Source organism: Hippopotamus amphibius, chromosome 2 (assembly GCF_030028045.1).
Source record: "Hippopotamus amphibius kiboko isolate mHipAmp2 chromosome 2, mHipAmp2.hap2, whole genome shotgun sequence".
Lineage (NCBI taxonomy): Eukaryota > Metazoa > Chordata > Mammalia > Artiodactyla > Hippopotamidae > Hippopotamus > Hippopotamus amphibius.
The window spans coordinates 49,215,729-50,297,646 of NC_080187.1; the positions used below are offsets into that span (position 1 = coordinate 49,215,729).

The 1,081,918-nt window shown below is 38.5% G+C and overlaps 3 protein-coding genes, 2 non-coding genes and 1 pseudogene across 18 annotated transcripts; 4 read left to right on the forward strand and 2 right to left on the reverse strand.

The window, feature by feature from the left end:
- Window positions 1-3,112: 3,112 nt before the first annotated feature.
- LOC130846890 (U6 spliceosomal RNA) lies at window positions 3,113-3,219 on the reverse strand. Its single transcript, XR_009051685.1, has one exon. It is a non-coding gene; the product is annotated as a U6 spliceosomal RNA (small nuclear RNA).
- Window positions 3,220-81,990: 78,771 nt separating this feature from the next.
- TRPM3 (transient receptor potential cation channel subfamily M member 3) lies at window positions 81,991-909,808 on the forward strand. Of its 14 annotated transcripts, XM_057720886.1 has the most exons (28): window positions 387,550-387,726; window positions 640,066-640,145; window positions 641,471-641,675; window positions 656,918-657,131; window positions 660,103-660,227; window positions 673,724-673,895; window positions 690,425-690,499; window positions 712,225-712,399; window positions 733,064-733,187; window positions 784,766-784,838; window positions 812,192-812,292; window positions 813,684-813,818; window positions 819,565-819,615; window positions 826,827-826,862; window positions 827,017-827,157; window positions 828,304-828,333; window positions 829,125-829,414; window positions 830,036-830,264; window positions 832,452-832,619; window positions 838,029-838,169; window positions 844,833-844,961; window positions 849,760-850,011; window positions 855,609-855,783; window positions 892,565-892,715; window positions 892,836-893,035; window positions 894,984-895,116; window positions 907,749-908,032; window positions 909,692-909,808. In XM_057720886.1, the coding sequence occupies exons 1-28, from the start codon at window positions 387,550-387,552 to the stop codon at window positions 909,712-909,714; spliced, it is 4,089 nt and encodes a 1,362-aa protein (XP_057576869.1). In that variant the 3' UTR covers window positions 909,715-909,808. The 14 variants fall into 14 exon arrangements, with proteins under 14 accessions (XP_057576861.1, XP_057576863.1, XP_057576864.1 ...); XM_057720887.1 differs by lacking the exon at window positions 690,425-690,499; XM_057720873.1 differs by lacking the exon at window positions 909,692-909,808 and having other exon boundaries at window positions 907,749-909,406.
- LOC130847230 (small nucleolar RNA SNORA31) lies at window positions 272,003-272,132 on the forward strand. Its single transcript, XR_009052015.1, has one exon. It is a non-coding gene; the product is annotated as a small nucleolar RNA SNORA31 (small nucleolar RNA).
- On the forward strand, window positions 349,780-351,428 carry LOC130844757 (T-complex protein 1 subunit theta-like; annotated as a pseudogene).
- LOC130844758 (zinc finger protein OZF-like) lies at window positions 414,406-416,518 on the reverse strand. The gene has a single exon (XM_057720889.1). The coding sequence runs from the start codon at window positions 416,428-416,430 to the stop codon at window positions 415,552-415,554; it is 879 nt and encodes a 292-aa protein (XP_057576872.1). The 5' UTR covers window positions 416,431-416,518; the 3' UTR covers window positions 414,406-415,551.
- A 101,995-nt stretch (window positions 909,809-1,011,803) lies between the features above and the next one.
- KLF9 (KLF transcription factor 9) lies at window positions 1,011,804-1,036,210 on the forward strand. The gene is made up of 2 exons (XM_057722041.1): window positions 1,011,804-1,013,264; window positions 1,033,669-1,036,210. The coding sequence occupies exons 1-2, from the start codon at window positions 1,012,760-1,012,762 to the stop codon at window positions 1,033,896-1,033,898; spliced, it is 735 nt and encodes a 244-aa protein (XP_057578024.1). The 5' UTR covers window positions 1,011,804-1,012,759; the 3' UTR covers window positions 1,033,899-1,036,210.
- Window positions 1,036,211-1,081,918: the final 45,708 nt, after the last annotated feature.

Genomic DNA, 1,081,918 nt, shown 5'->3' on the forward strand with positions numbered 1-1,081,918 from the left:
TTTTCTCTCTCTGGACCCTCTCCTCTTTTTGTATGTGTTTCTATTTTATCCTTCTCTGTTTCTCTTTATAGTCTGATTTTCTCTGTTTGCAAATCACCATTCATATCTTTAGCATGGCCACTTCAGCCCTGACTTTACATATCTTACATATCCAACACTCAAATTTCAGAGAATGAGAATCTGATTGGCTAGGTTGGGTCCTGTTTCCACTCTGGTCCAACTAGCAGTGCTCAGAGACGCTTGCTACCTGTTCAGCAAGATGACTTGAGGGGAGGACATGTGCATTCTCTAACAATGAAGTGGGCAAAAGAGAGGAAATGATTGACTTGTATATGTATTAATCTGGACCAAGTTGGACACCATACATATGCTCTAGACCTAGTTTATACAGCATAGAGACTGAACTATCAAATTCCTTAGAGTCTTGTTCTCCACCTTTTCTCTGATGTCAGTGTTTTAGCTGTAGTTTTTAATGCTTGTAAAGCCCTCACTATGTAATTTCTTTTTTTCACTACGCAGAAGATATGTATGGCTAAGATATGTATGGCTCTTACACTATTTACACATTAGTGTAAGAGCATGTCATCTGGAGCCAGAGATCTTAGGAGAGAATTAGCTACTGTCTAGTTGAGTAACTTGAGCTATAATTTCCTTATCAATAAAATGGGGCTGATAATGCATGTCCCACTTATCTTACAGTTTTATAAAAGTTGAATGAGATATTGGGAGTAAAATTGATTATAAGCAGTTTCAAAGAAATCATAACTAGAGCTGTGGTTCTCACCCCCAATGTAGATATCCTGGAATCCTGTCATAATTTGTGAGGGGTAAATGATTTGTTGCCAGTAATTTATTATTAATCATAAAGATCCAATGATTATGCAGCCCTTTTAAAGTTTAAGAATATATTCAAAGTTATGTTTATAATGATGTCACTCTTATTCATTTATGTTTCAGCATTTTCCTTAGTGGGAAGAGAATAGGTGGAGTTGGGATAGCACAGTGAGAATTGCCTATAATTTTGAACTCACTTCCAGCAGTGTGTGACACATGTGTGCTTCATCTACCATATGTATCATGGCAGAATATGGTTGGGGGATTGGGAAGTCATTAGACTATAAGCTGTGTGAGGCAGGATCCGTGTTTTCTCATTTGCTATTTGTATGCCTTAGCAATAAGCACAGTTCTGCCACATAGGCTCTCAGTAAATATTGAAACAACCAGAAGCTGATATTCTAAGGGACTATAGGTAGTTTTTCTCATGCTGTAGGTACTAGAATTTCATTCTTGTACCAAGTGGGAAGGCATATATCTTCTCTTCTCCGTAGAAGAGAAAAATATGGTGTTCAGAGTATTTGTGGTTGATTTAAGATATTAGTCACAGTTGCTAAGTTGTTCCTTTGAGGTTCTAGAAGGAGTTGTGAACAGAGAGATATTTATTTTACTACAGAGCATCTAATTATGAGGCACTTCCTAATGTGTGCATCCTAAGCCATGAGGGATTTGTTGATGTATTACTGAAAATAATTGATTGAAATAATACAAAACCTTAGAATAGAACTGAGGAGCAGCACTTAGAATAGTTCTGAGGAACAGAAGTTTAAACGGGTACTCCCTTATTTTGAAGGAAAATAAAATTAAATAAAATCTTTATCCTGTGTGGGGGAGACTCTAGATAGGGAAGAAATTTGAATTTCTCTAAGAAAGAGTTATAGAAGATGCTGATAACCAGGAGACTGAGAAATGAGATAAAGGGCTGCAATTTACTACTTTGGTCTTTAAATATTATTTCACTTTTTAGAAAGTTGCTAACAAGTTGTAAAGTGATTTCCTATGGTGTTGGCTGAGTGGGTGTTGGGGAATAGAACAGTTGCTCCTTTGAGGGAGCTTGTTGGGTGTTTGCCTCCTGCAGTTAGATTTTTCTATTTAAGAGAGCCATCTGCTTCATTAAACTTTCCAAGATCAGGTACTATCTACGGGGAGTTCCACAATGTCTTAAAATTGAAAGCTGCAGCAAAGTTTTAAGTTGTTGCCAGAAAACCAGATGTTAACCAGATTGTCAAGTTCTTTTTTCTTTCCAGAACCAAAGGTTTCAAGTGAGGCTGAGTGAATGCAAATGTTGGACAATCCTTATGGTTAGAATTTGGAGCCAACATTGACTTTTTTTGGCCCCTGTTCATGAAGCCCCTCTAAACTCAGTCAAAGGGAACTCTGTTTATGGTTTTTAAAAAAAAGAGGGAGTGTGGAGGGAGAAAGTCTGGCCTTCCACATTCCCTAATGCACATTCCTTACTGAAAAATTACACATGCTAAATGCTGGGGAATTCAATAGATATTCCCAGTGCTGTTTCCTTAATCCAACATGCATTTCTTCACGTTTTGGATGGGATTTCATTTCTGATTATACCCTGCAGACTGCCTACTGATCTCAAAAATGTTGAGTGGAGAAAAAATATGCAATGGAAGCTGAAAATGAAAACTGCTCCTTTCACATTCTCCCAAAATTGATATTTGAATATCTGAATTATTTGGACTAGATCTCTTAGTAGAGATTTGCAGGCATGAAAATAGGTATATCATTTCTAGAAGCAAGTGCTGAGGGAGGCTGTGTGGTCAAATACTCTAGGGGTAGGAAGGCCTCCATTTATTTATGTTTTGGCAAGTGCTAATTTATTTCCTGGGATTAGGTCGATCAGAGGTTCTCCCTATACCAACCAAACAAGGCAACATTCATGTGTTTTTAAACTTTAAACTTTAAATCTCAGCTTATATTTTCTCCTCTAACCTCTTTTCAAATTAAACGAAATCAAAACACTAAGCAACTGAACAACAACAGCAAAACAAAACAAAACCAATCCTTCCTTTTCTCTAATTGTGGGTCTAATATTTAAAAAATGGAGAGAATATGTTTTAGGTGAATCCATTCTATCATTAACTATTATCCTCCCATTTTATGAGGCAAAAGCAAGAAAGAAAACCACAATTCTGTTAATTTATCTAGCATGGCTTTTTTTTTAAATTAAATTTATTTATTTATTTATTATTTTTTGGGGGTACACCAAGTTCAATCATCTGTTTTTATACACATATCCCCGTATTCCCTCTCTTCCTTGAAAAATATGGAACACGTCACGAATTTGCGTGTCATCCTTGTGCAGGGGCCATGCTAATCCTCTCTGTATTGTTCCAATTTTAGTATATGTGCTGCCGAAGCGAGCACTAGCATGGCTTTTAATTTCAATTTTTTTTTTACTGTTTAAATAGGTCTTTATTTTATTATTATTTTTATTGATGTATAGTTGCTGTACAATATTATTAAGTTACAGGGATAGAATATAGTGATTCACAGTTTTTAAAGATTATACTCCATTTATGGTTACTGTGAAATATTATCTATACTCCCCATGTTGTACAATATATCCTTATAACCTATTTTGTACCTAATAGTTTGTGCCTCTTAATCCCTACTCCTATATTGCCCCTCCTCTTTCCCCTCTCCCCACTGGTAACCACTAATTTGTTCTTCATATCTGTGTCTGCTTCTTTTTTGTTATATTCATTAGTTTGTTGCATTTTTTAGATTCTGCATATAAGTGACATCATATAGTATTTGTCTATCTCTGTCTGACTTACTTCACTTAGCATAATTTCTTCCAAGTCCGTCCGTGTTGCTGCAAATGGCAAAATTTCATTCTTTTTATTTATTTTAATTATTATTTATTTAACTGAAGTTGGTCATAATGTTTGAACTTAATATGAATCCATAGCTATTAATGCTTATAAAAATCTGCATTTTAACAGAATTAGGAGAATCGAAATAGATTGGATTCTTGGCATGCCAGATGTAAAGGTCTTCTGCAAATATACCTAAATGTTCTGATTCTGTTTTGACCCATAGATGGTTTCCATTGTCAACGCAAACAAGAAGACCTGATTTAACCTCTGTGGAAAGGGCATGGTTTTCTGTCATAATGTGCTCTAATATGATTAAAACGTCCTTTAGACATACATGCACTTATGCTTCTATTGTTCAAAGGTATTTCAATTAAATTGCTCCTTTTCTTCATTGGAGTCTGCAAATATTTGGATTCAAATAGTATTGTCATAGTTGGTTTCAAGAATAAAAGGAAAAGCTGGCTTAACACAGCCCATAAAATATGTAGGGTCAGGGATATTCCATTTCTCAGTGTCCTTCATTATTCACCTACATCACAGTCCTACCTCTGCTCAGCTTCCTTGAGGACCCTCAGGTAGAGTTGTATAAAACAAACTCTTCTGTTGCTAAGGAAGGAAAAGCCTACATTTCCCACAGTTTTACCTCTATAGATAGACTTTTTTTTTTTTTTTTCACAGAAAGAAGACTCTTAATTACCAATTTCAAAAGATGTTAACATCACCTCTCAACTCTGTAGGATTCTCCATTACTGTTTTTGTGATAATTTATGATATTTTACATCTTTCTATTTTTAGCAAATATTAGCCAATCAAATCAATGTAGGCTTCTGAAGCATTAGTTTGCAGCTGCAGGAGAAACATCCTGTCCCCTCTAATAACAATAGTTTAAGGTTGCTGGCATCTAATTTTTCACTTATAGCTGGCAAGCAGAAAGCTCGTCATCATGGCTGCACTGCTCTTTTTCCAACCGTATTTCCTTCTTTCCAAGTAACAATGTATTATCCTGTCACTCCCTAGAAACCCTTGGGTTTCTGCTACTCAAAGACAGAGCTGACAGCTTTCTTATCAAATGAGCCGTGGATTTTAAAACTGCCAATTCAATATGAATTAACATAAAGTTTCACTTAAAAAATGAGACTATCACTCCAAGAACATTTTTTAAACCAAATGCAGTCACATCTTAAAAAAAGAACATTAATCATCATAATCCCTTTTCAAGAATTCTCTTCACTCTTAGGATCTGCAAATAATATGCCCCAGATTTTCTTTACAAATCTGAGTAGTCTGCCTTTTAGTTTTACAAATATGAGCGACTTCTTGGCTATTTGCCTGGGTTCTGCAGCTTCTACACTACCAAACTGAGTTTGAATCAATTTTAGACCAATGCTGATATAAAAAGAGGAGAAAGCCGTGCAGAGATCTCAGCAATACAAACAATTAAATATAACCTTGGACCATTCTAAAGCTGGAACTTAATTGTGAGTTCCTTTTTGGCAGGGACCATACCTCTTTCTTTCTGTCTTCCCAATTCTACCTATCACAGAACTGAGTATGTAGTAGGTGCTCAGTAAATACTCTGAATAATTATGTCTCTTTTTTTCTCCAGTTCAAAAAGCACACTTATTAAACAACTTTAAGAAAATGTAGGAAGAAGAAAAAATTCACTCAAGGCCTCACAAGCCAAATTTCAGCACCACTGGGTTAGTAAATGCGAAGTTTGAAGTAAGGCCTGTATTGACTATGCTCGTGCCCAACTGTCAGGTCATTATCCCAGCCCACACTTTCTCATTCCCTGTAACCCCCAAAATAGTTCTTAAATACCCTTGCATATGACAGATGCCCATCTGCCACCATCACAGTTGGCTGAATGAGACATCACATTACTTCTAGTATGCCCCAGTTGTTGGGCTTAAGGGAATCCAGAAATTTGCATACAGAAAATGACATCAGAGCCCTTTAATCCATCCAGTCACTTAATTCACCAAATATGTGATCAGTGTTCACTATGAACTGGGTCACTCTGTTATATTCTAAGAAAACAATGGTGAACAAAATAGACCTATCTCTTTCATCCTAAAGCATAACATCTGGTGGGAGAGAAAGGAAATAAGTAAGCAATGAAGTGAGTAAACATAGAATTCTGAGAAAATCAGGAAGCCAAGAGCAATAGGAAAGTAGATCGGATAGGGCTGCTTTTTTAAAAAAAATTTTGAGTGTAATTGATTTACAATGTTGTGTTAGTTTCAGGTGTACAATAAAGTGATTCAGTTATACATATACATATATTCATTTTTTTTCAGATTCTTTTCTCATATAGGTTATCGCAGAGTATTGAGTAGAGTTCCCTGTGCTATGCAGTAGGTCCTTGTTGGTTATCTATCATATGTACAGTAGTGTGTGTACATTAATCCCAAGTTCCTGATTTATACCCTCCCCCCAACGTTTCCCCTTTGGTAACCATAAGTTTGTTTTCAATATCTGTAAGTCCATTTCTGTTTTGTAAATGAGTTCATTTGTGTCATTTTAAAAGTTAGATTCCACATGAGTGATATCATACGATATTTGTCTTTCTCTGTTTGATACTTCACTTTGTATGATAATCCTGAGATCCATCAATGTTTTTGCAAATGGCATTATTTTGTTCTTTTTTATGGCTCAGTAGTATTCCATTGTATATATGTACCACATCTTCTTTATTCATTTCTCTGTTGATGGACATTTAGGTTAGTTCCATGTCTTGGCTATTGTAAATAGTGCTGCAATGCAGATGGAGTTGCTTTTGATTTCTTATTTGGCTAAGCACTTTTTTCAATTGTATTTTTTGACTGTCAGCTCTACTATTCAATGGGCATACCAAGAAACCATACATGGTAACAAGGGCCGTTTGAGTCGAAGTACTTGCACTAGGAGGCCTGTATTCTGGTTAGTATATCAAGGTATGCAAATCAAAAAAGAAACAAACAGGACAAGCTGTATTAAGTTATTAGATTGCATGTAACAGGCAAGTCAAAAGAAGAATAGATGTGACACGATGCCTGTTGTGTTTTAGAGACAGTGAAGCAGATAAATATAGGGGAACTTAGTGCAGGCCCTGAGTGTACTCTGTACTTCTGGACAGTTAGTACTTTGGAGTGTTCTGGACCCTTTCCTCTCTTCACTGCTCCTTCACTATGTCACCCTCTAGTAACTTCCTCAAATATTATTCCAGGAGCAGATTGTTGATGGGGAGAAGATGATTGAAAAATACTGTATTGCTGAAAGGGAGGGTGGGAAGTTTGGGAATGATACTGCACTAATTGTCATTTTCTTTTCTTGCTAAGGTCACAGTTACTATATGTTGCACTACAGTTGCAAAGGCACTCACATTGATGAAAGCTAGAGACTGACCTCTCGCTCCTCTCTCTACCTCTTTGCATACCTCTTTGTTCTTTTTCGTTTGTTTGTTTTTTGGGTTTGTTTTTTTTTTATAATCTCTCTTATATGTGGATCTTTTTTTTTCTCTTCTAGGAGTTTTATTTTTTATTTTTTAAAGAACTTTTATTGAGATATAATTGATATACAATAAACTGCATATATCTAAAATGTACAATTTGATATTTTTTCTTATTAGTTATGTGTATATGGCAATTCCAATCTCCCAATTCATCTCACCCCAACCCCTCTTTGTTTTTTAATTTGAGTACTTTCTTCATGATCTTCTGTTTTTAACTTTTATTTTTCCATCTTTATTGGATGTAATTGACATATAACATTGTGTAAGCTTAAAGTTTACAAGGAGATGATTTGATATACATATATATTGTGAAAAAATACCACAGTAAGGTTAACACATCTGTCACATTATTACCATTTTATTTTACTTTTGGGGAGTGAGAGCATTTAAGATTTACTCTCAGCAACTTTAGAGTATGCATTACAGTGTTGTTAACTTAGTCACCATGTTGTTCATTAGATCCCCAGAATTTATTCATCTTATAATTGGAAGTTTGTACCCTCTGCTTACCTTACCAATTTCCCGCACTTCCCAGCTCCTGGTAACCGTCACAGTACTCTCTGTTCCTATGACTTCAGCTTTTTTGGATTCCACATACCAGTGAGATCATACAGTATTTGTCCTTTTCTGTCTGACTTATTTCATTTAGCCTAATACCCTCAAAGTACATCCATGTTGTATGTACTTATTTTCCCACCAACAATGCAGAAAGTTTCCCTTTTCTACACATCCTCACCAGCTCTTGTTATCTCTTGCCTTTTTGATAATAGGTATTCTGACAGGTGAGAAGTGATAGCTCATTGTGGTTTTGATTTGTATTTCCCTGGTGATTAGTGATGTTTAGAATCTTTTCACATTTTTATTACCTGTTGGCCATTTGTATATCTTCTTTGGAAAAAAGTTTATTCAGGTCCTTTGCCCAATTTAAAATCAGTTTATTGATTGATTGATTGATTGATTGATGCTATTGAGTTGTATGAGTTTCTTCCTTTTTTTCTTTTCCTTTTGCCTCCAGTTTCATTGAGATATAATTGGCGTACAGCACTGTATGTTTAAGGTGTTCAGCATAATGACTTGACTTACATATATTGTGAAATGATTACCATGATATTACATTAATATCCATCATCACATATAGATATTTAAAAAAGAAAAGAAAAAAAAGTTTTTTCCTTGTGACTAGACCTCTTTGGATTTACTCTTATAACAGCTTCCAAATATACCATAGGGCAGTGTTAACTATAGTCATCATGTTGTACATTACATCCCTAGTACTTACTTATCTTGTAACTGGAAGTTTGTATTTTTTGGCCACCTTCATCCAATCGTCCCACCCCCTTACCTCCTACTTTGGTAACCACAACTCTAACCTCTTTTACTATGAGGGGTTTGTTTGGTTGGTTGGTTGGTTTAGATTCTACATGTAAGTGAAATCATATAGTGTTTGTCTTCTTTGTCTGACTTATTGCACTTAGCATAATGCCTTCAAAGTCCATCCCTGTTGTCACAAATAACAGGATTTCCTTCTATTTTATAGCTGAATATTCCATTGTATATGTATGTATCACAACTTTTTTAATCCATTTATCCATTGGTGGACACTTAAGTTGTTTCCATGTTCTGGCTATTCTAAATAATTCTGCTTTGAACATGGAGGTGAAGGTATCTCTTTGACATAGACCACAGAAGTTGAATTGTTGGAGTGTTTGGTAGTTCTACTTTTATTTTTTGTTGAACCTTTATACTGTTTTCCATAGTGGCTGAACCAATTTACAATCCCACCAGCAGTACATAAAGGATCCTTTTAAAATAAGTTTCTTATGTATTTTGGATGTTAACCCATTATGAGATGTATGATTTGCAAATATTTTCTCCCATTCTGTAGGCTACCTCTTCATTTTGTTGAGCATTTCTTTTGCTGTGCAGTTTTTTAGTTTGATGTAGTCCCACTTGTTGATTTTTGTTTTTGTTGCTTATGCTTTTGGTGTTGTATCCAAAATATTATTTCTAAGACCAATATCAAGGAGCTTTTCCCATATGTTTTCTTCTAGGACATTTATGGTTTCTGGTCTTACATTTAAGTCAGTCTGTTTTGAGTTAACTCTTATGAGCGGTGTTAAATAGGGGTCCAGTTTCATTCTTTCACCTGCAAATATCCATATTTCCCAAAACCAATCCCAATTTCAACGTTAATTGAACATACTGTCTTTTCCCCATAGAGCATTATTGGATCCCTAGTCAAATATTAGTTGACTGTATATGGATGGGTTTATTTCTGGGCTCTTGATTCTGTTCTATTGATTTATATGTCTGTTTTTTATGACAGTATGATAATGTTTCGATTACTGTAGCTTTGTAGTTTAGCTTGAGGTCAGGAGGTGGAATGTCTCTAACTTTGTTCTTCTTTCTTAGGATTGCTTTGGCTAATTGAGAGCCTTTTGTGGTTCCATACAAATTTTAGGATTCTTATTTCTATTTCTGTGAAAAATGCTCTTAGAAATTTGATAGGGATTGCATTGAATTTAAAGACTGGCTTTGGATAATTTGGATATTTTAACATTATTAATTCTTTCAATCCATGAAGTTGAAATACCTTTCCATTTATTTATATCTTCTTCAATTTCTTTCATCAGTGTCATAGTTTTCACTATACAGATCTTTCACATCTTTGGTTAAATATATTCCTAAGTATTTTATTATTTTTGATGCTATTGTGAATAGGATTTTCTTTTTTTCTATTTCAGATAGTTTGTTGTTGTTTTATAAATATGCTACTGATTTTCATATGTTGATTTTGTATCCTGCAACCTTACAGAATTAATTGATTAATTCTAACAGTTTTTTGGTGGGGTCTTTAGGGTTTATGTATAAGATCATGTCATCTGCAAACAGAGACCATTTTAATTCTTTCTTTATGATTTGAATGCCTTTATTTTCTTTCCTTTCCTTTCCTTTATTTCCTTTTCCCGATTGCTCTAGTTAGGACTTCCTGTACTACTTTAGCATGGTGAAAGTGGCATTCTTGTCTTGTTCCTAATCTTATAGGAAAATTTTACAACCTTTCACCATTGAGTATGATGTTAGCTAGCTGTGGGCTTGTTGTATATGGTCTTTATTATGTTAAGGTATGTTCCTTCTATAACCAATTCGTTGAGACCTTTTATCATGAAAGGGTGTTAAATTCTGTCAAACACTCTTTCTGCTTCTGTTGAGATGATCATGTGATTATCTTTCATTTTGTTAATGTGATGTATCACATTTATTTATTTTTATTTCCTTACTTATTCATTTATTTTATTGAAATATAGTTAATGTACAATATTATATGTTACAGGTATACAATATAGTGATTTATAATTTTAAAGGTTATACTCCATTTATAGTTATTATAAAATATTGGCTATATTTCCTGTGCTGTACATTTTATTTTTGTTTATTTTTAAATTTTTATTTTATATTGGAGTATGGTTGATTAACAATGTTGTGTTTGTTTTAGGTGTACAGCAAAGTGATGCAGTTATATATATACATGTATCTATCCTTTTTCAAGTTCTTCTCCCATTTAGGTTATTACAGAATATTGAGCAGATTTCCCTGTATTATATAGTAGGTTCTTGTTGGTTACCTATTTTAAATATAGTAGTGTGTACATGTCAAGCCCAAACTCCCAATCTATCCCTCCTCCCCACCCTTTCCCCTGGTAACCATAAATTCATTCTCTAAGTCTGTGAGTCTGTTTCTGTTTTGTAAATAAGTTCATTTGTATAATTTTCTTAGATTCCACATATAAGCAATATCATATGATATTTGTCTTTCACTGATTTACTTCACTTAGTAAGTAAGGTCCATCCATGTTGCTGCGAATGGCATTATTTCATTCTTTTTATTGGCTGAGTAATATTCCATTGTATATATGTACCACGTTTTCTTTATTCATTCATCTGTTGATGGACTTTTAGGTTGCTTCCATGTCTTGTCTATTGTAAACAGTGCTGCAGTGAACACTGGGGTGCATGTATCCTTTAGAACCATGTTTTTCTCTGGATATATGCCCAGGAGTGGGATTGCTGCATCATATAGTCACTCTGTTTTTTGTTTCTTAAGGAGCCTCCATACTGTTCTCCATAGTGGCTGTACCAATTTACATTCCCACCAACAGTGTAGGAGGGTTCCCTTTTCTCCATACCCTCACCAGCATTTATTGTTTATTTTGTTGAGAAAATTTGCATCTCTGTTTATCAAGGATATTGGCTTGTTTTCTTGTACTGGCCTTATCTAGCTTTGGTATCAGAGTAATTCTGGCCTTATAAATGAGTTTGGGAATGTTCCCTTCTCTTCGGTTTTATGAAAGTGTTTGAGAAGGATTGGTGGTAAGTCTTCTTAAAATATTTAGTAGAATTCACCAGTGAAATCATATGGTTCTGGGCTTTTATTGTTGTTTGGAGTTTTTTGATACTGATTCAGTCTTCCTACTTGTTGTTGGTCTGTTCAGATTTTCTTTTTCTTCATGATTCAGTCTTGGTAGTTTGTAGGTTTCTAGGAAAGTATCCATTTCTTCTAGGTTGTCTAATTTGTTGGTGCAGAATTGTTCATAGTAGTCTCTTACAGTCATTTGTATCTGTGTGATATCAATTGTAGTGTCTCGTCTTTTTGGGCCCTCTCTCTTTTTTCCTTGATTAGTCTACCTAACATTTGTTAATTTTGTTTATCTTTTCAAAGAACCATTTTTTAAATTAATTTTTATTGGTGTATAGTTGCTTTACAATGTTATGTTAGTTTCTACTGTACAGCAAAGTGAATCAGCTATATTTATACGTAGATACCCTCTTTTTTAGATTTGCTTAAAATAGATAACTAATGAGAACCTACTGTATAGCTCAGGGAACTCTGCTCAGTGCTCTGTGGTGACCTAAATGGGAAAGAACCAATTTTTAATTTTGTTTATCTTTTCTATTTTTTTGTATTCCCTATCCCATTAATTTCTGCTCTAATCTTTATTTCCTTCTTTCTGCTAATGTGAGGCTTACTTTGTTCTTTTTTTTTATTTCCTTGAGGTATAATGTCAGCTTGTTTGAGATCTTTCTTTTTTCTTTATGTATGTGTTCATAGCTATAAGTTTTTGTCTTAGAACTGTTTTTGCTCTATCCCATAAGTTTTGGTATGCTGTGTTCCATTTTTGTTTGTCTTGCTGTCAAGATGTTTTAAATTTCCTTTTTGATTTCTTCTTTGATCATTGGTTGTTCAAGAATGTTGTTTAATTTTCATGTCTTTGTGTATTTTCCAGCTTTCTTTTTGTTATCGATTTTTAGTTTCCTACCATGTGGTCAAAACAGATACTTAATATAATTTTTTTCTCTTTGAATGTGTTGATACTTGTTTTATGGCCTAATGTATGATCTATCCTAGAAAATATTTCATGCATGCTTGAGAAGGATGTGTATTCTGCTGCTGTTGGATGTTCTTAGTATGTCTGTTAAGCCCATTTGGTATAGTGTTGTTCAGATCTGCTGTTCCCGCATTAATTCTATCTGGATGATCTGTCCATTGTTGAGAGTGGGGTATCAAAGTCTCCAATTATTATGGTATCGCTGTTTATTTCTCCTCTAAGTTGTTAGTATTTGCTTTATATATTTAGGTGATCTGATGTTGAGTGCATACATATTTACAATTACTATATCTTCTTGATGAATTGACCCTTTATCCTTATATTATGACTTTTTGTCTCTTGTGACCATTTTTAGCTTAAAATCTGTGTTTTTCTGATATAAACATGGCCACCCCTGCTGTCTTTTGGTTATTATTTGCTTGGAATATAATTTTCCATCACTTTGCTCTCAGCCTATGTGTGTCTTTAAAGCTGCAGTCTCTTGTAGGCAGCAAATCATTGGATCTTGTCTTTTAACTTTTAAATTTAAAAAATCTATTCAGCCATTTTGTGTCTTTTGATTAGAGGATTTAATTGATTTACATTTAAGATAATTATTAACAGGTAGGAACTTGCTATAGCCATTTTCATTGTTTTCTGATCCTTTGTTCCTTACTTCTTCTCTTGCTGTCTTCCTTAATGATTTGATAACTTTTGGGGTAGAATTCTTTGACTTTTTTTATCATAATCTTTCATGTATTTACTACAGATTTTTCCTTTGTGGTTATCATGAAGCTTACATAAAATATTTTATAATTATAACATGCTGTTTTAAGTTGATAACAACTTAACTTTGATAGCTTACAGAAACTGTATATTTTTCTTTTCTTCCTCCTCATATTTAATGTTTTGATGTTACAATATTTCTTTCATTTATATTGTGCATCCAATACATAATATCATTATAGTTGTTTTTAACATGTTTTTTAAGTTTTAAACTAGAACTGTAAGTGATTTATTTACCATCATTACAATATTAGAGAATGTGACTTTCACTATATATTTACCTTTACTGGTGAGTTTTATACATTCATGTGTTTTTACCATGTTAATTATAGTAAGTCCCCTACACACAAACAAGTTCTGTTCTGAGAGTGCATTCTTAAGTTCGATTTTTTCATTAAGTCCAACAAAATTAGCCTAGGTACCCAACGAACACAATCAGCTATATAGTACTGTACTGTAATAGGTTTATAATACTTTTCACACAAATAATACATAAAAAAACCAACAAACACAGAAAATAAACCTTTTTAATCTTATAGTATAGTACCTTGAAAAGTACAGTAATACGAGCTACATCACTGCTGCTTTTACACTTGCTTGGGCTTGAAATAAAGATACTGTACTACTGTACTCTATACTGTACTGTATAATAAAGTATACAAAAGCACAACCACTTGTAGAGGATGCACTCACGTGACAATGTATGCCAGACACGTGAACTAACTTCTGTGATTGAACATGCAAACGCACATTCGCATCTTTGAAAGTTTGCAACTTGAAAGGCTCATATGTAAGGGTCTTACTTATCATCTTTTCATTTCTGCTTGAAGATCTCCCTTTACCATTTCTTATAAGGCTGGTTTAAAGGTGATTTATTCCCTCAGTTTTTCTTTGTTTGAGAAAGTGTTTATTTCTCTTTCATACTTGAAGGACAGCTTTTCCGGGTGTAGTATAATCTGTTGAGTATTCTCGGTTTCCATTTTCAGACTTTGCAGTCTCACTTTATCAGGGAAAGACATTCATCAGTCAGCTGAGTTTGGTGTACTGGGTGGTCAGCTCATAGTGTTCATGGGCAGCAGGGCTTGCTATCAGGGTTTCTGGTTGGGAAAGGTCACTGCCCATGCTAGGAGGTCTGACTCTGCTCTATGGTTTGTTGGGCCTAATCGAGTAGATGCTGATGGGCTCCCTAGTTGAATGGGGCTGTTGCTGTGTTCTGTGGTCAGGTGGAGCCAATAGCTGGGGTCTGCAATCACTTCTGGTCAGTCAGGGTCACAGGCTGTGTTTCTTGGCAGAGTGGTGCCACTGGTTGGATTCTGCAGTTTGGCAGGGCTTCAATATGCTCCATAATCACTCCTGATCAACTGGGGCATCAGGCTGTGCTCCTCAAGTAGATGGTGCTGCTGGCTGAACTCCATGTTCAGGCAGGGTCACAGACCAAGCTTCTCAGTCAGACAGGCCTCAGGCTGTGCTCTGTGATCAGGCAGGGCCACAGGCTGTGCTCCGTTGTTGGAATTGGCTACTGGCTGGGCTCTTTGGTTGGGTAGGGCCTCCAACTGTAACCTCCAGTTAGGTGGAGCTGGAGACTGCTATGTGGTCATGCTGGGTCAGTGTCTGGTCTCCCTGGTTGAGTGAGACTTCAGGCTATGCTCTGCAATTGGGTGGGTTCACTGTCTGGCCACCCTGCCTGGGCAAAGCCATAGGCTGTATGCAGCATTCAGGCATGGCCATAGGCTGGGCTCTGCTGCTGGGTTGGATTTGTAGGCTGGGCTCCAAGGCTGCTCAGGCACTGTTCAGGCTTGCTGACTGTGTGCGACCAGAGGTTGCCCTCAACAGCTCGGCAGGGCTTCTGGCTGCTGGATGGCTCCATAGCTGGTTCAGCTCATTGGCTGGAGATCCAAGTCAGGCAGAACTGCCAACTGAGCTCCCTGGCCAGACGGGCCCACCAGCTCAACTCTGCAGATGGGCAGAGTAACTGGCTGGGAAATCTGCTTTGGCACTGCTGCAAGCAGGAAGGTTGTCCACCATAATCTGAACACTAGTTGCTGTAAGCTCTTGCCCCTTCTCTGTCTCTATCTGATCATCCGTGGTTGAGCTCCACAGATTCCCCTAGTGTTTCTAGTGAGGTGGGTCCTGAGTGGGCCTCCTGGGAAGCATCCCCCAATGTTGGGGAACCTGGTTGTCCACTTTGGGCTCTCTTTCCCTCCTAGAGAGACCTTAGGCCAGGGTTAAGGTGGAGCTTTCTTCGTATGGCACTATGCTAGCCTGGGGCAGAGGTGGTGCAAAGTATGCTTCTCTTACCTGTCTAATGCAGTCTTTCTTCATCTCTGTGGTCCAGGGGGCTTTTTCAGCCTCACCCTCGGGTTCTGGGATTTTCACTGAAGTCAGGAACAAACTGTGTTGCCATTTTGATGACATCACTCCTATTTTCATGATTTCCTGATTTCTGAAGTTTGTCTTTGGACTTTATCATGTGCACATAGGGAGAAATAGAGTTATGCTGTGCATTTAAAGGTAATTAGTATCTTTACATAATGTGTAAGAGGAAATTATTTACTCATGTTCTGTGAGCTTGAGAACATAATCTGAAAGGATCTGAAAGCAGAATAGCTTTACTTTCCTTAAATTGGGTGTGTGATAAAGGGCATTTCTAACAACAGGTAGCAATTTTCAAATGACTTGAATCAAAAATCATGGAGGCTGCTTGATCTGAATCTCAATGTGCCTACTTATTAACAATGGGACCATGGGCATGTTAAACCTCTCTGAACCTCAGTTTGCTCATCTGTAAAATGGGGGAAATTCCACAGTTTTATTAAGGACATTCAATGAAATACTCTATCTGGACATTTATGCCCAAAGCCTGGCATTTAACAGACATTCAATGAATGTAGCATTCTCATTCATTATGGATGATTGCAAGAACTTGTGCATTATTCAGTATCTGGAAGCTAAGAAGAATTTGAAAGTCTCACTTTCAAATACCATAATAGTTCTTAAAGAAAAAAAGATGTTATATAGGTCTTATAAATTAATAGCTTATACTTTTAAAGTATAAGCATTCAGATATGTAAATTGTACAGATCTGTGGAAATACAATAGTAAATTGTAATAGCAATAACCGTAAGAAAAACAAGAATAATGATAGTAGCTAAAGTGAACTGAAAGTTTATTTTGTGCACAGAGAACATGATCTTATTTAATATTTGCAAAACACTTGGGTGTTTATTATACCCTTTTTTTGGATGTGGAGTCATAGAGATTAAATTACTTGCTCAAGATCATGTAACTAGTAAGTAGAAGGTCCAGAGCTGGAAACTTTTCTGTCTTAATCCAAAGTCCAAAGTCTTCTATGAGCAGTACCACTTTTCTGCTTGGGCCAGTGGGCCCCTGCCCTGTATCCTACCCTTAAAAGGATCTCTTCTGACCCTCCTCTGGCTGTGTCCTTTCCTAAGAGGCAAGAGCCTGAGGAGCAAAGGGGACATGCTCACCCAGAGCCCGTGACCTCTTCTACACCACAGCCTGGGTGGAATTCTCTGCATTCAGAGTCCTCAGCCAGCTTTAAAGGCTTTAAAAATCATTTCTGTTTTCTTTTTTCAAGTGTCCACTCCTACCCTCTGCCCCAGAACCTGCCTTCTTTTAGTTACATGTTAACATGGAGAATGAGTTTTCTACTAGTATATATTTCCTTGGACTTGAATATCACTCATTTTCAGACAACCAAATAGAATTTCATTTTAATTAAAATTTTCAATACCAAGAGGAAAAATAATAAATAATAATCAAGCCTTGGCTCCTTAGGTTGATTTATTATTTTCCCTTGTGCTTAACTACAAAACCATTATTTGATCACCTATAAAATTATCTATCTTTGGACATTCCAAATACATATCTTATTGACAGTGAGTGAGTCAAAGTCATTGTCAATGTGTACATTATTTAAAGGAAAAAAATGTGATTTTCATGAAAGCAAGTATCTGTTTGTTGAAGGCAAGACTGCATTGCCTATTTTCCCATTTTGGCCTATAAAGGTGTTTACATATTGGCACTTGCTGTTAATTGACTCACAGACCCCACCTGCCTTACTACTTTAATCCATTGAAAAATATGGTAGCAATATTATTTCCAGGTTATAGAACTTCTATGATCTAGTTTACCAGTTGCTTTTAGAAGATGTTAGAAGATGTTCTTTTTGAGCTAAGTAGTGAATAGAGTATACTGAAGACCTGTAACAGAAACTCAGTATGCAAGTATTTTGCTAAAAAAACACAATCCAAAGAGAACAAAAACTAGAAAAAGATTATTTTTCATTTACATATGTTACTTTTAAATCTCTTAAGAAGGGCACACATTTGAATAGATGGCTGAACACTTGTAAAAACTCTGGGTATTTTTCATTTCAAAGAGAGATTTCAAATGCGTCTGATTCTTTATACCAAAATATACCAATACTGAATAATGAATGAAAGGGATTCGACTCTGGAGGCATTACTGCTGGTTTCTAATGAGTCCATAAGTCAGGGCAGATGACTTCTCTGCACTGGAGTTAGAGATGTTGTAAATGTTCCAGAGAATATGCCAAAATAGAGGGGTTTTTAACATCCCTGAATGTCTAAGTCAGTTTGTTTGGCTTCCTATAACAAGGATGATGATTAAGGACAGCAGAAAAAGACATTTTGTAAATATGAGGTATTTTTCATTTGTCGGTACTACTAGTCATGTGATTTTTCTGCCCCCAAGTATATTTTGTTCATTAATAAAAATTATATATTTATATAGCAATTTCTCTGTAATAGCCATGGTTAGAAAGTAAGATGCTCTGTCAATAAATATCTTGATTAGTGGAAGATATGTTATGTTTGGCCCTTCTTTGATGATTCAGAAGATAACTGAATATCTCATTGTACTTTGGAGCCATTACAATTATGGACAACATTTTTTATTAATATATTGGCTCATATATTTGTTTTCCAATAGCCATTTGTTGAATGTTTTCAATGTGTAAAGTACCATTATACATATTACTAGAAATGATGTTTAATAGTGTCATTTAATCAAATGAGGTAAAATTAATAATTTATTATACTTTGCATAAGCTTCTGCATTTCCCAGGTTATTCTGCTCCCATATCACAATGCACAATCCTGATGAAACTGAGGAATACATGAATTATTAACTGTCAGAAATCTGATAGAAGCCAAAGCATAAGTCGTGGTTCTTTTTTAAAAAAATCATAATGTTTTTTGTTTATTTTTTTGATGATAATGGCAAACCAAAACAAAGATAAGCAATGAGCCCTCTCTCCTAGAGAAATTTATTGCTGTCACATGAGAATTGGCATTTCCAATCTTGATGCCTTTATCTCTGATGGAAGGATGTGTTGATGCCCCTCCACTTAAATTGGGAAAGACCCCCTCACCCTGCCTATTTCTTTCCTTCCTCATTCATTTTTTTTTTAGCCCTTAATCTGTGAGTCAGAGACCTAGCAAGAAACATATGGAGTAACTGAAGGGCATTTAATAAAATGAAGAAGTGTGGCCAGGGCTTACAGAAACCCAAAAGTGTCTTTACCTTCCTTTGACTGAAGAAGCAATGGGAGGGAGCATTTACCTGTTACCCAAAGTTGCTGTATAGAGAGGGCCCTCTGGAGACCTCCTGGAGAGGGACACATCCAACCTGTGACAACTTGTCAGGAAGGGGCCCTGGGCAAGAAATTCCCTGGCCTCACTCCCTTCCTACTTTTTTCTGATAGTTCCATTTAGCCAAGTTCAACCAGTAGCCTGAGGCAAGGGAGCTTCCAAAGGCTTAGTTAGGGTAAGTAGATAAGTGTGGAGATTGGATCTGAGGACACAGATGAAAATATTTAGCATGTGCTGCATTGTATGTTATCAAGTCAGTATCCCCACCACTTTCTTCTAGATGCAAGGAACCACATTTCCCAGAATGCCCTTTGTCATAGGGTTCTTAGGGTCTGCCAATGAAAGCCAGTTGTGGGAGGTTCGAAGGAAGAGGAGGAGGAGAGACCATTCTTTTCCCAATGCAATGGTGGACAGATGTGTACCCAAACAAGCAGTTCCAAGCAGCTTCTAGGAAATTCCTTGAGAACCATCCATTTTATGGCAAAGGCTGAGATAGCTGGTGGGATCATTTCAGAAGTTTTGGAGATTCATAGCCACTTTCCAACAAAAGGGCCGTGGGTTGAGCTTATTGATGGGCATCTTTCCTACCCCTTTGTTCTCTCAACACTTCCAATGGCTATGTATGTCTTTGTTTCCAAAATTTGGAAAATGTGGAGTGGTTGAAGTCTTTCTGACTGACTTTTGATTGATACACAGAACAACTCCTGTTTGCTGAAGTGCTTGAAATGTTCATTTTATTTGGAGAGGGAATATTGGGATAAATGATCAGTTTGGCACTGATACCAGACCACAGCAGGGAGCCCTAAGGATGGTGAGACAACAGGAGGCTCCGGGAGTGTGTAAAGGTGAAGAAAGAGGAAGGAAAATGGAGTCATGCTGTGCTGCGGAGTTCCCTGGGGTAGCTATGAAGAAGAATTCCTTTGTAACCATGGAGTTGGGTGGCAATATAGGAATACCGAATAGGTATGGGCCAGATTTGATTTTGTCAACAATAGTCTGTTGTTTCAAGCATACTGTTATTATAATTATCAGGGCTATTAACCTCTTATGAAAGTGACATGTGCCTCTTTTGCACACAATTTAGCTCATGGAGATGCCATCTGTACAGCTTCAATCATAGCCTAAGCCAGTGGTTTTTTTTACTTCAGCTGCATGTTAGAATTACTTGGGAAGCTTTTGAGAAACATACCAATTCCCTGGAATCACCCCAAATCAATTAAATCAGAATCTCCAGGCATCAGTGATTTTCTTTCTTTTTTTTTTTGAAGCTGCATAAGTGATTATAATGGACAGCCACACTAAGAAGTGGTTCTAGAGCCTTGCTACTCAAACTCTGATCCCCTGATAGCAGCATGGGCACCCATCCATCTGTCCACCCACCCACCTTGATAGCAGTGTGGGTAGCCCCAACCCAGGTCTACTGAATCAGAACCTGCATTTTAAGAAGATACCCAAGTGACTTGTGTGCACTGTTAAAGACCAAGAAGCACTAGTTCTGGCCATTCTAAGTAGGCAAATTTTACCATTGTTCCATCATACTTTCCTATTAGCACTTGTGTTTTTTTAAAAGCTTTGTTAAGGTATAGTTGATGTACAGTAAGATTTACATGTATATAGTGTACACTTTGATGAACTTTGATATATATATATCACCATGGAACCATCAGCACAATCAAGACAATGAACCTATCCATCATCACCAAAAGTTTCCTTCTGCCCTTTTGTAATACCTTTTTCACACTCCTCCCCTTGGCCCTTCCCCCAGCCCTATCCCCATGCAACCATTAATCTGCTTTCTGTCACTATGATTAGTGCATTTTCTAGAGCTTTATGTACAAAATAATACATACTTTGTTGGTCTGATTTCTTTCACCTGTCATAATTATTTTGAGATTTATCTGTTTTGTTGAATGTCATTCTTTTTCATTGCTAAGCAGTATTCTATTGCATGGCGTAGTATAGTTTCTTTATTCATCTGTTGATGGGTACTTGGGTTGTTTCCAGTTTTCAGCTTTTACAAAGGAAGTTGCTATAAACTTTCATGTACAAATCTTTGTATTGATATATATTTTAATTTTTCTTGGATAAATACCTAAAAGTGGAATGATGAGGTTATATAGTAGATGTATGTTTAACTTTTCATAAAATATTTTTCATAACAATCCTCTGAGGTAGGTATTATTTATTGTTGATCTCATTTTGAAGTTGAAAAAAAGAGGCCCAGAGAGGTTAAGTGATTATACTGCCTATTGTGAGATATTTACCTATCTTTATAGTGAAAACTCAGTGATGACAACATTTTCACATGTTCTTGGATATTTAATTATAGCTGTTGTTACAGTTTGCGGACCACTGCTTTCATCTCAGCCAGATATGACTCAAACCCTTTGGTTCAGGGAGGGTCCTTACATATTCAGCAAATTCCTTTTCCCTCTGGCCATATGTTGTAAATCAACAGATGATTCTGGTTGAAGCCAAATCCCATCATGGCTGTTGGGAAGTCTACTGTTAGGCAAATTGCAATGCTTCATAGAAGATCTCTATATCGGTCATTGCTGTGTAATAAACCTGAATGCTGAAATCTAAAAGTTTTCATTAATTCTCACATGTCTGTGAGTTGGCTGGGAGTCATATGATCAAGGCTGAATTTGGCTGGGTAACTGTTTCAAGCTGTAGGTCTGATTGAGCTTGGCCTTTCACTGCGTGTTGGGCTCAGGTTAGCTGCATTTGTCTTCACTTGGAGGCCCAAATATTAGTCATTAGTGCAATTATTCTTCGTGAGGCCAACCTGTATGCTGAATTTTCTTAAGTCAAATTGCCAAGAAAGTGAGTAAAATTAATAGAGTGGGAGAATAGAAATTGCACAAGTAGGAGCGGAGAGGGACAGATCACAACTTTTTTTTTTTTTTACAAGTAGGATACCTTTAGCAGATGCGGCAGTTATTTCTCACCATCCAGTCTGTAAAGAGGCTGATGTGTTCACTGAAGGACTCTTGGATAAATTAAGGTCAAGTGAATTCCGTTTAGCACGTCAGATTTTACCCAGAATACTGCATTCCACTCTGCTGCTTGAGGAAAGCCAGAAAATGACCTTGATAACTTACAGAGGAGACTCATAAAGTGATAAACTCTAGTCTGCCATTTCACTTAAGGTCTGACTTTTAAGACTGATGAACTAGCAGTATGAATAAGTTTAGCATACTAGATTACAGTGAATTTTCTGGCGTAATGTGCAAGGCACAGATTCAGCTGGCTTTGAATGGGACCATCAAGTTGGTGATAATGAGTGCAAATGAATGAATGATTGGCAGATAACAGCATTAAATGATTTTAAAATAATAGCGTTCTTAGTCTGAGATATTTCCATTAGCTACAAATGCTCTGAATGTTATTAGGCTATGTTATTAGAATTCAGCCTTTGACTGAAATAACATTTCACCTTTTCCTCTTTAATGAGTGTTTGTGTCTCTATTTGGGAGCAAATAAACGTTTTCTCATTCATGTTACCTAAACACCAAATGAAATTGAAGACATAATTAATATAAATATTCAGTTCTTGGTAGGGTGGCCCAGTCTGTTAATTCTAATTTCAGAAATTCATTGTCCTTATAAAACAGGTGAGCAAACCCCACTTGGTTTGCAAATAATGGTACCAAACCATCACCACCACTGGAACTAATTTGATGTGGCATCATACAAATGAAACATGGGCATGGTTCCCCAGAGAGAAATGCTTTTGGAGATAGACAAAACATTGGCAGATGATCTATACCTGCCAGCAGTGGAAAGGGTTATACTCTGGCCTGGAACATTGAGATCTCTTGAATTTTTTGTAAATATACAGGTATTCTTTACTGACAGGTTACAAAATGAGTCATTTCAATTTTATAAGTTGGTGAAACATTCAACTAACCCTTGCATCCTTATTAATATCATAATGTAGTTGGGATATAGAATTTGTAGAAGCTGGAGTTTTAATTAAACTTATATTAAGGAATCCCATGATATTTGGTTGGTAAAGCAATGTAAGGCACAACCAACTCTCCAGATGCAAATTCATGTCCTTGATATTAACGTTGTTTTAACTTTTGTCAATGACATACTATGCATGCGGTGAAGAAAGATATTTTTCCCTCATATCATTGGTTCTCTATCTTGAATGATAGTAAGTATATTCAGGGCTGCTTACTAAAACTTTAGATCCCCAGGACCCACCTTAAAGTTTCCGATTCAGATCTTGAGTGAGACTGAAAATCAGCATTTAAAATAAATCCCACAGGGGATTCTTTTTAAGGTGGTCATGAGCTCACGCTTTGACATTGACATCATTGGATCTTTGTGATAAGGAGCAGAATTGTCTCACACGTCAATGGGACTAAATAGACTCTTGAGTTTCTTGCTGCTGAATTTAGTAGGTGAGAAAAAATCTTGAAAGCTGCCTTAGATCTCGTCTGGGAAGCCTGCCTGCAACTTAAAACCATTGCTATACTTACATGGAGGTGCAATCTAGATGGGGAAATTCGAGAGACAAAAACAAAGCCCCATATTAAAAATATCTCCTCAAGTAATATGTAGTTTAGATTTGAAATTCCACCATTACCAATTCATTCCTTTGTATTTAAAACTTTCAGCTCTGGTTGTATCCTAAAATATACTGGATGGTTCAATGTGAGTACATTCATCAGCTTCTTTGTAGCAGAAGAACCAGGATTAACTGAGAATCCTAAGATGCTAGAGGCAGGAATCACTTACAAAAGGAATGTAAGTGTGGAAAGGTAGCAGGAATGAAATATATCTATCTCATAATTTTACCTAGGGCTATTCTTGTCTACCACAATGGGGTGGAATGAGATGAAATTGTCTTTATTTTCTTTGTGAGGTGCCATGTGGATCTGCTTATTCGCATAAGACACATAATCTAGAAATGAGGGAAACCCTTTAGTGTTATGGATACTTTTGCTAAAATTCACACATGTATTGCTGATATGTTTAAAAGGGGTCAGAGGAGATCATAATTAACAACTGAAGCATGAAGAAGAGGGTGCAGGACTGCAGGTCACAGCAGATGCCAATGAGAACCTAGAATGCATTTTTTCCCCCTAGATGACCCTTAAATTATTTGTGAGTAGTAAGGCTTGATTCCACTGAGAGAAGTCACAGATCTGGAGTGGATTTTATCAAGAACATCAGGGAGGGGACATTGTTAGAGGGCCTCCTTGTCACTGGTCTCTACCTAATATGGCAAAAGTTTGTGTTAATGACTCCTAGCAGACCCAATGTCTAATAATCTGGTGAAACTTGGGCAAAATGGAAGTGTTATTCCATTTGAAAATGAAGTCATCCTGGCCTCTTTGTTTCGTAAATTACATCTCAAAAGCACAGTAAGGTGTAATTGTCATTGCACATGAAAATAAGCCAAATTTTCCCAAGATTAGTCTGAGGGAATGGTCTTAACTGTAAAAGGAAACTGTCCAATGAAGTGACTGGTCTTGAGAACACTGCAGTTACACATTAGAAAGGAAAATAACATTAAATTTTCATGGAGGGAAAATGGGAGGAATGCATTTTCTTTTTCTTTTTTTAATATACATCGGTGGTATATTTTTAGAAGCTGTTTTGAAAGTAGAAGATCTTTGTGCTTATACAAACATCTTCCAAAATTTTTGTAGTCTAAAGCCCAATTTTTCTTTATGAATTAAAAAATATATATCCTATTATTATTTGATCAATTCCATTCTTATTTAAATCTTCATAGATTTTTAAAATTCTAATATCAATAGGTAGTTTAGAACTTTGAATAACTATACTCATAGACAAAATGGTATAAGTAGAAGTTAGGTTCATAAGTCCCCTTATTGGACATGATGGAACCCACAATGTAGCCCAAACCAAATCAACCCTAATCAGCCTGCCACATGTCCTTGGATCTCTGTATTACCCAGAGCCCAGGACTCTCAATCCTAACTCCCCACAGGTTCCTTGGGCTGGAGGTTTATCACTCTGTGGCCTTCTAATCCTTACTGGAGTAGTGTTTCTGCAGAGAATGGTGCTGTAGCAGTGTGGGGCAAGCTTAGAGAAGGGAAAGAAGGACCAAAATCCCATTAACAGCAGATTCTGAGGTCAGAATGGGGAAGGGTTTTATTGTCATTGAAGTAGGATCATTGTGGGTAATTAATTGTGGGTAATTCATAAAGTCTTAATACTTTTAAGGTGGGGACTACCTGTCTTTAAGGTGGGGACTTCCTGTCTCTCATTTTTGAGCATTATCTTTGAGTGGGGAGAAAAATAGATTTGCACCTGGAGTCAACCAGCAAAGTTGGTTGTTGTTTTTTTTTTTTTTTTTTCTTGGTGGGTTTTTTTTTTGTATTTTCTTTTGGAGAAAAGAATTGGAATAAAGTGATGCAGAATATAATCTTTCCTTTAGAAGTTTGACTTACAGCCAGCAGCAAATGAATGTTATAGATAAAAGGAAGCACAATTAATAAACAAGGCAAGAAGTATATAATTACCTAGGAGATCACTCTCCTTCCAGGTCTACTTATATGGGTTCTCTTTTCTTAGAAATGCAGTGGATTAGATGAAGTACCAGCTGTAGGAATTGTGGAACACAAACATGAAATTGTGGATGTATAATTATGCCAGCCAAATAAAAAGTCTTTATCAAGTATACATTAATAACATTGAAGCTGTCCTTCTTGTAACATAAAAGACATAAAGTCTCAGTTTCTTGAAAAGACAGATCTATTCATGGAGAAAACCAGTAAATGAATACACAAAAGCTATAGAACGTTGGAGCTGGGAGGCTTCTTAAAGGTTATCTGTCCAACTGTTTCATGAAGATGTGGAAACATGCTCAGAAAAGTTAGTAAATTGCTCAAGCTTGCAGACCCAGAGGCAGGGCTGGGGGTGGATTAGAATCCAGGATTCCTAAATCCTATTCAAATCTTTTCCCCCTCCTTTCTCTATGTACTCTGACTTCAGAGCTGTGACTCTCAAACAGGGGCAGTGCTACTTCCCAGGGGTGCCTTTTGGCAATGTCTGGGGATGTTTTCAGTTGTCACACTGTGTGTGTGTGTGTGTGTGTGTGTGTGTGTGTGTGTGTATGTGTGTGTGTTGCTACTGGCATCTACTGGGTAGAAGCCAGGGATGCTGTTGAATATTGTACAATGCACAGGACAGTCCTTACAACAAAGAATAATCTAGCCCAAAATATCAATAGTGCTGAATTTGAGGAAAGCTGATATAATAACAAATCTTAGAGTATCCTGCATTAAGCAGAGTGTGAGAAAAACTGGATTTAAAAATAAACAGATGCTTTATAAAGGATTTACCAAAGGGTTTTATTAATTGATCATATATTCTAGTGTGGGGATCTTAAATAAGGTTTAATCAACAACAAAAGACATATGTCAAAGGGACATAAGTACTATAAAAAATCCTGACACTCTTACATGAACAAAACATGAACACAAGTGAGAAATAAGCATAGTAATACTGTTATTTCTATACATTCTGTAGGGTATAAAGCGATTTCACAGGGAATTCCTCACTAGTAGAGTCTTGTAACAACCAAGCCAAGGGGAAATGGGAAGCACTCCTATAAATATGAAAACTAAAGCTCAGAGAACTCAAAGATTCACTCCCATCATACGGCACTGGAGCTGGCACTGAAACCCAGGATTTCTGTCTCCAACAACAATGTTCTCCCTGCCTTTCTATGTTGTCTATATAATATACAGGTATTTATATGTATGTATTTTAAGAATTCATAGTCTAGAACATGTGAAAGTTCTTATGTCATATGTTTTGGAAGAATGTGCAGAGAAAATCAGTCTTACCCTGTTTTCCCTGGGAACCAGAAATTAAAATAGTAATAATATTTTATAGGAACTTCTCTGCCCGAAAGCAGATTAATTTAAAAGTTACAACTTGCCTAAAAGCCTCTCTTCTTAGGGTCATTAGGCCTGTGTTAATATTAGGTGGAGAAAGCCATGACCAAGATCCATGGAGGGGTCCAGATAAATGTCACAGCTGATGCTCTCAGCTAATTTCTAATGCACTTTTTACATGATTTTTTTTATTCACTGACTTCAACGGAGTTATGGGGATGGGGTAAAGGTGGCAGGACTTTATTATCTATTGAAGTCAAAAGGCCACCATATCATGAGTCTTAACTCTGCTACTTTGGAACAAAAATCTTTATTTTCAGTTTCTCTCTAAGTCTGGGTTTCTGTCTTTTTCTTGTCTGAAAGATTTTAAAAGGAACAGCAACTCCAAGAGGATATTCGGTAACGTGACATTTAATATTAATAAGGTATTTCTGGTGGGTTCTAGATTTTGCTGTATTGCTTTAAACTTGCAAGGAAATTGTGCCTCTGTTTCAAGGAATTGATCATTCAGAACCTGATAATTTTGAACCTTTTAATAAACATGTAAATACTGGTTTATACACCAAGAACAAAAATGAAATCAAAAGGTTTTTATGGGAATCTATTTTAATATTGTTTTATTTGGTTTTCTGTAGCCAGATTCTAAGTGTCTTTCCAGTAGGCTATTTCTGTTTGGCCTCCAAGGTAATAATAATTCATTCTCACACTTTTTCCCGCATCATTTTAGCCTTTTAATCACTCCCATGGCAGAATAAAGGCATTTTTATTCCCTGCCTTCACTTCCTCTCAACTCTGTTTCCATTTTCAACAACGAAGGTGAAGGGAGTTTCTTCTTTGAAGGTAACTTTCTCCTGAATGTTCTAGGGAAGAAGATATTCATTCGTACCTGACTAATCCTTGGCATCCCATGGCTCAGAAGCAGGAGTCAGGCTTGGTCTGGATTAGGTGTCATAGAATATTTTGAACTTTATACTTCACCTTATGCTTGTGTTTACTCTTAGGAAGGCTGCGCATGGAAAGGCACTACAGCAGAGGGGCTGGGGATTTAGGAGAGAGCGAGGGTTCTGGGCAGCATCCCTGGGAGTGCCGTAAGTAGGTATCGTGAAGCAGGAGAGGCTGTTAGAAATGCAAGAAAATGTTCAAACTATGTCAAGGTATTGTCCTGGGAGGCCTCTGCCCATAGCAAGAAATTCAGCTGCCAGTATTCCATGTATTCATCACTTCATTCACATATTCTTAATTCATTCATTTAGGCATTGGTTTAAATCAAAAGCTTATTATTGATTATGGATGATTCCCAGAACCACAGTCCCAGAAAGTTAGCTGCCCAGTGTTCTCAGGAAAGAGTCCTCTTGTACCTGAATGTGCCAATGACATGAATTCTTCAAGAGTAAAAGGGTGGGGCTATTTTGTTACTACTTGTAGCGCTTGTGAAAAGTACTTGAATTGGGACATCATAGGGCTGCCTGTTTGGGGAAGCATCCTCACACACACACACACACACACACACACTCCATAGAAACTAGTGGAAACATGATTTATTTGGAGAATATTGCTGTACAGAGACATACATATGTGTACATAGGAGTTATGACTGAACTACTGAGGCTGATTTTACAGTCAAGCATGAAACTTATTTTATCATTTTAGAGTTATGATATTGCACTGAAATATGCTGCAAAGGCAGGAAGGGTTAGAATCTAAGAGTAAACAAGTAGGAAAAAAGAGATCTGTCTGAAAATTCAAGGTGGATGAAATCAATGCATATTTGAGGACCAAGGGTAATATTTTATGGAATTAATATTTTTACAATTAATATTTTACAATAATTTTACAATTAATATTTTACAACTTTATTTTTACAAAAATTAATATTTTTACATATCCCCAAATGGTATATCGATAACATTGTTACTTCTGCATGTTATAGATAAAAGAAGAGAAATAGATATAAAGAAGTAAAAAGCCTGTGTCCATATTTTCCCAATCCTCTATCTTATTGAAGAAATAAAGTAAATATCAATCTTTTCTTCAGCAAGAATGATTTCTTCATCATAACATAAATAAAACAGATCAGAAAGAATTAATATCAGGGAGATGTAACTAAATAAATAAATGGAAAAGAACTTGATTTATTTTTGTGAGTTTTGTGGGCTGTGATATTAGATCTGGGCAGCTCAGTTTTGGACAGGTATCTGGTGCTGTGGTGTTTGTAGCTTCAGTTCCTTCCAGCAGAGCCATCTTTGTATTTATTAAGAACGTGGAATGCAGGGTGGGACAATAAAACTCCAAATTCATCACAGCAAGGCTCAACAGGGGAAAAATACATGTGTAAGAAGCATCAGGAGAAGTCCATTTAGCAACAGGAAGCTAATTGCTTCATTTTTATTCCACAGCAAAATCAAAACCAGGTGGCTGGCAGGCAGCCCACACGTGAAGATGTTTCTTAGAGATCCTCAGTCATTGGTCATGGATGTTGTCAGATGAAGTTGGAAGGCTGAAACAGCCATCTGGTGGCCGGTCATATTGTTGAACTCAATGATCTTGGCTCCATTATGGAGCTTTTTAGCTAGATCACCTCCTGGTGGTCTGTACATCCTTTATTAAGAATCAACAGAGCTGCTAACATTAGCCAGACAGATAAAGCCACACTTACCTAATTAACTCACATTAAGGTTGATTGATACTCCATTCTTTATAAAATTAGAACTCATTAAGCAGTGCTTCTTAAATTTAGGATGCATCAGGATCACCTGGAGGGTTTGTCAATACACAGAGTGCTGAGTCTCCTCCTCCCCAGAGTTTCTGATCTGGTAGGTGTGAAGTGGGCTCTGAGAACCTGCATTTCTAACAAGTTCCCCGGTGATGCTGTTGCTCTCATTCACCATCATCAAGGGAGCCATTTATTGTGTTAGGTATAAATAAAACAAGAAGTGAGTTACATTATAATGCGTTTTCTCCCTTCATTTGACACAAAATTCTTGAAATTTTATTTCTGACAAAGTTATAAGGCAGGGTTGCCTGTATTAACCTTTTCATAGAAGTTCCTCCTGATCATTGCTTTTAGGTGATACATCTGTCTCCGCCCTCTCACCCCGATAAGTGCAAATAAATAAATGTTCCTATTTAGAGTGACTCATTACTTGGTCAGAAAACAAATTCACATCCAGTGTGGGCTGACCTTACCTCCGATTTATTGAAAACAAACAAACAAAAACCAAAAGAACTCACCAAATCTATTGTGCTGTCACACTAACAAGCATTTAATAAAAAGTAAGGTTTCTTTTTCTTTGCTTCTCTTCCTGGAGAACTACATTGACCTATACCTGGTATTCTATGTAATGAACGTTCAGAGATTGCAATGATAGAAAAGTAGAGAGTAGTGGTAGGCTGCAGAGAGATGGAGAGGTTAAAAGAGGTACTTTACAATGTATCCAGAGATGAATAGTATCTATTTTTTTTTGGTTGAAAGTAATAAAGACAGGCTCTGAATATACAACTTTAATTGACTGAAATAGAAGTTGGTTAGGTGTATTAGAGGGAAGAAAACTTTTTTATGTATAAATCTTGAAAAGAAAAGACGTAATCAGCATAGGCAAAAAAGAGACATAATGGTTTAGAAGAGGAAGTGTTGTGTTTTCTTTTGTTTACATTTTTATTGAAGTATAATTGACATATAACATTGCCTTAGTTTCATGTGTACAACATGATTTGATATCTGTATACATTGTGAAATGATCACCACAGTAAGTCTAGCAGTCATCTATCATTATACAAAGTTACATTTTTTTTGTCTTGTGATGAGAACTTTTAAGATTTACTCTCTTAGAAACTTTCAAATATGCAATATAATCTTATTGATTATAGTCACCATGCTGTACATTACATCCCCACGGTGCGTTCACTTTATAACTGGAAGTTTGTACCTCTTGACCCTCTTCACCTATTTTGCTCACCTTCCCTACCCCTCTCCCCTCTGGCAACCACCAGTCTGTTCTTTATAACTATGAGTTTGGTTTGTTTTGTTTTTCAGATTTCACATGTAAGTGAAATCATACAGTATTTGTCTTTCACTGTCTGACATATTTCGCTTATCATAATGCCCTTGAGGTCCATCTGTGTTGTCACAAATGGCAAGATTTCCTTCTCTATAACTAATGTTCCATATATATATGTGTGTGTGTGTGTGTGTGTGTGTGTGTATGTATAGATATCTTTATATAGCTCTACCTCAACTTATGATGGGGTTACCTCTGATAAACCCATGGTAAGTTGAAAATGTTGTAAGTTGAAAATGCATTTGATACATCCAATCTACTGATCATCATAGCTTAGCTTAGCCTATCTTAAATGTGCTCAGAACACTTACATTAGCCTATAGTTGGGCAAAATCATCTAACACAAAGCCTGTTTTATAATAGTGTTGAATATCTCATGTAAATTATTTAATACTGCACTGAATGTGAAAAACAGAATGATTGTGTGAATTTGCAATGGTTGTAACTGTATCAGTTGTTTACCCTTGTGATTGCATGGCTAATTGGAAGCTGCAGCTTGCTTTCTCTGTCCAGCATCGTGAAAGAATATCATACCACATATTGCTAGCTTGGGAAAAGATAAAAATTCAAAATTCGACATATGGTTTTTACTGAATGCATATTGCTTTCACACCATCATAAAGATGAAAAATTGTAAGTTGAACCATTGTAAGTTGGGGGCCAGCTAGATATTTTGGATATTAGTCCCTTATCAGATACATGATTTGCAAATATTTTTTCCCATTGAGTAGGTTGCCTTTTCATTTTTTTGAAGATTTCATTTGCTATGCAGGAGCTTTTTAGTTTGATGTAGTTGCATTTATTTTTGCATTTGTTGCTTTTTCTTTTAGAGTCAGATTCAAAAAATCGTTGCCAAGTATGTCAATTGTATCTCAATAAAAGTTCTTAAAAGAAAAAAAAGAAGAAAAAAATCATTGCCAAGACCTATGTCAAGGAGTTTACTGCCTATGCTATCTTCTAGGAGTCTTATGGTTTCAAGCCTTACATACAAGTCTTTAATCCACTTTGTGTTAATTTTTGTGACTGGTGTAAGATAGTGGTTTCATTCTTCCCTGCATTTGGCTGTCCAGTTTTCCCAAAGCCATTTATTAAGGAGACTGTCCTTTTCCCATTATATTTTCTTGGCTCCTTTGTCATAACTTAGTCAACCACATATGCGTGGGTTTATTTATGAGCTCTGTATTCTGTTCCATTGATCTACATGTCTGTTTTTATATCAGTTCCATACTGTTTTAATTATAATAGCTTTGTAATATAGTTTGAAATCAGGACACATGATACCTCCAGCTTTGTTCTCCTTTCACAGGATTGCTTTGGCTATTCAGGGTCTTTGTGGTTCCATACAAATCTTGGGACTGTTTGTTCTATATCTTTGAAAAATGCACATGGAATTCTAATAGGGATTGTATTGAATCCATAGATTGCTTTGGGTAGTATGGACACTTTAGCAATATTAATTCTCCTAGTTCATGAACACAATATCTTTCCATTTATTTATATTATCTTCAGTTTCCTCCTTCATTTCTTATAGTTTTCAGAGTACGAAACTTTTGCCTCATTGATTAAATTTATTCCTAGGTATTTTGTTCTTTTTGATGCAATCGTAAATGGAATTAAAAAAAATTTCCTCTCAGGTAGTTTGCTATTAGTTGTATAGAAATGTGACAAGTTTTTGTGTATTGATTTTGTGTTGTGAAAATTTATGAAATTGTTTATTATTTCAAAAGTTTTGTGGTGGAGTCTTTTTAGTTTTCTGTATGTAAAATCATGTCATCTGAAAATAGTGATAGTTTTACTTCTTCCTTTCCAATTTAAAAGTGGGCATCCTTGTCTTGTTCTTGATCTTAGAAGAAAAGCTTTCAGCTTTTCATCATTGAGTATGATGTTAGCTGTGGCCTTGTCCTATAGGGCCTATATTGTGTTAAGGTATGTTCCTTCTATACCCACTTACTGAGAATTTTTATCATAAATGGTTGCTGAATTTTATTTTCTTTTCTTTTATTTATTTATTTATTATATTTTTTGGGGTACACCAAGTTCAATCATCTGTTTTTATACACATATCCCCGTATTCCCTCCCTCCCTTGACTACCCCCCCTCCCCGTCCCAGTCCTCTAAGGCATCATCCATCCTCAAGTTGAACTCCTTTTGTTATATAGCAACTTCCCACTGGCTATCTATTTTACAGTTGGTAGTATATATATGTCTATGCTACTCTCTCACTTCATCTCAGCTTCCCCTTCACCCCCCGCCCCTCCAAACCTCGAGTTCTCCAGTCCATTCTCTGCATCTGTGTCCTTGTTCTTGTCTTGTCACTGAGTTTATCAGTACCATTTTTAGATTCCTTATATATGAGTTAGCATACAATATTTGTCTTTCTCTTTCTGACTTACTTCACTCTGTATGACAGACTGTAGGTCTATCCACCTCATTACATATAGCTCTATCTCATTCCTTTTTATAGCTGAGTAATATTCCATTGTATATATATGCCACATCTTCTTTATCCATTCATTTGTTGATGGGCATTTAGGTTGCTTCTATTGAATTTTCTTAAGTACTTTTTCTCCCTCTATTGCGATGACCATATGATTTTATCCTTCATTTTGTTAATGTGATGTATCACATTAATTGATCTGCAGATGTTGAAATATCTTTACATCTCTGGAATAAATCCCACTCAATCATAGTGTATGATAAATCTTTTTAATGTATTGTTGAATTTGGTTTGCTAATTTTTTGTTACAGATTTTTGCAACTATGTTCATTTGGGATATTGTCCTGTAATTTCTTTTTTTGTGGTGTCCTTATCTGGGTTTGGAGTCAAGGTAATTTTGGAGAAGAAGTGTGTTTTTTACTTTGGTGATTTAGTGAAAATCTTGACAATGGCTACAACAATATCCTTTCTCTCTTCTATTTTCTTTTTTTCCTCTCTCTTTTCTCTTCTCTTTCCTTTCATTTTCTTCCTTTCCCTTCTTTTTTTTCTTTTCACAAATAAACGCTCATGCTTTTTTTGTCAATTGATTATTTATTTATTTATTTATTTATTCACTTATTTATTTTTGGCTGCGTTAGGCCTTTGGTTCTGCGTGTGAGCTTTTTCTAGTTGTGGCGAGTGGGGGCTACTCTTCATTGTGGTATGTGGGCTTGTGGGCCTCTCACTGCAGTGGCTTCTCTTGTTGTGGAGCATGGGCTGTAGGCATGTGGACATCATTAGTTGTGGCACGTGGGCTTCAGTAGTTGTGGCTCATGGGCTCTAGAGCACAGGCTCAGTAGTTGTGGCACATGGGCTTAGTTGCTCTGTGGCATGTGGGATCTTCTCAGATGAGGATTAGAACCCGTGTCCCCTGCATTGGCATGCAGATTCTTAACCACTGTGCCACCAGGGAGGTCCCTTCCCTTCCCTTCTGATCACTCACTAGATTTTTACTTGTCCCTAGTATGTGTAAACATAATGCAAGATTGTAGAGGAAGAGGTGATTCAAGAGGTGATTTTTGAGGACAGATTCTGTCCTCGAAAAAAGTACAGGTTGACAATTTCACCATGTTTAAATCTACTTGGGCTCATACTATAATAATTTCATGTCAGATCTTTAGTACATACTTTCATTATGATAAACTCCTTTGAAGAATGACGTGGTTGCCTCCCACTCTCCATTATGTTTTGCTTAACCTGGAAATTCCCTCATCTCATCCTGGGTGCCTCCCTAGCAGCCTCTGTCCTTTAATTTGCTGTTATATTTTGGTAGGTTTAAATACATGTAGCTTACATGGATAGGGCTGTGTTCAACACTCAGGGGAACTGGGCAGTCAAGATGAAGAATGTCTACCCTTCCAGCTGCTGAACTATAGCATGTACCCCAAAGACAGGCAGTATGCCAGAGGTCTGTTAATGCAGCAGTTACTACATTCATACAGCTATGGCTAATACTGTTATATTGGTTCATTCAGTGGTTTAATGTGTGGTAACTAAATTAAATGCTTTGTATTGTGGGCATGCTTGTTGATTATTTTGTTGATGTGGAAGTCCTGAAGAATGGAGCATGGTCATAGCTTGGGTGAGTCTGTCTTTGAGGCACTTTGAGACCTTGACAGCACTGATGGTGGAAGAGAGAAGGAACTGGTGAGTGAGTAGGACTGGGGGGCATGCCTTGGCTCCTGACTGTAGCATTGACCAACAGAGGGTAGCAGAAGTACTATATAGAGGGAAACATAACTTGTAGTTGTTACCAAAAAAAGTGACATCTGAGGTGTCAGGACCAACTTAAGCATCTACTGCATATGTGAGCTTTCTAAACACAAAATTCGATATTAATAACAATAATGCTCAAATTATAGGGTGGTTGTGATGTAAGTGAAAAGTGTAAAGTGTTTAGCACAATGCCCTCAATAAATATTAGCTTTAGTCATTATCTGTCTATCTATGCCCTCAAACACAAGCTACATGTAGGCTTCTTTCCAGATTTAAGTGCTCTAATCTTCTATGCAGATGTTCTCAAATTGTGTCCTCAGACCAAAATCATTGGCATCTTGCTCAAAATGCAACTCCTCAAGCTCTTCTCACACCCACTGAGTCAGAAATGCTGGGGGTGGGGCCCGGTAATCTGTGGTTTCACAAGCATTCCAGGTGATTCTGATGCACCCCCAAGTTTAGAACTACTGCTCTAGTCAGACATAATAGAGTCATTTTCAGCAAGGGATGATCAAAGCTGATGAGTGAAGCATGGTGGTTCCAGGGGATTGGCAAATACAGCAGAGGCTTCTAGCCATCAGCCAAAGGTAGGGGGTCTAACCTTCCAGGAAAGAAGGCTGGGACAAGAGATAGGCAGCATGGCAGGCTTGGCTCTATCCATCCTTTCCCTATTCCATCCATACCGACTGGCTTTGGAGACAAGGTTCTCATCCTTTGAGGGAATGGGAATGCTGATCATACCAGAATCCCATCATAAACTGGGGCAAAGTAAAAAGAGGGTAAGGGAAACTTGCGGTTCTGTGGACATGTAGGTAACCAGGGTTCACTTTCTGGAGGAGTAAAACTTATCTCTGATCAGATATGAATTAGGTTGGAACTAATGCTGAAGATAAAAAGTCTTTTTTTTTTTTGCGACCAGGGAGTAAAACTTTATTGCAATGAGTTAAAAGTTAGTGGAAGACAAACAAGTGAAGACAGTGTGTGATACATTTCTTGATAAATTGCACGATGAGGAAATTAGAGTGAAGATAAAAAGTCTTCACTCTTCCAGCTGAATAGAGCTTGGCAAGGTAGGGACTGAGATACTGGTTGAATTAACACAAGCTCTTTGGTAAAACATAAACAACTTTAGTTCAAAATACCTCTGATCCTCTACTCTGTACTTCTGTCCTCCTGACTGACATATTCGCAGGTATCTTGGAAAAAACTTTTTACTTTGTTTTAGCATTTTCTTTGGAGGGCTAGCAACAAGCTGTGACCATGCTATATGTGTCTGGTGTTGGCTGCATGAAGTCGCTGGGATTGCCCACTTAATTACAGACTGTCTGAATGCCCTGGGCTGGAAATTGAAAATGTGTGCTTGTGTGAGTGATCACCCTTGGCTGTAGGTGATGCTTTCCACAGTGCTCCTTGTAGCAGCCTCAGGGGAGGAAATCATAGAATGATATAATGGGAGGACCTCTGAGAAATCATTTGACCTTGCCTCCCATGGAGAGCCCAGGACGAAGAAAACAAGGAAAAGAAAAACAAAAAACAGAATGCTTATTCCCTTCCCTCTTGCTGACATGCTATATAACGCCCGTACTTTCTCCCCATGCTAGCAGAGGAAGTTAGGATCAGGGAGCCACTTGGGTTTTTTCCCTGCCATCCATCACTTGAGCTTTCACAGTGTGATACTCAACAGCTTGGAAATATTAGCACTAATATGTAAGATATGGATTGAAATTCAGCCTCACAATTATGATTAGAAATGAAATCAAGTCGAGCCGATGAGTGTCACATTGTTATTAAATAGAAATTAAAACCTAAAAATGTGAATGAGTTCAGTAAATATTTAAGGTCCCATTAGGGTGATTCTCAAATATCACATAGAAGCATCACCTGAAAGGCTTACGTAAAGTGTTTACAGGATCCAGCCCCAGAATTTCTAATTCATTGCATTAGGAATGAGGCCCAGAAATCTATGTTTTTAACAATGTCTTTAGGCAGTGCTATTGCTAATGCTCTACAAAGCATACACTGAGTAGCACTGTTTGGGGAAAAGGACAAATACTTTGTTGAGTAGTTACTATGTTCTGTCCCTAGACTATAAGCTTCCCACCAGCAGAAGCTCTTCATTTGCCACCGTATCATTCAGTCTTGTGGCTTTAAATACCATTTATATGCCCATAATTCTAAATCTGTATTTTCAGCCCAGACAACAGCTCTTAACTTCAGACTCATATACCCACTCAACACCTCCATACAGATGTCTAATAGACATCTCAAACTTAACATGTTGAAATTGAACTTTTAATCTTCCCCTAAACCTACTCTACTTTCAGTGTTCCCATCTCAACTAATGCTAAACACATCCTCCTAGACATTCAGATAAAAAAATAGTGGGTCATCTTTGAGTTCTTTCTTTCTCCCATATCCCTTATCCAATCTGTTAGAAGTGCTGTTACCTGTGTCTTTAAGCTATGCCCAGACTCTGGCCATTTTTACTCTTACCACCGTTATACTCTGTCTAAGCTCTCTTGAGTGACAGCCAGTTGTTTCATATCCATGCGTCCACTCCTGCCCCCTACAGTCTATTTTCAACATAGCAGCCAGAGGGATCCTGCCAAAATATAAATCAAGCCATGTAACCCTTTGGTTCAACACTTGCTATTTTGAGTAAAAGCCAAAGTTCTTACAATGGACTGCAAAACCCTGTAAGAGGTGGCTTCTCATTGCCTCTCTGGCCTCATGTCTTGTTTCTCTTCTCCTTGCTTTGCCACATCCACACAATCTCCTGGCTCTTCCTGCAATATGCTCATCATGCTTGCACATAGGCCTTTATATTGACTGTTCGTTCACTTTGCCTGGAACACCATTTCTCCGTGTATCCATAAAGCTCACTCTCTCACTCATCGTCTTCATGTCTTTGAGTCTTTGCTCAAATTTGTCTTTATTACCCTCTCAGTAAGGTCTACCTTGACCGCCCTATTTAGTGTTATAATGACTCCCATCCACCCCTAGCATATCTGATTCTCCTTCTCCCCTCCTCTGTGCTATTTTTCCTATGGCATTAATCACCATTTACCATACTATGGAATTTACTAATTTATTATGTTTATTGTCTTATCTCTGATTAGAATGTAAGCTTTACAAGTGTGGAGATCTTTGTCTCTTTTGTTCAGTGATGCCTCTCAAGCACCTACAGCAGTGCCTGACATGTGGTAGGTGCTTTATTAATATTTGTTGAACAAATTAATGATGCATAATAAATTCTTAATATTTATTAAGTGATAAAGCATTTAGAAATATTACTTCACTTAACTCATAGCAGTCCTTTAATACCCTTTTTACAAATGAGAAAACCAATGTTGACATATATTAAGTAACATGATCAAGATCAAATATCCAAATATGCCTGACTCTGAAATGCCTTCACTTTTTACTTTCCCACTACCTATACAGTGCCCCAGGCACTATACTAGCTATTTAGAGGATATGAATGAAAGAGGCAATGTTCCTTCTCTAGGGATCTCATTTGTTAGAGAAGACAGATGTACAGGAAAAAAAAACTATCCTACAGGGAACTTACAGTTTGTTACTATAGCACACATGCAGACAATTAACTACACTGCAAAGTAGAATGCGGCATATATTATCAAAAATGGACTAAGTGTCATAGGAGAGAGAGTTAGGAGTTAGTCTTGCATGGAGTGACAAGAGATTGAACTTGTAAGAGGAGGAAATAATAATCACTGAAAATGTGAATAGTCCTTGGTTAGCTGCTGAATGATGGATAGGATTTAACAGCTAGAGATGCTCAGGACTCGTATTTCAGCATGAGAAAAGGAGATACACAGAAAAGTGAAGGTTAGGTAGGGGAACATAGTATTTTCTAGAAACACAGTATATGAGGTGGCGTAAAGGCAATAGCCTAGGCAAATCTATTGGATCTTTCTTCTGAATCTACTAAAATGCTTTTGTTGATGGGAAAGCTGTACTCTGGGAGAGCTATTCTGGCAGGCATGTGTTCATTTTTGTAACATTATTTATTAAGTGCCTGCTATGTGTTTGATGAAGGGGTTAAAATGGAAAGAGAGATGGAAGATGCCTCTGCTCTTCAAAGCTTGTAACCTAGCAAAGATGGCAGCTAATTAAACAAGCAAATACAACTCAGTGAAATATGTGCAGTGGAAGAAAACATAGAACCCATGACAAGGGAGAATAACCTTATCTGAGGTCAGGGAAAATGTCAGAGACTTATTAGAGGACTTACATTTCAGCTGAGACTTGAGGGATGTGTAGGCGTTACCAGGGCAAATAGGAGGGCAAAGAGTGATGTAGGCAAGGGAATGACATGTACAGACAACCGGAAGTGACCAACACCATTCATTGAGCCTGCCAGGACCCAGAAACATTCAATATAGCTGGAGTATAGAATGAAAAAGGAGAGAGTGGACAGGAGTACTGTGGAGGAGTAGGCAGAAGCACATTATAGGCATGTTAAAACTTTTTAACTTTATCAAAAGGCAAAAGGAGTGTCATCACGGTTTTCAAGCAGAGAAATTATATGATCAGATTTTCATTTTAGAAACTTTAATCTTGTTTCAGTGAGCAGGATGGGTTGGAAGGGACTAAAAATGGAAGTAAGGAGGTCTATTCAGAAGCTGTGGTAATAATCCAGTCAGGGGGGATAGATTAAAGTAGATGGATGAGATTGTCAGAATTTGGGGATTGATAGGATATACGGGATGGAGAAAAGGGAGGGGTCAAAGATGACTTGCAAGTTTCTAAATTGTGCAAATGGGTCATGGTATAGTGAATTACTGAAATGTGACTGGATAGAAAGTATGCATGTGTGTGGGTGTATATATGTAGATGTAATCAGTTAAGGAGTTATTACAATAGACCAGATGAGAGACTAAACAATGGTAACTATAGAAGGAAATCAGGCAAATAATCTTTTACCAAATTTATAAATACGTAGAGGTTATTAGTAAGAATCCATGTAGACTTAGAAAGTGATGATGGCACAATTTTTATAATCCATTTGTTGTTTTCTATATCATTATTTGATAGCCTGTCTGAGTACTGAGTTGTTGAGTCAATGTCTCATTTATTTAGTCAGTACATACTTAGGGAGAGGATTTTAAACCATCTTATAAGATCAAAATTTATTATTAAAAACATTAAAAATGTCCATCATTATCGTTTTATCATTTCATATCTCTGATGTAAAGAATGAGTACACTCTGTAAACAAAGCACTAATTTATTAGCTTCAGTACAACAGGAGCAGCTCCCTAGACCAGATAATTCTTTTATAAGAAACAGTAATTTGGGAATTGTTCAATTGTATAGGCTTAAAAAGTAAATAGAGGCAAGGAAAAGCCACACATGGCTCATCTACATGAAGGATGGCTAGAAGATCAACTTAGCTTGATTGTTCAGGGAGTGATTTTCATCAAACACTTAGCTGAATTCACATATAATATTCATCCAAGTGGCTCATTGCATCTGCAGAAAAGCCTCATCTGGGCTTGCAAACATTCTAATTTTAAAATGGTAAACTTGGGCTTCCCTGGTGGCGCAGTGGTTAAGAATCCGCCTGCCAGTGCAGGGGACACGGGTTCGATCCCTGCTTCAGGAAGATCCCACATGCAGAGCAACTAAGCCTGTGCGCCACAACTATTGAGCCTGCGCTTTAGAGCCCGTGAGCCACAACTATTGAGCCCATGTGCTGCAACTACTGAAGCCCACATGCCTAGAGCCCGTGCTCCACAACAAGAGAAGCCATGGCAGTGAGGAGCCCGCACTCCACAACAAAGAGTAGCCCCCACTCACCGCAACTAAAGAGAGCCCGCGCACAGCAAATAAAGACCCAACATGGCCAATAAAATAAATTAAAAAAAAAAAAAGTACTGATACCTCTAAAAAAATAAAATAAAGTAAAAAATAAAGTGGTAAACTTAAACATTACTTTTGAAAGCACCAGTATAGAAAATGAGCCTTCAAAATATTCATTCAGAGCAGTTATCAGTAAGATGGCAACCCTCCCTGGGCTAAGAATGATGGATGGCCAGTGCTCAGAGGCTACCTCTGCACACTCTGATGGAGACTGGAATAGTAGGAAAAGATCCAGCTTATAGGAAAATTAGCTTTGTCAACCAAATGGACTTGGTAAGATTCTCCACTTTCTACCATTTTGAGTAAAATGATGGGCTGTGTAGTTCATATAATTCTCAGGAGTGTGGCCTACCTTTATGACATTCCTCCTTCTTTTCGGAAAGTATATAAAGAATTCCAGCCTTCCACCAGACACTGTGCTAGGTCCTGGGGATACAACATACAGGTTCTGGTTTCAGGAAGCTTATAGTCTGGCAGTGGGGACATTCTCTTCATGCCATTCCTAGTAATTAAGCAACTAGCATGTTGACCTGCTTATGGTAGGTATTAAGTAAATGAATAAATGAAATAATAAATAATTCCTAATTTATAATCCACACTGCCTGACTTGACTTCCCTAATTCCCTGTAGAGACCCCTGAACTTGAGTGGTTCATTTTTTCATGCAATAGCAGATATTTTGGGTAGGAAATTTTTTATCAATACTTACTGGAAAGCCTTTAAATTTGCCAAAATAGATTTTTCTCTATAACTATTGTTCTGTAATACTGAACTTCTAATACCAAAATTATTCCTTGCTAAAAAGTAGTAACACATTTCTGACCTAACAACCAAAAACTCAAAAATTGGATACACACAGCTGAATGTAAGACAGTTTCCTCACTTAGCCACACATGATGGAGGAGAAAGATCAGCAAGTATATGGTGACTTGAAGGGCTTTCAGTTTCTCTTTTCTTATAGTAGTTCTCTCCTCCACAACTGTGTCTTCTTTGAATCTCTAATGCTGTTCACTTTTCAAAATCAGTTCTCAGGAAAGCACCTATAACTTTGTAGAAGACAAAAATTATTCTCCCAGTGGCTCTTACATTTTAAAGCTTAAGTCTCACTGTGAAAAAAAAAGTGTGTAACCTGACAAAGGTATCATATATTTTAGGGTCCCAGTGGGGGGTCATGGGAGGAAGGCTAGGGGATCCTTCTCAGTATCCCTGTTATCAGACCACACAAGCACTGCCTTTGGTGTTCATAAGACTGGGTTGCTCTAAATAAATATTCATAATAAATTCATTTATTCATTCATTCCTTCAATAATTGAGTGGTTAATACGACATAAAGTTTTTGGTGCTTATGAGACAAGATGGAGTTGCGAAGTGACAGAAATTATGATTCAGAAGTAAAATGCATAGAGTAAGTAAAATGGAAGCAATGAAGTCAGTAGATGAGAGAGCTGAGTGGAATAGACTTAGGAAAACATAGACACTACCAAAGAGTGTAACTGGCCTCAGATGTCTCAAAAGGACTGAGATCAGGGCCACACTTGACCCATAAGCCTTTGGACAAGCATGTTGGAAAGTATTTTAAAATTTTAAATAGAATGGAAGTGAGAAATTAGGAATCAAGAAGATAAGTCCTATACTCTTTCCTTCTAGCTCATGGTGCCTTTATCCCTCATAATTCCAGCTCTGCTTCTTCCCTTGATGACATTTAAAACATTGGCTTATCTTCAAACTACTTAATCTCCATTTCCAGGGTACAAATTGCATGAGAATAAGATTGGCCCAGCTTGTCTGTGCACAGTGGACTTGCTGAATTTATGTCAGGGGCCTTTATCCTTGTCGAATTCATCATCCATCAATGGCTTCCCAAGGTTGGGGCCATAGGTAAGTAAGGCTGTGCCCTTTAGAAGGGATTTGGGACACTGTAGGCATGAAGGCTAAAAAAACTAGAGCAAAAATGAGTTATTAGAAATATAAAAAGTGCTGATAACTTCTTTGAGTATTTGCCATATGCTACATATTGCTTTATACACTTTAAGTTTAACTTGAATAACAATCCTTTCAGCAGATAGCATCATTATACTTACTTTTTATATGAGGAAACTGAGGTACTGAGATATTCAGTAAATTGTCGAAGTCGACTTATCAAGTGGCAGAGTTGAGCATTGAATTTGGGCAGCCTAGTTCCCAAACCTATGTACGTAACAATTACGTTCTACTGAGTAGTTTAAAATTCTACTTTCTCACTTACTGTTAGCTTTGTGCTTCTAGGCAAGTGATACAACTCCGTTAAACTCTAGTTTTTCCATCCATCCAATGAAGATAATACCTGCCCACATACCATATAAGATTGTTCTCAGGATTAAGTAAGAATGTATTTGAGAATTCTTTTTAAACTGTAGAGCAAGGTATTACAATTTAAAACAACATTATCAGTAGCAATTAGAATAATAAAAGTACAGAGAAGTTTTAGTTAACTTTCTGATAGCTCCTTAAAAAATTCGTATGTTCTTTGCCCTCAAGTTTCTATTATAAAATGGCTGTCATTATATTTTACACTTCAACATGACAGTCTTTTGGGGGATTTTTTATCTTGAGGCTGATCAGATTACTGCTGTGTCATCCAAGAAATGGTAATATTATGGGAAAAGGGCAAATGTCCTGGATCTACATCTATTTTTCTCTTTTTTCTCCTCCTACCCATGATTATTTGTGGGATAGATAAATTTGTAACATGCTTTAAAAGCTTCAGATGAAAGGTGTTATAGGCAATTTAAAATCAGTATGTTCTGTTACATTGTTTTTTTTTTTCTTGAGACTTTCAATGGCAAACTGCACAATAGAAAGTTCTTTTAACTTACTACTTATCTCTTTAGTTATATGTCTGTTTTATTTTAGCACACTCAGATTTGCATAGCATACATCTAAATAAATGCTATAAAAAAGAAATCATTAAAAATTTTGTTTCTTATCTATGAGCCTTTCTTTAACACAGTTCTGCAGATCAAGTAGGCACACCAGTGTATTTAAAAGGGAATAATTGGGAATTGAGGCAGTTTTTTGTCTTTGTGTTTTTCCCTTCCAGGTTCCTCTACTGCAGTAGAAAGCACTTTAAATGCCAAAATAGCATTAGCCCCAAGAACATGTTAGCTTGCTATGGGATACTTAGAGATCCATGGTAACAATTATTTGCAGAATTCACAGGATACACTTTTGGAATTAAAAGATGCTTATCTCGTTTTAGGAAAAATAACATGCATAGATGAAGGAGAATAGGAAACTAGACTATTGTTTCAAGAACAGACTTTATCCATAATTAATCTTTTCCTGTGGTTATATTTATGTTCTTTCACTTTCCCTTCTTATATTTCTCATCTTCTTTCACACTGAAAAAGAGTAAGCTTGTGCTTGCAGTCTGCTGGGGGATTGTATATCGTTATGAGGTTGGGAAGATATTACATTTCACCTCATAAAGTTGATTATGTCCTCAGAGTATGCATGAAAATGAAATTTCCCTTGTTTGCTCTTGGACTAAGGTTCTCAGGCAAACTACTTGTCTTCATTTTAACTAGGTCAATGGCCATATCCTCCTCCTGTCCTTAATAACATTCCTGTTATGTCTTTACCTCTAGGGCAACAACCTGTATTCCTAAACACAGAGATAAGAGTTGGGGTAGTCACCTGTAGACATGGCATACATGATCAAAAGTTTAGCTATTGTCCAGTGGCCCTGGCAGAGATTATATTATTAAAGGCATAGATGAAAGAGGTCCTTTGGAGTTTAGAAGATGTGAAGTGAATATTAGCATCAGTTTCTCATGGTCATAGAAGCAGTGAAAGCAATAAACTTTGTCAAAATCATTGCCAATTTTAGCTTTTATTTCACCTCTGATTAGGGTCCTAAAGTCCTTCTCCCACCTAGATATGAACTAATCCAGGTATAAATTACATTTTTATGAGATTGTATTTTAATTTCTAAATGTCAGGATTGAGGACTTGAAAGATATTTGTAGAACATTACATCCAAAAGCAACAGAATACACATTTTTCTTAAGTGTGAATGGAATATTTTCTAAGATAGATCATATGTGAGGCCACAAAACAAGTTTAAGTAAACTTAAGAGGATTTAAATCATATCATGCTTCTTTCTCAACCACAATGGTATGAAACAAGATATTAATCACATGAAATAACTGGAAAATTCACAAATACATGGAGATTAAACAACATGTTACTAAATAACCAATGGGTCAAAGAAGATATTAAAGGAGGAATAAAAAAATACCTTATGACAAATGAAAATAGAAATGAAACTTATCAAAATTTATGGAATGCAGTAAAAACAGTTCTAAGATGGAAGTTCACAGTGATAAACACCCAACTCAAGAAACAAGAAAATCCTCAAATAAACAATCTAACTTTACACCTCAAGGAACTAGAAAAAGAAGAACAAATGAAACCCAAGTTAGTAGAAGGAAAGAAGTAACAAAGATAAGAGCGGAAATAAATGAAATTGAGACTCAAAAGACTAGAAAAGATCAATAAAACCAAAAAAGAGCTGGTTCTTTGAAAAAATAAACAAAATCAACACATCTTTAGCTAAACTCATGAAGGAAAAAAGAGAGAGAACTCTAATAAAATCAGAAATGAAAGAGGAACTGTTACAACAGACATCAAAGAAATACAAAGGACCATAAAAGACAGCTATAAACAACTAAAAACTAACAAATTGGACAACCAAAAAAAAAATGGATAAGTTTTTAGAAACATACAACCTACCAAAACTGAGTCATGATGAAATAGAACATCTGAACAGACCAATTACTAGCAAGGAGATTGAATCAGTAACCAAAAACCTCTCAAAAAAATGAGAGATTAGAACTCTACCACTTCACTGGTAGATTCTACGAAACATTCAAAGAAGAATGAATACCAGTCTTTATCAAACTTTTTCAAAAAATAGAATAGGAGGGAACTCTTCCAAACTCATTTTATGAGGCCAGTATTACCCTGATACCAAAAAACAGAACAAAAATAAAAAACAAAGAAAATTACAGTCAATATCCCTGATGAGCAGAGATACAAAATTCTTAACAAAAAATATCAGCAATCCATTAAAAGAATCATACACCATGGTCAAACTGGATTTATTCCAGAGATGCAAGAATGGTTCAGCATCCACAAATCAGTCAATGTGATACACTACAGTAACAAAATGAAGGATAAAAATTATACCGTTATCTCAATAGATGCAGGAAATTTTTTTTGACAAGATTAGACACCCATTATGATAAAAACTCTCAATAAAATGGTTATAGGTGAATATATCTCAACATAATAAGGACCATATATGACAAGCCTGTAGGTAACATCATATTCAATTGTGAGAAGCTAAAAGCTTTTCTTCTAAGATCAGGAACAAGACAAGGATGCCTACTCTTGCCACTTTTATTCAACATAATATTGGAAGTCCTAGCTAGATCAGTTAGGCAATGTAAAGAAATAAAAGTCATCCAGATTGGAAAGGAAGAAGTAAAACTTTCACTATTTATGGATGACATGACACAAGATATAGAAAACCCTAAAGGCTCCATCAAAAAATTGTTAGAACTAATAAACAAATTCAGCAAAGTTGCAGAATACAAAATCAGTACACAAAAATTTGTTGCATTTATATATGCTAATAACCATCTGAGAAAAGAAATTAAGAAAGCAATCCCATTTACAATTGCGTTAGAAAGAATAAAATACCTAGGAATAAATTTAACCAAAGAGGTGAAAGAAATGTATAATGAAAAGTATAAGACGTTAATGAAAGAAGTTGAAGAAGACACAAATAAGTGAAAAGATATTCCATGCTCATGAATTGGAAGAATTAATATTGTTAAAATGTCCATACTAGGCAAAGAAATGTACAGATTCAATGAAATCCTTACCCAAATTCTAAGGACATTTTTCACAGAAATAGAACAAACAATTCTAACATTTGTATGGAATCATAAAGCCCTTGAATAGCCAAAAAAGTCTTGAGAAAGAAGAACAAACCTGGAGGCATCATGCACCCTGATTCCAAACTACATTACAAAACTATTGTAATTAAAACAGTATGGTATTGGCATAAAAACAGACACATAGATCAATGGAACAGAATAGAGCGTCCAGAAATAAGTCCACCCATATATGGTCAATTAATTTGCCACAAAGTAGCCAAAAATATACTATGAGGAAAAGATATTCTCTTCAGTAAATGGTGTTGGGAAAATTGGACAGCCATATGCAGAAGAATGAAACTGTACCACTGTGTTATACCATACATGAATATTAAATCAAAATGAATTAGAGACAGAACATAAGACCTGAAACCATAAAACTCCTAGAAGAAAACACAGGTGGTAAGCTCTTTGACATAGGTCTTGGTGATGATTTTTTGAATTTGATACCAAAAGCAAAGGCAACAAAAGGCAAAAATAAACAAGTGGGACTACATTAAACTAAAAACCTTTTGCACAGCAAAGGAAATCATCAGTGAAATGAAAATGCAACCTACTGAATGAACCTAGAAATGCAACCTAGAAAATATTTGCAAATCATATATCTGATAAGGGGCTAATATCCAAGATGCATAAAGAATTCATACAACTCAATACCAAAAACCAAACTATCTAATTTAAAAATGGGCAGAAGATCCTAGTAGACATTTTTCCAAAGAAGACATACATGTGGCCAACAGGTATATGAAAATATGCTTTACATCATTAGTCATCAGGGAAATGCAGATCAAAACCACAGTGAACTATCACATCACACCTGTTAGAGTAGCTATTTTCAAAAAGACTAGAAATAACAAGTGTTGACAAGGATGTAGAGAAAAGGAAGCCCCTGTGCACTGTTGGTGGGAATGTAAATTCATGCAGGCACTATGGAAAGCAGTATGGAGGTTCCTCAAAAAATTAAAAATAGAACTACCAAATGATCGAGCAATTCCAACCCTGGGTATTTATCCAAAGAAAACAAAAATATTAACTCAAAAAGATATCAGCACCTCCAGTGTTCATTGCAGCATTATTTACAATAGCCAACATATGGAAACAATGTAAGTGTCCATCAATGGATAAATGGATAAAGAAGATGTGACATGTGTATATAATGGAATATCATTCAGCCGTAAAAAAGAACTGTATAGCTATATCTTGCCATTTGTGAGAACATGAGTGGACCTTGAGGGCATTATGCTACATGAAACAAGTCAGACAGAGAAAGACAAATACTGTATGATCTCTCTTATATGTGAAATTTATATATTATATATTTAATATTATCTTATATATATATATTTTTTTTTTTCAAGCTTTGTAGATACAGAGAACAGATTGGTGGTTGCCAGAGTCAGGGGGTGGGAAGGTGGGATAAATGGGTATATTTGTTTTTTATTTTAAATAAATTTGAAAAAAAAATTTTTAAATGTAATCCTTACCTGTAACAATTCATGAATTTTAATTTCTACATGCCACAATCAAGGACTGAATTTTGAATGAGTTACAGTGTTTTGAGGCTATTTAGTGTGAACAAGTAATCTCCTCCACTGGCTAGAAAGAGCACCTAAAATTACACTCTCAGAAGAGATTCACTTAGGTGTTGCTTTATTTTCAGTCCTTGAGAGTTCCTTATTAAAATGAAGATTCCCAAAGTAGGGGACACCAGAGCCGTTATTTCATCCTTGACTAATAGGAGCTGAAACAGTAAGTTTATCCAGATAAAGAAAATTTTTACTCTATGAGTGGACAGCTAGCTGTATGCAAATCTCAAAGAGTAACAATGGGCTTCCATTTCTGGACCAAGATGGAGTAGATGTACTTTCCCTTATTCCTCCCACTAAGTACAGCTAAAAACCTTGGACCTTAAATATAAAACAAATGTAGACTCTGAAAGTGGAGTGAAGACAGGTTGGCTAGGTCCTGGAGACCTGAGGAACGACATGGCAACATGGGTTGTCTTTTTGCCTCATATATCTTGGACTCAGTGCTGGAGAAGCAGGTAACCTAGAAATATCACTGTGAGCAGACAAAAAAAAGCCCCAAGGAGAGCTTCCTATTTCTAACCAAAGGACCAGAAAAGGGGCAGCTTACTGAGACAGAAAACTTTTAGAAAGTGGCCACTCTACTTTATCCAATCACCATGGGAAAAACCATAATAATCCCACTTCCACTCTTGTCAGCAAATGTTCAGCAAAAGTTGAGCGGAGAGCCTAGACCTCCAACCTCATCCAGCTCTAATGAGGTTCCTCTCATCCCCTCCACCCATGAACGACTAATTAGGAGTCAAGACTTTCATCCCTATTTAGGGGAGACTGAATGGAGAATTTGAACTTTCACTCCCATTTGAAAATAGTGAGTTAGAGCCCCCTTTCCCCAACCTGTGTTGTGTTAGAGAAGGCTTGCTAAAACAGATTTACATAATGTACAGCTGATACAATATACAATCATACAATTGAAAATCATTATCATACCAAGAGAAAGAAAAATCACAATTTGAATGAGAAAAGGCAATCAACAGACAGAAACTTCAATATGACATATGTGTTGGAATTATCTGACAAGGCAGAGATTATAAAAATGCTTCAATGAGCAATTATGAACATTCTTGAAACAAGTGAGAAAATAAAAAGTCTCAGGAAAGAAATAGAAGATATAAATAGGAACCAATGGAAAGTTGAGAACTGAAAAAGACAATAACCAAAATAAAAAGCTTACTAGATGGGTTCAATGGCAGAATAGAGGGGATAGAAGAAATAATCACGAAACCTGAAAGTAGAAAAAAAAATTCCCCAGTTTGAACCACAGAGCCAACATAGACTGAAAAAAAAAAAAAAAAAACAAAAAAACCCCAAAACAAACAAAAAAACAGACCCTTGAGGACCCGTGGGACTAAAATAACTAAGCTAACATTCATGTCATCAGAGACCCAGAAGAGAGGGGAAGGAAGGTAGAGGTAAAAAAGTATTCAAATAAATAGTGGCAGAAAACATCCCAAATTTGGCAAAAGACATGTCTATAGAAAACATAGGCAGTAAGCTCTTTGACCATGCTTAGCAATATATATATATTTTTTGAATCTGTCTCCTGAGGGAAGGACAACAAAAGCAAAAATTTAAAAATGGGACTACATCAAACTAAAAAACTTTTGTATAGTGAACGAAACTGTCAATGAAACAAAAAGGCAACCTACTGAATGGAAGAAAATATTTGCAAATCATATGTTTGATAAGGGGTTAATGCCCCAAATATACAGAGAACTCACACAACTCAACATCTAAAAAAGCCAAACAACATGATTTAAAAATGGGCAGAGGACCTGAATATACATTTTCCCAACATGCACATGAAAAGATGCTCAACATCACTAATCATCAGGGAAATGCAGATCAAAACCACAATGAGATATAACCTCACAGCTGTTAAAATAGTATTATGAAAAATAAGAAATAACAAGTATTGACAAGGATGTGGAGGAAAGGGAACCCTTGTGCACTGTTGGTGGGAATATAAATTTATGTTGCCCCTATGGAGGCAGTATGGAGGTCCCTCAAAAAAACTAAAAATAGAACTACCATCTGACCCAGAAATTCTACTTCTGGATATTTATCCAAAGAAAACGAAAACATTAATCCAAAAAGCTATATGCAACTCCATGTTCATTCCAGCATTATTTATAGAAGCCAAGAGGTGGAAGCTTTACTCAGCTATGAAAAAGAATGAAATATTGCCGTTTGTGACAACATGGATGATCCTCAAGGGCATTATGCTAAGTGAAATAAGTCAGGCAAAGAGAAATACTGTACAATTTCACTTATATGTGGAATCTAAAAAACAAAACAAATGAGTAAGCATAACAAAACAGAAACAGACTTATAGATACAGAGAACAAACTGGTGGTTGTCAGAGGGAAGGGGGCTGGGGATGTAGGCAAAATAGGTGAAGAAGTTTAGGAGGTACAAACTCCTAGTTATAAAATAAATGTCGAGGATGTAATGTACAGCATAAAGAATATTGTCAATTATATTGTAATAACTTTGGTAGCAAATGGTAATGAGACTTATCATGATGATTACCTTGTAATGTATAAAAATATTGAATCACTATGTTAAACACCTGAAACTAATATAATATTGTAAGTCAATTATATGTCAATAAAAAAAAAGAGATCCTAATTGATAACCTAATCCTCCATGTTCAGACACTGGAACAGGAAAACTAAATTGAAAGTAAGAAAAAGGAAGAGAATAATAAAAATTACTTGGAAATATTAAGGAAATTAGTGAAATAGAGAGTAGAAAAATGGTAGACAGAAATCGATAGAACTAAAAGTTGATTCTTTGGAAATATCAACAAAATTATCAAGCTTTTCATTAGACAGACCAAGAAAAAGAAGGGATGACTCACATTGTTAAAATCAGGAATGAAATAAGGAACATTGTTGCAGAAATCAGTCCCTTGAGAAACCAAGCACCACACTCAGAGGGTTGGAGAACTCAGGTTTTTTAAGCCAGCGGCCCCAGACGAGCTAAGGCTCCAAAGTTCTGAGCCCCCAACTCAGGGTGAGCTTTACTTTTATAGCGCACATGTTTACAGAGCATGGAAGTTTCCAAACAGAAACTTACAAGAGCAGGTGCAGAACATTCCATTTTTTAGCAAAACATCTTAAAGTTACATTGGATTGTTAGGTCATCCTGTTTTTCTCCGTGCAGCCTGGGCACAGCAAGCATATTTCACAAAAGCAAAAGAAGCATGGACTTATTTTTAGCTGAGTGTAAGCTTCTAACTTTCCTCTTCAATCCCCCCTCTTGATGCCCCTTAAATCTTATAAGGCATCAACTTCTTGATCTTCTGAGCCCAGGGGATGATAACCTCTTAGGGCTAGGAGATGTGCGGTGGCCCTCCTATCCATGGTGGCCTCAACTAGGCTGGAAACTACTGTCATGAATAAGGGCAAGAGGCAAGATAAAAGGAGACCGGTCCCAAGGAGGAGTAGGACTATTCCCACAAGTATTTTGAATCCCCCTAGGTAAGAAAACCAACCCCCAAATAATTCTCCAGAATTCCATTATCTTTGGGTAGATTATAGCCAACATGGCCCCTTGTGTTTAGCCTATAGAAAACATCAAGGCCAGTGGTGCAACCAATCCTTACAAGGCAGGGTGTCATCGTAACCCTGACCTTCAGATGTCCCTCATCGAATTCCTCAAGCTTCCGCCGTGCATAGACCAGTCAGTCCTGGAGTGACTGGAGCAGGGCTGAAGATCTCAGATGGGACTCGGTTGTCTCCCTAGGAAGACCCGAAGCGGCTGGTTCAGATGAGCTTTGGCAGTCCAGGTCCCTCGCCCTTCTAGAGGTGCTGCTCTCTTCACCCAGGTGTGGTGGATCCACGGGGTGAATCCTGTAACTTTAACAGCAGTAGGGGTTGCCAGAACGACTGTATGAGGGCCAGTCCAAACTGGCTGAAGTGGTTCCTTCCTCCAATCTTTTACCCATACCTCATCTCCTGGCTGATAGGGATGAACCCAATTGCCCAAGGGAATGGGAGTCCTTTCTAAGGTTTCTCGAGTAATACGGCGGAAGACCTTTCCCAGGGCCTGGAGGTGTCAAGACATCTCCATGTCTACTAGTTGCTGGGGGTCTCCCTTGAGTTTCTCTATCACTGAAGGAGGTCTTCCGTATAAGATCTCAAAGGGAGAATAGCCTGAGGACCTCGTGGTGCATCGGGCTCGAAGTGAGGCTAGGGGTAGCATGTTGACCCAAGGTAATTGGGTCTCCTGACAGAGCTTAGCTAATGTAGTCTTGAGGGTGCGGTTCATACGCTCGACTTTCCCTGAGCTTTGTGGTCTGTAAGCGGTGTGGAACTTCCATTTGACTCCCAGTGTCTTGGACAAAATCTGAACTATCTCAGACACAAAGGCTGGCCCATTGTCAGACCCTATGGACAGAGGTAGCCCATATCTGGGGATTATGTCTCTTGGTAGGGCCTTGGCCACCTCTCGTGCCTGTTCAGTGTGCGTGGGGTAGGCCTCAGCCCATCCTGAGTAGGTGCAGACTATCACAAGCAAATACTTACAGCCTCGGTAAGGCTTAACTTCAGTAAAGTCCACTTCTAAATCTTCAAAGGGCAATATCCCAAAAGTCTGCACTCCTGGGCTGGGTCTTGGTCTTTGGCTGGCATTGTTTCATGCACAAGTCACGCACCTGGCACTGATCTGGGCACACAGGGTTGGGAGCTTAGGAACGAAATAGTAGCGGCTCAGTAGACTTTCTAGTGCAGTTTTCCCTAAGTGAGTTGTCTCATGGTATTGCTGTACCAGCTGGACTGCTGTAGCACTGGGGACAGAGAGTCTTTAGTCTGGAAGCTTCCACCAGCCCTCTTTTCCTTTAGTTCCTCCCTCACCTAAAGCCCATTCACCTTCTTCTTTGGTATACCTTGGGGACAGGGGCAATTCTGGTGCCAAGAGGACCTTAGAGATCAGCTCCGGGCCCAATGTGGGACTCGGTTGGGTCGCTGCCTCTTTGGCTGCCTGGTCAGCCAACCGATTTCCTTTGCTGACTGGATCAGTTCCTCTCTGGTGGCCTTTGCAATGGATGACTGCCACCTGGGAAGGCTTCCAAATTACCTCTAACAGCTGAAGGATTTCCTTTCTGTTTTTGATCCCTTTTCCCCTTGCTGTTAGTAGTCCCCTTTCTTTATAAATGGCTCCATGAACGTGCAAAGTAGCAAAGGCATACCTTGAGTCTGTGTAGATGTTGACTCGCTTCCCTTCGGCGTGCCTCAGCGCCTGGATGAGTGCCCACAGCTCAGCCCGTCGTGCCGACCACCCCTGTGGAAGGCCTCAGCCTTTATTATCTCATCTGTTGTTATTGAATAGTTTGCTTTGTGTTGTCCTTTCTGGACGAAATTGCTTCCGTCAGTGAACAGTTCCAGTTCTGGGTTCTGGAGGGGAGTGTCCGTCAGGTCTGGCCTGCTTGAGTAGATTTCATCCAGGACCTCTTCACAGTCGTGATTGGGCATTCCTGCCTCTGTAGGTAAGAAGGTGGCAGGATTCAGCATCCGCACAGTCTCAAGGCCGACCCATGGGTTTTCACAGAGCAGTCCTTGACAGTGAGTCATTCTGGTGCTGGTCAGCCATTTATGCCCCTGGCTGTTCAACAACGTGGTAACAGCATGGGGGACTTTTACATTTATATTCTGTCCCAGTGTAAGCGTGTCTGCTTCTCTGACCAGGACCACTGTAGCAGCTAATGCCCAGAGACATGGCGGCCATCCTGCGGCCACAGGATCCAGTCATTTGGACAGATATGCAACTGGGCGCTGCCATGGCCCAACTGTTTGTGTGAGGACCCCCAGTGCAGTATGATTTTTCTCATGCACGAAGAGGTTAAAGTCCCGTGTCACATCTGGCAGCCCTAATGCTGGAACACTGGTTAAGAGTCTCTTTACCTCCTCGAAGGCTTTTTCTTATTTAGGCCCCCACTCTAGGGGGTCCTTTCCAGACCCTGCGGTGGCCTCGTACAACAGCTTGGCAGTTTCAGAGAAACCCGGTATCCAGATCCGGCAAAATCTGGCAGCCCTGAGGAACTCACGGACCTCTTTCTTGGTGCTTGGCCAAGGTATTGAACAGATGGTTTGTTTCCTTTCATGTCCGAGCACCCAATGCCCTGTCGATATGACAAACCCAACGTACTTGACCTCCTGTCTGCAGCTCTGTGCTTTTTTCCATGACACCTTGTACCCCGTGGTGGAGAGTAGGGCCAATAGGGCTTTGGTGCCTTTCCAGCAGTCCTCTTGGGTGGGACTGGCTAGCATCAGGTCATCTACGTACCGGAGTAGGGTGCCATTCAAGGCTTCTCCGGGGAAGGCAGCAAGATCCGCAGCCAGTGCTTCCCCAAACCAGGTGGGCAAGTTTTTGAAGCCTTGTGGCAGTCTGGTCCAAGTCAGCTGTGTCTTTCCCCTGGTGTGTGGGTCTTTCCATTCAAAGGCAAACAAGGGCTGGCTGGCTGGTGATAGCCGGAGGCAAAAGAAGGCATCCTTGAGATCGAGGCAGGTGAACCAGCTCGCTTGGGTGGGTAAAAGGCTTAGGAGGGTGTAAGGGTTCGGGACCACTGGATGGATGGTGGTCACTGCATTGTTGACGGCATGGAAGTCCTGGACGGGGCGATAGTCGTTCCCTCCAGGCTTCTTGACTGGTAGGAGTGGAGTGTTCCAGGGACACTCGATCACAATTCTGGCATCATGCAGGCGTTGGATGTGGTCCTGAATTCCCAGACGTGCCTCTCGCGGTACTGGATATTGCCTCTGCCTGGCAGGAGTGGCCCCTGGCCTCAGGTCCACCACAATGGGTGCATGGGTTTTGGCCAAACCTGGGGGCCCCTTTTCTGCCCAGACAGCAGAAACTCTTCTAGCTGGCTAGTTGGATTCGTTTGTTCTCTTTCTGAAGAATAGAGACGCCATTCATCTTCCCTGGGCACGGTCACAGCCATTATCAGAGCTGGTTTGCTCCCCAGGGTGACTCTTGCGGGCTTCCCGGGGACAAAGGTGATCTGTGCCCCAAGCTTTGTCAGCAAGTCTCTGCCCAGCAAAGGAATGGGGCACTCTGGTAGGTACAGGAATCTGCGAGTCACTAGGTGGTCCCCTAGCTGACATGAGCGGTCCTTGCAGAACGAGCGGGCAGTCCTGTCCCCTGTGGCCCCAATGATAGTTTCTGTTCAACCTGTGGGGGGAGCCATAGATGTGGTTACCACAGAGTGTTCAGCTCCTGTATCCACCATAAAAGTTATTGATTGGCCCCCTACTTTCATTGCGATCATAGGCTCCCGGGGGCCCCGGATCAGGGAGCCTGGTCCTCCCTATCCTGATTCTACTCCACCCAGGCCGATAAGGTCTTGGGCAGCTGGCTCAGGCTGGTACCTTCCTCTGCTGGGTTGACTGAACTTTTTTGACCCTTCAGCTGTCCCTCTACTATGGGGACATTCATTCTTCCAGTGTCCGGTCTCTTTGCAATAGATGCACTGGTCGCGACGTAGTGGCAGTCTCCTCTTGGCTTTCTTTTCTGTGGGGTAAAGTCTGCTTTACTGGACCTGGGTTCCCCAGTGTGGCAGCCAGCAGGGACACCTTCTGCTTCATGCGCTTGTCAGCCACCTTTTGGGCTTCTTGGTTGCGGTTCACAAACACCTTGTTGTGACTTTCAGCAGCTGGGTGGCATTCATTCCAGCAAAGCCCTGAAGCCTCTGAAGCTTACGGTGGATGTCAGCATAAGACTGGGCCATGAACCCCGCATTGACCGTGCGTTGGTTTTCACGTGCTTCAGGGTCAAAAGGGGTATACACCCGGAACACCTCACACAGTCTCTCATAGAACTCCATGGGTGATTCATCTGGCTTTTGGTGCATTTCTGTTGTCTTGGACGTGTTGGTTGGTTTTCTGGTTCCTGCCCTCAGTCCTTGCAGCAGGGCTTGTCAGTATTTATCAAGAGAGTCTTTCCCGTTCGGGGTGTTGAAGTCCCAGTTGGGTCGATTGTCCGGTGCAGCCCCCAGGGCCCAGGCTGCAGGGTCTACTGTACCAGCTGGTGCCTGCTCTTGGAGCCATTTCCGTGCCTCTGACAGGATCTAGCAGTGTTCCTTGGTGTTGAAGAGAGTCAGGAGGAGATGGCAACAATTGTCCCAGGTAGGTTGATGGGTGTAAAAAATGGACTCAAGGAGGTCAATCATTGCTTGTGGCTTCTCTGAACAGGACAGGTTTTGCTGTTTCCAGTTGAGAAGGTTGGTGGTGCTGAAGGGCTGATAATAAAGGACTAGGTGTCCTGGCTGGACGGAGCCGTCCTCATTGACCTGGGGTGGGCCTTGGGCCTCTTGCAAGGGCATCAGCAGGGCTGCGGGTTTTTGAACTGGTTGGTTGGCTGAGCGAAGTCGCCGCAGGCTTGGAGGGCGCTCTGGATTTGGAGGCGGTGGAGACACAGATGGCAGAGGGCTGTCTGGTAAAAGGTGGGGAGGCTGAATGGGAACTGGCGGAGCAGCTGGCATATAGGGCAGAGGCACAGGGGGCTCTTCTTTGGGGTCTGCTTGGTGGATACCCTTTGCTGGCTTTTCTTTGCTTGTCCTCGGAGCCAGTTGGGCCACGAGGATCCTACACTGTCTCTGCCTATTTGCACAGAACTGAACCCAAGGAGGCAGCTGAACGGCAATTTGCAACCAGGAATCTATATATGGAAACTGGTCTGGGTGCTTGGGGGTCCCTGTCACCACTTGGTACATAGCTCTAACTGTAGGAAGGTTTAGGGTACCCTCCGCAGGCCATCCCACCCCGAAGGTGGGCCATTCTAACTCGCATAGGGTGCGGAGCTTTCCCGAGGTCATCTTAACCCCATAGTCTCTGGAAAAACCTTTCTTAAAGTTTTTCATCATACAATCCAAAGCAGTCAGCTTAGAGGAACTTTTTCCCATGTTGACAAGTGTACTCTACCTCTTTGACCAGGGAGGAGGTGGGGCGTGCATGGGGAGGGCCTTGTCGTAGGGCCTTATAACCCAGGTAGTGCTGATGTCGCTACTCCTGGAAAGCCCAGTATTCCCAGACAGCACGAGTACGGGCCTCCTTAAAGATGGCCCTGATCGTTAAATGTCTCAGGGAGACAGGGCTGAAAGGAGGTGGTCTCTTGTGATGGGGTTTGCAGGGGAATAACTTCAGGTGGGGCTCTGGAGGGGGTCTGGAGTGATTGACCCTCTTGTGGACTCTGAGCAGGCGGAGGGAGCGAGTATGTGTACTCTTCGCCTAAGTGAAGGGCCTGAAATCCTTGGGGAATCAGGGGATTATGAAGGAAAGGTGACAGAGGAAGGCAGCCTCATAATGAGAATCTGAAAGGATACAAGAACACGTCAGCGTGTGCCACTCTGCACGGACTGGTCCAGGGGGCCAAGCGGGAGGGAGGTACAGATCTGTCTGGCAAACGGGGAGAGTCTTTCGGGGAAAACCTAATTTCTCAATAATTTGGCTCAAAGAGTCAGGTGACGGAAGGGGAGAGTGAGCCATAAAATTTTAAGAAAATAATCTTGGCAGAGGGCCCTAGGGCAAAAGGATCATTTGGACAAACACAATTTTTAAATCAAATCAGTAATCAATTGTCTCCCTCCCTCTCTATCCCACCCTGTGTCAGTGTCACAAAAACAAACAAGGATGGGTGTCCACTCAGAAGAGGAGATCATTCAGGTGCCGGCCTGGCCACGTCCTTGTGGGGAAGTTAGGTGCCTCTTAACTTTGGCGGGCCAGTGCAAACTCCTGGCCTGGATCTGACTTGCAGGGAGGGACTGGGTCCCCCAGAGACAGACACCGCCTTGAGCCATACGTGGTCACCACGGAACTGCAGGTTAGGGCCCACTCGCACTCCATAGCCACAAAGGCCGTGGAGCCACACAATTGCCCTGGAACAAGGACGAACCAGGGTGCTCACTCACACACACATTCACACCAGAGTTCATCACAGTTTTTCCCCCCTCTGAGGAAGGTCCCTAACTGGTGGGTGCCTCCCCCCTCTGGGAAGGTCCCTAACTGGTGGTCTTCTTACTGAAGACGTAGGAGGTGATCAAGCTCCTCTTCCATCCAGAGATGGGACCTGACTGGGTTCAGTGCCCCAGGGCCTTACCTGATCCTGTGGCCGTTTCTGGTGAGTTGGTCCATCCCTCCAATGAGTCCAGCTGGGGCCCTGCTGTCCAGAGAGTCAGAGCACTGGTCCTAAAGAGAACCCGGAATACCGTCAGGTGGCACACCTCCTCGTTCGTCTCAGAGCTCCTTTGCTCCAACTTGGCTGAGCCACCGGTCCGGCGGCTCAAGGGGCTGGCGTGGTTGGAATCTCACTGGGGCCTCCAGTAGTGTTGCAGAAATCGGTCTGTTGAGAAACCAAGCACCACACTCGGAGGGTTGGAGAACTCAGGTTTATTAAGGTGGCAGCCCCAGATGAGCTAACGCTCCAAATTTCTTGGCCCCGAACACAGGGTGAGCTTTACTTTTATAATGCACATGTTTACAGAGCATGGAAGTTTCCAAACAGAAACTTACAGGAGCAGGTGCAGAATATTCCATTTTTTAGCAAAACATCTTAAAGTTACATTGGATTGTTAGGTCATCCTGTTTTTCTGTCTTTCTCGGTGCAGCAAGCATATTTCACAAAAGCAAAAGAAGCATGGAGTTATTTTTAGCTGAGTGTAAGTTTCTAACTTTCCTCTTCAACATCACTTCTGAGCTTATAGAAATAAAAAAGGATTTTAAGGGCGTACTATGAACAACTGTATGGCAACAAATTAGTTAACTTAGAAGAAATAATAAATTCCTAGAAAGACGAAAACTATGGAAACGAACTCAAAGGAAACAGAAAATCTGAATAGATATATAACAAGAGATTAAGTTAATGATTACAAAAAATCCCAGAAAGGAAAGCCCAAGCTCAGATGGCTTCATTGGTGAATTCTCCTATCCATTTATAGGAGAATTAATACTAGTTCTTTAGAAACCCTTCCAAAAAATAGAAGAGGGAAGAATATTTCCCAACTCGTTCTATAAGATAGAGACTACTCTGATACCAAAACTGATACAGATTATCATGAGAGCAGAGAACTACAGACCAATATCTTTTACGAATACAGATGCAAAAATCCTTGACAAAATAGTGAACTGAATCCATAAGTCATTTAAAAAGAAGGTTGTACACCATGTTTAAATGGGATTTGTCCCAGGAATGTGAGGTTAGTTTAGTACCTGAAAATCAACTAATGTAACACACCATATAAATAGAATAAAGTTTAAAAACCACATGATGATCTCAATAGTTGCAGAAAAAGCATTTGGCAAAATCTAGTACCCTTTTGTGATTAAAAAGTCTCAACAGACCAAGAATAGATGACAACTTCCTTAATATGATAAAGGGCATCTGCAAAAAACCCACAGCTAACATCATACTTAATGTTGAAAGACTGGATGCTTTTCCCTTAGTATCAGGAAAAAATAAAAGAATGTCCTCTCTTATCACTACTATTAAACATTGTACTGGTGGTTCTAACTAGGGCAGTTAGGCAAGAAAATGAAATAAAAATCATCCAGATTGGAAAGGAAGCAGAAAAACCATCTTTATTTGCAGATAACATAATCTTGTATACAGAAAATTCTAAGGAATCCGGTTAAGAATCTATTAAAACTGATAAACACATTCTGTAATGTTACAGGCTATAAGATCAATATATAAAAATCAATTGTATTTTTATACACTAGTAATGAACAATCAAAAAATGAAATTGTGAAAGCAATTCCATTTAAATAGCATCAAAAATAATAAAGTACTTAGGAATAAATTTAGTTGGGTACATAAAAAACTTGTACACTGAGAATTGCAAAACATTGTTGAAAGAAATTAAAGATCTAAAATAGAAAGAAATCTCACATTAATGGATCAATAGTCTTATTTGGGTATTTTTAGAGAGATATTCTCAAATTGGTCTACAGACTTGATGCAATCTCCATCAACATCCCAGTGGTCTTTTTTTTTTCCCCAGAAATGGAAAAGCTGACCTTAAAATTCATGTGGAATTGCAGGGGACCCTGAATAGCCAAAACAAACTTAAAAAAGAACAAAGTTGGAGGATTCACATTTCTCTCTTTGTAAAATCATTACAAAGTGACAGTAATTAAGACAGTTTGGTACTGCATGAGGATAGACAGAAAGAACAATGGAATAGAATTGAGAGTCCACAAGTAAACCCTTACGGCTTCAATCAACTGATTTTTCAAAACAGTTATAAAGAAAATTCAACATGAGAAAGAATCACCTTTTCAATAAATGGTGTTAGGACCACTGTATATCCATATGCAAAAAGATGAAGTTCAGACTCCTTTCTTACACCACATAAAAATTAACTCAAAATGTATCATCAAACTAAATGTGAGAACTATAAAACTCTTGGTTGAAACATAAGTGTAATCATCATGGCCTTCAATTACATAATGGTTTTTTAAGATGCTGCATCAAAGCACAAGCAAGCAAAGAAAAATAAATAGAACTTCATCATAATCAATTTTTTATGCTTCAAAGGGTACAACCTACAAAAACAATCCATACAATAGGAGAAAGTTCTTTCAAACCATATATCTGAATAGAGACCTTTATCTAAAACGCATGATTAACTCTTACAACTCAATTATAAAAGTATACAAGTCAATAATAAAGTATTAGAATAAACATTTCTTTAAAGAAGATATACAATAACCCGTATGTAAAAATTCTCAATATCATTAGTCATCAAGGAAATCTAATTCCAGATCACTATGAGATGCCACTTTGCACCCATCTGGATGGCTATGATAAAAAAAAAAAAGACAGATAATCAGTGTTGGCACAGATGTGGAGAAATTGGTATCTTCATATATTATTGGTGGGAATGTAAAATGGTACAGATGCTTTGAAAAACCATTTATCAGTTCCTCCAAATATTGGATGTAGAGTTACTAAATGACCCAGAAATTTCACTAGCTAAGGGAAATGGAAACATGCATTCATATAAAAACTTGTACACGTAGTCCTAGCAGCCTTACTCATACTAGCCCCAAAATGATAACAAACCAAATATCATTGTGCTAATGAATGGATAAATAATTTGTGGTATATCTATGCAATGAATATTGTTCGGCAATAAAAAGAAATGAAGTACTGGTATATGCTACAATAGGGGTGAACCTTGAAAGCATTATGCTAAGGGAAAGAAGCCAGGCACAAAAGACTGCATATTTTATGATTCTATTTATATGAAATGTCCAAAAAAGGCACATCTATAGAGACAGAAATTAGATTAATCATTACCTGGGCTGGGGATGTGGAAGCAGGATGGAAAGTGACTGCTAATAGGTCTGGGGCTCCTCTTTGAGGTTATGAAATTATTCTAAAGTCAGATTGTAGTGGAAGTTGCACAAGTCTGTGAAAACATTAAAAATCATTCATTTTACACTTTAAATGGGTGAATTTTATGGTTTGTGAATTATATCTCAATAAAGCTGTTAAAATAAAAAAGGAAGCTGAACAAACCTTTAACAGTATAAACCCAAAGAAATTAATGTCAAGGCACATCATAATTAACTTCAGAAAACTAAAGACAAAAAAAAAATAAAATAAAAATAAAAAACACCTTTGTTGTTTCACCTTTGAAACAACACCTTTGAAATGACAATGCAAATGGTATCAGATGGTCATCAGAAACCATGGAGGCCAGGAGTGGTGCAACATTTTCAAGTGCTGAAAGAAAAGGATTGTCAATCCTGAATTCTGTATCACACAAAAATTTCTGTCAGGAATGAAGACATTGTGAGATAAAGGAAAATGAAAAAAATTTTCACCAGCAGACCTATCCTAAGGGAAGATCTAAAAGAAGTTTTTGAAAGAGGAAGGGTATCTTGGAACATGAGGAAGGAAGAGCCATCATAGAAAGAGCCAAAAAGTGGGTAAATACAGTAGACTTTCCTTTTACTCTTGAGTTTTCCAAATTATGTGGGACGATCTCAGCAAAGAGTAAAATGTTGTCTGATGTGGATCACAATATGTGTAGAGGGAATATTGAAGACAATTGTATTATAAATGGAAGAGGAAAAGAGACTTAAGGAAGATGTTTTCACTCTGGTATTGTTGACACCAGTAGATTTTTTTGGTGCTGGAATAGTTCTGTGCCTTGATTCCCATGGTAGGTTCAGGAATTTACACATGTAGTCAAATGACATAGAATGATATACATTTCACCAATGTCAATTTCCTGACTTAGATACTGTGCTTTAGTTATGCAAGATGTAACCAGTGATGGAAGCTGGGAGGAGAGTACGTGGAAACACTCTGTAGTGTATTGGAAACTTCCTGTAAATCTACAAATATTTAGAAATAAAGTTGAAAAGTAATGATGACTCATAAACTAGAGAAACACCTATGGTGAAAGTGTGTGTGTGTGTATGTGTGTGTGTGTGCGCGCGTGCGCCTGTCTGTCTATCTGTATGAGACAGAGAGAGGTGAGAGAGAGAGTGTGTGTGTGAATGAGTGAGAGCGCTGTATTGAAAATAAAGATGCTGAATAGAAGATAGAAGGTGAGCAGATATAAAAGGTAAATGTCACTTATTCCTCAGCCAAGCTAATGATAGTCCTCGTATTTCCAATATAGTATATTATCTTTCCACAATTAATTTCTCTTATTTTTTTCAGTGTCTTCCAAGAATTCATACCTGCTAATTTCTGAAACCATCACTGTAATATGGAAAATAAAAACCATTACTTGGATTGTGTTCTGCTTCAGGAACTGTCCCTTCATCTACCCTTCCCCAAAGCCCGGATACATCCCCTGTTTTGTGACTTTGTTTCCCATGTGAGTGTATCTTTGATGTTTACTAGCATCCTTCATGATTTTTTTCAGTTAAAAGACAGACTTTAAAAACTAAACATGTATTTATTAAGTACAGCCTATGTGCAAAGTAGAGTAAACTTGAAGATTAGAGCATTAAATAATATATTTGAGAGAATAAAGGAATAAAAGATGTATCACGTTTTTAAACTTTATTTTTAGCAGTTTTAGACCATTACAAGAGATTAAACTAGAAATAATAAATACAATAACCTTAACAAGCAGAGAGGCTAATTATAGTTAAATCAGACAGAAGGTGGGATCTCTTGCTGACAAAAAGGAAAAATAAAACCAATGATTAAGATAGTGGGAAGAATTGAAATGAAAAATAAGTCCAGTCCCTCCCTCACAAAAAAACATACAAAGTTTAAGTTAATTATTACTCTCTTATATGAAGGCAGGATGTATGAGGAATATGATAACCTATTCATTTAATTATATTCAATAAATATCCACTTATTATAATGAATGACAAATGCTTCCTAGAATTCTGCACCTTTGAGCAAAGTGGAAGATTGATACCTCTGAGGGGGAGCAAGTAGGCGTGAAGATTAAAAAATAGTAAGTGTCATGGATTTGCATTGCATTACTTTTAATAAGTAGATAAAACTGGGATGGAGATGGGAATTGAACATCATAACCAAATTGACTGGTTTATCTATCAAGAACTCCATGAATATATACAAGAGATACCTAGTACATGTTCCCAAGCTCAAAAAGATGACTTAGGAAAGGAGTTCAAGTTTTTATGTTTCCATTGGTCAAGGGCAAGAGAAGAGTTAAGTTAGATCTTGGAACTTAACCTCGCCAGCAAAAAAGCAATATTTGTTGTACTACACCTTCATCTAGCAGGGTATAATGATCTGTTTCAGAATTATGAGGCACAGAAAAAAGTACAATTCAGGAGTCTGGCATTTGCTAGAGAAACAAGGAACTCGGGCCAATTATCCTGCACATTCTCCCTTTCCCTCTACTTTGATATCAGAATGCTGAAAAAAATCCAGCTAGAACAAATTTAAAACATGAAAAGAATTAGAAACGGATGCTATGTACCCCACCACACTGGCTTGTTTGTGGTGGAGGCAAGGAAATTGTGGGTTGAGGTATAATAAGAGCCCTCAGTTATTTTAAAAAATCATCATCAGTGGGTAGAGCTGCCACCTCCCCACCAACTGCTTCCATGACTCATGGCCCATTCCCCATCAGCCCTGGGGATCAGGGATGGGGGTGGCTGGGTGATAGACCTTATGCGGTATTCCGTTGTTAGTTGAAAAGTTTGGCTAGAAATCCAACTGGTGGGAAGTGTTTCCCGAAGCACTGAAATGCTTGACGATGTCATCCTGGATTAGGCCAAGACCAAACAGAGGATAAGGTAGTAGAACCTTATACAAAGAAACATATCATCATCATTATCATTCATAACCCCTAGCACCATCACCCCTGTTGTACTGGAGGTAAGTCAAGAACTGGGTGGCTATTCTCTTTTAAATAAATTGCCAGCATTTGCCTTAGAGCAGTTTAAATATGTATATTTATATCTGTTACTAATATTTGCCTCCCTACTCACACAGGGCTGTAGGGAGAATCTAAAATTGATTATGAAAGTAAAAAGGGAAACCATATACAAGTGCCGAACATTATTTTAAAATGTGTATTTGTCATATTTTCTCCAATTGGTTCTGAAGATAATTATCCCTATCAGTGATAATATTTTTGAATGCAATGAATAACTCAAATTTTGAGGTACAAAAAATTAGCTATTCCTTTTCCATTCTTTGCTTAACATAAAAATTATTTTTGTTAAAATAAAACTTAAGTGTAAGTAATATATATCGATGAATTAAGAATGGGGATTTAAAAGATAACTTTTAATAAGAAAATCCCCCTCCCCTCCCTTCTATTTTCAAAAGAAAAATAACAATCTCAGTATTTATTTTCAGGAGTAGCAGCATGCCTTACATATTGAATATGTTTAATAATTTTCTGTTTCTTGTTTTGAAGTTAGCATCAATAAGTTATTTTGCAGTTATTGAGGATATTTATATCAAAAGAATAAAACATTTTTTCACAAAATATAGGTTAAATTGTTTAGATATAGTTATAAGAATTTTAAAAAACTTTTTATTTTGAAATAGCTATAGATTCTCAAGAGGTTGCAAGGAAATGTGTAAGGAAGTCCCTTGTACTCTTTCCCCAGCTTTCTAATGTTAACACCTTGTATAACTATAGCACAATATCAAGACCAAGAAACTGACGTTGGTACAACCCACACAATTTCACTAGATATACGTGCACTCATGTATGTGTGTGCATGTATGTGTGTATGTTTATAGCTCTATGCAGGTGGATCACATGTGTAGCCTTGCAGAGCCATCACCACGCTCACAGTGGTCACTGTCACCACAAGACTGTTAGTGAAGATTTTACTCATAGATTGTATATGTTTGATGCTATACAGATACCTATAGGGAAATAAGTATATGATATAAACTGATATAAATGGTAGGAAACACCTTTTTTCCCCAGTTTCTCTCTTGAAAATTTCTATGTACTGAACTTTCACATTAAAATAATCCTAGAAAAAAATGTGTGCATATGTTTGTGTGTATAGCTATAGACACAGAGTAGCAGTCTGTATAACTGTATTGGCAAGTCATTGAGCAACAGCAGCAAAACTAATAAGAATAATAGCAGTAATACAGGAAATCTAATTTATAAAAAGACATAGATAGGATTATTTGTAGGGGGGAGGATCTTGACGTTTTGCCTGTTCCCTTCCCCGCCCCCCCCCCAGCTTCTTTTGCATTTACAAAGAATCTTGACATTAAAGGACTTTAGAGACTTTCAAATTGCTACTTCAGCAATACTCTTATATTATTCTCTTTTAGCAGTATCCCAAATCAATATTCATAATACCCCCAATATCTCAGACAATTTAGGGAAAGCTTTTTGGGGGCAACAGAATTTTTTTTTTCTTGCATGATACTAATTTATATTTCACTCTTGTCTCCTTTTTAAGGAGGAGCCTGACTTTTGATATTTCCTTGAAGGAATTTTGTAGGACCTAGAGCAGAAGCTACTTGAAGCCAAAGACTGTTTTCCTTTGTTGAAAGAGCCAAAGCTCATTGAAGAGAAGTTGCTCAGTGTCCCAAAGGGGGAGGGGAGTTGTGAATGCTTTGGAGGGCCCTAGGAGGCGAAGAAGAGAGAGTAGAGGGGACAGAAGTCAGGGGATGGGGTTCTGGAGCAATGGGGTCCTGAATATCTAATTGTGGCAGAGCCCCAGAGAGGTGGCAAGCTTACAAGGAGAGAGATCCATGAAGAAGTCAGGGAAACTAAGTCTAACGCCCAGGCCTCCAAGCCTTGGCAAAGAGCAGAGGCTTGTCAGGGAGGCGAAAACACAGAGAACTTCACGAGATATGATATCTCTTGGATTTTAGTGCAACCCAAGGAGATGAAGGCAGTCCTGATAGAATTTCCTGGTGGGATGGCTATTAATTAGAGAAGAGCAGAGAAAAATGCTCTTCCCTATACTTTTGAGTATATGGCTTGAGATTCACAAATGCCTTAGAGTTTCATTTATTCCCTCTTCATCCCTGTACTCGCTGCACCACCACCCCCAGCCCCCACTCAGGTTATGTAAGTCAGAAAGACTACACTGAGGGAACTAGCAATTGTTTAGAATCACCCCTTCTTTTGAGTGACTCAGTTTTTTGAAACTTTTTTTAATTTTTTTAATTTTTTTTATTTTTTTGGGGGTACACCAAGTTCAATCATCTGTTTTTATACACATATCCCCGTATTCCCTCCTTTCCTTGACTCCCCCACCTCGAGTCCCCCCCACCCTCCCCGCCCCAGTCCTCTAAGGCATCTTCCATCCTCAAGTTGGACTCCCTTTGTTATACAACAACTTCCCACTATCTGTTTTACAGTTGGTAGTATATATATGTCTGTGCTACTCTCTCGCTTCGTCTCAGCTTCCCCTTCACCCCCTGCCCCCTCCCAAAGCTCGAATTCTCCAGTCCATTCTCTGTATCTGCGTTGAGTGACTCAGTTTTTATGGCTGGGTCAATTTGTCCTTCAAACTTTTGCTTTAGAACGAGACTTCTGAATTCTCAAAAGTCTCTGGACAAATAAAACTTGTTGGAATTCTACCAAAGTAAGGCTCAGGTTCGGCTGAAATTCTAGCTTCATAGTAAAACAATTCTTAGATCTTTCTAATGATGGGTCATCTTGGTCCCACTAGGAGAGTTTCTACTAAATATTGTTTCCAAGTGGGGTTAATATTGCAGTAGCTGATTGGAATATACTGATGACCAAAAAAGAGAAGGTCCTTCCTCTCACAGAGGTCAGAATCTGGGATTCCTTAGCCATCTGCTACTTATTTCTTAATCTCCATGATGTAAATTCCTAAGTATACTTCCTAAATACCACTTTAAACAGTAAGAAGTAGGTAATCATTAAATAGAAAGGAAATGTGGGATGATGGCTTAAAGTAAGGTGTCTGGAATCAGACTGCTTGGGGTTTGAATTCCAGCTCTGTCATTTATTTGATGTGTGACCAAAGGCAAGTTAGTTACTTGACCTCTCAGGCTTAAGGAGCTAATAGAGGTAACATTTGGAACAGTGTCTGACACATAATAACTGCTGTTGTAATTAACTTTATTTAATATTATTTATACATTACAGTCATTAAAGGGTTGAGAGTAGTTCCTGATCTGTAGTAAACCCCAAATAAATATTAGTTATTATTTGTTACATATTTCACTGAGAGAAGGATATCCTTGGCTAGAAGTATGTTTAAAAACATAATTTTCGCTTGGACAAGGTTAGCTTTATTGGAGAAGGTCTCAGAATTGTTATTGTTTTATATTGTCCTTTGGTTTACATGAAGCTTCTCTTGTGTTCAGTGTAGCATAAACCCATCCTTTGCAGGCTAAGTTACTAAGGTGAAATGGCTAAACAAAATAAGCTCAGTTTAGGAATGCCTACTGAACAAAATAAGTGCCTTGGAATACTAAAATCTGACAGAATTTTGCATAAAATTTAGCAAAGATAACCTTTCCCAAACAGTGAGGTTTAGTATGGAAAATAAAAAGTGGGTGAAATTGATAACCATAGGAGCTATGTGCAGTTGTATTTTAATGTTATCAATGTGATTCCATCCCATTTTCCTCTTCCCTGAAGCAGGAAACTGCAGGTCCTAATGGGTAGAACTTGGGTCATTCCAGTGTGGAATTAAGCACCCAGTTTTCTATCTTCACATATGTATTTCAAAGCACCCCTCAGGGACAGCATGTTTTGACCTGCAAGCCAGAGAAAGAAAGAGCCTGAGAAAGGTGACAAAGGGAGTGATTTTACCAGATCACTTGAAGTTTCATAATGCACAAAGTTGCAGTAGCTCTCTTGGGCATAAGTCATTTTCTGTTAACATTTTATACCCCTCAGAGTTAAACAGATAAGAATTTAAAGTCTCTCTTCTAATAGAACCTCAAAATATATTTTAACTCCTATCTAAATCTATGAAATTAAACTTTAAATGTTACTGGTTTTCTCCCTTGCAACACTATTGAAAATTTGTGACAAATATTATAATGATTTTCTTTTGTATTTTAAATTTTATATTTATGCTATAGCTCTTTGATGTTTTGGATTTCTGTGGTTACTTTTTTAAGAAGGTAGTTACCTTTTCATTTACTACTGATGGTATGTGTGTATGTTTGGAGTAGCCCTAACCTGTATTATTTCATTTACTTTATTCTTGTAGCTACAGTGTTGTAATATGACCAGCGTCATTGCAAAACCCCTTTATAAATGCAGGGTGCAGAGAACGGTGTGGTGACTATCAAGTTATTGTGATTTCTATTGTATTGAGACTTATTAACTTAGAAAAAGAGGCTTTAGATCATATGTATTCCAGTTCTATGATTTTTTTCAGGTCACAAATAAAAAGGAAATATATTTCTTGCCAAAATAAAGGAAATCTTTTTAAAGGGAAAAGAGTTCATTTATGGAAAAGAGAGTAATGTCAATGATGTAAATGAGTCAGTTTAAAACTGTGAAAATAGTACACCTATGATAAGTAATTAATATAAACTTTAGGTATCATTTAGCCACTTTTTACATGCTAGGCAGGGTACTCTGTGCTTTGTAATTACTACAACATTCCTGCTGGATAGATGTTATACCTGTATTATACCATACTCTGCTCCAAGGACATGGTGGGTCAAATAATGAAGATATTTGCTCCAAATTGCACAAGTAAAGGCTGGAGTATGAATTCAGATCTGTCTGACCACCAAATCTTGCTCTTTAGACTTAATACTTTTTTTTTCCCATAAAGCATTTCCTTTTCTTTTCAAAGACAAGACTGTTATAAAGGTCAAAGTCTTCTTGGCCTCTCTTGAGTCCAAGATTTAGCTACAAGTAAAAGCATGTTCTTCTTGAAAAAAGAATATGGTAGTCACGGGAAAGACCACCTAGGAAACTTTTGTAATTTATGAAAGGTAAGCTTATAAAGGAAAACTCCACCAACTGCAGTGCCAGATTACTTAGTGCTGTTCTTATGGTGGGAGTTTTCCTCAGAAACTATCTACATTTAAGGGATGATTATAAGTAAACAATTGTCAAAAGGGATTGCTATAGTCTTTTTTTTTTTTTTTTTTTTACACATATACTAACTATCCTCTATTATCTTTAGTAGCTAGGAGAAAAAGCTTTATAATTCCAGGCATTTTGTTTAGGAGAGAAGAGGTAATGAGTACCATATGGCATGTCTGCTCTGAGAAAAAGTGATACATTATTTTATCATCCAGAGAACAGCATTGAGTATAAGACCAGGATTTATGTCATGGGACCATGGAGCCAGGAATACTCAGGGAAGAGTTTGTCAACCTCCTCTAATCTGTCAGCATCTGTAACCCTCAAGTTACCACCTTCCCCAAAGACAGGGCAAATTCTAGAGCATCCCCAAGTGTGAGAGTCCAGACAGCAAGGGAAATCAGAACTTAAAGGTCTCATGACTTCTCAGGCAGATTCAGAGGAGGTGATGGATCTATTCTGGTAAAACCCTAGAATATACCTGAAAAGTCAGAGATTCCTGGGGCTTCTTTGGCTCTGGTTTCCCCATGGGTTGTTTTAATCTGGTTTTAGATCTCATTGTTGGTATTGAAACATTATAAGCCTTTAAGAGAGGAGAGGTGGGTTGAAAGTGGGTGGGGTGTGGTGTCTGAGACACCACTCTTAATCGAAATTTTGAATGGTAAGTATCATGCATTGCCCATTTTGGGGGCTGGAACACACACACACACACACACACACACACACACACACACACACACACACACACACACGCACCCCTTGCCATATAATCCTGACAGTAAAGAATCTTTCCTCTGTTGACATCTCACTGTTCCTGTTTTTAGAGCTGTATGTAAAGATTCAGCTGTAAACACCTATAGCCAGGAGACATCCTAGGATAAAGGGAATTAAATACATCTAGGAAAAAATAAGGGAAATAGTGAAGGAAATAATAGGCTTTTCAAAAAGAGGTTTTATAATTTTTTTTTAAAGAAAGCCAAAGACGCTAGTTTTGGGGGCTATTTACAAATGTTACAAATGTAAGAGGAAATCCCTCTGACACAAAATCACAGGTGTAATAAACTAAAATATAAAGGAATGGACTAGGTGGCTTAGATACTTTTCTTTTTCTCTCCAAGGTAATAAACATTGTGCCTGAGTTATATGCTCATTAAGTTACTGAAAAATGCACTGCCACAGTTAAAGTCCTTTGTAAACAGCAAAAGTCTCAATAGTGCTTCTACACTTAGAAATAATCATTTAGTCTGTCAAATTAATAAGAAATTGATGGAGGGCAGATGCTACTGAGGAAGAATAAGTAAATATTTGATAGCTAGTTTGAAAAATAGAATTAACACCATGTATCTATATTTTTAAAAATATTTGTTTGTTTTGGCTGCACCAGGTCTTAGTTGCAGCATGCAGATCCAGTTCCCTAACCAGGGATCAGACCCAGGCCTCCTGCATTGGGAATGTGGAGTTCTAGCCACTGGACCACCAGGGAAGTCCCTGTCTATATCTTTAAAAAGATAAGCAGAAGCATAAAATATGGGTCCAGAATATTTTGAATTTTGAGTTATTTCATTCTAAAAATGGGTGAGTGAGTCCAGTGATGTTATAAATGACAAGGAAGAATGAGAACAGGAGCCCAAAGTAAGAGTCAGATTCTGTAACTCTTTCTTACATAGAACCTTCACTGAATCAATCATTTGGATGCCTAATTAAATGAATTCAGGCCATTTATGAATCCTGCTGACATTTAGGGAGAATTTGGAATGCTCTAAGGTTAAACCTCAAACCTAGGTCCTTGTGCATTGAATGAAAAAGAATAATAAATAGAACAGAGTTTCTCATGGTTTCAGAGGATACTGATACGGAGATAACGACTTCTTAGGAAATGAAGAAGGATGCGATACGTATTATTGCTTCGCTTGCCTTAATGTAAAAAGAAGTCCTCAGCTTTCATGGGCCTCATTATAATTTCTGTCGCAGAAACACCTGTAGATGTTTGTGGTGAGAATCTTTTAGGTCGGCCAAGCTGGAAGAATTCCACATAGCTAGCTAGTATAAGAATGAACTCCTAGGGGCCAAAGACCGTAACCTTTCTTGAATTACATTGCGCAAAGCCAGGAGTCACCTCACAGGATGTAGGCAAATTCCTTCTTCGTCATTCTCTAGAAATGATTCAGTCTTGAATCCTCTCTCAAGTACATCACTTAAAGCAGTTTCTTTCATATGGGGTGATAGACCTCCTTAAATTGTGTGCAAATGTCTAGGAGTGTGTACCGCCATGCTTCTCTTCAGGGAAGAGGACCTATAGCTTGCCAAAGGTTTCTGAATTATTAACTCACACCCCCCACTCCCCAACCACCACTATGCTTAAAAACTCTACTTGGATGACTTTTTTTTTTGGTGTTTTTTGAAGTCTGTTACAGTTACTAAGATGGTATGTTATGGTCTTGTTTAACTCTAGAGCAGTGTTGTCCAGTAAGGTAACGGCTAGCTGTATGTGGCTATTGAGCACTTGAAATATGGCTAATCTAAATTGAGTTATTATGCTATAAATGTAAAATACACACTGGATTTCAAAGCCTTAATACAAGAAAATGTAAAATATCTCATTAATTTTTATATTGATTACATGTTATGATGACAAAATTTGGGGTATATTGGGTTGAATAACATATATTATTAAAATGAATTTCATCTGTGAGTACTAGAAAATTTAATATTACATGTGAGATTTGAATTAGATTTCTAATAGTTCTGGCCTAGAATGTACAGCTGTACTTATGACCGAGATACAGAAAAAATAAATAATTTTCCAGTTACTACTAGAAAGCATCTACCCCTACAGAGTAGGGAAGGGAATTAGGAATGTGAGCAAAATGCTTAACTCATATTATTTCAATGGATTCTCACAACTCCCCTGTGAGAGAAATAATATTGGCTGAGAGAATCTCCAAGAAAACAGAGAACCTCATAACCATTCCCCCTGACTTTAATTCCTGAACCAACTATGACAATCCATTATTTTAATAGCAACAGTTATGCCTTTAAAAGTTAAACTAATTTAGTGGTATTGTGGTTAAAATGGTTGAATGCACTAAAATAAAGCGTAATGGCTGTGTCCTTAGACTCCAGAATTAGACACGTCACAATTGTAATCGGAACACCACCAGTTACCACCTGTGTGTCCTGGGAAAGTTGCTGAGGCTCTCCAAAGTGCAGTTTCTTACTATTTAATACAGATGAGAGGATGAGCTGAGGTAAGTGTGGGCTCAGCTGTGCTTTGTACCGTGCCTGGTTACATAGGAAATACTCCATAAATATTAGTTGTTTATTATTGTTATTGGTGCTATTGCTGTGAAGAGGTCAGGCTAACTGGAGGTTAATCTCAATGCTGCCACTTAAAAATTGAATAATTTGGGCCATGTTAAGATTGTCCTGTGTAAGTCTCTTGTTTTTCTCATTTGCAAAATGAAAATAATATTTCCTGCTTCCTAGGGTTACTGAGAAGATTAGTGATCTCCTTCAAGACACTTAGCACAATGCTTGGCACAGAGGAAACAGTCCCTATCAGGCTGTTCTAATTATTTCCTCCCTCCGTCTGCTTTCCTACCTAGTGACATAGTGGTAAAGTGCATGGGCTCTGGGACCAGACTGCCTGGGTTCAAGTCTAGGATCTGCCACTCTCTAGTTCCATAACCTTAAGCAAGTTATTTAGCCTCTTTTGCCTTAGTTTCCTCATCTATAAAATGGAGTTATTGTGAGAATTAAACAAATTAATCTGCAGAGAGAGATGAACCTGGCACATAGTAAGTGCTTAATAAATGTTAATCATGTTTATACCATTGTTATTAATTAATAGTTTCTCACATCCTATTTTTTTATACTTTCATTGTTTTTCTTTCTCTTTTGGATTCTTTTTTTTTTAAAGCTCTTTATTGGAATATAATTGCAATATTTTAAACATATTTGGACTTTCAGGGACACTCTTGAATACTATGTGAATAAATTGTTCACACTTGAAACTAAAATTACTGCCATGATCTTAATCAGTGTGTTTACTTTACCTCATAAAGTAATTGGGAAAGAATGTGGTCATGACAGATATATGGATTTTTCATATTACCCATTATCTTCAAGTTGTTTCATCTTAGGTATGATCAAGAAGTCGAGATTCTGAGAACATTTAAAAAAAATAACAGAAATTTTTACATCTGAAGCCCAGTTGGCCAAAACATATCACTGTTGCAAAGATGGCTAGAAACTTTCAACCAGCTTGCAAAGTTGTTCACATAGGTGAACGGTTTGCAGCATCCAACAAAATCTGTATCAGTGGGTGTGATGGAAGTAATGAATAGGAGCAATTCATGTGTTTGCCATGGCTCCACGTTAGGTCTCGTTGAAAAATACTGGTAGAAAGTAAGAAGTGAAGCTAACTAGCCAATCAACAAATACTGAGGCATCATGTTGTTAGGGATCTTAAAAATCACTTAAATGTTCCCCTTTAGGTAAAAGAAACATTTGTCAATAAAGCTTTATGGAAGAGTTTAGAGGACTATGACTTTCCCATTTGCATTCTTATTTTGGTTAAGTTTTATTTTAACCAGCTTGTCATTGCTTTACATCTTATTGTAGTTTCAACACTGATGAATTTTGTTTCCATGCCACAAAACTGGACATATAACTTTTTTCATTGTTGCAACATAGTTCATACCTTCCAGCCAATCAGACCAGCTTTCTTTTCAGCTAAATGATTGGCATAACTCTGCATAATTTGGTACATGTATTTCTTTTAACCCAATTTAATACAAACTGTCTTTTAATCTCAAGTGTTAAAGTAGGCATTAGAATTTGTACTGAACCTCTCAAGACCCCATTCACCAGGCAAAGATAATTCGCAATAGACTACATCGTGTTAATGACAATAGCTTGTCTCATTTTTAGCATCTCATTGGCTTTGTTTCTTTTGTGGAAGTCAAAGGAGAATTTGAAGCACTTGAAAATTTTAGTTAGTTCATTGAGCCTCTGCCTCCAGACTCTTCTCAAGGCCCAATAATGATTTTGCATGAGTTGGAGGAAATGAACTTTGAAATATATCAAAGATGAAAAGGTAACTAAGGGGCTATTTCTTGTTTAACTAATTGCTTTCACTTCATCACCTTTGTACTTTGGAGGGGAAAAATTCACAAATTTGTTCTGCTTTGAGTAGTGAAAAATGCTTAATAGGATTCTAATTAATATGCTCAGATTCAAAAATCACACTTAAATAATCCTTTTCCAGTGTGAACAGAAATTGTTACTTTAAGGAATATGGGAGTTTTGCATGTTACTTACATGCTCATTTTCACTCTGTTTTGTGTTGGAGCAGACAGCATTACTGTTTGTTCTTCTGCAACAAAGGACAAAATTGTACAAAATTACTTAAATGGACAGTTTAAAATTTTAGTTTTATAAAGCCATTTGATGCACTTATATTTAGGAAACTAAACGTGTATAAGTGCTGGACCTAACTGTTTAGGACACTACTGAATATCTTTCTTGACCTGTGTGGTGCTTTGAGAAATTCATACCTTTTTAAAAAATAAAAAGAAGAAAAAGTAAAGACTTCTCCTGGTGATTAGACCCTGTGTTTGTTTTGAAGATGACCTTTCATGTTTTCCTGCTCTTTATACTGGACAAACAGAAATAATTGGACTTTAGCAGAAATGATTGGCTTCTGCCTTCTGTTCTAGTGTTCTAACTTAGGAGCAGGAGGGAAATAATAGTTTCCCTTAGAAACCACCAGGTGCTACATTCTGTACCTCATCTTGCCACATCTATGTTGTGGATCCTTCTCTCCCAATCTCCTGCAGTTCTTGCTACACATCTAAAAAAAGCTTGACCTTAGAAAGGTGATAATAAGTGATAAATATAAGGGATTATTCATCAAAGAAGGAGTTGCATTTTTAAAAAAGCAAAAGAAGTGAAATTACAAAGGTTCAGGTATGATGTCAGAAAATCAGTTTGAGAAAACATGTATCCCTTCTAGGTGGGTAGCAACCAATTTCTTTGACTGTCAATAAGACCAGTTCCTCTGGAGATAGCTAAATCTTCTATCAGTTGAAAAGTCAGTTAAGCTTAAACAAATTATTTTAACTTAAAACACATTATTTTTATTTACTATTTTTGATATAAGGATAAAGTCTAGTAACTCAAAGCCTTCTTTGAGTATGTTACTAGTCATTGAACCTCTGATTTACCCATTTACATAAACCACATCCATCATGTAGGATCTCATTTCCAGTTTCATTTCTTTAAAATAGAGAGATCTTAATAACTATAGAGCAATCTGGTGGAAGCCTACTTTTGTATTTTTTCTACTTTATTATTCTTATTTTTATACTTGTCTTGTCTACACTACATTATTCTTGTTGCTTCATCCACAGTTTTGCATGTAACAGTGGTTCATTCTTTCTTGTTACTGTATACTGTTCCATAATTTATATATCCATATTTATGCTGTTGGGCATTTGTGTATTTTCTAGTTTGGGACTTTTACAAATAGTGTTGCTGTGAATATTTTTTTAAGAATTTTAGTGATCGTATGCATACATTTCTGTTGGGTATATACCCTGGAGAATTGCAGGGTCATACTATGTATATCATCAGCTTTAGAAGACAGTGCAAAATAGTTTTCCAAAATGGTTGTACCAGTATGAACTGGTACATGAACCAGCAGTGTGAGAGTTCCAGTTGCTCCACATCCTTGGCAATACTTGGTATTTTTTGTCTGCTTAAATTTTCTATCTACAGAATTTTAGCCATTCTGATGGGAATGTTATGTTAATATTTTAAAATTTTAGACATTATTTTATAATAGGTAAGAATTTAGTTCACTTGCACTTCCCTTTCTTCCTTTTTCCATTCTCTCTCTCCTTTCCCCCAATTTTAATGGTTAAATTATTTTCAGTTCTTTAATTTATTTTTATAAATCTTATGCTACTTACTTTAATCATGATCTCTTAATTTTGAAACAAAATTTTAGAAAACTGTGTAGATTTAGAAAGAGGCAAAATTGTTTATGTACCTATAAATTTATGCAAATACATCAATGAAAAATAGTTTATACTAAAAATTCCTACAAACCATAATGTGTTTAAAGAGTAGAAATTCTGAGCAATTGGAGGAATGTGTTCTATATTAAGGGAATGGTCTGCAGAAGAATTAAAAATAGGAAGGAAGGAAGGGAGAGGGGGAAAGTGGGACAGAGAGAGAGGAGAAAGAAGAAAGGAAGGAAGGGAGGGAAGGAGGAAGGAAAGAAAGAAAGGAAGGAAGAAGAAAAAAGGAAAGAAACAGTGCAGATACTCAGCTAGGTTCTCTGACCTGTGGTGATTCCTGCAGGGAGGACTTGATGGGATGTGTACCAGCTATGTCAGCAGGTATTTCAGCAAAGATATGATATTGTTTTCAGGAGAGGATCCCCAGAAAATTTCATCTACATAGATGGTAAACTTATATAACCAGGATAACCCTACTGCTCTTTTTCTTTTTCTTTATTAATAGCTGTGGGCTTTGGGAGATTTTTTTTCTCGAGTTACAGGAATAATTGTGTCACATCTCACATTTATTTGGCTTGTGTGACAATCAACACTCATATCTACTAAAGGGAATCTTATCGTAACTAAACACATTCTATCTCCTGCTTCATGGGTATTGACCGATGCTACTTTGCTGCGAGTCTAGTCATAGCAATTAAGCTTTTAGTGAATTCACAAGGCAGTTGGCCCCAAATTCGTTTCACACTCACCATTTTCAAATTTCTTAGTATGCTAAAGTGCCAGTTCTGACTTTGTGCCTCCATCTTTGTGAAGACATGACAAAAGGAACCAGACATTGTTCAGCTTAAGAGAAGGTAAATGTTAGGGAGCTTTTAAAGGCCAGCTTCAAGGACCTGGTGGTTGTCATGAGGAAGAGAGCATATGTTAAATTAGGGTGACTCTAGAATTGAAATAAGGGTAGAAGGCATGGGTTTGAGCTTAGTTTATAAGGATGGGCTTCCTAATGCTTAAAATTATTTAGTAAGGAAATGTCCTGCTTATGAGAAAGGAGATATCTAATGCTGCAGACTGAATGTTTAGACAGAGGGTGAATGATAGCTTGCTGGGATAGCTAAGGTCAGACCTTGAAGTGTCTATCTCATTCTGAGCCTCTATAATTCAATAGGATGTATTATACTGAATCTGAGATACCATCTATTATAAAAAGCATGCTGATATCAGAGAGGTTAAAATATAAAAAATTGAGGGTGTTAAATTTGATGAAATATGGTTCATATTCTCTTATTTTGTGAGGAGAGTTTGTGGATCAAACATGGCTTTATAGTTTTCATCACTTTCTCTATGTTTACTCTCCCCTTTCACACTTTCGTTTGATCTAGTTAGGCCCAGGGCATGCCTGTGGGCTTACACATACTAGAAATAATGAAAGGAAAAAAATATTTGCTGTTAACTCTCCTGCAATACAGTACATGGCCATGTGACCCAGAGCAAACGGGATTTGGAGAGAGTTTCTTCTGATTATAGACTCATAATAGACTCAACAGGCTGGTTAGGAGAGTTCATAGAGTACCTAGGGCTAACAGAGGGCTGTTGGCATCTGCTATTTTCTTGAAAAAAATTTTTTTGAATCCTACTTGAAGTTCACTTTCCAGAACATTTCACAATATTATATTTTGATTGATTCATACATAAAATTTGTTTTTATTTTATATAGAAAATCTATTATTTAACAATATAAGTAATTTTGCCTTAATCTTGTTCCATTAATAGTCACATTCTTTTTTTTTTTTTTTTTTTTTTAGAGAGAGAAATTGACCCCTGACATTGGGACCAGGATTAATTTTATTTATTTATTTATTTATTGGCTGCGTTGGGTCTTCATTGCTGCGCTTGGGCTTTCTCTAGTTGTGGCGAGCGGGGACTGCTCTTACTTGTGGTGTGTGTGCTTCTCATTGCGGTGGCATCTCTTGTTGTGGAGCACAGGCTCTAGGCATGTGGGCTTCAGTAGTTGTGGCACGTGGGCTCTAGAATGCAGGCTCAGTAGTTGTGGCACACAGGCTTAGTTGCTCTGCGGCATGTGGGATCTTCCCAGACCAGAGCTCAAACTCATGTTCCTTGCATTGGCAGGTGGATTCTTAACCACTGCACCACCAGGGAAGTCCCACTAGTCACATTCTTTAATGCCTAGAAACAGTGAGGTTTATGTCATATTTCCCATTTGCCTTTTTAATGTATTAACATCCACCTTTGTAATTGCAGTGACTCTTCCAGAAAAGTTAAGGTGCTCTGGAAATGGCTTCTAACCTTGATCCCAGAATTTCAATGTCGGTGATTTTACACACAATCTTAGCTTTGATGCCGCTATTTTCTGCTAACTTTGTGAGAAATATGATAGACATTTAACCTAGTTTTCCAGTTCCTGGCTAGTAGGGAATTTGAAAAAGACAAATGAACCTTAGAAGAGGAAAGGGTAAATTTTCTGCTTGCCTATAATCATGTCTAAATTAGCCTCTTGTACAGTTCCCAGACATTTTTGGTCCTTGTCAAGTGCAAAAAAGAAATGCAGAGATGGTCTTCAAACAAGACTTTAAAAACATTTCTCTAAGATAAGGGCAATTGAAAGTTCATTTTTAGACCAAGCAGCTAAAAAAAAAAAAGACATATGCAATCACAACTCATCATTAAATTTTTCTAAGTGTGTCTAAAAAGCTCATCAGTTGCTCTGAGTTGCTCATGGATGTGCTGGTACCATCATTCATGACAGATACCATTGATTGACAGCAGGGTTATTTTCCCCTTAATAGGAAGATGCAGGTGAGCCAGGGATTTGCGGCTTTGTGAGGTGAGCATTCTTGGATTATGTGCCTTGATATATCTGTGAAGGCCCCTTGTAGCTCCTTTTCAGGGATGTTATCATTACACCTAAAGAATGAACTTTCAAGTCATCCAGGTTGGCACACAGGCTTTTCATCTTCTGGGGAGTTCTCACCTATATTTCCCTTCGTTGACAACTAAAGGAAAAAGTAAATATTTACTTTATCATAATTTGCTGGCTTTTATTCTACTCCCTAATTGGTATTTAGCTCTCATACCTGTCTGATTTGCAAACTGTGCATAATCATTTTGATTTGTTTTTGTCAGGGGGAGGAATCTGGGCTGAATTATTATATTTCCATGAAATGTCACTAATAATTTCAAATCCATGAACCTAGATAGGAAGTGTGAAAATGGTGAATGGAGCCTGTGGTTTTCTCATTAAATAGCATTGTGTGTTGCAAACATTGTTTAGAGTCTCATTTTGTTTAATATGGGTGTGTGATTTCTGGACACAGAGGGTTATTTAAAAGGTTAGGAAGTATGCTCTGTGAGTCCCTTTGCTTAAAATGACAAGATTAATATTAATGTAGCACTACATACAGGTGCACAGCTGTGGGATTTTAGGGCTCTGTATTCCATTCCTGTGAACTAGCCAGTTCCAAAACCTCTGCTTAATCAGACTGACCACTGACAAATCAAATTATGGTTTTCATAACTGGCACCACAACACCAATTTTCCCACAGCATTTCTCCCTCTCTCTCCTTCTCTCTTATTCCCTTTTCACCTTTTCCTCCTGGGAGGACCTGGAATTATTTAAATAGGAGGGAGAATGCTCGATTTCAGAAATGAAAACACATCTGCTGCCATTGCAGCAGTTAAGCAACCAGACAGCCCTTTTCAACTTGGAGCGAGTTTAGGTCTCCTTCCCTTTGATAATGAGTAAGGTCATTTTTTCAGCTTTTGTAAATTTATGATGCCCCAATGGCCTTCTCTTATCTGCTCAAGGACATTTCTGAATACGAGGACAGCTTGGTCTGGTAAAGTAACGGACACAAAACTGATGAGAGACTGCCGACTTTCCTTCTAATGAGCACAAGGCAGATAGTGAACGGAGGCTGAGGTGGAGGTGTCAAAGCACATACAACAAACAGGAGCTCACATATCATCCTCACTGCTTAACGGCTGTACCACCTTTGCCCCAGGAGTGAAAGGATAAACTGAATACCCATTCCTACCTCGGAGAGAAAAGTGAGTTGATTTAAGAAGTATCAACCCTCTTTCCCTTCCAAGGATCCTCCTCTGCTCTCTCCCTATAGTGCAGGTCCTTGAAGGCCCTGAATTGCGGTTAGAACAGCCAGAATCACCCAGGGAGATTTTCACTATCCTGATTCCCAGGCCACAGCCAGGCCAATTAAATTAGACTTTGAGAAATATCAGCATTAGAAACATTTTTTTCTTAGGTAACTTCTATGTGCAGCCAAGTTTGAGAACAAGTGGGTTAGTCTGACCAAGCATGAGAAGGAATTAGCGTGGCGTCTGATAAGGAGGTGAAGCTCTACTTTCCCCAAGGATACTTGGGAGACAGTTGTTGCTGCAAAGAGGAGAAAGGGAAGAAAGAGAAAAGGAAGGAGGACAAAGTTGTACGCTTCCAGTCTTTCTCCAAGCCAGCCGGAGTCTCCACCCACCCGGCGTGGGTAACCCAGGCTTGCACCTGCAGCTCGGGGTGGGGTGAGGTTGATCTCCAGGCCTGGGGGACTGGGCGGGGTAGGGGGACTGGAGGTAGCTGCCCAGCGGCGCATCGGTAGCCCCAGGCGTGTGCGGTGCACCCTCCCCTCCCCACAGGGAAGGGGGTGGCTGCGGGTGGAAAGCAGTTTGGGGGCGCAAAAGGAAGCTGTCGGGCGCAGGTGGCGCTCGCAGCCCCAGCCCACAGTTTGGCCAATCGCGGGCGCAAGCGCAGCCTGGTGGCAGCGGCGGCGGTAACGGGACGCGGGGCTGTGGCAGGAGCCGGCGGAGGCAAAGGCGGCGCCAACAGTGAGCTACGCGCAGACGGCAGTGAGACCCGGCGGCGAGAGGAGCGGGCGAGAACGCCCGGCGCCGGGGTGTTGCCCGGCCGAGCCAGGCGAACTTAGCATGGGGAAGAAGTGGAGAGATGCGGGCGAAATGGAGCGGGGCTGCTCGGAGCGCGAGGGCAGCGCGGAGAGCCGCAGGCGCAGCCGGAGCGCCAGCCGGGGCAGGTTTGCCGAGTCGTGGAAAAGGTTAAGTTCCAAGCAGGGATCCACCAAGCGCTCGGGACTCCCGTCGCAGCAGACACCGGTGAGTGGCTGGGGTAGAGCCCCTGGTGGCTTCCCCGCCTTCACGGGGCTCGAGCCCTTTCCATGGTGCTGAACTTGCCTCCTTAGCAGCTCAAGCCAGGGAACTTGTGGAGCCGCTTCTAATCAAAGTGTTGGGGGCTGTGAGGAGGGGCAAAAAGGAACGACTTTCCTTTCCTCAGCTAGGGGGAGGTCTCCTGACGGCTCTGGTGTTTCTGCAAAATGGAAAACATGTTCGAGAGGCTTGGGCTCACTGTCAGACCAGTAGAGTTTTGCAATTAACAGAGCGTGGGAGATGTTGTTGAGTGTATTGTTGCGACTCGCGTAGGTCCCGAGGGTCTGCATGTGCAGCGTGTTCAAAGGTACTAGGCATCCTCTGAATGAGGGCGGAATAGGAAGGGCATGCCATATTTTTACTCTTAGCACTTGCTCTTTTCCATCCCACACTCCCACTATGTTAATAGATGCGTTTAATTGTTTGCAGAGTCATTTGCATGCAGAGAATAGCAAGAATATCCCAGGTGCTTATAATCCTGCTGTTAAAATATACAGCGTTCAGAAAACAGTTTTCCCATGTGTCAGCTCCTCTTCAATGTCTAATTAGTGCAATAAAAGCACTCAAGTGAAATTAATATAGGCATCGTATGTGTGTAGAGAACTACAGTTGACAAAAAACTTTAACTGCATTTGCATTTTTAGTATTTAAATAATATGTTTTCCTTCAGCCTAGAGGGAGAGAACTCTGTTCTAGAAGAGTACAGAGCCCTCCTGTTGCTCTTAGGGAAGAAGGGTACACCACTTTAACTTCCAGGACACCACTGAGAACATCAGTGTGTTTGCGTGCTTATGTTTTACATCCAGAGGAGCTGACAGCAGAGACTGTAGAGTGAAGAAAAACCGAATTTATTTTTTAAAAAGGAGTGGTACATAAGCATTGTGTAGCACGAATAATGTTACCCTCTTCTGTTTTTGAAGGGTCATCATTGCAGGACAAAAATTAATCCCTAAAAAGCAGAATGTCTAAAATATTACTTCAACAGAGTAAAATTTAAATGCACACAATTTTTGGTGTGTTTATTTTGTTTGCTTGTTCACAAAAACTACTAGCAGAAAATGTTATTAAATATTTGAAATACTTTAATATTTAGTGTGTATTTGAAATATTTGAAATATTTTAATATTTAGTATGTTTTATGGGTCAGTTTTTAATTTAAATATGGATATAGAACACTTAAAATGCAATTATTTTATGTCAGCAATTGAAATATTATTTTTCTAGAACTGTAGACTTGAAAATATTTTAAAAAGGAAAATATTCTGAAGATAGGTTTTTTTCCGGAAATACATTATGTAGAACATATAAAATTGATGACTTCTAGTTTCTATCAATTATGTGAACTAAGAATTAATTTTATCCTCTTTTTAACAGAAAGTCTAAATATCAATCTAAGTAACTTCTTGTGCTGCTTCTTTGATTCTGTTCAACAGGTGTGTGCAGAGTCTATATCAGGAACATACAAAATCTTCCTGAAACTGTAAGTTAGATTAAATAGCTTGCAGGTTTGTTAGTTAGAATAAAAATGTGAGAGAAAGAGGACATAATAGATACCATGACAACCAGAAGACATCTGGAAAAGTAACCATGTTCTCCTGTTTACTAAGGGTGATGATGGTGCTATATTTTTATGTAGAACATGTTAATTGAAACATTAGTAATTCAGTTAAAAACTAGTTATGGCAAAAGCCTGTGCTTATTCTCACATTGCCTGGCAAGTTTGATATTGATTTTGTCCTAAAAATCTAACAAGTGCTCCTAGCCATGATTTTAATTATCAGAATTTTTTGAACAAATGTAATGAGGTTTTGTAAATCTTGGAGCTGGGATGATGGTTTTCAACCAAGGTTTGATTCCATTAATTAATAACAAAGACTTTCTGCTTCATTTGTAAGTAACACATCCAACTTATTTATGCAAACAGGAGGGAAGCAATAATAATGTTTGCAACAGATACGCTTATAAAAGTTTTTAATCTTTAAGGTAAGATTTTTTCCTGCCTTTTAAGAGCTAGTGAGCTGGTGCTATTTTCAACTTTCACTGTATTTCATGTAAAAAAATAGCTTAAATTAAAGAGGTTAGGAAGAGATGGGAGCAGTTAATATGATTAATACTGCTTTTTATTTATTCTTGTGAATAAATAAGATATTCTGTGATGTGGTTTTGGGTCTTATTCATTTTGTGTTGTACTCAGAAATATTGTGGCATTCATCCTGATAAAAATCATAAAAGGATTTTACTGTTTCCTTTGAAGACAAAATAGATAAATGTTGAAAAAATTAGTTAATAATAAAACATGGAAGCTTTCTTATATCTATTTTCTTTCTTTTGAGAATGTAAAATGATTATATAGTTGTTTTATTAATGTGGCCTTTGTTACTCTCTTCTCTGCTTTAGAGTCTTGAAATCACTTCCAGTTAAAGTTACTCCCAGGGAATGATACAGCCTATGACTCTGTCCCCAGTGGGAATGATTGCATTATTTTTCATTTTCACTAAGAACAAAGCAGACATACATCATGGATAATGGGGGAGATTTTCTTTGGCAAGGAGAGGTCTGCCATATTCTTGGTTATCCAGAAGTACTCTTCTTTTGTGATCTGAGTCATGGTGATATTGTGTGTGAAGTATAGAGGAGGTGTGTTTGAATCAACCTTGGTAATTAGATTTCCTACCTACTTATCATTAAATGTGTTGGGGGTTTTCTTAGAAATATCTTAAAGGTCGGGCTGGTCCCATGATTTTAATGTCGCTGTTAGAAATCAAAAAGTCACATTTATGGCAATCCCTTTGGTGCTCAGAAAATGGTCTCCTGATAGTCTTTGAGGTGTATGGCAGCCCCACGTTAGGACAGTGTGTGCCATCCCTGTCTCAGCTCTCGGGGGTCTGCTTCTGTTCTACAGAGGTAGCACTATGCTGTGCAATACTGGAGGAACGGGCAGCTGTTCTGAGTCCTAACAGTGGCATTTACAGGACGTGTTTTCAGGTTCTGGGCCACAGCCCTAGGTGTGTCTGACAAATCAATCCTTGCTGACTTGAAAAGTTTTTTGTTTTTTTGTTTTTTTCATTTTTCTCATTCAAGAAACACTCTCTGCTCCCATTATATATGACTTCATGGTTGACAGTGCAAGGTTTAATCCAGTGATCTACAATACTCAAATTACATGCCAAATAATAAAATTCTGACTAGTGAAGTAGGATTTAGTCATATTCATTCCTTGGAATTTGTTCCTCTCTGAAAGTGCATCATATATTATATTTTAACTCTAAAAATCCTGGGGGTTTTTTTAGTAAATGTAAAGGAATTTTATATCAACTTTACAATTGAATTAATATGAAAGGTATATATTTGAATTTTGGATATGAAATTGTTTCTGGATATTAATGTTTTATATAATCTCTCTGTTGAATTGATTATTAAGCCTAAAAGTAATTTCAAACTTCTTTGCCTCCATTCTGTAAGATCTGGATTTCCTATTTCTCCTTGAAGTGTTGTTGTTATTCTTATTATTTGTTTTAATTCCATCCACAGAAATACACGGAATTCTGTTGAAAGCTGAGTCAGTAAGTGCTATCTGGTGTTACAAATATCAAATGTTCACCTGCGCATATAGTACTTTTAATTTTGAAAGCCTATTTCCTTCTGTAGTCCATTTTCACAACTATTTAAAGGCCTGTTTTCAAATAGATGCAGATTTTATTTAATCTTTGAGTAACCTCTGTGTAAAAGAAAAAGAAGAAGCAGTTCTGAGGGAGTCAAATGATGGAGTTGTAATTAGAGTTGTTTTTCAACCTTAGATGTCATGCTTTCTTCCGCTAATGCTATAATTGCCCTCATCAGCAGGTGCCCATCACAGAACATCACGCCTCGGGCAGACAAGAGGGCAGCTTAAGAGTGTATAGAAGCAGCAGTGAATCTATAGAAATAGCAGTCCTGCAAAATAGACAAGTCCAGTTTAGCTGGTGCCAAATTCAGTCTTCCCACAGCTGTTGGAGATACTGTGTGTGCAGGGGGGATTCCATGAACAAACCTGGTTCTGTTTCTGAGGCTGACTTGTCCCTTTTGGGGCAAGTGACTTGCAGTTGTTCCTGCCAAAGCTGGGTTCTTCAAGATCTTAAAATAAATGAGAGAAAGCTGAGTCAAAGGCAGGGCTAAAGTCAGAAAAACTCATTTCCCAACCAATTGCCCATTTGAGTCTTGTGTGGATGATGGATCCCATGGTGGCCGTGGTAGAAACGATAGCAGCTTGGTGAAAAGAATCGTTGTTTCCGTTTTCAGTGTCTAATATGCTATTGCAGTGTCATTAAACCCTTAATAGTTTGTTCTTGTTACACAAAGGGCTCTCTGGTGAAAGCAGAGCAAATCCCCTGCAGTGCTAGTCCATTACTGAATAAACCATTTCCTGACAGGTTGGTTTTTGTCTACTGCCTTTTACTCCTTGTTAAAAAAATAAAAAAAGGGACAATGTTGTATTACTTAGGAATATGACTGTATTTTCTTGTTATTGTGATTTTTTGATGGGAAAAAAGCCATTTTCTAATAATCATCTCTTTTGTTTAAGCATTTCTGAATTCTTTTTCTAGTAAGTAATGTAGCAACCAACAAGCTTTTTCTCATCAATCACAATGAATTAAAAATTTAATTTAATTTAGTTTCATCTTTAATTTGAGGGCCTTAGTATTAGGTGGCAACTGAGTAATTCAAATATTTTAAGTTTTGAGGAGGAAAAGTATCTTTGTATGGGGATGGATTTAAATGTGTTTTCAGTTATTCCCAAATATTCTACAACAGTTTCTTCTGCCATTATTTATTGAGATCTTGAAAAAGAATTGAATCATTAAAAATCATTTATAAATAGTAGCAAAAGATATTCATTTGTTCTGACCAGCTGTGCTGGTCTGTGCATTGGCTTTACTTTTTATTTCTTTCATTTACAAAGCCAAGGCGGGGTTGGGGTGGAGGTGGGGGTGGGAGCTGGTAGAACAAATATGAAAGGATTATAGGGTTTAAAGAAACTGTGACATTCACTGATTACTTAGGAAGTGAGGCACCTTGGTATGTACTGGACAACGTCCTCAATAGAACTAATGGTTTAACACAAGACAGAGATATGCAAGGCAACAAGACAGGGTTATAGGCAGTCTAGCTTTGTGGTCAGAATACAATGGAACAAAGATTAAAGTAGTCTGCCTCTTAATGGATGGTGATGAAAAATTTAGATAGGAAGCTTCCTAGATTTGGTGGCTGATTCTCAAATGATGAGGAAGAAAAGGAGTTGCTTGAATTTGGCAGTTTGGAGAGAGGGCAATAATTTCTTTCTCAGGTATTTTAACAGACTCATGAGGGTTGATGCCTGAATGCAGTCAATGGAAGCCATGGCAGATGAGACAGAGAAGTAATAGTGATGACAACAAGGCCGAACACGTAGGTAGTACTCAGTATGTACCAGGCACCCTTCTAAGCACGTCACGAAATTTATCATCTATTGCCTGACTTCAGCTAGCCTGTAAGCAAAGGTGGGGATCTTTCGTTCACTAAGTTATCCAGATGCCTTGAACAGTGCCTGGTGTATAGTAAACACTCAGATATTTGTACAATGAATAAATTGAGCAATTAATAATAAAATGGTACTTTTTAGTTAATGTTAGGTTGGCTTTAGGTTCCTAGCTATGAAGAAAAAGAGAAATATAGGCAATTTTTCTTTTTTTTTTTTTAAGATGGGAGAAATTTGAGCATTTTATTTGCTGGGTGAAGAACCTATTAGAGAAAGAGGGTTTTAGTAAATAGGAAGAGAGAATAGTGATGAAACTAGTTTATAGATTTGGAGGAGTTGGGATTTGTTTAACGGGAGGGTTGAAGATCTGTTTTCCCTCATTTTCAATCCTGGCTCTACCGTCTTTGTCTTAGGGACTTGCCTGGTGGAAATTGGACCCAATTGTTGATTCTTTTGCAGGTTTTACTTAGTATATGTTTAGTCTATAGTGTTAGTGAATAATTTAAAATTATTACATGCAATTATTACATGCAAATATATGTATTTTTGAGAAACTATTATTTGTTAATAATTCATAGATTGCTGAAATGTTACTTTGTATCTTTGATCTCCCTAAATACCTCAATACTTTGATCTCACTAAATACCTCAAGACATGTGGGAAATTCCTCATATCTCAATAAGGTGGAAATCACTACTTCAGTTTTCCCGAGGATAGTTATCTAAGTTGAGTTGACATGACTAGCTGCCAATCCCTGCATACGATGTCATAGGATTGTATATTTATTTAAAATGCCTCTGTAGAATACCAGAACTTCAACCACAAAATAGTCACACAAAATGGAACACATTCATAGTACTAATCAAGTAGGTTTTTTCCTCCACAAGCATTGATTTTTCTAGGACTTCCTTGGGAATGAACTTTATAATGGTGAGATTAGGAGGGACAACTCTTTTGGGTAAGTGTTCTCAACAGGCTCAATTTGAATGCAGTTCATCTCTACTTGGAAAGTTCTATAGACAATCCAAATTGATTTTGGAGAACAGTGTGGTAGCTTTGGAAATAAGCAGATCTAGACTGGAACCCTGGCCTCTGTCATTTTTCTCCCCAGTTCTAGCGGGAGGATTCCTTCTTCCTTTCCCACTGTTTAAGATTCACTTGTGTTCTTTTTTTTCTTTTTTAATAAAGAAAAAGTAATTATTGTATTTATTTTTATTTAAAATTTAAATTGTCCAAATATGCAAAAATAGAAAATACTATGAAAAGAACTCACACACTCATAATACACATTAAACCAAGGTTAACAATTTGCTGTATATTCTTTATATCTTTTTAAGGGTAAACTGTTACAGACACAGCTAAAATATCCCCCTACCATTCTCTTGATTCCTTTCCCAAAGGTAAGAATTATTCTGAACTTGAGGTTCATTCTTCTCATACAGGTTTATTTTAAAAAAAAAACTCTACTACATATTTATGTATTCATAACTATGTGTAAACAGTGTGGTTCTGTATGTTTAAAAATTTTTACATGAATATATAGTATATATTCTTTTGCAATTTGCTTTTTTTCACTCAACATTATATTTTTTGAGGTATATGAAGGAGTTAACAAATAGATGTTGCATATTCTTTCAGTATGTTGTACCACAGGTAATTTAGTCATTTCTCTACTGGCAAAATTTTAGTTTATTTACTTTTTTTTTCTTGGCTATTACAAACGATATTCAGTGAACATCTTTGTACCTGTCTCTTTGGTCCTTAACTTGCAAAAACAGAATATAAACTCAGGAACTGACCTTGCTCTTTGGAAGATATAAGGACCAGGGCTTCTTCCCTAGAATTGTTTTGTGCTAGAGGAAGGTCAGCTTTTCCAACTCCTAACCTCTGAATAGAGCAAAAATTTGCAAGGAGTTGAAGGGGAATGGTTCTGGCCTTCTTTAATATGTTGACATTCAGATCAGATAGACATGATTTCCAGTCTGACTCAGGTCATTAACTGGTTTTTCAGCTTTATCTTTCTATGTCTCAGTCCTTTATCATAAAATGAGGATGGGAACACCTGTCTCCAGGATGAATTGTGAATGTTAAGTGTATCAATGTGTGTAGCTAGTTCAGTGTCTGGCAAGAGCTACTTGTTAATTGGATGTTACCAAACTATTGGTATTAACCAGAGGTCTTACAACAAATATAAGAAGTTGCCTTTGTTTGCTGGGGAAGTATTTATAATCTTTAATTCTTTTGAGATTAAAATAGGTGGTTACAGCCAAGAGGTAATGTAAGGCTAGTGATCATTTGTATAGGGCTTCTGGTTTTGAAAATGCTTTGGAAAATAAAGTCAGCTTGTCTTCTTCAAGATGATTATTTTCCACAGTTGATTCTGGTACTTGAAATGTTCATTATTCTATGTTCTTACTGAAGGTAAATTTATTGACATTTTTAGGAATAAAGTGTGAAGTCTATACCATATTGAAATAAAGGATACTCTTTGCTTTTGAGATTTTTACTATTGGGTTCTTCATATTTTGAAATAAATTATGGTTATAAAATTGTTATCTTCATGAACCTCAAGATTTTTGGGAATGAATGCTTTTTAAAATACATTTGTTAAGGAAAATCCAAACATATACAACACTAGAGAGTATAGTGTAATAACCACATTTACCCATAATCCAGCTTCGACAATTATCAAATCATGACAAATTGTATTTTATTTGTAAAGCCCTATTTCCTATTTTTTCCCTCTTCACTAAATTATTTGCAAATTCCAGATATCATATTACTACTTCTAAAAAAATCTGAAAAATAAAGATCCCTTATTAAGACAAAACTGCAATACTATTATGAAGTTTAAACAAATTAATAATTTCCTAATACCCATGTTTATTAAGTTGGGATCACATTTCCTTAATGATCTCTTAATTCTGTTTTCTACCCACAGTTTGTGTGAATCAGAATACAGTTGTAAATAATACAATTTTTTTTTCAGTCTGTAAGTTTCCTGTCCAGATCTCTTTTTTTTCTGTTGAAAATTGTTTTCAAAGAAATTTATTTGTCCTGTAGAGTTTCCTACATTATATATTTTGTGGAATACATCCCAATGGTGTTATCTTACATGTTCCTCTGTCCATTAGATTTCCTATGAACTGGTAGTTTGATCAGGAGCCTTGATTGGTTTTGATTTTTTTGGTGAGGATACTTCATAGATATTCTGGTTACCTCTCATTTTAGATATTAGCTACCATTGATGATCATTGTCTAGAGTAGGTGTTGGCAGACATTTTATATAAAATCCAAATAGTAAATATTTTAGGTTTTGTGCACCTCTTGGTCTCTTACAGCTATTCAACTCTGCTGTTATAGCCCCAAAGCAGCCATAGACATTATGTAAATAAGTGGACATGGCTGTGATCCCATGCAAGTTTATAAATAAACACTGAAATTTGAATTTCGTATAATTTTTACATGTGAAATATTATTCTTCTTTTAATTTTTTTAACCATTTAAGAATGTAAAAATCATTCTTAGCTCACAGGCTAAGAAAAAACAGGCCACAGACTGGATCTGGCCCTTAGCTGGAGTTTGTTGATCCCTGACCAAGATCCATTGCTTTATTAGGGCATTGCAAAATGATGATATTATAATTCTATCTTTCATTTTTCATTTATTAGCTGGAATTTTATAAATAGGAACCACTACATCAACTGTTTGCTTACTCTGAATTATAATTCATACCATAAAGTAAAGATAAATGTTTGGGAGAGAGTTTTTAAAAAGCTGAACTAATCATAATAATAATAATAATAGGAACTGTGTGGTGGCATTGATCTGTTAGTTTACTGTCAGGCCTTAGATTTTAATTGGGTCACCATGTTCAGAAAATATTTGGCCCTTTATTATGGAGGCCAATTAAACTGTAATTAAGAAATGGAAAACGCAGAAACATATTGTCAAACTGTTTCCATATTAAAGCTTTTGCTCTCAGTATTTAAAAAAATCCTGAGTATTGCATTCGGTTTCTGTAGCTGCCATAAAAAATTACTACAAGCTTAGTGGTTTAAAGCAACATGAATTTATATTATCTTACAGTTCTGTAGTTCAAAAGTCTGATATGGGTTTCTCTAGACCAAAATCAAGTATTGACACATCTGTGTTCCCTTCTATAGTCTCAAGGGGAGACTCCATTTACTTGCCTTTTCCAGATTCTTGAAGATACCAACATTTGTTGGCTCCTGGCTCCTTTCTCTTTCATCAAAGGCAACAGAGTTGCCTCTCATTGACCCTTGCTTCTATTGTCACAATGCTATCTTTGAACCTCTCTTCTGCTTCCCTCTTCCATGTCCAAGGACCCTTATAATTACATTGGACCCACCTGGATAATCCAGAACAATCTCTTTAAGGTCCCAGAATTAGGAACCTTAATTCCCCTTTGCCATGTAAAGTAGCATATGTATTCACAGGTTCTGGAGATTACAATGTGGACCTCTTTTATAGGCCACTATTTTGCCTGTCACAGGCATTGAGGTATCATTGTTTGGTTTGTTAAATCTTTACTGGACAGTTGTTTTTCTTTTCCTTTTTTTAAATTTTATTGGATTATAGTTGCTTTATAATACTAGACAGTTTTGCAGGTGGTGGTGAAAGATCCTCTCTGAGGTACCTTTAAACCCATGGTAGATACTCATCTCCTCAGAATGAGGTTCAGCTGGCAAACAAAGGAACAGAATAGGTAAGAATTTACTGCGGTCTTTTTTTCCCCTATTTTCCCCTAGCTTTGTTGAGCTATAATTGACAAATATTATATATATTTAAAGTATATAAGATGATGTTTTGATATAGTGTACATTGTGAAACGATGACCACAATCAAGCTAGTTAACATATCCATCGCTTCACATCGTTACCTTTTTGTTTTTGTGGTGCGAACATTTAAGATCTACTTTCTTGGCAAATTTCAAGTATGTAATACAGTATTGTTAACTATAGCCGCCATGCTGCACATTAGATTTCCAGGGCTTATTGATCCAGCATAACTGAAACTTACACCCTTTTGTTCTCTGAATTCATAGTGAAAACAGTAGAAGTGAAAATTGCCTTTTCTACCAGTGGATATTCAGTAGATTTGGGAATATGAATGTTTTGTTTCGACATACATTTTAATGAGCACCCACTCTGTACAAGATAAATCCTCAAATGCTACAGGAGAAAGAAATGTGAAAAAGACTTCTGGAAGACTTACTTGTGATTGGTGGGAGGGATGAAACTATAATTTGACATATAGCATGATATATTTACTGTAACATATTAGGTATATAGTTAGCAATTATATATCAATTATATATAAATGATATGACTTATAAGTATATTAAAAATTGCCTTAATTATATTATTAGTCTGCTAAAAAGCTTGGTAAGACTGGTCAAATGAGTGAGAAAAGCAATTGATTGGACCTGTGGTGGAACTTTCAGTTTTTGATCCACAGACTTGAAGCGGTACAGGTAAAAGAATTTTTTGGGGTATCCTTAATTAATATTTTCTTTAAAAATTTTTATATAACTTTTAAAGGTTACTTTCTATTTATAGGTATTACAGAATATTGGCTGTGTTCCCCGTGTTGTACAATAAATCCTTGAGCCTGACTTACACCCAGTAGTTTGTGCCTCCCACTTCCCCACCCCCGTGCGGCCCACCCCCTGTCCACTTGTAACCACTAGTTTGTTCTCTAGATCTGTGAGTCTGCTTCTTTTATGTTGTATTCACTAGTTTGTTGTATTTTTTAGAGTCTGCATATAAGCAATATCATACAGTATTTGTCTTTCTGTCTGACATATCACTTAGCATAATACCCTCCAAGTCCATCCATGTTGCTGCAAATGGCAAACTTTTTTCTATGTAGATGTTTCAAAAAGCAATTTTTACTAGTTTGTAAATATTTTATTGATTTTATTCTTTTTAATGAATGAAAATAACCCTTAACTTGAAATTTTGAATTACAGCGACTTAAGTAAGGCTCTTAATGTTTTTTCCTGTTATTTGAGGACATCTGATTATTCATATAAATGCTTGTCTCCTTTACTCAGTAATCATTGTAACAATAGATAATTATTATAAATCACTGTTAATAGAAAAGAAAGAAGGATGAATAATTAGCAATAGATAGTCTTCAAAGTGCTAAGGTCAAATAGGATGAGAAACTGAGTCTCTCCTTTTAAAAATGTTCCTATTTCTTTTTTTTTATTGAAATATATTTGACTATAACCTTGTGTAAATTTACGGTATACAACATGTTAATTTGTTACATTTATATGTTATAATAAAAGGTAAAAGGACCAAGATGTAGACAAAAGATCTGGACCTTGACTCAAGATAAAGACATTTCCTTCTCTCATTCCTGACTAAGGGGTTTCCTGTGATTATAGCTATGTATTATTGTCTCTATTAATTATTACAACTTATACATGTGATTAGGTTTAAGGTAATACTGGTGAGTAAACTCCATTCATTTTATTCCATTTTTGTTGACTTCATAAAGTCTGTCATAAAATAAAACCTTCAGGAATTATTGAGGGGAAGTAGCAGAATTAGACCTGACAGACATTTGTCACCAACCCATTGCCCAGTGTGGGTGCCAATTTCAAAATAAGATCTATTTCCATTTGTTTGGACTTTATATCACAAAGTTGATCCCCCCCATGTAAAGACACATTTTTAACAAAAAGATAAAATTTTAAATTTCTTTCCTTTTTTCTGAGTTAGCAGCAGCCATTTTTGTGGGAAATATGGGTTTTTAAGTATTTAAAGGTATTAGACAGCCTAGCCCTAAATGCAATTAGTTTCCTTTAAAAGATAAACAATAATGATTCAGATTACTAAAGCCTGGGACAAAGTGGGTTACAGCTACAAAAAGAGTTCATTGTTTAAAAGGTGCATCAAGTTATTGGATGTAAATATAGAATGCAGTGGTAACAGTAACTAAAACAAGAGCTTAATTCATGTTATGAAGATCACATACTCCAGGTGAATAGACTTTGAAAAATGCATGCAGAAGGAACCAGTGATAAATAATGGCTAAGCCCTACTTTTGTCTCATTACCCATTAAGTACATTTAGTGGAGGGGAGGGAAAAACATATGTGACTATACTGTACCTTGTATAACTGGTGCCTTTGGGTCCACTGATGGAGACAGGCTACTAAGCTGGTATGATAACATCACAGTCCTGCAATGATCTGAGCAGTGAGATGATTCACAGGATATTGTATTACTGCATAGTTTGTGAATCACACGCATTGTAAAACCATTGGAAGGCTGGGCATTATTTCTTCTTCCTGGGGAAAATGTCTGACTGTCAGATATAACCTTAAATGTACCTAGAGTATAATTTAGTCCTTTGGTTTAGAATCTCCTTTAGGATGAGGATTGTATTTTATTTATCAGTGTAGCCCCACATTTTTCTCAGTGCCTGATATGCTGTGGAAACTCAGTATTTGTGTGTGGGGTAAATGAAAGAACATAGTGAAAATGCTCTAGGCTTAGGTATGTCATATCTTGGATAGAAAAAGTATGAAGAAAGGAAGGAAAATAAACATTATTTTGTTTTTTAATTTTTTTAATTTTTTATTTTTTTTTAAATCCCAATAGTCTCATTTATTTTTTAAATAAAACATTTTTATTCCCTTTTCCAAATTTAAATTGAAATAAGCATTCCAAAAATTATTTTTATTAACTGTATTTTGGTATGAAAATAATTCTATATTTGGAAAACTACCTTCAGGTGGCTATTATATTCCTCTATTTCAGATTGTATAATTTTATAAGGCGTAGTAATACTACTGACAGTTTTTTATCCCTGAGAATCCTAAATCTTTATTTAGAATAGGATTAAAATACTTTGTGCTGTATGTTCCTTGTGATGGTGTGAACTTTGAAAAAGCACACACATGCACACACACACAAACAAATAGGAATAAAAATTTAGTAATGCTAGTATTGTTGATGAAGTAGTAACCTTTAGGACTAAACTTGATTGTTCTTTCTATTAGATCAAAATTAACTTTTGTTCTTCCCTAATATTTCTTTTCTTTTTCTTTTTAAAGCTCTTTTTTGGAATATAATTGCTTTACACTCTTGTACCAGCTTTTGAGGTACACCAAAGTGAATCAGCTGTATTTATACATATATCCCCATATCCCCTCCCTCCCACAACTCCCTCCCACCCTCCCTGTCCTGGCCCTCTAAGGCATCACCCGTCATCAAGTTGATCTCCCTTTGTTATACAGCAACTTCCCACTAGCTATCTATTTTACAGTAGATGGTGTATGTATGTCTATGCTACTCTCTCACTTCGTCCCAGCTTTCCCTTCACCCCCCCACCACCCTGTGTCCTCCAGTACATTCTCTGCATCTGCATCCATATTCTTGCCCTATCACTGGGTTCATCAGTACCATTTTTTTTTTTAGATTCCGTATATATGAGTTAGCATACAGTATTTGTTTTTCACTTTCTGGCTTACTTCACTGTGTATGACAGACTCTAGGTCTATCCACCTCATTACATATAGCTCCATTTCATTCCTTTTCATGGCTGAGTAATATTCCATTGTATATATGTGCCACATCTTTATCCTTTCATCAGTTGATGGGCATTTAGGTTGCTTCCATGTCCTGGCTATTGTAAATAGTGCTGCAATGAATATTATGGTACATGTTTCTTTTTGGATTATGGTTTTCTCTGGGTATATGCCCAGCAGTGGGATTACTGGATCATATGGTAGTTCTATTTTTAGTTTTTTAAGGAACCTCCAAACTGTTTTCCATAGTGGCTGTACCAACTTACAGTCCCACCAACAGTGCAGGAAAGTTCCCCTTTCTCCACACCCTCTCCAGCATTTATTGTTTCTAGATTTTGTGATGATGGCCATTCTGATCAGTGTGAGGTGATACCTCATTGTGGCTTTGACTTGCATTTCTCTGATGATTAGTGATGTTGAGCATCTTTTCATGTGTTTATTGGCCATCTGTATGTCTTCTTTGGAGAAATGTCTATTTAGGTCTTCCACCCATTTGTGGATTGGGTTATTTGCTTTTTGGGTGTTAAGCTGCATGAGCTGCTTGTATATTTTGGAGAGTAATCCTTTGTCTGTTGCTTCGTTGGCAAGTATTTTCTCCCATTCTGAGGGTTGCCTTCTTGTCTTGTTTATGGTTTCTTTTGCTGTACAAAAGCTTTGAAGTTTCATTAGGTCCCATTTGTTTATTCTTGATTTTATTTCCATGATTCTAGGAGGTGGGTCCAAAAGGATCTTGCTTTGATGTATGTCATAGAGGGTTCTGCCTATGCTTTCCTCGAGGAGTTTTATAGTGTCTGGCCTTACATTTAGGTCTTTAATCCATTTGGAGTTTATTTTTGTGTTTGATGTTAGGGAGTGTTCTAATTTCATTCTTTTACATGTTGCTGTCCAATTTTCCCAGCACCACTTATTGAAGAGGCTGTCTTTTTTCCATTGTATATTCTTGCCTCCTTTGTCAAAGATAAGGTGCCCATATGTGTGTGGGTTTACCTCTGAGTTCTCTATTCTGTTCCTTTGATCTTCCTTTCTGTTTTTGTGCCAGTACCATACTGTCTTGATCACTGTGGCCTTGCAGTATAGTTTGAAGTCAGGAAGCCTAATTCCACCAACTCCATCTTTCCTTCTCAAGATTGCTTTGGCTATTTGGGGTCTTATGCGTTTCCATACAAATCATAAGATTTCTTGTTCTAGTTCTGTGAAAAATGCCACTGGTAATTTGATAGGGATTGCATTGAATCTGTAAATTGCTTTGGGTAGTATAGTCATTTTCACAATGTTGATTCTTCCAACCCAGGAACATGGTATGTCTCTCCATCTGTTTGTATCATCTTTGATTTCTTTCATCATATTTTGTTATTTTTAAATACCAGGGAGTTTCAGTGATCTCTTATGCAATCTTCTCCACATTATTCTGATGTAGTATTAATTTGGATGCCCAAAGCACAGATGAAGAAGCTGAATTTCAGAAAAGTCAAGTCAGTTCTACCCAGGGTAACTGGAAAATGGTAGAGATAGAATTCAAATGCAGCCATCCATTAATTTCTTTTTCCAATACTCTGCTGACTTGTGAGTTAGGGATACGATGATTTAAAAAGCATAAACAAAGTTTATGTGTGTCTCTTCCCTCACAAAGGTGATTTCTTCTTGGAGGTGGCTTAAAGGTCACTATGCGCAGTGAGACTAAGAGCAGTGCTGAGTAATGAAAGCAATTAAACTGTATTGTCAGCAGTCCTGTAAACAAGCTTAATCCCAGGAAAAACAAAAAAGTGGTAATTTGTTATTGCTGCTATTTCTCTTACTGTTGTTGGGTGAGATAGGGCAATATAGTATTTACATGATTGTGATACTTTATTTCCTTTATTTTAAAAAATATGTTGAGTCATTTACTTATTCTTTCAAATTTTAAATAAGCGCTGGTTATTCCATTTTGTGATGTCAATCAGAACAAGATTTAGAAAATGATAATTTCAAGTGAAACGTGAGTATAGAACCCTTGTTAAATAGGTTCTCTGTGTGTGTGTGCGCGTGCGTGTGTTAGAAAATTGTGATAAGTAAGAGATAAATAAGAACCTTTCCTGGGAGTGTAATTTGAGAAAGTAATTACCTTGGTTTGTCTTGAGGTCAGAATAGAGTCAGGCCAATATGCTGTATCTTTAATATCTTATATCAAATGGGAATTGGTGTCCATAATAATGACCCTGAGCTGAGGTGTTGTACTCAGACATAAGAGAAAAATGAATTTGTGTTCCGTGCTTCCTACTTACTAAGGCAAGAAGCTGCATTAAGATCTAGAAGAGAGATGTTCAGTAACAGTGGGTGAAAGAGAGTTGTTAATTAACTAGAAAAACACTTAATCAAAAGAACCCTTTTCACAAGCATTCTTATTTAATCTTACTCTGTGTGTGTGTAAAAAGTATATGCCTAATTTTCTCAACCAAGGATGTTTAAAATCTAGTTAGGATATGCTGACATTTGCTGTACATTTAAATAGTGACCATAAAATTGAAGAGTTTCCATTCATTCTTCTCAGGTCTCTGGGATACCGATTGTGGGGATGACGGTGGCGGTGGAGATATGAGAGGCAATGTGCCTACTCTCTCTACTTGTTGTCAGGAGGAAAGGGAGAAGATGAACATTTATTGTATGCTCAACACTTTGTTTGGCTTTTTTGTATTTATGAAGGTTTTATATTTTATACATGCTATCTCATTCAATCCGCACAACAACCTGATTAGGTAAGCATCCCTCCTGGAGCTTATATTCTAGTGAGGGCTGACAGAAGATACACAAACAAGCATGTAAATATGTAATAAAATGTCCAGTGATTATAAGTACTATGAGGAAAAATAAAACAAGGCCAGGAGGTAAACAATGAGTGGGGGTGCTCTTTTAGCTAGAGGGGAAGCCTTTCTGATTCGTGCTCTTAGGCAGATGTCAAGATGAAGTGAGTAAACAAGCCATGGAGATACCCTGGGGAAGAACTTTCCAGACAGAGAGAACAGCAAGTACAAGCGTCCTGAGGCAGAGGAATGCCTGATGTGTTAGACCAAAGATGCTGGAACAGAGTGAGCCAGGAGGAAAGGGGAAGGAGGTAAAGATTTGAACTCAGGTTTATCTGACTCCAAACCTACGTCCACAATGTTCCTCTCACCATGAATTGCGAAGATGTATAGCAACCAGAGAATGACACAGGAAATTGAAAACAATTTGAGACTTTAGTGTATAGACTGTAAGTATTGTAGGAGATCAAGAATAGGACAGCAAGATGTTTTGTTGGAGGCAGGGTGACATGGGCTTGGGCTCTAGGATACACATAAATGTGGGCTTGCAGATTCAAACTACAAAGAACAGATTGAAATGAAAAGAGCAGTGACATGAAAATGTTAGTAACAGTTACACATGTTGAACTTCATGTGCCAGAACTGTCCTGTAAGACTTACATGTGTTGAATCATTTGCTCCATATAACAACCCCATTGTACTCATTTAATGGAAGAGGAAACCGAGGCATGGGGATATAAAGCAACTTGCCCAATGCCATGGAGTTTAGGTTTGAAATCAGGATGCCTGGCTCTATATCCTGTACTCTTAAAGAATGGTGCAATTGAAAGAAAATGTGAAGCAATTTTAAAAATTCTTTTTTAAGTCTTCACCCATCGCTTTCCTTAAATATGGAACGAAGATTAACAGATGACCTATCAGAAACAAAGTTTTACTCTTATCCTTCTGAAGAATATAAAAGGGAGTTTGGGTGGAATGAGTTGGGGAGGATGGTGAAGATACACATTTAGTCAAAGTATTTTCTCATCTCAATTTTCTCTGGCTTTGGGCTAGGGTGAAAATGTGATTAACCAGTGAGGTACAGTACTGTGCACATAGTTGGTCTTCAATAAAGACCTCCTTAAATCTGCTTCAAAATATTCTGTATATTATTCTTTTTCTTTTTTAAAAAAATAATCTTGGGGCTTCCTAGGTGGCGCAGTGGTTAAGAATCTGCCTGCCAATGCAGAGGTCATGGGTTCTATCCCAGCTCCAGGAAGATCCCACATGCCGCGGAGCAACTAAGCCCGTGTGCCAAAAAAAAAAATAAATAAATAAAAAAAAAATAATCTTTATATTAAATGAAGTCAAGAAGCCAGTTATTGAACCCTGGGGCAATTTGATGATTATAATGTATTCAATATGTGCTAAAGGGTTAAAAGAAGCCATGAGCGAGTATAAATTTGTTTTCATTATTGCTTTTGATATCTTTTTGTGTCTATGTGTTTTTGTTTTTCACTGAGCAAGACTTTTAGGCTTGTTTCACTTGCAAATTGGCTGCTGAAACATGCCAGAAGCATCCGAACAAGTAGTTTTAGACTAAATTTGTCAATCTCTGTAAAGATACATCAGTGAGATTTAAAACAGACAAACAAACAATCTATCCAAGAATTCTGAAGGTGAATGAAATGAATGATGAAATAGTAAAACTATTCATTGAAATGTGTAACTGATTTTAAATAGCTACTTCATTGAAGAAGTGTTCCCAAATCTGCTGGCTCTTGGGATCACCTGGGAACTGTTTAAAACTACAGACTGCTAGACTGGCCACACCTTGACTGTGGACGTTCCATCTCCGTGACAAGGCTGGGAAAACTATAATTTGACAAGATCCTCATGTGATTTAGCTGATAACCCATATTTGGATACTACTATTTTTATAAGTTTTATATGTAACGGTGGGTCTCAATGTTAGCATATATCAGAATCACCTGGAGGGCTTGTTAAACCGCCCTCGGTGGGCTCTACCTTTCCTCGGGCCTTAACTTCCGGCATTTCTAAATAAATAGACCTGAGGCATGGTCTGAAGGTTTGCATTTTCAACAAGTTCCCACATGCAATGGCTGCCGCTGCTGCTGCTGCCCTGGGCGTTGCACTTTTGGAGCCATGACTTATAAGAACTTCAGAGTAGGATGTGGGTGACGGCAGGACAGGTAAGCAATATACCTTTCATTAATGATATCTGGAAGACTCCACGGTACAGGATAGAATCAGTGACCACTTAAAAACAAAAAAATTATAGTGAGTAAGGCATCATTGTTGCTCTAAGGTATATTCATCAATTCAGTTGTTTGTGGTTTTAGTAAGTTTGTGAAAAATGGCTTAACAAGGGCAATATAATTTATTAGCCAAAGACTTTGGGTTCTAGACTAGGAACTTCGAAAACAATCTCATTTCATGGAATTGGAAAAAGTGGATTGCGAAGCAAATCTTTTGTTCAAGGATGAGATCACATTTAACGACAGACGTAAAAAGGAGATTAGCAGGCGTTTTTCAAGACAGAGAAAACAAAATAGTGAATTACCTTTGGGGTTAGGTCTGGAAATTCTTTTTCTTAATGCTAGTAAATGTCTTACAACTGTGAATACTGTGGTAAATCATTCAGTGTATTTAGATCCTAAGTTCTTCCCAGTAAGAAAATGCCAAGCTAGTAGAAATAAATTTAGGAAGCTTTTCACAACAAAATCTGTGGTACAAGCAGGAGCAGCTGCATCATTTGTGGAGCCCAGTGCAAAATGAAAATGTGAGGCCCATATTCAGAAATTGCTAAGATTTCAAGACTGCAACAGGAAAGCATTAAACAAAGTGTGGGGCCCCCTGAGCCTAACCTGGTGTCATATCTGTGAAGCCAGCTCTGGGTATAGAGTCAAAAGGGCTTCAAAAGATTTGGAGTTAGAGCTGGATTTAAATTCTATCCCTGTCACTGTGTCATTATGAGTGATATACTTTTGCTCCTCAGTTTCTTGATATGTACAGTTTGCTGAATAATCCTTACTTTGAAAACTTATTGAGAAAAACAAGTTAGGTAATAGTGTGTTGCATAGGGCAGACAATTAAAAAAACATAAATAAAAAGGAGTTGGTAAGGCTGGAGAGATTATTGATCTCCCTAGTATGGGTGAGTCATTTCTCATATTCCTATAAAACTAATTCATTAAAGTTTTGTTGACTGCTTATAGAGTGCTAGGCTGTGTCCTAGGTGCTGGTGTTTGTGCAGGTCACAGTCTAGTGGGAGACGCAGCCAGTAAACAAGTAACTGAAAACATAATTGTGAAATGCAAAGTGCAATGGAAGAAAATAACTGGCACAAGAGGTATGGTCTTAGAGGGAAGCCAGGGAAAGCCTCTCTGAAGAGGTGACATTGAAATTGCTACAATCTACAGGTGAGGAAAATCTGGTTAGGGGAAGAGAATTCAACGTGGAGAGAGCAATACATGCAAAGCTTCTTAAGCAGGAAAGACTTTGATATGTTACAGGAACTAAAAGCGGACCAGTAAGCCTACTAGAGAATGAGGTAGAGTGGTAGGAGCTGAAATTGGAGAGGAACATAGGACCAGATACATAGCCTTTTGCGGGTTAGAGTAAGAAGTCTGGATTTTATTCTAAGTGTGATGGGAAACCACTGAAGACTTTTAAGCAGAGAAATGATGTGAGCTCTTGGATATTGCTAAAATATCTCCAGATGCTTTGCAGACAGTAATTGGAAGAGGGACAAAAGAGGAAGTGAGAGGCTATTGTGCAAAACTCAGTGAGAAATAATAATGGCCTGGACTGATTTGTGACAGTGGAGGTGGGAAGAAATTGACTTTCTAATGTATTTTGGTGGTAGGAGCATTGAATTTGCAATTGGGATGTGTGTGATTGTTAAGAGAGACAGATAAATCAAGGATGGATCTCAGGTTTCTGGCTTGGGCAACTGGGTGGATAGTAATATTCAGAAAAACCATGAAGACCTGGAGGAAAACATGCTTTGGAGGAGAATGAGAAGTTCAGTTTTGAAAACGTTGATTCTGAGGATAGTATTAAGTTGATTAGTTGAATATATGTGAGTGGAGTCCAGAGGAGAGGTTGGAGTTAGAGATAATCTGTTATCTGTTTATAGATGGTATCAGTATTAAAGCCCTGAGAATGAATGATGATTAGCATGACAGTACACAGATAAGGGAGTTCAGAAAAGACCCCCGTGGATCTATTTAGTAGAGGGACCATCCAAGGAAACAGAAAAACCAGAGATGTGTATAACCTCTTATGTCACAGAGGCCAAGAGAAGATCTTTCAGGATGGGAGAAGTGACCAAAGAGGGTTGAATGTTGCAGAGATTGGTCAAAATGAGGATACTAAAAAGCCCATTGTATTTGGCAATTTAGATTCTTATGAATTTTCCAAGAGCAGTTTTGTTACAGTAATGAGGACAGAAGCCAGATTGGAGTAGGCTGAGGAATGAGGTGTGAAGTAGTGGAGACAGGGTGTGTACTCAATATTTTGAGAAGTTTAAGGCACAAGGGAGAGGAGAAAAGGGGATGGGAATTTAAGAGGGCATGTGCAGTCAAGGTACTTTTTTTTTTTTTTTTTAAAAGATGAATAATACCAGGGCATGTCTGTGTGCTGACGGGAATGATACCACGTAGAGGGAAAGAATAATGATGGAGCAAAAAGGACGCTTGTTAAACACAAAGTCGTAGAGAAGGCTGAAGGGATCTATAAAATTATGCAAAAAAGCTGAGTGACTTGCTGAGAATAAGTGGCCAGAGGGGTAAAGCTAACGTTTGAACTATGTCCTGCCTTATGATATTGCTTATATCTGGATTATTTAACCTGTTTTGTATACTTATTTGTTTCTCTCCTTGGCTTGTCAGCTTCCAGAGGAAGAGAACATATCTAATTTACCTGACTCCTTGCATGGTATCTTGGCATAAGTGTCATCCAGATGAGTCTTCTAAAATGTTTTAGTGGGGGGAAAAAACGGAAATTTGAACCCAGGTATCTTAAGAATTTGTAGGTGGTTTGCTATACGACCCAAAATGATGGTTTCTGAACAGTATAGGAGAGCAAATGCAAATTGGACCTAGGGTTGCTGAACTGGAATAAAAAACAGTAAAGAAATAAGATTTCTTCACAGAAGACTAACTGTATTGAAATATCTATAATAAACCTTATGCTGTTGTAAAGTTGATGGTGGTCTATAAGGCATCCTTAAGGATAGAAATGATATGAGCTCTGGGTGGAAACCAAAAGGCAGACCCTGGAAAGCTGGAAAACTGTTGAGCTGTACTTACTCTCTCTGGGAGCACTCAAGGTTCAGAAGCTCAGCCAGCCTGACTTCATTCAGCCCATTCTGTCACCTTGCCCCAGACAAGGTAGAAACATTACTGGATTTGGAAGAAAGGCAGATGAAGGAAGTAGGTTAGCTACATGAAGCCTTGGTTGACATTTTAATAATTTTAGCCTCATCAAAAAAACATTGTTTCTCTGGGTTATGAAATTGGGGGTTGAGGCTAAGATTTAGGAAGAAATAAACTGTCAGACAGCAGAAAAATATTATTCAGTGGCTTAGGCAAAGCTGTTATCGCTCTATAATATTAACATCCTGAATTATCCTTTTAGATTTTTCAAATATATACTTCTTAAATTCCATAGCCAAAGATATTAAAAACAAAACATTAAAAGCAAAAACTTTTTTTCTTATTTCTAGAAGAACAGGATAATGTTTTCTATCCACAAAAGTTCAGTAATGAGCATAAAATATTGAGAGAACAAACTTAAACTACTTTCATGGTGCCAGGCTTTAGTTCTGGAAGACTGTTTTGTAGAGGATGGTGACGATAAAAAACTCCTAGAGAACAAAGAAATGGTTACTCAAAACTGCCAGGTTTATTTATTGCTTAGAGTGTTTGCTTCTCCTGTATTCTGGTCACGTTCCCAAATAGTCTTAAAAGGATGAATCTTGAAAACAGAATGGCAAATTTTGATTGGTTTTTAAAGGGTAGTTTGTAAAAAAAAAAAACAAAAAACAATAAAAACTCTTATTGAAAGATTTTTTTTTCTGGCCATCCTTACTGGATCTTGTCAGTTTATTTCATATAATGTTGTCAGTTTAAAGTTGTCTGTCAAAGAGTGAAAACCTGCTATGAACAGGAGAAGTAAATTTAATGCTAATGAAAACAACTTGCTCACAGCAGGGAATGGGGTTTTGCTCCAGGTTTTTTGCTTTGGTGAGCGAGTGATGAGAGACTGAAATGAAGGTGCTAGGAACTGAACGAAACTCTTAATCAGCTATATAGGGGATTGTCATAGAATATACTTGTTCAGTTTACTGGGATGGGAATTAGAGCAGTTTTTATTTTATAGATATTGTATCTTAATGTAGTAATGAACGTGGGGGGCGCTTCAAAGGTTACCCATATCACTGGGTGTGTGTGTTTTAGCCAAAGGTTTAAAATTATTCTTAAATCTCCACTGAACAAAAAGGTATGAGTTGCTATAATATGTAATTTGTTTCGAAGATACAGAGATACTGGAAAATATCAAATAACGTGTATATTTTATCAGCTGAATAATCTTCAAAAGTAACTGTTTCTAAGAAGCCAAGCATAGCAATATGACATGGGTTCCGCCAAATGTGTCTCATTTAGAGTCCCTTTTTAATTTCAGTGATCATGGAAATGTTTTTAGCTCACTTGAAGTCTTTGGAGATATGTTTCTAGAAAAATCTTCAAATTATGTTATCTAAAGTATAAGGTAACAGTGATTTTTCAGACTACTTGGTGAAATCCCAGGTTTTCATAAAATGTCTATTGGGATTCCTTGGGGCACTAGGTGTGTGGTCAAGTGGTCATAACTTTTGCCACTGGGTCCAGTAGTGAATGCATATTAAGGGGTCTCATAGGCAGAAGCCCAAGTCAAAAGGATAGAAAACCGTTGCCTTAAATAATACATACAGATGGCATTGCTTGCTGTGAGTGTCTATTTATAACTGCGTAGATAATCTGTCACATTTTCTTTCAACATCTAAGATATTATTCCTTTTTCCATATTTTCCTTTTATTATGATGTCAGAATGGTCGTAGTTCCTTCCTAAGTTAGTAGTCGTATCATCATACCTCTGTGATATTTGCTCCATTACTCCTTTCAGAGTCTGTGCTTGACATATTTGCTCTAAACATCATCCTGAAAGAAAAAGGGGTTTATATAAGACATCTTTTTTCAGTTAATTAGGTGGCTCTTTACAGGAGGAAGTGGGTAATAGAGCAAGTCCATGTAACATTCCTGTCCTCAGTTTTTCTTCAGTCACCCCTCTAATTCTCTCCTTTTCCAGTCCCCTACTTACCAGACTTCCCACCCATACCACCCACCTGGTGATGGCTCAGGTTCCTATAGATTGTCTCCTCGTTATGAAGAGTAATATAAGACCAAGGCGGTAGCTAATCTTTATGAAGATTTTAAATATGGAAACTGAAAATTATTATTTAAAATGACGTGTAGCAGAACATTTTATTTTTTTTAGTTTTTATTTTATATTAGAGTATAGTTGATTTACAATGGTGTGTTAGTTTCAGGTATATAACAAAAGCGATTCAATTATACATATACACATATCCATTCTTTTTCAGATTCTTTTCCCGTATAGGTTATTACAGAATACTGAGTAGAGTTCCCTGTGCTACACAGTAGGTCCTTGTTGGTTATCTACTTTTTTTTAAATTAATTTTTATTGGAGTATAATTGATTTACAATGTTGTGTTAGTTTCTACTGTACAGCAAAGTGAATCAGTTAAACATATATACACATATCCACTCTTTTTTAGATTCTATTCCCATAAAGGTCATTAGAGAGTATTAAGTAGAGCTCCCTGTGCTATACAATAAGTCCTTATTAGATATCTACTTTATATATAGTAGTATGTATATGTCAATACCAATCTCCCAATTTATCCCTCCCCACCCCCTTCCTCCTTGGTAACCATAAATGTGTTTTCTACATCTGTGACTGTTTTGTAAACAGGTTCATTTGTACCACCCTTTTAGATTCCATGTGTAATGATATCATATGACATTTGCCTTTCTCTGACTTACTTCACTTAGTAATCTCTAGGTCCATCCATGTTGCTGCAAATGGCATTATTTCATTCTTTTTATGGCTGAGTAATATTCCATTGTATATATGTACCACATCTTCTTTATCCATTCATCTGTCAATGGACATTTAGGTTGCTTCCATGTCCTGGCTATTGTAAATAGTGCTGCAGTGAACATTGGAGTGCATGTATCTTTCTGAATTATGGTTTTCTCTGGGTATATGACTGGGAGTGGGATTGCTGGATCATATGGTAGTTCTGTTTATAGTTTAAGGAACCTTCATACTGTTCTCCATAGTGGTTGTGCCAATTTACATTCCCACCAGCAGTGTAGAAGGGTTCCCTTTACTCCACACCCTCTCCGGCATTTATTGTTTGCAGACTTTTTGTTGTTGGTCATTCTGACTGGTGTGAGGTGGTACCTCATTGTAGTTTTGACTTGCATTTCTCTAATATTTAGTGATGTTGAGCATCTTTCCATGTAGCAGAACATTTTAAATGTAAGAGTGTATAACCAATTGGACTGTGATTGATTATTTTTTCTCAGTTTTTTTTTTTTTTTTTGCTGTGTGCAGGCTTTCTTTTTAGTTGCAGTGAGTGGGGGCTACTCTTCGTTGTGTTACGCGGGCTCCTCATTACTGTGGCTTCTCGTTGCGGAGCACGGGCTCTAGGTGCGTGGGCTTCAGTATTTGCAGCACATGGGCACAATAGTTGTGGCTCACAGGCTCCAAAGCGCAGGCTCAGTAGTTGTGGCACACGGGCTTAGTTGCTCCGCGGCATGTGGGATCTTCCTGGAGCAGGGATCGAACTCGTGTCCCCTGCATTGGCAGGAGGATTCTCAACCACTGCGCCACCTAGGAAGCCCTCAGTTTGGTTTTTTGGCCACGCCACGTGGCATGTGGGATCTTAGTTCCCCTGCCAAGGATTGAACCTATGCCCCCTGCATTGGAAGTGTGGCGTCTCAACCACTGAGAGCCAGGGAAGTCGCAGTGCTTGATTGTTGATAACAATTCATAATTTGGTTTTTAAAAATAGCTGTGTCGGATTTCATTGAGCTTTAATGTCCAATGAGTGTCAGAATTATACCTGAAATTTGTATCTGAACCAAGATAAGAGTGTTGTTATCATTACGCCAAGCTTCATTATGGAACAGAAATGAGTAGTTTGACATGTTATGGAAAGGAAATAAGCCAAGATGAGATGATTTATATCAACTTTTTCATATATATTTTACCACAATAAAAAAGTAAAAATACAACATAAAATTTACCATTTTATCATTTTTAGGTGTGCAGTTCAATGAAATTAACTACCTTCACATTGTTATATTAGAACTTTTAAGGAAACATGTTTTGTGACATATATTTCTGGTTATAAATTGTTATTGCAAATGTTTGGATCTCTTTTGCTATTACTTACCCAATTATGAGAATTAAGAGAATTCAAGATTTATGGCCAAAATAATTTAACTGACTTGATACCTGACTGACTTTTCAACATGCTCAGAAATAAATTATTCCTCAGGCAAAGAGAAGCCTACCAATATGCAAACAAACACCACTGGGATATATACTGGGCATTTCTCAATCTTAATACCTAAACAGTCATTGGATTTCTTGGTCCTTTGGGAGAAATTTTTTAATGCAAAGTCTTTTTAGAATACAAATATCCACACATTACCACTACTATAATTATTGTACTGCATTAAATCCTACCAATAAAGCCTTTTCTATTATGAGTTCTGTAAGTTATTTTGGAAGAAAAATTGCCCTAGGAAGTAGATGCTACCTTAAGATAAGCAAAACCCATAACCGGCTCTGACATTCTACATTTTATGATGGCTTTTCAGTTTTATTTGCCTCAGGTTTACATTCACTGCTATGTGTCTTCATATTTTCCCTTTAAGTTCATATAAGTGAAATGAAATGTTAACATTTGCTAGGTGCCTTATGGTTCTCAAAGCACTTATGCACATATGTTGTATTATTAGAGTGTTTTAGGAACCTTTTAGTTGGGGAGGAGGGGCTGTTGTCAGAGGGGTTCATAGATTGATATCTTTAACTTGCCTGAGGTCATTAGTGGAGATTGATTAGTTCCTGAATGCTTTGTCTTCCCTAATAACACACGACACAGGATTACTCTGTCCCCCTAGATATAGTCAGCCAGGGCTGTAGTGAGGGGCCCACCTATACCTGGTCATGGGGGCAGGTATGAGACCTAAAGCACCGGCGGTTAGAGGCTCCCCTTTTGGAGCATGACCAATGAGATTGCTGGAGGTTGAGGTTACCCCATCTAGCAGAGGCATGCCTTGATGTGACTGTAGCTGCTGAGAGCACTGCAGCACTTCCAGCTTCCTCAATCTGAAGTGGCCTCTCCTAGGTTCTGAAACCTCTTGGAGACTCTGGGAGTCCTTGATATGCTTTCAGTAAATTCCCTTTAGTTTGAGTTTGCTGGAATCTCTTTCTGTTGCTCACCGCCCCAAAACCAGCACAAGGTCATTCCCAGTGTTGATGTGGTAGAAATCAGTGCTTGGACCCAAATATTCCCTCATTATGTTTCATCAAAAACAATGGCTCATCCTTTTAGAAAAAGATTTCCAATTACTTTAATGTTTATCCCCATTCCTTGTCTCCTTTTCCACATGCTCTTCTCACCAGAGAAAAGTTTTTAGTCATTTTAGAAACTTATTTTTTTTCTTCAGGTCTTTTGCTGACAGGGACAGAGCATGATAAAGAGAAATGGTTCATTCAGTACAGGCAAATAATGTGTTTTGAAGAGAAAATAAAATAAATCTTACCTCAGAGTTGAGGTACATCAGTGGTTAGATGGAAATAGGTGTGAAATTGTTTGATGTTTGGCTTTCAATGTAATCATGTCTCCTATACTATAAAGTCATTTTCTTAGAGTACTTCTTTACATGTCTATGTGAGATAAAGAGCCCACCATGCTGTGTTCTTTAATATTCCTATTTTGTTGGCACTTTACTTTTATACCCTCTCAGATATGTTTCTAATACTTGTTTCCTGTAGATTCTTTATCCACTAACTTAGATTAGGACACTAATGTCATAGGATTATGAGATAATACTTCGGAATACCAAGTCATTTATTCAGTCACTATTGCGTGTCCATGGGGTGGGCATTGTGTTAGTGTGGGTAGATATCTTTCAATAAATGGTCTATCCTCTGCAAGATTTGAACAGGGACTTCACAAAGGAAGATATAGAAATGGCCAATAAGCACATGAAAAGATGCTCAGTATCACAAGTTCATCAGGAAAATATAAATTAAAACCACAATGAGATACAACTACACACCAAATGGAATGCCTAAAATTAAGATTGACAATACCCAGTGTTTGTAAGGGTGTAGGGCAAGTGAAACTCCCATGTTTGTTAGTGAGAACGTAAACAGGTACAACACTTCAGAACACAGTTTGACAGTTTCTCATAAAATGAAACAGACACTTACCATATATCCCTGTGGTCCCTACAAAAATATCACCACACAAAACTATCACTTGAATGTTCATAGCAGCTTTATTTGAGTCTCAAATTGGAAACACCCCAAATGTCCACTAGTAGGTCAATTAATAAACAAATTGTGGTATATCCATACAATAGAATACTCAGCAATAAAAAGGAATGAACTGGTATGTAAAATTGCATGGTTAAATCCTAAAAATATGTTGAGTGAAAGAAGGCAAAACCAGAAGAGTACATATCGTATGCTTTCACTTACATGAGATTCCAGAAAAAAATCTAATCTACAGCAGAGCAGTGATTGCTTAGGGCTGGGAGTGGGAGTTAAGCTATTAGGAAAGGAGCACAAGGAAGATTTTGGTGGTGATAGAAATGTTTTGTATCTCATGGTGGTAGTTTCACAGGTGTATAGTTTAAAAGTAACATGTACTTTTAAAATGAGTGCATTTTATTTTCTAATTTTCTAAAATGATTTTTCCATTTATTTATTTATTTGCTGCTTTGGGTCTTCGTTGCTGTGCAGGCTTTCTTTAGTTGCGGCAAGCGGCGGCTACTGTTAGTTGTGGTGCACAGGCTTCTCATTACCATGGCTTCCCTTGTTGCAGAGCATAGGCTCTAGGTGCGTGGGCTTAGTAGTTGCAGCACGTGGGCTTAATAGTTGTGGCTTGTGGGCTCTAGAGTGCAGGCTCAGTAGTTGTGGCACATAGGCTTAGTTGCTCCGTGGCATGTGGGGTCTTCCCCGACCAGGGATCGAACCCGTGTTCCCTGCATTGGCAGGTGGATTCTTAACCACTGTGCCACCAGGGAAGTCCCCAAATGAGTGCATTTTATTATATGTAAGTTATACCTCAATAACATTGGCAAAAACATAGGTGGATACTGTCTTTTTGTTTTATAAGCCAGTTTGAAATATGATTATAATTAAAATGGAAACATCACAAGGCACTTAATAGTTATATTTTTAAAAGTACAGTGCTTTTTGGAGAATTTTAAATAAAGATTTCTATCTATTTACAGTGATCTAGGATGGGGAAATTATTCAGAAACTAAATACATTTCCCACTATTAAATAATCTGTTATTATGGAGCAGGAGTTATACAAGTCTTAATATCTTTAAGTAGCTCGTGCTACTAGTTCGGGGGAAAATTTGAAAATAGCAACAGCAAAAATATTTACCCTACCTGGTAAGAAGCTGTCAACCAATCCAAACTGATCAAGTATAAAAATGATAATTTTAACATACTTAACTCAATATTTGATTATGTTCATAAAATCTGTAAGAAGAAACCACCTGTTAACTTCTCCCCTGCTTTCTTAAACACCTGCTCTAAGTTATACGTCGTGAAATCGTCTTCATGGGCTTGTATCTTTTAACAGGTGCCAAATAAATCTCAAACAATACTTTGATTCTGTAGGTAAAACGACTAGGTTCTTTCTATGTGAAATAAAAGCATATTAAAAACTCATTTATTGGCATGGTGATACTCAGCCTTTCTGTCAACTAATAGAAAGTAATACGTTACCAAAAAAAAATCATTGGGATATTATAACAGCATTATTAAAAAATGTTTTCCTGAGGCAGCAGGTAATAATAGAAATTCAATGTTCTACCGTCCGTTCTTTTAATGCAATTTCAGAGTAAGTTTTTGCGAAACAGTCTCCTCACAATTCCTTTAAATGTTTACTTTCCTAACACTATTTCATTTTTAGTGCTTATATTTTAAAAAAAATCCATTCACTGTTAATCTAGAGAGGCTGTTATAGATGAGAACCTCACAAGGAGTCTCTTGGATATCCATTTGGAGAGGCGGGGTATAGAAAACTCTCCCAGTGAGGCAGCAACAGAAAGTAGGTGAAGTATTTTGTAAGCTGGAGTCCACTTCCACATTAAGAGTTTAATGGCCATACATAGCAGTGGAGGTTTATAATTTAAGGCTGTTTGCATTTTTTAATCGTTCTGAAACTTGAGTGTTTACCTCCTTAAAAGCATATATTGGTAGCACCCTTAATGCTTCTATTTATACTTTAGGAAAAAGTTTTTCTTATTGGCTGTTTTTAACAGGTCTAGATAAGTAGAAAAAGATTTTTATATGTATTTGAAGAGTATGGATAATTATACCAAATTGAAACTTAATTATGACTGTATCAGTTTCTTGTGGCTAGTTTAACAATCACAAAGACAACAGAAATTTATTTTCTCATAGTTCTGGAGACCAGAAGTCTGAAATTAGTATCACTAGCTGAAATCAAGGTGTCAGCAGGGCCATGCTCCATGCAAAGTCTTTAGAGGAGCATCTGTTCCTTGTCTTTTCCAGGTTCTGGTCGCTATAGGCATTCCTTGGCTTGTGGCTACATGACTCCAATCCTTGCTTCCAAGGCTGTATTTTCTTCTCTTTTGTCTAGGTCAGATTTCCTTCTGCCTCTCTCTTATAAGGGTATTTGTGGCTTCATTCATAAGGCCCATTCAGATAATCCAGAATCATATCTGCAAAGACCCCTTTTTCAAATAAGGTAACATTTCCAGGTTCCAGAGATTAATTAGGACCTCATATCTTTGAATGCCATTATTCAGGCTACTGCAAAGACCTAAATAATGAAGCTTGCTATGCTAATTACATTGCTCTTTTTCCTGTCACTTCAAAGCACATATGGTCTTTCCTACACATTTTGTAGTTTAAATATATTACTTATTTACTCAAAAAGAGACTGAGTATTTCTGTTGTATAAGATCAACTCGATGATGGGTGATGCCTTAGAGGGCTGGGATGGGGAGGGTGGGGGGGAGTCGTGGGAGGGAGGGAATATGGGGATATGTGTATAAATGCAGCTGATTGACTTTGGTGTACCTCAAAAACTGGTACAAGAGTGTAAAGCAATTATATTCCAATAAAGAGCTTAAAAAAAAAAAAGACACTGTCTGTCGTCATTTACAATAATCAGAAGAATCTTGGTTTTTTCTCTGCCTTTTGAGTTAGTGTCCTGTCTCTGCATTACAATAGTAAAGATTTTGAGCACAAGACCTTTGTGATACTATGCCGTGTATTGTGAACCTGAGAATTTTACTGATAGTATTAATTTAAAATATTTAGTACTGCTGTTAACCAGTGTGTCCATTACATGCTAAATTTTTGATTCAGAAATGTGATTGCTGTATACCGACCATCTGACAGAGCAGGACTTTTAAAAGTATCTGTTCAAGATAATAATGGCATCTCAGTTTTTTAAAGCTAGTTCACCATATCCCACTTCTATTTTTTTAACTATGTGAAAGGAAGTAAAAAAAGGTAATCAATAAGCTGTTAAGGGAGTGGCAATATCAAGTCTGTTTCACAACATAAAATTATGACAGCCTATTATTGTTATGATGAAATGATTCTTGTAATAAGGCATTGATGTAGAAAAAAAATCTATCATATTAAAATTTCATTTCCATGGTTTCACTTAGATGCTGGCATCTGCCCTCAAATGGTATGATATTTTTTTCATTTTAACAGTATCTTTTAGCTTTGTAGGCCACAGAACGTGCTGCTTCTGTGTGAGAGGTTAGAGCTACCCTGTACATCATAAAGAATGGAGCTATGACAATTGCAATACAATAGGACAAATTAAATTTTATTTTTACACAGCACAACTAAAAGATTGTTTTTTCCTTAGCCTTATGAATATTACAAAGCAAAGGGCCATTGGGAAGCCATTTTTAGAATAGTGTCTGTCAATGAGGTGTGGTGAAGTACAGAAGAGTGAAAAGTGAGTAGACAGTATACAAGCCAGTGAGGAGTATGCACTATTCATTCATCCACTGAGCAAATAAAAAATAACTGTACAATGTTGAGAGGCTTGTTAAGGGTGTAGTTTGGGGGCCCTGCCTACATGCATACAAATCACATTGTGACTACTTACTAATTTTATGACCTTGAGAAAGTTATTTAATCTCAGATACCGAAGTCTATTTTCTTATCTATTAAAAAGAGATAATAGAAATTATCTGAATTTTAAAAGTTAGATGAACTATAAGAAGCACTTAGGACTGGCACATATTAAATGTTTAACAATACGAATTGATTTTCAGGGTCTGACCTAGATATAAAACCGTATAGGAGATAATAGCCAGTTTGATGAATTTAAGCCACCATCACCTTCATCCAAATTAAGAAGTAGGCCATATTCAATGCATATGACCAACAAAAGTTTTTCCTTCAGTGTGGGTCAGAGCTTCTTTGCAACTTCCAGACTGGCCCTCAAATTCACCATATCAGACCTAATCATTGCTCTAAACCTGTAGCCCTACAGTCTGAGTTCTGAAGCTCCAGACCACTTTGTTGTCTTTGAGTTTCAGTCCTTGATACCACAAGCAATACCATTATTTCCATTTTTAAAGAGGACTCAATACCTTGAAACAAAGTCCCCTAATCCAATGTAAACTGTTTGCTATGGTTCATATAGACAATGACACAATGACATGATTCTAACAAAGATGGCAGAACAAAACAAACCCATTTGGGTTGGGTTGATTTCAGGTCACTAAATATCCAGAGACGTTTCAGCTACATTTTCTCCATGGGCAGAATTTCCATTTTCTCTATGTAAAAACAAGACTCATTTTTGCTTACTGTGTATGTATATTTATGTGTGGTGTATGTGTTGTATTTTTCTCTTGGTAAATTGATATAAACTGTTTATTTAGGAAGGCAGTCTCTAGCTAAATGCTGATGTTGGGAATGTTTAAGTTAATTCTTAGGTGTTTTCTCCCCTTGGAGTTACCCCTTTCCAGTATACTCTAATGTCCTCTTATTCCTTGAGGAAAATTTTGGTCTACTTTTATTTACGCTTTTCTTCTCTGCAGACTATATCTCTATAGACAGAGGCCATATTTTGTACCTTCTTCCATGCTCTACATTAATCTCTAATTCAACAAATAATAAGCCCTGCCTGTATCCCAGGCATTGTCCTAGGTGCTAGGAATACTACAGGAAACAAAGGTTGGATCTTTTTTTATAAAGGGAGCTATTTACCAACTTCTTATTGTTTTAAAATAATAACACTGTATTCAGTGATGGAAGGCTTTATTTTTCTTGTTTTATTCTGTTACCTTTTGAGTATTAATGCACTTAGGTGTGAGGCAAAGAAGAATAGGTACATAGATGTTAGCCTTTGCCATCCTTTAAAATATATTTTCATCTTGAATATGTATTAGTTGTCATCTGCAAACTATTAATTACTGTTCTTTGAAGCATGTCTGGTACAGAGAATAAAGACAAAGTTGATACTTGTGCATAGCACTGTGAAAAAGGGAATCATCAGGAGGAGATGAAATTAATAAAATGACATTTTTGTTATAAAGCAATTATAATTAGATTTCAATATGTACAAAGCAAACAAAATTTTTCCAAGAGAACTCTCTGAACTTATGGTGGTTGGAGTGGTTTAAGTTTCCTTTTGTCCTCCTCATTTTCCTAAAAGAAAAGACACATATCTATTTGTATAACATCGACAAACAGGAAAAAAATCCATGTATGTGATTGAAGTTTCAGGATAAGATCTTGTTTACATGAAAAGAAAACCTACCAATTATCTATTACTATTGATATACCTCTGGGAATTGGGAGAATGTGGGCAGCTGGTTTGTGTGTCTACCTAATCTAAACCCAGTGTCTGATCATTTGTGCCCTTTCCTAAATTCCTAGAATTTAGCACAGGAGGAAAGATCCTATCTTTCTTCCTTTCTTCCTTTCTTCCTTTCTTCCTTTCTTCCTTTCTTCCTTTCTTCCTTTCTTCCTTTCTTCCTTTCTTCCTTTCTTCCTTTCTTCCTTTCTTCCTTTCTTCCTTTCTTCCTTTCTTCCTTTCTTCCTTTCTTCCTTTCTTCCTTCCTTCCATTAGCTGTGTTGGGTCTTTTTTGCTGTGCACGGGCTTTCTTTAGTTGCGATGAGTGGGGGCTGCTTTTCGTTGTGGTGCATGGGCTCCTCATTGCCGTGGCTTCTCTTGTTGCGGAACACGGGCTCTAGGCGCGTGGGCTTCCGTAGTTGCAGCACATGGGCTCAATAGTTGTGGCTTACGGGCTCTAAAGTGCAGGCTCAATAGTTGTGGCACATGGGCTTAGTTGCTCCGTGGCATGTGGGATCTTCCTGGAGCAGGGATCAAACCCGTGTCCCCTGCAGTGGCAGGCGGATTCTTAACCCCTGCGCCACCTAGGAAGCCCAGATCCTATTTCTTTTTGACTTTGTACATTCCACTGGGCACAGGACAGGGCCATACATATGGTAAGGAAGTGCTAAATTCTAATAGACTCAGAATGAAGTTGTTTTTATACCATGGTAGAATCTATGGAGACAGTAAGACAAGGAATAATTATCACTACATCTGCCAATCAACAAATATTTGCTAGTAGTTAGTATGAGATAAATATACAAAGTGTGGAGGATATGAAGTCAAATGAAAAGGGACCTCTGATTTAGAGGTACCCACAGTTTAGGTGTGACCCATGTATGTTAATTATAGTACAATATAGGAATACCAAAATATAGATGTATACAACGTACTGCAAGATCTGGAGGGGTCATGTACCAGTGCTGCTTGGATAAATTAGAGGGCCTTACAAAGCACAGCAGATATTTGGTTTAGGCCTAGAGAGATTTTCTAGGTGTCAAACAAGACAAGGGCAGATGAATCTGGTTTGCAGGAAAGTGGCAGAAATTGAGGCAGGGTAGTTAGATGGGGGCCAGGTAAGAATGCACCTTGGGATTGTTTGAGAAAGTTCAGACTTCATTCTCCATACAATGAGTAGCCATTGGAGGTTACAAGAAGACCAGTGGCATCATTTTAAGACCCCATCAGTTAGTTTTGAGAGTGGGCTGGAGGAGAGGAAGAGATTGACACAGTTAAAGCTGTCAGAAGGTGATAGCACCAGCCTAGTCAAGAGATGACAAGGATCTACCTGACATAAGGACAAGAAAGGGAGGAGAGAGTTAAGATTTCATAAGATAGATTTGAAAGAAATTGGTGAGTAATTGAATTGTAGGAAATGGAGTGATGAAAGGTGGGTAAGAGAAAGGCATCTGGAATAATTTCAAATTGAGAATATTCCCATGTTATGCTACGTTGTTCAAGTGGAAATGCATCTGATTAAGGTTGATATTAGCTAAATTTATTTCCTAATAAATCTGTGAATGCAAAAAATAATCATTGAGCACCTGTTTATTTCTTATGTGTTGGACACTCCTTTATCCTTAAAAATTTAGTGACAAAAACTAGCATTATTGAGCTACTACTTTGTGTTAGGCATGGTGCTGCACACTTAGGTGTTTTTTAAATCCTCTTTACAGTCATCCTGGGACGTGTGTATTATGGTCCTAATTTTATAGCTGAGGATGCTGAAGCTCCAAGTATCTAGTTTTCCGTGCGATTGAACTTACAAGAGGTTTACTGGTTGAACAAAATGCCAGAATTTCATATACCCTGCATTTTCAGGATTTTGAAAGGAGAAATATTCCTAATTGGTCATTAGGAAGCACAAACTTGTTGACATCCTCTGAATTCCTTTAAGTCTTATTCCTGTGAGTTCCTAATTCTCGTTAGGAGAGTGCACGTGTCCTTTATTCTATAGGAGTCTGTGGGGCTCTACTACAGGACTTCTTACCATAAGTCCTACCTCTTTGGAGGGCATATCCCAAAGCCTCTGTGGTGATAACTGCTTCGTACCTGTCTTACAAGTGATATAGAGCATAGGAGTTATACTACCTGGGTTCAGACCTCTCCTCTGTCATTCATTAGCTATGTAACCTCACATCCATTCTCTCTGCATCTGTTTACTCACTTATCAAATGACGGTTAGTTCTACTTCACAGGAGTGTTGTGAAACTTAAATGAGGTAATGAATGTGAAAGGGTTAGTAGAGTAGTACCTGGCAAAAAGCAAACGCTAAAAAATGGTAGTCATTATTAATACATCTTTTTCAACTACCCATGCATGAAGTGCTTTGTAACCTGGTCCATGGTTATCCCTCTAGCCACATTCCTCCCCACTCCCCAAGCACACTCTATGTTCTAGCTACTCTGAGCCACCGTTTCCTTTGAAACAACCAGTTTTTTGTCACTCTGCTATCTTTGTATGTGGTTCCCTACCAGGATAGCCAAATCCTATCTCCAAATCCTCCACTGCCTCTTTCTCTAGAACAGATTTGGCAAGCTTCTGTTTTTTTTTTTTTTTTCTGCAAAGGGCCGATTGGCCTATTTTAGGCTGTGGTATGTGGTATCCATAGCAATGACTTAATGCTGCCATTGTACCATGAAAGCAGCCATGACAGTAATCGAAGGAATAATTGAGGCTGAATTCCAATAAAGCTTTCTTACAAAAACAAATGAGCTGGTTTGCAGGCGTATTTTCACAACCCCCTTTCTAGAAAGATCTCTGGAAGCCCCCAGTCTGTGGTGGGTGCCCTTCTAGATGAGCCTTTACCCACTTATCTACCTGTAACCAAGTATTTTTTTACACTCAGGAAATAATTTGTCTCTGTCTCTCATAAGACTGAAAAATTTGAGAGCAGGGATTGCAACTTTTCTAACTTTTTATACCTTTCCAAGGGCAGAGAAGTCTTATTAATGTTTCTTGAGGAAATGGATGGATCTCATTAACAAGATGCTGTGCACTGACTTTGTGATTCAATTGCTCTTTACAAAATCTGGCCTAAACTGATAAGATTAGTGGAAGGTTCAAATTGAGGCCAAATCAGCATGGCTCATACTTGCAAAAGGCGTGGCCTTCCTGTCTCATAGATAACATGCAATTGATGCATATAGCACTCCTTTCTGTTTGCTTTAAAGTATTTTCCCTATAAAAGAGTACAACTTTCAGAGGCCTTTGAAGTAAGACAATTTAATATACACTGTTCTTTCATTTCTTAGAAATGCGATGATTCATTTAAGTGCAATTTTAAATTTAATGATGTGAGAAACAATTTGGAAAGGGAGTGTTGATTAATTATATGCTTTGGAAATACCTGTCCTATAGATTATTGAAGTAGATGGAAGAAATACTGTGGACCTTTGATACATCAGTACAAGCCCTTAGGGCATCTTCAACATAGCTGAGTAGGGAGGAGGTTGCAGATAGGGGTTACTGAAATTATCAAAGAAGAATTGATCTGGAGAAGATGGCAAACCAGATATCTTAAATTGGATCATTTTCTATCATCTCTTCTGCAATTTCAGGAGATTGTGTACACTTCTTATTGTTGACTAGTAAAGCAGCAAGGTTTTGTAGCATCATTTTGAATATTCACTGTCTTGACACATAAAAATGAATCCAATATCTAAAATAGCTTTTGATTTAAATTTATTTTGGCATATGTAAGCAGCAAAGTGCCAGGCTATGTAGACTTGCATGCTGATTCCAATTTGTGGTAAGCAATTGATGACAATTTGTTTGAGTGTTCATTTCTCCATTTCAACCTTGCTGGCTAAGAGGTGGCAGAAACAATTCTGGTATGTAGGCTGGCCATCACTTTACTACTTACACCTTGATCATGAATGGTGTGCCCTTTTAGAACTCTCTCCCCTAGTAACCCATGAGAGTGATCTGAGGGGATAATATTAGCTTGAAGTTTCAATTTTTGCCTCTTCCTAACAGCTATTCAGCTGGATAAATCATTTACTTGAAATAATTCAGTTATTCAGTTGTCTGTGGTCAGATTTGAGTCTAAGCTTTATTTTGACTGAGCCCAAGGAATCTTAGGCTGTGTCAGTCTTTTCAAAGACTGTTTTGAAATGGCAAACAGGGGCTTTGCCTTCCTCCTCATTATATGCTGTCATCACTCAAGTTCAGCTCTTCAGCCTTATAGCTCATTTCCCATTCTCTGATTACTCTCTAACCACCCTGTGTATTAATTCTGTTTTCAGGATATCATTATTTGTTCCAGAATATTCAGTGAATCCTTGCTATGTACATCATCAAGAGCAAACTCTTCAACTCTGCTTTTAAGACTTCTAACATCTAGCTGCATCCTGTCTGTCCAACCCTCAATTTTTTCTCTTTCACCTAATTTAAAACACTGTTTTTATATCTCAGCTATTGTGAATAATGCTGCAGGGAACACGGGAGTGCAGATATCTCTTGTAAAACTCATAGAAGTAGAGAGTAGAATGGTAGTTGCCAGGGCTGGTGGGGAAAAGAGAAATTAAGGTACCAAGTTGGACAAGAGGAATGAGTTCTGGAGATCTAGTGTACAGCATGGTGAAAATAGTTAACAACACTGTATTGTATACTTGAAATTTGCTTAGAGCATAGATCTTAAATTAAATCTTTTCAACACACACACATTCAACACACACACACACACACACACACAATTATAACTATGTAGAGGTAATAAGTTATTTAGCTTGACTGTAGTCTTTCCACAATGTATGTATAGATCAAAACATCAAGTTATATACCTTAAATACATACGATATTTATATGTAGAAGATATCTCAGTAAAGTTTTTAAAAAAAAAACCCACTATTCCCAACAGATGAATTTATTTACTGCCCCTCGGGCCTGCCAAAAACACGTCCCCCATCTGCTTGCCTTTTCTCTAATCGTCTGCTCATATGAATCCTGGGTGACCTCTGAACCCCTCCAGTTCCCTGCATCCTCTAACTGCCCCAGCCTAGCCTGCTGTGATCCTTTTCTCATCTTTATCCTACTTTCTATCCGTTTGTTTCAATTAAATGGAACTCTAAGGTCCTTGAAAGCAGAGGTTACTGGCTGTATCATCCAATCTTAATGAATATGTTTTCATTTTTAAAATGAAAATTAGAAACCCTTTCTTTATATTTTGTATAAAGTTTGTCTTTTTCCATGTCATTAAGACCTCTGGAAAATAAAGTATAGGAATAAAATTAACACCTCTTTTCTAATTATCTAAAGATAACATTGTTCTCATTTTAGATTTCCTTATAGTCTTTATTTGAATACATGTAATATATAACACAACTATAATCACTGTGACCATGTGAAATCTATAGTTTATCTAGTTATTTCCACTTAGATTCTAAGCTCCTTGAAGCAGGGAGTTTGTCTGTTTACTCTGTACTCCGCTCCCAGTGCTTTGAAAATCCTCAGCTGTATGCTGGGTATTGACAAGGACAATCCCTCTTGCTTGTTTCCACATTAAATAGTCTTCTAAGTTATGACAGTTAATGGCTTCATTATATTCCTTATTACAATAATACTATATTATCTTAACATCCCTTATTTTTTGTGCATTTAGGTTGTTGCCATATTTTCCCTTATAAAATTGCTGCTCTTGAACACATATTTGGGGTTTCTTAAAAGGTAAATATTATTATTTTAGAATTGAGGCAAAGCTTATGGCCAAAATTCTTCTATTTAAAGGCAAAGTATGGGTATTGTTAATGCCCTTGATAAATATTATCAGTTTTGATTATCTTTCTGTTTAATGAATAAAAGGAGAATTTTAAAGTCTGCATTTCTCTTATTTATGAAATTGAATAATTTCCTATTATTTATGGATTATGTAATTATCAATTGCCTGTTCATGCAATGTGGCCTTTCTTTTATGAGGATGTTTCCCATTTTTCTCACATTTGTATAGTGATTTACAGATTAAAAGTACAGATGGTCGCTGGCTTATGATGGTTTCACTTACAATTTTTTGACTTTATGGTAGTGAGAAAGCGATATGCATTCAGTAGAAACCATACTTCAGATTTTGAATTTTGATCTTTTTTTTAGGCTAGTAATCTGTGGTATGATGCAGCTCGCAGTTAGCCAATGCTGTCATACGGTCAACAACTAATATTTAGAACCATTCAGTTTTCACTTCCAGTATAGTATTTGCTAGATTACATTCGATATTCAACAGTTTATTATAAAATGAGTTTTGTGTTGGATGATTTTTGCCCAGCTGTAGCCTAATGTAAGTGTTCTGAGCACCTTTAAGGTAGGCAAGGCTAAGCGGTGATGTTCGGTAGGTAGGTTATTAAATGCATTTTTAAATTTATTTTCAGTTTGTGATGGGTTTATTAGGGTGTAACCCATCGTAAGTCAAAGATCTGTACACACAGCACCTTATTTACTCATTGTAACAACCTTCTTGGAGAAACAGGGCTGTGTGTGAGCATTATTTTATGTATGAAGAGAGACTCAAAAAGCTAGACTGCTTGCTCAGGGTAATGGGCTAACAGATGCAGCTGGAACCAGAACCTATCTTTTTACTGTTATCCTAGAGCTTTTCCCTCAACACTACTCTGGCCTAAAGAAAACCTTTTCAAAGGAGAGATCCTTGAACTTGTAAGATAAAGAAAAATTAATACTGTATGAGAGTATCAAGTATAATTAAATAGTTGTATCATGAAGCTTATCATGACCCAGAGCAGGGTTGATCAACTCGTTGGTCTTATGCCAGTGCCTGACACAGGTGGTGCACTTAATATGTGGTTGCTGAGTAAATAAATGGGCAGAATTTATTTTGGATAAACTGGATGAAGTGACTGGGAGGGTGCATGTTTTGATGGAAAAGCTAACCTATTTGGATGGGGGTTTGTCTTAGTAAAGAATCCATTCTATTTATCAGGCAATGTTCAGACCTACACTTGAAAGCAATTTTTGCCAATTTAAGGAATCTCTAATGTGAATTTGATGAGGTTTGATGGACTCAATATTCTGGAGTATATAATATAGATTCTCTGTCTTTCTCTTTCAGTCTTTTTCTTTATGATGTAAAAATGAGTTCTGAGTAAATGCATTGTAATATTAGACTCATGAGTTTAGGTCACTGCATTTCAAATTGCATAATCCTCATCCACAACTTCATTTCAGATGGCTCTGATTTAGAGGTGGGCAGAGGTTTAATGCCAGGGACTTAACTCTGTCATTCCTCTGCTTCTGAAAAAATGTATCAGAGAACTATGGGAGACAGAGGGGAAGCCCCAACTCTTCCTCTGTAAAGCTTGCATTTTTTAGGTTTAATCCAACAAACACTCATTGTGTTGTTGTATGTAATAATCAACAGACCTTAGGGTATCAAGAATCACAGTTATTAAGATATGATTCATAAGATTTCTTTTTTTTTAAGCTGTTTATTGGATTATAATTGCTTTACACTGTTGTGCCAGTTTCTGCTGTACAACAAAGTGAATCAGCTGTATTTATACATATATCCCTGTAGCCCTTCCCTCCTGAGCCTGCCTCCCACCCTCCCTATCCCACCCCTCTAAGTCATCACCAATCAGCAAGTTGATCTCCCTGTGTTATGCAGCAGCCTCTCACTAGCTATCTGTTTTACATTTGGTAGTGTATACATGTCAATGCTATTCTCTCACTTCGCCCCAACTTCTCCTTTGGCATCCGCCTCCTCCCATGTCTTCAAGTCCGCTTTCTACATCTACATCTTTATTCATAAGATTATTTGATTCAGAAAGACAGTATTGTTTAGAATAAAAAGGAGAAACAAAAATAGAAAAGTGGTTATACTTAAAGGTCTTAAAAAAAACAGATAGTAGAATAGTATTAGAAAATATATGCTTTACAAACAAAACGTATTATCCCTGGCCAGTACCCTCCAGGTAAAGAAATAATAGTAGCTTCAATAAATAGTAGCTTCAAAAACAGTCCTTCTCTAAATAGAGACACATTTCATTGTTGGAGGGGCATGGTTTTATCTCAGTTACCAACTGTGCTATTTTATTTAGAAACATCTTATTGTACTATATGAATGTTACTGAATTTTCTATATTGGAGACACATTTTCTGTTTTATTTGTGATATGAGACTATTTTTCCTGCCTAATAAACATAATTATATGTAAGTATAAACATTGGCAAAACAAAGCGTGTGTATGTTTTAATTCAACTGTATATGTTGTATTTTTTTTCTTACAGAAGGATTTTGTTCCAAAGATTGATTTTAATTTTCCTAGACATGTTTTTTAAAAACATCTTTCTTCTGAGCTTACACTCCTATGATTGGAATTTCCCAAGTGTAAGAGCATAATAGGATGAGTCACATATAAAACTGGCCCTCCGACTTTAAAATATTCTATCCCATAGCAACAAACCTATTGCTTTACATGAAAACTTAATCAAAGTTTCTGTAAATTATGATTGTTTTACAGCTGTTTAAGACCAAACTGTGTCACTCTTTGGACTCTGAAGTTGTTTGTTAAGTAAAACTGTGCTTTGATAACTATTACTGATATATAAACGTGTACATCATGAGTATCTTTTTAAAAAATAGTTATTACATTTATAAAGTTAAATACAGAAAAAGTATATCTGCTAAGTAATCTGTGGTAAATTCTAAATATCAGGAGCCAGAGCAGAAAACAATTTGCAAAGTTATTTCTGTTACCAGCTTGCTTGAATCCATTTTATGCCTCTAGGAGTTGTTTTCCATTGGTCATGGAATTAAGACCAAATTACCAAACTCTTCTTCAAAGTAATCCTCTTACTTTTATTAACTTTTCCTATTTTCACTTTTTTCCCATTTTAGCTTTTCTAGGTGGTTTTCCTGAACCTTTGCTTCACTTGGTGTTGTTTTGTTTTTTTGTTTTTTTTTGGTCCCCACTCTTACCCTTGTTCATTCTCCAAATTCATAGCCAGTGGAAATTGTTTCCCCTGCTTTCAGACTGTCAGCTTCTAAAAAATTTACATTATTTCTGTAACTCCATTTCTCCCACTAAATCTTCTTTACTGGTTAAAGAGGGGCATTACTTTTCCCTTCAGCTATGTCTTTTCCAAAGCATGCAGTTTCTTCTTTGTTCCCATCTTTTGCTTCAAGGCTCTCTCTTCTTGACCTGCTACTGAAAGACAAACTTTAGGTCAATTTTAATTGGTATGAAGCTTGCTCAGCACATGAACATACTAAGTTCTTTTGATCATAATGATAAAGAATGAACTAACCTAGAGTTTTAAGACCTTAGTCAAGATGTCTAATCCAAATGTTGAAGTAAGTTTTCATTAATTTGCTAGCAGCTAGAAAAATCAGAAAGGGAAGTAGTTAATGATGTTTAATCATCTACTTTGGTAACAATATTTTTTTTCAAAATTTTAAAAATATTTACTTATTTTGGGCTGTGTTGGGTCTTCATTGCTGTGCATGGGCTTTCTCTTGTTGTGCCGAGCAGGGGCTACTCTTTGTTGTGGCTCGCGGGCCCTAGAGCATAGGCTCAGTAGTTGTGGCGAATGGGCTTATTTGCTTCCATGGCATGTGGGATCTTCCTGGACCAGGATTCAACCCCGTGTCCCCTGCGTTGGCAGGCAGATTCTTAACCACTGCGCCACCAGGAAACTCCTTTGGTACCAATATTGTCTGAGCACAGTATTGCTGTTGTCAGTTACCCTAAGTTAAGGTTAACAATTCAGCTCAACATGTGCTTGTTTTTTTAAAAGTAACTCTCCCCAGAAAGACTGAAGGTTTTGCAATATCTGACCTATTCTGATTTGTCAACATAGTGCTTAGAATTTCCTAGATGATAGTACTTAGAATTTTCCTAGGTGACCACACACTCAGGACCCCACAGTTCTGTTGAAGAAGGCAAAGCGTTTATATATAAAATTGTTAGTCCTTATATTAAAAAAAAGTATCAAATTGAGTACAAGAGATGGAGATACAGAGAAGGGATGTGATGAAGTGTTTGGGGGAAGTTGCATAGGGAAGATGGATTTGGACTTGAGCCCCATAAGAGAATGAGAGTATGGGAAGAACATAGACAAAGGCTCAGTGTTTCTTGGGAGAAGTGCTATTGGCATTTTGGCAGTACGGCTCTTCATTATGAGGGACTGCTCTGGTCATTGCAGGATATTTAGCATCCCTGGTCCTTGGGTACTAAATGAAAGCAGTATCCCAGTTTACAGGGGTAATCAGAATACTCCACACAGGTCCAAAACACTTGTGTGGGTGCTGTGCTGCTGTTGGTTGGGAACCACTGTGGTGATTCCTCTTATGGATGGTCCTGATTTTGGCTTTCCTAGGCAGAGTTTATAATGCCAAGTAGCAAGAAGTAGAGGTTTTTTTATTCACACTGTAACATATTTTAGAAGATGTAGACTTGAGTGTTTTTAAAGGACAGGTTGGATTTTTCTCTTGAAGTTATTTCTAAGTGAGTTTTTCAGTCATCCAGAGAAAACTTTTGGAGGTTAGAGAAAATCATCTGTGAGATAAGTAGATCATATATAATTAAAAAGACTGGGTTGTGTGAGGATAACATAGACACCAACAAAATATAATTTTCTGAAATTGGTGAGTCTCCAGAAAAATTTGGGACTGGTCATTTTTGGCTGACTGATATGCAGGGAAGATACCTTCACATTTAATTCTGGAAGCCTGTACTCTTGATGTATCTTTATAAATTATGTATAAATATACAAATTAAATCTAAAAAGAATAAAACAATACATGCTTATTTAAGAAAATTTAGAGGACACCAAACGTTGTGGGGAAAAAATATCCTAAAAATTATAACCTGAGTGAGGGACGTTCTTTCAAAATATGTTTTCTATGGTTAATACATACAATGCATACAATGTAGTTTCTTGCTTTTTTCCACTTAAAGTTATGATAAAAGTATTTTACATATATATTGAATTGTTTATAAGCATATTTTTCATGTATCAATAATATTTAATATGAGTGTTTGAGTCAATTGTACTTTTTTTGATTATCGATTCTATGAAACCTCTCATGTTAAATGAATCCTGGCAAGTAGGTGTCATTGATTTTTTTTTTTTCTTTTAGCAATGGTTCTTAATTTCTTGCATCCTACATCTCTTTGAGGGCCTGAGGAAGTCAGTGGATCTCTCCTCAAAAAAAGGCATATGTGTATATACTCAGAAAATTTCTAGACCACCGGAAGACTATCTGTGAATCCTTTAAAGAAATATAGATCTTGGATTATGAACTTCTATTTTTCAGCATAAACTTTCTCTCAAATGCAGGAAATGTCAGGGGAAGAATGAATGGCACTGTTGAGATGTCTGTCACTTGGTGGTCTCAGTGGAACTTAATGACATGAGTGTGCTGTGTGGTGTGCTACTGCCAACTGTTCTGAACCCTGAGGCCATCTAGAGTTTGTTTGTTCCTGGCCATTGTACCAGAACCTGTTTGTTGATAGAACTGGCTGTGTAGTGTTGGAAGGGGTTTGAAGAGTCTCTAATTTATTAACTTGGGAAGAACCGAAGTCCATATTTTCAAAGAGTCGAGAGATAAGTCTTTTTCTCTGGGCACTGCTGATTTGCTGCAGAATTGGGAAGTATCCAGATTTTTGTTGGTGACTTCCCACCTTTCCATCAGGTGTTTTTTTCCCTTCTGTTTGATATTGCATCCTTAAGTTAAGCTCTACTGCAACTCTCCCCCACAAACACCCTTAAGTAGCACTTACCAGCATTTCCCTTTTCATTTCTTGCCCCATCACTATCTTATTTGTTTTATTCTTTCCGACCTAGGCCAAATTCTGGGACATGAGAATGAAAATGGATATTGTGTTAATACATGCAACATTTCACCCTATTCTATAGATACCTATTCAGTATCTATAGAAATACCCAGAAAGTGGTGTTCTCTTTCAAACTTAACTCTGTGCTTCCCCCGGCTGTTTTGTTGCCATGGAAACTTTAACAGATGTAAAAATCAATTCATTTATCTCACTCCCTTGGCTTGAATCAGTCTCTCCTTTTCTTACTGCTACGTTATTTCAATCCCCCCAGACTCAACTGCCCGGTCATCTTTGACATCTTTATCTCACTGGCTGTTTAGAACTATGATATCCTAATCTTCCTGGAAAACAAATCACTTCTTCCTTTTAGTTCTGACTACTACTGGCTTAATCCAGGCCAATAATTTATGTCGTAGATTGGTTTCCTTTCTATATTCTTTTTTTAATATAAATTTATTTATTTTATTTTTTGGCTGTGTTTGGTCTTCTTTGCTGTGCCTGGGCTTTCTCTAGTTTTGGTGAGCAGGGGCTACTCTTGGTCCTGGTGCTCAGGCTTTTCATTGCGGTGGCTTCTCTTCTAGAGCATGGGCTCTAGGTGCATGCAGGCTTCAGTAGTTGTGGCACATGGTCTCAGTAGTTGTGGCTCACAGGCTTAGTTACTCTGTGGCATGTGGGATCTTTCTGGACCAGGGCTTGAACCTGTGTCCCCTGCATTGGCAGGCAGATTCTTAACCACTGTGCCACCAGGGAAGCCCTCTATATTGTTCTATATTCCTACCAAATAATGTTCTAGAATATTACTTTGACCACATTACACATGTACTCCAAAACACTTAGTGGCTTTCCCATTTTCTAGAGGGTAAAGTGCTTTTGAGTGAATAATTATTCAGCTAACATCTCTTAAATGCCATACTCCATGCTGTATAGGGTACAAATGTGATTTAGATGTAGTCGCTCAAGAAATTGTTCGGTAGGACAAGCAAGATGTGCATCGTTAACTATAATGCTAGATAGAAGGTGCTCTAAATTTTGAGAGATGGAAAGTTAGAGTGAATTTGAGAGGACAGTGATGATGGTTCCCTTTGACTGAGAGAAGTAGGGAAGGCTTGTTTAAGCCAGAGCTGAAACAATGAATGGGATATAGTTGAGGGAGAGATGGGGTAACAGGCTTTGAAAACAGGGAGGATAATAAGAATTAAGACTAACAGCGAGGCAAGGCACATTCGGGGAAATTCAAGTTTAAACTTAGTTTTGCATTGAGGGCCTTCCAGACCTTGGCTCAACCTTCTTTCTGGACTTAACTCCTCCCATTTCCTTTTATGCACCCTTTGTTCTAACAGAATTGGCCTGTGCTTTCTTGTCTGCCAAATGCCCTGATTTCCCTTTCTTCATATCTTTGCCTTTGTTTCTGTTAGTAGGCTCTTTCCAATTTTCTGCATAACCAAAGTTCAGACTATCAGTTACAGGTCCTGATTCACTTCTCAAAGATATGTCTTGTTTAGCAGGTACAGTGTTTGTTTTTAAATTAAATTTGAGTGCCTGAATGTGGGGCACATATGCTCTCCTAATTTCTCTTGTCATGCTTTTTAAAATGACTTTTCTTTTTAGTTCCCACCCAGGCCCTTGTCAGCATTTGAGTTTGCAATCTCTATGAGCTTGTTCAAATCCTACTGAATTTTTCTTTAATGATTTTCCAAATCACTCTAGCCCATGGAAATGACTTCTATCTCTAAATTCTCTTACTTCTCTGAACTGACTGTTTTATCCCTTTCAGTTGGAAATTATGTGCTACTTTAAAATGTCCATGGCTTTAATGATTAAATTTACATAAATGTTTGACTATTAAACCCGGTGTCTTCAGCAAAGGGTGTGTAAGAACTAGAAATGTTTTACAAGTTCTTCATGCCACAAGAATGCCTTACATTTAGCATGAGTGCAACAAATATTAGGTTGAACAATAAGAAATTGTTTTTTGTGTTGGTCCACATGGTTAAGATTAGCAATTTCAAATAGTTCAACATAATAAAAATCAAATTTGATTTTTAAATTTGCAAGCTTATGAAACTTCCTAAAATTAATTTTTTGATTGTATGAGTAGAAGTTCATTTCTTTAGCATCCTTTGTGTGGGAAAATTCCAATAACATTTAATAAAGCTTGACCATTATATTCATGAATTAGAATTTTAAAAAGTCATTTTAATCTAACTGTATGAATAATAACCATTATTAACCTATACTTATAATAGGAAAAGTTTTAAGAAAAGATATTAGGAGAGTCACTTTATTTATATATATATATGTATAATTTTTCTCCAAGAACTAAAGAGAGGTAGATGTATTTGCTTTTGTATTATTGTAGAATCAGTTATCTGAACTTGATTTCTGGTTCTGAACAAGTCACTTCATCTTTTTAACCTCAGTTTTATATTGTATAAAATAGAAATAGTGGTCATAATACTCTTCTCATAGGTTTATTGGGATGATAAAATAAGATAATACACATTAAGAGGCCAAGGATGGTGCCTAGCATGTAATAGCTGCTCATGTTGGTTTCCTTCCTTTTGATCTCCAGGGATGATCTTAAGGAGAATATTGGTGACAAATGAGGGTAATTTGTAGTCATCAAGGCTATGGGGAATGTTTGCTTTTTTATTTGTTCATATGTTACTCATTTGGATCTGCCTAATAAACCTCTCTGGCCTTTTGTCCAACACCTTTTACCTCTTCATTTTGCTGCTGTTCCCTCTGTTCCACCCAACTCTAGGTTATCTTTTAATGTTGGCTTGAACTATAATCTTCCCCATACTCATGAGGACAGGTCTCCCAGACCCTGTGCTGCTTTTTCCCTTGTAGCACGTAACCACAATTGCAGTGAAAAGCAAACGTGTACGTCAGTGTTTATCATCTCCTCCTTCACCAGATTTAAATCTCCAATGTCATTTTAATTTGCCACCATCACTACAAGACCAAGCATGGTACCTGGTCCATAACAGGGTAGGGTTCAGTGAATGTTTGCAGAATCAATGACTGACTGACATCTAATTAGCGAATGTCTAGATCTAGAGTGGTGCATGTACAATTAGGATGGAGGAAGAGTCTGTTAGGTGCTCACCTCAAGGTAATTTGCCAGCTATAAACTTTGTCTAAAAGAGGACTAATGATTCTTATTTATGGAGCTGGTAGAAAGGAGAGTCCTATCTTTAGCAAAACCAATGATTAGGTTCTCCATTTAGAATGGTCAGAACTTAAAAGATATGCAAGTGACTGAAGCTGAAATCTGGACAACTCCTAGTAATATAAGTGCTTCTCAGATGACAGCAGCCAAGTTCAACTGTTGATTGAGATGAGGAAAGTTATTTAGTTGTTTGTTATGCACATAAACAGGGGAAACTTAATCTTGACATAGTACATTCATTTCTTTCTCCCTCTCCCCCTTATTGCCTTTCTTCCTTTAAATAAATGGGCTCCTAATAGTTATACCTCCTGTTCTCTTCTGTGTGCCAGTGAGATCTATTTATCTCATATGGAGAATGTAGATGAATGTATGTGTGTAGATATATATGTGTACATATATATGTGTGAATGTATGTATGTGTATATGTCTGTTTGTATATATGTATATATATGTGTGTGAATATTGTGTATCAATGCTGTCTTGTCGAAAGTATTAAGTTTTCTAGATGGGTTGTTTGAATTTTATATGGGGGTGAGATTATCTCTTATTTTTATCGTATAATATTTTGTTCTCCTTTCTTTTTCTTCCTTTCTTTTCTTTCCTTCCTTCCTTCCTTCCTTCCTTCCTTCCTTCCTTCCTTAAGAAGCTGTCGCTTTGCTATAGTTCTTACTGCAGGATCAGACTTTTCAAGCGGCCAGACCTATTCACATCAGTTCAAGTCCCCAGAATTCTCATTTTGATTTCTCTGAAAATCAGTAGACTCTGTTGATCCCTGGGCTGCGGACTGCAAATGTGCATTTCCTCAAACTGTTAAGAGTAATCTCGCCTGGGGCACTGAAGCCACATTAGGGAAATTGAAGACAAAAATTTTTTTGTTCTTGAGTTTTAAATGACTTTGCTCTGAAGCTAAAGTCTCCCTTGGCTGGTATATGTAGAGCTGTTACAGAATTTAGAGGCTAGTAAAATGTGCCTGTAGACCCTAATACACTGTGTCAACTATTCTCTAGGCTGAAATAGGTGGATTGGGCAGGAGCATGGATTAATTTCTGCTTCAGCGGCAAATGACTTACGTGTTCCTTAAGAGATTTTTCATATTGTCATTGGCTTTCCTACACACATCCCATATTATGAGGCCAAGATAATATAACAAGTGCCATGCATGTACTCTAAGACTTTATCTCAGAAATCTTATGGGGAGGGATTTGTGGCAAACTTTTCTTCTCACTTTTTCAATTTTTATTTTAAGTCTTTCTCATAGCACAAACTTAATTTGATTGTCTCTGACAGATGTAATTAAATGGCCAAATTTTATACTTTTCTTGAAAAAAAGATGATGCTTTGACTTTTTATTCTCTTAAATTTTGTGTACCTACGTATGTTTGTGTGAGAGCTTGTAAAAATGAAAAGTATGAAAAAACAAGCCTGAAGGCAAGGTTTTTCCCCTTCACATAGCTGGTGGGTCTTTTTCTTTTTTTTTTTTTTTTTTCGGTCTAGCTATGTAAGATGGGTGCTGCCAAAATCTTCCAGACAGTGACACAGAAATTTCTGACTAATGAGCCTTTGATTACTGTGGCTTCTTTGAAGGCAGGAAAAGAATCCTTCAACTTCTTAGAACTGAAGCTGTCCAAAGAGTATTATTTGGCAATGAAAAAGGTATTGGAGAATGTAGATTAATATATATGTATACAGGTATTCCATATATTTCCATATGTGGAAATATGTTCACAATGTATGACTGCATGGAAAAGCATTTTACAACATAATGTCTAAAGTATGATCTTATTTTTATCCATTGAGAGAAGAGTTAAATGTGCTTGTATGTGTGTGCCTGCATGTGCATGTCTTGCTGAATATGCATTTCAGTGCTAGTAGTGGTTATCTCTGGAGATGGTACTTTGGCTTTTAGAAAACTTTTATAGTAAAAGTAGCTACTGGTAGGTAGTCTTGACTACTATGTGTCAGGCATTGTTATGCCTTACCTAAATTATTTCACTTCTCATATTTTGTAATATACATATTAAGAAACAAGTAATATTTAATGAAAGCAATAAAAAATTAATTTTTCAAAAGAATGCTACCTTTTTCTTTTCCCTATTTTTCCAACTATAGTAAAAATGAATATAGCTCTCAAATATTTCACTTGGAAAGTTGTGGCATTAACATTACTTTTCATAAGATTCAAAGTCTTTCCTATTTCCTTGTAGTTTAAGAAACCTCTTCATGGACTCAATTTATGGATATAATATATCATGACAAGAGTGTAAATCAATTATATTTCAATAAAGAGCTTAAAAAATAAAATAAAATAAAATATACCATGGTTATTGGTAAAAATAAAGATGGTATTTGGGATCCTGTCATTTCTACTTATCTGTGGATCTGCCCACACTGGGTCTTTCCCTGAGAGAGAGCCCCCACAAATAATTTGTTGCTATCAAATTAAAGATTAGGTTCTAATATCTGGTCTTGTGTGACCATGAAGATTTAGAATTAAGAATTGTGTTTAGCATCATGTTTGGCAATTGGCAACTCTTTGGTCTACAATTCAGTGGTTCCTGAAGCTGTTTAGGAAGCTTCTTAACTGGGTTTAATCATGTGTTCAACCCAGATGATCTCAGCAACACCTTATTCTTTCAAGGCTATGTTCTTGAAGTGGCTGCTAGAATGGGAACAGTACGAATGTATATTCCAAGATAAGTGATGGGGCGAGGAGCCTCAGTTGCCAGAGTCCAGCTCATAGGCTAACCAGTAGTCGTGTCCTCTTGATGACCTCCTCCAACATGAGTCATCTTGATATGTAAGGTAACCTTTGATGAGTGTAGGAACTGTCAGTTGAGAAAATGCTCTCTCTGGGAAAAGCAGCATACAAGTACATTTTCCAATATTCTGATTGTTATTCAGCTGTGTGCTCTCAGTGCCACTGGAGAGGAAAGTGCTCTTAGTAGAAAAGTAAATGTTTGTACTTTGTGTATATGTCTGTCAGTCAAGCCACATGGTCAACTAAGAATCAAATTGAATTTATAGACTATTATCCTTTTTTTCAGAAATTCTGTAAGTTCCCAGGTTTTAAATATTGAAGTTATTCCTATAAATTCAGCCCTTATCCGTGGCTCAAGCTATAGGCCAAGTATATAATGAGTGATTTAGTATCACGGTGAACAATATTATATAGTATAATTTCTTAGGGATTACCATTACTAGCAACATGAAAATTGATAAAGGTTGGTTACATACACACACTCCCAATATCCAACTGGCTACCAGATATATCTGAACCTCGATAATGCACAGGTACTGTAAAGCCAATGATTCTCGTTAATTCTGCTACCCCTACCCCTCTGAATGTATGCTCTTCCTGTATTCTCTATTTTAGGTCATAGTCTACAATTCTTCTCCCTTACCCCCATCAACCAGAAATCTCAATCATTCTTAGTTCCGTTCTTTCCCATGTGACTTCCAATTGGTGGTGGTGGTCCAACCAACCACCATTTCTTACTGATTTATGTGCCTATATACTCTAACAATTACTTAAAAATAACAGATCTGTGAATGTTAGTGTAGTAACTAGTATATTTTTATTGTAGATAGGGCTAGTTGTTTAATTTGAGCATCATAGTTTGGTTGTAATGTGATTGGGAATGGCAGGGATTGTGGCAAACTGGATAGTAGCCACGCAGATGTGCAGACTCTGAGTTTTCAGATATTCCAGTATTTTAAGAGAAGCTGAAAATCTGAATCTTTGTGTCAACTCCTGATTTTTAAATGTAAGCCTTAGTTTAAATAATGAATATGCCAGGCCAGTTAATAAACTCTATAAATCCAGTTTACCCTCTGGGTTGCTACCTTTAGATCTGTGCATAGAGATCATGTTGGGTACTATGTTTCATATACATTCAAATTGTTTTTTTCCTAAATAGTTATTAAAGAAGTAACTTCTTTTTCAGAAAAAGTGATTTTTCTAAATTAATATTTTGAGAATACTGAAGAGATAAATGTGGAGATAATACTCTACCTCCTCATATTCTGGAACCATTCTCTGGGACTTCAAGAACAAACTTCCATAATCCAGATTTAGGGCTCTCCATGTGCTGCTCAAAGCTTTTATATTTTTTCTTTGTCTTTCCTTTTATCAAGGGAAGAGTTTAGTTTCACTCCCAAAGTGGAATGGAAGGTAACTGTGTCCCCATTCAGTTATCTTAGGAGATTCAAAATTTTATAATTTCTTGGTTACATTTTGCCAAAGGGGATAGACTTCAAAGTCTATTATGTTAACTTTTCCTCTCCATTATTTGAAAGATTTTTATTAACTGAAGTGTTAATGCCTTTTATGACTGTTGATTCTTCTTAAATGACATCATAAATAATCTTAAGAATTTTGAGAGCTCCCGAGTGGTTTTAAGGCTCACCTGGAATTATAGTAAAATGATTTCATCCTCATACTGTGTTCCCTGTACAGCATTTGATGATTGAAATTGTTACATTTGGGTACAAAATACCAAGAGGTTTTTTTGTTTGTTTTCTTTTTGTTTTTCTTTCTGGCATTGGCAGACTAAGACTGCTAAAGGCTAAGAAAATCAGAGCTGAAAATTCAGCGGTATCTACGGGAGCGTCAAGGAATAGAAAGGCTAGTGACTGGCAGTTTCCATGGCAACAACGGAATTTTCGGGCTAAAAGATGTGTAGGTTACACCATCAAATGTGCCAGAGATTGGTCTCCATGACAACAGCACTGTGAATGGGGAAATGTATGCTCATGAGATTTTGTTTTAAAAGCCTATTGGGTTATTTTAGAAGAAAATCTTTGGCAAATCAATATTTTTTTCTATGATTTCCCTAAAAAATACATAGTCAACATAAGGAATTCCATTTTTTCCCAATAATAGAGAAAGTAACATTCTTGAATATTTGTGTTACAGAAGGGGTTATTGACTTACAAATAACTCCTTTGGCAGCATGTCTGAAATAAAGAACCCAGAGAGTACAGATTTTTCAAATGTATTTACTTTTAAATTTCAACATTTATTTCAGGGAGCAGTGCCTCTAAATGTGAAAATAACTATAGAGTTACTTAAACTTATATTTCTAAACATAAAGCAACCACCAGAATGCATAATGTATTAAAGCTTTACTCCTGTTGTATCAAAAAGACAGGATTTATTACATAGAATAAAAGAATGCTCAAGACTAATTATTACTCAAGTTCTTCTCATGCTTCAATTTCTAACAGCTCTTGGCGAATTTTCCTTATTTCTGTGTTTTGAAATCTCTAATGTAAGCACTAGGGAAACGGACCGTGCTGTTCGTGTGTTGTGTGCATAATTAAGGACTCATATACAAAGTGTTAGTGAAGGATTGATTCAACCATAGAAATAAACACTGGCCTTATGCCTAAGGTTTAAAACACTTGGTGAGCACATTTTGTTTTCATTTCATGGGCAGATGCTCGTGTGATTATTTTTTGAGACCTGCTTGGTGAAATTGATTTGTTTGTATTAGTGAGGAAATGTAAAATTTACAAAACTGTAAACAGGGTTTAGGGAAAGCAAAAAAGGGATAGTATCCTCTGGGCTGGTACTAGCTGGAAGCAGTCAGGCTAAACGGGAAAAGAAGGAGGCAGTCCCAGAACCTGGAGAGAGGAGCTGTGTGGAGGGACACACAACTAACTTGGAGCAGCCTAACAGAGCAGAACCTGAGAGAGTACCTAACAGAGCAGGAGCTGAGAGAGTAAATACCCCGACCACTCTTCCCACCCTTCTCAGTCTCTCATTGGTGTTTCACATCGGCTGATCCCAACAGAAGTCAGAAGACAAAGAAGCAAATAGTCTCTGAAGGTCAATCACTAACTGCACAGAATAGGGAAAAGAAGGGTGGAAAACAAATCTGGAAGGGCAAACACAAGATATCCAGCAGGCCAGGCCTTGCTCTGGCCTTTAAAGAGTTAAAGATTTAATGGAGAAAGAAGAATCTATATTTGAGAGACGAAAGGACGTTAAAAGCCATGGGATGAACTGCAGAAACTGTGGCTTTATAGACATAAAATTTCTATAGCTCTTTTAAGGCATTTTTATTTAAGCTTTTCAAACAAGAGAAATCAGAATACCACTCATTTGAGTGTTCATCTGGTGCTTTTGCTGGGTCTACACAAGGCAAGCATTTTCTGTTAGTTCTCCTTCGTATGTTCTTATATGTGTGGATTTTTTTTTCTCTGACTATTTAAATTCGATTCTAAATACGATGGTACTTAGAGTAAAAAAACATGAATTCACATTTTGATCTTACCACTTTCTAGTAGCGTGGTTTAGATTTTTAAAATATTAGTGCCTCAGTTTCATTATCTGTAAAATGTGAACTTAGAACAAAATAATAAATGGAAAGGTTTTTCACATGCAGCTGCCACACAGTAAACCCTATAAATGAAGTGGATCCTGTCCTTTTATTTATCAGTTAAACACTCAGTTAGGTTTTTATGGAGGGTTAGAGAAGTAACTGTTTCAAAAGTTTAATTAACTAAAATTCTCATTGACTTTTCTAGTCCATGACTCATTTCTCCCGAGGTGAAACAAGTAGTTCCTTTCAAGGACTCAGTTGAATGACTGAATCCTTAGATTGGCCACGAATTACACATACTTAGCTTCTTGTCAACTTGTGCAAGGATTTTGCGTTCCAAGTCTACAGAAAGTATGAATTGGTTTCCCTGAATTCACAGACTAATGTGGCAACTGTATACATTTATGAACAGTAAGAAAGGTAGACATTTGTTCATGTTCAAACCTGTTAGTGCATGTGCCTAATGGCATGGAAACACAGGTCTGTCTAGACTTTAGACCACAGGACACCACCACTTCTAACACCAGAAAGACAGCAATTTATTGAGTGCTTACTCAATGTCAGATACTGCACTGAGTGCTTTACATACATGGTTTCACTTAACTTGAATAGGGCCCTGTAACTCCTAGGTCTTATGATCCTTGTTTTATGGATGAATACACTGAAGTTTTTAGAAATTACTTACACAAGGCCATATAGATAATAAATGACAGAAGTGGGATTCAAAATAAAGTCAGACACTAAAGCCATGTTCTTAACCAGAACCACAATTTCAAATATTTAATTGTGTTAAATGGCATGCATTTATTTATCCATTCCTTCATTCACTCAACCGTGGCATGTGTCACAGTATACTGTGACTGTTTATTTTCTCCTCTCTTCTGTGGATCTGTCAGCACTGTGAGGTCAGGTCTAAACAGAGGGGAGGTGCTCAAAAACTGTAGAATCACTCACCATTTACTGAACTCAGGCCCTTCTCTAGGTGTTGGGGACACAGGAAGGATGAGGAACCTAGAGAGAATTTTTAATAATCGCCCTGTCTGAGAACTAAAGCTATCCCAATAGTAGAGAAAACCATGTAACATAATGAATTGTGTGGCCTCTGAAATACATACCCACTTTCACATTTTAATTTGCTTGTTAGAGTGAATTTGTTTGTTTCTGTAAGCCTCAGTTTCCTTACCTGTAAGTTGTGGTTAATAGTGGCTACATCATTATGTTGTCATGAGCACTTGTATGCTGACAAATATTAAACATTCAATAATAATAAGAATACTTTAGTGCCATCTGTTTTTCAATTCAGCCACAAATATTTTTTCAGCTTTGAACTTGGCAGTTGCCTAGAGTCCCACTTAATCACAGAGTGCTAAATGACATGGGGCCTTACCTAGTCATTGAAATGGCCAGGTTCTGACTTGACCATCCTTAGGGAACTCTTATTTCCTCCTACTCTGTGATCTCCAGGGATGTACTCACCTGCTCACTTCTACCTCTGTGGTTTTGATAATGTTCATCCTATGTCTGGGATGATCATCTTCTCTGTTTCCCCATCTGACTATCACTAGCTCTTTGATTTAATTCCAACTTTCATTCTTCTAAAAAGTCTTCCCTAACCTCTAATGTTTATTGATGGCTGAGTGTTCTGGCCTCTGCCATATAATGCAACACTATTTTATGCTGTCTGAGATCATCTGGTATCATTCCATATGCATGAGGCTTAAAGGCAGTGATTATGTCTTATATTTCTTTAGTCGTAGTTGTTCCTTATTTTAACCTGGGGACTGACCTGACTAATTGCTTATCTAAACCTGCGTGTGTAATGTCTTTCCAGTGAATTACAAGATAGTTCCAGCTCTTCATTCTTCAATCTTCTTCTCCCTCGTACCTAAGGGCAAAATGCATAACTTCTTCCCTAGTAAGTTTTAAGCAGTTCTGAGTTGAGATGTTGAGTGCTTCAGAGTCTTCTTGGCCGAAGATCAGGGGAGTGCATTCTTCCTGTCAGGTCCTAAGTAAGTTTTATTTATGATGTAGTACGTGAAATATTTAGAAATCCAAGAATCAAAGCTCAGGAAGAATGGATTTTTTTTGTTTAGCAAAGTCACTTTTATTTTCTATGTAACATAATGTTAAATAACAACCAGATATTGGTCATACAGTTAAGTTCCCTACATATGAACGTTCAAGTTGCGAACTTTCAAAGATGAGAATGTGTGTTCACATGTCCAGTAATGTAAGTTAGTTCACGTGTCTGGCATTATCTGTAAAAGTTGGGTACCTAAGCTTTGTTGGACTTAAACAAATTGGACTTATGAACGCGTTCTCGGAATGGAACTCGTTTGTGTGTAGGGAACTTCGTGTATTTGTTTCTTTGCTGATGAAGGTTCTTTCCCTGGGAAGAATTGCCTTTCTTAGGAGGGGTGCTTTAGAGAGGTTGATCCATGGTTCAGCCCTGTGGACTGAAGTTGGTTTCTGCTTTTCCAGGGTCAAAATGACCTGCCTCCCTCCTTAGGCAATGAAATGATTGACAAAGATGAAATAAAGTTGGAACTTTTCCATCCTTAATTGTGGTACTGAGAGTTGAGATTCTTTGTCTTCTAGATGATAATATTACAAAACCACAAGCATGCATAATTTCTCATAACATAGGACTAGATTTAAAGTGTTTACATACCATTTCATGTGTTTGTTCTCTCTTCTGCCTTGTGTGTATTATCCTTTGGGATTGGAATGGCCAAGGACTTGCTGTGTCAAGCACAAAGAACATCAATGACATTTTTTTTTTAAATTTTTTAATTTTTTTTTGGGGGGGTACACCAGGTTCAATCATCTGTTTCCATACACACATCCCCGTACTCCCTCCCTTCCCCGACCCCCCCCTCGAGTCCCCCCCACCCTCCCTGCCCCAGTCCTCCAAGGCATCTTCCATCAATGACATTTTATAAGCCTATTTTTTCCTAGAGAGAAAAATTTCTGTAGGCAAATAACCAAGAAGACCACTGCATATTGGGGAAAAACTACAGTCCATTCTAATTTTGGAAGTGCTGGACACTAACATTTATTTTATTTTTAAATAGTTTATTATTGGCGTATAGTTGTTTTACAATTTTGTGTTAGAATCTACTGCATGGCAAAGTGACGTAGAGTTCCCTGTGTTATACAGCAGGTTCTCATTAGTTATCTATTTTATATATATTAGTGTATATATGTCAATCCCAATCTCCCAATTCATCTCATCTTCCCTTTCCCTGCTTGTTGTCCATATGTTTGTTCTCTGTGTCTGGGACACTAATATTTTAAATCAAGATTTGTATTTCTTGTATGTACACATATTAATAAATTGACTATTCTGAAGGATTGTGAAAGTAGTGGAAATTAATGCCTTGCTTTTACAAACCTGAGCAATCATTATCTTGTCCTAGAAAAATTGGTATTCAAAGTGTTGTTCCACATAATGCTCTTATTTTATATCTGCATGACATGCCTGAATAATGAAGATCCATTCTGTCATGTCATAAAGATATGATTAAGCATGTATATCGTTTGTATCTCTTATAAATATGCTGCTAGATATTTACATTTATCTAAAGTCAAAATATTATTTAAGTATTATACAATAAAGACACAGAAACATGGTCTTATTTCCATGTCCTTTAAGTCACCCCAAGTAGTTTTAAATTTCTGTGATGAAATACTGTACCTAAAGTGGAATTTAAAAAATAAGACAACACTTATTTTTGCTACTTAAAATGTATGCTCCTTTATTATTTATATCTTCACACTCATATCACATAACAATTCTAATTTTACTATTGCTTGACTTTTAAGAACAAAGATATATCTAAATTACACCACTGACTGTGTTTCAGCAATGGTTGTACATATTATACATTATTCAGTAATATCTAATACTATAATAACATATAAAGTAAAGATTGGACATGCTTAGGTCCTAGCAAAGGGAATTTTTTTAACTTAGGTGGTATTTGAAAACATTCACTCAAAAGGGTACTGTTAAGGTTATAGTCTAATAGTTTTGATACTTTGAATAGTGACAACATAGAAACATCCCCCAGAGATTCCAAAGGGCAGCAAGAGGAAGCATCTCAGCATGAAGATACAAGGGAGAACTAAGTTGGAGTCTTACATCCTCAGAACCTGGTACAGTATCTGTGACTTATTAGGTATTCAGTAAGGATTTGACTTAATGGCATTTCCATTTTGCCCAAATCAAGAAAATTACAGCAAAGGTTTTCAGTGCTTGGATAGCTCGAACTATAGCATTATTAAATAAGGAATATTATAGATGGTGCTGCTATAAGCATTTTTGCTAAATAGTTTTTTAAAGTAGTTGTAATAATTTACAAAGTCATTGCATCAGCAGAGTGCCTAAATTCTAATTGTTCCATTTTCTTGTCAACACTTGGTATTTTCAATTTTTTCCACTTTAGCCATTATAGTCTGTATGTAGTGGTATCGTATGTTTTAATTTGTATCACCCTGATGCTTAGTGAAACTGTAATAAGTCCTTTCTGAGATGTTAATTGACTATTTGCATAGTTTTGAAGTACCTGTTTCAAATCATTTGTTCATAATTCTATAGGTTTATCTTTTTATTTTTGCTTTGTTATTCATATACTCTAGATATGTCATTTAGACGTGTGGCAAATATGTTCTCCCACTCTGAAGCTTCCTCTTGTATTTTTTGAAGAGTGTAACTTGACAATCCAAATGTCCATTAATAATAGAATGGATAGATATATTGTGGTAACTTCATACAGTTGAATATTATATAGCAATGAAAAAAATCAGCTACAGCTACATGGACAACATAGATGTATCTCACAAACATAATGTTGAGTGAAGGAAGCTAGATACAAGATAGTATGTGAATGTTATATAAATGGTCTCATACAATGCAAACAGGCAAAAGTAATCAATGGGAGACTAGTAATGTCCTGTTTTTATATCTAGGTGCTGTTCACAAAATGTTGGTTATGTTGGTGTATTTACTTAGTAAAAACAAATCTTTATACATTAAAGATTTGTATACTTTTCTGTATATATGTATGCTTTTCTATATGTATGTCATACTTCAATAAAATCTTTACATAAAAAAGATATGGACTAATCTCACTTAGAGAAGCATAATGTATCAAAAATAGAAACTCTTTAATAGAAAATGAAATGTAATGGGCGTGGTAATTTACTATAGATCTACCTATGATGAGTTGGTTCTGGTCAGGGTCACATCAAAATTTTGGCTATTGAACACAAGTAATTTAATGGAGCCAATAATGATATTTCATATTAAGCTTATAGAGAAACACTGAGAGAAACTTGTATAGCAAATAGTAGGTACGTGATAATTGGTAGTTGCTATGCAATTTTTGTAGCCTTGTGAATTTTAAATCTCATTCTTTGAGAGAATTTTAATTGCAGTGATATAGATGAAGATTACATTTCATAAGTAGCATTGAAAATAGGAAAACCTTTCAAATTTAACTTAAGTATTGAGCAGAAATATAAATTTTTAATCCATGATTCACTGTGCCTTTGTGAATAGAAACACAGAATTTCAAAATTTTCAGTTTTCTTAGCATGTCATTAAATTAGAATAGCATTGAATGTAAATCATATTACCTACTTTTGATGACTAGAACCTGGATGTATGCATTTAATTTGGAGAAAAGGAGTTATGATCCTAGTGATCAGGATGATGATGATAAAATAGCAAGCAATTATTAAGCGCTTACTATGTAGCAGACACTATTTTACTAGTTTTATATTTCCCTATTTAATCCTAACAACTTAGATAAAATAGAACATTTATATTTCTTTCATATTGACAGGAAAAGAGAAAGGTTAAGACATCATTTAAAGCATACTACAAATATCGAACTTTTAGAAAATCACTTGAGTTATATAGCCATTTACTGATAATTATGGAACACAATGTAGATTTTAAACCTTACTCTATTAAGGAGTTTCATGTTAATCACTTGGAGAGGAAAATTGTTTTCTCAAAGTTACAAGAGTTGGCCTTAGCATTGTGTTTTATTTTGTCTGATCTCCCTTAATCCTAAATGAAAATGAGATATAAAAGTTTATTTTTTTTCCAGATTTCATTTAGGTTAATTCAGATTTTGGACTGTAACTCCCATCCCCTTACCACTCAGTGTTAGAAATAACTATCTATGAGTTTGGGGAAAGAAACTGTAGTCTTGTCAGGAAGTATCTAGTTACATAACTTTTTAAAGAAATGTTTTATTGCAGTATAATATACATGCACAAACAACACAAATTATAGGTGTAGAAACTGATTGAATATTCACAAAGAGACACATTTGTGAAACCATAATGCCAATCAAAAAATTGACTGTCAGCCGTGAGTCAGAAATCCCCCACTCACCTCCTCTTAGCCACTAACCCCCTAGATGTAGACTAGTATAGTCTCTGTCTTCTTCCTTTAGTTTCTCTAAGTTTTAATTTATTTTTTTAAGAAGTGTGTCCTTTTATTTATATTTTCAAGTGTATTGGCACAAAGATCATAATAACTTCTTATTTTTTAAGTGTATAGAATATATCCCTTTTAAAACTCCTGGTATTAGAATTAGTATTTTCCCTCTTTGTCTTTTGATCAACATTGCCAGGAATTTTATTAGACCTTTCAAAAAAACAAAGTTGTTAATTTCTCCTTTCATATGTTTATCTTTCATTTCATTCATCTGTGTTCTCTGCTTTCATTTTCATTATCTTTTTCCTTTCATCTTTTTAAAGGATTTAATTTGTATTTCTTTTTCTAAGTTCTTAAATAATATGGATAGTTTATTGATTTTTAGCTATATTTAGGCAATATATATGTTTAAGACTGTATCCCCAGTAAGCATGGTTTTTTCTATATGCTACATGTTTTGGTATATCCTGTTTTTATTATTCAGTTAACCAATTTTTAAATTTCCATTGTGATTTCTTTTTGATGTTTATTTTGAGGATTTTCTGCTTGTCATACATTTTATTTTCACTTAATATTTTATTCTGCAAAATTGAGTGGATTCAACAGAAGTCCATTATTACAAATTGTCTAGCTTGCTTGTTTTAGTATTTATCTAGTTGTTTTGTTATGGATCATATAGAAAATATTTGATTCTTTCCATGAACCAGAGACAAAGCATTTTGTTTATTGCCTAAACTTAGGTGTGAGAGAACGTTTCAGAACAGTAAATCACTAAAATCATTACATGCAGTTATATTAAAGCTAGAGATGATTATATAACAAAGGTATTATAAATAATACCACATATTAAGCATTACCTATTTTGATTTGTTTAGAACTTTAATACTAATAGGCATCCAATAATGGAAGGTTAGGCTCTTTTTAGCCTGACATTAAAAACGGTAGATATTTGGAATTCTGCTTAGGCTACTAATCAAATTTAATTTAAAGAGACCGGAAAGAAACTTTCTTTCAGTGCTATTACATTTAGAAAAAGCATAAATTAAAATTAATAAGTACTGTCTAAAATGCTATTTAAATTTTACTAATTAAGTGAAACTTTTGGCCTCAAAAGATAGTGTTGAATGTTAAATGCTTTAGGAGCAGTAATAACAGTAATTGGTGAGTCATGATCTTATATTTCTGCATATCAAAGGATAGTTTCACAATTTTCTATGAAGCAGTAGCATTTGGATAGTAAGAAAAATCTTAGAGTAAGGGTAATCCAAAATCTTGATTCAAAATCTAGTATCATATTATATATTTTGACATAAAATATGTTATATAATGCCTACAATGAAGAGTAACATCAGTGTTAGGAAGAAAAATCAGAGGATCCCTACACTAGGGTAAAATGATAAGACTTTAAAAACAGGTATATGGATATGCCTATAACAGCTGCATGTAGTACATTTTCCAATTCCTGTTGAGGAATTTGTAAATGTTCCCAAAGCTATACTCTAGGTATGTGAGATAATAAAGTATGCAGGATTTTTAAAAGTTGCTATTTGAGTAAAAGAAAATGCTTTTGTTTTTAAAAATGCGATGTTTATTTGTACTATATTACCAAACTGAACGTCTTTAGAATTTGACAATTATGCCTTTTTTTTCTCTTAGCTTGAAATTATTGCAACTTTTTGTTATAAATTGTTAGAGGAACTTATTGTTGTGTCTGTGTAGGCTCAGCAGGGGTTTTGAGGGGAGGAAGGAGGAAATTTCTGAAAAAAATTAGAGATTCTGTGAAAATAACAGAAGGCTTCAGTGAAATAAAATACTTTAGCTTGTACTTAGCATGTTTGAAAGTGGGTGATCTTATAACCTGGTTTAAGGTACACAGGGACACGTGTATATTTTGTGGCACCTCTTGCTATAAAGGCACATCATGTCTGCAATATGCAATGTAAATACTCATGCTTCCCATTGTAGTAAGTTACAGCAGTCTATGATTTGATTAATGCTGATAAGCAGGAAACTTCAGGACACACAGAAGAACTTAGGACAACTGAGAGTTGTAGGAATTCCTATGATTTGTGTCTCTAAACTTTATTGGGAAAAGTCATGGCAGGGATAATAAATTCATGTATTATTTATGAATTACCCTAGAGTGAATATGGGACTATAGCTATAGCATTTCTTTGCCTTCTTTCTTCTTTTTTCCTTTTTTTTTTTTTCAGACTCAACTTATGCACTTTCAGGGGCTCTGCATAGAGTAGATGCAAAGGACCTTCCCCTTAGGTATGCACATACACATTTTATTGCAGGTCTATTCATTTATTAATTTAATAAACACTTTCCAGAGCATGTCACTAGATATAGGCCTTCTGTTCTCCATTGGGCAAACAATTGAATAAGATAGATAGGGTCCTTGCTGTCAGGTTGGGGCACTGCTTTACTCCTTAGGTACCAAGAAAAAAAAAAGTCCAATGATGGAACTTTTTTCCTGTAGGCCTTGGGATAAGACTTTGGGATAAAAGTTCACATAGGAGTTCAGGCCTGGAGTTTGGCCAGCTGACAGAGGATAATCCTCAGTTTGTCAGTAAAAGTTTCAGAGTAGTAGTAGCTCTCCTGAGCGTTTAACTCTGCAGCCATCAAACAAGTAATCAGAAGGTCTAAATCAGCTTCTACAGATGTACTTACAATCAGAGGGAAAAGCGCTGTTGGGAGTCTTCATCACATTTTACCAAAGAAAATTATTTTAAGGTCACTTCGGCACATCTAAAATCTTGATCCTCTCTTTAATGGTTGCAGATCCATCCCTGGTTACTGATACTTCTTTAGTCAGTTAACGTAACACACACACACACACACACACACACACACACACACACACACACACACACACACACACACACACACACACACACACACACACACAGAGGGAGATACTATGACAGCAAGTTGAAAGACCAGGTGTTTAAGATATATGAAGTAGGAGAAACAAATCTATTAGAAGGTTGGCAAAAAAGCAACCTCAAACCATCCTTAGAGTAACTGAACATTTGCCCAAGACCTGGGCAGACACTAACTGCACATATTCCCCAAGAGAGGTGACAAATTCCCCGTGGGTATTCTTCCAGTGACTTAGCAACATGGAGAAATTGCTAATTCCTCATACCTATTCTCGTCCATTTACAGAGTATTTTTGCCTTTATCCTTTTATTTAATGGTTTTGGTGAGTTTATACCTTTACTACTTTTTTTTTTTTTTTTGGATTAGAAAACAGGCTGGGGGAGAGTAGTGAAACTGTAACTAGAGCTCAAGTCTTCTTTCTCCTCCAATTACTATTTTTCTGCTACATGAGTATCTCTGATCAAAACTTCACAAAATGTTATATTTATAAACTTTTACTTTATAAACCATGAAGAACTTGTTGAACTTAAGAAAATCTCCATTTCTCTCTCTACAAAATGGAGATGAAAATAAAATCTTCCTCATTGAGTTTCTCCTGAGGATGAATGGCCTTATCCCAAGCATCTGGAACAGAGGCAAACACCCCAGAGAGGTCAGCTGTAATTATGCAACACTTTCCAAAATGCTTTACCGTGCATGCTCTCTTTTCATTGTTCATATATATCCTTTTCAAATTTTGCTCTTAGCTTGGGATAAAGCATTGCTAATATCCCTAGATGTTTCAAACTGTTGTTTTAAGGAAGAAAATTTGATTCTGAGATTGCACTTAAATGTTTTTCTTACAATCACTTTGTTTATCATCTTGTTAGAACAAGACAGTTCTAAAAAAAATTCATAGGAAATCCCTTATTAATTCTATTCATCATATACAAGTTAATGCCCTCTGTCTGCCTGGCACTTTGAAAGTCAATTAAATAGGCTCATTTGCCTTATGAAGGTCTTTAACTTCTTTCAATTGGTAGAATTTCATCTATAAGAATTCTATTTGAATTTGTAATGACCTTTTAAATTTCTGAATGTGCAGATTCACCACTGCCAAATTATTTCTACTAGAGAGTAATCTGCATTGAAATAACTGAATTCATTTTTGATAGACCTCTCACATTTAAAAAATGCATGTTTTAAACATCCAAATAGAAACTCTTCTCATAACCCACTGCCCTATGGAATAAATTATTAGTAGGAGAATGCTTTCTTGGGGAGATAATATTTTAAGATAGCACCCGACCATATGCTCTTAAAATAGAAAGAGAAATACAGTGACGCCACAGGGTCAAGTCCTAAGCAAGTTGGTCACATCAGTAGGCTCAGGTGTGGATTCCGTATTTCCTTCTCTCTTCTCCACACCACCTCAGCCTCTCTTCATGCTTGTTCCATGAGACCCGAGGCTGTCTGCTGGGCTGCTGAACCTAACATGGCCCTTCCCTTCCTCAGCCAGTATGTGTGTCACAAGTCCCATCCACCTCTCTGCTCTTCTCCCTGGTACCAATCAGAAAGTGTTATTCCTTTAGGTTCTCTAACTCCATTTCTCCTATTTTCCAAAGAAGAGTAAGAGGATAAAGCTGTCCATGGTAAGGTGCTTGTGGGCACTTTTGTACAAGTAATAACACTTGTGTATTTTAATAACATGGGCCTTAATAGAAAAGAAATAAACTTACATTTTTGTTACGACACCTACTGTGTTTGAGTGCTTACTAGGTGCTAAGCATTGGCTGTACTAGTTCCTCTATTTGTAGCAATTTGTATAATGGTCAATCTTTGGAAAACTCTTAACAGCCTTCACCTCATTTTATTCATGTTTCAGCTCCAGTGTAACCTTCAAAAGACCTTTCAAAAGATCTTAGATAACATGACGCCCTTTATGCCCCTTTTCTATTTCATTATGTTTTGTATAATTTATCACACTGGTGTTTATATCCTGTCACATCAACCTACAATGGTAGTCCCATGAGGGCATGACCTTTGTTTTGTTTGCCACTGTTTCCCCCATGTTTAGAATAATAGGTATTACATGCGTATTTGTTGAATGAAGTTGAACACTATCCCCACTTCTAAGGTTGAAAAAACTGGGCTCAGAAAAATGAGCTCAAAGTCATGCACTTAGAAAGTGCATGGAAATGGGTGAAAATCTAAGCTTGTTTGGCTCCAAATGCTTCCTCTCATTTACATCATGGTACAACTTTTCCCATCCCCATATACCAAGGAGGGAGCCTAATTAAGTAAATGGCAGATGCCACGAGCTCTTCAAGAGACAGTTCTTTGTTAAGTCACACCCTTCAGAATCCCTAAAATCATAACGCTTAGGTTGCTGTCAATTCTACCTGTATAGCTAGCCAAGTTCATGTTCCTATTGGGGGAATTTTTAGACTCTAAAGTGATGTCTTGACTGAAATGAAGTGAAAAGTAACATTATAGGATAAGAGAAGTAATATGAAGCTCAATCCAGTATGTTGCCTGGACACTGAAAATAGTAAAAAAAAAAAAAAAAAAAAAATCTTATGGCCTCTACATGGGGTTTGGGGTTTGCCTAGTAGGAAAACGAAACTCAACAAAAACTGTGCTATCTGATTTAATATAAAAAAGCAATTCATTATAAACCAGTGGTGGGAAGTTTGTGGTAGACCCCATTTACTCATTTACTCCAGGGACCCAGGGTCATGGAATGGAGGGGGAAGAGGGGTCTTTGCTTGTTGTCTACAGTGACCTCAAGGAGAAATCAGCTCCTCTGTTCTTAAATCCCCTATCAGTTAGCTTATTTCCTTCTGTACCCTTTCTTTTTCTTTTCCTTTTCCTTTCTGACCTGGTGTCACTAACACCAAGTCTTTCTTTTTTTGTCTCGAGGTCTACATTGTTAAAATGAGCAGATTCTAGTGAGAAACAAGATTGTATCTTATTATTCTATTTCCTCTCTGAAAAATAGATTCTTTTCCCGCAGGCAAATGTTTATGAACATTCATGTGATTATTCAGTTAAAAAGAAGAGGAATGTATTCCTGTGTCTGAGTAAATCTTTAGTGATTCACGGTTCATGGTTTTCTTAATTGTAGAGTTCTCCGTCATCGCTTTCAGTGTCCTGGGCCAGTAACTGCAGTCATCCAGGATAAAAGACATTTTATTTAATGAGACATACTACTCCCAAGCTGTAGGTATAAATATTCTTTTATTGTCATATCCATGGGATCCTTACCACCTCCCCTCTCCTAGGATTTGTGAAGATTTTATAATCACTTCCTTGTCCCAATTTAGTTCTGAACCTCACATTAAACTCTCAGAGGATTTATAATCCTTTATAGTCATTTGGAATAACCCATTGCGTTCTATGATAAACAAATTAGCCAACCTTCTTCTAATGACTCTCCCTTTCTCACTGACACTGTGGAAGGCAGATGCGTTAAGGTAATCTGCCCACCACACACACGTTTTACCCTGACCAATTAGTGGCTGAAAACGTTCAGAAAAATATCCCATTTAATTAGGCAAAGATAAACAATGACTGCTTGTGTCTCATATCTTTGAGTGCTCAAGTTTCCTTAAGTGATTTAAGAATTAGTTTTCAATATTGTTTTTGGAATTGATATATCCTAATAGTGGTGAACAGAAATATTAAGGCTGCCCCAGGAATGGACAATGCTTTTTTTGTATATGGGGGCCCAGTACTTTATTTTTTGGGTCATATTCCATGTGCTCTGCTTTTTATCTTTTTTCTTTTTGTTTGCATAAAGATCTTATACTACTATGAGATAGCACTAAATATTTTTTCCAGTCCTATTATTTTTCCCTGTTGGCATTAACAAATAAACAGCTTTCAAAATTCAAATAAATTTCAATACCACAAATTTAGCATATTATTTCATCCATTTATTTCATAAATATTTTTGTACGTTTCTTATGTGCTAGACCTGGGCACACAGTGGGATGTAAGCCATGTTCAGGGTCTACTCTCACAGAACTTACAGACCAGTGGGATGCCAGCCTTCAGCAAGCACTTAATTCTAGCGTGATGTGTTCTGGTAGTGCATGGGAGCTATGGGAACATGTGTCAGGATTCTCCTCTTCAGGGATCAGGCAAGAATTCCCAGAGGAAATGCTATGTGAGCTGAGATGTGATGGGTGAGAATGAGTTAGCTTAGAAAAAGATTTTTACAAAAGTCCATTTTTACTTTTTATGCTTATGACCTCCTAGTTCTGACAAATGTATTTTATGGAGATGGCTAGGGCCAGAAGAGTTGTTTCAAACAAAAAGCAACTCAGAGTTGAAAAAACAAAACACTTAAACCACGTGGGGCAGTGTAGTGACATGAAAATGGAATGACATTAGAATGATGGGGGCTTGGGTTCAAATTGCACCTCTGCTGTTTATTAATTGCGTATCCCTGGACACATTATTTGACTATAACAACCCTCAGTTTTCTCCTCTCTGCCTAGGGTTTGTTTGGATGAAATAGTGAGATATAAAGTTATTAGCATATAGTGGTTCCTATCTAAATGGTATCATTTTTGTTACTGATTCAGGACTCAAAGCACTCTGTCACATTAAACATTTGCAAATAGGGTGAGAAAATTAGCCAACTGAAAGGCATTTGATTCAAGTGAGCATTTTTGCTCTCTTATTCATGACATGGCATGGGTACCTTTTTACACGATCAAATTACCTGAGCCAGGAAAAATGGTGATGAGCATTGAAATTTTCTTACAGTTAGGAATGAATCCAAATGAAGTTAGCTTTACAACCACAGTGAACTTTATATGTTGTTAATGGGCTTTAGAACCTCTGCCAGCATTTTGGAGTCTCCATTACTGTGTGGTTTTCTGGAGCACAGCTTTGGAGTTCTGTGTTTCATTCCTTTAATTTAAAAAGATGAACGTGATGGAATTAAGAGTATTTATTTAACAAGCTCTTAATCCAGGTTTTGTGGAGAGCATTTTCGTGGCACATCACATTTAAGCAGCATGTGTGGGCATCTGCATGGGAAGCAGTGACTGCAGCAGCTGGGGACCTAGATTTCAGAGTTACCCTGACTGTGTTCTAGTCCTGGCCCTGCTACATCTTAGCTCAGACAAGTTAATATCACCAATGCTCTCTTTCCCCATCTCTACAGTAATAATTAGTACAATAATAATAGCCATCTCACAGTGATTTCTGGGTCAATTAAGATAATGAATGTAAAGCACATACTACATGCTTGGCATAGAGCAAGGGCTCAATTAATGGTAGCTATAATCTCTCAATTTGGTTTGTAACATAAAAATAAAAAGCACAATTCCATGTCTGTTGGCAGGTGGACTACCTATATAACTAGTATAGATAGGACTTAAGATAAAAATAGTTATTCCATGATCATTCCAGGAAAGGATGTTACAATGGTGTTATTAACCTGGGAGTGATGGCAGGTATCCTCTTAGTTGGGCGTTTCCCTTAATATACTCTTAACTTTCCAATAGTAATTTAAGTTCTAGCAGAGCCCACATGCAGAAATTTTGCCATATGAAAATTTTATCAGAATGATCCCTAAGGACTAAGTAGTACAGGTAGTAAAATGAATAAAATTAACATTTCTGGTTTCACAATCATACTATTGGCAAGGCTTCTTGTTTTCAAAGTATTGCTCTGAAGATGCTTTTGCTTTTTTAGTTTGTTTTAAATGAAAGAATTGCTCTTTATGATCTTAAGCAATTCCAATGAGATGCCAGTGTGTTTTTCCCAAACCCATGCCTACTAAGCTTAATTCCTCAGATGGTTATTATTATTTTATCTTTATAAGTTCTGACCTACATTTTATGCAGTTGTTAACTAAAGCCATAATCTATGTTCCCAAGTCACTCAACTTTAATAGATACAGGTGCTGTTTAATTTGAAACTTTAGATCTAATTTATGTTAGAAGAAAATGTATTTAATTAAGTTATAAGTATTGTCATCCATTATGTTCAGGAGGTTTATCTGTAGTCATAGAGACAGGCAGTAATATTAAATAGGATCATTCTGGATGTTGGTAGTTTGAAACTTTGATTTCAACTCATATTTATAGAATGTGTGAGTACAGGGCTATGCTTGCTGAAATTTGCTTTAAGTAGATAAGAGTAACAGTTCTTCAGGGCAAGCCACAGGGGAAATAGTCAAGTTGACAGTTTTTCTTGGAACCAGTCACAGCTTCTTGTACTACAACTCTCCTTGCTGTTCTGAAGAAAGCCCTGAGGTGAGCACTTTTGACTTCCTACTCACTGGACCCTGTCCTTCCCAAGGTCAGTATCCTTTGTTCTGGGCTGACTGTTAATGGCTACGGGCACATCTCCTCCCAGGGGAATTGGGTTTGTAATTCTTTATTCCTGAACAAGGAAACCTTTAAGAAGCCTTCTCTGCAATGAAAGATGTTGATCTTGTGAACAGGCCTAGACAGGGGATGAAGGAACTCTGCCCGAAGTTCCTCCAGTTGCCCATATATATGTGTGTGGCCTTATGTGTGGGCATCATTCACGCAGTGAAGAGCTCTAGGGGAGTTCATCCAAGGCCCTATCCTAATTTGGCATTAAGTAAATTGCCTCCCAGCTGAACCTTGGATCCCTTTCCGGCAAAATGAAGAAGCTTCAACTTGAACATCCTGTGATTCTATAATCTCTTTCATCTCTTTTTGCACACTTGGTTCCATTGGACTTCAGGAAAAAAAATGGAAAGGTTTTGTTTTTCAAATATATTTGAAACTGATCAGGAAGAAAAGACTAGTCCTTCAACTCTGCAATAAATCCAGTTTAGTGTCTGCTTTTTGGTAGAAGTTGTAGTGTAGTGTAGACTTTGAAAAAATAGGAAGAATTTCATACAGAATAATTCATAGGCATTAGAGACAATGAAAGCCATTTTTACATACCAGGATTTCTCTCTTGCTGTGGCAGTGCCGCAGAAATACCATCAATAAATATGCAGTCTGGTCAAAAGCATGGGCTTGGATGCAAACACATACTCAAGAGAAAAGCTTGCCCTCTTTTCCAGCCAACTTGCCTTACTGGAGCCCCTGGTATGTAAAACTTTTATAGTTACCACTGTCCAATCAACAATTATGGTCAGCCACAAGAACTGGACATGAACCAATCCTGCTATAAGTATTTCCACCTCAGGGAGGTAGCATTTTTTTTTTTAAACTGGGGTATAGTTATTTTACAATGTTGTGTTAGTTTCTACTGTACAGCGAAGTGGAGTTGCCTGTGCTATACAGCAGGTTCCCATTAGTTATCTATTTTATACCTAAGAGTGTATATATGTCAATCCCAAACTCCTAATTCATCCCAGTCCCCCTTTCACCACTTGGTGGCCATATGTTTGTTCTCTACATCTGTGTCTCTATTTCTGCCTTGAAAACAGGTATATCTGTACCATTTTTCTAGATTCCACATATATGTATTAATACGTGATATTTGTTTTTCTCTTTCTGACTTACTTCACTCTGTATGACAGTCTCTAGGTCCATCCATGTCTCCACAAATGACCCAATTTCATTCTTCTTTGTGGCTGAGTAATATTCCATTTATATATGTACCACATCTACTTTATCCATTTGTCTGTAGATGGCCATTTGGGTTGATTCCATGACCTGGCTATTATAAATAGTGCTGCAATGAACACTGAGGTGCATGTGTCTTTTTGAATTATGATTTTCTCTGGGTATATGCCCAGCAGTGGGATTGCTGGGTCATATGGTAATTCTACTTTTAGTTTTTTTAGGAACCTCCATACTGTTCTCCATAGTAGCTGTATCAGTTTACATTCCCACCAATAGTGCAAGAGGGTTCCCTTTTCTCCACACTTCTCCAACATCTATTGTTTGTAGATTTTATGATGATGCCCATTCTAACTGTTGTTAGGTGATACCTCATTGTAGTTTTGATTTGCATTTCCCTAATAATTAGTGATGTTGAGCATCTTTTCATGTGCCTCTTGGCCATCTGTATGTCTTCTTTGGATAAATGTCTATTTAGGTCATCCACCAATTTTTTGATTGGGTTGTTTTTTTGTTTTTTGTTTTTCTTGATATAGAGCTGCGGGAGCCATTTGTGTATTTTGGAGATTAATCCTTTGTCCATTGATTCGTTTGCAAATATTTTGTCCCATTCTGAGGGATGTCTTTTCATCTTGTTTACGGTGTTCTTTGCTCTGCAAAAGATTTTATTTCATTAGGTCCCAATTCTTTATCTGTTTTTTATTTCCATTACTCTAGGAGGTGGGTCAAAAAAGATTTTGCTGTCACTTATGTCAAAGAGTGTTCTTCCTGTGCTTTCCTCTAAGAGTTTTATAGTGTCCAGCCTTACATTTAGGTCTTTAATCCATTTTGAGTTTATTTTTGTGTGTGGTATTAGGGAGTGTTCTAATTTCATTCTTTTACATGTAGCTGTCCAGTTTTCCCAGCACCATTTATTGAAGAGACTGTCTTTTCTTCGTTGTATATTCTTGCCTCCTTTGTCATAGGGAGGTAGCATTTTTGGATAAATTTTTATAGTCCCTTTTGCTTCCTCTGTCTCTATCTTGTCCTTTTCATTTTCCTGAAGATCTTTGAGAGTTAAATATATTATTCTATGATCTTTCAAAACATCATAGGGGTATTTAGTGTTCTCATATATTTATTAGGTTTTGGAAATGCAAGTCTCATTACAAAGTTACATGATAGTTAAGATTTATCAATGTCTAATTTAAAAAAATTATTATAAAAAATTTGTAATATACACAAAAGAAAATAATATAATTACCCCCCCCCCACACACACACATATCTATCCTCTAGCTTCCACAATTTTAAACATGTTGGCAGTTTGCTTTCTTCTTGACTGTTTTTCTGGAGCATTTTTCTACAAACTCTACTGTTACAGTTAAGTGTTATGATATAAAACAATGTTGTGCTGTGCTCTGGCTATTAAATCTTCTAAATTAGAAATTCTTCTAAATTAGAAAAACTCTGAATGTACAGAAAAGTGCAACTAGGCTGTCTTGTCTGATTCCAAAGAGATGATGTTATGATGATGCTATGCAGTCAGACAGTCTCTAAGAGTTGGTATATGAAACTTTCTTATTTGTGAATCATCTACTAGAATGCAAGCTTGTGAGAGCAGGTTTTTTTTTTTTTATAAAGTTCACTTAATATTTCGACTGTGGTTTTCAACATAGATTAGAATACCTTAGAAATTTAGAAATTGAATGAGTTTTTGTTCCCAGTTTATATCCAACTATAATACCTGATCCAACAACTTATGGTGAAATTCTAATTTATTTTAAAGCTAATCTCAGTGAAATTAAGATACCATTTTGATATTCATGACATTCTTATTCATTGTTTTAGTTCTCGTGATCTTTGTACCCAGAAATGTTAATAGCAAAACTGTGATGTTTATCATACCATTCTGTCAGTTCATTGATTACCAAAATGGTAGAAACTTGTGCAAGGTCGAATAACTGTATGTGGTTGAGGTAGAACTGGACTCCTGATCCCTGACTCTTTGGCCAGGACATTTACCGCTATCTCGTAGTGCTTTCTAAAATCCAATGGAAAATGGGAGGTTAAATAACAACCTTACTGTTACACAGCAGGAAAGTAAAGATTAGGACAAATATGATGATAAGAACAATACTGATGAAAATAACAACTGATAATTATTCTAGCTATGTGCCAGCTACTTTTCCACCAACATTGTTCATTCTTTCTCCTTTATTTAATAAATGTTTATTGAATTGCTACTAAGTACCAGGTACTGTTCTAGGTGCTGGAACGTAGCAATAAGTAAAGCCCCAAATCCCTGCTCTCATGCATCTTATCTTATAGTAGTATTCTGTATAGATCATTCTATTTGAATTTATATAGCAACTTTACAGATAGCTACTCTTATTTCCCCCATTTTATTTTTGGGGAAATTGAGTCACGGAGAGTTAAAGTATGTTAAACTCAAGGTCACTCAGGTAGGATGTGACACCCAGAATTTTGAACACAGATGGTTTGTTTTGAGAAACCATTATCATAAGCACCATGCTATATTGTCTCCATATTGAGCTCCAAAGCCTTTATGACCACTCTGCTATGCCACACCTCTAGTTCTGCATTTCTCACTGAAGTTCTTAGCTTTATGCTTAAAAGTAAAACATGGATGGCATATATTCCTATGATTCAACCTGTTTCCAGGGAACTTCTGTTGGAGGTGAGGGGACAGTTGTATCTTCATACTTGTTCAGTCGTTGGTATATTAGATAAGATCCTCAATTGTGATTGTGATTTTTCTGATGGTAACACAGAGTGCTGGCTTGTTTCAAAATGTGAGCAGTTTTTTTCCTTGGGATCAATCTTTGAGCTGCCTAGCTGAGATCCCTTAGGTCAGCCAATGTAAAATTGGATTTAGAGGGAAGGAAAATGAACTTTTAAAAATATCACTACCACATTTTAAGCACTTTCATTTCTAGAAGATAGCTTTCCTATGGGAGAAAAAAGTAGGAAATAGGAAAAAATTTAGCATATTTCTAGTACTGACTCATCAAGAATATATCACAATGCGAGAGATATAGTAACCAGCTACAGAAATGAATTAAAGCAGCCAGAAGTTGACAACATGGAAATTAAGAAGTTGCTTTTAACAGCAAATGCATTCTCTTACAGTGTTCCCTAGAAAATATGCCAATTGATGACATGTTTGAGATGTTTGAGTTTAAAAGGTAAAACAAAGGCATTCAGAATCTAAAGTTAGGTTTGTTTCCTTTTTAAAGGCTTCATACAGAGTAAGGGTAGTTTCCCTCCTTAGTATGAACTATTAAATATATGTGTTAAGGACATTGTTAAGTTGGGTCTCAAAGGCCCTAAATTGCAAAGGCTTCTATAGAAGAATCCATGTGTAGAAATAGACATGAAGAGTTCTGAAGTAGATTGAAGCCATGAAGACATTGAAAGCATTTTTGTTGTGACCGAAATCCAGGGTGGTCACTTAATTAAAAATTTTAACATCTTTCATAAGCCATCTTGACACTTCTTGCTTAGGAACCAAGAAATACTCTCTGTGTGCCCTTTCTATTAGCCTTAGTCCTGAAACTAATGAAATTTTCTTCTTAATGTGAAACTCCAGTATGGAAATATGCACCCAAAGAGAAAATTATTAAGAATGTACAGGTTAAAATTTTAAATATTGTCATGATAAGACCTATGGAAATTTTATCATAACATTTGTCTCTAGCAATTAAATTGACAAGTTAATGCAGTGGGTTTAAAATTACTTATATCTTTTGTGGCATATATATACAATGGAATATTACTCAGCTATAAAAAGGAATGAGATGGAGCTATATGTAATGAGATGGGTAGACCTAGAGTCTGTCATACAGAGTGAAGTAAGTCAGAAAGAGAAAGACAAATATTGTATGCTAACTCATATATACGGAATTTAAAAATGGTACTGATGAACTCAGTGACAAGACAAGAAGAAGGATGCAGAAGCAGAGAATGGACTGGAGAACTCGAGATTTGCGGGGGCGGGGGGTGAAGGGGAAGCTGAGATGAAGTGAGAGAGTAGCATAGACATATATATACTACCAACTGTAAAATAGCCAGCGGGAAGTTGCTGTATGACAAAGGAAGTTCAACTCAGGGATGGATGATGCCTTAGAGGACTGGAATGGGGAGGGTGGGGGGGGAGTCGAGGGAGGGAGGGAATATGGGGATATGTGTATAAATACAGATGATTGAACTTGGTGTACCTCAAAAATAAATAAATAAATAAAATGAAAATAAAGTATATTAGAAAAATAGCAACAAAAAAAGTTATTTATATCTTAGAATAATAGCATTTACTTAGGTGCATTTCAGAATTTTCTGTCAAGGTATCAGTGACTTCTTTTCAAGATTTCCTTCTTCATGGATGCAGCTATACGTAATCACAGATATAGCTCACAAAACAAGCATGTTTCCCCTTTTCCTTACTAACCATTTCTTGACTCGTCACCAAATAGATTGTTTACATTCTAACAGATTTATTGCTTCACATTCAAGCTCTAAGGCTCTTCTTTCTTCCACATATTGATTGCTGTCCCCTAATTCTCTCTCTTTAGGTAGAGTAGGATAATTGCTATAATTAATCCTCTCCTAACCCCAGTTCTTAACATTTAGATAAATGAGATCTAGCCTTGGTTTCAAGGCTCAATGAGGCACCATATCATCAAAAGGAATATGACTGAATTCTTAAACAAATGGTCAATAGAGTGATTTGAATTTATTTCGATGTATAAAAGTCATACATTACTTTTAGAAAAATTTAAAAGGCCTGAAGTATAACTGTTGCTGGCAAAAGTTTGGGAATTACAGGCTATGTCTGTTCATTGCTTTGGCAATAGCATCTATGTGTTACAAGCCCTGATAATTTCCAAACATACACAATTTCCATAAAATTTAACCTCTAAATATTCTTTTCTTTTACGCTCTTTATTGGAATATAATTGCTTTACACTCTTGTACCAGCTTTTGAGGTACATCAAAGTGAATCAGCTGTATTCATACATATATCCCCATATCCCCTCCCTCTTGCGACTCCCTTCCACTCTCCCTGTCCTGGCCCTCTAAGGCATTACCCATCATCAAGTTGATCTCCCTTTGTTATACAGCAACTTCCCACTAGCTATCTATTTTACAGTTGGTAGTGTATATATGTCTATGCTACTCTCTCACTTCGTCCCAGATTCCCCGTTGCCCCCCTGCTCCCCCAACCCCGTGTCCTCCGGTCCATTCTCTGCATCTGTGTCCTTATTATTGCCCTGTCACTGGGTTCATCAGTACCATTATTTTTTTCATAGATTCTGTATATGTGAGTTAGCATACAGTATTTGTTTTCTCTTTCTAGCTTACTTCACTCTGTATGACAGACTAGGTCTATCCACCTCATTACGTATAGCTCAATTTTGTTCCTTTTTATGGCTGAGTAATATTCCATTGTATATATATGCCACATCTTCTTTATCCATTCCTCTGTTGATGGGCATTTAGGTTGCTTCCATGTCCTGGCTATTGTAAATAGTGCTGCAATGAACATTATGGTACATGTTTCTTTCTGGATTTTGGTTTTCTCTGGGTATATGCCCAGTAGTGGGATTGCTTGGTCATATGGTAGTTCTATTTTTAGTTTTTTAAACTGTTTTCCATAGTGGCTGTACCAACTTACATTCCCACCAACAGTGCAGGAGAGTTCCCTTTCCTCCACACCCTCTCCAACATTTGTTGTTTATAGATTTTTTTGATGATGGCCATTCTGACTGGTGTGAGGTGATACTCATTGTGGTTTTGACTTGCATTTCTCTGATGATTAGTGATGTTGAGCATCTTTTCATGTGTTTATTGGCCATCTGTATGTCTTCTCTGGAGAAATGTCTATTTAGGTCTTCCGCCTATTTGTGGATTGGGTTATTTGCTTTTTTGGTATTAAGCTGCATGAGCTGCTTGTATATTTTGGAGAGTAATCCTTTGTCCGTTGCTTCGTTGGCAAGTATTTTCTCCCATTCTGAGGGTTGTCTTCTTGTCTTGTTTATGGTTTCTTTCACTGGGTAAAAGCTTTGAAGTTTCATTAGGTCCCATTTATTTATTCTTGATTTTATTTCCATGATTCTAGGAGGTGGGTCCAAAGGGATCTTGCTTTGATATATGTCATAGAGTGTTCTGCCTATGTTTTCCTCTAGGAGTTTTATAGTGTCTGGCCTTACATTTAGGTCTTTAATCCATTTGGAGTTTATTTTTGTGTATGGTGTTAGGAAGTAGTCTAATTTCATTCTTTTACATGTAGCTGTCCAGTTTTCCCAGCACCACTTATTAAAGAGGCTGTCTTTTTTCCTTTGTATATTCTTGCCTCCTTTGTTAAAGATAAGGTGCCCATATGTGTGTGGGTTTACCTCTGAGTTCTCTATTCTGTTCCACTGATCTTCCTTTCTGTTTTTGTGCCAGTACCATACTGTCTTGATCACCAAGGCCTTGTAGTATAGTTTGAAGTCAGGAAGCCTAATTCCACCAACTCCACCTTTCCTTCTTAAAATTGCTTTGGCTATTTGGGGTCTTTTGTGTTTCCATACAAATCATAAGATTTCTTGTTCTAGTTCTGTGAAAAATGCCACTGGTAATTTGATAGGGATTGCATTGAATCTGTAAATTGCTTTGGGTAGTATAGTCATTTTCACAATGTTGATTCTTCCAATCCAAGAACATGGTAGCTCTCTCCATCTGTTTGTATTGTCTTTGATTTCTTTTATCAGTATCTTATAGTTTTCTGCATACAGGTCTTTTGCCTCCTTAGGCAGGTTTATTCCTAGGTATTTTACTCTTTTTGTTGCAATGGTAAATGGGAGAGTTTCCTTAACTTTTCTTTCTGTTCTTTTGCTGTTAGTGTATAGGAATGCAAGAGATTTCTGTGTATTAATTTTATATCCTGCTACTTTACTAAATTAATCAATTAGTGCTAGCAGTTTTCTGGTAGAGTCTTTAGGGTTTTCTATGTATAATATCATGTCATCTGCAGAGTGACAGTTTTACTTCTTTTCCTATTTGCATTCCTTTTATTTCATTTTCTTCTCTGATTGCTGTGCCCAAAACTTCCAAAACTATGTTGAATAATAATGGTGAGAGTGGACACCCTTGTTTTCTTCCTGTTCTTAGAGGGAATTCTTTCAGTTTTTCACCATTTAGAATGACGGCTTTTGGTTTCTCATATATGGCTTTTATTATGTTGAGGTAATTTCCTTCTATGACCATTTTCTGGAGAGTTTTTATCGTAAATGGATGTTGAATTTTGTCAAAAGCTTTTTCTGCATCTATTGAGATGATCATATGGTTTTTATCCTTCAATTTGTTGGTATGATGTATCACATTCATTTGTGTATATTGAAGAATCCTTGCATCCCAGGGATAAAGCCCACTTGCTCATGGTGTATGATCTTTTTAATGTGCTGTTGGATTCTGTTAGTATTTTGTTGAGGATTTTCACGTCTATATTCATCAGTGATATTGGCCTACAATTTTCTTTTTTTGTGACATCTTTGCCTTGCTTTGGTATCAGGGTGATGGTGGCCTCGTAGAATGAGTGTGGGAGTGTTCCTCCTTCTGCTCTATTTTGGAAGAGTTTGAGAAGAATAGGTGTTAGCTCTTCTCTAAATGTTTGATAGAATTTGCCTGGGAATCCATCTGGCCCTGGGCTTTTGTTGGGAGATTTTTAATTAGTCTCAATTTCCGTACTTGTGATTGGTCTGTTCATAGTTTCTATTTCTTCCTTTTTCAGTCTTGGAAGATTGTATTTTTCTAAGAATTTGTGCGTTTCTTCCAGGTTATCCAATTTATTGGCATATAGTTGCTTGTAGTAGTCTCTCATGATCTTTTGTATTTCTGTGGTGTCAGTTGTTACTTCTCCTTTTTCATTTCTAATTCTGTCGATTTGCATCTTCTCCCTTTTTTTCCTCATGAGTCTGGCTAATGGTTTATCAATTTTTTTTTTATCTTCTCAAAGAACCAGCTTTTAGTTTCATTGACCTTTGCTGTTGTTTCCTTCCTTCCTTTTTCATTTATTTCTGACCTGATCTTTATGATTTCTTTCCTTCTGCTCACTTTGGGGTTTCTTTGTTCTTCTTTCTCTAATTGTTTTAGGTGTAAGGTTAGATTGTTTATTCGAGATTTTTCTTGTTTCTTGAGGTAGGACTGTATTGCTATAAACTTACCTCTTAGAATTGCTTTTGCTGTGTCCCATAGGTTTTGGGTTGTTGTGTTTTCATTGTCATTTGTTTCTAGATATTTTTTGATTTCCTCTTTGATTTCTTTAGTGATTTCTTGGTTGTTTAATAGCATATTGTTTAGCCTCCATGTGGTTGTATTTTTTGCAGTTTTCTTCCTGTGATTGATATGTAGTCTCATGGCATTGTGGTCTGAGAAGATGCTTGATATGATTTCAGTTTTCTTGAATTTACCGAAACTTGATTTGTGACCCAAGAGATGATCTATCCTGGAAAATGTTCCTTGTGCACTTGAGAAGAAAGTGTTTTCTGTCGTTTTTGGATGGAATGTCCTATAAATATCAATTAAGTCAAAATGGTCTAATGTGTCATTTAAAGCTTGTGTGTCCTTATTTATTTTCTGTTTGGATGATGTGTCCATTGATGTAAGTGGGGTGTTCAAGTCTCCTACTATTATTGTGTTACTGTTGATGTCCCCTTTTGTGGCTGTTAGCATTTGCCTTATGTATTGAGGTGCTCATATGTTGGGGGCATAGATATTTACCATTGTGATATGTTCTTCTTGGATGGATCCCTTGATCATTATGTAGTGTCCTTCCTTGTCTCTTGTAATAGTCTTTACTTTAAATTCTAATTTGTCTGATATGAGTATTGCTACTCCAGCTTTCTTTTGACTTCCTTTTGCATGGAATATCTTTTTCCATCCCTTTACTTGCAGTCTATATGTGTCTCTTGGTCTGAAGTGGGTTTCTTATAGGCAGCATATGGAAGGGTCTTGTTTTTGTATCCATTCAGCCAGTCTGTGTCTTTTGGTTGGAGCATTTAATCCATTTACATTTAAGGTGATAATTGACATGTGTGTTCCGATTACCATTTTCTTAATTGTTTTGTTTTTGTTTTTGTAGGTCTTTTCCTTCTCTTGTGTTTCCTACTTAGAAAAGTTCCTTTAGCACTTGTTGTAAGGCTGGTTTGGTGGTGCTGAATTCTCTTTTTTGTTTGTCTGGAAAGCTTTTGATTTCTCCCTCAAATCTGAATGAGATTCTTGCTAGGTAGAGTATTCTTGGCTGTAGGTTTTTCTCTTTCAGGATTTTCAATATATCCTGCCATTCCCTTCTGGCCTGCAGAGTTTCTGCAGAAAGCTCAGCTGCTATCCTTATGGGTTTTCCCTTATATGTTATTTGTTGCTTTTCTTTTGCTGCTGTTAATATTATTTCTTTGTGTTTAATTTTCATTTGTTTAATATGTGCCTTGGTGTATTTCTCCTTGGGTTTATTCTGCATGGGACTCTCTGTGCTTCTTGGACTTGATTAATTATTTCCTTTCCCATGTTGGGGAGGTTTTCCACTATAACCTCTTCAAATATTTTCTCAGACCCTTTCTTTTTTTCTTCTTCTTCTGGGACGCCTATGATTCGTATGTTGGTGCACTTAATGTTGTCACCAAGGTCTCTGAGACTGTCTTCCATTCTTTTTATTCTTTTTTCTCTTTCCTGCTCTGTGGCAGTTATTTCCCCATTCTACTTTCCAACTTATTCATTCTTCTGCCTCAGTTATTCTGCTGTTTATACTATCTAGAGTATTTTTAATTTTGATTATTTTGTTTTCCATTACTATTTGTTTGCTTTTTAGTTCTTCTGAGTCCTTATGAACTGTTTCTTGTATTTTCTGTATTTTTTATCGAGATTTTGTATCATCTTTACTATCATTACTCTGAATTCTTTTTCAGGCAGTTTTCCTATTTCCTCTTCATTTATTTGGTCTTGTGGGTTTTTTTCCTGCTCCTTTGCCTGCATGGTGTTTCTTTGTTTTCTCATTTTGTCTAATTTATAGGATTTGTTGTCTCCTTTCCCTATGCTGCCTAGTAGTAATTCCTCTTGTTTCTGCCCTCTGCCCCCTGTGGTGGGGTTTGTCCAGTGTCTTGATTAGGCTTCCTGGTGGGGGGGGGGGAGTCTGGTGTCTGCTTTCCGGTGTGTGGCTCTGTGTCTTTTCTCTCTGATGAGCAGGGCCTTGTCAGGTGGTATATTTTAGGGTATCTGTGAGGTTAATATGGCTTTAGGTAGTCTGTGTGCTGATGGGTGGGTTTGTGTTCCTGTCTTGTTTGTAGTTTGACATGAGGTGTCCAGCACTGGCAGTTGCAGACAGTCGGACGAAGCTGAGTCTTAGACTCTGATACAGGGCTCTGTGAGAGTTCTCTGCAGTTAATCTTACCTGTGTCTGAGTACTCCCCAGTAGTCTAGCATCCTGGATTCAGTGCTCCCTCCCTAGAGCCTCATACTTGACTTCTGATGGAGTAGTCCACACTTCAGAGGTTGCTTGTCCCAACAATAAATGGGTTTAAAGAAGACTGTCCAAGCTCCAGGCTAATGGCAGAGTGTTGAGTCAAACAAATACTAAGTCAAGGAAACACGTACATGTATAAGACACAGAAATACTGAATCAATAGAACATAAGGCACTAGAAAGACCTGACAGAAGAACCCCAGTATGCCATCAGACTGTCAAAGAGAAAACCAACAGAAATTCAAAACAAAACTAAACAAAACAAAAAGCACACACACACACAAACACAAATCCAGGGAGATTTTGAAAGCTAGGATCAAATATAATAAAGAGCAAGAGTACAATCAGACAGATTGAAGAGTCCTAAAACAAAATCAGACAGTTATAATCAGAACTAAGATAAAGACCAAACCTAATAATAAAAGCCAAAGCAGTGTGTCATCTGGAAAATAAAGCAAGGAAATAGAGCAGACCGATAATATTGCTCATAAGTATATTAAGATAAAAGAAACTAAAAGATAGAAGACAGGGCAACAGATGAGCGTAGTGTGACTGGAAATATGAAATGAAAAAGAAAAGAGAGAAAAGAATAGAAATGTATAAAAGATAGAGAAGGAAAGAGGGTAGAGGAGATAAAGTTAGCACTACAAAAAACTTAGAAATAGAAATATGTAAAAAGTCTAAAAATAATAATAGAAGAAAAAAATAGAATAAAAGAATAAAAAAATGTGTTATAATACATGTAGATCCCTTAGGACTAAGATCATAATTAATTAAAAAAAAAACCACACACACAAACACACATCCAGGGAAATTTTGAAAGCTAGGATAAAATATAATAAAGAGAGTACAATCAGACAGACTGAAGATTCCTAAAACAAAATCAGACAATTATAATCAGAACTAAGATAAAGACCAAACCTAATAATAAAAACCAAAGCAGTGTGTCATCTGGAGAATAAAGCAAGGAAACAGAGCCAAGCGATAATATTGGTTGTAAGTATATTAAGATAAAAGAAACTAAAAAAGGATAGAAGACAGGGCAAGAGATGAGTGTAGCGTGACTGGAAATATGAAAAGAAAAAGAAATAGAAATATGTAAAAGATAGAGATGAAAAGAAGGTAGGAGAGATACAGTCAGCACTATAAAAAACTTAGCTAGAAATAGAAATATATAAAAAGGCTAAAAATTAAAATAGAAGAAAAAATAGAATAAAAAATATGTTATAAAACGTAGATCCCTTAGGACTAAGATCATAATTAATTAATAAAAAAAAAAAAAGACTAGAACTGACCCCAGAATGGACTAGATCAATAGAATTAATAATAATATTTCTGTTTCCTTGAGGTTTCAGCTGTAAGTGTCCTTCTACCCACCTTGGGTTTTTTCTATTACTCTGCAACCAGCAGAGCTTTCTTTATTGTTTGTCTGTAAGCGCCAGTGTGTGGGGAGAGAGAGGGTACAATAGTTGCTCCTTCCCCTGGGAGTGAGTGAGCCGTGGCACCCTGCATGGATCACAGCGGCTTGGGCAGCTCAGGCCAAGAGAGCGACTACTACTGCGGCTCCTCCCCCTGCTACAACTCTGCCGGAGTGCCCTGCCTCAGTCACGGCAGCTCAGTTGGCCATGACAGTGCCTGTTGCAAAGGGACGCCAGTGGCTCAGGTATAAACACAATGTCTCCAGAGCTGGGCCACTCTGTGGACTTTTGGCTCTTGGTAGCAGGCACTTTAGGCCAGCCCTGCCCAGGAGCCTTTGTTATCTCTGAGCACATCAGCCAGGCCCACAGGGATCCTTCCTTTGTCCACTGCAGGCACTGAGAGAGAAGCTACACCCACGGCTCCTCCCCACTGCTTGTGAGTCAGCAGTATCAAGCCGCTGCCATGGCCACCCAGCTTTCCATGGTAGGCACTCTCCGCTGCAGATTTCTTCCCTCCTGTCCTCTCAGTCTGTCTCCCCACTGCCAACAATGTCTGTCACCCTGAACCAGTTCTCCAGTTCCCACATTCCAGCTCCCTGACCCCCTGTTCAGCTGTGAACCCATGTCTCAGTCCGGACACACTGAGCTGTGGTGCAGACCCTCCATGTGTTTCTCACTCTTTCCCTCTGCCACAGCTCAGCTGCTTCACCCTCTTTGAACAGTCCCAAATGCCTCCCTTCTGACCCAGGGAAATTCCCCATTGGAGAAGGGACATTTCCCTGTCAGATAAGGGACATTTCCCTGAATTTGGCAATCTCTCCTCTGTTTCAGATCCCCCTGCCCCAGGGTGTGGGACTCATCCCTTTCCTTCCTTCTCCTCTTTCTCCTTTTTTTTTTCTTTTCACCTCTGTCCTACCCAGTTATGTCGGGATCTTTGCAGTCCTTTTTAGTGTCCAAGATCGTTTGCTGGTGTTCAGGTGGTTCTCTGTGGGAATTATTGCATCTTTTGGTGTATTCCTGATGCATCTGTGGAGAGGGATGCATTCCACACCCTTCTACTTTGCCACCATCTTTCTTCTCCCTAAATATTCTTCTTAATAACTTGTACTTTATAGGTCTGTTTGAAGAAGTCTCCAAAGTCACAAATATATTTTACATTTTCTTCTAGTATTTTTTATGATTTTTTTTCCCCTTTCGCTTTTATATCTTTGGTCTATTTGGATTTAACTTTTGGATTTGTTATGTAGTATCAATCTAATTTTATGTTCTCCTATATATAGACCTACATACCCCAACACTGTTTACTCAATAGTTCATTCTTTCCAGATTGACACATTCGAAGTTCCCATGTAAATTCTTCTGTTTCTGCATTCTCTACTATATCTCCGTGTTCTATTTATCTGTTATCATTCCAGAACTGTGCTGCTGTAAATTTTGTAGATTTGCTATGTGACTTAACATATGATAGGGAAAGTCTTCTGTTTTTATTCTTCTTTGAAAAGCTGTTTTATCTCTGTATTAAAAACTTTGTTCTTCCATGAAAAAAAATTCTAGATCTGTCAGTTTTATTTCCTTCCCTTGTGATCAGATACTTGATACAATAGAGCTGTCACATCCGAGCTTTAAAACTTCTGCTAACTTCCCATTCACCTTGCTTTGTTTTCTGTTCTATTTGGTCTTCTGGCCACACCCTGTTTTTTATTTTCAATACCTTTATATTCAGGGTCTGAAGTTTGAAATATCTTGTGATTAGAGGGATTGTCAATAGATTGCAAAAACAATTAGGTTTATGGTCCATTTATTCTGAGGAGAACAGAAAGCTTCAGCAAATGGGTATGCTTGGAGCCCTTCATTTTGAAGTATATTCTAACCCACATTCTCTAGGGTAGACTCCTTTACTTGTTTCATTTTGGTTTTTTTTTTAATTAATTTTTATTGGAGTACAGTTGCTTTACAATGCTGTGTTAGTTTCTGCTGTACAATGAAGTGAATCAGCCGTATGTATACATATATCCCTCTCTCTTGGACCCCCCCCCCCCCCCGCATCCCACCCATCTAAGTTGTCACAGATCACCAAGCTAAGCTTCCTGTGCTTTATAGCAGGTTCCCATTAGCTATCTATTTTACACCTGGTAGTATATATATGTCAATCCTAACTCACCCACTCATCCCACCCTCCCCTTCCCCTGCTTTGTCCACATGCCCATTTCGGGTCACCACAGAGCATTGAGTAGAGTTTGCTGTGCTACATAGTAGGTTCTCATTAGTTATGTATTTTATACATAGTATCAATAGTGTATGTATGTCTACTTTAGTTGTTTTTCCAGTATTGGTGGTGGGTTGTGTTCTTCTAGCTGTGTATCTCACTTGGCCCTATCTGACAAATAACACACATTTTCTAAAAGATTGTTTTAGGCTTAAGCATCTGTGCTCTTGAAAGTGATGGAGAGTTAACAGATCCATGTGGGGATTGAGCCCGTAACCTTGGCCTCATTAAACCCTACCAATGAGTGAATTGTTTAGATAAAACCAAGAAAAAGAGAAAACAGCAACAACACTGTTGGGAATGATAATGTTTGATAACAAATTGAATGGATGTTCTGGTAATTACTGAACTTTCAGGGTACTTTGCCAAAAGTGAGATTTGAACCCAAAATTATCTAGTTTATTGAAGATAAGATGCCTGCTACCTTCTTGTCAGTAATTAGGTTCTGCTGGGGAAGTATTGTATTCTCTTAAAATGCAATAAATATTTTACCTCCACTGTATTCATTTGTTTCTGCACTTTTTCCTACTCCCTGAGGCCTTTGTTGCATTAAGATCTGGGACAGAAATGTAGAGTGAATAATCTAGCCCATTTTGATAAACTGAAATTTGTTTGCAACAGAGTATTATCTTTCAAATTGCTTTCCAAGTGCTTTTGGAATCACTTTCCTTCATCACAGATTCATGGGAAAAGCTTTAGAACTGAATAGCTATTTGACTCTGGATCTCTTTATAATGATTAAAAATATTTTTTTTCTTTCACAGATAGCATATCACTTGAGTATGAAGCAGTTAAGCCTGCTTTGAGCCTAGTCCCAGTGAACTGAGGGCATGATTTATATTTCAGAGAAGGTCAGTCAGTTTTGGTGTGTGACATTACAATACAGACAGTGTTCCCAGTTCCAACAAAACATCTGGCAAATGCATGCTGTTGTTAGAGACTAGATCAGAAAATGTTGATGGATGCAGACGCAAGCCAAAGTGAGGGCACAGTAGTGCTGTCTTTGTAAGTGATAGAGTTGTTATGAATTTCAGTACAGTAAAACATCTGCTTAGCTTTGTGTTTGGAACTCCTGAGCTTTGGTTTATTGTCAAGTTACACAACTCTCACTGTTTGAGCTAGTGGCACTTGAAGAATGCAAACATGCTTTTTAGGAAATACTACATTTTAGTTTGAAGATAAATGACGTGAAATTGTATCTTTATATGTACCATTTGCTTCCTTAGAAATAACAGACTACACAGAAAATATTGGTAATGCAGCAAGAAGTGAAGCTTGCGATGTTTGAAACTGAGTCAAAGAAATCAATTTTAACGAGTGTGTTCATTTAAAAAAAAAACAACCTCCCCCATAGCAAACCTAGCCTGTGGTAACACGAAGTGCAGTGGTTTGCTGGAAGGTGGACTCTCTGTTCACATACATTCTGTTGTCCCTTTTCACTATTTTGTTTTTCTTGGGTGCCATCAAGCCATCAACCACGTGGTTTGCCAAGAACTGCTCTGAAAGAATTTTCTTGTCCGCATTTGGTCTAATCATGTCGTGGTTTCTGCCCTTCCCCTAGCCTCTCACACAGAAAGAGTAAGAAAGATTAAGAAATAAATATGCATAATAAGTAAAATGGTGGAAGTCTCTGGGTTTTGTGCTACTATGTCAAAAAGTTACATTGTTCACAAATAACAATTGCTAGCATTGATGGAGAACCTACTGTATGCTGGACAGCCACTCAAGCAGCTCCCATTGATTATCTCATTTAATTCCCATGGCAACCTAATAAAATTGTTATCCCCATTCTATAGCTGTGAAAACCAAAGTCTAGCCAAGTGAAGTAACATGCCCATTAAAGTGGAAAGAAGCTGAGATTTGAATTCAAGTGCATCTTCCTAATCATTTCCCTATGCTACTATCCTATAGTATAGAGACATTAACCTCTGAATTTCCTGGGTCACAGACCTCCCATGAAAAGAGTTCAGTTAAAAGTACATGATCTTCTGGGCCACAGTCAGCATAGCTGTTTCCATTGGCCAAGTGGATAGTCACCTACTTGTCATGATTTCAAGTGTGGCAGAGAGACCCACCTGCTGGTTATTGCCTGAAATTTCACAATTAGGGATTTTCCCTGGGAATGAGAACACATTGATGCCCAGTGAGCTACTGACTGGCAGATTTTGTTTTTCCTGAAGTGTGCTTTTTCTAAGTGCCATGATCTAGATCATTTGGACTTTAATGTGTTAGTTCTGTATTAAAATCTTAATTTTTTTTCAGGGTATTCTCTCCTCTCAAAGGCTTATAATAGGTGTAGCCCCTAGGAAAACCAGGGTAGACTGCGTTACGTATGCTCTGGTAAAAATATCCTATTAGAGGTTTGTTTAGCTCATGTTATGTGTCCATGTCCATCGTAGGGTTTTAGGGCCCCATATATGAGGGAATGAGAGATTTTGGACTGTCTCACATCAGCAGTGAATTGCTGTTGCCTGCAAGTAATACATGTACTTCTCCTTATAGCTTATCAGAGAAAAATAGTCACATAACACCAAGTAGCCATAGAAGGGCTGTATTAGTTTCCTAGGGCTGCCATAAAAAATTACTACAAACTAGGTGGCTTAAAGAAATAGTAATTTACCATCTCACAGATCTGGGCTAGAAGTCTGAAATCCAGTGTTGGTAAGATTTGTTCCCTCTGAAGGTCTGAGTGAGAGTCTGCTCCATGCCTCTCTCCTAGCTTTTGGTGGTCACCAGCAACCTTCTTTGCTTGGAGAAACATCAATCTAATCTCTGCCTCTGGCTTCACATGGGATTCTTCCCTGTGTGGGTCCAGAATCTGTATCTAAAATTTCCCTTTTCTTATAAGAACACTAGTCGATAGATTAGTGCTCACCCTAATCAAGTATTACTTCTACGAAGATGCTTTTTCCAAATAGTCACACTTATTGGTACTAGGGATTGGGATTTGGACATATCTTTTGAGGGGATAAAGTCAACCCACAACAAGGGGCATGAAGTACAATTAGACCATGAAGTTGGAAAGGAAAAGACATGGGAATATATGACAAAGGGCACCAGTGATGACTACAACCCCCTTTGAAATTTGAAGGGGAGACACTTCTTTTCAGAATTTGCTAGGAGTTTAAGAAAGGTGAGCAGCTCAAAGAACTAAGACTTGACTATGGACATTAACCAAATAGCCTGACCCACTAAGAATATATGAGTAACAGAGGGATACTATTTGGGAAAGGAGCACAAAGGTATTATCAGTGGTTTGAGACTTCTGTATCTCTACCTGTCTCTTCCACCTCATGGAAGCAAGTGAATCAGGGCTTTTGTGAGCATGGGGGCAGAAATAAAAACCAAGTCTTTTACCTATCTGGAGCATTTTTGTGTAGGATATGTATATTCTCGTGGTGGTGATTATAACGGAAGATAACTTAGAAATAAGATACAACATTTTGGTGTCAGGGATGTCTCAAGGTTGAGGAATTTACTACAAAGAAAAGAATTTAATTTGCAAACGATGACTACAAATTGATGATAAATTCAGAATTAATTGAAAAGTTGACAAGCTGTATCTTTTAATGAATACTCAGGTATCTTTTAAAATAAAATTGCTTTGTGTTTAAATTCTGCAGTTTAAAAATAAATTATATTTGGATAAATAAGCTGTGGGAATTTCAGGGTAATAAATGTCTTTGAGGTTAGGAAGGAGACCCCATCAGAAACTTGTTTAAAGTATCCATGAGTCAGTTCCATGGGGCTTGGGTCATGAGTTTAAGTGTAAAGGATGGCACTGAATCTGTAAATAAAAGTGATAGCAACATCACAGGAACACTGTGTACATAACCAATGTGAGGGTAGTTGGGATGCAGGGAGTAGGCTTAGGATCTGCCAAGTGGCATAATACAGTCATTGAGAAGGAGGCATCTGAAAACAGCCTTACCCAGGGCCATCTCTTATTACAGGATGAGTCTTCCTAGACCCCTCTCTATGGTCTTCTGCAGCTTGATTGTGCATCTCCCAATTGCCTATCTCCTGCAGTTTTGGGGGGTAGAAATTGGTGGTGATGAGAACTTTCATGCATCACAATCTCAAATGTCAACAAAAAAATGACAAAGTATTTCAGAAGTAGAGGTGGGAAGTGTGTGGAACTAGCAGAAGGGCTATAGCTATGGCATATGGTGAGTGGCCTAGATCTTAAAGAAGTCAGCAGTTAATCAGATTGAGAGACCAGGAGATGAAGTGGAAAAACTGGGAGGCAGAAGAGCTGGGTTCTAGGCCAAGCTTTGTCATTAACCATTTATGGCTTAGGCAAATCACTCATCTTCTTTAAAATTGAAACAGGTGTTTCCTAAATTCCTTTCTAGCTGGAAAGTATTATGATGAAGGGCATTTGCATCTTTCTGTTCATCAATATACACGGTCAATGACTCATGGCAAAGAGGCAGTCCTCAGCATTGGGGAAGGTTTTCTTTCCTAAAACTGCCAAATACTTGTAAAGGAGGGGTATCTCAGGTTTGGTATCAGAACTGCATACAGCAAACATAGGAAAAAATAATATATTTTGAGTGTAATAATAAACACTTATTGACAGACACTGTTCTGTTTTCTTTGCAATTAATCTGCATACAGTCCTAGAAAAGGAAATGGAACTACAGAAGTTACTCAAAATCACACAGCTAGTGACAAGGTGGCCTGACTCCTGAGGCTTTGTTCCTTACTCCTTTATCATAATTCCTGCCATGGATAAATACATAGACGTTAGGTCAGGGGGGAAAAGCCAGGGTTTCATGATGGCCTTGGACTTCACTTAAGTATATGCATTCACTTATTTATTAAACATTTATTTACTGTGCACTTGCTGAGTGCCAGTCACTGTTCTAGACACTAAAGATATAATTGTCATCAAGAGGAGCCCAATTCCTGCCTTCACAGTGTTTTCAGTGTAGTAGAAGAACATAGAGAATAGACCACACTTACAGTATAGTGCGAGAAGTGCTGATATGGGACCAGATACAGTTAAGAACGTGTGTGTGTGTGTGTGTGTGTGTAGAGATGTCATCTGGAGGTAACATTCAAGTTGTACCTTGAAGAATGCACATCTGGTGAAGGGAGAAGGAAGTAGGTAAAGAAAAAAAGAGTGTTTGTAGCAGAGAGAACAAGTGAGAAGAATCTAGAGCTGGCCCTTAAACTTTGGAGCGGTGCTGATGTAGAAGCTGAAGTTTCACTTGAGATTCTGATTCAGTAGGTGTGGGCCTGGGCATTTATATTGTGAACAGAGTGGTCTGAATGTCTGGCTTGTTTGTGAACCCTGAGTTTTAGGTTGTTTTGACTCTAGGAGTCCCACATATTCTAAGGTCCTACCTGGAGTTTCTGAATCATTTTGGAAGATGGCAGGAAAAGAACGTGGTTGGATGTGAGAGATTATAACCTCCAAGGGAGCTTCCTTCTCTGGGTGTATTTGGGTGGTGTTTGAGACAGATAAAGGCTGGACCTTCTGAGGACAGTCTGGGAGTGGCTTGGACCAACCAGAGGGGCATAAGTTAGAGGAGATGCTGAAGTGACGTGATAGGACCTGTTTGCTTTTTGTTTGAAAAACTGTATTTGGGGAAGTAGTTCATTCTCAAAGACTTGTGGCAGAGTTACATCCCATGATGAGTAGTGTTCATCTAGGTGCCCTCTGTCACATGTGAGCCATGTGGCAAGTGTCTGTTAGTTTTGTGACAACATTTGTAGATATTTTGCATTAACATCATAGGCCAAATGCTATGATAGCTTATCCCATTCTTATCAATAAAAAACTCTAAAGAAATATAAGTAGGACCATCATTTTTGGCTATCTCAGTGACATCTTTATGCGTTCTTCCTAGGGAAAAGGTTCCTTATGTAATCTAGTGGAAAAAAATCTCTGAAGTTATATTCTATTTGAGTCACTTTCAGAGTATTCATGGGAGAAGCTCTTAAGTCAGTTATCTTTTAAAAATTTATCAGATTTTTTCCTTTCATATTATGGAACTTTTCTAACATATAAAAAGGTAGAAAGAACAATATAATGAACACCTATATGTATACTATTCATTTAAAAAATGTTCCCGATTTCACTTCCTTCTCCTTTTTTATCACCCACCCCCTCCCAAAATACTTTTATTGAACTTAGTGTTCCATTTCAATAATGTTTTAAAATGTCCAAATTACTACATATTTTAGAGTTATACCCTTACATAGTAAACGATAACATCTAGGGCACTTAAAAATATTTTCCTGTGTAAGTATATAACCCTAAAAATATATAGTAATTTGGATATTGTACATTTTTAAAATCATTGTTTCCTGTACATATCTTTCCACAACTTTTTTTTAAGGCAAACATTATACTTTGAAGATCTATCACTATTGATATATATCACTGCTTGATTCATTTTCATTGTTTTATAATATTTCACAGTCTAAAAAGACCATGATTTATTTATTCTCTTATTGAATAAGGAGATTTGATAGGCATTTAAATTGGAAACATGACTAATTATACCTATACTTTAAATTATTCAATCTTTGCCATTTATAGCTGCCTCCTTCCTCCATTTTTTCAATGATTATCTAAGGTATACAACCATTTTTCAGAAGGATTAAAGAAAAACAGATAGCATTGCAATAATTAAATTCGTGTGAATCCAATTAGAGCTTGAACAATGGGTGCCTAAGCTTTCAATTGGAACTGATGATGACTTTCTACATGGAGAGGAGCCATGAGCCATGATAAAGCTGAAGCTCCAGTCATATTCCATAACCTAATATTTTCTAGGTCCAGTGAATTTGTTAGAGACCAATAAATTGGTAGGTATCTGCAGGAAAATATTTTCATATCAGTGTCTTCAGGATAGCCCAGCAGGTTCACCTTTAAAAGAATTACTTATTGTAAGAAAAGGTCACCTAATCAGATCCTGTCACACTCTGGGCCTTTTTGGTCTTGAATTCTGAATTTTAAAAGGCCCCGGTTTTTAGTCATTCCTAACTCAGAAAGTTTTAGAAATATTTGTTTCATGAGCATGGAGATAGATATCAATATGGCCTAATCACCAGGGTGTATATGGAGCTATCATCTTCTCCCCAAAATAGCTTCCATATCAGTTATCACTGATGTTCCAAATGGTCTCACCAGAAGACACATCCTTTCTGCTGTATGACTAAAGACAGTGCTTGTTAAATTTGGGTGACATAAATGTTTGTTAAATTTGGGTGACAAATTTTGGCAAATGATTTGGAGGTTAAATGACAGAAGTGGTAATTTCATGCACTTGAAGGAGAAACCCAAGTCAATGAAATAAAATCAAACTGGAATGAATGGAAAAATTCAAAGAATCAATGAAAAAGCATTAGAGTGGGTCAAGAATATTTGGCAAACTTGTGTGTGAAAAACATCTAAGGATTTTACATTACAGTAATCTTATTGTGAGTCAACAGTTCAATTATCCTGTGAAACTAAAACCCAAACTGAAAGCTACATTAATAGAAGTATATAAGTCCACAATCAAGGGAGGTAATCAGCCTATTCTACTCAGAGACCAGTTATACAACATCTGGGGACTTGTTTGCAGTTCTAGAAACTGCATTTTTCATTGGCACGTTGATAGACTAGAAGTCTGGAAACTGACTAGAGCATTGAAAGGTTCGGAAATAGTGCTATTGAAGAAAAGTTTTTGTCAATATGTATCCTTTGGGATCTAGCTTCTTTCACTTCCACTTAAAATTCATTTGAGATTCATGTGTTACTCTGTGAATCAGTAGTTTGTTACTTTATATGCTGAGTAGTATACCGGTATGTGGATGTACCATAGTTTATCTGTTCACTGGCTGAAGGACATCTTTGTTTGCAATTTTTGATTTTGAAAAGAAAGCACCTATAAAAAAAATTCATGTACAGTATTTGTGTAACCATAAATTTGCATTTTTCTTGGGTAAAAACTTAAGGATATAATTGCTGCTTCGTATGGTAGGCCTCTACCTCTCTAAGAAACTGCCAAACTGTTTTCTAGTGTAGTCCTACCATTTTGCATTTCCACCATCAGAGTTCCAGTTGCTCTACATTCTTGTCAGCACTTCATTTGGTATTGTCAGTATACATATGTGTGTGTATATATGTGAGATTGTGTGTATGTGTGTGTCTGTATAACCATTGTAATGGAAATGTAGTGTCAGCTCTTTACCCATTCTTAAAATTGCTTTGTTTCTTATTATTGAATTTTGACAGTTCTTTATGTATTTTGGATATATGTTCTTTGTCAAAAATGTGATTTGTAAGTATTTTCTCCCAGACTGTGGGCAACCTTTTTCATTCTCTTAATATGGTGTTTTTTGCCATGTAAATCATCTTATTTGTGTATAGTAGTCAAGATTATCAATCTATAATTTTATTGAATATAGATTTTTGAGTTATAGTTTGAGAACTTTCCTTACACTTAGGTTACAGAAGAATTCACTCATTTTTCCCCTTCTAATATTGGCAGTTTTATTTTTAAAGTTTAGATCACTCATGTTTGGAATTTATTCTAGTATGTGGTATGAGGAATTGATTCAGTAGACCCAATGTTATCTTTTTCCAAATGGCTATACAGTAATGCCAGTACTATTTATTTGAGAATGTTTTGCCCCAGTGGTTTGAGATGCCATGTTTATAATATGCTAAATTTCTATTAGTTGTTAGGTCTATTTCAAGGCTCTCTGTTCTATTTTATTGATTTCTCTATTCATCCACCAATACACACACTGCTTTCATTTTGAAGGCTTTGTAGTATGCCTAAATATCAGGTATAGCTAGATTTTCCTCAGCTCTTTTTTTCCCCACTGTTTTCCCATTTTTATTGCGTATCTATTTTTTCCACTTAAACTGTAGTGTCAACTTGTCTAGCTCCAGGAAAAAAAGATTTTTATTGTGATCACATTGTTTATGAATTAACTTAGAGAAAACGTACATCCTAATGCTATTAAGACTTTAAAACCAATAAAAGGGATGTTTTCCATTTATAAAAGTCTCATTTTTATCTTTTATGGATGTTTTTATAATTTACTTCATAAAGGTTTTGGAGTTAACTGGCTAAGTTCATTTCCTTATTGTTGCTATTGTGAACTGTTTTCTCTTCCATTTTACCTTCTAAATTATTTGTTATATAAAGGGTATTGATTTTTGCCTGCTATTTTTATATCTGCTGCCTAGTCTAGGTAGTTTTAACATTGATCCTCTAGGTGTTTCTTGGTATAGTAGTATGTTACTTGCAAATAAATATAGTTTTATCTCTTCTCATGTCTAATTACATTGGTTAATACCTCCAGTACAGTGTTAAATAGTTTTGGAGACAGTGAGTATTAGAATCCTTGCTTTGTTCTTGATCTTAATAGGAATGTTTATGCTGTTTCCTCATCAGGTAAAATGCTGACTCCAAGACTGAGGTAGGGGTGTGTGTGAGTGTGTGTAAGAAAGTATCCATTCTTCACCAAGTGTTTTATTAGAAATAACTGTTGAATTTTGTCAAAGGCTTTTTGACTACCAATTAAATATTTTATTTCAGATACTGCTTTTTTTCAGTTCTAGGATTTCCATTGGTTTCTTTTATAATTTTCATATCTCTCCTGAAATCCCCATCTCTTTATTCATAAATTCATCTGTTCTTAGAGTTTAACATTGATCAAAGTTTCTTTCTTTGTTTTCTAATTCTTGTATATTAATTCCAAAGTCTGCCTTGTCAGTGGATCTGTTTATATTGACCTTTTTTTCTCTTGACCAGGAGTCGTATTTTTGTTTCTCTGATAATATACAGGTCATTACATATGACACACTGAGGAGATTTGGGTTCTGTCATTTCCCTCTGAGGAGTGTTGAGAGTTGTTCTTTCAAGCACTTACATTACCGGCAGATCCCCTTTATTTTCTGGAGGCTTGGTTTCAGGTTTTGTTGGCGTGGTCCTATATCAGTTTTTCTCTTAATCTAAGGAACATCTTAGTCATGGAATATGATTTTTATGCCTCAGATAAACTGAGATGGAATGCTTGAGGTGTTTACCAAGCCCCTATGATTTAGTGTAGTAGGCAGCTGCTGAAGTCTCTGCTCAGTTCTTTCGGCGTTCTCTGTTTTTCCCTTTGGGCTGTTTAGAGCCTTGCCTTTAATCATGTTCAGATAGAAGTCACCCAAACATCTTGAGAGAAAAATTTATGTGGATTTTGGGACTCCCTACATTTTAACTCCCTCTTCTCAGGGAGTTTCCTCCTTGATTTATAGTTTTTCTGGCAATCCCAAACTCGACGTTGGACTCCTCAGTTCATTAAGGTCACCATTTTCTACTTGACTTCTAGCCCTTGCTCTGGAAAGAATGGACTGTGCTTGCAGAGGAACAGCTGTATTCATGTGGATCTCATTCAATGTCATTTCTTTTTTCAAGGGATGAATTCTGTCCAGTTCCTATCTATTTTTCAGTCACTGTCCCATACTTCCAAACACACTAAAAATATTTTACTTAGAATTTTTTATTGTTATCAGCAGGATACAATATAGTCTGATACAATGACTCTGCCATTACTTGAATCCAGAAGTACAGAACTAAGACTAATCCCATGGAATTAACTCCACAGTGTATGCTTATTCCATTTTACCACACTTCCCTACCTACTGTGATTGGTAATTCCTAGGTGTGAGACATGAGTTTTATTATTTTCTGGTTATATTTCAAAGCTAGATTGCCGGAAGTAGCCTTCTTGGAGTTTGGCAATAAGCCAACAGTTTGGCTGTTTTTAATGAATTGATTGGTAGTTTGGAGGAGTAACTGCCTTGACTGTTTTCTCTGGTACTAATCAGTCTCACCGAACCCATGATAATTTGCCTGACTTTGGTAACCTTCTCTGCTGCTTTTATGTTGTTTATATGCGGAATCTGAAGTCAAAGAGTACCATATCTTGCCACTTCTAAAAGGGTTGAAGATATTTTGTACTGCAACCCCAAACTAGTTTCCGAATGTTAAATTTGATAGATTCTACTTGATAAGACCTTTCCCAGATGTTCCTCATGTTTATAAATTTAATTCGAAGATTTGGAAAGTGTATGGTATGTCTATAAGACATAAGAACACATTTTATTAATCCTAGGGCATACTACAGACTAACTTACGATTTCTTTCTCATTATTTCAAATGGAGAAGTGGTGAGTTTAATCTTGACAATTGTCTTCAGCATTGTTTCATATCAATACTGAGGAGATATTTTCATATGCAACTTCATCAAGTTATAAAGTGTTGGTATGAGTCATATAATGGGAAGATTATAAAGGTGTGTTCTATTTTAAGAGTACTCAGTATTTGAGAATTTAACTACTAGTTGTTAAGTTTAAGAATGGCTACTCATTTTATAAAGCATTATTTCCTTAATGTTGGTTTTGTATAAGTGGCCTTCTGATATAAATAAAATGTAACCTAAAAGAATTTGATTTGCCAAACTTCTACCCAGGGTTTTAGGGGAGGCTTTAGGTTTACTGTAGTCTGTGATGAGAACATATGCTAAATAGCAAATCTTGCCAAAAAGGAGGGCTAACTGCAAGTTCCCAGTGAGCCATGACTGTGACTCATTCCACAAGCTTACTAATATGCTTTCATGTCACTAAAATTGATTATAGTTGCTTTTATCCATGATTTTTTGTTACTCATAAATCCCTTCCTGATATCTCCTGGTTCATTTCATCCCATTATGGTATTTTAAATTTCGGTTGTGATTGCGTTTTGTAATGTAGAGTAAAATTCTGTCATATTATCATCAACAATTGATATTTTATTTGGTGATATTTTAAAGAGTTCAGTATTGGTATGTATGTATAGTATAAATTAATGAAAGGGTGAATAGTTGGAAAGAAAACGATGAATAGAAGAAAATGACATAGTAATTAGGGTGTTAGTTGGTGAGGGCTTGAACCCATCATCCTTGTAGAAGTATAAAGGAAGTAATATTTAAGATAATTAGATTAAAAAATAAAATAAAGAATATCTAATCAGACTTGGTAACTTGATGAAAATGGGTATGGTGGAGCAGTGCAATGGGGAGGCAATTTGAGGAGAAAAATGAGTGTTGAATAACAAATAGGATAGCTAAGAGAAAATACAATTTGAGATAAAGGATTGTAGTTTAAGGATCTGGCCAGGGATGAATTGCATATCTGGGATTCATTCTCAAAGAAGTGATAGATGAAATGCTGAAAGTGAGTAAAATGGGATTAGCCATCATCTGTATTAAAGCAGATGATGGATGTTATGGTAATTATGTGGCACAAATTTATAGAAATATTCTGTCTTAAAATATTTTAGTATGACTTCTATCCCTGAGTACATTTCTATATTAGAAATCGGCCTCTTTTTCCTAGCAGTTAGTAACTCACGTATATTAACCAGAGTATAGGTTTTTAAATTTAAAAAGGAAAAAATAATCCCTTGGGTTTACTTTGCTGCTGGCTTATTACCATTTGGTAGAAACATATGAGCCAAATGTTAAGTAGCTTTAATATTAGAGCTTTGATTGATTCAAAGCTGGTGAATTGCTCAGTTAGTTACGATTTTTTTTCTCCTAATTTTATTACTGATTGTCATACCTTCTTGCAACAGGAACTTCTTACCTTTTAATATATCATCTCTGTTATCATGTTATACTTCATAACTAGAAGAAGAAATAGTTTATTATTTTAGAGGACTTTGTCCTCATTCCACATGCTTATCAATGTGTGTTCACTTTCGGTCATCTCTGGCATTTCCCTTGTTAGTGTGTCAGAAACTGGAAGTTTGTAATCCCCTTTAGCCTTCAGATGTGGCTATGTACTTATCTATTAAATGAATTGGTTTTCAAGTTTAAAAAGTTAGATTTCACCCTCGTGAATCTGAATTTCCAGCTGCTTTGGAAAAATTGGAAAATCTGGTGACACTCTGCATTAGCTTTCTACTGCTTAGCATAGCAATGTTTGTTATGTCAGTTTCTGTGGGTCAGGAAGCCAGGTGCAGCCGGACTGCCCCTCAGGCTCAGGGCCTCCCAGGTGTGTACTGGGATAGCTGTCATTGTAAGAGTCTACTGGGAGAGGATCATCCAAGCTCACTGCCAAGGTGGTTGGAAGCATTCAGCTCCTCAGGATATGTAAGTTAAAGGCTTCCCGAGGTTCCTTTTCATGTGGGCCTCTCCATAGGGCAGCTTATCCCACTGCAGCTTGCCTTCATCAGAACGTAAATGAGAAGAGGCAGACTGAGAGTACTAGCAGGACCCAAGTCTCAGTCTTTTGTAACCTAATCTTGGAAATGCCATTCACACACTTCTGCTGTGTGGTTTTTTTTCTCCCCCCATTGGACACGTCACTAGGTCCAGCCCACGCTCAGAGGGAGGGCATCAGTCAAGGGAATGAATGCTGTCACAAGCCGTTTTAAAAGTCATCAGTTGCTCCCTATTCATGAGTTTTCACAGCACAGGCATGTGTTGGAGCTGAGTCATGAGCTGCTCCTTATGAGTGGGTCATGAACTCTCTGGTCCACAGCTGACCTCTTCCAGTCCCCTTAACCTGTTTATGTTCCCTGCTGGGATTCTACATGCAATTGAGTTAGTGACAGTGACATTAAACAGGAATCACAATCTTTTTTATAGAGATGTTTTTCCACAGTTCCAAATTCTTCCCTTCTCTGTTCTGTGGAGACAAAATAACCACGTAAAGTCAGAATAGTAGATTTGAAAAGGACCAGAGTTAATGTAGCCTAGTTGTTTAAAATATATCACTTAGGTTTTCAGAAGTTCTTTAGGTATTCTCCAAATTTTGATTCAAACTTTATTAATATAGATATTTCAATCACTTAAAAACTATTTAAGTAAACCTACTAGAGGTATTTAATAAAAGTTGTCACACTTAGAAACCAGCAAAGCTTTATTTGCACATACATTTTAAAGTATTCTAAATGTGTTATTAGAAGCTTGTGACACTGCATTGATTTTTTTTTTTTTAAAGTTCTGTAAAATTCTGCGTGAATGCTCAGTGGTATGAAGCATTTAGGTAGAATGGTATGAAGCAAGTTCTTCATGAAATTGTGCAACTAAAATGAAATATATGAATAAATTGATGAAGCTGATGTAACACTGTAACTTTTTTTAGTACCCTGATTTCACATTTTTGGGTTTACCAGACCAATCTATCAGTGTATTCTTATTGACTTTATATGTAAATTTTTAATAACACGAACTTATTTATGTTAATAAAATGCCACTTTAAGCTCAATTGCAGTACTGTATAAGAATTCACTTGAGCAAAGAGTTTCACTACTAAAAACATAAACAAATAACATTCAGAGCTACTGATCTGGAATAATTTTACTTTGGGTAAAAGAAACTTTAGCAAGAGATATTTCCAATAAAAGCTTTATTATTCCTAAGCAAAATCATAGAATAGCCATTTAGAATAAAAGCTTGCTTTTCTATGATAGTGACAAATAATATTTAAAATGCAAACTCTGAGGTGCAGCAAGTTTCTGAACTGTCTTTTTCAATCATCTAAAATTTAATGTACATAGTATAGTTTATACCTTGAAGAGATTATCTGTTACGCAGATGTATTATTATGTTACCTGACCACCACATTCAATTAACCAGACTTTGCTGTTCCCTGACCATACTATGTTGCAGAGTTTATTTTATAAACACTATGTCTACACAGTAACCTATGTAAATACTTATTTTATTTACCATGTTTATTTGTTACTATTTTTAGGATATCACTTTAATGATAAGAAATGTAAAAAGTATGCTTAGTACCTCCTGGGATTCCTCTTGTTAGGTGTTTTTTTTTTCCCCTCCAGGTAGAATTTAGTAGAGAATTATGGCAACAATATTCAGTAACAATGTTAGCAAATCAAATATTAATCATATTTATTAAAAGTCTACATTACTCAAGGATATTTATTACTTATGTGTCAAATATGTGGCTAATTTATCTGAACATAAATGAAAAGTTTATTGTGCTTTTAAACATAGATATTTTAAGAGTTCACAATATGACTTTTGTTTGATGAGTTTCTGTTGTATAGTAATTGTTTTTGTTTCAGTCAATTTACCACCCCAGTATGGCAATGGCTTTATTATATTATCTATAGATGTGTCATGTGGTTAAGGAACCTGATACCCAAAAGAATTTGCTTCATCCTGTCTTTCATGCTAACCCCCTCCCAACACTCATAAAAAGCCCCTCACCCCAAGGGGAGGCCATCACTAGAACTGGGGGTATTACTAGTCTCCTGATTGAAACTCTGAGTTCTATCTTAAATGGCAGATATTTAGTGACAGGCATTTATTTGTACATGGATTTGGGAATCCAACTGCCATTTATAGTCCTTTGCTACAGTAAAGTATATTCTAAATGCTAGCTTAGAGTTGAAATTTTAGAAGACCATCTATTAAAGTTGAAGACTTGCTGGTACTCTGGTGTTCAAATATGTGTGTGATCATCTTCTCAATCAATACTTCTAATACAGGTGGAATCCTATTCTCAGATTTCCCTTTTCCAATCTGAATAGAATATTTGTATAAGAAATGTTATAAATTCACCTGAAATTTATAAATCATCTGCTTCAGTCTTTCTCACTGTCATTTGACATCCTTAGATCTTATCCTGCTCCTGCTTTATACTCATATTCCAACCATCTCATTCAGGACAGACACTTAGGCCTCACATGCAATGTACTGCATCCCTCCAGGGGTGCCATTCACAAGGACTGTGACTTGAATGGTCCCCCCCATCCACCCCCAGCTGTATGCAGTGTTCAACCTGCACAGTGGCACAGTGGATCATCCTTTAGCCTGTTTGGATGGACAGTTGTTGGGGTGGTTTTCTTTCCTCTCACACTGCCCCTCTACATTCTTGTATCCCCTGTGAGCTTTAGCACATGCCTCAATGTTAGCTTTCAAGAATATCCATCACTTTTGTTCCTGCTTCTCTGAGATGGAGAAATCAGAAATGTATTCTGGGCTCATTCTATTATACCATATTGAGAATTTCCCAGTGTTACAAAAATATTGGCAATAATAAATTCTAAGATTTCAGGGATGTTGTGATCATTAGTAGTATAATACCTGGTAAGTGGCTGGCATTCAGTAAATAATGCTCATTATCCTTCTTTTAGTGCAACTAATTAGGACAAAATTTTGAATTTTGGCAATGCCATTTATATATGAATTAATACAATAACTATAAAAAACATTTTTCTTTCATTAAAGCAGGTCCCACATCCAACTAAAAACCTTTTGTTAGCCTAATTGAGTTACTGTGTCTTATTAAAAGTAAACTATGTAACATAAAAAAAATTCTGCAATTTAGTTTTTAAAAAATCCAGACTACAATTATTGCTCTGATTAGCCAACATTAGTGAGATGTTCCTGTGTGTGGCCTGACAAATGTGAGTTGCCTGTGTGAAGGATGCACTAGGACTGTGCATAAAGAGTATGTTTTTGGGTGCTGTGTTGGGAACTGTGTTACAGCAGCTACCAGGCTGTGATTTGTGGGGGGTTAGCTTTCTTCTATTGTCTTTCTAAATTTGGGTCTTTTTTTCTCACTATTTTTTTTCTGGTCTGCCAGCTGACATCCAAGAACTCCTTCAAATTAAAACTCAGAATATGATGCTTCCAAAAAGTTTTCTATATTTATACAAAGGTTTGAGAATACTTGTGTTTGAGTTCCTGGATACTCAGTACATAGCAGGTGCTCAAGAACGCTCCTTTAAAAACTTCAGTAATTACAAAACACATTTTTACCTTTTTATGTAGGGAGACAGTATCCTAAATTCTGGGGTCATGCATATATCTCTTTTCCTCATAATGCAGGAAGAGTATAGATGAAAATCACTCTAGTATTTGGAGATAAGTGGTTTGATGCAAGATATCTAAGCTGTGCATTGATTTCCTTTTATGGTTGCATATCATTTTGATTACCCAAGGCAATGGTTTTCAACCCCTCTTTAAGTTCCCCCCTTTTACCCAATTTCAATTTCATTCAGATCTGCAAGTTATAAAGCATATAAAGTAAAGCTTCTGGAGTTAAAGCTGCATCTTCTTGGCCATTTTGAGCCCTTTGCTGTATACGCAAGGCTCAGCTCAGCTATATGGCTTTGGGCTACTCCATACACAATTCTTCTTGACCAATTGAAATAGTGAAGAATCATCAGATAATTAAAACTTTTTTATTCTGTCTACTGTATGCTTTAAATCACATTAGATACTGTATAAAATACAGAAAATTATAAGACCTAGTCATGTCTCTCCAGATGCTGACTTAAGAGATGGAGATAAACACATATGAAATAAGGGTGAATAATCAAGGCAGTAAATCATTAAGAATAACTACATCACGGTTCTGCAAGTACTTGCTGTTGATACTCTTCATGGATGCTGCAAAGCCCCAGATAACAAATAGTGGGTAACTTTTATTCAGTAATGTCAGGCACTTTTCTTGCCTTATCCTGTTTCATCCTCGTAACAGCTCTGTTGTCACCCCTCTTTTACATATCAGGAAACTGAGGCTCAGAAAGCTTAAGTGCCTTGCCCATATGCACCAGAATTGAGTTTTAAAACCTGCTAAATTCATACTATTGATTGTTACACTTTGTTGGCATTCAGACTTGTCCATATGTGAGTATGAAAGGTCTTAGCCTCTGAGGCATGGCGATAGGGATGCATTTCTTAGCATGACAGCCTTCAAGGTAGCAGTTAAAATATAAATGAGACCTGTGCTAAAATGCAATAGGAGACCTTATACAAATCAACTGAATAATCTTTTGTATTTTTAAAGCAGCTTTATATACATTATCATAGATATGAATTTATCATGATAAACTAGTGTTATAACAGGTATTGCTATGCACATTGGAAAGATGAGGAAATATACCAAAAGACCTTAAATGACTTGTTCTAGGTTACAGGGATAACAATAGATCCAGGAATAGAAATCAGTATCTTGGACTCCTCTCCACCAAGGTTTTCTTCAGAATTGGGAGGCAGAGTAAGAAATAGATATTTTTTGTGGGCTGCCTGAATATTTTTATTAATAGCAATTTTCAATCTATAACAATGATTCATGCTTGTCAAAGAAGTACTGTATGGGAATTTAACATTAATTACTTGGGTATGGAGACTTGATTCATACCTATTTTTCATTTTTTTTAGTAATCTTTCAAATGCCCCTGGAATTAAACTTGAACCCCTTAATTATTTGATCATATTCTTCCCTAATAGCAATTGTGGAGAAATTCAAACCTGCTTGCATGAAACCTAATGGCAGTCACCCAGACAGTAGTAGTTACTGACAGTCTTTGGATTCTTGAGGTCAATAAGTTCTTGAGTATTAGTAGATTAGTTAAAAACATTTTCCCCCTTGGGTCAAAATTTTAGAGAAACCCCACCTCCGTCACATGTTGAGCTCTTGATCATTTGAAACCCTGTGGCCTGATAGGGGTGAGGCAAAGATCAGGATGAAATATGAGGTGTCCTAGTTAGACACCCCACTCACAAACCTAGGACAAGTTGGCTTCCAAGGAGGTAGCAAAGATGAAAGAGAAGCCAGAATATAAATAGGGGGTTGAGGACCCTTTTGCCTCTTCATTCTGGTCACGTAAGTAGTTTTATTCTCAGCAAAGCATCTTTTCCTAGGCTAATGCCATCTGTAGTCATTCCCACTCTTTTTGATATCCAGAGGCTCATCATCATCTCCCAAATGAATCCAGTTTAGCAGTGCTGTCGAGCAGCCAGCACGGCTTCAGACAGGAGGACTGCTCCTTGAAGGGCTGCATTCCTGTTGTGCTGCCTAATGTTAAATTCCACACGTAGCTGATACTCATGAACTGATTCCCCTTACATCCTTTTTGGAAGCAGGGACGAGATAATGATTAATACATTACAACATTTTTAAAACATTGATAGAACCTCTTAGGAAGATGCTAGTAGGTGCAGATGGTTTCCGAAGCAAAACTAACTCCTGATGGGAATTCAGAGGTTGTTGAAGAGATAAGAGTTGAGGGAACCTAGGAACAGTGTGTGTGTTCTTTAAGGTACACAGAATTAAAAACCAGGCTATATTATTTAAGCAGTTTGAAACACTGATTTATAGCTTTTGGTTTGAAAGCCAGTGGATGACTTGTTCTGCATTCTTCCATTTGGTTGTAGTATTAATATCATATTTCATATTTACCTGGTGAATTTTGTCTCAGAAGCTGTCAATGTGACTCATTGCAGATAAAAATCCTTACATAACCCTGGAAAGCCAATACCTCGCTGCTGGAGGTGACATTAGCTGGGGAGGTAGAGTGTGTGGTGTGGCTGATCGGTTAGCTTGTTCCAGCATGCTAGGTGCTTAGGCATTCCCAACTAACATTGGTTGGTTGTCAATTGCTCTGCACACTTACCTTTTTTCCAGTGCTCTTTTGACCCGTGTAACATTTAAACAAAATCCTAAGTTGGTATCAAGTCTTCAGCATCTCCTTAATAAAAGCTGACACATCCAGCCTCAGAACCACAAAAAAGCAGATGCTGTGGTCCAAGGAAGATGGAGTAGTAACATAACTACAAACAGCAGGTCCTAACAGCCAGTATAAGTGTAAAATCTTGGATCTGTAACTGAGGAGAGTTTTCCATAGGGGTAGATGCTCTGCCAATAGCATACACAATTAGTCTGGCCATGCAGCCTTATCTAGAGAAGCAGTTCTGATGTCATTATGCCAGGTGAATTCATCACCAGTGTGTTGTGCACCTGGAGTGAGAGAGTTGTGGGTAACTTGTTTTCCTACTGTGTGCTCTCAGGAGGACCAGGACTTGGGAGCCATACCAGGGACACTAACCCTGTTTCTTGTCTGCTGGGTCAGAGGAGGTCATGAGAGGGGACCCCCATCCATTACCAGGGTTCAGAGTTACTAAAGATTTTTAAGATATTTCTGAGCTTGGGAAATCTCTGTCTCTTTCTCCTGTTGAACTTCCCTGTCATAAAAGTGTGTTCTTAGGCTGCTTTGCCAGCCAATCAGGAACACACCATGGCAGCATCAACCATGGTAAAGACTGCATTAAAACAGCAATCATCTCCTTATTTGCTTTTGCTATAGCTCATGCTTGAGAAGTTTGAGTTGCACTTTACAGATTCTTGACTCATTCAAACAATACTTAATAGCACACTCATGCTGAACCAAGTAAGTTGTTGGGTGCTATGGATACAAAATGAGTGAAATACATAGTCCCAAGCTCATAGGCCACTAAAGAAATAACTGTAATGTAAAGAGTACCTGATAAGCATTACCAACGTGCTGGTCACCTGGGAAAGCTTTAGTTTCCTTATCTAAAGTGGAAACATTGTATAAAATGGTTTCTTGGTTCTTTTCCAGGTTTGATGTTCCATGATTTCTTCTGACTTATTATCAGTAAATGTCATTTTTAGGAATGCAGACTATTCTGTTTAATAGCCTCAATTTGTGGATTCAATTACTACATGTGCTTTTACCCACAGTTACCAAATACTTGAACAACAATATTATGGTAATAAAATACAATGACTATATTTTAAGACTTTAAAACCTGAGAAGTAAAGATATTTTCTGACATGGGCAAGTACTATTGAACTGGAGGAAATATGTAAGTCAGATACCATGCAATATTTATCTTATGACTGGAATCTGATCTTTAGGATGGACTTCTGCTATAGTAGAAATATCTTCTGAAATGATAGTCTTAGAAATTCTGCCCAAGCTGGCCACAAATGTGTAAAATCCCTAGGTGAATTCAGTTATAATTAGCAACTAAAAATAAAAGCAGAGTGAGAAAAATAAAGTCCCAAAGGAAAATCTTCAAATTACCATGTCCATTTAATAAAGTATGTGCCAGCACCTAGATCACTGTGTGTGTGTATGTGTGTGTGTGTGAGAGAGAGAATATGAGAATATAAGAATATGGTCGGCATCTTTGAGAACAAAGAAGGGAGAAGTTGCATCTTTGTTGACTTGGTTATTGCCATGATCTTTCTGCCTAAGCAATTCTTTCATTCATTAACAAACTTACTTACCTGTTTTGTGAAAATCAGTTCTTCAAAATGTGTCTTGTCCTCTCTCACATATGGGCAAAGATGTATTTGAAGTTATATGATAGTTTCTTCAATTCTTAGTTTTATAACTTAAAATTTCTGGGATTCTAGACTTGACATTTGCGCTATGAGCCTCAATTTCCTCACCTATGAAATGGGGGGACACTTTCCTCACAAGATTTTCATGAGGATTTGACAAGCATATATTTGGGGGAAAAGGTCACAGATATGCCAGTGGCCTTCAAAGATGACGTGATAATTAACATGTGCTTGGAGACATGTCAGCACCTTTTTTTTTTTTGCTTACCATATTGGCTCTGTCGCTGAAAAATTAATCAGTTCATCTAAGAAAGAAATAGAAAATTTATTTGAGCCAAATTGAGGATTGTAACCCAGGAACAGCCCCTCAGAAAGCTCCAAGAACTATTCTACCCATTAGAAGCCAAAGCACGGTTATATAAGTTTTTTGAGACAGGACTGTGTGTTAAATGAGGGATTATTGACCGTTTACACAATCCAGATCTTCAAGTACACAGTGGTGGGTTGTGTGACCGCTTACAAGATCAAGAAGTTATCTTCAAAGGAGTTGTCTTGTTGGTGCTAGGAGAATGTTGCTCTTTGTGGTCGAGCAGGTACTTCTGCCGATGGGGAGGTTTGGTGATGCATAATGCAGATGTGTGATGCACAGTGGAGGGGAGAGAGGAGGCCAAAGAGCAGAGAAAATTTTTTGTTTAAATTTTTCTTCTCTTGCCACTAAATATGAATTTTATTTCACAGCTCTAAAGGTAGAAATTGACTTCTGTTGATATTAGTCCTGTTTCACAGTAATGTGGAAGCCTGTTTTAAAATTTTGTGCTAGGGAAGGTATGATTTCTGGTTTGGGTTACAGAAAATATGGATGAGTTTAGATCACTTATTCAAGAGACTTCCAAGACCCTTTTCATTTACATATTTCCCCTAATTATTTCCCAATTATTATTTTCCTAATTATATATAAATTCTACTTATAAATAAAACAATAAATCTATATATATATATATATAGAGAGAAATTGAATAGAAAGTTATACCAGTGAGCACATTCTGACAATCTATTTAAGGTATCAAAGAAATAGATTCCATTAAGAATAGCAAATTCTCAATTTTGTGCATGACAGAGCAGTGGGAATAAAATCCAGAGCATGATAGTTCCAATTAGGTCTCTACCACTGTTTAGTCAAGGCAGTTTTGATTGTGACAGAGCCTACTCTAGCTAGCTTAAGCAAAGGCATTCATTGCCTCTAGTAGTCAATTTCATTGTCATCCAAGATCAGGAAGTAAAGTACAGCCAGACCTTGTGGGAATCATAACTGGAAAGCCAGGTACAAGATTCTTCTCTTTCTCTCTTCTAGGCTGCATGGTTCCTTTCATGTCATCTTCCCTCTGATCTTAGTGTGTCAACTTCATTTGATTTTCTTAACCAGTTTCTTTGGCTTGCTTGTATTGGATATGGCTTAGCAAAGTCATTTCTTGATCCCTCAGACTACAGTGTGGCCTTTCATCTCAGATGCCTATATTCAACTAACAACAGTCTTTTTGTATCTTGGTTTAAATTCTCAAGACAATCTCATGGGTTGTTTGAGGTCAAATATCTATGCCTGATGCACTTAGTAGTTTTGGTTGGGAAGGGTACAGACAACAAACCATATCTAATAGAACACTTACTAGTTTAATAAACTTGGATAAGATTCCGATAAATTTTGTCATCTGAAAAAATGAGGATAATGCTACTGCCTTCAAAGTATAATATGAGAATCAAAATCAAATATTGTTTGGTAAAGTGTAAAGAATTCTATCTATAGCAAAGAAATCTATCTAGGGGTTAATGGTTATTGGGTAAGCTGAAGTGTTTGGCAGCTACTATTCCTGAATCTATAGCTATTCCCCTTTACATCCACTCCAACTCATTTTAAGGACTTAAGTCCCAATCGTGCTATAAGACATGAAGGCTAATAAAATGGTATCTCTGAAGAATGAATAGAGACCACACTGTGTTTAAATTACTGGTGTGTGAAAATAGGACAAATTAGCTTGAACCACAGAGGAGAAAAAAATAACTGTGTTCCCAAATCTTGAAACATATTTAATATCCATCCAATCTTGACATTTAGAATGTATCACCTGTTTTATTATAAAAGGCAAAAAAAGACTTAGAAATATTGCAAAAAAGGTGAATGGAGTGGCTGATCTTTCTGTCAGCAAACACACGTTTTTAGATGAACTATTACCTTTAACTTGAACTAACCACTTCTTTTTATCAAGTCAATATACTTAATTTGTGGTTTGCCTTAAAAAAAATTTGGTTTTTTTTTGGGGGGGGGGGTTGTTTACTTTGGAAATGATGGAATCTGGGACGGATTGCTTAACTGTGCAACTCATCATTTAGAAAACATATCATGACTTAGAGATCATCCAAAAAATAAACAAAAAATAATTAACTGGTCGATATGGTGCTTTTATGTGGAAATCCTGGGCTAAATGTCTATCTAGTGTAGTTTATTCTTTAATGGTCTCTATTGACCTCATAAAATATAAATTGGAAAAAGCGAACTGCTTTTTTTATGCCTTGTTCCCAAAATGTTGTTCATGAGACAGGACTTGACATTTTCCTTGTAACCACCTCACTCACACAGAACATGCTGGCATAGTCTAACTCTGCTGTAACCTGAGGCAACATGACTGGCTGAGATGTCATTTCTAGGTAATATATCAGGTTGAATAGCTAGTTATATATGAAGATGTTTAATGAATTTACTGCAATCTTATAAGAAATATTTTGAATAACAATATTTCATCCCAACAACTATGACATCATCATCTGATTGTACAAATCATTTGAACGATTACTCCAGATGTGAAATACCTTTGCAAAATTCACAGACCAGCATTCATTTAACATACCAGTGGGGTCTCTCTTGCCCTCTAAGATGGCTTATGGCCAAATGAATGACAACTAATTTTAATAATCTAAAATACTTAGGGGGTAAAAACTACTAAACATTATGAATCTTAAACTAGATTAAATATATGGTATACCATTATTCCTCACCATCATAAAAAATTCAAGTTTTCTTTACAACCAAAAATTATTTGATGAAAGCTTTCATAAGTCAAAGCTCCTGCCCCAACCCTTAGGCTGCTTCATCTACAACTTCTTACTAAACATGTAGATTTCCTATTTCTGTTTATTCCCTGCAAAGCTTGTATAACAAACCTATTCATCTCTTTTCCCTCACCTCATTTTTTCCCCTGTCATGTCTTCTGGTTGCATGCTTTTAAACTTTTTCTTATATATTAGTTACATCTCCTCCATGAGATTATGAACACCTTGAGAGGAAGGATCATTTCTTACATCTCTGTACTAAAAAAGTTGCTCATCAAATTAATATGCATGTAATCAATAAATATTTTCTGAATAAGTAAGAACTTTTCTCTTTAGAGACATAAGGCCCAGCTCGGACCCCTCAACAGCGCATAGGCACTTTTAATCTCTCATGTCTAATATATTTACCAGGAAGTTCTTTTTACAGTAACTATTGACATTTAGTTGATAAAATATGTATGTAAAACAATTTATATCTTGTTAGCGAATGCATAAAAATTTTAACTGTTTATTTTTGTGTTCCTTGTGTCTTATGACATATTATAGGAATGGAGAGTCTCATGAATGCATCTTATGAGATAAAAGTGATATTATGCATATTCATAGTTTCATGTTACTGAATTTTCTATTTGTATGATTTTAACTAAGTAGTTTAAGCAAGGGAGAGATTATAATCTGCTTTAGAACAGTCAATTTGACAGAACTTGTAAAACACATCAGGGACGCAAAGGCTGGAAGTTAAGAGAACAGTTTCAAAGAACAATTTCAATAACCTAGGCAAGAGCTGGTGATGTCAGAGTCTCATCGACTGGCTTTGGGGGTGGAGAAAGATGGATAGATTCAAGGGATATTTAGTAGGTAGAATAAAAAATTTTGGTTGAATTTCAGATATTGGTGAGGGGCAAGAGGGGAAGGTTTGTGTTTTGAAAGATCCCACTTGCTGAATTGCAGAGACTAAGTAGAGGAGGCTGGAAGAAGTATGGGTTAACTTAGAGAGTTATCGCTGTCGTTCATGATGGCGATTTGGACTAGGACAGCAGCAGGGGGAATGGAGTTAAGTGGACTGATTTAAGAGAGGTACTGTGTTTAGAAAGTTAAAAACAAGAACTGATGATGGCTTAAATATAGGAGGGGGATAAGGAAGAGGGAAGTGTCAAGGATGGCCCTGATGTGTGGGTAGCTGGATGAATCATTCACTGAGATAGGGAATTGTGGAAGAGGATCTTGTTTGGGAGGAAGATCAAAAGTTTATTTTGGGGATGTTGATCTTGAGATGGCTTTGGAACATTCAAGAAGATTTTTCAAGTAGGTGAGTGAATATGTATGTCTAGAGCTATGAAGGGAGGTCTTGGCTGGAGATACACTATTGTGAGTCATGTATAGGTGGCAATTAAAGGCATGGGAGTGCATGAGATTGTCAGAGAAAAAAGAGGGGGTTGACAGTTGAGCTCAGAAAAAGTTCAGCTTTTATCCACTAGGTTGAAGAAGTTACACCTGGAAAGGAGACAGAGGAGAAATTGTCAGGGTTGGATTCTGCTGGGCTGGAGCAATGATAGAACAAGTGATAGTGTACAGGATATTAATGGAAGAGGATTTTCCCCTCTCTCACCTCTGTCCAACATTGATATTTTCTTTTTCTACACTATTTTCTACATTGTTGATCTGATTCATTTGTAGTGACTATTTTGATAAGCAGAGTATTCTGTTTTGTGAGCAACTGCTTAGTATTTAGACCGTAGAAAATATATTTGTTTTTCTTTTTAATTAACATTGCAAATATGTTCACAACACCAGAATGCAGGAAATATAATCCTAGAATTAACTTCACTCTATCCTGCTGCTCTTCATAATAGAACTTTCACACTTTAGGGAAGACAAATAGTCCTCTGGAATGATTATGGCCTGGAAGACAGCCCCACCCCCTGCCCACGCTTACTCAAATCCCTGTTCTTCTAGCTTTATCAGAAGTTATCTTTTAACTGTTTTTTTGCTGTATGTTCTAATTATAATAGCACAATTCTTAAAATAACAATTTTGACATAACAAAAATGTTTTCTCAAACTGGGATTTTGTAATTCCTCCTTTTCATGCATCACAGGAACCAGCAGTAATGGCACAGGGAGTGTATGTTTTTCCCTCTCCAAATTTCCTTCCCATTTCATGCAGTAATAACCGTTTGCCAAGGACCATTTGCTTGTTGGCGAAGTAATGGAATATCTGAGGCTGAGGTTAACATTTTTAATAGTAATATTACATTAATTTAATAATATTATCTTGCAAAGTGCATGTAGCATTTGGCCATGGGGAAAACCATGAATGCCAGCTCATTAATTTGTCCACTCAGGGTTCATTATATGAATAAAAAAATTGGGAATACTACTTAGAAATAAAAAGGAAAGAACTATTGATATAAGCAACAAAATAGATGAATCTCAAAATTATTGTGCTGAGTTAAAGAAGCCAGGCAAAAAAGAATACATGTTGTATGGTTTTATTTCTATAAGATTTTAGAAGATGCAAATGTATCTATAGTGACAGAACAGGTCAGTGGTTGCTGGGGGCTTGGGGCTGAGGGTAGAGAAGCCTGGGATGGATCATCAAGGGGCCAGAAGAAGCTTGAGGAGCTAATAGACATATTCATTATTTTGATTGTGATGGTTTCTAATGTCAAAACTAATCACATTGAATACATATTTAATGTTTATTACATTTCAGTAAGTTATTTAAAAACAAAAACGTGTGACTCAAGAAAAATCAAACCTGATGTCCCTTCAAACTCTCTATGTTCCTCTTATTTTACAGGTGAGGAGACTGAAAGCAAAGGACAGTATACCTTATGAAAGTTTCTCGGCCTAGCATTAGGGCTAGTTGGTTATGATTAGATTGCAATTTCTTAATAACTGCCCTTCGAACAGAGCATCTCCTCCTTCTTAGAACCTTATCTAGTAAGAGAAAGAGGCTCTGAAATACTAACATTCTTGATGGCTGAAGAAGAGCTGTGTATGTTGTGAACACAGTTATTAAAAAATCAAACACTTTACTTACCACTCAGATGTCCTTTAATTGTATGCAGTAAAACCTCATCATCAATGTAGAGTTGTGGAAGTTCCATCCAAATTTGTAATGAGTCAAAATTTTACATTTTTAAAGAAAAATGTCATTTTAGTTGTCAAAGATAGTGGTATATTAATGGAACATGCTTGTATTTGCAGTTAAGCCTCTATTATATGATGTCTCACATTTTAAAACCTCTGATTTTGACTACTTTTTAACCTGGAATTCAATGAAAATCAAATACATTTCTGAATTGTTACAAAGTCTGTATTAATAGATCTCTCTAACAAACTTTAATTTTTCCCAGTCTGTTTAAAATGTTGAAACCCAATATTCTGCTCGCAGTTTTTCTAGGATGTATTCAAAGGTGCATTTTTGTTTGTTTTATAGACGGGCCAAATTTTTTTAAAGCTCTTTATTGGAATTTAATTGCTTTACAGTGTTGTGCCAGTTTTTGCTGTACAAAGTGAATCAGCTGTATTTATATACATATATATACCCATATCCCCTCCCTCCCGCAACTCCTTCCTACCCTCCCTATCCTGGCCCTCTAAGTCATCACCCATCATCGAGTTGGTCTCCCTGTGTCATGCAGCAGCTTCCCACTAGCCATCTATTTTACATTTGGAAGTGTATATATGTCAATGTTACTCTCTCACTTCATCCTGCTTCCCCTTTGCCCCCTATCCTGTGTCCTCAAGTCTGTTCTCTACATCTGCATCTTTGTTCTTGCCTTGTCAGTGGGTTCATCAGTACCATTCTTTTAGATTCCATGTATGTGAGTTAGCATATAGTATTTGTTTTTCTCTTTCTGGCTTACTTCGCTATGTATGACAGACTCTAGGTCCATCATCCTCATTACAAATAACTCAATTTCATGCCTCTTTATGGCTGAGTAATATTCCATTGTATATATGTGCCACATCTTCTTTATCCATTCATCTGTTGATGGGCATTTAGGTTGCTTCCCTGTCCTGGGTATTGTAAATAGTGATGCAGTGAACATTGTGGTACATGTTTCTTTTTGAATTATGGTTTTCTCAGGGTGTATGCCCAGGAGTGGGATTGCTGGGTCATATGGTAGTTCCATTTTTAGCTTTTTAAGGAACCTCCAAATTGTTTTCCATAGTTCCTGTACCAATTTACATTCCCACTAACAGTGCAGGAAGGTTCCCTTTTATCCACACTCTCTCCAGCATTTATTGTGTCTAGATTTTTTGATGATGGCCATTCTGATCGGTGTGAGGTGATACCTTATTGTGGCTTTTACTTGCATTTCTCCGATGATTAGTGATGTTGAGCATCTTTTCATGCGTTTGTTAGCCATCTGCATGTCTTCTTTGGAGAAATGTCTATTGAGGTCTTCTGCCTATAGATGGGCCAAAATTTAATGAACACGATTAATGTTATTTTTGATAACTTTTGAGTACTTCCTTAAAAATAAAAAATAGTTCATTAGGTGAAAGCATGAGTGAGATTAGTGGCTCAAAAATGTAATTAGAATTAAAATGACAGGATTTTTTTTGTGATTGTATATTTTGAGTAATTTATTACCTTGACCCTGTAGAAAACACAAAAGTTGTTTATATTTATCAGTCATCATTTTTTACTTAACATGACATTATTATTGTTCTGGCCAAGATACTTGCCACTCCTTTTCCACTAGGAAGAGCTGATTAATCTTTCTTGTGCATTCATTTTTTGAGCCTTTAATCTCGGCATTCATGGGCATGCTGCAATACAGATGTAACATGACAGGACAGAATTACATCCTGGTTGTAAGAGTGCATCATTGACATTTTCTGGGGAAGACAGCAAAACAGTGACAGAAACCAAAAAGCACAGGGAATATGGCTTATGTATAGCTTCAAAGTCATCCATGCCCCCCAAAGGTGGCGATTCAATATGTGTAAATTATCTTAATAGAAAAAAATACTTTAGAAGTGATATTGTAGACTCATGAATGACATTACTCTTCTGAAAGGCAAAGTAGTCAGCTGGCCCACAAGATTTTTTTTCCTTTACAATGAGATTAATTCTTGCAGGTTGTATCAGTTTTCTTTTTAAAAAATTTTTATTTTATTTTGAACTGTAGTTGTTCTACAATGTTGTATTCATTTACAATGTTGTATTAGAATACAGCAAAGTGATTCAGTTATACATATACATCTGTCCTTTTTCAAATTCTTTTCCCATTTAGGTTATTACAGAATATTAAGCAGAGTTCCCTGTGCTATACAGTAGGTCCTTGTTGGTTAACTATTTTAAATATCATAGTATGTATACATTAATCCCAAACTCCCAATTTATCCCTCCCTTTGGTTACCATAAAGTTGTTTTTTATGTCTGAGTCTGTTTCTGTTTTGTAAAAAGTTCATTTTTATCATTTGTTTTTAGATTCCACAAATAAGTGATATCATATGGTATTTGTTTCTTTCTGACTTACTTCACTTAAGTATGATAATCTCTAGGTCCATCCATGTTACTGCAAATGACATTATTTCATTCTTTTTTGTAGCTGAGTAGTATTCCATTGTATATATGTACCACATCATCTTTATCCATTCATCTGTCAGTGGGCACTTAGGTTGCTTTCATGTCTTGGCTATTGTAAACAGTGCTGCAATGAACATTGGGGTGCATGCATCCTTTTGAACCATGGTTTTCTCTGGATATATGCCCAGGAGTGGGATTGCTGGGTCATATGGTAGCTCCTTTTAGTTTTTTGAGGAACCTCCATCCATAATGTTCTCCATAGTGGCTGTACCAATTTACTTTCCCACCAACAGTGTAGGAGGGTTCCCTTTTCTTCACACCGTCCCCAGCATTTATTGTTTGTAGACCTTTTGATGATGGCCATTCTGAATGGTGTGAGGTGATGTCTCATTGTAGTTTTGATTTGCATTTCTCTAATAATTAGCGGTGTAGAGCATCTTTTCATGTGCCTCTTGGCCATCTGTATGTCTTCTTTAGAGAAATGTCTGTTTAGATCTTCTGCCCATCTTTTGATTGCACTGTTTTTTAGATATTGAGCTGCATGAACTGTTTTTAAATTTTGGAGATTAATCCCTTGTCACCTTATTTGCAAATATTTTCTCCCATTCTGTGGGTTGTCTTTTCGTTTTGTTTATAGTTTCCTTTGCTATGCAAAAGCTTTTTTTTTTTAGTTTTAATTTAATTAATTTATTTTTGGCCGCATTGGGTCTTCATTGCTGCACAGGCTTTCTCTAGTTGTGGTGAGCGGGGGCTACTTTTCATTGCAGTGCGTGGGCTTCTCGTTGCAGTGGCTTCTCCTGTTGCAGAGCACAGGCTCTAGGCATGCAGGCTTCAGTAGTTGTGGCACATGGGCTCAGTAGTTGTGGCTCACAGGCCCTAGATCACAGGCTCAGTAGCTGTGGTGCACGGGCTTAGTTGCTCCGCCACATGTGGGATCTTCCCCAACCAGGTATCAAACCCGTGTCCCCTGCATTAGCAGGCAGATTCTTAACCATTGTACCAAGAGGGAAGACCCCGTGCAAAAGCTTTTGAGTTTATATCAGTTTTCTATTGCGCCATAACAAATTCCCACTACCTTAGGGGCTTAAAACAACAAAAACTTATTATCTTGGGGTTTTGTAGGTCGGAAGTCTGACACAGGACTTGCTGGACTAAAACCAAGGTGTTAGCAATGTTGTATTTCCTTCTGGAGGCTCTAGGGGAGAATCCATTTCCTTGCCCTTTCCAGCTTCTAGAGGGCTGTCCTGTATTCCTTGGCTCATGTCCTCCTCCCTCCATCTTCAAAAATAGTGAGGAATAATCTCTCTGTAACCTCTCTCTGACTCTTATCTCAGCCAGAAATGTTCTTTTAAGGAGTCATGTGATTAGGTTTGAGCCTACCTGCATAATTTAGGATAATCTTCCTTTCTCAAGGTCCTCAACTTTAATCACATCTGCAAAGTTGCCTTTGTAACTAAAAGTAGCATATGCACAGGTTTCAAGGATTAAGGCGTAGACATCTTTGGGAGGTCATTATTCTGCCTCCCATGCGGTGAAATTCTAGAACAGTTAGGGACTAAAACAAGGCAAGGAAAGATTGAATTACTGGATATGTTTCAGAGAGTGTCTTTTGGTGTGGTTTTCAACAGAAGAGTCAACAAATGAAAAAAATTACCAATGGAAAAAGAAGCAGGCATCAGGATAACACTTTTAGTTACCAGTTGCCACACTTTGCATGTAAAAAGCAATTCTCTTTCTTCAATCAATATTTAAATAAACTAATTACATGAATGGGCCTGTTCTGTCATTTGTTTTTCAATCTGGTAGCAGATGCAACTCCATCACTTAGGTACTTGAAGTTCTATAGCAAACATTTGAGAATGAGTTTACAATTATTAGGTCAAAAGAGAAACTAGATTAATATTGTTTTTAAATCTAGAGTTTCTTGCTTAGGCTGTATTAAGGATTCATAGGAGAATGACAATAACTAGAGACCACAAAAGTCTTCTCAGGAAGATGTTTTTTACTTAAATACATAAAACATGTGAACATCAACAGGAGTGCAAGATTAGTTCTAGCTTTTAAATTAGCAAAACAAAAAAATCCATTTTCACAAAACGTAGTTGATAAGGAAAGGCAGATTATACTTCAGAAATCTTTTAAAAACATGGGTGGATAATATCTTTTTTGTTTTAGTTAATTAAATACCTTTAATTCCTTACAGAATCCTTTTAAACTGTATTTTTCTTTTTAAAATTGATTTTAATAAATAAGCTGGGTAAAATTAATATTCAGTTGAATCTAATAGATAGCTGCAAATATAGCTGGATTTGATGATCTTAAAATTAATTGTGGTTTGAAATTTAGAGCTCAAGCTATAAAATCAGTGACAGGTGAGTAAAGCAGAGATCCAGACAGAGCGGGAAGATAATTTTGTGTGTCATGGGAAATTCCTCAGTTTCAAATATGTAGAAAGTTTAAAAAAAATCTCTCTGATCTTTGTAAGCAAAAAATGGTTTTACATATAACAAATAGCTGAACTGTGGAATAGAATTATTTGGTCTGCTCTTTAAAGTTAACTCTATGTGGTTATAAATTAACACCATTTTTACTTGTGTAATTCTCTTATTCTACCTCCTGGAGTAGGCTAGACAACCTAGAAAGAATCCAGACTTTGCTTGATTTCACTCCTCCTTGAGTCTTACAGGAAAAATGGGAAGGACTGAGTGACGTGGAAGTCATCTGGAGGCAGGGAAGGGAACTGATGCTTCTTAACACCAACTATGTACTAGGTACACCGCTTCATGCTTTATACGCGTTGCCACAACTTATTGAGTTATTACCCGAGAGAGAAATGAAATTTAGAGTGGCCGAGAATTTTGTCAAATACACCCTAGGCAGTACAGCCTGACTTGAACTCAAGTAGACTTGACTCCAAAGCTTTGTTCTTTTCATCATCTCCTTCCTTCCTTCCTGAACCTTGAGACCCATTTTTCTCCTTCTCTTTGTAACTGGAAGGCACTGTGTGCTGAAAAGAAAAGGCAGGTCCCTCAAAACCTGTGACGCTGATAGGTTTACAGGATTCCTCAAAGTATCCCAGGGCCCCCAAATCAGAAAAGCCTTCAAGTCAAGGAGCCATTCTTGTTATAGTTGCGTGATCCATCTACTCCTTTAACCTGAGGCCTCACTTCCAAGGAACAGATGGACTATGGAGTTGGCCATGCTCTCTGCATGGTGACGGGGCATGGTTATACTTCAGCTCAGATCTTCCTGTCTTACCAACTTGCATGAGATTTCTGAGAACTCCTGCTTCCCTGTCTGTTCCTCCCTTCCTTATACTCATCAGGGTTTAACAGGGTAGAATGTGGGGCCCAAATAATTTTTCCTTATTTTAAAAGAACTTCAATAATGTGGACTAAAGTTGAAATTAGAGAATAAAAGGAATGATCACACAGGCTACTGAAAGGGGAAAAAAGCCTCACGTATTCAGGAGTAAGGAAGGCAGAAATATGTGGAAAATATGTTTGATGAAAAGGATACAGAGCTATGTGATCCTTTTACGTGATAAAGAATAATGTAATTGTGTTCATGGTGTGTTTATCACACTTATCCTTTATCTTTAAGGCCAGTGCGGTATCATTTAGAAAAGCATCTATGGGGGTACTTAAAATATAGGCAGCCTTTACTGTGAAAGGTGTTGACTGCATCATAATGCCCAGCAACAGGAAAATGATTGTACCTCAGTGTGATGCCGTTAGTCTTCAACAGTGGTGTTTATAAAGAATTTATAGTGATGATTTAAAAAAACCTTTACAATAATATTTTTTAATAAATTTATTTATTTTATTGGCTGTGTTGTGTCTTTTTTGCTGTGCACAGGCTTTCTTTTTAGTTGCGATGTGTGGGCTAGTCTTCGTTGTGGTGTGTGGGCTCCTCATTGCCGTGGCTTCTCTTGTTGTGGAGCACGGGCTCTAGGCACGTGGGTTTCAGTAGCTGCAGCACATGGGCTCAATAGTTGTGGCTCATGGGCTCTAAAGTGCAGGCTCAATAGCTGTGGCGCATGGGGCTTAGTTGCTCCGCGGCACGTGGGAATCTTCCTGGAGCAGGGATCGAACCCGTGTCCCCTGCAGTGGCAGACGGATTCTCAACCACTGCACCACCTAGGAAGCCCCTATAATAACATTTTAAAAACAAGATGGAAAGTTGGGGATATGATATTTTCTTAATTATGAAATTGCATAAAATTCTAAATAAAACTGCTAAAATGTTAACAGTGTTTGCCTGGGGAATTCTGGTTTATTGACAATGTTTTTTTCTGCTTCATTATATTTTTTCCAGTACTTACAAGGAGAAAAACAAATACGGTTCCGTGATGAGAAAAAAAAAGCAGAAGATTTTATGAGTATTTTCAAGTGACCAGTGAGGAAGCAAAAGATCTTTCTGGCCAGATGAGACTTAATATTATTGCAGGTTAATTAATTCAGTGATCCTTCAGTTTAGATTAAAGCCAGTAGAAATCAGATAGTGACTGTCTACCTAAATATCATGTTATTTTAGCAACAGGAAAAACTAATAAGAAGAGTTATGCAACAATTTTTCAACTATAATGAATCAAGAAAAGTCATGTCAGGAGTCATATAGGGTGCATGTTTTAGACATTAAATTGTTATTTGTAGAAACAATTGTAAGCCAATTATATAATTTTGAAGTAAAATATGAATAGTATCTTAATGCATTTGCTATGTTCTACTTTTTGTAATTTCCTTTGATGTAAGATTAGCTCTGTCTAAAGAACCACACAGGTTATTTAGAAATTTGGAAACCAGCTATCGGGTATCAGTTCATCCTTTTTAAAACTATTAAAGTACTAGATTTGGGGATTAACATCAGTAAGTAATGAGTTAGATTATGTAAATTCATAAAAATATTACTTTAAAAATTCTTAGTGTTTTACCTCTTTTATATAGACTTTGTCAGAGATTTCCCATATTCCTTTATACCCCTTACCCCACATAGATGCAACATCCCTATCCCCACCATCATCATCCCACACCAGAATGGTACATGTGTTACAATTGATGAACCTACATTGACACACTATTATCACCCAGAGTCCCTAGTTTACATTAGGGTTCAGTCTGGGTGTTGTACATTCTATGAGTTTGGACAAATATATAATGATATGTATCTACCATTATCACATGCAGGGAAGAGTTTCACTGCCCTAAAAATCCTCTGTGCTCTGCCTTTTCATTGCTCCCTTTCTCTCACCCCTGGTAAACACTGATCTTTTTACTGTGTCCATAGCTTTGCCTTTAACTGAATGTTATATAATTGAAATCAAACAGCATGTAGTCTTTTTGCATTAGTTCTTCCACTTAGTACTGTGCACTTAAGTTTCCTCTATGTCTTTTCATGGTTTGAAAGCTTGTTGCTTTTTGGCGCTGAATAATATTCCATTGTCTGGATGGACCACTGTTTGTTGATTCACCTCCTGAAACTCATCTTGATTGCCTCTAAGTTTTAGCAATTTTAAAAAAAGCTGCTATATGGGACTTCCCTGGTGGTCCAGTGGTTAAGACTTTGTCTTTCAGTGCAAGGGGTGCAGCTTCATCCTTGGTCAGGGAGCTAAGATCCCACATACCTTGCAGCCAAAAAACAAAAACATAAAACAAAAACAATATTGTAACAAATTCAATAAAGACTTAAAAAAATAAAAATAAAAAGCTGCTATAAATGTGTGCAGGTTTTTGTGTAGATGTAAGTTTTCAACTCTTTTAGGTAAGTTCCATGGAGCATGATCACTGAATCATATGGTAAGGGCATATTTGATTTTATAAGAAACTGACAAACTGTCTTCCTAAGTGGCTGTATTATTTTGCATTTTCATCAACAGTGAATGAGAGTTCCTGTTGCTCCACATCCTTATCAGCATTTGGTGTTGTCCATGAATTGGATTTGGGCCATTCTTTTGGGTGTGCTTTAATTTGCAGTTCTTCATTGATGTATGATTTGGTACATCTTTTCAGAGGCCTTTTGTCACTGATATATCTTCTTTGAGGTGTCCAGATCTTTGGCCCATTTTTAATAGGATTTTTTTAAAATTAGTTTTTATTAGAGTATAGTGTCTTTAGAGTGTTGTGTTAGTTTCTACTGTACAGCAAAATGAATCAGCTATACATATACATATATCCCCTCTTTTGGATTTCCTTCCCATTTAGGTCACTGCAGAGAATTAACTTGAGTTCCCTGTGTTATACAGTATGCTCTCATTAGCTATCTATTTTATACATAGTATCAATAGTATATATATGTCAATCCCAATCTCCCAATTCCTCCCACACCTCCTTTTCCCCCTTGGTATCCATACATATATTCTCTATGTCTGTGTCTCTATTCCTGCTTTGCAAATAAGATTATCTATGCCATTTTTCTAGATTCCACATGTGTTAATATATGATATTTGTTTTTCTCTTTCTGACTTACTTCACTCTGTATGACAGTCTCTAGATCCATCCACATATCTACAAATGACCCAATTTTGTTCCTTTTTATGGCTGAGTAATATCCCATTGTATATATGTACCACATCTTCTGTATCCATTCCTCTGTTGATGAACATTTAGATTGCTTCCATGTCCTGGCTATTATAAATAGTGCTGCAGTGAACACTGGGGTGCATGTGTCTTTTTGAATTATGGTTTTCTCTGTGTATATGCCAAGTAGTGAGATTGCTGGGTCATATGGTAATTCTACTTTTACTTTCTTGAGGAGCCTCCATACTGTTTTCCATAGTGGCTGTATCAATTTACACTCCCACAAACAGTGCAGGAGAGTTCCCTTTTCTTCACACCCTCTCCAGCATTTATTGCTTGTAGATTTTTGTTGATGGTCATTCTGACTGGTGTGAGGTGATACCTCATTGTAGTTTTGATTTGCATTTCTCTAATGATTAGTGATGTTGAGCATCTTTTCATGTGTTTTTTGGCCACCTATATGTCTTCTTTGGAGAAATGTCTATTTAGGTCTTCCACCCATTTTTTGGATTAGGTGGTTTGTTTTTTTGATATTGAGCTGCATAAGCTGCTTACATATTTTGGAGATTAATCCTTTGTCCGTTGCTTCATTTGCCAATAGTTTCTCTGATTTTGAGGATTGTCTTTTCGTCCTGTTTATGGTTTTCTTTGCTGTGCAAAAGCTTTTAAGTTTCATTAGCTCTCATTTGTTTATTTTTGTTTAGGAGGTGGGTGAAAAAAGTTGTTGCTACGATTTATGTCAAAGAATGTTTTGCCTATATTTTCCTGTGAGTTTTATAGTGTCTGGCCTTACATTTAGGTCTTTAATCCATTTTGAGTTTATTTTTAAGTATGGTGTTAGAGAGTGTTCTAATTTCATTCTTTTACATGTAGCTATCCAGTTTTTCCAGCACTACTTATTGAAGGGGCTGTTTTTTCTCTGTTGTATATTTTTGCCTCCTTTGTCATACATTTGGTGACCATAGGTGTGTGGGTTTCTCTGGGCTTTCTATCCTGTTCCATTTATCTATGTTTCTGTTTTTATGCCAGTACCATATTGTCTTGATTCCTGTAGCTGTGAAGTATAGTCTGAAGTCAGGGAGCTTTATTCCTCCAGCTCTGTTTTTCTTTCTCAAGATGGCTTTGTCTATTCTGGGTCTTTTGTGTTTCCATACAAATTGTAAAATTTTTTGTTCTAGTTCTGTGAAAAATGCCATTGGTAATTTGATAGGAATTGCACTGAATCTGTAGATTGTTTTGTGTAGTATAGTCAATTTCACAATATTGATTCTTCCAATTCAAGAACATGGTAGCTCTCTCCATCTGTTTGTGTCATCTTTGATTTCTTTCATCAGTATCTTATAGTTTTATGCATACAGGCCTTTGCCTCCATAGGCAGATTTATTCCTAGGTATTTTATTCATTTTGTTGCAATGGTGAATGGGATTGTTTGCTTAATTCCTCTTTCTGATCTTTTGTTGTTAGTGTATAGGAATGCAAGAGACTTCTGTGTATTAATTTTGTATCCTGTGACTTTACTAAATTTATTGCTTAGCTCTAGTAGTTTTCTGGTGGCCTCTTTAGGATTTTCTATGTATAGTATCATGTCATCTGCAAACAGTGACAGTTTTACTTCTTTTCCAATTTGGATTCCTTTTATTTTTTTTCTCTGGATGCCATGGCTAGGACTTCCAAACCTATGTAGAATAATAGTGGTGAGAGTGAACATCCTTGTCTTCTTCCTAATCTTAGAGGAAATGCTTTCAGTTTTTCACCATTGAGAATAATGTTTGCTGTAGGTTTGTCATATATAGCCTTAATTATGTTGAGGTAGGTTCTCTCTATGCTCACTTTCTGGAGACTTTTTATCACAAATGGGTGTTGAATTTTACCAAAACATTTTTCTGCATCTATTGAGATGATTGTGTGGTTTTTATTCTTTAGTTTGTTAATGTGGTGTATCACATTGATTGCTTTGCATATATTGAAGAATCCTTGCATCCCTGGGATAAATCCCAATTGATCCTGGTGTGTGATCCTTTTAATATGTTGTTGGATTTGGTTTGCTAGTTTTTCAGGATTTTTGTGTCTGTGTTCATCAGTGATATTGGCTTGTAACTTTCTTTTTTTGTGATATCTTTGATATTGGTATCATGGTGATGATGGCCTCATAGAATGAGTTTAGGAGTATTCCTCCCTCTGCAATTTTTCAGAAGAGTTTGAGAAGGATAGGTGTTAGCTCTTCTCTAAATATTTGATAGAATTCACCTGTGAAGCCATCTGGTCATTTTGTTTGTTGGAAGATTTTTAATCAGTTTCAATTTCATTACTCATGATTGGTCTGTTCATATTTTCTGTTTCTTCCTGGTTCAGCCTTAGAAGGTTGTACTTTTCTAAGAATTTGTCCATTTATTCCAGGTTGTCTATTTTTTTGGCATAAAGTTGCCTGTAGTAGTCTCTTATGATTCTTTGTATTTCTGTGGTGTCAGTTGTAACTTCTTTTTCATTTCTAATTTTATTGAGTCCTCTCCCTTTTTTTCTTGATGAGTCTGGCTGAAGGTTTATCTATCTTATTTATCTTCTCAAAGAACCAGCTTTTAGCTTTATTGATCTTTGCTATTGTTTTCTTCATTTCTATTTCATTTATTTTTGCTCTGATCTTTATGATTTCCTTCCTTCTGCTAACTTTGGGCTTTGTTTTTCTTTCTCTAGTTGCTTTGGGTGTAAGGTTAGATTGTTTATTTGAGTATTTTTTTGTTTCTTGAGGTAGGATCATATTGCTATAAAAGTCCCTGTTAGAACTGCTTTGCTGCATCCCATAGGTTTTGGATCATAGTGTTTTTGTTGTCATTTGTTTCTAGGTATTTTTTGATTTCCTCTTTGATTTCTTCACTGATCTCTTGGTTATTTGGTAGTGTATTGTTTAGCCTCCATGTGTTTGTATTTTTTACATTTTTTCCTATAATTGATTTCTTTTTTTTAAAGCTTCCTCCCTTTTTAATTAATTAATCTATTTATTGTTATTTATTGGCTGTGTTGGGTCTTTGTTGCTGTGCACAACCTTTCTGTAGTTGCAGAGAGCAGGGGCTGCTCTTCATTGCAGTGCTCAGGCTTCCCATTGTGGAGCACAGGCTCCACATGCATGGGCTACAGCAGTTGCAGCACATGGGCTCAGCAGCTGTGGCTTGCAGGCTCCAGAGTGCAGGTTCAGTAGTTGTGGTGCACGGGCCCTGTTGCTTCATGGCATGTGGGATCTTCCTGGACCAGGGATTGAACCCGTGTCCCCTGCATTGGCAGGCAGACTCTTAACCACTGTGCTACCAGGGAAGCCCTCTTGTAACTGATTTTTAATCTCATAGCATTGTGGTCAGAAAAGATGCTTGATATGATTTCAATTTTCTTAAATTTACCAAGGCTTGATTTGTGACCCAAGATGTGATCTGTCCTGAAGAATGTTCTGTGAGCACTTAAGAAGAAAGCGTATTCTGCTGCTTTTGGGTGAAATGTTCTATAAATATCAGTTAAGTCTGTTTGGTCTATTGTGTCATTTAAAGCTTGTGTTACATTATTTATTTTCTGTCTGAATGATCTGTCCATTGGTGTAAGTGGGGTGTTAAAGTTCCCCACTATTATTGTGTTACTGTTGATTTCCCCTATTATGGCCATTAACATTTGCCTCATGTATTGAGATGCTCCTATGTTGGGTGTATAAGTATCTACAATTGTTATATATTCTTGTTGGATTGGTTCTTTTATCATTATGTAGTGTCCTTTCTTGCCTCTTGTAATAGTCTTTATTTTAAAGTCTGTCTTGTCTGATATGAGTATTGCTTCTCCAGATTTCTTGATTCCCATTTGCATGGAATACCTTTTTCCATCCCCTCACTTTCAGTCTGTATGTGTCCCTAGGTCTGAAGTGGGTCTCTTATAGACAGCATATATATGGGTCTTATTTTTGTATCCATTCAGCTAGTCTGTGTCTTTTGGTTAGAGCATTTAGTCCATTTACATTTAAGGTAATTATCAATATGTATGTTCCTTTATGATTTTCTTAATTGTTTTGGGTTTGTTCCTGTAGGTTTTTTTCTTCTCTTTTGTTTCCCACATAGAGAGGTTCCTTTAACATTTGTTGTAAAGCTGGTTTGGTGGTGCTGAATTCTCTTAGCTTTTGCTTGTCTGTAAAGCTTTTGATTTCTCTGTTGAATCTGGATGAGGTCCTTGCTGGGTAGAGTATTCTTGGTTGTAGATTTTTCCCTTTCATCACCTTAACTATGTCCTGCCCCTCCCTTCTGGCCTGAAGAGTTTTTGCTGAAAAATCACAGGAAAACCTTATGGTGATGCCCTTGTAGGTTATTTGGTGATTTTCTCTTGCTGCTTTTAATTTTTTTTCTTTGTATTTAATTTTTGTTAGTTTGATTAATATGTCTTGATGTATTTCTCCTTGGATTTATCCTGTATTGGACTCTCTGCGCTTCCTGGACTTAATTGACCATTTTCTTTCCCATGTTAGGGAAGTTTTTGACTATAATCACTTCAAGTATTTTCTCAGGCCTTTTCCCTTTCCCTTCTTCTGGGACCCCTATAATTCAAATGTTGGTGCATTTAATGTCCCAGAGGTCTCTGTCCTCATTTCTTTTCATTTTTTTTTTTCTGCTCGGAAGTCATTTTCACCATTCTGTCTTCCAGCTCACTTATCCATTCTTCTGCCTCAGTTATTCTGCTATTGATTCTGTCTAGTATATTTTTCATTTCAGTTATTGTGTTGTGCATCACTGATTCTTTGTTCTTTAGTTCCTCTAGGTCCTCGTTAAACATTTCTTGTATCTTCTCAATCTGTGCCTCCATTCTATTTCCTAGATCTTGGATCGTCTTTACTATCATTACTCTGACTTCTTTTTAAGGTAAGTTGCCTATTTCCTCTTCATTTATTTGGTCTTGTAGGATTTTACCTTGCTTCTTCGTCTGCAACATATTTTTCTGTCATCTCATTTTGTCTAACCTACTGTGTTTATGGTCTCCTTTCTGCAGGCTGCAGACTGGTAGTTCCTCTTGCTTCTGTTGTCTGCCCCTTGTTGAGTGATTTTGTTCCAGAGGCTTGTGTAGGCTTCCTATGGAGGAACTGCTTCCTTCCCTCTGGTGGATGGAGCCGAGTCTTTTCCCTCTGAAGGGCAGGGCCACATCAGGTCATGTGTTTTGGGGGTGTTTGTGAGCTTAGTATGACTTTAGGCAGCCTGTCTGCTGTTGGGTGGGGCTGTGTTCCTGCCCTGCTGGTTGTTTGGCATGAGATGTCCAGCAGTGGAGCCTGCAGGCAGTTGTGTGGGGCTGGGTCTTGGTGCTGATATGGATCCCTCCAGAAGCGTGCATGCTAGTTAATATTCCCTGAACCTGTGAATTCTCTGGCAGCATCTTGGACTTGGCAATCCCACCTGGAGGCCCAAGCCCAACCCCTAACCAGGGAACCAAGAGTCTGCAAGTGTGGCCAGAGAAAAGAGAAAGAAAAGAAAAAAAAAAAAAAAAAAAAAGAAAGCAAATAGACGAACAAAACCCAAGACAAGTAGCAAAAACAATGGCAAACAAACAGCAACAACACAACACACACACAGAAAAAAAAAAACAAATAAAAGATAAAAATAAGAAAGAACAAACAAAAAATGAGAATAGTCAATAAGAACTAAAGTAACAAAAACAAAATGAAAAAACAAAAACAGAAAGCAAACAAACAAAGTGAAGAAACATAAAATATACACATAAAAACAATCAAAAAATAAAGGGAAGAAAACAAGAAAAAACCACAAAACAAAAACATAAAGTAAAGATAGAAAAATAAAAACATATATATTAAAAATAGAAATGAAAGATAAAAAATAAAAGCAACAACACCAACAATGAACAAAATGAAACAAACGAAAAAAGTATAATAGTAATAAAAATATTTTCCCAGAGCTTCCTCTGTCAGTGTCCTTGCTCCCACAGTGAACCAGAGCCAATCCCCACCTCTCCAGGAGGCTTTCCAATACCTCTAGGTAGGTCTCTGTACCTGCTGTGGGCACTCTGGGGCCAGCTCAGACTCTAACCTGGCCCAACTCCTGTGTGTACTTATCCCCAAAGTCCACTGCTGCAATGTCTAGTGCGGTCCCAATTGTAAGAACACTTGTCTATTCAAGTATTCCACAGATGCAGGATTTACCAAGCTGATCTTGGGGATTTAATCCACAACTTGTGCAGCTGCATGGAAAGATTTCTGTGCCTCTTCCTTAGTCACACTGCCCCTGCAGCTCAGCTTTGGTTTTGACCCCACCTCTGCATGTGCACCGCCCTCAGGTGTCTGTTCTTTGCTCAAGTGAGAGGGAGTGAAAGCAGCAGTTGTTTGGGGCACACTTACTCACTCAGGCCAGGGAGGGGTATGGTGGCCACAATTGGGGTGTGTGTGAGTTGCCAGCAGCAGTGGGGACCAGCATGCAGTTGTAACAGACTGTGGCATGCTTTCTATGTGGGAATTTCTCCCAGTGCCCGTGGCAGCAGGATCTGGCATGTGGGGGGTGGTAGTGGCCCTGCTCCCAGCACACCTCTCAACAATGGCACCTCATTTTCTAGGCAGACCACGCTTCCTCTAGGGGCATTCCTGGCCGCCATCCCCTCACTCCCATCCCCTCTGCTGTATCTGTGCAGCCAACAGCGCTCCTCTCCCTGAACCTGTTCTCCCAACCCCATGCTTTAGCACTCAGCCCCTGCCAGCATTGGCAGATTCTCATCCCAGGCAGGGGTGCTCAGGGCTGATTCCCAAGGAGGCTTTGGGGTGGGAGGCCTTTTGAATTGGGTGCCCCCAGGAGTCCACGTGGGTGGAGGTGATCCAGGCCTGAGAAGTGGGCAAGCTGTTGTTTTCTTATTGTTGAGTTTTAAGAGATTTTGTGTATTTTGGATAATGATCTTTGATCAGATATGGCTTTTGCAAATATTTTCTCCCAGTTTGATGCTTGTCTTCTCATTCTTTCAGCATTGGCTTTCACATAACAGAAGGTTTTATGAAACCCAGCTTATTAATTATTTCTTTCATCGTTTGTGTCTTTGGTGTTGTTTCTAAAAGTTCATCACTGTACTCAAGGTCATTTAGATTTTCTTATTTTCTAGGCATTTAATGGTTTGCATCTTACATTTAGGTCTGTGATCCACGTTGAATTAATTTTTGTGTAAGGTTTAAGGTCTGTGTGTAGATACATTTTATTGCTTGTGGATGTCCAGTTGTTCTAGCACCATTTTCTGAAGAGACTGTCTTTTCTCCACTGTATTGCCTTTCCTCTTGTCAAAGACCAGTTAACTGTATTTATACAAATCTATTTCTGGGCTCTGTATTCTGTTCCATGGGTCAATTTGTCTGTTCTTTTACTAATAACACACTGTCTTGAAGAGATATTACTTTGAAAACTAATAGAAAGTAAAGTTTTTTTCTATTTGACTGTGATACATATTTTCTAAAAAATAATTGTTTTCATAGAATGTTTCTCTAATGTTGAAATTAGTTCTGATATCCTAGAGATGTGTTGAAGAGATAAACTTACAGAAAAATACACTTTCTTAGTGACAATTTAGTTTCTTTACATCTATTTGTATACAAGTTTTAAACTACTCATTTCTGCAAGAATGGACATGAAATAATTATCAGAATATTAGATTATATTTTCTTTTTTGTGTGTTTTCTTTAAAGTCACTCTCCAAAAAGTATGTAAGGAGAAAGAGATGAAGAAAGAAAAAGTATAATATTGTGGTTTCTGTTCACCACAATTCTAGAGTAATCTTTCTAATAATTTTTATTAGGAAGTTATAATGAATAAAACTCAACTGAGGAACAGATTGAAAAGTTAAATCAATATCAACTTAGAAACTTTTAATTATTTATTATAATCTCTTAAAACTTAAAAAAATTATCTCTATTATTTCATCTCTCATTTGACTGGCTCTGTGATAAATACATCAAGTGTTTTAGGTTTAGCCTTCCTTGGTGCCTACATTTTGGTAAAGAATGTTATTTAGGATATAGTCCCATGCTTAAAATCTCAGAGCATGTCTGTTCAGCTGGAGGTGATACAGCCTGAAAGATTGATTTGTGTTAGCCAAAGTCACAAGAGACTGATTTGTAAGTCTTAATGCCCACTCATTAATTTACAGTGGGAACGACATTTAGTACAATAACTGGATCAGTTAACTATACAAGACATTCCCTTTGGGAGAGTAGGTATACTCTGGTGGCAAAATTATAGATAGAAAACTTGCTTGGAGGCTATGACATTAGAGCAATGGGAATTAAATATTAACAGGTATTTCTTTCCAGCCAAGGGAGCCTGATAATTTGCCCTTTGCCCGCCTAGGGATTTTTCTATTATAATAACCAGATATGTTGCTCAGACCTCCCCTTAAATTTTTTTTAACAGACCACTCCTTTCTCTAGATTGTGTAAGGTTACTGAAACATACTGTCATGAAGTCATCCTTCACGTAATGTTGGTTTCCATTGCCAAGATTATAGTATTTTTCCCATTTGTTTCATTTTACTATAAATTAGTTCTGCTGACTCTTGGAGACAGATCTTCCTCCAAAAAATAAACTATCTGAAAATAATGATATAGGTTACAATGAATTCCAGCTATTGTATATTGGTTCTTACCTCCTTGAATTTCAGAGATTGCCACACTTTAATTGAGGATTCTATCCTATTCTTTTGGCTTGTTTTTTCTTTCGCTGTAGCATATTGAATGATAGGTTATACCTATGATCTGAATTTTAATTTTATATTTTGATGGCTACAAATATCAGTAGTACAGCATTGTTGCTAGCCAGCTTAATATATTTTACAGTCTTCCTTTTATGAAAGAAATTCTTTTTAAAGGTTTGTTCTTCATTATACAGTTCTTTCATAATTTGGTCTATGGGCTGAATGATAGAAATCCTTCATTCAATTTTAAATTCCATAAATCACCTTCAGAAAGTAAAAAACCATGCGGAGGGAATTCTTTTGCTGTGGTTTTTGTCATTTCTATGATATTTTCTTGATATTTTGATGAAAATTAATGTGTATTATGTCAGTATAAAGGTTGTAGGAAGAAAGTCATTCTAAGAAAATGGTAACAATGAATTAAATATTCAAGTTGTGTTTTCCCCGAAGTATTTATTAAATACAGTGTGTTTGTTATTCCTTTCTACGTTATTTCAGAATTACATCAGAGTTGTAAAATCAAGAAAATGATGAAAGATCCAGCATTGGAAAAATGTAATGGTGGTGGATCTAGCCAAGCATACTTTATTTTTGAGTGATATGTGTTTACAGTGATGGCTGGAATCCTTTGCTTATGTCTACTAAGTAATTAAAATGAATTTGTCTTTAACCATTTATACTGGGAAATGTCTATTTTGCATGCATTGAAAATGAAACTATTACACTGGTATCTTTCTGGAAAAATATGAGAAATGTTTATTATTACTTTGAGCCTATTTGTATTAAGACTGTACACGAAACAAATGGAAATTTTGCCATAAATGCAACACAAAAGTGGAATATTTATGAAACTTACCTCAAAAAGTCAAGCTGTCTGAAAAGTATAGTTGTAAGGAAATGCGCAATAGCCAAGAAAGTTTGTTGTGAGTGCTTTTGAAAAGGACTACATAATCTGAAGAAGCCATATTACTTAGTGTGCATTAAAAAATTAAAAGAGAGTTTCAGATATTTGTCACACTAAGTTCTGTTTCATAAGGTGGCTCCTATGATGCTTTGGAACATACAGCAGGACCTTCAAATATTGACCAGATAAAGGCAAAATCCTACTCAATGGAAAACTCTGATAGTTGAGTAAAGTGCCAGTCAGTCTTATGCTACAGTGTCCCTTGATGCTAGAACAATATAGTCTCTGGTAAAATTGAAAGAGAGATATTTAGGGAAGTATATAATTTAACACCAATACAAGATCTCAGTTCATTAGAATTGGCTTCATAATCTCATGTTCCTAAAAACTGGGAAAATCAGCCTTAGCCAGAAGCCTCTATTGGTCTGTATTTCTTTTCATTGAAAGCTTACCTTGATTTTCTGCGTCTTTGGTTTCATGGTCTGTCTTTGAGTTTCAATTACAGAGCACAGCAGTACTGTTTATGTCAAAGCCCCCCATTACTTTGTTTGCTGAAGTGTAAAATAATTTTCATTCTGAGCCAGAGCAAGTCCTACCTAATCTGCAACTGACCCCGGAAAAGAAAATGACTAGATTCTTTAATTTAAGGGTGTTAAATACTACCTTTAGAGGAGGCATTTTAATGAAATGATAACTGATCATTAAATAGTTATGGCAACTATACATTCTGCCTGAATTGCTAATAAGACCAGATAAATGTAGTAATCGCAAATTGATGTTTAAATTATATGTATAAACAACCTTATTAATATTCCCCTCAGTTCTCCTGGATTCATGCTGAGAAAATCTCAAATAATTCTCTATGCTCGAGTGGTGACAATGTGTAAAAACAAGTAATCTTTTTGGTTTTTTTCTGAGATAAATATTTCTCAGTTGTACTTTCATATAAATTATTTTTATTGATTTTTGGGGAGGCAGAGGTGTTAAAATATATTGAAGCTTACATAAACCTTAAGCATTTAATTGTTGAAAAATAAGAAAGTCTTCGGTAAAAAATATTTTCAAGGGTAAATCACATAAAGCATATAAAACTCTAACCCTAAAACATGGTAACTATTGCCACTTCTGGAAACATAAAAATTTAAAGTAGAAAAGTTAAGAGTAAACAGTATAGTAAAAGATAAGCCTACTCAAACAATTCAGATTTATCTTAGAGTTTATTCAATATTAATAAGTTCATTAATAGAAGAGACAAATATTGCAGACTAGCAGAAACCAAGAGGGTTATGTTAATAGGTAGGGAAAAGATATTTAATAAACATTAACACATTTTATAAGGCCACTCAAAATAGAAGGATATTTCCTTGATATAGTTAACATATATATTCCAAAGTAATATGTATTTCTGCCCAGCTAAAAACATTTGTTTACATAAAATGGAGAATATGTTTGTCATGATTATTTTAGCATAACATTATTTTTACTATTTTGGATGTTTTGACAAAAGCAATATAGTATAGACTCTAAAATATCAGTATTAGAATAACCAGGAAAATTCATTGTAATTAATTTAAAATAATTTTTAATAAAAGGCTCCAGTATAGTAGGTGAATACCAGATAAATAACAACAGAAATCTATTATTAGAAATATGCATTTAGAAATGACAATAAAAAAGAATTCATAATAGCAGCAGATACGTATGAAATATCTGAAAAATAATCTGCAAAAGGAATGTACATTTCTTATGAAATTTTACTGAGATATTGAACAGCAAATGTGAATACACAGACACACTTCTAGTAGGAAAACTAAAATTTATAAATATATGAGTGCATCCAAAATTAATCTTTAAAATGATACTTCCATTTAAGACATGAGTTCTTACAAAATAGGTAACTACTGGTTAAACTTAATTATAATACATATACACTCTCCCCATTAAAAAAGAGGGAGATATGGACTATATAAAAGTTTTAAATAAATGGTAGGCAGTTTAAGTGACAAATTTAGTTAGACGCACATTTTATACAACTTACTACAATAATTTCCAAAGAATTAAATTATGCTAAATACATAAGAAAAAATAATAAATTGAATATTTATTAGCTCTTAGTTGGAAATTTTAAAGTGCCAGAAGTTTAAAAGGAAAACTATCAACAAATTTAATAATTTTTTAAAAGGTAGGCACCCCACAGAACCAAAATAATTAGATAACTAAGTACAATACTTAGCACAGACATATATATACTACCAACTGTAAAATAGTCAGTGGGAAGTTGTTGTATAACAAAGGGAGTCCAACTTGAGGATGGAAGATGCCTTAGAGGACTGGGGCAGGGAGGGTGGGGGGGACTCGAGGGGGGGGCGTCAAGGAAGGGAGGGAATACGGGGATATGTGTATAAAAACAGATGATTGAACCTGGTGTACCCCCCCCCCAAAAAAAAAAAGAGCAAATAGAATTTTTCAAAAGACAATACAGTATATTTATATTATTAACATATAAATATATAATCTATTTACAAAATAAATGTATTATGTAAATATGTAATTTGGTAAGAAAAGTATTTGATCAAGTAGATGAAGGGCCAAGTCTAACATAAAAGAAGAGCTATATTGATAAATAAACATGAAAATAGAAAAAGATCAAAGCATTGTGATATTAGGAAAAAATTAAAAGAAAGGAAAAATAAATTTTAAAAAGAGAAAGAAGAAAATGGTTTCTCCTGATGAGGTTGCCATGAAACCACAGGTACTGCTCCAGCCAGTCCACATAAAACTAACTTCAAAAATTATCAATATTCACAGATGTGTTCATAGCCTTTGACCCAGTAATCCCACTCTGGCATTCCAGATTAATCTAAATGAAGATAAAGCTAAAATCATTAGGCTTAAAAATGCATGAAATATTTATTACAGCAGCATTTATTCTAGTAAAAATATTAGAAGCAAACCAGTGAACAATATATGATTTGTTAAATTATGTTTCATAGTAATGTCAAGGGAATCTTTTACAGATAGTAAAAATGATATAAAGAATATCAAAATATCCTTGAACAGATACTTGAAGTTTTTTTTAAACTATCTCTGTATTTGAAAAGAAATGTAGAGAAAACTTACAGATATTAGAATAATGCATATATATACAATATATATCCCTCTCTGTTTGCCAAATTGGATTTTTAATATAAAAAGAATAAGCGTAATATTAAATTGAGAGAAAAAGGAAAACTTTCCATATTACTATGTCTGTTTATTACTTATAAAAATATCAAACTAAGAAGAGAAAATGAAAGAAGGAAGAGTTCATAGGGATGTTCCGCATTCAATTCAGACAGGGTTTTCTCTGCCGTGCGGTGGTGCCAGTTACAAATGGAGGCCCTGGAGGCCATTAGAAGTCATGGCTGTGAGTCTAGTACGAACTTGTTAAAAAAAAAAAAAAAAAAGGAGAGATGGTCCAGTTATCCAGTTATATAACTGGAAAGTTAACAGATCTGCAGGGGTTTCCTGTTCAGTCTAGAATTTAGACTGGAGTAACCAAAATGTTTCTTCCACCTTCTAAAGTATAACCAACCAAATATGTTTATGGTAATAGTTAACAAGTAGCAAAGCTTGGCCCCTGTGCAGCTTTTCTTAAGAGACTATGCACTTAAAACAATTATGTATATGCATGACAATCAAATATCCTTTTTACAAATGGCAACCATCAAACCCTGCAAGAGGATCAAACTATCAACCTGAAATGCAGAATGAGAAAATTGACTGTACATGAGCCACTCTCTTCTTGCATGTTCTACTTACATTAGAGAAAATTGCAAAGAAACATTCTGATCAGGAATAAACCATGACTGCATAAAGAAGCCTCCAAAAGAAATAAGTAAATGCTGGTGATAAGATGATATAGCTGGTAAAACAGGCATCGTGACCTACAAGAAAAAGCAGGGCAATGCTAGCTCTTTAGAATTTCTAAACCCAGTTGGATAGCTCACATTCTACATCCTTCTCATGTATTCTGTAGAATGAGTCTCAACTCTGACTGCACATGAGCCTCACCTTAGAGTGCTTAAAAATTCCTGATGCCCAGGCCATGACACAGCAATTAAAATAGAAACTCTGGAGGTGGACCCAAGCATCACTATGTTTAAATGTCCTCAAAAGATACCAATATGCAGCCAAGGCTGAGAACTAGTGCCTTAATGCAATGTCAATGGTTTAAGACAGTTATTTCGTATAACAGGGGTTGCAAATAAAAATATCTATTTGGTCCTCACAGGTAGTGCAAATGAGTAAAGCTGACCAGGTTTTCTTTCATAATAGTGTCTTCAGTATTCTTTCAAAGCAAACACTTTACTTACATATTACATGTGTAGGAATGGTTTGTTCTTCTACCCTCCCTCCCAAGATATTTTCCTGTGTTTTTATTAAAATACATTTGGGCCTGTCTTTGGTTTGGGCCTATCTTTGGTTTGCCCAATTTTGATAGAGGCTTGGCACAAGAAATATTTCACTTTCTACTTTATTATATGAAAACCTAGCACTGGGGTGATAGTAAAAGACAATCAACATTTGGCAGCTGCTCTTCATCCTCGGCATCTGGTTACCATGTAGGAATGCAGATCCAATCATTGCCATACCTTTTGGATATTTTAGAAGACAGATTCAGATTTGCATGTGAAGTTGCTCAGTATTTAAATATTGGCAATTCAATTAAAAAAAAAAAAACAACCTCAAAATTGCAAGCCAAAGAACACATCTGTGGGTCTTTTCTGCTCACAGACCAAATCTGGCCCACAGGGTGGCAGTTCATATGTTTTGGTCTAAGGCAAATCTATCGAGGCCCCATAACCAGTTGATGTTATTGCATCATTTTAGAAAGAATCTGTTATTGGCTGTAAAATAAACACGGTATTTTTGTAACTGAATCCGGTATTTTTGAGATACCTAGTCTCAAAAATAAAGTCAAGGCACTAGAGTTAAGGCGCGTGGTCAGATTTAGACTATTGGCCAAAGAGATTTGATAATGAGTGACTCTATAGTAACTTATATCAACTCTTAACAGGGGCAGGGCATGTTCAATAGATTCTGGCAGGGCTTAGTTAGTAGGGAAGATGAGAACTATAGGAACAAGTGAACTAACATCAGTCAAGTCTGAGGCCATGGAACAGATCTTTGCACTGTTGACCCATGCTGTGGCTTGTTGATGTGGAAATCTTGTCTTCCTCTTGTTACCACCATGAGCTATACAGCCCACATAATCTGTCATATGGCCTTTTCACCAGGTTGGTTCTTGGAGAGAATATGGGGAGAAAAATATGTTCTCCTTTGGCTGATGAGACAAGATTAATGTTATATCTGGAGAGCAGTGGTTCTCAAACTTCAATGCACATCAGGATCATCTGGGATAGTTTGTTAAAACACAGATTGCTGATCCCACCCCCGGAACTTCTGATCAGTAGGTGTGGAATGAGACCTGAGAATTAGCATTTCTAACAAGTTCCCGGCTGATGTTGATTGCTGCTGATCTGGGAAGCACATTTTGGATCTTCAGGTCTAGGATCTTTAATTTTCATTTCCCACTAATCTATTTTTGTACCTTTGTCTCTGATAGTCAGAAATGATGATCCTTTGGTGTGTGTGTTAGAGTTCTCCTTTGAATAAAATAATATACAGATGTTGAATAAATATTAGAAGGTATTTCTTCAGAGGGCCAGCACTAATCTTTGGGCTCTGTTAATTGGCAATTGTAGGAGCCATTTGAGATCCTTTTCCTGTAAGTTTTCTGTAGCAATCGATGGAAGCTGTTTCTGCACTTCCACATTTCCTGGCAGGTTGGCAGGGATGGTGATGGGGGAACCCCAGAGCCCATACCTCACATAGTGCTAATAAGGGTTCTTGGATTGTCTGGTTGAAAGTGTGGTGTCTGTCTTTTCCTTGTCTTTGTGTATCTGATGTTATTTTCTAAGGCAGTTGAATCATGAGGCCCATCCTGGGAGCTGCTTATAATTCTTGTGATTATCATGTTAGTTACTGGAGCTGTCATTTGTCAGCCATGGACCTAGTAATTGAATTCTCTGGAGGTCAGAATTACTGAGAGACGGAAAGCATAAGTATATTCAGTTCAGCCAGATATTTTTTCTGTATTTTCAGGGATGGATACCATTTGGAATAAATGTTAAAAGAAACAGATCAGTGATTCTCAACCCTGGCTGAGACATTAAAAAATCGTAGGCAACTTTGAGGTGAGAGGCAGAATGCTTTCTCCCCAACCCCACCCCTCCAATAGCTAAATTTGATCCTCCAGGAGTGAAGCCTGGTATTGTTATATTTTAAAATCTTCCTGGATTACTGGTTCTTAAAGTTTGGCCTGTGTCAAAATCACCTGCAAAGCCCGTTGGAGATTGTTGCGTCCCACTGCTAGAATTTATGATTAAATCTGTGTTGGGGGCCTAAGAATTTACATTTCCAACAAGTTTCCAGGTGATGCTGATGCTACTGGTTTTGGAACCATGCTTTGAAGACCATTGCTTCTGATTATTTCACTGTCAACTCTCGATAGCATGGCTGCTCTGGGCAGAGATTGCCTTTTCTCTGAGCTCAGCTGTTAGCTACTGCATTAACCTCGGCTTCCCTAACAAGCTAAATAATAACCCTTAAATCCACTGTGAACCCTTTTTTACAGACCAAAGTATTTTGAGGAGTTGTGTTCTTAGTTACATTGGAGCCCATTAAATTATATGGCAATTTAATTTTGTATAAATAAAACTATATTTGTATCAAATTTGTCACTTCAGTCACTTCTAGCTGTATCAGTCAGCTTCAAAGAGCTCTATCTTTGCTGATATTTTTAACTATATTTTCCTGTAATTTTATTTACCAGACCCTTAAATTGGAGAAAAATAGCAACCACAGCATCAGCAGGCCTAAAATAAATTAGATCTATGTGGGCAGTTTTCTGCATTAAACTCCCCTGGTATGATAAATTCACTCATCATTTTATGAGGCTCACCATTCCTGGAAAGGTTATTTTTATCAAAAATATCTAAAGAGCATCTTCAAGTTCACTGAATCTTAGAAGTTTCCAAATCTTGGTTCTTGACCTTCTCATCCTGCAGAATTCTGAATGTATTTTAATCATAATTAAACCTTTTAAAACATATATGTACGTTGGCCTTCTCACTATACCAAATGTTTATGCTTCTCTTGCTAGTGTGATAAGAACAAGGTCTTCACAGACATATCTGTATTCATATTACTAGCTGAGTAGGTTTGGGCAAATTACTTGGTCACTCCCAGCCTTAGTTTTCTTATCTGTAAAATGGGAGGAATAATCCCTGTCTCACAAGAATATTATAAGATCAAATATAAGGAGAACCAAGTCCCCAGCATAGTGCCTGCTAAAAAGTACTCTCCAAGTGGGAGCTGTTTTTTGTGGTGTTGATGGTGTCTAAGAAGCTCTCGGAATCCTCTGTGTGGGGAGAGGATGCCATGATCAAAACTGGATATTCACCCAAGCCACAGGACCAAATCAAACAAATCATACTTAACTCCATTGTGTCTACACATGGATTCACCACATGTCTGCATTACTTTTGTACTTTATTCTGAAGTATTAAATATGCCTCAGTGGAGAACACTGCAGGCCAGATCCCTGCTCTAAAAAAAAAAAACTTGTGCAAATATGATTGTTGACCTAGTTTTTAGTACTATTTTTCATATTTACATGGTGGCATGATATGTCTATTAGGCACTATTTTTAATGTGGAGTCTTGGCAATAATTCATTTAGACTTAATTAAAAATGGAACTTGATTTAATTAAAGGATTACCTTCACAATAAAAGCTAGGTTGGATGTCTTTGAAGTCTGTAAATCTTCATTCTAATGATCATGTGGCTGACACCTTGTGGACTGTGCTTATTTACAGCTTAAACCAGTCCTTGCAATACAGACTTCTCATTTCCCTGAACAAAAAGGGTTTTGGAACTTTACCCTCCATTGAATGAGGTAGGTGTACCCAGCAGACTACTGCAGTTTTTCAAAGCTAGCACTAGCATGGAAGAAATAAAGTCCATGTGAAAAACACAACCAAAATCAAAACCACACCTGGAGAACTCTAATTATTCTTATCTTGGTATGTTAATTTAACAAGGTTACGCGATATAATTGTATAACTATATAATATCACTATGTAAATGTGTAGCATATATTAAGTACATTAAGCTCAATTTGTTGCATCAATTATGTGTGCAGTTTCTTCGAGTTAGGAATTTTCTATATTGGTTCCCAAAATGTATGTGTCTGAGTCTTCACAGGTGTGTTGATATATGTGTTTTTGTATAGGTCTGTGAGCATTTGTTTGGTTGTTTTTATAATGCACAAAAACAACCTTTGAATAATCATTGTAATATTATGACAGTAAAGCATAGTTTTGTTTTCCTTCAGTATTTCTGTTAAAAACCCATTTAAAATAACACAAAAATGATTATATTCTACTTTTTCTCTTGAAGTCTTGATAATAAAATTTCCCATCTCTTTTTATTTAAATAAGCTAAGCTAGGCTCTTAGATTTGATTTTGCCTAACTCTAGATCAGGGTTGAGCTTTCTGCTATAGAGTTGACCACTCCTCTCCTCTCTTCCTCAAGGAGCTCATCTCTTCTTGTACACTGCTGAGCTAAAAACTTAAAAATAGTAATATGCCAAAGAACACATGGGATTTTGACTCCTGGATCAGGACAGCCCCCACATCTTTTATCTGCGTCCACTTAAACTTCTTACCAACCCTCTGCTTCTTTAGAGATTCTTACTGAATGTTTCTGTTTCTCTATTCCACCAGTGTTCAAAAGCTAACAACTAGAAAAACACTGTCATCTTTTAGGATTTACACTGTGGGATGTAAATATACAGAAATTTGACTTTGTTTTCTGTAATTGAACTCAACTTGATCATGAGCTCCCATTTCTGCTGATGCTGGGGGAAAATAAACTTTTACGTTTTCAAAGTAATTTGTTTTCTTCCTTTATACAATTTTGTCTTTCTATAAGTCAGTGCGTCCAGGATTGTTTTCTACATCCCTTTTTTCTTTCCTTCTCTTGAGAAAGAGGGGAAAGCTTATCAAACCCTATAGTAGTGATATGGGATGGGTGGAGTGTTCTGCATGTCCTCAGTCTCCTTCTGGCCACGGTGGGTGAGGTAACCAGATTTATTCACCTCTGAGCAGTGTTCGGCACCACTGCTAGTGTCCCTGGAGTCTGTGATAGAATCAGGCCTCAAAGTTCAGCGACTCTGTAAGCATCTACTTTAACTTCACTGTGGCCACCAACTGTTTTCCTCTCAGAGCCCAGATATGAGCCAGGGCACAAGCCCCTCTACTCTGACTTCTCCTTTCTATCTGTAGTGTATACAGTTTCTTCTTGGACCCCCATCTTCACCCCAGCCAGGGTTTCTTAGGGACACAGGCAGTATCTTAATGCTAGAATTCTCATTTTACAGTCTCTTCATTCTGCAATACAGCTTGTAAAGGGTTTTCTAAAAAAACTTTTTTTTGTTTAAAAAAAGTTATTCTGTATTCTGTAGTTGATCTTATTTATCCCTGTGCCGAATCTTCTGACTTTGACTCATTGGTGCTCTGAATGCATCCTTGCAACAATGCCTGATTCTTACAAAATAAAAGCTTTTGCTCTCACAGGTGTCATCTTTAAAATGGACATTAAGAGCTTTTTTTGGAATTCAAAAATAGAGTATTATTTTCCTTGCTGGGTTCTGCCTTTCTCCTGAAACAATGGATACCTCAACTTCAAGGAGTGCAGACTAAGGGTTAGTAATAAATAAATGAAATTATATCAAATAACATTTCAGAATTACTTGATATTACTGCTTCAAATAAGCTCATATGCTGCAGATCTTGCATAATGGTTTTGTCCAGTATTGTTTCAAAGACTATGTTGGTGGGTTTTGGACTTTCATATCAATTAGATAGCCCTATTTACTCAAGTAGTCTGTTGGCTTTTCAATTTGATCATAAAATAGTATGTAATGAGGATGCATAAAATATTTACTAATATTTATTGGCAAATTTCTATGACCCCAGACATACTAAGGAGTATCTGCAATGACCTTTATTCTCACTGTGTGATTTAAATAACAGTTACATAGAAAGCAATTTAAAAACCTACTGTGTAGGAGTTGATTTGTGACACTAAATTGTACATATTTTTGTTTTATATAGACATTTGGCATTTGCTCTATTATTCCCAAAGCTACAGCAATTATCTCTAATGGTTCAGAGTAAAGAAGAGCATAAACACACAAGCTATCTCAGTAAGTTTCATTCAACGCAGAATTCATAGGGAGAATAACTGATCAGATTTTACAACTATTGAGAAGACCCCTTGAGGGCAAATGCATGTTTCCACAGAAACATAAAGGGAATTAATATTTATGAGGCATCTACTGTATGCCAGGTACTATACTAATAGATCATATGTATATGATGTTTTATTTAGTCTCTATTAGGTAAGTAGTTCTTATAGTAAAAGAAGCATTTTATAATGAAGCAACTGGCACGTGGCCAAGCTGGAATTAAAAACTAGGTTTCTCCCCTAAAACTCATTGCCAAACACCAAAATCAGCTTTTTATAATCTTTTTCTCCATTAGATAAGCAGTAGGTGACATTTGAATAAGGTGATGTTTTTTAAAGATAGTCATTCATAGAAAAAAATTAATCATATAATTATAAAATGACTAAGCACTTTTTTTAATTGAAGTGTAGTTGACTTACGATATTATCTTAGCTTCTGGTGTACAACATAATAATGCAATATTTTTATAGATTATACTCCATGTAAAATTATTATGACATTGGCTTTATTCCCTCTGCTCTATATTATATCCCTGTAACTCATCTATTTTGTGCCTAGTAGTTTGTACTTCTTAATCCCCCTTACCCATTTTACCCTCCCCCCACCCTTCTTCCCTCTGGCATTAACCATATATCTATATAATCTATATCTGTGAGTCTGTTTCTGTTTTGTTGTATTTGTTCATTTGTTTTATTCCTTAAATTCCACATATAGTGTTTGTCTTTCTCTTGCTTATTTCACTTAGCATAATACTTTCTAGGTCCACCCATGTTGTTGCAAATGTCAAAATTTTATTCTTTTTTTACGCCTGAGTAGTATTGCATTGTGTATATGTGTGTGTGTGTGTGTGTGTGTGTGTGTGTGTATATACACACCATATATTCTTTATCCACTCATCTGTTGTTGGATACTTTGCTTCCATATCTTGGCTTTTATAAATAATGCTGCTATGAACATTGGGGTGCATATATTTCTTTGATTTAGTGTTTTCTTTTTGTTTGGATAAATACACAGGAGTGGAATTGCTGGATCACGTTAGTTCTGTTTTTAATTTTCTGAAGAACTTCTATAATGTTTCCCACAGTGGCTACACCAATTTACATTCCCACCAACAGTGCATGAGGTTTCCCTTTTCTCCACACCCTCTCCAACACTTGTTATTTGTTGTCTTTTTTTATAATAGCCATTCTGACAGGTGTGAGATGATATCTCATTGGGGTTTTGATTTGTATTTCCTGATTATTAGTGATGTTGAGCTTCTTTTCATGTGCCCGTTGGCTATCTATATGTCTTCTTTGGAAAAATGCCTATTCAGGTCCTCTGACCTTTTTTTTTTTTTTTTTTAATTTATTTATTTACTTATTTTATTTTTTTTTAGGAACTTTTATTGAGATACAGTTAACAGACAATAAATAGCATATATTTAGAGTGTACAATTTGGTATCCCAATCTCCAAATTAATCCCCCCCAACCCTCCCCGCTTTCTCCACTTGGTGTCCATGTGTTTGTTCTCTACATCTGTGTCTCTATTTCTGCCTTGCATTTCCTCTTTCATAGTAGTTAGCATTTGCCTTGTGTAATGAGGTGCTCCTATATTGGGTGCATATATATCTATAATTATCTCTTCTTCTTGGATGGGTCCCTTCATCTTTATGTAATGTCCTTTCTTGTCTCTTGTAACATTTTTTATTTTAAAGTCTCTTTTATCTGATATGAGTATTGCTACTCCAGCTTTCTTTTGATTTCCATTTGCATGGAATACCTTTTTCCATCCCCTCACTTTCCATCTGTATGTGTCCCTAGGTCTGAAGTGGGTCTCTTGGAGACAGCATATATATGGGTCTTGTTCTTGTATCCATTCAGCCAGTCTGTGTCTTTTGGTTGGTGCATTTAGTCCACTTACATTCAAGGTAATTATCGATATGTATGTTCCTAGTACCATTTTCTTAATTGTTTTGTTTTTGTTTCTGTCGGTCCTTCTCTTCTGTTTCCTGCTTAGAGAAGTTCCTTTAGCATTTGTTGTAGGGCTGGTTTGGTGGTGCTGAATTCTCTTAGCTGTTGCTGGTGTGTAGAGCTTATGATTTCTCCATCGAATCTGCATGAGGTCCTTGCTGGGTAGAGTATTCTCAGTTGTAGATTTTTCCCTTTCATCACTTGAAATATATCATGCCACTCCCTTCTGGCTTGCAGAGTTTCTGCTGAGAAATCAGCTGTTACCCTTATGGGAGTTCCCTTGTATGTTATTTGTCGTTTTTCCTTTGTTGCTTTTAATAACTTTTTCTGTCTTTAATTTTTGTCAGTTTGACTACTATATGTCTTGGTGTGTTTCTCCTTGGGTTTATCCTGCCTGGGACTCTCTGCACTTCCTGCACTTGGGTAGCTATTTCCTTTCCCATATTAGGGAAGTTTTCAACTATAATCTCTTCCAATATTTTCTTGGGTCCTTTCTCTCTCTTGTCTCCTTCTGGGACCCCTATAATGCGAATGTTGGCATGTTTAACATTGTCCCAGAGGTTTCTTAGGCTGTCTTCTGTTCTTTTCATTCTTTTTTCTTTATTCTTTTCCACATCAGTGATTATTACCATTCTGTCTTCCAGGTCACTCATTCACCCTTCTGCTTCAGTTAATCTGCTATTGGTTCCTTCTAGTGTATTTTTCATTTCAGTTATTGTGTTGCATATCTCTGTATGTTTGTTCTTTAATTCTTCTAGGTCTTTGATAAACTTTTCGATCTTTGCATCTAGTCTTTTTTCAAAGTCCTGGATCATCTTCACCATCATTATTCTGAATTCTTTTTCTGTAAGGGTGCCTATCTCCTCTTCATTTAGTTGTTTTTCTGGGGCTTTATCCTGTCCCTTCATCTGGTACAAAGTCCTCTGTTTTTCATTTTATCCATCTTTCTGTGGCTGTGGTTTTCAGTTCCACAAGATGAAATACTGCTGATACTGCTTGATTCTGCTCTCTGCCCTCTTGTGGAGGAAGCTATCTAGGAGGCTCATGGGTGCTTCCTGGTGGATGGGACTGATGGTGGTTAGGGCTGTGTGGACAGAGCTCAGTAAGACTTTAATCCGATTTGGTGGGCAGAGCTCAGTAAAACTTTAATCTGCGTGTCTGCTAATGGGTGGGGCTGTGTTCACACCTTGTTGGTTGTTTAGCCTGAGGCTACTTAGCACTGGAGCTTACAGGCTCTTTGGTGGGGCTAATGGTGGACTCTGGGAGGGTTCATGCCAATAAGTACTTTCCAGAACCCCTGCTGCCAGTGCCCCTGTCTCCTCAGTGAGCCACAGCTGCCCCCCACCTCTGCAGGCAACCCTCCAATACCAGCAGGTAGGTCTGGTTCAGTCTCCTATGGGGTCACTGCTCCTTCCCCCTGGGTCCTGGTGAGCACACTGTTTTGTGTGCCTTCCACAAATGGAGTCTCTGTTTCCCCCAGTCCTGTGGGGGTCCTGCAATCAAATCCCACTGGCTTTCAAAGTCTGAGTCTCTGGGGATTCCTCCTCCCATTGCTGGACTCCCAGGTTGGGAAGCCTGATGTGGGGCTCAGAACCCTCACTTTAGTGGGTGGACTTGTGCAGTATAACTGTTCTCCAGCTTGTGAGTTACCCACCCAGCATTTATGGGATTTGAATTTAACGTGATTGCACCCCTCCTACCATCTCATTGAGGCTTCTCCTTTGTCCCTGGATGTGGGGTGTCTTCTTTGGTGAGTTCCAGTGTCTTTCTGTCAATGATTGTTCAGCATTTAGTTGTAATTCCGGTGCTCTTGCAAGAGGCAGTGAGCGCATGTCCTCCTACTCCGCCATCTTTACTCTGCCTTATTTTTAAGAATTATATCACCATTTTTAAATCAGATTGTTTGTTTCCTTTGATGTTGAGTTGTATGAGTTTTTAAATATATTTTAGATATTAAGCCTTTATCAGATGTATCATTTGCAAATATCTTCTGTTCAGTAGGCCTTTTTTGTTTTGCTGATGGTTTCTGTCGCTGTGCAAAAGCTTTTAAGTTTGATTAAGACCCTTTTGTTTACTTTTGCTTTTGTTTCCCTTGCCTGAGGAGACAGATCCAAAAAAATATTGCTAAGACCAATGTCAAAGAGTGCTGCCTGTGTTTTCTTCTAGGAGTTTAATGATTTCAGATCTTGCTCTTAGGTCTTTAATCCATTTGTTTCTTTTGGTATATGGTGTGAAAAAATGTTCTAATTTCATTCTTTACATATAGCTGCCCAGTTTTCCCAACACCAGTTATTAAAGAGATCACTTTCCCCCCTTGTATATCCTTATCTCCTTTGTCATCAATTGACCACATAAGTGTGGATTTATTTTTGGGCTCTCTATTTGGTCTCTGTGCTCTATGTGTCTGTCTTTGTGCCAGTACCATACTGTTCTGATTACTGTAGCTTTGTAGTGTGGTCTGAAGGCAGGGCAAATGGTATCTCCAGCTTTGTTCTTATTTCTCAAGATTGCTTTGGCTATTTGGGGTCTTTTATGGTTCCATAAAAATTTTAGGATTATTTGTTCCAGTTCCCTGAAAGATGTCATGGGTACTTTGATAGGGATTGCATTAAATTTGTGGATTGCTTTGGTACTATGGACAGTTTAGTAACAGTAATTTTTCCAACCCATGAACATGGGATATCATTCCATTTATTTGTATTATCTTCAGTTTCCTTCTTTAATCTCTTATTGTTTTCAGAGTACAGGTCTTTCACTCCTTGGTTAAAGTTATTCCTAGGTATTTTATTCTTTTCAATCTGATTGTTTTCTTGATTTCTCTCATAGTTCATTATTAGTGTATAAAATTACAACTGATTTCTGTATACTAATCTGGTATTGTGCAGCTTTACTACATTTATATATTAGTTCTAATAGTTCTCTGTAGAGTCTTTAGGATTTTCTATGTATAGTATCATGTCATCTGCAAATAGTGACAGTTTTATATTTTCCTTCCAATTTGGGTGTCTTTTCTTTTTCTTGTCTGATTGCTGGGGCTAGAATTTCCTATACTAAATTACATAGAAACAATGAGAGTGGGCATCCTTGTCTTGTTCCTGATCTTAGAGGAAAAGCTTTCAGCTTTTCACCATTAGTATGATGTTAGCTGTGGGGTTGCCATACATGGCCTTTATTAGGTTGAGGTATGTTCCCTTTATACCAACTTTGTTGAGAGTTTTAGTCAAATCTTTAAACATTGTTTTCACATAAAGTATAAACATTTACTCTAACTTTTATTGACTCAGTAAATGGCTTTGAAACTGGGTGTAAGTGATTTTGAGAACAATTGGACACAATAGTTTGGCACAAGTTCAGTGACTCTTGGGAGCTGGGAATAACAGTAATCAACAAAACATATAAAGCATTATTTCCCCTCCTGGGAATTATTTTAGAAATAGGAGGATTTCCCTTTTCATGGTTTGTCCTATCCATAAAGTGAAAAATTACTCATCATCACATGCAAGTCCCAAACATTACTTGGGTGCCTCTGGGCAAGGTACTGTACCACGTGCTCAGAAGACAAAGATGTGATCTCTTATGTGTAATCAGATGTTGACACTAAATTAAAAGTCTCTTGGCACATGTTACCCTGAGATAGTTCCCGGGGGCAGGTAGGTATACTGGGTTTTTTTGTTTGTTTATTTATTTTTTTTTAATTTTAAAATGTGTGTGTAGGAAGTGCCCTATATAAATTCATTTGATGGTAATGCAACGAAAGCATGGTAAAAAGGAGCCTCAGTATAGTAGCATGGATTTTAGCACATATTAGCTATTGAATATGTATTAATTACTTTAAACTGAATTTCAAGGTACTGCTTAGGGTTGATTGAGGGTCCAATCTGGTCCTGAGAACATAAGTCATTAGCTAGTGTCCTTCTAAGCTCTGAAATCCCATATATCTTTTGGGGACATCATTGGCTTTTTTCCTTTTTCATAAAGAAAAGATCTTTGAACTATATCATCTAAGAATTACAAAACTTGGAAAAAACTGTCAGGGTTTTTCTTACTAATGAAAAACCTTGAGTTTAGGATTCTAAATTGGGAAGTGTGAGAAAATTTCTGACTTAGAATTCTGTTTATATCAATATCATCTTTAAAAAAATATATTTTAAAAGGTCTTGCTATATTCATCATTCATACAGTCATTCTGACCTAACTGTACTGAGATGAAAGGGTTAAATACATAAATTGTGGTTAAGTGTGTATGTCCTAACACTTACACCTTCACTCTAGAATCCTTAGGAAGGAACTAAGATACCTCATATAAGTCAAGAAATGCATGTACTTTACAACTAAGTGGGAAAATAATCCAGTTAAATAATTTACTAGCTCATTAATAGGCCAGCATCTCAGTTCTGGGCTTCCATGATAGTACCATTAAAACCAGCCTGCAGCTTTATGCATTTTGAAAGTGTTTTGAACACCAGTGAGAATATATTTAAATTAAATTTTTATAAAGTTAATATTTAAGTTACTTTTCCTTTGGTTGCCTTATGATTAAAAATATTTCACCATTATAGAGTTCTTTTTATCTTTAAGAGCCATGAAATGAGGGGCAGTGCAAGTGATGTCCTGCTTCTTTATGGCTCCAAGCACTGGAAGAGATAATTTTCAATTAGAAATTCCACTTCCTCTTTACATATGGGAAATAACACATAGAGGCAGATGAGACATTTGCCCAGCTAATTTTATTAGACTTTCCTAGAAAGACCTTTACCACCAAATCTCTCCCATGTAAATATGCTCTTCTTGTGGATTTTTATCCTATTTTCCCTCTCTTTTACATTGCAGAATGATATATCTCTTTGAATTCAGATGATCTTTGCCCACTTACCTAGAGTTTGCTCCTTATAAGTTATATTTTTTCACAGTTTTTTTTCAGTTTTTATGTTTATAAATATGTACAAGACCATTTTAGGGAAAGGCATGCAGTTTTAGTCATAACTCCAACAACTTTCTAGATGGAAAAACTGAGAGGCACATTTTGCGCTAAAACTAATAGTTGAAAAATGATAAAGTTGGCAAATAGAAATCATTTCTCCATTACTATAGTCCTTCCTTCCTTTTTTGCTTGCTTTCTTCCTTTTTTTTCTCTTTTCTCTCCCTTATTCTTCCTACCTCATAATTCTTCTCTTTCCTTCCCATTTCCTGTCATCTTTTTATATCTATTTTACTTTTTCACTTTTAACACATTTATTTTGGTATAGTTTTAGATTTATAGATAAGTCATAAAAATAGCATAAAGAATTTCCACATACTATCCATCTAGCTTCCCCCAAAGTTAACATATTACGTAACAATGGTGTATTTATCAAAACTCTTACTTTCGTATTTTTCATGTACCCCAGCCCTCTACTGCAATACCTGTCAGGCACTACTATGTAACAAGGCTACCTTATATCAATGAAAATAATGCATGTTTCACAAGGATACAATGAAATAACCTAAGCCCACATCCTCTCCTTTTCCCTCTACCTCTTACCCTTATTTACACTCTGATAGTGTATTTTTATGTATGGTTTTTAAAAAATGTTCTTTAATATAATACGCTCATTAAAGAGGCTGTTTTAGACCTTTCCAGTGGTTTAATATCACCCAAAATTTGCTCCTGGAATACTGAAGCCATTTCTGAACTATTCCCTTTGTCTCCAGTTTGGCATCTCTACCCTTTCTCCAGCCAGCTGCCAGGGTGATCTTCTTAGAGGGTACATCAGAATCATGTCATGTCAGAATCATTCTCTTGCTTCACATCTTTCCATGGTCCCTCATTGACTAGAGCTGTGGCTTCCAAACTGTGTGCTAAGGCACCCTAGGCACAGCAGTTAACTCACCTCAGTACCATGGTATATTTTAAATATTTGGGGAAAGCAAAGCAATCCATCTATTGAACACCCTCTGTAACAGCTAGAAGTATTTCAGTTACAATAGATTGGCTCCATTCCTTTTGATGCTATCATATTTTGAAAAGCTGAGTTCAGTAGTTGCTGTGATGGAAAGCAACCATTGTGTAAAAAAAAAAAAAAACCAACAAAAAAACTGTGTAAAACAAAAGTGACAGTGTTCAATCTGATTCCAAAATCTGTGAAGATGTGCAGTGCCCAACTAAGAATATCCCATTGGTGACTAACTTGGCTACTTAAGGATGAAATAAAAATGTTAATTTTCTTTTAAATTTATATGTATTATTTTTTCAAATAGTTACTAAGGTTTTAGGACATAAATATTTATTGTTTTTTTAGATATAACTACTTAAAGAGAACTGTTATTTATGTCTTTTGGCTCAGAGTTTTGATGGAAAAAAATTACTGAGGTTAAGAGTTCTGCAAAACCAAGAAAGTTTTCAAATCTCTGGTCAAAACATAAAATTCAGACTCCATGGCGAGGTATGGCCGGCAAAGGCCTTCAAAATCTGTTTCGTGACCTTAAAATGAGGAAGTAGTACCATTCATGCTTACATTTCTAGGCTTCAATTTCCTTATCTATAAAGTTTGGATAATATTAGTACCTAGTGTATATTAAGAGAGTTGTTGAAATGAAATTAGCTTATACTGGCACTTAGCACATTGCCTGGCACATGGTAAGTATTCAGTGAAATTTTGGTAATTAAATTAAGCACAATGATGCTTGCTCTTAAAATTAACATCATCTCGGTCAAAACAGATACAGACTTAGAATCTGAGAGCCCTAATAGTCTTAAGAGTCGTAGCATTGGTTAACTTGCTTAAGGTGGTTCAGCTAGTTAGTGGCAATGTAGGAACTCAAGGTCAGACATCTTGGGTCTGTCTCATCAGCCTTCCCTCTACTCTGCAAGCAAAATCAGTGGGTTTCATCCTTCCGAAGGTGTGCATTAGGAAGTACTAGTCATGAGTAGAAATGAGTTTTCTAAATTCAAGGAGGACATTAAGAAATCAAATCCAGTAGTGTCTTTTTATTTTTTACTTTTCTTTGGACAAAGATTAATCTGATATCTGTGAAAATGGGAAGAATAAGATACTGAGTTGTTTGCCTTATCTATAAAAGTAGGACAGTGTGGGCTATAATTTGAATTCGTTCTTATTCCCATATTGCTTTTTTGATTCTGTGTCTTTTTTTTCCCTTAAAAGGGAGGGTTCTATAAAAATACTCAGATTTATTCTGCAGGTGAAAACACATTGCCTTAGTGACGCAAGTACCCTGAAGGAGGCCTCTTTTGAGCTACAGGGAAGTGTAGAGAGAGCCGTAGAGGTGACATTAGAAGGTCTTTCCTGTGTTGCTACATGCAGTTTGGTCTTGGTCCCTGGCCAGGCAGTGATACGGCATCTGTTTAGGCTATGAATTCCTAATTTTGAGAGAAACAGAACTAAAACAAAAAGGAGTAGAAGGTGGTCTCAGGGTTAATGAAGTATCATATTAAGCATCACTGCTGCTGAACAAACTTAAAACTGTGAACCCTGATTTCCTCATCTAGGTAAGAAAAAAAAATATCTCATCAAATTATTTCTAAAGTCTTTTCTTGTTCCATGGTAATTTGAAGGATCAGATTTACTGTCCACAGGACCATAAACGCATGTTCTGCCCCTGGGGCTTAGAAAGGTCGCTTAGCTCAGTGCATGAGTTTCCTGATCTGTTGGATTGACCCAGCTGGGTGTTTGGGTTATATTTCCTGATATCATGCAAAACAAAGAAGCAAAAAAACCAAACAAATCCTAAGGATTTCTAGATCAAATAAGCTTAGCATGTAATACATCCTATATTCCTCTTAGAGATTTATAATATACATTATTATATTAAAGACTCAAAATATCCTTCAGTAAAGATTGGTTTGTTTGACTGAGTTTCCTAAAAGAACTTTCTTTTTGGTGACACAGTTCGTTGACATACTGTGGACCAACCATTCTAGACTCGAGTATCCCTAAGTCCCAACCGCAAACGTTTCGATGTTACGTTTCCAAAAAATAATTTGAGACCAAATGAGTTGGTAGCCAGCTCTCTAAGTCTGCTGCGCTAGTCCTTTCACCTTTTATTATGTGAGGGTCAATTGCCTTCTGGGTGTGCTAAGTAAACCATGAAATTGTGCAGCCAAGTGGTCTAGAATAAAGATAATGGGACCAGACTGCTTGGATTCAAAATTCAAACCCTGCCTCTGCCACTTACTCTCCTTGAGAACTGGAACAAGTTAAGAAACTCAGTTCAGCTCAGGAGCAGGGCCTGGTACGTAATAAGTTTTCAACAAACGTTACTATTACTGTGATGCCGATGCTGATGGTTGCTAAAGGAAACTGCAGACTTCTCTCCTGGAGATATTGAGAAGGAATGGAAAGATTCTCATCTCAGGTTCATGCATTGTTAAATGTTTATTTCCTAAAACTGTCTCCTCTCCACAGTGCTTCCCATCCCAGTAAATGGCATTACCCTTCAGTCAGTAGTTCAGGCCCCAAACTTGAGGCCAATTAGTAAGTTCTTTATCCTCTACCTTCAAAATATCTTTCAAATTATGTCTCAAAACCCGTTCTTTTGAGATATTTGTTACTATCATAGCAGGGCAAGCCACTACCATCTCTTCCCTGGAATCCTGCAATAACCGTCTAATAGTTTGTGATCTCCCATAGTCCCTTTATCAGTAGCAACTGGAGTACACATTTAATACATACATCAAATAATTTGCCTAGGGCCCCATTGCACTAGAATAAAATCCAGACATCTAACCATGATCTTCAAAGTCCTTACCTGCCTCCCTAATCTCATCCCCTTTATTCACAGGGCTTTGGACATCCTAGCCAAACACAAAAAGTTTGTTCTTATCTTGGTCTTTTGTATTTGATGTTCTTTTTGCCTGCAATATTCCTTCCCCAGATTTTTGTAAGCCTGGTTCGTTCTCTCTATTCTGGTCTGAGTCCAATGTTACCTTCTCAGAAATACAATCCTCCATCGCCCTAGTAGCACCCAATACACTCTATCTGAATTTTTAAATGTATTTATGTGTTTATTTTTCCATACTTCAGCCAGAATTTAAAGCTGTATGGGGGGTAGAGATCATGCAAATCTTGTTCATGGGCATTTAGAATAACTTTTATTACTTCCATTTCAGTATATATTTAATGACTGAATGTAGTTTTGTTTGAGGATCTAATGGTACCCATCTCACAGGCTTGTTTTGAAGGTTAAAAGAGAAACTACACATTAAGCAGCTGAGTCCAGTATCTAGCAGATAGAAGCTGCTGAGTACTTGTCCTTAGTATGCCTTAGTATTTTTATGCCACTTCCACATTTTCCTGTTCTAATACCTCAAAGGTCCTGAGAAAGAGGCTCAAGAGACTCCCCACCGCTCAATATCTGGAAGGTGCAAAGAAGCAGAGTCAGGGCTGGAGCCTCGATCTTTGGGCCTTCCTTTGGTCCAGGATGTCTCTCACTATGTCACCCAACTGCTATGGTAAAATTTATTCAGCATTTAAGTTTTAAGAGACATTAGATGTATCTTCATACTCTGTACAAATGATTCTTTTTAAAGAAGGAGGAAACCACAACAGACTTGAACCCATGATGGAGTTAATTCATTTAAAATCTTTTAAGATATAGCTTATCTTCTGTATTTTTTTTTACCTCTTATAAGATTCAATATTTGGAATGAGTTCTCATTCTATAGTGTTATATTCAGTCTATTTTAAATCCCTAATATAATTAAAAATTTTTATTTCTAAGCTTTGAAAGTGTTGACCGTAATTATTTATCATTTTCCATATCTAATCCCTATTCTACCCTTCTGAGCTTCATGTTATTTGCACACTGAATTAACAAGATTTGTATTTAGGTACCTATGTTAAATTTTAGATATATGTACAAACATGTGTAACATGAGCATTTATATATATACATATGTGTGTATGTATATGTATAGTTTAAAAAATAATTTAATAAACATCTCTATTCAGCATCCAGGTTATAAAAATAAAACATGATCAGTACTGTTGACATTCCTTGTGTGCCCCCCTGTATTTACAGAACTGATAATCATTCCTTTGCTTTCCTTTCTATCCCTAAACAATATAGGTTTAATTCTGCCTATTTTTGTTCACTCCATACAAATGGAATCATACTGTATATATTGTTTGGTGACTTGCCTTTTCACTTTGTTATGTGTTTGAAATTCATCCGTGTTGATGAATACAGCTATGGTTCAGTCAGGCTCACTTTAGTACAGAATTCCATTGTATGAATAAATCACAGTTTATTTCTCCCTCATCTTGTTGATGGATATTTGAACTGTTTATAGTTATTTGCTATTATGAAGTGTGTTGCTGTGGACAATTTCTTATGCTTGTTAGTATACATGTGCAAGAGTTTTTCTAATGTTTATACCTAGAATTGAATTACTCTGTCATAGAATATTCTCATATTCAGTTCTCCTGTGTAATACTAACTTGCTTTCCAAAGTGATTATATCAAGTTACATTTCCCTTCAGTGGTACATGAAAATTTGCAGGGCTTTCTGTCTTTCTGGACATTGTCAGAAAGACTGTCAGGCTTTCAAGTTTTCCGTTTGGCAGGTGTGAAATGATATCTCCTTGAGACTTTAGTTTGCATTTCTTTGCTTACTAAGGAGACGGAGCATCTTTACATATATTTATTTGGCATTCGCATTTTCTCTTCTACAAAATGTTTATTCATGTTTTTTCTTTCTAGTGGGTTGTTTGTGTTTGTCTTATTGATTTACAAGAGTCCTTTTTTACATATTCTAGGTACTATTCTGTCTGTCATATGTACAAAAAACATCTCCCAGTATTTGGACTGTCATTTCATGATTCCTTTTGATAAACAGAAGTTTTACATTTTAATATAGTTGAATTTACCAGTATTTTCCTTTTCTAAAAATTGGCACCAAAAAAAAAAAAGGCACATAAAACATTCTCCATATTGATGTCCTACCTTTTTCAAAAACCCTTAATGTTTAACTCTTCACATTAAAGTCCTTGAATAGATTTTTGTACAGATTCCAAGGAAGGAATCTTGTGTTTTTATGTGAATTTGTAATTATTCCAGCATGATTTATTGAATAATATATCCATTCCCCACAGATGTGCATTACCACCTCTGTAGTATATCAAGTCTCCAGTTATGCATGAGTCTATTTCTGAGCTCTCACTCTCATTTTGTTGACCTATTTGTCTATCCCTGGGACAATACCATAGTTTTAAAATTGCTCTAGGTTTATAATGTCTTAATAACTTGTAAGGATAATTTTTTTATCATTTTCTTGACTCCTAAATGAAAATATTTAGAATCATTCTGTCAAGTCCTATAAAATGTCCCATTGAGATTTTTAATTAATTAATAAATTTTTTCTTTCTTTCCTTTTTTTTTTTTTTCTTTCTTTTGGCTGCCTTGAGTCTTTGTTGCTACACTAGAGCTTTCTCTAGTTGTGGTGAGCACTGCCTACTCTTCAGTGAGGTGCGCAAGCTTCTCAGTGTGGTGGCTTCTCTTGTTGTGGAGCACTGGCTCTAGGTGCGTGGGCTGTGGAGCACAGGCTCTAGGTGCATGGGCTTCAGTAGTTGCAGCACATGGGCTCAGTAGTTGCAGCATATGGGCTCAGTAGTTGCAGCACATGGCCTCAATAGTTGTGGCACTCGGGCCCTAGAATACAGGCTCAGTAGTTGTGCTTGGGCTTAGTTGCTCCAAGGCATGTGGGATCTTTCCGGCCCAGGGATCGAACCCTTATCTCCTGCATTGGCAGGCAGATTCTTAACCACTGTGCTACCAGGGAAGTCACCCCATTGGGATTTTTATTGAAATTGCATTGAAAGTTTAGATCAGTTTGGGGAAGGGGGTTGATATCTTTACAACGTTGGGTATTTCTATCCATGAAAATAGCATCTCTCTCCATTTATTTAGCTATCCTTTAGGATTTCTCAATAAAAGTTTGTACTTTGTACATAAAGAATTTGCACATCTTTATATTAAAATTATTCCTAGCTTCCTGATTTTTTGGATTTGTAAATGATGCATTTTCTTTTTTTTTTTTTAGTTGCAATTTTATTTTATTTATTTATTTATTTATTATTATTTTTTTGGGGGTACACCAAGTTCAATCATCTGTTTTTATACACATATCCCCGTATTCCCTCCCTTCCTTGACTCCCCCCGCCTTGATTCCCCCCCACCCTCCCCGCCCCAGTCCTCTAAGGCATCTTCCATCCTCGAGTTGGACTCCCTTTGTTATACAACAACCTCCCACTGACTATCTATTTTACAGTTGGTAGTATACATATGTCTGTGCTACTCTCTTGCTTCATCTCAGTTTCCCCTTCACCCCCCACCCCCTCCCATACCTCGAGTTCTCCAGTCCATTCTCTGTATCTGCGTCCTTGTTCTTGTCACTGAGTTCATCAGTACCATTTTTAGATTCCGTATATGTGAGTTAGCATACAATATTTGTCTTTCTCTTTCTGACTTACTTCACTCTGTATGACAGATTGTAGTTCTCTCCACCTCATTACATATAGCTCCATCTCATCCCTTTTTATAGCTGAGTAATATTCCATTGTGTATATATGCCACATCTTCTGTATCCATTCATTTGTTGATGGGCATTTAGGTTGCTTCCATGTCCTGGCTATTGTAAATAGTGCTGCAATAAACATTATGGTACAAGTTTCTTTTCGGATTATGGTTTTCTTTGGGTATATGCCCAGGAGTGGGATGACTAGATCATATGGGAGTTCTATTTGTAGTTTTTTAAGGAACCTCCAAATTGTTTTCCATAGTGGCTGTACCAACTTACAGTCCCACCAACAGTGCAGGAGAGTTCCCTTTTCTCCACACCCTCTCCAACATTTGTGGTTTCCAGATTTTGTGATGATGGCCATTCTGATCGGTGTGAGGTGATACCTCATTGTGGCTTTGACTTGCATTTCTCTGATGATGAGTGATGTTGAGCATCTTTTCATGTGTGTGTTGGCCATCTGTATGTCTTCTTTGGAGAAATGTCTATTTAGGTCTTCTGCCCATTTGTGGATTGGGTTATTTGCTTTTTTGGTATTCAGCTTCATGAGCTGCTTGTATATTTTGGAGGTTAATCCTTTGTCCGTTGTTTCATAGGCAATTATTTTTTCCCATTCGGAGGGTTGCCTTTTAGTCTTGTTTATGGTTTCTTTCACTGTGCAAAAGCTTTGACGTTTCATGAGGTCCTATTTGTTTATTCTTGATTTTATTTCCATGATTCTAGGAGGTGGGTCAAAAAGGATGTTGCTTTGATGGATGTCATAGAGTGTTCTGCCTATGTTTTCCTCGAGGAATTTTATAGTGTCTGGCCTTATATGTAGGTCTTTAATCCATTTGGAGTTTATTTTTGTGTATGGTGTTAGGAAGTGTTCTAATTTCATTCTTTTACATGTTGCTGTCCAATTTTCCCAGCACCGCTTATTGAAGAGGCTGTCTTTTTTCCATTGTATATTCGTGCCTCCTTTATCAAAGATAAGGTGCCCATATGTGTTTGGCCTTACTTCTGAGTTCTCTATTCTATTCCATTGATCGTCCTTTCTATTTTTGTGCCAGTACCATACTGTCTTGATCACTATGGCCTTGTAGTATAGTTTGAAGTCAGGGAGCCTGATTCCACCAACTCCATTTTTCCTTCTCAAGATTGCTTTGGCTATTCGGGGTCTTTTGCGTTTCCATACAAATCATAAGATTTCTTGTTCTAGTTCTGTGAAAAATGCCACTGGTAATTTGATCGGGATTGCATTGAATCTGTAAATTGCTTTGGGTAGTACAGTCATTTTCACGATGTTGATTCTTCCAATCCAGGAACATGGTATGTCCCTCCATCTGTTTGTGTCGTCTTTGATTTCTTTCAGCAATGTCTTAAAGTTTTCTGCATACAGGTCTTTTGCCTCCTTAGGCAGGTTTATTCCTAGGTATTTTATTCTTTTGGTTGCAATGGTGAATGGGAGAGTTTCCTTAATTTCTCTTTCTGCTCTTCCGTTGTTAGTGTATAGGAATGCAAGAGATTTCTGTGCATTAATTTTGTATCCTGCTACTTGACTAAACTCATCAATTAGTGCTAGCAGTTTTCTGGTAGAGTCTTTAGGGTTTTCTATATATAATATCATGTCATCTGCAAAGAGTGACAATTTTACTTCTTCTTTTCCAATTTGGATTCCTTTGATTTCTTTTTCTTCTCTGATTGCTGTGGCTAAAACTTCCAAAACTATGTTGAATAATAGTGGTGAGAGTGGACACCCTTGTCTTGTTCCTGTTCTTAGAGGGAATTCTTCCAGTTTTTCCCCATTGAGAACGATGTTGGCTTTTGGTTTTTCATATATGGCTTTGATTATGTTGAGGTAATTTCCTTCTATGCCCATTTTCTGGAGAGCTTTTATCATAAATGGATGTTGAACTTTGTCAAAAGCTTTTTCTGCATCTATTGAGATGATCATATGGTTTTTATCCTTCAAGTTGTTGATATGATGTATCACGTTGATTGATTTGCGTATATTGAAGAATCCTTGCATCCCAGGGGTAAACCCCACTTGATCATGGTGTGTGATTTTTTTTAATGTGCTGTTGGAGTCTGTTAGCTAGTATTTTGTTGAGGATTTTTGCATCTATATTCATCAGTGATATTGGTCTGTAGTTTTCTTTTTTTGTGACATCTTTGCCTGGTTTTGGTATCAGGGTGATGGTAGCTTCGTAGAATGAGTTTGGGAGTGCTCCGCCTTCTGCAATATTTTGGAAGAGTTTGAGAAGGATAGGTGTTAGCTCTTCTCGAAATGTTTAATAGAATTCGCCCGTGAACCCATCTGGTCCTGGGCTTTTGTGTGTTGGGAGATTTTTAATCACTGCCTCAATTTCCGTACTTGTGATTGGTCTGTTCATGGTTTCTATTTCTTCCTGGTTCAGTCTTGGAAGATTGTATTTTTCTAAGAATTTACCCATTTCTTCCAGGTTATCCAATGATGCATTTTCAAATTGTATTTTCTAATTTGTTCTATTAAAAAGCAATGTACTTTTATTAATTCCAATAATTAGGAAATGCTAGTTTTCTATACATACAATGATGTTATCCTGAAATAATAGAAGTTTTATTTCTTCATTTACAAACCACTTGTATGTTGTTTTTTTCTTGACTTATTCCACTTATTCAAAAATCAAAGGTAGTGTTGAGCAGAAGTGATAGTGGGCATTTTTTAATGTAAATTCAAAAGGAATGATTTTGATATTTCACCATTGAATAAGATGAATAAGATGTTTGCTCTAATTTTTTTGTAGACACCCTTTTCAAGATAAAAAAGTTCTTTGATTTCTAGTTTTAAAGAATTTATTATAAAGGGATGTTGTATTTTATAGAATGCTTTTACCAAATAAATCAAGATGAATATGTAGATTTTTCCCCTTTGAAGTGTTAATATGAAATACGTTTCTGATTTCTAATGTTCAACCAACTTTACATTCTTGAGATAAACACAATCTGGTTATAAAAATTTAGATTTTTTTGTGCATTGCTATGTTTGTCATACTATTTTAGTTCATACTTTTATTATTTATTTATCTATTGAAGTGTAGTTGATTTATAATGACTAAGGTTTGCAACAAAGTGATTCAATTATATGTATATATACATATATATGTATGCAATTATATATATGTATATATATATACGTGTATATATATTTTCTTTTCCATTGTAGGTTATTACAAGATATTGAATATAGTTCCCTGTGCTATACAGTAGGTCCTTATTTATCTATTTTATATAGTAGTGTGTATCTGTTAATCTCAGATTCCCAGTTTATCCCTCCCCCTCCTTTCCCCTTTGGTAATCTTGTTTGTTTTCTATGTCTGTGAGTCTGTTTCTGTGTTGTAAATAAATTCATTTTTTTAATGAATTTTTTTACTGACTTCACTTAGTATGATAATCTCTATAATACTTTTATTTTTATAATTAGCATTGGCCTAGTATTTTTCTTTCCTTCTGCTTGTCTGGTTTTTGTGTCAAAAATTACTCATAAAATTATTCGAAGATTATTTCTTTCCTTTCTGTTATCTAAGATTAATAAATATGAGATTATTGATTCCTTGGGGATTTGTAGGACTTGCTTTTAAAGTGCTCTGGGTATAATGTTTTCTTGAAAGAAGATTTTTTTATAGCTGTCTTTTTGTGTGTGTGTATGTGTGTTAGCATTCAAGTTTTCTCTCTTCTTGACTCAGGACACTAATAATTTGTACATTTCTAAGACTTTGTCCTTTCTACTTTGTTTTCATATTTAATTGTATTTTGTTGTTTGTAATGTCCTCTTTTAAATTGTTTTAGTCCTAAAATTGTTTATGTGTGCCTTTCTAAAAAATATCAGTCTTTTTCTGGAGAATATTTTTTTAGCCTTTAAAAACTAAAAGATTTTGACTTCTCTAATCCTTTCTATTGTATCTTTGTTTTCTATTTGCCATTCTTTATTTTCTATTTTTGCTTTTGTTTTTTTACTGCCAGCTTTAAAAAAAATTATTTCACTTTTTTTCACCTTCTTAAATTGATTCCTTAGCCTGTTTTAAACATGTATATGTGTACATATATGCCTTCTATACTTTTCCTTCTAAGTGTGCTTTATAAGTTTTGATACATTACATTTTTATCATCTTTGAGTTTTAAACATTTCTTGTTTATTTTCATTATGCTTTATTTTATACATGTGCTATTTAGAAGTGTGTTTCTTTAATTTGTGTTTTTCTTATCTTTCTCCTCCTTATTCTAACTGCTCTTCTTGTCTTCTACCTCTTTTTATCCCTTTTATTATTTGTTTCTACTTTGTTTATGTTAAGAGAGCATGATCTATATGACATTGATCCTCTGAAATATGGTGAGATTTCCTTTGTCCTACATTGTGATCAGTTTTCCTTAAATGCCCTATGTGAACTCAAGAATACACACTTTTCAATTAATGATTGTCCATCAGATCCAGATTCTAATAATTATGTTTTTCAATTCTTTTCCGTTTTCACCAATTTTGTTTATATTTCTTTATAGTATCAGTTACTAAGTGAAGCATATCAGAACTTCCCACTGTCATGGTATACTTGTTATTTTCTTGTATTTATATTTTTTTCTTTTATGTTTTTGAAGTTATTAGGGTCATAGGAATTTGGAATTGTTATATATTCTTGGTAAGTTAAACAACTTGTCTGTAGATAGTGACAAACTTTTACCTCTGCTAAGATTTTTACCTCAGTCTATTATGATTAGTAATAATATATTGCATTAGCTTGGTTCAAGTAGTATTTTACTAACATAACTTTTGCTGCCTTTTTTCTTTTAATTTTTTATGTCTTTGTATGTAGATTTTAGAATGATTTAGCTGGTATTTTCTTTCTGACTCGTATAATTCTCCTAGCTTTTAGCTATATCTTGATTCTTTTAACACCAGAAATGAGACTTTTTTTCCACCAGCTTAATTTATTTTTTAAAGGGATCTATATTTTGATTCTTCCTTTTTTTAAAGGTATGTACTATTATTATTATTATTTTATACAATGTCACACGTTTGCAAATTTCCTTTGTTCATCATTTCTTGAATCGTATATATTTCTTTTGAGATCATTTTCTTTTTTCTAACATATAAGCTTTAGAAGGGCCTTTAGCGAGAGTCTGTTGATTCTAAGCACTTTCTATTGATTGGTCTGTAAATCTTTGTTCTACCCTCATTACACTGGACATTCTTGGTTGACTTTTTCTCTCTTAGTATTTTGAAAGTATTATTCCAACTACTGGTTTCCACTATTGCATGTAAAAGTCACCATTCAGTATCGTTCTCTTTCATTTGTTGATTTTTATTTTAAATATATTTTCTTTGTGATATTCTGAAATTTCACTGATATATTTAAGTGTGGATCTCTCGTTGTTCATTCATGCGATATCTTGAACTTCTTAAATACATAAATCAGTGTCTTAGAAATACTAAGTCATTATCTCTTCAGATATTGCCTCTGTCCCATTTTGTCTTTCCTTTTTTGTGTGAACTTTGAATAGTCTGTGTTGCAGTTTCTTATTCAGTTCTCTAGCCTTTTAGCCTCTTTTATATTTTGCCCCTTGGTGCTACATTAGAGTAATTTCTTTAGATTTATCTTTTAGGTTCACAAATTTTTCTTTGGCTTTTCTCAAACTCCTGTTAAGCTCATTTATTAAGGTTCTGATTTCTGTTACTGGTTTTCTCTCTGGAAGTTTTATTGCTTTCTTTGGCAAAACTTTGTGGTTAATTTTTGAAGATTTCTTTTTCCTTTGATATACTCTCAGTATCATCTTCTATTTATTGCAGTGAAAGCATTTATAGATACCAAATACTTCTGGGTTTTACAGGACTGCTCCTGCAGTTTGTGTTTTCTGCTGACTCTAGTTTACTGCTGCCTTACATGTTTTCTTGTGAACTTCAGATCCTTGGAACTTCACCTGTGGAAATTCCTTCAGGCCTGGTTTTACAGTGTATTCCTCTGGAGAGGATTTGAGTTTGCTTTGTGTGTGGTGCTAGAAACACTACTCATCCATCCCTCTTTAAAGTAAATGTGTACATTAGGGATTCTTGAGCGAATCAGGTTGTACAATAGGACTTGGGATTGAAAAGTCTCAGGGAAAAGTTTTTCTCTCATCCCCACTTCTGTCAGGAGCATGAAGGCATGATGCCCACTGTCGCCCTCTGCAGGAGGTTTTATTTTTCTCTCAAACACTTGAGAGATTCCAGCTATGTGTACACTGGACTGTCTGACCACCCATCTACTTGGGCCTTTTTTCCCCCTATTTTCTGCTCATACAGTCTTCAAAAAACCAGGCTCTGGGGAACTATGGTTTGGCTGATGCTCCCAGAGTAAACACTGGCTTCAGTGCTATTTTACCTCTCTGGATTCATCCTTTCTTGTCATTTCTCTCCTCCAAGGAATTCGCTTCATTTCTCTACCAACTCAGCCCTGCATTGAAATTAATTTTTAAAAATCTATCATTTTTAGTTCTGTATTATAGAGATGTGTATGTGTGTGTTTAAAACTAGTCTGCCATACTGTCAAAAGCCAAGTGTGCATACTTTTCACTAGAGAACTTCTTTTTATATTCAGATGAGCCTTATTTTTATTGTCTGTGTTTGTGTCTCTCTGTGTATACATGTCTTTAACATATACAAATATATGTTAAACAATTTAAAGCTATGCATAAATAGTATCAGAAATTTTTATTTTGCTAGTAATCAAGCAATTTTAGCTCTACATATAGAAAATAGCATATACTATAGATGACATTGTAGATTTAGAAGTTGTTGCTGTGCTAACATGTCTTTTCCTATTCCCAAGGTATCTCTTTTTTGATGTCATAATTGACATAAAATTTCAGGGATTTAGAGTGAGGAACAATGGAGGGAAAACCCTTTACTTTCAGGAAATAGCAAATGTTATAAAATTTCCATCCATCCAGCAGAGGATAAGCCAATTTAGCAAATACTTAGGATTGGACTTGGTCACAGAAAATAGACAGTTACATAGGCCTTTTTTTTTTTTTTTTTTTTTTTTTTGGGCGCACGAGCTTAGTTGCTCCGCGGCATGTGGGATCTTCTTGGAGCAGAGATCAAACCCGTGTCCTCTGCACTGGCAGGCAGACTCTTAACCACTGCGCCACCTAGGAAGCCCTACATAGGCCTTTTATCTTCTAGGAAGTTTAAGTTCAGGGCCTTCGGTACCTGTCCTTGGCAGTACCTGTAAGTAAGCAAATTGGCAGAGGATTTCTCAGAAACATGACCTTGCCTGAAGAGCCGGTTTCTAGAGTTAAAATTCCAGTTCTTATTACATAGGTGACACTGCAAGCCTTTCTTAACCTCTCTAACCACCGTTTCCTCATTTATTAAATGAATTTAATGAAAATAATAAATGTGTCATATAGCTGCTATGAAAAATAAAATAGTTTATTCAGTTGGATATACAGTGTGTGACTAATGTGAAGTATTAATAGGCCAGTCTTATTTTTCTGAGTCAATGACAACATGTTCTATGATTCTGAAATTTTAGCCTTTTTATGCACTGAAATCCAGCAATTGAATTTTGAAGGCCCTCCTGCCTATCCCCCAAATTGAGAACCTACATTTGTCATGTTCCCACTTTTCTGAAGTTGCTCAGCATTCAGAAACATCTTGTCTGTTACCAAGAGCACATGTAGATTTTTGTACCCAGGTTAGTGCTTTTTCTATACCTCACATAAGGTGGCGTTTGTGTGCTAACCCTTTAGTGATTTCCAGTATGAAAGTCTGTTTGATATGCAGCCACAAAAGCATGTTGGTGTATAATCCAAGATTCCTGAGACTCAGGAAGGAAAGGCAAGTCATTGCCTCTTTCCTGGATGCCTGTAATTCTTCCTCTTGGCATTTGTGCAGTGCATCCAGGTATTGTTTTTCTTACACACTGTATTTCTCAAATTAGCAGTAAGTCTCCAGTGGGTGGGTATCCTGAAATGGTTTCTTATGTTAATTATTCAATATATATTATTAAGTTTTTGAGAATAATCGTATCCCTAATTCATTCATTCACTCATTTAACAAGTATTCATTAAGCACCTAAAAAGAAAAATCAAAATAAAACTTTTAGGCCTTAGGGTGTACATGTCAGTGAACAAGAGATACAAGGCCCTGTTCTCATGGAATTTACATCTGTTTAAGAGAGACTGGAAAAAAGTTAAAATGGATTATAAGTAGTGGTAAGTGCTATGCAGTCATAAGGGATGTGGGATGGGAAGGATCACTTTGGCTAAGGTGGAGGGAAGGCCTTGGTAAGAGGTGATATTTGAGCTTTGAATTAAACAATGAAGAGAAGCTAGAATCATGGAAATAAAATCAAGAATAAACAAATGGGACCTCATGAAACGTCAAAGCTTTTGCACAGTGAAAGAAACCATAAACAAGACTAAAAGGCGACCCTCCGAATGGGAAAAAATAATTGCCTATGAAACAACGGACAAAGGATTAACCTCCAAAATATACAAGCAGCTCATGAAGCTGAATACCAAAAAAGCAAATAACCCAATCCACAAATGGGCAGAAGACCTAAATAGACATTTCTCCAAAGAAGACATACAGATGGCCAACACACACATGAAAAGATGCTCAACATCACTCATCATCAGAGAAATGCAAGTCAAAGCCACAATGAGGTATCACCTCACACCGATCAGAATGGCCATCATCACAAAATCTGGAAACCACAAATGTTGGAGAGGGTGTGGAGAAAAGGGAACTCTCCTGCACTGTTGGTGGGACTGTAAGTTGGTACAGCCACTATGGAAAACAATTTGGAGGTTCCTTAAAAAACTACAAATAGAACTCCCATATGATCCAGTCATCCCACTCCTGGGCATATACCCAAAGAAAACCATAATCCCAAAAGAAACTTGTACCATAATGTTTATTGCAGCACTATTTACAATAGCCAGGACATGGAAGCAACCTAAATGCCCATCAACAAATGAATGGATACAGAAGATGTGGCATATATACACAATGGAATATTACTCAGCTATAAAAAGGGATGAGATGGAGCTATATGTAATGAGGTGGATAGAACTACAGTCTGTCATACAGAGTGAAGTAAGTCAGAAAGAGAAAGACAAATATTGTATGCTAACTCACATATACGGACTCTAAAAATGGTACTGATGAACTCAGTGACAAGAACAAGGACGCAGATACAGAGAATGGACTGGAGAACTTGAGGTATGGGAGGGGGTGGGGGGTGAAGGGGAAACTGAGACGAAGCGAGAGAGTAGCACAGACATATATATACTACCAACTGTAAAACAGTCAGTGGGAAGTTGTGGTATAACAAAGGGAGTCCAACTCGAGGATGGAAGATGCCTTAGAGGACGGGGGCGGGGAGGGTGGGGGGGACTCGGGGTGGGGAGTCAAGGAAGGGAGGGAATACGGGGATATGTGTATAAAAACAGATGATTGAACCTGGTGTACCCGCCAAAAAAATAATAAAAAAAATAAAAAAATAAAATCCTGAAAAAAAAAAAAAAGAGAAGCTAAGCATGTGAGGATATGAGGGAAGAACAATCCAGGCAGGGGAAAGAGATTGGCATTTTGAAAAATGGTAAGAAGGCCATTGTAGCTGGAACATAACAAGGCACATAGACTGGTACTAGATGAAATCTGAAAAGCTGACCGGGACTGGATCATTTAATGTGTGATTTTTACTAACAGTATTCCAGGTGCAATTGAATAGGATTTACCATATTGACTTCTTTTCCATTTTGTCTCTTCTCCCTGTAAACTTACTGCTCTTCCCTTTGCTTAAGCTATTGATGCCAGTGAATGGCTTTTTTCCTATCTCAGCCTCCCACGCTCATCATAAGTCCCTTTGGGCTCAAATGGTCCCAAAAGCTAGTTTGATTAGTAAGGGATTAAGGAATAAATGTATTAATGGTCTGGATTCTCTGGGAAGAGATTTTCCCTTGCTATGGAAGACAGATTCTGCAAAGTGAGCTTTGCACATGAAGGGCAGATCACAGCAAGATTCTGGCTTCTTGCAATAAACAGATTGCAAATCTGAATAAATTACATGTCCTCCCTTGGCTTAGCTTAATTTGAATTACTATTGTCTAATATGAGTTTCCTGAACTGTTAATCATGATTTATCAACAAATTGATTGTGAAGCTATAAAAGAACCATCCTTAATCTAATGACACAGCATTTCAGTGCTTACCACATCTTCCTACCCTAGGAGGAGCTTATGAAAGGGGATTCTTAGGATCTTAGGGGACAGTCTTAAACCTTCTCATAACCTTCGTCTAGATGTGGGGCCCTTGATCTTGTGGCTCATAGGTATCCAGAGTGTTGACATAGGGTCATTCTTTTCTGAAAGTCACATGGCTGTTTGCACTGGAAGAAATAAGTATTTGAAGGAAAGTTGCAAGCAAATATGAATAATTTTGTGCTGTGGCATTATACATTTTCTGCTTTTCTGAAAAGGATATGTTAACGGTTTTGAAATTATGGGGCATAATGTGTTAATTTGCACCTGCAGGGTGACTGTCAGAGGGAGTCTAGTTGGCATTGCTTCATGAGACTTGATTTTGAAATTTGGTACAAACCCCAACTGGGAAGTTAGGCTACAGGAAGCAGCAGGAGCAAGCTAGGTGTGCGTGGAAACTGGTGGTGTTGGCACTGGTTCTCAGCAGAGAAAGCCTTGTATGATGTCTGAGCACTTGAGAGGCTTGGACAAAACAGTGCTGGCATTATTTGATTTTGACTAAATAGCCCTGGGATGAAATGGCCTTTCATTCAACTTTGTTAAACTTGAGGGCGTGCTGGGCCTTGCTTCAGTCTGAGTCTGCCAACGACAGGGTTGGCAGCTGCGGAACAGAGCAAGACATTTCTGCCACATCAGTCTCTTGATGGCAGCAGTACCCAGTACAAGCTAATAGGCACCTTTTCAACTCAGAGTTAGACTGTTTGCTCAGTGTTTCCTTGCTTGTCTGGGTACACAAAAAAAGAAAAGACAGAGCCTCTCTTTGCTTAATGTAGCTGGGGCCCTCTAGTGGGGGATGGTAAGTATGCGGGTAATTTGAACTGCAAGTCTGGAAAAATAGGATTATTTCTAGCCCTCTCAGATAAATGATGCATACCCCGGCAGGACTGGGTTTACGTTTAGTGGGGCCTAAAGCTTATACAGTTTAGGGGCCCCTCTTAGAAAAAAAATGCAGATATCTTACGTTTTACAAAAACAGGCAAACATGTAAACACAACTAGGATTCCTCCCTTATCACCTAAACCTCATGAAATTCATGGTGGAGACATCCTCTAGATTTAATGGATTCTGTCTTTGCTGATTTTAAATAAAATAGAAATGATGGCGAATGTATATTTTTTAATGTTTGGCAATTACAGCTTTTTAGTCTATAAAACTTTGGACAAAATTATAATATACTTTTTAAGTGCAATACAAAATTCAGACTTAACTCATAATTCTTTCTTTCTTAGAATTAGTAAATCCAGACTTCATAGCATTCCTCAGAGTGACTATTCTTCTATTACCTAGCTGAGTTCAAAACTGTATGTACTAATATATAACACATTAGTCTTTAACCTATAAAATCTTACTTGAGTATGGTGAAGTACAAAGTTAGTAAAGGTCAGTTAATAACTCTGCCCTCATTAACCTGAGGAGAGTATTTTAGTGATCAGCATATTCAGCTTTGCTTGTCCATTGGTAACCCCAGAAATAGATGTCTCATCATCAGAAATGTTGGAAATTGCAAATTGGCTTGAAGATCTGCAAAGTGGGAGCCAGAAGCTGCCAAGTAATACATAATAAGATTGATTCAGTCTTAAAGTGCAAAAACATTAACGAAAGATACTTTCCACTCAAACTAGGGCATTAAAAAGTCCATTTTTTGAAACAAAATAAGTAATCAAGGTTTGACTGTTTCCTTGAATTAAATAAAGGGGGTGTAGATTTGTGGTTTTGTGCTCAATTACAAGCTCTTTCTTAAAAAGTAGAGTTCTAAGTAAAGTTACTAAGTCACAGAATTTTCTATACTAAAAAGCTCCTAGGTAAGATTTATAGATATCTAAGTTTTATTTTTCAAATAATTGAATTTGTGAATGGGTTTTAAACATGTAATGTGCTCCTTTATTGCCAGAAGTATGCAGTCTCACCACTCAAAAGGATCATAGGCTAATATAATAGTACAGAGTTTACTGGAATCAGATTCAGAGAGACGAGAGCCCCAAAACAACTTGTAAGGCCATCTCGTCCAGTCTCCTTTGCCATTAGACAGGCCAGGAGTTTTGTTCTCCATGTTTTCCTCACATATAACGATGGCTGATTTTAAAGAAAAACTTAAATTGAACTTCTCAGTCTTCATAAATATTGAGGCAAGCTACCTGAAGTATTAAAAACCCTGGACTTTTAACCTGAATCACTAGCTATTTTTATATAGAAATGTAAGTTGATTTTATTTTCGCAAAGATGATGTATTCCAATTTAAAATCTAAGGTAATAATAGCTAGACTTTTTGTTTGGTTTTATAATGTATCGGACACTGGTCCGCGCATTATTGTAGTGCTTGTGCTTCTCATGTATTATTTCCCTTTTATCCTTACAACAACCCACTGAGGCTGGTATACTACAGATGAGAAAACTAAGCGCCATAAAGGTTAAAGAAATTGCTCAGGGTCGTTTAGCTAGCAAGTGGCAGACCAGAGCTCATACCCAGGCGGTCTGGCTTTCTGATGTATTACCTCCCTATCAGAAGAAGTAGAAACATAATGTTATACACATGAAACTTAAATAATGTCATAAACCAGTAATACATAAGTAAAAATTAAATTTAATAAATTTAGCAGTAGATACAATTTCCAAAAAAGGAATTCTTGCTAAAAGTGGAGGGGTCAGAATGTGGAAGCTTAGAGAGCACCAGAGAAGAGTAAAGGTGGTCTGAAAGTGACACTACAAAAGGATGGTCAGTGGGGTTGGAGAGCCGCCTTCTGGCAGTGCCCCTGGTGGAGGGAACAGACTCATCAGTTGAGGGTAGCTGACAGTGCTGGTGGTTCAACACACCACGCACAGCCTCCTTGAATAAGAACATCTGAAATTAACCTAAAGGTGTCAGGTCACATCAGCCACATTGAGAGTCTGATGATACTCTAAAAGTAAGTAAATGAGTTACTTGGCAGGGGATGGAGTCAGGGGTGTTAATATCCCTTAGATAAGAACACTGATTTGGTTTTAACTTCTCCTGCTGGTGAGCCTCAGACAAGAAAGAGCAGGCTGCTACTTTTGATTTTGAATTCCTATACAGATGGTGCTAACAGATGTTTCCAAACAACAGACTTCTAAAAGTCACAACTCTACTTGAGGCTTCAAACACAAATACGCACAGACTTTGTAGTGCTTTGGCATACCTCTTGTTTTAAAAATAGTACCACTTTCTCAACCCCTTGGGGTGAGTGAAATTCTGTATAATAACCCTTTTCACAGTTTGATATATCTTATATAGTTGAGAATGTTCATGTACACTTAAATGTGGTTTTCTCCTGTCCTTTTAATGGCTTTAACAAGCTATAAACAATATGATGGCTCAGAGATCCAGCAAGTTCTAAAATAATATGAAAAGCACACTTCCCTAGCTTAGAAAAGTACAGTCAAAGAGATGTAGATAACAAAAGTGAAAATTAAAAAAGACTTTTCTTTAAACCCCCACCCACAAAATTCATGCAGTCATTAAATATTTGAGCGCATACTACATATCAGTTATCTATGTGGGGAGACAGCAATGGAGAAGTGCATTATTCTAGAAAATAAAATCGGTAAATAAAATGGATAGTATGCTAGATGGAGGTGAGTGTTTTGAAGATAAGGGGACCCAAGTTTGTTCCTGATCTATTAAGTGTCTCAGGGTGCTCTTGTGCTCTTTTTAAAAGGTCATTCAAGTTCTGTCCATGTCCCTGTTGAAGTTTGCCTCTCCTCCGTCCCTTGTATCCTAAGTTGCTACTGCCTTCTTGTCTTCTGCTATGTGTAGGTTTACCTGGCAAAGTTACAGCAGGCCAGGATATGTCTTTATCATATTGATACACCTCTCAGTTTCTCATTTGGGGTCCTGATTTTGTTTGTGGTGGTGCTTCTTCCTCCTGTGTATTCACTGATCATTTCAGCAGATCTATGTTGAGAGTGTATGTCAGGCACTGTGGCAGGTGCTGGGGGCACAGATGTAAGACATGCGTGGTCCTTGCCTGCATGGAGCTTATCGTCTAGATAGGGGAAAAAACCCCAACAACAAAATGTGTAAACACGCAAGTGAATCTGATAAGTGCTACGAAGGAAGCAAACAGACTTTTGAAGTAGAGAATAATAAGACATGGTGATCAGGGGACTCCTCCTAGAAAGTGCACCATTTAAGCTGAGAAGGAAAGGAATCGGCCTTTTAATTTAGGAGTTGGGGTATTTGTGTGAGGGGAGGGTGGAGCCTTGCATTTCAGGCCATGAGAACACTATGTATAAAGTCCCTTAGCCAAGGGGAATAAAATCAGGCACCTTCAAGGACCTACACAAAGGTTTCTGCAGGACTGATTTAGAATTGAAATACTAAGAGGCCTGAATCTGTCTCTTAAAGCAAACCTGATGGTAAAGGCGTATTTGACTCCATTATTTATTTTTGCCTACCCATCTCTTTCTCAAGAACTTGGGGATCATTCCCATCCATGCTGGGTGCTGGTGTATTTGACAAAGTATGAATCAGCATTGCTCCCGGAACCACCTATCCCTGTCTACCTTGAGTCCCACCAGCTAGACTCCTTTCTCAGAGATTGTTTTCTGAGCATCAAGGGGACCAATACTTCCAAATGTTCCCACCACTGTTCTTCCTCGGATGCCAGAGAGTCCCTGTCAGTCTCCTGTGTCATACCAGACCTCCTCAGAAGCTTGATACCCTTCTGAGACCCTAGTCACCAACACGCATGCTCGGTAAAAACATACAATTTTAATTTCTCTTAATTAGATAAAATAAGTTTTCCTTTTTAAGTGTGGATTTTGTTTCTCCTTTAAATAAACTGTATTTTTTGAAAATTCCAGATGGACAAATATTTAAGTACACCTTGTATTGCCTTGGTGAATCTCAGTAAGCCCACATACCTTTGAGCTCTGTTATGTAACTGTCCGTATTTGGTTTGTTTTCTTTCATAGTATATTTTTTACCCAGTGGGTAACACTCCAGCTGTTGATACTTTCACAGGAAGGGGTTGCCCTCCTCTGCCTGTGTGAACATTTTGGGCTTAGTAGATGTGCCAAAGGAAATATTTGCGGTAAAGGACAATCTGTTAAAGAAACTAAGTTACTTCCTTTCATTTCCACTATGGGGTGTTCAGCACTTTGGAGAAACTGGAAGAAAATAATGCACAGAAATGATCATTGGGTGTTTTTTTGTGCCTTAGCGGGATAAATTTAGTGAGAAGAGAACTCGAGAAAATAAATGTAATCTTTGCCAATCTGATGTCCAAAAAATAGCATCTTACTGTTTTAACTTGCATTCCTTTGATTACTGTTGAGATGAACTATCTCTGAATGTACTTGTGCATGCCTTCTTGTCTCTTAGCCAGTTTTCTTTTGAGGCTTGACTTTTCTTGTGGGTAAGATTTCTAAATATGTCACGTATGGATATGCTTGTATGTAGTCATCAACCCTCTTGTCATATATGTTTCCTGGTACTTACTTTTGGTTAGATCTGTCTATTTCTTTATATCAGGTTGAATCATATGCTTTTGCTGTTTCTGTGCTTCAGACATGGTTAAAAAATAATGTAGAAATTACAAATGGTTCAACCTAAATAGTTTATGCCTTTGATGTCAGACTTAGAGTTTGTACTCATCCCAGATTAGACTGTTTCATGTGTACTTTTTTTTCTCAAGCCTAATAACCTTCTATTTGTTCCTTTAAGAATTGTGTTTCTTTGAAAATAAGTACTTTATTATTCCTTAAAGCATTAAAAACACTCTCTTCTAACATGGTCTGGTTTTATCTGATTTGGTACCTTTTGCTTTTGTTCTGATTCTAATATGGTGCTGTTTATACCCTTCCTTAACTCCTTTCAGCTTCAGCTCAGGAACTATCCCCTCTGGGAAGCCTCCTCTGACCCCCTTAGCTCGGTTTGGTGCTAATGTTCTGGGCTTCGATGGGACTGTGTATGTCCTTCTCCCACGGAATTTACCACATTTCCTGGGATTGTTGATTTCTCCACCTCCAATCTGGGACCACATTTTGTTTACTTATAAGTCCTAGGATCTAAGATACTGGTTGCCTCATAATAAATTCCCAATTAATGTTTCTTTTACCTGAATTGAACTACTTGAGCAGGAATGTCCCACGGACCAAGGAACAGAGTAGTTATTTTTACAGTTTACGTGATACACATGCAAGTAGCCTTTTCAGCGCAGCACTGATAGACCTAATAGGAACATGAGAACAAAATGTGCTAAATTGCACGGTGATCCTGCACTCTTTCTAAATAGATCTCTGTTCATTTTCTTTCCTTCTAACTTATTTTCCTTTTTATATTTTCAAAATAACCTCCTCTGTTACATTTCTAGTCTCTGATCTTGTCTCTAAATTCTTTTCCTGAAACCCATCTGTGGAGTGCAGTGTTTTAAGTATTTCATGTGCGTGTGTATTACACCATGATGAAGTGTTTTCCTGTTTGAATATTTTACTCTTCATTTTACTTAAATATAGGCTAGATATTTGTTGAGAAAATGTAATCAGAAGAGTCATATCATTTCATTCAGGCTGGTCTGTAGGCATTTTCTGTTTGGGGAGATTCTCTGCATTTTACCTGATCGTAAACATATTGTAGGCCATTAACCTCATTGGTAGACTTTAGAATTTCCCACTTTGTACTATTCTTTGCTGTATACATCTTTCTTTTTCAAGTCTGTGTTAAAAAAATAAATCACCACATCCAGTCTTGCTGCTTTGATTTATCACACTAATTTTTCCATGACTTTCCACTCATAAATGTTGTCTTTTACATCACGTTTAAATAGTTCATCATAAACTCTTTTTAGAAAGCAAAAATAAATTTAAAAAGATTTTTATTGTGGAATAATGACTATACATGGAAGGGCACAGGAAAACATGAAGTTTAAATCAATATAGAAATGCACACCTGTATCTACTTCACTCAAAGCAAGAAATTTATTTACCATTTACATTTTACTCTCATCTTTTTTTCTGTCCAGGCCTTTGTGGGGAGGGTCATTATTCTAAATACTATGGTGTTAATTATTTCCTTACTTTTCTTAATAACTTTTAGAAAACAACCTTTCTAGGAATTCTGAAATATTATATTGTTTAGTTGCCTGGTTTTGTAATTTAGGTAATTACAATAAAATTATACTACATGAATTTTTAGGTGATTTGATTATATCATTCAACCTTATAATTTTGAAATTTATCTAAATGACGAATGCAACTTACATTCTTGCTTTTTCATGGTATTTCATAGTATGGATATATCACAGCTGTTTTTCTATTTTTCTTTTGAGGTACACATAGGGCTTTTCCAGTTTTATTGCTATCTCAAGCAGCGTAATTGTTAATATTCGTATATGTATTTCCTGGTGCACATGTGTGAGAATTTTTTCCAGGATAAATACCTAGTAATGAATTTTTCAAATCATAGGCTAGACAACAAGTTCAACTTTCCTACATGATTTTCCAAAGTAGTTTTACCCTTTTCATACCTAGTTTCAATGGATGAGAATCCTCTGCTATATATTCATGGCAAAACTTCGTATTATCCTAAATTTAAATTTTTGCCAACCTTGTGGGCATGAATTGTATCTCATTGTGATTTTAATTTATACTTCTTGGTTACTAAAAAGGCTAATATCTTTCAATATGCTTTGGGGTCATTTGTTTCTTCTATATTGGATTCATTTCATTCCTCTTTCCCATTTTTCAATACTGGTGTTTGACTTTGTGTTATTAAGTCATAGAGTGCTTTAGATATACTGCATAGTAACCCTTTGATGTGTTTTAAGTGTCTTATCTAAGTTTATAGCTTGTATTTTTATTTATTTACATTATTTTTATATATTTATATGTATTTTATATTAATTAAATTTTGTATTTCTTTTAAAAATATAATTGCATTTACCAAGTTTTCCCTTCATAATTTACCCATTCTGTGCCTTATTTAAGGGATAATTTTCTATCCCCCAAGGTAAAAAAAAATATAATCTTCCCTAAATTGCTTCTAAAATCTTGTCTTTTACATTTAAGTGCTTACTTAATTCATCAGGAATTGATTTACCTGTATGGTCTAGAAAGGGATTTTTTTCCTCCCACATATATGTAGTCAATTGTCCCAGTACAATTTATTGTTAAAAGTTCATTCTTTCTCCACTGATCTGCATTATAAACTCAGTCATATATTGTGACTGTGCAGTCATCGTTCTGTTTCCAGGCTCTCTATTTTGGTTGGTTGCTCTGTTGGTTAATCCCTGTCCCAACACTTGACTATCTTTATTAATATGGCTTTATAATAAAGTTTAGTATCTGGTAGTCAAGTTCCATGATATTATTCCTCTTCGTCATTAGTATACTGGCAATTATTAGAACCTTGAAATTCCTTATACATTTTAGAATTAGTTTTTCTAGTATCACATATAAAACCCTCAAACACACACAGAGTTGGCATTTTGATTGGAATTGAATTTATAGATCAATTTTTGATCAATAACATTTTTGCAATATTGAGTATTCCAGTCTATTAACGTAATATTTACACTTTTTAAATTATTCTTTTATGTCTTTCAATAAAATATTGTAATTTCACTATAGAGATTTTCAGTGTGATTTTCATGCTACTCTAAATGGTGTCTTTTTTTTCAAGTTTTCATTTTCTAAATTTTGTTGCCAGTGAATTGAAATTCAAATTATTTTGTGCACTGATTTTTTTTAATAAATTTATTTATTTTATTTATTTATTGGCTGTGTTGGGTCTTCGTTGCTGCACATGGGCTTTCTCTAGCTGCTGCGAGCGGGCGCTACTCTTCATTGTGGTGCCCAGGCTCCTCACTGTAGTGGCTTCTCTTGTTGTGGAGCACAGGCCCTAGGTGCATGGGGTTCAATAGTTGTGGCACATGGGCTCAGTAATTGTGGCTCACGGGCTGTAGAGCATAGGCTCAATAGTTGTGGCACACGGGCTTAGCTGCTCCGTGGCGTGTGGAATCTTCCCAGGGCAGGGCTCAAACCAGTGTCCCCTGCATTGGCAGGCGGGTTCTTTACCACTGTGCCATTTAGGAAGTCCTGTGCACTGATTTTTATATCCAGTAAGCTTGCTAATTGTGTTAAAAGTCAGTAATTTATTGTTTGATTCTTTTTTTATTATCTACAACCATTATCATATCGTGGTGAATAAAGATGATTTTGTTTTTTCTTTTCCAATTCTTATGCCTTTATTTTTTCCTTGCCTTACTCTATTGGCTGAGAACTTCAGAATAAGGGCAAATAGAAGGGGTGATAGCATGCATCTTTGCCTTTCTTTGCAAACTCAAAAGAGATACTTTCAATATTTCAACACGGAGAATTAGGTGGGCTCTCTCTGTCTTCACTAAATCTCAATATTGTATAAACCCCTAAGTGGAGATAAATCACTGGAGACAAAGGAGAGAATGCCAACTTAAATTTATGTTTCTGCCATAAAGCATACTAGGACCTTAAAGTAAAAATTAATTTCTATCAGAGAAAAATAAAATGATATTTCTTGTACACCTAAGTTTGTAGACTAAGGTACATTCCCACTACACAGTGAATAGATTCAAGAAAATGACACTTATTCCAGTGAGGAAAATATTGTGAGAGCATTTTCCAGCTCTCTCAGTGGACAATTTCTTAAGGAATTCTTTTGCAAAAATTCTCCCTATTAGAGAGCAACACAGCAGCTGACAGATTAACTAGTCGTTGCAGCATTTCCTGGAGGAAGGGAAGGTGGCAGGGTCCTTGTAGTGCCATTTAACTGTCCCAATAAGTATTTGAGGGACCTGGTGTGCTCTTTCACCAATACTTTACTAGGTAAGTGTAAGTGATGGAAAGAAAACAGGACAATTGTACTACACAGCTGTCTCGTTCTAAAAAAAAAAAAAAAGAAAAACAAAAATCAAAGCCTCTTAAGTCTCACTCAGTAAAACTACTCAGTTCCATCCCAAATAAAAACAGAATTCTTAGTGCTGGTCCTGACATAAAGAAGGCTTTCTGTGTAGTAGACATTCACCCTCCTGAAATCCACTTGGAGGCTTTAGAAGTCAAACCCCAGGCACAGTAAATCTAGGAGCACCTGTGGTTGACACACCCCTGTCTCAGTGAAAGTGCCCTCAGTCACAGGAGCAGCCTAGAGCTTGGGTGAATAATGGACAAGGGAGATAGTTTATTCACAGCTCCAGGGAAGGAGGGAATGAATGTTATACAGAAACCATTGGTAACAGATGAAGAAATATGTGGATCGTATCCATGGGCATATGTTATTCTTAAATCGTTGCTCAATATATCCTATATTGTCAGGAACTAGAGCTGAGACACACAGGGTAACTCAGGGAGGAGCATCTTGGGGAACATAACTGGGATGTTGGTTGGCCTAGAAAACATGTTTCATCATACCTAGTAGACGTGTCTCTTGGGCAGAGTAAGCTAGGCTTTGCTCCAGGCACAAACATGAAAAAGGTGCAGAAACTTGAAATGTTTTTTAGAGATTCATAATCTCCCCCAAGAGTTCCAAACCCACTATGGGCACAACATGCTTAATTGGCACTTTAGGGATTAAGTTAATAGTAAACATTGTAAAGTTCCCAAAATTACATAAAGTCTTCCTTTTGATATTGTAAACTTAATGTATAACTTTACTGACATCTTAATGACAACCCTAACAGGGAAAAATTCAGGGCATAGTGATACTTTATCAAGTTATCATTTATTGATATCAGCTTGGCTTGCCAATGCTATCTCCCCATTCCTGTGATAAGAGATGAAAGGAAATAGAAGACAGGAAAACAGGATTGGTGGTGAGAAAGATGGCACGGCCATCCTTCCTTTCTTCTAATAACATGTCCTTAGGTTTGTTGTCAATACCACAAAGCAGTGATTGTGGCTTTGCTCTAGTAACCACTGTTGAAGAACTGTATAGATGGAACTGAACATGTCTCTGATGGTGAAGGGAGACATAGAACAAGTTAGGTTTTGATTTTTTCTTTTAATTTCAGCATTCTGGTCATGCAAAATTACTGTTAGGGAATTAAACATGCTTCAATTTAATTTCTATCTTATAAATCTGTGCAAATTTTTTAGATCCTGGCTCTTTGCTTTACCAGAAACTTACATCTGAGCTTTCTCTACATAGAGCATAATTATAAATAAATAATATAACCCTGTAATAAATAGATGATCATATAAAATGATAAAATATATAATGTAAAATTTTATACATTTGTATGGTTCCTATTACAAATGGGCTAATTTCACAGCATTAGACTTGAGGAATAAACTGTATTCAGGCACGTGAGCTTGGTCTAGTGGATACAGATGCATTTAATCTTCTCATCAGAGATTATAAACTTCTGAGTCTGTTTCACCTTTGTACCTCCCAAGCTCCTTAAGTACTTATTGAATGAATAAATACACCAATGAATTAATAAGTTAATAAGTGAGCTAACATGTAATTATATAAATACGTAAATACTGGTATTTCTCTAGGAAAAGTGGTTAGTACATATTGACTTATTTGGGCTTTGTGCACTATATTGACAAATAGACTTTCATTATTTTATACCCCTTACATGAATGTGCAAGGTTTTGTATTTTTAATTTAAAAACTTTTGTTATCACCTTTTAGAAATGTCAGTTTCTTTCTGTGCCACTTCTACTTCCTTGATGTCTTCATCATTGAAAATTTAAAAAGAGAGGAAAAAAAAATCAAACACTTTTCTTCCATACTTTTCAGGCACTGTTTGAATAGGGTGCTCTCTCATTCAGTTTACTACCTGCGGGGTTCATTTGCCAAGATTCCTTTGAAGAACAATTCTTACCTTTCTAAGTTTTGAATTAGCTATTTCCTCTGTTACCCCAAATTATGTTTCAGATGATCCAGCTGGCAAACAAGGCTGTGATAAGTGGTACAGGTCTGCTCTTCATGAAATGAAGGATGAGAGCCACTAGTTTGACCCCCCAGGGATAGAGAGTGAATAGATCTTTATCCTTTCCTCCTCCCATCACACTCCTGTTCATCCCCTTCTCTTATGTCTTTTGATTGAAGGAGACAGCTTCTGTTACTGTTCATCAATTGGAAAAATGACTCCACTCCATGTGTTTGGGACTTTGTGTCTAGGGCTGCTGGGGACAATAGTGACACCTCCCATTGAGAGGTGTGTTTGCCAGTTTAATCATTTTCCAGCTCAAACCAGGCCCCTGGAGGAGCCCTTTGTGACTCTTTAATGCTTTGTGTTTTGTTTTTTTGCTTTTTTGTGTTTTGTTTCTGTTTTTTCCCCAACCAGACACTCTTCTTCTGCCGCATAAGTGGAACTTGTGTTCCTCACTTATCATGGTCTCTCAGAAGCCCACTCATCTCCTTTTTCCTTGTTGTAAGAATGATCTACATTTCCTGTACCCATGACCATGATAAGCTGGTGCTAAGTTGCATCCACAGTGGAGAAATCCAGAAAATATATTAATAAGTGAAAAGATATGAGACCCTTTCCAACTCTGATTCTCTGAATTCAGTAGTTAAGTTTTGGAACTAAAATAGGCTTAATAATTTTGAATATAGGAAAATTACTTGTCAATTTTGTTTTTAGGTAGGAAAAAGGGAGAAATACTCATTCTTTTTCATATCTGTCAACAGGGACTCATTTTATTACTAGTACTTACTGTAAATTATAAGGTTAATATGTTTATTCAAACCGCCAATAGCTCAACTCCCTACAAAATTTCTCTCTTAACTGCATGGAAAATACTCTCCACATCAAATTTAGGAGAACTATATTCTATTTCCTCTTAAAATTTTGATTAGAATTCTACACATTGGATGGTGTTTTTGTGGGTACATGAATACCATTATACTTCCCAATGCAGCATGATTGGAAAGTCACACACATAGGAATGCACTGCAAGTATGTAAGAGTGTGTGGGGGTATAATATTGCTTCATTTTTGAGAGCTCTGATTAAACAGACACCTTCTGCAGCTGTGACTTTGTACAGATTTGTACAGATGGCAGGACTTAAACCAGAGAGGCTGAAAGGGCTTTCTAAAATGAAGCCAAGAAACAGATCTAGTTTTCTCCACTGAAAGTTTTGGAGAAAAAAACACATGAAAATACGTGCTATTTGCATGTACATGCTTGCTGAATGTGTATAGATCTTGCACCCCTATTTTTGGTCATGGAATTGTATATACCACACCTGCTATATACTTGTGACGTCTTAAACCATATACTTATTATGTAGAACTTTTAAAAATGTTTGTTTTATTTAACAGAGAAAGTGGCTGAACATAGAGCAGTTTTCCCTGCGTTGGCTCTGTGAAGCTGCTTTGGACAACTTGGGTACAAATCTTTTTTTTTTTTTTATAAATTTCTTTTTCTTTCTTTTCTTTCTTTCCTTCTTTCTTTCTTTCTTTCTTTCTTTCTTTCTTTCTTTCTTTCTTTCTTTCTTTCTTTTCTTTCTTTCTTTCTTTCTCTCTTTCTCTCTCTCTCTCTCTCTCCTTCTTTCCTTCTTTCCTTCTTTCCTTCTTTCCTTCTTTCTTCCTTTCTTCCTTTCTTCCTTTCTTCCTTTCTTTTATTGGCTGTGTTGGGTCTTTTTTTTGCTGTGCACAGGCTTTCTTTAGTTGTGGTGAGTCGGGGCTACTCTTCATTGTGGTGTGTGGGTTCCTCATTGCCGTGGCTTCTCTTGTTGCAGAGCACGGGCTCTAGGCGCGTGGGCTTCAGTAGTTGCAGCACATCGGCTCAATAGTTGTGGTGCATGGGCTTAGTTGCTCTGCAGCATGTGGGATCTTCCTGGAGCAGGGATCGAACCCACTTCCCCTGCATTGGCAGGCAGATTCTTAACCACTGCACCATCTAGGAAGCCCAGGTGCAAATCTTTTAGATGGTCTAGAGACAACCAAAAGATTACCTCTATTACATTTGTTTAAATTGTTTTCCCCCTCATCATATTTTTCTTTTTCCTTTTTTTCCTGATGGTCATCTCTTCTACCTTTAGTCTGGTCCTCTAATATTTTCACCAATTGGTTCTTGCTTAAAAAAAAAAAAATCTTTTCTACATCATGTGCATTTCTACTAGATCTCCATATTCTCTACCCTAAAATCTTCCCTGAGTAGTGGCTATCATGCAAAACAAGACAGAGTGAGAAATTTTACCCTTTCTGCAGTTCAGAACATGTACTTTTGCCCGAGGTATAACTGAGCCCCTTGTTTCCTCTTCTTGGCTGGATTCAAATACTTCTCACTCTTGCATGGAATCTGAGCCCCCACACAGGCTGGGAGAAGGATTCAATTCACCAACCTCTTAGACGCCTTGGAGAAAAAAGTGAAATCAAATTTTCACAGAGTGGTAAGTTATTCTCTCCACAGGTATATATTGAGCACCTACTCTAGTTGACCCAATTCTGGGCATAAACATTGGTGAATCGGGCAAAGTTTCTGCCTTCAAAAAGCTTACATTTCAGTGGTGGGGAGACAAACACGAAACAAAATAAAAATGAATAAGAATAATCTATGGATAAATATGAGAAAGAAAATAAAATAGAATAATTTCATAAAATGTGACAGGGTCTTAAAATGTGTATAGTCTTGGATTATATGTCAGGGGAGACCTATATGAGAAGGCATAATAGTTATTATTGCTGTGTAACAAATTACCCCACACCTAACAGCTTAAAAACATTTATTGTATCACATGATTTTTGTTAGACAGGAATTGAGTGGTGACTAAAACGGGGAGTTCTGTCTCAGGGTCTCTTAGGAGATTGCAGCCATCTGAAAACTTGACTGGGGCTGGAGAATCTGCTTCCAAGATAACTCACTCCCACTACTGTTGGCAGGAGGCCTCAGTTCCTTCCCCATGGATCTTTCCATCAGAGTATATGAGTGTTCTTGTGACACGTTGACAGATTTTCCCCTAACAAATGATCCAAGAGGGCAAAGCAGAGCAGCAATATATTTCTTAGCCTTGAAAGTTGCATGATATCACTTTCTGTGCTGTTGGTCACACAGTTTAATGCTGATGCAAAGGTGGGAGGAGACTGCTACAAAGATGTGACTACCAGGAGGTGAGCATCATTTTGGGGGTAGGGGGACATTTTGGATGCTGGCTACCACAGGAAGGGATAGTTGAACTAAGGCCAGAATAATTAGAAAAAATCTGTTAGGTGAATACTCAGGGGGGAGCATCCTAGTTGGCAGGAACAGCAGTTCATATGACATGGAGGCAGGGAATACTTGGTATTTTCAAGGAATAGATACAGGCTGGATTGAGTAAGTGGGAATGCTGCATAGGATGAGTCCAAAGAGCAAAGGCCAGATTACATATGATCTTATAGGGGTTTGGAATATATTCTGAGTGTGGGGAGGAATTGTTGCAAGGTTTTAAGTAGAGGAGTAACAAGATCACATGAGTACGTGTTGAACAAAAGTACAGTTCTAAGAACTGAATTGGACCTGAGAAATTGTAATACTAAAGAGAATGAGTTCGACTAAGACTTTTAACTTTGATTCTCAGTGGTCATACTGTGCAAACACATCAAAAATGTGACATATAAATATTTATTCTACTCTGTTGAGTAATAGAGCAAAGTTGATCCAGGGATTTAAACGTAAAGTGTGAGCTTCTCTGAATTAACCCTAACCCCCTATTCTGTCATCAAAAAGAGGCTGCACTTTTGACCCTGACCATTTATAGTAACCAAAACCCACAGGGAATTTCAGGCAGGAATATACCCATTGAGGTATTTTGTAAATGTTTCAAAGGTCAGGTTGAATTCCTGCTCAAGCAGTTGGGTGTTCTCCTCTTTGTTTGCCAGATAGAATGTCATTCACTCTGATTTCTCCAGTTCTTTTTCATGCTGTTAAAAGGCAGGAAAATTTTCTAAAAATTTTTTAGAAAATTCACTTCAGACATAAAAGAATAGCTCTTTCTTCTCTTGGCACCATGTCCCACCCTCTCAGTTCACTGGCCAGTGATGTCTTGCCCTTTATTAGGTGGTTCTAACCTCCAGAGGCAATGCAGCCTTTTATTTTAAATGAGATTATTCTGCTCCATTGCTCTGTGCAGGTGCTGAGATTCTGGCCATGGTTCACTGACCTGGACGAGGGACGTATTCATTTTTTCTCTTAACTACCTGCCATTCCCCTCAAAACATTTCAAAGGTAATAGAGTGTGTTATATGCACATAAAAATGTTCATAGTCTCTGATCCTGATCATGTACACAGAATTAACCTTTGCTCCAGGTCTAATGGTTTGATGTGACATTCTTATCTCTTCACTGCTTACATTTCCTTCTTTTCACTTAAGAATAGGAGCATTTGACTTGATTTAAAGACTTGCATGTAATGTACCAGCTCATCAAATACAAATCTACTAAATTTTGTGTCTTTATTATGTAAATATTTCTAACAGTTGGAACCTACCTGCATTGCAGAACTGAAAACCTGTATCTTGGTTCACTCTCCACCTGTGCCCACACCCTGCACCCCATGCTGTGTATCTATATCATGCACTTGGCTGTCTTCACTCCTTGTTCATGTGGTTTGCTCTGCCTGAAATGTCCTCTAACCGTACTTCTTTCATGAATTTATATTTCTCTTTCAAAGTTCAATACAAATATCACTTCCCCTGAGAAGCCTTATCTGATCCCTATAAGCAGATCTATCTCCACTTCCCCCCATAAACCCATCCTAGGACATTCAGGCCTCTGAAAAGAGCCTTTAGTTCTAAGTACCATAATTGCTTAATGACATAATTCAGTTCATAGTCTTTGATGTATCACATGCTCATAAATATTTATCTTAACCAGTCAGCCCAAAACCATTTTAAGTAATCAGTGTAAAGTATTTCAGTGTTATCAAGCAAATATGCTTCTGTGCCTTTGTGCATCAGAATCTTGTAACAACTTCAAGAAAAGAACAACTTCAGGGTGACTGATCTGAAGGGATTTTAAATCCACTGAGATGGAAAGTAATTCCTGACTTTTCTTATACACCCTAGAAGCTTTGGTAGCAACAATCAGGAAGATCAGAGGTTCGTATTATTTGTGTGTTGATTTTTCTCATTATTTATCACCCACTGGGAACATTATCAAACTTGATACTCGCCAAGTTCATCATCTGTTGTGTCCATCTATTTAGATTATGTGGCAGTAAACAAATGCCAGCTCACATCTCTGAGCATTCTTAAAAAGTAAATATGATGAATAATCACACAGAAAGAGTGAGCCTTGGCATTTAAAGTGGGATATGGGCTGTGGTGAAGTCTGAGTAAAGGGACTCCCTGAGACTTTTGAATCTCTCTGTAGCCTGGGGGAGTGACAGGAAGGAGCTGCAGTGCAGAGTACTTAGGGAAATTATCTTCTGTTTACTTATCTGTGTATGTGTTTATTCATGAATGCAGCAGTCATCTACTGAGCTCTCCCTGTGGGCAGTCACTGTGCTGGGTACAGTGATGAATGAGACAGAAGCAGAGTGCCCTCATGTTGCTTCCAGTCCAGAAGGGAAGACAGACATGAATCATTTGTCTACTATCCTTTTGACAGATACTATAAAGTAATATTCTGGCGTGTTAGAGCATATAATAGTGGGTAGGGTGTTAACTTGTGGGAGCTCTTAGAAAGCTTTTCTAAGGAGGTGACAGTTAAGTTGAATTTTAAAGAATAAGGTCCTCAGGCAAAGAGAATGGGAGAAGGGGAGGAGAAGGACAGGTAGGCCAGGATGGGGAAGAGGAGAGAGGTCAAACTCCAGGTGGGGGGAACAGCTCCTCAGGCACTTTCCATGAATGAATTTGCCATAAAAGATGGACAAAGTTAGGTTTCTTGCTTTTTTTTTTTTTCAAAAGTTTGAGTTATGTGGAAATAAAATTAACTTCTAGCTTGACTTTTTTTTGGGGGGGGGGGGGAAGAAGGATATGATATTCAAAGGATTAAAATTTTGTTCATTAATAAAAACACAGAACACACTAAAACTATTTTTTTTTTAATGCTTCGGTGCTCATTCTGCCATTTGTGGAGAGAGTTAAGAAGGGAGAGAGAGAGATAAAAGGAAGGAGAGGATTCCTAGAAGGAATTACTGGAGGGACAAAGTCAGAGAAAGAGAAAATAGCACTATAAAATACAAATAGAGTGGTGCATTGTCTGTATCAGCTATTAAAAAATGATTTTGTCCTTTCTTGCTGGAACATCAAGGTTTAGAGCGCTATCTTTTTTCATTCCTTCATGATATAAAAATTATAAGGTTAGTCTGTGTTCACAGCCCTCCGCTTTATTTTGACCTCTTCAAATAAATTATTTTCCAGGTTTCAGTGCCCAGATCACACAATTTTGAGAGCAGCACAAAATGAAGTCAAGGGTCCAGATGGGCTTCACTAGTCCTGTCAGTGGAATACAAAGGGGTGAGCTAGAACATGAAAATAGCCAGGAAATAGCAAACATCTTAGGGTTCTGTGTTTGGCTACAGTGGAGTCCTTAGGTTTGAGCTGCCCGACAGGCCTCAAGCACTCATGGTGTTGGCACTGGTGTTAGACACCAGTTCCCTTTCTCTAGCCAGAGAGGGACAAGCACAGCAACTTGGTTGATACTCAGTGGTATCATAAGCTACTTATCTTCAAAGAGAAATCAGGGTGTGACATCAGTTGCTCATAACCATAACAGTTTTGAATTTTAATTGAGTGGGTCACTTGAATTTAGAAAATGGGAAAAAAAGAAGTGAGAGAGGAAGAGAAGAGTCACTAATTAGGTGAGGTGACAATGTAAGGGAAGAACTACAACAGTAAATAGACAATTAACCCAGCCAAATGTTGGACATTAGAAAGAGAAATGTGAATACACAAAAGATGTTGTTGTTTCTTTAATACCATGGGGATTTGTCCCTGATGCCTGAGCACTCGTAATAAACTTATGAATAGCCCTAGGCTACGTATCATGGCGGAGTAAAAGCAATTAAAAGAGGCTTGAGCGTCTTTTAAAAACAGATGTTTGAAAACATATGAGGTGGGTGAGGAGGGATTGGAAAATTAGTGAAGCTGGAATCAAGGGTGTCTTGAACTCAGTTAACTTGATGTATGTAGTCAGACAGGACAATAAAGCAGTAGCTGTTTAGCACACATGTTCGCTTACACATCCCCAAATATCACTCGTTTCAAAGAAGACTTTTAAAAATCAGCCTTACTAATTTACAGTCCCATCTCTTATCCAGATGATCCTCTCTTCTAAAGGATGTGAGCAAAAACAGCTTTAATAAGCTGCATGAGGAAGTTAATGTCAGAAAGATAACCCAGAATGATAGTCTATGTGACTACCGCAGGACCGCTCAGTATCATTACGCTCAAAGAAAATTTAAAATTACAAAATAATTTTTTATATTTCAAAAAGATATTTTGTAAGTAACATGAGAGTGGCTTTATTAACCTTTATATTTTTTCTTTGTGTCAGAAAAGTTCTAATTCATCTTTTCCCTTAATTCATATTGAAATAATAAAGATCCCACACTTGATTTTAAGAGAACTGAGTGGGTGTTGCATATTATAAAAATATCTTTCTTTGCTATCATCCAAATTAAATGTATTTCTTTGTTAAAACACCTTGTGGTAAGATTTAAACATTCTTTTCTCTAGCATTAATGAGAAATGATACACCCACACATAACCAACATGTTTCTAAGAATTTTTTCCTCATTTGGCATTAAGTGGATTTTCAAAATATACCTTATAGAAATCTCTACTTTGGGACACAAAGGCTAGAAGATGGAATACTTTTATAATGTAGGAAGAAAGGGAGGCAGAAATGAAGCTTAAGGAAAGGCAGAGAGGTGCAATGGATATGCGTGCAGCTCTGAAGTACACTTGTCTAGATTCTTACTCAGGCTCCATTCAAGGGCAACCTTGAGCAAGTCACCCAAACTTTCCTAGCCTCAGTTTCCTCATCTGCAAAATGGGTGATAGTGGTTCTCCCCTCATAGGGGATTTGTAAGGGTCAAATAAGTGAATGCAGAGCTCACATAGAGACTGCACATGGTACAACCTCAACTACTAAAGCCTCAGCTGTAATTTTCTTCTAAGAGGAGGACTATTCCTTTGCTGACCTGGGGACTTTCCTTTGGGTCATTTAATGTGACTATGGAAACAGCATTCACTTTTTTTTTTCCCTGGGGAAATCAGGCAGTAGAAAAGGTAAGAGAGGTCGAGCCCACTTTTATCCATATGTGTTTTCCTCTCTACCCTCCAGACTGGCATACCATCCCACACTGTTTTTTGCTTATTTAGCTCTTGACCCTTTTCTTTGTCACTTTTGTTTCCTTTCCCTTCTCCTGTTTCTTCAGAATCTTAACAGTTGGATCAAAGGTAATAGCATTAATTGTGTGAGCCAGAACAAGGAGTTAGGAATTAGTCTGAATTAGAACAGAAGAGAAGGTTGCGGTTTTGAGATCTGGGGTGGTTATTCCCTTGGCTGGTTCTGTCGCCCTTGTACATATTCACGGGCACATTATTTCTGGACTCACTGTGAGTGCTCCGCAATTAACATACAGCTTTGCTTATCTCCTCTATGTAGAATAGTCTGGGTGCTATAGAGTATAGAGAAGATAAATAAGACAAGATCACTTAGCCTAAGGAATGTGTCATCACAAACATATGCATGTTAACTGACAGTTCCATGGAGATCTGTGATGAGTGTCATGAGAATTATGGCTCAAAGAATTGAAAGATGAAATAAATTATTGTAGGCCCATAAGTCATCTTATCTTCTGGGACTTTTTTTTCTCATGCTCTTGGAAATAAATTTCAAGCAAGATAAAGTCTTTTGACTGCATCATCTCCTGCTCATTTTTAAAATTTAATTTTATAGAATTAACCCAAAAGAAGAAAAAATATGCATAGATTTGGTTACTGTACCTTTTTAAAAGTATTTTTTAGTTGTAAGCAAACTAAGTCCAGATGCTTGGGAGAAAGTTAACTAAGTTATAATGTTGACTAAGTGAAATAAGATGTAGCCTTTAAAAATGATAATTATAAAAACACATGACATAATGTTAAGTGAAATCAGGATTATAATAGTTTTAGAAAGAAGACAAAAGAGACAATGCTAGTCACTGGGAAATGTAGGATTATAGTGATTTTTAGTTTTTTCCAGTTTTCCTTAAGTCCATTGAAGTTCTTATAAATGTAGTTTTAAAATAAAATTTAGAAGGTCAGGTACCCAACTATAATTATTATCACCAGGAAATAAGTTTACAAATCCATCAGGATCCCCCAAATAGTAAGAAGTCTGTAATTTTTAAAAACCGAAGTGTATTTTGTTTACAGTATTGTGTACAGCATATTGATTCAGGTGTACAGTATAGTGATTCCTTTTTCTTTGCAGATTGTATTTTCCATTATAGGTTATTACAAGATATTGGATATAATCTCTGTGCTACACAGTAAATGCTTGTTGCTTATTGTCAGTTTCATATATAGTAGTTTGTATGTTAATCCCATATTCCTAATTTGTCCCTTCGCCCCACTCTCTTCCCCTTTGGCAACCATAAGTTTGTTTTCAGTGTCTGTGAATTTCTATTTTGTATATAGCTTCATTTGTATTCTTTTTAGCTTCTGCATATAAGTGATATCATATATTATTTGTCTTTCTATATGGCTTATTTCACTAAGGTCCATCCACGTTGCTGCAAATGGCAGTATTTCTTTTTTAAAGCTGAGTAATACTCCAGTTTTTGTACACACACGCATACACCACATCTTCTTAAGCCAATCGTCTTTTGATGGGCACTTGGGTTGCTTCCATGTTTTGGCTATTGTTAAGTAGTGCTGTTATTAGTCTGTAATTTTTAAGAGGACAACTTTCTGGGTGCTGAGACCAGGGAAGATTTCTTTATCCCTTTGCTTCTCAGATTTCTTACCTGTAAAATGCTCTGTGGATGTTGGCAAGATGAAATATGGTGATGCATGTAACACAATTACCCTGGTACCTGGTGGCAGTCAGCAATCGCACAGAGATCTTAATGAGTTGGTATACTTAGAAGTATTGACGTAATTAATTAAAATATAAAAACATTACTTCAAGGGATAGAAATTCAAAGTGAAAGTTCTACAAGGTAAATACCAATTCATCATTATCATAAAAGTCATTTATTTTTTAATAAGAAAATAAGAATTAAGAGGAAACTTTTTCTCAGTGTAAAAAATCCAGATCATGGATAGATACAAAATCTAGATGGATAGATTCTCTACAATAAAAAGAATTCATGAGGACACCTGCTTGAAAGGTTATGCTAGACAAGTACAAATGAAAGATGGCCAGGGGGTCAAAAGCTTATTCTCCCAGCCAGGCTGCTTGGATTCAAGTCCCAACTGTGCTGCATGAACTTGGGCACCCTACCTAACTTCAGTTTCACCATCTATAGAGCAGAACTAATAACAGCACCAGTCTGCTAAGGTTTCCATTACAGATGCAAGAAAAAAGTCTCCTTGTGCTTTCTGTCTGTCTCATTGTGGCAGTCCAGATTGAATGGGAGAATACAGGGAAAAATTGCAACTCACAAATAACCTTGTGAACAGTAAAAGCCTCCATGATGCCAAGGAAGAGTTTACAAGGAAAGTATTGGAAAATTACAAAAAATAGATAAATAAATAACAGCACCTATTTGATACTGTTATGGTAGGAATTAAATGAGTCAATACGTGTAAAGATCTGAGAGCAGCACTTGGTTACATTAACGAGTTACCTAAAAAATGATTATGAAGTTTTAAGCCTTATAAGTTTTCCCATAATTTTAGCCTTTCACCCACTTTTGATTTGATGAGAAACCACTTATGGTGTTAATTAAATATCATTCTTGAGAAATGTAAGCCTAATGCTTTTAGATGGTGAAAATCTTCAGATGTGTGTTCTTGAGGTGTAAATACTTATTGAATGAGTATGAGCAAATCATTCCATAGAGTTATTTAGCACATAGTAACCATATTACCCTCTCCCCAATTTTATGTCTCTTATAAAGAAAGATCACTTCATTCTCAGGAAGTGAAGCCATCAGACCTCTGGATGAAAATTAAAACAGTTCACTCAGTTACCGGGATATTAGCTAGAATGGGGGAGTATTGACTGTCAAATGATATTGTCAGAAGACTCACCAGCACTCCGCTGGGGGGATGAATTAGGAGACTGGGATTGACATATATACACTCATATGTATAAAATAGATAACTAATGAGAACCTGCTGTATAGCACAGGGAACTCTCCTTCTCTTCGCTGTATGGTAGAAACTAACACATATTGTAAAAGAACTACACCCCAATTAAAAACAACAACAACAAAACAAACAAAAGTCAGCAAGCATTCGGGTATAGACGTAGTACAAAGATGCATTGGTGATTACAGGTTTTATGAAAGTATTTTCCTGAGGATTTCTATAAATATACAATTTCTGTTGATGTAAATCAATTCCATTTAGATAAGTTTGTATATATAAGTGTTAAACAAAATATGTCTCTGGACTTCCCTGGTGGCACAGTGGTTAAGAATCCACCTGCCAATGCAGGGGACATGGGTTCAATCCCTGGTCTGGGTAGATCCCACGTGCCATGGAGTAACTGGGCCCATGAGCCACAACTACTGAGCCTGTGCTCTGGAGCCCGTGAGCTGCAGTTATTGAGCCCTCGAGCCACAACTACTGAAGATTATGAACCTAGAGCCCTTGCTCTGCAACAAGAGAAGCCACTGCACTGAGAAGCCCATGAATTGCAACGAGGGGTAACCCCTACTTGCTGCAATTAGAAAAGCCCGTGTGCAGCAGTGAAGACCCAATGCAGCCAATAAATTAATTAATTAATTTAAAAAAGTCTCAAATAGCTCAGTCAGACCCACAACTTTGCTATTATATGAAACATATTTCATATGTAATACTTTAGTCATCCCTATTGTGTGGTTTTATTGACCAGCCATTTGAGCCCATGGTATGAAGGTTTTCCCCACATCAGCACAAGATCATTATTTTGCTCCCAACTTGCTCTTATTTCCCTCTTTTGTCAGATGACCCCACCATCTATTAAGTTGCCCTGTTTGACAACACAGGGTCCATCTTCTCCTCATCTTCCTTACACAGTATCCACCTCTCATCTAGTCAGTTACCATACTCTCAAAAGTCTCTCCCAGAGATCTTTTTTTATCCTGCTAAAGAAACTGTTGTCTTCATCTGTACTATTACAGCACTTTCCCACCTGTTTCTCCCATTAATGTCTATTACATTACTTTAGAAGATGACCTTAAAACAGCTCTTCTAAAATGCAAATCTAATTATACTGCCGGACATTTCCCATATTGCTCTGCAGACACTCATTCTGCAGGATGTTAAAGATGTTACATTTGGGGAATTCTGGGTTAAATCATGTTCAACCTGATTCTTCATTGTAAGATTTATCATGGCTTTTGGGATTTATGCATTATGGTATCCAAAAGGTATTTTTAAAAATTTTTATTTTAATTTAATTAAGAAAAACTTTGGCCATGCCTTATGACATGTGGGATCTTAATTCCCCAACCAGGGATCAAACCCATGCCACCTGCAGTGGAAGAGCATAGTCTTAACCACTGGACCACCAGGGAAGTCCCCCAAGGGTGTTCTAATATGTAATTTTTCCTAAACTGTACTGACCAAAAACCTTTTTTTTTTTTTTTTGGAAATAGTACAGAGAGGACTGATGTCCTGCAGAATGCACTTTGTGAAATACTATTTTATTTGCCTCTCCAAATCCACATTAACCTGTAAGATAAAGCACAAATTCTTTAACATGTAAGAACCTCTATGGTCAGCCTCCTGCTGTCCCCTTAGCCCCACTCACTGCTCTTGCATATACACCTTTTGTTCTCAGCCTGTCAAACTATATCTAGACCCAATGTACCGTATATTGTCATCCCTTACATGCACCGTTCTCTCTCTACCTGAAATGTTTTACCTTGTCTGCTTGGTGAGCTCCTCTTTATCCTTCAGGAGGAAGGATGGGGTTCAAATGGCACCTATTTTGTAAAACATTCCTGAACCGACCCAAGCAGTCAGTCTCTTTCTCCTCCTTATTTGCTGGTACTTATGTCTCTTGTAGTTCTAATCACATTTTATTAAAAATAAAACATTTGTATATAGTTCCCCCTCTGTGCCAGACTAGCGGTTCCTTAATGGTCAGTATTCTTTGATCCCGTGTCCTGGCATCTGGTCCATGGTTGATACTCAGTAAGAAAAGAAATGGTGCTTCTGTAGAGGTAAATGGATACCCTATTGTCAGAGGAGAGAGATGCAATGTAATCAAGTTAAAGACTATAATGAAATCACAGAGGCAAGACTGTGTTTGCTAATTAATACATGGCAACTTCAGACATGAAAACACTGTCAGCAGAAACAGTATCTGAATTCCAATGCCAATGTCTATTAAAAATGATGTCCTCAAATCAAATGGTGAGCATTTGTAACATTGAAGGTTACTTCCTACCTTTTTTTCTGCTTTCCTGCTCACCATATCTCTGAATAAAAGAGAAAAGAACAGAATGGCCTTCAGAGAGGCTGAAATCATTATTGAATATGTCACATCTCAGATCTTGGAAGGAGATCAAAAGAGAAACGATAACTAGGTTTTTTTTTCTCCCCTTTTGATTTAACCACTCACTCTTGCTTGGCTGTAGATCATTCATTTTTGAAATCAAGAAAATTGTGGCAACAGCTGTCTATAAGAAGCAAACAGCAGAGTCCACTTTATCTCAGGAAAAAGTATATTCAGGGAGTGTATTTACTCTGAATAACAACATTAGAGTTTCTACAATTAAAAGGGATATATAGAACCTATATTATTACGCATAAGAAAATGATGCTGGAACAGGATAAAAGACTTTCCCAGGGTCACAAGAATCTGCTTCCAGTAAAAATTGCACAATTTTATGCTGGAAGAAGTTGGTCCTGGTGCGTGACTTTCACAGCACTGTTCTGTGTTGACGTGGGGAGTCATTGTGACAGAGGCGGTCGATATCACAGATTTTCATCATTTTGAGAAACGTGAAATAAAGTCAGCATCAGGTAAATAGTGTTATAACTTTAAAGACGAACTGAAAGAATGTCACTTAAATGCATAAGAAAAACTATTGTTACCTTAAAATGCTGTGTTTCCCTTGTTTAAAGAGCTGAGCAGCAGAGTTTATGAAGAATCATGTATTCTATCTCAATTGACTGTAATTAGAAAACATGAAAGAACAATGTTTTTCTTTTAGGTTAGAAAACCTGAAAGAATGAAGAAACTCAAAATAAATTAGCTTGTATCTAAATTTTCCTTGGGGGAGGCAAAGGTTCTAATTTAAAAAAATTAAAATTCTATGTTACAATGAATTAATATTATACTTAAAATTTTATTTAGTTAAGTATTTATTGTATAGCTCTCAAGTATAAAGGACAGTATTGTGGGAGTTTGAAGAAGACAGTGTTTACTTTCAAGCACTTATCATGCTTGTAGGGCAGATGAGCACAAAATAACCAGGCTAATTCATCAAAAGGTAAGATTAGTGCCATGATAGGGGAGTTCAGATGAGAAAGTGAAGAATTATAACTGTGAATGAAGAAAAATGAGCATCAACTCTTTTTCTGATTTCCTGAGCACAAGAATATATATCAGGAATATTTGCAGGTCAGAAGTGTCATACTCTAGTATTAATAAAGCTGGTAGAAGGCTGTGATATGGTTTTAGTAGATTGTTCTCAAATTCATTTTTCTCTCCAAACAAAACAGTAAAAGTGAACTTTCTCTAAAAATGCGAGAAAACCCTCTCTTGTCTTCCGTTCTTCCTTCCAGTTATTCTGCCTTTTACCCCATGTTAGGACCATTGCATATACACCTTCGATTCTGTCCCTCTGCTCTTGGCTCCTGCACTACTCCGCTGGCTCCTTCTCAAGTGTTACATCACAGCTTAAATGTCACTTCCTAGAAAAGGTCCTTATTTACAACACTTGTTCACTTCCTCCATTACACTTCAAAGCATTACTTGAGAGTAGGAATCCTTGTCTATTTTGTTCACTAATACCTCCCTCAACAAGGCACAAGAAATAGTGTATACTTAATACATGTATTTTGAGTGAGTTGACAAATACATCTCTTCAAGTGTTTATCCTTACACTAGATTATATATAAGCTTCTTAAGGGCAGGATAAATGTTTGTTTTGCTCACCATCGTATAACCAATACCTAGATCACCATCCAGTTCAATGAAGATTGTCAAGAAATACTTTTTTAAAGATGGAAATGGATTAATCAAGGTATAGTTCAGGTAGAAAGCAAAAAAGCAAAACAGGAGCAATAACAGAAACCTATGATCCTGCCATTAGGTTGCCAATAGGTATGGGAAGGAAAAGTAAACATTGGATGAGCCAATTTAAAAAAAGTATAGCTTCAGGGTTAAATACATGTAAACATCTCAGTTTGAATTTATTATGGAAAAATCCCTTAAACATCATTTATTAAACCAGTTGTAATAATTTTAAACATACTCCCTCTCCCCCACAGAAATGTGGCTGATAATCTATTATTAATATTCCTTATGAATCCGTCATTACTCTAAGTTAAATAATAAGTGTTGTTAATAGGGTTTACTCTGTTAATGGCAGTGGGAAGTTACCAAGCCTTAGATTATGGACTGCATGAAAGACTGGTATTCACATCGTATAGTTTTATCAGTCTAAAATGATTCCCAATATTGGCCACCAGATGGCAGTGTATGGGAAACCTTTCCCACTTCAAAAAGAATTCTTTCTTCAGCCACTTGATGGCATCTCTCCATTGTTTTCAAGAACTTGACCCACTCATCTTGATTCCTTTTGTGTTCTGTGTCTGCACCGCTTTCCTCCTGTAGTTCTTCCCTATCACATGGACTCCCACCTGCAATGCAAGTCATGTGTAAGCTTCCCTAAAGAGAAAGTCTTTAGGCCATTCCTTTGAAGGATATTCACTGTGAAAATTTTCCACTCTAATTGTTTAAACTGTACTTTAAGAAGAAGAATGTTTTTTTCTTGTATTTTAAAGGCAGCAGAAAGCTGATTAGGATTCTTTAAATATTATGAGGAAATTATATATATGTATATATATATACACATACACACATTTATAATGGACAAAATGTGTGAGCAAGTGATGCTTTATGATTAGTTTGTACAATAGCATCATGTTGCTTAACTATAAAATTATGATTCCATATAGGAAGATTTAAACTCTACCCTTCATAGGAAAATATAGACTATTTACACCTCCTTTGCCTATTAAAAACTCCTGATTTAAAAAAAAAAATTTACGGTAAAATATACAACCACATCAGAATTCCAATGTAATTTAGCCTTTGATTTCATAGTGTTTGCAGGCAAATGAACCTTTTTAAGTGTGTGTGAGTGTGTGTGTGTATTTTTTTTAAAGGGCTGGTAATTTTTCCTCTCAGGATATTTCCTTGTTAACATATTTGACTTGTCAACCAAAATTCTTATAAGACCATTATATAAAGTAAAACTTTGAGGGATCATATTTTCAGGGGCTGCTCTTTCAGAGCATGTTAAAGATGCTCCAAAGAAGTTTAGGTATTAGCCAGCAGTTTGCAAATAAATGACCAAGTTTTGCAAATGCTATTTTTGTCAGACAGTATATTCCACATAAAACATTGTTTTCATTGCCTACTGTTTAAAAGCAAATCAAAAACATCTTAAAGCTCATTAGAGATGATCTGCTTTGAAATAAATCTGTTTTCATATTCTTCCCTCATGAAGATTTTTATCTGTGTATCCTCAAATGGCTCTTCTTCGTACTTTGTGCTGTAAGGCTCTCCTCTTTCCACAATTCACAGAACTTATATTTATGATCTTGAGTGCTCTTTCAAAATGTTGGTGTTCAGGGAAGTTGACAACCATAGGGAGCTGTGTAAATGTATAACAGTAATTGGATGTGCATTGTAGCACAGACCAGGGCTCTGTCACAAGTGCCTTGGCTGAATGGGAGAATCAATCAAAAAATGAGAGACGTTGGTAATTAGCTGAGAATAGGAGCTTTCGCCTATGTCCCCCCCTCCCCCCCACTTAATTCAGTTAAGATGGATTTGCTCCAAGGAACAACAAACAAAAACTTAAAGATATAAGAAACATGTGTTTTATATATATATATATATATATATATATAAGGACCAAGGTGTAATGTTTCCAGGGTTGGTTAAAATAGAACCTGACAGATATCCCTCTGTCTTTCCCTTCTCCTGTTCCCAACCTGTCAGCTTTGTCTTCTGGCTTGTCCCCTCGTGGTTACTAGATGATTGTATCTTTCCAGAAGTCACATTCAAACATCAGCGTGTCCAGAGAAAAGAGATAATGTTTAACCATACCCAGAGGCGCTGCAGTCAACTCCCTCAGGTCTCATTGGCCAGAATTGGTTGTATGCACACTCCTTTCTAAACCAATCCATGGCAAAGCAATTTGATTTCCATGACCGCTCAGACTATTTAGTTTACCACTGAGTCACATAGTGGAGGGGAGGATTTTCCAATGAAAAACAGCCAAGAAGGATGGATGGACTTCGGGTAGACAACCAATAATTTCTGGTGCCCTACCTTTCTCTCAATTGGTGGAAGTGCGGGAGAGCTTGGAAAAATTTGGTAATCAGAAAAGAGGGAGAGTTTGCTTCAAATCTCAGTAGTTTTAATGTTCTTGGCTTGTGGACCCTTTGGGAATGATGATCTATTAGCCTTTGAGATTGTGCTGTCAGCTCGGGAAAAGCTGGTCTCCTATTTGTTCCCTCAAATATTTCACCATTACACCCATTTTAAAACCTTCACTCTAGCTAGTAAAATAGAGCATTTGTTATAAAATGAAGACTTGGGGTTCTGGGCCTCCTTGTTTTAAGCCGTAGTTTGTAAATGTTGGATTTCGTATTTCTGCCAGGAGTGGTAATTCTAGACCATCAGTAATGATCACAGGAGAACGGAATCTGTCATGTGTTGCACTAGCCCGTTTCCCACAGCAGCTCTTCCCTCACACTGGCTGATTACCTTGCATCCCTGAGAAAATAAAGGTCAGGCTTATAGGAACCCCATCAGCTGATTTTCCCTTTGTCATTTCTGAGGAGCTCCTCCTTCCCTCTCATTTTCGAGTATGAAATACCTCTCCTCCCTTCCAATTTCCTCCTATTTCCTCTGCTAGTGTTTTCGATTCTTTTCTCTCCTGACTCCTTGAGCCCTGTCATCCCAGTCCTTCTCCAAGTCACCTGGGCTGGACACTTTGGGCTTGCCTTTGACACCCCCATGCAATGGCTTGCCGATTTCTATTGATTCTGCCTCTCAGGTATCATTTATTCCTTCCTGCTGCCACTGTTGTCTCTTGCTGAAATAATTTTAGGTTCTTGGGGCTCACATTATGTTCCTTGAATCAAGTTGTGCACTAGTCTGGCATTTGAAATAGAGTTTCTATTTTGCTATTTTTTATCTTTATTAAGTATTCTGAGCAGTAACCTTTTGGTGATCTATATTTACTTTGCAGTACACTAGAATTACAGGGTGCACATAAAACCTGAAGAGGCTGAAATGGTAGTAACTAACTACCAAGTACAGAAAGAGCACTAATTAAAGTGTCTTACAACTAAATCTTCCTGATATTAGGGTAGATAAATTAGAACTGTGTGAATTTACAGAGGCCAATTTTGAGATGACAAAATAAATCCCATTATTATTCACTCCCTAAAAGTAGGTTGATAATATTGTAGGCGAATGTCAGTTAATTTTGTGAAACCAGCTATTTGTATAAATGGCTATTAAATAGGGCCAATTCAATCCTGGGTGCTTTTTGTTAAAGCCATTGTTTACTTTCCATTTTTTGCTTTCAGTTGAAAAATCTCAATCCATTTTATATTATGGCCAAGACTGAAGGACTTGGTGAAACATCTCATTTTCCAGAACCATGAGCTAAAAAGTGTAAAGGGGAAGCATCTTAAGTAATTTTGTTTAGTTTGTATACAATGCTCTGTTCACTGTTCTACTTTTGTTTTCATTGATTTCATCCATTCACAAATCCAAAATATGATCAGTCTTGTTTGCAGACATGACAAACGCCTTTTTCCTAATTGTTTCTAAAATATAAATACTTTGAAAATTAAAAAAAATTCATTTAAGATTAATCACTGTAGACTAATCATTAATCTACAAACCCTAGAGAAGAACATGAAACATTCTTGTAAAACCGTTTTAGTGTTAGAACTTTGATGGAATTACTTCTCCACCTACCAGTGGATCAGGTAAAAGGTACCTTAGGCATCCAAATAAAGATCCAAATTATGCAGCAATCCATTTCCCAAACCCTCAAGCAAGTCCCCTAATTTAAAAAGTTTTAAAACTATTTACCCCCCCCCCCCCCCCCCCCCCCCGACCTACTCTAATCCCTTCCTTCTCAACTGATGATCTTGGATTCTGCTTCAGTGAGAAATTACAGGCCATTCTTTATTAACTTCATGAGATAGCTTTACTACTTCTTTTCTGTAAATCTCTTTTCCATTTTTTGCCTCTCTGGGGCAGTTGAGCCCTCCTCTTTTCCAGTATAAACTCCAAACCCATGTATTTGATAACATTTATTTCTGTCTCCCAAGCCTTTAGCCACTATCCTAGTTGTCCAGGCTACACAACTTTCAAATCATTGTCAAGTGATTATCCCGGGAGCCCATTATCAAGTGGTTACTCATCCTGGTTTATTCATCTTCTCCATAATTCTTCTGTCAAATTCTTTGCCCTTCCACCACTACTGCCCTGTGTAAAACCTACCTCACCCGCACATCTTTGGCACTACTAAGTTATTCTTCTTACGAATTCCTTCTGCTATGTTCTCAAAACAATTAAAATTATGTTACTCCTTGCCTCAACAAAATTCATCAGTGCCTCCCTGTGGTCTAAAGATAAAATTCAGATGTCTTCACACTTCATTCATACTCTTACTTAGTATGACACAAAACTACCTTTCCGAACTCTTCTCCCAGGATATTCTTCATTCTACCCACTTCGGACTTGCCATGATGTACCAGTCACTCTGATTGTCCTGCCTCTTCTCATGTTGTTCTGGCAACCCAGAAAGTCCCCCACCAACCCAAACTACTGAAGTCCTACTTATCTTTCAAGATCCATTTCAAATGCCATCTGGATTTTCATAAACGCCTCCTGATCCTCAAGTGAGAATTAACCCAATGTTCCCTGTACTCCTGAACTAAATTTTTTATAGTGCTATGGAATCACTTCACTTATTCTGCTTTTTATTGTATCTAGTAGTCCATTTGCATTTTCCTCCACGAATGACATCTTTTGAAGATGGTGACTGTATCTTATTCATCTTTGTAGGCATTCTCACTTCCCTGCCCCAAGCACTTGGCAGGGTGTTTTGTACAAAGCAAGAACTCAGTAACATTTGCTGGAGTGAAATTACCTGTTCTTCAGATAGTCTGGCTTCCATTTTGATGTGATCTTTATAATTTCATGGCATTTACAATGAAAAGTAAAGCATATTGCTCAACTTTCTAGTGTTCAATGCACTGGTTTGCCTCAAGTGATCTTTGATGTGTCTAAATATTGATCCTCTTAGCATTTGAGGCAGTATGACAGGGCTTGGGGTGCCTTGAATGATTTACCCCAATATGCATTACAAACATTATCATTTTCTGTGTTTACTGTCATTTGAAAAGGCTATCAGAATGGTTAAAAGCATGGCTATTGGAATCAGAATGGCTGGATTTGAAGTTAGACTGCCACTCACTCTTGTAAGGCTCAAACTTTTGAGTCTTAGTTTTATTTTTAGGCTTGGGTGAAAAGGATCCCTGCTTTAGAAAGCTCTGCTCTTCTCTGGCCACACCTTTCTTCACAAGATGAAGAATTCATGCCACTAAAAGGATATGCTTACCTGGAGCCTGTATCTCTACTTTTAGAACATGCTTTTGGATTCCTGGGGCCTTTTCTGCAGATGACCTTGTACCTACTTCCAGGTTCTGCAAAGGCCTCTCTCCTCACCTGCCTTCCCATGGGTAGACTACAGGAACAAAGTTTCCTCCAGGGAGAGCTATTTGCTGGGGCAGGGACTGAGCTTGGACATGGGAGCTGGGCTGTCCACAGACGGTGTACACGAGGTCCCTCGCAGTGTGGGACATGGCTGAGAGTGGGAGGGAAGGGAGGGAAGCTGGAGGGTGAGGGTCCAGAACAATCTTTTCCCATATCTCTGTGTCCCTGTGTGGAATCCGAGGAATTGAAAAATTCAAGCCTGATCTTACATATTTTTATGATGGTATATTGCCAAGATAAGAGTAAAGAACATAGTTTATGTAACAGTTTATTAGCTCGGTTTATAACTTTTGAGTATTTGGACTCTAAGTATCTGGGTCCCCGTTTGTCTTCTTCCCTAAGCCTTGCGTATGCTATAGGCTATAAAACTGAGATGATTAACATGTCTTTCCCTTACAGGCTGACACTGTAGATTAATTATGATTATGTAATCGCAGCACATCGGTTCTTAGTAAGTGATCAGTAAATACCAGCTCCAATTAATAATAATTTATTCCTCTATTTGTTTCTTCAAAATATTTTTGAGTACTTCCAATGGATTAAGCACAATTTTATGTGCAAACAGACAAGATTCCTGCCCTCATGAAGTTTACATCTGAGAGAGACAGTGAAGACTTGAACAGAAAAATTGCAGGTTATGCCAAAGGCAATAAAAAGATGAGGTGATAATTTAGCACAACACTGGGCATCCAGGAGAGCACTCCATCAGGAGGTGACAGTTGAACAATGGTGATGACAGTAGCTGTCAGGAAGCCCCACACAAAGGCTGGGGCACGAGAATTCCAGGTGTTGGAAACAGCAGGTGCAAAGGCTCTGGGACCCAAATGATTTCAGTAAGATTGGGGACATTGAGGGCCAGTGTACAATGAGCTGTGCCTTCCCCGGTACCCCAGCTGCACTAGGGTGGTATAAAATCAATAAACAGGGACAAGATCAGCAGCTTGCATTTTACTTTGAGCAGATGGGCCGTCACTGGAGGACTTTCAGCAGAAGTGTGATAAGGTCTCATTCGTACTTTTGAAAGCTCAGTCTGGTTGCGGTATGGAGAACGGATGATCAAAGTGATGGAGGCAATGGCAGATGATAACAGTATAAGAACAGAGCTAGGAAAATTAGTGAGGAGGCTATTAGAGAAGGCCCAGGCAAGGAGTGGTTGTGGTAATAGAAGAACTAATAATAATTATAAAAGTAACATCAATATTAGTGTCAGTAATAACAGCAATAATAATAGCAATGACAATAATATAGAATTATCTTTGTCAGGTTCTGAATTGAATACTGTAGAGTTAAATTTTTAGATAGCCAACTTAAATTGAATTCTGTTTTTATTGAAGTATAGTTGATTTACAATATTAGTTTCAGGTGTAAGCATAGTGATTCAGTATTTTTACAGTTTATACTCCATTATTACAAAAAACACTTATTACAAGATAATAGCTGTTAATTCCCTGTGCTGTACTACATATCCTTGTTGCTTATCTATTTTATACATAGTAGTTTGTGTCTCTTAATCCCATCCCCCTGTCTTGCTCCTGCCCTGCTCGCCTCTCCCCACTGGTAACCACTAGTTTGTTTTCTATATTTGTGAGTCTATTTCTGTTTTCCTGTATAAATTCATTTGCATTATTTTGTAATTCCACATATAAGTGATATCATACAGTACTCGTCTCTCTCTGTTGACTTATTTCACTAAGCATAACATTCTCTAGGTCCATCCACGTTGCTGCAAGTGGCAGAATTTCATTCTTTTTTTATGGCTGAGTGATATTTCTGTGTGTGTGTGTGTGTGTGTGTGTGTGTACACATCTTCTTTATCCATTCATCTGTCTGATGGACATTTAGGTTGCTTCCAAATCTTGGCTATTCTAAACAGTGCTGCTGTGAACATTGGGGTGCACATATCTTTTCAAACTAGTGTTTTCATTTCTTCTGAATATATACCCAGGAATGGAAATGCATCAAAATCTGAATTCCTTCATTGAAATGTTGTTCTGTTAACAAAAGTCAATCTTAAATGAACAGGTCATTTTCTCTATTTAACCCGTTAAGGACCTAGACTTTTCGGAGGAGGGCTATACAGTTATAGAGGGTGTTTGGCCTGGGGATTCACACATTTCCTCAGCTAAGTGATGATTTCACAGGGTCAGCCTTTTAGAGCTGAAAGTCATCCTGTGGATCAGTGGATCATTTGCCAGTGGAGAAACTGCCTCTGAGGACTTAGTGACCTGAGCTGGAGATGCCTCGGTTTCTTTGTGGCTTCTAGTCTGTATCACAGCCACAGTCTGTACACAGCCCAGTACCTTGTGCTGCTGAAGGACAATGGAAACGTATGCCTGAAATATTGCTTTCCACATCTGTCTGCCACAAAAAAAACACCCAAAACTATTTAAAGCTGTTGAGAGGCAGTGATTTCCCAAGTTGACACATATGCAAATGTGAGATGTTTTTGTCTTAAAGTCTCCGTCCAAAAACAATATATATCTGAGTCATTCTGATTCTGTGTGCTCTCTGGTGAAATGAGCATTGTTGCTGGATGTCTGATGAAATGAATGTCCTGAATAAAGTCGTGTGAGGTGGAATTTCACCTAAGAATATTTTAAATCAACACTAACTTGCACAAAGTTTGTCTCTTAAACCTTTAATTTTAAAATGAGTCTGCATACATAACATTTATTTCTATAATTTGTTTTTTTGCTACTTGAGTTTAGATTTCATAGCATATCAAATTAGTAAGCTTCTGAAGCATTCCTACATTACATAATAGAATTCCACTATATTCTGTAAAGCATTTGTAAACAAATCTGGGTTTCAAACCAGTATTATTTTTAAAGTGTTGAACCAATTGAATTTTTGGCTAGATACAGTTAAGAAAAAGCTAACAGAACTATAGTGAAAAGAACTATGAGGGCATAAGCAGGAAAAGCTCTGGCAGCTTTGCCATCATGACCACTGAAGAAGATTTCAAATTTAAAAGTGTGAAACTGGAGAATTGGTGAGTGTGTGATTGCCTGAGGTTCAAGGTCTGTTTGAAGGACTGTGCATGTAGGTGAAGGAATGTATTCTGCTGTTAACTTTAAATCTTACAAAGTGATCATTTTGAGGTATTTTCCTCCATTTGCATTTCTCTTGGAATCCAAGAAACAGAGCGTTTTAAAAGCTTTTTATGTCTTTGGAAATAAAAGAAATAGTTTAACAAGGACACAATGTTTATAAAAGTTCTAATGATCAAGTAAAAATATAAAGCAGAATCTATATTGTAGGAGATTTTCAACACAGAAAATTTGGTATCCTTCTAGGAGCCAAAAACGTTCAATTAAAATTTTATTCCTGGCATGACCCAGATACCACTATGAATTCCTTGTAGCAGACCTAATCCTACAATGAGTAGGCTACAGACTTCTGTTTTGTTTTAGTTTGTTTTTTCTCAAAAATGTTGGTATTTCTCTCTCATTCTTATGTCTTTCTTTCTCTTTTTTCTTTCTTCTACTCCTTCTCCAAATCTACCTTAAACACTAAAAATGTTCTTATAGAAGTATTAAACACAAGAAATTGTTTTTTTTTCAAATTTCTTTCTTGGTTCCAAACATTAAAAAGATACATTTGCTGTAATTGTTGCTGTTTAATTCTGGGTGTTAAATGCAAACATTTAAACTTATATTGATGCTTTCAGAAAGTATCTGTATTAGAGTAAATATAGACTTGGATAAAGATGTTAAACTAATGGGTAAAGCCATGTGGTAAAAATAATGTATCCCATTGGCTAAAAGTCATGGCTAGATTTACAGTGCATTTATCCTTTCACTCATTCAAGACAACAACTTGTTTATTGCTTACTCCGGTAAATAGGATGCCAGAGATAAAAAGATGACTATGACATAATTCTTGCCCTCCAGGAATTTGTAATCTGGCCAATCTCTTTTCCCCTGATGATTATTTTGAATGTTATGACAATAACTTAACATTTCCCTAAAAGAATCCAAATAATTATTCAGTGTCTATGTAGAAAATTATTTTTTTTAATTTATAAAATAAATTTCCAATAAAGAATCTGAAACAGGTGCAAAAATTGGTACATGTAAAGCTCATCCAGTTCCAGTGGGGAAAAAACTTTACATTTATGTAATGAATTTCAAGATGCACTAAATTATTCCTCTGGGCTATATTTAGATGCTATAAAGGTCTCTTCAGTTAATCCTTGACAAAAGAATGAAACCTTTCAAGTGAATAAATTCTTATGTAGCAAATGTTGTGAATAAATTCCACAGGCTGCCATAATTAATTCCATTTTCTAAATACAATGAAATCCCTCTTTTAACAAAGATCTAAATAGGCAAAGCAATCTTTGAAAACTCCAATTCATGAGGCTGAATCTTCGTGATATAATAGTTTCAGTGCATAACTTTTATATTTGGCATATTTAAGGACATGGAGTTGAAAAATTGCATGAAGACATTTTCCTCATTCCTATTTAACTAAAAAGAAAAAAAACAGGCCATCAATAACTTACTCATTCTAAGAAATGCATAGTATAAAATCATTCTAAGGAGTAAGTTATTATATTTCCTGTTGAATTATATTCTGAGTTTATATCAAAGGAAACATGCAAATACTTCCTGTAACTAATGTAATCCCTCTTTTGATTCACGACTTTTGATGTAGAATGGTGATTTTGTTTTAAATTTATGCTACTTTTTAGTGAAGTTTATTTGCTTCAAAATATTTGATTATTTTTGAATGACAAATTCATGAATCAATGTGGTTGTATGTTCTCCTATAGAACGTTGAACTATGGTGATTGTGATTTAATATTTCAGTGATTTAGAAATGCCCTGAAGATATTTGAATTGCAAGAGCTCTGCACTCTGAAATGTTTATCTGTGAGAAATTTTTTCAAAATATACAAATAGTAGTGGTAGTAAACCTATTCTGCCGTTCTGGTATAAAAAATGCTATAAATAAAAATGCATTAATATGGTTAAATTTTACTGCATGAAATGTTAAAAATTCCACATTGGATTTGTAGCACTAGATTTTAAAAATTCTGTCATTTTTTCCCTCCCTCAAGGGAAGGAGGCCATCTCAAGAAAAGAGGGTCATTTGATCCAACACAATCATCTGTATTTTGGAATATTCTGGTTTGAGATGTTTTGTACCACACTGTATTTTGATGACCACTGTACAGTTGGTAGAGGGCCATATCAAAGAGACTATTAATATCTCTTAGAACAAGGGCTGGCAATTTTTTTTTTTAATTTTTTATTTTATTATATTTTTTTGGGGGTACATCAGGTTCAATCATCTGTTTCCATACACACATCCCCATACTCCCTTCCTTCCCCGACCCCCCCCCCTCGAGTCCCCCCCTCCCTCCCTGCCCCAGTCCTCCAAGGCATCTTCCATCCTCGAGCTGGACTCCCTTTGTTATACAACAACTTCCCACTGACTATTTTACAGTTGGTAGTATATATATGTCTGTCTACTCTCTCGCTTCGTCTCAGTTTCCCCTTCACCCCCCGCCCCCTCCCATACCTCGAGTTCTCCAGTCCATTCTCTGTATCTGCATCTTTATTCTTGTCACTGAGTTCATCAGTACCATTTTTAGATTCCGTATATGTGAGTTAGCATACAATATTTGTCCTTCTCTTTCTGACTTACTTCACTCTGTGTGACAGATTATAGTTCTATTCACCTCATTACATATAGCTTCATCTCATCCCTTTTTATAGCTGAGTAATATTCCATTGTATATATATGCCACATCTTCTGTATCCATTCATTTGTTGATGGGCATTTAGGTTGCTTCCATGTCCTGGCTATTGTAAATAGTGCTGCAATAAACATTATGGTACAAGTTTCTTTTGGGATTATGGTTTTCTTTGGGTATATGCCCAGGAGTGGGATGCCTGGATCATATGGTGGTTCTATTTGTAGTTTTTTAAGGAACCTCCAAATTGTTTTCCATAGTGGCTGTACCAACTTACAGTCCCACCAACAGTGCAGGAGAGTTCCCTTTTCTCCACACCCTCTCCAACATTTGTTGTTTCCAAACTTTGTGATGATGGCCATTCTGACTGGTGTGAGGTGATACCTCATTGTGGCTTTGACTTGCATTTCTCTGATGATTAGTGATGTTGAGCATCTTTTCATGTGTGTGTTGGCCATCTGTATGTCTTCTTTGGAGAAATGTCTATTTAGATCTTCTGCCCATTTGTGGATTGGGTTATTTGCTTTTTTGGTATTCAGCTTCATGCGCTGCTTGTATATTTTGGGGGTTAATCCTTTGTCCGTTGTTTCATAGGCAATTATTTTTTCCCATTCTGAGGGTTGCCTTCTAGTCTTGTTTATGGTTTCTTTTGCTGTGCAAAAGCTTTTAAGTTTCATGAGGTCCCATTCATTTATTCTTGATTTTATTTCCATGATTCTAGGAGGTGGGTCAAAAAGGATCTTGCTTTGATGGATGTCATAGAGTGTTCTGCCTATGTTTTCCTCTAGGAGTTTTATAGTGTCTGGCCTTACATGTAGGTCTTTAATCCATTTGGAGTTTATTTTTGTGTATGGTGTTAGGAAGTGTTCTAATTTCATTCTTTTACATGTTGCTGTCCAATTTTCCCAGCACCACTTATTGAAGAGGCTGTCTTTTTTCCATTGTATACTCGTGCCTCCTTTGTCAAAGATAAGGTGCCCATATGTGTTTGGGCTTACTTCTGAGTTTTCTATTCTATTCCATTGATCGTCCTTTCTATTTTTGTGCCAGTACCATACTGTCTTGATCACTATGGCCTTGTAGTATAGTTTGAAGTCAGGAAGTCTGATTCCACCAACTCCATTTTTTCTTCTCAAGATTGCTTTGGCTATTCGGGGTCTTTTGCGTTTCCATACAAATCGTAAGATTTCTTGCTCTAGTTCTGTGAAAAATGCCATTGGTAATTTGATCGGGATTGCATTGAATCTGTAAATTGCTTTGGGTAGTACAGTCATTTTCACGATGTTGATTCTTCCAATTCAGGAACATTGTATGTCCCTCCATCTGTTTGTGTTGTCTTTGATTTCTTTCATCAATGTCTTAAAGTTTTCTACATACAGGTCTTTTGCCTCCTTAGGCAGGTTTATTCCTAGGTATTTTATTCTTTTGGTTGCAATGGTGAATGGGAGAGTTTCCTTAATTTCTCTTTCTACTCTTCTGTTGTTCGTGTATAGGAATGCAAGAGATTTCTGTGCATTAATTTTGTATCCTGCTACTTTACTAAACTCATCAATGAGTGCTAGCAGTTTTCTGGTAGTGTCTTTAGGGTTTTCTGTATATAATATCATGTCATCTGCAAAGAGTGACAATTTTACTTCTTCTTTTCCAATTTGGATTCCTTTGATTTCTTTTTCTTCTCTGATTGCTGTGGCTAAAACTTCCAAAACTATGTTGAATAATAGTGGTGAGAGTGGACACCCTTGTCTTGTTCCTGTTCTTAGAGGGAATTCTTCCAGTTTTTCCCCATTGAGAACAATGTTGGCTTTTGGTTTTTCATATATGGCTTTGATTATGTTGAGGTAATTTCCTTCTATGCCCATTTTCTGGAGAGCTTTTATCATAAATGGATGTTGAACTTTGTCAAAAGCTTTTTCTGCATCTATTGAAATGATCATATGGTTTTTATCCTTCAAGTTGTTGATATGATGTATCACGTTGATTGATTTGCGTATATTGAAGAATCCTTGCATCCCAGGGATAAACCCCACTTGATCATGGTGTATGATTTTTTTAATGTGCTGTTGGAGTCTGTTAGCTAGTATTTTGTTGAAGATTTTTGCATCTATATTCATCAGTGATATTGGTCTGTAGTTTTCTTTTTTTGTGACATCTTTGCCTGGTTTTGGTATCAAGGTGATGGTGGCCTCGTAGAATGAGTTTGGGAGTGCTCCGCCTTCTGCAATATTTTGGAAGACTTTGAGAAGGATAGGTGTTAACTCTTCTCGAAATGTTTGATAGAATTCGCCCATGAATCCATCTGGTCCTGGGCTTTTGTGTGTTGGGAGGTTTTTAATCACTGCCTCAATTTCCGTACTTGTGATTGGTCTGTTCATGGTTTCTATTTCTTCCTGGTTCAGTCTTGGAAGATTGTATTTTTCTAAGAATGTATCCATTTCTTCCAGGTTATCCAATTGATTGGCATATAGTTGCTTGTAGTAGTCTCTCATGATGTTTTGTATTTCTGAGGCATCCGTTGTTACTTCTCCTTTTTCATTTCGAATTCTGTTGATTTGCATCTTCTCCCTTTTTTTTCTTGATGAGTCTGGCTAATGGTTTATCAATTTTGTTAATCATCTCAAAGAACCAGCTTTTAGTTTTATTTATTTTTCTTATGGTTTCTTTCCTTTCTTTTTCATTTATTTCTGCTCTGATCTTTATGATTTCTTTCCTTCTGCTCACTTTGGGGTTTCTTTGTTCTTCTTTCTTTAGTTGTTTGAGGTGTAAGGTTAGGCTGTTTATTCGATCATTTTCTTGTTTCTTAAGGTAGGACTGTATTGCTATAAACTTCCCTCTTAGAACTGCTTTTGCTGCATCCCATAGGTTTTGGGTTGTTGTGTTTTCGTTGTCATTTGTTTCTAGATATTTTTTGATTTCCTCTTTGATTTCTTTAGTGATTCCTTGGTTGTTTAAGAGTGAATTGTTTAGCCTCCATGTGTTTGTCTTTTTTGCAGTTTTTTTCCTGTAATTGATATCTAGTCTCATGGCGTTGTGGTCTGAGAAGATGCTTGATATGATTTCATTTTTCTTGAATTTGCTGAGGTTTGATTTGTGATCCAAGATGTGATCTATCCTGGAAAATGTTCCATGTGCACTTGAGAAGAAAGTGTATTCTGTCATTTTTGGATGGAATGTCCTATAAATATCAATTAAGTTGAGATGATCTAGTGTGTCATTTAAAGCTTGTGTGTCCTTATTTATTTTCTGTTTGGATGATCTGTCCATTGATGTAAGTGGGGTGTTCAAATCTCCCACTATTATTGTGTTTCTGTCGATGTCCCCTTTTATAGCTGTTAGCATTTGCCTTATGTATTGAGGTGCTCCTATATTGGGGGCATAGATATTTACCATGGTGATATGTTCTTCTTGGATGGATCCCTTGATCATTATGTAGTGTCCTTCCTTGTCTCTTTTAATAGTCTTTACTTTCAAGTCTAATTTGTCTGATATGAGTATTGCTACTCCAGCTTTCTTTTGACTTCCATTTGCATGGCATATCTTTTTCCATCCCTTGACTTTCAGTCTATATGTATCCCTTGGTCTGAAGTGGGTTTCTTGTAGGCATGATATAGAAGGGTCTTGGTTTTGTATCCATTCAGCCAGTCTGTGTCTTTTGGTTGGAGCATTTAAGCCATTTACATTTAAAGTGATTATTGACATGTGTGTTCCAATTACCATTTTCTGAATTGTTTTGGGTTTGTATCTGTAGGTTTTTTCCTTTTCTTGTGTTTCCTACTTAGAGAAGTTCCTTTAGCATTTGTTGTAAGGCTGGTTTGGTGGTGCTGAATTCTCTTAACTTTTGCTTGTCTGGAAAGCTTTTGATTTCTCCCTCAAATCTGAATGAGATTCTTGCTGGGTAGAGTATTCTTGGCTGTAGGTTTCTCTCTTTCAGGACTTTCAGTATATCCTGCCATTCCTTTCTGGCCTGCAGAGTTTCTGTAGAAAGGTCAGCTGTTATCCTGATGGGTTTTCCCTTATATGTTGTTTGTTGCTTTTCTCTTGCTGCTTTTAATAGTTTTTCTTTGTGTTTAATTGTCGTTAGTTTGATTAATATGTGTCTTGGTGTATTTCTCCTTGGGTTTATTCTGTATGGGACTCTCTGTGCTTCTTGGATTTGGTTAAGTATTTCCTTTCCCATGTTGGGGAAGTTTTCCACTAGAACCTCTTCAAATATTTTCTCAGACCCTTTCTTGTTTTCTTCTTCTTCTGGGATGCCTATAATTTGAATGTTGGTACGTTTAAGGTTATCACTGAGGTCTCTGAGACTGTCTTCTATTCTTTTTATTCTTTTTTCTTTTTCCTGCTCTGTGGCATTTATTTCCCCCATTCTATCTTCCAACTCACTTATTCGTTCTTCTGCCTCAGTCATTCTGCTGGTTATAGCATCTAGAGTATTTTTAATTTCAGTTATTTTGTTATCCATTGCTGTTTGTTTTTCTGAGTTCTTATGAAGTGTTTCTTGTACTTTCTCTATTTTGTTATCGAGATTTTGTATCATTTTTACTATCATTACTCTAAATTCTTTTTCAGGCATTTTTCCTATTTCCTCTTCATTTATTTGGTCTTGTGGGTTTTTTTCCTGCTCCTTTGCCTGCATGGTGTTTCTTTGTTTCCTCATGGTTGTGCAAACTTTTGGGGTTGCTTGTCCTGGCGATAGAGGTGTTTATAGAAGACTGTCCAAGCCTCAGACTAATGTCCAAGTATTGGATTAAACGAATATTAAGTCTAGGAAACACATACATGTATAAGACACACAATTACTGAATCCGTTAGGACATAAGGCTCTAGAAAGACCTGACAGAACCCCAGTGTGCTATCAGATATTCAGAGAAACCCAACAGAAATTGACAACTGAAACAGAACAAATCAGAGACAAAAGCAAAAGCAAACAAACAACAAATAACACCCTACACATACAAACATCATTCCAGGGAGATTTTGTAAGCTAGGATCAAATATAGAAAAGAGCTGGAGTACCACCAGAGAGAATGGAGATTCTCAGAATGTAATTAGACAACTGTACTAAGAACTAAGATAAAGACAAAAGCCTAATATTAAATACCAAGGGAGTGCATCATCTGGAGAATAGAGCAAGGAGTCTGAGCAGACCGATAGTGTTGCTTATAAGTATGTTAAGATAAAATAAACTTAAAAAGGCTGGAAGAAAGGGGAACAGAAGAGCATAATGTGGTTGGAAATATGCAAATAAAAAGAAAGGAATAGAAATGTATAAAAGATAGGGATGAAAGGAAAGTATGAGAGATATTTTGTCCGTACTACCAAAAACTTAGCTAGATATAGAAGTATACAAAAAGGCAAAAAAAAAAAAAAAAAAAAGAATAAAAAATATCATTAAAAAATTATGTTATAAAACTTGTAGATCCCTTAGGGCTAAGATCGTATTTAATAAATCAAAAAAAAAAAAAAAAAAAGAGAGAGAGAGAGAAAGAAAAAAAAAAAAATCCAGAACTGATCCCAGAATGGACCAGTTCAATAGGTATTGATACTACTATTTCTGTTTCCTTAGCGTCTCAGCTGTAAGTGTCCTTCTCCTTGCCTTGGGGTTTTTTTGCGTTATTCTGTGACCAGCAGAGGTTCCTTTATTGTTCGTCTGTAAGTGTCGGTGTGTGGGGAGGGAGAGGGTACAATAGTGGCTCCTTCTCCTGGGAGTGAGTGAGCAGTGGCGCACTGTTGTTTCAGTCAGGCTTCGAGGTGCCTGTTGCAGAGGGCGCTGGTGGCTCAGGCGTAAACAGAAAGCCTTAGAGTTGGGCCTCTCTTGGGGTTTTTTTTCTTTTTGATGATGTTGTTTTTTTTTTTTTTTTTTTTTTTCTCTCGGCAGCCTCCCTGCTGCTGGCGTTGCAAGGGGTTTTAATCTAGCCCCGCCTGAGCGCCTGGGGGTGCTTGTTATCCCTGAGCGCCTTAGGTGGCCCTCAGGGCATCTCTCCACTGCCTGCTGCAGAGGCGCCAAAAAAGAGGGAGAGGCTATGCGCGCGGCTCCTCCCCCCCCCGCCCGTGAGCCTGCAGCCTCCAGCCGCCATCATGGCCGGGCAGCTCTCAGGGACGGGCACTCCTCTCAGCGGACCTCCTCCCTCCTGTCCTCTCGGTCCGTCACCCTGCCGGCAACAATGCTTCTCACCCTGAACCAGCTCCCCGGTTCCCACGCTCCCGCTCCTGGACCCTCCGTTCAGCCGCAGATCAATGTCTCGGTCCGGGAACGCTGCGCTGCGGACCCTCCGTATGTTTCTCACTCCCTCCCGTCTGCCACAGCTCCGCCGCTTCACCCTCTCTGAGCCCTCGTAGATGCCTCCCTACCGGCTATGTCGGGCTCCCCACAGCCCTCTCTGGTGTCCGAGGCCATCTGCTGGTGTTCACCTGGTTCTCTGTGGGAATGACTGCGTCCTTCCGTGCATTCCCAATGCATCTGTGGAGAGGGATGCACTCCACGTCTCTCTACTTCGCCGCCATCTTTATCTACGCTAAGGGTTGGCAATTTTTAAAAAGTGTTCTTCAAAAATAGTGTTAATACTTTGAGGTGTGCTGGGGGAAAAGAAAAGCCCAATATCCTTCCACAAGGAAGAGTAGATGATTATGAGTTGTGATTTAAGTAGTACCAAGAAGGTCCCCCTTTCCCTGAGTTTTCTTGACGGGTCTCACATAATCTCATTGCTTAAAGTTCTGCTGATTAGAGATACATTGAGTTTATGAGTAAAGGGCCCTTGAAGAATAAAGATGTGTAATGACACATTTTATATTCATGTTACCTTCATTTAGTCAAAACTCCAGAAAGAGGGCTTCCTTATACAGTCAAGTAGATATTGAAGGATGGGAACTTAAGAACTGAAACCCAAGAAATAAGGTAGCAAGATGGTCAAAATTAACTGAAAACAAAATAAAGGAGTATACCAGAGCCTGGTTTCACTTGAAACATTCTTCCTGTGGTTGAGCTGATAGCTTAATTTACATCATTGTGTAATGCTTGGATAAGGAGAAATAGTTATCATTTCACCTGAGTTAGGGAATTATGTACAGAGAAGGAAGTGAGAGGGACTTCCTGAAATACTGGGCATCATCTTTGGCAGACATTGTTCATGATCCATCTGAGGTGGAATAAAAGTAGATTTACTGAGGAGAAAATGGTTATCTTAATAATTTAATGTTACTACTGCTTTTATTCTTCATAGAAATGCATTATGGAAATGCAGAAAAAAGTGTTACTTTGAAAAACGTTGAATTTCTGCTAATCCTTTATTGTAATGAGCCATTAAAATTTTAATTAATTAATTTATTTATTGGCTGTGTTGGGTCTTTGTTGCTGTGCACAGGCTTTCTCTAGTTTGGCGAGTGGGGGCTACTCTTCGTTGTGGTGCGTGGGCTTCTCTTATGGAGCGCGGGCTCTAGGCACATGGGCTTCAGTAATTGTGGCACAGGGGCTCAGTAGTTGTGGCTCTTGGGCTCTAGAGCACAGACTCAGTAGTTGTGGTGCATGTGGTCCTTCCTGGACCAGGGATTGAACCCATGTCCCCTGCATTGACAGGCAGATTCTTAACCACTGTGCCTCCAGGGAGGTCCCCGAGACATTAGAAATTTGATAGGTATAACCTACATGACCCAAGGGGGAACATGAAGGTGAAAGATCTGCTAATCACTTTTTGGTAGTCTTCTCATCTTTTGCTTGGGAGATTCATTTTTGTATTGAAAATGACATCAAGACCTAAAGAATTAAATCCTATCAGAGGTGCCTAAAAAGATTTTACAATGGAGTTCATCTTCCAGACCACCTAATAAACAAAAGTATAAAATTTGGGCTTTCTATTGTTAACCATACCTCCTTCCCCAGCCACTTTGTAAGAAATTGAAGCAGGTTTCTGAAACAGTGTGCGTGGATGAAGAAAGACTACCTAAAATCCCAAGAGGGAAGTATTTTGAAAGGATAGGATATAGACAACTGTCAAAGTCGTATTGGACATGCTCTAGAACTATGTTCAGACTATCATCACCTTGTTCAGAAAAAAAGCAAAGAATATTCGATTCAAGAGTGTACTAAGAAGATTTTAGATCAAGTTCATGAATTAGGAAGTGTGAAAACCACAAGCCTAATTATACCCATTTCTGGTATAGCTCAGAATTAAACTATTTGAACATTTAGCAACTTTTATATATGGATTTTCTTTTTTTTGCTCAGAATGTACAAAAAGTTGTTTTACACAAAACTTGCTATAGGGAGAAACACATAGGCATATCGTGAACAATTATTGAGCATTCTAATTAGATAATTGCTATAAGACATAAGATATGTTATCCTGCCTCTGTTCTGAGGGGACTTAATTAATGTGACTATGGTGTCATATTTGGAAAGTTCAAATTATGAAAGTCATCACAGCTAGTTGAATGCCACCTGCCTTTGTTTTAACAGAATTGAGTGCTGCTTATTTTCTTCCAATTTGAACGATCAATAGAATTGTGTATTGTATGACTACTCTTATGACCTGAAGTGTGACAACTTAATTCATCCCTAGAAGATTCTATGGAGGTTTGGAAATAGCAGTTGAGGAGGAATGAATAGTACCTTTCTTTTGATTCTTATTAAGTGAAATAAGATTATTTGCTTATATACCACTGCTCTTCCTAAACTTTTCCAGTTACTTCTTTTTATTTATATCTGCAAATTTGAGGGTAATTTATTATATAGCGATAGGTAAGTAATATAATAAATAAAGGGAAAGGACTCACCAAGAGAGCTGTATTCCTTCTTGTGAATCTGAAAGTTGATCAGTGAGGTTTCATTCACTCTGAATTAAAGGAAAAGACTTTTGAGCTTCATGGCAAGAAAAATCCCAAGCCTAGAATGACATTTAAAAGGCCTCACTGAATATTTGGCTAGGATCTTGAAAGCTGAAGTTCTTAAAAACTCTGGAAGACCTTCTAATGCTAATAATAACACCTATAATGTATTACCTGTAATTTAAAACACGTGCTCACATGAGTTTAATTTAATTTGGAAGGTTGCAATTATTTCTGCAGTTTCCTAGAATTTGCATAGTGCTTTTCCAAAATTATCAAAGCTGTTTCCCATAGGATGATGTATAAGATGAGGGTTTTTTTTCTTTTATGGCATAAATGATGCCTTTGCAAAGTAAAATAAGACTCTCTCCCATTTTAACATGCCTTTTAATTTTGCATATACTACTTATACAAAGAAATGAGCAAATGAAGATATCTGCATATAATAAAAGCAGATATGTTGACTGAAATATGTGTATTTGGTATTGAAACTCTACCTTAATTATCAAATTGTAATTTGGAGACAAATGAAATGCCTCTTGGCTATAAGCAATTGCAGTTTCTACAAAATGAAAGCATGGAGTCTATAAAGTTAATATGGGTTTGTAATTCTCCTTTTGAATTTTAAAAGAAGGAAATAAAATTGATTTGAAAGGATATCCTCTCTTACCTAGGTTTTGTAGGTTTACTAGGTTTGTTTGTTCAATTGTCTTGTGCTCTTTTAGGTAAGGATGTTGTATATTGTTGGACAGTCAAGTAGGATGGTAAAATGAAGACTCTGTCTCACCTTTACCGAGCTACATATGGCACTTACAAATGTAACCCCAGAAGGAGCCTGGGACTGGAGTCAGGTCACTCCTGGATAGAGGCTGAAGACAGACAGCTGATAGAGTCTGCTTGTGGAAGGAAGGTGAATCCCATGTTCCCCCAACACAGTGGTGTGATAATGGGGTCTAGAGAGTTAGCATACCGAAGCACGGGGGCAAAGACAACACAGTGCAGGGAGAAGAGACACAAACTTAAGTTATGGGAAGAGGAAGAGAGATGGTACAAGTTAAAGAATAGATACCTTGACACTGACTCCAATGTATAAATGCATTCAAATATGCATCAAGGAATGGCCAGGGTAAGGAAAATGAGCAGACGATATTCTCATGGTGAATATACGGGAAGCAGGATGGAGGAACATTGATAGCATGCATATTGGAGTCATATCTGCTTCAGTTTAACCTCTGGTCCACACTTTATTAATCAGTAGTGTGAGCTTGGCAGATTGTTACTCTAGTGCAACAAAGTACCTAGCATAGGCCAGGCTAACATGCAAGAGGTACAAACAATGCTTGTTCTAGTCTAATTCTGTACTGGAAGCTCAGATACCTTGTATTTGCTATATTCTTTTACTTCTTAGAATCCACTCCACTTGGTATCAACATTTGCTTGAAATCCTGTTCTCTAAGACTATTTAATTTGTAAAATATGGTAGCTTATAGCTAACAGACATCTTTTAAATCTCCAGTGGAACGCAGTGCCTTTGGAGTACTTCGAGTGAAACTCCTTGAAAGGACTAATATAAATGTAACATCTAAATAACACCTGCTTTTTGAATCTATTATTCAGATGTAATTGTGTTTATATAATGTGTATTAGCTTCCTATCGCTGTCGTTTGTCCACCAATTTAACGGCTTAACAAAGCACACATTTACTCTCTTGCCGTTCTTGGAGGCTAAAAATCCTAAAACAGGTTGGCAGGGTCATGTTCCTTCCAGAGGCGCTAGAGGAGAATCTGTTTCCTTGCCTTTTCTATTTTCTAGCTGCCTGTTTCTTGGCTCACAGATCTACCCTTCATCTTCAAAACAGAGATGACAGCATCTTCTGATCTCAGTACCTCTTTCTCTCTCACGGTCTCTCTCTACCTCTCTGCTTCTATCATCCCATCTCCTTCTCTGACTCTGAGCCTCCTGCTTTCCTCTCATAAGGACCCTTGTGATTACATTAGGTCTACTGGAAAAATCCAGGCTCATCTACTCATCTCAAGATCCTTAACTTGATCACACCTACAAACTTTCTTTGTCATGTAGAGTAACATATTTACAGGTTCTAGGGCAAGGACACGGGTACCTTTAGTGGGCCACTGTTCAGCCTACCACAGCCTACTGACTCAGAGCAGTCAGGCAGAAGGGACTGTCTCATGCAGCCCTTTCTGTTCCAGTCAGGCCTACTGATTATTTATTATTTTTAGGCCTACTGATTTAAATGTTGGTTTTATCCAGAAACACACTCACAGATACAACCAGATGTCTAGGTGCTGGGTGGCCCAGTCAAGTTGACACATAACCATCACAATTATGAATATAGTTCATATTCCACCATAATATATTTCAATTACCCATTACAATGTGTGGATATAGTCTTTACTGTCCTGATCAAAATGCCTCCACACTGGAGAGGTTAAGTAGCTGCCCTATTCCCTAGAAGAACACTGCTTTTTTCCCTGTGTCTCTCTTGGGGAAATTTAGCTAATACTGGCTACACTGTGGCTCTGAAGCCTAGTAAAACTGGAAAGCAGTAAATATATATTGTCTCCTGTTCTGCAACAAATACTTTCCTGTGATATGAGCAGTCTGAAGTTTGCCTTTCAAATGTAGACGACAACCCAGAAGCCAAAACAAAAATAAGTGCATTAGCGACACGAGGCTTGAGAAGTGACAGAACTGCACTTGCAATCCCCCAAATCTTGGAAGCTTGGCTGTACCCTTAGGTTGTCTTCAGTTCATGTTCAGTTTTGCATCTCACTACCTAAAAGCTATGCAGATCAGGCCCCTCATTTACTCAGAGTCAGAGCATGAGCAATCTGGACCAAGTCTACTTTTCGAGTGCAACATTTGAGGCAGAAATTGGCTGAGCTGGTCTAGAAGCACCTTTGTATTAATTTATTTTGTTATAATTGCCTGTCTTAATTATTTGAAATAATACATATAGGTGACTTGTGGTCAGGACTCCCCACTACCCCTCCCAAAGCAAACAACCAGGGGAGTAAAGGATCACTTCTGTGAACAGAATGTTTGCTTTTAGTCAGTGGAACTTGATTTCTTTAACTTCCAGACTCGGATAACTATTAAACTCCAAGCATCCTAGGGAGATTGAAACTATTATCAACCAGTGAAAACTGGTTCATTATTATATTTTAATTCAGTAATGCAGATAATTTTTTATTCACTCTCCATTTATCAATAGCATAACACTTAGGTTCAGTTTCAGCTAATGTATTTCAAGCACAAACTAAGGGCCAGTCACTGTGGTGGAAATCATAATCACATAAGAAGGTGAATAAAACATAGCTTTTTCGTTTCAAAAGCTAATGATCCTCTAGGGATATATAACAAATGTAAGAATTATTTCAAATCTAAGTGGTAGGGAAGTGGATGTTAATTTTATTAAACTTCAAGCAACTGTGCATACAAACTTACTTGTTGCAGCTCTGGGCACTTCATCTTTGTGGGCTATTATGTGCCTTCATCCTTCTCCCTCAAGCGTGTTCAAACTTTCTTGCTTCTTAATCTTACTGGGTTTGTATTCCCTGATTTATCTCACAAAGTCTCCAGAGTTACCCATTGCCTAACAGAGTTCCCTGAGGTAATCTGCCTGCGTTGGGGTCAGTGACTTGGCCAAAGTCTGATCACACAGCCACTTCTACCCTCATGATGCCACTGGCACACGGGGACCTTTGGAATGGAACTGTGCAATACGGCAGCCACGTGTGGTTACTGAGCACTGGAAATGTGGCTAGTCCAAAAGAAAGTAAAATCTCTCACTAATAATGTTTAATGCGTGTAAATATGTTGGATTAAGTAAAACATTAAAGTCTGTTTTACTTTTTTAATATGGCTACTAAAGTGTAAAATTATGTATGTTTATAGAATACCTCTATTATATAACATTTAAAATTGAAAATCACACTGTATTTCTATGGCCCTGCTCTAGGACAGAGGTCAGCCAACTTTCTCAGTAAATGGCCAGATAGTAAATGTTTTTGACTTGGGGTCACAGGCAATACGTAACGAGTGTGGCTGAATTTGGTAGCTGTATGAGACAGGGGCAGGCCACAGTTAGCCTATGAGCTGTAGTTTTTGGCTGCTTGACCTAGACCTTAAGCTACTGGTGAGCATTTCCCCCAGGGAAATTGATTTTAGTTGGTTTTTGAACCTCTGCCTCTCGAGTCATTTTTACTAACTTAAAACTCATACACACATCTCCCTGTGATCCCAGCAATGCTCTTGTTTAGCCATTCTCCCATTTTACAACAGTCTTGGAATAAAGGCCTGTGTGTGAGGCCCCACAACAAAGAATCTGCATACAAGACAACATGATAAATGTTCAAGCAAAGTGCTGTGGGAGCACAGAAGGATGTGGTGTGGGCCCAGGGTGGTACCAATAAATTGTTTTTTATTTGTTTGTTTGTTTAAAGCTCTTTATTGGAAGACAGTAAGTCTGTTAGCTTTCCCTTGAGAGTACTTTTCGATTGGAGGGAAATCATATATTTTTGTGTGTAGACACACGTATTATTTATGCTTCAAAACCTGTGAAGTATGTTATTAAGACCATTTCATAAGGAGAGAGTGGCTGAGAAAGGCTAATGAATGTGTTGTTCAAAGGAACGTATTTTGTGAGAGGCAGAGCTGGGGTGGGAATTGGGGCCTGTCTAAGACCAAAGCTTATATTCTTTTTTTTGCTAAGTTGTCCTGCTTCCTATGGTGGTCCTGAATGTCTGAGGTTGTGTTGAAATCTCAGGACAGGGCATAAATTAAGAAAATTTCAGCTGGCCGTTGAGTTAGCTAATAAATTAAAAGCTATTGTGAGCATGTGGTGTGGGATTAGTTTTTCTTCCTTAACTTACCTATTTAGGTCAGTTGGTAAACTGAGTACCAGAAACCAAAAAAGTCAGACTTTCTCAAAATTAAAAAGCAGTACATGTTAATTAAGGACAGTGGACAAAGATGGAAGTAATGATGTCTACTATCTATTCTCTTAATATCTCCAGGGCAGGATTTTCTAATGTTGCATAGTCTAGACATGGCCTTGGCATAGGGTAGCTGGTGTCAAATGTGGGATTAGTGATTCCTCTTAAACTATGGTTGACCTTTTGAGTTCATTGTGTGTGTGTGTGTGTGTGTTTAAAACAATGATGGGGAAGCTTTTAAACAGGAAACTTCATGTGTATATTTTATTGTACAGTGAACCAGGCATAAATATATGCAATAAACAATGAATTCTGAAACAATGGAGACCTGATATCAACTTCTTTTTCACTAGTGAAAACTGTTAGCCTGATGGTTTTAAACCTTTTTGGAAAGGTGGAGAAAGGAAATACAAACCTTTATGAGATTGTGATAAAAATCAGTCCTGGACACATGTAGCTTTGAGCACATACACATGGTTTGGTACACAATATCAGGCAGTTTGTAGATCTCTGAAGGCTACCCATGGATTGAAATGTAAGACCCCTTGGTGTGTGTTCATTGTCCCATATCCTCTGTTGGGCAGTCTGAGTTGCTTAATTTACCCAAGATTCCCTGGTTCTCAGCTCCCACACTAATGTTCACATATTTCAGTATCTAAGACACAGTTGTTGAGACTGGAAAAATGTATATGATATCTTGTAGCATATGCTTAAACACTTGTGTCAAGAAGCATGATAGAAAAGTGTGCAAGAGTATGTGATTTTTAGTTATCCTGAGTTAGATGACAACAGTTTCTTTTCTCAATTCAGGACAATTTTGTTGATTTCTTGGTTGACAGCTACTTTTCCCTGTCAACGATATAAATATTTTAAGACTGACTAGGCTGACTTAACCTATCCCTTGAAAACTTAAGCTACAAATTTAAATAGCACAGAGTATCATCAACTCCCTGCCCCATAGCTAATTATAAAGAGGATCAGGAATATGTATACAATTTAAGAGATGAGAGAATACACTGATGTGTGCTATTTTGTGTCAAGTTGATGTCGTTGTATGGGTGCTCTAAATATTTTGGAAGGTATTTAGGTAACAGTAATTCAGACCCATGAATAAAAAACCTCTCTCACCAACCTTTTTTGACTTGGTTCATCTAAATAAAGCCACTGTAAAGAAATAGAAATACAGCCTTTTCTTCCTGAAAAGTTTTGAGTGCAGTCATAACATAGCCATGAAATCACCAGTCAATGTTTCTCATCCTTTGAGACTTGATTAAATTATCACTCTGGGTAAGTGTCCTTGCCTTGGCAAATAGTCACCATCTTCTGTGCTCTTACAGCACTTTGAACAGATCATGCAGCATGTATTAGAATTATGGGCCTGCCTTTCTCAGTAGACTGCAGACTTAGTTTGGTCCATCCATGTATCCACAACTCTAAGCACAATGCTTGTGTATAGTAGGTGCTCAATAAATGTGTGTTTAATGAATGAGAGAATGGGTAAACGTCTATAAGAAGGACCAAAAGCGAATAGTCATATCAGGTAGCCAAGTGAAGCATTGAAATGTCTATGCTGAGAATTAAAATTCACTCTTCGTGATATTCCTTGGCAAATTTCATAGATGATGAAGAGCTTTAGCAGTATAACTTAGTTGTTATAAACAGGGACTCAGGGGCTAGATTGTCTGGATGCAAAGCCTGGCACTACTGCTTACTAGCTGGGTGACCTTAGGTGAATTATTTAACCACACTACACTTCAATTTATCTGAAAATGGTTATAAAAGTATATCTACTTTATACATTGTGTTGATTATGTTACTAGTTTGATTCAATTAGTCAATATTTGTAGAATGCTGACATAATTAGTGCTATATATGTGTGTTTTTTTTGTTATTGTTATTATTATTGAGCCTATGTATATTTGTAGTGAAAAGGAACGAACAATTCACATGTCCTGTTCCACTTGCCAAAATTCCCTGGACATTCTGGGATCATGTGGATAGGGAAAGTTAGAGCAAAAACTGGGCTGACAGAAGTCGAAATGTAAATAACCATGTAGCTCTTCTCTTATTTTGCCTTTAATCAAATTTGTTTTTAATAGATGATGAAAATCAGTTAAGCAAAGCCATCCTCTTCTTATTAGAAAAATTTATTTATAAATAATCCCAACCATCTGTGATTTGTAGTTTGAAAAGGAAATGTTTGGGTGGAAACGGTGGTTCCACCTTTTCCAGGTTCTAGTGGCTCCAGAGTTATAAGTTAGGTGGTAGAGGTGCTGCTGAAGTGTTCCAGACTCCCAGGCTGCTGTCAAGTACAGTCCAGCAGAAGACCCCTGGAGGGGCCACTGTGGTCGGGACACCCTGTTGCTTAAGACATTGTGTCCCTGACGCCAAGCATGCTAGCTTGGTTCCCAAGTAAACTGTCTGGCTTGGGAAGCAGAATGATCTGGCCCAGAGAGCACTGGATTTAGTTAGGAGAGCTAGATTTCAACCTAAACTTCAAAACCATTGCTTTAAACCTTTAGATGTCAAAAGTTTTCCATTCATCCTTAGCCTGATGTTATTAAATGGCATTAATCAGTAAATGTTTATTATGCATATTATAAGAATAATACTGTACAAAATACCATGGGCATAAATTCTGACTTCAAAGGGAAGTAGTGAAGGTGTGTGGGCAGAAGACCGCTCGGTTTAACTCTTTACTTGATTGTAGAGGACACACATGAGACATTTCTCAGTTCCCTCTCCCTACCCTTGATACACACATACTTTAGTGCCTGCAAAAGTGTAACAAGATGACTGTTGCGTGGCATGTCTTTGCTGAAAGTATGACCATGAACTCCATTACACTGTCTAGAGTCCATAGGAGAGACAATGTTCTAAGAGAGGCCCAATGAATATGTGTGCACGAAGCTGATCTCACAAGTTATGGCTGGGGTGTGCTCGTTGAATATTTTCACGAAGTAAATTTTCTTGGGAGTCAGTGTGGAATTATTTGCTCTTTCCCAAGAGATAAGGCTAGAAAGCTGATATTCAATTCAATGCTACAGACAATTAGTGAGCTCCTAATAAAATAGAGATTCATCATTTCATTAAAAGAATTTACAGGGAAAAGAATCTAAATCTAAATATGCCAGGTGTACTGGGTTCAATGCAAACATGTTGTTTGCTTAGTTCTTCACTTTCCATTAAGCCCTATAGAATAATTAACACATTAGGTACCTTTCTCTCCCTGTACATGTGTCTGAAAGTCATTATGGGCCTATGTACTGGAATGTGAACACAAAGGTCCAAAGTATAATTTCCAGCCTTCTGCCACAGAAAAGAAGTATATTATTTTATGTAGATTAAAGTATAGTAATTGGATTAGCCCTTTTAGGCAATTACAATGTGAAAGTGATTTATAATTGATTCCTTTACCATAACTCACCAAGAACTAGGCAAATATGAGACAAATAAGTATAAATATCTCTGAATCCATTTTAATCTGACAGGTATCTATGAGATCAACTCATTCTAAGATGTGCACAAATGAGAATGATAAGTATTGTAAGTTAATTGTTTGTAGTAATTAATAACATGTAATTTTATTAAAAGATGAACAATCAAGAATTTTTACAGGTCCCCTCAGCTGGGAGCAAAATTCTGTCAGTAATTTTACGCTTCAGTTACAGTCAAGTTATAGGTTCTCACTTAAGCCATCAAATGATTAGCTTTCATGACAGATGCCCACTGGGCCCTTTTTTGCAGACCTCTGCTGATTTCAGCCTATTAGCTTCTGATTCATCCTTAGTGTAACATGTGCCTCTACTCTCCCATCCTGTGAGCCCACCAGGGGTAGATATTTCCATATGTTGTAAATAATTTTGAGGTGTCCCTGCCACTTAGCAATATTAACTTCCCCTCTTTTGCACTGAAATGCCTGTTCATCCTCACATTAAAAATAAAAAAAGAAAAGCCATGGAAAACTCTATTAAACAGTACATGAGCAAGTGCCTTATGCAATTAAAACCACCAGATAAAGTCTTCAGTTCCTTCCCGAAGTGGAACAGAGTACTCTAGAGATTCCATTCAATTTTATTTCACACTTAAGTAAACCTGCCTCTTAAATTTGCCAATTTCTTTTTCTTTTCTTTCTTTCTTTCTTTTTTTTTTGCCAATTTCTTAATAATAGTCTTGCTTTGGACTCCCAAGGATGTCAAGAAAATTTAGTGCGTCCATTGGTAGTGGTCCAATAATGCATTTAGTTAAGACAAATTCAAAGCAAAAAAAAAAAACAAATTAACTGATTGCTTCTCTTAAGCTGAAAAATAAGAAGGCATTAAAAAGTTCTATAATTCCTTGGATCCTAACATTAAAGTTGTCATCCTTGACAAAAATGAATTGCAAAGCAGAGCTCCCATTCTAACTTAGCTTTGGAGGCTTTCACAGAGGAGGCAACAGAGAGTGCCTATTGTAATAATACAAACAGATGCCACGAAACAATGATATATGTCTTCACTGTAGGTTTATTTGCATGGTTTTTTGAAATGAGCACTTTTCAATATGTCCTCCATATGCAAGCCAAATTCACTGTCTTATTAAGGTACAGTAAAAAGTAAGATTTTTTTAAAAGGTTGCTTTCTAGTGAAAATATGAGCTGTGTTCAGGGATATTAGTCATTCAGCAGATACTTCATGAACCACAACTGTTTGTCAGGCATCTGTATTAAGCATGAATAAGGCATATTTCCTATCCTCATGGAGCTTACAGTTTTGAGGATTTGGGATGTGTGTGTGTGTGTGTTCACAACAGTAGACAAATAAATTACAATAAAGTCATAAAGTAAACAATGATAGACTTATGACAGTTGTGAAGAGGCCAAGCTGTAGAAAAGAAGAGATTTTTAAAGATGGAAAGGGGTTGAAAAAAGGAAATTATTAGCAGGGAATGCATTCTTTCAGTGAAAGTCACTGTCCAAAGGGGAACAGATTATCCTCACTGGTGCTGACTAGGTAAGTCCAGGTTGATGGGTTAAAGGTGACATTCCAGGAAGGACTGCAGTTAGGTTAGATTTAAGTCTTGGTTTGTTGATGTGGGATTTAGCACAAGTGACCCCATTTGGGACCTGCTGTCTCCTTTTTAACAAGACTTAAGTTTTTAAAGTAAGTATAAATTTGCACCAGGCTCTACTGTGGCGAACAGTTTCCATTGTGTGTTTGTGGTATCAGAAAAAAATTAGGCATTCTTTACTTTCAGAAAGTCAACAGATGGAAACATTTATTTGCACAAGTAGTAGTGATAGATTTAATGGAACACTGGGGTCATGTGTTAGGCTTCTGGTCAGAATTTAAAAGTTGGATATCTTTGTGATGTCTCTTGAATGCTCTCCCACCTCCTAGTAGCCTTAAGAACTGATGTTTCCCATCTGTGTCATATTCCTTTATGTTTACAATAGTTTATAATTCATGTTTATAATAGTTATTCTAAGCTTAAATGTAATAAACCAAAGAAAGAGTTAAAGCAAATATCTGGTTTAGTGGTCGGCAAACTTTTATCTGTAAAGGCTCAGCTAGGAAATATTTTAGAATGTGTGCACCACACAGTCTTGGTCACAACTATTAAACTTTGCCATTGTAGTGCAAAAGCAGCCAGAGACAAAATGTTAATAGATGTGTATGGCTGTGCTCTTATAAAACTTTACTGATGAACTCTGACATTTAAATTTCATGCAGTGTTCATGTGTCATGAAATATTATTCATTTGAAGCATTTCAACCATTTTAGAGTGTAAAATCATTCTCATCTCATGTGCCTTACAAAAACAGACAGTGAGTTGGATCTGGCCTGTAGGCAGTAGTTTGCCTCCCCACCATGGACAGTTCCCCTCCCTCTCCATCAGCAGGAGCTCTGCCTCTCTCCTGACTTTTGCCCAGCTCACTACTGTTCTTTGTGCACCAACAGTACACATTAGGTAGACGTAAGGGAGCAAATAAGATGGGCTCTACTACCAGGTATTGTTTCGCTTGAGATTATTTTGAAAAGATTTCTTTTTCTTTTTGTCCTGTCGATTTATATTCATGTTAGAGAAGATAATTTGTTCCTGAAGGAAACAAATTCTCTTCTCCTTTCTTTCTCTCTTTCCTCTGTCTCTGTTTCTTTAATTTAAATTAACTTGATTTGGTTAGATGTTTTAACTCAAAAAATTACTTTTGGAACTGGCTTCCTTAGACAAGAGTTAAAACTTAAATAAATTTTGCTTATGAAAATGTGAACGTTCACTTACTAATATTATTGAGAAATTGTAAGTTACTCCTTAAAAAAAGCAAGCAGTTAGTTTTAGCAATCATTATGCAGAATAGAAATGGGGCATCAATTTGCTAATTATTCTTTCCCACTCTAACATCAGCTAGAATTCAGTTTCTAGCTATGGCATATGAATAATTAAAAGGATTGAAGTTTCATGATTTACATTATGTCTGGATAGGCTAAGATATATTCACTTAAATTATTCACAAGAAAATAGTTTCAGGGACCACTACTGAAAGTCTTGAGATTTTCACAACTGGACATATTTTAGGTTTACTAGGGTTTCCAAGATATGTAATAAAAGTTCATAATAAGTTTTAAATCACTGAGGATTACATTTTTATTTACATTTTCCCTCCCATTTCAATTTTTACCTTGGAAAATTGGACAATAAAAGGAGAATTGTAGTGCCTAGTTTAGCAGATATCGTAAAAATATTTAGAGATGCTATTTTGACGATGAGATCTACTTCTATAATGGTAAATATTTCTGATGAGATAATTTAAACATTTTCCATGTTAATTATAGAATGCTTTAATTTGACTGACTTCAAAGACCCAGGTAAATTCTTGGTTCTTTCTTGGAAACAGAGCTCACAGTGTTAATGAACACAAACCAAATTAGGCCTTTATAAAGCATATTGGACTATTTATTCTTAACACATGCACTCCACCACAAAATGTTTGTATATCTTCCACTGCAGGAATGTTTTCTATTGACTTTTATTCCAGGTTTTGGGTAAAGGATGAAAGTCAAAGTCTAGCATTTCACTCAATGTTTCCAAAGGTTTTTAATACCTAAATTATTGATATATTTTGTGAATATTTTGTTTAAAATGAAAATTTTAAACTGCAACAGTAAATTGTATTCTCACCTTTCCTCTTACCCCAGAAATATTTTGTGCTACTATTCACTGGTCAGTTTCAGTGAAGGTCAATATCAATTACTAGTTGGATAGGCATGCCAGGCAAAAATAATTAGCTTAAAATACAAATGCATTCTGTCTACCCTGTTTTTTTGTTTGTTTGTTTCTTTTTGTTTTGGGGGGTTTTTTTGAAAAACACCAAAATTCTCTTTTCCGGAGTTCATTCCTCTTCCTTTTCAGAGCTGGAGATCGAAGAGCAAAATTGAAATAATTTTGGCCTTTTTCTGTTTTGTTAACTGCTCTCCCTCCTCCTTGCCCCTTCTGATGTAAGATGCCTTACCCCATTGGTCAAACATGGACCTAAGAAAGGAAGGCTTTGAGAATAAGGAAACAATTGCTATCAAAGAATGTATTGGTATAATGTTGGAGCAGTTAAAGAAAAATAAAAAGCTATATTGGGGAACTGATGAAAATTTAAAACACTTGACATATATCAACTCTTTATGTTGTTTTGTATTGATTTTTTCAAAAGGACAATGAAGATCTATTGAAAAGCATTAAAAAAGACCAACAGGTTTTCTATGACATATTTAAAAATACTTTAAAGTTCATTCTTATTTTTAACAATAACTGATTCAGGGAGTTTCTGTGATTACACTATCCATTACTGTATGGAAAATTTATAGTAACACACTGTAAAGTGCCAGATTTCCCACTGAAGAATTAACCAAATGGCCTATAACATTTATTACAAAATATATGTTGAATATTTCACATTTCTTTTTTTATCTTTTATGCCAAAAATCACTGTAGGGAATAACGACTGATTTGACTTAATTGGGCACACTGTTGAAGAATCTCAATATACTTTTTTCATTTAAAAGAGGTAAGATATATGAGATGTATTATTTATTCTGGAAAGTAGGTCTGTAATTGTTAGTAGCATGTTAGATGTTTTTATAGTCGTAATCCTTTTACTTAAGAAAAAGAAATTTTAGTAGAAATCAGCTGCTTGTTCCATAAAATTTCAAGGAAGAAAGTTATCATTCCTAATAAGTTTCCAGGTGTATAGCATGAATCAACACTTTATTTTATACTGGTAACTGCTTCTTCAGTCTTCTTGTTTAACTTCTATACCCATTTCAACTGCTGAAAAGAAGAACATCCCAGTAAGGCTGTCTTTGATATAGCTTTGGCGTCATGAATTATTCTTTGAGGTAAGTTAGAGAAACTGTTTCCTACCTACATAAACCATTTTTGCCCTACAAGGCTTTTGCAAACTTGTGTACAGTAGTTCCCCCTTATCTGCAGGGGATGTGGTCCAAGACCCCCAGTGGATACCTGAAACTGCACATTGTACCCAACTCTATACAGTTGACTCTTGAACACTGTGGGGGTTGGGGCGCATATCAGTGGTTCCACATCTGCAGATTCAATCAGTACACGATCTGTGGATTGTGTAGTTCTATAGTATGTATTTAGTGAAAAAAAAAATCCGAGTATAAGAGGACCTACACAGTTCAAAACGATGTTGTTTAAACACTGTATGCAATTTTTTTTCCTATACATATATACCTATGATAAAGTTTAATTTATAAATTAGGCACAGTAAGAGATTAACAGTGACTAATAATAAAATAGAACCATCATAACAATATACTGTAATAGAAGTTATGTGAATGTGGTATCTCTCTCTGTCTTTCAAAATATCATACAAATTTAATGCCTTTTCCGTCTTGACTAAGCACTTATCACACACTGTGGCTGTAAATTTTGTAGTATGAGGTGTGACAGCAAAACTAGCACAGATTTCTTTTCCCTTCTTTTCCCTTGAGGTATGACAGCAAAGCTAGCACAGCTTCACAGATAGAAGATTCGTTCTTACCCCAGGTCTTAGCAACCTCAGCATATGATTTTTTTTGCTTTCCTTATTAAGTCGAGAACTTCCACCTTTTCACTTAAAGGAAGCACTTTATGGAGTCTCTTCGGCACATCCGAGTGGTCAGTGTCACTACTCTTGTGCTTTGAGGCTATTATTAAGTAAAATAAGGGTGACTTGAACACAAGCACTGTGATGCTGTGACAGTGGTTCTGATAACCAAAGTGGCTACTAAGTGACGAATGGGAGGGATATGCTGGACAAAGAGGTGATTTCGCATCCTGGGCAAGACGGAGTGTGACTGTGCCGGATTCCTTCATTGCTACTCAGAGCAGTGTGCAACTTAAAGCTATTAAATAATATATATACTAAATAAGGCTATTAATAATTTAAATAAAATTATTTAAATAAATAAATTGTTTGTTTCTGGAATTTTCCATTAAATATTTTCAGACCTCATTTGACCATGGGTAACTGAAAATGCAGAAAGCAAAACAATGGATAAGGGGGAACTAGTGCATTTACTTTACTTGGTAAGCTTTCTCTTTACCCCAGCTGTCTGGTATCCTTCATCTTAAAACTCCATTTTTCTTTCAAATTCTTGAAAAAGTGTTCTTGGAGTGGAAGCCAAGGCTTTATTTGCTGTTTGTTTCCCCTGAGGTAACTCTTTCACACTCTTATTTTTACTGAAATCATAGGGTGCAAACACAAGAACTTCTGTCATTTCTCATGGAAACTACCAGGAGATGGTTCAATTTGTTCATTCACAGTCTTAGGTGAGAGATATTTATTAATTCGTGTGAATGAATCACTTTTACTGTTACACAAAATGTGAATTTAAGAATGAGTAATTACTTCTTGAGCTGATATTGTTCTGATTACATAGTTTATAGTTCAATATGTTTCAGCATATTTTTTAAGAAAATGCATAATTAGTAAATATAGCTTTATTTTGTCTTTGTCCTCAAACAGTCCCTAGTGTGTTTTAACATTTCTCACAGCACTGCATATAATTTTATTTAAAAAGTTTTTGCCTAACACACTTCACATACAGTGCCACTCCATCTTCCTTACCTTCCTGTCCAGGCCTATTCCTCCTCAACCACTATCAACCCCACTAGGAAAAACCTAGGCAGTGCACTCATAAACTCAAGGAAGTTCGAAGTAGAACAGGTTAAATTCATTTTGAACTCGATGAGTAGCTTTGTTTTTAAGCTTTGAGAATAAAGACTAGTATGTGTTTTCATAGAAGCAATCTTTTCCCTGCTTTTATACTCAAATCTTTGAAATGGTATTAGTAACAATTCTACTGCTATCCGTGGCACCAAATTGCATTTAAGATGATGATAGTTGATGTTAGCTGATAATTCTATAATGCTCCTCACACTGTACCAAGCACCATAGGTGTATTAACTCCTTTAATCCACACAGCAACCCTAAGAGATAGATACAACTATAATTGTCATTTTACAGGTGAGGAACCTGGGACACAAAGAGGTCAAGCAACATGCCCAAGGTCACACAGCTAATATAGTTGATAACAGAGCTGGGATTTCAGCCCAGACAATCTGTCTCCAGGGTTGTCCTGCCTTTCTAATATCATTAGCACTCAATTTTACCCAGCCCCTACTGAGACTTCAAGGCGTAATTTTGGCTGAATAAACAAATGAGAAGATAAACACATCAACTGGAATTTATGTCTGTTGCATTTGGATACAAAATTAGGAATGGTGAATTTGGCTATAGCTTCCTGAAATATGTTAAAAGGGAAAGTGGGGTAACAATAATATTGAATATGCATTACGAGCCAGGATGCTCCAGAGAGGGGGATATTTTTCAAATTTGCAGATAAGGGAGAATGAAGCCAAGAAAGGTTAATAAATGTGCCCAGAGTGACACTCTGAAGTGGTGAAGCCAGCATTCTAAACAGGTCTGTCCTGCTCCAAAGCTCTGCTTCTCTGGAACTAGACCCTCCTCAGAGAGCATGTATGAGTGTCAACCAGAGAAGCAGAATCAGCTATATATCTATACTGGCTAAACCAGACACTTCTGGGGGCCAACCTGCAGGTCACCAATTTGTAACTTGGCTTTAAATAATTGATGCTGTTTTCATACAGTCACTGCAGTGGGCATACCATAATATTACTTGCCTATTTGGGGATTTCTTTTTTACAAAAGGAAATGCATAATTCAGTATTTATAATGTCCTTGCTTAGAGAGCTTTTTTCTAATACCTACTATGTACCAAACACTATTTTAGGCTATTCACATACATTTTCTTTTTTAAAATATTTATTTATTGGCTGCATTGGGCCTTCATTGCTGCACCCCAGCTTTCTCTAATTGCATTGAGCAGGGGCTACTCTCACTGAGCTGCGCAGGCTTCTCATTGCAGTGGCTTCCCTTGTCGTGGAGCACGGGATCTAGGCGCACGGGCTTAGTTGCTCCCTGGCATGTGGGATCTTCTCAGACAAGGGATCAAATCTGTGTCTCATGTGTTGGCAGGCAGATTCCTAACCACTGTGCCACCAGGGAAGCCTCTCACATACATTTCCAATTTAATCCTCACTACACATTTATGAGGTCAGCCGTACCATTAGGTTCATCTCACAAATGAAGGTACAAAGGAGGAAAGGACATTGTCGGTGGCATAGTTGGCATTCAGATCTGAGGAGTCCGGCTGCATAGTGTGAGCTCTTAAAACTTAGTACTGAAGTTTACTAACCAATACACAATCCTGTGTTGTCCAGCTGAGTACCTAGGCCCATCAGTCTTCCCCATGAGGCTTACATGTACCTGCCACGCTATACCCGGAAAGATGCTCCGAGCAAGCACAAAGCGAAAGTCAAGGAGTGTTAAAAATAACAATCTGGGATCTCTGTCTGCCTATGAAGTCTGTGCCAGAAAACTCTATAACAAGATCCTTTTAAAATATTAGTAATCAAATTCTCTTGTGAGATGTACACAAGGACCTAACCTGTAAACCATTCTGTCTTATAACAGAGTGCTGTGCAGGGCCACTTGTATACATAAACAGTGGTTTAATCCCCTGTTCATATCTTAGTTTTCTTTAGAAATATATAGAAGGCTTGTATGTATTAATATTACTAAATAAAATTTAAAGGAGAGAAAAGCTCTTTCTTAATGGATCTTATATGTGTTTGGTTTAGCAGGAGTTTAATTGCCAGGTGTCAGTGAGGAAACAAGTATTAGGAATGATTTGGGGTAGAGGTGGGGTGGGCTGACAGCAGCAGGATAGGTCAATATATAGGGAAAAAGGAGGCAATCTGGTGTGATACACATGATATTTCTAAACAGAAAATGTTGACTATAAAACTCCACCTGTGATACTAGGGTAAAAATGTAAATATCGAATATGCACATGAATAAGGACCAAAGGGTGATAAAGACTTTGAACAATGCAATTTAGGATGTGAGTATGATTAATTTTTTTCTAATTTCTAGTATTTCAATACTATCTGAAATGAAGTGTTAAGGTTGGGAAGCCAAATAAATATACCACAAGTAGAGCAAATATGATATAGGACACTATTTTGTGGAAATTAAAAAAAAAGCATATATCTTTTATAGTAGTCTTTAAAGTGATGGTTGATGCCTATTATAAATTGCTTATTTTTAGTTAACTCAATGAAATAAGAGATAGGGTGTCAGTGTTTCTATGGATGATATATATGTCATTGCTTCTAGTGAATTACCTGCTTAGAAATTGGTTCAGGGTGATTGTTCTTGGTGTGTGGGTGAGTTTTTTTTTTGGTTTTTGTTTCTGTTTTTTTGTTTTTGGTGTTTTTTTTGTTTTGTTTTTTTCTTTTGGTGGTGGTGTTTATAGTTTTGTAACATTTGATCCCATTTTCAAGTCTTGTTGAGTTCTCAGAACTAATTGAAACCAAAGTGTTTTCCTTTTTTTTTTTTAAGTAATTTCAGCATACTTCCAGCTGTATACTTCTAATATGATCTATATACAACTGGTCCTGCTATAAAAATATTTTCTAAAGTACGGATACTAGTTAAGGTAAAGCTTGCTGCTCTGGCAGATAAATTTAGTGGTTTAGCACAATAGGAGTTTCTCTCTCACTCGTGTCAGCGTCCAGTGAGGGTATCCCTGGTTGGGTACGTCTTCTCCAAGCAGTAATTCAAGGCCCAGGCTCTCTCCATCTTGTGATTTCACTGACATCAGTTTGACACCAAGGCTCACCTTGGAGGCCATATTCCCTCCAACCAGCCAGTCACCTGAAGGGGGTTTTCATGGACTGACAGGGTCTGGAAGTAGAATGCATTCTTTTGCCCAATTCTATTAGCTAGAACTCAGCAACAGGGCCACACCTAATGGGAGGCTGGGAAACATGGTATAGCTGTGTGTTTGTTAAGGAGGAAGCGCAGGATTTAGTGAGCATGTAGTCTCTGTTACCATTGACTCTCTCGGTCACCATATCTCTATTTCACTCTTCCTCCCATACATGGAACATTCTTACCCCCTTCCCATGAGAAATCCTGAACTGTTAGAGCCAACAATGACTTACCAAAATTTCCAGTGATCTGTAATTGTAAATTCAATTTTCTAACTCAGTAGAAACAAAGTGGGGGAGGGGGGAACCTGATTCAAGCAACTCATTACAAAAATCACGAAATTACAACTACCAAGTCTCAAAAGCTGCAAAAACTATCACCCCTTCAGTAAAAGGAAACAATCTCAGCATCACCTATACTTGTAAAATATATCTGTTCTTTTTCAGATTCTTTTCTATTATGGCTTATTATAAGATGTTGAATATAGTTCCCTGTGCTATACAGTAGGTCCTTGTTGGTTATTTTATATATAGTAGTGTGTATAGTTAATCCCAAATTCCTACTTTATCCTCCCCCACCCCTTTCCCCTTGGGTAACCATAGGTTTGTCTATGTCTGTGAGTCTATTTATGCTTTGTAAATCAATTAACTTGTATCATCATTTTAGATTCTGTGTATAATCAGTATCAAATGATATTTGTTTTTCTCTGTCTGACTTACTTTACTTAGTATGGTGTTCTCCAGTTCCATCCATGTTGTTGCAAATAGTATTATTTCATTCTTTTTAATGCCTGAGTAATATTCCATTGTATATATGTACTACATCTTCTTTATCCATTCATCTGTCAATGGACATTTAGGTTGCTTCCATGTCTTGGATATTGTAAACAGCACTGCAATGAACATTGGGGTGCATGTATCCTTTTAAACCATGATTTTCTCCAGATATATACCCAGGAGTGGGAATGCTGGATCATATGGTAGTTCTATTTCTAGTTCTTTAAGGAACGTCCATACTGGCTCCATACTAGTTCTCCGTAATGGTTGTACCAATTTGTATTCCCACCAACAGTGTAGGAGGACTCCCTTTTCTCTACACCCTCTCCAACATTTATTATTTGTAGACTTTTTGATAATGGCCATTCTAACTGGTGTGAGGTGATACCTCTTTGTAATTTTGATTTGCAATTCTCTAATAATTAGCAATATTGAGCATCCTTTAATGTGCCTGTTGACCACCTGTTATAAATTCTTTTAAAGAAACTTCCATTTATTTGTCTCTTTTAGCATGGACTTTAAATTGCCAATTGCTTTCAGAGAGCAAAACCTCATGCCTTATTTTAGCCCCACTCCACTCTCCCTGCCAAAGCCTAGATTTGGAAGAAGAGAACATTAAAAATGCTGTAAAAAGGATAGAATCACAATAATAATCTTTGGAATTTCTGTTCAATAATATATGCTTTTGCTATATTTACATAAAGATTTCAGATAGTGCCTTTCTTTAGCTTAGAAATAAAGGTTACTGTATATTACATACATTTTTCTTAAAAATAATTTTTTTTTATTCCACTACTGGAAAGTCAACACGAAAAAGTAACAAATCTATTAGAATGTTGCATTCATTTTTATGTGAGGGAATAAAGCAGTCAAAGGCACCTTCTCCCCTGCTCTCCAGGTCAGGAAATGGAAAGGTAGTGTGTCTCACAGCGTGAGGCTGAGGCTCCCAGTGGCTGAATTCACACTTCAGTTCTCTGATCCTTGTTGATGTGGTAGGTTCTGAAATTTGCTATTCAGTTGTTTCTTAAGGAAATAAATACAGATTAAAGTTAAAATAATAGTTTGTCCACAACAAAGGATACAATGTTTATATTTGAAAAAGTCCTCTGAATTGTCAAAACAACAATGCTTACAGTTTTTATCTCATAGTATTACAGGCAAGTAGTCGAGCACAGAGAATGCCTGTATTGGTTATCACTGGCAGCCAGACATTCAGCTAGATGGTGTAAAGAATTCAAAGTTTAAGAGTTAATGAGACCATGAGAATAACATAAATGAAGAAGGACAACACATACATAAATGTCACAAGGAAGTTGGGCATTAATTATGATTTTCTAGCATAGACCATGAGTTAAGGAAAGATTGAAGTGCACTGGAAAGGCCAGTCATGGAAAGTATTATGGAAGAATGTGAACTTAAGAAAGGGGTTGAAGGTTGTAGGTATGTGGGCTTTTTCAACATAGTCAAAAAGCAAACAAACAGACAAAACCCACAGGATCTTGTTTTACTTATTCAACAAAAATTTACTGAGTGACTACTATGTACCCAACACCACACTCTCACTGAGGATAGAGACAAGTGTTGAGGTCAGAAATTATAGGCCTGTTCAATACAGCTTTAGGTTTAAGAAGGCTTGAAATAAGTATTCAAATGCTGGCTACGTTTTTTTCATCCTGTGTGGCCTTAGAAAAGTTACATTATCATTTTAGGCTTCAGTTTCCTCATCTCTAAATCTAAAAAAAAAAAAAGCTCCCTGGCAGGGCAGTTGTAAGGAATAAATGAGAAGATTTATCTTAGCTATTAAACAGTGCAGGGTGTATATATAATAAGAGCTTGGAAAATGAGAACTGCTCTTCCCTGGATTGGAGCTTGTATTTAGTGGAATAATAAGAAATGTATCCGGGTGCTTGGTTGGGAGACAATCTGTGAATGGGTTTCAGTGCTAGTCAGGGCCTTGGGCACATTCTATAGGTTGTGGAGAGTCGTGCCCAGGGTGATATCATGATCCCTGTGGGTGTGCTACAGGTGGACTAGATCAGCGGGTCAAGGGGGCCAACTGGGTGGTTATTTTAAAAGCTTGACGTCCTAGAATAAATGATATTCTGGTCCTCTGTGTTTGGGTAGCTGTGGAGAGTTCATAAGGAAGAGCATGTTATAAATTTATGGAGTGTATGACATTATCTGTAGGAGTTTATAAACTGCTAAACATTCTCTTTACCCAGTCCTTCTTTATCCTACCCATTCCCTCTTATAGAGAGGCCTCAGATGCCCGGAAGGCTTGAATGTTTTCAGATGTTTCATACATTAAATGAAATAATTGGATGTGCAAAGAGGATTGTTGTCTTTGAGCTAATTACATTAAATCTCTGTGGCAAGAGCTTCTTCAGTTTGATACTCTGATATGCATTGGTGAGGATATAAAAAGGACTGGCATTCACTCAGCAGATATTAACTGAATACTTAGTACCTAAACATTTGTTCAAGTTCTTTAGGGGTAAGGTGGACTGAGCTGCCTTGTTCAGTATATTAGATATTTGTGGATCCCAAGTCAAACGGGATTTCAGTACCACTGCTGCCTTGTTTATACTGAGCAACTGTGCAAAATGACATGATCTGATTACTACTCCTGCTTTATGTACTGAACTGTCAACACAGCCAAGCCCATGTACCTTTAATAAAAAAGTTAATGCAAGGGGCAAGGCATTTGATTCACTCTTTCAAATTCGTACGTCTCTGATGGCCATTGGGGAAATCAATTTGTAACTTAAAGTGTAGAAAAATGACACCAAAATCAGTCAAGAGGAGAAAAAAAATCCTCTGCTGATTTTGCAAATTCTTTCCTAGTTACTGTGGGCCACAGATGGAGTTTTATATGAATAGTGCTTGTGAGTGGAAACACTATATATATCTGTTGATGTGTACACTCTGGGAGATAAAAGATTTTAAAAAGCAAATCACAGGCACATGTTCTCAAGAGATACACAATCTCAATGGAGGGAGAGAGATACACCAATAATGTTATGTGGCAGGAGGTAACTTGAGATGTGTACAGAGTGTTGTGAGAGAAAGGAGGGAGGAACGAGATAAAAGGAGGGATAAGACATTTGAGTTGGACTTGAAGAATGAGTGGGAATTTCATAGGTGAGTGGTTGGGCGGAGAGGACAGAGTACTTCTAGGCAGAAGGGACAGCCTCGGCACAAGCACAGAGACATGAAAAAGTGGAAGGTGTCAGGGAGCCGTGGAGGTCCAGGTAGAGTGGCACTTGGGAGTGAGTGTGATGGCACAAAAACAGGGAAGCTGAGCTAGTTCCAGAATGCAAACAGTCTTATCTTTGGGGCTAAGGAATTTGTACATCCAAAAAATGAACCATAGGAACAGCAGCTTGAGGATTTGTGTATGTGACTTGTGTGTTGATACCTACTATGTGACACATAGGTAATTTTGTTTAAACAACAAACATTTAGGTGGACCCAAATGTACACTCCTGTCTTGATTGACGCATGTGGCAGCAACAACAGGTTTTCGTATGAACTGACCTGCAGTAATCCTTCACTCAAAAATATATTTTTTCTCTTTTTGGGAGGATAATTATAACATTTGAGAAAGCAATAAGCTTTTATTTCTCATTTCTCAATATAGCCTCTTTTGATGGAGGCTTATGCTGGAGATTGAAATTTTCATAGGAAAAGAAGGAGGTAAATTTTACTATGTGACAAATAAAGGGAGTATGTTAGCCTTATGATTTTTATACAAATATACCACATATGCCATTCAAGGAAGAGGTCACCACTCAAACAAAAAACTGAATATATTGCTTTTTAAGCAGAAGAACGCTGTACTTCTAAAGCAGAGTGAACAAAGTAAACATGATCTTATATAGGCTTTGGCTAAGACTCTGCACTTCCACTGCAGGGGACATGGGTTTAATCCCTGGTCAGGGTAAGATCCCGCATGCCATGTGGAGTGGCCAAAAAACAAACAAACAAACAAACAAAACCCACCAAAACATGCTTCTATGTATTACATGCTCGAAGTTTGGGGAAGAGAATAATCAGTCTTCCTTTCTTGAATTTGTAAAGTAGGTCCTTTTTTTCTTGGTGGACACGTGCAAGAAAAGCACAGTAATATAGAAATATCAATTTTATACATTTACTGTATGCCAAGTACTGTGCCTATTACTTTGTATACATTATTTAATTTTACATCAATTTTAAGAGATAAGTATTGTTTATTATCTATAATTTACAGAAGAAAAAAGTAACGCTTAGGGATGTTGAATAAGTGTTACAGTGTGTATATATGCCCAGCTAGGATGACCAAGGGAGCACATCCTTCCTCCTCCTCCTTCCTTCCTTCTAGACTGTAGGCCTAGAAGAGTAAGAGGTGGAATATGCATGTAGATTGACTAATTAGAAATGAGGGAATAGTGGTACTTAAACTGACCTAAAGTTTAACTTTATCTGATCTCTGAGAAGAGATTTGCTGAGCACAATAGTACTGTTATAAAGATAGCCTAAGGCTTGTTTTATCTACTCTATAGAACTCCTGTTAAAAATTAAGTGAGCTAATTATTGGTATGCAAATGTACTAGTAATTATAAAGCAACCTTATCTTTTAATTCAAACTGGCCCAGAATTATATATGCTCACATGATAAAGTATTATGCACTATTACAGATGATTTTTAAGAAGAATTTTTAACTGATAGGGGAAAACATGTTTATGAGATGTGTTTAAAACCTTATGGTATTCTCAGATTTGCTCATAGACCCAGTTGAGGAATAATGAGATGGTTAGAGTTTTGCTAGCTCATCTTATACAAAGCATTAGTCAAGCAGCAATACATGTGAGAAAAGCTTAAAATTTTTTTAAAAAAGCTTAAAAATAGACATTCAAATCTATCACATTTTAAAGGAGTTAAATATACCAATTAATAGCAAATTCTGCCCTTAATATATTCCTAATTAGGAATATTACACATTTTTAAAGAATTCTAATAGATCTCATTCCCAGTCTTGGTCTGGGCTGACCACATATTTCCACGATTCGTTTATATATTCTCTTAGTCAGACATAGTTCATCATTGGACATTAATCAGTTGCCTTTCTGAGGGATAATTTGCAAACAAAATGCCTTGGAGATAGGAAGTTAAGTAGGCATAGAACTTGTCCTTAAAAAACATATAGTTTAAAGGCAGAGAAGGTACGAATTTAAGGAGAAGTAGAGTCTTGGGTGGCCTTTATAGTATGATTACTTAGATTTTTCTAAGTTTGTAGTTAGAAAATAGTTTAAATTCATTGGTTAGTTTATCTCTGCAATGTTGTTAATATAGCAAATAATCTAGAAACTAAAACATTTAATTAGAATGATTTTCCCATGAATGAACGATTGTGATGCTTTTCACATGCATGTGCAGCTTTCTCTGCAAAGATTTCCTGATATCTAGAGTGCTTAGTGATCCCAGGGATGAGTTACCTTATCTCTATGAGCCTCAGTGTCCTAATCTGTAAAATATTTAGACTAATACCGAATAGCATGTTAGTCCACACATGAAACACGGAGGACAGGGCCTCACACATAATGGATGCTTCAGAGATACACATGAATTCTCGTGCAGTCGCTCTCTATGAGTTGTGCAGGGCAGAAGCTTACTCCCTGAGAAGCTTTGTCCAAAGTCTGTCCTAATTAGCATCTGAGTAAGAGAAGCCAGGTCTATGTCAGTGACTAGGTTTACTCCCCACTAGTCCAAACAGCTGAACAGGAAACAAGGAGGGTCTATCGACTTCTAAAACAAGCTTCTTCGGGTTTTGTGTTGTTGTTTCTGTTTTGTTTTGTTGGTCATTCTACATAAAATATGTAGGTATTTGTGGAATTTCTGCAGGTTAATATCTTTGCTTTAGATCAAGGGATAGGATTGTGCTTTCAATGGTGAGAAGCAAGGACGTAAAGGGTAGAAACGTTTGTGGTTGTACTAAGTTGTGTACCCAGGGTTGCTCTGGATTGATTTCTTTCATGTCGCCTCTCTCCATACATGCACCAGTTGTACACTGGATTTTTATTACTGTAGTTGTAGCTTCCCCACAGCAAGTTTTCTACCCGCAAAAGTTCCCTATGGTTCATTTGAGAGCACAGTCTTTGAAATGTCATTTGGTTTCTCTGAACATGTGTTTAGCCATCAATGTATGTACTTTCATATCTACTTTTTATGAAAGACCAACAAATCTTAGGGCAGTCATCTTGCATCTTGATAACTGCTGTTCTGATCTGTGTGTGTTGACAGCCTCTTACTTTCTCCCCCTTTTTTTTGAGAATGAAACAAACTTCTTCATTAGAAATAGGACCTAAGTGCAGATTCTTCGGGAATGAGTGACACATGGAATTAATTGAATGAGCATGCAAAAGCGGATGTCAGATGAGGAGGGTCAGAGACTGCACTAATGATTTTTTTTAATGGATCAGAGACTGAAATAAGCATAAGGATAAATAATGGGTCAACAAGATAGGGAAAAAAGGCAAAGACTGAAGCAGCTTATGAGAATTTTTTGCCTTCTTCATGATTTTGCCAAAGGCTAGTTCTAGGTTAATACTTCACAACAAGAAGATTGTCTGCCTGCTCAATGCAGATACAGAATCTGCTCAGCTGGCATTATTGCAGAAAACAATTATGGAATGAATTGAGGACGAGCAGATATCAAGAGAGGCCCAGCCCACGTTTATTTTTCAGGGCTTCAGTTATTTTAAAAAGAATAGAAATGAAAGAAATGCCAAGTAAGGTCACAAAAACTGTCTATGCTTTAAATGATTACATTCAACAAGTTAACACTTCTTTCATTTAGAGAGAAAGCCAGAAGTCTAGATTTGAGACCCTTACTAAGAATGAGCATTGGGCTGAGTGATCCTCTTGGAGCCCCTATCCCAGGCCCTGGCATGGATTGATCCCATTAGTTATCCTTTGATCCATTTCCACGTGGAGTGTTTGAGATCAATTTTTCCTAGTTAATAGTGAGATACCTCATTGCCAGAGGTGCTTTTCTCTTCCATCCACACTCTAATGACATCTGAAAGAGGGTCCCCAAAAGCTGCTTCTGGAGAGTTATCTTGAACACCTGGCTACTTGTGTAGCTTGAAACCTGTCTTGATTTTGGCTGAGCTGATGGTAGGAACTGATGTTTCCTGACAAGGGTATGAGAGAAGATGTGGCAGAGCTGTGATACTATTGCTCACTCTTTGTCAGTGGGGCCCTCATCGAATTTCTGTTGAATTATCTACTCTGTGTACAGTAATGGGTGTATGAGTGAGGCCTGAAAGCTCTTAACTGTGTTTTCTTCTTCTATTCCATAGCTTGTATTCCCCATAGTGGAAATGTCCTAATGCTTTTTTTTTCTCCTAATGCCCACATAAGTTACACTGTGATAGATATATTTGTTAAAGAACAGAATACATTGAGGAAATTATACCACTTATATCATTCACGTTATTAGTGTGTTCAGTAAGCAGTGTTATTAGCTGCGGTGATATGATAGAAACTCCAGAGGGGAAGGTTTTCCTAGCTGTGTGTATTTGGATGTGAAAGTGCTCTAGATAAATCACGTGAAATATAAATTCTGGAATTAGCATGAAATTAATAAGCAAAGCTTGGAAAAGAATAGGTTGGTATATAATGAAAAATATTATGCAATGCAATTGTGCTTGGCTAGGACTGTTTTCAGAGTAGTTGCAGGAAAAGGAGCCAATAATTGTAATAAGACAGGAAATTAAAAAGCAAAAGAGGAAAGACACTTTCAAAGGCGCTGGATGGCAAAGGGGAGAAATGCCTCCAGCTGAGGAGAATTTCCAAGAGAAAGATCTGATTCAAGTGAGATGTTTTTCTTCTCTGTTCATCAATTTTTATTATCCTTAGAGAAGCAGGGAGAAGATGAACAGGTGGTGCAGAGAACAAGAAAGCACAGTAAATGCCTTGGCCTTGACCTTGCAGGGTTCGTGGACTGTGCTGATCTAATTCAGGTGCACATTAATAAGTCCTGGATCATGAATACTTATTTGATTTAGGATCTTACCCGAGTGGTGAGAGATGGTTAATCTTATAAAGTATATTATTCTGTATACCAAGTTCCCTATTTACTACCTTACCAGGTACATTCTATCTATAATATCATCTTATCAATGAATGTCTTTTTTTACCCCACTTGAGGAATGACTTAAATCATTTGCTTCCCTGATGGAATGAACTGCTTGTTTTAAAATTTTTCAGTAGTGAGCATTTTTGGTCATATAAGTAAGCCATTATACTATTTTGTGTTTTATTATGTTTAATTCAATCACATAAGATTTTAGAATTGCTAAAAATGTCTTTTAGGACAAATTGACTCCTTTATGTTTTTGATAGATATGTATGACGTTAGGACCATTTTCTTCATTGAGGTTTACCTGCTGTGTTAAGATAAATTAAAAAAAAAAAAAAGATCAGATTTTACTTGGCCATGTAGAAATATTTAAAGACTCAGAGGAATCCAGATTCCTTTCATAGCCCTGGAGCCCTGCTCTTCCTCCTGTGACTACCTTTTGAGGAGGGAAATTCAATGGGACAGGAAGTATTTACATCACTATCATGTGTGGCCTGATAGATTAGCAATATTTATCACACAAACCCCCTAATAATTATTTTCTTTCCTATTCTCTGCTGTGATTTCAACTTAAAGATATCTCTCTGAAACCTTAGTACCAAATTATATTTAGGAATAGAAAGAAAAACAAATGAATATTTATTTAATACACACTTAAACTGCTTATTATATGCTTGTGTGAGTCTGGTACGATAAGGTCCATATGAAAAGGAAACAAGAAAGCTCAATAAAAAAGAAACAAGAAAGCTGAGGATGATATGCAAAAAAAGCGTTTGGGGCATGAATCATGTAGATATTGTGGATTTCATCACTCAATGTGCTTAAAAAGGGCCTGTGGGGCTTGTCAAACATGCAGATCCCCAGGCCCCCATTGCATCAGTTTCTGTATTTATGAAGTGGCTCAGGAATTTATACTTTTACAAACACATCAGGTGATTATGATGCAGGTGGTACAGGAGACACTGAGAGGATCATCTTAAACCTGTGCTTTATGTTGAGCACCGTGAGATAATCTTAAAATTATTACCTGAGGCCAGATATTTGAGCAAAAGTTATATATAAGGATTACTCAGCAGCTAGTTCAGTTATAGCAGTCCCATGTGAGTGAATATGAATGGCAGATACAAGAAAACAGAAGTGAAAAATAACCTCTTACTGCTGAAGGACAGTGGTAAATTTGACATCAAGTTTGTAAGTTTCAAAAAGAAAAACTAATCTGTAGATATGCAATAATTATAGTATTTATCTCATAGGGAGAATTAAACGTGATAGTGATTGTATTCATATATTATTTCACATAGTGTTTGATGTTTAATAAACACAATGCATTCTTCTTACTATCATTTCGTTATTATTTAAGCTATGCACTTCCTATTCTCTGATTTATTTTTAGTAGAGTAAGTTGACCTAGGGGCTTGTTTATCATCTCGTGGTTTCAAGAACTAGGTTTTCTCTGAATCAAAAGAAAATAGCAGTTACCAACTCCATTATTCTTTAAAAAAGAAATAACACAAGTATTTTGATTAAAACAGGAGTTGGAGTTAAAAAAAAAAAAGGCTTGCATACTTTTCTTTATAAGGTTCAAAGTTGTAGAGGGTTGTGGTAATACAAGATCAGTTTCCATACAATTTAAAAGAGAACCTTAGATAGTCTGAATGGTGAATGACTGGGATAATGCCTTTGTTCTCAGGAAGATCACAAGATCTTTCTTGTACTACAAAGTAGGAGTATTTTTAAAAAGGCATAGTTAAATTAATTTTAATGGAAATGAATCCAACTTCTGAAGCATCTGTGTCCTCAGGTAAGGGCAGTTTTGTCAACCCCTCTGTGACTAAATTAACATGATGAAAGTAAACACTAGAGCCTTTATGAACTGTTTGCTTCTGTTCTAGCAAATTAATTCTCAAAGGATTGAAAGGTCAAACCTTTAAATAGTACTTTTATTCTATAATTAGAAAGTCCAATATGTCAGAATTTGGGGGGAGATGAAAGGCCTTTTTAGAAGAACTATTAGTCTTTTATTTACTCTAACTGCTAATCTTGGGATTTAGAAGTTTTAGCTGGGGTCAAATTGTTCAAATCTTGTTTTACACAAAAGAGAAATTTCTATGGATTTGTGCTTTCTTCTTTTTGGTAAAAATTTTCAGAATTCCTTAGGCAACAAAGAGAACACGTGGTCTAGGACATCTGCCACATCACCCAGAAACTCACTACTGGTTTTAGTGGGGACCGTATAGCCACTCTGTTTCCTTTCCTTTTATCCAATAGGACATGTTTTCGGAAATTAATCTGACCTGAGAATGTCTGTTTTGGATTCCCAGGTGAGGTATTGCAACTCACATTTCTCACTAAGTGCAGTACTTACAAAGTATAGGTTTCTTCCTGTTGATAGAAATGGGGTCAGGTCATGGCCCACACACCTTAGGGAATTATATCCCGGTTAAATTCCTGTTCAGATGAACTGAATTTGAAATGTATTGGAAATGATGTCCCTTTCTAAGAAGGAAGGATGATAAGGATCTCCCCTTCTATTGTGTAATGTAAAGTCTATTATATTCTATTGAGAGAGAGATGATTTCTAACATGGTAGTTCCAACAAAGCAATTTCCTGCAATGATGAACACACCAGCATCCCAGACACATTAATGCCGTATGGTGGGTCCTGCTGCTATTGTCAGGTGAACCACTAAAATTTACTTCCTATTCTGGGAGGCAGATTTGATTAGGAAGTCTCATTATGATTTTAAAATTTTGTTTACACAGGATCTTATGGAAAAAAATATTCCCCAAATGGAAATTCCCCAAATGGGAATATATGTTGGTTATGTTTAATTGGTATGACAAGTAAAGCACTTCTAGATTACTACAAATCACAGCTGTCTTCAGCTAAGTCAGCATCTTGCCCCTTTGGAAAAAGTGTAGTCTGGTTTCCTTTTTGCCTTGCCTCGTTCAGGATCATTTTGTTTTGTGGTTTAGTATGTACTAAGTAGATTCCATTAAAAACCAATTTGTTCAAAATTATCTAAACTGTTCAAATTCATCGAAAATTAGCAAATCCTCCTTTTTATCTTACGTAATACGCATTGGGATTTGATTCTTAATAAAGCAAACCAACGTCAGGAACAACAAACAGGAATACGGGGAGACTCTCCCTGCCTGCAACTTTGGATGTTGTGTACATTTTGCAGGACAAATGGTTGTTTGTCTGGTGACTATTAAACTCCCTTTAGGATCATGAATGGCGATGCCTCCTGCCTTCCCTGTCTCTTTTGATAATCGGCTCATCCTGTCACTTCTCTCAGGCCCAGTCTGACTATTCCAGGCCAGCCCATCACTTCAGAACTAACAATGCATGGTTAACTGACACACTGTATTTCACATCAGATTGTTCTCTGTTTCAAGTGTGTTTGCTTTTTCTCCAAAACTGGGTTGTCAATTCCTTGAAAGCAGGGGAAATGCTGGGATTAAGAACTAAGGAAAGTCAAGGTTCAATATCTTCTGGAAATTCTCCTTTATCTAGTTCATCATTCTAATGTATGAAATTTCTATTTAGTAAAAGTTTAAGCTGTCCTCCTAAAATATTTTTAAACAAAAGATACTTTTTAGAACTAGGCTCAATGGCAGCTGGAGTATCACTGAGGGAATACAGTAGATTAATTACCTTGACTTCATAGAAGTAATTCCTCTGAAGTAAGAAAGCAGTCTCTGCCTGTCGGGGTTTCAGAGTGAAGGAAGAAGACATTTTTAATAGCAGATTGGGATAGCAAGGACAAGGGCATCATGACTCTGATATAGTTATGCATGCTATAACATTTATGTCTTGTATTTAGTTGGGAAATATTAGAAATTGAATGAACCTTATAAAATTGCTATTTCCTCTTCATGCATATTTTCATCTTATAATTTGCCTACTTTTCCGTGGTTATTTCTTTAAATACTGTCTTCTAAATACCAGTAACATGAAGATAATGTCTAAAAAGATGCCTGCAATCTTATAGAGTGAGAGAAATTATATTTTGTTTTTACTCTCCTTTTGATTTTATTTATTTATAGCATCATTGACATATAATTGATACACATTATATGAGCTTAAGGTATACAATATGCTGATTTCATGCATATAACTATTGCAAAATGATTACTATCATAAGTTAGCTACCACCTCTATCCCCCATCACATAGTTAGCATTTGTTTTTTCCTCCTTTCATTATAAATTGCCTGGGTGTGTAACCAACTCTATTCAGAAGCTTTTATATTAAACTACCATGAGAAACATATTATGTTTATACTACCTAAAACAAAACATATTCAATTTACGTACCTACTGTCTGTAATACTCTCCATTCTGTTGTATTTAAGCTGTGAATATGTAAAACACATGCATAAGAATTACTTCTTGAAAGTCTTAACAATATAAATGCAGTCATACACTGTAAATCATACAATACTCATTGCTACATTTGCCATGTGTAGGTTTATTGCACTCTTTCTACAGTGTGGCTACGTGATAAAAATCTTATCTAGAGAAAAATAAATTCTAAGAACTACCAAGCTGAATAATTCTTATACTCACACTGAGGTTAAGATCATATCTTGGTTTAATATAAAACATTTTCTATTAGCAAAGGTAGGTTCATTAGAAGCATTTTTGTTTTAAACTATCCTTTCCATTGTGGTACAAAAATACAGTCTCCTTGTAGCTTAAGGAAGGCTAGGCAAACAGAAAATGAAAACCTCATAAAAGTCAATTAGGGTAACCCTATGTGGTGCTTCCACATGACTGAAAACTAAGCCTTAAAAAAACAAAAACAAAAATCTAAGCATTAGTGTGCTAGTCCCAGAGGCAGACAAGGCAAGAGCTAAAAATCTAAAAACCTAGTGATGTTTGGGGTCTGGGTTTAGTAACTTTAAGAATATTTATATTATTGGTTGGGTCTTCTTTAAGTTGAGTATTTGTGTGTGGAAGTAGCTGGGTTTCCTAATGCATGAATGACACTGAATCCTGTCTATGTGTGTGAAAGCTTGGGTATTCATTGTACTAGAGAAATATTTCCTGTTGCATGTCATAAAGTCACTGATTGCTTTTCATACCTTCCGGTATTTCTCCTCATGGCTTAGATTTTTAATGCTTCTCCTATCTGTGTGCTTTACCTTTTGATAATTTCAATTTCTGTGTTAAAAGCCATTCAATTCCTCCATCACCTGGCTTTGTATCTTCTTTGATGGCACAGCTGTTTAGCAGCAGCCCAGACACTGAGTACCACGAGTATTGCTTTGCTTCAGAGATCTCTTCTTGGTTCTCTTTCTTTCCCTGTTACACCATCCTCACTGCCTGCCACCACTACGACCAGCCATCACTCCAGCCTGCCTGTCACATCTACATCACTGGCTGCCAGCTAGCTCATCGCACTCCTCCCTCTCTTTTACCTCTGGTCTTCATTATATTAGAGATTTATTTTTTCCACCCACAGTTCCCTTGATCTGCCTCATTGTTTCCCAAACGTACTGATAATACTTGCAACTGTTTCAACTCATGTTCTCTGTGCTTTGGCTCCTCAACTGCCAGGCTTGATGGGAGAGAAGCATTATACAGGCTGAGCCTCTTACAGGTTCACACAAATGCAAGCTTGGCCGCCATTGCAGCTCTGCAAGCCATTTACTTCTCTTTTGTGCAACCCTAACTTTATTCTTGCAGAGGCTACTCATGACCCTTTATCTCTTTTTTGAATCCCAATCCTGCCTTCCCTCACTCCCGAATTTATGACTAAGATCATTACAGTCTGGCAGGAGGGGCTCTGCATCTTTAGTGGTGTTTACCTCCATCAGTTACTACCTTCCTCCCTCCCAGTCCTCTTCTCCCTGAACTTCCTCCCTCCATGGCATTGGCCCCCCTTCATTCTCTTATGACTGCTTCAAAGCTCTCAGTCTCTCATTCAGTTCCAATAGCCCCAGCTAATCCTCTTTTACTTTTAAGCAAGATTAGCCCTCATTATCTGAAAACAAAACAACCAGCTGGGTTTTTCTTGGCCTTACTGTCTAACCTTAGTACTCAAACATGGCTCTGTCTCTTCTGTTGAGCTGCTAGAATGTCTGGTCCTCACCTGATGGCTGCATCACCTTCATCAGCAGCATCTCTTAATGCCCTCAGTCTCTGACTTCTAACCTTGCTGAATCCAGATTCTGCCCAACAGTCCTGCTCTGATTTTCCTCCTGTTACCTCATAGCTCCTTTTTACCCTTCATACTTTAAATATAAATATAAAAAGTTTGTCCTTAATAGTTTTCCCTCCTGGTTCTTTGCTTGGCATTCCCCAGTTTCAACTATCAACTGTATTTTCAGGATGCCCCGAGATATGCCTCGAGACAAATCTCTCTCCAGAATTACAACTCTATTTTCCAAGGCCTACTGGACATTTCAGCTTAATTTTCCTGTGATTTCTTCCATTTAGCTCATCTAAAATTTAATCAGTGATCTTTCTCCAAAGCCTTTCCCCTTTGATATTTTTTTTCCAAATGCTTTTTCATGTCCAAGTTTATTTTAATTTTGGAGGGAAGAAATATAATACTAGTGGAAACATACTCTTTTGACTTGGTGCTAAAATAATCATATGCAGACTCAGTTATCACTTCTATAGATTATGAAATGTTTTCCTTCTTAGGAAGTACATTGTATTGCAGATGATTATTGTGATCTGGTTTATCTTGGAGTGCAGTGAATGTAGAATGATTTTATTTTTAGCAATTTATAATGTAAAGCAATGCCCAGATTATGTCAATTATTTGCTAATCAAATTCATTGTATTTCTACAAGTAAAAGCTCACAAGTAAGAATAGTAATTTCAATAAATAAATTGGTCTTCCTAGGTAATACATCTAAAAACAAATTAAAAGTTGACTCATGCTGTCCTCCAGCCATTTCAATATTATTCTTACCTTGAATGAAGGTAAAAAAAAACATTTGGATAATTTGTGACATGCTTGTTCCAAAGCTAGTTTACTGACAGGTAGTAATCTGCCTCTTCCTGCAGCCCCCCCCCCCCCACACCCCTTGGAATTTTCCATAAAGAACCCAGACACTTCCATCAATACACAGCCATGGACCTACCTTCTCCCAAATGTAGGGAGATACTTGCCAACTAAGTTTTAAGGAATAGCATTTTTGCAAAGTATAACTTGTTTCTTTCATCACCACCAAATGTAAGATTCTAAGGTAAATATACTGCCTTTCCATATATGTTTCATAGGAGGGGAAAAAGTTTTCCTCTTTTCTCTTAGGGTCCCTGGCTGGGTCGAATATTTAAACTGGCAAAGACAGATTAACAGGAGAAAAGCATGCAAATTTCTTTAATGTAAGTTTTATGTCACATGGGAGTCTTCATAAGGAAATAGAGACCCAAAGAAACAATTAGCCCTGAGTATTTTTATGCTAGGTTTGGTGAAGTGTGGTCAGTTGTGTAGAAATATAATAGATCAAAGAGTATGAGGTAAGTGTAGTAATCTGGGGGAAAATTACAAGACCTGTTCCTCTGGATTCTTCTGGGCATTCTTTGTCTACAGAGATAAGGATGCTCCTTTCCTGATATAGAGAGGGCACCTATCACACGTGAAGTCCTGAAATCATAACCTGTTTCAGGGGAGAAGTTGTAGGGGAAGGTTAGAGTGACCTTCCTGCTTCTGCTGTTTTCTTAAACTCCTTCAGCTTAAGATATTCAATATACTAAGGTGACATATTTTGGGATAGCATGTCCTGAACCCCATCATTCTCAGTTTACTGAATAATAAGGACAGCTAGAGAAACAAAGAATGCAAGAGGTAATTAGGAAAAGTTACTTATAATACTCTACTAAGGAAAATGGCTATTTGGAATAGGAAAGTCCTTTTAAACTGTCCCTAAGTGTTTGTATGGAAGTTTGAAGAGTCTGGGGAGCTGCATAAGAGAGAGGTAGCAGTATTAGAGGCAGAGAAGGAAGGTCAGGGAAAAATGGTAAATATATCGCCCCAGTATATTCTCTCAGTATGGGAAACCCCAGTAGGAGGCTGAGTGAAGGGACTGGAGGCAAAGGAACATGTGAAATGGGGATGTGCTATGGGGAATAAGACAAAATGCCTTTCTCCAGTTATCGTATAATATGTTGAGGAAAGTCAACTCTGATCACTAATCCTTTTCAGTGTAAGTAGATTCTTTCCGGAAGTGCAAAGAATCCCACACACTGATGGCCCTCCTCAAGACTGCACGGCGGCCGTTGCACATGGTGGTGTTACCCCCCACATGGGAGAAAGCAGTTGGCGATACCATGGTTTTCTGTTCATACTCATCACCAACATATATTCATGGCATGGGTTGATGCTCAAAGCACTGTCGGAAATGCAGAGTTATGAGACAAGGCACTTGTAATCCTAGGTATGAAGAGAGAACAAAAATTATAAAGGCAATTGGGCATCATTGACAAGTGGTTGATTCACTCAAAAGATGTTCAGAGGAGGAAGACATGGTTTGCAGAAAAAAGCTCTACTAGCTGTTCCCACATCTATGTGACTTTTCTACTTTGTCATGTATTGTTTTGTAAATGCCTTTGCCCTTTAGGTACCTCTGTTTTCCATGTATGATGTCCTTGCTAAACTTTACACCATCTTTAATTTTTGTGTTTCCTACACTGCCCTGATTCAATCCATTTTAGTCCAGTGAGAAGAACCTACTTAGCTATTGTGTTTGGGGAGTTTTTTTTACATATATCACGTTCAGTAAATTGGGACTACAATGAGAAAGCTTTGATTGTTCCTCTCTGAGACCTCACAATTAAATATATGACTTGTTTTTTGGTGACAAGTGTCCTTTAAGCATAACAGTGATGAAACTATTAAGGACTTGTAGTCTTTTTTTTTTTTAACACGTTCATCTCACAGGAATGAGATCATCCCTGTTCCCCTCCCACTCTCTCCCAACAAGTATCTGTGTGGCTAAATTCTTCTGATACTTTTAAGGCTCAGTTGAGAAGTAACTTCCTCCAAAAAGCCTTATATGATGCCAGACTAGTCTTGTTTAGATGTTAAAGGCTGCCACATTATGCAGTTCCAGGGGACCCATTTACTTCCTGTCTATGTGAGTGGCACCTTCTGGATTTATGTAGTTCACAGCCTGAGCAGCAGTACACTGAGCAGCCTTGGGCGCTTCTCCCATAGTACCCTATGCCTCAACTATTACACTATTGTTTCTGTCTGTTTATGATTCTGTCCCCTAGCACATTGTAAGTATTTTAGAGATGGAAACTGTGACTTAATTCCTGGCCCATAGTAATTACAGAGTGAAGGTTTATTTTATTAATGAAAAGAAAAAAAGAAAGAAGCTGAATGGAACCTCTTTGTAAAATACATACCTTAATGATGGCTCTAAAGACCTAGGCTTAACTAACACTGTTGCTACATATCCTGACTCATACGTTTAGTAGTCCAGACTTTCTCCCCAGTTCTGACTCCTGATCCAAATTACTGGGGTTTCCATTTTCTGAGTCTTGTACACATATGACCCCTTCTATTCCCTCTCCCTTTCTCGTCTGCTGTAATCTTGTTCATTGGCCATTATCACCTTATTCCCCTGACTCATTAACTTTATGGAGCAAGTACTGGAGAATCTTTTCAAAACTCTACCACCTCCAGTTTCTCCTCCAGGACTTTTCCCATCTTACTTCTGTTGTGCATCTCTCATCCTCCACCTCCACACTTGCCACCAAAAATTAGAAATTTAGCAATAAAGGTTGAATTTAGATTTTTATATCACTGTATATTTTTCTTCTCTACCTTCTTCCCCAACTGGGGAAAATCCATACCTTTAATAATATCAATTAGATATCAAATCTACTTGGCTAATTGAAACAAAATAAATGATTAGAGTACATGCCTCTAAATAGATTGAAAATATTTTTTTATTTTTAGAAATAGTTTTCAGGTGACTTTCCTAGTCCATCTTTGATCTGTGTGCATGGCCACATTCTGCACATCATTTGTCTATTGCATATAAACAACATTAACCTACATACCCTCCCCTTTCAAGGCTGCATTTCCATTCTTCTCTTACATAGAATAGATTTGGGGGGTCTTGTTTCCAGCTATTGATGAACATGAAGAGCGAGTCTTGCAAACTGGGGCCTTTGACCTGTAGATGTGCTTTATTTGGAAAGCATACTACTTGGAAAAATTATTTTTTATTTAACGTATGAAAATTGGAAGATTTGATGTAAGAATTTGGCTTTCCAAATTTTCTTTAAAATAAATTCCAACAGATGATCCACTTTACAACATGATAAAAATCAGTGGCAGGTTAGTAGCAATTACTTCATTTATACAGATATCCACTCCCCATAGACCACTCCTTGTTGTCTTTCTAATGTGGAGGTTCAATGCATCTTGGCTCTTCCACTGTCTTCTCTTATTGTGGAGAAATATTTCCTTATATCCATTGTTTTGTCAATTATAGGAAAGTGAAAAATGACTGGAGAGGGCAGTTTATTTCAAGCAAAAAGTGGAAGTAGTTTATTTCCTTGTGCCAGTGACACATTCTTACATATCAAACGCAAAAAAAAAAAAAAAATGTGTTTGTGGAACTTTAACCAGATCTTCACTCATTTAAGTTACTTTCTTGTTCTTGTACACATTTTCTGTGACCCTTGAAAAATAAAAAGAAGGATATTATTAAATAATAACAATATTCCAGGAGGTAACTCATTGCCAGTGGCATGGGAGAATCCATGTAGAAAGAAGGTCAGGGTTAAAGAATGGTGTTGGGGATGCTGAAGTGGCAAATGATAGTGAAGCAAGGCTCTGGCTTCAACTCTTGCTGCTCTAGATCACTGTGCGATACCCACTGCTGTCTTATCCGCTCCACCCAAGTGGAATTCGGGGCCTGGATTGGGAGAGGACAGATAGTGTAGGATCTGTCCTAATTTGCCCTCTGATGCTTAGAAGTCCAAATGAGTGAAAATTAGACTGCAGGGAAGACAGCAGATAAGTTTTATATTCAGCATCATTTTAGTCTGTCTGCCACTTGGAAGCAGAAGTGTGTGGTGGCTTCAAAGCCATACAAACAATAAATAGTATACAGTGATGGGTGGTAGTTGTTAATTTGGTTTGCTTTGCCCATTAAGGCAACATTTTTGGCATTCCATTTTTGTATTCTCTGTAAGACGATAACAATATTTCTTCCTCTAAATGAGGTATGTCATAGTGCACTTATTTTCAGCTTCAGCAAAAACAATTCCATAGCAGTCTATTTGTCATGGTATTATACAGCTATGGGTGAGATAACTGTGTACCTAATATAAAGTATTGTTTTATTTCCTCCATTCTCTCACATCCTGCCCTCTACTTACCCCTTCTAATTTCTCAATTTTTTCTTCTGCAGAGTGAAGCTAGAATGCTGTTAGAGTTTTTAAAAAATTATGCTGTCATGATTCTCTCCATAATTGGTTTATTGGGAAAGTTTGGGTAAATATCTCATAGCTCAGCACAGAAAAATATTAAGAAAACAAAAACAAAAAACTCTTACTCAAGTTGTGCAAGGGGTGAAGTTACTAGGGAGTTTTAATTGAAACCTCAACCATGAGCCTATAGTTCTCAGAATTAGAGACAGCTAATTAGGTTCAAAATTAACTTCTGCATGGCGTAGAAGACTATTGAATTTAGGAATGTATTGTCACTGTGGAAAAGTGATATCTATAAAGAATCCAAAATGAAACACGTCATGAGAGAAAGAAGTGTGTGTATGGTTTTTTTTGTTTGTTTTTGCCAGGGGTGTGGGCGGGAGATAATTGGTTCTTTCATTGATTTTATGGACAAAAGAGGTATTATTCTGGTAAGTTCACTGTTGTATTCTAGAATAAAATATGGGGATACCAGAAGAAGAGAACAATGAATTTTAAATAAAAGATAACAACTTCTTTATACCATACTCAGTGGTCTTGAGGAAAAACACATGAGGGAAGTAAGATAAGTAAATGAGAAAGTCATCCAGGTAGGTCAGACTGAAATGAGTACATCTTTTTCAGAATTACCTGGATGTTGTTCTACTGCCTTTTAATCAATGGCTTTAAAACAACTACTGACTAGCTCAAATAATGTCTTTCATTTGATTCAAATTTTTGAAATAATGGCTGTAATAAATAGTTTTCACTTTTCTTTTTTTTTAAATAACTCATTTTCTTTTATCTGTGGACCAACTATTTTAGAGACCAACTCCAATGATGTTTACTTGGTATGATATTGGAATATTCAATGGAGTTCTTGAATCCCTCTTGCAATTTACCTCATTTTTCTCAAACAAGATGATGAAAAGAGATTAAAATGATGTTGACAATACCTGGGGTACTTCCATGTTACTTGCCATAATTCCTTTAATCAATTTAATTTAATCAGTGTACGATTCCAGGTCATTTGTATGAACTTTCAATCTGTGCAACACATTATTTTACATTGTTGCTCTCTTAAATAGTCAATTTCCAAATATTTTATGCTTGATAGTATGGCTAAATTTACTTTTTTATGATGAAAGATATATTTAAAGATATATTTGTTTCACTTTTGAGCCTATACATTGATGGTCTACTAGTCCTTTTAATTCTCTTCAAAACACTGTTTTAGAGAATATGCTAACATGGAAACATTAAATTTTTATTTCTTTAGTCATAGCTGTCAACCTGCTGTGTTTGTGAAATTTCCTGTTTCCTTCCAGATCATTTTTGGCCAGTTACCATAACTTTCTCGTCACTTTGGGTTATTATAATTAGTCTAATCCTGTTTAAATTCTGCTCTCATATCTGATTTCATTGCTTTCTTCCCTCCCCACAGCTGTAGACTGTGATCTTGGCTACTTGGACTTTGGAGAGTAGGAGGGTCTGCCTCTTAGATCTTCATTCCCTCTTCCTTTTCAAGGTCCAGTCTCTTGAAGTAGGGAGAGAGAGGAATAAGCAGAGCTTGTCTCTAACTAAGCTGCTCTGGTTCCATCTGTGATCGACTCAGAGAATGGTCTCCGTGTAGATGTTCCATCTGGGTGGGGGCTGGGGAGTGAGGGCTCTGTGCATGCTCCTTTTGATGACCCCTGTTGCTGATGCCTCCTGCAGAGAAGGACAGCTAGGTCCCCTTGAGTCCTTCCAGGAGGCCATGTTCCCAGTTCCTTCTGGTACTTCCTTGTCTGTCTCTGCCCTTCCTCTGTCCTCCTTGCGCCTTCATGTGGGGCCACAGGAGTCAGGAGGCTTCTCCTGTGCCCTCTGGTGGCCTCTGGGAACTTGGAAGGGGCTGCCCCACCATTTTCCTTCACAAGTATAGTAGGCATTAGTCCCTTTAAGACTTGCTGGCAGGAGACGACACTAAAGACCTTTCTGTTTTCAGACAACTCTAGCCCAGAAATGGGCACCAGGTTCTATATTTATTATTATCCTACATTTCAGGGGGTGGATGTTAACCTCACCTGAGAACTTTCTCACTGTTCTCAACTCCAGCTCAGGAATCAACCAGCCAGGTTTCCTCACCCACTGCTGTATGTGAGTCTCCTCCTCCCCTGACATGCTTGGCTTTAACAACACACTCTGCTTGCCTTTCTCTTATGGTTGGGACAGGGATGAGTAACCTCTCACCACAAAAAGTACATAGCCATTAAGTCTAAGGCTGTCCTTCAGGACCATTCCTCTATGCACTTGGGGGAATAGAAGACAGAGAAAAAGATAGTGAAGGGGGCTCTGGTAGCTGATTCTGCCTCTTTGAGAAGAGGAACACATCTAGGAGGCTTGTTGTTAGTACAATTTTGGACCCTCCCAGCAATATAAAATGTCCCTCTCAACATGCTGTTGGGTGTGTGTGTGTGTGTGTGTGTGTGTGTGTGTGTGTTAGTCTCTCTCTTTTCCATAGATTTTAAGCTACTTTGAGGCAGAAACCATATGTTGCAGCTTTTTTCAACCCTACTAACTACCACTTTAGCAATAAAATTGATATCAAAACAATAATAATAGCAAAAATAGTAAATGGTGCTTACTTTTTGGGTCAGGCGTTCTTCTAAAAGATTACATATACTTATGCATTTAATCCTCACAAACCCTATGAGGTCGGTATTGTTGTTGCTGCAATTTGGCTTGTGAAAATAGATTACGGAGTGGTTAAGTAACTTGCCCAAAGTTACACAGCTGATAAGCAGTGAAGCTGGGATTGGAAAGCAGGCAGCCTGGCTCTGAGGCTTATCTACACTGATTGTCCTTGTCACAAGGATATGGCATCTCTGTGAACAGGTGTTGCTAAAGTTAAGTAGACACAGAGATAATTTGCTCAGTCTGATTTGGTATATGAAGGAACATATTAAATTTTAATTTAAGTGAATTATTTTACTTAGAAAAATCAGATTATTGTTATTTATGCATGCAACTTCATAAATTATTGTTGAACTCAGTGAATATGAAACTTTATGGATTAAATATAAGCAAAAAGATTAGTCATGAAAGAATTGAGAACATTAAAGCAATTCCTTCTAAAGATGAGTCAAAACACTTACTTAATGAGTAACTGTCCCTGAATTTATTAGATGTGTTTATAAAGGTAACTTTAAAAAGTTCAAACCGTAGTGGTTATCTAGTCTGAAACACTATCTGGTATCTTTGTTGATAAGAAAATAAAAATCATAGTTCAGAACCATGAAGTTCGTTGTGTTTACCTTGCATCCCCTTAAGATCACTGATGATCTTCCAGGTTTAAACAGATGCTTTTTGGACCATATCTCCCATGCTCCCCTTCGCTTTCCTCCGCTGTCTCCAGCTCTGCCCCTCGTTCTTCACCCACTCATTGCCCCCTGTCTGTCCACTGTACCAGGTCTGAGGTGCACTGTCTTCCTGCTGTGAGTTCCTTGCTCTCTATCCCTGCTCTGGCCAGCTCCCTGAAGTTCTAACAATGGGTATCTGGGGCAAATTCAGCTCTCTTGACAGTCCTCTAATGGAGAAAAAAAAGAAAACTGGTCAACTAAAACGTGGCATAAATTTTTCACAAGCTCTTCTCTCTACCCCATCCAATACACATTTCTATAAACCATTTGAAATTGTTAAAAGAAACAAGTATTTCTGTTTCTGACTTACTTTACTCTGTATGACAGACTCTAGGTCCATCCATGTCTACAAATGACCCAATTTTGTTCCTTTTTATGGTTGAGAATATTCCATTGTATATATGTACCAGACAAATATCGTATATCAACACATATGTGTAGAGTCTAGAAAAGTGGTACAGATGAACCTATTTGCAGGGCAACAATAGAGATGCAGACGTAAAGAAGGGATGTGTGGACACAGGGGCATGAGGGGGTTGAATTGGGAGATTGGGATTGAGATATGTGCACTGCCATGTGTAAAACGGAGAGCTGGTGGGAACCTGCTGTATAGCACAGGGGAGCTCAGCTCGGTGCTCTGTGGTGACCTGGATGGGTGGGACTGGGGGGTGGGGTAGGAGGGAGGTCCAAGAGGGAGCGGATATATGTATATGTACAGCTGACTCACTTCATTGTACAGCAGAAACCAATACAGCATTGAAAGCAACTATACCCTAATTTAAAAAAAAAAAAAAAAAAGGGAAAAAAGAAACAAGTAGATTCCGTGAACTTGTTATTTGGTGGATTGACTTTCAGGAACCTGGCCTCAAATGAAGTGGCCATTCAGTCAGCTGGTGAAATGGTGAATTGTCTTTTGAGATATTGGCCCTGAGGCTGCCCTGGTTCCTGCCTTCCTGGTTGTTCAGCTTATCCTTTAATACCATGAGCTCTCCTAGCATACTTTGTGCTTAAGCTGGTTCTGGTTGGCATGTGTGACTTGATGGAAAGAGTCCTGACTATTTTGAACCTTAGTTCAGCTAGTCTCTGTGTAGATCTGTTGGGAGTAGCAGAAGCAGAAAACTCTGGGGCCATCTGGCTCTCCTCTTTTCAGACTTCCTATGATCACTTGTGGTCTGTGTACCTGTCTTGCTTGCAGTATAAACCTGGACTTTTTAATATGTGTATTACACTGATGTGGTTAGGCTTAGGGTTAGAGTTATGGTTATGGTTAGCACCCAGCTTGGTGCTGGGTTTTGGATTCTCCAGGGAGATTTCTCTGGTCACAGAGACCACTGACCTCCATATGGCCAAGCCAGTAGTTACAATTCTGTCATTATGTTTCCTGGTAATCCTATCAATTTTTGCCATATTGAACATTCTCTGCTACTTAAAATCTTTTTCTTTGGTTTCCAGAATCCTTCTTTCAAGGATTTATGGTTTCTCTTTTATTAATAAATAAAATTTTTTTTTTTAGTAAACTGTTATTTCTGTCATCTTTACAAATCTGTCTTTAGCCACCACTGCCTTTAAGAATGTGTTTCTTCAGGACACAGGCTTTGACCCTCTAGTTACCTTACCTTATTTTTTAAAAATATTTATTTATTTATTTATTTGGTGGCACCAGATCTTAGTCACGGCGTGCAGGGTCTAGATCCCTGACCAGGGATTGAATCCAGGCCTCCTGCATTGGGAGCTCGGAGTCTTAACCATTGGACCACCAGGGAAGTCCCTACCTTACATTCTTAAACATGTTTATCCATGCTCATGTCTTCAGCTGATGCATCCGTACTTAAAATCCCCAAATTCCTATCTCTTGTTTTGGCCTCTCTACTGGTCTCTAGACACATAACAACTGTTTACTCATTTCAGTTTGGGTATTTCACAAGCACTTCAAACTCATCATCCTCCTCCAAATTTTCCTCTCTGACATTGCCCTCAATGGCACCACTGTTTATCCATTCTACCCAGCCTTCTCTGTCATCGCATTCACTCACCAGATACTGCCATTTCCACCTTCTAAGGCAATATAAACTACTCTCTCCCTCTTTGCTCCTCCCTGTCCTTCTTTTCCCTCTCTCTTTCTTTTAATCACCAATGCTCCTGCCTTAGTGCAGATCTGCATCTTTTCTTGCCCAAATCACCACAACTGTTCCTGAATAATTGTTTTCTTTCCAATCTTATCTCTTTTCAATCTATCCTTCATACTGTGGCCTTGGAGAGAGCTTCCGACGTGCTATTCTGATCATATCACTTCTCTGGGTAAACATTGTCATTAGATGTCCACTCCCTTTAGAACAAAAAGTTATCTCATTAGCATGAACATATAACCTGGTAACATGTAACTTGAAACCCTGTAACCTAGCCTCTGCTTAGCTCTCTAATATTTATTCTTTTGCCTTCTAACATGTATTCATCACCCTAGCAATAAGCAAACATGGCATTTTCTAAGTGTGCCATGAACCTTAATGCTTTGCACCTGTTTTTAAGACCCATGTGAAGCATCACTTCCCCAAGGAAACCTTCTCTGACCCCTCAGCTTGACATAGGTGCTCTTCCTTTGTGTTCCTACAGCCTCAAATACACACATCTTATTCATTTATTTATTTATTTATTTATTTATTTATTTATTTATTTATTTATTTCACAGGCTCTAGAGCGCAAGCTCGGTAGTTGTGGTGCACGGGCTTAGTTGCTCTGTGGCATGTGGGATCTTCCCGGATCAGGGCTCGAACCCATGTCCCCTGCATCAGCAGGCAGGCTCTTAACCAAAAAATACAAATGATTCCTCTAAAATTACATAAACAAGTTCATTTACGTAATTTTATTTCTACTTTAAAATTCTCTTTTGCATGTTTGGAGGGCAGTCGCATTCATGCTAATTACATATTTCAATTAATATTGTGTAAAGCTAGTTATGCTACATAAAATATGCCCTTTCTATTGAATAAGAATATAATAAAATACATGCCATAGAAAATTCTAGTCCAAATGATTCAATCTACATTGTTTTTCTGTCCTTTGTTCATTGTCATGACTGTCAATTATACAGTAGATAAGGGACCTGTAGGTTATGAGAAAGTCAAAAGTATTATATTTTATTGTGAAGTAATCTTACTCTAATCCCCAATGCAGCTATTTCCTTTTAATCATATTGTTTCAAAAGATCTTCTGACATCTGCATATACTCAGTAATGTGAATATAGCAAATTTTAGGTATTTCATTCATCTCTGTGCAACATTTTATATTACTAAGAATATCCTTTTGAAATCATTTTCCTGGAATGTAGAATCTTTCTTAAAGTCTAAGCCTTTTCTCTAAAACAGCCTCCCTTTCTCCTAGAGGCGAGTAATCAGAGTTTCCAATATTCACCTCCTCCTTAGCATGGTACCAGATACTTAACAGGTTCTCAGTGACTGTTTCTTGAGTCTGTATCCTTGAAACTCTTGTTTCAATTTTACCACACTTAGAGGATTTTCAACCCACCAAGTACCCTAATACGATATACCCTGCAAAGTCAAGGGTATATTTAAGGGTATAATACAGCAGAGAAGAGGAAGTAGAGTGAGAGTTTCTTCATCTCCTTGGTGGAATTGTGGGCTTCTGGGTCCATGGAACTTAGATTAGCTCTGAGATCAGGTTTGGTTATAGCTGGAGTGAAGGATGTTGTGCTGGGACATGGTAGAAGATGAGGCCAAACCAGAGGTAACCAAAAGATGGAGAAGGACTTGGATTCCATGAAAGCAGTTGGGATTTCTTCCTAAGGTAACATTTAAACTCATGATAACTAATATTGAAGGATTTACAAAACTAAGATTAATAAGCCAGAAAGTAAATTTTCCATTTATCTATCTTCTGATAGATATAATTTTGCATAAGCATCAAGGGGGAAATATTGAGTTCCTAGAGTTGCCTCTTTGCTCAGTAAAATGCCACTAAGTTGGAAACATCATATTTCAGCAGACCGAATTGATTTGCACTGAGTTGGCAGTAGTTAAGTACCTTTCTCTACAAAGTATGAGGCTTACTTATATCTAATATTTTGTCTAGTAAAAAAAGAAACAAAACGACAAAGTTATGGACAGTTCAATCTCATAAGTATAATTGAGTGACTATAAAAGGTCAGGCAGTGTGCTAGGCTGTAAGAGGAATACATAGACTATTTTTAGAAGGCTATAGCTTCTTGAACAGCTTGAAAAAGATACACACAAATAACTGTGGTGAATGCTATAGCTAAGGTCCAGTTATAATGGGAAAGATGAATAGAGGATTTGATCCTCCCTAGTGGAATCTGGGAAGACTTCACAAAGGAGATGGAACTTGAGCAGGCTTTGAAGGTAGTTGGATTCTGACAAGTGGAAGTGAAGTACGGAGACCACTGTACTTAAAATATGTTCAGAGGGTAAACATGGAAATTAGGAAGAGCAAGGAGAATGGTCAGTAATCTTCTTGGGCTGGGGCAGAGATGGCATGATGCATGGTAAGGAAATGCCCTATGTGGCAGAACATGCTCTTCATTCCACATTCAACAAACTTTGAGCCCTTATTATGTGCCAGTGGAGAGAGAGAAGTGATAAACCATGATCATAATAGGAAAATTATAAAGGATTTTATAAAGTGATTATGTGATTAAAAATAAAAGAAAAATAAACCAGGGTAAGAGAGATTGTAGTGCCTTGTAGGATGCAAGTTAACATTTAAAATTGCATGGGCGAAGCATAATTCATTAAGAAAGTGACCTTTGAGCAAAGCCTGGAAAGGGATTAGGGAGAGAAATGTTCAGATATCTTAGGGGAGAATGTTCCAGGAAGAGAGTGAGGAGGCCAAAGTGTGCTTGGTATGGTCAAGGAGTGACTTGGACACCAGTACAACTGGAACTGAGTGCAGAGGATGCAGCTGAGGATGGGTCCTATAGGGTCTAATAGAAGGTTTTAGACCTTTCTTGCTTCTTCTGCCAACATTTTCCCCAAACACTCTAACAGTTTCACAGTTTTGGAATCTCAGACAAAACATGGAGGCAATGTTCTGCTACAGCTTACTACTGGAAGCGATGTAGTGATTCATCTATTCATAGCACAGTGTATGGAATCAACATAATCTATTTTATTTCACATTTTTTGACTCAACCTTATATATCTCTGGAAGGGAGATGATTTTGCTAGACTTCAAATAGTAAGGAAGCAATATTTCGCATTGTTACATGTTCCCTGTGATTGAAACAGTTCTAAGTACTTTCGCTGTAAGCATCTTTGCTGTAGACATCTTTGCTGCAATCGTTTTCACCACATAACTAATTGGCTGTAAGGCAGTTTTTCCATAAAAGATATAGTACCAAAAAATAAAAGAGGGACATTTAAAAGGAAATAATGAAATATGAGAAATGAATAGCAAAATTAAAAAGACTTTATTGTGAAATACAAAATATTTGAATACATTTAAAATGTGTGTTGATTCATGGCAATACTGCATAAATAATTGATTTTATTTTGTAGGTTGTACCTAAGCACTTGTCTTCCAATTATTTTGTTTGTAGTATTTTTTTCATGTGGTTTTGTTGCTTTGTTGATTCATGTCCTTGCACTTTCTTTTTTGCTAAAATTCTTTCATTAAGAGAGGTATCAGAATTGTACACGTTAAATATATGCAGTTTCTTGTATGTCAATTATATCTCAATAAAAGTTCTTTTAAAAAAAGAGGTATAAGTTTCCAGATTCTACGATGTATATTTGTACCTGAGCTTTGTGAAAGCTATCTACACTGTTGTTTGTTCTTGGCATATTTGTCACATATCCACTGACAGACATGCCAAAGTCCTATGGGAATGAGCATTCAAATCTGCATCTTGGAGGCCCTGGCCTCTTTCTCCTCCAATGTAGTGTGTTTCAAAATAAGAAACCAACTCTTGAGGCAAATCATCCTCATCTGTCAGCTCGATAAAGCCATCAATAACAGCAGCAACTGGAAGAAATGCTAATGTATTTCAATCAGTTGAAATCAAACTGTTGAACCAAAAACTGTCAACCAATTGTATCTTTCACGACAAAATTGCTTTATGGCCAGTTAGTTTTGCGGCAAAATGCTTGTGGCAAACATTTACCACAAAGAAACTTCTGGCAAAAATATCGGATTCTGAGACACTCCCGTGTTGCGTTAGACGTAAAAGGTATGAGCTATTTTTCACTGGGAATGTTTAACTTCAAGAATATTCAAAGGAAATTTTTTAGAAGGAAGGTAGTTATGTAATAAGTTTCTTGGGACTTCCCTGGCAGTCCAGTGGTTAAGACACTGCTCCTCGACCTCACAGGGTGTGGTTCCATCCCTGGTTGGGGGCCTAAGACCCTGCCTGCCAAGCAGCGCAGCCAAAAAAAAAAAAATTTCTTAGAAGCGAAAGTTGGAGAGACAAAATATCTTTGTAGGTTTTAGGTTCATTAGGGTTTTTTTTTTTTTTTTTAAATATGTGTGTTTTCTTTGGCCAGACATTGAAATATGGTGCTTGATATATTTTATTCAACATAATGAATGACATTTGGGTTTCCTCTTTTTTTTTTTTTTAAGAACTTTTATTGAGATACTGTTAACAGACAATAAACAGCATATATTTAGAGTGTACAATTCGGTGTCCCAATCTCCCAATTCATTCCCCCCCAATCCTCCCCGCTTTCCCCACTTGGTGTCCATGTGTTTGTTCTCTACACCTGTGTCTCTATTTCTGCCTTGCATTTCCTCTTTCATAGTTGTTAGCATTTGCCTTATGTATTGAGGTGCTCCTATATTGGGTGCATATATATTCATTGTTATCTCCTCTTCTTGGATGGATCCCTTGATCTTTATGTAATGTCCTTTCTTGTCTCTTGTAACATTTTTTATTTTAAAGTCTCTTTTATCTGATATGAGTATTGCTACTCCAGCTTTCTTTTGATTTTCATTTGCATGGAATATCTTTTTCCATCCCCTCACGTTCCATCTGTATGTGTCCCTAGGTCTGAAGTGGGTCTCTTGTAGACAGCATATATATGGGTCTTGTTTTTGTATCCATTCAGCCAGTCTGTGTCTTCAGGTTGGTGCATTTAGTCCATTTACATTCAAGGTAACTGTCGATATGTATGTTCCTATTACCATTTTCTTAATTGTTTTGTTGTTGTTTTTGTAGGTCCTTTTCTTCTCTTCTGTTTCCCGCTTAGAGAAGTTCCTTTAGCATTTGTTGTAGGGCTGGTTTGGTGGTGCTGAATTCTCTTAGCTGTTGCTTGTCTGTAAAGCTTTGGATTTCTCCATCGAATCTGAATGAGATCCTCACTGGGTAGAGTATTCTTGGTTGTAGGTTCTTCCCTTTCATCACTTGAAATATATCATGCCACTCCCTTCTGGCTTGCAGAGTTTCTGCTAAGAAATCAGCTCTTACCCTTATGGGAGTTCCCTTGTATGTTATTTGTGTTTTTCCCTTGTTGCTTTTAATAACATTTCTCTGTCTTTAATTTTTGTCAACTTGACTAATATATGTCTTGGTGTGTTTCTCCTTGGATGTATCCTGCCTGGGACTCTGCACTTCCTGGACTTGGGTAGCTATTTCCTTTCCCATGTTAGGAAAGTTTTCAATTATAATCTCTTCCAATATTTTCTCAGGTCCTTTCTCTCTCTTGTCTCCTTCTGGGACCCCGATAATGCAAATGTTGGTGTCTTTAACATTGTCCCAGAGGTCTCTTAGGCTGTCTTCAGTTCTTTTCATTCTTTTTTCTTTATTCTTTTCTGCATCAGTGATGATCACCATTCTGTCTTCCAGGTCACTTATTCACCCTTCTGCCTCAGTTAATCTGCTATTGGTTCCTTCTAGTGTATTTTTCATTTCCATTATTGTGTTGCATATCTCTGTTTGTTTCCTCTTTTTATTTCTTCTAGGTCTTTGGTAAACTTTTTGATCTTTGCATCCAGTCTTTTTTCAAAGTCCTGGATCATCTTCACTATCATTATTCTGAATCCTTTTTCTGTAAGGGTGTCTATCTCCTCTTCATTTAGTTGTTTTCCTGGGGTTTTATCCTGTCCCTTCATCTGGTACAAAGTCCTCTGCTTTTTCATTTTCTCTTTCTTTCTGTGGCTGTGGTTTTCAGTTCCACAAGACAAAATACTGCTGATACTGCTTGATTCTGCTGTCTGCCCTCTTGTGGAGGAAGCTATCTAGGAGCCTCCTGTGTGCTTCCTGATGGGAGGGACTGATGGTGGGTAGGGCTGGGTGGGTGTAGCTCAGTAAAGCTTTAATCTGATTTGGTGGGCAGAGCTCAGTAAAACTTTAATCTGCTTATCTGCTGATGGGTGGGGCTGTGTTCACACCTTGTTGGTTGTTTGGCCTGAGGCCACCTAGTGCTGGAGCCCACAGGCTCGTTGGTGGGGCTAATGGCGGACTCTGGGAGGGCTCACACCAATAAACACTTCCCAAAACCCCTGCTGCCGGTGCCCCTGCCTCCTTGGTGAGCCACAGCTGCCCCCCCCACCTCTGCAGGCAACCCTCCGACAGCAGCAGGTAGGTCTGGTTCAGTCTCCTATGGGGTCACTACTCCTTCCCCCTGGGTTCTGGTGAGCACATTTTTTTGTGTGCCCTCTAAGAGTGGAGTCTCTGTTTCCCTCAGTCCTGTGGAGGTCCTGCAATCAAATCCTGCTGGCTTTCAGAGTCTGATTCTCTGGGGATTCCTCCTCTCATTGCTGGACTCCCAGGTTGGGAAGCCTGACGTGGGGCTCAGAACCCTCAGTTTAGCGGGTGGACTTCTGCAGTATAACTGTTCTCCAGTTTGTGAGTCACCCACCCAGCATTTATGGGATTTGATTTTAACGCGATTGTGTCCCTCCTACCATCTCATTGCGGCTTCTCCTTTGTCCCTGGATGTGGGGTGTCTTTTTTGGTGAGTTCCAGTGTCTTTCTGTCGATGATTGTTCAGTAGATAGTTGTAATTCTGGTGCTCTTGCAAGAGGGAGTGAGCACACGTCCTCCTACTCCGCCATCTTAATCCTGTCTCCTGGGTTTCCTCTTAAATTAACACAGATGATATAGCCAAGCCTTGTTTTTTCCACATGACTCTATCTACACTAAGGATGTCCAAAAACATGGTTTTTGTGTTAATGCCCCTCTATGGCCCATTGTGTTAACTACTGTTTGCACTATACTTTATTTCCTGTCCCCGCAATGACTCTGTAAGACAATAATTTTTATTCAAGTTTTCAGGAGAGTTATCTGAAGCTTATGGAGGTAAAGTAATTTTGCCTGAGTTACACAGTCTATTTTTCATGATGCTGTAATATTACTTCAGTTTGCTCTGATTCCAGATCCTTTGTAATTTCCACATGATTGAATTGTCATCTTTTTAACTCACTTTGAACCATGTGTAACTAGAGTCCAGAGAAGGAATAAATTGTTAATAGGTTAATAGCTACTGGGTGTTCATCTTTGCTTGATGTGGTATCCTAGACAAATTTATGTGGTAGACATCTGAAAGTCCTGGATTCAAATGCTAGCTTCCCCCTTATGAATGGTATGACTTCGGGCAAGTTATTGTACAGTTTTGAGCTTTCATTTCCTGATCTATAAAGTGAGGATAATCACACCTACCTTGAACAGTTGTTGGTGGAATTGAATAAGAGCATATTTTGGACTAAGTAAGCTTTCTGTTTTTGCTTGTTGAATATAGTAGAACCTTTTCTTTGTGTGGTTGGCAGAGCATATTTTTATATCAAGGGTTAATAGTCTACACTATGTTACAACTTCAAGATTGCATGTAATATACTTCCCTGTGTAGTATTATAATTAGGTTTAAATTAGAAAAGTTCATGACCAGTCTTGCATGGCAAGTTGTGTTAACCTCATTTAACCCAGTCAAGTGTTCTGTAGTATCAAATACAGAAATTTTTTGACAATCTGTCCTCATAGTTTTTGCATAATTTAATTATTTCTGTTTCAACAATCTGTGTGCTCTTCAGCTTATTTTTTGTCTTAATAAACTACTTGATTCCTCCTATCGAAAAGAATAACTAAAAATAGTATATCTTTAATCCAATTCCTTTAATATTTACTATCTACTTTCAAATATTGTCATTTAAACATTAGGCCACCACAAATCTATAGTTCTTATGTCCTGGTCATACTTTAAAACAATAATGATGTAACAAAACACTGGTAAGCTAATAGCTTGGCTAATTAGTGAACTTTGATTAGAGTTTTCAGTTTCTGAAAAAATATGTATTAATGGAAAATCAGAATGACTTTTCTTTGACTTGTAGATTTTAATTGATATTATCTTTGTAGTGTAATAAGATTCCTTAGAAGGTGCCCTTGATTTAATTTTATCTTGCTCTTACTATGAAAGAGGCAAGAGTTGGGCACATGATACTATCTGTATGTTCAGGTGACTGTAGGATAGAAAATAGTAGGAACTAACATTTTTTAAATTAATAGATATAGCCTTTAGAACTTTTTGAAATAAAAAGTAATACTTTTAGGAGGCTATGCGCCCCCTTCGCTTCCTCTAGTATCTTCTGAGTGGGTGCGTGAATTGCTCCTTGTAGACTGGCCATGGTGCTCCACTTCCCCAAGGCCCCGGGGCTTTGCCCAGATGCTCAAGGAGAGAGCGACGCATTTTTTGGGATTAGAAGAGGCTGTGTACAGGAACATACAGGCTTTCAAGGAGCTTGCCCAAACAACACGTGCAGCATATGGACCAAATGGAATGAACAAAATGGTTATCAGCCACCTGGAGAAGTTGTTTGTGACAAATGATGCAGCAACTATTTTAAGAGAGCTAGAAGTACAACATCCTGCTGCAAAAAATGATTGTAATGGCCTCTCACATGCAAGAGCAGGAGGTTGGAGATGGCACAAACTTTGTTCTGGTTTTTGCTGGAGCTCTTCTGGAATTAGCGGAAGAGCTTCTGAGACTTGGCCTGTCAGTTTCAGAGGTCGTAGGAGGTTATGAAATAGCCTGCAGAAAAGCCCATGAGATTCTTCCCGACTTGGTATGTTGTTCTGCAAAAAATCTTCGGGATGTTGACGAAGTGTCATCTCTACTTCATACCTCCGTAATGAGTAAACACTATGGTAATGAAGTGCTTCTGGCCAAGCTTATTGCTCAGGCATGTGTATCTATTTTTCCTGACTCTAGCCATTTCAATGTTGATAACATTAGAGTTTGTAAGATTCTGGGCTCTGTTGTCCATTCCTCTTCAGTATTGCATGGCATGGTTTTTAAGAGGGAAACTGAAGGTGATGTAACATCTGTTAAAGATGCAAAAATAGCAGTGTACTCTTGTCCTTTTGACGGCATGATAACAGAAACTAAGGGAACGGTATTGATAAAGACTGCTGAAGAATTGATGAATTTTAGTAAGGGAGAAGAAAATCTCATGGATGCGCAAGTCAGAGCTATTGCTGATACTGGTGCATATGTCGTGGTAACAGGCAGCAAAGTGGCAGACATGGCTCTTCATTATACAAACAAATACAATATCATGTTGGTGAGGCTGAATTCAAAATAGGATCTCAGAAGATTATGTAAAACAGTTGGTGCTACAGCTCTTCCTAGATTGACTCCTCCTATCCTTGAAGACATGGGACATTGTGACAGTGTCTACCTCTCAGAGGTTGGAGATACGCAGGTGGTTGTTTTTAAGCATGAAAAGGAAGATGGTGCCATTTCTACCACAGGGCATCAAGGCTCTACAAACAATCTGATGGATGATATAGAGAGGGCAGTAGATGATGGTGTTAATACTTTCAAAGTTCTCACAAGGGATAAACGTTTTGTACCTGGAGGTGGAGCAACAGAAATTGAGTTAGCCAAACAGATCACATCATATGGAGAGACGTGCCCTGGACTTGAACAGTATGCCATTAAGAAGTTTGCTGAGCCATTTGAAGCAATTCCCCGGGCACTGGCGGAAAACTCTGGAGTTAAGGCCAGTGAAGTCATCTCTAAACTTTAAGCAGTACGTTAAGAAGGAAATAAAAATGTTGGATTAGATACTGAGGCTGAAGTTCCTGCTGTAAGGGACATGTTGGAAGCTGGTGTTCTAGATACTTACCTGAGAAAGTACTGGACTATCAAACTGGCTACGAATGCTGCTGTCACTGTACTTAGAGTGGATCAGATCATCATGGCAAAACCAGCCAGTGGGCCCAAGCCTCCAAGTGGGAGGAAAGACTGGGATGATGACCAAGATGACTGAATGGGCTAATTTTTACTGTAGGTGAAGGCTGTATTTGTAGTAGCACTCTAGGAATTGCCTGCTGTTTCCATATTCTCCTTAAATTAAGAAGTGTTTTGTGTTTGTATCTTGTATCCTCGGCTGGATGATACAATAAACATGTTGTTACTATAAAAAAAAAAGTAATACTTTTAAAGCTGTTTAGATAATATTATAGACACATTTATGGTAATTTGCTTCTGATTTTTTTAAGCTATGATACTTTGCTATTTGTTTAGGCAAAATATTCTTTGCCTTCAGAACTGTAACATTTGTTAAATCAGCAAACCAAAATGTTGCCTCAATATTGTGTAGGTGTTATGCTTTTTGTTTATAATGTACTGTTTTTCATCTTCTACTGGTATTTGGAAAATAAGCCTGGAGTCTAAGAAAGTCAGTATGAGTCCAGTGTGGATTATTACAGTCAGGAAAACTCACATCCATGTTTGTGGCAAGCAGGCAGAAGTCAAGCATTTAAATATTTGATCAAGTATACTTTATGGAAATTATGCTGGACTTTGACATTCTTAGACATAATTTTCACGGAAGCCCCTTTGTAACAAGGGTTATAACTTAGAGTATTTTCAAGTGATTTGGTCTTGGAGAATGATTATCATGAAGATGCCTGTCAAATTATGATCTTTTTTCTTTCCAAAACAATTTGGAATGTATTCACAAGTGACATCTAGCATTCTTCCATAAGGGTTTGCAAATTTTCAAGAGGGTAAAATTTTCCCAATTCTGTGTTAAAAATAAGCCTACAAGTCTCTTAAGGATTCTGAAGAATGCTTATAGAAAGTTTTCCTAAATATGGTGATGAGTAATTTAGAACTGTAAGTACATTTTGTCTTTCTCATAACTCCAAAAGCATTTAATAACATAATCATGGGATTATATGGGTAGCAACCTAATCACAATCAGTTTTTCTCATTAAATCTTTAAAAGAGACCAAGAAATTAGATTTCCTTTTAAAAAAGTAGATTAGAAGACTGGGCTATTCATTTCATAATAATCATAGTTGATATTTACTGATTAGTTACTATGTACCTGGCACAGTGATAAGCTAATGGACAGTGATGTCGATACTGGTGGTATACTCACATTCTATTTAAAGAAACAAAGGATTAAGAATTTAATGACTTGCCCAAGTCTGATGGCAGTATTCAAACCAGGAATGATCTAACTCCAGAACTCAGGACCTCAACCAGCACATGCCATGAGCTTTCTCGAGTCCCAATGTACCTGAACTAACAAACATCAACCTAGGATTGACCATTAGAGAGAAGAACCCCAATACACAGTCTGGTTTCTAGAATGTGGCAATTTCTAGACTAATTTAGAACAATGGCTTTCAACTCTCATTTCATATTAGAATTATCTGGGGAATTTTAAAACATCCTGAGATTCTGAGTCAATTGGTCTTGTGTTGGACCTGGACACTGGTATTTTTTTTAATTACTCTATAACAGATGTTAATGTATAGCCAAGATATAGATACATTTATTTAGAGCGAACTGTGTCTTGTAAGACAGCAGCATTCACTGGAAATACTTCATTTGTTTCAAGTTTAATTTTTAATATACTTGAACTATTAAGTAATTAAAATAAAATATGCAATCAGATGTATTAGCTACAAATGTTTAATCCCAGAATGAGCCAAGCTCATTTTAGCCTCAGCATCTTTGCATTGGCCTACAATACTTTGAAGCTTTGCCTAGATGGTTTCTTCTCTTTATTAATGTTTCCACTCTGATGTTCCTTTAGAGAGACTGTCTATGAGTGTCCCCCAAAATATCCCCCCAATGTTTTATCACATTGTTTTTAAAGGTTTTCTTTAAAACACTTTTAATTCCCTGAAATTATCTCATTTACATTTGTTTTTTGTTGGCATCCTTGAAAAATATGAACAGAAATCTTGTCTATTTTGTTTTAACATGTGTCTATCCCTAGCACAAGGAGTGGAGTTTGGCACATAGTAAGTATTCAATAAATGTCTGTTGAATGAATGAATGAACAGTAAAAATTTAGCATAGATTTTTTGGTTAGTCCATCTTCTTGTAAACTAAATGGACTCTCCCAACTTTGAACACAAATTCTGTGTACATTATTTCCTATTTAACTGGGAAAAGAACACATCTTGTACACAGATAGAGGTATTCGGAAATTCAGTTTAAAGTAAAGGTGATTTGATAAAGCCTTCATTCGTAGCTGGGGTTGTAACTCTTATTTGAGGACAAAACTCTGTTTCCGGAAAATATTAATTGTGTTTTACAATAAATTGACATCTCTGTTATGTAGCAAGGCTAATTTTTTAGACTATCCAGCAAAAAAGATGTCTAAGGTAATACTTTTCAAGTGTGCCATTAATAACACTGATTGTAATTCTGTAAGTCTGTACCATTTTGAAGGGAATCTTGCTTTTGAATTCTAGACTGTATTATTCTTTTCTTTGATAACAACACTTTTCAACCTTGGCACAACAGTCTTTGGATAAAATAAAACTAGTTGGGAAAAACTGAGTTTCTAAAAATGGAAAGTTGGATAGCAGGGAGTAATTAAAATACCTCATACCTCTTGGCCTTTGTCTACTTATTCAGGATGGCAATTCCTAGAAACCGCCTGAGCCAAGTATAAGCTCCTAGAATAATATAAAAGAAAGCTCATTTCTTGAGTAAAATTGGCTTAGTGCTTAATGTGAGATGGGGAAGTTTTCTTCAGTTAGATTACTTTGAAGGAGAGAGAAGTCAACTGGGTTTCATCCCATGCAAGTATATTTTGACCTGTTGCCAGCTGAAGTTTCTTAGCTTGCAAAATAGTGATAGACTTAAGAACCTTTAAGTGTGAAGAACTTACATACCATTTAGTTCAATTACTTTATTTTACATCAAAGAAACTGGGGCTCAAATAGGAGAAATGAATCTGGAACTGTCTTCCCTCAGTAATTGCAGTGTAGCTGCGTTCTTTTTCTTTCTAGCAAATGTAGTGAATGGTTGACTCTTGTATCTTTTGGTGTTTTTTAGAAAAGTGTTTTGCTTTATACTTATAAAGGCTAAAAACACGTTTTATATATAATAATATAAGCATATATGTGTAGTATAAATGCAAAATATCACTGGATAAGAGACCTAAGGCATAAGCAATCATTTGAAGTGTTAATTTGAAACTAAAGTTTTTCTGTGGATCTGTCTAAAATTGAATAACTTTTATTTGGAGTATTCAAGGATAATAAGCTCCAAAGTTGTTTGTTTTTCTGTTTTAGATTGGAACTTTGCCATTGCAGCTTCCCTCAGGTTCACTTTCACAGTGCCAAACTAAATCTACTCCTGGTGTTTTTAACATTGGCCTTATAGAAAAATGGCTACATAAACCTCAAATTATGAAACATTAAAGGAATTTGAAAGAAAATACTCTATTTGACTTTGTGCAAGTAAGTCAGGTTGCTAAGTTACAAGAAAAAATGAAGGTGCTCACTATACTTGTTGGGTCCCATTTTAGAGGTATAGAATTCCAGCTCCTATGGGGATGTAGTGAAAAAGCACAGACTTCAGTCAGGTCTAACAGGATACAAATCTGACTACTGCTCATGAGCCAGGGCTCGAGGGCAAGTGACAGAATATCCCTGACCCTCCTTTGGCTCAGCTGCAAAATTGCGGTGAGATAAAAGTACAGTGGAGTGAACTGAACAGAGGTGTGTCCCAAGACACTGATGTTAAGAGAGTACAAACTTTTTCAAAATTGAAAATTTAATGGTGCCATTTAAAATAGTGTAATATTTGCATATTGACAGCATGTGCACTGAGCTTAGTACCTAATTAGCAAGAAAGCGTAATTAAAATAGGAGGCTACCATGTGACAAATATTGTTGTTACCTACACCTGAGGCATATTACCAAGATGATCTGATGGTTCTACTTTCTGTGGGCTCAGTATTGCCAATGACCGCGCTAATAATGCCAACTTGACAAGGGTGTTAAAAAGATTCACTGAGATAAAAATGCTGCTATGACTGTATAAGTGGTAGTCATTGGCCATAGTGACAGGAGCTCTTTCTTAGGTCTCTAAATTTAATATTATGCTGACTTTCTTATGAATCTGCTCTTTTACTAGACTTTCTACAGGGTAAGTTCTCTGCACTTGTTTTATTCTTTGTGTTTACCAAGTAAGTGCCTGATGTAGAATAGGTCCTCTTTAAGGAGTTCAGATGAATGTGTGCAGTCATCTAGAAGTTACTTAACTGGGGATCTTGTTATTTTGAGAGCTCTAATCTCTGTCCTAATAGGATGGATGGAGCTAATAAAGGAGAGTTGAGTACCAATTCTACTCCCCAGATGGCCTCAACCTTTTTGGGCAGTAGTAAGGCCAGGAAGAGCCAGTGGTGATCACTCCAATGTGAGGACAGACTGTATCTATATATTATCTCCTGCGGGCTCTCCCCTATATTTTCATTCATCTGAAATATAATGGGTTGAAATTCATAAAATAAAATTCTCCCTTATTTTCATTACTTTCATTGAACATTAATGATCGATTTTTTTTTGGGGGGGGGGGGAGGTTGTCAAGGCTGTATTTGTTCTCCCATTTAAATATTTCCTGGAGGTTGAAGCCTTTTAATAGTGATTTAGTCATATAAGTACAATATTAGTTATAAAGAAATTTGTTAGGTCATTAAGTCCTGAGGAGCAAGGTACTAGGCAGTCAACATTCAGCACCTTTTTTGAGACTACATAACATATACCCTCTAAAGTGATTTGGTTTTTAGCTGTGGCCTTGACTTGAGAAATAAATCTCCAAGTTACTATGCAGTAAACTTCAGAATCATTTCTCTTATAGTTTATAGCAGAGCAAGTTGAAGGTGATAAAATTTTTATCAACAAAGAGTTCACAGTTTTATATGTGATTAAGGATGTGTACTTCAGGTTATTTATGTGTCCAGATTTTAAAAACCCACATTATCGTAAAATCAGCTATGACATGTAAATTGATTGAAAAACAAGCCATGGTTCTTATACCTCTTTTGAAAGGAAAGGCAGATATATCATAGTATGGTTTTTATAATGTACATTTTTCACTTTTTGATGGCAGATACTTGAAGCAAAAGATTCAGAACCGTCACGAGAGCACAAATTTTTGTAATAAGAGAAATATGATTGTTTTCAACCTTGTTTTTTTCACTGGGAGCCCATTCCGTATTAGTCTGTATAGAATTGCCTTATACTTTTAAAGGGCTACTAAATATCCTTTTATTTGGATTTATATAATGTAGTTAACCATTCTCCTATGGATGGAAATTTATGCTGTTTCCAAACTTTTACTGCTATAAACAATGATGCAAAGAATGTCTGTGTCTATGTCGTTGAGGTTTTGGGTGGATACTCTGTAGAATAAATAAATAGCAGTAAAATTGCTAGGTCCTAGGGTTTGTACATTTTTTATTTTTGATAAAGATAGCCAAATTGTCTTTCATAGAAGTTGTATTAATTTACACTCTCACCAGGGGTTTGAGAAGATATATAATTATTCACATCAAGCTTTTAGATCTTTACCAATCCTGATAGGTGAAAAATGGTATCTGAACACTTTTAATTTACACAGCTCTTGTTACAAATAAGAGCATTTGAAGTTATTTATATTACATTTTCTATGAACTCTCTCTGTATTTTCTGTTCTTTTTTAATCTTAGGTTGTTCTTCCTTTTCTGATTTGTTGAAACTCTTTCCAAATTGGAAAACCTATGCCTTTGTGATAGGATTTGCAAATATTATTTTCCCTCAATTGTCATTTATCTTGAAGCATTTTAGTGATATGTTTTGCCATGAAGAAAATTTAGATTTTTTTACCTATTCAATTTATGAATCTTTTATTTTATGACTTCTCATTGCAAATTCTTCTCATCCCCTCAGCGCGCACGCGCGCGCGCGCGCGCACACACACACACACACACACACACACACACACACACACACTCTCTCTCTCTCTCTCTTTTTCTCTCTCTCTCTCTCCCCCCCCCCTTTTTCTTGTTTGTAGAGTTTTATCTGGGATTTATTTTGATATAAGATAGATATACAACCTTAGTTTTTCCCAAATGATTTCCCAGTTGTCTCAATGTTTAATCTAATTCTCCTGCATGCCACTTATAAAGTCCCACATTTATTTGGTTTTGTCTAGATTCTATTTTGTTCCATTGATCTTTTTATGCAGCAGAACCACAATGTTTTAGTAGCAGTAGACTTGTAATAAAACTAGTTTTCATTCCACCCCCTCTTCTTCATTAGAATTCTTTTCTAAAAATTTCCTTTTTGTACACATTTATTTTCCACGTGAATGAAATAAATAGCTTGGTCTAGGTCTAAAAAATACGTTGCAATTGTATTTAACATTTGTGCATCTGTTTTCTTAAGTGTTATTCATTTGTGATTTTAGTGGGAGGCTGTTTCATTGGATTTTGGCATCCATGTTATACTGACTTCAAAAAATAGTTTGAAATATTTTCTTCTTTTTTAATGCTTTGAAACTGTTTCAATAGTATTGGAGGTATCTCTACTTTCAAATTTGATATAGTATCAGAGCTATTTACTATTTATAGATTTTTTTTCTGCTGGGAATATCTGAAACTTGTGCTTAAAGGTATAAGAGGGGGTAGAGGAACCACTCTTCTAGTGTGTCCTCAATTTTATTTTCACCAATTGGGTTATTTATATATTCTGCTTATTAAGGTCAGTGGTTTTATAAAGACTTAAATTTTAGAGCAGTTTTAAGTTTACAACAAAATTGAGAAGATGGTATAGAAACCCTCTGCTTTCATATACACATAGCCTCACTTGTTAAGATTGTTCACCAGAGATGAAGCTACATTCACACAACATCACCACCCGAAGCCCACAGTTTACCTTAGGGTTCTTGGTGTTGTTCATTTCAGTAGGTTTGGACAAATGTCTAATGACATGTATTCATTATTATAATATCACACAGAGTATTTTCACTGCCATAAAATCCTCTGTGCTCTGCCTATTCATCTTTTACCCACTCTAGCTCAGTTTTTGTACATTGTATTTTCCTAGTTAATCACATATTTCATACAGCTTTTCAAATTCATTTTCAGACTGCCAAAAATAACAGCAGTCTCTTGTTCTAACTTCCTTTGTTAGGATTATTTCCCCTTTCACCGTGTGTGTCTGTATGTATGTACGTATGTGTGTGTCTACATTTGCCACTTTTTCTTGGTTGTGTTTGTTGTTTATTCAATTGTATTTTTAAAAAAGACTCATCTCCTGTATTTTAAATTAATTCTACAACATTTCTATATTCTAATTATTTGTTTTTCATTTTTCTTTACCTTTCTTTTTTTCTTTTTTATTGCTTAGTTTCATTTTCCTCTTCTGTCTCAAAATTCTTGTGTAAGACTGGATAATTATTATTCAGTAATTTTATTTTTCGTTATTATATAAATATTTTAAGACTAAATTTTCTCTTAAACCTGACTTTAGCTGTTTCTTGCCATTTTTAAGATAAATTTCATTATCTGCATTGGCTAAGTATTCTGTAATTTTTTATTTATTTCCTCTGTAACACACATATATCTGTACTAATTATATTTTGGACAGACATACTGAGGTTTTCTAAATGGCCTAATACTTGGTTAATTTTTTTCGTAGCTATTCTATTATTACTTCAAAAGAAGTTATTTTGTTGCTTTAAAGATTGTAGAAATTTATATCAATTACCTTGTTAATTTTGTCCCTTAGGTATAAGAAGAACTTATTTATTTCTGGTCTACTTGTCTTATGTGAGTGGGGAAAAAGGAATTCAGATTCCCTATCACTGATGTGATTCCATCTATACCTCCTTATGTTTCCACTAGTTTTTGCTTTATGAATTTTAATATAATATTTCTATAACTGGTAAACCTTCAGTGGGCTGAAATCATCATCATCATTGAATGCATTCTTTGTTTTTGTTTAGTGTTGGTGGTCCTGAATTTAATCTGTTTGGTATCAGTTCAGAGACACTTAAACTCCTTTTTTTACATTTCCTCAAATGCCTTTGCTCACCCTTTCATTTTCAACCATCCCTAATCACCCTGTTTTAAATGTATCTCTTATGTACCCCATATAGTTGTTCTGCTTTCAAGAATCCCTATTTTTCAATAGATAAGGAAATTCTTTTTGCAGTTATATACAAGACCAATTTTGTGTGGCCTAATTCCATCATTATACTTAATGCTATATGTGCTCCTCCTATTTCTTTAGACAACTTATTGACTCTCCTCTATATGTGATGTTTAACTTAGTATACTTTCACTTTGTCTCACTTGCCTTCCCTCCTGTCTTTTCCTTCACAATTTTGGGTGATTACATTTTTACTAGTCCTGAAATTAAAAATACATCTTTGAATATCCCTGTCTTTCTGTTATTTGATTTATCAGCTGTATATGATACCTTTTGAATCACCATCTCTAAAAAGAAAGAATATCAGCATACATCCACTATCATCTCCTTCTTTCTTATTTAGGTTTTGGTAGTTACATTATTTCTACATTTCATATTTCTAGTACCATAATGGCCACAGGGTTGCATTTTTTTTTCTTTGTCCTAGAATTAGATGACTTCAGTAGCCTCTGCATTTGCTGTTATTACTCCGTTTTCCTCTTCTTCAGCTGAAATTTAGCCTTTGACTTTCAAAAAATTTCAAACTCTTTCAAGAAAGCTTTCTTGGAAAAATATTCTCGGTTCTTATATGTTCAAAAATGTTTTCCTGTGGCTTTTATATGCAGATGATTGCTTAGCTAGGTATAAAATTCTTGGTTCATGCTTTTCCTAAGGTCTTCCCAGGCATCACTCTGCTATGTGCTAGTTATATATTATGCTCTGGAGGATTGTGTGAACAGTTGACAGGAGAACAAGAGAGGAGATTTTTAAAAATCATAAAAGTCTAAAATAAATCCCCCCCATAGCAAAGCACTTCAAAACAATATCCAATACACCTCAGCTATATCTAAAAATGTTATTGTAGCATATCACATGATAATGATATACATTACCATGTCCCTGGGTATTAAGAAGAATGTAAATTACTTTCAATGTTATTTATAAAAATTCAGGCAAATGTAAATTTGTTTATAAGTATCCTTCTACTAGTTAAAGAAATAGTCTAATATTTTAAACATCTGGTAATTGTAGCTGATTAAAAAGTTTAGTTCTGTGGAATTTCTTATTTCCGAAGGACTCAAGAAAGATATGGTACTTCTACCTATAACAATTTTCTCAAATGGGAGTACAAATGTCATATTTACTTGAGATTTTTAAACATTAGACAGTTCTACCACCCCCTGTCACTTCCATTTGAGAATCTGTAATTTAGTACCAAATGAAATATGGTAAGGAGAAGCAGAAGGGAGCATTGTTGGACTAAATTTTTCAAGGCAGGCTTCTTGATGAGGTGACTCTGGACCTGTATAGACTTTTGTCAAGGTAGAGAGGAAAGGGAGGATATTTCTAGATCCCTGGAAAATGAAATGTTGGTCAGAAAGTGCCACATAACTAGTACCACTTGTAAGGCCCCTGTTTATAATGTTGCTGCTTTTCCCATCGGGTCTAAGATATGAGTTGTGCACCTACCTTTGTCCAGAGGCAGCATTTTCTATCTCTTAAGAGCTTGAATCAGCAGCATTGGCAGCAAATGAAGTTATTTTTTCAGTCAATTATGTGATTAGAGCACTTGAAACAGGCAAAATTCCAAAATGCTATCTTAACCTGATTTCCATTCAGAATGGGGATTGGTTTAAAAGAATCACTGAGTGATTCTCAATCCAGATCTCTAAGGGTTTCTGTCAAATATGGGCCTACAACTTCAGAGAAGCTCTGGGAAGAAGTTCCCTTATGAGGAAAAACAGTTGAATTTGCTTTCCATTAACCAGCCAGCACAATTTTTATTGCTCTGGGTGTGTGTGGGGAGGTTAGAGGGAGTATATAATGACAAGTTGTGTATTTTGTTTTAATCTTAAAGAAAAATAGTTACCTGAACTATGGTACAGTTATATTTTAGTAGTTCCTGTGTGGAATTTCTGTTCTAAAGGTTCCAAGGTCTATTTTTAACACATAGAGATTTTAAAACATGAGGAAATTAACCCATGCCTTTCAATACACTGAATCTTTACAGTAATTTCTAGGCTTTTTTGTTTCCTATGATATAGCTAAATGTATGTTTATATTTTCATTCTTTTTTTTCACCTCATAGCATGCAGGGATCTTAGTTCCCTGACCAGGGATCGAACTCACACCCCATGCGGTGGAAGCGCAGATTCCTAACCATTAGACCACCAGGGAAGTTCCCTCATTCTTTATTCAACAAACATTTGTTGAACATTGTGAATTGGGAAAACAACAGGCATATAAAGTACCTCCCATACGTTCCAAGAATTCATGGAAGCACTTGTCTACAGAGACCAAGTCCGTGGGAACTTTGGGAAGTATATGGAACTAAGTGGGAGCTCTGTGGCCTGTTTGGCATTACCTGGCCTTAGGGCTTCATAAGCATCCAACTTCCATTACCCAAAGTCTGTGACCTCCCTGTGTACATCATTAATAAGTCAGGCCTGTGGTGTGTCCTTCTCGCTGCCCCTTTACCTTCTAATCAGTTCTCATTCAATACGAGAAAATGTTAAAGTTTTCATTTATTCTAGATGTAGTTTATTAAGTGTTTATAAACCCAGGCTTTGTAGACAGAGGGATTAGAGACAATTGCATCTCTGAGCCTTGTTAACTATGTGACATTAGGCTTTTAATCTGATCTATAAAATGGGAATGATGTGAAGGGCCCTTATGAAGACTAAATGAGGTAATGTAAGTAAAGGACTTAGCAAAGTACCTGACATATAATAATTGTCAATAATTACATGTAGGTGGTATATATTCCTCTCACAATTACTGTTTTTAATAAATTGTGAACTCCTTAAAGGCAGGAAGCAAGTCTACTCAGTTTTTCTATCTGAGGATTGGGGCAGTGTGTAGCATGAGACAGTAATGTAATAAATATTTGTTCAATGAAGGAATACTAATAAATTATGCAAGGCTACCAGCCGCTGAGATCTTCAAGAGCATGTTTTTTCAAGGTTCCAAGGTCATGGGTGATGCCTCATTTCCTATAACCAGCAGTGTCATCTAGGGTACATATAAGTCAGCAGCTGAGTTTGAAAGACCTGGGTTTGGCTGTTATTATACTGTTGTATAGAATTACAACAGAGAAAAGAAAAAAACCTCATCCATAGATGAATGATGATACATCCACCTCAGTGGTGCTATTTAGCATTTAAAAATAGATGGATCAATATATCCTGACACTTTAAGGAGCACTACAATGTATTGATAAGAAAATGGAACAGGATGCAAAAACATACAACTGTATGGATTGTACAGGATGCAAAAACATACAACCATAAAAGGATTCAATTATTTTAAACAGTAAATAAAATAATTCTGTGTCTATTCATTTACTTACATATCCACTCATCAACCCATTATTTTAACACCTGCCTCTGTAGAAGAGACTATCTTTCTACCCATTCATTCATACATCTATCTATTTACCCTCTCTCCATCTTCTCTTTGTACACCTGAAGAAAAAGGTGTTCTGAGCATACCAACTAAACTGATAAAATATGTTATATGGTGGATGTTGGAATGGGCAAGGGAAACTTAAGCTCTATTTTAGTATTAAACAGGAAACTCATGGAGCTATCTCCTTGTTGGAAACATTGTATCCTATGTCAGAAGATGTTTTGCCTGTGTCCTCTTCTAAGAGTTTTATGGTGTCATGTCCTATATGTAAGTCTTTAAGCCATTTTGAGTTTATTTTTGTATGTGGTGTGAGGGTGTGTTCTAATTTCATTGATTTACATGCAGCTGTCCAACTTTCCTAACACCATTTGCTGAAGAGACTGTATTTTCCCCATTGTATATTTTTGTCTCCTTTGTTGAAGATTAATTGACCATAGGTGTATAGGTTTATTTCTGGGTTCTCTATTCTGTTCCCTTGATCTATATGTCTGTTTTTGTGCTAATACCATGCTGTTTTGAATACTGTAGCTTTGTAGTATTGGCTGAAGTCTGGGAGGGTTATGCCTCCCAATTTCTTATTTTTCCCCAATGTTGCTTTGACAATTCTGGGTCTTTTATGGTTCCCTATACATTTTAAGATTAATCATTCCAGTTCTGTGAAAAATGTCATGGGTAATTTGATAGGGATTACATTAAATCTGTAGATTGCTTTATGTAGGGTGGCCATTTTAACAATATTCTTCCTCTATTAGAAAACTTTAATCTGAAATTTAAATTCCATATTTTAAGACATCTTTATTTCAGTGCTTTTTTTGGTTTGTTACTTATAATTATAATAATATATTAACAGTAGTATACTTTTCCTTTTTGATTATAAAAAGCTAATACTAGGATTCTACATGAAAAAATTGATTTTGGAATACTTGTTCTGTCCAATCTTCATATTATGTCTATTTTCTTTTCCCAGAAGTGCATTTTTTTCTGCAGTGCATCTCCATCCTTATATCAGTTTACTAAGGCTCTTAAAATTCTCTGAGTAAACAAAATCTAATGATGTGGTATTTAGTGCTTTCTTACTTGTAGAGTACTCCAGAATCCATTCTCAAAGTCCCATATCTAAAGGAAGTTACATCTCTTACTGGAAAAAGGAAAAAGTAGCAGAAATCCTTGCATGAATGCCCACATTTAATCATTCTTGTATTGTTATTTTTCTCTGATGTGTATCAGCTCTAGGAAAGTTGCCCTATCAGATTTCCAAATGGAGTTCCATCTGGTATCTAAGATAGCATGTATATTTTCTCACATTTTCATATCCTTTTTGACTTTACAATAGTCTGAAGCATATGGAACCCTTGACTCTTTGCTCTTCATTATAATTATATTAAACAGCTTTTCTAGTTTCTCTAAGAATAATAATCAAAACTTTTCATAATTTGTGATTTGCTGTAAAGATCTTGTTGAACTGTTAGCTAATGGATATTTATGGGAACAAATAATTTTATCTTATTACAATGTTTTAAATAATTTGCATATTCCTGGCAACATAGCTATTTGAAACTCAAAAATGTAAACCCGGGTTGTCATGGATACATACATGCAGAAAGCTTACTTCATAAATTTATTACAAAATTGACTTTTCACTATGTAATGTAGTATAACAAAAAAAAAACCTGCTATTGTAATTGAGATTCAGTTTCTTTTTCAGTAAGGTTTTTTAATTAAGCATACTACTCCTTAACTGTTTTTAAATTTTTTTTTTCTAAGGAAGTTATATTGCCAAAGGACACAGTTTAAACTCTGTCAAAATGACTGATCAGCAGTCTGGGTTGACTTTTGCTACGTTTTCCTTTCTCCTGCTGATATGTCAAATCAGGTCTATATATAACCCTCAGAGTAATGCTTATTATAATGTGTTAGACCAACTCACTAGGGATCTCATAGAAATTTAATTGATCCAGAAGGGGAGAAAAAGTAAAAAGCTAGCTCCCCCTAAAAAAAGTCTCCAAACCTCACTGTTCTCTATTTTAAGGGTACAATAACAGTTACTAAAAACTGACTAGAAGAAAAAATAAAATGATACCTAAATGTAGAAAGCAGGGGAAAGCGAATGGCTGGATGGGTAGTTTGAACCACATATAGGTCAGGTTGCCCATGAGCAAACAGTTAGATTAAAAGAATTGGGAAAGGCTTTTTTGTTTGTGTGTGTGTGTGTGTTTGAGTAAGACAAGATTGGGTAAGACTAAAATTAAAGTGATCGGATGAAACTTTTTAAAGTAACTTGCTTAGATAAAACATACTGCTGCTAGGTACACAGAAGTTTAAAAATCATGAACCTTATGAAATTTAGAATTTTTACTCATTTTTGTACTTTTTCTTTCCCACAGGGTTGGCCATAAAGTAAGGGTTGGCCATAAAGAAACATAGCAGAGAAAACATACATTTTGTTTGAGAACTGACAAATATGAAAGGAAGTCTAGAATATATATTTTTAAAAGCCAGCTCTATTAACTAATATTATAGCAAATGGGACAAAGTTCTACCAGTGAAAAAATACAAAAACTGCTTTGAAGATTGTGTACTATTTATATAAATAACAGAATCTGACAGTGCATGAAAAATGCATCTTCACATAGGCAGAAGAGACAACTTTAATATAAATTACTAGACAAGCTTCTTTTTATAAATTATCAGTGAAAAATAAATCTGAGAATGTTACCTTTGTTAAAGTTAGTGTGCTCAAATTAGCTTGGTTGATGTTTTTTGATAATCTGCTTTTAATATTAAAATTTAAACATTAGATTTGATCTTATGTTAAATTATACATATAAAATATATAGAATAATGGAAAAAGAAAAGTCTTAAGCAGCACAGAGCCTTAAACATATTAGGCAGACGTTCAGTATATGCTTGTTGGAACTGCTACTGCTGGATGAATTTTCCAACACGGCTCACCAAGTTTTTGGTGTTATGAATTCGATAGCAACATTAAAATGTCAGCATAAACTGTTCCACTGTTTCGATGTCTAAATAATTAGAGTTACAAACAGGGATGGCTATTTGGCATAGCAACTATAGTAATTTCTGCATGCTCTGTTTCCTCACAGAAATGAGATAAGAGACAGCTTGGTGAATGCTAAATTTTTACAAAGGAACCACAGGCTTATTCCAATAGCATTGTTCAAACAGATGTAGGTAGACGACTACGCTAGAGATAGAAAGAACTTAGAGTTTAGTGGAGATAGGCATGTAATGTACAACAGAGCTCCAGAGTCAAGGGAAGCTGTGCACAGATGATGTAACATTTGAGCTAGTTTAGAGAATGATTATGAGTCTGTCAGGTAGATTGGGAGAGGAACACAGGAAGGAGTGGTGTAGCAGACCCCACCCACTTTCAGCCCATTTCAGTGCACATTGGCTAAACTTAAAATTCCTCACATCTGTATCTTTTTACTTGAAAATTCTGGCTACTAGATCCCTATGTGGCGGTCTGGAAGTGCTGGTGAATAGAACTCCCCCCTCTCAGTAGCCCCCAGTGGATGACTGACAGGCGGTGGTGTACAAATGCCCTGGCTCCCTCAGCCTTTGGGTGGGATAACTCTGGGGAGCAGGTTCTATATCATACAAAGCATCCCAGTGATATGAAACTCCAAGTGCTCGCCTTGGTAACTTAATAACATCTTTACTGTCTTTCCCCTAACTGGTCTCAATTCCTACTTTCCTTCTGTGTTTCCTGGGATAACTACCAGACAAACCACTTGGGCTCAAGTTTGTGTTCCAGGGTTTGTTTTTGAGGGAGTTCAGCCTCAAATATAAGACATTTCAGAACAGGTGGCTAGCATGTCCAAAGGCATTTTGGAGAGGCCCTGTCAAAAAATTTCCCAGCTTAAGCTCTTCTCTTGAGAAAACTGGAGGTCCAGAGTGACTGATGCCTGATCCAGTGTCACAAGCAGTAAAGAAAGAGTTCTACCCTTTGGACTCCAAATTTAGTGTTTTGACACTAGTCAGTGTTAAAATTTTGTTTATATAACAAAGGTAAAGCTTAAGATAGAAATACTAAACGGTGACAAAACCCTTTCTGCTCAGTTTTGAAAACATTCAGATATTTCATACTGGTATTTTTGATGATATCTTTTATAGATAAGGACCTTGACTGTATTACAGACGCAGTGAATGGAATTTCAGAAACAATCAAAATACAAGTATAGTAACGGTATTAAAGATGTTATTGTAGAAGCAGCAGCAGCTTCATTTCATGGGAAATCAAAAGGTCATGCCAACATAATTGGGATTTTGCAGGACAGCAACTAACAGAATTACAAACATGAGTGAAAGTGGTGTATAAAAAATGTAGTAAGCCTATGAAATATAATAATTTATTGTAAGTGGTAGTAATATTATTAATTCCATTGTTCAAGACCTCAGAGATATGTTTCAAGTACTGTCGTGTTTTATCGCGGACTCAGACTGTCAGGTGTTGTCCATGTAATCTCATTAACTCAGAATATTCCAGGTTCTTGTTTGAAAAGTCCCTTTAACTTAATAAATAATGCATGGGGGGCTTCCTAGGTGACGCAGTGGTTGAGAATCTGCCTGCCAATGCAGGGGACACAGGTTCAATCCCTGCTCCAGGAAGATCCCACATGCCGTGGAGCAACTAAGCCCATGTGCCACAACTATTGAACCTGCACTTTAGAGCCTGTGAGCCACAACTATTGAGCCCATGTGCTGCAACTACTGAAGCCCACTTGCCTAGAGCCCGTGCTCCGCGACAAGAGAAGCCACTTCAGTGAGTAGCCCGTGCACCACAACGAAGAGTAGCCCCCACTCACCGCAACTAAAAGAAAGCCTGCGCACAGCAAAACAGACCCAACACAGCCAATAAAATAAATAAATAAATAAATAAATTTATAAAAAATATAAATAAATAAATAATGCATGGGAAAAAAAGGATATCTTGGAACTAAAAGATGAGTGAAGAAAGACCCACTTGAAATTATCAAAAAAGAATAAAGTCAGAATCAGAGGTCAAAGGGCAGAGTTATATCCATCCCCAAATTAAAAACTAGATGTTCACAGTTTGTTACAATCATTTTGAACATGACAATCCACCTTAAATATGAGTTTTAGTATTTTTTATGTTTATATTAAATACTCAAAATATTTGTAAAATGTGCAAGGATATCAGAATCCCTGTCAACTGAATGCTGTTTATAAGGATGTCTGAAGCTAAGTGCATTGATAAATTATAGTATTGTAATACAACTAATTAAATTATTGAAGTATCAGTGTGAGAATCAGAAGCTAAGAACATGTAAATAGTCTAGCTTTCTTAGGTTTTTGTAGAAATTTTAATCTTATACGTCAGAGTTAAATGTATCATGTTCAATGTATTTGATTTTGGTTCTTGTAAATATGAAAAGGTAAAAATGGGATATGCATAATTTTTATATTTAAACATTACTGAACACATGACAAGTGAGTTGGACATCAAGGGTATTATCTGCCTACTTCTGAGCACAGATACTAATTACATTTGAATATAATGGAGTCCAGCTCAAGCACACCCTCTTGAACCCCTGAGATGACCCAGACAGAGCCAGTTGCTTTATTCCTATGCTAAAATCATAGCTTGTTTACATTTATTTTATTATACTTTTCACTGTAATGCATTTATACAGTATATTATAATACGGTATTTTCCTGTATAAGTGCATGTATGACTCAACTGTTAGGCACTGGTCCTGTTACTTGTATCTAAGGGCCAGACATATAGTGGAAGCTCAGTAAATGTTTGGGTGGATGGATGGATGAATGAATGAAATAAGGAAATAATTCAGAGCAGTCATTGAGGAAGGTTATGTGCCTAATGGCTTTAAGGGTACCATAACATTATAATATTTTCAAACATTATTCTAGGATGACACAAAGGACCAAACTTGGGTAGATGTCAGGATGCCATACTGAGGCAAAGGAAGCGATAAAAAGAGGTAGAATTAGAAAATATTAGAAGGATGAAGAAGCAAAGGGAAGTAACTCTGTTTCAAAACATCGTGCCATTTCCTTTGGAAATGAAAGACGTTGTAAAACAGAGGTTTAAAACACTGGAGACAAAGTGCCTGGGTGGAAATCATGCCTCTGCCACTTCGTAGCTGTGTGACTTTGGGGAGGTCAGCTTTTCTGTCCTTCAGTCTCTTCATCCATAATTTGCTTCATAGGGGTATTTATCCTAAAGCATAAGGCTGCAAGTAGCAGAAAACTTACTAGCTGCTTAAATACTAAAGACACTTAATTATCTTGTATAGTAGAAGTCTCAGATGTGGTAGATTCTAGGTTGGCTCAACAGCTCAGGATATGAGGCTGCTGGGTACCATGTCTGTCTGTCTTTTGACCTCTCACTCATGGCTTCAAGATGATTGTTATAGCTCCAGGCCTCCCCTTCTCAAATGACAGCATCCCAATGGTAGCGAACGAGGTGGGCGGGGGTGGGGTGGGGGGGAGGCGCAGATAAGTGGCTTGGCAAGAGGACTGCAAGAGAACTTGGTGTCCTCGTTTTTCACGAAGGGAAATCTTTCCCCACCCCCACATCATTTTTTTCCCTTTTTGACTAGAACTAAAGGTAAGGAAAGTTTAGAAAACAAGTGTCTTTTTCTTAGCCTTTCCAGCAGAAGGACAAATAAGAAACTTGTTAAGAGTGGCAGTTGAGTCTCCAGCCAAGAGTATATGTCACTTTTGTTGTAATGATTATTTATGCTTAGCACCATGCTTGGCACAGATTTGATGTTGTTGCTATTACTATTATTATTATTGGATACTTACTTGATAAGTATTACAATTATTATTATAACTACTCTGGAATGCATTGAAGAGAATAAATCCAATATTAGTAAAGGTTTTCCATGGTGATATAGACTCCTTCCTACCACTTACAATTATTTGTATAAATTATTTACAAACTCAGACATTACTATTATCTCCTCTTAGTATTATCTCCACCCCTGCCTTTTCTTTATCCCACCCCTACTCTGATTTGTGTAAATTGCTAACTAAGAGAAGTACTTTGTTCCTGTTTTCAGGACTGAAATGTAAACAGTGGTTTTTCTAACATATCAATTAAGATGAGTGGAAACTTTTGTTTTAATTATTTTTTAATATATCCTCAGGAATTAAGGTTGAATATTATCTCAGAGCTTCACAACTTATGAAATTTTCATTGTAGAGAACCTCTTGAGATAATAACTTGCCACACAGCCATTTCTATGTGGACTATTTAGCTAACAGGAAAATTCATCTCGTATGCTATTCTCATCAATTTAATCTTTGAGGACATCATTTATTTCAGTTACAACGTGAATTGTGGTAAGAGAAGACAGCATTTGGGGAAGATTAAATAGCATGTATTCAGGGAATCAAGTAAGAATACCAAAGGGGTAAACAAAACAAACAAAATGAAAAATAACCTCTAAAGAAGAGACAGAAAGATGAAAGTAATAAAATCTACAACCAAATTTTTATGCTAGCAAATTAGAAGACCCCTTTCAATATACTAATCGCTAGTCTTTATATTATACAAGTTACATACTAGGATAACTTGCAAAGTCAGAAGCCTTGAGCAATAATATTTTTCATGTTTGTAAGTAGAAAAGCAGATAATCGCATTTTAAAAACCAGTTTTTATATTGGAGCAAGGAGAAACATACATGACTATTTGAAATACATGTCACAGCTTTGCTGAAGGATGAGAAGGCCAATTAGAGAGAGAGAATCTCCTCGGGGAAACTTGATGTGATTTCCATTTAATAAATGTTTGAAGTATTGGGTAAATGGCACGAAAACCCATATTGTTTGTATACTATAATCTGTTCCTTTTTTAAAAACAGTTTTATTAACATCTAATTTTTATATCATAAAGTTCACCAATTTGAATTGTACAATTCAGTGGTTCTGTTATTTTTAAGTGAAGCAAACAAACTGAAAAAAAAGATAAAAGAAAAAAAAGAGACAATGCTTGGAAAATGCTGATTTCCGATTAAAAGTTCATATATATACTAAAAAATCAGTTGGAAGACAAATTTTTCATTTAAAACCGCAAAACAAATTAAAAGTAATATTTATGCATTGCATCATTCTCTGTGTCCTGAGTTCAGGCACCCTTAGTATTAGCATAGGATCACCTAGCTGGGGACAGAAAAGCACGAGCTTTTCTCCTCAGATGACTGGGCGCAAATATAAACAAAGTCAGAGAGGGAAAGCTGGGAGGAGAAGGAATCCAGGTAGACCTTTGATGTGGAACCAGGTGTGTGAGTTTGACAAAGGAGGTTTTGTTGCCATGCTTCATTTTTATTTTTTCTTGATTTCTAATACTTCCTCTTTCCAAAGTTTCATTGTCTAATTTTAATTGCAAAAGTTCCTTGAACATAGATTTTCAACTGCTTAAATAATGTGAAAAGGTTCCTTTCCTAAACATAATACTTGAAATGTGTCATCCAAGCCTGAAGCTTCCTTTTGGACATTTTGCAGAACTCTTGAATCTTTTGCATACGAGTCCTTCAGTGACATGTTAAAAGTAAGGAACTGATGAGGATTACAGCTCAAAGTCATGTGCTCCTCCATGTGGAAAATTAAAGAAAAGTAAGAGAAAAACCATCTTTTCAAAGAAAAGGATTAAGATAATTGGAATTGCCTAGCCATTTTACCAAAGTTTATGTTGACACAATTGCCAAATATGTATATTGTCTGTAATCCCACTAATGAATCTTCAAAACTCAGTTATCATTTCTTCATGTTACTGTGTTATGCTCAGACAAGTTTGTCTTAAGTATTTACTTAAGTGCTTAAGGTAATATGTTCACTTGATATTTGTTAGACTATTAGATTTTTATTTGATATTCATTCTTTTGACAAAGGAGAAGCTATATCAAACGTAATAGATTTTTGCCTTAGTCTGAAGCTGTGAAAATGGTGGCACTTAGTCTTTATTTCTTTGAGGTAATATCTTTTTCTTCTTTGTCTATTTTCTGTGAATTTCAATAGTTTTTTAAATTAAGTTTTAAGGAAGAGCCACACCATAAAAAATAACTTTTGCATTATGAAGCACATGCTTGGAACATTGTGTTTATCTCCACTCTGTAAGAAAATTTTACCTTTGCGTCTAGAAGTTAAAGGAACATTTGGTATCAACCACTAAAAAATGAAGAATTAACATTTGTTTTCTGTAATTGATATGGTTTGCTTCCCTTCCCCTAGTTTTGCCCCACACTGATCTATTTTCTGCAGAGAGTAGAGTCATCTTCTAAATGAGTCCGGATCACAAAACCTCAAAACCTCCCCCACCCCATCCAGTTTAATGATACAGTTCAAACATCTTAGTTCAAATGGTCACCATCCACCCCCAGCCTATTGTTTTGCTACATAACACTTTCTATATTCAAAAAGTACCATGGGTTCTTTTACTCTTTTGCCTTTACTAGGGCTGTACTTACTACCTAGAATACAATCTCACTCTCATATTTGTAGCTACATTTGCCACATTCTTGTGCTTCCAGAAATTGCGTTTCTTTCTGTGCTGCAGACTCAGAGGCCACCCCAAGATGCCCCCTTCTCCTGTGCTTCCTGTAGCATTTTGTGTGTATCCCTGTCTAGATCTGGATTAAGGAGCAAACCTGGGAGTACCTACCTGGTCCCTGTTCTGTAATGGGCATTTGATTTCCTTAGACATACATAATATCACTGGAAATGTCCCAAGAAGGAGGATGTTATGTTTATTAGAGCTCTTTTCAAGGAGACTAAGGTATGCGGTTAGGAAGAACTGATTGAAAAGTAAGTAGGGTTGAAGAGTGCAAATCCCCAGGAAGTAGATTCCAATCACAAGATGGTCCTAGTCCCAAACTACCGTCTCTGGTATATGAATCTAGGTCCCTGTGACACTTCTGCGTTACCAGTTAGAGTGTCCATATTTGATGTTAAAGCTGAATGACTCAGGGCAATAGAGGAGAGGCTGGGCCTAGCAATCGTAAGTCATTCCCCACATGACACTAGCCTTACTTCAAAGTAAGGTTTGAATGATTGGCCCTTCTTGAGCCACTGCATAAAGAATGTGTCTTTAACTTGTCTAGGAAGCTCTGCCCAAGCTTGCCTTTAGTCTGGCACTTACCATGCTATGTGAACTGCTTGTTTTCTCAAGTAATATGCTTATGTATTCCATTATTGTGTGGACTGTAGATTAATCTTCTTGTATCCTCAGCACCTGGCATAGTTCTGGGCACATAGCAGACATTCAGAGGGAGTTGGTTGGATTAACAAACCTGTCCAGTGAGTGGGTCAAGATTAATTAAATCACTTTTAAGTGGTGTCTTCATAAATTTGCTAAAATCTTCAATTCAAGGTCAGGCTGCAAGTGTGGAACCAAACAAATTCTAGACGTTGGGATAGATATATGTAATTCCTCAGCAAGCAATAAGTGATATTTGTTTTATGTTAGCAGCTCTTAAAATTCCATTCTATTTTACTGAGAAAAATTAAGGCAGATCTAAAATTTGCTGATGTTTTTCCTTTTTCCTGAAGGTAAACATGCTGAGGTATATCTGGCCCAGATGTTTCATAGCATAAACTCTAGAAGAATAAAACTCTCCAGTTACATTTATAATGCCACTTAGCTCTGGGTGAGTTTAGCCTATGAGTCTGTCCTATTACACAGACCCTGTAGTAAAGTTTTAGGCAGTATTCACTTTTTAGTCAAAATAGGTAATGTTGAAAAAGCTTTATTTGTGGTACAATGAAATGGATGGAAACTATCTAGGAAGGAATTCGTTTTAAAATCTAAAATGTTAACTCTGGAAAAAACTCACCAGAGCATCCACATCACTCTTCTTATTTTTTAAAATTTATTTTATTGAAGTATAGTTGATTTACAATGTTGTGTTAATTTCTGCTATACAGCAAAGTGATTCAGTTATATATGTGTGTATATGTATACATATATACATACACACATTCTTTTTCATATTCTTTTCCTTTGCGGTTTATCACAGGATATTGAATATAGTTCCTTGTGCTATAAAGTAGAACCTTCTTGTTTATATAGTACATTCTGTATATAATAGTTTGCGTCTGCTAATCCCAAACTCCCAATCCATCCCTGTGCCACCCACCCTCTCCCTAGGCAACCATAAGTCTGTTCTCTATGTCTGAGAGTCTGTTTCTATTTCATGGATAAATTCATTTGTGTCATATTTTAGATTCCATATGTAAGTGATATTGTATGGTATTTGTCTTTCTCTGTCTGACTTCACTTAGTATGATAATCTCTAGGTCCATCCATGTAGCTGCAAGTGGCATTTCATTCTTTTTTACGGCTGAGTAATACTCCATTGTATATATGTACCACATCTTCTTTATCCATTCAGCTGTTGATGGCAATTTAAGTTGCTTCCATGTCTTGGCTGTTGTAAGTAGTGCTGCTATGAACATAGGGGTGCATGTATCTTTTTGGATTATAGTTTTGTCCAGATATACGCCCTGGAGTGAGATTGCTAAATCATATGGCGACTCTAATTTTAATGTTTTGAGGAGCCTTCATACTGTTTTCCATAGTGGCTGCACCAGTTTATATTCCCACCAACAATGTAGGAGAGTTTGCTTTTCTCCACACCCTCTCCAGCATTTGTTCTTTGTAGATTTTTTAATGATGGCCATTCTGACTAGTGTGAGGTGGTACCTCATTGTAGTTTTTATTTGCATTTCTCTAATAATTAGTGACGTTGAGCATCTTTTCATGACCATCATTCTTATTTTATACCATTATACTGCGCCCCAGAGGAGAGAGGTGCCTTTGCAAAGTTCGCACTCCTACTTAGTGGTTACAGCCTGGAGAAAAATCCAGCTGCCTTGGCTTCCATACCACTCCCATTCTACATCATCATGTCTCTATGGCTTCTGCTTCTCGCCCTCCTCTCTACCCCCAATCAGAACTGGACGTGACAGATGGCAGGATTTGTGTTGCAGAGGGAAATACGGAACTGAAGGGTGACTGAAAATTTGCTGTCTAGTGTACGGGCAAGATACCAACAGAAGATGACCTTGCAGGTCCAAAAATAAGTTTTGGCTCCAGGTGAATGCTTAAAGAGTCACTAACGTAATTTGAGGTTGCTGAAAATTGTCATAATTGATAATTCCAGAAATTTTGGATTTAGCTAGGTATGTTTTTGTAAGGTTGTGTTATGATGAGTTCCTTTGTTAACTTTCTTCTTTGTTATTTTGTCTCTTGCCCAGCTTTCCTGTTGTGAGGGTTTAGTGAGTTTTCAAGTTGGATTTTTCCCCAACTGGTTTGCTGCCAGGTTGACAGCTCTTAGCAACAGATGTTCTCCATTTTCTGGCTACTAGTCCAGAGAGCTTAGTTCAAGGTATTGACTCTGATCCTCAAAGTCTCTAGTGGCTTAAGTTCTGGAAAACTCAGAAGTCCATGTTACGTTTATTCAGTATCCAGCCAATAAGATAGCATTCAATTCACTCATTGCTTTTACCAGTCATTTTTGTGGCAGAGATGACTGCCACATTGAATCTAAAGGACTGCATCTGTCAGACTGAGATGACAGAGATTTCATGGCATTTGGATCCTTTATGGAGATGGTTATTGTGGGAAAGAAAAGAAGCCTTAATAATATTTGAAAATATGAAGCAATAGGCTTCATTTAAAACAGATTTTGAATTATATCATAGAACAAAAGATCCCTGTTTTCACAGTTGCTGTTTAGGAATTTTATCATACCATTTGGATGGGCCTCTAATAAAAAAAGTAATATAGGATTGCAGTTTGGTTAAGTAACGGCAAAGAAATGTTAGTCCAAATGTTTTAAATATAATGAAAAAGAGAAAGAAATTGAGAGAGGTGTGCATGTGTGTGCATGTGCACGCATGCGCACACACACACAGACTTTTATAGATAGTAGGCAAAATAATGAGGTCACAAAGGAAGGAGAATGGACCAGAGATGGTGTTAAGAGCTGCTAACTGACCATGGAACAGCTATAAGAATATATAAATGAGTATTTATCAGAGCCTGGGTGGGAGATGGCCTTCCTTTAGCTTAACATGTATGGTAGGAGCTACAAAGGAAATGACTGCTAGATTTAAATGCATAAATGTTAAAAAAAACTTTTTTAAATTAACAAAAATAACATAAAATTAAAAGACAAGTGGAAAACTGTAAAAATACTAACAACTCATATGACGATGGGTTAATACCCTCAGTAAAAGTAAGCGCTGTTATGGATTCATAGGAAAAATAAAACTATTTTAAAGAAGAAGCAATTTACTAGAAGAATTACAAATGGCCACAGGAAAAATGGAGCTTTATAAGTTACCAAGTGAATGCACAATACATTTCTTTTTCTGTGATCAATGTGGCCAGAAATTAATTTAAATTAATGATATGCCTGGTTTTGTCAATGATTCAGTAATAGGGACATTTTTATATATTGCTGAGGGGCATGTAAAATGGTACATTTTTCTGGATAGCAATTTGGAAGTACCTATCAGGAGCCTGAAAAAATATTCATCACTTATGAACCAATTATTCTTCATTCTAAATTGTATCTTAAGGAAATCCGAGATGTGCACAAAAACGTATGAGCAAGTTTATCCATAGATAGCATTATTTATAACAATAAAAATGGAACCAAGCTGATTATTGTATTATTTTGTTCACTGCAAATTAAAATTCTATGTACTGATTTAATATTATAATTTCTAAGAATATTCAATAACATGGAGATCAATTTATGATATGATCACCATATTAAGTTATATATAAAGTATAATTCCTAAAATACTTGATAACGTTTCTGAAATCACATCGGTAGTTATTTATGGGTAATGAAATTGTAGGCCTTTTTAATTTTTTATACTCCTATGAATTAAAAAAATTTTGTATTGAAAAGTTCTTTTTTTATAATCAGGGAAAAAATAAATATATTTTCCTCAGCTTTATTACATACAAAAAATTCACTAATTGTATGGTTTGATGAATTGAAGCAATTATATACAGCTGAGTGACTGGCATTACATTCAAAATATAGAACATTTTCATCATCCTAAAAAACTCCTCATGTCCTTTTGTAGTCAATTCTATTCTCAATTACTGGTAACTGCTGCTCTTTCTGTCACTATTGTTTTGTTCTCTCTAGAATTTCATATATCATTTTGAGATCCATGCTGCTGTATATGCCATTTTTTTTGTTCTAGAGATTTTATTTTGAAAAAATACTCAGTATATGGTTCACTCTAAGAATTAACCCAGGGGTTAAGAGGCCATGGGGCATAATGCAAAGAGGAAGAAATTCTGAGGCTGGAGAGTTTGGATAAGTCATCCACATCTCCTGATTCTCAGTTTGCTTATCTCTAAGATGAGGTTAATAATAACATTTTCATTACCCATATTTCAGCATCATCGTGGGTAGCAAATCAGAATAAGCTTGTTAAACCACTTTGTGAAGCATGAGCATCAGTTTCTGTATTTTTGTGAGTATGGTTATTATTGCTGATGTGTAGGTCAGTGTATCTATCCCCTTTAGAAGGGGATTTGCCTTTATGTATGTAAGATAAGGAATTGCCTTCATAAAAGTATATTCTGACATTAAGTTAAGCCCTAATAAATTGCTATCATGGAAGATATTTGAGAATGAACCATACTGTAACAAGTGGTAAAGATTTAATTCTTTAGCATGTGTTATTTTTAGATTCAAGTTCTGATATCCATACTTTCCCCCTTTCCTCTTTACCTTTTCTTTTCTAAATCCTTCTACATTTAGAGGTTGGTCTCTACTAGCAGATTAGAGTATGAGAATGTACTCCTTTTATTAATTTTTTGATATCTAATAAGTAATTCTTTGACTAAGGGAATGGAGTTAATATTTGGGGAAACATAAAGGTAGTGAAAAACCAATGTGTTCAACCCAGTTTGCAGATAAGTACTCCACACCATGAAATAACTTTAAATGACTTGAAAGAAAGGATACAACAAACATGTCTAGGCCATTCATTCATTATTTATTCATTCTACAGTCACTAAATTTTGATTGAGTTTTCATCATGTTCTAGATGTTCCGTAGGACCTGGGGTATAGTTGATAATTATCCTAATAGAAATTACAAGTTCAAGTAGGAGATGAAGACAAAAAATAAATAAACCATTAAATAGTTACATATTCTGATGAGTAAAAATAATTCAAACAAAAAACTGCAGTGGGTGGTGGAGTAGGGCTAGAGAAATCAAGAAAGGACTCTAGGGAGATTATGCTTAAGCAAGACCTGAGCATGAGAAGGACCTAATCTTGGAAACAGCTAGAGAAGAGAGCATTAGGAGAAGAAGAAGAAACACTGTATGTAAATATCCTGTGACAGGAAATACAGGAACTAAAAAAAAAAAATCAATATGGCTGAAGCAGGATGAATACAAAAAGGTGAAGCTAGAGAGTTAATCAGGATCAAATCAGTCACAACATTACAGATCGAGATAAAGAGTTTGGGGTCTGTCCTAACTCCCTGGGGAGAACTGGACAGTTTTACTCATTGGGGTGCCTTGATCTGCTTTAATCCCAAGTGTTTTCATAAAGTTGAACTGATCATTCTCTCATCTGATCTCTAACCAACAGTTTACTTGCAAAGAATTTAATTAAGATGCAAAGGAAAAATACACACATTAAAGATTTATCTATCTGTTATTTCCTAAAATAATAATTTAAGATTTTCTCTTTGAGATAATTTCAGGTACTATAGAACATTACAGTTCTTTCTTTTATTATCATCTCTCTACTTCCTTACTGGGGAAGGCTTCCTTCAGTAAGGAACCCCCCAAGGCTTCCTGCATTGGGGGTCCCATGCAGTCAACCAGATACCCCATGCCAGCACATGTATTGTTTAGGCTCCTTTGGCTAGATTTAGAATAACAGCAGTCAGAATCTGATTTATTAGCTGATTTAAAATCTATTGTAAGTCAAATTTTTCTTTGCTACCTTAATTTTCTAGTTTAACAGTTTCAGGTCAGTAGTAAAGTTTTGATGTTATTTTTTTTTCTCCCCAAATGCTTTGTATATTTCATATGAAGGTTAAGTAACTTTGAATAATCACCATAATTTTATATGATTACACAGATACCTTTGGTATTTATTTACTATGATAGTTACCAGGTTTTCTGGCCAAGTGTATTTTTTGTGTAATTGTAACTTCTTGTTACCCCAGTAAGTATCCAGAATATTGTCTTTCAGTCATGAAGACCATTGGTTTTATGAAGTATCTAACTAAAGTATCTGAAACTAATTCTATTGCCTTAAAAGTAGATTTTATTTTTAATTTATATATTAAAAAACATTATACAATATCTAAAGAGTTTATATTTGAATTAAAACCATGGCTCTGAAACTTACTGTGTGAACTTGAATAAGTGTTTAACCTTTTTGTGCTTCAGTTTTCTCATCTGGAAAATGCACATGGGGATAAAAGTAGGATAGAGAATTAAATGGGTTCATATGGACATATGGATGGGGGAGGGGTGAGGGGGGGAAGAAGTGGGAGAGAGAAAACAAACTTACCCCACATTTGCAAGAATCATGTGAATCGTTCAGAAACATTCGTTTTTTCCCTTTAGTAAATACTGTGTCCCAGACCTTGTGTTAAAAATATTGGCATACCAAATGAATAAGGACAAATCCTTGTCTCACCAGAGAGGCCTGAGCTTCCTGCCCACAGCCAGATGGAACTGGAGAGTAGGGAAGGAATGTGGACCTTCTCAGTAAAAACATGAGAAACCCAGAGCCATTGGGAGAGCCATTGATCCTTCTGTGCTCTGTAGGATTCTTATGTTAAGGTTAGATGCACTAAGTTACTTTTTCTATTTTCAGATTGTGTCAGTGACCAAATACCACCTTCCTTTTCAAACACAACCAAAAACTTGTGTAAATCATTTTGTTTTTAATTGGCAGCAGCATATTGTAGTGGGTAAACAACACAGATTATAGAACCAGATGCACAGATTATAGAATCAGATAGACCTGGATTCAAGTCCATTTACTACCCATGTGACTGTTGACAAAAATAATCAATAATAAGAATAGGAAAGGGTTTCATTTGAGCCAAACTGAGGACTAGACTGGAAGCCTGCTTCCCAGATTACTCTGAGAAACTGCTCTGGAGAAGCAGTGTTTTCAGCACAGTTTTATGTCTTGTCAGAACAAAGAATATTAAGCAAGTCAGGGTTACATTTATTCAGGGTTTCAAAAAAGAACAGACCAGCACATACACAGTGAGTCAGTATGACCTTGACACCTGGGAAGGGAGTCTTATCTTCAAAGGAGACCAGCATTGGCATTCTAGGAAGAGGGGTATTTAATCTTTATTTTTAACATGGTCATTCTTTACTTTTGGTCAGTCCGCCCTTTTCTTTCTTTAAAGCAGAAGTACAATGTATGTTTGATAGGCCACAAACAGGCTATTTAAGTTAGCATAAAATTCAAATTAACTCATGTATAAGCCAGAATGACTTCTCAATATGTGAAAATTTCTTTTATCAAGACTTACTGCAAGTTTCTTAAATTTTTTGAGTCTTTGCTTTGCTGAGACTATTTCCTTATCTGTAAAATGAGGCCAATAATGCCACAAATCTCATAGGTTTGTTGTGAAAACTAAATGAGCTATGCACTTAGAATGATTAACACACTTTAGCAAAGTTGTCAATCATCATCTTAACGTTAGTATAATTTGCTACTGTGTTTATTTTAAAGATGAGGATTCATAAAGCTGTATAAATTGGTCATTGACTTAATGTGGATTCAAACCCTGATTTCAGAATCCATGTTGTTTGCATTGATTTAATGCCTCCTCATAAGAAAAACAAAACAAATAAAACAAAACTGGACTAGTCCCTCTCAAAACCTAAAATCATGTAATCCCCATTACTATTATTAATTAAAATAAAAATGAAAGGCTCAGGGTTATTAAAGATATGATACCAGAATAAACATCAACAGTGATACATTTCATGTGTAGGCTGACAAAAATAGATAGCAAGTACGGTTTTCATTTGCTTTCTTTGCTAAAATCCTCTATTGTGTAGATCTACGGCTTTGAGGATTTTCCAGATCACAGCATGTCTGTTTCCCAGGTGAGCAGAGCTTATGGTTCCATTCAGTGGTAGCCATTAGTGTCAGGAGCCCAGATGCGCAAGGCAGAGTGTGCAGCTGGGGCAGTCTCTCTGCTCTCTTGGGTGGGAGTCAGGTGGTGTTTGAGAAGGTATATGGGAGGCTTGAGCTTGAACTTGTGTCTTATTTGAGCATCCGTTAGTCAAAAGATCTGACTTATGCTGCAGTGTTAGCAAGGAAATATTGACCTTCCCACCAACTCACACAGTTTATTCAAGAAGTAACTGGAGATTCACTGCTTAAATTTGCCTCCCAAAAGGTATTCATTCACAAATTTTTTTTTACCAAGTTGGCCAGATTTGTGGTTTTCATAATGGAGAGGTATCTAAAATACCTATATTTTGTGTGTGTGTGTGTGTGTGTGTGTGTGTGTGTGATGTCTAGACTCAGAATACTATTCAGTTTTGCAGGTATTAAAAGCATGCAAATATTAAGCGCTTTAAAAATGCACATCTCAAATTCCTGTATTTTTAACAAGCCTCCATGGACTCACTGAAATTTCAGAATCCTACAAAGAAATAAACCCCTTTGTGAATGTGAGTTTTAGGGTTTCAAGGCTTGAATGAGGATGTGTTTTAGCTCTTGGCCTTTGAATACTTGTTATAGATTTGCATGTGTGTGTGTGTGTGTGTAGGATTTCTATTTTTGATGAGACAGAAACTGCTTATATACCTTAATGTTTCCAGCTGAAAGATTTTATATATTAAAGCTTTGCATTCTGTTAGTGGAATATATGATCCCCTCCCATCTGTAGAGAGGAAAGCCATAAGTAAGGCAGGTGTGATTCTCTTCTGTTCTCTCTGAAGCTTATCCTCTTACTGGAAGAAGCAAAGGAGGAAATGAAAGTGTTTTGTTTTGCTTTTCCTAGAGCAGCAGCTTTGGGAAACACAGTACATGTGATTGTCATATTATTAATCAATTACTATTATTTTTTGAGCTTTTACCATGTGCTGGTTCCTCTTTTGAGGGCTCCGCATATATTAGTTAATTAACTTCACAGTATTCCATTGACATAGGTAATATTATTATCCCCAAGTTGCAGATGAAGAAACCGAAGCATGGTAAGGTTGAGAAGCTTCCCAAAGCTACATGAAATGGTAAAGCTGGGGTTCAAATCCAGGCCTTTGGCCATATGGCCTGTGCTCTTAAGCAGTATGCCAGTGGTGTCAGCAAAAGAGAATGACAGTCATCATCGTCATTCGTCATGGTCACACTTAAATGTGTGTTTACCATATTAGCACTGTGCCAATTGCTTTTAATCTTCACAAAAACCTTGAGGTGGAAACTGTTATGGACCCCATTTTACAACATGGCAACTAAGGCTCTGGGAGGTTAACTGGCCCAGAGCTACACAGCTGTAAGAGATGAGACTTGAGTTTGAATTAAATCTGACTTCAAAGTTAGCAAATAAAGACAGGGAGAAGGAAGCACAGACCAATCCCTACCCATTTCTGGATGCATGGCTTCCCATTAGCCGAAGCTTATTGCTACCTCCATTATGGGTCAGGGGCAAAAAGAGGACATTACACACATTTCAGGCTTCAGATACAATGGAGGTCACTTTGCAACAGAGGTTCTACGTGGCACACTTAGTGACAGAGGAAGAGAGTGAGTCAGCTATTAAAGTGTATGTTGAGTAAACTAATTAATTCATGAAAAAAAATTGAAAAGAAACTAAATTATTAGTGAGTTTGCCCTCAAACCTCCCTACAGGACCTTTATGAGAGGTAATTTGAGGGACCTAAGAGGATTAGACACCATTATATTTGAAATGCCCTATAACATAATATTGACTATAACCACGAAGAGGGTTTTTATATAACGACACTCCATCATGTGAAGAAGGATTAAAGGTCTAAGATGTCCAGTATGGAGAAGAGGAGGTTTGAGTGGAGCTTGTTGACTGTCTTTATACTTTTGGAAACTTGACTGGGAAGTTCCAGGAAGACACATTTTGTCTTAGTTGTAGGAAGAACTTTCTCTCAACTAGAGCTGTCCACTCATGGAATAGGCCACCTCAGAAACTCACCCATTCCCTACCACTGCATGCAGAGGGGGTTAGCGCTCAGGGAGCTGGGGAGAAATGGAGTAGAAAACTATTCTAATTTTGAGACCTTTTAATTTTATAAGCATAAATGTTGTTTAAGCTACTTGAGTGAGTCATGTATTTTAACATATTTTAATGTATGTTAGAATCTATTATCTATAAAAGATGCCAAAAGGGAGAAAATACATTAAGTGTAGAAAATAAATTAATCTATTTGGAAAATATATATTTGAAACTAAGGTAAGAACTGCTCTGTATCAATGGAATCTATAAAGAGATTTAATACCTTAGAAAATATTGTTGAAGAATCTAAAATTTCTAAGAATTGTATGGCTGTATTTGTGTGTGGTTAAAGGGAAGGAGGAGGAAAAGCATGGTTTTTTATAAAGAATGATAAATTACAAGAGTTCATAACACAAATGTTTTTCTGATAAAGGTGGTAAATTATCAAACACCACAAACAGGGCAATGATATTGAAATTGCAAAATATTGAGGCAAATGAATTATCTTACAAAGGCTTACCTGTGGGCTGGTTCCTGCTATTTCCCTGGGATGCTTGAATATCGTCCTTCTGAACTAGGTACACTACATTCACTGTGAGAGCCTCAAAGTATCTGTTCAATTAATGTCCAGACACCATTGTGAAAAATTACACTGAACCAATTTTTTTGAAAGCACATTTCAGGCGGTAGATTTGGAACACTCTGAGCTACCTGGATACTGTCATTTCCTTTTTGTTTTCTTAGGTTTTCATGGCTTAGCCCCTTGTATATCTAAGGAATATAAGGGAAGACAGCGTGCAAAATGATGCAGTGCTACTTGGAGGGTGCCATGATTTTTTTAATGAGAGGGAATGTGGTTTTCAAAAGGAAGGCAGGCAGCCTGTCTGTACTGCGGCTCATCATCAGCACTGAGACAGCTCAAATCATATCATGATTGTTAAATTTAGCATCATTAAGACAGGAAATAAAACACAAAGATGATCAGTGGAAAGTGGGCTTACATAGCATGGGAGAAAATTAATTTGTTCAAAGGCAAGCTTCAGGGTGCAGAGACTTGAGGGCTGTGTTTGCTGTTTTGGGGGATACCAAAAGCTAATGTGGTCATGTCAGGCATTTAAGTCTGTTGGAATTTATTCTGTAGCTTTGTAAAGATCCACATTCATAAAATTGGTAAACGAGCATTTTGGATTTGTGAGATGTAGACGTCTGGGGTTGGGCCTGCTCCTCTCTGCTCTTTCCTCGTTAGACTCCTGTCTAACACCTGGGAAGACATCATTCCACGTGAAAATATAATTTCCTGAAGCAGGGCGGGATCCTGAAAACTCTGCTTTAGATGTTGTGATAGCAAACAATTCTGGCCTAAACTACTCCAACCATGGAAGAACAACTTCCCCTCACGCACTGTCATTCTTCTTTGATCTTTACTTCTTTTGCTGTGTAGTCTCCAGTTCTCTGGAGGTTTTGTGCTCTCTCCTCTAATTGCCATTAGAGAGGGTTGTGAGTCCTCCTACTTCTCCATTCTGCAGAGTTCCTAACTATTCTCTTTGACCAAAGTTATTCAGTAAAAATTAAAGGGGCTGGGAGGATCAAAGGCTATGTGTTTTCAGAATGATGCTGTCATTTTTGTGGGGTCCTTAGCAGTGGGGAACAGTGGGGAGCAGGGGAGAGGCAACTGCAGAGTTTTAGCATTTTCATGGAGCCGCAAGGGAACCAACCACTTAATAGCAGTTAATAGCTTAGGGAGGCTGGTGCCTTGTAGCCTAACCAAAGGGGACATCTTGTAGTCTGATGAATACCACTCTGCAGTATAGCGTGAGGCAATCCATACTGCCCTCGTATTCTCCCACCTTTCTCTTTATCCCATTTATTAAATTCATGCTAACTCATAAGAAGCTGTCAGGTTTAATCTGCCTTGCTTGACTTCATTACCTGGTACTAAAAGTGTATACACTTGTGCATGCTTGAGGAAACCTTCAGCGGGTTCCCACCTCAGCATCAGCACTTGCTGCCTGGAGATAAATCATGGCATAAAGGAGTCAGTATACACCAGGCACTGTTTCAAGTGCTTCACTGATATCTTAGCTCACTTAGTCTTCACAACCTTAGGTGTGCGGTTTCATTTTTATCTCCATTTTACAGATGAGGAATCTAAAGCACAGAGTAGGTGGGTAAATTGCTCAAGGCCAGGGTCAGAATTAGAATTTGAACCATGCAGCCTGATTATAGAATTCATAGTATTTACTACATCAGCGTCATACTAAAGAAATAATCTGAAACAGATGCTGAGCATTTCTTCTTCATGATCTTTTAGCTCAACTCTTATGTAAGGTTAAAATCACCGGAAAACTGAGGCAGTAGCTTAACTGCTGTGGCTGCCTTAACTGAAGGAAGTAGGAGAGAAGAGAAAGCTTGTCTTTATTGTCTTGCAGACTGGTTTCAGTGTAAATCCTGGTTTTATTAGTTGTGTAATTACTAATTCTCGGTTACTCATCACTAATTTCTCAAGACCTCAGTTGCTCAGTCTGTGAAACGTGGATATGACAGTAGCATGCACTACATAGGGTTATTGTCGACAGGAACTTACATAATGCATTTAGTGCCTAGCACAGTGCCTGACACAGACATGTTAACTGTTATTGTTTTAGGCTGCCTTTAACCTTTGGTGGAAGTAGAATGGTGACAGATAATGAACCAACTGTGTGTGGGGGGGGAGGGTCTATTAAAGTGATACTGGTTAATAGAAGATAATCAGATGCATGAATTTTATTACACAAAGCAAGTCAGTAGTCTGGATTCTATCAATGGACTAGATTTTCTACATACACACACACACACACACACACACACACACACACACACAAAACGCCCCCAAAATTCTTAGTGTCCTTAGATCTGTAACACAGAATCATTGTGAGGGAAATAGAGTTGTAATGCAGTGTGTCCGCTGTTTATTACACTCCAGGGAGGGTCCGTGTTGCTCCAAATTCTAAATTACAGCAGGGTCCCCCTGTATCACATCTGCTCTCACATCTCCCGATTCTGCTTCAGAATGCATAATACTTATGGAGCTGGGATTTACCATTGTCTTCTAGTTAATTAAAAATGGAAAATCAGTACAGTCATAGGGAGGGACATAAAGCGGAAAAGTAAGTAAGATGGAAATGCTTTAGGGATGTGGGGGTTTTCCTGGGCAGCAATCAGTCCACCGCACTCACTAAGGGCTGATTCCTGTGGATGGGGGAGTTTAAGTGGGGGTCGTGACTTCTTCCTCTTCCCAACCACCAGAACTTCACTGCTCTAGTGAAATTATCTAATTTATGCCTTCAAGTGGAAAAGTTCCCCTTTATTCTCTCTCACCACAGGAGCCCTAAAGACTGTTCATGCCAACGCAGCAACTCTCTCTTAAAGCTATCCTTAGAAAATGATGGGGGTGGGTATCCCCAATTCAGGAAACTCCATCTTTTATAGAAAACATTCCATGGGGCACCTTAAGGGTTAAACTTGTGTTGCAGATAGAGTATCAAGTGGCTTTTCAGGAGGGCATAACTCCCAATTTAGAAACTGCCATTACTAAAAGGTAAACCAAACGTACATTCGTTCACACTGCTTTCTATGAAAGATTTCTACGTGTGTGTTAGTTTGCTTCTCTCTCTGCCGTCTGCCTCCTATCATCTATATAATGTATATATCAGGGTGAGGACTGTCGATCACAGTTAATAAAACCCAGAACACGACAGACATCCCTTTTATTGTAGATCCATTTTACATAGCTTCCGTTTCTTATGTCACATAAATCAAAAGTGAAGTGTTTATCTTATCTTTCAGAGGCATCCCTTCTCCCTCTGTGTCCTAGCCCCTCCCCCTGTGCCAGTTTCCAGCCCCTCAAGGATGCTTTGTAGAAGAAAGTGCAAGTTCCCTGTTCTGGCTTTATTGATGTTCCCTTTTGCCCTCCTTCTGGCTCTCCCCCAAACCAAGTGAGCAAATGGCCCGGGTTTTCCCCCAATGCCTGACCTGCGTTTACTGGGAGGAGAGCAGGAGAGGGAGCGCGCATTCCGAGCAGGCTGCTCTGACTCCGACCACAGGCTGTTCCGTGCAGGCTGTCCCTCTCCTTCAAAACCGTGCATCCCCTCCCCGAAGCAGCAGGCAGTGTGCCTCCATTCAGCCACATTTGGTATGCATGAGCACGGCTGCAGGGAGAGGGGAGGTGGCTTTCTTAAGAAGGTTCAGTGGCTCAGGCAACGCCACTTGACTAGTCTTCCAAGTTGCAGGAAGCCTCTGCCTTGATGGAATTTGCAGGTGTGGAGATGACCATGGGATGCCAGGGCCATGGGGGACCGTTTGTTTTCTAGGCACTGCTCAGGTTTGCGGTTTCTGGTTTTCCCGGTGGAATTTGGAAGGGGTCATGAATCAAACTGATGCTCCTCGACCTCTAAACTGGACCATCCGGAAGCTGTGCCACGCAGCCTTTCTCCCATCTGTCAGACTTCTTAAGGTACTGTAACTTGCTGCTTTGAATGGCTTTCATTGTGCTTTGCAGGTCTAACTTCACACTTGGGCTGGGACACACCTTTTGGGGAGTACAGGTGCCTGCAGTACTGGCTCTGTTGCCCATGGCTGGAGGGAGGTTCTCAACGCCCCTCACCCCATGGTGTCAGGAAGGGAGGATGGTCTAAATCACATTTGAGAATGAGATTATGGTCGTAGAGAATGGGCTGCCTGAGTGCTCCCCACCCCCAAACATCCCTAAAATAGAATTAATTAACTTTGGGAGGGTGGGAACAGTAGTGGGAGTAAAATCTCTTACTCCTGTGTGTTTGGCTCCTGGATTCTTTTCCCTCCCTGGGGAAGCCCTTCGACCCAGTTTCCCTTTAAATGGAACCTGAGAGAACAAAGGATTCTCCTTATTAGTTTAAAAACCCTATGTCCTTAGGTGGTCTCTCAGGTAGAGACAAAGAACAAGCCTCATCAGATTGTGACTTTTTTGGTGAGCTTGTTTTTTTCTTTGAAAAAGGCATGATAATTGTAGTCTTTTAAGTGAAGTCAGTAGTGGGAAAGTATTGAAATATATACTGAGTGTGTGCCTCTAGCTTTCTCTCTAGCTGAGTTACACAAAAGAATGTTACTGTATCTGAGCTAGGATGCTGCCTGGTGTCTGCAGCATTCCTCTTTCTAGAAACAAATACATTATAGATACTGAGAAATTCCCCACAACTTCATAATAATTCATCTTCTTCATCATCCTTCCCTTGTAGGGAAGGAAATACAAGTAAATACAAGTAAAATTTAAAAGGTATAGAAAACAAGTATTTTCCCTCAGAAAAGAGGATGTAGTAACACTTATTTGGCAAAAGTGTGTATCTCTAGATGTCCCTTCCACATCCATGTGAAGTTAAAAAGGCAAAGTGAAGTTCTTAATTCTCTTTTCAATATTAATATGATACTGTAATTTAATGACCAGTTGGGTATTGAGTCCAGTTTCACAATGGAGGATTAATAAGTTAACCATGAGTAAATTACCCTTGCAACCTTTTTTTTCTGAGGCTGTCTTCTGGTTGGGTCAAGTTTGATGAGGACAATTAGTTCTGTAAAGCTAAGTGGCTTCTTACAATGGAGTATTACCCTGTCTGAATTTATTTTATCTTGTTCAACACAAACTGAGATTAACTTTCACAAAGGCTACCCTCACATCCGGTTCAAACACCCATCATATTGTTGTTATGGCAGTGTTTTCTTCTCTAAAAGAGTCTTTTGGAGGAAAAGCAGATTTGGGAGTGGGAGAGAAGCTTCCTTGGATATAAGGGCTTTTGCTCTACTGGAACAACATGTGCGATAGGGCATGAAAAAGAATGAGGTCAGGGAACTAACAAACAAATGTAAATTTTCCTCCAGAATTACTCCTGAATCAAAGGTCTGGGGTGAAGTGTCTTGGCAAACCTACCTATGACGGAGAAAACTGACTTCAGCAATTCCATGTGCAATAAGAAACATTTCTCAATTAAATCATTCATTGGCTTTACCCCAAACTAATGCTTTTTAACTTACATAATGATTTTTTAAACAAGTGTGTGTATATCACCTTCAATAGATTATTCATTAATACTCTCATTTTGTAATGGGAAATGTTAGTTATTGTTTGCTAGTCACAAAGCCAGCAGAGAAGTGTCTCTTTGAGGTAGATTAGTTATTTTTAGAAGAGCTCTCATCTTTTTTAGCTGAAAGTACCACCCATGCTATATACCAGCAGACATTGTCAATACTACACCAGTACTATGGTTGGCATACAGCTCAGCCTTACCATGCTTTATTAACATGGTGCTTTATAACAATTCATCTAATAAAGTGCATTAATGAATATCCTTCCAGTTCTTTCAATATCTACAAGATAGAATTTGTTTTACTGGAGAACTTTCTTTCCAAATGATATATGTATTTTTTTGAAAGATTGTCTATCCTATGAGACTTTGAATATTGAGCACATTTCAAACTTGAAAAAAAAAGAGCTACCAAATTCTTCCAGCAATACTTAGAAAGAAATAAAAGCTGCTTTTGTATATGATTATTGTATTATCAACCTTCTGGATATGAATGTCATGTAATTTTTTCCCCTCTAGATTGTTGCTGTCTTGTCTTTGCTTTCCTAGTCCCTGTGTATTCTTGCCCTGCTTTTGCATTTCACGTAAAAGGAAAGTTCCTGAGTAATCATTTGCATCTTTTGGTCAATGTTTTCCCTGGTTTAGTCTATACATTAAATATTTAATAACAGTAATCCTGCTGTTCTTTCCTTACTTCTGCTTGTTCCCTCCCTCTACTCCTCCTCTCTCAGTCTCTTATTCTATCTCATTATACCACCACCATGTTAGTATAATGGATGGATTCTCTGGAGTCTATTGAAATTGTGAGCTAATAAACCCAATTCTCCTATTCAACAGGTAATTTTTGTTCCTCTTTCAAGCCTTTTTCTGATGTGATATGCCCTTTCCAGTGCCCTGACTTGTCAGTAAATGCAGTTTAGGACATGATGGCATGATTAGATTTAACTAAACTCAGATCACTCACCGTTTCTGACAGACTGGGCTCAAGCCAATTTCCCTCCCTATCCTTTCCTTTAAAATGTGTGTTTCTTTGCTAACTTACTTCAGTACCATGCTAATGTTTAGAAATGACTTCATTATACTGTTTCCTGTATTTCCTATTTCTTAATGGAAAAAGGATACTAAAGAATTAGAAGGGAAAGGCCAGCATCTGAAGCATGAATTAAACCCAGTGAGTGTTGGAATATACTTATTATTCCTTCTGAAAACATTTGTTGTTTTGTCCATCTCAGGGAAAATTTTGAACATGCCAACCAACTCACATTTTGAATTTGGGATTGCATTTGGAAATATCATTTGAAAATAAATTTTTGGACAGGCACATGACAATGATAGCCAAAAGTCAGAGGCTGTTTTCAAACGGATACATTTCAAATGGGACCCTTTCCAAACTGTTTCTCTTCATTTGTCATTTGCTTCATTCTTGTGTTTCAAGATTTCGTCTTGCTATTAATCACAAAAAGTCAAATTTATTTCAGTGATAGAATGTTCTTAGCATATTTTATATTCATTATAAGGTCTGTCTCTGCCATTGTTTTATTTGGGAGATTTTATTTTGGTTACTTCTGTTGAATTTGAATATTAATTTTAGAGCAGAGAGCAGCTTTCTTTGTATTAAAGTCTTGGTAGACTTAATGAAGGGGCTTCTGAAAAATGGGTTGCTTTGGGGAAAAGGGAAGCTCTCTACTTGTAACAGACTTTGGATACACATGTTTAAGCCAATTTTTGTTTGTTTTTGTTTTTGGCCATACCACACAGCATGTGGGATCTTAGTTCCCCAACCAGAGACTGAACCTTGCATTAGAAGCACAGAGTCTTAACCACTGGACCACCAGGAAAGTCCCTAAGCCAGTTTCTTAATGAAGACCAAATGATCTGTATCATTTTAGGATTTTCAAAGAAAGAGCATGACTTTGCCAATTTGAGCAATGACAGAAAGCAATTAAACAAATTATACTTTGGACAGTTAGGCCTAAACAGTGGGTCCTAATTCCTTCATGTTCCTAACCACCTGTGTGACCTTGGGGATGTTACTTAACCTGTCTATAACTTGGTGTCCTTCTCTTTAAAATGAAAAGTTTAGGTCTTGACTTAGATTCAGTGCTATGATTCCCTGTGGTAAAGGCTGCCCTGCTCTGTGGGCATGGAAGAGCATAGTCTATTGAGGCTGAAAGTAGTTAAACTGGATTGAATATTAAACTGGAAGGAGGACTAGAACAGTCAGCAGAGTTTAGATCATAAAGGGCCTTGTCTGCTAAGCCAAGGCAGTTGACAATGATCTGAAAACTAGGGAGGGCCATTAAAGGGGTCCTAGCAGAGAACTGATTGCTATATTCAGCTGTTAAATACATTGCTTTGGCTGTAGTGTCTAGAATGGATGGGAGATTGTGGGATTAGAAGCTGAGAGATTAAATTAGAGGCCTGAAGAGTTGATGAGGACCAGGGCTAAGGCAGAAGTAATGGAGGTAAAATAAATAGGACCTTGTTAAATCAATTAGTTGTGGTGGAAGGAAGAATTTAGGATATCTTCAGATATCCTACGTTGCTTTCTGGTGGTTCTAGTGTCTGAGAATAAAGGTCCTGAGAAGGAAGAACAGAACTTCTCACTTGATGGTTCTTTGGTGAGCTGGAAAGGGTATGCAAGTTATTGATTCTAGTGGGACTGAGACAAAAATAAAGAATGTAATTTCATGTCATTGATGAGTATGAGCCCCACTTGAATGCCTGATAGCAGGACTCTTTGATATAAATAATATACATTCAGTAATATCTAAGAAAACTTCCAATTTTCTTAGATTGTATTTTTTTCTCTCATAAAACAATTCATAGTAAACTCCCAATATTTCGAAATCCAGTCAAAAAGCTCAGTTTCATTTCATTTTTTCCCTTCCTTTCTTTCTCCTTTTATGTTATTATCCAAAGAGGGATTAATGAAGGTGAACTGGGTATAACACAAGAGAAATAATTGAAAGAGCAGTAATCAAGTTAGGCTACCAGATCACAAATTCTGCCCAAGTACCAATGTTTTCTACTCCTGTAATTTCATATCATGGTAACCAATGTCCAGTATATTGTCCCTGAAGCATAAGCAAGATCCTGATGACAAAATGAGTTGGGTCTGTCTTCTACAGTTGATTCCAGGCATTCCAGAAACTGACTTCCCTTTGCTCTTCTCAAACTCTTAGAAAACAGTCATGTTGAGATTCATTTCAATTTGTGTGTTAAATTTTTATTCCTTTTAAGGTCTCCTTTTCACATCTAAAATTCTGAATCTTATATGGCAAGTAGAATAATATTAATAAACCAGAGCTTTTCCTTAGCCGGGACAAGGCACTCCTAAACCACATGCTGGTGGGTAGCAGTTAAGTTTCCACAGGACGAAAGGAAACATATACCTATTATATCTAGATATGTTCATGAGTGGTGATGAGTGAGGTCAGGGAACTCATTATGGACCAATGCCACTAAGTGCCTTAAAGATGGGAAACTTGAATAAATTGCTTTTAGGAAAACACAGTGTGTGGTTAGGCACATTTTAAGGGCTGCTAATAAAGACACTTCCGTCTTTCCATCTCAGCATGCCAGCTCGGATTCCCTTTAAGAAAATAAGAAAAAGAAAAGAAAATGTGCCCAAACTGAAACCCAGGAGAGACAAAATCTGGTGCATTTCAAATGGTGGCTTCAACTCAGGCTGCTGAACAGTAACCATGTGATTTGCCTTTTTGTGAAATGTTCCTCTGGCAGCCTGAAGGAAATTCCTGAGGCAACAAGAAACCCTCCTGTCTCTCTGGAGAGCTGTCTTCTGATGCTGACTATTGTGGAATAAAGAACAAAAGTGTGTGGTCACTGCAGAATGAGGGAGGACATAGCTGGGACGTCCAAGCCCAGGGCCATCTAGCTCTGAGATGACTTGTGGAGTCACAGTAAAATGGGGCAAGGTCTGTCTTAAGGGAAAGGGTTCTGCCTTCCCTGTAGATGACTTCCTGTGGTTGGGGGACAGAGAAGGGGCACAGGTGACAACACTGCCTCTCCTGCATAAGCTTTACATCCTCCCCCTCTCTTAGTCTGTTGGTGTAACCTCAACTGGCTTATCTGCAGACATATCCTTTCCCCCTTTCTATTAACTAACATGAAAAAGAGTTTTAAAGACTGTGGCTCACAATAGGGTAAATTACTGAAGAATAAATGAGTGAATGAACTGTGAATGATACATGAGATCCTAAGAATGCTTAGGAATCATTTGGGGAGCCTGTGAGCAAAGCAAATATTCAAGCCCACCCCCTGGGGGTGCTGACTCAGTAAGTAGGTTGGTGGGCCCAGGAATTAGCATTTTAACAAGCTCTCCTGGTGATTCTGATATGAACAGCTCTTAGAAGGACCACACATTGAGAAAAACTGCCATAGATTCAGCTGAGCTGGAGGGAAACTTAAATGTCCTCTCTCTTTTGCTCGCACCTGGGCAGAACAGATTATGTATTAGTTGACAGTGGGAGCAAAAGGTTTTAAGTAAACAGTTACAGATTTTCAAAAATTTTAATCATGAAAGATCATTTAGATAGAGAGGTAATTGAGTTCAGCTACCCTTTTTGGTTTGTAGATGATATAACATCATAAAGTGAAGGAATGTTTGTCCCCATTTTTCTTTTTTGTTTAACTATTTGAGATTTCTCTGTGTATTATTTTCCTGATTTTTTCCAGGCACGTGACATACAATTTTAGATTTTTCTATAAATTCTATAAATTTCTATTGAATTTATATAGAGATTTGATTGTGAACCAGAGCTCTCAGAGACAGTGTCCATCATCAAGATTCTGGAGTATCCTGCATATGCCCCCTTTAAACTTCCCTGTGATGGCACTTGGAATTGTAGTGGTCACTCAAGTGCATGTCCTTTAGATACTAATAATATGTGGTAGTACCAACTTAGCAGTGGTCATTTCACTTGGAGGCCAAGGTCAAAGCAGCCACAACTGACGCCTACTGTACATCCTTCAAAAACTAAGGAAGAGATTCTGGGCAGGGATGGGGAGGAAGAGAACATCCAGGGCTTTCATTTGAAAAAGCACATTCAAAATTAAAATTAATTTTCTACTTGAATTTTTTTAAAACGATTTCTTCTATTAAATATTAAATATGGAAAATTGAGCCGAACAAAATTTTCTTGGCTCCTGAGCATGTGAGAAAGAAACAGTGCTGTAATTGCTTGGGTGAGGTGGAGGCAGGTATAACAAAATCTCTAGGAGGGAGATATTTAACTTTTACATTTATCTCACATAAAATTTATGCTTAAAAGCATTTGGGAATTTTGTTCCAGCCGGTGGCTTTTCTCTACTTCCATTTTCAGTGGCACGTGAATAGAAATTTCAGTTTAGGGATAGCATTGATAACTTTTGCTTTTCCCCTAAATAATTAAAGAATTTCAAGGTTTAATGTATAGAGAAACAGATAGGTGAAAGATATTGAATAGATGATAGATACAGGCATAGATAGATAGATAGGTAGATAGACAGACAGACAGATAGATAGAAAGATGAAGGAAGGATTCTGTTTAAAAATCTATTGATGACAACATTTTATATTATTAAACTGCCTTGCTTGGAGGGAGATTTATCCATCAAATGAGCTCTTGAAAGAGTGTTTCTCAAAGTGTGGTCCAAGACTGCCAGTTATAGAATCAGTTTCCCAGAATTCCCCCCAAAACTATTAGGTTAAACCCCTGGGAGGACGTTGAGACTCTGCATTTTAACAAGCAACCCAGATGAACCTTATGCACTGTAATAGTTGAGAATATCTCTTCTGAAGTGTGACACTTTAGTAAAGAGAGGTTGCTCATTAAAATTATGCCTCTGGCATAACGACACCTCAGTATCTGATTTTTATTGTTAAAATTTGAGCATTCACTATGTCTGTATAAATTTATATAGACTCATAATGTTTCCACATCTTTCAGGTCCCCATACTCACAGAACATTGAATGACTTTCATAATTATTTCTTAAGGGATCATGCAGGAAAGCTAACTTAGGTGCTAGGAATGTGTCGTTGATAGGTGGTATCCTGGATTAAAAGAAAAGATGACATATTAACCTCTTTCTTATTTACTTCAAGAGATGAGATACACATACATGGTTGGAGGCAGAAGAAAGAGCATGAAGTCTAACTTCTGCCCTAATCATTCAGCTGTTGCTGAAATAAGCAAGCTCTCTCACACCTGCTCCTCTTCCTCTATTTTCTCCCAATTGCTAGAATCACCCATTCACCAGGTTGCCCAAACTGGAAAACTTGGGCTTATGTCTTTGCTTTGTTTTCTCTCATCCCTTATATAATCAGCCAGTCAGTTCTGCCAGGTTTTCTCATAAATATGTCTCTGATCCATCCACCTCTGTTTATTCGTAGTTCCCAAGACCAGTCCCTCTTTTCCTTGGGCCCAGAATACTATAGCTGTCTACTTCAAATTGATCCTTTGCCACAGCCACAAGAATGGTCAACTTAAAATGCAGATAAGGGCAGGATACTGCCATGTTTGACATTCTTCAGTGGTTCCCTTTTCTTGTAGAATAAAATCCTAAGCTTCTTGGATTGGTATATAGGATCCTCTGTGATCTGTCCTCCACCTACTTCTTTGCCTTTGTTTCTCCCTTTCAAATCATGAAATTCCTTTTAACTGGGCTTTTTGCACAAGCTGTTTCCATTTCCTGGAAAATCTGAACCACATCTTCTCCTACCTAACTCCTGCCCATATTTTAATACTCAACTCAAGTGAGTTTGATGAGTTCAAGAAGAATTTCCTGAATCCCTAAAGCCAGATTGGCTCTCCTTTTTATTCATGTTCATAAAAGTCAGTGGGTATTTCTGTCTTGGGTTTTAGCATGTTGTACTGTTATTAGCCTTTCACCTCATTCTGAAGAGCTTCTTAAAGTTTGGAACTGCATCTTAGACAATTCCATGTGTACATCATTTAGCAGAGAGCACAGGATAATTGGAGGGCTAGATGAATAAGTAAATGTTGGAGAGAATGGATAACTGTGCTCTTAATGCGATGCTCTGAAGCCACTGCTTAGAAGAACCAAGTGGTATTATAGGGTCTTGGCATTTTTGTCTAATTAAAGGATACTTTGAGCTTGAGTTGATATACTTCATATGTTCCCCAAATTGGAAGATCAGTTAAGGAAATGAACCAATAATTAGTACTCAGTAAAAGTGATGCAGAATAAAATATGTACTCAAGGACGGAATTGTAAGTAGGTAGCACCAGATGTCTGCTTTGAAAATATTTACTGAAAGCAAAAGTGAGAGATTGAAATTACTTCATCTATTGCATATGTTGGAGAAAGGGCATTCCTTAATTTAGTGATCTAAGAAACTTTAATATGTTACTTTCAATAATGTTGGCTTGGTTACACTGTGAGTTAGAGAAACTTCTATTAGAAGAAAAACTACACTGTTAAACTTGGGCTTTTCCTGCTTTATCCTTTAAATATGTCATTGGCTAATGTCTAGAGATAATTATATAGACTCAATTATATTGAAGGATTTTGTCATTTTCATTTAAAGGCAAATGTGGCTTAGGATTTGTTTTTCTGTTAGCATTAGTTTATTTAACTGTATCAGGTATCATGGATAGAAGTATTTTATTATATCAGATATCACGGATAGATGGTATCCAATTAGAAATTTTAGTTTATCCCATTGTGACAACCAAAAATGTTTCCAGACATGGTCACATATCTTTTTGAGGGGTAGGGGGAGTGCAAAATCATCCCTAGTTGAAAAGCGCTGCTTTAAACATTTTCTCTTAAAGATGGAGGTAGGTAATTGATTTCACTGGAAACCCAAGAGAGATTTCCTAGTGATATAAATGGAATACTTTAACTTTAGACACACTTTCTTCTTCGTTTTACAAAAGATTGAAATTTAGCTTACATTTGGGAAATTAGTCAAATTCTAGTAACTTAACATAGAAAAACTAAGGGATTATTTTCTCATCTTATTGTTAATCATCTCTGGTAAGAAAATTGAATGTGGCCAATTTGTCTGAAATTGTTTGAATTTCCGTATATTACTGCTTTGTGAATTACAAGCAGAGCATGTGTCATTTGATTGATGTATTAAGCAAAATATTTAATTTTTACCATTATTTTATTCTACAATATCTTCTACTTAGAACTATTTAAGAATAATACAATATAAAATTCATTTCGATGAATAAATGAAGAAAATATTTTACTTCATCAAGATGAATTTTTTGTAGAATGTTAGCTCATGTGAGCAATCAAAGATTCTGAGATAAATCTAGTAATTAGCACAAGGAGGCTACATAATTTAATTTAAAGATTAGTATAATTAAAGCTGATTTTTAGTCATTAAATTGAGCATGGTCAAATGGACAGGAATACTAGATTTTGGCCCTGAATCTGATTAATTAATATCGTAGCTGAGTTACCTAGAATAAATAGCTTTATCTTTCAGCTTTCTCATCTGTACAATGACAGAATTGGGTTTGATAAGGGTTGGCAAACTTTTTCTATAAAAGGCCAGATGGTAAAGTGGCTTTGTGGGTTGTATCGTTACCCTGTCTGTCACAACTATTCAATTTCGCCATTGTAGCTCAAGAAAGCAGCCACATGCAATACATAACGAATGAATGTATTTGTGTTTCAGTTATTATTCATAAGTAAGTTTAACTGTGCTATGGTCTGAGTGTTCATATATAGAAAATCCATATACTGAAATCCTAACCCCAAAGGTGATGGTTGTTAGTAGGTGGGACATTTGGGAAGTTCTTCAGTCACGAGGGTGGAACTGTTATGAATGGTATTAGTACCTTATAAAAGGGACTCCAGCGAGCTTTCTAGCTCCTTCCAACAAGGAGAAGTCTGTGCCCTAGATAAGGGCCCTCCCCTGACCATTGTGGTACCCTGATCTTGAGCTTCCAGACTCAATTCTGAGCAGTAAATTTCTGCTGTTTATAACACACCCAATCTGTGGTATTTTGTTATAGCAGCCTGAACAGACTAAGACAGACTGAAATTTGAATTTCATATATTTGTCACGTCATGAAATACTCTTATTTTCATTTTTTCAACCAGTTTTAAATGTTGAAAACTATTCTTAGCTCATCAGCTATGCACAAACAGAGGGGAGGTGGTACTTGGCCTGTGGACTGCAGTTTGCCAATCATGAGATGATTAAGTTCCCTTATAGCTCTAATATTCTTGGATTAATTCATAATGATAGAAAGCTATTGCATGCTCCTATTTATTTTGAAATTACTTTTATATTTGAAAGAGCTGAGTAAATTATTATAGTAATGTTATCTCATGCTCTTTGGAGAGTGGTATGGGGTAGACTTACTGTCTCATGATATAGTTACATTTAGTAAATGTTAGTAGGGAATATTTGTTTTCTGTCTAAAAATCTGAGAGCCTCAGTTCTTCAAAAGATGTCATTATTCACAAACTATATTGAAATGTACAGACACTAAAAGTGAAATGATATTAAGAAGTGAGAGATTATTATTGACATATATACACTACCAAATGTAAAACAGCAAGTAGAAAACTGCTGCACAAAACAGGGAGATCAACTTGATGATAGGAGATGACTTAGAGGGATGGGATAGGGAGGGTGGGAGGGAGTCACAGGAGGGAGGGGATATGGGGATATATGTATAAATACAGGTGATTCACTTTGTTGTACAGGAAACATAGGCACAACAGTGTAAAGCAATTATATTCCAATAAAGAGCTTTAAAAAAAATAAAAAAGTCCTCTTCAATTTATGGAGTTCTTTGCTTTACATCAGATCAATTGAACTTCATAGCAACCCTGTGAAACAAGTATAGAAAACACAATTATCCCTCTTTCGAGCCAAAAACATTATGACCCACATAGGTTAAGCCCATATAATTGGACTTTTCTGTTGCCAAACTCAGAATTCCCTTCCTTGCACGCCTCTGCATCTTTCATCTGACCCACCCCCACCATCTTTACTCTCTCTTCATCTGAGACCCAGCTAGATTATAGAGTTATCTTATGTATTGATAATATAAACAAGTAGGTCATTTGAGTACTTGACAGCAAAAATAATTAAATGACATACCTCAAAATGATCATTGACATAATAGAAACTTTTCTGAATTTTAATTTCCTAAATTATAAATTAAATAAAAACATTGCTTTATGTTTAGAAATTAATATGTTTGGTGTTGGCATACTCTATAGCCAGTATTCAGTTAATATGAGTTCCTTCCTTTCAACCTAATAAAACAGAAATTGTGCAATGCAGATGAACAAAATTCAAGATGTCTTTTGTAATAATTTGGGTTTAGGGAATACATACTATTCATGTTCAACTAATTACACTTCATGGTTATTGTAGGTTGTGTTAGTGTTCTCCAAAGAAACAGAAACAAGTGTGCGTGCGTGTGTGGTGTATTTGTGTGTGTGTGTGTGTGTGTGTGTGTGTGTGTGTGAATAAAAAGATTTATTTTAAGGAATTGGCTCACATGATTGCAGAGGCTTGGGAAGCCCAAAATCTGATGATAGACACTGGCAGGTTGGAGACTTGGGAAAGAGTTGCAGTTTGAGACCAAAGGCAGTCTTCTGTCGAACCAGGAATAACTGATGCTGCAGATGAAGTTCAAAGGCAGTCTTCTGTAGATTCCATCCTGTTTGGGGGAGGGTCAGCCTTTTGTACTATTCAGGCCTTCAAATAATTAGATGAGGCCCACCCACATTATGGGGGGCAGTCTGCTTTACTCAAATACCACTGTTTTAAAATGTAAATCTCAGCCATACACACCCTTACAGAAATATCCACGATAATGTTCAGCCAAATATTTGATCACTGTGGCCTAGACAAGCTGACACATAAAACTGGCAATCACATAGATCATTGTTACAGTTATATTAAAGTTACTATTTTAGATGTACAATTGACCTTTGAACAACATGGGTTTTAACCGTGCAGGTCCACTTATACGTGGATTTTTTTCAATAAATATACACTGTAGTACTACATGATCTGAGATTGGTTGAATTTGCAGATGTGGAACTGTGGATATAGTGGGCTGGCTTTAAAGTTATATGTGGATTTTCAACTGTGTGGCGAGTTAGTGCCCCAACCCCTGTATTATTGTTCAAGGGTCCACTGTAATTTGCTTGCAAATAACAGACATCCACTCATGCTAACTTAAAGATTTTGTTCTAAGGCTAATGTATGAGATATCTAGCAACTGGAATGGAAATACATCTAGACAACACAGGGACCCAAGCTTCTCTGTAATGGGGCCCTAGAGTCTCTCATTTTGGCTTCTCTTGGCCCATCTACTCTGTAGTTCTGCTTTTCTTTGTAGACTATCTTCCTCTATCACTCTGTATTTCGCTTATACTTGCCACAGTGTCCAGTTCTACATGATCTTGCTGTTGCATTCCTTGCATCTTACCAATTTGTCTCCTCCGTTCTCCTAAGGAATCTCACTGACTCAGGTTTGGTCAGGTATCCATCCTTGCGTACATAACTTCAGTCAAGGAAATTGAATCACCTGATATAAATGTGGCGATCTAGACCCATTCTTCTAGTAGGTGATGTGGGCAGGGGCAGATTCTTTCAGCAAGGATGTAGGTACAATGCTTCACTAATTCAATTAGCATGAATCCCCTACACACCCAAAAACTTAATGGTTCTGGAAGCCATCCAGGCCCAGTAGGTACAGCAGCAATCTAAAACTAAAATTTCATTCTGCAAGTGTAGATAAACAATTAGTCTGTACCTTTTCGCTAATATATTGGGTTGGCCAAAAAGTTCATTTGGGTTGGCCAAAAAGTTCATTTCCATCTCTTACAAAAAAAACCCAAACAAACATTTTGGCCAATCCAATGTAACAGAAGGAAATGGATTCTGACTATAGAACCTGATATTAGGTGCAATATAAAGACAACATTTCTGGGGCTTCCTAGGTGGCGCAGTGGTTAAGAATCTGCCTGCCAATGCAGGGAACATGTGTTCGATCCCCGCTCCAGGAAGATCCCACATGCCCGGAGCAGCTAAGCCCCGTGCGCCTAGAGCCCGTGGGCTTAAGTGCTCTGCAATAAGAGGAACCCGCCAACCACAATGAAGAGTAGCCCCCACTCACGCAACCAAAAAAATAAAAAAATAAAAAAAAATAAAGACAACATTTCTAATACATTAAATTAAATTAAATTAAATTTAAAAAAAAGACAATATTTCTGATGAAGAGGCTTAGGGAGTCAGGGAAAATAGTAGGCTCTCCTCCATTAGAATCAAGAAGAAATGCTTTTAGAGTCCACTGCAAGATGGCATGATGGGCTCCAATGTCCCCTTAAATGCCTCCTTGAGTTCCTGTATTTTTCATGGTTTCATCACTGCTGAAAAGTCATATGGAGTTTTGAATGGGGTTTGTCAACTCTTCTGACCGAATGAAGAGTTCTGCACCATCCCAAATGTATAATATATCCCTGAGAAAAGCAAAATAGCACATTGTTTAGAAGTAGTAACATGATGGTGAACCAAATATGAGAATATGTTTTTCAAAAATTAACCATGGTTTAAAGGAATTCAGTCTGAGAGATTAGTGTTTTAATCAGAATGTTCCTGTTTTCCTGAATGTTCATTTGAAGAGGAAAAGTTCATAGACATTTCATGCTGTCAAAGTGAGTATTGTTTTGTTTCTAGGTGTACAGCAATTCACAGATCAAAGCAGGAATATAAAATTAGCTTTTCTCCCCATTCATTTGTTCATTCTTCACACACTTATCCATTCTACAATTATCTATTGCTATGTGTTAGAAATGTGCAAAGGGTTTGGAAATTCAGAGATGAAAAATACTAGGCTTCCCATCAAAAGGAGATATAATGGAGTTAGGGAGATAGACAAGCAAATTGGAAGGGATACTATAGTTTGACATATGTTTTTATATTGATGAATATAGATAAGGGGAACCAAATAATAGCCTGGAAGGTACTAGAAAATGTAACTCCTGAACTAAGTATTAAAAGAGATACATATGGGAAGCTGGGGTAGAAAGAATATTCCAGATAAATAGAGTGGCGTATACAAAGGCAAGGAGGCATCCTGGAGAGTATAGCACATGGAGGAGCACTCCTATGAGGGAAGCTGAAGTACCAAGTGTAAAGGGTCTGTCATGGAGAGAGGTGGGCCGAAGAGAGTGCCATGCAGCTAAGGGACTACTTCTGGTGGTGGGTGTGGGGTGTATTTATATTGCTCTGGCGTGTACAGCTCGTACTCACTTCACAGTCTGCCCAGTTTAGACTGCTCACGTTGAAGTGCAAGCTGCCACCTCCTCTCCCTCTGCCTCAAAGAAACTCTGTAGATAGTACCGCTGCCCCCAGCTGTGCAAAGGCAGAGGCAAACTCAGATTCATTAGTTATTAAATGTAGACATTGTTCAGCAGCTGCAGGATGCTCTGTTAAGAGTGTTACACTGTAGGAGGGATCTTCGTTTTTCTTTTCTTTTTTTTTTTGTGCCCCTGGCAAGCTCATTTTCCATATCCAAACAACTTTGCAAACTGCCTCATCCTGGAGAAATGTTTTGTCCTGTTTTATACATTTTAAAATGTCTTCATCCAGAGTGATAATGGCCTTATGAAAATTATAGTAAACAAAAGCTATGATGCAGAACATCTTTCTTTTGCTCCGGACAGCTATAAAATGTCAGGCACGGGGGATAATGAGCTTACTGTGTAGCTGTCAGTAACAGCCTATCACTGAGTAGAGGGAGTGAGTGTGCATTCAAATGTGTCCCCGTTTAGCAAACAAGTGAACTCTGGACATAAGACTGTTTGAATCTAAACTGACTTCTCTGGGATTCAGTCATCCTCCACCATCCTATAAAAAGCCTCTACCGGGTGAAATACTCAAGTAAACAGTTAAACATCACAAAAACTTTCTAAAGTTGAGGTAAACTTACATACAGTAAAATTTGAGTTTTCATTCTAAGCTCAATAATTTTTTAGAAATGTAATCGCCTGTATGACAACTACCCATATCAAGATGTATTAATTTACATCACTCTAAAGAATTCTTGGTGCCCTTTCCTAGTTAATACCACTACAACCACCACCACCCAATGTAACCACTGACAGGCATTTATCATTCTTTATTAGTTTGCCTGACCTAGAATTTTGAAGAAGTAGAATCATACAGCGTGTACTCTTGTGTCTGGCTTCTTCCATGCAATACAATGTTTATGAGATTCATCCATTTTGTTTTGTCTGTCATTCTGTGTAATATCATGTTGTATGAATACACCATAACTGGTTTATCCTTTTTCCTGTTAATGGACGTTAGGGTTATTTCCCACTTTTTATCCTATGGATAAAGATGCTGTGAACATTCTTGTGAACCGACGCACTCAGTTGTGTTGGTTATGTACTAGGATTGGAGTCACTGGGTTGTAGTGTAGGCACATATTTGACCTTAGTGGAAACTGCCAAAGAGTTTTTCAAAATGGTCATGCCATTTTATACTCCCTTTTACACAACATATGAGAGTTTCAGTTGCTACGTATCTCACCAAAATTAGTGTTGTCTGTCTTTCTTTTAAATTTTAGCTATCCTGATGGGTGTATAGTTTTAAGCTATATCGTATTATAGTTTTCATCTCCTTGGTGAGTAATGTGATGTTAAATTTCACATGTAAATATATTTAAAAAAATAACAATAGCAAAAAATATATAGGTAAGCCTAGGGAAAGGGGAAGAAAATGAACTTTTATTGAGCTATTATTGTGGCTAAAACCGTGATGCATGCTTTATATCTTGTCATGTAATCTGCAATGAGCTATTACAAGGGTTAGTCAAAAATTATCTGCACTCTGGTTATATTGAAACCTCTATAAATTCTACAGCCAGCGTGCAGATAATTTTTGACTCACCCTCATATTATCTCCAATTTTCAGATGAGGAATTTGTAATTAAGAGATATTAAATAAAGCAGAGATAGTTATAATGTTAATTACTTTGCAAAGTAATTGGAAGAAATAATTGAATCATACACATTTATACACATTGTGTTATATATTCTCAAGTACTGAGAACAGTGCTTGGCACTTGAGAAGCACTCAATATGTTTTTGCCATTTTGAAACATGATGCTACAAATTGTAAATAAAAACCAATTAGCTTATGGTTTTTAAGGAAAATCGGGATGTGGTAGGCTATAGATTTATCTATCTTAAGTCAACATGAGGAAGTTTCATACAATGTTGGCTGTACTATCAGGGCTGTGTCCACATTAGTGGTGATGGTCACCCTTGAAGAGCTGTAGTTACTCCATAGAGCATCATTTGGATGGAGAATGTCCACGTTTCAGAAAGAGGGCATAGGCTATTATTAGTTGAGTGATGAATTCACTGCTTCCACTGAACTTGTCAGATGCCTTCTACTCATGGGATGTCATACTGAGTGCTGGAAATACAAACTTTGTATAGTGATTATAGTTAGACTTCATGGAGCTGAAGAGAAGAAAAGACTATCTCTCTGAGTATATTCTATTTTCCCCACCCATCACATCTAGTTCCTTAATTAATTATACTTAGACCATGTCAGGTGCTTTTGAAGAGTAACCAGCTTCCAGGTCTCTGCAGTTAGCAAGAATCTGTTGTGTTTGGCGCAGGCTTTTGTTTTTGGTTTTGTTTTTATTGTTGTTTTGAGGTCCCTGAAAATAAATTTCAAAGATTACAGTGACACAGATTACTGTGCCAGCATTTCATAATTTTTTCTCCAACTTTAGCTTCTGAAATCTCACCTTATTTGGAAGGCCTCTGAAATACATAGCCATATTTTGACCTCAGCAGGTTGAAAGACTAGTTTTAATAGTATACTCAGGTGATAAGAGAGATTCTCATCAGTTTGTTCTAAGGTTCCTATTTTACTTTTTCTTCTTAGTAATTCTCATTTTGTAATAAGAAGATTTAATAAGGGTATTTACTTTGGTTACAGTCAAAATTCAATGGAAAAAATAACACAAGTGTTTGAGAAAACTTCAAATAGTGTAATTCAGCATGTGATTTATTAAGGATAGGTATTTTTAAATGACCAAAGCTGTTATCCCCTTTACTTACTTACATTCGTCTTATGTCAAAGAGGATTTGAGGTAATAATATCTTTACTTAAAACTTAAAAAAACTTCTTTGACTAGCTTTAAAATTTTTTTACTTACACCTCAGAATTCTGTTAAAACACAAGTCCTGGGTGGAGGGATGTCCTAGTTTGTCAGAAGGGGCAAAGCATGTGGGCTGGACTCATAATTTGAAGTCAAGTCAATAAATATTTTTGAGCATTTCCTCTGTTGCAAGCTCCATGCTAAGTGTGAGTGATACAAAGATGAAAATTACATACTCTGTACATTCTAGGATCTGAACGACTAATGAGAGAAGTCAACATGAATAATTAACCACAATGTTTTCTAATAAAAAATGTAATAGAAAAATATTCCATGTATTAAAAGAGAGCATTGTGCAAGATAATTTTTCCTGAAAATAAAAAGGCATCATAAAATGGGTTACATTGGCATCATATGAATCTTAAAAGTTGATTTCAACATCTTTTAAGGAGGGAAAGATACTCCAGGTGGAGAAAAGAGTATGTGGAAAAGCATCGCTATGTGAACGAGCATGGCATGTGTGGTGATTTGAAGTTGATCAGTGCAGCTGATTAGAGTGGGCTTGAGGGAAAAGGAGGCATTGCAGAAGGAACTAGGGCAGGAAATGAGAAGGTTTTCATGTACAGTGTTCAGTAGCTTGGATTTTACATCTGAAGTTGTTTCTAAAATGTTCTTAAGGGAAAATGTATTCAACAAATATTTACAGAAATCAGCTGTGTGGCAGAGTTTGAACTGGGCACTAGGCATACAGTAGTGAATAAAAATTCATTTCCAGCTCTCAGAAATCCCAAGTGGAGCTAGACCAACATAGAAACAATGTGGTTGATTCAAGGATAGGTGTTTCTCTTTACTTCCTGGGACGAGAGTTGGGAGTAGAACGGAAGGTGCATTGTTTTGCTTTACCTTTGAAAGGACATACTCCATTCGCTACAAAGATAAAAATTGTCTAGATTGTGAACCAAAACCTTAGTAAATCAGTAATGTCATTTCTGATTTTGCTTTGGCATGGAGGCAATGCTTGAAATACATTTGAAAAGAAAAAAATTATTCTAGAACTCTACTTTCACAGATTTCGTGTTCAAAACACACACATATCTCGCTAAAAGGAAAGCAGGAATAGAGTCTTGATTTAATTGCTTCTTCTGAATGACCCAGGGAGAAAGCTGTTGGGCTTCGCAGGCCTTTAACCAGTTTTGTTATCAATAATACAAGATGGGTGCTTAAATGTATCTTTCTCACAGGGGAAATTCTGCCACAGGAGCCAGTGACCTAAATTGTCTTTGAACATCAAACTTGGTAAAGTGAAGAGGACACATCTGCCCTTTGAATATTAAACTAGTCACTAAACTGGGTCAGAATTCCTACAAAGAGTGCATTTACAGTGTTCTCTTCCTCGTAGGGAGTAATGTCTTGGGTGTTCATTACCTTGAAGAAATTAATTGTATTTCCTATACCAATTGCTTTTGATGGAACAGGTATTTTGCATTATTCATCTTTGAATTGCACCAATTCTTAGATTTTCTTAACTGAGTTTGAAGTAATTCCTTGGGAATTACTTATCCCATGCTACCTGTATTCTCCACTTTTCTCCTCTGTATCTGTCTTTAGTCACACACACACAATTCAGCCCTCCCTTCAGTCATTAGAAATGGTCTTAACTGTCTGAGACTACTTCAGCTGTTTTCGTACATCAGCATCCTAGGAGGGAGGATGTCAGTCAGGACTGCAAAAAGACCCTTGGATTGAGTGATTTGGGTGGTCAATGATGACTCCATCAGGAGCTATGATAGGGTGCTCAAGGAGCAAAACCCCCACAACCATCTCAAGAACAGAGACCATACCTTATTCATGTTTCATTGCACAACACCTACATGATTTCACAGATGTTTGTGTTTCCTGAATGGACAAGTAAATGAGCAAGTGGAAAGTAGAGGCTGTGACTGTACTATTTCAAGAAGATAAGCAGTGGAGGAGAGGAAATATAGTGGCTTGGCTTCAGGTGGTTACATGGTCCTAAAGGCAAGATATATTTACTTTTTAGATATAAGAGAGAAAGCAAGTAAAGAAAAGGAAATTTAGAATTCAAGCATGATTTAAGAAGAAAAGATGTCTCAAAATCAGAGGCCAGGAGCTTTCCTTGGAGAGAGGTCTAACTGGGAACACACAATAAGTATTTGTCAAATAATGAGTGAGTAAAGATTGTTCATCTTCTAACACATAAAGAAGATCAGCTCAAGGTATATAGATTTTGATGGAGAAGAAAAATTAGTTGGAAACTCTGATGATTTAATCATCCAAGATAATTGTAATAAAGATTTAGTAGATGATTGCTGTATGCCAGGTGGCACGTTATGTAATTTACATATGCAATTTCATTTAATCCTTACCATAAACCTGCAAGGTGAGTGGAGGGGGTAGTATTTGGTCATTTATGGATAAGGAAGCCAGTCTTAACCTTATAGTGATCTAGACTCAGGAAACAATGGTAGCTGAGTGAAGATTTGAACTTAGAGACTCTGCCTGCAGAGGTCATTGCTTCCTAATAGTAAGGGAACAATACTGGAGGCGTGAGTATCCTTTACTCCTAATTTTCCAAGGGTTTCTTATTTTCTCATGCTTATGTGTACATTGCTATATGGATCATATACTCATTAAGAGTGAAGGTATTGACTTGGTGTCTTTGAATTTCTTTTTGTGCTAACAAAATGCTTGTATTTTGTAGTCAATTGAATGTTTGCTTGTTAACTGATCTGTTAATCGAAGTTAAAATATGGGATATGAAAATTAGGGATTGTAAGTCAGAAAGGAATTAATTTTTATAAAACATGATGAAACATAGAAATATACCAATCCCTTGAAGTGTGGTCAATAAGAGCTGAGGCTCTGCTATGTCAGGTAAAATTTCTAAAAGGCACAAAAACCTGTTCCACTATTAGAAACAATGAGCAAGACTACAGCACAGCATCCAGCCACAAAATAGGCTGAATATACATCAACAAAGATGCGGGTTATCCTAAGTGTTGCATAGGTCCAAATCTCATGTCAGTCATTGGAAACTTTGGGTAAATTACTTAATCTCTTTAAACCTCAGTTTCCTCATCTGTAAAGGAAATAGGTGATACCTCCTTCCTAGAGTTGTTATTAACATCAAATAAAGTAATGCACATAAAGCACTTAAGGCTTTACAAGTATATACTCAATAAATATTAGTGATTATTATTTGCTGTTGAATGAAGGAAAGGGAGCTTAGAATCATAACACAAATGTAGCATGGATCTCCTGGAGTCTAAGTTGCATTTTCTATCATGGTATGTACGTAATGGGTACAGTGGGCTTGCCCCAGGCTTCTTGGGAAAGAACTCATCTAAAGGTACAATCATGCATAATCTGGAATCATGAAAAAGGCCCCACACCAGAGAGGAGAGGTGGTTGTGGTATATAGCATTGCACCTACTCTGTGTATTTCAGGACACAGGGTTTATTAATTGAGTATAGAGGGGAGATGGAAGAACTCTTTTCCTATAAAGTGCCTGAGATAATGTAAGTACCAGCTCACATTCCTTTGGTTTCAGTGTCATGGCGTGAGGCCTAAGGAATGGGGAACAAGTACTTCCCTCCTCACCCAAGCAGCCCAGCCTGGTACCCGCAGCAGTACCACTCTGACAGCTCTGGCAGAAAAGGAAGTAGGGATGCCTAGGGAGGCATGGATATCACTTCCTGAATGGTGGGTCTGGAGGTGGTGAGACTGCGAGATGCTTTCGTAGATTTCACTGGCCACTGAAATCTCCAGAGGAGTCCGAGATACCTTTGGACAAGACTTGAGGAGGATTAGAAATCCTCTGGTGGAGGTTAGAGACAGAAAGCTGTGCTAAATCATATCATACATTTACAACTTCCAGGCGAGTATGGTCAGGGGAATAGGGATTATGTAGAATTCTAGAGCTGAGAAGAATGTAACCCCAGTGATCTGGTTCAATATTATCCTTTAACCTATGGTCCAGAGAGTCTAAGTGATGTTCCCAAGATCACTTGCCATAAGAATCTGTGTAACAAAGTTTGAGTGACAGGGAAGTATTCACCACTGCATATGCCCATTACCTACTAGCATTATGAAAAGTGTGAGTGAGCTGAATATGTGTGAAAGTGGTTGCGCTAAACCAGAAAACACCAGAATGAACAACCAGGCAGCCTGCTTGGTTTGTTTCCCCACATATATCTGCTCCTTTATCTCTTTAACGATTTCTAGCTGACTGATGATGTGAAAACAGACTTCCCTAACTCCTACACACTAACTCAGTTAATGTTGAGGTGCCACTAGGTTTACTGAGAACTGTTGATTTCTGCCCCACTGTTTTAGTTGTTGCTTTTATTTTTTTCATTACTTTTTGGTTTGGGATTTTGTTAGTAGAGTGAGGACATCTGCATGCTCCATGGCCCTATTAAAGGGGCTAATAGGAGATAAGTAGACATATTACAGACATTCCAGTGTTGACTACAGAGCGGTTGTCATACAGTGAAACACTCATGGCCTCAGCATGCATCCGAGAAGCCATGCTGGTATTGGGTGAATTTTTGCATTTTCTTTTCTTCCTCTTTATAGAAGAAAGCTCATGAGAATCCTGGATGGTTTGAGGAGCTATCTTCTCTGCCTCTTTCCCTTCCTGGACCAATTTAATTATATGCCCCTTCATCTCTAACTTCATGCCATCTGTGATATTTGGTGGTTTCTGGTATGTCCAGAGTATTCCTTGGCCCCAACATCTGTTGGTTTGGATGAAGCTAGAAGTATTTTATCTGTTGGTAATGTCTTTTAAAGCCATAGCTGGCTATTTTGTCACCTGTTAGGTTGGGATAATCATTTCTTTTATATATGGCACCACTGGGCACTTTGACCTCTGTGTCTTTTTAGGCCCTAAAATGCAGAGGTGCATAACCTTGAATAATGGGAAAGTTGATTTCCCTATGGGTGTATGTTTGGTTCTAGGAGAAACTCTGGTGGCACTGAGAATAAGGAGAATACAGCGTTAGAAGAGTCAGAAAGTCCTCTGTGGTATGTTTTAAGCTCAGAAAAGTTTGGAAACAAGAAACTAAGAAGTATATTTATTTATTTATTTATTTTGTGTTCACAACATTAAGTGTAAACAAATACCATACAGACGTAAATTAAACATACCCTCATTTACACTATGTATACATTTGTGTATGTATGTGCACATAAGTACAAAAGATGTTGGCCAGATGTATATGTATGTATATCTGAAAGTGTTCATAATATTACTAAATGACAGAATTAAAGACAATTTATATTTTCTTTTATATTTTCTGGGTTTTTCAAATTTTTAAATGAGCTTGGAGCCCTTTTATTAAAAAGAACAAACAAACGTAAAGCAAATCCATGCTTGGAGTCTTTTTGACAACAAACCATAAAAGCTGCCAGAGTCAGGAAGGACACGGAAATTGAAAATATTACCTGGGCTCTTGCCAAATAGGTCACAAGAATTTGTCCCCACCCGTCACCCCCGACTCCCATCTCCTCCTTTGAAGCACCAGCTATTTTGAGAAAAAACAATATATGTGATCCATGAAGAGACTGCAATGGTATAACTAAACAGATTATTCCAGCAACTCTTCTAGAGACAAAGTCTGATTATATCTGAATTCTAAATTTGTATTTCCTCTCAAATAGTTCCAGAGAGTTCACTCACAGAAACTGCGGAAACATAAATTAAGTTGACTACCAGCTGATTTGAAAGTTACTGTTTAATTACGAAGCGCTGTTCGTTTATAGATAATGGTTGCAGCGCTCCAGGTAAATGAATTCTGCCAGTGCCATTGTAGGTTCCTGTATTTCCTTCTCCATTTTATTTAATTGGGTATGTGTGCACACAAAGGATGGGGTTCCAACAAGCACTGGGGGATCCTGCAAGCTTCTCATCCACTGGGTCCCATTCTCATTCTCAACCTCTGGAAGAGTTCCATAGCACCCAGAAGCAATGTATAATAGTACGTAGTCTTTGCTTTTTCTCAGTTTCCTGCCTGAGATTATGCTATGATTTTCAGTTAGAAATTTCACGATGGATATGATTATTGTCTTCCTTTAGATCCTAGCGGAGTAGTTCCAGCGATTTTTAGTGGCGAAAGAGAAAAGCAACTATATATAAAAATCAGTTGCAGTAAGAGGCCACCACACTCTGATGTTTTGATTGTGATAGAAGCATAGCATTTATAATGTTATTTGGAATTAACATTTTTTTCTAACCGCTGATCCATTTTTAGATTGGAGTAAATGAACTTATTCTTGAAACATTAACTTGACTTAAAATCAGATTTGGTCCTCCAGAATCAAGAAAGCTGATCTTGGGAAGTGAATAAATGCCTTTGTTTAACTCTTAACTGGATAAAGCCATGGTGGTCTCCAGAAAAGAAAACCATAGGCCCACTTTGATTTTTATGACTGATCTATCTGATAATGGAAGAGGAGAATTGAAATTCTTTGAGAAGTTATGCTGATGAAAATCTCAAGTGTGCACTCTGTATCACTGGCAGGTATCTAAGTGAGAAATGGAAATAGCCTCATAACTATTAGCAGAGAATAAACAATTCTTATTCTCCTGCATTGGAAGAGTTACTTTTGTCTTTTGTCTGTTTTAATTTGTGGTTAAAAGCTTATAAAAGAAACAGTCCAAGAGCATAAATAAAGGGTTCTCCCTTCATGCTCCACATCACATCCCCCTCCAATTCCATGTTCTTTCAAAGAGAAGAAAAAGAAGGAAATCTGGAAAATGGTTCTATCTCTTATATGTGATGATGGAGTCAGTTTGACCGCTTCTGTGTTCATTTAATAAGCAAATCTTTTGTTAGTGAAAACAGGAGAGTTTTTGTTCACATAAATTTTAACAGCCAACTGTTATCAGAAACTCAATCCAAGAAGCAAAAAAGGAAAAAGTAATATGTCCTTTGAGCCCTACTCCAGATAAAAGCCAAGGCATTTCCCAGGGCTTGGATTACAGTCCGTTTTGTAGATACTCATCTGTGGGGATAATATGGTTCCTCTTCTGAATATGAAGTAGTTTTTTTGGATGCAGTGTGCTAAGGGGACTTAGGACCTTCCTGGAGCTGTGTGTACTTCCGAAACTGGAGAGAGAAAGGCAAATACCATATATCACTTATATGTAGATATAACTGGAGAGCTTTATGGCTGTCCTTTTCCTGGTCCTCCCTATAGTCAGGTAAACCCTATGTCCATTGAGATCAATGTTATATTACTGAGTTGAAGGTCTATGATCTAGTCTAAGGATGGATTATTTTCTTTTTTAATTGAAGTATAATTGATTTACAGTGTTGTGTTAATTTCTGGTGTACAGCAAAGTGATTCAGATATATATATATATATATATATATATAAAAACATACATACACACACACACACACACACATTCTTTTTTATATTCTTTTCCATTATGGCTTATCACTGGATGCTGAATATATTTCCCTATGCTATACAGTAGGACCTTGTTGTTTATTCATTCTATATATAATAGTTTACATCTACTAACCCCAACCTCCCACTGCATCCCTTCCCCACCTCCCTTCCCCCCTGGAAACAACATGTCTGTTCTCTATGCCTGTGAGTCAGTTTCTGTTTCATAGATAAGTTCATTTGTGTCATATTTTAGGTTCTACATATAAGCGATATGTGGTATTTGCCTTTTTCTTTCTGTCTTACTTCACTTACTATAATCTCTAGCTTCATCCATATTGCTGCAAATGGCATTATTTCATTCCTTTTTATGGCTGAGTAGCATTCCATTGTATATATGTATCACATCTTCTTTATGAGGATGGATTTTTTTTCTTTAACAATAAATATAATTAAACCACAGGTAAAGTTTGATTTTTAGAATGTGCCTTGACAGCAATGTCTAATGTACCACAGAAAAATTATTATGTGACAGGCATGATCCTTACTACCTTTCATACACTTATCTCTTTCATTTTCCCAACGGACCTGTGACAAAAGATCACCCTTTCTGCGCACAGCTTAGAGCATTAGATGTTACACTGCTAGGACATGGTAGGAAATTGTAGCTGGGGTTTGAACTTGGTCTGTGATGTTAACTACTAACTGATTTCCTCCTTATATGTTCCTCTTGCTTTGCTCTTCTGTCTCTTCCATGAAATAATATGGATTCTCTAAAAAAATAAAGCATAGCACTTAGAAATGGAAGAGAAATAGAGAAGCAGTCAAGCTAATAAAATGAGAATATGCAGGACTGGAAGAAGTTTAAATTTTCCAATCTTAAATGTCTGTCAGAGGTGGCTTATACAAGAATAGGAAGCTTGTCTTTTTTTCCCCTTCTTGCATCCCTAGCACCTAGTACAGTGCTTGGCAAATGGAGGCAACTAAATATTTTTAAATAAATTAATGTTTGTATTAAATGTATCATAATGTTTAATATAAAAGATACATTATAATAACATTCAAGCAGCTGAGGACATTGATTTTGTCAGTTCAAATAAATGCTGCTGTATTGGTCTTTTTTTTTTTATGCTGTCATTTTTAATTTTAATAAAATAGATAATTTCATACTACCTAGAGAGCAAGTCCATCCACTCATTGATAAAATTTTAGAAATATTTTCTATAAAAAGTTTAGTAGTTGATTGGGAATGAATCCATTAGAACATGATTTCTATAAGTACAGTGTTCCCATCCTCACCCCCGTTCTTACTAATTTTGAGAAAATTTAAAAATACAGAAAAGTACAAAATATAAGACAAGCTATCCATATACCACAATCCAGAATTAACCAATATTTCAATATATTTCTTGTAGTCTTTTTTTAAAGAGAAATGGATGTTTATATATAAAACTGAAGTCCCCTCTAACCAATCCCCCCCTCCCCAACACGTATTCCCTTCCCTTCACTCTTCACAGGCAACCACTATCAAGAGTTTGGTCTGTATCCTTCCAATCCATTTCAAAAACATTTAAAAAACATACATACATATATGTATCCATTACCAATATATATAGCACTGAAATTTTGTGAGGGAAGTTTTAATTCAAATTTACAAAATGTCATCGTATTATCTGTCATTCTGCAATTTTATCTTTCCCCCCAACATGATTTTTGAGATCTTTCTCTGTAATACATATAGATCTCATTTATTACATTTTACAGCTATACAGTATTCCATCATACGTATTTTCCATTTTGTTCCTGATGGGCATTTAAGTTGTTTCCAATTTATGACTACTACAATCATGCTACAGTAAACAGCCTGATACATATTTCCCGAGCATACAAACTCAGAGTAGAATTGTTAGGTATTTTTCAATTTGCTATAAGGAATGTTTCCCAACTCCCAAAGTCATAACCATTTTAGTATACAGCTTTTTCATATTCCTGTTTTTAATCTAATCCCCTTGGATCTTACCTTTGTGTATAGTTCATTATCTTTTTTCCCCTGGAGAACAAATTACCTCCAAATCATCTTTTAAATAGTCCCATTATCTTCTCATCTCCTGATGCAATTTCTGTATTATAAATTCTAATAAATGCATAGGTGTTTCCAGAATCTCTTCTGTTCTGCTAAATCAATACCATAAAAGTCTCTTCCTAATACTTACAACTTTTATTACATTGGTGAAAATCTCCAGATCCATGCAGACAGCAAGGTAATAAACATGTTTTCCATTCCCAATTTTAGTGGAAATGCAGTGAAAGTTTCAGCATTACCTTTGCTGTATGTTTTTTTATTGGACAGAAAGGACTTTTGTCATACAAATGTCTTTCTCTTCATGATGAATTCTCAGATGTCCTTTAAGTTTTTAGCTTTTGTTTCTCTCATTTGTGATGCTTTCCTTCAGAATGATTATTTCTGATATGTTATGAGGTGTAAATTCCTGATGAACACCTTTCATGATATCCACAGGTTTCATTGTTGTTTTGTTTTGGCCATGCCCTGTGGCATATAGGATCTTAGTTCCCCAACCAGATTGTACCTGCGCCCTCTGCAGTGGAAATACAGAGTCTTAACCACTGGACCACCGGGGAAGTCCTGATGACCACAGGTTTTTAATGAGTATGAATTTTCTGGTGTCTAATGTGGTGTGACTTCTGGCTGAAAGCTTTCCCACATTCACTACATTGATAAGGCTTCTTACCTGTATGTATTCTTAAATGTAGAGCAAGGGTTGAGAATTGAGAGAAAGCTTTCCCACACTCATTACAACCATACGGTTTCTCACCTGTATGGCTTCTCACATGCACCGTAAGAGATGAACTTTGAGAGAAGGCTTTCCCACATACGTTGCATTCATAAGGTTTATCACCTGAATGAATTCTCACATGTACAATAAGTGACGTTCGCTGAGAGAAGGCTTTTCCACATTCATCACATTCATAAGGTTTCTCTCCAGTGTGAATATTCTGATGTTTTATGAGGTACTTCTTCTGACCAAAGGCTGTTCCACATTCACTACACTTAAAGGGTTTTTCTCCAATATGAATTTTCTCATGCTCAGTAAGGTTTGATTTGCCACTGAAGGTTTTCCCACACTCCTTACATACAAAGGGCTTCTCTCCTGTGTGAGTTCTCTGGTGTCTGATGAGGTTTGACTTCTGAATGAAAGCTTTCCCACAATCCTTACACTCAAAATGTTTCTCTCCAGTGTGAATTTTCTGATGGGTAAGAAGGTTTTCCTTCTGGTTGAAAGACTTTCCACATTCATTACATTCAAAAAGCTTCTCTCCAGTATGGGTGTTCTGATGTTTAATGACATACTGCTTTTGGCTGAATGCTTTTCCACATTCATTACATTCAAAAGGTTTCTCTCTATTATGAAAATGCTCATGCTCAGTGAGAGTTGATTTGTGGCTGAAGACTTTCCCACATACCTTACAGGCAAAGGGGTTCTCCCCACTACAAATTCTCTGCTGACTGAGGTGTGACATCTGAATGGAAACTTTCCCACATTCACAAGATTTCTCTCCAGTATGAATTTTCTGATGAATGAGAATTTACTTTTGGTTGAAGGTATTTCCACATTTCTTACATTCGCAGGGCTTCTCTGTGTATGACCTTTCAAATGCAGAGTAAGAGATAAGGTTCAAGAGAAAACTTTATCATACTCAGTACATTCAAAGCTTTCTCTTCAACTCTAAATTTTCTAATGCTCAATGAAGTTTTGTTACATTCACTGGTTTCTCTCCAGTATGAATTTTCTTGTACTCAATGAAATCTGTCATCTAGCTAAAGGCTTTTCAATATTCTTTAGGAGCACAGGGTTTCTCTCAAGGCTGACTTCTACAGTTAATGAAGTGCAGCATGGGAGTGAAAGTTTTCCCACATTCAGTAAATTCATAGGTTTTCTCTCAGTATGAATGCTCTGATAGCATATGGGGTTCAAAATTTTTTAAATGAAGGCATTTCCACACTTATTTACACCTAAAGGGGGTTATTACCATAAGGAGTAAGCTGTGGCAGGATTTCCAAATTAATTAAATTGATGATGCTTTCCTACACAACTAAGTCTAAATTGCGTTTCAAACTCTTTCTAGGTTAAGTTGAAAAAGATGTTGCCTTAAAAGATACAAGGTTTGAGATCATAGGAAGTATTTTTCCAATTTTCTTATATTCACTGCTTTTTTTCCTCAGTCTGTACTTTATTGGAGCTGGATGCAACTTGCCTCCCAAGTCTTGTTGCCTCTCTATCTGCTCATCATCTTCTCAGGCTTCTTCTGGACAAATTTCCTTTCCACTTCTTTCTCCACCATCCAGAGTTCGTCTTCTTGCTTCAACAGAGGATCACATACAGCCTGGTCAGCTTATAACCTGCTCCTATTTTTGCGCCATGTGGACCCATGGGCCGGACTGACCCGTGGACAAAGACCAAAATGTCCACTCTGTGTGCTGTGCCTGTGCACTCCTCCTGTATTGGTCTTAAAGATTCAGAAATTTAGAATCAGGTCAGAAAAAAGTAGAATACTTAACTTATTTTGCCTGTGTTATCCTTAAGTCAGTGTTACAGTATTAAGAAATATACTAACATTATCTGTGGATACTTTCCTAATCAGATCCCGAAATTTCAACTTGAGTATATTTTATAATTTATAAAATATTCAGGGAAAGCAAAAAACTCTGCACTTGGTTAGTGAAGAAGTCTTATTTTCATTAGTGGAACACATTTGTGAGAAATCACATTTAAATTTCAATAAATCCATTATCTCCTATGTTTATCATGAAGATAGATAATCAGTGTGTTTCATTTTCTGTAATTTAAAAAGCTTACTCAGGTTGCTTCACTGCACAACTCCAGAGGGCACCATTCCCAAAGCAATGAATCTATGTTAATGGTGCCCTTGGCTAAAGGGGTGCTCTAGTTTCAGAGCCATTGGCAGCCCTGCCTTTCTTTCTGTCCATATAGATGAATAAGGCCTAACCAACAGATTCCTGTTTGCAAAAAACAATCAGTTTATCCAGGGAATTTTTTCATATTTGTGTGATGTGATAATTTATTTTAGCATTTATTGACTACCTATGTCAAATTTTGCAAATAAGTAAGACATGGTCTCTAAAAGAGATTTACCATCTGTCAGAATGAAAAATACTAAACCGATGTGATAGATGTGATTGATAATTAAGTGGTACAGATACAGAGGTTTAGATGTACAGAGATACAAATAATATATGCTTGTCCTTGGATAGCTGTAAATCAAGGTTCTTATGGTATTTTAAACTTGGGTCATCCATACAAAACCATTTGTCCTTCAGATACATCCTTGCTATTCACAATAGCCTCCCTCTTTGCATGGGCTTTCCAGTACTAGAAGATGCTTGGAAACTGGCCTTCTCTAGGGTTTATATCCTTGATTTTCTTTAGCAGTACATATAACGAGTGATTTCATTTGTATCAGCTGTGGCTCTTTGTGAGCTGAAAATGACAGAAAATTCAATCCCAACCAATTTAAAGCACAAAGTAAATTTTTTGGGTCCTGTAACTGAAAATCCCAGGAGCTATTTGGCTTCAAGTAGACAGTGTTGCTAGTATTTGGTTTCCCTTGTTCCATCTTTTATTATGCTTACTCTGGATAGTTTCCATTCTCTTGTGGCCCAAGATAGCAGCAACAATTCTGGACTTACTCTGTTTCAAAGGCTCTGATCAGATCCTATGGCAAATCCAAACCATCCATTGTTACAAGGGGAGTTTGATGCTCTGACTGACTTAGACCTACATTGCACGCTCCAACCCTGAACTGGGATAGATTCTCCAGCTGAAGAATAGTGACTGAGACTGGGAGAGGGGCGGTTCCTCAGAAGTTTGAGTTTGTTACCAGAAGCGGGGTGAAAGGAATTGTGGGAAGAGGAACAATAGATGTCAATCACACAGGCCAAGAAGAGAAAATTGACTTTCTTTATCTATTCTTCACTACAAAACCAACGCAAGTTTTGTAATAAAAGCTGCCGATGTGCTAAAGAATGATATATCCTGTCTGCAAGGGAATCAAGCATAGCATTTTTAAGTTTTGATATTTCAAGGTGTTCCTTATCAAACCAGAGCCAAAAGTTACGGTTGGCAGCCGTTAAACAAAAATTAATTTAGAATGTAAAAAGTGACAGTAAATTTTTATGACTTGTTAAAAAGAAAGGGGTGAAGGGGAGTTAAAAAAAATCCTACTATAGATATAAATCAAGAATCTGAAAGTTTTAATGTAGCTTTTAAAATCACTGCACATGACAGTACTACTAACAGTACCTTATGTGTAGGTACTTACTACATGCCTGGTGTTATGCAAAATACTTTTAATCCACACTTAATCTTTTCAGTAATCCCATGAAGTAGGTAGGTATGCTTATTTTACAAATGAAGATGCTGAGGCTTGGAGAAGTTAAATAACTTGTCTAAGATGACAGAGTGAGTGAGTAGTGAAGCCAGCCTTAAAATTTGGTGCAGTGTGAGAGACAGTAACTAAACCCCTGTGCCTGCACCCTCTTCCATTAACAGAAATGAAAACAACCCATAGCAAGAAAAACCTGCTTTTTGTGCTGGTCAGAGCAAATAGGAGGAGCAGTGTAACAGCCTGGGAAGTGTTTTTTAGAGACCTTCCTAAACACGAGGGCATGGTGTAGAAGGTGGCCCAGATGGTGACGATTCTGGAGATTGGCAGATGAGAAGGTTCAAAACTAGCAAAAGGGACATGATGACTTCGCCTCTGTCTTAGTTCAGGCTTTTGTAACAAATTACCATAGACTAGGTGACTTAAATAACAAATGTTTATTTCTCACAGTTCTAAAGGCTAGAAGTTTGAGGTCAGAGTGCCATCAGAGTTCTGGTGAAGGTCCTCTTCCTCATTCCCAGATGTCTGTCCTTTCTCTGTGTCCTCACATGGTAGAGAACAGAGAGAGAGGAAGCAAGTTGTCTCACGTCTCTTTCTATAAGGGCACTAATCCCATCACGATGGCTTCACCCTCACAACTTAATTACTTCCCAGAGGCCCCATTTCCAATACTATCACATTGGGTTTAGGGTTTTAACATATGAATTTTGGGGACATACATTCAGTTCGTACCATTCTGTGAACCAGTGAGAACTGGCTTGTAGATATGGAATTATACTTACCCTGCATAGAATGGTTGTTGGATGTTTCAGGAAGACAGGTTGAGGATACTTCTTAGCAGTTACCCTCTGGCATATTGTTACTTCTGTCTACAGTGCTTCTCCGTTCTCTTTACATGTCTAAACACAGCCCATCCTTGAAAGCTTAAAGTGCCATTTATTCCATAAGACCTTGCTTGATTGCCTTCACCGCTGGCATCAGGTGAGGTATCTCCTTCCAATAACTCCCAGAGCCCTAAGGCACTTGCCTTAGGACCTTGTGCTGTGCTTCATTAATGTAGAGATCTTATCTCCGGTTTTAGCCTTAAGTTCTTTGAGGACAAGTGATTTGCCAGCTTCATCCATGAAACTTTTCAGAGTGCCCCATTTGGCCTTACACACAGCAGATGCTCAGGACACATCCTGAAATGGTATGGCTGATGAGACATGAGCTCCTGTTCCTGGTCATCTTCAACAGAGTGCTGAAGACAGTGATTATGGGGATTAATTCCTGCATTAAGTGGAAGACACATTAAATGACTTCCAAGATCCCATTTCAGTCTAAGATTCTATGATAATTTTATGCTTATTTTTTATTTCTTTCACATCGTTGTTGAAACATGACTTTATGCTTCTGACCAAAAAAAAAGAAAAAATCATAAATTAATTTCTGGCTCTTAAGTATTTAGATGTCTATAGCTAGACTGAAATACTTTCAGGTCATATAAAGGAAGATACAGATAATATAGACATAGAGTCTGTTACTTCTATCTATCCCTAAGTAGATGATCTATACAAGTTATATGGAGCTATAAATACTATATTAAGAAAAATATGCATTGTATATGTGTATTCTTGCATGTATGCTATATCCTTACATAGCATGTTTAGAGTTATAAAACCCTTCTTCAAAAATCAGTTCATTTTATAATTATATAGAAACTATATATACATATAAACAAATGTTTGTATATATAACATATATATAACCACACATACATACATTACATATGTATACATGTGTATATACAATGTGTATATATATTTTGTGTATATATATATTATACACACACATATACACATTTACAATGATTTATAAACTTGGCTAGATATTTGAGGTTGTCTTTTACCCTGGAAGACAGCTGAGATAATGCCAGGATTATTTTTCAGAAAGGAGGAACTAGAGAAAGAGGAGAACAATATATCAGCAGCTGTCTCCTTCCCCCTCAAGTTTCCATTACACCTTCTTCCCACTTTCTTTCCACCTCTCTACTTACGAATCTTATCATCTGGTCTCCATGTACAAGTGCAAATAACAAGTTTGAATGGAGTGAGTTCCAAAATCAAAAGAGCATGAAGAATCTTTCAAAGAGAGGAAAATTATGTGGAGTTGTGTTGTGGAAATGTATGCCTTGCCAACATCCGCATACTAATTATGTTACCTTGGGCTAGGCGAGAATGAGGAAACCGCATTATGCCTTGGAAATTCTGCCGCTTATACCTAGAAATGTCAGTTGGCTTTTGGTTAGCACAGAAAATTTTGGACTTTCTAAAATTAAGTAGTGGTAGTTAGCTTGAGTCTAGAACAAGAGAGAAACATTGTTGATATATTTTGATAACCATATAGATACAGTTTAGTTTGTATAATAGGCTATAATTAGATTATATATTGTGTTGCCTTCCAAAGATATTTTATGTCAATATTTAAAATATAATAGATTTGGGGGTATATCGAACCCTTTCAGAACTCCATATATTTCTGTTCTCACTTCATAGGATGAAGTTCCTCCTTTGCTTTCTGAAGGTCCCACTCAGTCAGAATCTGTTTGAACAGCTTCTATCCTGAAATCCATTTTCTCCTTTCAGCTATATCCAAACGTTCTGTCTTCTGCATAATACGGGTTCATAAATGTTTCTCTCTACCAACAGTTGTCTCAAGCTACTTCCACAATTGACTATAGAGTCACTGTAACCTGATAGGTGTAACTGTATCTTATTGTTGGTAAGAGCTCACTGAAGAACATGTTTTGGACTTATTTGTATTTCTAGCAACTAGTCCAGTCTCAAGCACAATGGAGACACATAGTAACCACTTGATTAAAGAATGAATAACAGTAAAGGGTTATGGACTCCCATAGATGAGATTTCTTTCTGGCAACATTTAAATCCAAACAACATCATGTCCTAAATGAGATGTGGTATGCATACATATATATACATAATGGAAAGAAGATGAAATCTTGCCATTTGTGGCAACTCGGATGGACCTTGAGGGTATTACGCTAAGTGAAGTAAGTGGAGAAAGACAAATACCATATGATTTCACTCACATGTGGAGCATAATAAACATAAATACAATAAATAAAACAAAAACAAATACATAGATACAGAGAATAGAGTAGTGGTTGCCAAAGGGAAAGCAAGGCAGTGAAAAAAAGTGAAATGGGTAAAGAGAGTCAACCCTATGGTGATGGATGAAAACTAAACCTTTGGTGGTGAACACACTGTAGTATATATAGAAGTTGAAATATAATGTTGTACACATGGAACTTATATACTCTTATAAACCAGTGTTACTTCAATTTTAAAAAAAAGGAACATCATGTCTGCATTTTTTGAGCTTTTCAAATATTTGAGCTTCCAATACTTACTTGTTTTGTATTTATGCAGTTTGTAATTTTCAAAATATAATTACTCCATGTACTCACCCTCAAGTCATTTATTAGTTATAAGTGTTTTCCTGGTCTTTATACCCAGTAGAATTGGCCTAAACGTGCAATAACCTATGTTTAACATCTACTTTTCTGATTAAAAGAAGGAAATGAGCTTGCACTTGCTTGCTTGCTCGCCCCCAAAGCTTATTAAGCCATGTACATTTATTTTACTAAAGAATGTACCCAGTCATGCAGTGAAGTGCAAATACATTGAGGGCCCACCATGTACAATTCACTGTTGGATTCTGTGGGAGTACAGAGACAAATAAAATGGACTCTTCCCTCCAGGAATCTAAACAGTATTCACAGAACAGATATAACTGCAAAGAATATTTTTTTATAAAGGAGCCCTGAGATACATGCTCTCTCAATGTTGTGAACAGGGAGAGGGGTAGAACAAAGAAGGACAAAATTAATTGCTATGGGTGGGATCTGAAAAGGCCTTTCAGAGGAAAGGGCATTTGAATCAAGCTTTGAAGTGCATGGTATAAACATGGTACAGTATAAGCAGTATGAAGAAGGAAACTTCCAGGAGGAAGAAATGTCTTAGTTAAAAGGCTGGAAGCAGCAAGGTTAAAAGCTATTCTTTGGCACAAATGGGATATAGAAGTGGAGAAGGGGTGTCAGAGAAGACTGGAAAGTCAGATTTGGGTCATAAGTTCTTGGTGAGAGGTGAGGATCTTGCTTTAATTTCCCAGGTAGCAGGGAGAAAATGGAAGTGTTTAAGGAAAAGAAGAGACAAGCCATGATGTTTAAAAGTTTTCAAGAATCAGAGACATCAGAGTCAGTGGCCAGTAAATTTATAAGTAGGGGGATACTTGGTAATTTTGTAAGTAAATGAAATGCTCAGGCATTACTTTCCTCTTCTTAGATAAAGTGCTGGGAGTGGGGCAAAGCATGTGAGATGCGTACGGTGTAAATTTAAAGGAGGCACTCATTCTTAGGGCTGTGAAAGTGCATGAAATGGTACCTCTCTCACGTTAATCTAGTTCTGGCCCTGCCTGGAATATTAAATTGGCATTACTGTAAAAGATACTCATGACATATCCTATGAGAACTCTCTTCCTATGAGTACTCTCAAAGTGGTCTCCTGGATTCTTTCCTTGGGCCACCATTTTCAGTTTCTGTAAGGGGAGAGGAAGGCTAATTCACATAGAAAAGTTGCTCTGCAATGAGGTATTATACTGCATCAGGCCAATTGGAAGAAGAAGGTCTTACTCTCTATGAGCCTGAAACTCCCATTTATCATGACAGGATATGCATAACGACTTCTAGATCTTTGTCATTTTGACCTCTCTAATTTAGTTTCTCAGTCTGGGGTAGAGAAAAGGACCTCAACTGATTGGTAAGGAGCACCAAACTCTGAGTCATGAATTTGTGTCAGTGGTCCATTATGATAATTCAGACTTACTGCTCATTTTTAAGGTTGCTGAGAAGAGGAGGAAAAAATTAGAATGAATCTCTTCTTTTCTGAAACTAAGAAGTAGGTGACAGAACATTTGCTCATTTGTGGCCAAGATCCCTTCATGTTATTTCTAATTCATTATTGATTGCCTGTGTGATGCCATGTATAATCATAGATTCTTAGAGCAGTTTTTATTTTATAAATATTGTTAAAATTATTGTATACTACATATGACTATCCATTCAAAAATATCTACTCTACAGTCAGTCAGCCTGTTTCTCACCCATGAGAAACAAAGGAGATATTCGGGAAGCACCTAGCACAACAATTGGCACATTGTAAGTCCTCAGTCAAATACTGGCTCATTTTCTTCCCCTCTCTCAAAAATCTCCTTCCTCTATAGAATCACTCTCTCCCCCACAGGCTGGGTCCCCTTCATTCAACTTCAAGATTCCACTACTAAGATAATTTTTCTAAAGTATTGTTTGAATATCCTCTACCTGGCAATTGATTGGTTTTAATATGTTGTACCACCACTTAGAAAGAAAGTTGGTTGAATATACACACACACACACATACATATATATACATACACACACTTATACATACATGCCCTTCAATGTGTAGATCTACTGATTCCAAAAACAACACATAGTATGTAAAACAGTAGTCATTAAAAACAGGGCCACATTTTTTTTAATATATACATTCCTGTACACTGAAAAAATTTCAGTGTGCAGTCAGAGCATTGTAACGTTTACAACTTCAGAATATGTAGCCCTTAAGATTGGCTCACCCAGTAAGATTCAGAGAGATGCAGGATGGAGGATGGGGAAGAGCATGGGCTTTGAATCAGTAAGGCTTGGGTTTAAATCTCCTATCTACCAGCCCTATGACCTTGCGCAGGTTGCTTACCATTCTGAATGTTTAAGATATTAATCACCCCCTGCAATCCTGTAAGTATTAGATGAGATGATGTATGTAAATCATCCAGTATGGTTCCTGATCCTTGGTTGGCACTCAATAAGTGATAACAATGAATGACATTGATTATAATTTTAGGAAATTATTTCTGTCTCACACAATCACTCAGCCACTTCAATCCATGTGTATTCCAAGGAATTTACTTGGAATTAAGACTCATACCTCCTTTACATAAAGGAGGTAAAGGAGAATTCTTTGAAATGCATTACCTGTCATATCATCTAAATGAAAGCTGCATACATAGAGATATTTGAAAGATTTCCCTATTGAGGACAAGCTAGACATCTCCATATGAAATCTCCATGTAAAGAATTTTTTCATATCGTCTTCTAAGATATCTGTCCTGTTCCTGCCTTTTCAATTCGTTCCTGCTATCCCCAAATCTCTTACAACAGAAGTAAAATTTAGTACCTTACTGTGTTTTTATATGACTCTTCTTGCCTTTAATACCCCATAGATACTGTTCTTGGTAAACCCACTCTCAATGGTTACATTATTAACCTTTGATTTCTTTTCCCTGATACAGATCATTTTAATTCCAATAACAACCTGTTCCTTCTTCCTTGGTTTGACAGGGTATCAGGCCATGTAAGATCACATAATCTGCTAAGAATCATAGACCATTAGAGCTGGGAGGCATTTTATACAGTATCTAGTTCACTTTGTTCTTTATACACAGGATAAAAGGGAAGTTCTGAGAAGTTAAGGCATCTTGTGAACTATCATTTAATGCTGAGATTTGTGTCTTGAAACCAAACATAGATTCTCTTTAATCACCTGGAATGTAATTAGAACATGGCTCTCACCTACCTTATGGTCATCCTCTCTTTGCTCCTTGTGTTGGTAGGTATTACATGAGAAGACATGACAGAACTCTAAAATTGTACAGCCTTATTAATAAGGTAACATTCCATCAGAGTCAGGAAAATTGGCATCATTTGAATGGTTTTCTAACTTTTATTTTCGACGTCAGCTATTTGGCAGTCTGTGTATATACTGTTAGGAGCGAGTGCTCATAAATCCAGAGCAACCAAATGATCATCAGTAAACACCAAGGGGATTTCCCTTAGCATATTCGATGCATTTCTATGATCCTTGCGGTAGGCATTGGGACTAGTTGAGAGTATACAACTATTAACACACAGTTAACTAAATTGGTATTTCAGGAATACTGACTGTTACATGTAAAACGTTCATAGCCAGATAGATGCAATTCTTCTGCATTCTTTCCAATAGGATTTATTTTAAAACATCCATTGATGATGTTACATGGGTGCAGAAACATAAGTTTCTGCTAGCAGAAAAATTAAGATTGGTGGGAGGGCAGATGTGGCTGTTATTCAGAATCATCCCAAATTATAACTCCAGTAAGTCAGTGTGGCAGCATAGCTATGGACAGAGCCAGAATGTAAGACAGATGTTTACACTTTTAGAACTGCTTGATACCAAATCAAGACTCTATGAGTTTAGAAAAACCGTTGGTAATCATTTCAGAAATAGCTTACAGAGTTGAACTAAGTCTCTTATTTCTAAGTGCCCCCGTGTGTGTGTGCACACGCACATGTTTCAAATGACAATGACATAAGGCATTTTCATCTAGATATTCTACCAAAGATTGTTCTTAACGAAAATTCTTATGTTAAGCTCACAGTTCGTCCTTAGCAATGTCATACAAATTTTCAATAAAGGACTTTTGTCTTGGTACCTTACGAATCTTTCCCTGACTACCCTGAGTCCCTCAAAAACTTCCCTTATTTGAACCCTTATATTTAACACTGGTGAAGCACTTTTATGTGCTGAGTACTGTTCTAAGCATTTAATCCTTTCAACAATTACTAGAGAAGTTATTCTAATTATCCTATGTTTGAAGACGAAAACATGAAATACAGAGGTCAGCTTGTCTAGAGGCATGCAGCCTGTGAGAGATGAGGCAGGAGTGGAATCCAGGCACAACCTTCTTAGCTATATACTTCTGTGGATTGCATCACTTGTTCACTATTAATTACCATTCTTTGGGACATTATATCTTGTCTTTCCAGGTAATTTGTTAATGCATTATAGGCACTGTTCCTCTTGATACCCTTAAAGGCAGAGTAAAGTTTGTTTTGATAAAGACCAGTTTAGCTTCATGTGCAAAAGGGTGATGGTAGAGGAAATGTCCTGTACTTGCTGAGGGCTGAGCTGGAAGGGGCAGCGGGGCGAGGTTGTGGTTAGGGATGACCAATTATCCACCCTAAGGAGGCAGTGGGAGATGGGACTGTGGTTGAGCCTAGGCTCTAAAGGCTCAGCGCATCCTTCATTGTCTCATCAGGCCACATAGAATACAAATTCAAAATAAAAGTACTAAGAATTCCAAGGCAGCTTCAGAGTTAACCCCCAAGGGCAGGCCCCCTATTAGAGCACTGGTTGCAGACCGGACCCATGAAGCTGGCTCTTTCTATGTATTTATTTGGTTTGACTTAGGGGTCAGAGCTGATGGAGAATATGGCTGAAGCCCATCTAAGCTGTCTCTTGCTCCTGCCACTGTTAGGGTGATAGCATCTTTTGAGATGGTTATTGTTGTCTCATTCCAATGACTAGCCTGAAAATCTTAGAGGGCAAAGCACCTCCTCTCTGTCTTTATGAACTCTCTCGCAAGGTGACCAGAGGACCACTGGGGGTAATGAGGGCACTGTGGAAAGTCCATTTCAGGATGGACAAGCCTTTGCAACCCAACTGAAAGAGGACCTGTACCGCTTTATGATGCCAGAGCCTTCATGTGCACTGGACTCACTGAGAAACGTTGTTGACTATTAAGCAAGCTGGAAAGGGAGCAGGTGGTTGAAATTTGCATAACCAAGCACTACACTCCATTGGGAAGACTTGCATGCATTTTTAATAAAGAACCATTTACTTCCCAGCTTACTGCCAAATGGTACAGTCCTGAATGTGCAGACTGAAAGGGACTTTCAAAATCATCCCTTCGCAGCAGTCACTTTACCAAAGAGAAGAGTGAGGCCTGGGAAGGTGCCTTGACTTACCCAAGGTCACACTCCTCCAGAGATACAGTTTTCATTTGGCATGGTCTTTATTACAGCATACCTTTCCCTCGAAATCTGGCACAAGTATTTTGAGACAGAAACAAATCTGAAGGAACAGTTCAGAGTGCTGCCCTCTCAGTCATTCCTTCATTCCAAACCCCAGCTTGTCAGTGTCCACAGACAATACAGATAAACTTTTCCTTCCCCAGAGAGCACATTCTTTTTGCATCTTGTGCATTATTCAGGTGTTAGCCAATGTTTTATTTCAGGGAAAACAGAATCTCAGAGACTGAGATTGTTTTGCCAATATTTTATTTAACAAAGATTCATTGTACAAATTATAATTTCACAAGCTAACAGCATACAGGAAATGTCTCTTAATAAGCCAATAAAGAAGTAACCTACTCTAAACCGATGATAAATTAATTACACTATTGTTCTAGGCAAGGGGCGATGACAAAAATAAAGTCCAAATTTAGTTGAGGTGTACCTTTAGATGAGTTAGTACTCTGGAGAGGCAGCCTAATAAAGCATCAGCTGATGTCCAGCTGCTGGCGAAAACGAAAGTCCCCTGCTGTTGGAGCCTGTTGCTGCGGAGTGACAGTGCTAGTGTTGGTGAGATGGTCTCCTTCATGGGGCCACTGCACGGCTTTCACTACTGCTGGTAAAAGAGTGGACTTTACCCAGGCAGGAGCTAATGCCCCAAGGTCCTCCCAGAGCTATTAGACCAGTAACAGCAAAGAGCCGCCTTGCCCAGATGGAACAGTCTCAGATGGTCCTTAGGAACTCCGAGTATTTATAGTCTAAATGTCCCATTGCCATGCTTCTATGTATGTTCTTATTGATAAGCCCTGGCGGTGCCCCCAGCAGCTGAGCTACTGAGTGCTCGTCAGCAACCACACATGTGGCTGACAACGTCCCAACACACAACTTCGCTTTTATATCAAAACAACTTACGAAAACAACTTCATTTTTAGACCAAAACAACTTTACTCTTAAAAACAACTTCATTTTTTTCATAGAAACAACTGGATTTGAAATCATACTGTTGACTGAAAAAAAAAACCTTAGAAGTTGAAAGTTATATTTTATTTGGATACTTTGCTGAGGACTATAGCCTGGAGAATCAGCCTTTCAGATAGCTCTGAGGGACTGTTCCAAAGAGGTATGGGATAAGCCAAGATATATAAGCATTTTTGGTGGAAAAAAGAACATACAGTTGAACATCAAAAGATTACTGCTAATTCACACGAAAAAGCAGACATTTCAAGTTAATGATTTTAGTGCTTTTCTATGTTTGGGAAGATGCAAGTATCTGGGCTCACTGAAATTATTCCTTTGATTTGCATCTTAACTGTCTAGGGCCGGAATCCTGTTTTTCTCCATCCTGAATTCCCCTCAGGGCTCACTGCTGTGGGCAGCTGATGGCAGGCAACATTGGTTGTTTACCGGAATGGCAGGCAACATTCTTTGTCTACACTATTAAACCGCTACACAACACCCATGAACCCATCACCAACTCTGATGGACACAGTAAAACATTTCCTCCCATTTAAGATATTTGGGTTATACAGACAGAGCCCTAGCCAGGCCAGCACAGAGGGTTCTCCTCTCTGCCTTCCCAAGAGTTCAAGGTGGATGTGAGGGTACACTGTGAGGCCTGATGTAGAAACACTGGTTTTCATTCTACTCAACTGGCAATGCGTACCTTGAGGGTTCTGAAGCTGACCCAGACTCAGTGGCCAAGTGGATCTTGACCTTTGGTAGTGGCTTCGCCGGGTGCCAGGACAAAAGGGTGATAGTTCTGCCACCTATTTGCTTTGTACTGGCTTCTGTGTTTACTCCGAATTTCCTCCTGGATTTATTATGCTATAATTTGAAATGCTATTGGAAAATATTTTAGCTGAAATTCTAGGCTCGTAGATGAACTTTTATAACAGGCTCCTCCATTAGGCCCTGCCAGCAGAAATCCTCTCAGCATATATTTAAAGGAGCAAGATGATGAGGGGAAGAGCTTATTGGTAATCTTAACATTTCAAACTTTTATTTAACAAAATGTTATACCTACATATATGCATGTAAGTCTAATACTTTTAAACTCTTTTAATTATGGTGATTTCTGTTTTTAAAAATTATTAGTTGAAGAAGTAATACAACTTATGGCAAAATTTTTAAAAAGTACAAGAAAGCATGCAATGAAAAATATTATCTCATCACCAATAATTAATTCCATAGTCTCCATCCTAAGAGGCAATTTCTGTTAAAAATTCCTTCTGTATCTGGAAATTTGCTATATATAAACAACAGTGTGTGTTTATACACATGAGAAGATACTTTACATATTATTCTGTCTAGCTTTTTTTACATGTAAATTGTATCTAGGAGACAGTTACATATCAGCACATATAGACGTGCTCACTTTTTAACATCTACATATATTTCCATTTCAAAGGTGTTTCTTAATTTATGTAACAAATCATCTAAACAGGATGGTTTCTAGATGTTTGCAATTACAGACAATACTGTAAAAACCTCATGGCTATGTTTTTGCCCACATAGGCACTTATATGTGTGATTTCCTAGAGGCAGAGTTACTGGTTCAAAAGATACATGCACTTAAAAATTGTGATAAGTATTTCCAAACACTATAAGAAGTTTGTGCTAAGTGATTCTCAATCACACTGCACCTAATGCCTGAGTTCCATTCTTGGATGTGATTCCCTGGTTCCAGGATGGGACTCAAGCATTGCTATCTTTTAAAGGTACCCAGGCGATTCTCAACAGTGAAAGTATGGAGAACCTTGTCTAGATTTGCATGAGGTCAAAGAGGGAACAGTAACCTCTCTCCAGTGTTTCTCCTCTCCCAGCTTGGCTCCCCTCTCCTCCTGGATTTCTGGTTTAAGAAAAGATGCTAGTACTGTCAGAAATTTTTGAGATGAGAGGGAGTATTTTGTTCATCATACTAAAGGGTGGAGAACTCTAAGAGCAGCAAAGCTATGATCTTCAGTGACTCCCAGAGGCTTTTGCCATGAGTGGAGCAACTCTCCCTTTCCCAGCTGGTGGTTGATGCAGGGAACTCCCCACCCACTCCAGGAACCTGAGAGCAGATAAAAGCTTTTCTCCTCTTCCTCAGAATGTCTGCTTGATCCAGTAGCAAATTAGTCCATTGTTTTTATTATAAGATTTAGTGATGTGCTAATGAATGTTTAACAACCAGCTCTAGAAAGAAAACAGAATCCATGATTGGTAGTGTTTGCTAATTTCATGGTGTAAATACTCTCCCATGGCTGATTTCAAGCTGACAGCAGTTAAACTCTTTGCTTGCAAGGGTCCTGAAAGTGGAACCAGCAGCAATCCTGAATAGTTAGAAGCCAGAACACCACTATATGTGTCTTTCCTCCACTGCCCTACATTCCAATCATTTTTCATTTTCCATAGTTTTTTTAACATAAGTGTACAGTTGGCACTTAGTTGTATATAAGTGATATATCAATTAAACAGTAAAACAAAAACCAAAATGAAGGATTGAGGCTAATGTTGTGCCAGTGATTTCCATCTCTGCCCTGTTTGGTTTTCATTTATAGGGACGGCTTATTGTCTTGCTAGTTAATATAACCTCTGAAGACTCTTCATTGACATGAACATCACAATTAAAAATAGTGTACAGTATTTCTGTTCTGAGACATCTTGTTATAAAATTTATGCCAGAAGAGTTACAATTTTCCTTAAAGCAGAAAAAAAAATATTTTAATATTTGCTTCTTTTCAAAATTTAAGTAAATGGCTTAGGTATTATTTACAGTTTATTTATGACCCACAAGACACTCTTTAGATGGCTTTATGAGGTTGACTTACAGTGTGGAAGTTTTATAGATTTTAAAGAATAAAACAGATGTATATTTAAATTGTCTATCATGTAGTATGGGAGAGCGGGTGTTTGCTTTCTGAGCATTTATTATCCAAATCTCTAAGGGAATTAAGTTTGCATAGGGGAGCAAGTTGAACATATACAAATATTCACACATGAACTGACCACTTATAAAATTAGCCCCCATTCAAACCACCATCTTCACTTGACATCTTGTCTATTTAAACACTGAACAAAATGCACTGCAAACTGGGTTTAAAGTGCATTGGAAATCTTTTAATATGAAGAATTTCTTTGAAGGCAATGTTGGTGAATGGCTTGAATCTTGTGCAGAGCCGTAAACAAATGATGATCAGATTGAGTCAACTGAATCAAGAAGTGAGGTAGAAAAGAAATCTGAAGAAGACAGGATAGGTTCTTCAGAAGTGAATTATTCAAACATCAAAATATTGAGAGAGACCTCAGCAAATATTGATAGACATTTTTGCCAAACTGGCTATCTTAATTACGGTGCTACAGAGTATCATGTAACTTTGTTAGGAAAGTTAGCTACGTTCCCATTCACCAAAAACAAAAACAAAAAAACCAGAAAACAAGAACAATTACAGTAGAGCCATTGTTCTTAGAAACAGTTGTTGCAGAAAACAGATCCCAGAAACAATAGTTGCAGAAAACCGATCCCACCAGAGACCAAGCACCACACTCAGAGGTTTGGAGAACTCAGGTTTATTGAGCCGGTGGACCCAGACGAGCTAATGCTCCAAAATTCTGGGCCTGTTTCAGGGGAATCTTTTCCTTATATAGGTTAAGGCATATAGCTATAATTGGCACAAACTGATTGGTTACACAATTACTATAGGTTACAGGCAGTTACAGAGCGTGGCAGTTGCTATGGGTTACACACAAGGGGAGTGGTTTCCAAACAGAAACTTGCAGGAGCAGGACATTTCATACTTATCAGGACATCTTAAGGTTACAGTTGATTGTTAGGTCATCTTGTTCTTATCATGGCACAGCAAGCAGATTTTACAGAAACAGAGCTAGCATAAAGTTATAAACTTATAAATTCCCTCTTCGCAATAGCCTAATTCTAAAAATCAATACATGGTGGGTGCAATTATAACTTAGTTTTCTGACATATAACGTGTTATTTTCATAATTTTTATGGATTTATCAAATTTGTCAAAATTTTATTGTCATTTTTCCTGGGTAAAGTTCCATTCAAACTTCACCCTCATTATTTATAATGAAATGTTTTTTCCTGCTTTAATTAGGGTCATTTCAAGTTGGCCTTTTCCAGGCAATGATTATCCTTAAATAACCATAATGATGTGCTCCTGAATTCAATCCTAGAACTTGACAGGTCCCTACTTTTTTAGTAAAAATGACAACAATAATAATTATTGAGAATCTGCTATGTACCATTTTACTATGACTGTGCTAGTCACAAGCGTCGTCTCTTTTAATCCTTACAATAACCCTGTGAGGTAGAAACATTTATTAACAGCATTTTAGATATGAAGCAACTAAGGGATAGGCTGGAAAGCAACTTGCTAAGGAGGGGAAGCAGAACAGGTAATCTGATGGCAGAGCCTGCTGCCAATGTTTAGCAGTGACGTAACGGCCGAGAAATATTAAAACACTCAACTCCTCCAATTCTAATGGTGAAGTGACCAAAAGTCATATTCTTATCTACTTTAAAACATAAGATAAATATTATATTACCAGGAGTTAATAAATATCTATACCAGAAAATCCTCTCCCTAATAGCTGGCTTATTCACATACTAATCAGAGTTTAAAATGCTGCAAGAAACAGTTACACAGACTGCTTGCCCCGTAAGCAGGAAAATATTCTACACTATTTGGACAGTAACAAGTAAGAGCTAACTATATATACCTTGCCTCTTCTGGTAGTTACTAAAATAGAATTAATTGCAGGCTGTTGAATTATAGTGTTAACAGTAATCATGGTGCTGCTAGCCTGTTAGGGAAAAAAAAGCATTTTGTAGTTCTTAAACTTATTTATTATTATTTAAAAGCTCCAAATTAATAGAATCAAAAGATGTACTCTTTACATAGAAGAAAAATGATTCAGCAAAGAAAGTTTAAATTAGAATAGTTTTGTATGCTAGAAGCGTATTTTTCCCCTTAGGTTAGTGACTTTCCAACTTTTTAATAGCTACGTAGGGAAATAAAACCAAGATAATCATAAATGCCTTTGTGTCACTGTAAAATTCAGCATTCCTTTTTCATGATTATCTCAGCAATATTTTTTTTCTGGGTTTTTAAAAATTAAATATATTAAATTTGTGTATCATGGAGTCCCTGCCATATGCGAGCTGCCAGTTTGAAAAGCAAAGCTCTGTACTTTAATATTATGTGATACAAGAAATAAGATTTTCCAAAGTAAGTTGGTTTATTGTTCATTGACGATTGGTGAATTGGAATAAGGAAACACATTACATGTTGCTTTAAAATAGAATTCAAGGAAATATAAATGGGTATATTGGAACATGGGTATTAGATGAAGCAACATCTCTGGACAGCAAAATTAAAGTAATTAGATAATGTCAGAGGCTAATCACTAATGAGACCTCTGTACTTTCTCAAGCTCAGAGCTGGGAAATTAAATGCAGAGCTGAGGATATAGTAAGATACAGCATGTTTCTTTTTGAAAACTGTAATTTTCCTTTTACTGTATAGTGAGAACCATGTCATATATTTAACCATGTCATATATTTGTCTCGATCTACAAGAAGTTCAGGGGTGCAGTTTTGGCTCAAATACAGGATCTTGCATTAAGCCTACATTTTTGACTAAGTCTCACCTTCCCTCCACTCTTTCATTCTCATCCTTATTATTTCAATTTCCCTATTTAGTCTTCTGTTCATAGTTTTATTTTTTCTCGTTTCTATGCATTATACTGTGTATTGTTTTATTTTTTTGTAAACTATTATGAATCCTTGAAGAGACAGTATAACTTTATGAGCCCTGGAGTAGGAATGCCCGGGACCAGATCTTGACTCAGCCACTCAAGAGCTGTGTGCTCTCAGGCAAACAACTGAATTCGTCTGTCATTCATTTTTCTCATCTGTAGAATGGGGGTAATAATGATACCTACTCCTAGGGTTATTGTAAGGATTAAATGAGTTCATATACATTCAGTGCTTCAGAAGGGAGTCTGGCACATAGTAACTTTTCAATAAGTATTAGATATTGAAGCGATGGATGGACAGACATGCTCTAGGGGGAAGAGAAATAGGCAAAATATAAGACAAAATGCTTTGTAGAAATGATGATAGGTTTAACTACCTGAACTTAAAAGAAAATTAACTGAAGATGACCCTGAAAACAAAAATGTGGCCCTGATACTTACAAACTGTAACATCACATAGAGAAATCTCAAACAATGTAGACATGTCATCAATGAAGGTTTTCCATAAACTACTGGAAACTAGATCTGAAATGTTTGGGTTTTTCTGTATCAAGTCAGATGGGCATATGTTTTGTGACATTAGTTTCAATTAGTTCCTCTCTGAAGTTATGTCTTTCAGTTCTGGGCCAAAAATCCTAAGATTACTACTTTTTTAAAATATTAGGGCTTCCCTGGTGGCACAGTGGTTAAGAATCCGCCTGCCAGTGCAGGGGACAGGGGTTCAAGCCCTGGCCCGGGAAGATCCCACATGCCGCGGAGCAACTAAGCCCGTGTACCACAACTACTGAGCCTGCACTCTAGAGTGCATGAGCCACAACTATTGAGCCCACGTGCTGCAATTACTGAAGCCCGTGTGCCTAGAGCCCGTGCTCCACAACAAGAGAGGCCACTGCAATGAGAAGCCTGCGCACCACAGTGAAGGGTAGCCCTGCTCACTGCAACTAAAGAAAGCCCATGCGCAGCAATGAAGACCCAACACAGCCAATAAATAAATAAATAAATTAATTAATTAATTATTTTTAATTTTATTTATTTATTATTTTTGGGGGGGTACACCAAGTTCAATCATCTGTTTTTATACACATATCCCTGTATTCCCTCCCTTTCTTGACTCCCCCCCCCCCACCTCGAGTCCCCCCCACCCTCCCCACCCCAGTCCTCTAAGGCATCTTCCAATCTCGAGTTGGACTCCCTTTGTTATACAACTTCCCACTGACTATCTGTTTTACAGTTGGTAGTATATATATGTCTGTGCTACTCTCTCGCTTCGTCTCAGCTTCCCCTTCACCCCCTGCCCCCTCCCAAACCTCGAGTTCTCCAGTCCATTCTCTGTATTAAGAAAGATATTAATCCTACCTAATCAAGAGATCAAATGCCAAAAAAAAAAAAATCAGAATCATGCTTTCTACTCTTTCTTCTTGCCTCCTTCTTTCTTGCTTTCCTGGCACTGAGATCTCTGTGATGTTTCTTGAAGGAGTAGAAGAAAGATAAATATATCTGACATTTGTTGACTTCCTCTGCATGAACCAGGTTATCTGCTAGAAGCTCTAGCCTGCCATCCTCATGCTGCAAGCAGGTATCAATTTCCCCACTTACATTGCAGGTTCAGGGGACTTAAGTGAATGTCCCAACATCTTACATTTAGTGAGTGACAGAGTTGGATTCAGACCCTGGTCTGTATGGTGCTAAAGCCCACTCTCTTTAAGATACAGCCTATTCTAGATCTCTAATCACTCTACCACAGAGTCTGTGGATAAAGATATAGCTATAATGTATTAATTCAGTCTTGCTTAATTAGGAATCAATCGCAATGGATGTACAGTCTGGGTTACAATTCGTGTTGTAAATTTTTGAAGAGAGGTTTTCCTGGGTAGTTTAATATTGCTGATTTCATCATCATGATTGCAGTCCTGTGGCTACAGTCTTCTAACAACCTCTCATCCTTTATTCTTTGTGACCCTACCCATTCTTGATTACCCATAGCTAAGCTAATTTCCTAAAACATTCTCCTATATCAGGTCATCTTTATTAGTTAAGGTACAGGCTATGCTTTTGTAACCCAAAGACACAAAACCATAGTGCCTCAAGCAAGAGAGTTTATTTCCCTCTCATGTAGCAGTCCAGGGCTAGCAAGTAGCTCTGCCATCCTCAAAACATGGCTTTGAATGTTGCCCCTTTCTAAGAAAGTGAGAAAGAGGTAGGCTGAGGCAAGGAGATAACCCAGAAATGGCACATGTTCCTGCCACTCATGTCGTATTGGCCCAGACTAATTCATACAGCAGAGCTAGCTACAAAATTAGAGAACCCTCCAGCCAACTGACAGAGGGGATGGATGTTCTGTGTTAAAAGAAAGGCAAGAAAACACATCCTGGGGCACGATCAGTGGGCTCTGACTCATTGCTCCCAGACTAAAGAAACTGTAAGATGCCCCCTTGTCTCTGTTATTGAAGCTGACCTAGATTCCAGCGCCTTCCATGATGACCTCTCACCCTACCCATTACTTTTTTCCCCTTGGAGCCTTGCCAGCATAGGGTTATGTCAACTTTAGAGCTGAAAAGAAATCTTTTAAAGCAACAGTTATGGTCTTGACGTATATAGAAGTCTGTATATCCCAAGCCCATCAGCTGAATTGAAAAAATGGCCAGCCCCTCTCTAGGATGAAGAGTGCAGCATGCGTGATGGGAAAAATGTGATCTCTGTTCATATTAACTAGACATGAAGGTTTATATTTTTATTATAAAAAGGCAATAACTACAAAGATAATTTCAGCATTGGGTATCTCTTCTTCTCTCCCTCTCCAAACCTCATTATTAAAAAAAAAGGTGAATATGTTGTTATTTGCATGAGTATCAGTTGACAGTGAGTATCTGGCAACTCACAGTTTTGCAAATGTTCTCCTTCTAAAATATCTTGCTATGGCTTTGTGTTGTTTTGATTTTTTTTAAAAGAAAATACATCTGATAAGAAATCAGGCCCAAGAGAGTTTAGGGAACAATGGATTTCTACAATGGATTTGTTCCACAAGCTGGTGCAAAGCTAAAAGCAAAGTGAAGTGTGTTTCTCTGCTTTCTAACAGTTCTCTCAGTTTCAGTCAGAGTGCAGAGCTGTATGGCTGAACTTCTTGTAGCACCATGCATCATTCATGACCTGATGGCGTAGACAGAGTGCATAACAATCAATGCAGAAAACCTCTGCACGGATAAGTTCACCAGTAGGTTACAGACATCTCTATTTTGTTTTCTGCTGATCTAGGACATTACCCCCTCCCATTTCAGGAGCAAATTACTAATACATTTTAATCATAACACTTCATCCCAATATGTTTCCTCTTGATTTGGAAGTTGATTTGGGTGATGAGAGTTTTGGCAACTGTTAGAGTGAAATATAATCATTGTATGGTCAACACTCATTAAAATCTAAATTAAACAAAAAAGATGACTTGGCATATTAAGTTACTAGACTGGTGACTTTAAATCCATTTTTATTTGCTTAGAATAAATTTATGTTAGGGGAAAAGACTAAGAGGCATAGTTTTTTAAGAAATTTAATTTTTTTAATCAGGTCTTCCTGTTCCTACCTACCTGTCTCTCCCCACCATGTGAGGCCCTATGGTAACCATTCCTATTACTTTCTTTATACAGTTACATATAAATGCAAATACATGTTCCCCTGCCATTCTTATATAAAAGGTACAGTATTGTGTTGGCTGAAAGGTTCGTTCGGGTTTTTCCATTATGGAAACTTCTGGCTAACTCAGTATATAAGGTACTGTATACACTGCGGTGTACTTTGTTTTTCTTACATAAGACATCTTAGAGAGCTTTTGATATGAGTACCTAGACAGCTTCATCATTGTTTTACGGAGTTGCACGCTTTCCTTTGTGTGGATGTATCAGAGTTTGGTTAACCAGTCTAAGGAGCATTGTTTAGTTAAAAACTCAACTGCTCTTAAAGTAGGAATTATTATTCTGGATTTTCAGAGAAAACCAAGGCTCTAGGAGCTTCTACAGAGCTTCCATGGTGATCTCCGTCTTCCAGGGTCTGGTAGATGGATTCATATTACATCACTATGGTGGCAGCAATAGTATCAGTTCTTTTCCTTTTTTTTTTTTCTTTGTTGCTGCATGCGGGCTTTCTGTAGTTGTGGTGAGTGGAGGCTACTTTCGTTACAGTGTGAGGCCTTCTCAGTGCGGTGGCTTTTCTTGTTGCAGAGCACAGACTCTAGGCACGTGGGGTTCAGTAGTTATGCAGTGCGCACTCAATAGTTGTGGTGCTTGGGCATAGTTGCTCCGCAGCATGTGGGATCTTCCCAGACCAGGGATCGAACCTGTGTTCCCTGCATTGGCAGGCGAATTCTTAACCACTGTACCACCAGGGAAGTCCAGTATCAGTTCTTAAAATACTGGATATTCTTAAGAAAACCTCTTTCCTTCACATGCTCACAAGTAAGTTTTCCTCTGCCAGAGGTTCTCAACTTGAAAGTACAAGAGAATCACGTGATGCCTTCAAGAATGCAGATTCCTAGGCTGCACTCTCATAAGTTCTCATCAGCAAGTCTGGGGTGAGTTGCTGGAACACAGCTCTCCCAGGTAGCCCAACCCCATCATGGCTATTCACATAGACTGGAACATAGAGATCCTGGTTGGCAATCCTCATTTGAACATATACTCCAGATGGTTTGGGAGCAGTGATCCCTGAGCCACACTAACACACAGCTGTAGAGGGTCCCTGGGGGTGTATATTATTTGTGTAGAGCATCATGCTTGGTAGTGAGCAGCATTCCCTGATCCCGTTGCCACCTGGTTCCATGTGGTGCTTTGGGCTGGGCTTTGCTCTCCAGCGCACTTTACACCCTGGCTGTGTACAGGCTGCCTTAGATGCCAATGGGGGCAGCAAAGCATGAGGATGAATATCTCTTGTGCCTTTAGAATTGAGAAAGACTATAGTTCTCTGTAGCAAATTAGCATATAAATAAGTGCTGTTGGAGTCCCAAATCCTGAGTGCACCAGGAATTGAAAGTATGTGTGAGGGATTTGATTAGGAAATTCTTACAGTCTCCAATGAGACAGAAAAGAGAAATCTTCAGTGAGGAAGAATTGCTTCCTGAACTTACTTTTCACATCTTTCTTGTTTCCACCATAGTCAGGTCAGGAATCACAGGAATGAGACCATATCTGTAGGACTGACCACTGTAGAATGTCAGAGCTCGAAGAACCATGAGAGGTCATGTAACATGAAGATTCTTAACCTGGAGCTTCTAGAAGGGACCCTTTAACTTCCAGAGGTCAGTAAACCCTACAAAATCAAAACAAATTACTGTGTCAAAGGAGTTTCTGATCTTTTCAGAATAATTAAGGACCACCTATATAGCCTAGCACGTTCATTTTACCAATGATGAAACGATCCAAAGGATTGCAGTGATTTTTCGAGGTCACATCATTATTTGTGGCAGAGATGGGGCCAGAATATGGAAATCTTCGTATCTGGTGATAGATATCTCCAAGACTTTGAAAAGAGCACATGAAGGTAGGTTGGTAAGAGCCCTGGGCAAGGAGCATGCCATTTCTAGGACCTGCAATCTTTATAATGGAAAATGCTAATTGACTACTTTGTGCTAGCCACTGTTCTAAGCACTTTACATATTAGCTTATTTGAGTCTCATAATCACTCCATAAAGAACACTAAGAATGGATGCATTGTAAGAGTTAACTTTTGAGTACAGAGAGGTAAACAAAGACTGGACATGATGGTGAGATTAGATGCAAAGGGGGAACAGAGACCAGGAGAGACTGGCAGGGGGAAACCTTTATGATAAGCCAAGTAGGAAAAGGTGGTCAGAAGATTATATGATGTTCAGCTGTGATTTTTCCCACCTTAAAAAAAAGCAATTCAATATGTTGTTGTTGTTCTTATCATCACATTTTATTTATGAGGAAAAGAAAGTACAAAGCAATTAATTTATCTGCCAGGATTTAAAGTCCAGCAGTTTGGTTCCACAACCATGTTCTTCATCATTATGCTCTGCCATTTCTTTCTTTGAAATGATGATTAATGTCACCTGGGAGAATGAGCAACAAATCATTTACAGATCCACATTTTCATGAGACATGAGAGAAATTAATCTTGGTTCTGTTCCCACTATCTTCTGCACTTGAACATGAGCCCTCGAATGAAGACACGCCATTGAAATGCTTTCAGTGATAAAAGATGAGCTGGTTCTATACTAAAATGTCCACAGTAGTTATCTTTGAATTCTCCAATGTGTGCAATTTTATTTTTGCTTGGTGTTTTTCTGTTTTACCAATTTTCTGCAAAGTGTATCTGCCACTTTGATAGTCAAAAAGAAAATAAATATTATTTAAAAAATACTATACACTATTTAAGAAACCCAGAAGTTCATTGCCTCCTTTTTAGTTTCAAACCATCGAAAGGGATCCTTGACTTCTACAGACATTTGCTGTCAGGTTTCAGCCCTCTGGGGTATATTCTTGTCTATCTTCAGAGTGCTTTTGTACAGTGGGAATTTCAAGGGCTGACAGAACTGCTCTAATGCTTTCCTGGGTTGAAATATGGCACCATGGCACCAACCCCTAAAACGAAACAATTTTCCTTCAAACCTTATCCACAGAGCACTATGAATGGATGAATGGTAGGAGTTAAGTTTTGAGTATGGAGAGGTGAACAAAGTCTGGATACTGTGGTGAGATCAGATGAAAAGGGGAAACGGGGCCCGGGAGAGACTGGCAGGGGAGAAAGCTTTAGGATAAGCTACATAGGAATAGGTGGTTTGACGAATAAATGCTGTTCAGCCCTGACCGCTACACCTTTAAAAAAAAAAAAAGTAATTTAATATGCAACAGCCTTCAGTGCCATTCAGGAATGATTTATCACTGTGTGTCTGTTATGCCAAAACTCAGAGTGGTTAATTAGATAGCAGCATGAAATATGACCCTGCTCTGCATGTAAGGCCGTCAGGGACCCACTCTGTTCCTTGCTGTCACTAAAGAGTATCAGCATAGCTTAAAGACAGCACCCCATCTGCCAACACCCCATTTACAAAACACTTTTAGAATAGATTTATAGCTGGGAAGGTCTGTGTCATGGAGTTTGTTACAATTTCAAGTCTCAAGTTAATGGGTAATTTCTTGGAAAGCCTGCACGGAATTCATTTTTTTGAACTGTATCTATTGGTATGAAAATCAGATCCTACCTTAGTTTCTCAGGAAACTTAAAATTTCCTAAGTGTCAAGCTACACCATAAGCAAGGTTGCCAGTAGTTTAGTAGTAAAGGTCATAAAGTCAAGTCTTGCTTAGATATTATTGTCATCAGGATATAAAATATTTCACTTCAGTAATTTTTTTCAGAAGACTGAGTTTTGTAACTTTAAGATGTTAAAGCTATTTTCTCTAACTTTAAACACATGGGAGCAACATTTCTCAAATATGTGATATCTTTCTGTCCCTTCTGAAACAAAGCACTCTGGGTGGCTAAGGGGTCACCCGTGTACGTGCAATTGGTAATTCTCAACGTATTTGGTGCGTGTGGAGCAGTTTTCCCCTGCACGTGAGTCCCAGACCGCCGCCTTGAGTCGGTTTGTGTGTCTGTGTTTGAGTTTGTGATCTCTTCCCTTACTATCCATCCCACTTCTAGATGTCGTTTCTTCGTCTTGCCAGTGTGTCAGTCACAGACATGTTGTATGAATTTTGATGACTTTCCTTAATCTCCTGGGTTCCAGGATTGCTTTAGATAATTGAGGTGATTAGACAAATGTTTTTTGATAAGTGATACTTTGCTATGAGCAGCAATAGATATTTTTAATGTTTTTTTAATGAATTCACTTAATGATATGCCCTCAAAGTATTTAGAATAGGTTAATGGCCTCGTTGTTTAGAAAGGTGTGGTGAGTGACGGAGTCACAGAATTCTGTGATTGTGATTGGGGTCTATGATTTAGCCAGTCAACAGCAGCCCATCAATAGCAACACTGATGATTTCTTAAATCTCCCAGGGGTCAGAGCTCTAATTCATTGCTTCATTCATTCAACAAAGTGGTACTTAAGAAGGATTAATTTTATACTTGCGTGCAGAATGATTTCAAGGCTGTGGAGACTTAAGAGGGAGCTGGGCTTCAAAGACATTTAATGTTGAAAGCAGTTGAAGCCAGTTAGAGGCATTTTCAATAATTTAGCATGAAAAGTCACCCATACTAGACAATCCTACATGAACACGTTTTCTTCATCCATTAGCTTTGAGATTTTTCACTGACTATTACCTTTGACACTAAAGCTCAGTCATATGGCATAGTTCATTATTACAGAGATTTGTATAAATGTCACCTATAAAATATCATGTAAGATCTGATCTATCAATTGCTTACAAGCCTTACCACCTAGGTACAGTAGAGTGTGTTCTAAATGACTCCTGCTAGACGTTTCACCTCTAATTAACCTTGTTTAAAACTTGATTTATCATAATTTTTTTTCAAATTGTCCCCTCATCCTAATATGCTTACATATTAATTGCAGTTTTTGAACAACTGCAGTGTGCCATGCCCTACCCCAGGTACTTGAGACAGTCCCAGCCTGCAAAGATTTATGGGCCATAAAAGAATAAAAATAAATCAAATTACATTAATAACTATTTTGTTACAATTATAATGAAAGTTATGGATTAGAATTTTTGCACATTATATGAGTGTAGTATTAAAACCATCTTTTTAAACTTCCTTTATGGGACCTCCATATCCTAAAGTGTCTCCAGTGCTTATCAACTGTGCTCTCATTTAGCCTCTCATATCCATTTCTTTTTTTCCTTTTCCCATGTTTGCAAACTAATTCGATCTCTTCTCATTTCAGTAGGTATGCTATGCTGCCCTTCCATTCCAGGCCTTTTTCAGATCTCTATTTCAGTGACTTATGACCTCTCCCATACCTCTCTTCTATTTTGTCCTTATACCACACCTCCAGACGAAGCATCCACAAATGCCAGGTTAAAAGCAAAAGTCCTCTGTCCCACAGACACCTTTGGTGGTCTTCCTTTACCAGCGAGAGGAATGCATTCTAGGCTATCCTCAGCCTGGCTCCAGCTGCCTACCCAGCCTTACCTTGCATTAATCCCTTAAACACAGTCTCCTCTCCACAACCTTAGTCTACTCATTGTCTCCTGAATGTGCATCTGTGTACGTTATCAACTCCATCAGAAATGATCTCCCACCTTGGAGCATTGAATACCACCAACCCTCATATTTCAGTGTAGATCCTTCCTATAAAGATGTTTACATCCTCAGAGGGTTCTTTCCTTTCTGAACTCATAATATTAATTTACATTTCTTATTTAACAACACAGTCTTTCTATTGTTTCATAGTATTGCAACATGTGATTACATGCCTAAGGCTGGCGGTTTCTAGATATCAAGGACTGTGTCACCTTCAGGACATAGCATGTTTTGCATGAAGTAGGTGCCCAGTAAATATTGATTTCATAAAAGGATTCTAACTGTACTCAGCAAAGGTGAATGCATTCTATACATCTGTATCAATGAGAATCTCCATGAGAATAGCTTGCCAGGCTCCTCAGAGATGTCAAATTTGAGAGCTTTCTGACTCTCTCAAGTGGAAAGTTCATGGGAGGAGAGTAAGTGCTATGATAGGAATTTGGACTTGCTTTGATAATGTGAGCAAAATGGCCAGGTTCCAGAGAAAGAAGACCAGCACTGTTTGGTTGTTTACTTTAGAAAGCAAGATTTGTCTTCCATGCCAGTTCTTATCTCATCAATATTTTATTTGCTGTTTTCCCCTCCTGGGAATGGAAGAGTAAGTATATTGGATTTTCATTTACTTCAAGAAACAGAAGTATTTAGTAAGCAGTATCCACAGTTTTAAGCATTGTTCTACTGGCAGTAGTGAAGTTAGCGTATATTTTATAAAATTTGCCTTTGTGTGGTTTTCTAGTGTGTTTGTATTGATAGTTCTAACAATTAACAGGATATAAAGTACAAAGAAATGACTAATTTTCCTTGGTTTTTAATAATAAATTGAAAGCATAAAAGATAGAGGCCATTCAGACCATAACATTGGCTGGCTTAATATGAAGATATAAAATGAAAATGCCCTTATACTCACTGGCACATCCTGCATTTTAATAAAGGCCAGATAGATTAATGCTATAGAGGGTTATGAAATTGGTTTTCTGAACTCCTGAGGTAAGATGGCATGTTTGTGGCAAATCCAGGACAGTGGCACTGGGGATTGCAGGTGGTTGTTTAATATTTATTATCAATCTTTGTTGGAAGTTAGTATATGTCTTTAAATTTTCATTACCCAGCTGTGGCTCACTGCAGACATTTCCAGACCTTAGAGTCGTGAAGCAACTGCAGAGGCGAGAGTTCCCGGTTCTAACCCATCTTTGTAAGCCCTTCTGTAGCTGGAGGGGAAGCTTTGATTATATGGTCACTATAGGTTTGGGGGTCAGCACGGTCACAAGCCCTGTATTAGGGGTCCCCAAGACCACCCTCCCCCACCCCACTAGGTTTGGTGATTCACTAGGAACACTCAAAAGACATACAGTCATCCTCATGGCTAAGATGTTACAGGGGAAGGACACAAAGCAAAATCAACAACAGGACAAGATGCATAGGGTAGAGTCTGAAGAAAACGAATTACAAGCTTCTGTGCTTTCTCCCAGTAGAGTCACATAGGACATGCTTAATGCCCCCATCCCCCCAGCAATAGTTGTGAAAATATTTGTGAAATATTATCTACTGTAAGCTTATTAGACATTCAGCGCCCAGGGTTTTTACTGGGGATTAGTCACGTAGGCACCTTTTGCCTAGAGCATACCAAAATTCCAGACTCCCAGCAAGAAGGCAGGTGTGCAGCAAAAACCATATTGTTTGTGCGGTTTAAACACAGTGAGCCATTCTTATCAGTCTGGGAGAGGTGGGAATCTTCTCAGTGTCCAAGTGTCCTGATGCCAGCCAAGGGCCAACCTTGCACACAGGACTTGCTGGGAATAGCAGTCTCAGGTCTGCTATGCTGATTGCTTGTACACACCACCCAACCCTCACGTGCAACCACACTGAGGACTATGTGATTGGGATGTCCCAAGCCACCACGTTATCTCTGTCCTTATTAATTCATTTGCTCATTTAGAAAATTACATATTCTTCATGATCCTGTATGAAGTGGCCTCTCTCCACATCTCTAGCTGCCTCTGATGCCACTGCCCTCTTTGTTAATGAGAAGTCAGGTGCCCTGGCTTTCTTTCCATTCTTCAGTGCTCCACATGTTTTCCTATTTCAGCCTTGCTTTACACTGCACCTGGCTGAGCACTGTATGTATATCCTTCAGCTCTTACCCTGGCAATTACGTACTGAAGGACATCTTCCCTGACTCTCCAGATGAGATAAGGACCCACTTGATATTAACTCTCCAAGCACTCTGTTCTCCTTCTCAGCATTGATGACAATTGTAATTAAATACTTATCAATACATTTTAATTTAATATTCACCTTGTCTGTAGATGTAGGTTTCTGATGGGGCTGGGATCATGTCTATCTTGTTTATTGCTGTATTCCTGGATGACTAGTACCTGTGATCAACCAGCATTCGTTTAATGAAAGAATACAATTCTTTCACTTTTAATGCTCTGAAGAATAAAGCATGGACTCATCACAGATGAATTCACTACATTAGACTCTAGGCAGATAAACATATAATTAGGGTGCATGTGCTAAGGATCGAACAGACAATGACTCGTGGCTCACGTGTGCGATGTTGAACCCTTCTATCACAGGGTAAGGAGAGTGTTTCCACGGAGTGTTGTCCTCTACACAGTGGCTTCCCAGGGGAGTCTGGGGAGTCAGATGGGCCTGGGTTTAAAACCTAGCTTTGAAATCTGCTTATTGAATGATTTTGGACCAATTATTTAGCTTCCAAGAGCCTTATTTTTCCTGTCTTTAAAGTGAGGGTACTAAACCCACCTTATGAGTTGGAAGGATGATGTGGTGAAATCAAATATCTAAATGCTGAGCACAGTGCCTGGCACACAGGGAGCACGCAGTGAATGGTGGCTGTGGCTGGGGAACTATCAAGCTGGATGGGAGCCTCCAGGTCACACACTCTCCTCTCACCCAACCAAGGAGAACCTTTTCTAACCTCCTGCCATGTATCACAGTCCTGTTAGAACGCCAGTCCCTAGGGGCTGATCCAGCTCATAAGTTCTTATATGTATTGATCTCCAATCTGCCTGCTGTAACTTCTAACCTTAGGGCCCAATTTTGTTTTCTGGGGCAACACAGAATAAGGCTGATCTCTCTTCTCTATTTTGAAACTTCAAATACATGAAGGCGGCTGTCAGATCACACTCAGACCTCCTTCCAGACTAACTATCTGTAGTGCTTTCAACCACTCCTCACATGCTGTCATTTCCAGACCTTTCTGGTTTCCAGATGCCTTGCAGTCTTGGCTGCCTCCCTCCCCACACATGCTCCCTTTGGGTAGTGTATCCATCAGGGTTCTTCAGAGAAGGGAACCAGTAGGCTATGCATTTATTTTTATTTTCACAAATTGGCTCATGCATTTGCCGGCGCTGACAAGTCCAAAGTCTGTAGAGCAGGTCCCAGCAGGCTGTGAAACTCAGGCAGGAGCTGATGCTGCAGTCTGGAGGCAGAATTTCTTCTTCCTAGGAAACCTCAGTTTTTGCTCTTAAGACGTTCACTTGATTAGACAAGGCTCACCCACCCACATTATCAATGGTAAGCTGCTTAAAGTTAACAGCATCTACAAAATACCTTCACAACAATGCCTAAAGTGGTGTTTGATGAAATAACTGAGTACTGTTGTCTAACCAAGTTGCCATAAAAGTAACTATCACAGATGACATACTTAAACAGTGATGCCAGAACTGAGCATGAAACATTCACTCTGACTAGGGTCCAACATGGGAGAATGTTAGCTCCCTTGATCTAGAAACTACTTTTGTGTTATATGTGGTCTAAGATTTTATTAAAATCTATTTTTATTTTTAAAAATAGCATACCGCACAGATTTGTTTGCACTAAACATATGTACTTCCCTTGCAAGCAGGGGGCCTGGACCCTGCTGCAGAAGCTCCCTGTCCAGGTGAGAGGATGCCTGGCAAGAAAGGAAAATCCCAGATCAGAGGAAGAGGGGAACAGAGGGACTCTGTCAAAGAGCCTGGAGGGAGGAAAGGAGGTGGTTTTCTTTGACACACTCCTACTTTGTTTCCAGTAGTTTTAGCATGCCCTTCCCTCATCCCCTGTCCAACCCTTCTGTTCACATGTACCTAACTGCCACCTAGAAGCTACTAGCATAGTACAGTACTACTTAATAGTAACTTATAGTTTATTTCCCCTGTAGGTTATCTGCAACCTTATAAATGACTCTTGAAATTTGGGAAAAAAAAAAAAAGAAAGAAAAAACAAGTCATTACGATGTATTCATTGCAGCAGAACTTCAGGCTTCAGGGGCAGGCAGGGAGGGAGATGTTTTTGGTAACTGGCACGAGGTTCATCAGGTGGACCAGCTGTGTCCTGACCTCCATTCCTAACATCTCTTCACTGTCCCTGTCAGGAGGCTGACCCCTGTGAGGACCGCGTGCGCTCGGTCAGCCTTGCAGGGCCAGGCCGCCTACATCTAGGCAGCTGTGCTGCCTCTGGCCTTGGGTTGGTTTTCTAATTCCTATGTTACTATTAAGAGGGACTGAGCAGCTGACTCATCAGCAGGACAGGACAGTGGAGTGCGTTACTTCAAGAATAGTGTAGCCTGCAACATCCATCAGTCAAAGCTCTGGATTTGAAGCTATTGCCAGGTGGCTGCACAACTTGCCTAAAACGTGTGTATAGTAGTTTACGGAAAACATCAAGGCTTGCACCTGGCTATGCCCTGGATTATTTTGTTCATAAGTGGTATCAATTTTTTTTAAACTCTTTATTGGAATATATTTGCTTTACACTCTTGTACCTGTCTCTGAGGTACACCAAAGTGAATCAGCTGCATCTACACACATATCCCCATATCCCCTCCCTCCTGCGATTCCCCCCCACCATCCCTGTCCTGGCCCTCCAAGGCATCTCCCATGAAGTTGATCTCCTTTTGTTATACAGCAACTTCCCACCAGCTATCTATTTTACAGCTGGTAGTGTAAATATGTCTATGCTACTCTCTCACCTCGTCCCAACTTCCCCTTTGCCCCTCACCCCAGCCTCGTGTCCTCAAGTCCATTCTCTACTTCTGTATCTCCACTCTTGCCTGTCACTGGGTTCATCAGTACCATTTCTTAAGATTCCATATATATGTGTTAGCATACAGTATTTGCTTTTCTCTTTCTGGCTTACTTCACTCTGTATGACAGACTCTAGGTCTATCCACCTCATGACATATAGTTCAATTTCATTCCTTTTTATGGCTGAGTAATATTCCATTGTATATATGTGCCACATCTTCTTTATCCATTCATCTGTTGATGAGCATCTAGGTTGCTTCCATGTCCTGGCTATTGTAAATAGTGCTGCAATGAACATTATGCTACTTGTTTCTTTTTGGATCATGGTTTTCCCTGGGTATATGCCCAGGAGTGGGATTACTGGGTCATATGGTAGTTCTATTTTTAGTTTTTTAAGGAACCTCCAAACTGTTTTCCATAGTGGCTGTACCAACTTACAGTCCCACCAACAGTGCAGGAGAGTTCCCTTTTTTCCACACCCTCTCCAACATTTATTGTCTCTAGATATTTTGGAGATGGCCATTCTGAGTGGTGTGAGGTGATACCTCATTGTGTCTTTGACCTGCATTTCTCTAATAATTAGTGATGTTGAGCATCTTTTCATGTGTTTGTTGGCCTTCTGTATGTCTTCTTTGGAGAAATGTCTATTTAGGTCTTCTGCCCATTTGTGGATTGGGTTATTTGCTTTTTTGATATTAAGCTGTATGAGCTGCTTGTATATTTTGGAGATTAATCCTTTGTCCATTGTTTCGTAGTATTTTCTCCTGTTCTGAGGGTTGTCTTCTAGTCTTGTTTATGGATTCTTTCGCTGTGCAAAAGCTTTTAAGTTTCATTAGGTCCCATTTGTTTATTCTTGATTTTATTTCCATTATTCTAGGAGGTGGGTCCAAAAGGGTCTTGCTTTGATGTATGTCATAGAGAGTTCTGCCTATGTTTTCCTCTAGGAGTTTTATAGTGTCTGGCCTTACATGTAGGTCTTTAATCCATTTGGAGTTTATTTTTGTGTATGGTGTTAGGAAGTGTTCTACTTTCATTCTTTTTCATGTAGCTGTCCAATTTTCCCAGCATCACTTATTGAAGAGGCTGTCTTTTTTCCTTTGTATATTCTTGCCTCCTTTGTCAAAGATAAGTTGCCCATATATGCTTGGGTTTATCTCTCAGTTCTCTATTCTGTTCCATTGATCTTCCTTTCTATTTTTGTGCCAGTACCATACTGTCTTGATCACTGTGGCCTTATAGTATATTTTGAAGTCAGGAAGCCCAATTCCACCAACTACATCTTCCCTTCTCAAGACTGCTTTGACTATTCGGGGTCTTTTGCATTTCCATACAAATCGTAAGATTTCTTGCTCTGGTTCTGTGAAAAATGCCTCTGGTAATTTGATAGGGATTGAGTTGAATCTGTAAATTGCTTTGGGTAGTATAGTCATTTTCACAATGTTGATTCTTCCAATCCAAGAACATGGTAGCTCTCTCCATCTGTTTGTATCGTCTTTGATTTCTTTCATCAGTGTCTTATAGTTTTCTGCATACAGGTCTTTTGGCTCCTTGAGCAGATTTATTCCTAGGTATTTTATTCTTTTTGTTGCAGTGGTAAATGGAAGAGTTTCCTTAATTTCTCTTTCTGTTCTTTCATTGTTAGTGTATAGGAATGCAAGAGATTTCTGCACACTAATTTTGTATCCTGCTACTTTACTAAATTCATCGATTAGTGCTAGCATTTTTCTGATAGAGTCTTTAGGGTTTTCTATGTATAATATCATGTCATCTGTGAAGAGTGACAGTTTTACTTCTTCTTTTCCAATCTGGATTCCTTTTATTTCATTTTCTTCCCTGATTGCTGTGGCTAAAACTTCCAAAACTGTGTTGAATAATAATGGTGAGAGTGGACACCCCGTCTTATTCCTGTTCTTAGAGGGAATGCTTTCAGTTTTTCACCATTTAGGACGATGTTGGCTCTTGGTTTGTCATATATGGCTTTTATTATGTTGAGGTAATTTCCTTCTGTGCCCATTTTCTGGAGAGTTTTTATCATAAATGGATGTTGAAATTTGTCAAAAGCTTTTTCTGCATCTATTGAGATTATCGTATGGTTTTTATCTTTCAATTTGTTAATATGATATATCACATTGATTGATTTGCATATATTGAAGAATCCTTGCATTCCAGGGATAAACCTCACTTGATCATGGTGTATGATCTTTTTAATGTGCTGTTGGATTTTGTTAGCTAGTATTTTATTGAGGATTTTTGCATCTATATTCATCAGGGATATTGGCCTGTAATTTTCTTTTTTTGTGACATCTTTGCCTGGTTTTGGTATCAGGGTGTTGGTGGCCTCGTAGAATGAGTTTGGGAGTGTTCCTCCTTCTGCTATAATTTGGAAGAGTTTGAGAATGATAGGTGTTAGCTCTTCTCTAAATGTTTCATAGAATTCGCCTGTGAAGCCATCTGGTCCTGGGCTTTTGTCTGTTGGGAGATGTTTAACCACAGTTTCAATTTCTGTACTTGTGATTGGTCTGTTCATATGTTCTATTTCTTCCTGGTTCAGTTTTGGAAGATTGTACTTTTCTAAGAATATATCCATTTCTTCCAGGTTATCCAATTGATTGGCATATAGTTGCTTGTAGTAGTCTCTCATGATCTTTTGTATTTCTGTGGTGTGCATTGTTACTTCTCCTTTTTCATTTCTAATTCTGTTGATTTGCATCTTCTCCCTTTTTTTCCTGATAAGTTTGGCTAATGGTTTATCAATTTTGTTAATCTTCTCAAAGAACCAGCTTTTAGTTTTATGGATCTTTGCTATTGTTTCCTTCATTTCTTTTTCATTTATTTCTGATCTGATCTTTACGATTTCTTTCCTTCTGCTCACTTTGGGGTTTTTTTGTTCTTCTTTCTCTAGTTGTTTTAGGTGTAAGATTAGGTTGTTTATTAGATATTTTTCTTGTTTCTTGAGGTAGGACTGTATTGCTATAAACTTCCCTCTTAGGACTGCTTTATGCTGTATCCCATAAGTTTTGGGTCATTGTGTTTTCATTGTCATTTGTTTCTAGATATTTTTTGATTTCCTCTTTGATTTCTTTAGTGTTTTCTTGGTTGTTTAATAGTGTATTGTTTAGTCTCCATGTGGTTGTATTTTTTACTGATTTTTTCTTGTAATTGATATCTAGTCTCATGGCATTGTGGTCAGAGAAAATGCTTGATACGGTTTCAGTTTTTTTGAATTTACTGAGGTTTGATTTGTGACCCAGGATGTGATCTATCCTGGAGAATGTTCCATGTGCACTTGAGAAGAAAGTGTATTCTGTCGTTTTTGGATGGAATGTCCTATAAATATCAATTAAGTCGAGATGGTCTAATGTGTCATTTAAAACTTGTGTGTCCTTATTTATTTTCTGTTTGGATGATGTGTCCATTGTTGTAAGTGGGGTGTTCAAGTCTCCTACTATTATTGTGTTACTGTCAATGTCTCCTTTTATGGCTGTTAGCATTTGCCTTATGTATTGAGGTGCTCCTATGTTGGGGGCATAGATATTTACAACTGTTATATGTTCTTCTTGGATGGATCCCTTGATCATTATGTAGTGTCCTTCCTTGTCTCTTGTAATAGTCTTTATTTTAAAGTCTAATTTGTCTGATATGAGTATTGCTACTCCAGCTTTCTTTTGACTTCCTTTTGCATGGAATATCTTTTTCCACCCCTTTACTTTCAGCCTATATGTATCCCTTGGTCTGAAGTGGGTTTCTTGTAGGCAGCATATAGAAGGGTCTTGTTTTTGTATCCATTCAGCCAGTCTGTGTCTTTTGGTTGGAGCATTTAATCCATTTACATTTAAGGTGATAATTGACATGTGTGTTCCTATTACCATTTTCTTAATTGTTTTGGGTTTGTTTTTGTAGGTCTTTTCCCTCTCTTGTGTTTCCTGCTTAGAAAAGTTCCTTTAGCACTTGTTGTAAGGCTGGTTTGGTGGTGCTGAATTCTCTTAACTTTTGCTTGTCTGTAAAGCTTTTGATTTCTCTGTCTAGTCTGAATGAGATTCTTGCTGGGTAGAGTATTCTTGGCTGTAGGTTTTTCTCTCTCAGGACTTTCAATATATCCTGCCACTCCCTTCTGGCCTGCAGATTTTCTGTAGAAAGATCAGCTGTTATCCTTAAGGGTTTTCCTTTATATGTTATTTGTTGCTTTTCTCTTGCTGCTTTTAATATTTTTTCTTATTGTTTAATTTTTGTTAGTTTGATTAATATGTGCCTCGGTGTATTTCTCCTTGGGTTTATTCTGTATGGGACTCTCTGCTGTGCTTCTTGGACTTGATTAATTATTTCCTTTCCCATGTTGGGGAAGTTTTCCACTATAACCTCTTCAAATATTTTCTCAGACCCTTTCTTTTTTTCTTCTTCTTCTGGAATGCCTATGATTCGAATGTTGGTGCGCTTAATGTTATCACCAAGGTTTCTGAGACTGTTTTCCATTCTTTTTTTTTTTTTTTTTTTTTTTTTTGTGGCACACGGGCTTAGTTGCTCCGCGGCATGTGGGATCTTCCTGGAGCTGGGATCGAACCCGTGACCTCTGCATTGGCAGGCGGATTCTTAACCACTGCGCCACCTAGGAAGCCCTCCATTCTTTTTTATTCTTTTTCTTTTTCATGTTCTGTGGCAGTTATTTCCCCCATTCTATCTTCTAACTCACTTATTCGTTCTTCTGCCTCAGTTATTCTGTTGTTTATACCATCTAGAGTATTTTTAATTTAGGTTATTTTGTTATCTAGTACTGTTTGTTTGCTCTTTAGTTCTTCTCATTCCTTTTCAACTGTTTCTTGTAGATTTTTGATCATCTTTACTATCATAACTCTGAATTATTTTTCAGGCATTTTTCCTATTTCCTCTTCATTTATTTGGTCTTGTGTATTTTTACCTTGTTTCTTCATCTGTGGCATATTTTTTTTGTCGTCTCATTTTTCCCCTCACTTTGGATGGGCAGGATTGTGTTCTCGCTGGGTCTTGGTGTTAAGCTGAGAACTTCTGGGAGTAAAGGATATTTCCTGGGAACTGGGTTTCCCTGTTAGTTCAGTGTTTTGGCCTCAGAGCTCCCACCTCAGAAACACAGACCTGACACTGGGCTTGTGTATCAAGATCCCACAAGCTTTTTTTTCCCCTGATGCTTAGTCTAGTTTCACTCAATCACAGGGTGCAGCTTGCAGAGGCCGTGCCCCCAGCACTTCAGACCAGCGCTCCTAGTGCAAAACAGCTGCAGCCAACAAACACTTCAGCTTAGACCTCAGTTTTGACCGTGTACGGAACCTCTGCGCATGACCTGGCAATTCAAGATCAGTGGTATCAATTTGTAGTGCAGTATTTCGCAGAGTATGTTACCCATGCCAGGGTGACTCACAGATAATTTTAGGTGCTATATGGGTGGTCACATTGTATTCTAAACTTACGTGCTTATTTATTTTTGTATATCTTCTTGTAAAATGTAAGGTTACATTCATTTTAATGCCTATTTTGAAAGTATATAAGATATATACTTGAGCTATATAAAGGTATAGTGATTGCACACCGATTAAGACAATGCTAAGGTAAAAAATTGAAGCTGTTTAAAGAAAAATGTTCGGTAGATAATAATACAGGTATTATGCAGATACAGTAAAAGTTATGATAGTGACATGAGAATGACCGTGATTAGAAAACACATGTCCAGTGAAAAAATTCTGGGCTTTACTATCAGAACTTTGTTCAGATATCAGTTCCATTATGGCCTCTTTATGACCTTTTGGTTCTCATTGGTAAAATGGAAATATTAATTAACCTTTAGGATAGGTTTGAGGATTAGAGCTAATAATACGAAGTGCTGGGCTCATCATAGGTACTCCATAAATAGAAATGATTGCCTTTAGCATTTTAGATCTATTAGAAGAAAATGGCACACTTAGCAAAAAGATGAGAACAAAGGCTAGAGATCTAGCATAAGACATAAAGATAGAAAACTCCTTGTTTAATCTGTGCGACTGTGTCAGTGTAACTAAGCAGTAGTTCAGCTGGCCCTGTTTAGGGCACTTCATTATCTGTCATTAGCTTCAAATATAAAAGCAGAATGAGAGGACAGCAATCAGGGGAGGCCAGGCTAGACTCTACACACAAATAGACTCAATGATACGCAAAGTGTTGTGAAAGATTTTCAGTTAAAGAATTAGAGAGGAAGGACTGACAACCCCCTGGCCCTTCAGAGGAAAGGGAGAAAGTGGCATGGGCCCTGTGGTCCAGCAGAAGAGCAGTGGGAGGGGCGTGGAGATCCAGTTCTGTATCAAGGGTCTCACAAGCCCACTGCATGGGTGTCTGGAGACTTAATAAAACAAAAGCAACACTACACACTGAATCATTTATCCTCATCCTCTATTTTGTTGAAACCTAAAAGAGAATACTTTGTCACTAAACTCCCAAGCCCCCAAAGTGTTTCCTTGTCACTGTTTTGTCCATCTTAGTCAATGCACGGGGAGGGCAGGTTCTGGAGTGTGGATAAACCCAAGGATGCTATATTAGTTTGCTAGGGTTGCTGTAACAAAGTACCACAGACTGGGTTGCTTAAACACAGAAATTTTTCTCACTCTTTTGGAGGCTAGATTTCTAAGGTCAAGGTGTCAGCAGGGTTAGTTTCTCCTGAGGCCTCTCTCCTTGGCTTGCAGATGGCTGTCTTCTCCTTGTGTCTTCACTGTGTGCTTGTCTGTGCCCAAATTTCCTATTCTTGTAAAGACACCCATCGTATTGGATTACAGTCCCCCCTCATGACCTCATTATACTTAAAGTACCTCCGTAAGGCTCTATCTCCAAATACAGTCATGTTCTGTGATACTGAGGATTAGGACTTAGGTGAATTTGGGGGGACACAACTCTGTCCATACACGTTTGTTAAGCGTTCCTGGAAAAAAGAGAATTCACACAGTGTGACCTGCTGACTAGATCACAAACTTCATCTTCATCTCAATGAGGAGTGTCTGATTATCTGTATCTTTGCAGCATTTCCTAAAGATTACAGTTAAATAATCATCCTTCTCTGAACTTTTAAAATTAATAAAATCAGATTTCCTTTCAACATGTTATGAAAAGATTACAACAAGAAGCAGCACACTGTGACTGGTATCTTAATTTCCATTCGCAGCTAATGAGTACTTTGTAAACACTGGAATATAATTTATTCTTCCTCAATTTTTCTAGTCCCAATTCTACTCCCAAACATGTTATTTTAATATATCTTTAAGTTTGATTTTAATCATGGCTCTGCCACTAGCTGCTGGAGTGGCCTTGGGCAACTTTGCCCATCTGGGTCTCAATCCATTGCTGTGAAGAATGGGATGATAATTACCTGATAGGTAAGCTAAGGGGATAACAGAAGATAATGGCTCTAAAGTGCTTTGTACAATGCCTGGCATACAGCAGGCACTCAATATATGATAGGTAAAACTCTAAGCGTTATTTGCATACAGGGTGTATGGAAAGGGGGGTGGGTTCTTAGTTGTCAGATTAGGAAATACTGAAAAGGAAGGCACGGTACCCTTCAACTCATGCTCTCTGTCAAGAACAGAAGCTATACTGGATTACTACCAAGTCATTCATTCAGACCAACATTCATTCACAAACTCAGAAGAACACACTCACATTGAACTGTAGTGGCCCCAGCACATGTAATATTATCTTCAAGGAATTGGCATAAAGATCTGAACTCTTATGACATCTATCTACATGATCCATTCCTTTAAGAAAGCAAGCAGCCAGGCTAGAGATTATATAATAGGTGTCAGAGAAAATAGCACAGAGCAGTAAGTGATACTGCCTGGACATGCATGTATTTGAATTCTGATTCAGCTGAAGTTGCCTTTTTGGAAAAATGGTGTACTTGGATATAAAGGATGTGTGTTGAATGTTTTCCTGCCACTCACAAGCCCTGACTATAAAAATATATGCTGAAAAGTAGGAAATTGGACCCTTTGTCTTTCCCCTCTTGATTCAGTTGCTCACCCTGAATACTCTACTTTTCTAGGCACTGTATTTGAAATCTTGTAGACACCTGTAATTTCCTCCATTTTATTCTCTATCTCCAATGGTATCTAATTATCCTTAGACTGCTTCTTTGTTATTTTTATATGTCTATTGTACTGACTTTACCTTAAGTTCCCACTAACCCTTGCCAAGATTATTATTTTTATAACTAGTCTCCTTGACTTTATTCTCTTTCTTCTCCAATCCCATCCACTTGCCTGATTAAGTTTCTTAAAATGTGACCCTGTTCAACCCAGCACTTGAAATAGTGAATATTTAGTTAGCAGACTGCCTCCAAAATGGTTTAAGCACAACCTAATCTTGGGCTTCAACATAACTAAACAGCACCTTACCTCCTAACTTGTGTTTCAGGTGAACTGGAAACTCCAAATCTATTCTGAACTTGCTACTTAAACTACGTACGTAGCAAACATTTACTAAGTGCTTAGTATCTACCAAGCATTGTGTGCAGTGATTTATATGCATTAGCTTTTAAAAATATAATAACTCTTTAAGAAATATTTATAAGATATTGTTATTATCTTCATTTTAAAGGATGGAAGTGGGGCTGAGGAGGTTAAGTGGCTTTCCCCAGGTCACACAACTAGCAGTGATGGAGCTGGGTTTACCTGACTCCAAAACCTTCCTTCTGCCCCCAACCCTGCTTCTTCACATCTGCCAGTCAGGCCTTTAAGCTACATCTGAAGCATCTCCACTAGTAAAATTGTAAGTTCCTTTATTATAGGGACCATGGAGATGCCACTAGCATAGTGTTAGCCTCATAATAGATACCCAGTACCTATTTGAAGAATGAATGGATAGAACAGATATTTCAGATAAAGCATAAAACAAAAGTACAAAGCAAAGTGGTATGCAGTGCTACTGTAAGGACTTACATAAACACAAGCTGAGCTGAATTAAATTTCCTTTCACTTCACAACTACCTCAGTCTGCCTCAAGGGCACAATAAACAGATTCTGTGAACTTTATGAGTTCATACCTATGGAAGAACATTGCTGATGTGTAGCCTCCTCTGAGAGAGAATAGTTTCATAGCAGGCATCCTGAATAACCGAAGATGCAGAAGCCTGCATGTAGGAAACATCTTGGCCAGTCAACAAAATCAGGCTGCTGTCCTCCTGTGGACCATTTTGTTTGCTTAGCATCCACTCAACATACTGGGTTGTCTTGGGCAAGACTACACCTCTTTGACCAAGTTCCTTGTTTCTAATGCAGAGGGGCTGGTGGAGATATTAACAGCTACCATGATATCATGTTAAAGACATCCATGTGTCAACTGTGGGTAGCACAGCTAGTATGAGCAGAGCTAGGCTTTAAGCCCACTAACTGAATTTAAAGCCTTAATGCTACCATTTTAAGGCCCCTTGCAGCTCTAAAATTCAGTGATTCTCCCACATGTTCTCTTTGACTCAAACTCTTGAGTTGGTTGGAGGCTCTTATACTCCCTTGCCTGAAGATCCTTTACACTTTTTTGTGATGTTTGGTAATGACTTTTGTACTTCTAGCCCATGTGGAACCTGACAGAGATGTCTCAGCCATTATGCAGCCTGGTCTGGCTCACACATGCCCAGGGCATGCTGGCCGGAGAGGGTGTGGTGGCAGAGCAGACAGTTGAACAAAGCTTCTCTTGTGGAGTCCATATCACCGAACCAAGGCGATTTGATATTTAAATTAAAATTTTACATATTTCAAATTTCAGATAATTTCAAATTGTCAGGAAACCTTTCTCATCTCCAAAAGAACTGAAAAATAACACACATTTGTCAAAATTGGATGGTGAAATTGTAGGAGGCTTCTGCATGTCTTTTATAATGTTTTCATACACAAGGAGCAAGTTGACACTCATCTTCTGCTACCATGACCTTGAAAGAAGACCTTAAATTCTCAGGACCAAAGCAAATGATGGTACCTTGGCCATTTGCAGCAAACTCTTAGATACCTAAAGTTGTAGGTGTTTTTAGAAGGTTATATGTTTTTTTGGCTCAGCTAGTGAATAGAGGTAGAAGCAAGCCTTCAGTATGACCTTTATGGTTAAAAATTACTGTAAAGTAATTATGGTGAGCATTAGTTATTTTCTGGTGTCAATAGGTAGCGTCAGGTCCTGAAACATGGAGCAATCATGACCTCACTGCAGCTTGCACACACTTTATAGACATAACTGATGGAACATGGAACTCTTTCCTGACTTAGATCAAGACCTCGGAATCCCTTCTCAACACAGCAATTCAGGAAGCTACTGTAATCTAATGAGAATGATCTAGTACCTACAACCCAATTGCAATTCTGAGATTCATCCCTGTGGGCATCCAAGAAATAGATATGGGTTCTAAGTACAACACATTTAATTTAACTTGATTTGGATTAATGAGTGTGACTTCTTGATGTGCCATTTACTAGCTGTGTGACCTTGGCCAAGTTTCTTAACTTATCTCATTCCTCTAGCATTAAATGGAGATAATAATATGTACCATGAGCATATTAACATGATGTCTTAACATGAAGCCAAATTGTGCCCTAAATTTTCACTCTCCCCCATGATACAGAACCAACCACTAGCGATAACATAATACTGCCTTTACACTTTCTCCTTCACCTTGCCTGGTTTTCTTCTCCTTCTGACATGATTATTCCAATGCCAGGAATATGTTTAATATGTTTGATTAAGAGATATAGTACAGAAGCAGGTAAGACATGCCAGACTTGAACACTAATGGGGATGAAATTAGATGATAATGGATTTTCCCCTTCTATCCCCTAGATAATGATGACACTGAAATGAACACCAAAAATGTGTTCTGCAATAATCCGTGGTGACAGTAAAAAGACGCAGCCAAGTAACATATTGGCCTCAATATTTAGAGCACATTTGGAATGCAGAGTAAGACTGAACAATCCTCCGTTTCCCTCTCTCTTCTTTTGTGCACTATAGCCTGAACAGGTTTGTGGATGAGGCAGTGTGCTCCCCCCAGGTTGGGGAGGGACACTGGACTTGGGAATCAGAACACTTGTGCTCAGGTGTCAGCTCCGTAACTGAGCACCTGTACATCTTTGTATACATGGCTTACCTCTATAAGCCTCAGCTTCCTAATCTTCATAACGGAGGAGAATGCTGACATCAACCTCACAGCAATGTTGAAATGAGATAGTGACTTTAGTAATGCATTTTGTAAACAACAGGGCACTTAAACACATTTTAGAGCCTTAATAGAGATGCTCAAAGACATGCTGAATGAATGCAAATCAGTTAAGCAGTAGAGGCTGAGACCACCATCCTAGAAGATTCTTTATAGTATAATACTTTGTCCAAAGAAAATCTTATTATGGAAAGCCAAGTTTTTCCTGTCTGATATGGTAGGAACTTCAGGACTCATCTGAGAAACACTTCCATTGATGCAAGCGACATTGTGCCATATCTCTGCCCTACTGAAAGGTACAAATTGTACTTTTTTCTATTTATTTTTTTAATTTATCTATTACCAAGGTGTAACTGAGACCTATGTCTCACAAAAAATAATTGAAGAATCTAATGTATATGCATAAATATTAGTTAAGAGCTTCCTAGGTCCCAAGCACCATGCTCTACACCAGCAAAACAATAATTAAAATGTCACAATTCCCATGTAACAATTTCCTATATGCATTGTGTTCCTATATGCAATTTCCTATTTGCATGACACTGAGGGAGGCACAATTAATCATTATAGGCTACACTTAATAAGTTTCCTGAGCACCTTCTGTGTTCCAGGTCCACTTGGTGTTTTACTTTACAGTATTCCATTTAAGCCTCTCAATAACCTGGACGAAGATTTTTTTTGTTTGCTTTTTTTTTATTGTGGTAAGAACACTTGATCTCTACACTCTTTTTTAAAAATTAATTTTTATTGGAGTATAGTTATTTACAATGTTGTGTTAGTTTCTGCTGTACAGCAAAGTGAATCAGTTACATATACATATACATATATCCACTCTTTTTCAGATTCTGTTCCTATATAGGTCACTGCAGAGTATTGAGTAGAGTTCCCTGTGCTACACAGTAGGTCCTTATTAGTTATCTATTTTATATATAGTAGTGTGTATATGTCAATCCCAGTCTCCCAATTTATCCCTCCACCCCCTTTCCCCCTTGGTAACCAAAAGTTTGTTTTCTGCATCTGTGACTATTTCTGTTCTGTAAATAGGTTTATTTGTACCATTTTTTTTAGATTCCACATATAAACAATATCATATGTTTGTCTTTCTCTGTCTGACTTCACTCAGTATGACAATCTCTAAGTCCATGTATGTTGCTACAAATGGCATTATTTTGTTCTATTTATGGCTGAGTAATATTACATTGTATATGAGCTCTACCCTCTTAATAAACTTTAAGTGTACAATACATTATTATTGACTCTAGGTACAGTGTTGTACAGAAGATCTGAAGGGAGGTTATTATTAACCCCTGGATCACAGATAAAGGAACTGAGTCTCAGAGAGTGAGGTAACTTTCCCAGACTCACACAGCTGAAAAATGAAGGAAATGGGATTTTTAACCTGGGTTGTTGGAACTCTGGAACCTATCCTCTTCTCCATTACACCATGGTGCCACCTCTGCCTTCAAAGAGTGACAGTCCAGCAGGGCAGATACAATATATCCGTAACGATCAGGCAAAGTAGAACTGGCTAAGGCCACATTTGGCCACTTCTTCCCTTCCTCCCTCAAAGCCAAGCAACACAAATGCCTCCTTACTGGTTTGGGCTCCTTGGGGCCACCGTTTCCTTTTTCTTCTCATGAACCAAATAAAAGTTGGTTAATTTGGTTTCTGTATATAAAATGATGTCTTTAGGAACTAAAACTCACATTTCAGATAGGGACATGCCAGAACATTATTGTGCAGAGTTTTCTCATGCCCTGAAAGATGAGTACTTAATTCTGGTTATGACGCTGAGCATTTTGGCTGACATGGCTATCATTGGGTGCAAGACAGGAGCTGCGTGGCTAGAGGAGGATCAGGTCACTAAGGCAGGTCCATACAGCCTCGGAAAGAGGGAGTCAGGGTGTGCCTTGTGATAAAAAGGATAAGTGAGATGGAGTCGCTGATAATGGCTGTGACATATGAGCAAGAATGGTGCCAAAAATGTTATGTAGCAAAGATGTGGTGAAGAAAGTGAGGATCTTCAGCCTGCTCTGGGGAAAGACTCATTTATTGTTGTTTCCCTGTAAGTTAAATATCATGGCAAAGCTATTTTGTTTTATAAAATGGCATTGGATAGTGTGGACTGAAGGGAATGAATAATTTTCATCTGCTTTCATCTCATAATGGCTAACTTGGGCCAGAATGAAGCCATAGCTCAAGCTCCTGATGAAAAATCATATGTCTCTTTCACATTAACGAGGGATTTTCAGTCCCTTTCACTATTTAATACCCCATGGAAATCTGTCTTGACCTTCCTCTCGCATCAGCATCAAAGTGAGATTTTTGCTCTCTGTGGCAGTCTCAAAAATTGGACACTGCTTTTCAGTCACCCAGTTTCTGTGCATGGGTGCGATTGCCTGAAATTTTTCATCCCTGCTCCATTACAAGCCTCAGACTCTAACCCACACATAAAACACAGTAGATTCCAATCACAGAATTGAATGAGGTGAGTAAGACAAAGCTCTCCCAGCTGGCTGGAGCCATAAAGTACCTGGAGAGGAAACAGAACCAAATGGGAATTCTCCTGATTTTATGGTAGGCGAGAACCATAGAATTGTTGCAGAAAGCACACACCGCCAAACATGCCTGCTTGGAGAAGGTTGGGTGGCTAGTGAGTAAACTGTCCCCAAAGATATAAGGATCTGAGGCCGATAGGCCTGCCCCTAAATGAAAGCTGATCTTCTGAGCAGTTGAGACTAGAGTTACTTAGTTCTTTGGCAAAACATGAGATAGGTAATTCAATAAATGCTCTAAGAAGTTAAAAGATAGTTTTAGCCATTCTTTCATTTAACAAATATATTGAGCACCTATTCTGAGCAGAACACCAATCTAGGCTGTGTTGCAGATGGGGTAATGAAAATACTACTCCTCACCTTTAAAAAAAAAAGTGTCAATAACATATTAGATTAAATATCTATACTAGAGTTGAATAATGATATGACAAGAGTAGAAAATATGGGATTATTTATTCATTCAAAAAATACTTATTAAGCGCATAACCATGTGCCAGGCACTCTACAAAGCACTGGTGAATCATTGGTGAATGAAAGTCAAATTCTCTGCCCTTCACACCCTTTTGTCTTAGAGGAATGCAACCAGTAGACTTGCATTTTGAAGGCAATGATTTTCTGTGATGATTGCTTGTTTATACACTTGCAGTTGTGTAGTTTGTCTATGGGGAAGATTTAGTCATTGCCAGCTTTCACTGATGTTGAAAGAACGACTTTTTTGCATGTGGTGAACCGGCAGATCAGGTCCTGTCTTCCCCAGATACTCTTCAAGTGAAATAATCAGATGACAAGATGTTGACTTACCTAGAGGATAGCCAAAGTTGCAGGAGTTTGGGACAGTCTCCTTTGTACCAGAAGATTTCAATCCCTGCACAAAATCTATCTATTGATTGAATTATTTCCAACATTATTTGTGCTGTGCCTAGGTTCTTAATGATGGATCCTGATTCTGGGGCATTTAGGTAAAATGTAAGGTTTTCAGGAAAAAAAAAATTATCAAAATGTTTTTACCTGGTGATCAGTTCAGGCTAGAGCATTTGAATGTTTAGAAGAAAATTAACAAAAACTGGAATAATAGGAAAATAATTGAAAATCCATGAATGATTAAAGATTGTACCATATTTATATACCTGCATAGTCAGTATATAGTAATTCCTATTAATCTGTAATGATCTTGATTCTAAGCTGCCAGAAGATACCCACATATGAACTTTTATCTTGGGTTAATTTGGGGTCCTCTTCATCTGTTGGAGAAGCATTTCATTAAATTGATTTTACACACACACATACTTTCCCTAAAAGAACAGTTTTGAGAAATTTATCTTCCTAAAACACTGCAAATACAGCTTGCATTTGGCCTTCAGAATATTCCAAGGGACAGTTCTTAGGGATTACAAGGGTAAGCCTATTTTGGCATATGTGTAAAAGTCATGCGGTATTGCTGCTTATTAATTTAAATTATTATTTTGAACATTTCTTAAGTAAATGTCATGGCATTTAGAAAAAAAAAGGACCACAACTATGAAATACCAAAGACCAGATAGAATATTAACTCTATTCCATTCTGATCAGTTTTTTATTCTGTGCTCCCAGGCAAATATCTGTTTAATATATATGTTGCTCTAGCAACACTTTCAAGTTATGGTAAACCTATTTTAAATTGTAAGAGTCTGAGAGTTGTATGTATAGTTAATTTTCTTTTTCCCACCTTCCTTGGATTGCTAAGAAAAACCCTCCAAAAAATAAAATGTTTCATAAAGTGGGAATAGGAAAGAGGGGTGGTTGGTAAAGGATAGAGCTAGAAACAGGCAATGAATAACTGATAGTCTGAGAAATCCTCTTAGGAGAGGGGACTGTGAAGCAGATAACATTATTTGGATGCTTGAAAGAGAAGTGCCCTTTTTTGCCATTTTATGGGCCAACTAATTTGTTTTTTCTGTATCTAAAGTACTGAATATTAAAATTGCCTTCAGTTTCTTATTGAAAAGCTCACAAAATATCAAGTTGCAGAGGGTCAGTCATGTGGTGTTTCCCAACATGAGTTCCTCAGAAATGTTGTTCTTACAAGATGTTATGTGGTGAAAGAATATGTAGTCATATAAGTGCAGGAAATACCACAAGCTGCAGATTCTCCTGGAAAGTCATATAGTAGTAAATGAGGGATCTAAGAAGTGATACAATAAAGAATCCTTTTCATTTTCATGTGTCAGATTTTCTCCAATTATTTGACCATAGAACCCCCAATTTAAAGAGCTAGCATCTACTCATTTTACTCAGAACTAATGTTGCACAGTATGCTAAATTCTATGGGAAGCACACTTGTCAAGTATTCTTCCCTAAGAGTCCCTTAGCCTGCAGTTCTAACTAAATCTCTAAATCTCTGCTGGAGGATACTCTAGTCTTTGTTTCTTCAGGTCGTAAGACTTCTTGTCTGCTTGCTTTATGTCTCATCTGTTCCTCCACCCTCCTTTTTGGTTGCTTGTTTTATAAGACCCATCAATCATTTTATAGGCATAGGCAAATTTTAGGCAGAATTTATTTGTTCAATACAAAAATATTTATTAAACATCTATAGCATGACAAATTGTGTACTAGGTACTCAGAAACTCAGATGAGAAAGAAAAACAGAGATCAGCTCTGTACTTGTCTTCAAGGAGTTTACAGAGTAGCTGAGAAGAGAAGCCATTGAACACATTATCATAATAACTTGCAGATGTGTCAGCTGTGGTAAGAAGGGTATAAAGAAGGTGAAAACAGAGGAAAGATAATGTCCTAATGGGGGCCACCAAAGAAAGAAACGTGGAGGAGAATTGAAACAGTATTCTAGGTTGAGTGAAAGCATTAAAAATTAAAATTACAGACATATTAAAAATAATAATAAAACTCAGAGACTCTTTAATGGAGAGTCTCCCAACTTGGCTAGACTGTAATAGGAAACAGTATGAACTAAACCTAGAGAGGAAGTTTGGAGTTATATGATAGATAATCTCATGTGTCAAGCTAATGTATGAGAATTTTATATGTAAGGTAGTGGCCAGTATTAGAGAATCATCAAATGTCTTTATAATGATACAATCAAAACATTGAGATTAAATTAGTAGCAATTACTGGAAAAAACTCAGGTGAAGGATGACTAGAGGCTGGGTCTTCTGGGAAGTTGATGGAAATACAAATAATATAAACAAACTCAACAAGACCTGGTGAGTAATCAGTCATGGAGTGACTGAAAAACAAGGATGAGCCTGAGTCTTTGAGCTTTCTTGTCTGAGAGTCTGGGGAGAGAAATAGGAAAGCTGAAGAGCAGCTGCTTTGGGGTTGTCAAGGACTGGATGTTTGGTTGATGTATTCCTTATAAGAGGCCACGGAACATAGAGACAGCATTTCTGATCAAGCAATTGGAAAGGTAAACTTGGAGACTCTATTAAGATTGGATAAAAAACAAATTATTGTAAAGTCCTGTGACTAAAATGAATGATTGGGATCATAGAGATGCATCAGATTCTCATGGGAGAAAGTACAAAGTGAAAGGAGGCAAAGTTTAACTATGGAAAACTCCAGATGATAGGGAAAAAGTCAGTGAAAGAGATCAAGGAATGGTGTGAGGTAAAAAGAGAATCAGTCAGGGTAGTACAACCACAGAAAACAAGGGAGGAGAGAGTCTCAAGCAGTGATGTGAAATGGTACAGGGATAAAGAAGGATCAGGTATGGGGTAAGACCACTAAATTTGGTGAATTAGAGGTCCTTACTGAACTTTGGAGAGAGTAGTTCCAAGAGGGCGGTGTTTTAACTATGATGTGAGTTGGAATCCCTTGGAGGGCTGGTTAAAACACAGATGGTGTTCAGTTCTCTTCCCTAATCACTCTCTGCCAAGATTTTGATTTTGCTGATCTACAGTGAGACCAGAAATTTCCACTTCTGACAGGTTCCCAGCTGATACTGGTGCAGATGTGCTAGTCTAGGAACCATACTTTGAGAACCACTGTAGTAGAGTGACGGAAGATTGTAACAGATGCAAGAGAATAAGAGAATAAAAGATAATCCAGATGTCTATGTGGCAAATGGAGGCAAGTTCAAAATATTTGCCTATAAAAAGAAAATGGCAAAAGGCTGTAGACTGGGACTAAATTTTCCTCCCATAGCATCCAGCATGGTAGCTTATATATATTAGGTACTCAGGGACTATCTATACACTAATGATAACCAATAGCCATTTCTTGCTCCTTCTCCAGTAGCAAAGGCTTCTTAAATGTAGCCTTAGCTGTAGTCACCTCTTCTAAACTCCTCCATCTCTTCTTGGCAGAAGTTGCCCCAAAATTCCATCTCATGTCCAAAGTATGCCAGTTGTGTGACAGTCACCTCAACGACCAAAATTGGGAGATAGCAAGGTTTGAAGCTGTCTGCAAAGAATTTAGCTATTAAGGGATCAGGAGAATGTCAGACACCACTTTAGCCTTGAAAGTGCAGCAGTGTGTGCATCCCTACATTTATGTGCTTAAAAGCTCAAGATCTGTTTCTCAAAGATATCAAATTTTCTGTTTCTCATAAAACTGCAAGAACTTGGCAGAAAGTGTGTGCTTTCTACCAAATGCAGTCATGCTTGTGTGTAATCCCAGAAAATAAGAATTAATGCAACTCTTGCAGTTTAGAAAAGTCATTTCAAAGTCTATGTAGTGGTTTTCTTCATGACACTATGATTTTATTACCTGTAATTTAAAACACCATGGCCCTTTGATTTTTCCCAACTGCCAGGTATGTAATGCTTATTTAAATTAAATTTTTCCTCTCCTATTCAAAACCTTTTAAGGACTCTCCTTTTTGCAAAATTGACTCTTAACCTGGGTAATAAGAGTATGAAAAGTTTCATAAATGTAATCACAGGCTGTCAGAAGGCTGAAGCGTCTATTAATGATTAGAAGTCAGCTTCAGGACATCCAAAGGTCACTTAGTTTACATGTAAATATTAACCTAGATACAGGAAATTGGAGTGATGAAAATTAAATACCATGAAATACTGTAAGAAGAAAAGAAACTGTGTAAGAGGCTTAGTGTGTCCCTGCCAGTAATCATAGGGTATTTATTGAATATCTACTATATGCTTAACATGTAGAAGAAACTGAAGTGTAAGGTACATCCAGTTCTTCAAGTAAACACTGTCTTTGGGCAACTAAATGAAATTATACAAAATAGCTACAAACAATTTTTTAAAGTGGCTGTTGAGTGGCATGGTGTACATTATGTGAGGAATGCTGTATAATGCATACACATTGAAGAGTAGTGACATAAATTAGCACAATAGAAGCTGAGTTAATTTCATTTAATGCAGTATATCTGAAACATATTGACCATTGTACTCCCGCCACCATTTTTTTTCTAATAACAACTTCAAGATTCTAAGTCATATACTTTAGGAAGTGAGAATGGAAAGGACAAAGCCGGACAAATAAAAATTTGTCTTAACTTTTGTTCTTCAGTTTTCTGAGCTCTAAAATGGAAACAATAATGCCTATCCCATAGAAGATGCAGGAGTTAAATTAGATTGTGTGTGTGTGTGTGTGTTTATGTAGTGTCAGATATATCTTTAGCCTTAAATACTTCAATGTATTTTCCCCAAAAAAGGACATTCTCTTTCATAACAATAGGACAATGATCTAATTCAGGAAATTAACATAAATACAACATTATCTATTCTACATACCTTATTCAGATTTTGCCAGATTTTTCCTTCTACCTGTGAAAGTGCCTCAGTTTTCCTTTACCTTTCCTGACCCTGACACTTATTTTGCTGACTCTCTCAGTCTTTGAGATTGCCTAATACCTCCTTGTGATTATATGCAGGTTATAGGTTTCTGCCACAGACGTGTCATTATGTCCTTCCCTGTGCATCATATCTGGAGGCATCTGATGTCTGTTTCTCATTGCCGGTGATGTTCATTTTTATCACTAGGTTAAGGTGGTACCTACTAGGCTTCTCTTGTTTGCCTGTGCTTCACTTTGCAATTATGTAAATATCCTGTTACTAATCAAAGTTTATACTACTTGTTTTAGCATCCATTGATGACTCTAATCGATTATAACCATGATGGCTGCCAAATGGTGACTTTTTAAAATTCCACATCAAAAGCATTTTTTAAAAAATATGCAATCAGAGAGATGCCACTCTATATGAATGCCTCTAGTTTACAGAATGCCACCCTGAAATAATGTTATTTTTATACAGCATGAGGAAATATCCCTAACACCCAGCTGTGACTGTTAATGTCATGGGGCTAGCACTGCTGAGAAGGTCTGAGAAGTAATACCAGGCTGAGGAACAGCTATGCATTTCAAAGCTTCTGTTATCAAGTTTTGTCCACTAATGTTTATCTTTAAAACATATTGAGAAATATTGGGTGCTTTGAGATAAACTACTTTTATGAAGAATTCTACCTCTGGCCACCAGGACTTGTTTCTGCTTCAAGACAAAGAATTTTGTCTTTTGCTTTTACTCAAGCAATAAACTTGTCTGTAAATGACTGAAAGCAGATTAGAAGCCTCTAAAGGCTTGTTTGAAATAGCCACAGGCTTTCTCTTTCCTGCATGGAAAGGGATTCCCTCTCCCTTTTCCCCTTACTTGAAAATTATAGCAAAAAATTAATTCTCATAACACCCATGAGATGTATGGGAAGAGAAAAAAGTTTCGTCACTTTTTTTATTGTTGCCCTCATAATAAAATTACCAAGTATTAGCATTTCAAACATTGTATTTTGAAATGTGATCTTTGCATACCATGAATAAAAAAGTGTGATATCTCATGATCACTTATTATGCCCTAGGCACCAGATAAACTAATATAATAGTCTATATATTCTCATTTAGTCCAAAACCACTCTCTGAGGTGTTCCCCATTTACAGAAGACAAAACTGAGACTGAAGAGTTAAGTGCTCATCATTTCATTCCCAGTGTTTGTGAGTCCTACTCATAAATCCTGAGAATTAGAACCTATCTTTGTTCACTTGTGTTAGTGAGAATAGCCTTGAGACTGAGTCGACCAATGCCTGTGGCCCAAAAAGACTCGCTGATGTTTTCTACTTTTATGGCTACATATGGCATTTCCAGACCCAATATGTTTTCTTGAAATAGCACATTCTTTCATCCTTGGCAGTATCTAGCTAGAGACTACAGATTTACATTTTTGTAAGTCGTTGGTATTATTAAAGAGCATCTATTGATATTACGATTTAAAACTTTTACTTTTAAAATGCTACGTATGTTTTTACCCACTTATTAAATATTTGTTGAATACTGAGTATGCCTGGCACTATGCTGGGCTCTTTACATGTATAACCACCTGGTTCCATACTTTCTGGATGGTAGCTTTTAATTCTGACTCTGCACATGAGAAAGCTGTAACTTAGAGACAGAAAGATTTTCTCAAGACCAAAACACCAGAGAGGGGAAATAACAGAGTCAGGATTAAATTCCATGATTTGTCTGATTTCAGAGTCTACAATCCATATAGCACCCTGACAACACTGACTTTCATAAGGGTGCAGGGATGTGTGGGTAAGAAAGAGACCAACATTGCATGGTTGAGGTGACAGAGTTTTAACGTTGATGCAAGGCACATTTTCCTCTATTTCGTTTTTTTTAAAGTTTACTTCAAAATGTTTATTCCTGATTTATTAATGCAAAGTTTTAGATTATACAGAAATGAAAATATTTTAAAGCAAATTTTGGGCTGGGAATTGGGACCATGACATTGAAGACAGTCAGATAGTACTGTGCTGCCATTGCATGATGTGTCAGTTCTACTGAGATCTTCCAGTGGCCTCTTCTGACAGCTTTCTGCTATGGGACATTAGCACAAACTTTGTCCTCTGCCTGGAATGTTATATGCCCCCGTTCCGTGACAGGCTGTCTCCTATCCCTCAGGTCACAGTATGAGTATGACTTCATCAGAAAGCTTTTCCTGACCTGCCCTTGTGCCCATCTAGACTATAAGTTCCATGAGGCCAGGGACCTATCTGAAGCTCTAGTCCCTAACCCTATAGCACATAACCCTATAGTCCTATAACCCTCACCTGAGTAGCACATAATGGCTACTCAGTAAATAATTGTTAAATAGATGATTGGATGGATGGATGAAAGAGAAAAAGGGAAATGAAAGAGTCAAAAGGAAAGAGGTGGAGAGAAGAGGAAGGAGGGAGGAGTATTGTTAGAGAGAAAGAAACAAGACGGGAGGGAAGGGGAGAGAGTGAAAGGAAGGCAGAGAGGGGAAGAAAGGGAGAAATGCTCTATCCAGGTTATGCAATAAGCATGTTGTAATGCAAAAACTTCCTGGACCTAAGGCCAGTAGAAATGAATTCAGATGCCCCTTTATTCACTTGTTCCATAGCATTGAATACATTATTTCCCCCCTCTGAACCTCTGATTCCTTATCAGTAAAATAAGGATTTGAACTTGAAGACAAGAGGCATCTCAGATCTTTTCAAACTCTGTCATTCTCCAGAATTGCAATTGTTAATGGATAAGTGTTCTCGAATGCCTAATATGCACTTCTCTACTTCTCCAACTCCCCAAAGACTAAAACAGCCCACAGCTTTGAACAATACAAGTCTGTTTGAAAACACTTTATGCTCTGTCACTCCAGCTTTTATCTCACTAAGCTGCCTGAGACTGTTGAAAATTCAGTAGGGTCATTAAAATCAATTCGTAGATTTCTTTTCCCATGTAATCTGTAAGCACTTTTCTATATTTTGACGGAAAAAGACCAAAACAGCGTGTAAAAGCCTTCGCAGCAAGAACGATCGGCTACACCATTTATTTGAATGCATAAATGTCATTTTCTAGGACAGCTGATGTTATCCAGGTTTTTCTTGATTAGGATTCTCCTGTGGCATCCACGCTTGATGGAACTGTGGGTGGGCAGGAGGGAAGAACCGCAGACTGGCTTGTGTTATACAAGTAGTGGGCTCGTGTACATTACTGATTAGATCTGAGGTGATCCATTTCACTGAGAGACTTCTGCATGTGCCTGTCACATCATACCAATATTCTGTAGGCTGCTAGCTAAGAAATGAGGTAAATCACAGTCAGCTATGGTAGGAAGACTTGAATAAGCAAGAAGTGCAGTTGTGTAACTTCATAATGGACAAGTTGTTCTGAGTCAATGAGCAAGGGCCACTTTCTGCATGTGCACATACATATACACACACAAGTATGTAAGAGCTTGTTTCATTTGAAGCCATGCATTACATGCACACATATCGTGTATATACATAAACATGTTTATGAACACACAAGATTCCGCTGAGTTTTAGGAAACTCTTGGATTCCACCCAGTAAAGTTAAATCCAGTCAAAACACTGTATTTGTGTTATGTATTCAAACCTTAAATGTAGTATTTCCCATGATACCAAAACTTACTCTGAGGTTTAGGGGGTAGCTACTAATTGGTTAAACTAGGCTAGTCTTACATAACTGAGTATCCAAGTGTTGAATCCTCCTCAGTGTTGTAAGTTGAACATATCATACTAAGACTTGAACAAGGCTGGATGATCAAGATACAGTTAATTCTCAATTAGCACCCATAAGGAGAAAATAAATACAGAGTTTATAGCATAATTTTTCATGTGGGATGCTTTTTAAAATTTTTCACTGTTTCTGATGCTTCTCTTGTTGCTACTGTTATTGGTCATGAGCTATTTGAGGGCAGTAACTCTGTCTCATATTTCTTGGTGTCTCAATCATAGCTTTCTGTCATCATAGATGTTTAATTAATGCTTATGATCATGTACTAGATTGTCCTAAATTTTGCATAATTTAAAAATGATCAATCTGTTAATTTTGCAATGTGTGTTTTCACTCATGTTTGAGTGTCTATTGTCCCTCAACTCCTGTTGAACCACCTAGTGACATCTCCAGGGCACAAAGGAGTTGTCAAGTTCCCCATGCTGCTATTCTTGTAAGTTGCTTCATAATAGTAGACAGCTACTTCGAACTAATGCAAATTTAGCCTTCTTTCAAAAATTCTCTTAATCTGGGCATAGGGCCAAAAGCTTCTGTTTCAAAGAGTTCCCCTCAGGCAAAGTAAATTGGGGGAGTTCCCTCATGCATTCACCTATTCCTTCAAAAGTAGTGTGCCAACAAATGTGTAGTGAAGACTTTGTACTGTTAACTTTTTAGATAATGCCCAGCAAGTGAAAAATAAATAATTAAATGAACTGGGGTCTGTGGAAAAGCCACAAGGCAGTGTAGATGATATAGCCACAAATAAGTGCGCTGAGTTTATATGGTCTCACTAAAAACCATGTCAAGGTGCCTGAGACATAAGTGCTTCCTCAAGAAAATTGAAGAGGCATAATTTACAGAGATGTGACCTGGAGGTCCATGCTTCATGCATCCTAATTAAGTAAAGCAGTCACTGAAATTGCTTTCTGTCATCTGGATAAGAAGCAATTACAGTTATACTTCAGGTTGCTGTTTTGGTTAGGGAATAAGGTATTGTATTTAGCTGACTCCTTCAATCAGCTGAGGGTTAATAAATTAATGTCCATAGTTGTGAAAATGTAATGTGGCAAAGAGGGAAATCTAACTGCTTAGAAGATGGAGACTTTAAAAATTCAGTCTGAAACCTTCTCTTTCCAGATCATAAAATTAGGGTTAGTGATAATTTTTGTTTTCTCTTATTGAAACGGAAAAAGAAATCCCAAAATTGTTTCAAAAACATTTCCATTACCAAGTTGAGTTTTAACACAGTATACAATAAATTTAGTTAGAATAGATTTCTGATTTCTTTATAAAACCTCCTGTATACTTACTTATCTCTATTTAATAAATATTATAATTTGTGATCTGCCACCAACTAGATGATGAGTTTGATGGAGTAAATTTTTATACCATGTTTTATGAATTGGCAAATTTGTGTCTCCCAACTCCTGTTCTTGAAATATGCTAAGTCTCTAAAAGTAGTTTCTGGCTTCTTGTTATTGTTAGAGTATTTTCTGAAACGATTGCAAAGTTTGTATTCATTAGTTTTTTTGTAGTTTCATCTTTCTCTTCCTAATCAGTCGGCGCTGTATGGATTGCTGGTCTCTTGATGCGTGCAGTTAGATGAGTGCTTGTTAACCACATTTTCACTAATCAAGAAAAGCAAGTGAGCTCAACTGCAAAAGCTTTCGGAATAATTCCAGTTAACTTCAACAACAGGGTTGGCCTACTAAAGGGAAGAGTGGGCTGGAATTACCAACAAGTTGAAATTAGTGCTCTGTTACCAACTTCCCACTGTAAAAAATGAAAAAGCACAAGGAAACTGTTAAGAGATTTTGCAGCTGCTAAAACATATATCTGATCATTTTTTTTTTTTTTATTTTTTAAGCTCTTTATTGGAATATAATTGCTTTACACTCTTGTACCAGCTTATGAGGTACACCAAAGTGAATCAGCTGTATTTATACACACATCCCCATATCCCCTCCCTCCCGCAACTCCCACCCACCCTCCCTGTCCCGACCCTCCAGGGCATCACCCATCATTGAGCTGATCTCCCTTTGTTATACAGCAACTTCCCACTGGCTATCTATTTTACAGTTGGTAGTATATATATGTCTATGCTATTCTCTCACTTCGTCCCAGCTTCCCCTTCGCCCCCCACCCCCCCAACCCTGTGTCCTCCAGTCCATTCTCTGCATCTGCATCCTTATTCTTGTATCTGACCATTTTTAAATGCATAAGTGAGCTAGTGGAGGATTTAAAGTTATTTCGATTAATTTTCCAGAAATTAAATTTCCAGAATGTATGCATGCACACACATGCACAGACACACACTGAGTAGTGTGCTAATGTATGTTTAACAATACAAAGCTCTCTGAAGAAAATAATACAAATGCCCTCATTTGTAGCATCATTGATTTCTGGCATAAAGACTCCCATCATGGACAATTTCAAGCTACAAAGGTGATGTCACTGAGCACAGTTGGGAAGAGATGTGCACAATCAGCTTTCACACTGAAGCAAACCGGCTCAAACAAACCACTGAACACCCTGCCCCCAGATACCATTTAACCTCTAATATCTCAGATATTGAATCCTGTGAATCATACATAGAGGTGACCCCAAACCCAATATGAAAGTATCTAAACTGGAAAAATGAAATATTCACCTTTCTTTTCCCATGTTGCAGTCAACTAAAAAGAACAATGAGGCTTGCCACTTCATGGGAATAAGCTCATTTTAGTGAAACACATTCACTTGATAAATGATATCTGTCAGCATGAGGCCCTCACCAAACCTTCTGGCATTTTGCTGATGACCCAGTCTTACTGATGAAGCTGAGTGCTGACGGGATCTCTGCTGTTCCAAGTAGAGCTGGGGCATGGCCACCATGAGAACCAGAAAGAGCAGCTTAGAGTCTGGCTTTGAAGATATTAAAGTCAGCGTCCCAGGGACGCTGCTCTCAGCATAACCTGCTTCTTTGAACAACCCAGTCTGTCTATTTGGCTTCCCAGCAGTTTAGGACTCCTTCTCCTTATTTCCTATGTTCTCTCTTGCTTCAGAGACTGCAAGCCCCAGCCTGCTTGAGATGGAGAGATGACTCTGAAGTGGAATATCAGATAGGTGCCAAGAGTCAGATGGAAATAGGATCTGATTGTTTAACTCTACTTATAATCAATAGTTGGCACTAAGTAAAGCAGAGAGTTTTAATCAAGGTAAATGGGACTATGATGAATAGATAGCTAAATAGTCTAGGAAGTAATAGAGTATAATTCAAAAAGAAAGGTTACATTTAATCCAAATATGTAAAATGCTTCTGAGAGGGAGGAAGGTTTCCTCTTTATAGATTCTGGAAATTCAGTTAATGGATACATACTGAGAATTAATAGCTATGTACCATACAGGAGGAATCTTTGTGGAAAAACTGCTATAAAACATTTAAAACACACACACACACACACACACACACACACACTTCTACACATACCCCTTAGTGTTGTGGTAGGAAAAATAAATGCTATATTTTCAGATGTGAGGCTAATTGGACACAGGTGGGTATTATGTGTTCTTATGGGTAACTTTTACATCACCCTTAGCTAAAATGTTATTACGCTCAATGTAGACTTAGAATGACTGTTTTCTCATCCTACCCCTCATTTCTACAATCTCTTCTTTCTCTTGTCCTATTAGCTTGTTTTACTTCTGTAGTATTCACACTGTATTTCAGCAATATGTTGAAATTAATGGTGGATTTCTAACCTGATATTTATTTTTAAAAACCTTGATGTTGGTAAGTATGTCAAGGATGGGTCCCAAACCTCCATCTAGATTAATATTTAGCAAGTATCAAATTTCATTTGTTTCCAAATTATGGTTCATGAAATACTTTTTATGAAAAAATCAGGGACCAAACACATTTAGGGTGTGATTAGCCCAGTGTCTCCAGCCTTTACCCTCAAGTTAAGATGTTTATATATGAAAAGGGAGTGAGTAAATGTCTCATAATCTCAGAAATTGAATATTTCAAGGCCCTAGTGGACTGTAACTTGGCATGACATTTTGTAATAGGACTAAGAATATCAACAACAGCCACAAAAATAATAATAGTGCATATGCTTTTTTAAAGTATCTACTTTGTGTGAGGCATCTGACTTTAAGTATCACTATGTGCTGACTACTATACTAGGTATTTCATATGTGCTGCATGCATTCTTGAGAGAACCTTGACGAAGCAGTTATCACTATCCTGTTGTTATAAATGAAGAAACTGAAGCTTAGAGAAGTTTAGAGAGAAATATAAGGGAGAACCAGTATTCAAACTCAGATCAAGCTGACCATAATTCTGACCTCTTACCGCTGTGGCCCTCTGATTTCAAGCTCTGCAAGGGCGGAGGCTGTGCTGGTTGCACTCATCTTTCTGTCTCTAGAGCACAGTAATTTTCTTGGTGTTCAATATATATGTGTGAGTTGAAAGGATAAATTAGCATCTCTCATTTAAATTCTTGTTAGCTGTCCTATTTTTCTTCCATCTGAAAATGAGAATTATAATGTTAAAAGTTTTGTTAAACTTTCAGACATGTATGTAATGAAACCATGTGACATAGTGTGGTTGCAGCATTTTAGTTCTCAGCATGCAGCAGTGAGCAGTAGTAGGAGCTGCCAGATGTAATCTAGGAAAGACTACAGAGATGCTGAAATAAATTAAAAAATTTAATGAGTTCAACAATTCAGCCTTTAACTCAAATAATTTCTATGGTGATCAGTAAGTACCCTGTGCCTGTGTAATTTCTTTTCATATATTTCATGTCAATATCAGCATAATAAAAGCAAGAATTAAAATCTCTAGGAGAAATAGCTTCCTATTCATTCAGTCTTTATAACCCAGATAAAACTACCAAATAGCATTGACTGCATCCTGGGCATTGAATTCACAGATTTGCTCTTACAACTTAATATACCCTTTATGTCCAAGCTAGCATTGCTGCACTAGATTCCAAAATGAATAATCTTGTCTATACTAAAATAATGTTTTGTGTTCTTAAAATGCCATTTAGCCCGATTGGTCAAGGAAAACCTGAATATCATTTTAGCAATCTTTAAGCTTCATTGAAATTTATGCTTCTGTCGTAAGAAAAAAGATTGAACACATCTTGTCAAATAAGGCATCTCTGTTACCTCTGAAAACAAAATCATGGCAGATTATCTTAAAATAATTTTAATAACTTTCTTTAACTATAAAATAACATGTTCACTGAACAAACTTTAGAAAATATGATCAAAAATTTAAAAATAATTATGTCTCCTGAGCTTTAGGTGACCACAATGAACAATTAACATTTGTTTGCATTTGCTAAGAGATTTTATACTTTATATATAAGTGAGTCAGTAGAAAGGTAACATGAATCAGCATTCTTGTCTTTATGGAAAGCTTCAACATGTAATTTCAGGCTTTTGGACCCCTAGAGTAGCTTCTTTTAGCTAAGAGTTCAGGCTATATCCTGGTACATGACTCAAATGATAAAAGCAGCCTACCAAAGTAATGTTGTAGTCCTAATTCTGTTCTAATTTTCCTACTAAATATTCTTTCATGAATTCCAGTTTTCTGTCTGACTATTGTTTATTATCAATATCTGTAGTATCTATTGACATTTGAACTCATAGCTACGTAAAGATAAGGAGAGACTTAATGTAGTTTTTGCTGAAGGTCTCTCATAACACATCATTACATATCTTGATTCTTAGAGACTTTCTAATTCCTGAAGGACTATTCGCAAGAATACATGAAAAATTTGTTGATTTTTCTTTTTCTCTTTTCTTTCTTTTTTTCCTTCTTCCTTCCTTCCTTCCTTCCTTCCTTCCTTCCTTCCTTCCTTCCTTCCTTCTCTTTCTTTCTTTCTTTCTTTCTTTCTTTCTTTCTTTCTTTCTTTCTTTCTTTCTTTCTTTCTTTCTTTCTTTCTTTCTTTCTCTTTCTTTCTCTTTCTTTCTTTCTTTCTTTCTTTCTTTCTTTCTTTCTTTCTTTCTTTCTTTCTTTCTGGAATATAATTGCTTTACAATGTTGTGTTAGTTTCTGCTGTACAATGAAGTGAATCAACTATATGTATACCTACATCCCCTTCCTCATGGACCTCCCTCCCATCAGACCCATCTAGGTTGTCACAGAGCACCAAGCTGAGTTTCCTGTGCTTTATAGCATGTTTCTGCTAGCTGTCTGTTTTACGCATGGTAGTGTATATATGTCAATCCCGGTCTTCCAATTCATCCCACCCTTTCCTTCCCACCCTGTGTCCTCATGTCCGTTCTTTACGTCATTTTTCTAGATTCCACATATGTGTTAATATATGATATTTGTTTTTCTCTCTCTGGCTTACTTCACTCTGTATGACAGACTCTAGGTCCATCCATATCTCTACAAATGACCCAATTTCATTTTTTATGGCTAGTAATATTCCATTGTATATATGTACCACATCTTCTTTATCCATTCATCTGTCATTGGACATTTAGGTTGCTTCCGTGTCCTAGCTATTGTAAATAGTGTTGCAGTGAACATTGGTCATAAGCTTAGATTGTTTAAACTTTATTATGGCATTTCTTTCTTTATCATATCTTCACATAGTAGTTGAATTTGGAATGGGTAAATCTTGAACTTTTTATTGATGAATATTTACCTCTTAATTTGGTGTCATTTTATATTTTGATCACCTTTCAATATGTAGCTTTTACTCTGTACTGAATTTTGTGTGTCTTTGGTTCTAGAAATCTGTGAATACATAAGACGTATTAAAAATCCCTCTTATCAATACAATATTAAGCTGATTTCTGTTAGTATTTTATTTTTCACTCTTTATGAGAATATTTTCATCTTATTATAGGTTGGGAGTTTTTTTTTAGTGCTGTGATAGTTTCAGGTGTACAGCAAAGTGAATCTGTTATACATACACATATATCCACTCTTTTTTAGATTCTTTTCACATATAGGCCATTACAGAGTATTGAGTAGATTTCCCTGTGCTATACAGTGGGTCCTTATTAGTTATCTATTTTATATATAGATATAGTATTATATATTTTAGATATAGTTTATGCACAAAAAATATTTTGATGATGCAACTGTATCTTCTATTTTTTTTCACTCTTCCAAACATTAGGATTATATACCAACACACAGCATAAGTATCTTTCTTGATACTTGGACTTCAAAAATATCTTTTGATTAGTTTTCATACTTAAAAAGTGACTATAAAACTTGGAAGAATTGGATAGGAAAGAAACTTCAAAGCAAACAAAAGGGGATGAATAAAATATAGATGGAGAAGAGCAAACAAGGGTGATCCCAAATGATCTAGAAGAGGAAATTTCTCATCTTTCTGTTTATGCATGATGCTAATCTTATCCAGATAATGAGCTGCCAGATTAATAAGGGTCATTTCAAGAGGGGCTAGTAAGACCTGGCAGAAGTGTGTTCATAAGGAAAGGTAGTAAGTTTGCAGAATATAGTTCTAGAAAGAGGATTATTAAATCTAGAAGCCATAGTTGACTGTTTCCCAAAGTTTAGTAGTGTCTGCAGCCAGAGATGCTTTCCCTTTGCCACTCATTCCCACCCTCGCAAAGCTGGTCATCATCAGGAAAAGTTCCAGAAAGAAAAAAAAAAAGAAAATCCTATTCTGATTATCATTATATACCCTTGCCAGAGGTATGTTTCTGGATCCTGTACTTCCACAAAAGAATGAAGAATATGGAGGAAGTTGAGTGAGTGCTAGCTAAAATGATGAGGGGATGGATGTATCCCTTGATTTGAGAAAGTGAGGACTGAACAAATGCAAGGCCTATAAAAATTTGAAGATTATAAATAAAATGGAGATGGCTCTTTTAACCAATTTCTTGAACACAGAACTCTTAAAAGGGATTCGATTCAAGAATTTGAATAAAAATAAGTGATAGAATCACTATACACTGCAAGTAATGAACAATGGTGGTATTTGTCAATATAAACAAAAAAGGGGGGCTCACAACAGTTACGTGTGTGAATAGTGGCTTTCCGGGGGAATTTCATTAAGGGAATGTAAAAATGGTAAACCCACATGCCTAAACTGAAGTTACTGACAGGACAACCATTGCATGGGACGAAATACCCTTCAGTGATGTTAACAGGAGCCACACAATTTGACTGTATCCTGGTGTTCCCACTGTGTGGTTGTTTTTGTTTCTCTGACTGCATGTTGTGTATGCTATGCCAGCAGCGATGGCTACTAAGTCAGTGCTTGTCCTTATTAAAGAAGAAATGTGTCAATGCCACCAACTGGGTATTTTCCCTAGAAGTGATCGTCTTGTGGTTCATTAGAAAATATGAGTCTCATATAGTTCATGCCCATAAATGTAAGAAATATTTATTCCTTTTCCATGCATCATGCATTCTTGCCAGTAAAGCTCAGGCTCTCATTGAGTGGAATTCTCACAGCTGTCATCCTGTAGGCTTCAGGGTTACTTCAACAGCTCCTTCTGCACCACTCTGACAAGCAGAGCAAGTCTATCTGTAGGGAATTTAGAGCCAACAACTTCAGTCTAGATCATTACTGTCTGTCAGTCTTCATCAGTCAAGAGGGTTGTGAAATAAGGAAAAAAATTTTCAGCAGGGCTGGAAAATTATGATTACAGTTTCTCTTTGGGGAATGAGTGTTTCATTACCTATGATGCATTGTACTTTGTCAAAGAATAATAGGTTGCTTGGTGCTGAGAAGGTGAAGAAACTGCAGAATTATCTCTAATTTGTGCTGGACCCACAAAACAGAAGTACTATTGGAAATCAGTCAAGAAAAGGGGGCCAGATTTGAGGGAGATGTATTGAACTGGTTTCCCTCTCCAAGTAACGTTGTTTGTACTTGTATGAGTAAGCAGCCACCGATCCAATTCTGTACTTCTCTAGCCTGCTTTCAAAGGCTTTAGAAATCAGAGATGCAGAGGTGTCAATTTCCCCAGATACTGTGGGATAAGCTCAGCTAGTAGAAGTATCAGAACACAATAAGTTATAAGAAAGAAACAGGAAACTTATAGCTTATGTTGCCCTGTATTCAGATAATGATACAATTAGCTAAGACTGAATACCGGGCACTCTTCTAACATTTTTAGGTACATTAATTTATTTGGCCCTCATAGTAGGCTTATAGGATTCATATATTGTAAGGAACACAAGGCATAGGGAGGTTTCAATAACTTGCCCAGGATCATACTGCTAATAATTGACAGAGTTGATATTGGGTCTCGGGCAGTCAAGCTCAGAGCTCGCATTCAATAACTATATTCTGCTTTATATTTTGGGTGTATTCTCTTCAAGAAGGCAGCACAAGATACTCGCCCTGGATTTTCATCCCTTGTTAAGTAGAAGCTGGTTACCTCCTCTTTAAAATCTCAGTTTCAGTCTTAACCAGTACTTCTCCTACCTTTCTGATATCCTGTATCTAATTTCATTTCTTTTCCAGAAAATGATAATGGCTCAGTTCTTGATACTCTGCACCTCTGACCTTTGTGTGTGTGTGTGTGTACATAGATATTTTTCATTTTTATTCTGGTTTTATTGAGGTGTAATCGACACACAGCACTATGTAAATTTAAGGTGTACAGCATGATGGTTTGACTTACATACATCATGAAATGATTACCAAAGTAAGTTTAGTGAATATCATTTCATATAAACGCAAAATTAAAGAAGTAGAAAAAAACTTTTTTTCTTCTGATGAAAACTCTTAGGATTTGCCCTCTTAACTTTCATGTATAACATACAGCAGTGTTATTATCATGTTGTATAATGTTGTACTGGAAATTTGTACCTTTTGACTGCATTCATCCAATTCCCCTCCCACCATCCCCACCACAAATCTGATCTCTTTTTCTATGAGTTTGGTTTTGAAGTATAATTTTGCTACAACATTATGTTAGTTCCTAGTGTATAACATAGGGATGCAGTATTCTATGCATTTCAAAACAATCACCACAATAAGTATAGTTACCATCTGGTCACTATACAAAGACATTACATAATTATTGACTGTGTTCCCCACACTGTGCATTTTATACCCATGACATTTATTTTGCAGCTGGAAGTTTGTATTTCTTAATCTCCCTTAGGAAAGAAACCTATTGCTTTCCTCCCCTCACCCCACCCCCCACCCCTCTGGCAACCATTTGTTTGTTCTCTGTATCTTTGACTCTGTTTCTGTTTTGTTAGGTGTTCATTTGTTTTATTTTTTAGATTCCACATATCAGTGAAATCATATGGTATTTGTCTATCTATGACTTATTTCACTTAGCGTGATACTCTCTAGGTCCATCCATTACATATGTATTCTTTCTTTAAGTTTATAGAGGAGATATATTTTTGTGTTAAATAATTGATTAATTAAAACTTTTTCATTCTGAGATAAATGTAAACTTACATACGGTTGTAAGAAATAATACAGAGAGATCCTGTGCATCCTTTACTTGGTTTCCCCTCAGAGTAACATCTTGCAAAACTGCAGTATAATATCACAACCACGATACTGACATTGTCCAATCCACTGATCTTATTCAAATTTCCCAAGTGTTACTTTACTCATTTGTGTGTGTGTGTGTGTATACTTAGTTCTGTACAGTTCTATCACATGGGTGTGTTCACGTGTCTAAACCACAGTCAAGGTATGGAGGAGTTCTATCACCACAAGGATCCTTTGTGTTGCCCTTTTTATAACCACACCATCTTCCTCCTGTACCTCCCCTTCTCTGTTCCTAAACATCAGCAACCACTATCTTGTTCTCCATTTCTAAAATTTTATCTTTACAAATGTTTAATATAAATGAAATATACATATGCAATTTAGGGGGATTGGCTTCTTTCACTCAGTGTAATACCCTGGAAACTCTTCCAAGTTGTTGCATATATCAAAAATTTGTTCCTTTTTATTGCTGAGTAGTATTCCACAGTTGGTTTAACAGTCGCCTGTTGAAGGAAATCTGGGTTGCTTCCACTTTGGGCTGTTATGAATAAAACTGCTTTGAGCATTTACAGACAGATTTTTATGTAAGCATAAGTTTTTATTTCTCTAGGATAAATGCCCAAGAGAATTATTGGGTTATATAGTAGTTGATATTTAATTTTACAAAAAACTGCTGAACTGTTTTCCAGAGTGATTGTGTCATTTTATATTTCCACTAGCAATATAGGAGTAATCCAGGTTTCTCCCCATTTTCACCAACATCTAGTATTGTTACTACTTTGAATTTTAGTGATTCGGATAGGTGTATAATGATAGCTCGTTATGAGTTTAATTTTTATTTTCCTGATGTCTAATGGTGTTAAACATCTTTTTATGTGCTTATTTGCCATCTTTATTTCTGCTTCTGTGAAATATCTGTTCATCTCTTTTGCTAATTTTCTAATTGGATTTTTTTTTTTTACTATTGAGTTTTAACATCTTTATATATTCTAAGTAATAGTCTTTTGCTGGATATGTAGTTTGCAGATACTTTCTGCAATTTTGCAGCTTGTGTTTTTACCATATAGCAGGGTATTTTGAAGAACAAAATTTTAAAATTTTGATAAGGTCCAAATTATCAATTTTTCCCTTTAGGATTGTGCTGTTGGTATCAAGACTAAGAATTCTTTACCTAGCCCTAGATCTCAATGATTTTTCTCAGTTTTCTTTCCTAAAGTTTTTATAGTTTTATGTTTTACAATTTAAGTTTATGATGTATTTTGAGTTAATTTTTATATGAGGTGAGTTTAGGTTGAAGTTCACCTATTTATTTATTCATTTTGCCTATGGATTCCAATTGCTCTAGTATCGTTTCTTGAAAAAGCTATCCTTCCTGATAAATTGCTTTTGCACCCTTGTCAAAAATCAGTTGGACATATTTGTGTGGGTCTATTTCTGGGTTCTTATTCAGTTCCATTAATCTGTGTTCACGTCCCTTCACAAATTCCATATTGTCTTGAATAATGTAGCTATATAGTAAGACTTGATTTTGCATAGAGTGATTCCTCCCACTTCAGTCTTTTCCAAGTTTGCTTTAACTGTTTTATATTTAATTTATGATGTTAATTTATAATGAAAAGCAACATCCCATGCTCCACTTACTTTCTTATTCCAAACTCCTGGAGGCAACAACTGTGAACTAATTGCATTTTAGTTTCTTTTGGTGGTTTACCCTTTCTCTCTTAATAATACGCTTATGTTGCTACCCCTTGATTTATCAACTTTTGATGCTGTTCATTAGTTTCTGCTATAACATATAGTGTCTTAGCTCAGCAGTCCCCAACCTTTTTGGCACCAGGGCCCAGTTTCATAGAAGACAATTTTTCTGCGGGGGGTAGGGGAGGAGAGGGATGGTTCCTGCGGTAATGCGAGCGATGAAGCAGCAGATGAAGCCCACCACTGACCTCCTGCTGTGTGGCCTGGTTGCTAACAGCAGTAACAATACCAGTCCGTGGCCCAGGGCTTGGGGACCCCGTCTTAGCTCACTTAAATCAATCCCCACTCCCTCTCCCTCCTACCTTTTGCTGTTATTAAACCACTGTTTTTAGTTTGTTCACTGGTCATTTGTGTACCTTAAAAAGACATGCCTGAACCTTCATCTCTTGACTTCCTCCTTTGTTAGATGACATTACTGCTCCCCCAACTCTTCCACCTCTTATTGTCTTATATTTACACTGTTAAACTTTTCAACATTTTCATTCTGTTTTGTAATGAATAATTACCTTATTTCTTTATACTCTGATTTGAAAAGTTGAAAATTAGTAGACATGATTAGCTTTTTAAAACTGTAAATATTTAACCTTAAATTTCTCTACTGTGCCAAATAGTACCCTATGGACCATTCCCATGTAAATACTCCTAATGCTAAGTTTAAATAGACTATCCACTTCCATTGTCAAAATTGTCACATTTTAGATTACTTCACACATGAATGATGCATTTCTTATTATTCCTTGAGTTGCATATTGCCAATCTTTTTGGAGTAATTTTTCTTATTGAAGTATATGCATACATAAAAGGCAAAGATTATAACTGTATGGCTTGATATATTTTCACAATAAATAGAACATTACTGGTATCCCAAAACCTTGTTTGCATCACCTCAGTCATTACTTGTCATTCTTCAGTCATTTTCCTGACTTCAAACACTGTGTGTATTTGTTTTATTTCATTTTGAATTTTATATAAATTGAGAGATACAATATTAATCATGTGGTATGGCTTCTTTTACTTAGTGTTAAGTTTGTAAGAGACATCTCTGTGGTTGCATTCAGCAGTAATTCTTTTATTTTTGTTGCTGTAAAGTAATTTTTGTAGTAAAATACCACAGCGGCTTTATTTAAACTCTCATGGGCATTTTTTTTTTCCAATTTGGCTATTGTGAATATGTTGTTTTAAATCTTCTTTTACCTGTTTTAGAGTATATACATATGAATTTTCTGTTGAGCATATGTTAGGAGAATAATTACTGTATTATAGAATATGAATATTTTCAAGTTTAATGAATACTGCTGAACAGTATTTCTAAGTTTTGCTATTTTATACTCTCACTAACATGCATGAGAATTCTACCTGATCAATTTCTGCACCAGCAATTAGTCTTGGCAATTATTTTAAATTTACCCAATTTGATGAGTAGATGTTTTTACCTCATTGTAGTTTTAATTTTCATTTTCCTGGTGAATAATGAGGTTGAATAGTTTTTCATATATTTTTGGCTCATTCTTTAAATATTATGGTTTTGAATCTGTTTTTGTTTATTTTATGGCTTTTCACTTTCTTAAAACTGTCTAAATGAGCAAAAAACTGTAATGTTATACAATTTATCAATCTTTTCTGTTTTGATTAGTGTCTTTTTGCCCCATTTAAAACATATTTGCCTATCCCAAGTTTATAGAAATATTGCATAAAATTTTCATAAAGAGGCTTTATTGTTTTACTTTTCATATTTAGATTGACAGCCCACCTGAAATTAATTTTTGTGTACAGTTTGAGGTAGGAGTCAAAATATATTTTTCCCATATAAATATCCACTAATTTAGTTCCATTTCTTCAAAAGGCTATCCTTTTCCCAAAGTTCTGCAGCACAATCTTGGTCATAAATCAAGTGTCCTTAGATGTGTAAGTCTGTTTCTGCCTCTCTATTCTGTTATATTGTTCTATTTACCTATCTTTGTACCAATGCACACTTTAGCTTTTTTACTAATTCTTGAAATGGGGTTGTGTAAGCTTTCCATTTTATGATTGTTTTGGCTATTCTTGGCCCTTTGAATTTTCATATAAATTCTAAAATCAGATTATCATTAAAAAAAATTCCCTTGGGCTTTCGACTGGGTTTGCATTAAGTATTGATCATTTGCAGAGATATGACATCTTTACAGTATCAATATTCCAACCCATGAATCTGATAGATATCCCCCTAGTTATTTAATTCTTTATAAACCTCCTTTCAATGTATTTTTTCAGTTTTCTGGGTACTTATACTTCTTTCACTTCTTTTGTTAGAATTACCGCTGGGTATTTGAAGATTTTCAATATAAATAGAAACTTTTTAAATTTTAATTTTTTAACGGTTAATGAACTACTGAAATAAATTGATTTTTGTTTTTTGTTTGTTTGTTTGTTTTAGCTCTTTATTGGAATATAATTGCTTTACACTCTTGTACCAGTTTTTGAGGTACACCAAAGTCAATCAGCTGTATTTATACATATATCTCCATATCCCCTCCCTCCTGCAACTCCCACCCACCCTCCCTGTCCCGGCCCTCTAAGGCATCATCCATCGTGGAGTTGATCTCCCTTTGTTATACAGCAACTGACCTTTTAGCCAATGAACTAAATGATTTCACTTACTAATCCTAAAAATGTATTTGTAGATTTCTTTTCTGGTTACTATAATTCTTTTGTACTTTTAATCACATACAGGGTGATTAAAATCACATACAGTTTGGAAGGATGATAAAAGTTCTGGAGATGGATGTTGATAATAGTTGCAGAACAGTGTGAATGTACTTAGTGCCACTGAACTGTACACTTAAAAATGGTTAAAAAGGTACATTTTATGTTATGAATCTTTTACCACAGTTTAAAAATGTTAATGAGATCTGCAGTATATTCACAGTTGATAATGTCTTCAGAATTTCTTTACCCCCCTAGTGATTTATTATCATTAGGCTGAAGCAAGTATGTAGGGAACTGTCCAAAACCTGCTCCTCAGTGTGACACATGGATTATCCCATTCAAAATGGAAATAGGCTCCAAATCTCTACTGAATTAAACTAAACAACTCTGGTTCTTTGGCTTTCTTTTGCTTAGCAGATTTTCATAAGGAAAACTCTGATTTAATTGATAGAGAACACAGAACAAATGTGAAAGGCCCCAAATGATAAAATCTAAAGTGTAATGGTAAGGGGACACTCTCATAGTACTCTGAAGACTCTGAACATAAGGACACACAGAGAATGAGGAAAATGTCCTTGAACTGCTATGGAATGATTTCCAGAGTATGCTGTCAAGTGAAAACAACAACAACAACAGCAACAAAAAACCCCCAAGAGTCAAAGGATTCAAAATATTTAAACTAAATCTAGTCTTGAAACTACAGTCAGACAAGTCAATTTGTGGAAAAAACATACAAGATAACTGACCTCAGGACTCTTTAAAAATGTCAATATAATGAATAACCAGAAAAAGAGAAATATAAAGGCAATAGACTTATTCTAGATTAAAAGAGAGACTTGACAACCAAATGCTGTAAGTACTCCTTTATTGAGCCCTGGATCCAACAACAATAAAAATTATTAAAGACATCTTTGGAAAACTTGAATATGGACTATATGTTAAATCATACTTTTCCATGTTAAATTTCTTGGTTGTGATGTTGGTGTTGTGTTTAGGTAGGAAATTATTCTTGTTCTTAAGTGATACATGCTGAAGTACTTGGGGATGAGGTGTGATGGTATCTGCAACTTGCAGTCAAGTAATTCTAAAGGATATATGTGGAGAACGGATCTAGTGGAAGGTATAAAGGTGCTCATTGTACAATTATTTCTACTCAAAAGCAGATTTGAAATTTTTCAGATAAAAAGTTGAGGGACAAAAGGGATGTCCAGGATAAAAAATAAGTTAGAGCTATGCCATTTACTTATTCTGTAGTTCATTGGAGTTCGAGCTTACATTAAATAATATTAAAAGGGTAATAAATTGGTCATCCTAACCAAATAAGCCTTCACTGAATGCCTGTTATATCTGAGGTATGGTAGGTGTTACTAGAGAATAGACATGTATAATGGAAGGAGAAAAGAATCAAAGCAGAAAAATGATCAACACAGTGGATGAAGTTATAGTGAAAACCTCAACATAGAATAATTGTGTTGTGTGTCTAAAAAGTTGGTCTTTCACTTTCTCTGAAAGCTCTCATTAAAAAGAAATGTGGTCCCTTGCATTAGAGGGTTTCCTGGAGACTGACATTCCTTTTTAAAGTTTGAAAGCTAAAACCACTGACTCCAGTTTCAATGAGAAGTATTTCTAGCAAGTGATGATTGCTTATGGCATACAGTGCATAAAATGACCTAGTACATGGAGTCAGTTCCTTGAATTAATGTCAAAAGGTGAACTTTGAAGGCTGGATAAGAGTTAACTAGGCAAATGGGATAGATGAAAGTATTCTAAGCATAGGGAACAGCATGTACAAAGAACAAAAACAAGAGGGGAACATGGCACATTTGTGAACTGTGAGGCGGCCAGTATGCCTGGAGCACAGAAAGGGAAAAGATGAATATAAGAAATAAGCTTGTAACCCTCCTTCCCACTTCACCCCTTCATTTCTCATTCCTCCATCCTATTAGCTTGTCAACCACAAGGGGGCACCCAAGACCCAATACCTGCTCTGTGGCCTGTGTGCCATTCCAAAGATACAGTAACCTTGGATTGCGAGTAACTTGTTCTGCGAGTGTTCTGCAAGACGAGCAAACATTTCTAATAAATTTTAACTTCATAAACGACGATGTTTTTTGCAATACGAGTAGTGCGTAACGCCAAACGTCACATAATCACACCTGAGCCGATGGAGCTGACCGCCCATGAACTGATGGATCTGCATCGCGAGTAACAGCAAGAGGTTATGGAGGAGATCTCGTCTGCAGAGGAAGAGGAGAAAAAGGTGGAGGAATCGCTCACTTCAGATGAGATTAGGGAGATGTGTAAAATATGGGAAACTGCAAAATTTTGTAGAAAAGCACCACCCGAATAAGGCTGTAGCAGTGCGAGTGATGAATCTGTTTAATGACAATGCAATGTCACATTTCCACGAAATCCTCAAAAGGAGGCAAAAGCAGGTGTCATTGGATAGATTCCTTCTTAAAGTTGCCTGAAAAGAAAAAGATTCCTTTGAGCCAATAGATAGCAGTGATTCCGTTAGTGATAGTGCAAGTCATCCTGCACAAAAACCCTCCTCTCTCTTGTCTCCCTCACACCAGCCATGAAGGTTTTAAAAGATAAGTGCAGGTTAATTTGTTTATTTTTCTTTATATTTTGTATTTTCTTTATTATTTTGTATTATATTACAGTATTGTAATCATTTTTATATGAATATTTTGGGGTTGTGGAATGAATCATCTCAGTTTCCATTATTTCTTATGGGGAAATTCACTTTGATATATAAGCGCTTTGGATTACAAGCATGTTTCCAGAACGAATTATGCTCACAAACCAAGGTTTTACTGTATTTCCTTTCTTCCTTGGGGTTTTGTACAGGATCATCTTGGGCAGCTCCTATCTCTTTCACATATGCCCCTGCCAGCTGAGTAGCAAAGGGAAAACAGAGATGAGTAAGTTCCAAGTTACTACAACCACACAATAGATGCCATGTGTCTCATACTCCCTCTTGGGTTAGAAGTCAAAATAGCTGCTAGACACATGGGGATCAACGATGTAGTCCTCCTTTCATTAGAATGATTTTTTTGCTTTGGATTCTACATCAAAAGGCTAATTTTTCAGGGTTAGGGACTTGCTGTTTTTATAGGAGGACAAAAAAAAGAGGAGTGTTTGGTTTTATTTTTTACAATGTCTATTGTTCCTGGCTTTTTTGTCCTAAATGGACATTGTACGGCACCAAGGCATTTAGAAGTAATTCAGTGTACCTATTCGGAAATCATGTAGATCAGTAGGAATATTGTAACTTTTGATACTATAACTATGAGGTAGCAGAAGTCTTAGGTTTGCAGAGATATATTAAAGTTTAAAAGGACCTTAATAGAAAGAACAAATTTAAAAATCTAAGGGAAAATGACATTGTGTTTTTTTTTTCTTTATTTGTTAGTTATCCTAGGGTTTATAAAATGAATCAAAAGGCACAGCGACTACTGAATTGGTTATAGACATAACCCCCACACTGGGCTTACTCTTGGGAAGGCCCAAGTGTTCTCAGAGCACACCACCTACCACAGCCTTAACTCCCAGGTCCTGGCACTGCAGTGGCCCAGAACTGGCTTTGGGTTCCAACAGCACTGATAATCAGAATTCACTCAATCACCCATTCACCAACCACCATTCCAATATGTTCTACACCAATGTTTCATCTATTGGAGTGGAAGGCAATTAGGTAGAACTAAGGAAATTCAGCAGGCCAAATCGTTATGTTGCTTTCTGTGTGTAATTTGTTGAGACCCTTCTAATAAGAAAAGGTATTTTGTTTATTTTCTAACTAGCATTATATTTATAGGAACCAAGCTTACCAGACTAATATCAGTTTCTTCTATGAAAGTGACAGAACTGATAGATTGCAAGATGAAGTGATTACAGTTTATCTTGATACTGTGAGTATTTTTATTCTGTGCATACTAATGAAAAAATATTGGAAAAACAGCCCACCTCCCTTTTCAGGGTGTGTCATTCCTGTGGACTAAATAGCAGATACACACTTTATTGTCAGTTTTTTATGCACTGTGCAAGAGGTCTAGGTTAATGAGGTAAAGGGCAAGATCCCTTTCCTTTATGATGGAAGATGATTACAGTATTTAATCAGCAAACTGTGTTTAATTAGCTCTAATAGTAATAAAAGTAGGTAAGTTTGACAACTGAAAGAGGAAAGTCAAATAAATTAAAAAGCAAAATTAAATTTCTCTGGATCCTGACTAGATTGAAATTTTATTTTGGTTGTATATATACACTTTAAAATTTCTTTTTCATTTAAGCACCACACCTCAGGGGATTATTTTTGCACCAGGAAAGCCTGGTCATAGATCTGAAAACCAATTTAGCACTTTCTTTATTTTATTTCCAAAATTTAGCAGTACTTTGGAAATGGCTAAAGAAAAAATAATAACTAAAATGAGGTGGAATTCAACACTTTAACCTCAGTGTTCAGCCAAACAGAATCTTCAGGCTCTGAATTGTAAACTCCTTCCATTTGACTTTATTTTAGGGTCACATTGAGCCAAAACTAACTTAAGTGCCTTGAATTCACTGCTTTGAACTGAAAAGTAAACTATTTACTTGCTCCCAATGGGAATACATTATGCTGAAAGATCGCTTCCTGTTTGTCCTAGAGGGGTTTCCCTTCCCTGAAAGAAGTCATAATTTGGGTCAGCTGTCTCTGCAAGGGCCCTCCCTGACAGCTTTTCTCAGGATAAGTGAGATCAGGAAAGCACCAAGCTATCCCAATGTATGAAACTAAAGGCTTGGCCACAGTCCCTCCTGTTGCAGAAGGCTCTAACTTTAAATACAGCCTGAATGCTGAAGTCACAGAAAAGGAACACATTTCCCCCAAGTGACTTCTACTGAACCACACTGTGGATTGTTTCAGATGCTCCTGAAAGTCATTAGGAATGCTGTCCTGTGTGGATATTTTAGACCATCTGTAGGAAGAGTGCCCAGAAAGAGTTGCACCTCTCTCTGGTGTCACATTGGAAGGTGCTGGAGAATAAAAATAATCCTGGATCAACAAATGAGTCAAATGCAGTATTTATCCATTCTGAAGTTAGGGAACAAAAACTTAAAATGTCACCTTGCCGAAAATAACAGGCAATTAAAGTATGCCTAATCCATGATACTACCATGTGGTAGCCAAGTGTTCTCAAGAAGCATTATTACAGACAAATAATTATAATGGGGTTTCCAGTCTTTCATTTCCCCTGATATTACCTGCCTAACTTTTTACCCTTTTGCCTTTGAAAAGGAGTGAAGATTTCTTCTGGTCTCATCCAGGGTAATATAACCACTTCTGCTTATTATTTCTGATCACTGTCCTGGTAAATTCTAAGTATGATGCTAAATTCTGGCATGAATCACTGCCTGAAGGAGTCCAAATGAGGAAATATGAACATCCAAAGACTGCCCCATTCACACAGCTGGAAAAATCAATTCTATTGAAAGCACACATGTAATCTACTTCAGGTGTGATGGACAGCATATTACCAGGTCAGTGCTTTCATAATTCTTTCTTTCTAGTGAAGCCCTGTGGGAGATAGGCCAGATACTTTGACTCATTGTACTGAGTGCTTTCATACCAGCGTGCTCCCTTCTCTGAAAGGCAACTGGAATTGAAGGAAAATGGAAAACTCATCTTGAGGTGAAATTGGAAGGGGCCAGGGAGCTTAAAGGAGTCAGTGATTGTCAGCTAGTCAGAAATAGGGGGCTTTGCTACAATCATGCCTCATAAATGTGCCTACCTTCCATCGCAGTGCTTTATATCTAGCAAGTGTGGAACAAAAAATTCTGAAAAGTATGAAAATAAGGAGTGCACTGTGTAGTACTGCAGGCATTGTAGTACTGTAGTACTGTAGTACTACAGAGGGGTAAAAAGTAGAAGTTTAAAGAAGATGAGAAGACCATCATTGCAAAATAAATGGAAAGGCAGTTCCAGGGCTTCTAAAACCACCCTAGTGAAACTGTAAGTTTCACAAGGTTGTAAACTGAGTTCTAAGAGTAAATAATGTATCCTTTTCCTGGGAGAAGGAGGTGGTGGTGAAAGAACACTACTAGAAAACAACTAAAAAATAGTGATAATGATACAAAGAAAATTCAGTAAAAGGGGTTACATCAGGATAAGTAAAAAACAAACTAAGAAACACAACTGAAGCTTAATATATGTATTATATAAATAGAGAATAAAATTAAAAACAATTTTTCAGCAACAGCTGTAACCGGAAAACAATAGAAACAGGCTTTAAGGCATATGGACAAGGTATTTCTTGTTACTGTGTGGGCTGTGTGCTGTGGGATGTGGGATATTCTATTGTGAGGCTTTGGGAGATCTTGTTGGCTGCTGTGTGAACCGGTATTAGAGGAGTGTTGAGACATTTATAAAAGACGTTCAACTCAGAGAAGGTAGACACAGCATATGAAGAAGGGCACAACAGTTCATCCAAGAAATGCAAAAAAAAAAAAAGTTTCTAGTAGAAATCCATAGTAGATTATAATTAACCTTGATACCCAGGAACCCTGAACACAGAGGATTCTGTCAAATTAACTATAGTGTGTGTGTTCTGAAGATCATCTAGAACTAGACATCAATGATGTGGCCTTCAAAAGAAGGCTAGTCTGCCTTCTTAAGGGGAAGGTGAAAATCTACTCTGATCAACTAGATTCCAAAAAGATTGGAAATGATAATCTAGGAAAGACTGTGCAAGAGCCTGCTTTTGAAATGGTGGAAGGAAGCCAAAGAAAGCATTAAGGTTAGTGAGTATAACAATGTGACACAGAGGAGAAAAAAAAGAAAAGAGGAATGTACATTACTGAAGGAATAAAACAGTTTTGAACTCTGTAATTGGAAAGTATGTTGTCCATCTAGTCCTTCTTAAGGTGCAGATAACAAACCATGCTCAATAGAGTATTAAAGAGATTAAGGCAGAAGAAACCCTAATATGACCCACAGGAGAAAAAAACAGGAGTCATAAACCCCCATTAAAGGTATCTTTATGACTGATAATAAGTTTACTCTCATTTATGAAAAAGAATGGCAAGCCTTCCCACAACTCCTGAGATCTAAAAAATGTTTTCCCCATTTACTTGATCATGGGTGGCAAATAACATCAGAGGAAATTTAATCCAAATTTCTAGTTACTTTGAAATACTAGGTACTAAATGTTAAAGCTTTTGGAGGCAGTTTAACCAGATAATTACCCAACCCAACAAAAGAAAACTTGAAGCTACTGTTAAGGTGAAGAAAGAAAAGGAAATTCCAAATAAACTATTAAAGCAGATAGTATTCAGTACACTAGGAATGACCCAGTGGACCGACCTAAATGTGAGAAATTAGTGTGATTTAACATTGTCACTTGACCAATGATTCACTCTTAGCCTTGCATACAATCTGAGTGCCATGGCTATGGGATGTAGGTGTAAGTGGAACCATATATTTACCATCCTTGTTTCCTTAATCCTTCATAAGCCAACATAACAAATGCTCCTGGGTATCTTGTTCACTTGGTTGGACTATCAGAATTTGTTTGCAGTAGACATAGAAGGCCAAGTTCTTTGGTATCATTATGGAGCAGGGAACAAGAGGACAGAATTTCACTATCAGATATCCATGACTTTCAACAGTATTGGATCTGTGTGTTTTACCACTTCACTCTCTAGATAGACTGAGGAAAAACAAGTAAATTCATGTCTATAGATCTAAGTTCTTAATCCCTTCAAATGGTAGGCAGAATTCCATTTCTATGGATATGTGTTTAGTTTTTCTAAGAATATATCATCAGCCATTCATCTGAAAAAGTTAAGAAAAACCTTTCATTAATCCAACAATATATTTTAGTACCTTCAGCGTGTAAGACATTAGATTCTGTTACTACAGAAGTGAATATGACAGTAATTTCCCTTAAGCAATTTTCAGTCCACTGGGGTAAACAAGCCTCAGCCAATTTCAAAGATGCAGTAAAGACATGCATAGAGCTAATGGATCCAGAGAATTAACAGAGGAGAAAGGGACAAGATTAGAGTTTCTTCCTGAAACTGCATAAAATTATGGCAATCAGGAACCAAAGGTGGGACACCAAGATAGAACAATTAAGTAAATGAGTCCAGCAATAGGCATGTGTGTGAATCATTGTGCATAGAGACAGACTGCAGTTGGGTTTTGTGGGGCTTTATTTTGAGCAATTAATTTTTAAGAGCTTGGAATGCTACATTTATTCATCATCTTGCCCACACATCTGGAAAGACACTAGGAACCGCTGACACAGCTGATTAAAACAAATGGCTCTTGTGGCATTATGAATGGCTAGGCAAACAACATCACACTGTTCTTTAGTAGATTCTGCCACAGACTAATGGAACAGAAATGTCAAAAATACTACCAGATGTCTTTCCTAATCGATACAAGGACTCTTGATAGGCAAGGGATGACCAATGCTAAAACAAAAGGAGCTATAAATAAAAATGATCCAATGTGTTGGGTTTGGAGATTAAGTTGATGAAATTTTCGTTTAAAAAGGAGTAATCTAACATACACACTTTTGCAAAGACAAGAGTTAAAAGCAGTGAGTGATCTATCTCTCTTCTACTTCTTTTTTTTTTCCCAGACATGTATTCTAATTGCTTTATTTAAACAACCATTGAGAAATCAGTAATGCCACAGAATCTTACAAAATGTTTAACCTCTTGGTCTCCAAGCTGTTGCCTGTTCCCATTCTATCACAAAAGCTGAAAGGCCAGATCATCTCCACCTCTCAGCTCTTACATATGAGCTCCCTGAATGCTCCTCTGTATGGTTTTGGTATCAGGGTGATGGTGGCTTCATAAAATGAGTTTGGCAGTGTTCCTTCCTCTGCAATGTTTTGGAAGAGCTTGAGAAGGATGGGTGTTAGCTCTTCTCTAAGTGTTCGATAAAATTCACCTGTGAATCCATCTGGTCCTGGACTTTTGTTTGTTGGGAGATTTTTAATCACAGTTTCAATTTCATTACTTGTGATTGGTCTGTTCATATTTTCTATGTCTTCCTGATTCAGTCTTGGAAGGTTATACCTTTCTAAGAATCTGTCCATTTCCTCCAGGTTGTCCATTTTATTGGCATATAGTTGCTTATAGTAATCTCTTATGGTGCTTTTTATTTCTGCGGTGTCCATTGTAACTTCTCCTGTTTCCTATCTAATTTTATTGATTTGAGTCCTCTCCCTCTTTTTCTTGATGAGTCTTGCTAGGGGTTTATCGATTTTATTTATCTTCTCAAAGAACCAGATTTTAGTTTTATTGATTTTTGCTATTGTTTTCTTTGTCTCTATTTCATTTATTTCTGCTCTGATCTTTATGATTTCTTTCTGTCTACTAACTTTGGGTTTTGTTTGCTCTTCTTTCTCTAGTTTCTTTAGGTGTAAGGTTAGATTGTTTATTTGGGATGTTTCTTGTTTCTTGAGGTAGGATTGTATTGCTATAAACTTCCCTCTTAGAACTGCCTTTGCTGCATCCCGTAGGTTTTGGATCGTTGTATTTTCATTGTCATTTGTTTCTAGGTATTTTTTGATTTCCTCTTTGATTTCTTCAGTGATCTCTTGGTTATTTAGTAGCATATTGTTTAGCCTCCATGTGTTTGTGCTTTTACAGTTTTTTTCCTGTAATTGATTTCTAATCTCATAGCATTGTGGTCAGAAAAGATGCTTGATACGATTTCAATTTTCTTGAATTTACCAAGGTTTGATTTATGACCCAAAATGTGATCTATGCTGGAGAATGTTCCATGTGCACTGGAGAAGGATGTGTAATCTGCTGTTTTGGGATGTAATGTCCTATAGATATCTATTAAATCAAGCAGATTTATTGTGTCATTTAAAGCTTGTGTTTCCTTATTAATTTTCTGTGTGGATGATTGGTGTAAGTGGGGTGTTAAAGTCCCCCACTATGATTGTGTTACTGTCGATTTCCTCTTTCACCATCATTATTCTGAATTCTTTTTCCGGAACAGTGCCTATCTCCTCTTCATTTAGTTGTTTTTCTGGTGTTTTATCTTGTCCCTTCATCTGGTACAAAGTCTTTTGCCTTTTCATTTTCTCTGTCTTTCTGTGGCTGTGATTTTCAGTTCCACAGGTGAAATACTGCTGATACTGCTTGATTCTGCTGTCTGCCCTCTTGTGGAGGAAGCTGTCTAGGAGGCTCCTGGGTGCTTCCTGATGGGAGGGACTGATGGTGGGTTTGGCTGGGTGGGCAGAGCTCAGTAAAATTTTAATCCAATTTGGTGGGTGGAGCTCGGTGGCACTTTAATCTGCTTGTCTGCCAAGGGGAGGGGCTGTGTTCCACCCTGGTGGTCGTTTGGCCTGAGGCGACCCAGCCCTGGAGCTTACAGGCTCTTTGGTGGAGCTAATGGTGGACTCTGGAAGGGCTCACGCCAATGGGCACTTCTCAGAACCCCTGCCACCAGTGCCCCTGTCTCCTCGGTGAGCCACAGCTGCCCCCCACCTCTGCAGGCAACCCTCCAACACCAGCAGGTAGGTCTGGTTCAGTCTCCTATGGGGTCACTGCTCCTTCCCCCTGGGTCCTGGTGAGCACATTTTTTTGTGTGTGCCCTCCAAGAGTGGAGTCTCTGTTTCCCCAGTCTGTGGAGGTCCTGCAATCAAATCCCGCTGGCTTTCAGGGTCTGATTCTCTGGGGATTCCTCCTCCCGTTGCTGGACCCCCCAGGTTAGGAAGCCTGATGTGGGGCTCAGAACCCTCAGGGCTTCTGCTGTATAACTGTTCTTCAGCTTGTGAGTCACCCACTCAGCATTTACGGGATTTTATTTTAATGTAATTGCACCCCTCCTACCGTCTCATTGCGGCTTCTCCTTTGTCTCTGGATGTGGGGTGGTTTTTTTTTTGGTGAGTTCCAGTGCCTTTCTGTCGATGGTTGTTCAGCAGTTAGTTGTAATTCCGGTGCTCTTGCAAAAGGGAGTGAGCGCACGTCCTCCTACTCCACCATCTTGATTCTGCTCTCTCTTCTACTTCATATCTGCCCTGATCTAGAGAAAATTTGCTTGAACTACGGATTTAAATGTACTTTTTTGGTAAATCCTTTTAGGAAACCCTGATGAGGACAGTTCAAAGTGAATTAGTTAGATTCCTTAACCTTAGAAGATGCCGACTGTTTAAAAAACAGTCAGCACCCATGTATTGCACTATAAAGACTCCTAGACCAATTTTCAAGTAAGTGTAAGACAAAAAAAAAATGCGATGAGATTACACATGCACACACACACACAAACACACATATACATTTACACTCATACAAAGGTGGGAGCAGGAATCATGGAAACCCATATGTTCTGATTTCTGCAAAAGCCCCCTTTACCTGCCTTGGTGGTGGTTGTTCATTAGGAACATTCATCTGGGTCCAGTGAATCACCTGTACAAACACAAAGTGGGATGGAGAACACACTGCAGAAAACAAGAAAAGGTGTTTTGAAGATGATCATGCTAGGCTGAGTCCATGTTTCTAATTGATCATCAGGGATAAATTAATTGTCTGCCATTTTTTTGCTTCTCAGATCCACAGTGGCTGAAAGCTTATTAAATAGAATGCACACTATAAGCACAGTCAGCAGGAATGTAGCTAATCCACATGTTTAACTGCAGTTTGGGAAAAGAGCAGTGCTTGATGCCTTGCTGGCAAGCCCTGGATGCTGAGTAAGCTGGTGAGGTTCCCCTGGAGAGTAAGGTGGGCTGGGAAAAGGTAAAGGGGAAACAGTGACTTTCCCTGGGCACACGTTTACAAAGGCCTTGTGAAATTGTATACTTCCTGCCAGAGAGCAGTAGGAAGAGCCAGTTTCAGGAAGAAGCACTTTACAATTTTAAAAAAATGAATTAAAACCTTATTCTGGGGAGCGTTAGAGAAGTAAACAAGAGAAAGAAGGGATAGAGCCAAAATCAGATAGTTCTCGAGCACAGGACTCATGGCACGGCGGAATGATCACAAGCTTTGGGGTTGTGTACACCAGAGTAAATTTCTTAGACACAGTAACTAGGATTACTAACACTGACCAAGGTATTTCATATCAACAGCTAACACATTTGGGACATTTATTGTGTGTTAGGCATTTGACTTGTATCCATTTTTTACTTAATTCTTACAGCTTCAATTATTGATGAAATTTGGGAGACGTTAAGTATCTTGTCCAAGCTTATGCAGCCAATTCAGAGTGGAGTCAGGATTTTAACTCAGGTCTGTATGACTATTTGTATCCCAGTTACATTCTCGGTGAAATAGAGATGGTATTACTAATCTTACAGGTGACAGCTAGTAACTGTTGGTTCTCTCCCTCCATGACTGTAGCCATTTGCTCAGTGTAAAACTCAGAGTACACCACTATGGTGTGCACTTTGGGTCACTGATGGTTGGGCCTTGGAATTTGCCCATTTTGCCTCAAGGAGAGAGTGACCCTAATCTGAAGGAAGTAACCACCACATGCAGGTTCTGATCAGCATACTCAGCCCTTCTAGAGCACTTTCTCTTTTCTATCTGGGCTCATCCCACAGTTGATTTCATTTAATCCATCAGCTTCAAAGACCATTTCTATGCTGCTACCTCCCAAACCCACATTCCCAGTTCTGACCTTTCCTCATAACTCCAGTCATGACATTTCCACTTGGATGTCTAATAGGTATTTTACACTTGACATATCCAGAACTGAACTCTTGATTTTTCACCCTTGAGCTGAGTCTTGAATTTACCAGCAATCAATTAGGCAGAGACATTTTATCAGAGAGAACAGTGTGCCCAGAGATAAAAGAGAACTGTGATGGTTCATTGCATCTGGGAACTTGAAACAGTTTGGAACAGATGGCAAGCAGAGTACAAGGATCAACACACAGGCGGCGAGGCAGTGGAAGGAGACGTGTAGATCATGGAAGGCCTTCTGTTAACCACAAAGAATTTGGACACTGTTAGGGAGATGGCTTGGTGCCACTGAAGAAGTTTAAGTTAAGGGAGTAACATTATGAAAACGTTAGAAAGATCCTCCCAGAGCAGATGCTCTCACTTCTTGAATGTGTGCCATGGACTCCTTTAGGAAATCTGGGAAAGCCTAGAGATCCCTTCTGAGAAGTTGTTTTTTTTTTTTAATAGACATATAGAATTTCAAAAGGAGACCAATTACATTGAAATACAGTGATCAAAATAAAAAAAACAAATTTGTAATACAGCTATATATGTGCTTCTGTATTAAATGCATTAAATAATACCATCTAGGAGCAGGCCTAATAACTATGATAATTTTGAATGGTGGTGCATTTACATGATATTGGGAATATTTGCTGTAACTGTAGTGATATATGAATCCATCTGTGGTTTGGTTTGGTGACTGGCTCACATCTACTACAAATAATACTGAAATTTGTTTCTCCTTTCATCCTAGATGGAAATACTAAATTTTGGTTTGAGATTAGTGAAAATAAAGGTATTTTATTTTTCATCCAAGTTTATGGACCACTGAATTCTATCCATGGGTTCAGATTTAGAGCCCCTACCATAGTTGATACAGAGAATAAACTTGAGAGGTGGAAAGAATAAGGGTGGATGTTGTGAGGCTTGTGACAAGACAGGGAAAGTAATTAGAAAGATATTACCATAGTTTAGGTGAGAGGTGAGGAAGCTTGAAGGGAGCAATTCCTTTAAAACTGACGTGGCACATATTCACTTCCAAAACAGATCATTTAAAGGGTACTTTTTGTACTAGAAATGAGACATCACAAGTCCCGTGTAAATAGGCTCACGCTTACCTTATTTAAAATTTAATTTATATTAACTTTGAGATATGCAAGCTTCAGAAACAGTATTTCTGAAGAGATACAGTTGTGCTAGTTGTATTTTCAGAGCTCATTTGGAATATGGTGGGAGGAAAACTGAGTAACTCTAAATTGTTATTCCAGGAAAAAGATCCTCTTCTGTGCATTTTATGCCTTTGTTTTGTTTTTAAACGTGTGTACACACACACACACACCCCTTAATATTCTGACGTCAGTGACAGTAACAAATAGCCCACGACCAAGAGAGGTGAATTGCATCTTTCTCCATTTCAACACAAGCGTTTCAAGCACAGGGTGTCTTGGGCCAAGAACATGTTATAAAGCAGCAGGAATCCAGAGAGTCACCTTTCAAGACCTATTCATCTCATAACTTGAACTGAAAGCTTCTATCTTGTTATAAACTCTTAAACTATACTATCTGTTTTATGGTGCCTTATTGAATTTTCTAGGCTCTAGGCAGAGCTTTAAAGTAGGCTTTCCTATCCTTCATTTTTATTGCCAATAGCAGTAGTGAAGGCAAGGAAAAGGTTTGGACTCAATTACTGGTTTTTAGATGTTTCCTTGTTTCATGCCTGTGCATTTTGCCTCTCCAAGCAGAGACAACTTTGACATGATGGTCCTGCATCTTCTGCTGAAGGCTGCACTTTGCATGCAGTAGGTTTGTTGACTAAGAGAAATAATATATCTTGTCTCAAAATAGAATAGGCATTATATACACAACTCAAGAGCCAGAATTTCTGGGTTCCAGCTTCTTCGTTTATTAACTATATGATCTTGGGCAAGTTATTTAAATACTCTATAATTTCTGCATTGTACTAAAGTCATAAGGTTAGAACTTATGGTGCCTTTCTCAAAGAGATGTTATGACAGTTAAATTATTACACTTAAAGTGTCCATAACAGGATATGGCATACAATTGCTTAATAAATGTTGGGTATTATTATTTACATGGGAAATGCACATATTTCCTACACAAGTTGAAATTTCTATGTATACTTGCTTTAGGTTCTAAAAAGGGAAAAAGAGATCATTATGCTCCTGTTAAATCTGACTTCACTGAGATTGGAGACATGAGTTATTTTTATTTGAAACACTTTAGAAGATAGAGTTTGGTTGAATGTCTAAGTTCCTGGTCTAAATAATCCAAACCAATTGGGATTTAGTTTGAACAACATATAAAGCTTACTATTCTTACTGAAGTCCCAAGACTTCCAAAAAAGTCTTGATCTTCTTGATCAGATCAGAAGGCCAAAAGTATCAATTTCCTTCCCCAACCATACAGAAGGACTAAGAAAATGAAAATTCAACAACAGTAAGAAGGAAGGAATCTCTTCACAATTGTAAACCTTTGGGAAATGCTGTTTCTTCAAGTTACAAGTTCAGTTCCTGTCACTTTCAGATTCTTAACTAAGCCTGTGGGCAAGATGGGAAGGTTATTTCACTGTAGGGCATTTATAACAAACTAAAGGAGATGGAGTGAAAGAGATGTGCCTTTGTGTAGTCCTTGGTGGTATGTCAAAATAGTGAATATGCTGTTTCTCTTTCCATTTGGCCCTCGGAAGATAAGAACTGTCACTTCTTATTTCTGTTATAGATATAAGCATAGGTGTATGATGGAAAAGGCAAGAGAAGGAATTTTTTTCTTCAAATAATGTTAGCTTCAAAAAACAGTCATATGATACAATTCTGTTTTATATATATATATTTTATTGTCATCTAACAAATTATCACAAACTTAGAGATTTAAAAGAACACTTTATTATCTCCCAGTTCTATAAGTCAGTAGTCTGGCACAGCATGGCTGGGCTCTCTGCTGAAGGTACAGCCAAGATGGTATCAGGATGTCAGCCAGCTGCATGCTCTTCTGGAGGCTCCTCTAGGGAAGGATCTCCCTCTATGCTCCTTTAGATTGTTTCAGATTTCATTTCCTTGAAGTTGTAGGACTGAGGTTGTCAACTGGGGACTGATCTCAGCAGCTAGAAGCCACTGTCAGGTCCTTGCCATGTGGCCCCATAGGCAGTTCACAGCATGGATGTCGACCTTCTTTCAGGTCTGCCTAAGTGCATCTCTCTGACTTCCTGTTGGACAATCACCAAGAAAAATCTCTGTTTTTAAAGGGTTCATGTAAAGTTCATGTAGTCAAGTCAGACCCACCAGAATAAACTTTCTATCTTAAGATCAACTGATTTGGGACTTTAATTACATGAGCAAAATTCCTATACAGCAGTACCTGGATTCATTTTTAACTGAATAACTAGTGGCTGGGAATTTGGGGTGGGGGGACCATCTTAAAATTCTGCCTATCTGAAAATATATATGCAAGGTATATAGTGGACACTTAAGTAGCATGGTGAATACTTAACTAGCATGTACAAGGGTATGGTAGGGAACTAATTTTCTTGGGTTTCTATTCTAGACCAAGTACTTTTGGAAACTTTATATTGATTAATGTTTTTCATTCTCCTAAAGGCCTTTTTATTTTACGGAGGAGACAATGAAGGCTGAGAGACTTTAAAAGTATCTCAGGTAAACTACCTAGTATATGGCAAGGCCAGATTTCAAACTTTCGAGTATTTGGATTCAAACTTTGTACACTTTACTCCATACTCATGGTTCTCAAACATTAGGATGTACTTGAATCAAGGAAAACTGGTTATATATGTTAATTTCAAGACCTTCTTCCCAGATATTCTGATTCTCTAGATCCTGGCCTGGGAATTGCTATTGATGAAATTTTGCTCTATAGCAATGTTTCCCAGAGATTCCAAAAAATCTCAGTGGCTTACACAAGCTTGCCTACTTGAAGAACAGATATTTTAACACCGCAAAATTTAGAAGAACATACAGAATAAGAGATAATCTCTATCTTTATTTTTCACACTTCTCCATAGAATGATAACAAAATTGTCATGAAATTTACTAATCCTAGGTCTGGCATTTGGGAACCACTGTTCTATACCATAGTTGGAATATTTTTAAATTTGTTACTTATATAACATACAAGAGTCATTAATTATCCATGAAGTAAAATTTTACTATAATGTAAAACTTGAATATTTTAATATAATGTTAAAATTTTTTAACACTCCAAAGACATTCCAGGAGCCAACAGATAACCTTTGTTGTTCTGTTGGTGTGCAGAGGGACTACTTAATGGAAAGTTTCAGCTGATAGATTATTAGATTAACAATATTTTATTCTATATGTATGACTATAGCCTCAGAATATTAATAATAGCAGCAAGAGCCTCTTTGATCTTGTTTTCATAGGTTCTACTCCCAAAGAGTTTTCATTGCTTATAAAATATATAATTAATATATGTGTATGTTTACACACATATAACCATATGTGTGTAAGTATATCTGACTTATTAATGATATTTATTGTATCACACAGACTTGTCTCTGACTTTCAGTTTTCATAAATACCAGAATTGGTCATTGGACATAATCTCTATGGCAACACATTGATCATTTCACATCAGAAGTAATACTGATTCATAAAATATTGGGAAATATAATAGATTTTAGAAATCTTAGAAAAGGACACAAGGAATGGAAGAATTAAGCAGAATTTTCCAAATAATGAGTATTATTACAATAACCATCTACATCAAACATAGCACATGAAAGTTACATCTCACGCAGAGCCTGTGTTCAGAATTGAGCAGGAAATGCAAAAATACATAAAGTCAAAATTACCTTTGAAAACCAAATAAAGGGATAGAACAGATCATACTTTCTTCAGTTAAGCACTAGTTCAAGTATTTGGCTTAAGTTTGGGGGCGATTTTGTATTTTAGAAACACGTTAATTTTTTTTTTGCTTTTGTTGTTGTTATGTCATCGTTGTGTTGATTTTGCTGAGTCCATATGATTTCACTGATTGAGTTTGATAGACATATGATACCATTCTCTTGTAGGACTTTTTGAAGTTTTAAAGCTCTTTGAGTTGGATTTCTATCCCTCACTGATTGGGAGATTCACAGGCATGGTGACGTTTAAGCTGAATGCAGCTAAACTTGAAAAAGTAGGAAAGGGAGGCAAATAAGGGAAGAAGAGAGGAACTGAGGATTTAAAAATAAACAACAAGTGTCCACATGTGTTCCCACCACTGTTTTAAACATCTTTTGGAAACAGCTTTTATGGAAGCTAAAATAGTTTCCTTATCAACAAAGCTGAAAAATACTGAGTGCTTGGGAATTCTTGCTAGGCTTACATGAACAAAGGTTGCAAACTCTTACATTTTTTCCTTTTTTTTTTTTTTTCATTAAACTTTTCTTCCACCTTCACCCATTTTGCCGACTCCTCTCCACCCCAGCCCCACCTCTGTGGGGTTTCTTTAGATTCTGCATATAAATGAGATCATACAGTGTTTATCTTTCTCTGTATGACTTATTTTACTTAGCATAATGCCCTCTAGGTCCATCCATGTTGTCACAAATGGCAGGATTTCCTTCTTTTTGTGGCTGAATAAGTTTCCATTGAATATGTACTACATTTTCTTTATCCATCCATCAGTGAAAGAGATGTCAGATCTATAATCTATTCCTATACTGTTCAATAAATTAAATGTAAAAAATTAGAATTAAATGAAATTAAAAATCTAATTCCTCAGTCATACTAGTTGCATTTCACATGCCCAAGAGCCACATGTGGTTAGAGGCTACCATATTGGAAAGATGCAGCATATATACAGAACCCTTCCATCATCCAGAAAGCTCTGTTGGAATATACTGACCCACCATTGACTATGTTCCTTGAAGGTTAACTACAGGTAATAAGAGACTGATATGACCTGTGCTCTTCTACAGAGTTTTCTAAAACTCCACTAGATTAAACATCAGTTTTTGCACACTTGCCTATATTCTGTTTGCCTACATTTTGAGGAAATCACAAATGCTGAAGAAAGAGGCAGAGTAATATAGTAGAAGAAAAATAGTGTTGCTTCAAAACCTGGTTAATTCACTTATGAATGCAGCTACTACAGGCCAGTCACCATACATCTCCCTTTCCTCATCTTTAAAATAGGATCATAATATTGACCTCACATGGAAATTGTCTAACTTGACTTAGATAGTTCAAGGGGAAAATATCTTTTTTTTTTTTTTTTAATTTTTTTTTTTTTTGACCACACCTGGTGACATGTGGTTTTTTTTTTTTTGGCACACGGGCTTAGTTGCTCCTCGGCATGTGGGATCTTCCTGGAGCTGGGATCGAACCCATGACCTCTGCATTGGCAGGCGGATTCTTAACCACTGCGCCACCTAGGAAGCCCAAGGGGAAAATATCTTAATGCACCAGATGATTCTGAATCATAACAGACTTCTCTTGAAATGAATGTGTAGTCAAGTTTGGGTGTTTATTAAAGTATAAGTAACAAAATTATAATATTGCAAATAGAGTATGTTTATCTTCCCCTGTTGGATTATAGATTCCTTGAGTACAGGGATCTTATCTGGCCCACTTTTATACCCTCCAGAGCCCAATACAGGGCAAAATCAGTTCTTAGAAAGCACTTGACTATTGAGATTACTAGCAAGTATTTCAGATGGATTTAGAAGCCAGATTTCACTTTTTAAGTAGCATTTTAGTCATAATACTTTTGACCAAAAGTAATAGAATAAATTCCTGACTAAAAATGAATACAGATATTTCATTGCTTATATAAAAAGAAATTTGGAAATGTATATCCCCAGGGCTGGTTCAGAGGCTCAGTACTGTGAGAGCTCAGTACTATGCGAACTCTAAAGAGGGTTGCCCTCTTTAGAATTCTCTTGGCCTCTTCCTCATTGTTCCAAAATGGCTGCAGCAGTTCAATATAACATGTCCTGACATCAAGCACACCAAGCAGAAAGGGAGGGAAGGAAAGGTCCTCTCTTCATCCATTTCTCTTTAAGAAAAAATTCTTTCCCAGACACTCTTCAGTGGAGGTCTTAAATTAATCAGCACTGGATATTAGGGTTTCAGCTTAAGGAATGTCTGGTACTGGCCCCAACAGCCTCTGTCATAGTACAGCTGTCCCTAACCCCTATAGATAATAATGCCATAATTAGACCTTCATGATCTCATTTCATTTTTCTTTTTTCTTCTTTTTTCCCATCTGTTCCTTTGGCATTCCGTGCCATCTGCTGGGTATTGTTTACATATGCATCTTGAAGTGTACTTAATATGAGATAAAAACCCAACAGCAGAAAGCTGGAACCTAGGATACAGGTACAGGAAGCTCCACATGACCTCATAATCTGTAGGTAAATGAGACAATGGATGACATTAGCTTCCTGTTGTTGCTTTGGCAAATTACCACAAATTTAGTGGCTTAAAACAATGCAATATATTCCTTTACAATTCTGGAAGTCAGAAATCCAAAAGGAATCTTAAGCGGCTAAAATCAAGGTGTCAGCAGGGTGTCCAAGATTCCGTGGAGCCTCCAAAAGGAAACCATGTTGGATTTCTGACTTCCAGAATTGTAAGGGAATATATTGTATTGTTTTAAGTTTTCTTCTGGAGGCTCCATGGAATCTTGTTCCCTGTCTCTTCCAGCTTTTAGACAGGGTTTGGCATTTTCTGCCTCCTGAATACCTCGGTCCATTTTATGCTTTCCTTGTCACATCATCTTCTATGGCATTGACCATTTTGCCTCCCTCTTAAAAGAACCCTAGTGTTTATATTGGCCTACTCAGATAATTCAAAATAATCTTGCCATCTTAAGATTCTTAATACTATGAAATCTCTTTCACCATGTAAGGTAGTAGATTCCCAGGTTCCAGGGATTCAGATGTGGATGTCTTTTTTTTTGGGGGGGGGGAGGGGCAGGGAGAGGGGACATTATTCAGCCTACTACAGATAGGAAGTTCCATTGTATACCATCAAAAATATGTGGAAGTAGGTAACAAATGTCTGAGCAGGAAACACGACTTATCTGAAGTCTTTAGTAATTATAAGGCACTAAATAAATGCTGTTCGTATGGAAGTTTACATCTCTAAGCAGTACCCTCTTTTCTTTTACAAATAAGGTGACATGACTTACCTGAATTGACTGCTTTGGAATCTAGGCCAGAGCAGGTTTCTGAGTCATAATTTATAAGAAGGAATAAGCAAGAAAAATGACCCCTCAAATGCACTAGTACATTAATGCTATTATGCCTGCCAAAGCAGATTATATGTGATATGCACAAGAGCTTTATTTGCAGTGTTTTAAGGGAAAGTTGATCCTGGAGGTCAAAACAGGAAAAACAGAAAAGGAGGCTTCTGTTTTCACAGTGCATCATGTCTCCTTTCTACTCACACTAAGCGTCATTCTTATTTATTTTTTTAATTAATTAATTTATTTTTTGGCTGTGTTGGGTCTTCGTTGCTGTGTGTGAGCTTTCTCTAGTTGTGGCGAGTGGGGGCTACTCTTCATTGTGGTGCATGGGCTTCTTTCAGTGGCTTCTCTTGTGGAGCACAGGCTCTAGGTGTGTGGGCTTCAGTAGTTGTGGCACATGGGCTCAATAGTTGTGGCACATGGGCTCAATAGTTGTGGCTCGCGGACTCTAGAGCACAGGGTCAGTAGTTGTAGCGCAGGGTCAGTAGTTGTGGCGCATGGGCTTAGTTGCTCCACAGCATGTGGGATCTTCCCAGACCAGGGATCAAACCTGTGTCCCCTGCATTGACAGGTGGATTCTTAACCACTGTGTCACCTGGGACTTCCCCTGGTTTATTTTTAAGATGTCAGTTTGATACACCACCCCCCCCCCCCAAAAAAAAATGGCAGTGTGGATCCCAGTGCCAATAATAGATAAAGTATGATGTCATAAGAGAACAGTTTTCAAAAGGTCACTTTCTGAAGTCTTTTTCTAGTTTCAGAAGGGAATTTCAAAATCAAGGGTGATTTAAGCATGAGATAAGGTTGTTTTGAGAGATGCCAATAACCAGTATTTAGTATGCACCTATGGGCTGCAGAGCATCACTATGCCTTGAAGGAGAAGTTATAAGAATCCTGTGGGAGGAACTCATGAGTCCCAAGCTATGAAAGGAGTTGAAGTATGAAGGGAGCTATTTGGAGAAAGTTTTCTGAGGATTGCCTAGAAATAGACTTTAAATAAAGGGAGGATGTAGTATGGAAGAGAGGAAGAGCCACCGTAATAGCACCTCCTAGACACTGTGTTAGGCTCTCTGCACTGATAATGGCAAATCCTTACAACCTGCATTGTCCCTATTGCATAGGAAAAATGCTGAGGCTCAGAGATAACTCCCCAGGGTCATATAGCTCATTGGGAGCAGGAGCAGAGTGCACATCAAGATCTTACTCTAAAGTCCATATTCCCTATACTACTTTGCTATGTAGCCTCTAGGGAGTAAAATGTTTATGCCTTTAGTAGTCAAGGAATCTTTCAGGAAATAAAGTGCTACATTGACAACCCCCTTCCTTTTGAATGTGAAGTAGGGAGGAAGGAATGATCTGCCATGTGTGTACGTCAGAATAGACAAGAAACTTCTATCTTGTTGAGATTATTGTTTACAACATAAGGATGGAAGGAAGTTTCTATGATAGCAAATAACAAAAAAACACTTGATCTGGACAGGGGTTTTTGGAAAGGTTTCCCTGAAGATATCATGCTTTAGGTAAGGGATGAGTAGGAGTGAACTCAGCAAATGAGGGATAGTCTGGATGCATTCCAGATAGATGGTGAGGACAGTATGTGCAAAGGTTCTGTGATGAGAAGGAGGAAAGTTTATTTCAGGAACTGAAATATGGTAAGCATGTTTGGAGTACAGGAGCAAGGGAAAGAGTAAGGGGAAATGAGGCTAAATAGCTAAGCAGAGGACAGGCCATGGAAAACTGTTTGGGGCCATGCTGAAGATTTTTATCTTCATCCCTAAAGCAAAGCCAGGAAGGATTTTTAGTTGAGTGGAAACAGAGAGACAGGTTTACTGTATGATAAGATTAGCAATGAATATTCTCCTGAATAGTGCAGAGGAGATATTATGGTAACCGATAGCAGCAAGGATGGAGAAAAGATGTCCATGGTATTGAGGAGATGATGATCATGGGAAGACTTTGGTGATAGGTTGGGAAATAGGGAGGTGGATAATAATAACATTAGCTAACATTTATTTAAATATTTACTACGTGCGAGATGTGTTGGTAAATAACTTTTTCATGGATTATCTCATTTTTCACAGGAACTAAATAGTAACATAGTATACTTTCAGCTTCAAGTGATTGAAATACCAGCTTAACATGTTCTTATGTTATAGAATAAAAGTCTGCAGTAAGGTAGTTTTGATGTTGAGTTAATTCATCAGCTCTAATGTCATCTGGGACACAGATTCATTCTGTAGGTCCACTCTTTCATCTCAGTGAGTACCATAGTCCTTTGGTTAGCCCCCCTCATGCTTGCAAGCTGGCTGCAGCAGCTCCAGCCATCACTACTCACACAGACATGTCCAGAAGGAAAAACTTTCCATCCCTGTCTCCTTCTTTCTATTACTTTCCTTCCCCTTTATTTGTTGTAGTTTGGAGGTTATTCTCACATCGTTTCTTTCTGAAAATAAAAGCAAATATTTAGATGTATTTATTTCCTCTTTTTTTTTTTTTTTACAACAGATAGCATGCTATACACATTGTTCTACCCATAGATTTTTATTGCTTAACAATATATCCTAAAGATCACTCGTATAAAAAGGTCTTCCTCACTCATTTTTATAGATGCATGGCACTAAATTTGTCTATATCAAAATTTATCCAGCTAGTCCCTTATTGATAGACATTTAGATATATTCTAGTCTTTTGCTATTACAGGTAGTGTTATACTGAGTGAACTGTTCATACATGTCATTTTATATTTCTTCCTATGTATCTTCAAAATAGATTCCCAGAAGATGGATTGCTCTGTTAAAGGGTAAATACATCTGTAATTTCAGCTGTAAACACCAAAATTCTCTCTGTTGTGTGTGCTGTACCTCTTTGCCTCCCCACTAGCAACATATAAGGCTGTTCGTTTTGTGTTGGCCAGGCTAGTGATGATAATTGTCAGACTCTGGATTTTTGAAAATCTGATAGATGAAAAGTAGAATTACATTGTATTTAATTTTGTATCTATCTTATCAGAAGCACCACTGAATATCTTTTAGTATGTTTAGGGCTATTTGTTCTGTGAGCTGTCTGCTTCTATCATTTATTCATTTTCCTATTGGGTTGTTAGTCTCTTCTAAAATTTGAGAAAGCTTTTATAAATTACAGATTACGATTTTTATGATTTAATTTGCAAATATTTTTCCAGTTTTGTCACCTGGCATTTTATTTTATTGTTGATGCTTTTTGTCAGGCAAAAGCTTTTACCCTTATGTACTCAAATTTATCAGTTTTTTCTCATAATTAGTTAAAATACTTATATGATTTCATTTCTTATATTAATTTCTCTGCTCTAGGTGGAATTCATCTTGGTGTACACTGTGAGAAATCCATCCCATTTTATCTTTTTCCATACTTCTATTCAGTTGTCTCAACTTGATAAAAAATCCACTATTTCCCTTCAAATCACTGATTTGAGAAATTGTCTTTATTGTATTCTAAATTTTCAAATGTACTTGGATCTACTTCTGAATTTTATATCCTGTTCTATTGGTTTGTATCTCTCTTCATGTATCAGTGCTATACTATTTTAATTGTAGAAGCTTATATGATATTTTGATATGTTAGCCACCCCTGTCCCCTTTCCCAACATTGACTTTTTAAAATTTTTCTTAGAAATTTTGCTTGCTAATCCTTCCAAATAACTTTGTAGTTGACTTATCTGGCTCCAGAAAAAGATCGAATGATACTTTCATTAGAACTTTATTACATACATACTTCTGAGAATTGACATCTTTTTGATATTGAATCTTTCTTCCAGGAACATGGTATCTCTTTCTATTTGCTCAAGTATACTTTTTTCAAAAGGCTTTTTTTTTTTTTTTTTTTAAAGAGCAGTTTTAGGTTCACAGCAAAATTGAGAGGAAGGTACAGAGATTTCCCATATATCTCTTGCCCTCAGCTCACGCAGAGCCTCCCCCATTATGAACATCCTCTACCAAAGTGGTACATTTGTTACAATTGATGAACCTATATTGACACATCGTAATCACCCAAAGTCATAGTTTACATGACAGTTCACTCTAGGTTTTGTACATTCTGTGGCTTTGGTATAAAGCATGCTTCCACCATTATAGTATCATGCATTCATTACCCTAAAAATCCTCTACCACCAATTCCTGGCAACCACTGATCTCTTTACAGTCTACATAGTTTTGCCTTTTACAGAATGTCACAAGTTGGAATCACACAGTATGGCCTTTTCAGATTGGCTTCTTTCACTTAGTAATATGTATTTAAGATTCTTCTATTCTTTTCATGGCTTAATGACTCATTTCTCTTTATCACTAAGTAATATTCCATCACATAATGTGTGATGGAATATTCATCTGTTCATTTACTAAAGGTCATCTTAGTTGCTTCCAAGTTTTGACAATTGTGAATAAAGTTGCTATAAACATTTGTGTGGAGGTTTGTGTGTGGACATAATTTTTCAACTCCTTTGGGTAAATATCAAGGAGCATGATTGCCGGATCATATGGTAAAAGCATATTTAGTTTTGTGAGAAACTGTCGAATTGTCTTCCTTAGTAGCTTCTATTTTGCATTCTGACCAGCAATGGATGAGAGTTCCTGTTGCTCCACACCATTGCCAGAATTTGCTGTTATTAGTGTTGTGGATTCTGGACATTCTTTGTGTGTGTTGTGGTATTTCATTGTTGTTTTAATTTGAATTTCCCTGATGATATATGATGTGGAACATCTTTTTATGTGCTTCTTTACTATCTGTATCTCTTCTTTGTTGAGGTGTCTGTTAAAGTCTTTGACCTATTTCTAAACTGGGTTATTTGTTTCTTATTATTGAGTTTTAAGTATTCTTTGTATGTTTTGGATAACGGTCGTTTATCAGATGTGTATTTTTCAGATATTTTCTCCCAGTCTGTGACTTGTCTTCTCATTCTTTTGATAGTGTCTTTTTCAGAGTATATGTTTTGTATTTAATTAAGTCTACTTATGGGTTATATCTTTCATGAACTGTGCTTTTGGTGTTGAATCTAAAAAGCCATCACCATACCCAAGGTTATCTAAGTTTTCTCCTATGTTATCTTCTAAGCATTTTATAGGTTTGCATTTTATATTTAGGTATTTAATCTATTTGATTTAATTTTGTGAAAGTTGTAAGGTCTGTGTCTAGATTCAATTTTTTTTGCATTTGGATGTCCAGTTTTTCCAGCGCCATTTGCTGAAAAGACTGTCTTTGTTTTATTGTATTGCTTTTGTTTATTTGTTAAAGATGAGTTGACAGTATTTACATGGGTCTTGCTGGGCTATCTCTCCTGTTTCATTAATCTATTTGTCTATTCTTTCACCAATGCCATACTTTCTTAATTCCTTTCTCTTTGTACTAAGTCTTGGAGTCCAGCAGTTTCAGTCTACCAGCTTGGTTTTTCTCCTTCAGTATTGTGTTGGCTTTTCTGGGGCTTTTGCTTCTCCATATAAACTTTAGGATCCATATATGAACTTGCTAGAATTTTTATTAGGATTACATTGAATTTATAAATCAAGTTGGGAAAAACTGACATCTTGAAAATACTGCGTCTTCCTCTCTACATCTCTCTCCGTTTATTTAGTTCATCTTTGAGGTTTTTCGTAAGAGTTTTGTAGTTTTCATGATATAAATATTGTACATGTTTTGTTTGATTTATACCTAAGTATTCAATTTTGAGGGTGCCTAATATAAATGGTATTGTATTTTAAATTTCAAATTCCACTTTTTCATTGCTGATATATAGGATAGAAATTGACTTTTTATGTTAAGCTTGTATCTTATAACCCTGCTATAATCACTTATTAGTTCCAGGAGATTTGGGGTTGATTATTTCAGGTTTTCTACATATGTGTAGGTGATAATGCCATCTGCAAACAAAGATGGTTTTATTTCTTCCTTTCCAATCTATATACGTTCTGTTTTTCTCTCTTGTCTTATTGCATTAGCTAGGACTTACAATATGATGTTGAAAAAGAGTGGCAAGAGGGGATACCCTTTCCTCTTTCTGATCTTTGTGGGAAAGGTTTGTGTTTCTCACCATTAAGTATGATGTTAGCTGTAGCTATTTTGTAGATATTTTTTATCAAGTTAAGGAAGTCCCCATTACTTTCTATGAAGGAAAGGATAATTCTAGAAACCTTCCAGAATATTTTTTATTCTATTTTGTTGGCCAGAATTGCATCACATGCTCATTCCTAAAACATTCACTGGCAAGGAAACAGAATTACCAAGATTGGCTCAAACTAATCAAGATTTACCTTGGGGCCAAAATAAGACCCAGCTCACACTGTGCACACAACCAATTCATAGATGAACATAATATTTTATTAAGAAAGAAACAGTAAGGGACGGGATAGAGAATGACTGTTGAACTGGCTGCCAGCAGCACTTGCCAGTCTGCCTCTTTGCCCAAGGTCCATTGACTCTCATCACCCCACAAATGGATATACATTTAAGAAATGGCATCCCTACATAAAATGCACTCATTTATTCTCCTGTGAAGAAAACTTTAAATCTTGACCAGTCATTTGTCCTGCTGTGTCACTGATGGGAAGATATTCCCCTACCTCTGATCTAGATATGACTACTCATGTTCAGATATTCTAGATACAGAAGACAAGTTATTGAACCCCATCATACCAAATTACTGTCAAAGAAGTAAATGGATGACTACAATTAAAACTACTAATAAGAAAAGGGGAGCGGTGAGAAACAACATGCCCACTGAAATATGGCATATATTTTATCCTGTTATACAGGAAAAGTGAGGACTTTCTGGTAGAGGTCAGTCATTCTGGTCACCTCTGGTTCTGCTCTAAGGAAGGATCTTTCTTATCTGTTGTCATTCAGAGTGACATATGAGACATTTATTGGGTAGAATGTCCTTCTTTTGAGCCATTTGTTTTAGCACCATACTTGTAAGTATGAGTTATAGAGCCCCCAAATCACTGTAAGGTTTGTTACAGATTATTTTTAGCCAATCAAGTGATAAATTTAGCAATCTAGTACTCAGAAATAAAATTTATTAGGCTTCCATTCTGTTTTTTCCCCCCTAGGCAGCTCCATATTGTAAAACCAGAGCCAACAGTTTCCTTGTGCATAATCCTTAAGAATAGCTATCTTCTGGTAACTGGCTCATTTCCTCTGCTAAACCCAGAGCTTTGATTTTAATGTTAAAATATGAAATAGCGTCTTCAGTGATATGGGAACACACCTCCTTTAAGCTTATTTTTGCCATCAGCCTTTTCCCCTTTGTCAAGCAGAGAATAATTAAGAGGAAACACTTGGAAGATGCTGAGCCCACTGTTTTCTCAGGTGTTTCTCCTACCTTTCTCTTTGTATTTAATTCAGGATGAGAATTCCATTATTGCAACACTGCAAGCCTTCAAATTATGGAAGTCTTGGTTAATTTTAATTTCAGGCTACTGGCACGGAGAGCTTCTCTTAGCAAGTTTGACTCTTAAAATACTCTACTGAATTCTGTGGGGCTGTAGCTAACGTACAAAGAGGCTGAATTTTCCTTATATTGATATAAGCCTTGTTAGTAAGATCTTCATTCCAAAATAATACTGCAGTAACTAAACCAAACATTTTGACCTTGAATAACAAAGCTTATCAACTTCCAATCTAGGAATAGTGGAATTCTCAATATCATCCATCTCCTTTCTTCCTTCAAATTATCATTTTTAGGGTCTGGTTACTTATAATGCACCATTCCTGATTATCATTGGACCAAGAACATAGCCAGTAGTTATGTTTTTCACACTTTAGAAAAGTGTGAGTGGTGCCTGTTGGGTAGGCAACAACTGTGTCTGTGTCAGATAAGTCTCCCATTCTATTATTTTTTAGGTTAAGTAAACTAAAATTAAAATTTAAGTAGCTTGTCCAAAGTTACAGAGCTCATATGTGGTAGACTTATGAAACAAACACAATGTGATTCCAGAGTTCACAGTCCTATCATCATGCTATATTGCCTCCTTACTTTCTGGTTTACAAGACTGGACTGATGGGAGTTGAGAGACCGAATATACAAATAGACAATGGTCAGAACATATATAAAATAGAATTCTGACCCATAATCTGCAACAACTAGCCCAGGAAGTAAACCTACTATTTATAGTTTCTCCAACTGGAGGAAGCCAAATATATACCTCTAACTAATCACATAGGAGGCCCACTTCTAGTTAGCCCACTTCCAGCTTCCCCATGCCAACAGCCTCTAATTAGGGCATACCTGGAGCCCTTTTTTCTTGGCAATAAAGCATTCCCACTCCTCTGCCTGCCTTTGAGTCTCTGCCAAACACCAGTGGTGGTGGCTGACTCCCTTCCCATGAATCAATAGTATTTGTTTGCTCTCATTTGGGTCATCTTTTTGTTTATTTCCACAGAGGTATCTTTCAATAAGAGAGAAAATGCTGAAATGAGAGAAAATGAATCTTGGATAGGATGTGTTTGATGCTTTAGATGTATCAAAATACACATCAAGTAGGCGCTTAGATTTATTGGCCTGAAGGGACTAAGCTATGAAGGTGGATAAAGTTGCCTAGAGAAATGTACAAAGTGAGAAGATATGAGGCATTAGAACTCTTCCTGAAGGAATTCCTACATCTAATGGCTGGAAAAGTCAGTATCAGCCTGCAGGAGTGTGTGAAAGGATGACAAGGGGATAGGAGAAAAACAAGGGCCGTGGGATCATGAGTGTCAAGGGAAGAGAACTTTCAGAAGGAAGTGACTGACAGCAGCTAGTGCTGATGAGAGTTGAGTGGATATAGCACCATGGAGGTCAGTGGTGCTTCTACCAGAAATGCCACTGTGATAGCATGGATTCCAGACTCATGGAGATTGAATAGAAAGAGAGATGAGGAAAGAAAGACCAGAAGTTTAAAGAAATTTCAACAAGTTTGGCTGTGAAGTGGGAGGATGAAAGTGTGCTGGGAGCTGAGGTAGAATGTGAGGATCAGAGAGGGTTACTTGAAAATACCTAAGGTTTGTACATGTTTAGATGCTGACAAGAAGGATCCATTTGAAAGGTGTCGGTTGATTATATGCAAGAGGAGAATGAATAATCGTATGTCAGGTTCCTGAGGAGACTGGAAAGAGATCTAAAGCTTAGGTAATAACAGGAATAACTCCTTTGATCTAATAGGAAAGAAGATGAGGGCTGTTAACTAGGTCAATGGGTTTGTCATATTTGAGTGGGTTCTTTTGGAAGTCTTTGATTTTCTGGGTAATAGATAGTGATATTGGAAATGTTTCAAACAGTCACTGTGGAAATTAGGAGAGGCAGTTTACCAGGGAAATAATGGAAAGAATGCTAGGCAGTTAGGAGATTGGGATTGACATATATACATTACTAATAAGAAAAAAAATCAAATTTTAAGTATATGCAGTTTATTGTATGTCAATTATATCTCAAAAAAAGTTCTTAAAAAAAAGAATGCTAGGCATAGTTGAAGGCCCATTTGAAGTTTATAATCTTGATTTTATTGTCACATCAGTAAATTGATCCAAGAATGTGTGGTTGTACAGTATAAGTGACTTGGAGGAAATAATCACCAGAAAGATTACATGCTGGGCTGAGAGAAAAAAGAGAATATTCATGATGCATGAGATGAAGTTAGTCTGGAGAGTATATATAAGCCAGAACTGAGGACTGGTGAGGTTTAGATGGTGAAATCGCCCCAGTCTTCCAAGGCTCCAGGAAGAACAAGAAGCTTTGCAAGGTTTGCTCGAGTCATACCAAAATATCAAGACACTTTAGCATATGTCCTTTTGGGACTAGTATTTTATAAATCTCCTAAGAATACTTTTAGTGCTTTATTGGGTGAAGTACAATTTGGAGATAATATAAAGATAATATTTTCTAAGATTAGGGTGTTTCTATGCTTTTGTATTACTTTTTTGAAATTTGTATTATGTGTCTTAAATGCACGAGCTTCAAAGGGACTGGGGAAGAAAGATGCTGTCATCCTCTCATAGTAATAATTATTAGTGTTAATTGAGTGCTTACAATGAGCTGGACACTGAGCCAAATATTTGCCTACATTTCCTCACTCCATTCTCCCAACAACCATGTAATTTAGGTAGCATTCTTATCTCCATCTTACAATCAAGGAGACTTAGGTTTATAAAGGCTAGGTGGCTTGCTGGAGTTCCCGCTGCTGGGAAATGATGGAGTCAGGACCAGAACCCAGGACCTTCTCAGGCAAAATTGTGATGTCAGTGAAAGTGATTTTCAGGAACCTCCTGATTCTCTTCCAGCTGTCTCCCTTTAAGCTTTACTTTCTCAGACTTTGCCTGACACTTCCACCTCCCTGAGATGACACAGTTTCTATCTGTTTTCCAACTAAGGCAATAAAACATTCTTTGCTAATGGGTTAATCATGTACTCCCAGTCATTGTATTCATTATTTATTAGGAAACTTTCTGGAGACACTGGGCTAAATCAATGAGATTGCTCTAATGGTGCTTTTATTCTCCCATTTTCAAGTCATCCTGTGCTGTAAAACTGCAGAAGACGTAACAGTACTGTTTTCATTCACTAGCGCCCTAAAATCCAGACTCCTGGAGCTCTGGACCAAATCACATTGTCATCTTTCTCAGTAGAAGTGAGCAGGTCTATGGGGATGGGGGAGCAGAGAAGTGACACAGATTGTAGGTTCATCAAAGCTTATGCTAATTAGGAAGCAACTGCTTTGATGTGCCTCTTGAGCTTCCAGTCACCCAAGAGAATAGGCATCTGTGTGTGTGCGCATGTGTGTGTGCACTCATGTATGTGTGTACTGAAATTGCTTTAGAATTATTATTTGTGTTTTTTACAATTTCAGCTTTATTGAGGTATGATTGATAAATAAAGTCGTAAGATATTTGAAGTGTAGATTGTGGTAATTTGATGCATTTTGAAAGGATTCCCGCCGTCCATCTAGTTTATTAACACATCCTTTCCATCACCTCACATGTTTATCTCTTCTGTTGTTTGTGTGGTTTTTGTTTTGTTTTTGGTTTTTTGCTGAGATAGATTTCTTAAAACGAATATAATGCATTTCCTGAGTCCCAAAACATATGCGAGGATGGAAAAAGGAGAGCAGTATGCCATCTCTCTGGTGAAACATCTAGATTAGAAATTTAGGCAGAGACAGCACAAAGTACCCAAATATTGGGTTCCCACATTTAAAAAAATAGTTCAGTTGATTTTTAATCACTTTAGCCCACTTTTTTAGAGAGAAGCTCAAGGTAAGGCAGTTGAAGGGGGTGTGTTGGTAGGGGCCAGGATGCTACTGAACAAATAAATTGGGGGTGGGAAGTAAAGGAGATGGAAACCAGATGAGTGAGTGCAGAGGAATGAGTTAATCAGTCAGCTTGGATAGAGACCGAAGCAAAATAAGAACACGAAGCAGATGCCTTAGAACCCCAGGGAGCAGCCGACAGAAGTGAGCAGAGGGAGAAAGAAAAATGAACACCTACACACAGCCGGCACTGATTAGCTTACTACATCAGGAACATAAAAGAAAACCACTTTAAAAACACTTTAGAAAAGCAAAGGGAAAATATGAAAACTCTCCCAGACTGCCCTCTTCATATATCTTTCTTCCTTCTAACTCTGACCTCTCTGACTCTCCCACTCACTCTGGTCTTATTATCCTGTGTTACCACTTAAATCTTCCTTTCTGCCCTCCAAACATGTCCAGAGATCCCAGTTCCTCCATAAAGCCCTTCCCAGCTAAATGAAAAGTCACACTGACTTCTCCCTCCAACAGACTGTCAGAGCACACTGTGAGGCCTGATTTAAGAAGGTTATGTAAATATTTAATGACAAGTGCTGTCACCACAGCATCAGTTCCTGGCTCCGTGTGCTTGTGTGTGCACGTGAGCATGTGCATGTGCTATGGGCTGAATTGCCTACCCCACCAATTCACATGTTGAAACCCTAGCCCCCATGTGACTGTATTAGAGATAGGGTCCTTAGGAGGTAATTAAGGTTAAATGAGGTCATGTGGGTGGGGTCCTACTCTGATAGGATTTTGGCCATATAAGAAGAGGAAGAGAGATATCCCATCCTCTGCCCAACCAACCCCCATCCCATCACTCCCTGCCACCCTGTGAAGACAGCAAGAAGGATACAGTCTGCAAACCAGAAAAAGAGCCCTCACTAGAACCTGAACCCTGCCTGAACCTTGATCTTGGACTTTTTATCCTTCAGAACTGTGAAAAAAATTTCTGTTGTTTACACCACCTAGTCTGTTGTGTTTTGTTATGGCAGCCCAAGCAGTCTATGGCAGTGTGTGGGTGGAGCAGGTAGCAGCAGTTGTGAAGAGTGTTGGTTGAATTTAGGTCATCCGTTGTTAGAATCAAACTCCCATAAGGCAAGGACTGTCAATTTACAATACAAACTGTATTTGCAATAAGCAAAGTGTTTATGTGAAATGAGTACCTAATAAACACCGGTAAATTCTTCTGTTTCTTCTAATATGGGCCAAATGTCTTCTGCCTGTTTTCCTTTATTCATCCATTTGGCTCCCCTCTTTACTTTTCCCTCTGCCTCCTCTAAACTTCTGTTTACCTGAAACCAGAGGCCCAGATATAGCAATACAGGTATTCCTCATTATGTCACACTTGGCTTTATTGCACTTCAGAGATACTGCATTTATTTTTTTACAAATTGAAGGTTTGTGGGAATCCTTGTTGAATAAGCCTATTGGTGCCATTTTTCCAACAGCTTCACTCACTTTGAGTCTCTGTGTCATATTTTGGTAAATTCCTGCAATATTTCAAACATTTTCATTATTATTATATTTGTCGTGGTGATCTGTGATCAGTGATCTTTGATGTTATTACTATGACTCACTGAAGGCTCACTCATCTGAGCAATAAAGTATTTTTAATTAAGGTACGTACATTATTTTTTTATTAAGGTATGTATATTATTTTTTATTAAAGTGTGTACATTATTTTTTTAGACATAGTGCTATTGCACACAGACTACAATGTAGTATAAACAGTACCTTTATATTCACTGGAAAATTTCAAAACTCATGTGACTTGCTTTCTTGCCATATTCATTTCATTGCTATGGTCTGGAACCAAACCTGGAATATCTCCAAAGTATGCCTGTACTGGAAGTTCTGGATTATACAGGACAAGGTTGGAATAAAGTTATTTAATAACTCAGAGAATTGAGAGGCTTTGCCGATTAGCTGTGGATTTTTCACACTCTGTAGCATTTCTACTAAATTAAAGCTGTAGCCAGCTGTATGCATTTTTAGTTGTAAAACTCAACTCAGGTAAATTATTTCAAGTAAGGACACTGGCAGTTATCAAGAAGTAGGTATTACACAGCAGCTTAGCTGAAAAAGTGCGTTTCCTACTGCCTTAATCATTATGCTGAAAAAACTGCCTAGGAGAAGCCTGAAAGTAATTAGATGCTGTTAAAAGCGGGTGGAGGGACAATGCTTCCTTCTGCTCCCTGAGCCAGCACACCCACATGGTAATTTACATCAAGGAATCCTTCCCTCTGACTCAGAGAGAGGGTGGTCCTTGTGGGGCTCTCCTCATGTAAGGAATAAATGTATCCCTTCAAACTTACCCTTTTTAATCGTTAGATACTCCAATCTAGCAACATGGACCTCAGAAAAGAATATTAGCAAGGTCGGCGAAAAGCATGATTGCCCTCTCTAAGGCTTCATTCAGAGCCAGCCTGGAATATAAAATAGCAGTGGCCATTTAGCAGGAAGACTAATTCTGGTTCTGTTCCCATTACAAGGCTTGGGGGGAAGGGCACTATTAAGACCCTCCATTTTCTTACAATCTTTTTTTCCTACATTATACATCAGCACCTCAAAAGCCTTTCTTGTACCATATTCTGTATTACATATATCAATGAACAGTGCTGTATTCTGTATTACATATATCAGTGAGACCCTAACTTTTGCAGGGTCCTGGCCAGTTAGGGGGAGATGAAGGGAGCCCAGGCTCAACATCCTCCCTCCCACCTCCATCCCTACACATACCCCTCAACCCCCATGAAAACCAAAAGGGGTCGTAAGGTCAGGAACCAGGACCTGGAACTCTTTTCTCCCCCAGGACCACAGATCCTCCTACTCACATCCCTATGCTCTCTCCTTCCCACAGCATTGTGACCTGGGTGGGATTAAAACCCCTGAGGCCCTAAACCCTGAAACCATTATAGAACCACTTCTCATATGTAAATCAAAAATGTAAACAAGTCTAAGTAGAATAGCCATATACCTCGTCATCCAAACCTGGACACCTGTGAGAGTGAATGGACGAGCTACTGACAAATGTCAGGACAGCAGACTCAAGCCACGAATGTCCTGAGCAAATGGGGATGTATGATTACTGCAACTCAAAACTGTAGAAGAGGTGTGAGACAGTTCCTTTCCATGGTGACTAATTTGATTTGGAAATATCAGATTCTTACCCCCAAATTCTTTCTCTAATATAAATATAGTTGTTTTTTTTTTTCTTTTTTGAAAGGATTGATACTTGGTCCGCTTATTATTAAATCCAGTGGTTCTCAAGTGTAGTCCCTAGACCAGTATCATCAGAATCATCTGGGAATGTGTAAGAAATACAGATTCTCAGGCCTACCCCATACCTGCTGGGGGTGGAGCCCAGTAGCTTGTATTTTAACAAGCCCTCCAGGTAATTCTGAGCCATGCTGAAGTTTGAGAAACATTGGGATAACCAGTTCAGCTCTGAAGGCAGCTCATTAGGGAAGTTCATCAGGGATTTGCTTGGAGTGATTTCCCTTCAATGGAAAACGAAAATGCCTGGGTGGACCTAACCAGCATCTGCTGATAACTTATAAGCCTAGTTGTCTATCAAAGTCTTCACTTGTTGACTAGTTATCTGATTCTGAAGAAGGCAGCAGCTGCACAGGCCATATCTAGAGTTTTGTTAAATGCCTTAGTTCCATGGAACTGGATCTCAATATAAAGCATGCAAATATATTGTTTGACTTTCATACCATTGTGTTTCCAACACACTTTCAGAAATTTATTATGTGTGATAGTAGAGGAATGTCTGAACTTCCTAGCTGTGTGACATAGGGCAAGCAATTTCTCCTTCTTTCATATATCAGAGTAGCTTTGGTGATGCCGTGCTAGCTAACAACCCCAGAGTCTCAGTGACTTAAGATGACAAAGGCTGATTTCCTGCTCATGCTTTATGTTTATCATAGTTTGGAGGGGTGAGAAGGTCCTGTGCATTGGAGTAACTCAAGGACCAAAGTCACCATCCACAAGCACTGCTGATCTCCACATAGAGCCAAGAGAGTTCTAGAGTGTCTCACATCAACAATTAAATGCTCTAACCTGGAAGTGACACACTGCACTTCGGCCCACAGCTTATTGTAAAAAACTAGTTACGTGGCACAACGATGGAGGCATCGTATATTAAACAAAAGGCGTAAGAAATAAGTTGCATAATATGTAAGAAAGGGATGACTGTGATGCAGAAAGAAAACAGAGCAGATGAGGAGGATGGGGTATGCTGGGTGGAGGAGAAAGGGAGGAAGGTTGTAAATTTAGATAGGGTGGTCAGGGAAGAGCTCGGGAAAAAGTGACTTTCTGGCAAAGACTTAAAAGAGATGGAGGAGCCAGCCCAGAAGATACCAGGGGGAGGAGCATTCTAGGTAAATGAACAGAAGGAACAGCCAATGCAAGTGCAAATGCACACCGGGCATGTTCAGGGCCAGCAAAGAGGCTGCTGGTATGACAAAATGGAATGGAGAGGGGGTTGTGGGGGGCTAGGAGGCGAGGCCAGGGAGGGAAAGGGACCTCGGTCTTCCTAAGGACTTGGCTTTTACTCTGACTGCAATGGTGATAACCTATTATATTTGGGAAGAGGACTGACGTGATCTGACTCGCATTTTAAACTAATGCTCTGGTTGCCTTGTTGAAAATAGACTATAGGAGGGCAACGTTAGAAGGAGGGAGACTTACAGGAAGCTACTGTCATAATCTGGGCTCAAGATGATAGCTTGGGCCAGGGAAGTAACAGAGAGGTTGGAAGCAGAGATCAGATTCTAGATACATTTGGAAAGTAGAGACAAGTGAGATTTCCTGACAGATTGGACATGAGGTGTGAGAGAAAGAGAAGAGTCAGGGACTCACTTTGAGATTTTTTTGCCCAAGGAATCAGAAAAGTGGAGTAAACATCAACTGAGATAGAGAGGGCTGAGAGGGGAGCAGGCTTACAGGAGGCAGACCAAGAGCTCAGAGTTAGTGTGAAATGTGAGAAAAAACCTCTTGCAAAAGGCAGCCACAACTGAAGTCCCAACAATCAATAGATGTCAAAAGTAAGAGAAGTAGAAAATTCCCCATGCTAGCACAGACTAACTTCCTTGATTTCACCAATCCGGTCAGATATGAGAGACCTGGGCCAATTCTTTTGACAAAAGATGATGATTTTTACTGGTTATCATATGTCTCATAGAGATGCCTCAGAATACAGTAGAATAACTGGGGTGAAAATTAGAAAGCTAACAATACATCATATTCGTCTTTGCATTCATCATGAGTAGAAAATCCATGGCACATAAGCAAATGATAAATATTTGATAAATGAATGAATGAAATTACCACATCCCCATCTCCCCAAGCCTGAATGGAATGGCAAATGGAGAGATGTAACAGGAGATAAGGAAAGCCAAGTGAAAGGCGTGGGCTTGATAAAACAGCCATTTGGCTCAAAGGGGACTTGGTATATTGACCTATCACTGGTTTCAAGAAGCACTACACACCTAATCTTCGCAGTAGTTGTATTAGATGGAATTCTTTTCTGCTCTAGAAAGGTGTTCCCTTAAGATGACTCATCTCAAGATATCCACCAGGGCAATAACATTCAATTTTCCAATTTTCTTTCCTCCCTAGGGGGAAAAAAGTCTCATTTTAACTTGTTTCTCTCTGACATTTGTGGAAAAGGTATGAGTGTGGCATTTTGGAATAATTATCTTTATTTCCCTGAAATATGGGTAGCATCCAACCTCAAGGTTTTATGTTGAGGACATTGGCAGGGCACCCAGTGAGCATGTAGCCAGGAGACAAACTTCCTCATATAAAACAGAGCCATCTGACACCAAAACAAATGTGTTTCCATTTCATGCCATTTATGTTTTATGAAGTTGTTTAAATTATGCTGATGGCAAATTAACACTAAGCTAAATGCCTTACCTCACAATGGGAACTACAGTATTTCCTCGTGGAGGCGGTGTTTCAGGAATTTATGATGTAAGCCATGGCATCGGAAACAACTTAAATCCTGATGATGTCTCTGAAACATTAAAAGCATTTCTCTTGTAGATGCATGAGATAAATAGGATTGTTGCTGGGAAAAGAGAAAGAACATAAGTTTTGGGAAGTGAGAAACCTGTAAAGGGATTTTCTGAGCAATGTCAACTGACTGCAAAAGAGTAAAATGCACTATACTGACAGATAATGGAATAGGCATGGGGCTGGTTTTTCTTACACTGAGTGGGCTGAGTTGCATTTGCTTTGGTCACTAGACATAAATATCCAAACAGGCAGCAGCACTGACAAGCATCCAATACATTTTTCATTTCACCTGTGCACATTAGTCAAAGCTGTGCTCTAGATACTGTGACTCATATACTTTTTTTTTCTAATACACTAGTGGAACATGTTTTAGGTTCTTTGTATTTACATGCATTTCTTAAATATTTTTTGACCTCCATACTTAAAGTAATGCTGTGCCTTTCTCTTCTCAAAAATCGCTGGAGTTAAAGGAGAATCACATTATGGTATTTCACAAATAAGAAAATCATAACTCAGACGAATCATTCAGAGACTTGCCCACTGTCCATCTGTGACTGCACTGGGGTTCCTTCATTCTCAGGCAGGAATTTTTGTTATTAATAACTATTATTTACAAAGGGCTCATTGGAATCCAATAGAGTGATGCATTATCTCATTTAATCCTCACAATACTTGAGTGAGGTAAAGACTATTATTTGTACCCTTTTACAGAAGAGAAAATTGAGGCATAGAGAGGTTAAGAGACTTGCCCAAGGCCACAGAGCTACTAAGATTAGGAGCCGAGCATTAAATGCAGGCAGTCTGGTTCTCAGATTCCATGCCTTTAACCACTGTACAGACCGCCTTTTTAAAGCCATAAGTACTTTCAAAGAAATGAGTTTTTAGAAGATGTTCCCAAATTGTAGCATACATAAGAATCTCCAGGAACCCTCTGATTCACGAGGTCTGGGTTGGAGGCCAGAAATCGTTTATGTTCAGGTACCTGTGACTGGGCCCTATGCTTTGAGAACACCTCTACTCTCTAGATAAGTGGTATCTGAGATGGGCTAAGGTGCTTTTGAACCTCTTGACTTCAGTGTGTACTAGGCATATTCTGCCTAGTGGCCTGGCATCGTAAGTACTTCCACCTGGTTGTGGATGTTGGTGAATCTATTGGAGAAATCACTAGCTGCGTGACCTCCTGCGCAGAAGTTGAGCTCCCCTGTTCCATGTTTTGTTTCATGGTAGACAAAACCTTCACTCCCTGAGGTTTTAGCTCATGGGATAATACTCAGTTTACTGTGCTCCTTCTTGACCAGTGCCTCATGCTGAGTTGTTCTGCACCAGGAGTGTGAGCATACCTGTGTTTGTCTGCCTCTTGTTGTTCAGGAAATCTCACCATGGATAGTCTTCTCTACACTGAAAGGGGACTGATTCTCACTAAGTAATTGCAATGAACGTGTGTACTGGATACAGTGAAATGAGAGTCCCCTTGGGTTGTGTCTCAGGCTGGGAATGGAAATCAGGCTTGGGGGAGGTGGGATGGAAAGAAAGGACACTAAAATATGTGTCCTAGGCGCTGGGCTTGATCATTTGGGCATATGATCTTCAAGGAACCTGTTATCTACATGCTTACAAATGAGAACCCTGGGCACAGGGAAGTTAGGTAACGTGCCCAAGGTTATTCAGCTAAAAGATTCTGGCCTATCTGATTCCAAAGAGTTTGTTTCTTCCATGATATCATGCTGGTCAAGACAATACAGGTGGCTAGCTGAAGTAAGCTCCTAGGTGATCCTATCATGCAGATTACATCTTTAACCTTTGAGCTGAACCTGAGAGGTTCCCCAGGCCTAAAGGCTTATGTGGTATTTATCCAATGTAACTGGAGAATCTTCTTTAGTAATTGTCACTATTCAATGTTAGATAAATGTACATTTAAACACTTATTTTTTTACTGATATGAATAAAAATGCATCTGGCTTAAGGCCCTGGGTAGCATTACGTATGTGTTCCAAGGTATGTAGAGGTGTTCGTAATATTGCAGATGTTCAAAAGGTTTTTCCTCTAGGTATTTCCCATGAATAGCTGTGATGCAAGTAACAGGTTCTTTTTCCCTTAAAGAATCCTTTATTCATCTCTCATTTCTTACTCTTAAATGCATTTTAAGATAGGAGTAACATAATACTGTAAAATGCCTCTACTCAGCAACTCCTTTGAGGAAGTTATCTTTAGCTTCCTGAAGAAATTAATGGTCTTCCATTCTTGTGGAACTGTAATCAATTTTGAATTTTTGTCCTTATGTACATTTCTTAACCTTTTGTAAATTTCACATTTCTCCTGTTAAAAACAAACACACAAACAAAAAACCTTTCTCATTTATATCTGGAAATTGTTATATCACTCAAAAAAATAATGCACATGAAGATGCTTCAGTAAATTTATCATGCTGTACAAAGAGAAAGAATTTGCTTTCAAACCATGGTGACTGGATTCCTTTTCAGGATTAGCCTGCTGGTTTCTTTGGCTAGTAGGCAGTTAACATTTGTAAGTATCATTCCTTTTCATTTATGGAGTGCATATGTATACTTTATTTACTATGTGCCAGGCACTTCGTGAATAGCAACTCAGTTAACTTATTGGGAATGTTGTCCTTTTAGACATCAACTGCTTTATAAAATTCCATATCTGGGGACTTCCCTCGTGGTCCAGTGGTTAAGACTCTGTGCTTCCACTGCAGGATCCCTGGTTGGGGAACTAAGATCCCACAAGCTTTGCGGCATGGCAACAACAACAACAACAACAGCAATGTCCTGTCTGTTAATGAGGAACTTTATCATAACTTTGACCAATTCTATGCAATTTATAGAACTTTATCTTAAAGTCTGTATTCAGTGAAGTTTTTATTACAGTTGGTAGTCCTTTTTTCAATGACTTTAGTCTGAATTTTCTATTTTTCCCCAATGGGGGATAGCTATGACCCAATGGTGTGCTGTAAATGTTTAATAACCAGATGGATGATGTTTAACAACCAGGTGGGGGGGAGGGATTAAGACCCTAATTTGTATCGTTGGCCAGTTCCTATGGTGTAACGGTTATGGTTGTGGCTAATTTGGTGTCCCAGTGTGGAATTGGGAAGAAGTGCTAAAAACAGCTCCTGTGAGTGTGGTCTTTTTATTTCTTATCTTAAAGATGCTATAAATTTCAGTTTAGTGAGACTAGCCTAAATTCCTAGATAAGGCTTTAAAAAAGTATCTAATGAAGTGGAGGATATTAGGTGCCTAATAGTTCCTACCTTCTCATGTAGGTGTAGTTGATAAGGTTTGAAATATCATATAAACACAAACCAATAGGAGGACTACATAAAAATGAGTCACTTTTACTAGAAATTAAATGTTCTCACAAATGAATGAGGCCTCTTTGTACTTGGACTAACTCAGCCAAAGTCAAGCCGAGTAAGCAGTGTTCTTGTCAGTATGACAAGAAGACTAAGGAAAAAAGATCTCTGCTAATATTAACCACCCACAACCTGTCACTGATATGATAAAGTCAGTCCTCTGAGTTAAGAAATAGTTACACATAGGCACATGTAAAGAGGACTAGACTGTGATTCAGCAGACTCACATTCTAGGGCTACTTCCTATCTATGTCACTTAAAATCTCATTTAGGCCCCAATTGTTTCATCTTTATATTGGAAATAATAATTATAAAGCATAAATACCAAGGTACTATAAAAGCCATTGGCAGTACACAGATATAATATATGAATGATGAGGTATAAGAATTTATGGTTACATCTTATGTAGGGGATAGATTTTTAAAGTGAGGACATGAGAAGGCAGATCATGTGTAACCTCAATCCATGCTTCAAATCCCTTAGGTATCATAGCTTCCATAGAAAATAATAATAATGGTGGGTCACACTGGGGCCCCAGCTGAATAATGCTTACCAGATGAAACTTTGCAAGTATTTTAAGCCAAATACCATCTGAGGTCTCTTTGCCCCTTGAGATGCAGAAAAAGTCTGCACTGATGCAAGTCCAAAGCCTTCTTCAAGAACCTAAAAAAATTATTAAAGCACTTTTAAAATAACAGCTCTGTTGAGCTATTATTCACATACCATAAAGTGCACCTTTTAAAAGTATACAATTAAATAGATTTTAGTGTATTCACAGTTGTACATCCATCACCATTATTTAAATCCAGAACATTTTCATCATTTCCAAAAGAAACCCTGTACCAGTTAGTAGTAGCCTCCATTTCCACTCATCCTACCCCTGGCAAACACTAATCTACTTTTTGTCTCTGTAGATTTGCCTGTTCTGAACATGTCATGTAAATGGAAGCATACTATATGCAGCCTTTCATGTCTGGCTCTTTTCACTTTACATTAATGTTTTGATGATTCATCCATGTTGTAGCAGGTGTCACACTTTCATTCCTTTTTATGGCTGAATAATATTCCATTGTGTGGTATACCACATCAGTTGATGGGCATTTGGATTGTTTCCATTTTGTATAATGGATAATACTGGTATGAACATCCATGTACATGTTTTTATATGAATATCCATTTCTAATTCTCTTGGGTTCACACCTAGGAAAGGAATTGTTTGGTCATATGGTAACTCTGTTTAGCATTTTGAGGAACTGCCTCCAAAGCAGCTGCACTATTTTACATTCCCACCGACAATGTATGTCGATTCCAATTTCTCCACATCCTCGCCATCAATTATTATTGTCTACCTTTTTCACTATAGCCATCCTAGTGGGTGTGAAGTGGTATTTTATTGTGGTTTTGATTGGTATTTCTCTAATGACTAATGATGTTGAGCATCTTTTCATGTGTTTGTTAGCCATTTGTAAATCTTCTTTGGAGAAGTGTCTATTCAAGTCCTTTTCCCATTTTTAATTGGATTATTTGTCTTTTTATTATTGAGTAGTAAAGTTTCTTTATATATTGTGGACACAAGTTCCTTTATCAGATATATGATTTGCAAATGTTGATATTTTCTCTCATTCTGTGGGTGTCTTTTCACTGTCTTGATGGTGTACTTTGGTGCACAAAAGGTTTTAAATTTGATGAAGTCCTACTTATATATTTTTTTCTTTTGTCACCTATGCTTTAGCTATTTAAATATCTGAGAGAGATATCTGAGAAAGCATTGCTTAATCCAAGGTCACAAAGATTGACTTCTGTGTTTTCTTCTAAGAGTTTTATACTGTTAGCTATTACTTTTAGGTCTTAGGTCTATTTTGAGTTAATTGAGTTAATTTTTCTGTGTGCTATGGCACTGATGCTTTTATGGTACTTCTACCCTCAGGCTCCTACTTCTGTACATAGTGTCTCTGTTCTCACATTGACACACAAGAAAACCAGGCCCTTCCTTGATTTCTGTGCATACACACACACACCCCTAAACTTCTCTTCTATAGAACATCCCGGGATAGTAGACTTCACAAAAATTTTAGTAGTCACATCCTACATCAGACAAACAACCTAAAATCACATTTTTAGACATCTCTAACCTTCCAAGTTCTTTTGACCAAGGGATATTTCACTGTTAATTGTCCCTAGTATAATCCAGTTTCTAAATGGTTCTTTTCCTCTGTTCAGTTATTCTGTCTCTCCCCTTCACTTCTCTCTAGGCCCTCTCAAGAACCCAAATATAAATGTCTCTCATTTTCTCATGTAGCACCGCTTAACTTCATTTCCTTACTGGAGTTCCTCATGGTTTCTCAATTTCTTCTCTGCAAGAATGTATTTCCCCCTCAAAAAAAGGTTTCTCCCTAATGGGAATTCTGGTACCATTTTCCATACCATTATTCTAAGCAAGTTTTGGTAGGGTAATGGATGGAGAGTGGTCCTTGGAGTGAGTAGAGAACCCACATACCTGAATAGCAAGAAATAAAAATCACCAAATGAATAAAAGAAAAGCACAAAAAGGGAAGACCAAAAACTCCTATGATGATAAGCCTCAACTATTCCAACATGTTGACAACAGTTGAGGTAGCAGAAAGTGTCTTATAGGTCAGCTCAGTATGGTTGGGGGTGGGGTGCGTAGGCATTGTAGAGAGATTAGTCAGTGGAAGAGCGAAGGAAGCCTACTTTTAAGTATACAAAGCTATGGTGTTTTGATTTTACAGATCCATAATCCTTTGGAGCCAGATATGTTTTATAATTCAGTATTTTTCAGCTTTTAGAAAAGTATCATAGTAGATATGCCATATATTACATAACACCCTGGTAGGGTCTGAGGCAGCATCTGATAAGCAAACACAGCATCAAAAGTATGAGGGTGAGTCAAAAATTATCTGCACTCTGGCTGTAGAAATTATCTTAATTAACTTTTAGAAAAGACAAATACATCATTTTTCAACATAATCTCCTTGCTTTTCAACACACTTTGTCCATCTGTTAACAAGCTTTCATATTCCCTCATTTAAAAATGTTTTAGGCTGAGCTACGAGCCACGAATGCACTGCTGTCTTCACTTCTCCATCAGAAGTGAATCTTCGTCCTCACAGGACTGCTTTCAGGAGACCAAACAGGTGAAAGTCTGATGGAGCAAGATCAGGACTATAGGGAGGATGCTTTAACACCTCAAAATGAAGTTTTTGCATAGTGTTGACAGTGTGGGCAGAGTGTGTTGGCGTGCATTGTCATGCAAGATCACAACGCCCTTGGATAACAGTCCTCTGCATTTAATCCGAAGTTTAGGCTTCAGCTCTTCAATAAGCATATCTATCCATTAATACACACTTCTTTGCAACAAAACCCTTTCTCCACACTGCACACACAGTCTTTGATAAATAACAGCACCAGCTACACCCTCAGACCACAAAAAATGAATCATTGTATGTTGCTCTTTCGTGCAGATCGCAAGTGGGGCATCCATTTTTGCTTGCACTGCAGTTACAAATGAACTGATGTAATACATTCACACCTGTAGAGCAGTGACTGGGGAGACAGAAGCCTTGAACAGAAAGCACTGATAAGACAGTGCAACCAACAGAAGTTTTAGTATAACTGGAGTGTGGATAATTTTTGACTCACCCTGTATATAACACTAAGGGGGAACAAAACTCTAAATAGCTATGTATTAATTAGGTCTGCTTTTGTTGTCAAATGAATTAGGAAAAACTTTCTATTTTTGTTTTCTTTTTAAATTCTGAATGCCATATTATGGAAATATGAGATCTATAGGTGAGAAACCATTCTTCCAATGTTCTCCTTTGCGGAGCCTACTCCTCCGCCAGGCTAGTGATGATGAGGATAAAGATGAGGATGCTTCCCAAGTACCAACTTCTTTCAAGCTGGTGCATCTTTTGCCAGTGATTTGCCAGGCAGCTCAGCATTGCTGCTTAAAAGCATTCACTTTAGCCTCATTTCCTCCCAGCTCTCTTTTTAGCTTCAGTCTTACTGCAGTGAATATTATTGAAACATAAGATGATGAGCAAATGCTGTTCAGGATAATAATGTGAGCTCAGAAAAGAGAAACAAATCACTACAGAGGGGAGAATAGCAGGGAAGAAGCAGACTAAAGCAGTATTAGGAAATTGCTACCACCCCTCAAGGGAAAAAGGCCTATCAGCTGTACTAAAACTCTCTTTGGAAAACCTTGAATGGTAATAAATGAACACAGGCATCTAGAAGGAGTGACTGGCAGACTTTATAGACTTAATGGAGGAATTAATCTTAATTTGCCTTTTGTTTAAAGGGATTCTGATGCAGCTTTGATACATAAAAAATGCTCAGGATTTGGATTTAAGATCCTGGGTCTTACCCAACCTTTTCCTGAATGTGACCCTAACTGGCATCATTTATTTTCATTATGGAAGATTACTATTTTGTAAAAGTCACTGTGATCATTTTATATAAATTCATAATTAGCTCTAATATTCATAAGAGCCTTTCAGTGAAAAAATATGTCTTAACATCTCCATATAATCAATGAGGAAATTGAGATTTGGGGAGTTTACCTAACTTACCCAAGTTATACAGTGAATGATCTGTTCTACTGGGATTAGACACAGTTCTGTCTGATGCTGTAGCTTATGTTCTTTCTATTGTTCAGGATGCCTCTTTAATTGATGCCCTGGTATAGCACAGGAATACTTATTTTACAGTACAGTATAGAAACCTGCAGACCTAGTTTCAAATTAAGCTTATTATATACTAGCTATTCAAGCTTGGAATAGTAATAATAGGAGCACTGCTAATAGTTACCATCACTATGTATTAAGCACTATTCTGAAAAATTTTATATAGATGCAGCTATAGGTAGATATATAGAGGATAAAGATACCAACTTGGTTTCCATACAGTTCTCATAACAAAACATGGATCAGCATTTTCCACAGTGCATTGTAGGAACTACTAGACTCTTGAAATATCCCAAGAGAAGAGGTTTTATGCAAAACAAATTTGAAAAACCCTAACTATTCTCTTCTAGGTTTTCAATGTATTTCCACATTGTAATGATGCTGAGAAGTATTTAAGGTTAAAAAGAAATGGTTGAACCTTGTTTAACTCCGGGGTTTCCCCAATATTTTGACTGTAGAACCTCTTTATTCAGTCTATCTGTTAACATCCTTAACTTCCATGGAACACACTATAAGAGATGTTAATATAAATGAAAGTCCTTCGTGTACTGGTATATAGTGACATGATCACTCACATTATTTTGTACAACTAGTATAAGTTCGCAGAGTAAACACAGAGTTTGGGTCAGAACATGTGTCTGACTTTAGCTTCTAATTCTACTTGTGGGCTTTGTCCACTTGAATATTTTTTTAAATAAAAACAAATTTTAGGGTTATGTCTTACCATCCAAATTCAAGGCACTGAAATCCTGGTCAAAGTTTCTCTCTTTCACAGAATCTTCCCAAGCCTCCCTCCCCTCTAGCCCACAGGGATCCCTCTGTTCTCTGCCCTGTCTCAGCACTGATTGTCCCCAAGGAACTGGGCTTCAGAGTCGTCTCTAAGAAACTAGAATTATGCGGAATTAAAATGTTCCACATTTGATGGAGCTGAATAGGAATATACTGAAATTTGTGAGAAAGCCATAAAACAAAAGGCAACATTTCCTCATTAGCCGTCCAGAAGGAAGTCACAAGAGGAAACTAACATTCTTGCTTTCTTTCTTGCCTGCTTGCTTCTTTGTGATCCAATTCTGAGTACACAATTATAAAAATTCTATTTACCAAAAACAGATATTCAGATTGAATCTTCTAAACTTGGGAATGGATTTACATTTAAATCTTGTATATCTTTTTTTAAAAATACAACTGCAAAAAATAATGACTCTCGGGCTTCCTAGGTGGCGCAGTGGTTGAGAATCTGCCTGCCAATGCAGGGGACACAGGTTCAATCCCTGCTCCAGGAAGATCCTACATGCCGCAGAGAAACTAAACCCGTGTGCCACAACTATTGAGCCTGCGCTTTAGAGCCCATGAGCCACAACTATTGAGCTCATGTGCTGCAACTACTGAAGCCCATGCACCTAAAGCCCGTACGTCACAACAAGAGAAGCCGCGGCAATGAGGAGCCCGCACATCACAACAAAGAGTAGCCCCCACTCACTGCAACTAAAAGAAAGGCCTCGCACAGCAAAAAAAAAAAGATTCCTCCCTGTGTAAGTCCTTTTTGTTTTTAACTTTTAACACTTCCCAGCTATATGGAAATTTGTCTCTATTTAGAATCACTTTTTAAAAAAAATGATGAAGTGCAGCACTCCTTATTGAAATTTAGCACATTATTACCCCTTTTATTAAAGTTGTGAAATCAAAGTACAATGTTTACTCCGTTTAAATTGTCCTAAATATGCTCAGTGCTGTTCTTGCAAGAAAACCACCCTTTGATCCTCTAACTAATGTACCAATGGAAATGTAATCTGTGCTAAAGGAAAATGCCCACAAGCTGCTTCTATTGTGAATTTTTAAAGTAAAGAATAGCTTGAGGGTGTGGCACTGTAGCTATCCTTGGAGAAGCTGGATTTAGGTGGGAGAGGATGAATGAGTTAGAGAACTAGAATAGTAAGATCAGCCACACTGGAGTGTAGGTACAAAAAAGACTGTGTCAGATACTAGTTTAATATACTAACTTAGAACAACCACAAGCTAAATGTGGTGCTCGTTCTATTACAGAGAGAAAATTAAAATTAGGCAGAGAAATTAAAATTGATGTAAATTTCTCTTGCTTTATGTAACAAGAAAGAGTCAGAAAACTTTGATTTTGAAAATTCTCATGCTTTGCTAAAATAGAACTAGACACCTAAACAGACTCTTTAGAACACAAAGGGTGATTTATTTGAAACCCCATGTTTAATTATAATACCATTACTCAAATTCAAATTATGATTTATGAAAATTAGTCTAGGATAAGAATTACACCTGTGGCTCTGACTTAAACTAGTAGTTATTTGTAGTAAATTCAGATCAGTTCAGAATATAACTGGAAATTTATCCATGAGTTCCTCAACCACATTACTCCTACCCCACATACAGGGCCTGGAATGTAGTGACTGCACATTTACTGGGATGGAATACTTGCTCTGCAGGTTAGTCATGTGGTAAAAAAAAAAACAGAATGAGAGAGATGGAAGCAACTCAAGTGCCTGTTGATAGATGAATGAATAAAGAAGATGTACAAATATATATACATATATATACATATAATGGAATATTACTCAACCATAAAAAAGAATGAAATCTCGCCACTTGCAACAATGCAGATGGATCTAGACAGTACTATGCTAAGTGAAATGTCAGTGCAGGATCTCACTTATACATGGACTTCTAAAAAACAAAAACAGACAAGTAAAACAAAATGAAAACAGACTCATATATGTATAGAACCAAGAGGTGATTGCCAGAGAGGAGGAGGGTGAGGTTGGGCAAAATGGGTGAAGGGGATTAAGAAGTACAAACTTCTAGTTATAAAATAAATATGCCACAGGAAAGTAAAATATAGCATAAAGAGTATGGTCGATAATAATGTAAATTAGACTTATGGTGATCATTTCATAATGTATGCAAATGCCAAATCATTATGTAGTATACCTGAAACAAACATAATATCGTATGTCAACTGTATTTCAATTTAAAAAACAAAAAACAAAAAATAATTAGGAACCACAAGGAAAAAACAATGATAGTGAGATTGTTGCCTGATTTCAGAAATTCACTGCTGTCATTTAAAAAAATGCCTCATAGATTTTAAACTCATGTTATTCTGTTTCCTCTCTGTTAACTCATTCATTAATTTAAGCATTCATTCATTCACTCAAAACCTCTTCTTTGAGCCTATTCTTTGCTCCAAGTACTGGGTATACACTCTGCCCTCCTAGGGTTTAGAGGATTTATAATTGGGATAAATATTATAAGACTAAAAAATAATGTTGACAGATACTTCAGTATGACAAGTCTAGGTGAACAGAAATTTCACCTTCCTTTGAGAAATCACTCTATCATAATGATTTGTATTCAGTGATTTGCCAATAAAGCACTTGTGATATTTAAAACAAAGGTTAGAAAGCTCTCTAACCCCAAAAAAGAGACTGCCAGAGAAAACATGTTTTGCAAGGAAAGAATATAAAATTAATAGGATCTTAAATGTCATAATTGTCCCTCATTAGATGAAAAACAACAAAATCATCTTGCTTTAAAACATTTTTTTCTCATCCCAGACAGAGACTTTCTAGACAAGCATGGCCTAGATGCAAGACTCATTTTTTTTTTTTTTTTTTTCTGCAGGACTCATTTTTTATTCACTCTCTTAAGGGCAGCAGACCTTGGGGAAGACTGTGGATTTTGGTGCCCAGTCTGAGAAACAAGGGTGTGAATCTGTACTCTTCCACACGTTTTCCACGTGGGCATGGACAAATTATTTAACCACTTAGAACCTCATTTTTGTAAGCCTTTAACTGACACACAAAATGAGCAAAATATCAATATACAGCTCAGTGAGTTATCACCAAAAGAAACCCGCGTAGCCACCAGCCAAACCAAGATGTGGGCCATTGCCAGCCCATCAGAATTTCCTCTCAGGCCACCTCCAATCACTTGCCCCTCTCTTCTCTGAAGTAACCACTTTTTAAACTCCTTACGCTACAATTTAGTGTTGTACTTTCTTTTTAAAAACTTTATGCATATAGTATCAAGTCATATGTATTGTTTGGTGTCTGGCATCTTTCACTAAGGCGCATTTCTGTATCTGTAAAATGGTGGAAATAATGCCTACCTTATACTGTGATTATGATAATGATATTAGAGTTTTGCAACATGGAAACTACATGTCTACCAACCAGTTGGGAGAAAAGGGGAGTGGTTTATCCTCCCTAGTCCCATGTTCACAAGCAGTAGATGAACATACAGAAATGCTAGTGGCAAGGATGGGATGGATTTGGAAACATTTGATAGAGCTGGCTTTGCCTTGAGGGCTACAGTTAAAACATGAACCTTAATCCTGGCAGTTAATTCCTCTCCTCCTGATGCCATTTCCTCCTACAGGAGTAGCTGTTCCTTCTCCGTTAACCTCCGAGCGAGCTCAGTTGGTTTGTGCTCCAGAAGCTTGTAAAAGTGACTCAAGCAGATTTTCAGATAGAACAGTAGTTACAAATAATCTTTGCTAAAGACTCATTATCTACCAGGCCCTCTACTGATCACTTCATATACTTTATTTCATCTAATCCCACCACAGCCAAATGAGGACAGTATTCCTATTATCCCCATTGTAGAGATGAGGTACTGAGGCCAGAAAGACATGAGAGTTTCCACAACCACTACAACATGGAGTTAGAATTTCAGCCTAGGCTGTTCATCTCTAGAATGTGGGCTAACTGCTGATGTGCGGGCCCCTGGTACAAACAGATCCTGTCGTTTTTACTGCACTTCTTTGGGAAAAGTTATCACATGTAGATTTCAACTTATTGGGGAAGTTTAGTTGAAAAAATAATAGGAAAGTCTATTATACTCTCCCCTCTAAGCTTACTAGGAAATGTCCTCAGTGATCAGAGCTTGGAGAACACAGGCCACATATGCCTCATTAAAAGCCCTAAAATTTAAGCCCTAAATCTGTTTTTATTGCGTTACACCTGCACTAGAGCATGTCATGTTATCTGGGAAAGCGCTTTTAGGGATTTTAGTGCCCTCTCTAGTTCTACTACCATTTCCTTCTTTTTATCTTTATAACAATTTTACCTATTTATTTTCCATTATTGAGCAATAATCCATGATGCTACTTTAGAAATCAAGAGAGCCTCTGTAAAAACCCACTGCCACGTTTAATCCTATGAAGTTGCTGGTAAGAGGGGCTATTTGGATGTTTTATAATAAATCTTTTTACAGTATTATTTACTGTGTCTCAGTTTACAAAAAACAAACCAACAATACCTATTTAGTGCTTTCTTTGTGCATAATACCATGCTAGGGGCCATGGGTTAAACCGAAAATTATATGACATATGCCCTATCCTCAGAGTTCTTGAAATTCACTTGGGGAGGAGGACAAAGATATAATCACAGAAAGTTAAATGTTAGTTCAAAGCAGTAGTAGAAATCTTACAAATTGTGCCTATGAGTAAGAGGACATCTAAAGTGGTCTTAGGATAATTACCACAGATGTCCAGAGAAAGCAGGAATCACATGGTCAGAAAAGCGGTAGGATTGAAGGTACTCCTGGAGCACGAATAGGATCTGCAGAGTCAGCCTGTAAAACACGCTGGTTGATAAACATGGCTTTACCCAAGGATTTAGGAAGATAAGAAGAGAGAAGACTGAAGGTTGAGAGCATTTGTTTCCTATTGTTGCTGTAACAATAAACTTGGTGGTTTCAGATAACACAAATATATTGTGTAACAGTTCCGCAGTTTGGAAGTCCAAAATAGGTCTATGTCTAAAATCAAGGTAGTGGCAGAGCTGCGTTTCTTCTGTAGGCTCTAGGGGAGAATCTGTTTCCTTGGCTTTTCTAGCTTCTAGAGGCCGCCTGCATTTCTTGGCTCATGGCCCCTTTCTCCATCTTCAGAGTGTATTTTTGCAACTTCTGTTTATGTCATCATATCTCCTTCTCTGACTCTGACCCTCCTACCTTCCTTTTATAAGGCCCTGTGATTATGTTAGGCCCACTGGAATCATCCAAGATTATCTCATCACTACACAACTGAATCACATCTGCAGGGTATCTTTTGCCAGATAATATGCCCACAGGATCTGGGGGATAGAGCCCGGACATCTATGGGTTGCAGGGGGGCATTATTCTATAGATTACAGTCAGCACCATACTGAGGAGGTTTTTAAGTGATAGGCTTTGAAGTTTACCTTTTGCAACAGGAAACCATTGAACATTTCAATCTGGAAAGTGACATGAACAAAGCACAGGGTAAAAGGCAGAGCAGTGGTTAGAAAAGCGTAGAGACAAGGAGACCAGTGCAGAGAGTGCTGAATCTATCACTGGACAGTGTGCATGTGGTGTGTTGTCTTTGCCTGTCTGTGTGTGTGACGGTCATGTATGGGCATGAGAGACCTCCCACATGTCCACCCATGCTTGTACTTGTGAACACTGCCTAAGCTTGTTCCAAATGGTTATTTGCCTAATAATGGGAAAGCATCCACCCAAGGAGGCCTGCACCTCTTCCTGCCTCCTAATATTCCTGCTAGAGCAGGGGTAATATGCAAAGATTTTGGTTTCTAGGTAATTGTTATTATGGTTCAAAATATGGGATGTTCAGAGAGCTGGGAGTTACCTCTCTCGACAGCTTCCAGGTGTTCCAAAGGAGTTTCCATACTTTAAGGTATTTTTAAAAGTAGTCTGTGATGGGCAATTATACAAGCTGCAGTGATCTCCCTGAGAGACTGTTTCCTGGGGTGGCAGGGACTATCACATGGCGGCAGCCAGGAGAAGTGATCTGATTAACAAGAAGTCTGAATGGTATTCAGAGCAGAGCTAAGATGCTATTCACTAACCTGCTGTTGTTTTCCCTCTTTATATTGTCCAAAATCTGAAATAAATTGTCACACACAGTGAGTTTTTGTTCAGACACTACTTTACTGAAATTAGCTGTAACTGTGGTTCCACATGGGTGTGAAATTAGGGGGAAAAAAAAAATACAACCCAAAACCCAAGAATCAAATGAATTAGTAGACTCGCAGCAGACCAAGAGATTTTTAGGATAATTCTCACTGACATACAGGCAAAGGCTGGAGTTGCCTCTCTGGCAAAACAAATTCAGATAGTTCAGGAATGAGCAAGCCCAAATGGTTTATTAACTCATTTGGGGGTCCTGTCATCAGTGTAGTTGCTTATCTAGGGTAAAGCAATTAAGATGGTATCAGATAGCTGTACCCAACTGCCTAGTAAGACTTGATAACATGGAATTTTCAGAACAAAAGTGTGTGTTTTCAGCAATGGGAAAGAAAATTATAATTGGTATGCAGACTTTGAGGAATTACAACACAATCTGAAAGAGGTGGACGTTATGAAGTGAACGTGTTCGCCTCTTCCCAAGGCTGAATGGTACAGTAGAGTTATTTTGGTGGCATTTAACTATTATGATGTTCAATAGCAAAGAAAGATCCTCAGAAATAAGCCCAGAAGTCTACAAGGGAAAACATAAATATTCAGCTGTGCTTTTAAAGACTCGCTATTTTCTTTCTTAATTGTGTTTACCTTTTAAACAACAACAAACAGAAGCCAAAAACTTGGCAAAGGGCTGCTTTTTAAGGAGAATGTATTCCTTGGCTGCCAACTAAACATGCCTCTCTTTTTTACTTGGTTCTTTTTCCTTTAAAAAAAAAAAGTGATACTTCCCATTTTCTTCATTCAAGAGCATCTTGCCCTTCAGCCATCAAGAGTACTCAGACTTCAGAATGGGGTGTTCCCAAAGAGGATAAGTCCAGGGGTGTGCTTCTTATTATTATCATGATTATTGTGACATTATTGCATGAAATTATGACTCAGGGCATGGGGCATTAGAGGTACACTAGATTGAGAGAAACATATGCATAAACAAATAATGACTACACAGTGTAATAAGGCATTTGCACTTAAAAGTCACTGTGGGAGTGTTATTATTTTCAAGAGAGATGACCTCTAGTGAATTCATGCATGTGTTTGCCACGTTTAAGGAGTTCCTCACCTCATACAGCAAAACCAAACAAACTACAAAGAGGTAGCAACCTACCCTTTTTGAACCTGTTTCCCATGCTCAGGGTGTAGGACGGAAAGGGAACATGGCCCTAGAGTCACTGACATCAGGTGGTAGCCACAACGGTAATCAGGAGAGACCCCAAGGGAAAGGTGACCTTAAGTCAGTGGTCTCTTGCCACCCAATGTCCCTTTCTGTGCTTCATTGGGAAGTCACAGGCCCCATGTCTAGTTAGGTGTCTCATGCATGCTATTCCTAATTTTCTGGTTGTTAAACCCTCTTCCCTGTGCACTCAGAGAATATCTCCAGGAAAATGGGTTCAGAAAGCAAAGCATGATCTTTTTTACATAATATCACTTTACAGAGGCTAAAGCTTGACAAGAGCACCAAAGAGCTAGAGGGGGACTTTCACATTGTAGTAAAGTCTGTTTCCTAAATGGAAAAAGTTCTGCCTGTTCTTACTGATTATATTTATGTGGACACCACAGACTAGTTGATGTTCGGGGAAGTTGGAGGAAGGGGGGTGGGGCAGGGCAGCTGCTAGGTTTGAAGACTTTGGGCAAAGTATTTGAATTATTGCGAGATTTAGAGAAACTAAGAGAAATGAGTACTTACTGATGAACTGTGAGCTTCTGCTAAATAATTTAAATATCCATATCATTTAATCTTTAAAACAAAATATGAGATTTACAGATATGGAAACCAAGAATTTGCAAGAAGTTACCCAAATAAAATATTGTTCCACAACCACTGAGTGACAAAGGTGGAGTTTGAATTCAGTCCTGCCAGAGGACTTTCCACCTCAACAATGATAACACCTTGGGCAGTGGGTTACACACACAGGCATACCTCTGAGATGTGTATTCAGTTCCAGACAATTGTAATAAGGTGAATCACATGAAATTTTTGGTTTCCCAGGGCATGTTAAGGTTATGTTTACAGTGTACTGTAGTCTGTTTAGTCTACTAAGTGTGCAATAGTATTATACTTTAAAAAAAACTAATGTACATACCTTAACTTAAAAATATTTTATTCCTAAAAAATGTTAACCATCACCTGAGCCTTCAGCGAGTTGTAATCTTTTTGCTGGTGGAGGGGCTTGCCTTGAAGTTGATGGCTGCTGACTGATCAGGGTGGTGGTGGTTGCTGAATGTTGGGGTGACTGTGGAAGTTTCTTAAAATAAAACAACAATGAAGTCTGCCACATGGATTGACTCTTCCTTTCACAAATGATTTCTCTGTAGCATGCAATACTACAGAGCATCTTACCCAGAGTAGAACTTCTTTCAAAATTGGGGTCAGTCCTCTCAAACCCTGCCACTGTCTTATCAAGTTTATATACTATTCTAAATACTTTGTTGTCATTTCAACAATCTTCACAGCATCTTCACCAGGAGTAGATTCCATCTCCAGAAATCACTTTCTTTGCGCATCCAGTAGAAGCATCTCCTCATCTGTTAAAGTTTTTTTTTTTTTAATGGTCTGATATATATTTCATTTTTTTCTTCTTATTAATTTTTATTGGAGTATGGTTGCTTTACAATGTTGTGTTAGCCTCCACTGCACAATAAAAGGGATCAGCCATACATATACATTGCAGCAATTCAGCCACATCTTCAGGCTCCACTTCTAATTCTAGTTCTCTTGCTATTTCCACCACATCTGCAGTTATTTCCTCCACTGAAGTCTTGAACCTCTCTAAGTCATCCATGAAGGTTAGAATCACCTTCTTCCAAACTCCTGTTGATGTTGATATTTTGGCCTCTCCCATGAATCATAACTGTTCTAGAGTGGTAAATCCTCTCCAGGAGGTTTCCAATAAACGTTGCCCAGATCCATCAAAGGAATCACTATCTATGGCAGCTATAGCCTTACAGGAAATATTTCTTAATAAAAAGACTTGAAAGTTGAAATGACTTTGGGGCTGATCCATGAGCTGTAGAATGGATGTTGTGTTAGCAGGCATGAAAACAACATTAATCTCACTGTACATCTTCATCAGAGCTCTTGGGTGACCATGTGCATTGTCAATGGGCAGGAATGTTTTGAAAGGAATCTGTTTTTTTGAGCAGTATGGGTCAACAGTGGGCTTGAAATGTTCGGCAAACCACGTAAACAGATGTGCTGTCATTCAGGTTTTGTTATTCCATTTATAAAGCACAGGCAGAATAGATTGATCATAATTCTTAAGGGCCCATAGGATTTTCAGAATGGTAAATGAACATTGACTTCAACTTAAAGTCACCAGCTACATTAGCCTCTAGCAAGAGTCAGCCTGTCCTTTGAAGCTTTTTAGGCAGACATTGACTTCTCTTCTTTAACTATGAAAGTCCTAGATGGAATCTTTTTTCCAATAGAAAGTTGTTTCATCTACATTGACAATCTGTTGTTTAGTGTAGCCACCTTCATTAATGATTTTAGCTAGATCTTCTGGATAATTTTCAGCTTCTACATCAGCACTTACTTCTTCATGTTGTACTTTTGTGTTGTGAAAATAACTTCTTTCCTTAAATTTCATGAACCAACCTCTGCCAGCTCCAAACTGTTCTTCTGTAGCTTCCTTGCCTCTCTCAGGCTTCATAAAATTGAAGAGGATTAGGGTCTTGCTCTGGATTAGGCTTTAGCATCAGGGAATGTTGTGGCTGCTTTGCTGTTCTACCCAGATCATCAAAACTTTCTCCATATCAGCAATAAGGCTGTTTCACTTTCTTATCATCCGTGTGTTTACTGGAGTAATACTTATAATTTCTGCCAAGACCTTTTCCTTTGCCTTCACAGCTTGGCTAAGTGTTTGGTGCAAGAGATCTAGCTTTCAGCCTTTCAGCTTTTGACAGGCCTTCCTCACTAAGCTTAATCATTTCTAGCTTTTGATTTAAAGTGAGAGACGTGTGACTCTTCCTTTCACTTGTACACTTAGATGCCATTGTAGGATTATTGATTGGCCTAGTTTCAAAATTGTTGTACCTCAACTGAGATACAGTTCCTCTCTTGGGAATAGAGAGGCTCAAGGAGTTGGGAGAGAGATGGGGGAACAACCAGTTGGTAGAACAGTCAGAGCACACTCAATATTTATGGATTAAGTTTGCCATCATATTGGTTTCTGGTGTTGCAAAACAATTACAATAGTAACACCAAAGTGACTGATCACAGATCATCATAACAAACATAATTATAATGAAAAAGTCTGAAACATTACAAGAATTACCAAATGTGACACAGAGACACAAAGTGAAAAAGTGCTGTTGGAAAAGTGGTGCAGAAGGAGTTGCTCAATATAGCATTGCCACAAGCCTTCAATTTGTAAAACACACAGTATCTGTGAAGCCAGGTGTGCCTGTACTAGATGCTTCCTAAGTGCTTATTGGTCTAAACTTAACAGGCCAGGTGTTCTGCTCTTAAGTTGATGTTGTCATTGCAATTATACACAAGTGCAATTTAAAAATAAAACTTCAAAAGTTAGAAGCATCTTTAATGTAAGAAGTAAACCATTAAAACTTTCATACATTTAGATATGACATACATATAAATGCATATCATATCCATGCGTCCATATCTTTAGTCAATGCTAAGTTCTTACAGATTTTCAACATCTCTATCTTTGCATTAAAAGCTTGTTACAACTATTCCATTTGCCTTGCTGATATGTTGCAGATTATTTTTTTCTATTTAAAATTTACTCTCCTTAGGTAGAGACGTTGAATTAATTAACAAACCTTTTGGGGGTGAAAAATGTGCATTTCTCTTAGTAGAGTCTTGGCTATATTTATTCATATGACAAAAAAAGATTAAATCCCAAAAGTTATCCAAGTTCTGCATTTATTTATATGTTAAGTATATTCTGTTATGCTATTCTCAATATTGCCCAATTTCTTTATCTTTTTATTCTGTAAAGCTTATCTTGAAGTAAGCAAATATGTACATCTCTCTGATTCTCAATTGGGTGCCCTTCAAGTGACATTGCCAAGTAGTACAATTAGAATCTTGAGAGTGCCTCTGATATGAAAACTCATTCAGTAGATATTAGATGACTGACTAATTGACATTGGCCACTGAAAGGTTGTCAGAGATAATGATATACTGTCACTCTCACTATTATTATACTTTTCCAGTATACCAAATATATTAGATGCCAATTAATAATCATGGGGCTGCCCCCCAAAGATCTTGCAGTTACCCATTGAGCTTGTTATATTAATTTGAAAAATGAGACTTGAAGAATTGACACACTATTCACAGAAAAGAAACATGGCAATTCAGAATTCATGGGGCTTATTCTGTAGGAAATTTTCACCAATCATGAAAGTTATATGCAGAGAGTCACCATCTTACTTAGTGAGCTAGTAGAATACTATTAGACACCTTGGAATAGTACTGGTCAAAAATCTGAGATTATGCTTCTAGCATATTCCCTGATTTTCTCTGTGACCTTAAATAAATCACTTAACTTCTCTGGGTTTCAAATTTCCTATTAACTAGGAAGATATAATGCCATTCCATTGTAGGTATAAAAGTATCATGAAGATCAAGTGAAATAAAATATATGAATGTGAATTTAAAAGTATTAAGAACAAGAGAGATGTTAACTGCTGCTGCTACTATAATTATGCAGCCATGTGCGTTAGTGAAGATGTCTAAAGACAGGAGTATGAAGTATAAATATAAATAAAGATAATTAGATGAGGTAAGGGAACTAAATAAGGCCAAAGAATAGTCTTCATTATTCCTGTCATCTCTTCTGCAATGCAGAAACAGCCTCCAAAAAGAGACTACTCCCTGTTTAAAAAAATTTTGATAGCGAAAGGCAGAGGGGTGTTACGTAGGAAAAAAAAAGAATGTGATTGTCACTTGTTTTCAATCACTCTACTTCAAGCAAAAAAGAATGCAATATAGGGAATTAGAGGCTGATATAACTGTTGGAAGTGCTGCAGAAGCAAAGGTCAGGGGGAAAATGCTGCTGGTTTTCAGGAACTCCAGAAGTGCTAGAGAAGCTATTGCTGATGATCCTAATTGCCAGCAATTCCCAAGTGATTTACCAGTGCTCACCTAATAAGCCCCAGGCAAAATCTGCCCTGGGCATCTGTCAGTGTTCGCCTGGCTGCTGCTGGAGAATGAAGGCTTCTCCTCTTCTGCACTCCAGCTTTCCTGCAAGGGATTCCCACTGGCATAATTCAGATTGGAACCTAGAGGGCAAGGGATCCCAGGAAGTGTGGGTCCCAGGCTTCTCCCCAAGGATGGGAGTGATGTGCAGTTGACAACACAAGCTGACATACTCCTGCTCTTCAAAACCATTTCTTTAATAACAGTTGCATGAAAACACTAGAGTTAGAAAGCAAGGATGGTCAAATGTTAAATCAGAATTATTTGAGAGTGAGAAACTAGACTATTTCTGTGCTGTCATATGTTATACTGTTTCCACAATTCTAAGTTTCCAACAGTTAGGAGTTGCACCACTAATTTAATAAGAACTTTTCAAAAAAAAGCAACATAAAAGGAACACATCCAATGTAAGACTTGCCCCCTCCCAAATCACCGTTGTTCATCGTATAAAGATTAGTCTTAAAGACAAAGAATTAGGATGTTACTGCAGTCTGGGGGGGTTCTAGTGGGAAGAAGTTGGAAATCCCTTATCCTTCTCACATCCTTCTACTCACTTACAACTGATCCTTTAATCAAATTGGGTTAAGATCGAGGCATTTTACTCCACCACCAAAGAGGCCTGGTGGACATGCTCAAGGATATTTTATTGGTCATTGAGCTGTAGGAGTAATGGAGAGAATGTCACTCCTGGGCAGAGAAAGAAGGGGGACAAGAAAGTGTCACAGTCTCTGTGTACATGGACTTCCTTACTGTACGCTAGGGAGAAGTAATTAGTTCTCTTTCTCTTTGGTTTCCTTCTGCTCCCTTCTGACCTTTGTCCCCATGTGACCAGGGAAGAAGTGGCCCATTTCCTCCTGGAAGAAGCCTGGTCTTCTCTCTGTATTTCTTTCTGGGATGCTGTTTCTTCAGGGATGTTCCTGATGCCCCAGCCTCAGAAGACCTACCAAAGTTTCTCTAAACTAAATCTACTATAGGCATTTCAGAAAATGTTTCCTGCTTCTTCCTCTTTGAGCTCTTGGTCTGGCTTTAGATGAGAGCCTTTGCAGTGGCATGGTGAGATCTGAGATTTGGGCTTGGGCCCAGTGGTGCCCTCAGTCTGCTCAGGCTTGTGGTCTTTTCAGTCTAGCTTGTTTAGGCCATAGTGGTTCTACCCAGGGCTTCTTCCGCCTCACTGGAGATTTCTGCATTGGAGTTTAGTGGTTATATGTACCTAAACTTCCTTTGGAACCTAGTAAGGAGTGACGGCCAATTTATGATCCAGATTCTTGGACTCTTGGCCAAATTCTATGGTGATCTCACTTGTATTGAATAATGCCTTGTTTATTGCCTAGAAAGTAATTTTAGCATATAATCAGTGTTGAGCGATTGGCATATATTGCCTATTATCAGGAGTAGAAGTCCAAACACTTCTGCCCACTGCATCTTGATATTAGAGTTGCCAAGGAAGACACGGTGATGTCAAGCACTGGATAGAATAGCGTTTTTGCTTACATGGAGAAGAGACAGAGCAAGACAAGCTTCAGCAGTTGGACATCTGTCACGCATGGTGCCTACATGCATCCCGGTTGTGACACAGAACAAAAACCCTGTCCCTTCCAGGGAAGGGACAGGAAGTGCTGTGAAGCTGGCCAGGTGCCATATGACACATACACTTAAGCAGAACAAAGGAGTTCACATTGAGTCTGAAACAGAGAAAGATGCTCTTCTTTCTCTCAGCACAGCCTTTAAGGATTTTTTAATTTTTGGTGAGAATGTATTCCAGGCCCAAGGCCTACCCTGTGCAGCTAACAGGGTTGAAAAACTATATATATAGAACTATTTTACCAACAATCAGGATTTTCAAAAAATGTACTTCCTGGTTTCTGAAAAGAGTATATATGTACTCATGATGAAACATTTAAAAATGCTTGAAAATATCACAGATTTTTCTGGAAATGGTATTATGTCCTACTTTGATTTTTTTTTTTTTTTTTCTCTTTCTTTTTTGAGACCAGAAGAAGACTATTACCTGCAATAATCTTCTCCAGGGCTGATTAGTTCACACTGAACTAGGTTTCACTTTGGAAGAATGTCTATGGACACCAGCCCCAATCAGAAATGCTATGACACCCTTTTCATCCCTAAGCTGGTCAGGTGACCTTGAGAAGCAAAAGCACTTTGAAACTGAATGACCATTACATGAAACATTGTCAGGCAAACTCCCCACCATGGGAAAAGAAAAGAGAATATTTGGGGGTATGTCATTGACCTTATCTTTTCTTTGTGCTATTGAAGTTCTTTTGAGCAACAATGAAGTATGAAACATTTGGGGTCCCAGAGCTATGGACCAGTATTCAACTTTAGCCAATATATCCTTTTAACCAGAAAAGAAGCACCTATTTTTGAGGTTATTTCTGTAATTTGGGTCAGTAGAGAAACCATTTTTTTTAGCACTTGGCATAGTAGCAGGAAAAATGGTTTAAATGCTTTATCATTTCTTTGCTGAGTTTAATTCAATTTTGTCACTTCCTTGCTTAAAAATTCCTTCAGTGGCTCTCTCTTATTTTCTGGATAAAGTTCAGATTTTTTTCACATGGCTTTACTAGGACTTTCAGTGACTGATTCCTCCTTACCTATCTAGACTCATCTTCCAATGACCTCCCACAGGCTATAGCTTCACTATAGCCTTACTAAACTATTGTCATTTCCTCCAGCACTCAAGCTCACCTGCTAACCCCTCTGTCTAGCTCCCTATCTTCCCCTACTCCCCACCCTCCCTTAATCTTACAGATGAATTGCTACTTAACCTTCAGGAAACTAGATTTAAGCTCCTCATAATAGGCCATGTCGTATTCATCTCCAAATTCCTGGTGCTTATCAGAAAACCAGTATCAGAGGTGCTCAAAAACAATCAATGTATCTGAAATAAGCTTTAAAATTGTACATTCTCTGTATTATCTTTATCCCATTGTCAAGAGGCTTCTGCTTAGGTAATGTGAACAATTATTAGAAATTGCTCATTTAATTTCTGTGACATCTCACTGGCAAGAATCTTTCTCATTACCAAAGTCCCTATTAAGAGCTGTATTATGAATTCCACATATAAAAATATGTCCTAACATACCATTTAAGAATTCAATGAATTATAGTTGTAGGAGTGAGACCATCCTCTGTCTATGGGTTCAGGCTGTAAGATGAGCAAAAAAACTTTGCTTCTAAAGAAAAATGTGCTTTCATTAGTGCCACAAGTTCATCAAATATTAGAGTCTTAGTTGAAAGACCATGAGCAAATCTTTTAAGGAAGCAATTTGGGCTCCTTGACAGGAGAAGATGCTTTTCTTTTCAGGGCACTGCATTTGTTTTCTGGAGGTAGAATCAAGGCTTCTTGGGTGGTGGATCCCAGGGAGCCTCCTGACCTTGCACAATTTGGTCTGCCCTAGAGCAGCCATTTTTAGCCCAGAGTCAGCCTGGAGGTTTAGGGGAAAGCTTTGTTCAGCTGATTAGTAATTCTGGAAGGCTGAAATGCGGTGAAACAAGTCACAGCTTCTCTGAATGTTTATTAGTTGTTTTGTTTGTTTAAATAGAATTCCATCCTCATTACCAAAACACTTGTCATGTTGAGTGCTATTAGGAAACAGAAAAGAACAAGCAGCCCTTCCAGAAGACATTCCTTTAGCTCTGCAAAATCTGCATTTCCCTGGAAGTTACTGCAGAGACTCAAGAACAGGCTATATAATGGAAATATTATCAATGAGCTTCACAGCCCTTGGGTTATGTAAGCAACAGTATTCACATCCTGTCCTATTTCTCAAATTCTAGAAGGATCATAGTGGTTTAATATGCCTGATTTACAGTGTGTGTAGTGAGAAGAAACTAGCAAAAATAAAATAGAATATGTTTTAAAAGACTTAGTTTACCTTTTAATGTTGTACCCATATTGTACCCATATTTTCTTTGATCTTTTGCGTGCACAATATATATTTCATGCCAAACTCCCCCAATCCATAATTTGATTATTTTGCAGGAAAATAGAATGTTGTCGGTGTACTCTTTTTTTTTTTTTTTTATCACCTTGGTCATATGGTTCGTGAATTTAGAGAGTTACTTCTGTTGAACTGAAAATTACTCAAGAAGTTTATCATCATTATTTGTTGACATTCTATCTTTCCACCTATTCAAATGTAATTCTTTATTAAGCATCTACTAAGGATGAATCCCAAGATGCAATATCTAGTAATTGTTTCCCACAAGCTAAGTTGATTAAATCAGAATATGTTCTTATAAGAGATCAGGAGACCTTGAAGGCTGAACAATTGAAAAACAAATTAAGTAAAACAGCAAGGTAGATGTGCTATAAGAAAAACCTTCAGTGCAGTCTGGAGAGGCTGGATAAGATTTAATAGACCTTTTCAGATTTTTAATTTCAGTCAGTTCATGGGTCATGCTGTTGGCTTTTCTTCATCTTGGTTAATTCCATTTGCTTTAGAATGTATCTGTCCATTAACTGTGGAGGAACCCCCCATTCTCAGTGCCTCAACTCAAAGAATCCTGTTTCCTGAAGAGGATGCATTTTCAAAGGATTCCCATGTAATAATAGGTGGTCTGAGTTCTATTTGTTCTCAACCAGCTTGTTTTTCCTTCTGTGATACTGTCAGGATCACGCAATTACTATTTCGCCCAAATCCATGAAAATATTGCAAAGGTTTGACTGTTTTTGATGGACCAAGTCAAAAATGTACCTTGCCACTTGAAAAATAACATCATGGGTGTGCAACAACTCTTTATTAAGAACAAATAAAGACTTCTTAGAAAAGTGTTTTGAGGCTACAAATCATGTTCTGGTGTGAATTTAAATACATCTGTACTGCAGCATTACTTAAAAAGAAAGCCGTTTTGCTACTTAAATACTTTCTAAATTGTTTAAATAAGTCAACTTTAGCAGGTTTTGATAGAACTTGCAATACCACATAGACCTTGCCATCTCTATTTAAGAGAAAGATCATGACTGCACAGGGAGCCTTTCAAATCTTTTCTTTTCCCCCAAATCTTAGTAAACAGGTATGAACAGCTCATCAGTCATGCCAAAGTGAACTGCATTAGCATTCTTCCCAGCTGCAGTGCCAAATTAGCATTCGGGGAGCTTCCACATGTCACATGACTCTGTAATGGGAATCAGTTTGTCCTATAGCTTAGGCACAGGAAAGAAAAGCAGTCCTTGCTTGGCCAAGGCAGTGACTCCCATATCACAAATGAAGGAGTTGATTCCTATCACTAGAAATAAAAGAACGCTGAATTTCTTCTGGAAAGCTAAATCATTGTCTTTTTTTTTTTCTTTTGCTTTTTTAAAAAAATTGAATTATGGTTGATTTACAATGTTGTGTTAGTTCCAGGTGTACAGCAAAGTGATTCAGTTTTATATATGTATTTATATATTGTTTTTCAGATTCTTTGCCATTGTAGGTTATTACAAGCTACTGAATACAGCTCCCTGTGCTGTGCAGTCAGTCCTTGTTGTTCATCTGTTTTATATATAGTAGTGTGTATCTGTTAATCCCAAACTCCCAATTTATACCCCCCACCACTTTCACCTTTGATAACCATAAGTTTGTTTTCTATGTCTGTGAGTCTGTTTTTGTTTTTTTAATTTATGAGCATACACAGTATTGTCTTCATATTATATTTCCTTAAAATCCTTCATTGGCTCCCCTTTCATTGTCTTTAAGATAAGGTTCAAACTCCCTATCATGAAGAAGTCCTTCCAGGATGGCATCTCCCTCCCCCAACCTCTGTAGTCTAACTCACTCCCTCTCCCTGAAACTGCAGATGTATGAACCTTGTGGGTCTCCACGCTCACCATGCTCTCCAAACATGGCTACATCTGCTTAGAACACTGCGCTACCCCACCTAAGCCATTCCATTTGTCCCTACCTATTATTTTTCCAGACTCACCTGATGAGTCTCCTCCTCCATGAAGCCTTTCAGACATATTGGACCACTTTTGGCACCTATAGGGCTAAAGTAATATGCCTATTATTTTTCTGTTTATCTCATCTAGATTGTAAACTATTTATGGTAAGAAATGTCATCATACTTATCACTGTATTCCCAGTGTTCAGCGTCATGTTCAGCGGAGCACATGAGAAAAACACTTCGTTTTAAAAGCACATTTTGAAAGGACACCGCCCATCTAGTTAATTAACCTATCCATCACCTCACACATTTTTTTTTTCTGTGAGAACATTTAAGTTCTATTCTCTTGGCAAATTTCAATCCCCACAATTTGTTTATTTTATAACTGGAAGTTTGTACCTTTTGACCCTTTTCACTCATTTCACCCACCTTCCAAACCCACACTCCCCTGCCCCATCTCTGGCAACCACCAATCTGTTCTCTGTATCTATCAGCTTGGTTTTCTACTGTCATTGTTTTGTTTTGTTTTTTAATTCCACATATAAATGAGGTCACATTTCACTGGAAAATTTAAAAAATAGAAATACAAAAATGTATTGTTATAAAAGTGAATTCAGTTTTTTCGTTCATTTGATTGTAAAAGTAATACAGGCTAATTGTAGAAATGTAATGCAAGTAATACTGTAAATAAAAAGAAAATAAAAAATATCATCCAGACATAACCACCATTAATATTCTCTATTCTGTCCTTTTTAGTGCAAAGGTATTTTTAAAGAATATATCAGATATGCTATTTGTATGGCGGTAACTTACATTTTAGACTTCATGGTGGCCAGCTTCCTTGGTCAGTAAATGTAGATGATGATGACAGTAGTCCTAATGCGCAAAGATACTTTTCTAAGTCTTTTACATATTTTAACTCATGCAAATTTCAGAACAGCCCCATTTTAGATTGTCATTATCTTCAATTTACAGATAACTGAAAGAGAGAGAGGTTATGTAACTTGCCCAAGATCACATGGCTATCAAGTAGCTGAACCCCAGTGTGAGTCTAGGCAGTTTTACTCTAACTCTCCGTCTAGAACCACTGGACAACACTGGCATCCATCTTAATCCTATCTTTATGGATGCACAGTTTTAAATTGTAAGTATGAACCTTTGTTTAACAGTCCTTATTGTTAGACGTGGAAGCTATTTTTCTAATTTTCAGTATGATAAACAATGCCATGATAAATAGCTTCATCTTTGTATGATTATCTATTTATTGCCTTATGGTAAGTACCCATCTTCAATTTGTTCTTTTCCCTTTGGACACTCTGCTCCCCCTACCTGTGGTTCTTGTCAGTTCTGCAACCTCAGAAAGCCCTTCCCTGGCTACTGTTCCTAATGTAACCCCTACCTCTCTCATTCATTATTATCGCACACAGTGTGTTCACTTTAAAGCACCAAAGTTCTGATAAAATATACATCTGATGTTCTACGTATTATTACTGCCTCCTTCACCCCCAGTGACCTATGAGCTCCATGAATCCATAGATCATGTCTATTTTATAGAACACCATTTGACCAGGGCTTGATTCCATGCTCAGTAGGTATTTAAATACTAATTGAAAGAACAAATAAATTTGAGTATAATTGCTGAGTCAGGGAGATATCATGCGAATTTAAGCTGAGAGCATTACATTTTCTCTCCCTAAAACCACAATGTAGAGAAAAATTCCAGAAACAGCAAAACAGTAGGTCAGTCTGTAGTCAGGATATAATACGATGAAACCTTTGAAGCAAAAAAAGTCAGCATCTTCCTGCATTAATTACCACTCTTGGCAATAGGGCAAATGGTTTAAGTAGTTCAGGAAAATCTGTGTCAAAAGTGGCTCCAGGTCCAATGTCATATTGTGAATTCACTGGAAGCAGGGATTATCTTTTGGGCTGGCCACTTACCATGAATAGTGGCTGGAATATGCTGGGAGCAGCAGAAATTCTCTTTGCTGCTTGTAGATTCCTAATAGGGTGATGTTTGTTTAATAGTGTCTCAACTACCCAAGCATGTTTTTGAAGACAGTCTCTTCAATTGTTAATAGATCCATTCATCTTTAACCTGCAACTCAGCGCCCTGGTCACATTTTCAGATTTTTATCGATATAACCAAACCAGAAAGCATGTTAAAAAAAAAAAATTTCAGTCGTCAAAAGGCTCTTTATTTTTCAAGCTTAGTGTTTCATTAGAGAAAAAGACAAGGAAAGGTCAGAACAGGGCTGAACACATACAGTTGGAACTATTAAAGCATATTTTGTTTTCTACAATGTTCAGATTGGCACAGATGATTCAAAATGTACCTCTCTACTCTTTCCCAAGATAAAACATATTCTCGTAAATGATTTATATTTGAGGAGGATTCTAGAGGAAGAAGATTCTTTTAAATCCAGGAGAGGAAAGACTGTGTGTGATTTGAACATAAGCCAAGAAGATATATTCATTAGCTGGAACCCTTTTATGAGAATGAAGAGCAGTTTAGTGTTCTATCTGAAGGCAAGAAAGGCTTTTGAGGGTGAGAATAAATATGTAGGAGCTATATCCTGGATGATACTAATGCTGTTGTTTATAAAATCAAGTAATGTTAAGGAATTAGGTGGTGTTTCTCTGCACTCTCATAAATGAAAAGCAGGAACAACTTAAGTGTTTTACAAGAGATAAATCTTATAATAGTAATTTTTCCCTTTTTAGTTTCACTGCAAAAGGCTTTGGAGGAAGAGTGGGGGATTTACGTATACCTGTATGTGCTAACAGTGAAAGTAAAACTTAACACCCAAGCTGCAGTCATGCATTCTCCTGCAAAATACTCACAGAGGTGCTGTACTGTCATTATTCTCACACATACACCCAATTTTTCTCCCACCCCACACACACACCTGGCTCAGTTTCAAACATAAATGTCACGAAAACACCTTGCAATCACTAAAAGCAGTGACATGGAGCCTCCAGAAGTAGGTCAGCCTTCCTTACAGTCTTCCCCTCCCCCTCCTCTGGAGTGCTAAGCTGGCTTGCAGAGCCAAGATAATTTTCTAATTTCACTTTGAATGGCAACAAAAGGAAATGCAAAAAAGTCTTTTATAAAAGACCCTCCTCTTTCTCCCCTCCATTACCAGAGGATAATTCTCTAAATTACAAAAGAAAAAAAAGTGAGTACAAAATAGAAATAGTGAATGCCGTTGGTTTCTAAATTAGAATTTATTCTCTGAAAAGCTTTGGAGGGAGGTAGTTATTTATAAAATAAAAGGTGGGGATACTTATTTATAAAATAAAGAGAGAGAGAACATGCTTTTGACTTAGAAAAACTTAAGTTTAAATCTTGGTGTTGCTTTATAGACGATATCCAAATACCCAATAAATAGATGTTTAATTTCATTAGTCATCAAGGAAATGCAAAATAAAACCATAATGAGATACCACTCTACAGACTGCAGAATCGCTGCAATGAAAAAGACAAAGTAGAATTCCCATATTCTACTCATGGGGAGTATTTATTGTATAACTGCTTGCTGTTTTACACTATATTCTAAAACTGGCTGTAATAATACCTCATGAGCTAGAAATTCCACTTGTAGGTATATACCAAATAAAAATGTGTACACATGTTCCCCAGAAAGTGTTGTTGAAAGCTTTATAGCAGTACTACTTTAATAGCTTAAATTTAGGAACGACTCAAATGTGGATCAGTAGTAGATTGGATTTATCAGTTGCAGTAAGTTTACAGATGAAGTACCGTACAACCATGAAAATACAGGATTTTTATCCACATATAACAACAGGAATGAATCTCACAAATACTAAGTTTAGTAGGAGAGGCCAGATACAGATTATACATTGTATGATTCCTTTTATATGAATTACAAAAACAGCAGAGACTCTTCTTTGTGTGAGAAGGCAGACTCTCAGTTATGAAGGGTGCGGGGATGTGACTGGACGGGAGCATGAACAGAGCTTCTGGGTGCTGGTGATGTTTCATGGTCTGGATGCTGGCGACATGGTGTGTTCAGTGTGGGAAAAGCCATCAAGGGGTACATAATTTTTAATAGCTTTTACCAATTCTAGTGCCCCCAACAACTAGCTATGTATCCTTACGTATGATTAGTGCCCACTCCTGTGCCAGTATTCGCAGAGCTCTATAAATAGTAACACACTTAATCATCACCCTAGGAGATAATTATGATTATGATCACCCTTGTTTTACAGAAGAGGGAACTGATGCATGGAAATGTAAGTGACTTGCTGGAGGCCCCATGGCTGTTACATGTTGGAGCTGGGTTTCTAATTCTGCCTGCCCCTCTACAAATTCAGTGTTTTTACCACTATACTGCGCTGCTTCCCTAGGAACTTATCTATGAATTACCGTTTTCTCTTTTATAATACCAGCATAATAACACATCTAAAATTGCACTAAGGATTAAGTAGTATATCATTTGATATAATACAGTCATTCCTCAGTGTTTGCAGGGGACCCCGTGCAGATACCAAAATATATGCATGCTCAAGTCCCTTACAGGTGGCCTCTGCATCCGTGGATTCAACCAACCAACAATCGAATCCATCATTGGTTGAATCTGCGGCCACAGAACTGACTGATACGGAGGAGGTCGAACTGCATATGGCCGTTGTCTAGCTCATAAGGTGTTTAATGTTGACTAAAAGCATGACTGCTCCACCTTTCTAGTCAGAGTTAACCCACGATCTTCCTAGTTCAGGGTCAACAAAGTTTATTATTCATATACTTCCCTCTCCCTTTCCTGGTTCCATTGGGCCCTGTGTCCTCAACACTTTGTTCCTTCCATTTCGCTCCTCCTCTGTAGCCCTCTAGCCAGTTCTTCTTACTCACTAGGGTTGCCCTGTCTGCATAGTACAGAACCTCCCTCAATTTTAAATTTAATTAAAAATTACCTTGTTCTATATTTTAGGGTTGGTAATGGTTGCTAAGTGACAAGAACTCATCTAATTAATTTTATTCCACCAAAGTAAACAATTTACATTTTCACAATAGTCAGTCACAGCCAAATAAAGGAAACTAATGTTGAAAATTTCAAGCCAAGAGCTATATGGAGAAACATTTTGGGTTGGGTAGTGTTTTGTAGTAATAGGAATAACATTTCTTGGTATTTTACATTCTCCACATTAGTTTATGTGGACATGATTCAATTGAATCATCACAGCAGTCTAGCTGGGTAGGTAGTATTTTGCTTATTGTAAGATGAGAAAGCTGATGTTTAATGAATTTAAATATATTTATTTGACAGATATATAGAGAGTAACTACCCTGTACCAAATATTGTTCTGGGTCCACAAGATCTTACATTCCTGAGAGAGGAGAGTGCCATACACAAATAACACAAGTGGTAGTTAATGCTGTGAAAAAGGAATAAAATGGAATGGTGAGATGGGAAGGGAATGGCAAGGCTTGAGGCAGGGGCCGAATTTTGTCCTGAGAAATTCAAAGTAAAATCTCTTGTGTCTTCTCACTTCCTTGTAAACAATATTTCTCCACTCAGCCTGCACATTAGAATCACCTAGGAGCTTTAAAAAAAAAACCTCTGCCTAGCCTTCACCCCCGCAAAAGACTTTTTAATTAGGCATGATACCTTTAAAAGCAAAAAACAAAAGAATGTGGCCCAAAGAATCACAGCACTTGCTTCTGTTGATGCTTTGTTTAATGCAAAACAGGAACATGCCTACATTGATTTCTGATCCCTCACCTAGTTTTATTGAGGCTTTTATGTGGATTTTTTCCCTGTAAGCAGAGTAATCTGTCTCTATGAAATGGGAGAAGATAAAACCTTCCTTACATAAATGAGCATAAACATTTCCTTGCAAACCACAAAATATTATTGTTAAAATTTTAAAATTCAAGGGCTTAATGTTGTCTTTCTGACCATTTTAATCAGGAAATCTTTGGAAAGACTGAAGGGAAATATGAAGTTATTTTTCTACTAAGCATCTCTTAACTTTCTCCTGCTGGTATAAGCTGTCAACATAAAGAAATTTGAATTGGTATCAAGAGACATTGTCATCCACCTTTACCCATTAAGGTACAAGGGATGTTTGTGGAGAAGGAAAAGGGGAAATCTTTACGAGGAGAATCTAGAATAACTCTACGCTCATGATCTCAATCTTTGAAAAAAAAAAAAAGAGATCAGAGAAAAAGAGGAAGAGAAGAAGGAAGGAAAGGAATGAGAAAATAAGAGAAAGTGAGGGTGTGGAAATGAAGGAGAGGGATGTGGGCTCTGTGGTCTAAAGTTATGGAGCCAAGTCAGAAATCAGAAGACAAAGTAAAGGAATATTAAAGAGACACATGCCTTGCTCCTTAGCTGCTGCTCACTTAGGCTTGTGGCTTCCTTTTTGCTTAATGAAGGCAGGATTGTTCAACCAGGGTGGTCATTCATGATGCTGCTGCATGTTTTCTCTTCTCTGGTTTTCATTCATCTACCTCCAGCCCTCCAACTACTTCCTTCTCTTTACTGCCAACTAGAGCAGAGGCCAGACTGAGCTTTCTTCTCTGTTACTTGTATAACTCTATGGAGTCATCTTTTTTACAAAACAAACACACAAACAACCTTTAAAATCATCATCACCATTGTTATAACTAACATACAATAACATGGTTATTCAGTATCAGACATTTTTGGAGAGTTTGAGGCCTATATAAAATCTTTTAACCAAATGGTAAGTTTTGGGTTTTTGTGGGGGTTTTTTTGTTTGTTTGTTTGTCTTGAGTTTAGTAGAGTGAAAGCATGGCTTAACTTGGAAGCATAGTTTAGTAACTGTGAACTATGTTTGCCATTGGCTAGGATTTTGGTCATAAGTTCAGAGGATTTGTACATAGTCAATAAAAAATAACTTCTAACCCAGTAAAACAAATGTTTCCTCAGTCTTTTAGGGAAAGTTAACTCAGCTTATTGAATGTGTATAAGAAACTGACAGGGGGTTTAAAGTGAGGGCATATAGGAACTATGTGTTATGTAATCAACGCTTTTTGTGTCAAAAGTTTTACTGAGTCTTGTGGGTAAATGTGGTGGCAGTCATATTTTCAATTTCTATGTTCAAGAGATTTGTGATCTGAGTCTTGAGAGAGTTTTCATGGAGTTAAGCCATGTAAGTTTTGTGTCTAGAAGATTCTAAATACGTAAAGAAATCCAAATGTAGTAAGAGATTCTTCTTCAGCCAACATCTGTGAATCACCTCCTGTGAACCACATTGTCTCATTAAACCCATGACCCCTTGATGTGGGCATTATCATCCCTGTTTAAAAAATGAGGACGCCATGGGTCACATAAGTTAAGTGACTCAGCAAAATGCCCACGGTTAGTAGGCAGTAGATGCCACGTAGGGATTCAGATCTTGAACGCCACAAAGACAAAAAACTCCTTTCTATTTTACCACATGGTCCTAGTTAGAAAACATTTATAGATGGCCAGGTACTTTTTACATTAGCTCATCTTTAATCTCCAAAATCAGTGATTCTCAAACTTTGGTGACTATGAGGATCACCTTGAGAACTTGATGAAAACACAAATGCCCAGGCTTTGTCCTTCTTTCATTAGTTTGACCTCTGTGTTCTTCATTAGCTCTCCACCAAAATTTGAGAAACACTTCTGAAAACCATTCATATCAGAGATGATCTACAGAGATTAATAGTTTGCCTAAAGGCAATGCTGGGGTCATTGGTGGAGCTCCAAATGGGAGCCAGGACTCAATCCCAATCTGATCCCAAATCATTGCTTCTGAACTTGGAGTGGGATGCCAGTGGAGAGAGAAGGCAAGGAAGGCATATGCTACATAGAACCAGTCTTTATTAAGATGATGGAAAAAGTGATATGATCACTGATAAAGAAGAAAACAAATCCCTGGCCAGTGAATTTTCCAATGAGGTTTTGATTTCTAAGAGCCAGAGTTGATTTGTAAATAACCTGTGCAGTGTGCCAGTAGGGTTGTTGAAGGTTGAGATGCTCATCACTTCTTCCTGAATGTTGCCATCCTTTTCTTTTGCCTCTCCTATTGCACTTCTGTACATTTTTTGATATAAATGTGTTTGCCAATGTCTCCTTCACCTGAGACTTTCTAATCTGAATGGTTAATTCATTTGTCTGTGTATTTATATGTATGTGTATACAAACCTACATAACAGCCTGTTTAAGATTCTCAAGTTTAACTCTAAAAAAAATGTCAGAAATGGTCCAGGGGTAGGTTTTTGAGAAGGAAGATGATCTCTCCTTTTCCAGAGGTCTGTTGCGGGAAAGTATCAGTGAAAGGGTGGCCAGTTGTTCCTGCTAGTGCTTGCTAAACCTGGGCTGCATGATTTATTTGTCTCACAGATAAAAATCAAATGGCATCCAAAGAGAAGTTGAAAACTGTGTGTGGTAACATTTTAGAGGAAAAACCTACAGGTTTAGAAAAAATATGTAAGATTTCCAAGGGCCTCCACTGATTGTTTTTGGAGCTGATAGAAACTGGTCAATTTTTTTTTTTTTCACATAACAGATTTGGGGATAGAAACTACTTGCTGAATTGTGGAGTTAAGATAAACAGTAATCAGATCTATTTTCCAAAGAGTTCAATGAGTTCTTAGAAGGTGCCTAAGATTCAGGGGAACAAAATCTGATCCGGATCCTCATTTGGTACATTTCACTCCCTCTGGGTCTTTTGCAGTGTGAATAGAAAGCTGATAGTTTGCCGCCTCTAATAAAATGCCCCTTGCCTTTCTGAATCAGCCTGTGCATCAACAAAAGCCGCCCAGGGCAGGTACCATACTGATAGCCCTATGTGATACCTTCACATTTTGCCCCACCCTACACAACGATTTTCAGATTCCATTCTTGCATTCCTATATGCAAACTGTTAGAAATTATAAAATGTTTATTATTTTAAAGAAGAATCTTAATAAATACTTCAGCTACAGTGATATCTAAATAGAGGGTTAGTTTTGTCCCTAAGACATAGCAGCGCTGGTTGCCATCCATTTTTTCAAGTACAAACTAGCTCCTTCTCTCCTCAAGCCCTTGCACACATGCTCCCTCAGTACGAAACACTCTCCTTCCCTCCTTTCTCCATCCCTGTCCCCAAACTTCTCATTGCCAACTCCTCATCCTTCAGTCTTAGCTCCACTGCCATTCCTCTGAGAAGCCTTTCCTGGCCACCTTATGGAACAGGTCTGTGCCTTGGTCTTCTATTTGCTTCACAGTTGTTTTCTTCACACAATTTATATTGTACACCATTATATACTTATATATATTTGTTTACCTTCTTTGTTATATATGTCTTTGTTTCCCCACCATACCATAAGCCCCATAAGGGCAAGGAACACCCCCCACCTAGTATCCCACTTAGCACATAGTAGATGCTCAAGAAATTTTGAATTGATGGACCACCAAGACCAAGAGATTGAGATTGAGCCACTTTCTTGTCTCCATTCCCTACCCAGTAGTCTCTATTCGCACTGTTTTTATATTCCAGTGGAATCCTAACAAGGTTTCAAAGAAACTTAGATAATGTAGCTTGATGATGAAAAACACAAGCTTAAATGCCAGCTTTGTCACTTCATAGGTTGGTGAACTTAGGCAAAGTACTTTACCTTTCTGTGTCTAAGTCTCCTCATCTATAGACTGAAGATAATACTTGTATCTAATTCAGAAGGTTGTAATGAGCCTTACATAAGTTAACACATGTTATATGCCTTTTAAGATAGTAGCTGGCATGTAAATTCTGGCCATTATTCCTCAGGATATAGTTTCAAAAGCTCCATACAGGGAGGGGCTCCAGCACCTGCAGTAATCCTAAATTGACTACAGGAAGTTTGAAGCAACCCAACTGAGAACCAGTGTTGTGTGCTTTAAATACTGAGCCATCATCTGGACTCCTCACTTTAGCTTCTTACTTTAGCTAGAAAGCAGCTTACCATAATTATAATGGAGAATCTGCCTCATCAAGCTGAATTATAAAGGACCCTACCACCTTCACACTTCAAGGAACAACATCTTATGCCATTAGCAGTATTAATTAATTTTACCTAAATAGATGGGTATGATGATGAGAAGGGACTCCCCAGGGCCAGAGAAAGAGTGAATAAAGATGCTTGGAAAAGGTTATAGCAACTCTATTTCATAATTCAGCACTCAGTTCAAATGATTGAGCTGTCCCTCCGTTAGAGTTCCTGTTCTCTCTCTCAATTAGAGTTCCTATTCTCTCTCTCAGTATAAATTTTAATTGGATTTATCTTAGGAAATTTCTCTTTCCAGTGTTTCACTGGCAAAAGCAACCCTTGTGGGTATGTCCGATTACTATAACCCAATTAGGGATTTGTTGATTTATCTTAAGAAACTGTTCCTTGAAGCATTAAGGTAAATCTCTCTGTTGCTATTCAGATCTTGTATTGCTTTAAGCAATTGGGCTGACTAATATTTGCTCTGCTGCTGAAATTGAGTGATAAGTCATTAATCTTGCTGAATAATTAACATATATGAGAAAAGAGGAGGAAGTACTATCAAGTTCTGAGAGAAGTTTCAGAGACTATTGGGTAATTAGCAGCAGGAATAGGTGGAAACTCTTGCTCAGTTTGAAAAGTTCTATCATCAATAAAGACAGTAACTTTGGTGAGAATTTTGGTAACAAAACTGTAAAGGAAACAGAGCTCATTTTAGGTGTTCCCTGCCACCCTTTCACTCTTCTCTTCACCTTCTTACTTAGTTGCTTTGAAATAGCCATTATTTGTGGTGCCCCACCGTTCACGGAGGAGAATGGCTTTGAAAAGCATGTGAACTTTAACCCATTAGTAGTTTAATAAGGTATCCCTTGCATAAGTGATTGCATTATACAAGGTGAACAATAAAGAAACAAATGTCTAGTGGTAGAATTTCAGCTGCTGAGACACCTTGGCAGAGGGAAAAAGGAGTAATGTTGCTGATAGTGGGTAACATTTCATGATAGGAAGGGGGCTGAAGATGGGCAGCGTTACTATTTAAAGAATGTTCAGAGGACAGGTTAAATGGAGACACATTTACCAAAGGTAGAGAGAGCATACAGGAGAAAGGGATGGTTAACACGGACAGATGTGAGGAGGGCTCACAGAAAGTAACGCCCATAGAGCATGCAGGAGTTAGCAGCAAAGAGTCATTGGTGACCTTGAAGAGAGCGGGCTCAGTAAACTGAGAAGGGAACATAACCTGAGACAGTGGGGATGACATGGTTACGGCATGTTTGAATTGGTGTTTTGGAATCTGTCCAGATCTCTGTAGCTTTTGATGCAACCTTATGCAGCAACTCAAAACTCACAACAAAAATCACAGAGTACTTGAACTCCCTCTGCCCAGCCCTCCTTTACACCATTATAGTGAGTGATTCAGCGTTAGGTCCTATTCCCCACCCCACAACATTTAGAAGTCCTAAAGGTGGTCTCCAACTTCTGCTTACTTACTGGACAGAATATACTGAGATATTGTAATAGGAGAAGAGGTTTCTCTTAGGAAAGTAGCTTATTAGAGAACAAAATCGCAGAAATCAACTAAGAGGTCAAATTTTCTGAACTTTATTAAATTGTAAGAGGAGTTCTTTAGAAGCAACCCCCTCCTAAAACATGGCTAGCTTTTAGTCTGAGAATCTGGTCAGGCTTTCAGCTGATTTCTGCAGGACCTGAGAGAGTGACAAGGGATCAGGGATAAAATGGCTAGAGCCCTCCTGCCCCAGGAACTTTGAAAGAGGATTTCACAGTCCACCCCATTAGACATTCAAATCTCTGTTTAGGGTTGGCCGCATTTTCAGTTAGTCACACTTTGAGGCTTCTTTTCTGGTGAAGTTTCTATATAAAAGAGTCAATGAAATATGCAATGTGTGTTCAGTTTCTAATTTTTTTAAACGTTGGGGGTTTTTTGCTTTGGTTTTTTTGTCCACAGGAAAATTTGTATTGTCTTAATAACTTTGGACATTTCTGTCTGTAATATGTGGCAAAGTTATTTTAGCAAGAATGAAATTAAATAATATAAAAAATCACCATGTTTACTGATTCCAGTATAGTTCCTACAATTTAGATCCTCAAAAGATTGATTTTAAGGTCATAAGTAAATCTTGTCATTTAGAGATGGCTACGCTGAGAGAGGGGTACCTCACAGATTTACCGAAAGATGGTAGTTTGTAGCCAAGCTGAGAAGGGAAAAGAGAGAAGAGCATGAAACCTAAATCTAATTTCAAGCTCAGTGCCTGCTTCTATGCCTATCTATCCACTTTTAACTAACCCCTTTTTTAAACTTTTCCATTTTGAAATGTACAATTATGAAAAGAAGTTATCAACTCATGCCATGTGGTGAAGTTTCATCAAAATATATAACAAAACAAGCTCATTAATTCCTTTAAAACTATTTTCAGCTTATGACACATTTCCTCATTGTGTTAATATTGAACAAAACTATAAGATGATTGATGCCACAGGCTGATTTGCTTCTGTAGACTTTTGAGATAGTAGAGATTGAAAATTGGTGATAAGCCATGTATCCTTCATATAGTCTGGGAAGCTGAAAGTCTGGAAGATCTTGACAAATATGAGTTACAGCACAGAAATCCTATTTGAATTTCCTCTCAGATGCTAAAGCCTGAAATCAGCTAAGCTGAGTCCAAATGAGGTTGGGCTACCTACAAGAACAACTCTCCTGAGCAAAGAATATAGTCATCCCTCAGTATCCATGGAGGATTGGTTCCAGAAGCCCCCTGGGATAGCAAAATCCATGGATCCTCAAGTGTTCTGTATAAAATGGCTTACGGATTTCCCTGGCAGTCCAGTGGTTAAAACTCCGTGCTTCCAGTGCAAGGGGTGTGGGTTCGATTCCTGGTGGTGAAACTAAGATCCCACATACCCTGCAGCACAGCCATAGATGATAGATAGATAGATAGATAGATAGATAGATAGATAGATAGATAGATAAGATAGATAGGCAGGCTTATGTAGTACTATGACTACAGTTTACCCTCTGTGTCTGAGCGTGCTATATCCCCGTGTTCTGCATCTGAGGCTTCAACCTACCCAGTTTACAGTTGATTGAATCCATGGACATGAAACTCATGGATATAGAGGATGGACTGTGTATCTCATTGAGTCATAATGAAAATGTGTTTACTGCGTCAACAGAACTCTAAGCATAGGAGGAGACTTGTGTGATACAAAAGTCTTGCGAGCACTTTTGAGGGGTAGAGATTATAGCTTTCAGTTCATATGAACCATTAGGCAAGACACCCAGCAGCCTAGTCATGATCACACTATTATCAGTTCTGATTTCCATTCACTAACCCATTAGTAGTCTCTGAATAAATCAATTGCTTTCCTGCTGAGGTGCCCCATTTCTACCAATTCATCCTGAATTTCCTTATCTGATTCCAAAAGATTAAACATTTTGTCAAGAGCTATAGTATATATTCCCATTCTTTGCCAAAGTTTTGCAGAGGATGGACATAATTTTCTCCCTCCATGGAAAATTCTGTGGCTGCCAGGTCTTCACACAGAGTTTAGTAAATGGAGTTGAGTGAAGTTTTTATTTTGTTTTGTTTTAGAAATCCTTAAAAATTGAATCAAAAGCAAAGCAATACTGTTGTTCATATCTAAAGATTGGTACATTTAGTCACTTATTTACTTACTCATTTATTGCATTTACTGAACTTACAGTACATTTATACCATACAATCAAATTTTAAAGAAGAATGGAGCAGTTGCCCCAAGAAAGCTCTCTCGCCTATGTTTTTGCAGCCAAAGTTAATCCTATTGCTAAGGCAATGCCAGGTGTCTTTGGCATTATCAGAAAGATTTTGAAGAAAGGGAAGTGCATAAATGCTCAAGTATTTGCAGGCCTTTTGTTCTGTCAGTAACTGAACCACTAATACTCCTTTTCCTAAGCTTTGTAGCTTTGAAGCACACTAGAGCAAATTTGGAAATAGGTTGCTGATTTGAATGAACAGCATACCTAAAGATATTAGGATGTGGTACATTTATCATGCTTGTGGCAGGGGGGATCTGTTTCTTCTCTTTAAAAAGTTCACAAATATAAACAAGATTATGTTTAAGTCTCATCCAGAAAACATTTAAGTGTCTACCTATTCTTGGAATCAGACTATTAGATATAGCTAGTTTGTTAGAGTTTCTAGTGCCCAGTGACCCAGACACACATCATTGAGGAAATGATGCAAAGTAGGTGCAGAATGGTAATGGATAATGTCATGCATTTTCAGTGTGTACAGGACAAACTTTAGGTATGTTTACAAGCAACCTGTAAAGTATAAACACCTACTATTTAGATGGTTTTTTTTTTTCCTAATATATATACATGTTAGATAATCATGCAAGTCAGTCTTGCCATCAAAACTATCCCTAGCACTCATTCGTTACTTCACTTAACATTTATTGGACACTGTGGTACCTAGCCTGGAGTAAGCGCTAACATGGTTCCAAAAATGAATTGGGTCCTTTGCCCCTGAGATGCTCACAGTGTGGTGCAGAAGGCAAATCAATTAACAGACTAATTAAATACAACCCAGTAAGTATTACAATAGAAGTATGTTCAAAATTTCAGAGTTCTATAAGCCTAGGGAAGACAGAAAAACCATCTGCCTGGAGAATTGGAGAAGTCTTCATAGAAAGGAATATTTCCATTGAGTGGGTGGGAGTTAATGAAGTAGATAGGAGAAGAAGTGGGTGGAAAAAGGGCAGAAAGGGGTGGAATGGAGATCATGGTGTAGCTGCAATGTCAGGCATAGGAAAGTGATAGAAGATGAGATGATGAAGTAGATTGGGGTCCAACTATGAAGGACTTTGTAGGGATTTGCATTTCATTTTCTGAGAACTTGATACCTTGGGAGAGGCCCTGTAGACTGCAAATGTCTCACCTACAAAAGTTGTGTAAACCCATGATTACCCAGTCGTTTTCTCGTCATTTCATGGCACAATTCATAAAGCTGCACATTAAATTTCCCACTAGTTACATGTAAATTACATTTTGTATGTACCTCAACTGCACACCTTCTCATTAAGAAATACATGGGCAAAAGAAACAAAGATATTTGACATTTATTCTGAGGAAAAGGGGGATTTTATTGTAGTAGGCATTTTACATGCATTATCCTGTTTAATTTTTCCAAGTCTGTGGTGATAGTTATTAATTCCTCATTTTTAGAATGAGGAAGTTGAGAAAACTGATACTTAGAGTAGTTAAATAGCCCAAATTCACCATCGTAATGACTTTGCAAGTTACACTTAATGTATTACACTTAATGTATTGCAAGTACACTTAATGCATACATCATGTATATTTCATATATTGTTTAATCTTCAAAACTATATGAGATCATATTTTATTCCCATTTAGTAACGAGGAAACTGAAGCTAAGAAAGACTAAATAAATTGCTCCTGATAGAACTGGGGTTTGAACCCAAGTCTAGCTGATTCCCACACCAATTTTTTCGCCGTTACTGTCACTTATGTTCATAAAGCAAACCTGAAATGCCCTCTGGTTTTCCCAGGCCTAATCCTAGAATCATCAAATATTATGTTTTCTTGCCAAATCCTCTCATTAGCCTTCCATATTATAGATTTATCAGCTATGCCTTCTTTGCTGTTCCTGAGTCTACCTGAGACTCAGCACATCTTGATGCTGTCTTGTGTATTTCAAGGATTTTGGTACACTTATAAAAAGATTTTGACGAATACATGTTTTGGACAGCCAGGGGAAGGTTTTTATTATTCAGCACGTTGGTAAAGCAATGGAAGTCTGCGAATGCAGTTATGTGGCCTCCATAGCTTCAGGAATTAAGTTTAGTAAAAGAGTTTATGCACCAAGTATAATGTTCAATTTTATGCTCATTATCCTAGAAATTCCCAAATATATGTGATAGGCAAACTTCAAGGTTTATTACAAAAATTTGACTTTAAAGCTTTTTTTTATGAATCTGAAAAATGTTGAAAATATTAAAAGGTTTGTCATTTAGAGAAAATACCATCTTTCTTCAGAGAACTCATTCTTCCATTTCTTTCTAATCATTCTCTATGTTGCAAAACAAAAAACAAAACAAACAAACAAAAAACTGTAGCACAGAAAACAGAGAGTGAAATACTGATCAATCCTGCCTTTCTCTTCTTTAAATGAAATGTTTTCTTCAAACTTCGTTTTATTGTTGTTATTTGGAAGCTGATGAGTATATCTTTGGATATAGCTCTATTTTCTGGGTTTTGTCTCCAATCAGTTTTAGTCATCAAGAGCTCACATTTATGAAGCCATTCTTATTTCTTAATTATGGACTTGTTTTCTTTGTGCGTTTTCTTAATGCATCTTGAATACACTGTCTTAAAATTACATAACCTTTGCTTTTTTATCTTTCTTGAATGCACTCACAAAATAGGAGTTTATAGTTTTTTCAAATGTATTTCCAATTATTCTTAAATTTATAACTTATACATCATATAAATGCATTTACTGTAAGAATAATCACCATTATACCAGAGACCCTATTGAGCATAAGTTTCTTCAGAGTCTAAACATTGTCTTCCCAAAGTTGCCTTGCTTATTATTATCCTTATAAAACTCATAAAAGGTAGGAAACAATTCTGTTACATTAAAACAATTGCTTTTGGGAAAAAGTAAATATTATGCTTCTTTATCCAATCCAGAGCTTGGAAAATATGGTTATTGGAGCCCCAATGTTCGAAGTTATCTGCATTGTCTCAGCTTTGACCCTTGTATTTGATACATATGAATGTGTGTATTGTATTTTTCCCTAAGCTATTGTGGAGTTTCCTTTATCCTGCTTTTCCTGCTCCCAACTCCCACATCTTGACCAAACACACTGGCAAGATTTCCTCTGGTTTTAGTGACTATTTAAAATGAACAGTTTTCTTGCCTTTGCCAAAGTATTTATGGAAATCACATTTGATATTTAAGTTAATTGAGTTCAAATCATATTTCATTACAAGAAAACAGCCATGCGGCTATGTCACAGGACCTCATCGCTCCTTGATAATCCTGCATTTCATTCCTTAACACCTCTTAAAGTAATATTCATAAGAATGTATGCTGCTCTGCTCTATCCTTAACTTTTTATTTACTGTGGATTCCAGTATTAACATACTGTGGCTTAAATGTTAAGATTTAAATAAATGAAATGTCAATCATATACATGTTATTTTTTTAATAATCAAAAATCAGTTGTAGGAAAAAGATAATGAAAGATAATAAAAGTATAAAAATTCACCCAAAGAAACATTTTCCATGGCACTGCTGAATCCTCACATAGGATCTTATATAATCTGCAGTAAGTGACAACATGGACAATTTCTTGAACTATAATTTTGAAAAAGATGATACTAAATAGCTACCATTTTCTGCATACTTTCAGTGTAAGGCATTATGCTAGGTACTTTACAAATGTAACTATATTTCTATCTGTTAATATGTTTTCTCTCAGCCTACCCCTGCCCTGCATTGTCTCCTGTAGATCTCTTCATTTCTCCCACCACCCCTAAACAGATGGATGCAGAAAGAGAAACTGTGGAAAGCCAGGGATATTGCATCCCAACTCCACTATTTACTGTCTTTAGGATCTGTACTTTCTCTTTTTATGTTGTTTGAGCCTCAGTTAGGTAAAATGAGAATAAAAATATCTACCTCAAAAACTTGTTGTGAAGAACAAATCATATGTACACCCAGTGGTTGATACTTAAGATTCCACAATTTCCCTTGTAACAGACTGAAGAGCTGAAATTTTGAGGGCTAGTTCTAATTCTATACAAGGAAGAAAGGCTAGAGCTAGGGGCTGGGGAGGAGGACAGCAAAAACGATAAGCACCCTGTGCCAAAAAGCCATGGGGGGGAAGCAATTTTTCCTTGCTCATATCAACAGTAGATTTTCGACTTATCAATACCAGCCACAAAGAGACTCAGCCGGGACCTAGTGGAACATGTGCTTTTGGGTAGAACTGTCCTCAAGGATCACCTAGAACATATGATTTTGTAAAACACAATTATCATATAGCTTAGCCTCCAAAGTTATGAAAAAGTATGAGGAAGAATTATATTTAAGAGATGAGGCAAAAAAGAGAAGGCAATGTTTGGAGACTCTTGGAGTTTATCAGACACCAACTAAATAAACCAAGAGACTACTTTCTACCATTTATGAATATGGCTAGAAAAACCATGAGAATGTAGAATCCTCTCTTTCCTGTACATATTCTGGGGTTTCCTGGACTGTGGAGGAAGCCATGGTTGGCCAGCCAACTAGGAATCATACTAATTCTTATATATTGTGCTGTACCAGAACAGAAACCAAGGGCTTTTCTTAGGAACAACTTGGTTGCAGGCTACAGAAACGCATTCAATCTAGATTCTATGGGGATGGCTAATTGTCAGGGCAACCTCTCAGGTACCCAAGAGCAAGAGCAAAAGTCAGCCAGGTCTCTCATGAACCTGCATGATCCTCACTTCATCGTCTCTCCACATACCTGCTTTGTTCTCCCACATCTCTCTGAGATTATGTTTCCCAGAGTCTCCTGTCATCTGTGGCTCAGGTTTGTCATGTTTCCTTTGGATCCAGTTGAAAATATTCAGCTGCCAGACCCAGTGAGGTAAACAGAGAGGCAATCCCATTTGATAGTCAATGTTACAGAGTTCCAGTGCTCCATATTGTTTCAACTATATTTGATGTGTGTTTTTTAGACTGTATTTTCAAGAAAGACACTGTAATTGGCCATACTTAATCTCTAGATGGGTTCCCTTGGTGTCAGGTTTCCACATTGCCCTATCACTTTGGCCAGAGGGTCAAGATCATCTGTATGAAATCCAGCTGTTCCTAGGATCACCCTTGTAGTAAGAATTGAAGAGAGAAGGCAATTTTTTAAAAGGGGTTAGGAGACCTGGTCTATTCAGACAAGTCCAAATATCTCTAATAGAGCTTCAGCCTACAATCCTGCAGATAGCATTATCTGCAGTTCGCAGATAAAGAAACTGAGGCTCAACGATATTAAAGCTCCGTCCTAATGTCACATACCTAGTAAGTTACAAAAATAGTGTTTGATCCCAGTTGTATCTTTCTGACCCCAAAGCTCATGCTTTTCCCATTTTGCCTTAACAGCTAAATATCCAGATGGCCTGCAAAAAATGCGGGCAATTTGTTTGAAGTCATAAGAACTCAGAAAGAACTAAAATTTCCAAGATAATTCCTCCACTTCCAAGCAGTGTATTCATTATCTTGAAATTAAGAGATGTCTCAGGAAAGCTCTTCATAAAAAAAAAATACTGCATTTAAATGCTATTAGAAACTAGTAATTAGTGGGAGGTGAGAAAGCTGCTTCCAAGCTAAAAAATAGACAAAATAATCTAAATTAGTGGGCAATGGATGATACCCAAAAGGAAGCAAGAGACCCAATTGATTGTGCCTGCCTCATGTTTTGCCCTAAATCCCATTGGCTGGCAGGTCCTATCAGGTGCTGTGACATTGCCAAATCTCCCCTTTTTTTGTACAAAATGGGGGCACCTCAGATTCTGTGCCCAAGCCTTAGAGAAACACTGAAAGGAAGAATACAGGAGAAAAGTATTCAGCAAGTCCTTGTGAATAGCAAAGATCATTAAACCAACCATTGGAAGCTGGCAGCCCAATAAAGTATATAATAAAACATTTTCTCTCTCAATGAGAAAACCTTAATGTACTTTTCTAAGTTACAAAATTAAAATGGAAGATTTGGATGCCTTTAAGGTTTTACTAGTTACACTGAGATTCCATTACCTTTTCTCATGCTATGAATTTCCTGAAATGTTTTCTGTTGGTCTGCATAACTGTCCAACAGTTGCTTTGTTGATGGCATTTACCAATATCATTCAGGGAACATTCAATAATGTCTTATCTGCAGCTTAATGTATTTTCACCTCCTACGTGCAGAACATGATAGCATGAAAATACATTTGAATTTCCATAAGAAAGTAAGGAGACATTCTCTCTCAAGCTTCCAAATAAGACAAATTTTCTTTGGCCCCCTCAATATCCCTTGAAAAGAGAACTAAAGTACAATAAATTCAGATACAAAATGATGATAAACAGGAAAATGTTTCAATATGTCAGTAAAACTTTAGTATAAAACCTTGATAAGTGAGACTGAGCCCTTCAACTATGACAGTCATGGAGAATACTAGAATAAATTTTCATGTTACCTGAAATGAAATTTCCATAGATATGGTACATTTTCAGGTTAGCACTTAACCTTTGAGCTGGAAATTTTCTGATTAAATCCAATGCCTGCCGTGGGGAGAGCTGTCAACACAGGTCTCCTCTGGTTGGAGGATTTAGTTGACATGTTCTGCAGTGTGGGTATTTGTGATCTCAAATCTGCAAGGATGCTGACAACTTTGAAAATTTAGTCCTTAAAATGCCTTCCTTAGCACACCGAGGACTGATATTTCCCACCAGTTATAGTGTGTTTAGGAGCAACACAGCACTGGATGGATGTGCAGAAGACTAAGTAAATTACAACAGATTTCAAAAGCTGCTTAAAAATAGCGGGTCATAGAAAAATGGTTCTGGTTGCTAACTTCTATTATTGAAGTCCCAGACCAGGATGTGAGTTGAGTTAAAAAGTGCCTCTGTTTCTTTGAAGCAGTACTACATGAAGAAAAGGTTGTAGCTTTTTTTCTGGGATGTTTTAAGATATAAAAAGTAGGTCTGCCTTTGCTATCTACCTGCCTCTTTTTCAAATGCTTCCTTTTGGGAGAACCTACTTTTCATTTTCTGGTGAGTCTCTCTATGGAATCATATATAGTCATATGATTTTGCAAAATAATAGGGTACATACAATAGAACCTCTGAATTTTATAACCACAATCCTTTACAAATAAATACAAATAACTTAATGAACAAATACATTAGTTTAGGCTAGACTTGAAATATTTTACAAATGCTTTATTTCACTTTGGTCTTGGAGATACCTCACTCTGAAGATCACACAAGCCCCCAAAGTCTGATTTGTAATTTATTTCAATTTCTTGTCCAGTTACAAAGGAAATCATTATAGGTCATCTCTTGTCAATATTATTGGTCACCAGTCTCTTTACCAGCAGCCTATGGACCATTTTTGGTCTTCTTGAAAGAAGGATGACTTTTCTGTGTGTATTAACAACAGTTATTTGAGATATGCAGATTGTACATTGATTTTTAAAGGTGGGGGGAGGTTTTATTTTTTTCAAAGGGTTTTTCTTTTCTAGGTATGAGTGGATCATAAAATGCCTCATTGAAGCTGAGTCCTCACCTAAACTAACATTGTTTTCAGAGAAATGAAACTGGCCTTGTTTCTACATTATAAACAATTTCTGAACCCAGAAAAGGTTCTTTTCTCCTCCAAATCCTAACTGTGTTGAAGAGAACTTCTAACCTGTATTGACACTGAGAAATTGATTTCCATTGGGCTGGCTGAAAAGACAATGTGCTTCTTCTTCCATCTTAACATTAAATTATTTTGGAAAATGAGTAACTGCTAATATCCCAGCCATCCAATTCATATCCCACCAACATTTCTGTGAATGTACCATAGAAACAATATAGAATCTATAAATGACTCGTGATCTTTTTGTAACTGCCCTGTTCAAGACCCGCCTCTGACTCCCACTGCCTCCCCCAAAACATTTACCTCTGTATCTCTAGGAAAAAGCTCTAGTTTAATACATCATTGCTGTAGGGTGGTGAGTCATTTATTTGATGATGATTTATTTGACTCAGTACCCCTGAAAACATATTTCCATAAATAATGAGCAAAGACTGGTTTTGTGTTTGAAGTCTGCTGTCTCTTTTTCAGGTTCAAGTTTGGGCCTGTGAGCAATTTAAATAATATCAATGTGCAAAGTAGACTTCATTGAACACCTTTAAGCAAGCCTGTTCAAATCAATCAAAAGTTATAATTTGCTGTGTAGCAAATGTAAATGTTGGAAAGACAGCACCATCTGCTGGAAGGGGGCCGGTAGGGAAACACGTTAGCCAAGTGTTGGAGAATCTGAAGACCAAAATTCCTGACTGCTCAAGAGTGTGCATATCCATGCTCAAGTAATTCACATTATGAACTGGCAGTTGTGCTATTTCAAAGATAATGACGCTTTATAGTTCAGTGGAAAGAGCACAGAGTGAAGGTAGACTTCTAGTCGTGGTTCAGCCTTCTTCATCCATTTTCTTTTTTTTTTTTTAATCCATGTAACCTTGAGGAAATCACTTCTTTAAAATAACATTTCCTTATACGGGTCTTGGGGGCGTATGGGTAATAGTACCTAAGCTTCCTGCCTCATGTGAGTCAGCTGAGAGCATGGTTGTTAAAGTGCTTTGTACTCTGTAAATCACATTAGAGCTATAAAATATGTGTTAGGGTTAACATCAAATTTTAATTCAGCAAGAAGCAGTAGAAACAGAGCAGGCCTGATGAGTACTCTAATACACTGCTGGAGAGACTGTTAATTGGTAAAGCAATTTGGCAAGAAGAGGAAGACCTTTAAAAACATTCATCTAATTTGACTCAGTAATTGTACTTCTAGGAATCCATCCAAAGAAAATCATTAGAGATGTGGAAATAGATTTATGGTCAAGAATGTTCGTATTAACATTACTTATGATGTTGAAATACTGGAAATACAAACGGATGATTATCAGTAAGGAATAAATAAATCCCATGATAGAATAGTGTGCAGCATTAAACACCCTATTTTGAAGACTAATGATATGAGGAAATATTCATAATTTAATTATAAGTAAAAAATATATGATGTGAAAGTGGATGACCAGTGTGATTATAATTTTGGAAGGAAAAAGAAAAGAAGGGATCAAGGAAGGAAAAAAGATATTGATGGACATTCAACAAAATGTCAACAGCAGTTCTCTCTGTTAACATCATCAACACTGTTGACACTGTGGACTATGTAATTCTTTGTTGTGGATTGTGGGATACTATCCTCTATGTTGGAGGACATTTAGCAGCGTCCCCGACATCTATCCACTGGATGCCATAGCAAAACTTCCCCCAGATGTGACCAAAAATGTCTCCAGACATTGCCAAATGTCCTCTGAGAGCCAAAAAGCACTCTTGGTTGAATACCACTGGTTTCATGGAAAGTAGTGAAAAATTACAAAGTTATTTCTGTGCTTGTACATATACTAAGCCCAGTTTGATCAATAAGCAGGTTATAGGAATCAAATGGAGAAAGTGGAGAGTCTTGCCTAAAGGAAGTTCTTGGGAAAAGGATTAGACATCTGGCAAGAAGAACTCATGGAGACACATACCTATGCACAGATTGAAAAAAAAAAAAAAAGATTTTCTGATGTATGACCTTTAGGAACTTAGGCCTTTTCCCTTTGTACTAGCTACATTACTTTATGGTCATTTCTTGGCAAACGAGACAATTCTCATCACGGACAGGTGATGATGAGTAACTTATATTTTTCTTCTTTGCACTTTCTATATTTTCCATATTTTTCTACAATTAACATGAATTAGTTTGTTATCAGAAAAAAAGTAAATGTGTTTTGAGAAACCCTTTGAGCAGACTAGGAAGTAAAGGCTTGAATCCTGGCTAGTGTTTTCCTGATATAATCCTGATGAATTCATCTTATGTTTGTATCTCTTCCATCATCTTAAAATTGGAGAAAACCTGCATAATTGCCATAGTAAATATGAATATGTATTGAAAAGTATAAAATGCCATGAAAATGAAAACACATTATTATCTTAAGTAACACTTAACTTCAGGTTTTCCTGGCTTCTTTTTCATTAATTAGTTTACTCAAATTGTCAAATTAATAAGTCAAGAAATTTTTAGGCTCCAGTTAATTGTTCCTAGATAGGTACTATAGTTTATAATAGGCTGAATAGTCTAATCTATTTAGAAAGCCAAAGTCAGAAAGACCAATCATTTTTATTCTTGGTGAACATTTTTTTTGCCAAGCAGATCATTTGCATTGTTTCAGCTGAGCTCACAGCAGATAAGCTTTTGTGGAACATGCTTACAGAGTCTAGTCTCTTTCCTCAGGCCCCAAATAATACATTCTATATAACATGCTGGTTACCTGCAAAATCTCCTTTTGAAAAATAACCTCTTTGGAGATCTAAGCTCAATATGTGGAGAGAAAACGAACCTGAGACCACTTAGCTGCACAACAATAACTGAAATCAAATAAAAATGAGCAGGCCGTTTCCCTTTCCAATTTTTCAAAATGAAATTTTCTCAGCAGTGGAGTATCAGTGTGTGAGGGTTTAGCCACAAGCTAAGTTCAAGGAGTTGTAATAAATTCTGAAAGCAATGATTTAGTAGAAAAAATGGTGATCAAGGTAAAGTATTATGTATCTTAAAATGCAGTAGAACGAATATCTGTAGAAGGCTTGGAGAGATGCAAAAATGTAAGGACTGACTTTCTGCTATTTAAACTCCTTAACAGCTTTATTGAAGTATGATTTACCTAACACTAAATTAATTCATTTTAAGTGTACTGTTCAATAATTTTTAGGAAATGTGCAGAACTGTGCGATCAGCACACCAATTGAACTTATTTTTGAGGCCTAATATATTATTGCCCAAGTCAAACCTTAATAACATAATGCATGGGGACATGTGTAGGTGTTGAGGACAGGCTTTGGAGAGGTGGTATGTATTCAGAATTGAGTCTCTTTTGCCAAGAACTGACTCTAAAGAAACTACTTAACACAAAGAGAGGAAAGGATGCTTAGGTTTTTAAGATGGCATCGGTGCTCTCTGGTGTAATGCTTGGACAATACAGACTTTTTCATTCATGGGATACTTTTGCTGTTTCTTTAGAGCATACTTTTCACCCCCAGCGTTCCAAAGTCTTCTCCAACTCCTTTGCTTCAGGCAACTCCTTTGCTCCTCTGGCTGCCTACTTAAGATCCCCCACTGGTATCTTGTTCTTCCAGTGTCCATTCTTCTCCTGGGGAGTCTCACTCATCAATCCAGAAGCTTTTCTGCAAGGAGATCCCTTTTAAGACATTCTCAGGCCAGATCCCATTCATGGGGTCCAGACTTGGTTCCCAAGTGTATTGGTTATCTATGGCTACGTAACAAATTATCCTGGAGTTTAGTTGTTTAAAACAATGACACTTTTATCTCACAGTTTCTGTGGTTCCAGAATCCAGGTATGATTTAGCTGATTTCTCTGGCTCAGAGTCTCCCACAAAACCACAGTCAAGGTGTTGGCTGGGGCTGCTGTCTCAGCTTAAAGCCTTATTGAGAAAGGAACCTCATTCAAGCTCTTTCAAGTTGTTGTTGGCGAGATTCAATTTCATGCTGACTGTTGCACAAAGGCTACTCTCAGTTCCTTGCCATATGGGTCTTGCCTTATGGCAACTCACAATATGGCAGCTTGCTTCATCAGAGAATGCAAGAGAGAAGAACCAGAGAGAGAGAGAGAGAGAGCACAAGAAGACCTTTGCCCTGCTAGTGTTAGAAACAGTCGCTCTCTGTGCAGCCTTCCTTCCAAGAGACACGACAAACTCTCCTAGTGGGCTGCTCATTGACCCACTTGGATCTATCACTTGGCTAAGGAAAAACAACCTTCTTTTCCCAGTGGAGAATTGTCAAATCACCTCAACACCCTCCCCACAAATATTTTGTTTCTTGGACTGTTTAATATTGATCTCCTACATAGATTATGGGAGTGGGAGGCCTGGCTAATTGCTGACAGTACCAATCTGGAGCTTGCTTCTTTGCACATGCCATACTGATGAGCTCGCATTTTGCTATACAATGTGAAGGAAGTTGGCAGTTATTCATAATTCAGCATTTAGAACTCAGCAAAACTGAGGCAGAAAGTACTCACTTTTAATATCCTGCTAACTTTTAATCTAGAGGTAGCAGAGAATAAGAAGCAGATTATAAAATTTTATTTAAGTGCATTGTGGAAACCAGAATTTAAAATGAGAACTGTGGTAAAACTGAAAGATTGACTAGAATATCTTGTATAGAAGAGTATAATCATTTGTTCAAATAAGAAAAAATAGGCAAAGAAGGAAGAGGACACAGGAGTAAGATAAATGAATCTACTTGTTAACTGACAATCAGTAGAGGAGGCAATCAAACATTTGGAAGGACTAAGGAAAGGTGATTTGAATCTGCATTTGATGCCCGTTTTTCTCTTACAGCAACATTTCTCTGTCCATAGAGAATAGGAATATCGAACTAAGAGTATGCAACCTGTATTTGAGGGGTCTGCTAAAAATGAATCCCTAGTATTGGTCTACAGCAAAATTTTCATCAGTTCAGGAATGGAATAAGAAATACAGATATTATAGTAAGCATTTCATATTTATTCAGCATAAATAAATATATTCTGGCATTTTATTTTTATATTTGGGAGTGTGAATATTTCCTCTTATTTATAAAACTGTTGAGGGCAGATGTCTGATTATTTAGATTGGAGGTTTCATATATTTTACTCTTAACCCTTCAGAAATTTTTTTTTTTGATGGTATATTTCAGCACTTTTTTATAATAATGAGTATGTAGTTTTAGGAAAATATAGAGAAGCCAAAATCAGCTGTTTTAGCTCCTTGTTAGAGTTCTGGCTAGAAGTTTGATAGAGGAGATTTAAAATTCCAAAATTATTGACATTTTAAAATGGTCTGTCATTAGTTTCCATTATTTTTTTGTTTCTATTCTATTACCACATTTCATTATTTCCATTATTCCTATTTCATTACCACCACATAAAACTAATAGAATTTTCAAAGCACTGACCCCACTCGCTACATGATGAAACAAAATTTTAGTATGCATCTAATATATGCAAGGCACATAGGCATTGTGAGGGCTACAAATTAGAACAGAGCACAGTTGTTGCCTTCAAGAAACTTGTAGTTAATGGGGAAGAAAGGCTTTTATCCCAAGTTTATTGATTTCTCACTAACAAGAATTGATTTCTCTTATAACAGGTATTAGGAATGAAGTAATAAAAAAGACACATGCTCCTTACCCTTTTTGAGTAATCAACAAATGCTGAATTTTATATTTGTCTATTATGTCAGGTTTTTTTGTTTGTTTTTATGGGGTTTTGTTTGTTTTTTACCTAGGCTCCCCATTAGACTTGATGGGACAGGTTAGAGAAAGCACACTGTATTCTTGAAGGTCAATTTAGTCAAACCTGGGGAGAGCCTATTCTGTACTTTTGACCCCCTTTATACAAAAATATCTGCATTAGTTTATGGACAGATGAACACTAAGTAAGACCTTTACAACTAAATATCAGTCATGGACATACATAAATAAAAGATAAGGTAGAATATAAGTACTATAATAGGGAAATGAACAAAATAGCACAGGAGTACAGAGGGGTGTAAGATTAATTCTGGCTGAGGAAAATGATGAAAATAATTCTACTTGTCTAGCCTTCAAGAAGCTAACAAACATACATAATGAGGCTTGGGTGGAGGGTAAAAGACCTTCCAGGCCAGAACAGGGTCTGTCCCATGGTGAAGTCACTTGCCAAGGCCAGGCATGTTTCTAGAGCAGGGCACAGTTTGCCTATGGCATTAGGTTCCTGAAGAAAAGTGATTAGTCAGGCTGGGAGAGCAGATTCCAGCTTGATGATGGGGGGCCTTGATTGCCATGCTGAGCAGTTCAGACTTGTTTCTTAGCAGATGAGTAGCTATTAAAGGATTCTTCACTGAGAGTGTGATAACCTGGTGCTTTAGAAAAATTACCCTTTTGGAAGGATAGGTTATAGGATGAATTGGAAAAGGGGAAAGATGTGGAGGAGCAGACAGACAGCTCCATTGAGAGGCTACTGTAACCACTCAAGAAAGAGGTAATGAAGGCTCATATTTGATGAGTAGCCATGGAAGTGGAAAGGAACAAAGAGACAAGAATAAATTGTGGATTGAATCTGTAATACAATTTTTAGGTGTTCTATAGAAAATGATGCATTAGTTTGGGTAGAACAATATAAATCTGCTTCATATGAAAAACATAATGAGCATCATCTTACTGTACAACAACTATTACAGACTCCTAGAGGAAAACATAGGAAGAACACTCTGTGACATAAATCACAGCAAGGTCTTTTTTGACCCACCTCCAAGAGTAATGGAAATAAAAATAAATAAGTGGGACCTAATGAAACTTAAAAGCTTCTGCACAGCAAAGGAAACTATAAGCAAGACGAAAAGACAACATTCAGAATGGGAGAAAATATTTGCAAATGAATCAACAGACAAATGATTAATCTCCAAAATATATAAATAGCTCATGCAGCTCAATATCAAAAAAACAAACAACCCGGTCAAAACATGGGCAGAAGACCTAAATTGGCATTTCTCCAAAGAAGACATATGGATGGCCAAGAGGCACATGAGAAGCTGCTCAACATCACTAATTATTAGAGAAATGCAAATCAAAACTACAATGAGGTATCACTTCACACTGGTTAGAATGGGCATCATCAGAAAATCTACAAACAGTAAATTCTGGAGAGGGTGTGGAGAAAAGGGAACCCTCTTGTACTGTTGGTGGGAATGTAAATTGATACAGCCACTATTGAGAACAGTATGGAGGTTCCTTGCAAAACTAAAAATAGAACTATCATATGACCCAGCAATCCCACTACTGGGCATATACCCAGAGAAAACCATAATTCAGAAAGACATATGCACCCCAGTGTCCATTGCAGCACTATTTACAATAGCCAGGACATGGAAGCAACCTAAATGTCCATCAACAGATGAATGGATAAAGAAGATGTGGTACATATATACAATGGAATATTACTCAGCCATAAAAAGGAGCGAAATTGGGACATTTGTAGAGACATGGATGGACCTAGAGACTGTCATACAGAGTGAAGTGAGTCAGAAAGAGAAAAACAAATATCGTATATTAACACATATGTGGAATATAGAAAAATGGTACAAATCAACAAGTTTGCAAGGCAGAAATAGAGACACAGATGTAGAGAACAAACATATGGACACCAAGTGGGGAAAGTGGGGGGGGGGGAGATGAATCGGGAGATTGGGATTGCCATATATACATTACTTATAGCAAAATATCAAATTGCACACTTTAAATATATTCCGTTTATTGTATGTCAATTGTATCTCAATAAACGTTCTTAAAGAAAAAAACAATTACATATTTGTCACCAAAATTTTTAAGTGGAGACCTACGAAATTTGTTTTTTAAACTCAAAACTCCCCAAATGAATAATCTGAACACCTAAAGCTGACTTTTTTCTCAAAATATTTCATTTTCTCTTTATCCAGTACGTGCTTCTCTCTGAGCATCCCCCACATGGTGTCATTTTGTGTTTGCACAATGCCCAAGCCAATGTGCTGCTTCATTAATTCAGGACTAAAGGTTTTACTGCACTGATCTGTCTTTAAAATAACGTGTTTCTGTTTTATTCTGGGGATGAGGAATGGAAGAAAACATATGCAAGAAGGAAGAATCACCGGCTCATCCATATCCAAGTCCTAGAATAAAGCAAGTAACAGTCACTTAAATGCTTGAATATTGGATGGTCAGTTCCAACAAAACGGCATGAAGATTCCAAAACAAAAGCAAGCCCCATTTAACCTAAAATAGAGGTGGTGTTATAGACGTGCCTTTTCTTTCAAGACTAGAAATCATTAAAATAATATATTCTAAAGGCAGTTCCTCTCTTGAAAGTCTAAATGTTTTTAAAATTACAAAAAAATATTTTGTCATTATTACAGACTTTTAAAAGCATAGTCATTATTTAGTTGTAACCGCAGCTTGATCCATGCCCTTTCCTCATCACACTACACGTGTATTCTTCAGCATCTATCTCTATAGGAAGTTTATTTTGACACCACTTTATCTCTCATTATACCTCCAGTGACTCTTAAGAGATACAAGTTATGGTGTTTAGCAGCCATCATTAAAGACCATGATCTAAGAGTTATTTTGCCTAGGGAACACAGTGAGAATCTATAACTTTCTCCATTCTTTGACCTGGTCTTTCTCATGGCCAGTAGAACATCTTGGTGCACTGGGGTCTAGGTGTGGTTGCTGTCCGTCACACAGAGGAAAGCAAGAACTTATAAGCCCAGCACGTCTTATGTTTTTAAAACTGTGATAGATGAGTCAATATTTTGCTCCTGGGAAATTTTAGAGAGGCCATTAGATGTTCAGAATACCACAGAGACTTAGGAAATTAGATTTAAATCTGAAAGAACCTAATTCATCCATTGGTCTAGTAACAACCTACTGTCTTTATGCTGGCACTACTGGACATCACAGTCTCTACTCTAGAACAGTTAATACTTTGTTTATTGAAGTTTAGTTGATTTACAGTGTGTTAATTTCTGCTGTGCAGCAAAATGATTCAGTTATACATTATTTTTATTTTTTATTTTTATTTTTTAAATTTTATTTATTTATATTTATATTTTGGCTGTGTTGGGTCTTCATTGCTGCACACAGGCTTTCTCTAGTCCCCGCGGTAAGCAGGGACTATTCTTCGTTGTGGTGCGCAGGCTTCTCATTGCAGTGGCTTCTCTTGTTGCGGAGCACATGCTCTAGGCATGTAGGCTTCAGTAGTTGTGGCACTTGGGCTCAGTAGTTGTGGCACACCAGCTTAGTTGTTCCACGGCATGTGGGATCTTCCCCTACCAGTGCTCAAACCCACGTCCCCTGCACTGGCAGTCAGATTCTTAACCACTGTGCCATGAGGGAAGTCCCTACATTGTTTTTAAAATATTTTTAAATCATTTTTGAAATATTCTTTTCAATTATGGTTTATTATAGAATATTTTATATAGTTCTCTGTGCTATACAGTAGGAGCTTGTTGTTTATGCATTCTATATAGGATAGCTTACATCTGTTAACCCTAACCTCCCATCCCATCCCTCAAACTTCTCCCCTGTTGGCAACCACAAGTCTTGTTTTCGATGTCCGTGAGTCTGTTTCTGTTTTGCAGATAGGTTCATTTGTGTCATATTTTAGATTCCACATATAAGTGCTATCATATGGTATTTGTCTTTCTTTGTCTGACTAACGTCACTTAGTATGATAATCTCTAGTTGCATCCATGTTGCTGCAAATGGTATTATTTTGTGCTTTTTTATGGCTGAGTAGTATCCCATACTATATATATACCACATCTTCTTTATCCATTTATCTGTCAGTGGACATTTAGGTTGCTTCCATGTCCTGGCTATTGTAAATAGTGCTGCAATGGACATTGTAGTTCATGAATCATTTTGAACTATAGCTTTCTCAGGATGTATGCCCATTAGTGGGATTGCTGGGTCATATGGTAGTTCTATTTGTAGTTTTTTAAGGAACCTCCATACTGCTCTCAATAGTGGCTGTATCAATTTACATTCCCACCAACAGTACAGGAAGGTTTCCTTTTCTCCACACCCTCTCCAACATTTATTGTTTTTAGATTTTTTTGATGATGGCCATTCTGACCAGTGTGAAGTGATACCTCATTGTGGTTTTAAAGTGTATTTCTCTAATGAGGAGTGATGTTGAGCATCTTTTCATATGTTTGTTGGCCATCTGTATGTCTTCTTTGGAGAAATGTCTATTTAGGTCTCCCACCCATTTTTGGATTCGGTCGTTTGTTTTTTTGGTATTGAGCTGCATGAGCTGCTTGTATATTTTGGAAATTAATCCTTTGTCAGTTGCTTCATGGGCAAATATCTTCTCCCATTCTGAGGTTGTCTTTTTGTCTTGTTTGTAGTTTCTTTTGCTATGCAAAAGCTTTTAAGTTTCATTAGGTCTCATTTGTTTATTTTTGTTTTTATTTCCATTATTCTGGGAGGTGGGTCAAAAAGGATCTTGCTGTGATTTATGTCATAGAGTGTTCTGCCTATGTTTTCCTCTAAGAGTTTTACAGTGTCTGGCCTTACATTTAGGTCTTTAATCCACTTTGAGTTTATTTTTGTGTATGGTGTTAGGGAGTGTTATAATTTCATTCTTTTATGTGTAGCTGTCCAGTTTTCCCAGCACCACTTATTGAAGAGGCTGTCTTTTCTCCCTGTATCTTCTTGCCTCCTTTGTCAAAGATAAGGTGACCATCTGTGTGTGGGTTTATCTCTGGGCTTTCTATCCTGTTCCATTGTTGTATATTTCTGTTTTTGTGCCAGTACCATAGTGTTTTGATTATTGTAGCTTTGTAGTAGAGTGTGAAGTCAGGGAGCATCATTCTTCCTGCACCATTTTGCTTTCTCAAGATTGCTCTGGCTATTCGGGGTCTTTTGAGTTTTCATACAAATCATAAAATTTCTTGTTCTGGTTCTGTGAAAAATATCATTGGGAATTTGCTAGGGATTGCCTTAAGTCTATAGATTGTTTGGGGTACTATAGTCTTTTTCACAATGTTAATTCTTCTAATCCAAGAACATGGTGTATCTCTCCATCTGTTTGTATCATCTTCAGTTTCTTTTATCAGTGTCATAGTTTTCTGCATACAGGTCTTTTGCCTCCTTAGGTAGGTTTATTCCTAGGTATTTAATTCTTTGTGTTGCAATGGTAAATGGGAGTGTTTTCTTAATTTCTCTTTCTGATCTTTTTGTTGTTAGTATATAGGAATGCAAGAGATTTCTGTGCATTAATTTTGTACCCTGCTACTTTACTAAATTCGTTGATTAGCTCTAGTAGTTTTCTGGTGGCAGGATTTTCTATGTATAGTATCATGTCATCTGCAAACAGTGACAGTTTTACTTCTTCTTTTGCAGTTTGGATTCCTTGTATTTCTTTTTCCTCTCTGATTACTATGGCTAAAACTTCCAAAACTGTGTTAAATAATAGTAGTGAGAGTGGGCACTTTTGTCTTATTCCTGGTCTTAGAGGAAATGCTTTCAGTTTTTCACCATTGAGAATGATGTTGGCTCTGGGCTTGTCATATGTGGCTTTTATTATGTTGAGGTAGTTCCTTCTGTGCCCACTTTCTGGAAAGTTTTTATCATAAATCAGTGTTGAATTTTGTCAAAAGCTTTTTCTGCATCTATATGAGATGATAATATGGTTTTTATCCTTCACTTTGTTAACATGGTGTATTAACATTGATTGATGTGTGTATATTAAAGAATCTTTGCATTCCTGCAATAAACTTCACTTGATCATGGTGTATGATCCTTTTAATGTGCCGTTAGATTCTGTTTGCTAGTATTTTGTTGATGATTTTTGCATCTATGTTCATCAGTGATATTGGCCTGTAATTTTCTTTTTTTGTGACATTTTTGTCTGGTTTTGGTATCAGGGTGATGGTGGCCTTGTAGAATGAGTTTGGGAGTGTTCATCCTTCTGCTATATTTTGGAAGAGTTTGAGAAGGACAGGTGTTAGCTCTTAAATGTTAAATGTTTGATAGAATTCGCCTGTGAAGCCATCTAGCCCTGGCCTTTTTTTTTGTTGGAAGATTGTTAATCACAGTTTCAATTTCAGTGCTTGTGATTGGTCTGTTCATATTTTCTATTTCTTCCTGGTTCTGTCTTGGAAGGTTGTACTTTTCTAAGAATTTGTCCATTTCTTCCAGGATGTCCATTTTATTGGCACATAGTTGCTTGTAGTAGTCCCTCATGATCCTTTGTATTTCTGCAATGTCAGTTGCTACTTCTCCTTTTTCATTTCTAATTCTGTTGATTTGAATCTTCTACCTTTTTTTCCTGATGAGTCTGGCTAATGTTTTATCACTTTCATTTATCTTCTCAAAGAACCAGCTTTTAGTTTTACTGATCTCTGCTATTGTTTCCTTCATTTCTTTATCATTTGTTTCTGATCTGATCTTTATGATTTCTTTCCATCTGCTAACTTTGATTTTTGTTGTTGTTCTTCTTCTTCTTTGTCTAATTGCTTTAGGTGTAAGGTTAGGTTGTTTGAGATTTTTCATGTTTCTTGAGGTAGGACTGTATTGCTATAAACTTCCCTCTTAGAACTGCTTTTGCTGCATCTTGTAGGTTTTGGGTCATGGTATTTTCATTGTCATTTGTTTCTAAGTACTTTTTCATTTCCTCTTTGATTTCTTCAGTGATCTCTTGCTTGTTTAGTAGCATATTGTTTAGCCTCCATGTGTTTGTATTTTTTACAATTTTTTCCCCTGTAATTGATATCTAGTCTCATAGTGTTGTGGTCAGAAAAGATACTTGATATGATTTCAGCTTTCTTAAATTTACCAAGGGTTGATTTCTGACCCAGGATGTGATCTTTCCTGGAGAACATTCTGTGTGCACTTGAGAAAAAGGTGTATTTTGTAGTTTTTGGGTGGAATATCTTATAAATATCTATTAAGTCCATCTGCTCTAATGTGTCATTTAAAGTTTGTGTTTCCTTATTTATTTTCTGTCTGGATAATCTGTCCATTGGTGTAAATGAGGTGTTAAAGTCCCCTACTATTATTGTGTTACTGTTGATTTCCCCTTTTATGATTGTTAGCATTTGCCTTATGTATTGAGGTGCTCCTATGTAGGGTGCATAGATATTTACAATCGTTATGTGTTCTTCTTGGATTCATCCCTTGATCATTACATAGTGTCCTTCCTTGTCTCTTGTGATAGTCTTTATTTTAAAGTCTATTTTGTCTGACATATGTATTGCTACTCCAGCTTTCTTTTGACTTCCATTTGCATGGAATATCTTTTTCCCTCCACTCATTTTCAGTCTGTATGTGTCCCTATGTCTGAAGTGGGTCTCCTGTAGACAGCACATATACTGGTCTTGTTTTTGTATCCATTCATTCAGCCAGTCTATGTCTTTTGGTTTGAGCATTTAATCCATTTATATTTTTTAAGCTCTTTATTGGAATATAATTGTTTTACACTGTTGTGCCAGTTTTTGCTGTACACCAAAGTGAATCAGCTGTATTTATACATATGTTCCCATATCCCCTCCCTCTTGTGACTTCCTCCCACCCTCCCTATCCCAGCCTCTAAGTCATTACCCAATATCGAGGTGATCTCCCTGTGTTATGTGGCAACTTCCCACTAGCTATTTTACTTTTGATAGTGTATATATATCAGTGCTATTCTCTCACTTCATCCCAGCTTCCCCTCCCCCTGCCATGTCCTCAAGTCCCTTCTCTGCATCTACATCTTTATTCTTGCCCTGTCACTGGGTTCATCAGTACTACTTTTTTTAGATTCCATATATATTGAGTTAGCATATGGTATTTGTTTTTCTCTTTCTGGCTTACTTCGCTCTGTATGACATTTAAGGTAATTATTGACATGTATGTTCCTATTACCATTTTCTTAATTGTTTTGGGGTTTTGTAGGTCTTTTCCTTCTCTTGTATTTCCTACTTAGAGAAGTTCCTTTAGCATTTGTTGTAAAGCTGCTTTGGTGGTGCTGAGTTCTCTTAATTTTTGCTTGTCTGTAAAGCTTTTGATCTCTCCATCGAATCTGAATGAGATCCTTGCTGGGTAATGTAATCTTGGTTGTAGGTTTTTCCTTTCATCACTTTAAATATATCCTGCCACTTCCTTCTGGGCTGCAGAGTTTCTGTTGAAAGATCAGCTGTTAACCTTACAGGGGTTCCCTTGTATATTATTTGTTGCTTTTCCCTTGCTGTTTTTAACATTTTTTCTTTGTGTTTAATTTTTGTTAGTTTGATTAATATGTCTCAGTGTGTTTCTCCTTGGGTTTATCCTGTATGGGACTCTCTGTGCTTCCTATGCCTCCTGCTTTAGAATAGTTAATACTTGATAACATTAAGATATTCATTCTTTTATCATTGAATAAATAATTGATTATTTGTGTCTTTTTCTGCTATAGAAAGTCATGTGAATTTTAGCAGTGGCTACTTTCCTCTATTCCTTTGAACTTGGACATTGTAAATAAATGTACATGAACTTGATGACCTTTTTTTTTCTATTTAATATCTCCCTCTAACCCGCTCTCAGTAGTGCTGGTGATGTGAAAAATGTGAAATCCAGGGGTTATCTTCACTGATGCAGGGAAAAGGAGGTCACTATACTCTATACTGGTTCTAGCACTGACTTTTTGATCTGCAAGAACTTTTGACCCCAGAGAGTACAGTAAATCATTTCTGGGTAAACCAGATAAGACTGTTGGGATACCTCTGTGAATAGGTGAAATTTGGGGTTTCTTTGTTCTTCTTTCTCTAGTTGTTTTAGGTGTAAGGTTAGGTTGTTTATTCGATAATTTTCTTGTTTCTTAAGGTAGGACTGTATTGCTATAAACTTCCCTCTTAGAACTGCTTTTGCTGCATCCCATAGGTTTTGGGTTGTTGTGTTTTCATTGTCATTTATTTCTAGATATTTTTTGATTTCCTCTTTGATTTCTTTAGTGGTTCCTTGGTTGTTTAAGAATGAGTTATTTAGCCTCCATGTGTTTGTATTTTTTGCAGTTTTTTTCCTGTAATTGATATCTAGTCTCATGGCATTGTGGTCAGAGAATATGCTTGATATGATTTCAATTTTCTTGAATTTACCAAGGTTTGATTTGTGACCCAGGATGTGATCTATCCTGGAGAATGTTCCATGTGCACTTGAGAAGAAAGTGTATTCTGTCATTTTTGGATGGAATGCCCTATAAATATCAATTAAGTCAAAATGGTCTAATGTATCATTTAAAGCTTCTGTTTCCTTATTTATTTTCTGTTTGGATGATCTGTCCATTGATGTAAGTGGGGTGTTCAAGTCTCCCACTATTATTGTGTTACTGTCAATTTCCCCTTTTATGGCTCTTAGCATTTGCCTTATGTGTTGAGGTGCTCGTATGTTGGGTGCATAGATATTTACAATTGTGATATGTTCTTCTTGGATGGATCCCTTGATCATTATGTAGTGTCCTTCCTTGTCTCTTGTAATAGTCTTTACTTTAAATTCTAATTTGTCTGATGTGAGTATTGCTACTCCAGCTTTCTTTTGACTTCTATTTGCATGGGATATCTTTTTCCATCCTTTTACTTTCAGTCTATATGTATCCCTTGGTCTGAAGTGGGTTTCTTGTAGGCAGCATATGGAAGGGTCTTGTTTTTGTATCCATTCAGCCAGTCTGTGTCTTTTGGTTTGAGCATTTAATCCATTTACATTTAAGGTGATCATTGCCATGTGTGTTCCTATTACCATTTTCTTAATTGTTTTGGGTTCGTTTTTGTAGGTCTTTTCCTTCTTTTGTGTTTCCTACTTAGAGAAGCTCCTTTAGCACTTGTTGTAAGGCTGGTTTGGTGGTGCTGAATTCTCTTAATTTTTGCTTGTCTGGAAAGCTTTTGATTTCTCCATCAAATCTGAATGAGATTCTTGCTGAGTAGAGTGTTCTTAGCTGTAGGTTTTTCTTTTTCAGGACTTTCAGTATATCCTGCCATTCCCTTCTCGCCTGCAGAGTTTCTGTAGAAAGGTCAACTGTTATCCTTATGGGTTTTCCCTTATATGTTATTTGTTGCTTTTCTCTTGCTGCTTTTAATATTTTTTCTTTGTGTTTAATTTTCGTTAGTTTGATTAATATATGTGCCTTGGTGTATTTCTCCTTGGGTTTATTCTGTATGGGACTCTCTGTGCTTCTTGGACTTGGTTAATTATTTCCTTGCCCATGTTGGGAAAGTTTTCCACTATAATCTCTTCAAATATTTTCTCAGACCCTTTCTTTTTTTCTTCTTCTTCTGGGATGCCTGTGATTTGAATGTTGGTGCACTGACTGTTATCACCAAGGTCTCTGAGACTGTCTTTCATTCTTTTTATTCTTTTTTCTTTTTCCTGCTCTGTGGCAGTTATTTCCCCCATTCTATCTTCCAACTCACTTATTTGTTCTTCTGCCTCAGTTATTCTGCTGTTTATATCATCTAAAGTATTTTTAATTTCTGTTATTTTGTTGTCCATTGCTGTTTGTTTGTTCTTTAGTTCTTCCGAGTCCTTATTAACTGTTTCTTGTATTTTCTGTATTTTATTATTGAGATTTTGTATCATTTTTGCTATCATTACTCTGAATTCTTTTTCAGGTATTTTTCCTATTTCCTCTTCATTTATTTGGTCTTGTTGGTTTTTTTTCCTGCTCTTTTGCCTACATGGTGTTTTTTTGTTTTCTCATGGTAGTCCAAACTTCAGAGGTTGCTTGTCCTGGCAATAAAGGGGTTTAAAGAAGACTGTCCAAGCCCCAGACTAATGGCAGAGTGTTGAGTCAAACAAATACTAAGTCAAGGAAACACATACATGTATAAGACACACAAATATTGAATCTAAAAGATCATAGGGCACTCGAAAGACCTGACCAAAGAACCCCAGTATGCTATCAGACATTCAAAAAGAAAACCAACAGAAATTCAAAACCAAAACTGAAGAAAATAGAAACAAAAGCAAAAACAAACAAACAAATAACAGCACAGACACACAAATACAAATCCAGGGATATACTGAAAGCTGGGATCAAATATAATAAAGATCTAGTGTGCCACCAGACAGACTGAAGATTCTCAGAATGAAATTAGACACTTATGCTAAGAACTAAGATAAAGACAAAAACCTAATAATAAATACCAAGGCTGTGTGTCATCTGGAGAATAAAGCAAGGAGACTGAGCAGACCAATAATGTTGCTTATAAGTATATTAAGATAAAATAAACTAAAAAAGATAGAAGACAGGGCAACAGAAGAGTGTAGTCTGACTAGAAATATGAAAATAAAAAGAAAGAAATAGAAATGTATGAAAGATAGAGATGAAAAGAAGGTAGGAGAGATATATAATCAGCACTACAAAAAACTTAGCTAGAAATAGAAATCTATAAAACGGCTAAAAATAAAAATAGAATAAAAAATAGAATAAAAAATATTTTATAAAACTTGTAGATCCTTTAGGACTAAGATTGTAATTAATAAAAAAAACAAAACAAAACAAAACCAAACAAAACCCAAAAAAAGCTAGAACTGACCCCGGAATGAACCAGATCAATAGAATTAATATTTCTGTTTCCTTGGGGTCTCAGCTATAAGTGTCCTTCTGCCCACCTTGGGTTTTTTGTATTATTCTGCGACCAGCAGAGCTTCCTTTATTGTTCATCTGCAAGTGCTGGTGTGTGGGGAGAGAGAGAGTACAATAGTGGCTCCTTCCCCAGGGAGTGAGTGAGAAGTGGTGCCCTGTCTGTGTCACGGCAGTTCAGTCGGGCATGGAGGTGCCTGTTGCAGAGGGATGCTGGCGGCTCAGGTGTAAACAGAATGTCTCAGAGTTGGGCCTCTCTGCGGGCTTTTTGCTCTCAGCTGCAGGCACTCTAAGCCAGCCCTGCCCGGGGGGCCTTTGTTATCCCTGAGTGCCTTAGCTTGGCCCACAGGAGTCCTGTTGCAGGTGTCGAGAGAGAAGCTATGCCCACGGCTCCTCCCCCCCGCCCATAAGCCAGGAGCATCCAGCTGCCACCATGGTCCCACAGCTCTCTGGGGCAGGCACTCTTCGCTGCAGACCTCTTCCCTCCTGTCCTCTTGGTCCATCTCCCCACTGCCAGCAATGTTTCTCACCCTGAACCAGTTATCTGGTTCCCACGCTTCTGCTTCCAGACCCCCTGTTCAGCTGTGAATTTACATCTCAGTCCGGGAACACTAAGCCATGGTGCAGACCTGCCGTGTGTTTCCCACTCCCTCCCATCTGCTACAGCTCAGCCAGTTCACCCTCTTTGAACCATCATAAATGCCTCCCTACTGGTTATGTTGGGATCCTTGCAGTCCTTCTGGTGTCCGAGGTCATCTGCTGGTGTTCAGTTGGTTCTCTGTGGAAATTATTGTGTCTTTTGGTGCATTCCCAATGCATCTGTGGAGAGGGATGCATTCCATGTCCCTCTACTTTGCTGCCATCTTTCTCTCTCCGCCACTGTCTATTCTATCTGAGAAATTAGACTAAGAAATTTCAGTTTGTTTTAGCTGTTTGAGGTTACTTCACTTTATCAAGCCTGTGAGGCAGCTATTTAGAATTTCTTAGAATACCTTATAATTGCTGTTTTTAATTCTTTAATAGGTACCAATGTTTTTTCCAAATATAATATTTTACCCATGAAAGAGTTGTTTTGTTTTGTGGTTTTAACTTTGAGAAACTGTTTAACCTCTAGAAAATATTCTTAACTTTCAACCTTTGGGGTAAAAAGTACTAAGTGAGAATTTAAAAGTTCCTGAAAAACTAAAAATTAATATAATAATTCTCAGGGAAGATTGCATTAATCCTTTAAAATATTTATTTGCCTCCTTTTTCTCTCTTTGACTTTTCCTGCCTATATTGGCCATAAAGTTTATCCTCACATCAGCTTCTGATTGAGACAATCACGGAGGAATCCACTTTGACTATTCTGACTCTACTTTTACTCTTCTCTTTGGTTAGACATCATTCTGTTGCCTCAAGTCAAAGCCAGCTCCTACCTCAATCTTCACGCATGGCTACTCAGCCCCTGTCCCTCCAAGCTAGGTCCAGCCATGGCCAGAAGGGAGAGAAAGGATGGTGAGGGGTATGCAGGAGATATCTGTTAGTTGTAGGGAAGCAAGTGAGGCGATGGGATGATGGGACATGATGAGGCTTGCTAGGAGGGTGTTGCTGTTGTGCAGGAAGAAAAGATGAAGATATGAAATAAACAATTGCATTGGCAGTGGGAAAGAAGAAAAAAGGACAGATTCAAGACATATTTAAAAATTAGAATCAGTAGGACTAGGTGACTTTTAGATGGTAAGTGGAAAACTAAACAACAGAGGGGAGACTATTGGCATCCAGGTTACTAATCCCTGGTGGACTCGTAATAGTGATGCTTGGTAATAGAAAATATAGATGAAGGAGGTTTTAGTGGAATCCCATGAGTTCCTGTTTGGACATATGAAATTAAAGATACCTTTGACATGTCTCACTGGAAACAACTAGTAGATAGCTGAAAATACAAGTAAAAATTTTGGTATCATCAAATTTTAGATAGTAATTGAGGTACAATTTTGTATAAAGTTACCCAGGTAGGGAGTATAGAATGAGATAAATGAAGGTAGGGCCTAAATGAAGCCTTAGGGAACACCAGTGTTTCAAAGGTGGTTAGAAAAACAGGACCTTGCAGAAGAAACCAGTAAGGGATGGCCAGAAAAACCAAGAGTGTTCCCCAAAGTGTGTGCTGCAGGACAATTCTCCTATGATTTGATATCATATGGGATTCATTTGCCAAATAAGTTTGCAGATGCTGCAAAGGATGTATCCTTTCCTGGAAGAGTCCCCATCTGAGCAGTCTTCTGGTAAGGAAAATTGTTCAAGTTATATAATATATATATAATCTAGGAATTTCTCAACATGTTGAGCCACAGAGCACTTCTCAGACACAGTACATCTCACTAACATTCAACACAACTACTACCATTCCTGAAACACACTTCAGAGCTAGTGTCATAGAAGTCAACATATGAGAACACCAAGGAGGGGAATGTTATCTGTTTCCATTGCTGCAGCAAAATCAAGGACAGGTTAGGACTGAAAGCCATCTATTGCATTTGGCAATGATCTGCAGTGGTTAAGAGCTCAGACAATACTATTAATTACCTTGTAGAACTTTCTTAAGGATAGAAATAGAAAATGTATGCAAACTGCTTAGAGCAGTATCTGGCCCATAGTTAGTACTCTTAGCTATTATTTGGTAACTCTTATTCATAGCTTGACACTTTTGGTTGCATTTTATAGCAGAAACTTTGTTTCTAGAAGTTAAAAAGTGAGTAGAAAGTGATAAAAAGTGATAATCAAAGATTCAGCTTCTAAGGTATATTTTTCTAATCGTAATTTTACCAAGTTTTATTCTTTTTATTTTTAGAAAAAATTTAATTAAAGTATAACAAGTAGAAAAGCATGTAAACTAAAAGTATATTTCTCAATAAATTGATACAAAGTGAACACACCCAAGTAACTACCAACCAGGTGCAGTCAGCACACTAAAAGCCCTATTCTTGCCTCTTCCCAGTCACTCTCCATACCCTGTTTTCTGAAGATAACCATATCCTGATTTCCAATACTGTGATTAGTTTTACTTGTCTTCAAACTTTGTATAAATGGAATCATGTATTCTTTTCCATATGACTTATTTTGTTTAACATTATGCTGGTGAGAGTCAACCATGTTGCATGCAGTAGTTTATTCTTTTTCACTGCTGTATAGTATTCTGTTGTGCCAGCATACCATAATTAATTTATCTGTTCCATAATTAGAAATCGGAGTTGTTTCCAGTTTGGGGCTATTAGAATAATGATACTGTATACATTCATTTATATATCCTTTGGTGACCATATGTATGCATTTCTGTTGCTATTTGCCTAGAAGTAGAGTAGCTGGATCATTGGGAATACATATATTCAATATTAGTAGAAATTCCAAGTGTTTATATCAGTTTACACTCAAAATTGTAGCAATTTACACTCCACCCAGCACACAAGGGTTTCATTCTCATATTGTCATCATCACTCCATATTGTCTTTTTACTTTTAGCCATTAGGGTGGGAATGTACTGGTATTTCATTGTGGTTTTAATTTTCATTTTCCTAATGACATGAGGTTGAATACATTTAAATATTTATTGGCCATTTGGATATCTTCACAGGACCTCATCAAGTTCTTTGCCAACTTTCCTATTAGGTTGTATATTCAACTAAATTTATATGCCTTCCACCCTATTCACTCCTTCTAACCCCAACTTCTTGGGCCCTTTGCTACTTGATCAATAGATAGCCCAAGCTGCCAGTGCTGTTGCTTTTTTTCTTAACACCACAGGCTGCCTAGGGCTTCCCCAGAATAAGGGCTGGTCTTCAGCATGGCCTCCCTCATGCCCAACATGGCTGGGACTACAGTAATTCTGGTTCCCAGTCCCAACCCTACCAGACTATGGAGGATCTGGCTTCTCGTGCCACCTCCCTAGGGGGTCACTAGAAAGGCCAATTGAATTAACCTGGAAATATAAAAATTTGACAGTGAAAGACATTAGCTGGAAGGAAACCAGCACACAAATTCTTCTCCTTCTCTCCTTTCCATATACTCTAGGTATCTCTCTATGTCCTCTTTGGAAACTGAACAATCAGCTAGGTTTTGTTATAAGGCAGTGGGTAGCTTGGTATTTGCTTTCCCTTCTTCCCTGCCTCTCTTCTCTATTTTCCTTTACTCTTGCTGCCTTGGACTTTTAACCCTCCAATAAAACATTATCTTGTTTTTCCCTCAGGGTTGATTTTTTAGGGAAACTGAACTATTTATTTAAAAGAGTTTATATATGTAAACTTAATTGGTTATGTATATTACAAATATCTTCTCCACTACATGACTTTTAATTCTTATAGTGGAGTTTTCAGTGTACTATAATGAATCATTCTTTCTTGCTTTTGGTTTATGATCTGTGTTCTAAGAAATCTTTGCTTATTCCAAAGATATAAAGGTACTTGACTGTCTTCTCAAAGTTTTATATCACACTTCACATTTATATATATAATCCAGCTGGGATTGTCATTTGATGGTATGAGATCAGGGCATTTTTTTCCCATATGCATATGTGGTTAGCACAGCATCACTTATCCTTTATCTGCTTCTTTGTGGTGTCATTTTGGTCCTCTATTAAGTGTCAACATATGTGAGGTTCTGTGTCTGGGCTCTGTTCTGTTCCATTGGTCTATTTGTCTATGTTTGACAATACCACATTGTCTTAATTACTGTAGCTTTATAATAGTGTTCATATATGCTAGTGTGAATACTCCAAATTTGTTCTCTTCAAGCTTGTTTTGACTGTTTGGAGCCCTGAGATTTTAATTGAAATCACATTGAATAGAAATCAGCTTGGGAAGACCTGACATTTCCAGAAGTTTGGATCTTCCAATCCATGAACATGGTGTATCCCTCTGTTTGTTTAGAACTTTAGTTTCTTTCAGTATTATTATGTCTACTTCTGTGGACTTCCCTTTTGTCCTGGAACTTGGCTCCTCAAGTCCTTGTTACCTTCACAGCTTTCCAGTGTCTTCAAAATTTTGTATATTTTGTCCAGTTCATATAGTTGTTCTTGGTGGGAGTGTTCCAGAACTGAAACTCTATCTCTATTTAAATAATTAAATATTGTTTAATTAGTTGACTCTCATTATCTGTAATTATTTTCTGTAAAGTCACCAAGAACACTGAATTAGCAAATATGGGATCATTGCTCCTAGGGGAAATACAGGGTTGAGTTCCTGTGAGCCTCTTCTCATAACATTTTCATCAACTGATCAATACATAACTTTGATTTATGTGTGTTTCTGTTTAAAGACATCTTATTTAATATATATTGCTGATTCATTAACGTTGAACTCACAGCCAAAGCACTATAACTTATGTCTGAATGAAGCTTATCTAGCATACATTTTCGCTGTAAGGCAAATCACAGCCTTTGCATACTCAGGAACACTAGAAGACACACGTAATGTTAGGGGACTATATTAAATAAAGACATCACCAGCAAAAGGCACAAAAATGTAAAAAATATGTCACTAAATAGACCGTGGAAAGAATATAGCATGAGAGCTGAAACAAGAAGCCAAGAGTCATTTTGATCAACCTCAACTGGGAACATACATGTCAAGCAAGTCAAAGTGTTTGCCCCTCTGCACAGGAATGACCGTGAACACATGCCATGGTATTGATTTGAGGTTAGAAATAAATCATCATGGGCAAGCTAATTAAAAAATACAGAATCAGTGACTAACAAGGATCAACTGTATTATTTAAGTAAAATTGTATTGTTTTCAATAAGCTCTGCTATAATTAAAATAATATAAATTTCAAAAGTAAATAGTAAATGGATACAGAACTCATACATTTGGGTATTTCTAGTCCACTTGAACTCATTATTTATCCCAGAGTTACCCTACCTTTCCTGGTTTGTATCTGAACTTTTTAAAAGCATCGTTCTTATCCACTTTAACTGAATGTGTAAAATCCCCATCTAACTGTTTCTCTCTCAGCCTGGAGGATTCTTCTTCAGACTTCCAGAAACTTCCCCCAGACTCTTCTGGCATTTACTTCCCTGAAATTTAGCAAAAGGATGACACTAACTTTACCTTCTAGAGCTCACCAGCCCTCTTCACCTTTGATTTCCACCCTCTCCTCAGAGCCCAGGCCAAGTGAAGAAACAGGCAGCTGGCCCCCTCACAGGCTCATGGCAGAAAATGAAACTATGTGCCATTCTCATTTTAAGACTCTTTTTTTTTGTACCTCTTTATCTCTTCTGTGATAGATGTAAATCCCAAAATCCCTGGGGTTCTTTGTATATAAGAGGAAAGAGCTGCCGATTCACAGGACTTTTTCTCCTAAATATTATTACAGAAATAAATAGTCAGAAAGAAAAGGATTCTTTAAGTTATGAAGTACAAAGTCACAATCGTATTCTGTCTTCCTGTGAGATATTATTGTTAGTTTGTTTGTGATGAGAGAAGTCAGAGGATTCTCCAACAAGAAATGATTCCTTTATCAGAATCCAGGTCCAGGAAGTGGAGGATGCTTTGTCTTGGTATTGATCATCCCTTGGGTATATTTATTAATCACAGAGATGACAAATGATTATTCATTGTATTTCTAATGTCTAGGTATTTATAAAATGTTGTAGCCTCTCTTTATGGCTATAGATCTTGTTGGCCTCTTTGCACAGTGGTATGTTACTCTTCCAAGTAGTTAAATATACTTTATTGAGAGAAAATAGTATAATTACAGTGAAATAGAGGCCATTCCCCTCATCTGGCTGTAATCATATTTAGTGAAAATTCCAACACAGGCATTTTGGTATCTTCTGCAAGATATTAACAGTTGCTACCGGTCTGTAAACAAAGAGGAGAGGGACTTTTAATTTGTTTTGGAATGTAGATTTAAGCAAAGTTAAACAGCTTCTTTACTATAGCACTTATGCTCTTTAATATGTCCATGTGTATTGGGCATCTCCAGAAGGAGGTTATAGTGTACTGCAATCTCGAACATACTTAACTTCAGAACCCTTTTCAGCAACAACTCTTGAGAATGATGCTATGAAAGGCATAAATTTGAAAATACTACTCTAGAATATGGCCTGCATTATTTTTGTAGACTTTGAAATTCTAATGGAGGAAAATGGATAATTAATGATTGGCAGGAACCATATCTATTTGTTATTAATGCCCTTGAGATGGCTTTTCAGGATTATTAGCACCTCCCCAGGATATCCTGAAACCTGCCAAAACAGTTGAGTTTTTGCTTACCTACTTCATTAAACCACACTGTGAATGAAGCAGATGTTGAGATTCAGGGATCATTACAAGGAAAGCTTCCCTAGCCGTAAGGAAATTTTAAACTCTGGAATATAAGCAAAAATTTTAGAAAACTTCTTTCAAATTTTGTTAAGCTCGAAAGAAGCCAGTTGTCAATTAAAAACTCTCGAGTCATTTTTTTTAAATGTCTTTAAATTAGCAAAACTTCATTCCAACACCTTTGAAGACAAAATATTCTAAATGATTACCCTGTATGTGTTTTCAGACTGAGTATGTGAAACCCATTTAGCCCTTCCTTGAGGGCTGTGTCATTTTGTGACATTTTGTGTTGAAAATTGCTGCTCCAGGCCCATTAATATATGTTAGCCATTTACGCCATCCCTAGATGTGCCCAGGTTGCTCTGCTTTCTGGGTTACTTCTTATCTGCCTCTGAGTTCCTTCCTTCTTAGCCCTCTTCCTCTTTCACACTGTTCCCTGGGCTGTTTCTAATCTGCTGGGCTCTTGGAAACCACAGTATGTATTACACTTGTTGGTTTAAGTAGTAAACTAGAGAAGGTGGGCCCCTGAGCACCTAAGTTGCACTTCTTGGATTAGAAAGTGACTTTTCAGAAAGCTTTCTTAGTTTTTTCATATCTAACATGTATTCAGCCAACAAATATTATTATGGCTTGGGCCTGTGTTTTGGATGGTTAGGTTTGCCAGAAAAGCAAAGAATCTTTATATTTTATTAATTAATTTCAAAAATAAGCAAAGAAGAATATATATGATAACTTCAAATCCTACATAATTTTATATCTCAGAGAAAACATTTTCTCCTTTCTATTCTTGAGTATACACAATGGACTCTTAATTGAACAATATTTAAACAAACTCATTTATCACATACCTCTTATATATGAAGAAACCTGTAACCAAAACTGTGGCAAGCTATAATAGATCCTTGCCCTTACTGTTTAGTAGTTTTAGCTAATAAAGTTAAACAGTATTCTGTAGGTAAAATTTACCTTAAAGCACTCTTTAGTATTTTATATGTACCATTTTGCTTTTTCATTTTCTTCATGATAAATTCAACAAAAAAGTAAATGTCTTATCTTTCAATTCCCTTGTTAAGGAAAAATGTATGTTGATTTCTAATTGTGATCTCTTTCTTTTTGCCCAATTTCCCTTTTTTTTAAATAGTACCCCAGGAACACTTTTAACAGACTACTTTAAGGGAAATTATCTTTTGGGGGAGGTGGATGAAGCCTCCATTCACACTTTATCAGAATGTTAGTGTAGGAGTGCCAACGTGGCATTTCCATATAATGGAGCTAATCCCCACACAAAACGTGTCAGTCATTTTGCTGTGTATTAATGCCCAGCTCTCATTTAAACAGCCAGGAAAGCTCAGATCTTTGTTTTAAGTGCAAAACCCTGCTGATGCGCCAACCTTGTTCAGGCCTCCGGCACATTGTCTGTGCTTCGTGACCTGGAAAAAAGACCCATTATATCTGAAAATGTTAACGTTTCAACACAGGAAAGGACAGTAAGGTACAAACCAACACGGAGTCATCTTTCCTTTGTACTGGATTTGGTTTCTGAATTCCTTCCTGGGAAAGAGTTCCGGCTGTAATTTTCCCTGGCCAGCTGCGTGGATAACATCTTCACATCCCCCTCCACTTTGTTTCCTCTTTTACAGCAGAACACACTATGCCTTGTATTACAGCCATCTTACGTGCTTCGGGCAACCTCTGCCCAGACGATAAACTGGAGGCAGAAACGAGGTTCTGTCGCTCTGCTATTTATAACATGACACCCATTGTGAGCTCTTTCAAAAGGTTCTGTGACTTATTCGAATAACATTCAAGCCAGCAACTTTGTCTTCCCCTGAAACATTCCTGGTACAAGCCACAGGTACATATTCATTTGTTTCTTCATTCATCAAGAATCCCCAGTACCTTGTATAGTGCCTGGGGCTGAAAATGTCCTCAAAAGCTGAATCAATGAGTGAATGGCTTATGTTTTGCTCATTGTAACTTCTCAGAAGAACAAAAAAAGGCAGCTGACATGATTCTTATTCAAATAGTAGGTGAAAGATTGGAAGGAAAACTGAACTGACCGTAACTTGTCTCATGCAGATGCAATGAATTTGTGTCTCGTGCAAAATTTGAAATGTGTCCCTCCGTTATGCTCCCCAAGATTAAAATAAGTGGCCCCCAGAGTAACAGAATAAATCTTAACCAGTTCCCATTCAGTCATCAGCATTTATTGAATATGTACAGTATCAGGCACAAAAGAAATGAGGCATCCTGGATCTTAAGTGCAGTGAGGTCAGTCATAACCACAGCTTCGCTGAGTGTGAGGGATGTGGAGATGAAGGGGCATGCCTGAACTGGAGCTGGAGCCATGACCAAGCTTGCAAGATTCTGCTTATTTGCTCCTGGAACTTCTCTGATACCTCCTTTGCTATGTTATTTGCTTGCCAGTGGGGTGAATTTGGTTTCTTATTAGCTAGACATATTGGAAAGAAGCAGGCCTTGTAAAGGAGAATTACATAAAAATTGCTGTGTGTTGCTGACTAGATATTCAATATTGATCCTCACATTCTATGTGACCCCTCCCCCAACCACCAAAGAACAGAAAGATTGCTTTGTGTGGCTATGGGTGTCTGCCCATGTCATCTTGTCCTAATTCTGCAACAAGCACAGTAAATGACATTTAATAGAAACATAATTATTATGACGAACATCATCAGCTGGTTTAAAATTTACAAATGTGTGCTCTCATGAACTCTCTTATAAATTGTCCTCTGGGGTCATTCATTAATAAATAGCACCTTGGAAGTTAATAACTTGGAAACAAAACTCACCTTCTTTTTGTTCTTCTGTGCCATTAAATAACATCAAACTTTTGATGCTTCAAATGTTTTCACTTGTCCAAGTCTAATAATCATTCATAGCTCCTCATATTGCTGCTCCTCTCCCATTATAAACAACCATTTTTTTTAATTTTAATGCTTAAATTTTATTTTCAATTTATTCATTGAATTTATTTCTGGATATATAATAAAATTCCTAAGTACAGTCTTTCCACGGTATATTTCAAATTCCATAAAATGTTTTACCATGGATGCAATATCTATCATGTTGCTAACCAAAGTCAAATTTTTTGACCTACCTTGTTAAGGAAAAAAAAAAAAGGCTGAATGTTACATCTTGATCTTTTTATTCATACAAAGCAAACATGCCTCCAGAATGTGCTGCCCTTCATGTTACTTGATGGTGTTTGGAGCTGCCTCAAGGGGATTTTCTTTCTAGGACTGACTCTACAGTATCTGGAAATGCTTATGGGCACATTCATGAATGTGCCCTTTGAGCTCAGTGATCAAGGGCGTTTCCTTTGGTTTTAATTTGTGTTACCATATCCACATGCGTAACAATTGTGTAGGTCATTATCCTATATATTTTTACCTAATTCCTGGTTACATTTTAGGTCTCCACCCTTATTTTCTTTCTCTTCTCATGCCACTTTCATTTTAGTCTATCGTGTTCCTTGTGGAACAAAATAGTATGTAAGCGGTACTGAAACAAAGGACAGTGTTAAGGCAAACCAATCAGTAATTTCTTTGAATACAAAAGGGGGAAAAGTTGTCCTCTACTTCCCACTGAGAATATCATAGAAAATAATTTTTAAAGCTCCTTATAAACTTCAAAGACGTGAGTGTTCATAGAGTCTCCAGCCCAGATGGAAAGCCTTGCCCTTATGAAAGTAGCATGGCTGCCTGCCTGTGAGGCCAGACACAGATTCTTCCTCTAGATTGACCCTGCTCACTCGTTATCAGGCCTATGACCATCACCATGATTTCAGGCAGAATCAGAAGTTCTGCCCTACAATCAGATTGTATAGTAACTTCGACTCAGAGAAAAATGAAAAGTGTTTGCATAAAGATTGATCCAAGTGAACGATTCACTTACAGGTGGAAAAGACTAGAAATTCTTGAGAAAAGATATCTTCCCAATTTTTTGCTATAATGTATAGAATATGCTTTTTGAGGTAAGGTATTTAATTTGCTTCTCTTTTAATTTTGATAACCTATTTTTATAATGCTTGTCTATTTTCTTCTGTTATTCTTTGTTTGTGCCCTTGAATTCCAAATTTTGCTACTCTTTCTTTTTTCTTTTTACGTTCTCAATCTCTACAAGAAATCTTTGAACCATGACCCATGCTTGTTCCTTATTCATTTGATTTTCTAGAAATTTATTTCTTGACCTCTAGTAAATTTGATTTTATCTGTGTTGTTAAAGTTATGTTTTCCATCTTGGAGGTAGGTTTTTTTCTTTTTTGATAAATTTATTGTTAAGGATCCTTCCAACCCTGAGATCCCCTGAAATATTTCTTCTGTCCAAGCAAAAAAAGGATAATGAGAGTTTATCTCTAGCAATTAGCTAGAAGTGCTAGTTTTTATGTTCTTTGCAGACATTTTAAAGCAACTTTGATGCTGCAATAGTAGAATTAAAACCAGCCTCTTCAAGTATACATTTATCCAGTGATTGGTTGATTGATCCATTCATTTATTTATTCTTCAAACATTAAGCGACTTACCTATGCAGACAGGATGCTAAGAACTATTTCTACAATGATAAAGCAAAGAGGGTTCCTAACCCAGAGGAGTTCACCATCTAGTAGATATAAACACACAATTAAGCAAATGCCATAAAGTGGAATCATTACTATGGTCTAAGCATCTGTAGGGTACATTGGGGCACAAAAGAGTTTGTGGTCAGTTCTCCCTGAAGTATAGGTAAAGAAAAGCTGCATAGCTGAGATAATGATTCAGTTGAGATTTTTTTTAAACTTTGTGTTTTATATCGGAGTATAGTTGAACAATGTTGTGTTAGTTTCAGGTGTACAACAAAGTGATTCAGTTACACATATACATGTATCTATTCTTTTTGAAAAATTTTTCCCAATTAGGTTGTTACCAACAAGGACCTACTGTATAGCACAGCTGAGTTTTGCAAGAGGGTAGATTCATAACGGAACAGGGGAAGGGACAAAAGAGCAATTTGGGCAAAGCGAACAGTACAAGAAAAACCAAGGAGCATGAACCAATACACTCAGTTTAGGGTCTTGAAAGTAGTTCTGTGGCTCAAGTGTGAGGTGTGAAGTGGGGACAGAGTGAAAGATGAGTAAGGAAAGAGATGGAAGAGAGCTCAGAATGCCATGATAAGAAGTTTGGACACAAATCCTTAGGCAGTGAGGATCTGTTGAAGAATCTGATCAGGTTTGCCTGATAGACTCTGTTTTAATAAATAGTAACTGTAAGATTACCTCCAGGAATGACAAGTCATCTTTTAAGACTGCAACACAATGTGGTAATAGGTTTACACTCAGTGATGATAGTTTGTATTATGTTATAAAATGAAATCTTCCTTTCCCTCTTTCAATTTTGGTTACCCTATTGTGTTCCCTTCCAGTACCACTGATGTCTCTCTCTTTGCTCTTATCTTCCATGCCCTGCTCCTTTCTCTGGAAGCATCAAATTTCAGGTTCTCTGAACAATACACAGGCATTGGCCTTGGCTCTTTTCCTCTCCCTGACTGTTTCCTACAGAGGGGTAGTACATTTATTTCTGTTGTCCAAGCTGCATATTGGTAACAAGCTTGGCAGTTAGGCACACATTTCCCAAAGCCATTTGGAACCTTCATTCCCAGTAAGTCAGCTCAAATTTTATCAGAAGCTTCTACTCTCTTCAGGCTGCTTTCAAATCGGTAGTAGAGGAAAAACCAAGTAGATCTTTCAAAAACATTTACTTTTAAACTTATTGTGAGCTGTTTAGTGTGAATTCAGTTTCCTTCGATGCCAAGATAAAGACTGTTCTAATGAGTTGCTCAATTCATAGGGGATCTTATTCAAGAGGGGTATCCTCAGAACCAGAAGAGTTCCAGAAATTGGAATGATGCTTTATTTCATCTTGAACCGCTAATTATCTCTGATTTAATGACAACTACCTAGGCAGCTTGCTTGTTATAACTGACCAATCTGACTCTCCTTGAGCTTCATAAGAGATGGCATGAGCCAGTGAGCTGGTACACAGTAATAAAGAGAATTGTCTTCTAGGTTATCAGCATAATTTAGAAGCCATTGTTTACTTTTACAAACCATTAATATACTCTGATTCTTCCCTTCACTAAATGTAATCACTCGCTTCTCCCATTTGGAGACATTTATCTACAGATTATATAATTTTCCTAGGAATTTACCTCTGGGAAAATAATTTCCTCTTCAAAACTTAGTCTAGACTTTTTGGAGCTTTTAACCCCACAACTCTAGTGCTTTCTGGAGCAACTGTCCAATATAATCAAAGATCTTCATAAGGAATTGTTTAAAAAAAAAATCAATGGATATCAGATTTGGAACTAGACCCTCTCCCTTGTGCACCTCAATTTTCTCACCTGTCAAAAAAATTAGAAGGTCTGCTTAACTCTAAAATGCTCTTTGGTGTTAGGAAGTTCTTTATACTGCTCTGGCACGTAGAACACTATTATAAACTAGAGGAATTGGTTTTAATAAAACATAAATCTCCTGGTTGAGGCATTAGTCCCCACAAATCTCGTCATTGTTATTTGTTAATGGTAATCTTTTAATTAAAATCTGCCTAATTCAATCCAAGAATGATATAAAATGAACATGTTAGGCTTTTATTAATAAATGTTAAAATATCTTACTGCACAAAGAACATCAGTAGTGATTAAACAGTTCTGTGGGGGTATTTTTTGCTTGTTTCTTTTGTTTTTGAAAGTACTCATTGTCTCTATCCATTCACAAACTGATTAGTACTCTTTTGTATAATAATTGATGCACATTCACTTTTGAATCCTTTTGTCTTCTAGCATCTGGTTCTTTATTTTCTGTGACTATCTCATAAAAGATATTGAAGGTATGGCAGCTATCTAATTTATGTAATCCATATGTGTAGCTGAAGTAGGAAATTCATCCAGACCAATATATTTTGAAGAGTTTTAGCCTTTGAGTGATCAATTTAGCTAAATAAATTTGTAAGATTAAATCACCACTTTCCACTAGGCTATAGAACTATCCTGTGTAGCCTATTCCAGCAAGGTATGACAGACAGAAATGAACATCCCAAATTTTGCCACTGTGCAGACAGACACCTTACACAGCAAAAACATTGTAGTGTGGTAAATTCATTGAAAATGGTGTTTTTCCCAAAAGTTTAGAGGTTAGCACTAAACGAAAGATAACACCCTAAACCTTTTTTTTTAACTAAATCTTTTTTCCAGTTTTATTGAGAAATAATTGACATAACATCACTGTATAAATTTAAAGCATATAGCATGATGGTTTGATTTACATATATTATGAAATGATTACCACAATAGGTTCAGCTAACATCCATCTTCTTATAAGGGTACAATGAAAAAGAAAAGATATAAGAAAAAAAGGAAAAAAAAATTTCCCTGGGATGAGAACTCTTGGAATTTAGGGTAAAAACTTTCTTATGTAGCATAGAGGTGTGTTAGCTATAGTCATCTCATTGTATCATAGTATTTAATTATCTTATAAAGTGGAAGTTTGTACTTTTTGAACCCTAAACCTTTTTATGAATTACTATGGTTCTAATCTCTATCTCTTTTTCTGGGTATTGACCTTCATCTCATCTTTTTTTCCAAAAGTATTCTTAATCGCTAATGATCTTTCTTGTGACTTATCAATTATAATTTTTTAGTTTCTTTTTGATCATTTAGGCCACTTGCTGTCTGACCCATTTGGCCAGTAATGCATTTTATGAGGGGATATTTTCCCTATGTGATGAAATTTCATTGGAGCCACTCTCCAGATAATCCTCTTATTCCTAATTTAGGGTTGTCTAATGCTTGTGCTGTCTCTACTCAAATTTGCTATCTCTTCCAGATATGTTTCTTATCAGCTTATCCCTTTTAGTTTCTGGGACATACTGAGGGCTAGTCTGTGGTCTGTCTCTTTTTGAAAGGTATAAATATCATTTAATTTTCTAATGTTCTTCTCTGTCTTTAAAATATATCCTCAAGTGCAGATTCCCCCAAAATGGCTTGTAATGTGGTAAATTCATTGAAAAGGGTAAGGTTATCCCAAAAGTATGGAGGTTAGCACAATTTAAATATATACAGAAGTATAGAAATGATTATATTATATTCAATAAGCCCTTATATACCTATCACCCAGCTTCAGTCTTACTGACTCATGGCCGATCTTGCTTCAATGACTCCACAACCCACTTTCTCCCCTCCTAATATTACTTTGAAACTATCCTAGACATATTTTATCCACAAATATAGTGTTTTAAAAATATATATAAAATATATATTAGAATACATATAACATGTTATATAAAAATACACATTAGAATATGTATAACATATATAACATGTCATATGTATGATATATACAATAAATATATAAAACATATACAATATTAAGTAGAAAATTGTCTAAAAAAGTTTCTTTACTCATACATACTGGGAATTTTCTGTAATCCATTTGTCTATGTAAATACTGGGAGTTATCACAAGTCATCTCTAATTGATCTGTTCGTAGTATTAGATCATTCTAATTAAAATATCAGATGTGAAGGAGAAGAAAAATTAGGATTCCATCCAGATATTAATTATGTAGTTTCATTTCAAATAGCTAGGGCGGTTAATATGTTCCTCTAGATTTTCAGTGGCACATAAGCTATTTAGTAGATAGATGGACCTATTCAGAATAGACTAGGTGGTCCTGCCCAGTTGTAGAAAATATTAAGGATTTTAAAAACCTCTTGCAAGGAATGAAACTGGGCCATTTGTAGAAACATGGATGGACCTAGAGACTGTCATACAGAGTGAAGTAAGTCAGAAGAGAAAAACAAACATATATTAACATATATATGCAGAATATAAAAAAATGGTACAAATCAACTGGTTTGCAAGGCAGAAATAGAGACACAGATGTAGAGAATAAACATATGGACACTAAGTGGGGAAAGCAGGAAGAGTTGGGGGGGAATGAATTGGGAGATTGGGATTGCCATATATACATTACTAATAAGAAAAAAAACAAATTGTACACTCTAAATATATGCAGTTTATTGTATGTTAACTGTATCTCAATAAAAGTTCTTTAAAAAAATAAAATAAAAAAAAAAACATTTTGCAGAGTTAATAAGCGTTAAACATAAGAACAAAATTCAAAGTGGTATATACTTCAGAATTCCATAAAGAACAGAAAATGCAGCACTGGATCTCTGCACAGCCCAGATCTGCATGTTTTTGGACTGGCATACAGAATTGTCCTAATACTTCTAATGTTTATATAGCACCTGACACTTTAACATCTCATCTGATGTTCAGTTCACCTTAGAGCTAGGGACTCTTGTCATCTTCCCTGGGCTCATGAGGAAATAAAGGCTCTGAAAAGATAAGGCTTTCCTCAAGGCCTGGCCCTAGCACCTAGTAGAGGCAGCGCTCAAGCTGTTGTTGTCCGACTCCAAAACTTGGCTCTTTTTTTCATTTTGGATTCTTATGGGTCCTGTTAAACCAGTGTAGCACTGAGATGTAAGCTTCTTGAAGACATAGACCCTTAAGATGGTCTATTGTAAGAAGTAGTATTGACATGATGCTACTAACATTTATGTAGCAAAATTGTAAGAAGTAGTATTGACATAATGCTACTAACTATTATATGAATATTAGTAATGTCATCACACTTCTTTATGACAGCCCAAACAGAAATAGGTCTAGGCCCTGGAGAAGCCCAATGCCACATTTTCTATTCTCTACAGAATTCTCAAGTGCACCAAACCTTGTATTTTATTCTCATGTTCAACGTTGTCTTGGTCAATACTATATAACCAAGTTCCTAACATGGTGTGTGGTACCTGGTTGGCACACAGGAACATTCACTGAATAAATAAATGGATGAAAAGTGATGACAGTAACCCTGGCTCTTGTACCAAAGGCAGAGACCTTGATTTATAGAAAGATATCCCATGAGTTGCAAACACTGAATATAACAAACCAGCATGGTGCAGTCCCAGGAAGCCCAGGTGATGTCCTGTGGTCCCCCTTGCCATTCATCCCATAGCCCAGGGCAGCCTCTTCTGGGTCCTAAGCTTGACTGCTCCTAGCTGGCAGTGTCACTGGAAATGTTCCCTTTTGTTTGTCTGTGTAACGGTTCCCAAAGTGTCTTTACAGACTCGGTGTTTGAGCCTCTAAACAACTTGAAGAAAAATCCCAGGCCCCTGAACCTGACCAGGCTCCTTGGTCTCTAAAGTCCTTTCCTATTCTGGTGCTGTGATTCTGAAGATCTACTCTTTCCTCACTTGTAAATTAGAGACATGTGCTTATCTATCATGAAGTTACTTCCCGACTTTTAAACTATTGTAAATAAAGCAAAGTAGACTTTTTCTGTGGTAATTTTCTGCATATCTTATTTTTAATTTTGGTTTTAGATCATATTTCCAATTGAGATGTGTGTGTGTGTTCTAAAGCTATACATCGTAGTTAGATGACTGTTAATGTCATACATAGACACGCATCCACTTCATTTGCACATAATACCATATAAGAAAACATCTTTGTAGCTTAACAGGGAGCACGTATCAGTGTTGAAATTTGGTGGGATGGCTTATGAACACTTTTTCGTCCTGTCTCCTGCACGTGTTCTCCCGTACCCATTCCAAACAAGATTCCCAAGTTCTTGGACATCCACAACCCAATTTTCCCTCCAGTGTAGTGCTATTTCCTATATGTGGAATAAAGCCTTAAGCATATTATAACTTATGGTATTTTCCAGTAGAAAAAAATTTATGCTTACCTTGTCATATTTTTCAGCTTCTTTTATAATAACTGAGAGGCTTAGAATGCTTTGCATAAGACTTCTTTCATATGCCAGGCCTTTTTGGGAGAAAAAAGAAAGAATCCTTTGATGTAAATCTTTTTTGATGTAATCCTTTTCTAATATTAATCTTATTCACTATGTGTCAATCTTTAATTACCGTTAGCCCTTTAATCTGACCACGTGGGGGATTTGGGATGGTGGCAGGGGCTTTGCTAGCACAGTAATGGGACTCCAGCTACATGAATTAGTTTTCCGTTTTCAATAAATAAGATAATAGGGCCCTAAGTATTCCATGTCTAAGAGGTGTACTTTTAATCCCAAAGTTATCAAGGTGTAACTAAAAATACCCATAGTATATAAGCCACTGGTGGTCACCATGGGACCTTGATATTTATGCTGTGCTATTATTATTTGTACTAATAGTTATATTATTATAACTTTATCATTAATAAAAGAGCTTCCTGTACAAGACCATTCGTATTCTTTATTCATTTGACCCTAACAAAAACCCTAAGATGCAAACAGGGATCCCTTTTTATGATTGAGAAAATTTGGGCTACGAGTATTTCAATTATTTGACAAAGATTCCTTGTGACAAAGCCGGCTCTTTGACCCACACCCCTGTTACTGTCTGTGTGACTTCATCAAGCAAATATCGATGGTATGGTTACGCGGCCCTTCCAATCTGGAGGACCTGTGGGGAGTAGTTTCATTAGCAAGGGTGTTACTGCTGTCTCAGGCAATATCTGCGCCTAGGTATTGTAATAGTGATCTGGTACAGGAGACTGTCCTCTGGGGAAATAGATCATCAGTGTTGCCTCTTTTTTCAGAATATGTTATGCATAGATGGTGTTTTGTGTTTGTCATCTCATGTTGCAGCATGTTAATAATCTTGTAAGTAGTTGCAGTGGGTGCTATTTTCTTAATTTTATTTATTGACATATTTGGTCATGTAATTAAGTGACTTTTCTATATAAGTGAAGGTAACATCAGAACAAGGAACCTATAGTATTCTTTTTCGTTGTTCAAGTTATATTCTTTTTTACCAGTTTTATTGAAGTATAGTTGATTTACAGTGTGTTAATTTCTGTACAGCAAAGTGATTCCGTTATACATGTATATATTCTTTTTCATAATTTTTTCCGTTGTGATTTATCACAGAATATTGAATATAGTTCCCTGTACTGTACAGTAGGACCTTGTTGTTTATACGTTCTATATATAATAGTTTGCATCTGCTAACCCCAAACTCCCAATCCATCCATCCCACACCTCTCCCTTTCTCTTGGCAATCGCAAATCTGTTCTCTATGTCTGTGAGTGTTTCATAAATAAATTTGTTTGTGTCATATTTTAGATTCCACATATAAGTGATATCATATGGTATTTGTCATTCTCTTTCTGACTGACTTTGCTTATTATGATAATCTCTAGGTCCATCTGTGTTGATGCAAATAGCATTATTTCATTCTTTTTTATGGTGAGTAATAGTTCGTTAGTAAGAGTAATAGTTCAGAATCTTCTTTTTATTTTTACTTTTTAAAATATTTATTTATTTGTATATTTATTGACTGCATTGTGTCTTCATTGCTACATGTGGGCTTTCTCTGGCTGCAGTGAGCAGGGGCTGCTCTTTGTTGCGATGCGCAGACTTCTCACTGTGGTTGCTTCTCTTGTGGAGCACAGGCTCTAGGCATGTGGGCTTCAGTAGTTGTGGCACATGGGCTCAATAGTTGGGGCCTACAGGCTCTAGAGTACAGGCTCAATAGTTGTGGCACATGGGCTTAGTTGCTCCGCGGCATGTGGGATCTTCCCAGCCCAGGGATCGAATCTGTGTCCCCTGCATTGGCAGGCAGATTCTTAACCACTGCACCACCCGGGAAGTCCCTATACCACATATTCTTTATCCATTCATCTGTGGATGAACACTTAAGTTGTCTCCATGTCTTGGCTATTGTAAATAATGCTGCTGTAAACATAGGAGTGTGTGTATCTTTTCTGAATTACAGTTTTGTCTGGATATATGCCAGGAGTGGGATTCCTGGATCAAATGGCAACTCTATTTTTAGTTTTTTTAAGGAAACTCCATACTATTTTCCATAGTGGCTGAACAAATTTACATTCCTATCAACAGTGTAGGAGGGTTCCCTTTTCTCTTTTTTCTGTTCCGCCACACACTATGGTTGCAATAACAATTACCAGTTTTAACCACTTATATCCTGGTATTAAGAGTTAGAATAGTGTCTTTAATTGGAAACCCTTGACCTACATGCAAAAATAGATTCTCTAAGTTTAATAGATCCCTTGAATAGATGCCCACTGATGAACATGATAGTTTTTCATAAATGTTTACAGATTGGCTAATTTTTTTATCCTTTTTTGAGGTCAAATAGGCCAATACAAAGCTTGACTCTAAAGGAGGAACAACGTATTAATTTGGGATTCTTTTTTTCATTTCAAAAGCATAAAGAATTGAAGTAACTAGAATGGAATTGAATTGAACCATAGTCTTTCTTTCAAGATAATTATTTTAAAAATAAAGTGGCACAACCTCAGTAATAGTCAGCTAAAACTATTCCCCAGAAAATCATCAAATGTCAGAAATCAGCTTAATCTTTAACCTCAGAATTCAAGGTCTGACCCCATTAATGTAAAGGAAGAAAAGCAAATTACTCTATTTCTGATATTTCCACTAATTTGTAGATGCCTGGCTTAATGTCTGACAATAATAGCAGCTTCTTTCTCTGAAAGTTATTAAATATTATTAATTCATTTTACTCTTTATAGTGTGTACTACCCTGTTGGCTAAAAAAGGAAATTCTCTACTCCCATGAAGAAATAATTTCTAAATATAGTCTCAAAAGTTTAAGACACAAGGTGTTAAAATAGTGGGGGTAATACATTCTGACAATAAAGAATCCTCTCAGATCTTGCTTTCTTTTTCTCCCCTCTTCCTTTATAAATTCCCCCAAAGGAGGATTAAAGTTATCATATAGATGCCCACTTTGTTATGAAACACTATGAAGGTTAAGAGAAACATGCAGTCCATAACAATTTCTTAGAGTCAAACTTTCATATATAATTAATTGAAACTTCGGAATAAGGTGAAAGCTTGGAACTCAGGGTGAAAAAGGCTTACGGTAGGGTCTGAGTTTGCTAGCCCTCTGACCTTGGACAAGCCTTTGGAATTCAGCCTGAGTTCTATTATCTGGGATGTGGGGACAAAAATGCCTGCCTCATAGGGTTGCCATTAGGATTAAATGAAGTAGTGCATAAGAGACCGCCTAACACAAGGGCTCGTAAAGGATAATACAGGTTTGTTTTACATAACAACCCAGGAGGAGCTGGAAGGATAGCTAATGATCCAACCTCCTCCTCAAGTTTTATTGTTGTCATTCATTTAATTCTTATTACATAGTTTTATTATATAGCTTTAAAAAATAAAATAGAACTACAAGATCTTTACCACAAAAACTGAGTCCCTTACCTACTCCATGTTCGTGCTTCTCGTTCACTTTCCACTCTTTCAGCATCTTTTCCTTATATTCATCTTGGTTTGTAAATAGCATGCTTGCATTGCTACATTTTTTATTTTTCATAGTAGATATTTTTACTCTGAAAGATAGAATTTAGCTATTTTACTCTCCTTCCCAAACACACAATTCCTCTTCCCCCTGACTCCCAAGAGAGCACTGGCAAAGTTTTTTCCAATGCATAGTCAGTATTTTTTGTGACTATGCAAACTTTGTTCACTGCTGAGCAAAATAAGATTATTAAACCCTGTTTCCTGAACAATATTTTAAGTTGTCTGTGTGTGTTTGTTTTTGTTGTTGTTTTCATATGGGTGATTTTCTTTGCACTTCCAGCCAGGTTTTCCCGTACCCTCAGCAGCTTTGTATAATGTCTGGATCCAGTTTTCCCCATCAGTCTTTCTGCCCTAGTCTGGAATGGCTGCTTCTGGGTGTGCTGTGTAGCTGTCTTGTCAACCTGACCCTTGGTTTTTTCATCCTTCTCTCACTTCATTCTGCCCCTGTGCCATGCTTGGTTCCCTGCTCCTTGCATGCCATGTTTTCTCATACTTATGGAGCATATGTTCCAATTGCTTCCTGAGAAAGGGTGCATAGCAGGTTAAATTTCGAGACAGTTTAGATCCTAAAACTCTTTTATTCTATTCTTACTCTTGATTAAGAATTACTTTCACTCATAATTATGAGGTCACCCCCACTGTTTTCTGGATTTCAGACTCTTGATCTTATTTATGAAACCTATTTTCCCCTGTCTGGAAGCTTATAGAGTCTTCTGTTTTTCTCAATCTTTGGAATTTCTACAGTGTTATACTGTGGTGTAGGTCCATCTTCATTCATTGGACTGAGCACTCAGTGGCTCCTTCAATTTGGAAATTTATGTTCTGCAATTCTGGAGGCTTTTCTTATACTGATTTTTGATAATTTTTTCCTTTGGTATTCTCTGTTCTCTTTTGTCTACAAACCTTCACTACTGCTTCTCTAATCTTATTTTTTTTCTCCTGTTTTCTCTTTGTTCTGTTCACTAAGAAATAACCTCACCTTTATCTTCCAGCACTTCTATTTAGGGGGTTGTTTTTTTTTTAGGTTTTCTTGTCATGTCTTTAACTTCTAATAATCCCTTTTTGGTTTGGAAATGCCCTTTGTTATAATCTCTCTTCTTTCATGCGTGGGGCTTCTTTATGTCTCTGAGACTATTGATTATACGTATTCCCTTGTTCTCAGCGCTGTTTCCTTTGTTGTTGATTTTGATGGTCTCTGTCTTTCGTGTTAGAGGCTTTCTTCAAGTCCTGGTAACCCTTGGCTGTTATCATATTTAACAATGAGGCACTAAAATGCAAATTGGAAATTCTTTGTACTGAGGTGGGATGTTTTTGACTGGTGGCCTTTTCAGTGGGTACCCAATATTTTGTTGGGAGAGCTGCCCCCCCGCCGCCCCCCGCCAAAATCAAGAAATCAAGATCATTAGGTCTCTGGTGCTCTTTAGTATTTCCAAAGGGAAGTGCTCCAATGTCCTGCCTAGAGGTGTGTACGGAATGGAGTTAACAGTGATCAGGGAGAGTGGTGAGGATATTCAGCCAAGCTGCCCATGTGTAGCTGAGAGAGGTAAGGAACTTCTGGGATCTCATTGGTCTGTTCATAGACTTTTACTCAGTGTTTTCATTTTCATTCTGGTGCCTCATGCCTTTGTTCAGCTGTGCCTCAGAACCCAATCCTCTGAGGTTAAACTTTTCAAAAGAGTAAACCTGTGGTCTTCTGCCTGGGTGGGAGAGCAGCGGTTTCCTGACTCTGTGGAGTGGAGGAGGAAATTTGGCTCCTTGTTTTAAATATTTTCCACCAATTATCTCTGTGGGCTTGGCCTCACAGCCCCACCCACATCCCAGCCCATCAAAAATACCTGATGCCTCTATTACTAAGCCTGTTTGAGGTTCAGCAGAATGAATCAGCTTCTTTGTTGTTGGATTATGTCACCCTTTCCAGTCCCTTAGCTTGGAAGAGTCCCTCATCAGCTAAATCAGTTACCACTCATCCACTTTGAAGCTTCCAAAAATGCTGTTGACATCCTTCATGGGTTCCCACTTCCTTCTCCATGCTCTTGTCCTCATGGGTTATGCCTTTGTTGTTGTTTTTGTTCCTTTACTGTCATTGTAGGAGAATATTTAAGAACCAGGAAAATTGCACATATTCAATCTTCCATGTTTGATCAGAAGTGCTATTGATTCAGTTTCTCTTCCCATTCCAAAATGGACATCATCACCCCTTAACTTAAGCAAAGATCAGCCCAAAGGGAACCATATCTCTTTTCTCTTCTCATCCTAGGCCCAGGAGTCAAATCAGTTTCTCTGCTGAGCCAAAGTAGCTAGACAAAAAGGTTAGTGAATTGTCATGGCCTCAGAAGGAGGATAAGATACATCCAGTCCTTCCAATGTTCACAGGAATTTTAAAAACCAGTATGCAATGTACATTAACAGTGGAGGTAAGACAATAAGCAAAAGTTGAAAGCAAAACATGTGTTTGTCAATGGCAAAAGAAATTCAAAAATAAAATCTAATCAATTAGAAATTTTCTGAGAAAAATTTTGTAGGCTATATGCTATCTGGTTATTTCCAGCTTTATCTTAATTATCCAGAAAATTTTACATCTATGATTGGGTAAACCACCCGCCCCCCCCCCCCCCAAACACACACACAAGCAAAATGTACTCTTAACTCCTATTAGCCCAATAAGAAATTTTTTTAATGAAAATATTGTTGTAAAAATTCAAGTTTTCGGGCAACTACTATGTGCTAAGTGGTTATAATAGTTCAGAGTAAAGACTGAAGTTAAACTTCCTTTAGTGATATAAAGCCTCATCATTATAGTGACTTGGGGAAAGCCAAATCTTGTTAATATGCCTCCTTGGTTCTATGGAGCATGCTACAATCTGTGCCAGATGCAATTAAAGAATGGTTCAAATGGCAATCTGTAGAGCTTTGAAGATATCCGTGGGAAATAGGCTGCTTGGCGGTTCATTACCATTGCAATAAATTAGAAGTGACATTGGTTTAAAAAAAAATAACAACTCATCATTCTGGTCCAATTGACCAATTAGGGCATTCACACTTGTCATACTGCAGTTGCACAATTGTTGACATTATTTTTCATCATATGATGGTTATGGGAAAGGAACACAGTACTTTACAGACTTTTACAACATCTCTGCTTCTGCCCAAATGTAATTCTTCATGCATATGAGAGTTAAATATATGTGTTTATGTACATAGATAAAATGGAACAAACCAGTGTCTGGTGGTAAGGAATAAATGGATTGATAGTTGAAAACAGATGCTGAAACACACAGAAAACCAGATATCAAGAAAATATGACATTTGTATGAGCTGCCTGGTTCACCCACATGTAACATAAATGAGAATTATAACTACTGAAATGGGAAACTTTTAGTTTACTTACAGAAGTTTATTCTTGTTATTTCAGATATTCAGGGAAACTCTCTTCTGTAATAATTCATAAAAAGAAGGCATTTATATTGACATGAATATTATTGTCTAAAATTATACCTATTAGATTTGTATCACTGTATAATCTAAAATGCTCTAAAAATGGAAGTGAAAGGATTTTTATATTTATGTTCCTTATTTTGTTTCCCGCTAAGTTTTATTAGCACTTTAGATGAGTAACAATGTAGTCAGTGAATAATTAGCTCTTTGAAGATCTTTCCAACACTTAAATAATCTTCCATTTTCCTTTTGTAACTTCAACATTGAAATTAGGAGGAAGATTACACGTAGATGTGACACAATTTGCACTTCATAAGACCTGGAACAATCTAAACTAAATCACCTGAGTCGATATCCTCAGCCTCCTTTCTTTCTAAGCAAGAGCGCCATCAGTTGGGCACAGGTGATATGAAAGAACTCCAAATGGCTTAGAAGTTAGATAGTATATATTGGTAAACTTAGGCAGAATGCAGTTATAGATTTCCATGTAGAAGAATGACTCTCCTTAAAACTTTGTTTTGGTTTTGTCTTCTCCCAGTGATAAATATTAACACCTTATATGTAAAAAAAAACCTCTCAAAGGACCTCCACCACCACCAATTTTCCTCAATAGTCCTCATTTCACCCTTGAGCTGTTGTCCGCATCTCCTCCTTCTGAGTTCAGGGTAGGTAAGGTGGTCAAAATAAACGCTTTAGACCTGGCTGAGTTTGGATGGTTAGGATCACCTAGATGCACTTGTTATACAACATAAAGTAAGGGCACAGGGCAATGAGGGGAGAATGGAGACAAGCTAATTGTTGTAAATTACTGCAATTGTTGATCCACTGATAGAGTAATGCCTAAAACCTAGAACTTCCCTTTGTAACAATTCTACCAAAGATGCTAACGTGGCACCCACTGAATGAGTGCTTTTCAAAGACGATTTGAGGTATAATTTATGTCTATTAAAAGAAGGAAAACACTAAAATGAACATTGCTCGTGGGTTGGTTTGGGATTGGTTTTGTTTGGCTTTGGGCTGCTTATGAGTAGTTTGGTCACTTTTACTGATTTTAACTTAACTCTACTTAAGGACTTAATGCAAATTAAATATTCTAAAATGTTGATGGCTAATATCCTGACTAAAAATGTAATGCTGTAGTTCTATAGCACACACATTTAATTTTGTTTCCATTATTCTTCGTGTTATTTATACCATATGGATTAAAACATTTTTATGTTCTGTGGTATGCTTTAAATGTAACTTCTATTCATTTGCACGGTTATTAAGGGCCAACTTGTGCTTTCCCTACGCTCAGTGTTAATGACTTGGGAAGAAATACGTTCTGGTCTTTGCAGTTGAGGGGGAAAGAGTTGGGCAAAAATGTGGTTGTGGGACAAGTATGAATGAATAAGCTCTAGATAGAGGCAAAAGGAAACTAGTACACATGAGGAAATAGTGGAGATAATTAGGAAAATCAAGAAAACTTTGGAGAAGATGGATTTTGAGCTAAGCTTTGAAGGTGTCAGGTTTTCCTGGGAAAGCAAGCAAAAAAAAAAAAAAAGGATGCTCAAAGCCTGAGAAAAATCAGAAGCTAATGTACAGAGGTGTGAATAGCAATGGCTCTTGATATTGGATAAATGAGAATGGCATAGTTTGGTGAAGAGTGAGGACCATTGAGTAGTTTAGCAGTAGGCAAGTCTGAAAACATGTCTTGGAGGCACATCACGTAGGTATTTGAGTGCTATGGTAACACATTTGGACAACAGAAGAAGAGACCAACCCATTCTTCCCTCAGGTTAAGAGCAGTGGTTTTCAACCAGGGTCTGTTTTGCCCCAAAAGACTATTTGGCAATGACTAGAGATGATTCTGGTTGTTACAACCAGGGATGGGGATGTTACCAGTTTCTAGTGAGTAGAGCCCATAGATGTTGCTAAACATCCTACAAGGACAAGACAATACCCACGCCCAGCAAAGAATTATTCGGCCCCATATGTCAACAGTACTGAGGCTGAGAAATTCTGGTTTAAGAAGATATTTCTTATGGCACTGTGAAGGAAAGAATAGTGCGAGGGAGTGGGGAATAGAGAGGCCTATTAGGAAACTTAGAGTAATGATGTTGGAGTGAGAGAGAGGACCTAACCAAGGCAGCAGGAGTGGGTTTGGTATCTTGCAAATAAACATAAATAGCTGACCTTGAGAAATTCAGATTCCAGCCCGTGGCCAAGAGGAAGTGTTAGCGGTGTTGCTCAGAGAGCAGTTCACAGAATTAACTGTGGTTATTATTTAAAAATTGAGATGCTGGAGACCCACTGTCACATACAGATGCATAATCTGTGAGCAAGGGATCATAATGTACATTTTTCACAAACTCCTGGGATAATTTTTAGCAGGAATTCCATTGCAAGTCATTGATTCTTAAACTTGTTTTCTAATACATCAGAATGCTTATAATTATTTCCAAGATTATCCTACTTTTTTTAATCCCTTAAATTAGCAAAATGCATGTCCCCCAGCTCTGTGAAGCAGGGTCATAAATCAAGCATATTTAGGATATTGCAAAAACAAAGGCATAGCTATGTCTTCTGTATACAGGAACTGTTTGGGGTATTTGTATAAAATGCCACATCCCTCCTGTAATAAGGAGCACCTTTGCCACATGCCGCATGCACACTTTGCCCTTTGCCCCATGCTGGGGCCATCACTAGTTCTGCCCTCACATGCCTGTTCAGCACATTTTCAGATGAATGGTTAATTCAGTTCTGCATGCTTTCACCAGGTCACTGTGTCCCAGGGAGAAATCAGACATTTACCTTGTAGGCTTCTGGGGTATCCTATACTTTTCCACCAAGGACATATGCCAACATGTTTTCAGAGTTCTCTGTGGGTGGGAGTCAAGATTAGAGGTAAGATATATTTTCTTCTTTTCGTGTAACTATTTTCTAAAGGACCCTCAGTGAATTAGCACAACTTTTGTAAGATGGAAAGAATATACAAATACATTGTAAAAAAGCAAATTAAAGCCTTTGCATATGGGCACTGTCCCTGCAAGGGATCATCTTAAACCACCCCCTATTACAGGAAGACACCCCAGGAAGCCCTTCAATATGAATAGCGACAAAGGATGGAGACTGAAAGGGAATGAATCTCACTGTAAATATATGTCCCTAGATTTCTTAAGATCCCCAAAATATAGCCAAGAAAACAACTACCCAAATGCTGAAAATCAAGTTTCTTTAGATGAATCCCATTAAGTGAAAGGTTGGGACATCCAAGACCCAGGGATGTCAGAGCTAAGACTGTATTTCCAAAAGCAAAATAACAACTAGGATTGTGTCTCTGATACAAGCAGAATGTGTCAGCCTCTCTGTACTTGTCCTACAAATCAGCCCCTTTCAGAGATGAAAATACTCTGTCTTAGAAGCCAGCTGAATCTGCCTTCCATGTGGAGGAGTTAGTGCGATGGGACTGGAGTACACAGGTGTCTGGGTCAGCAGAGCTGGCTTTAATTCTGGCTTTGCTAGTAGTGTGACCTTGAGCAAGTCATATCTCCCTCTCTGAATGTCAGTTTCTTCCAACATAGAGCTCATGTAGAGCAAATGAGATACAGCACTTGAGAGCTGAATCTGTGAACTATGAAAAAATAAGGTTTTTGATATCTTTTGGCTCATAAGATTTTATCGTTACCTTTCCTAGCTGTTCTAATGAGAATCACTCAAGTCATGCTAGGGAAGAGGAAATTATTGTGAGCCTAGAAACTGACTAGGATTGGAATGGGGAAATCATCAGGAAGCAGGACTACTCTCTCCTTCTCTCTGTCTTTCATGGGCTACCTCGTTTCTCATACACAGCGTGTCTGCATCAAACTGCACAGGTGCTGTGGAGTACTCTGATCATGTACATGTTCCCCTCTCCAAATTTCTGCTTATACCTAAGTGTTGTTACCTAGTTGGAACTTTCCCTACCTCAAGACTTCTCTGCATTAGTTCCCCATGGTTCCTGGCTTCATTTTCTGTGAGTTTCTAAGTTCAAATTTCCAAAAAAAGGACTATGATTGATCAGCTTCTCTTTGGGGTCCCGTCAGTAAGTCAAAGGTAGTGGCCAGCCTATGACTTCTTTGCTCTGGAGTCAGGTACCACCACTGGTCTGCTGGTCTGTTCAGTTACAACCATAGGGGGGTAGGTGAGGATATGGTATCATAATAAAAATGGCCACCTGTGTACACACAGGCACTGACTGAGATCTCTAGGAAGTACACTGGTTTGAATACTTCTCTGTAATCCTGGCTTTAGTGCTCTCATATGTGTATCCTTTTGAGGTTTGTTACTATCCTATTATATTAAGTGATATAGGGAACATATAGGGATGTTGTCTTGTGGAATGGGTCAGTAGTTTAAATGGTACCCAGTCTAAAACAAAGTCGCCACTCACTCCAATGAAGGACCAGAATCAAGTTTCATTCTTCTCTGCTCTTTATGATGTCATGAAGTCATTGGGAACAGTAGCCATGACCTGCAGCCATACATCCTTGCAAAGTCACTTGCAAGGGTGAACTTTACCAGTATTACCAGTAAGTCAAGATAGACCCCATATGATCAATAGTATGAAGTGGGAGACACAGAAGTGGGATTAAGTTTAAAACTAATTTTGAGGAAGGTGCTATGTCCCAGAATACTCAAAATGTCTCACTAACTGAAGTTTGGGTGTCATTCTGAAAAAATAAAGTAGCTGAAAAGCCAATGGAGAAAACAGAAGGCAGCAGTGATTCCTAAGGCCTGAGTCTCCACACCTGCAGTCTTGCTGATAATCTTATGTCCAGGAATGGAAGAGGAAGAATACCAAGATTATTTCTAGAAACTTATTTCTAACCATTCCAAACAGCTTTGGCATTTCCTGTTAAGAAATGTTATTTATGTCAGCTCCCCCAGTATAGCATGTTTCACTGTCTGGTTTGTGACTCTGTTAGAAATATGGCAGACCTAGGAGTCCCAGAGGAATGAGGCGTTTTTCTCTTCATCGTGTGATGACACCAAATGCATGTAACCAAATCAACTAAAGTGAGGGTGGGTCATGTCAAGACACTAAGTTAATTTATTTAGTTGACTAGCAGGCTGAATGCTCTGTGTGCCCAAGAATCTATTGGTTAGTAAATCATCATTTTACTCTTTCATACAATCTCTTTCATATGTTGACTCTTGGTCTTTTGGCTAACACAGCAGCTTTATACTCTGGCTAAGGCTAACTTCCTAGAACTTGAAAACTTGGTGATAATGTTATTTTTAGAGCATACTTCTGATTATTTAAGATAATTCATTATTTGTTAGGCAAACAGACTGAGTGCCTCAATATGCCAGATATGGTACTAATTGCAAAGGAATCACATGAGAAACATGGCCCACACCCTTGAGGTACTTATAATCTGGACAAAGGGATAGACAGAAAATTTTAGGAAATATCAGAAAAGTTCTGACTAAGGTAGAGCACAGCTTGCTCTAAAGTGAATATTTCCATTCGTGGCTCACATTTCATGTAACTAACATTAATTTCTAAGCAAAATAATTCACAGGTGATGGGTTTTGGTGTCACTTGAGTGACATGCAGAAAACTCCAAAGGCAGTGCTCTAAAGGAAACTGCAGAAATGCAGAAATGGCCAAAAGCACCATTGTGATGTCTCCTTTTATTAGTCCACAGAGGAGATGTAATTATTCTGCTAAGCCTTTGTTTGCTATTTGAGAGCAACAAATTAAACCCCACTAATCTACCTTACTGGATGGTACTTATTGAACCTAAGAGGCTTCAATTATCAACAGCTTAATAAATTTACTAATCTGCATTAAATGAAATCCTTTGCAAAATCACATTGAAACAATGCTTAAGTCATAATCAGCCTGCCTGGTATCTACAGCCTACTGTGGCTGAGCCCCAGAAAGCACTGTGTAATCAAATTCCATGTTACTTAAATCTCAGAAAATTCCTAAGAGTTGGTTGTGTTTGTGAGTGCTGTGTGTGTGTGTTTTGTCACATGAATTCATATAGTGCTTTTTTAATCCGGAGAAAATTGACATTTAGGTATAAGTCAAGCAAGAATGTAATTTAAAACTGCTTAATATGCCTAGTACCATAAAAAGAAAGCTTAAAAAGAATGTTCTATTCTGCATACAGCAAGCCAACATTCTGTGTAACAAGTCTTCACATGACACTCAGAGAATCCAAGGTTGTCAATGTGTTATCAATCCAGACCACAGTCCCTTGCAAGGTAGTAAGAGAAGTATTCTTCAGGTTTGCAAAAGGAGAAACAGAAGCAATGGAATTCTTCATCCCCCATCATAGATGGGAACACCAGCAGGCTACCATTTCATCCCTCTTTCTTTTTCTAAGCAGTCCAGGTAAGGGAGGACTGTTACAACAGAATAACTGAGTGGTTTAGAATTCACATAGATATTCTCCAAGTGACTTGTATTGATTTCTGGCACAGAAGCTTAAGCTGACAGTAACAATGCCATGAGGAACTCATCAATTAGGTCTTAAATGTTAAATAATGAGCAGCATAGTACAGATGAGGGTAGGACTTGTGCACCTAAGGACACAAAGTAAGGGAGCCGTAAAGTTAACTGAAGAAAGCATTTCAGGATTTTGTCCTCAATTTTAGGGACTAATTAATCATTCAAACCTGTCCAGGGCACACACATGCAAATGGCAACTAAAATCTATCCATTTAGGATTGCGTTGGCACAGTTTTATTTTTTTAAGGTATAAGATACAGAATTTTCTATCTGGGTAAAATAGAATCTAGCAAGGACTGTCATTTAAAAGCTACCCAGGTAGTAAAATTGTGATCTTCTCTATTATTTTGAATTATGCTGACTAAAATTATTTTTCAGATCATCTCCATCGGCCTGTATTTCCTAATACTTGAAAATGTTTGAGCATAGGGGAGGTGTAACATGTCTAAATTCAGTGGGAAAACATAATTGATGGGCAATTATACAATTTAACAAATGGCTGAATTTAAATGACATCTATTGATGTTAAGAAAAGTCTGCATAGCCCCAAAATATCATTTGACAATGCAGATTTTATCCTTAGATTACAGAATATTAATTTAAAGGTCCAAGCATTCAAGAATGATCTATGGACCCATTGTCCTTAAAATGCACTAACAAGCCATAATGCCAACAAAAGGAAGGGCGGAGATGTATTACATTTTTATATATTTCTCTTTTTTCAGTGTTTTTGAGCATGTTTTTGTAATATAGAATTAGTAAAAGTAGAACTTCATGTGTGCCTACCAGATTCCAACAGAAAAAAGTGTGTATGTGTGTGTGTGTTTCTGCACACAGACAAGGCGTGCATGGGCATGTGATCAGTGTAGTCACTCAGTCAATTCAGTGGCATTACTTTAAGACTGACAGTTATATTTTGCTAGTATTTTAAAGCTTGACAGTTCATATTAAGATTCTGGTGAAGAACATGTTCGGAAAATAGAGAGCAAGTAATTCCATTAATGAACATCTGAAAAATGTTTTACCCACAGTTCAATGATCTATTTTCTTGGTAACTTTATATTACCAATTATTTTAACAAAGGTTTATTGAAGTAGTGGGCACTTTGGATTCAAAAAGAAGGTAAAAAGATAAAATAGATATGGTCCATTCCCTACATGAGCCTAAGGACCTAGGCTAGCTGCACACTATTAATCAGGATAGAAAGTGTTAATGGGCAGGGGAAGAACAAAGTATAGGAAAGCTCAAGGAAGGAAACAAAACACTTTCACTGTAGAGATGGAAACAGGAAAAATAGGAGAAGAAAGAAAAATTTGAGCTAAACCTTAAAAGTGTGGAGTATGAGAACAGGTAGTTAAATTGAAACCACCACCCTGAAACTATGGAAATAGGGAAGGGCGAAAGTTATGTAATTCAATGAAATGCAACCAAAATCATTTAAGTGCCTACTGTATGCTAGGAAGGCCAGCTGTGTGCCAGACCCAGCTCAAATACCTGTCCTGGCCAAAGTTGATCCTTCCCACCTCTGAGCCACCCTCTCAGTCAGTCTCAGCTTCTCTCATATCCCAGAAACGATTCTCATTCCTATATTCTGCTTCCCAGCTGTGTGACATTGAACTAGACGATTAACCTCTACTGCCTTGGTGTCCTTACCTGCAAAATGAGCATAATAAAATCACTTAACTTCACAGATTTGTTATGAGGATCAAATTGGTTGATATATGAAAATAATTAGACCAGTGTATACATACTGTAAGGGCTATAAACCTGTTTGTTGTTATCGCTATTATTAAATGTTATTGTAAACTTTCATTCATCTGATTGATTTCCCTCCAGAACAGTGCTTTTCACCTGGTGATCTTATTAAAATGCAGGTGCAGATTCAGTAGTTCTGGGGTGGGGCCTAAGAATCTGCATTTCTAACAAGTTCCTAGATGCTGCTGGTTCATGGACTACTCATCGAGTAGTGCCTTATGGTCCATGAACTGGCGCTGGCCCGCAAACTGTTTGTGAATGATGAGAGAAGAGCAAAATTGAGGATAAACATTTAGAAACTTTTATAGCAACTTGCCACTGCTGCAAAAACCCAAGTGCATAATCAATCCATGGCATTTTACAAAAACTATGAGTTTGTAATGGAGCAAAGAAAAGTTTTTAAAATGGTCACAAATCATTTGAGAAGCATTGCTCTAGAACATGGCGTAAACTTAAAAGCAGGTGGGAGGTCTTCGTAAAATTTTCTACCACCTCATCAACTAAAAGAACTTTGTAAAAGGTTCATGTTCAACAGATATTCTTGAATGCTTGTGAGAATTCATTTAAAATAAGTGAATACAGCTCTGATTGCCTATTTTCAAATTCTCCGTGTAATGGCTGGAGTCAGAGCTCCAGGTAGCATCAACTTTAAGGAAGTACAATTAGCAATTGCACAACTACGCTTCAGTTTACATCTTATGCTTAATGATTGTTTAAAGACTTCTGTGTTAGAACTGTACACACAGGAAGGTGTTTTCTTTACTTGATTCTCTCCTGTGAAATATTAGATTTGTACATTTGTAGAAATACATGTCCAGTTTCATAATAACTCACTTTCAAATAACTAACATTAGGATCTGAAGAGGGACAGAATACATACACACATGTATGTTAATATGAGTCCCATGTTTCATCCTTGTTGTTCACCTACTGTGGCCTGTAGAGCAGTATTTAACAGGAGTATACACATCAGTATGTCAAAAAAAAGTAAAAGGGAAAACACATACTTGTTTGGACAAAAGAAATACATTATTATTTTGTGTGTGTGTGATTGAGTGAAAGTCGGTGAGTATTATAGTATATTTTATGCCTTTACCTGTAATGACAGTTTTAATGACTGGTCACAGTATTCTAATGAAAGGGATAGCATCCCAGAGTCAGGAATTTCATGTGAGTATGTGTTTTTATGATTTTCCTTTGCAATTATATTACCAGCTAGAAACAAGGCGTCATTCACCAAGAAGAAGTTAGCTTTGTACTAAATATTGGAGAAAGGACATAGGATCTCTTGCAAACTTAGGGTTTGGAGTTTAAATTAATAGATGAATCAGGATACTTGGTCTCTACTCTATGATTTTCCAGTGATTAATGTCTTTACTAATTGCTTCCAAAATCATTATCATACTTATGTCTTATGTCCCAAACAGGAATCTTAAAATAAATTACATTATCACATTAAACAAATCTGTGGAAAATTGCTACTTATGAAAATTTACATTCAAAATGTGGACATCAAATCATTCACAACCCCCTCCACCCAGGTCTTGAATGTTATTTGTATCCCCTCAAAAAGTAGTATTCAAATTAAAGACTAAATTCTATCATGACGTTTTTACTCTTCCATCTTTTTCTTACGGAGAAGTTGCAGATCTGAAAGAAAGTTGGCGTGGCTGGAGGTGGTGAGTTGGGATGTGACTATGCAAGGCCTCGAGACCTGCTAAGGAATCTCCGTTTTATTCTAGGAGTCATGGGAAGTCATTGAATGATTTGGGGGGTAAGGGAGATGGAATTCCATGAGCTAATACATCATTTTAAACGATCATCAGTAAAACTATTCTGTGTGATACTGTGATAATGGATACATGGATACATACATATTATGCATTTGGCAGAACCATAGAACTGTACAACACAAAGCATGAACACTGAGGTAAACTGTGGATTTCAGTTATTGAAAATATATCAATGTTCATTATCTGGAACAGACGTAGCACAGCAATGCAAGATGTTAAATAATATAGGACACCATGAGGAGAAGTGGATGGAGGGGATATTTGAGAACTCTCTGTACTTCTGGTCAATTTTTCTTTAAACCTAAAACTTCTCTAAGAAATAATGTCTGTTAATAGGAAAAAATGATCACTTTTGTTGCTGCGTGGAGAAAGAATTAAAGGGACCAATTAGAAAGCCAGCACAGTCCATTTTTTAAAACAGCTTTATTAATATAGCTTCTTTCAGAAGAATTTTGCTATCAGAAATTCATTTTGGCATCAAATATCCAAAGAATGGAACTCTCTACATCAGAGTAAGGGTGAGGTGGAGACAGGAGAAACAGGAGAAAAAAATCACGTTGCCATCCAATGGAATACAACTTAGAAACTAAATCTATATTTTCGCACCACCTACTAACATTTTTTATACCTACTTTTGAATTTTTGTTCATTTCTATGTTCATCAAATTTAAATTAATATATTTAGAGAAAGCTAATAAGTGTATAAGTATCTTCCAGGATGTAAAATCTTTCAGAGAAATTTTATATTAACATACTGAGGTAAGAATAAATCAAAAAGTTATAGGCTTTGGTAGGGAGCGTGTAAGGAAGGGCACTGACAATATACGGAAGCTGATAACCGTGGACCACTTTAAAACTCACATTAGTACAATGTAACCAGAGGCTGAATTTATGTGGATGGCTCTATTTTCTACCTAACAATCTAGTAACTTGACAGAGAAAGATGACGATCAGACAGAATTACATTTATGCTGCATTAACTTAATACCTAATAATTTTTAATTTCCAGAGAGTAGTAGGCTTAGCTTTACAGTTACATTGTTGGACCTATCTGCTTATAACTAACTTCTGATGACAAAAATGGTGTTGATTTGGCCTTAGTTTCTCCAGTTAAGTAATTCTTGATTGTTAGATTAAAAAAAAATTGCAAATCGTGGGCGGACTACATATTCCAACCAGAATGACCATCAGATTTGATTTATCATTAGGTTGGGAATGAGGGCAAGAGAACACCAAGTTCTAGTCTTGAAAACTCTCTCAATGGCAGAACTAGAAATGTCAAGTTATTAATTAATTGCAATAATGTCTTAATAATACTTGAAGTCTTATTGAAACAGAATTAGGACTTGACACGTGTGCCAGATTGCTAAACCAGGGGCATTCTTAAGAATGGTTGGAGTCTGGGGAGAATTCTTTCAGGGATTATTTTTTAATTCAAGTCTCCTTATGTGCTTTGTGTTCAGTAAGCACAAAACTGTGTGTTCTGTTACATTTTTGTTATCAAAAGAATAGTGGTTTCATGAATTTGTAAAAATTAAAAATACTCTCATTTAAAAAACAAACAAGGGACTTCCCTGGTGGCACAGTGGTTGGGAGTCTGCCTGTCAGTGCAGGGGACACAGGTTCAATCCCTGGTCCAGGAAGATCCCACATGCCATGGAGCAGCAAAGCCTGTGCGCCATAACTACTGAGCCTGCGCTCTAGAGTCCACGAGCCACAACTACTGAACCCATGTGCTGCATTTACTGAAGCCTGTGCCTGGAGCCTGTGCCCACAACAAGAGAAGCCACCACAATGAGAAGCCTGTGCACCACAACAAAAAGTAGCCCCCACTCGCCACAACTAGAGAAAGCCCACACGCAGCAACGAAGAACCAATGCAGCCAAATAAATAAATAAAAACAAACAAACAAAAAACCTCTACATCTGTTTTGTACACATTAATAAGGGACTAATGACAAAGCTGTCAGGTTTTGATTCCCAGAATCCTCAGCTCTGAGAACTGTGGTTGACCTAGAAGATCACCAAGATTAAGTCCTCCCCCAAGTTTACATGACTCGTCAACAAGTCATGGCCAGGATGCATATCTCGGGACCCCTAATCAGTCATGCTTCTACTAGGTTCTGCCTTTGAATGGATAAAGAAAATAAGGTTTTCAGAAATAAAATCCTGCACCAAATTTGTCTGTACCTTGTGAGGATAAAGAGTTGGAACTGAACTAATCACTCGTTGATTAAGATGGGTCTGTTTCTTTACTCAGAATACTTTAAGGTAATTAGAACTAATGATAAAGAAACTAAAAATAATAAAAATGAGAGAGAGAGGGAGAAAGAGACTGATTTCCTAAGTAGTTAATTCTAATAGGAGAACTCTACTACAAGTTTGTTGTCCCCTTCTTAGCATCTTCCAGGGCAAAAGAGGCAAATGAAATAAAAATCAGCCTCTGAATCTATGATATTATTTGTCACACAAACTCCACGTTTCTACATAACATAAAATGTTCCAATTTCATGACTCAGCGCATTTCTTTGATTCCTGACAAAATCAGAATGGTACAGGAATGAATTGTGAAAGCTAAACAGAATTAAGAACTTTACATTACATTATATTTCCCCAGATCTGCATTTACTTGACAGAAAACAAACTTGTATTTCCCATGCATGCAGCTTCCAGGAATAGAGAAAACCCTCCTGGTGACTTGTTGAGCACTGACATTGTCACACTGTTGTTGCTTTCTAACAAATGATCCATCATCAGCAACAGTTGTTTAAAAAAACTTTCTGGCTCTTGAATATTCAAACCTCAGTCTCATAATTTCGTTAATCATAATTTTGTCTTTCATTTCCTCCTTCTCTGGGTGAAGTTTGTCCTATTATTATCTTCTTAAGATGTACACCAGTTTTATGGAGCTGGCTCCACTGGAGGTATGGTTTTTGGTCAATGAAGGCAGTAAAGTCTCTAAAAGTATGTGTGAGGCTTTTAAGTTTTTATGTCACCATGTATGGAAACAGCTATTATGTTCAAACAGATGTCTAATCCTTGATCACAAATCTCGCCCCAAAAAGGATACTTTTGAAGTAGAAGCCTACATCCTCATTTCAATTTTTCAGCAGTCTGTTAGGCTTGGTGAAAGTGTGTATATTTTATTGAGATCAGAATGATTAAAATGCACTTATTCCACCACAAAGAAGGAAAAGATGACTCAGCATCCCTAACATTAGTCATAGAATATAGAGGATGTGGGATTCTCTGTACCCTATGGAAGCACAAGGGCTTTGGCTCCATCAGGCTAAGCCAATAGCTGATGTACAACTTAGGAATGAGACTAAACCTCTGTAGGCCCCAGTTTTTAAATTTGCATAATGAAATTTTATAATACCGACCTTACAGAGTTATTGTGAATATTACATAAAATGCTATGCTCGGAAGCATCTGTGAACTGTAGAATACTTTATAAATGTAATATATTATTGCCAAGCAGTAATTAACTGATTCATAATGAAGAAACAATTTTCCAAAGAAACATGAAATATATTTTTATATTGTTTACAAAAATTCTGTAAGGTTAACATTCAAATATAGTCATAGTACATGTGTATAAAATTCTGCATGTATTTAAGTATAATTTACACAGCATGACCTAATGACAAAAGATGAGCTTCAGTTATAATTGTAAAGCACCATTTTTTGAATTTTTTGCTGATCCAGTGATAAAAATATAATCTAATTTAACTTTATGTTAAGGTGTATATGATTTAAGTTTAGAGGCTATAAAGTGAATTTTAGTACAAATAATTTGCATAATAATTTATACACTAATTATAGTAATTAAAATAATTTAGTATAAATAACTCACAAAGCATTATTCCCCAAAGATGACTAATTAGGAATGAGAAATTGATATTTCTGCAGAAACAATGTTAAAAATAGGAAAAAGAAGGAGAGTGTCCTAAGCAAGGCTACAAAACTCTAGTTTATGCCATGACTGACCCAGAGTATTGTGTATTTGCAGCAGAAATTGTCAGTGGGTGATTATAAATCTTGAAATGAAAACAAATAATTATAAAATTATATGACTTTTCTCCTAATGGAAGTGTGAGCAAGATATGAAAGTGGATCCGTAGTTGTGGTCATTCATTCTGTCTGGCAGTGGCCAGACAAGGTTGTCAAAGAATACAGTGTTTTGTGCAGAGTTAGGAAGAACGAACAGGGGTCTGCTAAGTACAGAAGGAGGAACCTAGTATTCCAGGCAAATGGGCCAGCATACTCCAAGGTTAAGGAGTGTGGCACAGCATGGTGCCTTAGGGAAATAATCATCTAGTGTACTGGAACGGAATGTGTTTAAAGATTTGGAGGGAGATTGAGAGATTTGAACAGATAGTTTCAGAGGCAGATCCTGAAAGGTTTTAAGTACTGAACTGATCTGATATTGTTGGGAATGGGAAGCCAAAGAAGGATATTGACCGGGGGATGTCCTGATTGATTGTTTTAGGAAAACCGTGTTGGTGGTATTATGCTCCAGAGTCAGCTGGCTTTGTCATATTTCTCTGGCATTGTTTCACTTTATAGGTCAACGGCAGCTCTGAATATTAGAGAACACAATACATTTATTTTCATGCACTAGAATAAAAACAAGGAGCCAAAGAGACACTTGAGAGGGATTGGTCCTGTGTTTCTCAAACTTCAATTGCTTATGTGATACCATCATAACTCCTCTCTTATCTACAAATCATTTTTAATCTAATTTATTAAATATTTTTGATGGATTCATTTTTTCATAACGCCACAAAAGAAAATGTGTGTCTCCAAGCAATAATATTTGTTAAATTACAGGTTTAGCTGTCGCTTAAATATTATAAATAGATCCAGCTGTTAAAAGAAAAATGCATCTGCGTGCTACCTTCAGGAAACATGGGTCCATCTGATGTCATCATCTTACAGGTGAAGAATTAATGTGCAAGTAAATCAAATGTTGTCCCTAAGTCCCCTATGTGTGTTGAGCATGTCCCAAACACAGTTCTAGATGCTGCAGTGACAGCAGTAACAAAATAAAATCACTGCCCTCGGGAACTTACATTCTAGTGGGGGACATAACAAAAAACAAAGACATAAACATATGGCATGATGCTAGGTAATGTGAAGGGCTGTGAGGAAAAGAGAGGGAAGTTATGGAATAGAAAGTGATGACACAGGTGTGCCTTCAGATGGGGGATCCAGGCCTCTCAGAGTTCCTGATGTGCTGATGGAGCAAGTTGTGGGCAATCTGAGGATGGAGCTATCCAAGCAGAAGGAACAACACAAGCAAAGGCACCTGCGAACTTGCCTGACGTGCTTGGGGAAGAGCCAAGACAAGCTAGTGGTGGTGCCATGGAAGCCTGGTTCTTAGGATCACCACCCCCTCCCCCACTGCCCCATCAGACAGACCCCCTTTCTGTATAGCAAGAGCTGACCAGTACACACCAGTTCCAGCCCACTGCCTGTTTTATTGGAATGCAGCCATGCTCATTTGTCTATGTCTGGCCTATGAGAGCTTTTGTGCTGCAACAGCAGAGTTGAATGTTGCGACGGAGCCTGTGTGACCCACAGAGAGTCTAAATTATTTATCATCTGGTGCTTTACAGAAAATGTTTACTGACTCCTCCTCTATATCATGCTCCTGTTGTTGTCATTGTTGTTAAACGTGGACATCACAGAAAAGAATGCTTTGGACATCTTTGTAAAAATGAAATACAAATCATTCGTGTCAAAATCTAGTTTCTGCTTGTAGAAAATCTGATTTCATTTTTTTCAAATTGAGTTATGTACCAGTGGAAACTGTTAGTATATTTAATTCAAATGTGATCTTTTTCTTTAATGATGAATTGGGAGAATAAGGTAATCTGCCATTACATAAAGACAGGAGTGAAGAATAACCACAGTTTGCATTACACTTGTGATTTCCTCTTGTTAGTATTCAAGTTATATTCTCTCTAAACTACATCCGAAACAGATGGGTGATATATCCTATCAGGAGTTGGAGTTGTGTTGTTGGGTAGTGCATAGGATTCTTAAAAGACCCATATGGGCAGTGTGGCCCAGAGCTACAAGTCTCTTTGGAGCTAATTACCTTCTCAAATCAAAGGGTCGTGATCATCTGTGACCTCATATGAAAGAAATGCTGTGCTGATTTTACCTGGGGCTTCCTTGTTCACATAGACAGAATGCTCATGGTTCTGGTGACAGTATTTTTGTCTTTGGTGTAAAGGTCATGGAAGGTGCCTCATGTTCTTGTCCCTATAAAATATTTCTCTCTAGGAAGGAAAAATAAGCAAAAAGAAAAACAGCAACAAAAAATGAGTAAGGCTAGAGAGAATCAGGTTTAAAAAAAATACATGGGCAATATTTAAAAGACTCACTGTGGATCTGATTGAACTCAAGATTTAAAGTACGTCAGATGAAGAACTGAAGTAGTATCTAGTGAAGAGGGAAGATGAGAAAGCTGAATTTTTCAAATATTTGTTACATTGGGAGGATTATCTGTAACCAATTTTAGTCTCACAGGCAATCTAGAGCTACTAGGTCAGTGTCTCTCAGACGCCTGCCTGCCAACCAACCCTCCCCCTCTTCTTCCATCTCTTCCTCCTCTTTTCTGTTCCCTTCCCTGCTTCTCTCTCTCTCTGTCCGTCTCCGTCTGTCTGTCTTTCTGTCTGTCTCTCCCCCCTTTATACCCTAGAAAACTCACCCTGTACCTTACAGAACTTCCCTTTCCAAATATTACCCACTGAGCCATCTCTTTTAACTGAGCTCTTCGTAAGTCACTTCCTGAACTGCTCTTTCCCAGTGACTTCCCATCATCATAAGGTCGAGCTTAACAGCCAGAAAAAAAATCTGGAAACCATCTGACCACATAGAATATAGTTTCATGACTATAAATATATGGTCATAGAAGAAAACTTTGGAAAATATAAAAAAGCACAAGGAAGAAAATAAAAATTAGCTACAGTTTCCACTTTAGTATATTCCCAATCATCTCTGTATCTATTTAAAATTTAATTATTCTCTACTTACAATTTTGTCTTGCTTTTCTCACATAATGATGTGAGAATGTATATTTCTCTATGTAATTAAATAGTCTTCTGAAACCTGTTTGTAATCATCAGACAGCTTGAACCATTGCTTAGTTACCCTCCTATCAACGGACTTTTAACCTGTTTCCAATTTTTCTGTATTATTTATAACAATGCTGGTGAACATCTTTGTGTGCTCACATCTCTGTTGATTCCCTAAGAATAAATGCATAGGACTGTTACAGCCGCATAGAAGGAAGGGTATGTACATTATTAAGGCCATCACTGCATATTATTCTGCAGCCAGCTGAAGACTGTCAAAGGGACTTCTCCATCTCGTGTTTAACGCTAACACTCAGTCCGATGATGCATTTCACTCACTGTAATGTTTCCTCAGTTGAAAGTCACTAAGTAGATTTTTTGCCCCTTGTCTCTGCGGAAACCTTGGGAAGTGAGAGACCAGAAGATGCGGGAGTTTGAAAGAGATCCATCCTGGAAACAACAGAGAGGCAGGGAGAAGGCTATGGATCTGATCCAAGATGGAAATAAGTCACCCAGTTCATATTGTGACTCTCAGGGAGTGCCCACATAACACATACTGGGCTTTGACAGGAGATGTGGGAAAATGAAGCTCAAAGTGACACTGCCCTCACAGGTTCACAGCCCACAGAGTTGAGAGTGAACACATCTCTCAGCTCTGACTTCCGTGTGCAAGAAGAGATAAGTTCTTTGGAGATGAAATGCTCACGTATTCACTTTTTTAAAGTATTTTTGCCTTGTTGAAAGTTGAGCTCTCTTCTTCTCCAATTTGTTTGCTTATCTAGCTAAGAACTACCATTATCTAAAAAACTTACTTTTGGAAGATATTTGAAAGAGCCCTTTTGTGGTGTATGAGGCAGAACCTCTAGGTTGCCCTCTCCCCAGATAAACACATCACAATGCCACTGCTTCCAGCCTGCATCCATGAGCTGTAATAGTCCCAGCTCATCTTTTTTTAATAGGGAAACAGGGGGGTGTAGGTTTCTAGTCACACATTTACAGTCGTGGGGGAGGTGTTGCAGGATAAGAAGTGTGATCAGTTTTATCATTTATTGGCATTTCAGAAGTTGTGGAAGGTTACTGACAAACCCCAACTTTATTCTCCTCGGGCTCACATTCAGGGACCCAACTATCCTTTTGAAACATTCAGAGTTTTTAGCAGTTCCTCTTTAAAGAAATGCTATCATTCCATCCTTTGGGGAGGAATGAACAATGCCGCTTGTGTATTCAAACCACTCGGAGCATTAATATACTGTTTCTTTAGAAGGATTTGCTTTCCAAAGTTGAACTTTTCAGAACTCAGAACACCTTATCACACTTTCACAAGCCTTCTCTCTGAAAATGGAAAAAGAAAAGGGGGGAGCGCCTGTCCGGACTTGTGCCAGTTAAATCGGATCTCTCCGGGGATTTGTTTTTCTTCTGGCGTCAGATTAGATGTTCAAATCAAGCAGTGTTTGAGGGCTGCGAGGGAGTGTCCATGGGATTCTTAGTGAGGCTAATCCCAAAGCAGCACATTCCAAGGGGCTAATCTGCCCAAGTTCATTGCTTACTTGAAACGTCTCTCGGGGGAAGAGCTGGGCAAGTGACTTTTTTTCCAGTGGGCGGTCATAAGAGCATTATTAACGGGATGACCAGCCCCAGACGCAGCAAAATGAAAGCAACAGGAGCTGCTCGTGGGACTGCCTTTGCCACTGCCCAGAGTCAATGCTCAGGTAAAATGATTTCAGCTCATTTTCTTCTTGTTCAACCTCCCAATATTGGATCTGCGGATCTAGAAGAAGACCCGGGGAATGCCGGGGAGATGTTGAGGGAAAGCGAAAGGTAAAAGTGAACACAGACATTCAGTACTTTGGGATCTTTTGTGTTGTGTTCTGATTAGGGCAGAGTGTACATATGAAACCTGAGAGTCTCACAATGAGGGATGTAGTAAAGTTTTGCTCGTAATTTGTTCCTATAAAGTAAGTGGACTCTTTTTTTCTAATCTTGCAATTACTGGTCTGGGTTGGCGTCCTTCTGTTAAGTTGCCCTGTTAAAGGGTAGGTTGCAATAGCAGTTTCTGAGACTTTCTGGAGACAGATTTAATACATACTCTATGAAAGTACTTGTAAATCATTCCTGCCTGGAGAAGGTTTTGATTCTGTAGCTAGTGGGGAGTGGGTGATTAGAAGAGTCAAAGAAGTTTGGGGGACTAATGTTTGTAGCAGTCTTTGTGAAAAAGAGTTGAAACCTGGTTAAATGAAACAGTTTTTTTTTTCTTTTTTTCAGTTCCTATTATTTTGATGCTTTATTGACTGTATATTTGACTTTCAAAATTCATACATACTTTATTCTTTGAGGGTAATCATTGTACTTTGTCTAAAATGTGAATGTCCTCATCTTTGTTTTGAATAAGATGTCCTTTAATTATTAGCCTTTGAAAAACACTTCCCTATTACACATCACACATGACCGATAATGCAGAAAGACTAGACAGAGAAGAGCCCTTCACCAACTCAGTCATGGTGATGTGACTGTTCTACCTTTAGAAAAGTGATTTTCTGAGAGCTGATAGAAGCCACCTTTTCTACGAGTACATGAGCCCTCTGAAGCATATTTAAAAAGAAGAGATTTTAGGGCACGCTGTGGAAGTTTTGCATTAGAAGAGAGTTAAAGATTGAGCTAGAAATATGGCATGTCACACTGTTTTGTGCTTTCTAACAACAAGGATAGCCATTCTGAGCTAACTTAGATGTTACAGCTAAGTATAAAGCTTCACACAGAATACTTCAAAGCCTTTGAACAAAAGCAAAAGGGATTAGTTTAGGGTACAAGTTAAATCATGATTATACATCAAATGTGCCTTTTCCAAGAAAATGATTTTTAAAATCTAATATCTGTCCACACTGAATAAAAGCACAAGAAAGCAAAGCCCACAGTAAAGCATAGCAAATTGTGCATGATATTTGGTAGAATTCCTAATTTATGTGCTATACATGCATTCTTCCTGTTACGTATTATGCTTTTCTTCTCAAAAAAGAGAATTCAACTCAATTATGAATGATGGAAAGATTTTTTTACATTACATTTCTTTTCCCCCCTCCCAATTTTCTGTGCCTTTGCAACACAAGTTGTTAGTTTCCTAATAATAAGAAATAGAAACTGATCCTCAATTCCTTTGCTGACAATGAAGTAGCTTTTCACCTTTGAGACGGTAATTAAGTTGCTAAACTGCACACAAGTCAAACAAGTTGGCAATCCATGTGCAGTCATTCTTACTACACACCATCTGTGTAAAACTTCCAGGACCTTCCACATTGAAACCAGAATCCATGAGTGAGGGAGATAATGGAGGTGCCCTTGAAAAGTCTAATCTATTTGTCATGGCCCCCAGATTCTCAAGTTGGAAGTCCTGTGTGATTACATTTCTCTGTTGTAGCCGTTATAATAATTCCCCCTTCTCTTACTTCTTTCTCATATTCTGATGTCTGCCTAATGTTCCACCTCAATCTTTGAGTCCAAGGAGAGAGGAATAGAGAGCAGTGTTCATTAGTCCACTTGTGGGGACTGGAAGGGGGAAACAAGCGGGGGAGAGGTGCAAGTGTGAACTGTTCTCAGACATGCCTCTGGAAGGCACTCCCAGGCATGCCCAGATGGTGCTGCCTAGATCTAGAGTATTTAATACCAATAACATCTAATTTCGAGAGGCAATTGAGCAGTGTGAACTCTGGAGTCAGGCTACTCAAGTTCAAACTCTTCTAATTTGCTGCATCTCTGACTTAATTTTTTCATTGGTAAAATGGACATAGTAGTACTTCCCTCATGGGGTTCTTTTCAGGCTCCATGGAGATAATACACATACGGCACAATTCCAGGCACATGATGAACCCTTAATTAAAGGTTAAGCATTGTTATTACCTACTGAGTGCCTACTGCATGCCAGGTGCTTTCCCTGAATCATTTGCTTTGATTAATATAATAACTCTCCAAAGTAGTTGTGGTATCCTCATATTATAGAAAAGTCTCAGGGAAGTTAAATAACTTTTCTATATACCTTTCTTGCAGCCAGCCAGGCCTTCTGGGAGTGTATCATCTCCAGTGCAAAGTGAGATCAATTTAGGTCAAATCTGCTACAGCAATTTCATAGTACTCTCATCTAAACCTTTATCTGAACTTTTACCAGACCAACCTAGGACTGGTCCCTCTTCTTGAAGTGAAAACTTGGTACCTAAATAATGACAACAACTCTGTTTGTCAGGCATTAAATTTGTGCCTATTTTATAGAAGAGGAAAACTGAGGGTCAGAGGAATTATATGACTGTTTGTCCAAGCTGCAGAGTCCCATTCATGACACTTTTTCTAACTGCAGATGTCATTGTCTACCCGTGATACTGCCATTCCTGCTTTCTTTCAGGGAATATTGATCAGCATTCCCTGAAATTCCCAGGTGCTTTTGCAAAAGGTCCTTCTGAATGCTAGCCAAAGTGGGTCACAAAAAAAAAGGAAAAGTATGCTCTCCCTTTTCTGCTCCCCAAGGTGTAGGAAAAGTTGGTTTCAGATATCGACTGAGGAATATTTTTACCATCTATTTGCCAAGAGATGTTATCAAACAAAGTATTCAGTTTCTAGGAAAAATCACAGCCTATGAATAGTTTAACTTACAGGCTTTTTATGAAGATAAAGACTGGTTATCTGTGCTGCTAAGCTCATTTCTGTGGCAAAGACGTAGCCACTAGTTTTTCCTATGTATCTGAGAAGAAAAATTATTGAGAATAGACACTGGGGCTTTTTCCATGTCCAAACGACAAACAACTGCAAATGTTACCTTTGTGGTGTGAGGGTGCAGAGGGCCACCTGGACCCAGGGATCTCTGTGGCAGTGTGGGTGCTCCTTTTCATGTGGACAGTGCATAAACACTCAGAAATTATGCGACCTGATTGTAACCATGACTGGAACAGGATGCTGGTCCTTTGTACCCCGCAAATATCCCCTGCGTTGCCGCTTTGTCATGAGTATAAGACAACTACTTCCTTCTGTGCCACATGCTAGCTCCACTGTGAGAGAGGAGGGAGATGCAATATTAAGGGATTAAGGGCAAACCAGACCTTAGCACAACTTATACAGACATTTGGGTCCCTGGCAGACTCAATATCAATTACAGCCAACAAGCAGGGGCTTGTAATAGTTAACAGTGGCCACTGAGACAGGCCAGGTAAACAGCTTGGTTGTGCTTTGGCCCCGTATATTTTAAAAATAGGAATTTAGTTCTGATGCTGGGTTAGAGAGAAGATGAAACCATGTAGAAATAACATTACACGTTACTCTAGCAACTTCTGTCTTAAACACGCGCTTAGAAGGGAATCTTCTGAGTAGCTTACTGGATTTCAGTAAGGAGTCAGGAGACCCCTCTACTGTTTCAAATGCTGGTAAAGAAAGGGGTTAAGGGATGGAGGATGGACACTGCTTTGGAACAAAGATGATACAGTTTGTGAAATCTTCCTTTATCCTTCTGGGAACCCAATCTTAGTGGCCAGGCTTCTGGGTGGACAGTCCCAACCATGTTCATTCTAAGAAGCCGTGTTTGCTGTGCTAAAAGGTGTGTGGGATGCCAAAAAATGTGGTATCTTCCTTCCTTCCAAAGGCATTACCTATGAAATTTTGGACTGTGATGAAGACATTTATCTTCCTTATGTTTCCATTTCCTTTTTTCCTCTCCGTCTCAAGCACTGCTAATTTGGATTTCAGAAAAAGCATAGTGATGGATTAAGGTTCAAATTATGTAATTTCCTCACCGTTTTTCTTTCTTTCTATAAGGAAAATCTAATGGAAGTGTCAGTTATGAAAACCTTATGCTTATTTAGACATATTTCTTTCTACCACTGAATACTTATCTAAAGGGTTACAACCATCCAGCTCCATGGCTTTCATTTTCTCTGTAAATAGCATTATTTTTCTTTTCTTCAAAAGTTATTTTGAACTTGTATATAGTATCATTACTAACATTTTTTTTTATGGTCATTTCCTTTAACTCTCGTATCATAATGTTAAATAACCTAATCAGATTCTGGTAGTAATTGATTTTGTTATATGCAGCATTTATGTGTGAAGTAACCACAATTTCAATTCAGTTTATGAGACACTAGTCTATTAAATGATTATGAAATTTTGCTTTCTAGTCAAAAATACTTAAAGGTTGTGTTCACCTTTCCTCTTCTTTTTTTTTTTTTCAGGCTCAGAAGTCCTGGATAGAAAGAGCATTTTATAAAAGAGAATGTGTTCACATCATACCCAGCACCAAAGACCCCCATAGGTAATCTTGCTGTCTCTATAATGTAGCAAGAACTTGAAGTAGCAATTATGGGAACAAAACTATGATAGCAATCACTATCCATTGCAAGAGAACCAATGTTAAATTAAAGATCATTTTTTAATTGTCACTGGACATCTTTGAAGCTATCTCACATATACACACCACATAATATGTCATGCCTGAAGTTAATTCTCTGAGAGCCTGTACAAAATAAGAGATACACCATCAGGAAGGGAATTCATCACTGTCTATAAAAATGGGAGATATATATATATTTAGTATGGTTACTGGTTTTCCCTTTCCAGCATTTCATGAAAATGCTTAGTTTTTACCAGCATGCTCTGCTACAGCAAAAAAAAAAAAAAAAAGACTTTTAAGTGAAGTACTCCTAGCAGATTACTAATTAGACTGCAGACCTTCAAATTTCTATCCAAGCACATTTTTAATATTCTGCTTACCTTCCTGAAGATCAACAGTATATAAGGAAGGAAGCATTTGGGATAAAGTAACAGATGAACGTCTGGAAATGCCTTTATGAAAAGGCAATATAATGAAGTAGTTTAAAATATATACTCTGGAATCATATAGACCAGCTGTATAACCTTGAACAAATTACCTAACCTTCAAAACTATAATATTTTACCCGTAAAATGAGTGCCACACTGTTAGTATTTAGTAAATGATAACTATGTATCAGTATTATTGCTAATAGTCATAATAGTACTAGTAATAAAGTATGAAGGACATTTTCATGATGTAAGGAGTGAATTTTGTTTTCAAATATCTTGTGAATAATTTTTTCATTGTTTCTTCAAGAACACTTAAGCTGCAGATTTTTGTTCTCAGAATTGGATATTTGATAGTGAGTGTCAATTGGGAAAAGACAAGTTAGGTCATGACTCACCTATGATTGAGAGTCCTTATTAAATGTGCCTGTTAAAATTCTTCCCTCAAAGCTGTTCAGTGTCCTTCATGTAAGATTTGGTAAATGGGAGGAGTGAGAAGTAGAAAAATCTACAGGACTTTTGTTCTTAGGTTCCAGTCCTGAACAATATGGCAGATGTGAAAGGGGGTGGATGCAGGACAAGAGGCATGTTACAGCCTATGCAGCTAAAGGAAAACAAGGAGGGACCAGAAAAGAAAAGATACGTATGTCAAGTGAATCCTGACTTCACCATTTGCCAGATATGGCCACATTATGGGTTCCGCCTGAAAACTGACTCACTGTCTTGCTACAGTTTGTAGGTTTCTCCAGCAGGTTGCCTTCAGTGTATATTCCAGTTGTCGCTAATACAAGGGGTTCACTTTGACCTCTTATGTTATAGGTGTTGCTGTGGGCGTCTAATAGGCCAGCATGTCGGTCTCACTCCCAGCATCTCAGTTCTTCAGAATGAGAAAAATGAAAGTCGCCTCTCCCGAAATGACATCCAGTCTGAGAAGTGGTCCATCAGCAAGCATACTCAACTCAGCCCCACCGATGCTTTTGGGACCATTGAGTTCCAAGGAGGCGGCCATTCCAACAAAGCCATGGTAATCAGAAACCATTCAGTCGCTTCTCAAATTCTATCTCAAGTCCTGCAAAGGAGTGGTGAAGAGCTGGAGATTCAGTCTTTGGGCTGAATACCAACCTTGCCAGTTCCTGCCTGGGCGACCTGCTCTAATTACATTGCTCCTGTGTATCTCTGCTCTTCCTCTATCAAATGGGGGAAAGAAAACCTTCCTCCCAGAATTTTTAAAATAATTAGTATGAGATCAGACATAGTCACTATTGTTTTTAATAACAATAACAAGTAGCTTTCTATAGTTATCTACTGATGGTTATTTTATTTTCTGGGTCTCATTCATTGAGACATGTTTTTCTAACTCCTTTGGTAAAAAATATCTTACCTTTAGGTCTCTGTTTTATTCTATTGGTAACTAGCATTTCTCTCAATTTAAGGTAGAAACGATCATCCCAGACTATTTCCCTCCCCGTTCAAACAGAGCTCTTGCCATACAAACTGAATGCTTTTTCTTAAAGCAGCTGCGTTCAATAATGTTCTCAATAGAACAACTGTATATGAAAAGCATTTTTTTGGAAAGGAGGCATTAAGAAATATACAAATTTTACTTCAAAGAGTTGTCACTTCTAAATTTTAGCTTTCATCATGGACCTCTCTCTACTTGGCTGACAGATTTTGCCAGGAGAAAAGTCTGCCATGTGTTTTTGGAAATTCTAGAAATGCTGTATTCCAGCAAGCTTGCTTCTAACTGTTGAGAGAGGGAGAGAGAGAGAGTTAGTTGAGGGTGGAAACAGTTGGAGGTGGCTGTTCTCAGGCATGCCACAGAGTTTTCTGAGTTTGGAGAGGAAATTTTGCTTAGAGAAGCATACTGTAAAATGCAAGGGAAGTCACTTCACAGCAGTTACAGTCTGTGCAGTAAAGCCACCTTTCTCTTTCCTCTTCCCTCCCTTTTCCCTCATGCCTGCCCCCCTTCCCACTGCAGTATTTTCTGCACCGAGGATGGCTGACCAAGCTATTCTCAGAGTTCTTCCCTAAGAAAATTAATTCTGAGCAATATATTGGAAAGGAGGATGTTATGTGCAACCCCCAGCAAGGCCTTGGAAAACAAAGAAAGGTTTAGGTAGTCTTGACCTGGACAGAAGCAATAAAAATGGAGATTTGGTAACTTCTTCACCCACTTAAGGGATGGAGATGCCCACACAAGATCCTTAAGGTTTCCCAACTCAGCACAGTCCCCAATCACAGTATGAGATTGAACCATATGCAGTGCGGATCCTCTGGAACCATGCATTAATTAAAGTCACGCAAGTTCTCCCTATAAGAAAAGTGCTGCAGATGAAGAAGTGGTTTAGTGGTCAACAGTCATTATAGAGTAGTATACCCAGTGACTTCATGGGGTGTAAGCATCATCCCACAAGCCCAGAGGCAGATGGTAAACTTGAAGCCATCATTTCCTTCATGAACATGCAGTGTCCGTCAAATATAGAGCATAAGTTTGTTCTTAAGTAGAGCATTCCTCTGAAGTCATCACCTGGGAAGATTCTAGTTACCGTGATGCACCAGTGCGCAGAATGTGTTTGGGGGACTGATTTCAGACAGTTTATAGATCGCAAGAGAAAAGCACTCTGTGTTTTCTTCAAATGATGTTTTTGATCAGAAGTTAATCCCAAGTACCTAAAATTCAAAAAACTTGGGCTTAGTTACAAATGGCTTCTGCTAGTTTTTAAAAATCAGGCCTACTCTCAGAAGATAAAGTCCACCACTAAAAATTCTGAAAGAATGAAGTACTAGTTTGGAAGTGAAGAATGTGAGTTCTGGATGCAGACAGTCTAAGTTTATCCCAGAACCATCATAAATTTGCTGTGTGACATGAGAAACATTAAATTCTCTGGGCCTCAGTAATTTATTCTGTAATCTAGGAATAATACTACCATTATAAATGTTAAATAGATGGCAAGTCATCTGGCACAGTGCCAGGACGCATAATAGATGTAAAATTAATTTTAACTGCTATTCGTACTACTATCATCATTATTTGCTTCAGGCTCTGAAAATTTAAAAAAGTGTTTCCATTAATACTTTGAAGGACATACATTTGGGTGCGTATCTTGGTATATTATTTTAGAAAGTCAAATCATACTTTTTCAGTTAACCCTTTAAAATAATTCAAGAAGTTCTGATTTCTTCACCTAGTTCTTAAGCCCAGAATTGAAGCCACATTTCTTTGTTTATAGTCTGGCCTGTCACTTACTGGTTTATAATCTGGCACCGTTTATTTAACTTCGCAGTGCCTCAGTTTTCTCATCTGCAAAATGAGGATAGGAATTCCTGCTTTATAGGGCTGTAGCAAGGGTTAAGTGAGTCAATATGTATTAAGTGCTTAGAACAGTACCTGGTGTTAAAGCTAAATTAATGTTTGCTATGTTATTACTTCCACTAAGCATTCACTTACCATAGTTACAAGAGAGGCTTTGCAATCAATTAAAATAAGATGCATACTCTTGAAGTCATATAGAACTGTGTCTAAATGCTCACTCTCTCTGCCTAGTTAAAAAGTCTTGGTTAAACCAACTTAGCTGAGCCTCAAGATTTCTTATTTATAAAGTGGGCATGTTTTCCTTATGAGATGGTTACAAGGATTAGAGAGAATATAAAATCATCTGATGTACAGCTAGTGCTCAGTATTTTCATGAAAATCATAGTAATGGTGCAGTGAAGCAGCTTCCTTTACTTCCTAGGAATCCAAAAATATGTTATCATATTTCCACAGGAGTACCAGGCTGCATGAGCTGGCATTAGTGACAGTCACTAACTGGAGGCTACCACTGTGGACACTAGTTCATCAGTGACTCGAGACATATGGCTTGTAAACCACCACATTGTACACTTTGACTTCAACATTGAGTCAACCTCATGCATCCACTTATTTTGGCAAAACAGAAAATGAGCTGTTACTGGAGTTCTCTCTACTTTATTCACTGTAGACCTCAACAATTAAACAGCTACTGTGGGTGTGACATTTGTGCCTTTTATGATGGACGAAGCCAAGATTCCTTCTCATTATACAATTTTCTTCTACCTGAAATTTTTCCCCTCCTAAAAATTTCTAGTGAATTTGAAATTTTTAAGAACCCTGGAGACTGAAACTCCAAGTAAATGTACTAGAACATGTATCCTTCAAAGTATCAATCAAAATACTTTTGCAACTCTTTTCATGGTCTGTAGCAAATAATAATGACAGTCGCAATAATAATAGCAACTAAAACTTATTAAACGTCTACTATGTGCCCAGCACTGTGCTAAGTACTTTTATATAAATATATAGACATATATATAAACAAATATATATGTTTATATATTTCATGTTTATGACACTGGCATTATTATTCCTGTATGACAGAATAACATACTGTCGCAGAAAAGTTAAGTAATTTGCCCCATGTCACACAGCTAATATATAATATGTGTATATTATGATTTAACAGTATAGGAAAAACTTGAAGAGGCAGCTAGATCTTTCACTCTGTTCCAGAAGAGTGAACACATAAGGACATTGAACTTTGACAGCCCTCCCCAGGCCCCACATAGCTCTGTTGAACCCAGAGTTGTCTGCTGGCAGTCAGGTTAGGCAAAGTCAACTACATGATTTGTGGAGCCCAGTATAAAATAAAAATGTCGGCCCTCAGCAGAGGTAGGGAAATCAATGCCCCTTTCCCATGCCTGACAGCCCCAACCTGAAGTGGGTGGTCAGCCTGTCAGAGGATTGCCATCTCCACACTGGGCAATGCTCGGTATCTAGTAGGGGTGAGGCTTCCCACAGAGTTGCCCACAAACCCCACCATGGCACTGCCAGCCCAAGGCAAGGACAGATACATCCTTACCCTGCCCTGAAATGCTGCAGGCCACATACCCGACCCTCCCTCTGCCGTTGCCTGCACCCCAGGTCCCAGCCAGGGGTGGAGGGTGATGACGGAACACAGCCCTGTTGGCTGCCCCAGGCAGGGCTGGGGAGGGGAGGCTGGGCTGGCCAGGACGCTAAAGGCGGGAGCGGGTGGCTGAAATCCATCCCAGGGAGGCAGCAGGAGGTGGGATGTGGGAGCATGAACCACGTGTGAGCTGAGGCTCCAGGCCCTCTGCACATGCTCCACTGTCCCATCAGACTTCACTTACAAAACATGGATCCAAGGGGAAATTTGTCGAGAATTTCAAGACAGCAAGTGAAGAGCATTAAACCCTAAACACTGCCCCTTCTGAGCAGTGTGGCTGGGCTAGTGGCACGGCCATGAAGTCAGCACTGAGGTTAGGTCTTGCCTGCCCTAGATGGTCTCAGAACAGTCACTTCAAGGGGAAACCTCTCTTTCTGAGTCTCACCTGCCAAATGAGGACCACTTTTTCTTTTTTATTACAACCCAATATTTAGCAAGTGGGAGTCCCCACTGTTCACCTAGACACTATGAGCATTTTGTCCACTTTGGATACTTGGCCTTGAATTATTCTGATTCTCCTGTCTAGACAAAGGGGTGGGGTTATCCATAGGACAGATAACTTGTTTTATCAGGCAGGACAGTCATTTTGTGCCAACCCGTGCCTTCTCTACCTCTTGTTCTCGCCAACAAACCAACATGCAGTTCATCAAGGGAAAAATCAGCAACTACTGTCTGTTAAAGAGTGCCAGTCTTTAGAGGGGGAAGGCATGGTTAAATATTCACCAAGACTGAAGTGAAACAGGTCAACGAACTTAATGTGTCTTTGGTCCCCTTCTCCTGACAAGAATATTTGAAAGTTGAAATGATTTTTAACAAAACAGTCAAAAAAATTCTAGAGGGCAGATTAACTGTGACCTTCATTAATTAAAAAAAATTGATATAACATTAACTTTTTCCCTCAAGACAGCCAAAAATGAAGCACGTGGGTCTTCAAAATGCCGATGTGGTCTGGACACAATGTGAGGCAAAGTCGGCTGTAGTTTGCTACAGTTGGAGAAAAGGGACACGTTGTTAAAATGTGGTGGGCTATGTGAGAAGCATATCTCACACATGTACCTGTGTTACCACATAGACAGTACAGCACGGGCTCACAGAACTTTGATCACCGAAGACACTTGAGGGATCAATGCAATGGTTTTCTACTTGTAGGCTCACAATAACCTGTGGGGCTACTACCAATGCCCATGCCCAGGAATCATTCCCAGAGAGTCTCCTTCATTGATCTAGGATAGAGCTTGCACATCCAAAGTGTTTTATACGTTAGCCCGGTTATTCTACTGTTAGGCCAGGCTTAAACACTATTAAATAATCTCAGTCTCTCTACCTATTTTATAGATAGGGCAACCCAAGCCAAGAGAAGTTAAATTATTTTCTGAGAGTCATCCAATCATTTGACAAAGATAGTTCTCGAACTCAGCATCCTTAGGATTCCCCATCAGTTCTGTTTCTTCTCTGTCCTGTATTCCTGTTACAGACTATAGTAGATGTTTTGAAGGAAAGCTAATTACTATTATGTTTCTAACTCTGTATAAGGGTTTTGAAAACTTTCTAGTAGAATTATAAAATCACGCGTATTTGATGAGGTTAATTACACTCAAAAGCTGTGAGCAGGAAGAGTTCTTTGTAAAATTATATCCTAAGTTAATGGAACCATTTTCTGAGCCCTTCCCAGTATTTTGTGGTATTCTGTCCTCAATTCTCAGACTTGACAAACTTCAGTAAAATAACAGTGAAACCAGCGATTCTCATGCTTCACAGAGAGAGAAATTGTGACACAGAAAGAAGACGTTCAGAGCTGACAGTGAGGGGAGGATTCTCATTCCTCTCTCTTCTCTACACCAAGCCACATCCTACCAAAAAATGCAGGCCCTGGGCTATTAAATACATTCCTGGGCTATTAAACGACCTGGTAGTTCACACAGATATCTCGTAAAAACAAGAACATGAGGACCAAGGAAGAAAATACTAAGATATTAAAGCTCTGGTTTAGGCATTTTCTTACTAGACTAGGTTCCAGGTAACTTTTTAAAACTGACTTAGAGAGCAATAGCAAGATGGCCCCGCAGCAGACATTAGGTCCTTTCTCAAAGACTCTTCTTTATCTGGGGCTGAGTCTGTTAAATTATTTAGAAAAGAAAGCAGTGCTGGACTTAGACAGACTCTTATTTGCTTACTAATCATCTCTTCCAATTAATGCTGAGCTGACTTATGGACCAGGTAAGTATAACCTAATTAAGGACTTATATTTAAACCTCTCAAGTCATCCACATAATTCTCTTCGGGTTTTCTCTTGCTGTTTACTCAGCTTATTAGGTCAGGTTGAGCCGCTTATTACAGTTTTTGTATAATTTAGAGAATTATTCCTGTGCTTCATTTTCACACTTAGAGCTCTAACTATCGAGTCAGCCAGGATGCAAGCCTTCTTCTCTGAGCATTACCAGCGAGGGTGTGAGAGGGAGTAAGTAAGATTGAGGAGATACTCAGTGGGCTGGGGAGGCTGTCAGCAGCGTGACATCCACAACCTTATACTCATAAAATGCTTTAGGATTAAAACTGATTTTTTAAAAATTATCTTTCTTTGCATTATGCAGATTTGATCTGGGAATTGTTGACTGACATGCACAAAATACATTAAATAAACCCCAGTTCACAAAACAAAATAGCTAATCACTGGACTATAGCTAACCAAGCAGCTTGATATAGCATGGTATGATTTTTGAGGGGTTTTGTAATTGCTCTGTTTCTTTCCAGTATCCACCTTGAAATCCCTATACTATTGAACTGGAAGTACCTTTGGAAAACTTTTCTGAAACTGGGAATAAAACTAGAATGTATCAATATCACTTAAAGTTCTGATCTCAGTCGTAGACCTATAGAGAAGGCAGAACTGACCTTCCTCAAGGAACTCATCTTGTTCTAGAAAATTTTACACAAAAGCAGTTCTGGCAGAAAATTCATAGAGTACCCCTGCAACTAGGTCATATGCTTAGTGAAGTTTTATATTACTTCTAAACCTTTGGCTTATCAGCGTCCATCACCTGGAAGCACCTGTTATTTAACACTGAAGAATCACAAAAACAATATAAAATAAATTACATTGGCATTTTCACTCCCAAAGTTTTGTGGGTCATCAAACTAGTTATCCAATAACAGTGACACTTCACATTTGCATTCCAAATATTTTCTTTCTAGGGAACTTTTGCACATATTAAACTACCATAAGCATTAACTACTTGGTGCAAAACCAAAGTCTCCATGGACTTGGAAAGCTGACATCAGCAAAATTGTCTCAGCAGTCTGATGCAACTTATTCTCCTTGGCCACAACTTTAATTAAAAATACTCATTTAAAACGGGGCTACAAAGATTTAGAAAATGAAATGGTACTTGTCACAGTTCTCAACAGAAAGGATAAATGGGCGAACTTCCCACTACAAGCTCAGAAGAAAGGCATTAAAAATACCCTTAAAATTGATTTAGCTATAGTAGTTCCATTACTCAGAAAAAGTACTACTGAAATATACAAATTGATTATTTCCCAAAATTAAAGATGGCTTCACAGTGAGTTAGAAAGATTTGTCATTTACCATTTCCTAGAATGTAACCAGATTTATTGTTCTGTAGTTATTTTACCTTTGCATTTTAAAAGCTGGGCAAAATAATGTGAGTAAAAATTTAGGGCTAAAAAGGCAACTGATTAATTATCAGAGACAAATTGCTCCACGATGGGTCAAGTTCAGAATATCAAAGGAAGATTATTATTAGTCTTAATTAAACAGCCCCAGCCTGTTCTAAGTAGTGATGGCTGCTTCTCCACTCTCCAGCCTTCACCTACCCTGGGTGTAATAAAGGGAAGGACTCTGTCTGGTTTGTGACACCTCTGTGATCTCCCAGTTTAGTGCACTGAGGCCAAAGTAAAGTTGAATTCTGCTTTGACAAGTGAATAGTAACATTTCTAATGATGAAGCAGGTTAGAGTGGCTTTAAAAAAAACTGCAATGAAATCACCTGCTAAACGAAAAGAAATTTAGCAGCTAGAAACAGCAAAAACTCAAGAGTTTTAGTTACCAAAGCCCTGTGCCATTCGAACAAAACGAAAGCTCTAGTTTGCTATTATAGTCTCACTCACAAAATTTCATTTGTAATTTGCGGTTTGGAATTCAAAGTATGTGTTCTTGTGAAAATCAAGCTTGTATGCATTGGCCTCCAAAACACCTCAGAATAGATAAAATAGTACCATTCCAAGTAGAGCTAACTTCTGTTTTACACAGTACATTCTTTAGATGCTCTTCTGAATCTCATTAGCTCATCACACAGGCTTTCTGTTGCGAGGCAGGGGCACTAAGGATGGCAGTGCAGGCATGGGTAACTCATTTGAGCTCAATTTATTTCTAGAAATTAAAATTAGGGAACTAAGATCTTGAGGGAGAAGGATGGGATAGGTAGCCCCAGGCAGAGGTAGCATTGTCCCTCTGGACAGGTACTTTTTATAACTTGTACCAGTCACTCCCCAGAGAGCTCAGAGTTGAGAAACAAAGGGCTGCTTTAAAGGGGACATTAAAAAGCTAACGGCAAGTTATGTGGATCCTGTTGTATGCAGAAGTCGTTTATAATGTGCGTGCTTAGAACTCTTATCCAATTTATGTATGTTGATTTTTCTGCCATTCCAGGCATTTCCCACAATTTAATCTTTAGTGTTCTGTGTGGTGGTCAGGATCACCCTCATTTCACAAGAGAGGGTCTCAAACTGATCAGATTACTAACAGTGCCAGTGCTGTATCTGATGCTAGAGTGTGATGCCACACGTGATTGGGAAACCTGTAAACGGGAGCTCCCATCTCCTCATCAGAGTACTGCCCAGGTGACAAAATTTAATATACACAGTAGGAGGAATTCTTGTTATTTGTAAGGTGATCCCTTAGCAATTAATGAGCTCACAAATGGACAGCCAAAATTGCTTATCTTGACAACCAAAATAGCTCCTAATTTCAAATCACATTAACCATTTAGCAGGAATTGATTAATTGCTCTGGGTACAACTATTTATGACCTTGAAGCTGCTGATGCGACACGTGAGCTAACTGTTATATTACAAGCACCAGGAGAGCTTACTGAATGACCTGATTTTTATGAGTATAAGAATATAATTTAAAAATTGAAATCTCTGGGTAATTATAGAGTCATTTTATCCCTTAGTTTTAATTATCCTCTTATCCCTAAACTGTTTCCTTGAGCTGCTAAACAATAATATGACAAAAAGTAACAAATTGATTCATTTAAATACTTCCTTTTTAAAAAAATCTTTTATTCTCCAAGGGAAGGACAAAATAAATCTAAAATAATGGCCAACATTAAAGAAGCAGGGACACGCAGTATTTATGTTATTTATCAGCTTCTGGGTAATCAGGGGTGAGCTGTAGTTAATCATGTGTTCCTTTGTATAAGAATTAGTCCTGGTGAAAAAGAATTAGGTAGTTGCAATTGAGTAGCTCATCAATGGCTGCACTTTCCTATTTCTCATGGCCTGAGTAATTTTCCAGTATTTCCTCCATTCTTCTTTTTGATTTTCATGTAAAATATCGAGTGTTCTTTCTTCCCTTTGGCCCAGCTATAAATGCTAGACACACCACTTAGAAGCTTTGGTCTGGGAAGAGCTGTAATCCTTGCTACTCGTGTAGTCCCTGGGGAGCTAGTTAGAAACACAAAACCTCAAGTCCCACCTCAGACCTACTGAATCACAACCTGCATTTTTGAGGTCCTCCAGGTGAGTTTTGCATGTTAAACTTTGAGAAACACAGCTCAACTTAGAATTTCCAGTGGAACAGTAGCTTTAATAATGGGTTAGGTGAGTAGTTAATTATTAGATAACTACTTCTGATGTCCCAGTCACTCATCTTCCTTGGGTCTCAGTGTCCTCATCTGTAAAGCAGAAGAATGAAATCGATCATTTCTAGTTCCCATGATTGCTAAGATATTTCTAAACTCCCTTTTATTTCTAAGATTATAACTACATCATAGCCAATACTGAAAGGCTTATCCAAAATCATAGGTCAGATCAAACATGATCCCTCCACTCAAAAATCTTGCGAATGGGGAGATAAAACTGACACATACAAGAAACAACAGGAAAAAAAAATTTATTAGATTGGGTTTGACTGAGAGTTATATTGCATCAACATTAGCTTGCATTCTAAGGAGAAGTCAATTAGAGCCTTTGGAAGATAAGAATGATTTATGTAGATGAAAAGGGAGGGACTGGGTTTTTTAGGACTTGGGGAATAGCATTAGCCAAATACAGAGGGAAGTGGGGAAACGCCTCTTAAATAAGTAGGATAAGGCCAGATTGTGGGGACCATGACAGGCAGAATGGGAGGTAACGTATAATGTAACTATTTGATTTGAGAAATAATATGATCAAAAAGGAATTGGGGAAAGAAATTTCCCTGTTGGTGTCTCACTGAGAACACAGGGTTAGAGAAGCCATTAGGACTGTTGCCACAACCTGAACTGGCATCCTAGAAAAGAGCGTTTATTCTTAAAATAGCAACTGAAGCAATAGAGGGAAAGGCCTAGTTTAGAGCCTTTTGAGGAATGGATTGTTAGAACTTGCAGACCGATTGGTTGTAGGTAAAGGAAAAGGAGAAGTAAGGGAGAGGAGGCATTAATGTTTTTGAGGTCAAGAGCAAGGCCCTGGAGTCAGACAGACCTGGGGTGTGAATCCTGTCATCACCACTTGATAGCTATTGGACTTACTGTCCCTTCCTGTCCCCCTTCATTAAAACGTGGATGTTACCAACCTCCCTGTTATTGGGCGGAGTCCCTGAAATGATACATGTAAAGCACACAATATGTATGTGCCTGGAACACAGGGGATTTGGTTGTAGGTTTGGAGTTTTTTTTTCTCAGTAGTTAAATTCAGAGCCAAGGGAAATATGCAAGAGAGCCTATGAACAACATGACCTTGCGCAGGCCAGGCACTGAATACCTCTGTCTCTTCTTCTGTAAGACAGAGAACCGGGGACAAGGTGATCTAAGGTCTTTCGTTCATTCTCCCACTGGAGCACTTATTAACTGAGAGACAAGTGATTTGTGATCACAAGCAAGCTTTCCTTAGTTTTCTAACTAGGAAAAAGATTAAACTAGTTCAAAGGGAATTTTAACATAGTCACTAGATTTGTTGGTCACTTTCCAGTGAGGTGATCACATGATCAGTATCTTGATTCCTTATTGGTAAATCATATATGTAACTTTAGAAGCCCCAAAGGGAATTATTTACCAAGTAAGATTTATTGCTAAAAATGCCTTTGGATTATTTTTACTAATTACTATAAATAATTGAATTCCATAATATGTTATTTAGCTAGGTTACACATACTAAGATTATTACACAGTCTCTACAGTGATTTAGTATGATTGCAGTCTCTCTTCACATTGAGTTAATATTGTATATGTGTCTGTTTCCAGACACTAGCTGTAGCTCAGAATCTCACCTTATCTACCTGGCTAAATGAAATGTGCAGGTGGCGATGCTCAGTGAGGTATCGTGAAGTTTCAAAAGCCATAATCACGTTACTTTTCTTGTTTTTCAGAACATTTTACTGTTCTCATGTAAGCTTTCTCTAATCATTGGGACTATAACTTTACAATTCTTCAGGAATTTTAGGAACTATTATCTAGGCTTGCAAGGGGCACATAATTTTAGAAGGATCTTTATACTTTAGATGTTTTTCTATATTTAAAAGTGTGATTTATATCTCACCTTAGAAGAATATGGGTTCCTATTTAGTTGGGTTTTTTGAAGAAATAGGAAAATGATATTGAGATACCAAGTTATTGAATAACTTGAAAAGCAGTTTCTTAGCATTTCCCACGCTGAACATTCTTGGTTTGTATAGTTTGGAAGCCTTGTGAGTCACAGTTCTAGTTTATTTTACCAAGTATTCCTTTCTAGAATTATTCAAAATGGTATAAATTTAATCTAGTAAAGCTACCAAATTTCAGCTACTTAAGTAGCATAAATTCAGTATACAGGCACAGAAAACATTTTATTCTTTTCTTTTACAGCATTCGTTATATAGATAGCTTTTTTTCTCTCTTTTTATTGATAGCTTTCTTATAAACAGTCACTCGAGATAATATATATAACAATAGATAATTTTAAAAATTTTTATTTAAGAAGCACTTGTGTTTGCTTCAGCCACTGCCGTACCCTCTCTCCAGCCCCAAGGCTGCTCACATGACACAAAAACGCACGTTGTTGAAGATTTCTGTTGATAGATATCTGAAAATTCTTTCCCTCTACATGAGAGTTTCTGTACAAAATATGCCATTTCCCACTTTGTAAACTCTAGTTAAATTCTATTGATGTAAGTGATGTAATTCTGTTGATATAATGTACTTAGCTAAAATTGCCAACCTTTACTCTTTCCATTCTGGAATTGATTTTTGCTAAGTAGATCAAATCAATATAGAACCAGCTTGTTAGATTTTAACACTTGTTTGGCTTTCTAATATATGTATATGGGAAACTTTAGCTCTTTTATATTTCTTGATGATGCACCTTAATTTATCAAGCTACTTTCATATTTTGTATGTGTTTGCCTCACATTTCAGCTAAATACATTTAAGATATACTTTAACAAAAGAATTGACATACAATTTTTAAGGTTTTTGCAACAATGGGGTCTCCCCAATCCAAAAAATACTACAATGAATTGTCATCTCTTGGATAACCTTTATTTATTTATACATCCAAAAGCTATGTTTGTATGATTACATGCAAGTCTATTCTTTTTTGTGGTCAAGCAACTTCAACATTAATACTTAAATTCCAAAATTAAAACTTTCCTCTCCCACACAATATATAGACTTAAGAATGCTTTAACTCTAATTACTACTCCCTAATTTACATGCTGTATTATCCAGTGCTTTAGTTTTATCCCTTTCCACCATAAATTAGACACTATTATCATTTATATTCTACAACCAATACTTTTTAGGATTTACCCTGTATATGCTAATATCTTTGTTTACCATTCTTTCTTATATCCCAGATCATCCATCTGGGATCATGTAATTTCTGCCTGCTATATATATTTTTAAATTTCCTCCAGTGAAGTCTGCTAGTGGTAAATTCTCAGTTTTGATAGTCTAAAAATGTCTATAATATGCTCTCATTTTGCAAAGATATTTTTGCTGAATTCTACACTGACAAATAATTTCTCTTTGCACATTGAAGACACTGTTCTTTCATCAATTGTTGCTGTTGAAAGTAAGCCATCAGTCTAATGACTGTTTCTTTGTAGGTGATCTGTCTTTTTTTCTAGCTCTTTTGAAGGCTTTTCCCCCCAACCTTTGGTGTTCTCTATGCAGTATCTGTGGGTGGGGTTTCTTTTTATTTATCCTGTTAGGGACTCATTGAGCTTCTTGAATCTGAGAATTAGTATCTTTTAGTAATTCTGAGAAATTCCCAGCCAATCTCTCCTCAAGTATTTCCTCTTCCCCATTTTCTCTTTTATTTCTATCTAGAATTCCAATTACCTTCTCTAAAATTCTGAAATTTTCTTCTATGTTTTCATTTCCTCAGTTTTTCTAGGCTGCATCCAGTTTATTTCTCTGGATCTATAGTTAGCATGTCTGAGCTGTAGTTTCATTTATCTGTTGTATTTTTCACTTAAATTGTTATACTTTAATTTCTAGAAGTTCTGTTTTTTACTCCTTGTGATCATTTTTTATAATCTCTTGTTATTTAGTCATATATTCAATTTTCTCATTTATGTTTTTTAACATATTAAATGTAGCTATTTTATATTCTCTGTCTGAGCATTTCAATATCTTTGAGGATTTTATTCTGCTGCCTGTTGTGTGTTTTGGTTCTCATTCATGTTGCTTTATTTCCTTGTATAATTTGTGATTTTATTTTTTTTTACAATGAAATGCTTATTTTCCCGTGGGAATTATTTGAGACCTGGATTGATGATGCATTCCTACACAGAGAATTTGCATTTTCTTCTGCCAGTTATCTGGAGCCATTACCCTACCAGAACCATCTTACAGTAAATACTCTGATGTTTCTCAAAACACACTGAGACTGTGAGTGTGAACTAAAATCTGTATGAGGGCCCACTTTTGTTTATAAATAACCAGAGAAGAATTTTTTTCCCATCAGCTGAGAATCAAAGTTGAGGCAGGCAAGTTTCCTTGTTCTCTTCTTGTGACCATCAGCCTTATTTATTTTTCTTCCTTACACTGAGAGTGGAGCCCTTTGAAGTATCCCACCTTTATGTGGGGTCTCTCCTTAGGCAACCCCATACTACAGTAAGCTATTAAAGCAGATGCTCATGGTCTTCCATGACTTAGGAGAAAGCCTCAAGGCCAAAGCTTGCTTTGGCATTTCTTTACCTCCTGAGATTCCAGCTTCCACTTTGCTTAGGTACCTGAATATGCTATCTTTTCATGCCAGCTCAGCAGTGCATTTCAAAAGGCTTTCAAGTGCATTTGCCCAGTATTCCAGTTGTTTCCAGCTAGAAATGAAATGTTTATGTAATTAAACAAAGACCTAAATGAGTACCTCTATATATATAGTTATATAGATGTTTATCATTATATGTATTTATAGCATTTTACTTATATATACTTATCATAACTTTATTTCTAGTTCATCTGGTAATACATTGATATCTGCTTTGCATTTCAATTTTTTTCAGCTATTCTACAAAAATAATTGGCATGACTTTTGTCACTTTTCTTTGACAGATAAAGAAAACATTTGGCATGCAGTTATTTTTAGACTTAAATAAATATAATCAGCTGTTACCTTATTTTAAAATTCTTATTACATTATGTAGAACTGTAGAATTTTTCAAAACCTCTCAAAATAACAGGGTCACAGAAACAGTCATATCTAGGTCCAGTTAGTATAAAGGGATTAGTTATATTGAAAATATTAGCAACATTTGAACTATTGCACAAATGTTAAGGTTAGTAAAATATAAATACAGTTTCCTTTGAGCAAAGAACTCATCCCAGGGAAAGCTGTGTTTCCACTGCATTTTAGAAAGTTAAGTAATTGTAAAATTTGTAGTCATTCAGAATTTCAAGAATGATGAATCCCTTTGTCTAACAAAGGCTCTTTTGGTAAAGCAATTGATTTGCCCCTTTTAAAATATTGAATTTCTTGTAAGATGTTTTCTTCAAGTAACTACACATATCATCGCAATCAGTAAAGATAAGCAGCCACAGCCAGCTCTGCCCTGTCTCCCTAATCAGTGGTCGTTCTTCTTTTAGTACGTACGAGTATCTTTCGATACAAAGCCTGATCTCCTCCTACACCTGATGACCAAGGAATGGCAGTTGGAGCTTCCCAAGCTTCTCATCTCAGTGCATGGAGGCCTGCAGAACTTCGAACTCCAGCCAAAACTCAAGCAAGTCTTTGGGAAAGGTCTCATCAAAGCAGCCATGACAACTGGAGCATGGATATTCACTGGAGGGGTTAACACAGGTAATTGGAAGTGGGACAGAGAAGGACAACATAAGGCCACAAGAATATTGTGACTAAGGTCATTTTCTCCTAAGGTTAGATATATTTACATTCTCCCACCTCATCCGCTACGCCTGTGTGTCCTCACCTGCTGATTACTGCTCCTTTCACTGATTCTCTCTTCTTCCTCTACCTAAATGATAACTACTGTCATTTCACAACCAAGAAGAGCTACTTACACTTAAGAAACAGATCGCGATATTTAATACTTGATTCTACAGAATTTATAAACACTACTAATGGAATTTCCCAGGATATTTTCAGTACCTCAAGTTGCCAAATAGGCATTCAATAATTTTTTAAGGAATAACTTTTGCTCTAAATTGGAGACTCAGCCTCTGTTCTTTAAGTGATTTTAAGTTTGATACAAATAACTTTAATTTTTGCAAAATGCCCTTTCCATCTGGAGTGACAGCAGGGTCTGGAATAGTATGTGTTTATTATTTAAAACATTTCATTGAATCAACTCTGCAACAACAGAAGACACACCCCACTCTGAACTCCAAGCTGTTTTTTATACCTGCCAAATGAGTCTCTATGTTGTGATCCAGGCAGGCTGTCAAATCAATTCTTACAAACCCACTTATTGTTAAGTGCTTATCTGCAGAGCATTATGTATGTGCAGCAGATAAGGGAATGGCGGCCTGTAAATTGTTTTGACGTATTTCCCCAGCCTGAGTCAGAAGAGACTCAATTGGAAGAGACAGGTAATGCTGCAGTAAGTTAATTCAAACTTGTTTCAAGACTCAAAGTCTGCACATGTGGACACATTCGAAGTTAGTGGGACTTGCTGAACATAACCATGGACCAACTAGTTTTAAATAAAATGTTATCTCAATGTTGTTTATTCATTTGTTTGTAGTTTAGATGATGTCTGAGTGAGATCTGCACTCAGAATTCCCCTCCATACCTAGAATTTGTGAGCATTCAGCCCGTAACAACACAGGTGCATTTCCTCAGCAAACTCTGCAGATTGCCTGTGCCCGTCGTTGTCACGTGAAAGCCTGACTCAGTCTGTAAACCAACATGATCTTAGAATGACCTGCTCAGCTGGCTCTTTACTGTTTACTTGGTGGTGATCAAATATCTACAGAGTGATTTTCTTTCATAGCTGTTCAGGTTTTAAGCTCCAACTTTCACTCACAGTTTAACAGGCATCATTTGTCTATGATTATTCAGTCTTTTGCTTTCCTGGCATAACCTGCATCTCCTGTGGAGACCAACGCAAAGGTTTCTAAAAGAAATGCTTACCAGTCTTCTGTTTGGGGGAACTTGGAACATTATTTATTTTTCTTCTTTTGTGAAATGCATGCAATATCAAAAGAAGAATTTACAGCATAAATATTGTAAACCAAAGAGTTCACCTCTGCCTCTCACCAGCCAGTAGTGTTCAATTCAGTACTCAACGTGAGATTCTAATGGTGGCACGCTCGGCCTGGGTAAGAGCTGATGGTGGAATTGTGGCAGCTGGAGGGAGGGGCTATCGTGAAGTTAACCTTCTCATCCAGCACTGGACCCCAAAGGAGTTTTGCATAAAAATAGGAAAAAAGTAACACTAATATACACAGCTTTACTCTTGTATTTGTTTTTCTTTGTGAGTACTCTCTCTTAGAAGATCCATAGATGAGCTAGTCAGTGAAATTGATATTCTTCTCAACAGTCCCAGCACAGCTCAGCATGGATTAGTGGCTGTTTACACTACTCTGTTGTTTGATTTTTTTTTTAAGGAGGCTCTTTCTGTTTGATCTTATGAATATTGCAGAATTGAGTTGTTCACACGTCTGTCATCTCTACGATTAAATTGCCTGATGTGTTTTGTGTGCTTAGTTAGTTCAGTGCCCAGTTCCTGAGCCCTCACTCTGTGCTGGCACGTGAAGAGAGTAAGACACTGATCTCCAACTTTCCCCTCAACAAGCTTACTCTGAGCAAAGACATCCTCACATGTGATTATGAACCAAAGAAGAATATGTTCAGTGACATATTGAACTATTCAAAATATACAAACTGCAACCCTGTACAAATGGAGATGAAGTCAAATCCAACTCAGTTTTCATATAGGAGATGGCACTAGGTGTGAATTTTTCCTTGAAGAATGGGTGGAATTTTCCTTAAAAAGAATAAGTGGAAACATCTTTTCTTAGAGACTGTATTTTACGTCTTTTATAAAAATGATCACTTGACAGAGAAGTTAAAAGATTAGAAATTACATCTTCTTTAAATGGTTTATAAAAAGATAAATGGTAGGTTCCCAACCATCTTGTAAACTGAATTTTCTCACTCTTAACTGTGGTGAGGAAGGTTGTGGTGATGGGAAGGCTATTATGACAGAAATAATTAGAATGATGAAGATAAAAAGGTATATTTATGTATTTTTAACATAAATTTTCCACAGAATATGTCAACATTTTCTTTACAAGCAGAGTTTCCACATTATGTGTCCATAAATAAGAAGGTGAAATCAAGATTAACAAAATCTGAGCTAAGTAACTACTTTGTTTGAATGACCCTAACTCATACACAAACTGGGGTGTAGATTTAATATAATATTATATATGATGCTTTTCATAGGATATAGTCAAGCTATTAGTTCTTAGTCATACTAACACATCATTATGCTTCTAATACAAGAAACAGATTCTCTGGGTTTAAAGAATTGTATTTATTCTTTTTATAGACATTGTATGCATCTTTTTCATATGAGATAGAATGAGTTGCATTGCTAGAGTTCATGTACAAGTCCAGCAAACGTATCTGGCATTAGAGCTACAAGTTTATGTTCTTTTCTGAACACATGTAGTTTGTGTAGAAATGTGTCAAAATTTTATATTCAACACATTTAAACTTAGGAAAAACAGTTATCACAATATCCTTTAGAACAATGGAAAGTAATTGCTTTAAAAGGCAAGAGTAATACTTCTCTCTTTCCTCTTAGGTGTTATTCGTCATGTTGGAGATGCCTTGAAGGACCATGCATCTAAGTCTCGAGGGAAGATATGTACCATAGGTATCGCCCCTTGGGGAATTGTGGAAAACCAGGAGGACCTGATTGGAAGAGACGTAAGTCCTGGGGGCTGCCCCTGTATGTGACTTCTCATAGAGGTGATATCAAAAGAGTAAAATAAAATTAGAATTCAAAATGTGCATGTTAGAGTACTCTGTCAGTTTCTGTCAGAAACTGATGTTAGGAATAATTATTGGGAAACTGTTTATTTTCTAGACTCTATCTATGTGAACTCCATGTCAGTTCTTAAAATCAGGAAAGGTCCTAAGTAAGACTTATCAACTATCCTCTTGGTTTGAATCAAGCAGTGGTCTTTCATCACCCATCAAATTTTGCAAGTGCTCTTGGCACAATTATGTTAAGATTAATTAGCAACATGAACTCATTGACTCATACATAAAATGAGGACTCTCCTCTCCCCAGGTCTCCAGCTTCTTTGTTATTTGAGTGCCCTTCACAAGGACAGGAGGCTACAGAGGGAGATTCTTTCCATTCAAACCTGTGGCTTCCCTGGTTGTCCTCTCCTTTGCTAAATGCTTGGGTGAGGAGTAGGCACAGTTGGGATCTTTATTTCCCATTCTGGAACTACTCAGAAGCCCTTGACTAAACTCAGCAGGATGTCAACCTCTCATTCCTGTTCTGATATCCAGAGCCACACACTGACCAATCAATCAACAGTTTTGCAAGAGGGAATCTGGTTCTGTTTTTTCTGAGTCACCATCTTATTTCTGTTCCTTCTAGAGTCTGTTTTTTTGTTTATTTGTTTGTTTGTTTGATTAAAGTCACAAACAGGTCATCCCCTACCTCTCTTCTACGGTTTTTCTCTCCTACTAACAACCAGGCATTTTCCCCTATGTAACACTTTCCAAAATTCCACTGGTACGAGTTAAACTATGTACACAGATTGTCATGCATTATTCACTTATTTGTCTGCAGTAATTTTAACAATTAATTATTTATTAATGCTTCTCTATATCAGATCAATACAATCCTCCATTCCCAATCAAGGCCTGCCATAGAGAATAATAAATGTGCTTAGCAGTTTTTTCTAAGTAACATGAAGTCTGTCTGAGCCAAAAGAAATTTTTTTAAAAAAAAATCAGGGGTTAAGAAGTAACTAATCCTAAACTGCTTCTTCTATTGTGCTGCAATATAGTGAAACCATCTTATTTCAGTGCAACACAATATGTGCAATTTTTTTTTAATGTAATGCAGAATACTTTGAATTTAAAAATACGAGATCATGAGATGGAAGCAGTAAATAAATACTCTTTGAATCATTCAGAACGAGGACATTGCTGGTGGCACAGTGGTTAAGAATCCTTCAGAACCTTTAAGTGATAAGAATTGTCTATATCTATGCTACCAAATTACATATAGAAACATGAATTTATCCAGAATATGTAGAATAAGGAATGGGTTAGTTTTATCGATGTAATATTCTCTTAACTAAAATGTACTTGCTGTTTTGTATCACACACAAATTGAATATCTCAAGCAGCAATTCCCAAAGTGTTATGTTGGCAGAACTGACTTGAAAGGTAACACTAATATTTAAAAGTATCTAGGACTAGTCTTTGATGAAATTTATTTGGGTTAATACTTGCCTTAGAGTTCAAGTTGGCTTTTAAGTATATATCAATTGTGACCTACAACAAATACAGTTCTTAAAGAATTAGAATATGTTCAAATGCCCCCTAATACCAGGAGCATCTAATAGTTCATTTTATTAACAAATGAATTAACTATTTAAAAGGTTGTGATGATTCAGAAGTCATTTTTAAATGTTCATAGTTTCAGCATCTCTCTTGTAAACCTGAGTTGTTATTAGTCAGTTTTGTGGGGGGAAAACCATTTTGGAACTTTCTCATGCAGATGAACTATGAATAAATGAAAGCTGATTATTTCTTTATTCAGGATAGAGTAACCATATAATTACCTCAGTTTCCTAATCTTTTGCAGAGAATGCTGGCCTGCTGCCTTTCTGTGTTGTTTTGTTTGTCTTCTAATTCTATATGAGTGCAGAAAGATAATACTTGTATTTACTTGCCTTGCTGGGTTGGAAGAATCACCACCCCTAATTCATTTTCCTCCAATTCTAGCTTTTTTTCTCTAATTTCACCTCCTCACATGCTCCTCTTTTTCACTCTCCTCTGCTTTCTGCCTGTATTTCTTACCAGTTCTATGCTAATAGGAACTTACGTGTGCCTGTGCCAACGGACTTATATTATCTGACTTCCCAGTGAAAAACTAGTCTTGATCCCAGTGCAGAGGGCAGAAAAGGCCACTTATAAGTTCAATAAAATGTGCACATTCATTGTCCCTGCTCACAGGGGTCTAATAAAGGCAAGCCATGGCTCACAAAGATCCGAGTGAAATTGCAGAGAGACCTAGAAAAGGAAGTAAAATTGGCAGTTTGCAGAGAGCATGGGAAAAACAATTGTATTTTCATTTTTTGATAAACCTTTGACCAAGATCTATTGAATTTCAACCACTCTGGCATATTTCCCCACCCTCCCCCTAATTGGTAAACCAGAATATGCATAGGACTTCTCAGGCTCTTGTATAATAATAGAGTTTGTTTTTCAGGTTGTAAATTATTTGGAACAAAAGTGCTGCATTTTGTGTCTTTTTTAAAACTTTTTTGATTTTCTTTTTTAATCTGTGTACTGGCTTATTTAGGTGATTTGCTTTCTGATTGTGATTTTCTCTTTCCTATAGATTCTTTCTTCTTTTCTATTTATTTATTTATTTACTTATTTATTTTGCTGTGCTGCACGGCTTGCAGGAGTGAAGCGCAGTCCTAACCATTGGACTGCCAGGGAATTCCCAAAAGTGTTGTTTTTGGTATACACGATTTATGACATAGTTTGAGGGACATTTTACTATATGTTTGTTATTCTAATGGGATAATTTGAAGGGAATATGATGTTAGACTGTCATAAAAAGAAATATTTGAATGAAATATGGGTAGTCACTGGTGAAAAATCCCCCTAAAATTCATTAAAATAGAGGTGTTTTCTGGTAAGCTTCTTAAGTAGTTACAATAATTTTCATAGCTAGCTTGATTTAATAACTTCTGTCCTTTTTATATAAACAAGCTCACATGTAATAAACATCAAAAAGGAAAACTTTTAGCATCAGACATCAAGTAGCAGAGAAAAACAACCAACATATTATTAAAAATCCTGACCACTTCAGAATTCTATCAAAATGCAATCATTTGAAAAAATAGGATTGTTGCATTTTTGATCAAGTCTAAGTCTATATTCCAGAATAAGATTGAAGTGGCACCAAATAAATGTCAAGGAAAATCTAGGAAACTTCCTTGAAATAAATAAAAATGTAAGGATAAAAGAAAGTCTCTATATCTTATTCCAGATATTTTAGTACAGTAGCTTTATATCCAAACCAATAGAAAATATAGATCATTTTATTTCTGTGTGGCTGGTTCTCAGATGAACACTTTTAGAAGCTGAAAATTCAGGTATTACTAGAGTTATTTTATTGATAGAAGTAGTAGACGTCACAGTTGCTATTCATCTTAGAATTTGAATATACCTTTGGAATGGCACCATAAAGGCAAATACTAAGCCCTAAAAATAAAGAAGAAAGGTTAATTTGCCCTTGGGTGTGCTTCTAGATATTCTGATGCATTTACCTCCCTTCAAGTCTGATCTCTTAACTAGAATTTAAAGATACAAGGCATGTATCTTGGATTCTGATTTCAACTTAGAGCCACACACATACTATATGTACTCAGTAAATATTGAGGAGATGGATTCGACATCATCAAATCCAGGCTTCAGGGAAAATAAACATTATGGAAAAAAATATAATGATAAATCTTATCTGGTTCACAACTTTACCACAACTTCATCTCTACTCATATTACAGAGCTAGATCATACTATAGTGACTATAGTTGAGGGATTTTTAAACCAAGCATCTAAATATAAAACTATTTTCTTACATAGCAGCTCTTTGGGAGGTGGATGGTGAAGCCTCTGCACATTGGGTATGGAGGCAAAGAAATGTGGAATGAGAAGTAGTTCTCTAACCCCTTTGAAAGATGCATGACCCTCCCGAGTGATAGAAGTAGCATTGATTCTTTAAATTTAAATGCCTTCAACTCTGTTTAACCAAATCTTTCAAATAATAGATTAAAAACAACAGACTTTGGTGAAGAATAATGCTATGAATACTGATATGGTAAAAAGTTTTTGTCCTGCTATTTGACCTGAAAATGAATATTGTTCAGCTCTTAAGGTTAACTCCACCTCTGTGATGTCTCCATATTATTCCTACTGCCCTTTGCTTCTATGGCAACCCATAATCCTATACTCCATCAAACTAAGCTCAAGGCTCCCTTCCACCAAGACAGCTTCCCTGACTTTACCCACAATATCATATCCTGATTATAATTCTCCTACAACTATCTTCTTCCCCAACTTAATTAAAAACTCCTCAAAAATAGGAATTAAATTGTTTTCTTTGTCTGTTGGTAACCACTAACATAATACTTTGAGTGAACATGAAGCATTGGCATGTCGCTGAAACTCTGTAAGATTTGATTTCCTCATCTCTAAGTTGACTATAAAAACATTTGCTCTATTTTGTACAACTTCCATGAGCATAATCATAATAGTAATTATAATTTACTGAGCTCATTTGAGGAAGCTCTCTGTGATTGCATATTATTAGCCTTCTGGGGTTTGTTTTTTTCCATAAAAAATAAGTAAGGATTAGAGCCAAGATCTACTGTCTCCAAAGCCCATACTCTTAACTAGTAGTATGCCAAGTGATATATAATAAAATATTTAATGATACTATGTTTTTATTGTTAGTTGAGATACTGGCAGATATCTTAAGCCTGTAAATTGAACTCAAAAGTAGACTTAATGAGAGTGACCAGAGCCCTTTTCTTTGTCCCTAAGTACTCTCGATCTGGAATGATGATTATGAAAGTATCACCAATGTTAAGTCAAGAAAAATTCCAAAGAATTGTGATTTTCATATAACTCATTTCAGACTTAGATTCTTGCTTTAGAAAACAATCTGACCAGAATTGTTTCAGGTATTTGAACAATTTCTGAAACCTTTATGGTTTGTCTTTTCCCGAATTTAGATTAACAGAATACATGCCAAATGAAAAATCTATACATGGTCATAAGAAAAAGCACTTTTTGTTTTAACCTGAGGATGAAAAAACAGGGTAGATTTCCAAAACATCATCTTATGTTGTTACTATATTATCTTGACATTCAGTGATATCTTCTATTTTCCCTAAAATATAGATATATTCTAAGAATTTTATAACCTTTAAGAGTTGTTACAATTAGTTGGAAAGTGTTCTTTTGATGTCATTTTTATATTTTAAGCCAAGAAAAATCAAGTTTAATAATGCAATTGATAATTCTAGTATAGTTTTCAACTCAGTACATTTTTCACTTACTTCAAATGCAAGCCAAAGGTTACTTCATATTGTAAACTCAGAAAACCTCCCAGGAGTGTCCTTATGTAGAGTTTATTAGACTTCTGTGACTAGTTTAGATAAGATATAGTCAGAGGATGTGAGAGGAGAAGTTGAGACAAGGAGACCCACCTAAGTCTTTATAGTCATGAAGGAGCCAATGCTAGCTAAACCTGGACCACACTCAGGTTCATTCATGGCTACATTCAGTTGCATGGGGAGTACAGTTTCAGTAAACACAGTGTTGAGTTTGGATTTGGACGTGTTGATTTCAAAGTTTCTTTGAAATATCTATGTGAAAATATCCAACGGAACATGAGAAAGGTCTGGTTACCCACTTAGATTCAGAAGGTGTTTGCATATAGATAACAATTAAAGCCACTGCAGTGGATGGGATCATTACATACAGGAGCGTATGTAGAGTGATGAAAAGGAGGGCCTGATGATATTCTGGATCCTGGTGATAGCCAGTATTTAATGGTTGAGCAGAGGAAAAGAAGTCTGCAAAGGAGACCAGAGGAAGGGCTAAGAGGGAGGAGCAAAACCAGAGAGTGGTTTGGAAGCCAAGGGGAGAGTGTGTTTTAAAAGGACTGAGTGAAGGGAAATGCCAAGTGCAACTGAGAGTCTAAGGAAGATAAGGACTTGGAAGTGTTCATCCAGTTGATCAAGACAGACATCATTGGCATCACTGGTCAAAGCTGTTTCAGAAGCATAATGGAGAATCAAGCCACACTTCAATGAGTTGAGGAAGGGGAAAAAGAAGTAGAGATGGCAAGTAGAAACTACCTTTTAGAGGTTCCGCTGGGATGAGGAGAAGGGACGTGAGTAGCCAAAGGGAGCCATAACTTGAGGGATTTTTTTTCCTCCAAGATGGGAGAGACCTGAGTTTGTTTATATGTTTATGGTAGAAATGGATTTAGGGATGGAGAAGAGATAATCGATGAAATAAGTCCTAGAGTGGCCCTGAGGTAATGGGTTCCAGAACTAAAGGGGAGATTAACCATCTGTATGTACCCATGTAATCAAAGAAGAAGAGGAAAGAATATATAGGCAGAGTTGATGGCAGGATGTTGAAGTTTAGCTGGAGGTTTAACATTTATCACTGAAATAATAACAACAACAACAATATCAACACTATTGTAGAGTTTAATAAGTGTTAGCATCCATCTAAGCACTTTACACAGATAGTCATTTAATTCTCATAATGGCATTCGGAAGCTGTTTTTTAGTATCACTGTCATCCTTCCCATTTTACTAATGGTGAAACTAAACACAATGAGATTAAATAACTTGCCCAATGTTACATGACTAATAAATTGTGTAGCTGGGATGTAAACTTGGCCATCCAATTCCTCAGATCATATTCTTACCTATTATGCAATATTTCTTCTCCATATATGAGCAACTATCATTTATTTGAGTTCCTATGTGGACCGTTTCATGAGTTCTATATCTCACTGAATCCTAAAAATGCCCCAATGAGGTAGTTATAATCATTATTAATCTCCACTTACAAATGGAGACACTGAGACCCAGAAGGTAAATAACCTGCTTGGGGTCATCCCGCTGGCAAGTGTGTAAGCACAGGAGTCAGATCATTTGCCGAACGAGGAGGGATGGTGTTTGGGGTCAGACGTATGAGGGGAGAGGAGGATGGTAGCCATAGCCCCAGTGGAGAACAGGAACCAGAACTGATCAGAGCCCAGGGATGGAATGCCAAGCAGCTCAGAGGACCAGGGTGGGGTGGGATGGAGGTCATGGAATTATGATGCATCAGTGAATCCAGAGTAGAGGGAAGAGAATACATTTTGATGTCTCAAAGAAGATAATAGTAATGCACTGTTATATTAGTTATCTGTCACCATATAACAGATTACCCCCAAACTTAACAACTTAAAACATTCATTATCTCATAGTTTCTGCAGATCAGGAATTTGTGAGTGGCTTAGGTGGGTAGTTCTGGCTTGGGCTCTCTCTTAAGGTCACAGTCAAGATGTCAGTTGGGGCTCCGTCATCTGAAGGATTGAATGGGGCTGCAGTACCCTTTTCCAAGATGACTCACTCACATGGCTGTTAGGAAGAGTTCTCACCATGTGGACCTCTCCAGAAGGCTGCCTTATTGACATGGCAGCTGGCTCCCCCCAGAGTAAATGATCCAAGAGAGAGCGAAGAGGAGCCCTCTTATGACCTAGTTTTGAAAGCCACATACCATCACTTCTGTTTTATTCTACTTAGAAGTGAGTTACTGAATCTAGCCAGACTAAGGGAAGATTTTCAAAGAATTTCTGAACATATTTTAAAATCACCCCACTGATACATCGTGATTTCTAAAGCAGGTAACCCCTTTCAGAACTCAAGGCCTTTTTCCACAACCAGTAAGCCCTGTGTCTGAATGGTACACTGTCTACCTCAGGACAGGGGCAGAGGGAGGCAAGCCTATTAGGGCAGAAAGCCTGAAATGTGGACGGTGCAACTCTCTGCAGCCCTTGAGTTGAGAAACACATTTTAAAAATGATGCAGAAAGAAGCAATTGATTTCCTGTGGATTTTAGTGGGAGTCACACAGCTAAAGTATCTGGGCATTCTTTAGAGATGGATCCCTGGGTTTGCTGGTTTCTTGTTTGGATTGCTGAGCTGAGAGTCAGTGTCTGGGTTTCAATATGACCCTGCTTTATACCTAGACTTACAGCTGAGTTGCCTGAATAGGAAACCACAAGCCAGTGTCCCCGCTAGCTCAGCCCTTGCTATGATTTTGAGGATACACTGTGCCTTTTTTTTATTTCATTGTCTCAATCCCCTTGTTTCTATACCTCAGACACAGAGGTTGTTTCCCACATCTCTGCAGTATACCCTCATCCCTCCCAGAAATGCATGCCTGATCCTAAGAGAACCTTGCCACTCCTTTTGTGTCTCTCTCTCCAAAGAACAAATCCCATTTTGCTACCTGCTGGTACCTTTCCTGACCTCTGTCGAGTATACAGCTCTAGAGGAGTCATCTGGAAATAATCTGATCAGCTGTCAGAAGGATTTTAATGCCCGGCTGAGTCAGTGACAAAAATGTCCAGCAGCAAAACCAACCATAATATCCTTTATACATTTTAAATTAGTCTGGGTCCTCTGTCTTTCCTCTAAATGTCTCCTACCCCGTAAAGGAATTTAAGGTCTACATGTGATTTAGAGGAAAACTGTGTGGTTAGTGAGGCAGATTTGGCCAAGACACTTCACTTCTCTGAACCTCTATAGTTTTTTCTTTAAAATAAGCATGAAATGGGTTAATCCACGTAAAAATGTCTATCACAGTGCCTGGCATACAATAAGTGGTCAAAGGAGGCTAACTTTCTTCCTGCCTAAATTATAGTCATAGTGCTCTTAGGAGGGAAAGGATGACTCAGTGGGCTACACATCCCGTACCCTGCTATTGCCTGGGGCAGGCTGATGACACACCTCACCACGTCATAGGGTCTGGGGTTGCAGAAGGCCTGTGATGGATGACTCAGAAAAACTGATTCGGTCAATTCATTCTGTTCAGGAAAGGAGTCACAGATACCCAAACTGCCCTTGCACTGTGGAAAGCACCACAAAATGGAAGAGACCCCAAGATACGAGCAAACTACTTTTTTTGTAGCCCACACACATGGAAGGTCATTGTTCTGTACTAACTTGGAAAAGGCAAATGTATTTTTTAATACAGGCTGTTCAAACTCAATTTTAGAGGTAGAAAGCCTTCAGAATTTATAGATGAAAAAACTACCACCCAAAAAGTTTCTTTCGATAAATATATTTTGAACATTTATTTGAGATATTACTTAGATGCAAGACTATATGTCTCCTCAAGCCAATCCGATACTTACCACATACTTCCTAGAGAAGTTCTGAATGAGTGTGTGAACAAATGAATGAGCAAATTTGAACTTGCCCAAGGTCACAAATTAGTAATTAGAAGAACTAGAACTTGAAGACCCATCTCCTGACTTCCTACTAAGTAATCCTGGGTGAGACCAGAACATGCATGAAAATAGCTTGGGAAACTCTAGCAGGTATCCTAGATCAGCTCCGAAGTGATCGATTTAAGCCCATTCAGGTAAAATAAATGCAACACGCTGCACCAGCACGTGAATGATGTTCAGTTTTTCCACGGGGTCTCTAAATCGGTTCTTTCCTGGCAGTGATAACGGCTCTACAAATAACTTATGTGAGGGCCCTCCACCTCGTTAACTCCTTGAACAGCTTTATTACATTCCCTCGATGTTGCAAATCCAAGCTACACAGAAGCCTTGGAACTAGAACTTAACACAGTACAAAGTGGTATACAATAGATTAATAGGTGAAATACTAAGTATCTAAAATCCATTTCTAAGCAGATTTCCCTTTGTAGGTATAGATACCAAGGTAGTTACCAATCATGAAAGATCACTTGATGCGTGGGCTTTTCAGACACCAATCCACCTTTCTTAACCCAGATTCCTCATTTGAACTGCAAAACACAGAAAATTATTTGAGTGACTCTCTTCTCAGTTCTCTCAAGGATGGTACATAACATGGAACACCCTATATTCCTAGGAGAGAAAGTGATCCATTACATACAATGAATACTGCAGGGCATTAGGGCTTGATTCTCCCAGGAAACACTGGCAGAGAAACACGCTAGAGTAGTCTATATACCTACAGGTCACAGTTGTGCTTGCTGTGCATGCATGTGCACGTACACACATGTGCACACACACATACACACACATTTCCAAAAAAGCCCCTTTTTATGAGGTCTTATCAATAAAAGTGGATGCACTACCTCCAAATTTTGTCAGAGGGAAAAATTCATTTGTATTCATGTGATACAAAGGCATTGTTTTTTCTATTTGAAAAACTTAACAGGAAGATCAGCAAATCTTTTGTAGATATGCAAATTATAACTTGAACAAAAATAGACTGCTGGTGTGTTTGTTATGAAGAATATTAAGTGGATTTTGTAGACAAGTTAGACTAAAATGCATTCCTCTAAAGTATTTGGGAAGTTATTTCTAACTTTGCAGCTAATCAACAAATATTTCCAGAATATCACCGTCTTCAATGACCTAAGAGGACATGCAAAGAAAAAACACTTTGCATATTTTGCCAACTGATTAGTAATTTGTTTTCTTTACTTATATTGGTTGATTTACATCCTTGTGTAAAACAAAAGTCATTGATTAGTCTCCCATCGTTTCATTTTGGTCACTAGTTTGCAGTTGGAAAATCAGTTTATAGTTGTTAAAATAAAGCAGAACAAGGAATTCACATTTGTAGATTGCCTGCTAGGAACCAGGCATGGTGCCAGGTACTTTGTACATATAATCTCATCTAACCCCCACAAGGTAAGTGGTTTTATCATTTCTCTTTTGAAGATTAAAAATGGGAGACTCAGGTTCACACAACCGTTGACAGAACTGGGATTCAAAGAGATTTCCATGGCTCAAATGTTCATGAGTATCCCAGGATTCAGCATATCTTCCTCTGGTGATGACTGAAAAATAAAATTATGACACTTTACTTACTTTTCAGATTTATATCCTCTATTATTCAACAGACAAAAATCCCTGACAAAATATGACCACCTTTAACTTACCTTCACATAAGATCAAAAGAAATGAGAAGCAGTAAGATGAAGAAATTAAAATGTATGGGTGAAACTGTAAACTTGACTCTCTTATCATGACTAATTCAAATGTACAGTATTCCCGAAGAGCTGGTGCACCATGTTTCACAGCAAAAGAAGGTCAAAACTCAGAAGACTGACGAACCAATGTCCTTAGAATCCTGTGGTGGGGGAAACAGGTATATAGAATATAGTCAGATGATTGAATTATGTTCTTTTATTTTCAGATTCTGTTGATTATGTCAGGTTGGCCCAGAATCATTTTTACTCCTTTATTCATTTAAAAATGTCACTTTCACTGATGGTCTTTACTTAGGTTCCCAAGAATTAGAAAACATGCCCTGTATCTCAGCTAGAACAAGTGTCTAGGGTTCACCATCACACATAGTTTAACCTCTAGAATGTCCACCGTCCCATGCCCCTCACAGAACTGCTTTGGTGTTCCCTCCTTCTTAGCACGGAGTCTTGGGGAATTGCTGTTAGGAAAGAGACAACAGCAACCTAAAGCTTTTTCTTTTGTCCAGAAGTACAATGCAGAGGCACTTTAAGAATAGGAGATAGGCTTTCTGCTAAGCCTTTTTCAACAAAGCATTAATATTTATTAATTTGCACTCTGCTGTAGGATGAATGTTTTATGATCAAAAATGAGTAACAGCAAAATGGGAATTTTAACTACAAGCGACCTGCTCTTCCAGTGATAAAGAACTCAGGATGGGGTTAGCCAACCACTCTCTCTGTAGTTCGGGGGCAGGGGACTCTCATTCACTCATCTAGACAAAGGAGTCATTGAATGCCGCTCTATGTGATCACTGGAAACAATAATCACAAATTTATGGGCTTCCTTTATCGACGAGAGCCGACAGGAATGAAGCTGTGAGTTAATGTCATATTAATGCTATATTAACAAATAGGGGCATATATTAAAAGAACTGAAAGATATTTCAGAAGCTCAGAATTAGCCGTTTTAAATTTAGACTCGATCAATTCCCAAACAATTCAGATAAGAAAGGGTTTTTATTTTTCAACTTTGAATAAAAGCATGTCTGTCTCAAGTTTTTGTAATCATTACATTCACTATTCATTGAGTAGATTCTGTTTGCCAGGCACATAGAAGTATGGGGTTTTGAATCAGCATCAAGGTGTAAATATGACTTTTATGAGATCTTTTCTACTGACGCTATCTTTTACTAAATCACTTTGTAATTCCTTTAGCAAGCTACTCAAGCTTACTACAGCTTTTCTTGATGAGTTATTACATACTTAAAATGAACAAGAGCATCCCAACTCTATAATTAATGTACACACTGCATAAAGGCACAGAAATAAAAGCCCCTTGGCATTTATTTCTGTCTTGTCAATTTCAGTGTTTCAGTACAGAGATAACTGTATGGAGACCGTGTAACAATGAGTTTGTTGAATGTTCCTTTTCATAGTCTTGAGTGAAGTTCCTGCCTAAATATTTTAGTAGTATATTTCCAACACATCATCTTGTTTCCATTGTGTCTAAGCAGTTTGGGAAAAAGGAATGAATAAGCATAGATTCTGGAATCAGGCAGACCGAGATGTGAATTCTGGTTCTGTGTGTAGTAAACTTGCAAAACCTACTTAATCTCCATCTCTGTTTCTTCATCTACAAAATAAACATAACAGTATCTACCTTGCAGGATTGTTGAAGTGTAGATAATATATATAAAGCAACTAGCACACAATAGGTTTTGTTTTTCTTTTTAGATCAAAAGTCTGAAAGACCATACTAAGAATTGTTCTGTTTTATGTAATGTAATTCACCATGAAAGTAAAATAACACAACAAAAAAATATGGCAGAGATGAACATTTTGAGCCTGATTTATATTCATCTCATGAGACAGTTAATTTACATTCAACATTTCCACTTAAGGTGTCTAATAAGAACAGTGTAGATTTTTAAATAACAGACCTTCAGCTTGATGAATGGGCTTGACAGAGATCACCCCTGCCCCCTTTCCCCACCCTCCGCTACCTACCCTCCACTATACTGCAGAATCATGATTGCTCTTATCTGCCTATTACAGTATGGACATGATGGAGAGGAGAAAGAAAGAAACAAAATCACTAAATTTAAAAATTATTTTTGGTTCATCAGCATATAAACAGTCAACTTCAAAATGGAATAGACATTCACGTGCCAGTTTTTGAGAACAGTGAAAGCACAAACTCTCATTTTTGTATGAATGCAGAAAATAAATAAGTACATAATCCTTTAAGCACGATCGTGCTTTGAATGGAACATTTACTATAAATCTTGCTTCTACCCAAAGCAATATTAGGAAGAGGATGTAGACTACCCTTTCACTGTACCAAAGAATTGATTTCCCTTCTCTTTCTCTCTTTCCTGTCTGTCTGGTTTTCCTTTTCAGATTTTGCTGTTTTTTCTCTGACTTCTACACCTTCCTTTTGACTTTCTTGCAGGTTGTCCGGCCATATCAGACCATGTCCAATCCTATGAGCAAGCTCACTGTTCTTAATAGCATGCATTCGCACTTCATTCTGGCCGACAATGGGACCACCGGAAAGTATGGAGCAGAGGTGAAACTTAGGAGACAACTGGAAAAGCATATTTCACTCCAGAAGATAAACACAAGTAAGTCGGCTACTGTCCCCACTCGTGCTTCATAGGAAATAGGCTGAAAGTGAGGAAACGAGCAAATTTCAAACACAGATCATTATTTCTACTGGGCCAGTGGTTAAATTAGAGGAAGTCATCTAGAGGAGGATGATTGGAGGCGCAAGATGTTATTACACAATTAGTGGACTCAAGCTCATTTATTATGTATGAAAAATTCAACCGCATCTGGGGTTTATAAACGTGTATAAGCTTTTCTTTCCAAACTTTTTTCTACATCCTTTACAGAACACTCTAAGGAGGAAAAGCACCCTGGAGAATTTTTTTTCTATTTATTAAGCTATTTTTGGTGGCTAAAAAAAAAAGAAAAAAAGAAAAAAAACCAGGTTTTGATCTTAGCATAGATCTGGCTGTGCAAATGCATTTCAAGGGAACTGACATTCTCTAAACTAAAGCATAATGTGTAACCATCTTGATGAAACTTTAATTCTGTCTCTTAACTTTATGTATGTATTCATTCACTGTCTCTAGATACCTACGTATTTAGACATATGTGTGTGTTTATGGGCATCACATAATACTTATCCCATAGTTACACTGAAATTATCTTTTAAGTACTTATGTGTTCTATGCCGTATTTATTGTGTACCCATTTAACTGTGTATTGTAAAAACAGCAGTGCTCCCCAAATCATTAAGTGGCTTGCACTTAAATGTGACAGAGGTATGAAAATATCTGCTGTCCTTCCTCACAAAATAACATGCAATTTGTTTTCACAGAGTAACACATGGCTTCATGGTAGGCTCAAGCTTTGTGGTAATTGTATGTTCTATCAGGGAAATTTGGGTTTAATTGATTAAACTTTCAAAGCCTGCAATTCCAAATAACAAAAGATTCTCTTTGGCTCGATAAGCTTTCAAGAGCTCAGTGTCATATGATTCAACATGTCCAAATGGCTTTTCTCATCTCCAGTCTTTTCTCTGTATTTGTCCCAAATGGATTTTGCTTCCATCGCCACCTTCCTCCCAGAACTGGGATGTCCAGCCTATCAGACCACAACTTCTCTTTCCTGTACTCTCTTTTCTGGTTCCACCTTTTAGGAGCTACTACTGTCTAAGCAGTCAAGTTTCATACCTTCATCTTTTTCACAGAGAAGTCTGGAATAATAGATTTTGCTATAGGCCTGAAGTCAAAATTGTATTAGAAAACTCTCTTCTATCTAAAAATCTTCAACAATCTTTAGAAAGAGAAAACACACCCAAAGGTAAACAACTTTGGCGGGGGGGAATGGGGGGGGGGAGAATCGAAAAGACTAGAAAATCCATCCATCCAGAAACCAGCAGAGATCCAAAGTAACAAAGCACTATAGCCAATGGGTGGTAGGTTTTATTAAACTAAAATTGAATTTTATTACAGTATTTGATAGAAAGGACAAATCTTTTATCATTAATATTATCCATTTAGGTTTTTATAGGCTATAGCATTACTTTTTTTACACCAGCAGGTTAAGAATGAGCCTAAATAGGAGTAACCTGAAAGGTGAAGAAGATGGGAACAGGGTAGACAGAAGGCAAATGCAGGGTCAAGTCCAGTGCTCAGTAGTGAGACCAAATTTGTCCAGACACACAAAGCATACCATTGTGCCAGGTCCTGGTGACAGCTGGGCCAGATATTTGTTAGTGTTAGGAGGAGAGCTAGGTGTGTGGTTATGTAAGTTAAACACCCAGCTACGGTGTTTAAAACCCAGGAGTTAAAACCCAGCCAGGGCTCTGTTTGCCAAGTCCTATGCCTTATAGGCTGCCCAAGGAAAGGATACTCTTTTCGAATTAGTCATCCCAGAGGGGACACCCTTTTGTAATCTATGTGCCTGGAGAAGCACCTTTTTCCAAAACTCACAGAGGTGCCATCCACGGGGATTGCCCTGCAGGGGAGGCTCATGGACAGTGGCTGGGCCTCTGTGAGGAGCAGAGCCCAGCAGCATGGAGTCCAAGAGCAGGCCAAGGCCGGTGGTCAGGGTGTCAGGGGTACTGGAGGAGCCAGGACCCCATGCACACTCCTCATGTCACTCGTGTGACACTGGACCCTTGCAAGCATATCAAGGCGGGTAGTAGCATGCAAACACATTGACAAGCGAAATCCCAGACAAGGGTCTAGGGTACAAAGTAGGGGATAAGCACAGGCACAGGTTCCAAGCTGAAGCACAAGGTCAGAGAAGCTGGCTTGAGACTCCTGAAACGTTCTAAGTCCACAAACAGGATTAGGCCTCAGATCTGGGATAGGGGCTGAGCCCCTCAGTTGGGTTAAGTGATAGAAGCTGGAAGAGAATGGGGGCAAAGAGAGGCAAATCGTCACTGCGATCATTATAATTTACAAACATAATTTTCCTCCTTGCTTTGGGGACTATATCTGAGGCCTAATAGGAATCCACAGACTCCCATTCAGTGCAAATAATTGCATAGGAAGAAGAGGGTTAAAGATGCCTAGAGGAGATCCCTGAGGTCACAGGAAGTGATAAGGCTCGGGGCCAAGAATTTGCCACAAGCTGTAGTGAATGATGCCATGAGTTAGGTCTTCTACCAGTTCTATCCTTGAACTTAGTAGTGGGAAGGTAACCAACTTGTCCCAGTTTCCTGGGGACTATCTCAGATTTAGCATTGAAAGTCCCATGTTCCCGGGCCCCCTCCATTGCGGGCAAATGGAGATTGCGGGTCACCCTCCAAGTCAGACTCATGAGTCATTAGTTCTACTTCTTTTTTTACTGCGTTCACCCCACAAAACAAGGAAGGAGCAGTGAGGACCTCAGAGCTTAAGGAGTGACCCAGGCTCCCAGAAGCAGAGCAGGACCTTGAGATCTTCATTCAGTTAGCAGCAAAACAAAGTGCCCACTGAGAACCTGGAAGCCTCCAGAATAGGACTGACTGAGAAACAAAGGAGGAAAAGTTGATCTGGTTAACATAGGAAACAGCAGACGTAAGAATATAAATCTTTAATGTAACTGTACTTTCTAATCTAAACTATTTTTTCTTTATATCATAATTAGCAATAATGTAATTCTTCTTAACATAAAATTTTATTCTATAACAATTCTAAAATTCTCACCTCCTTCTTAACTTCCCTCTTCAAAAGTTTAAGAAATCTAAAATACAACAGGGAAACTCAATTTTGGGAAGCCCCAATTTAGCCTCCTGAAATGAGACCCTCTACCAGGATACCACAATAATACTGTCACCAGCAATAACGCTTAGTACGACCTTGGGAATGTCTGAATACACTCAGCATTTTACTTATTAAAATGCCATTCTTCCTCATCACTTAGGGGTGACCTGCATACCACAAGTCTGTTTTCTTGCATAGATAACAATCTTCTGAAGAATATTTTCAAGAGATCTTTAAGCCCTTTCTCATCAACACAACAATTATGAATCATAACATATTACGAGCACCAGCATCTTACACTTTTCTCAGCACTCTGACATCCATTATCTCGCACCTCCCCTCCCTCCACTCATTGCTGCTGCCATTAGGCCTTCCAGAAGTGTTGTCATTGGTCGCTGAAGGACTTCTTTGTTGTTAAAGGAGAACGCTTTCAGACGTGAGGAACACTCTTAGGAACACTCTTCCATCTGCAATTTTCTAAACTTCAAATCTGATGTGAAAAGCCTCAAACCATTCTTATGATGCTTTTAGTAAACAAATATTTCTTGCACTCCTGTTATGCACCAGTCATGGTTAAGGTCTAGAAAAGCAGCAGTAGACAATTCATCGAGCTTAAGAGGGGCAAACAGAGTAATAAGTAAATACGTAAACAGGGAAATATATGTAATAAGAGAGCTGTTAAGAAAAATAAGTCAGAGGAAGGTGTACATATATTTGTGTGCGTGCGTGCATGTGTTTGTGTGTGTGTGACGGCTACGCATGTCTGCATGCATGCACATGTGTGTGTTGGAAAGATAGATTAAATTAGGTGACCAGGAATGGCCTCTTTGAAGGTGTAATGTATAAGCAGAGACCTGAATGAAGTTGAGGGAGCCAGTTCTGAAAAGAGCATTCTGGGGAGAGTGAAAGCAGGAAGAAAAACCCAGGTATTTGATGAAGAGCATGACCTTTGTAAAGTGTTGGGTTTTATTCTAACAGAGTTTTGATCTGGCAAGTTATAGGATCTCCCTCATGGTTTAAAACATCACTCTGCTGTTGTGTGTAGAGATCCAACTGACATAGGGGGCAAGATTAAAAGTAGGTAGATGTGTCAGTAGGCTATTGCCATAATGCAGGTGAGAGATGACAGTGTTTTGAATTAGGATGGCAGCAATAAAAGCACTACAAAGTGGTTGGATTCATATATATATACATATATACAAATATACATATATATTTGAATCCAACCATATATATTTTCTTAACTGATCTTTTTTTAATGTGGTAAAATATAATTAACATAAAATTTACATTTGAACCATTTTTAAGTGTATAGTTCAGTGGTATGAAGTACATTTATATTGTTGTGTAACCATCACCACTATCTATCCCCAGAACGTTTCATCATTCCAAACTGAAACTCTATATACATTAAACACTTTTATGCCATCCATCCAGCCCCTGGAAACCACAATTCAACTTTATGTGTTTATGAATTTCCCTGTTCCAGGTACCTTATGTAAGTAGAATCATACAGTATTGGTCCTAAGATATATTTTGAAGGTAGAGCTCAAGTGGACTTGCTACTGAATTGAGCATTCAGGGGAAGGAATAGACACATCAAGGATGATGAACAGTCATCCTTACAGACACCAGTGTATTCTTAAAAGAATGGGGCTAGTGGGAGCCCCGAAGGAGTAAGTTTTTACAGAAAAGGAAAGGGAGTTGAGGACCAATCTCTAGGGAGTTGGGACAAAGTCTTTGAGAAGGAGGGAGATGAGATTCAGTTCACAGATGAAGAACGTGGCCATAGAGTGTTTTATCCTGGGTAGCAGGAGGAAAGGCAGAGTTTACGGGCACAAATGTGGGTGGAATGGAACATTTTCTGCTGGGAAGAGGTAGTTCTTTATAGGTGCTTTCTATATCTAAAGAAAATAATACAGGAGGTCATTGGCTAAGAGTGTGGAAGGGGAAGATGGTAGAAGATTAGGGAGAAAAAAGAAAAAACAAGTGTAGAGACTGGGAGAGTGAGATGACTAGGGAAATGTAGGATTGTCCACTTGATATCTGTGGTCATAAGTTTACAGGGGCATGAATCATCAGGGTTGTGTGTTTTTTTCCAGGCATGTTCAGCTTGAGTAATATAATAGGCATAGAGTTGGGTTGAGAGCCTATTGGGATTTTGCCAGGCAAGTAGAAAAGAGCAAGAAAGAGGCAAGGGAGTGAGCCTGTATGTACTCTATATACCTATACCCCAGGAGTATTGTCAGTGTCTGGATGAAAGCAGTGCTTTCCCACCCACATTTGTGCCCATTCACAAGAACATGAAATCGTTCATATGAGAGATCAGAATAAGGTTCAGAGAAGTGATTAAGAAAATTATCAAAGGTGACCCACACCTTTAGTTAGTGTTGCCAAGTATTACATATATTAAATTCAAACTTTTTAAGTAAACAAATATTCATGAATAAGCAATTCCTCATATTTATTTTATTGTTGTTCACATATTCATATGAGTCAAGTTACCACAATGCTGGGAACATAGTAGCTGTTCAATAAACACGTGTTAACTGAAAGACTGAATACCAAGGGACTGCTCCAGAAAGTAGCTTGTAAGTAGCCTGATGAGACTTTAAAATTCCAAGCATAAATATGCATACATTTTTACTGTTAAAAAATTTCCCTCCAAAATAGAGAATATTATAATAGCTTCCTGTAACTATCACCCCAACTCTACATTTATCAGCCCGTAGCCAATCTTGTTTCCTCTATGTATATAACCACCTACATCTTCCTCTGGGTAAGTTTGAAAGAAATCCAAACAGTGTATCATTTCGTGCATAAATATTTCAGTACCAAAGCATTCTTTAACTTGTGTTGGTCACACATAAGGTAGATTTGTAAAGTATTTCCTTAACTCAGTGGAAACATAATGGAAAATATTGACCCAAGAATCCTTTAACAATTCTTTCAAAAAATAAAAATTAAGAACTACATTATCACATGCTAAAATTCATCTAAAATTTTGAAAATCATTTTTTCTAGTCCTAAATTCTACACTAAGCTGTCCAAAAAACATTTAAAACAAATATTACCTTGCAATTCCTAAAAAGGAAGATTAGAAAAATCCCCAGCAATTGTGGCTTTCTTTGAAGCATTTGAAGGGAAGAATATAACTTTCAGGAAAAAAGAAAGTCTTTGCCTGTTTCCAGTGATATAAGCAGAGAGCATCAGGGAGACCTGGGGGTTCAGATCTTCATGGCTCTGTGACCTTAGGCGAATTACTGTATTTCTCTCAGACTTTGTTTCTGCATCTGTGAACCAGGGATAATAATTTTTCACAGTGTAGTGATTAAATGAGTCAACATATGAAAGGATTCTGGAGTGTGGCAGTTCAGAAACATTGATTCCCTTCCTGGTGGCAGAGCGGTCTCCCAGTGGGAAACCATGTTCTGTGTTGATATAGTCTAATGGACTGCTATGGATTCCAACCTGAGACCCAGACCTTCATTCGAAGCCCGTTAGAGTCTAGGGTGTTTGTCAGAATATCTTTACCACAAATCAAACCTGGCTCTGCTTGTTAGGGAAAAGCCATGTATCCCTGGAGTTACAGAAAGGGTCCAAAGGTAAAAATGAGGCTCAAAATTATATTCTGAAACATATTATCAAGCTTCCATTAACATTACTTCTTAAAGAGTAGTTGATTTAAATTCTTGATCATTGCAGCAATAAACAGAAAACTCTTGTTCTTTAATATTGTCACAAATATATTCTGAACTGTAGTTGTTCCTCTTGCCTGAGTAAAAGAATATAATGAAGATATTTTAATATTTCTTTAGAGAGTCAAGCTGTTCTAGTGTCTTAAAGCGATCATTATGGATGTCAGGTGTGCTGAGAACTCTGGTGGAGGTGCTAAAATTTGGGCTAAATGTGAATTGGTCCATAATATGTAAGATTAGATTTATATATAAAGTTTAGATTTGGGTCAATATTAGATTTCCTTCTTATAATTTACCATTTTATTTAAAAAGGAGATTGGAGGAAGAGGACAGGAATCTAGTTCTCTTTGAGCTCTACTTGATTACAGTGTTATCCTTTGTGTTTGAATTTTATTTTAGGTTTGGCTGAATGCAAAATTTTATTTGATTACATATCTAATTATATTGTGAACATTAACTCTACAGGAAATTTCATTATGAGGCTAGAATTTTCCGACTTTGTCCTCTTCATACGATGAAGTGCAATCTACGTCAGACTAAATCCAGTCTAAGGGACTGTGTCCCCACGGCAGTCATTAGAAATACACCTATCCTGCAGTACTAATGAATGGGGGTGTCTGGTTAGGTTTAGATTTTTGTAACCAGTGCTTTTGCCACTGTCAGGGTTTTCTTGAAAGAGAATTTGATGTTCTGCATTTTCTTTGCCCCAGAGTAACAACTGACATTTGAGCATAGCCTCATCTAATGAAGCCACCAAGAATACTTTTCTCTAAAGCAGCAGATTAAAATGGGTTTGGCAGTTCTAAGTAAACAAGTAGCAGAAATGATCACAGAATTCATAAAACACAATCAAATTTGGTATTTGAGGATATTGCTATTTAGAATTCTCTGGGAAAAAATAGATGTTTTGTTATGCAGTCCCTAAGCCAATACGCCTGTTTATATATGATCGTATGCTTACTCACACAAACTAACAAAAATAATAATGATAATCATGTCACCCAGCAGCACAGAATGTCATTCCCTGATAGTTATGCTTTATGATGGGGACAGATGTTTCTGCTTCCCCTGAGTTGTTTGGTACAGGAGCCCTGTGTACAGGCTAATCCACAGAGTGATTCAACCAAGCTGGTAAAGTCCTGCGGGTTCCAGGAGATTTTATTTTAAAAAAGATCATCTCTGTGATGTGACACTCATCAATTTAAAGCATATTTTTTTTGTGAAATTTTCATAATCAGAAAAAGTACTTATGACTGTATCCTTGTTCCTTTACCACCATTTTTTGGTGATAATTCTTAAACATGGCTGTGGTAGTTTTCAACTAAGGTGACACTGCCTCCCATAGGAGGTATTTTAAAATATCAGGGGGATTTGGTGGACACAAATTCTGATGCTCCAGGATGACACAAAAGAGGAGATGGGAATGTTAATAATATTCTACCTTGTGCAGGACGGTTTGACATGAAGAATTGCCTGGATCAAATGCCAATCACATCCCTTAGGAAACACTACTCTGAGGATGTTTCCTTGAGTTTTCACTTCCAAGATACTCTGTCCTAGTCTAAAGACACATAGAAGAAGCAGCAATAGTGAGCCAGTGGTGAGATTTAAAATACTGAACAAGCTGTGAAGACTTTAGTATCCTCAATCCACAGCACAGGCAGATGTCAGCCCTGGCACATCCTTCAGATCCTAATAACGTCCCTTGCTGTTGGGAAGTTCTCCCTTGTATCCAACTTCATTTGCTCTGAATCCATTCTCTTCTGGGTGAGGACCAAAGTCATCACCTGTGTCAGAGCTCTCAGTGTATTTGATAACTGTAAGTGGACTTGAATTAACCTTTCTGCCATAATGGCTATAAGCAAGCTGTTTTTCATTTGAAGAGACACACCGACCTGCTTAACAGGCAGAACTGACTCAAGAAGTAAATCAGAATTTCCATTTTGGCAGCACCTGCTCTTAGCACAACTGCTTTGTGTGTTTCAAGGCTCAGTGACTCCAGAAAGGTGCTCAGCGCTGGGGGCTCTCCTGTCAGAGTCCTTGATGTTCAGAGAAATCCTACATTCCACAGTTATTAGCTGATTTAGGGGAAGACAGAGGCCCAGAAATATGATTGCTTTACCTGCAGGCCCCTGGAGATACTGCTCACTAGAATTCATTGCCAAGCGAATATTTTAATAAACCAAGGTTCTTAGGAGAATAAAGAGTTTGAAATTGAATACAGAGACCTCTAATTTTTCACCTATAAATTACTGAGAATTATTTTGGAAATAAGGGAGCAGGACAGTAATATAAATCTTGAGTGAATGAATAAATTCATGACATAAGATGCCATAAAGCAGTGCTTTTTAAAAATTCACATTTCATTTCTAGTCTATGTCTCTCATTTCCCTGGACTGTAGTAGACCCCTTATACATATTAGTATTTTTCTCTTGTTAAATTATGGGGCCGACTTGCCCTGGAAATTTGATATGGATTATCTATGGAATATTATTGACATCCCTACTATTAAACCTTATTATTTACCAACCTTTCTGACACCAAAACTAGCATTAATATTATGCATAGTAAGTGCTCAATAAAGTATTGTTGATTTGACATGAAACAAATTTAAGTGATTTTGACCGTCATATTATTATAAGAAATGTGTGAATTTACAGTTTCAAAATAATCCCAAAAATATTTTAGCAACAACAGCATTATTGAAATAAGCAGGTAGCTTCCTGGGAGGCTATTTTAAAGGATTGTAGTCATTTATATATAAATGAATAATTTATGTCATAAATACTACATCTATTATTTATTTTTATTCTTATTCTGACTGTTGTCAGTCTCATTTCTTTGTATTTATACCAAATACAGAGAGACCAAGCCTGAGTGTCAACAATAGCACAGAGAGGGAGGCATATGGAAAAGGGAAGGTCTAAAGTATGAGTTACATCAATTTCCTTGGAAAATTTTCCGTTTCGGAGTAAGTTGGATAGCCATACAGTAAGAGGTTAGAGTTGGCATGGAAACATCAGGTCCTTTGCTCATGATTGACATTGCAAACCTAGTGGGACACTTTTCCCACTGAGCCTTGATACACAGCTCAAGACCATTTTGCATTCATTAAGACACAGGGTTCTGCTGCTGTAACAATGACTAAAAACAGTGGATGCCTCAATGGGACCGGAGTTTATTCCTTATGCATGTGTTATTCTGAACATGAGTCCAGACCTTTTGTGGCGCCCTCACAGTGTTGAGGGCCCAGATTTCTTCTTTCTTTTGCTCTGCATGTCCCTGTTTTTATGGTCTGCGGGAGCTATCACATCACCCATTCTGGAGAGAAGGAATCAGCAAAGTCATAACCTATCCCTTTGAAGGCACAATGAGGAAGTCATATACAGGATTTTGGCTTACATCTTATGTGCCAGTATTTGGTCACATGTTCACACCTAGCAAAAGGGGGATTCCAAAATGTAGTCTTTATCTTGGGCAAACAGCTTAAATTCTTTCACTGTGAAGGAGGAACATAGACGTTAGGGTACAGCCAGCAGTTTTTGTCACAGCTTTCCAGCATGGCATTGTAGATGGTTATTAAGAATTGGCTGGAGTTAGCAATGAGGTAAAACATACCTGCCATTCATAAGTAAATAATGTCGTAGCAGGTTCACTGAGGAGTTTTGTCCGTAAATAACTCCTATGGCATATACTTCATGTCGTGCCCCTTCACTCTTCACCTGTGCCTTTCTCAGTGCTGTGTAGTTGAAGAGTCTTGCACTGGTTCTGGAAATTGTAATTTCCCCTTGAAATGGGATTGAGACTAGCTGTCTAAAATTATATACACTATCTTAGACCATCCTGGTTTAGTTAACTTTTTATGTTAACTCAAACAGATCCTCTTAGCCTCAAAGTAATCGCACAGGCTGTGCTGTGCATAATTTATATACGTTCCATAATGGATCTATAGTCATATATTTTCTTACACATCATTTGTAACCTTTAAATGCCTAGATATTAAAAATAAATAAAATAGACTCGGTTCTGTGTTTCTGTGACGTTGTACTTAATATTAATGTTTCAAAGATAAATTGCGGGAAATAATTCTCATGTGACCTGCACAGGACTGTACTCTTGATAATGGGCAGTAGAATGGAGGTTGGTCACCTCTCAAGTACTTCCCGAAGAGAAAGAGTTGTAACTGGGCCTTGGCCCTGTTGGGGAAAAAGGACACGAAACCCATCTTAGGGAGTAAGAGCAGTGCATCCTCCCACTCTGTTGAGGAAACGTTTGAGGAAACCAAAAAAGCAGATGCATTTGTGAGGGATTTAAAGCTTTCTTATGCCAGTTATCCAATTTGACATTCCTACATTTTATAACCCCTACATGATAGCTAATAATTTGGCAAGATACAGCTGAAGGGCTCTTGAAACCTTCTAAATGCCTGTAAATATATAATTAAGACTATTTGCTGACACTGACAGTTATAAAAAGACTAATTAGAACTTCTCTTAACACATGGTGAATTGGGTCACCTTGTTTTAGAGACTGAGATACATGTGTCATTATTGATCCAACCCTAGTTAGTTTTCCTTTTGATTGTTAGCTTGTGTTCCTCAGTAAAACCAAAACGGTAGAGCTAAAAGCAGTTGGGGTTTCATTTCTACCTCGTTAAGTGAATAAAGCGTAGGAAGATCTATTGCCGTACAGATTTAATGAAACCACAGGCCAGCACTTTAAAAATAAACCTTGCCTTTCCTCTCTGGATACTCTTTGTATAGAACAGTTTCTTGGCCTTGTTTCTGCCTCACCTAGTATCATTTTCTCGCATCTCTTTATAATACCAAACTCAGAGCTATTGTGACTTTTCCATTTGGACAAACTAAGTTTCTGTAGAAAATAGATTCAATGTTTAGAAACCCCATTAAAAAATAGTGTAAATAAATTAAAAAAACACATGGGAAAGCAAAGAAAGTATTTGCAACCATGTCAAAGAGCTCTTTACATAATAAGCAAAAGGCATCTACAAATCCAAAAGGAAAATCCTGTAAGAAAATGGGCAAAGCATATCAACAGGAAAATCATGGGGAAGAAAATACAAATGCTCGACTTCACACAAAATTAAAGAAATGAAAGCTAAGACAACAATGAAATGTTTTTTAACCTATCAGATTTACAAAAAAACTAAGTTTAAAAACACCTGGTGTCAATAAGTGTGTATGCAAGTCTGTACTGGAGGGTGTGCAAGTATGGACAGCCTTATTTGGAAGGTAATTTGGATGCCCTTTTAAATTTAAAATGTACATATCCTTTGGCCCTATAATTTTACTTCTAGGAACTTATTTTATGCATATTTATTGCCATATTGTTTACAGGAATAAAAATGGAAATAATTCAAAGATTCACCAATAAGTGGCTAATTAAATTATATGTAGACATACAGTGAAATACCCTGAAGTTATGACTAATGCAATAGCTGTGTTTGGGCTCATATGGAAAGATATCCAATGGTAGTTTTTATGTCCTTTTCTTAGGTTAAAGCCTATTGTACAACAGTAGAACTGTGTGTTTATGATCACATTTTTGCTTTTTTAATTATATATGTGTGTACATATAAATATGCTTATAAAATATCTTAAAGGACAGAGGTGAACAATTATAGCTCTAGGGAATGAGACTTGAGGTAAAGGAGGTAAGATGAGAACTGACATTTCCCACTAATACCTTTTAAAAACCTCTCAGTATTGTTTTTTGACAATGGCCAAATATAGCTTTTATAAAAGGAAGGAAGGGAGGGAGCGAGGGAGGGAGAAAAGGAGGGATGGGGAGAGGGAGAGAGGAGGAAGGATGGATGAAGGAAGAAAACTTTTGGAAGTAGTTAGCCTATCCATGCTCAGCACTTTCTTCCCACAAGTGTGTGTTTATCATTCCTGACCTGTGGGTACGGTGCCGACGCAGCTGTGTTTCACATACCTTGATTTCTCTTGCTCACTCAGTCTGCTGGCAGTTCTTTGCTTCAAGAGTCAAGTCAGGAGACCTAAGGGAAGATGCTGATTAAAGACACTGCATAGAGAACAATATTCTCAAATCATGTAAAGAATGTGTATAAAACAATAAGACAACATAACAGGTTTGATGCTTATATTTGATAGTGGCTAAAATCAGAGCTAAAATTATCTTCCCTGTGTGGAGTTGGTAAACGATAAAACAGCCTAAATGTATTCCCAATCCTTAGCCATGACCAGATATCCTAGCATAATGGGGCTACTGAAAATGCCCTACTTTTCTATCTCTACCAGGAGCACAATTCAGTAGAGCTAAATTGTTAATGTTCCTTTTATTAGGCTCTTGGGCACCCCAGAGTCCAGCGCCCCTCTCCCTGGGTCCTGCTCCCTGCGATGCGGCAGGTTCACACACAGCTCCTTCAACAGCCATTTCATGCTGAATATTGTCCATGATGCTCACACTGGAGAAAGGGGCTCCCGCTCTGTTCTTGACTCCACTGTACTCTTAAGATGCTTTGTATGGACCCAAAATACATGTCAAAAGTTCTTTCAAAATGTGGCGAGAATGAGAACTCAAAATATCTGTCATCTAAGATAAATAGTGATCTCTCTCTCTGTTATTTTCCCCTTGATAGTTCTTCTGTTACTCCCAGTATTTACTTGTGTGCCTACAATATGCAAAGCACTATAGAGGTGGCAAGATAAATAAGATATAGTTGTGCGCTTGAAAACTTAGAGTTTTATAAATAAGTTAACAATAACTAGCTATTAAATGCTATTCTAAAAACTTTACAAGAAATAACTGATTTAATCATTAACAAAAACCCTATGAAGTTAGTGCCATTATTATTCCCATTGGCCAGAAAGAAAACTGAGGCACAAAGGAGGTCAAGTAATAGCCCCCAAGTTCAGACTGCTAATAAGTGACAGACCCAAGAAGTCTGCCTGCACCCATGCCTCAACCATTGTGCTCCACAGCCTCTTAGTATGCAAAGGGCTGCATTAAACAGCAGCAAGTGTTAAACGCCCTTGAATGATACAAAGTACAACAGGAATTCAGGAATTCAGACAGAAAGCATTTCTAGGTGGAATGTTCATGGGGAAGGTGTGGTCACAATATTCTCAGGAAGATTTTGATGTGGACAATGGGTTGCAAGCCATGCAAGTGGAAGCTTTCAACATTTAGAAAGGTAGTGCACAGCATGTGGTGTGATTACATTTATTTTACTTTCATGAAATCTTTTCCTATCTTCATAAGCAAAATTTCAGCTGCCAATGTAAATAAGGTCTACATGTGAACTTGGCTTAGTTTGTTTGTTAGGAAACAGGATCATCAGAATCATAAGGATAACATACAGCTGTTTCATTGCTTCCCTTTTATTGATACTCCTTAATAGAATGATGTAAAGGTAGACTATAGTATAAAAAGATAAATGTGACATTGTTATGTATGCATAGATATAGATATACAGATGGGACGGAAGCAAGCTATTCATACTCATGGGATTCTATATATCTATAACGATGTATTATCATAGGATTATATATACTATATATATATATATATATATATATATATATATATATCATCTAGTTTAATGCCTTCATTTTCCAAATAGGCACCCACTTGGAAAAGGTCAATCAAGTGTCCCACCTAAATTCATACAGTGAATTAACTGGCACAGCTTTTACCTGACCTCAGGACTCCAAATTCCTAACCTGCTACTCTTTGCTTAGCATTGTCACTACCTTTGTTAGTGACTTTTCTTATTCTGTTTAACAAAGCACCAGGGGAACTCAAATAAGAAAAAGTTCTCCAGGTACCTGAGCAAGGAATAAAAGCAGGGCACTTAGGATATCAACCTTATTTGATGCAAAATCCTTAGCCCTTTATTCTCCCATTTTCCCCCTTGAGACCATTTTCTCCATCACATCCTGAAAGGTAAACAAGGAAATATTGAGAGAATTGGAATCGCAATTCACAGATACCGGATGTTCAGACATTTCCATTTTTCGCCATGCCACAAGTCTGCAGCAAATCTGGTTGATCTGCACTAAAATGTCATTTAACTTTTGTTCATTAGGGCTTGGTAACTAGCAGGGGGGTGGAGGTGGGGGGCCAGGGGGGTTGCAAGGAGAAAGAAACTAAAAATACCCATATGCTGTTCAGTCTGCAGGAAAGACAGCTAAGCCAATTTTGTGCTTGGTTCCTGAAATAAGTGCTTTTGTGGTAAATTTCCAGGAGAGTTTGTGTCCTTGACTCTTTGAGGTTTTGCCCATCATATTTAGCAAGCTGTCTAATTGTTGCACACAGTGGAGTGGCCTGGGGAGGTCTATGTTCCCAAGCTGAATTTATGTTCTTAGGAAGGTGCTAGTTAGTCACTTTCTGGAAAATATACAGTAGTTATTCTCGGCTTATTATTTTGCAGACTATTGATAATCCAGAAGAAGCAACCCTTATATTTTGTGCTTCAAGGGATATTGCTTTGTGTTTTCCCCAGTGAGTACATTCTTATGAAAAGGTAGCCCTGCCAAATTACGGGCACTGAGGAATTACCAAGGGATGTTTTGTAAAAAGTGGGGTGAGACCCTACTATGCCTTGCGCCAACCAGCTACCCGCTGCCCAACCAACAACCAGCAACGACTACCACAGTTGTGGCTGCTCTAGAATATCTGGCTTGATCCTAGGAAACTAAGGCTAGAAGACCTAACTCAAGGAGCTGGGCCCCGCTGTAAAAGCTATTTTAGGAAAGAGCAAAAAGGGGCAGTGGCAGATTCTCCTGAGGCCTAGATCTGAAATGAGACCCAGCCTGAGTCATCTAGCCTAAAACTAGCTTGTTAGTAAGTTAACAATTCCAGAGACATGATTTACCATTAAATTTCTCTCCCAGTTTGGGATAGAATAGCCAAATTGATAGGAAACCTATTATAATGAAACTCCTTTGATGACTTTTTTTTTGAAAGATAGATGATAGATAGGCAAATATATATATATATATATATCTGTCACATATATATCTCTATCACATATCTATCTAATTATCTATCTAATTGGTCATTTTCTTGACCTATGAGAGAGAGAGGGAAAGTGGACCTTCAGTAAATAACATTAGGTATGTTGAGTGACACATTGGCATTGGTTTCAGTTCCCTTTTAAAAAGAAAAGAAGTTAAGTACATTAGCCTCTGAAAGAGTTCTTCTTTTAGGTCAAAAGTAGCTAATTACCTGAGAATAAGATGTGTATCTCTAGAAATGGAAGGGGGGGGGAGTTTTTAAAAAGAGGGAGGAAGGAATCCAGTTGTTATTCAGTCTTGGAAGATATAAGTATTGTTATAATTAGTATAACAACAACAAACATTTCTTGTGGATTTACTAAGTGCCAAGCATTGTTACAAGCTCTTAACATGGATCAACTCATTTAACCCTTTAACCACTACAACAGTTATCCAGGCTGAAACAGAATAACAAAGGATATGTCCTCTAGCAAAGGGAGTGTTGATTTCGAGGACCTGTTTAACTGAAGGAGCAATGAGATAAGGCATAGCTGGTACACAATGCTGTTTGCTGCTTTGCATAGGTCTGAATATGCAACTTGGGTTGCCGTCACATGTGTAAATTTATAAATTGGGCGATTGGTCTGCTTTAATAAAATGTGCATCCGACCATTGGGTTGTAGAAATTTCAAAGATTTTATTTTTTGACAGGATGCCTGCCGTTTTTCTCTCTTGACTCCCGCTTGTTTTATTCATTTTGGGGTAGTTGCCAATTAGACCCAATGGGTAAGTATAATTAATGGACAACATAAATTTCCCCTTAAACCCCAACCAAGAAAATTAACCATAGAAATAATCATTTCCTTTACAAATTCCTAACACTATCCCTCCCTGTGACTGCTGTTTATCTCTATCTCTTCTAATACATCCAATCACATCAGAGATTAAGTACTGCCTATTATTATCATCCAAATAATACCACATAAGACAGAGAAGAGAGAAATGAGAATTTATGGAGGTCCAAGTATGTTCCAGGCACTGCACTAGCATTTTCATATATACCATCTCTTTTAATAGTCACAAAACCGCTTTAAAGTAGGAATTACTATCTTCCTTCATTATAGTTGATAAAATGGCATCTCAGTACCTAAGCCCTTGTTTTATATCCAGTTAGTGGCACAGACAGGTATAAACCTAGGCTGATATGATTCTAAAACCTTTGTTTTTTTCACCCCACATAAGCAAGCATTACTTCATTCAAAAGACACTCCCCTAAAATTTTATTACCTTGGAGGGTTTGGGGATCATTGTTTCATTCAACAACTAGTTGAAGACAAACTCTGTGTCAGACACAGGTTAAATGTTGGTTCATCTGGGATTAATCAGCAGCAGAACTTTGGGTGGAGGACAGTGGTTAGTGGCAAGATGGTAGAGGAATTCACAGGAACGAGACAAGGAGGAGGTAGGATAGGGTGGTGGCATGGGCGGTAGGGGTGAAGACAAACAGAGGAGCTGCTGATCGTGTGCCCATGACTACAGTCTTTCTTCATGTGACTCGTGGACTTCCCTTTGTCATCCTATGCCTGAGAATATATGAAGGAGGCTGGGAAGGCAAAGGGACGTTCAATTGTCATCACTAGCATCTTTTTTTGATCATTGCACCATCATCCAATGCATTGGGGTAACCATGACGTGAAATTTTCCATCATTGAGCTCATAACTGTTCCATGAGATAACAACTCTGTAAGTTAAAGGTCATAGCAGAACTTCATCCAGGGAGCCCTGGAAGTAGGAAACAGTGAATTTATATTCTTATAGACTGACAGCCCTGGGTTCAAATCAAGTGACCTGAAAAGGATGTTAAACTTCCTCTGGGCAGGTTACAGGTATATCAGGAACATCTCATTGTGTTCCTTGGATGCTCTAACATGTTCAGCCTAATCATCCAGACTTTTTACTACCAGTAAACTCAACCAATCAAGTAGAAGACCATCCAAAATACAAATACCAAACTCATGATCAGTTAACTTTGGACTGTGATAACTTGCCATTTTTCAGATGCTCTCAACTGAATATGTTGATTGAAGTTTTCTCTGCCTTTTAAAGAATTTTCCCTTCAAAGAATAGGTTGTATGAAGACGACAGTTACAATATAAATGTCTGCCCTCTCGTCATCTTATAAAATGGCTTGACAGAAGCTGGCTGTGACACTGAACTGTTTGCCACACTTGTTAATGAAAAGTCACTTTGTCAATCAAGAAAATAATGAAGTCAAAAGAATGATATTGAGAGAGTAGAACAAATTTTAGTAAACTCTGTTTCTTGGTATTTGCCTGTCTTGTTTGTCTGACTTATTTTCCTATTCAAGCTAGGAGCTCTCTCTTTTTTAGGAAGGAACCCCATTCCACGTTGGAACTCTCTGTTCAGTGACTAGGATAGTTCCTATAAACAAATGAGCCTGAAATGGGGAGCTGTCCACCATTCTGAGAAGATCTCTTAGGTTCTTTTACATGTAGGGAAGAATGCTGAGATCTCCTTTCAGATTAGAAATATTTGGATTGCAAATGTTTGACTGGCATTTTGATCTCAAAGTGAGCAATGTTTACTGCTGCTGGTCAGAACTAATAGGTTCCTCTGATGATAACCTAAACCTTCTTGGTGGGACCCAGTCTTTTCCTTGTTTCACTGCTAACTGAACGACCTTCCGTATTTTCTCATCTGTTGTTTTTCTAGCTTTCCCCTCCTTCCTAATGCCTGTGGACCTTATGTCCCACCCATTCCAAGCTACTTGCAGTTTCTCTTAAATGAAATACCCCATTGGATGAGTTTTTGTCCCGTTTTGACACTTGCTGAAATTCCAGACTCTTCCAATTCTACTTATCGGCAAAAACCTACACTCTTAAGTCTTAGCTTAAAAACCTTCTTTTCTCTGAAATCCTATCAGAAAGTGCGCACACACACACACATACCCCATGATCCTACAGCACTCTGTATCACCCTGTGTTGTAGCACTGCCTCTTTGGTAGAGTGGCTGTCTGTCTGCCTGTGCCGCCTCCCCATCACCTGTAGATTGTGAGCTCCCTGTGAGCAGAGCCTGAGACATACTCACTTTTGTCATCCTGCAAACCTAGCACAGTGCCTGGCACATGCAGGTAGGTAGGTACTCAATAAATTTTTATTGTAAACATCAATATGTGGTTTTCTGGCCTTATTTTTAACTCTCGTTTCCAGCCTGACATAAAAATGTAATAGAAGAGTTTAGAAACTAAAAGCTATATAGAAAGGACACATAATAAAACAATAATACATGGATTCAGGGAGGATAAATAAATAGGAACATGTATAGGTAGACTGTCATGCATACTTCCAACTGTCATGGGCATAAAAGCATTTATTCCGGGAATCTGTGTTTCTGTTGACGTGTGCTTGTTGTCAAATCATTTCTATCTTGTGGATTTAGAGAGTAAGGATATACATTTTTGTAGCAGGCAATGCCATCATGGCTTCATTATTTCCATTTACACAGAAAAATAAATAAATATTGATTTTTTCCCCACTTATCTAAGGTGATTATCGCCCACGGCTGCTTTTCAGTCTAGATTAGGAGCAACCATTGAGTAGAAATGCTTAGCTAACTTTAGAAAGTTACACAAACATAAAATACGTGGGAACACTTGTGCTGACTGAATACTTTTCTGCCATAATCAACAATTTTACAGTGGGATATATTTGGAGACAATAAGGTATCTCATTCTCTAGAGGTCTTTTAAAAAAGCGAGCTGAGATTTTAATTCGCTGGAGATGGGTCAGGCCAGGGAACTTGTCACAGGACCTCTCAGAGCCCCTTCCCAGGATTTAAGATAATTTGCCCACCCTTTGAAAATATTGTTTGGATCATTTCAAGCCATTTAAACTAGTGGATGTAAGCCTACATTTCATATATGCTTGGAAAATCACTAGAAATAGTGCTCCCAAGATGCCAGTACTAAAGCTGTCATGTTTTAACAGAATAAAAATCTTTTTAACTTGAACCTTCAGCTAAAGATCATTAACTCCTGAGAAATATGAGAAAAATAGGGATGTTATGCCCTAATATTGGCCAAATAAGCAAGCAGCTTTTTTTTTTTTTTTTTTTTTGGCATCTATCACTGAAGCAAACAAGTGCTCTTACCCTCACTGAACAGGCTGTCCCTGTTCTGCAAGGAGGCCAGATTTCACAAGCTGCTCAGAGTCCCACATGCCACAACCCTGCAGGCACTCAAGTCCTAAATCCCAGGCAGAGGAATCAACAGATCTTGTTGGTTAATGAGCCTTGGCATCTCTGGGTCCACGTGGGGTTCTGTGGGCAATTCCTGGCGGAATGAGGCAGGGTGGAAAAACAGGTGCACCTTTGCTAAAACAAAGGGATGAGGATTGAAGGGTCAGCCTTTCTGGCCATCAGATAAATCTGAGCTGAACCCTTCCTCATTAGTAGCATTTTGTCCACCCGGAGGGAGTATACAGGAAGTGAATATTGACTCTGGTGCACATCAGAATTTATTATGAAATCACGGGGGAGTTTGGGGAGAAGTGGAAAGTTCATTTCACCCTGAATTTCCATTCTTCTATCCTGTTTTCTTGGTATGGATGGAGAAGGATTTGTTTTGTTCCATTGATTTATTTATTTCCATTATTTAAGTAATAATTCATTGTTACGAATATGAATTATTGCTCATAAACTTAGGTATGTAGGAAATGTCACATAACAATTTTCCTTAATTCAAATAAATCCAATTCCAAGCTCCCTTTCCATCTAGTTTTGGTAAATTCAATCTTTATCTATTAGGTCTCTCCCAACCCTCTCTCTCTCTCTCTCTCTCTCTCCCCCTCCCCCTTCCTTCCCCCTTCCTCCTTCCCTCTCCCTCCTCCTCCCTCTCTCCTTCATTCTTCTTCTCTCCCTCTTCCTCTCTTCTCTCCCCTTATTTCTCTCTCCTCTACCCTCTCCTCTCCCCTCCCCTCCTCCCTCCTTTGCTCCTTCCCTCCCCTCCTTCCTCCCTCTCTCTTCCTCTCTCTCTCCCTTCCTCCCATCTCTCTCCCTCTTTCCTCTCATCTGTTCTCTCCCCACCCCACTCTCCTCTCTCTCTCCCTACCCTCCTCTCTCATGCTTATGGTGTGCCTGGAAAATTGGATAAAAGCCTCTTATCTTCCCTCAGTCAAGGTGACCACTGATAACAACTGCCCAAACCTGCTTGGTTCCTCCCAGGTGGAAGGCTCTGGTGCTCCCTGACTGAGTAAAGCCAGTGGCATCTTTGCTGCAGCTGGCATCCCTGTTCCCAGGGCTCTGCACCCCAAGACTCAGCACCCCAAGGTGTACTTCACAGCAGCCCCCTCAGACCAGAAGCCTGTGTTAATCCCACCCTTAAGGAGCTTACATTTGGGTGGAAGGAGACAGAGAGCAAATAAGTAAAATACATAGTGTATTGCATAGTGATAAGTGCTGGGAGAGAGAGAAAGCAGGGAAGGCAGAAAGGGGAGTACAGGGAAGGGGCTGCAATTATCAGTAGAGTTGGGGGAGGACTCCCTGGAAAGGGTACATCTGCGTAAAGACTTGGAGGAAATGAGGGAGCAAGCTGTCTTGGGGGAGACCATTTCCAGCAGAGGAAATAGCAATAAAAAGGCACTGAGGTGGGAATGTGGGCAACATGTTTGAGGAGCATTAGGCGGCCTGATGGTGCAGCCATGCGGATGGAAGAGAAGAGTGGGGAGGAGGCCGGAGAGAGAACAAGGGCCAAGGCCAGGGAGGACTATAAGACCTCTGACTTTCACACGCACTCTGTGGGAAATGGGAGCTTGTGGAGTTTTGAGCACAGGAATGAGTTGTCTTGTATGTTTCAATAGAATTGCTGTACCTACTGCGTTGAGAGTGGTCCAAATTGGGAGCAGGAATGAAAGCAGAGATGCTGGTCAAGAGAGAATGGCAATAATCCAGGCAAAAGCTGATGGTGGCTTAGATTAGGGGTGGTAGCAGTTGAGGAGGTGAAAAGTAGTCAAATTCGATCTATAATATGAAGGACAAGCAAGCAAGATTTACCATCAAATTGGATATGGGGTATGGCTCCAGGTTTTAGAGGCTCATCAGCTAGCAGAATGGAGTTGCCATTTTCCAGGCTTGAGAGGATTGTGGGGATGAGAATGGCAGGGATGAGGCAATATCAGCTTGGCTGTGACCATGTCAGCTTTGAGAGGCCTCACAGCATGTGTGGAGACATCGAGAGGGGCACAGTTATGTGACACTGAAGTTCAGTGGAGATATTTGGCCTGGAATTATAAATATGGAAATTGTCCATGTGTAGACAGTATATGAAACCATGTGAGCGGACGAGATCAGCAAGGGCGTGTGTGAGGAGAGGACAGGACAGGAGAGAACCAAGAACTGAGCTTCAAGACAGTCCTTCTATCAGAGGAGAGACCAGCAAAGGAGATGAAGAAGGAGCAGCTAGGGAAGTGAGAGGTAAACCAGAGCAGAATGCTCTCTGGAAGCCAAGCAAAGAACATATTTCCAAGAGGAAGGAATGGGCGACTGTGTCTAATGCTGTTAATAGGACAAGTAAGGAGAGACCTGGGAACTGACCATTAGAGATGTTGTGAGTCTTTTCTTCCCATCCCAGGAGTTGGATAATTTCCTCCCCGTCTCATATGCTTCCAATTCTCCCCATCAAAGGCATTTGCCTTTCTCTTCCTCCTCTTCAGGGCATTAGCAAGCTTAGTTCTTTAACAAAAACCATCATGAGAGTTTATCTTCAGGCCAGCAACACAAATCCCCTGAGAAAAGACAGCCCAGTGGGCCCTTTGGGAAAAGAGAAGAAAAAATAAATGGAAAACAAAATATGAATTAATGAATATCTCAATCCATGATCCTGCTACACAGAAAGATATTATTGACTTTTAGGCAAAGTACCAAGTAGAGAATATACTAAATATAGGTAAGTAATTTCCAGCAGTGCAGTGAAACCTCTGTTGAATTAAGATGAAGTGGTGAGCCTTTGGTTTTTAAATAGTTGGTTGTAGGGTCTGAATTGCAAGAAGAGTGCATATCTTCCAGTGCAGGTGATAGCCTACCACTCACGTGCAACTAAAACAGGTGTCAGTGCTTGGCTGACACGTGTTGCCAACTTGGTGGGCTTCTCATTGATCATAGGCATACTTGGGCTCAACATACTAACAGATGTTGCAATACATGAATCACATTTCTCACATTAGTTATACTCAAAGGTTGGCAAATTATGGCCTGTGGGCCAAATCCAGCATGTTATTCATCTTTGTAAATAAAATTTTACTGGAACACAGCCATGTCCATGCTCCTTCTTTCATGTATCATCTCTGGCTGTTTTTATGCTACAGTGGCAGAGTTGAGCACTTGCGATAGAGACCATCTGGCCTGCAAGACTGAAAATATTTACTATCAGGCCTTTTACAGAAGAACTTTGCTGACTCCTATTCAGACTTAAATAGACTATTGGAAATACAACAGGGACATTTCAGTCCTACTCCATGGGCTTTCATCCTAACTTATTCCAGGTGGCATATCTTAGATTTCACTTCTTTTCACAAGTGAAAGTCTCCACTCCCTGCAGCTTTATGCTAGGGCAGTGGTTCTCAAAGTGTGGTCCGTGGACCAGCAACAGTAGCATCACCTGGAAATTTGTTAGAAACGCACATTCTCAAGTCCCATTCTAGATCTACTGATCAGAAGCTCTGGGGGCAGGGCCCAGCAGTGGGTGTTTTAGCTGATCTTCCAGGTGATTCTGGAGCATGCTAGGCTTGGGAGCCATTCTGCTAGGGCAGACACTGACTGGTAAGAAGAGCTGAGAACTGGAAATGGGCATTTCCACACACCCCTTCTTGTGATAATTTTCAGTGCACAAATTAGTTCTTTGCACATTAGAATTAGGGTTTTAAGAGCAGTCCTTAGAGTGCCACACTCTTATATATATAACATTAGGATAACCCAATTTCTACAGTGATAGTATTAGCACTTATTATTGCAGTCAAATGACTCTTGGTGGCAGCAGTAGGAATAAGCCAAGTGGCTGCTTCACAGCAACTTGACAGAGTAGGATAATGAGGTTAACTGCCCCCAGTGATTAAGGACCCAGAGTACCCTCTGCATGCCCCTGGGCCTGGAGTGTCTCCGATTACTCATCGGACACTCCAATGTGCTTGAGCGATAGAATGTAATGAGACATTTATTTATAAGAGAGAAAAGCAGAAGGGATTTATTTCCAGCACCATCAAGATATGCTAGAACATGAGAAAAACTTTAAATTGATCTTTTTCCCCTATAGGATTTATGCAGGTGCTGCTGTATTGTTGTTGCTATTTTCCTTTGCTTAATGATCTAATCCTCCCCTGGAGCTTCATCCCTCTGTGTGTCTAGAGGAAGAAATATCTGATAATGAACAGCTGCGATTTATTTAGATAGAGCTAGAAACTGGATCTCAGGAATCTGGTTGGGGGGGTGGGGCAACAAGTGAGTCTTGTTCTTTTTAAGCTAGGAAGAGGTGAATAAAGGAACACTGAACAAACTCAGACTCCTTTCTAAATATGTGGAATTGGCATCTGTTTTTAAAAATATGCTAGAAATGTGTTTGAGACCCTAGAATGATTATATGTACAAGTGTGTCCAAAAATAAATAGTTCTGGTTTATACCTGTCACCCCGTAGTAATTATTAATGATGACCCCTTCACTTGCAAGAATGTCCTGGTTTTTGCATGATAAATTACATAGTCACCTTGGTGAGAGACAAGCCAGTAGAGTGCAGAGTTCAGGCTCTCAATTTCCTAACAGGCCTCTGTTTGAAACCATGTTCAGACATGTGATTTACTCTCAATGCCTCAGTTATTTAACTGTAAAATGGAAATGGTAATATCTCTATCATAGGGTTGGTGTGCAGATTGAGTGATCATATACAACCCACCTAGCTGAGTGCCCAGCACCTAGTGGTGCTACTTCCCCTAAGGGAGAAAGAGCCTTCAGTCAGTTGGCTGAGTGGACTTCACTACATGAAATCATTCACTGAAACCCAGAAAGTTATAAGCTACCTTGTTTGAGGTCCATTTTTAATAAGCATTTAAAAAATAAGGTCATGTTCACAAACTTGAACTAGAGGCTCAAGTTTGTTAGATGCTGCCACCAAGTGAATGCCAGAAAAAGAAATGACAGCGTTGCAATTCATGGTGTTGGCACTTGAGGAAGCCCAGTAAATTATAACTCACTCTTGATGGGACAAGATGCAAATTGACTGAGAGTTAAACATCAGACAGATGGATATCAAAATATCACTTTTATTAATGGTGAAGTAGTTGGAGATAATAACTTAATGTCAGGGCCAAATGGGTTTGCCTGCTCACCCCAGCCCTCAGACAGCCAACCAGAGGAGAAATTTGGGTCTACAGAAACAACTTTACTGATAACACTAACTGGCACTGGTCCATGGAAGAAAAGGAAAAAAGATGCTAAATCCTTCTCACTGAAAGACTTTTAGTAGACTAGTCCTATTCAACCAAGAAACATGGATTCACATTAGTCACCACCAACCAGGTTACTCAATTCTATACGTAGAGATGAGTAAACCAGAAAGACAAGGGGCTAGATATGTCACCCGAATGGAGCTCCCTCCACACAGAAACTTGAAACCAGAGGAAAGGAGGTTCCCCATGACGCTGTCACCATATTTCTCACTGAGGATTTATTAACAGTCAAGATTTGATCAGACTGGACACATTATCTTTTGGAAAGGATGCTAGATAATCAAATAAAAATGTATCGCTTTTCCCAACTGCTAGTCAGAAATTGGATTGAATGCCAGTACCAGATCCCAAATAATCAGTACCCTTCCTTTGTCTCATACATGGTAATGGCAGTCATTTATTTTAATAACTTTAGTAACCTTTGTGGCGAATGAATGTCACTCCTGGCCTATAGCAAGTTAGCTGCTAAAACATATCTGTCACCTCAGAGAGAACAGAATTAGGTTTCTACTTCAGTCATATAGTTCCCTATTCATTTCCACTGGAGGAAGTAATAGCTTTCATGGACATCCTTCCAACAAGGAGAAGAGTGTAAACCTTTGTTCGTGTCTTCCTCACCAGTAGCCAGGACACGTTGTCACTCCAGCTGGGTCCAATTCTGAGAAATAATAAGGATTCAATTTAAAAGTACAAGGCAGCTGAACTGAAATTGGCTATTCAAGTTCCTAAGAATCTGGACTCTTGCAGACTTAATCCATATGGACAAGGTGATGTGTGAGCACTCACCCAGGTCACTCAGCGTGTTCCTTTCTAGGTCCCTAACCACCACTAAGGCCAGTAGTGAAGCCTGTAAAAGGACACCAGGGGCCACTTAAATGGCTGTCATCTCCACTTTCAGCAGTTTGCATCAATAGTATTAGTATATGACACTCAGTCCCTTTATAACAACCCATCTCTTCACGTCCTTTCAGCTGTGCTAGTCCCAAGGTATAGACCGTAGGTATGGTACCTTCTAATTTTGTTTTATTTCACAAGCATTTATTTGAACTACCTTCTAAGTGTGAGGCACTATGGAAGCCAGAATGTTGTCTAAGAGGGGTATGGGTGTCTCTGTTCCAAAGCATTTACAGTGCAGTGGATGAAACTTTCATTAAAGCAAGGCAGAATTAAAAAACTGCCGAAGGATATGTAGAAAAATAAAAAATAAAAAAAAAATGGGACTACAAAGGAATGAATAATTAATACTGCCTGAGGGAGTGAGGAAGGGCCTCAAGAAACAGTAACATTTGAACTGGACTTTGAAGATTGAGTTAGGTTTTCTGAGGGGCTGCAGTAAATAGCACCTTTCTTCCTTATCCAAAGAAGTCGTTGATGGAACTCGGAACATCATTTCTAATTAGGGGCAAGTTAGCAGATGTGGCTTTTAGACTATTGACCAAGTGGGATTGTTGACTCCCCAGAATCAGGCAGAATTCCCTAGTAAGCCTTCATTCCCCATCCCACCACACGCACCCTCAGGGACAGGGCCCTCGAGGAGTTGGGAGATGTCAGGTTTCCTGCAGGCAGGAAGATGCCAAGAGAAAGAAAAGCAAGGCTGAGTGAGCAAAGCCAGTTATTCTTCTCAAATTTACCAAGGAGCCAAGTGAGTAAAAGAGCATAGAAAACCCAAGGATGTGCTTAGGAAAAATTCCTCCTCGTGAAACCAAGAGTAGGGAGAGATACTCTTCTCTGAAAATTAGGATGGCTAAAGGGAAATTTAAAAGTAATCCTAGATGGAGGATTGGGAAGATAGTCTGGATGGGACTAGCATCAGAGTGAACAGGAAGTTCTGGAGAGAGAGATGCGGCTGTGAATAAAGATTGGGTCCAGAATATGGAGAGCCTGGTCTGTCATGCAAAATGATTTGGGCTTTTATCTATAAGCAGTGAGAACCCTCTGAAGATTGTTACAGAGAAGACTGTATTTATAGATGATAACTAACAGTTATGTGGTGATTGTTATAGAGGCAGGGAAGCCGGGAAGCAATCTCAGTAGTCCACAGGAAAACCAGTGAGCATAGAAACTGGGCGTTTGGCATAATTCCTGATTTCATGAGAATTTAAATCAGATCTGAGTGCCCTGGATCTCAGGTCAGTTGATTAAGGGAAAATTGCTTATGTCATAAAACATTTGAAAATTTCTATCAAAATAATTACATTATCATTTAACCTATGAGCAATCAGGATATACTTGAGGTAATTCAGTATCCTGCCTTCCTTCTGTACCCCAAATTTTAGTGAGCAACTACTACATGTAGAACACTCTATGATATGCTGGGGATACCAAGATAAATATACCTACAGAGAAAAGAGATGTCCATACATGTAATTTAATGAGAAAAAACTTCAAGAGATTTGTAAGATACCATGAGAATTTTTTCCTTTTACCGTAGTAGTTGATTGACAAATTTATAAAGTATATTCATTGGCATGGGCTTTAAAAAAAAAAAAAGGTAAATGCTATAAGAACATACAAGTGAGAATAGTTAATTCTACCTCACAGGGTTGAAAGGGAGGGGCCTAAGGAACTGCAGAATGCATATAAGTTCTCCAGAAAAAGTAAGTCAAAAGGAACATACCTTAAAGAGAGAATAGAACTTTTCACATTTGAGGCAGGGAAAAGTAATTGCAGTCTCCTTCAAATGATGCAGAGAGATTTTTAAAAATTATTTTGGAAGGGCAAATAAATATACCATTTTGCCATTACCAGCAACATTTCCCTCTCTCTTACCACTTACCTCTCCTACCTAGCTGTGCCCTGAGCTATGGGCTAGGTCTTTCCATGTTTTTTCAATTCACAGTTCCCCTGGCTGCTCTACTGCTTACTAATTCTGCCAGGAAGCCAAAGGAACTTGTACGAGCTGTGGACCTAGATCCTGGCACATTTATAGGGCAGTGTGGGCAAAGAATTATAAAGTAAAATGAGTTAGAACTACTTTGATTACCTTACATTTGAGAAAGCAAGGAATACCTTTTGACATGGGTTTTGAACAGAGCAGACGCTAAGAAGACTATAGCTTTGGGCAAGTTTTCTTGTAGGCTTAGATCAATTACAATAAAACATTCAGCCTGCAAAAAATGGCCCCAAAGAAAATAATGCTGGCTCTTTCCTTTTATGAGAGTAATACTTGCCTAACAGCCCATGGGATTGGCTGTTCCCCTTCTTTCGAAATGATTCATGTGGAGTGTCACTTGGATGTCCTGGAAACATAACAGACATTAACAGCAGAACATTTCAATCAGAGCTGTCTGGCCATGAGGCAGTAACTGTTTTCCATTGATTAAGTCAAAAGCTAAGTTTGTTTATTAGCATATAATATACTTGGAGTCAACTTATGGGTTTTGTTATTTGGCATTTACATCTTTGTGCAACCCACAGAATTTGAAAGACTTAAGCTGATTGAAGCACTTGAGGAGAGGCCCCTTGGTAGTAGAAGACATTTGGGGAGTGCCACAAAAGATCACCTACCCAAAAGCAGAAAGTTTTAGTGTTTTGGATACAAAATAAAGGAATTTGGCTTCCTAAGCATATTACTGGTCTGCATGAGAGAATATTGAAACTTTGGAAAAGTATATTTCAAATTATTTATTTGTCAGAGCATCCTTTTGGTTTAAATACATAAAATGCATTTGTCATCATGAATCATTTATACAGTTAAAGTAGAAACCTTTTATAAGCCTAATAAATATAAAGAAGCATCTTCATATTTGTATCTGTTTAATTAACCATATAGTTCTTAGTAAGTGCCAGACTCTGTTCTAAATGCTTTACAAATAATAACTCATTTATTACTGAAACAATCCTGTGAATCGTGTGCCAATTCTGTGTATTAGACATGTGTAGAATTCTAAAATATGTTTTTAGTTTCTCAGTTCGTATCAAGATGTGTTTCTGCCTTTCTAGAATGTGCATAGTTCCAGCCACCATGTTAGTAGTTTTCGCTAGACATGCTGTCCAAGTTTACAGTAGCAGGGGGGTAAAATAGACTAGAGTGACCCATGCTGAATCAGAAAGTGGGGGCCAACAGGAAGCAGTAGACAAATGAAGGCAGAGGCTGTCACGGAACTGGGAATCAGAGTCAGAGATCAGGACAGGTTCACCCCAGTTGCGGACAGGCAGCCCGTGGCCTAAGGGAAAGCATCATCTGAATGCGATAGGTCCAGGCTTCCAGAGTGTAGGGCGGGGATGGTCATGGTGTTGCATGAAGAAGTGCTTCCAGAAAAGTCCACTGAAATCGAGGCAAAACCCCAGTCTTGGGGCCCACATTGCCAGGGAGGGAGAAGCAAATGTCTCAGGCTGGCTGGCTGGTAGAAGAGGGTGCCGCTCTCCCACTCTCCAGGAGCCACGGGCATGCAGAGAGGAGCAATTGCTCTCTCTGCCCTTGGCCTTAGAGCTCTTCGGAAGACTGTCTAAATCTCTCCTGCTGTTACAGTGATGTTCCTTGGTAGACCACACAAGTAAGTCCTCCTTTCTTTGAATGAAAGAAGCGCGGCAGCTCACTGTGACTGGTAACCGGGCTTCTCACATGAGCATCAGTTATGCTCCAAAATGAAGGCCCGCCTCACACTGTGTAGATGGTAGGCTTATACCCAATTTAGGCCCAAATATTGCCTCTTAAACCCTACCTAAACAAAACAAAACAAAAACCTCTTCTATCCTCAATTTTTCTTTTACAAAGGGCCCTCAACTACTCTCTCCCTGCCAGTGTCCTCAGGCTGAGAAAAGAGCATCTGAGGACTTTCCATGTAGTTAAGGACGGTTGAAGACTTCCTTAAAGTCAGCAGAGGTGAGACTGGGGAGGGGAATATTTGGTGGCAGTAAAGAGAAACCCCACTCAAAGGAATATTTTTGATAAAGAGACAGAAATGTGTTTAGAGGAAGGTTTGCAAACTATGGCCCACCCTGTTTTCATATGGCTTGTGGGCTAAGAATTTTTTTCATTTTTAAATGTTTGAAAATAAAAGAATATTTTGGTGACATATGAAAACTACATGAAATTCAAATTTCAGCATCCATCTGAAAATTACATTTTTCTCATTAGTAGACCTTAGTACAAAAAATTGTATTCAATTGTGTTTTGAAATTAATCCATAAACATTCTATATACATTTGTTTTCTCTCTTGTTATGTAAGTACCTGCATGATGTCCTCTATTTTGCCCATTGTCCTACAAGGCCTAAAATATTTACTATCTAGCCCCTAACAGAAAAAAATTTTCTACCCTTGATCTATAGGAGACTCTGTGTACAAACTACAGCCAAGTGACTATATCTTCAGCTGAAAAGTCACTAATAATCCAGGCAATAAGTCTCTCTCCTTCCTCTCTCTCTCTCTCTCTCTCTCTCTCTCTCTCTCTCTCTCTCTGTGTGTGTATGTGTCTCAGACACACACACTCTTTTCCCTCCCTTTCAGGCCACACGATCTCTTCTCTGTGATGCCCTCTGTTCCCTTCTTCTCTTCCTGCACACAGGCTTCTTTGCCTGTTTATTCACCTTCACATGATCCCATCAGAGCCACCACTAACAGAGGCTTTACTCCCCAAACACTCATGTCTTCCCAGTCCCTCCCAGGTACGCACCTCAAGTTCAGGGTCTCCACTCCAATTCCAGAAAGGCAAATCTGGCTCACTGCAGGTCTGGAATCTACCTCCAATCCATCCAGCTGTGAAAGATGCCAAGTAAGACTGCCCTTCTGTTCTGTGGACTGTTCAGTTCTCTGATAGGAGAGTGTGGATAGAGAGGACATGATGGGAGTTGCCAGTACACATGCCACAGGGACCTCTTTTGCTGGCTTTCAAGATTTTACATTCAATCCACTCATCCACTCCCCCAGTCGGACCTTTGGCCTTTGATTGCTACATGGAAAAGCAAAGCAGGAAAGCAGTGTCCAAAATGAAATCCATCTGGTTGGGGCTAGTACTGGATTCCTAAGAAAATACCTGCAGCCTTGATAATGCATGAAATAGGTTGGTTCAACAACAGAAAAAAAATGTACTGGAAACAAACCAGAAAAAAGGGGATTGACCATATTAATTCAATAGGTTTAACATTCTTAGTCCCCAGAATAAGAAATGCTATGGACCATCAGTTTTCAGTCTCTTATCACTGTCTCAGAGAGGTGTTTCCATTAATTCAAGCTCTGTGTCTTCAATGTCTTGACAACCTCATATCTTCAGCCAAATTTACTGAGATTTCAAATGTCAAGATAAAATATACATGTATGTTTATTCTGAGATATTGGCACTAGCTTTAAATATGGAAAGATTGCATATGGAGGGGGTCTATTATGTTAAATATCGACAAGGGAGTTGCCATAGGGATTGGTGATGATAGGAAAAGACATTTAAGCAATTCACATTATCTTTACCCCTGCCTAGTCCTACAGTGAGTTGGAAATTTATGCTTCAGGGAAAGACCCCAGCCCTCTTTGAAGGAATTTCTTCCCCGCTAGAGAAACATAGGTGTCTAAAAGCGAGGCATCTTGTTGCATGTGCTTTTCTTTTGACTGTTTAATAATATGTGCAGTATTTTACATTTCCAAATGATTTTCTAAGCATCCATTTAGGTGCAGGATTATAGTGGCAAAAAGTATAGTAATAACGACATACGTAATTGGTTTGAACTGGGATTGGCATTTACTAATTGAGTACCTCATCAGGATTTGCTAAAACAAATGGGTTTATTGCCCATTTCCAAGTAAGATCAGGCACATTCCAATTATAGTTCCATTGCCTTGAATGGATAATGTATTCTATCTCTAAAATATGAAGGCAATATGTAAAACATCAGCTTCCATTGAAGACTGAAGATATATTCTAGTCAAATGAGAGGCATTTTTTTCTCACGGCATTCGTAGATATTTTCTTGGGCTCACTCTGTTTCTTAGTAGGTCAAAGATTTCCAATCGTGTTTCTTTTTGCAAAAAAAAAAAAAAAAGAAAGCATACTAAAATACTATCTTTCTGTACAGCAATATTCTACAGTTATGCCTGAATATTCATGTTCTGGGAATCTTCCTAGTTGTAAGAAGTACCTTAAATTTAATAAACAAGAATAGTATTGAATGTTGTCAGTTAAACACAGCTGATTACCAGCTTTACTTAATTTTCATAAATCTATCCTACAATTTCCAGACCACAGAAGAGCTGCATTAAGGGGAGCAAGAACCTAATTCTAAAACTATTTGTGAAAAGCTGTGATATTATGCAAACTTCAGCCACTATTTCTCAAGTAGGCAGTAAACTGGTGCCCATTAAAATGAGGCAAATAGCTTGACTGCTTCTTTTCCCATCACTACAGTAATTGTTAATGCCCCCCAGGTCTGCATAAAGTTCTGTTTGTAAAATACAAGATCTTTAGGGGTTACTGAGTTTTTATGGTCCCATTATAGTCCAAATACAGGAGATAGTGACCAGTGTATCTACTGGTCGAGTCAACCATTGAATCAAAGACCAGACTATTCAAGTGAGACATGGGGTAAAGAGCACGTGTTCAGTGCTTTTTAATAATATACAAATTTTAATAATATAAATTTAAAATTATGCAACATAAAATATATTGACAACATCTCACTATATGCATCCTTTCAAAGCATATGAATTCTCCAAGCAAACTTCTAAATCATCAAGAATCGCATAATCCCAGCACTGGCAAAGCCAGTGAGTTAAAGGTGTTCATGTTATTCCTAATGGGTAATGCCTACCCATCAGGACAGACTCAGTCTCGAAGTGAGAGCTTCAAGATCTTCAAGAAGTCATCTCTTACATAAAGTTTGAAGCCTCCTCTCTAAATGACCTATAGTGTAATAATCACATGATCTGTGGCTTTGGTCATTAAGACTTAGCTAAATATCAATCTTCTATGCTCCATCTCCATGTAAATATAAACCGTTTTCCAACAGCAAATAAGTTATTCCTTAGGCCCACGGGCATTTAGCTCATATATAGTGATGTTGACAGCAAACCAAAGGATTAATTTGGTCTGATCAAAATTCTGGTTCTCCAAGCATTTCACTACAGTACACCAAATATTTTTACAAGCGGCTGAACTGATTATAGGTTATAGTCTCATGTCAGCAGAAAGAGAGAGAGGGAAAAAAAGGTGTTTTGGAGTTTTTAGACATTCTTCTATCTCTGCCACCTCCCTTCTTCACACCACCCAACCCAGTCTTTGTTAATGCCAATTTTGACAATATTTGAATTGTTAGGAGCCCAGGCTGAACTGATAGCAGTCATAACAAAATGGGACAAAAGTCTAAGAGGTTATCTTCTTCAAAGAACTATTCATTGAGGTTCAGTTTACAATTTAAAAGTCCTAGGTCAACCTGGAATCCTCTAGAATGTAGTTGCTAAGTCTGTTACTCAAACTCACATTTTTGTAAGCTATAATGCTTCCAGTTTCAAAATTACAAAAACTAAAGAGTGTGGCAAACATCTTGCCTCTTCCTGATTAAGCAACTCTGCATTGCTCTAAAATTAAATTCTAATGGAAACCTCTAGGAAGTTTTTGGTTATGGCAGAAAATGAAAAAGTATTGCAATCAACTAAGGAATTAGCCTACTTTCCCCAAAACCAAAAGAACAAGTATTGACTGAAAAGGTCTCTGAGGGGCCTACATAAAATGAGAACTTTTTTGGTGATAGTAGAGGTTGTATTTTTTAAAAACTATAAATCTAAACTACTTTTTGTGAATGATCAGTAGTTTCAACTGAGCAAGGCTCACAAAAATGTAAATTTGTGAGGCTCTTCAAAGGAATTTATATTAATTTCTTTGTAGGCATAAAGAAAATGGTAGTGATCCTTATGAATCCAGCTGGGTCTGCAGTGAATTCCCAAAATGTTTTCTTTATTTCACTAATGAAAATATACCGTTCCTGATATTTTAAAAAGTTTTTTCTTTACTAGTGAAGTCATATGCTGCAGATTCGTAAATTTGTGATTTTCTCCAGAGATTTTTTTAAATATCCTATGTCCAAAATGTAATTTAGAAAAGAAAGTGTGAACAGGAGAAATAAAGAAAAACAAGGAAGAGAGAAAGGAATGAAGGATCGGAGGAGAAATAACCTATAGACAGTGTTTCACCTTGGAAAGTTTGGCCAGTCGATATAACTGGGCAGTAATAATGTGATATAGTTTCGTGGGACATAGAGTTTTGTCTGAAAACCCTTTCTAGAACCTGTCTCAGAGGCTTCAGTGAGCTTCATAAATGAACACAAACTGATGCTCTTTGAATATTTTGTGGTCCCTCAGTATCCTTGGGGGATTGGTTTCAGCCCCATCCAACAGATACCAAAATTCCAGATGCTCACGTCCCTTATATAAAATGGTGCAGTATTTGCATGTAGCCTATGTACGTCCTCCTGTGCAGCTTAAATCATCTCTAGATTACTTATAATACTTAATAGAATACAAATGCTCTGTAACTAGTTGCCAGTGCCCAGCAAATTCAAGTTTTGCTTTTTGTACCTTTCTGGAATTTTTTTCAAATATTTTTGATTCACAGTTGGTTGAATTTGTGAATGTGGAACCCACAGTTACGGAGGACCAACTGTATATCAGCGTTCTGAATATCAGGTGGGGTTTCATAAGGGTTCGTTAGCAAGTTTTTTTATGAGTAGGCTTTAGGGATCCATGAACTTTTGAAATTGCACAGAAACATTTTTGTAACTGTCCACATGAGCATTTATTTTTCTGGGAAAATGGTCATCAGCTTTCATGAGATTCACAAAAGTATTCAAAGATTCTTGTCTCCAAAAAATACACTAAGAACTACTGCTTAGGTCACTACTAATTCTTTGATATCATTTTCTTTTCTCAGAAAAAAGGTAATACATGTGAGTTGGGAGTGTATGTATGTGTGTGTATTGACAAAAAGGCTTAATGTTACCATATATTGGCAAATTTAATTTACACAAAGCATTGGCACGGCCTGATTCTCTACCACCTATAACTAAGAAAATAAATGCTTTAGTTTTAGACTATAAGGGTTTTTTATGTCTTTGGAACAAATTTCTGTGTATTATCACTAAAGGAAATGGGAGAGAATTTGGAGGCATAGATACATTGGATATATTAAATTTATGAAAAAATAGATGATATTTTTATACTTTGCTCTATCCAATTTTTAGACCTGGAATATATATCTGAATTAATGTATTTCTTTTCATCATTTCAATTGATTACAGTTCCATTCCAAATATAGGAAACCTGACCATCTAAATGCTTTTGTATTTCTAGAGGTTATAACAATTTGATTATTGACAAATATAACTAACAGCTTATTGCTTTCAATTTTTCCTATGAAAATTGATCCTTTGCACCTATGTTTCCTCTCAAAGAGAGGAGAGTTTTCCAACCATCTTGTGTGTTGCCTGGTAGACTCTAGATCACTGGAACATTCTAAAAGGTCCATTCTATAAGGTCCATTCTATGACTTCTTCCTCCATGAGTGGGTCAGAGTTGGTCTGTGAGTAGGAGTAAAGATCCACTGATAGAACCGGTGCTCAAGAATCAGACTTTGGCCAACGGCTCTCTCAGAAGGCCCTAGAAATGGTCTCAATGTTATCATTTGGTATAAAACAGTAGGTATAGCATATTGTCCCTTGACATGAAACAATATGGGAGCATGTGCTAAAGAAAAGCAAAGGGGAAAACTAAGTAGCATAGTACTTTAGAAATACCTTATAAAATTACTTTTAAGTTTATGTTTAAACTTTAAACATAAAATACTTTATAAAATAACTTATAATGTACCTTGGAAAAGCGTCTTTTCCAAGGCACATTGGAATATAAATCCATATAGGGGTGAGTATTTTTTATGTCAGAAAATTCTCCTCCAAAAGAAGTGTGGTGTATTAACATTTCAAGTTAGCCCTTAATCTTCAACATGCCTTTCACCAGGAACTTACTTAATCTGCATAATCAATAGCAGTGGGGAAAGTGTCTCCTTCATAAACACCCAAATAGAGCTTTAAATTGGCCTTTTGTCTGAGTCATTAGGGCTTCTGGGTCAAAGAACAGCATGACATTTTACATCCCTCCCCTTGGATTTGAAGGAGTAATTCTCAAAAACTCCCCATCCACAGAAAACTCTGATGGGACTACAGGTCATCTCTCTCTCCCAATTCCCTCTGGGGAATAAAAAGAAATCTTGGCTTCTTGCCTTAATCAACAATTGTCATTTGCTTACATTTTTTACATGTAGATTTAAAACGGCACTCTTTTTTTGTGTAACAGGCATTTTGGACCATTCTTTTCAGATGGAAATCAAACCATGAAAAACACTGACTTAGAAGAGATAAGGCCCTAGGAGACTAATGTACTAATACTTTAGAAGTAAAACAGGTCACACAAGTCTAATAAAATCTCTTATTAATGGAGCAAGAAATCAAACCCCAAACTATTATTTCTCATAGGGAAGCAGTTTCTTGATAAAAGATAAAACCATAGCAAAAGGGGGAAGAGGAAGAACTGAGGCAATCAAGGGCTTTTTTCAGTTTATATATACAGAAGTGGTACAGAATTTTGACTCTGTTTTTTAAGATTACTGCTTTGTGTACCTCACAAAACTATTTCATTTTTATGGCACTGCCCAATTTCCTAACTATTCTGAGAAGATAGAGTGAGAAACTACAATGTGGTACCAAATTGAGCAAAAAAAGTTATTCAGTGAACAATGATGATACTTGAGATGTCACTTGAAAACTAATTTAATTTCTTTCTCATCATGTCTCTCACGGACATTTGTTTTTCATACTTCTCTTTACTATGTTAGGTTTTACATACGTAACTGCTGATGTTCGGGCAATTTTTACTTGTTAACAGCAATGTCTGTGGCTCAGCATAAGTAGCTGAAATCCCTTAATTCAACTGAATTCACCAACTGCCTATCGTGTGCCTGGCACCTTCCTCAGTAGCGAAGGACGCAGTAATGGCAGAGGGCAGGTGCCATATCTCCTGAGTAATTTATTATGATTATTCTAGTGTTAAGAATCCACAATCAGGACTTCCCTGGTAGCGCAGTGGTTAAGAATCCACCTGCCAATGTAGGGGACATGGGTTCGATCCCTGGTCTGGGAAGATCCCAGATGCTGCAGAGCAACTAAGCCCATGTGCCACAACTACTGAGCTTGAGCTCTAGAGCCCACAAGCCACAACTATTGAGGCTGCATGCCACATCTACTAAAGCCTACGTGCCTAGAGCCCATGCTCTGCAACAAGAGAAGCCACCGCAATGAGAAACCTGTGTAACACAACAAGGAGTAGCCCCCACTCGCCATTACTAGAGAAAGCCCATGAAGCAACAAAGACACAATGCAGCCAATAAATAAATAAATAAGTAAATAAATAAATAAATGTTTAAAAAAAAGAATCCACAATCAAGCTGATCACCTATGGTTAGAAATAGATAGACCCCTAATTTTGCCAGTAGTTTGATTCAATATGTTAAAATATGCCCCCAGCTGATTTTGGTAGTCTTTAAAATAAAGAACCATTTAGGCCTTTTCTTAGCACTGTGATGACTTCAGAGAGGTGGCATTTTTTTTAACTTCCCATTTTTTCATATAGGAAACTGGTCATTGGATCCATATGAGACTTGCTTAAGATCACGTTTAGCTTCCAATCTTTTGGCTGCTGGCCCAGCAGTTCCTCTACTAACCAATTCTTTTCCCACCCTCCTCACTCTACACCTCCCCTGTGAGGTATGGTCATCAGCGCTTTAACTGACCCCAGCACCCGGGGAGTTGTGGGGAGAGGGCAAAGTCGAAGGGACTCTGGCGGGAAACTTCTGCTAAAGCGTTTTCTGTAAATTTTCGGTCCATATGTTTATCCCTTCATATGTTGTTACCTCCCCTGTGCTCAGTAATTTTAGTTTGTGCTTTTTGTTTCTCTTTTTGTTTCTTTGGTTTGCTGGCTTTGTGTTCTTTTCTCTTTTTTTCCTTTTCGTTTTCCTTTTTTAATGCAGGAATCGGTCAAGGTGTTCCAGTGGTGGCACTCATTGTGGAAGGAGGACCCAATGTGATCTCAATTGTCTTGGAGTACCTTCGAGACACCCCTCCCGTGCCGGTTGTTGTCTGTGATGGGAGCGGACGGGCATCCGACATCCTGGCATTTGGGCATAAATACTCAGAAGAAGGCGGGTAGGTAATTTGCCAGGCCCCAGAGTTGACCTATGAGTGCTAAGTTTGTGTTCCAAGCTAGGAAGAGAAGGTGTGAGTTGGCATGGGAGGGAAGTGGGAAGAGCAGGGAAACACTCTATATGTCCTATGAAGTGGGACATTCCATGAAGCTATACTAGTCCACGCTAATGATAAAGAGAACTAAGGGAATAGAGGGGTCATAGGATGTGGTCTCCTTTCTCTTCTCTTTATTTGCCTTCTCTCCTTTCATCCTCCCACTGAGGAGAAGCAGGAATTGGGTTTTAACACATGACGCACAGCTACCCTGGACCATACAGTGCAGTCTAGTAACTCGAGAGAAGCTAGGGTGATGTGCAGCTTCCAGCTTCCTCCAAACGCCAGCTTCCCCAAGCTGCCATGTGTGTACAAGTGCTAAATGTTTGCAAAAGCATTTGGTGGCCTGTCCCCTCAGATCCCTCTAGACTGGCTTGGAAAGTGGATTCTCTGTAATGGTAACCACTCTGTCCAGTGTAAACTGCTCTTGAACCCCTCACACACTTTCTTTGGCCTAGCAACCGCCTGATTCTGCTCTCAACAATCCAAAGTTCCAAACCCCATGGAGGACTTCCTTTCATGGCCCTCCCCCACAATCTGAGATCCGCCTCAGTGAATCCTGAAATGCAGGCCCTCCTGCAGATGATTAGATCAAAGTAATTCATCTGACGGTGTGAATGACTTTAAGGAGGAAAATTCAAGAGAGCCATTGAAGTTTTAAATAAGGAACTTCCTAACCTAATCAGTTCTCCTAACACATGAAAGTAGTGGGAGAAAAAAACCCCAAAGGTGCTGGGTGCCTTTTATTCATCCTTCTCATAAACATACAGTAACTGCCTACTGGGTACCAAGCACTAAGATATGAAAAAGAATAATATGACCCAGCAATCCCACTGCTGGGCATATACCCAGAGAACACCATAATTCTAAAAGACATATGCACTCCGATGTTCATTGCAGCACTATTTACAATAGCCAGGACATGGAAGCAACCTAAATGTCTATCAACAGATGAATGGATAAAGAAGATGTGGTACATATATACAATGGAATATTACTCAGCCATAAAAAGGAGCAAAATTAGGACATTTGTAGAGACATGGATGGACCTAGAGACTGTCATACAGAGTGAAGTGAGTCAGAAAGAGAAAAACAAATACCATATATTAATGCATATATGTGGAATCTAGAAAAATGGTAGGGATCAACTAGTTTGCAAGGCAGAAATAGAGACACAGATGTAGAGAAAAAAACATATGGACACCAAGGGGGGACGTGGGGGGATTGGGGTGGGATGAATTGGAAGATTGGGATTGCTATATGTATGTTGCTGGTGGCAAGAAAAGTGTCAAGTTGTACACTTTAAAAAAGAAAAAAGGAAAAGAATAACAAGCTATTCCTACCCTGAAAGCGTTCATAGCAAGTCTTGTAAATAGACAAGCGTATCATTATAATAACAGTAATGACAAGTGAGCTCGCCTACTCAGGCCACTCCATCCTCCGCTTCTCTCTCACCCAGCCTGACTTAAGACAGACTCAGCATGGCAGCTCAATACCATCTCTCCTCTCCCCATTCCTCCTCATGTCTTTGCCAGCAGCCCAGCACTCCAGGTGAGCCATTAAAACAGCACGCTTCCCTGGTTAGTACACGAATCTAGACATGCGAAAGGAAGGAAATCAGAGACATAGGACTCTCAGTTTACCATTGCAAACATTGACAGTGACTTTAGGCCCTGTTAAAGCTTTTGATCTAAAAGAAAAAAAGCTGATTTTGTAAGCACCAAGTTGGAGTCTGCTTACTGGCAAATTCAATGAAGTAACTATTATCTTCTTCACTAGTGAATATCAGTCCATTTTATAGTTAACAAACTAGATAGAGAATATTTGCCTCGTGTCCACATGTCTGTTACCAACAAGAGTTCGAAATCCTCAGCTTTTTGCTTTTATTAAAAACTTAGCCATAGTTCTCATTGATTTAAATATAGCAGTTGGTTCTTTATTCAGAAATAGCTTAGTTAGAAACTGTATACAGTTTTTAGCTTTGGCACTTTTTTTCTTCTCAGGGCTTGCAATTATTTTGTTGTACTCCTAAAAAGCAGATACAAGTTTGCATTCAGAATGCACATTTCCTTTTGAGAAACCTCAGCATTTCAGGTTTCCAGGTCTATATACAATGAAAGTCTGGACTTTGTACTTGTTTTTTGTCATTATCTTGGGTTGGGTAGCTTGAAAAATGTTAAAATCTCTCATAAGTTGCTTTCCTGATTCTGTTTTAATATAGGAGAAATGTTATACATTTCAGAGCTGGGTGAGACTCTATATATTATTTAACCTAGGGTACAGATACACAGAGAAATTAAGTGCTTTCCCAAGGCCATACAGTGCATGGTCCCAGGCCATTTCTGGTGTATTATAAGAATTCACTGAAATGTGTTTTATGTGCCCTATTGTTTCCCATGTAGTACATATAGTCTCAATGATACTCTCTTTTAAATATATAGGTGCACTTAAGCTGCCTTCAGCTTCCTCTTTCTGTTATAATTTAATTTTTTTATTATTCTGTGTATTCCAAAAAGGTAAAATAAATGCATTTCTGGTTGTAACTTGACATCCAGCTGATCAACTCTACATCATGTAGATTCTTTTCCTTCCCCCACCCAGACCATCATACCTCAACTCCAAAATTAAGAGTCAGAAATGCCATGGCCTTTCATGCATGTAACTAGTGTAAAGATGAAGAGTTAAGATATAATTTCATATCTTTGGGATTATTAAAATTAAAACTGATAATTTTCAGAAACACTGAGAATTTTCAGAAACATTAATAAATGTTATTATTAAAAACACAAAAGACTAAAAAGAAGCGTTATATTTGCCATTCTAAATATATATATTTTTTAATTATATAGTTATGGTAAAACTATGCTCTGCTTCAGGAAAGCATTTATAAATGTAACATGATAAGATGCATGCAGACTGCTTCTGTGTGCCATATGAATAACTGCCAGAATTAATCATGTTTATTTAGCTTGATAAGAAATCGTTCATCCATACATGTGCAGCCAATTGAAAAAATCATTAGTGTGCTTTATTATATGCTTTAAAAAAAAAATGGCCCTCCTGGACTTCATTCATCAAAAAAGAGTTCTTCATTGATTTTCAACAAAGTCCAACACAGTTGAGATATGTTTCACTTCAAATAAATATAAACGCATAACTGTATGTTCATATAAACAAACCTATACAAATAGCTGTGTGTGATTGTACATATAATATTGAACACAGGAAATATACATACCCTAAATCAGGATTTGAAATCACTTATTTTTATTTTTCAGTTACTTGGGTAATTTAAATATGATTGTTTAAATTTTAAGTTCATTTACAGGTTTTAAATAATACAGGCCCAAGGACTATAAATTTTTATATTTAGCTATAAAGCTTTTCAATTTTATAATACTAAAGGAGTGAATAGAATTTACACACTTTGTATTTTAACTTTTGTGAACTTGATATTTTAACTTTAAATTCCCTGTTATTAACTACCTTCTAAGAATATGAATTTGAAAGAGAATCGCTCTGGAAGCAAATTATAATTGGAAAAACTGGTTAACTTTTGTAGATGACATTACGTGACGTAGAAAAAGACAGCCTGTATCTCTCCCAATGCAAATGGTTTGGATAATCTAGGAGACGATTGCAATTAAATTCTTATTTTTATCTTTTCTCGCCATCTCTGCTCTGTGGACTATACTACCAGAAAAAAAATGGTCAAACTTTGTTTTTTTCCTTATTGATGTACTGGATTTTCTATTTCTCATCCGTCATAGTTTAGAATGAGTCACAAGTCACTTTCCCTAACTAATTTCATTACTTTAGAAGTATTATCAAATTTTATTTTTGAATCACGAATGACTCAACACTGCAGACATAAATAGATTAATGCTATCTCAGTTGCATTAGATTCAATTACCTCAGTTTTTAAATACAAGGATTCCCTTTTTTGCTGTGTTGACTAACCAAGATGACTAACATTACCCCATAGTCAGGAACACCTTTCAGGCTGTAGGTGCCTGAAGTTGAAGTCAGAGATTACTTTGCTTAGTAATTGTCAACCCAAGTCTCAGATTGCAGAGAAATGTGGTCTAGCTCCTTATTTATCAATTAGTGAACAAGTACAGATGAAAAATGTCAGCGTGGAAAAAGGATCTGAATGAATGTGTGTCCTGAGATGCTGCCCCTCATTCATCCAAATTGTATTATTGATGCTTATGTTTATTTTGACGAGTTTGTCCCAAAAATAATCATCTGGATTCACCATTTTTCGATACCCTAGGCAAGAAGCAGAACATGCAGTAACAGAAAGCCTTAAAGTTTTAAGTAGTCATAACTTTTGGAAAGTTATCAATGGGGCAAACACCAATAGACTTCACATCCTTGTGTGCCAGTGGAATTTGTATCAGACATTGTATCAGACTCCTCAAATACTAGAGATAAATAATGTATTCAAAATAGAAGTCTGATTTGCCTGTTTAAAGGGAGCTTGAAAGGGTCCCTACATTTTTGGATTAGCTAAAGTAAAGGCATAAATGGAACACAAAAGAGAAATGAAGGAAAAATTTGTTTCATGGCTTCAAATTATATAGCAGTATCCTAGCAGAGATGTGACAAGTTTGTTTCTCTCCAAATACACATCGAAATGAGCAAAGACAGGAGAAAGTCACCAGAAAACTAGTCATTTTAGAATCCCAAGTGTAGACTGTATTCCCTAGGGCATATCATTCTGTACGGTGGCCACTGTTTCCTTCTGCTGCTCAAGAGATTTCCAGCTAAAGCTGAAGGATGCCACAGGCCTATCATTTGTCTCTGTAAGATCTGCTGAAAGAAAGTAATTGATCTCGATGGCTTGTATGCCAGCATGATTTAGACATAATTGGAATGTCAAGTGAGAAAGAGGGAAACCAATAGCAGGCATGCCAACTTCAAGTATCCATTTTATTTTTTGTTAATTTCATCTTGCCTTGTCTCTTTTCTAGAATTTTCTATAAAAAGCATGCCAAAACTGGATTCTGTTTTGTGACCTTCCCAGAAGGGAAGTAAGAAAAGTTAGAAACATCTTGTACAGACACAGAATACTGGTGGCTTTATTTATACAAAGTGCTGTTTTTGTAAGTTGTTTCCCAAGTTAACATTTAACTGTTAGAAGATAGGCAGGATACGGCACTGTTAAAGACTTTGGAGATTAAATGGAGACCCCCAATAGGCATAAGTACAGTTAACTAGAAGGTTGTGTATGCTATGATAAATGCATAAAGTGTTCCCAGAGCACAAAGCGCTTGAGTATATAGTCTTCCTCATGAGGATCAAGTCAGTGGAAACATTTATGTTAATTATCCACAAAATGGCAATATACTAGCTCTATTGCTTCTCTTCCCCTTTTCCATTAAAAACTATATCTAAACTGAGGGTCAGTATGAATGATCGAGGAAAAGCTAACATATGACCCTCTTTTATGCAGCTGAACACAAGAAAAAAGAATCAATCTGAATAGGATTGAAGGAAAGCTGGTAAAGGGGACAAATTATATGATAGTAAGGTGTTTTGTGTGGTGGTGTGTGTGTATGTGTGTATATATGTTATTAAACTGAATTTGTATGTACTTAAATTCAATGTGATGAAATTAATTGATATGTTAATTTAATACTATAAAATTTAATTTTCTATAATTAAGTGTATATACTTATATATAAATGATAATATATGTGTGTGTGTTTAAATTTTAAGTGAAAACCTAAAAATAGGACTGATAACATCACTTTTAAAATCAATCAATCACCAGGTATTTTTTGAATGCTTGTTTTAGGCCTGTCCTTGAGATGTACCATCTCACTTGAACTAATATAATAAAAAATAATTTTCAACTAGATGTTAGTTATTGAATTCTAACAGGCAGAAAGAGGCATAGGTTGGAGTAGATGGAGAGTTTCATAAAGAGAGTATTATTGCACTTTTTCCCCTCTGCGAAATATATAAAGATATAGTTATATGGATATTTGTGTCATTGTATCCAAGTTCCACAAGGCTAGAGTAGCTTTGTTTATTTAGGAAAGTGAGAAACAAAATAAATATTTTTGTCTTAGAGTTTGCTGTTTGATCCCTCCATGTGTGTCAATCTGGAGGGAATGAAGCATTGACTTAAAAATGGTACTGATGAACTCAGTGACAAGAACAAGGATGCAGATACAGAGAATGGACTGGAGAACTCGAGGTATGGGAGGAGGCGAGGGGTGAAGGGGAAACTGAGACGAAGCAAGAGAGTAGCACAGACATATATATACTACCAACTGTAAAATAGATAGTCAGTGGGAAGTTGTTGTATAACAAAGGGAGCCCAACTCGAGGATGGAAGATGCCTTAGAGGACTGGGGCGGGGAGGGTGGGGGGGACTCGAGGTGGGGGGAGTCAAGGAAGGGAGGGAATACGGAGATATGTGTATAAAAACAGATGATTGAACCTGGTGTACCCCCCCAAAAAAAAATTAAAAAAAAAAATCTAGATAGTTCATGGAGGAAAGTATTAGTGAAAAGTTTTATTGATCTAAATTGGCCAGTAAGTTCTCTATATTGATTAAATTTACTTTAGAATTGCTCAACTCCAAGTTGGGAAAATGTGGCCTTGAACATAAAGAACAAACATGAGAAAAACATAGAGCTGGGTAATCCACTACAATAAAGAAATCCTTTTTAGGGAGCCACTGCCCACAACTTTTAGACAGCCCATTAATGCAAGTGAAGACCTCAAATGTATCAGTTGTGTTCCTCTGAGATTTGCTGAGCTAAGTCTCGGCCACTCGTTATATAGAAAACATCCAAAATAAGCATGTGGTTATCACATTTCAACATGCTTGAGAATCACCAGGAGAGCGAAAGAAAGAATCCCCTAAGTATCCTGATTCAGTGTACCTGGGCTAGGGTGCAGGAAACTGTATTTGAAACCAAAATCCCAGGTGATTTCTTTGAGTGGTCCAGGGACCACATCTTCAGAAACTTTTAAAATGTATTTTGTTGAAGTATAGTTGACTTACAATGTTGTGTTAATTTCTGCTGTACAGCAAAGTGATTCAGTTATACACATGTATATACATTCTTTTTCATTATGGTTTATTATAGGATACTGAATATAGTTCCCTGTGCTATACAGTAGGACAGGGGTCCCCAACCCCCGGGCCGTGGACCAATATTGGTCTGCGGCCTGTTAGGAACTGAGCTGCACAGCAGGAGGTGAGCGGCCAGCAAGGGAGCAGCGAAGAAGCTTCCTCTGCCGCTCCCCATGGCTCCCTGTCACTCGCATTACCGCCTGATCCATCCCCCGCCCCACACTGTCCACAAAACCAGTCCCTGGTGCCAAAAAGGCTGGGGACCGCTGCAGTAGGACCTTGTTGTTTATCCATCCTATATATAATAGTCTGCATCTGCTAATCCCAAACTCTCAATCCATCCCTCCCCCACCCCCCTCCCTTAGCAATCAATCTGTTCTCTGTATCTGTGAGTCTTTTCAAGTTTATAAAAATTAGATTTCTCTTTAGATTTCTCTGGTGTCTCCGAAAACGGCTTGTTCACTTTCTATGCCTCGTGTGCATTCTCCTCACACAAGTCATTGCATTGTTACCACAAGCACTTTGTACCCTCTGCAAAATTTTGTCTTTGGAACCGAGTTGACTTGAAGAGTATATTTAGCACGAATCTGCTCATTTCTTTCTTTATCACAGCTGTTCCTGTTCTAAACATCTGTCAGACTTAAAAATTTATAGCTTTTCATACACCATAAAAATATACATTTAGACAGGACTGGTAGATTTCTCTGTTAGTATTTTTATTTATATGGATTTCTTTTTTTTTTTTATAAATTTATTTATTTATTTAATTTATTTATTGGCTGCGTTGGGTCTTCGTTGCTGCACACGGGCTTTCTCTAGTTGCTGTAAGCGGGGGCTACTCTTCATTGTGGTGCACAGGCTCCTCATTGTAGTGGCTTCTCTTGTTGTGGAGCATGGGCCCTAGGTGCATGGGCTTCAATAGTTGTGGCACATGGGCTCAGTAGTTGTGGCTCACGGACTTTAGAGCACAGGCTCAATAGTTGTGGCGCACGGGCTTAGTTGCTCCGTGGCATGTGGAATCTTCCCAGGGCAGGGCTCGAACCCATGTCCCCTACATTGGCAGGCAGATTCTTTACCCCTGCTCCACCTAGGAGGTCCTATATGGATTTCTTAAAGCTATTCAGCTCACGTCCTTATCTCTCTTGAAAATTATTTTCTGAGTAGTTCAAAAGGTATGAACAATTTAAAACGAGAAAGAAAAGAGAATGAGAAAAGCAGTGGTATTTAAAAGTGAAGTGATGGTAGTTGCTTGTGAATGATGGCTCTCAGCTATTTGAGAAGCCATTGACCGTCATTGGGGCCATTAACTTCAGTGTCAGAAGGTCTTACCTCACTTTCCTTTGACTTGACAATTGCAACAGATAACCATTTAAGAGTCCCAATTTCCCACTTGCCTCTAGCATTGATTTTCACTTCTTTGAAGCCCCTGGGCCCCTTCTTAAATGAAATCTCAGGTAGAAGTGCCATCTATAAAACAGACAAGACACAGGTTTACTCTGTTGAAGCTGGGGTGGAGGGCCTAGGTCACTGGTTCTCAATTTTTATCTTGCATCAGAATTACCCAGAGGTGTTCTTAAAATGAATTGCCAGGCCCCACCTCAGATTTTCTAATTCATTAAGTCTGGTTAGGGCCAGGTGATTTGCATTTCAAAGGAGTATATGTGGGAGGTACAGTTACTATTGATCCAGGGTCCATACTTTGAAAACCAGGGGCTTAGCCTCCTCCTCTCTGCCTGGCCCTCACCCACTAAAGCAGTTCTGAAGCAGCCCTAGGGCTCCTTCTCAAAATTCCAGGGGCTTCTTTGTAGAACCTAGTTGAAGACCATTAATCTATAGGTTAAGTCCACATTCCTTTGCTTAGACTCAAGACCCTTTGCATTCTGGCCCCAGCCTCTCTCTAGAGCCATATCAATGAAACTTCGATTTTCCCAACACCCAGGTGAACTGCCCTCCCCCCCACCCCACTGCTCTCCAAGCACACATAGCAAGCTGCCATAGGCCTCTCTGCCTTGGCATGAGATGTCCATGTACATTTCTTTACCCACTTAATTTCTAGGAAATTTTTCTTTCTGAAGCTCAATGCATAGTTTTTCTCTCATGAGAGCTTTAAAACCAACAAATACATTGAAAACGTCTCTGGATGAGGTGCAGATAATAAACCATCCTGGTATTTAATCCCTCTACCTAAGAGCAAATGAATTTTGAATCAACCTGGCTGACATTAGCACCTGCAGATGCTAAAAATACAGTGTATTAACATCTCACCCCGTGGAATCATTAATAATAGATAATGTTTGGGATGTTCTTAATGGATTTCCCTCAGATTCGCCGTGCAAGTCTCAGATGTTGATTTGAGCCACAGGATTTATGAAAGCTATTTACAGAAGTAACTACCTGCTTATAAAAGCTTCTTCAGCTAGAGAAACACTAAAGAGGCATTAAAGAAGGACTCTAAGGTTAACTCAAGTTTGTACTTCTATTTTCTAGAAAAGTCTCCATTCAGTTTTGATAAAGCTTTCCTTTATTGTCCTATTGTTGGACAACCATCCTAGAATTAATATACATGTTCATTGTGTTTTCTGGGTTTATTCAATGTAAATGAAGTGTCCATCCATGAGCAATGACCCTTAAAGGTCTTAAGTAAGCAACAAAGAATCGGTTCCTCTAAATCTATGGAAACCACAGTTTAGTGTCTTGGAGACAGGCCTAAAATTCAGAGCTCTTTGACCCTACAATCTTCTTGGTTTTTACCATTTGAGAGTGTATTGAGATTTTTATTATCTCTGGTGGAAGGATGACAAGTTTTCACCTTGAGTGTCAACAATAATCAACCAGTAGTGGCTTCCTAGAATGATGTGTTGAGAATGATTCTGAGGCCACATCTGGACTCAGAGGAAAGATTACTGTGATAGATAAGCAATGATGCAAGGAAAGAAATTTATAGTCAAAATACCATGGATGTCTACTCCTATTATAGAATGAAAAACAAAATCTTATAGCTAGCCTGCATATATCGCTACCAGGCAATCATCAAGCAGCACATTGAATTATGAAACCAAGGGAAAAATGAGAAACTTATCTGCCTAAAAGATACTTAGGAAATAGTCAATTTGTAATCAACACTGTGAAGCACATCCGTGTTTCAATTATCTGATGGTATGAGCCTTTCCACACAGGCATAATGAATAGGATATGAAGGGCAAGAAGCGCTTTATTGTGGGGTGCTGTTTGGAGCTGGATGGAGGGACAAACTGCAATTGCCAATGGATAATTTATTAGAAAAAAAGGATTTTTTTTAAAAGCCAGAAACTAATTCATCGCAGAATATAATACAAAAATAGATAAAAATTATATTTGCCCCAGCATCTCATAGAGTACGATATGGGGCTAGAAGGAATACTTTAATAAATTACTTTGCAAGAGAATTGAGATTTACCAATCCTTTTCCTCCATACTCTGACCCGCTCCCCAAGAGCATACTTGAGGAATTGAAATTAATATTTTTTTAAAGCTTCTACATGCAAGTGCCTGATCTAGACACTGTATTTCATAAACTCTGTGAGGTAGCTATGATAATTATCTCAATTTTTTAAATGAGAAAATTGAGGACAAACAGGTTAGGAGAGCTCAGCATCACACAGCTGGAGAGTGGTCTGCCCAGGCAGATTGGGGCTGGAACCTCTGCTCTTAGCAGCTGCACCATGTTGCCTCCTATGAAAATGGGACCCAGTAACTACAGGAGGTTTATTTACCCCAGAGCTGAGTTACTCTGGACAACAGAGGAGGCTGCACCCAGCTTCTTCTTCTTGTTTCACATGCTGGTTAACTTCTTCTCCTTCTTGTTTCAAATGCTAGTTAACTTCTCCTCTAAATTAAATGTTGGACCAACGTTTAAAGCATGTCAGTTGAAGTGCCAGTGTTTTTGTCTGTCCAAGGAGCCTACACATCTCAGCCCAGCTCTGATTCTGTCTTTTATACAGGGCCTAAAACTGTAAAAGTTTGACTGTTCCTCTTGCCTGCCTATGTGTAATATTCACCGATGGGATTTCACTTGGAATGAAATCACAGGATGTGTTTTCCTTACAATTTTGGCAGCAGAGAAGCTACCTGACCATGTGGCAGTCCCTGTATCCTTTGGCAACAATTTAGTCTCTACTCTTGGGCACATTCATAACCAAAGGCACAGAGAAGAAGGGAAATTGCAGAGACACAGCTAACACTGTTCAGAATTTTTCACCTTAATGTCCTGCTAGTCCCAGCCCAAGGTTGAGGATTTGGCATCCCTGTCTGTCTCAAGAGCTGTGCTGTCCAATAGAACTTTCAGTGATAATGGAAATGATCTATGTCTCTGCCATCTAATCATATAGGCACTGAGCCCTTGAATTGTGGCTACAGTGACTGAGGAATTGAATTTTAATTTTTTTTTAGTTGTAATAAATTTAAATTTGAATTGCCACATGTGGCTAATAGCTCTCACAGCTATGGCATTTCTGTAATTGGATTCTACTACACTAGGAACCCTTGAATGTCTGACAGATTTCCAATGTTATTAGAAATTGTTCCTTTCATTTGCAAATTACATTCTTTAATCCAACCAACATTATATACTCAGTCATTCAATATTTTTGGACACCTACCATGTTCCAGGCACTATTCTAGGTGCGGGCAAAAACACACCTGTGAGACAAATAGACACGCATTTCTTCTATTGTGGAGTTTACATTTTAAATTTTTTCAAGGTTAGATAGATAAGTAATGAACATAATAAATAGGTAGAACACTTTAGAAGATGATATACTATGGAAAAAAGGAGAAAGGTGAGGGGCATCAAGATAAGGGGACAGAGTAAAAACCTCAGTCTTGAGCATCTCAATGAACACTGAGAGAAAGAGTGCATAAGTAAAATAACATGCAGTCCATGCATCCAAGGACTTACAGTCTAGTTAGGATTTTCTGCAATTAATCTATCTTTATAAAATGCCAAATACAAGATGCACAGCACAAAGCTTGGCTTATAATAGGTATTGACTGCCTCTCTTAACTGCCACCACCCTCAACTCCACCTCACCACCTACCTTCTGTTTCCTTTTGTATGTGTGTCTATGCCTTCTGTTTTACTATATCTGGCATAGATAGATAGATAGACAGACAGACAGACAGAAAGATAGATGATAGGTAGGTAGGTAGGTAGAAAGAAAGAAATGTAAGACACATCACTCTGTGGGTAGTGGTAGGTGAAATTTGCCAGAGAGCAGACTATACACTCAAGGTATGTGCATCTTGCCCACTTATAGGCAGCTTCTCTAAGATCCTTCTAACTACCTCACATCGCTAGATGGAAACCCCTAGGAAAAGCCCAGGTGAACAACTTTTTTAGGTTAGATGCTCAAACAAGATCAGAGGTACCGTTTCTAATAGGTCTTACCTGATAGAGGCCATTTGTATCTGGATTTTGGTCCTCAGTAAAAGTTGGGCAAAGTAAGTTCCACCTGTTTGTCACTTTTCTGTGTTCCATTTGCATCTTCCCCAAGTTTTGTCCAAGTAGTGCTTTCTGAAAACCATCAACATCAGTCAGTTACAGCTAAGTGAATTTAACATGAAATATCCCTTATCCCAAGAGATGCTCTTAGGGCTTCTAAATGTTGAGCAAAATATTTGTTTGCCTTTTAATTAAGTAAAAGGAACTTTGGGTATCTGCTAAGTTAAGGGAGTAACTCTGAGAAAGTAGTGGATCCTTGAAATCACATTACTGTCTCCTCACACATAAGATATATAGCATCCTGTCTTGGGGATAAAACAGAAGAAATCTCCTTTTGTGTCCAGTCATTTAAACAAATCGTGAACTTTACTACACAGAGCTGAGCCTATATATTTAAGTTAGTATAATTCATTACCAAAGGTTCTTTCTTCTGATTCTCTTGTCCTCTAAGCCCAGCTCTGATGCTTTCAGCTATACAATCTTTAGCAAGTCAGTTTACCTCTGCAGGCTTCAGATTCTTCATCTGTAAAATGGTTGCTCTGAAGTTGTATCATTCCATTGTCCTGAACTTCAAATTCCTCAGCAGAATTTTCAGATTGGCGCTTTTTCTAGAACACACAGACTCCAGAAATATCAAAATATAAACTTCAGGAAGAAGTCACAGTCAAGTAAGAATTCTGATCCTAACAACTGTTTGACTTCAAAATGACATAAAATTATCTAGAGTAGCGGTTTTAGGGTAGCTTAGTGTCACTTGTTTGTTTTTACATGACATTGGTGAGCATAATACTCTTCATATTGATACACTTCTAAGTGATTTTGAATAATAGTCTTTTCCATCCCATTCACAGACCTGCTCCATCCAACTTTTATAGAAATACTGCAGTTTTTCTCTTCTGCGTGAAATTGGGCTCCTCTAGCTAATTTGCATACCTAGTACCTTGCTTCAGCCCTGAGCTGCACATCATTGCGATTCCCTGCAGGTGTGAAAGCCCCTGGGGTATTTAATAATAACAAAAAACTGCTTATTATTGAACACCTACTATGTACCAGAAACAGTGCTATGTGCTTTCTATACCTATTTTTTTTTTCCAAATACATCAACCTATAAAGACATATTCTACCCTCTTTCAACAGATAAGGAGATGGAGGCTTAAAGAGATTGAATAAACTGCATCAGGTCCTCAACTAGTAAATGAAAGAATTGGATTCCAGCCAACGTCACCATATCATAGTGCCTTCATTATAACATTCCATCTTCTATAGAAGGTTGCAAAACTGACCTCATCTCTTCTATGTATGACATGGAATTAGTTGAAAAAAATGTAGATGTATGTTGAGTTGATTTTTTAAATTTTAATTTATTTTATTGAAGTCTAGTTGATATTGTGTTAATTTCTACTGTACAAAGTGATTCAGTTATGCATATATTATATATATATACACACACATATGTATATTCTTTTTCATATTCTTTTCCATTACAGTTTATCACAGTGAATTGATTTTTATGTGATATAATTACTTCCAGTTGGCATTAAAGAAAACACCAAGATCTATGTAAAGGGAATTATCTTGATATCACTGAAATTCTTAAAGTCTTCAAACAGTTATTGAACACTAACTTGCTCTTACAAACTTTTATGGGCAAGACATTGACCTAAGCATTATGGGGGAGACACAGTGAATAAGCATTTGCTCCTAACAAGAGCTACAAATTCAAGGGGGGAAAACAATCACTAGAAGTAGAACAAAATATAGGTTTTTGAGTTTGGTGGCCAATTTATTTGTAAATACCCTGTGAGTTTAAAGAAAAACTCACAGAAGCCTAGAATATTCCTTAGAGATGAATCTGATTAAAAGAAAAAGGGCCAAGACAGCTGATTCACTTTGTTGTACAGTGGAAACTGGCACAACATTGCAGAGCAATTACACTCCAATAAAGATCTGAAGGGAAAAAAAAAGAAAGAAATAAAATCAAATTGTTGTGGGGGCAAAACCCTATGCCACTTCTCCCATTCTCCCAAACAGGTTTGAAGTCCATCCCAGCATGAGGCGCAGAGGGGAGTGGGGAAGACCACTTGGTTAGCTGCCGCAAAGCAGGTAGCTACTTTCACTCGGTCAATCCACAGGTATTCTTCTAGATTAACTATGTACTCTTCTAGAGCTTAGGCATAGGCAGTATTAAGATGCAGTCACTCCTTCAAGAAGTTCATAGTCTACTGGAGGGAGACATACATGTAAATACATAATTTCCATGCAGTATAATAATTGTAGTAATTAATATGTATCCAGTGCTATGGGAACAGATCATCAGAGGCTGGTTATCAGAGACTTTCACACAAGAGGTGAACTTGGAGCTGAATTACGAATGATGAGTTTGAGTGACAAGATCAGATGTAAAGAGTATTTCAAGCAGCAGTTATGGCAAGTTTAAGGGCATAGAAGTATATAAGAATCTGTCGTGTTTGGGTGATAATATTTCATAGCAGATGTGTGCAAGAGTGGCAGGGGATGAGCCTAGCCAGGAGAGAGACCGTGATAATCCTTAAATGCCATATGCAAGTTGAGATGTTGTCTTACTAGTGATGGGAAGCTATTGCAGGGTTTTAAGATGGATGTGATAGAATCATATTTGCCTTGTAAGAGAACCATTCAATCAACACTGCAGGGAATATAGTAGAAGAGGATAGAGAAGGAACCAATTTGTGATCTGTTGGTACCATTTAAGTAAGATGAGTCACCTCTGCCGTGATCTGCCTGAATTCTTGGCCCATAAAATTATAAACACAATAAGTAAATACTGTTTTACATTGCTAAGTTTGGGATGTGTTACCTGTTAGTAAATGACGAGAATATGTGACACATAGTCCTGTGAGTTCCTTGAGGCTAGGACTGAATAGTATTCATCTCTCTACCCCTAGCATAGTGCCTGGAACATAGTAAGCGCAATATTGTTTGTTGAATGTATGAATGTTTAGATGCCTGCTTGGGGTGTTTGCAAGGCTCCATTATAATTAGGCCTCCTAATCTAAGTATCTCTATGTCAAATGTAAGAAAGAATGGTGATCTCTGACCTCTCTGAAGTCACGAAGTTCTTTCTCCAGCCTGGACTGGAGTGTCCTTATACCCCTGGGCTCGCCAGGTATGTGGAGCACTGTTGATCCCAGGAGAGAGCTCTGCATTACACACAGAGGTCCTGGCCACTGGTTGTGCTACTTGACAAGAATGGCTGGTCAGTGACTCTTTCCTAAGGAGCATTATAGGATTCTGCTTTAATAATAGCAAATGTTTACATAGGACATGCTGTGTGTCAGGCACTTTTCTAAGAATTTTGCGAAGATTAATCCATTTAATATTTAAAAGTCTATGAGATAAGTACTATTATAATTCCTGTTTTACATATACAAAGAATATGATGTGGAAATACTAAATAATTTGCACAAGATCACACAGCTAGCAGGTGACAGTTGAACTCCAGACAGCCTGGCCCTGGTGACCATGATACTTTTATTCACAATGCTGTCTTGCCTCTCTGGGAAGAATCATGCTGTTACTTGCAACCCCAGCCATTTGGGAAGAAGTGATCTTCTTTTACTAAAGAAGAAGGAGAAGGAGAAAGGGAAGAGAAGAAAAGAAAAATACCAGCCTCTGTGACCTTAGGCAAGGCATATAAACATTTTGTGCTCTTAGTGTTGCATTTAGTAATTGGCTTTGGCTTCAAGCAAATGATAAAATTTCTTTTTTTTGGAGCGTTAAAGATTCTATGAGAAATGATGTTTTGTAAGTATCAAATTGTGGTATTGTTAACAATCATTTTTTATTTATACAAGTAAACTTTTCTCATATTGTATCTGAATAAGTTAATAGAGAGTGTCTGTGGGGGCATAAGAAGGGCTCCTCTCCTCGAAAGTCATTACCCTATGCCCACCTCTTTGCATCCCATTGAATTCTAAATGTGTTTTCCAATTGTTAAATCTAGGAATAAAACTCTGATGTTATAGGTAATTAAATTCATTCTGAGAAAAATATGTACATGTGGGTTGAATTGCCAGCATTTGAACAAAATACTAATAGCAAACTGTGGGAAGTTTTGTTGGTTACTCTGAGCACTGGATGAACAGTGACCTATTTCAGATAACTCTGTGACTCATCTGAAAAGCCTCAGATCACAAGTACAGCCTTTAAATGGAGACACAAATGCCACAGTGTAGAGATTTTGTTCACTTCAATGACTATACTTCCTAAATCAGAAAACCTTCTAATTTGAGGTATACCAAAAATAGCAGTGGTACATATGGAGCCACAAATTAACAGTTTCCATAAATAGGCACCACTTTGACAAAGACCCCATTCTAGAACTAAAATTTTACATAATACTATGACCATGTTTTGATGTCAAGAAATTTTCAATCACTATGCTAGTGCCATAAAAAGAAACCTAAAATAGGATTATTTCTACTTTTTGCTCATGATTAAATATAACAGTCAAGATTTTTAAATCATTCCAGTGTTGTGCAGAAAAAATATGCGAAGAACTTGGAAAGTAATAATTTCAAGAAAGTAGGCCTCCCAATATCATAAGGCATATAGTCACAAAATAAGAATGGTGCAGTGGAGAAGACAGAGTGAGAATTTGCGCCAAATGGAAATCATCTAGGTCAGCATAGAAAATACATGTGGAAAATTAGAAGCAAATGTAATCTTCAACATACTAAATGCACTTTGCCATTGTCCTCATTTACCAGTTTCCCCTTATCTTCTCCAAGCTTATCTGATTTCCTTCAGATACTCTCTATGTCACAAAAAAGGAAAAGCAATTTCCTACAACAAATACACTCAGATTTCTACCTCCATTGCAGATGATTAGGAAAGTGAAAGGCATATTTATAGATTACAATCAGGAAAAGCAACACCATGGAAGGAAGGCTGAATTCAATAGACCCAACTGAAACACTGAGATGATCAAGTGTTGTGACTTTGCACACATCACTTAGCCTCTTTGGGCCACAGTCTCCTCTTCTGCAAAATGGAATTAATTTCTGCTTTTCTCACAGATTGTTTTGAAGAGCAAATGAGATTATCTCTGGGAAGCCCATTATACGTCATAAACCCTGATGCATTATGAACACGTCAAGCCAAACCATTGCACAGTATCTTTTTAAAAAACAATATTATTAAATTCTCTGCAAAGAGTATGGGACCTAAAACCTGTTCTTTCTCTGTCGAAAGGGGGGGATTTGTCAAAGAAGCATCAAAAATGAAATTTTCCTCTTGATGCAATCAGAAGGATAGAAAAAGAAGTAAACCAGGAATAACAGTTATTTAATGCTTAATGAATATAACTTAATGCTTTGAAAGCACCAGATCTTACCTTCGTTCCACCTAAATCCATATCTGGTCCAACAGTGACAGTTATCCTACACTTTGGAAAACACCAGCCTAGAGAATTCTTGTACTTCTAGAAGTAGAATCCATGATTTTTGTTGCTAAATGATTTAACCAAAGCCACAATTTCAGTCAGTTGCAAAATTGGGCTAATAAGTATAAAAGGTTTAGTGTCTTTTAGCTCTCCTAGCCACTGAAGCTCACGGTCAGCTAAGTTGCACATCATTTCTCAATTTTTACAAAGTGACAGACTGGATACAAGTGACAGACAGATCCCTCGAACAGTTAATGACCTCAGGGAACTGGGATTTCATTACAGATGGCTGGCAGTAGAAAACAAATTTTGAGTTGTTGTCAAATTAAACACCTGCCGATGAATGATTGGGTCTATCAAGTGGCTAATCAGGAGAGTGTCTTCTGTTGTTAATCATGTGCAGCATTTATGTACACTGGATGTTGCAAAACCTCTAGACTCACCCACATGGGTTACCTGTCAAGTAGACACATGCCCAGGTATGAGTGCTCATGTCTTGACTCTTACAGAAAATTAATTGGCAACACAAATGTAATCATGTTACTCTCCAACTTAAATCCTTCAGTGGTTTCTCCTTGCCTGAGGGATAAATCCAAAATCTCTAACACAGTCTTGAAAATTCCCCATGATCTTGCTCTTGCTCACCCCTCCTGCAGCCCCATCTGGTTCCACTCTCTCTTTTGCTCGCTATGCTCTAGCCATACTGGCCTTCTTTATTTTCTCCAAACTAAGCCTCTTTGTGCTGTTTTGTCTACCAGATATGCTCTTTTCCAGCCCCAAAATGAGTCTGCCCTGAACTCCATAGATTAGATTGTATTCAACTATCACAAGCTTTTCCTCTTCTTTACCACTGTAAATTATAGTTGAATTGCTGGACCGTGTCTTTGTGCTCCACTGGTGTGTAAGGTCACTGAAGGCTGTGAGTGTGTCTATCACATCTACCTCTGTAGCCCTGGCATTCACCACAGCGTCTGGCACTAAATAGACATCACTAAGCAATTGTTGAATGAATGAATGAGTGGTTTCAGACTGGTCCACAACTAAGGCTGCATAGTCCTCCAGAATAATTCAGTAATCTTGAGAGGATTTGGTATCATTTTTCAACTTTGGATCATTCTCTTTTTCTAAGTGTATATATTCATGACATAAACCTTCTTGGGGGGCCAAAAGGGTAGCCCAGTGCTCCATCAAGCTGAGTGACATTCCCAGATGCTTGGTATAATTCTCTCACGGGGAATGCACCCTCCTCAAAGCAGGGCCACCATAAGATCCAGCCTAGTGGGTCTAGGTGAATCTTCACACAGTCCTGGGGCACAGCAGGTCAATGACGTGAAGACATTCTCAAGCCTCTCATCTTGCTTTCTGTTAAGAAACAAAATTTGTCCTGCTTTCATATAAAGGAAATTTTATAATTTCCTGCTTAAGTAGCCACAGTGATGAAGAGAGGCAGTGGTATAGTGCCCATGGTGTAATACAAGGCAGCATGGTGTAGTGGAAAGAGCACGGGACAAGGAATCAGAAGAACTAGGTTCTGGTTCCGGCTCTGCCACTTGTTTTCTGAGTGACCTTAAGCATCTGGCTCTTTCTGGCTAAAACATCCTTCCCTTTTGAATTGGACAAATCTCTTGTCTCTCAAGTTTCTGTAGGCACCAAATGAGATGATAATTATACAGTATACTATTTTATCTAGGAGATGTTGGTACTTTATGTGTGAAGGCAATTTGTAAACTGTAAGATACTAGGCAAATTACGATGGTTTTGTCACTAACCATTAAAAGCAGTTGTATTTTCCTGATTTTGAATAATATCTACTAATATAAAGTGAATTTTCATTCCTGCTATTTGATGGTTGGTAGGGATAGCCCAGTTCTCACCAGGCTAGTGGTAAAGGAGTTAAAATTAATTGTGATTGGTCCATATTCAAGAGATAATTGAGCTTTGACTTGATATGATGCACCTTCCTTGTTTTAATTCCCTTCTCTATAATATGAAAACTACCTTTTAATAAAGTAGTCAATATAATACCTCTTTATGGGTCAGACTCTTGTTGGCAAACAACATAGCAAAAGGTCCACATAAATAATGAGGACCTGAATTGTGGGCCAGATCAGCTACTACCTACATAGAATGGCTTTTGATACTCAAAAATCCCTTACTGATAAAATTTTTCTTTCCACAGTTAGACATGAAGTTGAAATTTAAATCTCCTTCAAATAAGTAATATAGTAAAAATTTACCAAGATGCAAAGGATAAAGTGAAGGTATTCTTTTGATAACAGAGGGCATTAGACAAATGCTATATAAAAGAAAAAAAGGGAGAGCTGAAAAGAACCAAATCCGTCTTCTTACTTTACTCATTTAAGTACTGAGATGTTAAAATGAATTTATTTTTAAATGTACTTTTTTAAAAAAAGTATCACAATCAAAATAACTGCTGTGAAAAAAAAATATGGGAAGAAATAACTCCTATCTGCAGTAAATCCTCATAATACTTTCTCGTATTCTATGTTTGACAGAAGTATGTACTGAATAAGACCTGAGTTGATCCATTTTCAACTTTTTTTTTCACTACAGACTTATAAATGAATCTTTGAGGGACCAGCTGTTGGTGACCATCCAGAAGACTTTCACATACACTCGAACCCAAGCTCAGCACCTCTTCATCATCCTCATGGAATGCATGAAGAAGAAGGAATTGGTAGGTAACAGGGTGTCTGTGGGTGGCAGAGACCTCCCCACATTCCCTCTGCCTGTTTAACCATTTTCTTGAATCACACGCCAGCTGTTTCTCCTTTCCAGCCAAGCTCACAGTCATCCTTAGGTGCCACTGGCTCCTGTAGCTTCCTTCCCTCAGTAGCTAAGATACTGTGTTTTTTGCCTGGATTTAATGACCTGTAGGCAGCAGGGTTCTAGCATCATCTGCTATTGAAGCTCACCCAAATGCTGTGATTGCCTCAACCAATGAGGTGAAGAGAGAACATAGGTTTCCTCCTGGAAAATGCTTCAGTTGATCCTCTTTTAGGTTTGGGGTTTCACTTGGCTTATGAGTTGTAAATAACTGTGTGCTTAGTATCAACAATCTTAGTGACACAGGGTGCAGGCTAATCTGTTCATCTGTACAGGTAGAAAATGGAAAAATATACTCAGGGAAGTGTGGGAATTTCTGTAATTTCCGGTGTCCTTCAATAGCTACTGAACCCTTTCTCATACCTGGGGAAAATGCCTTAAAAGTGTGTCATTGCAGAGCCCTTCTGTCAGGGTGAACAGAAATAACCTGAACTAACATTGAAGGAGCACTTGCTATGTGCCAGACAGGGTGCCAAATCTTTCCATGTATTAACTCACATGATCTTGGCAGCTGTCCCGATGTGAGAGGTACAGCAACTATCCTCACCTTACAGATGAGGAAACTCAAAGTCATCTGATGAGAAAACCAGGGGTATTTCATCTCTGCGTTAAGCATTTGTATTCAGAAATTGTCTCGTTGAAACAAATGTAGTGAGTCGCCCACTCTGGGTGGATTTGAGGTGGCCCTCAGCAAGAGGAGAATATTCTCAAAGGCCATGTGAGCCCACCTGCTGATGTGGAGGCAAAGGAGCAGCTCAAAACTGAGCAGTGGTCTCACTCAGGCTTTGACGGTTTCAAGTCTGTTGGGCATCCTAGAATGACCATCCCCGGGGACATCAGGGCACACTGCTCCTCCAGAGGGGACCAGGGCCAGACCCTAAAAAGCTCAACCACAAGGTGGGGGTGGGGTGGGGGTGGGACGGAGAGGTGCTGGAGCAAGCTGCCTGCAGCCAGTTCCCCGCTAGATGGCAGGCTCCCTGGACCTGGACTCAAACCTTCTGGTTCATGGCGGTGTCCCTACGTATGTGACAGTGGCTGGCACACACAGGTGCTCACTGAGGCTGCCAGGAGGGAGGTAAGGAGGTAGTTTCTGAGTTTGAGAAACCAAACCTTTAGAAAAAATAAAAACGTGATTCAAGCAAGCAAGACCCAACTCCAGAAAGCATCCTCAGGGTCTTTATAAGAAGCCTTTCAGCAGCTTCTAGGTTTGGGATGGGAGGAGTGAGGTGAGGAGAATGGGACAACACCTCTAATCCTTGAGTATCCAACCTAAGTAGTCTGGCCACCCTGTAGAGAGAAGCCCACAGATTGGGTTCACAGTCATGAGTGCTGGTGTCCCAGCAGAGCCTCTGTCAATCCTAAAAGTGCCACTGACATCCTCCCAACTCGGAGGCAGTTAGCTTACAGCATTTCAGCCCACGTGCTTCCTCTGTCCCCAGGAGGAAATGAAACTCTGAGCTTCTGCATGCTACAGCAGGAATTTTCTCCTGAGTATTAGTGATTTTCCAATGCTAAGCCCAATGACTGTGAAAGCTTACCAGAACAATACATTTCAGCAGTCCAGCAAGTTTCCTAGAAAGGCAGTCAGGCTCAAAATTCTAGGAACCAGTTGGAAGTCACAAAATCAAATAAGACCTAGTGCACTCTTCTGGGTATTTTATAGGACTATTTGTTCCCTGCGATTCTTTCTGTCTGATAATTGTCTTGTTGCCTAATTCATGTTCCCTGCTGAAAGGTCAGCTGCATTTCAATGTCAGATATTTATTGTAAGAAATGTGAAGTATCCTTAGCTCTAGGCTAAGGATATGTGATCTCAACAAGCAGTAAATTTTGCTGATTTCTGTTCACATCTGGACATAAATTAGGATTTTTAAATTATAAATATAATTAAAATAATTTCCATTTTTGAAGGACTGTGTGTGTGGACAGTACTAGATGCTTTAGAAGAGAGATGGAAGGAAGTAGTCATTATTTTTCTCCTTGTGAAGGGAACAGGGGAGGGAACTGAAGCTGGAGAGGTGAGGAGATGTGCACACAGCCAGGAAGAGCCACACTAGTTCTGTCCTGCTGCAGAGCCCAGGTATCTCCTCCTCACCATGCCACCTGGCTTAGCACATACAACACGAAGCATTGCACAGGGAACTCCTCTGTTCTGTTATATCCTTCAAGTTACTTTTTTCCTCATTTAAGTAGTCTAGAGTTTTTATTCCTTGATTGGATATTTAATCCATCTAGTATTAGGTATAAAAAAATTTCTTTGAAACTTTTTTTAAATTGAAGTATAGTTGATTTCCAGTGTTTCAGGTGTATAGCAAAATGATTCAGTCATATGTGTGTGTGTGTGTATATATATATATATATATATATATATATACATGTGTATATATATATACATGTGTATATATACATATAAGAATTTTCAGATTCTTTTCCATTATGGGTTATTACAAGATATTGAACATAGTTCCCCATGCTATACAGTAGGTCCTTGTTTTTCATCTGTTTTACATAAAGTAGTGTGTATCTGTTAATCCCAAATTGCTAATCTATTCCTCCTCCCATTTCCTCTTTGGTAACTATAAGTTTGTTTTCTATGTCTGTGAGTCTATTTCTGTTTTGTAAATAAGTTCCTTTATATCATTTTTTTAGATTCTACATATAAGTGTTAGCATATGATATTGGTCTTTGTCTGACTTACTTCACTTAGTATGATAATCTCTAGGTCCATCCATGTTGCTGCAGATGGCATTATTTCATTCTTTTTTATGGCTGAGTAGTATTCCATTATATTTATGTACCACATCTTCTTTATCCATTCATCTGTCAGTGGACACTTAGGTTGCTTCCATATCTTGCTTATTGTAAATAATGCTACTGTGAACATTGGGTGCGTGTTTCTTGTTGAATTAGTGTTTTCGTCTTTTACAGGTATATGCCCAGGAGTGGGATTGCTGGATCATACGGTAGCTCTATTTTTAGATTTTTGAGGAACCTCCATACTGTTTTCCATAGTGGCTGTACCAATTTACATTCCCACCAACAGTGTAGGAAGGTTCCCCTTCAAGTTTCTTTTGATTTCCTTTACAAATGAAGTGGGATGTCATATCCTGAGGTCAACCTAACCATTCATTGCCAAGTTTGACTTAGGGATTTGGTTCTAGAGCTGATCTTGTGTCTTTCTCATCCCAGTACGCTACTATGTCATAAAATCTGCACTATGGATGCATATTTAGCTTGTGAAACCCAGGCCTCTGAGGCTGTGTGGCCTCATGGAAAATATGCCTTGATGGGCCCTTTATGTGAGTACTTTCTACTCACTTCATATTGTTCTTGAAGAAATTCACTTCTCCTCTCCCTACTCCCCAACTTGGGTCAAAACCCCTCCAATCCTGTCACTTTCTGAGAAGATATATTCTCCTAGAAACCAACCCATGAGCTAAATCCCATCATTGCTATCCAGGAAAAAAAAAAATAAGACTAAAGCACTAAAAACTGTCCATAGCAATATGGCAATTTGGGGGCAAATGTAAGGGATCAGTGGCCCTCCATCTCCTTCCTCTCAAGAGAGATCTGGTCATAAAGAACATCAGGACAGGAAAAAAGGACCCCAGGAGCATAGCACAGCCTGAGGCTGAGTGCGTGTGTAGAAACCACAGAGCCTTTTAGTTCCAGAGGACAGTGCCAACTCCTTCCCTCTGCTGCTGCCTCCTGGAGCTCCTGCCTGCCCTCCGAGCTCCTGCAGAAGCCTCCCTCATCACAACTTCCAATGCATCAGCTCCAGGTTGGGCAGTACCTTTGCTCCCGACATTCTGTAGTGATGGGGTACTGGTAGGACTCAGCAATGTAAGCCCCATGATATGTGTGGCCCTAAACAAGTCATGGTGGAGGATGGCACCTGCCTGGCTCCTAGTTCACCACCTCCATTTCCAAACTGATGGCTCCTCTAATTTGCTAGCTTCCTCTCCCAGCTTCTGGACCTCCTAGGGGCCAGTGCCGTTCATCTTGCCGCCACTTCCCAGTCACACGTGGGAATCATGTCTCCACTCAAAACTGATGCTACTCTAAAATCCAAGGCTTTAAATTCCACTCCCACCTCCAAGTATAACCCCCTTTCGCCTCCCCCCACCACCATCACTTGATTCATGTGAAAATTGAGTGCCAAGCTTTTCCATAATTTGCTAGTCTAAGATCAAATTCCTGAGATCATCCATGTGGAAGCATATTTTAAAGTGTAGTTTTCTTTGTCCTGCTCCTAGTTGAGACTCCAAGCCATCACTCTCACAGCTGAGTCACTGGTTCTAATTCAGTTAGGTCTTCAGTCATATTGGGCAATCTCTTTATTCATCTCATCAGTCAATAGCCTTTTCTGTTCTCTACAATCATTGTTCTAAACCTCTTACATGTTGATCTGACTGCTTCTTGGAAGTTTTTGTAATACATTTCAGAGTCTTTATAGTATAGCAGCATGAGTTTCCTTCTTACTTTCTTAAAGCTGGTTCTCATTTGCAATACTGATTCTAAAATTTAGAAGTAAATACTGCAACTAAACGATTATGTTTATCCAGTCCATCAATTCAGGATGTACAGGAATAAAAATAAACTGATTTTTTTAAGACATCAGTGAAGAAACTTCCGAGGATGTCTACAGATATAGAAAAGAGGTAGTTGGGAAGAATTGGAGGGGACCTGGTATCTACCTTTGTTTGGAAAATCATTGACACACACAACCTGTGAAGCTAAATTTAAGGAATAGGTCACTATTTTATCCTAGCAGCTGAAGCTGTAGCATCTCAATATTATCACATTCTCACTTGGGTAGGGCACCTTAAGGCAAGAAAAAGCCAAGGACAGAAAAAGTGCTAATGGAATAAATTGAAGCAAAGATATGAGGTCATCAGGTTTGTGTCCTTTTTAGTAACTTCTCTGTAGCATTTGATGCTGTCAACTCCTCTTCCCTCTTCCAAGTTACAATCCTGAGGAGTCAGTGATGTCAGACTCTGTAGATTCTTTCTGTTTCCTCGCCATTTCTCTTACAGATCATTTATCTTTCTATTGTTAGTTCCCCTTCTTCCTCCCCATACTATAAAGAGATGTTTATCAAAGATCAGTTCTTGGCTCTTTCCCCTTTTCATTCATTATTCTGACGTCAGTTATCATTTTGAGACAACGCCCAAATGCACACATATTGAGCCTTGTCTTCCTCCAGGCTCCTTCATTTCCAAAGTCCATACTCTCAGGCATTCCCTCATTCTTCCTTTTTTTTTTTTAAATAAATTTATTTATTTATTTAATTGGCTGTGTTGTGTCTTTTTTGCTGTGCGTGGGCTTTCTTTAGTTGCTGTGAGTGAGGGCTACTCTTCGTTGTGACGTGTGGGCTCCTCATTGCCGTGGCTTCTCTTGTTGCGGAGCATGGGCTCTAGGCATGTGGGCTTCAGTAGTTGCAGCACATGGGCTCAATAGTTGTGGCTCACGGGCTCTAAAGCGCAGGCTCAGTAGTTGTGGCACACGGGCTTAGTTGCTCTGCGGCATGTGGGATCTTCCTGGACCAGGGATCCTGTCCCCTGCATTGGCAGGTGGATTCTTAACCACTGCGCCACCTAGGAAGCCCTCATTCTTCCTTTCTTAACCTATTGATCTTCCCTCTTAACCTCGCTTCTCCTAATCCAATATCCCCCCAACAATCCATTTTATACACTGCAGAGGTTGGCAAACTTTTCTGTAAAGAGGCAGATGGTAAGTATGTTAGGTTTTGTGTGCTGCATACAGTTCTGTCACATATTTTTGTTTGTTTGCTTATTTGCTTTGAAACAACTCTTTATTTTTTTTTTTTAATTTAGTACTTACTGATGGATTTATTTATTTATTTATTTATTTTATTATTTTTCTTTTTTTCTTTTTTTGGGGGTACACCAGGTTCAATCATCTGTTTTTATACACATATCCCCATATTCCCTCCCTTCCTTGACTCCCCCTCCTCGAGTCCCCCCCACCCTCCCTGCCCCAGTCCTCAAAGGCATCTTCCATCCTAGAGTTGGGCTCCCTTTGTTATACCACAACTTCCCACTGACTATTTTACAGTTGGTAGTATATATATGTCTGTGCTACTCTCTCGCTTCGTCTCAGTTTCCCCTTCACCCCCCGCCCCCTCCCATACCTCGAGTTCTCCACTCCATTCTCTGTATCTGCATCCTTGTTCTTGTCACTGAGTTCATCAGTACCATTTTTAGAGTCTGTATATGTGAGTTAACATACAATATTTGTCCTTCTCTTTCTGACTTACTTCACTCTGTATGACAGATTGTAGTTCTATCCACCTCATTACATATAGCTCCATCTCATCCCTTTTTATAGCTGAGTAATATTCCATTGTATATATATGCCACATCTTCTTTATCCATTCATTTGTTGATGGGCATTTAGGTTGCTTCCATGTCCTGGCTATTGTAAATAGTGCTGCAATAAACATTATGGTACAAGTTTCTTTTGGGATTATGGTTTTCTTTGGGTATATGCCCAGGAGTGGGATGACTGGATCATATGGGAGTTCTATTTGTAGTTTTTTAAGGAACCTCCAAATTGTTTTCCATAGTGGCTGTACCAACTTACAGTCCCACCAACAGTGCAGGAGAGTTCCTTTTTCTCCACACCTTCTCCAGCATTTGTGGTTTCCAGACTTTGTGATGATGGCCATTCTGATTGATGTGAGGTGATACCTCATTGTGGCTTTGACTTGCATTTCTCTGATGATGAGTGATGTTGAGCATCTTTTCATGTGTGTGTTGGCCATCTGTATGTCTTCTTTGGAGAAATGTCTATTTAGGTCTTCTGCCCATTTGTGGATTGGGTTATTTGCTTTTTTGGTATGAAGCTGCATGAGCTGCTTGTATATTTTGGAGGTTAATCCTTTGTCCGTTGTTTCATAGGCAATTATTTTTTCCCATTCTGAGGGTTGCCTTTTAGTCTTGTTTATGGTTTCTTTTGCTGTGCAAAAGCTTTTAAGTTTTATGAGGTCCCATTTGTTTATTCTTGATTTTATTTCCAGGATTCTAGTAGGTGGGGTCAAAAAGGATCTTGCTTTGATGGATGTCCTAGAGTGTTCTGCCTATGTTTTCCTCTAGGAGTTTTATAGGGTCTGGCCTTACATGTAGGTCTTTAATCCATTTGGAGTTTATTTTTGTGTATGGTGTTAGGAAGTGTTCTAAGTTCATTCTTTTACATGTAGCTGTCCAATTTTCCCAGCACCACTTATTGAAGAGGCTGTCTTTTTTCCATTGTATATTCGTGCCTCCTTTGTCAAAGATAAGGTGCCCATATGTGTTTGGGCTTACTTCTGAGTTCTCTATTCCATTGATCTTCCTTTCTCTTTTTGTGCCAGTACCATACTGGCTTGATCACTATGGCCTTGTAGTATAGTTTGAAGTCAGGAAGCCTGATTCCACCAACTCCATTTTTCCTTCTCAAGATTGCTTTGGCTATTCGGGGTCTTTTGTGTTTCCATACAGATCATAAGATTTCTTGCTCTAGTTCTGTGAAAAATGCCATTGGTAATTTGATCGGGATTGCATTGAATCTGTAAATTGCTTTGGGTAGTACAGACATTTTTACGATGTTGATTCTTCCAATCCAAGAACATGGTATGTCTCTCCATCTGTTTGTGTCGTCTTTGATTTCTTTCATCAATGTCTTAAAGTTTTCTGCATACAGATCTTTTGCCTCCTTAGGCAGGTTTATTCCTAGGTATTTTATTCTTTTTGTTGCAGTGGTAAATGGGAGAGTTTCCTTAATTTCTCTTTCTGCTCTTCCGTTGTTAGTGTATAGGAATGCAAGAGATTTCTGTGCATTAATTTTGTATCCTGCTACTTGACTAAACTCATCAATTAGTGCTAGCAGTTTTCTGGTAGAGTCTTTAGGGTTTTCTATATATAATATCATGTCATCTGCAAAGAGTGACAATTTTACTTCTTCTTTTCCAATTTGGATTCCTTTTCTTTCTTTTTCTTCTCTGATTGCTGTGGCTAAAACTTCCAAAACTATGTTGAATAATAGTGGTGAGAGTGGACACCCTTGTCTTGTTCCTGTTCTTAGAGGGAATTCTTCCAGTTTTTCCCCATTGAGAACGATGTTGGCTTTTGGTTTTGCATATATGGCTTTTATTATGTTGAGGTAATTTCCTTCTATGCCCATTTTCTGGAGAGCTTTTATCATAAATGGATGTTGAACTTTGTCAAAAGCTTTTTCTGCATCTATTGAAATGATCATATGGTTTTTATCCTTCAAGTTGTTGATATGATGTATCACATTGATTGATTTGCGTATATTGAAGAATCCTTGCATCCCAGGGATAAACCCCACTTGATCATGGTGTATGATTTTTTTAATGTGCTGTTGCAGTCTGTTAGCTAGTATTTTGTTGAGGATTTTTGCATCTATATTCATCAGTGATATTGGTCTGTAGTTTTCTTTTTTTGTGACATCTTTGCCTGGTTTTGGTATCAGGGTGATGGTAGCCTCGTAGAATGAGTTTGGGAGTGCTCCGCCTTCTGCAATATTTTGGAAGAGTTTGAGAAGGATAGGTGTTAGCTCTTCTTGAAATGTTTGATAGAATTCGCCTGTGAATCCATCTGGTCCTGGGCTTTTGTGTGTTGGGAGATTTTTAATCACTGCCTCAATTTCCGTACTTGTGATTGGTCTGTTCATGGTTTCTATTTCTTTCTGGTTCAGTCTTGGAAGATTGTATTTTTCTAAGAATGTATCCATTTCTTCCAGGTTATCCAATTGATTGGCATATAGTTGCTTGTAGTAGTCTCTCATGATGTTTTGTATTTCTGAGGTGTCCGTTGTTACTTCTCCTTTTTCATTTCTAATTCTGTTGATTTGCATCTTCTCCCTTTTTTTCTTGATGAGTCTGGCTAATGGTTTATCAATTTTGTTAATCTTCTCAAAGAACCAGCTTTTAGTTTTATTTATTTTTCTTATGGTTTCTTTCCTTTCTTTTTCATTTATTTCTGCTCTGATCTTTATGATTTCTTTCCTTCTGCTCACTTTGGGGTTTTTTTGTTCTTCTTTCTCTAGTTGTTTTAGGTGTAAGGTTAGGTTGTTTATTCGATAATTTTCTTGTTTCTTAAGGTAGGACTGTATTGCTATAAACTTCCCTGTTAGAACTGCTTTTGCTGCATCCCATAGGTTTTGGCTTGTTGTGTTTTTGTTGTCATTTGTTTCTAGATATTTTTTGATTTCCTCTTTGATTTCTTTAGTGATTCCTTGGTTGTTTAAGAGTGAATTGTTTAGCCTCCTGTTTAAGAGTGAATTGTTTAGCCTCCATGTGTTTGTATTTTTTGCAGTTTTTTTCCTGTAATTGATATCTAGTTTCATGGTGTTGTGGTCTGAGAAGATGCTTGATATGATTTCAGTTTTCTTGAATTTGCTGAGGTTTGATTTGTGACCCAAGATGTGATCTATCCTGGAAAATGTTCCATGTGCACTTGAGAAGAAAGTGTATTCTGTCGTTTTTGGATGGAATGTCCTATAAATATCAATTAAGTCGAGATGGTCTAATGTGTCATTTAAAGCTTGTGTGTCTTTATTGATTTTCTGTTTGGATGATGTGTCCATTGATGTAAGTGGGGTGTTCAAGTCTCCCACTATTATTGTGTTCCTGTCGATGTCCCCTTTTATAGCTGTTAGCATTTGCCTTATGTATTGAGGTGTTCCTATATTGGGGGCATAGATATTTACCATTGTGATATTTTCTTCTTGAATGGATCCCTTGATCATTATGTAGTGTCCTTCCTTGTCTCTTGTAATAGTCTTTACTTTCAAGTCTAATTTGTCTGATATGAGTATTGCTACTCCAGCTTTCTTTTGACTTCCATTTGCATGGAATATCTTTTTCCATCCCTTTACTTTCAGTCTATACGTATCCCTTGGTCTGAAGTGGGTTTCTTGTAGGCAGCATATAGAAAGGTCTTGTTTTTGTATCCATTCAGCCAGTCTGTGTCTTTTGGTTTGAGCATTTAATCCATTTACATTTAAAGTGATTATTGACATGTGTGTTCCAATGACCATTTTCTGAATTGTTTTGGGTTTGTATTTGTAGGTCTTTTCCTTTTCTTGTGTGTCCTACTTAGAGAAGTTCCTTTAGCACTTGTTGTAAGGCTGGTTTGGTGGTGCTGAATTCTCTTAACTTTTGCTTGTCTGGAAAGCTTTTGATTTCTCCCTCAAATCTGAATGAGATTCTTGCTGGGTAGAGTATTCTTGGCTGTAGGTTTCTCTCTTTCAGGACTTTCAGTATATCCTGCCATTCCCTTCTGGCCTGCAGAGTTTCTGTAGAAAGGTCAGCTGTTATCCTGATGGGTTTTCCCTTATATGTTGTTTGTTGCTTTTCTCTTGCTGCTTTTAATATTTTTTCTTTGTGTTTAATTGTCATTAGTTTGATTAATATGTGTCTTGGTGTATTTCTCCTTGGGTTTATTCTGTATGGGACTCTCTGTGCTTCTTGGACTTGGTTAAGTATTTCCTTTCCCATGTTGGGGAAGTTTTCCACTAGAACCTCTTCAAATATTTTCTCAGACCCTTTCTTGTTTTCTTCTTCTTCTGGGATGCCTATAATTTGAATGTTGGTACGTTTAAGGTTATCACTGAGGTCTCTGAGACTGTCTTCTATTCTTTTTATTCTTTTTTCTTTTTCCTGCTCTGTGGCATTTATTTCCCCCATTCTATCTTCCAACTCACCTATTCGTTCTTCTGCCTCAGTCATTCTGCTGGTTATAGCATCTAGAGTATTTTTAATTTCAGTTATTTTGTTATCCATTGCTGTTTGTTTTTCTGAGTTCTTATGAACTGTTTCTTGTACTTTCTCTATTTTGTTATCGAGATTTTGTATCATTTTTACTATCATTACTCTAAATTCTTTTTCAGGCATTTTTCCTATTTCCTCCTCATTTATTTGGTCTTGTGGGTTTTTTTCCTGCTCCTTTGCCTGCATGGTGTTTCTTTGTTTCCTCATGGTTGTCCAGACTTTTGGGGTTGCTTGTCCTGGCGATAGAGGTGTTTATAGAAGACTGTCCAAGCCTCAGACTAATGTCCAAGTATTGGATTAAACGAATATTAAGTCTAGGAAACACATACATGTATAAGACACATAATTACTGAATCCTTTAGGACATAAGGCTCTAGAAAGACCTGACAGAACCCCAGTGTGCTATCAGATATTCAAAGAGAAACCCAACAGAAATTGACAACTGAAACAGAACAAATCAGAGACAAAAGCAAACAAACAAACAAATAACACCCTACACATACAAACATCAATCCAGGGAGATTTTGTAAGCTAGGATCAAATATAGAAAAGAGCTAGAGTACCACCAGAGAGAATGGAGATTCTCAGAATGTAATTAGACAACTGTACTAAGAACTAAGATAAAGACAAAAGCCTAATATTAAATACCAAGGCAGTGCGTCATCTGGAGAATAGAGCAAGGAGTCTGAGCAGACCGATAGTGTTGCTTATAAGTATGTTAAGATAAAATAAACTTAAAATGGCTGGAAGAAAGGGGAACAGAAGAGCGTAATGTGGTTGGAAATATGCAAATAAAAAGGAATAGAAATGTATAAAAGATAGGGATGAAAGGAAAGTATGAGAGATATATTGTCCGTACTACCGAAAACTTAGCTAGATATAGAAGTATATAAAAAGGCAGAAAAAGAAAAAGAATAAAAAAAATCATTAAAAAATTATGTTATAAAACTTGTAGATCCCTTAGGGCTAAGATCGTATTTAATAAAGAAAAAAAAAAAGAGAGAGAGAGAGAGAAAAAGAAAAAAAAAAAAAAAATCCAGAACTGATCCCAGAATGGACCAGTTCAATAGGTATTGATACTACTATTTCTGTTTCCTTAGCGTCTCAGCTGTAAGTGTCCTTCTCCTCGCCTTGGGTTTTTTTGCATTATTCTGTGACCAGCAGAGGTTCCTTTATTGTTCGTCTGTAAGCGTCGGTATGTGGGGAGGGAGAGGGTACAATAGTGGCTCCTTTCCCTGGGAGTGAGTGAGCAGTGGCGCCCTGTTGTTTCAGTTGGGCTTGGAGGTGCCTGTTGCAGAGGGCTCTGGTGGCTCCGGCGTAAACAGAAAGTCTTAGAGTTGGGCCTCTCTTGGGGTTTTTTTCTTTTTTTTTTCTCTCGGCAGCCTCCCTGCTGCTGGCGTTGCAAGGGGTTTTAATCTAGCCCCGCCCGAGCGCCTGAGTGTGCTTGTTATCCCTGAGCGCCTTAGGTGGCCCGCAGGGCGTCCCTCCACTGCCTGTTGCAGAGGCTCGGAAAGAGAGAGAGAGGCTACGCGCGCGGCTCCTCCCCCCCCCCCCCCCCCCCCCCCCCCCCCCCCCGCCCGTGAGCCTGCAGCCTCCAGCCGCCATCATGGCCGGGCAGCTCTCAGGGACGGGCACTCCTCTCCACCGACCTCCTCCCTCCTGTCCTCTCAGTCCGTCACCCTATCGGCAACAATGTTTCTCACCCTGAGCCAGCTCTCCGGTTCCCACGCTCCCGCTCCTGGACCCTCCGTTCAGCCGCGGATCGATGTCTCGGTCCGGGAACACTGAGCTGCGCTGCGGACCCTCCGTGTGTTTCTCACTCCCTCCTGTCTGCCACAGCTCCGCCGCTTCACCCTCTTTGAGCCTTCGTAGATGCCTCCCTACCGGCTATGTCGGGCTCCCCGCAGCCCTTTCTGGTGTCCGAGGCCGTCTGCTGGTGTTCAGCTGGTTCTCTGTGGGAATGACTGCATCCTTCCGTGCATTCCCAATGCATCTGTGGAGAGGGATGCACTCCACATCTCTCTACTTCGCCGCCATCTTTTCTCTCTGAAACAACTCTTTAAAATATAAAAAACATTCTCAGCTTACTGGCCATAGAAAAACAGGCCATGGACCAAATTTGACCCACAAGCTGTGGTTTGCTGACCCCTGCTGTGTAGTAATGCCAGATACTCTTGCTGGAGCAGAGAACCAGTCACATCAATCCTTTGAATGTGAAGTATAACATTTGTTTATAGTTCCTGTCTTACATTCCATCACTTTCTAATGGACCCCTTACACTAACCAAACTAATCTTCTTGCAGTCATTTTTTTTTATTTCCTACTTCCCTAAATTTGTTCAAATTTAGAACACTCTTTAGCCATAACCAGTTGCCAAACACATGCACATACATGCACGTACATGTACACATGCACGCACACACACTAGAAGACACCTCACTCCTTTGTTTGTAACTCTCTTGTGGTACTTATCATTTATACCTTAAATTATTTATGTGTATCTCTAACTTCCCATGTAAACTCGTAAGAGCAGAATCTGTCCAATTCGTTATTTTCACTCATCCCTGGTTGTGCTTAGTAGCATGGCATATGTGTAGCAGATGCTCAATAAATCTTTGTTTAATGGATGAGTGAGTGAATGAATGAATTCAGATGAATATACATTAAGGCAGGAATATACATATTCAGTATCCATAAATTGCCCTAAAATCTTCATTAACATAGCAGCATGTCTCCTTAGGGTGTCGTAGATTTGGTTTATGGACGTAGATTTGATTCAGGGCCATCTGCTTAAGTTGCTGGGCCTATGGGAGGTATCCAATGTGGTGGTTATGAGGAGCAAGCTCTAGAAGCAGACAAACCTGGATTCCAATTCTGGCTTCAGCACTCAGGTGACTTAACTTCCATTAAGCCTCAGGGCCCCCAGCTTTAAATAAGTGATAATAACATCCATGTTCTAGGGTCTGGCACACTTAGAGCTTCTTCCTTACTGGTACAGATTATGCTTTGATTCTTTTTTTCTAAACACAATGAGACAAATATAACAATACCAAAAGATTAAGACTGGTGCCAGGGTTTCACATGCCCTATATCTTTGCCCTACCAAGTCCAAGGCCAAGTAGTACCCAGACATCACTCACATGGCTTCTTGTCCTCTGCTTGATGGTCCCAGGCCCCAGAGCTGATGAGTCTCCCCTAGACACTGGAGAAGGCAACAGAAGGCTATTGCCTGTGCCTCACAGATGAGTCTTTGGAGGCCCAACTCTGATACCTTCCAATGCAAGGAGATGTATTACTTTTATGAGGGCATATTTAAAGCATATGCTGATTCCCATCACAAGTCTCCAACCTCATATGGGAAACTGAAAGACAACTCTCTACCTATCATTTCATAGATTCATAAAAATCAAGAGAGGACGTCTTCTAAACAAACAGGTTTCCTTGCCTTTTGCAGATGAGTATTCTATGTCTGAGAAAGAACCACAAAGTCCAAGACTTTCCTTGCTTAGAAAAATAGATGTTTTTAAGACTTAAGACCATGGGCAGGAGCAGTTAGTGTACCTTGATGTGTTGGCATCTCAGCATCATGTAAGAGATATTCCTGAAGATCCCAGTTACCCTGTTACCACGCTGGGATGCTACGAGAGTTGAGTGCTTCATCCTGTGCAAAGAATTTTGGCACAGCGTGTGACTTCTAGGAAATACTCGATAACTTCTGCTATCATTACAGTTATATGACGAGTCAATACAGATGCTAATTAGAGTATAAGTACAGATACCTACTCTTACCCTTGTTTTCTCCCTAGCCCTAGTTATAATTGTCATTGGGGCACAGTTTGACTTGAGTCACTTGTCATTCCATCTTCATGTTCCATTTGCCTTCCTTGCTCATCTTTGTGGACAGAGAGGACAGACAAGAGGAAACATACATAAACTCCCATATGATAGGAAAGGAGTGAGCCTACGCCTTCCCTGTTTAACACCAATGGCCAAAGACGTGCAGTAGACCTCCTATGGTCATGAAGGAAAAAAAAACACTTAGAGCTGAAAAAAGGCTTTTTAGGTCAAATGGCTGAAAGTCATAGAGTCATATACCAAGTTTAGGAAACAGTTCTCTCTAACACAGTGTATGGGGAGAAATAGAAATGCTGTTTGAGATCAGTGCTGAATTGTACGTAGCTCCTTTTAAGTTCATTTGACTGTCATTGTGCATAATTTAAGTCCAAACATCTTAAATGAGATGGTAGAAAGAGACTAGAGGAGAAATATTGCTCAATTAAAAATGTTTCCATATTAGTTCTCAAAACACAGTGAGTTACTGATTCATTTTTGGAAGTTCTGAAACTCTTTTAGGTTATTATAATACCACTATTCTAGGAATAAGGATGATGAAGGCTTTGGAGTCAGTTTGCCTGGCTTCAAATCCCAGATCTGTCATTTAATACATGGCATTAGGCAAGTTATTTAATCTCTAGATGTCTTAGTTTTCTCCTCCAAAAAGTTGAGATAATAATGATTATGTTATTGGGTTAATTATAAGGATTAAATGAGTTAGTATATGTAAAGAACATAATAAGCTTTTGATGAATACTTTTATTGTAACAATGATGATAATGTCTGTATAGCACTTTAACAAAGACGATTTTCTTCATCTTATTTGATACTACAATTAACCTTGCTAAGGTCAGTATTAGTATCTCCATTTTACATAGAGAAACCAAGACTCAAAGACTTAAGTGACAGGCCCAACATCATGTAGCTTAGTCAGTGGCAACCCCAAGGCTTGAACCAAGAGCATCTTTCTGCAAGTCCTCGGCTCTTTCCACCATATGTCAGCTGATTCCATGTTCTGAATATCAGGTATGACCAAGTTAAAAATGACTTTAAAGTAGGAGCCTATTTTCTCTGTCATTCCTAGAATAATCTGAACAAATATTTATTAAATTTTTAGAGTCCTGGGAAGAAAAGAATACATTATTGGTTGGTATTTCTAGAATGCCCTCTGCCCCTATACAGTAGTCATTATATTCCTACAACGAAAATGTAAGCACAATGTCCAAATCACTTGAAATTTCTGTATCGAGGGCAAACAGAAATCATTCTTTTCCAGCATAATATCTTAATCAGACTAACTAAAAACCCCAAAGTAAAGATCAACTGTCCTATATCTTCTCATAAAATATTCATTGAAATAAAAAAGAAATTTGAAGGAAATGTCATTTACAAAATTCCTTGCAAAGGCATCATCATCATCATAATACCTTTCATCTAATGATGTATAACGTATAATAATGCCTTATGATAGGCAAAGCTCTGTTGCACTCCTTGTGTCATTTAAGCTGCACAACAATGGGACAAGAATTGTGTCTATTTTTCAGCTAACCAGAAAAATTAAACAAATTTGGAAAGACTGCAGAGGTGTACAGAAAATGGCCATTGGATTTTCAACCCTATGATCCAGGTCTCTTTCATAACCAACAAAAATGTATAGAATTTTAATGTTCCTGGCCTTTTTTAACCATATTCATTTAAAAATATTAGTAGGTTAAGGCAATGGGAAAAACATAGCAAATATTCTCTTTTACTAAGGAAAATAAAACAACACAATAATTCAAATATAAATAATGCACAAAAAGAAACATATTGTATTATTTTATTCCCTTTAGGAGCTGACTTACTAAACAATTTGCATGACAATTGGTTTGAGTTCCAACTCTAGGGAAAACTGTACATCTCACCTCCACTCTGCATTTTCCCTCTGCCTCCCTGGTCCAGGGTCTCACCATGTTGGCCTAGACCATTGGTATTTGCTTGGGCTCAAACAGGCTCACCTCCAGGCTCTTCATTCCAACTGACACTCAACTGCTGAAGGATTCCTTTTAAAGAGCATCTCTCATAACATAACCTCCCACCTACTCAGAAAACCCCATTGTACTCTCTAGTATTTCCCAGAGTGAAGAACACCTACTGCTGAATGCCTATGAGATCATTTCAGGTAGAATGCAAATTCATATTTTTATTTTAAGAGGTATGTTCTTGTTTGCTTATGTATTAGAAATGATTATAATAAAACACAAAACCATAGATATTAAGCCTTGAAAAATATGAGTTTTAAAGGGGAATTGGTTTGAAAAAAAGATCTAATTGTCATGTTGGGATATAGATATGGCAAAAAGATGAAGATTGTACAAGGATGACCATAGGCTGGAACATACTGGTTTTCAGAATAAAGTTTCAGTTTCTTAACCTAGCATTCAGGATCCTCTGTGATCCATCTTTCCAGTCACAGCTACCAGTACTACTACTCTTGTCCCTTATACTCTAGTCTTACCATATCTAATTTTCTTTGAGGAAAAAGACTATGCCTCATACATCTTTCTGTATTTTGTGCAAGCTCTTGAATCCTCTCCTAAATGTTAAATGCATTATGTCCTACTGTGGGGTAGAGGATTCTTTACCTCTACCCTACAGTCTATTCCTAAATAGGAATTTTTCTATTCTAAATAAGAATACATGGGTTAGTGTTTTCCCTGAATTCAATAGACAAACAATTCTTAGCCTAGTGTCCAAGAACAACTATAAGTCTCTAGGGAGTTCTGTGAATCCATTCCCTGAAAATATACGTAAGATTCTGTGTGTGTAAGCATTTCATAGAAAGTATGCATTCAATTCTCAGGTTCCCCAAGGTACGAGTAGCTCCAAAGAGTTAAGAACCACTGTATTAGAGGCCTCTCCATGGCAGCAACCAAATTACAATCACAGGGACCCGTAAATGTTGTTTCACATTCCTTCCAGTTCCTCAGAGATATCCCATTTGGGTAAACATTTAAACTCTGAGTAGTTTTTAGATGTGTGAACCTCCACATCTCTCAATAAGAGTTTTGTACAGTAATCTCTTCCATGCTAAACAGTCAATCATGCATTTTAGGAAGTCATCAGTTTATCAATGGGCTGTGATCCAAGGATTTATTTACAACCCAGAAGCCATGTTCTCATAAAACAATGTAAATAATTTAGCAAAATTCTGGTTTGCTATAAAGAGTCTGAGAACAAGAAACCAAGAAATGTAGTAGGAAAGAAGGAAAAGATTGTCATTCCCTTCTTTGGGACATCCCCATCTTCTTCCTCCAGTGTTACCATCTCCCACCTCCTTCAATTCCATGTCCTCCGTGCAGAGCATCTTGTCTGGGAAACTGGAGTCTCAACAGCAGGACTGATAGCTCTTTGATCTCTGTAACATACTTGAGCTTCCAATAGAGGAAATTTATTGAACCAAAGGAATTATTGATTAGGACACTTTAAGGCAGTATAACAAATGAAGGGGGAAATACAGGTGGGAAGGGCAATGCAGAGGTAGGATGTTGAGTCTTTTTTGGAAATCTTCTGATGTCAACTCCAATACTCACATCATTTCCAAACTCTGCTTCCTACAGCATCTTCATGATGGTAAAGGCAAGGATAAAAAGCATGCTTTACGTGACAGAGGCTGGGCCACCTTTCCTCTGTTTTAAATTCATCTTAGTTCTCTAATTCTTTCCCAGTAACACTTCATTCAACTAAAGGTGGTAGGACTAAAGTTTGAAAATCACTTCTCTAAAATAGACAGATGTTTCCCAGCTTATTCCCTTCCCCCACTTCTATTTTTTTCATAGTTCTTTTTTTTATTTTATTGAAGTATAGTTGACTTACCATATGTTAATTTCTGCTGTATAGCAAAGTGACTCAGTTTTATATATATACTTTTTCATATTTTTTTCCATTATGGTTTATCTCAGGATATTGAATATAGTTCCCTGTGCTATACAGTAGGTCCTTGTTGTTTATCCATCCTATGTATATGAGTTTGCATCTGCTAATCCCAAACTCTCAGTCTTTCCCTCCCCACCCAACCTCCCCCTTGGCAACCACAAGCCTGTTCTCTATGTCTGTGAGTCTGTTTCTGTTTCATAGATATGTTCATTTGTGACATTTTAGATTTCACATGTAAGTGATATCATATGCTATTTGTCTTTCTCTTTCTGACTTACTTTGCTTAGTATGATAATCTCTAGGTCCATCCATGTTGTTGCAAATGGCATTATTTCATTCTTTTTATGGCTGAGTAATATTCCATTGTATATATGTACCACATCTTCTTTATCCATTTGTCTATTGATGGACACTTAGGTTGTTTCCATGTCTTGGCTCTTGTGATTAGTGCTGCTATGAACATAGGGGTGTATGTATCTTTTTGAATTATAGTTTTGTCTGGATGTATGCCCAGGAGTGAAACTGCTGGATCAAATGGCAGCTCTATTTTTAGTTTTTTGAAGAACCTCCATACTATTTTCCATAGTGGCTGCACTAATTTATATTTTCACCAGCAGTGTAAGACCCTTCCTTCACTTCTGATTCCATAGTTTTACTCAAACCTGTAAGCTTTGTTGTGTTTTTGACCCACAGTGTTTGCAGGAGGAAGAGGGAAGTGGGGGGTTGGTGGAGGGAATAAATGGGAAGGAGCTAGACAAGCTATTTATATGCATGGGTTACTTATAAACCAGGTATCTGAAACCAGCTACTTTCTGCTTTCTCTTCCATGTTAATCAGTATGTATAAAATACCTCCTGTCATTTGAACTCATTCACCCACACTTCCTTCTATATTAGTATTTATGCTTCTTCTTATTAGATGTGAGGCTCAGGAAATGAATAAATTAATCAAATTCCAAGGTTTCAGGCAGGGCCATTAGCCTGGTGTTGATCACATGTTGCCCAATATATCATTCTCCCAATTCATAATCTGCCTTCCCCAAACCCAAACCTTGACCTGAGAAAATTTTTCCCAATCATAAGACAAACATACACTGCATGAAGATCACTGCTGCTACAATTATCTGTATCATTTATCTTTGGATTTTTACTTGACTATCTTCTTCCTCAAAGGGAATTTAAATGTTTTACCCACTAATCTCCTTCTGTACATGAAATAATATTTCCTTTTTTTTCCCTTCTCATTTGGCCGTCGCATTTTCTTTATTCTCTGCACACTTCTACTGTTTGTTATTGGCACATGGCTATCAGCTCTGGGGCCAGTGCTCAGGCCTTTTACTGGAGCTGATCTATCATCTTCATTCCATAATGATGTGACTAACAATTCACTCATCCCTGTCCCTGTGGGCCTTAGCATTGGCCTGTGGCAGCCACATAATTGTAGTTTCCTTCCCCTACTTCTTCTCCTTCTTTTTTTTTTTTTTAAGAGCTTTTATTGAGATACAGTTAACATAAAATAAAGTGCATATATTTAGAGTGTACTGTTTGGTATCCCAATCTCCCAATTCATCCCCCCCCCCAACCCTCTCCGCTTTCCCCACGTGGTGTCCATATGTTTGTTCTCTACATCTGTGTCTCTATTTCTGCCTTGTAAACCGATTGGTTTGTACCATTTTTCTATAACCCACATATATGTGTTAATATATGATATTTGTTTTTCTCTTTCTGACTCACTTCACTCTGAATGACAGTCTCTAGGTCCATCCATGCCTCTAGAAATGTCCCTGTTTCATTGCTTTTTACAGTTGAGTAATATTCCATTGTATATACATACCACATCTTTTTTATCCATTCATCTGTTGATGGACATTTAGGTTGCTTCCATGTCCTGGCTATTGTAAATAGTGCTGCAGTGAACATTGGAGACCATGTGTCTTTTTGAACTATGGTGTTCTCTGGGTATATGCCCAGTAGTGGGATTGCTGGGTCACATGGTAGTTCTATTTTTAGTTTTGCAAGGAACCTCCATACTGTTTTCCATAGTGGCTGTATCAATTTACATTCCCACCAGCAATGTAAGAGCGTTCCTTTTTCTCCACACCCTCTCCAGCATTTACTGTTTGTAGATTTTCTGATAATGCCCATTCTAACTGGTGTGAGGTGATACCTCACTGTAGTTTTGATTTGCATGTCTCTAATAATTAATGATGTTGAGCAGCTTTTCATGTGCCTCTTGGCCATCCGTATGTCATCTTTGGAGAAATGCCTATTTAGGTCTTCTGCCCATTTTTTGATTGGGTTGTTTGTTTTTTTGATATTGAGCTGGATGAACTGTTTATATATTTTGGAGATTAATCCTTTGTCTGTTGACTCGTTTGCAAATATTTTCTCCCATTCTGCGGGCTGTCTTTTGTCTTGCTTATAGTTTCCTTTGCTCGCAGAAGCTTTGAAGTTTCATTAGGTCCCACTTATTTATTTTTGTTTTTATTTCCATTATTCTAGGGGTGGATCAAAAAAGATCTTGCTGTTATTTACATCGAAGAGTGTTCTTCCTATGTTTTCCTCTCGGAGTTTTATAGTGTCTGGCCTTACATTTAGGTCTTTTATCCATTTTGAGTTTATCTTTGTGTATGGTGTTAGGAAGTGTTCTAATTTCATTCTTTTACATGTAGCTGTCCAGTTTTCCCAGCACCACTTATTGAAGTGGCTGTCTTTTCTCCATTGTATATCCTTGCCTCCTTTGTCATAGATTAGTTGTCTGTAGTTTATCTCTGGGCTTTCTATCCTCTTGCATTGATCTATATTTCTGATTTTGTGCCAATACCATACTGTCTTGATCACTGTAGCCTTGTAGTATAGCCTGAAATCAGGAAGCCTGATTTCACCAACTCCGTCTTTCCTTCTCAAGATTGCTTTGGCTATTCGGGGTCTTTTGCGTTTACATACAAATCGAAAAATTTCTTGTTCTAGTTCTGTGAAAAATGCCATTGGTAATTTGATCGGGATTGCATTGAATCTGTAAGTTGCTTTTGGTAATATAGCCATTTTCACAATGTTGATTCTTCCAATCCAAGAACATGGTATATCCCTCCATCTGTTTGTGTCTTCTTTGATTTGTTTCATTAGTGTCTTATAGTTTTGTGAGTACAGGTCTTTTACCTCCTTGGTTAGGTTTATTCCTAGATATTTTATTCTTTTTGTTGCAATGCTGAATGGGATTGTTTCCTTGATTTCTCTTTCTGATCTTTCATTGTTGGTGTATAGAAATGCAAGAGATTTCTGTGTGTTAATTTTGTATCCTGCAACTTTACCAAATTCATTGATTAGCTCAAGTAGTTTTCTGGTGGTGTCTTTAGGATTTTCTATATATAGTATCATGTCATCTGTGAACAGTGACAGTTTGACTTCTTCTTTTCCAATTTGGATTCCTTTGATTTCTTTTTCTTCTCTGATTGCTGTGGCAAGGACTTCCAAAACTATGTTGAATAGTAGTGGTGAGAGTGGACATCCTTGTCTTGTTCCTGATCTTAGAGGGAATGCTTCCAATTTTTCACTATTGACAATGATGTTTGCTGTGGGTTTGTCATATATGGCCTCTATTATGTTGAGGTAGTTTCCCTCTATGCCCACCTTGTGGAGAGTTTTTATCATAAATGGGTGTTGAATTTTGTCAAAAGCTTTTTCCACATCTGTTGAGATGATCATGTGGTTTTTATCCTTCAGTTTGTTAATATGGTGTATCACATTGATTGATTTGCGTATATTGAAGAATCCTTGCATTCCAGGGATAAATCCCACTTGATAATGGTGTATGATCCTTTTAATGTGTTGTTGGATTCTGTTGGCTAGTATTTTGTTGAGGATTTTTGCATCTAAATTCATCAGTGATATTGGTCTGTGGTTTCTTTTTTTGTAGTATCTTTGTCTGCTTTTGGTATCAGGGTGATGGTGGCTTCATAAAATGAGTTTGGGAGTGTTCCTTCCTCTGCAATTTTTTTGAAGAGTTTGAGAAGGATGGATGTTAGCTCTTCTGTAAATGTTTGATAAAATTCACCTGTGAATCCATCTGGTCCTGGACTTTTGTTTGTTGGGAGATTTTTAATCACAGTTTCAATTTCATTACTTGTGATTGGTCTGTTCATATTTTCTATGTCTTCCTGATTCACTCTTGGAAGGTTATACCTTTCTAAGCATCTGTCCATTTCCTCCAGGTTGTCCATTTTATTGGCATATAGTTGCTTGTAGTAATCTCTTATGGTGCTTGTTATTTCTGAGGTATCCGTTGTAACTTCTCCTATTTCGTTTCTAATTTTATTGATTTGAGTCCTCTCCCTCTTTTTCTTGATGAGTCTTGCTAGTGGTTTATCGATTTTCTTTATCTTCTCAAAGAACCAGCTTTTAGTTTTATTGATTTTTGCTATTGTTTTCTTTGTCTCTATTTCATTTATTTCTGCTCTGATCTTTATGATTTCTCTCTGTCTACTAACTTTGGGTTTTGTTTGCTCTTCTTTCTCTAGTTTCTTTAGGTGTAAGGTTAGATTGTTTATTTGGGATGTTTCTTGTTTCTTGAGGTAGGATTGTATTGCTATAAACTTCCCTCTTAGAACTGCCTTTGCTGCAGCCCATAGGTTTTGGATCGTTGTGTTTTCATTGTCATTTGTCTGTAGGTATTTTTTTTATTTCCTCTTTGATTTCTTCAGTGATCTGTTGGTTATTTAGTAGTGTATTGTTTAGCCTCCATGTGTTTGTATTTTTTACAGTTTTTTTCCTGTAATTGATTTCTAATCTCATAACATTGTGGTCAGAAAAGATGCTTGATATGATTTCAATTTCCTTGAATTTACCAAGGCTTGATTTATGACCCAAAATGTGATCTATCCTGGAGAATGTTCCATGTGCATTGGAGAAGGATGCGTAATCTGCTGTTTTGGGATGTAATGTCCTATAGATATCTATTAAATCAAGCAGATTTATTGTGTCATTTAAAGCTTGTGTTTCCTTATTAATTTTCTGTGTGGATGACCTGTCCATTGGTGTAAGTGGGGTGTTAAAGTCCCCCACTATTATTGTGTTCCTGTTGATTTCCTCTTTTATAGTTGTTAGCATTTGCCTTATGTATTGAGGTGCTCCTATATTGGGTGCATGTATATTTATAATTGTTATCTCTTCTTCTTGGATTGATCCCTCAATCTTTATGTAGTGTCCTTTCTTGTCTCTTGTAACATTTTTTATTTTAAAGTCTATTTTATCTGATATGAGTATTGCCACTCCAGCTTTCTTTTGACTTCCATTTGCATGGAATATCTTTTTCCATCCCGTCACTTTCAGTCTGTATGTGTCCCTACATCTGAAGTGGGTCTCTTGTAGACAGCATATATATGGGTCTTGTTTTTGTATCCATTCAGCCAGTCTGTGTCTTTTGGTTGGTGCATTTAGTCCATTTACATTCAAGGTCTTTATCGATATGTGTGTTCCTATTACCATGTTCTTAATTGTTTTGTTGTTGTTTCTGTAGGTCCTTTTCTCTTATGTTTCCCACTTAGAGAAGTTCCTTTAGCATTAGTTGTAGGGCTGGTTTGGTGGTGCTGAATTCTCTTAGCTGTTGCTTGTCTGTAAAGCTTTTGATTTCTCCATTGAATCTGAATGAGATCCTTGCTGGATAGAGTATTCCTTGTTGTAGGTTCTTCCCTTTCATCACTTGAAATATATCATGCCCCTCCCTTCTGGCTTGCAGAGTTGCTGCTGAGAAATCAGCTGTTAACCTGATGGGAGTTCCCCTGTATGTCATTGTCGTTTTTCCCTTGTTGCTTTTAATAATTTTTCTCTGTCTTTAATTTTTGTCAGTTTGACTACTATATGTCTTGGCGTGTTTCTCCTTGGGTTTATCCTGCCTGGGACTCTCTGTGCTTCCAGGACTTGAGTAGCTGTTTCCTTTCCCATGTTAGGGAAGTTTTCAACTATAATCTCTTCCAGTATTTTCTCAGGTCCTTTCTCTCTCTCTTGGTGCATTTAACATTGTCCCAGTGGTCTCTTAGGCTGTCTTCAGTTCTTTTCATTCTTTTTTCTTTATTCTTTTCCTCATCAGTGATTATCACTATTCTGTCTTCCAGGTCACTTATTTGCCCTTCTGCCTCAGTTAATCTGCTATTGGTTTCTTCTAGTGTATTTTTCATTTCAGTTATTGTGTTCCATATCTCTGTTTGTTCTTTAATTCTTCTAGGTTTTTGGTAAACTTTTCTTGCAACTTTTCAATCTTTGCATCCAGTCTTTTTTCAGAGTCCTGGATCATCTCCACCATCATTATTCTGAATTCTTTTTCCAGAAGAGTGCCTATCTCCTCTTCATGTAGTTGTTTTTCTGGTGTTTTACCTTGTCCCTTCTTCTGGTACAAAGTCTTTTGCCTTTTCATTTTCTCTGTCTTTCTGTGGCTGTGGTTTTCATTTCCACAAGATGAAATACTGCTGATACTGCTTGATTCTGCTGTCTGCCCTCTTGTGGAGAAAGCTGTCTAGGAGGCTTGTGGGTGATTCCTGTTGGGAGGGACTGATGGTGGGTTGGGCTGGGTGGGCAGAGCTCAGTAAAACTTTAATCCGATTTGGTGGGTGGAGCTCAGTGACTCTTTAACCTGCTTGTCTGCCAATGGGTGGGGCTGTGTTCCCACCCTGGTGGTCGTTTGGCCTGAGGCAGCTCAACACTGGGGCTTACAGGTTCTTTGGTGGAGCTAATGGTGGACTCTGGAAGGGCTCATGCCAATGAGCACTTCTCATAACCCCTGCTGCCAGTGCCCCTGTCTCCTCAGTGAGCCACAGCTGCCCCCTACCTCTGCAGGCAACCCTCCAACACCAGCAGGTAGGTCTGGTTCAGTCTCCTATGGGGTCACTGCTCCTTCCCCCTGGGTCCTGGCGAGCACACTTTTTTATGTGCCTTCCAAGAGTGGAGTCTCCATTTCCCCCAGTCCTGTGGAGGTCCTGCAATCAAATCTCACTGGCTTTCAAAGTCTGATTCTCTGGGGATACCTCCTCCCATTGCTGGACCCCCAGGTTAGGAAGACTGACCTGGGGCTTAGAACCCTCAGGACTTCTGCAGTATAACTGTTCTCCAGCTTGTGAGTCACCCCCCCAGCATTTATGGGATTTGATTTTAACGCACTTGTGCCCCTCCTACCATCTCATTGTGGCTTCTCCTTTGCCTCTGGATGTGGGGTGGGTTTTTTTTGGTGAGTTCCAGTGTCTTTCTGTCAATGGTTGTTCAGCAGTTAGTTGTAATTCCAGTGCTCTTGCAAGAGGGAGTGAGTGCACATCCTCCTACTCCACCATCTTGATTCTTCTCAAGTATGTATTTCTAAAGTGAAATTTTTCATTTAACATTAAAATATTTGCATTTCTTCATATCATTCATAAGTATGCTTTTTTTAGGGTTAAATTATTCATTATGTTCTGAGATTTCCCCACTGAAAACATTAGGTTGAGTTTTATTGGGAAAAAATATGGATAGTGCACTTAAGTCCCCCAAGCCATGCTTTTATCTTTTATTTTTAATATTTTTATTTTTTTTAATAAATTTATTTATTTATTTATTTATTTATTTATTTATTTATTTATTTTATTGGCTGTGTTGGGTCTTCGTTGCTGCACATGGGCTTTCTCTAGTTGCGGCAAGCGGGGGCTTCTCTTCGTTGTCATGCATGGGCTTCTCATTGCAGTGGCCTTTCTTGTTGCAGAGCACAGGCTCTAGGCGCATGGGCTTCAGTAGTTGCAGCACATGGACTCAGTAGTTGTGGCTCACAGGCTCTAGAGCTCACAGGCTCAATAGTTGTGGCGCACGGGCTTAGTTGCTCTGCGGCATGTGGTATCTTCCCGGGGCAGGGCTTGAACCCGTGTACCCTGCATTGGCAGGCAGATTCTTACCCACTGCGCCACCTAGGAAGTCCACCATGCTTTTAGAAAAGAATAGGTATCTGGTTATAAAGATACAGGACTCAGTACTACTAGCAGCTTCTTCTACTATAGTTCTACACCATGATTCTCAAAACTACTTTCTTTAGGGGATCCGCCATGGCAAGTATAAATTTTAGGGTCATCCTGTTATCAGTTATGACCCTGCTGAGAACACTAGAAAAAACTGGATTAAGAAGCATGCCAACCACACCTCTGCCTCACAAAGCCCTTCCTAACCATTAAAATTGGATATGAGTGCTGTTTATGAGCGTGTACTGAATACTTCAGCATTTGAACAGAAGATAATGTAGAGACAACCTTTACTATTTATCCCTTTTCACTCATGAAGTTTATATAATATAATTAATTTGAATTCACTTAATGTCTAAACAGTTTATTGTGCAATTTGCAGAGTTGGTGAGTGTCATGGATTTTTAGACATCATGGAATTTAACCTACTAGAGAACCTTTGTCCCTTTAAATAGATAGTCCATGTGAAGGAGCCACAGGATAAGAAGAAATGGCATGACAAAAAGAAATATGAACATCCAGCTTGTACTTGACATCTGTGATGAATGCTGCCTTTCACTGATGTACTCCTGCCAGTCCTACCTTGTTTGAATTTGCATTCTCCATGAATGTGGCTATAATGCTGGCCCTGGTAAAAGTTCCATTGTAAACCTCCTGTTTCCTGAGTATAATACAGACAGCAAGCTTACTTATATACCAGCTATTGACTAACAAAACAGTGACCTATTATTGAAGAGGTCTTGGGTCACTGTATAGTATATTCTTTATGTGCAACAAAAGCTATGTCAGGGACAATGTTAGAAACCAGCTCCAACCACCAAAGAGAATCCCCTTTCATTCTTTCGCTCATGTATGTTCTATTTATCTTTTTGTCTTTCTTTTCCTTTTGTTTTTGCAAAGGGTAGTAACAGTAAATCTATGTCTGATCGGAAATAGTTTATTTTGTAAAATGCCATTGAAATCATACTATTGATGAAAAACATTTTTTTTCTTTTCTGGACCATTGTTCCCTAAAAGAAATTGTACCTTCCTAACTTGCTTTGTCTTTCACCAGGATTTTTTAATGATTTTTTAAATGCATTTGGGTACAGTAAATATAGTCCTTGGATTTTGGTGGCACCTAAATACAGGGAAATGTAAGGAGAAAAATGTCTTTTTCAGAAGAGGACATACACACTAGCTCAAAGTCTAATTTTAAACAGTTTATAGCCCCCATAACTAGTATTTAGTCTGCTTAGGAAGATATCTGAGAAAGAGAGCAACCATTTGGGGGAATGAAGGATTTACAGTAGCAGTTGTTGGAACAACTGGCCATCAGCCTATCCAAACATTCTCCCAGATTTATAACATAAAATTACCGTATCCGAATGAGCCTCCAGGGAGCTAAAACAACCAATTGACAAGCTGTTCTACTCCCTGTTAAGGCTGAGCTGGGCCCTTCTCCTTCTAGATTCCAAAGCATTCAAAGCTAGGCCAAGTTTTTAAGCCGCCAGGAGAAATTACCTGCTTATTATCATTTCACCGCTCTGCACTTATTATAAAAAAACCACTTATTATAAAAAAAACAAATAGAGAAGCTATTTGCATGGAGCAATACAAAACATTTATTCTTATTCTTCTATTTGCTACCATGAGCTCCTAACACCTTAGGGTAAATTTTCATTTGTGTTAAATTTTTTTTAAGAACTTTTATTGAGATGTAATTAACATACAATAAACTTCATGTATTTATAGTGTACAATTTGATATTTTTTTCTTATTAGTAATGTATATATAGCAATCCCAATCTCCCAATTCATCCCACCTCAACACCCCTGCTTTCCCCACTTGGTGTCCATATGTTTGTTCTCTACATCTGTGTCTCTATTTCTGCCTTGCAAACTGGTTGTTCTGTACCATTTTTTTATATTCTGCATATATGCATTAATATACGGTATTTGTTTTTCTCTTTCTGACTTACTTCACACTGTATGACAATCTGTAGGTCCATCCATGTCTCTAGAAATGTCCCAGTTTCATTCCTTTTTATGGCTGAGTAATATTCCATCGTATATATTTACCACATCTTCTTTATCCATTCGTCAGTTGATGGACATTTATGTTGCTTCCATGTCCTGGCTATTGTAAATAGTGCTGCAATGAACATTGGGGTGCATGTGTGTTTTTTTGGGGGGGTTGCCAAAAATAATAATACCTTTTTTTTAAGCTCTTTATTGGAATATAATTGCTTTACACTCTTGTACCAGCTTTTGAGGTACACCAAAGTGAATCAGCTGTATTTATACATATATCCTCATGTCCCCTCCCTCCTGCGACTCCCTTCCACCCTCCCTGTCCCTGCCTTCTAAGGCATCACCCATCATTGAGTTGATCTCCCTTTGTTATACAGCAACTTCCTGCTAGCTACCTATTTTACAGTTGATAGTATAAATATGTCTATGCTACTCTTTCACTTCATCCCAGCTTCCCCTTTGCCCCCTGTCCCCCCAACCCTGTGTCCTCCAGTCCATTCTCTGCATCTGCATCCTTATTCCTGCCCTGTCACTGGGTTCATCAGTTCCATTGTTTTTTTAGATTCCGTACATATGAGTTAGCATACGGTATTTGTTTTTCTCTTTCTGGCTTACTTCACTCTGTGTGACAGACTCTAGGTCTATCCACCTCATTATATATAGCTCAATTTCTGCATGTGTTTTTTGAATTATGGTGTTCTCTGGGTATATGCCCAGTAGTGGGATTGCTGGGTCATACGGTAATTCTATTTTTAGTTTTTCAAGGAGCCTTCATACTGTTGTCCATAGCGGTTGTATCAATTTACATTCCCACTAACAGTGCAAGAGCGTTCCCTTTTCTCCACACCCTCTCCAGCATTTACTGTTTGTAGATTTTTCTAATGATACCCATTCTAACCGGTGTGAGGTGATACCTCACTGTAGTTCTGATTTGCATTTCTCTAATAATTAGTGATGTTGAGCAGCTTTTCATGTGCCTCTGAAACATCTATATGTCTTCTTTGGAGAAATGCCTATTTAGGTTTTCTGCTTATTTTTTGATTGGGTTGTTTGTTTTTTTGATATTGAACTGAATGCATTGTTTGTATATTTTGGAGATTTATCCTTCGTCTATTGATTCATTTGCAAATATTTTCTCCCAATTCTGAGGGTTGTCATTTCATCTTGCTTATAGTTTACTTTGCTCTGCAAAAGTTTTTAAGTTTCATTAGGTTCCACTTATTTATTTATATTTTTAATTCCATTACTATAGGAGGTGAGGTGTTAAATGTCAACCTAATCTACTGATTTAGGATATTGGTCACGCCATAGAAAGCTGAAGGACAGGGCAGTGGAGGGTCATCAAAATGAAGAAACTATAGGGATCATCAAGATCAAAGCTACTCATTCAGTTTACAGATGAGGAAACTAGGACTGTAAATAGCAACAATGATAATAACAGTAACAATAGCATTTACTGCACATTTACCTTTTCCCAGGTGGCTTGTTTCTTATTAGCTCATTTGTCAAGCCAGTCCAGTTGCTCTAAGAATATGCCAAGGTCTTTAGTGTTTTACATGTATTAATTCACTTTCCCCACAACAGTCTGTAAAGATGATATTGTTAGTGTTGTTGTCTTGTAAAACAGATGATTTAAGCCACAGAGCCAGTTAAGTGGTCTGACATATTATGTGGTTATGTATCATTATATTACATTATCTATAACATGTTATTTACATGATAATTAGCATATGTGAAAATACAATTGTTATATAATAATAAATGATATTACATATTGAAACTTACAAAAATCCATTTTTATAAAAGCTTCTGTACATTGAGTATTTCATTAAAGAGTGTTGCAATAAGTCCATTATGTGCTGGTAAGGAAAACCAGGAAAAAATAATATGCCATATTCCACATAGTGAAGGTCTACTGATTTCACTAGACATTGAATTAAAACACCAGCCTTGCATCTGGAGGTATTCAGAAAATACTCTGTTGACTCAAAATCTGACTTCCTCTCTTGGAGTCATGATAGAGGATAATATGTGTCCAGAAACCATATTTTCAAAACTAAAATCTAGACTAGATGGCCTTGGTCATGAGCTCCAAGCTAGGCAGACATTTGAAATAGGGACAATTCTGGAAAATTCCATTTCCATAGTGAATGTGTTTAATGTGTGTATTTGGTGTGTGTGAGGGTAAATGTAGGATGCTATGTTTCAACTTCTTTTGTTTGATGCCTAGTCAAACATTTGTAAATTTTTAAAACCCAGCTATTTTAGAAACTGTAAGTAAAGCCTAACAGAAATTTGAGTTAGACAGCAGGCATTGCCCAATATTGTCTCACAAGTCGGCATAAGTAAGCCACCAAAGGCAAGGAGGACGTCTTCTCTGTGGATTTCATCCCAGTTCTAGAAATGCCTCCTTTCCTTGTTCATGTTGGAAAGTATAGGATTAGTCACTATAAAAAGGTGTGTTTAGGATGCTTGGTTTAGAAAGCTGCTAAGATATGCTCTTCCTTTTAAGGAACTTTCCAATTCTCTCCTAGCCTTTGTCACACTGGCCCGGGTGGTTCTGTGAATGTTGAGTGTGCTCAGTGAAGCCGTACTTGAAAAGCAATTGAAACCTCAAGTTGACTGGGCCCATAACAGCACCCAGTCTACTTGAAAATACATGCTGGACTCCTTGAAATGGAACTTGTCACGCCCAGCAAAGCTGGTGACTGCCTGTCACATCTAGGAATTCTTAGAGGAATTGAACTAGCCTGACAGATATACTCAAAAAACCAAGCAACCTGGAAAAATGTTCCTGAGCTTCCCCTCCCTCACAGCATTGGACATGCTGGTGGTTGTGGGCTGTCTTCCTCATTAGCTCCTGGTTGCATGGTGGTCAGCTTCTGGTGGCCTTTTTTAAAAGATGATGAGATACTCTTATCAAAACTAAAGGATTTGTCATTCGCATAATATTTCTTCTTTTGGGAAAAAAAAAATTCTTCCTGTCGCCCAATTTTTACTTTTGCCTCAGTTCTATCAAGTCTTAGGCCCACAGAATTATGGTATCTGTGTATGGGGTGAACTTGGCCTTACATGCTTTTTCAGATTGATGATATAATTATGGAGAGCCACTAATGGTGTCATTCTCTCAAACACACTCTACTACTTAAAGCTAGGTTTTTCTTTTTTGAGGGTGAATAAAAATAAAACCTACTTTCTTATCAAGGAATTGGAATTATCCATTGTACCTGGTATAAACCCACTAATTTTCTTTTTATCCAGAATTTCAGGGACCCACTGAGTAGTACATAATTGTATAATATTTTCACAGAGCTAAGTTTCACTTAATTTAGCTACTAATGTGTTATATTGCTTTTTATTTTCAACAACTATGGCCAGAGAAACTCTCAGGTGCACTTTTCTCATCATCTAAGAGCTATATTTGCTTTTTTAACTAATAAAATTACTCTTATGATGCAGTTTTTAAGGTTATAAATTTTGAACTGAGCTTCACCCAGCTACAGTTCCTGTTCCATAGGAACAAATCTCTCTAGAATCACAGCATCACTAAACTTTAGTAAAGAGTTGATTAAATTATGTCTACCCAATTTCCTGAGACATGAGAAAAAGGAAAAGTGATCCTAAAGGCAGTCATGGTACATAAATATAAATAATATAGATATAGAATAGATATATTCCTAGGTACATATATATATATGTATGTGTATATATATACATATATATCACTGTACAAGTGACTGTGTACTGGCACTTTAAAGGCTCCTAGTTAATATTTTAGTTGAAGACTCCTAGTTAATATATGTATATATGTATATAAATATATATGATATTATGTATCGTATGTGTATAAATACATGCTATTACATATATTAAGCATGTAGTTACATTTATTACATATGTAATATATGCACGTGGTAACTAGGAGCCTTTACCTATGTAATTATATATATATATAGGTCCTTGCACAGTGCCTGGTTCTTTAAAGGCTCCTAGTTAATAATTTTGAAAGGAAAGAAGGAAGGGAGAGAAGGAATGAGGAAGAAAGTAGAAGGCGAGGCTGAAAACATAACCATAAGAAATGCAGGGTTTGCATGAGAGAGGAACTCAACATTTGAATATTTCCTGAATGTTCCCATGCATTTCTCCATACATAACTTTCAAGCTAAGCGATGTTCTGCTGCAATGGACTGATAAGGAAGAGATTAAAAAGGAAAGAAATATCTCTCACTGATGTCCAGAAATGAATAGCAAAGTGACAGACTCAAAGACAGGTGCTGGACAGAAAATAATTACATTCTACTTTGCACCACTGTTACTTCAATTTAATGCAGTAGCTTTATAATTGCTAGCTAAAAATATATACCTTCCAATGCCATTCTACCAAGCCTATTTTTAGGAATTTGACTTTCTTTAGCAGCTTGCTTTATTCCATTTTATTTCTACGTTGGGGTGTCTAGGAAATTCTCTATTTAAAAACCAAAATCTAAAAGAGCTGATGATAAATGATAAAATCTGTTTGGGTATCTGACCAATCAGTAGGTGCTCTTGCCAAAGCAACAGAGAGGAGGTTCAAGACTAAATAGTAATTCTGTCTTTTTCATTGACATCAAACAAATATGGATACTACCTCTGACCTCACTGCAGCTTCCATTCATTCTCTTTCTGTCCCTCCATAAAATCCAGGGAACTCTGATGAGTCATCCATCAGTATAAGCAGGGAGGCCTTCAACAGTAGTGTTTGAGCACACAGCATGAGACTTCCAGCTATGTGACTTTGAATTAGTTACTTTACCTTTCTAAGCTTCAGGTATCTCTACTGGAAAATAAGAATAATAATACTGAGGGTCATTGGGAAGATTAGTGAGAGTTGTACATGTACAATGTTTAAAGGAGTGTTTGCACACTATAGCTGCTATTATTATTATTAAGAGCTCTCTTCTATTCTCACATTAGGCAGATGTACTAATTTCACTTAGCAACTGTTCTCCTTAAGAGGCTAGACATGTTCAATTCTTAACACCCTAGTGGGGATAAGCAAAAAGAGTTCAAATAAAATTAATTAGAAAAATTTCCTGCTAAAAGTGTGACAATGTCTAATTTATCTGAAGATCTCTTATACAGAATCCTCAACTATGCAGAACCAGGAAATAAGAAATGAAAAAAAAAGAAAGTTATTTGAACGCTGTCATTAATATCAGACAATCTGGCACTAAATCCCACACAGTCAAAGGCACTAAATAAATGCTACAGAAACCACCACTCTTCTGCTCAATTTTGGTCTGGTACTCCTGCTCTTATATGCCTCAGGAGGTGGTTTTGAGAAGAGTTAGTCAGACTTTAGAGTGAGGAACCAATAAATAGCAGATACATGAACTATGAATATGAATGGTCAGAGGCCATTTCGATAGGACCAAATAGCCCTACCTTTCCTGACAGTCAATAAGAACATCACTAAGTCACACACAACAACAACAACAAAAAGGATATTGATTTTATTTAATGTTGTCTAAGAAGACAAATGTGTCTGTTCCATTTTAGAAAGAACTGACTTTTTAGTTAGTGTCAAGTGACAACCTATACTTAACTAGAAAATTCACTTCTGTAGAATACTTAATTCTTTAGTATCTCCAAATAAAATAGACATCATTGTATAACTGTATAATCAATGGAATAGGAATATATGAAAAAATGCTAGCATTTGACAGAAGTGCTAACTATAAAGTCGAACATTCTTCTGAGGGTTCTTTGTTGGAAAGGCAATGCTGGCTGAATGGTACATTCTTCCGTCTGAGAGAACCACACTCAAATCGTACAGAGTTGCTTTCTGGGCCAATGGTTAGCATGTTTAACGTTGCCAAGTCGTGTGACTCACAAAACCACTTTATGTGTGTATGTGTATGTGTGTGCACCTGCACATATCTCCTTATTGTTGTGATAGATGTAAGGAAAGCATCCCTCCGGTTTTGCTCTCTAAAGAGAGCAACTTGATGAGAGCTTCTGTTTTCTCAGTCCTGGGAATCTCCACGTACAGACACATTGCTCTGTGGCAGTTATAACATGAAAAACTGTTGACAGCCTCAAGTTTTGCCAACTCCTTCCCTTTCCCTGATCTTTAGAATCTCTCCAGGGTTTTGATGTAGCTCTATTCAAAGGCATTTTAACAAAGAGCTCATCTTTTTTTCTCACCAGTGCAACGATTTCAAGGGCAGGTGAGCAGAAATGACTCTACTTACTTTGGTTTCTCTGTCCAGTAGAGCACTGTCTGAATCACCCCCTACCTTGTAGGCTACTGCCCTGGGCCGACACTCAGCTTTTGAGTCAAAAAGGATGGAAGTTATGGATAAACTCTTCACCTTCCCCCAAGTCATTCTGGCTTTTCTGTTTCTCTTAAGAGCTTCCCCAGGCTCTCAGCACCAAGGCTGAAAAATTAATAGTCATCTTCAATTCCTTACTGTCTCTTGCGCATGAAAATCAACTCACCTTGTGATTCTTCCTGATGTCCCTTGCACAGAGCCTCCTCTCCATCACACAGCCACCTCTGAATCCAGGCCCTTGTTATTCCATCTTTATGCTGCAACAGCCATGAAGCTGGGCCTTACCTCCAATTTGTACCCTGAGATTAATTTGCATCTAACAGTATTTGACTTTAGCAAGATAGCCTAGGAGGCTAAGAGCATAGCCTTTAGAACTGAGCAGATCTGAGATCCAATCTTGACTCTGCCATTTACCAGCTAAGCTTTCTTGGGTACTAATCTAATCTCTGAGCCCCACAGGGTTGATATGAGGATTCACAAGGTAATATATATATATATATAAAGTGCTTGGCACAAGACCTAGTACATAGTGAATTATGTCCAAATTCCTTAACACTGAAGATCATTCACAACTTGGCCCCAGCCTTCCTTCATAAATCACCTTTCCTTTACCCAGTGCTCCAACCGATGGAATATGTAATGTTTTTAATGTTCATTTTTCTCTTACCATTTTCTTATTCTTGTTCCTCCCCACCATTGAACTTTCTTATTAAATCTAGCTACCCCACAAAGTACAGATCAAATCCTGGCCTTCTCATGATGTCTTCTTGAATCATACCAGCCAGAAATGACCTTTGCCTCTTTAATTAGAATTTTCTCATAGCTTCATCACAGCTTCCTGATTTTGATCACATTTGAATATCTATTTCTCCCCAAATGTTTTTACATTTGACATCTGTACACATGACATGGAACAGTAAAGTAATCTTAAAAAAGACAAAGAGGAAAGAATTGCTCTGCTTGGGAGAAATGCTATCCCTCCTAAACAGTAATTCTCAAAAAACAAACAAAAAAAATTAATCCCAAAATCTTAGTCTGCAATTTTTTTTTTTTTTTGCAAAGAATTTTGAAGTGGAGCAGTTATAGCCATGGTTTGTACAATGGGCAACAATAAGAATAAACATAGTCATTCAGTGGGAAGATATAAGCAGTGTGTCCAAATTGGCCCAAGGAAGAGAGAAGGATTATTTGACTTTAGGGAGAAACACTAGATGTGATAAACTGAATTGTTCTTTCTTTGAATCAATTCCATTGAGCTTGAAAGAACAGAAATCTTTTCAGAATAAGGTTCACTGTAGGTTGGTATAATGTGACAGTCAATGGGCCCTAGACTAATACTCCCTTTTACCATTTAACAAATGTCATGTTCTTCCATTGTCAGGTCAGAAAATGCAGCTTCATAGGAGGACTGGCATTCTTCCACCAGCTTTATTTTCATTTGCCAAGCTCATTTAAGGAGAAAACCTACTGGGGCTGATTTTTGTTTCCCTTTATATTTCCATTCTTGTCATATGACAAAGGAGGCTCTTGCTTCTTATTATTCTCTAGTGGCCCTAGAAAAAAGCTGTTGAGAAAGCACAAATTGAAATCAAAAGCTGCAAAAGGAAGAGGGAAAAAAAGGCAGCCCCTCCAGGCTGGGCATTGTGTAAATAAACAGGAAATTTTCTCTGCACATGGGACTGATGGCCAGGCACACAAGAACACTGGTATGCATGCACACTTAAAGGCATGGGAGGATCTGGGAAGACTCTGACTTCCAATAAATGGTCTTTGTGATTTTTTAAATTTTATTTGCCATTGCTTGAGAAAATAATCATCATACTAAAATCTAATCTTGTATCTCCATTTGCAGATGCTTTCAAATATATTAATTCAAACAAACACACACAATTCAGGATCATCTTGGGTCAAACGCATACCCCAACATGTCATTCAAACATGGGTTTATGCACACATCCACAAATCAGCCCACAAGGTTTTCTTTATTTATCCTCTCTCAGGCTAAGAATATATTTTAATACTGCATCTTATGACCACATGGGGACACTTTTCACCAAATGGCAGTATCTATTTTGTTTATGATTAGCCTGAAAGGCTACAAGTGAAGTGAGTCCTAGCCTTTTAGAATGTAGCACTGAGCCTATCCTGTCTTTACTGGTGATACTGGGGATGGATATTAGGTAAAAACCTGACTGGTCTCTGGCTGGTAAGTAATGCAGAGACACCAAGTCACCTGAACCCAGATCATCTAAGACCACAGCCCTGTCCTCCCTGAACCCAAAGAGAAATGTTTAGTCTCAGATATGTTAAAGAAAAAAATATTCTGACACTTGTTATAGGTGGTAAGTAAGCCTTTATTCAGGGGTATACTGCAATGGCACTTTGCAGTAAAGAAGAGAGATTGGATTCAACTCTGAACAGAACAAGGGAAAGTGGGGATTTATAGCCAAGGAGTTGGAGGAGGAGGGTACCTGAATGGAATATTAGTAAGAGGGTAAGATGCTTCTTGCAAAACTAACCTAAAAGGATTCTTGCTGAAGGCAGGCCAGGATGATCAAATATCACCTGGGCTGGAGGTGGGGGTGGGGGTGGGGGGTGTAGAGCATGAGGAATTTGGCCAGATATTGAGGGTGGTAAAGATATTAAGGGTATAGGATTCTTGCTAAAACTAGGCAATGCAAAGATGAACATGGGATCCCAAAGTTTGGAGCCTGGTAGAGAAGAGGGTTCAGAGGAGCCTGACTAAACTTTGGCCAAGGAGACAATCTTTGTCATATACAGTCCCCATCTGAAAACTACAGGCTAGATTTGAACTCAGAATGAAGGATTCATTCCACAGACATTCATTGAACACCCATGATGTGCCAAGCACACTAGTCGGTACCTGGAATGTAGAGATGGTAGACATATCCTTGTTTTCCAAGAAATCAGAGACTGTGGAAGGAGGCAGACAAGCAAATAGGAGATTTGTGCCCTTGAGCCAGGCCGTCTAGGTTCAAATGCACCTTCCTAACTGCATGGCCTGCCAAATGGAGTCTAATCTCTCTGGCCTCAAGGTCATCAGCTGTAAATGGGAATAATAGTAACTAGATGATAGAGTTTTGTGAGATTGGCTGAAGTCATGTTTGTGAAGTGCTTGCACAGTGTAGATACACACAGGTGTCCTTAATAATACTGCTGTCACCAATGTTAGCATTGTTTGTGATACAGTATCAGTGCTGTGATAGAGGTATATTCACATAATTCCAAGGAAGTGCAGAGGACAGACACCTAACCCAGGTGAAGGATGATTAGAATCAAGATGAGCTTGCAGGAGGTGATACTTGAACTGTGCCTGGGAGGACAAAGGGGCCAGACACAGCAGGAGAGAACAGACAGGCAAAGACATACCAGCAGAGAGAACAGACAGGCAAAGCCACTACAATGGGAGAAAGAGAAGGCCCAGGGAACATGCTAAGGGTAGCAAACAGGAAGGAAGTTAACAATTATGAGCCCATACCAGATACTAGAAATTATGCTATACGATTTAAAAAGATAATTCCGCATAAAGCTTTGCAAAATCCTTTTATAAATAAAGAGGCAAAGAGTTATCACTGTTTAACATAAGAAGAAACTGAAGCTCAAAGAGGTGCAGTAGCACCTAAGTAGTAACCTAAGATTACACGTCTAGTAACTGTAATGATTCACTTCTGAGTCTGTATGAGTCTAAAGCTCATATTCTGTACACAGTCTTTCCTCTCCAAGCCAGAGCATAAAATGTCTCAGAGTGTCAGGAGGGTTGTGGGAGCCATGTAAGATGAGAACTCAGGGGCTAGACTCGTGTTCACAGTAAGGGGTTTGGGTGCTTCCCTGAGTCATGGGCACCGATGGGGAATTATAAGCCTGAGAGTGACAGGTTTTCCTGAACAGGGGAAGGGTTGTCATGTGCCACTTAACCAATTTTTTAGGCATAAAAGCCGGGTGTTTAGTAGGCTAAGTATCAACAATATGGTATGTATGGCATGGAACAGAGATTATAGTGCTGTGGTCCAGCGACATAAAAGGGGAGCATTTAAAAATGATGATTTGTTTCTATGAGTTTGGCTCTTTTAGATTCCACATGTAAGTAATATCATACAGTATTTGTCCTTCTATGTCTGATATCTCACTTAGCATAATAACCTCAGGATCCATCCATGTTTTTGCAAATGACAGGATTTCCTTCTTTCTCATTTATGAAAAATATTCCATTGTGTATATATGCCACATCTTCTTTATCCATTCATCTGTTGATGGACATTAGGTTGTTTCCATATCTTGGATATTATGAATAATGATAGAGTTAACATGGAGTGCAGATATCTTTTCAATATCCTGTTTTCATTTCCTTTAGATATATGCCCAGAAGTGGGATTGCTAGATCATATATGGTTGGTTAACTCTATAGTGGGAATCATATTGCCATATACAAATGTATCAAATCAACATGTTGTATGCCTTAAACTTATACAGTGTTATATGCCAATTATAGCTCAGGTTTTTTTTAATGGTAATTTGCCCTAAGCTAATGAATAGATTAGGTAAGACAGCAAATGGAAACAAGATTTTCATACAGTACCATCCACAAAAATTGAAGTCCCTTCTTAAGGATGTTGTTAAGCGGATGCAATTAATGTATCAGGTAGGAAGCCGAACCTATTAGATGTTCCTCATGCTGATCTTCTGCCACTTTGAGCATGAGGAAAGAAATTCTGATCTGTAGAGCTAAAAAGAACCCCAGTTATCACCTAGTCAGTTATTATTTTTGTAGATGGTAAAATCAAGATTCAGAGAAGCGAGATGATTAGACCAAGATCTCTTTGACATGAGACATTTGCCATATGAGAGTAATCCCATCTTTTTAGCCACACAAAGAAAACTCAGGAACCTGAAAGCATTCACACAGGCTGAAATGGGCATTTTTCTCCAAAACATTTCCGCTGACCCTCTATAGCAGAATCTTTCACAGGCTCTGAAGTGAGTGTTATTTAAACAGCTCTCTTCCACTGCTCTATCAGGAAAGGTGTAGAAAACCAGCCTGGAAGAAAGCAGATCCCCCATCCTCAACAAGCCTACATGTCCTACCTTCAAGCTATTTGTTTCTGGTCTCACAGGACATTTGGTCCTGTCCAAAATGTCCAAAATATTTGGTCCACAAGACATTTGGTCCACACCTAAATGTCCTTGATACTTGCTTCTTTCCATACCATTTGACATGGACCAAGTATGTTCATGGATGCTTTGAATAGGACCAAAGCTCAAGGACCTTTTGGCATGGACCAAATGTCTTACAGACGACATTTGGTGTCCCTTATGTTTGGGCAGGAAGGGAAAGAAAAGCATAATGTATCTTTTCCTAAAGTGAGAAGGTAATCCAAAATATTATTCTCCTTACCCTCAAAGGCCTCTCTCACTGGCTAAGACTCAGCATTGCCCTAGCCAAGGGGGAGGGTGAGATGGACTCAGTAACAGGTAGTACACCCTCCCAGTGGGCAGGTTCTCAGAGGGTTGAACCAAGGGTATCTGGTCTACCAACTCTGGAAACTGTCAACAAGATTGTTGCCAGGGAAACTGAACTGACTTGAGAAGGGAAGCAAGAGAACCCCTCAGTCTATAGCACTTTATGATGCCTTCTGAGCAATATTTCCCCTGGAGAGACCACAATCAAAGCAGTAGTTGGGCTACAGAAGTATATGATGTCTTTATAATTGTGACAGAGAAGTCAGAAAAAGGTGTAGTTTCAGCCTGTGGTTAAAAAAAAAAAAAAAAAAAAGACAAAACCACCAAAAATAAAAAAAAAAAAAACCCACACGAAAAATTATTACAACCTAACAAAAAGCCCATATGGTGTTGGACTATAAGAACCATCTGTGGTCCTGAATATTCTTCTCAGAGATATCTACATATTTTTTTAAATATGTAAGAGAATGCACATGAACATAATAATGGTCTTCCTGAGATGGAAAATATTACCTTGGATCAAATTGAATTTTCACCCATCTGGTTGGCTGACAAGATGGTAGATGACAAATATTCTTGATTCTGCTAGCCAAGACCATAAAGCTTATAAAGAAGCTTCTAGAAATATTATTGCTGGACCTCTGGCATTTGTCATATTGGCATCTAGTGATATATATCACCCTGTTATATAATAAATGAAAGAGGTGACATCAATTGTCAGGAAAAGAACCAAAAGCGAGAGATAGTAGATTACAGGTTGTCATCTAGTTCTGGCCAGCTAGAGAGTGCCCCTGAAATTTCCCCACAGAAAGGATCACCAAGTGCTCTTTAGACTGTGAAGGATATGTCAGACATATCTTGGTTGAGTACCTGACCCATATTTAGCAATTTCCTTACTGTGACATGACTTACATGCTAAAACAAACAAACAAAAACAAGACAAAACAAAAACAAAACAAGACAACAGTATCCAAAGTTCATTTTTACCAAATGATTTCATTTGCACCACCCACTTATTTGAGCCAGCACTGCCTTGGGACCTATGCAGCATCAAAGGACTGAAGTAAAAATAAGGAAAGTGAAACTGGAAGAAAGAGACCCCTTTTCTGAAAAATAAGAGCTTAAATTCATCCTAGTGGTTGGTAGTGGTACAAATAGGGAGGGGACAAGTGCTGATCTTGCTTGTAGCTCCTCTGCCTCCACATTCGAAGGCTGCCTTCTCAACATAAACATATGTCTCTTCCCACTATGATTTTGGTGTAACCAGCTTTGTGAGACCTCCTGCCCTCTCTCCAGCACTTTCATGGGGTTGGAGGCCATTACAACAAATCTGGTTCAAGGACCACACAAGTTTCCTTTTACTGCAACTAAGTTTTTATGTAATTTATGTATTTTTATAAAATACTCATTTCTAACTATGAGACTTTGTGACAAGATCCCCAAACTTCTGGGAATCTATCCTAAGGACAGAATATCAAATACAGAACAGGATTTGTATGCAAAGATGTTCATCACATCATTATTTATATCATTTAGGCACAATGTAACTGTCCAACAATGGAGGTATTAATTAAAGGAGATTTACACATCTATTGGACAAAATACTCTGTTGATAGTGAACATTATGGTTTTGCAGAGTTCCCAATGACACAAGAAAGTGCTTAGTTATAATACTAATGGAAAAGAAAATGAGAATACAAAATAGCACTTCACAAATACGTCCCCCCCACACTCACACATATACACGCTCTGCCTACGTTAAAAAAAAAAGAGAGAGAGAGACTTGAAAGAAATATAGCAAAATATCATCAGTAGTCTTTGGATAGGACTTGGGATTTTGGAAATTATTTTTCATTTGACTTTTTCTTTCTACAATATTTAATGATAGCCAGACATTGCTTTTATAATTAAAACAAAGCCCTATTTTTTCTTATATTGGAACCAGTGGGTTTCTGACCTCTGAATTTCATTTCTTGAAGAGAGAAACAAACTCTTGTTTTCTTAGATTACAGTGGGAGAAAGAGAGAAAAAGGAGTGAAGGGTTGGAGTGAAGAAAGCAAAACTTCCTCCATTCTCTGGCACTTTTCATTAATTGCCAAGTTGTTCGTGCGTGAAGGTCCCTGGAGAGAGCATGAGGCTGAGTGCTAGTGTGAGTGTGCTTTAACCTACAAGACAATCTTTTATTAAAAGTGACTGACATTGAATTGTGCTTTAGGGATAAAAGGAAGACACCTTTAAAATAAACCTGAGAATCCATTGTATAATAAAATATCCTTTTGAAAAGTCAAATAATCACTTATTTTATCTAATGTGTAAATTCATACGTGACAGTCTTTTTAAAGTAGAATGCATTAGAATTCTATTAATTTCATCCAGTTTTTATCTCTATAGCATCACTTTTTATTCACCCACTTCATTATCAAACTCTGAATCTTATTAAAAGTATTACATGGCGCACTGCAATGGAGAGTAGCCCCTGGTCACCACAACTAGAGAAAGTACACGCACAGCAGCAAAGACCCACCACAGCTGATAAATAAATAAATAAATTTATTAAAAATATATATTACATGGGAGGTCAATATATAGTTTATATGGAACTTGGTAACAAATAACTGAACTTATTTGATGTTAATTTTCTGGCAAAAATTTTGAATATCAGTTTCCACGGATCTTTGGTTTGCTCATTTCTAGATGTGTTTGAATTTCCTCTGATTTTCTCCTTTCCTCCATATAAACCAGCCTGTTTCTTACTAGAAGCCAGTACCTTTGGCAAATTGTTAACTTTAAGAATTTTGTCACCCAAAGGGAGTTCATTTTCTGAAATGTTGGAAATCAAATAGGAATGTGCTTTAGGTGCATAGTATGCCATTTGTCAAGCTGCCTTGTTCTCTTCCCTGGACCAAGTGACCTTTGCTTGTGCCAGAGTGAAAACTGAAGCCAGTATCTGCTCAAAGCCCTTTTATTACCAACCAGGATTCCTGTTTAGATCCCTATCAGGGGTTTTGGATCATTCTATATCTTGATGAGTATGGATTTTTGCATTTTCTGTTAACCACTCAATTATTTCAAATTATCTGGAACATTAATAATTCATCAGGGAAATATTCTGTTAATCTAATGGTTTTTAAAAGTCTTTGCATTGTGATGATTGAATTACTTATGAGTCTGATTCTCTCTCTCTCCCTGCTTCTATCCTCGCGAAACATATCTCCAGACTTTATTAAGAAATTTAATGAGTAAAGAGGAAATATTTTAGAGATGTTTCTTTTAAGGAATTTCCAGGTGTAGCATGTTTAATGTCCTTAAATCTATTGGTTAACATTATTATTGCTGGAATTTGCTAAATTCCTAAAAAATCATAGGAACTCTGCTGATTATCTATTGTGTAGCTATGGTATTTCTCTAAAATTCTCAGTCACATTACAAACCATTTGTTAAACTCAGATATCATCTCTTCCATATCTAACACAGCATGAAATGATTGTGGAATGTTCCTTTCTATTTTTGATAGATTGAACCAAAGCATCTTTGCAGCTTATAGATGTCCCTCAGTTTAATATCACAGTTATTTTGATTTTCAAAAACCAGCCTCAATCTCCATGTCTACTTTCATAGCTTTATCGCTTACTGTGACATAAATATAAATCACAAATTAAGCTAATTAACTGACACCTTGAAAGGGAGTCAGTTTAATTTTCCCAATATATTTTTCTGTACCTTCATTTTATTCAACTATAGCACCTGCTGGGTTTTAGAAGTGGGAAGTCGATGATTAATTCAGCCACATATACTCTATTTTGTTATTTAGGTGGTGAATATACTTGTTTGCTGCTAGAAAGTGAACGAAACCATCTTCAAACATAAAATTACTCTTCCCAAATCATTTCCATATTTCTGGGGTTTTTTTCATTGTTTTTGTAATATATTCTTGCTTTGAGAATAGTCTTTTTCTAGACTATGGTTTAATCCACATGGCACCAAAGTTTCAAACACTGGTGAAACATACTTTTGGGTTAATTGGTGGCACCTATATCTCAAAAATGTCATATTAATACTAAGCCTCAATAATTTCTAAAACTCAGGCAGCCCAGCTTCTATCACATAATATTTGACTAAGTGCTTAGCAGTAATATATTGTCCTGTAGACTCTTGTGTTAAAATTGACTCTTAACACTTGAAATATACTCTTGGTCTGTAGCCTGACAGGCCCATTCACTTTAGCTGTTGCCACTTGTGTATAGAATGTGCCACTAATTTTTACTTTTGGGTTTCTCCAAGCCAGTTTCCTGAACACAACCATTTGGTAGTAATTTATCCACTTAAATATTTACTGAGCAAGGACTAGCAGTCCTGCCTGCAAATGGACCTCTCTTTAAAACAAAGAGACATGTGGAAATAAGGACAATGAAAGGTTAAAGTGGTATGCTAGATAGCCTTACTGAGTGTAATAAGGGCATGGAGAGAAGTGAGGGTTCCGATCCTAGTTACATAGAAGGGCTTCTTCAGTGGTACATGTCAATGAAAGTCTTGTAGTTTGCTCACCACGTAGAAGGAAGGGCATTTCAAAAAGAGGGAACTCAATGAACAAAGGCTAAGAGGCTAGAAACAACATCAGGGACCCTGAAAGGAGTAAATTGTTACACACAACTGGAGCATCGGGTGTGTGGGGTTGGGTTGTGGCTATTGTGGTGGGAGTGACAGCAAGGACATGGCAATAAAGATGCTGTCAGCAAGAGCTAAGACTAAAGAAATAGCCAGGAGTGGAATATTAGCATTCCTTGAATACCCTGCTAAGAATTTTTAGCTTTGTACCATAAACAATTGAGGCCACTAAAAGTTCTTAATAAGAAGGGCTATATAACCAGGAAAATTGCTTGAAGAGCTGCATGGGGAATAGAACAGAAAGACCAATAAAAGACCAATAAAGAAACTATTACAATAGTTAATATACTACAGGCTGAGCAATGGCTGTAACAGTGGGGACAGAGAAGGAAGTTAATAGTGAGAAGCACTGCTGTAGATCATTTTCCAAAAATATATATGACATGCCATATATTTACTTAATTCCCTCTGTTTCTCCTCACTAGAATGCACTAGAAGTAGGCTCCGTGAAGGCAGGAATTGTTTGTCAGTTTTGTTCACTGCTCTATTCCCAGCACCTAAGCAGTGCCTGGTGCAGAGTGTCTCAATAAAAATGTGTTCAATGAATCACTTGTATGCAGGGGGTGAGGGTGACAAATGTGATGCCCTGATTCCTGACCTTGAAGGGGTGCAAAATCACAGCAAGAACATAAGCAGAGAAGCTGGTTGGCAGACAGGATGGAGGGGCAGAGAACAGGGAAATCATCTCATTTTGAAAGATTGAGCTTTCCTTCGTGTAAGAATCAGAATTCCATCCAAGTTAAGGCAATTTGTCCACAAGCAAGACATAAAATGTCAAACTGAATTGGGGGGAAGGTTGTGTTTTTCTTTAACAAAAATATTTGGTATTTGTTGTTTTGAATCTTGAAGAACACTTTAATCTCTTTGTATTCCATAGTGTTTTGACAGAATAACCAACCACGTCAAATTACTTTTAGGATGCATATTGAAAATACCAATCGTATAAGGAAAATCAGGCTTTATCTACTAAATCACCTATAAATAATTCGATTAATAACTTCCACCTAATTAAAAATTTTTTCATCAGCAAGATTTGATAGAATTACACATGCCTATCTCCCTTCCTACCCTTCAAATGACCAAAAAAAAAAAAAAGCAAAATGACAAAAAAAAATGTATTTCTTAAATCCCTATCAGAGCTCAGCATGGAGGGAGATGAAAAAGGGTACGATATTATGAGACAAGAAATTTTGAGTAATTTCTGGAATATTAATAACAGGTATAGAAACTAGAGTTTCCAAAAAATTATAGGAAGAAATATATACTATGAAGTTAAAAGTTATTTCAGTTACCCTACAGGATCAAAATAAAGGTAGGAAATAGGAAAGACCTGGGAGCAGAATCAGAGTAGTGAATTAAAGAGCTTCTCTCAGATTAACTGAGCCAAGAAATTCCATATCCACAAACTTTATCCTACAGATATACTCTGCCATGTGCATACAAGGGTATCCCCTGCAGTGGTGTTAATAATGACAGAAGGTTGGAACAACCCATATGCTCCTTAATAGAAACATATGCACATAGTGAAACATCTGGCACTAAACAGTTAATGGTGCACATCTCTTCCTGGCTGAATGGAACGGTCTCCAGGACCAATTGTCAAGTGAAAAAAAGCGAAGTATAAAGTAGTGTGAAAAGATTGCCACCACTTGTGTGAAAGGGAGGCACGTGCATTTCTGTCCACATATGTGTAGAACATCTCTGCAGCTAATAATACTGGTTGCTTTTGTCAAGGGGTGCTAGAAAACTGAAGACAGAAGTGATATACTTAATTTTTACCACGTATCTCTTTATACTCTTGGGATTTTTTTTTTGCCATGTGCATGTATTATCTATGCAAATATTTGATATTTTTAAAGGAAAAGAAAGGTGTAGAAGGGAAATGATAAGATCTAGAAAATAGAAAACTTAAAGTAAGGTGGAAGAAATAAGACCAAAAAATCAGTAATCGTGTTAAATGTAGCTGAATTCTTTTCTGCCTTTGAGAGAAAGATTCTATTTGAGTTTTATTTATTTATTTGTTTATTTATTTATTTATTTATTGGCTGGGTTGGGTCTTTGTTGCTGTGCTTGGGCTTTCTCTAGTTGTAGAGAGCAGGGGCTACTCTTCATTGCAGTGCATGGGCTTCTCAGTGTGGTAGCTGCTCTTGTTGTGGAGCATGGGCTCTAGGCACGCAGGCTTCAGTAATTGTGACTCCTGGGCTCAGTAGTTGTGGCTCACAGGCTCACGGGCTCTAGAGCACAGGCTCAATGGATGTGGCACACAGGCTTAGTTGTTCCGTGGCATTTGGGATCTTCCTGGACCAGGAATGTGTCCCCTGTATTGGCAGGCAGATTCTTAGCCACTGAGCCACCAGGGAAGTCCCTATTTGAGTTTTAGAAAAAACATATAGACTTGCTGTTTACAAGATGCACATCTGAAACAAAATGACCACAGAAAAGTGACAAATAACCAGATGGAATAATATACCAGACAAATCCTAATCCCCCATACGTGTATGTGTGACAATTACAGTATTAATATAAAACAAAATATAATACAAAGCAACAGCATTAAATAGGAAAAGGAGATATTATATGCTGATTAAAAGTTCAATCTACCAAGAACAGATTGTCAAAACCTTTTATACATTTATAACAAGCTTCAAAACATACAAAGCAAAGATCGTTAACTTTCAAGGAATAATTGTAATATGTATAATCATAGTAAGAGATTTTTAACATGCCTCTCAGAAATAAGAAACAAGTAAATATGTAGAGTATTTGAATAAAAAATTAGCATGTAATCTATATATAATATTAAACTCTGTACCCAGCAAATAGAGAATAAACACTTTTTTCAAACAAAATAGTACATTTACAAAATGTTAGCAATATATATGTACATATACACTCATATTAAAAGCAATTTTAAGTAAGAGAAAATAAATTGCATATGTTTAAAAGTGAATGAAAATTACATAATGCATATGAAAACATGTGAGATAGATAATCTTAAATGTATTTGGTAGAAATAAGAAAGAATGAAAATAAATTGACCAAGAAGTCAACTTCTAGGAAAAGAGCAGCTAAGGAAGCAAAAGCAGAAGAAATGAATGAGCAGAGAACAGTAACTTCAAATTTTATATAATAATATTGATCAGTAAAATGAAAACCTGATTCTTTGATGTGACAATGTTTTTGATCAAGTGAAGAAGAGTGAAAAAACTGCCATATAATTCTATATATAAAGGAGATTTTTAAAGTAATAAGAGAATTCTCTGTACAACTGTATACAAATAAATTTGAAAATCTAGATGAAATATTTGATTATATAGGAAAATATATGAAATTGAATCCCGGAGAGGCAGAAAATCTAAACTGATTAATAACTGTTGAAAAATTTATAGATGATCAGTGATCTATCCCTAAAAATACTTAATCCTACTAAACCTGCCCAAAGGAGAATTCCTTCGTTATGATAACTGTTCTGGGGCATATGTAAATTTAAAAGATTCCCAACTCATACTACAAAGTTAGTACAACTCTAATACCAAAACCAGGCAAGAATGGTGACATGTGCCAACCTCACTTACATAGTTGAAAAGATTATACATAAAATATTAGCAAATAATAATTTGCTAATTGCTGTTAAAGAATAATGCATAAAAACCAAGGAATTTTATATCAATCTATCATACTCCAAAACTACTATTTCAATTCACATCTTCACCAAGAATAAGAATACCTGATTTTCTGCATTTTTGACAACACCAGGGGTGGTAGGAGAAAACAACTCTGGTTGTCTTCTTTGACTTTTCTTTTTTTCTGAGAAAGACATATAAATTGAGTAATTGATATATATTTTTTTAAATTTTAATTTCAAATTAAAAAATTTAGAGTAGTGGAGACATACTATCTCAGGCCAACTCAAGGGAAAATTATGAAATAAATTTCACCTTTGGCTCCTCCAGCCTCCCTTTGGTGCTTCCTTTCCCTCTTCCTAGGGTCCTTAGGTTCTTCAATCTAAACACACCAGGATGGGGGCATGGACAGGTGGACAGCCATTCCCTCCACACCAGTTTTCCAGAAAATCTGCAAAGCCCCAGAGTACAATGCCATTTCAGGCTCCTTGACAAACAACAGCACATATATCCATGTCTCAGGATTTCCTAGGTGGTGCAGTGGTTACGAATCTGCCTGCCAGTGTAGGGGACACACGTTCAATCCCTGATCTGGGAAGATTCCACATGTCACGGAACAACTAAGCTCGTGTGCCACAACTATTGAGCCCATGTGCTGCAACTGCTGAAGCCCACGCACCTAGAGCCTGTGCTCCACAACAAGAGAAGCCACCAAATTGAGGACCCCATGCATCACAATGAAGCGTAGCCCCTGCTCACCGCAACTAGAGAAAGCCTGTGTGCAGCAACGAAGACCCAACGCTGCCAATAAATAAATAAATTAATTAATTAATTAAAAAAAAAAAATCCGTGTCTCCACCACCCCACCCGGAAATCCTTTAGCAACTCCACACTATAAACCTCCCTTTCCTCTCCTCAAAGCTATTCCTAGGAAAGCCTGATAATCTTATATTTCAGGGTAAATTTAATTTATCTATTTGCTCCCTCAGAAGAATTTGCATCTAAAATGGGATCTATTAATTAGGCAGTAAAATTTAGGCATCTGCAGAACAAGTAGGTCAGTTGTTTAAGAAATTCCGTTTGATGCCTAATTTCTGAATTCTTCTAAAACAATGAGAGATGTTATCCTGATAGTCCGAAGCTTGCTATCAGCTCAGCACGTGATAATACCTTTCAGACCTTAGCCAACCGTGGCTTAAACAGTTGAAGATTTAGCCAAAATTCCACTTCTGCCCTTTGGTCCTTTCTCCAGCGGACCGCCAGTTTTCTTCCCAATACAGGCATTCCTATTTGAGTTCAGAACAGAGAAGAACTGTCTCTCATCTCCCAAGTGGATTCTGTTTGGGCATCAAGAACTTTTGAGAGAACATCCTGATGGCACTTTGGCCAAAGCTGTGCTTGTGCAGAAGAAGATTTCAGCACAAATCTAATGGAGCTGGTGGGGGGCACACTTCCACCCTACCAGAGATCACCACTATGGCCTGTAAGCCAAACACAGCACATGGATGGATTTTGTCTGGCTCTCTATATATCTTTTATGTTTTTTTAGTTTAAAGGCCTATGAGGCATTTCAACTTGTAATTTCTGCCATACAGTCACCCCAGGCTCTGACCCAAGGACATAAACAGATACAAAGGGTTAAGCAGCTCACTAGTCAGGTGCTAGAATGATCTTGTTCCTTTCCCCACTTCTTGCCAGTGTTTAAGGCACAAGACAAAAAGGGGAGAGCTATTGAGTTCCAGTCACAGTTGTCTTTCTAACTTGATGCTGACCATAAGCAAATTACTCTGTCTCTGTGTAATGGACTAGAGCATTTCTAAGGTGACTCATAGTTTAAGTCTGTGATTCTAGGTGCCTGTTCTCTTCATCATGGTGGCGAAACTTAGAATTGTACGTTAGCAAATCCTATAAAGTTTACTTTGTATGTAGTTAGAAATAGGCAAGCCCTAATGTTTTCCCATTTTACAGATAAAGAAACTTGAAGTCTAGAGCAATTGAGTACAATAGTAATTCGACCAATGTAGATATTCAAATAACCTGTTGGCTTCCTTAAGTAGCTTCCCTCTGACTTGGAAAAAACCCTTCATTATTGTTAAGCATGATTTGGGGACTTCATATTAATCTAACATGTATTAACCCTTCACTGCTACCTCTGTACTCTCTTCCCCATCATTCATTCCCAGAGAACACTTTTCTTCCCAGAATTAAAAAGAAAAATATCATTTTATTGTCTGCTTTTTCATATTTACAACTTGGATACTGCCAAGTCATTCTCAAGAAGGTTTACATTTATTGAGAGGACTGAAGAATCTAGAGGCATCACAGTATTACCCTTGAATAACTGTTGCTGAGGAGAGAGTGTAGTGATGACTATATTGCACACATATGCATATACACAAGAACACACACCGGCACACACGTGCATTCACAGTAGGGCCCCCGACTGAAGGGCATACTAACCAGCTATTTTTAAACACTTAATTTCTCAACTTCTAGTTTAAATTATGGCTTACACATTTTTGCAAATCTGGCAAGTTTTAATTCTAAAACTGAAATGATAAAAGGGAACATTTTCCTTGGTCTCTGGTTTCAGAGATTGTAATTCTGTCAGTGAATTCTCTAAGCTGGTTTCTGTTTGGAGGCTACTGAGGCATCTCCCTCTTAATGAATTACAGAGCCCTCTAACTGAATTCGTGCCATGTGTGCTTTCCCTGTGGTTAAGAATCTACCTTATAGATATCTGTGTTCAAATGTGGTTTCATTGATTTAATTTCTCTTGAGGGAAAAATTGCATTGCTAATTGTCACCTTGTCTCAAATTGCAGATTACGGTATTTCGGATGGGATCAGAAGGACACCAGGACATTGATTTAGCCATCCTGACAGCTTTGCTTAAAGGTAAAGAGTTTCTATGTCCAGAGAGTGCAGAAATAATTTAAATGGATTAATACAGCAACCTTATGTCTCCTAATAGTGGATCCAATCCCAAATGATACCGTGACACATCCAATTATTGATAACATAAGGGTCTCTCTTATAAGACACTCTTAATGTTACTAAATTCCCCCATAATACACCTGTTACGGTGCGACTCAATTTCATAAAGTTTAAATGTACTACAATTCAGTCGTGTCCATTGAACCATAAAAATATATGAAATAAAAGGCTAATGTAATGTGTAAGAAACTAAGTTACTAAGATTATTTAATAATTATTATCCTGTCTACTTTCAAGACAGGGATAGATAGATGATAGATAGATAGATAGATAGATAGATAGATAGATAGATAGATAGATACATGGATACATAGATACATAGATATTATAATATATTAAAAATGAAATCAAAACCATTGAGAGGAAGGGAGAAAGAAGTAAACCAAAAAAATTAGGCTACTGTGTTTGTTATAATTGAGCATTAAATTTAAGCTTCCTAGAAGTTCAGGTAAGATAGAAATGCCCTGGGTTGTATGATTTTCCTTTATAAGGTGGGCATTTGTCCTGTTTTCTAGTCCCAGTATCATAAAGAGGCCTTACTACATGTCCTTATCCTTGGAGTTATATCCAAGAGAAGACCATTTTCCTCCAGGCTCTGCAGATCAGATTCTGCCCTTGATGTCCCTTAATAGGTATATTACATTTGACTAATAATTTTCACTATTAAAATAAACAAGAGGACATTGCCTCTGTTCAGCACTGAAGTGAAAACTGAGACTGTAAGACAAAACAGAACCACAGACCTTGTTGGCTGTGGTCCTGGGTTAGAGCTGTCTCTCACATCACCCCTAAGCCCCACAGCTTCTGCCTGCTGTAGCGTTTATCCCATGGCTGATCACTGCCTGTTTGTAAGTCTCCATTAGACTATAAGCTCTGTGAGGGCGGAGAATACGTCTTGTCTATTACTGCCTTCTTAGCACAATCTCTAACAAACAGTAGCATTTAATCAATTTTTGTTGAATGTAAATGAAGGAATGAATGGATTACTCAGACGATCCAGTGGTAGACTTAGCATCCCTAATTTTAAACTCAGAATAGCAGCCATTATAATCTAATTTCCTCTACCTACCCTTATTCCACTATTCATAGTTTCTTGAGTACCCATTATGTGGCAGCCACTATGCTAAGTGCTAAGCTTTTTACAAATACTGTAAATTACTGCAACAACCACATCACATTAGAGCTATTTTTAATCCCCAGTTTACAGATAGAGTAAGTGCAGCTACAAGAAATTAAGTAACTTGCTTAAGGTTACTATGCTAATTAATAAGCCTGGACTTAGATCCAAAGTATGTCTAGCTCTTCGTTGTATCACATGTAACTGTTTGATACTAGAAACTGTCAATCCCCTCCATTCATTCCCCAAAGGTATATATGCACATTCATTCAAGATCCTGGTCACATTTTGGAAGTTCACAATCACATGAAGTGTATCACGTGTCCCAAGTTGAGAACCTCTGCTCTAAAGCATTTCATTCTAATGAACCAAAAAATACATACATGCAGAAGAATTAAGGGACCATGCATGGGTTGAACCACAAGCATCTTTCAGGGCTGCATTCTCCATCTATCAGAGACAAAATTAAAAGTCTAAGGCAACTAATTCTCTGATATTTGCTATTCATACATAAAAATAAGAAAAAATAATATAGTTGGTAACTAACACTTATTGAGGACTTTCTGAGTGCCAGACACTGTGTTAGATGCATTTTATGTATGACTATATTTAATCTTTATAGCAGTTTGATGACCAGTTTTTACAAGACCCACTTTTATAGATAAGGATATCGAGGCACAGAGCAATTAAGTAATATACCCAAGATGAGCTGGCCAGGAAGTGGTACAGACAGCCTGACCCTGTAGCTCTCACTTACATATACCACCACGGCATGCCTATCTTTTGATAATAAAAAGTGGTACACCACATTTATCACCTTGAACCAAAACTCATAGCAAATGGAGAAATGGCCCAATTATCAATTAAAATATATTGGCCATCATAATATCTTCTATATTTTTTTCAGATCTTTATTGGAGTATAATTGCTTTACAATGTTGTGTTAGTTTCTGCTGTACAACAAAGTGAATCAGCTATATTTGTACATATATCCCCATATCCCCTCCCTCTTGAGCCTCCTTCCCACCCTCCCTATCCCAGCCCAAGCATCGGGTTGATCTCCCTGTGCTGTGCAGCAGCTTGCCACTAGCCATCCATTTTACATTTGGTCGTGTATATATGTCAGTGCTACATAATAGCTTCTATTGAAAACATTTTTTCTCTTTCATCAATTTGTGAGACAATTGCGCTTCACCTTCATATCAGTCTTAGAATTTATTTGTTCTAGCATGTAATAGTTGTTTTCTAACTGTTCTGTGTGTGGCAGACCATATGAAATGCATTTTATATTATAACCAAGTAGTTACACATATATATTTAGAAAACTGAAATTAAAGTACATAAAATAGTATTTACATTTACTAAATGCAATGAAATTGGATATTTTCTATTCTAATCTATTCTCTTTTAATGCTGATTATATCCCACTAAATTGATTTCATGACCCACTAATGGGTCATAACCTGCAGTTTTAAAAACACTGCCATAGAAGATTAAAGGAAATTATGATTGCTCTCAGAAATTAACATTTCTAATCACTATAATGAACATTATTTATGCAGCAGTTGATGCTAATGGGAATTTGTGCCATTAAAAGATTATGATGTGTCAACTGTATTTTGCGCAGCCTTTTAAATGCTCTCTGATTTTGACCTAGTTGATTTGTGAAGGATATCAAACGTAATTCTTTTGCTGACTTCCTGAGAGGCCAAGAGTACACTTATATCAGTTTCAAATTCTTTAGTTTGTTAAAATTTTTTTTCTACTTATTTTTTAAATTATGTCTGGACATGTAACATGGTTTAACATTTAATTTTTTAAATTATTCTTAGTTTTCGATTATCTCATGTATAAGGAATCTTTGTGTAGTTCAGTTTTTATTCTCTCTATGATCTGAGAAAATCAGAAGTAAGGTGGGAGGAGGAGAAGAGACAGATGAAACTAAGCACTGGTCCATAAATTCAGAGCCTAAGGGGAAAAAAGACAAATAGGAAACCAGGTGGCTATGGGGAAAATACACATTTGCTTCTCCTTGTTTTTTGTCCCATTGTGTTTCATTTTCTTTGGGATCTGTATACATTAAAGACTACTGTTTATATGATTTATTAAGACTTATTAAGTATCTGTTCAAAAATTAAGAGAAAAAGGAGTCAAAAAAGAATGTTGTCCAGAGATCTAAGAGGCCCATAGTTTCTTCAAATGCTGACATCTGGGGTAGCTTTTCAGAATAGGTGATGTCACATCACATTTATCTTTCACAAGGAGACTGCTCCCTGAGACAGGTAGCCTGAGGCTAGAGACTGTATACCCTACACCCTTCTCCTGCTTTTCAGTTCTCCCCCCTCTCCCACCACACACACCCCAGGGAACTCAAGGAAATGGCACAAAATAGAGTTGCCAGAGAAAATATAGGACATTGAATGTTCAAATCAACAACAAGTAAAATTTTAGCGTAAGGGTCCCAAATATTGCTTGGGACAAACATACGAAAATAATTGTTCATTATTATCTGAAATTCAAACTTAACTGGGAGTCCTGTATTTTTATTTACTAAATCAGGCTATTCTAGAGATGTGACACCATTAAAACTTCTGAATTCAGACATCTTTAGAGGTTCTGTAGGAAGAATAACTCAAGAATCTAAGGAGGTCCCCTCATTCTTCTGTCTGCCTGTGTCCCTCAGGCAGGCCCTGCCTGATCATAGCAACCAGAGATTTCCACTGGAAAGCACCCCAGACTTACCTTATTAAACTATCCATTGCTTATCAACCTGCTCTGTCAGTTATCTTATCCTATCTGCATCCCCCATGCAGCAGTATAAACCGCTTGCTCCAGGCTCAATGAAGCCAGGAAACATCTACTCATAGAAGTTATTGTAAATGGTCCCTTGACCCTTTCTGTGCATAAAATTACTCCCTTTTTTTCATCTTTTTCTCATACACCTTGGAGGTCAAATCATGTGGGTGTATACTCTTCCTCTTCTGTACATGCACTGAAGTATAACGTGATGCTAGCTATCCTCCATAAATGAGGAATTCTTTTTCTTTGGGTTTAATCTTCATTGCTAAAGAAGTTCATCTGTGGCATAAAGAGAGAATCACTTTTATTGCTTATTTCTTTTTCTGGAGAGTATTTTAAAGGAGCTAAAAGAGAGTGCAAAAAATAATATATTCCTCCTCAAAACTGTCAAAATCAGCAAAAACAAGGGTAGTCTCAGAAATTGTCATAGCCCCAAGGAGCCTAAGGAGACATGACAGCTAAATGTAATGTGGTTTCCTGGATAATATTCTTGAGCAGAAAAAAAGGGCATTAGGTTAAAACTAGGAAAATCTTAATAAAATTTAATAAGAAAGTTATGCTATCATATATTATGGATCTGAGCAGGAGACATACTATAGCCAAGAAAACTCCACACTTCTTTCATGTCAAAGTGACAAAAAAGGAAAAAGCATATTATGGAATTAACTGTATAAGTCAAGTACATGTATAATCAAAACACTATAGCATGGATAGGCAGTATTTAATATAAAGAATCTATATAAGTCACGTAGGCATGGATAATAACCGATCACTGTTGACCCAAGAAGTGATTAAAAATACCACTGCAGAATCTAAGTAAGAGATGTAATGAACATAGAACTAGCAGAAAACAATTTGTAGGAAATCAAATGTCCTTTGGACTTATACAATCATTTCAGAGATAGTTATCATTTTATTTTATGCATTTCACTTCTTCAGACATAATTAATGCTATCTGTAATTAATAAACTGATTAATTACTTACCTATTTTTAAGCGGAGGAAGAAAACCTCTTTTTAAGATATCTACTTGTTAATTTGTTCAAACTATAAAGAAAAAGTTTAAAATAAAAATTCAAATGCCAAAAGACATAGTCAATATGTTTTAACTTTAGAAAAAATTTCTAGTAAGAATGCTATTGATTAGATTAGATCATATAAAACAATGAAAATCACTATTTTCTGAGTCATTTTCCTTTAAAACTATATCTTTTAAAGAAAATAAATTTGAAATAAAAGTGGGTAAAATCTCATGTTTTTAAACTGCTTCTGAATGCATGCACATCCAACTCTATTAACTGGAAAATGCAGAATTACTGTCACAGACTAGTACTAACATCAATACACAATTAGTCTTACTAAACAACTCATCTTATTTTTAAATGGCTTAATTAATCCTTGATAAAACAAAAATTTTGGCATAAAATCTAAAGTAGTTTCTGTTCAATAATTCTCTGTACCAGATACATTTCATAAGTAACTAACACCATAGAATGTTTGAGAAGCTATCTTTGCTTAAACTTGGATGATTAATGAATAGGAATTTACTGTGGCCCTGCTTTGAAAATTTTAAAAATTATTTCTAATTATGTGTTCCATCTTCCCCACCCTATTTTCTGTGTGTAGGCAGCTTAATACAACACATGCATGATTGCTTTCCTTTTAATATTGTTTTCTTTTTAACCCAGAACTGTTTAGATAGCCTTATTAAGACCAAAAAAAAAAAAAAAGAGACATTCGTGTTGATACTTTCATCATTTATATGCGATACAAAGTTATCATAGTTATTAAATATTATGCAATGGAAATAGATGGAATATTGTCCAAAAGAGATCTCCAAAGTCAAAATGTGTGACATTTATTTTAGGCTTAAAAGGGCATGGGGGTAAACTGTGGGAGAACAGTGAAGTATTTCAGTTAGAGATGAAATTCACCCAGTAATTTTTCTACTGTAGATTCTTTACAAAAGTATTATTAAGCCCTCTTCTGCATGAGACCACTTTTAACCTTCCTTTTGTCCTTTGACTGTAAATCAGGCTCCCCCAAAGGCGCTTGTTTCCTGATGGTTCATTTTACCTCTTTAGCCAAATCTTTAACTTAGATGTCATGGAGCAGATTGGCCATGAGTGTTAGAACCTCATACTGGGCCCCCCAGACCTATATCTACTACCGGCCTCTTATTATTACTTTGTCCCAAAGCCATCCTGAAGCAACAATACCCTCTTTCACCTTGCTACTCCCATGCATTTTACAAACTTGCAAATTGAGGCCAAAGAGTCTAAAAGACATTCAAGGTCATTAGGCAAATCAGTGGCAGAGCCAAAGCTTAAACTCAGGTCTCCTCACTTCTACTCAGTTTTCTTTACATTACATGTATGAATCTTTGGGACATCCAGGATTCCTTGGCTCTATACTGTCACAGAGGTTTCAGGCATTTGCCCATTTGACTCCAGGGGTATCCGAGTGATAATAGATCAGGACATCTACTTCCTTAAAACTCTCAGAACACTTAGCAGGACCCTCAATTGCCAGATGATTCTAGCTGCACACACAATATCTTAATGATGAAACTAGAATGCCCACAATTTAACCTAATGCAATGAAAGAAAAAGTATAGTCTGACACTTGTTTTATTTTTAAAGGTTAGACCTCTGCGGAAATATTGATTCAACCAGGAATTTTTTTTTTTAGTTACATGTGAGAGAAACACAGTTCAACCTAGTTCAAGCAAAAAGAAATAAAATGGTTCACACGACCAGGAAGTCTGAAGGTAAACTGAGTTCAGGTAGAGTAGCATGCAGGACTCAAATGGTGTCATCCGGTTCTGTCCTCCATTTCTTAGGTGTTAGTCTGCATATGTGTTGTGCGAAACAGCCGTCAGGAGTGCCAGGCTCGCATCCAACCCACTGAGCAAACCCCAATTCAAAAGAGCCATCTTTCCTTGTACTTAAAATGAGAAGTCCCAGGGAGCATTTGGATTTGGTTGCCTTGGTTCAGTGCCTGTCCCTGAACTCATCACCATGGAAGAGAAGACCGGAGAATCCCTTGTAAGCGTGAAATGAGAGATGGGACCAGCTCCACCTGAGTCTCAGAGTTATGGATTCCCAACAGCAACAAAAAAAGAGCTTCTGTAGCCAGAAAGTAGAGGAGGGAAGAGTGCTGAGAAGACCAAAAGCAACTTAAAAATATACACGACTCTGCAGCTGGATTAAGAGAAGTACTGAGGGTCAAAGAGTGTCAGATTTACCTCAGATGCAAGCACCTCATGCATCTTAGTGGAATAAATTCTTCACTCAGTAGACAAAAATGGGAACTAAGTCAAATGAATACTAATCAGGGTTCAGATATCCATCCAAGGCATTCTTATACAGATCAGTTCAGGCAGACCTGAATGTGCAGTCTGTGAATATTATTTACTATATGGTTGTTATTACTATAATCATTATTACCCTTTTCAGTTTTAATGGTCTGTACTTGATTATTTCTGCCAGAAATTTTAAAGGACCTTACGTTCTTTAAAAAAAAAAAAAAGCGATTACATTCTTAACACTTTTCCCCAAAACCAAAGTCTATTTATCCCTTAGGAAAAAATGATTCTGTAAATCGCCCCAGGCTTTCCCCAGTAGGCTCTGTCCGCCCCATCCTCTGCTACCACCCCAACCCCTCAGTATAGTACTCATCACAGTGAGACCACCCAGTAAAGGGCCTTATAATGGTAAGAGTTACTGCCATACTCAAAGCATCACTACTCCACGATTGAAGAAATTGCTTTACTTCATTGAGGCTTAGTTTTCCAATCTGTAAAACTGAGATAATTATGATATCTCACTCACAGTCATTGTAACAATTGTAATTAATAATGCAAGTAAAGCATTTAACAGTACCTGGAAAATTCTGTTTAATAAATGATGGTCCCACCGATCATGATGATGCTGATGCCAAACTAGAAATGAGGACAGGGACCACATCTGTTTTACTCACCATCATATACACACATACATAGTACCTGGCACACCATCAGTATTCAGTATATATTTGTCGGATGTGTGAATAAATGATCAACAGGCTTTAGGATCAGATGGAATATACATATATTTAAATCCCCATTCTTTACTGACTATAGAATTGGCCAAGTTATTTAACCTCTGTATGCCTCAGTTCCCTTAGCTGTGAAGAAGGAAATTTTACCTTTCTCACGTGGGTTGATTGAAGAGACACATGAGATAGCAACACTGGAAGCTCTTTGAGGGCAGGTACTACGCCTTCTTCCTAGTAAATACTGAACACGTGGTGCTTTTATACTCTTTCCCTTGTAAAACAGGCTTTAAAAATTCCTAGGGAATTAGGATGCCCCCCATGTGCAAAATCCATCAGAACCATACAATGTAGGTTTTGAAAGGGCACATAAATTTGAAAACAACAGCAAAACCCTTGAGCATACACGTAAAGAGCCAGGACAGACCGCAAGAAGAAATTTAATCTTGAAGATGGTTGAGCACCTGCTAAGCTGCCTTAAAGTGAAATTAATTTTCTAGCAAGTATATTTTCTTGCAAATCCAAGTAGATCTCAGAGCAATAAGAGAGACCAAGGTAGATAGCAATTTTGGACATTTCTGTTTGTCTCTAATAGGAGAACACAATAAAACAACTTAAATCTCTTAATCCTTTTATTTGTGTAATGTTTGACAATTTGCAAAATATTTTCACATAAATTTTATTATCTAATCTTTATAACAACTCTGTGGAATGGTTGCCAGTTAATTTATCTCTAAACTGGGCCTTCTGGGGCCTGAAAGTGGGAGGTATTGATGATTATACCAGAACAACTAGAATAAACCAAGAATGTCCAGGAAGAGTGAGAAGGGTAATTACCTTGATTGCAAACCCCACCTTCCAATTAGGAAGTTTCTGGAGTAAAAGTATTATGTCCTCTTTGCCTTCATATCCCAACACCAGAAGAAAGGCTTGACATATGCTAAGCATTCAATAAACATCCGCTGATTGAAAGAAGTGAAGTTTAGTCCCAAGCCAATCAATCACTGGCCAAAGTCATAAGAACAACCCAGACATACACTGGGCCTCCTTACCCCTTGCAAATTCATTGAGGTGGACTCCAACTTTTCAACTCAGTGATCCACAGAAATACAAATTCCACATCTTCCCCAGGACTTTTGCAAATTCCTAAAAGATGTAAGTTCTCTTGGTCTCCCCTCCCTTCAAGTTCCTGATTCCACATGTGTTATTTGTTTCTCATCACAGAAGGCAAAATGTAAAACTCAACTTTGCCACAATTTCAAAACGAAAACTAAAATTCACTTAACATGAACCTTTTAACAGACAGTAGATTTTTCTAAAAATATAAGTAGGGATGGAAGAGAAGTTTACTTCTCAATGCACACAACTTCTAATCGCCCAGCAGGCATCTCCAATGTTGACATCCTTTGGCTGTTTCACACAGGGACTTTCCATGGATCCTTCACCCCTGACTTCCCCACTGTCACACTGTCTTACAGTCTTCTCCCCCTCTTCTCCCACTATTCTCTTCTTCATGTTCCCCTCTAAGAGTAAAACAAATTTCTTCAAACAGAGTATTTCATCCCTGTTCTCTGACATTTTGGCCCTAGCCATGAAAGGCTCATCTACCCTAAGCAGCTTTGCAGGGTATTTTTACAAAGACAGCCTCCTCCCTAAGCAGAGTTCTGATGCCAACTCATAGGACAGAGTGATTTCTTCAGCTCCTTTGATGTAAGTAGTAAGCGAGAGAGTGGGGCTTGAACTCATGTCTCTAATCAGAAGATGAGAGTATGATGTTCTTTGCTCCAGGGCCATAATCACCAGCAGGAAAGGTACAATGTGTAGTAGGCTCAAGTGCTTGCAAGAACTGAGAACAACAGAGCTCCCAGGTCTGTAGTCATGGACAGGCTATTTCTAGCAGATTTTCAAGGCTATGACAACGTCCATGAGATTGACTCATTGTAGGATTATAAAGCTGGATAGAACTGCAAAGGTCTAGGACAGAGGCTTCTGCTGGTGTTCAGACAAAGGGGAACAGGAATCCAGGTCTGCAGATGTCCAGGTCTGTTACTCCTTCCCTGCATCATACAGCCAGTTCTCATGGCAGATTGGTCATCCTTGGCCTCTGTTACACAGAAGCTAAACACCCTTTCACTCTGTAGCTCCCTCATGCTTCAGGATTGGCATGGGAACAATGACATGTACATGTTAAGCTAATTGCAAACCCAAAGCTCCTGAGCAGCTCTCAGCTTGTGACATTACTGCCAACTGCCCACAGTGCTGTAGAATTGTGACTTGCCTGAGAGCAATGAATCAGCCTCATTCCTTAAATCAATTACTGAATATTCTGAATTATATAACCATGCACATTGACAACAGCATGATTCCAAAATGGATATGGATGGTTTATATTAATAACAAAAATAATAGTGATAACAGTAGCAAAACTAACATACAACAATCGCAACTAATATGACACTTACTATAGTACAGGCATTGACTAATTTAATCCTCACAATATTACAGTGAGGCAGGTACTCTCAGTATTACCCATTTTACAGTTGAAGAAACTGAGGCACAGACAGGCTTGGCCAAGGTCACACAGCTAGAAATTGATGGAGTTGGACATGAACTCAAGTTATCTGAGTCCAGAACACTTGCTCTGTATCCTGAGCCTCTATGGCCAGGACCAGATATTAAGGACTGCCCCAGTTTTTTACACATTCTGAACAATAAATGGTGACTAAACTTTCCTTGATGCATTAAAAAAAAAAAAATACAGACAGATTCCTAGATAAATATGGTCCACTGAACACATGAATCTACTATTATTAGTCTCCACTGAATCCCTGTAAAACAAGAATAAATGGTTATTTATTAAAAGCATTGGAGCAGAAGCAACATTTTGTGTTCACCACACTGATTTCTCTTCTTGCACACTGAAGACTAAATATCCTAGCCTTCCTTGCAGAGAGGTTGGGACCATGTGACTGTGCTTTGACCAAAGGGATATGATCAGAAGTGACGTAGGCCATTTCTAGACCTAGAAGATGAAAAGCCAATGTAAGAATAGAAAATAACACACCAGAAAAACTGATACTAAGCTGATATCAAGCTGACTTACACTTCAAAATGCTCAAAAGGCCCAGAAAGGTGGGGCACACAGTCTTTTTAAAGAAGTAGCCAGAATGCTATATCATTTCCCCTAGACTCTCCTACACTCCAAAGCCCTCCAACCAAAAAGCAAAGATTTACCCTCTGAAGAAGGTAAAACATATTCTCTGCACCAGAAGACACCAGGTGCAAGGTGAGGGCTAAGCTATAGAACTAAAAATGAGGGCACTAAGTAAATTAACAGATATTGGATGCTGAGATCCCAGCCCTTTCCCCCGACTTGGTTCCCAGCATGCTGGTTGCTGGGGTCTTCGTCCTCCAGTGAGGAGACTGCAAGATCCCTTTTTGTAAAATTTGATCCTCCTAAGCAAAAAGACCTGGAGATACTAACATAAATGATTTCCCATCTAAGGAACCAGTTTATCTTACAATGAGGTTCACAGTTGATAATCTCTACTCATGTGTTCAAGGCTTCCAATAAGCACTTTTAAAAGTGCCCTTTCTTAAATATGAGCAAATAACCAATGGTAACCAGACATATAAGAAAGATCACTAACATGGAAACCAACAAACAGAGAAATGCAATTTGGAGCAAACAGAACCAACGTAGGGAGAAAAAACTTGACCAAAACTATGATTAATATCCTCAGCGAAATCAGAGAAAATATTTGAACCATTAAAATAAGAACAGCATCTTATATTTAGTTCAAGAACTAAAAAGAGCTCTTAGAAATTAAAAATGATACCATCAAACAAAAAATAAATGGAAGTATTAAAAGATGAAGTTGAAGAACTCTCCCAGAAAGTACAGAAAGAATAAAAGAAATAGAAGAGAAGGTAGGAAATCATCAATGCAATTCCAGAAAATGTCCCAGAACTCCAGAACACAAGTTTCCAGATGATAAAGACCCACTCAGTGCCCAGAACAAGTAAAAATAAACCCACAGCAGGACATATTATCATGATATTGTACAACATGGGAGATTAAAAAAAAAAAAAATCCTAACAGCTTCCAAAGAGAAAAATAGGTCACATGCAAAGAACCAGGAGCTAGGATGGTGTACTATTCTGAACAACAGTGCAGAAATCTGTCATGAAATGCCTGAAAAATTCTGAAGAGCATTTATTTGCAGTTTAGAATTCTCTACCTTATCTACCCAGCTATTTGTAAAGGTAGAATAAAGACGTTGTCAGGGATGAGTTGTCAAAAAACTCACTACCCATGAACCATTTCTTTGGAACTTACCAGAGGATATGCTCCACCAAAACAAAAGATAATAAAAGCAAAGATGGAATACAGGAAACAGAAGCTCCCACACAGGGGAGAGGTGTTGGAAATCCCTGGATGATGAGGAAGGGAGACTCCAGGCAACAGTGCTGCACCAGGCATAGCAGGCAAAAGCAGATGCTGCCTGACCTTCTGAATACTTAAGCCTTGGAGTGGCATAGTGTCACTTCTGCTGCATTCTATTGGATAAAGTGAGTCATAAGACCAGCCCAGATTTAGTGTGAATATTGGAAGATACAGTCCATGGAAGCTATCTTTGAAGACCAGCTTCCATAGAAGGACCAAAGTAGTCAGCTACAAGAAGTGAAGTGGTTGCCTCTGGAGAAAGAGGATTGGGACAATGAGATGAGATTTTTTTTATAACAAATCTTGTAGGAATAGATGACTCCATAAACTCTGTTTATGTATAACCTTAGTAAAAATAAACTACAAAATGGCCCTTGGATTATGTAGTTCTTAAAGAAAAAGGTAGAATGAATAAATGAAAAAGAACAGAACTGGTAGGAAATCATCAATGTAATAATACCAGAAAATGTCCCAGAACTCTAGGGCATACATTTCTTTAGAATCCTGCTAAAACTCACAACGTGGAAGATGCACATATTTTACTTACCTGGCTATGTAAATGATTTCATTTTTGTCATATCACAAGCAAGCAGAATAACCCAGTAAAATGTTTTTCTTTTCTTTTCCCCCCTCTGTCTTACATTGATAACATTTCTGTTTTGCATATTGTACATACATAATACAGGAACACTTTTATAAAGTTTTTTTTTTTAACTTTATAAAGTTAATTGGAAACTTTTGTAAAGTATTGACTTCTTTTATTGCAGAAAGGGCACAATAAAGAGAACACATCCATTTAAGTAGGTCAGCAAAAAGAAGGAAATAGGTGTTTTATGATGTTGTTAGTTGTAAGTCATAGCATTTCATTTGTTCTATTTGTATATGTTATTAGAACATGAGGAAATAATGGCAATATTGAGTACAGAAACTCTTGGCAAATATCACCATATAGACAACCTGACTTTGTGAGGTATTTTTTATTGTTTTGCTCCTTAAAAGTCTAGCACTTTAGCTCTAAAAATGAAATTAAGATGACTTAGAGGGGTGGGATAGGGAGAGTGGGAGGGAGTTGTGGGAGGGAGGGGGTATGGGGATATATGTATAAATACAGCTGATTCACTTTGTTGTACAGCAAAAACTGGCACAACAGTGTAAAGCAATTATATTCCAATAAAGAGCTTAAAAAAACAATAAATGGTAACTATTAAATTACATTTATTTTAAAATTAAAAAAAGAAATGAAACTAAGACCAGTTTTGCAAAGCTAATGAGACCTTACACAGAAAACGCAGACCCAATAAATAAGAGAAAAACAAAACAAAGCTTAATCACCATCTCCTGCCACCCCTAGAGCCAGTGGCCAGATAGTGTAGGGACCCAGGAGAGAGAAAAAGTCCATCTCTCACTCCAGGTAGAGTACAAGACTGAGAGGAAAAGGAGGGGCCCTCAGTCCCTGAGGAGCTCCCGGTCACCTCTGATGAACCAGGGCAGGTGCAGCATTCTTTCAGCAGGAAGGAGCAGGAGCCATGCACAGGAGTGATGTTACACCAGGCAGCCTGGGAAGGAGCCAGATGCACTTTCCTAATAGAAGGTGGTTGTGGCTCCTACAAAGAGCACCCCGTGTCCATGGCCTGGGCCGCCCAGGCATAAATACACAACCAATCTTCCCAATTTACATTCCTAGGAAACAGTCACATTCTTTTAATCCAAAAAGAGCATTTGTATCTAAATTCAGACTCTTGCATTGTAACAAATTTACTTCTTTTTGCTTGTGTCTGAGCACCTGTAAACTTGAGCTCACTGAGGAGAGTGAAGGAAAAAACCTTACTAGAAGGTAGCATTTGATTGACTCTCTAAGCTTTGTCAGAGAAACACTCTTAACATCCATTGGCAACTCTGATACATATAAGCCCTGATAATTTAGGGACTGTCAGTACTTAACTCTGAGAATTAGTTTCACTATACAGTTGGTATTCCTTTCAGGAAAGTTCAGTGATACCTAATCATTCACATCTCCCACAGTAGAAACAGTAGTGATCGTCTGTCTGGTGATTGTTCTCCATCCAGGAGGATCTGCATGGCAACATTAAGCTGATAAAATTATTAAGATATTATTATTAACATGATAAATTTATTGGGAATATGTAAGACAAAAAATATTTGCACAGTGCTTTAATTTAACAGAGCAATTTTTTCATCTATTATTCTGTTTAATCCTCAGTCCCTTGAGGGAGATTTTAAATGAAGAAACTCAGCGGTAGAGAGGATAAGTAACTTTTCCAAGCCCCCCAGGTAGTATTAGGGATAAACGACTTAATCGTTGGGGCACCTACTATAAGGCATTATCTTAAGTGCTGCAAAGTCTCCAACATCTTAAAATATGGTCGAGTACACACCCCAATGTAAAATGTAAACAAGATGCTAAAAAAAAAGCGCAAATGAAAGAGACTGCTGGGTTCAGGGGAAGTTTTATTATAGAGGCAGCATTTGAAATGTGCCTCTGCAGTTCAGAATGCGAAGCCTATTATATTGAATAAACAGCCTAGAGAAATCCAAAATAAATACCATGCCAATTATTTTTTTTCAGAGGAATTTAAAATTAAGAAGATACTTTTTTTGTTGTTTTTTTTTTCAAATTCTTTTTCCATTTAGGTTATCACAGAACACTGAGCAGCGTTCCCCTGTGCTATACAGTAGGTCCCCATTGGCCACCTATTTTAAGTATAGCAGTGTGTACATGCCAATCCCAAACTCCCAATCCATCCCTCCCCACGACCCTTCCCCTCTGGCAACCACAAGTTCGCTCTCGGAGTCTGTGAGTCTCTGAGAAGAAGATACTTTTAAAAAAAAATCTTATTAAGACTATAAATCAGACCCTCCAAATAAAAAGGGCATCAGAATGTCCAAACAAGGGTCATTGTGGCCGTACAGGTGTGCATCATTTTATCTAATCAATAACTTCCTTAAAATGTATTTGTAAATTGTATCTTTTGAAGGAAAGAATGAGAAATCCTTTTGCAAAAAAGAATCCTTTTACAAAAGTATCACCCAAGTCACTGTTTCGTAAGTATTTATTTTTACAGCATTGACACCAGAAGTGGGGTTTGGCTGCTCACCACCTTGAAGCCAATATAGAGGCAAGGCTGGTGGAGAGGAAAGTTTACTTTATTTGGGAGGCCAGCAACTGAGGGGGGAGAGGGGACTTATGCCCAAAGGCCAACGCCCCCTAACTGACAATCAGTGGGCAAGAGCTTTTATAGGCGGAGGGGGCGGGGGGTGGTTACATGCAGAAACAGCAGTGAGTTCTGACCGTCATCTTGAAGTGGGTCACGCCGTGGTCTACTCAGCGTCATCTTGATTGTTTTCAGTATAGTCAGTCTTGAGTTCTGGGGTCGATTTGTTCCCATTTCTTTGAGGCCAGTTCTTGAAATTGTGGCAGCTTATGTCATGGCTACAGACTGGTCATCATGTAGTTAACTTCTTCCACATGGTGAGGGTTTCTACAGATAAAGGCAGGTGGTGGACATGGGGGGTTGGGAGAAAGGACTATAGGGTCTTGCTGCATTTCAGCACAACTGTTTCAAGTGGAGAACTCCTATTTATGCCTATCAGGAAGGGGTGGCAATAGAGATGAGATAATTAAAATGAATGGGGCTGGTAGGGTAGATTGTACAGAGCCCAATTTAGGACCAATCTTTGCTGTTCCAAAGGCGATAAGGAACACTGAATTCATTTTCAGTCATTTCAGAAACTGGCATAGACTGTTAGGCAGTTTTCTAGGGACTGTATCCAAAACATAGATTCACTAGTACAATCCAAAGGAGGACTCAGGAGGTTACATATATATATGTATATTATATATATACATATATATATTTTTTTCCTTTGCGAGTAGAAACTTTGGTACAACCTTATTTCCTAAAAGAAAGGCTGGCAGAGAATTGGAATCCAATAAAAATTTGTTGAGTAAATGAAAACAGCTGTGGATCTGGCTCTCTTCTCTAAAGGCTGCCCCTAGAGGCAGTGAAATAAAGACATCAAGAATTCCAGCAAGGAGTGGGAGGTGGAGTAGGTGAAACGGGTGTAGGTGGTCAAAAGGTACAAACTTACAATTATAAGTTCTTGGGAGGTAATGTATAGCATGGTGACTTTAGTTAACAGTGCTGTATTTTATATCTGAAAGTTGCTAATAGATCTTAAAAGTTCTCATCACAAGAAAAATTTGTAACTATGTGAAGTGATAGATGTAAACTAAATTTATATCATACACCTAAAACTAATACAATGTTATATGTCAATTATATCTCAATAAAACTGGGGGAAAATGTTTTTAATAAATAAAACTTCAAACCCAAATGGCTTCATTGACCAAAAACAATAATAATAATAATAATTTTAAAAGCTGATATGTGAAATTTTAGGTAACATTTTACTATCAATTTTGGCCCTAATCATAGGGCTTTAGAGAATATTCTGGCTTCCTTCATTAATGCCACGTGGGTTATTTTGTGATAGAGAAATCAAAAGCCTGTTTGCCTACTTTCCTTTTTGTTGGAGGTATGATGAGTTCAATACAATTTTCTAAATTTCTATGAATCAGAAAAAAAAAGTTCAGCTTTTGAAACCAGATTGCCTAGGTTTGACTCTCATCTGTGAACCCCCTGACCCATCTCACCTTGGACAAATTTCTGTGCCTCAGCTTCCTTATCTGTAAAATGGGGATAACGGCACCTCAGAGCTTGTTGTGAGAATTCAGTACATTAACACTTAGAAACAGTGCCTGGCACACGCTAAGCATGAAAGAAGTATCCGTTATTATTATCTTTCTTATTTAGTAAAGATAACCCCATCTTCCCATAAAGGACTCTTTCAATCAGTTGCCTGACTTTTCTCTTACAAGCCAAATCCAAATTTATTTAGCTAAGGTTAATCCAATCTTTCCTGATTCCTTTTAACTTTCTCCTGGGAATCCACCTAAAGTTATTTTTACCAAGAGGAGACTGTTATCATTCAGAGCAAGAAAGTAAAGCAAAGAATAAATTATCCACAAACCTCACATACTTTTTATGTGTGTGTTTCAAGCCTTTAATTTGTTCTTTTTCAATGTAGCAGCCACATTCCTGAGAGCGTAAGGAGTGTAGGTCATGTCTGTGCTCTGGGAGACAACTGAAGCTGTATCCTAGCAACCAAGTCACACGGCAGGGCCTTTCAACCACTTTCCTTCCACCTTTGTGGTTTTCATGTAGGTAGGGAATCTGAAGTCTTTAAATGAATGAATGGATGGGTTTTCATTGACTGAGATCTTACTGCATTTAGTTGCAAAACTTACCAATAAAGTAAATTGATAGAAATGAATAGAATTCCTGGGAAGAATATTTAATCCAGACAAGATTCTTTAGATAAGACAAGGAAAGGCCCAAAGACCTCAGCAAGAAGAAATGTTCCTCGAATAATATAGGGTTGGGTGGCATCATCTTGTGTATCACAGAATCATGGCACTACTAAGACATTGCAAGGTCAGTACCTCCTGCCCTCTCTCCCCACCACCCAGTACATCAAGCAAGACCATACTTATCTATTACTTATCTATCCAGGTCAGATGACTCACCTAACTTTTTTTACTTGGAAACTCTCCCAAAGAGAGTCCACCGCTCCATTTACAACCCACTGAAGTGTTTAGTGACGCTTAGGGTAATAAAAAATAAAACATAACTTCTCCCCAATAGTGATGCTCAAATCCCTAAATAAATATTGCCTGCAACACGTACCCATTGGTACCATGACATATTTGGGATGCCTTGCCTCATGTGGCCTCTAACTCTGCTCCAAACCTGCTTCATTCTTTAAGCCTCAGCCTCTGACACGTTCTCCACATTGCTCCCTTCTCTTCAAGTCCCTGCTTCCTCTCACCCCCAGCAGATGGCAGGATCCCCTCTTACTCTACTTACAATACTTAGGTTCATCTAAGTTCCCTTCTTTTCCACTCATGAATATGTTTCTTCACTCAGCCTTACCGCTTTTCCTCTTCTCTCTGAAGACCTCTCTTTGCTAAAACCAACTACTCCCTAGCCTCCATCCTCCAGGATCTCAACCATCACACACTGGCTCTTTCCTTTGACATTTTCAATGCCTCCCTCACCAGTGGCTCTTTCCCTTCTGCTATAAACACACTCAGGATACACCTGAGAAGACCTGGCTCCTCTCCACTAGGACCCTCAAGGAAGCATCCTACTTTTCTCATCTTAACCATCAAACTCTGGAAGGTAGTCTGCCTTTGGACCAGCATTCCTCATCCTCTACTCACTGTAAGTTCTTAACTCACTTACTCTGCAAATTCTTGCATTCCATATTCTGTCCTAGCCAATTTATTCCCACAGTTTTCAGTAATCCTGAAGACCTCAAATAGTCTTCTAACCTATTCTAATAGTTGATCTAACCAACGATCAACTCCCTGAACCTGCAACAGCTTTTGATGATGTCGTCTTTATCCTCTTCTTACTGCAACTCTTTTTGATTTTGAGGGAAGGCCTCAATTTAAAGCCTAGTTCTACAAGTTAATCCATCTCTCTGAGCCTCTGTTTTCTTTTCTTTCTATTTTATAGTTGCTTTATTTAACAAAATTTATCCCAACTTCTCTATCTATATACATACCTGTTTCAAAATCAGAGCAGTAGAGACACAAACTGTTAACACGGGACTTATAATAATGCTTAAAACATGTTATGCAATGTTTTGTTTTCTGCTCATACTGACATTGACAGATTTAAAAATTATTCCAAAGGCTAAGCAGCACCATGCCTTCATTTTCTGGGGCGGCTTATATCATATGTCCTAAAGAAAGAGGGAAGAACTTTTGAGGATTAATACATTGTGTTCAGTTTAGTTCAACCAACAGCACTTGGCCCATAAGAGGGGCTCACAAAGTTTTTTGAACTGGGGTCAAAAATTTGAATAAAATAGAATCTATTTGAATATACTTTAAAAAAAATTTTTCACTGTTATAAATATAACAAGGTCGTCTCATCTTTGATCCCCCAAAATAAGAAAATCTATTTTAAAAAATAAGTTAAAAATGATTTTAGTAGTACGTATGAATAACGTTTAGTGAGTAGAGATCCTTCAAAATCAAGGTAAGAAAGAGTAGACAGATACTCAGCACAGTTCTGCCACTATCTTCTCCAATTTTGTTAGAAATGATGTGTTCGTTTCATGACATTAAGCTACATGTTAACAAGCTATTTTCTAAATCTCTTTATATAGGGAAGACAGCCATTTTTTGCTTTCTCATTTTTTTGCAACTTCCAAGAGCCCTTTTAATTCCTTAAAATTAAGTACTGTAGTTCTGAAAATCTCAAAAAGCTAAGCTACATATTCTACTCACAAAATTTTTAAGCCTCTGTTTTCTGATCTGCAAACTGGGGATACAGACATTAACTGAACAGATCTTTGTGAGAACTAATGAGGTAATACATGTAAAATGCCTAGCAAGTAATTGTATGCATGATGGCAATTGTATTTATTCTTATTTTTCCTTGGTGTTGGAGATACTGAATACTCTGCCTTTCTGACTACTCTTTTGTTTCCTTCATTAGACCCTCTTACTTCTTCACTCTGCCTTCTGTCAAACTTAAAAAGTACCATAACTTTAAACAGCACTGCTACATGAATAACCTCCAGATTCACTTCAATCCTCGCTTCCTTCCCTGCTCCCTTTTCTAATTGCCTACTGGATAACTCCCTTGGTAGTCAAATTCAATCAAATTAATTATCACAAAAATAAATATAAATAGATAAAAATAAATTCTTTCCTCAAAAGGCTGATTTCTACCATTTATGTTCATATAGCAGCCATCCTTTTGGTTATCAAGGTTCAGAGCCTTCATCAAGTTCTTTCTCCCTTTGTTCGAGCAAATTCTTGCTTAAGGGATCTTCCTGCTTCTTACTGAACATATTCCTATTATCCATCTTCTATACTTCAGTTAGAGGAATACTACTAATGCAAAGATCTGATCAAAACACTCTTCTACCTGCAAAACCCTTCAGGACTTCCAATATAGACATGACAATATAAATTTATCATTCTCTTCTTTTCCTAGAAAGCTTCAAAAATCAATAATGAAAAGGGAAGAAAACAACAAGCAAATTCCATTTGTGGTAAACTAGGAAAAATTCCAACATATTTGTATATGTGGGACATCTGTGGGAGGAAGGGGTGAAGCTGAGGAGAGAGAAACCAGCAGTGGCAGTCCTCAGAAAGCACCAAAAAAAGTGTAATTCCTAGATGTGAGAAACACCCTAAGGCACAAAGTTCTCTCCTTTGTCTGAAACAGCATGTGCAAGGATGAGAGTGAGTTGGCTGGTGGTGGGAGACCCTCCTGATCCCCACTTAGTACATATAAAGAGAGGAGATGAGCCACATATAGAATTATGCAGGTAAGCCATGTTTGCAGGAGGCAGTTTTCTTTCATGGTAGCTGGGAAGAAAACCTTCCAGCTGTGAATAATAACTAGTGCGGAATGCTGTGCTGGGCCCATTATAACCCAACTCACTAAATGATAAATAATAATAAAAGGAATTAGCATACAGATATATTCTAAGAAAAAAGAAAACCAAAAGAGCAAAATGTATTCACAGGAGACTAATACTCTATAAAAATGTTTCCAGGGAACAGATGAACATTATGAGTAAATATTTTACCATGAACTTTAAAAAAATTAAATCTCAATGAAACACTTATCTGTGAAGAAATACTCCAGAGTTGGAATACCAAAATTCAGGTAAGAGTAGGTGAGGCAGCAAGAGGAGATAAAATGTGAATAGCACTCAGGAATAAAGTAAAGGGGGGAAAATAGAATTATCACAGAATTGCAGAAGAAATGGAAAATGGTACAAGATCATATACACATTATGAAAAACCCAGCACAGGACACAAAGAATAGAAATGAGGAAAATAAACAAAAATGAAATGAAATGAAACAGAGTTAATTGGGATTAAAGAGAAGTTATATTTATAGAAGATAGAAAAGAGAGAGATCCAACCTAAACATAATTGGTGACTCCAGAGACCAAAAACCAAAATAATGGATCAGAACAAATATTTTGAAATATAATTACATAATTTAAAAATATAATTTAAGAATTTTTTATTAAAAAATTTTAAAACTTTGATCTGGATATTGAAAGGACTGCTTTAGGCCAGGAAAAAATGGATTCAGTGTCCTCAGCACCCACACTTAAAATCATAGTAAAATTACTCAACATCAGAGAAAAATAAAAGATACTTTGGGCCACCAGGAAAAATAATCAAGTCTTTTGTGAGGTGAAAATCAAGCTGGCCTCAGACCTTCTTACAGTAACATTCAATGCCAGGAGTGAATAGAGGAACAGATTTTATATTGAACCAATGTCATTCAACTGTAATAACTACTGAAAAAGCAAAGCAAAACAGTTTAAAACAGTCTAGAACTCTGGCAATATTGTTCCCTTAAGTTTCTCTTGAAAAAAACTACTGGAGAATTCAAGCTACCAACCAAGAGATGCTTGGTTGGTAAAAATCACTAATTGTGAGCATTGATACTAGAATCTAATAGAACTAAGATAAAAAATAAAAATGGGAATTTGAGTAACAGAATGGAATGTAAATGTTACTTGCCATTTACATAACAACAAAAAAATTGAGAGGAGAAAAAAGATGAAGGTAGAGTTGATAGACTTTTTGCCCTTTATTATATCTATGCTTTTTGCCTAAGGAATATAATTTAAGACAATTCGAGTATTAGTGAAATAAATATAAGCATATTTGACAGCACTAAAACACTAAAAAATATAATTTTATATTGGATGGTGGAGGAAAGAGGGGAAAAGGGATAAAGCGTACATGCACTAACTTTATCATGATCTCAGTAGAAAACTAATCAATGCATGCTGTCTAGAGAAACATAATCAGGAGCCCACCCCAGACCAACTGAATCAGAGTCACCATTTAAACAAGATCCCCAGGTGAATCATATGCACATTAAAGTCTGAGAATTGCTACATAACAAATTACCACAAGCTTAGTGGCTTAAAATAACAAAAATTTACTCATAATTCTGGAGGCCAGACGTCTAAAATTAAGGTGTTAGCAGGGTTATATTCCTTCCAGAGGCTTCAGAGGAGAATCACGTCCTTGTCGTTTTCAGCTTCCAGAGGCTGCCTACATTCCTTGACTTGTGGCTCTTGCCTTGCATCAGTCCACCCTTTTGCTTTCATCCTCATATGTCCTACTACTAATACTTTGAACCCCTGTGTTCCTCTTATAAAGACTCTTGTGATTACATCGCATTGGGCCCACCAAATAATCCAGGACAATCTCCCCATCTCAAAATCTTAATCACAGCTACAAAATTCTTCTGCCCTATAAAGTAACAGCTTCACTGGTTCCCAGGATCAGGACATTGACATCTTTGAGAGGTGGGAGCATCACTCAGCCTACCACAAACTCCATTTGTTCGAGTCTCCCTCATCCTTCCCCACTCTCAGCAAATTCTACTTCCTCCTTAAAGTTGCTCTGACTCAACTAACAGGAAGTGTTCTGGACTTACTTGTACAGCTTTTACAGCACTTACCACTTTGTTCTTTGATACAGTGATCTGTATACTTGTCATATCTCTCCTTTTATCCCATTGCAGCTCCATTCCTATTAGATTGCAGTTTCCTTGAGGGAAGAGTTAGGAGACATGCTTCCATTCCCATACTCTACTGAAGGTGCACACAATGATTTCATCTAGGACTTTTTAACTGCCAAATCAGTGCACACTTTTGGGTCCATTTATTCACTCAACAAATAGTTATTAAACACCTTTTATGTGCCAAACACTGTTCTGGACTCTAAGAATACAACAGTGAACAAAGCAGACTCAGTCCCTGGCCTCTTGCAGCTTACATTCTGGTGAAGGAAATAAGTAATAAACTAATAGATGTATAAGCTGGTGCCCAGTAATGAGAAGAGTTGTGAAGAAGAAAGACCAGTCTTTTCACTTGCCCTCTTTGCTGCCTTTGCCCTATTGACCATTCCCTCTTTCTTGAGAATCTCTCTTCCCATAGTTTAGGGCACCATGATCTCCAGTTCTCTTCCTGTCTCTCTGGGTATTTTGTGTGTGTGTGTGCATGCTTTCTTTCTAAAAATTTGATTTACTTTCATACTTTTTAAATATTGGTTTACTTTCACACTTTTGATTTACTTTCATACTTTTTAAATTACCCATCCTCTGCTCTCTTCTTCTTGTCACCTTCATGCTAATGTTTCTAAATCTCTGTCTCCAGGCCTGACCCCTTCCCTGGGATCATGTGAAACGGGTTGCCAGAATGGTGCCACCACATTGATTTGGAATGACTCAAATTTTTTATATAGACACAGGTCCCTATATCCTTCATAGCACTTACACATTCTGAAAGTATAGTTTGTTAATTTGTTTATTGATTTATTTTCTGAGTGCCACTCCTCCACTTGGAGAAGTAAGTAGTAAGGTATGTGAAGAGTGACCTTAGCTGTCTTTTTCACCATCAGACATTCAGTGCTAAAACAGTTCCTGGCACCGAAAGTATTCAATAAATATCTGCTGAGCAGATAAATGAATGATCGCATGAAACAGTGTATTCAATCCCAGACCTCTCTCCTTCTCTAGGACGCAAGCTCTCAAGACAAAGAATTTTGTCTTATTCACGTCTTCATACTGGCGCAGTGCCTGCCATGTGAGAAAGCAGGAAGTCAATACCCTTGAATGCATAAGTAAATGAATGAGTGAATGGATGAATAAGTGAATGAATGACCATATATTATCTAGACTTGAGGTTCTTAACCTTGTCTTCACGATTCTAATGTGTAGATAAGGTTAAGAACCTCTAGTTCTTAAAAGCTCTTGGGAACCTTTTTAAAATTGCAGTGCCCGAGGACCAGTTAAAGCAGAATCTCTGGGCATGGATCCCAGGCATGAGTATATTTAAAACTCTCCAGGAAATTTCAGTGTGCAGCCAAGGTTGAGAATAGGGTGACCAGCCATCAACGTTTGTGCAGGACTGAGGGGTCTCCCAGGATGTAGAAATTTCAGTCCTAACACTGTGACTGTACCAGGCAAATGGGATGGTTAGTCACCCTAGTTGAGAACCACTGATTCAAACTGTCACCCAGGACCATTCTTGAGTGATGTATTTTAAATTTTTGAAAAGTCAAGACTCATCGGTTTCATGCTTTCATTTGACACTTATCTAATTACATTCAGGCAGCTCACGTTGACCTCAGTGACTGCTTCCTGCTATGTGTTCTTGCTCAGATTCGTGTGGCTGCTGTTGACTTGGGTGACGTACAGATTTGTGGCATACAAATGGCAAAGGGAATGATTAAACCATTTCAGCAGGTCGGCAAGGACCAATAGAGTAGCTAAGGAAGCACAGGAAAGCATAATGTGCTACCTTTCCAAAGGCAATTCCATTGAGCCTTCACTTTTTATTCTCCTTCAAAATGATGACCGTACATTTTGACACATTGCTATTTACCACTTATTTACGCCAGTTACCCTGCTGTGAACTTACAGTCCCTGTTGTTATCTGAGGAGATAAGAAATATATTCTTAATGGAAAAATCTCTGTGTAAACTGAATTAGTATACATCATTCCAAATCCTAATTAATGTACTACAAGTATGTGATTTATACTGAACCCATCAAAACAGAAATCCCCTTTGACCCTTTGACCTACGAAGGGAACATAATACTGCAGCTCTCTAGGGCCTTGTTATTCAAAGGGTGGCCCTAGATCATCAGCATCAGCATCACCTGGGAGCTTGTTAGACATGCAGAAACTCAGGTCCCACCCCAGACCTACCGGATCAGAATCTTTGGAGGTGAGGGCCTAGAATCTGTGTTTTTAAAGCTCTCCAGATTATTCTTATGCATGCTCAAATTTGAGAAGGGGTCATCTTAGAGAACACTTTACTCGCCTAATTCTTCACATCATTATCTCAAAGCCCAGAGGGAAGAGGTAAGGGTAAGCAGGGGGAAGAAGCATGTAGCACATTGCTCCCCAAATTCTGCTGCACATGGTAAACCCCCAGAGATCTTAAAAGCTATCAGCACCTGGTTTGCCACCCATGGCACTGTGATATAATTGGTTTGAGGTGTGACCTGGCACAGGGATGTTTTAAAAGTTTCCTAGGTGAGTCTGATGTACGGCAGAGATTGAGAATCGCTGATACAGTAGCCACCTCCTTGCTTTGGGCTTCCACTGCTGAGGAACCCAGAGGAATGGGCAGCATCAGCATTTTTTATCCCTCCTTCATTCACAAACATCAGAATCAGCAGTGACGAAATGAAGGGAAACCTCACCGAGTCTGAACCTCACCTCTGGCATAATGAATGCTCATTGTTTACCCTTTGTTAGTAGCTGTTTGATCTTTGACCTCTCTGGACCTCAGTATCATCTGTCAAATAGAGACAGGAAGACCCAATTCCCAGAATTATTTGGGACATTATGTATGATAACACGTGGATGTGCCTAATACTTTGCCGCTCAAAACATCTGATCCAGGAGAGAGTGTTGTCTCTTTACCCTGTTCCCCCAGTGGTGGGATATCCAGCAGCATGAAGTCGGGCAAATATTTAGGGATGTCTCTTGCTCAGCACACCAAGGATATTGATAAATTGAAATAACCCTGTTCGCATGTGAGTTCATTTATATGATCTCATTTCAGTCTCACATCTCAGCTAGGTAAACAGGATAACTTATTGTCCCCATTTTACAGATGATAAAACTGTGGCTTAGAGGGTCCAGCTCCACACAGCAGTGAAATGGCACACTCAGATCCTCTGACTGTAGCCCATTATTCTCTCCATTTTCAGTCTCACACCAGCTGCTTGAAAAGTTGCATTTATGGACAGGATGCATTGATCTAGACCAGCTCTGTCCCAGGAGACCATCTCTGTGATGCAGGAACTGTTCTGTACCTGCACCCACCAATTCAAAGGCCGCCAGCCACCTGTGGCTATGAGCACTTGAAATGTGGCTAGTATGAGTGTGGAATTAAAGTTTTAATTTTATTTAATTTTAACTAATTTATATTTAAATAGCCACATGTGGACAGTGCAGATCTATCAATAGTCTGGAGAATAAGGGAAAACTGAAAAATTGTTCAGTGGTTTCTACTCACAAATCAAAGTAAACCTTAGCCACTTGTTTGCCTTTCTCTTAAAAGATCTTCTTAACTCTTTTCCAATAGAGTGTTAAAGCTGGCTCACTAGTTGATGAGGGCACCATCACCATGCAATACACAATTCCAATGATGCCTTGAAACCAGTGATTGGCCAGCAGAAACAAAATGTGTTGTAGAGCAGCCCTTCTCAAACTTTAATGTGCACAGGAATCACATGGGGTCTTGTTGAAATACAGATTCTGATTCAGTAGGTCTGGGGTGGGGCCTGAGGTTCTGCATTTCTAACAAGTGCCCAGATGCTGCTGCCCTGTGGACCACACCTTGACTAGCAAAGCTCTACAGCTGTAGAGTGGAGATCTTCCTCCCCGCTCCCGGGGGCATTTGGCAATGTCTGGAGACATTTTTGATTGTCATGACTTGGTAGGGGAGGTGCTATTGGCATCTACTGGGTTGAGTCCAGAGACGCTGCTAAATATTCTACAATGTATAGGACATGATAATTTTCTGCTCAAAATGGCAATAGTGCCAAGTTTGAGAACCCCTGCTGTACAGCCGCATCTACTCTCCAGGAAGACAGGGTGGATAGGAGAGTGATGGAGTAGGTCTTCTTGGTATAATAACTGATTGTTGCTTTCTCTCTCTCATTCTTCTCTCCTACTTATCTACATACAGGAGCCAATGCCTCAGCCCCAGACCAACTGAGCTTGGCTTTAGCCTGGAACAGAGTCGACATCGCCCGCAGCCAGATCTTTATTTATGGGCAACAGTGGCCGGTAGAGTATATGTCATCACCCCTGAAAAGCCCGCTCGCTTGGGCAAGGGTATTCGTTTAAGGAATCTCTGAGAGCAGCTCCAGAAACCCTTGCTTTTTCTTTGGGGTAGAAATGTTCCTTTGTAGCTGTCCTCAGTCTCAGCTCCCTTTCTTATATTTAGGAAAACACTGTCACCTGGTGGAAGATATGACAAAGCACAGCTCCAAATGTTCCAAACACTTTCATCTCTCTGAGTGGCCTTTCATAGCAATATTTAGCTGCAACGTATGCCATTTCTTTTATATGCCTGAAAATATATAAGACAAAATCATATTAATTAAAATTAAGGGAAGAGTGGAGTTAGCAGTTTGTTTCTGGTTGTCCTGGAGGTTGCTGCTGCCACGTGCTGGCACCCCATGCTGGTGTGGGGCTGGGTCGCACCTCAGGATACAGAATTAGCAGGTTTCCATGTGCAGGTGCCATCTGGTCCTGGAGGCTGAGCACAGGTCCTCCCTGTACCCAAGAACAACACAGAAGCAACCAAAGCTTTATATAACTGTTCTCGGTTTGTTTCCCTCAACTGGCTCTACCAGAAATAACTTGGAAAATTGGCCATTGGTTGATGTGTGCATGTATCCCCAGGAGGTAACCAGCAGTCTGAAATTTGATTTCTGTGCCTGAAATCACTAAAGGACAACACCTTCATGTACAGGTCTTTTTTTAACCCTTCCTCTGCCCCAGAAAGCTTCTGCCTAGGACTGAAACCCTGGCTTCATTTAGTGCCAATGGATTGCTAGTGTGGAAAGATTTTTCAAAGTGCCTAGACACCAGGAAATTTTTGTGAAAGAAATTAAATAAAACGCTAGTAAACAGACCAAATGACCTAAATAGTTACTGGGTCTCGGTGTAGAAATGGGCAAGATGGAGGCAAGGTAGTAACACTTGACTGAAAAAAGAGCAGCCTACTTTCTTTAGGTCTGTTTACTAGGATTCCTCTTCTCAAGTCAGCCAGGGGTCCAATTTAGAGCTTAAGGAAGATGAAATGAAGACAGTGAAGTACTCACTTTGGCACTTTAGTGGTTTTGTAGAAGTTTGGTCAGAGAGTTGGGAGACGAAAAGCCTTGTAAACCCTTGCACCTTCTCAGAATATAGAACAAAAAAAGAGATTTAAGGAAGAAATAGCTTTTGGGACTAGAAATCCTTGTGTCCTGTTTGCAAGAACAAGCCCCCAAACACAGGAGACCGTGTGGCTGTCCCAAAAATGGAGTTGGGAAACTCTTGCTAGCATGTTCTTGGAGGTGTTGAAGGTTTACCAGGTGTCAAAGGCATCCATTTCTAAACTGTTCAGGAGAATGCCAGAAAACTGCATATTTAGACCCTGGGGCAGACTAACTCAGTGACTTGATTTGCAGGTGGGGTCTCTGGAGCAAGCCATGTTGGATGCCCTAGTTCTGGACAGAGTGGATTTTGTGAAATTACTCATAGAGAATGGAGTAAGCATGCACCGTTTTCTCACCATCTCCAGACTAGAGGAATTGTACAATACGGTAGGACCAAGCTAAGGCACTTTTTATTTTCTCTACATTTTTTTGTTTTACCTTCTCCTGCCCTCCATGTGTCTGTGAGTCCCTGCCCTCCTCTCCAAATGCATGGATCATTTTCCACAAATGCTTCCTTAGACCTGTGTAGACAACAAGCACCAAGTCACCAAGAATCTACTTGTTTTAACTGCTCAGTTGTCAGCATCTAAGAGGCAGAAAATTACATGATCACCAAAAGGTAATGTGCTCAGGTGCTTAAACAAAATGACTAGGCTCTGGAAATTAGAACACACTTTATTCTGCAAGCCCAGAGGGTGTTTGAGGTGATCAGCAGAGGAGGATTGATTTAACTCCAAATATCAAAGGAGGCCGATTAACTATCCTGCACCATCTTGTTAGCCTCAGAGCCACGAAGTTCATTCATTTCACTCTAATGGGATAAAATGTAAAAACCTCTTGTTTGGAGTTTCCCAGGAAGATTTTTTTGTTTTGTTTTGTAATGGTTTGTTAATTCACTGACTAGGGATACCAAGAAGTAATCAAAGGAAAAACTACTATTTATGAAGTTTTTGAGAGTATTCAGTGAGTTAAGTATGTCGGCTCTGAGCTGATAATCACTAAAATACAATGAAGTTTAAAGAGTAGATATTGTTTTTCTCCATTTTACAGATGAGGAAACTGAGGCCAAGAAGAGAACTGGCTTATTCAAGATCCCAAATTTCTAAGTGAAGAAAGAAGCCAGTACTGAACGAAGGCTTCTTTCTCAGAGGCTGTTTTTCCACTCCTTTGTCACAATGCTTCTTTGTCCCACCACCCACAGCACTAATGAGATGGAGCTTATTGACCTGTCCCCAGCCAGTGGTAGGTATTAGCTGGTGCCACCCTGGCTCTATAACATTCCTGCTGCTGGAATTAGAAAACAAGTTAACAGAATGGCCCCACGTTTCTGTTTTCTCTGCAGATTTTTCTCAGTTCAGCATACTAAGTCTTTCAGTAATAATAGCCCAGAACGACAGAGTGGGAGACCCAGCCTCTGACCCCCAGCAAAGATCAACAATTAGACAGCTATCCACAGACAAAGACAGCTCTAGCAGAGCTCAGGAGTCCAATGAAGAAACTTTAGCAAAACAGTGAAACAAAAAAATCTGAAAATAACCACACAAAAAGGAGAGGAAGAACAGCTTCATTGTGCCTGTATCACCCTGTCCCCTGAGGCCGGCACTGCTGTGTGCCAAGAGGAAGCTCCTCAGCTAGAAAGAGTTCCTCTCACTGGGAAAGAGAGAGCTGCTGAGCCTTTCAGGGCACTGCACAAAGAACAAACTTTGGTTTCACCCCATCCAGAGACCTGCAAAGCTGAGACATACCCTGATAACTAGGAACACAGCATTAGCCAGGCTGACGGCTGAGTAACCACAGTTCCTACGGACCTGCTCTGCAGAGGACCCTGGCAGCTTTCACCACTGAAGAAACCAATGACCAGCACAGCCGCCACAGACCCCTGCAGATTTCACTGGTTTTTGCTCTACAGATATTTGCGTTTGTAGACACCAGTCACCTGAGCCCCTCGCCACTCCCTTTTCCCTTACCCCTGCTGGAGCCTGGGGTCTACATCAGCAGCCAGGCTGGCCCTCTGTGGCTACATGATTGCAAGCCTAGACACCCCCCCCCCCCCCCGCTGACCCCCCACTGCTGTGCACACTCTGAAAGCTAGCACCCCCAGCTGTGCACCTGTACACTGCTGGCCTGACACCCATCACCACTGCCATTGAAGTGCAAAACCCTAGAACTGCAAGACCCTGCAGCTACAGAAATGCACTCCAGCAGCCAAGGCTGCATGTGGACCAATAGCAAGTTAGGAGATTGAATGAGGAATCAAAAACCTCCCAACAAAGAAAAGCCCAGGACCAGATGGCTTCTCAGGTGAATTCTACTAAACATTTAAAGAATTAACTCCAATTATTTTCCAGTTCTTCAAAAAAATTGAAGAGAAGGGAATGCTCCCAAACTGATTTTAGGAGGCCAGCATTATCATAATAGCAAAGCCAGATAAGGACACTGCAAGAAAAGAAGACTACAGGTCAATATCACTGATGAATATAGATGCAAAAATTCTCAACCAAATGCTAACAAACCAAATTGAAGCACATTAAAAAGATCATATACCATAATCAAGTGGGATTCATCCCTAGATGCAAGGATGGTTCAACATTTGCAAATTAATAAATCTTAATCACATTAATAGAATGTAAGACAAAACTCATACAGTCATCTCAATGGATACAGAACAAATATTTGACAAAATTCAACACCGTTTCATGGTTAAAAACTGTCAACAAATTGAGTATAAAAGTAACACACCTCAACATAATAAAGGCCATATATGACAAACCCATAGCTAACATCATACTCAATGGTGAACGATTGAAAGCTTTCCATCTGAGATCAGGAACAAGCCAATGCTGTCCATTCTCACCACTCCTATTCAACATGGTACTGGAAGTTCCAGCCATAGAAATTAGGCAAAAAAAAAAAAAAAAAAAAAGAAGAAGAAGAAGAAGAACTAAAAATTTTCATCCAAATTGAAAAAGAAGTAAAATTCTCTATTTGCTAAGAGCATTTTGTATACAGAAAACCCTAAAGACTCCACCAAAAAAGGTATCAGAACTAATAAATTCAGTAAAGTTTCAGTATACAAAAGCAACATACAAAAATTAATTGCATTTATATATACTAACAATGAACTATCTGAAAAAGAAATAAGAAAACAATTCCATTTACAATGGCACAAAAACAATAAAATACTTAGGAATAAATTTAACCAAATAAGTAAAAAGATCTATATATCAAAAACTATAAGACATTGATAAAAGAAATTGAATAAGGCACAAATAAATGGAAAGATATCTCATGTTCATGAATTAGAAGTATTAATATTGTTAAAATGTTCATACTACCCAAAACCATCTATAGCTTCAATGCAATTCTGATGGCATTTTTCACAGAAATAGAAAAAACAATCCTAAAATTGGCATAGAACCACAAAAGACCCTGAATAACCAAAGCAGTCATGAGAAAGAACAAAGGTGGAGACATCACAGTTCTTGATTTCAAACTATATCACAAAGATATAGTAATCAAAATAGTATGGTATTGGCATAAAAATAGACACATAGACCAATGGAACAGAATCAAGAGCCCAGCAATAAACACATATATATATGGTTAACCAATATTAGACAAGGAAACCAAGTATAGAAAAAATATGGAGGTTCCTCAAAAAAATTGGGGCTGAGTGGGGGAAATTGGGAGATGTTGGCCAAAGAATGCAAACTTTCAGTTATAAGATGAATATGTTTCAGGGATCTGATGTACAGCATGGTGATTATAGTTAAGAGTACTCTACTGTATACTTGAAATTTACTATGAGATCAAAGCTTTAATGTTCTCATCATAACAACAACAAAATGATAATTAAGTGAGGTGAAGGATATGTTAACTAACTTTATTGTGGTAGACATTTCACAATATATATGAGCATCAAATCATCACATTGTACACCTTAAACTAACACAATGTTACATGTCAATTTTGTCTCAATAAAACTGGGGATAAAAAGAATAATGGGGTTTTCAGTAAAATAAATAAATAAAAACACGAGTTGAATGACCTTCATATCAATTAGAGAATCAAGGAAGTAGAGGGATTTATTCCAATGATTGGAAAGAAGTAAGTAGGAAAGTTATAGATCAAGAAAGGCCAATAGATTTCATCACTCCTGTCAACTCTAATCAACGTTCCCTGGAATACTCTGTTGAAATGGATTTGGGGACAGTGAATGGCCTCAGTGATAAGAATAGCTAACATTTGTTGAGTGCTAAGCACTGTTTTAATAGTTCTATAGGCATTTCATCATTTAATCCTCACAACAACCCTAAGTGGTATTATTATCCTCATTTTAGAGATAACAAGACTGAGACACAGTTAAGCAGCTTGCTTATGGTCACAGCTGGTAAGCAGCAGGGCCAGGTTTGGAGCCAGGCATTCTGACTCCAGAGTTTGCATGTTTAATCCCTATGCAATACTGCATCCCTCAGTGGAAAAAAAGTTCTGATGAGTATGTCTGCCTCAAGGGACCATTAGATGAGGCAGTACACAGGGATTGTCTTGAGTACTTGAATGTGTTCCAGCAGTGCTTAAGGATTTGTCATTACTGTTCAAGATCTTCCAATATGGTCATCAGGTTTAGCAAATAAAAATACAGAATTCCCGGTTAGATTTGAATTTCAGATAAACAACAAATAATTTTTAGTATGTCTCAAATATTGCATGAAGCATACTTATACTCAAAATTATTCATTGTTATTGGTCAAAGTGAACACATTTCCAAGTTTTTAAAATAAATAAGTCATAAGGATGTAATGTACAGCACTGTGACTATAGTTAATAATATTGTGTTGCATATTTGAAAGTTGCTAAGAGAGTAGATCTTTAAGGTCCTTATCACAAGAAAAAAATTGGGGAATTATGTATGGTGACGGATATTAAATAGACTTATTGTAATGATCATTTTGCTATATATACAAATATCAAATCACTATACTATACACCTGAAACTAATATGTTATATGTCAAATATACCTCAATTTAAAAAAGATGAGGAAACATAAAAACAAAAGAAATCATAAATCAAAAGATTAAGAGATGGTGACATTTGACAGAAATAGAGACAGATGTAGAGAACAAATATATGGACACCAAGTGGGGAAAGTAGGGGGGGTTGGGGGGGGAATGAATTGGGAGACTGGGATACCAAATTGTACACTCTAAATATATGCAGTTTATTGTCTGTTAACTGTATCTCAATAAAAGTTCTTAAAAAAGAGAGAGAGATGGTTACATTTAAAACTTTTAATTAGTACATAAAAAATACATGAATACAAAACAGAAATACAAAATAGGCCATCAATGTGACAAGAAAAAAAAGTTTAACATTAAGAATTAATAAAATGAAAAACAGATGATTGAACTTGGTGTACCCCCCAAAAAATAATAAATAAATAAATAAAATTATAAAAAATAAAATAAAAAATAAAATGAATGAAAATTAAAACAAAGAAAAAAGAAATTATTCTTTGTCTGGAATTCAGATTTAACTAGGCATCCTTTATTTCATCTGGCAGTCCTATTCCTGAAAGACAAGAGGATGGTAAACCACTCTACTTTATTCTTACCTTAAGCAAACAAACATCTGTTGCACAATGGCAGAGTTGAACAGTTGCAGTGAACACTGTATGGCCCACAAAGTCTAAGATATTAACCATCTGGTTGTTTACAGGAAAAATCTGCCAAATCCTGCTTTAGCCAGTTTCTCATTCATTATGGGTAATAAACAAGTTGCAGCTGGCAGTGTGCCGAAGTGTACTTCTAATGCAGTAAATTGGCCCCTTTGTCTCCCCCTGCTGCACAACTAGCCTCTTGAATGATGTTTTGGCCCAGCTGTCAACAGAGTTGATGGCCTCCTTTGAAAAGTTCGAACCTAGAACCTCAAATGCTTTTTCCTAAGGAGCCACAACCCAAAAACCTGCCACTGTGTTTGTTTAGAAAAGACAGGTACAACTGAGCAACTAGAACAAGGTTCATCTCAACGAACTGCCCCTCCGCCAGCCAGAACCCTTCCTTCCAGATCCTTCTTGCCTTGCCAATGAGAGCCCCTGACTAGCAAAACCATTTGATTCTTCTTTATTGTTTTCAGAGACATGGGCCCTCAAACACATTGTACCACTTGGTGAGGGATGTCAAAAAGGTAAGAACCCTCTCGACTGCAGGTCGGAGGCCCTGTCTTGACTGCTTCCTGTGATTAGAAAGCGCCTGTTTTGCATGAGCTGCCAGAGTACTCCTGCCCCTGCCAGACCTCCCTCATTTCAGGACACAGTGTGCGCATATGTCTTTTAACTCTGACATCTCTGCTTACGATGCAGCTGCGGTTTTATTGCCAGTCTCTGTGGTTTTAGATGCTTTTCATTGGACATAATGCTTTCGGATATTGGGATCCTAGGCTTTCCCTCCATGCCGTGTGGATTTATGCCATTAACTGTATTTATCCATGTGCTCCTCACTGTTTGGGGAGCTCGTTTCCATGCTATCTGACTGACCATGAAAGGTATATTTATTTACTAGCTCCTAATGCAGTGCATCACTGCCGCTTCTAGCATGACCCAGAGCATAGTAAGTGTAGCTCAAAAAGTCTCGGAGAAACAGAGACTACAACACATATATACATTCCATTCTGCTAACACTGTTTTTTCCAGTGTTTTTTTTCACATTCATCATCTAATTTGATGTGAGGGAAAGCCAGTTAGTTTGGATCTAGTAGATTTAGTCCCAATTTAAAAATGAGGAAGTTGAAACACAAGGAGGTGAGAACTGTACTAAGTGGTTAGTAAGGAGCTAGAATTAGAACTCAAATCCTTTAAGAATCATAATCGTAAGTAATGGTACCTAAGATTTAAAGATGTGACATCAGTTAGGTATGTGACACTAATCTAAGCTATGCGTCTGAACTCACTTCATCTTCACAAAAAGTATACGAAGTAGAGGTATTATTTTATTATTATTATTTTTATTATATAGTATTATTCCCATTTATAGATGAGAAAAATGAGGCACGGGGAGGTTACATTTAATCTTAACCAAGTGCTTGTTCTTTTGCCCCATATAATCTCTTTCCAAGGGAGCTTTGGTTCTGAACCCTTAGCAGGGTTCCCAGAAAGTGATATTTTAACTCCAAAGGATAAAATAAATGGTGGCACTTACCCTACCACATACACATGTACATACACACACACACACACACACAGGTATACCCACCTACCAGTTGGTAGCAATTTTTTGCCAAAGTCCATAAGACATACTTGGAGATAGCTACAAAATGAGGTTAAAAAATAGAGTACCAGTCCTTCATCTCATAGGAAGGCATAGGCTAGAACTACCCTTTAGGTGTCCTGTAGCCACTTACTAATTTTTCCTTCCAAAGGCCAAGCAAAGGCCCTGGCACTGCTTATAACATACCTGTTAACCAGCTGGACCTTTGCTAGTAATCAGTAAATGATACCAAAAGACCTCCTTCTGTAGGCCCTTGGGAACTTCCCTCCCATCTCCACACAACCTTACTGAAAAATTTCTCATCTGTGTGAGTGAGTGAAGCCTGTAGTTCTTTCTAAGCAGGGGGGATGGATGCTGTTCCATCTGTGCATTTTACCAGGATCATGCCTTTCCAGGGTCCATAAGCATACCTGCCCTCAACAAACCCATTTCTCTTTTCCTCAAGTCTTCCTATTTTGTTTAATTTATCTTGCCTTTAAACTGCCTGGAAATTAAACAGAGAGAAGTATCTCAGAAGATTAGGTATACACACCTAGCATGTATTCTTTGCCAAGACACTTGTTGCTCATGTTCAGTAAAATGTTTTGAGTTTTTCTAAAATAATAAGTAAAATATCCCCCTCACCTTAATCTAGTCTGTGTCACTGAAAGAATTATGAGGCTTTCTGAAGAGACAGCTGTGCCTTTGTCCCTCAGTCCCAGCCACTGGCCAGTCCAAGTCTTCAAATAAAGTAACTAATCAACCTCCATCACCCAGTTTCTCACTGTCTTGCCTGATTTTCAGAGATTTTTGCAGTCAGATTTTACTGAGTATAAATGATCAAAATCCCCTCTAATAGGTTTTCTTCCTCATAGGACGTTGCTTTGCATATCATTTTTTCCCTGAAATTCCATTAGCTGCCTCTTACATTTGCTTACATTTAATAGAAGGCATGTAGAGTATTTTTAAGGTAGGGTTTTTTTTAACTTCTTAGTTAAAGGTGTACCTCAAAAATAACACAGACTAACAAGAAAGGACAGGATGGTAAGAATTTGGGAGGAAGGACTATCAGGAGCAGTTTTATTTTTCTTTCAAGTGTGATCCAAACAGCAGAGCAAGAATATAGTTATATAAGGATTCGTTTACTTACTAATTTAGTAACGGGAAAAAAATGTTAACAAATTACTCAGGATAGTAATGAACTGACTTAGGAACAATTTATCCTTTTTCTTGGGAAAAGAGACTGCCAACATAGTTGGGAGAAAAGAAAACCTATGTTTAGTTTCTTCCCTTGGGAAGAAATAGAGGCAGGAAATGCAGACTCCATTTATTTCTATGATAAAGGTGAGTGTCTGACTATTGGAAAGCAAGAAAGAATAACAGTGGTAGCCAAAGGAGCTGGAAGTGTCTATGTTTTTATGGATGAAAGGAGCTAAAAATGAGGGGGTTTTGTTTGTGTTTTTTTAAGAAGTGAATGAGAGAGAAATTAATATTGGTGCACATCTTCCTCAGATGGTTCCGGATGACTTCCATCAATTTATGCCAATAAGATATGCAAAATCTACAAAAACTAAGTTTAAAATGCTAAGAAAATCTAGGGCAGTTTAAACAGTTTTCAAAATTAAGGTACATAATAATTAGCATGTGCTTTGTGCTTTATGATCTTAGGACTTTATGTACATATTACTTGATTTAATCTAGGACAAAGAATTAATCAGCAAGTACTAAGCCCTAGTACGAAATGAATGCTGTTCAAAAGTTAGAAACACAGCTCGGGACCCTAAACACAGTGTTTGATAATATGTCTGTAAAATTAAATGTAAATAACTCTTATGAACCCAGAGAATGCATTTAGGAATCATCAAGTTAACCAGCATATCTCCAAGTCCAACCATCCTTTGAAACCAACAGAAGTGAACATGGAGAATTACTCCCAAACTTGTTTCAAAATCTCAAATTGTTTATATCAAGGGAGCAGTCTAGGAGCAGTGAGGTGGAGTTAGTATTCTGCATCAATCAGAAATTTTAAATGATCAGCCAACCCAGTTCCCTGAATCTTTTTCGTGCATAAATCCATTGGATGTACCAATGCTCTCATATTAAACCAGAGTGGCCTGAGTCTGTCTGCTTTTCCATGAAATCTATCTTGCCTTTTTAGTAGCTGTCTGCTCAATTTGTGCCTCTGTTATGTCTTAAAGCAGTAGTTTTTCTTTCTTAAATTAAAGGTACTAACACTTCCGTTGTCTGAATTATCCCTCCCCACCAAAGGAGGGTGATATTTGATTATTACATAAGAGTAGTGGTGCAATTATGGCACTTCATTTATGTGGGAATCAAGACCCAGAGCTTTGCAAAATTTTAAAGAAAAAGCATTTCAGACACACTTTGGGTAAAGAAAGGACATTTTCATAACTCCGTCCGCTAAATCCATGCAAATTTGCAAAAGCATTCTTAATTTTTAAAAGATTGATTGTCCAGTCTACTGCCATGCCAGACATTGAGGGAACATCCTCTTTTCCCATAAATTTTCACCAGGATGGTCTTTTCCCCACTCTCCCTTGGTACATCTGACAACCAGCTATCATTTTCTACCTTGCATACATCAGAAGGAAACAGTCTTCTTTGGAGAAAAAAGTTTCAAAGAAAGAAAAAAAATGTTTCCTAAACAGCTGAAATCTGATAGTGATATCAGGAGCTGACATCTGAAAAACAGTGCATTTAGAAGAGCAGATCTAATAAGTGAATTTAAATTATTCTTTTAATTAAAACACATCCTTAGGCATGGCATGGATTAAAATTTAGCTTCAGAGTAGTATCTCATAGCATGAAAAAAAGGAGACAATGTTTTCACGTTGTCAAATTCACCTACCCATGGATCCAAGCCTCTCTGTTTTACTCTGTGGATCAAATTATTTGAATCCTGTGGCTTGCTGTGTGTTGTTAAGGCATAAAATGGGAAATAAGTGTTCAGGCTTTACCAGTTACCAAAGTAATTACCAAAAAAGGGGAGCAGGGAATAACAGAAACAGCAGGTAGAATGAATATTACTCCAGCATATTGACTTCCTGTTTGAAAAGGAGCCAAGCAAAGGAAGACTCCTTCAGAGGTCTTTGGACATTACCTGTGGATATGAGGTGGCATTTTTCTCTGCCTTTTTTTAAAGGAGGTGGATGTTATGAGCACAACCCCATCCCTGTCTAACCCTTTACCCTTCCTTTTCTCTAAGCCTCCATCTCCACTAACCAAATTCCAGTGGATTATTAGAAACTGCATCAACTCTGGAAGCTCTGGTCAAGGGTCTTTGCCCAGTGACCTGGCAGCATAGAAGTAAGAGCAGCCTGCCAGGTAGTGATCAAACAATTGGGCCTTCAGAAATAGACAGGACCTTAGAAGTAACTGTGTCCGCATTGCCTATTTTCAGAGCATGAATTGAAATACAGAGAGAGAACCCCTATTACCTTGGGTTAGGTGACCATCGCCCCCTTGTGGTCAAACAGAATTCAGGCCAGTTCCTTTCACACTGTCACTCAAAGCTCAGTAACCCAGAATGGTCACAGAATCTTTTCTCCTGCTTCAGACTAAATCATACAAAAACCACTACGAAATAATCAAGCTTTATAAAAGAAGTTTCTAGGAAAAGAAGAGTCTAGCACCTTCTTTGGTAATATGTAAGCCTATCAGCCCTTTACAAATTTGCATAAAAATTTGCAAAACAATGTTGGCAATGTTTGCAGAACATTTGCAAAAAGTGTTACCCCTCTAAAATTTGTATTTATTTTGAGTTTTACTGTCATCACTTTCCTGACAAGCCATTCTTATAGACACCTCAAAAGCATAAATATTGACTTTCAATATTGGTCTTCAGGCAACATTAGTTCTTGTTCTTAGAATTTAACCTGATCTTCACACATAGGTTTCTCAAAAGAAAATATTTAGGTGTTAGCCTCACTGTTACACACGTTTTAAGTTTAGAAGATTGTTACAAGACTCAAAATAGGCACAAATTCATAGACTTGCTGTGATTGTTCAGTAGCATCACAATAAATCTTTTGGGGATTTTTCTGAAACCTGGTACTTGAGCACTACAGACCATAAAGGGCATGGAGTTCAGCCCCTTTTACTGGGAAGAAAGCTGAGGCTTTGAGGGAAAGTGGATGATTTGTGAAGGATGGACAGAGTCCAGAGCAGTTGACTTGCAGCCAGTGCTCTCTCCCCTGCCAGCCTCACAGTGCCAAGGAAAATAGCACAGATGGGGTGAGCCTCCTCTGGAGGTCATCCTTGTAGAAGCCAAATGCACAGGAGATGAGGCTGAGCCAGGATTGCCCAAAGAAGCTTTGGGGCTCTTCTACTCTTGAAATAATAGCCTCACCTAACCATCCGGTAAGAGCCAGATAATACAGAAACTGCAGTCTTGTTAACCTGCCCAAAGTAATGGAGAAAAAGGGTTGCACAGGTAATATTTTTAGATTCAGTTTAAAGTTTATGGAAAGGACAATACATAAAAAGTTACTACCTTAAAATAAATCTTCCTCTAAGTTTCCTTTTAAAGAAGTCAGACTATTGGTCTCTCTTAAAAGCCTGATGATAGCTAAGGCTTTCCCACCCAGGAGTGACTTACAGACTGTGACTAGTCAGTCGTTACTGAGAACAAAATACTGAAGAACCCCAAACTGAGACCTGATCCCAAGTAAACTGATTAATTTCAGTGTTTTACTTATTCACATTTTTGATTCCCACCCCTGCCAGAAAAAAATCATGAATGTCTACCATACACCAGGCATTGAGAATGCAAAGATAAGTAAAACAATTAAAAATATGACGTTATAGGTTTGATGGTAGGATACAGTGGGCCACCTCTAATCCTAAATCTCTTTCAAATGATTGCTGTTGACCATAGGAAAGCTGAGTAAGGACAACTGAAAACCTACCTTCAGTTAATAAAACTACATAAGCTGATTTCCTAGTGATAATGATTATCTTCATATACTATGACTTTCCCAATTCTGCTGTGTAATCCCTGAACTTTACTTAGACCTCAGAATCACCTGGACAGCTCATAAAGTGCATTAGAGTCTCATACATGAAGCAGGATAGGGTTCAGACTTTGCACTGTCACAAAATTCCTCAGATGGTTCAGATTTCACAAAGCTGAAAAACCACCACTATTGCTTTGAGCCACTTCTGTGAAGTGGTGGGAATCTCACACAGCATCCTGGATGGATCCTCCATTAAATACAAACCCCAAAGTGGACGAAATCCTCAGGCCTCTCCAAAATATGTCTAAGAACACAGTGTGCCAGGCTTCCTACACGGTATGGTACCCCTACCATTCACAGTATAGCGCACCCTTCTGCCTCAGGGAACTAAACCAGACAGTGAGGCTTGATCAGTTGTACCCTTTGGAACTCACTGTGAGCTCAGAATTTCCCACAAACAGTGCTAATTCTTCCTTGACTTAACAAAGCAGGGATTTTCCTTAGACCCTATAGAGCTCCCTTTTGAAGCAGAAACCAGTAATGAGCAAATAATAATAAAAACTCTTCTGTTTTTGCATCTATATGTACAACATTAAACTTACACCATAGCTCTAGGTCTTTAAGAAGTGCTAGTCTCCGAAAGAAAATATGAAAAACCTCTCTAATTCTGGGAAAATAAATATTCTATTGATAAAACTTCTTCTTTTATTCCACCCTCTTTCTCTTTAAACACAAGGGATGTTCATAAAAGACTTTGTCATGACATCCATCCTGCTCTCCTTTCATTAAAAGGGTGCCAATTTTTAAGAAATTAATAGAAGTTTTGTATAAAGGATATTTGAGCTCTTAGCATATTTTGCCTGATACAGTCCCTGGTAATAACAATCATCTTCTGGAAGGAGTCTTCACTTAGTGAGTGTGAAGAAATAGATGATCAGCAAGAGGACAGTAACAGGCCTGGGTCAGAGGCAGAGCAGCGAGGGGGTCTGGGGGGAGCATCTGGGGAACCTAGTTCTTAGTGGCTGGGAGTGCTAGAATTTGCCGTGTCTAGCCTTGTTTCTTTCTGCTACACTGGTGTTTTTTTCTCCCCAGCTGAAGACTTGAATAAATATTTTGATTTTCTGTTATTGCCGACGATTACCGCATCTTCTTATTTAACTTATGTCTTCTTTCCAAGCGAGAATATCCAGGTTTCGGTTGGATCTATTTTAAGGTGAATTGATTAACCAGCATAATAATACATTCATATGTTTCTTTTAAAAATTATTATGATTTTACTCTAAAATAGTTACTGAACACGTGGAATAGAATCCCTAGTAAACCACGCTGTCTTTTGGACGTGTGTTTGTTCCGTTCTTCCCTGATAGGGGAACCTGCCCCCAGACTACAGAATCAGCCTGATCGACATTGGCCTGGTGATCGAATACCTGATGGGAGGGGCTTATCGCTGCAACTACACACGCAAGCGCTTTCGAACGCTCTACCACAATCTCTTTGGCCCCAAAAGGGTGAGGCTGGCAGCAAATTCCATTTCCTGGACTCTGGGGAGGACTGGGGTGCAGTAGATTTGGAGTGTGGCACCTTCGTTGTCTCCAAGGGGGAGATCTGCTGAGAAGGCAGCTGCCCCAGCTCTTCTTCCCTCTGCCATCAAATCTGTTTAAAAAAGAAGAAAGGGGGTGGGGGGGAAGGAATGTACTGGGTGTTACACTTCTTTCTTTTCCTCACTAGAGCCAATTCAAATCAGAAACTGGCATTGAAAGTGAACCTTTTTTAGCTTCTCTACATGCTATGAATTGAGATGACATGCTCAACTTCTAAATGTCTTTTTGTACATTAAAAAAGTAATTTTTTCCATTAAAGTGAACCTTAATGATCAGAGAATAGTGATTATATTCAAATAATCTTACTATCTACCTCATCAGTTTCCAAGGGTTATGGTCTTGGGATCTATTTATACCTTTAAAATTTATTGAGGACCCTTCCCCAAAGCTTTTTATCTAGATGAGTTCCATCTAGTTCTATAATTTGCTGAGTTGCCTTCTCTTCTGTCTTGGTCTGTGCCTGTTTTGCACATTCCCAGTGTCACCAGTGGTGCTACTTACACTTTCCATTCTTCCATTGAGTGCCTTTTGACATCAGCGCATGCCCTCTGGTCCCACTCACCCTTGCTCTACTGGACAGCTGCAAAGAGAGATAGCCAGCATGAAGCATCGCAACATATAGTACTTCTGAATACTGTTCCAAGTCCCCAGATAATAGAGGTCTTTCAGAGGTTTGAGAAACATCTCATAGTTTGATTGAATGTCTCATTGTTCACTCAAGTGCTTGATGTCATGGAGATGTCAGCCGAGTGGGATGCTTTCAGGAAGATGGAAGAAATCTTGGTCCACAAGAGAGGTTATAAACCTGCAGGCTCTACCCTTGGGCAATCTCATTGTGCCTCTCCAGTTTCCTCATTTTCTGTAATTTACCAAAGTCACTAAATCCCTAATTCTCTTAGAATTTCAAAAAAATAGTTTCTCCTGTGGTGTTTTATTTAGTGAAATGAATAAATGCTATATGGTACAATAGATTTGTTCCATTACCTATTAGGATTCTTTTCTTACCTCTATAAAGAAAGATCTAACTTTGTGCATAACATTTTTTTTTAACAGCCCAAAGCCTTGAAACTGCTGGGAATGGAGGTAAGTATTTGCTCAAATTATAAATGTCAATTATTTATTCTCTTTATTACACATTTAAAATATATTTATAAATTCATTCCAGTAGTAGGGCTTACTACATGATTCTAAAATAAGGAAGTGAAATTTTTCCCAGTGTCAAGGGGACAGGTCACGGTAGCTTTGAAAATTCTATCCTGAGGTTATATTAATATTGCAAACAAAAAACAAATCCTATTTGAAATACTAACTTGAAAACCAAGAAAGCATATAAATTCCAGTATGTGAAATCTATTCTTGGGTGTTTACAAATGGCAAAAGATCCAAAGGCCAGAAATTCTTAACAAATGCATCTAATGAAGTATGCAGAAACTCAAGATAAATTATCTCTCTCCCATCTTCTGTTCATGTGATTATTATCGTATATGCAATTGCAAGTATAGGATGTCCTTGTCCTTGCAGCAGAAAGAGTAGTGCTGTCCATCACAAGGTACAAATAACCCTATCTGTAGAGGAAAAGAATGGACAAAAGTAAAACAAAACAAAACAAAAACTATTAAAAAATACTTTTTTAAAATTGAAGTATAACAATGACATGTTCCTATAGGACTGTGCTTATGCATTTATTATAACTTGTTTTAAAGTTAGGCATGCATGAGTCTGTGAGTTCTTTGAGAATAGGAGCTAGGATAGAATAGTTCATTTTTTCTGTATCTATCCCAGAACTGGACCAGTAGTAGATATACAAGAACTATTTACTGAATTGAATGGGTTCCTTTCTAACTCCACCGCTATGTTTTTTCCCTAAATTACAGGACGATGTTCCCTTGAGGCGAGGAAGAAAGACAACCAAGAAGCGTGAAGAAGAGGTGGACATTGACTTGGATGACCCCGAGATCAACCACTTCCCTTTCCCTTTTCATGAGCTGATGGTGTGGGCTGTCCTGATGAAGCGGCAGAAGATGGCCCTGTTCTTCTGGCAGCATGGCGAGGAGGCCATGGCCAAGGCCCTGGTGGCCTGTAAACTCTGCAAAGCCATGGCCCACGAAGCTTCAGAGAATGACATGGTCGATGACATCTCCCAAGAGCTGAACCACAACTCCAGGTAGGACAACATGGCAAATGGGGTGGTTATAGGAAGAGAAGGGAAGGTGGTCCCCAAATACAGGTTGTCTGAGCTACCCAGTACTTGAAGGGGAGACAGTACCAACCCAATGGTGCACACAGAGGGCAGACACAAACAATGAGCATTTATGGTGCACAGGGCTAGATACAGAGGTACATAGAGATACATAGATTTCATTTTACCCTGTCAACTGCCCTAAGAGGTAGGACCCCTTATGATGCACCTGAAGAAAATGAGACTCAGAGAACTTAAGTAACTTGTCCAAGATCAATTATAAACTGAGGTCTGTCACATTGAAGAAAGCATACTGCACTCTGATTTTGGGGTCTGCCTGCCCCATCCATATGCCTTGAATTGGGGGCCTTGAGTGCAGGGATCATGCTTCATTTGACTTACACCCTCAGTTCTAAACATGGTATCTGGCACACAGTAGATGTTTAATGGATGTTGGCTGGATGAATGAATGAACAGACTAGACCCCATAAGGAACAACTAGACCACACAGCAACCACCCTTTGTGACTTGGCCAATGGGTCCCCACTTTCATCATCTAAGTCTCCAAGATGGCCAAGAGACAGCTCCTCACATTCTCTCTTTCAGGGACTTTGGCCAGCTGGCTGTGGAGCTCCTGGACCAGTCCTACAAGCAGGATGAGCAGCTGGCCATGAAACTGCTGACGTATGAACTAAAGAACTGGAGCAATGCCACATGCCTGCAGCTCGCAGTGGCTGCTAAGCACCGTGACTTCATCGCGCACACGTGCAGCCAGATGTTGCTCACGGACATGTGGATGGGTCGGCTCCGGATGCGCAAGAACTCCGGCCTCAAGGTCAGCGCGCCCAGAAGGCCCTATTGGCTATGAGGACCAGAGGGTTGGTTGGAAAGTCAAATCTGAAGTGGTATTAGGCATTCTCTGAACTCAGGAGGGTGGTTCTAAGCCCCAGCTGTGCATCAGAATCTTCTGTATAATGGATTTTTTTTTTAATACAGAGGCAAGGGGCTACCCCCAATTCTGCTAAATCAGAACCTCTAGAGATGGTATGCCTAGACAGTAATATATCTCAGAAGATCCAAAGATGATGGTCACACACAGGTACCATAGGAGGGGCCATTTGCTCTGTCGCAAGTCATGCTGCACCAGGAGACACTTACCTAGGCAACCTTTCACCTCTATGCGAGCCTAAACGCCTTGGCCCTTCCTTGGTACCATGTCATAAAGAGCCATTGGCTCTTATCAGCTATACTAGAGAAATTTTTTAACTGAAATAAAAATTAAATAGATTTATATGCAAAGGTATTGCTAGATAATCCTGATCTATCCTTCAGTGAAGGAAAGCAAGTTGCAGACCATTACGTAGAGCCTGAGTCCATTTTTTTTTTTTTTTTGGTTTTTTTTTAAAGCGTATAGTTCTATCTGTATAGTTCTATCTGTATAACTTCATTTTTTAATAAAACAGAAAGGATACACAGTAAATTGTCTGTAGTGGTTATCCCTGGGGTTGGAAGTACAAGAAGTAGGATAATGAGTGGCTTTTGATTTTTTATGTTTTCTTCAATGTTTTACAAGGAAAACATTAAACTGAAAGAATTTTTAAAAGGACAAAAATTTGGGAGGGGAAGATTGAAAGAATGTTTTAAAATGCTTTATCTATTTAGAGTTTATGGCTGTTCCAACTGAAGCCAGCCAGGCTTATATTTACGTAGAACTACTTGATCTAGGTAACTCTGAGGTCAGCCCAAAACAAAAGGGCCAACAGAACAATCTGCTGAGGCCACCCTGCTTCTTGAACCAGTACCCCTCCCCGACTCCACCCTTTCCGTGGGCTCTTGGCCTAGAGGCACAGAAGGGTTCCATGAAGTGGGTCATGGGCATTCCATCAGCACACTGCAAACAATGCCAAGCCTGGCTCTCAGCTCTGAGGACAGGGTGTCATGTCCCCTGAAGGCTGCCAGGCATGCCACCTGAGCCTTCCCAGGCCTGCCAGGCACCCAGAGTCAGGGTCACCACTCTCCCCTTTCCCTTAGCTGCCCTCAAGTCCCTGGGCATTCGAGCACAGACTGTCCCTGCCTCATTACTTAAGGATCATTTTTACTTACCCTTCACGTCTCTTAGCCCCTCACCTTGGTATACTTTCTTCAAGAAGGGTTGTATTCAGAAGCCTTATACACAGAACCATTTTAGGATTGAGGGAAGAGGTGGGAGAAGATTTAGGGAACACAAATCAGTATTATCATTCAGAAACTTGGTCCCTGGAAGTAGAGAGTAGAATTATTGCCCTGGCATGAGAAGCCAATGAATTTAGTGTTATCACATGGAGATTTAACCATGTGGTTTGTAATGAGAGAAATACAGCACTGGGCCTCCTGGGCATTTGTGCAGGGGGGATTTTCATGGTGATACAGAGCCCGTGTGTGAGAGTGTGTGTGTGTGTTTCTGTTGGGTAGTAGCAAATGTCGGGAGAGGCTCTAAAATGAATACCATGTTTTCCTTCGTGGACTTTCTCAAGGTCAACTTAGGGCAGTATTTTTTACAGAGATAACCAGATGACACATAATCAATTCCACTTGGCTGGCATATTAGTAAACAAATGCCAACGGACATGCGTATGAACCAATTTCACAAAGTTATGTACTATTAAGTAACTAAAGGAATCTGAATGTCTTCCCATTTTTGCTTTGGGTAGGGTCTTTTTTCCTCCATATGCCCCATGCAAAGTAGATGTTAATTGGGTAAGATGTAGTTGGGTAGGATGCTTTGTTTCTCCAAAATCAGACGGAGCTACTATGATTTAGCAGTTAGCAGTTCCCAGTCACATGGGCACAAGTGACCGTCTTGGCGAGGATGTACTGTTATTCAGATATACAGGCCCTCACTCTGGGCACACCCAACACTCACCCCCCCACACGCACGCACACACAGACACCCCCCCCCCCCCAGACACTCTGATTCTAAGCAGCCACCCTTATCCTCATCCTGTAAATGTGATGATTATTATTATCATTGTTATTACTTTAGGTAATTCTGGGAATTCTACTTCCTCCTTCAATTCTCAGCTTGGAGTTCAAGAACAAAGACGACATGCCCTACATGACTCAGGCCCAGGAAATCCACCTCCAAGAGAAGGAGCAAGAAGAACCAGAGAAACCCACGAAGGAAAAAGACGAAGAGGACATGGAACTGACAGTAAGAAAAAACTATGCAGTTTTTGTTGGAAGGGAGAACCTCTAATCCACCTCTCCCATGGATATGGCTTAAGATTTAACAACTCTTGTGGTCAGCCTCCCACCAGGTACTTTCATTTAAGTATTGAGACCAGGGTATTATAAAAGTGTTCTTTCTATGCACAAATAGCTTAACTAAAGGGACTAATCCTAATCCTGCAGCCAGGTGAGTGGCACTCCACAACCCAGTGAAATTCAGAAGCAGGACGCCCTGAATTTTCCAAACCAGTGATACTTTATAAACAACCAGGTGATGTGGCAGTCTTAGCACACGAAGAAGGAAAGGGAATCTGATTCGGGAGCGGCCAGCTCCACTGAGCTGGAACTGCTGTGCTGATCAGAAGCTAAGCTTTTATCTGTCTTTGAGGTCAGGCTCACAAATGCAGGACTAATTGAAATGTTGGGGTTTGTATGGAAGGCTTTTCTTAGCTCTTCCTGGTACAATTATAGAGCATGGATGCTTTGTTCCATAGGCGGAGTGGGGCAGCTGGGCATGGGACCGCTTTCCGCAACCCCCGCTGGAGCAGCGTGACTGCCGCTGCATTGTATCCAAAGTCTAAAAATATCACATGCTGTTAAAGGGACAAACAGGGTTCAGAGCTTTGGAGACATAAAGCAACAGCTCCATAGGACTTCCTGGATATCCCTCACCCTCCCCACCACCCTGACCAATGACCGTGATGGGCCAGAAGCAGCTGTTGGGGGAGAAAACAAAAATTGGTTTTGCTCAGGTGACAACAGCCCTTTGCATTATTATCCTAGTGGGGCCACCCTGCGAATTGTTTTTGCTCCAGATAAACACTGTTTCCTTCCAGTGGGTCTTTCCAAAAGATCTATTTGTAGGCATGTTGCAGGAAAGGAGACCTCTTCCAGGGCCCGAGAGTGGGCTCTTGTCTAACACTCGGAAATGAATTGTCCACGGAGACACACGTGCTGACAAAGCAAGAGACTTTATTGGGAAGGGGCGCCCGGGTGGAGAGCAGGAGGGTGAAGGAACCCGGGAGGACTGCTCTGCCACGTGGCTGGCAGTCTCGGGTTTTATAGTGATGGGATCAGTTTCCGGGTTGTCTCTGGCCAGTCATTCTGACTGAGTTTCCTTTCTGGTGGTGCGTGGGCAAGCACTCAGCCAAGATGGATTGCAGCGAGGAGGATTCTGGGAGGTGGGCAGAACACGTGGATTGATGTTCCTTCTCTCCTTTTGACCTTTTCTGTATTCTTCCAGTTTAGTGGTGGCTTGTTAGTTCCGTGTCCCTTACCAGGATCTCCTGTCCTAAAATAACTCATGCAAATTGTTACTGTCTATGCCTGGCCAGGGCGGGCTGTTTCAGTCAGTGTTTCCCCTGACAGGCACATTCCCAGCCCCAAGTACAACAGGGTATATGCACCGGGCCACTTTTTGAATTGATTAATCATTCACAGCTTTTGATTCACTGAATTCAAATCCAATGTTTGCTTTCAGTTTCAGGATCCTTATTTAAATCACTGGAGGAACCTGCCTCCCTCTATCTATGATAGGATCAGATGACTATCTTCCCTAAAAACTTTACCATAATCTTGGCCCCTGAACGGCTTCAAGGACAGGAAATGATATTTTGATCATGAGCAGCAGCTTGGTAGTAATAATACCGAATCTTTCCTAAATGCTTCGGCAGAGGGGTAAAGAGTATGCGCTCTGCAGCCCGCATCCTGCCCCATCACCTACTCATGGTGGGGCTTCTTAACCTCTAACGTGGGAATAATAGCATTATTATCATTACTACCACACAGGCACGTGTAAACTATGTAGAAAGTGTATGTGTAACTAATGTAGACTGGTGCCTAGCACATGGCAAATGTTTGCTAATATTGTTATAATGGTGCTAAATGCTTTATGTACACTTAACTGATGGAATCCTCACAAGCCCACAAGGTAGGTATTATTGTTATACCATTTTACAGATGAGGAAGCCAGAGACTCAAGAGTGGTTAAATGGCTCAAGGTTACCCACCTAATGAGTTGCAAGGCGGGACTAGAACCCAGGCATGCAGACTCCATTGGCCACACTTTTTCCTGAAAAAGCTAAGGGATGCAAAGAATTTCTTCCTAGAAATGTAGCAGCTCAGCTGGTTTGGTCCACCATGTAGTAGAGAGAATCCAACAATGTTGTGTGGGCCTCCTGTGTCAAGTATGACATGGCCTTGACATTGGCGTACATCCTAGGAAAGCTCAAAGAAGGAACCTAGGAAGGTAGCCAGAAGCTAAAGCAGTATTCTTTCCGGGTGGGTCTCAAGGAAGAACACAAAAGAGACAGCTCCCTCTCCTGCTCAGTCTAGAGTTTTTGAGGATTTGATCCTTCAAGAAGCCACAATAAAAGATGCATCTCTGAACAGAGAGCAAAGTCCACTTCTCAGAGAATAGCCCCTACTGTTGTCTACTGAGAACCCAAGTAAAAGACACCACAACAGCATTACTGCCTGAGCTGATTCTCCACAGGCTGAAACAGCAGGGAGAAGGAAAGGAAGGAAGGAATTTATAGGCTGGCAAAGTCAGGATTGGACAGCACTTGTTTTTAAGGTGGAGCTTCCTTTAACCCTAAGGACAAATTTTGTTAATGCTGGACCACTGGTCTCAGTTCACCCTGGACAGGATTGGAGAATGCAGCTTGCTGACAACTCCACACCCTTCATAGGATTGATATTTGAGCTTCTGTGTTAAACCAATATATCCTCCCTTGGAATGGAACATTTTCCCTTGGCCCTTCCAAAATTATACATGAAATATCAGCCTCAGTTTGCTTCACTTTAGTAGCCTTTAATAGCTTAGTTCACCTCAAAGGATCTTTCCCAGACTTGACATCTGTGCCTAGCCAGCAAAGATTCTGAAATCCATATTGTGCAGTCTTGTCTGTATTTGACCGTGTTACAATCTGCTTTAAGAAATGTAGGCAAAGGAAATGTTTGACCACTGGGAAAAGAAATCAACAAAATCAGCAAGTTAAGCTCCTTAGGCTGGAATTAATGAAATGTTGAAAATGCTTTACTTAAACCGTGAAAGACAAGCCTCTTAAAAAATGCACTCACTTTGAAATATTTTTGAACAACAAAGGCGAAATAGATTGTTCTGTTTTTCCTTTTGTTTTACCTGCCTCGCCAGGTAAGTGTCTTGAATTTTGCCCATAAAAGTCTCAACACATCCACAGACCCAGAGCACTGTTGTAACTCTACTGGGAAAGCCATTATCCCCAGAGGTTACTCCAAAATGCCATTCGCCAAGATGCCTAAAACCCTCCAAGCTGCCTATACTCTCATCTAATTGTGGTCTTGTATTATTCAGCATATAAATAAGCAAAAGTAGGATAATTATGTTACATAGATAATAAATTATAGAAGACAAATATCATGTAACTTCAGAGTTTCCTGAGGTCAGTGATTGATATTTATAGAACCCCATTGCTGGCTAGTGTGCTATATCCATCCTGAAGATTGAGTCAGCTCACTGATCAAAATAAATTCTTAGATAGGCCATAGTATGGAATCTTACTTATTCATTAACTCAAAGTACTTTTCCGGTCAGAGGTTCCATAAAGTAATGGAAGTTACCCTCTCCCGAAATCCTATGGTTACAGGTAAATCATTTGTCATTGTTACATATTTGAGTAAAGTGGATATTTGAGGCAATGACAAAAATAGTTGAAACTAATATTTCTATATTGTGGGTAAGGTAGTTTGAAACCAGAATAATCTAGTGGTTGTCTCTGTTATCAACTTCAAGATAAATTATTTTGGTAATTAGATCCTCAACTTTAAACCTGTATTCCCAGTACTTTTTCATCTCCCAAATCCTTGTAAGTCTTGTGTAGTTATAAGGTTTTACCCTGTTCTCACACTTAATAAAAATTTCATTTCGCAAACATTGTAGAACTAATCTTGTTTAGAACAATATGGAAAGAATTAAAGCCAAGAAAGTATGTTATAATAGGTGCCTAATATACTTCTTTTTTTTTTCTGGTGAGAGATCATTTCAGTCAGGAGTATCTGAGAAAGTCTTAGTTCACTTTAAAGATCAGCTAATCTTTTTTTTTTTTAATTTTTTTAAATTTATTTATTATTTTTTGGGGGGGTACACCAAGTTCAATCAACTGTTTTTATACACATATCCCCGTATTCCCTCCCTTCCTTGACTCCCCCCCACCTCGAGTCCCCCCCACCCTCCCCGCCCCAGTCCTCTAAGGCATCTTCCATCCTCGAGTTGGACTCCCTTTGTTATACAACAACTTCCCACTGACTATCTATTTTACAGTTGGTAGTATATATATGTCTGTGCTACTCTCTCGCTTCGTCTCAGCTTCCCCTTCACCCCCCGCTCCATCCCAAACCTCGAGTTCTCCAGTCCATTCTCTGTATCTAAAGATCAGCTGATCTTTACTGAGCACTTGTTAAGTGCCAGATGCTGATTGGTTTGTAGACCAATGCTCTATCAGGTGATATTACTACCCTTATTTTACAATTAAAGAAACTAAGTCTCAGTGAGGTTAAAAGACTTGCCCAAGGTGCCACAGATTCTAAGTGCCCAGGTTAGGACCCAGTCCCCATTCTGAGTGTGTTTCCTTTTCTTCAAGTTCTGCCTTTTTTGTGATGTTTAATTGTTGTTGTTGCTGCTGCTGTCAGGAATGAGAAGGAAATAATTGAATTCTTAAGGAAATCTGCAACTACTTGGAGATGAGGGCCTTTTCAGGTCAGGCCTGACTTCCAATCCAATTTGGTTGACTCTCCCTTGCAGAGGAAGGCAGTGTGCTCAGGAATCACCAAATGAGCACCAGCAGTAATTCAGGCTTTACAGGGTTTGAAATCAGGGAAGCAAGGCATATGCCTAAGAGTTGAATAGATACTCCTAACCTAAGTTCAGGCACTTCAGATAACTTAACCTCTCGAATATTCATCACCGTTGGATAAATAAGGTATTACTAGTCCAATTTACCCTTAACTTAAGAGTTGTTAGTGTAAGTAGAGAACCCAGACCTGCCTGTCTCACAATATATAAAGGGAGAGAGGGGTTGGGAGGAGTGACAGATTCCTGGCCTTTCCAGGTCTCTTTCTGTCTCCGAGAACTCTGAGTATCTTCCAACACCTCTCTTCCAGAGGCTCCAGGGTGGAAGAGAAGAGAATGGTCAAGGAATATCCCTCAGGCCTTCCATCCCAGGCAACGTGTACACAGATTTTATTTATAATGCAAGCACACACTTAGGGAAGGCACAATCTCTAAATCTCAGGGGTGGCCTGAACAAAGCTCTTAGCTTCAGTGAACACAGGTTCCCCATCTATAAAATGAGCTACATGTTGAAACATGTTCTGCAGAACCCTGCTGTGATGGTATGGTTCTCTTCCACTGTAGGCAATGTTGGGTCGAAACAACGGGGAATCCTCCAGGAAGAAGGATGAAGAGGAAGTTCAGAGCAGACACCGGTTAATCCCCCTGGGCAGAAAAATCTATGAATTCTACAACGCACCCATTGTGAAGTTCTGGTTCTACACTGTAAGCATCTTTCCTTTTCTCCTTTTTAATGGATGGCCACAAAGAGCCAACGTCAGTTTCTTACACACCTGGGTGGTTTCTTCTGCAAGTCATAATATAAAGACCACCCAGGCAGGAATAACAACTCTATGACCTTTTTTTCCTATAGCATTGCAAGATTTGTGGAGTTTGTGAGGCAGCCTCCACAGCTTCTACATTTCTCCTCCTCGCAGAAAATAAAGGAAATGGTAAAAGTGAGAACTAACAGAAATAGAGGTGAGATGAATATGAGTCTAGCCTAGAAGGGAAATAGAGGTCCTCTTACAGAAACACTTCCCTGTTCTGGATGGATGAGCACTGGATCAGAGGCGCCCATTTAGAAGCCAGTCCTAGGTTTGGGGGGATATTTGGTGGGTAAGGGGTGAACAGAGTGTTAGAAGGAAAACCACTAAAGATGGGGATCAGAAGTGTGTAATTACTCCCAATCCAGTATGTCATCAAACAACCTCTCTTGCTCTGACACAGTTAAAAAACATGCAAGCCAAAGCAGCAAAAAACACGCAAAACAACCTACAATCACAGCAAATATTGTCCAGTAAGCACACCCTGCAAATATTTTCTGCCCACAAGATTAAAAGATTATCCCTGAAAGAGGTTCCTGATATGTGAGAAATGGCCCCCTGCCCCTGTTTCTCATGATATTTTAAGCTTAAGGGGAGCTTTGGCCCAGGTCGTCCCTGCTGCTGTGCAGCCACAGTGGAGCTGTGCCAGAGGAAAGGCAGTGCATCTGTATCTTTGGCCTTTCTCACAAGCTACACCCCAGTCACTTGAGTCAGCAACAGGATAATCTGAGTCTGAGGCTGAGATGACGCAAATGACCAGATGAGGTCTTTTTTGTGTGGTACTGTATGCTACCACGCAGTGCTGGCTTTAAGCCAGGCTTTCCCAACCTCGGCACTATTGACATTTGGGGCAGAATAATTCTTTGTTGAGGAGGGCCGTCCTGTACACTGCAGCATGTGCAGCACCATGCCTGGCCTCTGTCCACTAGCTGCAGTCTTCAGCCCCCAAGTATGACAACCGAAATGTCTCCAGACGGTGCCAGGTGTCTCCTTGTGGGGTAAAAGTGACACAGATTGAAAACCACTGCTTTAAAGTTTGGTCTTCAAAGAGGATGGAAAATTATTAAAATACAAATAATTTTTTTTAGTGAAGTAAATGTTTAAATTTATTAACGTTAAAAAAAGAAAAACTTCTCTCCCTTCCCCCGCAAAATAACTAAGGCATGCAAAAATCATTTCTATGTATATATTGCATGCAGATATACGTTATTTTTACCTTGCAGAAAACAACTAAGTGGTGGCAAGCATGGACTTTGGAGTCAGGCAGCCTAAGTAGAAATCCTGTCTGGGCCTCTTTGTTATTGTGTGACCTAAAGCAAGTTACTTTAGCACTCTGTTCCCAGTTTTCTTAAGAAGAGGATAATAATAGTACCTACTTTATAGGGTTTGGTAAAGATTAAATGTGTTAAAATATGTAAAGCACTTAGAACAGGGCCTGGAACCCATAAGCACAATATAAATGTAACCGTCGTTATTCCTAGCCTGATCCCATTGCAGAGCAACAGTCAGTGTTTTATTCATCCACCCCACTCAACAGTGGTACAATATCATTTATTGAACACCTACCTTTCTCTTACATCAGACTGCTCTGATTGTCTCAGCCTGGGGCAGAGCTTGGCAAGCGACAGCTCACGGGCCAAATCCAGCCCACTGCCCATTACTGTGGGCCAGGAGCTCAGAATGTTGTTTACATTTTTAAAGAGTTGAAATAAAATCCATTGAAGACTAATTTGTGACATTACGTGAAAATTACATGAAACTCACATGTAATTCATGTGTCTATAAATAAAGTTTTACAGGAACACAGCCAAACTCATTCATTTACCTGTAATCTGGCTGCTTTTGTGCTACAACTGTTGAGTTGGTTACTTGCAATAGAGACCATCTGGCCCACAAAGCCTTAAAAATTAACTGTCTGATCCTTTATGGAAAATGTTTACAGACTCCTGATCTAGAGTATAAAAGAAACCAGTAGACATAGTAGTATCAAGAATTATCTACCACCTTTACAAATACTTACTTCTCTTATCCTTCCAAGGCATTTCTTTTTTTCTTTATCTGTGTTCAATATTAATTTTACTTCCTTGATTCCTCTAGTCCCCATTTACTTAGCTGAGGCAATTTGTTAGCCAAGAATGTTTTTAAATCACAGATGTGCTGGCCAGTAGTTCTGAGCCTTGGCTACATATTAGAATCACCTGGAGTGCTAAAACACATACACACACACACACACACACACACACACACACCCCTTAGGTTCTATTTAATCTATATCTTTATTTAAAAAGATCCTGGATTCTTTTCCTGGAAATTCTGATGTCGTTGGTCTGGGGCACCGCCAGGACATCAGGATATTTCAAAGCTCCCAAGTGGTTGCAATGAGTAGCTAGGGATGAGAAGCACTGCCCTAGACAAAGGGCTGAGTTTTCAGCCTATTATTTCCAAAACTTCCATGATGATGAGGGATTGTGTTAGAAATGCAAATTCCTGGCCGCATCACAGACCCACTAATTGAAATCTCCAGGGAGGAGCCTGAGCAGTTGTGTTTATCAAGCTTCCCAGGTGAGTCTTGTGGTCCAGGAAGCTCAGGCACACTGCTTTTCTTGTACCACATACTGCAGGTTGTGAGGCTGCCCCTTTGAGAAATGGGGCCCATGTGTCCAGCTTTCTTATGCATGGCTGACTGGGTTACCCTCCGCAAACCCATCAGACTGGATGCTCCAGCCATGTCTGATTGTGTTTCCACAGTGATTTTCAGAAGTGATATGTATTGACAAAGCCCAGGCCTCAAGGAAGTAAATGGAGATGCAGAGTGTCAATCTTTAAAATCCCCAGAGACGCCTAACAATAAAATGCAGCTTTAGATCAAAGGGCTTATTTGCTTTTGGTTGTGTTGTCTTGTTTTCTTTTGTTTTTGTTTTTTTAATAAGAGTAGTTCCTGATTTCCAAAAGTATCCCCTTCTACACTCCCAGAGTTCTGAAAGGTAGGACACACCTCATTTCCACATTAACCTCACTTCCATATCTTAGCCAAGTTTCCAGAGGAGCAGGTTGAGTCCTCTTCTGTTCCAAGAAGAAAGGAGGCAGGGATCCAACTGACTCCCAGACTGGTTTGTGGTGAGAGCCTGTTTCAAGTGCCCATCTGGAGAGAACACCAATTACAGGTGCGAAGTGGTGCCAGGTCAGAGGCCACCGGGTGTGCTCTGGGCTTCCCCAGCAGGAACAGACTCCTTCCTCTAACACCAGGCGCCCCTCCATGCTCTGGTGGCAGTAGGAAAAGACCTGGGAAGAAGTGAGGAATGGACAAGCCCCACCTGGGATCCCCAGGCAGCTTCAGCAGGCTTTGGTGCTTGCATTTCATACTTTAGGAGTCATGCATCTTGGTTAATGGAAAATTTATAAAAATCTATATGCAAATAAAATACAAATTCTTATAGGATTCCCACTAACTTAAGAATCATAAGGTTATATTTCTTTTCAAAGCCATAGTATTCTACAAACAGCTTGTTAAAGCTTACGGAATATATACATGTGTATATATGTGAATATATATTCACACACACACAACCATTAAAGCATGTCACGTTAGGGTAACCTGCAGCAAGGCCCTGTGAATGTCAGCAAGTTCTAAGATAGGTTGCTTCTAAGGCAGCAGCCAGTCCTCTGTTGTACCACTGAAACATGTTTAAAGCCTTATTTTTAGAAGTCTATATTTTGAGAGTTGTCCCAAAATATTATATTATAGCTTGATTATGGAAAGAAAAGCATTGTAGAGTATCTGTGGTTTAAAAAATAGGCAGGAGCTAAAAAGGATAATCGTGGAGGAAGCATAAGCAATGAGGTCAATTTAAAAAAGGAAAAAAAAAAGAAAAGAGGTATGAATAGTTAATAGGTGATAAAAAGGAAGGAAGGACTGAGGTAAGAGAAGGAAAGAGGAATGGAAGTGTCTTGAAAAAAGAGGTGTATGATAACATCAGCCACCATTCATTGGGCCTCTGTACTGTGTCAGGAGATGCATATTCCTCTCCCCTATCCTTCCAAAAGCTCGACAGGGTCAGTAGCAAACATTTCCATTTCACAGAAGGGAGGCCCAGACAGGCGAGTGATTTTACACAAAAAGATACAGCTGGGAGGTACCTGAGCCAGGATTTAAATCCAAGTTTCACTGACTTTGCATCTATATTCCTTCCATCAGACACCAGTCCTTCTGCCAAACAAGTACACTAGACCTGTGTTCAGAGGACAGAGACAGATTGAAGGAGTTATTTAAGTACTAAAATGAAGAGGTTCTGGAAGAATTGTGTGTGTGTGTGTCACTGGGCCTACCTGTGACAAGAGAAGATAATACTTTGGAATGTTTTGCAATGAATTGAGTAAAATGACAAAACCTGGGCAGTTAACAAGGTTCACCAGAAGCAATGGAATTTGATCCAACAAGGAAAAGGAAGCAACCAGAAAGAGAGAAGGATTTCAGGTCAGAAGGAGGCTAACAGTATATTTCAGCGTTTATCCATTGAAGTCCTTTCCTTGTGTTTTGTAAAATACAGAACTCACAGGGACTAGAGAGTGGATGCCAGGGTATAATGGTAAACAGAAACCATATGAAACAAATTACACTTTAAACACCATCCTACACGATTTCACATTGAGTAGATGCTTTTCAGGTGAGGTTTTCACAACGTGCTAGTGATCCCGAAGGGGGTGGGGTAGGAACTGAGGCATGTTATAAATAGCAGTCCTTGGGCGGGTGGGTGTACAAGAGAGAATCTCTCAGGAGAAGGAGCTCTGCTGACCCTCCAGCATCTCTATAGCTGCCCTCTCACTTTCATAAGTGATCTTATTCAACTCTGACACATGCCCACCCTTCAAGAAATGGGAAGTTATATCGCTGTGTCTGTAAATCCATTAATGTAATAGGGTCTCAGAAAATACCTTTGACGCATATTAAGGATCTATGTGTTCATTTATTTTCTAAAAGAGAAGGAAAGGGGGGGAAAGAAAAGGGGGAAAGCAGAAAAAGGGGGAGGATAAAAAGAAAGAAATGGGGGAGAAAAAAGAAAAGGTAAAAAGAAGGAAAAGGGGGAGGAAGGAAAGGAGGGAGGAGAAAAAAAGGAAAGGGAGGGAGAAAAAAGGAAAAGGGAGGGAAAAAGAAAAAAGGGGAAATGAAACAAATAGGAAGAAAGAGGAAAAAAGGGGAGAGAGAAAAGGAAAAGAAGGGAAAAAAGAAGAGAAGGAAAAAGGGGAGGAAAGACAAAAAAGGAAAGAGGTCCGTTAGTAGAGAAAGCAGCATTTCTCTAGCTCTGCAGGGCCGCCCGTTCCCCTGTGTATCTCCCAGCCAGGCTGCATCTTTCTCCACCTTCTAAGCTGCCTCTAGGTCTCCAGAATCACACTGTATCTCCAGAATTCTCAGGGTCTGGATCTTTTTGCCTATACCATATCCTATTCTTTGCTACCTAAGCTCCAAAGAGTGCAGATTTTAATAAATTCACTCTTAGTTCCTATTCACAGCCCCTGAGGCCCCTAAAGCTCAACTTGAAGCCTTGCCTAGAAACGCCTGAGGCCCCTAAAGCTCAACTTGAAGCCTTGCCTAGAAACGGCTTAAGTTCTCTGCCATTGCCTCTAGGGTGAGTTTTTTTTCTCCAGAGGCTCCTCAGCCTTTTATGCAAGAACCTCACCAGCCCTCCTACACTCCACTCATCTAGACATACCTGAGTCCTCCAGGGACAGTCACCAAACCTGAACCCTGAGGAGTTTTCCCAGGACACCCAGCAACTCAGCCAGTTCCATCAGGGTTCAGCCTCCAGTGCTAGTGCCTCATGAAGATTAAACCTCGCTCCAAGCCACAGCTGGCCTCGCAGACTCATTCTTTCCTATAAATTGCTTGTCTTCTCTTGTTTTGCTTCAAAGAAGCAGAAACCAGGAAGGAATAACCCAGCTTGGATAGGGCAGGAAAGTAGTGCCCAGAATAAGAGGTAAAACCTTGCCAGGGCACTGCCAAACCAAGCACATTAAGATAGGAGAAAAAAAAAAAAGACATTAACTCAGAAGAGAATTGAAGTGGGGCTCCAAGAAAGTCTGGGCTATTTTTTACATTGGTTTGACCAATTTACAAGTATAGCATGTGTCTGCCTTTCCTTCTTACAGACATTTAATCCACCTGGCATTTGTTAGGGAAAAATTCACTGTGCTGTCCTAGTTCAAGGACCCAGGGCTCACAGGTGAGCAAGAGCAGCTCCTGAGAGAAGAGGTTCCCTTTTTTAGCCAGCAAAATACGAGAAACGGGGTAATTGCAAAACCAAAGGGTGCATCATGACACATAGGTACAAGCAAAGTACTGGACTCAGAGACACGCAGGGATCAAAAGGAAGATTGTATATCAAATTATTTCAAATACTATAGTCTTTTAAAATTCTTTTGATCGTTGAGAGCCTAGAAGTTCATTTCATGGTGAATTCCTAGTCCTGCTTGCTGACCCTGTTGTGTCCGGCCACCCACTGGCCTTGCCCAAGGGCAGGGCTCCCAGGTCTTCGCAGCCAGAGCACCGTATTGTGTTTCCTTACAGCTGGCGTACATCGGATACTTGATGCTCTTCAACTATATCGTGTTAGTGAAGATGGAGCGCTGGCCTTCCACCCAGGAATGGATCGTCATTTCCTATATTTTCACCCTGGGAATAGAAAAGATGAGAGAGGTAACTGCTTTCATAAAAGAGAACAGAAGAGAAAGACAGTGGTCGGTAACATCTGTGGATGGAGGGGATCAGGGAACACTCGGGATCCGAGCTAAGCCAGAAACGATTTCTCTAACACTGCCGCAGAAATAAAGGACTTGGCTTCCACGGCTGCTGACAAACCTGGGAGGCTTTAGTGTGCGTTTATAAGGTTGTCACTCCACGCGTGCTTGCTTAGGATCTAGTCTGTTTTCTACTAGCATAACTCTTGCCCCAAGAAACCCTCCAGTTGTCTTCAACACTGTTTACACCTCTCTTTCGTTGTCCTGATAAACATGACTTTTAAGTTGTCTCTACTTAAAAAAATTTTAAACCTTTAAATTTTCCACTTTGAAGTCCCATTACAACCCCTTACTCTGGGTTTCTTTGGACACAGTCCACCAATACCTATGATTCTGCAAATGCACTTCAGCAGCTCTAGGAGGAACTATGCATTCATTCATTCATTTATTCCTTCTCAACATTTATCATGCCCCTGCTGGGCACCAGCCTCTCCACCAGCCCTAGGCGAATTGAGCATATTTCTTGTCCTTCAGATTGAGGATACGGGTCCCTCTCTCCTCCCCTCAACCCCGTCGCATAAAAGGAGCTATCAAACGCCACCCTCAAGTGACTACTTGAAGTCAAAGTTAGCCTGGGGCCATCAGATTCAGCGCTATTAGAATAAATGTAATCAAGCAACAATCCACCAGAGGGCTCTGCAGCCCTGCTTAACAAGACCCCGAAGCCCTGTTCCCAAGCCCGCAGGGGAGGCAGGCTTGTGGATAATTCCTCTGCATTTCCCCCTAGAACTACAATCAGCTGGAGAGGCTTTTTCTGGAAGAATTACTCCCTGTCAAGTCCACTGCACTCTCTGGAACAACCCTACTTGATGTACTGCAGTGAGTGGGGAAATATATTGGGCTCCATAGAAAAAAGGATTCCTACAAACCCATGTATTTCACCCTTGCCTTCATGACTTAGACACGTTAAAAGGGCTTTTCTATCTTAGGGCTTAGCTCTAGAATGTTCTCCAGAGAAAAAGTGGGATCATTTTTTAAAAAAACAAACGTATATTTAGAGCTCTTCCCTTGGGTTTTTAAGCTACTTTGGGGATATTTAAATTGTAACCAGCATGCCCCCATCCTGGGAGTCCCATTTTATAAGGGACTGGATTTTATTTTAATGGATGCCTTCGCCTCATTCCAACTAGTTGTCTACTCTGAGGCTTTCCCATTCATAACTCCTTCCACTTCCTGACCAGTGTTGTGCATTTCCCATTTGTAAACTGAAAACAGTAATAAATTCGCTTTGGTCTTTGTGTAGCTCTCTGAGAACGGAGGCTGCTGCCGCTAAGGGCCCTGTTGCTGTGAAGTGCCAGCTCGCTGGCTTTGTGATTTAAAGCCCAGATGCATATTCCTTCCCCATGATAAGCAGAAAAGGGAAAGACTTGAGCAGAGAGACTGGAATCTCTCCAGGGACTAGACTGGAAGAAGACAGGGAGCAGTCTGTACTGCGCGGATTGTTCTGGAAGAGGCTGCCAAGCCGGCGGGCTGCCAGGAATGTCCAGGCTGGCTATCCATTTCTCCTGAGGCGGCATATAACAGCGGGGAGGGCAGGCTTTGGAGCCTGGGGTCAGCAGGGGGTCAAACCAGCGTCCTTGTTTCAGAGGAAGCTGTGGGGGGAGGCCCTGACCACCTAAGTATCTGACCTTCTCCTCCTCGGCCCAGTGGGGTTGCCCCCGCCGCCCTCACCCCACGTCCCGGAACCCATTAAAGAGATGCTCGGGCGCCAGGGGTCCCGCCTCGTGCCTCCTCACGCGGGCCCTCCAGGCCTCAGACGCAAGAGCCTGCAAACAGGGGAAAGCCTGCAGGCTTCCGCGCCTCCAGGGATGTACAAAGAGGGCTTTGTGGTTTCTCGAGCTGCCCACCTCTTCCCGGCACCACGTACTTCTGCGCGCAGTCAGCCTAACAAGCCCGGTGATCCCGTAACAGCCCGTAAGTGCTACCCCGTGCGGGGAGACGGTGTCTCCCACGTGGGGCCCCCTCCCTGCAGCTCGTGAGGTGGATGACGCGGCTGTGAAGACACCCCCCACTTCACAGGCTCACAGATCGAGCAATTTTTCTGCCTCCCGCAGCGAGAAAGGAGAGCTGGGTCTTACACCGGACTGACCCGGCCTTAGGCCCACGGCTCATTCCACTCCCCCGCCCCCCCCCAGGTTGCAAACTGGGGATCCCCGGGATCCTAAAAGAGGCTTCACCCCAGCCACTCTGCTTTTCTCTCTTCTTATGTTGAGACTAAACAAAAATACTTTCACTATTAAAAAAAAAATTATACTATAAACCTTAGGAAAGTGTGGGCAAGGGGTTAGGGAAACTCTAGAGCGTTACCCACCCCCAGCATGTGCGCCCGAGCGCACACAGGTTTGCCTGGTTAAGGGGGGGGCGGGGTGAGAAGCCATCAGGACCACAGCCGCTGCAGGGATTCCTCGTGCACGGGACCATGGCTCCAACCTCTGGTCACCAGCGTGACCTGGGAGCTTTTAGAAATGAATCAATAAATCCTCAAGCCCCACAACAGGCATACTGAAGCAGGAACTCCAGGAGCAGAGCCCAGGCAGCCGTGTTTTCACCAGACCTCCAGGTGATTCCCACGCATGCTAAGGGCTAGGGTTCAGGAATGTGGCTACCAGGGGGCTCCTGGTATCTTGCTCAGCCTTCCAAGCCCCAGTCCTGACTTACTAAAACCTCCCTTCCTAATTTTTCAGACCACGGCAAGCCATTAAAGACATCGTGAGGATTCGGATAAGTAAGGGCAGGTCAGACCTGTCCCCAGTCTTTGCCCTCTTCTCCTTTGAGAGGTCCTGAGTCGGGAAAGGGGCGGATCATGGCTTGAAGAGGTGGAGATCTCAGAGGTCAACACAAATGATTCGTGAAGGTAGCCCTGCTCCACAGCCACGGGAGGTTGCTCCCCTTCTGTGATGCAGAACGGGTGGAACACCTACTATCCCACTGTGCATTTCATAGACTGTGGAGTAGCAACACAGCCCCTCTAGATTCCACACAAGTCAGAGTGCCACCCAGCAGTTAAGATATACAGGGAGTGGAGAGTTGCTAAGAGGTGTCCGTGTCATAATCTGTCAACAAATGTTTCTCGAGTGTCTATTGTGTAGCAGGGCCTGGGGAACAAAGGGTCTGTCCTCAAAGTTTACAGTTACAGATGAGAGGAGAGATGGATGGATGTTGAGAGAAATGCATGGATAGATGATAGCCAGCTAGCTAGACCGGCATACGTGTACACACACATATACATGCATACAGGAGGTTTTCATATAGTGATAAAAAATTTTTTTATATAAATTTATTTATTTGTTGGCTGTGTTGGGTCTTTGTTGCTGTGCGTGGGGTTTCTTTAGCTGCGGTGAGTAGGGGCTACTCTTCATCATGGTGTGCGGGCTCCACATTGCCACGGCTTCTCTTGTTGCAGAGCATGGGCTCTAGGCACGTGGGCTTAAGTAGTTGCGGCACATGGGCTCAATAGTTGTGGCTCACGGGCTCTAGAGCACAGGCTCAATTGTTGTGGCACAGGGGCTTAGTTGCTCCACAGTATGTGGGATCTTCCTGGAGCAGGGATCGAACCTGTGTCCCCTGAATTGGCAGGCAGATTCTTAATCACTGTGCCACCAGGGAAGCCCCATACAGTGATAAAAATCTTCAAAAAATAAAGTAGGATAATGTATTGGAGAGTGACTTGGGGATGTGGAGACCACTGCAGGGAGAGTGGTCAAGGAAGTTCTTCGTAAGAAGGGGAAATTTGAGTGGAGACCTTGAGTATGAGGAGGAGCCAGACGTGTAAAAATCTGGCAGAAGAAAATGCCCGACAAAACAACAAGTGCAAATGTCCTGAGTATAAAATGGATTTGTTATGCTTAAGAGCAGACCACTATGGCCTCAGGGTAGGGAACGGGGACAGTATGGTGGGACGTGAAATGAGGCCACCAGAAGGAGTTTGAATTTTTCTGTGTTTGTAATGGAAGCCATCAGAAGGCTTAAATACTCAGTTATCACAGTTTGCTTTAGTTACTGTTGTTCATCTGTCTCTCAAGTCTCTCTCTTTTTTAAATTGAGCTATAATTCACCTATAAGAAAATGAGCAACTCATAAGGGTACAGCTTGATGAGTTTTTACCTACCCGTACTACTATGTAATCACCACACAGATCATGGCTTAGGCATTTAAAGGTCTTTCTGTGTGCTGCTCAGAGAATACACTGGGACTGGTTGGGCAACAGTGGTGGCAGGGATACCAGTTAGAAAGCTGTTGAAATGTGATGGGGCTTAGGATAGAGTGGCAACAGTGAAGACTGTGAGAAGTGGTTGGACTAGGTTGTATGTGGAAATAGAGGTAATAGGACATGATGCAGAGAATATGGGTGTGAAAGAGAGGAATGAGGAGTTCTCTTAAGTTAGTGGCCTGAGTAACTCAGTATGGTGATATTGTTTACTGAGATGGAGTAGGATTTTGGAGATTTGCAGGGTAATAGGAATCAACAATTTTATGGTAAAACCCTAATGCGTGTCTTAGAATTGTAAGACATCCCAGAGGATCACTAACTTATTGCTTATATACAACTGAGCTAAGCTTAGGCCATGCAGAGTCTGAATAGATACAGGTAGACAAAATAAGCTACTGATGTCACCCACTATACCAAGCACTTTCCAACAGGGTTGAAAATATAGACAGAAATTAAACCTAACCCCACTGTCTTTCCTGACTTTTAGATTTTGATGTCAGAGCCAGGGAAGTTGCTACAAAAAGTGAAGGTGTGGCTGCAAGAGTACTGGAATGTCACAGACCTCATAGCCATCCTTCTGTTCTCTGTCGGAATGATCCTTCGTCTCCAAGACCAGCCCTTCAGGAGTGACGGGAGAGTCATCTATTGTGTGAACATCATATATTGGTACATTCGTCTATTAGACATCTTCGGCGTGAACAAGTATTTGGGCCCATATGTAATGATGATTGGAAAAATGGTAAGCAGGGTCCTCTGATTCCATGTTATAAGTTCTCAGAGAAGGAGTGGCTCTCATAGGAAGAGGGAAATAACCCATTTGGGTCTGCTGTCAATGCCTGAGATGGCCCTGGGGGTATTTTATTTTTTAATTACTTTTGAGTGTTCAGAAGTTTGACTACATCTGTATACATAACTGGTGAATTACCCATCGCTCACTCATTCACTTACTGACAAATATATATAAACTTCATCTATTTTGTGCCAGGCACCTGAATAGGAGTTGGGTATATAAAGACACTCATTCAATAAGATAGATGATGAGAGAAAAAGAGTAGTAATTACCATACAGTGTGAGGATGCTGTAACAGAGATGTGTATAAAATACCACAGGAACATAGAAAAGAGAAGGTTGGTCAGGGAAGGCTTCACATGGAGGTTACACTTTAGCTGGATATTGGAGAAGGTATGACTCGCCACTAAATTTTTAACAGATTCCTTTCACCTTAATGAAGTTCTAGAAAAATGTCTTTCTACACAGAGAAAAAAACAGTTTATTTGAGTTGAATTGAATTGAGTTGTTAGGTTGAGTTTGAGTTGAACATTAAGTTCTGTCAATATATCATGTGTTTTGTTACATTATTGGAAAATGATGTCTGTTAAAAACTAGGTTCCAGAATGATTCTCCTCCTTACCTTATTCTTTTAAAAAAAGAATCCCAAATGCCAAGTTAATATGCTTCCCCACATATGGCTGTGGACTTGTTCCAGTATTCCTTGACCATACACTCGTTTTCAGACTTTCTGCATAAAGACTGAGCTCTCATAGGACAGCGTCAGTGTGAATCTGGGAATGCACAAGTAAATCAGCACCTCCTCTAGACTCACTAGAGGAGGAATCAGAGCTCAGAAACTGGGTGTTTTTTATCAGTTACCCCACTTTTCTAAGTGTGTCCCCTACTTAACCTTTACAAGGCATATGTGGAAAAGCCAAGTACATCCATTTTACCGGGACAAACAGCTCTTACTGAAAAATCTCATTGCTAATGTCCTCCACTCCACTCCCAAAGTATGAGCTGTTAAAACAGTTGAACAATTGGTCAACAGCTGTCCTTCATCACTCTCACTCAGGTTTTATTATTTACGTCATTACTGCTTACCTTTCAGTCAGCAAATCCATATTTATTATTATTGTGTGTGTATGTATGTAACTCTACTAAAATAAATCTTAACAAAAACTCTTCCTATAAAAGCACTGACAAACTCATACAGAGAGGGAGAATTTGAATCTCAAGGGAAAGGGTTATGAGACCTTGAGCAATTTATTTAACCTCTTTGAGATGCAGTTTACTCATTTCCGAGTGATAATAATAAATGCGTGTCTTGTAAGGCTGTGGTGATGATTAGAAAGAGCACATGTTAAGTGGCCAGCGGTGTCTGGCTCATGGTAGGTAGCTGATAAACTGCATCTACCATCACTGTTAACGTACGATGGAAAAAGGAAAAATTGGTGAGTATACTTATTTGCTCTGTTCCTAATCCTTTTGTACAAAAGCTTAGTGTTTATAATACCAGCGTTGTTTAGGGAAAATGTCACAAAGCCCATTTCTAGAGTGGAAAAACTTGCATTCAGTAAGCTTGAGTTACCCAAAACTGAATCCCAGTTCCCTTGGGGGGTTTTTGGCTAGGAAACAAATCCATATCTTACTGTATAACACTACCTCTTATATCATCTTTGTACTTTAGTAATAAATTGGAGATGGTGGTGAAAATTTCCACATCTAAAAGCAGAGTCTCCACTTAGTCTATGCAAGAGGTTTAGGAGAGAGAATCTGTTGGCTCTCCACACAATTTATATATAAAAATGTGTGGATGTATAAATTTTCTGGACAGAAGGGACAAGCTTCTATGAGATTCTCAAATGAACCCAGTGAAAGTGAAGAACTATAACAGCTGCAAAATTAAGCCATGTTTTCTCAACCTTGACGCTATTGCTATTTGGGACTAGAAAATTCTTTGTTGGGGGTGGGGGGACTGTCCTGTGCATCACAGGATGTTTAGCAGCATCCCTGGCCTCTGCCCACCGGGTGCCAGTAATGTGTGTGTGCGTGAGCATATGTGCATACACACACATACAAGACAACAAAAACATCTCCACATGTGGCTGTATGTCCCCTGGGGAGCAAATTGCCCTCTGTTGAGAACCGCTGCATGAGGCAGATACGTTATCTGATTGATTTTTTTCCTAATTGATCTTTATCTTATTTCAAGAAAGAAAATCGGGAAAGACCCAAATAAACCAGGTATATTAGTTTTAAGAGGTTGGGGTCACATTTAAATACTTGAAATAACGAAAGTTACTCTAATGCAGCAAGATTATTTTAAAATTCATGTCTATCTTTTTAATAATGGCATAATTATCCCCAGTTTTGATGAGAATGAAACCTTACTGAAGAGTGAGCAAGAGAAACATGCTGCATTTTTCTACATTCTAACTTACTCTTGACTGATTAGTGAAGTCATTCAGAAGTAGAAAATGAGTATATTTGGGGGCTTTGTTCTCTTTCGTGGGACTTTTAAGATAATTAGTTCAGTAATTGAATCACTGATTCAGAAGGAAGTAAACTATGCCTGTAGAAGTTATCAGTGAGCCAGCTGCGATTATACCGAAAGCCCCCAATATTAGAGAGCCCCTATTTAGTCCTAAACAGCCAAGTAACTCACTATGCCCTGTGTTCTAGGAACTGAAGTCTGCTGAGGTACCTGGACTCAATACTGATCAAGTATGATTCCAGTTAATCTTCAGATCCACATTCACTTAATGGAATTCTGACCCCTTTCCTTCATTTTCCACTTCGCGGTGGTTCTCTAAGCCTAGTACTAAGCTCACTTATATAATGTGGAACAAAAACAAAATAATAGGTATCATTTACTATGTGCCAAATACCATGTCAGGCATGTAAATCATCATTACAACCCCATGAAAGGTTTTAGTATCTTCATTTCACAATTGAACAAGTGAAACTGGGCAAGGAACAAAGGAAGGATTCAAACTGCTATCTGTCTGACTCCACAGCCTGACCTCCCTTCAATTCTAATAATAATAATACATTAACCTTTATTGAGAATTACCCACATTGTTTCACACAGTATCTCATTTAATCCTTACCAAAATAATATGCATTATTGCTGTTGTTATTATTATTATCCCTACTTTACAAATAAAAAAAAAACTAGACCAAGCAACATGCCAAAGATCACCTAGTTGTTTTTACTAGCGGAGCCAAGGTGAAATCTCAAGTATTCTGATACCTGAGGACACATGCTTAACTACTACAGTATATACTCTCCTCTGTAGAACTCAACCAAAGCATTTCAAAGAATGAGACACAATCAGCTTTCTTCATATTGAACCAGTTGGACAATTTAACTTTAAAAACAGAGGTAGCCAGATCCAGTTCTGTCTAATAATGTCCTGTTTCTGCAGTTCACTCCAACAGATTTCGGTATTTGTATGCAGGCTAAGACTTCTTTGAAATATATAAAGTTGAGTATTTGGGAATAATGTTTCTTTGATTGTTTTGACCCTTTGAATATATATTACAATCAAGCTGAATGAAAACAGTTCTGAGAAATTAGATTAGAACAGTTGCTGTATTTACTGGCTGAGTTTTCTTGGGTCAGACTAGTTCCTTCCTCTCCCCACCCACCTTTTAATGAATCTAAATAAACATAACATGAAGGACTCATTCGTGTTTTTCATTAATAGAGCTTTTTGTAAATAAATGATGAAAGCATTTTACAAGATAAGAGAGAGGATGAGAAACAGACCCAGGTTTCCTATAAAACTGTTTCAACACAGTTGGCTTGCTCACTTTTAAGAGAGTTCTGAGGCTGCTGAGAAAAGAATAGCTAATTAACTAGCATATGTTTTTTAAGGACAGTGAACAAATATGAATGAATATCAAATTTTGAGATATTTTTATTTAGTTTCAAAGTCAGTCAGTACTTGAGAGAGAGATTTTGAGGTTGCTTTGGAATTTGATTAATTGACCTAAAATATATTGAGCCCCCAGCGTCCTAAGGCATACAGGAAGGCTGTAATGTTGTAATTCCAATGACTGGCACCATGGAATGTATTCTTGCAAAATAAACTTTTAAAACTAATTTAAAGCTTTCATTGCCATTGATATCACCAGTCTTTATGGATGGGCATTCCTTCAGGAAATTCGATATCCAAGGAAGATAGTCTTTTGTATCAGGTGGTTTTATGTAAGGGATAGAAACCAATCTCCATCTAGCTTAAGCCCAGGAGTGATAAATTGATTTACAGCAGGGCATGACGAAACTGGGCTTAAAAGCTGCTGCATCCAGGCTCTCAACCACCGTCACAACACCCTCTCTCTTTCTCCCTGGAATATCTGTTTCATTCACTCTGATCAGTTTCACTAGTGGGAGACTAGCCTCAGACACTCTGAATTCACATCATTACAGAGAGAATAAGGGAGCTTCTCACTCCCCCTTCAATTAAAAAAAAAAAAATCCAAAGAAAGGATTCTGGCTGGCCTATATTGTGTCACATGCCTACCTCCTATCATTGTTGCCAGAGGGCAAGGTACCATGATTAACCCAGCCTGGAAGAGACACCTACCTTTAGAGCCAAAATGGGTAGGAACTGTTTCTGAAAGAAGGCAGTGGGTTCTGGCCAGGCAAAATAATAGTTATTATATCCTCATCTATTTTCAGTGGTAAAAGGAAAGTAATTTGGCATATGAGAAACAGATCCCAGAAAGCATGTAAAATGAAAACAAGCAAAAAAGAAAGGAATAAAGAGGAACAAGAGATAACATTGTACTTGAATGGAGTCAGGAGAATTTTATAAACATGTCAAGATGAAAATCCAGCATTTCAACAGCAAGCACAGGAATGGGCTATGAGGCTGCCTGATTCTGATGCCTACAGAAACACCCTCCATAACTGATAGGATGCACTGCAGAAGGAAACACAGAAAGAGTGGTTCTCTGAGAGGCTGATTTGTGGTAGAATACCATGCAATGAAGTGAGGCCACAAGAATAAGACAGTATAAGGTGGATATTTGGGTTGTCCTAGCCTTGTTTACAAATGGTTATTTTCTTGAGCTTTTCAGCTCTCCATAAGCCTTTCAGAATTTAGGGAATTTACAGCATTGCAATAGTTGTTGAAATAGTTCAACTATCCCAATTCCAATTTTGCTAAGAAGAAAGAGACCCAATGAGGGCATTTGCCTTTCCCAGGAACATAAAAAAATTTAGTATTGCATTCAAATAAAGACTCAAGCTTCTAGGTTATATGACTCTCGTGCCTAGTCTTGACTCAGTCCCACAGAAAACAATGGAAGATTAATGGGTTCCATTGTACATGTGCTTTTTTTTTTTTTTTTTAATGATTTTTGAGTTACTGATAAGATTCTGTGGATTCTGTGGATGGCTTCAATAAACCAAGTGTTCTCTTACCTGAGCACAGCTCCCTATCTCAACATCCCTCATCAACAGTCTCAAAAGTGAACCTCCTTCAAAGGTTTCCATCAGTGTCAGCATCACAGGAATACTCAGTCACTCTGGTTTTCTTTTGTTTCTCCAGATGATAGACATGATGTATTTTGTCATCATTATGCTGGTGGTGCTGATGAGTTTTGGGGTCGCCAGGCAAGCCATCCTCTTTCCAAATGAGGAGCCATCATGGAAACTGGCCAAGAACATCTTCTACATGCCCTATTGGATGATTTATGGGGAAGTGTTTGCGGACCAGATAGACCGTAAGCAAGTTTATGATTCTCATACACCAAAGTCAGGTATTTAACTTCAATTGGGTCCTATCTTTTCCAAGTTCATTTGTTTGTTCTCAATAAATGGCTCAAGATAGAGGACTGATTCCTAGCTTGCTATCTTGGAAGAGAAAAAACAATTACAGAAGGTGAATATACAATTTTAGCAAAGTAGTCCTCGGGTGTTTTTTCAGGTATGTCCTTTCTGTGACATCTGTTGTGCCAAATTTGATCAAGAGTGAACCATTTAAAGAGGTCTAAATTCTTTGGGGATTCAAAATCCTAGAGCCATGTGTTGAATATTTCAATATTAGGTGTATATTATGTCACTACTCCCCACCCCTACCCAGGCCCCAGCCTTAAAAAAATAAATTCCTTGGGTTTGACTTCAGAACAAATAAACAATTCTCAATTTTGCCATCAAAATTCAAGAGTGAGGGTGAACATCTGCATGGTGTTTTCCTTGCACTGGAAACTATTCTCGAGCTCCTTTTCCCACTGTCTTAAATTATGTGCTATTGAGACTGAAAAGAAGCTAGTATTCATTGCCTAGAAGTATGGAAAATGCCTTAGGTTATAAACTGAGTTGCTTGCTTGTAAATGCCAGGAAAAAAAAAATAGTATCTATATCATGAAGTGATTCATTGTGGAGAGCCATGCCAGCAGGCCCCCGATGTTTCATGCCCTAATAGATGCTGATTCTCTGTAATAAACACCCTTCTTGTATAGAGTTTGAAGATAGTTGTATCCTAGGAGTTGTTCCAGCATTTTGTTTGGACTAAATGTCAGGGCACACCAGGCAATGGGAAATTATTTGGGAAGAGAGCGTCAGGAAAGAAATATCTTTCAGTGAGGAGGAGTCGAATCCCAGGAGCAACCATTTCTCATTCTCCCTAAGGAGTTTAGCTCTAGAAATAACATCCTTCCAACATTGTTGAGTTAACATTTTTCTAACATTTTTTGCTGACAGGGCAGCCGTCTGAGCTCTGGACTGTGGACATGGATTAGGGTTATATAACTAGGTAATACAGCTTATTAAGAACAGGAGCAAAGACTCGTCAGCATTCCCCCCACTCCTACCCCTACCAGTTCCAGGTAGGACTGAGACCAGAAAAGTAAGGACAAAGCACCAAAACGTGTGAATCCTACAGGCCTGTGAAGAGCATGTGTACACTGGCCACAGGACCACCAGTCCGTTATTTTTCCTTCTATGATGTGAACAGATACTCTTTCCTTCTCAAAATGAGTTATCTGAGGCAAGAGGGGTTTTGGGAATACCTAATTGGAACAAATACTCATTCTGTGAGACTTAGCCAACTCACTGAGCAAGAATTTTTAACTCCATCTCCCAGTTGGAATATCTCTGACAATGTGCAGCCTTCACCAAGACGGCTTTCCAGGGACTAGGGAAAACTCTTGAATTCCTTCTTTCAAATGGTCCCTAAAGACAAAACAACACTTAAAAAGCCCACCTGTGATCATTCTCCTCAGAGATTAAATGTACTATTTTTCCCTAAGAAATTGCTTCCCCACTTACATTATTTTACTTTTCCTATCTTTCCTTTCTTTCCCCGAATGAGATTAAGCCCCCATGGGCCTTTTGACAATGCAACATTTTGGGATGGGAGAAGGAGGGAGGTGTAAGTGTGCCTTATGGAGTAGGATTCTGTCCGTCCATCTACAAGTGGCCATTTATTGATGTTGTACTATGAACCCAGCCTAGTGCAACAAACACCACCATCTGGCTGAATCAGAGGATCTATTATTATTATTTTAAAAGAAGGGCTGATTGTAGTTTAGAACTTGAAAAAACCCTGGAGATGGAAGTGCGGTGTTTTGTGTGAGTGAAGTACGAAAATAGATTTCCCACACTGTTAATTAGATCTGTGGTGCTCTACGTGTGTGAGAATAAATTTCTACCCCATATGCCACATATCCCAGTATGTAGCCAACCCAGCCTTGGATGGATGCAACCTTCATGACACCCTTCCCCCAACCACTTACCTTCCTTCTTGATGTTCCGAAATTGGGTGCAATGGTAGCCACTGTTCTAAGCTAAATCAGCCAGTTTTCTGTCTAGAGTGCTAAAGAGCATTTGTCCTTTCTCAAATGGGTATAGAAGGCTGCCCCCCAAATCTGTCATTACACTTGGTCAGAGTTGTTGAACAGCCCTGTCCTCTAAATGATTTGGTTTTCATGTCACGGCACTGAGTGGGTCGAAGGGGGATTGGGTGATGCCCCACCCAGACATTCAGGACTGCCCAGGAGAGCCAAGTTCTGAGCTATTTGAGAAAGGTACAGATCGTTTATGCTGCCCTGTGGTGCCTTGCCTCTTTTCTGTGCCGTGTCCAGGTTGGTTTGTGAAGCATGTGTTCAGGCTGATGGGATCTCACATCCACCTGGACCCACCACCCTGCCCAGGGTCCACCAACCCTGTCCTGTGGATGTGTCCCGTGGGGGCCTCTCCAAGTGCTGCTCATTCTTGCCCACCTTCTCAGAGCAGCTCGTTTCTAACATAATGCACGTGCTCCGTATCTAACTCTTTTTGTTTTTCACTGCAGAATTGCTAAACCCATGTCATGTTTGCAGAGACAGTCTTTCTTCATTAAGATGAGTGTATATGACTGTAGAATAGGGCCCTCGGGGTGAGTTATTAGCATCCGTCTCATACCTCAGAAGGGAGGACAGCTTTAATGCCCTCACTTCTGGGAGGCAATGTTACCCAACTACAGGTTTTTAATATACATTCCATTTTTTTTTCTTGTAGTTTGTCCTAAACCCAGAGACTATCAATAAGGCCAAAAAAGCCAGGATGAGACTTATAAGGTTACTTTCCAAATGTGCTTAAGGACTAAAAGCTAAAGGAAAAGAAAAAAAAAAAAAAGGATGTAAATTCACAAAATGACTTATATACTTTCACCTCTAAACCAGGTTGGATTAACACAAATGGTATTCCAGCCTTAATCTCAATTATCTGTAGAGGCTAAAACATGTACTTTGGTGCTGGGAGCAGCAGTGAGTGCAGGAACACGTTTGGAAGCAGAGGATGATCTGCTCTGTCTAGACACCTTGCCTAACACCCTGATTCATGGATGGGAATTGAACTTGCTGTCATTGTCTGATTGGCTGGTTTCTGGGTTGTGTTTTTTTCAAATAGCCCGAAATCATCTCAGGTGTTTATGTTATATATACCAGCTCTCTAAGGCCCCATCTATGGGCTACTGTGAGGGGACTTGGGCTCTGGGTTGCTAAAAGCATTGCTACCGAGTGATGACATCCTTCTAGGCGTCTCATTAAATGACCCATGTTGCATGGCTTCTGAGAGCTGGTCAGGATCCCACTGGAGCCTGAGGGGGAAAAAAGCCACTTAAGAGAAGAGGAACAGCATAGTAAATTTCTAGCATGTTCATGCCAAGGCCAGGGCAAAGCTAAAATTAGATGGATTTTCGCCAGCTATGAAATCTGGTCCTGTGTTGGTGTGTGAGGTGCTTGGAAGTACACCTTTGTTGGCAGAGGAAATGGGGTGTCTGGCTTCCTCGAGCCTCTGAATGAATGAGACTTCCCTTTATTTACAGGGCATCCTTGTGTTGCCTGCCGTACACACGGATTCCCCAGGCTGTTCTGGGCAGGGGGAAAATGAATCATGCTCTTGAATGCATTAAATCAGCATCTAAATTTAGTCCTTCTCTCTGTCTCTCTGAGTATTTTCACAAGTTTGGTTAGTAATATGAAAGCAGAATGTCCAAAACGTATTTTCTACCATGACAACTTATTATTTGGCTATTTCTATTCGCCCTAAATTAACTATCCAACCTATTTAATGCATGGATCACATTTCTTTTTCTCTTATTGCTTGGGGCCTTTCCATCTGAAATTAATAGTTTATCTGGAGTAAGAGGGATTTTTGTGTTGTTGTTTGGTTTGGTTTGATTTAGTTTTGCTCATTTATTTAGTACTAAAGTTTTGCTATAAAAAAAAAAACTGTAGGCTTGTTGTCTCTGTGATGTTGACTGGATTTAAAGTGTTGTTTTGGCAGAAAACAAGGAGCATCCATGTGCATGTGAAGCTCAGACATTCTCCTACTTTTCTGTCTCAAATTATTTGCTGCTCACTTCAGGTGTGGACATTAGGATAGCTCAAGGTCAGTCTCTAAAATACACCTGTTTATGGTGAAGCTTAGAACAACAAGAACAGAGAAGATGGCTATTGTTATGCATTTCAATCCGTAGACTCCACTTCTGGAAACTCAGGGCTTTGCATCTGTTTGGCATTCAGGACTGACCTTCTCTAATGGATTCAGAGCACACTAACGCCTGACAGCTATGGCATGGGGAGTGTTGCCTGACCAAAGAAAGTATTTTGGGAAAGACAAACTTGAGCCAATGCCAACTTTCAGGAAAGGGAGGAATTGTTTTGCTGGGTTTTGTTTTCACAAATTGCTAAGGAAACAGGCCCTGAAAGTCAGCTTACGCTCTAGAGAATCCCCACCTGACTTGTTTACTCATGCAGCTTGAGGCTTAGCGGGCCTACTAACAGCAGAACTCTCTGCAGACAGGATGTGGTGATGACTCAGTTCACTGTTGTGACCAGCATTTGTTCCACGATCATCCTGATTTTAACCTTTGCTCACAGATTAGGCTCCATTTTTAATGTGTTCATTCCTCATCCAATGGATATTTATTTTGTTCCTACTGTGAGCTGAGCATCGAGGTACAGAGAGGCATGTGACAGAGACACTGTCTTCAAGGAATTTACAGTCCAGGAGAGGCAGACTGACATGGTCCATATATGTGGAGATGGAGCCCCAGAAAGAATGTAGTTCTTCCTGGGGTGAAAGGAGGGGCACAGTAGATGAAGCCTTGCAAAGAGTGGGAAGGTTGAGCTGAGCCCTGAAATGTAAGTAGATATTTGCTTGGCAGATGGGAGTAGGGGGGTGTGAAAGAGAAGAATGACATTCCAAACTGAGACTTAGCATAGAAAGTTCCAGGCACAGCAGGTAGTTTAATATGGCTGACTGCAGGGTGAGAGGCAGGAGGCAGGAAGCAGGACAGATGGGTCTGCAGAGAGACAGGAGTGTAGATCTCAGATGAGTTACACTCCCTGCTTAGGGTGGTACCGTGATCTGATATATGTTTTAGTTGGAGTTATCAAGCAAAATGTAAAGGGTAAATGAAAGGGACGGAGATGGGAGGTGGGAGGACATTAGCTAATGCAGGAGCAGCTGGGATGGAGAAGACAGGCAACATGAAACTTCAGGAAAGTAAAGTCAGAAGGGCCTGGATGGAAGTCAGGTGGTGTAGAAGGTGGGAGTGCAGGGTGGATGAGATTTTAAATGAGGAGTTGAAGTCCGCTCCAGGGTTTCTGGCTCAGCCTAAATAGTGCTATCATTTACTGAGATAGAGGACCACGGAGGAGGAGCTGTGTGGGGAAAGGGATTTGTTTGCTTGGGCTTGGATGGAGCTTGAAGTTTCCATTGGAATTCCAGAAAAATTATGAAGAAGACTATTTTGTATATAGAACCCTGGAGCTAAGTAGAAAGAGCTGGATTGGAGATAAAGATTTGGGGATCAAGAATATGACCACCAGTTAAGGCCATGGGAGTGGGTGGGCTTTCTAGAGGGCACTGAGAGAGAGGGAAGAGAAGGCCAGAGCAGAACACTGAGAATGGAGGAGTCCACAGTGTCAAATCCAAGAGAAGAGTCCAATTAGGTGAATATTGAAAAGAGTCCATTCAATTAGACTTTTAGAAAGTCACTGGTGACTTTGGCCAGAAAATCTTCATTTCAGTGGGGCATGCAAAGATCCATTACAGTGATTTAAGAGTAAATGAGTAGCAAGGCAAAGCATTTACCAGGGAAAAGGGAGGGAGAAAAGTGTTGCATATGTATAGGCCTGGGGTGTCAATGCAGTGAGGCTTGGAAAAGAAGAGTATTGTTTTGTAATCACCCCTCAGGAAAGTCACATATCAAAGAATTGCTTAGGGCCACCTCTTTGCATAGTTAGGTGGTCTGTTTTCTCAGTCAAGACTCAGAAGTCCAGATCAGGAAAAACAACTAGTTGGATTAAGTCGAAATTGAAGCTTTGCTGTGTCATAACAGCAGAAAGAAAGGGGCCTCGGGATTTTGAAGTGGCTTGCAGGAGTTCTTAACGTTATGCATTATGAGGTCTAGGATGGAGAGTGAAGAGAATAAAGGTACAATGTTGGTAAGTACCTAGGAGAAAAGAAGAATAATCAGAGGACTAGAATTCTGGCCTGAACACCAGGGACACTGAGAACTAAGGATCCTGAGACTAGTGATGATAAGATGTGGTCAGAGAATGGTAAACTGGCATTCAGAATTAAGAGGTGACACAATTTAGGATAATGATAAGGTCCAGGAGTGGCTATAAGAATGGGTTCCAGAGTATGCTGGAATTGAGGTCACACATTGTGAAGCTGTGTCTGTCACTACAGATAGTAAAGTGTCCATGATAATGACGAGAGAGGGTGGACAGGAGGAAGACTTGGAGCAGGATGACCTGAAACTCAAAGGAGAAAGGGCTTTTTGCACAACAATGAAAAACAGTGGTTTAGGAGAGGTAAAGAGTATCAGCGAGAATGCAGACATTACTTATGGGAACTACACTGGCAGTTGAGCAGAAATGTGCAATTTCCATTTGAGAAGGTTACAGGGAGATGGTGTCTTCCTGCAAGATGGGTTTTAGCTAAAGCAAGAAAATGGCCTGTTGTTCCTATGGTAAGTTTAAGAAAGCAGAGGAGTTTGTGTTCAGTGGTATGGATTTTCCAGAAGGCTCTAGGGGAGAAGAAGGAAAGGGAGAAATTATGGGAAAATTCAGTGGGCAGAAAGTCCAATGTCATATGAGGACAATAGGATAGTATTGCAGGTATAGAGGATCACAGGTGAGAAGGGTATGGTGGGAATGACTTTTCCAGAATTTTGAGGCAGCTGCAGACTGGAACCCTGGTAGCATAAGAGGCCAGATGAAGCTGATGAGATCTAGGTCTCAAAGACAGACTAGAGTGGCCATTGCTCAGGTTTCCAAGATTGTGTCGGGGACAAACTGTTCTGGTGCCTGAGGAATGCATGTGGCTCCCAGATCGCAGGTGCAGATGCTGCCAGAAAATCAACTTTATTTTTTATTATACTTCTGCTTATTTCTATTTTGAACATCTACCCCCTTATGCTGGGGGTAAATCACCCCTCTTTACCTTCCCTGAGGTGGATTAATGTTGGGGGTGGGAGCAGGTTGTAGCTGGTTTTTTTTTAAAGATTTTTTTGATGTGGACCCTTTTTAAAGTCTTTATTGAATTTGTTACAATATTGCTTCTGTGTTATGTTTTGGTTTTTTGGCCTCAAGGTTTGTGGGATCTTAGCTGCCCCACCAGGGATTGAACCCACACCCCTGCACTGGAAGGTGAAGTCTTAACCACTGGACCACCAGGGAAGTCCCAGGAGGTTGTAGTTTTGAGTAATCTGTCCACACAGTGTGCTGCAGAAATGTCCATTATCCCTGTCAGTGTGACCCTTCAAGTCTAGCTGACTTATGAGGTCTGCCCAGGGTCCCAAATCATAGACACTTTCTCCCTCTGGGGCCCTGCTACCCCCAAAAAGAACTGCCAGAAAAACCACACAGCCTGAGCCCACAAAGCGCAGGCAAACGCATTCACTCTGAAACACCCTCATCCATGTACACAGACACACATTTCTCTCCTCTCCCCTCTAGTCTTGCTCCTGCCAGCATACTTTCATCTATTCTTCAAATTCTTCTCTCTGTTGCCCCTTCTACAAATGCTTGAAAGTTCTGAGAGCCTGTACACCCGGACCACAAAAACAGCCAAAGACTCAAAGGCTGTCTCTGCGTTGTGCCTTGCAACCCCTCCTTCCCTGATACAGAGACAACACCTGCTTGTAAAACAAGCAGGAAAAACGAATGAGTATTTCAGAATGCTATCCCACCACACTGATTCAACCATCTTGTAAGTAAAAACAGGATGCCCCAAGTAAAAATAAACTTACTGGCGCCAGGCATGCTGGATGTAATCTCTGTGTTTCAAAAGGAGGATGGTATGTGAAGGAATGATGATCTGAAGTCATAATAAATATCTCACGGTATTGCTGCAGGGATTTCCCAAACTTTCAGAATGGTAGTAGGTCTTGCAAGTTCTTCTAAAATAGCCCTGTCCAGTAGAATCTTCTATGATGGTGGAAGTGATCTAGACCTGCACTTTTAGTCACATGTGGCTAGTGGGCCCTTGAAATGTGGCCAGTGTGAATGAGAAACTGAATTTTTGTTTAATTTTAATTAATTGAAGTTTTAACTTAAAGGGCTGCATGTTGCTAATGGCTGCTCTATGGGACAGCTTAGTTCTAATATATAAAAATCCTTCAGAACACCAGCTCTATGAGAGCTGGAAACACATCTGCCTTGTTCCCGACTGTAGCCTCACATCTCAAACTATGTCTGGCACAAAGTAGGTGCTCAGAAAATAGTTGGTGCATGAAATAAACCCCTTGAAGTAAGGAATAGAAAGTACAGTTGTTATCTTCATTATACAATTTAAAAAAAGATTTCAATGATACATATAAAGGAATTTGAAAATTTTCAATTCAGAAGATGAAAAGGAGTTAAAGTTTATTATAAAGGAATTTAAATTTTGGATTAAGTTGAATGTAGTGATCATGGATTCATACTTCAAACACACACACACACACACGCACATGCACACACACAGAAAAATGAACTCAAAATGGGATCCTAGAGTTGATAATTTCCTGCAGTTTAGCTGAATTTGTATTCAAGAAGAGAATTACAGCCACATTCAAGAAATATTTACTGAACAAGTCATCATTCTAAACTCTGCAGAGATTGATTGTTGGGTAGCTAGAAAAGAGGAAGGAAGAAAAGGAGAGACGGGATGAGGGAGGGAGGAGAGAGGAAGGCAGGAGGGGGGTAGGCATTTGGTTGTTGAAGGCAGCTGAGGAAGGAAGAGAGAGCTGTGTGAGCCCAGCAGACCCAAACAAAGCCCCACCATGCCATCTCCGCGTTGTGCCACGCTGGAGGTGGTTGCCCTGCATCCTGTAACTACAGGCCTTTCCACTGGTACAGTGATCTGAGCAAATACAATGAGACAGATGGCTGATTTCCACTCAAAGCAGAGCAGAGTACATCCCTTCTGATAACATGGCAAGATTTTAGGTGATCTGTATTAGCAACAACCAAAAAATAGACTGACCTCCACACCATTTAACTATTAGCAGACAAGCCCAGCAAGATTCACATGTTAATTGTTTTTTTCTCAAATGTGACAAGAGTCCAAATAAGCCTGCAGCCTCAATAAGGAGGGGGAAGTTAGGTGCTCAAGATCTTTTACAAGATACTGTCCAGTGGAGCGAATAGCTTCCTGCCGCTAGATTTCAGACTCTGTCTGGCAAGTGACGTTTGACTAAATTGCTTGGCATGTGGCCAAATATTTGGTATCTGGAATATCAGGCCTGAGGTTCAAGATGAGGACATGCTTGGCAGAAGACCCCAATAACTTCAGATCAGATACAGACTTTGAGTCCTTGGCATGGTGACACATTCAGTTCAAGCAAATGAGTTAAATCGCAGAGGAGCGATTTCTTGACCCGGCTTATCCGTTGCATGGGTTTTCATTTTATACTGGATGCATACGTTTTATGGACTTTTCTGTATATGTATCTCACAGTGTAACATGAAAAGGAATAAAGCAGACATCCTGCTATCACATTTTCAAGATTCTAGTTAGAATGGGTTCGTCCATTCAGTGACATTTACTGAGCACTTCCGCGTGCCAGGCACTGTGCTAGGAGCTGGGGATTAAAAAGAGACACATGTTATTGCCTTGGCTTTGAAAAATGTTTAATAGAGATGATTGACACGTAAACAAATCAGTATGATACATGTTTCCATAGAGGTGATGTGTAAGGACTTAGCTCAAAGGAAAGAACGTACTTTTATTTGAGGATGGGTGGGGTGAGGGGGATGTGGTGAATCAGAGGAAAACAAGAGAGGGCCAAGTACAGCCAGAGAAATTCTCCCGGAGGGAACAGTTAAGCTGGATCATAAAGGCTGTTAAGAGTTTGCCAGACAGATCATGAGAGGGCATTCTAGACAGGGGGAGCACCAGGCACACAGCTGGAGAGAGGTGACAAGGTGTGCCAGGTGCAGGCATGCGGAGACAGCAGAGCAGTGAGACTCCCTCCCTGGCCCGGTCAGTTAGGGTTCGTCTCCCCTCCAAGGTGCTCTCTAGCCTCCTTTACCTACCCTGGGCTAACATATGGCACATGTTGGCTTTTTATGCTTTCTTGTGTGTAGCCCCCCCGGACTATATGCATTTTGGGGAGGGTGAAGGCTGGAGTTCGTGTCCATCTCTTCCACCATATTTGAGTGAATGAATGGAGACAAGGTTAGGAAGGTAGATTGTAAAGCCTTTGTATGCCAGGCGAAGGAATTTGAATCTTTTCTTATGGGAAATGCACAGCTTACCTTGTGTGGAGCCCATTTCTAAATTCAGGCTGTAGTTTATGGAATTCGCAGGTTGTGAATGCTGAATGGGGATATTGTGGGTGGAAAATATACAACCATGATGTTCATTTCAGGGAAGCTAGATGAGCCGTAGAAAAGCCCTTTGTTCCAAAATGTCTTTTAAAAGAGAAGTAGCAAGTTTTGAAGAGTCAAAACAGCCCCTGAATAAGTTAAACCCACTGACTCTTCTCCCCTTAGTGTGAAGTATTTGAATCTTTCATCTTAACCCCCAAAATAGCTGACTCAGCATTCAGGGACGTAAAGTTAAAATGGGGGCAGGGAATGAAGCAGATAGCTCCAGGGGAGGCAGACTTTGAGCAGCCAGAGGGCATCGTGAGGCGACTGTGTGCTTCGAGGGCAGGGAGAGTGAGGCAGGTGTGGGGGATGTTCAGAAAGAGAGGTGGTGGCAAAAACAGCTATGCCTACATTGCAGTTTTGCCAAAGGCCCTGGCATGTACCCAGCTTGCCTTCAAAAATCGTCTTCTATGCTGTCTGCAATAAATTGCTGATGCCTGGGACTTCCCTGGTGGCACAGTAGTTAAGAATCCACCTGCCGGTGTACCCCCCAAAAAATAATAATAATTAAAAAAAAAGTGGGGAAAGCGGGGAAGGTTGTGGGGGGAATGAATTGGGAGAAAAAAAAAAAAAAAGGAATCCACCTGCCGATGCAGGGGACACAAGTTCAATCCCTGGTCTGGGAAGATCCCACATGCCAGGGAGCAACTAAGCCATGTGCCACAACTGCTGAGCCCACGTGCCACAACTGCTGAAGCCCACACACCTAGAGCCTGTGCTCTGCAACAAGAGAAGTAACAGCAATGAAAAGCCCACGCCCTGTAACGAAGAGTAGCCCCCGCTCACCACAGCTAGAGAAAGCCCGCACACAGCAACGAAGACCCAACATAGCCAAAATAAAATAATAACAATAAATAAACAATGTTTTTAAAAAATAAAATAAAAAAAATTACTGATGCCTGAATTTAAATATCAGGACTACTTGAAGTTCTAAAAGCCTCAGGCTCCCCCAGTTCAGGCTGCAGTTGCTAGAGTTCCAGGCTGCAGTTGCTGGAGTTCCAGACTCCAGCTTCTGCAGTTCAGCAAGGCTTCTCCTTATCTACACCCTGCCTCTCCCTGCTAGGAAACTAACAGGTGCAAAAGAGAGACAGGAAGACAGAGGAAAGGAGTCACGTGCATTCAGGTACCACCCTCTCTCACCTTTTCCTTTAGTTCATCCTTTGTTTATCTTCAGGTCCATTAAAAATCTATTTCCCAGGAAACTCAAAGGTCTAAAAAAGCCCCAGGAAAGCCAACAGAAGCTGGAATACCCTCAAAGAAGTTTTCTTGTGACCACAGAATCTCCCACAGTTAGGTCTACCTCACTGGTTCTCAACCAGGGGCAATTTTGTCCCACCCCCAGGGAACATTTAGCATTACTTAGAAGTATTTTTGCTTGTCACAACTTGAAAGATGCTACTGGCATCTAGTGGTAGAGGCCAGGGATGCTACTACATAGGACAGCTTCCCAAGCAAAAAAAAATCATCCAATCCAAAATGTCAGTAATGCTGAGGTTGAGAAAATCTGGTCTATTAGAATCCAAAATTCAGCTTCTCATTGTTGCTTCTCAAAGAAAAATGGTACAAGGTAGTTGCCATCAACATCTGCAAAGTCCTGAAGGACAGATCTGAAAAGATCCCAAGTCCTCACAATCTGATGCCAGGAACAGAGTGTTCTAGGCCCCCATCTGCCATCCCTTACAGAGTTTCACAACGTCTCTCACTGCTCTGCTCACTCATTTGATCTTCAGACCAAAGACCAAGTTACGACATCATGCAGTTGTGGTATCAGAATGGTCAACATGACAAGCCACTTTTAGCAAACACCAATAGGTCCCATCTCGTGTTCTTGGGGACCAGTGTTAGATGGAATAAATCCAGGTACCATTGCAGTGAAGAATGAGGAGAACCCAGAGGCCTTAACTTATCGTTCAGAATTCACCAAATATTTTGCTGATTCAGGTAATGTCTAGCAAAGTTCAACATTTCCCAAATTTTTATCTGAGAGATGCTAGTGTTTTTTAATAGGAAAGCATCATCCTGCATGACCAGAGAAAGTGGCTTCAGTGACCTCAGAAGTCCTATGAAGTTGTCCAGTTGAATCAGTCCAGCTCATTGTCCGGGATGAAACAGGAAGGAGAACCACACTCCCCGTGATCAGACTCAATAGTGACAGTTACTGACCAACTTAACACCACTGAACCAAATCCAAAACCGTTTTGAAACATTTGCTGGAGCCAGTGACTCTCTCCTGAGTAGACCACGGGATCCAGCTTTGCAAAATCACAGTCCTTGAAGCAAAGGAATGGAGTCTGTGGCGTGCCCTTTTTAATATTCTGAACAAGGGCTTTAGAAGTAAAATGCCACTGTGAACTGAGTGGTCACAGTACTGCTCCAGGAAAGCCAGTTGCTGACAAGTACTTCAAAGTCACAGATGCCACCTGAGGAACACAGTGTTCAGCAACCAGGGGAACTGTGTATGGCGCATGTGGTTCTATTATACAGCGAATAATTGGGTATAAGGGCGGGGGGACACCTCCATCAAACAGGTCAGGCACAAAAAGATTAGATTCTTTTCAGCGGGTGTAAGATTATACAACCTGTCAGGAGTCTATATAAGATAACCAAGTGTCGAAAATGTCACTGCTTTTTGAAAAATGTACGGCAGTTGCACTTAAGCAGATTGTACTAAATATAAGGATGCCTGAGTGCTTTATTAGCTGTCAAGTGTTACAAAGGCTGTGTCATGAGTTTCATGGGTTTCTTCTGGCATTTCTAGGTGAAGGGAAGTCAATTAACATTTGTTGAGATCCTATGACAGTGGCTGGCACTGGACCAGGCACAGGATATATGGCAACTCGCTCAATCCTGATTTACCGTTGATGTACAGAAAGGGCAGAGATTAAATAACTCCCTTACAGCACACAGTCGGGGCAGCAGAGGTGGAATTGGAACCCAGGCCTATCTAACTCCTAAGCCAGTGCTCTCATTTTTACATTGTAACAGAAGGCTGCTTTCATCTGATTCCACAGCCCTCCTTTCTCCCCTGAACCTTGCTCCACTGACTGGACCACAGTCATGCATTTATTTACTTAGCAACTACTTATCAAGTGCCCTACTTGGCCCTGGAGAGAAGGCGGTACACAAGAGAGGCCTCATCTTTCCCTTAGTGGGAGTTACATTCTACTGGGGGCAGGAGGGAGGTGGACAATTAGTAAACAAATAAATAAGATCCTTTGGGATAGTAATAGGTTCCATAATGAGAATAAATCCAAGTAGTAGGCTAGGGAGTCATTAGGCTGAGGAATTAGGGTACAATTTTACATAGAATTATCAGGGAAAGACCTTGCAGAGATAAGGTTGTATTGAAATATGAATGATGAAAACAAGTGTGGCAAGAACTAGAGAAAGAACATTCCAGACAGAGGGAACAGCAAGGACAAAAGCCATGTGATAGGAATGATGTAGATGTGTTTAACTAGGATCAGAAAGAGTACCAGTGTGACTGGAGTTTAAGATCTAAAGCAGCTGAAGTTGGTACAAACGTTGTGGTGGAATTCCTGACTTGAAATGTGTGGCTTAATTCTAAGTTAGGGACTGGATTTAAGAACAGACCAGCAACTCTGCAGTCATTCAGGAGACAGCAAACCGCCATATGCTCATAGGAGAGTAGGGAATCTTCTGAAGCCAGTGGCTTCCAGAATCAGGAAGGTTGCTGCCTCCACTGTTGTAGCCATCCTTTGGCCTCCCTGAAGGGGTCCCTCTACACTGGGATGGTGATACCTTGGATACTCTCAGAAGCACCCATCGTGGATGAATTAGACACACGCATAAGAAACATATTACGCCTCTCCAAAGGAGACTTACCTGTCTCCGTGAGTGTGTCAGATAGTATCCATCAACGAAACTGTGAACACCTGAGTAATGTAAACAAGAATACAGCATTTGTAAATGAGACATGCTCACAGTGGGTCGGAAGATTACAAATTGGGAAGAGGCAGCTAAAAAGTGTTAGCCCTGAGATCCCAGCACCGTGCACTGGATGTAACATACTCAGGGGAAAACATCTTACAGGAAAGTTTGCTTTGGGGAGTGATCGTTAGTCCCATAGCAGTTCACTTTTACAGAGTGCCTGGTATGCATGTAAAATTCAGTGAAGAACGGTTTAAGTTACTGTAGTAGGGACAGCTCAGGATGGAATTGAGAACCAGACACTCTGAATCCCAGTTGTGTCACCTCTGATAACTCTGTGACCTTGAGCAAGTTAGTGAACCTCTCTGTGCTTCAATGCTCTTAAAAAATTAAGAAGGTCTGCCTTGGTGTACCTGCCCCACAGGAACACTGTTAAGGAAAAGAGCAGCCTTTCCCAAAGGAATATAATAAGCCCAAGAAATACAGGCGTTTGTGCATATTAGTGTTTATGATGAAGCTAAAATCTGCATCAATGTCAGGGTGTGATGTGTTCAAAGAAAACATTAATGAATAATAGCCCTGGTGATGTGCAGATGTGCCAAATTAATCAGACTGATACCCAAAGGACTGGAAGTTTGGGAAAGAATGAAACAAAATTTGCACTTTAAAAGGCACAATACCAAGGACTACTCAGAAATAAGGTGTTATTGGTGGTAAAGAGGGGACGGATGAAGTGGGGATGCTTGTAGTGTTGAGTCCTATACAGCCAAAGTTTGCGAAGCTGTTGCTGGAAGGCCAGCAGGGAAGCCAGCTCCAGATAGGTACAGGAGCCCTGAGTCATCCACACAGCAAGGTGCTTTCCAGCGACCTCTATTCCCCTGTGTTCTTTTCAGACAAAACCCACTGAAACAGCCAAAACAAGCTGTCTCAAATAGCATGCCTCTCTCTCTTTACAGCAAAACAGAACCAAGGTTCTGTTGCTGCTGATCATCATGAGAAACCACGATCTTGTTGGCCCTATTGTATCTGCCTTCTGCCCAACCTGAAAGTCATTGTGCACAGCTAACACAATTTCTCACCCGTTCATGGATACAGCAACATGTCGAACCTACTCTGCTCCATGGCGCTAGGGTGGGTGCTAGGAGTACAGTAATGAGTAAAACCTGGGTGGGGGCAGCCGCTGTTAAGCACAGAATCACACAGATACTTAATCATAAGCTCTGGTAAGTGTGTGTTCAAGACAGCGGTGATATGAGAACATCAAACAAGGAGACTCAGGGAAAGGCTTTCTGAGGAAGTGACCTTTTGAGCTAAGCTATGCAGAATAAGTGGGAGTTTGCCAAGCAACGAGCAGAAGAGCCCAGGAAGGGGGAATAGTCTGTGCCAAGGCCTTGAGGCACGAAGGAGTTAACTCTTGCTAGTAACTGGGAGAAGACCAGCATGGTAAAAGCACAACATGCAAGGGAAAATATAGTTTGAAAAAAAGCTGAAGAGCAAATGACGGTCAAGTTGTGTGGGGCCTTCTCAGCCAGGATATGAGTTTTCTGTTACATTGAGTGGAAAATCTCTGAAAGGTTTGGTACAGGAGTTTAGTTATAGTAATGATAGTGGTGGTTGTGGTGATGTGTGTATACGTGCATGCTGAGGTAAGCGTGCGTCTGTACATGTGATGTGAATTACATGATTTGATCAATTAGCCTCAATCCAGCAGTTACCGTGGGTACTATTGAGGGCTCAGCAAGCACCAGACCATGCAGAATAGGAGCACAAGCCTGAATTCCAGGCTAAGTTTTGCCCTCATATGCTAGCTATGAGGACCTGAACCCCGCTTCTAGCTGGGATTGAATTGATTGGACAACAGTGTTGGTTTGACTAGGCAGCATGGCCTCCACATTTTAGAAAGTGTATCTTGAAATTCAAGGAGTGTGTTTGCTTGTCCTCCCTGATTGGGAGGCACCACTGGCATTTAGTAGGTGGGGTTCAGGGAGGGCCCCTGTCCTGCAATGCACAGGACACTCCCACTGTCAAGCATTGTTTTCTGTCTCACACAGCCTTCCATGGTGCCTGCCGGCATTCATGTAGATGAAAAACCTGGTTATGATTATCTGAGACTAGCTCCCCTTTACATTTAAAAATGCAATATTTTTGCGTGTTTTTAATAAGCAGTCAATTTTGCTAGGAGTGAAACCACCATGAAAATTGACGGCAGTGCTATTTTGTTTGCTTTGAAACTTTCCCAAGGGTTGTTCACTCTTTTAGAAAATCAGCTCAACATTGACAATGCTGCCCATTGTACCTGAGCTTTCTATCAGTCTACATGTGTCTGTCTCATTCATGGAGATTCTTCATATAGTGTAAGCATCTGACCGCTTCGCTGTGGCTTGTGAAATAGTCAGACCCAGCCATTATGTATCAGCATATTTATTACATTATGAATCACTTTGCTTTTATTTCTCCTTTATTTTAAATTTAGGACATTATATTGATTTTTCTGTGATGATCAATGGTAAATTATACCGTTGATAAATTTTATTTCAGGACAGTAAAGGAGGCAGTAGAAAATATTTATTATAAAAAAGAGGTGTTGGGTCTGATAAGATTGATAACAACTGAACAAACCTGTTTGGTGCTTCAGAATACTATGATTTTAGGAATCTAGCTACTTACTATCTTTGAATAGTCTCTTGGTAACTTTAACATGTAGAGAACTCTGTGTAAAAATTTTACTTTGTTAAATAACCCAGAGAGGTATCAAGGTTGACACCACCAGTGAGAAGTCATGCGGGTGTTATTTACCCCCAGTATAATACGAAGAGACAGACATTTGACCTTTGTGGTATTTTTCCCCAAATTCCATAATCCCAGTCTAATCATGAGGGGAAAAAATACAACAAACTCACATTGAGTGATATTCTTTAAAGTGCCTGACCAGCATTCCTGAAAACTGTCAAGGTCATGAAAAACAAGGAAGACTGAGAAACTGTCGCAAACCAGGAGACTAAGGAGACATGGATGACCAGATGCAACGTAGCATCCTGAATGGGATCCTAAAAGAGAAAAAGGACATTAGTGGAAAACTGATAAAATATTGACTCAAATCTGGAGTTCAGTTAACAGTAATGTACCAGTGTTAATTTCTTCATTGCAGCAAATGCACAATAGTTGTATAAGACTAACATTAGAGGAGACTGGGTAAAGACTACACAGGAGTTCTCTGTACTATCTTTGCAATTTTCTATAAACCTAAAATTATTCAAGTTTTTTAAAAGTCTTTTTAAAAACACATAGGAAGGCATTAGGGGTCCCACTTTTAAACACAAATTCATTTTTTCTAAAGATATAAAATAATCATCACATGAAAAGATAGTTGAAAACAGGAGAAATGTCATATCCTTCCTAGACCCTCACACTCCAAGGTCAATACATGAAGAAGACAGAGACGACATGGGAACCACTGTCAGCTGATGTAAAACATCTTGTCCTTATTGATTGAACAAATGCCAAGAGACATGGTATAAATGGAGGGAATAGAGTGGGTGGGTTGATCAGATGAATTGAGACCAAGCTTTGAAAGAGGAGAGTGGCATAGCAGGCAAGACAGAAAGGCTGATTGTCAGAAGCAGGCTATTCTCGGGAAAAGTTCGTGTCAAGCAGTAATGAGATGTGAGTAATAAAAGTAATAATAGTAAATACTTAAAGAGCGCTCTCTATAATCAGGCATTGTCCCACATGTTTTATGAATTCTCACTCATTTATTCCCTGTAGCAATCCTACAAGGTAGGGTTATTGCCCCTATTTTTACTGGGTCAGGAAACTGAAGCACAGAGAATATTATGTACATGCTAGGTTGAACCCTGTGAAGTTGGCATTTTTGTAGGTCAAAAATGATCTACTCTCAGAAAGTTCATATGGTTTGACCTAATAAGTAACTTGTCTCAAGTGCATGGCTATTTTGAGAGGCAGAGCTGGACTTTGAACCCTGGCGGCTGGCTCAGGAGCCTGGGCTAGGAGCCCTCTCAGCCAGAGGGCCTCTTACGGACATGGCCAGCCCTTACTGAATGTACACTGTGTGCCCGGCACTGTCTAAGGCTTTACATGTATCAATAAGTCATTTATATTTGCATCAACACTCTTGAGGTAGGTATGATGATCACCCAATTTATAGCTGAGGAGATAGAGACCCCGAGAGTTTAAGTGACCTGCCAAAGGTTACACAGCTCATAAATGGCAGAGCTGGGGTTTGAACCCAGGCCGACTGCCTCCAGAGCCTGGATCCAGTGCTCTCTGCCTCTCCTGTATTTGTAGATACGGTGCGGCAGAATTTGGACGGAGACAAGCTTTCACTGAAGTTCAGTAATCTGGAGAGGAGAGGCTCTTCCTGTCAAACCTCAGTACAGATGCTAAAGGCTTTGTATTGGAAGGACACACGAGAAGGGGACATTGTATTTTCTGGCCAGCTGAAAATGAATGACATTGTTATTCTGATGTAATAGAAAATTGACCTCAAGATCTCTTCAAAAATAAGGAAATAAAAGAGAGATGAAAGATAGTGAAGCAAAAGGAGAGAGAGAATATGAGAGACTGGAAGACAGACTATAGAATGTATTTCACATGTTTCTATGCTGGAGATATTTGGAATTAAATATTTATTTGCTATTGGCTAGCTTCTTCCTAATCTTAAATGATTGGCTGACATTCAGTGGACATTTGGAGCTTGGATCTACTCTGTCGAATATTTAGTGGTCATGTCATAATGGCCCAATATTCAGTCTACTTAATTTATACCCATATTCTCTCAGGCAGAGAAGAAAAAACTAGCCAACTGTTGCTCTCCAGCAAATTAACTTTTTAAAGTGTTATTTAATAGTATGGCCTAAAACTCTACTAATTTTAACTATCTGGTGAATCAAATTAGCAAAAAAAAAAAAAAAAAAAAAAAAAACCACTTAAATTACAAAATATTTTAAAATACAATTTTATTATTTTTACATGTACAATATCTTAAGCTAGTAATGGATTGCCTAGCAAGAAGATTCTACACAAATAAAGAGTTTGAGTGTAATTTCAATCTTGAGCATTAAATAATTCAGATCACCAAATCTACAAAAATATGGAAACATCCTTCACTTTATCTCTCTAAGTCTCAAAATAGAGTTAAGTCCTGTGAACCATTGTTTGTGGGTCAATATTCTGGGTCAGTTCTGTGGAAATATAACTTAGACTAGAGCCAGGCCTAAACGAGGCATAAATATAAAAAAATTATTAACTAATTCATATGAACATTTAATTAATTAAATGAAAGAGACTGCAATAACTGTATCACTGGCACCACTCTGCCCACTTGGCTCTGTATACCTGCCATAACAATGGCAATTCTCTTGCATTTTGAAGCACATAAACATGACGGTGAACATCTCTGTTGGTCTAAGGTGCTGACTCACAGACTTCCATCAGTTAGTAAAGCCAAATCTCTTCATTTGATATTCCTCAACTTGACATCACTGGTTCCTATTGTAATGTGGTACCAGCTGGAGCAGTGTATATCCATGGCAACCATCAGTATAGCCAGTTCCTTCACTCACCTGGTAACGAGAAATAATAGGCTATTCGTTATAACACACAGCAAAACAAGATTTGGTTTTGTTCCTTGATTGTACACTATTTTGTGTTGGTCCTCAACCTCTTCTCAACAGAGATCCTACTGCAAACCCAACATTACTATGTTAAATGAAGCTATCAGTTATGTTGGGTGCAAATAGCTATGCGTAAGCAATTCTCGGGCCCATCACACACTCTAGTGAAATAGAGAGATCTCTGTTTCCATGGGTTAAAAACAGAGTGTTTACACAGTTAACTGGGATGATCCCTTCCAAAGAATATTAGTTTACTCATTTGCAAAGGCACCATTGGACAATAAATAAAATAAAAACGGGCTTTTAAATTTCTTTCATTATATTTGTGGTAATAAGTATATATTTTCTATTTACATGGAATGTATTATCCACACAGATGTGCTTCTAAAGTAAGCATGTTGGCAAAAAATCACTTCTGGTCCAACTTACTCTCAAAAGTCTTTATAACATGGCAAGAGCCACATTACTTGCGGACATCAGCATTTGAGAGCCACTGACCCAGACAAAAGAATGAAACACAAGGATAGTCTAAATACAGATGTCTGGGCATGCAAACCTTTACGACTCTAATGTAACTCTCAGCTCCCTCACCGTGAGAAATAGCACAATGTGGTAGTTAAGATGATGGAATCTCAGGTTTGAATCCAGGCTCTGAGGTTTTTTACTAGCTGTGTGTCACTGGGCAAGTTACTTGCCTACTTGTGCCTCAGTTTACTCACCTTTAAAATGGACATAATAGAATCTACCTGTTATGGACTAAATTGTGTCCCCCCAAAATGTGTGTGTTGAATCCCTAACCACCAAGGCGACTGTGATGAAGACTCTGGAAGGTAATTTGATTTAAATGAGATCACGAGGGTGGGAACCTCATGATGGGATTAGTACCCTTATAAGAAGACATAGCAGAGAGCTTTCTTCCTCTCTCTGCCTTATGGACAGAGTGAGAAGGTAGCGATCTGAAGCCTGGCTGAGGGCTCTCACTGAGGAACCAAATCAGCTGGTTGTTTGATCTTGGACTTCCTAGCCTCCAGAGTTGTGAGAAATGTCCATTATTTAAACCACCCAGTTTATGGTATTTTGTTTTATGGCTGCTTGAGCTAAGACACCACCTTGTTTTTTTTCTCATATTTTTATAAGCTAAAAATTATAAAGCATGCAGAAAAATGCCTGAAATATAGCAAGTGTTCTATTAATTGGTTGTCAGATGAAATTTTTAAAAAATAAATGAATGGGTGGGAAATTCTAAAGTGTTTCTTGCAAGGTTTCCACCATTTTGTCTTATGATCAGCCTCCATGACCTTAATAATCTTTTAAAAATGTGTTTATTGTCATGACAAATGAGCTAATATATATGAAGGCATCTGGCATAGAATCTGGCACAACCACCTCTAGGGTATTTGTAACCACAGTTGTTTGCTATATAATTATAAATGCTTGTTGTACTTGAGTTTGAAACTTGTTTCATTAGACCCATATCAACCCTGTTCTTTGAAAAGTTGTAATGAAAAACCTGGCCATCTACCTGTGTCTGTCCAAGTCCACATGTCCTGTTGTGGCCCCAAGGAACAATGATCACACTCAGTCCACTGGACATTGGTTTTATGTCATCTTAAGTAGAATTGCGTCTTACACTGGGATTTGATTGTAGGCAGGTCATACATTAAATGCATATGGGAGACTATTCCTTTACATCTTGTTAGCTAACTTAGCAATCAAGCTGGATTTACCCCATAACTTTCTTTTAGCTTTCCTTCCTCTTCTTTCTGATCTCTCTCCTGGTGGGGTAGGGGTGTGTGCACGCATGTATGCTTGTCATCACTGAGCGTGCAGCCCAGAGCCTGCATGTTAACCATCCTCTTTTTACTAAATAGTTGTATAAGGTACGGAGAAAAGAAGACAGAGCATTCACTTACAAACTCCCCAAGTTTGCAACCTACAGGCTGGTCCACCAGAGCCCAGAGAACAGCCTTTGTTTCACAATTAGGCAAGGGATATAGTGGAAAAAGCCCGACTTGTTTCCTTTCTATGAAGGACCCAGAAACTAGCCAATTTTATACTGCTTTGTGGTTTAGTTTTCAGATTTTCCCACAGGTCTATTCAGACCAACTTGGCCAAAGGAAATGCCACCACAGCATTGCTTAGAGTGGAGCTGCATGAAGCATAAGCTTATGAAAATTGGGAAGGACTTTTTAAAAATATGTGTATATATGTGTGTGTGTGTGTATATATATATATATATATATGTCAGCTTTCACGTCACTAGTTTGTACTTTGAGCAGTGACAAAGTGAGGCCATCCAGTTTTCAAATACTTGAATCAACCTGGTCAACTCAGTTGATCATTTGTGGAAAAAAGCAACATCTTTGGTGTATGTTTGGGTTTTGTCCAGATGCAGGAGAAAAATACAGATTTTACGTAAACCATCTACTTCACTTTAAAAAGAAGTAACAACCTTCCTATCTTCACGAAGAAAAGAAAAGAGAATTTAAATCCACACTCTCTCTGCAGATACTTTGTGGTGGATAGGCGCACTGTTGAATAAAACTGTCTAGAATTTTTCAGACTGTGAGCCACAGCCTTTGGTTAGGTTTCCTGCCTCAGGAAAGGTTAAGATACTTAAGGAACAGAGGGGCTTTGCCTGTCTCTAAGCTTATTGTTCTTTGACACAGCAGGTACAGCAAATAGTTTGCACTAAGCGGCAACCACTAAGGAGTTTAGCAGCAATGAGAAAAGCTGGATTGTGCGCTGAAGCCATTAGTAAGAACCTTGTTCCCTCTCCCAAGCCTCATACTGTGAGGACTTCTTCTACCTATGAAAGTTGATTTTGCTCAAATCAGATTAGAAATCAGCTTGGCTGATAAAGGGAGGATAGCTGTTAATGTGGATGGGACTGAGAGAAGGTCAGAGTGAGCCCAGGCGCCTGCTCTCGTTAGCCTTCCTTCTCTTTATGGTAGGTGGACGCAGGGGGAGTCTGAGAAGTACTGTTGCAGATTGTGGAGGACCAGGATTCAGCTGCCTTCAGTCCACCACCTGGGGACAGAGAGTTGGTCCCTATTTCATGTAAGGGTATTAGGGGTCTATTGGGAAAAACAAAAGTAAGGAAGAGAGGGCTTACTGAGTACATCAAAACACTGTCCGACAGGAGCCAGAATGGATGAAGGGGAATTACTCACCTTCTTTAATAAAGCCAGTAAGGATTACAATAAACAGCAATGCCTTATCATTATGTGACTGGATCCTGGGAGGTCCTTCCAAAGGACCCACATGAGGTTCGCCTTCCCTCCACCCCCTTAGCGCTCTTTTTTTTCTCTCTGCTCTCCTGTGCGTTAAGTCAGACATGGTCGCAGTTCACAGAACACAGCAGGAGCACTTCAGCCCCAGGACCTTTACCTTAGCCCTGCCTGCGGCTTCAAGCACCCTTTCGCCAGACTGCTTCTTGGCCAACTCCGTCATCCAACTCTGGAGTCTATTCCAATCGTGCCTTCTCATTGCCGCTCCCAGGCACCCACACGCCCTCCTGATCCTTCTTGCCCTGCCTTACTTTTCTTTTCTTCTACAGCACTTATCACCTTCTAACACACCACTTAGTTTACTTATTTATGATGCTGTTGTTTATTTTCTGTCTGCCCACCACCTCTCCCAATGCAGGCTAAAGAAGAGCAGGGATCTTTGATGCTTGATTCTCTGCAGCATCCCAAGCACTTAGAATCTGGCACATCGTAGGGGGCTCATAAATGCTTGTTGAATGAATGATGAGGGAATCTGGGCATGTACCATCATCATTATTAACATTATTTCTATTAATAGTATATTTTGTTATACTGTTATCAGGCTCAGACATTTTAATTGACTTACCAATAGTGCATAGATGGCAAATGTCAGCTCTAGGACTCAAACCGAGCTCATTAAGATTAGTAGCTGGTGGGTCACTTATGGATAGATCCCAAAACAGGAAACATACAAGGAGATTATTCTCAAGCCACAATTAACAGCAAAGTGCCTTTCCCATCTTGCTCCCTTCTACGCCCCCCACCCTGCTTCTCCACTTGATAGGCATCTTGAGTTTCTTATTTTTAACAGATAAACCTTTCAAGATAAAAGTGTTTATTTTCACTGACATGTGCCAGTGTTGCTCTGGGAAAGAAAAAAGTTGTTAGTCCACTGTATGAGGGTGTGCTATCACCCAATTCTTTTTTTTTTAAATTAATTAATTTATTTATTTATTTATTGGCTATGTTGAGTCTTCGTTGCTGCACACAGGCTTTCTCTAGTTCAGGTAAGCGGGGGCTACTCTTCATTGTGGTGTGCAGGCTCCTTATTGCCATGGCTTCTCTTGTCGTGGAGCATGGGCTCTAGGCACGTGGGCTTCAGTAGTTGTGGCATGTGGGCTCAATAGTTGTGGCTCACTGGCTCTAAAGCGCAGGCTCAACAGTTGTGGCACACGGGCTTAGTTGCTCCGCAACATGTGGGATCTTCCTGGAGCAGGGATCGAACCCGTGTCCCCTGCATTGGCAGGCGGATTCTTAACCACTACGCCACCTAGGAAGCCCCCAACTCTTTTTTATAAAAATAATAATGTTTATATTCTGCATACAATTGGATTCCTATTCACAGACGACAGCAAGTGATGGGCCCTGGAATCTGAACCCACCCATAACAGTTGAGGTTTAAGTAGAACACAAACTATCATCCGGGTTCTTTGCTGCTTGAGGAGCAGGCGTTGAAGTGTGAAAAGCTCACATTTTAGCAGTAAACAGAGACAAGTGGGCAGAGGGGCCTTAAAAAGAGAGAGGGCAGGGAGAACAGAGCCTGGGATCTGCAGAGCAGTAACGGGAGGAGAGGCCCTGAGAGGGCAGTGTGCCAGCAGACAGAACCAGGAGCATGAGTTCTGAGTACAAATGGATTTCCTGTGTTATCGGTCACTTACCAAGAGATTTGTAAATAATGTCAGCAGGAGCTTGTGTTTGCTTACAAACGCGTTCCTGAATATTAGGGACCACATTGATTGTTTCCCTGAATGTCCTGTAATAACAGGGGTGCAATCCAATGGGAGGTGGCAGGAGCCGTTGATCATTTCTGTGGAGCTGGTCCAGCCTAGTGTCCCTGATGCACATTCGCACGGAGATATGCACAGCCTGGCTCGCTGGACTGATCCTTCTCAGCCCAAAGAGCCCTGATGTCAGGTTGCTAGTTTCTTTTCATGAGACACTCCCTCTTGAAGAAGGCCCTGACTCTTCCCTCTTCATATAGCCAGCAGGACAGATGTATGGGTTTCTGAAAAATTATGCAATCCCTTTTTTAAATAAAAACAAGAAGCATATTCCTTAACGTGAGGCATGGTGGCTCAGGTAGAGTGGACCCACAGGGGAAACCTTCCACAGTTAGGGCAATGAGAAGGCAGTCATGCTCCCTGCTCCTGGGCTGGAAGGGATACCCGTTTCTGCCTTGCAGCTCTGGAGAATGTGTTCTTCCAACATGAGGAGTTGGGACAAGAACGTCACAGTCAAGAGTTACAGTGGAGGTGGACATAGCACAAAATCTGGGAGAGTAAATCATTTATTTGACTTTTTCTCTGAATGTTTTTGTTTTTGTTTTTGGTTTGAAGCAGAAAGAAGCTTGTCTAATCCTATTTTGCTTAGGCAAATATCAAAAGGAATGAGATGAGCCCTCAGTAAAATTGTAAGTTAAATACTTTTTATTTCCATCCTTCTGACCCTTCCCTGAGCCCCCTTCCCCCGCCTCTTCCCGGCCCCCTCCCTAATTGCCATGAGTTCCCAGCAGCTGGATCTTGACCTGCTCTGATCAAACTGCCAGCCTGAGAAGCTGATTCTCTCTAAGGTGTTAATGGCTGTGTTCTCAACTAGAGAAATGTTGCTTGCAAGAAAACAAAACCCACTCAAACTAGATTAAATAAAGAAAGATTGACTGTAAGTGTCTAAGAGGAAACCTCAAAAACATTCAAAGACAGGAAATAAAGCATGACATAAGCTGACTGGAAATGAAGTTGGAAGTGGTTTTGGGAAGCCAGAATCTGAAGACATGACCAGTCGTCTGCTTTTCTCTCTACTTCTTTCCAGGCTCAATCAATCGATCATCTCTCTCGTTCTCTCTAGCTCTCTCTCCACTGTCCTTCTTCCCTTCCTTCCCCTCTCCTCTCGCAGATGGCTTGCTTTACTTTTAAATGACCTAACTTGGTCTGATTCTATACGATCTTTAATTCAGTACCTGCCATTATCTAACTAAAGTCTCTGCACCTCAGTTTAATTTCTAAAGACCAAGGCTGATTAGCCATTGGTCATTTAATGAATTTGCTCCTTAATCCTTGGATAATGATGAGGCCTCCTCTTTGAGCAATGATGGGATCTGGCCTGACTTGAGAGGGAAGGGTAAAGAAATTAGGAAAGGGCTTTGTCAACCCGAGAGACCTAAGGCTACCTCTTCTAGCTGTGAGCAAGGCAAGGGAAGTGGAGCATGTGTATCAGGTATCTTCGACATTATCTGTTGACAGTACATATTGATATTATCCATTGATAGTGCTGTAGGACAAACCACCCCAGAAGGCAGAGGCTTAAAGCTGTAAGCATTTATTGAGCTCAGGAGCCTGTGGGTTGCCCGGATGGTTCTTCTGTCTTGGCTGGGCTCAGGCAAGGGAGTCAGCTACCTGTCAGCTGATTCAGAACAACCTTAGCTCACACAGCAGAAGCGACTGGGAGCAGAGGCTCCTGTGTTTCATCCTGCAGCAGACTAGCTCAGGCATGTTCCTCGTGGTGACAGCTGAAGTGGAAGAGTGGAAACAAAAACACTCGAGGTTTTTTTCAAGGTCCTGTATGGGTCACATTTGCTCACATCCCTGTGGCCAGAGAAACTCACATGGCCAAACTCAGAACCGAGGGGCAAGGAAATAGATCCTGCCTGTGTAGTGAGAGAAACAAACCTATCAAATCACACAGCAAAGGAGGCTGGATACGAGAGAGAGACATTGGAGCTGTTAATGCAATCAATCTGCTGCATCATGGCAACAAATTCGCTGACATGTGTAACAGGCTAGTGTAGATACACATCCTTTCCTGGCAAGATTTGTGTAGGATCTTACTGATACTAATTCCTGATCCCAAATCATTATTATACTGCCAAGGTTGGAATTTAATAAATGACAGGTTTGCCTCTAAGTAGAGCTAGAAATAGAGAATAACTAGAACACAGAACCAAGATAACAGAGGGAATTGAATGTTCTCCCCTTCCCTGCTCCCCTGCCCACTACTCACACACAACATACCTAGGCTTATAACATCCTGCTTTCTAAGTCACTAGATTAAAAAACAAAGTTTATTAGTTTCATTGTGCTTCCTAAATAGCTGAAAGCTGAGCATATATAACCTTAACCCTGAAGAGTTTAGAGGCTCTGTCACTGGTGACATTTTTCCCCCTTGGTGGTGGCTGGGTTCCCTACCATGCAGTGGGTGCTAGGTACTTTGCTTTTCTGACAGGAATAAAAAGAATACAGCTTTTATAAGTGGCCTACAGTTCGCTCCTGGGATAAGATCCAGTCTTGGGCTTATTCTGGTCTTCTGCTCCTCCTTTTAGATTCATAGAGTTATAAGATGTCTGGATGAGATGGGGCTTAGAGAACATCCAGCGTTTCCCAACCTTTAGTTAGTCACATAAACCATTCACTGTTTTGTAACATCTGTCCACTCTTTAATATTTTTCGTTAAATTGATTCAATTTTAAAACCTAAATTAATTTATTAAAAAAAAATTTACATCTTGGCTGTAAGTTGAAAAATCAGTGTGATTTGATGTCATAGAAAATGACCATAAAATAAACAGAATGAAAACACCACATTGTTATGAAATTGTGTCCAGATGCTTGAGCCTTCAGCCTGCCCAATCTTTGCTAAAAAGGAAGTTTAGCAAATGTGAGGGAAGTGTTGAAGAAATATTATCCTCAAACTGACGCATTCTTTCTGATGGAGTCAGGAAGATGGAAAGAGGCTTCAAAGGTCATCACTTTCTCACTATCCAATTCAGTGCTACTTGGTGCCCTCCTCCTGTATCCCACAATCATCTTGGACTTCCTGAGCTGTATGGGCACTGCACTGTAGGGAATATCAATAGTCCAAGTCCCTCCATTCACAGATGGAGGAACTGAGCCTCCTCTTACTCCTTTCTCATGGTTGCCTTTGTACCATGTAATTACCAATTTGCATCTTGCCCAACACTTAGGATGGGGAAGGGAAAACAAATGAACCACAAAAGAAGTAAAAAGCTGAGCTGGTGGGTGGTGCTTTTGACTCTACAAAGTTGGAACTTACATGGTTTTCAGTTACCTCTGCTCTTCCTGACCTCCATTTCTAGAGGACATTGACTATAGCCTATTGAAAGACATAGAAAGACCCCCTTACTTCCATAAAGAAGACTTATGCCTGGATCTACTGCTATCTAGGACTCAGATCAGGAACCTTCTAGATGGATATAGCCATACAAAAGGAGGCATCTCCAGTTCTCTTGCCAAGGAAAGCACTGTGTCAGGAAAAGGGCCAAAAAAGCAGAGCTATCTAAATCTATTTCCTTGGAGTAAGCCATAGGAGCTGTGCTAATGGCATCCTAAATCCTCCGTGGCAAACTGTATGGATTTCTAAAATGAGGTGGAGAAATCCTCTTTGTCTCCTTATCTTTTCAGGATGGATTTTTAGTTGAAAACCCTTTCTTTAAAAAAATAGGATAAATGTAGTCATGTATTCAACTAAGCTCTTATTCCCTTGCCTGTGATTTGGAATAAGCTTTGAGACATTTTTTCAGCCAGGTGAGGAAGAGATGATCTTCTGGAAATATCCTTCCTCTTCATATTTTTAAAGATGATGCTCATTATATCAGATATTGGTGTTTCATTTTTAATTTCTCATGCTTTTTGGAAACTGTGATGTGTGTATTAAGTAAACAAATGTTTCTTTTCCCCATGCCTTATAGGATAAAATCAAACAGGCAAGTGTCTTAATCTTTGGTACATTGGTGCCTACACCTGATACCTATTATATGAATCAAATTTCTTTCTCCACACTTTGAATTTTAGTGTTCCATACATTTATTACCTGATCTGAACAGCTCAGGCTTTATTTGTGTTGATGGAAACAAGAAAAATTCAGGTGTCTATCAATCCGTCTTTACATTTGTTCATAACTGAGATTGTAAACAACCCCATGCTGCCTCTTTTCCAGAGGCACAGAGAAAGAGACTTTATAGTTGAACAGGTTTGCATGGACATCCTGACCCTGTTCTTACTGTCTTTGAAACACTTACAGAGATACTAAAACTTTCTGAGCCTCACATCTTCACCTTTCAATGGGGCAGTAAAATCAATCGTGTCAAAGTATTATAAGGATTAGCACAGGGTGATGTAAGTAAATCTCACAGCACAGGGTCTTACATTGAAGCTTGTGAAAGGTAGTCACTAGCATAATTACTTTGGAAAGGCTATATGAGATAGAGAGGTGTACATCCTGGCTTTAGGGTCAGAGAGGAAGAGGACCCATTTCTGCTGCATTCATCTCCAGAGCCAATTCCCACTGGCACATAGCAGGAACTCATTATTTTTTGGATGGATGAATGACTGGTTCTCGCATTATCCCTTATTAGCTGTGTGATCTTGGGTAAGGCACTGCACCCGTCCGTGCATGTTTCTACAACTATGAAGCAAGGATAATACATTTGTTATGGAGTTGCCAGGAAGCTTAAGTGCAATGGCTGATGTGACGTACCCAGCACAGGGGTTGGCACATTCTATGCTTTCCACAGATGTTTATTCCAAATCTCTACTGTCCTTCACCTTGGAGGATCCCAAATAATAGACTAGGATCAACAGTTCCACTAGAAGTATCCATTTAAAACAGTTTCTTTTAAAATGGGCAGTGGGCAGTGTCCAGGAGCACAGGATGTTTGTAGGTGGCCCTTCACCAAAAATGTCAGGGTCTGAGGAAAGCAGGATGTCTAATTTGATCCTTTTTTGTCCCTAGGCAACTTCAAGGTTGGGCCAGGTGTAGGTTGGGCAAAGGCCAGACCATGTGGGCATTAGGAGGATCCTGAAAAGAGGCATAGATCTTTTACCGAGACCTCATGTTCTTATTTTTGAAGGAACTGAGAGAAAGGTTCCATCTCTTGTGTCAACTTCAGTTGATTGGTTGTGCTTTTGAGAGTTTTGTCTTAAAAAGAATTTCAAGACTACAACCTGACAGAAGAATGTCATGATTGATTAGCAATGTCTGCCATGATTTTAAGGTCGGGTGTTATGGCTGGTGTGCCATGGAGATTTACACACCAGCATTCAGGAGGGATATTTGCTATAGCCTTTACCAAAGCCAGGCGTGTTCCTTTGCAAGTTAATTGCAAAAACAAACAAACAGTCAAACGTCTATTTTTTTCCCCTCTTTAGCCTTTCTGCTCTTGTAGGAACCATCTTATATTAGCAGGTCATGGTAGCACTTGAGATCTTGAAGTAAATAGGAAAACAGACACTGACCCAGTGAAATTGATCACATGTAACCCTTACAGAAATGCCTGACATTGCAGGTCAAATGTACAGTGTGTGATATTCCTGCCTGCATTCATTTAGCAAATATTTATTGAGCACCTGCTGTGTACAATGTTATAATTGCTATTTCTTTAGTGAACAAAACAGACAAAAACCCTTTCCCCCATGAAGCTTACATTTAAGCGAGGGATTCTGTTGGCCCTTATTTTAGTTATTATAAAAATTTATTTATGATTATAAACTTCAGCCATTCAAAGGCTGCTCTCCAGAAGATGCACAGAAAAGGGAGGACTTTCTTACTCTGACCTGCATAATCTGGCTGTATTATGACAGCACAACCTATCATTGTTCTGGAGCCCAATCATCCATTTCATTTCTACTTATTAATGCTCTCCAACTTTCTGCCTTGTGATATGTCAATGTGACCCACATAGATAAACCACAGAGAATCTGAACTTCCAAATGTTTGATCCCTTCTAACTTGGCCATAATTGCATAGATGTAGCTTTCCCACTCTGTACCTGCACCCACATTCTGGGACTGCTGTGGCCAAATCTATCTATGGTCAGCTTCTAGAACAAGGTTTTCTTCACTTTAGGAGTAGCTGGAAACTTTGGCCAAAGTTTCCCAAGAGTGTCTACCCAACTGACTTGATAATAAGTGACATCTGTATCATTAGTTTCTGAGTCAGAGGCCCCAGTTTGACAGTTGAGCTTAGACCATCATAGATCCCTTAAGCTCTTCTATACTTGGGGAAGAAAGAGCAACAGAGCCTCTGGCTCCTGAAACCCCGAAACTGTGATTCAACCTTGATGTCAGGTCAGATTTCACATTCCCATTTGCCCCTTCCAATCTCTTCCTCTACTCCAAAGCCCCAAATGCAGCCTTCCAGGAGTGGTATACACAAAATATCAATATCTTTAATTACTGTGGACAGGGGACAGGGAAGTGAGGGTGATTGTATTAGCCAGGACTCACTGCAAGTGATAGAAATCCAATTCAAATTGACTTAAAGAAAAAAGGAATTTTATGCTTCATATAACTGAAGAATTCTGGTTTTAGGCATGGCTGAATCAGGAATCTGTTTCTCTTCTCTGTGATGGAGTCACTCCTGGGCAGGCCCTCTTCAGTTGGTAGACTTATATTGCATTGTAAAAAGAGAGCTTCTCTTTAATATGAGTTCCAACAAAAGTCCCAAGCTTTATGCTTATTGTCTCTGATTGGTCAGGCTAAGATCACATGTCCATCCCTGAACGAATCGCTGCAATCAGGGGGTAAAATATACTGATTAATTTCCTCGATATGGAACTGCAGCTCATTTCACCCAAACTTCATGGACTGCGAGTAGGGGAGGGACAGTTCCACAAAGGGAAACCAGGATGCTCTTACCAGAGGAAGGGGAAATGTATACATACTATGCAGGTGGAACCATCAAACATCCACTAGAGGCAGTCTGCACTGACTGTCACCAACAAAGAGGGAGGTGACAACATGTCACTTGGTAGGAAGGTGGTAGTGACTACGCATTTACTTCTTGCAAGAGGGCTGGGAGAAAAACCACTCATGTCAGGTTGCCAAGCCAGGAAGGAGGATGTGCAATGGTAGCCCCCAGCCCACATGTTCCTAAACATCCACCCATGTGCCATCTTGGGTTGTGTGCCCTGGTGCATTTCCCTGGGAATGTGAACCCCCAGATACTGGTTGGTACCATTTGACAATCCAGATAACTTATCCCCCATCCTAAAATCTGCTGCTTGTCAGGGCTTTAAGGCACCTGGATCGTCTTCATCAGTGGTAGACATCTGTAAGTTTGAGTCATAGCATTTTCTAGCGCAGATAAACACCCTGAGCAAGGACATGGCTAGGAGCTATTACAAAGCAATGGTTTGCACTAACTGCTGCATATAATGTTCACTGCCTCTTTGCTGATATTACCAAATGAAGGCTGTTTCTTACTGATTCATTTTTATTACCATTATCACTGTCACAAGGATCATCTAATTCATTTATACGGCACTTGTTTACTGTAGAATCTAGATGATGGTCCTCAAGGCTGATCCTGACTGCCAGCCTGCTCGATGTGACCCAGACTAGAGGGGCTGAAGCAGTTCTGCTGTGCTTCTTCAGAGCCCCCAGCAGAGTGCACATCACCCAATGAATGCAATGTTCTGTTCCCTTTCTGTGCCTCCTACTAAACTGTGAGTTCCTTAGCAACAGAGACTGTTTCTTTAATCCCCAGCATTTCCTGTACCCAGCATATTATAACCACACAATGAATGTCTGTAGAATAAGGGCTATGCTTAGTGATTGCAAAATAAAAAAGGAATAAGACATAGTCCCTAACCTTGAGAAGCGTCAAGTCTATTAATTACAAAAATAACAATACCAATGATGACACCAATTAATGTTAATCAAGTACTGTGTGCCAGATACTAAGTGCTTTCCATGCATTATCTCATTGAATGATCTTGACAATCTCCCCCCACGTATACTATTACTACTCCATTTTACATATGAGGAGGCTAAAGTTCATGGAGTAAGCTAATGTTGCATCATTTGAAAATGGTGGAATCAGGATTTGAACCTAGGTCTGCTGGATTATAATGCATATTCCTAACCATTAAAGTAATACTACCTCTATAAAGGCAGGATGAAATAAAGGTGGGGGACATGGAATAAATTAATACCCAAAGGATTGGCAGAGAGTTCCCAGAGCCAATCATGATGATGTGAAATCAAATCAAATCTTGTATAAAGATAATGAGTTGGTCCAATTTTGTAACTTGTAGGGGAACCAACCAGAGATCTAGAGACACGTTAATGATACTATCTGAAGACCCATGGAAATGCGCATTGGCTACTTGAAATTAGTGAGCACCTACTGTTCTCCTGTTTTTTCTCTAGGCTGGAGGAAGGTTTTTTCTCTAGTGGAGGAAGTGTCTGTATCTTCCCTAAATATACTATCAAAAGATGGATGAGCTCTGCCCCTCACAAGTTTATTTTATGTTCTCCCAGAACGTAAAGAGAAATCTCAGAATGACATCATTAAATGGAGATCAGGGATCACACCTGTGAAAACTGTGTGCACTTTGTACCTTACCCCAAGCAGTTCTTTTGCTGCTCTTTGTCAGCCTCCCCATAGAGATCCGAGCAGGAGCCAGAGAAAAGGGCAGCAGAGGAGTGACAGCCCCAAGGGAGGTCAAGCGGGAAGGAAGAGCATAGGGTGGGTGGGGCAAGCTTCGCTGAAGCGAGAAAAGCAAAGTAAGCTATCCATGAGGCCTATTGCCAAGTGGGTATCAGAGGCCCAGGCATCTGGTTGAGCTTGAGAAGCCTCCTTGCCAGGCCAAGGGTGGGATTTCTGGAAAGAATCTAAAGAAGGAGCCAGCAACTGCTTAGAGCTAGAACTGTCCATCATGAGTAGGCTTGCAAAGCTGTGGTGAATGTTAGTGCTCAAAAACCAAGTTGTGTTTAATGATCTCCTTTATTCGCTCAACAAGCAGTTTTCATGTGTGGATATGTGTGGACGTGCTGTGTGTGTGCACTGAGCCAGGTAATGGGGAACCATGAAGAGACACGTTCCCACTGGAAATCTTACGTAGGTCACAGAGACCCCGTAAGTTGGCAACAGTGATATGGTGTTGAGAAGCCCCCCAAAGGGGCAAGCAAAGGGAGCTCCGGGATTATAAGGAAGATGAAGATTACTAATGAAAAAATAATGTGTTAAAGAAAAAAGTTATTCATGACTTTTGGTAAAGACGGTAAAGAAGACTGTTCAAGGGGGCTACTGCAGTGGATTTTGTAATAGGAGAGAGAGACTGGGCTTGACTCTGAGTGAGAAAAAAAAAAAAAAAGGAAATTTATAGCCAGGATCAGGGTGTGGGTCAGTGGATGGAAGATCACTAAGAGGAGTAAGAGGGGTTCTGGCTTACCTGACCTAATGGAGTCTTACCGAAGACAGGCCAGGGTGATCAGATTTCAGATGGAGGATGGTGGAGGATAAGGAACCTGATTAGATATTGAGAATGGGGATTCTGGCTAAACGTACTTAGCAGGATTCTTGCTAAAATTGGACAAATGCAGAGACAAACGTGGAAGTCCACGAGTTGAAGCCACAAGAGAGCTCAGAAGAGCCTGGGTGGAGTTTGGTCAAGCAGAGGATTTTTGTCAATACCTATCCCAGTCCTGGCTGGAAAAGAGCAGAAAGTTAGCTGAAAGCTAAGTGAGCACTGAAAAGTGAATAGGATTCCCCCAGGTGAAGCATGGGAGTGGGAGCAAGGTGTCAGAGGGACCTTTTGGGAGCAAAAGAAGAAGCATGGCTCAAAATCAGGAGGTAAGAGAGAGCATGACATTTCTAGGCTCTGCAAGAAACTTGGTCCAGTTTGTGCTCAGGGGGAGAGATGCGAAGTGGCAAGAGATGGCACCAGGCTAGCCACCCTCAGAGTTTGGACTTCATCCTGGAGCTGATGAAGGCCTCTACCACTGGGTTTTCCTTCCAAAGGAAGAAATGATCAGAACCTCTTACGGGGCTGTCTTGGGTGGGTAGTGCCACAACTGCCAACAACAAAAAAGATGCTGGCTCTTTGAGAACAACCTGATTCCATCAACACCTGATCATCTTGCAGGCACATCCAAAGGAAGCACTTCGGCCATCTTTTCCTGGCCATAAAAGCAGAGTCTTGGTGTCTTGATATTATTAAAACCCTCCTAAGTTGAGATGATATATTTTGTACGTGACTGCATGTCAAAAATCACATAATTTTTCCAGCCCAATTCTAGTTCAGTAGGCTCACATTAGTGGCACCTGGAAATTTTAAAAGAAATACTGATGCCAGGACCACCCTCAAAGATTCTGGTTCAGTTGTCTGGGGTGGAGCTGGGCATCGGCAGTTTTTAAAGATCCCCTCGTGGGCCCCTGTGTAGTCAGGGCTGAGAACCACCACAGAGCACAGAGCCTAGCCACATTAACTCCTAAGAAGGAAATGCACTCCCCTTGCCATCCTCCAGGTCCTCCCGCCAAGATTCTGGGTCACCTTTGTACACCTTCCCGGCAGATCTTCAGAAGCTGCCTATGGCAACTGCTGAGACCTCTTCGTGCCCCACCCCCCTTTTACAAATAGATGAACAAGGACCCTGTTCGAAAGCCAACATAAGACAGCTGGAAAGGGAGGGCCCCCTCACCTACCCCTGGGCACTTCAGGGCATCAGCATCATCTCACTCCCTGGGCCGTGTTGTCCTGTGCAACACGAAGGAGCTTTGCCAAGGATTAGTTTTCCCCTGGATTTACCCGGAAACTCCAAGCAGGCTTCATTAGCACATTACTCACACTCGCCCAAGTCCCACGCATCACCTTCCTCCTTACCCCCACCTCCAGATCTTTCATTTTTCTCTATTTGCCCATTTATTCAGTGCAGTTGGGTTTTGTTGCCTGTGCCCTGAGAAGCACATTTTTAGAATGGAAATGCTGCTGGAAAAAAAGCAGGTAGCTACAGGCTTTGGGGTCCTGGCCCATTGCCCCTCACTGCCCTCCCCGTGAAATGCCATCCATCAGGCTAAATACTTCCCAAGGTGCTGCCCGGTTTCATTCCTTCCACACTGAGACAAAAAATCGTTAACTCAGAGCCCCTGGGTTGTTCCTTGCAGCAATTAACAGTGCCCTGGTGTTAATTCCCAATCAATAGCCCCTCAGTGCTGCTGCTCTTATAGCTGTCAGCTTCTGGCCTCCACAGCACATTTTGAAAGTAACTTGATGGGGCGGTGAGACTCTGCTCCTCCTGCGCTCCCTGGGAAAGCCCTCACCAGGCTTCCTGGGGACACCAAGTGCCCCAGGGACTCGGCAAGCCAGCAGGGGATTCCACCCACCTCAGATGACAACTTGGGAGAATGGAGGAACCAACTCCCCTCTGCAGTGGCAGCCCCTAGGGATGTTCATGAAGCTTTCATTTGTTTATTTTGGCTTTTCTGGAATTCTTTTTTCTGTTTGTTTTGAGAAGGCTGTATTTTTCCTTCATCTGAGAAAACCCTCTCATTCAAGTCAGTCTGTGATTTTAATCGCAGAACCACGTGATTTCTCACATCTTGCCTGTGTTGCTTCCTCCAGCTCCCTGTGGACAGAATGAGACCCGAGAGGATGGTAAAATAATCCAACTGCCTCCCTGCAAGACAGGAGCCTGGATCGTGCCGGCCATCATGGCCTGCTACCTCCTAGTGGCAAACATCCTGCTGGTCAACCTCCTCATTGCTGTCTTTAAGTAAGAGGGTCCTTCTTCAGAGCCCTTGGAATGGAGCAGGGAGATGGAGGCAGGAGGGGGGCATGATGCTTCAGAAGGCAGGGGGGTTTCTCACTTGATTCTCTCTGGTCTGTATTTCAGCAATACATTTTTTGAGGTAAAATCAATATCCAACCAAGTGTGGAAGTTTCAGAGGTATCAGCTCATCATGACTTTCCATGAAAGGCCCGTTCTGCCCCCACCTCTGATCATATTCAGCCACATGACCATGATATTCCAGCACCTGTGTTGCCGATGGAGGAAGCACGAGAGTGACCCAGATGAAAGGGACTATGGCCTGAGTAAGCTTTGAGTGACAACGCCCCGAAACTACAGAGCAGAAAGCTATAGGCGGTCACGCACCTGGGCACCTGGTTCCTCCTGCTTCCTGCCCACAGCTCGGAAGACTTGGGAGGGGTGGGAGGGTATGTTTGGTGAGAAATGGTGTTGGAAAGAAGACAGGGGAGGCTGAAATCGAGCATTCTTCACCTCACACCTTTCTTAGTGAGATAAAACCAGGCTCTGGCAGGGCTGCTTTAGCACCTTCATAGGTTCTAAGCTGCTTACTTTCCAGACATCCCACCACAAGATATATTAACCATGTTAATATGCTTCCAATGCTGCAGCATATGTAATTTAAGCATCCTGACATGAGTTGAGTTGTAGGTGGCTAAGTTTGATTTTCCATGATCATTTTTGGATCTATCATGTTTTTAGGTCTTAAACATTTCCCAAGCCTTAGGGATTGTGCCTATATAACTTCGTGAGGAAACCAGTCCGGCTTTCCATGATTTCAAGGACAAAAAAGAAGACCCTCCACCAACCATCTTCTAGCCCAGTGTTTCTAAAAGGAGGTTCAATTGGCATTAGGGTGGGAAAATTCTTCATTATATAGGGTTGTTCCACACACTGCAGGAGATTTAGCACATGCAGCCTCCACACATTGAATACTAATAGCTCCTGCAGATTCCTAAATGTCCCCTGGGTACCACCCACAGTTAAGAACCATTGGGAATCCAGCCCCATACAAACAACCTACTGTGGTTTCTCAAAGTGTGTCAAATAGACCACCTACACTAAATCTACTGAACCAGAGCCTCTAGGATTGTGGCCCAAGAATTACCTCCAGGTGATCACTAAAGTGCAACTAAAGTTTGAAACCAAAGCCACTTAATAATCAACTGTTTCTCTAAGTCTGACGCTTTTAACAACTTCTCTGACACAGCAATGCCTGACTTCTTTCGAGATATGAAAATTGGAAAGTTGGAGAGGAGTTAAGAATTCCAAAATTCATTATTTCCATTTGAAACACCCATTTAGGCAAGTAGAAAGCTCAGGGGGAGAAAAGGTTCAGATTTCCACTGGGCTCTTCCACCACTGTATCAGTTATGAATTTGTTTACCTGCTATAGACAAAAGACCAGACTAACAATAACACAAATAAGTAAGGTTTTACTTTTCTCACACAACAAAAAGTGAAAAGGTAAATAGCCCAGAGCTCAGCAATGACTCACTAAAGTCAAAGACCCCAAGTCCTATTTCTAAGCTCAGCCATTCCTTGTCACACTGTCTTGTCTCACAGTAGCAAAATAACTGCTGCACTTCCAGTCATCACATTCATGTTCAAGGCAGGAAGAAGCATGAAGGTGAAAAAAGGTAGAAAAAAGCAGCCACATACCTATAGCTTATCAGGAAAGCAAAATCTCTTCTCAATGCACAATCCTTTCCTGCAGCAGATTTTTTTTTTTTGTTCCTTGAGCCAAACTGGGTCTCCTGGTTGCTGCTAGCTTCAAGGGACACTGGAAATGTATATATTTGGCTTTCTAGTCTCAGTAGTGGGAAGAGGGAAAAGGGAAATCGGGTTGCAAAGGGCTTTCAGTAAGGTAAATGAACATCTGTCTGCCACACTCCTCAGCCCAGAAGCTGAGTTTTTAAGAAACCTCCATTCTCTGCATAGCTTCCTTTCCTTTTTTTAGCTACATTCTTATCCTTACAATGTATATTTCTAACTGGTCTCTGCAGTAAACCAGGTGTACTCAGGTGAGCTTCAGAGACCCATAATGAATCTAACACACAGAAAGAGGACAGTGATACAGGTTGCCTGACCAGATTTGGATTTAGTTAGAGACTCAGTGAAGACTCTAGGCCCCATTCCCTAACCTTGAGTTAGATTAGGAATGTCATTAGGCCCACAAATCAGGTACCATCGCTTTGACTTCTCTGCCTCATACCTCTCATTTCTTTCCCACAGAGCTCTTCATAACTGATGATGAGCTCAAGAAAGTACATGATTTCGAAGAACAGTGCATAGAGGAGTATTTCAGAGAAAAGGATGATCGATTCAACTCGTCCAATGATGAGAGGATACGAGTGACTTCAGAAAGGTGTGTTGCCTGGGTACTTGCCTCCTGGGGATGTTTTATACCACGGCATGCCTTATCAATTGATTTTGTTTGCAGGGCCACAGAAAAACAGAGACACCCCTCCCCCAACCAGCACCCCTTGTGCTTATTTTTATTGTCCAGGAAATCATCAAGCTTCGGAGAGAACAGAACGTTGTCTGAAATGTCTTTAGATCAAAACCCCAGACTTACAGATCCTAGACTTCTCCAGCAGGCAGTAGCAGCTGCCTTTCTGGACACTAGAGATTGTTGAATCCAGGACAGGGCAAGAGTTGCTGGCTTAGTCCAGAAATTGGAAAGTTCTAACACAGACGTAAACCAAGAGAGACCCTGCCCAGCTCAAGGCTCTCCATCAAGTTTGTGTTTCATGTAAATCACTGAGCATCTCCTCCAAAGGTAAAGATGGTCCTAGTGCCTGGCTTATGTGGGTGCCCGATACCTTCTGAATAAACAACAGCAAGAGACTTGTGAATTAGTTAGAATAATGGCCAAGGTTGGTTTTTTTTTTTCCCCAATTATTTTGTTTTTTCTTCTTATAGGACACAATAAAAACAAAGAAAAAAAGCAGATTTTTTTCTACTTATTATATATTTTCAGATCTCATTGACCAAATAGTTTTGTAGACCAGTAGGGCTGTAAGAAAAAAATCTCAAAATGAAGAGAAGAGAATCCTTTAAATTTAATAAGTCTAACTTTATGCAAATGAACTTACATTTTCTTATTTTCCTCATTTTGCTGCAGACTAATACAAACTTCATTCCAGGCTGACACATTTAAAACCCAGCATTTGGGAACTACTCTTCTAAAGAACACCCCGAGTGTTACAAAGCATTCATGCAACTTCAAATTTTAAGCACTTGCAATATGGGAAAAGGATGTTATATTAATGACTTCAGTTGATATATGACTCAGACTTCTAAGATTTGAGTCAGTCACCTCTAGTTTTCATGAAATGACATTTTGTCTGCTTACCCACTTCATACATTTTCTCTAGTGACTCTGTAGAAATTATACAAATAGCATTTTTCTGTCCCTGGCCCTTTATCTCTTTAAAGAATGTAGTCTAGATAAGTGGGTATTTACACATATGCCATTGAATAATTGTATCCATAGGTACTCAGCCAATATTAATAAAATTGAAAGCCATGCACAGATTTTATACACATCTGTCATTGCAAAATAGAGCATTTCATGATGATGTGATATGAAGCAACTTTCCAGCAAACAGAGAAAGGAGCTGCAAATCTGAAGCTCTCTCTCATACTGAGGCCTTGAAAAAACTATTTATTAATGGGCATATAGCCATGTGGTTCCCAGAAAATTGTGCCATGTGAACACATTGTCCATTGCTCAGACATATTTCCAAAGCATGTGTCCAGGGGGCTTTGAAATGTTTTTTGGATTCAGAAAACCACAGACCTGGGAGGAAAGAAAGGTAGAAAAAGGAGTGTTAAGATGCAACAAAGTCTTTGTCTTTCTGGGGAACTAGAATGAGAGGTGCAAACACCAGGGCATGTAAACTGTGACCTTGTCACCAATTCCTTTTGGATAGAAACTTAAAGGAGCTATAGCATCTCCACCTGAGGCTTTCACCCCACACCTACCAATGTTTCCAGGAGATTTCTTCCCCAAGGCTATGTTCCTCTGTGGGTAGTTACAGAGCCACACCCTTCAGGAGGGTGACTAAGATGAACAATTCCCAGAAATCAGGACAGAGCGCAGGCCCGCCCTCCCTGTGTCCTAGGCACTAGCTGACCTCCTGGAGTAACGTGAGCCTAGAGAACCAGGACAAGTTCACGGCCAAGCCCAGGTGCCAGAGAAGTGAACCTAAGCCCAGGCCTCATTATGCTTCTGTTGCTTCTGTCTGTGTTTATTTGAGATTTTGCTTTTGTTGGTGGTGGTAGTAGTTTTGGTTTGTTTTACATTTGTAAGTCTACCAAAAAATAGCATCTTTAAACATTAGAATTGTACTCAGCACAATAGAAACACCATGAGGTGCATAAGGGAACAGAGTTCAACCACAGGAAGAATGGATCCATTTTACCCCCCTCACACATTCTGTAGAACATATCCTTTCTAAGTGGAGTGGCAGGTGAAGTCACCTGTCCTGTCTTACAGCATTAGCTAACTAGCTAGGTAGATGAATAGATAGAGGGATATAGAGAGATAATAAATATGTATAAACACACATTTCAATACATATGTCAAATTTACATAGGTTAACTGTGCATGTTCTATATAGTAGGTAAAATATTTTATAATTCTCTCTTCATACAGATAACCTTAATACAGAGATTTGACGTCAGAAAAATTAAGAGCTGGTTCCTTGCTCTACTAAAAACTTGGAAAAAGGGTTTTTTCACACAGTAAGCCCCATGCTTCTCCCCCTGCTACTAACTTTAAAATACAGTTTATTTATACAAGTCCTATTTTCATGAATCTTTCTAGAAATACAAAGATACTTCCATAATTGTCTATTTAAATGGATCATTATTAAATCATATTTTTGTCGCCAAATGGTATGTATAGGGCTCAATACATTATTCAGGAAATCATTAACACCTTGGAGGAACTTGATTCCGAAAAATCCTTGACTTTCCCATTTTTATATAGCAATGACTGTGATGTATGTAAAGCAATACAGTTCCAGAATATAATGAGCTAATTGATTGTAACCAATGCTCTCACTTACTTGGGACAATATCTAGCTAGTGATAATTATATTAAAATAACCAAATTTTTAAGCTATTAAGCAACATTGGTGACTGGCTTCTTTTCTGAGAATTTTTTGACTCTTGGTTGAAGATAACCAATCATTGGAGTTTGTTCCATTAAATTCTGTTCTCATCATCCTTTAACTAGTTCAGTTCTGTTTCAATACATGCATACTGGACTTTCACTGTGCACCAGGCAATAAGACAGGGCTCTGTCCTCAAAAAACACAGTCTCATTGAGTTCCAGTGTACACCCAAGGCAGGAACAGCCACAAACATCTAACTCAGTGTTGTCAAACTTTAGAAGTCCTTAAAATCATCTGGAGAGCTTGTTACAACACAGGTTGCTGGGCATCCACCCTTACTCCCCAGTTTCTGATTCACTGTGTCTAGGGTGGGCCTGAGAATTTGCATTTCTAACAAGTTCGCAGGTAATGTGATGCTGACACTGCTGGTCTGGACCACACTTTGGGGACCACTAATAGATCAGGATGGACAAGCTACAAGTTCAAAATAGGAGAGGATAGTGCAGAATTATTCACTATGGAGCATGTAAAATTCAGCACCTTACATCCAGAATAAGTTCTGGAGGTCACTGAGTACAGATTACTTGTACCCAAAGCAGTGTTTCTCCCATACCTGACCAACAGCAATTTGGCAAGCATGTACTGAGCAGGACCTGGGTTAGGGGTGGAGAAATAAGGACTTTGCTTTGAAAGAATGCATAGTCTAGTTACACTCAGCCTCTATTTATTTGAGCACCTTCTAGAAAGAAGAGAAGCTGCCTTAGATACCAGCCTCATGAATAAATACAGAAAAAAATTAAATACATGCTCTCTGAGAAAATACCTTACATATGTGAAGATCACTATCCTCTCCCCACTTGGCTTTGTCTTTTCTAAACTAAATACCCCAAGATCCTTTAACCCCTTATCCTGCATACAGCAGATCTCCCACTACACTGCTCACTTTCTCAATGTGCACTTTAAATTGTCAGCATCACCCTTTAAATGTGGTATCTTAATGGAACTTAATTCTGTGTTGTAGTTAGAGCCTAGAATCAATTCCTTTATTCATTCATTAACTGTTTTTATCATCTACTATATGCTAGGCTAATAATCATAGAGTACAATGGGACAGGTAGTTCTTTCCATGTTACAAGGGAAAGAACACAGCGTCATGGAAAGGTTTTAATACTAATTCTGCAGTAACTAGCTGTGTGACCTTGAACAAGTTACTTAACTCCTCTGAACCTAGTCCCCATCTGTAAAATGAAGTATTAATATCTAACTGTAGAATCTTAAAAGTTATTGAGATAACATATATGAGATATTATACTTTCAGTAACTGGTAGTTATTATTATTTGATCTACACATTTTATTTGCTATGAGATTTCATTACAATCATAGCAGCCAAGTCACATCTTTGGTTCAGAGTAAGCGTACAATTAATTAAAACCAGGGCTTTTTCACATGAGCTAATTCAAATATCTTCAAACCTCTTCTTGTGAAATGTTTGATTTTAACCTAAAATCAAGTGTTAACATTCATTTCTGTGAAATTTTTCTTTAATTTGTTCCCCCTTTGGCTCATTATTCTAGCATTTTAAGGACAACTTTGGATCCTGATTTTATCATCAGTCTATTAATTTTCTATCCTGTTCTTTTTATATCACTGTTTGCTTGATAAACATACCTACTCTGTCTTCAACATAAACCACCAAAATCTCACCAGCATAGATCAGGTGAACCAAGATGGAGCTAAGATATTGCATGACTCCGAAAAATACCTTTCATGACGACATTGGCCCATTGGTTAATCAGCCAGCCAGGTATCCACATTTCTCTAGTCAGCCCAGGGTGTCAGCCTCCCTGCTAAAATCACAGTGTACTTCATCAAAAATATTGTGCATCTATATCTCTCTGTTAGTCTACAATATCAAAAGAGAGACGAGATTAACATGGAGCCCATGTAGTCTCCTGTTAACTAATCCTGTCTCTTTAAAGTACTCAAGAGATACCATCTGCTTAATTACCTACGACTAAACCATCCTATAATGCTGCCTAGAACTGATGTCAAACTCCCATAATTCCTAGAATCCAGGAATGTTGAATATCAGGAAAACATTTCCTATCTGCAGTCTCCTGGCATTTCTTTTTATTTTCCTTTAGTTCTTAAGGGTCACCTACATTTTCTGGTGATCACAGATGGAAGTTCTTTTCTGGTTCCTTTAACTCACTTAAAGCAGAATTTGCAAACTGGTCGCTCGTGGGCAGCATCTGCCCACAGAGGGCTGTTGTGTTGAGCTCGCAATGATTGTTGAAAATCACTCTGAATGCCTTTGGACTGGGCATGCTCTCTGCTGCCACAGATTCCCTGCCTCTGTTCTCTTATGCCTTGCCTGCTTCACTTACTTTCTTGATCTGCCCTCCCATAGGCATTTGATTTCCAGACCCCTAAGTTAAAGCTTCCAGTTTATCCTCACCATCACCCCACCCCTAGGGCTCCACTTGTCAGAAGTTTGAATTTTCTCCTTGACAGTAACAATTTCAGCAAACTGGAATATACCTTATTCTTTGCTGTCATCTTTTAATCTAACATTATGTTTCCCAAACCAATGGGCTCTATACCCTTTTTTTCATTTCACCTAGATCTAAAAGTATTAGACAATGACTGTTAATAGTATATACAACTTATAATTTTTCATAACAAAGAGAGAGGAATAACTTAGGATATATGAAATTCATAAATAATCCAAAAATAGTGTAAGCCCAAAAAAATGAGCTTCACCCACTTGCCACCATGTCTTTTTCTAAAACTGATCTTTGATATCTCCAGAGCCAAGTTTAAACTTTTCTCCCTTTTTCTAGTCCCAGAGTTATGAGAAGGATATGTGGCCCAAAGGGAAGGGTAGATGACCGTAAAGGACTCAAATAATTCACAAATTAGTATCAGTCTGTGGATAAGCAAGAGTTAGCTTTAGCTGCTCTGCATCATTGACTTTGGTCTGAAAACCTGTGTCAGTATACTCTTTTCCCCCACAAGAGCCCCCACAATTGGGCTTATGTGATCTGGCACTGTTTTTGCTCTTCAACCTACACCCTTCCTACTGCTGGCACTCCAGGGAATGTTTGAAATTTAGAACAGGCATGGCCTGCCAATTCTCTTTTTCCTTTTACCACATTTCCTTTAACCACATTTTGAGGTTATCAGAAAAGAAGGTGAGTTTCTAGAAGGTAATGTAATAATCCTTAAGAAATTACATATTGAAGTTGAAATTTTCTGGGCCACCAGAATCTTCTTTTGAATGCTCTTTTCCTCATCACATCAGCTGTTAGAGGCTGGTTGTCTTACTACCTGGGTTTTTTTTAAGCAGCCTATTGAGTCCCCTCTGATGGGCTCCTGGCTGTCACTTTCTTGGCCTCCTGGGAACAGGAACAACCTCACATCTTCCCAGGGTTCTGTCGGGTCCCTATTGTGATTGCCTGCTGAATTATTCTGAAATAAGCCATGCAAGGGCTAGAGATTTGAAAGAGAGAAAGAAAAATAAAGCGTTCCTTCCGTACAACATCTTCCTTTCCACAGTTCCTTTTTTCTTTTCTTACTTACTTTCCAATATCTGTTTCCTTGAGGATTCCTATCATAAATTCTTATCTTTCTTATCTACATATTATCTCCTGAGTTATTCGACCAGTCAGGTTTTTTTTAAACCACCACATAGCTTTTTTTAAAATTAACTTTTTATTATTATTATTATTATTATTATTATTTATTGTTGTTGGCTGCATTGGGTCTTCATTGCTGCACGTGGGGTTTCTCTAGTTGCAGCGAGCGGGGGCTACTCTTCATTGTGGTGTGTGGGCTTCTCAGTGTGGTGCCAGAATCAGCTCTTAGAAACTACAATCATGACCCAAAACTCTTGGTTTGTTCCTCAAACCTATCTATATCTGTGATGCATGCCCATTTACAATTCCCTTTTCAAATATTCTTTTTTAAAGATTAAGGGAAGCACTCTATTTATGAAACAAGCACATGTAAGTTTGACTCTAGGAACTTTTATTCTTTTATAACGCCTACGTTAAACCCCTATCAGTTACATCTACGCTCTAACTGATGATACAGTTAGGTGGTTAAACACATCTAGAATTCTGGAAGGGAATGGATCAAACTTTTTTCTTTTTTTAATTCAAGTCTTACATTCCAGAGCACCTCAGGAGAGGTAAGATTTGGTGAAGAATAGCTCTTTGGCCCTGTTCTAGCAGGCTTTCCTCCCCCACAGTCATGCTCCTTTATCTTTGCTCTTGAGGCTCCCACTGGGCACCTCCTTGCTTTCCCAGAGGCCCCTCTTCCTCCTTGTACCTCCTCTCTCTCCTTCCCATCCCCTTGGGGTCCTTAATTTCTGGGTTCTGCTTATTCCCCGCAACCAAGTCCTTACTCTTCTGTTGCCTCTTAGTGCCTTAGCTCAGCCTTTCACCTGCTAGTTTTCTCTGCAGTGTTGGGTCCTGGAGCTAAAGTGAGGTGGGATGCAGTGGGGTGGTCCCCACAGTGCAGGGATATAGCTTACCATGTTCAAACTAATGATCACATGCAGTTATGCTCAGAGAGCATCTTTATCTCTTTCCATACCAACATAGTATATACCAGATTCCAGAAAAGGACGGGAGAGGGAGGAAGAAAACTATCTTGCTTTTTGTTATTCCACCAACTAAAGAGCTGGGTGGGCGTGGTACCTAGAGTATCCCAAACAGAAATCCTCATTCTACAGACATGTACCATCTGTCCTGCTCCTGACTTTAATGAAGAAGTATTTTCATCCACTTACCCAAAGCTTACTGCATTACAAAAAATGAAATTGTAATACTTGCAAATTCCATAGGCTAGATGGTGAAAAAGTAAATTGCAAGTCTATAAGACACACAAACTTATTACTGTAAGTAATCTGTTTCTTGGGCTATATTTATACCACAAAGCAAAGTGAAACAGAGAAAAATTGAATTTTCCTTCTGAATCATCTATGTTAGCTGGATGAACAGCATTGGGTTTGCCAGATACAGAATTGCTCAGTTTATAAGTCTTCTGGAAATACACCTGGACAGGTGGCAGAGTGTACCTGGACCCTGGGAGGCACTGGATTGGCTGTGGAGCAGCAGGAAAGAGCAAAAGGAAACAATGTTTCCCAAGCAGGGCTCCTGAGAGCAGTCCAGCCTTGGACTGGGTCAAGGGAAGCTGAGAAATAAAAGAGCAGAGTAGAGTGAGTTGGGAGGTTGTTGCTAAGAGAGGCAGACATGTGCCCCAAGGCCAGCAGAAGAGGTTGTTTGTTTGTTTTAAGCCTGCAGGGCCCTCAGGGAGGGAAACCACATGCTTCATATTTCCTTCTGGGGTTGACATGTGTATTCTTCTCTGATAGAGGCATTGCTATTGTTCACACACCACCACCACCACCACATCACAACAGCTGGAAGGACCCAGCTCTGATTCCCACCATTCTTTGTAAAGCGCGCAGCCATGTTCCTTTCAAAGATCAGTGGGCAAGCAGTTTGCCATGCGTGTTTCAAGTACTGGAAAGGTATCGTTATCCTCCCCCCAAAAAGTGGTGAATGGCTCTTATTTACATTCTCCAAAAGATTTGCCTTTGGGCCTTTAAAAGTGAAAGTTTGAGCTCTAACCAAAACTTGGCTTTGGTTTGTCCTTTCCAAGTTAATTTGAGCAGGTGAAAATATGGCACAATTTTATTTTAAATATATGGTCTCTGTCTTAATAAATGGCCAGGCAACCTATTAGACAGTTGAAATCAAGTTCATCACAGTGATTGACTCAGTGAACTTTTATTGACACCTGGCAGGTATTGGGCTGGCAACATGGAAATGGGAACAGGAATATGAGACAGATCACACCCTTAAAAATTTCCAGTGGCCAGTGGGGGGGGGGAGGGGGAAGGTTGGCGCAGAGCAAGGGTGCTGTCAAGGCCTAGAGAAATAACTGTAATATAAAGCATCTGTGATCAGCTACCCAGAGAGACAGAGAGAGAGGAGTAGGACTATTTATTTATTGATAGCCACTCCAGAGTAATTTACCATAAATTACTCTATGTAATCTTTTTTTTTTTTCTCCCCCGCCCCCTCCCATACCTCGAGTTCTCCAGTCCATTCTCTGTATCTGCATCTTTATTCTTGTCACTGAGTTCATCAGTACCATTTTTAGATTCCGTATATGTGAGTTAGCATACAATATTTGTCCTTCTCTTTCTGACTTACTTCACTATGTATGACAGATTGTAGTTCTATCCACCTCATTACATATAGCTCTATCTCATCCCTTTTTATAGCTGAGTAATATTCCATTGTATATATATGCCACATCTTCTGTATCCATTCATTTGTTGATGGGCATTTAGGTTGCTTCCATGTCCTGGCTATTGTAAAGAGTGCTGCAATAAACATTATGGTACAAGTTTCTTTTGGGATTATGGTTTTCTTTGGGTATATGCCCAGGAGTGGGATGACTGGATCATATGGTAGTTCTATTTGTAGTTTTTTAAGGAACCTCCAAATTGTTTTCCATAGTGGCTGTACCAACTTACAGTCCCACCAACAGTGCAGGAGAGTTCCCTTTTCCCCACACCCTCTCCAACATTTGTTGTTTCCAGACTTTGTGATGATGGCCATTCTGATTGGTGTGAGGTGATACCTCATTGTGGCTTTGACTTGCATTTCTCTGATGATGAGTGATGTTGAGCATCTTTTCATGTGTGTGTTGGCCATCTGTATGTCTTCTTTGGAGAAATGTCTATTTAGGTCTTCTGCCCATTTGTGGATTGGGTTATTTGCTTTTTTGGTATGAAGCTGCATGAGCTGCTTGTATATTTTGGAGGTTAATCCTTTGTCCGTTGTTTCATAGGCAATTATTTTTTCCCATTCTGAGAGTTGCCTTTTAGTCTTGTTTATGGTTTCTTTTGCTGTGCAAAAGCTTTTAAGTTTCATGAGGTCCCATTCATTTATTCTTGATTTTATTTCCATGATTCTAGGAGGTGGGTCAAAAAGGATGTTGCTTTGATGTATGTCAAAGAGTGTTCTGCCTATGTTTTCCTCTAGGAGTTTGATAGTGTCTGGCCTTACATGTAGGTCTTTAATCCATTTGGAGTTTATTTTTGTGTATGGTGTTAGGAAGTGTTCTAATTTCATTCTTTTACATGTTGCTGTCCAATTTTCCCAGCACCACTTATTGAAGAGGCTGTCTTTTTTCCATTGTATACTCGTGCCTCCTTTGTCAAAGATAAGGTGCCCATATGTGTTTGGGCTTACTTCTGAGTTCTCTATTCTATTCCATTGATCTTCCTTTCTCTTTTTGTGCCAGTACCATACTGTCTTGATCACTATGGCCTTGTAGTATAGTTTGAAGTCAGGAAGCCTGATTCCACCAACTCCATTTTTCCTTCTCAAGATTGCTTTGGCTATTCGGGGTCTTTTGCGTTTCCATACAAATCGTAAGATTTCTTGCTCTGGTTCTGTGAAGAATGCCATTGGTAATTTGATCGGGATTGCATTGAATCTGTAAATTGCTTTGGGTAGTACAGTCATTTTCACGATGTTGATTCTTCCAATCCAGGAACATGGTATGTCCCTCCATCTGTTTGTGTCGTCTTTGATTTCTTTCATCAATGTCTTAAAGTTTTCTGCATACAGATCTTTTGCCTCCTTAGGCAGGTCTATTCCTAGGTATTTTATTCTTTTGGTTGCAATGGTGAATGGCATTGTTTCCTTAATTTCTCTTTCTGCTCTTCCGTTGTTCGTGTATAGGAATGCAAGAGATTTCTGTGCATTAATTTTGTATCCTGCTACTTTACTAAACTCATCAATGAGTGCTAGCAGTTTTCTGGTAGAGTCTTTAGGGTTTTCTATATATAATATCATGTCATCTGCAAAGAGTGACAATTTTACTTCTTCTTTTCCAATTTGGATTCCTTTGATTTCTTTTTCTTCTCTGATTGCTGTGGCTAACACTTCCAAAACTATGTTGAATAACAGTGGTGAGAGTGGACACCCTTGTCTTGTTCCTGTTCTTAGAGGGAATTCTTCCAGTTTTTCTCCATTGAGAACAATGTTGGCTTTTGGTTTGTCATATATGGCTTTTATGATGTTGAGGTAATTTCCTTCTATGCCCATTTTCTGGAGAGCTTTTATCATAAATGGATGTTGAACTTTGTCAAAAGCTTTTTCTGCATCTATTGAAATGATCATATGGTTTTTATCCTTCAATTTGTTGATATGATGTATCACGTTGATTGATTTGCGTATATTGAAGAATCCTTGCATCCCAGGGATAAACCCCACTTGATCATGGTGTATGATTTTTTTAATGCGCTGTTGGAGTCTGTTAGCTAGTATTTTGTTGAAGATTTTTGCATCTATATTCATCAGTGATATTGGTCTGTAGTTTTCTTTTTTTGTGACATCTTTGCCTGGTTTTGGTATCAGGGTGATGGTAGCCTCATAGAATGAGTTTGGGAGTGCTCCTCCTTCTGCAATATTTTGGAAGAGTTTGAGAAGGATAGGTGTTAACTCTTCTCGAAATGTTTGATAGAATTCGCCTGTGAATCCATCTGGTCCTGGGCTTTTGTGTGTTGGGAGATTTTTAATCACTGCCTCAATTTCTGTACTTGTGATTGGTCTGTTCATGGTTTCTATTTCTTCCTGGTTCAGTCTTGGAAGGTTGTATTTTTCTAAGAATGTATCCATTTCTTCCAGGTTATCCAATTGATTGGCATATAGTTGCTTGTAGTAGTCTCTCATGATGTTTTGTATTTCTGAGGCGTCCGTTGTTACTTCTCCTTTTTCATTTCTAATTCTGTTGATTTGCATCTTCTCCCTTTTTTTCTTGATGAGTCTGGCTAATGGTTTATCAATTTTGTTAATCTTCTCAAAGAACCAGCTTTTAGTTTTATTTATTTTTCTTATGGTTTCTTTCCTTTCTTTTTCATTTATTTCTGCTCTGATCTTTATGATTTCTTTCCTTCTGCTCACTTTGGGGTTTCTTTGTTCTTCTTTCTCTAGTTGTTTTAGGTGTAAGGTTAGGTTGTTTATTCGATCATTTTCTTGTTTCTTAAGATAGGACTGTATTGTTATAAACTTCCCTCTTAGAACTGCTTTTGCTGCGTCCCATTATGTAATCTTGATTAAATTTCTGGATGTGATTTTCCTTTATTAATGAAAGGAATGGGTTAAATTAGATCAACTCCAGGTTACTCAGTAACAGGACCATATCAATTCCTTTAGAGGCACTACATTGTGAAAGGATTATTGTGAATAACAACAACAAAAGATTATTATATAAACACAAAATAAACATAATCCCAGTGCATAGAATACAAATTTTACATGTACACTGCAATAAGAATAGCTGCATTCTATAATTCTACTGCAAAACTCTGGGTAAAGTCATCCAAATGTAACATTCTCATTTTGTTGGTGACTGATACGCCAGCACCCTAATACTTGTTTAGGTCACTGAACTCTGCCCCAAGCCACAGCTAAGCCAGGAGGGTGGGAAAGGGTGGGACTTTGGCCCCACTCCACTTCAAGAAGAACTACTCAAGTTTGCTGTTTATTTGTTGGTATTGAGCATTAAGTTTCACTGAGGGAAAAGGGGATTAGTAGCTAAAAACCACTGGATTCAATAATCTGTAAAGCCTCTTCCAGCTCAAAAAGATTGGGATTCTGTGAGTCCCGGTGACAGGATCACTGCCACCTTCTCCTCCCCACCCCCCTCTTGCTACCCGCAGCCCCGTGGTTTCCCTCCAGTGGGACAGTGATGGCACCAAGGTCCAGGTGCAGCTCTGTCCCTGCTTTCCAGCCTCCCGCAGAGGAATCCCCAGAGTGACTCTGGTTCTCTCTTCCCACCCAGGGTGGAGAACATGTCCATGCGGCTGGAGGAAGTCAACGAGAGGGAGCACTGCATGAAGGCCTCGCTCCAGACTGTGGATATCAGGCTGGCGCAGCTCGAGGACCTCATCGGGCGCATGGCCACAGCCCTGGAGCGCCTGACGGGTCTGGAGCGGGCTGAGTCCAACAAAATCCGCTCGCGGACCTCCTCAGACTGCACAGACGCAGCCTACATCGTCCGCCAGAGCAGCTTCAACAGCCAGGAGGGGAACACCTTCAAGCTCCAAGAGAGTATAGACCCTGCAGGTGAGGAGACCTTGTCCCCAACTTCTCCAACCCTAATGCCCCGTATGCGAAGCCATTCCTTCTATTCAGTCAATGTGAAAGACAAAGGTGGGATAGAAAAGCTGGAGAGTCTTTTTAAAGAAAGGTCCCTGAGCCTACACCGGGCCACTAGTTCTCACTCTGTAGCAAAAGAATCCAAAGTTCCTGCAGCCCCTGCAAACACCTTGGCCATTGTTCCTGATTCCAGAAGACCGTCTTCATGTATAGACATCTATGTCTCTGCCATGGATGAGATCCACTGTGGTATAGACCCTCTGGACAATTCCATGAACATCCTTGGGCTGGGAGAGCCAAGCTTTTCGGCTCTAGTACCCTCCACAGCTCCTTCAAGTAGTGCCTATGCAACTCTTGCACCCACAGACAGACCTCCAAGCCGGAGCATTGATTTTGAGGACATCACCTCCATGGACACTAGATCTTTTTCTTCAGACTATACCCACCTCCCAGAATGCCAAAACCCGTGGGACACTGACCCTCCAACGTACCACACCATTGAGCGTTCCAAAAGTAGCCGCTACCTAGCTACCACACCTTTTCTTCTAGAAGAGGCCCCCATTGTGAAATCTCATAGCTTTATGTTTTCTCCTTCGAGGAGCTATTATGCCAACTTTGGGGTGCCCGTGAAAACAGCAGAATACACAAGTATTACAGACTGTATTGACACAAGGTGTGTCAATGCCCCTCAAGCGATTGCTGACAGAGCCACCTTCCCAGGAGGTCTTGGAGGGAAAGCCGAGGACTCATCATGCTGCCATCCCGAGCGAGAAGCAGAACTGAGTCACCCCAGCTCTGACAGTGAGGAGAGCGAAGCCAAGGGCCGGAGAGCCACCATCACCATACCCCCCCAGGAGGGTGATAATTCAGACAGAACCCTGTCCAACAACATCACAGTTCCCAAGATAGAGCGCGCCAACAGCTACTCAGCAGAGGAGCCAAGCATGCCATATGCACACACCAGGAAGAGCTTCTCCATCAGTGACAAACTCGACCGGCAGCGGAACACAGCGAGCCTGAGAAATGCCTTCCAGAGGAGTAAGTCCTCCAAGCCAGAGGGCCGAGGGGACAGTCTGTCCATGAGGAGACTCTCCAGAATGTCCGCTTTCCACAGCTTTGAAAGCAAGCACAACTAAACCTTCTAATAAGCTTTGCAGGAGGCTCAAGAATCCAGCCCTAAAATTCACCCCCAAATTCACCTGTTCCCCTTCCTTGAAACTTACCTGCTTTATTCTTAGCTGAGCAAAACAAGTAATGCCTTGGGAGGTGTTAAAGGTGACTTCTGGGCCACACATCAAGAAAACATTTGTTCTGGCCCAGTGCCAGACACAGGGGATTTAAGTCATGTTCACACTTGATGGGTAGGGAGGGGAAAGAGGGAGAAGAAGGGTTGAGATGAATGTGTATCACTAGTCACTTCAGAAAGCCGTGAGCTTTGGGAATGAATGGGGCTTCAAGCACTCTCCGTGCCAGGAGGCATCTTTCCATTTCTGACCATTATCAAGAGTTTTAGGATGCAGAGCTAAATTGCAAAATAAAATAAAATAGCCAGCATACAGATGAGATATTCTAAACTTCAATTCTGTTTTCTTTTCACATTGGCTCCATCACTGGTGACTGATGAAGAGCATCCTTTTTATTCAGTATAAGCCGGCAGCAAGCAGTTCTACCTAACGTCCCACATCCTTCTCATGCCAACACTTCTGTAATTGATCATTATAAAGAAAAAAACAAGGTAACAGTCATAGTTCACCTGTCTCTTATATATTCATTTTTGGTGCCACAACTTTTATCTTTTTTGAAGAAAATAAAGGGAAAAGAAATGCCTTTTTGTATTGCAATCAAAATGAAAGAAGAATTGGTGTTAAAAACAAATGTCAAGTGGTTTATTATATACAGTGGGCATTCAAGTGTAGTCAAGCAAGCTCAGGATGAATGTAATTAAATAATTTTATATTTTTAATTTATTTTGTATCTCACCTGTCATCAATGAAGCCACTCACTGAATATGTAATAGTGAACTTAAAAAAATAGTAGGCAGAACTCACCTAAAACTGCCCTGTGGAATACTGTTATATTCTCACCATCCATGTCATGTGTGATGCTGCTGTGTGACCTTCATCATCTGTGTGAGTCCACCGTCTCTTCTGAGCATCTCCAGGATGTAACTGCCAATTTTTCACACCACTCATCACATGACCATTTTGTATATGAATATCTGGTTACATGTGGATATTTTCATACCTAGAGTTTTGCCATTTAATCTGAGCTCAGCATAAATTTAATTGGAGTTTTTCAAGGGCTGGTATCTTTTTTATGGAAATGTTCCAAAGCACTTTTTAAGGAAGTTTCAAAACCATAAATTACCTTAGAATTGACTGGGAGTTTGGTATCAACCCAAGCCATCAGTTGCAGGAGTACCATGAATATTTTTCTTATATACAGAGTTATAAAAAAAGATACAGTAGGACAAAATAGAAAGCAAATAAACATATAAAGAGTTCTGTAGTATATGCTGCTTATATACATATATATACATTTACACAGAGAGACATATTAATATATAGTATATAAACAGACATATAGAGCTTTCTTAAAAGGCTTGGACTTTTCTATTACCTTGAGATATAACCAGGATTTTTTGATATCCAAGGAGTTCCATTGAAAGAGTTCATTATATTAAATTTTGACAGATATTGAAATTATGAATTTTTAAAATCCCTATGACCTTAGCTTTTCCTTGTACCAAACTAGGGCTGCCAATGTGACTCACTAACTTCCCTTTTTGTGCAGAAGCACTTGCTATCATGACATCTCATTTAGTCTGGTTTCTTCTGCACAAAGCGATTATGCCAAGTATAATCGGAATAGACACGCAATTCTAAACCAGACAGTATTATGGACTATAGAATACAGATATACATTTCTAGATCAGAATCTGGATTTAAAGTGGGATAAAGAAATCTTGACCCTCAAATCTTCGAATTCCTATTTGGATCACTGATTTAAAAGAGAATAAAATTCTTTAAGGAAAAAGACCTAGTGTCCCTGACCCCAAATACTACCTGGCTCTTTTATTTCTCTGTAGTTGTGAACTCTAAATTTTCTCATTATTGAAATCAAGGAAATGCATGGACAAAATCTCTAGCCTTTAAATATTTAATTTAAAACAAAACCCAAAACCTTCTGAACAAGCTTTCCAGGTGTAGAGATAGTGATGTGGCCACGTATGAAGAATTAAAGAATTCCTTCTTCACTCCTTGGATTTAAGTGAATAAGAAACAAGTCACCAGAGTCCCTCATATATAATTGCTCTAGAAACACTTGTATTTTTATTGGACCCCATATTGGCTATTTCCCTCTCAGCAAACATGTATTTGGTCTGAGAATAGATCAGTTGCCCTTAAACTTCCTTGAGTCATGAATCTCTGTGAGGATCTAATGAAAGCTCTGGGCCCACTTCCCAGAAAAAAAAATGTGTGTACATGCAAAGTCGCAGTATAACCTTAAAGGGTTCATGCACCCCTGGTTCCATATTGATTGATAATGAGGGAGAGGAACCATGGTTTGTTCATAATCAATACAGTTGTAATAGGCACTTTACATTTCAAGACCATTTCTCTGTGACTCTCAGGAAGGTCAAGTCTCAGCACCAGAGTTTGAACCAAGATTTTGTTATTTTTATTCCTTAGAATAGCCTTTGCTAGTTTGATGTACTTACATCCTAACACTTTGATGATTTTAAGTATGGGGCACGCTTACAAAGCCAGAAGACTCTCTAAATCTGTAGAGGAATCTAAGAAGGAGGTGAAATCATTTTTCTTTGGCCACAGAGCAGAATATCACAGCACCTCCACGGCCTCATTCTGGGCCAAATTGAAAGCAGGGGAAAGAAATTATGAGCATGAGTGTTTCCATCCATCGTGATTTCTGGAGAGAACAGAACAGAATCTGGGAAACGAATTCTTTAACAGCCCTGATCTTGTGACTAACTGGTCCTTTTGTTGTGCATGAAAATGAAGTTCTTACATCTTTTGTGAAGTGTGTGAAATATATAAGCCAAATTTAAGTGACTTTAAACAACCTGTGCAACTTTCATGAGCCATTTCTTTCCTGTGCACTTGTGTGTTTTGTTTCCATCCATCTCTTTCCATTTCTGGGTGTTCTGCACACCTATGTGGCATTGATTCTGTGGCCTTGTACAGTCAGCGTGTATCCAGCTCATTTATTTCACCCTGTCCCTGATCGAGGGGACGTTAATTACCTGTCTCTGTGAATTAAGCAGCCCATGAGCAGCAAGTTATTGAGGAACGTAAATAAAGTCATAGAGCGCTCAAGGAAGTAATAGCTTTGGTTTAATCATATGCTTCTAAGGTGCCAATTTTTATACACTGCTATATGTAATGATTTGTTCTAAATTGCTCAGTCCTTTTGAAAAAACAATGTGAGGATGTTTAAAGAAAATGACTGCGAATTCCTGATTAACCAACATACTTTATATTTATACTTAGAAACTCCCTCCTTGATGGATTTCAGGAAAGCTGAAAAACTTGGGTATAATTGCCATGGCTAGTTTGAGTATCTCTCGAGGCAAAAGGTGTATTAGGGGTCAGAATGCAGCACTTTACAGAACTGGATTTTTTTTTAAGTCTAAGCTTCCAGATCTAGGATTTTATATAGCACTTTGAAAATTCCCCCTTTAAAAAATATATATCAGAATAATCGAACGCGAAAAATGTACTTGCAAGAACACAAAATGTGTTTATTCTGAATGTTTCAAACGTATTATAAAAGATGGTTTCTATAGATAATATTATGGTAGATAACTGGATAGTACATTTATTCTACTTTCTGAGGCTGTACAGTCTAATCTTTCTGAATGTTTGGGCTGTCTAACTTCTGTAATGATAATAAATATTATCCAGTCATCGATCATGCTATGTCTATAGGCTGTACTATTCAATGTGTGTGGGGCAATGCTGTATTATAAAACACATGTAAACCTGTATGTAACCCTTGTTTAACTCAGCATAGTTGTAGCATGTGGTTGTATTAATGAACGTTACAGGACAGCTTTATAATCCTTTACAAATCTGTAACATTCAATAAAGAAGCACATGTTGCAAGGATTAATGATGTTCCCAATTCCATGTTATTTAGCATCCTCATGAAATGGGCACTTTTGTTCCTGATCTGCTTCATGTTTTTCACATTCCCACAGACCACTGTAAAATATTTGTATAAGCTGATGTGCATTCTCTCACCAGCCCTGCGAGCTGTGGTAGGCAAGTTGTGATGTTGTGAAAGATGAACTGGCATGTTATGCAAAAGACTATATGACAAATGAACTGAAAATAATATTTTAAGCTCCAGTTGAATTAGCTGTTTGTTTACATCTGCTAACCCAATGTGGAAGCAGTGTACAGTATTTTATAAATATGTTCATGTAGTAACACTAATATGTTTCTAGATAAAGTGATACTAGTGTGTAGGTGGTTATATCCTTGTTCTAGATATTGCATTATAGCTCACTATTCTTTAACAATAGCAATGTGACTTAAATGAAGTAATTCCGCTCCAAATCCAGTCTTAGTTTTTGTGGCAACAAAATGCATGCACTGCTTTATGCGTTTATTTTGACTTTTTAAAGGCACTTAACATTTTACTATTGCCTGCTGTGACACTTAAACCAGTTAGGAACTCACTCAAATTGTTGGGCTTCTTACACTGTTTGGGGATTATGTCCAGTTTTTAAAAATTAAAAACAAAAGAGTAACCAAGGATTTTTTTTATTATTTTTTAAGCTCTGAACAAATAATATGGAATGAAGTATTAACCACAAGGCAAATAGCTATGCGACCGGGATATAGCTAGCCAGCACCACTTGGGTTTATCAAGGTCTAGGTGTTGGTGCATCCATGATATATGAAAGACACATTTCTGATTCTTTAGGGCCATGGGGTGCAAATTGCTAAACCAGAGATGAGAGTGAGAAGTCCATTCGTGACAGTGTAGAAATCCACAGATCAGTTTGAATGAATCCAGTGGGCAACATATGATCACCCTCCTACCTTGGGGTTTTTCTCACCTTGTGGCCTGGGGGAGGGCAAGAGATGGGTGACTGGGTGTCTGATCGAGCAGTGGGTGTCTCTGAAGAGTTCACCCTTTAAGGAAATCACCATTTCATTGTTAGAAGCCATTCAACATCTGGACAAGAGAGGAGCCAATTTGCATAGTCTTATAAATGATGGCTCCTCAATGAGTAGAGAGAACTTTTCTCTCAGCCTGCACTGGCCTAAGCGTTCTCTTTTTACCTGTCAAACAGTCTCTTTCTCAGATTGGAGTCAACCAGAGGAGAGGTTGGCTCTGATTTAAGGAAAACAAGATTTTTTTTTCTTTTCTTTTGTAACTCGTTTGAGAAGGTAGTTGTGTTGCCTTTTCTCTGATGAATTCCTTGCACTGATGGCTGCTAATGAAATCAAGACGTGACCATTTCTACATGTCATCTAAGAGAGGGATTCAGTGGCCAAGTACTCCAGATGGCAGGAAGAGGGAGGTGAATTTCCCTCCCCTTCAGGCCATTGCCTATTTGCACAATGTTTATGTGCTGGGAAGTGAAAGGACGTATGTGGCCAAAAAGCCATAGGTTTTCTGAAGAGAATCAATGCCAACCTTGACCCAGGCCTTCCTCTGGAGCAGGCAGGCTGCTGAGAGATATAGAGGGAAGTTCAGCCTCGTGCCTGCACGCACAGCCTTCTTCTTTACCCCCTTAACTTTCTTCCTCTCTTCTGGCCCAGCACAAGATGTTTTTTTTGCCAGACTGGTGGATTCTTGCTCCTATTACCTCAATACCCTCTGGACCCTGGCACAGTAAACTGAAACAGGGGCTACAAACATTCAGACTTTGTCCATCACTCATCTTCCCACTGACTTATCGTCCTCCCTGCACCTCTACCCCATGTGCTCCTCACTTGGCTGGTGTTTGCATCAGCCTCATCAATTCTTTACCTGTCTGCATCCCAAAAGAGTCCCTCACATCTTCACCCAGCTTCTCACATATCATCAGCACCAGCCATCTGCATCTAGCTTGTGGGGTTGCAAACTCAAATATGTGGAGGGGCTGGATCCAGAACACAAATCTGTCGGGCTGGTGAAAGACCACAGGAGGAAGTAGGCTTTGTAGGTCATGAGAGAACACATGCCCTGATGTAAAGACAGTCACATTCAGATTTGCAGACACTGTGCTCCCAGAGGTAATAGTTTGGGACCTCTGAATCAAAGCCAACCAGGATCATATTCTTGATTCCAACTTAGTGAGTATATTCACAAAATACACTGAAAATGGAGGTGGGAGGGAAAGGAACTCACCCTATTCAGGGTTCTTTCTGTTCTCCCAAATGATGTGAGCATGTATATTTGCTAGCTGCAACATTCTGGACCTAAATGCAGGATCTTTGTGAGGGAGATCCAGGAGAAGAGTACCATAGCATTGTATCGAGGCTTATCTGCTTCCTGTCACTACAGTATCTGACCTGAGTTTATATTGCTGCTCCTGCTGTGAAGAACAGTCCATGCAGTATCCTGTACTCATAGCCGTTTCATAACACAGAACTTAGACTCTCATTTGTAAACGTTCTAACCATAGTTTATAATGGGGAAAATTATTCAAATATCATTTTTTAAATGAATTCCTATAAAACAATTTTGCAATTGGGTTTCTTAAAGATATATACATCTTTTCCTTCTCTGTGTATAGATAGACAGCAGTTTGCATATCTATTGACATAAATATATATAAATCCTTAGAGGAATTGCTCTTTTTTAAAGGTCTATTATTGGATTCACAATGCACTTTGAGCTTGTTTAGATATATAATTCGAAGCAGAAGTTGGCAGATACCACGGGAAAAACTTTCTGAAATTTCTGTAAAAAATGTTTTGCAATAAAAAAAAAAAAAAAAACCTCAGTAGTTCAAAACATGACTTGGACTTCCTTGTGCATTTATTTGCTACCATCTGATCTCTACCATTCTTATGCCAAGAATTGTTGGGGTACAGAGAGATAATTGCCTTGGGCTCCATAAATTACTTGTAGAGCAGAGGCTACAACTGGTGGTCTATGGGTCACATCTAACCAGCAGAGAAGGGGTATTGTTGTCCAGCACAAATATTTTAACTTCAAATAATAATGGGAAAAGAAATTGCAGAACACATATATGTACAATCTTTTATTTAAAAAAAAAATTGTTGAGCACCTACTCTGTGCCCAGTAGTGTGCCATGGTGAATAGAGCAGGCAAAGTCCCTACCCCTGTGGAGTTTTAAGTTTGACTGTAATAAAGTGTAATCATATATAGTTTTGTAGTTACCATTTTGTTGGCTAAGAAATAGAGCATGAAAAATAAGAATCTATAGGTTTAGAGGAGTGACAGTGCTCTGTGGCTCAGGGCAAGGAAGGCCCTACAGGGTAGGCTACACCAGAATGTGCCCTAAAGAACAGGAGGGTTTAACTCGACAGGAGGAGAACACTCCATGTAAAGGGGACATTAATTTTTTTTAATTGAAGTATAGTTGCTGTACAATATTGTGTAAGCTACAGGTGTACAATACAGTAATTCCCAATTTTTAAAGATAAGGGGGACATTAATTTGATAAGCGCCCAAATGTTACAGTGCTTCATCCTGGTTAGAACCTCTATGAAGCCCCAGCTTCACGGGCCGCATCTCCCGCATGGACCCTAGTGTTGAGAATGAGGCTTTGCTCCAATGAGCACCTTTATCTTTACCTTTTCCGCTGGCTCTGTCAAGTCAATTTTTTGAAAATGGAATGGCTGGAGTAACTTTCTGCAAGCAACTTGTCTATGTTCATAAATATGCACATTTATGTAACACATAAAATAGTCAATCACGTGCCCTCAGATTTCCTGGAAAATCGGGCCGGCCATCATTTGCAGCCAAAATCTCAGATTTAGAGCAACATGGGGCTTCCTTGAAGAACATGTTAATGGAGGTAGAGAAAGACTAAATTTTCTAGAGGTAATTTATCATTATTTACTTTTTTACATTACCCAATTTGATTAAAAGCCAGAAGATAGCTTACCATAGGAAGGCCTGGGTTTCCACACCCTTATCTGTGGAAAGTTCTCAGTAATTATTTCCATTTTACCATCCTTAATCTCTGGTCGTTAACTTGGCCTCTGCCCTAACATCCAGCACATTACTTTTTTACAGTGTGAGCTATATCCCCAAAGCCTTGGACTGTATCACAGTGGTTATCTTACAGTATATCATCGGGTAGGCATGATGACACAATGCAGACACCCTAGAAAGGCTTTCATTCAAAATCATGAGCTGTTGCCCCAGTGTTCTTTATTTAAAGCACTAAACAACTTTTTTTTTTTTTTTTTTTTTAAGACTGAGTGTATTAATCTTCTAGGACTGCCTTAACAAAACAGCACAAACTGGGTGGCTTAAACAACAGAAATGTGCTGAATGTAGATCTGGAGGCTGGAAGTCCAAGATCTGGTATTGGCAGAATAGGTTCCTTCTCAAGGCTGTGAGGGAAAATCTGTTCCAGGCCTCTCCTGCTTCTGGTGAGTTTCTGGCCATCTTTGGCATTCCTTAGCTTATAGAAGCATCACCCCAATCTCTGCCTTCATCGTCACATAGTGTTCTCCCTGTGGTCTGTATTCAAATATTCCCTTTTTATAAGGACACCAGTATGGGGCCCACCCAACCCCAGTATGGCCTTATCTCAACTAATTGCATCTACAATGACCCTATTCCTAATAAGGTCGCATTCCGAGGTAATAGAGGCTAAGATTTCAACGTATAAATTTTAGGGTGACAGAATTTAACCCTTAACCCTAGGTAAATTTGTGAATAGGAGTGTGGTGATCATGTATTTTTTACTATCTTTCAAGGTTAAGAAATCAGAATTCAAGAATCAATTGGAAATATGTTGATCAATAGGAGAAAAATATAGATCAATTGTGCTACTGCATGGAGCCATTAAAAATAAGTAAATCTTTGTACATTGACATGGAAAAGTGTCATTGGTATATTGTTAAGTCTTTTTAAAAGGAAGTACAAAACAACATATAGAGTGTAATCCCAATTTTTATAAAAACTAAACCAAGTATATAGATATGGATATATTTGTATATAAATAGTAAAAAGACTGGAAGAATATACCCAAAGGGAGAGAAAGGAGTAAAAGTTTTGCAATAAAACTTTTTTTTCAAAAATTCAAATACTGTTTAAGAGTATTCTAAAGTAACCTAAGTAAAGTTGGTTCAAGTATCAGTAGACATCAACAAGAGACGTCCCTGGCTGTCCAGTGGTGAATACTTTGCACTTCCAATGCAGAGGGCATGGGTTCGATCCCTGTTGGGGGACTAAGATCCCACATGCCATGCAGTGTGACCAAAAAAATAAAAATGAAAAAATAGACATCAACCAAGAAGATTTTCTTTGCCTTCTTTCTATTCTAGGCATTGTCACAATAATCACAAGCCCTGTAATGGCAAGTCCTCTCCCCCAAGAAATGGTAAAGGTGAAAGAAAAGAAAAGTGGTAGCAATGGTTTAACTACTAATGTCATGAAATTGTAATTTTAGGCACAAATACAATCAATGCCTTTCTAGCAGGTGCTTTGTTCCTCTGGAAAAACTGAAAATTTTATTAAAAAGGCATGACTGTCATGACTAAAAAGATAATTATATATTGCAGTTAATTAGAGCTGCTGAAAAAAAATGGGATGAGCGGCCCAAGTTTAGCTCACCAACACTTAAAGTGTTCACTTAGAAGCTGCATGGCCACCGGGAAGGCAATGTGTGGATGGTTTTCACATTCGGGCAGGAAATTGGGCTATGTAATGTACCCTGAGACTCTGCATAGAATAGAGATGCTCTTAGAAGTAAGAGGTAAGAATGAGTATTTGTAGCCAAGCAGGGCCCAAAGTAATATGCAGGACTGAAAAGATAAGAGGTGAGGGTCAGATACTTCCAAGGCTGGAGTCCCAGGCAAAACCAACGCACAGCCATGAGAACACATGAGACATGCTGGGAGAACCCTGGGAAGCCAACCGGAAAGGGCAGAGGGTTCACGCTGGAGACTTGTGGGAAAGGATAGCAGTCCCCAATAGTCAATCTTCTCAGTACATCAGTGAAACTGGCATTATTATTCTCCTGTTCCAGACGGGGAAAAGGTGACCGCATTTTATACATAAATACCAGGTTACAGTTTTGACTTTATTCTGTGATAAAAAGAAAGTGAAGAATTCTGGACAAAAAACGTGATGTGTAAAAATATGGCGTGGCCAAGGAGGGAGAGGTGCAGTCAGAGGAACTGCAGGAGTCCAGGCAGAAGGAGATAGAACCCCCTGGATGAAAAGCCACTTTGAAGAAATTTCACAACTCTTCCTAATTCCAGAAATATTTCATGGATACTCACTATTTGAAAAACAGTTGACCAAGTGCTGGCATGTTCTGTTTGAAATGTCACCCTCTTACTTAATTCCCTGGTGAATAACTAGTCATCCTTTCCTGAGGATTATTTTTTAGTGCGTGCCCAGCTGAGCATCCTTTGAGATGCCCCCTGGCTGGCAGTTGTTTTGCACCATGTGAAAGAGCTATGCCCTTTCCCTTAGCCACAATTTTGGCTACATCTTTGGCGAAAGGTGACGTTTACCCAAGAGTACCAATCAGGCCTTTTTACTTGGGAATTTGGAATAGAGGTGGGGGTGGGGACAATCTCTGGCTAGTGAAACTATAATTTACAGACAAGGAATACAGATAGAAGCAGATATGGAAAACAGAAAAGTTCTAGACTTTTCCTGGGTTGTGACTGTAGTTCACCTTTGGGACCTAAAACGTATCAGTGTCATTAAAATAAATTCTCCGTGTGGTAGGCTAAATAGTGGTCCCTCAAAGATGCTCACATCCTAATCCCCAGAACCTCTGCCTGTTACTTTATACAGCAAAAGAGGCTTTGCAGGTATGATTAAGTTAAGGATCTTGAGATGGGGAGATGAGGCAGCCTAAGGACCCACCAGACCCTTCTATTCAGGACCCAGATGCTTGAAGCCTTTCAAAAACTGCTTAAATGGCATTGCTCTTAGTTAGAATTATTCTCCAATACCCTCTACCCTCCCCCTCCCACTAACACACACACCCCTATCCTTCTCAGTGTTTAAAGAAACTTTCTGTCTTATTTCATAAGCACAGCAATGCTTCATCAAGTAGCGTGCTGTCTCTGTTTCAGAAAGAAAACCTAGGGACTTCCCTGGTTGTCCAGTGGTTAGGACTTCGCCCTTTTATTGCAGGGGACATGGGCTCAATCCCTGGTTGTGGAACCAAGATGCCCGCATGCCACAGCGCAGAGCAACCAAAAAAATAAAACCAAGCTCTCTTTTGCCTCTTTTGTGTCAGTCCTGACAAGAGACCCACATTTTTTTTAAGACAATAGGTGCAGGGGCCATGTGGAGAAGGAGGTGGGTGGAGGGATGGCATTTGTTGACAGAGATCGTTCTTCAATGATATTTTGTCTCAGATCTCAAATGTAATCCACACGAAAGAACCTTACTGGTCTCCCCCATGACTCTGGCTTCCAGAGACTGCAGGAGCTGCTCCTAAATTATGTTGCCTTCTTAAGGATTTCGACCAGACTTGTCTCTGCTATTTGGGGTTTCTATGCTGACAGCAAAAGCTCCCTAGTGGCTCTATTTCATTCAACCAGTTTTACTGGGCCATTAGCTCAGTCTGCAGTGGCAGAAAACCAGGTCAGTCCTGTAAAGTATACAGACATTCTAAAAATTTCAATAACTGCTTCTTTTCCTAATTTGTTCTCTCGGTTTCTCTGTCTGTTATGAGGGGCCTAGAGGTTGGACCAGATCAGTGGCTCTCAAATTTCTTGTGTTATAGCCACTTATGGGATCTATTGAAAGCTAAGAACCCTTCTTAGGGAAAAAAGCTTAGATTTGGGAGACTGTTTAAAGGGTTCCTGGAAGCCCTGAAAGCCATCCACAGTCACCAAGGGAAGACTCTCTGAACCCCAGGTAAAGAACCAAATGTCTCTCCAGCTCTAAAGCTCTGAGACTCCATGGAGGCTGGCAAAGCAGAAAGCACAGGGTCATTTTGAAACATCTGTTTGCAGAAGAAATCACGCTGACAGCTGGATGAGCCATGATCCAAGCAGCAGGCGCTCACCCATCCTCCTCCACAGCTGCTGAACAAATGCACTGAAGGCGAGACAGAAAGATTTAAGTCAGTCAATCTATTCCCGATGAAGGCAATGTGAACCATCTGTGCACCTTCAAGTCTCCTGCAAACCCAGATTCCACAGCCCTCCAACTAGAAGCTCTGCCAGCAAATGATTAACTAATTGTCTCCTCACTTACCTCAGTTTGTCTTGAGATCAGGCTCCCTGCCTCCATCTCATGAAGGACTGCCTGCTGATGAGAAAGCCACCCCCATCTAAGCACCCAGCCTTTCTCATTGTGACTTTATGGGGTTGACACATAACTAGATTTCCTCTCTGTCACACCGGATATTCTAAGTGAACAGGCTTCGTCTGCTATTTTTTTAAAGCAGTATAAGCTGCTGTTCCACAAACATGCAGTACAACTATTGTCACATCTCTTTGAACCTTCACATCTTGTTGGCTGAGTCTAGTTACAGCTCTTGAGTTTCCCACTACCTCTTTTTTCCCCCTCTAACTCTTAACTATGAAAATTTTCAAACATACAGAAACATTGAAAATATAGAACAATGAATACTTTTATACCCTCTACCTATATTCAATGATCATTGACATTTTACTCTATTTGCTTTCTCTCTGTGTGTATATTTTTTCCAAAACTGTATGAAAATAAGTTGCAATAATTGAAACACTTTATTTACACATACTTCAAAATTTATCTCCTAAGGATACTGATATTCTCCTCCATAATCACAATACCATTATCATGCCCAAGAAAATTGGCAATAATTCTTAATGCCATCTAACATCTGGTCCATATTCAAATTTCTCCATTTGTTTCCAAATTTACTTCTGTGGCTAATTTTTATTCCCCAAATCATCACATTTGGTTGACATATCTCTTTAGCCTTTTAGCCTAGAGCCAGGCCCCAGCATACACTAATTTTTTCGTAACAATGACGTTTTAAAGAGTCCAGGCCAATTGTCTTACCGAACACCCCACATTCTGAATTTGTATGATTATTTCCTTTTGTCCTGTTCATGCTCCTCTGTCCCCTTTATTTCCTGGAAACTGAAAGTTTGGTCTAAAGACTTTATGAGATTCAGGTTAAACATATACGGTAAGAATAATTCACAAATATCTTACATACTTTCACGTCACACCGGGAGGTGCATAATGCCAGGTTTTTCCTCTAGGAAGAGTAGTGCTAAGTTTGACCACCAGATCTCTCCAATGTAAAGATATATTTTAACCTCCACAATTCATGAGCAACCTGTGGGGTGATACTTAGCTAACATGTGAATGTGCTGTCCCCCCAACCACCTTTGGCCTAATGGTTTTAGTAACCATTGATACAGCCCTTGACTGATCAATTATTACATAGCGGATTGCAAAATGCATCCTCCCTCCCTCCAGAATTACTCAATCCAAAGGATCAGTCCTACTTTCACATTGAAGTGAGATGAGAATTGGGTCTGATCAGTCCGCCGCTGCCATGACTTCTTGCTGTCACACGGTGTCACTGTTGAACACTGGCCCTGCACAGTCTCAAATGGCCCAGATCAGACCACTCTGAGCCACTTCCCTGAACAGGCAGCTGCGCCTGCTAAAGAGGCTTATCACTGTGCATTAGTGCTAAGCGGAGCTGTGAGTGTCCCCCTCCTTAGGTTCCCATTCAGTTCTCTGGTGCACATACACAGATGATCTCAGCACATCAGCCCACCCCAGGAGTGCTGATTCACAACTGATGCCAGCATCTTCCACCTCGAAGATCTCTTGATGAAATTAACTCCATTCCTTTCCCAAAGACCCACATGAGGGAGCAGGTGGTTTTCCCTTTATAAAGAGTGAGTCTGATGATGTTCCGTTTTCCCATGTACCCTTCTAGGGAAAGTGGTGCTCATGACTCAAAGATAAGATGCCCTTCTAAGAAGGTCTCCCCCAGTGACTCTAAGGTAATTACACCCTTCCTTCTAGGGCTGCTACCTTTAAAGATTCTAAAGTTATTGCTGGCATCTTTGAATAGAGAAAAACAAATGCACAGATTTAATCTCCAGTGGAACCTACTATATTCTCTCCACCCATAAAGTACCTGCTATTGATCTTACATTTACACAATGTACATATGTTCACATGCTCTCATAGCTATTCATGTACTTTCTTTATAAGGTTATTTATGCAGCTTGTGACTGTATATGTTAAGCTAGTCAGTTAATCTCTCTCAAACCTAATAATTTTCGGCCAGAATAGGGAAAAGAACTGAAAAGCACATGGTGTATAAAGGAGTACTTGGAGGCAACTCTACAGGGCAAATAGCTCTGGTTAAACTAGGTGTAATAAATTTATCAACGCAGACTACAGACACCATTTTCATCATCAGAGCTGCCATTTATTAGGCATCTATTATTATGAGACACTTTATATACAGTATGTTTCATCTTCAAAACAGTTCTACAAGGTAAATTTCTTACCTGCAACTTATGGGTAAGAAAATTGAGGCTCAGCATGGTTAAAGGTATTTCCAAAGTCACACACCTAGTAAGTGGTGGAGCCCAAGTTCAAATACGGACCTCCCAGATTCAAAGGCAATGCTTTTCCCACTCCCTGCCTCTCAGAGTGTGTGCAAACCATGTGTTTGTGGTTCTATACCTCTTTGTGTTCTGGGCTGCCAAAGAGTAGCTCTTCAATTGGAGCTCATTTGATGGAATCCTGACAGTGAATTATCTTCTCAGATCTCTACCTACCATATTTATTTGTATAAAGTACTGTAAAATAATGTTTAGTTTTAGTCAGTGTTTACTTAATTTCTCCAAATACTTTTGTGCCAGCAAAATTGTTCTTTTTTTAAAACCTGAATAAGGCACTTTTTGTGTTAAATTTAAAGTCAGTAAGTGAAACAGGGGAGAGAGGACAGGAATCGTAAATATCTATCTCCTGAGCTTGCTGTGAAGCTAAGTTGAAATGCTTAAATGTTTCCCACTTCTACATCACAAAAGAACGACCACAACCTCCCATTACTTACTATTGTGACAACATGTAATCCATCTCGTCCAGCTCACCTGTTGGAAAGCAAATGGCTCCACTTTGGAAGCCAGAAGATGATAAATGGGGAGCAGAGTCTCTGCTGGCTGTAGTTTATCCATCATGTCTCCCAGGAAATGAAACTTGGGGGAGCAGGTATGAGTGAGGAGACATCCCATGTGGCTGCCAGGAAGGAAGAGGCCACCAGCATGGCATCTGCATACCCGCTCAGCTTCAGGATACAGCGTTGCCAGATTGCCTCTCCTCTTCGTCAGCATCTGAGTCCTCTAAACTCACTCCTCTGAGGCAGCACCCCCTCTCATCAAGAGGCATCCAAAAAGACAGACTTTCCACGTGCTGACTTTCAGTTCTCTATTCACCCACTCGGATAAAAGAGAAGACGGTCAATGTTTACTGAGTGCTGGCTCTGAGCCAGCCAGTCTGACACATGTTCCCATTGAACAGCACCACAGCCCTAGAAGGTGGGCATTATTATCCCCCTTTTACAGAGAGATTGTATCTCTTGCTCAAGGACAAACAAATATCACGTAACAGAGTTGAGATATAATACCAGGTCTGTGTGGCTGGTTCGTCTGATAACTCTTGACCCTCCTTCTAAGCATGTCCCTCTTCTGTTCTTTAAGAACATGTGTCAACATAATGGGCCTCGAACACTGTTTTAGCCTCTGGAGACTTTGAGCTGAAAGAGAAAGTCACTAAGCTACCAACTTTCAATGGCTCTTTGCCTCCCTTCTCTGCTATGATGACTTATACTCCCTGGGCTAAGCCACTCTGTGCTAGGAGTAGTCTCATTCAAGAAAGCACACCAGAACTCACATGAGTGGCATGATGAGAGGAGACTGCTAAATCCCCCTTCATTTTTTATTAAGTAAATGTTTACAAACTTCGCAACTTTTTAATCTTTGATTACTGCTGTATGTATTATTATCTATTATTCTACCACAATCATTTCAGGATTGAAAATCCTGATTTAGTTCAACCAACAGCCAAGGAAAGTAAAGCCCCAGTGAAGATAAGTGATTTGCCCAGGTCATACCACTTCTAAGTGGCTTTGCTCCAGCAAGTCTTCTGAACCAGGTCTTGATTCCTGTCACTACCCTGCAATACCCAACTATCAGTCCTGGGCAAGGACAAAGCCTTGTTCCTATTCTTCCTGACTCCCCTCTCTGTGCCCACTCCTTCTCCGGAAGACCTTCATGCTATCTTCTCATTTCTAAGTCTGTATCCTCCATGGACAAAGACCATCTTTCTCTCCACCCCACTCCCACACCCAGTGTCTCTCTTTAACTGCTATCTCAGAAAAAAGGAATTCAGCCCACACTCTGATGAAGGCTAGGTACCATACTAGCTGTGCCACAGAGCAGTGATTCTCAAATAGTTTGATCTCAGGATGCTTTACACTCTTAAAAAAAAAAAGAACAGTATTCTTTTATGTTTGCAAACCTCTTTAATGTCTGGCTTAAGAGAAGGCAATTGGATTCTCAAATCTGCTTCTGCATTTGATTCATTGTGATATCACCTATCCTGTAGCCTCTGGAAAACTCCACCATACAATCATGAGAGAATGAGAGTAAAAAAAGCAAATAGGGCTTCCTAGGTGGCGCAGTAGTTAAGAATCCGCCTGCCAGTGTAGGGGACACAGGTTCGATCCCTGCTCCAGGAAGATCCCACATGCCACGGAGCAACTAAGCCCGTGTGCCAAAAAAAAAAAAAAAAAAGCAAATACTCTCTTAATATTAGAATGAAAATAGTTCTGACTTAACAGATCCACTGAACTAATCTCCAGGACCCCAGATGTTCCAGGATCATACATTGAAAACAACTGCCTGGGACTTCCCTGGTGGCGCAGTGGTTAATAACCTGCCTGCCAATGCAGGGGATACGGGTTCAAGCCCTGATCCGGGAAGACGCCACATGCCGTGGACCAACTAAGCCCGTGTGCTACAACTACTGAGCCCACGTGCCACAACTACTGAAGTCTGTGTGCCTAGAGCCAGTGCTCTGCAACAAGAGAAGCCACCGCAATGAGAAGCCCGCACACCACAACAAAGAGTAGCCCCCACTTGCCACAACTAGAGAAAGCCCACGTGCAGTGAGGAAGACCCAACACAGCCAATTAATAAATAAATAAATCTAAAACAGAAAAGAAAACCACTGCATGGAGCAATAAGCTTGGAGTTAGAGGCACTCCGATCCTGTTGCCTGCTTACTAGCTGTGTGACCTTGGGCATGAATTTATGCATGAGAAAGCCTAGCACATACAGTAAATGGTTTGGTTTTGTTTTTTTTAAAGCTGTTTTAAAGCGTCTCTCAAAGATATTTATATAAGAAGAGATCATGCCTAGGGATAGTGCCTGAAGACAAAGAATGAGTGTAATGATGGGATGTCAGGCAGGCAAGGAAGCAGAGATATAAAGTGAAATTTTAAAACTGGTGGTGGTGGTGGATATGCCTTGGATCATCTCTTCCCGACATCCTTAGGTTCACATAATGCATGTGCCCACTTTCTGGAAAAATTCTAGCTATAGTTGCGTGTGTTTTACGTAGTCTAGCAATATCTGGGTCTTTCAGCCCACACTGACTTGTCTGAACCCACCTCTGCACACAGCATAGAATAGGAAATCTGAGAGGTTGCCCTGCAGAAATGAGTCCCTTGATTGAACGACCTATCTGAACCTGTTGTCGGGCCTCCCTTTCTCCTCCTCCTGATGGAGACCACCTGAGGAGCCCTCCCCCTCCCACCCCCCACCCCCATGCCATAGGCATGAACAGCGTCTGGGATGCATTCCAATCTATTTTCTCACTAGATAATGAGCAGGAATTCTTAGACTTAGTTCTTTGGGACTTGTTTCTATGGGTGTTATAAATATTAGAGTGTGGTCTGCATTCCAAATTGTGAAACTTATTTTGGTGGCCTGGTGCACTCTGCTCTTCCTACTCATCTTTCACAGCCACGTAGGACCAAGAATGAGCTCTAAGGTCATATTCCTGCCACTGAGGAAGCAGGGTTTTAAGGATCTTCTGATCATAATTTTAATTGAATCACACTGTCCAAACCCCACCCCGGCCCCCCAAAACACAAAGACCTAAGGAAGGATGGTGAGGCCCTAGCAGCCCTGTCTTGCGCATCCTTTGAGCTGCAATTTGAATTTAGTTGGAAACACATGAGTAAAATGTGTAGCGGGAAGAAAGGGTGTTAGGGGAGGAAATATAAATGCCATTATCTGCTGCCCTAAACTAGCCATTACCAATCTGATAATCAGGTAGGTAATGTAGCTAAGTGGCACTGTCAGGTGGGGATTGTGGTTAGCAGAAGAATACAGGCTCCACCTAAAGGGTGCAGCACTTCCAGGCAACTGCTATCCACCATGCTATACAGTGGGCCCTGTGGTGCCAAATCTTTTCTTTCAAATCCCTCTTTACAGGAAAGTCTAGAAATCTGGACTTTCATGTGAAATCTTCCAACACAAATGTTTATACGTTTTTGAATAGTGCATTTTTTTCTTCTAGTTTTATTGAGATATAATTGACGTACAGCACTGTGTAAGTTTAAGGTGTGCAACACAATGATGTGACCCACATGCATCATGAAATGATTACTGCAATAAGTTTAGTGAACATCCATCTTCTCATATAGATACAAAATTAAAGAAATAGAAAAAAAATATTTTTCCTTGTGCTGAGCTCTTCTGATTTACACTCAACTTTCATATGACAACTAACATATGACAGTATTAATTATATTTATCATGTTGTACAGTATGTTGTATGGTTGCACAGTATTCCTAGTACTTATTTATCCTATAACTAGAAGTTTGAACCTTTTGGTAACCTTCATCCAGTTACCTCTTCCCTCCTTCACCCTCTGCCTCTGATAACCACAAATCTGATCTCTTTTCCTATGAGTTTATTTCTTCATTTTTGAAGTATGATTGACCTGCAACACTATGTTAGTTCCTGATGCACAACATAGTGATGTGATATTTCTATATAATATTTCAAAATGATCAGCATGGTAAGTCTCGTTACCGTCTGTCACCATGCAAAGATACTACACACTTACTGATGATATTCCCCGCCCTGTACATTTCATCCCCATGACATTTATTTTCCAACTGGAAGTTTGTACCTCTTAATCTCCCTCACCTATTTCTCTGATACTTAAATGTTTACAAATTTTTGAATAGTGCATTTATTGGTATTTTTCAATAAAAATTCAACAAAAAAAATTTTTAAGTCAATTTCAACAAAAAATGTCTGTGGGCTGCCAGTTTGTGTCCTGTAGCCCCAAATCTCATTTCTCATGATGTAAGACTGTCTCTCCCAACCTAAAACATGGTGGCTTCTGCCTGACATCACCCAGGGCTCAGTTTTTCTTTGTTTTTGTCTTCTATGATGATGAAAATTTGCACTTTACACTGTCACAGAACACGTAGCACTGTAACGGATATTTCACAATTTCAGGAGCTGGTTTGGTGTACTTTTGACAGATCTGACATTTTACGCAGAACATTCTTCCTTTTGGAAAGTTGCGGAGATCAGCAAGGAATTCTGGCCTTGGGGTTCTCTCTAACTTCAACTACCATTGTTGCCTCTCCCTGGCCCCCCGCCCAGGGTGCATTGCTGCCCAGCATGGTCAATACTTTTTTCTTGGTACCCGTTGGCACAGATGAGTCAAAGTGAAAATATCCATCCATCAATCCTAAATCATCAGAGAAAGCTGAAAGGCAAGGCAGAGCAATAGGCAGAGAAACAGAAAAACACTATACAAACACTTCAGTTTACAAAGTACAACTCTGTTCCCTTCTTTCACAGAAAAAAAAGACCTTTATTCATGTTTTAATACTGTTACTATCTATTTACGTAGCCATAAATGACACTACTGTTTTATACATTTTAATGTTTTGTAAATGATGTTACTGTATTCATCCTATAATTTTTTTAATTTAATATTGTTTTTGAAATCTTTGTTGTTATATGTTGACCTAATGCAGGTCCTCTCTCTTTTCCTTGTGGTGAGCCTGGCCAGAGGACTGTGAATTTTGCTTACCCTTTTGAAGAACCAGCTCTTGGTTTTATTGATTTTTTTCTATTGTTTTCTTAACCTCTATTTTATTTATTTCCTCTCTGATCTTTATTATTTCCTTCCTTCTGCTGACTTTAGGTTTTGTTTGTTCTTCTGTTTCTAATTATTTTAGGTGGTAGTTTAGGTTGTTTATTTGAGATTTTTCTTATTTTTTGAGGAAGGCCTGTATTGCTATGAACTTCCCTCTAAGAACTACTTTTGCTTCATGCCATATGTTTTGTATGGTTATTATTGATCTAGTTCATTCCTCTCCATTGCTATATAGTTTTCTATCACTTAAACATATCATAACTTAATTTAGCCATTCTCCTTTTGATGGACATTTAGGGTTTTCTTTTTTTATTCCCGCTATTATGAATGGTGTTGTACACCTTCGACACTAAGTTTCTCTAGAAAGAGAATTGCTGAGTTGTAGCCAATACACATTTGTCCATTCCAGATTTTGTCAAATTGCCTTTCCAAGTGGTTGCAACAATTGACAGTTCCACTAACTATGCATGGGAGGTTCTTCTAATAGGGTCTTGTTTTCTCCTGCATGGTCCTGAAGATTGTTAAGATCTGGTTAGTACATGAAAACTATGCCCTTTTAGGAATGTGGAATATATATGCTACTCAAGATAATCGTCAAGATAAATTGTTAAGTACAAAAAAGCAAGAAGGGAAAAAAAGTGTGTACTATCATCTATCTAAGAAGCAGGAGGATATAAGTAGGTATATGCACATTGCTAAATGACGGAATAATAAAACAAATTTTTAACGTTACCTATAGACAGAGGAAGAAATAGGTAGAGGGAATAGGCTAAAGGCTAGACTTCTGGGAAAATACATTTGTTTTGTAGATTTAACTTTGGAACTGTTTACTATTTGGCATAATTATAACAAAGTTAATATAATACAAAAACAACCCTAAAAGTCAGAAGCAGAATAAAGCAAATAAACCTAACTATGTGTCTAGTTGGTGGCAGAACCACACAAAGATGAACTAACTTAAATCACTTTATAGTATAGAACTGCTGAAAAACAAAAAACAAAACCAAACACCCTATTTTAGTAATTAAATTATTGGTTGTGGTGTTCATATTGTTATTTTTAGACTGGGGGAGTGGGAATAAAGCAATTTTGCAGTTACATTGTATCATTAGAAATCATAGTTGCTTTTTTTTCTGAGAAATCATCACTTTTAACATGAGAGAAAGGCGATACAGACCTAAGGCTGATAAAGTTAAAACCCTGTAGAACTGAATTTAAACTTGAAATTCCACTATGAATTCATGATACATTGTATCTTTAAAACATAAATTAAAATTCCCCAGCTCTGTCTCCTAAAAAAAAAAGCTTTGAAACAATGACCAGGCCGGTGTTAATGAACTCCTCTGGCACCCCTGACTGCAATGTCTAAAGATCATTTTCCACTACAAGGAACATGATTGACACAGAGAAATTGCTAATTTTGGTCTGAAGCCAAAAGTGTACAAGATGAGCCTAGAACATTTTGTCATACCTGAAAGCAAGGAATTTCCCAAAGATCACTAGGATCATACCAAACACTTGGGAACCAACCTATCAGTCAAAAATGGGAAAACTTGGCCATCAATAAAGATTGTAATAGATTGAAAACGCAACTAGTATGTTTATATCTGTATTTTCATAGTGATTTTTTTAAAATGTCATCACTGATTACTTTTGGAAGCTGCTAAGAAACCAACTCATTATCTTGAAAAATAATACATAGAAGGAAATAATCAGGCATTTATTTTGCTTTCCAAAGGAGCTGTATGTCAAGGAAACCAAATAGGTGACATGAGAAAGTTTCTCTTCATAGATGTGTTGCAGCCAATAAAGAAGGATAAAATTAGACTACTACCATCTTGCAACCCCAATGAATTAATGTATCCAGGCAATGAGTATCAATGGCTGCTCAAACCCTAAGGGAAGATATCCAAACAGAAAATACGAGACCAGTTCTGAAGTCTGAGCCAATAATAGGAGGAGGAGGATGAGCAGGGGGAGGGGGAGAAGGAGGAGGAGAATCTAACCAAATATCTGTGTCTAACTACAAATTTGTGTGCACCATGCACTACAAGGGATGGAGAAACAAATTAAATGGCACCAGGGGAAGGTGTGAAACAGGAGCACTGCAGGTTGCTAGGTTGCTCTTGGATGGACATTTCTGTCAAACTGCTAAAACGCTTAAGGAGTCCTAAGGATTATTGACAATGTGTCCATTTTCACTGAAGCTGAGCCATCTAACTGCTCGCACTGTTCCACCTCTTCTTTTCTTTTTTTTTTTTTAATTAAAGTATTAATTTATTAATTTATTTTTGGCTGCATTGGGTCTTCATTGCTGCGTTGGGTCTTTGTTGCTGGCGCAGGGTTTCTCTAGTTGTAGTGAGTGGGGGCTACTCTTCGTTGAGGTATGCGGGCTTCTCAGTGCGGTTGCTTCTCTTGTTGCAGAGCACAGGCTCTAGGTGTACGGGCTTCAGTAGTTGTGGCACCTGGGTTCTAGAGCGCAGGCTCAGTAGTTGCTCGGCAGCATGTGGGATCTTTCCAGACCAGGGCTCAAACCTGTGTTCCCTGCATTGGCAGGCAGATTCTTAACCACTGCACCATCAGGGAATTCCCTGTCCCACCTCTTCTTGACTTCCACAATCATATCCTCAAAATAAATCCATTAAGTGAAGTTCCTGATCATGTCTATTCTTTCATAAGGAAGCATCTTACACATGCATGAGGAAAGACTAAATTCCCTCCTTAGCCTCATACACAAGTGTATATATATGTATGTATACACATATATATATATATACTTTCCACCATATTTCCACTGACACACCCCCGAATTTGGAGAATACTTTGATCCTGTGTTGAATGGAAGGCAAAGGAGATTATGTCTAAAGGGCTTTGATTCCTTCAAGATGAAAGATGCTGTGAAATGTCCATTTCTATCATTTCCATATGTTGGACAATGCCCAGACCATTAGAAAATACAAATTATAATTCACATATATATTCTTTATATAAAAGCATATAAATCCTTTGTATAAAATATATGTAAATATATCTACTCCTTATATAAAAATGGAAGCTCAGAGAACATCTCCAGAAACTGTTACCATGCCAAGGGCTGTGACTTTTCTACAGGGAGGGGATTTCTCATATATTGTGAACACAGCATTAAAGGGATGAAATGATTTCTTAAAAGAAAGACTAAAAAAAGCAGAACAGCTCCCCTGCTTCTCATGGTGTCTCAATGTTTTCCATATTTAGCGAGTAAGAGTCAAAAATATCAAAACTCCTGGGAAATTCTCAGTAAAAGAATTTATTTTTGCTCAGCATAATTTAGTTCCATTTGTGGCTTTATCATTCAAGGCTCAGGATCCCTTATACTCGACAGAGAGAGAGAAAGAGAAAAAGGTTGGAAACAGGATGATCCATGATTGTCAATCAATGGTCCAAATATTCCCTTCTCATTTGGTCATTTTCTAGCACACGTATATGCAATTGAGAAAATGAGATCAAAAAGAACGTGAATGTGACCTTAAATAACAAACAATCCTTAGATGAAAAACACTAGGCTGTGATTTCATCAATGATAATAGAGATCTTCTATCATCTATGACCACATAGTGAAGGAAGCAAATTTATGATTAACAATACCATGAAATGAGCAAGACATTGATTTTAATTGCTCTTAATTTATTCTGCAAGCCAAACACAAGGCAAGACTTTGGAGAAATGAATGAATTGTTTTTAAACCAAAACCCTGACATTGTGGAGTCCATGAGGATAGAGAACTGGGTTCTCTTGAGTCATCCTTTAAGAAGACATTTTTCCTTCTTCTCAAACAGCTTCTATAGCTACTATCCTATGATGTTGGCCTAAGTTAAAATCTCAGACCTGGAGCAAGACTTGCAGTTACTGTGAGTGCAGGACTCCAAGTCTCAGCTAAGAAGGGAATTCAGTGCAGTGTAGCTGAAGCAACCAGATATTTTTTAAGGTATAATACTTGCTCTAGGTGTTTGGCTATACTATTTTTAATTGACTAGTAATGGCTAATTTAAAAGTTAGCACATCCAAACTGGAATGAACCTTGGGAATAAAAATTACTCCTAAATGACATATCTGCTTGCTATAGACTAAACTGTGTCTGCCTACAAAGTTCATAAGTTGAAGCCCTGACCCCCAATGTGACAGTGTTTGGAGATGGGGTTTTGAGGAGGTGATTAGGTTTAAAGAGGTGATAAAGTTAGGGTCCTAATTCAACAGGACTGTGGTGTTATAAGAAGAGGAAAAGGGAGATCTCTATTTCTCTGTCTCTCCATGCGCACACACTGAGAAAAGGCCATATGAGAACAGCGAGAAGCCGGTCTATCTGCAAGTGAGGATAAGGGCCCTTAGCAGAAACCAAGCTGGCCAGCACCCAGAGCTTGGCCTTCTAGCCTCCAGAACTGTGAGAAATAAATTTCTGTTGTTTAAACCACCCAGCCTACAGTATTTTGTTATGGCAGCCCAAGCAGACCAGCACAGCATTGCCGTGCAGATGCTGCAGATAAATTCACCGTGTTCGAGGATCTCAGGTTTCTAATCTAGTATACAGTCATACAACTTGAGAATTTTTTGAGTTTAACAAAATTCTAAAAAACATCTAGTCCTGGGATAGCTTGCATCATGTCGCTGGTGATATGTCTGGGGCACTGTGTTGAGGACTCTGGTTAGGGTTGAGCTCAATGCAAAAAGAGAACTGAGATCAATTAGGGCTGCAACTGCCACCTGTTAGTCCCTGGAGTGTGTCTGTGGGGGAACAGAGGAAACGGAGGGGTGTGTGGATTTGGCAGGCCTGCTCAAGACCAACAGCCCATTTGGAGGCAAAAGACCCAGATCTACTCCTAAACTCTTCCACTAGTTAATCTGGGTTAGTAACATTAGAAAGCAAAAATAAGTCACCTAAAATATTTGAGCCTGGGTTTATTCATCAGCAGTCAAAGGGGGATAGTAAAAAGTGATACTTGCCCCAGCTCTCAGAGAAGCCAGGTAATGAGATCAAATAAGATAATGTTTATGCAAAGGCTTTATAAACCCAAAACACTAGGCAAATATCAGTCTGATTTTTTTCTTAACTAATCATCCCGTATAGATGGCTACTTATCTTTCACTCAAGTGTGACCACTCCTGGCTGCAATCCACAGATGGGTGTTCCAATATAATTAGGAAATAAAATCCGATGGAATCATTTTTTAGGCAATGTGGGGTTTTTTTTTTTTTGAAGGGGTGAATATTTTGAAAAGTTTCCATTTATTATATGTATTTATATATCCCGTCTTATCCACAAAGCCTTTGAGTCAGCGTACAAACCATACAGAAGTACATACAATACATGATAAGAGAAGTGAAGGGAAAGGGCACAAAACTGTCAGACAAGATGGAAATTTTGAATCTGAGCTTCCTAGCAACCAAGGAAAAATAAAACAACACAGTTATATAATTCTCATTTTCAGAAAGGAGAGAAAAGTTGTACATAAGATTTGTAATGAGGGACTTCCCTGGTGGCACAGTGGTTAAGAATCCACCTGCCAATGCAGGGGACATGGGTTTGATCCCTGGTCCAGGAAGATCCCACATGCTGTGGAGCAACTAAGCCCGTGCGCCACAACTACTGAACGTGTGCTCTAGCGCCCATGAGCCACAACTACTGAAGCCCGCATGCCTAGAGCCCATGCTCCACAACAAGAGAAGCCACTGCACTGAAATGCCCATGCACCACGATGAAGAGTATCCACCACTTGCCACAACTAGAGAAAGTCCATGCGCAGCAGTGAAGACCCAACATAGTAAATAAAGTAAATAAATAAAATAAATAAAGTAAATAAATAAAGTAAATAAATAAAATTTAAAAAAAAATTGTAATGAAAAGAAACTTTCTTCACCGTACAGAAAATAGCCCATATTTTTCCATCAAGCCCCCATTTGCCCGTGTAAGTGTGGACAAAGCTAACAATGTCTCTCAAGAGAGCTGTACATAAAGGAGTCCATGTCACCGAGAGTGAGGGTGTGCTTGACTCTGGCACAACATCAATTTCAGGAGCATAGGGCCGTGCCCTTGAGGCCGCATGGAACCCTGTTAAGAATATGGAACTGAGAATCTAAATCCATTCCAGCCCCAGTCTCCCCATCTCTTGGCTGGGTGGCCATAGGCAAATACTTTAATTCTCTGGGTCCCGATTCTCTCTCCTCTAAGAAGAAATAATTATACCTGCCTTGGAGAACTGTGATAAGGAAAACGCAAAATCTACTTGGCAAACACTTGACTTGTAGAGCACTAATGACACATTTGTTGTTATTAACCCTCGTGTTTACAGCCCATGAATGTACCTAAAAGCAATGCCCAGCAGGTACTGAATGCATGCTAATCCCACATCTTCCCTCTTGGAGATTTAATGTAACCATCAGTGTATTGCCAGCCTGAGAAGTCCTACAAATAAAATGCTCTGTTTAGCTTGTTTTCACTCAGCATTTCCAGACTTACCGGACTACAGACCCCACTTTCTTTTTGTCTGACCCCCTAGTCCATGATCCATTTTAGGGGGAACATTAAACGAACCCAATGGGGGGCAATTTGGCACCTTAGGAGACATACGGGACTATCTGAACACATTCCTGGTTATCAGAACAGGGGTGGGATGGAGAGGTGGGGGGGGGGGAGGAGCTCCTGTCATCTAATGGGCAGAGGCCAGATTTGCTGCTAAACATCTTCCAATGCGCAGGACACCCCCCACCCCTTCACCAACCTCGAACGAAGAATTTCCTGACTCAAAATGCCACTAATGCCAAGGTTGAGAAACCCTAAATTAACCCCTTCTTCAAAATATTTTTATTTCCAACCTGCCTATTCTTACAGGGCTAACAGGCCCAGACATATACTATCTTCTGTGAGCCGTAAAATCTTTCCTTCCCTCCGATCTTATTTACCTGGCCTAGTTTATATACCTACGGTGCTCCAGGACTTCACAAACAATCCATGGGGCCCTCATGGATTAAATGCTTATCTTGCTGACTCTGATTAAATCTCCTGTCAGTGCTGTGCATTCCAGGCCACAGTCATAACTACACAGCTGTGCTGGGGGTCAGCACTGTCCCCACCAACTTCCCTGCTTCTCTCAGCGCTGCCCATCCCTGCATCTTCTCCGAGGCCACACAGCAGATTCTTCCTGAAGTGCAGGACCAGATCCACAGCCAGTACTGCAGATACAGGGGAGCCTTGCCATGAGCTGGACGCTTCCTACCAGAGAACACCGATACACTTCCCAGGCCACAGTCAAGAGCCAGAAAATGTCACCTCATCATAGTTTGGGGACTGTCTGTCTATGAGTAAGGCATACAAATATCAGCTAAACCGTGCCCACAGTGTAACTGTCTTTCCTTTTCTGTGATTAAGTTCCCTTTGTTAGCTCCCACTCTGCTTAATCTCAGTAAGTTCAGGATTCCTGCAGATCCTCGTTCCCTCAGGGCCCCAAGGATTTCAGGGGAAGGCGTCACCAGGTCCCCCCTGTCATCATCATCTACCCGACCCCCACCATCTTCCGCCATGTTGTCCTGGTTCCTCTCCTGCTCACTGGCTCCCCAAGCCGCATCCATGCCACTCTCAGAAGCACAGGGTCCAGCCTGCAGTTCTCATACTACCCTGGGCTTCAAGAAATTCAGAAGGTTTGTCTGAGGACCTTCACATTTCACTCTCTGCTGGGCACTTCCTTGGGCTCAACCTTCATGCCTTGTGCCTCAGTTTCTCAAAACTACCTGGGGTGCCATCATTCCTCCCCCAGACTCAGTTCAAGGCCGTGCAGGGCACAGGAATCCTTCCCAAATACCCATCTGTCCCCATATTTCTTCTCCCCACTCTGACTTCCACTCTGGAAGATCTTTTCCCTGTTTGGCTGTTTTCATTCTTTTTTTCTACTCACCATATATTCTCTCTGCTCTGAGTCCCCTTATGACCCATGCTTTTGAAACTCCGAAACTTAAGCTTTTCTTTTTTTCTTTCTTTCTTTTTCTTTTTCTTTCTTTCTTTCTTTCTTTCTTTCTTTCTTTCTTTCTTTCTTTCTTTCTTTCTTTCTTTTTTTCTCAAAGTACCATCTTTGCTAGGAGTTTCAAAAGTCTGTTTAGACTTAGCTCTCTGCATTTGCACTGAGTCATTCATTCACTAAGAGACTAGAAGCAGAATGTCATTAGCCTGAATTTGGGGAAGGGCTAGGGGCATAATGAAATGAGGGAAAAAACTTTGGTTAAACCTCAAAATAATATGAACCCCTGGCCACTCGTGGGTCCACTTTAGTGGCCTGTCTGTGTCTTTTCGTATGCTATCTTGACAAGGTTTAAAGTTTCATCCCCTGGAAGAATTGGGTGTAAGGGTAACAGATTTCACCTCACTTGCTAAATTCAGTTGATTGGTAGTTGCTGCCTGGAGCAGTGTTGAAAAGGTTTTCTGAGGCCTCAGTTGGGCTCACTGGACAGCATTGGATTAGTCACATCTGCTATGGGTATGGGAGGAGAGATGTGATAGCATGTGTGCCAGGAACTAGCCAGCACCAGCTAACTCTTATCTCACCTAGAACTTCCTTTTTTCAGTTCATATAAGTAACGTTGCTAGAGGGCCTCATGGAAAGTCTGGGATAAGAGGGGGTCCCAAATATAAAGGATGTTTGGCTAAAAGGCAGGATCATCTCAGAACCAACACCCCAAGTGGCCTCCCTCAGAACTGGGAATGGGATATGACATATGGTCCCTCCTTCTCCCCAGCTCCCAGGCCTGCCCCCAGGGACGGGTGGCAGAGTTTACGGGGTTTGTGCCCTCTAGAGTTAAGCACGGGATACTTTGTTTTACACAAATTAGTTATTTATTCCACAGGCAATAAGAGCCACTCATGGTTTTTGAGTGGAGCAAAAACAATATAAGACAAGGCTTTAGCAAAACGAATCCAGCAGCCACAGATAGAAAGGATTGGAGGGGAGAGTTTAGAGGAAGAGGCCTTCTTGGAGAGTTGCCACCATAGTCCACGTGAGAAGTCTTCATGAAAGAGAATGAGTGAACTATTCAGACAAAAGAGGGACGTGGGCCACCACCATCACCTGGATGCAAGCCAAGTTACAGGCCTTACAGGAGCCCGAGTGTTGCAAACTTTCTTGATAATACTTTGTGCCAGTAGCCTCCACCTTCACTTTTAGGGGAGCAAGGGATTTGCAAAAGTCAGAGTGCCTCCAAACAGAATGCTGCCAGCCTAGTCTGACGTAGGGAGGCCTAGGTGGCTAGTTGGAGCCCTAAAAGGAGACAGAATGCACCCAGCCCCTGCAGGCTCTGGGGCAGCAGGCACTGGGCATGCCCACTTCCAAGTGCCTGCATGGCCAAGGGCAGCTACTGGTCTCGGGTGGATCTAGGCCATCCTGTGAAAGGTCAGGCTGCACTGGGATATGGCTACAGCTCTGAGCTAGGCATTTCTCCAAGGCTGGGAATAATTCCTCCAAGGCACAAGTCAGTCCCTCCCACTGAAACAAACTAAACCAGAAACACAAAAGGCCAGGCACAGCGCAAAGAGGAGATTGCCAAGGAGGAAAACACTCTGGACTGGGGCTGCTTTTTGACCTATCCTATTGAGGATAACTGGGGCAGGGGGTGTCTGTATATCCTGGTGTGGAAGTGGGGGAAAGCATAGAAATAGTGGGAGTCACCCAGCAAGATGAGGGAGATCCTGCTCTTCTCCCCCAAGTTCTGGGATCCCTAAATCTATTTCCCTCCCCCTCCACATCTCCCTGACATTGACTTGCGTTTTTCTCTGGTCCTGGCTGATCTGTCCTCCTCAGCTTGCCTTTCTTGCTCCCTCTCTGCTCTTCCTTTTTCTCATCCCTCCACCTAGACCCAGTCACAATAGAATGTGCTTCTGGATCAGCCTAAAAGAACACGGAGCAAAACATGTATGACCGTCTCTTCCAGGCCCCCAATCCCAGCGTGGCCTGGGCAGGTGTCTCAGGGAGATGGCTGAACTATCCAGCATCTCCTCCACCACCCATTCCTAATACCCTGCCCACCAATCCAGAAAAGATGTGGGTTCTTTGGCCTGGACTAACAGAACTTCAGCCTGGCTCTGCTAGTTTCAGGTACTGAGGATGTATGGGGTGAGGGGCTGGGCGGGTCCGCCTTCATGCTGGCTTCAGTCCTCACTCAGCGAGTCACCACCCCAGCACAGCAGGACACGTCTACATGCACAGATGTCACTAACCACAGGGGGCAACAGGACACGTGCTCAATGGGGACAGACCAGGCTGCGGAGTTCCGAGTTCCAAGGGAGAGGGAACCACGGGAAAGAGCCTCACAGGCAGGAAGAGAGAAAGTGCACTCCAGGTGGGGACTGAAAAGCAAAGGATCCTAACCCAAAACCAAGCAAGGCCATTCTGGGGGCAGCGAGGGAGCAGGACTGCATAAAACGGAGAATTTGCTGTGGGGGTGGTGAGAGACAAAGCTGGACTGCTAAGTCGAAACTAGCTTGTAGAGAGCCTTGAATGCCAACCGTTTGGAATTTCTCCATTCATAATAGTAAGATATGGAAGGTCGTGGAGCGAGAGGAACATTATCAAAATGCTGTATAAGAAGATATCAAACAGGGTCTTTCTTGTTGCAGCAGAACTGGCACTCAGACCACAGCTGAAAACAACAGCAGTTAAATAACAAGTATTGCGAAAAATAAAGGAAAAAAATGGAGCCAGATCCCACACTCTTCCAGGGTTGACTACCTGTAGTTCCAGTCTAATCCCCCCAACTCTGAAGAGCTGTATCAGCACTTCTGCTGGGGCGGGAGTGAGGGTCAGGAGGAGTGGGGGTAGGGACACAGTGGCTTTGCATCTTCTGTGCAGGAGGGTTGCGCCTTCCTCTCAGCCCCACCCCCCAGGAGTGTCAGGGAGGAATTCCTAGAGAGACTGAGGCACTGGAAAGAAGAGGAGGCAGCCATCCTTTGCCTACTTAGGCAGCAGGCTGCTGCTCTCCCTCTGAGCCAGGAAGGAAACCCGAGTGACAGCAGGTGGAGAGAAAAGGCAGCCGCGAGGCACCGGCACGGACACCATTTGGTACCACAGTTCAGGGTGGGCTTCCCATGGGTCGCCAGGACACCTCAAAAAGTAGCTTGGCTTTGGGCTTCCTAGGTGGCGCAGTGGTTGAGAATCCGCCTGCCAATGCAGGGGACGCGGGTTCGATTCCTGCTCCAGGAAGATCCCACATGCCGCGGAGCAACTAGGCCCGTGCGCCATAACAATTGAGCCTGCGCTTTAGAGCCCTTGAGCCACAACTGTTGAGCCCATGTGCTGCAGCTACTGAAGGCCACGTGCCTAGAGCCCGTGCTCTGCAACAAGAAAGCCACAGCAATGAGGAGACCGCGCACCACAATGAAGAGTAGCCCCCACTCACCTCAACTAAAAAGAAAGCCCGTGCACAGCAAAAAAGACCCAACACAGCCAATAAAATTAATTAATTAATTAATTTTTAAAAAAAGTAGCTTGGCTTAAAGACACAGAAGGTCACATAGTGTATGGTTCCATGTATGTGAAATACCCAAAATAAGCCAATTCATAGACAGAAAGCAGATCAGTGGTTACCAAGAACTAGAGAGAACAGGAAATAGAAAGTAAGTGCTTAATGGGTAGGGTCTCCTTTTGGGGTTATGAAAAGGTTCTGGAACTAGACAGTGGTGATGGTTGCACACCACTATGAATGTACAAAATACCACCTATTCGTATACTTAAAAATAATTAAATTGGTACATTTCATGTTGTGTATTTGACCACAATAATTTTCTTTAAAAAATACTAGCTGAGCTTTAGCCATCTTGTCAGTCTCCTACCCAAGGGCTGCCTGTGAGAAGAGGTGACCCAGAGGCAAGATGTTTCCAAGTCAAGTACTTCCAGTACTGCAGGTGGGGAGGCACTGTGGTCTTCAGCCTGGAATCTGACCTCCTTTGCCAGAGAACAAGGCCATGCTGAATCTTCCGAAGAACTCACACATGTGCCCTGTTGTAATCATCAGTCCTGTTCCCAAATGTTCAAATGTTCAAGAGCACCCCTTCTGGGCACATGGTAAGATTGTACTTCCTGCCCCCTTTCCAGCTGGGTGGGGCCACCTGACTAGTTCTGGCCAATAAAATACAAGTATAAGTCACTCCAGGCCTGCCGATTCAGTCCTAGTGTAAGATCTTCTGCAAGCTCTCGTTCCCTCTGTATATGCTGACCATGTTGGAGATGAGGGCTGTCCCATGAGCTTGAGTCCAAGTGCTCTGGTGAGCAGAGCTTCTCGTGGCCTGCAGTGGACGTGTAGCATGAAAGAGAAGTAAGTCTTCAATGATCTAAGTTATTCAAATTTGGGGATGATGTGTTACCACAGCATAACCTAGCCCAACCTGGAAGAGTCAGCATTTGAACTCTTGCTCTGTACACAGCCTCAGTTAGTCAGAGACACTAGCAGAAAGATGAAACTATCTCAGCAGCTGGTTATGAAAAGAGAGATCTGTCCCTTTTCCTCTTCCTTCCTTTAGCACCAGCACGCGGGAGAAGCCTGGCAGAGGGAGTGGGAAGGGAGAGAGTACACGCTGTCTTCCTCCTCAGGTCCCTATTCTTGAGGGGAAGAGAAGAGATGAGAGTTAAGTCAGAGATGAGATTAAATTTCTAACCAGGACTAAGTTGTGATAAATTGAAATGACCAGGACACAGTGAGAGCTCCCTAAGTGGCAGGAGAGGGAAAGTCTGCAGAACTTGACTGACAGCACTCATTGGGGCCTCAGGACCAGTTAGGGTCCCGGAAGGAAGCAGATGGTACCTTCAAATGGAGGTAATTCAGGAGAGTTTAATAGGACAGGACTAGTTACAAAGTGACGGGCAGGTTAAGCCTAGCAGTAGTAGGGAGATGCTATCATCCCAAGGCCCAAAGGTGAGAAAGTAGATGTGGCTGTAGAAAGGGCTACCCAAAGGGCTACCCTGTGGTCTATGCAAGAGAAATGTAGCCACTGCCGACCCTCCAGCTGTCTGGGAGGCAGCCCAGGAGATGAATACCAACCTTATCTTCCTCCTTCCCTTAGCGTCCTTGCCAGTGCTTCCTAACTGGTGAACGCAAAAGGAAGCTAGAGGACAAGGGAGCCCTTTGATACATCCCTAAAGGTCTGTCTCCCAGGATTCAGAGCATGATGGATAAGGATGAATTGATCAAGAGGGGCAAGTGGAGGCTATCCAGGACCTCTCCCTCCTGAATGAGACTGCTCCATAAATTGTTTCTGGGTGTTTTAGGAATATTATTTTTTTAAGGCGTGATGTTCCAGATAGGGCAGGATGGAATGGAAATAAGGGGACCGCTTAAGAAACTATTATAGTAGTTCTTGTCAGATAATGAGTGGAAAATAGAAGGAAAGGAGGATGGAGTAGCATCTAGGAGAGTAGAGGATAAAGAGGAAGAAGTAACCTGAGCATGAGGGGTTAAAAAGAAGAGCAAGGAGGTTTTCTTGGGTACCTGTTTTGGATGTCCCTGGTGACCAGCCAGGGGCTCTTCTGGAAGAGTGGTGAGAATGAAGTCTGTATTAGTTAGTGTCCTGGCAGGAAATAGATGGACACTCAAAAAAGTTGGACTGTAAAGAATTTCATGAAGGGACTTTATAAGGTGTAGGCAGGATTAAAGGAGCCAGGAAGAGATAATGAGTCACTCAGAGACTCATGATTGCTGGAAGCTGTTTCCATCCCTGTGCCTGAAGGAGTGAGAGAGGGGGTGGTGACACTGGAGCCATGGAGGAGCCCCTCCCACCAGGAACTGGGGCTGCAGAGGAACACAGCTTTGACCAGACCCTTTGTGAGGCTGCCTGGAGGGTCAGAGGCATCCAACACCTCATCCCACAGCCCTCACACCCCCCAGTTTCCTGTCATGCCTCCCATTGGGTGAACCAACCAGAAACCCCAGAGAAAGGGAGCCCACGAAGGGCAGAGAATGGTTCTGTGGCGAGAGGGAGACACATGGAAAAACCATCTACTCGGAGGAAGGAGGAAGTAAAAGAGGCAAGGAGACAGTGAGAAAATGGCAGCTAAAGCACCAGGCTATTTTCTGGGTAAAGAAGAAGAAAGGGGATGAGGGAAGAATGGCAGTGTCAAGCAAAGGTATTTTCTAGGCAAAAGACACTTGAGCACGCTTCAGACCCACACCACTGACGTCATGGTGACCGGTTACTCCTGGCTCACATCATGTTGAAAAGTTTCTGTAATTTCAGGTGCCCCAAAAGATACCGAGGATGAAGTGAAAGGGGAAACACGGACACAACATTGCAAGCTCCTGTTGGCTCTAACTATCCATCTTTCGCACAAGAGAAAGATAATCTTTTAGAATAGGAAGACCTTCCGTCATAGTAACAGAAAGGCTACTGTATTGCAGTCCCTGGCTCCCTGGAGACTGGCTGGATCTAGTTCAAATAATTTCTTTCTGGAGTTGCTGTTGCCAGGAGGATTTAGAATAGCAAACAGTGGTGGTCAGTCTAGGTGAAGCTGCCTGTGTTTTTTGTCCCTTCTTCCTGGACAATTTGGAGAAATCAGCACCTGACTTTTCAGCAACAGGCAATGGTGGGCAGCCAATGTGCTGTGTTCATTTTAAAGGCTTACCTGTCCTCTGCAACATCACTCATCAGGACCGTTTAAAAGGAAGGATTCTCTTTCTTGCGGTTGGAGTGGTATGTGGTGAGCATCTGAAAAGCCAGCAGAATCTGGATTGCTAGTGGGTAGTTAATTAAAAGAGACTGCACAGACTGCTGCATTCAGCATGAAGTGAAAATGTGCAGGAAAGGGGAAAGGGATAAGTGGTCTTAGAAGGTTAGGTGAACGTTGCCAAGAAAATGAGGAGTTAGGCTTCCAGATTTCAACCTCCTCAATGGTTCATCACCAAAGTCAGGTCTGCAGGATACAGTTGTGCAGGTTGTGCACTGCACAGAATAACCCTCCACTCTTGTCTGCCTGCCCTCCTGTCAAGGGGGCAAGGACAGTTGAAATCCAGTGTGCTTTCCCCTCACCAAGCCATGCAACTTAGAGGAAGGGGTGACTTTATCTTTGCATGAAGATCTATTCCCCTGCCAAGGCACGTTCCCTGGAAACTGTACCACTCAGAGATGGAGGGGAGGGTCTATTTCTGATTCTCACATGCTTACAGCAACCCTGGCCAAATTCTTTCTAATTGCTAATGATGCATTTACTTTCCACGCCTTGCCTGAAAGAGCATTGCATCATAATCAGAGCATGAGTGGGAGAAATTCAGAAAAGACGATAATAGTAATAACAACAACGACAATCTCATTTGGATTTAGCCCTTGACATTTATTATAAAAGTACTTTCCTATACAGGATGTCATTCAAGCCTCAGGACAACACAAGGATCAAAGTGGGCAAAGGCTCTCGCCCCCATTTAACAATAATGGAACTCAGAAAGACTCAGAGGGCCTGGACTGATTTCTGATTTCAAATTCTCTGCTCTTTGCACAATATAAACCAAATAAATCTACACATTTAGAAAAGCTTCTGGGTATTGAGTCGGACAGCAAGCACCTATTCCCGCGTCTCCTGGGCAACAGAACAGTAATTTTCCCCCTGGGGATCTACTGCCATTCTCAGTCCACTCTCTTCAATCCAGGGAGAAACTTGTAACTCAGGTCTGGCTCGTCAGGTCACTGCCATAGTGATTGGTTCAGGAAGGGCATGTGATCCAACCAGAGCCAATGAGAGGCAAGAAGGTATTTGCATAGGGGTTGGGTTTAAGATAGCGAAGCTGGAGGACCTGAACTCGCCGCAGCCGCGCCAAATCCGATGTTTGGAATGATTTCCTCTGGAAAAAAAACTTAAAAACTGGCGGAGCGACCCCTTCGCATTGGACAAATTAGAAGGAAACCGCATGGAAGCAGGTAGGAAAGACTGAGACGCAATCTCGTCGTAAATGCCACCCTACATCCCCCATGCCCACCCCCTAGCCCTGCGACCCACTATCAGGAAGAAACAAAACCTGGAACTTCTCCTTGAGGGGCGAAAATTTCCTACCTCCCGTTGGGCACTCCAGCTTTTAAGACATTTGCCCCACCTGAGATGGGAGAGAGGCCTCCCACTTTTGCGCTGGTCTTAAGCAGGGGGGAAGGTGTGCCTGGGCGGTTTGGCTGCAGTCTTGCCCCATGTGAAATGTGGGAATAAAGGAAGCCAGTGTGAGGGGTGGGACAGCAGTGACTAGACGCAGGGTCCTAGTGACAGCGTTTGAGCCCAAAATACTTCTTATTTACTTGAGACCGTGTATTTCTTTTATTATTTAGATAGCTTGAATTGCATTATCTGTCTTTATCTGCAAGTAAAATATCTTAGCTAGTTCAAGTAGTTTCTTCCCCTTTTTTCCATTAGCCACATGCAAATGCAGGCAGTGCCATTCACAACACTGGGGACCTGCATAAAGTTTCAGTGGCCAAAGACAACTACAGAAATTCCCTCGCCGTACTGTGGCTACTCACCAGCTCTGCTCAGCAGCCTGGAAAAGCTGGAAAAATTCCTTTTGCCCAGATGCCAGCAGAGTAACGTAAGCTGCTGGTAATTGTGAGGCAATTGTGTGGTATAATGAGTAGGCTCAGTCAGTGGAGGTTGAGCGGTGCTCTAATTGTGCTTGGACACCTGCATCACGTTGATTCCCTGATGGTGAAAAGTTGGCTCTCAATGGTAATGGAGGCTACATGCAGGAGAAAAAGTCTTCTTCAGTTTGACTGGTCCACCATAGGCCATGGACTCCCCTCTGGATCAGTAGTGGTTGCCAGGAGCATGCTGTGCATGGATTGGTTTAGACTAACCAGGATCTACCCTGGATCTGGAAATGGTGTCACACTGGTTATCCCTGAGTCACACTGGGGAAGGATAGATGCCAAAACGGAAATTCTGTTGAGAAGAAAGAAGCAGGGACTAGATGTTGGGTAAGACCAAAAGTGTCATTATTGCCACTACTTGATCATGTGACCCTGGACATGTCCCTTTCACTCTTTGGGCCTCAGTGTCCTTGTCTACAAATCAAAGAGGACAGAATGAAGGATATCAGTAGTCCCTTTCTACTCTAACATGCTATGACTCTATTCAACTCCAAAAACAAAATAGACAACCCACATAGTACGGTGTGGAAGCAAAATTTGATGATGATGGTAATTAATTACTTGTGTTCATTCATTTCAAAGTTGCTTCACTTTGGGGGGAGAGGTGTTGATAGGACACAGGTGTGTCCTACCTTAAGAAAACCCAAAATTGGATCCACAAAACACAAAAACTTAGGTGAGGCTACGCATGCTATTGACACATTTGCTTTACACAGGGATTTACCACAGTAAATCCTCTTTCCTGATTTCTGTTTATTTCTAGATATTATGATGCTATGATATCTTAAGCTTGAAGAAATTGCTTTTACAACCTTTTGATATTTCTTTGGTTTCTGCTTGAGGAATTCTACTGTTTCTCCACACTTGAGAGGGCTTACAAGCAGTCTTGTGCGATGAGTATGGGAAGGAACTAAGGAGACTTTCAAAGAAAGTGTGGGAAAACAAGCTTCAGATGGCATGGTTCAGTTCAGTATAAATCAGCTTAGCATTTGTATGTTTTAATAGCTTCTCATATCACTCCTGAACTCTATTGAAGACATTTATGTCCAAACAATGGTTTTCTCCTTTCCCTCTGCTCGTTGTTGTTCTTTGGCAAGCTCCAAAGTCATGAGAATGAGGGAGCACTATAGCAGGTGTATCACTTGGTTCCACAGGCAAAATTTCATCTCAAAATCTAGCAGCTTCTAAAAGCATGAAGACAAATCAGCCCTACTCAAATCTAACTCTCAGCACCTCCTTCTCTGGTGACAAAATTCCAGTCTCCTCTCAGTGCCCTCCTATCTTTGACCTTAAGTAATCTCTACCTCATGCCTCTCTTGATCCTATTTGCTGGACCCAAGCAGGGCCATTGTGAGGAGGGCCCATGTTCCTCCATGACACTCCCTTCCTCCCTTTTGCCTCAAGACCCATCCCAGAGACCCTGACCCTGGCCCAGCCAGCTTGGTTCAGAGGTTTGCCAGATTACTGAAAACCACATAATACAGCAGGTACGATTCCTTCCAGCTCCCACCTAGCATGTCAACTCCTTAAAGCTTAGGAAATTTCCAAAGAAAAAACTAATATGTTCTCTAGTGCCTCTGAAAATAGACACTGCTTCTCCCCCAGCAAAGCAGCCTATAGCAGAGCCAATCCATGAAACAATGGGAATAAAAGTAAGTTGTAGAAATGGAGTGATTGACTAAAAAACAAAAACAAACCTGATTTTAAACAGGTTCCCACCTCTGTACAGTTTCAGAGTTCATAAAATGATGACCTAGTCCTCAAATGTGCGTTTTGACCTCCATGTTAACGTGGAGAGATTCTGCATACAAATGTGTATCTTGTCTCCCAAAAAAGTTATGGCAACATTAAGACCAGATTCATTTGGCAGTAATCAGCCAGAGTTGGGTCTGTGTTACCCCTTGAGATAGGACTCCTGCTTCAGCCCAGGCCTCTGCTCCTGGCTGCCTGCTATCCTGCGCTTCGCCAGCACTTACCTGCCTTTCCCCACCCCCACCCCCAAGCAGATGTGTGAGGTTGCAAATCCCAGTTTACAAAGCACTGCCCCCCACCCCTGCCACTGCTTCATAACCTCATTTAGGCTTCATAGCAGTCTTGTGGAACAGGCAAGGTGAAGATTTCCCCCCTCCCATAACAATGGAAAAAAATTTTTTTCCCCAAATTTCTTTATTATAAAATCATATTCTGCAGCATATAGAAAGCAAATTCTAGTCAGTGATAACCTGTTTAAACAAAGACTGGATTTAGCTTTTTTTTTTTTCCTGCACCTGGTCAGATCATATAAACTGCAGCACATTATAAATACTTGGAAAGTTTTGTATCTCTGAATGGCATACCCCAATCTTGCACCTCCCCCCCCCCCCCCCCCCACTGGTACCTGCTTCTTTGTTCTCTTTACCTGTGAGGCTGTTTTTGTTTTGTTATATACATTCGTTTGTTTTATTTTTTTTAGATTCCACATATAAGGGACAACATAGAGTATTTGTCTTTATCTGACTTATTTTACTAAGCATATACCTTCTATAGCCATCCACATTGTTGCAAATGGCAGAATTTCATTCTTTTTTATGGCTCAGTTATATTCCTTTGTATGTATGTGTGTTTACGTGTGAGATGTGTTGTACAGTTTGGATGTTAACCACTTGTCGGTCACGTCGTTTAGAAATATTTTCTCCCATTCCGTAGGTCGTTTTTCATTTTGTTGATGGTTTCCTTTGCTGTGCAAAGGCGTCTACATTTGATTAGGTCCCATTTGCTCATTTTTGCTTTTATTTCTTTTGCCTTGGGATGCGGGAAGAATTTATGCAGGAAAAAAGGCAGTGCCCCTCTATGCCCAGAGTCTTGCTAAATCAATAGATTCACTTTGATCTGACCCTCACCCCACCCTGAACTGGAATGGGAATCGGTCTAGGCTAATTAGGGAAACTTTTAGTTGTAGATTACAGAATCGCAACAGAAACCGACCTAAACAGAGAGATAATATATTACTTTATGGTACATTAGTGGCTGGATCTAAGCCCCTCAGAGATGTCACCCAGAATCAGTTGTTTTCCATCCCTCCACTCTGATTTCCTCCATGTTGGCTTCATCTTCAGACAGGCCCTCTACAAGGGGTGACAGTAATAATTGCCAGAAGTTCCTGGCTCAAGTTCAGCCAGCTTAGCATCCCCAGATAGTTCTAGCAAGAACCTGGGGCTAATTTTCACTGGCCTAGCCAGAGTTGCATAGCATCCCTGAGCCGATAACTATGGCCAGCAAAATGCAGTTCTCTCACTGACCTGGGCTGGCCCCTGTCATATGCCCACTCTTCATTCAGTGGGGAGGTCAGCCCTGCTTATCCAACAGGGACTAATACTTCAGGGGGTGCCCAAAAGATAATTGAGGTATTTTCCTATAAGGTGAATGGAAGCTGGTATCAAAAACAACTCTGCCCTATACTCAGCTGGCCCTGTGTGTGGATCTGGAGTTATGACACCTCTTCTTACTCACTGTCATTGAATTTCCTGTGTCTGAAACTTAATAGGAATTCCATAATAAATAGTTTTTAAATGAATGAATGAATCGGGATGACAGTATAAACATGAGTCATTTAAATAGTCTACAGTATTTAGTGATATTCCTAAATGGATGATACAAAAGCAAAGATGAAAAGATAAAAGAAGAGATCAGGGAAAGAGGTGAGATCTGAACTGGGTCTTGAAGGATGGATAGGTATAGTGAGGGGGAGGGGTAGAGGTGCATTCCAGGCAGGGACACAGTGTGGGCAGAGCCACTGAGATCAGATAAACCCCATGCATCCAGGCACAGAGAGGCAACTTGCCAGACTTAGCTTTGGGTAGGGCAATAGTGGGTAGGGGGTAGGGAAAGTAGGGTGGGGCCAGTTGCAAGTCGGGAATGACCATCTGCAGAGTAGACCCAGGGTGGGGTGATAAGGGTGAGTTAGCATTGAAGAGAGGGAGGAAGCATTCATTTTGGGACAGGATGAGTTGACAGTGTCAGCAGGAAGCATAAGTGGGATGACATCGCTGTTTTGGAAAGATAAGCCTAGTGGAGATGGGGAGGGTGGAGGGATCGTCAGGGGTGAAGATGGAAGCAGGGAATTAGTCCAGACACTGTCGCCAGGTAAAGGTGATGAGGGTCTGGCCTCTACCCTTTCAGACAGCCACTTGCAACCCAGCTGTAAAAGTCCATTCATCAACCTGCACCACCCTTACTCTTTCTCTTTTGCTACCTTTCCTGCCTCCACTTCCTGAATGCATGTCAGGTATTTGATTATAGTCAAGAAATGTTTAAATGCACAGGGGCTGCACTGAGAGAAGGAATAGAGTGCCATGAGAAAAGACCAAGCCTTACTAAGAGACACACAAGGGACTGATAGGGATGACATAGAGGCCCAGGTAGACCAAAGAAAATACAGCTTATTGTCACTCGCTATTCTGCAAGCTGAGTTTGGATCTCAGCGCCACCATTCATGGGCTATATGATCAGGGGCATGTTATCTCCCTTAGCCTCAGTATTTCTGATCTGTAAAATGGAGGTAATAATTATACTTTCTTCAGAAGCTTATTATGAGAATTGTGTTAACAATGTTATGTAAAGTGCCTGACTCAATAAATGTCATTATTATTATTATTATTATTATGAGCAACAGCAATAGTAGTAGTAATAGTAGTATTTGCATCTGGAAACAAAACAAGCAACACTGCTGGTAGAACTCACCTAGACTTCCTCCCAAAGCTAAAAATTCCTAAGGGAAAAGGAGGCCCTTGGAGATGGAATTAAGCTCTTCTCCACAGGTCCTCAGACTGAGCAGAGACTAGTAAGCACTGTTCTCCCCTGAAAGATGCCGACCACTAGAGGGAGAGTGGATTTCTAGAAACCACAGCCCCTTAATCCCTGTGTCTTTCACTCTGCAGGTGGCCACATATTAGCAGTTGTGATATCAACTTGTTGGGACCCAACTAGCCTTTTTTTTTTTTTTTTTTTAATGGAACCGAATAAAATTGAAATAGCATTAATTGCAGAAGATTCAAGTAGATATTGTTTCATAAAGCCCTTTGTTTTAGTTACATAATTATGTATGTATGTGTAAAGTGTTTTTCCCATTGTGGGTCATGATCAGCCATCAGTAATGTAAGAAACACTGACTCAGAGAAAAACAAATACCGTATGCTAACTCATATATATGGAATCTAAAAAAATGGTACTGATGAACCCAGTGACAGGGCAAGAATAAAGATGCTGTTGTAGGGAATGGACTTGAGGACGCGGGGTGGGGGGCGAAGGGGATGCTGGGACGAAGCAAGAGAGTAGTATTGACATATATACAGTACCAAATGTAAAACAGAAAGCTAGTAGGAAACTGCTGCATGAAACAGAGATCAACTTGATGATGGGCGATGACTTAGAGGGATGGGACAGGGAGTGTGGGAGAGAGTCGCGGGAGGGAGGGGATAAGGGGATATATGTATAAAAACAGATGACTCACTTTGTTGTACAGCAAAAACTGGCAGAACAGTGTAAAGCAATTATATCCCAATAAAGAGCTTTAAAATGTGAAAAAAAAAAGAAAAAGAAAAAAGAAACACTGACTAAAAGACTATGCAAGAGAAAACTACCATTTTTCTTTAATTCTCAGACAGATACCAAACAAGTTACATTGAGGTGAGTCATTTTTCTGTATTAAAGAAGAATCAGATACAGGAGTAGAGGACTAGATTTAACTAATGGTGCCCCATATTGTTAAAAACGTGTGTTATTTCTTGGATGCTCTTCCTCTGGTGTAAGCATCTCTCTAGGTGTAACCAGGCCTTCTTTTTCCACAGGTCTGTAAATGACCTGCATAGCTCTTTTTCTAAGTGATGACACTGACTCCCAAGGCTTGTAATGGTTCCTTTAATGTGGCTGAATCCTGAATTACTTCTTTAGCTCTTAACTCCAGACATGTATTTCCAAATGGCGGCTTGAGTTCTCTCCATAAGATGTCCCATACAACCCTCAAATTCACCCTATCTGAAGCTCAGCATATCATCTTCCCTTTATTAAAAAAATAAATAAATAAAAAGCTCTTCCTGTGTCCCTTCTCTTGGCCCCTGTCCTTGTTCAGGCTGCTATAACAAAACATCACAGATTGGGTAGTTTATACATAACAAAACATATTTCTCATAGCTCTGGAGGCTAGAAATCCAAGAACGTGGTGCCAGCATGATTGGTTGAGGGCTCTCTTCCAGGTCTCAGACTTCTTGTATCCTCACATGATGGAAAGGGCTAGGGAGCCCGGGGGTGGGGGTGGGGGGTCACTTTTCTAAGGCACTAGTCTCATTCATGAGGGCTCCGCCCTGATGACTTAAGCACCTCCCAAAGACCCCCACCTCCTAACACCATCATTTTGAAAGCTAGTATTTCAACATATGGATTTGGGGGTACACATTCAGACCATAGCAGCCTCTACCTCTCAGTAACCCCGATGAGAAAACTCAGTATTGTCAAGTCTTCTTTGCCTCCTCTGTCATGACCAAGCCCTATCACTTCTCCTTTCCCAGTGTCTCATCTGTCCAACCCACTTTTCCCTCCCACTCACACCATTCTAGATGATTTGTGTAGTCTTCTTACTGGTCTCTCCTGGTTTCCAGCCTCTCACCTTTCCCATAGATCCTTCCCATGGCCATCAGCTACCTTACAAAAACACAGGTTGAATCATGTCATTCACTCATATCTTGATTCTTAGAAACACGCAGAACAACAAAATAAAATACAAACGTGTAAGGTTAGGATTTAAGGCCCAAGCAAAGAATAACAGATGGTTTTATCTCAAGTGCCAACCCCAAGTGATTAGTGGTAGCTTTTTGGAGAATTGCATTGGGAAAGCTTCTGAGGCTTCATATAAACTCAGCAAGAAAGACTAGCTTTGGGCACAAGATGAGGAAGTAGACATCCCAATCTAGGCTCAGTCTTTTTGTTTTGTTTTGTTTTGCTTCTTCCTACACCTCTAGCCTCAATGGCTCAGTCACAAGAACTACTCGTTAATACTCAAATATAGTACACAATTCTGTTAACCACAAAAACCACCTATTTTCATGATTTCTTTCTTTTGCTGTCTAGACTGCATATGATCCAACTTCTATCTGTGAGTCCTCATCTTGTTCCTGTGATACTCTACCTTCACAGTTTATACCTTGTCCTCCTAGTGGACGTGCATCAACCTCCTTTGTATTACATACGTATACATGTATTATGTGCATGTACATGTGTGTGTGTGTGTATTTCTGACTCTCCCAGTGGACAATAAACTCTGAAGGCCGTGAACATATCTTACTCATCTCCCAACCCCCATCTAATAACTTAAACATACCAACTATTCAGTGGGAGTTTATAGAATGAATGAACTAATCAACCAAAATTCCAATGGCATGTTGACTTTAAAAAAAAAAAAAAAGGTCACAGGGACTCTCCGGGAACTAGAATCATGTCAGAAGTAAAGACACTCTTGTAGGAATCTCCCAGTTGCCAGCAGTGAGCAAGATCTACAAGACAGCAGCCCCCCAACTATGAGGTAGGTGATGGAGCTGTGAATGTAAGAGAGCATCTTTCATTGGCACAGCAGTACAGCACTTGGCACTTATGAATGACTGCAATACACAAGACAAGCTTCATGCCCTTTTCACCAACTGAGTTTTAGAAGGCATGACTTGACCAATATCACATATGCATGCATAAGTAGAAGACTCAAACCCATGGCTCACACAAAACTGTGTTCTTCTGCTTCACTGGTGAGTTTTTGGTTAATTATAGCATAAAGAAAGGTATCTACTGCTATTAAAAAATAGTAAGTTGGAAAGCTACTGCTGCCTTTCCTATAGAGGTCTCACATTCAGATCCTCCAAGCAGACCCCCTAAACCACTTATCAGTGTGCCCACACATTGGAGGCTCGGCCCTAAGACTAGGCAAAAACTGTTTTCAAAGAGAAATTTCAGACCACCTTGCCACACATTGGTTGTGTCTTGAGTTGGTGATTTATATGAAGCCAAATGATTCAGCATCCTTACTATTAATTCTCTTGGGCCACACAGTAAATTGGAGACCACTGTTTGTAACATGGTAATAGCCTGAACACCTAAAGGAAGTCACAGGCACTGGAGGCCTTTCCTTTTCCTACAGGAAAATATCTTTTGTTGTTGTTGTTGTCCCTTGAATGCCTAAGAGGAAAAAAGAAAGGAAGAAAGGAAGAAATCTAGGCGAGATGGTGACAGACTTGTTCCTCTCCAAAGTGGAAGCCGCAGTACTGACTCAGAGGAAGGACATCACAGGCATTTGTTCTTCCAAGAACTGTAATGCTTGGGATTTTTAATTTCAAACAGTAAAAAGCAAATGATCAAGGCCAAAATCAGAGAGAACACAACGATTTCAACAATTGGGGGTTATCTTCCCTGTTTTTTCCCCTCTGTGTCTGTATGGTTCCTCAAACAAAGTGGGCTGGAAAAGTTCAAGCTTAGTTCACAGAAGAGAACATTCTGTACTCTGCACAACAGGCTGGGCTGCTCTCTGTAAAACAAAATCAACAGCATGATGTCAGCCACCGCGGCGGCAGGCACCGCGCCGCCAGCCCACGGCCCCAGAGTTTGAATAGACCGGCTGTCAAAGGCGCCCCATGGACAGGACATGCAGAAGGTGCAGCCACGCGCGCATGCGCCTCCCCCCCCCACACACACACGTGCACACACACATGCACACACACAATTTTCTGTCCAATTGTTACTTCTTCTCCCCAGAGGGTCAAGGAAGTTGTTTGGATATTTCTCTTTGGAGAGTTATTACAGCTGAAGCATTTCCAAGGAAACAGCCCCCTGCATGTGCACTTCGGCTCTGGCATTGATTGGAGCTTTTCAGTCTGTTTGGCTGTTACTGTAATCCAATGACAGCATTAACGCTAAATAACGTGGCTGCTTCCCTACTAAGGGGAAGGGAGGCCAGGAAAGGAAAGAGTCAAGTTGGCATTTGCACCCCTCCCCCGCCCCCTCAGCTTTTCAGTTTTCTTTCTGGATCTACAGCCTTTCCTTCTTTTGTCTAGAATATAGCATGCAGTTCAATAAATATTTATTGAGTGCGTATTTGGTGCCAGGGACTGTCCACAGAATAATACCTGTAGCAAGGTTTTTCTCATGACGTGAAAACCTGGCCTTGAAGCCAGTCAGCGGAGGAAGAAAAGAAGCTGTGTCTGTGAGCAGTGGAAGGTGGGAGGGGATGGGGGGGGGTGGCTCTCCAGGAGGGTTGAGGGACTGAGGGACTGGAAGGCCCTGCACCTGGCTGGGTGTTCTTCAGGATGACGAAGCAGACATCTGGAATTGCGCTGCTAACCCGGTGCTCCTTCCATGCTGAATTCAAGCCTATTTGCTAGAGGAAGAAGTGACAAAAAGAATGCACAACTGCCTGCAGCAGGGGAGTGGAAGTGTTGCCCCATGCCTCCTTTAAAGTCCCCCTTTCCTGCAGATGCTGCAGGACCCAGAGACAGGGAAACGGGGCGGGGGGAAGCGTTGAGAAATGGCACGTGGAAATGCAGGGCCTCCCACGCATGTGAGGGGCCCGGATTCCTGGCTTACTGTCTGTGTGGCCTCGGGTGAGATTCTCAGACTTTGTGCCCATGAGCTTCCTCAGCGGTGCCCTCCCTCAGCTATTAACTGGGGAGAGAAATCCCTGTTTCATAAAACTGTTGACTATTGTAGAATTTAAGGAAGCAGTATATGCCTTTGCTTGGCATAGACTAGGTAGTTAATAAATAGTAACCATTGTTATTAAGGTAACTACTGTACAGAGAGAGCTGTTAACTGGGATGTCAGTTGAGAACTTCCACCAGTGCGTCCTCTCAAATGTTTTCCTGCCCATGTAGTTCACAGTTTACTGACTTACTGGGTGTCGGTTGAACATCTATACCCAGCCCTGTGTTCTGTGCAAGGCACTGCAATGGGCACCACCGGGCCAACAAAAGACTTGTCCTCAGGAAGCTTCCTCCCCTGACCGGTGGCCGCACTGAGGCTTGACGGATGCGTCCTCACAGCCCACCTTCTTTCATGCTCAGGCTCATTTCTTCTCGGTCCCAGACCATCTCTGTGGCTGTCACAGCCATCCCACAGAGCAGGCTGCTGGGGGGCGGGGACTGGTGAGGAACAGCCTTGATGCAAGACATTGCTTGAGACTGCTCTTCCAGAATGTAAACACCCTTTCTCACTTCAGGACCAGGGCTCCTGCCAAGACTTTGAAAAACAAGTTACACAAGCACCTTTGGGGTGGTTGGTCATGCCACATCACGGCTGCTCCTACTTGGGGAGGCCTCAAAGAGTCAGTCAGGGACAATGTGTAAACCTGTCAACACCAGGAGTTCAAGAAAACACAAGCCCTCAGGCACCACAGCAAGCCCCAGCCTGGGGAAAGAGTCAGTGAAGATCGTTTCACAGACTTCTCTGCTGCCATCACTGAAATGATCCCAAGGTTCAGTAGGAGAATCATCTGCCTTTAGAGCTGGGCCCAGGCCAAGGTGGGGCTTCCCTGCTCACCATGACATCTTGAGTTCTCTCTCCCCAACAGAGATCACCTCCCTGACTATACCCACCTCACCAAGGGTCCTGTTTACAATTTTGGCAGCAGACAGCCTGTCACAAAAACACTTGCCCCCATTGGACCTCCTTTGCCAAGGGCTACTGCCAACTCCAGCCAGTTGCAGATGGAATTTCTCAAAGGGACAGAGTGTGCATGAGACAGCAAAAGCAAAACCCTAAGGATCTGATGTAGACCAAGCTAAATAAATCCAGGGACTAGGCAAGTAATCAAGATCTCGGAGAATAAATGAAGGGAAGTGGTTGCCAGTTCATACCAACCCCCATACACTTGATGCGAGGATAGAGAGACTATGAGAGTGACATTAGCTGACCATTTATTATATGTCAGGTGCTTTACTTACCTTCTCTCATTTAATCCCCATGATAATTCTGTGTAGTAGTTAGTGATGCTATCCCAGTGTCAAAGAGCTTAAATAACTGACCCAAGGTCATGCAGCCAAGTACACGGCAGAGCTTGCACTTGAACCCAGGTTTGTCCAGCTTGAAAACCCAGGTTCCTCTTGTTATACTAGTCTGCCTCCCTGTATGCAAGGATCTTGTACATTGATTTTAGTTTTTCAGAGATGGGAGTTCAAGTTCTGACACCAGGTCCCACTCTCCAACGTCAGATATTTTACCTTATCTCAGTATATGTAATCAATCAGCAATAATTATTGAACATGCATCAGGCATTGTGCTGTGCTCTCTGGGGGATAGAAAGGTGAGTTATGCATGAGTGCTGCTTTCAAGGAACTTATAGTCTGGATAGGATAGATTGTGCTTCAGTAACACACAATTATTTAATTTTTATTTATGTTATTAATCAAATAACTTCTCAATCTAAATGGCATAACACAAAGTTTACTTCTTATGTCACACACCCATTTTGAATCAACTGGGTCCTCACCCAGACTTCCAGGACAGCCCACCAGATATCTCAGTCATTGCCAGCCACCAGTGTGGGGGCAAAACAGTATGACCAATCACCAGCTCCTACTGCTTCTTCTGAAAGTTTCTTCCCTAAAGGGGCTCTTGTCAGTTCTGCTTGACCATTTCCTTGGCCAAAGCAAATTAAACAGCCACGCATGATTTCAGAGGTTAGATAAATGCAAACCTACCACAAGTCTGGAAATAGAGAAAAACCTGAAAAATCTCATAAATAGAGCTATTAATGACCACATTCTGGGAAGAGGAATGGCCTTAATGCCTCATGCCCCAAATTCCAAACAATGAAAGGCTGGAAGATTGTCATTGGTGTGGATGCATTCAAGACAGATGTCCTAAGGACTCGAGAGAATTATGCCTGGACCAGAGACCTCAATGAAGTATCCTGAGGAAGTGAAGACTTGCATTGAGCCTTGAAGAGTGGGAAGGACTTGGATGGACCCACAAGAGCAGACCAGTTGCATCCACCTTGGTGGCTTGAGGGGAAAGGTCCCATCATAGCTGGGTAGAGTGCTCAAGTCGGAAAAATGGCAGTTAGCCAAAGCATTACTGGGGAAGGCATGGAAAAACCTTTAAACAGGAGAAGACATTACAGTGGAACTTTTGGGGTTTTAATCTATGGCTATATTCTTTCATTTCACAAATATTTTAAATATTTTGCACAGGATATGCAAAGGTAGTTAAGGCTTGATTCCCACCTGTAAGTCTTTAGTGGAAGAAGAAATATGTTTGATTTTTTACCATTGCCTTTTAAGAGGAATTGATCAGGATCTAAAATTTCAAGGATGTGCGTTTATGAAGCAGAAAAGGCTAAAAGGGCCAGTCTGCTAAATGGAATTGGGGTGGTGGTGAGGAATCCAGCAGTGGGGAGAGCATGGACAAGGAGGAGACAGAGGAGATAAGGCAGCTGGCCATGAGAGGAAAGGCTTTGGGAATGATGGAGATTTTTAATGGGGATTTTTATGAAGTTTCACCATATGGTGTTCAGTGTAAGCCCTCCACTTTTCTCCCTTGTGAGCATTTCAGTAAAATATACATTACTCAAAATGCTTTGGGAGGTGACTTGAGAGGTCACAAGGGGGCAATTGAATAGCAATGAAGTGTTGATTGTGGCCTCAAACTGTACAGAGTGTGGGCCAGAACGTCCGAAGAGAGCCCAGTCATGTTTCTTTTAAATAGATATGTGCAATCACATTTGTACAGGATAAAGTGGCAATTCTCGGTGTGGGAGAGTTTATCAAGAAGAGCTTCACGCACGCACCCTAGCCAAGACCTGGTGGAGTCTAAACTAATTAATTATTAAACACAAACGAAAAGCTTAGTGGCTTAAAGCAACACGTTTTCTTGCCGTTTCTGTGGGTCAGGACCCGGATGGCTCTGGCCTGGGATCTCGGGGGCTGTGGTCCCCCTGCTGCTGCTGGACCAGGAGGACCCACGTCCTAGACAGCACCTCCTCACGGCTGTGAACAGAACCTCGCCGTTTCTTGTCTCCTTTGTAACAAAAATGATACCAAGGACGACGCTGATCTATGGTGGGGGGCAGGATGGAGCCCAGATCGTGTCCGTGAGGCATGAGTGTGGGGAGGAGGGGTCGGAGATAAACGTTTCTAAAGTATAATTGTTCATAAGGCGGGAGAGGACGTTAACTTTATGTCTTATTTTACTAACTGTGTATGTTACAATAATGGGAGAACCTGGTAAAATAGTTATTCAGCGTATATCTTCCACAGAACGGGGCGGGGGGGGGATGGGGAAATGGGGGAGAAAAGGGAAAAGAAGTTCCACTCTGCAAGAAAAAAGAAAAAAATCAGAAAACACATGATAAGACTGAAGAAATATGTTAGTGATCACAATATATGTGATGGATTAAACTCCCCAGTGAAAGTCATCAGACTGGATTCTCAGAAACTCATATATAAGCTGTTTTATGAGACATGCCTAAAATATAATGACACCAAAAAAACAAAAAAAAAAAACAAAAAAAAAAAAAAAAGAAGAGCTTCATAAGGAAGATTAAAGGTGATCGTGGGACCAGGTGTTGAAATATCAGAAAGTGTCCCCGGCCCACCTGGATTAATGAAAAGCATTCCAGTTCAGGTACAGAGAGCAGCAGGTGCAAAGGTACTGGGGTGTAGAACAGCCTGGCTTATTGGCACTACTCCAAGCAAACATTGATGGGTAGGATTATGCGGGATAAAGTGAAGGGGAGCAAGTTCAGTAATCTAATCCAGTTATCAGTGTTTGTGGAAATAAGGACATATGTTTACTGTCAAACCTATTTATTCAGCATTTATTGACTCTCAGATACTTTCCAGCTTTTATATTGCTGTAAAACTATTTTGTTTTGATTTGGCAAAAAAAAAAAAAAAACCTGGAAAATCCATGATTTCCTATTTTCGTACCTATTAGTAAGACAAAAGGTGGATCCAGAGATGGACTTTTCTAAGGATGTCCTGACTTATTTATGTTCACTGCTTGCTTACAGCATGCCAGTATTTACCTGGCTGCTAAGCGCCCCCTCCCCATGTGCAGTGCAGAGAAGTGCCAAGATCCTTCAATTCAGGTCCTGTGTCCCAGGAGGTGAAGGATTGCCTGAGACGACAGCACACAGAAGCAGATAGCTGGTGACTATTAAAACACACTTCTTGATTTACAGTCACCTGTCAGGTAGGAGAATTTATCCCTGCTGATCAGAGCAGAAAGTACCCTGCATGTGGGGTGTGAGTGTATGTGTGTGCCTGGGTATATTTTAAGTATCCACCTGGGAAATCTCTAAATCAGCATTTATTTCAATAATTTCATACATTCACATGGCACCTTTCTCCATAAATGCTTCCAAAGCAGTTTGTAAATTTTCTGTAGCTGAGGAATCAACACTGCTGGAGTAGAAGGAAATAGATGCTTATCGGTTTCCTAATGAGAACTCGGGACTGACTGTACTTTTGTTAAGAAATACAGAGATCCAAGAATGTGTGTGTATTTAAATGACATTGTATTTCATTAAAATGGTATTCAAATTTCCTCTGAATAATCCATTCAAATTCTACCTAGCTTTCCAGGCCCACTTCTAGATTCAACTCTACAGTTGATGCTAGATTTTGGTCCCCTAGAGCAAAGTATTGTCACCTTGCCCTGGATATGGCTCTTCCTTCAGTACCCAGAAGAACAGAATTGGGCAGGAGACCTTAGTCACTCTTAGGGGTTACACATGATGCATTTCTGGCCCATTAGGAGGCTGAGCAGTATCTTGAGAGGTCAGTGAGTATCTGGGAGGAAGTTAAAGGAACTTCAACTCATTCATTCATTCAGTAAATATTTATTGGGCCATTACTGTGTTCTAGAAACTCTGCTAGGGTGTTGGAGATACAGCTAAGAGCACCAGAGACAGGGCCTGACCTGGAGCCAGCAGTCTGGCTGGGGAGGTGGTTATTAGCGAAATAATCACACAGATCATTGTAAACTGAGACTCGAGATGAGTGTTACAAAGGATGGTTCTGAGAGCATAAGCAGGGACCCTCACCAAGACTAGGGAGTCAGGGAAGGCTACCTGAGAAAATGAAGTTGGAAATAGCTACAAGTGTGTGTGTGTGGGTGGGGGGAGAAACAGAGACAGGGAAACAGAGGAGAAGGGGGAGGGGGGAGGGAGGTGCAAGAGGGGAAGGAGGGAGGGTGGGAAGGAGGGAGAGAAGGGAAGGAGTGTGTGTAGTGTGCGTGTCTGTGACAGTCTCAGTTTCTTCATTCGTAAAACAATGGTAGTAAGTTTTACAGTCTAAGTTTGGGATTCCCAAAAGCAGATCCTGAGATGAGGACTCATGTGAAAGTTTACTGGGAAGTGTCCCCAGGGAAAACTGCTAGCAGTGCTGCAGAATGGGAACATAAAAGGAAGGAGGCCAATCAAGGCTGAGAAGCAAGCAAAATGCCATGGAGGGGAGAACTGGGGACCAGATAGGTGCCACAGGGAGCTGAGGCGCTTGTCCCCTGCACTGTTTCATTACCAGTAAAATCCTAGGCACTCCTGCTCTCTGGGCTGGGAAGCACAGTGGCTCCAGTAGCTCAGGACTGTCCCTCAACACAGAACCAGGGTGCTGGCTGCTGGGAGTACAGCACACAGTGGTAAGTGCAAGAATACGGGGAGAGGAAGTGAGAGGATGTGGGCAGAGCACTGGCGGCCTTTGCCACACAGGATACAAGGACAGGTTAAAGGAAGCAATGCCTATAAGGAACAGAACACAGTGCCTGGCACGGAGTAAGTGCTCAATAAATAGTCATTGTAATTCTTATTTCTTGACTCCGCACTGATGTGGCCTGAAACAGGCTTCCTCTGCCCAGTTCTCTCTGCCTATTCCAACCCTGCAAGAACCACTCTACCACCCACCACTCTCCACCAGGTCTCCTGAGACAAACACACATATAAATATAAGAATATATATTTATACTTCCCAGGATTGTCACATTTTGCTGAGCTCTTAACAGAACTGAACAAATAGCCCTGTCATCCTCTGTAATACATTCTATCATTCACCGAGGCTGCAACTCTCCTGGTCCTCCCAGAGCTCAGAAATTCACGTGCCTGGCTGCTTCTTAAATGTGACCTGTACCGGCCTGGCCTGCGTTTCCTGGACAAGTTGATAGAAGTTTAAGACCAGAGGGACTTCCTAGATCTCCTCATCTTCCTGAGTGGTACACTGAACAATCGTTTGCTACTTCAAAAAGCATTTTAAATAAAAAGGAATGAACTGTGGGTATACTAACAAGAATGAATCTCAGAACCATTATCCTGGGTGAAAAGGCAGATACAAAAGAATGTAGATGGTATGATTTCATATACTGGAAATTCTAGAACAGGCAAAATTAATCTGTGGTGCCAGAAAGCTGGTCAACGATGGCTTGGGGCCGGGGCTGGGCAGTTGCAGAAAGGCGTGAGGGAACTTTTGGGAGTTGAAAATGTCCCCTCTCTTGGTTGTGGAGGAGATTACACCAGGGTATACATTTTCAAAACTCATAGAGTGGTATACTTTAAATGGGTGTGTTTTATTGCATGTAAATCCTACCTTAATAAAGTTTATTCAAAATCAAATAGGCATTTTATTGCCTGACCAGGAGATCAAAAGTGGATCCAAGACTAGTTGCGGGGACCTCTATCTGGCCAAACACACAGAAGCCTTTGTATTGGTCCCCATCCCCACCCCCTATTTTTTTTCTTTTGGCAAGAAGTTGGTCTTTATTATTTGCACCAATGGAGGGGAACAATGGCCCGGAGAATCTAAAAAGAGCATCATCCAGGAATCATGTACACCTGGTGGCTCTGGAATGTGTTTTGTTGCCTATCTGGTATTGGAATAGAGATGTGCCTGCTTGACATCCTGAAAATACACTTCAGATGAAATAATGAAGTTCCCTATAAAGACCTGAATTGTTGGAAGCTTGGGAAGCACCTCACTTTTCCCTGCCTGACCTCACTTCTCCCGTCTCCTCATTCCAAGCAGGAAATGCAGTGTTTCACAGGGGCCCACACCTTCCTTCAGGCAGGTTCTCTCTTGGTGGGTGCCTCTGCCTTGTGAGATCGGGTGCCTCTGTGTGAACATGCAGTGTAGCTAGAGGGAGCTGAGACATTCAAGCCATTGAAAAAGAGGCTGGAAAAAAGAGTTTTCTTGCAAACTAAGAGGAATCGTCTACTTGCCTGCAGATAATTGAGAACAGATTTTAAAAAATTGGTTTCTTATATTTTGGATACAGTTTAGCTAGCTCTGGCTCTGAGAAGCCTCTGCTGGCGCCCCTCGCACCCCCCACCCCTGCCACTCCCAAGGCTGGGTTCACTGCCCCTGCTATTTGCACCCCACCTGCCACCTCCAACACCCTGGACTTTGTCCTTCATGGCGTTCACCACGTGGAGGGCAAATGGCTGTTTACCAATCTGTGTCCTGGACTCAACTGAAAGCTCTTTGAAAGCAGGGTCTGCTGAGGTCACCAGTGTATCCCCAGCTGCTACAACAGTGCCACGCTCATAGTAGGTGCTTAATAAATCGTTGTTGAGTTGTTATGATTCTGAACACATCACAACAGAGTTTACTTAAGGTTTTCAAAATCAACTGCACAAACAGGAAAACTCTGGTGCTTCCAGAAAGAACTCCACCCAGACAGAGCTCCAGCAGGAAATACCAAAAAGCCAGTATCTAGCACAGAAATCACTGTGTGTGTTTCAGGGCAAACTCTCGTGAGCTGATCTCTGAGAGGCTGTGGAATAGTCTGGAAAATCCAAAGCTTTAGGAACTCTTCATAAGCATTCTCCTCCAATGCAAGTGACAGTCCCCAAGTAGGGATGGAGGGAAGGGAGGAGAGGCTCCCAGGAAAACACCCTGGGACTCTAGGGAAGCCCTGAACTTGCAGTCAGTGGACCAGGGTAGGCACCTAGTCTCTCAACCTCTGTAAATGACAGTAATGACATCTCCCACAGAGTTCCATCTGTAAGTCTGTAAGGATGAAACACATTTTAGCTGCCTCTATTAGCAGGAAAGACAAGATACACCTAGGACTTTAAAATTGACAGGACAAGAAGAGGGAGAATGAGGAAATTATAAATAAAAATCATGAGTTACTCCTCATTTTTTGAACACTGACTTCCAGGATATAAACCACTGCAGTCCTTTCTTTTTTCCCCATGGCCTCCTGGGTGCTCACCTTGGGCTCATTTATTCCACATGAGTGAGGAAACAACATAGCTTAAATTAGCTCAGTGCTACTACATATTATCTACATTAGAACTGGGAAAGACACAGTTAAAATGAGCATTTGAGAGTACCTGAATACCAACTTTCCATAAATTCACCTTGGGGGCACCTAGGTCTCAATATACAAAGAACAAAATTTGTTCATTGATTGATGGTTGCCTCTTTCGCTAAAATGTTTAGTTAAGAAGCGACCTCATGAACTTAACAGAGTACCGTGGCCTAGACCCATCAGATAATACCTTGAATTTACATAATGAATCATGCCAATATTTGGGAAAAACCAAAAGAATTGCAGAACATCAACAATCAGGTCAACTCCCAGTGAAAGTCCAGCTGGTGCAAATCATGATATCACCAGTCATCCATTCATTAATCATTCATTCAGCAAAGGAAAAGATCTTCGAGCCTGGTCTGAATCCTGGCTCTGCCTTTTATTAGTCATATAAGCTTCATCAAATTGGATGTCCCTTCCTTTGTAGATTGCAGGTCACAATAATTCCTACCTTGGAGATTTGCCACGAATGTTAAACGAGTAGCTTTAATTATTAGTAATAATAGCAGCAATAGCTATGGCTCGGAGCATAATTGGTGCACCAGGAACCTGGAGCCATTTTGCTTCGCCCACTTTAAGAATGTTCTTTCCAGCCTTAGGGCCTTAAGTGGGTGTCATTGCCCTCATGCTCTTGTGCCCCTGGTAGACATTCAAGGGAATCTTATACAAAGCAAGCTTTGCAAAGTGCTGTGTTTCTAGTAAGACAATCACAGTTCCATCAGACTGAGCCATGTGACTTTTTTGAGAAAGAAAGCTTGAATGAATAGGACCTGGAAAACAGAAAACACAAAGGATCAAGGTAAATATCAATACATAAGAAACCCAGTTTATGCATCTCAAATCAGATCTTTCTAGCACAGAGCTGTGAGGAGCACAAAAGCTTCTCTAAATATGTCCCCACCTAACCACAGTTAAAGCACAGTGTTTTGTAAATAATGTGTGCTGCCAATACATGCAGTAAATACTCATCATGCCTTCATGGCATAAGCAAGGTGAGGGAACCAGACGTGAATTACACAGGGCCCTCCCCTGAAGGAATCTGTCTGGTAAATGCTTGATGACTTAAAAAGAAAGTTTTATATTTCAGTTCCAGTTTATCGAATTCTGTCGCACTTTCCCTGTCCAGTCTTAGGGAGCAGTTTCTCCTGAGTCTATAGCTGACCTCTCTTGGCAGAGAAGGCAAGCAGTTGGGTTGGGTCCATGGCTGGTTCACCACTGTGTCCCTCACAGCACCCAAAAGAGTGCCAAACACAGAGCATATTTTCTCATCTTTCTCCCTCTCCCTCTCTCCCTCCCTGTTTCTCTCCCCCGCCTCCCTCCCACTCCCCCCCAACCCACCCCCCCCCCCCCCCGTACTAACTCTGTTTAGAACTGTCACACCTATAAAGGCCTTTCTTTTGAGGGGTGCAAAACTGACCGTAGTTGTCATATCATTCTTATAGTGACTGATGAGATAGGCAGTGCATTCAGTTGGAATGTCTGAACCTGTGTCCTTTGCCATAACACATAGCTCTCCAGTGAATGAGGACTACCATATTTCCTATCTCTTTGAAGCTCACCACCTTCTCCCTCCAATCATATCTTCCTCTGGCTACCTATAAATCACTGGCTATTCGGAACTAAAAGAGCCAGTACAGCACACCTCCACCATACTTACTATGCGGTGAATTCAGGTAGTGAAGCAGGAGCCTGATGCTCTGGCTCATACAGCCAATGATGTTGTCAGGAAAAGGACCTAGGTCCTTAACTTCTTGTCTTCCATTTACTCCATTTCCAAGGAAATTAAATCCCAATTTGGAAGAGAGGCTAGATTCAAAGAGCTACCCTGGAGGGCAGCAGAAGTATGGAAACAGTCCCTTCCTTACCTTTGTTGACTTTGAATTTTAAAGCCTATTGGGGAAGAGTTGTTCTATTATATGTAGGAAATGCACGTGTACACACACATTTCTTTGTGTATATGTATATCCATCTGTAGTGTTAAATTCTAAGATATATGTGTGTATATATAGCATTATTGTATGTTATTATATATTATATATAGCATTATTACATATATATGTCAGATTCAGACATGGCCTGGTCAGCTGTTGAGGTTGGCTCCTGAAGATTTTTATTTGCATGTACAACCAAGATGGGAAAAATTTGACCTAATGAAACATGAGTCTCGAAGCATCTGCTTAGTTGAAGAAGAGTCAGTTTGCCTTAAAGAAGGATGCCTAGAGGTCTATTCCTTGGAGTGCTTCTGTCCATTCTTCTGTTCCACGTTCCTAAAGCTCCCCCCTCTCTTGGTGACGTTATCATATGCGGGATGCTGGGAAGAAAATGTCTGCAGCAGCTGCATCAAAACAGCAACAGCAGAGGGTTACACCTCATGCAGGGGAGAGAGTGGCAACTGTAGGAAAGCGCTATGGCAATCTTTGATACAGGCACACAAAGAAAGAAAATGGGATCTGTTCCATGCAAACTGGTTAAGGACTGAACCAAAGAAACACTATCTTCCTGCCCCTGGTCCTTTCAACCACATCAACACCCTTACACCCAAATACTAGACCTCAGCTCTTGTTATTTGAGGGAATTCCTTCCTCACCCAAGTTTGGAACTGGTTGAGAAAGTCAGAGGAGTCAGGCAGGCAGAGATGCAAATACCATCCTTATTGCCTGCTATAGGCTGACTATGTGCCCCTAAAAATCACATGTTGAAACCCTAATACCCAATGTGATGGCATTTGGAGATGGGGCCTTTGGGAGTTAATTAGGTTATGAGGGTGGGAACCTCAGCATGGGATCAGTGCCCTTACTAAGAAAAGACATGAGAGAGCTTGCTTCCTCTCTCTGCTCTACGCCATGTGAGGACACAAAGAAAGGACAGCCATCTGCAAACCAGGAAGAGGGCCCTTACCAGAACCTGACCCTGATCTTGGACCTTCCCAGCCTCCAGAACTGTGAGAAATAAATGTTGATATTTAAGTCTATGATAATTTGTTATAGCAGCCCAAACTGACTAAGACATTACTCAGAAAGGCTGGATGGGAAGATGTGGCTGAGGTGTGCAGTAGTAATGAGCTTTCTAATACTGAATCCCAGAATTAGTCAGACTTAACTCACCCAGTCACGGGTAATACTGAACGATTACGAGGCCCCAACTGAGGCAAAGGCTGCTCTGTGTAGAGGATGCAGGAGCAGAGCAGAATGGGGGCTCTCTGCTGGCAGGCCAGTCCCAAGAATAGGGAGAAACTGAGCCACACAACTCAGTTCCTTGTCTCACACTCAGCGTTCTGTTATGTCACCTAGCCTGTCCTGGGAGGGATGAGTAAGAGGGTATGGAATTCCAGGAATGTTGCTCTAATAAAAGGCTCTCCACATGGAAGGAGCCTCGTGAGTAGGCAGTAAGCATTCCCCAGCGTGAGCCAAGAGAAGAGACAAGCCAAGCTTCAGGTGACAGTGGTGGTCCCCAAGAATGGCTCAGAAATGGTGCTCTTCTTCCAGAGTCTTCTTTCCTAACTTTCTAGTCTCACTTTGTTTACAGCCCCTTGGGCCACTCCTCTGGATTCTGAGTCATGGAACTCTTGCATGGGGGAAAGGAGTAACAATTAAACCCAGGGTTTTTTTGTTTGTTTTTATTTTTCACTTCAGTGATTTGGCTGGAGCCGCACTTTCCAAGGATAGAGAATGGACAAGGAGGAACAGGACAGATCGGTATGTTAGTAAACAATGCCTCTGCCTGCTGACCTTTTCCCCATCTCCCCAAAAAGGATGCAGAACACAGCAACAGTGCTCTAAAGCCATGGCCTTGCCTTATGTTACTGTCCAGAGCTAGACGGGAATCAAATGAGTTGACCTCAGAGGAGACTTTTGGATTTACAAAGTTCATTAGTTCCCAATAATGTTCACTCATGCATTCATTCAACATTTTTGTTGAGCACCTAAAAGGTAGGAGGCATTGGGTGCTGGGGACACAGGCACAATCCAAGTCCTAATGAGGTTTGTATCGATCCATTAGTAAAATAAGAATTTAGGAGCGTCTATTATGTACCCCCATTTGTGCCAGACATTTAGCAAACCTGTGAGATTTGCCCCCTTCAACCTGCTGAATGCAACAGTAGAAAGCGCTGACATGGAAGTGTCCAAAAGCATGGTTTCCTTTGGGGAGAGATTTCAGATTGCCTGAGAGTGGTGGAGGGTTTAGAAAAACAAAGTAAATGGCTGATTCAATTAACTAAAATTAAATGTCTCTCGTGGAAGACTGCACAACTTCTGAAGAAGGGCTAGTGAGCCTTACTCTTGGATAGGCAGAAGCATTCTAAAAAATATGTGGTGGCTTTAAAAACGTTAAAGAGTTGAGAATCTGCATCCCACCCTTGATGGAGGTGTGACTGCTGACCTGACTGTGGCTCTTAGAGAGATGGATTTGTACATTTTTAGACACCATAGATTTCTTTCTGTCTGGGCTTCTTCTGAGCATTGTACATTTTGATAAAATTTTAAAACAACACAGCAGGTAAAAGAATAAAGGCTTTTCTGTCCTTTAGTCTCAATATAACTGTGTATGAAGGGCAGAGGGCCAGAAAGTTCATGTCCAGAAACTCAGGTGCTATCTGTAGCTTTCTAATGAGCAACACTTTGGGGGCTATTTACTCATTCATTCATTTTGTTATTGTAAAACCTAACATGAAGATAGGCATGTAAGTATTCGGTGAGGGCTTCTTGAATGAATGAATGAATGAATGTCCAGAGATCAGTCTACAGTCTATCCAACTTTCCACAAGCACAGAGTGACTTTGGGACTGGCCAGTGGTAACTACCCTGTTTATACCCCATCAGGATCCAGAAGCAGGGAAGTTCTTATCCACTGACCCCTAAAAGGAAAACATGAAGTTGAGAAATAAGACAGACTCATTCAGAAAGACTGTTGAACCCAAGAAATAGAAAACTAGAGCACATGAGAGATGAGAGGACTGGGGGATTTAGACATCCAATCTTGCCAGCCATTGCTTGAGGGCTGTTAGGGGACAAGGGAGTATCTTCTGGGGCTCAGATTCCTGATTCTTCAGAAACTGTGAGATAATAAATGTTTGGGGTTTTCCACTAAACTTTGGTGGAATTTGTTACATGACGTGGATAACTGATACAGTTGTAATAGCATTAGAAATCCAGTCCAAGGTACAAATTATTTTTGAGCCCAAGATATTGCTTTTCTTTAAAATGAGCTTTATTACACAAACACATCTACTCTCCTGACCCACGTTTATATAACCGAAAGCATAACATTCTGTTGTCCCTGACTTTGTGTAAGTAAAAAACCAAGAGCTTCCCAGCGGGAAGTAGTCCCTTCCTTTTCTGTCGCCCTCCAACCCCAGCGTGGGGCCACCACTGATGAGTGTTAGGACCAGTGTATCAGTTGATCACAATCTCACAGAATCATATAATCAAAGAATAATAAGATTAGGAAGAGCCCAAATGAGATTTCTTCACCATAAATTTAATAAAGGTAAAAATAATATGCCCAATTAGAGAGGAAATCCTTAATGCCTTTTCCCTCCCCTACAAAAGAAAGAGAACAGAGCCATGAGCCCACTGAGTTCTTTCATTTTTCACTCTGCATAATGAAAATGTTCAACATAGAGAAATACAGAGAATAATATAATAAACTAATCACTCTTGCCTCTATCTCTCATCTTCAGCAATTATCAACTCAAGGCCAATTTCATACCATCTCTTGCCTCCCTTACTTTTCCATACACTTAACGCTCACCCTGGCCCTTTGGGTTATTTTTAAACAAATTTCAGACATCAAATCATTTCATTTGTAAATAATTCAGTACATATCTCCAAAAGCTGAGAAGTTGAGGACTATTTCTTTTTTAATAATTTTTTATTAGTTATCTATTTTATGCATATTAGTGTATATATGTCAACTCCAATCTCCAGTTCATCCCCTCCCACCCCACCCCCCACCACTTTCCCACCTTGGTGGCCATATGTTTGTTCTCTACCTCTGTGTCTCTATTTCTGCCTTGCAAACTGGTTCATCTGTACTGTTTTTCTAGATTCCACGTCTATGCGTTAATATATGATATTTGTATCTCTTTTTTATTTAACATAATCATGATACCATTCTTATGCCTAAATTTTTTTTACGGAATTCCTTAATGTCATCAAATATTACAGTCACTCTCTTATTTTCCCCAATTGTCTCATGTTTTGTTTTACAGTTGGTTTGTCCAAATGAGGATCCAAACAAGGTCTACACATTGCATTTGGTTGATATGTCTCTTAATCTGTTTTAATTTAATTCTCCCCCCATCTGTCACCACTCCCCACCTACCACACCCTGCCCTAGTGGTACATTTTGAGGCAATCTTTCCAACCTTAGTGAACACACTGTTTTCTGATTTCCCCTGGTGACTCATCTCTCCTGATCAACAAATAACAGCTCACTGGACCCCCTTCTTTAAGATAGAACTTTAAGAGGTATGCTTGAACTTGGGTCCATTTTAAAGTATCAAAACTTACCAAGGAGAGAGAGTCTGATTACACATGATACTGGAGGAGATGGAAGTCAATTTCACACTACAGTTGATATAACACTTTTTAAAAACGCTGTTATTGGGGGGTGTTTCACAAAAGTCAATAAATATTTTGGTCCATTGATGCTGCCCTTGCCATAACTTTTAAATAATAAATATGAAAAGAGAAAGTGTTTCAACAGCAGCACACATCACTTACATCAGGTGGCCCTTCTTCTAAACCTCCTTAAGATTTTTCTTATTTTCTCTGAAGTGGGATAAAACTAATAGCTTCACAGGAAAAAATCTCACTGAGGCCTCTTCCCAAGTTTTTCCCAAGCGGAGGTGCATCTGTGGAGAGTTGGTGTGAAGTGAAAACACAGGGAGTAACTGATATCTGTGAATTTATTTGGGTCATCATGATGCTATTAACTGCAGGGTTTTGACAGGAACGCTGTGAAATCTCCCAAGCCTGGCGTCGCTTAGGACCCAGGAGGAAGCACATTCTCAGGGCCTGTTTACTCTTCAAACCTGTCCCCCTGGGCTTGCACTTCACCTCTGCACTTAACACCTGACCAGGCAGAGCTGGGCACTGCAAACTTGGAGGTGTGAGCCTCATTACGGCTTTTCCTATGGTGTATGTCTGGGATTTGTCCAGCCTTGGAACAGGCAAGAGTTCAAAGCAGATGGCACCTTTTCATGACTTGAGTAAATTAACAAGGGATTCCAAGCCGGCCTGGAAGGCCTGGCTGCCAGAAGGGCCCTGGAGCAACAGCTGGAATAAAACTAATAAAAACAACTAGAGAGCAATTTGTGAAATGTCAAGGCCAGCACAAACACACTGACCCTCATAAACCTTGACATGAACTTGGAGAGGTTGGCCCAGCCTGCCTTCAGGATGGCAGAGGGGTTAGGGACTGCTGCTTCTTGCCAGTTCTGGGATCTTTTCAGATCTTCCTAATAATGCCTTGTTCCACTGCCCAACCCTCTCCTGATGTGGCTCGCCCCAGTGGACCAGACATCTGGGCCCTCCACTCTTTCTGCTAGGTAGGCCCTCTCTCCATACAAAACTCCCTCTGCGAAGAATGAGAGTGTCGTATGCATCAGAGGTGGTTGGAGCCAGTAGTTCTAAGAGCCTGTTAAAACAAAACAAAACAGCAGCTCCTCAAGCCCATAAAGACACTCAGAGCCTAAATAAGTAAATGTTAGGATTCCAGACTTCTTTTCTCTTTTCCTCCCTCCCTGTAAATGGTTTGGGGTGTGCTCACCACTGTTTACACAAAAGCAAATGCCTCTCTCAAGATAAATGGCCTTTCTGTAAACTCACAGCTGTATAAGCTACAAAAAGTTACAGCGGTGATTAATTGATCAAGACCACAGCTTAGCTTATATAGACACAGGGCAAAGAGCAGCCCAGATCACAGTTTTTCAGCTACTGTAGGTATTGAACCAAATGACTGTTTTAGGACCCCTAATGTCAGTCAGACTAAGGTGAGGAAAAATTAACCTATATTGGAAAAGGGAAAATAAGATTTGCTTTCATATCATATTACTTTGCAAATGTAGTTTTTTAAAGTACTTTCATGGGGATAGTGGTTCTGTTTGGAGGGGTGGGGGTGGTAGGTGGCAGGACAAGAGGACAGTGGCCAAAGAGGGGGCATGAAAGGGGCTGCTGGGGTGCTGGCAGTGTTGCCCCTATTTCCGGCCCAGCATGATGGTCACATCAAAATTTGCTTTGTGGTCCGTCACAGAGTTGTACATTCCTATTTTGTATGCTTTTCAGTATGTGAGAGTGCTTCATATACAGTTGTATATGTATTTTGTTTTTAAGATTAACAGACAGTTCTAAATAATGCACAGTCTCTAAAAACAGTTTGCAAAAGTTTAAGTACTTTCTTCTTATGGGTGCCTCTAAAAACTCCCTGTACCTTAGACAGTGTCCCTCGACTGCCTGCTTCTGAGTTATATGGGATGATTGTTATAAAAGCAGAAAGTGGGATCCCACCCAGCCCAACTGATATAGACTTGGGGGAGGGGAGGAAGGAAGGAGAGTTGTTTCTTTGAAACCCATTATCCAAGCCAGAAAACCAAAAACGAGCCTTTGTGCCTCCCTTTCATGCACCACCCACACCCAGATACCTATCAGATCCATTCTGTGACCCAGTACAAAATAGGACCCAGACTCTCCACTGCTGCCTTTCTTCTGTGACCTCCTAACATGTCTTCAGTTTCCGTTCTTGCTCTCCACCCACTCATCCTCCATACTGCTTCCAGGACAATATTTCTAAGATATATTGACTATGATAAGGGACGCCCTTTGCTAAAGCCTGCCCTCCGCCCTGCCCCCCCTCCCCCCCCACCCCCCCCCCCCCCCCCCCCCCGCCAACACGCACACAGTCCGGCTCCTTAGCCAGGTTTACAGCTGTACCTCTCCACCCTTCTCTTCCCTGAGTGTACCTATGGCTCCCACACCTCCAGCTCTCCAATTCACAAAGGTACCATGTTCTTTTGCACTGTCTTGCCTTTGCTGATTTTGTCTCCTTTGCCTAGAAGCCCTGTCTACTCCCTTCTCCAAGCAAAGTCCTACTCAGATGTCACCTTTTCTGCCTTCCTTTTCTGCTACCTGAGACCCTGTGCGCTCCTGCCTTGCCACGGCATCACCACTAGAGCGATATGTTGTGTCTGTTCTTGTGGAGAACTTCCCTACAAGGTTATAAACACCTAAAGAAAGAGACCCTGCCTTGTTTCTCTTTGAATTCCTAAAACCTTGCAGTTAGAGACACATAGTAGGTGCTCAACAAATGTTTCCTCCATTGAATTTAATTGCCTCTAACAGAAACCCAATAACACCTATCGCTTGCCTCCTCTGCCTTGGACTCTCTTACCTAAACTGTTCTCTTTTGGTTCCTTTCCAATCAGGGTGAACACTTGATCATTTCTGGCCTACAAAGATGTTTCTCTTAATGCAAGTTTCTCTCTACTAAGCCTCCTCTCATTGGCCAAGCTTGGCCCTGGGCAGGCAACACTGCCAGCAACTATAACCATTACACGCTTTCCCTGCCAAGAGCATCCATGACCCAGTGGTAAGATGAGCATGGTCACTGGAAAGCGTTCAGTCTTTGCCAGTTGATGGAACCTTCTCTGGTCACCTTCTGAAGTGGCAAGCAGCAGATAGAATTACCCTCACCTGAGGCAGAGGTGTCTGGCAGGATACTTACCTCCCTCCAAACCAAACCACCTATTTTTCCACCTTTTTTGCAACCTAAACTTCTGTTTCCCTTCCCTGGAACTCACCTTCTTGGAGGTTGATTTTCCAGCCTAAGATGGAAAGTCAGAAAGTCATCTTAGAATGCTTTGAGTTCTATGGGCAATTGTACTGACTCAGGGGCTGAGCACAGCTTTCATTCAGGCTGCTCAGGATACCCAGGACTGAAAACAGCAGGACAAGCACTGTGTCCATAAAGTATTATGTTAAAAAATTAGTATACCGGGCAACATTTAGAATTATAGCATGTTCACATCAAAAAGGACATTGGGTAAATCTCAAAGTGTCGTAGGAGCAACTTAGAGATCAACAAGTCCACAGTCCCATTTTACAGTTAGGAAACTGAGGCACAGAGAGGGTGAAAATGGCTTGCCCATATCACACAGCCAGTCAGCGCTGAGCCTCACTCCATTTGGGGCTTTTCCAGCATCTTTCCATACTTAAGTTTGAGGACTTACTGGCAAAAACAGAGTCCAGGCTTTTCCAGTACTTCTGCCCAGTCTATCTTTCATCTGCTCAATTGCTTTTAAAGGGGTTGCAACTCTGATACCCAGCCTATTTATTTACAGTGCACATCTGACCCTCAGCAGCTGCAGAGCATGTCTCGTCTCCTGTGCACTTGGAGCACTTCCACTTAAGCCATGATTTCTAAATCTGCACCAGACCACCTGTAGTGATTTTTTAAATATAGAATTCTGGTCCTCATATTGGTATTTTCCATTTCAGTAGGATGGGCTCAAGAATCTTTTTTTTTTTTAACTCCTTCATTAATTCCCCTCTAAAGCAGAATTTCAAGACCACCCTGACAGCTGCCCTTTCTAGGTCGTTTCCAACCTGGAGGTTCTGTGCTTAAATGTCATATGGAATCCTTCACCTCTGATTTACTGGCAATCCATCATTCCTAGTTTTAAAAAAGAAGGATATGATCAGAAGTATGGGTTTGTTGTCCAGACTTCCAGTAAAAAAGTGAGCATCCAGAGAGAATGTGAAAGTCACTCAAGATCACTAACAGACTGCCTCCATCCATTGGAGTGCCCAGGAGTTTTAACTGACTGACCATGAGATGATGCTGTCCTATAGAATAAGCAGCAAAAAAGAGACCTGTGACCCTGAATGACTCAGCCATTGCCCTGCAAGGTGAAAGTCAATTAATGTCTGTGCACCATCTCTTCATCCGTGACATGAGAGTGATAATGCTTGCCTCCATTTCAGATGACAGAGATGCTTATAAAACACCAAAAGTATAAAAGTGTTAAGAGAAGGCAGACTGTCTTTTTAAAATAACTCACACGCTATTCCCTTTTAAGTGGCTGTGTCCAGTAAAATTTCCATTTTGATCCAGCATGGAAATATGAACTATGAGAACACTGACATCTTAAACCACTGTTCATATACCTTGGGCTGCATGGGTGGCCTCACTCAGTGTGGCTACTTCAATTTATAATTTATTGAAATCAGCCTAACACCAAGATAAAACTTTATCAAGTCAGTTGATTCTTTTAGTCTCTAGTCAAACCCAAACCCCATTATAGATCTTGCAATAAGGAAGGTGCCTCCAAGGCAAAAGTCATAAACCTGTCAACTACAAACACTAGACTCAAGGAGCTAGAAACTAAGAGTTGGCTGAAGATCACTGCTTACTGTTCCAAAGAAAGTTTCTATAATCATTGCAGATCCCTGGAAAAACCTCTGTATTAGCCTTCTACTCCATCTTTGTCCCAATTTCCACTCATCTAATGAACCGAATGGAAGCACTTAGGCCTGATCAGTAGAATGCCTTAGAGAGAATTGAAACCCTTGAGGGACTTTCCTCGAGGTCCAGTGGTTAAGACTCCACGCTTCCACTGCAGGGGACACAAGTTTAGTCCCTGGTCGGGGAACTAAGATCCCACATGTCATATGGTGTGGCCAAGGGGAAAAAAAAAAAAAGAAGCCTTGAATAAAATTCCACTTAGATGTATGGAATTTCAATGGCTACTGTCTTGTAGGATTTAAGACTCTGCAATGCTGAAGTTGTTTTGCAATTTATTATGTTCTTCTACCTCTGTCCATGTCATGCTCATACTCAAAGATTCTTATGGTTTTCCCATTGGTCTGTGGAATGGGAAACTCTCACCAGTCTTCACAAACATGTAGTGGGAAACTGCAGAGAGAACAATTAGGCAGAAATACAGAGGAAATAGAGAGATCAGAAAAAAAATGGAGCACTGGGACAGACCAGAGAGAGCAAAGTGGACGCACAGTGAAACAATAAGGTTATGTGTGAAAACTAGAGAAGCAGATGCAAAAACAGAGAAAGGAATAGAGGAAAAGGCAAAGAGGGGAGAATAAGATATCTACCTTTCAAGGAATCCACATGCCAGGAAGATGGTAGATGGAAGAGACAATTCTCTGTTCCAGATTGCTTTGAGCTGAGGCAGTAGGAATAGAGGTGGGAGGTGATTGGCGTTGTATTGGCTGTGAGGAGAGGAAAGTCCTGACAGCCCGTGTGCTGACCACAGCAACACAGCCCTGGGGCAAGGAAGCTACAGGGAGATCACATGAAGGCCTTCTGGACTGGTGTGCAGAGCAGGTCCTCAGGGTATAAAATCAGACCACCTGCCCAGGTTCTCTGCAGAGCCTACATCTCTGAGAGAAATCAGGTCTGGGGGAAACACAGATGTCCACTTGTCTGAGTCAGCTTGGGCTGCCATAACAAAATACTGCTGACCAAGTGGCTTAACGAACAGACATTTTTTTTCTCACAGTTCTGGAGGCTGGGGAAGTCCAAGATCAAGGTGCCCTGCTGGCTGATTTTATTCCTGGTGAGAGCCCTCTTGCTGGTTCACAGATGTCTGCCTTCTCGCTATATGCTCACATGGTAGAGAAAGAGATCCTGTGTGTTGTTTCTCTTCTTGTAAGGGCACTAATCACATTTGTGAGGGCTCCACCCTCATGACCTAATTACACCCCCCACCCAAGGTCCCCAAGTCCAAATACCATCATACTTGAGAGTGAGGCTTCAACATATGAGTTCAGTCCATAGTACCACTAGTATTTGTTTTTCTCTTATTAAGAAAAATTTCAGACTGCCTTCGTGGGTGGTGGGGCAATCCAGCCTGCGGCCTAGAGTCCTTTTTGAAACTTGGGGTTGAAGCGAGTTTTATGCCTCTGGAAGAGCATTTGCAATGGGTGTGATCACTGCAACCTCAGCAACACGCAGCAGTTTCACAGTGATGACTGAATATTCGTCTAATCCAATACTTGGACATTAGTCTGAGGCTTGGACAGTCTTCTATAAACACCTCTATCACCAGGACAAGCAACCCCAAAAGCTTGGACAACCATGAGGAAACAAAGAAACACCATGCAGGCAAAGGAGCAGGAAAAAAACCCACAAGACCAAATAAATGAGGAGGAAATAGGAAAAATGCCTGAAAAAGAATTTAGAGTAATGATAGTAAAAATGATACAAAATCTCGATAACAAAATAGAGAAAGTACAAGAAACAGTTCATAAGAACTCAGAAAAACAAACAGCAATGGATAACAAAATAACTGAAATTAAAAATACTCTAGATGCTCTAACCAGCAGAATGACTGAGGCAGAAGAACGAATAAGTGAGTTGGAAGATAGAATGGGAGAAATAAACGCCACAGAGCAGGAAAAAGATAAAAAAATAAAAAGACTAGAAGACAGCCTCAGAGACCTCAGTGATAACCTTAAACGTACCAACATTCGAATTATAGGCATCCCAGAAGAAGAAGAAAACAAGAAAGGGTCTGAGAAAATATTTGAAGAGGTTATAGTGGAAAACTTCCCCAACATGGGAAAGGAAATAATTAACCAAGTCCAAGAAGCACAGAGAGTCCCATACAGAATAAACCCAAGGAGAAATACACCAAGACACATATTAATCAAACTAACGACAATTCAACACAAAGAAAAAATATTAAAAGCAGCAAGAGAAAAGCAACAAACAACATATAAGGGAAAACCCATCAGGATAACAGCTGACCTTTCTACAGAAACTCTGCAGGCCAGAAGGGAATGGCAGGATATACTGAAAGTCCTGAAAGAGAGAAACCTACAGCCAAGAATACTCTACCCAGCAAGAATCTCATTCAGATTTGAGGGAGAAATCAAAAGCTTTCCAGACAAGCAAAAGTTAAGAGAATTCAGCACCACCAAACCAGCCTTACAACAAGTGCTAAAGGAACTTCTCTAAGTAGGAAACACAAGAAAAGGAAAACACCTACAAATACAAACCCAAAACAATTAAGAAAATGGTACTTGGAACACACATGTCAATAATCACTTTAAATGTAAATGGAATAAATGCTCCAACCAAAAGACACAGACTGGCTGAATGGTTACAAAAACAAGACCCTTCTATATGCTGCCTACAAGAAACCCACTTCAGACCAAGGGATACATATAGACTGAAAGTGAAGGGATGGAAAAAGATATTCCATGCAAATGGAAGTCAAAAGAAAGCTGGAGTAGCAATACTCATATCAGACAAATTAGACTTGAAAGTAAAGACTATTAAAAGAGACAAGGAAGGGCACTACATAATGATCAAGGGATCCATCCAAGAAGAACATATCACAATGGTAAATATCTATGCCCCCAATATAGGAGCACCTCAATACATAAGGCAAATGCTAACAGCTATAAAAGGGGACATCGACAGTAACACAATAATAGTGGGAGACTTGAACACCCCACTTACATCAATGGACAGATCATCCAAACAGAAAATAAATAAAGACACACAAGCTTTAAATGACACATTAGACCATCTCGACTTAATTGATATTTATAGGACATTCCATCCAAAAACGACAGACTACACTTTCTTCTCAAGTGCACACGGAACATTTTCCAGGATAGATCACATCTTGGGTCACAAATCAAACCTCGGCAAATTCAAGAAAATTGAAATCATATCAAGCATCTTCTCAGACCACAACGCCATGAGACTAGATATCAATTATAGGAAAAAAACTGCAAAAAATACAAACACATGGAGGCTAAACAATTCACTCTTAAACAACCAAGGAATCACTACAGAAATCAAAGAGGAAATCAAAAAATATCTAGAAACAAACGACAATGAAGACACAACAACCCAAAACCTATGGGACGCAGCAAAAGCAGTTCTAAGGGGGAAGTTTATAGCAATACAGTCCTACCTTAAGAAACAAGAAAATGATCGAATAAACAACCTAACCTTACACCTCAAACAACTAGAGAAAGAAGAACAAAGAAACCCCAAAGTGAGCAGAAGGAAAGAAATCGTAAAGATCAGAGCAGAAATAAATGAAAAAGAAAGGAAAGAAACCATAAGAAAAATAAATAAAACTAAAAGCTGGTTCTTTGAGAAGATTAACAAAATTGATAAACCATTAGCCAGACTCATCAAGAAAAAAAGGGAGAAGATGCAAATCAACAGAATTAGAAATGAAAAAGGAGAAGTCACAACGGACACCTCAGAAATACAAAAGATCATGAGAGACTACTACAAGCAACTATATGCCAATCAATTGGATAACCTGGAAGAAATGGATACATTCTTAGAAAAATACAATCTTCCAAGACTGAACCAGGAAGAAATAGAAACCATGAACAGACCAATCACAAGTACAGAAATTGAGGCAGTGATTCAAAATCTCCCAACACACAAAAGCCCAGGACCAGATGGATTCACAGGCGAATTCTATCAAACATTTCGAGAAGAGTTAACACCTATCCTTCTCAAACTCTTCCAAAATATTGCAGAAGGCGGAGCACTCCCAAACTCATTCTATGAGGCTACCATCACCCTGATACCAAAACCAGGCAAAGATGTCACAAAAAAAGAAAACTACAGACCAATATCACTGATGAATATAGATGCAAAAATCCTCAACAAAATACTAGCTAACAGACTGCAACAGCACATTAAAAAAATCATACACCACGATCAAGTGGGGTTTATCCCTGGGATGCAAGGATTCTTCAATATACGCAAATCAATCAACGTGATACATCATATCAACAAATTGAAGGATAAAAACCATATGGTCATTTCAATAGATGCAGAAAAAGCTTTTGACAAAGTTCAACATCCATTTATGATAAAAGCTCTCCAGAAAATGGGCATAGAAGGAAATTACCTCAACATAATAAAAGCCATATATGACAAACCAAAAGCCAACATTGTTCTCAATGGAGAAAAACTGGAAGAATTCCCTCTAAGAACAGGAACAAGACAAGGGTGTCCACTCTCACCACTATTATTCAACATAGTTTTGGAAGTGTTAGCCACAGCAATCAGAGAAGAAAAAGAAATAAAAGGAATCCAAATTGGAAAAGAAGAAGTAAAATTATCACTCTTTGCAGATGACATGATACTATATATAGAAAACCCTAAAGACTCTACCAGAAAACTGCTAGCACTCATTGATGAGTTTAGTAAAGTAGCAGGATACAAAATTAATGCACAGAAATCTCTTGCATTCCTATACACTAACAACGGAAGAGCAGAAAGAGAAATTAAGGAAACTCTCCCATTCACCATTGCAACCAAAAGAATAAAATACCTAGGAATAAACCTGCCTAAGGAGGCAAAAGATCTGTATGCAGAAAACTTTAAGACATTGATGAAAGAAATCAAAGATGACACAAACAGATGGAGGGACATACCATGTTCCTGGATTGGAAGAACCAACATCGTGAAAATGACTGTACTACCCAAAGCAATTTACAGATTCAATGCAATCCCGATCAGATTACCAATGGCATATTTCACAGAACTAGAGCAAGAAATCTTACGATTTGTATGGAAACGCAAAAGACCCCGAATAGCCAAAGCAATCTTGAGAAGGAAAAATGGAGTGGGTGGAATCAGGCTTCCTGACTTCAAACTATACTACAAGGCCATAGTGATCAAGACAGTATGGTACTGGCACAAAAATAGAAAGGAAGATCAATGGAATAGAATAGAGAACTCAGAAGTAAGCCCAAACACATATGGGCACCTTATCTTTGACAAAGGAGGCATGCGTATACAATGGAAAAAAGACAGCCTCTTCAATAAGTGGTGCTGGGAAAATTGGACAGCAACATGTAAAAGAATGAAATTAGAACACTTCCTAACACCATACACAAAAATAAACTCCAAATGGATTAAAGACCTACATGTAAGGCCAGACACTATCAAACTCCTAGAGGAAAACATAGGCAGAACACTCTTTGACATACATCAAAGCAACATCCTTTTTGACCCACCTCCTAGAATCATGGAAATAAAATCAAGAATAAACGAATGGGACCTCATGAAACTTAAAAGCTTTTGCACAGCAAAAGAAACCATAAACAAGACTAAAAGGCAACCCTCAGAATGGGAAAAAATAATTGCCTATGAAACAACGGACAAAGGATTAACCTCCAAAATATACAAGCAGCTCATGCAGCTTCATACCAAAAAAGCAAATAACCCAATCCACAAATGGGCAGAAGACCTAAATAGACATTTCTCCAAAGAAGACATACAGATGGCCAACAAACACATGAAAAGATGCTCAACATCACTAATCATCAGAGAAATGCAAGTCAAAGCCACAATGAGGTATCACCTCACACCAATCAGAATGGCCATCATCACAAAGTCTGGAAACCACAAATGTTGGAGAGGGTGTGGAGAAAAGGGAACTCTCCTGCACTGTTGGTGGGAATGTAAGTTGGTACAGCCACTATGGAAAACAATTTGGAGGTTCCTTAAAAAACTACACATAGAACTACCATATGATCCAGTAATCCCACTCCTGGGCATATACCCAAAGAAAACCATAATCCCAAAAGAAACTTGTACCATAATGTTTATTGCAGCACTCTTTACAATAGCCAGGACATGGAAGCAACCTAAATGCCCATCAACAAATGAATGGATACAGAAGATGTGGCATATATATACAATGGAATATTACTCAGCTATAAAAAGGGGTGAGATGGAGCTATATGTCATGAGGTGGATAGAACTACAATCTGTCATACAGAGTGAAGTAAGTCAGAAAGAGAAGGACAAATATTGTATGCTAACTCACATATACGGAATCTAAAAATGGTACTGATGAACTCAGTGACAAGAACAGGGAAGCAGATACAGAGAATGGACTGGAGAACTCGAGGTATGGGAGGGGGCGGGGGGTGAAGGGGAAACTGAGAAGAAGCGAGAGAGTAGCACAGACATATATATACTACCAACTGTAAAATAGTCAGTGGGAAGTTGTTGTATAACAAAGGGAGTCCAACTCGAGGATGGAAGATGCCTTAGAGGACTGGGGCAGGGAGGGTGGGGGGGACTCGAGGGGGGGGGGGCGTCAAGGAAGGGAGGGAATATGGGGATATGTGTATAAAAACAGTTGATTGAACCTGGTGTACCCCCCAAAAAATAAAATAAAATAATTAAAAAAAAAAAGAAAAATTTCAAACCATAAGAGAGTATAATATAAGCTGTAGTACCTCCCACCCAGACTTAAAAAATGTTAATACTTTATTGTATTAGCTTCAAATCTTTATTATAGATACTACAACTATGCTTGGGAACTTATCTGGACCCTTCTATGATCATATTTCCTGAGAAGTAACCACAATCAGGAAAATTGTGTTTACCCTTTAAATCTATCTTTTTATATATATTTTTACTACATATATATGCATCCATAAACAATAGTTGGCATTGTTTGAAGGTGTTTTTAAAATTTGCATAAAAGGTAATACATAGGATCCTGAAACTTGCTTTTTAAAATTTAAACATTATGCTTTTCAGATTCATATTACTACTTATAAGCCTAATTTATTCATCTAGTTGTTGTATGCTATTCCCTTATCTGAATAGCCTTCAATTTATTTATTCATTCTTCTTTCAATAGATCTTTGGTTTTCATTTTTTGCTGTTATAACACTATAATAAAATCCTTATGAGAGTTTCTCTAGGATATATATGCTTGGTGGTAGGGTACATATATCTGCAACTTCATAGATGTTACCAAATTATTCCTATAACAGCCCTCTCAATTTATGTTTACCAACAGTGTGTGAGGTTTTCTTTTTCTCCACACCCTCACTATTACTGTTGACTTCTTATTTTCATTAATCTGATGGGTATGAGATATCTCATTTTAATTTTAATTTGCATTTCTGTGATGATTGGTGAGACTGAGCATCTTCCCCTTCAGGTCAGCCTCTTCTATGAATTGCCTGTCTGTATTCTTTTCTTGTTTTCCCTTTTCTTTGATTAGTAGGTTTTTTCTCAAATATTTAGGGGAGTTATTTGTGTATTCTGGTTGCTAATCCTTTGTTTATTGTGTGTAATGCAGAGTCTTCTCCCAAAATGTAATTTATATTTTAATGCTTTTTTTTTTTTGGTGTCTTTTATCATTTAAACTAAGTTTCTTCTTTTTCTTAATATGGTTAAGTTTATTAATCTTTCATCTATGGTTGCAATTTTTGTTTTGTTTAAGCAGTTCTTCCTTATCCTAAATAATAGTCTGCTATAACTCTTTGTAAAGCTTTGCTTTTTATATTTATAGCTATAGTTATTCTAGAATGTATTTTTTAGTATGATGGAATATAGAGAGATATTTTAATTTTTTCTCATATAAGTTATCTAAATTCCACAGCAACTTTGAATAGTTCATTGTTTTCCCTATTGATTTGTAATGCCCCTTTATCATATATTATGTTTTCATGTATGTTTGTGTGTCTTCATGGGCTCTCTGTTCTATTCTATTAGTCTTTTTGCTTTATTACTCCACCAGTATCATACTGTTTTGATTAAATAGAGGTGTAAGTCTTGTTATCTGCTAGAGCAAGTCTCCCCCCCCGCCCACTCACCTTCTTTAATTTTTCAAAATTCCCTTAGCTTATTCTTGGCCTCTTCATCTTCCAAATTAATTTTCAGATCAGCCTGTCAATTTCTATGGAATGCCTCTTTGGGATTGCATTAGTTAAGAGTTGCATTAGTTAGGAATTGATCAGTAACACACAACCACTATGAATGGTATAGAGTAGGGATTTATTATAGGGCCATGCCTGGTGTTGGACATGAAGTCAATAAGGCCAGCAGTAGGAAAAGAAGAAAAATGGGGCAGAGCAGAGACAATTACGAAACCACAAGAGCAAACCTGTGTCTTTCTCTCACAGCCACCAACACCCATAATAACAGATGACCTTCCACATAAGCTGACACCCTTTACTGTAGAACTGTCACACAGACCTGGTCCAGCGGCAACCTCATGAGTTGCAGCAGGGCCTGGCCCTAGACAGAACTTCAGAACCTAAAAAATTACTACTGCTTTACATCCACCTTCCAATCCTCACACAGATTTTTCTTATGGCTCATCCTGATCCAGGACCATTCAATGAAGGGAAGTCTGGGTGATAAAGTTCCTGCCTAGCTAAATTGGCACTGTTCAAAGCTACCTCAGGGATTTTATTTGGAATGGTTTAAAGTTATAGAATAATTTAGACTAATTGGCATCCTTAAAATATTTAGCCATTCCATGCACAAAACCAGTTTATTTCTCCTTTTAATCAGATCTTCCTTTATGTCCCTTGAAACATTTTATAAATTTCTCCGGAACAGTCTTGCACATATTTTGAACCTTAAGTACCTTTACAATTTTGCTTGATATTTTGAATGGAATCTTTTAGTGTTACATATCTTAGCTGATTACTAATGATTTATAGGTTTTGATTTCTGTAAGTGTGTTGAAAGTGTACCTGCTACTATTCTGAACTATTATTAGTTCTAATCATTTGTGTGCTTGGATTTTTCCATTCAGATAATCCTATCAACTATAAATGTTGAAAATTTTGCCTCTTCCTTTCCAAGCTGACGCCTTTTGTTTCTTCTTGTCTTACTGATTTAGCTAAAACTTCCTCTGTAGTCTTGACTGGTAGTGGTAAAGGGGGCATTCTTGTCTTGTTTCTGATGTTAATGAGAAAGCTTGTAGAATTTCACCATTAAGTATCATGTTTCTTTAGGTTTTTGGAATGTACTTTATATTAATGTGAAAACTTTTCCTCCTATTCCTAATTTAAGTCTTTTATCATCAACAAATTTTAAATTTAATGTTTTTTCATTTATTAGAATAATTATGTACATTTTCTTCTATATTCTAATTGTGGAAGCCAGCCTCCAAGATGGCCCCAGTAATCCTCACCTCCTGGTATTCACACCTTTGTGTAATGCCCTCCCGTTAGTGTGGGCTGGACCTAGTGATGTACTTCTAATGATAATGTGGCAGATATGATGTCTTTTCTGAAATTAGGTTTAAATAATTTTTTTCTGGTTTTAAGAAATGAAGTAGTCAGTTTTCTATCCTTTGCTGTTCTATAAAACATTTGTACAGGAGGAATTATCTATTTCTTAAAGATTTAGCAAAACTAGTTTGTAAAATTGTCTGGATTTAGTGTCATTTAAATGAAGATTTTTTAAATTACCAAGCCATTATCTTAAATAGTTACTGATAATTGTTCCTGACTCACTTTTTGGCACATTATATTTTTCCAGCATATTGTCCATTCAAGTTTTTAAATATAGTATCATAACCTAGTTCATATTTATCACCTGTGAATTTTTAAATCTCAGTATCTATAGCTATGATCACAGTATTGCTTATTTATACATTTCTCTTTTATCCCTTGATTAATCTTGCCAGTAATTTGACTATTTCATTAAACTCTTTAAAAAATCAGTGTTGGGCTTTGTTGAGACCCTCTATTGTTTCTTAGTTTTCTATTTTACTTAATTTCAGTTTTATAATTACTATTTTCTTGATTCTGCTTTCTTTGGATTTACTGTTATTTTCTCTTTACCTTCTCAAGTACAGTATTTAATTTATTTTGAGTCTTTCTTCAAATCTAGTAGGTGTGTTGAATGCGCCACTTCAAGCAAAAACTTATTTCTTCACTGCTTCTGCCTGATTTTGGACCCAGGGCCTGCTGCTACAGGCCTAGTCACTGTTTGTCTTTCTGCTCCATTTCTCATCAACAAATGTTTATCTTGTCTTTGAGCATGGCTATGTAGTTTTATTTTCTCATTTTTTAATCTGTCAGTATCACTGGAGCAAAGATGCTGATTGGAGCATAAACTTACAATACAATCTTTTTTTGTTGTTAAAAACTTATTTATTTATTTTATTTTTTAATTTGTTGGCTGTGTTGGGGCTTCATTGCTGTGGGCAGGCGGGCTTTCTCTAGTTGTGGTGAATGGGGTCTACTCTTCATTGTGGGGCACAGGCTTCTCATTGAGGTGGCTTCTCTTGTTGCGGAGCTCAGGCTCTAGGCGAATGGGCTTCAGTAGTTGCAGCATGTGGGCTCATTAGTTGTAGCTCACGGGCTCCAGAGCACAGCCTCAGTAGTTGTGGCACACGGGCTTAGTTGCTCCATGCCATGCAGGATCTTCCTGGACCATGTCTCCTGCATTGGCAGGCAGATTCTTAACCACTGTGGTACCAGGGAAGCCCTACAATACAATCTTGACAGAAGTCTCCAGCTAATTCTTGTACCGAGCCTCAAAACACAAAAGCCTTTGTCTACATGGAAAAATTTAACCCTCACAGAAGGGACAGGGATGTCGTTCCAAATGTTGATTCAAAATCTGTGTTTGGAGGCCTGAAGCTTTCTTTTTTAGAATTTTTTTTTCCCCATCCCCATGTTCTTTTAAAAAGAAATTTTTTTTAATTGAAGTATGGTTGATTTACAATGTTGTGTTAATTTCTGCTGTACAGCAAAGTAATTCAGTTATACATTTATATATATTCTTTTTTTATATTCTTTTCCATTGTGGTTTATCATAGGATATTGAATATAGTTCCCTGTGCTATACAGTAGGACTTTGCTGTTTATCCATCCTATATATAATAGTTTGCATCTTCTAACCCCAAATTCCCACTGCATCCCTCCTCCAACCCCCTCCCCCTTGGCAACTACAAGTCTGTTCTGTATGTCTGTGAATCTGTTTCTGTTTCATAGATACGTTCTTTTGTGTCATATTTTAGATTCCATGCATAAGTGATATCATATGGTATTTGTGTTTCTCTTTCTGACTTACTTCGCTTAGTATGATAATCTCTAGTTTCATCCATGTTGCTGCAAATGGCATTATTTCATTCTTTTTTTTGTGGCTGAGTGGTACTCCACTGTATATATGTACCACATCTTCCTTATCCATTCATCTGTCAATGGACGTTTAGGTTGTTTCCATGTCTTGGTTATTGTGAATAGTGCTGCTGTGAACATAGGGGTGCATGTATCTTTTTGAATTAGAGTTTTGTCTGGATATATGCGCAGGAGTGGGATTGCTGGATCATATGGTAATTCTATTGTTAGTTTTCTGAGGAATCTCCATACTGTTTTCTATAGTGGCTGTACCAGTTTATATTCCCACCAACAGTGTAGGAGGTTTCCCTTTTCTCCACACCCTCTCCAGCATTTTTCATTTGTAGAGTTTTTAATGATTGGAGGCCTGCAACTTTCAGTGTTGTCCCACATATTCTCCCTAAATTTGGGTGTGTGCGGGGAGGGGGTGCGTTTGTTTAGCCCTGCCAGTAATTGTGTTCCTGACAAACAACAGAAGTGATAATGGCTATCACAAGGTTTACCCCAGGTACCCCACTGCTTAATGATCCCTTCGTTTGGTAGAAAAAATCCTCCCCTGAGGCTTCCAGTCAAAGAAAGAGTTTACATACTGTTGGTAAGTAAACACATGTTTAAATTATTAAAGCAAAACTCCAAAGATCAATTTACCCTGAAATGCCTAAGGATATGCACCCTGATTAGGAGTATGTGGTCATAGGGCAGTGAAGGAGGTGGGAATTACATGTAAAGCCACTGAATAAATACTATACACCCAGCATTCCTGGGGGGAAAATTTTACCATTACATTTGGGTAAGAAAAAAGAAGCTTTTATATTTTTGTATTAAAATACATATAGATGTGTAGCATCAATACAAAATTCCTGTGAGTCATTAAAATGAAACACCAGTCTTCAAAGAAATGATAAGAAATTGCTGCTCCTTTGAGTCAAGCCCTTAGAATCTCAAAGGTTCACTCTTGTGGTCTATTAGTATATTTTGGTAGGAAAGTTAGAGAAGAATCATCATAAGTGAATGAAGTAAAATATAAGATGGAATGAACTCTCCATTCCTTACTCATTCATTCACCTCAGTTTCCTGTTTTCCTAACTATGTAACAAAGGAGGCCAGGACTCAAGCTAAGAGTCAGTGGTTAGGATGTTGTTTAAAGCCTGAGAGTTTAGTCTTCTTTACTTCAAACATTTCTAGTTTATTTTAAAACAAAACCAAAAACCTTTGTGCAAAATAGTAAGGATACCCCATAGTTAAATATTCTGCCCCAAGGTATACCAGCCAACAATTGTTCCCTTCCTTTCTTCCATTCATTCACACCAAAAAATTATTTGCCCTGTCCCAGGCCTTCATAGTCTCCCTATGAGCACAATATTTTCCGAAGTATGAGATACATGACCTGACAATGGAACAGAATATTTGATATTAATACCATCGTAGAAAATATTTGATTCATTGGAATTATACTACTGAAAAAGGCCAATGATTGGACAGTATACAGCCTTCCACAAAATGACAAGATGGGAGAATGAAGTCTCAAATGAGACCATCTTGTCACTGCACCTGACATGTACTAAATGGTCAATAAATGGTGGCTGGAATTCTCCATATTGTGTTCTCTGCACCAGGTTCCTCTGGGGATTCCCCCACCTTCTCCACCATCATCTGCTCCCCAGTGTTCTCTCATACAACAAGGGTTCCACTGACAGAGGGCCTGACAGTTATTCATTTATGTTTTCTTTTACATATTAGCAACATTTCACCATCCCAGCCTTTGAAAAGTTGTACCACTTTATTTTTGATGTAACAATTTTTTCACTCAAAAACTCACTAAATAAATAATGAACAAGAAGTTAACATTTCTTCATTGGGGTTTTAAGCAAAAAAACCTACTCACCAATTTTCTTGACACAGGTTTATTGTAGGGAATATTTTTTGGAACCAATTTAAATTGTAAGCCATGTTTCTATAAACCTGAAACATTTTGTTTTGTGTACATGGGCCCAATGAGAGGACCAAAGAGGTTGCAGCATCTATGACTCTTTGACCTGTGGAATGCATGCACTGTTTCCATATGTTTCAAAGCACTCTCATGTTTAAACTTGTATTTTGCCATGGAGGTATTTTTCTGTGCTATAATTTTATTTTTAACCCCATGTAAAGCAAAAGTCACCAAAATGTTGAAAAATTGAACACAGAAGAAAACAGAATAAGTACAATAAGCCTTTAATACATTCTTAATGTGTAAACTGTATGATTTAACTTTCAAATTGCTGTTTATTACTTAACTAAATTTATTTTCATTGTTCAATTCATATATTTTTCTTTATCTGTAAAGTTGTTTGGTATCTTGGGATGGGATACAACACAGTTTTTCCCATTAAAATGAATAAAGGTTTTTTTCATGTAACAGCTTTTCACATAGTAGCAGAATTTTCAGTACAAATTAAAGTCATTGAGTGAGAGATGGGTATACTCTGTTCAGGGCACGCTACAAGGCATTGGAAATCCAAAGATGAATTGAACAGAGATCCTGCCTCAAATTCATAATCTGGTAAAAGACGCTGATGAGTCAACAGACAATTTAGAAAGCAGTGAGACGAATGCTATAGTAAAGATTCAAGGAGAAAAGTTTTGGTCAACCAGAGGTAGGAGGATGAACTCTAAGAGGACATATGAATTTGAGGTAGGAGATAGTTCAGGGCTTTTACTTAGCCCTCTCTCCTTCAGCAAAACAAAAGTACTCTTATCTTATTCCTTTAGAACTTTACAAGTTAACGAGGTTGTTAATCTGTAATAAAGTAATTTAAGGTGAGGAGTTAGTGGCTAATAATTAACCAGCTGTCTACTAGGCAACTCCACTGGATTGTCCCACAGACCCTGCAAACTCAACTCCCCCAAAATCTAATTCTTTATCCTCACCTACAAATCTGTGTTTTCCACAGTTGTTGAATCCAGAAACCTAGGAGACATCCTCAGCCCCTCCTTTGCCCTTCTCCACCAAATCTGATTTCCAAGCCTTGTCCATTTCTCATCCTAGCTGTATCCAGAATCTGCCTACTTCTCTCCATTCCTTTGCCACAGTCTTATTCCAAGCTACTTCCATCTGTTCCCTGGACTCTCATTTCCCTTCCTCTAATCTTGGTTCCCTATGATTCACTCTTTAGACTGCGGGCAGAGTGGTATTTCTAAAATACAAATCTATGTCTCTTTCCTGACTAGAGACCTGAATGGCTTGCCATTGCTCTTAGGATAAAGGCTATATGGGTATTCGCAGCCATTTAAGATTCTGACCCACACCTTCCTTCCCAGCCTCACCTCTCTCCACTCTTGCCTTCCCAGGCTACACTTTTTCAGTTCCTTTATAGGCAGCCTGATCTCTCACCTCAGGACCTTTGTACTTGCTATTCCCTCTTCCTAGAACGTTCTTCCACCCAGTTCCTCTCCTTGCTTGCCTAACTCCCACTCAGCTTAGCTCTCAGTTCTTTCCTGTTGCTCTGACAAGTTGAAGGACCCCTATTATGTTTTCTTTGTAGCACCCTGTAATTCTCTTGTCATGGCATTAATTACACTGTATTGCAGTCAGTTATCCCTTCCGCTACACACACACACACACACACACACACACACACACACACACACTTCTAGAATATGGGATTGGGAAGGCCATAGTCATGATATCCCTTGTGCCAAGCCCAATGCTGGCATACGTGGAGGCCCAATCTATTGGAAAATGAGTGAACAATGAGTGAATGACTTGCTTCCTTCATGACTAACTTCCTTTATGAGTAGAAAGTTACTTATGGCTTCATGCTTTAGCTCAGGAAATGGATTGTTAAGGAGGACGTTTCAGACAACTGTATCAGGTACAGTAATCCCCCTTATCCAAGGTTTCGCTTTTCATGGTTTCAGTGACCCACAACAAACTGCACCCAAAAATATTAAATGGCAATTTCCAGAAATAAATAATTCGTAAGTTTTAAATTGTGTGCCATTCTGAGTTGCGTGATGAAATCTTGTGTTGTCCCGCTCCATCCCACCCGGTTCACAAATCGTGCCTTTGTCCCGAGTATCCTGCCGTCTTGGTTATCATACACAGTATCTCAGTGCTTGTGTTCAAGTCACCCTTATTTTACTTAGTAACGGCCCCAAAGCACAAGAGTAGTGTTACTGGCCATTCGAATATGCCAAAGAGAAGCCATGAAGTACTTCATTTAAGTGAAAAGGTGGAAGTTTGCGATTTAATGAGGAAAGAAAAAAAATCAAATGCTGAGGTTGCTAAGATCTATGGGTGAGGACGAACCTTCTATTCATGAAATTGTAAAGAAGGAAAAAGAAATTTGTACTAGTTTTGCTGTCGCACTTCAAACTGTGAAAGTTACAGCCACAGTGCATGATAAGTGCTTAGTTGAGATGGAAAAGGCATTAAATTTGTATAATAATATAGTTTGAGAGAGAGAGGCCACATTCACATATGTTTTATCAGAGTATATTGTTATCATTGTTCTATTTTATTATTGGTTATTGTTAATCTCTTACAGTGCCTAATTTATAAATTAAACTTTATCATAGGTATGTATATACAGGAAGATATAGCATATATAGGGTCCAGTACTATCCACGGTTTCAGGCATCCAGTAGGGTCTTAGAATTTATCCCCTGCAGACAAGGAGCAAGTACTCTCTAGGGGAAGTATATCTGAACATGTCTTATCCCAAAGCGGCCTCTTCTTGGTCCCTAAAGGGCTGGAACATTGGTTCTCGGTTCCTTGTGAGGTCCCTCTACTTCCTCTCCACGTCACCTGCCCACCTCCTTCAGTGACTTGGCACACCCTGTTCCTTGCTGTGATGTAACCGCCATACCAAGATCTCAAGACCTGTCTCTGAACACCTCCCCCATTCCCATACTGTTGCTGGGTTATTCAGGGCCAGTGTGCAGACTGGTGTCTGCCTCCAGGAGCTTGCCCGGGAGCCCTGCATCTGGAAATCAGCCTGCTGAGCCTCACAAAACCCCAAGTGCTGCTGAGTATCTGACTCACCATTTTCTCTGCACCAACAAGTCATAGAAGAGCAAGAAAAGATAAATAGAATGATAGACCAGATATACAGACACAAAAGCAATTATGTAATGAATTTTATGACAGCCAACACAGTCCCCAGTCAGATCTGTTTCCTCCTTGAAGGGGTGAGGTAGGGAAATTACATATCAAATCTCAGAGAGGGTTACTAAGCAGACTCTCTGAGTTGAGAGGCCAGAGAACTAGTTCGACAACTTTTCTGCTTTTGCTTTTGGAACTGTTAGGGACTGCTTAGGGGAAACCTTAGGAACTTGCCTATCAGAACTGTAACTAATTTATGGTTGGTTTCCAAGAAGGCAGCTCTTTACATTTTTAAGTTCAAATTGATATAAACTTTGTGGAGAGCAATTTGGCAACACATAGCAGGCCTGGCATTTTCCTCTTTGCTCTCAGCACCATTGTTGCCCTTCCATGCTCTGCTCTGCAGAACGAAATCCATAATTTGCAGGGTCAGTGCAAAACAAAAATACTAGACTGTTCAAAAAAAATTTCAAAGAAGTGACAGCCTGGGGCTCTTCTAAGGATGGGGCCCTGTGCAACTGCACAGATCGAATGGCCATGAAGCTAACCTTGTTTGGCCTTGTTTCTCTATATCACGTGGAGCTGGACTCTGCAAATTATTTTTCCAGACTTCTTTGCCATCTTGCTTCTGATTAGGTTCAGTCAATGGGAGGCATTGGTGGGGTGGGAGGGGCAACTGGAAGGCAGGAAGGAAGAAGGCATTTGTATCTCTCTCTTCTTCGTCTCTTCTCGGAAAGCAGTGGGGCATCCTTTGGTTCCAGCAGATGCAGTGGTGGTGACTCTGGTTCCTGCATCCCGCAGCGACTCTAGCAGCAGTGTGAGTGGTTTCAACAGCAAGCACCGTCTTCTCGGTGTCAGCAGTGAGCATGTCCTGCTCCTCCTGTCTGCTCCTGTAATCCTAGAGTTGGTACTGGCTTCTTGCAGTTATTAATCTAGGGGTTATCGCACCTTACCCTTTGTGCTCCTTCAGCCCTTCCAACAATAATAATTATTCCTTAAATTAGGTACCCTGATTGAAACAATTACCATGGTTTCTCTTTTCCTGATGGGACACTGGTTGAAAAGTAGCTCAATTCTTAAAATTATATCTATCCATTGACCCAGCTATTCAAATTCTAGGGATTTATACTAAGTATATAATCATGGGGTGGGAAAAGATCTAGCCAAAAAACTGTTTAGTACAGCGTTGTCTGTAGTAGCAGAACCCTGGAAAAACCTAATTCTCAAATAGCCAACAATACATCCATTAACAATAGTGAGGTAGGAAAGACAAATATTGATGAAACAAAACGTAACATAGAATCCAGAAATGGACTCAAACATTTATGGAAATTTAGTATATGACTAAAGTGGTATCTCAAATCAATACATAGCAAGGACATTACAGGGTAAGACTGATATGAGGAATACTGACCAATATCCCTCATGAAAATAATATGAAAATCCTTAACAATGTATTAGCAAATAGAACCAAACAATGTATGAAAAGATAATAAATTATAACCAAGTGTGGTTTATTCCAGAAATGCAAGTTAACATTCAAAAATAAATATAATTCACCACAGTAACAGAATAAAGTCCAAAAAAAGTGCATATGATCACCTCTGTAGATACAGAAAAAGCACTTGTCAAAATTCGTGATAAAGACTCAGCAAACTAGGAATAAAAGGGTACCTTCTCAATCTGATAAAGTGTGTCTACAACCTACAGCTAACATCATACTTAATGGTTATGGTTTCCTAGGCAACTCCATATACTTCAGAATAGTTCAAATTGGCATAAACTTTGTGGAGAGCAATTTGGCAACACAGAGCCAGCTGGTCCTTTACCTGTTTGCCCTCAAGTAAGATCAAGAACAAGGCAAATATGCTCACTCCCTCTATTTCAGTCAACATTGTATTAGAAGTTTTAGCAAGTATAATAAGGTAAGAGAAAGAAATAAAAGGCATGGAGCTCAAAAAAGAGAAAGAAAAATGACCTTTATTCAGAGATGACATGATTGTATCTTTGAAAAAGGAAAATCAACACATAGGATTGGAAATTTAGAAAAAATTTAATTGGTTACATACTTCACAGATTACACCAAAAAAACAAACAAAAAAAACCCCACAAACATTTTAAGTAGATCGATGAAATCGTCAGGGCACTAGGGGAAGCCACGGGACAACTATTTCATAATATGAATGGAGAAGAGTCCTTCAAATTATGAAGTAACATCTAGAAGTATAAGAAACTGATAAATATAACAATGACAAAAACTTCTGCAGGGCAAAAACACAATAAGCAAAGATAAAAGGCAAATGACAAACGGGGGGGAAATATTTGTGATTCATACCACAGACAAAGGGCTAATATCCTAATATAGAAAGACTCCAGAGGGAAAAAGTCTACAATCGAAAAGAAAATGGATAATAGCTATGGGTTATAAAAGGAAATATCCAGAGCTCTCAAACATATGAAAATGTTCTCAACCTCACCTCTAATGAGAGAATGAAAATTTAAAGCACCCTGAAATATCATTTTTATCAATCAGATTGGCAAAGGTCAAACACCTTTTTAATCAACTCATCGATGAAGATGTGGAGAAACAAGCACTTTTATACATTGCTAGTTTATGCTTTTATACATTGCTATAAGGAGTTTGTACGCGTGCATGGTACATGGTACAACCTCTAGGGAAAGCAATTAGACATCTATCAAAATTACAAATGCACGTAGCTTTCACCCAGCATTACACTTTAAGAACTTTCCTTGAAGTGTATTGCTCCAAAGTGAAAGAAGGTTATTTAAAGTAGTCTTTTTGAAATTGCAAAAGACCCAAGGTAACCTAAATACTGGGCAGCAGGGGACTCATTAAAGATACATTTGTATTAGAATTCTATGGCAGCCCTTAGACATGAGGAAACTGCAGGTATTGATCTGTAGTGATTGGCAAGATAAATTAAGTTAGTAAAGCAAGATGCAGAACACTGCTATGATACTAACCAATTGTGTAAAAATGTGGGCAAGATATATGTATTTCTTGGATATATATAAAATATTTTGGGAAAGATTTACAAAAAAACAAAAAAAAAAACTTAGTTGCTTCTGGAAAGGATAACTAGAGAGCTGAATGACAGGGTTGGGGAAGAGATTTTTCATTACATACCCCTTTAAACTTTTTAAATGGAACCATGTGAATGTTTACTGATTCAAAAGATAATTCTTTTAAATGATAAGGTAGAAGAATTGTAAAATAATGTGGAAAACATTCATAGAATTGTTAGCTGAAGAAGTTATTAAAAAATATGTAACGCCTGATCTCGCTTTTATTTTTTTCTTTATGTATAGCTGTGCATAAAGGGGACAAAACCAATATATACTGAAATATTAACCATGGTTACCTCCAGGCTTGTGGGGTATGATTGATTTTTATTTCTTTTCTTCAGGTTTATCTGTATTTTTTAACTCTTTTACAGTGAAAATATATTTGTTTCGTAACAAGAAATAGAAGTAAGAAAGCCCCACAGATGCGTGTTTACCATCTCAGCTGGGCAGCTGTTGCTGTTTAACGATCCTATTACTCATATTGAGTCAATTCATTCTTCCAGCAGGCAGAACCTACCATGGGCCAGGCACAGTGCAAGGAGATAAAAATAAGGTAGCTTGTTCTGATGACAAGCGTTCCAAACCCTTACCACTTCCCCCATGGCCTCTGTCACATTCCCTACCATCTCCCTTGCACAGACTGCCTTGTTGCTGCTTCACAAAGAAAACAGGCATTAACTCCCCCGGGCTTTCCTCTTTCCACCTCCAAACCTCTCCACATTTCAGCCAGACTCACATTCTTCTTTCTGCCTCAAAGGAAGACAAAGCTTTCCTTTTTCCTTTTAGGCTCTCGAGACTCTCTTCCCTTCTGCACCTTCTTTTATCAGTGATCTCCTCCTTCATATATTTTAAATTTCTGCCTAAACGCTGGCTCCTTCTCCTCAATGAAGCATATTCAAGTATTTGCAATCTAGAAAAAAATGTCCTGATCATCTTTTCTTCCCTCTATATACCCCTACATCTGCTTTTCCCCTTAACCTCCAAAATTCTTACAAAACTACTCCATAGTCTCTGATGATCTGTGTTTACCCATAGTTCACACCTCAGCTCATTTGAGTTTGATTAGTGTGCCCCTAATCTACTGAAACATTTCTTCCTAAATGTGTCTTTTAGGCTGCAAATAACAGAACAGCCAACTGGCAGTGGCTTAAACACAAACACTATGATTTCTCCTCATAAACAGGCCCAGAAGTAGGTCACCGCTAGCAGTTCAACACTTAACCGATGACAGGGCTCTGCGTTGGTCTCTCAGATATCTTCTTGGCCTTCTTCTCATGGTCATAACAGATCTAAACATCATAGCCTCACACAAGTGTGTGAGGGGATCTGAATGGCTCAATGAACAAAATTTTTCCTCCTGAGCCTGTCTCTCAGCAAACTTACCCTCCTTACACCCCAGTTGTCAGAACAGAGTCACACGCCCACCTCCAGAGCAGAGATAGGCCTACGTTTTCGGAGATCAAGGGATCTCCTCCAGAAAGGAGAGGTGAGAGGTAGTTTTTGTGTAGGAAGTGAAGTGTATGACTCACCAAACTGCCCCATCACCTCTTAATTTGTAAATCCAGTCTTCATCTTATTTGACCACTGTCAACAGCTCCTTTTCTCTGGACTCTCTATTCCTTTGGCTCTTGTGACATACATTTTCTCCTGTCCTCCTCCACTTCTGCATGTACTCCATCATTTTCTCTTTCCCCTTGACATTTGCTCCCTAGACAATCTCATCCACTACTACAACGCCAGTCTCAACCTAGACAGATAATTGACTTCTCTAAACCCTAAGACTCTTCTGAGATCCAGTCCTACCTTTCCAAATGCCTATTGGCCACCTCTTTCTAAACAGATAGCTGGGCTCTTTGTGTTGCAAACACCATAACAAAACTGGCTGTGTAAAATAGAGTACTTATTGGCTCACATACCATGAAAATTCACAGGTCATGTAAGCTTTAGGGTCAATTTGAGTCATCAACTCACTGTCATCAAAGACCCCAGTTCCTTTCCAACTTTCCAGTCTGACTTCTATCTGTCCAACTCACGCTATGGCTGGCTTCCCTCATGGTCACAGTGCCTGCAGATCTTCCAGACTCTGCCAACATGTATCACTGCCTCATCCAAAAGGAAAGAGTAAAAAGGAGCTTCTTTTCTAGAAGTCCCCGGGAAAGTATCCAGGCTAATTGATCTAAGTTGGATCATGTATGCATTCTTTTTTTAATAAATTTATTTATTTATTTATTTATTTATTTATTTATTTATTTATTTATTTATTTATTATTGGCTGTGTTGGGTCTTTGTTGCTGCACACAGGCTTTCTCTAGTTACAGGAGAGCGGAGGCTACCCTTCCTTGTGGTGAGTGGGCTTCTCATTGCAGTGGCCTCTCTTGTTGCAGAGCATGGGCTCCAAGCGCGTGGGCTTCAGTAGTTGCGGCACATAGGCTCAGTAGTTGTGGCTCACGGGCTCTAGAGCGCAGGTTCAATAGTTGTGGCACACAGGCTTAGTTGCTCTGCGGCATGTGGTATCTTCCTGGGGCAGGGATCAAACCCGTGTCCCCTGCACTGGCAGGCAGATTCTTAGCCACTGCGCCACCTAGGAAGTCCCATGTATGCATTCTTAAAGTACCAGAAGATTAAATTTTTCTGATAAGCTTAGTCTAAAGCAAAATCCCCAAGTTCTATATCCTGACATAGAGTTAAGATTTCCCAGAACACTTGGACTGCCTAAGGAAGCATCAGTACCTGAACAGAAATCAAGGCCAGCTCCCAAGAAACAGGAGTATTGGTATGGGGCAACAACCAGTGTCCATCCAGTGGCCCTCAGGCTCATCAAACTCAAAGTGTGAAAACCAAGTTAATTACTCCAGTCCCGTGTTCAGATTCACTCCTCCAATGTTTTGTTTTGTTTTGTTTTTTGTTTTGTTTTGTTCTTCTCCTATCTCAGTTAATGGCACTAGCCCCCACTTTCATAAACCTGAGGCTTACTCTGGACTCTTCCCAACGTTCAGTTTGTTACTAGCACGGCTAATGCTGTTCTCTGACCAGGTCTCCCATCATTCCCTCATATGGGAGTCCCACTGCCATAGTCTTTATTCAGGTCCTCGTCATCTTTTATAAGGATTTTTGTAATCACCTCTCAATTAGTTTCTTGCCTCCAGGTTCTCTCTGCCTCAGTTGATCCTCCATCTTTATCCTACAGTCATCTTTCTCTTTGAGGCCCTTCTTGACAAGTCCATAGTTCCTGCCACTCACAGAAGAATTAGATGACTCTTGGTACCCTAAACACATTCTGCACCATCTTGCCCTCACATTTATGTTCATACTGTTTGCCATGTGTGGGATGCCTTTCTTCAATCTCATCTTTTAATCATCCTTCACAACCCAGCTCAAATATAACTTCTGCTATGAAGTCTTTACTCATCTACCCCGCAAGGAGAGCTAATTATTGATTCCCTGGAATCCCAGAGCTCTTTGTACAACCTGTTTTATTTGCACATACCACGCTATGTTGTAATTTTTTGGACATATGTCTTCTTCCACCATGCTGTGAACTCTTTGGGAAGGTATACCATAGCAGTCATTAATTTGCTGTACATCAGTATACCTACTTAGAGTTAATATTATACCATTTCACATAAAATTTAGAAAACTAGTAATATAAAGGTTCACTTACCCTCCCCCATGTTTTATAATTATTATATGTAGTACGTGTACATTATAGTGAACTGCACAAGACAGTGTTATAATTTTTGCCTTAAATAGTTAATATGTATTTTAAAGAAATGTTTTGTCTTTTATATTTACCCACATATTTGCCATTTCTGATTCTCTTTATTCCTTCCTAAAGAGCTGAATCTCCATCAGGTTTCATGTTCCTTTATCCTAAAGAACTTCCTTTAGCATTTCTTGTAGTGCAGTCCTGCAGGTGGCAAATTCTCTTGGTTTTCTTTCATCTGAAATTTTCTTTATTTTGCCTTCATTCTTGAAGGATATTTTCACTAGATATAGAAATCTGGTTTGACTGGAGTTTTCTTCTTTCAGTACCTCAAAGATGTCATTCATTATATTCTGGTCTTTATTGCTTCCAATGAGAAGTTAGTGGTATTCAAATCATTATTCTTCTAGATACAATATGACTGTTTTTCTAGCAGCTTTTATGATTTCTTTTTTGTCTTTATGTTTCAGGAGTTTGACTATGATGTGCTTAGGTGTGGTTTTCTTTGTGTTAATGCTGCTTAGTATTCACTGACCTTTTTGAATATGTCAATTTATGTCTCACTGTTATTTCTTCAAATATATTGCCTGTCCTATTCCCTCTCTGTCTTCTCCTGGGACTCCAATTACACATGTATTAGATATCCTGATATTGACCCATAGGTCCCTGATGCTCTTTTTTTCCTGTTTTTTTCTTCTATTTTCTGATTGGGTAATTTCTATTGATATCATCAAGTTCACTGACTCTTTTGTCATTTCCACCTGCTGTTTGGAGGGGGGGGTTGTTTTGGGGGTTTTTGTTTTGTTTTGGTCTTTGTTTTTTTTAAATATTTATTTATTTGGCTGTGCCAGATCTTAGTTGCAGCATGTGGGATCTTTAGTTGTGGCATGTGGGCTGTTAGCTGCAGCATGTGGGATCTAGTTCCCCCACCAGGGATCGAATCCAGGCCCCCTGCGTTGGGAGCACAGAGTCTTAACCACTAGACTACCAGGGAGGGAAGTCCCTCCACCTGCTGTTTTTAAATTCCATAAGTTTCCACTTATTTTTTTTTAATTTATTTATTTTATTTATTTATTGGTTGTGTTGGGTCTTAGTTGCTGCAGGCTTTCTCTAGCTGCGAGCGGGGGCTACTCTTCATTGTGGTGCGTGGGCTCCTCATTGTAGTGGCTTCTCGTTGTGGAGCACGGGCTCTAGGCACGTGGGCTTCAATAGTTGTGGCACAGGGGCTCAATAGTTGTGGCTCATGGGCTCTAGAGCACAGGCTCAATAGTTGTGGTGCACGGGCTTAGTTGCTCCGTGGCATGTGGAATCTTCCCAGAGCAGGGCTGGAACCCGTGTCCCCTGCATTGGCAGGCGGATTCTTAACCACTACACCACCTAGGAAGTCCTCCACTTATTTTTTTTTGTTTCTATTTTTCTACTGAGATTTCCTATCCATTCATTAGAAACATATTTTTCTTTCTACACATGAGCGTAAGTAAAATGGCTGCTTTAAAATCCATATCTGCACTACCCAACATCTGAGTTATCCAGGGGTTGATGTCCATTGACTGTCTTTTCTGATGTGAATGGGTCATATTTTTCTGTTTCTTCACATGTCAAGCAAGTTTGGAATATATCCTGGAAATTGTGGAAAACAGGTTGTAGAGAATGTGCATTGTTATATTCCTTGAAAGAGTATTGTTTTTTTTTTTTTTTTTTCATTTATGTGAACAGTTAACTTGGCTGAACTCAAACTGCAAGACTCCATTTCCCCTACGGTGAGTTGGCGGCTCAAATTTCAGTTCACTTGTATCTTCTGACCTGGGCTGCTTGGAGTCTGTCGTATGCAAGTATGATTCAGTGATCAGCTGAATTTGGGCAGAGTTTATACCCAGAATTTGGGGCTCCTCCTCTCTCGCTCTCTTTTTTCTGGAATTTCTTCCCTTACTTACCAGCATCTGTGGGTGCCCCAATACTTATCCCCTGGCTCTTTAAGCCAATGAGATTGTTGGCTTTCTATCAGTATTTTAGCCATTGTAAATGGTACAAATTAGGACCTACACACAAGCTAAAAGCCATAATGAACAGGAAATTCTCCTCATGTCATTCAATTCTTCCACTGTCTGCCTGCTTTTGTTCACTCTTCAGGAGCCTCAGGTAATTTTATGCAAAGTAATATTTTATCCAGAGTTATAGCTGGTATCTATTAAGAGGGTTGGTCCAGCAAGAGCGTTCTCAGTCATACTGGACATGGGCCCAACAAATATTTCTAGCTCTCTGCCATCTGGGCACATGGAAGGATTGTGCTTCTTCTTGTTCCGCTTACGGATGAGATGGTGACATATGAGATGTAAGTAGAAACTATGACTTAAATATTCCAAATAGTGGATGTTCCATCAACCTGGGTCCTGAATTAAAAGAGACTCCAGCCAGTCTTTGTTCAAAATAGATAGTGAACAAGAAACAAATCTCTTGCACCATGCTGCTTCATCTACAGCTATGTGTGCAACATCTTCCTAAGTACCCAAAATACTCCAGTGCAGGCTAAATACACGGCCATGTCCTTGCCCATCACCCTTACCCTTTCTTCAGCACGAGCTTCTAGAACAAGGGAAGGAACCTGTGTGACCCACCTTGCTCCCACACACGCAGGTGACATCTGCACATATCACAGTGTGCTTCGCCACAGCTGAAAGAACTCATGGTTAGCCTTACAGCTCCTGCATATACAGGGGCATGATGATGAAGTGCTAAAGAGCATAAGCTCTGGATTCAGAGTCCTGAGTTACGATCCTAGCTTTGCCACTGTGTGAGCCTGGATTTGTCATTTATTCTCTCCGTAACTTAATTTCCTCATCTATAAATTGGGAGTACTGAGACCACACAGAATGTATTTTGGAGTGCCTGGCACATAGCCAGGCACTCCAAAATACACACACAAAAATTATCCCCTGTTTACTCAACATTCAGCAAAATTTACTGAGAGCTTATTATCTCTCAGTCCCTGTTCTAGACACTAAGAATACAGCAGTGAACAAACAGCTTGTATTTAGTAGGAGAGTGACAATAAACAAATATAACAAATAAGCAAGCTTTGCAGCATGTGGGAATATGATAAGTGCCATGGGAAGAGGCAGTGTAGAAGAGGGCAGCTGCAGGAGCTGCAACTGCAAATAGGACACACAGGGCAGACCTCCCTTAGAAGTGGACGTTGGAGCAAAGGCTCGGAGGAGGTGAGGGAGTGAGCCATGCAAGATCTTGGAGAAGAGGGTCCAGGTGGACCGGAGAGCCACTGTGAATCCCTTAAGGCAGGAATGTGGCTGGAGAGTTCCCAGTTGAGCAAGGTGGGCAGGGTGGCTGGAGTGGAGTGAGGAAGGGGGTGCAAGAAGGAGAAGCGGTCAGACAGCCGCCTTTCAGGTGGATGGTATGGGCCCTGTCCCCATGGTGAGGACTTTGGCAGTCACTCAAAGATGGGAGTCACTGCAGACTTTTGAGCAGAGAAGAGATGTGAACTGATGTGTATTTTTAAAAAAGCTCTCTAGCAGTTGTGTTGAGAAAAGAAACCAGGGCAGGAGTGGAAACAGGAAGACCAACTGAAGATCAACCACTAAACTTATCCAGGCAAGAGATGAAGATGGTAGCAGTGAAAGTGACCAGAAGTGCCAGATTCTGGCTGTATTTGGAAAATACAGCTAACAGGAATTCCTGATGGATCAGCTGTGGGGTATAAATTAAAGAGAGGGAATCCAGAATAACTCCTTGGTCTTTGGGCTGAGCAATCAGAATCGCAGGAATACTTTTATCTAAGATGGGGAGGGCTTTGAATTTAGCTGTTTGGGGAGGAAATAGTCAGTAGTTCAATTTTATTTTTTTTTAATTGAAGTATATTTAATTTACAATTGTGTTAGCAAATCACTTTGTTACAGCAAAGTGAGTCAGTTATACATGTATATATATATATATTCTCTTTAAGATTATTTCCCATTATAGGTTATTATATGTTGAGTATAGGTCCCTGTGCTATACTCAGTAGTTCAATTTTAATATGTTAAGTTCGAGTAAGTTTTAGATCCTCAAGTGGAGATGAGGAATAGATGATTAGATAGTCAAGTGTGATGCTCACGAGAGAGGTCTGGACTGAAGATTAAAATTTGGGAGTCACTGGCATATAGAAGGTATTAGTGACCTCAGGATGCACTAACTCACCAAGGGAGTGAATATAGATTTAGAAAAGGGCAAAGGATAGGGGCTTGGGCACCCCCAATTCTTAGAGAGCCAGGAGAAGAGCTGGAAAAGAGTCCAGCAAAGGAGACTAAGAAGGAATTAAACTCTCTTCCTTGAAACAATTTCTCTTGGCTTTTAGGATACCATATTTTCCTGTTTTCCTCTTACTTCACTGCCCGCTTCTTCTTAGTCTTCTTTGCTTTGAGGTGGATGAAGTGAAGTAACTGTCCAATAGATTTGATAAGATGGAGGTCATTTGTGACCTTGACGAGAGTGTTCTTAGTGGAGTGATGGGATTAAAGTCTGATTGTCATGAGATCAAGAAAGAATAGGAGGTGTGGGCATACAGGCAACTTTGAGGTGTTTGCAGTCAAGGAAAAGTGTCAAATTAGAGTAATATTGGAGGGGAATATAGGGCTAAAGGGACATATGTATACATATGAAGATAGGAGGGAGTACACCATGTTTTTGTGTTGAAGTGAATTATTTAGGAGAGAAGGACAGTTGATGAGCAGGAGATGAGGAGATAATTTCAGGAACAGTTATTAAATAGTCAAGAGGGGAAGGGACCATGGTGCCAAATGGAAGGGCTTGCCTTAGATGAGAGCAGGGACACTACATACATAAGACAGGAGGGGAGGCAGAGTCCAAGCAGAGAGGCAGGTAGGATGGGAGCCATGGTGGTGGGAAGATGAGGTAGTTCTTGCGAAATTGCTTTTATTTTTCTCCAGTAAAATGAGAAGTGAAGTTTTCAGCTCCGGGCGAGGAAGGGGAGAGGTGTTGGATATTTGAGGACGGGAGGTGCAGTGTAGTCATTTCAGAGTGTGGGAAAGTAAACCTCATAGGGAAATGCAGAAGGGCAGTATTGAGAGCCTACTTGAGATTTATGATCATAAGTTTAGTGGCAACAGTTAGCACTGTTATTTTTGTCCAATGTGTTAAGCTGGACAGAATCTGGGTTTTGCCAGGCAGGTAGCCCCAGGAACAAGGAAGTGAGGAGTGTATGCCAAGGGATGATATAGTGATAGACTGTGAAATCTAACATGGGTAGGAGAGATGTTGAGAATATAAGGACAGTGATGAACAGTGGGAGAGTAGATTGGAGGTCAAAATAGGGGCAAAGAATTGTTCAAATGGGGTTATTAGAGTAAATAAGCTGGAATGGAAAGAGGTGTTGATCAGGGAACAGGATGCTTGAAGTGAAAAGTTTGGTGGTGCTGTTATTTAGTGATGCAAGGGTCCAGGGAACCCACATGACAGTAGGGTGGAGGGGGATATGGTTGCAGTTTACATACCAGGGTTTCAGGTGGGTCATTATTATACAAGGATGCTAAATTCACCAGAAATGTTAGCAGGAATGAGGTGGGGGTGGGGAACTGTGTCAGGTGCTAGAATCTCCAAGGAATGGGGGGGGGGGGGGGCGGGGTGCAGGGTGCACAAGACAGAGATGCGGCAGAACACAGCAACATGCAGGGCAAGGTATACTCTGATGGCTGGTACTGCAGAGCAGCTGGGGGCTTTAAAGTTGGAGGGCAGAGAGGAGAGCTAGTCTACCTGGATAATAATTCTTCAGGCATAGGTGGACCTGCTCTGTCCTGAATTCTACTCTCTAATATCTCAATAAGATCCCTTCCCTCCTTTGGCTCTGAGAGGCCATCCAGGGTGAGGGATTTATTCAGGGTTATGGGGTCAGAAGGAAACCAGGGAACTGTCGGGATTTTCACTCCCTTTTCTCTGCTACCAAAATACCAAGGCAGTGTTGTGGATATTTGAAAGAACATTTAAAATGCCCTTGTTGTTTCTGCCTCTGTGCAACATTTGTGCTGCCAAAGGACAGGGAACTGGTAACCATGGCAGTGGAGCAGAGCGGTGGTGAAGAGGTAGTTTTTAAATGGGGTGAGCTTCAGGCAGGCGGCACCCAGAGCTCAACCCTTATGGCCTCCTCAGAGCTCTTTGTTCATCAGCTTCCTGAGGGAGAGAGGCTGAATTCTTCCCCGCTAGGAAGCAGGCTTTGAAAGGGAAGGTTTTGCCAGATTCCATACAGAGAGGGTGTGTCCCTGGGAGCAGGTTTCTGGGATCTGCCTGAAAACCTTGGTCAGCAGGGAACTTTGGGCACCCTGTCATGAACGGGACAGCCTGTGATGGCAAAACAAGCCAGCTCTGCGGCATCCTGGATGCCGAATTCTTACACACTGTCATCTCTCACTAGCTGTCCCTGGACAGGTGGCCACTCATAGGGGTGGCCCAGAGCCCTGGCCAAAAAGGCAGCCAGGCAGGGCCCCCACAGGATGATATCCGGTGCCAAGGGGGAAGAGGAAGAGGGGGAGGGAAGGAGGGAGGAAGGGAGGTCTCTTCCACATTGCTGGATGGGGAGCCCAAGAGCCTTTCCAGGACAAAGAAGTGCCCCAAGTGGACACAGGGCTGGGCAGGGCAAACCCGGGCCACAGCTCGAGTCCAGGGAAGTCTCATGACTGCAGTGTTTTGCTGTAGGTTTCCCAGCTGCCCCGGGCAGGAGGCGGCCTGGCGTGGTGGGGGCGAGGAGGGAAGGGGAGAGGAGGAGGGAAGTAAACAGAAGACCATGGAGAGAGCCAGTTCCCTGCGTTCAGAGAACACCAGCCGCCTCCGGTCCCCGGTGGGTGGTTGTATGTGTGGAAATGAAACTGGGTGGGGAAGGGAGAGAGGGAAGAGTAAGCAAGCGCTTCTCGGCAGTTATCCACCCACCTCGCCGTTCCTGACCCAGCAGCCCACTCCCCTCTGGGGTGAGGGGGTGGGAGGGAGACGGTTCACGAAGCACCCACCCCCAAGTACTCGTAGTTGGTTCAGCTGTCGGTGAATCAGACACTGTCTCAGCAGCTGTCACCTGCGCTCAGGAGGGGAACGGGGCGGCCTTGGGAAGGGGGAGGATGGGTGAGTGGAAGATACAGTACTGGCCTGGGCGTGGGTTGCCGCCTGGGGCTAGGAAGAAGAGGTATCTGCCTTCTAACACCTACACACCTGTCGACCCGGTCCCCAGGACACGGGGGTATCTGGGGTGGGACGAGGGCATGGAGACACAACTTAAGTGGGAATTGGAAGCAAGGGAGGGGTTGGGAGGGAGGTTGGAATGTACTGCGGCGGGAAGCGCTGGGGTGCAGGGCTGGCGGGGGCCGCGGGGCAGGCGGCTGCCCGCCGCCTGCCCGCGCGGGGTTATGCAAGGTAACCGCGAGCCGGGAAAAGGAGGGAGGCGGCGGGGGCCGCGGGCCGGGGTGTCTGGCTCTCGTTGGACAAAGAGATGATGAAACGTGAGCGCTATATTTACCAAGGGGGTGGAGACCGGGCGGGGGGCGGGGGGTAAAAAGGACAAACTGTTCCACAACAACTACAGGAAACACAGCCCATCTGACTCACCGGGAGGGCCGCGCCGACCCCCTCTCAGGCTTAGCCTGGAGGCCGGCGCGGGGCTGGAGAGCGCGGAGGGTCCCCGGACCAACCCAACCGGGCGCAACGGCTACATCTGGGGGATAGGTTGATTTATATAAATAAAAGCACCTTAGATCCAAGGGCTACGTGCCTGCGGCTTTTGTGGGCAGGGGAGAGCGCGGAATGGCACGAATGTTTCCTATCCCTGCGGCGCGACCATCCAGTGGCCCGACCATCGCGGGAGAGGTTCGCCTGCAAACTCTGTGAGCATGATTCCTGCAAAGTCATCTCCTCCCGCACAGCCCGGCCAGCCGGCCCTCCCCGCCCCGCCCGCGGCCAGCAGCACACGCCTCCCCCGCTCCCCCGCCCGAGCCCAGCTCGAGGCGCTCAGAGTTGGGGTGCGGTGCCGGCTATGTTTAGAAGCTGATGTCATCCGACACCCTACTCCGCAGTGTTCCCAGGGGGACCAAAGGGCAGGTTTTCCTCTTTCATGCGGGCGTGGGTGATGGAGAAGATGCCTCCTCCTGCCCCCCCCACACCTATCTTACCCCAGGGAATTTTTTGTCTTTTTAAATGCAACCCCACCAGAGTTATGAAACAGGGTGGTGGGGGCCGTACGCGCAGAGGGCGCAAACCCTAGGGCTTGGGCCGCCAGGGGCCAACGAGCGGTCCCCGCCCAGTCCCACCGCCTCCCGACCCGGTGCGGGGGCTAATTTCAAGGTTAGCTCACGTGGGCGCGGGCGCCCGGAGCTTCTTGCACGAGTTTGGGGCGGGTTCCTCATCCCCCAATCTAGGGCAGTTTGTTCAACTGCAGTAAAGGGAGCTTGATGTTCCAGCAGGGAAGGGATTTCTGAGAACTGGGACTGTCCTCAGATGAACTCGCCTCCTCCGGCTGCTGCTGCGGCGGCGGCCGCCTGCGGAAGACTTTTTAAAAGGGCGATGCCAGGCCGGGGCGCGCGGCCCGCCAGTGGCTGCGCCCCCCGCCAGTCTGCGGCTCCAGCCGAGCGCCCGCCCCCGAGCTCGGGTGATTCACCGTGCGCGGCGCGGGGCTCCTCGGAGCGCGGGGGGCTGAGAGCTAAACTTATCCTCTTGCATATGCATGAACGGGTGGCCTTTCTGCTCGGCGAAGGAGAGGCCTGGAGTTTTGCGGAAGGCTGCTAAGTGGAGCGAGAGCAAAGTAGGGCGTCGTGCAAGTTTTCGCGCGGGCCGGAGGCTCCCCCTCCCTCTCCAGCCCCCGCGTGTAAACTGTCATTATGGCCGCGGACGTTTCACCAGATAGGGCTTTACCTGCTTGCATTTCAAATCCAGGCACACCGCCATTGTTGGAAGCCCGATCCCTTCAGCCCCAGCTCCCCTCCTCCCCAAACTCGCCACTTTCCCCGAATTCCCCAACTTTCACTAACAAGAACACTGCTTCTCTCTCCCTCCGCACCCACGCACCCAAATATGCCCTGTATGCCTTGGTGGGATCAATGAAGCCGAAGGGCCGGGGTACTGAAAGAAGTCTGGATCCAGCCCAGAGTGAGGTCCGACACGTGATCCCCTACCCCCAGCGGGCCATCTGTTCTCCTTCCTTCCCGCCTGGAGGCTGGCAGCTCTGCCCAGCACCGTCCACGCCTCCCAGCAGGAAAGAGTGAGAAAAGCCAGCGCTGGCGGAACCCACTACCTACAGAGTGCGACTTTAACCTGAACCTCCCTGAGCCTTGGGCAGGGGTGAGACTGGGCAATGTGTATTTTAGATTAAGCCCCCGGTGATTAGCTCCCCCGGGGACTGCCTTGGGCTCTGTGTGAATTAAAACCTCCAGCGAAGGGGCCTGGGAATGCGCTGCATTTGCCTGGAAAAATACCTCACTTGAGCTAGGGTGGAAAAGTTGCCTGGGAAGAAGGGGGGGGTTCTGTGACCTCCCCCCCCCGCCCGGTGGCTTCCCACAAACTAGTATGAAGAAAGAAAAAGCACTAGAACGAGAAATTAAGTAATAAAGGATTTAAGGGATTTTGGACGAATTTATATGTGTGCCTGCTAGCCAATTAAATATTGATTTAAGGTATTCTGACCTTCACTGCCCTAAAGAGCTATTTTTGTAAATGCACAGCAGATAATGTGGTGTTTAAAGAACCCAGATCTTTCCCAGAATTTTTTGGTTGGGTGAGGGAGTATTTGGAGTTTGGAAGGGACTAGGAGATGTATTAATCTAATCTCATTAATTCACAGATAAGGAAATAGCTCTAAGAGGTTGCCTAAGGTCACACAGCCCCTTTCAGGCCCAGGAGGCCAGTTCCCTGCCGCATGCAGGCTGGCCAAAATGCCTGCTGAAAATCAGCTCACTGTAGGTGCTATGTTTTAGGAGGAGTAATAATGATAATAATTCCTTTAGGATGCACCAAAAATCAGACTTGTATGTTCTTGCTACAGGCCATTGTTCTTGAGAACTTGGATAATAAAGCCAAGGTTTAGGCAGAAATTAGGGAGGAAAATGCATACTTATAAACTGTAAGCACAGTTCTATTCTTTGAATGCTCCTGCTTCTCCCAGTTGGTTTGTGTGGATTTGAAATGTGTATTTACAAAGATTAACTTGGAGGAAAACAGGCTTCTTATATTTATGTGGCATAGTATATACTTTACTATAACTTATTCATTGTAATTTGGAATGATTCACATTAATCTAGGATAATTTATTTTGCCAGAATTTTAATTGGGACAACCACATGCTGGCACAACAGCATAAATTGGTTTTAATCATAAAACTATTACAATATGCACTCTAGCACGGAAAGGAAACCCTGTTGTTGAAAATACAAGAAAATAATCTCATGTGGGAATTATTACTTGTTGTGAGGTATCTATATCTATCTATATCTATATTTGTTTTTAACATATAAGCCTCATTGAGGACAGACTGTCTTTTCATTTCTGTATTCCCCCATGTCTTACTTATTGACAGAAAATAATATCTGGAGAGTTAATGAATGGAAAAGGAGAAAAAGGAGAAAGTAGTCTACAATTCTAGAATTGTTGGGTTTAAAAAGATATTCTAAATCAAGTAGCAGTTATGTTTGTAAATGCGTGAGAGAAATTCATGTGAGTGAAATCTCAATTGTATTTTATTACCTTCTTGTATAACTCTAAAATGAATGAGTTGGAAAAGTTCAGGGTTTATGTCCAGTCCAAACAAAATTAAAGGCAGTTAAAGAGAAGAGGGCAAGACGTAAGTCTATATAGAAAAAAAGCCAAAAAATGAAAAAACACAAAAACCTATGATGATTGACTTATTCAAGTTCCTGTATTATAATCCTCAAGGGAAGAAACAAACTTTCCTTCTTTTCTGGAATAACCTGGATTTTAATTCTAGGGCTGTCTGCTATCTGAAGGTGCCCAGTGCAATGACAGTTACAATGCAAATCTGAGAGACTGTACAGGCCATGATCATAGGAGCCCTGGAGAGATCCTGCTGGTATTTGTGGTGGACCTTAAAGAGGCAAGCAAATGTGAAATTTCTAACTGATCATGTATCCTTGGGGACAGGGTTTGTCCCAGAAAAGTCATGAAGTAGGCAAACTACCTTGGGCTTCAGTGAATTCTTTTCTAAAATTAAGGGGATCGGAATACAAGAACTCTAAGATGGCTTCATTTTACATACCTGCCTTACTATGATGGTGATGGTGATGATGATATTCTTAGTTGACCAGCACCCCCTTTCATAACTTCCCTTTCCCATATAGTCACCTACTGCAATATCTTTCTGTACCACTTTTAAAGCAAAGTCGAAATAATCTACACTAGCCTTCAAACTAGAAGGGTAAATTTGGGACCTTTCCTTTAGAGACCAGGAACCTGGTGTAACTTTCCCAAACCTTAACAAAGGCTAATAGCCAGTGGGGGTTATGGCTGGACCTCACTGGATCTACAGCACATATAAGCAGGTACCCCTCACACCCACTTAGGAAAGTAAATGCATTTTTAATCAGTTCTGGGGGCAGTACACCTCCTGCAAGAGATATTGGCCCTAGATTCTTTTCTCAGCTATCAAGATGGAAAACAACCCCATCATTCCTTCAGAGGGAGAGGCAAACCTAGTTAATCAAACTCTAAGAGCCATACTAATTGTTGATCAAGTAATACCACAATATTCAATGGCTAAGGATCTCTGGCTGGTTCCAGTTCTTAAGAATCTGTTAAGCAGAGTTAATATTTCACAAAACCAAAGAGTTCAGTTGTAACGCCCAAAGAGCTAAGAATCAGATTTATGTTTTCAATGGAGTTCTCTCACTATCTACCTGATAAGGTAGACAGGTCACTTCCTTACATCTCAGTCTTCATATCTGTTAAGTGAGGGAAGGGATACACACCCTAACATCCCACAGCGGTCTGTGGAACGAAAAGGAGCTAAGAATGTTGTTGTTTTTAAAGTTTTAAAAGTTATACTGGGATTTTTGTCTCCATTTATTTGACAGAAGTTACAATAGCATCAAAACAAAAGGAAAACAGCTTACTTAGAATAAATTGCACGAGGGAAGGAGAGGAATTAAGAGGTATCACAAAAGCAAAGGTGAAGTGTTTTAAAGAATAGCCAGACAGAAGAAAGGCTATGCTTTAAAAGAGAACTTTTGTCAGCTCTGCATTTTTAAGATGAATTAGTCATAATTAATGGGTGGAAGAATTATTAAAAATCTGCCCAAAAGTATGCTGCATCCCCAAACGGAAAAACAAATTGATGCTTTCTCATTTGTGTTTATTTTTGGGCAACTTGGCCTGACATATTTAGTTGTTGTTGTTTTTTAAATTACAGACTCACTTTGCATTTCCTTATCACCCCTGCCCTCCCATACATATCTCAATTTTACTATCAGAAACACAAAGTACAAGGATGTATTCAGTTTCGCTACAGCTCTTAGCGGTTACAAGTGTGGAGCGCTTGCCTTCGGAACGCCCTTCTGATTGGTTGAGCCAATGTCAGTGACATCAACCAACTTACTTTTGATTGGAAGGCTGGTTGCTGGGACTGTAGCGTTTGCAGGAAGTCACTTAACTGTTTGCGAGCTGGAAAACCGAAACTGAAGTTTTCTTTTGTAATAAGAAGGAACGCAACTGAGTAGGGAAGGTGTATCCCGCAGCTCCGCAAGCTGGAACGTGAGCCAGGAGGCCTGACCGGCTACGGGATTGAGAGGCACTCCCAAAGATGCGCGGCTGCTCCTTCCCAGCCTCCCGGCTGTTACCCTTTTAAATGTCAGCGTTCGAGGCTGTAGGGGTAGCACGAGGCATCGAAACGGAACAGTGGGATTGGCCGCACGCCTCAGTTCTAGACGCACCTCTCCACCGAAAGGCCGTTCTGACTGGCAGGGGGAGAAAGTAAACAGAGTTGAATCACCCTCCCCACTGGCCAATTGGAGGGGGTTTGGATTGTGACGTGATGGGATTCTGCGAAATTGTTACTGAGCGAGAGAATGCCGGAACGGTGCGGACCGGCAAGAGCAGGGGCTCAGAAGCCGTCAGTGGACTGGGGGAAAAGTGTCTCTTAGATCTGGCGCTTGGTCCGGCCCTTGCCTCCCGCGTCCGGGTAGTTGGGTGAATGTCCTGGGGCTTTGGCTCGACGGAGAGGCGGCGGAGGGCGTGTACCTCTCTTGCAGTTTCCTCTCCCAGCGCCTCGGGGGCGTTTTCGGTCGAATAAACTTGCGACCGCCACGTGTGGCATCTTTCCAAGGGAGCCGGCTCGGAGCGGCCGGCGCGCCCGTCGGGGGGGATCGCGCCCGACTCTGGGCACGGGCGGCGGTGGCGAGTGGCGGCGGCGCGGCGGAGCCCGGGGCCGTGGATGCTGCGTGCGGAGGCGCTGCCGGTTACGTAAAGATGAGGGGCTGAGGTCGCCTCAGCGCTCCTGCGAGTCGGAAGCGCCCCGCGCCCCCGCCCCCTTGGCCGCCGCGCCGCGCCGCGCTCGTCGTCCGAGGCCAGGGCACGGCGAGCCGAACCTCCGCAGCCACCGCCAAGTTTGGCCGCGCCGCCGGGGTTGCTGTCGCCCGCACCATGTCCGCGGCCGCCTACATGGACTTCGTGGCTGCCCAGTGTCTGGTTTCCATTTCGAACCGCGCTGCGGTGCCGGAGCATGGGGGCGCTCCGGACGCCGAGCGGCTGCGACTACCTGAGCGCGAGGTGACCAAGGAGCATGGTGACCCGGGGGACACCTGGAAGGATTATTGCACGTTGGTCACCATCGCCAAGAGCTTGTTGGACCTGAACAAGTATCGACCCATCCAGACCCCCTCGGTGTGCAGCGACAGCCTGGAGAGTCCGGATGAGGATATGGGATCCGACAGCGACGTGACCACCGAATCTGGGTCGAGTCCTTCCCACAGCCCGGAGGAGAGACAGGATCCTGGCAGCGCGCCCAGCCCGCTCTCCCTCCTCCACCCTGGAGTGGCTGCGAAGGGGAAACACGCCTCTGAAAAGAGGCACAAGTGCCCCTACAGTGGCTGTGGGAAAGTCTATGGAAAATCCTCCCATCTCAAAGCCCATTACAGAGTGCATACAGGTTAGCGGCGTCTCCCTCTCCCACCCAGCTCTCGGGTTCGTTAACCTTTGGCCGGGCAGCCTTCCTGGGCGTTAAGGACACCACACTCGGCCGAAAGGGTGCAAATATTTTGGATGAGATGCTGTTTCACTCTTTAAAATGATTGAACCGGGTAGAGACGGAAAGCTCACTCTCTCCTTCATCGTCTCCAGCCTCTAGAAGCCACGGAGAGCCTTAACCCGGAGGGCAGAGTGCGTGCTGAGTGCCAGCCCCTGTGCGTGGCTTCGTGGGGAGAGGTGCCGCCCCTCCCCTGTCCCGCCCCGCCCCCCTAGGACTCCCGCACCCGGCGACGGTGGGGCCACCCACCCCACCTGGGCAGGCGCTGGCGGGGGTTGGGGGGCACAGTCAAATGGCGTATCTTCTATTTTATTCTCTGGTGGGATTGCAGCGAAGTGGCCGAAACCTGGGGAGAAGCGGCGCACATTACATGGAACCTTTTAGGGGATGACTAAGGGCTCGGTTAGCTGTATGCTTGCTACTTTTCAGGGCTTGCCAAGGTGGTTTTAAATTTGGCCCAGAGTCCCCAGAGAGGTTTAAAATAACACTGCTTCAGGCAGCAGAGGAGTTTGATCAAGTGATGGTTGGTTAACTTCACAACGAGTTAGCCTTTTGAATGAGATTTCAGAGCGATTTTTTTCTCACGTGATTTCGGTCGCACCCTCCACCCTGAATAGAGCAGTTAGTGAGGAGGTGTGGTTCTTGCGGGAGGTCAAGGCTGATAATGAACGTTGGGATGTTCTGGAGGCCGCGTGGTAGGGTCTGTCCCAGGGATAGCAAAAGGCAGGACTGACCAGATGCATGTGGCTGGTAAGACATCTGCAGCATAAAATGGGCTTTGGAGACTCTTAGGAACCTGGGTCCGCCAATTCTGTTGGTTCTGTCTGACATATTCAGAAAGAGTTGGAAAGCATTCACACTTGACCATGCTGTCTCACCAGCTTTAGTAAGGTTCCTTTACAACTGCTGTTCTGATAAGGAAGCATAGTGCTTCGTCCTCTCATGAAGCTCCTTTTCCCTCTGTCTTATAACACCGTGTTTAAGAGGAGGTTGTTGGAGTTACTTGGAAATTATTGTTGTTGTTTGGTGTAATTGATGGTACTTTTAAGATGAGGTCCTGGGCCTGTGGTTTCAAAATGATCATTGGTTGGTTTGGTTGGTTTTGCTTTTTTTTTTAAAAAAAAAAAAGGCCACGTAACTGCGTCTCATTTTATTTCCTTTGGAAAGTGCTTCTTGTGGAGGTGGCTGCTGGTACAAGAGTAAAGCTGAATTTCCTCCATGATTAATGCAAAATCAGGTTTTGTTTGGGGTTGTCACCTAGGTTGCCATAAAACAGAACATTTTAAAGTTTGTATCTGTAAGGTTGTTGTGTCTGACTTGGGGGATGTGACCTTTCACGTGGCTCCCAGGGTGAAGTAGGGGTATATTAACTGGAGGGTGTTACTCACCAACAGCTGTTGGGCGGGCCTGGCTGTGTCAGCCATGTTCCCAGAGTTCAGCTCCCAGGGACACCCACTGCCACCTTGAGCAAAGGCACTTTCTCCTTCAGGGAGCTGCCCAGTTGTGCAGCTGGGGAGGCCTGCAGAGCTTCTCTGTGAGCTCCGTGAGTCTGTCCAACTCAGGAAAGCATTCTGGACCATTCAGCTGAGTGATTTTCTCAGGCATTTATAGAAATGGCTGCTTGTGCGTGCGTGCATGCGTGCTGCTCTTTAATTCTCCATGAGGCAAGTCAGCTCAGCTGTTTCAGGAGAACCTTGTACACAGTCCAGAGTGGAAAACGAAGTGAAATGTTAATCCCGTTTTAAATGCTACAGTCTTTTGAAGCTAGTAATATGGTAATTGCAAGTGTCTTATGTATGTTTGGGGGCTCTGTAATACTAGGACATGGTCGGACAAAAACCTTGGGCTCCATAAAGACTGTCAAAAGTGTACTCCTGCTAGAGAAGGTGTATGCAAAGGATACTCTAAATAAGAGATGTGTAGGAGGCCTCATGCATTTGGAAGTTTCCAATTCAGCTTCCAGTTAGATTTTCTTTGGAGTGGGGTAGCAGCTTCTTGACTTTTAAATTTTTAAATTTTTTTAAAATTTTTTGCTGGTATTAAACCCAGAAGATGGCTAAGAGATAGCGATTGGAATGTCTATATTTTGTGAAGACTTTAAGAACTAACATTCCAGCCTCCCCCGCCCCCCACCGCCCCAATATGGCCCAACCAGAATCCCTTCTGCTGCTTGCTCTCCTCCTCCTAGAGCCTCATACAGCTGCCACTTTTATAGAACCAGCGGTTTTATATATTTATTTATTTATTTTGGCCATGCTGCATGGCACGCAGGATCTTACTTTCCTGACCAGGACCAGGGATCAAAGCACAGAGTCTTAATCACTGGACCACCAGCGAAGTCCCAGAACCAGTGGCTTTAGAAGTTGAGCCACTTAAACAAAATTGCGTTTAGTTCAGTGCAGTTATTTCTAGAGTATCCTAAGGGAAAAGACCCTTTTGAGGTGGACTGAGCTGAGTTCTGATTTGTCCTACTGTTTCCCAGTTGTGAGACGTGAACCTAGTTCCTTGAATTCAGAGTTTGTAAACTAGAGGTCTGCTGCCCAATTTGCTTTGCAAATTTGTTTGGCTTGGCCAGCACAGGGCTTATAAAGATTTCGTTACTAACATGCAAAAATCAGGATTTCAACACAAATCCAGATTTGTGACTTCTCTGGAAAAATCGAACGATCTGGCAATACTGGGCCTGAAGTCCTGCCCGGCAACAATAGGCTTGAACTGACCATTCTTTATATGGGGCAGTGTCCCTTATTTTAATCACTTACATGGTCTCCGTTGGCGTTTAAGTTTGCAATCTCTTCTCTATTTGAGCGTCAGTTTCTTAATCCACAAGATAGGGTACTATCTCTGAACTCAGGTTCTTGTGAAAAGATAATAGTTTGTGTGTAATGGGCAGAGTTTAAAATCAGGGAACATAGGAAAAACTTATTTTTGAGTAGTACGGTACTTTACATTTTCTTATACTATGCTCAGTTTGTTTTTCTTCACCTTCTAGATCATATATCTTGTCAGGTGATGTGCCTCTAGAGTTCAAGCAGAGGATCCATGGTTAATCTGAAAAAAAGTACAACAAATATGAGCTTTTCTGTCTCCAGACTTTTTGGACACTTTAGAGTGTATTTATTGTTTCAGATTAAGTGTTAGACCCACTGGAGTACTTTGCCTGAAAACATATTGAGCTTATAATTTGAAAATGCAACCAACTTTATCTTGGGACACCCCACATCCACACCCACACCCCTCCCACCTCTGAGCACACCCCCCAATTTGGCCTCCATAAACCCACACCCAAGCCCACTGACTCCTCAGACCCTCTCTCATGTCCCCTTGACCTGTCTAGGAGCACGAAAAAAAAAAAGAGAAAAAGAAAAAAGGATTATCCCAAGCTTCCTTCCCAAGCGTGTGCACACGCGCGCGCGCGCGCGCACACACATACACACACACACACACGGGGGGGGGGGGTACATTCTGGAGAAGTAAACAACTACATCCAAATTCCAGCCCAAAATTCATCAGACCTGATGTGGAGTCATGCTAGGTTGACACCCCAATGACAGAAACCTTATTTCCACGCCAGATGCAATTTAACTATCTTTTTGGAGGAACTTAAATCAGCTGTCCCCAAATGGTGACAATGGATTGAGCTTAAGGTTATAGGTTTCTGAACACCAGAAAGCCCTAAATCCCAATCATCACACTCTAGTTTTGTAGAAAAAAAAATTTTAAGCAATATATTTTTTTAATAGGGCAGAAGGAAGTTCACGAAAAACAAGGAGATACAAGAGCTGCAAAAAAGCCCAGCAGTGGCTGCTTCTGTTTCCCTTTATCCTGTTTAAACATTTCCCTGGGCTACTTAGAATATCTGGTGGAGGGGACCCAGGTAGCTTCCACCATGGAAGTTATCCTCCAAACAGGAAATAGATTTCTCTGGCCTCTCTAGGAACATCCATCACCGGCTAGCTCTAACTCAAGTGGATTTCCTTCTCTGAGACTAAAGTTTTAAAATTTTGCTCATACAGGAGCCAGGCCTGCTCTGTGCCTCATGAAATCTTCTACCTTAATTGCTGCAAAAAGTTTTGAAGTCAACTTTTTGGTTCAGTACCATCAGAGGTATGAGAAGGACCCACTTCCATTACCCAGGAGGCAGGGGTTCAGGGACAGGCAGGGTCTTGAAGCAACCCCTTAATTAGCCCCTGCCCAGTCTTTCCCACTTGCTCTAACCTTCATGAGTAGAAGGGAGGCCCTGTGCCTTGATCCTTAAGGAAATACTCTCTGCCCCACTCTTCTTTCCATAAGGCTCCCCAAAATCATGTAGAGTGGTATTTCATAGCCTGACATGCTTCATCCAAGATATATTTACAATTAAGTCTGAGTGGGACCTGCATAGGTAATTCTTTCTCTACCTTTTTTTCCCACTTTCTCTCACCTAGGGAGATTAGCCATTTTTCCCCCCATAATTGTCCTCCCCATGACATTTTTGTACCACAGGTATACTGTAGAGCTCTTTATGTTCTGTGCCCCTTTATAAGGCCATAAACCATTGTAATAGCTAAGACTTTTGGTCCAATTTTTGCCCTATGGGGGCAGTTCCACCCCCATCCCCATCCCCAGTGAGACTGTCTAGACAGAGGCTCATGTATCCTGTCAGGAAAAAAAATGAAAACAAAGGACTACACATGGGCTCTAGCTGTGGAGGATGAAACAGGACTCTTAAGTATTGCAAGGATGTCCTGTAGGGTTTGCTTCTGGGTTTCAGACAAGAGGCTAGAAACGTCCTTGCTTCCAATGAAAGATGGCCTACAGCTGCTTGCGCCCCAGCTCACTGCTGGAATCTCACCCTTGTTACTGAGCCCCGTGAGGGGACCTCGCAGCTCTTTATCCCTGGTCCCGGAGGTAGGAAGAACCAGTGGCTTCCCCATCATCCTGCACCTAGCTGCCCTAGCAAGACAAAGTAGAGTTGCCTGAGAAGAGCTGCTGCTGCTGGCAGGATTCCTGTTTCACAACAGAAAATACAAGTGGAGTAGAATTGCAGAGTAAAATCATTGTTTCCCGTGATTTTCCTCTCACATCTGTGAGTGATGAGAAGAGAGAGGGGAGGATTGCAAGTGGGGCCTGGGTCAGGGAGGGAGGTACTAGAGTACATATAGTGCTGTTTTGATGGTAACACCCCATTACCTTCAGACACAAAGATGTAACCTGAGGAAAATGAGTTCTTAGGACTCTGAACATAAGGGTCAGATTTACATTCCTGGCTCAATTGTTGACGCTTATCCCAAGAACTAGTCATTCTGCAACGTCTGTGGGAAATTCCCAGATTGAACTTCCCAGGGAGAAACATCATATGACATATTGGGAAAGTGGCCGACAATGGTCTTCCTTAATAAGCTCATTGAGAAGAAAAGTGGGCGGGTGATTTCCCAGTATTCACTCGTTCCAGAGCCCCTAAAACAACCTGATGTCGTGTCCTGGTTAGAGGCGGATTTCTTGACCATCATTTTGATTTCTGAATGCCTTATGATCGTGAGCATTCTTGATTTAAAAAAAAAAAAAAAGCCAGCTTTCTCATTTTCGTTAGTCTTCACTTCCAAAATTTTTTCTAGTTTTTTTTTTCTTTCTTTCTTTCTCCCCCCTTGGCTGTTCTCATGCTTGGAGAAAAAGCTTACAGCATTCCAGGCCTCTGCTGCTAGAATCCTCCCCCACATCCGACCCTCCCACCTTTTCCTAATGTTTCTTCAGCAAGCCCAGCGCCCACTGAAGAGCGTAAATTAGTGCCTAGTAATCGGTACAAAGGCACTTTCTGTTTCTATGCAACACACGCAAAAAGGAGGGGCAAAGGGAAGGAAAAAACCCCATAGATGGTTAAAAAGGGAAAGAAATGGGATCCTCTGCAGTGGTCTTTGAGCAGTCCTGTCTCTTGCTCTGCCCCACTTTTTGTTGGGAAGTTAGTCGGAGGCCTAAGCCCAACTCAGAGCACTTGGTGGCGGCAGTTGTTAGTATCAAAAGAATAGAATTTGGAGGTTGGAAGTGACCTTGAGAGGTCATCGCATCCATCATTTTGTCTGTAAAAAAGTGAATGCTTTTTTTTAAACCCTCTCAGATAGATGAGGATTGTTCCGTTGAAGCATTGGGTGGGGCTCTGGAGGATTTGGAAGCACACCACCAGCGTTGAAAGGCTGGCTCTCAGCTTTGTCAGGCACATGATGTTTGGCAGACCGAGGAAGCTACCAGAGCCTCAGTTTCCTCAGCAGCACGAGGGCACCAGATCCTCGGAAGATGAAGTGCACCAGGAAGATGAAGTGCTCCAGGCTGGAGTTTAGGCAAATGGAGATCTTCCTTCACGGTGAATTCTTTGCAATTCTTAGATTTGAATTCCTTTCGCCCATGGTCTCCTGAGGATTTCAATCTGGTTAACATTTTTTTTTAACCTTGGTTTAAAGAGCTGCTTTGCATTAACCAAATTAACGGAGTGAAAGGGCAGAGGTGGAGTCAGCTCGGGGGACCTTTCCCCTTTTATTATGGGAGCAGTACTCCAAAACAGCCCAAGGCCAGCGCCTGTGAGATTTCCTACTCCTCCCTTCCTGGAGCCCTCCTGAAACTTTAATACCTTTTTGGTGCATTAAGGCCAAGAGTAAACATTTGTGTTATCCGTGCCTCAAGCAGTCCCCTCAGCAAATAATAGGACTAACATTATTCACAGAGAATGCCTTTCCTACTAAGGGAGTGAGGTGCAGCCATTTTTTATGCCTGGGATCTTCCAAGGCATCCTTTCCATTTGTGCTTAAAGCCCATGTTTAGGATGGTGCACCCTCAGGCTTTCCTTATAATCTCAGTTTATCAGCCTTTGGAGTCCTATGAGAATTGAACATCTGGATCTGAAATCTAAAGGTTCTAGAGCTGCAGGAACCAGTAAGCTCACCATCTAAGCTCAGGACCCCTGGGCATTTGAATTTTTTTTTTAACCAAAATTGAAAATGATCACAAATTTGAACAGCAGAATGGAATTCATTCCTGGATTGAGCCCTTTTTTGAAAAGTGAGGACTTTATTTAAGTAGATTAAAATAAAGAGACGGGAGCTTAAGCCATACAAAATTAATGACAAGGATTTGAAAAGCAGGCAGCAGTATTTTGTATTAAACAAAGCGTGAACATTTTTCCAAGGCGAGTCTCCATTGTTTTAGAAGTGAGTGCCTCCCAGAGGACCTGACTTGAACCAAAGTGGGGACCAGTGAGGCAGACAATAGACAAAAGCACAAAAATTCTGCCTGAGCATTATGGACATTTTAGAGCTGGAAGGAATCGTATCCTCTTTGTTCAAAGAAGTGGAGGTGAGGGGAGGTTTTTACCATCTCTGCCTTCCGGGGAGCCAGCTTTGATGAGACAGAGGCAGTCAGAAAAGAATAGTAAAGCCTGTGAGGAGGACTCCAGCCCACCCTAATGAACTTGAATGCAAGAGTTCTCCAGAGAGGTCTCTCCCTTCAGCAGGGAGGCAGTAGGTAGAGCCAGTAGAGCATGGGCTTTGGGGTCCCTCAGACCTGTGTTTGAATCCTGCCTCTGCCACTTTCTAATTATGAGACCTCTCTGAGCCTCAGTTTTCCCATCTGTAAAATGGAGTTCAGTAATTATATATCCAAGGAGTTTTTATGAGGCTTAATCCAGATGAAGTGTTTCATGCATTTAGGACAGTGTCTCCATATACTAAGTATTAAACTTAAAAATAATTTACATGGGTTGCCCAGAAGCCTTTGAGGGTCCTAGAATTTTTGTTTGCAGTTCCACGTTAATCCAGCAGCAGCTCATTCATTTAAATAATATTTATTATTGAGTGACTATTACATGCAAAGAGCTATGCTAGATGTCAATAGCAGGCACTGTGAATGTTTTGAATAATAATGATGATGATAGTAATAATTATTATAAATTATTAATATTAGTAGTAATCCTATTAATAGTAATAATAATGAAGCATCCAGCATGTATGACATGCCAAATTCCAAGCCAGATGGTTTACACACATTGTCACATTTAAACTCCCAGAAGCCCTATGAGATAGAAAGGTGCTCTTACTCTCATTTTATAGGAGGAATTGGAGTTAGTTAACTCAGTCCAAGGTTACTCTGAAGTTTTCCTAATATGTTTCTAGGTGCTTGGAGTTGCGCCACGAATGTTGACGAGGACTCCCTGGATTTTTGCCAGTGGGAAGAGACCCTGTGTTCTGCATGGCTCTCTTGGATTTGGCCCCAAAGCCACCACTGTCTCCTCTCTTGGGTTCTAGCCCTGGCTTGTGGTTAGTTCTTATGAAGCTTGTTGGGGAATACCTGCAGACATCATGGACCTGACAAAACCCCTCCTATATTTTCCAATAGCTGTCCAGAACCTGTGTCCCTCCAACTGAAAAAGACCCCGGTTCTGGGTCCACACCTGTTTTAATCAAGCCTCTTGGTTGTTAGGGAACAGAAGCCAAACTTGGAGTGGCTTAGTGAAAATGAGAACTTTATTGGTTGCCATTTCCAACACCTTTGGGGTAGCTCTAGTGTCAGGGATCTCTGGATACAGGTGGTCAGTGCCTGCCTCCCTCCCCGGCCCAGCCTTGCTCTCCTCTGTTTTGTCTTCATTCACGGCAGGCTGTCTCTGAATCATGGTAAGATGGCCGCCAGCAGTTCAGACTCCCATCCTGCCTCTTCAGCAAGCCTTGTGGAAAGACAGTTCCCCTTTCCTGATGATTCCAGCAGAAGTCCCAGGAGTCAAGCTTCCTAACCACGTTGGAATTTTGTGCCTGTCCCTGAACTCAAGTCACTGTGGCACAGATGGGTCACATCCAGCCTCTGGGCCTGGAGTGTGGGGTCGCCCGCCTGGAATTACTTAAACTCAGAGTGAGGAAGGGGTGGTCTCCAAAAGGAAATTCAAGGGGTGCTGTTTATTACCCAGAAGAGGCAATAGGTGCCAGACGGGCAAAACCAGCAGCTATTCACTCTGTCCACCTATTTAGAACTACAAACAGGATATTCCAAAAAGCAGAATTTAACAAAACGGGAGACGGATTAGTATGACAACATTTTTTTTCCCCATATTTTTCTCCCCTTTGAAGAGAAAGAGTTCTGAACTCTCTCTGGAGTTCAACCTGTAAGATAGTTACCAGTGCATATACTAAATGGTCTTTGTAGAAAATAGATTATTTCACCACGTATTTCTTATGGTCATGCTCAGTCTCATAGGCCCTGCTCAGTGGATGTTCTAGAAGCCAGTACCCAAAGCCTCACGTGGAATATGTGTAGCAGCAACAATGTGACTAGCAGCACCGTTCACTTGGTCTTAATTCCAGTCATATGACTATTTTAATGCCCAGGGAAATAAATTGTGTTGACTCACATGAATGTTTGTCATCCTGTGTGCTCGTAGATAGAGGCCTTGTCTTTACAAACATGAGCTGTTTATATGGTGGTTCCCGTTAGGATTCAGAAGTCGACTTGGTGTATGTAATGCCCAACAAAAACACCAAAATAAATCATAAGAGGCAAAAATTAGATCTTAAAAATAACTTACAAAAACATATAAAAATGACTTAAGTCCCTATGCTGCAATAGTTCTACAGTAGTTTTGTACCACTGCTGTTTTAATGACAATAAGCAGAATGACAACCAAACATCTGCCTTCCCTCGTTGGCGCTGCAGATCACACCCGTGGCCACAGGATGCTTGTCTGCTGAGCACTGGCCACCGCCGCGGGAGTTCCCCACGTGAAAGAGACATGGCTGCCCCTCTGACCTGAGTCATTTCTTCTCAATGCCCTGCTTGCTCCCAGACTTCAAAGCACTGTCCAAGTCAGACGGGGGCTGTTTGGTAAGCGCTGGACAGCTCAACCCTGCCATTCTTCATGGTCGTTGGTGACAAACACCAGACCGTATGAATCTGTGGCTCACTCTGTAAACACTGGAAAAATGATTTGATGGTGGCGCATGTGGCTTGTGTGAGTGGGATCTATGGTCATTGCAGCCTCACTCTCAGGCCAGCAGTGTACAGAGGTTGAGCCCAGAGAGAAACAGTTGGAAACCTGATTCTGGAGCAACATCACTAGTCACTTTGGGTCACTATGAGTGCCGTGACCTGGGTGGCAGGTAGAGGAGGCATTCACTAACCAGACCACAGTCTCCTGTGCTCTCCTGTTTTGCCCAAAGGCTTCAGCTGTCTGGATAGCACGTGCCCCCAGACTGGAAGCTGTGGGTACTACATAAAATTTTACCTAAATGCACGCATGGAGAGGTTTTCCTTGTGTTTGCTAAGGATGCCAAAAGTCTTGGTGGCCCTCATAAAGCAGCTGTGTGCATTGGGTAAGAATTTCCCAGTCACAGGCCCGGGGTGCACAAAAGGGGAACCGTTCATAACCAGAACTAACTGAGTTCTCTCGAGCCCCCTGCCCTCACCACCGTTTCTGCTGTTGGTTGACAAACTTTATCTTGGCAGTTTGGGGTCTCTCAGTCTCTTCTGTGCTAAGTTGTATTCTCTTTTGGGTACATATTCACAAAATCAGAGTTCTCTCTCCCTCTCCTTTTGCCTTTTTTTCTCCTGGGAGTGATTTATTTGGTGGGCAAGAGTCTCATCTCTTCTTTCGGCATCATGGGAGGGCTGCCCACGTTTTGTGCCATTCTTTGACCTTGCTGGTCTCCCCCAGGGTGTCATATACCAGCTTGGGCCCCGGTCCTCACGTGCGACATTAGGAGGGGTGGAAACTTAGGCAAACGCTTGAGTCCCTTTTCTCAGCATGGCTACCCAACTCCTCAGGTGCCCTTGTGTGTGGGGGGGGGACTTCCCTAGAGGGGCTCGGACAGGCTCCAGGCCTGCGATGGGCCAGGCAGCAGTGGTCGCTCCTCTGGGACTGCCCAAGCCTGTTTATAATAGGAGAGTCCAGATTTGTAATAGAGTCCAGAAGGCCCGCACTTCTCAGAGACCTCTGCATCTGTTCCCTAAACACGGCCCCTTCGATTTCTCTCTATAGCTCAGGTCTTGCTAGGAAGCTCTGGCAAATTAATAGAATTTAAAGATTTCAGGGTCTGCTTTATATTTTTAAAACGCTATTTTGAAACTTCAAGCTCAGCAGCAACTTCCTCGTTTTTAAACTGTCTCTGCCCTCCCCGAGGCAATGCATCTGGAAAGGAGGGCCTGGGAGTAAGAGAATTAGAAAAACACGGAAAACGCGGTCTCTACATTTAGTTAAGGCCTGTGTTCTTCTTTCACCTCTAATCTTGTTCTGTGCTCAAAACTGAAGCAGGAATTTGAAAACTGGTTCTAAGGATGTCCTTGGGCAAGTCATTGGCCCTCTGTGTTTCAGGCTTCATCTGAAACAGGATGGGTTTGAATTAGGTGGTTGTAAAGATCACCCAGAATGCAAAGATTCCAAGAATCTACCTTCTCAGCATGGTTTTGCCGTCAAGTGTACATATCCTGTTCAGTGTTTGGTGCCTAGTATGTTATTTATTTACTTTTCCCTTTCCCACAAAGAACTGGGAAGAGGCAGCACCGTCTGGGATGGGAGGAAGAATGCAGTCATGGGAACCGGCTAATCTGGGCCTGGACCTAGCTGTGTGCACGTGGGGAGGCTGCCTCACCTCTCTGCCGTTTCAGAGTCGCTGAGCTGGGGGCCAGATAATGGAGACATCAAGGCATAATGACGTATCTCTTGCTGGGTTGAGAACCTAAAGAGTCAAGACTCTGTTGTCTGTCATCTTCATTTCTGAGGTCCTAGTACACATGCCATCTCACAGATCAGTTGAGGCTGGGGATGTGCAAGCCATATTCAGACAGGCTTGCTTCCAAGCAGCCAGACACCAGCTTCCAGTGAGGAAGTACTGCGTGACAGATGTTACAGACACCCACTTCCCAGTTCAGAACCTCAAGTATGGGGACAGGCTGCTTTCCACAGATAAACACAGGGGCCAGGAAGTAAAATCTCACATCCAAACTCTATAGTTACTCTGTTGTATCAACAAATGAAATATAAAAGGAAACCAGGGCTTCCTAGGTGGCACAGTGGTTAAGAATCCACCTGCCAATACAGAGGACACGGGTTCGATCCCTGCTTGAGGAAGATCCCACATGCCGCAGAGCAACTAAGCCCATGCACCAAAAAAAAAAAAAAAAAAAGGAAACCAAATTACAAGAAGGATTCAGAGAGGCCAGGAGCAAACCATGATGGGATGGCATTCAGACAGGATTACTCTTCTAAAGCTATCAAGATTTTTTTTTTTTTTTTTTTTTAAGGACATCTACCTGGGTAGGTAGTAGCAATATTTCTGGCAAACAGGAGGCTTTTAATGTCTCGATTTTTGAGTTTGATGTTAATTGGAATGAATTATGCAGGGAAATGTAGAATTGGCTGTACCCAGACGGTGCCAAGTATATGGGTCTTCTGCACTTGGGTAATGGAAATGAAAAACAGTAAAGCAAAGCTCACACTTTGTACCTGCAAGTTAGCATTGCCTTCCCGTGGGGAATGAGGACTGATGATAAAGGAAAATGGGGTGTCGATGGCCTGCAGTCGGGGCAGGTGTGTGGGCTGGTGCCCCACCAGGAACACTGCACTGGGTTCCAGGCTTTGTGTGTCTGCACCTCTCTCTCCCCCTGCTTCCTGCGGAGCCTGCTCCTTGGTGAGGCAGCCCTTCCATCACTGCCTCTGTCACTCGGTATCTGAAGAGAGATTCCTGTGTCTTCTCACTGGGGCCATTTTCCTTTCACATATGGAAAAAATAGGAGAGGAGGAGGTGGGGGAGGAGTGAGAAAACAGATGTAGTTTATTCTGAAAGTTTCTCACTTTCTAACAATTTGAGAAGGAAGCAGAATGATTCCTCGCCTTTCTTTCATCTTAGACACTGGAGTCTATTTCTCAATAGTTTAAACCCTCCCTCCCCCCACCCTGCCCCTGCCCCTCGAATGGAATGGAATCTTAATCAACCCGTTGGTGAAAGAATTTGAACTCATATGCATCATCGTTACCTTTGTTTTGTGTAAGACTTTTCTGACTTCACATTATACAAGAAATCTGTACTTTTTCAAAAAATGTAGAAAACATATGGGAAAATTACAAAAAGAAGTAGAGCTGATCCTCTCACCTGTAGATAACTATTGTTCATATAGTGTTTATATTCTTCCAGAATTTTTCCTCTCCGTAGATGTTCACACGCACACACAGCGCATCATGCACTGCTCTTTTCACTCAGCTGTGTATTGCTAACATCTTCTGTATGGAACAATCTAGCACCTTTTTAACAGGCACATATTACTCCACTGTACGGAACACTAAAGTATTAAACCAGTTCTTTATTGTTAGACATTTAAGTTGTTACCAAGTTTTACCTTTTATAAACAATGCTGGTATCCTTGTATATTTTTGTGTTCCTCTCTAATTGTTACCACAAATAATTCCTGGGCAAATGTATTGCCAGATGGTCCTAGAACAATTATAATTTCCATCCATGCCTATTTCCTCATGCCACCATCAATGATAGGTATAGGAACATACTTTTTAACATTTTTACCAGCCTGATGTATATTTCCTTGGTGTCTCGATTGGCATGTTTTGATTACTTATAAAATTGAATATATTTTCATATATTTATTAATTGGCTGTTAGTATTTCTTATTTTATAGATTACTTATTTGTATCCTTACCCAATTTTATTAAGTTGGGCTATTCATTTTGATTTGCTAGTGTCCTTTTTTGTACCACAGATTTTAACCTTTCGTCATATGCTACAGTTTCCTTTATTAGTTCACTGCTTGGATTCTTAAATTTTTTTACATGTATATGTATGTAATGTGTAACATTTTTAAGTATTTCAAAACTATCCTTCAAATAGGATACTGCCTTTGGTTTCATATTTAGAAAGTTTCACCCTATTCCAGGAATCTAAAAATATTCACCTATATTTTCTTTTACCTTTTTGTTTTTATTTTTTACGTTTATGTGTATAGTCCATTTGGCATTTAATAAGTGTAAGGTATAAGGGTAGACATCCAGATTTAATTTTTTTTTTTACCAGATATCTATGCCATTTATTGAATTAAACATACTTTTCTTCACTGATTTGAAATGCCCCATCCCTATAGTCTTGGGTTTATTTTCAGACTTGACTCTGCTCCACTGGTTTTTCTTTTCCTGTGCTGGTATCACACTATCTTAATTATTGTAGCTTTAATCATACATTTTAATAACTGGTATTGCAAGTGCTCATTTATTATTGTTCTAATGCAAAATTTCTTGGCAAGTCGAGCGTATTTATTCTTTCCAATGAACTTTAAAATAATTTTGTCAAGTTCAAGAAAAAAGAATTTCTATGGTGTGTGTTAATTTCATAGATGAATTTGTACACCATTGGATCTTACCATCCAAGAACATGAGAAATGTCCCGTTTATTCATTTCCTTTCATAGCATAGTTTTATGATTTTCTTCATGCAGGGTCCTAAACTTTATTGGTAGGCTTATCCTGACTGACTGTGGTTAGCATATAAGAAAACCACTGCTCTTTTGTGTACTTGCACCCATGAATGCATTTTTTTCTCCAATTTTCTTTATTTGAAGTATAGTTGATTTACAGTGTTGTGCCAATCTCTGCTATACGTTTTTTAAATTTATGTTATCTTAGACTTTCCAAATAGGAAGTTGTATCAGTTGCAAGTAATTCTTGTCTCACCTCCTCCTTCCCATAATTTACTTTTTAATTTACCTAACTGCATGCACTAGCATTTTCTGAACAACATTAAATAGCTGTAATGATTGGGGCAGGAGTCCACTCCTGCCTTGAGCTTGACTTTAGTGGAAATGCTACCTTCATTTTACTCTTGACCTTTCTGGGGGAAGGTTTGAATGTATATTTTCTATCCTGTTAAGGAATTATTTTGTTTTCCCTAAAAGCTTTTATTAGGGATGGATGTTGAATTTTATCAAATATTATTCTGCATTTATGAAGGCAAGATGTGTGTGTGGTTGGCGGGGGGGTGAATTTAGCCTATTAAAATGAGGAGTAATATCATTATGATTTTCTAATATCAAATTATCCTTTTTTTCTCTGGAATCCTTTTTGTAATTAAGAAAAACACTATTTTTCCTCAAGAAACAGCCTTGATTTTGTACATCTGTGTGAAGCTATGATTATTAATTGGCATTTCTAGAGTTCTATTATGAAAAGGAGGCCTAATTCCCTTACATTTGTTTTACCAGATGGGGTTACTTTTGCTCAAAGCACTGGAAGCTTCAGAGTTGGTATTTTTAACCCTCTTGTGTCGATTAAGTTTAGCCCATTTTAGGCTCTTCCGTGGAACTGTGGGAGGGGAAGAGAGAGAACCAGAGCGGGGAGCAGGAGGGTCGAGACCCCAGGCGGAGACGGCAGTGGCTGCCCACATGAGCTCAGGAGAACCTGGAAAGGGTTGGAAATATCCAGTTAGCAATCCCCGTTCTTGTCCTCTTTCTCCCTCTGTATGGAAAACTCACCACTGTTCATTTCCGACTTTACTGAGAAGAATAAGTGTCACTTGGCATCGTCAGCTAATCACCAGGTGGGGTGGAGGTTCTTTCTTAAAAGCAATGAGCTGCCAGGTTGGTGAGTACATAGCCAGCAGGCCCCCCTCCACGTCTCTGGAACCCACGGGAAGCCCGGGAGACTTCTGGAGGCCTGATTTGTCTCTGCAATCAAGTCTTTTACACGTTTGGTGCAGTGTTCAGTAACCATTTTGATCCAGTGTATTTTATACTCAGAGCTGAGTCTGTCAGTGAGAGGCACTTAGCTTGTTGCTGAAGGGGGAGGGAAGTGGTATATAAATAATGAGAACGCACAGAAACTTGTGCTGTTAACAGCTCTGCTCCAGTAAAGCAGACTTTATTGTGTCACTGCCTCTGGGTGTGTTTTTCTGTGAAGGCCAGAAATAAAGCACTAGTACATGTCTGTTCTTTTTTATTTATTTTTCCCCCAAGAGGATGGTAACTTACTCATTAATACAGAAGACAAGTTTAAATATTCTTTAATTGATGGTTGCTTTACCACATGATTGTTCTGTATAAAGAAGGCTAACCATTCTTTTGTGGGCCTCAGTTTTGAGCTGAAAGGAAGGGCCTGACTTGATTTACCCCTGGCTGCAGGGTGAAGGGCAAATCCCAGCCCCTCTAAGGCCTCTCTTTTCCTCTCTGCACTTCATCTCTGGTCCCATTCAGCCTTAAATACTCTTCCCTCCCTACATATGATTTCCCCATTCCATACTTTCTTAGGTTAAAAACATATATCTTTTTCTAGATACCTTAATATGTGTCTATCATTAACATGCAGAAATGCATCCCATAGTAAGTTGTATGCAAACTCTCCACTGGGTTAAAGAGGTGGATAATTTCAAAGGGCTGCAAATTGCAAATCCCCGAGAAGAATTCAAGTCCCCAGCACACACACTGTTTGGCTGGCACAGTGTTTTATCAGGTGTTGAATTTGAATGTCTTTATGTGTGGAAAGACCCCTCAGTTGGCCCCAGATTTCTCTACAATCCATGATCTAATATACTCAGCATTTCACCTACTTTCATTATGTGTCTGGATCCTGAAAACATTTGGATTTACAAATTCTGGAGTACACCAGATAGAAGTTTAGACCTGCAGATTGAGATCAGGGGTCAGCCAACTTCCTATAAGGACCAGACAGTAAATATTTTAGGTTTTGTGGTCCATACCATCTCTATCACAACTATTCAGCACTGCTCTTGAAGTGAAAAAGCAGCCATAGATAATACATAAACAATGAGTATGATTGTGTTCCAACGAAACTTTGTATGCAAACATGGAAACTTGAATTTCATATAACTTTCTCCTGCCACAAAATATTACTGTTCGATTTTTTTCAACCATTTGGTAAAAACTAAGTATAAGAATAGTGTTTATTCTGGCAGGTCAGATTTAACCTATGGGCCATAGTTTGCTAACCCTTGATTTAGATCACTGACCAAAAGCCCCTAATGCTTTTCCAAAGAATCCGAGAAAAATCAAAATGATCCCAGAGCTTTTAGACTAACAACTCACTTCCAAGCAGGTCTATTTTTAAATGCTTGGAAACTGTAAGCTTGAATTATACACGTTTTATGAATCTAACAAAGGCTACTATTGGCTCTTATTTGCTCTGGGCTCTGTGGGTGGCCCTCTTCTCTCTGGAAAAGGATGCTAGGTCAAGGACAGCACCTGGATTAGAAGCAGTGAGAACAGTCACATGACAACTGTGAGGGGCAATGAAGAGAGTGTAGCCACAAGCTAGACCAAAAGTGAATTCAGTGGGAAGGTACCCTGATTACACTTGGAATCTTTGTAAATCATAAGCATAAATAATAGTTCTCCAGTACACGCAGCTGATTCAGGCTTCATGACAATTATCCACTGACTATCACTTCCATCTTGCTAAAAACAGGGAGTGCCTGATTTCTTTTCAATCTTAGCACATAGTAGAGTGGTCTTCTGACCCATTTTTCCCACAATGGACACAGATCGGTTCAAATAAATTAATCTCCCCTCATGACTCACGTGAAAGAAACATGTGCCAGTGAATAACTAAAGCACATTACCACTCCTTCAAGGAAACCACCTCTGATGAGCGTTTGTCCTAACAAGCATTGAGAAAACACAGAGCTTCTCCTTGTCATTGCTTTCTTCCCCACCAAATCATCAAGCAGTGGAGAAAGGTCTCTAGTAAAGGGAGAACAGAGAGGGGTTTTTGGTCTGTTTTGGTGGTTTTGTTTGGTTTTGTTTTGTTTACAACTTATCATGCTGTGAATTCTAACTCTTCATTTTTTTAACATAACATGTTTAAAAGAACACTTCTCCCATAGATTCTTCATTTGGGTTAGAGAACATGGATGGCTGCAGTCTGATTCTGAAATAGCCCAGAAGTCTTCCTGTGGCCTGGGAACTTCTTAGCAGGATTTGGTCATATGAGCAACCTGGAGGATGAGCAGACTCAGCACGTGTGTGCGTGTGCACGTGCGCGCGCGCGCGCACACACACACACACACACACACACACACACACAGTCGAAGCATTTACTAAATGCTTGGCGGCACAAGTAGCATGAAAGTCAGACGTGACATTGTCCTTGCCCCAGGAAGCTCAACCTGTTGGGTTATGATAACCTGCATTTCTCCTTTTGCTCAAGAGTTCTGCTGAACTGGGTAAAAATGATTTTTAATCCAACAGAGGTTGCAAAAGTGTAGTTTTCAACTCCACATCATTGGGTTTTTCAGAGGGTTCAGTTTGCAGCTCTTGTTCCCCCTTTTCTCTCTTTTTGGCCCTACCAGAGACGCTGAGCATCCTCATGCGTCCTCCACCTTGGGTAGGGCTTGGGATTCACTGGCTTGCTATTGCCTTTTGCTACTGTGGCTTTTCAGCTTAGAGCTCGATGAGGAAATATTTATACCTAGACCTGTGTATAGTGAATCTGTTTATACAAATTTGTTTTGCCGAAATCAGGTTTCCCATAAGAACAGGTAGGTTGTACATGGCGTGACGACCATTGCTCTGCTTAGAGAAAGCGAAGAAAACCTTAGTTGTGTATAGATTGTCACGAAGGTGATAGAGGTATTTAGTTGTTACTGTCGTTATTTTCACATCTCTGGCACAGGTTAGGAGAAGCTGGGTGGAAAAGAATCATATTTGGATGACTCAGATGCACCACACTGGGCAGCTCCCAGCCCTTCGGGCCTCTCTCTGGGTTCCAGGAAGGTAGGGACGCGAGTGAGAAAAGATTTACTCCTCGCACCTACCTAAGGAGTGTCTGGAGAGTTCTGTGGAAACCAGAGTCTGTGCCCTGGGTCTATGAAGCAGCTGCTTTGGGCTGTGCTTGGAAAGGTGTGAGGAGCAGGCAGGCAGGTGCTCAGAGCTGAGACGGGGGGCGGGGGATGACCGTCACTCACAAGAAGAGCAAGCAAGATGCTGATCTTAAGCAGCTCATTCTACCTTTCTGCTTGTGTGTGTCCCCCACAAACATGGACACAGACTCTCCCCTGCCTATCCAGGGGTCAGAAGGCCCCCAGTGCTGGCCTGATCGTGTCTGGAGAGCAGGGCTTAGCTGCATTTTAAGTGGGACAAGGAGACGATAGCGTGAATCTGAGGAGACCAACCATAGTGTGAGGGATGTGGAAACACTGACAAGTATTAAGCCTCCGTTTCCTCATCTGTAAAATGGGCCATGTCTGTGGGGTGTCCTATAAGAATTCAGTGAGAGAATGCATGCAAAACCCTTAGTTCTGCACCTGCACTTATGTTATTATTTTAGAATAATGTGAGTTCTTTTATGAGAAATATGGAAGAAACTGGGATTGTTTCATCCAGACCAGAGAAGATTAGAGAAAGGCATGACAGCAGTCTTCAGATAGTTAAGGGATTATTATGCGGCAGAGGGAACAAACTAATTTTTAGTGTTAAGACAATATAACTTAAAATATGGCCTTTGCAGGGAGGCAGGTTTCACTTCAATAAGAGTGTTTGTTACAAGGATGCTCAGAAACAAGCAGGCTTCCTTGGCAGGTATGGGGCTCTGTCACCAGACTTGCTCAGGCAGAGGCTGGGTGGCCAAGAATTCAGGAGCTTGAGGGAAGATGCCTGCCTCTGATGGGATGTTGGTTGGATTAGATGCCTCAGTTCTCTTCCATCAGTACGATGCCAGGAAATTTAGCAAAGAGCTAAGGTTTTTGACTCCTCAAGAAAACTCATGAAACCGGCAACTGCGTAGAAAAAACTAGAAACTATAGTTTCCAAGGCTCTTGGGGATCCATTGGGTACAAAATAGCAAGCTCATTTACCTAGAGAAGATGATTCTCAGCAATTTCTTCATGGTATTACTTTGTTAGGGCTTCCATGACAAAGCACCACAGACTGGGTAGCTTAAACAACAGAAATTTATTTCTCACAGTTTTATTGTCTAGGAGTCCAAGATTAAAATGTTGGCAGAGTCAGTTTCTTCTGAGGCCTGTCTCCTTGGCTTGTAGATGACCATCTTCTCCCAGCATCTCCACATAGCCTTTCCTCTGTGAGTCTGTGACCTAATCTCTTCTTATAAAGACACCAGTCATTGGGTTACAGGACCTCACGTACCCTTTATCACCTCTTTAAAGACCCTGTCTCCAAATACAGCCACATTCTGAAAAGTACCAAGGGTTAGGACTTCAGTCTATGAATGGGGGGCACACAGTTGAGCCGAGAACACAAAGGATTTTTTCAGTCGTGGGGCTGGTTGCCCAGGACCAGCCTGGAGAATTTTGGTTAGGGTTCTTTAACCTGTATCCCTGATTCCCTTCTCTTAGGTGAACGTCCCTTTCCCTGCACGTGGCCAGACTGCCTTAAAAAGTTCTCTCGCTCCGATGAGCTGACCCGCCACTACCGGACCCACACTGGGGAGAAGCAGTTCCGCTGTCCGCTGTGTGAGAAGCGCTTCATGAGGAGCGACCACCTGACCAAGCACGCCCGGCGGCACACGGAGTTCCACCCCAGCATGATCAAGCGATCCAAAAAGGCGCTGGCCAACCCTTTGTGAGGTGCTGCCCACCCGAGCCAGGGAGGGACAGACCCAGAAGGACGAACTACTCCAGACAGACAGGTGGGAACCACGGCCCAGAAGAGGCGCGCTGCCAGCACAGGAAGTCGCTGTTCTTTGGTCACTAGTCTAATCTTCCTCTCCCTGCATTGTTTTTAAAAAGCACACTGTAGCCTAAGATCAAAGTCAACACTTGGTCCCCCTTGCAGAGGCAACTCTGAACCATCTCTGACTGTTGGAGGGGAGGCAAGTGCTTTTTTTTTTTTCCCTCTCCTTAATTTTTTTTGGGGGGGTGGCGGGTGGGGGGAGGGGGTTAAGGCCAAGACTGGGGTAGAATTTTAAAGATTCAACACTGGTGTACATATGTCTGACTGGGTGAGTTGACCTGTGGCATCACACAGTGATTCTGGGCCCTTTCTGCTTGCTCTCTCAGAGTTGTTTTCTTACCTTTTAATGTAATGACGAGTGTGCTTCGGTTTCTTTAGCAAAACCACTCTCTTGAATCACGTTACCTTTTGAGATACAAAACGCCATAGCACAGCTGTCTTTATGCAAGCAAGAGCACATCTACTCCAGCATGATCTGTCATCTAAAGACTTGAAAACAAAAAAGTTACTTATAGTCAATGGGTAAGCAGTCTGAATTTATACTAATCAAGATAAACCTTTGAAAGGTTACGCTAAGTACAGAACTTTCAAACCTTGCTTTGTATGAATTGTACTTTTTGAACATAAGCTGCACTTTTATTTTCTAACGCAGAGGATGAATAAGTTAAACACATGCTTTAAGGATAGAAGCAGACATTCTGTTTGGAACCACGTTATAATCTGCTTTGTTTTACAGTATACACGTTTCCCTATGAAATCATGGCAGAGATGTGAGGGCAGAATATATACAACAGATGCTGAAGGAGAAGGAGCATAGTATTTTTTTTTTTAATTTAAAAAAGAACAAACAATTTTAACTCTATATTAACTTTTCCAAAATTTCCAACCCTTTCAGTTAACCTCATCTTATTGTACCATAATGCCACAAAGAGAGAGGGCTTTGACTCTGTTGGGTTTTATTTGAATGGGTGCATAACAGCAACTAGCTCTGAAAATGTTTATTTTTTGGGGAAAAGGTTTGTTGGTTACCTTCCCATGTTCCTACAAAACTCCCACTAACAGGTGCAAGAGTTATGTAAAAGGAAAAGGGAGTGAAATGTGAAAAGAAAAATAATATACCCCTATAGGTAGTGAGCACTAAGGGAAAGTAAGTACCACAATGATTTCAGAGGAGACTCCGCAAAATCATCCCTTTTGGAGAAGGAAGGCACATGGACTATGTAGGAATGACAATACATCACTGTATCTTTTATATCAGTAGCCTCACCACTATAGATCTCGTATCCAGGTATCTAAAATGGCCTCAACCACTACATCCATAATATGCCATTTACCTGAAAACTTAATTTTGGCCTTTATGTGGTCAGAAAAATGAACTGAGTTTTCATCATTAAAGAGAAACCTCAAATAGGGGAGTCAGCAGCGATCATGGGAGAAATGTTTACATATTCTTCTTTTTCATCAGAAACAATGTTTTCTGACAATTTTATCTGATATTTAAAACAGGGAGCTATGGTGCACTCTAGTTTATACGTGTGCTATGAGATGTGTTGTGTAAACCTGGGGTGCCCACCTATCAGCGAACTCATCGTTTCACCTCACACATGCTTGTTTCCAGTTCAGAACCAGTGTGGGCTCCTGCAGCAGGCATGGGTCACAGCTGACTCCAACTTCCAGTACAGTAGCCATCACTAGCACGGTGTTTTTCTTTTGTTTGTTTAACCAACGTAGTTGTATTAGTAGTTCTGTAAAGAGAACTGCTTTTAACATTAGGGACTGGGAGCAGTCCATGGGATAAAAAGGAAAGTGTTTTCTCACGGGAAAACATGTCAGGAAAAATAAAGAACACTTTCTACCTCTGTTTCAGATTTTTGAAACACTTATTTTAAACCAAATTTTAATTTCTGTGTCCAAAATAAGTTTTAAGGACATCTGTTCTTCCATACGAAATAGGTTAGGCTGCCTATTTCTTACTGAACTCATGGAATGGTTCTGCTTGTGATCCTCTGCACGCTGCCTTTTAGTGAGTGAGGAGTTTGGGGTTGCCTAGCAACCCACTAACGTGTACAAACTCATCTTTCCCTCACAGAGCAAAATGAAGGAAAACCAAGCAAAGTCAGTGAAAGACAATCTTTGTAGTTTCAGGAGTAAATCTATATGTGGCGTTTGTCCAGCACTTAGATGGATGTAAATGCAGCAACTTGTTTTAAAAAAAAAAATGCACAATTTACTTCCCCAAAAAAGTTGCTACTTGCCTTTTCAAGTTGTTGAAGAATACACATTTGATATTCTCTTATATGTTACAGTAACATAACGTATAAACTCAAGGCTTTTTATTCTTTGTGATAAATCCTGTTTTAAAATGTCACAAAACAGGAACCAGCATTCTAATTAGATTTACTCTATCAAGATATGGTTCAAATAGGACTACTAGAGTTCATTGAACACTAAAACTATGAAACAATTACTTTTTATATTAAAAAGACCATGGATTTAACTTAAAAAAATCCAAATGCAGGATAGTAATTTTTGTTTACTTTTTTAACCAAACTGAATTTTTTGAAAGACTATTGCAGGTGTTTAAAAAGAAAGAAAAATTGTTTTATCTAATACTGTAAGTAGTTGTTATATTCTGGAAAATTAATAGTTTTAGAGTTAAGATAACTCCTCTCCTTGGTTAGGCAAGAAGAAAGCCCTTCACCACTGTGGAACGATGCCCTGGCTTTAAGGTGTAGCCCTACATCATGCTTCTTTTGAGAATTATATTTGGTAGTTATAATTACAGAAACTGATTAGTTGTCAGTTTGCAGGTAGATTTAGCACAGTACTCATCACTCTGGGTAGATTGAGATGTTCTTTCACAACAGATGAACGATCTGTAACACTGTAAGATACTGATCTTTACAACTGTTTAATCAGTTTTATTTTTGTACAGTATTAGTGACCTAAGTTATTTTGCTGTCCCGTTTTTGTAAATCAAACGAAATTATAAAAGAGGATTCTGACAGTAGGTATTTTGTACATATGTATATATGTTGTCCAAATAAAAATAATAAATGATAAAGATTGAATTGTTCCAGCCATTATGTGTTGTAAAAGGGGTGTATTTTTGTCATACTGGGGGTTACTTCTTTAACCTGTGCTCACAGGGTTTTATAATGAGTGCAGAGATGATTTAGCCTAGGCCCTTCAACATGTGAGATATTTGTGTAGACCTGTGCGTATTTACTATTCACAGACCTCTGAGGAAGTAGATGGAATGGAGGCTGCGTGAAAACACTGTATTATACTGGAGGGAAATATTTATATTTTCAGTTAAATCACTTAAAGTGGTTTATAAAGCTCATACCTGTGCTGGTGTGTGCTAGGAACTAGTCAGAGAATATTACTCCGACTATTCTCTTGAGATATGATATTGATAACACACAAGTTGAAGTCTCAAAACAAAACAATAGAACCATTAAACGAAGTGAAGATGAACACCCGTGTGTGTGTGTGTGTGTGTGTGTGTGTTTGTAATTTGGTCTAGAGAATCTAAAGCCTATAATTATAGTATAATCTAGTATAGATATATACTAGCTAGTAGTATTTATTAAGCTTTTATTGTATGCTAGTCACAGTGCCAAGTGTTTAGGACTTTTTTCTCATTTTATCTCTGCAGCAGCTCTGTACAGAAGATACCATTGTTACCCACATATTTCAGATGAGGAAATTACTAACTTGCTAAAAGACACATCTATTAAGTGGTATAGATCATGTTTAAATCTGGATCTCCTGAATCCAACCCTCCATCTTTCTATGCCTGCATCAGGGTATTTGCATTTGACTCATTGTATTGAGCAACTGTTAGTGCCACGCATTGTTCTCACTGAGGACAGAAAGGTGACAAAAACATGCAAGCTCTCTGCATTCAAGAACTTTTTATGTAAGTAGATGGAAACATATAAACAAGTAAACAGATTATCTATGTAATTTCAGACGGTGGTAAGCATGATGATGCAAACAGAGTTGGTGTTGGGGAAAGGCTACTTTAGATTGAGTCTCCCTGAGGGGACTTAAACATTTGAGCTGGGACCTGGGTGACACAAAGGGGCCAGGCCTGCAGATGTAGAGGGAGTGAGGAGAGCCGGTGCGAGGAGTTCGCCAGGAGGGTGATCAGGATTTGGGAGGAACTCAAGGAAGGTACGGTGGGTAGAGTACAAACAAGGAAGACGAGAGGGGATGGGAAGTTGGGATGATCGGCACCGGCCAGATCACAGGGCCTTGTAGTGCAGGTTACAATGTGATGTTTGGTTTTGATTCTAAGGGTGGGACAGTGTATGGAAGATTACAAGCCAAAGAAGGTTATGATCAGATATATATTTCAAGAAACTGTTTCTGGGTGCTGGGTGGAAAATGGATTTTAGAGGGGCAAGAGTGGAAGCAGGGAGACTAGTATTTGTCCAGGCAAGAGATGATGGTTATTTGGACCAGTGGCAGTAGGAAGAAGTGAATAGTTCCAAAAATACCTCAGAGGCAGAATCATTTGGACTTGAAGATGTTAGGATGTCAGGGGTGAACAATGAAGAGGTCGAGTCATGACCCTCAGGTTATTATGGCCTGAGCAACAGGTTAATGAAGTTTGATAAGGTGGAGGAAAGGAGAGGACTGGTGTGGAAGAAAGTCACGGACTCATCCGTGGACATGTTGAGGCTGATATGCCTGTCAGACATCACATGGACATGTTGAGAGAACAACGATTGTGTATACTAGTTTAGAGCTCAAAAAAGTGGTGTGGACTGGAGATTTGGAGGTCACAGTCATGTTTCATGGTAACTGAAGCCACAGAAATGGGTGGGATCATCTGTGGTAGAATAGAGAGGGTTAGAGCCCGGTGGGGCGGGGGGCGGGGGTGGGGTGCGGCAGACAGAACGGTAGCTCAGGAAGTAGCAAAACTTAGAAAACTGCAGGGTCCTAGGATAAGGGGCAGTGGGGGAGGCCGAATGATCGATTGTCACTGGGATCTATAGTAAGACTAGTGCTGAAATGTGTCTGTAGTATTTAGGTATTTGAGGTTATTGGTGACTTATTAGGAGCTGCATTAGAATAGTGGAAATAGACATCTGGTTGGGTAGGAGGAAGAGTAATCAGGAGGTGGAAAATCATAAATAGAAAGTATAGTCATTTCTTGCACAATTTGTAGCAAATGAAAACAAAACAAAACAAAACAAAAATAGCCTTGACCAATACACAGCACAAGATAGGAAAAAGAAAGGAGACACAAGAAAAACAGACAAAATAAGAAGGAAAGTACAATCCACGTGTCACATAAGTCTCCTTATTTAAAGTTAGATTTTCAATTTGAATCAAAATATGAAATTGTGTGTGTGTGTGTGTGCACGCGCACATATTGCACTAGAGGCTCACCTAAAATGAAATGACAAGGATTATCTTTTTATCTGGTAAAGATAAGGCAGAGGCCAACAAAAAATAATTCAGATGTAGTCATATTGAAAACAGAAGAACAGAATATAATGGAAAAAAAAACTGGATGAAAGGGGATTACTTTATATGGACACATTCTATGCTGAAGATGTAACAGTGGCTGGTAACATTCCATCAAAATACACAAAGAAAAAGGAAAAGGAAAAAAACAGCAGGAGAATTTCATGAAAACTTGTCTTACCCCAAAAAGAGAGGATTGTGGTAATATGCATATTCTTTTCAAATATTCGTGGAACACGTACAAAAATATAAGTATAATAAGACTGTAACACATTAGAGACCACATTTTCTGACCAACAGGCAATAAAGTGAACAATTCATAATAAAAGGATAATTTTTTAAATACTAGAAGTTAAAATACTGTCTTAATTCTTAGATCAAAGAGAAAATACAAATTCTAATCAGAATTTAAGTCAATAAAAATAGAGAAAACTATGTATCCCAGTAATACCCAAAAGCTTTACTTAGAAGAAAAATTCAGAGCCTTACACTTTTTTATTATTATCCGTGAACAAAGAAACCAAGCAATCAATTCAAAAAGCCAGAAACTGAACAAACTCTGAGAAAAGCATGAGGAAAGAATAAAATTAAAGTGAGACTGACATATAAACCCAAGAGGTGGATCTTTGAAAAGACCAATAAAAGTCAGTTTTGATGAAGCCAAACAAGAATAATAGAAAATCTAAATAAATGCATGATATTACAGATGAAAAGAGAGATTAACTACATATATAATAATCTAATAATTTTGGACATTTTGACTAAATGACTTCCCTAGGAAAAGAACAATTTTGATGAATAGTACAGTATAGACCAAAAATTATAAAAGAAGTTGACAAATGTCAGAGAACTTCAGCACCCAGATAATTTTATAGGCAAAATCTTTCAGATCTTTAAGGCACCAATATTTTCTTTAGAATTTACTGTTAGAACATAAAGCATAGAAAATTATGGGAAACATCTCAATTCACTCTAGGAAGCTAGTTTAACCCTGACTTACAAGAATAGTCAAGAATATTTGTAAAAGAAAAGTAATGTAAGAGAATTTGCCCTACCAGGAATTGCAGCCTCTTTTAAAGACATAATAATTTAATATATTTTGTAAGAGTGACATTCCAAATCAATGGGGAAAACATGAATTATCCATTGTGTTTACCAAGTTGATTTTCTGAAAAAAAATTAAGGTACGTCATACTGTCTACGAAATTAACTCCTATATCGATTAAAGCTTTAAATAAAATGATTAAAACCCTTGAAGACAATATAGGTGAAGATTCATAAATATGATTTGGGTGAGAACACAAATATACAAATATAAAGGTAGAAACCAATAACAGAAAGATTAATAGATTTAACTACTTAATAATGTGAAACTATTCTAAGTGAAAAATTAGCCTAAACAAAATTAAAAGGTACAGATGTGGAAAAATGCATTTCAAAAGGGAAAAGGGTTAGTATCTGTAATAAATATAACTTCTTACAGGTTGATGTGAAAAAACACACATTTAGAAAAATCCAGCAAATTATATGAATTGACACTTTAATTATTGACAAATTAATAAGCATTTTTAAATGTTCACCATGCTTTCAGTCAAAAACACAATATTAAAAAAAAATGAGGTACACATATTTGCCTATGCAATTAGTGAACACAAGAAAATAAAGCACCCATTTTGTCAAGAACTGGGGGAGTCAGGTGTATTGTTAGTGGGAATCCAGATTGACACATGTTTTCTAGGAGACAGCTGGGCCATGAGAATTAAAAACTGTAAAAATGTTCTTAAGACTTTAGGAAGAGATGTCTGGAAGGGAGGTGGATGCGAGGCATCCATGCCTCTTATATTGTCCCTCCTCTTCACTGCAGCTAACTCAGGCTCCCATCATCTCTCACCTGTATTCCTTGAATAGCCTCCTAACTAGTCGTTTCCTCCATGTTTTCCTCTTTTAACATCATCTTCCATTTTGCAGTGTCAGTATCCCAAATATAAACTGTCCGTGTCCTTCCTTTCGCAAGGACCTCCCATGTCCCCATCACTTACAGGATTAAGGTCAGTCTTCTTAATATGGCTTGCAAGGTTCTGCACGTTCTGACCTCTGCCAAATTTGCTGGGCACACTTTTTTCTGCACTGTTTTGCCATCCGTTCATAATACCCATCTGCTTATAATTCTAACAGATATGTTACTTCTGTTCATATTATTCTTTAAATTTAAAATTCAGTCCTGTCTTCCCCTTTCCTGCTCACTTACTCTAATTCTTTGCACTGAAATCTGTACCGTCCCCCAGGAAGCTTTCTATGACTTTCTGTGCTGGGTTAGGTACCCCTCCATTTGCTCCCTCAAAACACAGTTATCTACTCACTCCACATATGTTTGTGAGATTCATTCATGTCATTGCAAGTAGTTGTAGTTTGTTCACTCTCATTTCTGTATTCAATTATAAGACTATTCCACAATTGTTGTTGAATAATTTCTCCAGATTTTGGTTAATATGAATAGTGCTTCTATTAGCAATCTTGTGCATGTGTTTTGGTAAACATATGTACTCACTTCTGTTGGCTGTATATCTAGGAACTGCTCAGTCATAAGAGGAGGCAGGCAGAATAGTAAAATAGCCCCCAAGGATCCATGCCCTAATGGTAGATTTTCCAGGTGGGCTTTATAATAGGGAGATAGCCAGGTGGGCCTAATATAATCACACCAACTGCTTTAAAAGCAAGAGGTTTCTCCAACAGGGAGCAGAAGAGGAGGTCAGATTTGAAGCGCAAGGGATACTTGCTGCATCACTGGGGGGCTTTGACGATACAGGGGTCCACATGCAAGGACTGGAAAGTGGCCTTTAGGAGCTGAGGGTATCCCTCAGCTTATAGCCAGCAAGGAAACAGGACCTCCGTCCTACAACCTCAAGGACCTGGATTTTGCCAACAAATAGGATATAGCTTTCTCCCCAAAGCCTTTAGATGAGGACTCAATCCTCCAAACGCTTTGATTTCAGCCTTTTGATACCCTGAGCAGATACCAGCCACACTGTGTCAGACTTCTGATCTACAAAACTGTGAGCTAATAATAATTTTAAGTTTGTGATAATTTGTTATACAGCAGTAGAATACTAATACACAGAGTTTGCATGTATTCATTTTAGTAGGTGCTGCCAACAGCTGCGTATGAGCATTTCAGTTGCTCTGTAAAATCAATACATGTTGCTTTTAGCATAGTCACAGAATATAAAGCAGCTAGTAAAAATTTGCCTGATTAAATGTCTAAGTATTAATCATTAGTGAAATAAAATTAAAAGTGAAATGTAGCATTCAGTTTCTCATGTAAAATTCTATAAATTATCACATCCATTTCTTTAAAACTATAAAAGTGTTCATATCTTTGACCAAGCAATTAACATGTCCAAAGAATTATCATGAAAGTCTGCAAAGATTTAGTTGCAAAAATGTACATGGTGGTATAATGAAAATTTGAGAACAACCTCAATATTTAGTTCTAATGAACGCTTTAAATAACAATGGAATATGATGCACCCATTACAAGTAATATAGAACAGCTTCTCACTGAGGATATTCTGTAGAACATTAATTTTCCAAATATTACGTTATAGAAGGATCCCATGATTAAATAAGTTAAATAAGGGATACTCTGGGCAAGGTGAACCAGGTTTCTCTACTAGAGATCTTTGCAAGCCTTTGCTCTGATCAAACAAGCAGAGTTAACATCTGAGGCTCTCATGTTGCAGAATTGCACAAACCGATTTGATTACCGTCAGTTTGCTTTGTTTTGGGGACATTTTGCAAATTAGACTTTGAGAAATGACACAGAAACATGTTCCTGATATATTTGGTGCAAAAAGTGGTACAAACAGCATAGTCCCACTTTAAAACATGAAGGAAGAAAGCTAGAAGAATTTAAATTACACAAAAATGTCAAACATGATTATTTCCATGGACAATTTTATATTCCTTATCCATATTTTTCTAAAGTATCTGTAAAGTGAATATAGATTACAGTTGTAAAAAGGGGCAACAGTAAAGCCCTAGCTCTTGCACTGGGGTTAACTTGCTATATGGTCTGGCCTTAATTAAGTTAAATTTGTTAATGGTCTGCTTCTGGGCTGCCTCTTTCACCATGGCCGTTCAACTTGGGGTTCACACTCCCCAGTTGGTCTGGGTTGATTTGGGGTGGCCTCTGGAGCGGCTGTGCTAGGAGAGCAGTGAGTCCTCTCATTAATTCAGACCCCATCTGGTCACCATGACAGTAAAGCTCTTGTTTCTTGAGTTTCATCTTTTCCAAGTGCAGCTTCTGTTCTTCTCATCTTCACCATCAACTCAGTTCTTCCCAGGTCACAATAACCTTGAAGTTTTTCTGAAAAGACCAACCCATGTTCAAACCCTACCTGGGAACCAGGTGGAGGCAAGGCACTTGTTTGCTGAATCTCACTTTCCTCAACTGTGAAAAGTGTGCGTGTACGTGCAACACTATAGAATTAGTAGTACATTAATATACGCAATGTAATAGTGTTATTGTGGGGAGTAAATCAGTAAGATTTAAACACAGTGCGAGGTGTTCAAGAAATATTTGTTCTTTCCATCTCCCACCCCTAGAGTTAACATGGCCTTCCAGCAGGTGGTGTTGGTGTTAGGTTTGGCAAACTATGGCCCCTCAGCAAATCTGATCCACAGCCCATTTTTATAGAGTCAGCAAGCTAGAAATGGCCACTACAGTTTTAAATGGTTGAAGAAATCAAACATTGTATTATCAGACACCTGAAAATGATATAAAATTCAAATTTCAGTTTGTAAATAAAGTTTTATTGGAACACAACCACACACAACCACTCACTTATTTGCACGTCTGTGGCTGCTGTTACACACCATCAGTGTTGAGTATTAGTGACAGAGACTGTACAGCCTACAAAGCTGTATTTCTAATGTGGCTCTTTCCAGAAAATGTCTGCCTACCTCTGCTCTAGGCTATTTGTTATCTAAGTATTTCTTAGAGACAAGCTTTAAATATGAGACACAGTGCTCATTGGATTGCATTTTTTAATTAATGAAAGTAAATGTCTCTTGAAGGCTTGAGTTTTGAAGTTTCCATTCCCACTCCCCCCTCCTTTTTTAATTTCAATTAATTTATTGGCTGCATTGGGTCTTCCTTACTGCACGCAGGCTTTCTCTAGTTGTGGTGCGCAGGCTTCTCATTGCCCTGGCTTCTCTTGCTGCAGAGCACGGGGTCTAGGTGCGTGGGCTTCAGTAGTTGGGGCTTGCGGGCTCTAGCGCACAAGCTCAGCATTAGTTGCAGCACACAGGCCTAGTTGCTATGCGGCATGTGGGATCTTCCTGGACCAGGGATCAAATCCCTTGCACTGGCAGGTGGATTCTTAACCACTGTGCCATCAGGGAAGTCCTTCCACCCCTTTTTTTTTCACTTGAGTGAAGTCTATGATAAGTTTGAAATGCAAGCCTGGCACAGCTAAGGCTGCGTGTTTCTTTGTAGATGATCTGCCTGTCTGTTGATTAGGAGGCACCAGGTTAGTGGTCAAGACTAGTTTTTAGGGTTAAGCTTTTAGATTATATACCTATTTTTAAGTAATTATCATTTCAGGTTTGTCTTTTATCATAGGTTTTAAATGATATTTAATCAGCAATGCCTTAGGACACTGCCTATGTCATTGGTCTCCCTTGTTATGTAGTTTATAAACAAGCATCTGAGAAGATGCTGCTTTAAAGGGACCCTGCGATCCCTTTATCACGTGAGGATTCCTATGTAGTACAACCACTGTCACCTTCATGTTTCTCTGTAGGTGAGATGTTCAGATACTAATGGTAAGTATTCTGTCACATAGTGCAAAGGGCAGTCCCCTAACAGGGACAGTAGGGTGTCTTGGGTAGAGCCTCTGCAGATTTTTTTTCCTCCTTTCCTCTCTGAGAATGGGTATTTTGGTGAAGACTGTCTGCAACCTGGCCAGCTCTGGCTGTGTGAATTTTATAAATAGGTACAATGAGCTTAAATAATTAGAGGGTGAGTCTAGCATATTGTCCATTCCATTTATACTTCTTTTATGAAAGTGAAAATCTATTAAATGCAACCAACTCTAAGCAAAACGGTACACACATAAAGAGGATTTAAAGGGCCACAGCCCGGTGTTTGAGTGATAATAACAAAGCCAAACCGAATTCAACTTGCTTATTCTAAGAGAGGGCTTTCTGCTGTTCTCAGGCAGAAATACTGCCCCCCTGGAGACTCAGAGCATGCAGGTTTTCTTCTGATGCCCACTCTCAACAACCATATTTGCCCAGTTTTAGAGTACGCTTGCTTTCTGTTAGTCCTGGGAAAAATCTTATATCTTCTTTGCATTTTTACTAGCTGTGAACCATCTATGTTTGCAGAATTCCCCCAAAGCAGCAGGATACCAGCCCTTCCTGACTCCCTTCAGCCCCTTGGTTTTAGCACCTTGTCTCTGTTGGAGTCTTTTCCTAGCAGTTCCTGAAGATTTTAGACCCCTGCCTAGGCCAGACTTTTACTCTTCTGCATAACAGTTCTAAGTAGACAGGGATCTCCCAGAGAGGAGGTGCTAAGTTGTCTATAGCTTCTGCAAGCTTTTATTTTCTAGGATGTGTTCAGTAATTTCATTATATAGAATTTATGCTGCCCAAGATTCCAACTAACTTCCTGAATTTTTAAGGGAGCCATGGATAAATGATTTCTAAATGGCTTGTTTCTCTGTCTTTCTGGGTTGAGATCAGCATTGATGTGGAATGTATTGTTCCTAAGTACCTCTGGTAATGGCTAAAAATGTTTTTTTTTTTTTTCTATAGAAATCAAAGTTACTTTTTAAAAGCCTGCAGTCACTTTCTGTGTTTCTCTGCTGGTCTTAGGTAGTCAGCTTTGGGCATCCTAAAAAAATTTTCTGTTATCACCACCCATGGAAATGCCAGTTGGCCTCTGAGAAATTTACCTAAATGAGTCAACCTTTATGCGTGTTTCAGTTCTGTTTATTTTTATTATCAAGGTGTATCATTTGTATTTTGTTTTCTCTTCAGAATTCTATGAAGGAATGGCTCAATATTTAAACATTTGCTTTTTCAGTGTCCTCCAATTTAAATATCTAAGATTTTACATGTACTCCAAAAGCCATTTCAGAATGAGTCTGTGTGACGTTTACTTTTGAAACTGGCATTTATTTAATTTTCGTGGTGCTTCTATGCCTCCCTTTTCCCCAAAATACTATTTGAAACCTTAATGGATGGTAACGTCCACAGAAACACAGTTGGAAAAGTAAGCTCAACATATTTTGGGGAAATAGACTAGAAAACATTGCTCATTTGAAAGTCAGAATAAGCTTCTTTTATCTTCTTGAGATGAGGGAGTGGTGGGTGGGAGCAAGGTGGGGGAAGGGGGCTGAGTATACTATACAGTTTTTCATGAGAGAATGTTGCACTTAAGAGAAATGAAGTATAAAGGTCGAATGACTGTGCATGTACTCAGACGAGGCAACGCTGCTATTAACCATGGAAGGTTGAGTCCATTTTTAAAAACAAAGATTTGGCTGCTCATTCTTCTGGGATCCTGAGCACTCAGCATCATGAAATTACAGCTTTCGGTTTACTTTTGTCTTTCCCAGGAGGCTCTTAGTTCCTTGACTGTATAACTTATCTTCATGTAGCGTCCCTCCACCCCTGTCTTTTGGGGGCTCCCATACCCTGTCTCTCCCAGATATTCAGATTGGCCCAACCAATGTTGGGAAAGAGAAGTGTGTTTGTCTGCTACATTTGCTAAGTTGGACTGTATGAGTCTAGGACTGCAAGGGGCCATCTTTCCTGGCTGCACGAAAAACCTGTGTGCAGGAGAAAAAGAGGTAAGCAGAGCTCGGAAGTAGAACCAGAGTGAGCCCTGAGGATGTGTGCAAGCGTGGATACAGCTGAGCCCATATCACCCTGTACTTCCCAATGATGGATAAGTAAACTTCCTAATTTGTCTCAGCTAGTTTAAATTTGGCTTCTATTGACATAACTTTGTCAATCTAAATAAAGAGGTAAACTAAGGCAAACTCACATTACCAGAAATTGAGTTAGGAATAGCAGGGGAACTGCAATTTGGGAAACACATGCTCCGGCAAGCTGCAGGCCAGTCCATTGAGGGTTCAGGGTGGGCTGTATTTATGGGCAAGGAGTGCAAAGAGGAGGACAGCCAGCCAGAGTCCAAGCAGTAAGTTCATTGCCTTGAGGATGGAGAGAGATTCTTGGTGGAGTTCATTGATCAGGAGATACATCTCTGTTCTGTGAATCAGGCATTTATGGGAAATCAATCTCTCAGTTCTTAAGTTTCCTTCTTTGGAGGGCACATTCATGAGGTTCTCTGTTTTGCATCTTCCAGGTATATTTCACATTTTTTTAGACTGTGATATTTAGTTTATCTATTATAAATCAAACAGCATTGCAATGTTACATTGACCAATGATTTTTTGGGGGACAATTTCCTCCAGAATGAGAGAGGGTGGGGAACCCAGGCGGTAGTTTTAATGAACCAGGGATTCCCTCCCAGACCTTTTCGTTCCTCTCAATCTGAAATATTTGAGTTGTTTTAAATTGTTTACACCTATTCTGCTACGTAAGAAATACTTTCATTGCTTAAAAATTTTGATCTCTAATTCCTAGTAAACTGTCCAAGAGCAAATTGGTAAACAAACACTTTCCTACAGTCAATTCACAGATAGGTAACATCTGTTCATACCAGGGAGCTTTCACAAATTAAAAAAAAATTTTTTTTAAGTGACCACTTTGTAAAAAAATTGTTTTAGAACAATCAGGAATGCCACTTTGCCTGTTTGTCAGCACGTTCCACATTTTCTATTGGGTATTTCTTTCATGTTTAAGCAGCTTTAATAGGTTTTCTTCAAAACAGAAAATCCCCAAACCTCTAATAGGATCAATTTTTATGGCATAGTCCTGAAAAAAAATATATAAACATCAGAGTGTAAAAGCAAATGTGAGAAGCATTGTGTAGATTTTCTCATTAATTTAATCTGCTGTATAGAAAAGGTTGGAAAGAACCTAAATATCCATCACACAGCGTCAGTTAAAAACATTATAACAAACTTGGAAAATGGAATAAAATTTGCTGTTAAAAAGAACGAGGTAGAACATGTGTGAAATGGAACACTTCTCACGGTAGATGTTGTGAACAGCATTCATTCATTCAAAAACTGTTGAACACCTTCTAAATGCCAGATCTTGTCTGAGCACCGGGGACACAGAATTTAAGATAGACAAGGTCTGATTCTCATGTCTACATTAGTATCACATATTTCTATTTGTGAGGTTTTTTTTAAGTGTATCTGTAAGTATATATAAAAGTATAATTTAAAAATATGCTTGTGTGTATACACACATATACATGTATGTATACACATTCACACACACTTATATATGTATATTTAAAATGTTTGCTTTTCAGTCTTCTGGAAGTATACCTAATAAAGTAAACAGCAATTGCCTTTGGGGAAGAGGAGGGGAGTCTGAGGTAAGAGGGAGACTTCCTTGTCTGCCATTTGTGTACCATACACATGTATTATCTTTTCAATTGAAAACAAATTACTTTTAAAATATAACTTCCCAATAATTATAGACAGTATTTGTAACCTTCACTCTAAATATATAAGCACTGTTTGCTAAGGTAGAAGAGTCATTGCTGGTTGAAAAATCACAAAACTGTGACTGGACATACTCCTTTCCCAATAAATCTGTCTGCTTCTGTATGATACATGTCTGGCACTCAATAATACTTGTGGAAATGAATAAAGAGTACACTATAGAAACTGGAGCAAGAGGCAACCAAAAGTAGAAAAGCAAAAACACAGAAGAAAGGGGGAACGATGTTAATAATATTAAAGAATTACAAATAAAGAATGGGTTGGTGAGAATTTTTGGTCTACACTAAGAAAATAAGGGAAAAAATCAGGAGATATACTGAGCTCAAGGGAGATTTAGGAGTCAACATTAGAACAGAGGTGAGACAGTAGGGCAAATTCTGGGTACCAAATATTATAAGGTAGCAAGCTCAGAAGGCAATTCATGAGAGGAAGAACAAGGCTTCCTTCAGTACAAGGTACTGTGGAGGCTCTATAGGAAGAGAATGGAGCCTCCACAGCAAATTTGGTTCAGACATCCAGATTAATGATGCCTCCACCACACCAAGAGGTATGGAAAGGCTTATTATTCATATAACAAGACTTTCTGGAGAGAGCAGAGGAGGCCCCAAGTTTATTCAACATGGCTTGAGAATAAGGAGAGGAGAGTGGTGTGTGTTTTATTGTGGTTAGGGGCTGAGGTAAGGGTGAAGCTTCCTGCAGGTGGGCAGCGACTTGTGAGCTTTGAATCACCTGCTGGCATCAAAGGAGGGAGCACCTGGGCTGTCTGTCAACTTGTCCAGACGTGGGGCATTGGAGGAAGAGACAAGCCTCAGAAGTCAAATATCAACAACTGAGTCCGACTCTATTGCACAAGGTCCAATGAAGTTAGAATAATTTTCCATTATTCCATTTCCATGTGAAAAAGAATGGGAGAGAAAATTCTGAATTTCTACTGCCTTATGCTTTAAGATTGCTAAGGTGGGAGTATAGCTCTGGAGAGAAAAAACACCCAGTGGACAAAGATAAATGGTGAAAAAGGCATAGGAAAGATGATACAATGAATTTAAAATGCCAGGCAATCTCAAAGATGATTTAAGGAGTCAATGGATTTACAGTCAAGGTTGCTACAATGTCAAAGTGGCTACAGAATTTGAGACAAAGATGGAAATTCATGGGAAAGATTTTGTACAAAACAAAAACAAAAACAAAACCCTTTAATTTCAGTATTAAATCTGTTATTTATATCCATTTTGCTTGGCAAAATAGTTGAGGTGATAAGACCAATATAAAATCAAAGTTAGAAAATATATCTAAAAAAGAACAAGAACGAAAATATGATCTCTCCAAAAGAAGGATATGGAGGTGGGATACAGAAATTCAGCAAGAAGGCAGTCAGTACACCAGGGCTCAGGCTCTGAAACAAGATAGGGGATGCTCAAATCTCAGTCCTGCCACTTACCCACTGTGTAACCTTGAGTAAACAAGTGACTTGAAGCCAGAGATGATACCAGGACACATACAGTGGTTGTAAGGATTAAATAAGATAGCATATATAACCTACTGAACACAGAGTGTACAATTCAATCAACGTTGATATTAACATAGTAATATAAAAAGATTTTGAGCATACTTGCAAAAAGGGAAGAGTGACGGCAGCTCTGTTTTGGAGCATATATAATCTCATTTAATCCCTACAACAACTCAGTGAGGCATATACCATTACTATCTCCACCTTACAGATGCTGAAATAGGAACAGAGGTATTCTGTCACAGGTCCAAGATAGCACTGGAGCCAGCATTCAAGTACAGGTCTTCATGGCTCCAAAAACTCCAGACTGTCTTACACCAACATGCTTTTGTTTGCTAGTCATTAATGGATATTCCTCAAGTGAGGAGAGGAAGAACAATGCATCTTAGAAAGAATAGAAATGTGAAAGTCTACAAATGAGTATGAGTCAGAAGAATGGAAGCAGAATGTAAAATACATTTGAGAATTTTAATTTAAAAAAAAGGAAAATAATGGCCATGTGTATATTGTGTTTAAAAAAATGCAATGCTTGTGGAAAATTTCTTGGCTAGGTGATGGAGGAAATTGTATGTAAATGTGTAAAGTGTTAAGATAGCTTTTATAACTAAAACCTGTGAGAAAGAGATATGAAATTGCTTTGGCAAAATTAAAGGTACTTTACCAATAAGATAGTATTATAACTGAAGTATTCTTTAAATGCTTCTTGATAATGTTCTAACTAAAGCAGGTTTTAATGGCCATAATCTTTTAACTGTCTTCTAAAGTTGAGGCTGGTGCACAGCAAGTGGAAAGAATGCATTTATACAAATAACTCCTTAATTCCACATTCTTATTGTTTTTGTTGATTTAGGGGGGTGTCTCTCTTAACTCCAAATGACTGTTCCAAGACGGTCTCAAAGAACGGCATTATTATTTGGGTATACATACAAAATTTATGGCAATAGCAACCAATCCTAGTCCCAGTTTTTAAGTTTTTAATATTCCATGCATCTCACAGTTTGCTTCAGTATTCTCACTTTAAATTCCTAAACATTTAGTTTCTGAAGAGCCACAATGTTTGGAATTGAGCAGCAGAAAGAATGTGGTGAGAATTATCACAAGATGAAAGCAGTAATTGTATACTACAATTCCAGAATTCTATAAAGAACAGGCAAATAGCAAAGTCCAAGCAAGAGAGCAGGCGTTGGTGTCCTGTCTTCTTGTTCACCTGCCTTTCATGATGCTCCCTGACATATAACCCAGCCCTCTCTCCCCTGTGTCCTCCTTAGACCCAAATCCAAGAGAGAACTGTACTCTACGGTAAGGCAGCCTCTCTATGAAGACTTTTCCTCCATTTGGAAGCTGTAGCTGAGGCAGGAAGTGAACAGAATCTCCCCACCTGAGTTCCGTGGGTTATGAAGGCTTCCTAGTTATTTTTGTAAAATGAATCCACGTTTGTACAGAGTAATTTCATATTTCCACACTAGAATGTAAGAGAAAAAGAGAAACCTAATCTCCCTCGGAAGACACAATGGTAATTTATCAAGCTGGGCATTCTACTTCCCTTATACTCAGTAACGATTTTTAAGACTAGGCTTTGGCTATAATTTCTATTTTAATAATATGATAGTTATTTTACCAGCAAAAGCTGGTTTATTCAAGGGCAGCCAGAAGAATTGCATTCAGAATATGCGAACTATGGTGGACCACAGGTAAATCCAGAAACGAGGAAGGGGAACTTGCTTTGATAGGAAAAAGGGGAGAGTTGGGAGCAGCTATATAGAGAATTCCTTGGAGGAAGTTGGAAGTCCAAAGTATGAAGGCTTCCCATTGGTTGGGTTGCTACAGTTTCTGACTGGCTAGACTGTCGGAGAGCGGAGTTTTCTTCTTCCTGCCGGATAGTAATATAGGCAACGCTTTCCTGTCAGAGATGTATACATAGGTTTCTTCTTGTTTGGAGTATTGATGATGCATGGTGCCCATGAGAGCTCCCCCTACAGGCTTGTCCAAACTCCAATTTTAGCTGAGGTTTCTTTGATTCCACACTTCATAACAAGTTTGGGTTATAATCAGCCGAGTAACTCTCCTCCTTCCTCTAGAATGATAACAAATGGGTCATCGCCTTTCATTTTAAAGGAGAGACTGTCTCCTAGAGTGTTTTCAGATATTGATTTTTGCTTATTCTATATCAAAACCCTCTTACGAAATTAGTATCAACAATAGATAAGACGAAACAACCAATGAACATAAACAAGTAAGCAAAACTTTGCAAGAATTAACTTTCATGCTGTGATTTGCTATAGAATGAAAGTCTTTATTATCAAAGTTTCTTTTTATCCTCTAATCTGTCTGTTAATAGGGATGGTCACATTGATTTTTTTTTTTAAGTTCTCACTGTTTTATCAAATCTATGATTTTAATAGCTTTGGTGAGTTATGATTGACATACAAGAAACTGCATATATTTAAAGTGAACAACTTATTTTGACATAAGTATGCTCCTCATGAAAACCATCACAATCAAGATGACAAAACTACCTATCAGCCTCAAAAATTTTCTCATGCCTCTTTATGATTGCTCCATCCCATTCTTTTCTACTTACCTCTGCCACATACCCAGACAACCACTGATTGTTTTCTGACACTAGAAATTTGTTTGTATTTCCAAGAATTTTATATAAATGAAATAATACAGTTCTGTTTATCTTGGGGAGGTGAGTATGGCTTCACTTTCTCAGCATAATTATTTTGAGCTTTATCTATGTAATACTCCATTGCATGGATATACTATAGCTTGCTTACCCTTTCATCTATTGATAGGCACTGGGCTAATTAAAAGAAAGCTTCTATAAACATTTATGTAAAAATCTTTGCATAGATATGTGCTTTCAATTCTCTTGAAATACTTAGGAGTAGAATAACTATCATATGGTATGTGTATATTTAACTTTTTAAGAAACTGGCAAATTGTTTTCCAAAGTGGCTATACCATTCTACTTTTCCAACACTTATAGGAGAGTTTCAGTTCCTCCATGTCTTTGTTGACACTTGGTATACCATACCTCTTTGATTTTAACCATTTCAGTGAGTCTGTAGTTATTTCTAGCTGTGGTTTTAATTTGCATTTCCCTAATGACTAATGATGTTGAGCACTTTGTAATATGCTTATTTGTTTGCATGTCTTTTTTTTTTTTTTAAGAACTTTTATTGAGATACAGTTAACAGACAATAAACAGCATATATTTAGAGTGTACAGGTTGGTATCCCAATCTCCCAATTCATTCCCCCCCAACACTCCCCACTTTCCCCACTTGGGGTCCATATGTTTGTTCTCTACATCCGTGTCTCTATTTCTGCCTTGCATTTCCTTTTTCATAGTTGCTAGCATTTGCCTCATGTATTGAGGTGCTCCTATACTGGGTGCATATATAATTATAATTGTTATCTCCTCTTCTTGGATGGATCCCTTGATCTTTATGTAATATCCTTTCTTGTCTCTTGTAACATTTTTTATTTTAAAATCTATTTTATCTGATATGAGTATTGCTACTCCAGCTTTCTTTTGATTTTCATTTGCATGGAATATCTTTTTCCATCCCGTCACTTTCAGTCTGTATGTGTCCTTAAGTCTGAAGTGGGTCTCTTGTAGACAGCATATATATGGGTCTTGTTTTTGTATCCATTCAGCCAGTCTGTGTCTTTTGGTTGGTGCATTTAGTCTATTTACATTCAAGGTAATTATCGATATGTGTGTTCCTATTACCATGTTCTTAATTGTTTTGTTTTTGTTTCTGTAGGTCCTTTTCTTCCCTTATGTTTCCTACTTAGAGACGTTCCTTTAGCATTTGTTGTAGGGCTGATTTGGTGGTGCTGAATTCTCTTAGCTGTTGCTTGTCTGTAAAGCTTTTGATTTCTCCATCGAATCTGAATGAGATCCTTGCTGGGTAGAGTATTCTTGGTTGTAGGTTTTCCCCCTTCATCACTTTAAATATATTGGGCCACTCCCTTCTGGCTTGCAGTTTCTGCTGAGAAATCAGCTGTTAATCTTATGGGAGTTCCTTTGTATGTTATTTGTCGTTTTTCCCTTATTGCTCTTAATAACATTTCTCTGTCTTTCATTTTTGTCAGTTTGACTACTATATGTCTTGGTGTGTTTCTCCTTGGGTTTATCCTGCCTGGGACTCTCTGCACTTCCAGGACTTGGGTAGCTATTTCCTTTCCCATGTTAGGGAAGTTTTCAACTATAATCTCTTCCAATATTTTCTCAGGTCCTTTCTATCTCTCTTCTCCTTCTGGGACCCCTATAATGCGAATGTTGGTGTGTTTAACATTGTCCTAGAGGTCTCTTAGGCTGTCTTCAGTTCTTTTCATTCTTTTTTCTTTATTATTTTCTGCATCAGTGATGATCATCATTCTGTCTTCCAGGTCCCTTATTTGCCCTTCTGCCTCAGTTAATCTGCTATTGGTTCCTTCTAGCGTATTGTTCATTTCAGTTATTGTGTTGCATATCTCTGTTTGTTTGCTCTTTAATTCTAGGTCTGTGGTAAACTTTTCGATCTTTGCATCCAATCTTTTTTCAAAGTCCTGGATCATCTTCACCATCATTATTCTGAATTCTTTTTCTGGAAGAGTGCCTATCTCCTCTTCATTTAGTTGTTTTTCTGGGGTTTTATCCTGTCCCTTCATCTGGTACAAAGTCCTCTGCTTTTTCATTTTCTCTGTCTTTCTGTGGCTGTGGTTTTCAGTTCCACAAGATGAAATACTGCTGATACTGCTTGATACTGCTGTCTGCCCTCTTGTGGAGGAAGCTGCCTAGGAGGCTCCTGCAGTGCTTCCTGATGGGAGGAACTTGCATGTCTTCTTTAGTGAGTTTTCTGTTGAAACTTTATGCCCATTTAAAAAATTAGGTTATTTTCTAATTTAAACGTACTGTATTTATATACTCTGGATATAAACCTTTTATTGGATATATGCCCTGAAATTATTTTGTATCAGTTCATGACTTTCCTTTTTTCTTTTTTGTGAATGTCAGGTGGTTGTTTTTTTTTTATAATTGAAGTACAGCTGATTTACAGTGTTGTGCTAATTTCTGCTGTACAGCAAAGTGATTCTGTCATATATATATATATTAATATATATACATTCTTCTTTATGATTTTCTACTATGATTTATCAAGATATTGAATATAGTTCCCTGTGCTATACAGTAGGATCTTGTTGTTTATCCATTCTATGTATAATAGTTTGGATCTGCTAACCACAAATTCCCACTCCATCCTTACTGCACCCCCCCCCCCACCCCAGCAATCACAAATCTGCTCTCTATGTCTGTGAGTCTGTTTCTGTTTTGCAGATAGGTTTATCTGGGCCATATTTTAGATTCCATGCATAAGTGATATCATATGGTATTTGTCTTTCTCCTTTTGACTTACTTCACTTAGTATGATAATCTCTAGTCGCATCCACATTGCTGCAAATGGCATTATTTCATTCTTTTTTCTGGCGTAGTAGTATTCCATTATATATATATGTACCATAACTTCTTTATCCATTCATCTGTTTTCTGTTTTATTTATTTATTTTATTGGTTGTGTTGGGTCTTTTTTGCTGTGCACGGGCTTTCTTTAGTTGCAGTGAGCAGAGGCTACTCTTCGTTGTGGTGCGCGGACTCCTCATTGCCATGGCTTCTCTTGTTGCAGAGCATGGGCTCTAGGCACGTGGGCTTCACTAATTGCAGCACATGGGCTCAACAGTTGTGGCTCACGGGCTCTAAAGCGCCAGCTCAGTAGTTGTGGCACACAGGCTTAGTTGCTCCGTGGCATGTGGGATCTTCCTGGTGCAGGGATCACACCTCTGTCTCCTGCATTGGCAGGTGGATTCTTAACCACTGCACCACCTAGGAAGACCCCCATTCATCTGTTGATGAACATTTAAGTTGTTTCCAAGTCTTGGCTATTGTGAATAGTGCTGCTAGGTACAAGTATCTTTTCAAATTATAGTTTTATCTATAAATTGACATAGGGGTGCATGTATCTTTTTGAATTATTGTGTGGTCTGGATATATGTCCGGAAGTGGGATTGCTGGATCATATGATAGCTCTATTCTTAGTTTTCTGAGGAACCTCCATACTGTTTTCCATAGTGGCTGTACCAGTTTACACTCCCACCAACAGTGCAGGAGGGTTCTCTCTTCTCCACACTCTCTCCAGCATTTGTTATTTGTAGACTTTTTAATGATGGCCATTCTGATTGGTGTGAGGTGGTTACTCATGTAGTTTTGGTTTGCATTTCTCTAATAATTAGTGATGTTGAGCATCTTTTCATGCACCTATTGGCCATCTGTATTTCTCCTTTGGAGAAATGTCTGTTTAGGTCTTCTGTCCATTTTTGGATTGGATTGTTTGGTTTTTTTACAGTTGAGTTGTATGTGCTGTTTGTATATTTTGGAAAGTAAGTTCTTGTCAATTGCATCATTTGCAGATATTTTCTCTCATTCTGCAGGTTGTCTTTTTGTTTTGTTTATGGTTTCCTTTGCTGTGCAAAAGCTTGTAAGTTTGATTAGGTCCTATTTGTTTATTTTTGTTTTTATTTCTATTGCCTTGGGAGACCTAAAAAAAAAAAAATTGATATGATTTATGTCAGAGAGTGTTTTGCCTATGTTCCCTTCTAGGAGTTTTATGATGTCATATCTTATGTTTACATCTTCAAGCCATTTTGAGTTTATTTTTGTATACAGTGTAAGGGGTGTTCTAACTTCATTGATTTACATGCAGCTGTCCAACTTTCCCAACACCACTTGCTAAAGAGACTGTCTTTTTTCCACTGTATATTCTTGCCTCCTTTATCAAAGATTAATTAACTGTAGGTGTGTGGGTTTATTTCTGGGCTCTCCATACTGTTCCATTGATCCATATGTCTGTTTTTGTGTCAATACCACACTATAGCTTTGTGGTGTTGTCTGAATCTGGGAGGCTTATGTCTCCTGCTTTGTTCTTTTTTCCTCAGGATTGTTTGGCAATTCTGGTTCTTGTATGGTTCCATATAAATTTTAGGATTATTTGTTCTATTTATGTGAAAAATGTCATGGGTAACTTGATAGGGATCATGTTAAATCTGTAGATTGCTTTAGATAGTATGGCCATTTTCACAATATTAACTCTTCCAGTCCAATTTATTCTTCCATTTTTTTGAATCATCTTCAGTTTTCTTTATTAATGTTTTATAGTTCTCAGCATATAAGGCTTTTACCTCTGTGATCAGGTTTATTCCTAAGTTTTTTGGTTTGGTTTGGTTTTTTTTGTTGTTGTTTTATTGTTGTTGTTTGTTTGTTTGTTTTTTCCAGTTAGATTTTAAAGGTGATTTTTTTTCTCTTTACATTCCCTTTCTGATATTTCATTGTTACTGTAAGAAATGCAACCAATTTCTGTATGTTAATCTTGTATCCTGCTCCTGTGCTGAATTTATCAGTTATAGTAGTTTATTTTTTGTGTGTAGTCTTATGGTTTTCTATCTATAGTATCATGTCATTTGCATATAATGATAATTTTACCTCTTCCCTACCAATTTGGATACCTTTCATTTCTTTTTCTTGTCTGAGTACCTTGGCTAGGGCTTCTAATAGTCTATTGGATAGAAGAGGTGAGAATGGGCATCCTTGTCTTGTTCCAGATTTTAGCAAGAAGGCTTTCAGCTTTTCACCATTGAGTATTGTATTGGCTGTGTATTTGTCATAAATGGCTTTTATGATGTGGAAATATGTTCCCTCTCTACCCACTTTAGTAAGACTTTTTATCATGAATGGATATTGAATTTTGTCGAATGCTTTTTTTGCATCTACTAAGATGATGATGATGTTTTTCTCTTTTCTTCTGTTCATATGATATATCACATTAATTGATTTGCATATGTTGAACCATCCTTGTGACCCTGGGATCAGTCCAGCTTGGTCATGGTGTATTATCTTTTTTATGTGTTGTTGGATTCGGTTGGTTAATATTTTGTTGAGATTTTTTGCATCTTTATTCATCAAAGATATAGGTCTGTAATTTTCTTTTTTGGTATTATCTTTGTCTGGTTTTGGTATTAGGGTGATGGTGGCTTCATAGAATGTCTTCAGGAGTGTTCCTGCCTCTTCATTCTTTTGGAAGAGTTTGAGAAGGATAGGTAAAAGTTCTTCTTTCTTTGGTAGAATTAACCTGTGAAGCCATCTGGTTCTGGACTTTTGTTTGTCAGGGGTTTTTGTTTTTATTTTGTTTATTTTATTTTTTAAATTTCTTTGGCTGCATTGGGCCTTCATTGCTGTCCATGGGCTTTCTCTAGTTGTGGCAAACGGAGACTACTCTTCATTGTGGTGGGTGGGCTTCTCATTGCCGTAGCTTCTCTTGTGGATCATGGGCTCTAGGTTTGCAGGCTTCAGTAGTTGTGGCTCACAGGCTCTAGAGCACAAGCTTAGTAGTTGTGGTACACAGGCTTAGTTGCTCTGTGTCATGTGGGATCTTCCTGGACCAGGGCTCAAACCCATGTCCCCTGCATTGGCAGGTGGATTCTTAACCACTGCACCACCAAAGAAGTCCCTGTTTTTGTTTTTAAGTTACAGATTCTATTTCACTTCTAGCAATTGGTCTGTTCAAATTATCAGTTTCTTCTTGATTCAGTTTTGGTGGGCTCTGTGTTTCTAGAAAGTTGTTCATTTCTTCTAGGCTGTCAAATTTGTTGGCATATAATTGCTCATAGTATTCTCTTATGGTTTTTTGTATTTCTGCAGTATCAGTTGAGATTTTTCCTTTTTTGTTTCTTAATTTACTTACTTGGATTTGCTCTCATATCTTCTTGGTGAGCCTGGCCAGGGGCTTGTCAATTTTGTTTACCCTTTCAAAGAACCAGCTCTTGGTTTTACCAATTTTTTCTATTGTGTTTTTAGTCTCTATTTTATTTATTTCCTCTCTGATCTTTATTATTTCCTTCCTTCTGCTGACTTTCAGTTTTGTTTGTTCTTTTTCTAATTTTTTTAGGTGGTAGTGTAGGTTGTTTATTTGACATTTTTCTTGTTTTTTGAAGAAGGCTTATATCACTACGAACTTCCCTCTAAGAACTACTTTTGCTGCATCCCATATGTTTTGTATGATTGTGTTTTGATTGTCATTTGTCTCAAGGTATTTTTTAATTTCCTGTTTGATTTCACATTGATCCATTGGTTTTTTAGCAGCATGTTGTTTAGTCTGCACGTAATCAGTTTTTTTCTCATTGCTTTTTCTGTGGTTAATTTCTAGTTTCATGCTGTTGTGGTCAGAAAAGATGCTTGAAATAATTTATATAGTTTTAACTTTGTTGAGGCTTGTTTTGTGCCATAGTATGTGGTCAATCCTAGAGAAAGTTCCACTTGAAAAGAATGTGTATTCTGGTTTTTTTGGATGTATTGTCTTTTTTTTTTTTTTAATTCTTTTACCAGTCCTTGAGGAAGTCTACTTGAACAATTTGATATTTTATGAATTGTGTTTTTGGTGTCATATCTGAGAAATATTTACCTAACCCTAGGTCACAAAAGTTTTCCCATTTTCTTCTAGAAGTTTTATAGTTTGGGGTCTTATATTTGTCTGACCATTTTGAGTTAATTTTTTGTATATTGCAAAATATGGATCAAAGTGGTGTTTTTTTGTTTGTTTGTTTATATTTTTAATAGGACTAGTCAGTTGTTCCAAATGAAAGGCTATCATTTCTCCACTAAATTGTCACAGCACTTTTGTTGAAAATTAGCTGTTCGTATATATGCATGTCTATTTATAGACTCTTTATTCTGTTCCATTGATCTATTTATCTATTTTATACCCATATCACACTATCTTGATTACTTTAGATTTATAATAATTATTGAAATCTTCTGGTGTTAGCCATAAAACTCCTTTTTTTTTTTTTTCCAAAGCTGCTTTGAGAATTCCCAGTCTTTCAAATTTCCATATGAATTTTAGAATCAGCTTGTCAATTTCTACAAAAATGCCTGCTGGGTTTTGTTTTGTTTTGTTTTTTAAGTCTTTATTGAATTTGTTATAATATTGCTTCTGTTTTATGTTTTGGTTTTTTGGCCATGAGGCATGTAGGATCTTAGCTCCCCAGCCAGGGATTAAACCCACACCCCCTGCATTGGGAGGCAAAGTCTTAACCCCTGGACCACGAAGGAAGTCCCCCTCCTAGGGATTTTGATTGAGCTTGTGCTGAATCCAGAGATCAATTTCAAAAAATGATATCTTAATAGTACTGAGTTTCCAACTTCTGAAAGATGTATTTCTCCATTTATTCAGATCTTTAATTTCTCTCAGCAAAGTTTTGTGGTTTTCAGTGTGTGTCTTTCACATTTTTTGTTAGATTTATTCCTAAGAATTCTGGGGTTTGATGACATTATAAACCATATTTTTTATTTTCAATTTCTGATTCATTTCTAGACTATGGAAATACAACTAGTTCTTTTTTAAAAGAATTACTTGAGCTATAACTGACACATATTAGTTTCAGGTGTACAACATAACAATTCCATACTGGTATATGTTGTGAAATAATCACTGCAATAAATCTTGATTACATCTGTCACCTTACATAGTTAAAAAAAATTTTTTTTATCTTGTGATGAGAACTTTCAAGATCTACTCTCTTAGCAACTTTCCAATATGCAATACAATATTGTTGACTATATTCACCATACTGTACATTACATCCTTATGACTTATTTATTTCATAACTGGAATTTGCACCTTTTGACCACATTTATCCATTTCTCTCAATTCCCAACACCCCAGCTCTGGCAACCACCAATATATTCTCTGTATATATTAGGTTAGTTGTTTTTTGTGTTCTTGTTTTTATTTTCATTGGATTCCACCTAAAAGTGGAATCACATGGTATGAACTTTTCCCTTTAAATGCTTTTGCAGCAATCTATAAACTTTGGTATGTTGCATTTCCATTTTTGTCTCAGGGAATTTTTTACATTTCTTCTTTAATTTCTTCTTGATCAACCCATTGATTGTTCAGTAACTTGTTGTTTAATCTCCATATATTTTCAGATTTTCCAGTTTTTTCCATGTAATTGATTTCTAGTTTCGTACCACTGTGGTCAGAAAAAGATGCTTGATATGATTTTAGTCCTCTTATGTTTATCAAGACTTATTTAATGGACTAACATATGACTAACATCTCTATCCTGGAGAATGTCCCATGTGCACTTGAGAATGTGAATTCTGTTGCTTTGGGGTGGAATGCTCACCTGGTCTAATATGTTATTTAAGGCCTTATTTTCCTCATTGATTTTCTGCCTAGATGATCTATCCATTGATATAAGTGGGATATTAAGGTCCCCTACTATTATTGTATTGCTGTCTTTTTATCCTTTTAGGTCTTTAATATTTGTTTTTTACATTTATATGCTCCTATGTTGGACGCATATTTACAAATGTTATAACCCTAGTTGGATTGTCCCCTTTATCATTATGCCCTTTGTTACTTATTATAATCTTTGTTTTAAAGTTTATTTTGTCTGATACAAGTATAGCTACCCCAGCTTTTTAAATTTTTATTTGCATGGAATATCTTTTTCCACAGATTCACTTTCCATCTCTGTGTGTCCTTACATGGAAGTGAGTTTCTTGTAGGCAGCCTAAAGGTGTGTCTTGTTTTTTTAATCCTTATAGCCATTCTTTCTTTTGATTGTAGAATTTAGGTCACTTACATTTAAAGTAATTATTGATAGGTAGGGACTTATTGCCACTTCTTCATTGTTTTCTGGTTGTTTTGTATTTCCTCTTGTTCTCATCTTCTTCTCTTCTTCTGTTCTTTTGTGGTTTGATGACTTTCTTTACTGGTAGACTTGAATTCCTTTCTCTTTCTCTTTTGTATATCCACTATAAGATTTTGCTTTGTGTTACCATGAAGTTTACATATAACAACTTATATCTATAAGTCTTATTTAAATCTATAACAACTTAAGATTGATCTCATTTTAAAGCTCTACATTTTTACTGTATTCCATACAAATTTTATGTTTTGATAGTAGAGTTATATCTTTTTATCTGGTGTGTTACTTAACTAATTATTGTATTCATAGTTATTTTTACCACTTTTGTCTTTTAACATTCATACTAGCTTTAAAAATGATTAATCCACTACCTTTTCTATATTTACCTTTCCAGTGAGATTTATTCTTTCATATGTTTTCTTGTTATTAATTAATACCCTTTCTTTTCAGCTTAAAGAAGTCCCATTAACATTTCTTGTAAGACTAGTTGGGTGGTGATAAACTTCTCTATTTTTTGCTTGTCTGGGAAACTCTTTATCTCTCCTTCAATTCTAAATGATAACTTCGTCAGGTATAGTGCTCTTGGTCAGAAGGTTTTTTTTGTTTTGTTTTTCTTTCAGCACTTTGAATGTATAGTGCCATTCCCTTCTGGCCTACAAGATTTCTGCTGAAAAATCTGCTGATAGTCTTATAAGGATTCTCTTGTATATAACAACTTGTTTCTCTTATCACTTTTAAGATTCTCTCCTTGTCTTTAACTTTTGACATTTTAAGAAAATGTATCTTGGTGTGGATCTCTTTGGGTTCCTCTTACTTGGAACTCTCTGAGCTTCTTGGACGTGATTGCTATTTTCTTCCTCAGTTTAGGGAAAATTTCAGCCATTATTTCTTCAAATAATTTTTCTGGTCCTTTCTCTCTTCTCTTTTTGGGAGCCCCATAATGTGAATGTTAGCCCATTTGATGGTTTCCCATAAGTTCCTTAAACTATCTTCTTTTTTATTTTTCCCTTTTGCTGTTCTGATTGGGTGAATACTAATGCCTTGTCAACAAATTAACTGATCCTTTCTTCTACTTTATTTAGTCTCCTTTTGAACCCTGTTGTGTACATTTCAGTTCAGTTACTATATTCTTCAGTTCTGTGACTTCTGTTTGGTACTTTTATTTTCTGTCTCTTTGTTGAAGTTCTCACTGTGTTCATTTATTTTACTCCCCAGTTCAGTAAGCATCCTTATAACCATTACTTTGAATTCCTTATCAGGTAAATTACTTATCTCCTTTTATTAAGAGGTTTTTTTTTTGGTTTTTTGGTTTTTCTAAGCTTTTATCTTGTTCTTTTGTTTGGAACATATTCCTCCATTTCTTCATTTTCTTAACTCCCTGTGTTAGTTTCTTGCAGTAGATAAAACAACCACTTCTCTCAGTCTAAAAGAAATGGCCCTCATGTAGGAGATGAAACTTGTTCAACCCTGCCATAGCCTCTGGTTGTCTCTTAAACCTTTGTGATTGTCCAAGCAGCTTGTTATATTTTTAATAGCTCCTAGTAGTTGAGGGTGTGCCAAGACTTGTATATGTCCCAAAAGGGGAGGCTCTCAGTCAGCACTTAGATTCAGGCATATTGGAAGCCAGACCCTCAGACAGCAGCTTTTAAAGTATGCAAATATTTGTTGTCCTCTGGGACCACAGGCATAAGCCCCACTGACCACCAGAGCCAGGTGATCTGGAGGTGTCCCCTGGCAGGAGTCATAAATATCAGGACTCCGGACAAGTGTATAAGCTCTTTTCTGGGACATACCAGTAAGCCACAGTGAGAAAGAGGGAAAGTGCAAAGATGGCATCCACTGGCCTATGTTCCCTGAAAGAAGCTGCATAGACCCCTAGATGTCTGTCAAATCTGAAAGTGCCCCTCAGACCAAAGCTCCAGGAGATGGAATTAGGCCTCTTTCACAGAATGACTGTGGATGTGTTTCAGTCTGCTGTCTGTGAAGTGGATTTGGTAGCCTGCCAAGAACTCTCTCTCTAATTCTTACAGTCCCTTGCGCCCCAGGAATACAAGCCCCTCTGGCCACCAGAGCCAGGCAGTCAAGGTATATCCCCAGGTTGGTAGCTGCAAAAACCAGAGCAGCAGATGTAAAAGCCAGGGTACATGACACATGTGAGAGCTCCCCTCCAGAAGATGCTGGTGCTCTGGAGAATGGGAGAGCCCCCACCTTCAGAGGTCTGTGGAAAGGATTACAGTCAGCCCTTAGATGTATGTTTAATTAGAAACTTGCCCCTCATGCTACATCTAAGATGATTAGTTAATAGGCCCCTTTCACAGAGAGATTAACTCCTGGGCCTGTGGCCTCTTGCTGTGCCCTGGGAGTGTTTAGCTATTTAAGAACTTTTACTTTAGTTATAGTTCCACTAGCCACCAGAGCTAGATCATGTAGAAGTGTCCCCTGGGGGCAGCTGCAAAAATTATGCTGCCAGACAAGTGTTTAAGCTCCTCTCTGGGAGATACTATTGAGCTGGTGAGGTAGAGGGAGAGCACAAAGATTGTGTCCACCAGGCTCTGTTCCCTGAGAGCACTTCATGGGCCACTAGTGTATGAAACTAGAAGCCTGTCCCTCAGGCCAAAGCTCCTGGACTAGCAAATAGGCTTCTCTCATAGAAAAAGTGAGAGGGTGTTTCAGTCTCCTGTCTGTACAGTGCTTTGGGGGTGGTAGGCTGCTAAGAACTGTCCCTCTGATTGTTATAGTCTCAGGGAACCGAGGAATATATGCCTTCCTGGTCTCTAGAGCTAGGTGATCAAGGGGCATCCCCTGGGCAGTAGCTGCAAAAACCAGGACATCAGATACACGTAAAAGCTCCCTTCTGGGAGATACTGGTGCTTTAGATCATGGCAGAATGAGAGCATGAAGATGGTGTCCACTGGCTGTAGTGAGGAAGAGGGGGAGCATAAAGATGAGGCTGATGGGAATAAAAGAGAAAGAAAAAGAGGGCGTCTGTTGGCTAAGCAAGGCAGAGTGACAGCATGTAGATGGTACCCACCAATTTCAGTCTCTGGAGAGTTTTCCAACAGCTCTTAGATGTGTCTTAAAATAGATGCCTGCTCCTCAGGCCAATGCTTTAATATATGAAAATGAACCTTTTCACTCAAAGTCTAAATGCAATCTGCTGCCTCAGAGCTGAGCCCTGGGGAGTTAGAGTTTGAGTGTACAAGCCCTTCTAGAGCCATTTCTCAGATTGCAACAGTTTTGTGGATATTGTGAATGTGAACCCAGTTGGTTTGTAAAGCTAGACATTTTGGGGGCTCATCTCTCAAGTGCAAAAGTTGGGGTGCTCGATGTGGGATTGATATCCTTCACTCCTCAGGGAGAGGCTCTGGACTTTGAGTTCCCTCCTCATTTGGGGTCACTGCACCAACAGTTGTATGCATGGCAAGATTGTGCCCCAGCCATTCCTACCGATTTTAATGTGGTTTTCTTCTCGTTTGCCCAGTGTAGTCAATGCTCAGCCAGCATTTAGTTTTTTCCAGAGAAAGTTGTTCATATGTAGCTGTAGACTCAGTGTATCTGTGAGAAGAGGTGAATTCAGGATCTTTCTATGTCACCATCTTGAAACAGAAAAATAAGTCCTTTTTTTTTTTCTTTTTGGAGTATAATTGCTTTGCAATGCTGTGTTAGTTTCTGCTGCACAGCGAAGTGCATCAGCCATACGCATACACACATCCCCTCCCTCTTGGACCTCCCCCCACATTCCACCCAACTAGACCATCACAGAGCACCAAACTGAGCTCCCTGTGCTATACAGCAGGTTCCCAGTAGCTATCTATTTTACACATGGTGGTGTATTTATGTCAAACCTAATCTCCCAATTTGTCCCACCCTCCCCTTCCCCACCGTGTCCACATGTCCATTCTCTACGTCTGCCTTTGTTTTCCTGCCTTGCAAATAGGTCCATCTATACCATTTTTCTAGATTCCACGTATATGTGTTAATGTATGATAGTTGTTTTTCTCTTTCTGACTTCCTTCACTCTGTATGGCAGATTCTAGGTCCACCCGCATCTCTACAAATGACCCAATTTCATTTCTTTTTATGGCTGAGAAATATTCCATTATATATATGTACCACATCTTATTCATCCATTGTCAATGGACTTTTAGGTTGCTTCCATGTCCTGGCTATTGTAAATAGTGCTGAAATGAATATTGGGGTGCATGTGTCTTTTTAAAAAAGTAGTTAATTAATTGGCTGTGTTGGGTGTTTGTTGCTGCACACAGGCTTTCTCTAGTTGCAGCAAGCAGGGGCTATTCTTTGTTGTGGTGCACAGGCTTCTCATTGTGGTGGCTTCTCTTGTTGTGGAACATGGGCTCTAGGCATGCAGGCTTCAGTAGCTGTGGCATGTGGGCTCAGTAGTTGTGGCTTACGGACTCTAGAGTGCAGGCTCAGTAGTTGTGTTGCACGGGCTTAGTTGCTCCATGGCATGTGAGATCTTCCCAGGCCAGGGATCAAACCCGTGTCCCCTGCATTGGCAAGTGGATTCTTAAAAGACCATTGCGCCATGAGGGAAGTTCCTACAAGTGTCTTTTTGAATTATGATTTTCTCTGGGTATATGCTCAGTAGTGGAATTGCTGGGTCATATGGTAGTTCTATTTTTAGTTTTTTAAGAGCCTCCATACTGTTCTCCACAGTGGCTGTATCAATTTACATTCCCACCAACAGTGTAAGAGGGTTCCCTTTTCTCCGCACCCTCTCCAGAATTTACTGTTTGTAGATTTTCTGATGATGCCCATTCTGACCGGTGTGAGGTGATACCTCATTGTAGTTTTGATTTGCATTTCTCTAATAATTAGTGCTGTTGAGCATCTTTTCATGTGCCTCTTGGCCATGCATATGTCTTCATTGGAGAAATGCCTATTTAGGTCTTCTGCCCATTTTTTTTTTTTTTTTTTTTTTTTATTTTTTATTTTTATTTTTTGGGCACACAGGCTTAGTTGCTCCGTGGCATGTGGGATCTTCCTGGAGCTGGGATCGAACCCGTGACCTCTGCATTGGCAGGCGGATTCTTAACCACTGCGCCACCTAGGAAGCCCTTCTGCCCATTTTTTGATTGGGTTGTTTGTTTGTTTGATATTGAGCTGGATGAACTGTTTATATATTTTGGAGATTAGTCCTTTGTCTGTTGATTCATTTGCAAATATTTTCTTCCATTCTGAGGGTTGTCTTTTCGTCTTGCTTATAGTTTCCTTTGCTGTGCAGAAGCTTTGAAGTTTCATTAGGTCCCACTTATTTATTTTTGTTTTTATTTCCATTATTCTAGGAGGTGGGTCAGAAAAGATCTTGCTGTTATTTACATCGAAGAGTGTTCTTCCTATGTTTTCCTCTAGGAGTTTTATAGTGTCTGGCCTTACATTTAGGTCCTTTACCCATTTTGAGTTTATTTTTGTGTATGGTGTTAGGAAGTGTTCTAATTTCATTCTTTTACATATTGCTGTCCAGTTTTCCCAGCACCACTAATGGAAGAGACTGCCTTTTCTCCATTGTATATGCTTGCCTCCTTTGTCATAGATTAGTTGACTGTAGTTTATCTCTGGGATTTCTATCCTGTTCCATTGATCTATATTTCTGGTTTTGTGCCATACCATACTGTCTTGATCACTGTAGCCTTGTAGTATAGCCTGAAGTCAGGAAGCCTGATTCCACCAACTCCATCTTTCCTTCTCAAGATTGCTTTGGCTATTGGGGGTCTTTTGCAATTCCATACAAATCATAAAGTTTCTTGTTCTAGTTCTGTGAAAAATGCCATTGGTAATTTGATTGGGAGTGCATTGAATCTATAAATTGCTTTCGATAATATAGTCATTTTCACAATGTTGATTCTTCCAGTCCAAGAACATGGTATGTCCCTCTATCTGTTTGTGTCTTCTTTGATTTCTTTCCTTAGTGTCTTATAGTTTTCTGAGTACAGGTCTTTTACCCCCTTGGTTAGGTTTATTCCTAGGTATTTTATTCTTTTTGTTGCAATGGTGAATGGGATTGTTTCCTTAATTTCTCTTTCTGATCTTTCATTGTTGGTGTATAGAAATGCAAGAGATTTCTGTGTGTTAATTTTGTATCCTGCAACCTTACCAAATTCATTGATTAGCCCAAGTAGTTTTCTGCTGGCATCTTTAGGATTTTCTATATATAGTATCATGTCAACTGCGAACAGTGACAATTTTACTACTTTTCCAATTTGGATTCCTTTTATTTCTTTTTCTTCTCTGATTGCTGTGGCAAGGAATTCCAAAACTATGTTGAATAGTAGTGGCGAGAGTGGATATCCTTGTCTTGTTCCTGATCTTAGAGGGAATGCTTGCAGTTTTTCCACATTGAGAATGATGTTTGCTGTGGGTTTGTCATATATGGCCTTTATTATGTTGAGGTAGGTTCCCTCTGTGCCCACCTTCTGGAGAGTTTTTATCATAAATGGGTATTGAATTTTGTCAAAAGCTTTTTCTGCATCTATTGAGATGATCATGTGGTTTTTATCCTTCAATTTTTTAATATGGTGTATCACATTGATTGGTTTGCGTATATTGAAGAATCCTTGCATTTCAGGGATAAACCCCACTTGATCATGGTGTATGATCCTTTTAATGTGTTGTTGGATTCTGTTGGCTAGTATTTTGTTGAGGACCTTTGCATCTAAATTCATCAGTGTTATTAGTCTGTAATTTTCTTTTTTTGTAGTATCTTTGTCTGGTTTTGGTATCAGGATGATGGTGGCCTCATAGAATGAGTTTGGGAGTGTTCCTTCCTCTGCAATATTTTGAAAGAGTTTGAGAAGAAGGGGGGTTAGCTCTTCTCTAAATGTTTGATAAAATTCACCTGTGAATCCATCTGGTCCTGGATTTTCATTTGTTGGGAGATTTTTATCACAGTTTCAGTTTCATTACTTGTTATTGGTCTGTTCATATTTTCTGTGTCTTCCTGATTCAGTCTTGGAAGGTTATACCTTCCTAAGAATCTGTCCATTTCCTCCAGGTTGTCCATTTTATTGGCATATAGTTGCTTGTAGTAGTCTCTTATGGTGCTTTTTATTTCTGTGGTGTCCATTGTAACTTCTCCTGTTTCATTTCTAATTTTATTGATTTGAGTCCTCGCCCTCTTTTTCTTGATGAGTCTTGCTAGAGGTTTATCAATTTTCTTTATTTTCTCAAAGAAACAGATTTTAGTTTTATTGATTTTTGCTATTGTTTTCTTTGTTTCTATTTCATTTATTTCTGCTCTGATCTTTATGATCTCTCTCCTACTAACTTTGGGTTTTGTTTGCTCTTCTTTCTCTAGTTTCTTTAGGTGTAAGGTTAGATTGTTTATTTGGGATTTTTCTTGTTTCTTGAGGTAGGATTGTATTGCTATAAACTTCCCTCTTAGAACTGCCTTTGCTGCATCCCAGAGGTTTTGAATCATTGTGTTTTCATTGTCATTTGTCTCTAGGTATTTTTTGACTTCCTCTTTGATTTCTTCAGTGATCTGTTGGTTATTTAGTAGCATATTGTTTAGCCTCCATGTGTTTGTGTTTTTTACAGTTTTTTTTCCTGTAATTGACTTCTAATCTCATAGTGTTGTGGTCAGAAAAGATGCTTGATATGATTTCAATTTTCTTGAATTTACCAAAGCTTGATTTATGACCCAAAATGTGATCTATCCTGGAGAATGTTCCATGTGCACTTGAGAAGAATGTGTAATCTGCTGTCTTGGGATGTAATGTCCTATAGATATCTATTAAATCAAGCTGATTTATTGTGTCATTTAAAGCTTGTGTTTCCTTATTAATTTTCTGTGTGGATGATCTGTCCATTGGTGTAAGTGGGGTGTTAAAGTCCCCCACTATGATTGTGTTCCTGTCGATTTCCTCTTTCATAGTTGTTAGCATTTGCCTTATGTATTGAGGTGCTCCTATACTGGGTGCATATATATTTATAATTGTTATCTCTTCTTCTTGGATGGATCCCTCGATCTTTATGTGGTGTCCTTTCTTGTCTCTTGTAACATTTTTTATTTTAAAGTCTATTTTATCTGATATGAGTATTGCTACTCCAGCTTTCTTTTGATTTCCATTTGCATGGAATATCTTTTTCCATCCCCTCACTTTTAGTCTGTATGTGTCCTTAAGTCTGAAGTGGGTCTCTTGTAGACAGCATATATATGGGTGTTGTTTTTGTATCCATTCAGCCAGTCTGTGTCTTTTGGTTGGTGCATTTAGTCTATTTACATTCAAGGTAATTATCAATATGTGTGTTCCTAGTACCATGTTCTTAATTGTTTTGTTTTTGTTTCTGTAGTTCCTTCTCTTCTCTTATGTTTCCTGCTTAGAGACGTTCCTTTAGCATTTGTTGTAGGGCTGGTTTGGTGGTGCTGAATTCTCTTAGCTTTTGCTTGTCTGTAAAGCTTTTGATTTCTCCATCGAATCTGAATGAGATCCTTGCTGGGTAGAGTATTCTTGGTTGTAGGTTCTTCCCTTTCATCACTTTAAATATATTGGACCACTCCCTTCTGGCTTGCAGAGTTTCTGCTGAGAAATCCGCTGTTAATCTTATGGGAGTTCCTTTGTATGTTATTTGTCGTTTTTCCCTTGTTGCTTTTAGTAACATTTCTCTGTCTTTAATTTTTGTCAGTTTGACTACTATATGTCTTGGTGTGTTTCTCCTTGGGTTTATCCTGCCTGGGACTCTCTGCACTTCCAGGACTTGGGTAGCTATTTCCTTTCCCATGTTAGGGAAGTTTTCAACTATAATCTCTTCCAATATTTTCTCAGGTCCTTTCTCTCTCTTGTCTCCTTCTGGGACCCCTATAATGCAAATGTTGGTGTGTTTAATGTTGTCCCAGAGGTCTCGTAGGCTGTCTTCAGTTCTTTTCATTCTTTTTTCCTTATTCTTTTCTGCACCAGTGATTTTCACCATTCTGTCTTCCAGGTCCCTTATTTGCCCTTCTGCCTCAGTTAATCTGCTATTGGTTCCTTCTAGCGTATTGTTCATTTCAGTTATTGTGTTGCATATCTCTGTTTGTTTGCTCTTTAATTCTCCTAGGTCTTTGGTGAACTTTTTGATCTTTGCATCCAATCTTTTTTCAGAGTTCTGGATCATCTTCACCATCATTATTCTGAATTCTTTTTCTGGAAGAGTGCCTATCTCCTCTTCATTTAGTTGTTTTTCTGGGGTTTTATCCTGTCCCTTCATCTGGTACAAAGTCCTCTGCTTTTTCATTTTCTCTGTCTTTCTGTGGCTGTGGTTTTCAGTTCCACAAGATGAAATACTGCTGATACTGCTTGATTCTGCTGTCTGCCCTCTTGTGGAGGAAGCTGTCTGGGAGGCTTGTGGGTGCTTCCCGATGGGAGGGACTGATGGTGGGTAGTGCTGGGTGGGCGGAGCTCAGTAAAACTTTAATCTGATTTGGCGGGTGGAGCTCAGTGAGCTTTAGTCTGCTTGTCTGCCAATGGGTGGGGCTGTGTTCCCACCCTGGTGGTCGTTTGGCCTGAGGTGACCCAGCACTGGCGCTTACAGGCTCTTTGTTGGGGCTAATGGTGGACTCTGGGAGGGTTCACGCCAATGAGCACTTCCCAGAACCTCTGCTGCCAGTGCCCCTGTCTCCTCGGTGAGCCACAGCTGCCCCCCACCTCTGCAGGCAAACTTCCAACACCAGCAGGTAGGTCTGGTTCATTCTCCTACGGGGTCACTGCTCCTTGCCCCTGGGTCCTGGTGAGCAGACTTTTTTGTGTGCCCTCCAAGAGTGGAGTCTCCATTTCCCCCAGTCCTGTGGAGGTCCTGCCATCAAATCCTGCTGGCTTTCAAAGTCTGATTCTCTGGGGATTCCTCCTCCTGTTGCTGGACCCCCCAGGTTGGGAAGCCTAACATGGGGCTCAGAACCCTCACTTTAGTGGGTGGACTTCTGCAGTATAACTGTTTTCCAGCTTGTGAGTCACCCAGCATTTATGGGATTTGATTTTAATGCGATTGCACCCTTCCTACCATCTCATTGTGGCTTCTCCTTTGTCTCCAGATGTGGAGTGTCTTTTTTGGTGAGTTCCAGTGTCTTTCTGTCAATGATTGTTCAGCATTTAGTTGTAATTCCGGTGCTCTTGCAAGAGGGAGTGAGCGCACATGCTACTCTGCCATCTTAATCAGTAGGACCTTATTTTTTATCCATTCTATGTATGATAGTTTACAACTGCTAACCCCAACCTCCCACTCCATCCCTTTCGAAAACTCCTCCCGCTTGACAACCACAAGTTTTTTCTCTGTCTGTGAATCTGTTTCTGTTTCATAGATAGGTTCGTTTGTGTCATATTTTAGATTCCACATACAAGTGGTATCATATGGTATTTGTGTTTCTCTTTCTGACTTACTTCACTTAGTATAATACTCTCTAGTTGAATCCATGTCACTGCAAATGGCGTTATTTCATTCTTTTTAATGGCTGAGTAGTATTCCATTGTATATATGTACCACATCTTCATCCATTCATCTGTCAATGGACATTTAGGTTGTTTCTATGTCTTGACTATTGTGAATAGTGCTGCAATGGACATAGGGGTGTATGTATCTTTTTGAATTATTGTGTTGTCTGGATATATGCCCAGGAGTGGGATTGCTGGATCATATGGTAGCTCTGTTTTTAGTTTTCCGAGCAACCTCCCTACTGTTTTCCATAGTGGCTGCACCAACTTACATTCCCACCAACAGTGCAAGAGGGTTCCCTTTTCTCCACACCCTCTCCAGCATTCATTATTTATTTGGGCGCACCACATGGCTTATAGGATCTTAGTTCCCCAACTAGGTCAAACCTGGGCCCTCGGCAGTAAAAGCATGGAGTCCTAACCACTGGACTGCCAGGGAATTCCCAAGCTTGTTATTTGTAGACTTTTTAATGATGGCCATTCTGACCAGTGTGAGATGGTACCTCATTGTAGTTTTGATTTGCATTTCTCTAATAATTAGTGATGTTGAACATCTTTTCATGTGCCTATTGGTCATCTTTGGAGAAATGTGTTTAGGTCTTCTGCCTGTGTTTTTGTTTGTTTGTTTGTTTTGATTGGGTTGTTTGGTTTTGTTGTTGTTGTTGAGTTGTGTGAGCTGTTTGTATATTTTGGAAATTAAGCCCTTGTTGGTCACATCGTTTGCAAACATTTTCTCCCCTGTTGTAGGCTGTCCTTTTGTTTATGGTTTCCTTTGCTGTGAAAAAGCTTGTAAGTTTAATTAGGTCCCATTTGTTTATTTTTGTTTTTATTTCTATTCCCTTGGGAGACTGACCAAAAAAACACATTGTTATGATTTATGTCAGAGAACGTTTTGCCTATGTTCTCTTCCAGGAGTTTTATGGTGTCATGTCTTATGTTTAAGTCTTTAAGCATTTTGAGTTTATTTTTGTGTATGGTGTGAGGATGTGTTCTAACTTCACTGATTTACATGCACCTGTCCAACTTTCCCGACACCACTTGCTAAAGAGACTGTCTTTTTCCCATTGTATATTCGTGCGTTCTTTGTCAAAGATTAATGACCATAGGTGTGTGGGTTTATTTCTGGGCTCTCCATTCTGTTCCATTGATCCATATGTCTTTTCTTATGCTAGTACCATGCCATTTTGATTACTATAGCTTTGTAATATTGTCTGAAGTCTGGGAGGGTTATGCATCCTGCTTTGTTCTTTTTCTTCAGGTTAGCTTTGGCAGTTCTGGTTCTTGTATGGTTCTGTATAAATTTTAGGGCCATTTATTCCAGTTATATGAAAAGTGTCAGGGGTAATTTTATAGGGATCGCATTAAATCTGTAGATTGCTTTAGGTAGTATGGCCATTTTAACAGTATTAATTCATCTAATCCAAGAATGTGGGATATCTTTCCATTTCTTTGAATCATCTTTAATTTCCTTTATTAATGATTTTTTAAACCTTTATATTAGAGTATTGTTGATTAATGATGTTATGGTAGTTTCAGGGTACAGCAAAGTGATTCAGTTACACATATACATGTATCCACTCCTTTTCAAATTCTTTTCCCATTTAGGTTGTCACATAATATTGAGCAGAGTTCCTTGTCTATACAGTAGGTCCTTAAATGGTTATCCATTTTAAATATAGCTGTGTGTACTTGTCAGTTCCAAACTCCCTAACTATCCTGTCCTTTCCCTTGATAACCATAAGTTTGTTCTCTAAGTCTGTGAATCTGTTTCTGTTTTCTAAGTTCATTTGTATCATTTCTTTATAGAGTCTGTATATAAGCAATATCGATATTTCTCTTTCTCTGTCTGACTTACTTCACTCAGTATGAGAATCTCTACATCCATCCTTGTTGCTGCAAATGGCATTATTTCATTCTTTTTAATGGATGAATAATATTCCATTGTATATATGTACCACATCTTCTTTATCCATTCCTCTGTCCATGGACATTTAGGTTGCTTCCATGTCTTGGCTCTTGTAAACAGTGCTGCAATAAACATTGTAATGCATGTATCCTTTCAAGCCATGTTTTTCTCCAGATGTATGCCCAGGAGTGGGACTGCAGGATCATATGGTAGCTCAATTTTTAGTTTATTAAGGAGCTTCCATACTGTTGTCCATAGTGGCTGTACCAATTCACATTCCCACCAACAGTGTATTAGGGTTCTCTTCTCTCCACACCCTCTCCAGCATTTATCGTTTGTGGATTTTTTGATGATAGCCATTTTGACTGGTGTGAGGCGATATCTCATGATTAAAGTTTTCTAGTTCTCAGCATGTTAGTCTTTCACTTCTTTGGTCAGGTTTATTCCTAAGTATTTTATTTTTAGGGGGTATAATTTTAAAAGTGATTTTTTTTTTTTACATTCCCTGATATTTCATCTATAGTGTAAAGAAATGCGACTGATTTCTGTATGTTAATCTTGTATCCTGCTACCTTGTTGAATTCATTTATCGGTTCTAGGGTTTTCTATCTATAGTATCATGTTATCTGCATATAATGACACTTTAACCTCTTCCCTTCCAATTTGAATACCTTTTATTTCTTTTTCTTGTCTGATTGTTGTGGCTAAGACTTCCAATACTATGTTGAATAGAAGAGTTGAGAATAGGCATCCTTGTCTTGTTCCAGATTTTTTTTAAATTGAAATCTGTATATTTTATTTTTTAATTTTTTGGCTGTGTGGCATGCAGGATCTTAGCTCCCTGACCAAGGATCTAACATGTGCCCCCTGCAGTGGAAGCATGGAGTCCTTACCACTGGATTGACAGGGAATTCCCTGTTCCAGATTTTAGCAGGAAGGCTTTCAGCTCTTCACAGTTGAGTATTTTGTTGGCCGTGGGTTTGTCATGAATAGCTTTTATTATGTTGAGATATGTTCCCTCTATACCCACTTTGGTAAAGAGTTTTTATCATGCATGGAGGTTGAATTTTGTCAAATGCGTTTTCTGCATCTATTGAGATAATGATGTGGTTTTTGTCTTTTTGTTTGTTTGTTTATGTGGTTTGTCACATTGATTTGTGTATGTTAAGCCATTCTTGCCAACTGGGGATGAATCCCACTTGGTCATGTTGTATGATCTTTTTTTATATGCTGTTGGATTAGATTGCTAATATTTTTTTCAAGAAGTAGTAATTTTTATTTTTTATTTATATATATATAAAAACATTTATTTATTTATTTGTTTATTTATTGGCTGTGTTGGGTCTTCATTGCTGGGTGCGGATTCTTAACCACTGTGCCACCTAGGAAGCCCAGTAGTAATTTTTTAAATATGCTAATAGACCAATGTAACCCAATATAGACTGGGGTTTAATAGATGATAAAGATGGAATTTCAAACCAATGGAGGAACTATTTAGTATATGGTATTGGCACAACTGCTTAGGGTTTTTTTAGGGGTAGGGGTGGGGCTTGATCCTTGCCTCATTCTTATATCAAAGTCAATTACAGAAAAAAAAATTAAATGTAAAAACAAAACTACGAACATCATTTTAAAAAAAAGGAATGAAGTATTCATATCATCTAAGAGTAGGAAAGACCTTTCTGAAAATGACATAAAATACCAATTGAAAAATCTGATTAAAACAAAATTGAAAAAAAAAATGCATAAAGCCAAAAAATCTTATCTAGAACAGCTAAAAACACCATAAACAAAAATCAAAAGATATATTGGAAAAGCAATTTATAACTTGTTTTTAACTTATATCATAGGAAAATGGATGTATATATGTCTCCTAAAAATCTGCATGAAAAAGTCCCTAGTAGAAAACAATGGGCAGAGAACATGAACAGACAATTTAAAAAAGAAATACAAATGATTGTGAAACATAAGTATAGGCTCAACCCCACTAATATAATGATGGTTTAAATTAGAGCAAATGTAAAATACCATTTTTCTTGTCTACCAGATTTATGAAAATTGAAAAGATTTCCAATATCCAATAAAGTCAGCCTTTAACATCCTTGGGTTCTGCATCTGCAGATTCAACCAACCATGGATCACAAATATTCATAAAAAAAAAAAAATCCCAGAAAGTTCCAAAAAGCAAAACTTGAATTTGAAATGGGCTGGCAACTATTTACATAATGTTTACATTGTATTTACAATTATGTACATAGTATTTGCATTGTATTATGTATTATAAGTAATCTAGAGATGATTTAAAGTATCAGGGAAGATGTGCATAGGTTATATGCTAATACTATACCTTTCTATATAAAGAACTTGCACATCCACGGTTTTTGTTGTCCACAGGGGTCCTGGAAAACAATCCCTCCGAGGATACCAAGGATAAGTCTGCACTACTGTAACAGAGATGAAACAAAGTGGTTTAACAAAGATGCTCATTTCTCTGCTACTTAATACTCTCTGTGTGAACAGTTCAGGTCAATTTGGACAGCTTTGCAAATGGGTACCTTGCCCTGGGACCTGTGACTCAGCCTCATTTACAGGCTCTGAGCTCCATGTCTGGCAGTCTAGGATGGTCTGTCTTCCTGCTCACAGGGCTTTTGAGGCTTTTGCTCCATAATGCCAACAGCCCCTTCTAATTAATGTCCTGTCTTGCCTCCAGTCGATGTGGCTACATCGTGCTTTCCCAGGCTGGTCTTATGTCATGCCAATAAGGGACAGACATTTCTTGTGTGAATGGGGCTGCTGTTCTCATGTCACACATAGGCCCCTTGCTTCTCCCCTTCTCCTGGCAGTAGTGTGTGGAAGGCAGGGGTGCGGTCAACAGAGAGTGAGAACCTGGCCTAGGAATGCAGTGATTCTGGCCTAAAGAGCTCAAGAGAAGTCACTGTTGGAAAATCTGTTGTTCTATTTTCACGCTATAAAATTCCGAATGGTAAATTTAACATGACTGGAAAATGAATGATGGTTCCTATTTTCCTGCATATTCAGGATAACACTTGCATTTGCCTTCATCATCAATGAACACAGTAACCTTCTCTGATAGTCACAGGAAGTCACTGGATGCTGCACTCTAGAGAGTAATAATGTAACCAGCATTAAATAAGTGGTACCAGGGGACTGCATAGGCGAGATAACCTATACTGTTTCAATACAAACAAATTCCCAAGAGTTTTGGCATTTAAGGTAATAACACTGTTGCTACTTTTTTCTCCAGGCAGTATATAATATTAGCTAGTAATGGTGATTTGTCAGTAAAGAAGAGCTGGGTCCTAGACCCGAATAGGAAAATATGATGCACTTATTGAACAATAAACAAATATTTAAGTACTTCTACTTATTATTCTAAATCTTCATCAATAAATCATTATACTTTACACGGGCTGATAAATTTTGTAATACATTTAAAAGTTAAACTGTTCACTTTGTAACCAGAAAGAAGTAAAGGTTTTTTAAAAGATTAGAAAGAATTACATCAAACTTTTATAGGGATTGTGTCTGAGTGTTGGCTTCATAAGAAACTTTTGTTTTTTTATACATTCCATACTGTGGTCACAATAAACTGGAAAATAATAACTGGAGCATGGCCACATAGCTAGTTAAGTAGAAGAAACAAATTCTCCCTGAGTCCAAAGCCCATCCTCTTTTCCCTTAAAAAAAAAAAAAAAAGGATTAAAAAATAAGTAATATAGGCACATAATTCAAAACATACAAAAGGGCTGGTGAGAAATAAATCTTCCTCCCACTGTGTTGTTCAATTATCTAGTTCTTTTCTCAGAGGCAGCCACTATTAGTTTCTTTTTATCCTTCAAGAGACAGAAAATGTAGCTACATATTTGTGTGTGTGTGTGTGTATTTTCTCTTTAAACACAAATGACAAATACACACACACACTCTTCAGTACTTTGCTTTTTCACTGGTACAGCCTGGAGATCTGGTCGTGTCAGTATATAAAAAGACAACTGTACAGTATTATATTAAACGGATATTTGTATCATAATTTATTAACCCATTCTCAATCTATTGCTATTTCAAAGAATATTGAACTTAATAATATTCTCACATATATGCTTAGAAATACATGTGAGAGTATATAGGTGGGATAAATTGCTATAAGTTGATTTGCTAGGTCAAAGAGGATACTTATTTAAAATATATTGCTAAATTACTCCAGAGGTGGTCCCAGTTTTACATTCTCACCAACAAAGTAAGTATATCTTTTACCCCAAGCTTGCTTACTTCCTGATTTTTGCCATTTCACATGCTCTTTTCAGTGTAGCACACTGCCTGGCTCTGAGTCCCAATTCTAGCTTTATTAGGTTTGTGACTTAGGACAAGTCAATTTAAACTCTCTGAACCTTCATCCTCAATGAAGATAATATCCATTTTTCATTGTTTCTATCAAAATAAAAGGTGATATATGAAAGACAAAACTTTACACATATGGTAGGCAGAATCAGTATTTTTTTTTTTTAAGCGTGGTGACTTTATTTCCATCTTCTTACAGTCCCCAGTATCACATCTGGTAAGAATCTTCATATCTATAACACAAAAATATCTCAAGAAAGCATGTTATACGATAGTATATATAAGTAACAGTTTGGCAGAATTCCAGTTTATATCCCCCCCCCAAAAAAAAAAAAATTTTAAAATTCAAAAATAGCAATTAACTTTATTTAACATATGTTATACCTTACTACTTAAAATACTATGCTCTAGTTAAATAATTCATCAACAACACTGTATACAAACAAAATATTACACAAAATATATTTAAGAAAATGTTTTGGTATATGATCTGAACAATAAATAAAAACACAGGCACTTCTGCACTGAGGAAAGCACTCACTACTCAGGATAATAATTTTGTATAAACAACATGTAACCATATGGCAAGAAAAGAATTCTGCAGTTTTAAACTGACAAACCACTGATGAAAATGTCTGTAACTTCAATCTTTCCACACAGAGTTCAAAAGTTACATATGCTTTCCTGGTCTACAATGAAAAGTCATAAACACAATATGGTTGCCAGGGTCAATTCAATCTTCAGTTTGAAGATTATGGAATCATACTCATTACAGAATCAGTATTTTTATATATTCTACATATAAATAGGTCTTGTACTTTTCCCCACTTCTCCACTTCTATTCTTAGCATAGCAACTGTTCAGGCTTTATTATTTATCTCTTTGCTTTCACTATCCTCCCCCTTTCCCCGAAATCTGATGGTCAAATGAATCTTCCTGAATTCAAGTTCTAGTTGTTATTCCCCTGCTTTAAAAAACAGAAGCAAGGGACTTTCCTGGTGTCACAGTGGTTAAGAATCCACCTGCTGATTCAGGGGACACGGGTTCGATCCCTGGTCTGGGAAGATCCCACGTGCCTCAGAGCAGCTAAGCCCATGAGCCACAACTACTGAGCCCACACAGTGCAACTACTGAAGCCCGTGCACCTAGAGCCCGTGCTCTGCAACCAGAGAAGCCACCGCAATTAGAAGCCCATGCACCACGACAGAGTAGCCCACACGCAGCAGCGAAAACCCAATGCAGCCAATAAATAAATGAATAAATTTAAAACAAACAAACAAAAAAACTAAAAAGAAACCCAAAAGTAAACCAAAACCAAACCTGTATAACTTGAGAAGAAGTATTGCATCTTATTCTCCATTATTTAGCCCCACTCAACCTTCCTAAGTGATTTTGCTCTACTGCTTTTTGTTGGTTGTTGTATTTATAATTCCTTTTAAATATTCCTGAATAGGTAGAGTGATATTATGTGTAGGTTAAGTTATCAGTGCAGTCAGTTGCCCTAATCAGTAGTTAACACGTCAGTGCTCTAAACAGCTCATGTTAGAGAGGTAGCAATCACAAGTACATCTACTATCCGTATATTGATTAATGCCAGACAGATGCTTTGCTAATTAGTACAGAGAATGTCTGAAATGGGTTTTTATTAAATTGATGGCTTGTAATTAGCATGATGAATGTTAGAAATGGGCTCTCACTGAGAAATTACAGATATTCAAGTTGTGTATTCACAAATTGGCTAAAATGTTCAGACACTTCCCATTATTTTGTGAACTGGGTATAAGAATCCAGTAAGTTCTATGTGCTTTACTCTTAAAGATGGTTCCAAAATTTGAACCCCCAGCAGTTCCAAGGCCAGACTTTAGGTCTAACGATTTCTGGTTGTTTCATGTCCATTTAAAGGAATGTTATCACATCTGGCATGAGTGAACCTGTCATGCAAAGTGTGATCAAATCACCCAGATTGGTAAAGAGCTAGGATTTCATCAGGCTTACAAAACAAGTTATATGGACAGTTTTGTGCTTGCTTGTATAAATGCTTAACAAATGTATGAGAGGCAGAATTTGATCTAAGACTGACTTTCATTGTATCCTGTTAAACAAGGTTGTAGGGGAATAGCTAACTCTCATCCATGCTAAACTTGATTTGTTTGCCAGGAAAATCCCTAAGAGTTGTACATGATGACCTTGTCTTGGATCAATTGAGAATAATTGGATATATATTTTTAACAGCATGAACATCTTTCCACTTCCTATAAAACACCCTGTGACAGCTTGCCTGCACGTTCTTTTTCCCCTTTTTGGAAGGTGCACTGTGATTACCCAAATTTTATATCTTCCTGAAGCCTTCCCAGTCCCTACGCAGATCCTATCCCCTCTCAATTCCAGTAGTGTTAAATCTGCATATCACTTACTGCATTTCAAAATTTGTCTTTGTGGTCTGCTTTATACCACTTGGTAGACTACATTTCTTAAAAAAAATTTATTTTTAATTTTTTGCCCTTTGACCCCCTTTACCCATTTCGGTCACCTCTTCCTCCTACTAATACTGGGAACCATCAATTCATTCTCTGTATCCATGAGGTTGGTTGCTTTTTAGTTTGTTCGTGGTTGTTGTTTGTGTTAGATTCAGTATTTAAGAGAGATCATGAAGTATTTGTCTTTCTCTGTCTGACGTATTTCACTTGGCATAATGCCCTCAAGGTCCATCATGGTGTCACAAATGGCAAGATTTCAATCATTTTTATAATTGAATAGTATTCCATTATTCCATATATATATTCACATTTTCTTTATCCATACAACTATTGATGGACACACTTAG

Excerpts from the sequence above, each read along its gene's own strand:
- TRPM3 (XM_057720873.1), top strand. The coding sequence starts at position 387,550 with ATGCCAGGGCCATGGGGGACCGTTTGTTTTCTAGGCACTGCTCAGGTT. Across the intron at positions 673,896-690,424 it reads ACTCCAGAAGATAAACACAA|GATGCCTGCCGTTTTTCTCT; the intron begins GTAAGTCGGCTA and ends ATTTTTTGACAG. Across the intron at positions 895,117-907,748 it reads ATACGAGTGACTTCAGAAAG|GGTGGAGAACATGTCCATGC; the intron begins GTGTGTTGCCTG and ends CTTCCCACCCAG.
- LOC130844758 (XM_057720889.1), bottom strand. The coding sequence starts at position 416,430 with ATGTCACACCTCAGTCAGCAGAGAATTTGTAGTGGGGAGAACCCCTTT.
- KLF9 (XM_057722041.1), top strand. The coding sequence starts at position 1,012,760 with ATGTCCGCGGCCGCCTACATGGACTTCGTGGCTGCCCAGTGTCTGGTT. Across the intron at positions 1,013,265-1,033,668 it reads CCATTACAGAGTGCATACAG|GTGAACGTCCCTTTCCCTGC; the intron begins GTTAGCGGCGTC and ends CCCTTCTCTTAG.